The 1,153,433-nt window shown below is 47.4% G+C and overlaps 1 protein-coding gene across 2 annotated transcripts; it reads left to right on the top strand.

Moving 5' to 3' along the window:
* Nucleotides 1-183,362: 183,362 nt before the first annotated feature.
* On the top strand, nt 183,363-1,149,715 carry MARCHF7 (membrane associated ring-CH-type finger 7). Of its 2 annotated transcripts, XM_069616354.1 has the most exons (11): nt 183,363-183,469; nt 314,642-314,800; nt 335,181-335,306; nt 476,587-476,770; nt 573,425-573,589; nt 685,672-686,890; nt 770,317-770,486; nt 923,519-923,628; nt 970,499-970,612; nt 1,041,033-1,041,081; nt 1,148,422-1,149,715. In XM_069616354.1, the coding sequence occupies exons 2-11, from the start codon at nt 314,642-314,644 to the stop codon at nt 1,148,457-1,148,459; spliced, it is 2,334 nt and encodes a 777-aa protein (XP_069472455.1). In that variant the 5' UTR covers nt 183,363-183,469; the 3' UTR covers nt 1,148,460-1,149,715. The 2 variants fall into 2 exon arrangements, with proteins under 2 accessions (XP_069472455.1, XP_069472456.1); XM_069616355.1 differs by lacking the exon at nt 1,041,033-1,041,081 and having other exon boundaries at nt 1,148,422-1,148,527.
* Nucleotides 1,149,716-1,153,433: the final 3,718 nt, after the last annotated feature.

The raw sequence follows: 1,153,433 nt of genomic DNA, 5'->3' as shown, positions 1-1,153,433 counted from the left end.
CCCAGAGCCAAACAGGCTCAAACAGGCGCACTTTCTGTGGAACTTCTTGGGGGCGCACCAACCCTTCTCGTGTTCTGTCCCCAACCAATTCAACATTGCAGCTATCTGGCCCGCCAACACATATCGTTTGAGCTCGGGGACTCTCAGTCCCCCCATGAGTGGTGATCTAAAGAGAACCATTCTAGGGATCCTCTGCCTTTTCTTATTCCAAATGAAGGAGAGAATTTCCTTCTGCAACATTTTCAGCACGTGGGCCAAGATCTTGCTAGGAAGGGAGTTCACTGCATAGAGCAGTCGAGGCAGTAACGTCATTTTCACTGCTGCTATCCGAGTAAACCACGATAGCTCCTGTGCATCCCACCTCCGTCAACTGTTTCCGCAACCTAGATATATTTGCTCCATAAAGGTTTTTATAATCCCCTGTCCGGGTGACCCCCAAGTATTTTATCTCCTTAAGTTCTCAAATCAGTGGAAATCCGTTATACAAAGCCCTCTATCTCTTCTGGGTTTTCTGAACTGTTAAGAGCCTTTGATTTGGCGTAATTTATAGTGAACCCAGAGACTATCACAAAATCTGTAATACCATCATCACTCTCGGCAATGTGCTCTTTGTGTTCCTCATAAATAGCAGCACATCATCTGCGTATAACGTAATCTTGTATGTCCCCTCCTTGCTGTCAACCCCAATATATCCTGCTCCTCTTCTAATTAGAGCCACCAGCGGTTTCATGGGCATAGCGAAAACGAACTGTGACAATGGCCATCCCTAGCGCATACCCCGTCAGAGCTTCACCTGGGCCGAAAGTTGCCCGTTAACCACAAATTTCGTAGATGGGATTTGGAAATTGGCCATTACCATACGTGTAAACTCCGGACCACACCCAAACGTGGTAAGAGTCTGTTTCAGAAACCCCCAATCTAGGCTGTCAAAAGCCCACCTAGCATCTAAGTCTGCTTTAGAGAATCCTTGCCATGATCTAGTCCCCCAGTCAATAACGTCTGTAGATCACCTAATATTGTCCTATGTGTACCTACCAAAAGTAAACCTGGCCTGATCTGCGTGTATTATTTTGGGTAAGACCCTCATCAATCTACCTGCTATAACTTTTGCGTATATTTTAGCGTTCCCATTAAGGAGGGAAATTGGGCGGTAGTTGGCACAGACCGATGGATCCTTCCGCGGTTTGAATATCAATGATGTCGTGGAGATTCCAATGTTGTCTGATATTACTCATCCCTCCTTAATCCTATCAAAAAGTTTCGTCATGGGGTGTATTAGCCATTGCCAACATTTTTGTAATAGCTGATCAAAAACCAATCTGGGCCCGGTGTTTTGTTAGTCGGTAAGGAACTTCTAGCGAGACCCACTTCCTCCACTGTGATTACGACTTCTAGTTGTGCCCTATCCTCCTCTGATATCTGGGGAAGCACTAACTTCTTTATGTAGTTAGATTGGAACCTCATGATTTTGTCCTCCCCTTACAGCAAACCAGCATGGAATGATTCCATTATCGCTAGCTTCTCTGTTTCAGCACATCTCAGTGTCCCTTTACTATCTCGCAATTGCGCTATATAGTTCCGGGCCCTCTGCTTCCTCAATTTTGCCAACAAGAAACAGTTGGCTTTACCCCCTTTCATGTAGTAAGATTGTTTCAATTGTATTAGCAGCTGTGCCGAGCACTCTGCCACGTGAGCTTCCAGCTGTGCCCTTATTTTGTGCAAAGCCGAAATGGTGTACAGGAGAAGTCAAGTATCCCCACCAAAAGTTCTACGCCCATGTTGCCCATATGTTGGGAACTGGAAATTGCGACACATGTAATGCCAGTGAGGATACCTGTACCACAAAGAATCCTTGAAACAAGGTATCCATTGAGAAAACCCTATATGCATTCACAAAGATATGATGGCCTTTTGGACAAAGTCCCGGAAGAAGTGTAAAAATAAGTGAGAAAGAATACTAGTGACATCACATGAAGCAGAACTGACGCACCCTGAAAAGATGCACGAGGCGAAAGAAAATAACCATTCTAAAAGATTTGAAGAGGAGGTGTTAAAGATGACCAACATTTCAGGCTTGAGATGAAGATGCTCATGCTAAAGAAACGCTGAAGAAAATGCAAAATCAGTTTACACTTGTACAGATGCAGTAACGCAAGTAGATAAAGTGATCTTAAGGCTGGCTACATAGTGAATAATTTGTGGCATGCACCAACGTATATACATAAGAATGCATAGAACCTGTATGTTCCATGATACACTTTAGCATGGCTTGAAACCCTGTGATTGCGAAGGGTTTCAATGTGGCACAGTTGGAAAATAGCTGATGGCAAAGGAAAAATTCAAGAAAGGCTTGGCTGGCCCAGCACCAAGAAGTCGAGGCCACCGTGAGCCTGGTTGTCCATCCAGTAGTTACATGAACGTGAGAAAAAAAGAAACTTCTGTTTGAGGTGTAATGGAAAAACATTGAAGGCGTATTAAATGCAGCAAAGATCTCAAACGCAGTCTTCAGTCACATGGTCGGATCAAAATAGAAATTGCATCGAGCTACACCGAAACCAAGAAGATACTTCCTTTTATTATCAGGCACAGCAAGCTTCTGCAAGGCCAAGTTCAAAGCCTTAATTGACTGGCAGACTGCAAGAGTGATGATAGATGGTGGGCTAATTGGGAGGGGAAACATGATCACGCCGACCTTCCTTGCACCTGGAGTGGTAGCTTGTGTGCTGCTAGCGTGTGGAATATTACAGAAGGGTACAAGGGTGCAAAACCAATTGTAGAGGGCCACGTAACAGAGAGCCCTATAGTTTGTGTAACCAATGGATGGTCATATATTTTGTGACAATGAATTGCACTCGAGGAGGGCTTAGTTTTCCACCTGATATTAGAGACACAATCACTTCCCCCATTAGTATGGAACGTATACTTAGTTGTTCCTTGTAAACCTATCACATCCCCAAGTAGGTTTTAGTAGTTTGCCACGTAGGGCAACGTCACTGATGACGAGTTTTGACTATAAGAGTTGTGTTTTTTATAGAATGCGTAGAGAGAAATCGAGCGAATGTCTGTTGTTGTCCGTTATAACTCCCTGTTTTAGATAATTGCAAATAAAACAGGTTTTGCTTCCTGAGTTGGTTTGACTATTGATGTGTGAGTAAATTCTGCATCCCCATCCATTTCTAAGTATTGCTACCTCATCTTAAAGGGTCCTAGGTCTATGGGTTCAAGTGGTAGCAGAGGATGGTTAAAGATTCATCTTCCCAGTAGGCTTTTAAGGGTCTCGGAAATATTGGATATCCTCCGCCATTTAGCTGGAGGACACAAGGCTTTCTGTGGATAGCGGCTGAAACAAAATCTTGCAAGACAATAGAAGCAGGTGGGACGGGTCCCTCTTTCACAGAATTCCCCTCCCGATTTCTACAGACAGCTGAGCAGACCAAAGGCTATGGTGGCCGGTTGAGGAGGAGACGATCCCAAGGGTCAGGAGCTGAAAAGCGAATGTTGAGTAGATTGAGTAAGGTGGCAAAAATAATTAAAGGAGGGTTGGTGGGGTATTTAGTTAATGACAAACAGCGTCAAGTAAAGATATATGGACAAGGAGCGATCCATAAAATAAGCACAGAATCCTACGTCCAGGGACGTCTAGAAGGAGTTGTTTTAAAATCCAAGCGGATATATAGGCTACAAACAGATAGATCTGTAAAAGAAAACCATTCACACTCCGATCTGAGTAATTTAAGGGGCAAGAGTAGCCACGAGGAGCGTTGGTGGAGATACATGTTGGGGCAGGCCAGTCTGTCTGTTTATATATTGTATGTGTTGTGTGTGTTAAGGAAATTATGAAATGTCAAAAAAAGCGACAACTAATAGATTGTGGTAAGAGGCTGAGAGTAGATTATTTATTTATGTAGTTGTTAAAGGTTTTGACTAAACAGGAAAGTGAAGTAAAGTGAGAGATAAAGGTTGGAGCTGCGACAATTGGTGCACACTCATATTGTATTATGTTTCTGAAAAGTATTGACAGTCGATTGTGACAAGTCATGATGGAGGATGTTACTCCGCTCATGCACCTGTGCAAACTGCTGCCAAAACACGCACCCAAGCTTAAGCAGTAAAGTGCAGAATTGGTGAAGGGCACAGCAGATAAAATGTTCATGCCATTGTCAAAAGCATTTTTGCAACACATGACCACCTACTTGCACGCTTTGTACACGGGGAAAAAAGTTAGAAAAAAAGGTAAACTAATCTAGAGCTTTGGAAAATGTACCAGGAGGAATGGGAAGACCTGCCTCCTGAAGACTTGATGGTTAACCAGTGTAAAGCGGGGGGTGCTGAGCCTTCTGCTCCCCCTACTGTGCCTGAAGTAAATGGCGATAGTATGAAAGACGAAGGAGTGCATCCATTAAGAGAGCTTAAAGCAGCAGCAGGATACAGTAATCCGACGCATGAGCCACCTGCGTATAGTAGTGACGAGAGTCCAGAAAAAACTCCAGAAAGGGATGTGATCTCTAAAGTCTTACGGGACAAAGAGAGAAGTGAACGGCTGTGTATGACTCTAGATATAGAACGAGAAATTAAGAGATGGAAAGGAGAAAAGGACATAGCTGAGGAGATAGCGCTCATACAGAACGAATGGATGGGCGGTCAGATATTGCTCAAACTCGACGGGAAGAGCATCAAGGAAATATGGCAAGGGGAAGATCAAGACGAGCAAGATAAAAAAGCCAGAGAACGAGAGAGGCAATTGAAAGAAGACCAGTCTAAAAGAAAGAGTAGACAAACACGGGAACAAATGTGTAAGGAAGAGGAGTTAAGAAAGGAAGAAAGAGGGGATTCCAGGATGGCGGCCATGGCGAGGAGACGCGCATAGAGGTCTCACCCACCGGGCCGCGACAATAAAGCACCACAGATTAGCATTGCGAGCGCAGTGGCGGAGCAGCTCCACCCTACGGCTCCTGGAGGTGGTGAAGTGCCTAGTGCCACTGAGAGTGGGAGACGCAGTTCGTGCGGGGCGGCGCACTCGATTGCAGCAGTGCGCACACTGAAGAGGGGCAGCGCCATTTCCAGTTAGGCAAGGTTTGAGTGTCGGCTCGGGGGAACCTGGCGCGAGCGGCAGGAGACAGAAGAGAGGAAGAGGGCAGAAGACGCCCAGACGTCCCTTGGAGTGCACGCCGGAGGGGAGCGCTGCAGCACCTTCCTGTTCCCTGTGGCGGGGCCTCCTGGGAGGGGCTGGAACATTGTGCCGCCTCCCTGCTTTCGGTGAAGGGACAGCCCGGGAGGGACTGCTGCCGGATTGGGAGAGAGGAGCCGGGCATCGGGAGCTACGCTACGCCTGCCATGTAGAGGAATGCAGCTGGATGTGAGCGCCGACCGGGTGGCCTGGCGGACAACAGGCGGCCTGACGGTGGTGAGGGGTGGGGCGCCCTCCCCCCAACCGGGAACGTGCAGGCCGGCAGCCATGGTGAACCGCCACGCCTAGGGAGATTCAAAGAAGGCCCAGCATTGCCAGAGGGAGAAGCCCGGAGGCGCGCACAGGCAGGCACTAAGGAGGTGTCTACAACATCCCCGACCGCCCCATAATCAGCAGCGGAGAGACGTCGGAAGAGACAAGACACGGGCGGGTAGCCCACATCAATAAAGTCCAGGACAGGGGGAATTATCATATACAACTGACACCACCCCGTGGCGGACTCCGTGTCTCCGAGGCCGTGACGGAGGAGGAGCGGCTAACTACTACCTGCCAGGGCAGAAGGCGTGTGCCGGTGCTGGACATTTGGAGGGTGGAGGCCCCAAAGGTGAATTGCCAACAAAGGGGGTGCGGTCCGGAGGCCCCATTGGTTAAGTGTGGGGCCACAGGTGTGGAGGAGAAGGCCCGGTTGGGGGGACATTCGGCGGAGACTTAGAGCAAGTGGGGCCACAGTAAGTCATCCGCCTCATCCCCCCCCAGTAGGGGCATCTAGGCAGTGAGGTGAAGACGGGAGGGGACCGCGGTCTACCTTGGTGGGCAGAGTCCCTGGGCAGTGCGAGAAGTGTGGGGGAAACTCCACGAACAGAGTGCGCCAACAGAAGAGGCGTTTCTTGGAGGTGGTCGGAGGAATAAGCAGCCGGAACCCCGATGTCCAAGAGCAAAGGAAAGGGAGGCCCATTGGGGCCGCAGTCTATCTCTTCTAAACAGGATGCTAACTTAGTCCAGATGTGGTCGGCCGATACGGTGGGCAGCACCCAAGGGAGAATGCAGGCGGAAGCTTCCGAAGCTCATAACCGGGCCCCCCCCCCTGCAGGGAACGCAGATCTCGAAGGAGGACATGCAGATATGGTTCAGGGACCTGCAAGATAAATTCATGTCCACGGTACAGGATCAGTTCGCCAACATGAGAGAGGATATGAAGCAGGCGGTCCAGGAACTTCGGTTGGACGTCTCAAAGCTTGAGGAGTGGACTGATACTTTGGAAAAGATTGTGCAAAACGTGGAAGACGAGATGCAGCAATACAGCGAAACACAGGAACAGCTGGTGCGTCTGACGCATAATCTAGAGCTCCAAAGAGAGGACCTAGAAAATCGGTCCCGCAGGTCGAATATTCGTATTAAGAATATGGTGGAGACGGTGGAAGAAAAAGACTTTAAATAAGCGGTACAAGACGTTTTCAGAGACATACTGGCAAAGGAGGATGCTGAAATCGTTAAAATTGATAGAGTCCACCGGGTGGGCCCCAAGAGGACGGGCGAACCGGGGGGAACGACCCAGAGACGTGTTGGTGGCGATGTATTCCTATCTACAGAAAGAGGAAATTCTGAGAAAAGCCAGGGGAATGGACCACATAAAGATGAATGGGGTGGAAATTCACTTCTATCAGGGTTTGGCTCAAGTGACCCTTCAGAAGAGGAGAGCGATGGCTCTTGTGGTTAAGGAACTGGTGGTGAGGAAGATTCGGTACAAATGGACCTTCCCATTTGGGTTGTTATTCTCCTGAGAGGGAAAGCCAAGAAGGGTGACAACTTGTGAGGAGGGGCTACAGGTGATGGGCTTCCAGGAGGACGATGGAGTCGAAAAGCGCCAGCGGTCCAGGGAGGAACCCCGTAGGAAACTATGGGAATGGAAAGAGGCTCATCACAAGAGGAAGCAGACAGAGGGAGAGAAGCCTTGAGGGCAGTGGGCGCAGGGCAATCAAGGTGGGCCTGGCCCCGGAGGGGAGGGCGATCACATAGCCCTGGAAAGGACTATGACTCAGGCGTTCCAATGGTCTTGAGGAACGCGGCCCGGCGAGGGCTTTAATGCCAGACTCTCACGAGACAGAAGTTAATGCGGGGTTTAGGACTCCTTGGGGTGCTATTCCCGAGTTTTCTGAGGGACAGGCACAACTGACTGTGCGTCCTAGCAATCATAGGTCCCTGGGCCCTCCTCGGGACAGTTGTGGGGTGAAGAAAGTTGAAGAATTTCTGAGAAGGGAGAGAGGGGACATCCTGTTGTTACAGGAAATGCATATCAGACACCAGGATAAAGCAAAGATACGTCTAAGGGGGTACAAGCAGATGGTGCAATCCAATGCGGCAGACAAAAAGGCTGGGGCCCTGATCGTATTCCACGATGGGATGAATGTACAGCTTCACAATACCCTTCACTTTGGCCTTGGTATATGCACCAAATATGTGGCAAGATAGCTTTCTGAGAGAGATGATGGGGAAGCTAGAGGCCTTCGCAGATGGGGAGATAATCCTGGGGGGTGATTTGAATCTGGCGTGGGTCCCTGCAGTGGACCGGGGCACAGGGAGCCACCAAGGACCGGGGGCTCCATCAAAACGTCTTCGCCAAACAATGAACCAACTGGCGTTGTGCGAAGTGTGGCGGGAAATTAACAGACAGCAGAGGGGATTCACATACTACTCTCATGTATACAATTCAATGTCCAGGATAGATTATTTTTGGGTTACAGTGCGGTTATTGGAGGAGGTTCAAGGGATGGATGTAGGCCCCATTTCTCTGTCCGATCACGCGCCGCTATAGTTGGAAATAAAAACTCCGGAGAGGAGGCTGGGGCTCTGGAAATGGAGGCTCCCTCAGGGAATACTCCAGGACCCGCAGCTAGGGAACTCAATTAGGGAAAAGATAGAGGAATACTGGGCCCTTAATGATACGGGCAATGTTAGTATGGGTACTGCGTGGGAGGCTTTTAATGCCATTATGAGGGGGCATTTGATTGCCCTAAAAACCTCTAAAGACAAGCAGCGGTATGCGTGGGAGAAGGAACTGGAATTGAAGATGGTAGACATTCGCTGGGAACGCTCGCGTAATCCCACCCTCCACCCGAAAAGAGCATTAAGGCACATAGAGGGCCAACTAGATGTGCTACGCACAAAAAAGCAGAGAGAAGTCTTCTACATCTCTGTCACTATTCACTATTACTATATGAAGGCGAACAAAGCCGATAAGTATCTGGCTAGGCAGTTGAGAGCGAAGCAGCAGGAACTTTCAATTAAAAGATTAAGAAATGCTCAGGGGGCGACAGTAACCCGCACGGGAGACATGGGGGACGTCTTTAGAGACTATTATCAGAAGCTGTATGCCTCGAACAATCCGAATTGCTCGGATCAAGATTCATACTTAAGTGCGATAAATTTACCTCGGCTATCAGATGAAGAGAGGGATTCCCTAGAAGGAGAAATAAGGGAGGACAAAGTTCAGAAGGCTATAAGAGAGCTCCAGGTAAACAAAGCTCTGAGCCTGGACGGGTTTACGGCAGCCTTCTACAAGAAATATGCGGACTCTCTATCGCCCTTTCTAGCAAAACTATATAACACCTTCAAGGAAGAGGGGAAAGTTGAAGGGGCCCCTGAGGGACCCTCGGATGTGGAAACAAGGCACAATCACCACACACAAACTGATACACCAGACACAAGGTTGTATTCTCAAAATCTAGGGTTTATTGCAAAACAAATCGTCCCAGTTGGCCAAATGGTCCCACGCCCCGCGACGTGTGTCTAACAGACCACGGGGGACGCAAGAGAGCGAAAATTGTACATCAGTTACATATATACAAAATGAGCATTTTATAACCAGTAATGACACATTCGATGCCGCCCCCAATTCATTCCCTTTGAATTGGAGGCGATGATTGACCATGGTGACGAATATGACACCTCAGACCACCATATTTAGTAACAGTTTGCAATCTCGAATTTTCAGACACCATTCTTTATTTGAGAGAACACAGCGCTTCTGTTTTCATGGGCAAGCTGAGCGTAGGGGACTGGCACATTCCAGGCCTCACTGTCTCCTGGTTTCGATTCATGCTCTAGAGGTCAGCTTGCTCTCTGGGGCCTCACAGTGCTCAGAAAGGGGGAGCGTAGGAAGAGCATAATTCAAACCTTTTAATATTAGTTTTGTACATTGCTATTCTTTTAAGGAGACTCGCTGGCATCCGTGTACTGATTAAATGCCTTGCTCCTTGCCTTCAAGGATATGTGAGGGAGGGAACCGGGCATTTCTGTCTGGCTCTCCAGCGTAATGTTTCAACATGTCTTTAGTAACCTTGGACCATTGAAGCGAAATAATATCTACAGCAAAGCAGTTTTACATGAGGCAAAGTGGCAACGTTAGAGAGAGCAGAGAGAGAAAACAAAATGGCGATTCTGGTCATCTTAAAATGGCTGCATAATGACTAATGAGCATATATTCTTAACACTTTAAATGAGACGGTTGGTCTTCGGCCAACCAATTATCATGCATTACCTTCCGTTCGAGGGGTGTCTAGTTTTTCTAGACTGACAAAGTGACACAGTCGATGAATGAGGCCAAAGTGCTGGTTTTTCATAAAGCAGGCAAGGACCCGATGCTTCCAAGCTCATACCGCCCTATAGCCTTAATCAATTTAGACTCCGAAATGTACACACAAACATTAGCGGCAAGGCTGACCCCATTTCTCCCCAAACTGATTAATAAAGACCTTGTTTAAAGAGGTAAAGGCAGGCACTCTGTTACCAGTCTTTAGCTTCTCCTCCTAACGCACGTTTTCATGACTTCATCAATCTTCAGGGAGGCTGAGGTACTTTGATTTATCAGGCAGGTCTGCATTTCTGTTTCAGGTGTGACAAGTTAAATAGCTCTGAGGATTCTGGTACTTGTATTTTTCGCATTTGATTTTGCTGGCGGGTGACTGGAAACAACTCCCTCCATAGCACAAATCTTCCCCTTGATGGGGGGAGGGGGAAAGCCATGGTTGTGGCTCTCTAATGTAAGGCATGATGGCCCTGCTGCACTGCCTTTCCCGGGATTTCTGTAACAATGTTTAAAGATGTAAAGGCAGGCGCTCTGTTATCAGTCTTTAGCTTCTCCTCCTAACGCACGTTTTCATGACTTCATCAATCTTCAGGGAGGCTGAGGTACTTTGATTTTTCAGGCAGGTCTGCATTTCTGTTTCAGGTGTGACAAGTTAAATAGCTCTGAGGATTCTGGTACTTGTATTTTTCGCATTTGATTTTGCTGGCGGGTGACTGGAAACAACTCCCTCCATTGCACAAATCTTCCCCTTGATGGGGGGAGGGGGAAAGCCATGGTTGTGGCTCTCCAATGTAAGGCATGATGGCCCTGCTGCACTGCCTTTCCCGGGATTTCTGTAACAATGTTTAAAGATGTAAAGGCAGGCGCTCTGTTACCAGTCTTTAGCTTCTCCTCCTAACGCACGTTTTCATGACTTCATCAATCTTCAGGGAGGCTGAGGTACTTTGATTTTTCAGGCAGGTCTGCATTTCTGTTTCAGGTGTGACAAGTTAAATAGCTCTGAGGATTCTGGTACTTGTATTTTTCGCATTTGATTTTGCTGGCGGGTGACTGGAAACAACTCCCTCCATAGCACAAATCTTCCCCTTGATGGGGGGAGGGGGAAAGCCATGGTTGTGGCTCTCTAATGTAAGGCATGATGGCCCTGCTGCACTGCCTTTCCCGGGATTTCTGTAACAATGTTTAAAGATGTAAAGGCAGGCGCTCTGTTATCAGTCTTTAGCTTCTCCTCCTAACGCACGTTTTCATGACTTCATCAATCTTCAGGGAGGCTGAGGTACTTTGATTTTTCAGGCAGGTCTGCATTTCTGTTTCAGGTGTGACAAGTTAAATAGCTCTGAGGATTCTGGTACTTGTATTTTTCGCATTTGATTTTGCTGGCGGGTGACTGGAAACAACTCCCTCCATAGCACAAATCTTCCCCTTGATGGGGTGAGGGGGAAAGCCACGGTTGTGGCTCTCCAATGTAAGGCATGATGGCCCTGCTGCACTGCCTTTCCCGGGATTTCTGTAACAATGTTTAAAGATGTAAAGGCAGGCACTCTGTTACCAGTCTTTAGCTTCTCCTCCTAACGCACGTTTTCATGACTTCATCAATCTTCAGGGAGGCTGAGGTACTTTGATTTTTCAGGCAGGTCTGCATTTCTGTTTCAGGTGTGACAAGTTAAATAGCTCTGAGGATTCTGGTACTTGTATTTTTCGCATTTGATTTTGCTGGCGGGTGACTGGAAACAACTCCCTCCATTGCACAAATCTTCCCCTTGATGGGGGGAGGGGGAAAGCCATGGTTGTGGCTCTCCAATGTAAGGCATGATGGCCCTGCTGCACTGCCTTTCCCGGGATTTCTGTAACAATGTTTAAAGATGTAAAGGCAGGCGCTCTGTTACCAGTCTTTAGCTTCTCCTCCTAACGCACGTTTTCATGACTTCATCAATCTTCAGGGAGGCTGAGGTACTTTGATTTTTCAGGCAGGTCTGCATTTCTGTTTCAGGTGTGACAAGTTAAATAGCTCTGAGGATTCTGGTACTTGTATTTTTCGCATTTGATTTTGCTGGCGGGTGACTGGAAACAACTCCCTCCATAGCACAAATCTTCCCCTTGATGGGGGGAGGGGGAAAGCCATGGTTGTGGCTCTCCAATGTAAGGCATGATGGCCCTGCTGCACTGCTTTTCCCGGGATTTCTGTAACAATGTTTAAAGATGTAAAGGCAGGCGCTCTGTTACCAGTCTTTAGCTTCTCCTACTAACGCACATTTTCATGACTTCCTCAATCTTCAGGGAGGCTGAGGTACTTTGATTTTTCAGGCAGGTCTGCATTTCTGTTTCAGGTGTGACAAGTTAAATAGCTCTGAGGATTCTGGTACTTGTATTTTTCGCATTTGATTTTGCTGGCGGGTGACTGGAAACAACTCCCTCCATAGCACAAATCTTCCCCTTGATGGGGGGAGGGGGAAAGCCATGGTTGTGGCTCTCCAATGTAAGGCATGATGGCCCTGCTGCACTGCCTTTTGATTAATAAAGACCAGTCAGGCTTCATCCCGGGCTGTCAAACCCATGATAATATTAGGCGAATCATTCATCTGGTAGAAATGATAGGGATTAAGCAAACCCCAGCAGTTCTCCTGGCACTAGATGCCGACAAAGCATTTGACCGGGTAGAATGGTCCATGCTGTTTCAGACCCTAAGGGGTATGGGATTTGGAGAGCAATTTTTGAAAATGATTAAAGCCAACTATAACACCCCCGCAATCAGGATAGCAATGAACAGGGAAGTCACAGGCAGGGTGGAATTGTTGAGGGGCACCAAACAGGGATGTCCGCTTTCGCCTCTTCTATATGCCGTTTTCCTCAAGCCATTGCTGATAAGGATCAGAGAGCTACCCTCGATTGTAGGGATAGAGATGGCGGGCATGCAGCATAGGGTGATGGCATATGCAGACGATATGCTAGTTCTCTTGTCAGACCCGACTCGATCCCTCCCAGTGGTCTGTCAGGAACTTGAAAAGTTTGGGGCGCTATCAGGTTTGAAGATAAATAGAAATAAATCGGAAGTATTAACTTTGGCAGGTGATGACAAGGAGATCAAACAAGTGGTGACATCTTTAAACTTGAAAGTAGCGGGCACTGGGATAAAATATCTGAGTGTAACCCTTACGGTCAGGAAAGAGGTCATTTATGGGGAGAACTACATGGGCCTCTTGGCAAAAGTTAAGAGGGATCTGGAGCACTGGAACCCATTGGCGATTTCTTGGTGGGGGCGCATGGTCTCGGTTAAGATGTCCGTCCTTCCAAAGCTGTTACACTACTTTCAGGCTATCCCGATTAGAGTCCCCAATTCATTTTTTAGAGCGCTAACTAAGATAGTCCATTCCTATGTCTGGAAGAAGAAACTGCCCAAGGTGGCTAGAGGTGTGCTTTCTGCACATCATCAGGATGGGGGTCTAGCACTCCCACACTTCTGTCGGTATTATCAGGCAGCGCAATTGTGGGTCTTAAAGGAATGGATGGGGGGGAGGGCAAAAAATCTGGGTGGAGCAAGATAGAGCGGTAGCAAGATCCCCATTGGTGGAGCTCTTATGGAAAGGGATACACTCTAGATACCCTAATTTACGCATAAGTAAAGTCATGAGGGGCCACTCTCGATGCATGGGTTGATTAAACGCAACAGGGCGTCATGACAGGTGTGCCGGCCCGTTTACTCCTATGTTTGGGAACCTGGATTTTCCCCCAGGGATGGAGAAAGGGGCGTTCAGGAAATGGGAGCAATCACGGTGGACCAAAATAGGAGAAATGTATCAGGACCAGGAGGTCAAATCGTTTGAGGACTGCACCAGACATCTAAAGCTTAAAGAGTCATACAGATACAAATACGAGCAGCTCCGACAATGGCTAGCAGCGCCACCAGTCAAATGGGCGGCCTTGAGGGATCTCTCCCCTTTGAAAAGTACACCATAACCAACTCAGGGTCTAAGAAATTAGTGTCAACACTGTATAAATTTATAAATGTGCAGACGGATGATATCAGATGGAATTACATGTTTTTTAAAAAAAAATTTATTATTTTTTTATTATTGTGTTTCACCATTTAAGATTTTTACAATTTTTCCTTCTTCTGTCGTAGTTGCTGTATTGTACTTAGGACATCACTTTCGTCAACACTTTTGTTGCCCATGGTCTATTTAAGGGCTGTCTAAATGAAGCGGTTCACCGCTTTCCGTAGTCGGATTTGCCTTTTTAAGTCCTAGGTCCAAGAGTTTTGCAGCTACCCTAGACCATCTGGCTGAATCGCCTGCAATTAGTCATCTCCAACCGGTTTCTTTGTCTAACACCGATGGATAGGATATAAGTGGTAATAAGTACGCCTCTCTTTCCTTGGTCATTTCTGGACAAGTCGTAAGCAAGTGTCTTATAGTTTCTGGTTGGTCTTGATGTTCACAGAGTCGACATGTGGCTATGGGGACAGAGATCTGATAGCCAAGATTTCCCTGCTATGGAGCAGGTTTAAACAGGCTCTCATAAAGAGTTTCCTCAATGCCTTGTCCGCAAATTTTTCACAATTCTTCAGCTGTGTTTTTAGTTTGTTGTGGCCGGGTGGGAGGTGCTTTAATAATTTATTGGACAGGATCTTGTCGTTTGTGGCGAACCAGTCTTGCAGCTCAATTTTAGTTTTCACTCTTTCTGGATTGGTGATGAGGTGATCTTCAGTGCAGGCTATCTCTTCTAGTTTTCCTTGGAGCTTTCTTACCCAGTTGTTGGGGGGTTTGCATCTGCCGCTCTTAATTTCTTCAGCTACCACCTGGTACACTGGGAGAGTGTTGGTCAGCAGAGTCTTTCTGTACAACTGCATGGCGCTTTGCTCCACCACTGACGCTAGAGACAGAAGGCCTAGTTCTCACCGAATCGCTGCCATTGGGGCTGACTTCGGAAGGCCCAGGACCGACTTCCACAGGAAACCTTCTAGTTGTACCCAAATAGCCGTAGGCATATTTAAATTAGCGTTCATTCCATATGTCAATGCTGGCACGACTTTGGATTTGTAGAAGTCAGAGCCGAACATTTTCCGAATTATTTGTCTACGGCTCTGGTTTGTGCCGACAGTTTTCTTATTTTATCCCATAGGGACTTTTGCATGCTGTTTTCTTTCAATGAGTTGTCGATCCATACACCAAGGTATTTATATTCTTTAACTGCTCCAATTTTTGTGTTTTCTAGGAACCATGCAGGGCGAGCTTTACCTTCCTTTGTTGATTTAGAGAATAGGAGAACTTTTGTCTTTGCTTTGTTGATTTCCAATTTGTTACTTTTCATGTAAGATGCCAGATTCGCTAGTTGGCGTTGTAGCCCTATTTTGGTCTGATCCATAAGGATCAGAACGTCCGCGTACCACAGTCTGGACAATCTGCTCTGTCCTACCTTGGGAGGAAAGGCACAGATTTTATTTTCGGAGACTTGAAAGTCTCTGATGAAGGCGATGAATAGCGCCGGGGCCAACGGGCAGCCTTGCTTGACCCCTCGTTCCGAATAAATGATGTCTGAAAGTTGCCCTTGTTGGCTTAAGCGGACACGCATGGATGTTGTCGTATGCAAGGCCATTATCGGTTCGAGTATTGGTAGAGGACATTTCCAGGTCTTTAGTTTTGACCAGAGTTTACTGCGGTCCACCCTGTCAAAGGCCTGCGAGAGGTCCACTAGCGCCAGGTGTATCTTTGGTGTGCCTGCCTTCACTTTAGATTTTATTATATTCAGGAGTAGTAGGTTGACCGCCGTACTGGCGTCCTTTTGAAATCCTGTCTGGAACACATCCGCGGAAGGAGTTCTTCTGGCCCATTTTTGAAAGTGCGAGAGCAACAGAGTCGTGAAGATTTTGCCAATGATATCCTGCAAGGCGATCGGGCTGTAGTTGGCCGGATTTTCTCTACATCCTTTTTTGAAGATTGGGACGATAACGGCTTCTGTCCAGGATTCTGGAATTTGCTTTGATTTTTGACATTGTTTGAAAATTTCGCTGAACACTGCCGTCCACTCTTCAGGATGCCTTTTGAGGTCGATATTTGTAAGGCCATCAGGGCCTGGAGCTCTCGAGGACTTAAGTTTGGGAATTGCTCTTATGATGTCTTCGTCGGTCAGAGATATCCATGGTTCCTGACTCAATAGTGTTTCCTTTGTTTCCGGGGATGCCGGGGGCCGAAACAGGTCTGTGAAGTAGCTGACCCATTTTTGTTCTGAAACGGCATTCGAGAGAGGTGGAACTTTCTGGCTATTTACGCTCTTGAGCAAGTTCCAGAAGTCTCTGGTGTTTCTAGAGGCCCAAGTTTTCAACATGGTTTCAGCGTCGTTCTGGTAAAGAGTCAGACTGTAGTGTTTAATCTAAGATTTGTAGGTCGTCGCCCCCTTTTGATATGTGGCCCAAGCCTCTTCTGTTTGATGGCAGAGGGCAGTGTTTTTCAAGTTTCTCAGTTCACAGCGTTTAGAGACAACCGTACGATCAAAGGTGTGGTTGTGTTGCAGTTGTTTCCGTTTGTTTCCTGCAAAACTCCCCCGGTGAGCCGACAGTAGAGGTAACAAATCCAGTCTCTTAGTGTCCGACAGGAGTGGCGTTATCACTGGATCCGCAGTTAGTTTTTCTTTTATAGTTCTTATGTTACCTGATGTAAGGCGCAGGCAGGTTTGCCGCTTGTTTGGTTCGACGGCCGACGGGTATGTGTTTTTTCTGGGCCCGGGCCCCCCCAAGACATCAGTAAGAGGTTATGGTCGCTCTCAATTGTTTTCTGGACTTTGAATGAGATTATGTGGGGAATCAGGCCTTGTGTTATGAAAATGTAATCCAAAGTTGCTGAGGCCTCTTGTCTTTCCCAAGTCGGTATCTGAGGATCATTTGATTGTATCATTGCCACATTGTGAAAGTTTCTGGATTTAATTAATTTTGACCACGCCAGGCCTCTTTCGTCGGCTGATGAGCGAAGACATGTAGAGCTTGAGACTGTGTTTATCATCCCGCATTTGGCGTTCAAGTCTCCACAGATGATGATATTGGCTGCATCGTGGTCCACGTTGATGGAATCAATGGCGTTGGCGACAGACCTACAAAATCCTTTAGTGGTTGTTCTCTCGGGGTTCCAGTATAGGTTGATTATTGCCAGGTCTGATGTGGTCCATGTGTCATATCCTGGCTCGAGATGGTGCCATGATGTTAGGGTGGCGACCATGCAGTAGGGTTCCATTATTTTTCCTTTTGTCGTTATGCCTGAGACTGTGCGAATTGCTGTCAAAAGACCCGAGGACGGTCTTCCCATCAAGGACCTGGATGCTGGAGACAGTTCGACAGCAAACCTGTTCAACGAGGGTTTGTCGGTTAGCCAAGTTTCCTGTAGGCATGTAATATCAAAAGTTCCCAGGTTTATGTCACTAGGGCAGGTTAGATGTCTGTACCCTCTCGTGTTCCAAGAAGCCATCGCCATTGGATTCTTGGAGGTCTTTATCGTCACTGTTTCGGGTCAATCGGAGTGACGATGGGAACTCAATGTTTGCTGCTATCTCTTCTGGTTTTGGCCGAAATGGTCTGCTAGGCACTTCCATGGTCCTTTTACTGAGTTTTCGGTGTGTTGTGTTTTCAAGTTTTCGCTCCTCGCGGAGTTATTTGGGCAGTCAGATTTCCTCTCTCTTGGCCTGTGAGTCTTTGAGTGGACTGCTGAATTTGTCCTCGTCGTTCATGCACTTGTGCGGACTGGGGTTTGCTTGTGTCTCTTTCGCTCTTCCTTTCTGTGTTCCTGCTTTAGAGCCGTGTCAGAGCGGTCACGTCTATCACCTTCTTCCAGCTGTGTCTTCGTTTTGTGTTGCAAATTTTTTGTGCCGACTTGGGCTATCCTGCCATCGGTTTTGTTTGTAAAGTGCTTCGGTTCTGGATGTATTGTGTGACTTTCTCGGCAAATTCCTCTTGAATTTTTCAAGCTCAATTTGGTGAGTCTGAGGCTTTTGAATTGCCAGTAGGTTAAAACCCAGGCGATGCAGGTCTTTTGTGACATCTTTTGGAATTTTGCGGATGGCTTCGTTTCTTATGTGCAAATAGGCGTTTGCTCTGTGTTCCCAGTGGTATGGTTCGATCAACTGAAAATCTTCGGTGGTCAGGTGTCGAAGAGTGCTGACTTTATTCAGAGTTTTTAGCACCATTTTCCTGTTCAGCACTATGTAGCCTTCCTTGCTTGAAATTTGCTCCAGCTTGAAGGTTGAAGTTCTTTTCAGTTTTTCGTCCATCTTTTTGCCACCCAATTTTGCCCTGCTTTCCGTGGTGGGAGTTGTTGCTCGATAAGTTGTGGTTGGGTGTTCCCTACCGCAGCAAGTTGTTTTCGCCTGATCTTCCCTTTGGCTAAGTGGAATCGTTTGATTGTCTCATTTTTTCTCCAGATTGGCATCTCCGGCCGTATTCCGCCCCTCTCTCACATTCCACACTACCAAACTACTAATCTCCTCGCTCATTTTTTCCCGCCTCTTCTACTGCTCCTCTCTAATCTTCGGACTTCCCTCTTCTCAGCTTGCCCCTCTTAAATCCATATAGCACTCTGCCATTCGTACCCTTTGTCTCCTTAACTCCCGTGACTCCATCTCCTCTTCGCTCTCTCACCTTGGCTGGCTACCTTTCCACCTACAACTAAAATTCCACTTTCTCTGCCTTGTTTTCAAATCCCTCCATGGTCTTGCTCCTCCTTATCTCTCCTATCTTCTCTCCTTCTACTCCCCCTCTCGCTCCCTTCGTTCCGCTGACCACTTCCTTCTCACTGTACCTCCTTCCCCCTGCGCTTCCTCCCGGTTCCGCTCCTTCCACCTTCTTGCTCCTCTGCACTGCAACTCTCTTCCCCTCCCAATCCGCTCTTCCTCTACCCTCACTTCATTTCGCACTTCCCTTAAATCCCTCCTTCTCCATTCCCCACCTTGAAGCCCCCCCCACCCTCTCTACTCCCCCCCTGGTTCTTCCCTCTTTTAATTCCTCTCTCCCCTCTCCCATTACATTCTTACTCCCTTCCTCCTACACTTATTCTATCCTTCTCCTGCCCCCTCAACACTCCTATTCCCACTCCTTCCCCCCCTCTCAGTTAATTGCTCTTTGCACTGTTTTGTAGAATGATTCAAGTTGTAATCTTGCTCACAATGTTAATTGTTGTTATTTCTCTGGATTTGTTGTTCCATTGTACAGCGCCTTGGTGTAAGACGCTCAATAAATAAACAAATCAATCAAATCAATCAAACCTCTGATGTGTCCAGATGGTGAGAGAGGTTCATCAACTCACTACTAGTCTGGAAATCCTCTATGGTTTTTGGTGATTGCCCATGTTTGGAGGAGACTATCAAAGGGGCCTTTGAGTCCTTTGTCGGTTCTTTCGGCACTGCTGCTTTGTCTGCGGGGGCACCATTGCTGGGTACCAACAGCACCTGGGCTAGGTTTTCTGCTGTTTGTTTCACTTCATCGGACGTCTCTAATTGTTTCCTCTGGTTTCGTTTCTTTGGCGATTGCTTCTTTTGGGGCTCATTTGCCACTGACCTTTTTTTTGTTGGAATTTCAAGCATTGCGACAGTTTGCCGTGTAGTTGTTTTTGTGAAAATGGGGGCCAGGTCCCTCTGCTTGTGATCTTTGGAGGTTTGCGTGGCCTTGGGGGATGAGGTGATCGGACTTCGTGCCGTTAGGATCCTTTCCTTAAGCTGTTCTATAAGTTTGGCAATTTTGACTTCAAGGGTGGTTTGGGTCCTGGAGGAGTTGGATTCGAGAGCTGTTAGGTAACCTTCAACAAATGTCAATTTAGAGGTCATTGAGGCTATCATTGAGGTGTTGTCTTTTAAGGCCTCGTTGATTGACTCGTAAAGTTTCCAGAAAGGGACAAGTGCGATTGTTACTGCTGAAATTAATTAAAGTAAGTCCGTTTTTTCACTAGCGCAGTCCTTTTGGACAGACAACGGGATTTCACTTAGTCGTCTGCTTGTGGCCGGTGTGTGCATTCCCCTTTCGCTTGGTTGCTGGAAGAGCCTGTCTGGAAGAGATTTCTCCGGAGAGGTTGTTATTTCTTGTGGCTGGCCTGACTCAGGCGTCCATGGGTTCCTGGGCACCGAGGGTTGTAACAAAGGATTTCCTCGGGCGCCTCCCTGTATGTGTGGTCTGGTCCATGCAAGTAGTTCATCTGCTGGTTCGCGGCCTGTTAAAGTCACGGCCTGGACGATTGCAAGTATCGTGGTACCTGACTGAAGCGCTGCTCCTAGGCCCATTTGTGACACTGCTCTTTTTTCCATTGTTTCGATGTTGGGGTTAAGGAAGCGCTTAGGGACTGATTGACTAGAAGAGGATTGCTTAGAGGTAGTTGAAGGTTGGTTTGGGGGCACTGTTTCAGATATGTGTGTGTAGTCCAGTGCCTTCTGTGCTCAGGCTTTTTGATTCGGGCCCGGCGTGGTTCCGCTTTGATCTGTTTTGCGTGATTTGTTCACAGGTGGGGTCTCCTGTATAGCCTCCAAGATCTCTGCATCAGATAGCTCTGTGTCTTGGTTCAGTTTCCTTTTGTGTTGTTTAAAGAAATATTCTTTTAAGGATGATGATATCAACGGTGTTGGAAAACACTTGGACCCCACCAGGGGTTTAATGCCCCCCCTTGCAGTGTTTTTTCATGGATATTTTGTTTGCTGCCGTTTTTATTCTCAAGTTTCCTTGTGTGTTGTTTCCCTTTGAGGAAAGGTTTGCCTTTCCTTTAATATTGCCAGTTTTCCCCTTTTCATTAGACTGAGACTCCGCCAATGGGTTTAAGGGTGAGGAGTTTGCTGCAATCTTTGCAGGAGTCTCTGAGGCGTTTCCATGGTTTTCCGGCCCCTCTGTGGCCTTTCCATGATTTTCCGACCCCACTGTGGAATCCAGATGGTCGTCCTGTTCTCCGTCATGTGTTTTAAAGACGGCGTCATCTGGACTCAGTGATTCCTGTGCAGTGGGTTCATCTTCCCGGCCTGAGTCCAAAGAGTCATTGGAGCTGATCCTTATTGGAGGCTCCGCGATGGGTTTCGGAGGCGTAGTATCAGTGGCTGGGTTCATGCCACTGTGGATCTGAGCTATGATCGAGAACCTTGCAGAAACAGTGACCTGGTCAGGTGCATCTGGACCACAACGAGGGTAGGTAGTGGGTCAAAAGTCGATTGTGGTATCTTCTTGTCGGACACAGTCGCGTCTGACGGGTCGTGCTGCTCAATAGCCCCCGGCCATTCAGGCACCCACTGAGGCCGTCCTCCGACAGGCTCAGGCGGGCTGCCACTCGCCAGTGCGGTTGGATGGCAGGAGGTTGAGGTGTGGGCCAGCAAGGGCGAATCTCGTTCAGAAGGCACTTTTGTTGGTTCCGAGAATGCTGGTGCCAGGGCCTCACCCGGCATCAGTACAGGGAACGCTGCACCCTGAGCCGCACCCTCAACCCTAGTGCATGGCACGGTAAGCGCTGGGGTCTGTGATGGATTAGAGGGTGGTGATGCTTGTAGATCGCAGGCAGGCACCGTGGCTACCTGAGGCGCTGCCGATGACAAAGGATGGGTGGCGATGGGACGTGGTGGCAATATGCTCCTCCCTGCCCCAACTTCAGTTACCGACTTGCCGCTTCTTAGGTGACGTTTCCCCGACTCGGCCTCACTGGGGGAAAGCGGGGCCATCCTTGTTATGGTCAGTCCCGCAGGTTGATGGTAGGAGGGGAGTGGGGAAGTATTGCGTGGAGCCTTGCCTTCCTTCTGAGTTGCTGGGTTTCACGGAGTTCACTTGAAGGAAATCGTGGTTGAAGGAAAAGAAAGGGGGTCCGCTTACCGCTCCTCGCGTACTTCGGACACCAGACACACTGCTCGCACACCGCGCATGCGCAGTGTATATGAAGGGTGGAACGAGTGTTTTTGCCGAAATAGAAAGCGGACTGGAGCAGGACTGGAGCAGGAAGGTAGGCAGGCTTCTGCTACAGTGGGTCCACGTAGGGTGATCAGTAGGGCTCAGGAAGAGCATTACACCAGCAGTCTGTCCTCTCAACCTCTCACCAGACACATTGCTCGCACACCGCGCATGCGCGCTGTATATAAAGGGTGGAACGAGTGTTTTTGTCGAAATAGAAAGCGGACTGGAGCTGGACTGGAGCAGGAAGGTAGGCTGGCTAAAATGGGAAGGAACACTGGGGGAATCCATCAGCAAGCTACAGTGGAGAGAGATATGGGGGAGTATCCCTAAATTGACCCGATCCATCCAAGCAAAGGAAATGTGGGTTAAAATTGTACTGCAATGGCACTACACACCGGAGCGATTAAATGTGATGTACCCGTACTCGTCCAAATTATGCTGGAGGGGCTGTGGGAGACATATTTGGTGGGACTGTAAAGGGATTCAGGTCTTTTGGGCGTGAGTGAAGATCCAAATGAAGGAGTTGTTCCCTCACATGGACCAATTGGGGGCGAAGGTCTGGATGTGTGGGTTGAGGGACCAAATAGCCAAGAGGTACTCGACGGCGCAATGGAGATGTTTTATGGGCCTGGTCATTGCGGCTTGGGCAGTGATAACCCAGAACTGGAAGCAAAGCGACCCTCCGGGAATGTTTAGCTGGCTGCAGAAGGTGTGGACACTGGTCGAAATGGAAAAATGATCTCATAATATACAAGGGTCAAATGGGTCCTTCTCGAAAGAATGGGGGGTGGTGCTGGACTATCTCCAGTCGGACTATATGATGCAATGGTGCCCCCATAAGATCAGGATACTGGAACTATTCTAAGCTTGAGAATCTCCACAGGAACTAGGGGTTTGTCCTCCAGTGGGTGGGGTTAGGGGGGAGTTGGTGGATATTGTTGTCATGGATCTGTTCTTATTGGTTGATTATCTTGTGAAAACAATAAAATATATATATATATTTAAAAAAAAGAAACAGACCCATGGGAATACAAGAAGGGACAATGGTCTCTGAAAAAGGGGGTGCACAACTCCTCACCAGGAACCCTGATTTCTTTAAAAAAAGAAAAGAAAAAAACTTAATGGAAGTGATGGAGAACAATCAGCAGAAAATGAACCTCGAATGGAAGATCAAGGCAGTAAGGATGAGAGAGAAGCAACTCACTCTAAAATATCAGTAGCCGGATCAAGGTAGCAACAGACGACTGCAACTCCCTAATCAATGAAGCACAGGACAGGCCTTCGTTCGGCCAACCATACAACCCTTTAAATCAACAGAAGAGACACAATAACCTAAAAGACTTGGCAGGGCCCAGCCCCGCTGACTGGAGAATTATGATTATTTGACTAAGAATGATAAACTCTTAAGTTACTATCTAAAATATGTTCACATGTATAAGGTGTATGTTTTCGACATCTGTTCAGGTGGGAAGGGATGTTGCATTCCAGTTGTGTTAGCATGATGAAGCGACCCTCATCATAAAAACTGTGTTAATAAAAAGAAAGACAGATGCGCAAGTGCTGTCAGAGGCAAACCACAATACACGAGTGAGTGTGGTTAGTGTGCCTCCATCCACGAAACTTGAGCAGCGGGTGGACCTGCACAAAAGGCTGTCTCACGGCATAACGGTGCGGTGTGCTGTGTGTAGAACTGTCACAGTGTTTGGTGAAGCCCAGGGCAAAATAATTGGTTAGGCACCCTTGCTATTTTTTTGCACTGTGACTAGCAGAAAAGGATGAAGGGCCAATTCAGGCCTGCTGAAATAAGAACTTGGAAAGTGCAGGCCGGCACATGTCAGAGTTGAGCTTTCAACTTGTTGAGGTATCCAGTTGTGACACTGTATGCTGTTTAATCAACTATGCAATAAAAACGTAACATGTTTTAAGATAAAAAAGAAAAGAAAAAAGAAAGGAAGAAAGAGAGGAAGAGCAAATAAAATATGGCAATAGGCAGAGAGCAATCAAAGAACAAGACAGGCTAGAAAAGAAAAGAGAAGAAGAGGAAGAACAGAAATGAAGAGACAAAAGAATACAAAGACCCAGAGCTGACGAGGTGCATAGGGCAAATGAAAGAAAGGAAGTGAAAAGACAGGAAGAGGAAAGGATTAGGGAGGAAGCAAAGAAACAAAGAGAATTTGATGAGGAAATGGAACGAAAAAGAAGGCAGAGGAAATGCGACATTGATCGCATTGTAAGGGAATTAATGGAACCAAATCCAGTAGTGGCATGGGAGGACATAGCCGAGTTCCTCCCATCACAAGAACCTATGCCAGGACCATCTAGAGTAAATCTAGAGCAGGATTTTGAGATAGGAAGCATCGGAGACAGAATCGAGAAGGCTTATTAGGAAATGAGGAAAAAAGGTGAATCTAGATATTAAGGGAAAGACGATCGATCTGAAAGTGCCCAGTCACGAGACAAGGAGCGAGGCCTGTTTAGCCTCGAGCATAGAGGCCTGTCTTTGGACAAGCTCACTTTAAACAGAGACGAGTAGGAGGACAGTCATACAAGTTGGGGACATGATATGTCAAAAGAAGAAAGGGAAACCTTCCGTGGGGAGGAGGGAGCTAGTGCGTGCGCTCCTGAGGGGTGTTTTCAGACAGACAAGGAAGTGAGGTGGTCAGACTTGGACCTGCCTAAAGAAAGGAAGCCAGGGCCTATGGCGCGGCCAGAGCTTCCTAAAAGGCGACCTCTTAGTGAGAGGGGGGAATCGCCACCATATGTGAGCAGGCTGAGGTCATTACCAGGAAGGAAGTGATCAGGAACCATTGTCCCTGTTATGAACAGGCTAGACGATGGCAGACGACTGCGAATGTTTTGAAATTTTGCAGTTTCCCTTGTTAGAAAAAGGAGGGGCCAGACTACGGTATATCCAGTGGCCCTAGATGGATAAGGATAATTTAAGGTGTAAGCTCCCGAGTTTGACTTCGGGCGATGGGAAATGGATCGATGAATTGGAGAAAATAACAGGATGAAACACCTTAGCTATTGGGGACATTAAGAGTCTTCTAGCAGCCATTCTTAGAGAAAGGGCTGATGACATTTGGACGAGAGCAGGGTACTCAAGTGTCACAGAACAGAACACAGCGCACAATGGGATGCCTTTTAATACTTGCAGAGCGGCAGTCTGGAAAGCGCTTAGAGTACAATATCCTGATACTTCAGATATGGGCACTATAATGGTACGTAAGATGCAGGAAGGCGAGGATCCGCTTGCTTACATTCAGAATTTTCAAGAGCAGTGGTCTTTGAAAACTCGCGAGCTGTGGGGAAAATCGATACCTGTATTCTATCATATTATATGTAAGGGATTGCCAGACCAGGTACAGAGACAGCTCAAGGAGCTGGTGGGTATGGAGGCAAAGCCATGGCCAGAAATACAGCTGACCATTGCGCATCATTGCTGATTGTTACAGGAGAAAAATCGAAAGAGAGAAAATGCTAGGAAGATCGAGGAAGCTAAGTTATTTCAGAAGAAGCTGTCAAAGTATGCTATAAAAGGGGCAATGTTAACGAGTGGAGAAGGGCCAGGATCACAACAGATTGCAGGTATGCCACAGGTGAATAACCAAAAACAGTTGGATCAAGGAGGGAACAGCTTCATGCCGAGAGGCAGGGGAGGCTTCCGCGTAAGAGGAGGCTTTCAGAATAATCAGGGACATTTTCAGAATAACCACGGTGGTTTTTAGAATGTACAAAATGATAACCAAGGCATGCAGGGAGGGCAAGTTAGGAGATTCCCTCCTGTGTGTTGGACATGTGGAATGACAGGGCACATTGTGCGAACATGTGGGAGCCAAGGGTTTGTACAGAATGTGCAATTCTCCAGAGGGGGGACAGCTTATCCTCCAGCATATAGCCCACAAAGTAGGGATGGGTTCGCCCAAGATTAGACGGTGCTTCAACCACAAGTGCTGTAAACACAACAGGCTTTGCAACCACAGCAAGCACCATTCAATCAGCTGCAAGGGCAGTCATAGCACGCACCCATGTAGATACAGCAGAGCGCAAACACAGGACAGCTATTTACTCGTAGAGTAGGGGGTGTCACTGTCGTGCTAGGGAATCCTTTTACAGGTACGGGAATAAGTATGTACCCACAATAGGACAGCTCACAGGTTGACTTGGGATGTTCAGTACTATCAGTGACGCCCAATCCTCAAGAGGAACCGAGGGTTGCTGTTACCATAGGACGCAAATCCTTTTCATTTTTAGTAGCCACAGGGGCAATTCACTCATGTATATGAGAGGGAAAATTTTCGTTATCGGGAAATGCCATGAATGCTCAGGGGTTCTCTGGAGCTACAAGTAGAGTTCCTTTTACTGAAAAATTGCCAGTCTCTATAGGAGAATGCGATATGTCTATCCCATTGTTGTATTCAAGGCAGACACCAGTTAATATACTGGGCCAAGATTTAATGACGAAGTTAAATATGACATTTTCTTTCACTGATGGCGAGGAATGCTGTTAGAGCCCGAAGTCTTTCACTATGGGGTACACATTTTGTTAATGTGGCTACCCGGTTTAGTCGGTAAGATAATGAGAATACGTGATGAATTTCTGTTCAGGCCACAGATACTTATGGACGAAGAGGGATGACGTGTTTTTCCCTTGGAATTGCAGGCAGCCATAATGCGAGGGGAGTTGGCCATGCTCGAAGGTTGGGATAAGGGCAGGTCATGGAGAACAGTGATTGCTCTTGAGGAAGGGTGTAGATTGACTGATGTCACTGACGAGGATATGTTTAGAGACGACCCGTCAGATGACGAAGTAGTGTTCGAGATAAGCATTACATATTGGATCAGGACAGAAAGCTGAGAGGTCCCACAGAAGATGTTGATAGTGCGGAAGCGTCCCACATTTTTTTATGAGAATATGGAGAAAGTGCCAATTTCTTTATGGACTACGTTCCCCTATGACTAGGGTTTCCTGTTTTAAGGGTTTATTTTATTTTACTTCCGTGTTTTTCCAGTGTTTCCAAAAATGTTCAGAGTCTGTGTTTATCAGTGTCTTGCCATCTGCCCCCTTAAAAAAATATGGTTAACTGTTTTTTCCAGTGTAATCATACAAATATTATTTTATTGTTTCATTGTGTGCAAAAGTAGGGTAATGTCTCTGAGAGCACGATGTTATGAACTTTTTCAGGAGAATAAAGATGAATGTGTTAATCCAGTAATATCTAACATTTCTACAATGTATTGTAGTAAATCATGCAATTCATTTTCAGAGACTCTTTGCCCATCTTTGCCTTTTCTTTTCTTCCCATGAAGACTTTGATTTGTGAAAATGACCTCTTCGCATTGTAGCAACTTCTAATTTGAGCAGATAAGGCATAGTGCGATAAAAGGATTTGCCCAAGATCACACACTTTGTGGGTACCTTTGTCCCCATAGTGAAAATCAAGCTGCCATCCATGAATAAATGCACAGTAAGTGAACATGTCTTAAAGTGAATTATGCAAATATAGTTCAATTGACCTTCCACTTGGGCAAGACAAAAGAGCATTGGACTTTAAAAAAAAGTAATGAACACCAGAAAAACCACCGGAGAGAGGAAATGTTCCAATAAATATCTTGGCAAAGTATAAAAGGTGCTTACCGCTTAAACCCAACAATCTGTAGTGAAATATTGCCTGAAAAACAAAATTCCAATACAAGACAAGTGCTTTCTTGTGGGTACGCATCTGCACTGGAAACATGACAACCTGGGTACAATCCTGGTAGCCAAATTCTTGAGCAAGCTTGCCAACCTAAAAAAATAAGCAATGGGTTGTGTCTGCCCTCTGAAAAAGTTACGCTGTCCACCCACATGTATCCTTTACTTGTGCGCTGAAAAAGTAGCCACAATGAGGGAAGAATAACTGCACCAGTCTACAGGATTGAAAGGCTTATAACAAAATGTAATGTGTGAAAGGGTTAACTGTTTGTGTTTGACAAATTCTGGATTCATCTATGGTGGGAACAAAATATTACATTCTATCAAAAAAAAATACATTTTGATGTTAAATTTGAAATCTGAAAATAATGTAGTTAGTTTAAACCTGTTCTGTGTGATATTGGCCTGATGACGTCATAGATTTAGGCAACTAACTTGTGCTTTCTGTGTGCTTTCAGAATGAAATTTCCATTTGCATTTCTTCACTCAGAAAGGTTAAGAGCGTCTTGTCCAACACAATGGTCCCTTAAATGAGCCATCATTTATAAATCGCTCCTAATTTACAAACTCTCCTTGAAGAAAGTGCTAAGCAGCAACTAAGGGGCCTGAGCTTCTGATGGGCCACTATGTGAGGGTGCTCTAGAGAGCCACATGAAGTTCCGAGGTGACCGTGACGCTGTGGCCTCACGCAAACCTCGTACATGGAAGCCTCACATAACTTTCCTTTTAAAGCAGACAGGCAGCTGAACGTGTTCAGCTCTCCTCCAGACAGATACACATACGCAGCGGATATGTGTGTGGCCACAGACACTAAAAAATCCAGTTAAACAGTTTTGTGTGAATACAAATATTTGTCAGTGGTATTTTGAGGAATTTTAGGCAATTTTAAGACGTGAATAGGCAATCACAAAAATGGCTAAAATATGTCTAGAATTCCTCAAAATAGCTCTGACCACATACAAATACAAATATTTTGTTTTACAAAGAAAACAATGTAATATTGAATGTGCAGTGGTTTTGAATAAGGTCAGGGGACATAGGGAAGAAATGGGAGAAAGCAAACAAGCATACATGAGGGGGAATAGGGTATTTTTCCTATTGTCTGCCAAGCCCCCTCTCCAGCCAGCCCTTCTCCACCAAACTTCGTCCCATTCCTGCTCACACTGAGGTACCACTGGTATAGGGTAAACAGTGTTTTTCTTCTGGGGGAATTTTTCCAGTGTTTATCGGGTTTCACTGAAAAAAGGAAAGCCTACCTATGACGTAGGCCTGTTAAAAGTGGTGGGCACTGTTGAGCAGCCAACTAAAATTGCTGCTTAGCCTGAGGCTCCGTACTACAGCTGCAGATCGAAGAGCCTGGTGGTGGCACCGTCTATCGAAATCCACCATAATCGCTGGAAACTCAAGGGGAACCCTTGGTGCGTCCGGTGTCCCACTCCTGCGAGCTGAGGTGCCTGAAGAGCCGTGTAATATGACTCGTTGGTTGCAGGGCTCTAAGGCTGGGTCGAGGCCGTGGGAAGAACATGGGCTGCAGGGACCTGACCGTGGAAGCCGAGTTGGAAATCCCACATCCTGCGCTGCCCCAGATTGCAGCTTGGGATGTCCGTGGAGCTCAGCACTGCCACCAACACTGCAAACATCCGAAGACATCGGCAAGGCCGCCGCCGGAAAATGGTTGGTGGTTCCTCCCCATCGAGTAAGTTAGCAGGCGGACATCCCGCTGTCTGCCTTGGCATGCCTCGCCCACGCGGCTTGACCAATTGAGAGGAGACACGAGCCTGGGCAGGGATCAAGAGCTATGAATTTGGCGTAGTGGTCTGCTCCAACTGACACAGAGAATCTAGCAATACGCTGCGCCCTGGGTTTGGACAACGCCTGCCTGAAGTGTGAAATCACCCGCCCGTGGCTACCCAGCTACATACATCATCGCAAACAACATCAGAGGCACTGCAATCAGGAGGTAAGCCTACGAGCTGGCGCCTTTTGCTACCTAGTCCCTCCCTTATAATAATTGACCCGGCGGCGCGCCTGCTAATTCCCGACATGGAACACTGGGTCCGGGCCCTCAAATCCCGCTAACACTCCTGGCATGCTGTGGGACTTGGCTGACCACACAATACAGTTTGCTACCAGAGCTCCCCGCCTCACTTCCTGACCTGCCATTGGCTTACTGGAGTGGCCTGCCGCAGGCATAAGGCGCGGGTTCCCCGGGGACCCAGAGCAGGCAGATTCCCCCCCTACAGCCCGCTAAGACCACTCACTGCTGCCCCGGATACCGGTCTCTCCTCCAGGTCAGAGCCCGGATAGTACCCCAGTGCGACGTGACCCCCTTGTAGCGGGGCTCCATGGTCACGGCTCTCTATACGGGGTTGGGCCATACCGTGTGGCTGCGGACCTGCTGGGGATACGGAGCTCATCAAGGCTACGAACATTGTCAAGATTTGGAATCCATTGCCCATCCAGCCCAGAGGTACTCTCTCTCTATGAATATCTCTCTCCCCTACTGTACACACACGTAGGGAGTACATGAAGCCGCAATAGGGCACAAGCTTGGCCACAGATCTGTTATAACCTCGCTCCAACCCGCAAATAAGGGACAATATTAGCGCTCTGTGGCCAACAGATGAGACTAGGCTGAGCAACGTATAGGGGATCCTTCAAAGGAGGGATCAAGGAGCAACCAGCGACTTCAGCTGCGTGCCAGGTATAGTGCCCAGTCCTTGAGGAACCGCCGCCGGGAGACTCGGCATGGTGCAGGCTATCAAGCTCAACACTCCAACCCGCCCTAGACAGTGCAAGCACTCCTCCTTCGCATGCAGCAGATTCCTTGTGCAGTCCCTTACCAGTGGTGTCTTCTTGTACGGGTTTTATACTGTATTATTCCCCTGGGTACACTCCCTTGAAAGCTACTATGACAAAAGGCTCTGGCAGCGGAAAGAGGACTGGTGCAATGGATACATTAGCGAAATCAACCCCACGCAGCGAAGCAAATCAGAAAGAACAGTCCCTTCCAGGACGGTCCATGGGCATCACTGAGGCCCCCCGCCGCGGCCGCCCTGTCGGGCATCATGGAGGCAATGGCGAAAGGATTTGCTGCTGTCCATGAAAAACTGGACAACATTAACACAACTTTGGCCTCAATAAAAACCCAACTAGCCCATGATGGTGCCCGCATAACTGAAGCTGAAAATAGAATAAGCACCAATGAAGACAATATCCGTACACTGTAAGACACAGTGGCCACACTCTCCAAGGAGATGAAGCTAGCAAAGAACAAATGCAACGATTTAGAATCGCGCTCCCGCAGGAACAATATACGTATTGTGGGGGTACCCGAAAACGCACTTAAAGGCAAGATGGAGCTGGCTATTGAAAATCTGCTTAAAGACCTCCTGGAAGCAACCTAATCTCTCTCCATTCTTTACTGTCGAGAAGGCCCATAAGACGCTGTCGCGCAAACCAAAACCGGGAGACATTCCCAGGTCCATAAACACCGAAATCCTAAATTGCTGAGACAGAGATGCGATCCTTTGACTAGCCCGAGAGAAGAAAGAGCTAAGGTTGGGCTCCGAGACGATCCTCATCTTTCCAGACTCCTCAGTCCTGGTGCAGCTGGAGCACCGGAAATGTATCGGGGCGAAGAAACTACTCTGAGAAAGGAATGTACAGTATGCTATGCTGTTCCCAGCGAGAGTGAAGCTGCAATTCCTTTTCAAACTTTATTTCTTTACTGTCCCAGGTGAAGCCATCAAATTCATCAAGCTGCAAATCCCTGAAACTAACCCACCGGAAGACCCAGTTGATGGCAATGACTGACATCTAGCCTATATGTAATCTGTGCTTGACCAGTGACAGTACTTGAAACATGTGAAGATAGTATTTTAAGATGGCCACTCACCTTGATACTTGTTTCAGAAAAGGGGCTCACCCCCCTGGCACTGGCAATGGCCGTACCATAACAGCGCTCCCACTAGCAACTGCTTGATGTATGCATTCAAGTTATGATTCCCTATGGCCGGTTGGCCCAATGGGGTCGTTAAGGGAAGGAAAGGGGTGGAGGTTTACACTGCTGGGTTGGGGGTAGCAGTGGGGGATATGGGAGGGCTAACAGTTATAAGATTCCCCTTGGAGTGGGGAAGTAACAGAAGCGCCAGTTGCGCTACACAGAGAAAAAGTTGGGCACAAACCATTAAACAACTGACAGGCACAGACATTTACGGAACTCACGCACATATGAAATTGGTACACATTATGGTATACTATAAATATCATGTTCCTTCAGGAGACTCATGCAACTGAGACCACATGCCGCAACATAGCCCCCACGTGGGGAGCGAACAGATAATCTGCCTCATACTCCACTCAATCTAGGCGGGGTCTCCATACTTATACATAAATCCCTAAAGTTAACAGTGAAACGCTCCCATATCGACCCTGAGGGTCGTTATATAATTATACACTGGGGGTCATTATGACTCTGATGGTAGCCGTGAAGGTAAATACCAGCACGGCTGCCGGCGGAGTAATTTTTTTTATGGTGCCGTAAAAAGAATCCCCTTTCCCATCGAGTCCCATTGACTCAATGGGAATGGGAGGACGGAAGCACCTACACTGTGTGCAACAGTGCTGGTGCATCCGTCAAGGTCTGCGAGCGGGTGCCATTCTGCCTGCCAAGTCAGACCTGGGGGGCTGAAAGGCACCCGCTCGCAAAACTCGTAGTTTGCCAGTTCAGAAACAATGGTACCGGCAAGCTTACCGTTACCGTTGTTTCTGGACTGCCAAACTTGTAATGAGGCACACTGTGTCCTTGAAGGGCTGGAGACCATATTAATAAACACATATTGCCTGACTACAGATACCCCTGAATTTTTCGTGAACATACAAAATATCTTGCCAGGATATTTTGGGATACCCCAAATCTGGGTGGGGGGCATGAACCTGATATTAGATCACGCTCTAGATAGGTCTAACAATGCGCCCAGGCCCCAAACCCATGCGGCACACCAAATACTCTCCGTTATGAGGCGTACAATCTCCGAGACGCATGGAGAACTATCTACCCCAGAGAATTCTCTTTTTACTCCTCGGTTCACGCATTGTCATCCCGAATTGACCTCTTCCTAATTTCCAGTTAACTAATGGGGAGGCATTCAAAGGTGGAAATTAAACCATGCACATTATCCAACCATTCCCCGGTGCTCTTAACCCTGAAATACAGAGATAGCCCTGAAAGGCGCACCTGGAGATTTAAATCCAAAGCTTTACGGGATGTAGTGTTTCAGGGTGACATCAAGAACGATATTGACACCTTCTTTGCAAGCAACACATCAGCGGCCACATCCCAGGACGTTAGATGGCAGGCCTTTAAGGTGTTCATCCGGGGTATGTCAATATCAAGAGAGGCCGGGTTGCTTAAGGGTATCAGAAGAGAACTAGATCAGTCGGAATGTGTACTTAAAAACCTTTAACAGAGACACGCCTTGAACTCTTATCCCACAGTATTGTCCCAGATCCATATCGAGCTGGAGAGATTCGAGGCCCACGCCAGTAGAGAAAACCGATATTTTGCCTTCCCCTGCTGCAGCTGGAGATATGGAGTGGGAGATAGGCCAGGAAGAACCTTGTCGATAGTGGCCTGCTCCGAGCGGGGAGGTGAACAGGTAGACTGTATACTTTATGCACAGGGTAACAACAGATGGGCTGACCTAGATCTGGTAGAGGTGTTTATGGATTTCTACCATAACCTATATAAGGCCCCTCCATCCAAAGGAGGCGCAGACATTCGAGCTGTACTCCATAAAGTCACATTACCATCCTTGAACCCCCAGGGAAGAGCTCGAGCTCCCATTCACACTAGAGGAGATTTTGGACGTCATTGCTTGACTTCTTTAAAGCAAAGCTCCAGACCCAGGTGGCCTAACGGCCGAATTCTATCAGGAATATGCTACTATACTAGCTCTGATCCTCCTACATGTGTGGGAAGAGTCCCTGCAGCACCACATCCTCCCAGAATACCTTAAAGAAGCTGTGATCACGGTGTTGCCGAAGCCAGGTGAGCCCAAGAACGAATGTGGCTCCTATAGGCCCCTTTCCCTCATAAATTGTAATACTAAAATATACGCTAATATCCTGGCCAATAGACTCCTCCCCTCAATTCCCCAGTTGGTCCACCCTGATCAGGCAGGATTAATTCCCGGGAGATCCACCTCACTTAGCATTCAACGACTCTTTAACATAATGACCAGACTAGACCAGGCAGTGGCGGTCATGATAGATGCCCAAAAGGTTTTTGATATGGTCGCCTGGGACTACATGTTTCTAGCACTGGAGGCAATGGGTATAGGTCCCAATATGTAACAATACATCAAATTATTATACACACGACCATTAGCCAGGATTCGGGTCAACTCACTCACATCCTCCCAATTCCATTTAGAAAGAGGCACCCGACAGGGTTGTCCCTTCTCCCCTATCCTCTTCGCCCTGGCCATAGAGCCCATGGCGGGCACTAGTTTGGTGTGTGTGTAGAATGAGATGGTGACAGTGACTGAAGGTAAGAGTGAATGGAAAGAGATTGAGTGAGGTGTGTGAAATGACGTATGGCCTGGAGTGACTAGTAACACAGCACATTACACTTTAAACGGTTAAAACTTGAAACTAATCGGATTACCGATGGAAAGGGTTAAAGCTAGTGCATTGACTGCTGTTAGACGTGATTTTTAGACTCCCAACATAGGAGATTTGATCAGCATTCTGATGATATACTGAAGGTGTACTTTTAACATTTATGTGTAAAGTGAATAATAAAATATGTTTATTTTTTTACAATTTTTTGCCTAAATAGTAGTCTGTTTTCTCTTGCCGATAAATAAATACGGTACAAGAATAGAACCCACCTAGGGAAGGCAGTGATGAGTAGCGCCAGCTTGGTTGTTGTAATGTTTTAAGGGTCAATCCCTTTATGTAGAGGGTACGCTGGTGTTATATATACCCCTACATCTCTCTTTGTGTTGAAATAGGAGTACATTAAGGAACATCATGGCCATCGAGGTATCCGCCTGTCAGGGCTTTCCAAAATCATCTCTTTATATGCCGATGACTTTATGCTCTTTTTTAGGGACCCGCTGACCAATCTTTCCCCGGTCATACAAGATATCATATTCATTGGAGAACTGTCTGGCTTTACGATCAACGCTTCGAAATCAGAGATATTCCCCCTCACTGATAGCACCTCCAACTGTCAGGGGCGGCTTGCCCTCCTGAGCATATCAACTACTGGGGGGTAACTGTCTTGATGTCTCATGAAACACTCCAGAGAGACAACTATGACACACTTAGAACATAATCACAGACCAAAATGAACAAATGGAAAGCACTCCCATTATCCCTGGCAGCCAAACTATCACTAACTAAAATGATACTGCTCCCCAAGATGATATATGTTTTTGCCAATGTTCCAATCTGGCCCGCAAAGGGTTTCTTCCCCCAATTACATGTACAGCTAGCCCAATTTCTCTGGCATGCTGGAACGGTCCGCAAAAAGTGGCTGGACATGACATTTACATATGAGAAAGGAGGGATCACAGCACCAAATCTGGAACTGTATTGGATAGCATCTCAAGCCCAATACGCAACTTATTGGTACCCCAGGCTCTCCCCCGTCCTCACACCAAACTTGAGGCCCTGGCTTCCGGCGATTCAGATCTTAAAACTCTGCTATTCAACCAACATTATAGAGACAACTGCTCACTCGACCCGGTCCTGTCCATGCTACGGGCATGGAGGATGGTATTCTCCCTTACGGGTACTACAAAACCCTACTATTGATGGCTCCCGCTGTGGAAATTTCCAGAGCTCAAACCGACTTGGGACAAATTAATACAGATGAAATGGGGAAGCCTGGGTTATAGGAACCTTTCAGATCTCTTCCCGGAGGGCAGATTCATCACCCCCGAAACTAGGAAACCTGGACACGGGGACACAAGTGAGGAACGACTGCAATTCTACAGACTGCGTGCAGCCATATCTACTAGATGGGCAACATATCCAAACGAACCTCTGGAAAGCCCATGCGTTGCTTATATCGCCAATTCAGTAAACTGTAGACACATAATGTCTGCGCTTTACAAGATGGTACAGAGCACATCCCTGACCCCGATATCCAACGCAAGATCTGGCTGGTCCAGAGAACTTGGCTTGGATCTCTCAGATGAGCAGTGGACCCAAATGTGCACCCTCACCAATAAAGTTTCCATTAACTTCAGATTTAAGTTTATGCAATTCAAAATCTTAGACTCTACTACACACCAGCTAGACTCTCTAAAATGTCTAACTTACAACCCTATTGTTGCCCGCAATTTATGCTAGACAGAGTAGATCACTTACACATGTTCTGGGAATGACCCGTATTGGAGTACTGCTGGTCCCATGTCATTGATACAATATCGGAGGTTATAGGCACCCATCTAGAACATGGGCCCACTCTTTGGCATGTGGCCAACGAGTTGCAGTAGTGTCTCTCGTACATTTGCCAATATTGCCTGTATGATTGCCAAAGGAAGCATTCTCCTACACTGCAAAGACAAACTCCTCCTCCCCCCGACTGGAAGGAGTGATTGAATACATTGACTTGGTCTCAGGAATTTGAAAACATGTATGTATCTACTCTCCCTTCTAGAGCTAGACCACGCGACTCATGGGCTAGCTTCCGAACTTACCTCTGTGATAAGAAGGCAAATTGATTATTGAAGCATACTTTTTTATGTATCCCTTACATAACCCAGCCGATTGGAGTATCAAGTGTTATGCACCGTGACCCATGTTGATTTTAATGTTACTTTATGTACCAATTAACTGTACTAAGGGACATAACCCACAATGTATGCTGCTCTGTTCTGTCGGAATTAAATAAAGGTTTAAAAAAAGAAGTGAGAGAAGTTAAGATTAAGCTGAAAGCTAGAGCAATTTTACATCGAGCAAGGCAGTATCCCATCTCTTGAGAGGCAGACAAGGGTATTTTCAAGACTATATCAGCCATGATGGATCAAAGCATCTTAGTGACGTCAGAGTCACCATGCAAAACCACAGAGTATCCTATCAAAAAATCAAAAGGGGGGTTGTGGTGTTCAATTCAGGACATGAGGCCGATTAACCAGATTGTAGAGGCAGAGTTTCCTCTAGTTGCGAATCCGGCGACAATACTATGTAGTATCCCGGTTGAGGGGTGATAGTTCACGGTGAATGAATTGAAAAATGTGTTTCTCTCAATCTCGTTGCATAAAGACTCCCAAGATCTTACGTCATTTACATTTCTTCAGACTAAGCTGAAAGCACACGTCTGCCCGAGCGTTATTGTGAGTCTCCATCGATTTTCAATAGGGTTCTGCAGATGGACCTAAGCAATATTGATTTGCCAAGTGTTGTGCTGCAATACGTAGATGATATTTTGGTCTGTAGCACATCAGAAGAAGAATGCATACGAGACTCGATTCAGCTAATGATTATTTTAGCAGAGAAAGGATATAAGGTGTACAAAGAGAAATTGCAGTATTGCCAAGAAGAGGTATTGTACATATGACAGTTAATTTCGCGTGAAGGAAAGAAGGTTACACCTGAAAAAGCGGAGACAGTTTTGAAAACATCAGAATCGCACACGATAAAGCAAATGCAACAGTTTTTAGGATTATGTAATTATGTTGAAGCATGGGTATTTGATTATAGTTCATACACAAGGTCCTTGTTGCAGGCCCTGAAAAAGGCACAGATGAATCAGGAAAAAATAGAATGGAGGAGGAGTTTGATGAACTAAAAAAGGCGATTTGCACAGCTCCAGTTTTAGGAATTCCCAATTATTCTGAGGAGCTCTTTTTATTCTCGCACACAAATGGAACAGTAATGATAGCACTACTCATGCAGAGAACTACATTGGGGTACATACCCCTAGCATATTACAGTGGGATTTTGGACCAAGTAATGAGGTGTCATTTCCCTTGCGAACAATCGTTGGCAGCAGCCGCATTCGCTATCGAGAAGTCTGCCAGCATAGTGATGGGGTGTTCCATGACATTATTTGTTGACCATGCTTTGTTTGCTATTTTGGAGAAACCCAAGGTGATGTCTCAAAGAGCTTCTGCTTATTAGGTGGTTATATCGAATCCAGCGATCAAAATCGTCAGGTGTAAAATAGTGAACCATGCCATGTATGTAGCTGAACCACTGGCAGAGGATGAACATGTGCATGATTGCTCAAATTATGAGGAGTTCTCTGACGAGATCCAGAGAGTGAAGGAAATTGCTCTTTTTATTGATGGGTCTTTGAAGATCGATCAAACTGATGGTGAAAGGCATTAAGGCTCAGCTGTGGTAAGTGTAACGCTCACCTGGTTCCCACGGAGGCGCGGCGTCGAAGGCGCAGAACTCTGAAGATGGACAGGAAGGGCCCCTCTATTCTGGCTTCCCTGGCTCGTTGGATACCCTCCTTAGGGTTTGGAAGGATGAGCTCTCCATCCTGCTTCTGATGCAGGGGCGCGTTGAAACCCAGTTACTTCACTGGATTGAGGATTGATGGGAGTTCAGGTAAGCTTGACTGTTCAGGTAAGGCGCTGTAAAAGTTCTGTTCAAAAGTTCAAGCTTAATAATAATGTTCGTTGTCTAATTGCAGCAAGCGCTAATGCTTATGTCTTTTTCCCCTTAGGGGCCGGGGTTCGGAGTGCCGGAGATATGGCGCCGACCCGAAGTGAAACAGTTCTGGATGAGCGCTCAGGTAATGTCTTTGCATTCGCTCATTCAATGTCTTTGTCTTTTTTCCCCATAGGGGCCGGGGTCCGGAGATGCCAGGAAGCGGCAGGACCCGAAATGCAGTGGGAATAATCCAACAGGTAAGACTTAAAAGGAAACTGAGCTTTCCTTATTCCTTTTCTCCCTCTCACCTTTGTTCTTGTCTTTTTTCCTCTAGGCGCCGGGGCGTAGCTGAATCCGGAAGATCGCTGCTGAAGATGGAAGCGCCTTGCAAAGGTGAGTAAAATGCAGCGCTGCAGCGATCGAAACGAAATGCCTTTAAAATGATGTCTGCCTCTGGGGTTGCTGGGCCCGGCCTGGCTCCTTAGAGGTAGGCATCATGACAGTACCCCCCCTCAAGGCCCCTCCCAAAGTCTTTTCCTCCGGGGGTTTTGGTTTGTGCGGGAATCTTCGATGGAATCTTTGAATTAATCGTGGTGCGTGAACATAGTTACTGGGTTCCCAAGATCTTTCCTGAGGTCCATATCCTTTCCAATCAACAAGATAGAAGAGTTTCGACTTAACTATTTTGGAATCTAAAATGTCTTTCACTTCGAATTCTAATTCTCCATCAATTTGGACAGGGCTTGGGGGCTCAGGCAGTCTGGTTGCAGGTTGTACTGGTTTTAGAAGAGATGCGTGAAAAACGGGATGAATCCGCATGTTGGATGTAAATCGAGTTTAAAGGCCACTGGGTTGATAATAGCTTTGATGGGGTAAGGCCCAATGAATCTGGGATTAAAAGTTCGCTGACCCTTGAGGGGTAGATGTTTAGTTGCTAGCCATACCTGATCTCCTACTTGGTAAGGAGGAGTTTTACTTCGGTGCAAATCAGCGTTTTCTTTATACTTTTTCTTGGCTTGCTGTAAGTGGGTTGTAGCTTCTTTGAAGGCTTGGGTTATTGTGGAATGTAGGTGATTTACTGCAGGCATCTCCAGGGTCAGAGGTGGATCTAGGTCAGAGGTCCGAGGTCCGAGGATGGTGACCATACAGGGTATAAAAAGGAGTCTGTCCGGTTCCAGAATGCACTGAATTGTTGTATGCATATTCTGCAATCCAAAGGATGTCCTTCCAATTCAACTCGGATTGGTGTAACATGCACCGCAGATATTGCTCGAGAGTCTGATTGGTTCTCTCGGTTTGTCCGTCGGTCTGGGGGTGGTGGCTGGTGGATAACCGCACGTCTATTTGTGCTAGTTGGCAACATTTCTTCCAAAGGTGGGAGATAAATTGACTTCCACGGTCTGAGACTAATATGGAAGGGAAACCATGTAACCGCACTATATTTTCCATAAATTCCTTGGCCAAGGTGGAAGCTGACGGCAATCCTTTTAAAGGGATAAAATGGGCCATTTTGGAGAATAGATCCACTATTACGAGAATCGTGTTGTAACCACCACAAGGAGGCAGGTCAGTTATAAAGTCCATTGACAAGGTGTGCCAAGGTGCTGGTGGAATGTCCAAAGGTTGAAGTAGGCCGGCTGGCCTTTTCTTTTGACTCTTATTTTGGGCACAGATTCCGCAAGACAACACAAATGACTTTATGTCTTTTCTCCAAGAAGGCCACCAGAAGTGGCGTGTGATCTTTTCTACTTTTTTCGCGATACCGGGGTGTCCTTCCATTAATGATTCATGATGACGGGTAATGACAAGTTCCTGCAATTCTTTACGTGGCAGAAATAACCGCTCTTGGAAGTAGGGTAAATCATCCTTAACGGTGTAGTGAGGACCCTTTTGACTCCATTCCAGTAAGGCAGAAGAGTCAAAAAGCTGTTTTACTTGAGCTTGGATGTCCTCAATGGTTTGCAATGAAGTCAAGCCCAGAATTCTTTGTTCCGGTATGATTGGCACAGGTTCTAAACTCGAATTGGGTTCTTCCATGCCTATCCGGGATAAGGCATCTGCCTTACCATTCTTGCAGCCAGGGCGATAGGTAATTACAAAATCAAATTCCGCAAAGAATAAAGCCCATCGGAGTTGTCGCGAAGATTGAGCTTTGGCCGTCTTTAAATACTGCAAATTTCTGTGGTCCGTAATTACGGTGATGGTGTGTCTTGCACCGAGAAGATAGTGACGCCAAGCCTTGAAAGCTGATTTAATAGCCAGTAGTTCTTTGTCGGTAATTGCGTAATTGAGTTCAGGTGGAGAGAATTTTCTGGACCAAAAGGCTACAGGGTGTAGTTGGTTAGTTTCTGGGTCTCTTTGCGACAGGACAGCTCCCATGGCCGAACTGGATGCATCGGTTTCCACGATGTAAGGGAGATCTGGGCGCGGGTGCTTCAATACAGGTGCAGAGGTGAATTTGGTTTTCAGGTCCTGAAAGGCTTGTTCAGCCTCAAGAGTCCATTCAAAGCGTTTATTTTTCTTTAGGAGAGCTGTGATGGGTTGAACAGTTCGAGAAAATTCCGGGATGAACCTTCGATAGAAATTGGCAAAGCCAAGCATGCTTTGCACTCCCTTCACAGAGCTAGGAGATGGCCATTTGAGAATGGCGTCCACTTTCCGCGAGTCCATTCGGATTCCTTGAGGTGTCAGGATGAATCCGAGAAACTCCACTTCTGTGGTATGAAAAACGCATTTTTCGAGCTTGGCAAATAATTTGTGCTGGCGCAATTTCTCAAGAACTGCCCTAACATGGTTTCTGTGATCAGATTCTGAGGAGGAATACACCAGGATGTCGTCAATATAAACGATGACACAAACATCGATAAGTTCCCGAAGAACATCATTCATGAAGTACTGAAAGGCGGCAGGTGCGTTGCACAAACCGAAGGGCATTACTTGATATTCGAAGAGCCCAAATTTGGTGCGGAATGGGGTCTTCCACTCGTCGCCCTCTTTTATACGTACCAGGTGGTAAGCTCCTCGGAGATCTAGCTTGGTGTACACACGAGCATCTTTTACTTGGTCGATAAGCTCAGGTATCAGGGGCAAAGGGTAACGATTCTTAATCGTTATCTGATTTAGGGCGCGGTAGTCAATACAGGCCCTAAGGTCTCCTTCCTTTTTAGGTACGAAGAACAAAGCGGAAGAGACTGGTGACTTTGATGGGAGAATGAAACCATTGGCCAGGTATTGATCCAAATACTTGCGCAAATGCAGGTTCTCAGGTTCAGTAAGAGCATAAATCCTACTACAAGGTAGTTGTGCATTGGGTACCAAGTCGATTTGGCAATCGTAAGATCGATGGGGAGGTAAGGTGTTAGCCTGCTCTTTCTGAAAAACGTCTTGGAATTCTTGGTATTCAGATGGTAGCTGTACAGGGGTGGAAGTTACAGAGGCTAGACCCATAGCTGGATTCCTTGGGTAACAGGTTGGTTCACAATCAGGAAAAGTTATCTTCTTTGCTCGACAGTCTATTCTCGGATTATGTGTTTCTAACCAAGGGATTCCAAGAAGTACTTGAAATTGTGGGGCCTTGATCACATCAAACACGATTGCTTCCCGATGTCCGTCCTGACCCACCAGAGTGATTTCAACTGTGGAATGCGTTACAGGCCCTGAGGCTATTTCGGTTCCATCAACTGTAGTAATTACATCTTGGGTTACTTTCGGGCGGAGAGGAATCTTAATCCTGGAAGCAATTCACAGTCTATGTAATTTCCAATAGCTCCACTGTCTATGTATACTTTTAAAGCATGCAACTGCTGAGGCTGTTTTGGGTTCACAAGCACCATTGGCATGACAAAATGCGAGGTCAAAGAGTTTGTTTTCAAGCTCGGCAAGCGGACCCCTACGCTTGTAGGGCTAGGTCGTTTCCCGAACCAGGTGTCAATAACTCGTTATCAGTGGCTCCAACCACCTTCTTGGGTGGTTTAACTGGACAACTTTGAAGAAAGTGACCGGAAGTTCCGCAATACAGACAAAGTTGCAGTTGTCGCCTTCTCTCTCGTTCCTTCCGCGTTAATGGTCCTTTAACACTGCCAATTTGCATAGGTTCGGAAACGTCAGTACTCTTGGAGTTAACGTGGGTCTTGATAGGTACTCTGGTTTCATACTTGAGCCGATCTGCTTTTCTATTTTGAAGTCTGTGATCAAGTTGAACCACTAAGTCTATGTAGTCTGCGACGGCCTGGGGTGGATCTACTATCTGAGCTATAACATCTTTAAGCTCTCCGCGCAGGCCTCGATGAAACAATGTGATCCTTTTATTTTCAGGCCATCCGGTTTCCACAACTAGTCTATTAAAGGTGGCGATATAGGACAAAAGATCCTGATTACCTTGTCGTAAGGATAGCAGTTCGTTGTCAAGGGCCTGTCCCTGCGAGTGTCGAGTGAACAATCTTTCCATGCTGGCCTGGAAGCCCTGGAAATCCCGGAGAATGGGATCATCCTGATTTACCAATGGAATAGACCAATCGGCAGCACAGCCACTGAGGTAAGATGGTACAAAGGCTACTTTGGTCTGGTCGTTGGGGAAGGCCCCGGGCCTGCATAAAAAGTGTAAACGGCATTGGTTGATAAAAACGGCATAGTTCTTGGGATCCCCGCAAAACGTTCCGGCGGGGCCAAAGGCATGTGTCCAGGTAGATTGATTTGTACCGGGTTATTCGAAGCCATTGTTGTAGAAATATCTCCGGAAACAGGTAAAGGAGTGTGCTCTGCCTGGCCCTGCAATAACCTTTTGGCCAGATCATCAGTTCTTTCCTTGGATAGGATTAGTTCCCTTCTGAGAGCATTAGTCTCCTGGCGGGCTGAGTGCACTTCTGCCCGTAATTCCCCTAAAAGATGGGCCAGCTGATCTGTCTCGGAAGTCTCCATAGCGCCCAGGTGGGAAATTGTGGTAAGGCTTCGCGTTCTGTAACGCTCACCTGGTTCCCACGGAGGCGCGGCGTCGAAGGCGCAGAACTCTGAAGATGGACAGGAAGGGCCCCTCTATTCTGGCTTCCCTGGCTCGTTGGATACCCTCCTTAGGGTTTGGAAGGATGAGCTCTCCATCCTGCTTCTGATGCAGGGGCGCGTTGAAACCCAGTTACTTCACTGGATTGAGGATTGATGGGAGTTCAGGTAAGCTTGACTGTTCAGGTAAGGCGCTGTAAAAGTTCTGTTCAAAAGTTCAAGCTTAATAATAATGTTCGTTGTCTAATTGCAGCAAGCGCTAATGCTTATGTCTTTTTCCCCTTAGGGGCCGGGGTTCGGAGTGCCGGAGATATGGCGCCGACCCGAAGTGAAACAGTTCTGGATGAGCGCTCATTCAATGTCTTTGTCTTTTTTCCCCATAGGGGCCGGGGTCCGGAGATGCCAGGAAGCGGCAGGACCCGAAATGCAGTGGGAATAATCCAACAGGTAAGACTTAAAAGGAAACTGAGCTTTCCTTATTCCTTTTCTCCCTCTCACCTTTGTTCTTGTCTTTTTTCCTCTAGGCGGCCGGGGCGTAGCTGAATCCGGAAGATCGCTGCTGAAGATGGAAGCGCCTTGCAAAGGTGAGTAAAATGCAGCGCTGCAGCGATCGAAACGAAATGCCTTTAAAATGATGTCTTCCTTTTCAGGGCCGTTGGAGAAATGACTCCGGGATGCAGATTTAGCAGGTAAGGGCTTTTCTTCTCCTATTCTCTTCCTTTCTCGCCTTGCAGGTGTTCCAGGGTGCTGGCAGGCGTGGCTGAAGTCAGGATGCAGGAGCTGACACGGTGAGCGTCCAGCTGCTAGGTGCAGAACAACGCGAAGCATGTGTGGCTGTTCGGGTGGGGTTTAAATAGCCTTGGAAGAAGTTCCTGGTATGTATCCTTCCCCGACCACACCCGGGTGGTGAAGTAGTCCTACAGGTTAAGTAGTCCCATTCAGGCCTCAAGAGGGCCTGGATGAAGCAGCAAGGTCTGCATCAGGTAAGTGTGCACCCAAGCACTTAAACACATATCCTCTTCTATGAGCCTGGCGCCTAAGGCGCCAGGACTGGGGTCCGCTATGAGCCTGGCGCCTAAGGCGCCAGGACTGAGTCCAAAGGGCCCCGACTTGGGCCCGCTGAGACTTCCCTGGGGAAAATGATGTCTGCCTCTGGGGTTGCTGGGCCCAGCCTGGCTCCTTAGAGGTAGGCATCATGACAGTAAGACACAGCGCCAATGGGGAATTTGAAGTGGTAGCAAGTGCGAGACTACCGTCTCATTTTTCAGCACAGGCTGTAGAATTGGTGGCGTTTATTGTTGCGCTCGCGAAACACGCAGACCAGGAAGTAACCGTGTACAGTGATTCTGCCTACGTGACGTCAACCGCGTGCGCTGGGCTAGCACGTTGGAAAAGGAGTGGTTAACTCCGAGCAGACTGCTTGAATAGGCTTATTAAAGCACTGCACTCCCAGTAGCCATCGCAATAGATAAGTGCACAGAGCACACTAAAAGAACAGACCTTATTTTATGTGGAAACCAAGCTGTAGACGAAGAGGCCAAACGAGTTGCATATTCTTCTGATATTTTTAATTTTGATATGCCTGATGTGAAAGAGAAAATGGTTGTAATGATGGTTGTGAATGAGCGCTTTAATCCCTTATCACAAGCACAGTTAATGGAAGTTCAAGGTTGAGCTCCACAAGAAGAGAAAGAACTGTGGACGAGGAGGGGGTGTTCTTTATCCCCTTCAGATGCATTGTGGCAACAAGACAGCACTGGTAAACCGGTGATGCCTGTAGCCTTATTAAGGGTGGCATTAGAACAGCTACACTACCTTGCGCATGTCACTAGGGAGAGACTTGCAGCAACCATTGCGGAGGACTGGTTCGTACCGAACCTGTTAGAACACGTTGGTTTTTATGTAGTAAATTGCATCGTATGTCAAAGGTTTACTGCTGGGCACACACTGTGAACAGTCAGAGGAGTAATTCCTCGACCAAATGGTCCTTTTCAGCAATTGTATATCTATTATGTTGATATGCTGCAGGTCTGTAATGGATACAGGTATATGATAGTGGTAGTGTGCCCCTTCTCAAGGTGGATCGAGGCTAGTCCATGCACACAACATGACGCCACTTGCACTGCAAAGTTCTTAGTCTGAGAAGTATATCCTAGATGGGGAGTATGTGAGGCGCTGGGATCAGATAATGGCCCCCATTTTGTGAATGAGGTATTTGAACAGATTATCTTATTGCTGAGCATAAAATAAGTTTTCTTCTGCTTATCACCTGCAAGTGAAAGGGATATGTGAGAGACTCAATGGTCTGCTCAAAGAGAGAATAGCTAAGTTGAAATTTACACTGAAAGAGGGGTGGCTGCATTGCCTGCCCCTTGCATTATCAGCCTGGCTCTGACCACCACCTCACACCCCACAAACTAGCTACAGGGAGGTAAATGAGAACATCTCTGACTCCTCCATCGAGGACTAGAAGTGATGCACAGACAACTGCAGAATTGTTAGGAGATGAGCTATGTGCATTCTTAACATGTATGATGGCCAGTATCTCTGTCATTTCAGATCAAGTCAAGCAGACAGGGTGTCGGTCTCAGAACACAGATGAAGACCATACAGCAACCAAACCTGAAGGATTATGTGTACCTAAACTGTTTGCTGGAGATCATGTTTTAATCAGAAATGTCACACAAAAGTGGCACAAGCCTAGATTTAGCTGCCCTTTCGTTGTGGAGGACATTAAGCCATAAGAAGTCAAAGTACTAGGGAGAGGAGCTTGGATACACCTAAGAGACGTGAAAGTGTACGCTGGAGAGGCCACCACACCCCCAACCCATTCGGAAGCAAGTCATGGAGAAGAAGTTCAGCAAATGCAGACTCGATTGATGACGGGGAAGAAGGACGCAGAAACTGTCCAGTAGTCAGATAAAAGTGTACATTTGGACTGTGGCTCCCCAGAGACACTCTTTGTAGTTGGCAAGCAAGGAGTGAGCGAGTTACTGTTCTTGAGCCACAGGAGTTTGCTGACATTGGACTGTGGAGTACGGAAGTAAACAAAACATGCCAAATTTGGAATTTTTGTTCAACGACTGGAAGAGGAAGTAGTTCCCCGACTCGTTTCTCAATTAATTTCTCTTTGGAGGTGCCTATGGTGTTAACCGATGTTGATATACACAGACTACCTCTTGCTGTCTTCATATTTATACTCCGAGTTTACCGTGCTCTTGTTGGGAGGAGCACTGACATACATACTTTTATCCAGGATCCTAAGAATGGCCCGACTATTAGACGTTTATTGGCAGCAATTATAGAACAGATCAGACTATTGCCTGAACATCTTTCCATAAGTACAGATAGTCCTGTCTAACGATGATGCCCACAAACTACTTGTTATGATCTGCTACTATTTGCTTCAAGTTAATCCTTATCTTGATTGGCGAGACACCAATACTTGTGTGTTCATGCAAGATCCTATAAATCGTTGAGTAATCAGCCAGTTACTTGTGGAGATCATAGAGCTAATTTGACAACTACCGGAGCATCTAGCGAGTTTGCCTAAATAAAATGAGTTTTTCCTTCCTTAAACGTAATTACAGCAAACATGTGGTCCATAGAGCATATTGCAGGTCCAGAAAGTGAGCAAAGTCAATGACGTGTGGAAAGACCTTCATGGCGGAGCCTCATGTATTGGTGCATAATATATGCCTGTTCTACGTTTAGCATTGTTTTTATGATTCTGATAATCCACACTGTATATTTCATTGGTCCCAAGAAAGCAGTGGTCCCTTTGATCCTTCCCACTACAGTCAACTTGGCAGAAGTAGAGATTGTGAGAGAGCCAAGGCCTTATGTGATTGTCCCTACTCCAGTAGCTCATGTGAAGGCACCAAATTATCTGACAAGTGTTCCTAGAAATCCTTATGCAGGAAGGATTCTTTTAGATATCCTTACTGAGCGCCATATACAGATTTTTAGAGAGAAACGAAGAAAGAGACCTAAGAGAAGTACAAGGGAGGATGATTAGGAATTAAATCATTACTAAGACAATACAGCACATTTGGGGAATAACATGTTGTATCAGCACATGAAAGAGGTGGAAAAAAGAACCTGTGAGGAGGATTGCTATGTATGTGCACTGTTGCCTTATGCTATTGGTAAGTCTAAAATATTCATAGCTATTGAAATAAATGTTCAAACGGCTCATTGCCTTACTCAACTTGCACTCTGCCATACAAGAAGTCAATTCCAGGGTCGAACGGCATCCTTGATATGGGTGACAGAATGGATAGCACCAGATGAAGATTATTATGTCCAAGATTTGAAGACAAGACCGAGAGCACACACCAAAAATCATGTAATAAGATATGAACAGCCTGGTATGAAAGGAGCTGGAATTAGATGGGAAGTAAACAGAAGACTCAATTGTCAAGGGAAGACTGAAGAAGAAATTCAAAGCTGCAAGCTAAGAGGACAGATGCAGATCTGGGGAACAATGCTTTCTCCAGACGGATGGGAAGAAAGTGTAGTCATATGCAGAACTGTGGCAGTAACTGGTCATCACAAGCCAGTTATTGCACGAGTGGAAAAAGGATGCAAACCTCCATGGCCGAGGCTTGCAAAGCTTGTGACGTGGGTCGAAGACAAAGGAGGGGCATTGCAGATAGTGCCTTTGGCTAGTGCAGAACTATGCTTCAGAAACAATGCCATGAGAAAAGTTGGCGAAAATCAATAGTATGGACAAATCTTTGATGTACCAGGAATGAAGGATGGGACAATGGTGATAATGGATCACTATTGGGTTGGGCCTGTGGATCCAGAGCTTACATGAAGCTGCCCAGAGATTGGGGAGGACTATGTTCTATAGTGATCGTTCATGTTCCAGCATTGGTGATTCCAAAAAGTGACTTGAACATTGGCGAGTTTCCAAAAGCAGATGCTCACCTGAGGAAGAAGAAATCTGCTGAGCTCTTGAATCGAATGAAGAGGAAGAACTATTTCTCAGCCAAATCAATAGAAGCTTTTGATGCCATTCCATATGAGCATAGATTGTTTAGCCAGACTTCAGCAATATTCATGGCAATCTTTATGCCTAGGATCCAGGTGATGACGAATGCCAAATGGTTACAGATAACCAGATGGGAGCTTCTGCCGACGATTAACACCACCATAAAGGGATTCAATGCTATCAAGGAGGAACAAAGAGCCATACGACTGATGACTCTCCAGAATAAATATGTCCTGGACATGATTACAGCTATGGATGGAGGTGTTTGTGCCAAAATTGGAGAATCATGTTGCACATTCATACCTTGTCACGACGACGAGAATGGCACCTTGACGGAGCCAATAACTATGCTGACAAACCTACACATCAAGATGGAAGACGAAGTGGGAAGATATTGGTGATGACAGCTGGTTTGGGTCAATCTTCCCGTGGGTTCCACAATGGATGGCGAATATTTTCAAACGTCTGGGAGCCCTGTTGGTGATGATCTTGTTTGGATTTTGTGTGATCAGGACAATGATCACACAATGCAAGAATACTGCAAAGAAAGCAGTAGGAATGAAGATTGTGAATGATGTTGAATCAGGATTTGAACCTAAAGAGCTGACGGATGGAGAAATCAGATACTACGTAAAGGTCAGCATCTGTGCACCTGAGGGAATGAAGTTCCTGTACCCAAAGAACCACAAGAACTATATGGGAAGATGGATCTACTGCAGTCCCAATGGACAATGCATGCTTATGCCCTGGAGTGTTGATGAGCATGTGAAATCAGCAGGATGCCTGAAAGGAGTAATAAAGATATGCATCCCAAAGAAGCACTTCTTCAGACGAGAATGTCTTGATGTGAAGACTGATGAGAGAGTGGTCGATAAATCGCCCAGAGGGGGGAGTGTAGAGGAGAAGTCAAGTACCCCCACCAAACGCTCCGACCCTATCTTGCCTATATGTTGGGAACTGGAAATTGCGACACGTGCAGTACCAGTGGGGATACCTGTACCACAAAGAAACCTTGAAACAAGGTACCAATTGAGAAAACCCTATATGCATTCACGAAGATATGATGGCCTTTTGGACAAAGTCCCGGAAGAAGTGTAAAAATAAGTGAGAAAGAAAACTGGTGACATCACATGAAGCAGAACTGATGCGCCCTGAAAAGATGCACAAGGCAAAAGAACATAACCAACCTATAAGATTTGAAGAGGAGGTGTTAAAGATGAGCAACATTTCAGGCTCAAGATGAAGATGCTCATGCTAAAGAGATGCTGAAGAAAATGCTAAATCAGTTTACACTTGTACAGATGCAGAAACGCAAGTAGACAAAGTGATCTTAAGGCTGGCTATGTAGTGAATAGTTTGCGACGATGCACCAACTTATATACATAGGAATGTATAGAACCTGGATGTTCCACAATACACTTTAGCAAGGCATGAAACCCCGTGATTGGAAAGGGTTTCAGTGTGGTGCAGTTGGAAAATAGCTAATGGCAAAGGAGAAATTCAAGAAAGGCTTGGCTGGCCCAGCACCAAAGTCGAGGCCACCGTGAGCCTGGCTGTGCATCCAGTAGTTCCATGAACGTGAGAAAGAAACAAACTACTGTTTGAGGTGGAATGGAAAAACACTGAAGGCGTCAAGAGTTCATCATTTAATAGTATTAAATGCAGCAAAGAGCTAGAAAACGCGGTCTCCAGTCACATGGTCAGGTCAAAATACACATTGGGTCGAGCTACACCGAAACCAAGAAGATGCTCCCTTTTATTCTCAGGCACACAGAGCTTCTGCAGGGCCAAGTTCAAAGCCTTAATTGACTGGCAGACTGCAAGAGTGATGATAGATGTTGGGCTAATTGGGAGGGGAAGCATGATCATGCCGACCCTCCCTGCACCTGGAGTGGAAGCCTGCATGCTGCTAGCATTTGGAATATTCCAGAAGGGTACAAGGGTGCCAGACCAATTAGAGGGCCATGTAACAGAGAGCCCTATAGTTTGTGTAACCAATGGATCGTCGTATATTTTGTGATGGTGAAGATGACTTGCACTGGAGGAGGGTTTAGTTGTCCACCTGATGTTAGAGACCCAATCACTTCCCCCATTAGTATGGAACGTATACTCAGATGTTCATTGTAAACCTATCACATCCCCAAGTAGGTTTTAGTAGTTTGCCACGTAGGGTAACGTCACTGATGATGAGTTTTGCCTATAAGATTTGTGTTTTTTATAGAATGCGTTGAGAGAAATCGAGCTCCCTGTTTTAGATAATTGCAAATAAAACAGGCAAAGTTTTGCCAACTTCCTGATTCGGTTTGATTATTGATGTTTGAGTAAATTCTGCATCCCCATCCATCTCTAAGTATTGCTACCTTGTCTTAAAGGGCCCTAGGTCTATGGGTTCAGTGATTTCAATGATTTCTCTTTTCTGCCTCCCTCACCTCCCTCTCAAGGTCAATATGCCGTAATTCCCTACTCAACAGATAGACTGCTGTTTGAGCTATAAGCACCCCTCTGAATACAGCCTTTCCTGCATTCCAGACCACCTGCAGATCTACATCCCCTGTATCCTTTTTCCTTAAATAGTTGCTGATTACCTTTTCTATAAGTGCCTTAAGTGTTGTATCCCTGAGGATCATTTTGTTCAACCTCCATTGTTTCCACTCTCTAACCAAGGGCTTGCGGATTCGATCTGAAAGGTCACAGGTTCATGGTCCATGAGATATCTGACCCCTATTTCTGTCGCAAGGACCTGGGGTATTAGTGTAGCCAACACCAGTACCATGTATATCCTTGAAAAGCCCCTAAGCGTCACCAAATAGTGTGTGTAGTCCCTGTCACTGTGGTGGAAAAACCTCCATGTTTCAATTAGGCCAAGATCCCTAAAGAGCTTTCTCACACCACCACACCCATTCATTAGGGGCGTTGACTAAAACCAGTGTAAACATCTGACCTTCCAATGTCCCTTTTAGCACCAAAAATCTCCCTTCTGGGTCTTTACAGAAATTTCTTGTCAAACCCCAACGTTGTGCCCACCAATATCGTCCACCCGTTTCTCTACTGCCAACATTTGTTTATTGAAGTCCATGATTGATTTAGTTAGATTGATGACAAAGTGCTTTATTTCTATTTTAATCTCTGCCAGAATTTCTTGGAGGTCTGATCTCCTTGTGGGCGGGTCTTCCACCTCAGGCTGTGTATTTCGGTGTTGGAGCGAGTGGACCTGGGCTGCCATTGCAGTTTCCTGCCATTGAATCATAGCTTTGATGTCACCAGAAAGGGGTCCCTTCTGCTTGCTTGGTTGTTTGTACCCCCCCGTAGGTTTCTCTCTCCTGGGGACACGCACCACTCAGTTGCCTCGCCACCACTCTCCACCTATCTTCAGCCCACTTCCTCACGGAGACTTTAAGGGTCTGCCCATATCAGACTACCGTTCCTTCTCTCGGAAGGGTGGGGGGGCAGTGTAAAGAGCTACTGACCTTTCGATTCTTGGCTTTTGGGCGGGGTGCCCTAATCTTCAGAAGCCAGTCCACTGACCCAGCAGCAGTCCCAGGTCTGGTGCCTACGCCACGCACACCTTACACTCAACCAGAGCAGGCCCCAGTCTGGACCAGATGTTGCACGTTTTGGAGGTTAAGTGCTCTTCAGAGGGTTACACAATTTCCTTTAAATGTTTACTCCCCCATGCACTCCTGCCACTCAGGACCACGTCACCTTCGAACCACCGCCGGCCACCAACAGTGGGGAAGAAAGGAAGCCTGTGCTTTGGCCACACTCAACCCAAGTGCCTTTGAGCTGTTCTCTGTCTGAATGCGCAGGCCTCACTATCCTTTCAAGCGTGCACCCTGCACCCCCCGTCACCTCGTCTACATAGTCCAGTGCCCCAGCTATCCGGGGCAATATAAAATTATTTTGCCTGGTCTCTGGGCAATGCAAACCGGACTGGCGCCACTCGCCACACATTTGCCAAGAGGTGCCAGTGGTTGAAGGGACCCACTGTGCCCTGCTCTGAAGGAATTGTGTTAGCTGTGCCATGAACCCACAGCCACATTGCTGGCATCCATGTAATGCTGGATACCACCATGATCACTCTTTTTAGTGGCAGAAGCATTCCCTTCAATGCAGGTTGCAAGGCTGTTCTCCTGGGTGCAGTCCTGCAAGGGACACTCTACCCGGGGCTGTGGGTTTTCAGCCACAGCCTGCTTGTCACCAGGGGGACCAATCTCCCGGCAAGTCTCACCCCAGCCATTGCCATGTTGCTGGGAAGGTCTTCTCTGCAATCACAGCGTGCCGCTCACCAGGGATCCCCAGAGCACGCCACGCGATGTTCTTCTTCGGGACCCAGTGGGGTCTGGCGCATCACCAGGTTTTACTCTGCACATCCCCTACTGCTCTGGAGAACCACCCCTGCCATTGGGTTATATGCTGTATCCCCCACAAACCACCCAGTTAGCTGGGGGCCAAGGTCACCGCTGACGACGTCCCACTGGCTACTTTGAATGCGAGAAGGGTGAGGGGCCTCTTTTTTTATGATATGCTTGCTTCGTGGGTGTAAGGCTGTGGCCTGACCCCTGAGTTCACCATATTGGGTTCTCAGGCGGCCATCTGTACACAGCATGATCTACGCCATTTGTCACCAAACTTGCAGGATCTGGGCAGGGCGGGTTCCAACACTGTCTCAGACCTTCTGGGTGGAATCTGTCACATCTAACGGGGTGTGAGGGGTCAGAAATGAGAGGCGGGCACAGAGTTGTAATATTTTCATTATCAGACATCTTTATTAAAATAAAAGGGTTGGATAAAGGCCTCTATGCCCCTATCCTAAAAAGAGTATCCCTACCTAGGAACCCAAAACTATAGATTAGTTTGTGTCAAGTCATATAACTTAAAAAATGTCCTTGTGTCCAAAATGCACTGATCTGACCCTTACACTAGAAATGAACAATTAAGGGTGCATGGGGATGTCTCTGATTTATGTTTGGCAAAAAGTGTTCACAATTAAAGCAAGTAAATAAATCCAACAGAAACATTGTTTTCCAATCCAGTCTTTTCTGCATCCAGAGGGTAGATCCCTGGCTTTGGATATTTAGGTAGGGTAACAAAAGCGACTCTTTCAGACTACAGTTCCTTTGGGCCTTTATACTCAATTCAGAAAAATCTGGTGCAAACAATATGTTCCAGGACGTTTAGCTCTTCCTAGGTTTCTTTGCCCTGAGTTCACAAAAAAGGTTCTTCTTCAGAGATGTTCCATATAAGGTTTTCTATAACCTCTTTTGTATCTTGGCGGATTATCTGATGTATTCCTCCATCAGGAATACTCCTGGGTGCTCTTCAGTGTTCCTGGTATACCCTGTGAGGGGTCAGAAATGAGAGGCAGACACAAAGTTGTAACGTTTTGAATATAAGACATCTATATTAAAATAAAAGGGTTGGATAAAGGCTTTTCTGTCCCTATCCTAAAGAGTTTCCCTGCCTAGGAAACGAAAACCAATGATTAGACTGTGTCTCTCTCATCGTCAAAATTATACTAATCGTCCTTGTTTCCAAACAGTATGTGGCCCTCACACTATAAATGAACATTTAAAGATGTGTGTGGGAAGTGTGTCTCTTTTGACTAAATAAACATGTGTAAAAATCAAATAGGAAAATCCAACAAATAGTCTCTGAATCCAGGGTCTGGTTTCCCTACCCCTGGATTATTTCAACAGTATTTCTCTCAAACAATGAGCCTTTAAGAGTAGATGAAATGTTTCTTTCTTGCAATACTTTGTTCAGGATGGCAATACGTGTCTTTTCTTCTATAATACAGTTTTAGATCTCCTGGTGTACTTGTCTGCCAATCATCTCTTCCATAAACTCTTTTCCTTTCATAGTGTCTGTAGGATTTACCCGGTATACTCCCTTGCCAGGAATCCCCCTTCTGGATCTTGCAGATCCCCGGGTGTAATCTCCTGCCAGGTATCTTTTCTCAAAAGGACCAACTGCCTGATGGTTTCCCAAAAGGACTTCTCACAATGCTCTCCTCCCCTTCTGGGTCTTGCAGATCCTCTGGTATACTCCCGTGCGAGGTATCTCTTCCCAAAAGGACCAGCTGCCTGATGGCGTCTTTCACCAGGACTTCCCTCAATGTTCACAATGTTTTCTTCCCCCTCCAGGTCTTGCAGATCCCCTGGTATATTCTCTTGCCAAGTATCTTTCAAAAAGGATTGACTGCCTGATGGATTCTTTCACGAGGACTTCACACAATGTTCCTTTTCCTTATTTATAACACAGTTGTACCTCTTCACTGTTTATACTCCTTTAGCTTCAGGTACTACTTGTTCCAACTTCCCCATATTGGCATCTCAAATATGGAGATTGGTTTTCTTCAGTAGTACTCTTTTGCTTGAGGCAACTTTTGTTCCAATTTTCCCCAAATTGACTTCTCATATGAGGAGACTTGTACACATCTTGCCTTTCAATTTCTTCCTTAATGTTTATTTGCTGAGGATAACATTAACTGCAGCTTTCCCCATATTGATCTCTCTCACATGACTTGTATACGTTCTGGCTTTTCAATTTACCTGGTCACTATTCAAATGACTTATTTATTTGTTCAAATGCCTACCCGCATGCCCCAGGGTGCCCAATATTCAATGGCAGACTCATTGGTGTTTGCTGGCGACTCTGGACCGTGGCACACTGTTGCAGTGAAGCTGCAGCTCCTGTAAAGCTTCTCTGGCATTGTTGACCCTCACTTGGTTCCAGCGTTGGCTCTGTGTTTGTGTGTAGGTGAAATTGAAGGGCTTTCGCTGGACCACATTCCCAACAGCCTGGCCGTGGCTGCTGACCCTCCAGCAGTCCATCCGAAACAGCAGCAGTACCTTTCCCGGTCTCCCATCTCTCCTGGTAGGTGTGCCTCCAAGCAGATGCTTGTAAGCATCTGTTTTGCCCTGGACGGTTCATCTCCTCACGTTTCCTTCTGCCGCCTGTGCTGCTTCCCTCTCTGCTTGCTCTGGAGCTTCTCTTCTGAGTGGAAACTCCCCATCCGATTTAAAAGTCCCATGCAACTGATTTCTATTATGGTAACTAGATTGCACATTCAGCTTGATGTTTCCTTCATTCCTCATTAACTCCTTCTTCATCTTCCCCATCTCAGTTCTTGAGGCTTTATTGGACTTGAAGTTCATATGAGTTTTGAACTTTTCAAGGCTGTTTTGCTTTGAATCTTTGTAAGAATAAAAGCCTTCAGAAACAGAAGATGTTGAGTGTGTTTTATGTATATATGGTGCGATTGGTATCTTTCCTAGGGTGATTGACAAGAAGGGTTTTCAAGGTCTTACAACTGGAGGGATCTGTATAATTACAACATGCCATTAGGAACTCAGGAATTATAGGGTTGTCTTCACCTGAGATGGAGGAACACTGCATCTCTCCTCATGGACTCACCCCATCTCCCCGATAACCATCTCCTTCCATGTTATCCTCGCCCTGAATACCACCCCCAGGGTCAGGATAGGGTAACGGCGCCTACCGCTGGCCAAATGGGAGGAGAATTTAGGTTGGGGATCAGTGAGGACTCCACAGGATTCATCACAACCCCTCTGCAAGGTATTTTGGTCTCAACATGAAAAGGTCTTGGTTTAACTTCACAACATGAAATGCCTGGTATATCTATCCATCACATTCTTTTCCGTGTGCTTTCCTAGATTCTCTGGTATACTTTTCTACCATGTGTTTTGCAAAGTAAATAAGTTATATTCTGCTGCTTTAGTCACTTCCTGGTAAACTCCCCTGTGTAAGGAAGGCATGGTATCAACAGTAAGACAGACACAAGTGACCACAGTTCAACGGTGTTTATTGAACTTTCACAAAGGTGTGATAAACGCCTATCTTAACCTAAATCTACTGATGGAAGCAAGCTATGACCATCAAATAATAATAATGCAGTCCTAGAGGTGTCCGCTGCATCACTCCTGGTCTCGTGCCATGCTGGTATGTAATTCCCACAGTTGCGAGCTGCTGCCTGAAGTGCCTGCTCGCTCGATCTCCACCAGCACAGTCCTTTCCCATACTGCTTCCTTCTCCAGCACTGCCTTCCCGTCGAGTTCGGATATCATTTTTAAATGTGCTGCACACTCGTGCTTTACCAAAACAACTAATACGCGTGTTCATCTTTCTGTTTCTTTCAGTCTTCATTAACTTCTTCCTCTTCCTTGTCTCAGTACTTGAGGCTTTATGGGAGTTGGAGTCCATAGAATTTATCAGATTTCTAAAGTGATATTATTTAGGACTTTTACTTAGAAAAACATTAGAGACATGAGATGTTAGGTATGTGTTATGTATGTGTGAGGTAGGAATTGTATTTGTTCTAGAGTGATTTGCAGGAAGGGATTTCTGGGTTTTACAACGGAAGGGATTTGTACAGTGACAGCAAGCCATCAAGAATTTAGGAATTATGAAGTCGTCTTCTCTAGAAGGGGAAGAATACTGCATCTCTCCTGATGGGGTCAGCACCTTCCCCTGGCTGCCGTCTCCTTCCATGTGATTCTCCACAGGATTCATCACAGAGATAAGGGGCCCATGGGACCGGTGTGGGCTCTGCAGCTCATTGTGGAAGCATCCGGCAACATCTGCGGCTGGCCACGCCCCCTCACAGTCTTTGTTATACAGGGTGTGGGCACCCAACAGCTCAAGCTACGGCAGAGGGTCATCGGAGGGCCACATCACAGCACCATTGCATTCCCCCAATGTATAGCATGTGGGCACAATCGGATAACCCTTAACAGGGCGTTAACATAGCCTTTAAAAGACAACTTGGGATTGTGGGGTGGCACACTGAGACAGCAGTTGAGCAGGCCCATGGTTAACAATGAGCTGGGCCCTTTGAAGAAGCATGAGGACATGACCCTCTGCTGGAGCATATGTGGAGATAAAACATCCATCTACAGGAAAGTGCTGGACGACTTGACTGGTGACTGCCAAGGCTCAAACCCTCCAGCGGGAATAGGTAAGAGAATAATTCTTAAAATAGCCAGAGACCCGGTCATTTGTTATTACTATATAGCCATTTTAAACTTTTAAAGACTGTTACAGTATAGACATGTTGAGATTGTATATTTTTAAAATCCAAATCTTCTTTGCCTCTTTAGGCATTGTATTGCCTTAGCGAGGTAGTAGCTCGTTTGGGGCTGTGAGGATAACCAGCCTTCGGAGTCTTTGACCACCGTGCATGATGCAGTGTTATGTGAGGGGTTAGAAATGAGAGGTGGTCACAAAGTTGTAACATTTTCATTATCAGACATCTTTATTAAAATGAAAGGGTTTGATAAAGGCCTCTCTGTCCCTATCCTAAAGTGTTTCCCTACCTAGGAAACTAAAACTAAAGATCACTCTGTGTCTAGTCATCAAAACCATATTAACAAATAAGGGTGCAAGGAAATGTCTCTGACTTGTGATTGGCAAATGCCTTCACAATTAAAGCAAGTAGATACATTCAACATAAACAGTCTTTTCCAAGGAGAAACCCATGGATCCAGAGGGGGGTTCCCTTCCCCTGGATATTTAGGTAGGATGGCAAAAGTGTCTCTTTCAAGCAACCATTCCTTTGGTTTGTTTATACCACCCTCCGAAAGTTTGTGTGCAAACAATATGTCCCATGCCATTTAGCTCTTCCTAGGTCTTCTTTGCATTGAGCTCATGAAAAAGGATCTTATTCAATGAGATGTTCCATATAAGGTTCTCTTTAACCTTCTTGGTATCTTGGCATATCACCTGATGCGCTTGTCTGTCAGGAATCCTCTTGTGAAAACTTCAGTGCTCTGGGTATACCCCTTTTCCAGGTATTTTGGTCTTAACATGAAAAGGTCTTTGTTTAACTTCATAACTTCAAATGCCTGCTTTCCTAGAGTCTCTGGTATACTTTTCTAGAATGTGTTTTGCAAAGTAAATACGTTTCTTTCTGTGACTTTAGTGGACCTCTTGGTATACTCCCCTGCCAGGAATTCTCTAGTTGGTTCTTCGGATCCCCTGGTATATTCTCCTGCCAGGTATCTTCCAACAATGTAAAAAAATCTTGTTTAACTTCAAAGTGCCTAGTGTTTTAATTGCCAGGGCTTCCTTTCATCAACTCCTTCAGATCCCCTGGTATACTCCCCTGCCAGGTATCATGCCACAATGCCTTATACTTGGAGTGGATTGCCTGGGATACTCCCGTGCCAGGTATCCCTTTCTGGAGGCTTGCAAATCCCCTGGTATACTTCTCTGCCAGGTATCTCCCCCCAAAATGTTCACTGCTTGATGGGATCTTTTCACCAGGACTTCTCAGGTTAATTGTCCTTTAATATAGTACAGTTGTATTATTTCACTGTGCTTCCACTTCATTGGCTTGAGGTACTACTTGTTCCAACTTTCCCCACAATGACATCTCATATATGGGGACTTGTTCAAGTTCTGCCTTTTAATATTCTCATTAGTAATGGTTTGCTTGAGATAACACTTGCTCCGACTTTCCCTACATTGACATCTCATACATGGGTACTTATTCAAGTTCTGTCTTTGTACTTTACTTGGTTGGCATTCAAATGTTCTTAGTTGATTAAATGCCTGTCGGTACGCCCTGGATTCCCAATGCCTCTGGGCAGAATCACTGGTGTCTTACAGCGTTCCCGACCCGTGGCACATTGCTGCAATGAAGCTTTTTCTCTGGAACGGCCTCATCGTACTGCAGACCTTCCTTCAGTTTTCCCAGCAGCTCTGTGCTTCCCCGCCTGCTTCTCCCTGCGACCGGGACCAAAGGTTGCTGCTTCTGGGCACACCCCTATCTCCAGTAGCTCTGCTGCTGCTGCCGGTGCTCCGACGGTCCTCCAATGTTGCCTGCTGTGTCTCTCCTGGTTTCGCGCCACGCCAGTAAGCTGCTCTGACAGTGACGAGCTGCTGTCTGGGAATGCCTGCATTCTCAATCTCTGCCAGCACGGTCGTCTCCTGTACTGCTTCATTCTCTGCAACTCCTTCTCTCTTCTCGAGTGCGGATACCATCTTTAAATGTCCCACACACTCGAGATCCACAAAAACAACTAGTCCGCATATTCGACTTTGTGTTTCAAACTCCTTCTTCCTCGTCTAAGTACTTGAGGCTTTATGAGAGTTGAAGTCCATCAAATTTCTAGGATTTCTAAAATGATGTTGTTCAAAACTGTTATTTAGAAAAATATTAGAAGCATGAGATGTTAGGTGTGTGTTATGTGTGTAGGAGGTATGAATGGACTTCTGTCTAGAGTGATTTACATGAAGGGGTTTCTTTATTTTTATAAGGGGAGGAATTTGTATTGTGACAAGCCATCTCTCCTGATGGTTGTCTGGGGAAGGTGGTGACCCCATCTCCTCCCATGTGATCCTCCCCCATGGTACCACCCCCAGAGTCAGGATCAGGTAGCGGATGCCATCCGCTGGCCACATGGGAGGAGATACTTGGTGCAGAATCAGTGATGACTCCACAGGATTCATCACAGTTGGCAGACCTGTAGACGTCAAGTAGACATCCCCTCCCTGCTTGAATCTCCCATTTTTGATTTCACCCCATGCTCTGAACTATTCATTGCATAAACCATTGTGGCCATGAAACCGACCTCGTGTCAGGGTGATGCCTGTCCATCGAGTCTGTTCATAAAATGCCTGGACACTCTTTGTCCGTGGATTACAAAGTGCATAATCATTTATGGAGTGCAGTGTTCCACACTTTCTGAAAGAGGCCTGGGTTACTCCCCTCTTAATAAAGGAGTGCCTGGACTCATTTGTTCCAGATAATTACTGGCCCATCACCAATGTGCCGTTCTTGTTTAAAATTCTGGACAAGGTAGCGCACCTGCAATTTCAGAACTTTGTTGAGAGTCATAACATTCTGCTGCCTTATCAGTCCGGTTTTAGGAAAGGCTTTGGCACCGAAACAGCTATGCTGGATCTCAAATCCAACCTGTTACAGAACATCTATCAAGGTCATCTATCAGTTCTGATGGTGCTGGACATATCTTCGACGTTCAATATCGCTGTTCATTCATTACTAGCAGATAGACTTCAGTCAGTTGCGGGTTGTTCGCCCAAAGCTGCCAACTGGATTTCCTCCTTTCTGGGTCCAAGGAATTCAAGGGTGAATGTGAGTGACGTTTCCTCTGAACTTATCCCCGTCATCTGTGGTGTTCCACAGGGGTCATGCATTTCACCTACGTTGTTCAATGTTTACATGATCCCGTTCTTGCGCCTTCTGATCAGCCTGGGAATATTACTCGCTAATTATGCGGACGATACGCAGGTTATTATCAAATTCTTGGCCTCATATCTTGATGACCTAGCCAAACTGAATGCCATCTACAAGGCCATTCATCTTTGGATGGCCGCAAACTCTCTTGCCCTAAATTCAAGTAAAACAGAGTTGCTCATTGTCGCCTCCGATCAAAAGTTGAAGTCACTCTCCGCAGAGTATAAGAGCTTTCAAATTCTGGACACGCCAATTGCAGTAGCCAAAAAAGGTAACACTCTTGGGGCCTCATCACGAGTCTGGCGGTAACCCTTAAATGTAACGGTAGCGCTATTACCACTGCATTTAAGGGTCCGCCAGATCATGGCCTTGGCGGATTTCCCCCCAACTCTGAGCTGGGGGGAAATCTGTGGGAAATTTGCCGATTTTAGGGAATGAGGAATTTCCAAATGGGCCCAATGGGGAATGGGCATTAACCGTTCCGCCAAACCCATGATCCGGCGCTAATAGCGCCGGGGGGTTTGGCGGTAGGGCTAATAGCGGTAATAGCACCGGCGTTACCTCGCAACTCGTGATGAGGCCCCTTGGTGTGGTCTTGGGCACGGAACTTTCTATGAGTCAATATGTGGCTTTGGTCAGATCTTCTTGTGGTATGATCAACAAGCTTCTCTATAACATCCAACCTTTTCTCACCTAAGAAAATCTGGCATAGTCTGCTCAGTGGCTGCTCCAACTCTGTTATAGCTGCTTTACAGGTTACGCAGAATAGCGCAGTTCAGGCTCTTACAGGTCTGGCTAGACATTCCCACACCACTGCAACGAGGTTACCAGTGAAACTCTGAATCAGACACAAAATTCTCACCCTAACACATAAATGTGTGGCGAACACTGTCCCGGAGTACCTTAAGGCACGTCTCCAATCATACGTTCCTACTCGCCCTCTCAGATCCCAACACCTTCTCAGACTGGTTCAACCCAGGTTTAAGCTGACGAAGACTGGTGGGTGCAGCTTAAATGCCCAAGGCCCCAATGCCTGGAACTTGTTACCTCTCAGCATTAGAGCCGCTGAGACGGCAACGAGGTTCAAGAAGGATCTGAAAACGTTTCTCTTTAACCTTCCACCTGACTAGGCTCACCTACTGATTATGGAATTTCCCCCATTGACATATGAGTTTGGTACTGGCTTTTCTCCCTCGCATTGTTATAACCTATTTGTTCGGTTCTCAGTTTGTTGTTGTGTGTGCCTCTGAGGCCTCCTGCCATGCGGCGCAATGGTATACAAATTCTTAATAAATTATGTGCAGATGAAGCTTGGTTGCTACCCACTTTACTGGACATAGCTGTAAGACACAAGCACTACATCTATACTAGACAGCTCCAGTATAAGCACAGGTAAGAGAATGTTCCATAAAAAAGCGAGATGCCATGCCATATGTTATTAGTCTGTAGTCTATAGCTATTTTAAACTTTTAAAGGCAGCTGTTTTATAGACCTGTTTCTGAGCATGATTAAATCCACTGTATTGAACTCTGTTTAAAGTTATAGTGGGTTTCATAAGCAGGGCGGCACGGCCATAAGAATATAGCCAGAGGTCATGCCTTGTGTTATTAGTCTATAGCTATTTTAAACTTTTAAAGCCAGCAATTTTATATTCCATTTGTGGGGCTGTACGGCGGTTAGTGGGGGATCTATGGAGTTCGGTGAACAAAATGAAATGAAGCATATCCATCGACAGTAATCCTAGATCTATTAAAAGAAGTCGAAGTGTACCTCTTGTGCCCCATTAGTTACAGCTGCAGTGTAAAGCATGCTACAGTGGATCAGAATTGCTTTTTTGATACACCAAGTGCCACTGGAACTGTGGTCCGCACAACAGGTGTTAGTTGTGTATTAGAAAATAATAAAGGCAACTGTAAAGATCAAATTATTGTAAATACTGTTGTCAATGTTCCAATGAACTGATCCAATAACACCACCAGACCCCAGGGCGATCATTCGCCAAGACATAAAGGTCTATTTATCAGTATGAGCCTGATCGCCCTCCGTCTGAAAACATCAGCCCCTGGGAGGATGAGGATTTATTTGTGGTGCCTTGTGATAGGCCTGTTAAGGAGGGGTGTTGTAAGGGATCAAGACTCAGACACAGTGGCATTGTTGGTGTTGGTTAAATACTTTTATTAATAAAATAAGAAGCGTTTGGACAAATTCTACCTATCCCTAACTCTAGGAGGGGTTTCCCTGCCTCAACAAAACTAAAGAACGTCCATGTCAGAATGTCCAAATCAAGAGTTCTTTGTCCTGTGTCCAAAATCCTATGCTGACCCTCACACATTAAACTCAATACAATGTGAAAATGGGGATGTCTTTTAGCTGAACACCTCAGCTTCTTAACAAAGTTCTAAACACAAAGTCCTTAAAGTGCAGAAAAAAAGCCAATAAAGTTCGGCCGAAAAGGGTCCTTCCGTTCCCCAAGATTTCTCTGGCTCTCAAGGGGACAACCCTTCCCCTGAGTTTCTTTTAGTTTCACGGTTCAACAATGTTCACACTCCAAAGGGGTATGGTTCTTCCCTTTGATATTTTCACCCTCAGTTCACATGTGGGGGATTCTTCCCCTTTTCTCAAATGCCTGGTTTACTCTCCTGCCACGGCTTTTTGCATTCAGTTCAATAATTCACATGTGCAGGACTTTTCCCTTTCCATCCAATGCCTGGTTTACTCTCCTGCCAGGGATTTTTCAGGCTATTCAGTATTTGGGTGCAAATCCCAGATTTACACTTCTCATCATTAATCACTTTCTCTTGCATCTAGTTAATTATCATTTTCATGTACTGGGTCAGCAGCCCTTTTTCAGCAGTTCTTAATGTGCCAGCTTCCTTGTTTGAGCTCCCTTGATGTGTTAATGGTATGCAGCAGTCACCCTGAAGTGCCCCAAGTAAACCGAAGGGAAGGCCCTATGTATTGGGAAGGTCAGGTTAAGGGCATCAAAAATGCTGTTATACAGACAACGAGCTGACCTCATCCCGGTAAAAATATTCTTCTTATTATAACACACACTATTTCTTCCCGTGTGGTACTCTGCGAGCAGAAGGCTTAAGACTAATTCACCTATAAACCAATGAATGTTGAACCCAAATGCTCTGGATATCTGATTAATTTGATATCCCAGGCTACCCCGAAGCATCCAGTGTTGCTGCCTTGGAGCGAAAGACAATACATAAAGGAAAATACTGTAATAGCTCAGTGGCTATTTATTAGTTTTACAGTTGTTGTCTAACAAGTGAACATGATCTCCCAAAGGAGCATTTACAAAGATGATACTTTCAAAAAGAAGCAGTGTTCATTACAATGCACAATAAATTGCATCACATAGTATAGAACATATACTCTGGTGTTGGCAAGAAAAAAACATTTTCAAACACAAACCATCCACACGGTGTATAGCTGAACGAACAGTCTATCTAATGAAAAATAAAGCAACACAAAAGAAAGGAAAAACAAAGCAAAAACCCCAACACGTCCTGGTTGTGGATGATAGGGCAAAGCAACCAAATGCGACCCCCACCAGAGTCTGGTGTGTTTGTGGCCACGGCCAAAGAACCAAATGTCAAGTCCTAAGGTTTGGAGCCCAGGGCATACGTGGTTCCAAACCAGTGCCAGCGGTCAGGTCCTCCTGGTGACTTAGAGGATCAGCTGATGGGAGTTTACAAAGAGATCAATCCTAGGTCAACGTCGGTGGTTGTATTCCTGCTGATTTTGAAAAGTGGGCCGTATAGCAATTACGTGTCCAATAAGCGTTTCGGCGGGCAGTGAAGGCTACCTTCATCTGGACCTGCGGATGTTGCTCTACGTGGGGAAACAGAGCAAAGAAGAGAAATCAGAAGAGGGTGAGGAAGAGGGTAGGAGCAATTCACCCCCAGCATCCCACCAATCTGTGCAAGCCTAACTTATGGTAGAACACGTGAAGCAATAACAGTGAAAGGGGAGGGTTCATGAAGGACAAGACATAAAGCTGATGAAAAGGTTACCAAAAGGGGACATTTTGGCACCTGCTGGCTGGCACCACCCACCTGAACAGAAAGGAAGGGGGGTGTAGAAAAGAAACTCCGATGATCAATGCGACCAAGGAGAGGACCCATGCAGGATGTGGATGGGTAATGTGTGGAACTGTGGTTGCGAAGAACAGGTTCCTCCGTAGGGGCCCGAGACCAGTAGAGCAGAGGGTGAATTGACACCCGATGTATCAAAACTGGAAGGCCTGTCAAGGGGATACAAAGAACAAGAGAGAGAGAGGATAGGCATGAGAGATCTGAAAAATGCAGGAGCATCTCAATGCTGCAACAGTGCAGGCCAAAGGGCAGGCAGCGCAGAAAGGTAACACTTACTTCGGACAAGCTGAGAGTCATGTCAGAAGTCGGCGTGCGCGTCAATCAGTCAAACCCAGGGGCGGGTATGAAAATGATGTAAAACCTATGGACAAGTGGATAATTCCCGGGCCAGTAACAGATCGTGGCTGGAGATCCTGCAATGGCCCACTTTTCAAAATCAGCAGGAATACAACCACCGACGTTGACCTAGGATTGATCTCTTTGTAAACTCCCATCAGCTGATCCTCCAAGTCACCAGGAGGACCTGACCGCTGGCACTGGTTTGGAACCACGTATGCCCTGGGCTCCAAACCTTAGGACTTGACATTTGGTTCTTTGGCCGTGGCCACAAACACACCAGACTCTGGTGGGGGTCGCATTTGGTTGCTTTGCCCGATCATACACAACCAGGACGTGTTGGGGTTTTTGCTTTGTTTTTCCTTTCTTTTGTTTTGCTTTATTTTTCATTAGATAGACTGTTCGTTAAGCTATACACCTTGTGGATGGTTTGTGTTTGAAAATGTTTATTTCTTGCCAACACCAGAGTATATGTTCTATACTATCTGATGCAATTTATTGTGCATTGTAATGACCACTGCTTCTTTTTGAAAGTATCACCTTTGTAAATGCTCCTTTGGGAGATCATGTTCATTTGTTAGACAACAACTGTAAAACTAATAAATAGCCACTGAGCTATTACAGTATTTTCCTTTATGTATTGTATTTCGCTCCAAGGCAGCAACACTGGATGCTTCGGGGTAGCCTGGGATATCAAATTAATCAGATATCCAGAGCATTTGGGTTCAACATTCATTGGTTTATAGGTGAATTAGTCTTAAGCCTTCTGCTCGCAGAGTACTACACGGGAAGAAATAGTGTGTGTTATAATAAGAAGAATATTTTTACCGGGATGAGGTCAGCTCCTTGTCTGTATAACAACCCTGAAGTGCCCCAGCATCCCAATCTCCTTCTCTGAGCTTACTGGTACAGTTGGCAGCTTACACGTCCCCCGCATCTCGCCGTTCTCACTGCAGCCTGCTCACTGGCTGGGAGCGCGTCCCATCGGCTCCTCGGTTCCCGTCTGGTCTCTTTCCTTGCTTGTCAGCTTCTGCTGCCTGTGGCACCAACGCAGTAAGCCTTCCTCTGCCCAACTTTCCGGTACAATGCTCTCAACAGCTTCTCCTCTCCGGTCTGTAGCTTGCTTTCCTCTGACGAGCTAGTGACGGCGTTGCTAGATTTGTCACATAGCCTTCCACTAATGCTGCTAGTTCCTTCTGCATCTATTGGAGCTATTGTAAAACGGGAAAGGTAGTCTACATTCCCTTAGTCTTTTCCTTTCCTGTGTTTTATAGTGAAACAATAGGGTTGTAAGTCTAGAAACCAGTGCATTACTCAGACATTAGTATCCTTCTGGGGACTAATCCAGGTTAGAGGAGAAGGATTAGTGACCAGCCAGAACATTCTCCCTGTGAGATAATACTGTAAATAAGATACAGCCCATTTTATAGCTAATGCTTCAAGTTCAATTGTGACATAGTTTCTCTTCCTAGGAAAACGTTTCCGACTGATGTACAGAATTGGGTGTTCAATGTCATCATATTCCTGGGAGAGAACTGGTCCCAACCCAACCTGGCATGCATCCATTTGCAGGAGGAACTTAGCTACCTTCAAGATTGGTTCATTTCAAAGAATTTGTTTGAGGGTGGTCAAACAAGCTTGGTCTTCTTGAGGCCATTTAAATTTTTGGGGCTCGACATTTTTACGTTTGACTGTAAGGCAAGCTATTATAGAAGAATAGTTGGGTATACATCTTCTAGAATACCCTACTAACCCAAGCAATGCCCTTAGACCCCTCTTTGTTTTTGATGTCTGGGTTTCTTGAAAAGATTTTACTTTTTCACAAGTAAAGGGGTTGCACAAGACTATTTCCCACAAAAAAACAGGTAGTTCACTGCCGACTGGGCAAGATGACAATTTTTAGGGTTAGCAGTGAGACCTGGCTTCCTTAGTTCCTTTGTTATTTGATAAAGATGATACATGTTTTCATTGCAGGTCTTACTGTGGATGAGTATGTCATTGATCTAAGCTCAGCAAAATGCTGAAAACGTACAGAGTATCCAATCCATAAGTCTTTAGGAATATGGCAGGTGCCCAATGGAGACCGAAAGGAAGTACAGTCCTACAGGAGTGGAAACAGCAGTTTTTTCATTATCATCTGGATCTACTGGCACTTGCCAATAGCCTTTTGTTAAATTGATGTTGGAAAGGTAAATGGCAGAACCCAATCGATCAATCAAATCGTCAATCTGTGGCATAGGATAGTTGTTTAATTGTGAAATGGTGTTTACTTTTTGGAAATATATACAAAACCTCCAGGTGTTGTCAGGTTTTGCAACAAGAACTGTTGAGGAGGGCCAGAGGCTTTGCAAAGGTTCTATTATGTCAGATGCTATAATTTTCACCAACTCCTGTATGATCATGTCTCTTCGAGCCATAGGGGTTCTATAAGGTTTCAGATTGGCCACCGTCCCTGAGGGAGTCCGACTATAATGACAAACCCCCTTTACCCTTCCTGGCTCGTTACAAAAGACATTTCGAAATTGTTCCAGCAGGTCTTGAAGGTCATGTTCTTGGCTAGGAGAAAGATCTGAGGGAATCAAGTTGTTCTCACTTGGATCTTCTGTTAAAAGATTACCCATGCTTATGAAATAGGCACCCCTTATTAGATTTGTGATTCAGCATGACAACCCTGGAATACACCATAAACCTCATGAAATGGCATCCTTCTCGCTGATTATAACATCCACATTTTATGCTTGGTGCTCTAATGACCTTAACACCGTATTTTGTGATTAATTTGGATTTTGTTTTGACTCTTGTTTTGACTTGTGTTATTTTATTATTCCCATGAAATGTCCAGATTTATGTACCAATCTCAATGCGTGCCGTTTCAGGTGAAAATTATTGTAATATGATGCTTCCGCAGAGTTTGTATGCAGCAGTCGGGACTGTGGTACCGTTTGTTTTGAGCTCTAATCAGATGTAAATGATAAAATAAAAACACTAGCCATGACTACAGATTTAGATTGGACTGGGTCTTCTCTCCACTCTTTCAGAAGGTCAATATGATATATTTGGGTTTTCGCCTGTCTGTCTGGCTGAGAAACCTGATAATTATAGGGACCAGTTTGCTCTAATATATCATATGGTCCATGCCATTTAAATAGCATTTTATTCTCAGAGGTGGGTAACAAAACAAGGACATTTTGCCCAATGGAGAATGACCGAAGGATAACTTTACTATCATGTAGGGATTTTTGTTGTTCTTGAGCTTACATTAGATGGGAATGAACTATAGCCCGGACTGTGGTCATATGCTCTTTCAGACTTTGGGTGGTCTGAGATAGGGGTAACACAGCTTCTTCCCTCTCTTCCCATGTCTCCCTCAACATGTCTAACATGCCTGAGGGCTCCCAACCACATAAGAGCTCAAAGGGTGAGAATCCTAGAGAAGATTGGTGGGTTTTACAGATTGGAAAGAGGTCCTAAGGTATAGTTGCGTCCCAACTCCTCCCATCTGCTTCTACCAATTTTTTAAGGACACTTTTTAACGTCTTGTTAAAATGCTCGACCAAGCTGTCAATCTGTGGGTGTTATACTGAGGTTCAGAGCCTTTTAATGTGAAGGATCTGTTTTGTTTCAGCCACCATTAACTTACTCATGTAGGTGGTCCCTTTTTCTGTAAGGATCTCCTTCGGGAAACCAACTTGAGAAAAAGGTATCAGATGTTTTAATATCTATTGTGATGTGCTGTTTCTTAAGGAGAATGCTTCGGGATATCTTTCAGCATAATCTAAGAGGACCAGGATCTACCGATTTCCTAGTCAGGGGGGGTTCAGGTGGTCACACAATATCCATACCAATGCAGGCAAAAAAGGGATATCGATAATGGGTAAAGGTTGGAGGGGAGCCGGGCTGGTATGTGAGCACTGGTTTTCTGACACAATTCACAGGTAAGAACAACGTTCTTCAGGTCGACATACACAACAGGCCAATAGAACTTGTTCATCATCTGTCTTGGAGTCTTGGCTCTTCCCAAATGTCCACCAGTCAGTTGTGAATAGGTGATCTCCAGTACCATTCTTTGTTGAGTTTTGGGGACTAAAATTTGAGACCAGTGCAAGCCTTCTCGTATCGCCTCTGTAAAGTAGACCATGCTTATTGAAGAAGAATGGCCCTCTTTCTTTCTCCCCTCATCCTCTGAGATGGTATGTAGGAAGGCCTCAGCTAATATAGAATTGTTGCATTGGGCGAACGCTAGGTCCGGGATAATCTCTGGCTCATCACCCTTATTTTATTGTTCATTTGTAAGGCGCTTATACATCAAGTAAATTTTGTTTGAAAGTGCCCACAGGGCAGCAGGGAGGGAAAAAGGGAATGAGAATCAACAATGAAATATAGAGACGGACCTACTAGGCCTTGTGAGCATTCAGAAAGTGCAAGTGCAGAGAGTGAGAAGGGATGAGGGAGTATGGGGGCAAGTGCTAGGTGTACTAAAAGGGAAGTGCTAGGGAGTGAGCAGCTGTAAGTACTTAGGAGATAGGTCAGCTGCCAATAGATGTGTAAGTGCAGGCCTGTGGTGGCACAGGTCAGTGGGTGCCAAAGGCACATGCTGGGAGCGGGCGGAGGCTGAAGGCGATTGGGTGTGGGAGATGTGAGAAACCTGAGGGTGTCTCACTGTCCGAACCCTGGGGATTTCTTTCTCAGGTGGCCAGGGCACGGCCATCGCCCTTGGATCCAAACCCTGGGGGTGGACAAGTAAGGGAGGATCACCTGAGTGGGGGTCCTCGGGAAGTGGGGTTGAGACATCCGATGGTGAGATGCGGTATTCCCCCCTATCCGATACTCCCTCCACCCTTATTGGTTTTTATGTATCCTGTCCAGTTGCCCCCTCCCCAATTCCACAGGTACCAACACAAAAGGGAGAAGCAGGAAAATCTGGAGAAGGGAAATACATATATCACCCCATGTATTACAACCACAGGACAAGATCCCCATGACTTTGCTACATTTCCTCCTGACAACTACAACTCCCATAATTCCTCCCCACCATTGTATCTGAAAACCACTGGGGCGAGGAAGAGGCAGACAAGAGCTATGAAGATTACCCATAGGACCAATACAGCATGAGTTCCAATGGGCAGTCTCCACCTTGTCCCAATAATAAGATCAGGCAGAGTCAGGCCTCCTTTTCTAAACACTCACACCTGATTCCCCTTAACTCTCCCAGGAAGTATAAAAGGCAGAGCAGGAAAGCACACTTTGAGTGAGCTGGGGATGCTGGAGGGTGCCAAGACACCGGAGAGAGGCCTGAGGAGCTTAGAGGAACCTGGAAGGCCTGAAGGAGAAAAAACTACCCAGATACTGAGCCTGACTGTTCAGGGGAGGCTGCAGTGTGGAGTGGAAGCTGTGCCTCCAGGGAGCCTAAACCAGGGGCAGCTGGAGTTGCCTGGTGGCACCCACAACAAAGCTCCTCCTGTGGGTAAAACAGGAGAGCCCAGGCCTCTGGCCGGCAGGTGGCAAGACCCTGACCCCAGGAAAATATCCCCTAGCGCTCCTACTGCTCCCAAACCGTTTTTGGGGAGCTAGTGAAGAAGGAGCAAAATCGAGACTGATGTATATTCAGACCGTAAGTCCAAAGACATTTTTCTTATTTTTTTGTGAACTTTTGAGAGGGGTCCGTGCCTGGCTGAGGGAGACTGTGAAGGCCTGAGCAGCAGGGGCGGAGAGCAAGGCAACCGATGCGAGCAAAACCAGCAGAATGGAATGGCAGGAAACCCTGGGAGGACGACGCAACCTTGGACTCAGAGCAGACTGGACCAGGAGGCGAAGAAAAGGCCGTGGTCCTATCAGCTGCAAGGTGAAAGTCGCTGCAGAATCCCAAAGGGGCAACTCCCTGCCACTGCAGAAGATCACGGCGGTACCTCCTTCATGTACGGCATGAGGACTTGCAAGGTGAGTCTTGATAAACTGTATCAGCCACTGCCGGTGAGTGAAAAGGTAGACCGGCTAGTGATGATAAATGAAAAGGACAGTAATGTTTGAAGTGCTTGTTGGGTAGTCCAGAAACCGTGAGTGAAAGCACATTGTAGCAAGAATAAAAAAGGCCAAGATTGTGCGTGTGACAGTAGCTGCGATAGAAAATAACTAAGAAAGGAGGCGAATAGTCAAAGTGGCCATACGAGGAGAAAGTCAAGGGAACAAACCCACTCGTACAGTCGAAAGTCTTTGACAAGAAGTGAAAGGAACTGCCGATACCAGAATGCCTTGGGAGAGGAGGCTGGTATAAACCTTTGAACTATATCCAGTATTGTGGGTTGTGCGTAGGACGGCAGCCGTGAGAAAGAGAAGCTTGATTGTGAAAAGTAAACGCACTTTCTACAATATAACAGAGTGGCCCGGCAAGACGCGTTCGCCTATCGTAACTGGCAAGTACGTAAAAGTGAAAGCGTGAAAGATTACAAAGTAACAAGTGTGATACTGGCGGTTTGAAGGCTTGCGCCTGATCTAGGTAAGCCAGAACTGCCTACGACAGAAGTTCTGAGCCCGGAGGAGGGAGACCTGAGTGAACCGGTGAAAGTGAACCAAATATTTGTTTAAAAAGCATTGAGTTCCTGAATGCTATAAGCTAGTAGAACTGGTAAAGTTAACTGAACTGTGATTTGAAGGCTACAGTGAAAATGACGGTGGGATGCCAACGGAAAACATGGCATAGTGAATCCCGCATTTTGATAAAGTGACTGAACGGTGGTGTAAAGACAAAGGTGAACCCAATGAAGGGGTATCATGTGAAAGCCGCAGAGGGTAATCCTGCATGGCTGGAGCTTGGGAAAAGTCTTGTGCTGCCAAGCAAAAGACATGGATTCGAGGGAACCTGCCTTTTCTGAAGAAACTGCTTCCTGATGCCTATAGACTCAAGGGGTGTTCACAATCATGCCACTGCTCCGCCTTGTCCCGTGATGTAACGTGGGGAAGGGAGTGCATTAGTTCAGCAGTCCTGAACTACCAAAAGCCTTTTGGACATTTCAGTTTGCGCTAAACTCTTTTTGTTATGCATATCATTGTCCCACACCATTTTGTTATATAGTGTAAGGATTTGGCAATAGGTTTATTAACTATAGACCATTTTGTTTTGACACGACACCACTAGGACAGCGTTTTCTTTACTTTGATGGTTGTAGCTTGCTCCCATCTTAGATTTAGGTTTAGATTAGGCATTTCCCACCCATATACTGTTCAATAAACACCCTTGGATTCTACTCCTTGTATCTGTCGTAATTCTGATAACCATGCCTTCCTTACACAGGCCAGGGTCCAAGAGGACACATGAGGGCCATGGTCACCAATCTCAGCAACTGTAGGGTTTAGCAGAGGAGGGAGGAAGGGAAGGAGGAGGTGAAAAGGAGACTCTTGAGGAGCTTCTGGAATTTGAGGAGATCCAGCTCAAGACTAAGAAGGAGGGGGAAGCTGTTCCATAGGAGGGAGCCTGCTGAGGAAAGAGATCGGCCACCAGCTCACTGTTTAGTGAATCGCTTGACCCGCAGGGAGTTGGTGCTGGAGGAGCGTAAAGAACTGGAGGGAGAGTATTTAGTGAGAGCAAGTTGTAGATGGCGTGGTCCCCCGGGCCCAGACAGCCTTAAGGATGATGCAGAGTGATTTGAATTTGATCCTTGCAGAAACCGGGAGCCAGTGGAGGGTTTTTATGGCTGGAGAGATGTGGTCCCCAGGCTTGAGGCCAAGGATAAGTCTTGGATTAGCTGGAGGGGTTGTAGAGAAGAAGAGGATAGATCAAGAAAAAGGCTATTGCAGCAGTCTAGCCTAGAGAGAACCAGAGCTGTAGAGACATTGAACTTCTTGAGGAAAGTGAGGAAAGGAAGAATTCCTTTTGAGGAGGTGGAGTTTAAAGTGGGCCTTCTTGGCAGGGAACAGAGTTGTAATATTTTCATTATCAGACATCTTTATTAAAATAAAAGGGTTGGATAAAGGCCTCTATGGCCCTATCCTAAAAAGAGTATCCCTACCTAGGAACCTAAAACTATAGATCAGTCTGTGTCAAGTCATTTAACTTAAAAATTGTCCTTGTGTCCAAAATGCACTGATCTGACCCTTACACTAGAAATGAACAATTAAGGGTGCATGGGGATGTCTCTGACTTATGTTTGGCAAAAAGTGTTCACAATTAAAGCAAGTAGATAAATCCAACAGAAACATTCTTTTCCAATCCAGTCTTTTCTGCATCCAGAGGGTAGATCCCTGTCTTTGGATATTTAGGTAGGGTAACAAAAGCGACTCTTTCAGACTACAGTTCCTTTGGGCCTTTATACTCAATTCAGAAAATTCTGGTGCAAACAATATTATCCAGGACGTTTAGCTCTTCCTAGGTTTCTTTGCCCTGAGTTCACAAAAAAAGTTCTTCTTCAGAGATGTTCCATATAAGGTTTTCTATAACCTCTTTTGTATCTTGGTGGATTACCTGATGTATTCCTCCATCAGGAATACTCCTGGGTGCTCTTCAGTGTTCCTGGTATACCCTGTGAGGGGTCAGAAATGAGAGGCGGACACAAAGTTGTAACGTTTTGAATATCAGACATCTATATTAAAATAACAGGGTTGGATAAAGGCCTTTCTGTCCCTATCCTAAAGAGTTTCCCTGCCTAGGAAACGAAAACTAATGATTAGTCTGTGTCTCTCTCATCGTCAAAATTATACTAATCGTCCTTGTTTCCAAACGGTATGTGACCCTCACACTATAAATGAACATTTAAAGATGTGTGGTAAGTGTGTCTGTGTTGACTAAATAAACATGTGTAAAAATCAAATAGGAAAATCCAACAAATAGTCTCTGAATCCAGGGTCTGGTTTCCCTACCCCTGGATTATTTCAGGTAGAATAGTAACAGTATTTCTCTCAAACAATGCGCCTTTAAGAGTAGATGAAATGTTTCTTTCTTGCAATACTTTGTTCAGGATGGCAATACGTGTCTTTTCTTCTATAATACAGTTTTAGATCTCCTGGTGTACTTGTCTGCCAATCATCTCTTCCATAAACTCTTTTCCTTTCATAGTGTCTGTAGGATTTACCCGGTATACTCCCTTGCCAGGAATCCCCCTTCTGGATCTTGCAGATCCCCGGGTGTAATCTCCTGCCAGGTATCTTTTCCCAAAAGGACCAACTGCCTGATGGTTTCCCAAAAGGACTTCTCACAATGCTCTCCTCCCCTTCTGGGTCTTGCAGATCCTCTGGTATACTCCCGTGCCAGGTATCTCTTCCCAAAAGGACCAGCTGCCTGATGGCGTCTTTCACCAGGACTTCCCACAATGTTCACAATGTTTTCTTCCCCTTCCAGGTCTTGCAGATCCCCTGGTATATTCTCTTGCCAAGTATCTTTCAAAAAGGATTGACTGCCTGATGGATTCTTTCACGAGGACTTCACACAATGTTCTTTTTCCTTATTTATAACACAGTTGTACTTCTTCACTGTTTATACTCTTTTAGCTTCAGGTACTACTTGTTCCAACTTCCCCATATTGGCATCTCAAATATGGAGATTGGTTTTCTTCAGTAGTACTCTTTTGCTTAAGGCAATTTAATTTTTGTTCCAATTTTCCCCAAATTGACTTCTCATATGAGGAGACTTGTACACATCTTGCCTTTCAATTTCTTCCTTAATGTTTATTTGCTGAGGATAACATTAACTGCATCTTTCCCTATATTGATCTCTCTCACATGACTTGTATAGGTTCTAGCTTTTCAATTTACCTGGCCGCTATTCAAATGACTTATTTATTTGTTCAAATGCCTGCCCGCATGCCCCAGGGTGCCCAATATTCAATGGCAGACTCATTGGTGTTTGCTGGCGACTCTGGACCGTGGCACACTGTTGCAGTGAAGCTGCAGCTCCTGGAAAGCTTCTGTGGCTTTGTTGACCCTCACTTGGTTCCAGCGTTGGCTCTGTGTTTGTGTGTAGGTGAAATTGAAGGGCTTTCGCTGGACCACATTCCCAACAGCCTGGCTGTGGCTGCTGACCCTCTAGCAGTCCCTCCGAAGCAGCAGCAGTACCTTTCCCGGTCTCCCATCTCTCCTGGTAGGTGTGCCTCCAAGCAGATGCTTGTAAGCATCTGTTTTGCCCAGGACGGTTCATCTCCTCATGTTTCCTTCTGCCGCCTGTGCTGCTTCCCTCTCTGCTTGCTCTGGAGCTTCCTTCTCTTCTAAGTGGAAACTCCCCATCCGATTTAAAAGTCCCACACAACTGATTTCTATTATGGTAACTAGATCGCACATTCCGCTTGAATGTCGCTTCATTCCTCATTAACTCCTTCTTCATCTTCCCCATCTCAGTTCTTGAGGCTTTATTGGACTTGAAGTTCATATGAGTTTTGAACTTTTCAAGGTTGTTTTGCTTTGAATCTTTGTAAGAATAAAAGCCTTCAGAAACAGAAGATGTTGAGTGTGTTTTATGTATATATGGTGTGATTGGCATCTTTCCTAGGGTGATTGACAAGAAGGGTTTTCAAGGTCTTACAACTGGAGGGATCTGTACAATTACAACATGCCATTAGGAACTCAGGAATTATAGGGTTGTCTTCACCTGAGAGGGAGGAACACTGCATCTCTCCTCATGGACTCACCCCATCTCCCCGATAACCATCTCCTTCCATGTTATCCTCGCCCTGAATACCACCCCAAGGGTCAGCATAGGGTAACGGCGCCTACCGCTGGCCAAATGGGAGGAGAATTTAGGTTGGGGATCAGTGAGGACTCCACAGGATTCATCACAACCCCTCTGCAAGGTATTTTGGTCTCAACATGAAAAGGTCTTGGTTTAACTTCACAACATGAAATGCCTGGTATATCTATCCATCACATTCTTTTCCGTGTGCTTTCCTAGATTCTCTGGTATACTTTTCTACCATGTGTTTTGCAAAGTAAATAAGTTATATTCTGCTGCTTTTGCCGACTTCCTGGTAAACTCCCCTGTGAAAGGAAGGCATGGTATCAACAGTAAGACAGACACAAGTGACCACAGTTCAAGGGTGTTTATTGAACTTTCACAAGGGTGTGATAAACGCCGATCTTAACCTAACTCTACTGATGGAAGCAAGCTATGACCATCAAATAATAATAATGCCGTCCTAGAGGTGTCTTTTCAAAATAAAAGGGCCTATGCTAAAAAGAAATGTTGCTAATACTTACCGCTAATTTTTACAGCTCATTTTCAAATAGTCTGGGGTAATGTTCATGAAAAAGAAAGAAGTGTTAAAAAATGATATGTCAGGATGTTCGAGCCGTTGGCCTCCCTTGCCCAAGTTTTCAGCACGGGGCAACACAGTTCACTCGAACAAAGCGCACACTCTGGCTTCTTCGACACAAGGATACAGTTCTATTTCCAGCATAAGGGCATTCTGTGCTGAAGTCTCTTTTCTCACCCAAGTCTCTTGATTCAGAGGGGATGTTGTACAAAAATGAAGATCCACAGTTCTTTTCTTCTTACAAGTATTCAACTCGGGTGCTTCACTCTGGATCCCCCTCAGCCGGGCTCAGATCCTTCCCCTTTGCACATTAGTCTCCCTCAGCCGGGCTCAGACCAATTGCAGTTCACCTTGGTTTATCAAAGACTTTTGAATGTGCACATGATTTAGCTTGGCTCGTTACAGGACCACTTTGATACAAACATCTGTTTTACAATGCAGTTGCCATTCAGTTGGATACCTAACAGAGACCTTCAAATGAGCACCCACATGGCACCGGACCGCTCTGTATACCGTATCTTATTTGGCCTCCCAAAGATCATTCACTCTTTTGGTTTCCAATTATATTGTTGCCATTCATCACGTGCGTTTCATACACTGTCCTCTTTGGATTTTTTCATACAGTGTTTCCGCTTGCAACCTTGGTTCAAACACAAGCTGGTTTGGTATCAGTCTCTCCCACTCAATGGCTGTGCTGTCTTTACTGGCACTGCTTTGTTGTAGGAGCCAAGGGCAGTACCACAGCGGCAATCGCTCCTGACTGCCTTGGTTATCGACGTGGGAGAGCCCAGGGTATTTTTGATGCACAGTGTAGGTTTCTTCAGCTTTAGTTCCTGGTCTTAGGCTTCTTACTTTACAAGGTTCACAAAAGTAACAATCTTTAAAGGTCAAGGGCACTTCCCTCCTTGTAACCCTCTCTGGTCTCGCCGTCTTTCTCCTTGTATTAAACTGCCATCTTGGAACTGCTGTTTCCTCATGTGCTTTTCCTTGCTCAGAGTGTGTTTTCGTGCTCTGCCTTTTATACATGTGGGGAATTGTGATGGAAGTCAGGTGTGTGTAATGATCAGTAATTGCCTGACCTTGCCAGACCATTGTATTGGGACATGTCAGGTATACGACTCTGGTGTTAGTCTGTTGTCGCTCACAGTGAACTGTCTGTGAGAAAGTGTTTGTTTCGGGAAAGGTGGGGGAGGATGAGTTCGTAGGTATCCTACCTAGAAGGATGGGGAAAAGGTGTTACAGGGAAGGGGATACTGCGTCTCACCCTCTGGTGCCCCACTTCCACTTCCCAAAGACCCCTCATCAAGGTGATCCTCCCACACTGGTCCACCCCCCCCGGAACTGGATCCAAAAGCGATGGCCGTGTCCTGGCCACCTGGATGACAGATACCCGGGGACTAGCGGGTGAGACACCTTCAGCTTTCTCACACCTGCCAGGAATCCTTTAGTAGGTTCTTCAGATCCCATGGCATACTCTTCTGCCAGGTATCTTGCACAATTGTAAAGTTCTTAATTGACTAGTGTTTTTGATTGCCACGGCTTCCTTTCATCAACTTCTTAGATCCCCTGGTATACTCTCCAGACAGGTATCTTGTCACAATGGCTTATGCTTCCATATACTTTAAGTGGATTGACTGATATACTCTCCTGCTACAAATTCCTTTCTGGGGTCTTGCAGATCCCCTTGTATACTTCTCTGGCAGGTATCTTCCCCAAATGTTGACTGCCTGATGTGCTCCTTTCACCAGGACCCCTCTGTTTGACTGTACTTTAGTGTAGCACAGTTGTATTACTTCACTGTATTTCTTCTTCATTGACTTGAGGTACTACTTGTTCCAACTTTCCCCACATTGACATATATGGGAACTTGTTCTAGATCTGCCTTTTTAATGTTTTGATTAGTATTTATTTCCTTAGGGTAATGCTTGCCCCAACTTTCCCCACATTGACATTTCATACATGCAGACTTGTTCAAGTTCTGTTTTTGTACTTTATTTGGTCGGTATTCAAATATTCTTATTTCCTTACATGCCTGTCGGTACGTCCCGGGGTCCCATATGGCTCTGGGCAGTCTCACTAGTGTCTTCCAGCGCTCACAGCAGCTCTGTGCACACCCATCGGGTTCATTGCATTACCGGGCCCAAAGACTGCCGCTTCTTGGGATGACCGTGTCTCTGGTAGCTCTACTGCTGCTCCCGGGACTCTGACGGTCCTCCAACGGTGCCCGCTGCATCACTCCTGGTCTCGTGCCATGCTGGTATGTAATTCCCACAGTTGCGAGCCGCTGCCTGAAGTGCCTGCTCGCTCGATCTCCACCAGCACAGTCCTTTCCCATACTGCTTCCTTCTCCAGCACTGCCTTTCTTGTCGAGTTCGGATATCATTTTTAAATGTGCTGCACGCTCGTGCTTCACCAAAACAACTAATACGCGTGTTCAACTTTGTGTTTCTTTCAGTCTTCATTAACTTCTTCCTCTTCCTCGTCTCAGTACTTGCGGCTTTATGGGAGTTGGAGTCCATAGAATGTATCAGATTTCTAAAGTGATATTATTTAGGACTTTTACTTAGAAAAACATTAGAGACAGGAGATGTTAGGTATGTGTTATGTATGTGTGAGGTAGGAATTGTATTTTGTCTAGAGTGATTTGCAGGAAGGGGTTTCTGGGTTTTACAACGGAAGGGATTTGTATAGTGACAGCAAGCCATCAAGAACTTAGGAATTATGAAGTCTTCTTCTCTAGAAGGGGAAGAATACTGCATCTCTAATGATGAGGTCAGCACCTTCCCCTGGCTGCCGTCTCCTCCCATGTGATTCTCCACAGGATTCATCACAGAGATAAGGGGCCAATGGGACCGGTGTGGGCTCTGGAGCTCACTGTGGAAGCATCCGGCAATATCTGCGGCTGGCCATGCCACCTCACAGTCTTTGTTATACAGGGTGTGGGCACCCAACAGCTCAAGCTACGGCAGAGGGTCATCGGAGGGCCACATCACAGCACCATTGCGTTCCCCCAATGTATAACATGTGGGCACAATCGGATAACCCTTAACACGGCGTTAACATAGCCTTTAAAAGACAACTTGGGATCGTGGGGTGGCACACTTAGACAGCAGTTGAGCAGGCCCATGGTTAACAATGAGCTGGGCCCTTTGAAGAAGCATGAGGACATGACCCTCTGCTGGAGCATATGTGGAGATAAAACAGCCATCTACAGGAAAGTGCTGGACGACTTGACTGGTGACTGCCAAGGCTCAAACCCTCCAGCGGGAATAGGTAAGAGAATAATTCTTCAAAATAGCCAGAGACCCGGTCATTTGTTATTACTTTATAGCCATTTTAAAAGTTTAAAGACTGTTACAGTATAGACATGTTGAGATCGTATATTTTTAAAATCCAAATCTTCTTTGCCTCTTTAGGCATTGTATTGCCTTAGCGAGGTAGTAGCCCGTTTGGGGCTGTGAGGATAACCAGCCTTCGGAGTCTTTGACCACCGTGCATGATGCAGTGTTATGTGAGGGGTTAGAAATGAGAGGTGGACACAAAGTTGTAACATTTTCATTATCAGACATCTTTATTAAAATAAAAGGGTTTGATAAAGGCCTCTCTGTCCCTATCCTAAAGTGTTTCCCTATCTAGGAAACTAAAACTAAAGATCACTCTGTGTCTAGTCATCAAAACCATATTAACAAATAAGGGTGCAAGGAAATGTCTCTGACTTGTGATTGGCAAATGCCTTCACAATTAAAGCAAGTAAATACATTCAACATAAACGGTCTTTTCCAAGGAAAAACCCATGGATCCAGAGGGTGATTCCCTTCCACTGGATATTTAGGTAGGATGGCAAAAGTGTCTCTTTCAAGCAACCATTCCTTTGGTTTGTTTATACCACCCTCTGAAAGTTCTTGTGCAAACAATATGTCCCATGCCATTTAGCTCTTCCTAGGTCTTCTTTGCATTGAGCTCATGAAAAAGGATCTTATTCAATGAGATGTTCCATATAAGGTTCTCTTTAACCTTCTTGGTATCTTGGCATATCACCTGATGTGCTTGTCTGTCAGGACTCCTCCTGTGAACACTTCAGTGCTCTGGGTATACCCCTTTTCCAGGTATTCTGGTCTCAACATGGAAAGGTCTTTGTTTAACTTCATAATTTCAAATGCCTGCTTTCCTAGAGTCTCTGGTATACTTTTCTAGAATGTGTTTTGCAAAGTAAATACGTTTCTTTCTGTGACGTTAGTGGACCTCTTGGTATACTCCCCTGCCAGGAATTCTCTAGTTGGTTCTTCGGATCCCCTGGTATATTCTCCTGCCAGGTATCTTCCAACAATTTTAAAAAATCTTGTTTAACTTCAAAGTGCCTAGTGTTTTAATTGCCAGGGCTTCCTTTCATCAAATCCTTCAGATCCCCTGGTATACTCCCCTGCCAGGTATCATGCCACAATGCCTTATACTTGGAGTGGATTGCCTGGGATACTCCCCTGCCAGGTATCCCTTTCTGGAGGCTTGTAAATCCCCTGGTGTACTTCTCTGCCAGGTACCTCCCCCCCAAAATGTTCACTGCCTGATGGGCTCTTTTCACCAGGACTTCTCAGGTTCATTGTCCTTTAATATAGTACAGTTGCATTATTTCACTGTGCTTCCACTTCATTGGCTTGAGGTACTACTTGTTCCAACTTTCCCCACAATGACATCTCATATATGGGGACTTGTTCAAGTTCTGCCTTTTAATATTCTCATTAGTACTGGTCTGCTTGAGATAACACTTGCTCCGACTTTCCCTACATTGACATCTCATACATGGGTACTTACTCAAGTTCTGTCTTTGTACTTTACTTGGTTGGCATTCAAATGTTCTTAGTTGATTAAATGCCTGTCGGTACGCCCTGGATTCCCAATGCCTCTGGGCAGAATCACTGGTGTCTTACAGCGTTCCCGACCCGTGGCACATTGCTACAATGAAGCTTTTTCTCTGGGACGGCCTCCATCGTACTGCAGACCTTCCTTCAGTTTTCCCAGCAGCTCTGTGCTCCCCCGCCTGCTTCTCCCTGCGACCGGGACCAAAGTTGGCTGCTTCTGGGCACAATCATATCTCCAGTAGCTCTGCAGCTGCTGCTGGTGCTCCGACGGTCCTCCAATGGTGCCTGCTGTGTCTCTCCTGGTTTCGCGCCATGCCAGTAAGCTGCTCTGACAGTGACGAGCTGCTGTCTGGGAATGCCTGTATTCTCAATCTCTGCCAGCATGGTTGTCTCCTGTACTGCTTCATTCTCTGCAACTCCTTCTCTCTTCTCGAGTGCGGATACCATCTTTAAATGTCCAACACACTCGAGATCCACAAAAACAACTAGTCCGCGTATTCGACTTAGTGTTTCCAACTCCTTCTTCCTCGTCTAAGTACTTGAGGCTTTCTGAGAGTTGAAGTCCATCAAATTTCTAGGATTTCTAAAATGATGTTGTTCAAAACTGTTATTTAGAAAAATATTAGAAGCATGAGATGTTAGGTGTGTGTTATGTGTGTAGGAGGTATGAATGGACTTCTGTCTAGAGTGATTTACATGAAGGGGTTTCTTTATTTTTATAAGGGGAGGAATTTGTATTGTGACAAGCCATCTCTCCTGATGGTTGTCCGGGGAAGGTGGTGGCCCCATCTCCTCCCATGTGATCCTCCCCCGTGGTACCATCCCCAGAGTCAGGATCAGGTAGCGGATGCCATCCGCTGGCCACATGGGAGGAGATACTTGGTGCAGAATCAGTGATGACTCCACAGGATTCATCACAGTTGGCACACCTGTAGATGTCAAGTAGACGTCCCCTCCCTGCTTGAATCTCCCATTTTTGATTTCACCCCATGCTCTGAAATATTCATTGCATAAACCATTGTGGCCATGAAACTGACCTCATGTCAGGGTGATGCCTGTCCATCGAGTCTGTTCATAAAATGCCTGGTCACTCTTTGTCTGTGGATTACAAAGTGCATCAATCAATCATTTCTAGAGTGCAGTGTTCCACATTTTCTGAAAGAGGCCTGGGTTACTCCCCTCTTAAAAAAGGAGTCCCTGGACTCATTTGTTCCAGATAATTACTGGCCCATCACCAATGTGCCGTTCTTGTTTAAAATTCTGGACAAGGTAGCGCACCTGCAATTTCAGAACTTTGTTGAGAGTCATAACATTCTGCTGCCTCATCAGTCCGGTTTTAGGAAAGGTTTTGGCACAGAAACAGCTATGCTGGATCTCAAATCCAACCTGTTACAGAACATCTATCAAGGTCATCTATCAGTTCTGATGGTGCTGAACATATCTTCGGCGTTCAATCTTGCTGATCATTCATTACCAGCAGATAGACTCCAGTCAGTTGCGGGTTGTTCGCCCAAAGCTGCCAACTGGATGTCCTCCTTTCTGGTTCCAAGGAATTCAAGGGTGAATGTGAGTGACGTTTCCTCTGAACTTATCCCCGTCATCTGTGGTGTTCCACAGGGGTCATGTATTTCACCTACGTTGTTCAACGTTTATATGATCCCGTTCTTGCGCCTTCTGATCAGCCTGGGCATATTAGTCACTAATTATGCAGACGATACGCAGGTTATTATCAAACTCTCGGCCTCAGATCTTGATGACCTAGCCAAACTGAATGCCATCTACAAGGCCATTCATCTTTGGATGGCCTCCAACTCTCTTGCCCTAAATGCAAGTAAAACAGAGTTGCTCATTGTCGCCTCCGGTCAAAAGTTGAAGTCACTCTCCGCAGAGTATAAGAGCTTTCAAATTCTGGACACGTCAATTATAGTGGGCAAAAAAGGTAACACTCTTGGGGCCTCATCACGAGTCTGGTGGTAACCCTTAAATGCAACGGTAGTGCTATTACCACTGCATTTAAGGGTCCGCCAGATCATGGCCTTGGCGGATTTCCCCCCAACTCTGAGCTGGGGGGAAATCTGCGGCAAATTTGCCGATTTTCGGGAATGAGGAATTCCCGAATGGGCCCAATGGGGAATGGGCATTAACCGTTCCGCCAAACCTGTGATCCGGAGCTAATAGCCCCAGGGGGTTTGGCGGTAGGGTTAATAGCGGTAATAGCACCGGCGTTACCTCCCAACTCGTGATGAGGCCCTTTGGTGTGGTCTTGGGCACGGAACTTTCTATGAGTCAATATGTGGCTTTGGTCAGATCTTCTTGTGGTATGATCAATAAGCTTCTCTATAACATCCAACCTTTTCTCACCTAAGAAAATCTGGCATAGTCTGCTCAGTGGCTGCTCCAACTCTGTTACAGCTGCTTTACAGGTTACGCAGAATAGCGCAGTGCAGGCTCTTACAGGTCTGGCTATACATTCCCACACCACTGTGGTGAGGTTACCAGTGAAACTCCGAATCAGACACAAAATTCACACCCTAATACATAAACGTGTGGTGAACGCTGCCCCAGAGTACCTTAAGGCACGTCTCCAATCATACGTTCCTACTCGCCCTCTCAGATCCCAACACCTTCTCAAACTGGTTCAACCCAGGTTGAAGCTGACGAAGACTGGTGTGTGCAGCTTCAATGCCGAAGGCCCCAATGCCTGGAACTTGTTACCTCTCAGCATTAGAGTCGCTGAGACGCCAACGAGGTTCAAGAAGGATCTGAAAACGTTTCTCTTTAACCTTCCACCTGACTAGGCTCGCCTACTGATTATGGAATTTCCCCCATTGACATATGAGTTTGGTACTGGCTTTTCTCCCTCGCATTGTTATAACCTATTTGTTTGGTTCTCAGTTTGTTGTTGTGTGTGCCCCTGAGGCCTCCTGCCATGCGGCATGATGGTATACAAATTCTTAATAAATTATGTGCAGATGAAGCTTGGTAGCTACCCACTTTACTGGACATAGCTGTAAGACACAAGCACTACATCTATACTAGACAGCTCCAGTATAAGCACAGGTAAGAGAATGTTCCTTAAAAAAGCGAGATGCCATGCCATATGTTATTAGTCTGTAGTCTATAGCTTTTTTAAACTTTTAAAGGCAGCTGTTTTATAGACCTGTTTCTGAGCATGTTTAAATCCACTCTATTGAACTCTGTTTAAAGTTATAGTGGGTTTCATAAGTGGGGCTGCACGGCCATAAGAATATAGCCAGAGGTCAGTGTTATTAGTCTATAGCTATTTTAAACTTTTAAAGCCAGCAGTTTTATTGACATGTTGAGGGCTTGTTTTAAATCCAAATTCTCTTGTAATCCTTTTAAAGGTACAATGGATTCCATTTGTGGGGCTGTACGGCGGTTAGTGGGGGATCTATGGAGTTGGGTGAACAAAATGAAATGAAGCACATCCATCGACAGTAATCCTAGATCTATTAAAAGAAGTCGAAGTGTACCTCTTGTGCCCCATTAGTTACGGCTGCAGTGTAAAGCATGCTACAGTGGATCAGAATTGCTTTTTTGATACACCAAGTGCCACTGGAACTGTGGTCCGCACAACAGGTGTTAGTTGTGTATTAGAAAATAATAAAGGCAACTGTAAAGATCAAATTATTGTAACTACTTTTGTCAATGTCCCAATGAACTGATCCAGTAACACCACCAGACCCCAGGGCGCTCATTCGCCAAGACATAAAGGTCTATTTATCAGTATGAGCCTGATTGCCCTCCGTATGAAAACATCAGCCCCTGGGAGGATGAGGATTTATTTGTGGTGCCTTGTGATAGGCCTGTTAATGAGGGGTGTTGTAAGGGATCAAGGCTCAGACACAGTGGCATTGTTGGTGTTGGTTAAATACTTTTATTAATAAAATAAGAAGCGTTTGGACAAATCCTACCTATCCCTAACTCTAGGAGGGGTTTCCCGGCCTCAGCAAAACTAAAGAACGTCTATGTCAGAATGTCCGAATCAAGAGTTTTTTGTCCTGTATCCAAAATCCTATGTTGACCCTCACACATTAAACTCAATACAATGTGAAAATGGGGATGTCTTTTAGCTGAACACCTCAGCTTCTTAACAAAGTTCTAAACATAAAGTCCTTAAAGTGCAGAAAAAAAGCCAATAAAGTTCGGCCGAAAAGGGTCCTTCCGTTCCCCAAGATTTCTCTGGCTCTCAAGGGGACAACCCTTCCCCTGAGTTTCTTTTAGTTTCACGGTTCAACTATGTTCACACTCCAAAGGGGTATGGTTCTTCCCTTTGATATTTTCACCCTCAGTTCACATGTGGGGGATTCTTCCCCTTTTCTCAAATGCCTGGTTTACTCTCCTGCCACGGCTTTTTACATTCAGTTCAATAATTCACATGTGCAGGACCTTTCCCTTTCCATCCAATGCCTGGTTTACTCTCCTGCCAGGGATTTTTCAGGCTATTCAGTATTTGGGTGCAAATCCCAGATTTACACTTCTCATCATTAATCACTTTCTCTTGCATCTAGTTAATTATAATTTTCATGTACTGGGTCAGCAGCCCTTTTTCAGCAGTTCTTAATGTGCCGGCTTCCTTGTTTGAGCTCCCTTGATGTGTTAATGGTATGCAGCAGTCACCCTGAAGTGCCCCAGCATCCCAATCTTCTTCTCTGAGCTTACTGGTACAGTTGGCAGCTTACACGTCCCCCGCGTCTCACCGTTCTCACTGCAGCCTGCTCGCTGGCTGGGAGCGCGTCCCATCAGCTCCTCGGTTCCCGTCTGGTCTCCTTCCTTGATTGTCAGCTTCTGCTGTCTGTGGCACCAGCGCAGTAAGCCTTTCTCTGCCCAACTTTCCGGTACAATTCTCTCAACAGCTTCTCCTCTCCGGTCTGTAGCTTGCTTTCCTCTGACGAGCTAGTGACGGCGTTGCTAGATTTGTCACATAACCTTCCTCTAATGCTGCTAATTCCTTCTGCATCTATTGGAGCTATTGTAAAACGGGAAAGGTAGTCTACATTCCCTTAGTCTTTTCCTTTCCTGTGTTCTATAGTGAAACAATAGGGTTGTAAGTATAGAAACCAGTGCATTACTCGGACATTAGTATGCTACTGGAGACTGATCCAGGTTAGAGGAGAAGGATTAGTGACCAGCCAGAAATTTCTCCCTGTGAGATAATACCGTAAATAAGATACAGCCCATTTGATAGCTAATGCTTCAAGTTCAATTGTGACATAGTTTATCTTCCTAGGAAAATGTTTCTGACTGATGTACAGAATTGGGTGTTCAATGCCATCATATTCCTGGGAGAGAACTGGTCCCAACCGAACCTGGCATGCATCCATTTGCAGGAGGAACTTAGCTACCTTCAAGATTGGTTCATTTCAAAGAATTTGCTTGAGGGTGGTCAAACAAGCTTGGTCTTCTTGAGGCCATTTAAATTTTTGGGGCTCGACATTTTTACGTTTGACTGTAAGGCAAGCTATTATAGAAGAATAGTTGGGTATACATATTCTAGAATATCCTACTAACCCAAGCAATGCCCTTAGTCCCCTCTTTGTTTTTGATGTCTGGGTTTCTTGAAAAGATTTTACTTTTTCTGTTTGGGGTTGCACAAGGCTATTTCCCACAAAAAAACAGGTATTTCACTGCCGACTGGGCAAGATGACACTTTTTAGGGTTAGCAGTGAGACCTGCCTTCCTTAGATCCTTTGTTATTTGATAAAGATGATACATGTTTTCATTCCAGGTCTTACTGTGGATGAGTATGTCATTGATCTAAGCTCAGCAAAATGCTGAAAACGTACAGAGTATCCAATCCATAAGTCTTTAGGAATGTGGCAGGTGCCCAATGGAGACCGAAAGGAAGTACAGTCCTACAGGAGTAGAAACAGCCGTTTTCTCCTTATCATCTGGATCTACTGGCACTTGCCAATAGCCTTTTGTTAAGTTGATGTTGGAAAGGTAAATGGCAGAACCCAATCGATCAATCAAATCGTCAATCTGTGGCATAAGATAGTTGTTTAATTGTGAAATGGTGTTTACTTTTTGGAAATATATACAAAACCTCCAGGTGTTGTCAGGTTTTGCAACAAGAACTGTTGAGGAGGGCCAGAGGCTTTGCAAAGGTTCTATTATGTCAGATGCTATAATTTTCACCAACTCCTGTATGATCATGTCTCTTCGAGCCTCAGGGGTTCTATAAGGTTTCAGATTGGCCACCTTCCCTGAGGGAGTCCGACTATAATGACAAACCCCCTTTACCCTTCCTGGCTCGTTACAAAAGACATCTCGAAATTGTTCCAGCAGGTCTTGAAGGTCATGTTTTTGGCTAGGAGAAAGATCTGAGGGAATCAAGTTGTTCTCACTTGGATCTTCTGTTAAAAGATTACCCATGCTTATGAAATGGGCACCCCTTATTACATGTGTGATTCAGCATGACAACCCTGGAATACACCATAAACCTCATGAAATGGCATCCTTCTCGCTGGTATAACATCCACATTTTTTGCTTGGTGCTCTAATGACCTTAACACCGTATTTTGTGATTAATTTGGATTTTGTTTTGACTCTTGTTTTGACTTGTGTTATTTTATTATTCCCATGAAATGTCCAGATTTATGTACCAATCTCAATGCATGCCGTTTCAGGTGAAAATTGTTGTAATATGGTCCTTCCGCAGAGTTTGTATGCAGCAGTCGGGACTGTGGTACCATTTGTTTTGAGCTCTAATCAAATTTAAATGATAAAATAAAAACACTAGCCATGACTACAGACTTAGATTGGACTGGGTCTTCTCTCCACTCTTTCAGAAGGTCAATATGATATATTTGGGTTTTCGCCTGTCTGACTGTCTGAGAAACCTGATAATTATAGGGACCGGTTTGCTCTAATATATCATATGGTCCATGCCATTTAAATAGCATTTTATTCTCAGAGGTGGGTAACAAAACAAGAACATTTTGCCCAATGGAGAATGACCTAAGGATAACTTTACTATCATGTAGGGATTTTTGTTGTTCTTGAGCTTACATTAGATGGGAATTAACTATAGCCCGGACTGTGGTCATATGCTCTTTCAGACTTTGGGTGGTCTTAGATAGGGGTAACACAGCTTCTTCCCTCTCTTCCCATGTCCCCCTCAACATGTCTAACATGTCTGAGGGCTCCCAATCATATAAGAGCTCAAAGGGTGAGAATCCTAGAGAGGATTGGTGGGTCTTACAGATGGGAAAGAGGTCCTAAGGTATAATTGCGTCCCAATTCCTCCCATCTGCTTCTACCAATGTTTTAAGGACACTTTTTAACGTCTTGTTAAAATGCTCCACCAAGCTGTCAATCTGTGGGAGTTATACTGAGGTTCGGAGCCTTTTAATGTGAAGGATCTGTTTTGTTTCAGCCACCATTAACTTACTCATGTAGGTGGTCTCTTTTTCTGTAAGGATCTCCTTCGGGAAACCAACATGAGAAAAAAGGTATCAGATGTTTTAATATCTATTGTGATGTGCTGTTTCTTAAGGAGAATGCTTCGGGATATCTTTCAGCATAATCTAAGAGGACCAGGATCTACCGATTTCCTAGTCAGGGGGGGGTTCAGGTGGTCACACAATATCCATACCAATGCAGGCAAAAAAGGGATATCAATAATGGGTAAAGGTTGGAGGGGAGCCGGGCTGGTATGTGAGCACTGGTTTTCTGACACAATTCACAGGTAAGAACAACGTTCTTCAGGCCGACATACACAACAGGCCAATAGAACTTGTTGATCATCTGTCTTGGAGTCTTGGCTCTTCCCAAATGTCCACCAGTCAGGTATGAATGGGTGATCTCCAGTACCATTCTTTGTTGAGTTTTGGGGACTACAATTTGAGACCAGTTGTCAGATTTAAGAACTTCCTCCCCCTCCTTCTCACCTGGCTCCTCTGAGGTATACTCTATTGGGATGGTCTCGGTCTTCTTTCGTTCCTTTCGTGTAGTGGGAGTCTCTTTCTTGGGTGTCCTGATCTTCTTTTCGTGCAGGTAGGGTCCGGCCCCTCCGGAGGCCACCTTGGCAGAGAAGGAACCCTGTCCGTGAGGGAACCCCGGGGGGGGCCATTCCTAAAATCAGGGAAAAAGCACACAGGCAGAAAAAACCCTGTCTCTTGAGATGGGTTCAAATGGCTGTAATTCTCTTCCTTGAACCGGAAGGCAGTCAGCGTTGGTCGAATTCAAGGGTACGTTTGTTTGTGGCTCTATTACTCCTTAGAGTTCGGACTGGAATCTGGTGAATTGCTGGAAGTGGAAGCTCCAAAAATAGAAAGATGCCAAATGATAAATCTGACTGGAAAGGTAAAAGAGAAAGTAGAACGGAGAGAAGGAGAGAGAGACAGTCAGCGCTAGTAGCAAGAACAGAACTAGAAGCACTGAGGTAGGCAGACAGGAAGATGGCTACGGAGCGAGAGACTCAGTAAGCGAAAATTAGGTGCCGGGACCGGCTGCAGAATTTAGCAAGGCGCCGTAAAAACAGAGTAACCCGAAGCAGAAAGATAAGGCAAGAAGACAAGAATCCAAGCAAAACGTAGGACCGGAACCGGACTGAATAGGAGGACGCGAGGTAAGTAGAAAGTAGGAAGTAAGTAACAAACAAAAAGGCTGGAATGCCAGGAGGCGGGAGAGGATAGAAACGGTAGAGGACTAGGAAACAGAAGGGAATAGAGAATACGAACGGAAACGGGGAAGTAGACGTTCCGCTGAAGTAGGAACAGGAGGGCTGAAAAAGGCAAAAGAAGGAAGGAGGCTAGCGAACAACACGGACGAAGTTTCCTCACGAACCGCAGCGTTGGTAAACAGATACAACACGTCGGTTGGTGGGAGGAGTCAGAATATAAGGACTCATCCGCCATATTGGGTGAGGACTGGAACGCGCGTACGGCAATCAATGCCTATGCCTCCAGCGTTTCCAGACCTTCCAATCCGAGTTCCTGACAGCTGGCATCAAATATATGCTTCTGCACCCTGCAAGACTTGAAAGTGTTGCACAAGAGCCAAATGTTTTTCTTTGATACACCAGAGGAAGCTGCTACATGGTTGGACCTACAGGGCTGCCCAGAACAAGATGCTGAACGAGTCAGAGGAGAACAAGATAAGTGACTAAGACACCCTATGCATGCCGGTATATCACGCTGTGAGGTTTCCCAGTGGAGACTTGATGGAGACATTACTAGATGAGTAGGGATGGGCATTGTGGAAGCCAGATCGAGATATCCCTGATTTTATGGAGGTGCATTGGACTGGAATATAGAGCCTTGTATATAGGAGCAAATTGGATATTAGTATGTGGTTGAATTGTAGCAAACAGGAGCGGCAGAACACAGGCACCTTACCCACCCAAGTCGTAGTAGAAGTAGCAGGATAGCCATTAGGGCTACCTCACCCTGCTGAGCTTCGAGTACAGGCTATTGCCAGAAAGTGCTAGATGCGGGGGTGCTTGAGATCCAGGGATGGAGCTGGGCAACAGTTGGGGGGGGGTGAAGTCGGGGAAGGGAAAGGTGGCGGGAGCGAAATGGGGAGGGGTGTTTGGGGTGTTTGTAGTTGAGGGAAGTTTGAACTGGAGGGGGAGGGTGAGGTTGGGGAAGAGAGAGGGTGTTTGTAGTTAAGGGGAGTTTGAATTGGGAAACAAGCCTATATAGATTAAGATGCAAGTGGGAACTGGACTGCACCGGTGGGAGGGGGAGGGGGATTCTGATGGGTCATGGGGGACCTTAAAATAATTACGTGGAATGTCAGGGGACTTAATAGTTATCTAAAAAGGAACAAGGTAATGTTGTATTTGCGCAGACAAAAGATAGATATTGCACTGTTGCAGGAGACACACCTGACACAGGAAAAGATGGAGACGGTGGTGAAGAAATGGAAAGGGATTGTGGTGGGCTCGAGATACTCCGCTTATGCTACAGGAGTACTCATCTGGGTGGCGCCGCATGTCCCGTTCCAACTGTTGCAGGTAGTGGCGGAAGCGGATGGGAGGATGGTTATATTGAGGGGATTAGTGGAGAATAGAGAGATAAGCATTGTGAATACATACCCCCCCAACCAAAATATGGCAGCATATTTCAGAACTCTGTGCCATAACCTCGGCATATGCATGGGTGGGGCGGTGATCTGGGGGGAGATTTTAACTGTGTGTTAGACCCCAGGGTAGACAGATCAGATGGGAAGATTGATAGACCTGCCCCAGCGGCTAGAGCGCTGCAGACTCTGCTGGACGACTTTGGTCTAGCAGATGTGTGGAGAACAAGACACCCCCAAGATAGGCAATACTCACACTACTCTGCCCCGCAGCACTTACATACGAGGCTGGACTATGTCTTTGCTACGTCGGACGTGGTGACGGAGTGCACTGAAGCAGAATATAAAGCAAGGGTCCTTTCGGACCACTCGCCCCTAGCCATAGGGTGGCAATACTGCCCCCCGAGGGCAAGGATTCCGACATGGCGCCTTCGGGCAGAGGCACTTAAGGATCCCGTTTTCAGGGAAGATATAAGGGAGGAGATTATTTACTACTTTGAGGCAAATATGGGCAGCGTCGACTCGGCGCGCACATTGTGGGAAGCTTTCAAGGTGGTGATGAGAAGGGTAGCTATAGCGAAATCAAAAGGCCTACAAGGTGGGATTTTGGCTGATATACACAAAACAGAAATGGAACTGGAAAAGGCATTGAAGTAGGGAGGAGCAGATATGGAACCGATACTGAAACTGCAGCAAAAATGTGCGGAGCAATGGGAAAGATTATGTAACCTCAATTATAAAAAATACATAGAGAGACAGCAGGAGGGGATAAAACAGGAACGCTTCTGGCGTGGTTATACAAGAGCGAAACTCCCAGACCCACGATTAGAACAATTGTGAGAGAAGATGGTAGTGTAGCTGACACCCAGGAAGGAGTTAATCAGGAGTTTGGAGAATATTATAGGTTACTATATGGGGATAAGGGGGTAGTAGTCTTGGGGAGGTCACAGAAACACTGGCGGATATAGGACTGCCGAGGATGTGTGGAAGAAAGAGAGGAGCTGGATGCACCGATTACCTTGGAGGAGTTAGAGGAAGTGGTGAGGCAGCTGCCTACCAGTAAGACCCCAGGGTCAGACGGGTTCCCAAGTGAATTTTTTAAAGTATATAAGGAGGAAGTGCTCCCCCCCAATGCTAGAAATGTTAAATGAAGCGTTTGAGGTGGGACGGCTGCCGGAGTCACTCAGAGAGGCGATCATAATACCACTACCCAACCCAAGTCTGGGCATAGTTGCGGCTCTTATAGACCTTTGTTAATGTTGAACCAGGACAGCAAGATATTGACGGCTGTCCTGGCGAATAGACTGTGCAGAGTTATTGGTAAACTAATACACCCCGACCAGATGGGCCATGTCCCGAATAGAAATATAACGCATAATCATAGACGACTCCATCGGGTGGTTGAGTGGGGGAGCAAGAACGAGGGCGAAATGGCGATTGTGTCCTCAGACGCGGTTAAGGCATTTGATTCAGTCAAATGGCCATGGCTGCTTGCCGCCTTAGCGAGCTACAGAATGGGGCCTGGATACATAAGGTGGGCAAAGATGCTATACAGTGAACCGTTGGCTAGGGTCAGAACAGGATCGGTGATATCTGAAAGATGGCAATTAAGCAGGGGCACTAGACAAGGGTGCCCATGGTCCCCAATGCTCTATATACTAGCCTTAGAGCCCTTAGCAATATACCTTAGGCAACAATATGACACTATAGGTATCGAGGTGGGTGGAGAATGACACCTGATCTCCTTGTATGCAGATGACTTGCTGCTGTACTTGAGGTATCCAGAGGAAAACCTCCAGTACATACTAGAAGTGATGGATAAATATGCGGAGCTTTCTGGCATAGCGGTGAATCCTCAAAAATCTAGTATCTTCCCGCTGGGTAGTTATAAGGGAATCCCTGTGGGAAGATTGCCAGTGCTACAAACACAATGGGCGGTTGGCACATTTAGGTATCTTGGGATAGATGTGTACCACAAGGTGGAAGACGAGCACAGATACAATACTGAGATAGCCATCAAGAGAATCGAGAAATGTATAAAATTCTGGGAGAAGTTGCCTCTAGCAATGATGGGACGAGGGGCAATGATTAAGATGGTGGTCCTACCCAGGCTCCTGCACTATTTTGGAAATATTCCATATCTGATACCCAAGAAATTTTTCACCAAACTGAATAGCATGTGCAGGGATTTCCTTTGGCATGGTACCCGGAACAGAGTGGCATTGTGGAAGCTGCAGAACTTTTATGAAAAAGGGTGAATAAAACTGCCCAATTATGAGGTCTATTATGTAGCGAGCCAACTGCAATATGTAGCTAAATGGCTCTCAGATGAACTGACCCCTGAATCCAGGTTGTTTGGACATGATTGTGCCCCATTTTATCTGAAAGAATTGATCTGGCTGCCCAAGACAGAAATGGAAGGGTGCCCCAAGATGATGAAGCTTGGGTGGGAGATGTGGCGCCGAGCGTGCCAGATGATGGAAAACCCATTCCCATGCTCCCTGCAGGTGCCACTAGTCGCACTGGTGGGGGGAGATAAGCAGTTAAGGATGACGCTTAGGAATCATTGGGAGGCGGTTTATGGTGGTGACAATGAGGGATATTTGGCGGGAGGGGACCATCACAGACTTTGAAGTGCTGGGGTTACACACGGGCCAGTATATTACATATCACAGGATGGTCCAGAGAATTAGGAGAACATGGCCCGAAACGGTACTGTAGGAAGAACCAGGTGCTACTGTAGACATGATATATGATATGACAGAGGGGGGCATGAGATCTCCAGGCTGTATGAGATGATGATGTGCAAGGTTGGGAAGGAGTTAACACAATTGAGACTAGACTGGGAAGCGGAAGTGGGTGCCCCGCTAGACGATGAGATGTGGGAGCGCGCTTTGGGATACCACAAGAAGGTGCCAAGGAATGCGAGACTGAAACAGATACAGCTGTATATTACGCAAAGAGCATACATGACACCAGAAAGGATATCCAGGTTCAAGGATGCGGGGAGACAAGCATGTTCCAAATGCGATGAAGAGAAGGCTGGCATGGTGCACATGTTCTGGGCATGCCCAGTAATTGAGCGCTTCTGGGGTGAAGTGGCACAGAAACTGGAGGAAAGGGGGGTCACAATGGTTGTAAATACAGCTGCGGCTTGCTTGCTGGGGGGGGTCCCCAGATCGCAGAAACTCAGGCATGTTAGTAAATTGAGGGATTTAGCATATGTGCTCACAAAAAGAAGGATTACCATGGGATGGAAGACATGTCATAAGCCACGGGTGGAGGTGTGGTGGAAGGATTTGCAGAAGTGGGCGGGGGCAGAAACCATGGTATGGCAAGAGGCGAGTAATGTAGGGGGAGATGAGGAGGCGGGAAGCTTGATGGCATGGAGATCATTAATAGCGGAATTGTTTGGGACGGCACAAGACCTGACAGGATCCACGGAGTGTGAGACCCCACCACGCGAGGCAGATACAGAATATGTGGAACAAATAGGCTCGTAAGGGGGGTGGGATGGGGGAAGCAGTGACCAGAACAAATCGATTAACATTTGTATTGTTGATGCACGTACTGCATGTGTGGTTTGTATTGTTTTTGTTTGAATATATCAATAAAATCTTTTTTTTGTTTAAACTATTAGACCATGAAGTCCAAAAGGGGCGCATTCTGTGGGTCATGACATGCGTGGGGACTGGCAGCCGAGCTGGAGAAAATCAGAGAGAACCCCCGTGGGTGGTGCAGAAGATGCGGGGTGCCCGTTCAGCCACAGCATCATAGGCCACCCGCAGGGAAGGAACCCCGGGGCACGGCGCATGCCACCAGCATTGTACTCCACAGGAGAGCACATATCCGCTCCTCCGCCTGCCCTCATGAAAACTGACCCTGCCATGCAAGATTAACCGAGAAGGAACCTCCAGGGGGGCAAGAGCATACTTTGAGGCCCAGGAGCGATGGGACCACGGGGGGCACCCCGGGAAGAATTTCAAGAAGCTCCTGGGCTATGGGTCAGTGTGACACCTCGACCTTGACCACTTTAAGGTCACCTTTGAGCATACTAGCCCCAAGGCCACCAGGGGGCAACCAACCCAGGCTCTAAAGGGGACCTAGACTCCCGCGGCGCACAGGATGGAGAGAGGAGCTTCCCCTTCATACAGAACAACTGCCCAATACACCGGGGTCAAAAGGAACCTCAGAGGCCTGGGGAGAAGCCACCCACAGTAAGGTGCAGGCAGGCACTCGCCATCAAATGCCAATGTTGTGCAACAAGCCAAAGGAGGCCAAAGAGGGCCTCCAGGGGCCAAAGAGGGCCCCCAGGGGCCAACATCTCAAAAAAACAGGAAGGGACCCCCCTAAAGCTATGGAAAAAGGAGAGGGAAGCCCTCGAGGAAGAGGATCCAGCAGAGACGGAGAGGCAGAGGTCAGAGGCACCCCCAACGCTGCCACAGGGGCAAGAGGTCACGAGCGAGGTGCTGTAACAGTCCTTTAAGGCATTCAGTGACCAAATGACAGCTGCCCATAAGACACAATTAAGCCTAATACGCACAGAACTTGCACAATCCCTGCAGGAAATCAAAGGCAACATATTTGAATTGGGTGACAGAGTTGATACAAATGAAAACCCCATTGAAGAACTCACTGAAGACACCCGGACGATGGATGTATTAGCGGAACAGCTGGCGGTAGCGACACACAACCTGGAGCTCCAAGCAGAGAACCGCTCGAGAAGGTCTAACATCAGGGTGAAGGGGCTGCCAGACAGTGGCCCTCATTACGACCCTTGCGGAAATCGACTGACCGGAGCGCCACAGCGTAAATAGCGTTTCCGCCATTGCACGAATGAGCAAAGTGCGGCCCATTCCGACCCATCGGGCACGAGCACCACGGCATGGCGGAAGTGCAAAGTCCGCGATGGCGGAAAAGACCCCAAAACGGCCCACACCGCCGCCGTACGGGGCCCCAGGTGCAATACCGCCACCCCTCTTAGCGGTCACCGCAGTGTGCGCCTACCGGAAAGTACGGTGGCCGGAAATATACGGAAACGGAAGTCAAAACACGGGCCCGGAACGGGAAACATCCCGGCGTACACCTATAAATACACTAAAACCACACAACCACTAAAAACAATACCCTGAGACACACCCCACCCCGTCAACCACCCTAGCGAAACCAAGAAAAATGGGAAAAGCAGCGAAGAAAGCGTGCGACCGCAAGCGGCAGGTCCACTTCTCCCGTGAGGAACTCACCGTGCTAACAGAGACCCTCCAGGAGAATGCTGCCGTGGTCTTCTCCACGCAAATGACCAGGACGGCACTTGCAAACAAGAAGGCCATATGGGCTCTGGTGGCACAGCGGGTAAGTGCGGTGGGGACCGCACCCCGCACCCCACAGCAATGCCGCAAGCGATGGGACGACCTGCGGATACGCGTCCGCAGCATACTCTCTGCCAACCGCAACATTGCCACAGCCACCGGGGGAGGTCCTGAATCACCCATCAAGTTGACCCCCTGGGAAGAAATCTGTGCCTCCACCATCGGAATGGAGAGCATCGAGGGAGTCGGAGGGATGGAGAAAGGAGTGCAGACATCCGAAGATTCAGGTAGGTGGGCCAGATATAACAAGCCACACAGTCCATCCATGTGAAGCACCATGCGTCCACATAGTGCAACAGAAACACATGTCCAGGATAACGTCCACACACATCGGCCTGATAGCGCACGTTAAAACCCACAATAAATACATAAATAATTAAAAACCCCTAATACACGCACTACACGTGCAGCAGGCACACCCAAACTGCAGGCTGCCAAACAACTGCACCCTCACTCCACACACAAATCAAAGCACCTCCAAGGCCCCGACCCAAATCACCCTCAGGTACCACCCCAAAGCATGTGATACAATGCCATTCCTATTCCCACAGACCCATCAATAACCCTCGCCCTCCTTTACTCCACCACAGGGTCCGATCCAAACGACGAGCCACAGGACACCCCTACCAGCACACCTGCAAAGAGGGCCAAGACCAACGGCCAGAGACCCTCCACCTCAGCTGCACGCATCAAGACACGGCAGCAGCACAAATCAGGTGGTAGCACAGAGGAGGGAACATCAACAGGCACCCCAGCAGCCAGCATGGCCACAACACCACCACCACAGGTCCCCCCAATGGATGCCACAGAAGGCACTGCCTCTGGTGGCAGCAGCACCATAGGTGACACCCCATTGATGGCAGCATGCTCGGACACAGAAGACGGGGATGTCGAGGTCAGATCCATCCATGACCTGTCCCAATCCCCCTGTCTGTCCCATCCCGTACAACATGAGGATACCACGCAGGTGCAGCCACAAGACGACGACTGGCCATCCCCCCCAAGCCCTGTGGCAAGGCAACATGAGGACAACAGCCCCTCTGTGACACCCCCGCAAATGGGCATGGCCCAGCAGAGGCAACAGTCCCTCGACAAGTTAATCGTCCAACAGCAGCAAATGGCCACACTCCTCAAGGACCATGCCGATGAATGTGGGGGCACCAAGGCAGACATAGAAACATCAACAGAGACACTTAGGGCAGAAATGGAGAGAGGTACAGAGACGCTAAGGGCACAAATTGAGAGTAGCACCGAGAGCCTGAGAGTCCAAATGGAGAGTAGCACCGAGAGCCTGAGGGGGGAACTGCATGCGACGTCCAAAGACGTATGTGCCGAACTTGCCGCAGTGCGCCGTGTGCTCACTGAGCTCTCGCAAACCCTTAGGGACATGCATGGACGTGAGCAGGCAGACACATCATCCGTTGCAAGTTCCGTCCAGGGCAGCCCCCAACGTAGATCAGGGAGGAACCTGCGCTCCACAGGCAGGGGTGCCCCTGATACCCGCAGAGGGGGCTTGCAATAGCGACAGGCCACTGACAATGAGCATCTTTGGACACTGGTGTTCGGGTGGGAGGTAGGAGGGTGGAGGGGGTGTGTTGGGCTCACTTGGGTGGCGGGTCGATAGGGTGTTCAACATGATATCACATATGCCATAAAAAGTGCACGATCACCCAATGAGATGTGTGGACATTGTTCTTTGTGTACTAGGCCATCATAGGCGTACAGTCCATATTGTGCATGTCCCAGACACACGCAGTGCCACGAGTCCCGTGTCCATGTATCAGCCCCCAGGCGTGAGTGCTAGAAGCATACATCAATGAGATGCTGACGGATGTCACGGCCCTCCGGTGCCTCGCAGACTCCTTGAGGTGCTGCCACATCCCCACCCTCATCATGACCATCATCCGGTGCTTGCAGTTCAGCGTCAGGGGGCATGGGCACATTTCTACGTACGCACATGTTGTGGAGCATGACACATGCCATGACCATCTTTGCAACCTTCTCATGGCGGTACAGGAGTGCCCCGCCAGACCTGCTGAGGCAGCGGAAACAAGTCTTCAGTAGGCCGAATGCCTGTTCTATGACTACACGGGTACGTGAGTGGGCATGGTTGTAGTCCTCCTCATGCTGGTCCCGTGGGTTCCGGACTGGTGTGAGGAGCCATCTCTTCAGTGGATATCCAGCATCACCTGTATGTGGACGATAAACGTAGGATGTGGAATGCCATTGATACGTACGCACACCCCCCCCCCTTCCTGCCAGTACATTGCCAAATCACATACCCCACATCATCATGCATGCAATGAGACTCACCGAGTAGCCAGGATCTGTTCCCTGCGTGTCGCTCCATGTAGCGTGGTATGGTAGAGTTCCTCAAGACCATGGAATCATGGGTTGATCCAGGGAATCGGGCACAACAATGCGTAATGATCCTGTTGGAGTCACACACCATTTGTACATTCAGGGAATGAAATTGTTTTCGGTTGCGGTACTGGGCCTCCATGGCATGTGGGACGACCAATTCAACATGGGTGCAGTCGATGGCACCAATGCAACCCGGTATGCCGGCAAGTGCATGGAATCCCACTTTTGTGTTCGTAATTTCCTGCTCCGAGCGTGGTAGGGAGATGTAGTCGTCTGCGTGCTGCAGGAGGGCATCGAGCACTTGGAATAGTGTCCGTGAAAACAGTGGCTGTGATATGCCATGCAACTGTCCGACTGTGTGCTGGTAGGTGCCTGTGGCCAGGAAGTGGAGTACAGACACCACCTTCAGTAGGGGTGGGATTGCGGTTGGGCTATCTATCATGCTGACTAGGTCAGCCTGTGTCATGTCCACAATGGCGGCTATGGTGTCCCGGTCCAGACGGTAGAGGGTGTGGATCTGCTCATCAGTGAGGTTGAACGGATGTGCTCGGAGGCGTGGGATTGCGGGCTGCCTGCGTGGTGGTAGTGGCTGTGCTGCTGGGCCTTGCTGGCCCTGCCTTGGCCTCCTCCTCCTCCTGCGTCTCCTCCGTGCGGCTGGTTGTAGTTGTTGTTCGTCTTCTTCTTGGAGTCGGAGCACTTGCAGTGCTATCAGGTCCCCCAGGGCCAACATCGCGAGTCCTGCCGGTAGCATTTCGCTGTGGTTGTGGGAGGAGACTGGCTGTGCAATTTATGTGTTTTCAGGCTGTATGGCCTCCACCTGTGGTGATTGATTCCACCTGTGCAAACGGCTCTCCCCTTTGGCCGAGCACGTCCCGCGCACTACGCTGCAATTCGGGGATTGGTATCTTGCTATTGCAATCATGTATTTGTACCCGATGGGCGTGTAAGATTGGTTGATATGTTCATTCTGCTGTGGGCCCATTGTTTCCCATACTATCTGTGCAGTCGCGAACGGACTTGTGAAGGGTCAGTGGAACGTAGTACTCGAGTAACGGTGGGCCCTCATGCATCACTGTACCGAGTTGCAACGACGGGCGGGGCGTCCCATTTGTGGGTGAAGGCAGTTGCCTTTTTCACACACAGCCGCACTCGATGGAATAATTAGTGATTTCAAACGGCCAGAGATGCCTTTTCGACGTGATGTTGCAAATGAGGAATTCGAAGGGCGGCGCTTTCGGTTTCCAGCTAGCGGCGAGGAGATGCCCACAGGTCTGACTGCAAATATAACGTTCTATTGTTCTATGTCCTTGAGACAGGGCCCATGGCGAGGGAGCAATGATTGATATGAATAGTTTGGGATGCGCAATAGCTACGTGGGCGATGAGGCCGGCCATTCCCAAATACATGTTACTTCACAACACTGGATTTACGGGCTGGGGCACTGTGGATGTAGCAGGCTGCATTACGCACAGACTCAATGGACGTTTCTAATGTCATGTGAGTAATTATTCAGGCGTTTTGATCCCGGGATGAGGGAATGATGAATGGATGCATGGGCAGGTGATTTGGTGCAGAGTTTGCCATGTACAGGGCTTCTTGGGATCTATCCGCCTCCCCTACGCTATGTGATGCAGGGCTGCCATAGTGGGACCATCGTCTATCTGGCCTTGTTGAGCCCTCCCTGTCTCGACGCGCCCTCAGACACTTGTGTCCATGCACGTTAACATTCCCATCTGATGGATTCTGTTTTGGCAGACGCATGCACAGGTACACTCGTTCGTGATGGTGTTTACACCTAGGTATAGATGGTTATGAGTCGCAAGTGGCTTTGGGGTGTTGATGATCCTTTGGAGTGGGCTGGCATGCATATGGCTGTGGATTTCGTGTGCTCATTGAAGTGAGTTGTTCGAATGTAGTTCTGATGGCCATTCTGTTCTTGTTCTTTTCTTTTGGTTGACAGGTATCTCCTCCCCTTTTGCCACTGCCATCTGTATGCCACTCCTGCAGATGGATTTTACTCCCGACACCTGCTGCTTCGTGTTAATCGGTGGAGCAGCATTACGATCCTATGGGACGATCGCCAGTGGCCCACATGCCCTTACGCAGTACTGGTGGCTCGGAGCAACATTTCGGCCTTTCAGCTGGACTAGTGCCTCCCCATTGGGACGGCCCTGCGGTTGTGTGCGCTTCCTTTTTGCCTTTTCGTACGTGATTGTGGCTCTGTGTACCATGATGGGACAGGGCGTCACACAAGTAGTGGCTGGTCATTTCTTGCGGATGCAGCCCACAATGGTGAAATGTGTTTTGGAGTTCATGGCCTGATGGCTGTATGGGCTTGGTGATTTTGTTGTGCATTAAATTTCTATTCTGATTTGGGCCGTGTAGCGTTTTTCTTTGCAAGTGATGTGGCATGTGCCTATATGTGGGGCGATGTATTGTGAGGAGATCTGCATTGGGTTCCTGCTTCGGGGTTTAGTTGCGTGGTACTGTGCTGGGCGCGTTTGCCTACTGAGCCCGTGAGGTCAGGGATGGGGGCTGCCTATATGACAGTTTGGATGTTGTCATGCTCAGGGGCGGGGGATTGGGTTTTGTGTGACAGATGGCGGTCAGCCAGGTGGACTGGTGGAATGATGTGATTTTCGGAATGTTGCTGGTCACAGGTGCCTGTGTTTGCGTGCGTTTCGGGGGGGGGGACTGTGGTCATGTCCATTGGGATGGCTTCTGTATTCGTGCCATCTGTGCCCTGCAGCTCCCATTGGCCCCTCTTGTGTTTCTTTTGTTCGTTGGCATGCATGGGTGCTTTGTACATTTCAATGGTTGCATTGTGACTTCATTGCACCTACAGGGAGTTGTACTTTGTGGGCAGGGAGCGGTGTACAGGCACTCAGTGGGGCCGTTTACGGTTAATTCGCGATGCCGTACTTCTCGCCATGGCGGAATGGTCCATTCCGCCATGCCTGATGGCGTTAGGTACATGTCCGCTAGGGTCGGAATTGGCGTACCGTTGCACCATGGTGGTGTTTGCGGTTTGGCATGGCGCGCGCGCGCGTGCTTAGTGCAGTTAGCGTTGGCGTTCACTACGGTGTCGCTAATGGCTTCGTACTTTGCGGTGACGGGTCATAGTCGCACCGAGCGCTATTCGATGGCGGTATTGCATTTCCGCCATCGTTTTCCCCTTTCCGCCAGGGTCGTAATGAGGGCCAGTGTGAGCGATGCCAACCTCAGGGAAACAATGCAGCACGTGTTCAAAGATTTGCTGGACATAAAGGCTGGGGGGAAATTATCATAGATAGAATTCACTGTGTGGTGCCACAGCGAGAAGAACCCGGGGCCAAGGCAAGAGAAGTGGAGATGGCTTTACAGCGATACGACCAAAAAGAATCGATGCTCCAAGCGGCGAGGAAAGCAACCCTGATAAAGGTGAACGGCACTGTCATAGAACTTTTCCAGGACCTGGCCAAATACACACTAACAAAGAGGACGGAAATGGGCCCAGTGACCTAACCCTTACCAAAGCCAGGATAAGATGCATGTGGACATTCTCCTTTGGAATGGTCTTCAAGTGGGAAGGGCGCCAACACTGCATCACCATGTTGGATGAGGGACTCAAGATCCTGAATATTGAAGAAGGGGAGGACATAATAGGAGGCCAGAACATGAAAGCCACCAAGAGAAGCCATGGGAGTGGAGAAGAGTAGAGGGGTCAAAGACAAGACCAAAAAATTGCAGGGCCCAGGGGGGCAGCAACCGAAGCACCCAGGCTGTATAGGCCATCCACTTAACAGCAGCGACAGGAACCACGAGACAAGGGTTAAGACCCGGGTAGGGTTACAAGAGGAATGTGAGCCTAAGGGTCGGCTCAGGGAGACAGGGGGGATGGTGACAGATCTTGGAAAACGGGGGAGAGCAGAGAAATGGCTCTCCTCGCACAGTTATTCTCTGGGATGGGAACTAGACTCGGCAACCTAGGACGACGATACGGCCTGGGGAAGTTGAGCCAAGTCCAGCCGAAGGGGGCGAGAGGGAAGGGGGGTGAGAGGGAAATCGAGGGGGATCGCTGCGACATGGTTACTATCAGGGTGTAACAGGGTATGGGTAGCAGAAAAGGGATCCAAATACTAACACTCAATGTTAGAGGACTAACACACCAGCTAAGAGATGTAAACTGAAGAACCTCCTCTAAGATACCAAGCTCGACATTGTGACACTCCAGCAGATCCATATCCGTAAGCAAGACAAACACTGAATGAAGTTGAGAGGGTACCCCCTGGTTCTGCAGGCCAACGACCAGAGCAAGGCTTGAGGGCTCTTCATAGCGTTTAGACACCTACCTGACGTCCAAATAATAGGCACAAAAGCCGACAAGAAAGGTAGATTCCTCTTCTTCCAGCTACAATGGAGGGGGGAACCTCTCACAGTCACCATGGTGTACGCCCCCAACTCAGGGCAGTACTGATACTTGTGGGGGATTTTGGAGAAGCTAGACCAGTTCACAACGAGCCAGCTAATACTGACAGGGGAGTTTAACTTGGTGTGGCACCCACCCACGGACAGGACGACCACATCTAAAGGCCCATCTAGTAAACTACAGTTTAGCATAAACAGAATGGCATTAGCAGATACATGGCATGAACTAAACGGGGACTCCAAGGCATATACTTACTACTCACATGTGCACCGATCATTTTCAAGACCGACGCATGCGGGTCGGGTGGACAGGTCGGTCACACGTGCCGGCGGCCCGGCCTACTCTGCCACGGGGTGGGTGGGTCGGAGAGGCCAGGCTCAGGCACAACTTGAAGCGGTAGAGGGTTTTCCTGCACAGCGCCACCGGTGTGGTGACAGAGGGGGTCAGCACCCAATCAAACGTGCGTTCCGAACTGCTGGAGAAACATGCTTGGTGGAGGAGGGGCTGCATCATGGCTTGCGGGGGAACCCTGTCCACTCTGATCTGACCACTGGGAAGTTACTGAGCTGCTCTGACCACTGGGGAGCTGGTGGGCTGCTCTGCCTTTGTGCTGCTCAGTGGGTAGAGCCGCCCACAGGAGAGGGCCCACACCGAGGGGGGCATACTCTTTACATGGTCCCAAGGCATGTAGAAGCAAATTGCTTGAAAAAGTCGAGGCAGGCCAAGCAATCCAACCCTACACGGACCAAGTGCGCCAAATCGATCCCATAGAGTGCTCGGAAGAGTGCCCCCAGCAGGACAGTCTCTGCTGGAGGTGCAGTGACTTTGCCATGGAGCCTGGGTCGGGCAGCGAGAACAAAGAGGATCACAGACAGGTACCCCTCACCCAGTCTATAGTATTCTAGAGGAAGGTGACTAAGCTTTCTTGTAATCTCTGTACCCAGAGTCACAGAGTGGGACCTCTCGGCAAAAGCGTCCGGGCTCCTTATAGACCCAACTGTCGAAAAATGTTAAATTGACAGCCATCAGGACTTCCAGAGCAGCCCAGCCATCTTGCCCTTGCAGTCATTCTAATGGCCAACGACCAGGAGAGGGCCGTCTGGTAGGGCAATGCATTCAATGGGCCTGGACGGGATGGGCCTTTGGCCCCCCACCTGAAAAAGGACCGGCAGGTTTCCAAGGGCATGGCCCAGCACCAATGGTCATCCTCAAGCTCTGGCCAGGCCACTTTATAGCTTCCCCACCCCTCCACATAAAAGGTTTCTCCCATATGGGGAGGGACAGTCGACCCACAAGAGAGACAGGTCCCCAAGGCCGGGGGGGACCAGCACGGGTGGCCTGGAGCTTTAGCAGGGCCCCTTTAGAGCTTCTCCCTCCAGGGAGGGATGGGGACCCCACTGGGGCTCCCTGCGACCGCCGCCAGGCTTAGGGACTCTTGAACCACACGCACAAGGCTGGCACCCAAGGCTGGTGGGGGCGGCGCCCCGGCCACCCTGGAGCTCTGGCCCAGGCCACCTTAGAGCTTCTTCTGCCACATAAGAGCTTTTTCCTCCAGGGAGGGACGGGGCTCCCCACCACCGCCAACGGGCTTGGGGACAGTCGACCCAGACGTGAGACAAGCGACCAATGCCGGGGGCCAGCACCCCCCCAGCCACCCACTCCAGACACCCTGGAGCTTTAGCTGGGCCATTTAGTTTATTTATTTATTGAATTAATGTGATACAGTCTATTTAATAAACTTTACACATATTGATAACTAAACACATATATAAACTAAGCTTCAAATGAGCAGAATAATAACAATATAGCAATATGATAAATAATAAGCCATATACACATATAAAAACAATCTAAAAGGTCAAGTAGCATGTAAAAAAAAAAAGTAGAAAGAAAGAGACAGTACAAATTTACACAATAACACCCACAATGTCCACTATGATATACGGACAGTAATTCAAAGCGGTAAACTAGACTTAGTCCATTTCTTAGCTGGGCCCTTTAGAGCTTTTCCCTGTGGGGAGCGATGGGGACCCCACCGGGGCACCCCACGACCACCACTGGGCTTGGGGACTTTCAAAACCAGGCACGAGACAGGTGCCCAAGGCCGGGGGATGCAGCACAGCCATCTCCCTGGAGCTTTGGCCAGGCCCCGCTTAGAGCTTCTCCCACCACATTAGAGCCTTTCCCTACGGGACTAACCCACAAACACTGTGGAACTCAGGGCCGGCCAATGCAAGCGTATTTACCCCCACGTGGAGGAAAGGGACCAGCTCAGGGTGTCCCTTGACACATGCACCCCATCTTGGACTTGACCCTTGGCTGTGGTTTCTAGGTAGGGACAGTCCCCTGGATTTTCAAGGACCAGCAAGAGTTCACCACACACCTCTGGAACCGCGACAATTTCCAAGGCTCAGGCCCCCCTCTCAGGGCGAACCCATTCCAGGGTGCCCTGCCCTTCACAAATTAAAGAGAACCCTCCTTAGCGGATTCCGACTTCCATGACACCGTCCTGCTGTCTATATCAACCAACACCTTTCTGGGGTCTGATGAGCATCAGCATCAGGCGCCTTAACCTGTCATTCGGTTCATCCTGCAGCGCCAGTTCTGCTTAACAAAGTTGCCCACTGGGCACCTGCATTCAATGCCCGGGTCCACGCCAGCGAGCCGGGCTTCTTACCCATTTAAAGTTTGAGAATAGGTTGAAATCATTTTTGCCCCAAGAGCTCTAATCATTCGCTTTACCAGATAAAACTGTGGTTTCCATATGCCAGTTATCCTGAGGGGAAACTCCGGACGGAACCAGCTACCAGATGGTTCGATTAGTCTTTCGCCCCTATACCCAGGTCTGACGACCGATTTACACATCAGGACCGCTACAGACCTCCACCAGGCCTAGATCACCATCTTTCGGATCCTATCATAAACGCTCATGCTCCATCTCCCTGGCAGAGCGGGCGAGACGGTCGGTGGTGCGCCCCCCACGACAGGATCCCACTGCAATCGGCATGCGCCGGCCCGCACCTTCTTTGCACCACAGGGTTTCATTCGGCCCTCCGACTTGCACACATGTGAAGACTCCTCAGACCCCTGGGACCCTTTGTGGGGCTCCCCACACAGCGGCACAACGTAGTCCGGGTGCACTGAGGGCAGTCCACCACAGTCACATCGGGAGCCCTGTCGCCCGTCGCCGCACCGGCAACCCCAAAGAGGGGCCAGGACGGTTGCCGGAGAAGGGCACGGCAGCTGTCAATCTCCCTCGACCCGCAGGCACAGCAAAACTGCTGTCAGGGGGCTGTAACACTCTCTGCTGGAGCAGAGAGCTGCCTGCCCCCTGGGGCCTTTCCAGCCAGTCACGGTGCACCGCAACAGAGGAAATGCGCCCTGCGGGGGTCGTGTCTACCCGGGCCGCAGTCCTGCAAGGGCATCCACCGTTCCAGCAGACCGACCTGCCTGCCGTTTTGAATCCTGCAGGTGGACTGCACGGACCCCACCAGTTTACCCCTCAATGGTTTCACGCTCTCTTGAATTCTCTCTTCAAAGTTCTTTTCAACTTTCCCTTACGGTACTTGTTAGCCATCTGTCTGGCGCCCGTATTTAGCCTTAGATGGAGTTTACCACATGCTTTGGGATGCATTCACAAGCACCTGACTCCAAGAAGACCTGGCAGCTACCAGCCTTACACCGTCTGCGGGGTGAGACTCTATCAAAAGGACTTGAGCCCCCTGAGCGATGCCGGGGAGTCAATCTTCTGTACGCCATATTTCCCACGCCTGCCACTGAACGGGTATTCGGTGCTGGGCTCTTCCCTTTTCACTGGCCGTTACTGAGGGAATCCTGGTTAGTTTCTTTTCCTCCGCTTAGTAATATGCTTAAATTCAGCATCTGATCTAAGGCCGTAGTTGGGGTGGGGGACGCAAAGCTCGGGGCAGCCGGCCTTAGGCCCGTACAGGGGCCAGGGAGTTTCCCCAGCCCTGTGCCTCTGGCGTAGCAGAGGGTGCGCTGTCCCGACCTGCGGCCGAAGCCCACATGGTCGCGAGGCCCGCGCTCCATGGCCATCCTGCGCGGGCAGCAGCTGGTCACCACAGACAGCGACACACAGCATGGCCAGGTGCCCTGGGGTAGAGTGAAGGTGCACCAGACTTTTTTAAGGCCCACTGTCGCCACCACCATCGGGATACGCCGGCCGTCCGGACCTCCCAAAACTCGCATGAGGTGGGGAAACTGGATAGGCCGGGACACGCCAGCAATGAGCCTGCGCACCAGATCCAGAGATCCTGCAACGGTGCTGATCGGGTCTGACCTTAGGGAGACAAAGGGAACCGGGTCCCTGTGAGAGCCCCAGCCATGCCCCTGTGGAGGAAACCCCGGGGTGATTGAGGTACAAGCAACCCTCAGACAGATGTAGCCCCTGGTAGAACCCAGGGCTGTATGTTGCATTTGAAGTGTTGATCAATGTGTCCTGCAATTCACACTAATTCTCGCAGGCTGAGTGATCCACTGCCAACAGTCACAGGCAACCTTTTTTTTTGTTCCAGAAGTCAGCCTGACCCTGATGGTGCAGGAGAGGCAGGGGGGAGGCAGCGCTGCCTGTGGCGAGACAGCCCAGCGCCCTGTTTAGCTTGGCCGAAACCATTGTGGTTCAGCATGGCGCTTCCCAGGGGGATGGAGGCAGGTCGCTCTGCCACCAGCCCACCCAGCCTGATCCACTCATCCTTCCCCGACCCCCTCCGCTCCCCTCCACTCCCCTTTTGGCTGGTGGACGGACCGTGCGGCAGGCCAGAGACAACACAATCCCTGTCACCAGACCCACACCAATGTGCCCCATCCCTCCCTGTCCAAAGACCCGCACCACTGTGTCCCTATCCCTCCATCCAGACCCACACAACTATGTCCCTATCCCTCACTCCAGACCCACACCGCTCGACCACCTGCCCACCCCGCCCAATCCACTCAACCTTCCCCGACCCCTTCCGCATCCCTTTTGGGGGGGTGCTGGGAGACAGACGGTGAGGCGGGCCAGAGACAGCACAGACAGGGGGTTGGGTGGGACCGCTAGAGTCTTCAAACCCCTGCCTGGCCGCAGAGGGCCGCGCTCCAGGTACCTGGGCAAGAGGGTAGGTCACCCGCTGCACCAGCAGACCTGGCCATCGCTCGCCCACATATGTGGGTGGCTGGAACCTCGACACCCGTCGAGTAAGCCAGCTGCACCATGGCTCAAGGCTCACGCCTGGCCCCTGTCTGCCTGGGGAAGTGCCCTTCGAGAGAGGTCAGGTTTCCCTCGGCTCTGGCTGCCCCCACTCGGAGCTTCCCTGCTGACCAGGATGCGCCCACCAATGTCCACCCACTGGTGGGTCAGAGAGAAGTGTGCACGCCCCAGGCCAGCGCATCGGTCTGCTCGATGAGGAGAGGGGGCCGCACAGTGCTCCCTTTCCGGTGCATGATTGGGGACATCCCCAGCAGGTTAACCCAACTCTGCCAGGCGTCCCCGTCCATCTGCTAAGTCGCAGACCCCCCTACGGTGGAAGGGAATCCCTGTTTCCCAGCACCTGGTTGCCCACCCACCCCGGACCTCTCTGCGAGAGGTGTCCCGGGCTGTGGGAGTGCATGTCTGGGATGCAACCGAGGTCGGGCCCGCGGCTCTCCCTCCGGCTGCTCTGCTGTTCATGATCCTTCATGCCCCCAGTCACAAGCAGATACCCCAGCCCTACATGTGCCAATTCACACTCAAATGCCACATTTCTCTTTCCAAACACATGTTCGAGATTCAAATGCCACCTCACTCCCGACTCACATGCCACCATGCCTCCCTACAAACCCACACAAAGACACCAACATCCGTCCTACCATACCTACACCAAGAAGCTCCACCTCTCAGAGCCACACTCATATGCTTGTCATGGCCACTGGGAAGGAACCCCAGTTCACATCCCCTAAAGGGTCCAGCCGGACCCAGTCCTGGCGCCTTTGGCGCCATGCTCATAAGAAAGTGTGCTCTGCACACTTTTTCCCTTGGGCACGTGTTATCCCATCTCATATTAATCATCCACGTGCATCTGTGCCGGGTGTGGCCATAGGAATCCATGAAGCTGCACATGCAGCTCTCTTTGGGAGTGGCAGGGTGGAACCATCTAGCAGAGCAAGGGGGCGTGGCCGGGACCAGGCTATTTAAGCCTGCCCCGCCCGCAGGCCAACGCTTTGCGTTATTCTGGTCTAGCAGCATAACGCTCAGCGCCGCCTGAGAAGCATCTTACCTGTTTCTTCCAGCAAAACCATTGCAGAAAAGCATCTTACCTGCGGAGTCAGCAAAACCATCTTGGAGGCGCAACTTACCTGTTTTCTCCAGCAGAATCAGCAGAATCATTGCAGAAGTGTCTCTTACCTGCTCGCAGTGACTCCATCCGCGATCGACCAGTGCGCACTTAACTGGCTCATGGAATACAACCACCAGCTGCGTGCCTTACCTGACCTTCAGCTCCGACACCAACTCTGGAGTTCTACACGGTCAGCTTCGTCGCGGTTGCAGGCATCCGTCCCCCGCCGACAGGTCCGCACACTGCAACTCTTTTCCAAGCGCAGCCAGACTATACCTGCAGGAGGAAAGAACAAACAAGGTTAGAAACCTAATAGGGGGGACATTTGTTAAGGTTGCGCGCCATCGCATTTAGCGCTTACTTTAGGATTCCAAATTGTCATCTCCTTGGGAACACCTCGAGTCCTCCACCGGTGCAACAGCTCCGCTGGGTTGCCATCATCTATAAGGGAGAAAGAGACATTAGTAAGAATACAAACTTAAATCATGTGACAAGACATTAATAATGATATGAACAATAATCATCACAAAGACTTCTACCTTCGAAGTGGTTCAGAAACAGCCGGCCTGGGCCGCCACATCTATGGGCCAGTGAAGCAACTGGGTCATCTTGAAGTGCCCCTGCGGATGAGAAGCAGGATGGAGAGCTCACCCTCACTATATATCAAGTGAGCCTATATGGGTAAGCGCTTACTTACCTCATTTTGGCAAGAAAGGTCCGAGGGGAGTCATGATACCTCCACACCCTTCTCATTGCCTCTCGTGTTCTCGCAGGAGCAATACCAGCATCTAGAGCAGTATCATGGGCAGCAGCTGGGGGAAAGAACCAATCCCAGGAAGTCGAATCCAGGGAGTGCTCCAACCGTGCCCCAACGTCCCATCAGAGACCAGGTGAGCGTAACAGAACGCGAAGCCTCTCTGAATCTCTGCCTGGGCGTTATGCAAACCTCGGAAACCGACCAGCTGGCACAATTACTAGGGGAATTGTGGACTGAAGTCCATGCTTCTAGACAGGAGACTAATGCCTTGCAAATGGACTTAATTGTAGCTCGTAACGAACTGATGACTTGGCAAGGCAAATGCTTCAGACACATGCAGGACAGGTTTTGTTACCTGGGATGGCACAACCTCCTACACCGCAGCCGTCACCACCAGTCCAGGTGGTGCTTCCGGGGGCAGTGCCGCTAGCCACACCTGAACGTTTCACCGGCAATCCAAACAAATATGCAATATTTATGAATGAATGCCGTCTTCACTTTCTGTCCCGACCTGGAGCCTTTCCAAACGATAGCACACAAGTTGCTTTCATTCTTTCCTATTTAGGAGGAAGTGCAGCAGACTGGTCGATACCATTAGTGAACCGGGATGATCCTCTGCTCCGAAACTTTTGGGATTTCCAACTAGAAATGGAACAGTTGTTTGCTAGACATACCCAAGGCCAAGCCTTGGACATCGAACTGTTGTCCCTCAAACAAGGGAGCCAAGACTTGCTTACCTATATTGCCACCTTCAATCGACTCGTGGCGCAGACGAATTGGCCGGAAGAAAAGAGGACCACGCTCTTTTATCAGGGTTTGCGTGGGGAACTAAAAGATGCGCTAGCCCAAGTGGTTAATCCTCCTGAAGGATGTGCAAAGTATATAAATCTGACGGTACAACTAGATCACAGGTTGCAGAATCGAAGAATGGACCGCTCAAGGAATGAAGGGAGGTCCATCTTTATGCGACTCTGGGACAATTCAGCCAAAACCCATGAACCAGTCGAACCAATGCAGATTGGAGGATTACGTGCTCCTATCTCCAAGGCGGAGCGAGAGAAGAGGAGACAGCACCAACTATGTTTATACTGCGGAAAAGCTGGACATTTCCTTCGAGAGTGCCCCATCAAACCCCTCAAAAGAATTGTAGGAGCAACTGACAATGGGAATGAAGAAAAGGAACAAAATCAGGAAAACTCCAGCGCCCGGCAAGTGTGGGGGTCCACTTGTCGAGCGAAAAGAAGGAATCTGTACCGACCTCACACCTGGTCATCCCGGTACTTTTGGTCAACGATCAGCAACTCACAAAAGTACATGCCTTGGAGGCATATATTGATAGTGGCGCAGAGGGGAATTATATTGATCAAAATCTGGCCGAACAAATAGGCCTTCCTCTTCAGCAAAAGCTCAAGTCAGAAAACTTCACAGCGGTGGACGGGTCTCAACTGTCATCTGGCCCTGTGACGCAACATACCGACAGAGTCATGCTGATATGTCAGGGCGGCCATCGAGAAGATATTACCTTCGACTTTATTGGAGCTCCCCATTTCCAGATGATTTTAGGAATGCATTGGCCGGAAGCACATAACCCAAGGATCGACTGGTGCACAAGAGTGCTGACTTTTCCTCCAGAGTGCACTAACACTTGCTTCCACCAAGAAGAAAAGAACAAAGAACCCAAAACCAAATCTATATTGGGACTTTCTAACTCTCTACCCCTGGAATATTTGGATTATCAGGATGTGTTCCAGAAGGAACAAGCAAATACTCCTCCTCCTCACAGGCCTTACGACTGCCAAATCGATCTGGTGCCAGGTGCACAAATTCCAAGCAGTCGAATTTATGCTCTAAGCAAGAAAATCAGCATCTGAGATCGTACTTGGACCAGTACTTAGCTAATGGTTTTATCCACCTGTCTATGTCCCCTGCCTCTTCAGCTCTATTCTTCGTACCTAAGAAGGAAGGTGATTTGAGAACTTGTATAGACTATAGAGCACTGAACCAAATCACCGTAAAGAATAGGTATCCCTTAACACTTATCTCGGAATTGCTCGATCAAGTTAAGAACGCCCAAATCTACACTAAATTGGACTCACAAGGGGCCTATCATCTTGTGCGGGTTAAAAAGGGGGACGAATGGAAAACGGCATTCCGAACCAAGTACAGGCTTTTTGAGTATCAGGTCATGCCCTTCGGATTATGCAATGCACCTGCTGCATTTCAGTTCTTCATGAATGATGTACTTCACGAATTGTTGGATGTTTGTGCACTCGTGTACATCGATGACATTCTCATTTACTCTTCGTCCGAGGAAGATTACGTCACCCATGTAAGAGCAGTTTTGGAAAAGCTACGTCAACACCGGCTGTTTGCCAAATTGAAAAAGTGCTCTTTCCAAGTCTCGGAAGTCGATTTTTTGGGCTTCATGCTTACCCCACGAGGTGTTCATATGGATACCCGCAAGGTGGACACAATTCTACAATGGCCATCACCGACATCCATCAAAGGAGTGCAAAGCGTACTCGGATTTGCTAACTTTTACCGACGATTCATTCCCAGATTTTCGCAGATAGTCCATCCAATCACTTCCTTACTGAAGAAGAACAAAAGATTCCTTTGGTCTCCTGAGGCAGAAAAGGCCTTCCAGGAACTGAAAAAGGCCTTCACTTCAGCACCAGTTCTTCGGCATCCCCGTCCTGACCTGTCAAATGTAGTGGAAACAGACGCTTCTAGTATTGCCATGGGAGCCGTCTTATCACAGAAAGATCCGGATACTGGACAACTGCATCCCATAGCCTTCTGGTCCCATAAGTTCTCTGCGCCAGAGTTGAACTACGCAATTACTGACAAGGAACTATTGGCAATAAAAGGGGCCTTCAAGACATGGAGACACTGGGCCTCATCACGAGTTTGGCGGTAACCCTTAAATCCGGCGGTCGCGCTATTACCGCTGGATTTAAGGGTCTGCCAAATTAGGGCTTTGGCGGATTTCTCCCCAGCTCTGAGCTGGGTGGAAATCCGCCGAAAATTTGCGCTATTACCACCGGCAGGAAATCCGCCAGCGGTAAGAGCGCGAAAATTCCCCATTGAGCCCAATGGGGAATGGGGCATTCCCGAATGGGCTCAGTGGGGAATGAGGAATTCCATTACCGCCAAACCCGTGATCCGGCGCTAATAGCGCCGGGGGGTTAGGCGGTATGGCTAATACCACTGGCGGTTATACCGTCGGCATTACCGCCCAACTCGTGATGGGGCCCAATCTTTTAGGAGCCAGGCACACGGTCACGTTTATTACAGATCAACGAAATGTACAATATTTAAAGACAGTCAAGGCCCAATCCTCGCGCCAGCTCTGCTGGGCTCTTTTCTTTGCAGAATATGATTTCATAATTACATACAGACCAGGGGTGCGCAATGGGAAAGCCAACGCCCTATCCGGCATGGGAGAAGACAAGGAAGCTTTTGCAACATCCAAGCCTGTGGCCATTATACCCAAAGAACACATTCAGAATCAAATCGCTGCAACCTCTTGTTTGGAAGAATTGAAAACTGATCTTCAATCTCGGATAAACCCAACTGCACAACAGGAATGGCTAGCTCAAGGATACCAATACTCCATTAAGGACGATTTAAACTATTTCAGAGAAAGGTTATATATCCAAGACAAAACCTTGCAAAGGCAGATAATAGTGAATTACCATGAATCGCTAGTGGAAGGGCATCGTGGGATTGCCAAGACTCGGGCCAAGGTCCAAAAGGGCTATTGGTGGCCAACCTGGAGAAGGGAAATTGCCCAATACATCACCACCTGTGGTGTATGCGCACAAAATTAATGTCAGAAACAAAGCCCTGCAGGGCTATTATGTCCCTTAGCAGTACCACCAGCGCCATGGCACACACTGTCGATGTATTTTATTACCGACCTACCTTCTTGCAACGGATTCAATACAATTCTGGTTATTGTGGACTTGTTGCCAAGATGGCCCATTTTATTACTTTGAAGGGGCTTCCAACTGCTTCTGCACTTGCCACTGTGTTTTTAGAGCAAGTTGTTAAACTACATGGCTTCCCGGGGGGGCGCTGTTGCGCACGACGATGATGGCCGCCTGATTTGTGAGCTCCCGCTCCATCTAGAAATCTTGTGACCAGATATCCTTTTTGAAGTGCTATAAACCATGGCACAGACGGCCTAAGTACCTGACCGCAGCTCTTGAAAATCCTGGAAAGCTGCGTTCGATTGAGCAAGAGTTCTGCCTGTCCGAGTCTGGACCGGCCCATGCTGCGGGCGCGATCCGCCTAGAAGCTCTGAGTAGAATCAACCTGCGGCCGTGGGTTCAGGGTGGCGTGAGGCTGCAGATGGACGAAGCCTGAGCCCACGGACCGTGCCGGGCCCTCGCGCATAGTTCGTGACTGAGACGCGGGACCCGAGCGTACCAAAGAGGCGAGGAAGCATCAGTGTTCTGGGCGCTTGCCTGCGGTTGAGCTTTGGTGCCACCCTGTGTCTTTGGAGCCCCGGTGGGAGGTTCTTGTGGCGCCGGTGCACCACCGCAGCGCGCTGGGACCCGACCAGAGGACGGCGAACTCCGTCTCAAGTAAGGAGGTCGGGGGTGCGGCGGTGGGGGGGAAGGAGGCCATCTGACTAGAAATGTATCTTTGAAGCTGATCTGCACCCCCTCCTGCTCTAACGGCCGATCGGGTTCGGGCCAACAATTCTGCAGTTCCCGACACGCAATCCGGGCCTGACTCGGCCGAGGGACTGCGTTCTGCGATACAGGCCGCTGGGGCCATCCAAACATAAAAATAAGAATTGAATCTCTGGTTCACCCTGACCAGTGCGGATTCATGCTGAATAAGTCCACCCGCATGAATATTTGCAGACTCCACCTGGCCCTGGATCGCGCCCCAATGATACCCGACCCGCTAGCACTACTAGCGGTCGACTTTGAGAAAGCATTCGATTTGGTGGGATGGGAGGCTTTGTGGGACATCTTGAATCGAAGGAACTTTGGGCATGGTTTCATCTCTTGGACCAAACTCCTATATGCATCCCCTGTCGCGAAAGTTAGGGTAAACAGCAGGCAATCTAAATCATTCCCATTGGGGCGAGGGACGAGGCAGGGTTTCCCCTTCTCCCCCCTATTGTTTCTCCTCGCAATAGAACCACTTGCGATCAGGCTCCGGGGGGACGGTGGATGGTCGGGGTTCGCATGGCTAGAGGGGAGAGAAGACCGGGTGTCGCTATATGCTGACGACCTCCTAATCTATCTCAGCAGACCGCGGGCCTCCTGCCCAGTGGTGTCCCAAATCCTGTCGGATTACCAGGAGTTCTCCGGCCTCAGAGTTAATACCCAGAAAACTGTGTTTTTCCCAATCCGGGGGGGAGAGGACGCGATTCCCGATCCCTGCCCATACTCTGTTTCGGTTCGGGGTTTCCTGTATTTGGGTATACGGTTTAGCTCCTTGTTGGATGAGTTCATCCAGCTGAATCTGCAACCGGTCCTCGCGCGGATCACAGCAGACATATCTCATTGGCGCATACTACCATTGTCTCTAATGGGAAGGGCCGCATTATTTAAGATGCTGGCTCTCCCGAGGTTGTTATATGTTATACAGAATGCCCCACTGTCCATTCCCGCTGGAATCTTCAAATCAATTGACGGACATATACGAAGCCTCCTTTGGGGGGAAACAACCAAGAATTGCCCTTGCAACACTAAAACGCTCCATCTGGGAGGGAGGGTTTGGGCTGCCATGTGTCCGCACATATTACCTTGCTGCACAGAACGGGGTGGTAAATGACTGGCTGCACGGCGACAACACACTCCCCCACATCAGCCTGGAACTGTCTGGAATGCTCCCGCTCTCCCCCCTTCAGGTGCTGTATGCTCCTCGGGACAGAACAGCCAAAACCCCACGCATGTCACTCCACATCCGCCGTACATGGGAAGAGGCACACAAACACGTAGGCTGGGGCTCTAGACCTACTCTGGCCCAACCTATCTGGCATAATATCCATCTTCCTGAAATTTGTAAAATGGGCCCTCTGGGAAACTGGGAAGGTCTTCGGGGTACACACACTGGAACAGGTGATCCAGGGGGGACGCATGGTTGAGTTTGACACTCTCAGGGGGCGCTTTAACCTGGGCCCTGGGGACTGCTTCAGATACGTGCAATTGATCCATGCCATGATCGCCCAGTTACCGGACCTAGGGGAGGTTCCGGCCTCCTCCCCTCTGGAAGCCAATATCCTCGCAGAACGCGTCCCCTCTAGGGTCACCTCCATGCTATACCAGGTCCTCAACTCCTTTGGAAGCAAAGAGCTCACTACTCTGAAAGGGAAATGGGCAAGGGACGTGGGCGGGCTGGAGCAGGAGGAATGGGTAGAGGCCCTGATGTTCCCTCGCGAGATTGGTATTGAGTCAAAACTCTGCCTGATCCAGCTCAGGATCCTGCATCGGTCCTATTACTCTTGCACAACACTGGCCAGATGGAGCGGAGAGGAGGCAGAAGCCTGTCTCCGGTGCCAGCAGGAAAGGGGCCCCTTTCTCCATACAATCTGGGAGTGCCAAGTGGTACAGTCCTTCTGGATGGGGTGTACAAGCACAATCTCTGCAACAATAGGATCCCAAATACCATTGGACCCAAAGTTGATACTGCTTGGGATATGGGGGGAACTGGGCCTCACTAAGCATGAGACACTGTTCACTGCAGTGGCACTGGGGGTGGGCAAGAGACTAATTGCTGCCAATTGGGGATCGGCGGCAGCACTGAGCCTTGTCCGATGGTCAAATGAGGTCACTAGGTGCGCCTCTTTGGAGCGGCAAATTTACACAGCAAGAGGCTGCCCACGCAAGTTTGAAAAGGTCTGGGGTAAATGGTCGGACGAACAATGAGGATGATCTCCCCTCCCCCCAATGGTACCGCCAGAGGTGATCTCCCCCCTTTCCCCCCCCCCCTACTGCCGAAAGGGACTTGATTGAAAAGCAAATGTATACACCAGTGATTCCATTGCCTCCAGCTTTATGAATGTATGTATGATTTATGCACTTGTTAAAACAATAAAATGGGTTTAAAAAAAAAAACATAAAAATAAGAACTGCACATATCCTGACTCCGAACAACATTAAACTACATATTGTGGACGTCCGCCCTGGACAATCTGCGGCAACAACTGGCGCGTTGTCATTGAGGACGAGCTGTAGTGGACTCTACCTGAGGTACCTAGCCTGGAGATCCTTCATCGCCAAGCCCCAAGACTCCCCCCATAGAGTGTGCAGCGGTGCCGCATCGCTGCGTTACGCGGAACGGCAGTATCTGCCTGCAATTGAATAAGAGGGCCGGGGGTTCGGCCGGAGAGGCGAAGGGGGCCATCCGGGAACTATCTACTCACCGCAGCTGGCGCGGCCTCCTCCCCCTGTCGCTCTGACGGGTCGTTGCGGAGTGCTCCGGGCCTACTCGTCCTACTCTACACATGAGGCCTTCGTTTCCCAAATGAACTGATAGGCAGGTGGATTGCAGGCACGCCATCCCGGGGGTCAAACGTATAAAGAGCCCACGTGCCATCCAGCGGGATCTGTGCACTGGAAGCTCCTTGAAAACTCTTGGAGGATTATAACGCCACAAATCTACTTTAAACTCGTATCCTGTCTACATAATACGTGGGAGAACACAGTCCATCAGCGGTGGACGGCCCCCAATCCCCTGGAGCCTTCTTCTAGCTCCCTCCACGTGAGTGCGGAGCACCCAACAACTTGTCATAAAGGGGAAGGAAGGGGGGAAGAATACGACTAAGGAACAGTACTTTATCCGACAACATCATGAGCGAACCACAAAAAACTGGGAAGGGAGGCAAGACTCCCAGCAACAAGAAAAAAGGCCCAATGGATGCTTAAACAGGCGGCCAAATGCAGACTTTCACTGCAGATGTACACACCAACGCTAAAGAGGCCCTGAGTACAGAGAGTGAGGAGCAGGAGGACAGGCTGACGATAGCGCAAAACGGGTTCCGTGCAGTGAACATAAAATTGGGCGACATAGTGTCCACCATAGGCTCTCTCAAGGCAAGGGTCGAGAAAGAGAGTGCACGTGTCCCGGAAACCGAGAGCAGAATAAGTACTAACGAAGATGTCATTGCACACCATAGCCGAGACATCACCCAGCTCAAGGAGGCCATGTCAAAAATGCAGAATAAATGCGAGGACCTTGAATCGCGATCAAGGCGAAACAACATCCGTGTAGTGGGAGTGACAGAATCATTTGGTAAGGGCCAAATGGAAAAGCAGCTTGAAGCACTACTTAAATCCGTATTTGGTCCGGAGGCGTTCTCTGAGCATTTCCTAGTTGAGAGAGTGTTAAGGAGAATTCTCCTTCTATGGCTAATTTCCCTTACCTATAGAGTCCCCCAGCAGCTTTGCTGGATTTGAAGGGTTTGTTTCTTTTTACCTGCTAAGAGTGAGACTCTTTTTCCCATTCTCAGGCATTTTTGCTATGTGTGTTCTAGGCTATTTTTGTGTTTAATGCCTATGGGATCTTTCTCAACCGCACAGGAACCATCTTTATTCACATGTGTTACACAGCACCCTCCATGCAGTGACACAGGGGTGTCGTAGTGACCCCCAAACATAGTCTCCATACCCTGGGACTGACTACTGTCTCCCAGGGCATGTAAAGTCCCCATTGACTTTACAAGTCAAATCCTATGAACTAAACCCGTACAACCCATCTTACTATGGAGGTACTGGAAGGGGTTAATAGTTTTTCCCCTACGTTCATTTTCGAGAGGGTACTGTACAGTCCCTCTCTCAAAAGTTTCTGGCTGGTGGCAGTGGTTACTACCGAAAATATTCGACAGTGAATATTTCCCTATGGGATTTTCCCATTGTTCGAGGCTACCACTTTTTTTGACAGCCTCTAACATACCGCCGATGTATTTTAATATTAACTTTACTGCGGTAGGTTTTTTATTGCCAGAACTTTAATATAACTTCTTTCTCGTGTCTTCCTCTAAACTCCTAACCCAGGTCGGGGATCCTTTGTTCGTCCTTTTGGCGGGCTTCTGCCGAGAAGCCCTCCTTTCGGCACCACTGAGTCTGGGGTGGGTCCATTGTGTGGGAGGGGGAGTAGGACTCCTGGACAGGGTTGCCTCAGCAACCCATGTCGCACTCCATCCTGATAGGCTGGAGGGTCTCCCGCCAAGATGACCAATCCACTGTGTGAGTGACAGCTAGGATGTATGAATGGGGATCTTTTTGCATAAAAGCAGGGTCCTGAGGACTGGAAGAGCAAGACGTCGCCACTGGAACTAAGAAGCCGAAGAGGAGAGAAGCCAAAGACATCTGCAACGACTGAACCACCGGTGAAGCCCTGCTGCAGCGTCTCACCAATTTTCTCCACACGACGAGAGAAGATCTTCACCTGCAAGAGCCTTCTTCCCTTGAACTAGTGGGGCCAACCAGTTTGCCAATCGCCTTCCCGGACCTGCCTTGGTTGAATCTCCGGTACCCTGTACTCGGAGGCCGGAGAGCCAGGCACCAGTCCTCCCGGACCGCGATTTAAAGGAGCGTACCTTTTATTTGTCAGGCACACCGTGGCTGGTTTCGTCCCTGGGTAGTGCAGTAACTCGAACCTTCCTCCATGACGAGAGCCTCTATTCCTCTGCTGGATCAACCGAACTGCAGGAACTACCAGGAACAACCGCCACCGGAAGAGCCACTTCTTCATTTTAAGGTACATTATTCCGCCAGGCCGCCCTTTCTTTGCGGTAGCACTAAAGGTGCTTTAAATCCTTTACATACCTGTTGGGTTGGCCGCCCCCCTCTCTTAACATTTCTTTTCAATGTCTACATCCAACTTTTCCACTTCGTTAACCAAAGACTTGACTGCAGCTACAAGAACATTTTGCTCCTGGGCCCTTGCCCTGTACCAACTGACTTTGGCAAAGGCCTACTGACTCTGGTCACATTTGTTAGATCTGCCTACTTTAGATTGATTCTCAACTAGAACTGTGTGGTACACCTATTTCTTTTAACTACCCTTTCCTTCCCATTTTTAAACCTTGTGAAATGCCATTTTGCTCGGTTTTCATTTAAGTATTGCTTATACTGATGCACTGCACAGGATTCTGCCTAACAGAGAGCACATCGCACACTGGCCCCGGCCCCTAAACCAGGTGCACCACCACGCACGATAATTGCAAGACTCCTCAATTATATGAATAGAGACGTAATCCTGCGTATGGCAAGGGAGCTGGAACACTCCAATACGAAGGGAACCGAATACATATATACCCGGACTTCTCTGCCGGGGTTCAAGCTAGTAGAAGATCCTATGAACTGGTAAAAAGACTCCTCAGAGAACGCCAAACTCCATACGCCTTGATGTTCCCGGCCAAGAGGAGGATCCAACATGCAGGAAGGGAGCACTTCTTTGAGTCCCCGGCCGAGGCCACACAGTACATTGAGACTTCTATAGCTCTTCTTCCTAGAGGGGGCAGACCGGCACAAAATAACAGGCCTAGGCCAGAGGATTAGGATACATCCGATGTTCGAACATCTGTAAGGCCGCTGTGCCACCAAGAATGCAGACTTAAGAAATAATGGTCTAGGCGTCTCCATCCAATCTTATTGCTGGAGTGCTGGAGCCAAATTGGCGGTCATGTGGAGCAACATGTCCACCCTCTGGAATGCTCCATGAGTTAATGGGGGTACATCATCAAGTTGGGGGTGATGATGTGGGAGGGAGGGAGGGAGGGAGGGGAGAGGGAGCGGGTGTTGGTGGCTTTGTAGTGGCTCTGACCAACTATGAGACAACAGAATGGATTGTTTCCACCACAGGGTATTTTGTTCAGTTGAACGGTTCACGAAGGTTGATTGTTGGGTTAATGTTAAAAACGTGGTTACTTGGAGACTGACGCAGACTGAATCGCATAGACACTATTGCTCTGATAGACGAAATAGAGTCATGATTCCCTTTTACGATTCATGGGTGTTGGGCTAAAGAAAAAACTGTTGACGTGAAACGTACAGGGATCAAACAACCAGAGGAAGGTCAAGAAAATTGGTAACTATGTCACTAGGCATGGCCCCAACATCCTAATGCTACAAGAAACCCATGCAACGGGAACAAGCAACTTACATATCCTTCCTAAATGGGGGAACTTAAGGTTCCATACTGAATACTCCTCAGAATCCAGAGGGGTTATTACTATTATACATCCAAGTCTGGGTTTCGGGTTGGATGGCCATAAGGTTGACCAAGCGGGTAGATATGTTATGGTATGGGGGAAGGTGGCGGGCCAGCAACTGCTCTTGGTTAACACATACAGGCCCAACATAGATGACCCCACTTTCTGTATGGATATTTATCAGATAATCACCTCACTCGATATTTCCAATGTGATTTGGGGGGGGACTTTAATGTTGCTCTAGATCCGGTACTTGATAGGTCCTCGAAAACCATCAGAGCCCCGAGCAAGACAGCCCTAGCGTTGAGTCATATTCTCCCTAAACGTTTATTGGTAGATGCCTGGCGGGAAACACACCCAGACAGCAGAAAATACACATATTACTCATCGGTCCATGACTCTGAGTCCAGAATCGATTATTGGCTAATACCCACGGCCATGACCACAGCAATAAAAACATGTGAGATTCTTCCCCGCACACTTTCCGACCATTCCCCAGTGTCACTGGAGTTGGAAAGGTATCCAGGCCGAATTAACGGTCATAGAAAACAAACTAGATACATTGGAAAAAACATACACCCGTACGCAGAACAGTGAAACACTGGCTGACATACACACAAATCTTCAGGAATTTGATCAGCTGGCCATCAGGGAAGTACGCTACATGGCAGCCCCCTTGCGGGCGCGCAGATACGGGGAGGGCAACAAGGCGGGGAGAACATTGTCTAATTTACTTAAACACGATAAACAGTCCCATCAGATTACCAGTACACAAACTGCACAAGGGGAAGTACTCCTGAAAGACAAAGATATAAATGGGGAATTTGCTGAATTTTATAAAAATCTATATACAAACAAGGATAAGAAGTCACAAACAGAAATTGAATCATATCTTGAGGCTCTCTCCTTCCCAAAACTTCCCAAGGAAGAGCGATTGACAATGGATCAGTCAGTAACAACGGAAGAAATAACGGAAGCAATCAAAGCTCTCTCATCAGGTAAAGCACCAGGTTCAGATGGGTTGGGGCCCGAATTTTATAAAGAGTTCCACGTGGAACTGGTTCCGGTATTAATGCAGGTATGGGAAGAATCCCTTGAAAGCAGCATACTACCCCCCACTATGAGAGAGGCTGTAATTACGGTGCTTCCTAAGCCGAGTCGACCACTACAGGACGTCTCCTCCTATAGGCCCCTTTCCCTCATAAATACCAACGCCAAGATTTTCGCGAAGGTGCTGGCTAATCGTCTCTTACCTGCAGTCCCCACACTAGTACGCCCCGATCAGAACAGGTTTATTCCCACAAGATCCACAGCCCTAAATCTCTGCAGGCTCTTCGGCATAATGGCACAAATAGACCCAGGTAGAAATGCGGTGGCCATATCCCTAGATGCCGAAAAGGCCTTCGACTCAGTGTCATCGGTATATCGCCTTGCCGTACTGAAGGCATTTGGGTTGGGCCCCAATTTGATTAGATATGTTCAACTATTATATATGTACCCAGGGGCATGGGTGTTGACCAACAGATCCATTTCCGAATTTTTCCTGCTGGGTAGGGGCACTAGGCAGGGCTGCCCATTTTCACCCTATTATTCACATTAACTATAGAACCTATGGCGGCTGCGGTGCCGTTACGACATTCAGACAGGGGGATTAGCATAAAAGGGTTTACTCAGCTGATATCATTATACGCTGATGATACGCTATTATATGTCCATCAACTGGAAATAAACCTGGCACCCATCATGGCAGAAATACAGGAATTTGCAGCGTATTCAGGGTACACTGTTAATATGGCTAAATCAGAAATATTCCCACTTACAACAACTACCAAATTCCCCGACATTACACAAGGTCTTCAATGGTCGGAACAACACATTAGATACCTAGGAGTCCTTGTATCCAGGGAGAAGAGTACATTATATGCAGATGTTAGGCAGAATCCTGTGCAGTGCCCTTAGGGACCACTAATACACAATTAAGACTACAGGTGGCAATACAAGTTTTACCTTTGGTACAAGCCCGTACTACTATGTCAGAGTGGTAGCAGTGGCAGAGCAGCAAGGCTTATCTCAAGAGGATATGAGCAGTAGCAGAGATTATACAAAGGGACCACAATTACTGTGACTCAAGCAAACACTGACTCAAGGTTTCAGGTAGAAAAACATAAGTACATTTATTTTTAAACCATTCGTTATAAACACAACACTTCTATTAAACTCAAATAAAAACCACACATTAAATATACCACAACTAACCAATTCACTTTGTACAGTAAGTCTCAAGGTAAGTACCCTGTGTTTGAATGAACCGGTGTTACGAACAAAACACGTTACCGCGAATACGATTGCGATCACTTTTTGACAGTTCGGTCTACTAAATAAACGCGTATCCGTGACATGAAATGCTACTGGGGCAAAAACACACTTAGCACCTGAGATACCCAGAGGGAGTTGGAGGCAAACATCACAGGCAATATTTTGGTTAGGCAGGCAGAATCAAGAACCACTCAGAGACAGGAGTTCAAAAGTCAAAGGGCCGGAGCCAGGGTCGAAAGACACCGGTGCCTGTTTTCGAAGATCACACAGTCAGACAGTTCACAATTCAACGTAACCAAAAGTACTTCGATATTGTCAATGTTCGGAAGCAAAAGTTATAAGAAGGAGGGAAGACAAGGGCAAGCCTTGGAAATGAAGGAAAGGGATTCACCCAGTTTCCTCAAGTAGAACACAGTACCTTGTTCCAATGGTGCAGCTGGTGCCCTGGCAGTTGTTCCTGTTGGTTTCCCGCAAACCCACAATTCCTGGAGCTCCGTTGTGAAGGAGGACATCTAAAGTGGGTCTGCACCACACAGGGATGAAGCCGGCAGCAGCGACGAGGAAGAAAAGGTGTGCTCCTTAAAAACAGGAGAGGCCCTTCAGGTGGCTATCCGGACCACTACAGCAGCGTGCAGCGATTTTGACCAAGGAAGAGGTTCCTCTGGCTGTAGAAGGTGAGCTGGTTATCCCCACTACGGACTGGATCTTCTCTAAGTCATTGACGGGAAGATAGCTCAGGACTGCAGCAGGGCTTCACCGGGACGGGGTAGTTGCAGCAGCCATCGTTCTCTCTGCTTCTCTTCGGTTCCTTGTAGTTCCAGTGGCGACTCTCTGACTTCTAGCCCAAGAGACCTGCCTTTTATGCGAAAAACCCCCATTCACACAGCCTGGCTGTCAATCACCCAGCAGGGGGGTTGTCCAGCCCGGACAACTACCCTGGCCAATCATGACAAAGTGCGACTTGGGTTTCCTAGGATACCCTGTGCAGGGGGTGACTACACCCCTCCCTCACATGCAGCCCACCGAGACACCCAGGCGCTTCTGAGCAGAAGCCTGCCAAAAGACAGTGAAAAAAGAAGGCAAACCTAGTTTGCCGCGCAAAGTAAAACACAAGAAGGATTTTAACAAAAAGAAATGGCGAATAAACCCAACCGGAGCCAAAAGAATGACGATTTGGTCAAGCGGGTTTATGTTCGAGGCTAATATAATAGCCAAGAACAGTACCACATTTATCTAATATAAACGTAGTAGAAAAGTTAGGGTAGATACCACTGCCACCATCCAAGTCTAAATGTTAAAAGAGCAAAACAATGCTCTAGGAGGTACAGATAAAAAGGGATATGAATTAACCCTTTCCAGTACCCCATGGAATATGGGGTGTATTGGATCTGTGGTAGATTGACTAAGTAAAGTTAATGGTAACTTTACCCTTTTCTGGGGGACGGTAGTCGCCTCAGAAATGGAGTCGAGGGAAGTCTCAAAGACAACCCTGTGCCACAGCACTGAAGGTGCTGTGTGACACACAAAAAGAAGAGGGCTACTGAAGTGGTGTACTTCAGAGTCCACAATCACAAAAACAGGTAGAAACACATAGCAAAAACACAGGTAAGAGTGAGGAAAAGCTCTCACTCTTACCAAGCGGAGAAAAATAAACTCCAGAAGTCCAGCAAAGCTGCTGGGGGACTCACTAGGTGAGGAGAATTAGCCATAGATGAGAATTCTCCCTAACACTCGCCCCCCCCTCCCCCAGACTAAGGGACAGGAGGATTTAATCCACTCCTGGATGGACCACATACCTCTAGTCGGTTACAAACATCCTAGAGAGACCATCAGCATTTTGGTGGTGACTTCCTGCTCTGTGCTCAATGGAGTAATTTTGGGTATTCCCCTTTCATTTGCATCAGCCATCTCAAGGGTTGGTGGTCAGTCTGAATGGTGAAGGTAGATCCATACCAGTATGGTCTAAACCTCTTCAGTGCCCACACAATAGCAAAGCATTCTCTTTCTATTGTTGCCCACCTTGTCTCAGGATCCTTTAACTTCCTGCTGATGAAACACATGGGGTGTTCCTTACCTTTCTCCATCCAGTTGACTAAGGACTGCACCTATACCTACATTAGAAACATCAGTTTGTACAATGAAGGGTTGGTGATAGTCAGGAGCTCTTAGGACTGGAGCTTGACAAAGGGCTTTCTTTAGACCTTCAATGGCTTGATTGCACTCCTCATTCCACCTGACCATTTTAGGAAGTTTTGGAGAGGAGATGACATTCAAGGGAGAAGCTATGTTCCCATAGTTCTCTATGAAGTTCCTATAGTACCCAGTGAGACCTAGGAAGGCTCTCACTTCGGTTTCAGTAGTAGGGGTGGCCCAGTTTTGTACAGCTTGTACTTTTCTAGGCAATGGCCTTATTTCACCTCCTCCTACCTCATGTCCAAGGTAGACCACTGAACTCTGACCAATTTGACATTTGCTTGCCTTGATGGTCAGATGGGCCTGTTCAAGAGCCTGCAATACATAACCTAGGTGTTCAACATGTTCTTTCCATGTAGGGCTGAACACTGCAATGTCATCCAAGTATGCCATGCAGAAGTCCTCCATCTCATTCAGAACTTGATTGACCATCCACTGAAATGTAGCAGGTGTATTCTTTAATCCAAAAGGCATTACCTTGAATTGGTAGAGTCCAGCTTGGGTGGAGAATGCAGTTTTCTCCTTGGCATGGTCTGTCAGGGGTATTTGCCAATAGCCTGATGTTAGGTCAAATGTGCTGAGGTACTTGGCTGCACCAGGTTTGTCCACCAGCTCATCTGTCCTAGGCAAAGGATGGGCATCAGTCATGGTGACTGCATTTAGAGCTCTATAGTCCATGCAGAATCTCAACTCCTTGGATCCTGCCTTTGGTACAAGCACAACTGGGCTAGACCATGGGCTAGTAGAGGGTTCTATTATCCCCCGAGTTCAAGCATCTTGTTGACCTCATTCCTTATGTGGGATCTGACATTGTCTGACATTCTGTACCCCCTGCTTTTGACAGGAAAACAGTCACCAGTGTGTATGTCATGCTGGCCCCAAAGGGTCAAGCCTGGTGAAAGTGAAAACAGGGAGGCAAACTGATTTAACAGTAACTTGCACTCTTCCTGCTGGTCAGATGTGAGACTGGAAGAGAGGTTAACTCCTTCCACTTGCTGATCTAAAGGTAAGCCTCTGAGGAGGTCAGGCAGAGGTTCACTCTCCTCCTCCTCCTGAGCTGAAGCTAGAAGCAAAGCTCCTATGTCAGATCTGGAGACATAAGCCTTTAAACGGTTGATGTGAAAGACTCTGGCAGCCTCCTTAGGATTGCCTAAGTCCACCAGATAGTTCACCTCTCCAAGTTTATCCACAACCTTGTAGCGTCCTATCCATTTGTCCTGCACGGCCCTCTGCCTTGTGGGGACCAGAACAAGAACAAGCTGGTCTTGAGTAAACTCAACCATGTTAGCCTTCTGGCCATGCCAATGTTTGACCAGAGCTTGACCAGCCCTCAAGTTATCACTTGCCTCTGCCATCATGTGTGACATTCTCCTCCGGAGACCTATCACATAGTCAGTCACTCTGACTGGCTTGGGGGAAGGAGCACTCTCCAACCCCCCCTTAATCAGGGCCAATGGACCTCTGACTAGATGGCCATAGAGAAGTTCGAAGGGACTGAATCCTACTCCCTCATGAGGGACGTCTCTATATACAAAGAGAAGGCATGGCAGTAGAAGGTCCCACTTTCTTCTAAGGGGTTCCTCTAAAGCACCTATCATGCTTTTCATAGTTCTGTTAAACCTCTCTACTAGTCCATTGGTTTGGGGTTGGTAGGCAGTTGAGAACGTGTAGGTGACTCCACAGGTTTTCCACATGGTTTGCATGTAGTGGGACATACAATTTGATCCCCTGTCAGATATCACCTCCTTAGGAAAACCTACTCTGGTAAAAATACCAAGTAGGGCCTTAGCCACAGCCGGAGCCGTAACAGTCCTCATAGGTATAGCTTCAGGAATTCTAGTGGCATGGTCCACTACAACCAGGATAAACCTGTTGCCTGAAGTTGTGGGAAGATCAAGAGGACCAACAATGTCAATCCCAACCCTCTCAAAAGGAATTCCCACCACTGGGAAAGGCACTAAGGGTGCCACATTCTTGGATCCACTCTTGCCAGAGGTTTGGCAAGTGTGGCAACTTCTGCAGAATGTGTCTACTTCTGTACCCATCTTAGGCCAGTAGAGGTGCAGAGATAGCCTTTCTTTGGTCTTCTTAAAACTTAAGTGACCAGCCAAAGGTACCTCATGGGGTAACTGCAGAAACTGCAGTTGGTTCACTAGAGGTACTACAAGTCTTTTGTAGTCTCCAGGGGTTGACTCAGTTGGTTCACAGTAGAAGAGGCCATCTTCCCAGTGCAACCTATACTTCCCAGGATCAGTCCCATTGAGCTGAGAAGTTGCCTGTTGGCGAAGACCTTCCAAGGTAGGACACTCCCTTTGTCCCTTACTGAAATCTTCCCTTTTCGGTCCACCGTCTGCCAGTAAAGACTGCAGCTCAGGATGGTCAACAGGGTCAAGATCTCCTACCAAGATAAGATCCTCTTCTAGATCTGATTCCTCAGTATCTAGTTTGACCATACAGGGTTGAACCTCACACTCAGCCTCAGCTGGTGTGGGAGTCATAGGTGTGACTTTGGACAGTCTCGGAGATGTCCTTCTGGGCACAGGAGTGCTTGCTGTTTTCTTGCTGGCAGACTTAGGTTTCCCCTTTGTCGTTTCTTGCCCTGCAATGGCAGTAAGTAAGTCCTGTGGACTTGGGGTGATAGCTTCCTATATCATGTCCCCAGGAGAGCCTCTTAAGGTTCTCTCCCTTGCAGACCTTGTGAGCTCCTACTTCCTTCTGCTGGGGGGCCTCTGGGTGCTGTTCACAACTCCAAGAGTTTTAAGGTCATTACCCAACAGGACCCTCCCAAGTGTGTTATTTTGCACACTTATGGGTATTCTGACAGTCATGTCATTACACTGGATGTGAGCTGGTAACTGGGGAACCATTTGCACAGGGCCTCCAGCTAACTTGGTTAAGTGTTTGGGTGCCTTAGCAACATCCTCCACTTTGAAAAAACATTAATCAAACACAGTTATGCTGGCTTCAGTGTCTCTGATGGCAGGGGTCTCCTGACCATTCACAAGAACACTATCTTTATAATACTCTTTAGTATTATCTGGGATTGAGTTATAGACATCTAAGTTCTGTTGTTCCCAAAGACCCAAGGACACTAAAGAAACACTAGCTGAGACTCTCATGGGCTCATCAGCTAGTAGCTGAAAGTTTCCATTGGTCATAGGTACTTCATCCACCTGGGGGAAGGCTAAGGAGACAGTGTTGATCCCTGAAGGTTTACCCTTACACTTGGGATCTCCTTTCACATGGCCAGGCAACCCACAAACAAAGCATTTCCCAAATGCCCTCTGGAATGGGGGTTTGCCCTGGCCTCCATCTGACGTGGAACCGGGCGGTACACTAGCCTGATCCGGTTTACCTTGTGGCTTACCCTAATTATGTTTGGGGCCCTCTTTTGGATTGGAATTATTGGAATTCTCTGTGTTGTCTTTCTTTGGCTGCTTCCCCTCATCCTTCTTCTGAGTAGCCCCAGAATCCTTGTGAGTGGCCCTGTTGGCAACCCACATGTCAGCAGCCTTAGCTAGCTTCTTAGGATCTATCTCCTTTGAATCAGCCAAGTGCTGACTAAGCCCAGGAGAGCAGACATCAAAAATAGACTCCATCATTACAAGATTCCTCAAACCTTCATAAGTGTTCATTTTGCAACCCTTAACCCAACCATCTAAGTTTTTCAAACATTCACACACCAAGGTAGCCCAAGGGGTACCATCATGCTTCTTGAGGGTTCTAAATCTCTTAAGATACTGGCAAGGGGTCTTCCCAAACCTAGCTATTAATGCTAAATGAACACAGACAGTTCTCAGTCTCACTGCGCTGAACAGTGCAATAGTGATAGGTGTTCCAAGTAATTCAAAGAAGGAGGGATTTCTCATGAGTCCAATGAGTTTAATAACGAAGTAGCCTGACACGTGTTTCGAGTCATCACCGACTCTTCATCTGAGGCTAAACATAATGCACAACATAATGATGAACAAAAATAGTACAGCACAACATAAACAGTTTGAACGAAAGTCGTCCATTGTGAAAAAAATCAATAAAAAATTGAAAAGGACATTAGTAAGGGCATTCAACCAAAAGGGCAAACACAAGTGCAGGTAGGCCAAAAAGAAGAGCAGATACAGCATATATATTAAGATAAAATCAAATAGCAACAAACGAAAATAATAAAAAATAATAGATAAATAAGATTTGCACAGTACCATATTAGGAAAGGATTGAATTGAATGGAGAATCCATAGGTTACGGGATGCATGTAAGAAACACGGGTAAAGAAACAAACAAGTTGCAAGGAGTACGTTATAATGCATCCATGGAACAGCTATAGCAGCGCAGTCAGAGAGGCAAAAGCCGCCAAAAAAAACAAAATTGCAATCATAAATAAAAGGTACCTGAAAGTTTCAAGAGCTAGCCTAACCAATTACGTATATCATGGCCAGTGCCAGATGCACTCTCTAAAAAGAAGAGAGTAGAAAAGATTTTTATTTTATATGAAGTGTGTAAATACGCTGTTCAAGCACAAATGTGAAATTTAGGCAGAACAAGAGAGTGTGAAATTAAATAGCAAATCATACCTCACTGCTTCGCAATTGCGGAACTCTGTAAGGGAAAAGAAATTCCCTCAGCATTACTTAAGCATGAACAAATTAACGTAACAACTGTGATTGCTAAAATGCAGCTACCCAAAGTGCCAGAGGAAACCCAAAACGCAAAAGCATGGTGTGCGTGCGCAAATAAGAATGGGCAAAAGCTAAAAATGTACTTTCTCTCAACTTAATTGAGACGTGCTGATGCACTAATTAGAAGTATCATAGCGGCCAGGGGGCCGGGAAAAACCGTCTTACCTGTGCAATGCTGCTGAACTGAATGAAATGAAAGTAAGCCCAGACCATGGAGATAAAAAAAGGACTATTTAAATTCACAAAGTATTTTAGAAAATGGCTGATTAGGTCAGGAAAGAAAACCGCCAAATTTGAATGATGGAAATGAATTGAATACCTCAGGAGTGAATTTGCCCCAAAAAGTAAGGAGCTTACTGTCACGCACGGCGGTCGCTGGCAGCTGTGGAGACGCTGGAGCGGCCATTGAGTAAGCCATTACGCCGCTGTGCGTTCTCCAGCAGCGGTCTAGCTTTCCGCCTTCTGACCAGCGGCGTCCTTTATTACGAGCGCCAACCCGGAAGTCCGCGCGTTGCAACCTATTCGCGTTAGGCTTCCGGGTTGGTTCGCTTCATTCCTTTCTTCTGAGCCTTGCTATCCTCTTCCTTCTCCAGTGCTTTTGTCCGTCTTGCCTTTTCTCCCCGGCTCTCTCGTTCCTCTCTGGCTTCCCTTTCCCCTTTGTCCTCCGGTTTTTCGCTTCCTTAGGCTCTCACCTTTTCCCTTTTTTTTCGTCTCTCCCCTCCTACTCCTCCAGTGGAGGTTTGTTCATTTGATCCATTCCTTGGTATCCTGTCGGCTTCCTGTCACCATACCCAACAAGGAAGGGTTTTTTTTGTGCCTGTGGGCTTTTTTCCCCTTCACCGGTCTGCCCCGGTTCGGGGGCCCCCCTAGGCCCCGAGTTAGAGGGGCAGGGTGGCTTCCTCTCGAGGCAGACCCCATCTGCATTCCAGAGAAGAGACCTTAAGGATTCGGAGATTTGGACTCCCAGCAGAAGAGGAGACTGCAGGTGAGCAGGAGGGCTTAAGGGGCACTTGGGAAAGCGGTGTGGAACCGACTGAATCCGGGAGTGATTGTGACAGTTTGCAACGCCAAAAAAGAAGTATGGCCACCCCCGAACAGATACAAGAATTAGTGGCCGCGGTCCAGGCCATGAACGTTGAATTGCAGAACGTGAAGGCAGATAATGCAGTCCTGAGGCAGATGATCTATAATCGGGAAGCTAGAGATTACGACTTACCTCCGATGGCCTTATCTGCAGGCAAATATGACGGCACCCCGAAGCGCTTAAAAGAGTTCTTGGAAGCCTGTTCCATTTATTTTGCCTTTAGACCTTTGATGTTCTCTAATGATCACGCCAAGGTGGGGTACATGATATCTAACATGATAGGAAATGCCTTAGCTTGGGCCACCCCCCTAGTGACCAACAATAACCCGATTATTAGAGATTATGGGGGTTTTTTGACCTTACTGTGCCAGACCTTTGAACAACCCGAGATCACACATATGGCTGCAGAAGAACTCTTGGATGTACAACAGGGTTCCAGTGACCTCCTGACATACATCTCCACCTTTAAATGTTTGGCCTCTGAGGCAGGTTGGCCAGAAAGGGCCCAGTATACGATATTCCGTCGAGGATTGAAGGAGGAGATCAAGGACGAGCTGGCCAGGATAGCCCGTCCTACTACCCTGTCGGACTTATTCTCCATCGTAACACAGATTGACTACCGCCTCGGTGAACGCAAGGCGGAAAGGAAGAAACAGAAAGCATCCGTCGCTCCTCTACCAAGTGCCTACCCGATGCCCTCCCTGTCTCACTCCAGTAATAAGGAGGAACCGATGCAAGTAGGGTCCACACGATCCCCTTTGACACCTGAAGAGAGAAGACGCCGGAGGGATGCGGGCCTCTGCATGTATTGTGGATCCGGTACCCACTTGCTTCAGAACTGTCATGAAGTCCCGCCTAGACGCCCGGGAAACGAACGACCTCGGAACTAAAGGGGACGAGTAACCGAGGTCAGACCCCAAGTCCCTGTCTCGAGTACACCCGGTCTTTCACTCCTCCCTTCTCCGTCCAGTCAATCCAGGCACCCCTGTTAGGAAGACCACAGGAATATTGGGTAATCCCAAGTCTATACCAGAAGAATACGAGGTATCTGCCATCTTAGATTCCAGATATCGCAGGGGCAGATTGGAATATCTTGTGTCTTGGAAGAACTATCCCAGTTCCGAGGATTCTTGGGAACCCAGGTCCTATGTACATGCTCCTCAACTGGTCAAGCATTTTCACCGGACACATCCGGGAAAACCCGGAGGGTTCGGATCTGGAGGGGGGCATACTGTCACGCACGGCGGTCGCTGGCAGCTGTGGAGAGGCTGGCGCTGGAGCGGCCATTGAGTAAGCCATTACGCCGCTGTGCGTTCTCCAGCAGCGGTCTAGCTTTCCGCCTTCTGACCAGCGGCGTCCTTTATTACGAGCGCCAACCCGGAAGTCCGCGCGTTGCAACCTATTCGCGTTAGGCTTCCGGGTTGGTTCGCTCCAGTCCTTTCTTCTGAGCCTTGCTATCCTCTTCCTTCTCCAGTGCTTTTGTCCGTCTTGCCTTTTCTCCCCGGCTCTCTCGTTCCTCTCTGGCTTCCCTTTCCCCTTTCAGTCCTCCGGTTTTTCGCTTCCTTAGGCTCTCACCTTTTCCCTTTTTTTTCGTCCCTCCCCTCCTACTCCTCCAGTGGAGGTTTGTTCATTTGATCCATTCCTTGGTATCCTGTCGGCTTCCTGTCACCATACCCAACAAGGAAGGGGTTTTTTTGTGCCTGTGGGCTTTTTTCCCCTTCACCGGTCTGCCCCGGTTCGGGGGCCCCCCTAGGCCCCGAGTTAGAGGGGCAGGGTGGCTTCCTCTCGAGGCAGACCCCATCTGCATTCCAGAGAAGAGACCTTAAGGATTCAGAGATTTGGACTCCCAGCAGAAGAGGAGACTGCAGGTGAGCAGGAGGGCTTAAGGGGCACTTGGGAAAGCGGTGTGGAACCGACTGAATCCGGGAGTGATTGTGACACTTACCAAACGCTGCAAAAAGGCAGAGATTAACCTGTTCTGAATTCAAAAATGAGCAGGGCTGAAATTCCACAAAAATGTATATAAAGTGCGATGCACAGCAAACAATGTACTAATTGCAATAAATGGAGCCCCCGAGGGCGCCAAGATAAATATATGCTAGTAAGGCCTGATAACGAAAGAAAATGTGCGCCTCGTGCACCAATTGCTGTTGAGCTGAATAACCATCTTACCTGTGCAATGCTGCTGAACTGAATGAAATGAAAGTAAGCCCAGACCATGGAGATAAAAAAAGGACTATTTAAATGCACAAGGTATTTTAGAAAATGACCGATTAGGTCAGGAAAGAAAACCGCCATATTGGAATGATGGAAATGAATTGAATACCTCAGGTGTGAATTTGCCCCAAGAAGTAAGGAGCTTACCAAACGCTGCAAAAAGGCAGAGATTAACCTGTTCTGAATTTAAAAATGAGCAGGGCTGAAGTTCCACCAAAAATGTATATAAAGTGTGTTGCACAGCAAAAAATGTACTAAATGCAAAAAATGGAGCCCCGGAGGGTGCCAAGATAAATATATACTAGTAAGGCCTTAGAACGAAAGAAAATTGCGCCTCGTGCACCAATTGCTGTTGAGCTGAATAACCAAAAGGAAAAAGGGTTCATATAGATGAAGGGTATTAAACCGCAGAGACTTGCGACTACTAGAGCATGCTAATAGGAACCAAATTGGGGAAAGATGTTAAATAAATTGAGCATCTGTCAACTGTGAATGCGCTGCTATAGACAATATGAGGTAACAGGACTGCAACCAGTCATTGTAGAGGGATCACTAGACCCCACACGATTATAAATGACCACTTGGGTGTAAAATAAATAAAGTACTCAAGTCCACAAAAAAAGGGAGGGAAAACAGGATACGTAAAATAAATAAGAGAGGGCAATCTCAAGCTCAAATTACGCCAGTTAGAAGCGAGACTCATCTGTAAATATCGTACTGTGTTTAGAGGTCTAAATTCAGACCACCATGAATTTGCAACCTTTTTGTGAAAACCTACTGTTGTTCTCTTCTTTATTTTACGTATCATGTTTTCCCTCCCTTTTGTGGGTGGCATCTGGCAGTGCTCCCACACCCTCAGCCACCTGCAGCTTTAGTGCTTCACTAATTTCTTCAGTGTACACGCGCTGTGGACTTTGACTTGTTCTGCCAAACCTGTGTGTTCCCTAGCTATTAATGCTAGTTTCACATAATCCTGTTTATCCTCCTCCCCCAACTCCATTACAGCATCACTTGCAACAGGGGGTAGCCTAGAGAAAAGCCAAGGAATCAACTGATTCCCTGAGATACCTTGAATCCCATGATTGTACTCAAACATTGCTAACCAATCCAAAATATCAAGTTTAGTCTCATACATACCAATCATTTCCTTTGGCATATGGGGTCTCTTAGGGCTGGAAGACCTAGAAGACTCTGGGAGAGAAGCATTTTCTAGAGACCGTTTCTTTATTTCTAGTTCACGGTTCAGCTCCATTTCTCTAAGTCTTAACTCTTGATGTTTCATGGCAGTTTGTGCATCAATACGTTTCACTTCCAATTTAAGTCTCATTTTCTCAAGTGCAATAAATTCAGGAGTAAGTGTAGGACCTGTGGGGGTCTGTAACGCTCACCTGATTCTCGCAGAGGCGCCAGTCTTGACTGGGCGACTACCGTATCTTCAAAAGTGATGTGTAGCACCCGGTTGGCTCTTTGGGATGGACCTCTGTGCACTGTATGCCTGACTCAAGAGTAAGAGTAAGAGTAAGTTGAGGATGGACCCGTATGCGGAATAGAAGCGCCTGGAAGCGCGTAAGTAAGCGCTTGTTGCTTGCTTTACGATGCGCACTAACTGTCCTTTTATTTTGCAGGTACCAGTTCGGAGCTGCTGAAGGATGCCGGAATGCCCACTGAGTTCGGCGTGGATGGAGTAATGGCACGTGAGTATTTAACGTTACCCAATGTCTTTAAACGCACCTTCTTTTGTCTTACAGATGCGGGATGCAGCGCCGAAGGCCTCCGGAGCGTGCAAAGAGTTGGTAAGCTTTTGTCTTTCAGATGCCGGAATGCAGTGCGATGACCTCCGGAGCGCGTGAAGAGTAGGTAAGCCTTTGTCTTTCAGATGCAGGAATGCTGCGCGAGGCGTTGATGACATCCGATGGACCAGGTAAGAGATGCGCTGTCACTGAAGACCGTAGTGCTAACCTGTTCTTTCTTGTCTTTATAGATGTTGCTGAAGACTGGATTCAGGATGGTAAGCCTTTTTCCTTTAGGCCCAGGATCAGATGCAGAAGACACGATGAGCGTTCTGCTGCAGAGGATGCAGAATAACGCAAAGCAAGATTCATCCATCGGTTGTGGTTTAAATAGCCTCCTGTAGTGCTTAGGTGTCTCCTTCCACAGCCACGCCTAGGTAAGAAAAGAGTTCCTGCTTTCCAGAAGAGTTCCAGTGTTCTGAAGCTAGGGAGTGGCTCCTGCCCCACCCAACAGGAAAAGTAGTCCCAAACAGAAGAGGATCAGGGGTTCAACTGGCAGGTAAGTAAGCAGCATGGTCTGCTGCAGGTAAGTCCACCCAAGCATTATGAGCCTGGCGCTTGCAGCGCTGGGACTGGGCATATTTATGAGCCTGGCGCCACTGGCGCCAGGACAGGGTCCAAAAGGTCCCAATTGGGACTGGCTGGCACTCGGAACCTGGGTTATGGGTCTGCTTCCAAGGGAGTTGGGTAAGTCCTGGCCTTTTGGAAGCAGAGATCATGACAGTACCCCCCCTCAAGGCCCCTCCCAAACCGGGCTTCCCCGGGGGTTTTGGCTTGTCAGGAAATGTTTGATGAAATCTTTTGATTAGACGAGGAGCGTGGACATATTCTGCAGGTTCCCAGGATCTTTCTTGAATCCATAAGCACTCCGCTAGGTGATAATATGAATCCCAAGAATTCAACTTCAGTCACGTTGAAAATACATTTTTCCAACTTAGCGAAAAGTCTGTGTTGACGCAACCTCTCGAGGACCATTTTCAGGTGTTTCCGATGTTCAGATTCCGATGAAGAATAAACGAGGATGTCGTCAATGTAAACGACAACACATACATCTATGAGTTCTCTGAGGACATCGTTCATAAAATATTGAAAGGCGGCCGGGGCATTGCAAAGTCCGAAGGGCATGACCTGATATTCAAATAGCCCATACTTGGTGCGGAAGGCCGTCTTCCATTCATCGCCCTCTTTTACTCGTACTAAGTGGTAGGCTCCTCTAAGATCCAGCTTTGTATATATGCATGCTCTTCTGACTTGGTCCAGGAGTTCAGGGATTAAAGGTAACGGATATCTATTCTTAACGGTGATCTGGTTCAGGGCGCGGTAATCTATACAAGTTCTAAGGTCCCCTTCTTTTTTTGGAACGAAGAACAAAGCTGAAGAAGCAGGGGACTTAGAAGGACGAATAATCCCATTCGCTAGGTATTGATCCAGGTATTGTCGGAGGTGAAGGTTCTCAGGCTCGGTGAGGGCATAAATTCTGCTACACGGAGGAGTAGATCCAGGTATCAGGTCTATCTGGCAATCATAGGACCTATGAGGAGGTAGAGAGTTAGCCTGATCCTTCCGGAAAAAATCTTGGAATTCTAGGTATTCGGGAGGTAACTGGGGAGTCTCCGAAGAAATTGCTGCTAGAGCAACACCAGGTGGAGGGTGACAAGTAGAGACACATTCTGGGAACTGAACCGTTCTTGCTCGCCAATCGATCCGAGGATTGTGTTTCTCTAACCAAGGTATCCCTAGAATAATCTGGAACTGAGGGGCCTTGATCACATCGAAAACGATCTTCTCATGGTGTCCATCTTGACTTACTAGCGTCACTTCTTGAGTGGTATGCGTTACTGGTCCGGAGGCTATCTCCGTACCATCCACCGTAGTAATGACGTCCTTTACAGCCTTGGGACAAAGAGTTAGATTCATCCTCAAAACCATTTCATGATCCACATAATTGCCGATGGCACCGCTGTCGACGTAAGCTTCAATCGCATGTAATCGATCCGGATGATCAGGGCTAATGAGGACCATAGGTATCACGAAATGCAAGGTCACGGAACTGGTTTTAACGCTCGGCAAGAGGACCTCTATTCTTGTCGGGCGAGGTCGTTTCCCTGCTCAGAGTTTGTGACCTTGGTAACTGCAGCTCCTACCGCCTTCTTGGCCGGTTTCACTGGACAGTCTCGAAGAAAGTGCCCTGAGTTTCCGCAATAGAGGCATAATTGCAACTGTTTTCTCCTTTCCCGCTCCTTTTGTGTTAGTGGTCCTTTCAGGCCCCCTATTTGCATGGGTTCCCCGGAGTCTACTCCTTTGGAAGGAGTTGGTGGTTTGGAAAATACTCGAGCATCAAACTTGGAATGATCGGCCTTCCTGTTCTGCAGTCTGTGATCTATTTGAACGACTAAGTCTATATAGTCCGAACAGTCTTGTGGGGGATTCACTACTTGGGCTAAAACGTCTTTGAGCTCTCCACGTAGACCTCTATAAAACAGCGTAATCATTTTGTCCTCAGGCCATTGAGTTTCCACTATTAGTCTGTTGAAAGATGCAATATAAGCCAAAAGGTCTTGATTACCCTGTCGCAACGAAAGAAGCTCATTGTCCAAGGCCTGCCCCTGTGAATGTCTTGCGAACAGTTTTTCCATACTAAGCTGAAAGGCTTGAAAATCATGGAGAACCGGATCATCTTGATTAACTAGAGGGATCGACCAGTCTGCCGCATTGCCACTAAGGTACGAAAGCACAAAAGCTACTTTAGCTTGATCATTTGGAAAGGCTGCTGGCCGGCATATAAAATGCAACCGGCACTGATTGATAAATACTGCAAACCTCTTTGGGTCACCAGAAAATCGTTCGGGCGGAGCCAGAGGTACATTCCCAGGTAGGTTGATCTGCACTGGATTCATAGGGGATGTTGAAGGAAGATTTGCCCCTGATGCGGGTAACGGGGTCTGTCCGGCTTGTGACTGTAGCAATTGTCTAGCAAGATCGTCTGTTCGCTCCTTGGAAATAATTAGTTCCCTTCTTAGAGCATTCGTTTCCTGACGAGCTGCATGCACTTCTGCCCTTAGTTCCCCAAGTAACCGGGCTAGGTGGTCGGTATCCGAGGTTTCCATAGCGCCTGGGCAAGAGTTTTGCGGTTGGCTTTGCATTCTGTAACGCTCACCTGATTCTCGCAGAGGCGCCGGTCTTGACTGGGCGACTACCGTATCTTCAAAAGTGATGTGTAGCACCCGGTTGGCTCTTTGGGCTGGACCTCTGTGCACTGTATGCCTGACTCGAAGAGTAAGATGTCTGCAGATAGAAAATATGGGATTAATGAACTGGGGTTATTGGGGTGTCCCTATCTCTTTCCTTTTCTCCTCTCCTGTAGAACCCCAAAGGTTAACGCTCTCACCTTTCACCTCTCACGCCGAGCTCTCCATCTGCCTTGGGGCAGGGTGCTGTAACCAGTTTCTTCACTGGATAGGTAGCGCAGGCCTCTTGACTTCAGAGGACTGCTGTCCGTCGTTTACTTCACGAACGGTGAGTTCCGAGTATTTCAAATGTCTTTAAAAGTCTTTTGTAATGCTGTCTCTTATTTTGCAGGGTTCCGGCGATGGCGGTTGACTGGCTGAAGTGAGTTGAGGATGGACCCGTATGCGGAATAGAAGCGCCTGGAAGCGCGTAAGTAAGCGCTTGTTGCTTGCTTCACGATGCGCACTAACTGTCCTTTTATTTTGCAGGTACGAGTTCGGAGCTGCTGAAGGATGCCGGAATGCCCACTGAGTTCGGCGTGGATGGAGTAATGGCACGTGAGTATTTAACGTTACCCAATGTCTTTAAACGCACCTTCTTTTGTCTTACAGATGCGGGATGCAGCGCCGAAGGCCTCCGGAGCGTGCGAAGAGTTGGTAAGCTTTTGTCTTTCAGATGCCGGAATGCAGTGCGATGACCTCCGGAGCGCGTGAAGAGTAGGTAAGCCTTTGTCTTTCAGATGCAGGAATGCTGCGCGAGGCGTTGATGACAGCCGATGGACCAGGTAAGAGATGCGCTGTCACTGAAGAACGTAGTGCTAACCTGTTCTTTCTTGTCTTTATAGATATTGCTGAAGACTGGATTCAGGATGGTAAGCCTTTTTCCTTTAGGCCCAGGATCAGATGCAGAAGACACGATGAGCGTTCTGCTGCAGAGGATGCAGAATAACGCAAAGCAAGATTCATCCATCGGGTGTGGTTTAAATAGCCTCCTGTAGTGCTTAAGTGTCTCCTTCCACAGCCACGCCTAGGTAAGAAAAGAGTTCCTGCTTTCCAGAAGCGTTCCAGTGTTCTGAACCTAGGGAGTGGCTCCTGCCCCACCCAACAGGAAAAGTAGTCCCAAACAGAAGAGGATCAGGGGTTCAACTGGCAGGTAAGTAAGCAGCATGGTCTGCTGCAGGTAAGTCCACCCAAGCATTATGAGCCCGGCGCTTGCAGCGCTGGGACTGGGCATATTTATGAGCCTGGCGCCACTGGCGCCAGGACAGGGTCCAAAAGGTCCCAATTGGGACTGGCTGGCACTCGGACCCTGGGTTAGGGGTCTGCCTCCAAGGGAGTTGGGTAAGTCCTGGCCTTTTGGAAGCAGAGATCATGACAGGGTCCCCGTGGACAGAGGTTGTGCATTCTGAGCAGGCAAGGGAATTGCAGGGTTTCCTAGCAAGGACTCATCTACTTCTTCACAATTAACACTCTCAGAATCAGAAACATCAAAATCCACATTTGCTGGAGGGGTAGGTCCTTCTGACCCACTCTCCAGGCTTTTTCCCATTAACTTTGCAACCAGTTCAGATTTCTTTCCTTTACCAGAGATATTCTTATCCCTAAACATGGGTCTCAGAACCTCAGCAGTATAGAGTAAAAGACTCTCTTCAATGCAGTTTTCCATATTCTACATGATTTCTTAGTTAAATAGAATTAGTGGTGCTAGCCTTGTGATTAATTGAACCTAAGCAATAGCAGCACTCTAGGTGTAATCACTCTACTTCCAAATCCTCACCGCTGTACACCAGTGTTAGGCAGAATCCCGTGCAGTGCCTTTAGGGACCACTACACACAATTAAGACTACAGGTGGCAATACAAGTTTTACCTTTGGTACAAGCCTGTACTACTATGTCAGAGTGGTAGCAGTGGCAGAGCTGCCAGGCTTATCTCAAGAGTATATGAGCAGTAGCAGAGATTACACAAAGGGACCACAATTACTGTGACTCAAGAAAACATTGACTCAAGGTTTCAGGTAGAAACCATTCGTTATAAACACAACACTTCTATTAAACTCAAATAAAAACCACACATTAAATATACGTTAAATATACCACAACTAACCGATTCACTTTGTACAGTAAGTCTCAAGGTAAGTACCCTGTGTTTGAATGAATTGGTGTTACGAACAAAACATGTTACCGCGAATACGATTGCGATCACTTTTTGACAGTTTGGTCTACTAAATAAACGCGTATCCGTGACATGAAATGCTACCGGGGCAAAAACACACTTAGCACCTGAGATACCCAGAGGGAGTTGGAGGCAAAAATCACAGGCAATATTTTGGTTAGGCAGGCAGAATCAAGAACCACTCGGAGACAGGAGTTCAAAAGTCAAAGGGCCGGAGCCAGGGTCGAAAGACACCGGGGCCTGTTGCCGAAGATCACACAGTCAGACAGTTCACGATTCTACGTAGCCAAAAGTTCTTCGATATTGTCAATGTTCGGAAGCAAAACTTATAGGAAGGAGGGAAGACAAGGGCAAGCCTTGGAAATGAAGAAAAGGGATTCACCCAGTTTCCTCAAGTACAACACAGTACCTTGCTCCAATGGTGCAGCTGGTGCCCTGGCAGTTGTTCCTGTTGGTTTCCCGCACGATTCCTGGAGCTTCGTTGTGAAGGAGGATGTCTGAAGGGGGTCTGCACCACACAGGGATGAAGCCGGCAGCAGCGACGAGGAAGAAAAGGTGTGCTCCTTAAAAACAGCAGAGGCTCTTCAGGTGGCTATCCAGACCACTACAACAGTGTGCAGCGATTTCAACCAAGGAAGAGGATCCTCTGGCTGTAGAAGGTGAGCTGGTTATCCCCACCAAGCTCAAGGGAAGAGGACTCCGGACTGGATCTTCTCTAAGTCGTTGAAGGGAAGATAGCTCAGGACTGCAGCAGGGCTTCACCGGGACGGGGTAGTTGCAGAAGCCATTGTTCTCTCTGCGTCTCTTTGGTTCCTTGTAGTTCCAGTAACGACTCTCTGACTTCTAGACCAAGAGACCTGCCTTTTATGCGAAAAACCCCCCTTCACACAGCCTGGCTGTCAATCGCCCAGCAGGGGGGTTGTCCAGCCCGGACAACTACCCTGGCCAATCATGACAAAGTGCAACTTGGGTTTCCTAGGATACCCTGTGCAGGGGGTGACTACACCCCTCCCTCTCATTCAGCCCACCTAGACACCCAGGCGCCTTGAGGAGGGCTTCTGAGCAGAAGGCTGCCAAAAGACAGTGAACAAAGAAGGCAAACCTAGTTTGCCACGCAAAGTAAAACACAAGAAGGACTTTAACAAAAATAAATGGCGAATAAACCCAACCGGAGCCAAAAGAAAGACGATTTGGTCAAGCGGGTTTATGTTCGAGGCTAATATAACATCCAAGAACAGTACCACATTTATCTAATATAATCACGGTACAAAAGTTAGGGTAGATACCACTGCCACCAGCCAAGTCTAAGGGGGTCATTACGACCCAGGCGGTAAGTACGCCAACTTTACCACCATGGTGTAAACTACGTTTACACCATAGTGGATGGCGGATTTACCGCCCCATTCCTAGGTGAGTGGGGCGGTAAATCCCCATTTCCCATTTTACCCTTCCCCATTCCCATTTTTGCCCCATAGGGCATAATGGGAGTGGGGAAGGCGCTAATTACACCACCGTAAATTACGGTGGCGTAATTAGCACCAAGGCGGTTTAGCGCCATGGATTTTAACGGCTGCTAAAAGCAGCCGTTAAAATCGGAATCAGGCGTTAAGGGTTAACAACGGCGTTAACCCTTAACGCCTGAGTTGTAATGAGGCCCTAAATGTTAAAAGAGCGAAACAATGCTCTAGGAGGTACAGATAAAAAGGGATACAAATTAACCCTTTCCAGTACTCCATGGAAGATGGGGTGTACTAGATCTGTGGTAGATTGACTAAGTAAAGTTAATGGTAACTTTACCCTTTTCTGGGGGACGGTAGTCGTCTCAGAAATGGAGTCGAGGGAAGTCTCAAAGACAACGCTGTGCCACGGCACTGAAGGTTCTGTGTGACACACAAAAAGAAGAGGGCTACTGAAGTGGTGTATTTCAGAGTCCACAATCACAAAAACAGGTAGAAACACATAGCAAAAACACAGGTAAGAGTGGGGAAAAGCTCTCACTCTTACCAAGTGGAGAAAAATAAACTCCAGAAGTCCAGCAAAGCTGCTATGTGAGGGAAATTAGCCATATATGAGAATTCTCCCTAACAGCAGACAATCATGAAAACGCATTGCAAATGATACATACGAAATTACAGATGTGGGGACACCTCCCGATCTCACTCTGTGGCAGAGTGGCCGTCCTCAAGATGGTCATCTTGCCCAAACTACTCTACCTTTTTGTTAACATCCCCATATGGCCTGGTAGGGCCTTCTTCGCCAGACTTCGATCCATGGCGGTGACATTCACATGTGTTACACAGCACCCTCCGTGCATTGACACAGGGGTGTCGTAGCAACCCCCAAACATATACTCCATACCCTGGGACTGACTACTGTCTCCCAGGGAATGTAAAGTCCCCATTGACTTTTCTAGTCAAATCCTATGAACTAAACCAGTACAACCCATCTTACTATGGAGGTACTGGAAGGGGTTAATAGTTTTTCCCCTATGTTCATTTTCGAGAGGGTACCATACAGTCCATCTCTTAAAAGTTTCTGGCTGGTGGCAGTGGTTACTACCGAAAATATTCGACCTCAAATATTTCCCTATGGGATTTTCCCATTGTTCGAGGCTACCACTTTTTCTGACAGCCTCTAACATACCGCTGGTGTATTTTAATATTAACTTTACTCCGGTAGGTTTTTTATTGCCAGAACTTTAATATAACTTCTTTCTCGTGTCTTCCTCTAAACTCCTCACCCAGGTCGGGATCCTTTGTTCGTCCTTTTGGCGGGCTTCTGCAGAGAAGCCCTCCTTTCGGGGTCTGGGGTTGGTTCATTGTGTGGGAGGGGGAGTAGGACCCCTGGACAGGGTTGCCTCAGCAACCCATGTCGCACTCTATCCTGATAGGCTGGAGGGTCTCCCGCCAAGATGACCACTCCACTGTGTGAGTGACAGCTAGGTTGTATGAATGGGGATCTTTTTGCATAAAAGCAGGGTCCTGAGGACTGGAAGAGCAAGACGTCGCCACTGGAACTAAGAAGCCGAAGAGGAGAGAAGCCAAAGACATCTGCAGTGACTGAACCACCGGTGAAGCCCTGCTGCAGCGTCTCACCACTTTTCTCCACACGGCGAGAGAAGATCTTCATCTGCAAGAGCCTTCTTCCCTTGAACTGGTGGGGCCAACCAGTTTGCCAATCGCCTTCCCGGACCTGCCTTGGTTGAATCTCCTGTACCCTGTACTCGGAGGCTGGATAGCCAGGCACCAGTCCACCCAGACCGCGATTTAAAGGAGCGTACCTTTTATTCGTCAGGCAGCACCGCAGATAGTTTCATCCCTGGGTAGTGCAGTAACTCGATCCTTCCCCCACGACGAGAGACACTCTTCCTCTGCTGGATCACCCGAACTGCAGGAACTACCAGGAACAACCGCCACCGCAGGAGCCACTTCTTCATTTTAAGGTACATTGTTCCGCCAGGCCGCCCTTTCTTTGCGGTAGCACCAAAGGTGCTTTAAATCCTTTACCTACCTGTTGGGTTGGCCGACCCCTCTCTTAACATTGTCTTTTCAACGTCTGCATCCACCTTTTCCACTTTGTTAACCAAAGACTTGACTGCAGCTACAAGGACATTTTGCTCCTGGGCCCTTGCCCTGTACCAACTGACTTTGGCACATGCCTACTGACTCTGGTCATATTTGTTAGATCTGCCTTCTTTAGATTGATTCTCAACTAGAACTGTGTGGTGCACCTATTTCTTTTAACTACCCTTTCCTTCCCATTTTTAAACCTTGTGAAATGCCATTTTGCTCAGTTTTCATTTAAGTATTGCTTATACTGATGCACTGCCTTGCTTAAACTGGTTCACAAACTGATGGGAAGTGTTGCTAGGGTGTGTAAGACCCTATTTCTATCTAACGTGTGCTTTCTCCCCCTTGTGAGGAATTGTTAGAGGATCCCTTGTGTGTAAGTGTAAGTGTCACTATGTCTTTTTTGCTCAGTTTTCACTCTGGTTCACTTGGTCTACAATTTAACTTGGGAGTGTGTATATTTTGCCTTTGACTTAATTTAACTTGCTTGATGACTGTGATACATGTGTTTTATTAGAAGTGTATAAAATAAATATATATCTACTTTTTAAAATAGAAAGCTTTGGTCAGTGTTTCCTTGTTCCATAGTCTAGTGGGCCCATTGTGTAAACCCTGAATACTGCTCATCTCCCTCTTCAGATAAGCCTGACTGCTCAGCCACAGCTACCAACTAAATCTTTGTGGTACGGACTGATACCAAAGGGGATTCATTGCTCTCACCTGTAGTCCTAATCTCCCTAAGGGAACTGCACAGGATTCTGCCTAACAGAGAGCACATGGCACACTGGCCCGGCCCCTAAACCAGGTGCACCCCCACGCACGATAATTGCAGGACTCCTCAATTATAGGGATAGAGACGTAATCCTGCGCATGGCACGGGAGCTGGAACGCTCCAATACGAAGTGAACCGAATACATATATACCCGGACTTCTCCGCCGGGGTTCAAGCTAGTAGAAGATCCTATGAACCGGTAAAAAGACTCCTCAGAGAACGCCAAATTCCATACGCCTTGATGTTCCCGGCCAAGATGACGATCCAACACGCAGGAAGGGCACACTCCTTTGAGTCCCCGGCCGAGGTCACTCAGTACATTGAGCCTTCTATACCTCTTCCTCCCAGAGGGGGCAGACCGGTACAACATAACAGGCCTAGGCCGGAGGATTAGAATACACCCGATGTTCAAACATCTGTAAGGCCGCTGTGCCACCAAGAATGCAGACTTAAGAAATAATGGTCTAGGTGGCTCCATCCAATGTTATTGCTGGAGTGCTGGAGCCAAATTGGCGGTCATGTGGAGCAACATGTCCACCCCTGGAATGCTCCATGAGTTAATGGGGGTACATCATCAAGTTGGGGGTGATGATGTGGGAGGGAGGGAGGGAGGGAGGGAGGGAGGGAGGGAGGAGAGAGAGAGCTAGAGTTGGTGGCTTTGTAGTGGCTCTGACCAACTATGAGACAACGGAATTGATTGTTTCCACCACAGGGTATTTTGTTCAGTTGAACGGTTCACGAAGGTTGATTGTTGGGTTAATGTTAAAAACGTAGTTACTTGGAGACTGACGCTGGCCGAATCGCATAGATACCATTGCTCTGATAGACGAAATAGAGTCATGATTCCCTTTTACGATTCATGGGTGTTGGGCTAAAGATAAAACTGTTGACGTGGAACGTACGCGGATTAAACAACCAGATGAAGGTCAAGAAAATTGGTAACTATGTCACTAGGCATGGCCTCAACATCCTAATGCTACAAGAAACCCTTGCAACGGGAACAAGCAACTTACATATACTTCCTAAATGGGGGAACTTAAGGTTCCATACTGGATACTCCTCGGAATCCAGAGGGGTTATTACTATTATACATCCAAGTCTGGGATTCGGTTTGGAGGGCCATAAGGTTGATCAAGCGGGTAGATATGTTATGGTATGGGGGAAGGTGGCGGGCCAGCAACTGCTCTTGGTTAACACATACGGGCCCAACATAGATGACCCCACTTTCTATATGGATATTTATCAGATAATCACCTCACTCGATATTTCCAATGTGATTTGGGGGGGAGACTTGTTGCTCTATATCCGGTACTTGATAGGTCCTCGAAAACCATCAGAGACCCGAGCAAGACAACCCTAGCATTGAGTCATATTCTCCTGCAACTTTTATTGGTAGATGCCTGGCGGGAAACACACCCAGACAGCAGAAAATACACATATTACTCGTCGGTCCATGACTCTGAGTCCAGAATCGACTATTGGCTAATATCCACGACCATGACCACAGCAATGAAAACATGTAAGATTCTTCCCCGCACACTTTCCGACCATTCCCCAGTGTCACTGGAGTTGGCGCTGTCAAGTTGGGAAGCACGGGAGGACTGCGTACCTGGTTTCTTGGTAGATGATCTTGACGAGGTCGCCAGTCTGGAATCAGTTGAAGGATGAACTTGTGACACGAGGGACCAGCCTCTCCACCACCCAAATCTGATACTGGGTGGAGGATGGACCAATTCCCAATGTCACGAAAAGCACTCTCCCGATTAACGTGACGAAGGGACTGTGCAGGCACAGACAGGAGAGGCTGTTGTCTTGTAGATGTTCGTAGGCAGATAGAATCCGATGAAATCAAATCCAATAGTCCGTGTACTGAAGCGTGGGCCACAGATTCCAGGGCGGTAAGGACCTTCTAGTCCAAGGTACGGATGTTGAGGACAAGGCTGGACAGGAATGGGAGGAACCAGGCTGGAATTGGTGACCAAACTGAAAGGGACCGAAAGAGAACCCAAGGACAGCAATCAATGGGGCCCCAATAAGGTATGCAGGCAGGCCAAGGGGAATTCCTGGTAAGAGTTTGCTTGCAGGCCTAGAGAGATCCCAGGTAAGAGTAGCTGGCAGGCCCAGGGGAACCCCAGGTGAGAATATAATGGCTGGCCCAGGGAATTCCTAAGTAAGGGTAAGCTGACAGGCCTAAGGTATCCCAGAAGAAAATAAGTTGGCAGCCCTAAGTGGACTCAGGTAGGGTGCAGGTAGCCCAGGAAGGACTCAGGTAATAGTAGGCAGCCCAAGGTGGACACAGGTAGTGTGCAGGTAGCCCAGGGAGGACTCAGGTAATGCAAGCAGCCCAGGGTGGACACAGGTAGTGTGCAGGTAGCCCAGGGAGGACTCAGGTAATTACAGGCAGCCCAAGGAGAATTCAGGTAAGAGCCGGTAACAAAGGTGAGTGATCGCACAGTACGGAGCAAACCGCGTTGAGATGCGGCCTGCCTCGATCTGCGGCTCCCTTTATGGGTCGCCGGCGCCGGGGAGGCTTGAAACGCACGCTGCTTCGCCTCTGGGCGCCGGCGTACCCAAAACGAGGCCTGGACGGCAAGCCGCTCCCAGGACACGAACCCAGTCCACGGCGCATGCGCGGAAACGAGACAGAGGTCTTCCGCGCACGCGCCGTGGCCCTCCGGCCCCAGCACGAAATGCTCTCCCTCCGGCGAGTCCCCAGGCGCGGAAGCGCGGGTAAACTCGCCAGGAGGTGACGTGGAGAGCGGACACAGTGGACCCCGGTCTCCCATGTGGTGTGACAGGCGCTCTGGGACGGTCCCAGCCCTTTAAAAAGGTGTAGAATGCCAGGTGAGATCTTTGGTGATCCGGGGGTGGCGGAACCTCTTCATGTTGAAATAGTGGAATTTTTTACTAACAATATGGGATCGGTGGGGTGGTGCTCCACAGCGTGGGAATCCTTCAAAGTGTGGGTCAGACGGGTTCTGATGTCCAAGTCAGTTGGTATGTTGAAAGGTATCCAGGCCAAATTAACGGTCATAGAAAACAAACTAGATACATTGGAAAAAACATACACCCGTACGCAGAACAGTGAAACACTGGCTGACATACACACAAATCTTCAGGAATTTGATCAGCTTGCCATGAGAGAAGTACGGTATATGGCCGCCCCCATGCGGGCGCGCAGATATGGGGAGGGCAACAAGGCGGGGAGAACATTGTCTAATTTACTTAAACACGATAAACAGCCCCATCAGATTACCAGTATACAAACTGCACAAGGGGAAGTACTCCTGAAAGACAAAGATATAAATGGGGAATTTGCTGAATTTTATAAAAATCTGTATACAAACAAGGATAAGAAGTCACAGACAGAAATTGAATCATATCTTGAGGCTCTCTCCCTCCCAAAACTCCCAGAGGAAGAGCGATTGACAATGGATCAGCCAGTAACGACGGAAGAAATAACGAAAGCAATCAAAGCTCTCTCATCAGGTAAAGCACCAGGTTCAGATGAGTTGGGGGCCGAATTTTATAAAGAGTTCCACGTGGAACTGGTTCTGGTATTAATGCAGGTATGAGAAGAATCCCTTGAAAGCGGCATACTACCCCCCACTATGAGAGAGGCTGTAATTACGGTGCTTCCTAAGCCGCGTCAACCACCACAGGACGTCTCCTCATATAGGCCCCTTTCCCTCATAAATACTGACGCCAAGATTTTCACAAAGGTGCTAGCTAATCATCTCTTACCTGCAGTCCCCACACTAGTACACCCCGAGCAGAACGGGTTTATTCCCACAAGATCCACACCCCGAAAATCTCTGCAGGCTCTTCGGCATAATGGCACAAATAGACCCAGGTAGAAATGCGGTGGCCGTATCCCTAGATGCCGAAAAGGCCTTCGACTCGGTGTCATGGGTATATCTCCTTGCCGCACTGAAGGCATTTGGGATGGTCCCCAATTTTATTAGATATGTTAAACTATTATATACGGACCCAGGGGCACGGGTGTTAACCAACAGATCCATTTCCGAATTTTTCCTGCTGGGTGGGGGCACTAGGCAGGGCTGCCCATTTTCGCCCCTATCATTCGCATTTACTATAGAACCTATGGCGGCTGCGGTGCGGTTACGACATTCAGACAGGGGGATTAGCATGAAAGGGTTTACTCAGCTGATATCATTATATGCTGATGATACGCTATTATATGTCCGGCAACCGGAAATAAACCTGGCACCCATCATGGCAGAAATACAGGAATTTGCAGCGTATTCAGGGTACACTGTTAATATGGCTAAATTAAAAATATTCCCACTTACACCAACTACCACATGCCCCGACATTACACAAGGTCTTCAGTGGTTGGAATAACACATTAGATACCTAGGAGTCCTTGTATCCAGGGAGAAGAGTACATTGTATGCAGACAATCATGAAAACTCATTGCAAATGAAACATACGAAATTACAGATGTGGGGACACCTCCCGATCTCACTCTATGGCAGAGTGGCCGTCCTCAAGATGGTCATCTTGCCCAAACTACTCTACCTTTTTGTTAACATCCCCATATGGCATGGTAGGGCCTTCTTCGGCAGACTTCGATCCATGGTGGTGACATTCCTTTGGAATGGGAAGACAGCAAGGATAGGGTGGGAAAAAATGACTGAGCCATACGCTTCAGGTGGATTGACTGACCCGACTTTGAGCTTTACTATTATGTCTCCCAGACTCACTTTGCAAAGTACTGGTACAATGTCTCATCCAAAACACCCCATACATGGATAGAACGAACATACAATCAGTTATCTTCGATTCACGATACAGGGATACCTGTGACTATAACCCTGTGAGTTGCACTGTTAGGGGACGGGAGGCCATTTATAAGAAACTTAAACTTGAGACACCCTACAACCCAGAAATTCCCCTCTGGAATTTCCCGGGCATTTTGCCCACCCATGACAGCAGTATACAAGAATCCTGGGATCCACATCACGAGATGAAATTGGGCAATATGTTAATTAATGGGAGGTTTGCAACCCTGGAGGAGCTGGTGCGGGCACTGGGAGGTGGGCCGCTAAAAACACTGCAATACTACCGCATGAGAGCTGCATTTCAAAAGAGATGGCCGCTCTTCCCAGACGAACGCCCCCACACCCATGCATACAGTTGATAACCTCCAAAGGAGGCATAGGGATCTCCAAGCTGCATGAGGCAGTGCAGGCTCGCACCCCTACGGTAAATCGTATTAAAGAAAAATGGGAAAGGGACCTACAGATGTCCATCGAAGACGGGAAATGGGCCAGGTACTGTTCACTTACCAAGAACATTTAGCTCAACGCTGGGCTACGGCTAATCCAATTTAAAATCCTAAATAGGTTACATTACACACCGGCATAAATAGCAAAATTTGCAGCAGAAAGCTTGGATGCCTGCCCCAAGTGCAATGCACCCCGAGCCGGAGCCCTCCATATTTACTGGGAGTGCCCGGTGGAGGCAACATTTTGGAGTGGTGTGGCTGCGATGCTGGAAGAGATAGCGCAGGTCCCCCTGGAGTTGACTCCTCAGAAATACTTGTTTGGTGATATTGGCAAGTGCTCAGGGAAGGTTAGAAGGCTGTTCAATATCTTATGTGCGGTGGCCAAAAGGTGCATATTACTGAAATGGAAAGACAAGGGCCCACCCAGCATGGAAAAGTTTCTTCGAGAATTAACATATGTTAATGAAACAGAAGAACAACATGTATTGACACAACCAGCGACATGTAGGCCAAAAGACATATGGGGCCCGTTCAGGGGATATTTATGCAACATGATTTCGGATGACGAAGAATCTTTGTAATATTTACTGTATGTATGATACACATAATGTATATTGTTGAATTATTGATTTGCGAGGTTGGAATGGCAATGTAGTTCTCTCTGTGACCATGAATAAAATGAGTTAAAAAAAAAAAACTACATGGCTTCCCATCGATGCTAATTTCAGATCGCGGAACACAATTTGTTTCTACTCTCTGGAGGAGATGCTGCAAAATACCCAAGATTGATCTCCGCTATCCACGAGGCACCATCCCCAAACCGATGGCCAGACCGAAAGGACCAACCAGACCTTAGAACAATACCTCCGGTGCATGCTGCAACAAACGAGGAGCCTAGGAAAAACCTTCTCCGGTTAACAGAATTTGCCTACAATAACTCAGTCCACACTAGCACCGGACAGACCCCATTTTATACAGTCCAAGGTCATCACCCTCGAACATCCATCTTTGATTCTCCTGACGATTTGGAAATGTCAGCTGTCAAAACCTTACACGAGACTATCTCACAAACTCTAAAAAAAGGCAGCAGAGACACTAATCAGGCTAAAGAATAACAGAAAAAGTTTGCGGATAGACACCAAAAGGAAGCCCCACATTATCAAGTTGGGGATAAAGTTTGGTTGGCATCCAAGAACATCCCATTGAAAGGAACCCCGAGCCTTCCGACCTAGGTACTTGGGACCCTATCCCATCAAGGCTATTATTAATCCGGCAGCCATGAAATTAGATTTACCAACTAGCATGCGGATCCATCCGGTATTCCACGTCTCCCTCTTGAAACCATTGAAGCCAGATACTCGGATTGAAACACCACCCGCACCAGATGTCATAGAACGGGAACCGGAATACGAAGTCAAAGACATTTTGGATTCTAAGGTAGTACGTGTGAACGAAACTGTACTACTTAATTGATTGGAAAGGCGACGGACCACAAGATCGTACTTGGGAGCCCAGTGAATTTGGCCATGCCCCACAGCTAGTTAGACAATTTCATCATAATAATCCCACAAAACCAAGACCAGGAGGGAGGACAATTGTGAGAGGGGCCTTGAGGGGGAGTGCTGTCGTGGCCACAGGGAAGGAACCCCAGTTCACATCCCCTAAAGGGTCCAGCCTGCACACTTTTTCCCTTGGGCACGTGTTATCCCATCTCATATTAATCATCCACGTGCATCTGGGCCGGTGGTGTGGCCATAGGAATCCATGAAGCTGCATGTGCAGCTCTCTTTGGGAGTGGCAGGGTGGAACCATCTAGCAGAGCAAGGGGGCGTGGCCGGGACAAGGCTATTTAAGCCAGCCCCACCCGCAGGCCAGCGCTTCGCGTTATTCTGCTCTAGCAGTGGAACGCTCACCGCTGCCTGAGAAGCATCGTACCTGTTTTCCAGTGAAACCATCTCGGAGAAGCCTCTTACCTGTTTCTTCCAGCAAAACCATTGATTGATTGATTGATTGATATTTTATTTCTATCGCGCTCGTACACAAGTGTTTCAGAGCCCGACAAGGCAAGGGAGGGGAACAGGGAAGAACAAAACAGCGATCTTACTAGGCCCAGTGACATTGAGAACAAGCAAGTGCATGGGAGAGGGGGGAGGGGAAAAGTGCATGGAAGGGGGGAGAGATGGAAAGTTCAAAGCAGGAGAAACAGATAAATAACAATCAATAAATAATAAAGGCAACAAACAGTGGTAATGCAGCCAGCAATTTGCAAGTGCTAGGTTTAAGGCAGCAGACAGGGTAGGTCCGATAAGTGCAGGAAGAAAAAGGGGGTGCTGTATGGGTACAGATACTGACCCCAGTGCAAGGGGTGGCCCGGAGGCAGTGCAGGAGGGTGACAGGATGAGCAGGTACCTGGGCCAGTGGCGAGGTGCACAATGCCAAGAGAGAACAGATCAGCAGGGGAGAGGGGGAGCGAAGGCAGAAGAAAAGAGGAAGGTCTTGAGGAGCTTCCGGAACCGGAGATGGTTCTCCTCAAGTTTTAGAGTGGCATGGAAGCTGTGCCAGAGGGAGGCCCCAGCCGAAGACAGAGATCTACCCCTAGCTTGTTTCTTAGAAAAACGACTGACCCTGAGTGAGTTGGAGGTAGACGAGCGAAGAGCTCGAGAGGGGAGGTATTTGCAGAGGGATAGCTGAAGGTATTTTGGACCCAGGCCCCAGAAAGCCTTGTGGACAATGCAGAGGGTTTTGAATTTAATCCTCGCATCCACTGGGAGCCAGCGAAGAGATTTCAGAGCTGGAGAGATACGATTGCGGAAAAGCATCTTACCTGCGGAGTCAGCAAAGCCATCTCGGAGGCGCAACTTACCTGCTCGCAGTGACTCCATCCACGATCGACCAGAGCGCACTTACCTGGCTCGTGGAATACAACCACCAGCTGCGCGCCTTACCTGACCTTCAGCTCCGACACCAACTCTGGAGTTCTACATGGTCAGCTTTGTTGCGGTCGCAGGCATTCTTCCCCCGCCGACAGGTCCGCGCACTGCAACTCTTTTCCAAGCGCAGCCAGACTATACCTGCAGGAGGAAAGAACAAACAAGGTTAGAAACCTAATAGGGGGGACATTTGTTAAGGTTGCGCGCCATTGCATCTAGCGCTTACCTTAGGATTCCACCTTGTCATCTTCTTGGGAAGACCTCAAGTCCTCCACCGTTGCAACGGCTCCGCTGGGCTGCCATCATCTATAAGGGAGAAAGAGACATTACTAAGAATACGAACTTAAATCATGTGACAAGACATTCATAATTATATGAACAAGAATCATCACAAAGACTCCTACCTTCGAAGTGGTTCGGTCACAGCCGGCCTGGGCCGCCACATCTATGGGCCAGTGAAGCAACTGGGTCATCTTGAAGCAGCCCTGCTGATGAGAAGCAGGACAGAGAGCTCACCCTCACTATATATCTGGTGAGCCTATATTGGTAAACGCTTACTTACCTCATTTTGGCACGAAAGGTCCGAGGGGAGTCACGATACATCCACACCCTTCTCATGCCTCTCGTGTTCTCCCAGGAGCAGTACCAGCATCCAGAGCAGTGTCCTGGGCAGCAGCTCGGGGAAAGAACCGATCCTAGGGAGTCGAATCCAGGGAGGGCTCCAACCGTAATGTCCCCGCAGAGGCCAGGTGAGCATAACGATGCTTCACCTCTACCTCCAGACTCACACTCAGATGGTGCCATCCACCCTCTCTCTATACCCACACCTGATTACTCCATCTCTTCGATACACAATGCTCCTACCCCTCCCATAAACCAACATTCTTCAATCTAGACATATATACCCCATCCCTCAATTCACACCCAGATGCCCCCCTTCCTTCCCAACAGAGTGCTCCAGCCCTAACTCAGACCCACATGCTCCATCACTCCCTGACATGCCACCATCATATTCCCTGTCCCTCCATTCCAGAACAATGTCCCTTTCCGATCCATCCTCCACCAGGATTCCCAATCCCTTCAAGACCCATACAATGATGCCCCATCCTCCCTCCACACAGCAAGATGTCCCTATCCCTCCCCTGACCAATGAGCACCCATCCCTACCTCTAGACCCACACCACTGTGTCCCTATCCCTCCCCCCAGACCTGCACCACTGTGTCCCTATGCCTACCTCCAGACCTACACCACTATGCCCCTTCCTTCCCTCCAGACCCACACCACTATGCCCCTTCCTTCCCTCCAGACCCACACCACTGTGTCCCTATCCCTCCCTCCAAACTCACACCACTATGCCCCTTCCCTCCCTCCAGACCTGCACCACTGTGTCCCTATCCTTCCCGCCAGACCCACACTACTGTGTCCCCCTCCCTCCTGACCCACACCACTGTACACCAACCCTCCCTCCAGACCCACACCACTGTGTCCCTACCCCTCCCTCCAGACCCACACCACTGTGTCCCTATCCGTCCCTCCAAACATGCACCACTGTGTCCCCAACCCTCCCTCCAGACCTGCACCACTGTTGCCAAAGCCTCCGTCACCAGATTCGCACCATTGTACCCCAGCCCTCCCTCCAGACCAATACCACAGTGTCCCTATCCCTCCCTCCAGACCCACACCACTATGTCCCTATCCCTCCCTGCAGACCCATACCACTATGTCCCTATCCCTCCCCCAGACCCACACCTCTATGTCCCTATCTCTCCTTCCAGAACCACCAATGTGCTGCAACCCTCCCTGTCCCCAGACCCGCACCACTGTGCCCAGACCCTTCCTGTCCCCAGACTCGCACCACCGTACCACAACCCTCCCTCCAGACCTGCACCACTGTGTCCCTATCCCTCTCTCCAGACCCACACCACTGTGTCCCTATCCCTCCCTGCAGACCCACACCACTGTGGCCCTATCCCCCTCCATACCCACACCACTGTGTCCCTAGCCCTCCAGGTGCACACCATTGTGTCCCTATCCCTCCCTCCGATCCCACACCACTGTGTCCCTATCCCTCCCAACCCACACCACTGTGTCCCTATCCCTTCTGACCCGCACCACTGCGCCCCAAGCCTCCCTGTCCCCAGACCCGCACCACTGTGCCCCAAGCCTCCCTGTCCCAGACTCGGACCATTGTACCTCAGCCCTCCTTCCAGACCCACATGACTGTGTCCCTATGCCTCCCTCCAGACCACACCAATGTGCCCCATCCCTGTCACCAGACCCACACCAATGTGCCCCAACCCTCCCTGTCCCCAGACCCGCACCAATGTGTTCCAACCCTCCCTCCAGACCCACACCACTGTGTCCCTATCCCTCCCTCCAGACCCACACCACTGTGTCCATATCCCTCCCTCCAGACCTGCACCAATGTGCCCCAAACCTCCCTCCAGACCCGCACCACTGTGTCTCTATCCCTCCCTCCAGAGCCACACCACTGTGTATCTATTCCTCCCTCCAGAGCCACACCACTGTGTCCCTATCCCTCCCTCCAGACCCACACCACTATGTCCCTATCCCTCCCTCCAGACCCACACCACCGTGTCCCTATCCCCCTCCAGACCCACACCACTGTGTCCCTATTCCTCCCTCCAGACTCACACCACTGTACCCCAACCCTCCTTCCAGACCCATACCACTGTGTCCCTATCCCTCCCTCCAGACCCACACCAATGTGCCCCATCCCTGTCACCAGACCCACACCAATGTGCCCCATCCCTCCCTGTCCAAAGACCCGCACCACTGTGCCCCAACCCTCCCTGTCCCCGAACCCACACCACTGTACTCCAACCCTCCCTGTCCCCAGACTCGCACCACTGTACCCCAACCCTCCCTCCAGACCCACACCACTGTTTCCCTATCCCTCCATCCAGACCCACACAACTATGTCCCTATCCCTCCCTCCAGACCCACACCGCTCGACCACCTGCCCACCCCGCCCAATCCACTCAACCTTCCCCGACCCCTTCCGCATCCCTTTTGGGGGGTGCTGGGAGACAGACGGTGAGGCGGGCCAGAGACAGCACAGACAGGGGGTTGGGTGGGACCGCTAGAGTCTTCAAACACCTGCCTGGCCGCATAGGGCCCAGCTCCAGGTACCTGGGCAAGAGGGAAGGTCATCCGCTGCACCAGCAGGCCTGGCCACCGCTCGCCCACAGATGTGGGTGGCTGGAACCTTGGCCCCCGCCTGTCGAGTAAGCCTGCTGCGTCATGGCCGCGTGCCGGGCCCCTGTCTGCTTGGGGAGGCGCCCCTCAAGAGCAGTCAGGTTTCCCTCGGCTCTTGGCTGCCCCCACTTGGGGCTTCCCTGCTGACTAGGGTGTGCCCACCAATGCCCACCTATTGGCAGGTCAGAGAGGAGTGCGTGCCCCCGGCCAGCGCAGAGGCAGGCTCAGTGAGGAGGCCGCGCGGGGCTCCCTTTCCAGTGCATGGCTGGGGACAACCCCAGCAGGTTAACCCAACCGTGCCAGGCATCCGCGCCCATCTGCTGGGTCGCGGACCCCACTCCGGTGGAAGGGAACCCCTGCTCCCTAGCACCTGGTTGACCATGCACACCAGACCGCTCTGCGAGAGGTGCCCCGGGCTGTGGGTGTGCACGTCTGGGGTGCAACCGAGGTTGGGCCGGCAGCTCTCCATCCCTCAGCCCCGCTGTTAGTGATTCTTCCTGTCCCCACTCACAAGCAGATACACTATCCCTACATGTCCCAATTCACACTCAAATACCCCATTTCTCCTTCCAAACACATGTTCTAGATTCAAATGCCACCTCCCTCCTCACCCACATGCCACGATCCCTACATCCAAACCCACACAAAGACACCAACATCCGTCCCTCCATACCTACACCAAGATGCTGCACCCCTCAGAGCCACAACCATATGCTTCACCTCTACCTCCAGGCTCACATTCAGATGGTGCATTCTGCCCTCTCTCTATACATACACCTGATTACCCCATCCCTTCGACATACATGTTCCCACCCCTCCAGAAACCAACATCCTTCTCTCCAGACATACATACCCCATCCCTCCATTCACACCCAAATGCCCCCTTCCTTCCAACCAGAGTGCTCCAGCCCTGACCCACATGATCCATCATTCCCTGACACGCCCCATCATATGCCCTGTCCCTCCATTCCAGATCAACAATGCCCCCTCCGATCCAGACTCCACCAAGATGCCCAATCACTTCCTCAAGACCCATACCATGATGCCCCATCCTCCCTCCACACAGAAAGATGCCCCTACCCCTCCTCCGATCAATGAGTCCCCATCCCTCCCTCCAGACCCATACCAATGTGTCCTATGCCTCACTTCATTCCCACAGCAATGTCCCCATCCCTCCCTCCAGACCCACACCCATTTGCCCCATTACTTCCCCTCAGACCCACACCAACATGACCCATCCCTCTCTCTCAGACCCACACCAATATGCCCCATCCCTCACTCTCAGAACACACCAATATACCTCATCCCTCCCTCTCAGACCCACACCACTGTGTCCCTATCCCTCCCTCCAAACTCACAGCACTGTGTCCCTATGCCTCCGGAACCATACCACGGTGCCCCTATCCCTCCCTCCAGACCCACACCACTAGGTCCCTCTCCCTCACTCCAGATGCACACCACTGTGTCCCTATCCCTCCCTCCAGATGCATGCCACTGTGTCCCTATCCCTCCCTCTGATCCTACACTACTGTGTCCCTATCCCTCCTAACCCACACCACTGTGTCCCTATACCTTCTGACCCGGACCACTGCACCCAAGCCTCCCTGTCCCCAGACCTGCACTCCTGTGCCCCAAGCCTCCCTGTCCCCAGACTCACACCACTGTGCCCCAACCCTCCCACTCCCCAGACTCACACCATTGCACCTCAGCCCTCCCTCCAGCCCCACACGACTGTGTCCCTATCCCTCCCTCCAGACCCACACCCATTTGCCCCATTACTTCCCCTCAGACCCACACCAATATGCCCCATCCCTACCTCTCAGACCCACACCAATATGCCCCATCCCTCACTCTCAGAACCACACCAATATACCTCATCCCTCCCTCTCAGACCCACACCACTGTGCCCCAACCCTCCAACTCCCCAGACACGCACCATTGCACCTCAGCCCTCCCTCCAGCCCCACTGTCACGCTCACCTGATTCCCACGGAGGCGCAGGTCTGGCTTCGAATGCTGATGCTTCTTCAATGGTGAAGCGCAGGACTCTGAAGATGGACAGGAAGGGCCCCTCTACTCTGTCTTTCCTGGCTCGCAGGAATATTCCCCTGTGCGTGAAAAGGGAGTATTACCTACTGACGGAATAATGCTCAAGCCTCCCACTCCCTTCCAACCATCCACGATACCCTTCCACGATTCCCCGTGAAGTCTCACCTTAGGGTCTGGAAGGATGAGTTATCCATCCTGCTTCTGATGCAGGGGCGCGTTGAAACCCAGTTACTTCACTGGATTGAGGTTTGATGGGAGTTCAAAATAAGCTTGACTATTCAGGTGAGGCGTTGTAAGAGTTCTGTTGCAAGTTCAAAGGTTCAAGCTTAATAATAATGTTCATTGTCTTTTTGCAGCAAGCGCTAATGCTTATGTCTTTTTCCCCTTAGGGGCCGGGGTTCGGAATGCCGGAGATATGGCGCCGACCCGAAGTGAAACGTGCAGTTCCAGTAAATGACAGGTAAGTTCTGGATGAGCGTTCAGGTAATGTCTTTGCATTCGCTCATTCAATGTCTTTGTCTTTTTTCCCCATAGGGGCCGGGGTCCGGAATGCCAGGAAGCGGCAGGACCCGAAATGAAATGGGAATGACCCAACAAGTAAGTCTTAGAAGGAAACTGAGCCTTTCCTATTCCCTTCCTTCTCTCACCTTGTTTTCTTGTCTTTTTCTCTCTAGGCTCAGGGAAGTGGGTGCGAATCCGGATGATCGCTGCTGAAGATGGAGGCGCCCAGGAAAGGTGAGTGAAATGCAGCGCTGCAGCGATCGAAGCAAAATGCTTTTAAAAAGATCTCTTCCCTTTCAGGATCGTCGGTGTGATGTCTCCGTGATGCAGCTTTAGCAGGTAAGGTCTTCTTTCTCTCCAATTCTCTCTTATCTCCCCTTGCAGGCGACCCAGGATGCTGACAGGCGTGGCTGAAGTCCAGATGCAGGAGCTGACACGGTGAGCGTCCAGCTGCGAGGAGCAGAACAACGCGAAGCGTGAGTTGCTGATCGGGCGTGGTTTAAATAGCTTTGGAAGAAGTTCCAGATATGTATCCTTCCACCGATCAGGTATGTATCCTTCCCTGACCACACCCAGGTGGAAAGTAGTCCCACAGGTAAAGTAGTTCCATTCAGGCCTCAAGAGGGCCTGGATGTAGCAGCATGGTCTGCATCAGGTAAGTGCACATTAAAACACTTGAACACATGTCTAGCTTTATGAGCCTGGCGCCTAAGGCGTAAAGGGCCCCAGCTTGGGCCCGCTGGCACTTCCCTGGGGGGAATGATGCCTGCCTCTGGGATTGCTGGGTCGGACCTGGCTCCTTGGAGGTAGGCATCATGACACCCACACAACGGTGTCCCTATCCCTCCCTCCAGACCCACACTACTGTGCCCCTATCCCTCCCTCCAGACCCACACTACTGTGTCATATCCCTCCCTCCAGACCCACACCAATGTGCCCCAACCCTCCCTCCAGAGCCACACCACTGTGTGCCTATTCCTCCCTCCAGAGCCACACCACTGTGTCCTTATCCCTCCCTCCAGACCCACACCACTGTGTCCCTATCCCCCTCCAGACCCACACAACTGTGTCCCTATTCCTCCCTGCAGACCCACACCACTGTGCCCCAACCCTCCCTCCAGACCCACACCCAACCCTCCCTCCAGACCCACACCCAACCCTCCCTCCAGACCCACACCCAACCCTCCCTCCAGGCCCACACCACTATGTCCCTATTCCTCCCTCCAGACCCACACAACTGTATCCCAACCCTCCCTCCAGACCCACACCACTGTGTCCCTATCCCTCCCTCCAGACGCACACCAATGTGCCCCATCCTTGTCACCAGCCCCACACCAATGTGCACCATCCCTCCCTGTCCAAAGACCCGAACCATTGTGCCCCAACCCTCCCTGTCCCCAGACTCGCAGCACTGTACCCCAAACCTCCCTCCAGACCTGCACCACTGTGTCCCTATCCCTCCCTCCAGACCCACACCACTGTGCCCCTATCCCTCCCTCCAGAACCACACCGCTCCACCACCTGCCCTCCCAGCCTTATCCACTCATCCTTCCCCGACCCCTTCTGCTTCCCTTTTGGGGAGGCTAGGAGACGGATGGCGAGGCGGGCCACAGACAGCATGGAAAGGGGGTCGGGTGGGACTGATAGTCTTCAAACCACAGCCTGGCCGCATAGGGCCCAGCTCCAGGTGCCTGGGCAAGAGGGAAGGTCACCCGCTGTGCCAGCAGGCCTGGCCATCGCTCGCCCACAGATGTGGGCGGCTGGAACCTTGGCGCCCGCTTGTCGAGTAAGCCTGCTGCGCCATGACTCAGGGCTCATGCCCGGCGTGCTGGGCCCCTGTCTGCTTGGGGAGGTGCCCCTCAAGAGCAGTCAGGTTTCCCTAGGCTCCCGGCTTCCCCCATTTGGGGCTTCCTTGCTGACCAGGGTGTGCCCACCAATGCCCACCCAATGGCAGGTCATAGAGGAGTGCGTGCACCCGGCCAGCGCAGAGGCAGGCTCTGGGAGGAGGCTGCACGGGGCACCCTTTCCATTGCGTGGTTGGGGACATCCCCAGCAGGTTAACCCAACCCTGCCAGGTGTCCCCATCCATCTGCTGGGTCGCAGACCCCACTCCAGTGGAAAGGAACACCCGCTCCCTGGCGCCTGGTTGACCACACGCACCGGACCGCACTGCGTCTGCGTTGCAACCGAGGGCGGGCTCGGGGCTCTCCCTCTCTCTGCTCCACTGTTAATGATTCCTCCTGCCCCCACTCACAAGCAGATACCCTAGCCCTACAGGTCCCAATTCACACTCAAATGCCCCATTTCTCCTTCCAAACACATGTTCCAGATTCAAATGCCACCTCCCTCCTCACCCACATGCCACCATCCCTCCATCCAAACCCACACAAGGACACCAACATCTGTCCCTCCATATCTACACCAAAATGCTGCACCCCTCAGAGCCACACCCATATGCTTCACCTCTACCTCCAGACTCACATTCAGATTGTGCCATCCGCCCTCTCTCTATACCCACACCCGATTACCCCATCCCTTTGACACACATGCTCCCACCCCTCCAATAAACCAACATCCTTCTCTCCAGGCATACATAGCCCATCCCTCCATTCACACCCAGATGCCCCCTTCCTTCCCACCAGAGTGCTCCAGCCCTGACCCACATGCTCCCTCATTCCCTGACACGCCCCCATCATATGCCCTGTCCCTCCATTCCAGATCAACAATGCCCCCTCCGATCCAGACTCCACCAAGATGACCAATCCCTTCCTCACGACCCATAACATGATGCCCCATCCTCCCTCCACACAGAAAGACGCCCCTATCCCTCCTCCGTTCAATGAGCCCCCATCCCTCCCTCCAGACCCACACCAATGTGCCCCATCCCTCCCTCCAGACCCATACTAATGTGTCCTATGCCTCCCTTCACACCCACAGAAATGTCCCCTTCCCTCCCTCCAGATCCACACCCATGTGCCCCATCCCTTCCCCTCAGACCCACACTGATATGCCCCATCCCCCACTCTCAGACCCACACCAATATGCCCCATCCCTCCCTCTCAGAACAACACCAATATGCCCCATTGTTCCCTCTCAGAACCACACCAAGATGTCCCATATCTCCCTCTCAGAACCACACCAAGATGTTGCATACCTCCATCTCAGACCCACACCAACATGTCGCCATGCCTCTAGACCCACACCAAGATGCCAACATGCCCCATGTGCCCCATCGCTCCCCCCAGACCCACACCAATGTACCCCAAGCATCCCCCCAGACCCACACCAATGTATCCCAACCCTGCCCCAAACCCACACACTGCCCCATCCCTCCCCCCAGGACCCACACCACTATGTTCCTATCCCTCCCTCCAGACCCACACCAATGTGCCCCATCCCGCCAGACCCACACCAGCGTGCACCTATCCAACCATTCAGACCCCATCAAGGTGCCCCATCCCTCCCACTAGACCAATACCATAATGACCCATCCTCCCTCCACATAGCAAGATGCCCCTTCCCTTTGCAAAAGATGCCCATCTGCCACTCCTGAATCTCACGCAGATAGCCCCAGTCGACCCCCTCTAAAACCACCCATCCTAATATGCCCCCATCCCACACCAATGTGCCCCATTCCCTCCTTCCAGACCCACACCAATGTCCCGCCATCCCTCCCCATACCAATGTCCACATCCCTCCCATCAAACCCACACCAATGTGCCCCGTCCCCACATTAAACCCACACCAATGTGCCCCCAGACCGACAACAATGTGCCCCTATCCATTGCAGACCCCACCAAGATGCCAACATCCCTCCATCCACACAGCAAGATGCCCCCATGCCACCCTCCAGACCCACACCTAGATGAACCATCCCCCTTGTCCCACAATGTGCCCCCATCCCTGCCCAGACACACACCAATGTGCCCCCATACCCTCTGTCCAGAGCCACATGAAGATGCCCCGTCCCACCCTCCCAACCCACACCTAGATGACCCATGCCACCCTCCAGACCCACTGTGCCCCCTCTCTCCCTCCAAAAACACACCCATGTGCCCTATCCCTCCCCCTGAGGCACACCAATGTACCCCAAACCTCCCCCAAACTCACACCACTGTCCCTATCCCTCCACCCAGACCCACACCACTATGTTCCTATCCCTCCCTCCAGACCCACACCAATGTGCCCCCTTCCTCTAGACAAATACTAATGTGCCCCATCCCACCAGACCCACACCAGCGTGCCCCTATACAGCCATTCAGACCCCATCAAGATGCCCCATCCCTCCCTCTAGACCAATACCATAATGCCCCTTCCCCTTGCAACAGAATCCCATGTGCCACACCAGAATCACACGCAGATAGTCCCAGCCGACCCCCCCGACCCTCTCTAAAACCACACATCCTAATATGCTCCCATCCCCCCAGACCCACACCAATGTGCCCCATCGCCTCCTTCCAGACACACACCAATATGCTGCCACCCCTCCCCAGACCAATGTCCCCTTCCTTCCCATCAAACCCACACCAATGTGCTCCACCCCCACATCAAACCGACACAGCAAGATGCCCCCCCACCCTCCCGACCCACACCTAGATTAACCATCCCTTCCCCAGCCCCACATTGTGCCCCCATCCCTCCCCCAGACACACCAATGTGCCCCCACCCCTCCATCCAGAGCCTCACCAAGATGCCCGTCCCACCCTCCCAACCTACACCTAGATGACCCATTCCACCCTCCAGACCCAGTGTGCCCCATCTCTCACTCCAGAAACACACCCATGTGCCCCATCCTTCCCCCAGACCCACACCAATGTGCACCATCCCTCCCATCAAACCCACACCAATGTGCCCCATCCGCTCCATCCAGAGCCACACCAAGATGCCCCGTCCCACCCTCCCAACCCACACTTAGATGTCCCATGCCACCCTCCAGACCGACTGTGCCCCATCTCTCACTCCATAAACACACCTGTGTGCCCTATCCCTCCCTCCAGACCCACACCAATGTGCCCCATCCCTCCCATCAAACCCACACCAATGTGTCCCCACTTCCTCCCTCCAGAGCCTCACCAGGATGCCCCATCCCACCCTCCCAACCGACACCTAGATGACCCATGCCACCCTCCAGACTCACTGTACCCCATCTCTCTCTCCAGACCCACGTCCCAATCACTCCCCCAGACCCACACCAATGTACCCAACCCTCCCCTCAAATCCACACCACTGTCCCTATCCCTCCCCCAGACCCACACCACTATGTTCCTATCCCTCCCTCCAGACCCACACCAATGTGCCCCCTTCCTCCAGACCCACACCAATGTGCCCCATCCTACCACACCCACACCAGCGTCCCCCTATCCAACCATTCAGACCCCACCAAGATGCCCCATCCCTCCCTCCAGATGCACTCAGATGTCCCCATCCCACTTCAACCAGGATGCCCCATCCCACCCTCCAGACCCATAGATGCCCCTTAACTGTTCAGACCGACACCAATATGCCACCATCCCTCCATGCACAGCAAGATGCCCCATCCTGCCCTCCAGACCCACACCTAGATGAACTATCCCTCCTCCCAAGCCCACAATGTGCTCCCGTCCCTCCCCCAGACACAGACCAATGTCCCCCATCCCCTCCCTCTAGACCCACACTGATGTCCTCATCAAACCCAAACCAGGATGCTTCATCCCGCCCTGCAGACCCACACCAATAGGCTCCATCCCTCCCAAGACCCACACCAATGTGCCTCCATCCACTCCCTCCAGAGCCACACCAAGATGCCCCATCCCACCCTCCAGATGCACAAAGGTGTCCCCATCCTACCCAAACCAGGATGCCCCAATCCACTCCCAGACCAACAGATGCCCCATGCCTGTTCCAGACCGACACCAATGTCCCACCATCCATTGCAGACCCCACCAAGAACCCACCATCCCTTCATCCACACAGCAAGATGCCCCCATCACGCCATTCAGACCCACACCTAGATTAACCATCCCTCCCCCACACACAGACCAGTGTCCCCCATCCCTCCCATCAAACCCACACCAATGTGTGACATCCCATCCCTCTGGACCCACACCAATAGGCCCCATCCCTCCCCCCAGACCCACACCACTATGTCCCTATCCCTCCTACCAGACCCACACCAATGTGCCCCCTTCCTCCAGACTCACACCAATGTGCCCCATCCCACCAGACCCACCCCACCAAGATGGCCAATGCCTCCCTCTAGACCAATACCACAATGCCACATGCTCCCTCCACATAGCAAGATGCCCCTTCCCCTTGCAACACATGCCCATGTGCCGCTCCCGAATCACACTCAGATAGTCCCAGCCGACCCCCTCTAAAACCACCCATCCTAATATGCCCCCATACCCCACCAATGTACCCCATCCCCTCCTTTCAGAACCACCAAATGCCACCATTCCTCCATCCGCACAGCAAGATGCCCTCAGCCCACCCTCCAGACCCACACCTAAATGACCCATGGCACCCTCCAGACCCACAGTGCCCCATCTCTCCCTCCAGACCCACACCCATGTCCCCCATCGCTCCCCCCAGACCCACACCAATGTACCCCAAGCATCCCCCCAGACCCACACCAATGTATCCCAACCCTGCCCCAAACCCACACACTGGCCCCATCCCTCCCCCCAGGACCCACACCACTATGTTCCTATCCCTCCCTCCAGACCCACACCAATGTGCCCCATCCCGCCAGACCCACACCAGCGTGCACCTATCCAACCATTCAGACCCCACCAAGGTGCCCCATCCCTCCCTCTAGACCAATACCATAATGCCCCATCCTCCCTCCACATAGCAAGATGCCCCTTCCCTTTGCAAAAGATGCCCATGTGCCCTCCAGAATCACACGCAGATAGCCCCAGTCAACCCCCTCTAAAACCACCCATCCTAATATGCCCCCATCCCACACCAATGTGCCACATTCCCTCCTTCCAGACCCACACCAATATCCTGCCATCCCTCCCAAGACCAATGTCCGCATCCCTCCCATCAAACCCACACCAATGTGCCCCTTCCCCACATTAAACCCACTCCAATGTGCCCCCAGACCGACAACAATGTGCCCCTATCCATTGCAGACCCCACTAAGATGCCAACATCCCTCCATCCACACAGCAGCATGCCCCCATACCACCCTCCAGACCCACACCTAGATGAACCATCCCCCCTTGTCCCACAATGTGCCCCCATCCCTGCCCAGACACACACCAATGTGCCCCCATACCCTCTGTCCAGAGCCACATGAAGATGCCCCGTCCCACCCTCCCAACCCACACCTAGATGACCCATGCCACCCTCCAGACCCACTGTGCCCCCTCTCTCCCTCCAAAAACACATCCATGTGCCCTATCCCTCCCCCTGACGCACACCAATGTACCCCAAACCTCCCCCAAACTCACACCACTGTCCCTATCTCTCCACCCAGACCCACACCACTATGTTCCTATCCCTCCCTCCAGAACCACACCAATGTGCCCCCTTCCTCGAGACCCATACTAATGTGCCCCATCCCACCAGACCCACACCAGCGTGCCCCTATACAGCCATTCAGACCCCATCAAGATGCCCCATCCCTCCCTCTAGACCAATACCGTAATGGCCCTTCCCCTAGCAACAGAATCCCATGTGCCACACCCGAATCACACGCAGATAGTCCCAGCCGACCCCCCGACCCTCTCTAAAACCACCCAGCTGAATATGCTCCCATCCCCCCAGACCCACACCAATGTGCCCCATCCCCTCCTTCCAGACGCACACCAATATGCTGCCATCCCTCCCCAGACCAATGTCCCCGTCCTTCCCATCAAACCCACACCAATGTGCTCCACCCCCATATCAAACCGACACAGCAAGATGCCCCCCCACCCTCCGACCCACACCTAGATGAACCATCCCTTCCCAGCCCTATATTGTGCTCCATCCCTCCCCCAGACACACCAATGTGCCCTCACCCCCTCCATCCAGAGCCTCACCAAGATGCCCCGTCCCACCCTCCCAACCTACACCTAAATGACCCATTCCACCCTCCAGACCCACTGTGCCCCCTCTCTCCCTCCAAAAACACACCCATGTGCCCTATCCCTCCCCCTGACGCACACCAATGTACCCCAAACCTCCCCCAAACTCACACCACTGTCCCTATCCCTCCACCCAGACCCACACCACTATGTTCCTATCCCTCCCTCCAGAACCACACCAATGTGCTCCCTTCCTCTAGACAAATACTAATGTGCCCCATCCCACCAGACCCACACCAGCGTGCCCCTATACAGCCATTCAGACCCCATCAAGATGCCCCATCCCTCCCTCTAGACCAATACCATAATGCCCCTTCCCCTTGCAACAGAATCCCATGTGCCACACCCGAATCACAACCAGATAGTCCCAGCCGACCCCCCCAACCCTCTCTAAAACCACACATCCTAATATGCTCCCATCCCCCCAGACCCACACCAATGTGCCCCATCGCCTCCTTCCAGACACACACCAATATGCTGCCACCCCTCCCCAGACCAATGTCCCCGTCCTTCCCATCAAACCCACACCAATGTGCTCCACCCCCACATCAAACCGACACAGCAAGATGCCCCCCCACCCTCCTGACCCACACCTAGATGAACCATCCCTTCCCCAGCCCCACATTGTGCCCCCATCCCTCCCCCAGACACACCAATGTGCCCCCACCACCTCCATCCAGAGCCTCACCAAGATGCCCGTCCCACCCTCCCAACCTACACCTAGATGACCCATTCCACCCTCCAGACCCATTGTGCCCCATCTCTCACTCCAGAAACACACCCATGTGCCCCACCCCACCCCTCCCCCAGACCCACACCAATGTGCACCATCCCTCCCATCAAACCCACACCAATGTGCCCCCATCCGCTCCATCCAGAGCCACACCAAGATGCCCCGTCCCACCCTCCCAACCCACACTTAGATGTCCCATGCCACCCTCCAGACCCACTGTGCCCCATCTCTCACTCCATAAACACACCTGTGTGCCCTATCCCTCCCTCCAGACCCACACCAATGTGCCCCATCCCTCCCATCAAACCCACACCAATGTGTCCCCACTTCCTCCCTCCAGAGCCTCACCAGGATGCCCCATCCCACCCTCCCAACCGACACCTAGATGACCCATGCCACCCTCCAGACTCACTGTACCCCATCTCTCTCTCCAGACCCACGTCCCAATCACTCCCCCAGACCCACACCAATGTACCCAACCCTCCCCTCAAATCCACACCACTGTCCCTATCCCTCCCCCAGACCCACACCACTATGTTCCTATCCCTCCCTCCAGACCCACACCAATGTGCCCCCTTCCTCCAGACCCACACCAATGTGCCCTATCCTACCAGACCCACACCAGCGTCCCCCTATCCAACCATTCAGACCCCACCAAGATGCCCCATCCCTCCCTCCAGATGCACTCAGATGTCCCCATCCCACTTCAACCAGGATGCCCCATCCCACCCTCCAGACCCACAGATGCCCCTTACCTGTTCAGACCGACACCAATATGCCACCATCCCTCCATGCACAGCAAGATGCCCCATCCTGCCCTCCAGACCCACACCTAGATGAACTATCCCTCCTCCCAGACCCACAATGTGCTCCCGTCCCTCCCCCAGACACAGACCAATGTCCCCATCCCCTCCCTCCAGACCCACACTGATGTCCTCATCAAACCCAAACCAGGATGCTTCATCCCGCCCTGCAGACCCACACCAATAGGCTCCATCCCTCCCAAGACCCACACCAATGTGCCTCCATCCACTCCCTCCAGAGCCACACCAAGATGCCCCATCCCACCCTCCAGATGCACAAAGGTGTCCCCATCCTACCCAAACCAGGATGCCCCAATCCACTCCCAGACCTACAGATGCCCCATGCCTGTTCCAGACCGACACCAATGTCCCACCATCCATTGCAGACCCCACCAAGAACCCACCATCCCTTCATCCACACAGCAAGATGCCCCCATCACGCCATTCAGACCCACACCTAGATTAACCATCCCTCCCCCACACACAGACCAGTGTCCCCCATCCCTCCCATCAAACCCACACCAATGTGTGACATCCCATCCCTCTGGACCCACACCAATAGGCCCCATCCCTCCCCCCAGACCCACACCACTATGTCCCTATCCCTCCTACCAGACCCACACCAATGTGCCCCCTTCCTCCAGACTCACACCAATGTGCCCCATCCCACCAGACCCACCCCACCAAGATGGCCAATGCCTCCCTCTAGACCAATACCATAATGCCACATGCTCCCTCCACATAGCAAGATGCCCCTTCCCCTTGCAACACATGCCCATGTGCCGCTCCCGAATCATACTCAGATAGTCCCAGCCGACCCCCTCTAAAACCACCCATCCTAATATGCCCCCATACCCCACCAATGTACCCCATCCCCTCCTTTCAGAACCACCAAATGCCACCATTCCTCCATCCGCACAGCAAGATGCCCTCAGCCCACCCTCCAGACCCACACCTAAATGACCCATGGCACCCTCCAGACCCACTGTGCCCCATCTCTCCCTCCAGACCCACACCCATGTCCCCCATCGCTCCCCCCAGACCCACACCAATGTACCCCAAGCATCCCCTCAGACCCACACCAATGTATCCCAACCCTGCCCCAAACCCAAACACTGGCCCCATCCCTCACCCCAGGACCCACACCACTATGTTCCTATCCCTCCCTCCAGACCCACACCAATGTGCCCCATCCCGCCAGACCCACACCAGCGTGCTCCTATCCAACCATTCAGACCCCACCAAGGTGCCCCATCCCTCCCTCTAGACCAATACCATAATGCCCCATCCTCCCTCCACATAGCAAGATGCCCCTTCCCTTTGCAAAAGATGCCCATGTGCCGCTCCCGAATCACACGCAGATAGCCCCAGTCGACCCCCTCTAAAACCACCCATCCTAATATGCCCCCATCCCACACCAATGTGCCCCATTCCCTCCTTCCAGACCCACACCAATATCCCGCCATCCCTCCCCAGACCAATGTCCACATCCCTCCCATCAAACCCACACCAATGTGCCCCGTCCCCACATTAAACCCACTCCAATGTGCCCCCAGACCGACAACAATGTGCCCCTATCCATTGCAGACCCCACTAAGATGCCAACATCCCTCCATCCACACAGCAGCATGCCCCCATGCCACCCTCCAGACCCACACCTAGATGAACCATCCCCCCTTGTCCCACAATGTGCCCCCATCCCTGCCCAGACACACACCAATGTGCCCCATACCCTCTGTCCAGAGCCACATGAAGATGCCCCCTCCCACCCTCCCAACCCACACCTAGATGACCCATGCCACCCTCCAGACCCACTGTGCCCCCTCTCTCCCTCCAAAAACACACCCATGCGCCCTATCCCTCCCCCTGACGCACACCAATGTACCCCAAACCTCCCCCAAACTAACACCACTGTCCCTATCCCTCCACCCAGACCCACACCACTATGTTCCTATCCCTCCCTCCAGAACCACACCAATGTGCCCCCTTCCTCGAGACCCATACTAATGTGCCCCATCCCACCAGACCCACACCAGCGTGCCCCTATACAGCCATTCAGACCCCATCAAGATGCCCCATCCCTCCCTCTAGACCAATACCGTAATGGCCCTTCCCCTTGCAACAGAATCCCATGTGCCACACCCGAATCACACGCAGATAGTCCCAGCCGACCCCCCCTGACCCTCTCTAAAACCACCCATCCTAATATGCTCCCATCCCCCAGACCCACACCAATGTGCCCCATCCCCTCCTTCCAGACGCACACCAATATGCTGCCATCCCTCCCCAGACCAATGTCCCCGTCCTTCCCATCAAACCCACACCAATGTGCTCCACCCCCATATCAAACCGACACAGCAAGATGCCCCCCCACCCTCCGACCCACACCTAGATGAACCATCCCTTCCCCAGCCCCACATTGTGCCCCATCCCTCCCCCAGACACACCAATGTGCCCTCACCCCCTCCATCCAGAGCCTCACCAAGATGCCCCGTCCCACCCTCCCAACCTACACCTAGATGACCCATTCCACCCTCCAGACCCATTGTGCCCATCTCTCACTCCAGAAACACACCCATGTGCCCCATCCCTCCCCCAGACCCACACCAATGTGTACCATCCCTCCCATCAAACCCACACCAATGTGCCCCATCCGCTCCATCCAGAGCCACACCAAGATGCCCCGTCCCACCCTCCCAACCCACACTTAGATGTTCCATGCCACCCTCCAGACCCAGTGTCCCCCATCTCTCACTCCATAAACACACCCATGTGCCCTATCCCTCCCTCCAGACCCACACCAATGTGCCCCATCCCTCCCATCAAACCCACACCAATGTGTCCCCACTTCCTCCCTCCAGAGCCTCACCAGGATGCCCCATCCCACCCTCCCAACCGACACCTAGATGACCCATGCCACCCTCCAGACTCACTATACCCCATCTCTCTCTCCAGACCCACGTCCCAATCACTCCCCTAGACCCACACCAATGTACCCAACCCTCCCCTCAAATCCACACCACTGTCCCTATCCCTCCCCCAGACCCACACCACTATGTTCCTATCCCTCCCTCCAGACCCACACCAATGTGCCCCCTAGAGTCTAGACCAATACCATAATGCCCCATCCTGCCTCCACATAGCAAAATGCCCCTTCCCCCTTGCAACAGAGGCCTGTGTGCCGATCCCGAATCACACACGGATAGCCCCAGCTAACCCCCTCTAAAACCGCCCATCCTAAACACACCCTCATGAAACATTAAATTACTCGATTAGCCCCCTTTGATCAGTTAAACACCACCATACACTGTCTCCCTGTTCCGTTTCTTAGCCCTCCATACCTTTCATGTTGAATAGCTGAACATGATTTTTAAAGTAAATGTAACTTCTCGCTCCCCTGTCTAAATCTGGTGTCTTGCAGGAACTTTCACGGTATCCCGAAGAAAATTCAAGTTGTATTTGCAGGCATGAGCACGCAGATTGCTGCTGTTCCTGCAGCCTGGCAGCCAGACCCTTCCAGCTTCCCGCTAAGACGATGAAGTCGGACGAGTCGGCAGAGTCCAGTTGCACTTGCACCGGCAGCCATAGCCTTCCCGCTCAGTCCCGCTTCCCACTCAGCCCCGCTCACTGAAAGTGCTCCGGAAACGCTTAATTGCTCTGGAAAAAGCCCAATGATGACGTAGGAAGTCACGTGAAGAATAGTGGGCGGGTGGTTGCTATGTCCGTTTCTCGGATGGGAACTAGTCTGAATCAGAGAAAAAGGTTTTGACTCCTACGGATAAAGTTTTGAAGTCGTCTGATTCTTCTGAGTCTGCGGAAGGGATTGACTTCGGTAGGTTGATCTCTAATCCTGATGGCCCCCCTAGTGGATAGCAATAGGGTACCAAAAAAAAAAAAGTTCAGGAGTGGGGGGTGTAAGGCGCTAGGTCTAATAAAGGTAAAGGCTAGTCGAACATTCCGTATTATTTGCTCCCACTGTTGTATATTATAATGAGAGAGAGAAAGGGTATCTAATAATACTTGAGATCTTGTTGACCAGTCGGGATACGGAGTTGAGAGAGCAAAACCTCTTCTGGCGTGGATACGCAGTCAGAGTCAAGGGGTTCAACGATTCTATTTTCCCCTTCGGATGGTACGACAATTATCAGCATGGATCTTCACTTTGCATCAGTTGTATCACATCCCCCTCCTGACACCATATGTAAGGAAGGCATGGTATCAAAGTAAGACAGACACAAGTGACCAGAGTCCAAGGGTGTTTATTGAACTTTCTCAAGGGTGTGATAAACGCCCATCCAAACCTTCATCTAAGATGGGAGCAAGCTATGACCATCAAACATTAATAATGCAGTCATAATGAAGTCTCATCAAACTAAAAAGGGCCTATACTAAACTATTGCCAATCCTTACAACTAAGTTATAAATAGCGTGGGAAAATGTTCATGAAAAAGAAAGAAGTGTTCACAAAAGGATAAGTCAGGATGTTCAGGCCGTTGGTTTCCCTTCCCCAAGTTTTCAGTACGGGACAAGGCGGTTCACTCGGGCATAGTACACTCTTGGGCTTCTTCAGCATGAGGACACAGTTCCTTTACAAACATCAGGGCTTTCCATGCCCAAGTCTCTCAAGTTATCAAAAGTCTATTGACTGAAAAGGGCCTGGTGTATTAAACAAACAAAAAGTTCCTTTCCAGGTATTCAAGTAAGCCGATTCACTTTTCACCCTGAATCCCCCTCAGCCGGGCTCAGATCCCCTTTCCTACAATTAGTCTCCCTCAGCCGGGCTCGGACCAATTATAGTTCGCATTAGCTATCGAAGACTTTCGAATGTGCACAGGCTTTGGCTTGACCCGTTACAGGACCACTTTGATTTCCTTTTACACAATTTCACACTCTCAGTTGTATACCTAACAGAGACTTTTGAATGAGCACCCATGTGTTGCCGGACTAGGCTGTATATGGTATCTCGGTTTTAAAAGTTCAGTCACTCCTTGGATATTCATTTATGTTTGTGTCGCTCATCACATACGCCATATGCTTTGTTCTTTACAGATTTCTTCATACAATGTTGCTGCTTGCACCCTTGGGTCTAACACAGACCGGTCTGCTAATAGTCTTCCTGACTCACTGGCTTTGCTGACTTTACTGGAGCGGCTTTGTTGCAGTAGCCAAGGACAGTACCATGGCGGCAATCGCTCCTCCCCACCCCGGCTATCGATGCGGGAGAGCCTCAGGTACCTTCGACAGACAATGCACCTTTCTTCAGCTTTAATTCCCGGTCTTATGTTTCTTATTCTTGAGGGCTTGTAAAAGTAACGGTTTTCTTCCTCTGAAAGGGCCAAGGGCAATTCCCTCCTTGCAACCCTTTCTGGTCTTGCCGTCTTTCTCCTCGTATTAAACTGCCATCTCGGAACTGCTGCTTCCTCATGTGTTTTGCCTTGCTCAGAGTGTGCTTTCGTGCTGCCCCTTTTATCTGTGTGGGGAAGTGTGCTGGAAGTCAGGTGTGTGTAATTATCTGCCTGACTCTTGTGTTGGGACATGTCTGTTGCAAAGTTGTTTGACACAAAATCGTGACTCAGCGAGACACGTATCCTGTGCTGAAGCATTCCACACAAGGTAGGAGTCTCATGATAGATCATCACTCAGACGCTTTTCATAGATGTAATGATTACGGTGGCAAATGCAAGCGGGCTGACAACACGCTTTAACTAATGTAATTTTTCGCAACAGGTTAACTTGTGAATTCACGCATAGCGGTTGAGCCGCTTGTGGAAAGGCAAACTCTTTAAGTTTGAATATGCCATTTATCTACTGGCTAAGGTCAGCCACTTTTCTGAATTTTGACACAATAGCATTTTGCACGTAGTATTCACGGGTTTACCATGGAATTAAATACGGGGTTTTGAACCTGTTTTAAGTAATTTAAGTAAAAACCCACACGGCATCTGCCTAGCTGGAGCACTATTAATATCAGACACTACAGCAATGACTGGCTAACATCACAGTTGACATTTAAGGTGCATTTATTATGGAAGAACACACGGGAAGTTGGGCAGTGCTCAGACATAGCCTAATAACAAGAAGCTTAATAATGTAATGCTTAATGGTAAATATCAGTGTGTTGACTCTTTTTTTCCTCTCCTCCCCCCCTTTTTTGTTATGTTTACGTCTCTGTGTATGTGGGACCCTGCTGATTTTCTATGCGTTATAACATGTGATGTTTCTTGTTTTTGATTTTTTCTTGATTTTTTCTTGATATTGGTTTTGAATTATCATTTCTCTTACTTGATTGGTCTAATTGTTACTGATATTAAATGTTTGGCTTTCATTTGTTTGATTAGATAGGCCCCGATGAAGGACTGTTGAGTCCGAAATGCATTGGCCAGTTAGGGCTGTGTTGCCCATCAGAAAAGCTATTGTTCACAGTTACTTTAAATAAATCACCAAGCTCAAATAACTAATGATTTGTTGATGTGAATCCACAAAACATCATACTTTCTTTGAAACCCAATTGGGACTTAAGGGTGTGCGGCCCACACCGCAGGCAAGTTTGCCTAGGTCTTTCTTCTTTCAGTTCACTCAAAACGTGCTGACGCATGGTAGCATGATTTAGTGGGCTGCACCCCAAAACACAGTAGTATATTTATATACCTGAATTTGAAATAAGCAGCAACAAAGCAGTGCCCGCCCCAGTTTCTTGTGTCTCTCTCCTTATGATCAGGGATTATCTCGGCTCTGTTTGGTATTGTGTTGCTGTGGAGGCTGATTCCACCATCATGGAGGCTGGCAACAGGGGTTGTAATATTCAAGGGAGGTGATCGAGTTTCACCCTTGAATTATAGGCCTTTTTCATTGTTGGACTCCTCTTGCAAGATTTTCTCTAGATTATTACTGTCAAATTAACAAAATGGGTGAATAATTCAGACAATCTGGACATCCATCAAGCTGGGTTCAAGAAAGGTGTGGGAACTGGTCTAAATCATTTTGTGGTCTGCCTGCTGGACTCCTAGGCATGGGAGCGAAAGCTCCTGACCTATTTAGCCTTCCTAGACACAAGCAAGGCGTTTGATGGGGTTAATCGGGAATTCCTATGGGCAAAGTTATTCAAATGTGGCTGCCCAGTTGCACTAATTGATATTCTATCAGCCATGCATAAAGATAGGAAAATCGGGGTCAGTCTCGATACCCAGGGGTCAAACACTGTGGATGGATTGATTGCAGCCGAGGGTTACGTCAAGGCTGTGTAGTGGCACCTTTTTTGTTCCATTTTTATATAAAAGATATGGGTCTGTCCTGGGAAGGTGTTGGAACCAATCAACCAGCTTTAGGCCAAGCAAAAGTATAATATTTGAACTATGCAGGCAATATAATCCTATTCGATAGCACCCCGATTGGTCTGCAACGTGCCCTAGATAGAATTCACAAATATTTGCTAAATTTGGATCTTAAGCTGAATGCGCCCAAATGTAAAGTCTTGATTCTGAATTCGGCAAAAAACAAATGGATGTCCTATTAGTGGTCTATAAAAGGCCAAACACTGGAAGTGGTGAAGGAATTTAAATATCTGGGCAGCGCGGTTCATTCGGGTAAATTTCAAATGGAAACGTTCACAAGACATAAAGCCCTGTTTCTAGCCTCAGCTCTGCAATTAAGGTTATTTGACTACAAATTTGGTCGTTCTTCTACACTGCCTATATTGAAACTATATAAACAAAAGATTGCACCTAAATAGATTTTTGGGGTAGAAAATCAGAATGTAATTACAGACTGGTCGAAATTAGAGTCCCTTTTGTGGAAAAAAGTTCTTGAATTGCCAGATTTGGTCCCCATGGCGGCTATAAGGAACGAAATGGGCCTCCTGCCTCTGGGATCGTTGGTGGAATGGAAGGTGCTTCAGACCTATGCACTTGTTAGGCAACCCCCGCAGGGACGTTATTTAGGGGTCGCCAGAGGTCGCAACTAGAAAAATAAGAACAGGAGTGCCACAAGTCTAACACTTTCAGCACTGACCCTAAATAAGAAAGAATATGAATACCAAATAATGTGTCTTTCTGGAATTCTATACAATAATTGTTAGACTAATTAAAGGTTTATTTCAGGCACACTTCAGGGGGTGAGTCCCTAATTTAGTATGTTCTTAAACTCCTCAATTTAGCCTTTCATCCTTCTGAGGTCGATAAATGAGTAGCAACACAGGTTGGGTGATATTGGGTGTATATTTTTTCTATATAAAGCGCTTAAGCGTAAGTGCTATATAATAACACATCATTATCATTTGGTCATGCTTGCATTCACAGTAATTTGGTAATATGGGCCTTTTACCTAATTGACTGGAAAGGTTATGGTCCGCAGGAAAGTTCTTGGGAACCTAGTGACCACGTGCATGCACCTCGTTAAGTGAAGAGGTTCCATCGGGAATTTCCAGACAAACCACGGCCAAGGGGGAGAACAACTTTAGGAGGGGCCTTGAGGGGGAGTGCTGTCATGATGCCTGTCCCCGGAAGACCAGACCAGGCCCAGCAGCCCCGGAAGCAGGCATCATGCCACTTGGAGCATGCCCAAAAGCCCCAGTTAGGGGCTGTTTGGGTGCAGTCCTGGCGCCTATGGCGCCAGGCTCATAAAGATAAAGTCAGTCCTGGCGCCATGGGCGCCAGGCTCATTATTGATAACTTACCTGAAGCAGACCATGCTGCATACTCACCTGAGGCAGACCATGCTGCATGAAGACTCAAGCCAAATGAGGCTTAGGAGGGACTATTTTACTGAAGGGACTATTTTGTTACTTGGGTTGGGGTGTGGAAGAATACTTACCTGGATATATTTCCAAGGCTATTTAAACCACCCCCGGACAGCCACACGTGCTTCGCGTTATTCTGCTTGCTGCAGCGTAACGCTCACCGTGTTTTCAGCAGCTCCAGTCTTCAGCCACGCCCGCTTCAGTCCTGGGACTCCTGAAACAAGAAGAAAAGAAGGATGAAGGTTAGAACAGGAGTTTTAACTTTAATCCTTACCTGAATCCTGATCCATTTCACCACGGAGCTGAAAGACAGAAGTCTTTCAAGCATCGCTTCGCATTCCTACGGCGCCGTGCTGAACTCACCTGCTTGGCGGTACTTCAGCATTCCATCACGCTCTCTCCATCTTGCGGCCGCCCTCCGACACCTAAGGAGACAAAGACAGCAAGGTGAGCAAGGGGACTCTCTAAGGCTATACAAGCTACCCTCAAGGACTTACCTGATTTACCAGGGGGGGTACTCACCTCATCTCAGGTCGGCGCAGTCAACTCTGCTTCATCGCCGTACCCCGGCCCCTAAGGGGAAAACCACAATAGACTTACCTGAATCTTACCAATTGCCATTTGGAAATCTTCGAGTGGATTAATCAGCAACCTGCAAGGAATCGGACAGAGTGAAGATCAGACATTTGAACTCTAATGAACAATTGGACTTTAGAGTCAATACTGGAACTCACCAATTCCTCTACGCCAGTGAAGTAACTGGTCATCAACATGCCCCTGCGGTCGACGCAGGATGGAGAGCTCATCCTTCCAAACCATCAGGTGAGACTAAGGAGGGGACATCAAGAGTGATCTGTGGGAAGACAACGGGAGTGGGGAAGGTGGGTTGACACTCAATTCCACGGGTGGTTAATTCCCCTTCTCCTTTGCAGAAGAATATTCCTGCGAGCCAGACAAACTAGGCTGAGCGGGCCAGTCCAGTCAGTCATCTCGGCGCTACACGTCACGCTGGTGGAAACAACAGCGGCCCAGTTCCGGTCGACGCCCCCGTGGGAACCAGGTGAGCGTAACAGTCATCTAGTGGACCGCACTGCAGGGGTAAAAGGGCTCCAGGATCACTCCCAAGACCAGGGATGGATGGTTGCTCCACACTTTACTCAGGGACGCTGTGAGGGCCCCACGCAGGGTTACGGGTGTAACTGTGGTGAATTGTGGGCCTCCTGACCCTCCGATTTGTCCTGCCTTCCTATTCCCTGATGGAAGGCGTGTGTGTGTGTAGGCTGGTCTTCCCAGCCCTGGTGGGCCTCCCACCAGGGCTGGGAAGACGGGGGGCTGCCGGAGTGGGTCACAGCAGAGGTTCCCTCACTGTCAGGGAATCGATGTGGCTGCCCCGGGGCTCCAATGCATTGTAGGCCCCCCGCCGTTATGGGATGGTGCCACATTGACACGGCGCTCTGTCACGGCCCGCCGCACGCAGTCCACAACCTGCAGGGGCTTGGGTGACTGTCGCAGCATAGCCAGGGGAGTGTGCAGGCAGGCCCGCAGGAGTCTGAGTACGCTCAATGGGCCACACACCGCCCCAGAAGAGCTTGCTGCCCCTCCTTGAAATCCTCATGGCACGCCCCGGGGTGCACCCCTGGTCCGGGTCCCCGGCTCCTCCTCCTCAGGTCGCCTGGCCACGGCAGGTGTTGATGGATAGTTCCCTGCGTATGGCCACCACGGTGAGGGGCAGAGATAGGAGCCCCGAGGTCGGGGAACAAGGTGACAGCAGCCGCCGGGGGTTGGTAGCTTCCTGGTGAAGCGCGACTCAGCACGCTGTTCCCCCTCCTCCTCCGGAAGGTGCTCCCCTCCCACCTGCGGCCGCTGCTTGTGGCTTCATTGAGCACTAGTCGTATAGACTATTGTAACGCTCCTTACCTGGCCCAACCTCTTGGCTGTATTCATCGGCTACAACTATTGCAAAACTTGGTGGCACGAGTGGCCACAAATTCTCTGTATGAAGCCCACATCAGTCCTGTGCTGTGTGCCCTGCATTGGCTTCCGGTAGCCCAGAAAATCAAATTTAAATCGCTTTCTATGGTTCACTGGTCCCTTCATGGGCAGGGAGCCGAGTACCTTAGGGAAAAGTTTCATTGATATGTCCCTGTTAGATTGCTCAGTTCTAGTTAGGCCAATTTGTTGGCAATCCCCCAAATCCTGCTGTCCCAAGTGGGAGGTCGAGCTTTCTCTTTTGCGGCCGCTATACTGTGGACTGAATTGCCTGCGGCCCTGAGGGGGATTGAAAATCATATCCACTTTCGACCGGTTCTGAAACCATTCTTTTTTAGCCGCTAGTGTTGCTTGCCACTTTGGAATCCTCACGCCAAGATGCCCTTGGGTGAACGTGTGTGTTACAAATAATAGCCTTTGCCTCAACGATGACAAAACCGAGCTCCTCATACTAGGCTCCTCCAGCAAAATCAACTCCCTCGAGCCCGCTTTCAATTCATTCACCATCGATGGAACCATAATCCCTGTTCTTAAACAAGTCAAGACCCTTGGCGTCTACTTAGATGCAACACTATCCATGTCTAAACAAGTAAACACATTAGCCTTGTCCACTTCCTACACCTCCAAACTCATCTCCCTCAGCCATAAATTCCTCTCAGCCAACAACTGTGTTACTCTAGCCAGAGCACTCATACTGTCTAAACTAGACTATTGTAATATCCTCTGCCTTGGCACCTCCAAAGCCAACATTGCCAAACTTCAATTTATGCAGAACAAAGCCCTCAGAGCAGCTTTAGGCATCAAAAAATCTAAACATATCTCTAACACCAGAAGAGTCCAAAACTGGCTCCCCATCCAAGCCAGAATTCTATTTAAAACCCTGAGCATCACCCACAAATGCATGGCCAACAAAGCACCTAAATACCTCAACAACACAGTCATGATGAAGCCCCAAACCAGACTCCTCAGGTCCAACAAAAACGCATACCTTGAAACCCCCAGATACAAAAGAGAGAAAGCAGGGGGTAGTAGCTTCAAAACGCTGGCCCCCAGGCATTGGAATGCGCTACCTACCCACATTATGAACAAAACCTCCTTCCCCAAATTCAAAAGCTTCTTGAAGACTTGGCTCTTCGATAAGTTCTAACTGAACCAGAGCACTACTCCGCTCCAATTAACTGTACATATCTGACTGCTTTGTATATTATTGTATATTTTCGACTGCTATTCCTGTGTACTACTTTGTTCTCTCTAAGATTGCATTCTCCCATTGTCTGTAACTACGCCGTGTTACCCCCGGGTCTGGGCGTATAACAAATGTAATCAAATAAAATAAAATAAAGATAGTAACATAACATAACAAGCGGACTGCATGTCGCGCCCATTAAAGCGTGAGGAACCAGCCACTACTTTCCTATGAGATGAATGCGTAGTAACTATAGTAAATGTCCTGAGGAGCAGTGAGTTCCTAGCGATGAGCAAGAGCATCAGAGAGAAGAACCGGCTAAGGACAATGTTTTTATGAAAATCAATGAATGGGCCCGAGAAGGCTGGCCCAGCGAAAGATTCTACCCAAAGACATTAGAGCCTATTGGAAAGTGAGTGAGGATATATACGAAGCTGATGGATTGTTAATGAGAAGAGATCAGACCCTACCCCCTTTTGGAATGCGCAAGATAGTTCTGTGCAGAGCGCATGAAGGCCACCTCGGCGGCAACATGACCAGAGGCAGAGTACGAGAATCGTACTGGTGGTTGTGCATGAACCAAGACATAAGGACTATGGTGTAAAGGTGTAATAAGTGCTTGCACAGCGACAAGAGGCTCAAAACCCGTCCAGCGCCATTGATTCCTAGAGACTCCTGATGGTGTGTGGCACAAAGTGGGAGTAGATTTTATAGGACAGTTGTATGTCATGTTACCTGATCACAAGTACGGCATAGTAGTGGTGGACTACCTATCCAAATGGGTTGAATTGGAATTTGTACCCAACATTACAACCTCAACTGTTATAGAGGTACTCAATACTATTTTTCAAAGAGAAGGCCAGCCAAAGGAGTTGGCCACGGACAATGGTGTTCAGCGTGTGTACAGAGTTGGAGTCATTCCTCCAAAAGCAAAATGTTAAGCAGATTAAAGCAAGCCTTTACCATCCACAAGCCAACGTACTTGTGGAAAGAACTAAGAGATTCATCAAGGGGGCTCTGCAATTGGCAGCAGCCTCAAGAATGGACCCCTACAGAACAGCCAGAGAAGCCATAGCAGCACATCGACTGACTCTGAATGCTGTCACCAATGTGTCACCGTTTCAGATGATGAGGGGGAGGAGGGCTGCATCCACACTAGTCCCTCTGTGGCCATCAAAAATTAGGCAAGAGAACACAGTGGACATGAAAGAGTTGGTGTGGAGGATTCAGAAGAACAAAGATCAAATGAAGGCCGTCAGTGATGCCTGCAGGGCAACCTTGAGAACAAAGTTAATGATGGGGATCTTGTGAAGATAAAGCTGCCTCACAAGGATCAAGTGACGGACAAGGATCAAGTGACGGGATCTAGGTACAGCCCACCAGTGGAAGTGGTTAGCAAGGGAACCAACTACATACGCACCAGAGATGGAAGAAAATGGAACCTAGAAAGAGATGCTATATTTGGAAGGCGGACTCTGGGTGCGAAGGAATTATCAGAGGCGAAAGCCAATCCAGTAGAACCAAAAACAGTCCACGGACAGGAATTGGAACGAGAAGACTCGCTAGCGGAGAACAATCTCGGTGAAAGTCGAGAGGGAGCCGTCAAGTGAAGAAGCTTTCACCCCACAAGCCCAGGATAGGACGGAACTGAGACCATGCTGTTCCGTCCGCCGCTGGGTGAGAGGCACCCCCAACGCGAGAGAAGAAGACCTGAGAAATATCAGGACTTTGAGATGGAGTAGGACCATGCTGCTCAAGAAAGGGAGGTACATAGCTCTCAACTCACACGCTTTTGGCTGTTGTCACCCGCCTTGTAAAGGGCTGACTCACCCGCCAAGCCTCCTGCACGCCCGTTCATTCCAATGGGCGTCTCACCCGCCAAAAACAAAATTGGGTGATTTCACCCGCCTTTGCAACACAAATGGTTGAGAGCTATGGAGGTATGTGGAGCTGTATCCACAAGATATTTCGAGACTTCATGCGTGATACGGTGTGAGCCGGGAGCAAGGCAAGGAGCGTACACTCACCAAAGGTCTCCGGAAACAGGACCCATAAGACTCAGGACGCATTCTCACCATACTCAGTGAGAGTACCCCACACAGCAGAGACTCATTGCAGACCCTGATGTCCATATTAAATTGTATTCGCTTACTGCTGCACATTGTACCTGAGTTACCTGTCAGATTAAATACTTCATTCCTCCACATGTGCAGTGTTTCTTTGAAGGCCACTACAGAGGCATTAAAAAATAGCAACATTTTTATAAACAAAATCGGGAGAGTTGGCATGTATGTATCTGCTGCTCGAACAGCAAAGAAAGAGGACTTTACAGGAAAGATACTGTTTATTGGACTGCAAGCACACTGCAAGCACAGGGATTGGTTTAATAAAGTCACATGTGTTATACATACCAATGATATATGGAGTACCAAAGACTCAAACTGTAATGGGATTTGTATTATATATATATATATTATTTTAAATGGCTGCTCGAGAAATAAAGTTTGGTAAAAGCTTAATCCGAGCCTCGGATCGTGATATAGAACTTGGCACATTAAACAAAACACCTTCAGGTGGACTTGACATGGACTACTAAACCGACCGACACTTTAAATATGGCGTTCGGATTTTCTTCCCGAATTCATCCTTTAATTTTAAAGTGCCGTCCTATTTCTATGTCTTTACTTTCTTGTAGTTGTTTATGGTTGCCCTTAGAGGCAGCGCCCTAGGTATACAGAGTGTGGAAAAGGGAATGGCGTCATATGACACCGTCTTGCCACGTTACCCCTCCCCCTCTATAAAAGTCGGACGCCATTGTTTTGATGGCGGTATGCAGGAAGCTGCTCTGGGAAGGTGAGCGGTGTTTGTTTTGCCTTGGTTGTGGAACGGGCGTTTCTGCGGGGTATTTCGCACCCTTTAATGTATATTATTATTATTTTTTTTAACAGTTCCCGCCCCTTCATGTTTATGTGAGTGTCATTTAGATTGCGGAACTCCAAGTAACCAGTGACCACACCCCGCCCGGCAAAAATGCACATTAGAGGGGGCTCGATTATTCATCCACCTGCACCATACATCGAAACAGACCAGTAGTAGTGTCATGTGCAAAGTGGCAAGTGTCCCAGATCTGAAATGTTGTAAGTTTACTATCGTTTCACATGTATCTCTTCACGCTTCCGTAAATGCCCTAGCATCCGATTTACCCATTCCACCTCAGGACAGACGTAGTGTTTTGGATCGTAATGGCGAAACTTTGTATTCCTACTGACGCCGGCCGAAATCCCCTTATCTGAGCTGACTGCACATGTAAGCAGTTGGAAATGTGTCGGGAACTCGGCAATCTAACATGACGCGGGGAGCTTCTGAACGCTTAGTTTGTATCCTCCCTCAGATGACTTCTGTTTATATTGACTACCTCCCTGCACAAAGTTGCTTTGTTTGCAATGAGGGTGTCCCGAGACTCGCTTCGCTTCGATGGGCATCCCAAGAACAGCAAATGGGACTTTACGTACATTTACAACAACGGAAAAAACAGCCTTTTTGAAGTTTGCCATGCTGGAAGTGCACCTCGTTATGTTAGACCTGCACTGACGGTCAGTGTTCTTATATGACTAGGCAGCCTCCCTCGTGACACGTACTCCTACATATCTGACACGTAACTATCGGTCTTCTCATAGTTTAGTAACGATTTAGCTCCTAGTTTGGTAACGATTTAGCCGGAGAGAGAATTCCAGCCATTCCTGAGTTTCTACGCCCTTTCTGTTACAAAATACTATTTGTTCCTTAAACACCCAGCTTTAAAAAAAAAATGTAAAAAAAGTGTCAAGCTTAGGTAGTTCAAGATGTATGTTTAGAATAACAAATAAATATTTAGTCCTGCCTAACGTTTTGTGTGTTTTTGTTTATTTCGTCTCGAGGTATGTTTTTTTTTCTTGCTGTCTTCCTTATTGTTTTACAAGACACCAGCTGCAAACGTAGTCAGTCGCTTTGCAGACCCCTTAAGGATCTGTGCATTAAAGTGTGGGTTATTATTGTAAACCTAGGACTTCTTTTTTCTAATCAACTGCGTAACATCTCAGTTAAGTTAAAGTAGGAGTGAGGTGAGCACAGAGGGAAGTGAGTAAGCAGGATGTGGGGCGGGCAGAAGAGGAGGGGGCAGGATGTGGAAAGGCAGTTAGAGTTGGGATGTGAGGCAATAAAGGGCACTACCCCTTTGTCCACTCAATCTTTCAATGTGGGGGAGCCATGTGGGAGGAAAGGGACAACAACCATGTATATATTACCTTGTAACTATGTCAAGTGCCCAGATGCCCCCGGGCCAGGCTGCGCTATACAAAACAATAAATGAAACTAAACTGGTGACGAGGCGGTCGGCGAGCTCACGCAGAGGCCGCTCATGTGGTGGGTCGCTGGTGTAGAGAGACTCTGCTGGTGCTGCTTGCAGAGAAAGCAGCAGCCGGCAGTCACAATGAGGTGCAGTGTGGACCTCGTTTTCTTGCCGCAGCAGAGATCTGCTCGCATTTGAAGGAAGCAACGCTGGGGGGGGGGGGGCTACGAAGGAAAGGTGAGTGCGCGACGTGTGTGCTATATCGGGAACGGTCAGCAGTGCCTCTGGGTGAGGGAGGCCCACATGCAATGACCGGCAAGAGCGCGCATGCTTTCTCATATGCAGTCCGGCAGTATAACGGACGTTTATACTAAAGCAACCCTGTTTGCTCTAAGCCACCACATGGTGAAGCAATGAGGACAGGAACATGCTATGACAAGTAGGAAGGACAATTTCCACGTTTTAAAGGTCATGAACCAGGGAATCCCTGCTCGCCCACCAGTGTCTAGTGCTTCTGTCCACCACCAGTCAGCTTGCAGTGCAGGAGACCCTCACAGTGCCCATCACGCCACCTGTGGTGCTACCCTAGAGGTTGCAAGACAGTCTCACCATGCAGATGCCAGCTCATTTATAGCTTACTGAGACCAGTCTACCACCTCGGTGGAAGAGGTGGCTAAGAGATTTTGACGTGTATATCGAGGCCATCGGGCCCCTGCTAGAAGAGAAAACGCACAGCCTGCTGATGCTAGTCATTGTTCCAAATGTGTGTGACCTTGTCAATGAGCTCCTGGCTGGATCAACAAACACCTATGTTGGGCTTAGAACCACTCTCACTGAATACTTCACGCCACACACCAATGTTGACTACGAACGTATCTTTCACACCACAAAGCAAACAAAAGGTGAGTCGATGGATGCTTTTGTAATGCGCTTTTGCATTCGCCTGAAACATTGCAACTCTTAACAATTACTCCAACGAGGAGGCCCTGTGTTCGTAAATAATTACTGGGTGCGAGTGTGATGATTTCAGGAAAAGACTGCTCCAAAAACTACGATCACTCAGTGAGATCTTGCGTTTGGCGAGATTGGACACATCACTGGCTCTCCAGATATCGACGTTGGGCAACATGAAGATCTCCACTGAGCCGTCGGAGGTTGCCTACAAATTGTAACTCACTCAGCCACATAAAAGCACTAAGCGAATACCACTGGATCCAAGACTTAACAAACCGAATGACGAAATTCGGTTTACAGGGAGCAAAAATATGCAAGGACTATGGGAAATTTACAATAGCTCCAGTAATGACCTTTTTATTTGCAAAAGGGCGTGCCCGCAATTGCATTCGGTGCCGCAGCTGGCTGGAACATTCAAGCAAATCATTGGCATAGACCAGAAGGCCGCTGTGTGCTAAAATTACCATCATATATCTCAATGACAGCTTTAAGACATGAACTGTCTTTTAATTCCCTGCACTCTTGGATAATGTGGAAATCATTGGATGCATTGCGAAAAATGTGCCTGAGTTCTTCAATCCCGGCCTACCCGATATTTGTAACTGGAACTGACAGCGAACAAACTGGCTTATTAAGAGCTTGGATAAGCCTTCTGGAAGCAACCCTGTCAGCCGCCGACATAAAGGAATCCGAGCTGCTCAAATGTCCACAAATCGCCAAGAAAAAAATATGAGATTTGGTGTTGGAAAACCAACTTGGAAAAACACGCAAAATTGCACTCTGCATTGAAGCTGGGAGCAGGAGAAAATAAGTTAAATGTCCAACCCAGATATCTGGAAAATTGTCCTTCACGACATCACTGCGACCAAGATTGAATGCCCTAAATACCAAAAAAATTGTGGCGCAGACAGAATAAAGAAGTGAAGGACAATCTATGTTGTTACCGTGGGCTTGCAATAGAATCATTGAAACATCTGGTAACTGCTTGCATAGGCATCAACAGCCAGCGTACCCTCCATCTTGGAAGATTTGCCCACCAAAATAATGGAAGCTTGGTGGTTGTACGTAATCTCAGGCCACAACCTAAAACTGTCCTGTGCAGTAGTCGATTGCCTGGACCTGATTTTGGCAAAGGAACTTGTTTAGACTGGAGAAGTGTAATCAAACACTCCTGTATGCAGTCTGCGTTGTATGAAATTGTATTGAGATGAATTTTCTTTCTCTTTCTTGTTCTGTGAGGATCAAATGTAAGTAACTTTTTGTTTTATCGTTAAATTGAAGTTTCAATAAAAAAATTAAAAAAAATAAAGGCAAAGGTGAACCGTTCTGCTTCTGATGAGGTTCCCTGTGAAGGTACCTGCCCAGCGATAGGACAGCCGTGCTCGGCGTGCAGACGAGACAACCACTTCAAGGCGGTATGTTGCATATATTGTAGCCAGCAAGAGGTGAATGAAGTGGCGGTGGTGCAACACGCCCCAGAGAGGGACCCTAAGGACCGCCAGCAAGCATGAATCATCATGACCAGGCTCCCAGACACCGGGAAAGGAAGGAGGAAAGTAGAACACAGGAAAAGAGACCACCAGAATGGTGGTTGAACAGGCAATCAACCTCACACCCAAGAGGAGGCCAAAAAGGTATGTTCGATAACTAGTGAAGCAGTGCCAAACATACATTGGCTCCAGTCAGTTGTCGGCAGAAGAGCCGCAGAGGAGAGAAAGATTCCATGACAAACCCAAAAGAAAGGGATATTTATATGCCTTGGGAAATTTTGCACCGAAGGAGCAGACCCCGATATTACTCCTCCAGGTGAACAACATGCCAGTCGAATTCCTAGTTGACACGGGAGCTACAGTGAATTTGATCAGCGAAGAGGTGTACAGAAACCTTCCACATGCCCCGAAACTACAACCGGCAGAAGTCTGCATATACCCATGTGGGTCAAAGACCCCGCGGCCGTGCAAAGGATACTGGATGGCACACTGCAAGTGCAATACAAAAGGATACCCATGTACGTCTTAGATGCCAGGCACAGTGGCTGCATACTAAGTTTCAAAGCTGCATTAGATATGGGACTAATTAATACATGTACTCTATATATCACCTCCTGGCCCACAAACACTTCGACCCCTCTGCAAAAATGTAACATCTATTAACATCACTATTCAAAGGTCTGGGCAAGCTGAAGGACAGGCAAATCGGCCTACCCATAAACCCAGAGGTACACCCCGTAGCCCAACACTACAGAGATATCCCCGTAAACAACAGCGACAAGTCGAAGAAGAACTAACTATTGGAACAGGATATCGAGCCAGCAGTGGGTCCCACTCCATGGGTGTCCCCGATTGTGCCAGTCCCAAAGAAGGACTCGAAAGGATATCCGAATGTGTAGACATGCTCTTTTCCATTGAGGCCCTTATGAGCCCATTATCATGCCCTATAGATCACTGACATGGTTCACCTGCTAAATGGAGCCACCATATTTCCCAAATCGGACCCGAATAAATGGTACCACCAATTAGAATTGAGTGAAGAGTGCATATATATGACCATGTTTGTCACCCACCTACGCCTATACAGATATAAGCACCTCAGCTTTGGGATTTTTCATCAGCAGCAGACATTTTCATGAGGGAATTCACAATGTTATCAAGCACATCCCTGACTTCTTAAATTACAGTGATGATCTACTCCTATTTGGAAAGGACCAGGAACAACATGACAACACACTAACAAGGGTATGTATGGCCTTGGAAGCAGCTAATCTTACCCTCAATAAGGAAAAATGAGTTTACAAAAGATACTATTTGATTTCTTTTTTTTTTTTTTTTTGACATATATTCTCAGCCCAGGGCATGACCACAGACCCGGAGAAGGTGGCAACTCTCAACAACGCAAGCCAACCAACCAATGTGTCTGACCTGCGATCAATACTTGGAACTTGCCAGCTATTGCACCTGCTACATTCAGGACTTTGCATTTGTGAGTGACCCCTTGAGTGGTCTTATGAAACAGCAACTGCTGTTTGAATGGTTCGATTCCTACCAACAAGCATTTTAGCTAATTCGTCAGTGTATTTCAACAGCTGAAAATATGGCATACTTTAATGCGGCAAGAGAGACGGAACTGGTGGTAGACGCTAGCCCAGAGGGGCTGGGCGTCATATTAACGCAAATACAACCGGCTGACAATGGAAAACGACACATCGTCTCATACGCCAGAAGGAGCCTCTCAAGGACTGAACAGGCATACTCGCAGGCTGAAAAAGGGGTATTAGCCATAGTATGGGCCTGCAAACACTTTATTTCTGTATGGCAGACCATTCACAGTGCAACGCTAAATGGATGGGTAACCCCTACTTCCCTGGCAAGAAGGTGAAGCAACTCGCAATACTGAACAAGGTCAAGCCAGCGGATGTGAAACTGAGTTCACTTAGGAAAACATGGTTCCAACAAAAATATGAAAGCAGTAACCCAAGGGCAACTCCACTGATCACCCCCATACAGACCACAGGAAAGGCTTTAAAAAAAATAAATTTTTATTATTTTGGTCAAATTGCATTTAAGAGAATATTAAATAGTTAGGAATAAACATACAGAGATATAAAGTGCAATGTGTGTTAAAGTGCTGGTCACGGGACAATTCAATACCAATAAACAATTCAGGGGAAGAATGACAGTAATCCCTCAAATATCTGTTCAGTTGCCAAGGCCACCTTCTCCATCGGAGAAAAAATGATCTCTCATTCGAGAGGAGCCAGGTCAACTGGACACTGATGAATATAACAATTTGATTCAGTTAATACGTTGATTAGTTAATAAAATCAACCTGTCACATAGGCAATTGAAAAAAAGGAACAATAAATTGATCCCAAATAGGGCAGTCCAATGGTAAATTAGCACTGCAAAGCCTCACAATTCTAAAGCCATACACTAAAAAATCTGACATCGGATGCTATACGTCAACTAATAAGGTGATATGCCGAAATTCACATAAATACATAAACACAATGCGGTACGCATGGCACCAAAAAAGAGTAGTTTCGATGGAAGAAACATCTAACTGGATTACAGATGATGTCCATCTTCATCAGGACGTGGCATTCTCATACACGTATTCTTGAGGATTCGTCTATAATTTGTTTTAGATGACGAATACATCAATTGGCAAATGATAAAAACAACCTTTAAGCTAAAGGTAATATCACATAGATAATGGTTCTACCTGTAATAAAAAGAGAAGAGGAGAAAAAAAGACAAGGATGTAAGCAATACCAATGGTCTGTACACATAAAATAAGGTAATCCGAGGGTTAAACCAGGGGAACCGCTCCCACATTCATAGTCAGCCATGTCAACTAACTAAAGGGGAGAAAATCTAATTACCATAATCTCGACCACTGGAGGGGCAAAGGCTCGGGAAGCCTGTCTAGTAAGTCCAGGAAATCACAGTCCGGCCATGCCAACAATAGATCACAAATGCTTTAGATCTGAAATGTAAAGATAATAATTTTACATAAGCTTGAGAGCTATAAGCTAAAAAATGGCCACAGAAGGGTCATTAAGGTTTTCTGAATTCAAAGAATTAGTGAAAAAATAGGGGAGCACCAGAGACCAAGTCAAAACTAAACTTGAAACAAAAGAACCAATCAAAATAGAACCAAAATCAACAGAGGGAAACAAAAAAGAATAACACTAGTTCAACACGGTAATGGAAAGAAAGAAAAAAAGACAAATAATAAAAAAAATAAAATTAAACAGTCCACAACCAGAGACACCCGAAAAGATGTAAAGTGTGCTGAACCTAAGCAAAATGCCTAATCAAAGTTAATGAAGCCAATGAGGCTCACCTAGAAACTGGGTGAGGTGGAATGTATTGAGGTTTGCCAAAGACAGCACGAAAGGCTGTCCTTGGTTTAAACTGTGGCCTCTGGTTGGATCGAAATTCTAAGTCTCCAAGGGATTCCCAGTGTTGTGTCCAAAATGTGTCCATAAGTCCAGAACGTAAGCTGGTTAAAATAAAAAATGCAATGTAAAAGTATGGTGTCCAGGTTGGACAAACAGACTGCCGGCAAGTAAATAGCGTCCTACAGCTCGTTAGTTGAAGTTCTTACAGTTAGGCAACAACAGTGACTCTGGAGCAGCGCAAATCCGTCCACAAGGGCGGCTCGTGTCGGCTCGCAAGTAAATATAGACAGGATAAATTTTTGCAACCCGCACGAGAGAGTCTTGCGTGTTCCCCAATAAAGCACGGACTCTCTAGCGATGCCTAGAGAGCCCAAGGGCAGCATGTTAGGTTCAAGCAGCTTACCTAAATTGACCGTCTGGAGCCGGGCTGTAAGACGCAACTGGTCGGATACGACCGAACGTTCGCTGTGCAAGTGCGGCTCCATTTGTCAGCCGGGAGGCGTGGCCAAGTGGAGCGTAACGTACAGTCTGAGGTCGGGAATGTGTCTAAACTAACGTCACGTGTTTGGAAAGACAGCTTGAGGAAATAAACTAGAACGAAAAACGCACATGAGGCACGTAGAGAAAGTGGACCGAGTAAAGGAGAAAAGATACTTCGGAGTGTGACAGAAGCTCTAATCCCTTTTTACGTCCATGGGCACCAGAAGTTGAAAGAAGAAAAGGAAAGGGGGCTAGAGTAAGACCTACTGCACCCCTAGAGAAATGATATATACGTGAAAAGGAGTGCACACCTGTCGAGAAATTGATTGTAGCAATGTTGAAGAAAATAGACAAAGATAACTGCATAGTGAAGAGAAGAGATAATAGAATAAATGCGCCAGGCAAAGAAGGCATGTTCTATTCACAGGAAATAGGACATTGTGGAACAAAGGTCTCACATCTCTGATAAAAGTGTGTGTATGTATATCTGTCTCACTGGTCACTGCGAGATGGAAGAAGACGGGAATACCGGGAAAAGGAAATAATTCCTTAATGGCCAATAATTAGACAGGCTATTTATGGAATAGCATATGCCATTCTTCTTGAGCATTCAAACCCAGTATATGGCTCTGTGTATTATATATCCACCATCGTTCCCGTATAGATAGTTTGGTAGCAATAGCATAATGGTCTGATCCTGTGACCCGTTTGATGCACCACCAGCGTAAATCCTCATTCCCATGTTTGCATTCTGAAAAATGCGCAACTAGGGGTGACGAAAAGTTGAGTCCTAATTCTGGATTTTTGTTCCGTGATCCTTAGTTTAATGGGTGTGGATGTTTTCCCTATGTATGTCTTGTCGCATAGACCACATTTTTAGAATTGCACGTTGTGTGGTCCCTGAGCTTTCAATCTCTATGGTTAATAGTAACAATTTTAGTGGCTGTAGTAGAGCCACAATGGCAGCAGTGACCACATGGATAATTGCCAGCGACTCTTTCCATCCCCCACATTTCGGTGATGGTGTTAGGTATTTGGGTGGACTGAAGTCGATCAGCCTTGGATAGCTAACTTCTCAGGTTCCTGCCCTTTCACATCCGCTGGCTTGAACTTGTTCAGTAAACCATTCACAGTGGTCACTGATCACCAAACGCTATTATCTCTGGAAACCTGCAAGCAAAAATACCTCCTAGAATCAAACGATTGGCCCTGGGCCTACAGCTTCTGAATAGTTCATCGACCAGGAAAGGATGAGAATTCTGCAGATTTTCTGTCCCAACACCCTGTGTCCGCCTACTGTAAACCTTTGGTCACAGGTCAGTACATACATTATGTGGTCCAGGCAGCAGCACCAAAAGGAGTTGGCCTGTCTCAGCTTGTGCAAGAAACCAAATGATCAAGCCATCCAAATCATATTCCAATATATGGAATCTGGTAGGTGGAAGGAGGCCAAGCAGGCTGGAGAAAAGCCGTACCAGATAGACGCCATGACATCGGAAGCCTAGTTGCATTGGTGGAGGAGCTGGCCTGATTTCGAAGATGGCCTATTAAGAAAGGGAACCAAGATTGTCATTCCTCGAACACTGCAAAGTAGGATACTAGATGTTGGGCATGAGGGACATAGAGGAATAGTGTCCACAAAAAGGATGTTGGGACAAAAAGCATGGTTTCCTCAGCTGGATGCGCAAGTAGAAGAACTCCTCGAACAATGCCCTACTTGTGCGGTCATCAGTCCTCACACCAGACCTGAACGGCTGTGCAGGACAGAACTGCCACAAAAGGTGTGGGACGTAATAGCCATTGTATTTTTTTTGACCGATTTGAAGGGGTGGGAATACATTTTAGTGGCAGTGGATGAATATTCCTATTTCCCTGACCATCAACTGGTAGAGTCGACAGCCGCATATCGCACCATACTAGTGCTGGATAGGATGTTCACCACATACTGAGTACCTAGCGTAGTGAAATCAGATAATGGGCTCCCTTTCACTGGGAAGGACTTGAAGACTTGTCGAATATATGGGATTCAAACACATCCATCACACCTTCATGGCCACAGGCCAATGGAACAGTAGAATGTTTCATGAGCAACATCAAAAGAAATGTTCAGATTGCACATGTGACAGAACCTGTTGAGAAAATGTTCTTTCAATTGTTGAGACTATAGAAACGCACCTAATAACACCATCCGAAGAGCACCATCGGAAGTCATGTTTGGGAGCCCTTTCAGAACAAGGCTACCCCATTTCACAGCTCAGGAAGACGCTTAAAACCAAGACCGAGAAATGCAGGAACAAGACAACACGAGCAAAGGAGAACATGAAAAGGCGTGCAGGCACCTCAAAGAGAGCATGAGAAAATTACCTGGTGGCCGGAGACACTGTGATAGTGCAGCAACGTCAAACCCACACACACACAGCTGCTTTCGAGACTGCTCCATTAACCATCACCAATGTGAAAGGCTTGCTCGTCACTGCTGAAGGAGAATGGAAGAGCTTGACTCTTAACTCTTCACATTTCAAAAGAATGGCAGGAAATGTCCCGAGAAACACTCAAGGATCAGATTTAGAGCCAGAAGAACAGTATGTTTTGTGGGAAGGGGATGGATAAGAATACAGTGGAGAAGTGTGTGGGATAGCTGATGGACCGAGTCCTGACCGATGTCAGGTGAGTGGTTATGACAGACTTCGCAGGGTGAGAAATTAACCAGAGACTTATTGAAGAGATGGACTAAGTGGCAGCTTGTTAAGAGGGGGAGGTTGTGACATGTCTGAAGTAAAAAAGGGAGTCACGTGAGCAGGGAAGTGAGGGAGCGGGGTGTGTGGCGGGTGGAAGATTGGGGGCAGGATGTGGGAAGGCAGTTAGAGTTGGGATGTGAGGCAATAAAGACATTTGCACTCCTGTTCCATCTTTCAATGTGTGGGAGCCATGTGAGAGGAAAGGGACACCAAAAACTGTAGAAGTTTGTTATGTGGATATGCATTCTCTCGGTTGTACATTTGTATTATAAGAAGCGGTTTTAGATTTCCACTTTTACTGTTTGCTCATTCGTTTTGATATAAATGAATCCCACCGACATGCTTCTCAAAATGGATATATTTTTTTAAATTAAAATGCATATGGTTTATATCGTTAAACCTTACATTTATACATTCATAAAAGACCAAAAGAAAATTTAAACATTCATTATTTCTGACTGAATTGCCGTCCAAAATCAAATCACTGCGATTGTCATTGTTCTGTTAGTACCAGATAGGATCAACGACCAGCGTTCTTCCTGGTCTAGTGGTTTTTTATCCTTTAAGTACAATTGTCCAATGGCTAGCCGTTTTTCTACGAGGGCTGGGCATTGCATTAGGAGATGATAGAGGCTTTCTACTTCATATCCATATCCTCCTTTGCAGTCTCTGAAAATGTTCAACAACCTACGACGCTGTGCAGCATTTAGTCAAATGTCCTTAGACGGTTACCATTCCTGCGTCCAGACAGGACAATAGTATAAATAGCCCACACTGCGCCTGTTGCCTCAGTTCCATTTTTCCACATGCACACCATGCACTTGGAATGGTTGGACTCGCCTCACCGAATCTCGACTTAACTCTTTTTTTTTTTCAGTAAAATATTCAAAATGTCTACGATGGAGACAGGCTTCAAGAGATCACTGATATGCACTGGATTTGTCTCTGGTGCCTTTGCGACTAACATGAAGCCATGGAGTGCAGCTCTTGCCAATCGATGCCCAGCAAGCCCTGGAAGGTGAGAAGATCGAAGCTTATCCACGGTCGGTTGGTTTCTAAGTCTGTCTTCCACAACTTCAAAGAGAAAAGTTTCCAAAGGTAGAAGCTTCACCAAAGAGAACTCCAGCAAGGCCCAAGAAACGATCTCTACATTCTAAATGGTCAAGATACAGGAGAGATTCTCTCATTCTTCCTTGTCATGGAAGAAGTCAAAGGCACCCTGCCATCTTTCCTTGTCCTCTGACCTTTCACCCTATGTGCGTTAGGCAAGTTTTCCCGATTTAAGACCGCTTCTGCGGTTGAGTGGGGGAATTGTGGCTGAGTGGGGGAAGTACAGAGAAAGGATGGAGGTCTTTTTGATGGCAGCCACTCCTGGTCCATCAAGGAACCGAAAAGGTCTGTTGAACAAACACTGCGTCTTTCAAGACTGACTGGGAACACAGCAAGGCTTCGACCCGTGCACCCAAAAGCCTGAGTCTGAAGACATCAGGGATGTCGTCTCACATAACGTCGACCACAGAGACTTAATTGAAGCAAAACGATTGTGTGACTTCCTCCTCAAAGAAGTCGAAGGGCCCGTCTACCTTTGAGACTAGTTTTAAATGCAAATCTAAGACTGGTTTCTTTTCCTATGTATCCCTCTGTGAGGAAGCTGACTGTTAGAATGGATTTCTAAACTCTGGCCTGGTGACAGATGTTTAGATGAACAGGGGAACACTTCTGGGAAGATAGCCAGACAAATTCACAGTAGCTTGGAGAGCAGTCAAGGCTAAATTGCCTTGCCTAAATAGCCGGTCCGATAGCACAGCGAGTAGAGCGCTCGCTTTGACATCTATGCAGAGCCTGCTAATGCAAGTTCGAATCCCGGCAGAGCCAAACTCAGCCTTTCATCCTTCAGAGGTTGATAAATGAGCACCACACACCGTGGGTAATAATAAGCAGTGCTCAGATACCTGAGGGTTCATCGCGCTACAAAAATGCTATATTATTATATCTCAGGATGGGCAAGTGTGATAATGGGTCTCCAATGAGCACACATAGTGTAAAGCCAAGAATTGTAATTAAACGGTAGTATTCGAAACAATACTATTTGTAATAGGACCAATAACACAAACGAAGAATGAAATGCAATAGTAAAACGCCACACAAGCAGCACACAATGTAATAGATATACAGTCAGTGTGAGAAAGTTAAAAACTCCACCAAGACCTTCAAAGGAAAAGGGCGAATAACTTTTATAGCACAGACAACCTTCAGAGATGGCAATCCTAACTTTAGAAGTCCAGCCCTAAGATGAATGGAGCCTTGTGGTCAATGTGTGTGAAGTTCATTACATCCTTCTTGGGATGCAGGAAAATGGTATGGGAAGAATTCTGAAGGGGCGAAACGGGTTCCAAATGTTAGAGGATCTGCTGTGATGAACAAATAACCTTCAATGCATATCAAAGGGCCATTGGTAAGTGGCTTCACTACTCCCCGCCCATAGCTCTGTTTTTGGTCCAGACTTAGTATCTCTAGACGTGGTTGTCAGAGGCTCGATTTCCCACCCCAGGTTCGGCTTCCAGGTGCACAGAGGGTCCAGACACAGGTCTGGTATGGGACAGGCACTGCGACTCTTGATTCGGATGAAGAATGAAGAAAACACTGATGCAGCAAGTCTCAGGAAGGAACGCAGGAAAACGGCCTTCACTCACTATCACTGTGGCACAGTGACTCGGAGGTACCCAACTCTTGCAGTATGACACAACCTCCTATCTCGTGACCCAAAGATGCTAGGAGGGCGAAATTCAGTAGAAGGCTACCTTGTTGGATACGTTGGTAATTCCCTGGGGTCGAAACTCGAAACAGCGATGCTCCTGCGCAGCAACCAAGGATTGAGCAGGGCAGTCCACTGGATGGCCCAGGGACACTTTCGAAATCGGCTCTCCTGCAGGGTTACCAGGAGGCGCTAAGTGATTGGTCCCACTACTCCCAGGGTTCGAAGCACCTTCTCAGTTCTTCTGAGATCAAGTGCAGGGCAGGACCGGGACAACAGGATTTGGGATCCAGCCCCCTTCAGTGTGTCTCAGGATCGTCCTTTGTTCTGCTCGGCTCTTCGGCATACTTGGTTGCTTTTGCGGATATGTTTGAATCTGTTGCTGATCTGCTGGAATGGATGCAGCATCCCTCCTCCTATCTAAAGTCAGGCGAGTGCTCGCACCCAGGCCACCAATGAGGAGATTTGCCCCATGCATGCATTCAGCAGTGGTCCAAATGGGGACCACTGGGGTCTTCATGCTCTCATGCACACCAGATACCCTGGTACCATTAATGTGAATTGGGACCAGATGGCCCAAGCCCACTTCCTGGAGGGACCTGTGAAAAAAACAGCTTTTTCAGGCAACTGCCTGCCCAAATAAGAAAGTCCTGGACCTGGAAGGACAGAGGGATGGCCAAGAGACAAAATGGCCAAAGGAACAGAGAAGATATTGTGGCACAGCAATGTTGAACACTAGCCACAGTCATGAGCCAAACGTGGTAGCACTCGGTAAAAAATTACTAGAATACAAGAAAGCTTCTGCTGCTGCCAGTCTTTTCCAAGGCACGTTGTACCATCACCAATAATCCCATAGAGGGTGTCCAAGGCCATTAAACTCACTAGCCCCATTGTACGGTACTGTAAGTTATTTAGCACAATGATAACATTTTACCAACAAGTGGTAAAAAGTCAAAAGACGAACAAAGTTTCTCAGTCCTGACAGCCTGAAGGATGTGTCAGTTTCCCCCTAACAACGAGCTAAAGCCCAGTGTATTGCAGCTGAAGGCTCTGTTGCACTGTAAAGTCAGAATACAGAAACAAATGCAAAAAGTTTGGGGGTCTGTAGATTATGGGGGGAAAAGTTGCTTCAAGAGAAATATTTTCTAACAATGATGTATCCTTCGGTTATGAACGTTTTGGAGCGCCCAATATTTCAGATGAGTTGGTCTCGGACCAATCCCGGTTTGAAGACCTAGCCACTTGTCTGAACGAAGCCAGTGCTCTGAATACCTCTCCTGATGTGGCGTTTGACACATGAGACATACTCTTCTCCAGCATGGGGACTGACATGGATTCACATGCTCATGAATATTCTCCGTCGTCAGGCTGGGAATCCCCGGTAAAGGAAAAAATCTGTTTCAGTTTCGTTTCTGAACTTTTTCTATTAGTAACCAATCAATCACTGGTCTCTGGGTCATACTGCCCCCAGCCAATGACTGCCCTCTACCTAAGCTCCTCCTCTGGCAGCCATCTTCAGATTTTTACCACACATTCAAGTGTTGGGAGTCCTCGTGCTTTAGCTCTCTAGTTTTTACAGCGTTTTGCATTTTTTCGAAGAGTTTACTCTTATATTTTTGGTCAATCGAGCCTCACTTCCGATCAAAGGGGACCCGCTCTCGGAACTTTCTACGCCCCTCTAGGTCATCTTTTCGTCGAGTTTCCACTTCTCAGAGGATTCCAGAAAAAAATCTTGAGGCCTACCCCGCGTGGTCATGGCCCACGACGTACTCGATTCGCCAACTGGCTGGAGGTTAAGAGGCCAGCAGCAGGTGAGAAGAGAAGTCAGAGCAGTCTTCTAAGACCTTTGAGGGAGCTCCGGCGACGGGGGCCCAACAAAAAAGGCAAAGCACTGCGAATCCGCGGGAAACGGGAGCGCCGATCGGTCGGACTCCTCGGCTGCCAGCCAGGGCGCATTATCACTGATGCCATCAACCACGAGCCAACGCCCTGGCTCGGGGAAGAGGAAATCGTAGAACCCGGGTAAACTTCAGGAGAAGTCCCAGTCGATCCTGACGGAGACAGCTGAGGGGGAGCGAGGCGGTGACCCTACCCCCAAAGTGAAGGCCTCGGGCACGCCCAAAGTCGCGATGGCCCTGATTCACCCGGCTAAGGCCTCGATCAAGCGAGTCGTGGCAGCCCTGGCTGTTAGGCAGAATCCTATGCAGTTCCCTTAGGGAGCACTACAGAAGATTAGGACTACAGGTATATGCAATAAATCCCCTTCTTTGTCTGTACCATACAGATTTAGTTGGTAGCTGTGGCTGAGCCGCCAGGCGTACCTCGAGGGAGATGAGCAGTATTCAGAGTTTACACAATAGGACCACAGTACTATGGAACAAGAAAACACTGACCAAAATATTTTATCAAAAAGAATATATATATTTATTTTACACGCTCAACTCCACACACATCACTATCCTTAAAGCAAGTTAAAACAGTCAAAAGTATACACAACTCCCTAATTAAATTGTAGACAAGATTGAGCAAGAGGGAAAACCGAGCAAAACGGCACAGTATAAACAAAGCAGAAATGGCACTCTAACAATTTCTTCAGAGGGAGGGAAAGGTCAAGTTATACAGGGTTAGACTCCTAAACACACCAGCAACACTTCACAATTGGATTGTGAACAAGTTAGGCAAGGTAGTATTTTAGCATAAGCAATACTTAGGTGAAAACCGAGAAAAATTGCACTTCAACAATATATAAAGGGGAAGGAAAAGGTGGTTATAAGAGTTTAGGTGCACCAACACATTTCTTGATGAAAAGCAATCTAGAGAAGGCAGTTGTAACAGATTTAGCCAGAGTCAATAGACCTTTGCCAGAGTTAGTGGTACAAGGCCAAGTGCCTAGGTTCAAACGGTTCAAGTAGCTGCAGTCAAGTCTTTGTTTAACGATTGAAACAGAGGATGCAGAAGGTAGAAAGATAATGTTAGACGATGGGGACGGCCAGCCCAGAAGGTAAGTAAAGTATTTAAAACACCTTTAGCAGTAACCAGCGAAACGGGAAGCCTGGCGGAACAATGTACCTTAAAAGTGGAAGAGGTTCCTGCGGTGGAGGTAGTTCCTGCAGTTCGGGAGATCCAGCAGAGGAAGAGAGGCTCTCGTCATGGAGGAAGGTTCGAGTTACTGCACTGCCCTGGGATGAAGCCATCCCCAGTGCTGCCAAAACTGAATAAAAATGTATCCTCCTTTAAATCACGGTCATGGTGGACGGGTGCTTGGCTATCCGGTCTCCTAGTGCTTGGCACTGGCGATTCGACCAAGGCGGGTCCTGTAAGGCGATTGGCGAACTGGTTGGTCCCACCAGCTCAAGGGAAGAAGACTCTTGCAGGTGAAGATCTTCTCTTGTTGTTGGAGAAAAGTGGTGAGGATCTGCAGCAGGGCTTCACCGGTTGTTGTTGCAGAAGTCTTTGGCTTCTCTCCTCTTCGGATTTCTCAGGTCTAGTGGCGACTTCTGTCTTCCAGTCCGCAGGTCCCTGCTTTTATGCAGAAACCCCCCCCTTCATACAGCCTAGCTGTCACTCACACAGTGGGGTTGCTATCCTGGCGGGATAACCCCCCAGCCTATCAGGGCAGAGTGCGACTTGGGTTGCCTAGGTAACCCTGTCCAGGGTGCCTATTCCCCCTCCCACACATCCTGTCTACTCCAGACTCAGTGGCGCCAAAAGGAGGGCTTCTGTGCAGAAGCCCGCCAAAAGGATGAACAAAGGATCCCCGACCTGGGTTAGGATTTCGGAGAAAGACACAAGAAAGAAATATTATTAAAGATCTGGCAATAAAACCCCACTGAGTAAAGTTAATATTTAAATAACCCGGCGGTACATTAGAGGCTGTCGGTAAAAGTGGTAGCCTCGAACAATGGGAAAATCCGATAGGAAAATATTTGCGGTCGAATATTTATGGTAGTAACCACTGCCACCAGCCAGAAACATTCGAGAGAGCGACTGAACAGTACACTCTCGAAAATGAACACCAGGGAAAAACTATTAACCTTTCCCAGTACCTCCATAGTAAGATGGGTTGTACTGGTTTTGTTAATAATTATTGACTAGCAAAGTCAATGGTAACTTTGCATGTCTTGGGAGACAGTAGTCCGTCCCAGGGTATGGAGTCTATGTTTTGGGGTCACTATAACACCCCTGTGTTACTGCACTGAGGATGCTGGGTAACACACATGTAAGAAGATGATACCTATGGCGTGAGAAACTCCATAGCCCATAAGCACAAAAAATAGCCTGAAACACACATCATACATATGCCTAGGAGTGGGAAAAAGTCTCACTCTTAGCAGGAGTAAAAAATAAACCCTTGAAATCCAGCAAAGCTTCTGGAGGACTCTATAGGTAAGGGAAATTAGCCTTTTCAGAATTCTCCCTAATTCTAACGAAGCCTGCGGAGGCTATCCCAGTGGGGATGACCTCTGGGCCTAGAGTTTCCCTGCCACCGTGGAGGGAATCCTCTTTTCAGCCTATTGATAAGCCCCCTGTGAAACCCTGGGCGGAGAAAGGGGGGGGGGGGCCCCGGTGGCTATTACGAACACAGATGCCACCTCTGAAGATGAGCTGGCTGGCGTTGCAAAGATCCTGGACAAAAGGTTCGAGGAGGTCCGGTCCTACGGGAGGGATCCCGACGAGACGGACGAAGAAAGCAACGCCGGTGCCGACGAGGAACCAGGGGCCGTGGAGGGGACGGAGGATCCTACTCCCCAACCGTCGCTCCCGTCGCAACCGGTGCCTACGCCACAAGACAACTCGGGAGCGATCTTGATGGCTATTCAGGCCTTGTGTATGGAGATAAGGACCAGGTTGCCCTTACCCCCAGTGAACGATCCAGCGGACCCTGGATCGTCGGGAAGCCCACTGAGCAAGCGCAGGAGAACTCATCCCCCTCCTCCTTTCCAGCATTCACCTCCTTCCCCTCCTCCGAGGGATGAGATGGAGACGGCAACGACGGGGATGGATGCCGACGGTGGTGACAACTGAATGGACCTTCCATCACCACCTGCTCGGCCTTCCCTCCCGACGAAATTGGCTCCTTCCACGCGATGATCGCAAGGGCATCAGAGCTCTTCCAGCTCTGCCCCGAAGAGCAGAAGAAGGAAGATTTCCTCTACCAATGGCGGGAGGCCAAGATGAAGACTGTGCTCTCAGTCCCGTTACTGGACGACATCTGGGACTAGGGGCTGGTGCTCCTGAAGAACCCGTCCACGGCTCCTGCTAAGAGACTGGTACGAGAAGAAATACCGGGTCCCGGACTCCGCCCCCATGTGCCTCGGCACAGCCGTCCCCGGATTCAGTCGTCTCCGGCGGCCAAGAAGAAAGCGGCGGGGGCAGCGGCTTCAACTTCCCCGCCAGACGGAAGAAACTGGACGACATGGGATGGCGGGTCATCTTGTCGGCGGCAATGAGTATTAAAGCGGCCAACGCGCTCGCGATTGTGCACGCTACGACAGGGAGCTGTGGTTTAAGATCGCTCCCCTGCTGGACTTCCTCCCAAACGACAAGAGGGCTGAGGCCCTGGAAATCCTACAGGAAGGCGAGGTTGCTTCGGACCACGCCATTACGGTGGCCACGGACATCGCTGAAACTGACGTTCGCCAGATGGGCAACAGCGTTTGTCTTCGCCGGCGCGGCTGGCTCAAGGCCACCAACTTCCGCCAGTATGTGCAGACCAGGGTTCTGGACATGCCCTTTGACGGGAACAACCTGTTCGGCAAGACAGTGGATGAGTCACTGCAGTCCAAGGCGGACTCTAAGACGGCTCGGGACTTGAGTGTTCTTCAACAAAGACGACCGTCCTTTCGGAACTCCAGAGGCAAGCAAGGTGCCTCCAAAGTATTCGGTGGCGGTTCCTTGTCGTACCGCCAAGCGGCCCGCTCCTCGTGGCAAGACAGGAGGATTGCGTCGTCGTCGCCAAGGTGGCAAGACCGCGGCCAAGCAAAGTGGCTGTGGCGTCGGACCCCCACCCAAGCACCCCGGTGGGAGTCCGCCTGGCGAAAATTCGTCAGCGTGTCAGAGTCCATCTCCACTGACCGTTGGGTGCTAGATTCCCTGCCCCGCGGGCACACCCTGGAATTTCAGAGAAGGTGTCCCCGTATACCACCCGCGGCCAGGAAGGAAAACCACGTCCCACAACTACTTCTGGGGGTACGAGCGATGCTAAGGAAGGGAGCCATAGAACTCGGTCCAAAAAGGCTCCGGAGTGTACTCGCGGTACTTCCTCGTCCGGAAGGAGACTGGCGGTTGGCGACCCATCCTGGGCCTTCGCCGTCTAAACAAGTACATCAAGTCTCAGAAATTCCGGATGGTCACCCTCCAGCACGTGCTGGGACAGCTGGAGGGAGGCAATTTCCTATTGTCGCTGGTCTTGGAGGATGCCTACTTCCACATCCCCATTCTAAAGGGACATCGCAAATTCCTACGATTCGTGGTCCAGGGGCGGCACTACCAGTTCAAAGCCCTTCCCTTCAGATTGAAGTCGGTGCCCAGGGTATTCACCAAGTGCCTGGCACCAGTGGCGGCGTGGCTGCGCCTGCAGGGGATTCACATCTACCCCTACCTGGAAGACTGACTCATCCGAGCAAAGTCAAGAGAACTCGCCGTCGATCACACAGCAAAGACCGTCCAACTGCTCACGGATCTGGGATTCTCGATCAACTTCGTGAAATCCCACTTGGTACCGTTGCAAGTCGCCCTGTTGCTGGGAGCCAGACTTGACACAGTGGCACGATTGGCCTCCCCATCGGAGGAAAGGACAAAGGCCATCCTGGGCAAGGTACCACGGCTGTTGACCATGGAGGTGGCCAAGGTGAGGTCCATCAAGTCCCTACTCGGCATGATGTCATCGTGCATCTACCTCGTGCGCCTATGCAGGCTGCGTATGCGACCACTGCAAGAGTTCCTCGACGCTTGTTGGATGCAAGCGGCGGGCAGTTTCAAGGACAGGATCCCACTCAACGAGACTTTCCGCCAAGCGATCCGGTGGTGGGGCACCGGTGAGCATCTAGCGGCGTGCATGGACTTCAAGACCCCAGCACATCAGGCAACGGTGATGACGGATGCCGCCCTGGAGGGATGGGGAGCGCACACCAGAGATCTCCATGCAAGAGGCCTTTGGCTCCCGGAGGAGAGATCTCTGCACATCAATGTCCTGGAGCTTTGAGCCGTGTTCTGGGCCCTCAGGTCGTTCTTCCGTCCCTCAAGGGCAAGGTGATGAGGATCTTCACCGACAACACCACCACAATGTTCTACATCCGGAAGCAGGGGGGCACCAGATCCCCGGCTCTATCCAAGGAAGCGCAGGATCTGTGGCACTGGGCCGTCGCCCAAGGGACGTTTCTGGTACCCTTCCATCTGGCAGGAATAAAGAACACAATCGCCGACTCACTCAGCAGGGAGCTGCGCTCATGCCACGAGTAGGGCTGCGGCAGGATCAAGTGGATCTCCTATTCCGACGATAGGTCAATCTGGGGATTGCCCCATTTGCGACGGCGACGAACGCCAAGTGCCGGAGATTCGCCAGCAGGTTTCCCCAGCCGGGGAGCATGGGCGATGCCTTCTCCTTCCCCTGGGACGGCCTATTCCTGTATGCGTTCCCGCCGTTGCCATTGCTGCTGCGACTCATCAGTCATCCCAGACGGTCCCGGTGCAGGATGATCCTCGTCGCACCGGCGTGGCCGAGGCAGATTTGGTTCCTGGACCTTCTGGACATGTCAGCTTTCCCCCCCCCCCCCCACCGCCCAAGTCAAACTGCCGACGGACGCAGATCTTCTTGCCAGAAAAGGAGGCGCCATCCTCCACCACGACCCGGGGTCGCTGAACCTGCAGACCTGGCTCCAGCAGCACTAGACTTCGGAGGGTACGATATCCCGGCGGACTGCAAGGAGGTGCTTGCAAAGGCCAGGGCGTCCTCGACTCTCAAGTGCTATGGACACAAATGGACGAGGTTTTCTGTCTGGTGCCATGCACAGAAGATTAACCCTCTGCGGATTACGGCCCCTCAAGTGCTACCATACTTGCTATTGCTGGCCAAGGCGGGGCTGGCGCATGCCTCCATCAAGATCCATCTGGCTGCTATCTCCCACTACACCAGAACTCCGGGGCTATGGTCCCATCGCCTGGTGAAGGAGTTCATGAAACGACTGTTCCGATCGTTCCCGTCAGTGAGCTCAACGTGGTGCTGACCAGGCTCATGAGGCCGCCATTCGAGCTGCTGCATTCAGCACCATTGAAGTTCCTGTCGTGGAAGAAAGCATTTCTTGTGGCCATCACCTCCGCACGACGAGTGGGAGAGATCCAGGACCTCTCCTGTAAACCTCCATACCTGACATTCCACGAGACGACGGTGGTGCTGAGGACGCACCACTCCTTCATGCCGAAGGTGCCGTCGGACTTCCATCTCAACGATCCCTTGGTGTTACCTGTCTTCTTCCCGTCGCCTTCATCGCCGGCTGAGAGGACTTTGCAATCGCTGGATGTAGCTAGAGCGCTGAAGTTCTACGTGGACCGCATGAAGAGCCTTCGGAAGACATCACAACTGTTTGTGAACTTTGGACCTGTGAACCAAGGGAAGGCCCTCTCGAAGACTTCCATTTCCAGATGGCTCTCCAGCTGCATCATGCACTGTCACCGGTTGGCAAACCGACCTTGCCCGGCCGTCCAAGAGCCCATTCGACCAGAGCGATTGCTGCTACCACGGCGTTCTTGTCTGGTGTGCCCCTGCTGGACATCTGCAGGGCTGCTACGTGGAGGTCGACGCACACCTTCACGAGATTCTACTGCGTCGACTGGGATTCCAGGGAGGAGTCCGGGGTCGGCCAGACAGTGCTGCACAACCTGTTCGCCTGAAGGTGGGCCTGGTGAGGAGGTAAGAGTTGCTTAATGTTGAGTTGATTAAATGCTTAATATAGAGCCTTGCCACCTCCTGTGGTTGTGCATGTGTGTACTGCTATGTATTCTTGTATTCATGTGAATCCATGCCAGACCCCATGCTGGAGAAGTTACAAGTTACTTATCTGTAACTGTTGTTCTCCAGCATGGGTCTGGCATGGAATCACATGCGAACCCTCCCTCCTACCCCTCTCCGGCTCTTCTCTTGGTCCTACTGCCACTTTACGTGCTACCAAATCTGAAGATGGCTGTCAGAGGAGGGGCTTAGGTAGTCATTGGCTGGGGGCAGTATGATCCAGAGACTAGTGATTGGTTACTAATAGACAGTTCAGAAATTTCTTCTTTACCGAGGATTCCTAGAATGACTAGGGGGTATATTCTTGAGCATATGAATCCATGCCAGACCCATGCTGGAGAACAGTTACAGGTAAGTAACTTGTTCCTTACCTTAAGGTGGCCTATAGAACGGTCATGATGCCAAGGGCATTACACAGGATGACCTTATAGACATTTTGGATAGAGGCACTCGGAAGGAACCTGTGCTGCTCTTCCATATGGCACTTAATTTTATTTTAGGAAAACGGGCAAAAAACCAGACACCACTCGTGTGGTAAGGAGTTGGTAAAGAGGTACAGGCCTTCTTCTGTTGACCCCCGACTTCCGCTCCAGGCAGCCTTCACCAGAGTGTAGTGGTGCAGATGGCTACTTCCACCTCAAAGGCAGCAGCTTATCCAACCATCCCTCTGGATAAGTATGAAAAGTAATACAACCTACTGGCTAAGAGGGCATTCTCTGCTGGAAGCATGGCACTGAAGGCCATCAGTGCATGAAGTGCTTTGGCGAAATGCGCGTATACATTTTGGAATGTAATTTCTAGGGCGCCAGAAAAAATTCCTGAAGGGGAAATGAAATGGCTTGAACAACCTTAGTGATGGTAAGGAAGCTTCTTGCCAGTCCCTTCAGTCAGTCCTTGATGCGCCAGACTGCTTTGGCCGGTGTATGAGCTCAAATGTGGTTATTGGGAGATTTAGATGGTTACACATGTCTGGCTTTGCCCCGGACGTCCACTCAAAGCTCCTGAACATGCCCTTCAATGAGTCCAACATTTTTGGACCAAAGGCGGTTGACAGCCTCGAAAAGCTACAAGCTTCTAAGGTTACTGTGAAATCTTTAGGGGCAACCATTCGTCAGCCGCAACGCCTGCCTACCCAGGCTTGGAGAGGGTGTCTCTTTTTGCTACTACTCTTTTAGCCAAAGAGGAAGAGGTCAGGCTACCCAGAGAGGACAAAGGAGGTTCTCGTGTGCCCCCCCCCGACACTGATCTGATATGGCATTTATAACGTGCCTATACACAAGTGTTTCAAGGCGCGACGAGGCAAGGGAGGGGAACAGAGGGAAGACAGAGACAATGATCTTACTAGGCCATGTGACATTGAGATTGCACAAGTGCAGGGGGGAAGAGGAAGTGTGCAAGGCGGGAGGGAAGTGCAGTACATAGGTTAAACAGTAAATAAATAAAAACAATAAATAAGAAGTGCGCCAGCTGGTGGCAGGTGCAAAGGTAAGTGCAGACATCGGGTGTCGAGTGCTGGTAGTGGGCTGTAGGGAGACAGAAACAGCCCCAGAGTGCAAGGGTTGCCAGTGGAGGGAAAAACTGCTCAGGCAGCCACCCCCTCACTGTCCTCTGCCACAGCCCCAAAACCTCTCTGAGCAGTTTGCTCACAGGACCTGGGTGGGAGGCAGGTTGACCCAGCATCTGCAAGAAAGGAATTGCATTACACCAGATGCATGGGCACTACAGAGAGTACCTAAATGCACTGTCTCCCATTTCTACCAAACCCCCAGCAATCTCTTCTGGAACCAGTCCCTGTTGGAGAAAGGTACAATGGAGAAGGTACCTGTAGTGGAACAAAACCAGGGGTGGTAATCTCCCCCCCCCCCCCCCAATATTTTCTGGTTCCCACGAAAAACCTGGGACTGCAACCCATCCTGGACTTGATGCTTGAACAAGTTCTCAGGAATGATTGATTCAAGATGGTCCCACTTTCTCCCATGCTCCAGACCCAGGATTGGATGGTGTCATTCTATCCTCAGGATGCTTGTTTTCATGTGCCTGTACATCCCAAGCACAGAAAATACCTGAGGTTCATCACTGGCCGTTCTCATTGTCGGTTTTTGGATACTGCCTTTCGGGCTCACCTCCGCCTGTGGGTTTTCACCAAATTGATGGTGCTGGCGGCAGCGATCCAAGGAGGGGAGGGATTCACATCTTTCCTTACCTAGACGATTGGCTGATCAGAGTTTTTTCCCGAACTGGTGCTGGAGCATCTCGGCAGCACCAACCTCAATTTCAAGAAGTCTCTGGTGGCCCCAACACTACTCAAAAGCTGCATTCGAGCGGTCCTGGACGCTTCCTCAGTGGCTGAACATATCTTGCAGAGGGTAATGAGATCTCAGAATGCACAATATCTGCCGGCAGTTGACATTTCTGAGTTTGCTGGGCCTCAAGGCATCCTGCATTTTCCTGGTGTCAAAATCCTGCCTAACTATGAGGTCCCTCCAGTGGGCCCTCCGATCCCAATGGTCACAATTCCCAGGCAGGATTACGGACGTTCAGGTCCCAGCAAGGTCACACAGCATCTTCTGTGGTGGACCTATGAGGAGAATGTGATGATGGGGCCGCGGGAACCTTTTTGCGACCCTGGCTGTGGATATAACTGCAGTCACAGATGTTTCCCTAGATGGAAGGGGTGCTCACATGAACAATCTCACCATCAGCAGACTTTAGTCCCCATCGGAATCAAGACTACACCTTAACCTATTAGTGCTATCAGACTGGGGCTGATGGCCTTACCATACAGGGGAAGAATGTTTGATAATGACTGACGACAACAGTGGCCATGCGTTACCTTAACACTACTACTGTGCAGGGAGGCAATGCAGCTCTGGTTTTGGATGCGACAAACCAGGATCTCTGTTGGCTGTTCACCTAGCCGGAGAAGAGAATGAGGGTGGGTGCTCCGAGCAGGCGGAGCACGATCTCCCACAAGTGGAGTTGGCTCAGGAAGTCCTTTTTAGATCTTTGCCCTCAGGTAGATTTGTTCGCGTCCAGTACTAATAGTAAGTGCAACCTGTCTGCTCCAGGGAATTTCCTCTGGGGACGCATTTTAGTGGACTGGAAGTTTCCACTCCTGTACATGTTCTCACCAGTCCCCGTCATCCTTCATGTCATCAGGAGGTTTAGGAAGCTCGAGAAATCATTATCTTGATTGGGCCAGGAGGACGTGGTACCCAGACCTAGACATGTCAATCTGCCCTCCTTCTGTCTCCCCAAGAGAGTGGGCCTATTCCTCCAAGAGTGAGGCATCTTCTTCACCCAAGAATCAGAACTCTGAACCTTCATTCTTGGTTTTTGAGAGGTTAAGATATAAAGATTGGGACCTCACAGAGGATCTGATGGAGGTGTTTCTTTTGGCCAGAAGATCAGCAACAAAAGCAATGTAATGCTGCCGTTGGAACAAGTTTTGCAGCTGGTGTAGAGCTGAAGATATTGATCCTTTCACTTACAATACACCTGCAGTGCTTTCTTTTTTGCTACACCAAGCCCATCAGGGGCTGCAGGTGGCTACCGTCAAAGTATAGCTGGCGGAGCTATCCATTTATAAACGCATGCCAGAGCAAGGCTCTAAAAGATGCAGATTGTCAAACCATTCCTCAAAGAACTGACAAATACTTTCCCACCGTAAGTTTTCTGGTTCAGTCCTGGGATTTGGACCTGGTACTATGGGAAGTCCATTTGAACCTCTCCATTCTTGTCCTGTCACGTTATTGGCCCTGAAAACCGGTGGCCATTACTTCTGCTTGTAGAGTGAGTGAGCGACAAGCCTTGTCATTCAAACCACCATTTACTACCCCTCTAAAGAAAGGTAGTTATGAGGGTTCATCCACCCTTCCTTCCCAAGGTAGTGTCTGAATTCCATGTGACACAGAAAATAATTTTGCAAACCTTTTATCCACTTCTAACCCTTCTAAGGAAGAAGAGGATACACAGGCTAGACCTGAAAGGGGCTCTTTCTGCATTTCTAGATTGGCAAATGTCAGGCAAGGTGACCAATTATTTATTGGTTATACCGGCCACAGGTCTGGTGAAGCAGTGACCAAACCAACTCTCGCATTGGATCATCCTATGCATTTCAGCGTGCTACTCGATTGCTGGAAAATATCTTCCTGACAACTTAATAGCCCATCCCACCAGAGGAGTGGCAACCACTTCAGTTCTCCAAAGAGATGTTCCAGTGCAGGACATTTGCAATGCCGCAACTTGGTCCTCAATACACACTCAAAGCATTACTGCTTGGACACTGTTGGGCCAGGGTGCTGAATTTGGAAGTGTGATTAAATTATCTTGAAGCTTGTATAGCGCGCCAAGCCCAAAGGCGTCTGGGCGCTTTTCTTACAGAATGTAAAGGTTACAGATGTTGCAACAAAAAAACGATTCTGCACAATATCAATCAATAATCAAAACTTATACGAAAATCCACTTCTTCCACCCATCTACAAAACTGCTATGGGAGTCTTTCTAAGATGAGCAATTTGTGGGAGGACGCAATCCATTAGAAGAACAAATTACTTACACCTGGTAATGTTCTTTCTACTGGATGTTCCTTTCGCAGATTCCTAGATGCCCTCCCAGCCTACTCCTCTGACTGTAGGTGCATTTTTCAATATACTTCTGTCTTTCAGTGCACATGCCAGTTATTTAATCCTCAAGTTGTTTGTGCAGAAAGAGTAAGAACTGAGGCAACTGGCGCAGTGCGTGCTATTTCTATTATCATTTACGTCCAGGACTCGGGAATGGTAACTGTCGAAGGACATGAATTTGATGCTTCACAGCGCCCTGTCCTGTCCAAATATTTTTGAGACTGTAAAGCAGGATATGACTAAGATGAGGAATCCGTGGGAGAAACATCCAGTAGAAATACATTACTAGGGGTAAGTAATTTGTTCTTCTCTTTGCCCTTTTATGATCACTTCCAGACGAAGGTCTGTGTAGCTCTGGCAGGGGTATGTTTTACCCCATTTTCTGAACAACCCTTGCAGGGCTTGCAAAAACTACTAGCTCTCTCGTATAGGTGAGTAATTTTGTGAAGGACGAGTACCATTTTTCATGGTTCTCGACCTTGCTGGTGAGTATGGGATCTATTTCTTTTTTTTATTTATTTTTTATTTTATTAACTGCGTACAAACCTTGTTTGCACTAAATGGCAAATACAAGTTTCACTGTGAATGACTGGCCTCTGGGTGGTAACATTGCCCTAAACAAATTGTCAAATTGTAGTTATGGTGCAGAAAGCACTGGTAAATATTTTGTCAGTCACAATGGGGCTAGTACATGCTCGATGTTCGAGAAATGCATACTGAGAACTTGCCCTCTAAGGCATAATTCCCTGTTTTTACATAGTAAAAAAAAGTTGTATTGCCTGACTCGCCGGTCTCCAGATGAATGACATGGGGACTGTAATACGCAGAAATCCTGGAGTATTATCCATGTCAGCCCATTTTGAGCTTAAGTTTCAGGTCCTGTGGGGTGTGTGTAGATTTAAGGACTCTGGAGTAGGAATGAATATTGCTATTTATTTTTTGGGGCATTTGCCCTAATGTCTCCCTTTCTTGTCACACTTCTAAAAAGGGAATAATTCCAAAGCAGAAGGACCTGTTTCAGCCCAACCAGAATTAGACCCATCATAACGCTGCAATATGCATGCGCTGATCACTGAATAAACCAAAGAACATGTATCAATAGTTTGACGCTGTCTCAGATCTAAAAAAAATGTAGTTCCAGAATCGCTAATGGACATGAAAGAACACTGGAGATCAGATATCTGCAGAGCAAATATCATATGAAAACACAGGACTAAGCAGTTGCCTTCCTCAGTTTAATCTCCTTGTCACTGAAGACCCAAGGTGTGAATGGTATAGTCTTTGAAATTGATCAGATTGAAATAAACGGCTCGAAATTCAGATTGAAAATTAAATAATCGAAGACTCATTAGATTGAAAAATGTCTAAACAAATGAAGGTTAAAATGGTTTGTTCACAGATAATGCAATTACTGTTTTATTAGAAAAGATATTGGTGCGCATTAAAGAATGAACTTTCAGACTGAACTGCAATGTCCCGGGAGGATAGCTCAGCGGCAATGTGCGCGCCTTGGAAGCAAGACGACACGAAGCAACACAGGGTCGATCCCCGGGTCCGTGCTTGGAAACCTCTGGGTATTTAAGGGTGTTATAAATACGCAACTAAGACAAAAACAATTGCGCAACTATAAAATAAACAATTCCTGTAACAGCGCCTCGATGCCCGCGGGCTGTGTGAGCGCTTTAAAAATGCAAATAAATAAATAAATGTATACTTGCGTTTTTCCTGTTCCTCGACATTTTAAGTGGTTTAGAACTGGCATAGTTAGTTGTTACAGGCGTCTTCTTTGTAGTTGGTGCATGTTCGTTACAGAAGGAATCTCTGCCCTTACTGTAAGTGGTGCAGGTCTCACCAACTTGGTCAACATGGTCATTTTCATAACTTTTTAAGTGGCTTTTTATTAAAAAAAAATGTTAGCCTAAGAAATAGACCATGCTTCTGCTTCGCATTGGCTTTGCCCAAACATTCTGACTGAGATAAAGTGCGCATTATGTTCGACTTTCATACCCTGAAAAGTGTTTCTTCTGATCATGATCTGTTTATGTACTCTTTTGTAAGACTGTGTGTGCAAAGTGTGACATGTCTGGTGCTGAGAAGCAGTGGACTTTGTCTGGTGACGTGTCCTTGGGTTCACTTTTTCTTTTATCTGCAATTTAGACACAAATGAATTTTAAAAAATGACACACAGAATTTTCTAATTAAAGTTTTCTTGATTAACAAACTTATTTGATTAGCAATTTTGTAGTATTTTAAATGTCAACTGTTCTTTGCAGCCAAGTCCTACAATTAGCAACAATACAGCATTTTTGGGTTCTGCTGAAGTAAGACCTTAGTGAGAGGAGTGTCTGTAAACGGTTAGCTGCATGTATGGACACAAATAGATATGATGCAAAGGCTTTGAAAACATTTTTCAGTGGAAAGCTTTGTGCAGCTGGGGGCAGCCAGTGCTGCGCAGGGCAATGTCCCGTATATTGTTTGATTGACCCTCATTTGCCATGCAAGGAGAAGTTGCATAAAACCAAAAGGTTCACAGCGTCAATTGAAGTCATAGCCTGAGACTAAGTACTTAGTATGGCTTTGTGGCAGGCATGGTAATTGTCAACTTCAGGTGGGTGCCTGTCATTGATAGCAACTGTTTTCAATATAGTATTGAATACTACTTTCGGGGGGTGGGGGAGTGGAGTAGTACAGGGCTGCTAATGGTCCTGAAGCTAGACTGTGTTCAGCACTGCAAATCTGCTATTAGCACTCAGAGCCGCTACCTGGGGTGCTGATACTTTTTATGGTTTGTTAGTAAGGGAACTAGGCTTGTGCAATTCATGCTTCCCTTAAAAATCAGTATCATATGTTTTTCCCGGACTTGCATGTGAGCAAGGAGGTGTGCAGGTGAGGGGGCAGGGTGCCAAGGTGTGCATTCCATTGGCCCGGCATGAAATGCAGGCAGCCACTTGCAGGTTCCTCTTGTGTTCCCATCCTCTGGATTGAACTGCTCTCTTCAGCAGGTGCTAATAAATAATGTAATCCTAGAACAAATCGATCTCTGGAGGGCAACTACAGTGGTATTGCATGGATGGAGCTATTGATCACTACTTTATCTAGTTAGCTTTGTATATTCATTATGTAAGAGGAAAGTAAGTTGCGGTCATCTCACTTTCAGGATAGCTGGTATAAAGCAACAGTGTGAGCTCGAATTTCGGCATACTTTTTTTGCGTTTTTGTTTTTTATGTGCCTTCCCATAAAATTACATGACGCGCTTTATATGGTTTTTCTCAAATTTTGGACACAAGATTCGTTTACACTGTGAAGTAGTAATGGACATCATTTTAAGTCCAGTCTTAATATTGCCAACAGTATGATTAATTAGGCTGAGTTTAGCAGTTGCTGAGCTGATACATGGGCTATGCTCTTTAGGGATCTTCAATATTGAGCATTTATTTGCATTGTTTATATTGCATACTGGGCATGCCAGCAGTTCAACATTTAGACAGCAATTATGTAAATAAACGGTATGTTGGTAAAAGATCCATTACATGCATGGATTAAGAAATCCACACCCAGCGCGGAACTATACACGGAATACCACAAACTGGCTCCTGTGCTATAAGAGTATGGGAAGAGGCAATGGAACAGGGCACACTCCCTGCATCCATCCGTGAGGCGTTGATCGCAGTGCTCCTTAAACCCCGTCGCCCAGCACATGACATATCTTCGTACAAACCCCTCTACCTGATCAACACTGACGCTAAGATTTTTGCTAAAATACCCGCGACCAGACTCCTACCACATATGCCCTCCCTGGTCCACCCAGACCAGGCGGGTTTCATTCCCACCCGGTCCACGGCCTTAAATCTGCGACGACTCTTTGGAGTGATGGCCCAGATTAATCCGAAGGCCAACGCAGCAGTTGCATCCCTAGATGCCGAGAAGGCTTTTGACTCAGTCTTGCGGTCCTACTTATTCTCAGTGCTTCAGCGGTTTGGCCTGGGTAAATACTTCCTTAAATGCATCCGGCTGCTATACACCAACCCGTAAGCGCGTGTCCTCACCAACCGAACCATCTCTTCCCTTTTCACCTTAGGCAGAGGAACCAGACAGGGCTGCTCCTTTTCCCCCATATTTTTTGCCCTTACGATAGAACCTATGGCAGAGTTCGTCCGGCAACACCACATCCTTAGGGGCATTAGAATGACAGGCCCCCCACAATTAATATCCTTATATGCAGACGACACCTTTCTGTATGTACATGACCCCAAAACCAACCTGGAGCCAATTATGGCTGAAATTCATGAGTTTGCTGAATACTCTGGGTACAAAATGAATGTCTCCAGGTCTGAACTGTTTTCTTTGAACCTAGCTACACAGGACTTGTCAGACATAGGTGGGTTCAAGTGGTCTCCTATCCAAGTCCGTTACTTAGAGGTTGTGGTATCCAGAGATAAATGGATCCTATACACGGATAACTATGAGGAACTTTTACAAACATTAACCACTGAACTACAACTATGGACCAAACTCCCTATCTCTTTGTATGGCCGAGTGGCTCTCCCTAAGATGATAGTGCTCCCCAAGCTGCTCTATTATTTCGGCAACATACCAATTTGGCCCGGTAAAACCTTCTTTACAAAACTGCAATCATTGGCTACCACATTTCTATGGGGTGGGAAGACTGCTAGGATGAAATAGGTCAAACTAGTGGAACCATTCATGAGTGGCGGCATCTCAGCCCCAGACTTCGAACTGTACTACCTGGTGGCCCAGGTGCAAATTGCCAAACATTGGTTTGACCCGGACGATACAGCAACACATATACCCATTGAGAAGTACGCTGCCCCTCCCTCTGACGTCCCCTCTGTCAGCTTTAGTTCCAAACATAAAGACTTGTGTGGTTAACTAACCTTTACCTGGAAGTTTGAATTTGCAAAATCAACACTCTACCAAAAATCAGGGTTTTGTTTGAATCCGGGAATGACTCACCTGATAAAACAAGTCGCCTCTCCTGACGCAACCTCTCCCAACGTCGTGTCTGCGCTTCTCTGGCTTCTGCCTCGCTTCGGGACCCTCGCCTCCTTTGCCCTGTGGCCCAGTACGTCGATCAGGGATCAGATGTGTGCAGATCTGCGGAAGGAATCTCTCCTCACTTCTACAGGGCGCACCGTACACCTCTTGATCCCGGCTCGATCGTCCCGTCCTCGCCGTTCTTCCGCCTTTACTCCGTTACAACGTATACGATGGGGCAAGTGGGGGAGGGTCCCTATTCGGACGCCATCTTGAAAGGGGCCCCTAGGGGTCCCTCACGATATGGAAACAAGGCAATAACCATACACGAAAAGATGCGCCAGACACGAGGTTAAAATTCCCAATGCTAGGGTTTATTGCAAGCAAAATAGTCCCAATTGGCCAATTCTGGTCTCACGCCCCGCAACGTTTATTTTCTAGACCTCGAGGGACGCAAGAGTGTGAATTACGTACATCAGTTACATATATACAAAATGCATATCATACAATCAGCTATGACATGTTTAACACCCCCCTTTATTAAGTTTCTTTGAACTCGGGATGACGATGGACATTTCCGGCGGGAATGACAATTATGACACTTTCGATGTCTATTCTAGTAACAATGCGCAATTAGAAAGTGCGGAGGCATCTTCTAGTTGTTGAATAGAACACAGTGGTTCTGTTCTTGGAAGCAAGCTGCACACGGGGGAAGAGCCACATTCCAAGCTTTGCTATCTAGGAGGTACTATTCGTGTCCTGGGAGCCGACACGCTCTAAAGGGTTTTGCGAAGGGGGGCCGGAAGAAGAGCATAATTCAAGCCTTTAGCTGTTTTATTCTAACATATTCTACCACAGTACGAGACTGGCTGGCAGCTGTGAAATGATTAAATGCCCTGCAGCTCTCCCTCAAGGCTACAGAGAGGGAGCGTGGGCATTCCTTTCTGGGCTACTCATGAGGAGTTTCAGCGAACTCCTCAGTCCCGCGACCTTGCCCTTTCATATTCAGACAACAATGTTAACAGTTGAGCAGAGTAAGCAGAATTCACAAGAATTGCAAGCTGCAAAGCAGTTTAGACAGAAAGCAATGAGCAATGGTTAACAAGCAAAATGGCGATTCTTGCTACATTTAAAATGGCCGCTGTTGGTCAAGCATAGCAGTCTGTATTTCTATAATTCGGTGCATAAGACGGTTGGCCTTCGGCCATCAAGTTACGTCCATCATTCAAATGAAGGGTATTCACTTTTCCAGATTGACACGTTGAGCGCCACTGTGCGCGCATGGTCCAAAATATACCAAAGAATTTGGCTCGAGCACCCATATGACCTAGAAATCCCACTGTGGAACTTCCCCAGTATCACACCCACATTCGATAAAACCCTACAAAAGTCGTGGGACCCGACTAAACCATTCAAAATGCGAGATATGTTCTCAGAGGGGTCTATACATTGAATTGAGGGACTGCGTAGATACAATGGGCAGCGGGCAACTTGAACCATTCCACTTTCATCGCATGAGAGGCACGTTTACAGGTAAATGGCCAACATTCCCTGCAGAACCCCCTACACATGAATGCATAAGGGCTATAACAGCGACTGATGGGCGGAGGAAAGGAGTCTCGACCCTGTACACCCTAGTTCAATCACACTCAACCTCTTAACACTGTGAAAGAGACCTGGGAACGTTACCTGGGCACCACACTGAGTGATGAAAAATGGCTCAGATGCTGTCCGCTTACTAGAACTGTTTCCTTGAATTCCGGGCTGCGATTAAATCAATTCAAAATACTTAATCAGCTACATTATATCCCTGCTAAACTGTCCAAATTTGTGGAGGGCTGCACGGGGAAATGTCTGAAATGTGATTCATCTGATGCAGACGCATATCATATGTATTGGTCCTGCCCTTCAGTGGCACTGTTTTGGGGCGAGGTCGCAGAAGTCCTGGAGGAAATTACAGCTATTCCTGCATCCTCCTCTCCTCTGAAATACCTATTTGGAGATGCTGGCAAAGCTACAGAAACCACTAGACGATTTGTTAACATAGTATGTGTTGCAAAACGCTGTATATTAAAATGCTGGAAATCTTTCAATGCACCCTGTATGAAGGACTTCCTTAGGGACCTCACAATTGTAAATGAGTGCAAAGAAGAATTTGTGCTAAATGTGGTGTCAACATGCCGTCCTAAAGATATCTGGGCTCCGTTTAGAAACTACTTGTGTAATATGTTATCAGACAATGACTTCACACCCCCAACATCACCCTGAATAGTAAGACAATGCTTGATGTGCATTCAATATTGACATTTTGTATTGGTTGAAACATACTGCTGAATCTGTAATGCTCTGTTCCGATGTAGCTCTCTTCAAAATAAAGTTTATTAAAAAAAACTTCAAAAAAAGAAATCCACACCCAAAAGTCATATTGTAGGCATTATCATAAAGGTAGAGGGATAAGGAGAAACGCAAACGCAAGAAACAAAATCATAAAAATGTGTTGGTAAATCAACAAAAAAAAGTTTCATTTATTTAGTCACTCTTATCAGGTTAGTATCTTTGCAGGGATTGTATCATGTCTTTACTTGGGTTGGTGTCCTTAAACAGATGTGATCATTAGTTAATCATTAATTAGGTTAGCATCCTTAGACCAGTGCACCTGCACTGACTAGAGAGCATCACTCTGAACACATGATTGAGTTATTGAGGCATTGTGATATATGGTATGTGGGTCACCCTCTTTGGGTGATGCATTAACTTGTGGTACCTGTCCAAACCTTGTGTGAAGGTGACCTATGACATGTATCATGTGATGAGGTCACTGATGGTTACTTGTGTCATTAGTCTGTTCATACACACGATCATAAATTCCAGGTCCTGGCGATATCTGAATAGACAGTCTATTAGTGATGTATCCTAAGCAATATAAGAGCTTTGCGTTGTGTGCATATTTGGTGAGATGGATAATGGGTAAGAGCACCAACCTTCTTTTACGTATGGTACCATATTCAGTGGCCGTTTCATCACGGCTGCGGCTCGTGTTAAAGTGAGAAAATATGTGGCTTCAAATCCGGTTATCTGTGCACGTTACGCATGTAATTATAGCCAATACGGATGATTTCATTTTCTACTGCGTACGGTGTACACTGTATTTATTCATTTAAAATAACATTCTTTCCACCACTAGATGGCCCTGTAGCATACTTTTGTCACCAGCAGCATAGCCTTTCTTATGCATGATGGTGAATTTCCAACTGAAAGACCATAAGTCCCCTTGCAAATCTGTGACGATTATGCTTAAAAGTAAAGTTTGCTTCAATGTCCTTAGTTGAATGTTCTTTAACCATACATAACACGGTGGAGGTTTGTGACAAATCTCCAAACCCAAGTGAGTTTATGGGCAAACCTATTTCTGTGTGTGTGTGTGTTTTTGAAAATAAAGTGGGTAATCGGGATGTTTTGCCTTTTGCATCTTATAGTTTTCCATTCAGGATGTGGAAAATAAAGGTACAGTGATATTATTTCGGTCCAACATGCTGCTACATGTTGTCATGATGCTTTACTATGCAATTTGTTTATTTATTTGCATTTGTTATTTTGCAATTAAACTCTATACGACAGTATTATTGTAGGTCTTGACACTTAAATTCTTGTTCCAAGTAAAACACGGAGGAAGGTGGCTGTGCCCAAATTGAAAGAGTAGGTTAAAATCCCCGCTTCGCTGTTTAGCGTAAGTGTGTGATCTTGGGCAAATAATGTAATCTCACCCTGACTTTAATTGCAAAAATTGGAGTGCTTATAAATGCTTAAGTTTACACCCTTACAATAGGACATTTTTAATAAGTGTAGGGACACATTGGTGTATCCTGGTGCTCCTCTGCTAGTGGCTCCAATACTGCTGCATAGAATTGCATTATGTCTGTACTGGCCCTCCCCCAGTCTTGTAACCCTGGATTTGACAAGCGGACATAGTCTCACCAGCCAGTCAGTGCACCAGAGATTCTATTATAGCAGACTGTGGTAGAACCAACATTACATTTTCTCCAAGTCACTGACGTTGCTTGGGACGTCCAGAGTACTGCCCCACACTCTGCAATGTCACGTTTTGCTATGATATGGAGTCTTTAATTGCACACCATCTGCCATTTTCACACTTTCTAGGACTTTCAGGATCTGCAAGGAGTGGGTGTTTCAGACTCAAAGGAGAGAGCAGTTAACTGATTGGAACATCAAAGCTGCACTAGAATAGTCTTATTACAATGGTTAATGAAGTTAGATGCCCCTACACAAGTAGGTATGCCACTCCTCCACAGTCTCTGAAGTTGGTGCCTCTCCCAACATCTGAAGGGTAGCCCACGCCTACATTTTAGCCTAGGTGCACCCCTGGATGTGCGCGCTTGCATTTTGTTAGGCAGAGAGGCTAGGGAAGCCTTTCCCCGAAACTGGCGATGTTAAAGTTTTACTGTGTTCGTTCAGAAAAATGTACTTTAACAAATGCAGTAAAATTTTAAAGCTGTTACTTTCAAGAAAGTCCTCCATTACCTCTCTGCATATTGCGCTTTAAAATATACTATTCGATAGTTGGTCCCCACACCAAACCATGGGGGGAGCAGGGTAGAACAATGGAGGCAGAGGCTCTAAGTTCGCCCTGCCTATTTTCTAAAGTGGCCCCTGCCATTCTCCCCCCCACCCAGTGAAATGTATGTTTTGTTGCTCCCCTGCATGGTAGATCGGTTCACTCTCATAAACCACCAGCCGCCCTCACCTCTCCCCTCACAGTGCTGAAATAAAGGGGCGGGAGCCAACACATCTGCAATAATTCCTTTACTTGCTGCACCATGGCACGTTGCAAACCTGCTCTGTAATGTATAATTTATAAAGCTATGCCGAGTGTAGTAAGACGCGCGCTTGCTGTTGGGCTATACCACGAGGGATGGCCCGTTACCCCATGCAGAGATGAACGGTTCCATTAGCCTGCATGAGAGATGCGGGGCAGCCGGGGACCAGGGGTGTTGCTAGGTCTGGAAAAGACCTGGGGCTAATCTGATGCTGGAACTGTCAGGACTGGGGGCTAGCTAGCTAGCCTTTTGGTTGTAGCTCCTGAGATTCCCTCAGGAGCTACAATCAAAAGACCAGGGGCTATAACCCCCTTAGTCCCCCCCCCCCAGCAACGCTTCAGCCGCGAACTGAATATATTTCCAATTAGCATATGCAGCTAAGCCATGTGCCATTGGCTGAAAAGGGATGCTTAGTTAGCATGTGCAGAGTGGAGATGTGCTGCTGCATGTATACAAATGGTACATGTGGAGGTAGGTACATGTGGAGAGGGAGTATGTGTTCTTACATGGTGCTTTTAGCCAAATTCCTTCAGCTTTTAAGCACTGTGGTAACAGTTATTATCCCATTTCGAATGGTGCTTGATTTATTACAGCAAAACCAAGCAGAATGCCAGGGGAGCACTGTTTGGCATTGTGGTGGGGGCTGGTGAGGACATGTTCGAGTCAGGATGAATAAGAAAAGGGGAGGGGGATTTTGGCCCCAGTACATTTTGTCCATTTCCAACACTGATAGTAACTTGTGTGAAGAGTCAATCTTCATTATTGCATTTTTTGTAAGAAAGAAGCGACTCCTCTGCGGTCTTCCATCTGCGCCACACCCATCAAGGCTGCGTCAGCCCTCCATGTAATTAAAACTTGGGAAGTGCAGTCCGCCCTCCTGCCCGGTAGCTTTCCACCCTCTCTTTGGATGCAACGTTAGCATGTGCTTTGCCAACATTAGCCTATGCAGAAGGGAGCCCTGCTGTTAAGACTGACAGAGAGTGCCATTATAGCATGGGCAGATGAGATGCTACATTAACACTTGCAGAGAAGAAATGTCCCCGTAGTACGTACTTAGTAAAGACGTGTCATTTTCACGTGCCAAGAAGAGATGTGCCATTAGTATGGAACAGAAGTGAAATTAGCATGCTGATCCGAGATGTGCCGTTAGCATGTACACAGAAAAGGTGTGTTGTTAGCATGCACATCTCCCCTGCGCACATGCGTGCACTTGGCACACATGTACAGAGCTGTCCCACTAGTATGTGCGCAAAGAAGATGCACCATTAGCAGACGAGAAGAGATGTGCCAATAGCATGCACAGAGAAGAGATTTGAGGTCACTATGGGTAGAGAAAAGTCCTGTCCACGTGTGAAAATATCAGGCTTGCTAAACAGAATGTGTTCTATGAATATGTGAAAACAATGTTTGCCATTAGCGCATGCATAGAGATGTGCTGTTAGCATGCGCACGGTGTAAAGGTGCAATTTACACTTGCAAATGACACAGTTGGCTCTTCAAATGCTAACAGCACATCCCTGAAAATGCTGAAAGGAGATGTACCTTTACCATGTGCACAGAGTACATGTCATACTCGTTAGTATGTGTTAAGAGGAGATGTGTATCTAGCATGTTCAGGGAGGATATATGCCATTCTCCAGTGGAGTGATGTGCTGTTACTATGTGCTCAGACGGGATGTGCCGTTTGCATGTGGAGTGAAGGGCTCAGCGAAAGCCAGACAACTTTGATCTACAACTCTTTTGGTCTACGGGTCTGATTTTACGTATGCATTTGGTGTATGTGTTGGATAAGTTGTACTCTCTTGCAGAGGAGAAAACTTGTTTTTACACTCTTGAAATTGGATTTACTCTCTAATTAGAAAAATCATGCATAAAACACTCCCACCTCAAAATCGTATCTGGAGCACTGCTCCCCCCCCCCCCCCCTTTGATTTTACCTGCCCTATGATTTCTGGGTGTTGATAATCCATACATACAATAGATATTTAACCAACGTATCATTTATTTACATAATTCTTTTTTTTTTGTGTCTTAAATGTTGACTATCTGTTTGGACACAAACACATCTTTTTGACCTGATGTTCTACTGAAATGTGTGAATGTATGTGATTTACCAATGTATATGGTCAACATTATTTGCATAATGTATTGCTTATATGGATCCAACACATGCCTGTATACAGCGTGACCAATGCAAACAATGTTTAATGTTTAAGAGCCCTGAAGAAGACCGTGGCTTGTAGGCTCAGCAACTGCTAAACTCGTAGCATAATCAGGCTGTTGGAAATACTAAAACTTTTTTACTTTGTCAATTACTTCTCCACAGTGAAATATAATCTTCTGTTAAAAATGTGAGAAAAAACAAAAATGTTCATTGAGGCGATATTAACCGAGGCAGCCGGCCCGCCGCCTCGGTTAATATTGCCATTAGTACCCATGTAGTTTCCCTACATGGATGCGAAAGGTGTTTTTAAAACAAAATATTTATTTATTTTTTAATAAACAAAAAATGTAAACTTATATGTTGCATATCAGCTCCCGTAGTGCTGTCGGGGGAAGTCCATTTTCCATGTTGATGATCGTGACGTCATCAACATGGACAACGCACCACACTGGTAAGTCTTCTTTTTCTTTTCCTTTTGGAAAAAAGGACACCATTAGCACCCATGCAGGGAAACTAAATGCGTGCTAAACGGTGAATGGGGAGCGGGGAAGGGAAGGGCCAGACACCAATGAGAATGCTCGGAACACAGGCTTTCCTTGGTGAAACAGCCCATGTTCCGAGCATTCGTATTGGTGGATGGCGCCTCCCAGTGTGCTAATGGGTAATCTTATGGGAACATGCATGTAGAAACCCAAGAATCCTTTTTGTATGTCTATTAGTGTTTGAGAGAAGTTTGGGATGAGTCTCTTGCTTGTGTGGGAAATCACAAATGAGAAATACTGCGCTATTGCTACAGGTTACCACCTGGAATGCAATAATAAGGTTGAGGCACCATTGCAGAGTAACAGTTTTGCTTGCAGTTATTCAAGCATTTAGCAAGAATGCACTGGAGTGGAGATAGTGCGACAACATAAGCTTCACAACAAACCCTCTGCTGAGTCCACAAATTAATTATTTATATACAGCTTTCCACACAGTTACGTGAAACATTCAGAGGGGTAGGCACAACGGCAGTGACCTTTGGCATTTGGGAAAATGTCTGGTTAGTAAATCAAATAACACTCAAGGCTACCTGGTATGGTCTTGATCATATAGAATTATACAGAAAAGAAAAGCAAGACCAATGATATCGGACAGAGCAACTGTCAAATATTTTCAGTCTTACTCGTAAAAAAATACAGATTTCTATTCAATAATTGTATGTAATTCTCACAGTTTAAACAATCAACAAAACACTTTTAAATTCATCACACCTATCTACAATACATGAATTCTAGTTCCACAAACGCTGAGTATACAAAAGACAACAAAGACACAATCAGATTTAGTACATATCCCCCTGTTCATGTAACAACATGTATTAACTCTAACACCCAAATCTATTATACAGTGTGTCTGTTTCTTTCCGAATGTAAAGTCGACACATGTTTCAGCCGGTTTAGTGAGCCTTTCTGCTGCTCCTTATTGATCCGGCCATCACCAGGATGGAAATGGAATATCAGTTCTATACCACTTCTATATCCTTTTGTGTTCAATGTATCCTTTTGTGTTCAAAGGTGTCTACAACAAAAACAAATACTCACATTTTTGATCTGTCCTCGCATCTTTTTTTCAGAATACATCTTCACACATAATTTTATCATAAATTAATTCAAAAACACATACTGCCTACCTGTATCTCTAATGCTTCTCATGAATTTCAATCAGCTGAGTGGGAGATCCCATCACATAAATGCTGTGTCCCTAAAGAGCAAGATACAAGGGGGAAAATCTATTTATTATATGGACTGAGTACAGAAGGTATCCTTGGATCCTTGGTACAGAGGCAGTGTCAATCTGGGAGAAATGACACCAAGGCATGTACCATTATACCTTTATTTTGGTTACTGGGACACACTGCAGTGGATATTTATGCGCAGTTGGTTTTGAGCCTCTTTCTATTTTTCAAACCGAGATTTGAGTCCATTATTTATGTTCATGTCCAAATGAGGAGCTCACACTGGCAGTAACCTTGTAGTTCCCAACCATAGTACTTGCCACTGGGCCTTTTGTCTCGTGCTGAGCCTTTATTATAGGCTGCGTGTGTGACATGTTATAAATGACTTCTAAGTGGATATTTAGAATTTATACTGAAATACTGCACAATCTGCTCGAACATTCCCTTTGTTATTTTTTTTTTTTGGCTTCATTATTGTTGTCACTCAGTATTGAGTTATTTTATTTCTATGCCCCACTGAGAGACTGTGATACGGGCGGTGTATGGCAGCGCTCGATTTCTGACAAGGCGTTGGACAAGTTCACGTTTCAGCACAGAGTGGTAAGCAACCACAGAAGCAAATTGAACTATAGAGGGCGGGTACCACATGTGATAGAAACCAGTTCCATGTATGTAATGGTGAAGCCAAGGGTATCATTTGGACAGCTTGTGTACTTTTGTGAATTGATATTGTATGTCTGCTTGCCACCCGTGAGAAACGAGTGTCTTCCCGACGTGGCTCGCGGGCTACACATGATGTTTGGTCCGCTCTCTCGCACCAATATATGTAGAAAGCTCTGTGAAAATGGGGCGAGAATGTTGAGACCAGCATTCGTGCTAAATACATTTTAGCATTATGCTAGTGGTAAAACAGACTTTTTATGTATCTTTTTGTCATATAAACCGCCACTAAAGGGGCATTGGCGGCTGGAAGAACCAGTTTCCTGACCCACAGATGGGATGTCTATGTAATTCGAAGGATCCCTGGAGGATCTAGTAAGAAAAGTATGTGGATTTAGGTAAGCGAGTAAAAGAGTTACCTATTTAGCAGTACTATGGTGTGTTTATAATAATGACACAATAGTTTTCCCCCTTGTATCTTGCTCTTTAGGGACACAGCACTTCATGCGGTGGGATCTCCCACTTAGCTGATTGTAATGACATGCATTAGAGATAGAGGTAGGCAGTATGTATTTTTGAATTATGTTATGATAAAATTAAGTATGAAGATGTATTCTAAAAGAAATGTGAGGACAGAGATAACAAATGTATGAATGTATTTGTTTTTGTTGTAGACACCCTTTGAACACAAAACTATATATAAGTGGCATAGAATTGATATTCCATTCCCGTCTTGGTGAAGGCCGGCTGAATAAGTAGCAGCAGAAAGGTTCACTAAACTGACTGAAACACGTGTCGACTTTACATTTGGAAAGAAATGGACACACTGTACAATAGATTTAGAATAGAGTTAATACTTGTTATTAGTCTGTAACCTCGACATTGAACAAGGGGATATGTACTAAATGTGATTGCGTCCTTGTGTGTTGTATAATTGGTGATTGTGGAACTAGAGTTTTGTGTTCATGGAAATCATGTATTGTAGATGGGTGTGATTTTATAATTGTTTTTTTACTGATTGTTTAAATTGTGATAATTACATAAAGTTGAAGATGAATAAAAATCTGTATTTTTATAAGAAAGTGTAAGACTGAAAATATTTGACAGTCGCTCTGTCCGACATCACTTGTCTTGAACTTTTTCTTTTCTGCATAATTTTGGTTAGTAAATCATACATCGGAGAAGAAAGAGGTTTAGCTAAAACAAATTAAGTCAGGATAAAACATAATTAACCCACTCTCCAGGGTGGGTGATAAATGAACATCTGACTTTTTTACGTGCCCTTCATCACGGCAGGCTATCCATGGCGCCAGCATGTCTAGAGGAAGGCATGGATGGCTTTATCTGATCGTGTGTTTTTTTTCATGCAAGGACAATACTGATTAGATGGCATTTTCTTTTTGAAATCCAAGTTGGTTGACAGTGCGAAGGGCGGAGAACTGTTGTTTACCAGCTGCGTTTTCCACACTTATTTTCAATGCAACACCCCACCCAACACTACTAGCGCAAACATTTAGGTTTTATTCCCCCCACACTTTTTTCTAGAATGTCAAGGAGTTTGGGGTCAGCTCATGGGTTGAGCACTGGGTTCACAGATGTATCCAACTAGCAGGTCACAGAACTAGGTTTGTCATCAAAAGCATTTGGCTGTGACATCATGTGCATGTTTGTTTATTGAATTTATATAGCGCTTTAAGCCAAAGCACTTTACAATATAACAACGGGTACAAAAGTGAGAGAAGCATATTTACAAACATGAACAGGTAATTAGAACAATAAGTAGAACTATTTACAAGGGGTGGTGGGGATATGGTAGAGGAAGGGGTAGGTGAGGGAGTTACGGTGTAGGATTTGTGATGTGCTTTCCCCAACAAAATGGGGTTTAGATACAGTAACAAACCTTACTGAAAAACATAGACAATGCAGTGTTTTACAGTTGCAATACTGGAATTTTACATTATGTAGTCACTTACATTTTTAGTAAGGGAATTGCAGGACTATTTAAAAAAAAAATGAAGTTAACACATACTGGTCTTTGCCAGACAGGCTACCGTTAGCTTAATAAGTGTTATCCCTATTTACTGCTGGTTTGCAATTATTTGAAAAAGAATGTTTATTCCCTAGCACTCCCACGCATGTCTTCAGCATTTTTAAGAGCAGAGGACATGATTACTGCTGCACACTCTTCATTAGCCTGTTTGAACTTGCAGTGAACAGAAGAGGCGGGTAGCCCCAGTGGTAAGAGAGTAATGTACGGTGAGCTGTGATTTCATTGAACAAGGTAATTTAAATGGCTAGCTGTGGTACACAAGTGTCACATTAATTAGCAAACCTACAGAATTGCATAGCAAATTGCTATGTGACACTGCTTATTTTATGTTTTGAATTGGCCATTTTAAATGCTTGCAATTAAGTGATTTATCAAGGACAACACAATTTGGTTCTGTGGGAAAGCAATAGCAATTTGACTGATATCAGATGACCCGGTCAAGTCGGTAAACCTTTTTTCGGGAGAGTAGGAGGTTCAGGACTTTGCTGCTTATTAGCTTAATTTAATGGCCATTTTTGGTAGGATCTTGTTTAAGAGATCCCCCAATTTGGTAGATAAATTGGATATTTAGAGTGTCTATGGTGTCTTTTTGCTATGGGTGAAGGGTGAAAGTCCGGAGATTGTGATTTCTCAAAACGTCGTATGCTGCCACTTGGTCCCAGTCGTTAAGCACTGTATTTGTGCTTCGAGAATGCACACTGTGCAATGTCTTTGTGCCAACCATGGAACAAGGCCAAACCATAATTGAGCAATTAGAAGCATTTAGCCGTCGTCAGCAGACTGTCAAAGCATTGTCCGTTTGAGGTTTGCATGCATTAGATTTGGGAGAGTGCATGCTCTTTTGTCTTGAACATAACCTATTTGATTCCGGAAAATTCCTGGCAGAAACTGGAAATTGTAGCACCATTTTAAATTTCTATTCACATATTGGCAATCCCTGATCTATACAGTCCCGCCCCAGAATTCTAGGACCATAAGTAGGCTTTTGATGGTCAAAACTCGGATTTATTTAAATAAAAGTAATCAAAGGTGGTCCTCTTACTTTATGCAGGGGATGTCGCCACAATTGTATGCATAATTGAAAAGCTATATACCCAGTTAGTTAGCCTGCCTGTGTCTCATCTCTCTTTGAGGTAGCACACACATTCCATCACCATAATTTCGAAAGAATATATTCTAACATTGTAAAATACTAAATGATACAAGGCCACCTCTAAGCAGCTTCTCAATTCTGACAACATTGCCACTTATAGTTGGTGGATTAACTCTCTTCAGTTAACATTTACATAAATCTAGTTACTGTTGATTATTAATAGTTGTATTTTCTCCAGTATCGAAGACCAGTATTTGATTTTGAAAAAAAAGAGTAATATTTATCTCTGCCCCCACCTCCCGCTGTGTGATTGTGGGGATGTGGATTTATATAACGTGCATGCAATTTGAATATAGATTTATGAGGATTATCATCTAATTCTGCAGGTTGGATTTAGAAAAACACTATCAATCTAGAACACACAGGATCTTGATTCTCCCACCTAATATAGGAATATTTTATATTTTCCTAAGACAAATTGGATACCACATGTGCAGAGTCCTTCAATGTTATGAGGAGAGTGTATTTATATTGGTATCATTTTTGCTGGGAATCTAATCTCACTATCATTTCCCCAAGCTACACTGATAGGCTGTCCTGCCTATTTCATCCCCCATTGGTTGCCGGCAGGCGAAGCCGGCCCACATCCATCAAGGCCCACTACTACAAGGCCAGCACCTGTTTGGTTCCTGTTTGTGCCTGTGTCTGCCTTCTGCCAGACCCCCATCTGTCACATACAATGTAACCATGACTTTGCCTTATCTAGCTGAATCACAAATGCATCTAGATTATTGATTTTGCCTCTTGACCACTCTAACTACTGCTTTTAGTAGTGGACAAATTGACATTAGAATGCTTCTCAGCTATTGCATCCAAACTGCCTCAACCAGCATGCCCATTGCCTCTTTACTGCAGATCTATCACCACATGTGCCCTGATTGCTAAAAATCGAATTTAGGTGACCCATTGCCTGTGCACACTGCTAGCTACCTATGCTTTTTGCCCTGATTGCTAAAAATCGGATTTAGGCGACCCACTGCCTGTGCGCCCTGCTAGCTACCCGTGTTGATGTTATGACTGCATTAGTACTTTTCCTGCCTGTGCTGGATTATTGCTGGAATATTGTACCTAGCCCATGATTGCATTTAGCCTGCCTCTTGGTAGTTGCATCTAGCCTGCCTATGATGATTGTATTTAGCCCGCCCATGATAGGTGCATCTAGCCTGCCTTTAAAAGCTGCATTTTGAAAACTGCATTTAGCCCGTCCAAAATAGTTGTATCTAGTCTGCCTATGACAGTTACATTCAGCCTGCCCTTGAAAGCTGTACTTTAAAAACTGAATTTAGCCTGCTTATGACAATTGCATTTTGCCTGCCCATGATAGCTGCATGTATTCTTAGTCAATTGCTAATATCTCACATTTAGGTGTTCCATCTAAGTCAATTGCCCCATTGCTTCGAGCCATATTGTACCTATGCGTTGTCTACTGCTTTTGAGTCAAATGTACTGGCCATCGTTTTTTTTTTTTTTTAGTCAACTGCCATCCCCTCAAACCTAGGTGGCGTCTACTATACCCGAGTTACCTGTTTTATTCACACATGCTCTAACCTTGATTAGGCTGGAATACACAGCTCTACTTTAGCTCAAACTGCCTACCCCTCCACGATGACGTCACAAGATGCAAACACTACAAGCCACATTCGCCCTCCTCACACTAACAACAATCCTAGTCTACACACTCAGACTCGCTCCCACCATTGAACACACTACCCTTCAACATTTAGCCCACTCCCCTGCCATGACGCAGACCCAACCCCAACCATTGATGAATCGTAATGACCTAACCGAAGAACCTCAACAATATAGGACCTTCGAATCTAAACCATGCAACACCAGATCCAGAAACGCTAGACTCCGAGCCAGACTCGCAAAACTATATGAACCACGCGCCAGAACGCTGACCGCTTCTAACCGTAGCAAACCCACGCCTAATAGGGGTATAGAAAGACCACATAGCCGAAACCTGAAGACACAGAATGCACGTATGCACACCTCTGTCACAACCCAAGAAAAGATATGCACATCTCCATCCACCATCCCACACCTAAAAGGTGCACTAATCAATGCTAGGTCCTTGATTGCCCATGCCATTGAGATTGCTGATCTCATCCAGACTGAAAACCTTGACTTCCTGGCCATCACGGAATCCTGGCTACATGCCGCCGCAGGACCAGCCATCATGTTAGCTATCCCCAACGGCTACACCATCCTAAGAGCAGACAGAAGTGAAGCCCGGGGAGGTGGCATAGCCCTAATTGCAAATCCAACTTTTCCACCAGGCTTGCTCCCTAGAATGACACTAAATCTTGCGAAATCCTAACAGCCAAATTTGCTATTAACAACTCCCAAACCCTCACCATCCATCGTATTTACAGACCTCCAGGCCCCATTGGAACCTTCGAGGAGGATATCTCCACCGGTGGTCAGTCAAAAGACCGAAAAAAAATCTCGAATTACAATCTCGAAAAAAAAATATCAAAAAAAAAAGTTGTATTTTTTATTTATTTAATTATATGCTTTTTTGGGGTCAGGTAAGTAGAAAAAAAGGGGTAAAATAAAAAAAATGAAAAAAGAGGGGTTGGGGGGGAACCCCCCCATTTCGAACAAAAAACGTCATAAAAAAAATGTGACTTTTTTTTTTTTTCGACCTTTTCATTTCGAGATTTTTTTTTCGGGATTTGTTTTTTCGGTTTTATGACCATAAACCATCTCCACCATTCTATCGCATAACCTAAAACAATCATCACAAGTCATCCTGCTAGGGGATCTTAACCTAGGCTTTAATGACCAAAACGACCCACTGGCAAGCAGAGTGGCTAACTTACTCTCTGAATTAGGCTTCTCACAAAAAGTACTTCACCCAACCCACAACAAGGGCAGAATACTTGATTGAGTGGCAGACCACAACTGTAATGCCTCCATCCTATCGATCTCCCCACTAATCTGGACAGACCACCACCTTATAACATTTGCCCTAGAAACGGTAAGACCTACGTCCACCGCAGTCCATCCAGCACCGTCCATCCCGACCAGGAACAAGAAAAACATCACCCCAGACAACCTACTCCCGCTCATCCTACCCACACTTAATTCACTACCAGACAACCTGGACCCTGAAACTCTAGTGAATGAGTACAACAAAATTATGTCCTCTGCCTTGGACATAATTGCACCATTCAAAATAAGACGCAGCAAACCCAAAGCCCACCTCAACTCCTGGTACACCCCCCCATCTAAAAACTCTTTGTACCAAAAAAAGACAATGCGAGGTCGCATGGAAACTACAACCATCGTAGGAAAATAAGAACACTCTGAGAGACATATATATCTACCCTCTACAAAAAGGAAATACTGTCGGCTAAACGGGAAACCTACAATACTAGAATAGCCCAAGCCAACCACAGCATGAAGGAACTCTTCATTATCCTAAAGGAAATAGAATCCCCCATCCCAGTGCCTACTGTGTCAAAGACAAAATATGGTGCACTAACATTCAGCAAGCCCTAGCTAACAAAGTGACAACACTCCAATCCAAAATTGCCACGAAAAAATCCTCGCTCAGTCTAGATACTAAGCCCAAAACAGCTATCACCCCTCCCAAAAACAACATCAACAACCCTCGCTTTAAGTTTACTAAAGTATCTATTATTGAGACATAAAAAAATCATACTGTCACTCAAACCATCTAACTGCCAGGGGGATCAATGTCCAGCCCAACCGATACAGGATGCAGCTAGAGACCTGGCTCCCTTTATCTCAAAACTCATTAACGCCTCATTTGCAACAGGTTCCATAACTAGTAACCTAAAAGAATCCTGGGTACTCCCATTGCTTAAAAAACAGACGCTAGACCCTGCCATACCCACGAACTACCGCCCATTTTTTTTCCTCCTAAAAATCATAGACAAAGTGGCTTACTCACAAATACAGAACCACCTTGAATCTAACAATTTACTAGGAGTACGGCAGTCTGGCTTCCGTCCCCAGCATGGGACTGAAACTGCCCTCTTAGACCTAAAGGCGCAAATTGATGAGCTAAGGGATCAAGGCAAACCAGCCTTACTCCTCCTCCTGGAGTTATCAGCTGCATTTGACCTTGTTGACCTCAAGGTCCTTTGTAGGCACTTGGATATAGCTGCGCACTTCTCAGAAGAAGCCACAAATTGGATCCAATCCTTCCTCAATAATAGGACCATGAGAGTCTTCTCCACTACTGCGGCAGCAGACTCCATCCCCATCACATGTGTTGTGCCCCAGGGATCCTGTGTTTCTCCTACACTCTACAACATCTTCACTAAGCCCCTTTTCGATGATCTGGACCTTCTTGGTATCACCTACACTAATTATGCAGATGATACTCAGATTCTCCTACCACTTACCGTTGATTACGACAAGGATTTGGCCTTGGTGAACAGAGTGTATCTCATCATCCAGGCATGGATGGCCACTCACGGACTATGCCTGAATGATGACAAAACTGAAATCATCATCCTGGGCACACCCCCCACCCTCAAATAACTGGGCCCCAACTACTCCTCTTTTAAAATTGACAACCAAATTACAACCGCCCACGCGGTAAAAACCCTGGGCTTCTACCTGGACTCCACCCTCTCTTTCAACAAGCAGGTCAATGCGTTGGCTTCCGCAACCGCCTATACCTGTAAATTGATAAGAGCAGGCAAACCCTTCCTATCGAACAACAGCCTCATCACTCTCGCGAGAGCGCTCGTGTTATCAAAGCTGGACTACTGCAACTCGCTCTATATTGGGGCTAATGAGGAAGTTATCAAAAGAATTCAAATTTTGCAGAACAATGCGCTTAGAGCAGCACTTAGTATTCCCAGGAGAGCCCACATCACCAAATTTAGACGAGCCACTAACTGGCTTTCTACTCAGGAGAAAATCCAACTAAACGTCGCCTCTTTGGTCCACAAATGCCTAAACAGCGCCGCACCGCAGTACCTATCTGCGAGATTCATGAGATTAAAACCTACAAGACTCACCAGATCCGCTAACTCCAACAACATATCTATACCTAGAGTCAAATTGACTAAAGTTGGTGGCTGCAGCTTTCAGGTGAAAGCAGCTCAACTCTGGTACTCCCTACCACCCTCCCTGAAGACGGATCAACCCTTCCTCACTTTCCGACACAACCTCATAACGTGGATCAAAAATGCAGACACACATTAGATCATCCACTGCCTAGACTTATTTATCCCTAGGAGCTTCTGATTAGGACTGTAATTACATGCATCCTCATTTTCGCCTGCTGTATATAAGCTTTGAGTTGTCTTTATAAAATGCGCCCGGTTACCCCGGGGTCTGGTGCGCAATATAAGTAATAAAAACAAACAAACAAACTTGTCTATGGCTTTCACAGTTCACACATTTTCAAGCAATTCTGGATTTAGGCTATGAATTGTGGCCATAAATTCACAGGCGGCTATATATATATATATATATATACACTTGTGAATCCAGATGATTCAGTTTATTTTAGCTATCACCAAATGCTGCACTGTTTGCACTGGGAAGTGTTCCCTGTTTTTCACAGCACAGAAAAAGCTTTTGTTTGATTTTAAATGTAATGTCTCGGCTTTAGTAAAATCAAATTAGCATATTCCCACTAACAAACACCAATACCATGTTCTCATTGTGATTTGTTAATCCGTCTGCCACTGCGCTATGTGCGCAGACACATTTTATGTTTTCTACAAGCAGTAAAATCTCGCTTGACTTTAAATATAACGAGGAAGTGTTGTTGGATTTCACAAACAAATATTAAAATATTCTATCTGGAGTAAGTGCACCTTGGTGGCATCTCACCAGTTCCCTCCCACTCTAGGGACTTAGCAAGGCAATGATTCTAGAGGACCTTTCGAATTGCATTTGAGGAAGGTGTATGCTCACTTGAAAATATTCTTTAAGGCGCAGTCAGAACGGGGCCTATGGTAAGTCTGACATAGGACGGACATGTTTTGCAACAGTGATTTTATTAAAGGAATTAAATGCCTTGCCGTTGCCTAGTGCCAAGATGATGGATTTCCTAATCTTCAAAGAAAACCATAAACTAGTGCTCATGATGATGTCACACACACATTCTGTCCCCTGTTCAAATCTATTCCAACCAATCCTATGTCCCTGCACTAATGGAAAAAAAGAAATGTCACCCAGGTAAGACTAATTACCCCCCACCTCCTTTTCTTGGCTTTTGGTGGCTGGTAACTGACCTCCAGCCAATTTAATTGGCATCCAGCCAATTATGCTGGTATCTGACCTGCTGCTACAGTTCAAAATGGGTGCTTGATTCTTTCTCTTTTCTGGAGCCACTTGCTCTGGATCCCAAAGCAAATGATCTTACCATTTCACTCTTAATTGGAATAACTGGTCTTGGGAGCCTGCTCCTTCTCTGATACAACAAGCTTTGTGAGTCAGACTTTGTTTCCCTGGAAATGTCCTTTGCCCCAATGTGGGGTTTCTGGAATCTCTTGTTCATCCTCTACTGGGTGCTCGCCCCCTTATGGGGTTTCATGTTTTAGCCGAGCATGGGCTTCCTGACTCTTCAGGCCGGTTTAGCTTGTCACCCCTCTGGGGCTGTCTGGACTCTCAGCTCTGAATAGGCTGAGGCTTTTCAGCCCTTTGGGGCGTCTCTTTAGTTTCACTCTTTCTTGCGTTCTCGTTGCTCAACCTGGCATGGATTATGTGGGACGTCAGGCTGTCTGGGGTTGGTAGTGCGTTCACCCACTCGTGGGGAGTTTCAATGCCTCACACCCACCCCCGGCTCCTCTGCCCTCTGTACCTGGTTCTCGTCAGTAGTGGTCATTGGGGGTGGAGTGTGCTTCTCCATTTGGTGCGGAGCCACGACTGACTTCTTTGTGGTCGGGCTTGCCCCTTCCATTCCTCCTGTCTGTTGTTGGCATTACTTCAGTGTTGAACCTGCTGGATGCCGGTGTGTGACATCTGTGGCGTCTGTCTCATGGTCTCTCCACGGCTCTAAACTCATTGGGCTCTTCTCCTTCCTGAAATGGGCCGCGTTGCAAAGGCTTCCTCCACCGAACCCTGTCTGATTGGCCCTACCTATAGGCTCCTCCTGGAAGTGAGACATTCCTTCCCCTGCTCTCTGGCACAGGCTTCTGTCTCACCCTCAGGATGGATCTTCCCCTTACTGCAGTTGTCTCTCTGGTCCTTTATGTTCCTCTATGAAATAAGGAGCCACTCCATTGGTTTCCGCTCTTCGTTATCAAGGCCCGGTCAGAAATCAACTTAACAAATGTTGTCGATGTATAGCCACCCGGATTTAGACAGAGTAGACCCTTCCAACTTTTAGTTGGACAGTAGTCTACCGGGTTCCAAGAAGAAGCACAGCTCAAGACAGGGGAAGTTTAGCGGAAGAGAAAGGTCTTGAGGCTTTGTTTGAAAAATAGAAAATCTTCAATTTTCTTCAACGCAACGAATTCCAAAGCTTGGGCCCTGCCACTGAAAAGGCACGGCCACCCAGATGTTCTTTCCTATATTAAAGATCTTAAGGAACATGCTTGAGTATATCTCGCCAGTTTCTCCTGGATAGCTAAGCACCTCTTGCCACTGCATAATATACAGCGCTTTAACTTGTACCCGTGCTTCGATGGGTAGCCAATGGAGAGATTTCTGAGCCCTGGTTACTCCTGCTCCTGACGGAATGTGTGTAACCAGGCGCACTGCTGCGTTTTGTAATACTTGTAGGCAATGTTCCCTCAAATTATTTTTCTCTAAGTGCAGACATGATTTTTCTTTGTGCGCAACTGAATAACGATGTAACCTACTTTTCAAGCATGCATAGTTAGTTAGATACCATCTCTGAAGAGTTTGGAAGGCAATTTCCCCTTCCAAACCACCGTAATTCTTTACAAATCAGTGTAAAAGGAGCATCTTACAACTCTTGTTCTGAAAATATAGGCTAAACAAAAATTATTTTATGTGATTATAAGGAGTTCATCAACCAGTCCAAGACTACTTCAATATATGTCATAGTACTCCACAAAAGAACTCGTGCACAGAGAGAAAAACCTGTATGCACAAAAAAAGCTTTGCATGCTCAGGATAAACAATGGGTTTAGTCGTGGCTATTCATTTGTCAGCACTGCTCAGAGACAATACAGAAAGTGCTTAATGCTATTGGGAAACAATTCATGTTTATGACAAAAAACTAAGTATAGCTAATCACTGATGTGACTGTCAAAAATTCAGACATTATGCAATTTTTGCTAATTGAATAATTGTAACTGAAAGGAATTTGCCAAAAAACATGCCAAAAAGAGTTCATGTGGCACTTTAATGGAGTCATTCAAGGGCCAGGAGAAAATGCCTCTCATAATTTGTGTAAGGACAATAATTGCATCAGTATAACTGCACCACAGAATATGATGATCAGAATTCCTGGGCCTCTGCTCACTGTCCACATTATGTTGGTCTGTGAGTTGTGACAACATATACTCAAACCCAGTCTTGCAGCTAGGAGGCATATACACCATCCATTTTACTCCCTAAAAACAGGGCAATGTGCCCAACAAAAACTGGAAGCCATGAATCTACCCCTGTGTCTACCCACAAAGTTCCACTGATATCTTTTTTAATCGATGACCACCAGAGCAGTGGCCTTGGTAGAAACTCAAATAATATTACTGCATGATCTCAAGAGGAATTTTAAGGGGAAAGAAAATATATATATATTTTTTTAAGTTCTATTTTTATTGGTATTTCAAGACAACAAACAAGCTTATGCGTATCATATAGGTTGGGCGCATGCCCATAACAACTTCAAAACATGAAGGCGACATAAGTCTTTGGAGCTCGCGCCGCTCTAGCTGCCAGCAAGAGAGTGTCAGGTCCGGTAATTTCTCCCAGAGCTCATCTCTTTGTTGTAAGCCGAATATTATCAGGATAGGGTCTAGCGGGTAGATGGGAGCATATTTTAATAAGCATGAAATATCCCCGCTGGAAAAGCCAACTACCTTCTTACTCCCTGAAAAATCTTTTGATTACAAGTATGGAGTAAAATCATATACAAACCCTGCTTGTAGCCCTGACGTAGGAAGTGAAATTACAGGGCACATAATACAGCTTATAGTTTTGCCCACCCTTGCTCACCACAGCCTAGACAAAAAATCAAGAGCATTACTGAGGTTTTTTCTGGTGCCCTGTTAAAGAACATTACATACATTTGCCCTGTCAACAGTAGCAATGCTCACAGGTACAACATACTGAGTACCTTCTTCTTTAAGTAGGGACTTTTCCTCTGAAATTCACTCTTATCAGCTGAATAAGATGCATGGGGATGCTAGAGGCAATGCATGCAAACCCATGATTATATTGAAAAGCCCTCAGCAGTTAAGCATAGACAGAAAGAGAAGGTGCAGTTTCCTAGACTATTCATATAGTTTCCTATTCTTTAGCAATCAAACCTTTCTTTCACTGTACTGTACTGCCAAAACATCTGATTTGGTTTTTGAAAGTTGCTGATTTGTTCTTCACCCCAAAGGGGAGTGGTCTTCTGTTCCCTTTCACCCGTTCCCCTCCCCGGCTCCTGTACTAGCCTCAAATATAGGTTGACGGGGCTCTGTAAAAAAGTGAGGGATTGTAGCAGTAAAACAATAACTGGGAGATTTTCATACCTACAATACTTTGCAATCAAGTCCAATGTAAAGCCTCACAATGATATTATGTGGAGTTTAAGAAAATGTCATAAGATTCTAGAACTGTCAGCTGAGCTCCTGCACCTGCACTGAATACTCTACTCTGCTATGGCTGATTCAATCATAAAGGACTAAAAACAACTGGCAAAAAGACAGAAGGGAGATGGAGAGGTGATCTCAGATGAAAGAGTAGATAAAATATTAGATCTACCTACTAAGCTGACTTTGGATGTCAATGAAATCAAGGAGAAGATGACCAAGGCGGAAGAAAGATATGTTGAACTGTCTACCAATATTAATAGTGTGGCGATCCACTTAAATGAAATGGATGGCACAGTGGAAAGGATGGAAAATCAAATTAAAGATTTGCAACTGAAGAATGAGAAATTGGCCTTGAAACTCTCAGAACAAGATTATTTTTCGCGGGCAGGGAGACTGTTGTAAGGGTATCATCGGAAGTATTGAACAGCTACCCCGATCTACCGAGGAATTCACGGTTGTGAAGGTGAGGAGACTGTGGGATGGTGGCGTGTTAATCTGTCAGTAATGGGCGGCCTGGCAAACAGCATGCTTATATAGGGAGGAGCTTCTGTCTGACTCTGACTGGTCCACAGAAGGGGAAAATGGGTCCAGCACACAGCACCGCCACAGCTGAATGATCCTTTTTCAGAAAGTGAGCCGCATATATTTATGTTGTGTAACATGTGTCAACAGCAACGTCTCCCAGCTCCTACCCAAAAGTAGCTTCCCCTTGCACGGCCTCGACTCTTGCAAACGTCTTGTAAAACCGGCATACCTTTAGCTCCGTCAGGGACATGAGCAAACTTTGTTTTCCACTTCATATTCAACCTCTCTTGCTCACCTCCCTTCAGTGCCTGAAAAATGTTGCTCAATCATACCGCAGTGTGTTGATCTGACAACGTGGATTCCATTTCAAGTACAGTAATGGCGCAAGTACTATGCCGCTTGATGGTGTACTTACTTCCTTGGAACTTTGCTCTGCATGTGTTGTAGGCGTAGGGCCCACTACTATGCGTCATAGAGAGGTGGCAGGATGATGAGCAGGCTGTTTTACATTTCTTCACTTCCAGGCAGCTTTCAGAGGGAGCCACACTAATCCATCTGTTAATATAATGTGGGGTCTGTGGTGTAATCTGAAATCCATTTGCCAGAAGAAGGGTCCTCCGATGGTCATGCAGGTTCTGGGAGTGGGGAGATGTAAGAGACAATGGAAGTGGAGTGGAAAGGGGCTTAGGGCTCATAAACTATGACTGATCCGCCAAGTGCCTCTTGCTTCATGACTTCATGTATTGTAAATATCATTCCAAATGGATGGCTCTGGAGCTGTTTTTTTTAGTATTTTGATTTTCAAAGGAATTGGATTAACATGGAGATTATTTATATATTTATTTAAAATAGGTATTTTCTTTTATCACTATTGTTAGCCACAACTACGATATTTATTTTATGCATGTACCACATATGTTTGATTGTTGCTTTCATCATAGTCTAACTTGACAATGTGGATATCACCATGCTCAGGAGTCACTGTTGAAATGTTTTGAAGATAGAAACAGAACAGTTAGGCTCTGCTAGGGTGGTAATGCCATCATCTATACAGATCTGAGAAACCTGATGTGGGTACTCAATAGGGGATTTGGGTTTGAATTAAGATAGAAGTTGGAATATTCTTGGATGGATGGGCGGAATGCCTTGTATACTAGTATTTGTCTCTTGAATTGGTCACGGTGGTTAAAACAGATGTAGGAGAGAAGTATTGTAGTAACATGATAATAGGTATTGTGTTATGGAATAGAAGGTTGTGGATAACTGTAGTGCGGCATCATGGGAGGATTTTTGGTGGGAAGATACAGTTGATCTGATTGAGATAGTCCAGCGAGTAAGGATGATATACTGGTGATTGTACAAATTAAAATAAACAGGAAGAAGGTAGTCTTATGAGTGACTGTAGTGGATCTAAATTACTTCATTGTTTATGAAATAGGCTGGGGAGTGGGGCAGGTTAGTTTATAGCTGTGATCAATGTATTAAAACAAGGCACCAGGTGCATGCTTTGGGGTAATTATAGTTGAAGTAGGAATTTTCGTAAATATTGAAACTTGATATCACCGTACGATAGCGTCAGGTGTAATGTTAGATTCAATCTATGTGTGTTTGAAAGTTATATGTATTTGTTTGTGTTTACAGTGTTTGGTCCTGTTGTTGACTTGTGGGCACAGGTACAACCCTTACTATTTGAACCCCTTAAATACCATACAATGGATGGAATTGCTGGAATGGTTAGTTATAACTTGAGACGGGACTGCTGATGAATGAATTGTATGTATGTTCTTGGTATGTGAAAGGTCTCAACATCCCGAGAAAAAGGAAGGAGGTGCTAACCAGACTGAAGAGAGAAAAGATGGACATTGCCCTTATTCAAGAGAATCACTTATTAGATGAACCGAGACATTTTCTTAAATAGAACTGTGAAATGTATAGATTGTGGACTGTGTGGTTAGATGCATATCGGGTGTGACTGACAATGGATGAATTGAGGACATGTTCGTGGAATGTTAAAGGTCTCAACATTCCAAGGAAGAGGAGGGAGGTAGTGAACAGGCTAAAGAGGGAAAAGATAGATATCTCCCTTGTCCAGGAAACTCATTTGCCGGAAGATTCAAAACATCTTCTTAAGAATAAATGGTATACTAAATCCATCCTGAACTGTTATAGTACCAAATCAAGGGGAGTAGGTATACTATTACGCAAAGGTCTACTTTTACAGATGGAAAAAGTAGTGATGGTTGAGGAGGGGAGGATAATTCTAATAGGTGTTAAATATGAGGAGAAGCTAATTACGATAGGTTCTATTTATGGACCATGTACTAGTGGTAACCTTTTCTTTAGGAAACTGTCATTACTTTTACGGGAAATGAATGGAGAATACAACATTTTAGGGGGCGACTTTAATTGTGTACTTGATGGAAAAATGGACCGGTCGGCACAATGTAGATATACTGCTGAGAACACAAGTAGGGCATTTAATGAGTTTTTAGGAAGTCTACATTTGGTGGATGCTTGCAGGTTTTTCCACCCAAGGGAGAACGAGTTCTCCTTTTATTCGCCGGTTCATGACTCACTCGAGGATTGATTACTTCCTAATTTCTGATAGGTTGGCTGACAAGGTCCATAATGTGACTATTAAGGAAAGAGGAATATTGGATCATTCACTGACGATGCAGATGAGTATGGGGCAGGAAAGTTCGGGGTTTTCCAAGTGATGATTAAAAACCTACGTATTACAAGAACAGGGAGCGATTGAATCTCTGGAGGGATTCACAAAACATTTATTTGAAATAAATGTAGGCTCAGCTTCTGAGGTTATGGTATGGGACCGTTATAAAGCGGCAATATGGGGGAACTAATGAATATTACATCCCGTGTAAGGAAAAAGGGAATGGCTAAACTTAAAAAGTTGGAAGACAAGTTGTATGCAGCTCAGAAAAAATATGCATTATCAAAAAGTAATAGGGCCACGATAGAGGTAGGAAGACTGAGAGAACGACTTAAACAGGAAATTGATATTCAATATGAAAAAGGTGTGTTTTTTATGAGGCAAAAGTTCTGGGAACAAGGGGTTAAGAATGGTAAGCTACTAGCAAATAGATTACGTGGCCTCACAGAGGGTTCCTTTGTTCAAAGATTGGAAGGTGAAAATGGAGAGTATAAAACTAGAATAGGCGAGATATGCGAAGGCTTTAGGGGGGTTTTATAATTCTTTATATCAAGAAGCACAATTTCCATCATTCCTTTTTGATAAAATGATCCTGCCAAAGTTAAATGAAGATCAATCAGTGATGATGGATAGACCCATTACGGAGGAGGAATTCTAGGTAGCAATTAAACCACTGAATAAAGGTAAATCACCAGGTCTGGATGGCCTCCCAGTTGAATTTTACCAGGCATTGAGTGGGGTGTTGGCGTCATTCTTGTGCACGCTGTATAATGGTTTTATGAGGGATGGGGTAGTTTGTCCAACAATGAGAGAAGCATGTATTGTAGTACTTCCGAAACCGGGGAAAGATTGTAAAAAGTGTGAAAATTACAGGCCAGTTTCGCTTTTGAATGTAGACCTTAAACTATTAACAAGGATATTGACTAATAGACTGGATGCATGTATTGGTAAGCTAATTAGTAGCTCTCAAGTTGGATTTATGAGAGGTAAATATGGATATGACCATATTAGGACGCTGATTGACATTATGGGATTACCGAAGGAGAAAACCCGGGATACCTTAATTTTTATGGATGCATAAAAGGCCTTTGATGGGGTTAATTGGTCTTTTTTGTATCATACTCTTAGAAGAATGGGATTTGGAGACTCGTTCATAAACACCATTAGATCATTGAACTCTGACATTAATCCAAATGTCTGGGAAAATTGAGTTATGTCTTCTTCATTTTTGCTGTCTAAGGTGACCAGACAGGGATGCCCATTGTCACCCTACCTGTTTAATTTGGCATTGGAACCACTCATTGTATACCTAAAACAAGAACAGCCTCTTCATGGCCTTCAATTTGGTAATAGTGAAGTAAGGTTTGTGTGTTATGCTGATGACATAACTATTGTTTTGTCTAATCCAGCGGAGGGTTGTGATAAACTTAAATGTATGTTTGAGGTGGGTCTGTTATCGGGCCACAAGATAAAATGGGGGAAAAAGAGTGGTCTTCCCTTCTAGATGTTAGACTACCACGAAATGTTTTGGATTCCTGGAGTATCACTGGGAAGTGGGTGCAATGAAGTGTTTGGGTATTTACATGGTCCGAGATTTGAAAATAATGGCTGAATTAAATATATCAAGAATATTAGAAAATATTAAAAGGGACATATTAAAATGGTGCCAGCTGAAGATGGGTTTATGGGCTAAGGTTAACACCATTAAAATTGTACTTTTGCAGGGGAGGGAAGTTGAGCTCAAACACCCTACCTAGATACCTAGAGATGGTAACGCCCAAGTATCTGATGGAATCCCGTTCCACTCGCACTCCATACACTTCCTCCCTCCCCTCAAGTTCCAGATCCCCCCCATAGGCATTATACAGGACTTAGACAAGTTCACCTTTAGCCCAGAGAAGGACCCAAACCAGCGGATCAACCGCTGCGGTAGAGCCACGCAGAGGTTTGTCAGATACACTAAAATATCATCCGCAAACAGAGATAGTTTAAATTCATGGTCCCCACATCGTACCCCCGAGAGTCCCTCGTCAGCCCTAATTGCGAAGGCGAATGGCTCCATTGCCAGCGCATATAACAGAGGAGAGAGGGGACATCCCTGCCGCGTACCCCGAGAAAGCGAGAATCCCAGTGACATGCAACCATTAACCAACACCCTAGCTGAGGGACCATTGTATAACGTGGCGATCCACTTGCAAAAATTGTCCCCAAAGCCCATTTTCCGCAACACCCTCCCCATGTATAGCCACTCAACTCGATCAAAGGCCTTTTCGGAGTCCACAGACAAGAGATAGGCCTCCTTATCTAGCCTCGACGACTCATACATTAGCCCCAAGGTTTTCTTCACATTATCCGACCCCCGTCGGCCAGGAACGAATCCAACCTGGTCGCCGTGAACCAGGGATGGGAGATATCTGGACAGCCTATTTGCCAAGAGTGTAGCCAGAATCTTGACATCTAGGTTAAGCAGTGAGATGGGCCTATAGGACTGACATTGCTCGGGATCCTTCCCATCCTTCAGCAACACTACAATGAGAGCTGACATCATAGAGGGGGGCAGGGAACCAGAGTCCCTTCCAAGCCAAAATCCAGAGTGATCTTTTAAGGGGGGCCCCCTTGACTCTTTCTTGGTTTGGTCGGATGGTGGTGATTAAGATGAATATTCTCCCGCAACTCCTATATCTTTTTTTTGTCTCTTCCTTGTATAGTGCCGGATTCCTTCTTTGCCTCTTTGCAATCCCGTGTCCTTCATTTCATATGGAATGGGAGGAGACCCAGAGTGGGATTGACCACCCTGACTCTCCCTAAATCCTTTGGAGGTTTTGGTTAGCCAGACTTTAGAGGGTATTTCAAGGCAGCTCAATTACGGGTTATGTTGGAGCACTTGAGGGACGATCTGCGAACATACTGGACATATGTGGAAGATGTTCAGGTTCATTCAAGAAAAGTCAGGGACCTCCTGTGGGCTCCCCCGAATTCTATTCCAGGGACAGTCAAGTTCCATCCTGTTCTTGCCGTTCTGTGGTCGGTCTGGAAGCCCTCTAGGGACAATAGGCCTCTCTCATCCTGGCCCTCTCCCTTGTTGTCCTTGTGGGGTCCTCTGATTGATCTGAGCAGGAAGGGGTTTCGAGAAACACAGTCCTGGTCCGACCAGGGGTTGGAGAGGGCTGCCCAGTTGTTCAGGGATGGGTCCTTCTTGGAATATGACTAGCGGTTGGAGGTGTTTGAGGACAAGCCACCTACGATTTTTGAGTATCTGAGGCTGAAGGGCATCCTTACCCAGATGCGCTGGGTTGCCGACCTGTCGCGCCCCTTAACCCCGTTAGAGAGGGTTTTTGCAGAGGCCAAATCTAGGAAGGGCTCCCTCTCTAAGATTTATAATGTGCTTATTTCTTCTGATTTAACGAGAAGGCACTCTTTCAAACGTATCTGGGAGGAGCGGTTGGGCTTGTCCTTAGACGATCAAACGTGGCAGTCTGTGTTTAGGGCAGTGTCTCCTGGGGGGCATATATACGGCGGCGATGGAGCATAATTTTAAGATTTTGCACTCCTGGCATTGTCCTCCGGTGGCCCTTTCTAAGATGTTTGTGGAAGTGCCCCATGGTGCCCCAGATTGTGTTCCAATAAAGGCACCTGGTTTCACATGTGGTGGGAGTGCCCAGTTGTTTGCCTTTACTGGGCGGAGGTCCTTAGTTGGATAAAAGATTTATTGGGGACTTGTCCTTCCTTACATCCGCTTGAGGTCCTTCTGGGTACTCCCTTACCCGATAAAGAGGTGGGTTCCTTCTCGAAGGTAATGGGGGCCATGTTGAGGGCGGGAAGACTGGCTCTGGCTCAGAAGTGGAAGAGTCCCACAGCGCCCTCTAAGACGGAATGGTTCACTAAGCTAATTGCCATTTTTGAGTATGAGAAACTCTCTGCTATTGCCAACGGGACTATGTCCTCTTTTTTGCAGGAATGGACTGTGGTTATTCTTAGTACAGACTGTGAAGCCTTGAAATTATGAGTTGCTTGGTTCTATGTGTTGTCACCGGGGAGGGACAACTGATGCTGCTACCAGGGAACATGAGCTTTAATATGTGCGGGGACCCCATCACCAGCTTGGCCAACTGTACTGATGTGCTTGGTGGTTCGTCCTTGCTCTTAGCTTCTTGCACCGGTGTTTCTTGGAGGCCTAGACAACCTGAAGTTTGGGGGGGTATAGGGAGGGAGGGGGTGGGGGGAGAGAGGAGGTAGCTGTCGGGCGGAATCTGTTGTTTTTCTTGATTTAATGTATTTGGGGGAACCTGTTTATCTCTTGTTGAAAACTTTAAATAAAAGTAAAGTGGAAAAAAAATGGTACTTTTTGCCAAAGATACTCTACATCATACAGTCCATCCCTTTGAAATTCACAAAAAAGGTCATCTTTTCTATTGATAAGGTTTTCCAGGGATTCCTTTGCGGGGAAGGTAATAGGCCAAAAGTACCCAAATATATTTTGATGCGTCCTGTGAAAGAGGGAGGATTTGGATATCCAAACCTGATGAATAACTGCACTGGATTTGTCCTGAAAAAATCAACTTATTTCTCTGAAATTAACAATTATGTTCCCAATTGGCATATTATTGAGAGTGCTCAATTTTCACCTTATGCACTATGGGATGTGTACTCTGTCAAAAATGCCAAATTTGAAGGTGAAATTACCTACTATATGCGCTACTAGGGAGGCACTACAAAGTTTTATGAAAAATAATGGGGACAATATCTGGATGCATTATGACTGTCATGACCGCTGCCTCCAAAGAGTCAGATCCAGCCCAACATCCTTGGAAGCAGGGTCACAACTTCCATTCCAGGCACCAGTCGGTCCCCACAGGGGCCTTTTGGACCTTGTCCTGGCGCCAGTGGCGCCAGGCTCATAAGGGAACCCAGTCCCGGCACAGGAAGCGACGGGCTCATATTGAGAGGAATGGTGCTTGGGTGGACCTACCTGCTGCAGACCATGCTGCTCACTTACCTGTAGGATGATATCCTCACCCATTCCTGGCTGGAACTACTTTCTTGCCTGGGCGAGGCTGTGGAAGGAGACACCTAAGCACTCCAGTGGCCTATTTAAACCACACCCGATCAGTGCAACGTGCTTCGCGTTATTCTGCACTAGCAGCAGGACGCTCACCGTGTCAGCTCCAGAGAATCTTCAGCTTCTGCATCTGTGAACAAGAAATCTTCAGTCTTACCTCCCGGAAAACCAGTCTTCAGCAGCGTCTGAAAGAGAACAAGGACACCAGGTTAGGACAAGGCAAAACCAGCGCTGCACTTGCCTCGTCCATCGGTGCATTCCGAGGCCGCGCACCGCACTCTTCATACTCCGCAACCCTGCGGAAACAAAGAACATTGGTTAGTGAACCTCCGTGATAATTTGCTTACCTGTGCCACGTACGCCTCGATCTCCGCCAAGCGCTGTTTAACCGCACCTGCAAAAACAAGAAGGACATCATTAGGGGCACTGTACGCCATCACTACTCACGTGCCTTCTAGCTGTAATCTGCTTGCCCATACTCCGGCACGTACCTCGGCGTCCATCTCCAACGCCGGCTGCTACGGCTACCTGAAAAAGGGAAAAGAGACATTAAGACGTGCATTTAACTTCGAATAACATTCTTTTGCTTACGTGCCTTCACAAGCTCCGCATTCTTCTCGCTTACCTTATCTGCATACCGGACCTGCAAAGGCAAGAGACATTTAAGGGGACATATAAATAAAACTCCATATTCAAGCAATTGCCGTTCGTGCGGCTAACGACGGCCTTGCTCCCCGACTTCATCCTCTGCAATCAAGAGGCTGGGCTATTAACCAGTGAAGCAACTGGCATTAGCGCCCCTGCACAGACGCAGGATGGAGAGCTTCGCTTTCACCTATCTAAGGTGAGCACGTTCAGTCTACGAGTAACGTGGGGAGTCCAGAAAGGGGAAAGTCAGATTGGCCAACTAGACATACATTAACCCCTTGTTCTCCTACTTGCAGACACCTCACCCTCCAGGTCAAAATTACGGTGAGGAGAGGGCCCATCCAGGGTGTGGCCCATCCAGGGTGTTACCAGAGGCCTGCGCGTGACCCTAGAAGAAACTGAAATCTCCCAGCCCGGACCTGCGCCTCCGAGGGATTCAGGTGAGCGTTACAATGACGCATCTTTGTGGCATAATATGGGGCTGTAAAGGATGAATAAAACTTTATGCTGGAAAAGTTGGCTCAGTAAGGGCATACTTAAAATTAGTGCTGTGTGGCAGAATGGTCGTATGATTCCGTTCGACCGATTGAGAGTAACCTTTGGGATTGGGGGCAAGGAACGGGAACGTTATAGGACTTTAAAAACTCTTTTGATTAAAAGGACAAGAATGTTAGATGAAGTTATGACAGAGAACCTCGATGTGTGAGATTATTCGCTCTACCCGTATACTGTATCCACGTATACTAAGTTAATGCCAATGGAAAGGTCGGAAGTGGAGGCTTGGGATAAGCTTCGCCAGGCTTGGATGGAGGATCTTGACATAGTTATTCCTGTGAAGGAACGGGAATATCTGCTTCACGTGGGGGTACAAGCGAAAATGAATCTGGGGCTACGATACATTAGGATGGCGAGATTGGGACTTTTGGAAACTGATTCCTGTTGGGGATGTGGATGTGGCGGTGGTACTTTGTTGCATATGCTGTGGGTATGCTCAAGAGTATCAGACTTTTGGACTGATGTATTAGATCTAACATTGTGGTGGAGGAGCAACTTCCACGTACTTTCTCTTCGACAATTTTATTATCAAACGGAGGAAGGGGGATAAGACCAGGGTAAGAAGGGATTGGATCAATAGAGTTTTGGTGGTAGCGGCAAAACAAATATTACGAGTCTGGAAGTCAAGAAAGAAACCAAAAGTGGAAGAATGGTTATTGGATGTACAAACCTTGTCAGACTATGAAAAAGTTATGTTTTTGAAACAAGGTAGGGAGGGTTATTATTCCCGACTTTGGGGGTCTTTTGATGAATTGTACAGTTGAAAGTCCAGTACCATGCATATATGAGTCTGTTTACATTAATTGGCGGGTTAGTTTAATGGCTATATGGAGTTGTCTGTTGTGCACGTAACTGTTGTGCGTCAACAATCTATAAACTGGTTGTAAAATAGTACTTAGTTTCTTTTGTTTTCATGAATTTAAGTATAGTACTGTATGATTCTTGGTATTACGAATTTTACAATCTGGATGTAATGTTAAGATTTTGAGATGGTGTTCTGTTCTTTGTATATTCATTCAAAACAAAGTGGATAAAGTAAAAGAAAATGTCATAAGTCTGCATGTGCACAATTACTATTTAGTACATATAAGATTGTTTGCAACATACCCCACCTTTCAATTGTTGGGTAGGATTATACAAGTGTTCAGTGAAACCATTTTTTAGTGAGTTAACGTATCATTTGTTAATGTCTATGCTACATGGAACTCTAAACATTTTGAACGGTTGCAGATTGTGTGAAAAACATTATAGTTATCTGAATAGCGTTGCCCTAATTTTAAATACGAATAATGCCAGGCAGAGTCCATACCAATTATCCCTTGCAGACCAAGTAAATTATATTGCAATGTTGCTCTCCTCATATATTGTAATGTTAGCAATGCTAAATGGGAGACGCTGACCATGACATTTGCCTACTCAAAATCCTTACAGGGCAAATTCATTTTTGAGTTTTATAATGTGTTAACTTGCAAGTGGGGCTTTTCAAAGGGCTTGTGTGACATATGTACAAAGAATAGGAAGCATGGGGTGAGGTTATACCTCCTAGTAGACTGCTTACTTAAATTCATTATCCAATATTTGAGCTGAAACTTGGGTTACATAGTGTGGGTAATGCTTTTGCTAAGGCACCATGAGTAACAGGAATTCTTGTGCTTGAACGTCATTTGTATAACAAACCAAAAACAAGACTATTATCTAAGTCTGGTAACCTTTTGCAGAGCAAAGGTAGGCAGAGTCAAGGTTGTCTGGTAATATCTAAATGTGGCCTGGGGTGGAGTTCGAGTAATTTGGTAGAATCAAGTATAGGATCCATCAGTGGGGAGGGAAGATAATTTGGTTAATGTGTGCAGGCATATCTTAGTTGTATGTTCTGTTCATACAGTCCCTTTTTCATATTCGTTTTTAACATTCAGTTTTTAGGTTTTCAAGGTGAAGATTGTATAGTAGGGCAATGTAAATAGGTTGGGGCAGAATATGAAGAATAGTTAGTATAATTTATCTTCATTTTGAGAGAAAGCAAATATAAGGTAGTTACTGTGGCTTGTCCCTTATTACATCTTTTAAATAGGTGGGAATTGTCTGTGTGCGCTGCTAAAATTATTCTGAGCGGCACCCGGAGGGAAGCTGGGCAAGCGCACATGCGCACAGCTTAGAGGGAACGTTGGTCCTTGGTACCCGTATCGTTATCTGCTAAGTAGTTGGCGAATGCTTCAGAGATGTGTTCCCTCATTGTGACATCCTTTAAAAGTAATTTGATAAGCCGCCACAGCTTACGTTGCTGTACCAAGAGATCCCGGAAGATGTGGACCGGGGCATGATCTGAGAGGACCCTCGGGAGGATCTCGCACTTTGACCGTCGAGACAAGAAGCTTGGAGATCCGTACCATGTCCAGTCTAGAGTGTACATGATGCACTGAGGTATAAAAGGTATAATCTTGGATGGAAGAACCCCCAGGCCTCTATTACCGAAAAGGTCCCTCAGCAGCTTTGTCTGGACCAAAAGGTTGTGCTAATCTGCACTGGTCGTGGTTAGGATTTTATCCCTAGTGGGATCTATGACTGAGTTGAAGTTCCCAGCTATAATTAACTCTCCCTGTGAGAAGCCCAGTATTGTTTTGGTGGGTGCAACAAAGGCGGCCTCCTGGCCTGTGTTTTGGGCATATAGTGAAACCATGGACCCCATTCGAACCCCCATTTTGATGTTTAGAACCAGGTACTTCCCTCAGAGTCTCGCAGCACTCCCAGTAACTTGAGTGGTAGCCCCCTCTTGACTAGGATGGCTACTCCTTGCGTCTTGGTGCCACTTGTAGCAAAGAATGCCCTAGAGTAGAGTTTATGGGCCAAGCACGGTTCGTCTTCCTGAAGCAAGCGTACTTCGTGGAGGAACACTGTCTGGAGGACTGACTTGCGCTTGATTGGGGAGTTGAGACCTTGGACATTCCAAGTGGGGCAAGTGAAATCGGGGATGTCCCCAGATGTAACATTATTCTGCATATAGGGCATGCGTTGATGTGGGGGACGCAGAACCCAAGGATTCCCTACATTTCTGACCCCCAATTGGAAGGACCTCCATTGGCGCTAGACTATGCAACGCCTGGGAAGTTTTGGCTTGTCTTTGAGCTGAGCCCACTGATTAACAATGACATTCCCCCTTTCCAAAAAACCTGAGTAAACAAAAAAGAATAGAGAATACAAAAAAACCCATAAATCTCTCGGATATCTGTGCTCCATCTGGCGTTATACCGGGATTACCGCCCGCAGGACCTTTTCACCTTAACAAACTGCCCAAAACCAAGTGTCAAGTCAATGTGCAATTTCACGATTCAACCTGAAACCGTAACTTAACAAGGACTACATGCCCTATCTGCCGCATTCCTCCCTTCGGGTAACCCCAGCTCGACTGTTAATCAGCAACTGCCAAGCGAGAGAGTCGGGTCAGTGCATCGGGCGCAGGCACCAAGAGTCAACTATTTCCCAGCCGTTGGAGGGCTCTCTTCTTCGAGGATCCACTCTGGATTCAATGCGGTTCTTTCAGGTGGGGGCGATCATCCCTGTCTGGCACCTCTTGGGAGGTGTGAGACTCATCGGTCCAAGAACTCCGCCTGCCATCCTCTGTCAGCTTGTGGAATTCTTCTGCAGCCTCTGAGCCAGCCACGAGTCTTCTGCCCCGGTGGTCAAAGAGCAGCTTGCATGGGAACCCCTATTTGTGCTTGATCCCTGACTTAGAAGCCAGGCTGTGAGAGAACTGAATCGGTGCCGCCTAGCAAGGGTCCCCGGAGCTATGTCTTGGAACAATTGACGATCTGTTTCATGGAAGATCAGGGAGCATCTGACTCTCGCTGCTGCCAAGACATGCTCCTTCTGTTTGAAAAAATGGACCTGAGTCAACACAGTGCGAAGTAGGTTCCTCCGGACCTGTGCAGAGGATTATACTCTTGAGTTCTGTCGAAGATAAAGTTTGTCATTATTCCCCAGGTATATCAGATAACAGGAGAGCTCACGCACGTATTCCTCTAGTTCTTGATCTATCACTCGAGGGATCGCTCCAATGCGGACGTTACTGCTCTGGGAGCTATTTTTCTTCTTCTTTTTTTTTTTTCTTTCATATCCTCCTGGCGGAGCCATATTTGTTCCACCTGGTCCTGCCAAGCGAACATGATCCTTCAGCACCACTATAAATTTCGAGTCTGTCTCCTGAGGTCGGAATTTCCTGTTTGAGCTCTGCTAAAATTAGCATCAATCCCCTGTTTTCTCCGGCGCATGGACCTGCGTGGTGGCCGATAGAAAGTGTTTCTCCTGTGATGTCAGCACGGCCTTAATGTCCCCTGTTTAGGTTTTATCAGGGCCTTGGCAATCCCTGTGCCTGTTTAGAGGCAGGCTCAATGGATTGTGGGCTGGCGCGCCTTGAGCAAGTTGAGCTCCCTTTGGGCCAGGACACAAGCAAACGTCGAAGTGCCGAATCTCCAGATGACAGGGAGGCCCCTCTTCCGCTAACTAGTGCAAGAGCCCCAGTGGCAGGACCAGAAGCGCAAGGATTCCCTGCTGAGGGTGATGCTTCAGGGCCAATTTCAGGGAGCTTGGTGTGCGCCATGTTCTTCTTCGCTCGGCCCCTCCTGTGACTCGGATTGGGGCACAGCGGCTGGTAACCCTGTTCTTGGCTCCTCCCTTGGACCATCCGAGCACACTTGGGGGCTCTGGCTGTATTGGGTCAGCTGCTCTGCTTGTCTGGCCACTGTAGGGTGGATGCTTGCACACAACGCAGGCTGCCCCGTAACTGCTCTTCTCAGCCAGTTACCCACTCCCCACAATTGGAGGCCGGGGGCCCTCAGCGCTCTCCTGGGCCACCCCACACAGGCCGGAGTGTCTTACTGCGGGCCCGATGGAACTTCCTGCACAGTTCAGTTATGGCACTCGCGTTCATCGCTGATTGGGGCCACCCTCGACAAGCTGTTATGGGGTGGGGCGGCTTGACTCCCCCTGCAAAGTTAGATTGCCACTGCAGTACTTTGTTGCCTCCTCCGTCCTGCAGCAGCCAAGACCAGGGCTTTATATTCCCCGGGTCGTTCCTTCAGATGGATTTGCACTGGAGTGCTGCGAGACAATCGGGCCTCTGCGCCGGGTGCCTCGACAGCGTCTCGGGAGGATAGCTCAGGGGCAACGTGCTTGCCTTGGAAGCAAGACGACACAGAGCAACACAGGTTCGATTCCTCGGGTCCGCGCTTAGAAACCTCTGGGTATTAAGCGCGTTATAAATAACATATCATACCTGTGCCCCATGCCTGCTGTAGACCGTTCTGTCGCTGCTCGGCACGTTCAGGCCTCCGACTTCATATGCGTTGATGTGGAGACAGGCTTGGGTGCAATGCTCTTGTGGAACCGCCGTCACCGTCTCTATCTCGGGCTGCCCCCTTAGAGGTGATACCTTGAAGCGGCACACTTTCCTGAGGCCCAAAGGCCGACCCGGGCAAAGCACTCCGGAACACTAACAAAGGTAAGGTCGGGTTGCGGCAGTCCGCTCGGATAGGGCGTCCTAGGCTGTGGCCCCCCTCAGGCTGCCACCTCGCTCGCCGCGCAAGTCTCTGTAGGTTGGCGGCTACTACAGGCCCCCCGCAGGTGTCTAAGGGGGTTCAGGCTGCCAACTGTCTCCACAGAGGCCTCATCCGCCAGCAGCAGCGATTTTGCTGAAACATGCAGCTGCCGAGTGTTGTCTCAAAATGGCCCTGGACAGCTTTGTTCCCCGCTTTCGTTGGATTGCTAGCTGTACGGGACATGTATAAGCAGCATCGCTAACTTTGGGGCTTAGTTATGTTATGAGCATTTTGGTGCTGCAGTCAGGCCCGCAGGGGAAGCTCTCTCGGGAGCTTACAACAGAACCGCCATCTTAGTCTGCTGCCTGGCCACACCGCCGCAAACTCATGCAGCATGTACTAGTGTTTTCTTCCTGGCTTCTATTGGCCAGATTTATTTTGATGTGTTGTAAGGAAGGTTGGGGGCGAGTGCATCTGTTTTCTGTAAGGTAGATCTTCCCTTTGGACTCAAAATTGGATGTGAAAATTCATATTTCTCCGAGTTCCCTGTATGGCCATACTGAGAATTATAATTCTCCAGCATGGGGTCTGGCATGGATTCACATGCTCATGAATATTCCCCGTCAGGCTGGGAATCCTCGGTAAAGAAAAAAACAGTTTCAGTTTCATTTCTGAACTGTCTTTCTCCTAACAACCAATCACTGAGCTCTGGGTCATGCTGCCCCAAGCCAATGACTGCCCGCTACCTAAACCCCTCCTCTGGCAGCCATCTTCAGATTTTTACTGCACGTTCAAGTGTTGGGAGTCCTTGTGTTTAGCTCTCAAGCTTTAACTGTGTCTTTTGCGTTTTTGAAAAGAGTTTACTCTATTTTTCGGTAAATCGGGCCTTGTGCTCCATCAATCCACATTCCGATTAACAGGGACCCGTTTTCGGATTCTTCAGCGCCCCTCAAGAGTGGATTTCGTCGAGTTTCTTCGTGGAGGCTTCCAGAAGATTCTTAGGCCTACGCCGCGTGGACCATGCCGGAGGAAAAGAATTAAACTCCCCTGTTGAGGATTTGTTCCAGCTGCGGCTTGCGGAATGTCTTTTCGGATGACAAGCATTCAGAGTGCCTTTACTGCCTGTACCCGGCGGACAAGGAGGAAGATTGCGTTTTCCAGGAGAAAGCCCCTCGCACGAAGAAGTATCGGCACATGCTGCTGAAAGAGTGGCTACAGGCCAAGGCCCCTGCTGTGGGTGGGGTCCCAGCCGCATGCCTCTCCCAGTTCCAAGAAGGCTGAGTGCTCTTCTAAGACCTTTGAGGGTGCCCCTCCCCCGGGGGGGGTCCAACAGAAGCCTAAGCACTGCGAGTCTAATGCCACCGAGAGTCCCGTGCTGACTGGCTCCTCGGCGGCCAAGGCGCGTTCAACGACTCCAGCCTCCGTTTTCAGTCAACGGTCAAGATCTTCAGCCAACTGGAAATCGGATCATCCTGGCAAGAACAAGGAGATGCCCAAGTCCATACTACCGGAGAAGTCCAAGGGGGAGCAGGGCTCTGACCCCTCACACCCCCCCCCAAGGAGAAGGCCAAACGGGACAAGGCTCTGGCCCTGACAGTGAAGGCCCAGGTGCACCCGGCAAAGGCCCAGCCTTACATCGAGGGGGTGGGGGCATCTCTGGCGAAGGCCGCCGAGACTGTCCCGCAGGGAGCGACCCCTTAGGCCAGGGTGTCCCTTCCTCCCAGGAGGGAGGTTGTGTTCTGACCCATAGAGAAGATCCCGGAGAAGATGCCCGTCATCAAAGGGGTGGGGGGTGGTGCGGTGGCCCTCCAGGGTACGGATATCTCCTCTGAGGAGATCACCGGTCTGCAAACCATCAAGGAGGAGGGAAGGGAGCAGACCCTACGACGAGCACGCCGACAAAGGAGATGACGGCGAGGACACCATCGAGTAAGAGCAGCATGGGGACGGGGGGCCTGGGTGCACAGCCGGTGCCGCAGCGGCCTATTCCGCCTGCACCTCAGCTGGCACACCCACCTCAGGCACCTCCTAGAGACCTCTCGGTGGACATCCTCTCGCCACTGCATACGCTGGTCTCTTGAGATTCAGACAAGAAAGCCTCTTGCGCCGGCGGCCCCACCCGCAGCACCACTGACGGCCGACCAACCCCCTGACAGGGGAACCCCCGGCCAAGAAGAAGAGTACACCCTCCACCTCCTTGCCACCCTTCGCCCCTGTCACCTCCCAGTCCACCTCGACCACACAGAGGGATGAGACGGACACAGGCACGGACGACAACGACGGCTGCGGGTTAGGGGACCTCCCGTCTCCGCTGCCCAGATCTTCGCTGTCGGACGAGATTGGCTCGTTCCACTCCATCTCCAGAGCATCAGAACCTTTTCAACTCACTCCGGAGGAGAGGGCTTCTTATATCACTGCAGAGAGGCGAAGAGGAAGACCATCCTCTCGGTCCCCCTCCTGGATGATATTTGGGACGAAGATTTGTCTCTCATGAAGAACACTTCCACGGCCCCGGTGCAGGGTGCCTGACTCTGCGCCGAAGCACTTAGGGCCCAGCCTTCTCCAGACTCTGGTGTCTGTGGCAGCCAGAAAGAAGTCCTCGGAGGGGCCTCCACCCCACCAGACAGCACGGGCAAGAAGTTAGATGCCAGGGGACAAAGGGGTCATCTATTCTGCTGCGACTACCATCAAGGCCGCCAACGCCCTTGCCATCGTGGCTCGTTACGACCGGGAGTTGTGGTTCAACATCACTTCATCCTGGACTTCCTTCCCGACGACAAGAGGTCGTAAGCGCAGGAAATTCTGCAGGAAGGCGAGGTGGCATTGAATCACGGTGGACACGGACATTGCTGACGAGGGGTTCTGCCAAATGGGCTACAGCGTTTGCCTTGGTCATCGTGGCTGGCTCAAGGCCACCAACCTTCGGCAGGACGTTCTGTCGAAGGTGCTGGACATGCCCTTCGACTGGGACAATTTGTTTGATAAGGCTGTGGATGAGTCTCTCCAAGCCATGAAGATGGACCCGGAGACGGTGCATGCTTTGGGCACTCTTCAACAACGGAAGCCTTCATTTTGGACCTCAGGCGGCAAGTCACCAGGCTCCTCCATGGGGTTTACCGGGTGCTCCTCTTCTTTCCGCCAACCCTCCTGCTCTTCGACCCAGGAGACAAACGGGGGCCGCTCCAAGGCCTTCAGAGGAGGACATTGTTGTCTCCAAGAACCCCAAGCAGGATGAACCGGCCGTGACGTCGGTCCCCCACCCGGGCACCCCAGTGGGAGGCCGGCTGGCGAACTTCATCAGCGTGTGGAAGACCATCTCCACCGACTGCTGGGTGCTGGATGCTCTCGCCCATGTACACACCCTGGAATTTCAACTGAAGTGTCCCCAAATACAACCGGTGGCCCGGCAAGAGAACCACATCCCTTGGCTGCTGCTTGAGGTTCCGGCCATGTTAAGGAAAGGCGTGATAGAACTCGTCCCAAAGACACTCCGAGCTTCGGAGTGTACTCAAGGTACTTCCTCGTCAAAAAGAAGACCGGGGGCTGGAGGCCCATTCTCGACCTTCGTCGACTAAACAAATACATCAAGTTCCAAAAGTTATGGATGATCACTCTTCATCGCCTGCTCAGACAGCTGGAAAAGGGGACTTCCTGTCGTTGCTGGACTTGTATGCATACTTCCACATCCCCATTCACAAGGGGCACTGCAAGTTCCTGCATTTCGTGGTTCAAGGGAAGCGCTACCAATTTAAGGCCCTTCCCTTCGGATTGAAGTCGGCGCCAAGGGTCTTCACCAAGTGCCTGGCGCCAGTGGTGGGGCCAGTGGTGGGGCAGCTGTGACTACGGGGGGGATTTGCGTCTACCCTTATCTGGTCGACTGGCTCATCCGGACCAGCTCGAAGGAGATTGCTGTCGACCACATGGCGAGGAACGTTCGCCTACTGACGGATCTGGGGTTCTCGGTGAGTTTCGCAAAGTCCTGCTTGACTTCCTCACAGGACACGCTGTTTCTGGGATCCCGACTCAACAGTGTCGTGCCTGGCGTCTGAGGATAGCGGCCATCTTGGGCAAGGTACAACAACTGTTGGCCCTGAATATCGCCAAGGTGTGGTCCATCAAGTCTCTGCATGGCATAATGTCGTCGTGCATCTACCTCATTTGGCTGTGCAGGCTACGGATGCGTCCCCTACAGGAGTTCCTCGACTCCCGTTGGATACAAGTGTCAGGAAGCTTCGAGGACAAGTTCACACTCAACAAGAGTTTCCGTCGAGCGATACGGTGGTGGGAGTTCGCTCAAATCTGTCCAGAGACACGGATTTCCAGACCCCATTGCACCAGGAGACTGTCGTGACGGACCCCTCCCTGGAAGGGTGGGGAGCTCACACCGGAAGCCTTCACACAAAAGGCTTGTGGCTACCAGAGGAGAAAGCGTTGCACATCAACGTGTTTGAGCTGCGGGCAGTGTTTTGGGCCCTCAAGTCTTTCCTTCCGTCCCTCAAGGGCAAGGTGGTGTGGGTCTTCTCTGACCATACCACCACAAGGCTTTACATCAGGAAACGAGGGGGCACCAGATCCCCAGTGCTTTCCAAAAAAATGCAGGACCTACGCCACTGGCCCATCGCCCACGGGATGTTCCTCATCGGGAGATGGCAGCCAAATGAACTTTGATGGAAGCATGGATCAGTCCTGCTTTGGCCAACGACGGCAATACGGTAGCACCTGCAGAGCCGTGACTCGCACAGAGTCGATCTGTGCACGGCACCAAACGGCAAACCTCTACCATTTATGCCCATAGCATTTTAGAGTAGACAAAGCTCTGGCATTGGCCAGCGCCTCCTTGTAATCTGCTGGGAGGTCGTAACCCCCGAACTCTTAACGCTGCAGGAGCCAGGCCTTCAGGTTCAGCGATCCTGGGTCGTGGTGCAGAATTGTGCCTCCTTCTCTGGCTAGAAGATCTGCGACCACCGGAAGCTTGACTGGAGGGGACGCCGACATGTCGAGAAGGTCCGGGTACCAGATCTGCCTCAGCCACGCCGGTGCGACAAGGATCATCCTGCATCAGGACCATCTGAGTTGATTGATTAATCGAAGAAGCAATGGCAATGGAGGAAACGCATACAGAAACAGGCCGTCCCAGGGGAATGAGAATGCATCCCCCATGCTCCCCGGCTGGGTAAACCTGCTGTCGAAACTCCGACACTTGCTGTTCGTCACTGTCACAAATAGATCGATCTGGGGATTTCCCCATCTACGGAGCAGGTGATCCACTTGGTCCTGCCGAAGCTCCCACTCGCAGCTCCCTGCTGAGCGAGTCGGCGACAATGTTCTTCACTCTTGCCAGATGTGATGGCCACGAGGAACATGGTCTTCCACGACAAGAATATCAGTTGAATTGTCTGCATAGGTTCGAATGGAGGGCCCATGAGCCTAGTCAGCACCACATTGAGTTCCCACGCCGATGCTGGAGCCCTCACCAGCGGGAATGAACAAAACAGTCCCTTGACAAACTCCTTAATCATACGGTATGACCAGAATGACGACCGTCCCGGAGATCTGGTGTAGCACGACGAGTGGGTGAGATTCAGTCCCTGTCCTGTTAGCCGCTTTATTTGACTTTTCATCACACAAGGGTGGTACTGCAGATGCACCCCTGCTTCATGCCCAAGGTGCCATCAGACTTTCATCTAAACAAGCCCTTGGTGTTGCCTGTGTTTTTTCTGACGTCTTTGTCGCCGACCGAGAGGACTTTGCACTCGCTGGATGTGGCTAGGGCTCTCCTGCTGCATCACCCGTTGTCACCGGTTGGCGAACCGACTGTTGCCTGGCCGTCCGAGAGCCCATTCAACCAGAGCGATCGCTGCAACTACAGCATTCCTGTCATCTGTGTCCCTGCTGGACGTCTGCAGGGCTGCTACGTGGCGGTCGACGCACACCTTCACGAGATTCGACTGTGTCGACGGTTTCCACAGAGTCCGCCAAGCAGTGCTTCGCAACCTGTTAGCTTGAAGGTGAGCCTGGTGAGGAGGTAAGAGATGCTTATGTTGATCCTTTGCCACCTCCCGTGGTTGTGCATGTGTTTACTGCTATGTATTCTTTGTTCATGAGCATGTGAATCCATGCCAGACCCATGCTGGAGAACAACAGTTACAGGTAAGTAACTTGTTCCTTGTTCTATATGCACCTTTGTAAGAATATTCTGAATTCAGAGTTGTCATTTGTTTTTATGTCTGCATGCATAAGTTAATTTTTAAAAAAAAAAGTACAATTTATTCATACACTAGCATACTATAACATTTAAATTCAGTGGAAAAACACAAGGGTCTATACTTTATTTATTATTTTTTAAAAATATGACCAGTGGTTCTGAAATTAACTAAACTAAAATGTATTTCTCATGGTCCCTTTTTAAATGCATCTTTGCTGATGCACATCTTACTGTACATTTAGCTTTGATTGTGTGTGGCTTGTACAAAGTGCTGTTTTAATAGGCTGCTTTATGGAACATATTGGCAATCTTCCTGGAGCCCAATTCTTTGACAGGTCAGGAGTCTGTGACCAATCCCCAATATGAAGCTCACTTTGAGATTTGTTATTGTTGTCATTTGTATTCAGTGCACCAAGGTGGGCACTGAATAGTTTATTCTTTGAACAAAGTGAATGTGGTCTGAATAATTCCTTCCTTGAAAAGAGTTGACTTCTTCACAAACTTAGCTTAGGAGTCACAGAATAAGTTACATGAGATGTCTGCTGTAACAGAAAAATGTGTACTGTAACAATTTTTACTTGTAATGGCAATCCAACCATAGGCTTTCTTCGTTCCGTTTATCTTTGCCTTGGAGGATTACAATTAAATTTGCAGAGCTCTGCATGTTCTTTCTAGCCTAGAACATTGCATGTTTTGTCTGCTTATTGTTTTGTAGGTTTAACATTAATTACAAGATATTTCAGTGGAATGTGTCCTTCTGATCTTACACCAAAGGGATTGAAATGGGGATTATGTTAGAGCAGGAGCTAAAAGCAGCACGATGGTATCTGGCATCTCGAAGTAAGCAGGAGCAACAACCTCTGGGGAGCAAGCAGTTAGTATGTAGCGAGTTGCAAATCTTACTTCCACTTGAAAATGTAACCTTCCACTTGAGAGGCAAACTATAAGCCTTTGTCCACTATATGCAACCCATAAAGTCCAATAAACAGGACCGACATGATTCTACCATAAAAATATGGTTGCCCTTGAAGCCCAGGTGTCCCGTGCCATTGGCATGCTAACTCCACATGTCTTTGGATCCTCTAAAATGAGCCAACGTGATAATCAAAACACAGTCTGCGACCAAAGTTTTGCAAATGACTCTGATAGGGGTAGTCCTCACGACTGTAAATATGAAGTGTTACCCCCGCGCCGGAATTGGGCGAGGTTTTCAATAAGCCGACTCAAAGTGAACGATCCCATGGTCCTATTGACACTGCTGAGAGCGATTCACGGTCTCCAGGTACCTTCCCAGTGATCATAAAAATACTTGATTTACTGGGTAAGGGTCATGACTTAACCCACCTGGAATTGAAGGATAGAAAAGGGATTTTGCATTACTTATGCTCTCAAATGGATGAGATAGAAGGGTTTATAATTGCTGCTGACACTCTAAGGAAAATTAATAGTCAGCTCACTCTCTCTGATCCAACACAATGTGAAGAAGGTACTCAATATTGCAATGAGGCATTGTCTCCTTCTCCTCAGTTGTCAAATGTTCCCGTATCCTCTGCGCAGTGCAATTGTATTCATGAAATCAAAGAACTTAAATTATCAATTGATGCTATGAATTTGACAATGACTACTCATTTTGCTAAATCGGTCGTATCAGTTGATACACCGGATAGTCCTTCTATCTTGGTGAAAGCTCTTAATGAACAGAATCAGATAGATAATGATTGCACGCCTAGGGAAGAGAATTTTACCTTCCTGTCTCGTCGCGCAAAAAAACCCATTTAAGAACAGTGAAGCGTTATGTTAAGAGGAGAAAAGAAGCACTGGTTAAAAAGCCCGGAAACAATGCGGCCAATACTTCCACATTGCAGTTGAAGGTTCTCAGATTGTCCCTCAAGAAACTGCGATATTAATTTCTGATGAGGAAAGTATTGATCTTCGCCAATTATCAAAAGAAAGTCAGGAGGCTTTAATACCGACCCCAAGTGCGATATCAAAAATAATATCTAGAATTAAGAAGAGTGAACCCATTGAAAAAAAGTCATCAGAATCGGTGAACCTGTCTAATCTAAAGCCTGTCCAAGATTATACCTCTACTAAAATCTCTCTGAATGAGCCTGAAACTGGAGAAATTGGAATTGAGGACAGAATGGCAGAAAACACTTCCATTCCACATGCTAAACTAAACCTGAATAGCTATTTTCCGATTTCAGGAAGATCCTGTACCTCCAGAAAAGACGTGACAAATAAACAGTTCCCTGCTACCAACAATCTTGAAGGAAATAATGATTCCACCCTGCCCATGAGAAAATCATACAGTGCTGCATGCACTGTTATACCAGGCCCAACCCGGTCTGACTTGCAAGTGAATAGTACTAGTGAATGTACCATTTCTAAAATGGCAAACGGCGAGGGTAAGGTCTGTCATTTAGACTCTGTTCTCGATCCATTAACGACTCCCTTTCCAAGTACGTCAAACGGCAAGATCAAGGCCCCCTCTGTACTGAATGAGTCGATTATCGGTCCCTCTGTTGTGCCCAAGATAAATAACTTAACCCAGAGTGAGGCCACAAAAACCATCTTTGCTCCAACTCGTATTTCCATACATGGCCCTGCACTTAGCAGAGCTCTCCCTGAAATTACCACTGAGGACCTAGTGAAGTTTCCTCTGGATACTTTTGAAACACTGAGGAAAAACTTCGAGGATAGGCCATGTAATGTCAAATCTTTATTGAAAACCCTACTATCGCTCCCAAAGGAGTCAACCAGGGTGGAAGTCTTGCCTCCGTCTCGATCAGAACAGAAAACTATGGAGAACTCTCGTCATGACATACTTGAGATGCTGAGAAAGGCGTTATATGAGGGCTCTCTGAAAGATATTACATCCACGCCTGTGTGTCCTTCAAATTCATCACAGATGAATAGGGAGGAAATTGTTCCTCCTATTAGAACAGAAGAGAAAGTCCCTCAGAACTACTGCCCCAGACAAAAAATTATTTCTTATTGGCCTTGAAGGGGATAAGGCCTCTACTGTGGGGAAACGTATAAAGCGTTCTTTCATTTTGGCCCTATTCTCACGAATTCCCCAACTGAGAATGGTCAAATCAGAAGACATTCTGAGAGTTTCAATAGCACAGTCTAATAATTGCAGAGCTGTATGTTACCTGAGCTCCGAGACCATGTTGAAGTTTCTTTGGTTTAATCGAGAAGAGATTAAAAATGAAGGATTCAGTTTATCAACCTTTGAATTGGAAACAACTGCCGATGATTTCTTGGCATACACAAATCCTGCTGTTGCTGAGACGTCGACGACAGGTTCGCTTGTTAAAAATGCTAATGCCAACATGGATTGTGACCTACATGCGATACTGACTCGTGTAGCTACAGTTAAAGGTATTCCATGGCTTGAACCTATGCTTACCGCCATCTTGGGGTAGAAAAATCTGTCCCCTACCTCGTAGCATATTGAAAACACTGTACTAAAAGTCTTATCATGGAACTCATGTGGCTACGCGAACTTTAGGGGTTGGTTCTCATCGCTTATGCCAGAGAATCACCCTACAATTTTATCAATACAAAACCATGAAAATGAGTTCCTTTACTATTGCGGGGTTCACTACGTATTGTATGCTAGCAAAAAGGTCTCAACAAGGGAGACCAAGTGGGGGCCTGGCAATTGCAATAAATAACTGTTCATTTCCTATCAAAATGGATATGGGAATCGGTGAGCCTCCTCGGTGCACTTCTTGAGACCAAATCCGCCAAATGTCCCTCAATCTTAATAATGTCCCTATATTGGAATCCCGCTGTTATTTCGATTGGCGCCATGCTGGATGAACTTGATGACTGTTTAGAGAACATATCCAGCAAATACCGATCCTTAGAAATAATTATTGGCGGCGATTTCAATTGTGATGTCAGAGATCCGAGTGAGTCTGGTACATCTAAACCTTCTATTCTATCAAGCGGAAGAGGAGTACAAATTAGAGAATTATTGAGTGACTGGGACATAGATATGGTTGAAAGTGAAGATATTAAAACTCAAATCACTATGTCCAGGGGTAATAAATCATCAACGATTGATTTCATATTTGTCTCACGCACCCTTGCTCATCTTTCATCATCTCTTCACACCAGTAGCATTCTATCTAGTGATCATGCACGTATTTCATGTACTTTGAAATTGGAATGTGAGTTACTGCATGTTGAACCAGCTCTAGCTTTAGTAGAGAAAGATCGTCCCAACTACTAGGTGGAGTCAAGGTTTGTTTCAGCAATTCATTAGACACGTCACGCTTAATCTGTGCCTAATTGACCAAACAAATATGAAAGTAGACATGTCTTTGATCAACCATTTTTCTGGATTGATCAATAGTGCACTTGCCCATTTTAGTAAAAGGTACATTAAATAAGCTCATCCCCCTTCCTTTGACCCAAATTGTAAGCGCTTAAAAAGAGAGAAAAATAAAGCACTTAGACAATTTAAAACAATTTATTTATTTATTTTTATTTATTTGTATATTTGTTACACGCCCAGACCCTCAGGTGTCACGGCGAGGTTATAAGATAGCTTAGGAATAGTCACAATCAAACATTACATAGGGTGCAATACAAGATATAGGTTACAACATATTCACAAAAATATACAGTGGCCTAAGTATTCACAACAGTGTCCGATGGAGGGGTCCTATCGTAGGGTGCTAATATTGGTTGAATAACCAGGTTTTTAGCTGTTAAAGAGCTTGAAGGAGGATGCTTTTTTGATGGTGATGGGTAGGGTGTTCCAGTGTTTGGGGGCTAAAGTGGTGAAGCTGCTGCCCCCTGCTCTAGTGGTTTTGAATCGAGGGGGGTCCAGGAGGAGTTTGTCGTTGGATCTCAGTAATCTTATGTTAGTTTTAGGATGCAGAGTGTTATTGAGGTAGGTAGGTCCTTTTTTAGTAATGCATTTGTGGGTGATGCATAGTGTTTTGAAAATGATGTGGGCTTTGATGGGGAGCCAGTGGGCATCTTTCCTGGTCTTGGATATATGGTCTGATTTTTTTTATGCCTAGTGCTGCCCTCAGGACTTTGTTTTGCAAAAGTTGCATTTTGGCTAGGTTAGTGTTGGATGTGCCCAGTAGTAATACATTGCAGTAGTCCAATTTCGATAGGACCAGTGCTCTGGCCAGGGTGAGGCAGTTTGCTGGGGTCAGAAATTGTCGGCTGAGTGCGATTAATTTGGAAGTGTAGGCCGTGGAGGAGGAAAGTGCATTGATCTGTTTGGTCATGGTCAGGCTAGCATCGAAGTACACGCCCAGTGTTTTTACTTGTTTTGACACTGGGATATTGGTGCCGTCGATGTTGATAGTTGAATATTCTGGCTGAAGGGTTGCTAACTTGGCTGGAGCTCCTACGATGAGGACTTCCGTCTTCTCATCGTTAAGATATAGGCTGTTCAAAGCCATCCAGTTTTGTATGATGACGTAAATTTTATTGATAGCTAAAGTGTCCTGGTCATAGTTGCCTGTAAGAGGTATGAGGATCTGGGTGTCATCTGCAAAATTAGTGTAAATGACACCCATATCGTCAAGTGCTGACAACAGGAGCTTGGTATATGCGTTATACAGCGTGGGAGAAAGGCAAGAGCCTTGGGGCACTCCTATGGGGACTGGGATGGGTTGGCTGCTTCTTTGCCTATGGACACTCTGGAGGTGCGGTCAGTTAAGAAAGATTTCACCCAAGCAGTGGCAGCCCCAGAGAAGTTGAATTCACGGGCAAGTGAGTTGCAGAGTTTGTCGTGGTCCACCAGGTCGAACGCTGCTGAGAGGTCCAACAACAGGAGAATGCAAAGTTTCAATGGGCCATGATGCAATAATTACGGGGAAGATGAGATCACAAATCTTGAAGTAATACAAACGTAATCTCAAACATCTCCGTATTCTTCAATATAATAGAGAAAATTGTGATTTAATATTATCTATATCTTCACATGATACCCGAACAATTTGGCGCACAATTAAAAGTGGTGACAAAACGGTTGTATCATCAACGTCTAATTGTATCTCTGATCAAATATGGCGTGATTATATAACTACTAAATATCACATTCCAACAAACTTTGAGGCTATCCCAGATGTCGTACTGTGTTACAGCAAGATTGTACGCTTGGAATGGTCAATTGAAGACCTCAAATGGGCGATCTCAAAATTATCCTACTCGAAATCGTCCAGTCCCGATGGTCTCCCGCCATGTCTCTACAAAGCAGACTCTGAATTTTGGCCGGAAATCCTGAAAATTGAAATTTGATTCCATCATTAATATGGGTTCCATTCCATTTTCATGGGTATCAGCAAACATTGTTCCGATATTTAAAAAGGGCGATCCGACTCTACCTCACAATTATCGCCCGATTTTCTTTAATTGATACTGATGAAGTTGTTTGCAATTCTTCTTTTGTACGAACTTGAAAGATTTATAGCGGAAAAAAATCTTTGTTCCAAATACCAAACAGGTTTTAGGAAGGGTATGAGTACTTCATTAAACGCAACCATTATGGCTCACATTATAGCGGGTACAAAGGAAAAAAATTCCTATCCTCTCTATATAGCCATGATAGATATGTCATCGGCGTTTGATAATGTGGTTAGGAACCTCTTATGGAAGAAAATGAGGACCATGGGAATTCTGATGGTATTGCTCTATTGGTTCATTAAACTACATACTAATACTTCCTACAAAATAAAAATTTCCGACGATGGCAGAACTACTCCCCCACCCCTCCCCCCTATTGCTACATCTCTCGGTCTGAAACAAGGTTGCAATCTTGCAGCAACATTTTTCAATCTCTATCTTTCAGATCTTGATAAGGAATGGGAACACTGTAACCTGTTTTCTGTTAAAATTGGGGCTCTTCGCTTAAAATGGGTAGCCTTTGCAGATGACATTGTCATCCTTGATCCCACTCCAGCAGGACTACAATCAAAGCTACTCCTTTTTGAGGAATTTGCAGTCGCTCATAATTTGACTCCTAATCCAGCTAAAACGGCCATCATGAAATTTGGTATCACCGCAAACACCAATCGATGCAAATGGTACATCATGAAAACCCAAATACCTAACATTACTAGTGCAATATACTTGGGGTACAAGCTTTCTGCTCAAAACTCGATCAAGGCATGGACAGACCTAATCAGAAATAAGACCCGCCCCCTCACGTCTCAACTCAAAACAATATACTCTAAATATTGTACATTTTCATTAACACCAATGATAGATTTTCTGACGTTGAAAATTGAAAGTGTCATTTTGTACTCCATTGACATGTGTCTTTGTGACTTGAGTACAATCTTAGACTATACAGGGATCAATGATTAAGTCAGTAATGCATCTACCTATGTCTGTACCAAACTCAATAATTCGGCATGAATTTGGACTTGTAGCATTATCTGGACGCTGGAAATGGTGCCAATTGTCAAACTATGAAAAAATTCATTTTCCACCAAAGAATTCATTATATGAAAATTTGAAGGACATGCTATATTCATCCACCTCGGCTTCCTTCTTGCAATATCATCTTAAAATGCAACAATTATTGAATTAATTATGCATTACTATTGATGTCCATCAGCGTCCAGGTTATGCTAAGAAAAAGTTTTTCGAACAGGATTGGCAGTTGACTATAGAAAATATTTCCACTTACAAAATGTACAAAGAGTATAGTGAATATCTCAAGCAATGAATTCCCAGATATGATCATGTTGTTTTATTTCCTTGCAATCAAACTAGAAAAGTTTACATATGGTACAGGTTTAACCTATTTCATACCAGGGAAAGAATTGCAAATTGGAAACATAAAGAAGACTCTAAAATAACTGAATGCCGCTTTCCTCTTTGCAATGAACCCATTGAAAGGATGAAACACCTCATTCTTGAATGTCCTCATTTCAAATCTATAAGAACTAATCGTTTGATGAAATTTGTTAATATTGAATATGAGGACTACTTGGAATTTCTTTGGGCTCGTATGATGTTAGGTACTCATAAACCACTGATATTTGAATTGGTTAACTTGTGCAAGTACATAGAAAAAGAATTGCTTAGTTTTAATAATTAGTTGTTATTTTCTGTTAGATGTGATACTTTTTATCCATGAAATGAGATAGATGTACATTTTAATAATTTTCCTTTTTATGTGTAAATGATGGGGGAAAAAATGTAAATTGTTTATCGGATTCTTAAAATATTTTTTTGTAAAGGTTCTACTTTGTGTATTTGAACCATAAACACATTTTTTAAAAAAAAGTTTTAAATATCTTCTTACTGTCATAATGCTCCTTTACACATTTGCAGACACCCAGAGTGAATGGCACATAGGTATGTTTCAATGTCACCAAATGGTAAGTTGGGCGTATTCAATTCTTTGAATTTATCTTTATTCGTTTTAGGGTAGATTGCAGAATTCTTTTCATGAACACAAATTCCTGTGATGTTAAATTACTCAGTAAAGTCTACAGACAAAGGGGGTCATTATGAGTTTAGCCATGGTGCTATTAGCGCCATGGCTGCCTCCAAAGTCGTGTCCGGGTTCCTTGAATGGGGATTTACCGGGTCATTCCAACCTTGGAGGACCCGGTAAATCCCCATTCCAAATACCCATCCCCATTCGAGCCCTTATAGGGCTCAATGGGAATGGGGAGGGAGCTAATAACCGGCCGGTTATTAGCTCCCTGGTCCTTTAGCGGCTCCCGCTAAGGACGGTTGGTTTTACCAGCCGGCCTTAGTGGGACCCGCTAAGGGACCTCGTAATGCAGCGGTAAGGGGGTTAACCGCACCGGCATCCTTACCGGCGCTGTTAACCCCTTACCGCCAGCCTTGTAATGAGGCCCATAGACATTGTTTCATCCCTTTTGTAGTAAGCACATTATTCACAATTTCCTTTTGATTATTCTCACTTTTTGTATTTATTCTGTCCTCGGCAATGTCCAGACAAATTCAGTGAGGCTACTAATATGGGCAGAATCACTCATCTAGTCCAGAGGCCTACACACATTTGTCTCCCAGACTTTTTGGACAAACTCCCATGCATCCTAGTAAATGCGAGTTGTTGGTCCAGTACATGTTGCAGATGCCTGACCTGATGGATATCCCTTGGTTTCCCTTCTCTAGGTCTTAACTGGAGAAGTTTTCCTCGTGAGTCATTGCCCTACTGTAATGTTCTATGGTTCACTTGCTTGTCATAGGTTGAAGTAGCAAGGTTTCCCCTCGTGAGGAACCTGAGGGCGTCCTCAATTTTTCCCCTGTATCCTCCTCTCGGGTGGCCAGGGAAAGGCCATCGATCTTGGATCTTGACCCTGGGGGTGGATATGTGAAGGAGGATCACCTGGCTGGAGGAGACTTTGGGAGTGGTGAGAGGATGTCCTTGGTTGAGACATGGTATCCCCCACCCCATTTCATAATGAACCCTCTATCCCTCCTGCCTTTCTAGGCCTTTCCCTGTTCTTCCCTCCAAACTTACCCTAAACATCAGCTGAACACTGGAATGAGGAAGAGACCAACTAGGAAGACGCGTCTTCATTTTGTTGAGACAATCACATAGCCTTGTTTTGTTTGTACAGACACATTTCAGCCTTGGCTGTGTACTGGGACAACGACGGCACGAGTAAGGCAGAAGTACTGTTCTAATGGTGCACGGTCTAGTCTTTCCTGCACTAATCATGGTGGCGTGAACTTGAAAGCAACTCGGGATCAGCAGTGTGGCAAGCGGAGCGCTCAAGACTCGGTTACTGATGCAGAGTGTATGCAGTAGGAAGCGAAGCTAAGGAACGCTAGAGGCCGGTGGCAGACCGTGAGAGAGAGGGTGGCGTGACCGATAAAGCAGTCGCAAGAATCCTGAAATGCAGGTGGAGCATCACTGGGGATCAACGACACGAAGATCCCCTGGGAGAGGAAGCAAGGTACTTCAATGGAAAGCGAGAATCCGTGGTGGCAGAGAACTTGCAGCACCATAAGCTCCGACCGGTGAGTGTAGGAAACACTGGGGCGATGGGCAAATATGCGATTAACATGGCTTTGAATACAGAATGAAATGAAAACCTCCAATTACTTTTGAATACAACCAGAGTAAAAACATTTTGAGGACTTGTGAGTGGAGTGAAGGGAAGGTGGTGAAATGAGCAGATACCGCAAACTGTATTATCTAAGATCGAAGTATTGACAAAGTCAAGAGAATACCTAGAAGGGTATGGTATGAGAAACCAAGTACTGGCTGAAGCCAAAAGAGCTGAAGGAACTCCATGTTATGAGGAAACCTTCATTGGCAAGAGCCAGGAGAGTGTCGGAAGAGTAACACAGGTGTATGGCAGCGAGCCTTAACTGTTATGGAAGCATGGGCCTATTGTTGATGGAAATCAGCCAAGAATGTGGTATCGGTTGCTTGACCTATAATGGCTTGGCCGTGTGGTCCGACAACTGCGTCTAGACAGAGTGCCCCCCCTGTATGGAAAAGACACTGAAAGTATCCATAAGAAAGCTTGTGTTTTGCAAAAACCTCTTATGTATTTTTGAAGTTAAGACATTGAACTGCCTGCGTGAACTGGTGGAAAGAACTCAAAATAGCTGGGAAGTGTCACAAGGAACTGCATTGTTTTTCAAAATGCTGGAAGATTTGAACTCTTGGGGAAGGGAACCGCAGTGTCTTGTGAATTGTTTTGAACTTGGGGAAGATGATTAGGTGCCAAGAGCTGGAAGAAGCTTTGAACTTTATTTTGAACACTAATCATTTTGATGCAGACATCCCAACACATTGTATAGTTAGTTGTGAGGGCAAGTATAGGTTTTGGACAGAGGCAGACATTTGCTTTAGGTTTCCTGACAGACTGTCCTTCATTTCTTTTAGTTAGGAAATGCCCACCTTTAGCATAGGGGAAGTTAAGCCTTACTCCATCCTGACTTTTAAGTTAAGACATTTGTGAACCAAACTTGAACCTGTTGTCTGTGTCTACGTCATGATGCCTTCACGCTCATTTATTGCCACTGTTTATACAGGAATTGTTTACTCGGAATGCGGTGCTCTGAGCACTGCCACCTTTTAGGGTTGGCTGTAGCAGGAACCAGTGGTTTCCTCGTGTGTTCCGCTTTGTGTTCCTTAGAAATAAACATTGCCTTTGTAGTAAACCACATAGAATACCCTGAACGGAGATCCACTTGGTGTCTCTGTGAAGTCGACAGATGGGGGTCAAGCTCATACAAGCAATACGTTTATGCCTTTGGGTTTGGTGCGCTCTACAAATGACCTAAATAAGTCACCGCCCATTTCCTGTAAGAGAGTCTCAATAAAGTGGTGGTATTGTTGGCATCTTTATTTAGTTGCTTATAAAAGCACACCTTCGCCAACAAGGGCATCATGGCGCTACTGGTAGAGAAGGCAGGAGAGGAGCAAGCAAACTAATCCAAAAAAGTAAAAATACTAAAAAAAGAAATTACTGAGGTCTTCAAGGCATGGCAAAACTGGAGGTGCTCCTGTGTAGCATGCAGGGCCAACGGGAGGGAGTTCCATAGCCTAGCGGCCACCACAGTGTAAGCACGCCCTCCCCCTCCCCCCGCCCCCGATCTCGAGCTGTGAATGAACACTGGGTACTTGAACCAGAAGCAATGATGCAGAACGAAGAGTGAGGGATGGGGGCAGGGGGGGGCGCGTGCTAAACCATAAAAGACCCAGTGCCCTAGTGCTTTTAAGTAAATACACTTTGCCACCGGCAGCCAGTGCAATGAGGCAAGAATGGGGGATGAGGCGCGGAAGGAATCCCCCCACACCCCAGTCGCCATTCTGTCAGCAGTGTTAATAACATGTAAGCTGATGAGTAGGTAAAGAGGCTGAGCTTGGTACAGAGCATTAAATAGTCCAAATAAGAAACGCCACCATGGATGATCTCGCCACTGGGTGAAGGTGGGGGAAGATAGGGGAGGACTTTGCGCAGAACCTTGAGCTTAAAATAGACGGACCGACATACTGCATTGACATGTGGCTGAAAGGACAGTGTGGATGAGAGGTTTTATGCCAACGTTTTTCACAACCTGGGCAGGCTGAGGCAGAGGACCTTGGGGGCTCTGGGGGGGGCAGAAATCAGAGGTCCATAAGACTGAGCTAGAGGCCGGACCCACTGCCAAGGCCCCTCTGTGTTTTGTTACCATATAAGAGGAGACAATTGTTGCTCATCCAGATGTTGACTGCCAACAAGCAAGCCTGGCAGCGGGTCCCTGTTGTAGTAGGTCAAGACAGATCGGCAGTATTTGGAGATCATCCGCATAGGAGTAACCCCTAAACCCAAAGTAGGGAATAAGCAAGACCAAAAGCTGAAAAAAAATATATAATATTTTCCCAAAATAAAGGCCGCAAAGCCTTTATTCTTTGAAGCTGCACTCCCATCAGGATTGGATTATGCCAGTGTACGGCACCAGTTGGCGAAAAGGACCAGAAGTTGGGAACCAGCAAAATCGTCAAAAGTAAAAAGCTTTATTAAAGAATTGCAGTTTAAAAAAAGCTTCCCAGTGCCAAAGAGGCTGACTGATGCGTTTCGCAACACTCCTGTGGCTTGCTCACAGTAACTTCTCCCTGTAATGGGAGCCCATTTTAACACATACATACATACATTAACAAACAGTGAAAAGGTGGCTTAGGCGAACTATTGTTATTTCTGTCGGCATAGTTGGAGTTGATCCAGCATATACATTTGTCCCATATAGTTTCTGAACGACAATGCATAAGGCTCCGCCACTAATTATGGAAAATACACATTTTCATTTTTTCATCCACAGTTTATTTTGATCTGAATTGGAAAACAATGCAATTAGTAATGCACCTTGTATAGCTGTCGTCAAGTACACATGTACGCCCCGATTTGTTTTCCATTGCTTTTGCATCTCTTCAATGCTATTGTGTAACTAATGCTGTGGCCATGCTTGCATAGTGACATACCTTAGTACGTTGCATATAATATTATTAAAGTGACAATGCATGGTGCAAAATTAATAAGCAGCATTATTGTTTGTCTGATAACATATGCATCCATCATATAATAAAGTGCAACATGCCTTAAACAACAATGATAGTCATACACATAATCTACTTAACCAATGGTGAAGTACTAATGCAATCTGTACAGCGGATCAACACAGTAATAATAACTGTCCAAAGCATGTGGATCAAATGGCACATTCTGTTAATAAAGTGACAGTGCGTTGTGCAAAAAAAGAGCAGCATTATCGTTTGGCTGAAAACATGTGCAGCCATCATGTAATATGTATTCCGTAAAAAAACGTTGTTAAAGGGACGTTATGGTAAAGTTGCGCTACTAAAAACGTATGACATTCAGTGAAAAAAAGTTGTTAAAGGGACGATGTCATTTACGATGTCATCTTTGATGTCCTGGGTGTTAGTCTTAGCAGTACACAGTGGTGGCGCGAGTTATGGTTGCTTAGGTTACCATAACTGGCGAATTTCAGGGGGTTTTCGGTTTTACTTGGAACCATAACGCCCCTTTAACAAATATTTTTTTCACTGAATTTCATAGGTTTTTAGTAGCGCAACTTAACCATAACGGTTCTGTAACAGTTTTTTCACTGAATATAGATTTAGATAATATAAATTTGATAAATGTTTACTAGGATTCCTTTGGTTTATATACATATAACATAGAACATACTGAAACCCCTACCTGCGCTAGTGGTTCTGATGTCTGCGTACTATACACATGTCCGCGGACGGATGTCAACAGCAACGCTATCCAAAAACTCAGGGGTTATCTTGCATTGTTGTATCATGCAATAAAAACACTGAACATGTTCAAAAAGCAGCACATAAATACATTACATTCAATAATAAATAGAAAGTGGACACTGTATATGTAAGACACCAACTGTTCAATTACATAGCATATGCAACATGATGGAATATACCAAAACAAAATAAATATGCCTCGAACAGAATTACCTCACAAACTGCATAGCAAAAATCAACAGTAAACCTGCGCAGCTGTAACAGCAAAACTTAGCAAGAAAGTAGTGAGTACACTACATTTATTGTATATATTTTTTAACTTTCTGTATTATGTACACTAAATGTAGTAATTTTTTTTTCACAGAAATGTCTAGTACTTTGGAATGACTGGAAGACAATTTTCCTCGGGGTGAAATGAGTGAGAACAGTGATACTAATGGTAGACACTACACTTTTCTATATAAACCAATTAATAACCATTACTTTATGTGTGCTTAACAATTTTTGTTTCACACACCACACAGACATTAAAAATAATACAGAAACGGAGACCTTAGAAAATCATCTGCAGTGATTTGGAGCAAAAAATGGATCTATTATAGGAATTGTATGCTCAAAAATATTATTGTCCGAGGATTCGGCATGTGTTTTTAAGCATACGTTGATCAATAGTACAAACATTTCCTATGTACCTTACCATACTTTTCCTCTTTTTTACACATGCAAAATTGGGAAGCAGGGCGCAGCCATTTTATGATAATCTTATCCGTTGCCGCATCGGCCAAAGTGGACTGCCCTGGCAGCACTAATTCATATGCCCCGCCCCTGAGGCTGACATCACCAAACCTAGTGATAATCTCCGCCTATTTCCAGGACGTTACTGGGCAGCGTAGCGAAACACGCCCAGTCATAATCTACGTGTTAACGTTAGTTGACGGACAACCCGGAATATCAACACACATCATCTCGCAACATAGCGCGTCCCAATTATGATTATAAAACTATACTTTTAAAAGAAATAGTAAAACTGTACAATTAGTAAAGTACTTTTATTTCACAATAAATGCTCCGAGAACATCCGGCGATTGCCATATTCAAGCAAATGGGTAATTATTTTCTTCTTCCACAAATTGTGAGTCACGCAGTGTTCCTTTCGAGTATAAGAAGCGCATTAAACGCACCGTCAATCGCAAGGCTTTCGCATCAGCTTGCCGCTAGGCCACCGTAAACAATGTCAGGTTGCTCCTTATCCCTGGTACCGCGTAAGGGCATATCGGCCTGTGGCGATCGTCCCAAAAAAAAGGGTCAATGTGATCCATGCGTTCAAGTGCATCTGCAGCTGCCGGTTAAAAAACCCGTCAGGTGGTATCTGGAATCGATGGCAATCGCAGAAAGGCAGAATGTAGCTGTTTCAAAAACATAACAGAAATGTGTGTCAGTAGCCGATCTTTATTACAATTTATCATTTCACCCATTAATTCGGCCCCATGTTAAAACTAATGATGAACACCGATGTGAAACAATGCGAACACAGAGAAAACAACGTGGAAAGTAGTTCAAAATTTGCTTCAGAGGTTAGTGCAATTGAGTATGTTCAGCTCGAAATGCGATGCAGAGGCTGACTCTGCAATCAGGTTGCAAGCGAAGTGCAAGAAGAACACATAGACGGAATTTTAATTCAATATTAGCATTGAATTAGGTGTTTGTGGAACCTGGGGAAACCCAGTGGTGCACTATATGCATCTCGATGCTGGACTGGCCATGTGCCCGGGACAAAAACAAGTACACACACAGGTTGTATTTGCGTGTCGTTGCAATATGCCACAAAAAAAACGGAGTACAATGTAAGCCAGCAATAACGGTCGGCGAATGATCGTTGGTCTATAAAATCATCGAAAGTAAAACGTACATAATATTCGGCATTTCCATTCTCTCGCCGTAACGCAGAGACTACTCCGTTCAAGTAAACAAATTTTCATAAAATTAAATTACATCTTCCTTTGTCCAATTTTGGAATGCTGGCCCTTATCATTTTTACCGGTATGACACCCCTCCCTCCCTTCTTTCATTCCTTTCGGAATCCTCGCTTTCTTTCAAGGTCGAAAAACAATTGAACCTTATACTGTGTACAATGCGTGGGTTTCCTCAGCTCACAAGCAAAAATTCACAGCCACGGACCTTCACTCAAAATGGGAGCCAATACCCCTTCAGACCAGAGTGGCATCGGAAATGTTTTTGAAAAATATTAATTGTTTTCTACCATCCACCAATGATGTGCGAAATTTTTTGTGATTTACTTCGTTCCTCTGTAGAACTTGGCACTCTCCCAGCGACTTCCACAGCCAGCCCACACCACCTGTCAGCTGAGCCCATCTCCTGTTTGCACGTAAACATTTTTGGCAAGGAGCAAGTCTCGAGCCCTGACAAAATGTGCTTGTACTAGAATGTCCGAGCAAGCCCTGCTACAACCCCCTCCGGCCAGGCCGCGGTCCCCTGAACCCATGACTGCAGTTATATATTTGAGGCCTATAAGTTGCACACATGTGTTTGTACTATCCCACTTTCCTTCAGCAGCGAGGTGAAGGATGTGTGGGTCTTGCCCTGAGAATTGATAGCTACCAGGTCTGGCACATCAGAGCTAGAAAGGGGGTGGAGTGACACATGTTAGTTACGACAGAATATAATGTAACTGGGGTCTTGTTTTATTGGGAGGAACTCTGGGGTGGTGCACAAGGAAGTGTCACACTTCTGGTACATGAAAAGAATAGGTTTTGAGGGGCACACGTTTGAACAAGGAGTAATTTTCCAGCAGCTGGGAACATTTGTTGAGATGGATGAACAATTACAAGTCCTGGTTTGGCCCTGACACACACAGGACCGTGATGTCAGAGGAAGATTTAAATAAATACATTCTTAGTTTGACAGAATGCCAGAATGACGGAATCCGAGACACAATCACAGAATGCGGCAAGGGTCGGAACACTGCTGAATAGACGTGCACTTGATTCACTGAAAAATTGGAACAACCATTGATGAAAGTTCCGTTGTGCTTTATTTTGTTGCTGATTTTGATGGCACAAATGTACTACACATTATAAAGTTCTGGTTGCAGCACAGTGAGGGAAAAACCCCTGTACTGACCGCTGTCACTGGAGAAAGTTTCTCTAATGGCACCAACAACACATGTGGGTATTACTCGTCGAACGCAGTCTCCCATGAAGCCACCATGTAAACGAACGATAGGCCACCAGCCTGTACCACCTGTGAAAGAGAAAGATATGTTTTTAAATGAACAAAATAAGTGTATTAAACCTTACTTGACAATGACAAAGCTAGAATCCAATGGCATTGTTGTCAGTACACATGTCACTTAGACACTGTACATTATTAAACGACTATGCATTCCATTACATTTGGTACACAAAAATATTGCTTCATGGCTCTACATAAAATAAACATAAGGACACCACTATGATTTCCCCAAATTGAGAGTGATGTATAGAATTGCAAGAGTACCCGTTTGCCATTGATGGATCAAACGTACGACAATATAGGCGCCAACCATGAAATGGTAGTGGACTAAGTGACATCACAACTAGAGTACACTTACTCGTTACTTGTTACTTGGATTGCGAGGGCAAACTGTTGCTCGAAGTTCCTGCATAAGCACTTCCACATGAGGGAATCCAAGATGTACAGCCACTCTACAGCGATCTGCATGCACCTGCAACCAATTTATCCACAAATCTCCCAAAATCCAGACAAGCTGCTTTCTGAAACACACAACCATAGCTATATGCTCTCCTCCCCGGAAAAGGCTTTCTGACAGTCTCTGCTCTCACATCACACCCAGTAAACCCTATTGACCAATCCCTTGCTCCTCTAAGTCTCATTTGCATGCCTCTCAGCCTCAAAATCCCCATGTCTGCGGAAAAATCTTAAAATCTGAGCGTGGGGAATTAAAATTGTAATAGTGTGCCCCATTTCCCCTTTGAGATTGGCTCTGAAAAGACCTTTTTTTTTTTTGTTTGTTTTTTCTGCAGATGCTTCAGAAACACCTCTGTTTGTATTTTTTTGGCTTTTCTTCCTTATTTTCCTGCAAAAATCTTCACATTAGCTTCTCCAAAGCAACCCATATGTTCCAAAACAGCATGGCATTTCCCATAAAAGATAGACATGCCATCTTCTTTAAAGTAATCAACATTACCAGAGTCATTGTTGCAAAAGAACATGCCAGCTCTAGTCATAAAAGCAAACATGCCTCGGTTAATTAACCACCTACAAACCTTTTGCTTAGGACAAAAAAGAGAACTATTGTCCCATATTGCCCTAGGTATCGAAACACAAAAAATTATTTTAGCATTTGGAAGTAGTTAATTCCTGCCTGAGCCAAGTTTTGCAGATCTTCAAACAAAGTAGGGGCACTTACCTAACCCAAATGTGAAGCACCACAGTGCAGGTCAACCACATGTGCACTGTTAACCCTAGCCATATCGTGACAAACTTCTACTATTGCTTGGAAATTGAAACCAGGCATAGTGCTCCACACCACCTCCACTCCTTTTACATCAAAATTGATTCCCACATTCCTACATTTTCGATACTGCTCCAAACAAAACCTATCTCCAAGCACCAACACCCTGACTTTCTCCACCTCTGCCATCTTCACTACACACAGCCTCTCTCAATACAAAGCAGAACCTCAACATCTGATTGGCTAATCCCTACAGTCCCCTTTCCATGCTGGATTTGCTGAGAAACCCCTGCGGTGTCTGCAGAGCGCGTAACACTGGGGCAGCCCTTCTACCCTTTCCACTTCACACTCTGCACCATTCACTCATTGGCTACTATTAAGCAGTCACACAACCATCCACCAATCATATCCAAGACCTCTACATGTAACTCTATCACGAGTCAGCACTTCAGTTGTACTGTTGATCACTCTGTGTACAATTGGGCTGTGACTGCAAAGCACCTACAGCAACTACTAGTAGACTCTCCAACATTTCTACTTGCAGATTCATGCACATTTACATGCATTAACACAAACTACAGGTATAAATATTTTCCGCACAGTACATGTACATCTCTTGCACAAATGCATTTAAACGGAGTAACTGTTGCTTACCCTGTATAACCAGTAAAACAAGCTTACTGTCATTTCTCCCATCTGATATGATCAAGTGTCACTTGCAAAGTTGTCTACTCCCCAAATGTTTATTTACCCATTTTAACTGCAATGTGCAAACTGTTATTTTCTTCATTCATACGATCATTTGTGTAACCACTGCCACCTATTTTTCCACGTTTCAACCATAATAGCATTTAATGCATTATAGTGCATGAGATGTACATATAATTTTCTTTGTTTACATTCTGCATATTTAACATAAATGCCATCATTTCCACTTCCTTTACAAATGATATGATATGATATGGTATTTGTAACGCGCCTATACACAAGTGTTTCAAGGCGCGACGAGGCAGGGAGGGAGGGAAACAAGGGGAAGACAGACAAACGATCCTACTAGGCCAGGTGTCATTCAGATCGCGCAAGTGCGGAGGTAAGGGGAAGAGGAGGAAGTGCAGGGGGAGGAGGTGGGGGGGAAAGTGCAGTACAAGGTAAGTAGCGTAAAAAATAATAAATAATAAATAAAAAGGGCCAGCTGGTGGCAAGTGCGAGGTAAGTGCAGAGCAAGTGCTGGGAAGGGGGCTGTAGGGATACAGTGACAGTCCCACAGTGCAGGGGGAGCCAGGGAGGCAGTGCAAGTGGAGAGTGGCTGGGCCCTGGACCGAGGTTGCTGAGAGTGGCCCAGATGCAGGTTTAGTGCTGAATTCAGTGGGGAGTTAAGCAGGTTTAGCAGGGGAGAGGGAGAGAGAAGGCAGAAGCGAAGAGGAAGGTTTTGAGGTGCTTCCGGAACCGGAGATGGTTCTCCTCAAGTTTCAGGGAGGCAGGAAGGCTGTTCCAGAGGGAGGCCCCTGCTGCGGAGAGAGATCTACCCCCAGCTCGTTGCTTCGAGAAGCGGCTGACCATGAGGGAGTTGGAGACGGATGAGCGAAGGGCTCGTGAAGGAAGATATTTAGGAAGAGAGAGTTGAAGGTATTTAGGTCCCAGGCCCCAGAAGGCCTTGTGGACAATGCAGAGGGTTTTGAACTTAATCCTCGCAGCCACTGGGAGCCAGTGAAGAGATTTCAGTCCTGGAGAGATACGGTCCCTGGGCTTGAGGCCAAGGACAAGTCTCGCAGTTCTGTTCTGGATAAGTTGCAGAGGGCGGAGAGTGGAGGCAGGCAGATTAAGATAGAGGCTGTTACAGTAGTCCAGCCTTGAGAGAACCAGGGCTCGGGAGACAGTGAGCTTCTGGGGGAAGGAGAGGAAGGGAAGAATACCTCTGAGGAGGTGCAGCTGGTAGTGTGACTTCTTAGAGACGTCAGATATATGAGGAGAGAAGGAGAGTGTGGAGTCGAAGATGACCCCGAGGTTTTTAGCCTTACAGGTAGGGGCAGGAAGGGGGCCAAGGGAGGCCGGCCAGAGAGCTGCAGGGAAGGAGGGAGTGGGTGTGCCGATGAGTAGAATCTCAGTCTTACTGGCGTTGAGGCAGAGGTCATTGGCGGCACACCATTCCTGGATAGCAGACAGACAGTCGGAGATGAGGGAAGGAGAGGAGGAGGCCGAGGGTAGCCTGAAAATGAGCTGGGTATCGTCTGCATAGCACTGGAAGTATGGGCAGAGAGCGGCGATGCGGTGGGCAAGGAGTGCCAGATACTGGTTGAAAAGCCAGGGAGAGAGGTTGGAACCCTGGGGGACACCACAGGTGGAGAAAAAGATGTCAGAGAGGAAGGAGCCCATTTGGACCTGGGAGGATCGACCGGAAAGGAAAGAAGTCAGCCATGCCAGAGCCTGACCAGTGATACCCAGGTTATCACGGAGACAGTTGAGCAGGATGGCATGGTTGACAGTGTCAAAGGCAGAGGAGAGATCGAGCAGAATGAGAACACAGGGAGTGTTGGAATCGAGGTTCAGGAGCAGGTCCTCACGGATGTTCAGGAGAGCAGTTTCCGTGCTTCTGGCCGCTCTGAAGCCGGATTGATGGTCATGAAGATTACCAACAGATTCAGCATGGAGGTTAAGATGGGAGATGGCCAGTTTCTCCAGGAGCTTACCCAGGAAGGGAGTAATGGAGATTGGGCGATAATTGGCCGGGCAGGAGGGGTCGGAAGAGGGTTTCTTGAGGAGGGGGTGCACAAGGGAGTGCTTGAGGGGGGGATGGGAAGACTCCAGAGGCGAATGAGTGGTTGCAAAAGTCAGCCAGGGCAGGAGCCAGGGAGTCGATGTGGTGCTTGATGGTTTTGGAGGAACAGGGGTGAACCTGTTTAGACGAGGCTTTCATAGATCGGACTTGTCTGGAAACCTCATCAGCAGAAAAAGGTGGAAAAGCAGAGAAGGAGGGCGGAGGGGTGGCTGCAAGAGAGCAAGAGGAAGAGCCAGGAAGAGAGGGAGGGGGGAGAGAGGAGGAGAGCGAGGACAGGATGTCCTGAGTTTTTGAGATGAAGTGCGAGGCCAGTGCAGTGCAGAGGGCCTGGGAGGGGACAGGAGAGGTAGAGACTGCAGCAGGGTTGGCCAGCTCCTTGCAGATTTTAAAGAGTTCGGCCGAGTTGTTAGATGCCTCAGAGATGCGGGCTTGGATAAGGGCTCTCTTCTTGGTGAGAACGGAGAGCCGGTATTGCCTTTGGAGCAGGCGACAGGCCAGTTTGTCAGAGGATGAACATGAAGCACGCCATTTCCTCTCTGCCACCCTGCACTTGCGTTTTAGGGTGACGAGATCCGAGTCATACCAGGAGTTACATTTGGCTTTGGGCTTCAGGCGGATTCTCATGACGGGGGCAAGGATATCGAGAGTATCAGATATAGAGGAATAGAGCATGGAGAGGGCTGTGTCAGGGTGGGAGTCAGCCGAGGGGGGAGGAGGGGGCGAGAAGGTAGCAGCGAAAGCCTCAACTGACACGCGCTTCATGGGTCGGATGACCGAGAAGGTGGGTGGCAGTGAAGAGGGTGGCTTTGCCTGTGGGGTAGGGAGGGAGAGGTGGGAGGATAGGAGAAAGTGATCGCTCCAGGAGAGAGGAGTGGAGAGAGGGAGGGAGAGGGGAAGGTCAGAAGAGATCAGAGCATCAAGAGTGTGCCCTGCAGAGTGAGTAGGCCCAGACGGGAGAATAGAGAGTGAGAGAGAGTTGCAGAGTTCGCGAAAGAGACCAGTGGGGGGACAGGAGGCATCGTGGTGGATGTTGAAGTCACCGAGAAAGAGGAGTTGGGTGGTTGAGGACAGGAGTGAGGAGGAGAGGTCAGCCCATTCAGAGAGGAAGGAGGAAATTTGACCAGGTGGTCGATAGATAGTAGCCACGGTAAGAGAATGGCTAGGAGAGAGAGAGCGTCGGCAGACAAGGCATTCAAAAGAGGAGTAGGTCTGCGTAGGAGTGACAGAGGCAGGAATCCACTCAGGGAAGATAAGGGCAACACCACCCCCTGAACGGTTAGGCCTGGGCACGGAGAGGATCTTGTAGCCGTCAGGTAAGAGTGTGTCGAAGCTGGTGGCAGAGCTGGCTGTGAACCATGTCTCAGTGAGACCGAGGACGTCGAGGTCCAGTTCCTCAAGAAGGCGACAGATATCAGAGGAGTGCTTGATGGCAGAGCGAGCATTTAGAGTGGCAATGTGGAGAAGGTTGCCACCTTTGAAATACTTCCGGGGAGGGGTACAGATCAGAGGTATGCCCTGCGGAGGTGTTAGAGAAGGAGTTGAAGAGGGAGCAAGAGAAGGGGCAGGGAGGGAGGGGAGAGGCAAGGTAGCCGAGGACAGAGGAAGGGGGACAGCGGGAGCGGAGAGGAAGTTGATGAGGCGTGGGAGGCGCCTATCAAAGAGGTGAAGGTTGGCCTGAGGGCCTTGGACCAAGACGGTCCCGTTAGCATAGACATTAATGATGGCCTTAGAGGAGTGGAAAGGGGCCAAGAGGACATCCCAACGGGTGCCACCATTAATGGGAGAGGAGGAGAAAGGAGAGAGCACAGCGACCATGTGAAGGGTCCATAGGTCAGGTGAAGGCACGAAAAAGAGAATGTCAGTGAGAGTTTCCTTGGAGCAGGCGCTCGTGTAGGTGTCAGCGATAGGGAGGCCTGGGTTGGAGACCAGGATGTCCTTTTTAAACTTTTTCCTACCGGATTTAGTGAGGAGAGCAGGATAGTCAATAGAGAAGCAGTTAGAGTAGATAGGTGAGATAGAGAGCACCATGGAGTAGGAGGGGAGGCGGACGACACGAGTATGCAGACAGGAATTGAGTGGAGGGCACTAGTTTAACACAATACAGAGCAAACAGTAATGCGTAGTAGGTCAGGGCCACCTAAGTTTGAGAATCCTGCGAGGGGAGAAAAGCACCCTAGTTTAACACAATGCAGAGCAAACAGTAATGCGTAGTAGGTCAGGGCCACCTAAGTTTGAGAATCCTGCGAGGGGAGAAAAGCACCCTAGTTTACCAATAAATTGGAAAAGGGGGGGCGAGGCATCATGCGGAAGAGGTGGGCAAGGTGAGGAGGGGTGGGCCGGAGAGCAGAGGAGCTGGCGCCTGGCGTCCCCTGCGGACACCTGCAGACACACAGGGAGCCGCAGACGTAGGAGCCGCCCTTTGCCTAAGGGGCCCTTGGCCTAGGGGGCTGCCGGGCAGGGGGGCTGCCAAGAGGGAGTGGGATATAAAGCAGGGGGAGAGGAAGGGGAGGGGGGTGTGGGCGGGAAGGGAGGCGGGAAGGGAGAGGGGAAGGAGGACCAGGAAGTGAGGGGGAGGGAGGGGGCAGGGGGCACCACACAGACACGCACGGAGCGCTAACAACAAAAGTTACAAAAATAAACAGGAGGCTTAACTGGAGCCCAACGGGGCTAGGGAGGCAGCCTCAGCAACAAGCCACACGGGGCTACGGCGACCGCTCGAACCCGCTCTGGCTCAACAAAGAAGCGAGCGTGGTGCGCGGTCGAGCCGTAGTCCCAGAGCGGCTGCAAGGACAGCCAATCAGGGGGGGGTGGGCGGGAAGGGAGGCGGGAAGGGAGAGTGGAAGGACCACCAGGAAGTGAGGGAGAGGGAGGGGGCAGGGGGCACCACACAGACGCGCACGGAGCACTAACAGCAAAAGTTACAAAAATAAACAGGAGGCTTAACTGGAGCCCAACGGGGCTAGGGAAGCAGCCTCCGCAACAAGCCACACGGGGCTACGGCGACCGCTCGAACCTGCTCTGGCTCAACAAAAAAGAGATTACAATAGTAATCCACGCAACACACACAGCTATCTAACAAAGTGTTATTTCATGTTAAAAGATGGGGGAAATAACAATATAATTATGCAAAATGGCTTTCTAGTGTGTTTCAAAATGACATGCAGACAGGATTAGTACATGCCTCTTTATTTATTCACATAGATGGCCAATATCATTTGAAAGGCTCCCAGCTGAAACAACACCACTGCCCCTGCAACTGTTCTTCCAATCTAGACAGCTCTCCCATTCCAGCTGGTTGCCCATTCTGTTCTAGAATTTACAACAGCATTCAACTATGGACAGGTGCAGTCATGTCTATCACATCATCTACAACTATGTACAGTGTTGTGAAGCAAGACACAACATTTCCCCCTTCCCTTCAGTCTGCAACATAAGCACCAGATTCTTCCTTGCGACCCTTACTTTATTTCAGACTCATCTCCAAGCACCACAGAATCACCCAGTAGTTTGGTAATCACTTACTGAGTAATATGCTGCTGACCCCATCAAATCCTTCTGCTCCCACACCTTCACAAATGCATACATTGCATACTTTTCCATATAGTTCCTGCCATTTCCCCTGTAAAAATAGCAAACCAAGCATACGATTATTTCTTCTATCTCCTAACATCCAATAACACTGCCTGTTCTCTGTGCGCTTACTATTGTACTCCTTTCTAAAGCACATTCAACTAACACATTCTAAATGAAATGTACAGAATACATATAGGCAAAGGAAAGTGCATGTGCATGATATACACAGTTATCAGAAACCACTACTACTGCAAAAACAAAGAAATCCAGGTCTTTCTTTCACAATTGCAGTGAAGACCACTCCCCTGAAAAGCAGCAGCGTCTGACGTTCAAAGGAGAACTCAGAAGAAACCTACTCTTTCCATCCAAAAAAGTAAGTGCAATACTGCCATAATGTTGTAACTGTTACTCAAACACTGTAGAATTCTAGTATTCTACACCAAACAATTGTATTAATCCTGCGACATTAGATTCAGTATTAGTGCTTCCCCTCACCAGATCCATACTTTGTATTGTAATCTGAACACCAGTATAGCAACACACAAATACAGGAATACCCTTCCAAACCTGATGTAGCAGCTCATTGCACAATCACACACATCTACATACATCCTTACCATTGTACTCAGACACTCATGCACAAAGCACACATACACTGCACAAGATCCCAACCCACACTTTGTTTTTCCTCCAACAGACCCCAAGAAATGCCTACCAACAACCAACTCCATAGAAAGCAATGCGAAAGTAAATGAAATCAAACTAAAACTAAATAAGCATCCACCTCTAGCAGAATTTGTCCAAAACATTCAAACAAAACAACTAATAGTCATTTGGCGAAACAAAACAAGCTTCCATTACAGAAACTTTGCCTCCTCTTTCAAAATGTAAATGAAACAAAGTGATTAACAAGACTGCAGCTACCACTGGTGCTAACACTGCACCTATAATTCTTGATATCGGCAAGTAAGCATACCAAAAAAAATATTCTACAAAAAATGTTCTGCCACAGAGTCCTTCAGAACCTTATAAAAACAGGCGAGAAATCGTGCACAACCCTTAAAACCTACCATTGAAAATTAAACCTACAAGCTCTCATAGGCAGTGCACTCCTTCGCAAAACAAAATTATTTATTTTACTTTTAAACATAATGAAACCACTAACAAAACTAAGTAGTAAACTACAAAAAAGACTTCTCAATAAACGGAATATCAACAAAGAGAGCTCCACAAACATCTGTGGAGGTGAATGTAGTCACACCACGAGCACAGAACCATATTTCAATCAAGAAGCATAGAAACAAAAGCAAATGAACCCAATTGCCATACATAGCAGTGGACGAGGGTATGAACAACTTAATAATACCATTCTGGAATAAGAAATGCTGATCAACTGTCCACTCTACAAATAACAGTGCACATCAATGTGTAACATTGCCAAATCTTTACGCCAGTTCCTCAATCAGTATGTGAAAGGCAAAGTCAAATTCAAAATGAAACTACTACAAAATATAGACTCCTGCCCAGTGCGCAAATACACAGGACTACAAGGACATTCATTAGCCTGCATTTCTGTTATGTTAGCGGTACTTGACCAACGGAATTGGTCCCCAGGCGCTCTGGCGGATCTGCAAACAGGAATGGTGGGTAGGGTTAGTCGGGAAGAGGGGAGGAGGAGAGTGGGAGAGGTGGTGTGGTGTTGGCAGCTTCAGCTCGGTATTCACAGAGTGCTGGGCTTTGGTGCTAGTATCGGATCGGGCGAAGGCCTCGAGTGCTGTGGGTGAAGTTTGTGTTGTTGATGAGGTGTGGTAAAGTGCGTGCGGATTGCTGGGAGAGAGATGGTGGTGTGGTTTTGTGTGGGTTTAAGTATGCAGAAGATTGAGGGTTGGGTTAGTGGGGTCTGTATCCTGATTCAGGTACTTACGGTTCTGTTACAGTTCTATACCTGTGGGTTGGGATGTTGCTGGTCCCTTGTGGGCCGACTCGCTTTGGTGATGTTGCACTGATCCAACTGTATCCTATTGAGTATAGTTTGGATTGGTAGGTGCATCTGAACCTAATCTTCCGGTGTGGGACTGGGTGGGTAATAACTATTCTCAGGTTATCTAGTGTGACCCTGGTCGGTTAAGGCTTTGAATGATTCAGGGTCGGAGTCATGTTGATGTGTTGTCCTGGTGGATCCGTCTCGGTGAGCCTGTGTATTCAGACGTTCGTATCCTTGTATCCTGACTGGTTCTTTGGTTTCCGTGGGGTGAACATCCTTGGGACTATTGTTTAGTTGTAGTTTTGTGTGGTGGGGCGTTGTGCTTCCTGCTTTGTATTGGTGGACCAATTCAACACATCATTCAACTATAGGAAATCTTGTCCATAAACTGTACCATGCCAAAAGTCCTGCTTCAGCACTAGCAAATTTAAATAACAAGCTTCTACATGGTACAGCCAAACTACTCAAAGAAATAGAGCATATCCAAAGAAAATATTTTGGAACTGAAAGCCACTTACAAAATGCAATAGCTTTACAGCCTACAATAGAATACATGTCACAACCCATATCCCAGACCCCCTCTGGCAAGCCCATGGGCCAGGTGAGATCTGGACTCTGTTCTCTAATAAGCCTTGGCATCCACTTCCTAAGCCCCATAGGCGCCAGGCTCATACACTGTGAATAGACATGTGCTCAGGGTACTACTTTATTTGAAGCTGTCAGCCAACATCGAGGCATCCACATAGCTTGGCTCCTAGGAACCAAGCTATGCGGTATAGTTTTTTTAAGCTATGCGGTATAGTATTTTGGGTGTGGTAGCCTAGGGACTACTTTACCTGGACTACTTTCTTGAAGCTATTTAAACCACACCCGAACTAGACGACACGCTTCACGTTACTTTGCAGTCTTACAACGTGACGCTCACCGTGTCCAGCTATACCCGCGAACCTCGGAAGAAGCAGAACCTGCAAGGAGACAAAAGGAACATCATTAGCAGCAGCATCTTACCTGCAATCTTCATCCGCCCACAGCTCCTGCGAACAGTTTCCTTGGATCCGCACATCTCCCGGACCGAAAGACCTGAAAGAGGAAAGGTATTGGAGACATCACGATATTACAAACTGCTCAAAAGACTTACCTGGCAGGTGACCTCTCTGCCGACATCGCCCCGGAATTCCACACGCTGGGAGAATACCGCAACCTACGAGAAGAGAAAACAGGTTAGCAAAGGCAAGGCATCACAGCGCTGCGCATAGCGCTTACCGCATCATAGCGCTCATCACGCGCCACCATTTACCAGCGAGGCCCAACTCAGCCAATGCGCCACGCTGAAGCTCCGCATATCTATGGGAGAAAGACATTATTAAACCAAGAAAGGCATGCATGAATAACACAATACAAAAAAAAATAGCAATAAGACCTACCTGAAAGACCTCAAATGGGCCGGCGTCAGTGGAGTAACTGGATCGCACTCGCCCACGAAGAACAACGCACCCCTGCCAAGAAGGCAGGACAGAGAGCACGCCTAATTCAACTACAAGGTGAGGAGAGGGCCCAGAGGGGCTGAAGTCATAAAGGGTGGTGGGAGGCTAATTAGTGCAGTTGGCCAGTCTTGAACATAGCCCTCCTGTATTTTCAGGCAGAACCTCCCCCACAGGCCACATCTGGGAACCACTGAGAAGGATACCAGCGTCCAATTCGGCTGGGTGGCGTCCCCGTGGATACCAGGTGAGCGTAACAATACACCAACTATCTAATTGCAACAATACTACCACCACTTCCAAATCAAAAACCATAAACCTATTCAATTCCTCCTACTGAACTCAGTGAATGAAATATATTGTACCACAACATAGAATGGGTTTCTTTAATCCAGCATGGATTTTATTTCCCACATACCCAATGATTTAATCAACAAACACAGGAACTGAGCAAATTGCACAGTACACTGGTTTGAACTAAAACACCTATAAAGTACTAACTATGAGGGGTGATAAAATACAGAAATGTCTACTATGCAATGCAATACTCATTATAAACTACCTACACTAACATGTGATTTATTTTTTTTTCATCAGTGATTGAAAAAGAATGTCTGCTCCAACTACCCATTCAAGCAAACACCTGACCATAAACCACAATCTAAAATGTTTGCTTCCATGGGTATCTTATGCTGCAACGCTTGTTGCCAAACACTACAATCTTGACTGTATGACCTGGCCAAAACTCTTCATACAGCCTCAACAAAAGAAACAGTAAATATATAATAATTAAACTCACAAACACTGCAACATAACACAGCCATGCAAGCTAACACCTCACCAATAAATGCAACCCAAAATGCCTAGTCTTCAATACCAACATTCTGAACACAATCCAACAAACACGCATCATCTCACTATCCTATGAACACTATTACACTACTACCATCAGTACACACATTTTTGAAAACATATCCCCTAAGCAGCCGACATACCACAGTCAAAATCTTTGATAACATGGGTGTGTTATGCTGTGGTGGTTGTAGCCAGGCCTCGAGTCTTGGTTGCATGCTTCGGCCATGCACCAAAGACTCGAGGCCCTGGCCACAACCACAGCAGCATAACACACCCATAGAAACAAACACCTACCAAATGACCACAACCCAAAAACCTATTACATTCACCTCAAAACCTATCCACTTCAATTAACATTCTAAAATAATAAATGCAACCAATGCACAAACTCTTCAATACATACCCTCTTCACCCAATGCTCTACTAACGGCCCAAAACCAGCATCATAGTAAAATGAAATAGCCAGTAGCGCACCCAGTGTTTACTATGTCTGCAGACGACCGCAAACACATCACAGCCTTCTTCCACCTAAACAAATACATCATTTGACCCATCTCTTACTCCCCCACCAACTCCAAGCACTCGTACACACCAACACACTCCCCAAAATTCAATTTATGCTCCCTTCCACGCTGCGTTGTCCGCAGATCCAATATGGCGGGCGCATCGCAACAATATAACGCACCTCACTCCTCATCCCAGCCAATCAGAGAACATGTGTCGTTTCCGCGGACATGACGCAAGCCAATTGACCAATCGCTGTCCTGTCCACGGAGCGAACAGGGAAGTGTGTCCGCATAGCGGACATAGATATCACACATTTTTTTGCCTTATGTTTCGGTCATTTAAAAAGAAACTACTGGACGGATTTACACTAAATTAACAAAAGCACGCTTTCAAGATCAAGCAGCTGCTCCTTCCACAAATTCGGTGAAAATCCGTCCAGCGGTTTGGGCTGTAGGCGCGCCAGAAATATTTTCCCATTAGGTCTATGGGAAAAAATTAATTTTGGGACCCCCCTATAACTTTGCCCCCCCTTGACCAAACCTCACCAAACATTGCAAAAGAATTCAGAGTGGGCCATATACTTCTTTTGCAAAGTTTGGTGAGGATTCGTCCAGGGGGAGCGAAGTTATAAGTCGCCCAAGTGATATATATATTTTTTGTTTGATCAGAAATATTACAGGCAGAAGCAGGGCACAGCGATGGGCACTACATTTGCCCCCTCATACGCGAACTTAACCATGGGTTCTTGAGAAAAGTATGAGGCTTTTAAAGAACAATATGAAAAATATACTCAAAATGTGATCATGTGGCATCGCTACATCGATAACCTTTTCATTATTTGGAAAGGTACATCAGCAGAATGGAAAGAATATGTCAACCAGCTTAATAACAATGATTTCAATTTACAGTTTACTGAGACACACAGCCCCAAAAAAGTTATTTTTCTTGATCTAACTGTGTTTATCAAAGATGGAAAGGTCAAAAGTGAACTCTTCAGAAAACCCACAGGTGTAAATATGCCTTTGCATGCAAACAGTGCTCATTGTAAGAATTTGGTCTGGAGTATCCCATATGGAGAATTCGTTTGTCTAAGAAGAAATTGCACAAAAATTGAAACATATGACAGACAAAGCAAAGTCACCGCTTGGGGATTCAGCAAACGGAATTATCCCAAAAGAACAATCAAACGTGCGTACTTGAAAGCACGACAACGGGAGAGGATGTCATTACTAGTGGAATCTAATGTTGAAAATGAGTCACCTAAAGAGAAAGATAAAGTACGGCTGGTGTTAACTTACGGACAGACTGCCAAGACAGTTAAACATATTGTTAAGAAATATTGGCATTTACTTACTACAGACATATTTACAAGGCACACTCTGATCACATCCGAATTTCTCCTTTCGGAAATGTAAATCAATAAAGGATGTATTAGTAAGTAGCTACATGGCACCCAAACCAAAAAAGAATACATCTACCTGGCTAACGCAAAGAAAAGAAGGTTTCTTTAAATGCTCAAAGGGTAAGATCTGTAAATATGCAGACCAATGTACCACATATGTACATCCTATTCTTAAAACCATCTTACCCATTACTGAAAAAATCACCTGTGATTCAGAATTTATAGTCTACGTTCTGAAGTGCACTTGCAATAAATGGTATGTAGGCAGCACCAAATGCAGATTAAAACTGATGATTTTAAAACACACTAGGGCTATTAAAAATAGAGACTATACATATCCTATAGCCAAACATTTTTGGGAAGTACATGAAGGGAAGCTATGTGATTTCTCATTCTTTGGGCTCAAACAAATAAATATTGGCCCGAGAGGAGGCAATAGAGAAAAACTGCTAAGACAGCATGAGACCCGGTGTATTATAGACTTTGAGAGCAAGACCCCTTTGAGACATAATAAAGACGAAGAACTGTACACCTTTTTGGGAGAATAATTATAGCTTGTGCCCACAGTAACATCGTATCACCAGCCACTCAGGGATGAGACTCTTGCATTCCACACATTATGATTAAAATCTTCTAAGCCATTTAATTTCAATATGGACAATATGAGGGAAATGATTTAACTGGGCCACCATGATGATGATGTATGTTATTGAATATAAGATTTTGCATACCGTGATAGCTGATCGGAGTTAGATATGAGCAATAGGCGTTTGTGCATTTTGCCTATAAAACAAGACTGTTATTGACTTCTCTTACCAGCTATGTAGAATGAATTATAACCATTGTTTTTAATACCTTTTGTGCAATTGGTTAGTGTGCAGGTAGGTTCTTAAGTACCTGGTCTACGGCAAACACTAGAGATTCTAATTATCCAGTCGTGTTGGTAGTGTTAGTGGGTAGGGCCTATGGTCAAGTCCAACGAACGGTATTATGGAACGAAATTCACCTTTCCTAGGTTCATATATGTATTTGGTCTAATTCTACAATGGGGTTTAACCACGGTGGGCTCTCCTCAATATTTTAGTTTGAAGGGGTGTGGAATCTGTTAAACCATGTTTGCATAACCCATACAGCCACCTTTGGGGTAGTTAAGGAATGCCAAGAAGGTCGCATGGCTGCCAGGTATAATGGTTGGTCTCTCACTTGTAAAAGAGGATCTGTTACAGTTAGCAAACTTTATATACAAGGAAATGTAATATAGTGGAATTACTTGATGCCCACCATCATATATCAGTGGGATACCCCTTTTTGTAATGAACATGATACATTCCCGTTGAATATATAATTAAGTTCAAAAGTTGCCGACATTGCTGTTACCTGCTTGAATAGGCAGAAGGTATACTTCGGATTAGAGTGCTGAGCAAGGTTAATTTGGGCACTATGCTCAGGAGACCTGCCGATAGAAGTTATGAATGGAATAGTGTTGCACTATGCAATTGAAACCATTGTGGCATCGGCAGTAAAAACTGAATGTTGTTGTTCTCCAAAATAGTGGGAATTAGACAATGTTGGTTATCAATTTATTTTGATTATTTATTTTGCACAATCTGTGCTATATTTGATGCATTGATTTGCATTATGCAAATTGGTGAAAACTATTGCAACCATGGGAATGTCGAGAAATTTATGACCATCAAGTTTAGAATGAACATAGGCAGTCGTTTTGTAACGGGCTCAAGATAAGATTGTAGTCTGCCTTCTATTACTATGAACGAACAGAACTAAAGAGTTTAAATGTATGCCGAGGCCAGGGGGGAACCATGTGATCAAGCTACAGGAAGTGGCGAAACGCGTCGTCCCGTCGTTGGCCTCCCATGTTTTGATGCCGGGCCAGGGTCGTTAACCCCTGATTTTAAGTATTTTGTGTAACCGTGAATGGACTTTTTTTAATAAAGGATATGTTTTAAACTACAACACGGATGGTTTGCAACCCTTTCATTCAATAAAACCCTGAACTGATACTCGTTGCACTCACCCTGTGCAGTGCGGCTCACATCTCCGGCAAGAGAGTCTTTTTGGCAGAATACAATTTGATATATCATTTTTTTTTTGGGGAGAGAGAGCTGAGAACAGAAAGTGGAAGAGATTGTGATCGCCCAGAGAGAAAGGAAGCACTGAACCGGAAATGCCTGCCAGGGCGCGCCTGTCCAGTAAGCATACATGATCAATGGTGTCGAAAGCTGCTGATAGATCTAACAAAATCAGAGCCCCGACCGCACCCTGAACCACCAGATGGAACAGGTCGTCCAACATACTCGGTCCCACGCCCAGGTCAGAAACCAGATTGAAAAGGGTCTAGAAAATCAGAGTGTTCTAAGAAAGAGCGAAGCAAAGGCATCAGAGGTTTCATGAAGAAAAGGAGGAGAGTGATGGGATGGAAATTAGAGGGAACAGAAGAGTACAAAGATTGTTTTAGATGTGGGATCACCATAGCGTGCTTGAAGAAAGCAGGAATACAACTATCAGACAAAGAGTGGTCTACAGTGGATGACACCCAATGGACTGTCCTTTGGGCTGATCCTCTTCAGGAGAGAGCTTGGGATAGGATCAGTAGGAGATGCTGGCTTGAGGGCAATAGTAGCCTTCAAGATGTCCTCATCGCTTAAGATCAGAAAACATGCCAGGTGCGCAAAGAGGGCAGAGGTCTGCAGGGGACTACGGCTGGAGGTGACTGAGACCCAGAGTCGACAATTTTCTGATGTATTATAGGGATCTTGTCCACAAAAAAAAAATCTTCAGAAGTCACTCGAGCCCCGAGTAGGCTCAAAGGTGCAGGCAGCAGCCGAGGATGCGGATTGAACCAGCCTAAACAGTTCCCTGTGCTGCTTCACAGAAGACACAACACATGAAGAGAAGAAAGCTTGTTTGGCCTCAAAGACTGCAGTTTGGAATGCTGCAGTTTCCTTGCACAGCTCCAGGCGGCTTGCTGGACTATAAGAGGCACATAATTTCCTTTCCGCTTGCCTATAGAGCAAGATGGGAGCGGCAAGAGTGGGAGAGAACCAAGTCTTTGAAAGGAGCCTGCGTGGTTTGGATCGCGTCAAAGGAGCCAGTAAGACGGCCGTAGAAGAGAAAGCAGTGGCTAAGGTAGCCAACTGGGTGGCCTGCGGAGGGGCACAGACGAGAGTAATATTGTCCACAATATTAGAAATACTGATGGACCGCCACCTGCGGTAGGGTGGGCGACTGCAACCAGGCTGCGTCTCCCAGGGTGGCTGTATTGATAGAGAAAAGGATCAGAAAATGAATAGTGCAGAGAGGACTGGCTGGAAAAACTACTAATCCAGGCACTGAAAACAGCTGATCTAGAGTGTTACCCAGAAAGTGAGTGGGGCCAGTCACCATTTGTGAGAGCCCAAGGTCGGAGAGCAGAAACAAGATGTCCTGCGTGAGTCCAACAGGTCATTTCAGAGCAGATTAAAATCACCCAAAATGATCAGAAAATTAAAACGCAGATGGAAATGTGCCATAGCTTCAGCAAAAGCCAGTGGAAACTGTGTCCACGGCCGCAAGGCGATAAAGAATGCAGACATGGGCTTCATTGAACAAAGCATATTTTCCAGGGCACAGCCCTCATGGTGATGGTGCTGGTGTGTCGCCTCATTTGAATTTGCTGCCAGGGTCCGACACAGTATTGAATGAATAGACAGGTTCAACCAATTTGATGGTGGTTTTGGGAGTAGGTGAACTGCCTGCTTCAGGTCCCGAGTTGAACCGTAATAAACATCTGGATGCGGTTTTGTCAGGAAAGTGCGCCTGAGGTTCAGGCAGTGTTCAAAAAGGCACCCGAGTTTGCTGCTATACTTCCATCCGCCTGTAGTATGCCTCCGTGTGTAAACTCAAGCATTTTCCCTACCCCTACACAGGTAGCTAAACAGCCTGACTTTTGAGACTGTTGGCTCACAGGAAAATGTTGCTCCGGAGGCTTCAGGTCTTGCAGCTATGCCAAGTAGGGGAGAGACACATGGGGACGAAACACGGGATGTCCTTGGACCAATATCTGTGAATATTGAGTTTAAACAGATTGAACAACTGCTGAGAACCATTAGACCCCTAGTTAGAAAAGAACAGCTTGGAAGGAGGGGGCAAGGTAAATCCACCTGCGTTGAAAATTGGACCTCTGGCTAATGCAGATTAGATGACTTTTTTAAAACCATCTCCGGCCCCAGTATAAACACCATCAGAAGATCAAAAGAGAATGCCGAGGATATTTTGGCTAACATTAGCAATGTTTGCTGGAACCTGAGCTGAGGGAGGCCAATAGTGGGTCAAAATCTTTCTCCCCGGACTACCTTGGTGCCAGATCCCTAATTGACTAGAATGGTCCTCTACTGGATGAGGATGACCGCTTTCCTTACAGAACATCCAAACAATGTTTCTGGCTTAGATATGGCTGGCGCAAATATGGAGCAGAGTGGGAAATAAAATGAGTTGCACCATACCCTATGGGAGTTGGACAATCATGTCAGGTTGAATGCACCAGAAATCTCTGCACTCAATATGGTTTTAAGTTCCTATACATTATATCATCAAACTGGAGCTACATACCCACACGTTGCAGCTGATTGATTTGAAAATTCACTTGGAATAAGTAACTGAATTGTGGGCTCATTTCTACAGTGATTTTACTAAGCAATGAAGTGGTTAAACCTTTGATGGCTCTTACTGTGGTGCAAGGCCAAAAAGCAGCATTTCTCGTGGCACCACAGGAAGGAAGTTGTGTAATGGGGGCGGGGAGGGGGGGAAGCTAGGAAAAAAGAAGGGACACAAAGTGCAACACAGGTTCAAGAAACCGTACAATGGTGCCTTTTTCAAGCAGATAAGTGATGAATGGCCGGTCCCGGGGTGTGGGAAAAGGGAAGATGATTGGGCTGTTTAAAAAGAAAAACGAAAAAATAATAATAATGTACAGGGGTGGGGGCCAGGGGGGACACAGCATGGGTGAGGCATTGGTGAGGGGGTACCTGGATCCTCCGGGGTTACTGATTTTAAATAAAAGTCCCCCCCCAGTTGTTTGCTTCAGGGGGTCAAGGAGGTGGGGTCCATTCATGATGGCCCACGGCTGTCGATCAAAGGATGCTGAGGGTTGGGAGTCTTTCCATCCTGTACAACTGGGAGGGTTTGGTCTGACCAAGAATAGGCCGGAATCTAATAAGTCCGGGGGTGATGGTTGCCACCAAACATGGATGGGCTGGGGGTGACAAGCATGTATCATCCCACTGGGGGATGGAACCGGGAGCTGGGCCTGCAATGTGATTCAAGCTTTAATCCGGCCTCCCAGAGGGTGAAGAATACTGTTTGGGCATCTTCTTATGGTGTGGCTAATCCATCTCAGTGTAACGAAGATTTCCGTCATCCCTCAATGAAGCAATTCCAGTTTGGGCCAAAACATCAGATTGTTAATGTTCCTAATTCCATGCTAAAAGGAACACATGCCAACTATGGACAGGAGAAAGAAGGTATGGAGTCTGTCTGAGTTGGAAGGACGAGAGGCTACCGAAGAGGTTATAGTGAGCCATGAACTTAGTCTTTGGCACACAGAGAATCCATCATGGCCAATTTAAGGAAAAAGGTGCGCTGCGATTAAACCGTTAATCTCCCAAAAAGATATTTTTTTTAGATGTGGTGTGAACATGGGGAATGTTCCCATCTCTGTTTCATGAAATCCCACAGTTAAGAATTATAACCACTGAGATTTAGACTGGGTCTTCCTGAGGGATGATTGCCTAAACCTGGTGCAGATAGACTTCAGATCAAATGCAGTGGTGAGGATTGTTCTGGGAGAACTGGACAGTCTTGCGATGCTGGGGTATGACCTGCACAGGGGCCACTTTAATAGTCTGGATGATTCAGTACAGTGCCTTGGTGATCTAAGTGGGTCAGATGACACATCCCATCAGTCGCTTGAACTGCAGGGGCACAGGTAAATAGTCTTTTTCAATTTGTAACAGAAAAACAAATTGATGGGGGCAGCTCCCAAGATTGGGGTTGGCTGTCATCAAAGTTGGTGGCTGAGTTTTGCAAGTTAGGAGACAGGAAGACGTCTCTAACCATGCGTGGGGAGACTTGGGCCATGTCTGTTGTAACCTAGAACACTAGTGGGTGGAATAGCTTTATGGGCATGCCAGAACGAATCAAGGAGGTATTTGCATATGATTTGCTGTGCCTCCAGGATGTATGGCTTACCCAGCACGTAGTAATTGGTTCACACTTGCGCAGCAGTTGGCGACACCAAGTAATGGTGGTCGTCCTTCGGGGTGGGCCTCATTATAGCCATTAGAAGCTCTGATTAAGAATCTGGTAGTTCCGAAGGACACATATGGGCTAGCATTTGGTTCAAGGTCCTCATTTGGTAGGCTCCTGTTCTTATTCTGTCTCTAATGGAAACCGTGTGTGATTCACCTTGAATACTTTTTGGACAGGATTAATGTAGAGCGTGATGTGTTCATGGGAGATGAAGGGGGAGTGCACATGCTCCTTGCTGGGGATTTAAATACGGTGTGCGTAACTGCAGCCATGGTAAATGATTTTGGTGAAGGGTTCACACAGTAGGTGAATCCCAAATCTACTACATATACTGGAAAGTAGTAGGGCACTTTCTTTGACCGTTGGAATTTGAAATGCATTAACGGGCGATAACGGGTGATGCACCGGCTACGCCGACGTGGAGGGGAGAGGGCCCGCTACATGTATTGATTATATCATTTTGTTGCTGGTTCCTTTCGATGCATGTTGTAAAATAAAAATCGTAGACTTGCTGGTTGGTGACCAAAGTTCGGTAACAGCAAAGTTTAAGTAGGGTGTAATGGAGGCGATTAATAGGGGCTGCAGAAACCTGGAAACCAACAATGGTGGGAACCGTCCGGCCAAAATGATAGCTTATCCAAGAAAGTTTAATGAAAAGTTCTATAAACTCTTTAATGGTATGTCCTTGGAACAAAAGCTTGAGTTTTACGATAGACATTTTAAAAAATGTTTATTGATAATTGGCCAAAGGCAACATGGATCCCCCTCATGCCCAATATTATTCGTTTGACCCGGAGCTACAACTAGAGCTCAGAAGTAATGTTGGGGCAGCAAGGATAAAAAGGGTGGTCTGAATACAATTTGCCAAGAGGAAACGAGGAAGTTGAGGCAAACTTATTAAAAGTGGCATAAGAGCCATACATGTATTCTACTCCAAAGGGAGGGTGAGGTAATGCTAAAAACTCGGAGGATAGCTCAGCGGCAACGTGCTCGCCTTGGAAGCAAGACGACATGGAGTAACACAGGTTTGATCCCCGGGTCCGCGCTTATAAACCTCTGGGTATTAAGCGCATTATAAATAACCTATCATATCATATCTTGTATGTTAATGTTAAAGGATATTTGTACCGCGCACCATCACCACCAGAGTGGTGTCTGGCGGCTCTGAAAAAGGGGAAAGAGGAGGGGGCAAGTTAGTGGGAATAAGCAGGAAAAGTGCTAGAAAGCAGTGATGTGCTCTTGGCAGCCTCAGCCCGGTGGGTCTGTTGGCTGCGCCTGGGGTGTTTTACGGTCGGTAGTTGTCATGTGCTGGTGTGCGAGTCTGTGTGGTTTGTTTTGTTGTTGCAGTGTAGTGAAGTTTGTGCGGATTGTTGTGTTTGTAGGCTTGTGGTTGCGTTTGGTTAGAATTTAAGAGGTGCATGCAGAGGGGTGAAATTGTTAGTGGATTGGTTAATTGGCATTGCTGTCCTTGCAATTATGTCTAGGTGTGATGCTTGCTATCATTCACTATTCCATCCGAGTGTGGCACTTGCTAATCTTCAATATCCTATCTAGATGTGAGGCCGGCTAGTGATCACGATTCCATCTAAGTGTGGCGCATGCTAACATTCATAATCTTATCTAGATGCGATGCAGGCTAATCTTCACAGTTCTCTCTAGGTGTGGCGTTAGTTAACATTGGCAAGTTTGTTAGTATGTAATGCAAGGCAACCTTTACAGTCCAGCCATGAATAGATTTAGGCTGGTGGTCATAAATCTCTCCAAGTATGCATGGTGTAAGTCTATGGTATATTCAACAAAAGAAGGGACGCATACATAATCAATAAAACATTCTGTACCCTAGGATATTAAATGCAACCACTTAGCAAATATGGGCTGCATCTAGTATAATTAAATACTTATACGAAGTTTTCCTAAAATATCATATTTTAATTAATTTGCTTATTCTAGCACAAGTATCAAAAAACCTTAAACACATATACACAACATATCAGTATACAATGATAAAAGAATTATTCCACCTCACATAATCAAGTTCACAAATTCTTGAAACCAACACAGTAGCAACTTAATTTCTCTTGCTTCCTACTGTGTCAACATAGCCCAACTCTTATAAGTTTCAGTCCTTGAGGTTGTAAATAACTGGACATTCTTCAGGGGCAGAAATTTCTCTTGTGCTGTCGGTAGGTATTTTCGTTCCTCTATGCTCCCGGTTCCTATGTCTAAGGGTACATATAAACATAAACACATCACTAACTGGGCATTTTTGGTTTGATTACTAAACCTAGCCATCCCTAATCACCAATAGGGTGCACAAGTATACAATTAATAATATACCTTAGCCAAATAACTTGTAGCGATCAAGGTCTTCAAGTCAAATAACAATTCCAATTCTTGTTCTTCACCTTTCTAGTGGTATGGAGAGTTCACTCTACTAGACCAACACCTAAAACCAATTTGAAAGAACTAACTTTAATGAGGGTAAACACTTCCCAACTTTCTTCACCAATTCCACCAAACGTGTATGTGAAGGTATGAACTTAAACCTCACCCTTGGTCATGGAAATTGGTTTCCTCTTTGGGGAGAGCGATTCCTATTACTCTCTTGGTACGGGATTAGGAAGGAGACCTTCAATTCTACGTTACACCAGTGCGGGTAAGACGTTCAACTTCTTAACAGTAGTGGATCTGGCAATACAAAGGACTCAGTGAGTTCCAAGTCATTATGGGTGAAACACCTAGACAATCAAAGTTCCACAACAGCCCTTACCTTAATTCCCTTTAACTGCTTTTATACAATTGGGCCTAAGGACCATGTTTTTCAATTCCAGTTCAATCCAGATCATGTCTTTCCACCAAAAGGACAAATGGGGCATCCACTGTCACCAATACGCCTATAGTATAAACAGACATACAAGTTGCCAGTCACTCCACTGCCTTCCATTACTGAGGATTGCTCATCCACTTACCTCTCACACGTGGGTCACTAATATAAAGAGTCACCAGGAGGACAATCGGTAGCCTAGATGTGCACTGGCCTCCACCGTTAGACATACCGAACTGGGCGCATCGCGTCGCAATATGCGTGGCGTGATGTCATTGCGTGGCACGTTGCGCGATGACGTCACACAACGTCCCGTTTATTATTACGGTCGCTGCCCTGACAACCACACGACAACAAGGCTACCTCTGAGCCAAAGTACAAGGAATAATCTGAAAGCCTGGAGATCATAGCAAAGTCTGTACACCAGTATCCAATGCCAATATAGTTGCATCTAAACATCAATCTGTGTGGATCTAGTTTCCATCTCTTAATCTGATTTCCGCCACAAGACGTATACAGACCAACTGGCCGCCTTCTATTCTAGGGGTTGGAGAGGTAATATCACACCAGACCCTGGTTATTAAATTTCGCATTCAGCGATTCGATGTGCAGTGTACACTGGAAAGGACACAGGTGGGTATGTCCACAACCCCTCAGGAGGGTAAGATTTAAATCAATTATATGGATCATGTGCAAAAAAAGACACAGAAGGTTACACTAAATACCCCTCAGGAGACTAGGCTGTAAGTCGAACCTAAGTTATTACATTACATAGTACAATTGCATTTGTTAATAGTAGCATACAGATGGTAGCTAAATAGGACAGTACTAAGTCCTTACATTGCATTGTACATTTGTATTTGTTAGTAACAGCATAAAGATGGTAACTAAATAGGAGAAACCTATCCGGAAGTGCAAAACTCAAACCAACGAGCTGTTAGAAGACAGGTCTCATTTAATATTGTGCCACTCAATATTTTCATTCAGCCCCATCACATGGCTGTTTGTTAAAATAATTTCTGCTCCAAATTAGTTTCCTATTCATTTCTTCCCGAGTTCTCCCTTTCACCTTCTTCAAAATACACCACTCGAATTCCATAAAAGAATTCCCTTTTTCTTCGTAATGTTTCACTAGTGGAGCTTTGTCAGTATGGTTCTTCAGACAACTTATGCTCGATCATACGTGTCTTGCACCTCCTGTTAGTCTTCCCTATGTACAACAATGCACACAGACATTTAATCATATAGATTACGTTCTCTGATTGACAATTGGTATGTTCCTTCAACATCCATTCAGAGTTCAAACCTAGATTCACAGAAGTCATAAAGGGATAAAGGGCACATGACTCAGTCCCCACATGGATGGTGTCCCACTACTCTAGGTAGCCCCCACAGTGTACTTTGTATGGCATCAGAATTGCCAGTCTTGTGTATGTCATTTTTCATTACTAAGTTCCGAATGTTGGTACTTTTTTTGAAAGCCACCAGAGGTGGAGGAATGGTCATGGTCGTTCTCCAATTCTTGCGGATGATGTTCTTCACCTTATAGGAGACATTACTGAAGGTATTAACAAACACCAGAGGCCTGACTAGGGAAACAGCGAGTAGCCCCATTTTTTACATCTTACCTAAGTTCAATAAAAACAAGGAGAAACCTCCGGGTAGACCCATTGTGTCGGGTGTAAATTCCATTCTTGAACCCCTGTCCAAATACGTAAATGTTTATCTACGGCCGTTTGTAAACAAAATAAAAAGCTATGTTCAAGACACCAGAGATGCCATTGTGAAAATCGAAGGGTTGCCCTTTGATCCCACCAGAGATATGATTTGTCTTGATATACAATCTTTATATACTAACATCCCCCAAAGAGCCACCTTGGAAGTGGTGGAAGAAACATTGTTACAACGAGAAGACAACCATCCTGTGAGCAACGCCTTTATATTATGGTGTGCTGAAACAGCCCTGGTCAATAACTTTTTCCAATTTCTGGGACAATTCTATATACAGGTGGAAGGGACCGCCATGGGTGTTGCATTGGCCCCTAATCTAGCCAACCTGTACGTCAATATGGTCGAACAAACTGATCTATTCGGGGGTCAATCCATTTAGACCCCATATAATACAATGTTTGAGATATATCGACAACGTCTTCGTGGTGTGGCATGGGTCGATTGAAGAGGCGAACAACTTTTTGGTTTGGCTAAATAATCAGAACAGGTACTTGAAATTCACAGCATCTATGAGCTCCATTGAAGTCAACTATTTGGATTTGACGATCCACAATAAAGACAACCAACTTTGGGTAAAACCCTTTATGTAAAGTACTGACAGAAATGCACTTCTTCATTATAAGAGTCATCATGCTAAGCACGCAAGGGACACCTTGCCTTTTGGGCAATTTGTGCGTCTGAAACGCAACAGCAGCACGAGACACGATTATGAAGAGGGTGCAAACATACTGATTGACAAATTGACAGACAGAGGTTACCCAGCCAAAATTGTCAAACAATCAGCAAAGCAAGCATTCAACAATAACCAGAAGGCTCTCTTCGAAAAGAAGAATAAAGACCTACACGAGAGGCCTCTGGTGTTTAATACCTTCAGTAATGTCTCCTATAAGGTGAAGAACATCATCCGCAAGAATTGGAGAAAGACCATGACCATTCCTCCACCTATGGTGGCTTTCAAAAAAAGTACCAACATTCGTAACTTAGTAATGAAAAATGACATACACAAGACTGGCAATTCTGATGCCATACAAAGTACACTGTGGGGGCTACCTAGAGTAGTGGGACACCATCCTTGTGGGGACTGTGTCATGTGCCCTTTAACTCGCAAAATTACTTCTGTGAATCTAGGTTTGAACTCTGAATGGATGTTGAAGAAACATACCAATTGTCAAACAGAGAACCTAATCTATATGATTAAATGTCCGTGTGCATTGTTGTACATAGGGAAGACCTAACAGGAAGTGCAAGACACGCATGATCGAGCATAAGAGTTGTCTGAAGAACCATACTGACAAAGCTCCACTAGTGAAACATTACGAAGAGAAAGGGCATTCTTTAATGGAATTCGAGTGGAGTATTTTGAAGAAGGTGAAAGGGAGAACTCGGGAAGAAATTAATAGGAAACTAATTAATTTGGAGCAGAAACTCATTTTGATGTGATAGGGCTGAATGAAAATATTGAGTGGCACAATATTAAATGAGACCTGTCTTCTAACAGCTCGTTGGTTTGAGTTTTGCACTTCCTGATAGGTTTCTCCTATTTAGTTACCATCTTTATGCTGTTACTAACAAATACAAATGCACAATGCAATATAAGGACTTAGTACTGTCCTATTTAGCTACCATCTTTATGCTACTATTAACAAATACAATTGTACTATGTAATGTAATAACTTAGGTTTGACTTGCAGCCTAGTCTCCTGAGGTGTATTTAGTGTATCCTTGTATCTTTTTTTGCACATGGTCCATATAATTGATTTACATCTTACCCTCCTGAGGGGTTGTGGACATACCCACCTGTGTCCTTTCCAGTGTACACTGCACATTGAATCGCTGAATGCGAAATTTAATAACCAGGGTCTGGTGTGATATTACCTCTCCGGCCAGTTGTTCTGTATACGTCTTGTGGCGGAAATCGGATTAAGAGATGGAAACTAGATCCACACAGATTGATGTTTAGATGTAACTATATTGGCATTGGATACTGGTGTACAGACTTTGCTATGATCTCCAGGCTTTCAGATTATTCCTTGTACTTTGGCTCAGAGGTAGCCTTGTTGTCGTGTGGTTGTCAGGGCAACGACCGTAATAATAAACGGGACGTCATGTGACGTCATTGCGTAACGTGCCGCGCGATGACGTCATCGCGTATTGCGACGCGATACGCCCAGCTCTGTATGTTTAACGGTGGAGGCCAGAGCACATCTAGGCTACTAATTGTCCTCCTGGTGACTCTTTATATTAGTCAGTTGAAGGAAAGAGACCAAGACTTTTAAGCCTTCGGTGTGGGCCGCACACACTTAATACCCACTTCGGGTTCGGCAGTTTTGTTATATTTTGTCAATAAATTGTCATTCAAGTATAGTTATGTTAAGATCCTTTATTTCTCAAGTATCCCTTGGATTTCAATTATCCATTTTTTTTTAGAAGTGCAGCTTCACCAATTAGGCTAATGCTGTTTCTGAGGCTAACAAATGTACAACCCTATGTGGCTAATGCATTTCGGAATGAAATCCTTCTTCAGAGCCAGGTTATAAATTTCAACTAAATCATAAACACCAAGGATACATTATATATTGAAATGTTCAAATCACTTATGCATAAAGACATTAATGAAACCTATTTGATCCATATAATATGCACAGGGTGCCCACAGTTACAAGCACACCATCAACGGATAGGAGAAAACATAAGCAAAAAGTATCTTGTGAATATATTTTGTTATAGCAATTCTCAATTGTCATTCCTTATAACATCTGTGAACCATCTTATTTATCATGCCCAGTGCCAATGTTGTTCGATATATACGTGAAAGTAACCGAGTTATCCCTCTATATTGTGTGTTTTCCGAGTTTGCTTACTGGCATAAACCCATGCAGTGTGCCCATTGTTGTTGTTAATATTCTCTTCCCTCATATAGTGTCATATAATTATAAGTGGAGTATTCTTGTACTTGTGGCAATATGCACCATGTGTGGACCACTGACCTGTTTGCGGTATTAACTCTCTGTGTGACGAGATACACTATCTCGTAATGCTCACTCTACAATAGGAGGTAAGATCGTGTTAACAGATCCCTATCAGTTTAAACAATATAGGCAATGTTTTCTAAGCAATCGTTGATCGCCGTTCTGTTGCAGTCGCTTACCTTATTACAAGCGTACGCTCGTTCCTTCTCGCGCGCCTGCTGCAAATGTTTGCTGCGGTCCTGAGCGTTGCTATGTCAACGCTAGGTACCAACATGGCCACACGTAGCTACGTGCGTCGGCCATTTTGGTGGGGGCAACTTTATTCCTTCGTTTTTGTCGATGGCTCACAGAGTTGTAAACATAGCGATGCTGTGTCTACGTACTCGTGCCTAATTACTACATATTTGTGTTGACTGCAAGATAATGGGTCAGTTATGATCTTGTTGTTTGGAAATCGAGTGAGTGATTGCAAAAGCTTTTCGGATGTATAAATGTTATTTTATACTTAAAGAATAATTATAAAATGCTGTTTGTACATATTCTTATAATGTAAAAAACGCATGACGCTGATACGGGCACTTTCGGATGCAAATATATTTTGCTTTCACAATGACATTTTGGATCTAGATATTATTTAGAAGACAGATTGCTGCTGTTTGTATATTCGTGATGTCGAGGTGTGGGCATCTTAAACATTTAGGATGCAAGATTACTGCTGAAATTCCCAGATCAGGATGCTATTTAGGAGACAGAATGCTATTGTTTGTGTATTCTTGATGTCGATGTATGGGCATCTTAAACATTTAGGATACAAGATTACTGATTATTTCGCAAATAAATTAATCAATAAATACTGTTTATGCACATTCTTGTAAAAAAACAATTAGGGTCACGTTATATCTCATTGTTATTATAAAAAACAGTTAAGGTCCAATTCTTCATATAGTCCTCTTGGGGATAGAGCCTCCTGTCGGTCTATCCAGTAGGTTTCGTTCTGTTGCCTTCTTTTTTTGATGTCCATATAGGAACCTTGTGCTTCAATAATTTCCAACACTTAAAACTTGATCTGTGCGATGTTGTTTCTTTTCGTTAAAGTGTCTTGCAACTGCTGAGTTTGCATTGTGGTTGCGTATGCATGATTTATGCTCGTTCATGCAGGTTTTTATTTTTCTGCCTGTTTCCCCTACATAGTATTGTCCGCATGGACATCGTATGCTGTAAATGCAATTTTCTGTGTTACAAGTGGCATAACATTTAATTGTGATCTTCTCTCCGGTGTACGGGTGGGGAACTAGTTCTCCTTTTATTATGTTATTGCTGTTGCTGCAGTTCAGACAAGGGAAGGTTCCTATTCTTTTGGGTTTGTTCTTCTTCTTTGTTGTGTTTCTGGTATTGACTAGCAAATCTCACAAGTTACTAGATCTCAGGCAAAAGTAGGGGCATCTGAAAAAAGATTTTTCGTTCTTTCATAATTTTTCAGTATCGTCCAATGCTTGTTAATGTATCTTTTAATTTGCATACTCTGCGATGAGAATTCTGATACATATACAAGGGTTGGTGATTGTTTCTTGTCTTTAGGTATAAGTGTGCTTTCTCTTGTCTTTGCATCCACTTTTTCTTTAGCTGTTTGTACATCTTCATTAGGATATCCCCTTTCTTTCAGTTTTTCTCTGTTTTGCAAGCTCTTGTTCACATTCTTGGTGGTCACTGATAATCCTTTTTAAACGTAACATCTGTCCATAGGGGAGGTTCCTCAAGGTATTCTGTGGGTGAAAACTCATACAGTGCAATAAGTTATTTGTGTCAGTAGGTTTGGTAAAGAGAGAAATTGTGATCTGGTTGTTGTGTACGTTTACTTTAATGTTCAAGTAATGTATACCAGGAGATCCAATTTCTGAAGTAAATTGTATCCGCGGATCTATATTGTTGATGTAAACCATACATTTGTCCAATGATTCTTTCGTTCCTCGCCAAATGCCAAAAATATCATCTATATATCGTACCCATTTTATTAGTTGACTTTTCTATTCGGGTTTCTGTAATGTGTGTTGTTTCAAATCTGTACATGAATGCATTCGCGTACGCAGGTGCCGTTGTTGCCTCCATAGCGGTTCCTGATGTTTGTATGTAGAAGTCCTTTTTGTATTCAAAATAAAAGTTCATTGATGTGAATGTGAGTAAAGTAAGGATGAATTCTTTTACTGCTCCTATCTCTCCCTCTTGTAAAAGTAGCCACTCCACTGCTTCCTGCCCCAAATCATGAGGGATACTTGTATATAGGTTGGTTACATCGATGGTAAAGAGAATATCTTGTTCTGTTAAGATACACATCAGTAGGATACACTGTTGGTTTGTGTGTGTTTTTTAGAATGTAATATTTAGATGAGCGAATCATGAACTTGTTTATTCTTTTTTAGCACTTATTTGGTTCATTGAATTGTTTTATAAATAATAAAATATGTATATTTTTTGAAAATCCATGGAGGTCTACCTAAATTAATGTTAAATAGGTGGAGATAAATGTGTCAGGCAGGGCCCGAGAACTGACTCAGAACGTGAAGGAAGGAAGCTGTTTTTGTGGGATTTTTGGAAACGTAGTCTACATTATGGAAAAAGGTAAGGTAGAGTGGCAGCGGCTTTCTGGAGTAGAGTAATTGCTCTACACCCCACCCATGCCACACTTATAGATTTTGTTGGTGTCTCTTGACTGCTGGCTTCCCCTGCGGACACCTGCTGACGCACCTTGGAGCCCCCAATGTAGAAGCCGCCCTTTGCCTTTGGGCCTTTAGCCACAGGGGCTGCCGGGCAGAGGGCTGCCCTGGGAGGGTCAGTTATGACCAGATAAGTCAGCCAATGGGAGGTGGAGGGGGGGATGGGAGGCGGAAGGGAGACGTAAGACCAGGGAGTGGACGCTGGGTTGCGGCGGAACACAGGGGCTGGGAATAGTTTTTGGGAAATTTTGCCCAAAAATGGAGTCGCTGCACTCTCCTGCTTCTGCAAAGTCAGGGAGGGGGAGCGGTGTGGGAGGCAGGCGGGCAGCAGCGGAAGTGGTTTGGGGCTAGACTGGGGGTCGGGGAAGCTGCAATGCACACAGGCCTGGGGGGTGGTGAGGGGGCTCAGAACTTTAAAAAAACAAATAATGCACAAACGAGGCCCTGGAAGGTCCTCGCAGCAATCACGCTCACCTGGGCTGGCTGGATGCAAATGGGCACTCGAACGTGGCCTCTCTGAAAGAACTCCTGTACATTTTCAGCCCTGATAATCCTACTATTAAACAATTTGATCAGGCACAAACTAATCCAATATCTGAAGGAGCATGGGTGGATCATTTTATGGTTCTTTAGAGAGTCTAATCTGTTGCACTCATATTCCCATTTGGAGGTGCCATGGACTCTGCACTTCAATGTAACCACCAATGAGGGCCTCATTAAGAAGGTAATTCGTGAGCAGCAGGCCCAAATGACTTAACAAATGCTCTGCTAAAATTGAATCCTGAACTGTGGGTACAGATTCTGTTTGTACTTTTTAGGCTGTTGCTTGATGCAGGGGCTTTTCCCAGTTCCTGGAGTCGGTCGATAAGTTCCGCAGGGGGTTATCAACCTCACTAAATTGGTTTATTAGATTTATTCAAGAGAAATCATGGGGCCAGGGAGCTACCACTGTTTTCTTGGCCGCAATCGACTACTTCCAGGCCGTTGACTCCGTGAACTGTCTGCTGTGGAGGAAGTTGAGACTGGAAGATTCCTCAAATGTTGCTCTTTAGCTTGATCCTCCTGCGTGAAAACCGCTCGCTCCAGGTGTGCTTGAGCAGGCACAGAGTTGACATGGAACATACCCATCAAAAGAGCACTAAGACCAGGATGTGTCCTGGCCCCGTTCCTGTAGAATTTATATTTGGCTGACCTGGGGGAGCATTTGGAGGAGTCAGTTTTGCCCCACCTAAAATGCCAAATCTTTCGATATCTTATCTTGCTTGCATAGATCTGATTTCGATGGACCAAACTCATATTGGGTTGCAGAGGCATTTGGTTTCTATAAAGTGTTACTCCAAGAAAAAATAAATTATTAACGAGAAGACAAACATCATTTGCTTCATCGGTAATGCGAGTAAAAAGATTGGATTTAAATGGCATGTGGGAAGTCAAGTCCTGGTACCCAGAAGCATCTGTTATGTATTTGGGCCAGTTTATTAACTCCATGCCATCTCAGAAAAGCATGCTGGCTCATTCTGTGGAGAACGTTGACCAGTTGGCATCGCAGATGAAAAAGATCTATGGTAAGATTTTTCCTTATTTATTTTATTAACTTTTACAACATGAAGACAGTCCCAGCCCTTCTATACGGCATGCAAAAGGCAAGGGTTACTAGATCAATTAACTGGCAATCCTTGGAAGCCAGACTCTGGCATATGGGTCTAAACCTTGCTTGCCTCCCTGCTGATACTTGTCATTCTGAACTAGAAGTCTCCCCCTAAAATGTCACTTGCAGTGGGAGGTTTTGACCTTTTTTTATATAGAAACTTGCTAGTTCCAGTGACTATCATTGTACATGGACTTGGCATATGCAATGTTACTGGCAGGTCTTTGCCGTTAGTGAACTTTGAGATAGAAGCAAAGGCAATATTAAGTGACTGTAACCTCCGGCCTGAGGACCTCATTTGTGATCCAATGAAGGCCAAAAAGAAACTATTAGACTATGATTTAATTCATACAATAGATGGTGTGAATACGCAAAAAACTATATAGAAAATCTTTGCCTATAGGAGAAGGGGGACAGTGGTACTTTATTTGGAGAACGTTCCCCCAACTCCTATTGCAGGTCCCAGTATTTGAAATTTTGTCTAAACACACTGCCGACCAGTGAGGTATTGCAAATGTGCAACCAAAACATTATTATTGGGGATTGCAGCTGTTGCAAAAAGGTTAGAGTGCTTCAAACAAGGTCCCATGTAGTGATCGAATGTGAGGCCTTGCAATTACTCAGAGGAACCATGGTCAAAATATATACAACATTTCCATTGTGTAAGCGTATCAGAGTGTTATGATATTAACCAGTGGTGACAGGATTGACCTGTAGTGTACTTAAGGCAGAAGGGGTTATCGAGCTGAGATTGTGAAAATGGGGTTGTGGGACTATGGACTATTTTGGGAATGCCTCTTGTTACATGTTTGTACTTTAATATGGTAATTATATCTTTTTCGTATTGTATGTGAGACTGAGTTAAATGACAAGAGATGGCAAGCAGGATTACCAGCATCTTTGAAATTGTGTTTTAGTAGTGTGATTTTAAATATAATGTTGCTATGCATGTCATGATTTTCATCTAAAATGTATTTGCATTGTATTACTCAATTTGTGTTTAGAAATGTATTTTGCTTTTAGCATTTGTGATTGACTTGTTTTGTAAAAGGTTGTTTTGTACAACAGTTATTACAATAATTGCACCCAAAAAAAAAATGGGCAAGAGTAGGACTTAAAATGCATTGTTTGCCCAATGGCTAACAAACTAACAAAAAATGTTTTGGCTATCAATATGGATAATCGGCTTGCACCCCTCGTGAAGAAAACACTAAATTACACCTGCTACCAACCTGCTCCCTAGACCCAATTTAGTATGTTTATTATAATCACATTGGGGTACATTTTAGAAGCGCTCCTGAGTCTAGGAGTCTTATGGTCCTCATACTTTAGATGTCAAAACGGGATGGCAGGGGAACCGGGGGCTGTTTGGGGAAGGAGGGTGCTGGTGGAGAGTTTTCTACTTAATTCCCTCATGACCAAAAATAGGTCTGGTGATATAAAAAAGTGAAGGGGTAGGGGAAAGCAAAAAAGGCACCCTAAGAAGACATACAGACTTACCAATTATAAAATCTGTCTTCAGAGGCAGTATGGTTGCTTTTCCAATCTGGCTTTCTTTCTAAGCTCAATGTGATGCCTCTTATAACTCTGCTATTCATTGTCCGAATAATAGAAACGCTTGCTCCTGCCACAAGTGAAATGGACCAGGTGCACCTGATTTGCAGTGCTATCAACACAATGTACAGCGCTCCGGATGATCTACCTTTATTGAATCGCAAGGGTTGTGTAAAAGTACCTTTCCTTCTTTCCATGAACATGCCGCTTATAGCCTTCATGATTTTATCCTTTGTGCTTCCATCAGGTTCCTGGTCTTCATGTCCTTCATTTAGTTAATCTCATTTGGTTTGGGATATTGCCCCCTTCTAACAGTGTTCTATGCCCTTCCATTAAAGTTTTAATTGGTAGATCCGACATGAAAGTTGCAAATCTATATTGTTCCTGGGTTGTCTTTTGGACTTTTATATGGGTCTTGATAGTTTGCGAAGGCCCATCAGATATCCTTATACCATCAGCAAATCGTTTCCATACCTCCAATTACATTTACGAGCATAGCTGTAACCTCTTTATATGCAACCAGACCAGGAGGTTCTCTGCTTTGACCCCTCACCTCTCCCCCGGACCACTAGGTCATGTACACTGCAGCCTGATACCTAGGATTGATGTCTCGCTGTGTCTTGGGCCTTCACCTGTATTTCCTCTGATCTATCTGCTCTATGCAACTAATTGGTGTTAATGGCTAAGAATGTCCTTTGGGTCACTCTTTGCTCCCTCTTCAGTGTCACTCACCCTAATCAACATAAGCCTCATTGCATTTCTTCTGATCACTGCTTTGTGGGCTTCCCACGTTGTCTGTTTGCAAGTGGCAGATATGTCATCTAATTATAACAAGCCTGTACGCAAGTGTTTCTAGCTGCGACAAGACAAGGAGGGATAAATAGGAGGACAAACAACCATCTTACTAGGCCTTGTGCCATTCAGATTGCGCAAGTGAGGGGAAGAGTGGTGGGGAGAAGTGCCAAGAAGGTTGGGGGGGACTGGAGGGGTGAGAAGTTCAGGTGACTCAATGAGTGCTGCCAGAGGGTGTCTCTTAAGTGCAAAGAGAAGGGACGGTAGGGTTACAGATACAGACCCTTAAGTGCTATGGGAGGCAGTGCAAGGGCAACGGGACATGCAGGAGCCTGGGCTCGGGTTCAGGGGTGGCCCGCGGCACTATCGGGGACATTGGCAGGGGAGAGGAAGAGGGAAAGCGGAAACGAGAAGTAAGGTCTTAAGTTGCATCCAGAGGTGGTCTTGCTCCAGTTTGAGAGGCAGGGAGGCTGTTCCAGAGGGAGGCCCCAGCCAAAGAAAGATCTACCCCCCATTCTCTGCTTGGAAAAGCATCTGACTATCAGAGAATTTGAGGTGGATGAGCTGAGAGCTCGAGAAGGAAGATGTTTAGGAAGGGAATGTTGGAGGTAGTGCGGTCCCAGGCCTTAGAAAGCCTGTGTGCAAAGGATCTTGAGTTTGATCCTTGCAGCCACAGGAAGCCAGTAGAGCGAAAGATAGAAGAAAGACCCCAGTTGGACCTGGGAGGGTTGGACCTGGGAGGGTTGGTTAGTGAGAAAGGAGGTCAACCAGGACAGGGCCTGACCAGCGATACCCAGGTTGTCACGGAGGCGATTGAGCAGGATGGCATGGTTGACCGTGTCCAAAGCAGAGGATAGATCGAGAAGAACGAGGACAGAAGGAAGATTAGTCAAGATTAGAGAGCAAGTCTTCACAGGTGTTCAGGAGAACAGTTTCTGTGCTAAGGCCAGCTCAAAAGCCAGACTGGTGGTCGTGGAGACAACCAACGGATTCAGTATGCAGATTAAGCTGGGAGGTGGCCAGCTTTTCCAGGAGTTTACCCAGGAAAGGAGTGATGGAGATGGGGAGGAGGGAATAGTTAGCTGGAGAGGAAGGATCAGCAGAAAGAAGGCTTCTTAAGATGCGTGTACACAATGGAGTGTTTTAGGGGGGAGATGGGTCAATAAGTAGAAAATATTTTAGTGGCTAACCCTGGAACATCCTTCACTTCTCTATCGAGTAAGTGTCTGGGGGTCCTCATTAGTATGGTCAACATTAAGATATTTTGCCTATGTCTGGGTCTCCTAGTCTTCAATTTTCTTCTGATGATAGAGTTATTGAGATCTGCTCTGAGCTGTTCATGGTGCCCTCATCACCCACTGTCGGTCCCTTCCCTTTTTGTGGTCTTTTATATGGTACCTTCTGGAATGGGCCCTTTTGTGATCTGTACCTTCCTTATGTCCCATCCACATGTCCTGCTATTCTCCTCCAGCCATTCCCAAACCCATCTTCTATGATTTTAGGCTTTGTAGCATATGGGAGCATGTATCTGATACTTTCACGTAACTACTTTTCAAAGTTAATAAAGAAATGACCTCACCGGTTGTTCAACATGTAGTCTGACGCATGATCGTACCATATAGTCCTGTTAAGGATGAGCGCCTGGAAACTGTCTCTGCAGTGGTAGTGGTGCGCGGTATAATTCAACATAACATGGTGTCGATTTCTCTGGAATTCAATCATTGTAACACTATTGCTCAGGGTGGGGGCATTTGCGGTATGCTGATATCAGAGGGTTGGGGGCGTGGGTAGGGGCAGGGAACACTTTATAGGCATTTCTTCAGTTTCTTCCCAATACTGCTCCGTTAACCCCTGAGCCGGTGAAACTGTGCTTGCCGGACATGCAACCTTTATTCTCCATGCAGTATGCGAGCTCCCAGTTTTCGATCGAATAGCGGTCTAACAAGGCGTTTCCTACAGGAAGTGAGCTTCCTCCCAAGTTCACTTCCTCATACTTCATCTATTGATGACATTGTAACTTTCATGACTGTTAACATGTGGGGCAGGCGCAAAGGGAATTGATGCACCACTCCTGTAAGATGGCCCATGGATTATTTTGCAGTTCTTATAAACACAAAGCACCTAATTGGCGATTGAGCGTATTGTTTCTAAGGCTTCTTGAGCCATTGCTCGAAGCTTTTTCAATGCCCACTGCAGCTGGTCAAAATGGCACTAGTCCAGGGCTTGTAATTAAATCATTGTTTCTTATGAAGGACCCTCCCCATGCCTTATCCGTAGTCTTGGTGTCTTCAAAAAGTATGCCCACAACCCATCCTGAAAAGAAAAGTCTCTTTGCCCATGCTTGGGCAGACAATTTGTAACATAATCAGGCTTGAAATATAGCTCACATTCTTGAACCTGCCCTTTTGGTTTAACATGGCATTTAAATTATTTTTAACTAATTTGTTTCAGTCTCCTACTGGAAAATGTATCAAATGGATATGTACTCCCAAAAGTACAGAATTAAGTGCATTGTCAGAGTTCTTTTCCTGTTCATAGGACTCAGCTGATGGTCATGTACTTCATATTGTACCGAAGTTATCCGTTGCCTTTATCCTTATAATGCACAGTTGGTCATAATCTATATGTACTGAGGCCAATTTGGGTCTTTGTTTAAACTTCACAAAGATCATGTAGTAGTGGTTGAAAAAGGAAAATATCGATGTTGGCTGACATAGACCGTTCCACAATCACTGAAATGTGTGCATCCAATTACGGTTTTCCTATGTAATTGAAAATTCATCAGCAAAATCAATGCAAAACACTATTTGGCCTGAAGATAGCTCAATGAGAATTTTCCAAGTCTAAATGTTCTCCATACATCGAGTACCTTTAAATTGGGTAGTAGCTGTTATTACATCTCCTAGTTATGTTATTTTGCGCTTATAACGCGCCATAGGCCGCAGGCATCAGGGCGCACATATAACGAAAGACAACAGACCGACAATGCTAACAAACCATGCACAGGGGAGAGGCTAATGAATATGAAAGGCGCAGAAATATTCACGGGGAGTAAGGAAGCCAATTTATTCAAATAAGCGCGTCTTTAGTCTTTTCCCGAAAGTTTGGGGGTTCTTCTCTAAGCGCATTTCTACTGGGAGGTTGTTCCAGGCTAGAGTAGCCTGAACCGGGAAAGAGCAACCTCTCCCCTGGCTTCTTTTGATCATTGGGCAGATGAGGCGAAGGGTGTTGTTGGATCTAGTTGATCTCCCTAAGGCTTGGGGTGTAAGAACGTTTTTCAGGTAACTAGGAGCACGAGGTAATCCAGCATGAAGCTTCATATAAGAACACTAACTATTTTCATCAACCCCCTGGCAGTACAAAGGATTTGCTACATAAATGACAGAAGCACAGTATTTCCCCTTTTGGTCAAGTTGGTTCATATTAATGTTGACTCTTCTACTGACTGCAGAGTGGACGGCTAAGCAACTCCTCATTCCTAGGCATGGTTGTGTCCAACAGACGTCATGCACATGACCTGAAAACCGCTCATCCTACCAGACTGCAATAGCTTCCTCTGGAGAACATGAAGCTAATGGGCACCCTGACTTAAATCTAACTACCATGTGCATCTAACATATTTCCCTTTTTATATATGATCCATTTTGCTTTTAAATGCCTCTTCGAGGTTATCTAATTCCCCTTCACATACATTCCCAAACAAATTAAACCTCACATTGGTATATTTGTGTGGCATCGGTTGACTAGAGGAGTAAAAAGTTATTCCTGATTTCCTTTTGTCATCAGTTACCAGGGTCTTGTAGGTTCCAACCCACAGCTAAATAGTGCTCAACAATTTAAATCCCTGATGTACCTTGGTGCTTCATGGATGTTTAGAAATGAGACCCCTTTCGTCCTTCCTCAAACCGGTTATTGAGAAGAAAATCTGACCCTATCCCAAAAGACAGTGCTGCCTCTTTGGTGGTTATGCCAAGCAAATTTCAGAAATTGCGAACTATTTTGAGTAAAAATACTGATGACAAAGAAGATACGCCTGAAATTGCGTAAATAAGAGTCTAGTTAACACTGGCTTTAAATATATTTTGTAATTGCAAACCTTTCAGTACATAAAGAATGACTGCATTGATCAATTCTGCAACATTGTTATTCGAAGATTTTCTGTTAACTGGAACTTGTGCCATGTAGCCATCACATCAGTTTAATATTATGCTTGTGAGTTAGTATTGTCTATTCATTTGAAATGTGTGTTCCAACTGCAAGCTTACATATCAACGTATTCCACCCCACCCTTGATTCCCTGATTTACTTCAAATATTAGGTTACTCCTATTTTTATTTCATGAGTATCGGCAGTAGATTTATGGAAATTGCGTTTGAACTGCTGAATTAAATGAAACTAAACATGACATTTGCTCTCTTTGCAGATGAAGTCCAATTCTGCAAGGAACCTGCGAAGGAGATCTGTTCAGCCTTCCAGCTCCTCTCCTTTAACTGGTAGACCATTATATGGAAGTGGCAGGAATGGTTTGAGCGATGCCTATCCCATTGAAGAGGATTTAGCAAAGCTGGAATCTGAGTTTCAGGTAACATTGCTTTTTCTTGCGTAAATGACAATTTACTGAGTGATTAGGAAGCGTGCAATTAAGTCGCCACCATATGGATGAAAATGCAGACCATCAGCAAGACTATTGGTCAGGGCTCAAAATTTGCACTCGCCACTTGCTAGGGATAATTGACTCTTGGCGAGTAAGAAATGGTGTGCTATGTGTATGTGTAGGATTGAGCTGGTGAGTGACTTTTTATGACTGGCTCGTACCTTCCCACTTGAAATGTTTACCTCTGCATTGTTTATGGGGAAATATTGCCATTGTTTGTTACCCCGACTTGCCTGGATGATGGATGTTGTAAATGTTTTAATATGTACTGTGTGGGCAATGGAATCCTCTGGAATTTATTAAATTGTTGCTTTTCAAAGGGCTGCGAAATGCTGGTATGGCCGAGACATTTGACCAAGTAATTCCATGGTAGCTGATTTGGCAACCCCGGTCCAGTTGCCAAATCAAATTTCAGAAATCCAAATATATGATGGCGTTTCAATGAACCAAGTAAGATTTGATAAGCAGGAGCTAAAACCAACTGTAGAGTATTGATTAGTAGCTTTCCAAAGATATAACTTCCACATGATACGTAAATTATAACTATTGGTCAATTACATATGGTCCATTATGCTTTGAGTTCTGAGGTTTATTATTGCACGTTTATACAAACTTCCAAACAGACAGCCATGTAGGTATAATTGTTTGACACCAGGTGGTCTAGTGAATCAAAAGTAGTTTCTGTTGTAGCCTTGTTTGCTTGGCACAAAACGCAGATAGGCTACAACCACGGGCTAAATGGCTCCTAGCAACAATTAAACACCCTTTTTAGATTTAGAGATGTGTTTAATATGTTTGTATCCAGTGTTTAAATAATGGTGTTTTTCTGCCTGTAATGATATTCCAATTCACATCCGAAGGGTGAACAGGGTCTGCCCTTCTGGAATTTGCACAATTTTTTACAATACTGTTTTCTGTGGCTGCTGCACATCTACACAGGAATAATGGACCTGTGTTTTCATCCATCTAGCTAATAAACGGTAACCTGTGTACTCCAGTTTTGTGTCCACTCATAACATTACATGCCTAATGAGTTGCATACAGTGCCACAAAACCAAAACCTATCGTAGCCTAAGAAAAAAAATCTGGAATACAAACTAGCCATACCTATTGCACACAGAGGCAGATACAAATCAACAATGTAAATCATACATCTGTACTTCTTGCTACGTCTGGTGTCCTAAAATGCCAATGATTCCACACACCCCAGATTATACCGCTCCACCCCCAAAGGAGTGGTAACAGTGAGGACAGGAAGTAAGTGGGGGTGGGAAAAGGGCTATTATTCAGGTGTGCAAGTCATTGAATGGACTCCACACACTCCTACTGCTCCTCACATCCTTTCCACCAATAGGATACCTTCTCCTTAGCTGAAAGCGAGTTTAGGCTTTCTATTCAATCTTTGAACAAAGACTTATTGCCCACCTCCCATACCTTCAAGGTAGCCTTTTTTGTACCGATCAGTTATGTTATAAGGCATTTGTATAGCGCCATTTACCATTGGTATGATTTCAAAGAGGTGTGTTTCTTTTTCTTTTTTTTTTTTTATTTGTCCATGGTTCACAAATGAACCTTTACAAAATATCAATAGAAGAAAAATTATTAGATACATTTTAAAACATTTTTTAAAATCATACAAAAGTAATTTCATACATAAAATATCTCCAAAGACATCTTACTAATAATCACAATGCGTTGTTTCCTAGTTCCTTTTCAATATGCTTCAGAGAAACCATCCTAGTGCAAAAATTAGAGGCCGATTAGTTACCATTCATCATTCTGGCCCACAAGACTTCCAAGAAATCTTCAAATTGAATGTTTACAAATTTCATGAGTAAATTAGTTCTTTGTATTTTGAACTGGCTACAGGTTAACACTAGATGTTTCAATGTGTCCACCGGTTCCTCACATAGTGGAAAGCGACATTTGAGAATAATCGCCTCATCTATATTCTTATTCCAATGAGATGTTCTTTCTCTTGTATGAAATAGGTTCATTTTAAACCTCATATATACTGATCTAATAGACCTGCACGGAAAAGATTCCAAGTAAGAGTGCTGTGGAAGCATATTCAATATGCTTTTTATAATTACTCATCTCTTGTACAGTCCGACACCAGTCATGTTGCGGTGTGTGTTGAATGCCCTCAGGGACCACAGTCCAGGTCAGTGGAGAGAGTAATGCGGTAAAACGTGCTAGGGTGCACTTGGTATGTGTGCAGCCAGTGTGGAATAAGTGGTGTGTAGCTGCATACTAGTGCTAGGTGTGGTGCAGTGGTTGGGTGAGATCAGTAGAATGTGTGCAGCAAGGCCAATGGACTTGGTTATCTACATTCTGGCAACGCTGGAGTTTGTGAATGAGATTGTGTGCAGCTAGGCCAATTTCGAGGGATATAGCTGCGTTCTAAAGACTGTAAGGTGTATAAGTATGTGTGCAGCGAGCCCGAATTAATCGATAGTTACATCTGCATTTTATTGTTTGTTGGTGCAGAGGAAAGAGTTGGCATAGTGGTGTGTTTCCTGCATCTGTGTACATTTCAGGGGTACCCTGTTGAGCTTCCAGTGCCTGCCGAGAGGGTGGTATGTACCTTTTGTATTTCCGGCTGTTAGGCTGAGGTTCTTCCTGTGTCTTGTTGGGTCAAATTGCTTTGGCGACGACGGACTGATGGTGACGAGATCTGACCCAACTCATGGCTTTACTGTATAGGTGCTAGAGATGTCCTTGGTTGGTAGTTCTGCTAAATATATTCCTCATAGTAGTGCTGCTAAATACATTCTCAGATAGTGGGATTAGCAAAGAATAAGTGCTAGGCAGTCCTTGTGTATATAGTGCAGCTCAGGGATTTCCAGATGAGTAGGATTAGCAAGCATGTACATTTCTTGGACTGATAGCGTAGTGCATAATTGCATGTTATGGATCAAGCTCATAAGAGCTATTAGTGCTTGGGTTACGAGTCTAGCGCAATCGGTCCAGAAAATTGGAGAAAGATTATCTCTTGGCCTTAGAGCGTACGGTATACCTGGCAGAAGAAGCCAGTGATTCAATTCCGTCATGTATGCATGTGCTATTATCATTAGGGCTCAAAGTCTGGGGCAAAGGCTGTAGATAAAGGAGGGTAGATATCATCTGGCCTGAGAGTCTATAAATGGGCTTGTTTTGAGCTAGTTACCACGCCATTTCTTGGTCGTGGTAAGTCGAGTGGTCTGGGCGTTTCTTTTTGTTTCTAGGCACAGAGCCAGGTTTTGAGTACCTTCTGGAAAGCCATATTGTCTTCGCTGTGTCTAATGCAGGGAGGCAGTGAGTGCCACAAAGTTGGCGCCAGGGTTGAGTAGGTGGATCTTCCGATCCTGGACGAATTTGAGGTTGGGACCACTAGGAGGAGGGCAGTGCTTGACCATAGGGTGCGAGTTGGGTGGTAAGGCGTAATCCTTTCTTGTAGGAATTTGGGCCATGCTTTGTGCACCACTCGGTGGGTAATGCATGGGAATTTTAAGCTGGCACTGCGTCCAATTGGGATCAAGTATAGGGTGTGGAGAGCAGGTGAGATATGGTCCCTTCATCCGAATGCGAGAAGCAATCTGGCAGCTGAGTTTTGTGCTCTTTGGAGTTTGTTTTGCTGGTAGGCTGGTACTCGGGTAGAGGGAGTTTGCATAATCCATTCTGGACATGACAATGGACATAACTGCTGATTACATAAATACCTTGCACTCCTGTAATTGCATATGTTATATAGTTTCTTGTAATTTCGTTAGTTGAGCTATTGCTTAATAGTTCTTAAGGTGCAGAGGAGAAACTACATCCCTGGCACATGGGATGTTTATGGGAAATTAGAAAATAGAAAAAGTTCCCTAGTTGGGGAACTCGCGTCCACTGCACACTCCGATTGTCTCAAAAAATTAGTTTTTTTGTTCCTGTTAATGATTTTTGTCTTCTTTGGTATCTCGTTTTTTTCAATTTGTGATATTCCAATTCCTGTTAATTCATGTTATAGTATCGTTAAATGTTCATTTTCAAAGTATTTGAGGTTTTCAAATAAGACACTTTTCAATTTGCTGATTTCATCATATGTGGCTCTTTAATGCTCAACGCGTTTCGAGATAAATCTCTTCTTCAGGGGCTGTCCTTTTCTGTAAACAACATTTTCAAAAGATAATAGTAATCAAAACATATTTGTTATCAGAATCATTTGTACAAACGTAAAAGATCCAATTTATCTGAATTAGTGATTCTATGGCTCAAGCAGAACTTGAGTTTCTGTCATTACATTGTGTATTGGGAGAAGATAATCATTCATATAACATCAAAATATTCATACCTTGTAATTCCCACTGTCTTTGTTAATATATGTATCATTGCTCATCACCATCAGAAATATTAAGGGTGCTGACCTGGGTAGTTTGTTTTCCTTTCTTAATTTAAAGGTCACAATCTTCTTCTTCGTTTTCCATAAATATCATTGTACAAGTGTACATTATGTTGAGTTCACGTCTTGCCGCCTACAACGTATGAAGTGTTTTTTAGGGTATGTTTACTGTGTTTCATTAACATTGATGTGGATTTGAATAAAGAAAATGACTTGGATGTCTTTTGTGCGTGATATGACAAAATTCCAGTGTCCTCATAGGGATTAGGGTGGTGTCCGTTGTTTCAAAACTCTTGGTCAACAGTATCCCAAATTTAATTTAGCAGATTTTAGGTTCAAAGTTCAAGCGGAAGCTAGTGACTGTCAGTTATCCCCGGGTTTTTCTATGAATAAATACAATGATAATATTCAGAATATATGGTTGCTGGATGTTTAAAGACCGGATCAGCGGATATCCTGATCTAATTGAATTTAGAGAGAATCTCTTACCACAGTTAACGCTCCTGTGTGCAATCCGTTATTCTGATAGTCACTTGTTCAATGGGTCACAAAATGGGCATTTATATCAGTGTCACTATGTGGCGATGACGTCATCTCGTAACGTTGTACGCGTGTGATGTCATAAATGTAAACAAAGTGACGCGCGGCACCGAGAATTTTCGATTATTCCATGGATATTAGATATAAAAGTTTAGCAGTAAAAACTGTTTGTTGAGCAGTGAATGGAATGAAGATGAATTTATAGTAACACCCAGATTAAGTGTTACCTAGAAAAAAGTCTATTTAAATAATGTGTGTTATGGGTTATTGTTATGTTCCATGAATTAAAAAAATGAGTGATTTAGAGAAGTCTTATCTAAATAGGTTATTTTCGTCCATCCTTAAGAGAGTGTGTTCTATTGCCCTACTTACATGTTCTGTTCTTATTAGTATAAAAAGGCTGTTGTACGGAATAGATTTTTTTTCTTTTTTGAAAAAATAGTCCTCCACGTAATTCTATGGAAATTGTTCACACCTTATTTAGCGGGTGACCTTTGTATTGTATTGTGTTTTTCAAAAATATCATACGTTTGAAATCACAAATGTTTTGCTCTTCTGTGATGATTCTTTTGTAAGAGGTAAGCTTGCTTGTCCTAATCCATTAGTCTTGTAGATAGCTACATGCTTGTATATAATCTTGGTTAGACAATTATCTTTTACACCAGTATATCAAACATATTAAAGGTCACATAGAAGGAACTCAGTTTGTGATCACTGTCTCTGTACATTCAATACATTACCAGTCTCCTGTCATGCTCCAATATTAGGATATCTTGAACAATTTTGGACATAAGTACGTGTTGATCGTCTTGGTCCTCAATAGGTTTTCAAAAGGCAGCCATCAAAGGCAGACTAGAAAAGAAGTTAAAGGCCATGCCAAAGTGTCTTGGCACAGCCTCCTCTGGAATGTGTGGTTTTGGCTGCTGCGAGCAGGAAAGCCCACTTGCACACAAAAATTTGCTGTATCACCAGAGAGCGAGGGCTTGAAATGGAAGCTGGGCGCATTTGGAAAAAAAGATGCAAACAGTAGGGGCCATCATGGTAAAAGCAGCCAACGCATTGGCGATCATGGCCAGGTATGATCGCGAAATCTGGCACTGATTAGCTCCCATCCTAGAGTACTTGCCAGAAGAAAACCATAGGAAAGCCATTGCTATTCTAAAACTGGGTGAGGAAGCATTGCTATTCTAAAACTGGGTGAGGAAGCCTCCGATCATTACATTAGTATTGGAACGAGGTTTAAACAGGTAGGCACGAGTGGTGCTACATAGGCAGGGGTGGCTGCGTTGCACAGATTTCAGGCCAGAAGTGCAGCATATAGTCGACATGCCTTTTGAAGCCGGCCAACTGTTTGGCTGCAAGATTGATGAGGCGGTTAAAGCCAATACCGACCCAGTTTAGTCCCTAATAGCATTGCAGGGCAGAATGACTTTTTGTCCCTTTATGGGGAGTATCAGGAAGGACAAGCTCCGTCGCCAATACCATTGGCTCCAGAATGTACAGTAAAAGCTTGTACTACTCACAGCCCTGCAAAATAGATTTCCAGGCTACCAGCGCCCAAAAGAATACAGCCAGCTACAATGCCATAGAGGATCCTCCGGCTCCCAAAGAGGTAGAGCAAAGCCTCAAGCGTGACTGCAACAGCAATATAATACAAGTGGGAGGGTAGGTGGCACGTCACATCCATCTGTGGCGCAACATAACAGACGAATGGGTACAAGTCGGTCAGCAGGGGCACCTGCTAGATTTCACCACGCAGCCCAAAAAATCCTTCCATTGAAATGTTCAACCTAAAGCTGCTCGGGCAAGAAGTGAAGCAAATTATGGCAGAAAATGTTATACAAAAGGGTACCAAAGCATCTTCAAGGCAAGGGAGTTTACTCCCGGTACTTTGTAGTAAAAAAAGCCAGATGGAAAGTGGTGTCCCATACTAGACCTGTGCAAACTAAACAAATTCAACAATAAACAGTGATTTGAGATGGCAGCACTGCAGCAGGTCATACGAACGGTGCAACCGCAAGACTACCTGGCGTCCCTGCACTTAAAAGATGCATACTTCCATATCCCAATACATTGTAAACACCGGAAGTACCGGTTTTGTGGTAGGCAACCAGCCCTTCCAGTTCAAGGCGCTTCCATTCAGGTTGAAGTCAGCGCTTTGAGCGTTCACAAAATGCCTAGCACCAGTTGCTGCAGCCCCCAGAAAGAAAGGCCATCACGTCTATCCATATTTGGCAGATTGGGTGGTAAGGGCGTCAAGCATAACTGGAGCACAGCAGTCCATTTCGGAAACCCAAAGCCTACTTCAACAACTTGGCTTTGCAGTAAACTTCAGAAGTCGTTATTACAGCCATCAAAGAAGCTTGTGGGTCCGGTAGTGTTTTGGAGCTGTGCCTGACTTTTGAGAGGAGTTGTTTTTTTACCCTCCCTTACCTGCTGGACGCCTTTATTTTGTGGGCACTGGTCAGCCCCTAAGTCTGCCAGTGCTCCCTTTCAGATTACCCTGCATTTATTTTGTAGCACAACCCCCTTAAGTGGAGTATGACAGGGATGGGGTATTTCATGTGGTGTGTGTGGTGAAATTGTATGCCTTTTTGAGATGTCTAGGACAGGTGGGTAGGAGTGAACTGTTAACTTATTTCTCCAGGCTCCAGCTTTGTTTAATTTTTTTGTACAGTGGAAAAAGGCCTTTAAAAACAAAAAAAGATTTTATTGAACATCAGCAGGTACAGTGAATTACATTGCATCACAGTAGCCAAACAGTATATGGGTTCTTCTCTTCCCCCTTCCCTCCCTCCTCCTCTTTCCTCCCCCCGACATAGAACATGCTTTGAAAGAACAACAAGTGTTCAGCACTTAGTATGTGCACATCTGTCAATTGATTTACATCGTTTGGGATGGCAGCGACCTGAGCGGCTGCTTGAGTTAACATGTGAACAATCTTATGCGGTAAAGACAACCTCCAAAATTGGGGCTTCAGGGCGCTCCTTTTATTCTGTTCCCAATACTCTAGAAATGGGAACCACATTGTGTCTATGCGCGTGTGTGTTTCCATTAGTGTTGCTGTAAGGCTTTCCATGTCAAATATCTCCTTTGCTTTACACAGCCATTCCTTTTTTGTTGGGAGCATGCTATTCTTCCACCATATCGTTAAACGCACCCGGGCTACTAGAAGTACGTTGTGCGGTAGCACTAAATATTCGTCTTCTTTGAGCTCAACTACAAACAGAACCAGGAGTGGGGTTGCAGCCCTCCCATTCCCTTTGTCATAAATCCAGTCCAGGATTTCCTTCCAATAGATTTGAACTTTAGGACACTCCCACCATTGGTGCCAATAGTTGCAAACCAGTGGGCAGCCCCACCAACAGCATGGGCTTACCCCGAAGTACATTTTCGCCAGTCTCTAAGTACCATTGCATGAGCAGCTTGCAGTTGTGCATTTTGTATTGAATCGAGATTGGTTCCAGATGGCTCTATATACTGCGGCCCATTCCTTTAGGTTGCTGCCCCGTCCCAGATCGCTCTCTCCCACTAAGCTTGTGTGTGCAGTGTTGGTAGGTGCCTCCTTTCCAGCAAGGCGCTATAAAGTTTTGCAACCAGCCCCTTGGAGCCAGTGTGAGTGTTAAGCATGCTATCAAATGGGATATGGTGTCTCTGGGGTTGTTTATTCCATCGTGGGTTTGTAAGTGCGCTCTTTATTTGCAAGTATAATGGTTGTATCTGTTGGCCTTGTTGAGGACTTTCTAGCTCTTCCTTGGTCAGAAAGGACCCTGCCATGACCAAACCCTGCTCGTATTGTGGTTGGAAGCGGATCGTGTCTGCTATTAGATCTCTAACTGAGGGTGCCCAGATGCAGCTTCGGGGAGAGGGCCATGTGGCGACGCCGCTCATGTCTGGTTTCTTTTTTCAAAGGGCCCAGAACGCTGGCAGGATTGGGTGTTCGCGCACTCTCCTCTGCAGTAATTCTTGGGCGACCCATAGCCATTCTCCCAGCGTGACTTGTGCAGTGTCCGTTCTCTAGGTGCACCCATTGCTAATCTGCTGGTTCTCTCAAATGGTCTAGTAACACACGGAATTGAGCTGCTCTATAGTACTATAATCTGGGTACACCATGCCCCCCTTGTTTTTTGGAAGGGTCATTGTTTTTGTTGTTCTGGGCCAGAGGCTCCATCGCTAACGCAAAAATGAAAGGAGATAGGTGACAACCTTGCCTTTTCCCCTGACTCAAGGTAAAAAAGAGGAGATGCCACTCCATTGACCACCACTTTTGCTTTCGTGTTGCAGAATATAGCTTGTGCCCCCATAATTTGTATTTGTATTTTTCCATGTCCACCTATTCCTCCTTAAAATCACTTCTTCACCCGCCTCCCTGACTTCTTTCTCCTCCCCACTCCATCTTCTGTTCCTTACCTCTCCCTGTCTCCCCAATGATCTCCACCCACCCTTGTACTCTCTACTCCCTTTTCTTTTTCCCTTTTCTCCTTCCTATACCTCTCCTCTCCTCTTCTTCCCAAATGCAAATTGTTCCACATGCTGTTTTTCTGCTTTGATTCATGTATATTTTATTACTTCTATGTTCCATATCTGATGTTTTCTGGTTGTTATGCTGTAAGGTGCATTGGAGTAAAGCGCTATATAAACAATAAAATAAAAATATAGCTTGTGCCCCCAAGTTAGCTTTTTGGAGGATATTTAACATAAACGGCCACTTCACCCTGTTGAATGACTTTTCAGCGTCCACTGAGACTAGGGTGGGGTGTGAGTCTTGAGGGTCAATTAGCGCCATTAGATCCATAGTTTTGCAGATGTTGTCTGAACCTTGCCGCTTATTCACATAGCCAACCGGGTCCTTGTGTATAATCTTCGGCAGGACTCCACTCAGCCTGTTTGCAAGGATGCTGGCGTAGATTTTGGCATCAATGTTTAACAGGGAGATTGGCCTGTAGGAACCACACTCGAGCTTGTCCCTCCCTTCTTTGGGGAGAACAATTATACGGGCCTCTGTGAAAGATGCTGGGGCCTGGCATGTTTTTATTATGTTGTTAAAGAGAAGAGTCAAGAAGGGAGACCAGGCTCCACTGAAGGTTTTGTAGAAATGCTGGGGTGAAACCGTCCTGCACTGTCGCCGATCCTGCCTTTAGTTTTGCGATGGCAGCACTTACTTCCTCTACTTTTATCGGGGCACTTAATTGGTCTCTATCTGGGCTTTGCAATTGGTCAAAAGTAAATTTCTCTAAGAAACCAACAATGCTTTCTTGGGTGGATGCGTTATCCAAGGTATACAGTTGTTCATAGAACTGGCCGAATCGGGCAGTGATTTCAATGGGTTTATTCATAGTTGCCGCCTTCTGGTCTTTAATTTTGTATACGGCTCTTTTGGCTCTCTACCCTCTTAATCTGGTTGCTAATAATGTGTGAGCTTTATCCCCTTTTTCATAAAACCTTTTTTTGACATACCGAAGATGTGTCTGTGCTTTCCCACTCCACAGTTCTTGGAGCTCCTGTCTGAGCTCCTTTATTTCTGCCAATGTTTATTTGGTGTTCATCGTCCCGCCAGACGGAACGCTTCTGTTTCTTATTTCGCTGTGCAGGAATGTCTCACTCAGCAGTCTAGTTATCTTCCTGAATGTCCCCTGTGCTTTCAGTTGCCCCCTTTGTGTTGCTTTTGCTGCCTCACATACACTGAGTCGTGAGATCTCGCCTGTGTCATTCATTCAAAAAAATTCCCTAATCTCTGCATGGAGTGATCCCCTAATCCTTGAAAAGTGTGTCGTTACAGAGCCATTGTTTGTCTGTTATCGTGCTTGGGCCTAATTCTAATTTTATGGTACACATGTCGCGGTCTGACCAACCCACTAATTCAATGGCTGCACTTTCAATGTTGTGCTTGTCTGGCACAAGAAAGATGTCATCTAGAAAGATGAAATTTATGCGGGTGAAAGTTTGGTGCGGGGGAGAGTAAAATGTGTATGCTCTAGTTTGCCGGTGGCGGGATCTCCACAAATCTACCAAGAAGTGTTCCTGCAAGAGAGGGGCTGGAAACCCTTTACCCAGGAGCGTAACTGCTCCTTCCCTATATGAAGCCCAGCCCAGAGCTGGGTCCATCACCATGTTGAAGTCTCCAACACAAATTGGAGCCCCCGTTCTCCATTTGTCTAGGAAGGAAAACCGCTCCTTACTAAAAGCGATTTGCTGGTTGTTTGGGTGCGTAAACTGAGCACAGAGTGACTGCCCTTGATCGAATTATCCCATTTATTACCAGCTACCTCCCGTTCGTGTTCTGTGGGTTTATTTGCAACCCCACTGATCCCCGATATAGCATTCCCACACCTCCCTTTTTTACTGGTCATGAAGCCCAGATGACTCCTCCCAGATGACTTCCTTTCAGGGTGATTTCCTCCCCACTCTGAAATTTGGTTTCCTAACCAAGTGGACATCCAATGTTGACTGGTTGAATGCCCTTACCAGCATAGATCTTTTTGGAGGTGAGGTGAGTTGAGGCCCTTTACATTTAGGTATCCAAAACGAACTGAATTATTCACCATACCCCTGGCTGATGGCAGATCTCATGGGTAGCCGTTTTTTTTACCCCCCATTGTTAGCTGTAGTTTGCCCCAGACCGATATGGCCTGGCATTTTCTGCCTCTATTTAGGTGTGCAGCCCATAGGAGTGTGCTGTGTATTGATCTGTAGAGGTGTGTATCTTGCTGAAGTTTCCCTGTGTCTGAACCCCTCACTTCCCCCCTGGAAATATTTATTCCCCCAGTTCCCCACTAGACCCCAGAGACCCCTGTGTAACTGGAGACGCCCTAGAAAAAAACATAGGGCCACACTAAGGGGGACTCCCCGTAACCCACAACATTAACTACAACAAGCTTGCTTTTAGTCGGCGCTAACATTCTGTAGCCAACACTTAACACGTCGGCTCAGAAGATAAAAGAGCAAAAAAGAAACGAGACAAAGAGAAAGGCATGCCCACATCTTCTTTCCACGGTCGTAACCTGGTCTCTCGTTCCCATGCCAAGATGCATCCCACCACTTTCTGATGTAGTTTGATTGTCTGTTCATGTCTGTTTTTTTGACCCCGGCAGGTCATGGTGTGTTTAACCTATTAAATGTCATGGTGACCTTAGCACGCCCCTTGTTAGCCCAGGGGCCTATTGGTATCCCGAGTGGTTCAGAGGACGACGGGAGCTCTTCCAATTCGACTCCACTTGCTCCCGCTGTGAGACCTTGCAGTATGCTGTTTGCTTCTTCTGCGGAGACTACACTATTTTCCTGGTTGCCATGTTCAAAGGAAATAACAAAGGGGATGCCCCACCTGTAGTGGATGTTTTGTTATCGAAGTCATGTAGTTAGTGGGTGGCAATCTCTCCTTTTGGTGAGAGTAGATGCTGACGGGTCCTGAAAAATTAGAACACGCGAGCCCTCGAAATCGATGTGATCCTGTTCTCTTGCCCGCGGCACAATTTTGACCATGTGCCTGTAGTGATGGCATTTTGCTAGGACCAACTTCGGACCATTCGAGGGGCTTCCTGACTGGTGCACTCCTTCAAACTCCAGGTCTGGTTTTGGGAGAGGCAGAGGGAGGGAGGGAGGAGGTGGTGAGGTAAAGTGAAGAGTTGACTAAGACTGTCACTTGCCTTTCCAGGCTCGACACAGGCCTCGTTTGGCGTCTCCATGAGGCCAGCCTTTTATGTGTATGTTAGACCTCCTCGCCCGGTTCTTGACGTCATCAACCTTAGCCACCAGATCTACATTTTTCAAAAAAATGATTGGATACCTAATTTTCTAGTGCCTCTACTGTGTCCTCGATTTTGTTGACTGCGTCCGGCACGGCGTTAACCGTAGCTGCCATGCCGCTTTTCAGCGACCCGATTTCATCCAGGAGTAGGCGGATATCTGTTTTTGTGAATCTGCTCCCAGTATGATTGGCAGAGTCTGTAGACGGTTGAGTCACCTTGTTTGGACCTGTGCAACGATACTCTTGTTGCTTGTTCGCTGTTGCAAGGTTCAATTCTACAGGTATGTACCCTTTATGGTAGCTAGTGCTTCTGGTGGGCGGTATTTTGAACTTTGCGCTTAGACCAATGTTTAATTTTGATTTCCTGCTGCGGGCGCCTGCGGTGATGGTGAGTTGCTCTACCGGGATTGAGTTTTGCCTGGATGTGCGTGCTGCGTTGCCGAGTTCGTTTTTAGGGCTAATAATCCATGGTGCCACGTGGGCTGGTATAGCGTGTGGATCAGTGTCTCCCTGGTAATAAAGTGCTCTCTGTCCTTCACCCTGGTGGCCCAGGGGAAAGGGTGGGCGGGGGTGTAGCCGCAGGACACTGCGCTGCCGTGAATGTGCTGCTTCCTCTTCACCGCTTATACTTCGTGCAGAGGGTACACAGTTTTTGCCTCCGATTGCAGTCAGGGGAGCTGGCTAAGTGCTGAGCATTGCATGTGATGTGAAGAGATCTCCTACACCTGTGTTGCAGTGCTTGGCTTGCGGTGTCGTGCATACTAGCACTCGTGGGCCGCTGTGTCTATAGCTTGGTATGGCAGGCTGGAGCGCTGCAAGGGTTGGAGCAATTAAGACTGGCCCTTGTATATAGGGCAGTGAATTTTGCAAGTACACAATTTGATGTGGCACAGGGTAATGTTGGCTGAGCCCCGGTAACCAGGTGCCCCGCCAAACCGGGGGCAATATGCCGCCCGCGACGAGTGCTCGTTTTCGAAGAGGCAATGCTGCTTCCCCTCCCTGGTTCGCCTCCCGGGCACTGACCTTTCCAGGGGTGCAGCTCGCAAGGGCATTGCCTGCCCCCTCCACTCTGCGCCGGACCCTCGATGTTGGGGCGATCTGCTCGTTTACTCTTTGCTGCGTTTGGGTGGCTCTTAGGGGTTTCTCCTCAACTGTTTGACACTGCGGATTCTCTCTTCCGATTCGCCACATTGAGCACTGGGTTGGGCCGTCTGCCCGCTCCTAAGCCAGCGAGCACCACAGCCAGGCCTCCGGGGTGGTCACCTGTCTGTGCCACGTTTGGGGTGGGGGGGTATCCCTCACAGATTTTGTCCAGGAAGCGAGGTGCCTGCCACTTCCCCTGTTCAGCAGCCTGCTCACTTTTTAAAACGGGCTGAGTTGGCTGATGTGCGCCACCATTCCCTTGTGGGTTATAAGGAAGATGAAATATCAGGCGGCCATGACATCTGCGCCCCCTTGTGGTATCCCGATAAAGCATGATTTAACATGATCTAGTCCAAATGGCTTCCCCATGTGTTTTAAGACCTGTCTTTGACCTTCTTGGTTTTTGGTTGCTTTCCTAACTTCCAAGGTCAAGCTCCCATATTAGAACGTATTTTCACAGGGTCCAGCCTGGACTCTCGGGCAAGGTGTTTTGTTTATCTGAAATGAGAGTTGGGACGATCATCAACATATCAGCCAGAAGATGTCTGTTGCTAAGGAGATGTGGGCTAAGTGGCTGTTCATGATTGGACAGCCCTCAGCAGTTTACTTGGGCAGATACTTTTCCTTCCAACCCTCACCTCACGCCGAACCACCTTTAGCCTGGAAATTGGATTAGAGGAGTCCTACAGCTCCTCTAGAGGTCTCACACTGGAGCCAGAATCTTGAAGACTGCTGATATTGACAACAGTGTCCAAACCAACTCTTTTGTCTTCTTGTGACTAGAAGACCCTTCTGACTAGTGGGACCAGTCATGCGCCTTGCACCAGAAGCCTGCCATCTGTGGATATGATGGTGGTGTTTTATAGTGGAGTTACTTCGCAACACTTTTTAAAAAAGGTAGCAGGCGCTCCTCTCCAGAAAGAACATGGCATGATAACCTGTTCTGAGATGAGTTTGCAGCACACGCTTTTTGCTCACTGTACCTTTCACAGATGGGAAATAGTCCCACATGGGCAGTCCAGCACCGAAATACTATGGCAATTCCTCTCTGAACAAGAGTACCACCGGCAACCCCATACACGTGTTTCAGCCTTGTTGGGCCTCATCAGTGAGGTGAAGCTGTGCCTCTCTGAGCACAGTGAGCAGGGAGTCCACGTCTGGTTGCCCCCAGGTAACTCAGGGTGACCAACCCCAAGTTCCTTGCAAATATTTTAAAAAAGGTAGCAGGCGCTCCTCTCCAGAAAGATCATGGCATGATAACCTGTTCTGAGATGAGTTTGCAGCACATTGTTTCAGAATACTTTTGAAAATACGGTTTGCCGATTGATCAAATAAGATTGCTTTCTAGGGGAATGTATACAATGCCTACCCCTATTCGCTCATCCTAACCCTTGTGGCCTTTCTTCTAACTACCTCATAATAAGGAATTCATGGTGGTATCCTTCAGTTTCTCAGGGTGATGATTGGACAGTGAATAAGATAACATGTTTCATACAATACATTCTTTGGTATTTGATTGGTGTAGCTCCTTTGGCCTTCCTGGGGCAGGCCGCTTCGGTCACTTTTGACCAATGAAATTGTGAAGTGTGAACAGTGTGGCAACAATAGTATTCTTGCATCTTGTTATCATGAGAACTAAAAGTTGGCACCATTTTACAGTCTCATCCTTTGAGCTGCTTCAACCGGCTTATACCGGCAGTATAATATTGCGACTTCTCATTGGAAACATGTAGCTCTTCTCCTTCCTTTCCCATGGTTTGTGTGTACGACCTCATGCGGTCTGCTCCTTGTCTCTTGCTCTGAAACCCATGCACTTGTCTAGATAATGGGTTTTCTGGCCGTGTATAAATGTGTGGTTTTATTGCTTAAAACATTTCTATAATTCATAATGTCATAATCCATGTACTTTCTTTAGGGCATCTTCTTTTTATGAGCTAGTGTCTTTGGATTTCTCTTTATCCTGCATGCCGAGTTCTCTCTGGGCTGAGGGCTTGTGTTATCCAGTTTTGTCTCTCCACTCTTAGGTGGATGTATTCCTACAGGCAATGTCCCTCTTTGGTCTGAATTGCTCTGCCCTGTGCATGTCTCTGCACATTACCTTTTCCCACCAGAACTGTGACCTTGTTTTAGTTTTTGAGCACATAGGCAGGAACTTTTTGTCATATTTCACTTGCTAAATGTGTTGGACCTTGTTGGACCATTCTTATTCGTGACCAATCCCTGCTCGGCATTCTACATTTTTCCCTTGCAGGGTCTGCTTCTATTAACAGGAGTCATGTTTCCGTGACTTGTGCCTGTGAAAGAATTTCACTTCATACTTATAACCAATTGCAGCGCAACTTTACACAGTGTTCAAGGCTGAGTTTCTCATGCGTGTGCTGAACCTGAATATATTTTTACTACTGAGACACTCCATGAGGTTTTGAGGCTTACCAAAATCCAGCTGGCCTACGAACTACCTTTGCATTGAGGCCTACTTGTCGTGCATTACAATCTGAACAGCAGATAATGCAGTGATCGTTGGTGTGAATGTACTGCTTTGAAAAACTGTGATTTAGCTAATGTAAATGTGAGCTTATCAAGATCTGCTGAAGTAAGCCTTTGTGTCCGCAATACAGTAATTCATTTAAGTACCAGACTGTAAGGAATGAGATGAAGAGATCTGTGGGAGCGAAAGGCATAATGTTGGAAGGAATGAAAAATCTAAAAATATGTAGACCAATTAAAAAAACAAGATTAAGCTAGGAAAAGAGTAGGAACGTCAGTAAGCAAGGATGGGAGACGAGGAGTGGGCTCATGGACACAGGTGGGCACACTTGGCTTTTCTCCATGAAGGGGAATTAGCCATAATGAATTGGGCTATTTTAGTCTGCCCCGCTTTAGAAAAATTTAGGAATATGATGCTACGGAACACGTGTGTTCGTAGGTTTACGAGGGACACTTTCAATGTTTTACTCGGTGCAGTTTTGTTTAAAGCTTAATGAGCACTGGGCAACTTCTAAAAAGATTAAAAATAAGCTAGTCTAATAAAAAAGGAACTCTATGTCACGCTCACCTGATTCCCACGGAGGCGCAGGTCTGGCTTCGAGTGCTGATGCTTCTTCTGTGGTGAAGCGCAGGACTCTGAAGATGGACTCACTGGCTCGCAGGAATATTCCCCTGTGCGTGAAAAGGGAGTATTACCTACTGACGGAATAATGCTCAAGCCTCCCACTCCCTTCCAACCGTCCACGATACCCTTCCTCGATTCCCCGTGAAGTCTCACCTTAGGGTCTGGAAGGATGAGTTCTCCATCCTGCTTCTGATGCAGGGGCGCGTTGAAACCCAGTTACTTCACTGGATTGAGGTTTGATGGGAGTTCAAATAAGCTTGACTATTCAGGTAAGGCGCTGTAAGAGTTCTGTAGCAAGTTCAAAAGTTCAAGCTTAATAGTAACGTTCATTGTCTTATTGCAGCAAGCGCTAACGCTTATGTCTTTTTCCCCTTACGGGCCGGGGTTTGGAATGCCGGAGATATGGCGCCGACCTGAAGTGAAACGTGCAGTTCCAGTAAATGACAGGTAAGTTCTGGATGAGCGTTCGGGTAATGTCTTTGCATTCGCTCATTCAATGTCTTTGTCTTTTTTCCCCATAGGGGCCGGGGTCCGGAATGCCAGGAAGCGGCAGGACCCGAAATGAAATGGGAATGACCCAACAGGTAAGTATTAGAAGGAAACTGAGCTTTTCCTATTCCCTTCCTTCTCTCACCTTGTGTTCTTGTCTTTTTCTCTCTAGGCTCTGGGAAGTGGCTGCGGATCCGGATGATCGCTGCTGAAGATGGAGGTGCCCAGGAAAGGTAAGTGAAATGCAGCGCTGCAGCGATCGAAGCGAAATGCTTTTAAAATGTCTTCCCTTTCAGGATCGTCGGTGTGAAGTCTCTGTGATGCAGCTTTAGCAGGTAAGGTCTTCTTTCTCTCCAATTCTCTCTTAGCAGGTGACCCAGGATGCTGACAGGCGTGGCTGAAGTCCAGAAGCAGGAGCTGACACGGTGAGCGTCCAGCTGCGAGGAGCAGAACAACGCGAAGCGTGAGTTGCTGATCGGGCGTGGTTTAAATAGCTTTGGAAGAAGTTCCAGGTATGTATCCTTCCACCGATCAGGTATGTACCCTTCCCCGACCACACCCAGGGGAAATTAGTTCCACAGGTAAAGTAGTTCCATTCAGGCCTCAAGAGGGCCTGGATGTAGCAGCATGGTCTGCATCAGGTAAGTGCACCTTAAAACACTTGAACACATGTCTAGTTTTATGAGCCTGGCGCCTAAGGCGCCAGGACAGGGGTCCAACATGAGCCTGGCGCCTAAGGCGCCAGGACTGTGGCCAAAGGGCCCCAGCTTGGGCCCACTGGCACTTCCCTGGGGGAAATGATGCCTGCCTCTGGGGTTGCTGGGTCGGACCTGGCTCCTTGGAGGTAGGCATCATGACACTCTAAAGCAATTCCTGAACTGTTCAGTCACATTTTGATGAAAAATAGATTTATAAGAATATATTGTAACATTTTTGTAGTTTTGGCATCTGCACTACGCGTGCAAAACTAGATACTCATTTAGTCCCCATGAGGACAGCACAGAGCCTGATTTACAAATAAAAAATGGGGACTTAAGCTCCTCCTGATGAGCCATAGTTGGGGACATGTCGAGGAATGCTTGAGGAATACCCAAGGAAACCTTAAGCGCCAATATGCCAGAATGCTTTAATTTGAGGAAACTGAAGGACGATATGATACCCAGAGAATACTGGGCACTTCATACAGAAGGATGATTTAATCCATAATTTCGAAATTTAAGAATTAAAATAAATCTCAGGACAATTTCATTTACAAACTCATCACATATTATGAATTGACTCTGAGATATAATATTGAAAAGATATATGAATATTCAATTTGAAATCTTCAAGCAAAGAAAAGAAACATGGCCTCTATATATATAAGAATCTTGATCTGTCAAGAATTGAATGCTAAGATCCTGGAACGTGTACCTTTTCTTTTAATATATTCTAATATATTTTTCATTGAATTTTGGCATAACAGATTGCTTTTTGTGATAATTAACTGGGCTGGTGGTCAATATATTTGGAGGACATATATGCAACAATTCCATCAACCATTAACTATCTGGGAAGTCGGTGCGTTGAGGCATTGAACATCTGCTTATTTGTTTTTTTTCATTCTAATAGTATCTTTGTGAATGCTTAAAACCTGCTTTTTATTTCTGGGAAGAAACTCCAAGCATGAACTGATCAGAGTTAATTTCTGTCTTGTGTAGAACTTGTATGAGAGAAAGACCAACTGTTTTAATCACTGTGGTTGCACAGGGGCAGTTATCTAAACTAATCAATGTGACCTTTTCACCTTTTTAATTGCAAGATAGCCCTGTTAACAATCAACATACACGTCTAGCCTGAGGAGATTTGCACCATGTCCTGTTCTAGTGCTCCTATGGCAACATCTGACCCGGTTGCAAGTTAACCAAGTAAAAGCTCATCAAGGTGGCTAAGGAGGTAAAGACCCCCTTGGCTTCTACCTTGACCCTACCCTCTCCTTCGACAAACGTGAAATCAATAACCTCCGCCACTGTCTACACTGGCAAACCATTCTTGTCGAATGACAACGGCATGAGCCTGGCCAGAGCTTTAATACTCTCCAGGCTAGATCATTGCAATGCCCTCTACATCGGCGCCAATAAAGCTATTATTCAGAGGATACAAATCCTCCAAAACCAAGCCATAAGAACTGCACTTGGTGTGACCAGAATATCACATATCTCAGCGACTAGGCGCCAAAACAACTGTCTCTCGACCCATAATAAAATCCTTCTAAAAACTGCCTCCCTCACCCACAAAGCAGTAAACAATGCTGCCCCCAGCTATCTCATGAATAGACCCCATAAGAGAACATCCACCAGACCTATGAGACTTGGCAACGCCAATTGCCTCACCATTCCCAGATTTAGGCTCGCTAAGGCTGGTGGTAGTAGCTTTCCTGTGAAAGCAGCCAAACTCTGGAATTCCTTGCCACACCCTCTTAGAGAAGATCAACTTTACCTGAACTTTAGACGCAACTACATTAACTTGCTCAAATCCACAGATTTGTAGGTTTGATTGCTGTGCTATTTATACCTCGGTAATGTATCTGCATATTCCCTCAAAGTATTTCTTGACACTTTCCTGCTGTATATATGTATCTCTCCTGCTTATAACCTGTGTATATGTTTTATTCTTGCCTATATCCTGTAACTCTGTAACTTAGGCCTTGAACCTGCTTTAATTGCTGCACCCTGATACCTCTGGGTCTGGTGCACATTAGAAATGAACAATCAAACAAACATTAATGATGCATTATCTGAAGGGTATGATGTGGTTTATGTAAATGTTGGAGTAGCACTTTAGAGGTTTACTTTTCAAATATTTATGCAGAGTAGTTCTTGGAATGTTGAAACACATTTTTAAATGTGGAAACTAATTCTTTGACTGATTTCTTTAGAGTTCAAGTTCTTTGGATGCTTCCCGTCGGGACTGGACATTTGGAGAAAGGGAAAGATTTGATTCTGCCTGGAAGCACACTACACTGTCTGGGAACTCTGGAAATAATATGTTGGGAAACCGATTGGTGAGTTCTGTTAACTTCCAAGTATGACTTTTTTAAGAATTCACAAGTGGGCTTGGGACAGTTGAGTACAAAAGGAATTTTGAACACTGCAATTTATTGAATGTTGAGCCACTGAGCACTTTGAGCATTTTTGCTGGGGAAACGGATACAAAAGAGGGGGTGTTTGCTCTAAAGAGCATTCTGGATCATCGAGCTCTGATGATAACTGTTCCTCCTGATCAACAGGAGTGGTTATGCAGATAGACCCTCTCCAGAAAGGAACAGTCCAGTTGGCATTTGTTTGCTCCAATTGTGCCAAATGTGCCCACTTGTTACCCAATGGAGAATGCATGGTGGGGATCCTCTGGGTGTTGGCTGTATTTTTCAATGTGTGGTTCAAGTTCAGAAGTATATCTCACGGTTTTCGCTTCATTGCATCTAGAGAAATGCTTTGTAGCCAATAGGAAATGGCCGTTAACAAAGATGAAAGTGTATGCAACGAATTGTTGTGCTGCGAGAAAGTTTACATCTTCGATATCAGATTGATAACAAAGTATTGGTGTAGTAGACACCTGTGCATGTAATCTCTTCATTGTGGTCTGCATAGTGCACCAGCAATAGAGGTGGGTGAAGGGGGTCAATAACTAGTAAATCATGGATTATTGGGTTGTCTCTCTGCCAAACACCCGCCAGGTGCAGATTCATGTTCTTTTATGTTACTTGGATTTATACTGTTCATCGCTGCCATTTGCGTGCCCCCACTATGCTCTGATGGATATGAAAGGTAGGGGATGATGGGTTGGGATGGTGTGCAGACAGGGAAAATGCAACATAGCTTTGCTGTATGATTTCATTGTGGGTATTTGAGTGCGGCCAAAGCTTTGAGAAGACATGGAGTACTCTACATCAAAGATGGATAGGATTTGACATTAGTGGGCAAAGTTACAACAGGGCTCTGGTGGATTACATTTAAGCGGCAGGAGCAGTTATTAGGGGTACACTTGGGTGATGAGTTTGATTATAGTACCTGGGTATGTGTGCGGGTCTGTCCTAAGTGGTCTTTGTCGAGGGCATAGATACATCTGCATCCAGATGCGGAGCCTTGTGTCCATGATGCATTGGCTGTAATGGTTTATGTTTTGAAATTGGTTGTGGATTTCCCAATGGTTTGAGTCCACTGGCAGACTGTAGAGGCCATCTATTTTTCTATTGAATCAAAGATTTACAGTAGTGGTGTCTATATTCCAATAATTAAAGTAAATGCACATGATGGAGCAATAACTAGTTGGCATCTTTGAGATTCTCTCGACTAGATTACCTAGACTGTATCATTTTTAAATAATGTAATCTTGGATGCCATGTGTGGAGGCGAATTGAGATGAGGTAATATGTTGCTGAAAATAAGCTCTGGTTAATGGAGTTCTATTTTGGACTTACAATTGGGACTGCCTGGATGTAGTTAACTTTGCTCTTACTGTCCTTCAGTTATTGAAGTATGAATTACATTTGCTACTTTCAGGCCATTTATGTGGATAAAGGAAATGCACACACTATTTTTGGATTTGGCTGATTTTTGTGGCACTTGTGCCACAAAATTGGCGACACCATTGTTACAGAAGGGAAAGTGGGTATGAGGGTTCCGAACTGAGAGATCTGGTGGGCAATGCCATGACATGCAATTGTCAAATCACTAATCATTTTCCAAACTCCTCTGCCGTACTACCCAATGAGGTTCCCTAACAATATTTGCTCCAATCAGCTTTGTAAAAGCAAGTTTGGTGCCTGGCTTTCCATTTCCAAGCTACGTAGTGATGTAACTTCTTTTTTTCTCCACAGACAGTTTGGCTTTTTTTGGGCTACTTTTGATGGCAGATCTGGTTTTTTTTGTCCTCCACCCCCACTCTATGCCCATAACATTGTGGAGGCTGTGATGAATCGCAGGGTTTCGTCACCTATCCCCAGAGGGGAGCCTTTCCTTTTGAGCTTAAGGAGGTGAACCTGCTACAAAACATTCCCACTAGGGGTGTAGGTAAGCGGGACTTCACAGGGAGAGACTCGCCTCCTGGGGATAAGGACTCCAGACAAGGAACTCCCAAAAACTCTTTCTTGTGAACCTTCAATAACATCCATGCTTCATATTCCACTGTTTGTTATTGTAGTATTGGATCTAACATTCATTTTGAAGAAATGTCTGCCAAAATCACTGAGACAAAGAGGAGAGGAGAGATGAGTAATATGGATCACTCCATATGGGCTAAAGTTAACAAAACTGCCATGAAGCCTAAATGATTACGAGAATAGTCGCCAAAGAGAGAAAGGGCTTTGATGCAATGATGGGGAGGACCCTGAACTGGGATCGAAAAATGGAAAGAGGACTTAAGATGGAGAGTGAAGCTCGGTAAGTTCGAACCTGGGAGGAGCTGGCCAGAGCTGCTGAGAACCGAGAGATCCTCGGTCGTGAGGACCTGGCGAGCGGGCGTACCGAAGAGGCACAGGGAAAACAAAGTCTGTCTCGTGCAGGGGAAGGAGAACCCAGAGGAAAGGAGAGCAGAGTGAGCGGTGGCATGATCTGGGAAGGGTGGGCTGTTCAGTCCAGAAACAGCACTCGGACTGTTGCAGCCGTGGCTACGGAAGGCCACATGAAGAACCAGGAAGAGTCATCGTGACTGCAAGAGTTGTTTCCGATGCAGAGATTTATCTCGATCCCGAAAAGAGATCTGGTGCTGCTAGCCCATGAACAAGAAGGTAATGGTAGAGGCAGGACACCTGGACAGGGATACAGGGTGGAGGGACCCACTGGGCCTACTCATCCCAGTGACACAGTAAGTGTAAATGCGAGAATAACTGCAGGACTCCGCCTTCTCATCTCAGTGACACAAGTGTGTATGAAATCACAACATTTCATATATTAATAACCAGGGTAGTATTCAATTTTCCCAAAAGCAAATTTAGCAATAATTAATGAAAACTACTGCAAAAGCTGTAGGGCAATTTTCCAGATGTGATATGAGGCCGCTTGGCAATGATAAATCTTCCCGACCGGTGTCAACCCCAGAACATTTTTCTTTTTACTGTTGGATTATTTTTTCCTATACCTCAGTGAATGGGAACCTTTTTCCAAACTCAGAATTGTTTACTCTCTTTATGGGTGTCATTTTAAGACTCTTGATAGTATCTTTTTAATTTTATCCTCTTTGACAACTTTTGGCACATCGTGCCTGTTGCCCTTGGGGCTCCCCTTTTAACTTTCTCTGGCTAACCTTGTGAGAACTACAGTTCCCAAGGGTAGAAATGATTTTTGGATCCCTTTTACATTTGATTAGGCAAGACAATTGATGGAACGCCCCTGAACGCTCACACCAGAGAGAATGCAACCCACTAGGGAAGACGGGCCCAAGTCAATCTTGTAAGGATAACCAGTTTTAATCTCTCAAAAATGAAAGCAACAGCAAATAACTCTTCTGCTAAGAACGTTCTGCCGGAAAAGGGTACATGCAGAGGCTTAAGAGGAGACACACAGGCATCATGACGCAATGCTATTGGCTGGTTGGTGGGCGCCTATACAGGATCCACCTGCTCCATAAGGGATGCCAGGTCATTTGTTCCAGCCCAGTCCGTCTGTCTTCCATCACATGGGTGCTGCAGAGATCATCTCATCGACAAAGGTCAAAGAACAAATTAACTACACTCCTAACACAATTCTACTTCATCATTATGCTGTGGACCTGTCAGACCTTAAGACTGGCACAAAGGAGGTTCTGGGCACTCAGACCATCCCCCTCCCCCCTAAAACACCCCACACGCATACATACTTCACTTGCTCCCCTTCTGGCTCCAATGTCTCCACCCTTGTTTTGAACTATAATATATCCCTCCTAGCACCTTGCAATACAAATCACATGACTGCAGTTCACAGACGGGCAATATCCGTTTTCTTTGAACATTCAAGACTTGTTACTTTAGGGGTGATGGTCACCTAGTGCCATGGAATTCCGGGACTATTGCCCGATCTCCATCACAGCTTTACTGGGCAAACTCTTGGAAAAGCTGGCCATCTCGCAGCTTAACCTCCTTTCCAATTCTGTTGATTGTCTCTGTGACCACCAATCTGGCTTTAGAGCTGCCAGAAGCACGGAAACTTCTCTCCTGAACATCTGTGAAGACCTACTCTCCAACATTGGCTCCAACATCCCTTCTATCCTCATCCTACTCAATCTCTTCTGCCTTCGACACTGTCAACCATACCATCCTGCTCAACTGTCTCCATGACAACCTGGGTATCTATACCTGCAGTGTTCCCCAGGGGTCAAACACCTATCTCTGGCTTTTCAACCAATACCTGGCAACTCTCGCCCATCGCATTGCCTCTCTGTTCCAATTTTCAGTGCTATGCGGATGACACTCAACTCATTTTCAGGCTTCCCCCTGCCACTTTTTTTCCTTCTCTCATCTCTGTCTGTCTGCTATTCAGGAGTGGTGTGCCAGTGTGCCGTCAATGACCTCTGCCTTAATGCCAGTAAGACGGAGATCCTCTTCATCGGCACATCTTCACCCTCCTTTCCAGTCACTCTCTGGCCTGGCTCCTTTGGCTCTCCTCCTACCCCCACCTGCAAGGTTAAGAACCTCTGGGTCATCTTCAACTCCATGCTTTCCTTTTCTGCCCACATCTCTGATGTCTCTAAAAAATAACTTACTACTGCGCCTCCTCAGAGGTTTTCTGCCCTTACTCTCTTTCCCCCAGACGCTTACTGTATCCCAAGCCCTGGTTCTCTCTAGGTTGGATTACTGCAACAGCCTCTTTCTAAATCTACCTGCTTCTATTCACTGCACTTTGCAACTCATCCAGAACAGGACTGCGAGACTTGTCCTGGGCCCAAGCCCTGGGATAGTATCTCTCCAGCCATGAACTCTCTTCATTGGCTCCCTGTGGCTGCAAGGATTAAATTCAAGATCCTTTGCATTGTCCACAAGGCTTTCTGGGGCCTGGGTCCAAAATACCTTCAACTCTCCCTCTGCAAATACCTTCTCTCACAAGCTATTCGCTCCGCCACCTCCAACTGCCTCAGGGTCAGTCACTTCCCGAAGAAACGTTCTGGGGGTAGATCTCTGTCCACCTCAAGACCTTCCTCTTTGCTTCTGCCTTCTCTCTTCCTCTCCCCTGTTGATCTGTTCTGCTTAGGCATCGTGCACCTGTTTACCCTCGGATTTCAGGCCCAGGTACTTCCCAACGTGCCTTGCACCCACACTGCCTCCTGGCAATCCTTGCACTTTGGGTCTGTATCTGTTACCCTACAGTCCCCCCCTTTCCCTGCACTTATCAGACACCCCCTGTCTGTGCCTTAAACCTTGCACTTACCACTTGCTGGCTGCACTACCATTTGTTGTTTTTCATTCCTATGCACAGCCCTTTCCACTCCCCCCCCCCCCCCCACGCTCCCTCCTGCTCCCCTGCACTTGCCTGGTCTCAATGTCACTGGTCCTAGTGAGATAGTTGTATTCTCCTTTGTTGCCTCCCTTGGCTACTCGTGCTCTGAAACACATGTGTATGAGCCGGATACAAATCAAGTATCAATAATCCCTATGACCATTCCAACCCACAACCTGCACTCCCAGCCCAAAACACATCCTCATGTGATCACTCTGAGGTATCTCTATCAAGCAGTAATATGCTAAAAACATGTATTGCCATGTTAGGCCAAAAAAAAAAAAAAGATTGGCGTTTTGAATGTTGTATTAACTGAAAATGTAATGTTATGATGGAAAATGCATTAACTTTCAAAGTCCGAGACCTTCATCAGATGGTAATGGTGAAGGGAGGGCCCCGTTCTGAGAGTTTTAACAAGGTTGATTGGCATGCAAGGAATGCAGTGCTCTGATCATCTTATCTAACAATTCTAAATCAACTGCACAGAACCGCTAACTCGCGGACAAAGCAGTGTAGTACACTGTTGTACATAATTAAAGCACTCCACTCTTTTGTACTTTCCCACACAGGTTAAAAAATGATTTCTGCCCTAGGGATATTTAAAAAAAAGTGTATATTTCTGTTCATGGTAAAAACGTTATAGGTTTAAGGGGGGGGAGAGGGAGGCGCGAGAGCCAGAGCAAAATTGGCAGCGAGGTGCTGATGCTCTGCAGAAGGCTGGCGTGATCCCGTAAAAATAAACGTGTTTTATCCCGCACGGTTTGCAACCAAATTACTAATGTTGGCAAGCTCAGGTCACAGGGAACAGACCGGCACTTGCCCCCCTAGTAAGGTCGAGTAACATTAAAATGCGGTGTGATCATGCCGATGACCGCTCTCTGCTTCGAGGGATGGCGACTCAGATGCATGAGGCCGTGGAGGTGCTTACGCATGAGGCTGCCCACAAACTGAAACGGAATGAACGGCCCCTTCGATAGCATGCCGGAATGCTGGGCGGACCGGCTCCTGACACTTGCTAGAGACCGCGGGGTGTAACAAAAGCATACCCCCCAAATGGCACTCCCGGTCAGCCCAGCGATTTCCATACCACACAGGCAAACGGAGCGTGGCAGGCTCCCTTCAGCGCACTGCCTACTAGAATTCATTGCCATTCCAACATCACGGACGCTAAGGCACCCACGCTGGAAAAAGCAGGGGATGTACATCGTCCCTCCCCCTGCAGTGTCATCCGATCTACCTACACAGCGCCAGGCCCTTATACTAACGAAGGCCATTGGGAAGGGCTCGGCACACCTGTCAATCACTGGAACGTACAAACAGGGGTCATCGGAGCCAGATAAATCGCCTTCCCAACACAAGAACTCCTTTGGAACTTCAATAGCAGGGCCAGAATCATGGAGCGTCAAGCCATTAACTTGACACCATCGGGGAAAGGCGAGTTGCGCGTGGCAGGCATGTAAATAGCATGTAAATAGCATGTCAATAGTCATGATGGCGTAAAATTGCCTGTAAAGCCCACAAGTGCCCCTTCTGCCTTCTGTGCGCGAGTATTTACATTCATGTGACTACCATGCTAGTCAACATTCAAGCCGTCTTTCATCCTGCACCACAATAACAGGCTAAGCCCTGAGGAGCAAAGGGCTGTGGACATCGCTGTTGGGCTGTGGCGAGGGTGCTAGAGAGTTTTGAATCGACGTCCCTACCTGGAGGAGATTTCGAGGTGCGTGTGCCTGTACCTTTAACACCTCACCTAGTCACCTTGTGCAAGAGGCCGCCTCTGACGCCCTTGCAGCGCTAAGCCCTGAGGAGCAAAGGGCTGTGGACATCGCTGTTGGGCTGTTTGGCGAGTGGCGAGGCGCAGAAACCATGTCTAACGGACACCAACAAAGTCTGTTGCATGCGGCTACGTCATCGCTGAAAACACTTGCTCAGTATGAAGGTGAGAACACCGAAGAGCCTAATCGAAGCAGTGCTTCAATGGAGCCGGCCGATGAAAGTAAGTAAATTTCGAAGGGATTGTGTCCTCCGACGTATTCCTTATCTTAGATAGAAATCCTTCAGCTTTGCTGGCCTCGGAAAATTTTTTCGCCAGAGGGCGCTGCGCGTCGATGATCGCCGAGTCGATGACCCTCGACGGCCTCCGTGCCGACGTCGACGTCATCCTGCCTATAAAGGCCGCGCGCAGCGTCCGTTGCTCAGTTCCGTTTTTCCGCGCTTCGTTGTGCCTCGGAACACCGTTGCTCAGTTCTCGTCAAGATAACGTATATAATAACTACTATTTACCTCGATATCGATGGCATCCTCCTCCGACCCGACGACCCCTCGGTCCGGTTTCAAAAAGTGCCGAGACTGCGGGAAGAAAATGTCGTTGACGGACCCTCACAGGGTCTGTTTGTGGTGTCTGGGAATCACGCACCAGAGTTCGGAGTGTGAGGAATGCCTTTCCATGACGGCGAAAGCCTTGAAGGAGCGTAGGGGGAAGCTCGAGAGAGGTAGGTCAACTTTAACTTCCTCGAAAGCTTCTTCGGTAGAGTCGAGACGTTCGTCTCCTCACCATAAAAAACACTCTCGATCTAGATCACGAAGTGGCTCCCACCACTCGTCGACATCGAGACACTCGAAGAAGAGACGTAGGAGATCCCCTTCGTCATCTTCGTCGAGTTCTCCTGAGAGAGTTCATTGCCCCACAAAACGCAGCTCGCAAGCTGAGTGGGAGGAATTCAGGAAAAAGATGCTAAGCGTCTTCGAGAAAGCGGCCTCGTCCCCCTCGAAGACAGCTGAGGGTGATACCCCGGGTAAAAAACCCAAAAAATCTAAACGCCGCGAGTCGCAGTACCCGGCGGAAAAGTCAACCCGAAAGCGCCTCGAGCCATCGGGAGATAAAGCATCATCGACGCCATCGTCGAAAACTCCTTCGAAACAGAGGTCGGCGCCATCGACGCCGTTGTCGAAGGATTCATCGGCGCATCAGTCGATCGAGTCGACGCCGACGTCGACGCCGATATCGACGCCGGTGAAGGAAAGAACCACGGCTACTCCACAGCCAACGGTTAGACAAAAGACCTCCGACTCGACGCCGAGAACGTCGACGTCGTTCTCGAGCAGGACTCCGATCCTTTCGAGTTCTTCGAGGCCTAGTACACATTTCTCGACGCTTTTCACGGCGCCTTCGAGTACTTTCACGTCGGTGTCGACGACATCGACGTTTTCAAGGCCTGTGATGATGGCTCCTTCTGCATTGGAAATGGGGTTTATACCATTCCAAAAACCAATGTATCCCCCTTTAACCTCGATTTTTGAGGAAAGGGAGGATTCAGACCAAGATATTGATTTACAGAGGACCACATCACCAGAGCCAGAGACTTTCGCCTCTGAGGAAGGAAGATTAAAAAATCTTCAGGATGCACTTCAGGAAGCTAGTGGCTTGGACACTTCTCCTGAAGCAGAATTTATCAAACCAGACCCAGGAGAACATGCGGAGACTCCATATAGAGCTCTGATGTCTAGAATCATAGAATTTATGGGTTGGTCTGCACCTTCTCCTGCCTTTCAGCAGGATGACCTCACTGACATACTGGACAAGGGCCCACAGGAGGATCCTGTGGTTCCATTTCACTCTGCTCTACAGAGAAGGATTTTGACAAACTGGGAAACGCCAGAAATTATCCCGGCAGTAAATAAAAAACTGTCAACAAAATACAGGGTGGCTAGTTCTGACCCTGAATATTTGTCAAAACACCCTACTCCTGAGAGCTTGGTTGTACAGGCTGCAACCTCATCAGGCAGCACATCTGCATACCCCACTGCTCCGCAGGATAGGGATGACAAAAAGTATGATGCCATGGCTAAGAAGGTTTTTTCTGCCTGTAGCATGGCGTTAAAGTCTATTAACGCGACCTGTACGCTCGCTAGGTTCAGCCACACCCTTTGGGAGTGCGCTTCATCAGCGGCTGACTGCCTCCAAGAAGGAGAGGAAAGGGACGCATTTTTAAACATCATCAGGGATGGTAAAGATGCGATGTGCGAGACCCTACAAACTGGCCTAGATTCTGCTGACAGTATCAGCAGGGCCATGGCGGCAAGTACCACAATCCGCAGGCATGCGTGGTTGAGGAAGTCTGGTTTTGCCTCTGACGTGCAGACCAGGCTTTTGAATATGCCCTTTGACGGTTCTACCCTCTTTGGAAAGAAGGCGGATGACAGTTTGGAGAAACTGCAAACGTCCAAGGCAGCAGCCAAGTCATTGGGAGCTGCTATCCGTCAGAATACCTTTCGTCCTTCGGGATCATCGTGGAGAGGACGGTCCTTTCGTTACTATTCCTCATATGGAAGGGGCAGGGGACGACCGGCTCAAAGAGGCCAAGGAAGATTTACCCGTGGTGGACGGGGTAGGGGAAAGAAAGCCGCACCCGCAGGAGCAGGAGCCACTTTACCTTCGGCAACTGCATCAGCCGCTTCAAAACCACTCTGAGGTCTCCCCTCACAGAACACCAGTAGGGGGCAGGTTAACTCACCATCTGACGGAATGGCAGGCTATTACGTCAGATGCTTGGGCTCTGGAGACAGTGGCCCAAGGTTACTGCCTGCCCTTCCTACATATCCCTCAGAGTCATCCACCGGGGAACAACCCTTTGAAGCTTCCAGATCCGCTCCTCTTGCAGGAGGTTTTAGACCTGCTAGAGAAAGGTGCCATAGAACTGGTACCTGTAGCGGAAAGGAACAAGGGTTGGTACTCCCCCTACTTCATAATACCGAAGAAGGACGGAGGACTGAGACCCATCTTAGACTTACGGGAATTGAACAAATTCCTCCGAAAGGACAAGTTCAAGATGGTGACTCTCTCTCAGATCCTTCAGGCCCTCCAGCTTCAGGACTGGTTGGTATCTCTAGACCTCCAGGACGCTTATTTCCATGTGCCGATCCATCCCAGGCACAGGAGATACCTGAGGTTCGCAATTGGCAGCTCTCATTATCAATTTCGAGTTCTGCCATTTGGGCTAACCTCCGCCCCGAGGGTCTTTACCAAGCTAATGTCGGTTGTGGCTGCAAGTCTAAGGAGGGAAGGGATTCATGTCTACCCTTACCTAGACGATTGGTTGATCAGAGCTGTATCTTCGGAACAGGCTCAGAGACAACTAGATTATGTTTGCCACTTCCTTCACAAGCTGGGCTTCTCCCTCAATTTAAAGAAGTCACAGATGATACCATCACAGAGACTCCAATTCATTGGAGCAGTCCTGGACACTTCCCTGGGAAAAGCCTTGCCACCAGAGGTGAGGGCTCGAGATATTCTGCAGATGGTCATCAGATTTCAGAATGCCCAATATCTCCCAGCCTACGACTTTCTGAGGTTGCTAGGCCTCATGGCATCCTGCATATTCCTCGTGCCGGAGGCTCGCCTGAGAATGAGATCCCTCCAGTGGGCACTGAGAACTCAGTGGTCACAGTTCTCAGGAAGGATGACAGATCTCCTTCGGATCCCGGTCAAAGTAGCCCGAGACCTTCAGTGGTGGGCCTGTCGGGAGAACATCCTGAAAGGAGAAATGTTTTGGCAACCATGGCCGGAGATAACAGTAGTCACGGATGCCTCACTCACGGGGTGGGGAGCTCACGCCAACGACTTGACCATCAGCGGTCGTTGGTCTCCATCGGAGTCCAGACTACATATCAACCTGTTGGAGCTGAGAGCCATCAGACTAGCGCTGAAGGCTTTTCTGCCGTCTGTACGGGGAAGAAACGTCCTAATAATGACGGACAATACAGTGGCCATGCACTACCTCAACAAAAGAGGAGGCGTAGGCTCACTACCACTGTGCAGAGAGGCGATGCAGCTCTGGTTTTGGGCAATTCAGGAAGGAATCTCTCTATCGGCAATTCACCTAGCCGGAGAGAAGAACTTGACAGCGGACGCTCTGAGCAGGCAGAGCACAGTCTCTCACGAGTGGGAGATAGCTCAGGAAGTCCTTCAAGAGATCTTCGCCCTTTGGGGAACCCCTCAAGTGGATCTGTTCGCCACCAGTATCAACAGGAAGTGCGACAGATTTTGCTCAAGGGAATTTCCCCCGAGAGGAGCTCTAGGAGATGCGTTCGTAGTGGACTGGGAGTTCCCACTTCTGTACGCGTTCCCTCCGGTCCCTGTCATTCCTCAAATGATCAGGAGGTTGAGAAGGTTTCGGAAGACCATGATCCTAATTGCCCCGGATTGGGCCAGGAGAACGTGGTACCCGGACCTTCTAGACATGTCCATCTGCCCTCCAATTCGACTGCCATACAGAGAGGATCTTCTCTCGCAGAAGGAAGGTCAGGTTCTCCATCCAGCCATCAAGACCCTCAACCTTCACGCTTGGTGTCTGAAAGGTTGAGGTACAAGGATTGGGACCTTCCGGATGATGTTATGGAGGTGTTGCTTTCGGCCAGAAGGCCGGCAACTAAAACTCTATACCGCTGCCGTTGGAACAAATTTTGCAGCTGGTGCAGAGAAAAGAATATTGAACCCTTTTCTTGTGGTACACCTATGGTGTTGTCATTCTTACTTTACCTGGCTAATTCAGGCCTACAGGTTGGCACAATTAAGGGCTATCTCGCAGCGCTATCAATCTTTAAGCGCACTGCAGAGGAGCCTTCATACTTCAAAATTCCATTGGTAATACAATACCTAAAAGGATTAACTAATGTTTATCCCCCGAAACCTTTTCAAGTTCCCTTATGGGATTTAAACCTAATTTTAAACTTCCTAAAGGGTGCCCCTTTTGAACCACTACACTCTTGTTCATTGAAGCTTCTCACCCTCAAAACTGTTTTGCTAATAGCATTGACATCTGCTAGAAGGGTTAGCGAGTTGCAAGCCTTATCGTGTAAACCTCCACATACAATCTTTTACAAGGACAAAGTTGTTCTTCAGGTGAAGCCTAACTTCCTCCCGAAGGTAGTCTCGGAGTTTCACATCACTCAGAAGATTATATTACCTTCTTTCTACCCTCCTCCTCATCCGGGGAAGGAGGAAGAGAGACTGCACAGGCTGGACCCTAAGCGAGCCTTGAGCTTCTATATCAGCAGATTGGCTAAGATCAGACAAGCAGACCAACTCTTTGTAGGTTATGCAGGACATAAGTTGGGCCTTCCAATAACAAAACAAACCATCTCCAGATGGATTATTTTAGCCATTCTGGAGTGCTACAAATTGGCAGGAAAGGAGCCTCCTCAAAATCTAAGGGCTCATTCTACCAGGGGTATCGCAACATCCTCAGCCCTTCAAAGAGGGGTGCCAATTTGAGATATATGTGCGGCTGCCACATGGTCGTCCGCACATACATTTACCAAATTCTATAGCCTGGATTCCTCCTCTAGTCAAGAAACTAGATTCGGCAAGGCTGTGTTACACTCTGTCCATTCTGGAAGGGTAACATAACTTTTATTACTCCCGCCTCCAGTCACAATACCACTGCTATGGGAGTCTATCTAAGATAAGGAATACGTCGGAGGACACAATCCCTTCGAAGAACTAGTTACTCTTACCTTGTAACGTTCTTTCGATGGGATGTTCCTCCGACGTATTCCTTATCGACCCTCCCATCCATCCCCGCAGTATGACTTCCTGTGGGTTTGCAGCCTATGCTCCTTCAAGGTGATTAGTCTAATCCAAAAACATTACTGGGGACTACAAAACGGAACTGAGCAACGGACGCTGCGCGCGGCCTTTATAGGCAGGATGACGTCGACGTCGGCACGGAGGCCGTCGAGGGTCATCGACTCGGCGATCATCGACGCGCAGCGCCCTCTGGCGAAAAAATTTTCCGAGGCCAGCAAAGCTGAAGGATTTCTATCTAAGATAAGGAATACGTCGGAGGAACATCCCATCGAAAGAACGTTACAAGGTAAGAGTAACTAGTTCATTTCTCTTGCGCCTCTACAAGTGAAGACACTGAGATACTCCCACAAAATCTGTCACCACTACTGTACCGGCACTACATGCTAAGGTCGTAGATGACGTATTTTTTCCGAGGATTTAGTATCCAATATTTCTGTGCAGCAGGATATAACGCAAAAAACATACTCAAGGGACTCAGTGGCGCAGTGCAACCCAGTAAACAAAGCTTTGGACACACACGAAGCACGCAAAGTACTAAACATTGGCCCCACAACAACATGTATAGAAACACATACGTCACCTCTGGCGTGCAACGGCAACGAGGGTCTCGCGGCTGGAGGAGGTGAACGGCTGCAATCCGTGGCTCGTATGGGCTCGGAACGGGTGACTGGATTCTCGGAAGACTTGGTTGCGTGTGTCGTCGGATGTGGGGAGCTGACGTACAAGACATGTAAGACTGATCCAGTCGAGTGTCGATCGATCAATGTGGGATCCTGCACCCTACTCCCACTGAGAGCTAGTTCGCCTATCGATGGCCCTCCTTCGACTCTTTCTCATGCACCGGAGTGGCTGCGAAGGTTTTAACGTACCAAAACCGGTTGACGGGATATTCGGCGGCCGGCTTGAGGATCCGTCCTGTGATTTACACACAGGTAGGTTAGCCGACCCTGTGGTGTCGGCTTTAACCACCAAACACAGCGTGCGCCGTGATTCTCTGGACATTGTAAATAACGTGCTTCAGGATTTAATCACAATAAACAGTGTGTCAAAATAATGAACTGGATACACTATCAAAAAATAATATTGGAGGGGCGAAAACTTCATTGAAACGCAATAACACGAGGATAAATGACCCTTGTGAAGAGTCATTATCGAGTGTTCCTTGTAAATGCGCCAGAACGTCTGAAAAAGGTGAGCAGATTGCGCTCCCTCATGACTTATACGGCTTACCGACTCTGTCCCAGAAAAGGTTCATTTCTAAGAAGAAATGCCCACTAACTCGCAGCGCTTTAAGCACAAAAATGCTGCAGTTACTGAGCACTGATGTCTCTGACACTAAGTCTGACGAGACTGCCAATTCTTCTTTCAGAGAACGTCCTTTCCCCAAAATTAGAAGAAACAGAGGCAGCGCTGACAGAGCGCCCCACCGCTCGAAAGTCGTGACACATGGTTCAGCTCTAAACACAGCAGTGTCGTCAGCTGCGTTACAAGAACTGCTGCGATCTACATTAACCATTTCACTGGCACCATTCATAAAGTTGTATGAACACCTAAACGAGGCAACCAGAGATCTAACTACAGCTACGGCCCTATTAAATTCCAAAGTAGTAAACCTAGAACAAATATGTGGTCATACAAATAACAAGCAACTTGAGGGCTCGAAAAGACTGGATGAACTATACAAGTTACTAAACGAGCAAAGGAGTAATGACGCGATTGTTTGCTGAAGTTGCAAAAGAAACACTTGAGTTGTTTAAACAGGACGGAAAAAGTCTGCTACCTGGACGGAGGAAATCATGGCAAGGTCAATAGTGCTGGTAATGCAAAGTTACCTGGAGGTTTGACATCAACAAAGACCAACCTATCGCAGAAGACCCGAAAACTTTCCATCGAGAAATCACATGTACAAACTTCAATCACAGTACCCTCGACCTTGACCCCTAACAGTGAGATACGTACCCTGTCACTTAGCAAAACAAACTTACCACAGAGTATGGATGAATTAAGTCAACGGGCAGTACCGATCATTGAAATTGTTGGTGTCCTTCCATGCCGCCTTTGAACAAGCAAGAAGCTCTGCAGACCTGGCTCATAGCGTTACTCAAGCTGAATCCACATCTAATACGCATCCTCAAAAGCAGGGTACAAGTCAGGTTGGGAATAAATCCATCCTAAACACAGCTCCAACATTATTTCCTATCTTTAACAAAGAGGCTGAGACACCCTTAAGCATGGGTCCTGGAAAACAACAGAATGTACCTCAACGGAAAAAAGCTAAAAATCTACCGGCAAAGAAAGGGAACAAATTGAACAGAGCACGCAAATTTCTTCGACGTGGTTCATGTGCTAGCCACTGAAAACAACAAACCATTGTCTAAGCCAGTACAAAATCAAGCTGCTGTAACTCCCCCCTGTTACTGTAACGAGAGATACTCTAATTGATAGAGAGCACGGAGCATGAAATTCCAACTGAACTGCTAAACATGTCGATTTATGACGACACTGAATACGAGACATTGTTGAGTCCACAATTACGACTAGTAAAAAAACACAAACTGGTGCCGATACGCCCGCGGACTTAAAATCAGTAAGAACCCTGGCTGTGGGAAGACTTGTTGTCATTGGGAAAGAAGTGCCAAAACGAAGCATAGAAGCATCAAACCAGGTGCAACCAGAGTCTTCTCTTGAACAGTCTAGTCCCGAATTTGACAAGATGGTCGTAACACCGTCTGCGATAGTGCAGTCGAAGAGTCCCATTTTTCTGACAATGCAGGCAAAACGACAAGAGATAAATAGAAGCTACTATACACATATTACAAAGACTGTGATGATCATAGAGACGGGGAGCTGTGAGTGAGTCAAGACCAAGGCTGCGAGGAAAGGGTCGCACCTTATCGCCCAAAGCAGCCCGAGAAACAACACAAGGGTCAATTAATAAGAAATTACAAAGGAGACCCCACACGGAGAAGGACCAATCAAACCTGGGGAACATCTCAACAAACCTTGGTCAGACTATTGGTTGAGAGATTAGTGTTCTGACAACTTGATTCTAAATCGTAGTAATATTATAAAATTGCTACATCACGTACCTGGATTACGTGCTATCACCTCTGAAGACTTGTATATCGTTGAATTTCCAGATGAGCGACGAAATGATAAAGTGGTGCTGCATATAACCTCCCCTTTTAATAGCCTCAACCATCTTGGACGCTAACGTGCCTTTTTTCTTTAGGCTTTGATGTCTATAAGGTGCAAGATGGACAGCATGTAGCACCAATAAACGACAGAGATGAGCTATTGCATCGCCCAGAATGCGTATCCAATTCTCATAAACCATCTATGGGATTGTCCACAGTAGCCTCTAATCGGCCAATAGGACCTTCTACATCATCTTGTAACATTCCTAGAGACGATGCCCTCAAAAAGAACTTGGTGTCCACTGGAAAGAAACAAATCTCGTTTGCTGAAGATCGATGCCCAGAGCCACGGGGCGTGAGCAAACAGATAAGTATAACTATACAAGGTCAAGTGCAATCAGACGGATTAACGGTCAACCCTCACACAAGCAGTATCAATCAAGAAACAGCGCAAAACTGGCAATGGTTGGCGACAACGTTAAACAGCAACCAACCGCAATAATGCCAGAAGGAGCCTGCCTCACAGTTACATACATTAGGCTCTTGGAACACGCGAGGCTTCAGTCATCTGTTTAATAGTGAGTGGTTGGGCGACTTGTCTATTGCCTGTCTACAGGAGACTTGACTAAGTGATATTCCGACAGTATTGGACTTCCAGATTGCATTAAATCCTGCCATACAACCCGAAAAGGGGCGTCCCGTGGCTGCCCTCATAACCTTGGTAAAACGCGCATCAGGCTTTGACATTACTAATTCAATAAATCACTCCCCATTAATCCAGGAGTCAACAATTACAAAATTGGACTCCATGTCACAAACATTTGAACAAATGACCATTCTAAACATATATCGGAACCACGGAAGAGCGGGGAAAGATGAGTTTATCGATGCAATTTCCACCATTATAGATCGTTTACTTGTGGATCAAAAGGGTTCCAACATAATACTTTGTGGAGACCTGAATATCGATTGTTTCAACTCGAAGACGTCTCAGACTAAAAACTTATCGTCACAATGGTTGAAAGAAATGATTGTAAGAAACTTACAAATGCTGAATGGACACACTCGAGGTGACATACCGCCGGCCCCGACGTGGAATAGGGCAAATCACGGCTCCACAATTGATTATATATTTGTATCAGCAGACCTTCATCAATGGGTGAAAACACTAAAAGTGGCCCCAAAGGAAAGTAGCGATCATGATATGCTAATCATGGAATTTGCAAAATCTGCAAGAAATGTTAAAACAAAATGGTCACAGAAGATCGAAGTGGAATCAAGCAGAGTGAGGTTAAGATTAGCTGAAGAAGAGGTTGTTCAGATATCAAACAATACTGTGCGGGGGGAACCATGCTCGAATATGCAGGCTTATTGGTCAATTTCAAAACAAACAACGGTGGCTCAACACATTTGAATATGAAACGCCTTCATCGTTTTGATTTAGACATACTAAAACAAAAAAGGTTAATGAGACGTATAATTCGTCAAGCTCGGACAGCTGATAAAGGCACATGTGTAGTGAAGATAAAGGCTGCCAAACAGCGGTACAAAAGTTGGATCAAAACGCACAAACGTTTAATGATACAAAGAGATTCAGAGCTTATGCTAGAAAGCCTCCAAAACAAGAACACCAGAGAATTTTGGAACATCATTAATGATACACAAGCTCCCCAGGCCGCCCTACAAGTATCCATGGTTTCGGAAGCAGTGTGGATAGCCCACTTTAATGAATTATGCAAAGAGAATACAAGATCAACAAATTTGTATGTTCCAACTAATACAAAATGGGCCTTAACATTTCCCAAAGATGACATTGTAAGAATAATCACCAAAGCAAACAATTCACGTGCACCTGGGCCAGACGGCCTGACAAACTTCACGCTTAAACAACACCCGGAGTTATGGGCAGATATCTGTGACGCCTCTCTTTCAGAGAGTAAATGACCAGCGTCAGACGCCAAACTCATGGAAATCTGCCGTGATTGTGCCGGAGTTTAAAAAGAGCGGCAGAACCTGCCCGAAAAATTACCGACCAATCACCTTACTTGATGTTTTGGGGAAGAATTATGCAACCATGTTACAACTCAAATTAGTAAAATGGGCCACACTGTCGAATCATGTAGATATTAGACTGGATTTGTAAAGCAGGTTGGCTGTTCGCTGAACCTGTTGCTGTTGAATTTATTGAAAATGGAGGTGATAAGATCACAATCAACGGTATATCTCGCCTTCATTGACTTTTCCTACGCATTTGACGCGATCGATCGGGGATTGCTATGGAATAAAATGAGTGCATGGGGTTGCCCGGAAGATCTATTGGCTGCAATAAAATAACTGCACATTGGCACTTCAATTAGAGTACGACTAGATCAAACTGGCACCCTGTCATCATAGATTAAAACATTCAAGGGAGTTAAACAGGGTTGTCCCCTGGCAGCTGCGATATTTAGCCTGTTCATATCGGACGTCGGCAATTCCATCCAAGCAGTAAAGTCCTTTCCCCCAAAGATGCACAAATCCAGTCTAAGTTGGCTTCTTTGCGAAGACGACCTCATTTTGCTGGACTTAACACCAATTGGTCTGCAAAGAAAAATCAATGCAGTGCAACAATATGTGGCTGAAAATCGTCTGCTCATCAACGCAAAGAAATGCGAAATTCTTGTGCTAAAAAATCTTAAAGGTGGTAGGATAAGAACGACAAAGAGCTCATCCTGGTTTATGGGGCACGAAAAACTACTGATATCATCTAGCGTAAAATATCTTGGCATGACCATTAGTTTCTGTCTCAATGACGGCCCATGTATAACGGTGATAAAACGCAAATACAAACAACTAGCAAATCAAGCTCTAGTGTTAATGAAGAGATTTGGAAGGTTTTCTCAAAGTGGTTTTGCGATTTAATCAACAAAAGGTAATACCAGCACTAACGTAGGGGCAGAAAATGCCCTGGGTTGCTCATGAGAGGTATGGTCCACGCTTGAGAACTTTTTTGGACAAAAGTACTGGGTATACCGAAAGGAACATCGACGGCTTCAATTAATTATGAACTATCGCTAATCTCTATCCACGCACAAGTATGTTGGAGTATGTTATCGCTATATCGGAAAACAAAAGTATGCGAACAAATTCCGCAATTTGAAATTTTCCATAGTGCCACCTTGTCAGCCCCAGGGGTAATGGCAGTGTGGTTGAAACGATGCGAAAATTTAATGGCAGGTTATGATATTAACCCAGAGTTGTTTCAAGGCAAGCCGGAAGCAGCGAAATGAAAAATTTGGCATTTGGATTGGGAGATTACATGCTCTGAATGGGGGTCATCTAAGATGTTGAGTGACGTTCCACCAGAGGCTCGGGCATTCAATAGCATGCAAAAATACAACGAATTATTCCCAGACCCAAACGCCAGAAGGTTGTTCATGTGTCTGCGGCTTAACATATTCAAAACCAAAGAACGTTTGAGAGTATGGTCCGTCAACGCGAATTTCAATCCTACGTGTCAATGCTGTACACAGGAAATTGAAACCCTAAAACATTTGGTGCTATTCTGCAACAACTTACAAACAGAAAGAACCCGACATCTGGGCTCTTGGAGCGAGTATCATCCGTCTCCCAATGCAGATGAGTGGTGGCAACAAATGTTTAACGGGATAGACATGAAACTGATACTGCCATTGACAGACTTCTTGGCAATAATTGAAAATCGGCTATTGGACGAAGTGTATCATACTCTTGATGTATCACTTGAAACTGTGTTTAGAGTTTAAAAACATGAGAACGTAAAAAGACTGAACAAAAAAAAAAACTGTTTGGTAATGAAGTGGACTGTAAAGAGATGTAATGAATAACAATGAATGGTTTATTTTAAAGGTTTGTATGTAAACCAAGAAAATTAATTTAAAAAAAAAATAACTTGCACCACTACGATGTGGACCTCCAGAGACGTGAATAGAGTCTGAAACATACCCTCACCAGAGTGCTGGACCTTGCAAACAACGAGAATACGACTAGTGATATTCAGTCTTCTGGCTCCTGAAAAGGGTGCCAAAATCCACAGAGCCGCATCCAGCCGCAAAGAAACTCTTGCCTGGAGCCTTCCCTGTTGATCCCTGCTGCAGAAGCCCTTCCAGTGTCCTGTCTTGTGTCTTCATGATAAAGTAATAAAATGGCGGGTTTTTTGGCTGCAGATTTTGAAGTCTTCTTGCTGGAACTCTTCTTCCATGCTACGGTACTGTGCTTACTGGGGTATTTACTTACCGTAAGCCTTTTGTGATTCCTGTCTAGCTTTGGGCTGTCCTGTGATTGGGAGTCTTCTTGTCCAGTTCACCCAGGCCCATGCTGGAATCCTCCTAGGGTGTCTTCGCTGAAGTCCCTGGACCTTCAATTAACTTTGAAGGCTTCCTCAGGAACTCTGACTTTGCCTGCAACTGAGTACTTTATCATCCTGCCTACAGCTGGCTCCTAAACCACTAGGCTGGGTAATTAAAGGGGTATGCCTTGAAAAGTAAAACCAGTGTTTAAAAGCTTACTTATTTGTAAAAGAATTAGTTGGTAACTGGAGCTCTTAGAGTGAGCAGTTAAAAAAAGTTCTTACTTTAAAAGTTTTGTGCCACTTGTAAAAGTATATGTAAGGGTATTTTACTTAACTTGGAGAAGGTTCTGCCGTTCTGAAAAATATGTAATGTCTTAGATTCCTTATAAATGTTGCCATTCTAACAAAGTAGATGTTGCGATATGTTGCACACCTGGGAATTGGTTGTGCCTCTTCCCGAAAACTAATGCTGTTGGTTTCCCGTTAGGATATAAATATATGAGTGTCCCCAATTGGGCCTTGCTACCCCTGACTTGCTGTTAGCCTGTCCAGAATAAGTCTGCCTTAGGTTATACTTAAGTCTTAAGTTGCTGATAGCTCCTTTAAAAAGTATATAGGGTTTACTTACCTTGTGTTGGCTGTGTGCCATCCTAAAACAAGTTAGTTATTGCGTACCTCAATCTGTGTTGCACTGATCTGAAAAGCAACTGTAATAGTATATTACAACATTAGGTTTTACCTGCCTAGAATAGCTGTGGCATTCTTGAAGTGTTCCTTTAGGTGTAGCTGACCTTGGTCTGCCCGGTGCATCCAAAATTAATGTAAACCTTTAGGTATAGCTGACCTTGGTCTGCCCGGTGCATCCAAAATTAATGTAAAGAGTTCTTGCTTACCTTAGACTGTGTTTCACTGAGCTGAAAAGCAACTGTAATTGTATGTTACACCAAAAAGGTATTTCTCACCTTGTGTTATCATAAAAATAGTATAGGTATTTCTGAGGCTTGTGGAATCTGCTTAGATCACATGCTGTGCATAGGCCGACATCTAGTGGAAGCTGCAGAGTATTAGTTTGTTTTTCGAAACTCGAAAATGGGCGTCGACACAGGGTGTGCCAGTAGTACTATCCCTAGTGTGACTCCACTGTACCCATGATCCCTCACGCGTCTAGGACCCTCAGATTGTTTTTTCCGCCATACTGGTTGGAAGCATTCCGCAGAGTTCCCTGGCCTTAGCCATACTTTTGCTAAAATATTGTTATATTTCTCCACCCCAACGTCGAGTCACCGCATCCACACTCGACGCCGGCCTGGAGAAAGAATCGACCGTCGTGAGCTGCACGACGGATTTGGGCCTCGGAAGGCCTCTGGCGTCGGCCCTGCAAGTGGGGGGTGGACATATTCTACACTCTTTTGGTATATAGGTACATTCTTATATATTACTACACTTATTAGCCCGCTGCCACAAGGTGCGTATGGAGGGTACCCCTTTCCAATATTGCCCCAAGTGCAACCGCAAGTTGTCAAGGGTTTTGACCCATGTTGAATTATTAGGCGACAACAAAAACTGAATCAATAGTCTGGGTAGATGTGGGGACGAGCTGTCGCCGCCCATCATTCTATCCCAGAACAAAACTAAATCAATAGACTGGGTAGATGTGGGGATTGAGCTGTCGCCGCCCATCATTCTATCCCAGAACCAGGAGAACCGCGCAGTTTTGCGCACACCAAAATGGTCGCCTAACCTGCCACCCACCAGTGCAAGCGTGATGGACCGGAAGCGCCAGGGGTGAAAGGTGGTGCCAAAGGAAAAATAGCAGTGCCTGTTAGATCAAAAGCGCCTTGAAATCACTGCTGTTTCTCTGAAGTGCAAGCTCAAAATGTCCATTTCAATTTGTTAAAAATCCGTTTTTAATTGATGTCAAAAAGTTGCTAAAATCATGGGCACAAGACCACTCTAAAGATTCAACCTTCTTGTGGGGGGTTCCACATCACCACTCTACTGTAAGGATGCCCATCAAAACAATGGCAGCAAGGATTAGAGCTGTCAAGCAAAATCCTCCTGTCAAATTCAAGACAACTCCTAAAAAAAATGGGTGCAGTACCAGCTTTGGACACAAGCCGGCGCTAGCGGTCTAAACTCTGACAGGAGAACTGCTACTTCAGAAGCTAATCAGCCTCCTGAGACAGCTGGAAACTTCAAAGCCTTTTTGGTTAATTAAAATTTTTAAACACCTGCTGTTCCCTGAAGACAGGCTGATTCAATTAACATTGCAAGAGGCTGGGAAACCTTCTCACCTCAGAACTACACACAAGAAGGCAGGATATCACGTAGCCCTGGTGATTGAGAGGGAGGGGACTTCCTGCAGCCGGCTGAACCCAACACAATAGGCTCTTGCAATTGAATGGGGTATGTTAATTTGGGTGTGGACTGTAAACAGAGCTCTGCCAGCAAGAAGAGACATGTGATCCTTGACTCCAAAGTTTCTGGGGGCGGACCCAAACACTGAAGTGAATTGAAGGCAGATGTATGTTTTATAAGAACACTGATAACTGATTGTAACCAGATGACAGAAATGTACAATTTGGAGATCCTTAATCTAAGAAATGTACCTAGAATTTAAGACTAGACTCCACTCTGTACCATGTTCTGAGGCAAAACCCCGCTGATTATTAATACTACTGACACTGTATGTATGCTAGAGACACGATAACTTAGATTAATATGTTCAGGAAGAGGGTGCAGGTCTGTGTAAAGATTTGATGAAAAACCAATGTTGCAAAAGCTACCAAAAACGAAAATAAGTTGTCATTTTTTAATGCAAGCTCTTAGGAAGATCAGAGTTGAACAAGGATGGACCATAAGTAATAAGTACATGTAATGTCAAACAACTGTGTATCTGGGAAATGTGTAGTTATGAAAAATGATTTTCTAAGGTAAAAGCAAAGGGGAGTGTTCTTTCTCTGCCATAAAGATGACACCTCATGACTCACTCTGACACACAACTCTGTTCTCCAGTGAGAGCACAGAAACTTCTTCAACCTATCAGAACCCTGAGTGGGTTGGGCATAGAAGATGAGCCGACCCACCCACTTTCAAAACACATAAAAGGAGACAGTGCAGGACAGGGAGGAGATTCAATTTCCATTTCCTTGCGGAGCACGCTGACAGACGACTTCACATCCAGAGAGCCGGACTGGCTCCAGCAAGACAGAGACCAGAACTTAGAACTCTGACTCCAGAACTCAAAGCAAAGGCCTAACCCACAAGCTGAGTTCTCTTCAGCAGGCCTCAAAACCTAAGCAAACTATTTACAGCCGGGCGGGCTGTGTGAATTCTTTGCCAAGAACTTTTGCCAGAACCGGTAGCAGACCCAGAAGGCAGAATTATCCAGAGAGACCAGACCCAGACCCAGACCAGATCGCTGAGAGCTGACCCAGATCGCTGTGAGCAGAACCAGAGACCAGACCAGAACCAGAGATCTGGAACCAGAGAACCAGTACTCAGTGGCGAGAGAACCGCAGCCAATCCTGACCCGATCAGTGACAAAGTCGCATTCCTGTCCAACATATAGTGTGAGTACTCAGCCAGAACTGTGCAAAACCAATCTCTTAGTTTAAAATAATCTAATTCAAACTATTTTAACCTATTGAGAACTGCATCATAGAAATCGTGTCCCTCCTTTTGATCCAAAGCTGCAAAACTGTCATCTGTCATTCTGAACTTTAAAATTTCATTTCAAGAATCTACCTTCACAAAATTGTCCGTATCTCCGGAACCGTTTGTCCGAGGAACGTAATTTAACTTTCACCTTAAAGCTTGCTTGCTCATTATAGTGCCTGCGTAATCGCGCCCGACGCACTCAGAAAAAGTGCCGCGTTTTGCAATTTGGCTCAAATTTCTTCGTGTCAAAATAGCAGCTCCTTGCTTTCCTTTGCTGAAATTCGTTTGCAACCTGACAATCATTCATAGAGCATTGCTAAAGTTATCCTGAACTAATTTAAAGTAGCTATCACTCACCCTGAACCTCTAGAGGGAATAAAAATAATTTTGGCATATTTTCCCTTCTTTGCATACCACCATTAAAAGGATTTTGCCTGTGTTTAAAATCATACCTGTTTTCCTCTAAGCTCGCTGGGGGGAACTGGAACTTTGTATTGCATTTGTGTGTATTCCTGAGAATTGTGTGTGTTACTTCCATCTCCTTACATTGCATAGGGGGGGAGTGAATTGTCAAAGAAAAAGTGATCACATTATCTTTTGCTGAAATCATATCAAGTTTATTTCTGTACTGCCTTTTATTCATCTTTGCATCTCCTTGAAACCATAAAGCATTCTCTGATACCTTATTCCCCTGTTCCTAGTCATAAGTCACCAGAACTGTGCTATTGTAGGATTACCTATTGCTGATTGAATGGTTGGCGAAACAGTGGTCTCAGGCAAGTGGTCATTGGGACGATCTAGTGGTCGTTTCGCCAACACTCGTACAGAGCCTACACTGGTGGACAAGAGAGAATCTCGCAAAGGGGAAACCCTTTTACGATCCCGAAGTACAAGCCGTGGTGACTACAGATGCATGCCTGACTGGGTGGGGAGCTCACCATCTCCACCACACAGCTCAGGGTCTCTGGTCTCACTCAGTAGCCAAGAACCACATCAATCTGCTAGAGCTTCTGGCAGTATTCCGAGCGCTAAGGGCGTTCGAGCCCCATCTACTGAACTTGTCGGTGCAGATCAGGACGGACAGCACGACAGCCATGTTCTATCTGAACAAGCAAGGGGGGACTCGTTCGCCAAATCTGTCCAAGCTTGCCCAGAAAATATGGATATGGGCACTCAGACGGAACATCTTCCTGTCATCGCAACATGTTCCAGGGGAGCTCAATTCCCTAGCGGATGCTCTAAGCAGAAACTCCCTCCCAGAAGAACACGAATGGGTCCTTCACAGAGACGTAGTAGAAGATCTCTTCTCTCAGTGGGGTTTCCCCACTATAGACCTATTCGCCACAAGCGAAAACAAACAATGCCCAGGATTTGCATCCAGGTTCCCCCAGCCGGACTCCCAAGGGAATGCCCTGTGGATGAACTGGTCAGGGATGTTTGCGTACGCTTTTCCACCAACTCCTCTCATCAGGAAGGTGGTGTACAAGATGAACAAGGAATCTATGACGCTCATCCTAGTTGCTCCCATGTGGGCGAGACAACCATGGTTTCCACACCTACGCAGGATGGCGGTGTGCGAACCCATCAGACTCCCAGCCTGGTACAACCTACTGTCCCAGCAACAGGGTCAAACAGTGCATCAGGAACCCAACTCTATGAACCTAGCAGCATGGCTCCTGAAGTCATAGAGTTTGGACATCTCAAATTACCACAGAGGTGTATGGACATTCTAAAGGAGTCCAGGAAACCAAATACAAGGCACTGTTACTTTGATAAGTGGAAAAGATTCGTTATCTGGTGCCAGAATAAACAAATCAACCCGGTTGATTGCACTCCTTCCAACGTTGTGACATACATGCTCCACCTGCTGGATGCAGGGTTGGTTTTTAACTCGCTGAAAGTACACCTGGCAGCCCTCTCGGCTTACACCACATCCCATAACAAGGTCTCGTGGTGGAAAGTACCAGTGGTTAAAGCCTTCATGGAAGGAGTAAAGAGACTTCACCCTCCTATTTCGAACCCACCGCCAGGATGGGACCTCAACGTGGTGCTAGCTAAGCTCATGGGACCCCCATTCGAACCCATGCATAAAAGTAGTCTCAAACACCTGACTTATAAAACGGCCTTCTTAGTAGCCATTACCTCCATAAGAAGGGTCAGTGAAATTCAGGCTCTGTCAGTGCAGGATCCTTTCTTTACTATCCACAAGGACAAACTGGTTTTACGCACACACCCTAGGTTCTCACCTAAATTCATATCCAAGTTCCATGTAAACCAGTCCATCGAGCTTCCGGCTTTCTTCCAGAACCCGCAAAGCTCGGCTGAGGTGAAACTACACACCCTAGATGTGCGTAGGGCGGTCCTATACTATGTAAATAAAACCAGACCGCTAAGGAAAACAGATCAACTGTTTGTCTCCGTAGCTACAGGCAGAGAGGGGGATCGCGTCTCTAAGGGCGCTATCTCGAAGTGGATTATCAACTGTATACAGCTGTGTTACTCTCTTTCTGACAAGACTCTGCCTTTTACGCCAAGGGCCCACTCTACTAGAGGCATTGGTGCCACTCTGGCTTTCATTGCAAATGTTCCCCTCGACACCATTTGCAAAGCGGCTACTTGGAGCTCTATTCACACTTTTACTCAGCATTACTGCATTGACACTCATTCCAAGACAGATACACAAGTGGGACAAGCGGTTCTAAGACACCTGTTTGCTCATGACCCTTCTCACATCCCACCTCCTTCTTCTGGTACTGCTCGCTAATCTATGCACAGCATGTGATCTAAGCAGATTCCACAAGCCTCAGAAGGGATACATTACTCACCGTAATCGTATTTCTGATGCTTGTATCTGCTTAGATTCACATGCGACCCACCCTTCCTCCCCTCCGAGAGAAGGCGCATGATTGCTTGTAGTCTTACCTTTTCTGTCTATCTGCTTGGATTATCTGTACTCACGCTACTCCTCATGCTTCCTCATGTCAGAAAAAATACAATCTGAGGATCCTACACGCGTGAGGGATCTTGGGTACAGTGGACGTCACACTAGGGATAGTATTACTGGCACGCCTGTGTCGACGCCCATTTTCGACTTTCGAAAAACAAACTGTAATACTCCGCAGCTTCCACTAGATGTCGGCCTATGCACAGCATGTGAATCTAAGCAGATACAAGCATCAGAAATACGATTACGGTGAGTAATGTATCCCATATATATATATATTGTTCTCAAACCTTTTAAATTTGCAAAACAAACTTACTTCTTGGCTCAGTGGGGTCAGGGGGATTCTAAGAGAGGGGTGTTATATAAGGGTTGTCATCCAGAGTACACGAACTGGACATAAAAATATATAAATAAGGGCTTCCCTTGAGCAATCCCAAACAAGGCACTGACTTAGTGGGACTGCTTGATTGGAGTCTTTAACAAAGTACCCTTGGGTTGACAGGCACGCCACATGCAATCTATGCTTATCGAGGGACCACCCGAGGCTAACTGCAGAGCGTGTAGTAAGTTCAAACCGAAAACACTCAAGGACCGTTCGATCAAGCGTTGGGCCCACCACGGCAGGCGTCAAGAAGCCATGGCAGCGGAGGGCGCTTTCAGTGATGGCAGCGACGCCGTGCTTTCGGACGGCGAGGGCAACGTGGCGTCAATTGACAGCCAAGCGCAAGTCCTTGACCTCGGAAGATCGTCCGGCAGGGCGGCTATGGGGAAGACCCCCTGGCGACACAAGTGCTACCCACAGCACTTCCACAAAACACATAAAGTCCAACCGAGACTCGACGCGCACGTCGAGTACTCGGAAAGAGGCACTTAGAGAACGGTCCGAATTGGTGTCCTCTGGGCGTTCTCAATCTAGATCGCCGCATGACTCCAGGCAACCATCCACTGTTGCCAGAAGTGCCTCGCTCCCCAAGGTAACAGAGGTTCGATCGTCAGAAGACAAAACCGACCTCTAATCCCAGTCCCCACTCCAGGAGTCGACGTCAACAGGCCGCGCAACGGCTGCTCCCCGAGTCCCAACCTCCAGTATCCAGAGATAGGGACACTAACCCCGAACCTCGGCGCCAGGCATCGAAAGGCTCCGGAGGGGCGAAAAAACAGGGTAAACACTCTTCCACACACAGAGAAGGGGAAAACAACAGAGGAAGCAGTCTCAGCCTCCTTCCACACCTCAAAAACATTCTACCCCACATAAACAGATGGACAAGTCTCAGTCTTCTGTTATCCCAAAGACCCCTGTTCAAACCAGTAGATCTAGTCTAGATAAGACAGGGAAAGGCCTTCAAGAAAGAATCATTCCCAGTTCAAGAGAATGGTCTACTGATGACATAGACCGAGTCATGTCAAGGATGTCATCATTGGCAGATTTCTACTCCAAAAACCCTGAACACTTTCTTTTCCCCCCACGGGTCAACTCCCTCAGGCTCTAAGGATCCTATACCCCCAAGTAAGAAGTCCCGGGTTGAAGCTCCTACTTCAGACCCCTTCAGTATACAGCCCTATTCTCAATATCAGGGAGAGCCATCCCTTTATGAGGATCCAGATTTGGGCATGTTGGAAGAACAAACTGGGACGGGCTACTATGGGGATGACGAGGACCAAGAGGAGGAGGAGGAGGAGGAGGAGGACAACCCAGAAACCTACAGGCTAGATTCCCCGGTAGATAAAGAACCCCCGGTTACCGACTCCCCTGTCGATAACCAGCCTCTCTTGAATGAAGTGCTGTCCAGAGCGGCAGAACACTTCCACATTGACACCCAGGGTGCTCAGGAGGAGAGGGACTTTGCCGAGGAGTTAGTGGGAGAAAGGAGACCTGTTATCCCTATCCTTAAGTCAAAACAAAGGAGTATAGACCCTTCCCTTGTTAATCCCTATCTCACTAGGGCGGTAAACCCCAGAGTTGAGAAGCTTTTCAGGGCAGCCCAATCAGACCCACTGTACATAGAGGGCATCTGAAACCGGACTCCCTGGTAGTTACAAACACCCCTAAGAGGGCGGGAACACCCTTGTCATCGTCGGAAGATCCTCCCGACAAGGAGAGCAAGAAGATTTATGGCTTGGGCAGGAACATAGCCTCCACTTCCGCCTACCAGGCAAGGATTGCCAACTCCACCACCCTGCTGGCTAGTTACAACTGCCACCAGTGGGAAGAAGTCGCGGCACTCATCGATTCCACCCCAGAACACTTAAAAAGCCAATTGGCACGTGTTTCGGCGGAAGGAAGAGCCGTGTCCGGTTGCATATTAAAATTAACCTTTGATGCCATGGATAACGCCGGCAGATTGATAGCAGAAGGTACTGTTATCAAAAGGCATGCTTGGTTGCGACAGTCTGGGTTCAAAGCCGAAACCCGGGCTTCATTGAGACAAACCGGTGGAGCCGGATCTATAGTTTGGAAAGGCGGTCGATAACGCGCTGAAAAATGCCAAGGACGAGTATGAGACACTGAAATCCCTAGGCCAGCTAACCAATAAACCCCCAAACCAGAGAGGGAATGGCAATTTTCGTCGCCCACGCGGACAAAATTCCCAGAGAGGGTGTAACTATTCCCAGGGACAGGGTACACAATGGAACAACAGCCAGCAATCTACCCAGGGTTATGGCAGGGGTAATAAGAGAGGGCGTGGTAAGGGTAGAGGCAGCCCCAGTAGAGGCCGCGGCGGCACGCCTCCACCAAAACAGTGGCGTTCCGTTCAGGGTCCCTTCTCACACATCCCCAGTAGTGTGACGCATTTCCAACTTCACCCAAGCTTGGGAAGGGATCACTTCAGACAGATGGGTGCTGTCCACAGTGTCCGCAGGATACTGCATAGAACTGTTAGAGCGTCCCCAAAACCACCCTCCACGACAAAAAATACATTCTTTGGACCACCAGAAGATCCTCCTCGAGGAGATTGTCAATCTTCTAGCAAAGGACGCGATGGAACTCGTCCCTGGACACCAGGTAAACAAGGGTATTTATTCAACTTACTTCCTTGTGCCAAAAAAAATTTGACAATGTGCCCAGTATTGGACTTACGGTCTGCAAACAACTATGTCAAGCCCCAAAAATTTTGCATGACTAGTCTCCAAGAGGTAATCCCCCCCCCTCCTAAAAAAGGGGATTACATGGCAATATTGGACATGAAAGATTCCTATTTTCATATTTCCATGTTCCCAGCGCAAAGAAAGTACTTGCGCTTCAAGGTGGACAGTCGGCACTACCAGTTCAAGGTACTGCCCTTCGGGATAGCCTCGGCTCCAAGGGTATTCACCAAGGTACTGGCGGTGGCGGCAGCACACCTACGCAGGGAGGCAATCCCGGTGTACCCTTACCTGGACGACTGGCTCATCACGGGGGAGACCCCAGTAATTTGCAGAACAAACATTCAAAGGACAATCGATCTCCTCTTCGAATTAGGCTTCTCAATAAACAAGAAGTCGTCAAGTCTGGTGCCAAGCACCTCCAAACAGTTCATAGGAGCTATCCTAGACATACAAGAGGGGTTGACCTTTCCATCAGAGGAAAGAATTCGGAGTATACTGCTGCAAATTCCGCAATATCAGGCCGGTCGCCAGATAACGGTACGCAAAGCAATGCGTTTGCTGGGTATGATGGCGTCATGCATTTACCTGGTCCCCAACGTGCGCCTACGCATGCGTCCCATGCAAGAATGGTTGGCGAAACAGTGGTCTCAGGCAAGTGGTCAGTGGGACGATCTAGTGGTCATTTCGCCAACACTGGTACTAAGCCTTCACTGGTGGACAAGAGATCTGTCCAAGGGGAAACCCTTTTACGATCCTGAGATACAGGCGGTAGTCACAACCGATGCATGCCTGACAGGGTGGAGAGTTCACCACCTCCACCACACAGCTCAGGGTCTCTGGTCTCACTCAGTGGCCAAGAATCACATCAACCTGCTAGAGCTTCTGGCAGAATTCAGAGCGCTTCAAGCGTTCGAGCCCTACCTGCTGAATCTGTCAGTGCAGATATGGACGGTCAGCACTACAGCCATGTTTTACCTAAACAAGGGAGGAGGGACTTGTTCGCCAATCTGTCCAAGCTTGCCCAGAAAGTTTGGATATGGGCACTCAGACGGAAGATCTTCCTGTCATCTCAACATGTTCCAGGGGATCTCAATTCTCTGGCGGATGCTTTGAGCAGAGATCCCCTCCCACAGGAACACGAATGGTGTCTACACAGAGAAATCGTAGAAGATATCTTCTCTCAGTGGGGTTTCCCCACCATAGACCTATTCGCCACAAGCGAAAACGGACATGCCCAGGATTTGCATCCAGGTTCCCCCAGCCAGACTCCCAGGGGAACGCCCTGTGGATGAACTGGTCGCGGATGTTTGTGTACGCTTTTCCACCAACACCTCATCAGGAAGGTGGTCAACAAGATGAACAGAGAATCAATGACACTCGTCCTAGTTGCTCCCATGTGTGCGAGACAACCGTGGTTCCCACACCTACGCAGACTAGCGGTATGCGAACCCATCAAACTCCCGGGCTGGTACAACCTAGTGTCCTAGCACCAAGGTCAGAAAGTGCATCCTCAACCCAACTCAATGAACCTAGCAGCATAGCTCCTGAGGTCATAGAGTTCGGACATCTCAAATTACCACAGAGATGTATGGACATCCTAAAAGAATCTAGGAAGCCAAACACGAGGCTCTGCTACTTTGACAAATGGAAACAATTTGTTATCTGGTGCCAGAATAAGCAAATCAACCCAGTTGATTGCACTCCTTCCACAGTTGTCACATACATGCTCCACCTGCTGGATGCAGGACTGGTATTTAACTCACTGAAGGTACACCTGGCAGCGCTGTCAGCATATACCACATCCCGTAACAAGGTGTCGTGGTGGAAGATACCAGTGGTTAAAGCTTTCATGGAAGGAGTAAAGAGACTTCACCCTCCTATTTCAAACCCACCACCAGGTTGGGACCTTAATGTGGTGCTATCTAAACTCATGGGCCCCCCATTCGAACCCACACATAAAAGCAGTCTCAAACACCTGACTTATAAAACGGCCTTCTTAGTAGCACTAACATCTATAAGAAGGGTCAGTGAAATTCAGGCTCTGTCAGTGCAGGATCCATTCTTTACAGTTCATAAAGATAAACTGGTTTTACGTACACACCCTAGGTTCTCACCTAAGTTTATTTCTAAATTCCACGTGAACCAGTCCATCGAACTTCCGGCTTTCTTCCAAGACCCACAAAGCTCGGCTGAGGTGAAACTACATACCCTAGATGTGCATATGGCGGTCCTCTACTATGTAAACAAAACTAGACCGCTAAGGAAAACAGATCAGCTGTTTGTCTCCTTAGCTACAGGCAGACAGGGAGATTGCGTCTCTAAAGGTGCCATCTCTAAGTGGATTGTTAACTGTATCCAGCTGTGTTACTCTTTCTGACAAAACTCTGCATTTCACGCCAAGAGCCCACTCTACTAGAGGTATTGGGGCCACTCTGGCTTTCATTGCAAATGTACCACTTGATACCATTTGCAAAGCAGCTACTTGGAGCTATATTCACACTTTTACTCAGCACTACTGCATTGACACCCATTCCAAGACAGATACTCAATTGGGACAAGCGGTTCTAAGATATTTGCTCATGACCCTTCTCACATTCCACCTCCTTCTTCAGGTACTGCTCGCTAATCTATGCACAGCATGTGATCTAAGCAGATTCCACAAGCCTCAGAAGAGATACATTACTCACCGTAATCATATTTCTGATGCTTGTATCTGCTTAGATTCACATGTGACCCACCCTTCCTCCCCTCTGAGAGAAGGCGCATGGATGCTTGTAGTCTTATCTATCTGTCTGTCTGCTTGGATTATCTGTACTCGCGCTACTCGTCAGAAAAAATACAATCTGAGGGTCCTAGACGCGTGAGGGATCATGGGTACAGTGGACATCACACTAGGGATAGTATTACTGGCACGCCCTGTGTCGACACCCATTTTCGAGTATTGAAAAACAAAACTGTAATACTCTGCAGCTTCCACTAGATGTCAGCCTATGCACAGCATGTGAATCTAAGCAGATACATTACTCACCGTAATCCTATTTCTGATGCTTGTATCTCATACTGCCCCTTCAATCTGTGTTCCACTATTCAGAAAAGTTTATTTGCAAGTTGGTTTACTATGTGATTTCCGCGTTGAGTGTCACTGCATAACTGACACGGTCTGTTACCCTTGAATTACTGTGAAGTGATCTGGAAGTAACTCATGGTTTTACTCTCCATGAATAGTTGCGGCCTATACTGAATGTGTATGATAAGGTTTGACTTACCTAGAATACTGTTAGTTTTCTAAATAAGGTCTATACTTTGGTCTGTGTACTTTAACCCCTTAACTGCTGAGGGTTTTTGCTCCCAGTGCTGAGCCCTTTTTTGGACATTTCGGTATGTCACATTCAATCCCTTGTAAATTTGTTACAAGTGATATCCTGGCCAAATGTGCACCCGTTTCTTCCCACGTGTAGGTGGTCATAGCGCGACCAAGGAGTCCTAATATTTGCTCTAGGGGAGTGAGTAAAAAACACACAAGTGATTTTGTTTTTTCAGAACATTGGATGAGCTACAAAGAAGCCTGTGTTTTTTTTTTTTTTTCCTCTTCCTTGTAAGAGCTAGGAACAAATGGTTTGCTGTTCTGAATTCGGTATTTCCCAAGCTTTCAAGAACAGATTGAGTGGACACACATAAAAAATATTTTTGTAAGGTTACCATCCGTTTTGTGAGAGGTTTTTGTCCCCCCCCCCTTTTTATTAGGACATGCTTGGACGAGGAGAGTAGGAAAGATGAATAGGAAGACCGAAAGGCATACATTTCTGAACAGTAGACACAATTCCAGGTTCAGGAAGGGGTCATTTGCAGAGGTGAGGCAACAACTATGTAGCTAAAATTCCCATAGTTTGGGAAAAAATGGTAGACTGGCGCCAAAGGCCAGGGACATCACCCCCGACCATCCAGAAGTTCTGGCTGGCCTGCATTAAGGTTTCCCCTCCAGGGAGGAATGGGGCCCTGCCGAGGTTTCTTGGGATTGCTGCTGGACTTGGGGATGGTTGCCCAACATGTTAGACAGGCACCAAAGGCCAGGGACATCACCCCAGACCATCCTGGAGTTATGTCTGGCCTGTGTTACAGCTTTTCTCTACAGGGAAGAATTGGCATTGGAAAAGCTGTACCATCCCCATCCCCAAGTCCAGCCGTGGTCCCAGGGAGCCCCGGCAGGAACCCAACCCCTCCTTGGATGGAACAGCTGGAATGCAGCCCACGCAGAGCTCCTGGACAACTTGGGTTGATGTCCCAATCCTTGGACGCGTGTCTCCCATGTGGTTCGACCATCCCCAAGTCCAGCGGCGGTCTCAGGGAGCCCTGAGAGTCTTCCCTTTCCAATGAGCCCTCATATAGCCAAATCGGGCAAAAAATGCCCTTGCATGACGCAAATGCGTCCCCGCTAAATGTACATGCTGAAGCCTCTTGGCTTCAGCATGTGCATTTCTTTTCCTGATGTTTGTGTACGTAACGTGCGCCCGTGTCATCACGGCAACCCCCGACCACCAGGCACGGAAGGGGAAACCCTCCCTTCACTGCCTGGGGGTTGGGTAGATCGAGGGAGCAGCAGGGGGGGCGATCTGCCTCCCCCACCCCCAAATGGAAGCAGTGCAGAGGACGAAGTATCTTGTCCCCCGCACTGGAAGAGTAGTGCAGAGGATGCGATGCCTCGTCCTCCGCACTTAAGGGGTTAAAGCATAGTGTTGTGTTTTTTATGTGCATATATGATCTGTGATAGTACTTATTTACCCCAAGATTTATCTGGGCCTACTTGTATTTAAATAAACCATTTATTTTTACAATACATAGTGTTTCCTTGGACGATATGTGCATTACAGTTTCTTTGTACTGATTCTTCAGCCCCCTTTTCCTCCTAATTTTGGCCACTCGGGTCTATGCTACCATATCATTCCGCTGAGTCACACTCGAGCATCCAATCACTACGAAGGGCATTGAGCAGTCTGTCAGCCAATCCATTCTCTGTGCATTCAGGCCATTCTTCTCCATCCAGACACTCGCAACACAGAATGTGGATTCGGACAAGTACCACGCCATTCAACACTACACACTGCATTCATAACAGTTTCGACAAAAGCTAGAGACCAAGCAGAAATACCAGGTCACACAGCCGCTCTCAATGGGGCCCAGACAAGGGCTAATAATCTTTCAAAGTCTGAAAATGTAGTTCTTTTTCAGGTATCAAAAGTAAAAAGTAAAAATAAAAGGAGTCTGTTGGTTTTTAAGTAGTAATTTATCCGAAGAAAAACAAAGCTGTCACTAATATCTTCTTAGCGAGGGAGCGGTTGCCGCAACTCATATGTAATACAGACTAAAGCCAATGCATTTCGGAAATTGTTTCCTTCTTCAGGGAAAGTCTAATCAATTACACGTAAATAACATAATGCACCAATGTCAGCATAACAAACAAATTGCATATATTTGTAAAAATAATAATGACGTCAACATACCAGTCAGTAGAGTTTCCAAAGGAAATTGAGAGAAATGGAAAAACATGAGTTGATTGCCTTGTGAGTAACAAAAACAGAACGATATGTGAGGAACTGTGGTTACCTTAATAGTGTTGCACAGACAAAAACGTTCCTTGTTAATGCCCACAGCAGCATGGGTCACAACAATGAGCCGTGGATACAGCGGCTATATTGTTAAACACAATCGTGTTTGTAAATAGAATCTGATGAAGGGAAAGGACCAGAGTGAGTAGAAAAGCATGACAAGCAAGAGTTTCCAAAAACGGTAGTTCGCAAATATTGCGATCGCGTCTCGTACCTCTGAGCACACAGAGCATGTGAAGGCTCCTGCGTGTAGTTGCCGGGCAGAATCTCGGACTGCCGTGTTAGGCGGTTGCCAGGACAACAGCTCATTTATGCTGCACGTGACCATCTCGTGCCATTAGGTGGCCGGTGGTCATGAAACGAAGTGCATAGCAGGTGCAAGTATGCATGGTTCAAAAAAGTGAATAATTTACGGGCATACCTGCATGATGTCCTGTATAGAAAATGTATTTAGCCCAAAAAAGGAAATCAATGGAAATAGAAAATAGAAATAGAAAAAATACTCAAGTGTTAACGGGACCACAATAGGGTCCGGCGTGAGCAGAAAGAAATATTGAGATACATAAAAAGCAACATACAATTAATAAAGCATAAAACATGAAAACTAACCTGGAGATCATTTGTGACGCTCCTTTTTTGGGATGCTACACATCTCTAACTAGCGCATTCGTTTGCTTTTGAAAAGATGATAATACATGGAATTACATGAAATCAACAATGAATGAAAGTACGTCACAACCTCGTCGCGGGTGGTGTCGCCCATTACAGGCGGCACCTTGGGTCCCAGACCTGGGTCCGGGACTTGCGGTGAGGTTGTTATTGGGGTAACAAAGGATCCAAGATGGTACAGGATATGGAAAACATGTTAGTCAATTGCAATGGAAGCAGAGCAGTGTAAACAACAAACATCACGTTTACAGTGCATTTTCAGGAACTTGGGATGAACAAAGATGTTGTGATATTTTAAATCAGATTCAAATGTAACAGTGGTAATTAATTTCTTCATTCAAACCATTTGGGACCAGACTACAAAGTTTATCGATCCAAAATGTTTCCCTTCGGTTTAGGCGTAAGCCTAAATCCTTGTGAGGGTTATTTCTGGTTAAGACCCCCAGAACCAGAAACTTAATTTGTGAAAGGTTGTGGTTATTCACGGCCCAATGTCGGGCCACGGCTGAGTTCGGGTTGGAGTTCCGGATGCAGGACCGATGTTCGTTCCACCGTTATCTTATCTTAGCAGCTCTGGTGGATTGGCCCACGTAGTATTTTCCACAAGGGCATTTAATGCCATATATGATGTTGTTGCTGTCGCAGGTGCCAAATGTCTTAAGAAAAATCTTCTTGCCTGTTCGTGGATGGAAAATAACATTCCCTTTTACTACGGAGCTCCAACCCGATTTAAAATATCACGACATCTTTGTTCATCTTAATGTCCTGAAAATGTACTGTAAACGTGATGTTTGTTTACACTGCTCTGCTTCCATTGCAATTGACTAACATGTTTTCCATATCTTGTACCATCTTGGATCCTTTGTTACCCCCAACAGCAACCTCACTGCAAGTCCCGGACCCAGGTCTGGGACCCAAGGTGCCGCCTGTAATGGGCGACACCACCCGCGACGAGGTTGTGACGTACTTTCATTCATTGTTGATTTCATGTAATTCCATGTATTATCATCTTTTCAAATGCAAACTAATGCACTAGTTAGAGATGTGTAGCATCCCAAAAAAGGAGTGTCATAAATGAGCTCCAGGTTAGTTTTCATGTTTTATGCTTTATTAATTGTATGTTGCTTTTTTTGTATCTCAATATTTCTTTCTGCTCACGTCGGACCCTATTGTGGTCCTGTTAACACTCGAGTATTTTTTCTATTTCTATTTCCATTGATTTCCTTTTTTGGGCTAAATACATTTTCTATACAGGACATCATGCAGGTATGCCCGTAAATTATTCACATTTTTGAACCATGCAGACTTGCACCTGCTATGCACTTCGTGCCACCTAATGGCGCGAGATGGTCACGTGCAGCATAAATGAGCCGTTGTCCTGGCTACTGCCTAACACGGCAGTCCGAGATTCTGCCCGGCAAATGCACGCAGGAGCCTTCACACGCTCAGTGTGCTCAGAGGTACGAGACGCGATCGCAATATTTGCGAACTACTGTTTTGGAAACTCTTGCTTGTCACGCTTTTCTACTCACTCTGGTCCTTTCCCTTCATCAGATTCTATTCACAAACACGATTGTGTTTAACAATATAGCCGCTGTATCCACTGCTCATCATTGTGACCCATGCTGCTGTGGGCATTAACAACAAACGTTTTTGTCTGTGCAACACTATTAAGGTAACCACAGATCCTCACATATCTTTCTGTTTTTGTTACTCACAAGACAATCAACTCATTATTTTTTTCTATTTCTCTCAATTTCCTTTGGAAACTCTAGTGACTGGTATGTTGACATCATTATTATTTTTACAAATATTTCCAATTTGTTTGTTATGCTGACATTGGTGTATTATGTTATTTACGTTTAATTGATTAGACTTGCCCTGAAGAAGGAAACAATTTCCGAAATGCATTGGCTTTAGTCTGTATTACATATGAGTTGCGGCAACCGCTCCCTCGCTAAGAAGATATTAGTAACAGCTTTGTTTTTCTTCAGATAAATTACTACTTAAAAACCAACAGACTCCTTTTATTTTTACTTTTTACTTTTGATACCTGAAAAAGAACTACATTTTCAGACTTTGAAAGATTATTAGCCCCTGTCTGGGCCCCATTGAGAGCGGCTGTGTGACCTGTTATTTCTACATGGTCTCTAGCTTTTGTTGTAATTTTAAGTCAGGGTGTCTCCAGACTTGTCGCAGCCTGCTCCTTCTGAACTACAGTTTGCATACTTTTACCTTCACATTGACTTTAAGATTTGAAAGACTTTAAACCTGTGGTGCCCACTCGCTTCCCTGTTTGTTCATAACAGTTTCGGCAGGGCTGTCTCAGTCATTGTGTCAAACACCAGAAACCAGACATCCACAACAAGAAGTGCATATTTGTCACACACTCCATTCACCCAGGTCCCACCCACAGGTGTACCCACAACATACGGTCACTGGGAAGGCTCCAGCCAGTCTGGTCGGCACTTCCCCACACTACCGTATATGGAACATCCACCCAACAGCCAGTCAGGGGGAAGGGACAGAGTCGGGCTTCCCGGGACTTCGGGAAGATCCAGGTAACAAACAATGTAGGGCAAGAGGCCACGGGGGCCATCTTGTCTTCATCAGGAATCTACTGATTCCAAGGACAGGACCTGGGCATCCCTAAATGGAGGCTGCTCATGGCACCAGTCAATTCAGCACAGAGCTGCCACCAGCCCGTACCCTGCTCTGTGGGCCACACACAGGTGTCCAAAAAAATTCACTAGGGGCACAGGGTTGTACCCCCACCCATGGGTGCCATAAGGGTATCCCATGGGTCTGTTCACCAGAAACCAAAGGAGAGAGCTGCACCGCCAGGAGTCCCACATGAACTCCTGCGTGGAAAACACGACAGAACACAAGATAAAAAGCAGTAAAGGACAAGGATACAAAGGCTCTATCCCTCCGATGCATTTCCAGCATCACAGTCACCCCCCCTAACCCCTCCAGACTGAGGTTAGGGTGCCTAATCTCCCACGAAATAGACACCCTCATTCCAGACGGTCAACATACCTTCTGGAAAGGCCATCTGCATTATCGTGACTCTTCCCTGGTCTATACTCTATGGTAAAGTCTAGCCCTTGCAGGCTAATGGACCACCTGAGCAGTTTTGGGTTTTCACCCTTCATCTGCATAAGCCACTTCAGGGGCTTATGATCTGTTTGGACCTGTAAGGTAGGGCCTTAAAACGCCTAAGGCTCCAACTGTGCTAAAACATTCCTTTTCAACAGTAGCCCACCTAAGTTCTCTACCCTTGAGTTGTCTACCGATGAATATGATAGGATGTTCCCTCCCTTTGTCATCTAACTGGGACAAGACTGCTCCAATTCTGGTCTCGCAGGCATCTGTCCGAATAATAAAGGATCGGTTGTAGTCGGCGCACACAACACAGGTGCCCTACACAGACTTTCTTTCAAGCCATCAAAGGCCCTCTGACAGTCTTCAGTCCAATTAAACTTACTAGATTGTTTGGGTGAAGTCAGAGCTGTCGGGGGTGCAGCTATGGTTCCATAGTCCGCCATGAAATTGCGATAATACCCAGTGAGGCCCAAAAAGGCTCTCACCTGGGTTTGAGTAGTGGGAGTCTCCCAGTCACGTACGTCCTGTACCTTACTGGGGAGAGGTTGGATTCGACCCCCTCCTTCCTCATGACCAAAATACGTGACTTTCTCCTGAGCTGTCAGGCACTTGGTGGCCTCGATAGTGAGGTTAGCCCTTTTCAAGGCCTGCAACACCTTATCCAGATGTGTTAAATGCTCTTCCCAGGTGGAACTGTAGACGGCAATGTCATCTAAGTAGGCCACACAAAAGGCCTCCAGCCCACTGAGTGCATGATTGACCAATTTCTGGAAGGTGGCAGGGGCATTCTTCAACCCAAAAGGCATGACCCTAAACTGGTAGAGTCCCTCTGGTGTTGAGAATGCCGTCTTTTCCTTGGCATGGTCCGTCAGAGCTATTTGCCAATAGCCTGAGGTAAGGTCAAAGGTGCTCACAAATTTGGCAGCACCTAGGGTGTCCACAAGCTCATCAGCCCTGGGCAAGTTGTATTTGTATTTTGTTTATTTATAACACGCACCATCCGGCCGCAACTTGTGCAAATATACATTTTATAACAACTTATGTGTAGACAAAGTTATATACAAGAATCGTAAGCATAGTTATATACATGAAAAGTATGTAGACATAGATATATACAAGAATTACAGAGGGTGAGCATAGGTGAGGTCTAAGAATCAGAAACTGTACAATGAGCGGAACTCAAGGATAGCTGTGAAGTGAGCAAAATTCAGTTCTGCTCAAAGAGCCATAATTTCGTTTTCAACTTGAAGGTGTTGAAAGTCTTCGCATCTGATGGTAATCGGGAGGGTGTTCCACAGTTTGGAGGCTAGGACAGGGAAGCTTGTACCCCCTGCTTTTTGGAGTTTAAACCTAGGAATGGATAGGCTATGGGTCTGGGCCGTTCTTTGAGGTCGAGTGGAGGGAGAGCCGGTTGCAGAGATAGGGGGGATCCTTGTTGCCAAGGCATTTGTGCGTGAGGGCAAGTGTTTTCAGTGAGATTCTCTGCTTGACCGATAACCAGTGTAGGTTGGTTCTGGATTTGGAAATGTGGTGGTTTCTTGGGATGTTTAGGGCTGCCCTAATGGCGTTGTTCTGGGAGATTTTAAGTTTATTCAGATTGACTTGACTAGTCCCTAAGTAGAGGGCACTACAATAGTACATTTTGGACATAATGAGCGTTCTGGCAAGGGTGAGGCTGTTCGGAGTAGTCGTGAACGGTCTAGCAGCTGCAATAAGTTTACATGTGTAAGCAGAAGCTGATCTGACTGCATTTGTTTGCCGAGACAAGGATAGAGTGGCGTCAAGGTAGAAGCCTAAAGTTTTTGTGTCTTTGGAGACTTTGATGGTATTTCCATCAATGGTAAATGACTGGTATGACGGATCTAGTTTTCTAAGACGTTGCGAGGAGCCCAGGATGAGGAGCTCCGTCTTGTCGTCATTGAGGCATAGTTCGTGTTGGGCCATCCAGGCCTGGATGACCAGATAAACGTCGTTCAAGGCCTTCGTGTCAACTAGATAATCGCCAGTAATGGGGATGAGTATCTAGGTGTCGTCGGTATAGTTGGTATAGGAGACACCCAGATAATCAAATACATCAAAGAGCGGTTTAGTGAAAACGTTATAAAGTGTAGGTAACACGCAAGATCCTTGGGGCACTCTACAGTGAATAGTGAATTGGAGCGTGGTCAGCGGCTGTGGAGGGTGCGAAGATCCCCATGGATCTGTTGCCCAGGAAGGATTTGAACCAATCTGTGGCAGAGTCCGAGAAGTGGGCAGCAGAATGAAGTTGTCGACATAAGATTTGGTGGTTGACCAAATCAAAGGCCGCAGAGAGGTCTAGGAGAAGTAACATTGCTAGTTTCCGATTGTCTTTTAAGACCTCAATTTGGGATTTTAAATCTATTAGAGCCGTTTCAGTCCTATGTTTGGGGCGGAATCCAGATTGCCGTAGACCAAGGAGATCATTGGACTCCCAAGTAGTCTTGAATCTGTAGGTATGCCGCACGGTCTAAGATCTTCAGCAAGAACGGGACGATGGTTATGAGTCTGAAATTAGTAGGTATGCTTGGGTCAAGGGATGGCTTTTTTAGCAAAGGGATCACCCATGCGTCCTTGAGATTATCTGGGACAGTGCTAGTTTTAAAAGAGGCGTTAATGAAAGCCGTGATGAAAGGGGCCAGGTCATGAGCAGATTCCTTAATAATGGGAGCAGGGCACGGGTCGCCTTGGCAGTTTGAGGGTTTGATTCGCTTGATGATGTCTACTTCCTCAGCAGTAGTGCGTGGGGAGAAGGCAAAAGGTTTAATGTTGGGTGAGTCTGGAGCCATGACCCTACCAAGGGTAGGTGGACGGTCGTCCAGCTTTAGGCTGTCTTCTTTGTCTCAAATTTTAGATTGTAGGGTAGAAATGTTATTCAGTAAAGCGGACTGGATGTTAGCACACCATTTACTGTCTTTAGTGCAAGTATCGGGGGGTGGCTGGAGAGTCGAGTTCTTTTGTGTTTGAGTCTGCTTGTAGGATACGGTTATTAAAGGACTCCTTTTTGGCAGTAATAATGGCATCTTTATAGGTGAGGGAAGCAAGGATGAAACCGTCTTTATGCTCATCAGAGTGGTGACTTTTCCAACGATTTTCAGCACACCGTTTAGCTTTGCGGGGCAGTCTCAACTGTGGTGTGAACCAGGAGTTGAGGTGTGCACATGGTTTAGACTTCCTAAGCTGGATAGGGGCGATAGAATTTATAGCAGTAATCATGTTATGAGTGTAGGTGTCAGCTAGGGATGTAGGGACAGTGCAGGAGTATGTGGCGGCGTTGAGAGATGGGAGTAACAATGGGAGAAGTTTTTCCTTGGTTATGTCCCTTTTATTTCTAGTGGGGAGGGCTCGGGCTAACAGTCTGGGCACGCGGGGCTGCTTCTATATTGAAGGTGATGTGGTGGTCGGATCATAGACAGGGGGTATTGGAGAAGACGTTAATAATACAGTTGGAGTCGGCTAGCCAGTTATGGGTCCTACCTTTAGTATGGGTGGGTTCTTGAATGTGCATGGTAAAACCAAGATCAACTAGTACATTCTCCAGGTCAGATGCAGAAGAATCTTTAGGGTCGCCAAGACCCAGATTAAGGTCACCTAAGATGATAATTTGCAGGTTAGTTTTAGTTTTGTCAAGGAGAAGGGTGGATATTTCTCCCACAAAGGAGGGTGCAGGACCCGGGGGTCTGTAGGTGAGGTGGAGGGTGGAAGTTTGGTTAGGCGTTAGCGGTAGTTTGACTGAGAGAAGTTCTGCTGACTCAAGTTTGGAGTTGGTCTACACTCTTAGACCAAGAGTTTTTATGATGGCATTGACTCCTCGGTAGTCCACACAGAACCTCCAATTCTTGGCACCTGCCTGGTAACTTGCCTTGGGGACAAGGACCACTGGACTAGACCAGGAACTGGTTGAGGGTTCAATAACACCCAGATCCAACATCTTGGCAACCTCATCCTGGATGTGGTTCTTAACGGTATCTGACATGCGGTAGAACCTGCTTTTGACAGGCACATTGTCACCAGTGTCAATTTCTTGCCTACACCGCGGTGTAAGGCCTGGTGTCAGTGAGAACAGAGAGGCATACTACCGGAGCGAAGCCCTGCAGGCCTTCTGCTGCTCTGTCGTCCGATTGGGAGAGAGATGTACTCCCTCCACTGAGCCACCCTGAGGGTTGCTATGCAGCAAATCAGGAAGGGGCTCACTCTCACCCTCTTCTTGCTCTGAAGCTAGCAAGAGACATGAGACTTCTGCTCGCCTGTGGAAAGGCTTGAGCCTGTTAACATGGAATGCCTGAGGGGCTACCCCAGGGACTCCCATGTCCACCAGATAATTGACTTTGCCCATCTTGGAGATGATCCTGAAGGGTCCAGTCCACTTGTCTGCCAATGCTCTAGGCTTGGTAAGCTCCATCACAAGGATTTCCTGTCCCCGAGTCCAATCCACTTGCAAGGCTTTAAGGTCATGCCAGTATTTATTCAGTTCCTGGCTGGCCTTGAGATTTGCTGTCGCCTGACCCATCATCTGTGTCATCCTCCATCTGAGGCCTAACACATAGTCCCCCACTTGCTTGGCGGGACCTGGAGGGGTGGCTTCCAAACTTTCTCTGATCAAAGCAAGGGCCCCCCTCACGGGATGTCCAAAGAGTAACTCAAAGAGGCTGAAACCAACACCCTCTTGAGGTACCTCTCTGTAAGCAAACGGCAGGCATGGCAGGAGGAGATCCCATTTCCTCCTTAAGGGCTCTACCAAAACGCCTAGCATGCCCTTGAGACTTTTATTAAATCTCTCAACCAGACCATTGGTCTGGGGATGGTAAGAGGTGGAGAGCTTGTAGGTTACCCCACGCTCTTTCCACATGGTTTTCATGTAACTAGACATGAAGTTGGATCCTCTGTCAGAGACAACCTCCTTGGGGAATACAACACGGGTGAAAATGCCCAGGAGAGCCCTGGCAGTAATAGTCCGAAGGGGTATTGCCTCAGGGTACCTGGTGGCATGATCAACCAAGACCAGGATGAACCTATGTCCACCTGAAGTGGGAGGGTCAAGGGGACCGACCATGTCGATGCCCCCCTCTCAAACGGTGTGCCAACCACTGGAAATGGCTGCAGCGAGGCAATGACACTGCCTCCAGTCTTTCCAGACAACTGACAAGTTGGGCAGGTCCTGCAGTGGGACTCCACTTCTACTCCCATCCGAGGCCAGTAGAAATGGGCAGAGAGCCTCTGCTTGGTCTTCTTGGTACCAAGATGACCAGCTAAGGGCACCTCATGCGCCAACTGCAGCAGGAAGGGCCTGTAAACCTGGGGTACCACCAACCTCTTGAGGGCACCAGGTTCAGGCTTAGTGGGCTCACTAACAAGGAGCTCAACCTCCCAATAAATCCAGAACGTCCTAGGCACTTCTCCCTGTGACAGAAGTCCGCCTGGGATGGTCCCCCTTCAGCTAACAAGCATTGAAGGTCTGGATGATCCTCCGGGTTGAGTCCCTCTCCCACAGGAAAGTCTTCTGGCTCTTCTCCCACAGGAGTTGAGATGGGGTTCGCCACTGGACCCAGCCCGTCCGGAGCCTGGATCCCAATGGGTGCTGTTGGAACAGCAGGAAGATCAGGAGTCCCCTCCACAGAGGTGGCCTTCTTACTCTTCCGTTTCCTTCGCGCCTTGGGTTTCCCCATCAGCGAGGGTACCGGGCTCGCAGCCGGACCCTGTGTGACCTGCGATCGGGTGACCGCCACAGCAGCCATGGGTAGACGATCCGTGATCATCCTCAACTCGACCAATTGGTTGCCTAACAAAATGTTTGCAGGCACGTTGTCCTGAACTAGGACCGGAAGCTTTGTTGTTTTGTCTCCAATTGTAATATTGACTAAGGCTACAGGCGATAATTTGGGAGGCCCACCAGCTAACCTGGTGGTTCTCAGAGGAGCACCTACATAGTCCTCTGGCTTGAGCAGGGTCCTGTCCACCACTGTCATGCTTGCCCCAGTGTCTCTCAAACCAGTAGAAGGCTGGCCGTTTAAGAGGACATTTCTCAAAAACCTACGAGGGTTCTGTGGGATAGTTGCCAGTACTTCTGCGTACTGGCCCCAAGGAACACTAAGGAAATCTCTACTGGAGCACCGAAGGTGATCCCAGTAGAGGAGGGGAGGACAGTGGCCTCCACCTCAGGTACGGAGTAGGGGTAGGTCAGGCTGACAGCTGGACTCCAAGTGCCTTACCCTTACCCTTACACTTGGGGTCACCCCTTCGGTTATCCAGAGCTCCACAATTCCAACAAGTGCCGGGAGTGCGGGGTACGGTACTGGAACAACTGGGCCCCTGCTTTGCAGCAGGCGGACCACTACTCTTACTCCCACCCACAACAGAGTTATCCCCACTAGGTTTTTGGGTTGTAGGAGAGGAAGGTTTTGATTTGCCTGACTGTGATTCCTTCTGGTACTCCTCAGCTTTCTGAGAGGTCCCCTTTTCTTTGTCCTTGTCGTTCCCATTGGAGTCCTTAGGGGACACCTGGCGGGAGAGCCACGTGTCAGCCAACCTAGCCAGCTTAAAGGGGTCCAAACTGTTCTGGTCAGCAACATACTGACGCAGCTCTGGTGAACAGGCTTCAGAAAAATGCTCAAAAAACAAAAGGTGGGACAATTCAACAAACGTTTTCACTTTGTAACCATCAATCCACCCAATCATGTTCATATGTGCAGCACTCACCCAGTCAACCCAAGACACATTCTCTCGTTCCTTAAAATCCCTGAACCTTTTAAGGTATTGGGTAGGTGTCTTGCCAAACTTGGTAATCAAAGCAGACTTCATGCACTCAAACTGACCCCTTTCTTCCACACTCTGTTTCAGAATACAGTCATATCTAGTGTGAGGCACTCTGTTTAACAAACACCTAGCCCAATCTCTTCTATCTACAATACATCATAAATTGCACAAGCCATCTTAAATGCTTCAATCCATTGGAGGATATCAGAACCCTCTGCATACACACCAACCAAATCTTTCATAAACTTGGTTGCTGGGGACCTGACACTGTCTCAACTGGTTTAGCTGAAGTCTCCACTCAAGCTTTCTCTAACTGGATTCTCTGACATTCAGTGTCCCGGTTTTTGAGTTCAAGGTCCTTATCTTTGAGTTCAAGGTCCTTATCTTTGAGTTCAAGGTCCTTATCTTTGAGTTCAAGATCCCTATCTTTGAGTTTAAGATCCTGATTCTTGAGCTACACTTGCTGTGCCAACTCCACTTTCTTTTATTTTTTTTTTAACAACTTTTTAGGTTTTCAAGAGCATTGGTTACAAGCATTCAGAGAATAGCAAGTGTTGGCCCTTCCCCATTGTTCGCTTCAGTCTTTGAGTTTCATTTGCGCTTACATTTTAACTGTTAAAAGTCCCCCCTCAACTCCCCTCAAAAAATAACTTCTAAACATTCGGGTGGAGTGTTGCATATTTCGGCTTCATGAGTCCTCCGGGCTGGATCGCCTTTCCGGCCCAGGATATGCGCTTTCAGATAACGGTATTTTACAGAGTAATTTAGGCTTAAAGTACATTTGTTCTTTGTCGTCTGTAAATTCATGCAGTGGCATCCAAGTATTTTGAATAGGAGCTGTGGGATAATGCCGTCACTTTTTCCATGGCCATTACTCTCCATAGTCTTCACCACCACATGGCCACCATCGGCCCTTGCTTGTTCTTCCATGCTTGTGCCAGGGTGATTCTAGCAGCACTCGGCATATGGGTAATGAGGCTGGCTTTGGGCCCCGAGTTTGCGTAACACCCTTCGACTGCCTCCCCCAGTAGGATCACCACCGGATCAAATGGCAGTTGTGCCCCTGTTATCTCCTTGATATGGCTCAAGATCTCCCTCCAGTATATTTCTGCCACCGGGCAGTACCACCACATGTGAATTAGGTCTCCCGGGTGACCGCAGCCTCTCCAGCAGGATATGGGGTAGTCCGGATTAATGGAGTGCATGCGTGCTGGCGTCATATACCACCTCAGACACATTTTGTATGCTGCCTCTTTGATTGAGGTGCATTTGGAGCTTTTAGCGGCCCTTTGCCATATTTGGCTCCAGGTCTCTCCAGAGATTGGCCTCCCCATGTCCGCCTCCCACTTTTGCATATACATGAGGGTTTCTTCAGGATCCACCGATCCCATCAAGCGATACAATTCCGACACCGCTTTTTCCGGCTAACCTTCTTTTATCGTGAGTTCCAGCCCCACTGGGTCCCGAGTTGCCCCTTCCCGGACCTTTCTGTTGGAAATCCAATGCCTGAGTTGAATATAATGGAATCTCTCACATTCCGGTATATTAAATTTAGCTTTACATCTCTCAAATGTTAGGGGCGTACCCTCTTCATAAAGGTCCCCTCAAGTCAGGGTCTGCTCCCTGCCCCCCCCCTGTGCCTAGAAGTCAGTCTGCATCCCGGGACTAAAATCTGGGTTGTGGGCAATCGGTGCTAAGGGACCCCCCAACCCCCGATTCTTACCTTTCTGCCCCTCAGCGCTTTGTCCCAATACGATAGGGTGGCCTTGGTTGACTCAAGTACTGTACCCTCTTTGCCTCTGTGTAGTTCAGCAAAATAGGCGAGGCTTCTCAAGGGAGCCTTAGTTTCTTCCCCTTCGAGGGTAGCCAAACAGTTTTGATTGTCTCTGGGTGACCATTGCAGCATTGGAGCTATCTGCGCTGCCCACAAGTATCTGCGGACTTCCGGGATCCCCAACCCCCCCCTAAAACCAGCAGCCTAAACAATACCTTTTAGGGGACCCTCGTTTTTTTCCCCTTCCAAATAAAGGACATCACCTCCCTTTGTAGTTTTTGGATTGCTGGATTTGGGATGCGTAGTGGGAGAGCCCCCACCACATATAGAAACCTAGGGAGCAAGGTCATTTTAACTGCTGTTATCCGTGCCAGCCATGACAGTTCCTGCACCTCCCAACGTTTTAGATCTCCTGTCAGTGTTTTCAGTAGGTCCGGGATGTTGGCCCCATATAGTTTTCCATATCTGGGGGTCAGCTTTATTCCTAGATATTTTACAGCTTTTTGTTCCTATTTCAAGGGGTACCTATCCTCCCATTCTATCACTTGTTCTGCTCTCTCGGTAATATTGAGTGCCTTAGATTTGGGATAGTTGATGTGGAACCCCGAGACCCTCGCAAACCCATCTAGCAGGTCTATTGCCCTTGGAAGTGAATGTGCTGTATCTTTTAGGAACATGAAAATGTCATCGGCGTAGAGACACATTTTTTGAGACCCCCTTGCGCCTACATCCACCCCTTGGATCCCTGGGTCATCGCGGGCCTTCTGTGCCGGCGGCTCCATGGCAAAGATCAGTGGCGACAGTGGACACCCCTGCCTCGTGCCCTTCCGAATGGGGATACTAGCTGTGGCCGTCCATTAACCAGTAGTCGTGCAGATGAATGTACGAAATTGGGCATTACCATGCGGGTATAGATCGGGCTGCACCCAAACTTTTCCAGGGTTAGCTGTAAAAAAACAATGTAGACTATCAAAGGCTCTGGAGGCGTCTATCACCAGTACCAAGAACCGCTGTCCTGTTCTTCGGCCCCAATCAATTGTTTCGAGGGGATTGGGTCCTCCGACGTATTCAATATCTATGACAGGTAATGTCCACAGCTGTGCTGCTTCGGAAACTTTGGCGTCTGCGTCCTGCGTCGATGACGTTGATGTGGCGTCCCCGAGGACCTCCTCCGACAGCCAACGTCACCCGATGTGATAAGTAGGACGCACGACGCCCATAGCCTCAGTTCCGTTTTTTCCGCGAACGTGTTCGCTTCGTGAATCACGGTACGCCTCGACTCGTTGAAGTTTGCTGTTTTCCGTTCCCGGTTCGTTGAACCTGTTCGGTTTGTTGTGAAGACCTACACGTGGCGATGTCTTTCTCATCTTCAACCCTGCGCCCGGGCTTCAAGAACTGCGGGGACTGTGGGTCCAAGATGTCGGTCACGGACTCGCACAACGCCTGCCTCTGGTGCCTCGGGGAGGCCCACGATACGGACGACTGTGTCGACTGCCAGTCGCTCACGGCAAAGGCCTTGTGGGAACGCAAGAAGAAGTTGTCGGTAGGCTGGGTGTCTAAGCCCCGGAAGTCGAGGTCTGCGGGGCTTTCGACGGATGACTCGACTGGCGACTCTCCGCGTCATCATCGAAAGTCCAGTGGGTCTCCTTCCAGGAGTCGGTCTCGCCACTCCTCCGCCTCTTCGAGGCATTCCCGTAAGCGCCGGGATAGGTCGCCTTCCCCGTCCTCTTCCGTGGACTCCGCCCGTCGGCGGGTCGCTTATCCCTCCATGCAAGCGACACCGGAGGAATGGGCTTCCTTCGGGAAGCAGATGCTAGCGATTCTTGAATCACAGGGCACCGGTCCGTCTGAGCCTCCGAGTGGGGTCGGTCGTAGGCCCTTCAACTTCAGGACTGGTTGGTGTCTCTCGACCTCAAGGATGCTTACGTCCATGTGCCGATCCATCCCAAGCACAAGAAGTACCTGAGGTTCGTGGTTGGCGACTTGCACTTTCAGTTTCGGGTCCTGCCGTTCGGATTGACCGCCGCCCCAAGGGTTTTCACCAAGCTCATGGTGGTGGCAGCGCATCTCAGGAAAGGGGGGATTCACGTCTACCCCTACCTGGACGATTGGTTGATCGGGGGGAGCTCTCCCGAGCAACTCCTGGATCATCTGTCCGTCACCTGCCACTCCCTTCAGGCTGGGCTTCTCCCTCAATTTAAAGAAGTCCCATTTGACACCAACGCAGCGGCTCCAGTACATTGGAGCAGTGCTCGACACGTCCCTGGGGCAGTGTTTTCCTCCTCAGGTGAGGGCTCTTCACATTGAGCAGATGGTGCACAAGTTTCAGTTTTCCCAGAATCTCCCAGCGTCCGAGTTCTTGAGACTGGGCACTCAAGCTCCAGTGGTCTGTCCTCCGGCAGGCTGTCGGACCCTGTTCAGGTGCCGCCCTCGGTGGCCCGGGACCTTCTGTGGTGGGCCGTCGAGGGCAATCCATTTTGGCTGCCCTGGCCGGAGGTGACGATCGTGACGGACGCCTGCCTCACGGGATGGGGAGCTCATGCCAACTAGTTGACAGTCAGCTGTCGTTGGTCTCCGTCGGAGCCCAGACTCCATATCAATGTGTTCGAGCTGAGGGCCGTCAGGCTAGCCCTGAAGCCTTTTCTGCCGACTGTGCGCCGAAAGAGTGTCCTGATTCTAACGGACAACACGGTGGCCATGCACTACCTCAACAAAAAGGGGGGGGCAGGGTCACTTCCTCTGTGCAGGGAGGCGATGCAGCTCGAATTCTGGGCCATCCAGCAGGAAGTTTCGATCTCGGCTGTTCATCTGGCCAGAGACGACAACGAGACGGCGGACGCTCTGAGCAGGCAGAGTTCGATCTCTCACGAGTGGGAGCTGGCTCAGGAGATTCTCCTGGAGATCTTCGCCCTTTGGGGGACCCTTCAAGTGGATCTCTTCGCCTCCAGTGTCAACCGGAAGTGCGAACGATTTTGCTCGCAGGAATTTCCTCCAAAAGGAGCCTTAGGAGACGCGTTCGTATTGGAGTGGTCATTCCCACTGCTGTACGTGTTTCCTCCAGTCCCCGTCATCCCGCAAGTGCTGCGGAGGTTACGGAGGTTCGGTTCCCGGATGATCCTCATTGCTCCAGCGTGGGCCCGGAGGACGTGGTACCCGGACCTTCTAGACTTGTCCATCTGCCCTCCACGTCGTCTTCCCTACCGAGACGATCTGCTCTCACGGGAGGGGGGGGGGGGGTCAGGTTCTCCATCCAGAGGTCAGATCCCTCAATCTTCAGGCTTGGAATCTGAAAGGTTGACGTATAAGGATTGGGACCTCCCTGAAGACGTAATGGAGGTGTTGCTCTCGGCCAGGCGGCCGGCAACTAAGTCTCTGTACCGTTGCCGTTGGAGAAAGTTCTGCGACTGGTGCAGAGTTCATAATGTGGATCCTTCTGAATGTGACATTCCCATGATTCTTTTTTGCTTTCTTTGGCCCACAGGGGCTTGCAAGTGGGGACCATTAAAGGTTACCTGGCGGCGCTGTCCATATTTAAGCGCTCGTCTGAAGAGTGTTCCTATTTTAAAATTCCTTTAATTTCAGTTTTTGAAAGGGCTCACTAATGTGTTCCCTCCGTCACCTTTTCTGGTGCCAGGTTGGGATTTTAACCTTGTTCTTAAGTTTCTTATGGGTGCTCCGTTTGAGCCTTTACATTCTTGCCCTTTGAGGCTGTTAACTCTGAAAACTGTGTTTTTGGTTGCAGTTACTTCCGCTCGCAGAGTGAGTTACAGGCACTTTCAGTTAAGCCACCCTTCACTGTGTTGCACAAGGACAGGGTTGTCCTTAGAGTTCGTCCTTTTCTTCCAAAGGTGGTTTCAGAATTTCATTTGAGCTAGAAGGTTGTTCTTCCGGCGTTCTATCCTCCTCCACATCCTGGTAAGGAAGAGGAGAGGCTCCATAGGCTTGATCCTCGGAGAGCGTTGAGCTTTTATATTTCGCGCATGTCCCGGGTCAGAGTGGACGATCAACCTTTCATTGGTTACGCTGGAAAGCGTTTGGGACAAGCTGTGACGAAACAGACTTTGTCTCGTTGGATTATTTTAGCTATCTGAGTGTTGCCACTTGGCGGGTAAGGACCCTCCGGCTAGCTTGCGGGCCCATTCTACCAGAGGAGTGGCTGCGTCTACTGCCCTTCAGAGGGGAGCTCCTATTCGTCACATCTGTGATGCAGCCACCTGGGCTTCAGTACATACTGTTGTACGTCACTATTCCCTCGATTCCATCGGAGGACAAGATCTGGCCTTTGGCAAGGCAGTTCTCTATTCCGCAATTTGATTGGGCATGCTAAATTTGTATTCTAAATTCTTTCCCACCTCCTTGCTTGGTACTGCTTTGGGAGTCTGTCATAGATATGGAATACGTCGGATGACCCAATCCCCTCGAAGAACAAGTTACTTTCTTACCTGGTAACGTTCTTTCGATGGGATGGTCCGACGACGTATTCCATATCGCTCCCTCGCTGCCTTCACTGCTGCAGAATTTCTTTTGCGGTTGCAGCTTGCGTTCCGCAAGCTGGCAGAAATCTGGTGGCACACGTTCTGGGAAAAAACTATAACTGAGGCTATGGGCGTCGTGCGTCCTACTTATCACATCGGGTGACGTCGGCCATCGGAGGAGGTCCTCGGGGACGGCGCATCAATGTCATCGACGCAGGACGCAGACGCCAAAGATTTTCCGAAGCAGCACAGCTGTGGACATTACCTGTCATAGATATGGAATACGTCGTCGGACCATCCCATCGAAAGAACGTTACCAGGTAAGAAAGTAACTTGTTCGTCTATGGCTCTGCGAATGTTGTCGTATGTGTCACCCTTTTAAAAAACCTGCTTGATCAGTGTGAATTATCCCTGGTAGGACATTTGCTAGTCTACGGGCTAGTACTGTAGAGTAGATTTTCGCATCTGTTTAATAGCGATATGGGGTGGTAGCTCGCGCAGTCCACGGGTTCCCTGTCCAGTTTTAATAGCAATACTGTGGTCGCCAGGCTCATATCTCCGTAGATCCTCCCGGATGGAATTAAACAGCTTCGTTAAGGGGCCCACCAGAGTGGCTCTAAATTTTTTGTAGTACGCATTACTAAGCCCATCTGAGCCTGGTGATTTATTCCCTTTCAGTGCTCCTATCACCTCTCCACCTCTTCCTCCGTTATGGGTGCTTCTAGCATTTGCCTATCCGGATCGCTGATTCGCGGCAGGGATATCCGATTAAGGAATGCTATCTGCTCCTCCCTCTCCAGGTCCTCCCCTTTCAGGTTTTTGGTATAGTATGAGTGTATCGCTTCCACTATTGCCTCTTCCCCCCCGCACCACGTTCCCTTCTTGATTTTTAAGTTGGATTATGCGATTCCAGTTTTTCTGCTGTCTTAGTTTGGCTGCGAGGAATCGATTAGCTTTATCCCCCTTAATATAGTAAAATTGTTCAGTTCGCACAAGGAGATGTGCCGCTTCGTCCGCCAGATGGGCTTCCAGGACCGCTCTAACTTTTTTCAATGCCCGCCATGCTTTTGCAAGCACCTGTTTTTATACTCCGCCTCCGCCACTTTGGTTTCCATGTCCCGCTTCACCATTTCCCGTCTCTTAATGTAATTTCCTGTGTGCGCTATGAATACTCCCCTTACAACTGCTTTACTCGCTTCCCAAATAGTACCCCAGTTTATTCTGGGAGTAACATTTTCTTGAAAGTAATTCTTCAAGGCTTGTTCTATATCTGCTCTAAGGGCTACATCTTTCGAGATTACCTCATTTAGCCACCATGGTTTGCGGGGCTGTTGCCGTGGGCTTAAGGGTTCCAACGTTAAGAGGACTGGGGCATGGTCCGATAGGCACCTCACTCCAATCTCTAGTCCTGTGACTTGTGGGATCAGTGAGTCCGAGATCAGCACCATATCGATCCGGGAGTGACCCCTATGTACCGCAGAATAGTGGGTGTATGCTTTGTCTTGTGGGCGAAAGAAACGCCACGTCTCTATTGGGTGTAAATCTCTTAAGAAGTTTTGCTACGGCCTGTCTGAACATATGGTCATTAGAGGTAGCCGAAAGAGTTTTTTGTCCATCACCCCCATCAGGACCTGTCCCCTTTCCCACTGTGCGATGATAGGGAGCACTTTCATCAAGAAACGGTCTTGCCCTTCGTTGGGGGTGTAGATCGATATCAGCGTTACCTGCTGCCCCATCAGTTTCCCTCCCACTAACAGATGGCGGCCTTCCGGATCTTTCTTTACAAATTGTTTCTCGAAATCAATACCCTTAGCCAGAAGGATGCCCACTCCCCATTTTTTCGTTCCACTAGAGGCGAAGTATTGCGTAGAAAAAGCCCTGTGCTTTAGCCTGTGTTCATCCTCTGGGAGCAGGTGCGTTTCTTGCATCCAAACCACTGAGGCCTGCATATCCCAAACCCTATTCATCATGGATTTTTGTTTAATTGGGGCGTTATGCCCCTGGACGTTTAGTGTAACAAATGTTAATTCAGCCAGTCTTATGCTTTGATCTTGTGCTTCTCAAGTTTCTTAAGCCATTTCGCGCCTTCAGATATCACCTGTATGCCATATGCCACTGCCACCCTTGGAACTAAACTTTCCCCCTTAACCCTCTAACCCTAAAACTTCCCCCTTGAACATTCATTGTGGACTTGCCACAACTCCTCACTGGGTACAGTGCCTACCTGGGAAATTAGGGTCTGGCCCCCCCCCCCCCTCATTCTAGAGCCCATGGCAATTTTCAAGTGTTAGCCCCTGCTGCCGCGAACTGTCTCTTGAGTCTGTCTGTTAGTTCTCCCTCCCGTCAGGTATCCCAGAGGAGCTTTTGTTAACCTCATAAACTGCCCCCCACCCCCTTTAGGAGGTCCAGCTTCTCCGTTTTTTGTCTTTCATCAGAGTTGATGGTGGGTCCAGCTTACAACCCCACACACCCACCCCCACCTCCGGAGCCACATATTTATCCTTCGTCATGGTGGTGCATGGCGTAGTTTGTGACCGAGCATACGATTCCCGGCTTCGCTCTTCAGTTGATCCCATCGATGCCATAACGTTTATTGATCATGTGGGGTCCCTGGTTTTAGCTTCTTTGTTGCGGCCCCGTGGGCGGGGGCGCGCTGGTTTCCATTGCTCCCTTTCGAGTGCGTCCGCCCTCCCCCTTGATTCCAGATGGGGTGCCCTCTGCGCCAGAGCTTTCTTTGCCTTCGTCACCTCTCATGAGGTGCTCCATTTCTTCTCTTGTAATCGTGTACCGCTGGCCCCCCATTCAAACCGGAGTCCGATCGGGGATGCCCATCGGTAGTGCACTCCCTTAGTCCGCAGCCAGTCTGTTGTGACCCTTAATCGTTTCCTCTTGAGGAGGTTGGCCTGTGCTAGATCTTGATCTAGTTGGATGGGTGCGGACTGGAAGTGTATCGGTTCTTTCTTCCTGGCGGCCCGCACAATGTCCTCCTTCAACTGAAATAAGTGTATCCGGGTTAATACATCTGGAGTCAGGTTTTTGCTAAATTGAAATGTCGCGTAGACCCTGTGTGTCCAGTCCAGTACCATGTCTCTGTTGTCCCCAGTGTCTAGGATATTTCGAAACCGGTCTATCACGTATTATTGTAGCTTGGAATCCGCCACGGATTTCGGAATCCCCCGGATCTGTATATTATTTCTCCTAGACCTGTTTTCAGCATCCTCCTGCCTGTTCTGGACTCGCTCCATCTGCTGTTCGAGTTCTTGCACCCGATTTGTTAGCTCTTCGTGCTCCTGCCCCTGTTCGGCCACTGTGGTCTCCACATCGTCGACCCTTCTTTCAATCGCCATGACCCCTTTATTGAGGTCCGCTATGGACTTGGCTAAATCAGAAGCACTATCTTTGATGTCTTTTTACAGCTCCTGAAGCATCGCTAATAGATCCGATTTACGGATTGGGGAGTCCACAGGCTCATTCGGGTCGTCCGCTGGAGAGGAATGTATTTGGGCTGTAGCCTGTATCCGGCTGCGTTTTTGGGTCTCTGCCGCCTGCATCATCGCCTTGATATCCCCCGATGCTCCACCTTTCGACTTAACAAGCTGCTTGGACATGTTTTGAGTGGAAGAGGAAGCGCACCCCCTAGCTGTCCCGGGGCTGGGCTTGTGGTCTGCACTGCTCTTGCGCAGTTGGCTCCCCTTTGCCCACCAGCCCTTGGAGCCCCCCGGGCTTGATATCCCCGTCAGGGGGCCCTCGAGCCTCAGCCGGGTCCTGGGTCTCTCCTATAGTTTCAGGAGCCTCCTGGGTCTGCTCCCTCTGCCCCCCCCCAACTGCGTTTTCCAGGGGGCTCTGTTGTCTGACACCTGCCTGTTAGAACATCCTTCTTGGGGCGTTTTCAGCTTTAATTACACCAGGTACTTCAGTCTCTCCACTTTATTGGGGTGCAGGAGTGATGGCTTGGGGGGGCCTCAAGGCGATTTGTTGGCTGTGTGTTCTCGCCCCCTTTTGGTCGAGCCTGAGAAACTTAGAAAGAAAAACCGCAGCGTTTTCGAAACACAATCGCGTTGTGTTTCTGCCTAAAGCTGCTTTCCCATTTGGGGCTCTCGGGCTCCCCATGGGGAGCCCGAGAGCCCCAAATGGGAAAACAGCTTTAGGCAGAAACACTGCAGCATTTGGCATTTCAGAAAACAACCGAGTTGTGTTTCTGCCCAAAGCTGCTTTCCCATTTGGGGCTTTCGAGAGCCCCAAATGGGAAAACAGCTGTAGGCAGAAACACTGCGGCATGGAAACACAACCGTGTTGTGTTTCTGCCTGCCTTGGCTTTCACTTTGGGTCTCCGGTGCTTCCCTGGGGGAGCATCGGAGACCCAAAGTGATAGCCACGGCAGGCAGAAACATAACGCGGTTGTGTTTCAAAAATGCTGCGGTTTTTCTTTCTAAGTTTCTCAGGCTCCTCCGAACCGGAGGAGCCTGAAAAACTTAGAAAGAAAAACTGCAGCATTTTCAAACACAATAACGTTGTATTTATGTATGCGGTAGCTTCAAAAGCTACCGCAAACATAAATACGTTTTTAAAGCTGCGGTTTTATTTCTAAGTTTTCTGGGCTCCTCCAGCCCGGAAAACTTAGAAAAAAAAACGCAGCTAGTGCTTATTAAAAAAAAAATAAATAGCACTTACCGAGATGCTGCTGCAGCTTTTCTGCCTGTAGTCTCTGGTCTGCGTCCTCAGAGTCCCGGCACCAATGAAGGAAAAGCCACCCAGTGGTAGCTTTTGTTTACTACAGCTGGCTGGCTTTTCCTTCATTAGTGCCGCAAACGCAAGGACAGGCGGGCATCGATTTCACAAAATGGATGCCCCCATGTGCTTCCTTTTGTAAATTTTGGGCTTCATTTGCTCACAAATTTTACATTGCCACTTTTTTTTTTAAGTCCCTATCTATTTTATTTTATTATTGCCCATCTTTTTGTGCAATAAAAATTTTTGGGCGAACCATTCCTTTAACAGATTGCAATTTGCACAAAACGGCAACCTGAGAGCTGCCCTCAGCATACCCAGGAGAGAGAGCACATCTCCCAGGCGAGAAAATATGCCCACTCGCTCCCTATCAAAGAATGCATAACATTCAAGGCTCTCACGATCACACACAAATGCCTTGCCCAGACCGCCCCAGCATACCTAGCAGAAAGAATACACCAGGCTCCGGCCTACAGACCAAAACGTGACCAATACTCTCACCTACTCTCAGCACCAGCTTTCAACTGAGCCAAAGCGAGCGGCACCAGCTTTGAAGTACTAGCCCCAGAAGCCTGGAACGCGCTTCCACTTAGCTTAAGAAACGAAGAATCCCTCATAGTTTTCAGAAAGGTGCTAAGAACAAAGCTATTTAACTAGACCACCTCCAAAATGTATAGTACCATGGAACACCAACTGTCGTTAACATGCATTACTGCCGATGTATTATTGGTGCTATTTTGTATCAGTGCTTCTGTCATATCAGACATCTTGTATTAGGTGAATATTCGGTAACAGCGCCACGATGCCCCAGGGGCCGCTGGGCGCTTTATAAATTCAAATAAATAAATATACTCAGGTGGTACAGCCTTTTACTAAGAGTGGAGTCATGTACTGTCTCAGTTGAATGGTTATATTAAGCCCTTAGTTAGACTTTAGAAAAGCTGTCCTAACACCTCTGCTATGACCAGTGATTCTGCAGAATAAATGCTTTCCTACTTTCCTAAAATTGCTCAGTGTGTATGCTACCCAGGATAACACACAGAGCATAATCTTTCCAATAATGTGCAGTAAGAGGCGGGCAATTGATAAGTACATTTCGAAGGGATTGTGTCCTCCGAGGTATTCCTTATCTTTGATGTTACCCATTCCAGCTTGCTGGCCTCGGAAATGTTTTCAGTAGAGGGTGCTGCGTGTCGACGTCCCTCGAGTCGGTGTCCCTCGACAGCCTCCAGATCGGCGCCAACATCATCGTGCGTATAAATAGAATCGCGCAGCGTCCGTTGCTCAGTTCTGTTTTTCCGTGCTTCGTGGGCCTCGGAAACGTAATGCTCCATTCCTTTCTTCAGGAAAAACCTTCTTGTTCTTCGAAGATTATTACCTTAATACGATGGCTTCTTCATCCAAACCATCGACTCCACGGTCTGGTTTCAAAAAATGTCGTGACTGTGGGAAGAAAATGTCATTAACGGATCCTCACAGGATCTGTTTGTGGTGCTTGGGATCAGAGCATCACTGCTCGGAATGCGAGGACTGTATATCCATGACGGCAAAAGCCTTGAAGGACCGTAAGGGGAAGTTAGAAAGAGGTAAGGGCTTTAAAACTTCAACTCTCTCGAAAGTTTCTTCGGCTAAGTCGAGACATTCCGTCTCCTCATCGACAAAAGAAACATTCCCGTTCAAGATCTCGACGCGGTTCTCATCAGTCTTCAAGATCAAAACACTCTAAGAGGCGTTGTAGATCTCCCTCTTCTTCCTCTACCTCCCCAGAAAGGGTCACCTGCCCCACGAAACACAGCTCTCCAGCAAAGTGGGAGGAATTCCGTAAAAAAATGCTTAGCGTCTTCGAGAAAGCGGCCTCGACCCCCTCAGAGACGTCTAAAGGTGATACCCTGAGTGAAAGACCCGAAAAATCAAAACGCTGCGAGTCGTTGAACCCGACGAGAGAAACTACTCGAGAGCGTCATGAACCCTCGAGTAAAAGCAGTAAGACCGCGTCATCGACGCCGTCGTCTAAGGTTTCTTCAACTCACAAATCTGCCTCATCGACGCCTTTGTCGAAGGATCTTTCGACGCATAAAACGGTTGCATCGACGCCGTGTTCGACACCACTGTCGACTCCGATAAAAGACAAACCTACAACTGTCACTATGTCACAGACAGTAGAGGTGTCGAAAGTTTCGACCATGACGTCGAGGATGTCATCGACAATCTCGACGATGCCGAGTAGGATTCCGATCCTCTCAAGTGCATTGAGGTCCCTTCAAACTTTCTCAACGCCTTTTTCAGGATTGTCGAAGCCGTTGACTTCCACGTCGACAACATCGATGTTTTCTCAGCCAGTGACAACCAATTTGGCTCTTTCTGCTCTAGAAATGGGTTTTAAACCATATCCTAGGTCTGACTACTTTAGAGCCTTGTCCTCTATCTATGAGGAAGGGGAGGATTCCGACCATGAGAGACCCTTTGGTTTACAAAGGACTACAATACCCATGCCAGCGGAATTAATCTCTGAGGAGAAAAGGTTAAAAGACCTTCAGGACTCTCTATATGAGGCAAGTGGTTTAGATACTTCTCCAGATGTAGAGTTTGCTAAACCAGACCCTGGAGAGCATGCTGAGACCCCTTATAGGATTATGATGGCCAGAATAATTGAATTGATGGGGTGGTCTACACCTACACCTTCTTTTCAGCAGGATGACCTTACTGATATTTTAGATAAAGGTCCACAGGAGGATCCTGTTCCTTTTCATACTGCTCTGCAAAGAAACATTTCTGCACATTGGGAAACTCCTGAAGTTATCCCTGCAGTAAATAAAAAACTTGCTGCTAAATACAGGGTATCGGTTTAAGATCCTGAATATCTGAGCAAGCATCCAACTCCAGAGAGTTTAGTTGTACAAGCAGCAACTTTAAACAGTAGGTCGGCATACCCTACTATTCCACAGGGCAGGGATGATAAAAGATTTGATGCCATGTCAAAAAGTCTTTTCGGCATGTAGCATGGTGCTTAAGTCTATCAACGCCACTTGCACGCTAGCAAGATTCAGCCACACACTTTGGGAGTGTGCTTCATCTGCGGCTCACTGCCTCCCAGAAGGAGAAGACAGGGAAGCATTCTTAAACATCATCAGGGATGGAAAGGATGCAATGTGCGAGTCCCTCCAAACAGGCATTGATTCTGCTGACAGCATCAGCAGGGCCATGGCGGCAAGTACCACAATCCGCAGATTTGCGTGGTTGTGGCAGTCTGGTTTTGCTCCAGATGTACAAGCCAAACTTCTGAACATGCCCTTTGACGGCACTTCTTTATTTGGTAAGAAGGCTTATGACAGCCTGGAGAGATTACAAACATCCAAGGCAGCAGCGAAATCACTTGGGGCTGCAATCTGGCAGACTCCGAATCTCTCCTCAGGAGCTTCCTGGAGGGGTAGGTCTCCGCATTCGGAAAAAGCAGAGGACGGCCAGCTCAAAGGGGCCAGAAACGATTCACCCGTGTTGGATGGGGAAAAGGTACCAAAGCTGCAGCAGCAGGTGTCACTTTACCCTCTGCATCTTAGTCAGCCGCTTCTAAACCCCTCTGAGGTCTCCCCTCACAAGACACCAGTAGAGGGCAGGTTAACTCAACATCTGGCAGAATGGCAGGCTATTACTTCAGATGCTTGGGCATTGGAGACAGTTGCCCAAGGTTACTGCCTGCCCTTCCTACACACCCCTCAGTCATCCACCGGGGAACAACTCTTTGAAGTTTCCAGACCCGCTCCTTATGCAGGAGATTGTAGACCTGCTAGAGAAGGGTGCCATAGAACCGGTACCCGTAGCGGAGAGGAACAAGGGTTGGTATTCCCCCTACTTCCTAGTACCAAAGAAGGACGGAGGACTGAGACCCATCTTGGACCTGCGAGAATTGAAAAATTCCTCAGGAAAGACAAGTTCAAGATGGTAACCCTTTCTCAGATCCTTCATGCCCTCCAGCTTCAGGACTGGTTGGTATCTCTAGACCTTCAGGATGCTTATTTCCATGTGCCACTCCATCTCAAACACAGCAATTACCTGAGGTTCGCAATTGGAAACTCTCACTATCAATTTTGAGTTCTGCCATTTAGGCTACCCTCTGCCCTGAGGGTCTTTACCAAGCTAATGTCGGTAGTGGCTGCAAGTCTAAGGAGTGAAGGGATCCACGTCTACCCCCTACCTGGACGATAGGTTCATCAGAGCAGTAGCTTCGGAACAAGCTCAGATCCAGCTAGATTATGTCTGCCACTTTCTTCACAAGCTGGGCTTCTCCCTCAACTTAAAGAAGTCACAGATGATACCATCACAGAGACTCCAGTTCGTTGGAGCAGTCATTGACACTTCCCTGGAAAAAGCCTCGCCACCAGAGGTGAGGGCTCAAGATATTCTACAGATGGTCACCAAGTTTCAAAATGCCCAACGTCTACCAGCCTTTGACTTTTTGAGGTTGCTAGGCCTCATGGCATCCTGCATCTTCCTAGTGCCAGAGGCTCGCCTGAGAATGAGAACCCTCCAGTGGGCACTAAGAACCCAATGGTTGCAGTTCTCAGGAAGAATGTCAGATCTCCTTCAAGTCCCGGACAGAGCAGCTCGAGACCTTCAGTGGTGGGCCTGTCGGGAGAACATCTTGAAAGAACAGTTTTGGCAACCATGGCCGGAGATAACAGTGGTCGCGGATGCCTCACTCACCGGGTGGGGAGCCCATGCCAACGACTTGACCATCAGCGGTCGTTGGTCTCCATTGGAGTCCAGACTACATATCAACCTGTTGGAGCTGAGAGCAATCAGACTAGCGTTGAAAGCTTTTCTGCCATCTGTACAGGGGAAGAATGTCCCAATAATGACGGACAGCACAGTGGCCATGCACTACCTCAACAAAAGAGGAAGCGTAGGGTCACTGCCACTGTGCAAAGAGGCAATGCAGCTCTGGTTTTGGGCAATTCAAGAAGGAATCTCTCTATCGGCAGTTCACCTAACCGGAGAGAAGAACTTGACGGCGGACGCTCTGAGCAGGCAGAGTACATTCTCCCACGAGTGGGAGCTAGCTCAGGAAGTCCTTCAAGAGATCTTCACCCTTTGGGGAACCCCTCAAGTGGATCTGTTCGCCACCAGCATCAACAGGAAGTGCGATCAGTTTTGTTCAAGGGAATTTCCCCCGAGAGGAGCTCTAGGAGACGCGTTCGTAGTGGACTGGGAGTTTCCACTCTTGTACGCGTTTCCTCCAGTCCCTGTCATTCCTCAAATGATCAGGAGGTTGAGAAGATTCCGGAAAACTTTGATCCTAATTGCCCAGGATTGGGCCAGGAGAACGTGGTACCCAGACCTTCTGGACATGTCCATCTGCCCTCCAATTCATCTTCTGCAAAGAGAGGATCTTCTCTCGCAGAAGGGAGGTCAGGTTCTCCATCCATACATCAGAACCCTCAACCTTCACGCTTGGTTTCTGAAAGGTTGAGATACAAGGGTTGGGGATCTCCCAGATGACGTCATGGAGGTGTTGCCTTCAGCCAGAAGGCCAGCAACAAAAACTTTATACCGCTGCCATTGGAAAATTTTTGCAGCTGGTGTAGCAAAAAATATTGAACCCTTTTCATGCAATATACCAATGGTGTTATCGTTCTTGGTTTACTTAGCAAATTCAGGTCTTCAAATTGGTACGATCAAGGGCTATCTCGCAGCGCTGTCAATCTTTAAGTGTACTGCTGAAGAGCCTTCATATTTTAAATTACCCTTGGTAACCCAATTTCTGAAAGGGTTAACTAATGTTTATCCCCAAAAGCCTTTTCAAGTTCCGTTGTGGGACCTAAATCTAGTCTTAACATTTCTGATGGGTACTCCTTTTGAACCACTCCATTCCTGTTAATTAAGATTTCTCACTCTTAAAACAGTCTTTCAAGTGGCTCTCTGCCAGAAGAGTGAGCGAATTACAAGCTCTATCTTGCAAACCTCCTCATACAATCTTTCATAAAGGCAAGGTTGTTTTACAAGTGAAGCCTCATGTTCTCCCAAAGGTGGTTTCTGAATTCCACATTACTCGGAAAATAACTTTACCCTTGTTCTATCCTCCTACCCATCCAGGTAAAGAGGAAGAGAGATTACACAGTCGTATCCAAGGCGTGCCTTGAGTTTTTATATTAACAGACTTGCTAGGATAAGGCAAGTAGGCCAACTGTTTGTAGGATATGCAGGACACAAATTAGGATTGCCAATCACGAAACAGACCATTTCAAGGTGGATCATTTTAACCATTCTAGAATGCTACAAATTGGCAGGACCCCCCCCCCCACATCTTAGGGCTCATTCAACCAGGGGTACTGCAGCCTCTTCGGCTCTCCAAAGAAGGGTTCCAATTAGAGACATATGTGCGGCTGCCACATGGTCGTTCGCACATACCTTTACCAAATTTTACAGCCTGGATTCCTCCTAGCCAGGAGACAAGATTTGGGAAAGCTGTGTTGCATTCTGTACATTCTTAAAGAGAAATATTTCATTTTTACTCTCACCTCCTCTTTACACTACTGCTATGGGAGTCTATCAAAGATAAGGAATACGTCGGAGGACACAATCCCTTTGAAGAACAAGTTACTTCTTACCTGGTAACGTTCTTTCGATGGGATGTTCCTCCGACGTATTCCTTATCGCCCCTCCCATCCATCCCTGCAGTAAAACTTCCCTTGTAGTTGCAGCTTACGCTCCTTCAAGGTTAATAACTAATTAATGCAAAGCAAATTTAAGCTTCAAAATGGAACTGACCAACAGACGTGCGTGAGTCTATACGCACAATGACGTCGGCGCTGATGCGGAGGATGTCGAGGGACACGGACTCGAGGGATGTCGACACGCAGCGCCCTCTACTGAAAAAAATTCTGAGGCCAGAAAGTTGGAATGGGTAACATCAAAGGTAAGGAATACGTTGGAGGAACATCCCATCGAAAGAACGTTACCAGGTAAGAAGTAACTTGTTTGTCTCATTGTTTCTCTAGAGTTATGACGCATACAACACCTGTTTTCACGCAGTATGCCAAGACATGGTCATATATTCTAAAGTATATTTAATCGTAGATCTAATATAAATCTTTTATTTTAATAACTGCAGGGGACACCAGGTTGAAAACTTTGCTGTACATATTGATACCTTTTCTTAGTATGTAAAGCCTGCATTGTTAATGTTTGATCCCAATTGGTAGTTTAACTTTTTCAGCAATTTGTTAGCTTTTTCTTTAGTAGGTTATTCAAAGTCCACTGCCTTATGTAATTCTACGAAGTCCTACAAAGCTCTGTAAAAGCACTATTGGTGACATCCTTACACACTGTATTTGCAGAGTCCCAAGAAGGTATCGCCTTCGCTAGCACCCATCAATAACTTAATATAGAATTGACATTGCAAGATTCTCAAAAGCGTAGTTAATGAGGGTAACCCAAGTTCCGTTGTTGCAGCCTCAATCGGGACAGATGTAGGCAGCCCCAGGATTGAGCCAAGTAGTTTACCCTCAATTACTCTAAGCCAGCATACTTGTCTTTGTGCAGGGACCTCTAAGCCATACAATAATCAAGGAAATAGACCTATTCTATATACCTCCCAGTAGCCCTCGATGGAGTAGCCACACCTTCTAGACAGAAAGTTCTTAATGACTAACCTTTTTTTTATGGTCTTGCTAGTCGCGAGAATGGCATAATAATTACTTCTGGATGGTCTTTGAGATTCCCAAATAAACATAATGCTTTACTTCCTCAATGGACAAGCCACCAATCTTCCATTCAGAGGAGTTGTTGGCTCAGTTTATTTTCCAGGTATTGCTTTTTCTTATGGGGGTTTACTCCACACTGTTGGATTCCTGTTTTTGCTTTATCCTTCAAGGTTCTGCACATAATATGTTGTTTCCCAAATAAAACATATCATTTTTATTTTGTTTCTTTGGAATGCAACCTTTATTAAAAAATTAGAGGTGTTGATCTAATGTCTCTCAGCTGCAGAAGGGATTTGTTTCATAGGTCATATTTGTTAAAAAACATCATTTGGAGTGTATGGACCAGGAATAGTCAATGACGACTCCTATTTCTTTTGATTCAGAGATGTATTTCTTGATGCAAACTCCAAACCTAAAGTTTTTATAGAATTTGCACGATCCCTTTTCGTGTTGGGATCAGAAGTGTGGCTTCATTTGGGGATATCTCTGATCTGTAATTATTCCAATCAGGTCACATGGAAGCCGACCGGTTTCAGTGGTATTAAAGTTATTGGGACCACTTTCTTCAGGGCTAAGGACCAACACCCCTTAGTGTGTGGTCTGATTTCTTCTGCTGGTAGTGGTGAATCTCTCCATTCAGAATAGGAGATTGCCCTATGTTTGAAAGAGCAAGGAGGGAGAAAAGAAAGACAAGGGAGAGTGCCATTAGAGACATATCCCGTGAGTAGCCTCATAGACATAAGAGGTCATAATGCACACATCTTACCCATTATAGATGAGGCAACTCCCAAGTGTCAGGGTCCTGGATTCGAGTAGGTAAATTATTTACAGATTCCCGAATCTGAGATGATCACACATTCCTTGTTCACCTACAGAAGAAATATGTTTTTAGATTTAGGTGAAATAAAATGGAACTTGAAGGATGACTGTTTGCATCAGTGGGCATTTAAAACACAAGATCATTAAAAAGCTAGCTTTTTTCAATTTGCAGGTCGACTCCTGAGGAGTTTGACCTGTGGAGCTCACAGGCCCAGTTAGGTATCCCCTTGTCACGTCGCCAGAAAGCAACCCATTTGGTCACTCTATGTAATTTGTAGCCCATATGGTACTGGGGATTTTACAAACTGTAGTTTCCCAAGCCAACCTTATACATAGAAATAAAGTATGTGTAGGGCCATGGAGGTAGGGTTTTTTTTTCCCCCTCTGCCCGTGGTCTAATTTTACAAAAGGAGAGGAGACAGCCCAGGACACGATTCACATCTGTGGATACTGGGGTCTCACTGTGTATAACGCGTATCTTTTTTAAGAAGGACTTTGTGTTTAGTTAGGATCGAATGGGAAGAAGGAGCTGCTACGAAGCGTCGGTAAAGGCTAGGGGGCCGTGCATGAGCAGCGTTAGCGTATCGGGTGTTGCTTACCTCCCGGTTGATGAGGAGTGCCCCTCGAGATTCTAACCAAGTCCGATGTCGATACACGGAGCGGCATCTAGGCTGTCGTGTATTCAACATGTTGTCCATCACGTGATAAACTACGTATGGACCATAATGGACACTAAAAAAGGACTAAACACGGACCGCATGAATAGCAGCCATCTTAGTATGGGATGTTGATGTCGGGAAGCGCCGGGTCTGTCTGTAAATAGTCAAAAACGGGCCATTTTGGGATTTAACACATCTCTTGCATAGATAGCCAAATTATTTTAGCCAAACTACGGGCTAAGCTCTTAAGGAACCAGCCACAATGGTAACGGCTGGATCGTCAGAAAAATCGAGAAGCTTATTTAAAGATAACATATTTGTAGAAAATATTGTTTCGAAGGAGCCTTATATAACGTCCTGATGTTTTTACAATGTGAACTCAAAAATTACAAATCGAGAAATTACTTACAGAGGCTAATGCCAAATATCCTAAAGGTGGTATGGTCTTATTGTGTATTGGTCTGAATGGTACTTCACATGATCACAATAAATCAGAAGGAGATTTTTATACACCAATACAGCGAGTGTGATGGTTGGGGGTGTGGTTTGACTCCAACACAGCGGAGTATTAAGGGGGAATGCAAACTCTATATAGGTTGTAAAACAGAGGCAAAACATACAATAGATAGCCAGCAGTGCAGTTTGTTACACACATTACATTTAGGAAACATGTAAAAGAGGGTTAGAGGGTAGCAAGTGATTGCCAGCACATAGATACATTTAGGCCTTCCACATCAGTTCTTAATCTGTATATCCACAATTGTTCACGTCTGAAAAGTAAGTTACGAATGTTCCCTCCTCTTGTTTGTATCTTCACTTTATCAAGGATTGTCCATTGCATGTCTTTGGGGCTGTGCTTTTTTTCTAAGTAGTGTTCCACCATAGGGGCTGTGATCTTTTTTGCTCGTATGCAAGAGCGATGCTCCGCCAGCCTCGTTCTGATCGGTCAGGTAGTCATCCCTACATATCTGAGTGCGCATGAACAGGTAATTGGGTAGATAACATTTTTCGTGTTACAGCTAACATGCGGATGTGGAAAGGTCTGTTGGAGTTTGAGGAGCACATTCCGGTCGAGAAGTTGGAAGATTTCAGAGGTGGCCTTTCCGATGCCAGGGTCTTGGCCCAGGATCTCCTGGAGGCTGCGGCTCATCACGTAGACACCTCGGCTCGGGGCATGATGCTCGGGGTTGATACTTCGAGGCAAGCGTGGTTGCATGCCACTAAGTTTTTCGAAGGAAGTGCAAGACAAAGTATTGGACCTTCCATTCGATGGTAAGGAGCTTTTCATTCTTCTACTGATGTAGAGCTCACCAAAACCAAGGATAGCACTCAGACGGCTAAATCATTGTCTGTTCTGGTTAAAGCTCCTTTCAAACCTCAGAGACTGTTATCGCAGAGTCAACCTTCTTCTGGTTTCAGGGGCTTCCTCGACCGCAAATCGCGCAGAGTGGATACTCCTGCGGGGAATAACTGCCGTAGACAACAGCGTATGCAGTATTTCTCCCGCTCCTCAGCCTCCTCATCAGGTTCAGGTGGCACCGCCACCGATAAACCTGCCAAATTAGGTTTTTCCGTGCTCGCACGAGACCCCGGTGGGAGGACGCATTGCGTCTCATTGGGAGGCGTGGCAGACCATCACAGAAGACAGATGGGTCTTGTCAGTCGCTCGGGTGGGCTTTCGCTTACCTTTACCCCCTACCCCACCCCTCAACCCTCCTTTTCAGCTGTCGGGCTCACCCTCCCTCAAGGCCGAGGTTCAGATACTTCTGCTCCTCAGAGCTGTGGAACCCGTTGCCCTTGGGGAGCGAGGGGAGGGCTTCTACTCCCGGCTGTTTACGGCGCCCAAACCCAACCAAGCTGGCCTGCGCACCATCCTAGACCTTTCCCAGTTCAATCTTTCCTTACCCCAAGAGATATTCAAGATGATCATGCCCGGCCACATTTGCTCCTCGTTGCAGGCGGGCGATTGGCTCAGCGTGGTGGACCTTCAGGATGCGTACATGCATATCCTGATTTGGGCTCCACACAGGAGGTACCTCCGTTTCTCTTTGGGAGAGGAGCACTTCCAGTTTCGGGTGCTTCCTTTTGGCCTCAGCTCGGCGCTGCGTGTCTTCACGAAGAGGATGTCGGTGATTGCGGCCTATCTTTGTCTTCAGGGTATCCATGTGTATCCTTATTTGGACGATTGGCTTTTACGCAGCCCTTGTCCGCTGGCGGCAGCGGGCAACCTCCAGTCTCTCCTTCAGCTCCTGTTCCATCTTGGGCTGTTGGTGAACTGGTGGAAATCCTCCATGACGGTCTCCCTTGACCTGATTTTTCTGGGTTTTCGTTGGAACACGATCGACTGCAGAGGGTACCTGACCGGGGACAGAATGGCGGATCTGTTGGCCACGAGTCAGATGTTTGCGCAGTCGGAGAGTATGTCGGCCTGGTGGTTCCAGAGGCTTCTGGGCCTCATGGCCTCGTGTGTGCTGGCTCTTCCTCTTGCTCGTCTCAAAATGAGACGGATCCAGATGGCCCTTCGGAATTCATGGCGTCAGGCAGTGGACCCAGACTCCATGCGCATAATGATTCCAGATTCCATGAGAGTGGACCTGGACTGGTGGTCATCTCTCAGCAATCTGTCTGGGGGCGCGGGGTTTCAGGACCCGGTCCCTATGGGGACGATCACGACGGACTCCTCCCTCCTCGGGTGGGGTGCGATGTTAGATCACCTTCAGGTCTCGGACCTCTGGTCGCCTCAGGACAAGCTCCTGCACATAAATCATTTGGAGCTTCTGGCAATTTTCTTGGTGCTCAGGGCGTTCAGACCAGTCATTGTCAACACATAAGAACGGACAATGTGGTGTCAATGTATTACATCAACAAGCAGGGGGGAACACAGTCCCCCCCCCCCCCCTCATGGACCTGTCGATCCAGATTTGGGAGTGGGCCATGGTTCTGTCATTGGTGTCTAGAGAAGAAATTGGATCCAAGGGGGGCCACGGTTGACACGGTGTTGTCCTTCGTGTCCTCCCTAGCAGAGTCAGAGGTTCATGTTCTGTCATGCAGGACTTACCTTTCAGCAGTCTCCGCTTATCTTTCTACGGATCAGTGTTCGTATTCTCTGACTAACCCAGTGGAAAAGAGGCATTTCGCAGGTTTAACACGCCTTTACCCTCCAGTCTGTAATCCGCACCCGCCATGGGACCTGAATGTTGTCCTGACGGCGCTGCGCCATAAACTCTTTGAGCCAATGGCTACTGTGGACCTCAAGTACTTGTCTTGGAAAGTGTCCTTTTTTGTCGCCGTCACATCGGCAAGGAGAGTGAGTGAGCTCCAGGCATTGTCGGTTGAGCATCCTTTCTTGGTCTTTCACAAGGACAAGGTAGTCCTTCGAACTAATCCGGCTTTTCTGCCGAAGATAGTGACTGAATTCCATTTGAATCAATCGATCTCCCTACCGGTCTTTTTTTCCGAACCCCGCCTCTGAGGCGGAGAGGGTTCTACACCGTTTGATGTCCGAAGAGCTCTTAAGTTCTACCTGGATAGGACTTCCGAGCTTAGTTCTTCTCAACTTTTTGTGACTTTCGGCAACCCTCAAGGTAAGCAGGCGTCTAAGGCAAATATTTCTAGGTGGATTGCCGCCTGCATCATGGAGTCTTTCACTGTCCAAAAGCTGAAACCTCCTAAAGGTATTCATGCACACCTGGTGCGGGGCAAGGCAGCTGCGGTTCCTTTTCAGAAGTATGTTCCCTGGGAGTCCATCGCTAGGGCAGCTACTTGGGCCTCGCCATCTGCTTTCTGTAAGCATTACTGCCTCGATATGAGTTCTAGAGCTGATGCTCAGTTTGGTCAGGCTGTGCTGAAGAACCTTTTTCAGTAAGGGGTATTTCCATCCTCCCGTAGTTCCTGTAAGGAGTGCTTGGGATTCTCCCACAAGTATGGAGGAAAGGGGACGGGACGTAGGAGTATTACCAGGTTACTCACCGTAGTGACCACCTTCATCCATAGTCCCCTTTCCTACATACGCCCGCCCGCCGTCACCTCTAATAAGGTTCCTCTGTATTGGTAATGGGTCTCTGAACTGGCAAAGAAAAGGACTGAGGGGCGAAGTGCGGGGCGGAGCCAAGGTGGGCAGGGTTACGGCTGCGTGCCGGGCCCCGCGCAGGAAAGAGGAAGGACACATTTTTGTAAAAATGTTGCTGTTTTTTACAAAGTGCTCCGGTCCCGTCCCACAGGACGGAGAGATGTCCCACAAGTATGGAGGAAAGGGGACTATGGACTAGAAGTAAGGTGGTCACCACGGTGAGTAACCTGGTAATTCTACCTCTCGATTTATATAATCCCTTCTGCAGCTGAGAGACATTAGATCAACACCTCAAATGTTTTAATAAAGGTTGCATTCCAAAGAAACGAAATAAAAATGATATGTTTTATTTGGGAAACAACATATTATGTGCAAAACCTTGAAGGATAAAGCAAAAACAGGAATCCAACAGTGTGGAGTAAACCCCCATAAGAAAAAGCAATACCTGAATAGAATTGACTCAAATCAAATTGTGATATGATGATGGGGAAGATTTGAGTTTCAGATCCCCCAAATAGGTTCCAATATTGTGGATTCATTTTATTTACAACCATTAGAATCTTGGTTCTATTCAAATTAATGTTTAGATTGTTGTTGGCAAAGGCATATAATACCTCAAGGGATCTCTGAAGCACAATCTGTTTGTGATCTAACAAGATGGTGTCATCTGCATAAGAGTGCCATGGCACAGCCCCCAGGCATCCATAACGTACCAACACCTTCCAAACACCTTGCCTACCGTCCCCCTCTGCACAGTCCCAACTTCACAACCCCAGAAGCGCCCATGGTGCCTTGTCTGGGCAGTTCTCTGCCGTCTCTCCAGCAGAGGTCATCGCCACCATCCAACACCTGAAAGCCGCTAACTGCTCTGTGGACGTATGCCCAGTCCACATTGCTTAAATGTGTGCTGAAACTCTAGCGCCCACCATTGCCAACTTTGTTAATGCCTCTTTCTAATCTAACACAATTCCCAACTCCATCAAAGAAGCCTGGGTCACGTCACTCCTGGACCCCACCCTTTCCACCAATTACTGCCCTATCACTACCATACAAGGTCTCCTCAAAATTCTGGACCGCACTGCCTACTCGCAACTTCAAATCACTGGGAACCATGAACTAGACTCAACCAACATCGACTGCATTTATAGCATCATCCAGGCATGGATGGCAAATCACAATCTCTGCCTGAATGATGATCAGGCAGATCTCCTTATAGTGGGTTCTCCACAACGCCTCATACACCTCAACCCTGCTTTTACTTCCTTCTGCATTGATGGGACTAAACATGCAGAAACATGTCAAAGCAATCGCCCCTTAAACTCATTAACCTCTCTAGAAAATTCCTCCTCACCACCAGTAACTGCATCACCCTAGTTGGGGCCATCATTGGCAGCAAACTGGGTAATTGTAATACCATTCTAGCAGGAACATCAACGAAAAACATAAACTCCATTTGATACAATATAATACACGCGAGCAGTCTGGGGCCTGAAACGATCTGACCACATTTCGCAAATTGGAAGCGAGGTGCACTGGCTCCCCATCAAAGCATCCATAGAGTTAAAACTCAGTGATCACCCACCGCTGCTTGCACAACTTCGCCCCACCTAAGCAACCGCATCACAAAAAAACATTCCTCATAATCTATGCTCCTTCCTCATCGGCCCTCTTCACCCCCAGATTCATCAGACAGGGTTCCAGCTTCATCACCATAGCCCACACCCTGTGGAACGCCTACCTCAGTGTATCCAAGAAGAAGATCCTTCCTACTCACTCTTTCAAACGGAATTAAAAACAACCTTGTTCAACAAATACATGTAACTGCATATGCTGGAATGCCACATGTATCCTACTGCCTTATCTATCTTCCTATACTGTACCGTTATCTTAGCACTGTGATACCTTCGGGTCTGGGCACTACATACAAATACAATTAATTATTTTCTATGTCTGCAAGAGGTTTGGCTAAAAACCAAACCAACACTGGATGGGTTTGAGTTCGCCTTTTGAGAAGCTCTTGCAGGAAATAAAGGAAGGCCCTCTTTAGGACTAATTATTGCAGTCCGGATGGGTATGGGTCTTGAAATAAGCAAAATCATCCTAAAGTCCTCCTTTGTCCTGGCAGTCCTAATCTCTTGGCTGCGAAAGGAGTCCGCGCATGATCAATCCACGCACACCTCCCTGCTGGTGATGTCCCATCTACTGGAACCATAAAGCAATACAAAAGACAGCTTTGTTTGACATAGTTTCAGCTACTTTGGACTCGGTATACCTGGAGCATGGGCCATGTGAGGTCATCGTTTGTGGAGACTTAAACATCAAATGTCCCATGGCCGGTTCGAACGCCACGGGCTTCCTACACCACAAACCCTGTACCCAAGGTACAGCTTGGCTTAAACTGATGACTGACAGGCAACTTTTTAATACTGCGACCATACTTCCTGACTCCATCACCTTACCATCATGGAAGCGTGGCACGGCTTATTCAACTATAGATTACATCTTTGCCTCTGAATTCCTTCTAGCTCGATTGACAGATTTCAGCATGCATCACTCAAATCAAAGTGACCACAATCTTCTGGCTAAAAAATGGACAACTGCAAAACCATTATTGGCTCATTACCCAGGAAGGATTGAATTAGAAGGCAAAGGCAACCGGGTAAAAGTTAGTCGGGCAAACATCCGGGCGATCACAAATTCATATGGAAGTAGCCAGTCTGTATTAGAGGTCGATTACAGGCCACTTTTGGAACCTTACAGAGCCACGATGAAAGGTTTGAAGGGGAAAAACAAAGAACATCTTTATCATGCACACAATTTTGATGCCCTCTTGGTGGCACAGCGAAACATACTACGCAGAGCAAAAAGGAGGGCTGCAAGAAACAACACGCACTCCAACAGATTACATGTCACCGAGACAACAAGAGTCTACAAAAGTTGGCTACGGCACCATCGTCTAACATTACATCAACAGGACTCTGAAGCTATGTTAGACCAAATCCGAAAATCTAATTCCAGAGATTTTTGGAGACTTATCAATCCACGAGCCAAAGAAGTAGACTCAATGTTGCTAAATAGCATCTGGGAAGCAACATGGATTGGGTTTTACTCAATATTGTTCAGATCTCCTGACTCTTGCGATGTGCCTTTTCCATCACTGTCAACAGAACCTTGGGTCGACCTTTCGGATAAGACTGAAATCCTGGGTAAAATCTCTAAGTTAAAGAAATCGAGGGCTCCGGGGCCCAATGGTCTATCCAAGGAAAATCTGAAATCCGCACCAGAAGATTGGACAAATTTATTGAGTATGATTTTCCAAAAATGCACAAACTTGAGTACAATCCCGCCTTCATGGACCTCAGCGGTCATCATCCCCATATTTAAAAAAGGTAGGAAGGATGATCCTAGGAACTATCGTCCAGTGGCTCTCCTGGACGTTATAGGGAAGGTCTATGGATCCCTATTGTTGGACCACTTCAACCATTGGGCAAAAAGCGCACCATGTAACTACCCTCTTCAATCCGGGTTCAAAAAAGGAGTAGGAACCAGCATCAACATCTTTATTCTCAGGCTATTAAAAGCAAAAGCCCGAGAATCAAATCAGAACTTGTACTTGGCATTCATAGACCTCTCCCAGGCCTTTGACTTAGTCAATCGAAGGAAACTTTGGGAAAAACTCAACTGGAACTGTCCACAGGAGATCTTGAATCCCATCAAAGCTCTACATGCTGCTACAACGGTGCAGGTGCGTTTGACTACTAGTGGTCTCCTTTCATCAGCAATAACAACTAGCAGAGGGGTCAAACAAGGTTGCTCTCTAGCTCCGGCTCTTTTTCTTTCATACTTTGGGGATTACAAAGAAACATCAACTACAACACAAGCATTTTCCCCACAATTAGGCAAGGAGAAGATCCCAAGACTCTTGTACGCAGACAACCTTATTCAACTCGATCAGACCCCAATTGGCCTACAACGCTAACTAACTGCACTGACCACATATACAGCTGCCAATGACCTGGAAGTGAACAAACAAAAAACAAAGATCATGGTGTTCGAAAAAAAATAACAAGAGGAAGAAGATCAATTCATGGTTAAACAAACTTGAACAAGTAGCAAAATTCAAATATTTGGGGGTTCTCATTGACTCGACAGCTAAAGACTTAGCGATGCAACACCACCTCTTGGAAAAAATGAAAACCCTCATCTCACAAGCAAAAATAATGGACAAAAAATATGGGCGCTTCTCATTGATGCCCTTACTTAAATTCATCGGGGCAAAGTTATCCCAACGATTACCTATGGAGCGGACGCTATGCCATCTTTACCTGTCTCACTGTGGTCCAAACTGGAGAGCCTTTTTTGGCGTTCTGTGTTGAATCTACCGCCTTCCACTCCACTAGCTTAGATAAGACGTGAACTGTCTCTTTCATCTCTGGAGTTAATAGTAACTAGGGCTTCTGTTATGTTATACAGGAAGATCAAAGATCCTTCTTCCCCGACAATTTTTTCATTGGTGCAGGCGGAGATGAATCTAGGTACAAGTATACTTCTGTCCAAATGGGAGGCAATGTGCATAGCACAGCTTGAAATCTGCGGCAGCTCTATGGAAGAACTTTTGGGTAATCCAACAAAAACCAAAACTCGCATGGAAGAAATGGATTGGATAAATACACTCGACAAAGCCTCTGAGTATAAGCTGACTAGCAACCTACCTCCAACATGCAGAAAATTAAATACAATCCAACCATTTTTGATAAAACATCCAAGCAGAAAAACCTGGAATACTCTACTCCGTGCTAGGCTCGATTTGCTCCCTATGAATGAAATCCTGCATACAAAAGGCCTTTCTTCAACTAATATCTGCCGCTTTTGTACTGACACCCAACAAATCGAAACAGTATGGCATCTTCTTCTATTGTGTCCAGGAACAGACAAATATAGATCGCCGTACCTGCTCCACCATTTAAAGCAAGCTTACTTGGTCGACGAAGCACTCTGATGGGATCACCTAATAGGAGGCTTGAGACCCTCTTGGATAATAGCAGCCACCAAAATTTTAGATAAAATCTTTCCTCACACAGATTCGCAGTCTGGGCAGAACGGACCCATCTAAGCACAAGCACAAGGGGTGAAATGTGCGGTTGGGCTTGGATCGACCACTCACCAGGAGGGCTGAGTGTGTCTTTGAACTTGCTTTGAACTTGCTCATGCTTCCCTTAGCTACAGCTTCTCCTGACTTTGGATCTGTTCTCTGCTTAAACCATTCTGTAACGATTTTTTTTTTTTTAGAAATTGTAAATTGATGTTTTTTTTTCTCCTTGTAAAAATCACTTCGGTGATTATATACTCGCAATAAAAAAAAATAAAAAAAATTAATTATTTTAGGTGGCAATTGTTCCAGTTCCACAGGGCCTCGTCTATCTGCGCAGGGGTGCCAGAACACACCCTGTGTGAGGCAGAGATTCGTGCCAATAAACCCTGAGATGAGGCCATCCGTATTAAGTCTGACTGCTACCATGATATTAGTATACATCTGTTTAATGTGGAGAAAAGTAAGGTTTATGCCACATTTATTCAGTTATTCCCAAAGTCTTGTATGATGGACACAGTCTAATGCACTAGTTGTTAGGAAAGATTCCTCTTTAATGCACCTTTCCGTCCATTTCTATGTACCCCCAAACATTTTGCTTTTATTTTGGTAGCTGACCTGGTATTTTTACAGTGCATTTAAGCCTTAAGCTTCACTACACTGGCTTTGCACACCTGTTATGGGGAAAGGACGTGTCCTTCAGGCTATCAGTACTGGGAAACATTGTTTCCCTTAGTCTAGTTACTTTGTTACTACTTTTATTAACTTATCACTTGTAACTTTTATCATTGTACAATGCATCTTACAATGCAGTACAGCAGGGCCCACTTTATGTTTTGCACTAGACTAACACTCAGAGGAGTTACTCTAGGTGTGCTAAATGGACATGCTGGTGGTAGCAGTGACTTTTTACCACTTGTTTGGTACATTTCGTCTTAGCCTTGCTGCGTTTGGCTAGTGGTCAAAAATGGCCATGCCACAAGATTTCTCTCTTGTCCTTTTGCCATCTGTTCTTTTGCCGCCTTCCTGGTCTGTGAGGCCAGGAAAATCCTTAAATGGAGTTCCAGTGCATGGGAAAGCAGAGTCTTTTGGTAGGCTACTGCAGGGCTATATGTGTTTGCTGCCAGTACTGTCTGGTCCCAATCCACATACTGGTGACCACTCCATAGGCATCTACCTTTTGTATGGTGACACACAGCACCTTAAGTGCACTGTCACTTAGAAATCCTTTAGGTTTCTCACAAGGTTTAAATACCTTTTCTTGTGTAAACTACAGTTCCCAAGAATAGTAAAGTGAAATTGACTTTACTTTTTCTCTTTGTAGGTCTAGCACACCTAGTAGCCCCTTCTCCTACATTCTCATATAACATTTTTGATGTTGCACTCACTATGTTAAATGGCTGGTGGCAGTGGTTTACCTTTTCCTACTATTGTGCTTTTCTACCACAGGCTGTCCTTTTGTCTCTAGGAGTGACTGAGTGCAACCAATCCTGATTGGCTGGCTGGATGTCCTTTCAGGACAGACACCCTGCTGTGTGATTCACAGCATAGGCTGTGCATGAATGGGAGAAACCTGCTTAAAGGGCAACTGTTTTGGGACTAGAGGCAACCACTGGGAGAACAACCTGGCGAAGAAACAGCGAACAAAGCTTGCTGCACCCTCCTGTTCTTTGAATTGCCCGGTGAAGCCCTGCTGCTGTGCTGACATTTCTTTTTTGAATTTGAAAGAGAAGCTCCGGAAGGGACGACTTCTTCCCTTGGGTTAGTGGGACCAACTAACTCTGAGACGAACTCCACTGGACCATCTTCCCCGACTGGCTGTACTACTTTGTTGCTGTAATAACCGAATGCCAGGGGTCGAGTAATCCTTAGTCGAGTGAAACATCTCATGCTGTAACAAATCCATCTAGAAGCTCCAGTAGTTTCCTAAGGACCCTCCAGAAGCAGGACGATTCCAGATCCCGAGGCCCCTCACCGGAGTGCAGGACCCAAGCAGTGAAAGAAGCCCAACCGGTATCGGAGATCCGCAACAGTGCTGTTTTGCTAAGCGCTGAAATTGCAAACTGCCGCTGAACCAAAAAGAACCCGTAGCTAACGACTATCTCCCAAGTACTGCCGCAGGAGCCCTCCAGACGCTGTCCCTCTTATCACCACGACTGAGGCTCAGGAACACAGGTCTGCATCGCTTTAGCAAGATGGAATCCAGCTGGCCAACTCTTCTTCAAACCGGAGGAACTGTTTAGGCTTGGGGTACTTACCGCAGTGTCTTTTAGCTGTGCCTTTCTCAGTTGGGAATTGCAGTGGTTTACCTTTTAGAGTTGGTTCCAACTCTCCTTTCACAGGCTTAACAGCTTGTGACCCTACAAGTGATTTTTCTACAAACGCTCTAACTTTGTGCAATACTTTGATTTAAGAAGTGCCTCAGATCCATAGACTGTGCTCCAATTGACTTTGGCTCTCCTGGCTTGCTGGAAACTCTTCTAGTCCATTGACTTTGATATTGTTTGTTCCTCATAGGTGGTAGCTTGTTGTGAACTGGTACTGCTGTGAAAGGCTTGTCTAGATTTCGTTGGAACATTTACTTGTCCTCACATTTACTGAGAACCTGTTTAACCTGTTTCCTTCCCTGAACCTTTCCTTTCTGCAACCTCAGAATCTACAATATATAAATGCCATTACTGTCCTTGTGATTGAAGTTACCCCAGCGTGTAGGAATTGTGTAAGAGGCATATCCAAAGAATATCCACGAACTCTTCTTGATTCTGAAAGTATTTTAAAAGCATATTTACCTGGTTACATGAATTACCTTTTTAAAGAACGCTTATTTTAGAATTGATGTTAATTAAATAACTATAACTGAAACCATGAGTGTAAGTGTTACTTGGCTATTCGTATTTACCGATTTCATTTGTACAGCTGACGTTTACCCCTATTGAGATAGGCCTGGCTGCTCATTCACGCTACCAATTTGTGTAGGACAGACCTATATAAAAATCTGGGTTACCTAATACCAAGCAGATAAGGGTTGTGTAGTCTCACACAGTGTAACTGCATGAATTCTTACCCAACAGGAATGAATGAGATTTGCCACCAGTGGTCCTGATTGGACCACTGTTTGGGTGTGTGTGTTTGGCAGATTGGTCAGTGGCTAGTGGGGGCTGCTGCTCTTACCTGGCTTTTAGGATACTAAGAGGAGCCCTGGACTCAATCTGGAGAGTTCCTGGAAGAAACTGAAGGAGCCAAGACACCTGTCCAGCTACAAGACTTGCGAGGAGACTGTAGCCCTGTTGGAAGTAGCTTTGGCAACAAACTTCTGCTGCTGCCCTGGTAGAGCCCTGTCCTGTTGAAGATCTTCAGAGTGGCGGGAACATTCATTCTCGACGTCAGCTTGGAGTCCTACAAAGAAGAGCCTTAGAAAGTGCCCCAGGACCACCCTGTGGCTGACCAGCTCTGGTTTTGCACTACTGTGCTGCAGAAATTACCATTCCGAGTTGAGGCCTTGAACTTGGGGGGATACTCTGTGAAATATCCTGGTCCTAGCATTAAGGGGGTCCCAAGATTGGAGGGAAAGTGACCACGGCAAGTGAATCCCTTTGCGTCGCCGGCCGAAATTAATTACCTTTTTCCATTGCTGTCCTGGGAGGGGACCTGCATCGGGTTTTGCTGCATTTTTCAACTGGGAGAACTTGCACTAGCATTGGACACCGAGCGGAGAGCTGCTAGAAACTGTATCCCCTCGGGATCAAGGGCTGAGGCTGACAGTGGAAAAGCAACCTTGGACCTTAAACTGACCTGCCAAGTCTCATGAAGAATCGTAGTGGGGGGGGGGTGAGTTATAGTGATACTTACTTGCACCACTAACTCCCCTTTAAAAGTTTGACACTTTTCTAACACTTTGGCTTTGCCTTTGCTTGTTCACACAAGCACTCAAAGTTGGGAACACGTTTATTTGTTAGATTAACTTGTTCCCGGACACTTAGAACTGTTCACTGGACCCCAGAGACCCTAACTTGTCAAGAGGTTACACACCCACACCCTCTGCCCAAATCCAGTCAGGGAGGCTGTGCACACTTTCCAGCTTCATAAACTGTGCAGAACTTTGCTGAACATTTGGGCACAAGGTACCATAAATCTTAAGGATGGACTTATGAAGAGAGGTGGGAACTAGCTTCAAGTTGACACATTGCATACCAAAGGGGCGTTAGCCCCGCCTTCCCTGTGGTCTATCCGGCAACCCAGCCCTTTCAGGCTTGCCTCAATTATCTTGTTAGTATGCACTGCCACTGGCCGGATTAGACCACTGGAATGCAGATCCATGGAGCCTTTGATGTTTAAATTAGGCTGCCCATGGCTGGAGGTAAGTGTGCCTTCCCCCTTCTTGAGATGCTTTGATGTACCTGGGGCTGTCAAATTCCAGCTGAATGACCGGGGAAGATGGCGCCTGTAGGCTGTCTCTTCCCAGAGTACACGTGACTATGCGTTTGTGCGGGAAGCGGATGAAATGTGTGCGGAATGGCCTTGCACATTTCTCAGATACTGATCGCCCATCATTCATTTTAATTATTAAAAAATCAAAAAAGCCCAGGCGACTGCACTCTCCCTGTGCGGATGGTCGAATTCCTCACAGACGGGTGCGCCGAGTCTTCAGGGTTGCCTGCCAAGCGTATGAGTGCAGCGAAGCACAGAGGAGCAGGATGTATTCAGGTTTGGTGTGGAGTCAGGAGCTCCCATAAAAGCAGCCATCTTGGCCCAGCTGTTTAGCGCCCCCAACAGCATGCTCTCTAACCGTCACTCCACACATCGCGCTCCGCCGGCGGTAAAAGGAGGGACTGTGCACCTGCTTAACAGCCTCCACAGCAACACAGTCTGTGAGGAAATGTTCCTCCTGTAGTATACGGCAACGGCACGCTCTCCAACCTGCGCTCCACACCTAAAGGAATTTAAGTCAAGAGATGGCCAAGAACCATTTGAAAATCACGTATTGGGGATGAACAGCCTATCCAGGATTTATTTTCATGGACTTTTTGTTGTTTTTCCTTGGTGTTAGGGTCAGACGAGATTATCTTCTAGACGGAGGACAGACTGTTTACTTTTTGGACTTCACAACTGAGGATGAGCACACTGGCTGGTTTTGTTATAGATGGGCCATTTTTTTCTTATTTCAGTAAACCACTTGGTACATCTGACAAACACTAGTCTTGTTTCCTCCCTCTGACCTACCACAAGGCATTGTGGATTCCTTGTTCTTTCCACACCCTTTTTTATTTATGTTGGGTGTCCACCTGTGGCAGTGGGACCCGCTTGTAGGCAGTGGGGTAAGGAACATCTATTAAGGCTACTACTGTTTTTATTTATACTGCTCCTCTTTCAAATATTGTGTATATTTGACCTGGGAATGTGTTACTTGATAAAGTATATATTTTGTCTCCCCATTATGGTCAGTGATTGTAGTTCTCTCAGCTGATGGTGGTACATAAACTGCTTAACATGCACTAATTTGTGTAAAAGTGTCACTGTCCATCGCTTTTTGCCGTTGCCACTTTCCACCTATAAAAGTAACATCCCTGGTCCCACTTGCAAATGTCCCTCCCCCGCAGTCCCTTTTTCTTCTCTCTTCTTTGGTGTTTCTTTTGGGTTAGCTCTTTTATTCATGAGAACTCCCCCTGCCCCCAACCTTTTGTACATGTAGCACACCATTCTGTCAACTTTTAAAGAAACTACTGGACAGATTTGCACCAAAAAGCTCATCTCGTATAGATATTTATCCACACAGCAATGCACAATTTTCACTGTTGGAATATAAAATTGGAGCAGAAAGGTGAAGCTGTATGAAAGAGGCACACCAAATGAGGCTTATTTTTTACACCCTGAGAAATTATTCATCCATACTTGCAGGCTAGTAACTAGCTGTAGTACTCTAGGGGAGTCTCCGAGTCACAAAGGAAGTTTGCTCCCCATCAGATTTAATACGTTTAAGACTGAAGACCAGCAGTTATTTTCATGCTCTCGAAGTTGGTTATTAGAGTTTCAAGGAAGTGGTTGAAAGGGATGGGGGCATCCACATAATATTTCTTTACTCTGATTCCACCACCAAAGGTATAGCACAAGTGGCTATAGAGAAGTTATTTATGCCTTTTACCTACCTATGCTTGATGGCTGCAGTTCTGGGGCAGTTGGGCAGGGAACAATAGGCAACCCCACAGGCATCTCATAGCCCTGCAAATTGTACGCCCGATTCCAAGTGTGGTGGTGTTGTGATGGATGCCCAGTGATTGCATGTTCACTTGTAGATTAAACTGGTGGGACTGATGAGGTCTGGTCAACTTGATGCTTCTAAATTCTGTTCTGAATGCTGACAAGAGCTGGACCTCTGGAATCCTGGTGATAAAGAACCTTGATGCAGCACCCTAACGGCACAGTCTCTGAGGGTAAGCAACAACGGACTGAGCAATGCAGCTAGAGCAAAGCTCACCTCCCTTGTATAGAGCAGCAAAGCTGCTGAGATTGTATGCACAGCACTGTTGCAGCACAAAGGAGTCCACTGATGCAGACCTTCCACACTGGAGCAGTTCTTCAGATCCCACTGTCTTCAGGATGGCTTCCTGTGACTAGCAGGGCTGATGATTAATTGTGCCCACTGTTTCAAGGGAAGGAGATGCCTTGGAACTCCTCTTCTGATTGAAAGAGGGCAGAGCTTCAACTTTCAGGAGATTCCTTTGGCACTGCTTTGTCTCGGCTGCTTCCAGTGTCCCACTATGGCCTTTCATGCCTTGCACCAAGTTCTCTTGAAGGATTCCATATTCTCTCCTGATGTACATAAACCTGAGTTTGGGTTGACACAGTCTCCCTAGCCGGACATTCAGCATGCAAACTGAGAGTCTATCCAAATAGCTAGTTCAGAAGCTTTCAGTGTCACTCTTGTCTGTATATGAATTATGGTTTTTGAATCCCTTGCACCCAAGTTCTCTTGAAGGATTCCTTATTCTCTCCTGATGTACATAAACCTGAGTTTGGGTTGACAGTCTCCCTAGCCGGACAATCAGCATGCAAACTGAGAGTCTATCCAAATAGCTAGTTCAGAAGCTTTCAGTGTCACTCTTGTCTGTATATGAATTATGGTTTTTGAATCCCGCCTCTCCCCTCCCCCTGGTGCCTCATTCAGCCCTCCAGTCCACAGCAATTCCAAGTACACAAGGATCCTTCCAGGCTTGTGAGAAACCTAGAAAAAAGCATAACCATTTCCTACCTATGAACAAGAGGAAGAATGCCAACAAAGCCAGTGAGCCAACAAGAATGCACTTAAACCTCATGCACAGCCCCTTTGACCACTGTACTGGACAAAAGGCTGTCAACGTAAAAAAGAAATAAGGTGTCCAAGATTAAAATGTTGATCTACCATCGATCTCCTACTACGACAGCCCTTCATGCTCTTAACAAAACTTGGTATAACCTCAATTTGATTTATACTAAATAATTTTTCTTGCAAGCTGGGGGCACCTTCTACAAACTGGGACTAGCACGCTGATCAAGAAGAGACTGCTTTCTAAATTCATTCCAGCTGTGACTGATGAGACTGAAATGTAGTGGCTGATCATATAAAGATCTCTGGGTAATTCAATTGTTGATATTCTGCTTTATCTTCCTCAAACCAGTTCCTGGGCCCCAAAGGCAGCCTTTTTGGTCACGCTTTCTATTTTTTCCAAAGAACAAGTAGAATGTATGACCTCAGAGAATGAAGTCTCTAAACCCATTGCAGCCCTACAAAATAGTAAAGCTCCTGACGCAACGGCTTCCCAGTTGAGTTTTATAAATCTTGTAAGGAGGCCCTTATCATGCACTTGCACTTTAACTATTCTATATTTATTTTTATAAACAAAAGCTTTACTGGACTGCATGTACCAGCATCACACATTTCAAAAGAAGGAAAAGTCCTCCAGGGGAGGGAGTTATGACCAAAATCCCTCCTTTTTTAAAATTATTTTTATTATTTAAAGCATGAACCTAGCTTGAGATCAGCGGAGCGCTGTACAGAGTGAGGTTAGCCAGCGTTAGGGCTGGCATCTTTCAACAATGGCGCATTATGCTGAGTTGAGGTCTCTGCGTTTGTATGTGTATCCAATGGGATTAAGGGTAGAACTATGTGAGCTAGGAAGGACCACTTTTTTGTTTAGGGGCTTGTAGGATGTGGTCTGTACTACATGAAAAAAAGGGGGATTCCCAAAACAAGCTACCTAGAGATGTCACACTTCTGGGCTGGAGATTTGAACTCACATGAGGCAACCATACATCAAAGTCTTATATATATATATATATATGATTTACACAGAAGCTAGTGTTTCAAAAATATATATTTTCAATTCTATTTATCTGATAAATGTTAAGAGGACAACAGTGAGTCCAATTCTTAAAAAACACAACATATAACACTGTTAGAAACAAAGTATTCCAAGGGAATCACAAATGCGTCAAATGGCATTGAGCAAGATTGAAATCAAACCCATTATTCCTTTGAGGTGGTGTTGGTAAGATAAAGTGACTTCTCATCATAAATGTTATTTTATAATGCTTTTTTTTCTCACAAAAACCCCAGTGGGGAGTGTCTTCACATAAACCCAAGTGGGGGGGTGGAGGGAAGTGTCGACAGGGATGAATCTGTTTCCAGCCTTAAATAGGTGCAATCGTCGGATGTTCAATGATGACTGTTGTACCCTGGACATCTACTAGACCAAGTAAGGCTTTCATTAGGACACATGAACGACAGTTTGAACCAGATGTTGTATTTTTCACGAGGAATGTTTGATTTCCAATATCCGTTGCAGAAGAGTATGACTAAGTATCAGATTTTAAAATTAGCTGAAACAAAACAGGAGTGCTAAAATTGGGCAATGTGCATTTTCGATAAAATGTATCGCGTGGTCCTGGAAAACAGGCAACACATAAATTATCCTACCTGGTGTTAAATGTTCAAAGTACACTAGATACTATGTTGGCGGACAGCATGAACGCACTATTAGAAGGGATTGACGCAGACCTGAGGCACTGGTCCACTCATTAAGGGAAGAATCTGTTTTCAAAATGATCTTGCATGCTTTGCATAGGCCGACATCTAGTGGTTGGTGCAGAGTATTGCATAGCGTGTTTTCGAAGCTCAAAAAGTAACTTTGTCTGGGCGTGTTTGTAATACGATCCCTAGTGAGTGTACTGTACCCATGGTCCTTCATGCGTTGGTCCTTGGATTGTATTTTTCTGCCATCGTGGTCAATCACTCTTATGTGCAGTCTGTAGCTTCTCGCTACTTTTTGATATTGTTCATTATTCAAACTTCTATTCCTTGCGTCTTTCGACTGACGCATTTGTCGACACCTCTATATACAAACTGATTTTATCAGCAGACAGCGACTGAAAACCTTCGACAGCATCTTTGCCATATCACCATGTGCTTCAGCCTACCCCAGGCCTCTCAGCCTTACAGTAGGGAGAGTGGGGGGATAAATACTATTACATTTCTCTTAGAGAATGTCTTTTCTCATCTTTCCCTTTTTCTCTAATTGTCAAGCTGCCTTTTCTCCTAAACAAGGAGTGACCACCATTTAGATTCTGCCCTTCATGCAGTATAAAATTCCTGTGGGTAGACCCGCACGCCCCGTGTTAACTGTCTACCCCGAGACCATTTAGAACAGCGCTGTGAAGAGTGCAAGCTCTTTTGGCAAAAAACGCACACTAAACAGTGGGCGGCCTACACCATGCAGGCCGCATCCAGTTTGACCATCAGTGCTTCTGAGTCTGGAGAAGATCGAGGCAGCTAAGGCTCCCTTTCGAATGCCGAAGATATTTATCAAGGAGTCTGCAGACTCCGCCTGCCAGTTCCCAAACCCCAAAAGGCAGGCCCCACGTTCTGCTGTGGGGACAACACATGGCGACGAAGGCACACACAAGTGCCCTCACCATGGGGGGGTCACAAACTCCACCATAAATGCACAACCCCTAGACCTTCTTAGACAGATATATCGAAAAAGGGCCACACAGCAACAGAAAGCACTTTGGTGTCTTCCGACTCTACGTGTCCACAGCCAACTGCGCTTATGCCTTTGTGTTCAGTGCATGGCACTAAAGTAAAACAGAGGCAGAGTGTTACAGTTGCTTTGCACAAGTCTTCGGAACATGTTTTGCGTTCGCGTTCAGCAAAACAGACAGCAAAAGCACAAATCACTACAACAGACGCAGGAAGCTCTCAAACCTCCTAAAACACTACAACTAAAAGTCACATAGAGCCTTGGAATACACTGAGGCCATTTCTCCATTGTCTCAAACACTTCATAAGGGACACCATGCTGTTGACCGAGAGGCTATCATTTTTCCACTTTCATAGAAACCCAAATCTGAACCATGGAGCAATTTGAGGAAACATTGGATAAAGTTTCCTCCTTTGTAGATGTTATGCAATGCTACCCCGTACGGCAAAAACAGTTTTAGACGAATGGGAACCACCAGCTAAATCCCCAAGAATTCAAATAGTGCATACTTCACTATCTTTTAACTGAAGGAACACTGCATGGCATCCTTCAGGATGATCAGGGCACTGATGACCAGGGTACATATGATGATCCTACCTACGATGACCCTGACATTGATATCTCAGTCTCCTGATGTCACTGAAGATCCTGGAACCAGTTCCCCAATCGACAACAATCTTTTATTTAATAATAATAATAATTTGCATTTATGTAATGCTACGAACCCTCAGGCATCTGATTGCGCTTATTACCCACGGTGTGTGGTGCTCATTTATCAACCTCGGAAGGGTGAAAGGCTGAGTTTGGCCCTGCTTGAATTCGAACCTGCGCCGGCAGGCTCTGCACGGATGCCAAAACGAGCACCCTACTCACTGTGCTATCTATCCAAGAAAGCTGCTGATAATTTTAAAGTTTAACCACAAGAGTCTGTGGAAGACTGGCTTTGTGGATGATATCTTAAATGGAAAAATATATTTGTCAATCAATACCATTGCTCCAATCTATAAAAAAAAAGCAAATTCAACCAACCTTAATTACACCATCCATTAGGGGTGGCGAACCCTAGAGTTGAAAACATTGTTAAACCTGCGCCTACAGACCCACTAAATATTGGGGGCCATTTAAAACCTGATTCATTAGTCGTTACCACTACAAGGAAACGTGCAGGATTGCCATGGTCTTCTTCTGAAGATCCTCTTGAAAGGCGTGTAAACGACTTTACGCCCCAGGGGAAAAAAGTGACTACTTCCGCTGCCTACTCTTCTAAATAGCTAATATCTCTAAATTACCAGCAAGTTACAATAGTATGCAATGGGACTCGCTGCAGAATCAAGTTAGATTATTTTCCAGAACCTTTTAAGTCACAGTTTCTTAAAACTGTTAAAGAGGCAAACAGTTGGCTCAAAATATTCATAACACCCTACATGCAGCAGACAAGGCAGGCAGAATAATAGGCGAGGTACTGGTTGCAAAATTCCTGCTTTAATCCAGAAATACAAGCCACCCTAATAAACATGCCCATAGAACACTGTCCTATTTGGTAAAGCAGTTGATGATGCTCTCGAAACTGCAAAAAATGACCACGAACCCTTGAAAACGTTACGGCGAATATCCTATAAACCTTACGTCCAATGCAGTGTTAATGCCCATTGTTCCTTTCGGGCCACGGTTTTCAAGGTCCATACGGTCATGGTTTGGAGCATGCCCCCTGGCCGTGGTTCTTCTCTCCAGGTCAGACAACCACTTGTTTAAGGCAGGGCAAAGGTTGGCGCTGAAGTGCAGCCTCAAAAGGCTCCTCTGCCCCTCCAACAAATAACACGTTTCTACAGGCCCTCCTCCCATGTTTCCCCAGTAGGGGGGTCGCATTACACTTTTTGCCCATGAATTGGAGGGGCGTCACATTAGACCAGTGGGTGTTGTCAAAAGTACCCAAAGGATATTCTATCGAACTCCTGGAAACATCTTGCCACCATCCTCCAAGTCAAGACAAATATTGCAAGACTATTGTTTAATACGGCAGGCGGAGATTCAAACTACTTACTTTAAAAAAAAAAAAAAAAGAGTAACGGAGCTGGTTCCACTTCAAGAGGTAAACAAAGGTATTTATTCAATTAACTTCCTTGTACCAAAACAGGATTTTACTATGTGCCTTGTGTTAGATCTGCGTCCTGAAAACACGCATGTCAAACCACAAAAATGAAGGATGACACACTACAGGAGGTAATTCCACTTAAGAGGTTTACATGGCATTGTTGGACATGATGCATACTTACATATTTCAATATTGCCAGCGCTCAGGAAGTACCTAGGAGTCAATTCACTACAATTCAAAGTCCTTCCCTTCGACATAGCTTCACCCCAAGGCTATTTACAAAGGTGCTCTCAGTGGTTGCAGCCCACTTACGCATGCAGTCCATTCCAGTGTACCCTTATCTAGACAACTGGCTAATAACCAGGGAGACACCTCAACTGCGTCAACGGACCACTCAAACAACATGCTATTTCAGTTGGGTTTCTCAATCTTGTTCCCAGTTAAGTAAAAGTTTCTTGGAGCAATATTTCAAACAGAAGACGCTCTAGTCTTTCTCACCAACGAGAGTCAAAACATGCTATTTCAAGTTCTGCAGTATGTCGCCGGTGGTTAGATAACTGTATGAAAGGCCATGCGTCTTCTCGAAATGATGTTTCTTACGTCTATCTTGTACCACACATTCGACTGTGCATGCGTCCAATGAAAGAGTGGCTGGCGAAACAATGGTAGCAAGCAAGTGATTTATGGGATGATCTGGTGTGTTTTCGCAACATCTCGTTCAATCGCTGCAGTGGTGGACAAAAGAGAACCTTTGAAAGGGCAAGTCTTTTACCAGTCCAGCAGAATAAACCACTCTAACAGACTCATCGCTATCAGTGTGGGGAGTACACTTTCTCCATCAAACAGCGCACAGCGTGTGGACGCAAGTAATTTTGAACAAACCTATCTACGTTCTGGAGATACTAGCAATATTCAAAGCTTTGCAAGCGTTTCAGCACCTGCGAGCAGGGAAAACCGTCCTAGTCCTGACAGGCCATGCGTCTTCTCGAAATGATGTTTCTTACGTCTATCTTGTACCACACATTCGACTGTGCATGCGTCCAATGAAAGAGTGGCTGGCGAAACAATGGTAGCAAGCAAGTGATTTATGGGATGATCTGGTGTGTTTTCGCAACATCTCGTTCAATCGCTGCAGTGGTGGACAAAAGAGAACCTTTGAAAGGGCAAGTCTTTTACCAGTCCAGCAGAATAAACCACTCTAACAGACTCATCGCTATCAGTGTGGGGAGTACACTTTCTCCATCAAACAGCGCACAGCGTGTGGACGCAAGTAATTTTGAACAAACCTATCTACGTTCTGGAGATACTAGCAATATTCAAAGCTTTGCAAGCGTTTCAGCACCTGCGAGCAGGGAAAACCGTCCTAGTCCTGACAGACAGCACTACAACCATGTATTACATTTTTATTGCGTATATAGTTGTTAAAACTTTAACACAAATCCACAAATATAAACTGTTGGGTAAGATTTGCACAGAACTGGTAAATCTTCCTGACCTGGGTCAACCCCAGAACTTTTTGCTTTACTAGTGGGATATTTTTCCATAATACCTGTGAGTGGGAACCTTTTTCCACACTTGCATAATATTTTTTTTTTCAACAATTTTATTGGTTTTATATCAACAACAAACAACCAAACTTGCAGTACATATTACAGTATTTCGATTTGTGCAACCCAAACAATGTCTACTGCATCTCCCTTCACCCCCACCCCCCAAATCCGAGCCTACACTACTTGACAATCTGCATCTTCATCTTGCAGAGGGGATCGGATCCCTCTCCTGTTTCCTCTGCTAGTTCCTGGTCGCTCGACCAGTCCCGAGTGGACCCAAACAGTGTGGCTATTAGATGTTTCCAGGCTGTCAGGGTTTCCGTTTCTTCATCCCCTCCAATGTTGCTAGCTTCCTGCCATACTGCAGTTTCAGCTTTTGCCCATTTCTAAAGGTCTTTCCACCATATTTCTATCCTTGGTCTGTGGCATGCCTTCCATCCATCTACACTTCGCAAGTATATATGCCAAGTTCTTTAGTTTGCTTACGTGTTTGAATTTGCGTGGTCTGGGTCCATGCCCATGCTATTTCAACAGTTATCTTAATCCCTTTTTCTATGGCTACTTCTCCCCAAAATTTCTCAATGTCTGGGCATGCCCAGAACATATGCGTCATCCCGGCGTTTTCCTCGCCGCATTTGGGGCATGTTTGTCGTTCTGCATTTTTAAATTCAGCTATCCTCTGGGGTGTCATATAAGCCCTATGGGTTATATACAGTTGTATTTGCTGTAGCCTCGCATTCCTTGATACTTTCTTGTGGTACCCTTGGGCCCGCTCCCACATCCCATCACTCATAGGGCCACCACTTCCTCCCCCCAGTCCGGACTCAGTTATACTATTTCCTTCCCCACTTTGGACATCACCAGCTCATACATCTTGGATATCTCATGCCCTCCTACTGCTATATCATTCATCATTTCTATGGTGGCGTCTGGTTGTTCCTCTAGTGCTATTTCAGACCATGTCTCTTTAATTCGCCAAACCATTCTATGATATGTAATATATTGTCCCTCATGCAACCCCGTTTCCTCCCCCAACATCCCAAATTCTTTTATCCTCCCCTCTTGCCATGTCTCCCATAATTGCTACCCCTACCGGTTCCCAGTGCTTCCTGATCATCTTCATTAATTGGCCTTCTTTCAGTGCGACAAGTGGTACTTGTGGGGAACACAGAGATGGGTTCCCCATTACCTGACAGGCCCTATGCCATATTTTCCATCCCAAAATCATCATCATCATCATCTCTAGGCACCCATTCATATCTGATTTGGGCAGCCAAATCATTTCCTTCAGGAAGAATGGGGCACATTCCAGTCTAAACAACCTTGATTCTGCTGTTGGGTCCTCTGAATGCCAATTTGCTGCATATTGTATTTGGCTCGCTATGTAGTAAATCTCGTAGTTTGTCAGTTTTATCCTTATCATACGAATTTTGTAGCTTCCAAAGGGCAATTCTGTTCCTCGTCGCATGCCAGAGAAATTCCTTACACATGCTATGCACCCTAACAAAAAATCGCCTTGATATAAGATATGGTATGTTCCCGAAACAATGCAACAATCTTGGCAGAACCACCATTTTCAACATTGCCCCTCTTCCCATCATTGCCAAAGGGAGCTTTGCCCAGAATTTCATGCTATTTTTGATGCTCTTGACTGCTTTCTCCGTATTGTATTGGTGCTCTGCCTCTACCATATGGTAAATGTTTATCCCTAGATATCTGAACGTGCTGACCTCCCATGGTATTTGTAAAACTGGTAATTGATCTTGCGGGATCCCTACATACCTACCCAACGGAAATATACATGATTTTCTGGAGTTCACCACTATACCTGACAGTGATGCAAATCGCTCCATCACTTCTAAAACATATTGGAGGTTTTCTTCAGGGTATCGTAAATACAACAGCATATCATCTGCGTACAAGGAGATTAAGTGCGGCTCCCTTTTTATGTTCATCCCTATCATGTCATATTGTTGCCTTAGGTATATCGCCAGGGGCTCTAGTGCTAGGATATACAGCATAGGGGACCACGGGCATCCCTGTCTAGTACCTCTACTAAGTTGCCACCTCTCCGATATTATTGCTCCCGTTTTGACCCTGGCCAGCGGTGCGCTATATAGCAGTTTGACCCATTTAAGATACCCAGGCCACATCCCATAACTGGACAGGGCTGCAATCAGCCAAGGCCATTTGACTGAATCAAATGCTTTTATTGCGTCCAACGATATTGCCATTTTGCCCTCTTCCTCTTTCGTGTGCTCTATTACTCAGTGAGGTCGCCTAAGGTTATTGGTTATATTCCTATGTGGAACATATCCAGTCTGATCGGGGTATATTAATTTAGTAATGATCCGTCTAATTCTGTTCGCCAGAACCACCGTGAGCATTTTGCTATCTTGATTAAGCATTGACAGCGGTCTGAATGAACTGCAATCTCTGCCAGGCTTATTGGGTTTTGGGAGCGGTATGATAATCACTTCTCTCAGGGACTCTGGCAACCTTCCTGTTTGTATGCCTCATTTAGCATTGCTAAAAGCAGGGGAAGCACCTCGTTCCTATACATTTTATAGAATTCACTAGGGAGTCCATCGGCCCCCTGAGTCTTGCTAGTGGGTAGCTGCACTATCATCTCTTCTAATTCCTCCAAGGTAATCGGGGCATATAAATCCTCTCGCTCCTCCGCGCTAATTCGTGGCATGCCACTGTCTTCTAGAGTTTCCCTTATTTCCCTGCAGTCGCTTCCTCCTTCATCCGCATACAGTTGTTGGTAGTACTGTAGAAATTCCTGATTCACGCCCTCTTGAGTATCCACTATATGCCCATCCTCTTTCGTTTTTACTCTGATTGATGGTCTGGGGATCTTGCTTTTATATAACCATGCCAGCATCCTCCCTGGTTTATCTCCTCCTTCATGTTGTCTCTCTACATACTTTTTATAGTTCAGATTACACAGTCTATCCTAGTGTTCTGCACATTTCTGTTGCAGCCTGAGTATGGTTCCAGTATCTTCCTTGGTGGTGCCCTCTCTGCTCAACATTGTTTTTAGCTCTTTTTCCGCCTCCTGTAATTCTGTTAATCACCCTCTTTGCAGTCCCTTGGGCTTAGCTATGTCTATCCCCCTCATCGCCACTTTGAAGGCTTCCCCTAACGTGCCAGCTGACTCAACACTACCAGTGTTGGTCTCAAAGTAACTTGTTATTTCGTCTCTTAAATCCTCCCTGAACATTGCATCTTTTAGTGCCTCAGCTCTGAGGCGCCACGTTGGTATCCTTGCTCTTGGGGGTTGGGACTGCCATGTTGGGACCAATGGAGAGTGGTCTGAGAGGACCCTTGCTTTATATTCTGTCTGTACAGTTTCTGCCATTAGCTCCTGTGTGACGAACATGTCATCTAGCCTGGTGTGTACATTTTGTGGGGCCGAGTGATGTGAATAATGCCTATCCTGTGCGTGGCGCACCCTCCATGCATCCTCGAACCTGAAATCCGTCAACAATGACTAAAACGCCCTGGCAGCCGGGGTGGGTCTGTTTATTTTGTTATCCAATCCGTCTACTTTCGGGTCTAGTGCACAGTTAGTCACCTCCCCAGAGCACCACCTCCCCTACATATATGCTCATTTTGGTGTACACCGTCTTGAAATATGCCGCTGTGTCCTGGTTTGGGGGATATGTATTTACGATGCACATTTCTTTATTTTTCACCAGCCCCCTTATTGCAACCATCCTCCCATCTGCTTCCACTGTGGGCTGTAGTAACTGAAATGAGACATGCGATGCTACCCAGGTGATCACCCCTCTAGCGTAAGCTGAATATGTTGCCCCGACAACAGTACCCTTCCACTTTTTCTGGATCATCTCTAATCTTTCTTTTGTTAGGTGAGTCTCTTGTATCAGGGCTATGTATATTTTCTGTCTGCGCAGAGGCATCATATCCTTATTCCTTTTTAGATAGCCATTAAGCCCCCTAACATTCCAAGTAATTACTTTAAGGTCCCCGTGATCCAATAACTTCCCACTCCTCCTCCCCTCCGCCTTCATCTGACGTATTGGTGTATAGATATAAGCTTGGTCCCCAACTAACATTGTCACACCCAACTCCCAAACTCCCTTCCCGCCCTCAATCCTACCCAGCCCATATCCCCGCCCCACTGTTACCAACTCCCCACCCTCCCACTCCAACCCCAAATAATGCCCAGCTCCATTCCTGGATCTCAGGCTACCCCGCATCTAGCCCTTTTCTTGGCTATTGCCAGTACTCTGGACACAGCTGGGGCGTATCGCCCTACTGGTGATGCAACTACTCTAACTACTGGGGGTAGGTCGCACTCCTCCTGCGCTCCCGTATCAAGTCATTATACGTCAGGCACTCCTAGCACATCTCAAGCATTACTCAAATCTATAGTCTAATTCACCAAGTCCACATGAAGGGTGTGCCAATTGTCATTGTTTACTCTTCACTAAAATGCCCGGTACCCCTTCTTGATGACCCACATCACCTTTACTATAACAATGTTAATGTTAAAGGATATTTGTACCGCGCACCATCACCACCGGAGTGGTCCCCTGGCGCTCTGGTGGCTCTGAAACAGGGAGGGGGCGTGAGTTAGTGGGATTGAGCTGGACTAGTGCAAGAACGCAGTGATATGCTGTTGGCAGCCTCAGCCCGGTGGATCCATTGGCTAAGCTTGGGCTGTTTTACGGTCGGTAGTCGTTGTGTGCTGTTGTGCAAGTCTATGTGCGGTTTGTTTTGTTGTTGCAGTGTAGTGAAGTTTGTGCGGTTTGCTGCGTTTAAGGCTTGTGGTTGTGTTTGGTTAGAGTTTGAAAGGTGTATGCAGAGGGATGAAATTGTTAGTGGATTGGTTAGTTGGCATCATTCACTATTCCATCCAAGTGTGGCGCATGTTAACATTCATAATTAGATCTAGGTGTGACGCAAGCTAACATTCACAGTTTTATCTAAATGTGACGCAAGCTGAGGTTAAATCTTTTAACTGAGTGTGGCATATACTGACATTCATAAATTCCATCCAGATGCGATGCAAGCCAATATTCAAAAATTCTATCTGGATGTGACGCATGCTAAGTTAAGACTTTCAGCTGATCAGTAATATGGCTCTGGTTCACTTATCCTGTCTGTCCTGTTTCGACCCAGCCGTGTCCTCTAGGCATTCCTGGGCATCCAACCAGTTCTCCGCCTCCTCCGCTGTTTCAAAGAAACGTGCCTTTCTCTTATGTAGGACTTTGAGCTTTGCAGGGCACAAAAGCATATATTTAAAGCCAGCCACTCTTAGTCGTCTTTTTACCGCCACTTAGCTGAACCTTTGTCTCTGCACCAACATGGTGTCATCCGGGTACACGGTGACCGTCGTCGATGCTCTGGTTATTGTTCCACCTTTACAAAAGTATTCCTGGATCTTTTCCTGGTCCCTGTAGTTCAATATGTTAGCAATGATTGCACGGGGGGAGCCCCAGGTTGTGGCCTCCTTGTCTGGGCCCGATGTGCCCGTTCAATCGCAAACCCCTGGGAGAGCTTGCCTGCGCCTATCTCTTGAAGCAGCATATTCTCCACATAGTCCGTAGGGTCCGTTCCCTCTTCTCCTTCAGGCAGTCCCACCACGCGGATGTTACGTCTCGCTCCACCTTCTGCCTCCTCCACTCAGTCTTCCAGGAGGCGCACTTGCTGTTTCAAAATGTGTACCTCTTTGGCATTAGCAGAGCTAACTTCGGTATTCGTTTTCATAGCATTTTCTAGGCCACTTGTGCGTTCCGCCAACGTTCTCACATCTTGCCTCAGGAGACTGACGTCTACTCCCACTGCATCGATCTTGGATTCCAGTGCCGCCTTCAGCTCCGCTATCGTGGTTCCCCACAAGGGTTTCAGTTCCGTTATTGCGTCAAGGATCAGATGGTCGTCCCGTGGCGGGCTCGTCGTCTCCTGTACGTTAACTTTAGTCTGTGCGGGCGTGGTTGGGGATTGTGGTGGTTTAGCAAAAATGTCCATAGTTGGCTACTTACTTTTGGTTTTGCCACTCTTGTACGTCATTGCCCCCTTCGACACAGGATCAGCCTATCCACTGTTTAGAGTCTATGGCTACAAGCACCGCTCCAGTTCTTCCCCTGGGTATCAGTTGCACACAGCGGGTGTGCAGGGCTCCCAGCGGCACACCTTCTTGTCTGCTTTCTCCCCTCAGAGGGCAGGTCCACAATGGGTGGGATCCGCCTCACTCGCACACCGGTTTACTGTCCCATGCAGTCCCAGATTCCCAGCGAAGTACGCAGCCCTCCTTGTCCCAGTTTTTGTATGTTGCCGCAATGTTCACCGGGTGCTTGCACATGTGCTTGCAGTCTTTCTGGCCTGAAATCTTGTGTTCCGCTCAACGTTCCGTTATGATTCAGGGTGTCCCCTGGCGTCTCCCACCTTTCCCCCTGTATATGCAGGGGCCCGGGCTACAGCCAAGGTGTCAGCGGTGTGCAGCACAGTGCTGTCCACTCATGTAGTCTCTTGCACATCTGCATTCATGAAGTGTCCCTTTCCGTCTGTGACTACCACCTGTATACTTTACCACATCCGCTATTGTGCTTGTTCAGTGTTGTTCATTGTGTTCTTTTGAGTAGGATGGCCCGTCCCTGTGAGAATGTTCAGCACTCTGTTGTATCTTAATTCTAGTTCTGGGGTATATAGTTTCGTTATGGCATTCTCCAGCGACATTAGCACAATGCACTGTCCATGCGTCCTGCCAGCCCTAGCTCCCCACTGCAGCGCCTGCTCGGATTTTCACTCCCCATTCCATGTGTTTGCCACTTGATCCTCTGTATTGGATCCGTGTTGGTAACCTGTACATTACTTGTGTGGCCAGCATCCAGGCTTCACAGAATGTGTGTCTTCAACTTTCCATCACACACTGCCCGCCGTGCTCTCTGACCAGTCGCCCCGGGATAAATGTATTCATTGAATGGGTGTCACTCGCGGTCTGCATCAGTTTCACCCAAATGTATATATTGGGCACATGTCTCTGGGGGGAGCAAGCCTGAAGCGCCACCCGTCTCAGGCACGGTCCCATGCACTGTGGCTGTCTCATCCGTTCTAATTAGTGTGCTTTATTACTGACGGCAGCCATCACTGCCTTTCCTCATTCTGTCGCACTCAGCTCCAGGTGTCCTCTGCCCTAGGGCAGCCCACAGCATGAGCACGGTCCCCTTTGGCAGCACTGGTACGACCCCTGCTGTCTCCTTCGAGCCGTTTCGTCATTGCTGCAGTTGTAGCGAGCAGGCGTGGAACTTCTTCCAACACGCTCCGGCTCCGAAACAATCTATACCGTCTCAGTGCGTCCACCCATACTTTATATTCAAGGTGCCGCGGGGCGCCCACAGCCCCGCTCTGTCTCACTGGCCTCCTCATGCACGCGAGGTCCATCGCTCGCCCGCGGCACTAATAACACAATGCAGTTCTGCTCTCAGCTGTTTTTCAGAGCCACTGCGTGTATGCACTCCTTGCTGGCTGAGATGTCTCCCAGACATCTCAGCCAGTTTAGCTCTCTTCGTTACCATGGGCTGGGCGCCAGAGGTCTGTCTCCCAGTCAATTCCATTGTTCCGAGTGGTCCACCATTTTAGGTCTGTTTTAGGTCTGCCGCACTCCGACCGAGCCAAAGTTCGTCTCGGTTTCTTAGTGAAGCACGTTAGCTTCCTTCCCAATAGTTCCTCCAGTTATGCTCAGACCTTTCATGTGCTGATGGCTGTGTTTTCTTCCCATACGAACCTCTGTGTCCGTTTAAGGAAGGATTATTGTCGGATCGTTGGGAGCCCTCAGAGTTGAACGTCTTGTCACATGGCTGTCTAGCAAGCCCCCCACACTCACATAATCTTTAACTCTTTTTATGGGTGTCATTTTTAAGACTCTCCATAGTGTCTTTTTAAAGTTATCCTCTTTAACAACTTATTGGCAATAAGTGCCTGTTGTTGCTGGGTTGCCCTAGGGGCTCCCCTTTTAACTTTCTTGTGCTAACCTTGCATGAACTACAGTTCCCAAGGGTAGAAAGAATCTTTGGATCCCTTTTACATTTTAAGTGAATCCCGCACACCCCATCTTACGTGGAGTGCTGGGGAGATGCAATGTATCCCCTTTCACATTAAAACTGTAACAATTCTGTTAGTGACAAGCTTACCTTCAATGGCTGGTGGCATTGATACCTTGTATTGATTTGATGCACCTTTACCGCGGGCTGTGTTCACAGCTGCAGTAAAGGGACCTAAGGGTGCTCATTTTACCAAAATGGCCCCTGTCTTCTTTTTTTGCTGTTTTAGTGTTTCTTGTTGTTACTTGTTCCTTCCCCTGACATCCAGGGTGGGAAATTCCTTTGTGATTTTTGTCTTCGGCGGGAGTCCCCTGGACTCCACGCTCAGGCTCCAGTCTGTCTGTGAGAGCAGGAAGTGAGGGAGGAGTCCAAAACTCCCGAACCCTTTGTCTTACGCCTTGCTTGAATGGGGACAAATCCCAGTGGGGGGCTGGCTGTCGTGATTCGACAACCAGACCACCCTTGTAAAATGCGGGGAGAGAATGCAGAGGTTGTGCTGTAGTTCCTGATGAATACTGCGAGCCTGGAAGCTGAAGACATGTCGACCACTGGAATCAAAACTGAAGAGGAAGATGGAGGAAACACGACTGCGACAATTTCCAGCGACCGGAGAGCCTGCTGTAGCCCTTCCTTCCAATCGACCTGGGGCCTCCGAAAATTACGACCCCGACCCAGATCCTGGTGAGACCCACTAGACTCGAGAAGAACTGCAATTTGAGCCATCCCACACGTTGCTGCAACCTTGCGTTGTTGCAAAACCCCAATACCCTGGGACCTCAAGTCATCGTGCGGTACACGGTCTTCCGAATCTCGCTGAAACCTCGTGGGCATCCTGGTGTATCTCCAGAGACACAAATCGAGTCTGAAAAGTCCCCTCATTAGAGTGCTGGACCTTTAAAACGACGAGAATTCAACCGCGACTTTGTCTTCTTCTGTGCTCCTTGAAAAGGCACCAAATCCGCAGAACCGCATTCAGCCACAAGGGGAAACCTTGCCTAGAGCCTTCTTCAGCGATCCCTGCTGCAAAGACCCTTCTGAGGTCTTGTTTTCTGTCCCCACGACAAGGAATCCACTGACTGGGTATTTGACTGCAGACCCTGAAGTTCTCCTGCTGCAAAATCTTCTATGCTGAGGTACTGTGTTGGCTGCAGAATGTACTTAACTTACGCCTGTTAGGATTTCTGTGTAGCTGTGGGTTGTCTTCTGTGATGGGGAGGCCTCGCATCCAGTGCACCCAGTCCCCCTGCTAGAATCCTGCTAGTGTCTTCTGCGAAGCCCCCGAAACCTCTTCTAACTCTAAAATAAAGTACTTACCTGTTTGCACAGTTTCCCTAAGGAAATCTGACTTTTGCTACAAAATAACCTATTCTGACACTGCCTGTTGGTCACTAGTCCTAGTGACCCCCCTTCTACCACTGAGAACACTCATGCTCCAAGAATAAGGGAAAGACTTTCAAGGGATTGGGACTTCTGCCTAGAAAAGAAAATTAGTGTTTAAAAGTAACTTACTTGTAAAGCGTTGGTTGGTAACTGTAATTCTAAGAGTGAACAGTTGCAAAAGTTCTTATGGATCTTGAATGTGTGATGCACTATTCTTAACAGTATGTTTAACATATTTTCTTCCTTAGCAACTGTTTTGCCAGTCTAATAGAAAGTAGATGTGATGGTATTTTACTCTCCTGTGATTAGGTTGTTCCTCTTCCCAAAAGTAAAGTGTTGGTATCACTAGATTAGTCCTTTGAGGATAATTGTATGTGTGTCCCCCAACTGGGTCTTGCTTCCCCTGACTTGCTGCTAGCCAGTCCAGAATAAGTCTGTATTAGGTTGTTGTCTATCTAGAATAACTTTGAGTCATTCAGTAAAGTGACATTGGGTTTTACTTTCCCCTTCATCGTGAGGTTAAACAAAGTATGTGGGTTTTACAGCTGTGTGCCATCCAAAATAAGTTACAAGAGTTACTGCTTGCCTCAACCTGGGGTTCCCCGATTTCAAAAGCACCTGCAATTGTATATTACATCCTTAGGTTTTACTCGCCCAAAATAACCGTGTTATGACAAAAGTAGTAATTGGTTTTGACTGCACCATAAGTATTTTGTCCAGTTGACTGATTAAGTGATTTGTTGTCTTTATACAACTAGAAGGGTCTACTGCCCTTGCATTACTGAATGTAATTGTAAAAAGTAACCATTGGTTTTTACTCCCCAAGAATAGGCTTGACTTATACTGAATGTGTATGGTGAGGTTTTGACTCCCCCAGAACTACTGTTAGGTACTTAAAATAAGGTCTACACTTGGGTCTGTGTACTTTCAAGTATAGTGTGTTTTTATATTGTGATTTCATATAATGTGTAAGTACTTACTTACCCCAAGGTTTATCTGGGCCTACTTGTATTTAAATACATCCTTTATTTTTACATACATAGTGTTTCATTGTTTCTTTGGATCATTTGTATTACAATTTCATTTGTACTGATTCTACAGCCCTCTCTCCCTCCTAAAATAAGCCTGTCTGCTCTATCTACGCTACCATGAACTCAGGCGGTAAAGCCTTATACTAAGAATGGAGTCTTGTACTGCCTCAGTTGAATGGTTTTACTAAGCCCTTAGTTGGACTTTAGAAAAACTGTCCCAACAAACATATGCATACAAATAAAAGAACACTCAGAAAACATCATACAATCAATCACAAATAAAGAAAAAGTGAAGAAAAACATTTCTTAATCTATATACATGGAATCCCATTAAATTTCAATGAATGAAATTGAACCAGAGTTCATTATACACATAAAACTACAGATTGATAGCAAACCAAGAGACAGAAAATCAAAAGGAAAAACTACATCAGACAGAAGCGCTTGAAACACGTTGTGTATAGGCACTATATAAATAATCATATCACATCAAGATCCAAGATCTAGTAACAATTTGATGAATTTCAGCAAATGTTTGTTTACAGTCTTCCAAACCTGCGTAATAGCGATATTAAGGCCTTTACTATAACCAGACAAACATCTCAACCACAAGATTTCACTGGTAATGTACTCCAAATTAACCACATACTTGGTAAAATACCTTTCATACACAGGTCTCATTATTGGACAACTTGCCAGTACATGTCTAGCCGATTTGATGGAATGGCTATCAAGGCAAAGTCTACACTTCCTCTTCTCCACCGGGATGCCAGTCCAGGCATCCTTAATTTGAAGAATATCCAAACAATTAAATCTTCGATTCAGGAATATTCTGCGTGTAATGGGGGAAGGCAGAAGCTTCAAATGCATTTGAGGCTGTTTGTACTCAAAAACATCCTAGAGAAAGAAGATCTCATACTTGCCATCTTTTCATTGCTAATAACCCAGTCCCATTTCTCCAGACAATTTTTAAGAGATTGACGCATAGCTCTTTCACCATATTTCCTGTACGGTGCCCAGCCTATTTTTCTCAAAGAATTGTAGATTTCTATCCTGAAATGCATTCAATGCCCCAGTTTTCCCTCCCTCCAAACAAGCTTGGAGGATGTACAAGAGGGAGTCAGGACGAGCAAATGTAATCTTGATGTACAACTTGGCTCTATTAAATTCAATGAGAGCGGACAGAGAGATCAAACCCATCTCTAATTGGACTGCCTGAATAGGAGTATAATTGGTAAGCCCCAATAATCTTTTCCAAATTAGACCTTCAATAGTATCAGCCCACGCAGACAAGTCCGAATAGGATGTCGCAAGTGCATACAAAAAAGAAGCAGAAAGTTTCTGTTTATAGATGTTAAGGATGCCCAAAAGACTGTACCCCGCAGTTCGCTTTGAGAAAGACATCAACGCAGTCATAGTGGACAGTTTCTTTACTCTTTTATTCTGTTGTAGCCTCTCGTTCGCTCTTGTCCTTTACCAGAGTAAACCTCATTGCCAAAGTATTTGTACCAGGTTACCTTTTTTATATTACCCACAGGGCATGGAATTTCAGATTTTTTACAGCATTTACGGCCAACAGCCATAAATTGGGTTTTTGCCAAATGTATTTTCAAACAATTTTTGTCAGCATACTCGGACAGCCTTTGTGCTATGGCAAATGCTGATTTAGGTGTTATCAAATATGAGATCGGCATAGCCGATCCACCCAACCTTGATAGTGCCGTTTCTTGGGAAAGCATTACGTTTTTCCATAAAGATGCCCCCAAAATCAGCCATAAACAAATGAAACGATATAGGTATATAGGCTGACGTCAGTTCTTGATTATTTAACCGGACCCTAGCCATGTTATCCTCATACATCATCTTACATGCGTGGACGAGAGGTTTTGGCATGCCCAATAATTCGAGTTTAGCCCATAACTTTGTAAGATACACCATATCAAACGCGGAGGAAAAAGTCCACGTATAACGTGCACAAAGGGGGCTCAATCGACACTATTGGCTTGCTCTATCGGAGTGTTTACAATGAAGATGTTGTCGTTAGTGGAGCAGCTTTTACGAAACCAGTTTGGGCCCTATCCAGTATATTCTCACTATTAATCCAGGCATTTATCTCTGAGTATCAGTGTACAGAAGAATTTACTCAGCACATCCGTTAAAGCCAGAAGGCTCAGGAAGATTACGGGGACCATTCTTGAACACTGGTATGATGTTAGATGTCCTCCACGAGTTAGGGATAGTACCGGTATTGATTATCTTGCCAAACACTATTGTGAGAATATCTGCCCAAATTTCCGGGTTATCCTTAATTACAACATTACACAGCTCATCCGGGCCTGGAGCTCTGGAAGATTTCAATTTCTTAATGATGGCAATAAGATCATCCCTATTGATAATCAAATTAGGTATAGGTTTTTTCCAGATAGATCATCTCGCCTTAAAACCTATCCGAAAGAAAATTAACCCAAGAACTACTATCAATAGTACAGTGACAGATTTAAAGCTAGCCCTGAATTTTTTTGTGTCCCCATCCAATAGTATCCTCACCACGTGTTGCCAATTGGTGTTATTGTCAGAGGCCCAGTAGTGTCTAACACAATTTCTATAGTTCTTAAACCAGCGTTTCGCTGTAGATGTAGCCTCGGGCGGAGACCACTGCACACACATGGTCTTAAGTTCTCTACTCATCCTATTCTTCATACTGTGGATCACCTTATCATATGGCCTCTATTTATCCTGGCCATGCTTATGAGGCAGTCATTTCCCACCAATTGGCATCATGTTGCGCATACAGGATGATATCCAGTATAATCTCTTCCGCAGTAAGTGTGACCATATGTTCGACATACAATCCTTGACTTCAAACTCTAGCTTTTTCAAGATTACTATCCGACCAGCCTAACCTATTAACTTTACAATTGACATTTACTTCACCGGTCCTATTATAGGGCTGCAACTTCTTTTTATCTCGTGCAATAGTACAAACCAACATAGAATGATCGCTGAAAGCGTTTGCAAGAATTTGAAAGTTAATCAATTGAGCAGACATCTTATCGCTTAGACACACATAATCCAATGTGGAAGAATAAAGGCCACTGGACCATGTAATAGCAGTTTGTAACTTAATCTTCACAAACCCTTTGGCCACCTGCAGTTCCATATCAGCAATAAAGATTTTCCACCTTTGAGATCTCACCAAACATCCCCCATTCTGTCTGAGGTTTCCCCTGATTATGCCCGATGACATTGGCATTAGTCACCCCCCATGAGAACATTGACTTCACTTTCAAGAGCATATTTGTCAACTAGACATTCAAAGATGTCCATTTGAATAGACGCAGTACAGTCATCACCAGGGGGGATCATATATGTTAATCAGTAGAATTTTGATGGCTCCCTCCATCAGTACTTCAACTATAAGAACATTGGGATTGCTCGTCTTCAACACGCATTCAGTGGAATAGAGATCATTTGATACCAATGTGACTAGCCCACCATAGTGTCTACCCATTTTTCCTTTTTTGCAGGGTTATAATAAGCAGTGTAGCCATCAAAATCAACAGCTTGAAGAAGTCAGGTCTCCTGTAAAAATATAATTTCAGCCTTATTAAAAAGGCTGCAAGAACCAGAAGGCCCCAGAAGATGACGATGCCCACGTGTGTTCCAAGATACTATAGTTAGGAGGGCTCATTTGACATTAGTAATTGGGGCAGAAAGGAGCAAAGCCATTCCCAATGAGATCTCACTAAAGCCTCATTGGTGGCAGGGGTCTTTAATGCATCATGCTATGCAACCATGTCATAAGTTTTCTTTCCCCTCACTTTCACATCCCCCATCCAACACATACCCACTCTTTTTCAGCTCTTCAGTACAGTCACAGATAAAGCATACTACTTCTTCAGAGAAACCGTGAACGCTTGTACTTAATCGAGGGCGCTGTTCCACAAACTTGAAATCACCGCTCTTGATGATTCTCAGAGCCAATTGCGATTGAAGAATCTCCAGGAGCCTACTTCTATTGATACGTTTTTTTCTTTTGTTAACAGTAACCGAAATAGTAAACAATCTATTGGCGAGATTTCACTTTTTATTCCCACCATAGTTGCTCATCTCAGTGATCACCTTTTGGCTTATTAAGACCATTGGCAACCCCCGGACACAATCCCTCACCTTGAATTTAGGAGTGGGAGTTTTAACTGACATAATACTACTATCAAGATTACTGTCAGTTTGATCAGAGGGACTAAGGCTGGATTCCTCATCCGTACATTCAGTAGCAGGCATGGTAGAATTGGCCTTAATCTTTTTTTTTTTATTCATTGACGGCCCAATCAGCCATGTTGTAAGGCTGCTCGTTTTAAGGGCCAACCTTTTGGCTCTTTTAGCAGCCCTCTTTCTTTCACGTTTAGAGAGAGATTGTTTATTTAGAAGATCACTTTATTCACAATCCCCCCACACCCCCACCCTCTAAGGGTTGGTTTGAATTTGACTCTGCCACTAATTTCTGCTTACCTGCTTTCTGCTAATTTGTTACCAATAGTGCAGTTTGCACATTCATGATTGTTACTTGAAAGGACATGGTCTTGAATTTCAACACTGGTAGCAATGGAGCCATCAACAAGAACCATCAAGCAAGGAGAGCAAGAGTCCATCCGTAGCAGGAACATTTACATTTGTAGATATATCAATCGGAACGCATGACTCCAAAACCGTTTTATTACTGGATGGGGCCCCTGTAGATCTTAAACGCTCTATGTTGGAGATTTAGAAGCAAGTTATTATCAAATTCTGCCGAGGTACAGGCCACATCACTAAAGGGTAAGCCTAGATCCAGCGCCTCAGCATGAATTTCAACCACAGCCGGTTGTTCAGCGAAGAAATCAGTAGTCTTTTTTTCCCTTAGCAGTAATAGTCTGAGTACTTATTTACTCAGTGGCTGCATCACCTTTACCGATTCCATTCTTTTTATTTCCCTTCAGTTTACTCCGAAGTTGGCTCGGATATAATGCGCAGTCACATAGCGGGAGTCCCCCATGGCTCAAAGATATCCGCAGTCATCAAACAGGGATACAAGACAGTGCGATTTATGATGTACCAGGCAATTCCCAATTGGCTCAAAGATATCGAAATCAACAAACACTTGTATATATGTGTATTGACTTGCAGAAACCACACAAATTACTGAATACACCGTTCCAGCACACGTGAACTGGAATCCTGCATGTGCCAGATGGAAAAGACTCACCTCAGAAGCTCAAATCAAAAACCGAGCTGACGATAGCAAGCCCTGTAACTCTTCAGCACGGGCATATTACTACGACTTCATCCCGGGCAAAAGCCCTTTACACACGCTTCCACACAACCAGGGCGCTCGCAGTTTGTGTAGCAGATAATGCCCAGGCATTGATTTCAAAGTCAATGTAAGATGGAGCAGTGATTTTACCAGTGAGTTCTCCAGGCACCCTTCACCTGAAACTGACGACCAAACACACTGCTAGTGTGTTTAAAGGAAATGCTCTTCAGTTCCAAAACAGAGAGAGGACTCTGTTACACCTTCAGTCTGTGCAATTTCACACAGCAGTCTTGGGAGATCCTTGGGAATACGTCTGCCTCAAACAAACGCACTGCTAGCACACCACGCCATGTACTAACTAAACAGGGTGAGGCATATTCCACGTCTGCCCAGAACATCTGGAATTGGGCCCTTAAACACGTTTTTCTCCTGTCACAACATGTCCCAGGGGAACACAACTATCTAGCAGCCGTGCTAAGCAGGAACATCCAACCTCAGAGCATGAATGGCAGCTTCACACATATATTCTACACAATGTATTCAAAGACTTGGGCCATCCAGGCATAGATCTCTTTACAACGCAAGAGAACAGTGTTGGGTTACATTTTCAAATGTATGCCTAATCTCCTCACCTATGAAACCCCCAGCACTTTTTGCTGGACTTGTGGATTATTTGTCTATGTTCCTGAGTGAGTGGGAATATTTTCCCCCAGTCGCCCTTTTTTTTACTCCTCTTTATGGGTCTCCTTCTTTCTATGACTCACCATACTTTATTTTTGGGCATTTGAATTTTCGTATTGCACCACACAGCACTTAATGTGCAGTATTGCTGGGGTGCCCTTTGGGCTACCTTTCTATTTTATCTTGAGTTCCTTGGGTGAGCTACTGTTCCGAAGGGTAGACAGATTTGTTATCCTTTCTGCAATCCCCATTGTGATATCAGCACACCCCACCTTATGTGATGCACAGTATCCCCTTTCTCACTGTTGCTGTAACTTTCTATTAGTTACTTACCTTGCAGAACACATGTTCTCAAGAGTAGAGACATTTAGCCTCTCCATTTTATGTTGAGTCCAGCACACCCCACTATATGTGGAGTGCTGGGGAGGGGGGGGGATTACTCTGAATCCCCTGTCTCAATGCTCCTGTAACATTTATTCTACCGTCACAAGCTTACAATTATGGCTGGTGACAGAGGACATGTTATACCAACATTTGTTTGCTTTTTACCTGCAGGCTTTCAAACCAGCCGCGGTAATGCACAGATGGGTCACCATTCATCTAGAATGGTGGCTTCTTTATTGTGTAGCCATTTTTAGTGTGCTTGTCCTTTCTTGATCCTTCTGCCATCCTGGGAGGGGGAGGTCCTGGTTTGATTTTTGCCTTCAACGGGAACAGTTTGTGTAGCCCACCGAGGCGCCAGTGTGTCTGTGAACACAGGAAATGGAGTACAACACACCTCTGCAGTCCTTTGTCTCCTGGCATGACTGCCTAGAACCAGTCCAAACTGGTTTGAATGTAGCATGTCTGCTGATCCTATATAAATGGCTTAGATCTGGAAGCTGAAGATAAGTCGGCCACTGGAGCTGAATCGGATGAGGAAGGCTGTAGCTGATTCCAGTGACTGGAGATGTTTGCTGTGTAACCGCTGCCTGTGCTGACCCCATCTTCCATGCGATAGAGTCCCAAAGACGACTCGACCCTTAGGCTGGAGGGACCAATCAGTCTTAAGACCTGCAATTCGAGCCATCCGACGGCGAGCTGTGACCTTCCTGTGCACAAACCACCAATACTCTGAGGCCTTGAGGCTGTGTGGTGTGCAAGGTCTTCCCATGAACGAATATCGCTGGAACTTGGGTGGACACCTGTTGGACCGCCAGAAGCAAGATTCCACTCCTTGAATTCCCCTCACCAGAGTGCTGGACCGAGATAGCAAGGCAAATCAATCAGATGACGGTTCCACATTTGGTACCTTAAAACAAAGGGCACCAAATCTACAGAGCCGCAAGGAGCACTGAAGAATGCTTTGTAGGGAACTGTTGGGAAGGAAACGGGATCTTCCTGCACCCCCAAGCGCTTTAGGCTTAGGCAATACCTCTTTTAGGTGCTATAATGGACTGGGGGGGAGGGGCAATGGGAAGGCTCTCTCGTGCAGATATCACATACAGACATGGGCAGGCACTGAAGAAGGCAGTTGTTGTTTAAATAGAAGGCGCAATTAACTATTAGCTGAATAAATATGTAAATGTCACATCCTATGCATTGTAAAAATCTTAGTACGGTAGATGCAAACTACCTCTCCCTCCCTTCCAGGAAGAATGGCTTGTGCTAAACATGAACTACAGGCTTCCGCAGTGTTCGCTAGCACTGGCAGAACACACAACGTGACTCACCAGCTGTCTGTCAGTCAAGGGCCCATGTAGGCTAAAATGGGATTTACATGCTCGGTGCACAAAATACAGAAATGGGACATATCATCAATCTTAAGGGTGGGAGGAACCAACATGGCTCAGATAACATGAGTAGAATGAGTGAAATATGGATAGAATGAATGAAATTTGTTGATAAAGGTTAAGCTTTTCCTGGTGCTGGGCCTCAAGGTTTGGAAAATGTCTACAGAGCTGCAGTGAGTTTCTGTGTAAGGTAGCAAACTGTAGAGCAGCATGTTCTGACAGAAACCGCTGACAATGAAGAAAGGAAGGCTTTGGAGCATCCCTTGTGTGGAAGAAGGATGGATTGAGCCATGGCTCGTATCCAGTGACTGCACTACAGCTAGTGTGGACTATATAAACCCTTCCCTGGGACCTGTTTGTGGGGGAAGGAACGGAAGAGGGAAAGGAGAACAAAGTTCAGGCAGCAGAGTCCTTTGCTACCATCCTCATTTTGTAAGATTAAACTTGTTATCCTTACAAGATAGACTCTTTGCCTTATTTCCCTAGAGAGGTGCATTTATTCTGGTGTGAGCGTAACCGGGCCCACCCTTGCAAGTGGTGACATTCCCAACATGATCTCAGTTTTGGCTTTGCGAATGCTCAGGCCTAGTCACCAGGAAGGAGTCGCTCCCACCTACATCAACAGGTCCCCTAAATCAAAAAACATGTGTTTCCTGAGCGTTTCTAGTAGGAGCTATTTTAAAAGAAATCCTCTCTGGTCCCTAAAGCGGGGTGTGGCTCCAGAAAGAAAGACAGGCCAGTAGTGGGACTTCGTAACTGAGAAACCCGAGTGTTATACTCTTGTAAGAGATCACAACAAGGAGACATGTATGTATGACAGTATGTTGGTGTGAATGGATGAAGTATGAGGTCAATGACCTAGATTGAATAGGAGTTTTGGTGATGTGTTATGGTATAGATTGGATAGGATAGGAGGTGGGTTATGGTTTGAAATTGTTGTGCATTTGTTTTTCTACTTTTTAAAATGGAAAAAGGGAGCCTCAGCGTATAAAGACTGAGAGGTAAGTGATCCTCAGCCATAACAGGGTGAGAAGGTAGTACCATGCAGTATTCTCTTATAACGATAAAAGCAATGGGATCTGCAGCATATAAAAAAGCTCGGAAGGTGGTACTACAAGGACATTGTAACGCTCACCTGACTCCCACGGAGGCGCTGGTCTAGTCTGGGTTGCTGTGGCCTCTTCGAGCGTGATGCGCAGAACTCGGAACACCGACTGAACAGGACCCTCAAATCTTGCTTGTCTGGCCCATAGGAATATCCTTCTGCAGATGAGAAAGGGGATTAACAGTCTGCAGAATAGTGTGCTTGCTCCCCCCGTCCCCCCTTCGTTCTTCTCTAACTTCCTCCGAAATCTCCGGTTGAAGCTCACCTTATGGTTTGAAAGGATGAACTTTCCATCCTGCTTCTGGTGCAGGGGCGCGTGTTTGTCCAGTTACTTCACTGGTTTTCAGAATGGCGCTGGCAAAATCCACTTGACTTTTCCGAGCGGAACGCCGTAAGTATGAAGATTACAAAAGTTCAAGTGTAGAGCCTCCTTTTCTGTTGCCTTCCTAACCTGTGATCTGTCCTTTATTTCAGGTGCAGAAGGAAGGCGATGCGTTGAGGGATTGAATTGCCGATGGTAAACTCAGGTGAGTTAGCGATGGGGGCGATCCCTCTTAATGTCTTTATATTCCTCCAGTAATGTCTTTTGTCCTTTCCCCATAGGGGCCGGGGTGCGGTACCTGCCAACGAAGCGGCGCCGACCCGAAATGAGGAATGGTCCACCAACAGAAGACCGGTAAGTGTTATGGCGGAAAATTATGCTTTCCTCATATGTTCCTTCTGCTCACCTTTTGTCTCTTCTTCTCTCCCCTTGGCGCAGAGATGTGGCGACCGGTGCAGACAGTCGCGGTGGAGCCAGAAGAACTCCCGAGGACAGGTGAGTGAAGCGCGGCGCTGCAGCGACCAACGCGGTGCTTTTAAATGAAAGTCTTTTCTCAGGAACGCTGGCGTGAAGGTTCCGGATGCAGTTAAGAAGTTTGATAAAATTCTTAGTTTTCACCTTTCTCTTCTCTTCTTTCCTTACAGGTGTTCCAGGATCGAGGCGGGCGTGGCTGGAGACCAGATGCAGGAGAGGACACGGTGAGCGTTCAGCTGCTTGGATGCAGAACAACGCGAAGCGTGAGCTACTGTTTGGGTGTGGCTTAAATAGCCCCCAAAGTAGTTCCAGGTAAGTATCCTTCCCTGGCCAGGCCGGAGTGGCAAAATAGTCCCAATGAAAAAGTAGTCCCTTTCAGGTCTCAGGGAGGCCTGAATCTTGCAGCATGGTCTGCATCAGGTAAGTGCACAAAACACCTTCCTTTATGAGCCTGGCGCCTATGGCGCCAGGACTGATGTCCAACATGAGCCTGGCGCCAACGGCGCCAGGACAGAGTCCAAAAAGCCCCTATAAGGGGCCGCTGGGCTTTTACCCGGGGGCATGATGCCTGCTCCCGGGGGTGCTGGGCCTGGCCTGGTGCTCCGGGGGTAGGCATCATGACAGACATAAGGAAAACTAGTGGCTTGGTGTAAGGAATGGGACTGGATTTTAGTCAATTATTTTTGTTTATTTTCTCTTGCTGTCTTTTGTGGTAAAAAAGTAAGGAAGGCTGTGTGCGTGAAAACAAAGTGGAAAAGAATAAAGAGTGGGGGGGAAGTGGATTGATCTGTATTTTTGTGTAATGTGCGCAACATAGCAGTAAGGTCTAAGTGAAGCATTAGGGACGCGCGCAACATTATGGGGGAAGAAACCCCCATAAAACACATGGAAAGGGCCCTGCCACTGTATGGTGACACGATAGACAAATATCATAAACAATGGGTAATGGAAACAAAGGAAGGGGTCGGGGGAATGTCCTGCTCCTTGCCAGAGCAGGGCTCCCATAACAGACACATGCTAGCAGCAAAATATAAAGGGAAGAAATTACAAAAAAGAAAATATTTAGCAAAAGTATATGAGATGCCTGCAAAGTATTCTGGTATTTCTCATCTGAAAATTGTAAAATCAAGCATGGAACAAAGTACATGGGAATTGTTGGATATTGAATGGGCTATATCAAAACTAAACGTCTCAAAAGCTGCAGGGCATGACTGGATTCCGGCATGTGTATACAAATCGGATCCAAGTTTTTCGGCCCCCATTTTGAAAGCTAAATATGAATTCATTTTGCACAAATCATTCCTGAATCTTGGTTGCTCTCAATAAATTTCTATTTTCAAGAAGGGGAACCCCACCCTGCCTGAAAATTATAGGCCTATTGCATTGACAGCTGCTTCTGCTAAAATATTCTCAATTCTAATCCTCTGATTTGAAGAAACACATTCAGGAACATCATATCTTACCTAAATTTCAAATGGGATTCTGTAAAAAATGGGCACTGGTTAAATGCCACTGTATTGTCAAATGTCTTGGAGCAAACAAAGAAAAAAGGCTTGAATCCAGTATATATGGCTGCCTTAGATATGATGGCAGCATTTGACTATGTGGTCCATAATATTTTGTGGAACAAAATGGTTACATTAGGCATTTCGCAATTATTGATTCTCATAATATCTATGCTATATCAGAATACCTCTCATAGGGTAAGAATCAATCGGGAAGATGCCTTGACGGACACAATTCCGACGTATGTGGGCGTCCAGCATGGTTGCAACTTGGCGTCTACTCCCTTCATCCGGTACTTATGTGATCTTGACGACATATGTTCTCAATCAAATATATTTCCAGCCAGATTAGGTAAGATTCACTGGATGGTATTTGCTGATGAATTTATATTCTTTGACACTACGCCATTCGGATTACAAAATAAATTATACATTTTTTCATCTTTTGCACAGAAGCATAATTTACATCCTAATCCAAATAACTCAGATTATGATTTTTACTGGTGGCAAGAAAATAAGGTTTTATAAATGGTCAATTGAAGGAGTAAACCTTGAACTATTCGTGCATATGACATATCTTGGATACAATTTATGCAACACCTCCTCTCTGGCAATGTGGAAGAATACTCTAAATGTCGTCCAAGCACCATCACTCGCAAATGAGTGATTTACAGTAAATACTGTTAATTTTCTGTGTTGCCAGCGATAGACTTTTACATTCTGATGGTAAAGCCTGTGTTGCTATATGGCTTAGATATGTCCTTGATAGATGTCAGACCATTTTTGAATATCTTACAAGGTCACATATGGAAGAAAACTCCATCTTGCAGCTTCTATACCAAATTCTTTGGTGCGTCATGAATTAGGACTCGGCTCATTACCTTCCAGATAGGAGTGGAGAATGATAATCAATTACTCCAAAATCATTGAACTTCCTTCAAACTCAATTTATATCGACCTGTCTGAGATATGTGACAACTGTTCGCACCCCTTTCTGTCATTTTATAGGAAAATACAGCTCTTATTGACTAATCTGGATGTTGTGAATCAAGATCTGATTACCCGTGCCGGCTTGGTAAAAAATAAATTATATGATCATGACTGGATTTCTACTATTGATGATTTAAGGCATGTGCTAAGTTTTTCAGAAAAATAAATCTGCGTTCTTAAGATCTTTTCCTTGCACTAAGGCTCGTACTCTGTAAATGCGTTTTAAGTTAAATAAACTTCATACACATGAAAGAACAGTACATTGGGCTTCAGTAGATCCATCAAAACGGTTGCCGCAGTGCAGATTTGTAAAGAGCCTAAAGAAACACTAAAACATCTCGTTTTAGCATGTCCCCATTTCATTTTAGAGCTGCTAGATTGCTTGCACTAAGAAAGCTCATTAGTAATGAATCGGAATATGCAATAAATCGATCGTGGGTAAGAATGATGTGTGAAGAGAATACATCACTTATTATAGCATTAACTCGTCACTTGAAGATAATAGATGATGAAATAGCGAGAAATGCAGGCCTATCTTAGTATATTCTTGTGTGTTCATTTAAATTGTTTTTAGACTCATCCAGTTTTAATCAAGTGTCAAACGTATTTCTTCTGATATGTTAACATTTGTTTTAACATCTTAATTAGATTAAACTGAAATTTGCACATTTGTATTTTTGCACATTAAAATTAGAAAGCAATTTACACTTGAATTCACTCAGATGTGAAATTGATGTTAAATAATAGACTTGCAAGTTTATAAAATTGTTTTAACGAAATGGGATGTTACGGTTCTGTTCACATGTTGTATAACAGCCCGGTACTGATACATTTGTTTGTAAAAACCAAATGCAAATACAATAAAAATAGATTCTAGATCTCTGGTGATTATTCGAGGATATGGAAGATCAGGTAGATGTAAAAGATCCAATGTAAGCGGACATAGCGCATAACGCCTAAACCTGCAGGAAGGTGTACAAATCCAGTCTATAAGCCTCCAGTGGTAGAGAGTGTCAACAGGATTGTCAGAATTAGCAGCTGGGGGGGGACGGACTCGAGAGCTTTTCCATGTACCCCTCCTATATAACCCATCCTCAAGCGCAGACATGCCCGTAGCATCAGTGTACTCGGGGTTCACAAATATAAACAACGTGTTAAGAGCATTACGGGAAAGGTTGGTCAGATTACAAGAACACGAAGTGTCACCAGAAATAAGGGTACCGGTGCAGAAAAAAAGCGAGTGGAAGTCAGGAGATTTTATTCTTCGACTCAACCATATGGCAATAAGAAATGTTTGTGTCGAAAAAGATGGGGAGAGGGTATGGACGGTCCTGGGACAAGAAGTAGAACAAGCGAGGGAAAATGAATGGGAAGATCAAGGTGGTAGAAATAATGAAGAGGCAGGGCATGAAAGAGATCAAGGAGAGGAGGCGGCGAGAAACCTGTCCCTGCCACAAGAGGCAGTGAGAAGGAATAGACTAAGAAGTAGACCAGATTTAATGGTGGTAGCACGAGATCCGAAGAATACTAAAGAAAAGGGGTAGAAAACAAAATAGACATGCAGATGCCTCTTATACATAAAGGAGTAGGGATAACGCAGTATGTGCCATGGCCTCAAAAGGACACAAATAATTTGAATAAAGCTCTCCCCCAGCTTACAGCCGGAGCCAGTAAATGGATCTATGGATTTGAAAAACAAACACTAGGGGTAGCTTTAGCACTAGGAGACCTTAAGAGTTTACTGGTCACCATAGTTTGGGACCAGGCTGGGGTCATATGGGCAAGGGCTGGGTAGCCCGGGATAAGTCTTGCAGAAAATGAACATGATGGAGCAGCCTTTAATGAAGTAAGGGCAAGGGTATGGGATGCCCTACGAAAGATGTACCCAGATACCCCTGACTTGCATTCTTTAATGCAGTGCACAATGGGTGATGATGAGGACCCAGTTAGGTTTATTCTTAAGTTACAGGAAATGTGGAGAGTTGAGACAGGAGGGCAATGGTTACATTTTTCTATTTTATCATAAAGAAGGGATTACCAAAAGAGGTCCAGAAGGCACTGGACAAAAATTGTGGGGGTTGAAGCCAAAGGGTGGGTGGAGATACAAAGTATAATAGTCCACCATTGTAAAAGAATCAAGGAACGGGACAGGGAGACAGCCCATAAGCGGCAAACGGATGAGGGAAACTAGTGGAAAAAGAAAACTAAATAAGGTTGTCGTCCAAGCACCAGTGATGGCACCGTCTCAGGGGGGAAAGACAGGAGATTGTGAATGCCACAATTGTGGCACTATCGGGCAAAGGAGGACAGTTGCAATTGGGTGCGGGGGGACAGTACCCCAACCCACAGTGGCAGTATGAAGGAGCACCAAGAGGAAGAGGAGGATTTCTTATTGTTTTAATTTTTATTGTTCAACAACAGTGGTCTCGACAGCTACAACAAATCTCTCCCACCAATTCACACACATCGACAAGCAGAAAAAGAAAAGGACATTTACAACTGACATTATACGGCTTCATCATCATCTGAGAGCAAATCACATAGATACATACGGAAGAGACCCCATATGTCCTTAGGCCGGCTTGCCCCCGGAAGAGTCAAAACATATTGTTCCTCACACTCGTTGACATATGTCAGTTCGCGAAGGAAAGTGGTCATGCTTGGCGGTGTGGACATTTTCCAGGTTTGTAGGATACATTTCTTTGCCACTACGCATGCCACATTAAATAGTCTCCTGGTTTTCTCCGAGCACTTGCCAATGTCTCCAAACAGGTATTTGTGCGGGGATATCTGCGTGATATCAGCCAATAGCTCAGCCACCTCCCCCCAGAATTTCAGAACGGCAGGGCACTCCCAGTACATGTGAAAGGAGCCTGCGGCCTGAGCCCCGCATTTGGGGCACTCCCCCTCCACCCCGCCACCATGCTCTGCACCAAATTTTGCCAGTTTAGCCGGTTTAAGAGTTTAAACTGTATCAAGCGTAGACCCGCATTTAATGAAACTGTTTTTGTCAGTGCACAATATCTGCTCCACTTATCTTCCGGGATGGGCATTTGCAGGACCGTTTCGCATTTGTCCTTGACCTGGTTTATTGTAGGGGTGTGGATTTGCGCTGCTGCATACAATTTAGAGATACCAAGCCCGGCATTCATTGTGATGAGCTGTGTGCAGGGGTGTTGGGGAGGTTCATCTGGGAACATTGGCCACCTCTTCTGAAACGCGGCCCTTACTCTATAGTATTGCAATGTTTTAAGTGGTCCACCCCCCATCACTCTCACGAAGTCCTCCTTAGTTGCAAATTTGCCATCTATAAACATGTCGCCCACCCTCATCTCCATGTGTGGGTCCCAGACCTCCTGAATACCCACATCAAACGTGGGGGGAATACCCGGAAAGTTCCACAGGGGGACCTCCGAGTTATATGGTATCTCCAGCTTTAGCCTCTTAAACAATGCGCCCCAAGCACGGACCGTGCAGCTGACCGGGTCATAGTCACAAGTGTCCCTGTGTCTTGTATTAAATATTACTGACCTAATGTCCACTGGGGATATAGTGTGTGCCTCCACCCACGTATGTGTTATTTCCCCAGAGTCCTCATACCAATACTTGGCAAATTGCGCCTGGGCAACCAGGTAATAAAGCTCAAAGTCTGGAGCAGCCATACCACCAGTGCCATAGGGTTCTGTCATTTTTTCCCACCCAATTCTCGCTGCCTTACCATTCCATATGAAGGTTACTATTAACGACCGTAGCTTAGTAAAAAAGTCTCTGCCCGGCCATATTGGTATGTTTACAAAAAAATATAATAGTTTGGGGAGGACTATCATTTTGAGCAAGGCGATTCGGCCATACAAGGATATGGGGAGGCGTCCCCAGATCTGTAGCTTAGTGCTCAACGTCTGCAGCACCTTCTCCTGGTTATTCACGTAAAGGGTTTGCCTATCTCTGGACACTCGCACCCCAAGGTATCTGATTTGATGTTCTGACCATTTCAGGCCGCACATATTCGTGGGGCATTCAGTGGAGGGCGTGAGCGGAAATACTTCCGACTTGGCTAAATTGATGACATACCCCACATACTCTGCAAAATTGTGTAAGTCTGTCATAATGGGCTCTGTTTTTTCCTGGAGCGCGGACGTATAGGAGCGCATCATCCGCAGAGAGCGAAATCAGTTGGATCGCTCCTTTCATGTTTATTCCCCTGTCTCTATGCCTTAGTCTAACAGCAGCTGCCATTGGCTCGATAGTTAAGGCAAACAAAATGGGCGAGAAGGGGTATCCCTGTCTTGTGCCCCTCCCTAATTGAAACATCTCGGAGACGATTCTGTTAGTGCATACTCTGGCTCCTGGAGCGGCATAGAGCAGTCGAACATACCCAATGAAAGTAGGTCCCACCCCAAATGTTTCCAATACACTAAAGAGATATTTCCAGAACACAGAGTCGAACGCTTTTTCAGCTTCAAGGGCAACAGCAGCTGCACTCCTTCCAGGATCAATCTGGGCCATTATACCAAATGATCTATGGAGGTTCAATGCAGTGGATCGCAGGGGAATTAACCCATTCTGATGAGGATGTACCAATGTCGAGACCAATGGTGCCATCTGGTTCGCCAGAACCTTGGCAAATATATTGGCATCGACATTGATAAGTGATAAGGGCCTGTATGATGACATGTCGCTAGGTGGGCATCGGGGTTTAGGTAATACAGTTATGATGGCTTCCCTCTAGAGCTTCCTCCCAGGTCCCCAGTAGCACGGGAGTTAGCTCCTTGCGAAACTCCTTATAAAATTCAGCCCCCAGTCCATCCGAGCCCAGTGCTTTGCCTGACGCCAGCCCCATGATTGCCTCTTCCATTTCCTCCACAGTGATTGGTTGATCTAGGGCCAATCTGTTTTCAAGTGGGAGTTTTGTGAGCCCTAACGATGTTAAGTATGCCATTATCTCCGTGGTGGTTTTGCTATCCCTTTTGGAATACAGTGTTTGATAAAATTGGGCAAATTCACCATTTATATCCACCTCGCTTGTTTTGACCTCGCCATTCACATCTTGAATACTAGTAATGGGTTGTGGCTGTCGCTCCTGCTTAATCAGATTAGCCAGTGTTCTACCTGCCTTATTTCTCTCGCCATACCTGCCTGCTCTGGATGAGGCTGCCATATACTGTTTCTCTGGTGGCCAGGTCATTGAAATCACGGATGTTCATGGATTTCGGCTAAGGTGTTCCTATCATGTGTGCGACTATAGGTTTCCTCAAGGTTGTTTAGGGCGCTTTCCACCTCCTCACTCCCCTCAGAAGACCAGTAGATTTCGAAAGGAGTGCCCCGCTAGCCCAGACCTTGAAAGTCTCCCAGACAGTGGAGACCAGCATCACCGACCCAAGGTTATTAGTAAAGAATTCTGTTATTTTCCGCGCGTAGCGATTCCATTACCCCGGGGTCACCAAGCATCCCCCCCGGCATTCTCCATCTCCTAGCTGGTCTGGGACCATCTCTCAACCAAAGCTCCAGTGTGACTGGGGGGTGGTCAGACAGTGTACGAGGTAAAATCTCACAGCTGTCTCAGAAAGACCCTGTGATGTGAAGACTCACTGTCGTGGACGGATGAATAGTAGGTGTATCGTTTAACATCCGGGTGTAATGTGCGCCATACATCTGTTAGTGCCATTTGTGAAAGAAGCTGCCTCAGCATCGGCGCCATTCTAGTTGGTGTCCTCATTTTCACACTAGATCGATCTGTTGTGGGGTCCAGGGCCATGTTAAAGTCCCCCCCTCCAATATTATGGAGGAAGCATCAAGTTTAAGGGTTTCATATATATTTAAGCAGAAGTCTGGGTCGTCTATGTTAGGGCCATATGTAGTCACCAATATAACATGTTTCCCAGCCATTTCCCCCCCCCATACCAGCACATATCTGCCCTGCTCGTCCACCTTGTGCCCCGCTACCCGGAACCCCAGGGAGGGATGTATGATAGTGATAACCCCCCTGGACTGAGACAAGTAATTAGTATAATACCGCGTCTTCCCCCATTTGGGCATCCCATTTTCGTTCACTGCACCCATTGCATGAGTTTCGTGCAGCATCACGACTGGAGGGTGATGTCTAGAAACATAATTGCCAACCTTCTTGGCCTTCATTGGGTTGTACATTCCAAGACAGAAATGATATTTTCAGCCCCCCTGTACCGTTATTTCCATATGTATTAGTATATTAGTACCCGCCATGTCATTTAACTTTCCCAATATTCACATTACGGGAGCAGCAATCGCAACCTCAAGACCACATACTCTTCAACCCAAACTTAAGAACAGTGCAACTTTCCCCCTTCCCCCACCCTGCTGATAGCTCAGCATAGCGAACTGTTACCTGGTATACTGGCCCCCCACCCGCATCATCTCCCCCAACTTGACGATGCTGGCCATTAACACTCAAAACTTGCCCGATGGGCTTTTTAACTGAGCTTGTGGACCTTTCCATAGGGTCGGCTAATGTTGCCAACTGGACACCCACGGAGGAGGCTCCACAGCCTGACAACGGATCGTGTTCCAGTTCAGTTGTGCTGACTTATGAAGACATAGTCACTGCAGGAAGGCGCAGACTCATCTGCCCGCCAAATCAGTTCAGTCCTCGCCAGGATTAGGTCTCGCAGTTTGATCCCTCATTCGGTCTCTAGGGGGCAGCGGAATGGAGGCCTCCACATACACCATGGCCTCGGAAGGGTTTTCAAAGACGTGGGCTCTCCCTCTGTGTTGAATTCTAATTTTTGCCAGGAAAATTAAAGCACAAGGGACACCACGGAGCCGTAGTTGTTTTTTAACCATTTCATAGGACCTGCGCTGCGCTTGTATGGTCGCGGAGAAGTCAGGATATATATGAATTCTGTTCTCCTCGAAATGTATTGTTCCTTTTTCTCTAGATAGACGGAGTATTGTGTCCCTATCCCTGTAGTTTAGAAGGTGTGCAATGATGGTGCGGGGTGGAGCTCCCGGCTTCGGAGGGGGTGCAAGCGTGCGGTGAGCTCTCTTGACGAGAAAGTGGTTCGAAAGGGATTCCGCTCCCAGCACGATTTCAGTAGTTCTTCCACCTGTCTTTCCATGGAGCCCTTGCCAAACGATTCCGAGACCCCAACAATGCGAATGTTATTTCTGCGGGACCTAGATTCAAGATCCTCGCACTTGCTCTGGGTTTTGCGCAGTTCGGTCTGAAGCAGGGCTATATCTCAGCCATGCTGAGAAATCACATCTTCATTTGATCTTATTCTGTTCTCCGCCTCTGAAATGCGTGTGCTTTCCTTTCCACCCGGGCCTTCAGGGACCCGATCGTTGCCACTATATCGTCCAACTTGACGTTGACAGCCAGGAACCCATTTTGCACAATTGTTGCCAAGCGGTACAAAGGGTCTGCGTCTCGATTTTCAGATGTTTGTGTCGCCCCTCCATATGCCTCTTTTGGCTGGGAGCTGGTAAAGGAATCCCTTGAGCCGGTCTTTCTACCCCCTACAGCTTTCTTCTCAGTGCGGCCCATTAGGCGACGTTGTCACTTTTGGGGTGGGCTGTGTTCTCCCACTTATGTGTGCTGCTGGCGACCAGTATCGGATTATGTTGTATGGTGGCAGCACAGCCTGTGCCCCGCATCCAGGCTCGGGCGAACCCCAATGCAGGTGTGGGGATAGGTTCAGTCTCACTCCCGATGTACACTCTCACCCCCAGGGTTGTATTTGTTAGACTTCTGCAGTATTCGTCCACCGGGGCATGGTGTACCGCTTCAAAAACACATGATCATCGGCGTCAGGGTGCGCTCCCTCCCGCAGCGACTCCCCCCACCTTCAATGGTGCTGTGGCGGCAAGCTTCTTCTATAACAATATTGTAACGTTCTCCCCCACCCTCGTGAGGACCCAGAGATATCGTGCGCCGAGGCACTGGTCTCTGGCGTCCCCCCTCCCCAGCAGCCCACTTACTTCACCAGCAACGTCCTAGCTGGACTTGGCCGTGGGGAGGATCCAGATTAGGGGGGGGGACACGTTGCCGTCACAGTGCACCCTCGAGCACTTGGCAGGATTTTTTTCACCCGGAGCCTCGTGCAGGGAGGTCCGAATACTTGTCTTCGTACAGGCGGGAAGAGAAAGCAGTGCACCGCCGCCCTCCGGCAGCTCTTGTGTATTGGCGGGCTGCCCCACCTGGCCGACCCGCCGTTGCGAGCCCCGGGCTCGAGTAGAAGTCTCCTGGAACTCACGGGCGTTCACTCCGCAGCACTACGGCCGCTGCTGTTGCACCTGCGGATATCTCTGTCGGCCCGGGGTCCACACGTTTCGTTTTCACAGGGTGTCTTCTACGAACCTTCCCCCGTGATATTCTGCAATCGTACGTCTGCCAATTCAGAACTGGAAGGATTTATAGATGAAAGGATTTCGATTAAGCCGGAGCTCTCCACCCCCACCCCCTCCCCCGAAGAGGAGGATTTCTAAGAGCAAGAGAAGCAGGCTTTGGGAGATGAGGCCTGGGGAGGAGGATTGGGAACATAACAGTGCTGGTATTGCGGGAGATGGGGGCATTTTGCAAGGGAATGCAGGAACAGGCCTGGGATGGGATTTGATTATGGGCCATCACCTCCAGGGCAGGGATTCCAAGGGCCTCAAGGAAGGAGACCACAGCAATTTGGCAAAGGGGTCAAAATCAGTTCCCTTATGGGGCTGACAGGCAAGGGCAACGTGGGCAACCGCAGCAGGGTAAGGGAACACAGTTTAACAGGGTCGAAGGGGAACGGGTGCCCTGTTCCAAGGAGTTACAATGGCGGGGCGGCCCTTTTTCATTCCCCAGGACAAATGCATATTCTGATTAGGACAGCTCACAGAGTCCTCACGTGTCCAATCCTATCGACGACCTCATACCCTGAAGAGGAGCCCTTGTTGGAGACGGAAATCTGAAACAAGCAATTTATATTTATGGTAGATTCAGGTGCAACTAAATCATGCATTAAGGAGGGGAACTTTCCATTATCAGGTAAAACTCTTGACACACAGGGATTCTCTGGGGCTATTTCTAAATTACATATGCTGAGGAGCTGGATAGAACAGTGGGAGGGATGCTAGTACGAGCTTGCTTGTATTGAGAGAGTTCCCCTGTTAACTTATTGGGTAAAGATCTGCTGAGTAAACTAAATGTAACTATATTGTTCACAGATCAAGGGGTAGTGTGTTCCACTCCAGGGATGTGTGTAGCTCAAGCAATGGTAATAATCAATGCAATGGCAAGGGAGACAGTCAGTGGGGTTCCTATGTTCCCGGACAAATAGCATCAAGGTACTAGCAAAAGGAGTGCCTCAAATTGCGACGAAATGTTGGCGAGTGCCCACCGATTTTTATTTTCCGACCCATTGTGCCACCTGAGAAGGTGGCGGGGCCAATTTTGTCATTAGATTTGCAAGGACTAGTAGTGTCGGACAAAAGAGTAGTCCTGATTGCAACAGACCAGGACGAGTGGTGCACAGCACTATGTGTAGATCCTACAGTACAATTGAAAGAAATGACTGATGAGTTATTTGAGGACAGTGAGCAAAATGGGGAAATTATTTTGGAAATCTGCATCCCCTGTGATGTGATATGGTGCAGTAGTGACCCTGTCTTTATTTTCTTAGGAGGACATGCTATATGTGCCAGCACAATTGTGGACGGTTAATCCACATGATGTCGGTTTACTGAGGGATGTGACTCCAGTATAGATTACATTGAAATCAGGAGCAGTACTCCCGAGGGTGCGGCAGTACCTGTTGTCAAAGGAAGCAGAGGAAGGGATAAAAGGCACTTTTCAGGCTCTATTAGAGCAAGGGATCATTGTGCCATCCATGTCCCTGTGTAATACGGCCATATACCCAGTCAAGAAAGCAACAGGGGGTAGTTGGAGGATGATCCAGGATCTCGTGGTGGTCGTAATTCGTGGTGCAAAAGGAGTTTCTGGTAGTTCCAAATCCGGCAACAATCCTATGTAGCATTCCCAAGAAAGCTACGTACTTGACAGTGGTGGATCTAAAGAATGCGTTCTTCTCAATTCCACTTCACTCTGACTCGTGGTATCTCACTGCGTTTACGCATGGTCAACGGCGCTTCAAGTACTGCATGCCGACGTAGGAAATATTCAGGTGCCGAGCATAATCATCCAGCATGTGGCTGGTATGTAATGAAAATGAACAGCAGTGCCGGATGGATTCTATTGCATTATTAAAATGGCTGGCTCACAAAGGGTACAAGGCAGATAAAAAGAAGCTACAATACTCCCAACAGGAGGTACTATACTTAAGGCAACTTATTTCTGCAAACGGGAAAAAAATAGTACAGATAGGGCAGCGGCAGTACGCGCCACCACTAGGCCCAGTAATGTCAAGGAAATGCAGCAGTTTTTGGGCTTATGTAATTATTGTAGGGCATGGATCCTAGACTACACAAGGCTGCTGTTAAAATCCTCAGAATAGGACCAAAGACCAAAAAATGTTAAATTTGAATGAACTGCAGAAATGGCTAGACAATTTGAGGACTTGAAAGAAGCTAATTGCATGGCCCCTGTTTTAGCAACTCTGGATTATACACAGGAGTTATATTTATTTTTCCACTCTGATGGACAGCACATGACAGCAGTATTGACCCAAAAGAGCACAATGGGCCACAAGCCATTGGCTTGTGGGACTGTCGACTCGTTCATGCAGGGACAGTTCGCATGCGAACAAGCACTCTCATAGGCTGCATTTACAATAGAGAAAAGTTCCACGATTGTCATGGGGTGCTCTTGTTACCTTGTTTATGGAACATTCACTGTTTGCCATTTTGGGAAGGTTTAATCAACCTTGAACTCGCATCCTCTGCATATGAAATTTTAATATCCAAACCTCATATCACATAGGTGTAGGACGGTAAATCACGCCACATTTTTGACAGAGGCGTCTACTGATGATGACCTGAAAACGCATGACTGTGCTACATACGAGGGTGAAGAGGAGGGTAAATCTGAAGCTAGAGACAGTGCATTGACAGAAGGAGAGATATATGTTGACATCAACTATTGACTAGGAGATGGGACGGAGGAACACAGTGGTGCGCGATAAGGGGGGGTTTGAAGTTCTGATCATAAAAAGATTACCTATGCACTGTTCAGCTGAGGAAGCGGAATGTGTCGCTCTCATTGAGAGCCTCTCAAGGGCAGTGTGTCCCCATCTACTCAGCCTATGTCACAACAACAGTGCATGGGGGTCTGTCTTGGTGGAAGAGGAGAGGGTTTCAGAGGGCAGATGGCTCTCCAGTGGAGCATGCAAGGCTGTTGGAAGAACTGATTGAAGCCTTATCATGGCCCTCCGCTGTGGAAGTAGTCAAATGCACTGCTCATACTAATGCCATGGATGAATTTTGTAAGGGCAAAGCGGCTGCAGACCGGCAGCCAAGTTGGCAGCTGATCTCCTAGATGCAATGTTAATGAGTGTATAGTGACCACCCCTGTAGAAAGCGAGACCACAGTTACATACACAGCATTGCCCATATCACAGATTATAGAGTTGCAAGGGAACACGCCTGAGGAGGAAAAGGAGCTATGGTTGCATAGGGGATGCAAACTATCTCCCACTGATCTATTGTGGAGGCAGGAGAGTTCGGGGAAGTTGTTGATGCCCCAAGAATTACAATCTGGCATTTGAGCAACTACATTTCCCCTCCCACAGCTCCGAACAACATATTGTGGCGGATATTCAAGAGGACTGGTTTGTACCAAACCTCCAGGAGAGCATTTCGGAAAAAGCAATACACTGTCTGACATGCCAAAGTTTCAGCACAGGGATGACGTTACGGACATTAAGAGGTACATTGCCTCGCCCTATGGGGCCGTTCCTGAATTGCATATAGATTATGCAGGTAAGTTACCTTATTGTGGTGGTTTGCCCCTTTTGAAGGTGGGTGGAGGCAGGACCATGTGCACACCCAGATGCGAAGTGTGCAGCACGGTTCCTGGTATTGAGATCAGATAATGGCAGACATTTCTTTAATGTGCTGTTTCAGCATGTTGCAGTGCTATTGGGCATAAAACATTGAATGTGCTCAATTTACCACGCTTAGGCTAATGGTGTTGTAGAGAGGATCAATGGGCTTTTGAAGAGTAAACTGTCAAAATTGTGTTCCACCCTGAAGAAAAACTGAGTTCACTGTTGACCTTGACCCTCTTCAGTTTACCACACAGCCTAGTAATTACCACCATTTGACACCACATGAAATGGTCGCTGGCAAGCGAATGCAGAACCCCATATCTCCTGTGAGGACAGCGTTGGATGCACATCAAGCAGCGACAGTACTAGGAGAGGAATTTAGGGAATATTTAACAGCACCAACACGTACTATCAAGTAGATCTACTGACAGATTGCGCAACCCAGGAGTGAAGGACGGGACACACTGGAAGGGACAGCAACTGCAAACATATCTGCCACAACTGGACCATTATTACCTGGGGAGCTGATCTATGTAAAAAACTTGCATCAATGGAACAATCCCAGGTTTCAAGGTCCATATGAGGTGGTGTTCTGTACGCCTCTCGTCCACGTAAAGGAGTTACGATATTGGGTGCATCTCTCTCAGATGTCCGATGACCATCTCAGACAAGGCAAATTTCAATTGACAAAGTAAGGACATAATTGAAGGCAAAGACTTTTAGTAAAGGATCCATGCCAGGGTGGTGTGCAGTGGCACACCTCTGATTTTTCTTTTTTTCTTTCTCATTTTTCCCCCATTTAAAAAAAAAATATTTTTTCAATTTTTTGAAGGTCTAGAACCCGGTCTGCCCTGGTGGGAAAAAGGTCTCTTTCTCCTCTTTCTCTCTTTCTCCTATTATTTCTCCATCGTACCGTCAATCTCGAGGATCCGCAACTCAGGAAGCCTACAGAGGCCGTTCCCAGGCCTACGGTATGGGAGTACTGCATCTTTGTCACCCGCAAGCAGGACACCGGCACCGAAGCAAGCCTGAACCAACCAGGATGTCGGACCTCCAAACGTGCATCCCGGTGGGAGGCCAGCTGACGGGGTTCATCAGCGAGTGGAGAAAGGTCACCAACAGATGGGTGCTGGACACTCTTGCCTAAGGACACACCCTTGAGTATCAACGCAGGTGTCTGTGGCTTCCACTGGTTACCCGGCAGGAGCATCACATACCTCAGCTCCTGGGAGATGTACAGGCCATGCTGCGAAAAGGTGTGATGGAGTTAGTTCCCCCAACGGCTCCAATGTCTATTCCAGATAGCTTCTGGTCAGAATGAAGACTGGGGGCTGGAGGCCAATCCTAGATCTAAGACATCTCAACAAATGCCTAAAGTCCCAAAAGTTCAGGATGGTCACGTTGCAACACATGCTAGGCGAACTGGAAAAAGGAAACTTCTTGACGTCGTTGGACCTGGAGGACACCCATTTCCACGTCTCCATTCACAAAAAAACATCAAATGTGTCTACGTTTCGTAGTGGAGGGGCAGCACTATCAGTTCAAGGCGCTACCATTCGCCTTCAAGTCAGCACCCAGGGTGTTCCTGAAATGCCTGCCATCAGTGGCAGCCCATCTGCGTCTACAGGGCATACATGTATACCCGTACGTGGATGACTGGTTGATTTGTGCCCGCTTGAGGAAGCTGGCCGACGGACACACAGACGACTGTCCGGTTTCTGACAGCTCTGGGATTCTCCGTCAACTTTCCAAATTCCTGCTTAATGCATTGCCGAACACGCTGTTCCTAGGTGCCAGACTCAATACAGTATCTTGCATGGCATTGCCCTCTGAGCAGAGGATAGCAGCTATTCAAGGGAAGGTGCAACGGCTGTCTACGTAGACGGTCACGGTGTGGGCCATCAAGTCAATACTGGGCATGATGTAGTCCTGCATATACCAAGTCCGGCTTTGCAGGTTGCAAATGCGACCTTTACAGGAATTCCTGGAGGCACGCTGGATACAGGTTCATGTTTCATTCCTTTTTATGTTTTGTGGCTGTTATTACCCTTCTTTCTACTCTTAATCATGATATATTCCGGTTCATTTCATTAACACTTGTCTTAATGTGTTCCGGTTCTATTCAGTGGCAGACCACCCAACTTATGCTTCTGAAACATTAATATACGGATCACTGGATACATTTAATGCATTATTTTTATCTCTCCGTTTACTACTGTCCATCAATAACCACTACACAAATCTGATCTCCTCACTCTCCACCTCTCACTCTTTCTCTTGTTTAAATGACATACCGCAATCTCAGCAATAGATTACGTCACTAGATTCGTATAGGTCATTGCACTAATGTGCTGCTTACCAATTTGTGTACATTATAGCGTCTTATGTGCCACGGAACACTGGTGAAAACGGCAGCTCTTACCTATGTCACTTATGGTGCAGATAGATGCTTTGGTCTCGCAGCTGCAGCCAAATTCACCAGAGTCTGGTATATGTTCACACACTTTGTGTTTTGCGGGATGCTTGGGCGAAACCTAATAGACATTACAACGGCTGTCATAACTTCTTCTATGTTATGGGTTACATATACTCACAGGGGGGTAAGCTAGCCGAAAAAGGCATCTTAAGACAAAATCTTAGCTTTACCCTATTTAGTCTGTGGTCATGGGGCTTCTTGAAAATGAGGATGTGTACTGCAGGGTAAAAGTTCTCACTGGTGGCCCATGTCTCTTGAAACAGGTCACCCAATCCCACGGTGTCGGCTTCTGTGAAAAATTGAGCAACGACAAATGGCCTTAGATCTTAGCAATCTGCTTCAACATCGCCCAGGGCACGGGATTTCAAAATAACCCATACCAGGAGATGGTCACCACGGACACTTCCCGGGAGGGCTGGGGAGCACACACCAGACGTCTACACGCCAGAGCCTTGTGGCTGCCAGAGAAGGATCTCCATATCAACATCCTGGAGCTACAGGCAGTGTTCTGGGGTGCTCAAGTCGTTCCTTCGTCTATGAAGGGCAAGTTAATGAGAATCTTCAGGAACACCACCACCATGTTCTAAATCCGATAACGGGGAGGCACTCAATCCCAGGCGCTCTCCAAGGAAGCACAGGACTTGTGGCGCTGGGCCATCGGACAATGGATGTTCCTTGTCACTCTTAATCTAGCGGGAGTCAAGAACACCATTGCATACTCCCTCAACAGGGAACTGCGCTTCTGCCACGAGTGGGAACTTCGGTAGAATCAGGTGGACTGCCTCTCGGTCAAGTGGGGCAGTCCCCAGATCAATCTATTTGCAATGGCCGCAAACTCCAAAGGCCAGATGTTTGCCAGTAGATTCCACAACAGAGGAGCCTGGGGGATGCGTTCTCCTACCGGTGGGAAATGCGGTTTATGTACGTGCTTCCTCTGTTCCCCCTCCTATTCTGAGTCATTAACACACTCTGTGTGAGTGCAGGATGATCCTCATCGCCCTGGCATGGCAGAGGCAGATTTAGTACCCAGACCTTCTCAGCATGTCAGCGTCGCCTCCGGACAAGCTGCCAGCGGTTCTGGATCTTCTCACCAGAGAATGAGGCGTAATCCTGCATCACAACCCAGGATCGCTGAACCTGAGGGCTTGGCTCCTGCAGCCCTAGAGTTTGGAGGATATGAGTTGCCAGCGAACTGCAGGGGGTCCTCGCCAGGGCATTGTCTACCTTGAAGTACTTGCAGTGCAAGTTGGTGCCGGTCACAGAAGATTACCCCTTTGAGGGTCACGGCCCCACAGATTCTTCCGTTCTTGCTATCTTTGGCCAAGGCTGGACTGGCATACGCTTCCATCAAGGTAAATCTGGCGGCTATCTCCTGCTACACCAGGTTACCAGGAAGATCTTCACTTTGGTCCCACTGACTCGTCAAGGAGTTCCTCTTGAGATATTTCCCGCCGATTAAACCCAACCTGGATCTGACCAGGCTCATGGGGGACGGGGGGCCCTTAGAGCCCCTGCATCAGGCCCGCTCTAGTTTCTCTTTTGGAAAACGGCTTTCCTTGTGGCCATCTCCTCTGTCAGAAGAGTAGGTGATATCCAGGCCATATCCTGCAAGCAACCATACCTGACTTTCCACGATTCAAGAGTGTTGCTGCGTACACACCCCTCCTTCATGCCGAAGGTTCAGTCGGAATTGCACCTCAACAAGCCTTTGGTGTTACCTGTTTTTCCCCCAAAATATTCGTCGCTGACGGTAAGGGCCTTGCACTTGCTAGACGTTGCTTGTGCCATGAAGCTCTACGTGACACGCACAAAATTTTCCTATCCTTTGCAGCTGTTTGTGAACTTTGGCCCTGTGAACCATGGGAAGGCCTTGTCCAATGCCATCCATTTCAAGATGGCTCTCCGACTGCATCGGGCACTCTTGTTGGTTGGCAAACCGACCGCTGCCCGGCCACCCAAGAGCCAACACCACCGGAGCGATAGTGTCGTGATCTTTATGGCAATGAGGGTGAGCCTGCTCGAAACCACCAAAAACCGTAGACCGAAGACAGAAAAACCTTTCTCCCAAGAGCGTGGCCTGCAGGGCAGAAATGATACCTGGCAGGCCAGGGGCTTGAGCAAAAAGTCAGGAGCAGCAACAGAGCTAGAGGGAAAAGAAACAATACCACAATGTGAGTAACAAACCTTTGGTCCATGCACTACGCAACACTACGCAACACCCCTACAGTACGACCCACTCTTATCTGCTGAGTCAAGTGAGAATGTGAAGAACCTACGTATCTTGTGAGAAGTAGTTGCAGAAAAGAAGAACCAGGTCCCAAGAAAGTCTTAATCCACATGCAACAGTTCCAACAACCTAACCTGAGCGACACGAGGGCACGCCTAAGAAAGTTCCAACAAATCCAAGTAGAGAAGGAGCCAAGAAATCCAGGTAAGCTGCAGGTGGGTGTCCCAGGAGGAGAGAACAGCAGAGCGTCCAGGGGTCACATGGGTGTCGTCATGCAGCGGGTAAGTGACCGGAGTATAATACAGCAGAGCTTCCAGAGGTCAATGGAGTGGGAAGAAGCAGAAGGTAAGCGCACCGCAAGTCCGTGTAGAGAGGGGACCAAACTGCAGCTGAACGAACAGCGGTCACTATACAGATGCCGATGTGTAGATTACGAGTGGGAGGAGAAACCAGAACAGTGCACAAAGCGAAATAGAAACCGATGTTCCGTGTGAGCAGGATAGCAGAAAGTTAGTGCACGGACGTAATGTTGAGCCAGCAATAATAGTTCCCAATGTGACAAACAAATCCAGGGGCAGAGAGAAGAGTGGCGTCGGGAGGAAATCCAGCAATTCAATAGCCGAGTAAACAAGCACTTAGAGGAATGGGGAACCAGGCGTCAGGGACCCGTCAAGGAACAGACGAAAAGCAGTCCTTCAAAACAAACCAAGGATCGGGATACCAAGAAGTCGTGAATACAGATGCGACTTAACGTGAAACAGCAACACAGTTAAGGAGCATCTGAGGAGTGTTTCTTACTGATACCAGTAGTGTTCCCATCAGGAAGCTGGGAGGCATGTCGCTTCCGCATCACGTGACCGTGTTTTGGAAAGGGAATGCTGGGCGATGTAGATTTTCGCTGTAACAAGCGCCACAGCAATCCCCAGTTATTCTTGATCCCACGGATATACAGGGGAATCGAACACCGGGACATGACAGATAGCTGCGACGATTGCGTTCCTGTCTGTTGAGCCCCTGCTCGACATCTGCAGGGCTGCTATGTGGATTTCCATGCACACCTTCACGAAATTGTACTGCATCGACATGGATTGCAGTGAGGAGCCCAGGGTCGGCCAAGTAGTGCTACGCAACCTTCTTTGCTTGAGGTGAGTCTGTTCCAGGGGTAAGTGTAATTGCTTCTGTTGAGCCTTCCCATCTCGCGTAGTTGTGTAATGTTGTACTGCTATGTATTTGATATTCATGAGCATGTGAATCCATGCCAGGCCCCATGCTGCAGAAGTTTTAATCTACTTTCCTATAACTATTGTTCTCCAGCATGGGTCTGGCATTGATTTGCATGCAAACCCTCCCTCCGACCTCTCTGTGGCTCTTCTTGGTCCTGCTGCCACTTTACGTGCTTACCAAATCTGCAAGTGGCTGCCAGGGGAGGGGCTTAGGCAGAGGACTGTCATTTGATGGGGGCAGTATGACCCAGAGGACAGTAATTGGTTTAAAGGAGAAATACAGTTTTTAAGTGAAAGTGAAACTTTTTTCTTTTACCGAGGGTTCCCAGTCTGACGCTGGGGAATAATCATGAGCATGCAAATCCATGCCATACCCATGCTGGAGAACAATAGTTATAGGTAAGTAACTTAAAACTTATTCGCCAAACTGAATATGTTTAACAGTGTAATACAAATAGGGCTTTACTCGCTTTGAATAATCATCATACTGCTAATCTAAATGTGTAATACTGATTACTTATCTTCGACATTCATACTGCCATTCTCAAAAGTAATTCATAAATTATTGCATAACTTTGAATTATGTTCCACTGTTCTAAAAGGTAGTATGGGGTACTGCATCATTCCTGAAAGAAGAATACGTTACATATGTTGCAACATACTTGCTTGTAACCGGGTTAGTATAACTATGTTATTCTTGAAACCGAAGAAGTAACTTAGTTTACTACCAATAGGGTCTTCGTGCCTTGGATTACACACTGCCATTCTAAAAGTCTACTAAGGTACTTTTACTCCCCTTGAATAGCATACTGTCATTCTAAATTTGTAACGCTGGGACTTACTCACCTTGAACTGCATACTGCTTTTCTAAATGTGGCTTATGCTTTGGTTTACTTAAGTGTTGTTGGTTTTTACAATTGTTTGATTTATAATAGTACTTGCCTTTCTAAAGAATTCACATTTATAAATAAACCATTATTTTACAATACATCAGTGTAGAAGTGTTTCTTTGTAACTCTCTACAGCCCACCCTCCTAAAATGAGCCTGACTGCTCTGCCATAGCTTCCGCTACTTTGAGTATTCTTGCCCGATAATAAGAGTTGTATATCCTTATACTAAGAGTTGGAGTTTCTGTATTACCCAAGGTATTGTTTTATAAATTCCTTTTTCAGTGGACTTAAGCAAAATTGTCCTAACAAATGCAGAATGCCAAGACTACGCATCCAGGTGTTCCTAGACAGGCTCCAAGGGGAAAGCACTGTGGATGAACTGGTCTGGGCGATTTGCATATGGTCCACTTCACCAATGCTTCTAAACAAAATAATCCACAGGTTCTGGAAAGAAAAGCTAAAGTGAAACTGAATGCTCTGAAACGACCCAAATCCCAAGAATGCCTCAATGTTCCAGACCCCGACCTAGATTATTGGGCAACTAAACTAGCCCTGCTTTCCAGGACTGAAATAGAAAGCATAGAGCGCAACCCATGTGTGCTAAATATGTAGCATATCTACTGTACGCATTTAGCACAATTGACTTCCATCATCAACATCTTGAACATTCTGAAGCAGACAAGCGGCAAGATTTTCGATGCTGTTAAAGTGTGGATGGTAGAGAACTATCTTGCTCTTAATGACAAAGCAGATCTTGATTGTTGGGAGTGCTGCAAAGCTGAAAAGAACTTGATGCCCAATATGAGAGCTTCATAATAGGGGGCACTAAAATACCAGTCTCCAACCATGTGAAAACCCTAGGGGGTCATTATTGATCGCAACTTAATTTTAGCAAACACGTGTCCTACTTGAGCTCCTCAGGCGCTTATATGATGCAGCGACTATGGCAGATATGCCTGTATCTATCGGAGGAAAATAGGGCTCTGATAGCGACAGCTACAATAAACTCTAGGTTGTATTATTGTACTGGGCTACTATGGTGCTCTTCAAAGGCAAACGTGAAGAAACTGCAAACCATCCAAAATGGTGCTGTCAGAGTATGTGGACTGACTAGTAGGGATCATATCACTGCTGTCCGCAGGAAGCTACACTACCTACCTGTTCACCAGAGGATTTGCTTTAAAGCATCCTGTATGGTCTACAAATGTTTAGCAACTGATGCCGCAGGCTACCTCCGCCCACATACCATGAGGCTGTCGCACAGGCGCACCTTATGCTCAAATAATAAGGACCTGGTGATGCAGCCTAGATTCTCAAAGTTTTGGAGGCCTGAGTTTTAACGCTTGGGCCCCAAGGGTCTGGAATGACCTTGCACAGTCTCTAAAACAGTTGCCATAAATTGCCCAATTTAAGAAAGCCCTGAGAAACATATGTTTGTTGGAGGAGTCCTCATGGATTCATCCTTCCCCACTGCCTCATACAGGTTTTTTTGTGTTTCTGTTGTCTTGGTCAAGGGAGCGCCCTGAGACCTGCGGGTGTGCTGGTGCTATACAAAAATTCTTTAGAATAGAACATAAACTACCATCAATGGGTATCGTAAGATTAGAGCACACTAAATTGATATGAACTGCAATCTATCGAAGGAGATGAGAGACTTGGGTTAAATCAAGTCAAGCCCACTCTAGCTCAACAACCACTTCTTAATTGACAAGGTACCACCATACTGAAGGGAGTCAGAAAGACGGGAAATAGGATACCTGGGTCAGTGTTACATTGGGGTTTGGTAGGGTCCATAGACTTGTTTGAAACCCTTTCATGGAATACAACATACCCAGACAGGACCTATGGAAATTCCTCCAGTTAATTAAATTTGTAAACGCCTCCTTAAATTGTCATGCAGACACCCATTTCATATGCTGCATATCTGACTTTATACACAGGAGCAAAGAAAAGCTTGATCCATGGTGTACACATTACTGCAGAGAAAATCTACAGACACCAGTGCCGATTAAAAGCAAGGTATCAAGCTGAATTGAACATCACTATTGATAACGATTGGCAAGAGATCTTGGAGAGGTGGGCGATGGGCCCAAAGGATGCTAACACTAAATTGATCTCATGCAGGATTCTCCCTAGATTCTGCTGGAACCCCATTCGTGCAAGCAAAACTGACAGCTGCATAATGCTGGAGAGGCTGTTCCCAAGATGACCCCTTCCTCCATATGTTTTATGAATGCCCCATGATTGCCAGTTTTTTTTTTTAAAAGGTGATGGGAGTAATCTCCTTTGTATTAGAGCTACCACGCAATGACTCCACCAGATTATAGCAGTTCTAGGGCACCCAACCTGTATCACTACTTCATCAGTGTTAGGAAGAATTCTCATATATGTGCTAATTTCCTTCACCTTATAGACCCCCAGCAACTTGGCTGGATTTTGAGGACTTTATTTTTTTTCCTGGAGAGAGTGTGAACCTTTTTTCCCACTTTCTCATGTATTTTGATGTGTGTTTTACTCATGTGTTCTTTGATTATGGAGTTTTAGACAACTCCATAGGCATCATCTTTTCATGCCACACAACACCCTCAGTGCAGTGACACAGGGAAGCCTTTCAGGCTGTCCCAAGGTTCAAATACCTTCTCTGGGATAAACTACTGTTTCCCAGAGAAAGTAAAGCGAAATTGACTTTACTAGTCTTTCCAAATTCCTAGACCCAGCACACACTATCGTACAATAGAGTGCTGGAGGGGTTACTTAGTATCCCCTATGTCTAGAAACTCATGTAGCAGTCAAATGCTACCCTTTCCTCTCAAAATGGCTGGTGGCAGTGGTTTTACAACAAACTACCATGATTTTTCCTGACCGCGAACACCGGTAGCGATAAATCGTGGGAGCCATGTTTTTCAAGATGGCGTCTGAGCCTCCTTTTTTAAATGGGCCCCATCGTCTTTTTTCGCCATTTCTTTTTGGAAAGGTCCTTCTAGAGTTTCTCTGCTCACCAAACCAGGTTTGGCCCCTTTATTCCTACGCATTTGGCGGGCTTCAGGACTGAAGTCTGCCTCTGGCGCCCGAGTGTCTGGGGTGGGCAGGAAGTGAGGGAGGTGCCGAAACTTCCTGGCTTAGTCTCCTAGGAGACCCAAATGCACTCTGGCGTGATTGGCTGGCTCACTTTCCGGCAAGGACAGCCACCCTGCTGGGTGAGTGGCAGCTAGGCTGGAATGAATGGGAGAAAACTGTTTAAAAGGCGAGCCTTTTGGCTTGGAAGGCAGAGTCGACCACTGGAACGAAGGAACCGAAGACGAGCTGGAAGAGGACGGCTGCTGCAACTCCTGGACTGTTGGTTTGCCCGGTGAAGCCCTGCTGCAGGTCCGAATCGCCAAGTTCATCTCGACAGAGAAGCCCTCAAGGACGACTTATTCCTTTGAGTTGGTGGGACCAATCAACTCGTAAGCCACCTGGATACCATTCTCAGAGCTGGTTATGTTTTCCTGAGAGTGCTGCAGGAAACCGAATAGTCAGGAAGAAGGACACCAGTTTGTGTGCTTGACTGCAGCTACCGGAATTGAAGATTTGCCTTTGCCAGCTTTTTGACCAGTCCCAGTGCAGTGCAGGAGCCCCATGACGTTCTCCCTCTTGCCCCCATGGCTGAGGCTCAGGAACCGCGATATCTGCAGGAACTGCCAGAAACACACATCTTCAGCTGCATCTTTTTCTTCATTGTAAGGTACTGTGAAAACCCGACGAGAACTGGTGCTTGAAACGTTGGCAACTTGCAGGCCTAGTCAGCTTGTGACCAACATATGAATATTTTTTTTTACAAACTACTACTGCTTTATCCTATACAAGACTTTAGCCCCTTGACTTTGGCCTAACCTATTGCATTGAATCAACTCCTCTGGTGAACTCAAACTATTTGCACTGTTTTAGATTAACTGTAATATTCCTTTTTATGAACTTATGCCTTTTGGCTCCTACTTCAAAGTAGTTTAAATGCCTCAATCTGATATTGTAAAGTACTGAAGTATATTTCTGTGTGACATAGATTGCCTCCTAGTGGATGTTTTATAACTGACTGTGAAATAAATTAATAAGTGTTTTACAAAGAAACCTTGAATATAAGAGTTTCTTTGAATACTTGTAATTCTAGACCTCTAACACCCTTACAGCTCACATTCCCTCTTGAGATGAGCTTGGCTGTTCAGGAACACTACCACAAAACTGTGTAGAACAAGCTTATACCAAAGGTTGGTTTTGCTTACACCTGTAGTCTTGGTTATGTGTAGTGGTCACAAGGGGTACTGCATATAAACTCTGCCTAACAATCAGCAGGAGAAATGGAGACACTTAGCCCTAGCTAATGCAAGAATATATTGGAAAACAAATCTCCAGCTCTATACAGGGAAAGGACTGACCTTATGGTACAGGTCACTGCTAACAAACGTGTTATCTGGAAGGGTACTAGAGCTGAAAATGTCTAGCCTATCTGGGATAGATTTATTGGCTTGCTGTAGAATATTTTTGGCCTAAAGCCAAGCATCAACCGGAGTCACAATAGTTTAATCTAGAAAAGGTTTTCATAATGTTCCTAAACCCCAAATTCTGTTGTGACTCATTGTTCTTAATGAATACTAAATATGATTTAAAGCTTTTATATTATAGTTTTCATCTTTATTGGTTTTCCACAGCATTACAATAAACAAAAACATGTGGCTGTGCCAGCCTTGATTCATCAACATTACATACATGGGAATCACATGCAGTATTGTAGAAGTAACCATTACATTCTTGTTCACATCGTCCAACTTAGGATGAGACCTGCCTCCTGTCCTTTGTATATCACTTAGACCTCCCCGCCCATCTGCCCCTCACCTTTTGAAATTTCTGGGGGCAACTTCTGGCCTTATAAATATGCCTTTCGAGAGGCATACACCTGTACATTTCAGCAGTCCATTAGCTGATCCGTGGGCGATCTGCAGAACCCCACATTGTTGCAATGATCTTTTTTCTAGTTCCTAGTGCAATAGACAAAAATACCTTTTCATGAACCCAGCTTCCCCCAGATTCCAAGTACAGCCAGTTTAGGAGCACAAGGGACCTCTAACCCTATTATTGCAGATAATCGCCAAATACATTTCCCCCACAACATTTGAATGTGTGCATATTCCCATAGTATGTGAAAAAGGTGCCCCCACTCCTACCACACCTCAAACCGTTATCTTGGTATGTCGCACCTCATCGCACCAATGATATTCATGAATAATAAGCCTAGTCTAATATTTTATATTGTATCAGGCATAACCTGGCCGCGATCCCAATGTCTCTCGGAAATAGAAGTGCTATGACCCACTCATCTGGATCTAGTGTCCCCACATCCCCTTCCCATTTGCCTCTTAGTCGAAACAATTCTGGAGATCCAAACGCCATTAGCACCCGATATCGGGCTGATGTAACCTTTGCGGTCCTACTTCTGGGAAAGACATTCGCTTCTTTGGGCAAACACATGGGCACCTCATCCAGAGCAGGGAACTGAGACTTCATCGCATGGGTTAGCTGCATATATTTATAGTAGTCCCTTCCTGGTACTCCAAATGTGTCTTGCAGTTTCACAAAGGGGACGAGAGCTCTATCCTGTACCACATCGGCACAGTCTCTTACCCCCAGTTCTTCCCACTGTTTGAAGTGTCCAATTTTGGCTCTGGGAGAGTCTATTGTTCCATAGAGGCTGGTCCAGTGTTGGCCTCTTCCTGCACCCCATGTCATGATGTGCCTCTATCCACGCTTGTCGGGTACTTCTTACCAATAGGGGGAGGGCTGTGTCCGTCTGTGGTCTTGTCCCCATACAATATCTGTTTTGTGCGCTCTCCCACCCATCCACCCCCACATGTGGAAGCCTTGGGTCCCCATGCAACCAATCTTTCACTATGCCAATTTGCGCCACCCAGTAATACCTTCGAAGGCACAGAGTCCCCCAGTGCCCCCCTCCCACACAGAGCGCTGGAGCGCCCCCCCCCCAACTCCTGCCACACCACCCCCCTCAAGGAGTTCTTAATCTTACCGAAAATAGATCTAGGAATCGACATCGGGGCATTATGTAACCCATATAGAAATCTGGGGAGAGCCAACATTTTGAAAAGTGCTGCTTTACCAAGCATCGTCAACGGGAGCACCTGCCAGTGAGCTACATCTGATGGAAACCGGTCAATTAGCTGTGTGAGATTGAGCCACATATACTCCTCCAGGTCGGGACTTTGGTATATGCTCAAATACTTCAATCCTGGGACTGGAAACTGGCAAACCGGGGGATAGTACCCCCCACATCCTCCCCACTTGTGGGAAGAATACAGACTTCTGCTGGTTTACACTAAGACCACAATACGCCTGATACTTCAGCAGTGTCTTGATCACTGCTCAACAGGAGGTCGCCAGTTTGCCCATATGAACGGTATGCAGTAATAAAATCACGGCAAAAATGTCCCTTTTACAAAAGATTGCGGCAAAAATGCTGTGGTTTGACCCGGTAAAGGTGTACTCCATATACCATATTTAAGGGGAGCGAGGAGTGTGGGTGTTTCCCCAGCTCCTCTTAAATGGTATAATTGGACTGTGGGGTTGCAGGGGTGTCCCTCGCATAATTTACATGGATTGCAGCGGCAAAACCACTGCCTTTTTTGCGCAATTCTTTTTGTGTAAACAGCCATTTTTGACACGATTTTAACACACGGAACCATATAAACATGATGGTCATCTGCATATAATGAAACTCAGTCCTCCACTCCCCAAGGCCAGCGGAAACCCACCCAGTCTGGGTCATTGTGAAGCTTATTCGCTAGTGGTTCATTGACCAAAGTGAGTAACAGAGGGACGAGGCATCCCTGCCTCGTCCCTCGCTCGAGGGTAAAACCCTCAGAGTACCCCATTGACCCTAACTGAAGCTTCTGTGGATGTGTATAACAGGCAGGCCCACCCAATAAAATCCTCCCCAAACCCCATGTGTCCCACAATTTCCCAGAGTGCCTCCCATTTTACAGAGTCAAAAGCTTTCTTGAAATGGACTGCCAAAAGTGCTACCGGTGTTCCTCGATATCAGACTGATAGCCAGTTGTACTCTGTGGATTTCATTAGCGTGGATCTAGTGGGCATGAATCCGCACTGATCTGGGTGTACTAAAGAATCTGACCGCCAGGAGGCGGTTAGCCAGAACCTGTGCCAACACTGTTTATCAGCGATATAGGCCTATATGCAGCACTTTGTTCAGGGGTGTTTCCCAGGTTTCGGCAGGACTACTTTAAAAGTCCTCCTCAGATCCGAGGGGAGATTACCATTGATTCTACACTGCTTAAAGAGACGGTTTAGAGGTCCCGTAACTTTATCTCTGAGCCTTTTCCAGATCTCCGCTTGGAAGCTGTTGGGCCCGGGCGCTTTACCCGATTGTAACTGCGTGTGTGCGGTGGACACTTCCTCTTCTCTTATGTCGGCATCAAGCCCTCTGTTGCACCGTTAAGCAAGGGAGTTCCGCTGGGTTGATGAAACACTGGCTTGTGGACCCAGTTTGATCCCTCTGGGAGCTATACAGCCCCTCATAAAAGGATGCAAATGCGCCTGCAATCTCCACATCTTCCATCTGCACCCCTTTGAAGCCTTCCCAAAGTACGACTGGGCTATCTACAGACCCCTCATTGTCAGTGAATGCAGCTTTATCTTGATTGGCCTGCCTTCTGGACTTCTCTGGTATAGTCTGGGGAAAAAACCCACATGATAGCCGTTGTAAGTGATGGGGCCCTTGCCATTTGCAATAAGGCATCCATGTCCTGATAGTTCAAAAGTCTCGCTGTTATTGTGCGGGGGGTGGGTGCCCCTGGAGTGGGGCGGCCTGTTGGGATCCTGTGCGCCCGCTCCACTGAGAAGAATTTAGAAAGTTTCTTCTGAGGAAACAAGTCCAATAGCCAATCTTCTAAGAATAGCTCCATGCTGGGACCCGCCTCTTTTTCGCGCAATCCGAGTATGCAAAGGTTATTATGACGGACCCTGCTCTCATCCTCCACCCTATTTTCCAGGTGTGTAAGCTTTTGAGTGGCCGACCTTAGCTTCCTCTCCAGTCGCTTGATAGAATCTTCGGCATCAGACACGCTGCTCAGTCTCTCCTACCCTTGTTGCCAGGTTCCATAGGTCCTGGCGCAGCAAGGCAGTCTACCTTTATTTCACTTGCTGCTCTGAAGTCCCTTATCGTTTCCTAATGCCACGGAGGGAAAGCTAGGGGTCGATCATTTCAGCTTCTGTACTCATCACCCCTTGCATTTGGACTGTAGGCAGTTGGGAGGCCCGCACCGTAAATTGGGCAATCTTGCACTGCATCCCAGACACATTGTTTCTGTCCTTGACCATGACTTCCCCTTCGTGTGGCAAACGAAGCGGCTACCGCCTGCAGGATAACTTTGTATCACTTCGGCAGCGGTGGTGAACCCCAAAGTTCCTTTTCTGGAGTGAGTCCACTATCTCGGTGTCCCACCCGCATATCCATGGCCTTCTGGTAGGCACAAAACTACCTCTGATACCCGACCCTTGTGTTGAGGCCCCCACTTGACCCGACCAGCGGCCCTTTCCATATCCGTCCTTCCAGGGGGTTCCTCACTACTCCTGTGTTCGCTAGGTGCCCCTCCTGAACTGCCTGCCAGTCTGTCCCCTCCACAACACCTTGTGAGCCCTAGTCCTGTGGCCCGTTTTAGTGTCTGAGCCGGTCTCACCTTGTCTTGTGGTCCGCACGGGAGGTCGTCCAGGGCCAGGCAGAGTAAATGTCGCCGCAGAATCCTGGGTCGGCTACGGATGAGACAATTCCACACTCTGCCCATGGTTACTGGAGCGCTTCCAGCCCGCTGCCCTACGTGTGCGCCCTGACGGTCACCTCGCACGGTCATCCTTCTTTGTTGATATCCCTGTTTATTGCTCAGCGCTGGCCTCCTGTATGCAGCCCCAGCTGCCCTCTGATGTAACGGGAGCCTCGGGTTTGGCCCTTATCAGACATCCAGCCACTGTCCCGTTTCCTGGGCATGCCCCACCACTGATGCTGCGCTTCCACCTGCCAGACGGTCCCAGCGACGAAGCACAGTGGTGTGCCCTTTTATAAAAAACTGCTCTCCCTTACAATAGCTAACTGGTGTATACCGGTTCCGGTGTGTTGTGCCAGGCGGTAGCCCTTTGTAAACTCTAGTTCGTCACTGCCGGTGCGCACAGTCCGAGCACCCCCCTTGTCTGACTGTTTCCTTCTCTGGAGTCGCCCCGTTTCGGGGTCAGAGTGGCCGGGCCAGGTGAATCCGCCTTCCAGGAGATGGTCTGGATCGGTCAGTGCCCTCGTGTTACTCTGCCAACACGCTACCGTCTTCTACAGCAGGTCAGCGGGCGGGGAGGGCACACTGCCACTATCGCCGTTTGTATAGCGATGCACAGCAGGCCCAAGATGGTGCCACCCAGCAGACTGTTGTGTCGTTGGGACGGCCCAAACCTGTCTCCCTGGTCCGATCACGTCTGCGGATGCAGCGGCTGAGAGCTGATATTCTCAGGAATCACATGCCACGTAGGAATCTCGCCACCTGTACCGGGAACCAGGATGTAACTCACAGGATGTCGGCGGCCCAGACTGAACTTCCAGAGCTCACGTCGACATTTGTTGTGGCTCAACAGCCCCCCATCTTAATCAAAAACCCTTAATAAAAATGATTCTTACAAAAATAAGTTGCATACGAATGAGTGTTAAAAAAACACTATCTGGACTGTACTACCTTAATGAAATATGCACAGAAGGTAAAACGAAAAGGGAGATGGGCACCTCATGCTGAAATAGCTGATTGTTAGTGTTGCAAACACTAAAGAATAATGGGGGACTGGGTCCACCTGCACTGTATCATTGGGCACTGACCATTGCTTCTCAAACAGTATTGGTTGCAGTGGTAAGTGAGGTTGAAAAAATGACTTCACTCACCAAAGTGTCCAAATCACAAATCAGTCTGCAAATATTGTGAGGATTCTATTGAAAAAGATTTGAGGTCGGGTGCGGGGGGAACTGCAAAAAGCACATTTAACAAAAACAATTAAATGAAAGCTATCCAAAGCAAAGGGAGAATGGTTAGGCTTTCCGTGCATCACTTTTTAGTAGCTGCAAAAGGAGTGAAAACTGGTGGTCTCTCAAATTAATGGTCCATACCCATGGTTGATCTGGAAGGCAGGTGCTGGTTACATATTGTAGTGGGCATCGTAGTTGAAGTTGAGTTCTTGATTGTACAGTACATTTCAACATTTTATGATTTGATTATTTTTTCTTCTTTTTTTAATGCATTTTTACATTTGTCAGTCAGCAAAGTACTAGTCCTGGATCCCAAATGCAGCATTGTGATTGAAATGTATTGTGTAAATTGCATGTATGAATTAGGATTACCTTTTTCAGAATGTTACTTTATTCTCATGTAAACTTTCACTTTCAGAACATCCTAGTTTGTGATCTGCTTTTCACCTGCCGATATTGGATTCTTATAAGATGCACAATACAAAAATTGTACCTGGAATGTTTTGCATAGTTTTATTCCACAAAACAAGAACAAAGTGCAATCAGCGGTTACCGACTGATCAAGGCCTTTTTCTTTCTTAACAGTTACCCACCTCTGAAACCCTTCAGTCAGCTGTAAATTGTGAATCTGAGCAAACGCTGGGTGCCTATTCCAGATTACATAACCAGCAACAGGATCGAGATTCCAAGCGACCAAAGCTTTCATATTCCGGCTACCCTTTAGTATCTGGCATGAGAAGCAGCAGCAGTGGATTGAGTGAGATTTCAGGTACTGTGATGTATAGCTTGAGAAATGTGTAATGTTAAGATTGTGATTCATTGCAGATGTACTGATTGAGGGGAGTAAGAAGCAGGCTCACATGATTTATTAAAGCTTTACAAACTGTAATATGTTTTCGAGGGGATTGGGTCCTCCGACGTATTCCATATCTATGACCGTAATCACCACAGCTGTGCTGCTTTGGAAAATTTTCTGCGTCCTGCGTCGATGCGCCATCCTCGAGGACCTCGGCCGACGTCACTGGAGGTTATAAGTAGGACGCGCGACGCCCGTAGCCTCAGTTCCGTTTTTTCCGCGAACGTGTTTGCTTTGTGAATCTCGGTACGCCTCGACTCTTTGGAGTTTCTGTTGTTCATCTCGGTTCTTCGAACCTGTTCGTTTGTGAAGTTATTCTTCGTGAAGATGTCTACCTCATCTTCCACACCGCGTCCGGTCTTTAAGAAGTGCGGGGACTGTGGGTCCAAGATGTCGTTCACGGACTCGCACAAAGCCTGCCTCTAGTGCTTCAGGGAGGCCCACGACATGGATGACTGTGTGGACTGCCAGTCGCTCACGTCGAAAGCCTTGCGGGAGCGCAAGAAGAAGTTATTGGTAGGTAAGGTGTCCAAGCCCCGGAAGTCGAGGTCTGCGGGGCTTTCGACCGACGACTCGAGGGGCGACTCTCTTCGTCGTCGGAAGTCCAGTGGGTCCCGTCACGGAGTCGGTCTCGCCACTTCCTCTGCCTCTTCGAGGCACTCCCGGAAGCGCCGTCATCGTTCGCGTCCCCGTCCTCATCTGAGGACTCCGCCCGTCGGCGGGTCGCTTACCCCACCAAGCATGCGACACCGGAGGAATGGGCTTCCTTCGGGAAGAAAATGTTGGCGATTCTCGAATCGCAGGGCACTGGTCCGTCCGTGCCTCCGAGTGGGGTCAGTCGAGAGACGCCGCTCGCACGCCTTTGGGCTCGGGTGGTCGTCAGGATTCGCGGGAAAGTGCCAGCTCGGACAAGGGGAATGGTTCTCGGCATGCCCGGTCCAGGTCCCGGTCCTCTGCGCGCTCGAGACTGCGTGAACCTGTGAAGTCTTCGAAGAAGACATCGACGCCTGTGGCGCCGAGGTCGTCAACGGACTCCCTCGCGGCTCCGCCTCCAAGGAGGTAGTTGACTCCTTCGGAACCCAGGATGTCGAGGGACACGGTCAGGGCTCCTCCCTCGAGGCCTGTGTCGATGCTGTCTGCGCCGCGTCTGTCGTCGACGACGATTCTCTCGGCGTCGGCACCGATTCACTCGACGCCTTTCGGGGCAGTGTCGACAGGGGTACCCCGTGGCTTAGGGGAACCACCCAGGAAGGCTCTGGCCAAGGTCAAGCATGGCTTTGGTTCCAGTTCTGTGCCTTCTTACCGCCATCTGGAATTCATTTCAGAGGTGGATGAGGGCTCTGATGATGGCATGGTGCCTGACACGGTGCCTGATGAGATTCTCTCGGGCCATAGCCAGTTTGAGGACCTGAGGCAGTCCCTGCAGGATGCTAGTGGGCTGGACACCTGTCCGGAGGTGGAGTTTTGTAGGCCTGAGCCTACCACTCATGCTGATGCTTCGTACCGGCGCCTTATGTCACGGGTCACTGAGTACTTAGGATGGTCTGCTCCCCCAGGGGAGTTTGTTCAGATGACCTTACGGATATCCTCGACATTGGTCCACCAACTGACCCGGTACTGCCATTCCATATGGCTCTGCAAAGAAGGGTGGCAGCGGCTTGGACTGCTCTGGAGAGTCTCCCGGCAGTGAGCAAGTCTTTGCCGCGAAAATACCGCCCAGCCAGTAGTGACCCCTGCTACTTGTCCAAGAACACTACTCCGGAGAGTTTGGTGGTGCAGGCGTCGTACCCTACCATCCCTCCTGATAGGGACGACAAGTGTTTTGACGGCTGGGCGAAGAAAGTGTTTTCTGCTGGGGGTATGGCGCTTCAGGCGGCCAACTCCATTTGTGCCTTGTCTCGTTTCACGCACACTCTGTGGAACTGTTTCCTTGGCGGCTGAACATATTCCCCAAGGGGATGAAGGGGATGGTTTCCTTGCCATGGTTCAGGATGGCAAGGATGCTATGTGTGAAGCCGTTCAGTCGGGTTTGGACATGGCAGATTGCGTCAGCCGGTCCATGGCGGCGAGCACTGTGATACGCAGGTTTGCGTGGTTGCGTAAATCGGGGTTTGCTCCTGATGTGCAGGTCCGGCTCCTCAACATGCCCTTTGACGGGGAAGATCTTTTTGGCAGCAAGGCTGACGAGAGCCTCGAGAGGTTGCAGACCTCCAAAGCTGCAGCGAAGTCGTTGGGCGCTGCAGTTCGACAACTTCCGCCTTTTCGTCCTAGGGGACAGCAATGGAGGGGAGGTTCCTTTCGTTATTACTCATCCTTTGGTAAAGCGAGAGGAGCTGCCAGTCAAAGGGGCTACCGTAGGAGTGCCAGAGGTGGAAAACAAGGTACTCGAGGTGCCAAGGCCGCTCGGGCTGTTGCCTCTTTGCCCTCCGGCAACGCCGCTTCAGCTCAGTCATGAGGCCATGTCCCATGGTTCGCAGGTTGTGGGAAGGCTGGCGCAGCATCTTGCAGAAAGGCGTGCCATTACTTCAGATGTGTGGGTTCTGGAGATCATAACCCACGGCTACTGTCTTCCTTTCCGGCAGAGGCCTCAAGACAATCCACCGGGGACTCTCTTTGAAGAGTCCGGATCTGCTCCTTGCGCAGGAAATTCAATCCCTGCTGGAGAAAGGCGCCATAGAACTGATGCCTGTAGCGGAGAAGAACAAGGGATGGTATTCCCCTTATTTTTTGATTTCCAAGAAAGACGGGGGATTGAGACCCATCATGGACTTGCGCGGTTTGAACAAACTCCTCAGGAAGGACAAGTTCAAGATGGTTACTCTCTCAAGTCCTCCAGGCCCTTCAACTTCAGGACTGGTTGGTGTCTCTCGACCTCAAGGACGCTTATTTTCATGTGCCGATCCATCCAAAGCACAAGAATTACCTGAGGTTCGCGGTTGGCGACTCGCACTTTCAGTTTCGGGTCCTGCCATTCGGATTGACCTCCGCCTCGAGGGTCTTCACCAAGCTCATGGTAGTGGTGGCAGCGTACCTCAGGAAAGGAGGGATTCACGTCTACCCCTACCTGGACGATTGGTTGATCAGGGCGCGCTCTCCTGAGCAAGTCCTGGATCATCTGTCAGTCACCTGCCACTCCCTCCACAAGCTGGGCTTCTCCCTCAACTTAAAGAAGTCCCATTTGACACCAACTCAGAGGCTCCAGTACATCGGAGCAGTGCTCGACACGTCCCTGGGGCAGTGTTTTCCTGCCCAGGTGAGGGCTCGTCACATTCAGCAGATGGTGCACAAGTTTCAACTTGCCCAGACTCTCCCAGCATTCAAGTTCCTGAGACTGCTCGGCCTCATGGCATCCTGCATTCTTTTGGTGCCAGAGGCCAGGTTGCGGATGAGATCGTTGCAATGGGCACTCAAGCTCCAGTGGTCTCAGTCCTCCGGCAGGATGTCGGACCCTGTTCAGGTGCCGTCTTCGGTCGCCCAGGACCTTCTGTGGTGGGCCGACGAAGGCAATCTGAGGGGGGGGGGGCTCCATTTTGGCTGCCCTGGCCGGAGGTGACGATCGTGACGGACGCATCCCTCAAGGGATGGGGAGCTCATGCCAACGAGTTGACAGTCAGCGGTCGTTGGTCTCCGTCGGAGTCCAGACTCCATATCAATCTGTTGGAGCTGAGGGCCGTCAGGCTAGCCCTGAAGGCTTTTCTGCCGACTGTGCGAGGAAAGAATGTCCTGATCCTGAAGGACAACACGGTGGCCATGCACTACCTCAACAAAAGGGGGGGGGGCAGGGTCACTTCCTCTGTGCAGGGAGGCGATGCAGCTCTGGTTCTGGGCAATCCAGCAGGAAGTTTCGATCTCGGCAGTTCATCTGGCAGGAGACGAAAACAAGACGGCCGACGCTCTGAGCAGGCAGAGCGCGATCTCTCACGAGTAGGAGTTGGCTCAGGAGATTCTCCTGGAGATCTTCGCCCTTTGGGGGACCCCTCAAGTGGATCTCTTCGCCTCCAGTGTCAACCGGAAGAGCGAGAGGTTCTACTCGCGGGAATTTCCTCCAAACGGAGCCTTAGGAGACGCGTTCGTGGTGGAGTGGTCCTTCCCACTGCTGTACGCGTTTCCTTCAGTCCCCGTCATCCCACAAGTACTGCGGAGGTTACGTAGGTTCGGTTCCCGGATGATCCTCATTGCTCTGGCGTGGGCCCGGAGGACGTGGTACACAGACCTTCTCGACTTGTCCATCTGCCCTCCACGTCGTCGTCCCTACCGAGACGATCTGCTCTCACGGGAGGGGGGCAGGTTCTCCATCCAGAGGTCAGGTCCCTCAACCTTCATGCTTAGTTTCTGAAAGGTTGAGGTATAAGGATTGGGACCTCCCTGAAGACATGATGGAGGTGTTGCTTTGGGCCAGAAGGCCCGCAACAAAGTCCCTGTGCTGTTGCCGTTGGAGAAAGTTCTGCGACTGGTGCAGGGTTAAGAATGTGGATCCTTTTACATGTGAAATTGCCATGGTTCTGTCTTTTTTGATTTCTTTGGCCCACAGGGGCCTTCAAGTGGGTACCATTAAAGGTTACCTGGCGGCGCTGTCCATATTTAAGCGCTCGTCCGAAGAGTGTTCCTATTTTAAAATTCCTTTACTTTCTCAGTTTCTGAAAGGGCTCACTAATGTGTTCCCTCCGTCACCTTTCCTGGTGCCCGGTTGGGATTTTAACCTTGTTCTCAAGTTTCTGATGGGTGCTCCGTTTGAGCCTTTGCATTCATGCCCTTTGAGACTGTTAACTCTCAAAACTGTATTTTTTGTTGCGGTCACTTCAGCTCGCAGAGTGAGTGATTTTACAGGCACTTTCAGTTAAGCCACCCTTCACTGTGTTTCATAAGGACAGGGTTGTCCTTCGAGTTTGTCCTTCTTTTCTTCCGAAGGTGGTGTAGGAATTTCATTTAGGCCAGAAGGTTCTTCTTTTGGCATTTTATCCTCCTCTACATCCTGGTAAGGAAGAGGAGGGTCCATAGGCTTGATCCTAGGAGAGCGTTAAGCTTTTATATTTCATGCATGTCCCGGGTCAGAGTGGACGATCAGCTCTTTATTGGTTACGCTGGAAAGCGTTTGGGACAGGCTGTGACAAAACAGACAGACTTTGTCTCGCTGGATTATTTTGGCTATCTCTGAGTGTTACCGCTTGGCGGGTAAGGACCCACTAGTCGGCTTACGGGCCCATTCAACCAGGGGTATGGCTGCCTCTACTGCCCTGCAGAAGTGTTCCTATTTGCAACATCTGTAATGCAGCCACCTGGGCTTCGGTACATACTTTTGTACGTCACTATTCCCTCGATTCCATCCAGGGGCAGGATCTGGCCTTTGGCAAGGCGGTCCTTTACTCCGCAATTTGATTGGGCATTCTAAATTTCTGTATTCTAAATTCTTTTCCCACCTCCTTGCATTGGTACTGCTTTGGGAGTCTGTCATAGATATGGAATACGTCAGAGGACCCAATCCCCTCGAAGAACAAGTTACTCTCTTACCTGGTAACGTTCTTTCGATGGGATGGTCCAACGACATATTCCATATCGCTCCCTCCTTACATTCCCCGCTACAGAATTTCTTATGTGATTGGAGCTTACGTTTCCGAAAGGCTTTGTGTGTCAGACTGGCAGAAGACTGGTGGCACACATTCTGGGAAAAAACTACAACTGAGGCTACGGGCGTTGTGCGTCCTACTTATAACATCCAGTGACGTCGGCCGTCAGAGGAGGTCCTCGAGGACGGCGCATCGACGTCATCGACGCAGACGCCGAAAGTTTTCCGAAGCAGCGCAGCTGTGGTGATTACTGTCATAGATATGGAATACGTCTTTGGACCATCCCATCGAAAGAACGTTACCAGGTAAGAGAGTAACTTGTACTTCTGGGCCTCTGGAACATGGCTAGCGGCACTTGGTGTCTGTGGTAAAATTCAACTGGAATAGTGTCAAATTTGAGCGTTGGTGGGATCAATATGCTGAAGAAATGGGATGCTGCCCAAACAGACAACGCAATTGATAGTTCTGAATGTAACCCTTTCACTGCCATTCTGATATGAGGTAGATCATGTCGTGGCTACCTCATTTTCACGCACTGTTGGGAATAGAACCTGCTTGACAAATCCATTGTGTACCCCTCCTTCATTTCAAGGCATCTCCACAAATCCCATTTTTCTACTGTGCTGGCTCAGGCTTTCCTTTCTTTTCTGCAAGAACTTGTGCTCTGTTTTGATAACTTTTACTTCATTATTTCGGGCTGTGGCAGACTGTTAATCAGTTTTATACCATTTTTGTTTGCCACATCAGTTTTCAGCAGGAGTCCTTCAGAGATGAAGTCTCAGAGAGCAATCGCCTGGTTCATACCCCGCCATTGTGCATTGCGATAGTGGTGAAGCAGTGGAAAATGTTTTTATTTTGTACACTTATATGAACTCTTAAGTAGCATAGTGTGAGCGGTCAGAAATGCAAGGCGACAACTTGATGAAGGTATTTCACAAGTAGCCATTTTATTAACTTATAGTGGATTTCCTTTTCTATCCAACTAAGACTAAAGGAAAAAACTCTAACAAAAGTAATCTGTCCCTCCCACTTGTACATACATCAAACTCCTAAAGGTATATTATGGCAATGTATGTTTAACAAAATAAGTTGTTTAAACATAAACCTTATAACCAGGTATCCATGTAACCAGGGTCCGATCCCCTTCCCCAGGTTTAAAGCAGGATTTTTCCAACTAAAAAATGAGTTCCTTTTTAGTAGCCAAGTTATGTTTTGAACACAACACAAGTTCTTCACAACCCAAGTCTTTCACTTGGCCTTTGGCAAAGTTTTCACAAAACAAAAAGAAGTCTTTATCTTAAAACCGATAATCAATATCTCAATGTCACTTCTCTTCCTAGGAAAACAAAACACTTCCACAATTCTTGATTCACAACATTGCTTTTGTCAGGATGGTGTTTACAAGTTCATCAAACAGAATAGTGGTCTTTCCACTTTCTTTCCATCACAACCTTCAACCACAATGCAGAACTCGGTATCCTATTTCCTGGTTTACTAACCTACCAGGACTACCACTAACAATCCCTTTCCTGGTAAACTAGCCTTCAGGATAAAATCCTCTAACACTTCTTCAAGTACTCTGTGGTGAGACTTGCTTCACGCTTTTAGAAACGTCTTTGACGTTCAACAACATTGAGTTTCACAACTTTTTCTATGAGGACATATAATTGGTGCTGTTTGTTCCACTGATTTATTTGCCACATGCAATGCAGGTTATGTTCCTCACCTCCTTGATACCTCCTACAAAGAGAGCTTCTCTCCTGCCACTCTTGACTTATTCACATCAAGCAACTGTTGTCAATGTCTCGTTATTACATGTGTCCCTTTTTGGTTCAGGCAATGCTTGTTAATATGTTGCTGTGCCCCGGAGCTGTGCTGCAGTTGTCTGCAGTCTTTGCAGGGCATGCGGGTAGAGCTTACATTGCAACTTCTACTGCATGAGATCATCGTGCTAGAACTCTTGGCTATGCTTTTCCCGGCGCATCAACCTGAGTAGGTAAGGCGCTGATTGGGACAGTGACTGTGAACGTTTTATCAATTTAATTTTGCTTTGCTTTTCCCTGGCGATTCAGTGTGCCTCAATTTACATAAGAGTACCGAACACATAAACCACAACCTCGTACAAAGATGGCCTGTGACTATTTCCAAAAAGACACTTAGAAATGTCGGGCCCATGTACCCATGGACAAGGAAAGAAAGCGCTGCCGGCAGACTTACGGTTCCCTCCTCAAACACTCTGTTATAGCAACACCCCCCATGTTAGTAAACAAGGGTGGGATCGATATTCTGAATCATCGAAGATCGGTGAGGCTTCTACCGGTACCGCAGAGCGTGTTACGTCTTTCATTGGAGTACCTAAATCAACCTGACATCTGCAGTGGTTCGGGCTTAGGATGGGCTACTTATTCCCCCATAATGGTAACTAGAGTTCTGAGTGAAAGCCCGAATCTTGCCATAGATGAAACCCCAGTTGGTGCGCTAGTCGGCACACAAGTTGTGACACCACAGTCATCTACGCTCCCTCCATAACAAAAATGAATGCTTCCACTCCTCCAAAACTTATCGAGTCTCTGTATAAGACATTCCTGATTGTATTAGCAGACCAAATGAGGGTCGAGCGAAGATGCAAATCGCCCAACAAAACAATGAACTTGAAGTCTTACCATCATGTAGTACTTCCCTTCAGGGGAGTCAGTCATGTCAGTAAGGAAGCAAGAGACGACTTTACTGTCGATTTTGACATCGAATATGATCTTGTCTTTTTAGAGGTGTTCACACGACCTGAATCGCCAGAATACGCCACGTTGGCTAATCCGGACAGAGACTGATGCATATCCTACCATCTTGTCCCACGCCTTTCGTCTGAATCTAAAAAATTGTTGGAGAATCAACATGCCTCTCGGCAGCCGAATTGCACAAGACATTGCTGATCTTATTGCAACTATGACCAGGCAAAGGAGCACAGGCTTTAATGGAGTGGATGGTGTCCTTACATGCCCCAAATCCAACAAATAATCCTTCAACATCAAAAGGCTTGAATTTAACAGGCAGAAGAGATGTTTTGATGCCGGTGAAATCAAATACACCGGACAGTAATGAAGACTCTGGGCCCCACAACAGAGATTGGTGAGGCAGATGGTTGCAGGCTAGTCGAAAGACAAAAGTGAATCCCTAAACTTGCCTGTCTCCACATCGCTCTCGTCTGACGACTCAACGGCCTTTGTGGCGCACAGGACGAGACTGACCCTGTCTGCGCATGCAGGGCTCCAGACAAGTCCCATAGACCTTACACAATTCCAAAAATATGATTGCAGTGTCCTTGGCTGTTGGCATGCACCCATTCACAAAACTTTATTAAGGGCTAAACTAATCCATACGCCACTATGCACCGCTCCTCACAATAGTGCTCATGAAAATCTAGAAGTCTTCACAAATTCAGTGCAAGTCCGCCTTGACAAGGAAGCTGAATTTATAGCACAGTGGCAATCCAGAGGTGAGGAAGCAGAGAAGAAGACGCTAATGTCTTTTATTTTGGAGCAACTAAATTGGGCAAGATTGAAAAAAGACATCCGGAATAGCGAAGTCGAGGTGATTATACCTCTGAAACCCACAATAAAAAAATCAGAGCATCCCCAATAATATCTTGACAAAGAACATCGACCTGCTCCAGCAAGACAGCTATACCGGATGCGAACACCCTGAATACCCCAGAGTCGGACGGGCTGTAAAAAGACAGCTTTGACGACCTCAGCAATAACCAAGACGCTCTGCCCCCAAATCTTAGCATAGTAGCGCAGGAGTCTGAGATGGAACGATCACACGAGTTTCTATTCTAGACTAGACTATTCTAGTTTCTGAGCCAATTTAGATTTCATTTCATGATAGCAAAATTACAAATTCAAGGCCCTTTTCCTGTTTTTAAAAAATGACCAGGAAATTGACACTGCAACCAAGGAAAACAAAAAATGCACTTCATGCGAAGAAAACTAATTCTAACGAATCTGCAGCATTCTTGAGGAAATTGACTCTACCGTATAATTCGCCTTTGAAAAATACCAAAGCGAATTTACCAATAAAGAAGGTCGCTGTTCACCCACTGATAGCCGAACATTTCAAGGGTCATGTTAGGGAGAATTCTCAGTAATGTGCCAATTCCCTCTGCTTTAGACACCCCAGCAACTTTGCTGGATTTTGAGGACTTGATTATTTTAACCTGGAGAGAGTGAGACCCTTTTCCCCACACTCTCATGTATTTTAATGTGATTTTGTTGTACTGGTTCTTTTGGTTGTGGAGTGTTAGGCAGAATTGTATGCAGTACCCTCTGGGAGCACCACCCAAAATTAGGACTAGAGGTGTAAGCCAAACCAACCTTTGGTATAAGTCTGTACCACACAGTTTTTGGTATCGAGCTGAGCAGCCAGGCTTACCTCAAGAGTGAATGGGAGCAGTACAAGTTATTACACAGAGGTCTTTCAATCACAGTGGCTCAAGTAGACGCTTATACTCAAGGTTTCTTGGTTAACCACTTATTAATTACATAATTAATAAGTGGTTACACAATCATTACACAATCATTTAGAAAACATTCACTAGAAGGAGGCAACTTAATATTATAAACCAATACACTACAATACAAAACTCGAAGTTTTTGAGACTGTTTGAGCTCCCCTGAAATAGCCAAATGGCAGTTCAGTTACTAAGAATTGAGCAAAAGGCATAAGGTAAGTAGAATAGATCACATATACTTGTTAGACAGTGCAAATAGTTTCAGTTCACCAGAGAGTTCAATTCAAGTCAATAGGCGTAGGCCAAAGTCAATGGGCTAGTGTTCTGGATAGGAAAGGGCAGTTCTGAGAACTTTTACAAAGACTTTAACGTTTGATACCAGAAGTAGTTTAGGCGAAAAAGAATCATATGTTTGGTCACAATCTGATTAGGCCTGCAAGTTGGGAAAGTTCCAGGAACTTTCACAGCGAGAGTGGCGTTCTCTCAATCGGGTTGGCACAGTACCTTAGTATGAAGAAACAAATGCAGCTGAAGTCGTTGGTTCCTGGCAGTTCCTGCAGATCTCACTGTTCCTGCGCCTCAGTCGTGGGGACAAGTGGGAGGACGTCGGGACTCCTGCACTGCATGGGATCGTCGGAAAACGCAAACAAAATGGAGTCACTTCAGTTCCAGTGGCTGTAATTAAAGCACACAAACTGGTGTCCCTCTCCATGGTTAATCCTAACCAGCCTTGAGAATGTTATCCAGGTGGCTTACGAGTTGATTGGTCCCACCAACTCAAAGGGATAAGTCGGCTCCCTTTGAGTTGGCCGACTGTCCGGCAAGAACAGCCACGTTGCTGGGTGAGTCACAACTAGGCTGGAATGAAAGGGAGAGAACTGTATAAAAGGCGAGTCTTTTGGCTTGGAAGGCTGAGTCGACCACTGGATGAAGGAATCCGAAGAAGAACTTGAAGAGGACGCCTGCTGCAACTCCTGGACCGTTGGTTTGCCCGGTGGAGCCCTGCTGCAGTGCCGAAACGCCAAGTTCGCATCGACAGAGAAGCCCCTGCAAGGACCACTTCTCCCCTTGAGTTGGTGGGACCAATCGACTCCAAAGTAAGCCACCTGGACATCCATCTCAGAGCTGGTTGAATTTCCACGGAGTTGCTGCTGGAAACCATAGAGCCAGTGAGAGGAACACCAGTTTGTGTGCGTGGCTTTTAAGTTGGGCTAGAGCTCCAGGAAGATCCTCCGGACTCCCCGAAAGCAAGACTGACCGAGCCTGAGCCCCCTCAACAGAGTGCGGGACCCCGGAAGTAAGGAAAGTCCATCTCGACAGCCAGGAACCGCAGTGTTACTATTTGCAGTAGACGCAAGGAGCTGAAACACTGAACAGCCACTGAAAGTGAAGTTTGCCGGTTGCGAGTTTTGACCATCCCAGTGCAGTGCAAGATTCCCCCCGACGTCCTCCCTCTTGTTCCCACGAATGAGGCCCAGGAACAGTGAGGGCTGCAGAGCTGCACAGGAACAGGAGTCCTCTGCTGCATCTTTTCTTCGTTTTTAAGGTACTGTACAAAGTCTAAGAGAACTTACCGCTTGCTGTAGAGTTGCTTGCATCTTCTACTACTCACAAGTCTAACAGCTTGTGGCCCTACATTGATTCTTCTTTTTCTTCAAAGACTTCTAAAACATTGTGCAAAGTCTTTTCAACCCAGCTTCAACGAAGTGCTTCAGCCCATCTAGACTCTTACCTATTGACTTTGGCTTAGCCTGTTTTAACTGAATGACTTATTGGGGGGATCTAAAAGTTTTTGCCTGCTTAAGAAATATTTGTGTTATCTTGTTTGCTCGAATAACCTTTCCCTTTGACTTGCTCTTTCTTGCACTTAACTAATTCTGAATGCCAACAATAATACATTAATGTCAACAGCACCCCAGCAATTGAAGTCACCTGAGGGTGTAGGTCTCTGCTGTATGCCATCCCAAATGGGTATTTACTGATTCTGACCTAAGAGATTGTGTAGTTTTGAAGTATATTTGTGTGGTGTGTTACAGTGCTCCCTTCTGAAGAAGGCTTACATTAACTGACTGGTAAATACATTAATAATTGTTTTATCAAGAAACCCTGTGTGTAAGTGTCTGCTTGAATACTTGTATCTGTGAACCTCTCTATAACTCCCCTACAGCTCACATTGCCCCTCTTGAGATGAGCCTGGCTACTCGTCCACACTAGCAACCTGTGTAGTACAGACTTGGTTACTACTGCCAGGAGGTCAGGGTTGTTGTAGTGCACCCTAAGGTTACTGCATACATTCTTGCCTAACAAGTGAATTTCTACCGATCCAAACATGAGAAACTTAATTAATTTATCCACCTACTTTATTGATGAAGGTTTGAATGAGAATCTAACATTTGCACTGCAAGAGGAACATCGAGATCTAGCATTGTGCTACGAGAAAAGCACGAGGATTAATCTTTCAAACAGCCATAAGCAACAAGTTGATTCCTTAAAGACCAATGCAAATCAGACAAAAAAGTGACCTTTGCGACTCGAGCAAAAATTCTGCACTAGTAAATACATTAGAAAGTAGGAAAATATTTCCTATGAAGCAAAACGTCGGTAACTAGCAATGTTAGTTGACGTGAACAAAGTCCATATCCAGAAGATGGTGTTTTGGCATTGCTACAAATAACAGTTGAGAGAATAATTCCTGAGTCTGATGGCCGAAACTACTCCATTGTTCTCCGGATTTGAGGTACATCAGTGCAGACAGTATTACAATTGTAGAATTTGTCAATGAGCGAAGACTCGACTGGGTCACGCTCCAGGTTTACTTCACTCGTGAAAAGATTATTGGAGGCTGCCCCCGATTTGCTCCCGTTGGCTTTTGAACTATCAGAAGAATTGCCATCTGCGAGTCGGTTAAATCGTCCTGCTCTGCACAGAAACGAGGTAAGATCAGTGAATTTTACATTTCCGATAACCCAAGTTTTACTCAGCCACCCAGAGAACACAGTGAATAAAAGAAAATCACCACATGTTTAACTGTCCTGGGCACTATCAACAATCGTTTTCTCGATAATATCGGATTACTGGGCTATCCAGTAACCGGTGAAATATATACTTTTTCTCTCCCCTCTTCTCGAACAGCTTGCTAATCTGCAGAACCACCAACATTGTGCTCCTTGCCCACTTTTTATGCTCACAACCTCACTCTACCCGGTAAAATATAACCCTTTTCCTGGTGGGCCATACAGCAGCCTCACATCCCATCCGGGTGCAAGATACCATTAACCAACCACTCTCTGCTTTTTATATCCCCCCCCTGCGCCTCCCTAGTGCATTTCTCTGTTCCACCATGTTTGACGTAATAATTGTCTAATGTAAATACTATAATCAATGTGATTGTGCTAAAAATGTGTTAAACACAAACTCATAAAATTACAACCTATGTATACCGAACCAAATACTACTGTCACCTTAAATACCATGCTTACTCTGTAACAACGCTGGCTTCACTATGTGTACCACATAATGTCACCATGCCAATTTGAATACCACTGCGCTTATGTCACGTTACACGTCTCTCCAGCACAACACAATGCACTTCGGTCATTATGTACCCTAAAAACACCCCATGATATCTCACGCACAATGCAACAATGCACACTGCACTACCTCTGAATTACCACAGCATTGTTGGGCCGAAACACTGGTCGGCACCCTGTATGTTAATAAACCATAACTTGAACCAAACCGAAGTGACAAGACTTCTTATTTCATGCTTTATACAACAACCCAATTGGACACCTACACATCTTTTCGATATCCAGCGCCCGAGTGCACGTGTTTTTTTTCAAACCTTTTTCCTACCAACCTGAAGGAAACTACACCACTACACCATTCATCACCAAAAACTGGCACCATAGTCGCCATCGACTCTCTACCATGAAGAAGACATCAACTCAAAGCGTAACCTGACTGAACTACTCAATAATCATCCTCCATGTACCCAAACATGCCATCGACCAGTAATAATGAAAAACACCAACACAGCCACCAAAAGACACAGCCAACGACCAAACCGACCTAGAAAATCACAAAGATACACTGCAATCAAGTCAACGCCAGATCAATGTCCAAACACACCACGACAGAAATCTACGGTCTGCTAGACATGCTATTCATCACTGAAACCTGGCTAACCCAAAACTACAAGGTCCTAGTGCACGATTGCATACCCAACAACTTGAATCTCAAGCAAGCCAACAGATAAGGAAAAGGAGGACTTTCTGTAGCATACAAGGACTACCTAAAATAACAGCTGTACTATTAAACCTAAAACTGCAAATCGCTCAACATACACCTAACCTCAGACCCTCAAACCAATATAACATTTATACTTGTCTACAGGTCGCCAACCTATGACCCTACATTCGTAGACCCCTTCGTAGACGCCGTCCCCAATATGGCAAATTATTTATTTGTATTGATTCAACATGAACCTTTACAAAAAACATGCAAGACATATAAAACATCTAGAATACATAAAACATTTCTTTGTTTCAGATTACATAGTCCTCACAACTCACTTCATACCTTATCGCACTTAAACGTGGTCAATCAAGCAGATTTTTCACAGTGGATCTACAACCTCTTGTTAGATAGCTAAAAATCCATACTATAAGTTGAAAGCTATTTATAAAACAACCCTTCAAAGCATTGATGATTAATAAGTAAATTACATTTCATTTGGCTTTTTCCATTAGTCTTAGTTAACAGAATAATACAATACAAACAGGACATCTCAATTATGGCTGCTCGCGATGTTCAGATATTTTATCACCCCAGATCTTATATAATGCCACATGGACAGATTGGAGTTCTGAATTTAAACAAATGTTCCAAATAGCATAATAAATGCCCACAAACCGACCCAGGGTAGTCATATAAATTATTTCCATTTTAGGACATAGTCAGGACATTTGTTGTTTCGATGTTCGACTGCAGCTTGCAGACACCGTATATTCTTGGTTGAAGAGGAATGTTGGTATAGCGACCTTGTACAGCAAGCGCTGGAAGTTAATTTGCTCGCAGTTTCATCATGAATTTGTGAACAGCCGTACATGGACATTTCAAAAGGTACTGTTGTGTTTTGAAGTAATGATGGCTAATATTAGATGTGTATTTAAAATTGTGTAGTGTCTGGAGATGCAAATAACCATTAATCCAGTCACACTGTTGAAGTTTACGTTTAAAAATAGCCTTCTGTACAATAAACTTTGTATCTCATGTGAAATCAGGAATCCAATTCATGTCCATAAAAGAATCATCGTTCAATTTGACAAAATTGATTTTCAAATCATTTATACCCATAAAATGTAGCAATGGGCATTGTAGGAAACTGCGAGATTTAATATAGAGAGAACCTGTACGTATTAGAACCTGACTCTTAAGGGAAACCAGTCCTAATTTGAGACAGAGGTAGGCCATTTGGGTAGTTTGGAGACTGGTGCAAAGGCTTCCTCCAGAAGATACCTTCCACTGCATTAAGCCATGTAAGATCTTTCGTGGCTAATGCTTCAAGTCCATACAATATGGCAGGTGTAAAGCTTTGCTTATACCGTTGAGGATAGCTTCAATGGAAAAGCCCACAGACTGGTGCGCAAATTTGCCTATCAGGCAGGTTGGCTGTCTTGCCTTCCTTTTCTTACTCTCCACAGTGGATTTGTACTCCCCAAAAGTCATCAGCTCAACTACTAGGTAAGGGTATGTATCCACATGCTGAACTCTGAGAATCAACCTGGAAATGTACTCTTGCGAGCCTGCTTCCAGATACTAACATGATTTTGGGCTTGTTCATGTTGATCACCAGATAATTCTGTTCTGCAAACTTGAGGGCCTTGCATTTATTTTGAGCTCCCCTTATTGTGCGATCTAACGGAGCAAGCTCGTCAGCATAAAGCAGGCTCGCAATGTGTATGGAACCAAGCTAAGCTGAGCATCCATCAATGGCCAGCAGCTTTGCTGGGAGGTCAGCTAAATATAGATTGAACAGAACTGCAGCCAGCTGCCTTGTCTAACCCCTCTGTTCACATCCATCAGAGCTGTCACTGTACCAGTTGTTTAGTCGCACCCGAACACTGTTAGCCGAGTATAGATGCATAATGATTGATAATGGGCATTCCGGACAGCCCCATGATCGCAACTTTGTCCATAGATGGACCCGATTGACAGTCGAAGGCGGCACTAAAGTCCACCAAAACTATGTACAGAGCAGGATTTCCCTTTCGTGCAGCTTCGCGGATCAATGCGTCTAATAACCAAATGTTGTGTAGTCGCAGAACCACGACAAAAAAGTTTACCTGCAACATCCAACAAGGATAGTAGTTTGTAATTCGCAGGGCATAATACATCGCCTTTTTTATATATAGGCAGGAGATTGGCCATCCGCCATGTAGTGGGAACATTTTTTTCCAAACATACTTTACCAAATAGGACACAGCGCTTTTGCCCATGCCTCCGGATCAGACTTAAGGACAATGTTGGACAACCCATTTGGTCCAGATGCTCGTGAGCTTTTCAGATTTACAATGGCTGTGTGGATTTCACTGACACTGAGGGATAATATCCAACTCCCTCCATAATCATTTTCAAAAACTGTCTCTGCCAGCGAGACACAATTAGACAGAATATATTCTGTGCACCTATATTCTGCTATTGGATTCACCATTGTACATTGTGAATCTCCCTTGGCTCTGGCCAGCATTTGCCAAATTGATCTAGTGTTCCCACTACAAAGTAAAGAGAACATTAATTGCCACTGTTCATTAAGGACAGAATGTCTTCTCCTTAGCCAACTCCTGTACTACGCCCAATTTTTATTTCATAAAGCCAATTACAATCTAGTTCTATTCATGCTCTCCGAATTTGGTCCTGTATTAAGCGCTTAGTGTCACGTACTTTGATGTCAAAGGCATTTTTATGTTTACCATCACTAATGGCAATTTGCTGGCGGCCTACTTTCCCCGTTTCATGGGCTAGTGTTTCCAACCGACCATTAATGTGTTTAACCTTCCCAAAGATCGACTTAATAGCGGCCTTACTGAGATTTTTAGGTGTCCAGCATATCCTGTTGCCCCCTTGGTTAACTTCAAGATCAACATGGGCTATCAGAGTTCCATGTTCGGTATACATATTCAAGGTGAGTATCAGGATGTTATGGCTGCTAAAATCATTACCACAGGATTCAATCTGTAAAACTCTCTGAGCAGTAGTTGGTTCCATTGACGTAATGTAGGGTGGTTGAACAGGCACCAGCAGACTATGCACACTGGCCAGGACCATCTCCTGAGGTGCGACCATTGTACATAAAAAAAAAAACACTCCACAAGGATATCAATCCACAGCTTACCCTTTTGATTCCCTCTAGGTTTTTCCATAATACTTTGGCTGAACCTTTCCATAATTAGGACGCTTGTCATGGTCTCTACATGTCACAATAAGGTCACCGCCAATCAATGCAAATTTGTGGTAGTTAGTGATCATACAAGTAGAACAGATCACATCAATTGCCTCTAGAATGTAATCTATGATAACTTCAGGAGAAACCTATAAATCAGTGAGCAATATCAGGAACAAACTACCTTCAACATTCATCGATATTTCAATTACACGAATGTTATCTGTACTAGTAACTAGTTTCAAATTGACCAAAGGAACAGTATGTTTCACTTCAATAAACAAAGACCAAATGGACAGCCAGGAACACCCTTAGTCGCAGGTTATTGAACTAATGTATAGCCCTCAATATGAATGTTTGATCAGTGGGAGGTTTCCTGCATAAAAAGAACATCAAACTCAAAGCAGGGGAAATCAATCCTTTTGGATCAAGGAGATGGGGAAAACCCCCTTGTATGCCAACTGGCGATCTTTATAGTTCATTTTTATCTCAACCAGTTGGCGAACTAAAAACCTCCTAAACCAATCCCAACCAGTAGCACCATCAAGGAGATTCTTATTTGCAGTATCTACCATCCTACCCACCACCTCTACCTTAGAAGATAGAGTCGATACCAAAGGGACCTCAACTACCAGAGCTATAGCGACATAGGAGGGAGTATCAACAACATATCCCACATTCGGAATAGATGTCTGATGGTTACGAATAAGAGAGGTCACTTCAGCAGATGAGCAATGCACACGAACATAATTACCACCATTAACTTTCACAGCTTCCACAAAACTAAAGTCAGCAGAGGACAGTACATGCAGTGCAGGTATTCTACTACACATATCAAGCAGATCTGACCTGTTTGTGCGACCATTAGAACATTTCTTAGGTCCCCTACTCAAAGTGAATGTTTTTAATTCCCTCCCTACGCAGTGGGGCAGGTTCAGGATACACCTATGGCAGAGACAACACAGGTTTAACTTGACACGTGTCCCCAGAAGCCAAACGGGAATGTTCTGCCAACACACATGTCAATCCTACATGCACTGAAACAGATTGAGGTACAGGTATTACATCATATGGTCTAGCCTGCGGTTTGTCAGTCAACAGCCAAATGGTGGCCCTTTGGTCGTTTCGTCCTGAAATTCTATGAATTCTTTACTAGTGAGGGATGCTCGGGTAGTATAGAAGTAGAATTAAGGGGAGCGGCAGATTGCATTTGGATGTGAGTAGCTATTAGCAGCTTGTTTGCGCATTCTGGCACATTTGCCAAATCACTCTTTAGGAGTGTTGTACATAGATAACTCTGCAGCATCATCCACACATGTGTCCAAGACTTAAGGGGTAGACCTTAAATCACAATCAAACATTCAGAGGCAGGGTCAATAGCCATCAGATCATCTCGGGCTAAACATTTTGGGCTAAGCAATTAATGTTGTGTTCTCAGGTTTAGCTCTTCAAGAATTGCTCCAAGTGTTTTCACTTCCTCGAGCATAACGCCGCACGGTTTTAGCAAAATCTTCACCGCAAAATGGAAAACACCTTTGGACGTATGCACATTATTACTTGAGGCAGAATCATGACTATTGTGCGACCTATTGGAGAGACTTTCTACAGCATCGGTCTACATAAAGTCGAACCAGCATAGGCTCTTTTTAACACTCTGGTGACAGAGAGTTATTACCTACCCTAAAGTAATTCAATTTGTCCAAATCAAACACAAATTAAACATTATTAGTTAGACATTTATAATTTCCACCTTTTTCTTATATCACCACAAATTAACACTGGAGCGAATCATCAATTCAAGACGACCATTGTTTTAGCATTTACTATAAGTTTGCCGCAATAGATATCAGATAGCCAAAATAATCTTGTTTGAAATAACTAACATAAAAAAGGCTGCCAATCGCGGGCGAATGGCGCAATTATGTTATCACGCTAAACGTGAACGAATGACGTCATCACGCCAGCGTCCTGACGCATCTGCGTGTTATTTAAGGCGGCCCTTGTACCGTCTCCACTATGGCAATCGGGCCATCGCCGGATTGAGAAACAGCAGCAGCGTACCGCTTAAGTAAGACCTCTACATGAAATTCTTTTCTCCATAGCCTATACCTCCATCCTTTGGATCTATTGCTAACAAATATGCTTATATCAGTAAGCTGACTTTTTATAAGGCAATTTTTGCTAGGCACATCCTGCAATTTTCTGTTCTTGTTCATTTGACTGTTAAGATCTTAACATGCAGACATCACATAACCAACCGTGCTCAGTAATATCGCTTTCTTGAATGTAGTTATCGATCACCTGTTCTTGAATCGAAACAGATGAGAAATAAGAGACACAAAGCACATGTACCATTAAGGAACCATTTTCTGAAACTATAAGGATAATTATACATGTAAGTACACATATTACATATATTGAACCCCTTAATTCGTCACCAAGTGTGTGAATTAAAACATATCAATGCAACCTTATTTTTTCAGGCAAGATTAACAAACATCACCAATTTTCAATTGGATTCACAATTGTACTTTTCATTAATCCAGCACTCCCAAACAACTGGATTCAATTGGTCGCCAGTAACAAATCATCTATCCCTCCATTTCAAAATCAAAATCAGTAATCCACTGGACCAGACCTCCTTCTAGAGACCATTCAACCTCCTGAAAAACCACTCAAGAACTCTGGGTGGGGAAACCCGTGTCGAGGAAACAAGGAGTTTTGGGCACTAACAGATCTAAAGACTTACTCGATAATAACAATTTTCCAACTAATAGAACCAAAAACATCTCGGAGGATAATGAGGAGATTTGGGCATCATCAGATTTGAAGATGTATTCAACAACAATCCTCTAAATATAAACACATATCTTCTAAAAAAAAAAAAAAAGAACCACAAGTAACTCAAGTAAACAACGCCCATTGGGGACCATCAAATCTCCTTGGAAATTTTGAATCAACACACCACTTTGGGGCCATTCTATAAATATTCCTCAACAAATACATCAACCATTGGCTCTCATCCCCACAAGATCGTGACTTTATTATATCCCATTTTTATTTTTCTAGTGAATTCAACTATATTCTCCATTTATTTCAAATCATCCTCCACAGAAGTATTGGCTATAACTAATAAGTACTTTATGTTATGTATTGACCAACAAGCAATTTACATTCTACATTAAAATTTAATTTGACTTTGAAAAAACATCTTTGCATCCTTTGTTGAAACTAACAGAGAAGCGCAACTTTGGCGCTTTTTCTTTATATTTCAGCATCGGAAGTTCCCCTAACAGTACTTGTGCAGAGATTAGAAGACTTTGACAATCGTTGGGTGGCCTGTGCACAGTGTAGAATAGCTTCCTGGCCTTCAGGTGCAATGTCAGCCTGGGTCACAGGGCTCTTTAAAGTGTCAGCTAGGGTAATGCCATTTCCATGTAAATCTGCTTTTGTTACAAGAGTGGAGTCGTCAGTTTTAACCTGTGCATTAGGAACAGGCACAGCACACCTAGCTGCAGTACCTGACAACATAACACATTGCTAACAGTTCATTATCATCTGTCCTCATAATCTGTGTTTGATACTTGAAGCGGCAGCATATGCGCTACGGCTTCTTGAAACTCTGCACAGTTCACACGTGTACTTGCTGGTTGGTATAAGGCAGTCATTTTTCCCACTTCAGGCACATTGTTTTGATTGTTTTGACAGCTCGCTGCATCAGAGCGGGTTGACTTTAGAGGTAAATCAACACGATTTCCAGATTTATTCACACCCTCTTTTCAGGGGACGTTTTTCACATAACTTTCCATTTCAGGATTTCTGAGACCTGCTTTTCATCAGTTATACACGCCATGTTTCAAGTGTAGGTAGATTTTACAAGACCACAAAAAAGTACTATATCAGCATGCAATCAAGAAAGTATGATAATCCTCCCTGATCACTGCCAAAACTCAGGGGAAACTCTCCTTTATCACTTCTCTGCTGCACGACCAATCGGTAAAACCAGTGGAGAAGGGCTATGTACTACCAGCCATAGAATACACTCCCGACCCGCTGCGATTCAAACAACTGGAAATACAGTAGAAAGGGCTATGAGCTATATTCTAGCACTCACTCTCCCAATTCTACCAAGTGCAAACAAAAAGAGCAGACCAAGTGGAGCACTTCTAGAGGCAGCAATCTATTGAGGACCAAAGAGTTGCCTTATGCGGTCAGGCGACTGAAAGAAAATATTTGGGTCAATGGGCAACTACACACAAGCTTTAAAGTCCCCTTCACAGTGAGATGTAAGGCAGAAATCGCTCACAGATTTGCCCAGTGCTCCAAGCCCCAAACACAAAACACACTGTCTGCACACCGCGCTGGTGCAGTGTATTTATTGAAGGTCTGCCTCTCAGGGTAAGGAAAGTTAAAGCAGAGTGCCGTTTTTCCACAGATAACCAAGGAAAGGTTTTAGAGACTTGCTGCCACCTCGGCACAAAAACGCACTGTACATACACTGCCATGGCAAATTAAGCATGACCACCTAATCATTGTTGGAGGCTTCAATCTTGTTCAAAGAAGAGAATGTCAACTCACCCAAGACACTAACCAATCAATTGGTGACAATGCATCTAAGACAAATGGTGAAAGGAGCAACCCAAACAGCAGGCCACACATTAGATGCATTTTTCAGCAACAAAAACCTTGTCACAACCGCACCCCAACACAAATCCTCTGCAGCGACCACCTCATTATACCCTTTGTGATCCAATTACCATCAAGGATACCTGACACTCTCCCTAATAACCCACCAACCCGGAAAATAAATTCGAGAATCATCAGCAGTGTATAACTAAAATTGAAACTAGTAACCACAAAACCATTGCAAGTACTGAAAGAAAAGAAAACTGGAAAAAGAATGGAGAATAAACTCCAACCAACCAAAAGAAAATGCTTACTAAAGACAGATTACACTATACAAAGCCGAAATGATCAAAGCCAAGAAATACTACAATGAACGGATTGCAAATGCGGGCAACACCCAGAAAGGCGTTACAGATCATAAACGAGTTGTGCAACACACTGCTCCCTGCACAAACTATGAGACTATCTCATCGACCAGTTTAAGAACAAAATCACTAACATTCAGCTAAACTACAGAGCAAGCCAAAAAGTCCTACAGACCACCTCAACCAGCCAACACTGGAGCCAATGACCAGACTAAACCTCTTCCCGCCTATCAACTGATAAATTTAGCAGCCTGGTAAGCAAAAGCCACAGAGTTTTCCAGAAGATCCCTGCCCACCTAATGTCTACAAAGCCATCCTGCCCCGCAAACACCAGCAGATACCTCTGGAAATGTGTAAGACCTTCACAACCACCAACCAATTTTAAATATACCATAACCGGCAAAGCTACTAGAAAGCTACATTTACGAGCAAATCTTGCAGTGTGTGGACAATAACCAGCTGCTGGATCAGGCCAAAGAAGGCTTCATACCCATGAGAGGAACAGAAACTGCGCTACTGTTAGGGAGAATTTTCATAAATGTGCCAATTCCCTCCACCTTGGAGACCCCCAGCAACTTGGCTGGATTTTGAGGACTTGATTTCTTTTACCTGGAAAGAGTGTGAGCCTTTTTTCCCATTCATGTATTTTGATGTGTGTTTTACTCGTGTTCTTTGATTATGGAATTTTAGATAACTCCAAAGGCATCATCTTTTCATGTGTGTTACACAGCACCCTCAGTGCAGTATAAATACCTTCTCTGGGATGAACTACTGTTTCCCAGGGAATGTAAAGTTAAATTGACTTTACTATTCTTTTTAAATTCCTAGACCCAGCACACACTATCTTCCTATAGAGTGCTGGAGGGGTTACCTAGTATCCCCTGTGTCTCGAAACTCATGTAGCAGTCAAATGCTACCCTTTCCTATTGAAATGGCTGGTGACAGTGGTTTTACAACAAACTTCCATGATTTTTCCCTTCGCGAACACAGGTAGCTAAAAATTGCGGGAGCCATGTTTCTCAAGATGGCACCTTAAACCCCTTTGTTTAAACATGTCCCGGTCTTCTTTTTTCGCCATTTCTTTTTGGAAAGGTCCCTCTAGTGTCAGGTTTGGTCCCTTTGTTTCTATGCCTTTGGCAGGCTTCAGGACTGAAGACGGCCTCTGGCGTCTGAGTGTCTGGGGTGGGCAGCTAGTGAGGGAGGTGCCCAAAACTCCCTGTGCTTAGCCTCCTAGGAGACCCAAATGCACTCTGGCGTGATTGGCTGGCTGACTGTCCGGCAAGGACAGCCACCCTGCTGGGTGAGTGACAGCTAGGCTGGAATGAAAGGGAGAAAACTGTTTAAAAGGTGAGTCTCTTGAACTGGAAAGCAGAGTCGACCACTGGATCGAAAGAACCGAAGACTAGCTGGAAGAGTACGGCTGCTGCAACTCCTGGACCGTTGTTTTGCCCGGTGAAGCCCTGCTGCAGGTCCGAATTGCCAAGTTAATCTCGACAGAGAAGCCCCTTGAAGGACGACTTCTTCCTTTGAGTTGGTGGGTCCAATCAACTCCTAAGCCACCTGGATACCATTCTCGGAGCTGGTTAGGAGTAACCAGGGGGAAGGACACCACCTTGTGTGCTTGACGACGGCTACTTGAACCGAAGATATTCCATTTTGTCAGCTTGTTTGACCAATTCCCGTACAGAGCAGGCGTCCCCCGGCGTCGTCCCTCTTGTCCCCACGACTGAGGCTCAGGAACAGTGAGATCTGCAGGAACTGCCAGGAACCAACGTCTTCAGCTGCATTTTCTCTTTACATTTCCGCCATTTGCAGTAAGCCCAGGCCAAAGGTAAGGAGTCTCCTGACCACCACCTCCCCAAACCATGCAATTTTATATTGCAAAGGTGCTTAAAAGCACCATAGCACACTCAGCGCGTGGTCCCTCTCCCCAGCCCACCCGCTTCCTGGTTTCCCTCTACCCGCCTCCCAACACGCCCACTCCATCCGGATAGGTCCCCATACCCCACATCAAGGACATCCAAGAGCAGCCCTGCGGCGAAGGACCCCGAGGCAAAGGACGGCCCCAAGATGAGCCTGCAGGTGTCCGCAGGGGACGACAAGGAAGCCATCAGACACCAACAAAACTGTGAGTGTGGCATGGGTGGGTTGTAGAGCAATTACTCTACTCCAAAAGGCCCTGCCACTCTGTCTTACCTTTTTAATTTTGTGGATTGCCATAGCCTCACATCATGCATACTTACAGAGATTTATGACCACCAGCCTAAACCTACTGAAGGCTGACTGAACTGTACATGTTGCCTGCATTACATACTAACTACTTGCCAATGTAAGCATATACCACACTTAGATGGAATTCTTGACTTTAGTCTGCTCCGCATCTAGACAGGATTGTTAACGTTAGCATTTACCACACTTAGATGGCCTTTCTGACTGAGTCCTCGCATATGGAGGGTGTCCAGTAGTGCTCATGCCTTGAGAGAACCTTTCCCTGGGTGCCAACGTACACGGGTGAAGGGCTCTCGGGGTTAGTGTATACCGATATTGATTCCTGAGAAGGGCTTGCCATCGACATGCCGTTGACAGCCCTGTCACTCTACCTTACCTTCCATAGCATAGACTGCCGTAGACTTCAATAATACATACTTAGGAAGACTTGTGAACACTGTAAATGGATTGTAAATGTTGCCTTGTGATGCATATGCCAGTGCCACACATGTAGGGAACTAAACTTTAGCTTGCGTCGCATCTAGATAGAAATGTGACTGTTAGCATGTGCCACGCTCGTATGGAATTCTGAACTTTAGCTTGCGCCGCACCTATATAGAAATGTTATTCTTAACATGCACCACACTTAGAATTTTAAACTTTAGCTCGCGTTGCATTTGGTTAGAAATGTAAATGTCAGCATGTGCCGCACCTAGATGGAATCCCATAATTGCAATGGACAGCAATGCCAACTAACCAACCAACAAACAATTCCATCCCTCTGCATACACCTCTCAAACTCTAGCTAAACACAATCACAAGCCTAAAACGCAGCAATCCGTACAAACTTTGCAACAACAAAACAAACCACACATAGACTTGCTCAACAGCACACGACGACTACGGACCGTAAAACACCCCAAGCCCAGCCAACTGACCCACCGGGCTGAGGCTGCCAACAGCACATCACTGCTCTCTTGCACTTTTCCAGCCTATTCCTACTAGCCCACCCCCGCTCCTCCCCTTTTTCAGAGCCGCCAGAGCGCCAGGGGACCACTTCGGTGGTGATAGTGCACGGTACAAATGTCCTTTAACATTAAGGTACTGTGCCAACCTGATTGAGAGAACTTGCCTCTCACTGTGAAAGTTTGTGAAACTTTCCCAACTTGCAGGCCCAATCAGCTTGTAACCCAACATATGATTCTTTTTTGTACAAACTACTTCTGAGAACTTTTGGCAAAGACTTTACCGTTTACTACAAGAACTGCTCTTTCCTATCCAAGACTCTAGCCCATTGACTTTGGCCTAGGCCTATTGAACTGAATCGAGTGTACAGAAACTATTTGCACTGCCTAAGAAAGTATTTGTGATCTATTTTATTAACTTGTGGCTTTTTACTCCTATTTCAGGGGAGCCTAATTTACTCAAACGTATTGGTTTGGTATTGAAGTGTATTTGTGTATGATATTAAGTTGCCTCCTTCTAGTGAATGTTTTCTAAATGACTGTGTAATAAAGTAATAAGTGTTGTACCAAAAAACCTTGTGTGTCTACTTGAACCACTGTGATTGTAAGACCTCTGTGTAACATCCTTGTACTGCTCACATTCCCTCTTGAGATGAGCCTTGCTCCTCAGCTTGCTACCAAAAACTGTGTAGTACAGACTTATACCAAAGGTTGGTTTTGCTTACACCTGTAGTCCTAATTGTAAATGGGTCCCAGAGGGTACTGCATGCAATTCTGCCAAACAGCTATGATCTAAAGAAAATGCAGATTCCAACACTAATTCTGCATTAATAATACTCATTCTCTCAGCAGCCTTCAACAGCCAACCACGACACTCATCAAAAGACTAGAAAATATTGGGGTCGGTAACACTTGTCTCCTATGGTTAAAGAACAAACAATTTGGCTAGAGACATTGAAATCAGCACCCCAGAAAACAGTCCCACAGGGCTAGTCTTTCACTGTTACTCATTAACATCTACATGACTCCACTGATCAACCTCATCAAACATGGCCTCACCTGCTACAACTATGCAGACCCATATCATCTATAAAATAAATGCCAAATGGAGAGCAAAACCCAACATTAAATAAACTGCCTCATTGAACTAAACCAATGGATGAACGCCAGCCTTAAAGTCAACATGGACAAAACCGAAATCATGACACTCAACGACCCGGCAAACTAGCACATTCATGGCCTGCCGAACTAGGCAACTTGCCAGAACTGTCCCAGCTTGTCAAAAGTCTTGGCATCCTAATGGACAATGAGCTAATGCTAGAACAAGAAAACGCAGTAGGTAGGAAATGCTTATTCCACCTACACACGATGAGGAAAATGTCCATTCTCCTTCACCCACAACGCTCGCCATCATCTCTTTCATCATGTCAAGAATAGACTACGTCAACAGCATCTTATTTGTAATTCCAGAATTCCTGTTGAAGCTACAATCAATACAGAACTCGGCTGCAAGACTACAGGAGAAAATCACCATCTACAAACCAACATGAACACGAAGATTCAGCAACGACATCAGCCGTAAACACAAACAATACTCAAAACAGAATTTGGCAGTGAAAATGTGGAACTCGCTCCTGAAGGAAACACGAACCAAGGATCACCTCAATTTCGGGACATTATTAAAAACATGGCTCTTTAACATTATGAGCTGAGAAACTCTGGAGTGAAAAATAATCCACCCAACACAACTCAAGGGAACTCAATGGCACTGGACCGCTCAATTGTGAACCACAAATCACACCAGGAACAAGACTAAGCAAAAGGGCCAACCTGTCACAAGAATCACTAACAGCCATACTAATAACTCTCACACTCAGCATTTCCACTTCATTACGTAACCTCCTTGACGCAAACCTTAGACACGAAACACCAAAACTACAAACACACTTCCATCTCTCCACAACACCCAACATACACAGGAATATTTACACAGAACACACAAATGCCAATCTAACAAATCACACCAGCACCCAGTGGCCGTTTCTTCCGAACGGAAGCTACCAAAAGCACATCAACTCTTTGCTTGTCCCTCTTAATCCCCACTAACTTTCTCAACCCCCTTCCTTTTCAGATCCACCGGAGCGCCTGAAGATCATGAAAAATGGCACCGGTGCACAGTACAAATCCAAATAACATTCTTATTTTTAAAATCTGCTTTCATCTGGCCTTTTCGTTACTGGGATCTGTATCTGGCCAGTTAGCCTACTTGACTAATTGCTGTCTCACCTCTGGCAGCATTACTACCCTCCAGCTGGTCCGTATCTGCCCAAGAGGAATTGTAGCAGTGTATAACCATGCTTAATTCTTCCATACACCTGCTGTGGTTGTTTTCAATGTTTGGGAACTCCTTAGCCAGGCTCTGCAGGTCACCTGAAGTTCATGGGGCATTTACAGTTGTGAGTTGGGGCTCTTGATGCCCTCCTTCATCCAGTTCATTCCCTGTCTGTAATTTGTCTGAGGTGCTTGGAGCATCTGAGTCTCTTCCGTAAGCCAAGCCCCACTCCAGACCATGTATAAGAGGGAGGCACATCAGTCAATAGGGCTTCCCTTGTACATTCTCAAGTTGCTCAATCTAGGCAGCATAGGTTCAGAGGGCTCTGCAGGCTGGAGCTATAATGCCACATGGGGCTGACCTGCTCAAACTGCTTGCACACAACCTGCCTGCCAGTCACTGTCCTGCACTCGCCACAGCGTGCACACTAAAGGAAAAGTCAATTACATCTTCGGTCGTTAGCCCCATCTTGCTCATCCTGTGCCATTTTCCCTTTAACTATCTGACTGCACAGGTGCATAGATTTCTTTGATGCCCCCTGTCCTTGAGGTATTTTATCTGTTCTCACAATCTGTCACTAACTTCCTTGAGTCCTTTATACTTCGTCATTTTGTCTGGCTGTTGCCTTCTTTAGCCAAGTTGCAAACACTCCCCATTGTTTTGGCCTGATCTGGCTTAACCTTTGTCCTTGTCCCTCTAAGGCATGTCAGAGTGCACCCAGTTTGTCAAATGAGGAATTGAGTATACTGGGAAGTATTGTCAGAAAGTGCCAGGAGTCTAAGGCGCAGAATTGCGCCCAGGGCAAACACCAGAATACCCGACTGCTACCCCGCACTCCCTCTCCAAAATCATTAAGTCCTCGCATTTTAAATACTGTTTTATTGACTTGTATTTTAAACTTACAAGTAGGCCATGCATACAAGAATGTTAGGAGCAGTAAATCATGTTTGTTCATGGTCTAAATGAAGGGTTCTCCTCTAGGTGGTCCTGCTGCAAAAAGGGTCTAAATTCTATGTTGCTCTCAAAAGTGTAACAAGAGCCAATAGCTCCCTTCAGTTTGTGAACACAGCACTCAAAGTCCATTTTAAATGTTCCAGCCGAAGGAACGAAGATGGGTGTGAAATAACACCTAGGTCCACACACGTTTACTTCCCATCCTAACAGAGACTGGGTGATCTGCTCACCCCCATTTCCTCCCCTGTTTGTAGATTTTGTGCTCCAAAATTGCCCACCCTTCCTACTCCACTGTTGGCTTCCCGCTCCCTTGTGTCTCTACTTACCTCACCGTGCCGCCAAACCCTTCATCATTTGTGAAGTGCTCAGTTGCTTCTTGAATCTAGGTCTGTACTCCATTAATACCCTAATAAAAAGAAGAAATCACAAGTCCTATTGTGAAAGTTTTGTAAGCATATTATGTGCAGGTGAGCCTGTTTGAACTGTCCTTTGCCCACTTGTCCCTAGTTATGTCTTCACACGACCATTGTTCACTTGCCCCTGTACCACCTACTCTGTGACTCTACTTTTTTTGTGGTCATGAGAGGGGAATGGGATTTACCAGAGACTCAGTAGAATGTTACTGTTCGGGCTGCAGCCACAACCTGCAAACATTTTTTCTCTCCAAATCCCGTTTTTCCTGTTCCAGTTTTATTTTTATCTTAACCAGACGATGGGGTCTCTCGAGCACCACCTCCTACATGAGTCTGTTCAACTATAGGCTATACCAAGATGTGTACTTGAGACTTGCAGGGTTTAATCACAGATTCAGCCTACCTAAATTACCACTCCCAGATTGTTGCCAGATATATTTCAGGGTAGAAGCAGTAGACCATTACCAAAACCACAGCAATAAAACGGGCCAAAACAATTAGAACAACCTACCCAACCCGTAATTTCCAACCCATATTCTATAGACTCTTAAATCCCTTTTATGCTCCCCTATATTGGTAAATCTCTTAGCTCTGCTGGGCGGTCCTACAAGCATTGCACCCACCAGCCGCCTTCACCTCATCCCGATAAATCCCATGGGGTTTTTTAAACTATGACTCCAAACGTATTCCTGGTGTGCATGGCACAGTTTTCCGGAAGAGACAGCCTTCCAGTCCACGGCTGTACCTTGTGGATTACTGTGAAATGATCGAATCCGAAATTGACAGAGGGAGAAAAAAAGCAATTTTTTTGTTTTTAAAATAACATATAACTTTCGGTTTTATCTCCCACAGACATTTTGCACCACCCGCTACCCCCTGTAAGGAAGGCATGGTATCAAACAGTGAAGACCGACACAAGTGATCAAAGTTCAAGGGAGTTTATTGAACATAAATGGGTTGGTTGAGCACCTATCTAAACGTAAATCTTCGACTGCGAGCAAGCTACGACCATCAAATAATAAGTCCTAGTCGAGTCTGTCAAAATAAAAGGGCCTATACTAATAAACCTATTGCCAATCCTTCTAAATACAAAAGGGTGTGCGGCAATAATGTATGCAACAAAGCGTGTTCAAGAAATATGTCAGGACGGTTGAGCAGTTGGCGTCCCTTGCCTAGGTTTTCAGCACGGGGCACAGCGGCATGTTTGAGCTTTGCACACACTTTGGCTTCTCTGCCACAAGGATACAGTTCAAAGCATAGACGTCGGGGCTTTCTACCAAAGTCTCTTTTCCAATAAGCCTCTTACTGCAGAGGGCCTGTCGCAACAAACAAATATCAAAGTTCCATTTCTATTAGGATCTTCACATGCACAAGTTCTCGCTTCCAGTATTTTTCCTGGGTTTCCCTCCTTCAAACTTGGACCCCTTTGTACCACAATGCTTACTCTTGGTCTCCCTCATTCAGGCTCGGACCATGGATCTCCCACGTTCAGGCTCGGATCCTCTTGATATCGTAATCAAAGATTTTCGAATGTGCAATGGGTTTTGCTTAAACAGTCGCAGGGCCACTTCCATTCACTTCATACAATATTCTCATCAATCTTTTGGTTTTTGTTTCTCTTGGAGGGATACCTTACAGAGACCTTCGATTGAGCATACTCACAGTGCCGGACCACTCGGTTAATGGTATCGTATCTTTCCTTCTCAAGTTCAAATATTCATCCGCAGTTTACCTTTACTCACGTCTCATCACACGTGCGTTTTACAATGTTCATTCCAGTGCTCGCCATACAATGTTGCCACTGGAAACCTTTACTTCAACACAGACCGGTCTTGAATCGGTCTCCACAACTCGCCGTTGATCTCTCTATTGTTTTTGTTCTCGGAGCCAAGGATGTTACCCCAGCGGCTGCCGTTCCTTCCCACCTTGGTTGGTTACGTGCAAGTGCCTTTGGTATCTCTGACGCACAATGCAGGAGTCTTCATTCTGGTTTCTTGGCCGTATGCTTTCTGCTTCAAAGGAAAGCAGTTTTTCTGAAAAGTAAGTTTCTTCCAAAAAGGTCATGGGTATTTCCTCCTTGCAAGCCCTTCTTGGTTTCCCGTGTTTCTAACCGCGTTTAGCTGGTGAGTCAAAACTGCTGATCCTTCGTGTGTTTTGCCTCGCTCAGAGTGTGCTCTAATGCTCTGCCTTTTATCTGATGAGGAAGTTTAATGGAAGTCAGGTTGAGTGATTGTCAGTAATTGCCCGATTTCGCCTGACCATAGTAGCAGGACATGTTGGGTACACTGCTCGGGTGTGAGTCTGTTTTCTCCCAGAGCGGGCTGTCCGTGTGGAAGTGTTTGTGAAGGAAAAGGGGGTGGGGGGGGTAGAGTTCCCACGTAGCCTACCTGGTAGGATGGGGTAAAGGTGTTAGGGGGAGGGATACCGCGTCTCGCCATCCGGTGTCCCACTCCCCGAAGACCCCTCACCCAGGTGATCCTCCTGCACTGGTCCACCCCCAGGAACTGGATCCAAAAGCGAAGGCCATGTCCTGGCCACCTGGATGACAGATTCCCAGGGACTATTGGATGAGACACCTTTTGGTTATCACCCCCTCAATCCCCTTACTTCTGGCGGCACACAGCGAAGTGTGCCGCTGTCTCCGCAATCCCCCTGTAATGCCGGTTCTCTTCACACACATGGAAGGGTACCGGCGCTGCAGACTCCTTTCCTTTTTTTTTTCTTGCTTGTCCCCTGCTTTCTTTTTTATGGACACTCCTGAAGTCCCGGAATGTCGATCAAGGTGAGCGGGGGACACCCCCGCAACCCTGCTCCCCATGATCAACAATTTTGGAATTTGCCTGTGGACACCCCCAGCCCCCCTTGTCCACCTGATGCTTTTTTGGCATTTTCTAACATTTTCTTTTCTCAAATTTCATTTGATTCCATACTTTGTTGCTTGACTGGTTAAGTCGTGGTACTGATCTGTAAACGTCAAAGTATAGTCTTAATTTCGAGGGGATTGTGTCCTCCGACATATTCCACATCTATGACATTAATCCCCACAGCTGTGCTGCTTTGGAAAAATGGTCTGCGTCTGCGTCTCCGTCGATGTCGATACGCTGTCCCTAGAGGGCCTCCGTCGAGCACCGATGTCACTGGAGGTTATATGTAGGACGCACAACGGCCATAGCCCCAGTTCTGTTTTTTCCATGAACGTGTTCGCTTCGGAATCTCGACGCGCCTCGGTTCTTCTCCTGTTGAATCAGTTCTTCTAAGTTGGTTATTGTGAAAATGTCTTTGTCTTCTTCTACCCCGTGGTCGGGCTTCAAGAAGTGTTGGGACTGTGGTTCGAAGATGTCCCTGACGGACCCGTACGACTTCTGCCTTTGGTGCCTCGGCGAGAGCCATGCCACCGATGACTGCGAGGAATGCCAGTTCTTGACGTCGAAGGCCCTGCGGGAGTGGAAGAAGTTGTCTGTAGGTAGGGTTTCCAAGACCTGTAAGTCGAAATCCACGGGGCTTTCGACCGACGATTTGAGGGGTGACTCTCCGCGTCAGCGTAAGTCCAGGGGGTCTCGTTCTCAAAGCGGGTCCTGCCATTCCTCTGCCTCTTCTAGGTCTAGGGACTCTCGGAAGCGCTTTCACTGGTCGCCTTCCCCGTCCTTGTCCGAGGACTCCGCCAGACGGCGGGTGGCTTGTCCCAACAAGCATTCATCACCGGTGGAATGGGACGCATTTCGCAAGGAGATGATGGCTATTTTCGAATTGCAGGGCACCGTTCCGTCCACGCCTTCGAGAGAAGCCGGCAAGGAACGGGCTAGGGCCACCGCTCGCACGCCTTCTGGCTCGGGTGGTCGGCGCGATCATCTGGAGCCGTCGAGGTCCCGATCAGACAAGGTCGATCGCCATAGCCGTGCCAGGTCCAGGTCATGTTCCTCGACGCCCTCAAGACAGTCTGAGCCTGTGAGGCCTTCTAAGAAGGCATAGATGCCATCGGCGCCATGTCCGTCGAGGGACTCTCTCGAGGCTCCGGCTCCGAGGAAGTCGTCGGCGCTGAGGCCGTCAAAGGACACGCACGGGACTCCGGCCTCGAAGCTGTTGTCTAAGTCGTCGGCGCCTCGCTCGACGTTGATTATATCGGCACCCTCGATGCCTTTTGAGGAGGCTTTACCGGAGGTACCCCGGAGGGCCGTGGATCCTCAGAGGAAAGCCCTAAGTAAATCAGTGAGGCCTGTGTTTGAACCTTTTTCTGTTCCTTCATCCAGGGATTTATTCCAGCCTTTGGATTACATCTCAGAGTTGGAAGAAGGGTCAGATGAGGAGGGGTTTGTACCCCCTGAAGTTCCTGATGACCTGTTGTCTGGTCACAGCCAGATGGAAGACCTACGTCAGTCCTTATGACGCCAGTGGTCTGAACACCTCTCCGGAGGTTGGAGTTTGGCAGGCCTGGGCCTGGTACTCATGCTGAGTCCTCGTACAGGCATCTCATGTTGAGGGTAACTGAGTATTTGGGGTGGTCTGCTCCACCTGTGGATTTTCTGCAGGATGACCTGACAGATATATTGGACCAGGGTCCGCCCACTGACCCGGTGCTGCCATTTCATATGACCTTAAAGAGAAGGGTGGCAGCGGCTTGGACTGCTCGGGAGAGTCTCCCGGCAGTGAATAAGTCGCTACTGAAAAAATAACGTCCAGCCAGTGGCAACCCCTGCTACTTATCTACGCACCCCACCGCGGAGAGTTTGGTGGTGCAGGCGGCTACGGCCCCAGCTAAGCAGGCTGCGTACCCTACCATCCCTCCGGATAGGGACGACAAGCGCTTTGACGGTTTGGCGAAGAAAGTATTTTCTTCTGGGGGTATGGCTTTGAAGGCAGCCAACTCCGTTTGTGCCTTGGCAAGATTCACTCACACTCTGTGGAATTGTGTATCTTTGGCGGCTGAACATATTCCCGAAGGGGAGGAATGGGATGGTTTTCTTGCCCTCGTCCAGGATGCCATGTGTGAATCCGTTCAGATGGGTCTGGACGTGGCAGACTGTCAGCCGGTCCATGGTGGCGAGCACCGTGATGCGCAGGTTTGCGTGTTTGCAGAAGTCTAGGTTTGCTCCTGATGTGCAATCCCAGCTTCTCCACATGCCCTTTGATGGTGACCATCTTTTTGGCAGCAAGGCTGACGAGAGCCTTGAGAGGTTGCAGACCTCCAAAGCTTCAGCAAAGTCGTTGAGCACTGCAGTACGTCAACCTCTGCCTTTTCGTCCTAGGGGACAGCAATGGAGGGGAGGTTCCTTTCGATACTACGCTTCCTTGGGTAGATCGAGGGGAGCTGCCAGTCAAAGGGGCCAACGTAGGAGTACCAGAGGTGGAAAACAAGTTACTCGAGGTGCCAAAGCCGCTCGGGTAGTTGCCTCTTTTCCCTCAGGCACTGCCGCAGCCACTTCTGCTCAGTCATGAGGCCATGTCCCATGGTTAGCCGGTTGGGGGAAGGCTGGCGCAGCATCTTGTAGAATGCCGTGCCATTACTTCAGATGTGTGGGTTCTGGAGATCATAGCCCATAGCTACTGTCTTCCTTTACGGCAGAGGCCTCACGACAATCCACCGGGGAAGCTCTCTTTGAAGAGTCTGGATCCGCTCTTTGCGCAGGAAATCAAATCCCTGCTGGAGAAAGGCGCCATATAAATGGTGCCTGTAGCAGAGAGGAACAAGGGCTGGTATTCCCCATATATTTTTATCCCGAAAAAAGACGGGGGGATTGAGACCCATCATGGACTTGCGTGGTTTGAACAAGCTCCTTAGGAAGGACAAGTTCAAGATGGTTACTCTTTCTCAAGTCCTCCAGGCCCTTCAACTTCAGGACTGGTTGGTGTCTCTCGACCTCAAGGATGCTTACTTTCATGTGCCGATTCATCCCAAGCACAGGAAGTACCTGAGCTTCGCGGTTGGCAACTGGCATTTTCAGTTTCGGGTCCTGCCGTTCGGATTGACCTCCACCCGAGGGTCTTCACCAAGCTAATGGTGGTGGTGGTGGCAGCGTATCTCAGGAATGGGGGGATTCACGTCTACCCCTACCTGGACGATTGTGTCATGATCACTGCAAAAGTTCCCAGCAAGGTCTGCAAGAAGACTTGGTCTTCTGCTCATCATTCATGGATTGAGTGTGGGCATTAGTGTTAAGGGGAAGCTATGAGGTAGTCATTTTCTGACTACCAAACATGGCTGTCTAATTGTCCTTATGGCTTAATTGTCCTTCTGGCTGCTTCAGTGTAGGTCTAGGCATTTTTGCTCATTTCCTATTTAAGCCCCTCCCCTCGTGTGATCAGTGCTTCGTGTCATTCTACCTTTGCAGTGAACGCTTAACGCAGGTCCGTTCTGGTCACATTGTAATTCTAGTATAATTTTCCTAACGGCTTCCCATAGCGTTTAGTTCCTGTCAGCCTAGATTTGCCATCTCAAGTATTTGTCTAGTTTCCACTTCAGTTGGTGAGTCACATTCATGTCTTCTCAGATAGTGCTAATTTTCTGAGCAGTATTCCTGTCAGCAGTTGTTCGCAGCAAGTATCATTTACATTACAGTTGTCATTTTTGAATTACCATACTAATAGTTGTTGTGTCTCAGCGGGGCTTAGTGCCAACACTTGCCGTTCACATTACGGGTTAGCACGCTGTACGCTGCTCCATGATGCGGACATTGCCATAGCTTTTCTGGCGCAGTTCTTTACCTCAGCGCTCTGAGCCACGCTCTTGGCAGTGTTAATTTTCCCTTTTTTTTTTAGGCGTTCAGTCACGAACACGCCGCTTCGCACGGTATGCTCCTCCGTGTTACGGATGTGTTCAGTTCTCTCTCTCTCTCTCTCTCTCTCTCTCTCTCTCTCTCTCTCTCTCTCTCTCTCTCTCTCTCTCTCTCTCTCTCTCTCTCTCTCTCTCTCTCTCTCTCTCTCTCTCTCTCTCTCTCTCTCTCTCTCTCTCTCTCTCTCTCTCTCTCTCTCTCTCTCTCTCTCTCTCTCTCTCTCTCTCTCTCTCTCTCTCTAGTACTAGTGCCTTCACCCTGCCCAAAAAAAAAATATATATATATATCTTCCATACTCCTCATAGAGTCCATCCATTTTAAGATCTTCAGAACAAGCGCCCCTGCGCAGAAGCAGGATGGAGAGCCCACCTTAAAAGAACAGAAGGTAAATGAGTGAGAGTGTCTCAATGAGAATCCGAAAATCAAGTTCACCTTGCACTAATTCAGTAAAACTTGGAATCTCTTCACTGAGGGAACTTTCTGTGTATCACTTATAGGAGAACATCACATTAGTAGATAAGTCTTGAGAAGAAATCCATCGCTAGCAAAGAATAGTCTTTTTTGAGAAGGGTTAAGTGGTGTTCCCGCAGAGTTCAGGTAAGCGCTACAGATTGGTTGATCAGGGCACGCTCTCCCGAGCAAGCCCTGGATCATCTGTCGGTCACCTGCCACTCCCTTCACAAGCTGGGCTTCTCCCTCAACTTAAAGAAGTCTCATTTGACACCTACCCAGCGGCTCCAGTACATCGGAGCAGTGCTCGACACATCCCTGGGGAAGTGTTCGTCTCCCCAGGTGAGGGCTCATCACGTTCTGCAGATGGTGGACAAGTATCAACATGCCCAGAGTCTCCCGGCGTTCGAGTTCTTGAGGTTGCTTGGCCTCATGGCATCCTGCATTCTACTGGTGCCAGAGGCCAGGCTGCAGATGAGATCTCTACAGTGGGCTCTCAAGATCCAATGATAGCAGTCCTCCGGCAGGATGTCGGATCCAGTTCAGGTGCCGCCCTCGGTCACCCACGATCTTCTGTGGTGGGCCGTCAAAGGCAATCTGATGAAGGGGGCTCCTTTTTGGCTACCATGGCCGGAGGTAGCGATTGTGACTGACGCACCCCTCATGGGATGGGGAGCTCATACCAACGAGTTGACAGTCGTTGGTCTCCGTCCGAGTCCAGACTCCATATCGATCTGTTGGAGCTGAGGGCCGTCAGGTTAGCCCTCAAGGCTTTTCTGCCGTCTGTGCGGGGGAAGGGTGTCCTGATTATGACAGACAATACAGTGGCCATGCACTACCTCAACAAAAAGGGGGGGCAGGGTATCTCCCACTGTGCAGAGAGGCGATGCAGCTCTGTTTCTGGGCCATCCAGCAGGAAATTTCGATCTCGGAAATTTCGATCTCTGACCGGAGATGAAAATGCGGCGGCGGACGCTCTGAGCAGGCAGAGAATGGTCCCTCACGAGTAGGAGCTGGCTCAGGAAGTTCTTTTGGAGATCTTTGCCCTTTGAGGGACCCCACAAGTGGATCTCTTCGCCACCAGTGTCAACCGGAAGTGCAAAAGATTCTGTTCGCGGGAATGTCCTCCAAGAGGAGCCTTAGGGGACGCGTTCGTAGTGGAGTGGTCCTTCCCACTGCTGTACGCATTTCCTCCAGTCCCCGTCATTCCGCAAGTGTTGCGGAGGATACAGAGGTTTGGTTCCCGAATGATCCTCATTGCTCAGGCGTGGGCCAGGAGAGCGTGGTACCCGGACCTTCTCGACATGTCCATCTGCCTTCCACGCCGTCTTCCCTACCGAGACGATCTGCTCTCACGGGAGGGGGGTCGGGTTCTCCATCCAGAGGTCAAGTCTCTCAGCCTTCATGCTTGGCATCTAAAAGGCTGAGGTATAAGGATTGGGACCTCCCTGGAGGTGTTGCTTTCGGCCAGAAGGCCCACAACAAAATCCCTGTACCGTTGCCGTTTGAGAAAATTCTGCGACTGGTGCAGGGTACAGAATGTGGATCCTTTTCAGTGTTCAATTCCTGTGGTTCTGTCTCTTTTGCTGTCATTAGCCCACAAGGGCCTGCAAGTGGATGCCATTAAAGGTTACTTGGCGGCGCTGTCCATATTTAAGCGCTCGTCTGAGGAGTGTTCTTATTTTAAGATTCCTTTGATTTCTCAGTTTCTGAAAGGGCTAACTAATGTGTTTCCTCTGTCACCTTTCCAGGTGCCCGGTTGGGATTTGAACTTAGTTTTAAAGTTCCTGATGGGAGCTCCATTTGAATTCTTGTCCATTGAGTCTGTTGTCCTTTAAGACTGTATTTTTAGTTGTGGTTACTTCCGCTCGCAGAGTCAGTTGCAGGCACTATCCACCAAGCCGCCTTTCACAGTGTTCCATTAGGACAGGGTTGTCCTTAGGGTTCGTCCTTTTCTTCCGAAGGTTGTGTCGGTATTTCATTTGAGCCAGAAGGTAGTTCTTCTGGCGTTCTATCCTCCGTCGCATCCTGGTAAGGAAGAGGAGAGGCTCCAGAGGTTGGATCCTAGAGAGCGTTAAGTTTCTACATCTCACGCATGTCCCGGGTCAGAGTGGACGATCAGCTATTTGTAGGATACGCTGGAAGGCGTTTGGGTTAAGCTGTTTCTAAGCAGACCTTGTCCCATTTGATCATCTTGACAATCTCTGAATGCTACCGTCTGGCGGGTAAGGACCCTCCAGTGGGCTTACGGGTTCATTCTACTAGGGGTGTGGCTGCCTCCACTGCTCTGCAGAGGGGTGTTCCCTTTCATAATGTTTGTGAAGATGCCACATGGGCCTCTGTCCATACTTTTGTAAAACAGTACTCCCTGGATTCTATCCATGGGCAAGATTTGGCCTTTGGTAAGGCGGTCCTCTATTCTGAAATTTGATTGGGCATTCTAAAATTCTAAATTCTTTTCCCACCTCCATACGTTGGTACTGCTTTGGGAGTCTGTCATAGATGTGGAATACATCAGAGGACACATCCCCTTGAAGAACAAGTTACTTTCTTACCTGGTAACGTTCTTTCGATGGGATGTTCCTCCGATGTATTCCACATCGCACCCTCCCAGCCTGCCCCTCTACAGAATTTCTTATGCGATTGCAGCTTACGTTTCTGCAAGGCTTTCTGTAGTCCTACTGGCAGAAGATTGGTTCCATACGTTCTGGGAAACAAGGACAACTGAGGCTACGGGCATCGTGCGTCCTACATATAACATCCGGTGACGATGGCGCTCGACGGAAGCCTTCGAGGGACAGAGTATCGACATCATTGACGCAGGACGCCGTAACTTTTTCCGAAGCAGCACAGCTGTGGTGATTACTGTTATAGATGTGGAATACGTCGGAGAAACATCCCATCGAAAGAACGTAACTTGTTCTTTTCTTTGTAATGCAAGCAAAAAGGGTTTATTCCAGTTAGTCTTGCAAGACAGACTTCAAACTAGCATTAACCTGTTCACAAGCCACCCTCCAAATGCGCTCCTTTTGATGCAGTCAAGACCATTGACCCTACAATGTGGAAAGACGCTTAACAGGCCTTCTGGTCTACTGTCCATTCCTTCTTTAAAACAATAATTATAATTGTTCTTTTATATCACGCTTAATACCAATGATTTGTTTCTAAGCACTGGATCGGGATTCAAACCTGTGTTGCGCTGCTTTGTCTTGCTTCAAAGACAAACTCGCTGCCCCTGAGCTATCCTCCCTCACAGGGATTGGGCCCTTCTTTGTCAATGTCTGTGAGTTGTCACCTGACTAATCTTCTGGGTAGAATATTTCAGTGATGACGTTGTTCCGTTAGCTGCATCCTCAGGCAAGATGCGTTGGTCTCCTCCCATGTGACTGTTTCTGTTTTAAATGAAGGCACCAATGTGTTTTAGACTAGCAAGAACCATTGGCATGGAGCTTATGGCCTTGCCCCTGCAACTTGGGGCTGGCCAAATGTGCAGTGTCCACACATTTCAGTGCATCTGTGCTGTTTAATACGATTGCAGCTAACATTGAGTTGTAATTTGATCAGTGTAGCCTAGCCCAAAGTCTGCTATGTTTTAAGGGAAAATAAACAGTAAGGGCATACAGGGGATGTCGTGCTATGGTATTAAACATTTTTCTTCTTCCTTTGTCAAGGAAGTTCCTCCTGGGCCTGCCTTCCCGAATAGTGAGGTCTTCCCACATTCAACGTAATATTACTTCTAATTGATTCTTTCCTCCCACAGATTCCTCTTCTGATATCGCTATCCCAGCACAGCAGTTCTCCGGGAGTCTTTCCGCTGCTCTGTAAAATGCCTGTACTCGCCGGAGATGACTGGGCCAGCATATATAGCAGCACATCGCCCTGTCACCTGTTTCTTTTTTTTTCTGTGCACTCTGCTACCTGGTAACAAGCTTGTCAAGCTTCTAGTTTAAAAAAAAAAAAATTCCAAGATGGCCGCCTAGTCGGGAGGACGCGCCACCCAGCGCTCACGACCCGCACTCGTTCATGTTGCCTGCCCGTTGACCCAGCGGCCCTCCCCGGCGTCGGAACGGGTGGCGGTCGGTGTCATGATCTCTGCTTCCAAAAGGCCAGGACTTACCCAACTCCCTTGGAAGCAGACTCATAACCCAGGTTCCGAGTGCCAGCCAGTCCCAATTGGGACCTTTTGGACCCTGTCCTGGCGCCAGTGGCGCCAGGCTCATAAATATGCCCAGTCCCAGCGCTGCAAGCGCCAGGCTCATAATGCTTGGGTGGACTTACCTGCAGCAGACCATGCTGCTTACTTACCTGCCAGTTGAACCCCTGATCCTCTTCTGTTTGGGACTACTTTTCCTGTTGGGTGGGGCAGGAGCCACTCCCTAGGTTCAGAACACTGGAACTCTTCTGGAAAGCAGGAACTCTTTTCTTACCTAGGCGTGGCTGTGGAAGGAGACACCTAAGCACTACATGAGGCTATTTAAACCACACCCGATGGATGAATCTTGCTTTGCGTTATTCTGCATCCTCTGCAGCAGAACGCTCATCGTGTCTTCTGCATCTGATCCTGGGCCTAAAGGAAAAAGGCTTACCATCCTGAATCCAGTCTTCAGCAACATCTATAAAGACAAGAAAGAACAGGTTAGCACTACGGTCTTCAGTGACAGCGCATCTCTTACCTGGTCCATCGGCTGTCATCAACGCCTCGCGCAGCATTCCTGCATCTGAAAGACAAAGGCTTACCTACTCTTCACGCGCTCCGGAGGTCATCGCACTGCATTCCGGCATCTGAAAGACAAAAGCTTACCAACTCTTTGCACGCTCCGGAGGCCTTCGGCGCTGCATCCCCGCATCTGTAGGACAAAAGAAGGTGCGTTTAGAGACATTGGGTAACGTTAAATACTCACGTGCCATTACTCCATCCACGCCGAACTCAGTGGGCATTCCGGCATCCTTCAGCAGCTCCGAACTGGTACCTGCAAAATAAAAGGGCAGTTAGTGCGCATCGTGAAGCAAGCAACAAGCGCTTACTTACGCGCTTCCAGGCGCTTCTATTCCGCATACGGGTCCATCCTCAACTCACTTCAGCCAGTCAACCGCCATCGCCGGAACCCTGCAAAATAAGAGACCGCATTACAAAACACTTTTAAAGACATTTGAAATATTCGGAACTCACCGTTCGTGAAGTAAACGACGGACAGCAGTCCTCTGAAGTCAAGAGGCCTGCGCTACCTATCCAGTGAAGAAACTGGTTACAGCACCCTGCCCCGAGGCAGATGGAGAGCTCGGCGTTCACTTACCTAAGGTGAGAGCGTTAACCTTTGGGGTTCTACAGGAGAGGAGAAAAGGAAAGAGATAGGGACACCCCAATAACCCCAGTTCATTAATCCCATATTTTCTATCTGCAGACATTTTACTGTTCGAGTCAGGCATACAGTGCACAGAGGTCCAGCCCAAAGAGCCAACCGGGTGCTACACATCACTTCTGAAGATACGGTAGTCGCCCAGTCAAGACCGGCGCCTCTGCGAGAATCAGGTGAGCGTTACAGTCGGCCCCCCTGGAGTGGAGGGTGTGACCCGGATCGAGACCCGAGCCCCAGGTGAGCGGATACTGGCTGGTGCTGCGGGTGCCCGTGGCTCCGGGCCTGCAGAGTCGTGCACCGAGCAGCCGCTGATCTGTGCGGGGAAGGAGCGGGTGTCCCGTGGGGGGGGTCTGGTCCGCCCCCACTGGTGATTGCCTGTCCGCCCCCTGCTCCATGCGCGTCTGGTTCCCCAAGGCGCGGGGGCGGAGCTTGGGGGGGCCGAGAGCTGGAGCTGGATCCGCGGCATATTGAGTCCTCTGGTTTCGTTGGAGCGCCAAGCTCAAGACCCTTTCCTACAGAAATCCCTTACGCGCCTGGGGAAATTTGCAGTGGGGAACATCATCCTAATGGGGGATTTTAAACTAGCATGGGACCCTGCTAAAGATAGGAGCTCCTTGACATGGGATAAACGGGGGGGCCCGTCTGGAGACTTGTTGAAGAAAATGCACGATTTGGCCCTGGTAGACACGTGACGCGAACTATATGGCTTGGCGGAGGGGTATACTTTTTACTCGCATGTACACAGGTCACACTCGCGGATAGACTACGTCTGGATCTCAAAACCATTGTTGGGAAGGGCCTTGGCACTGGACGTGGGCGCGATCGTTGTGGGGGACCATGCCCCGCTGACCCTATCGCTGGAGGTGCCTAAAGATCCTCCGGCCATCTGGAAGTGGAGATACCCAGGTTCCCTGTTTCGAGACCCTCTCCTGGTTAGCGAGATAGAGGAGGCGGTGGGGGAGTATGCCTCCCACAATAAATGGGAGGATTCAACACCTCAGATTTGGTGGGACGCATTTAAGGCCACGATCAGAGGCAGGATCATCGGCATCAAAGCTAGAAGGGAAAGGGAATTAAGGCTTGAGGATATACAGCCGGAGGAGCGGCTCAAAGAGACAATGTCTCGCATGAGCCTTAGAATGTCGGCCGCCATCAAAAAAGAGTATAGAACGCTTCGCGGTCAGCTGAACCACATACAAATCAGAGCGGTGGAACGGAATCTTTGCCGGTACCGTCAGAGGTTCTATGTTAAAGGCAATAAGGCTGATCGCTTGTTAGCCAGAAAGCTCCGAAAGGAGGCCGGGGACAGAATCGTTCTAAAAATAAAGGGTGAGGGGGGTGGCTGGCTCACGACAAACTCTGACACAGAGGGGGCATTTGTTAAATTCTATAGTGATCTTTATAGCTGGAGTTTTCCTCAGATCGTAAATCAAGAGGCATACCTTCGGGAGGTTGGTGACCGCCAGCTGTCGCAGGTCGACAGACGCGCTGGAAGTTGAGATCTCGCCAGACGAGGTACGGAGGGTCATTACTAACCTTCCATCAGGTAAAGCCCCAGGCCCAGACGGGTTCCTTTCAGAATTCTATAAGATCCACAAGGAGGTCTTGATTCCCGTCCTCACAAAACTATTCAATTGTATAGGTTCTTCGGGTATCTCCCCGGATCCATGAACGAAGCTAAAGTAATCTTGCTTCACAAGCAGGGTAAAGATCCGACCGACTGTGCGTCCTATCGTCCCATAGCATTAATGTATGCCGATGCCAAAATCCATGCTAAGGTCTTTGCCAACCGTCTAGAGTCTATTCTTCCCAAACTAGTTCAGGGGGACCAGTCGGGCTTTGTTCGGGGTAGACAAACATCGGATAACGTCAGACGGCTCACTCACCTGATTGAAAAGTCCCAGAAAAAGAATATTCCAGCTCTTTTGCTGGCAATTGATGCCGAGAAGGCTTTCGATCGGGTTGAGTGGGGGTTCATGTTTGCGGTCCTGGAGCGAATGGGGTTCGGAGCGGGTTTCATAGCGCGGCTGAGGGTTAGTTGCCAAAATCCTGTCATACGCTTAGCGATAAATAGCCAGGTTTCGGCACCGATACATGTGGGAAGGGGCACTAGGCAGGGATGCCCGATTTCGCCGCTTCTGTATGCCCTCCACCTGGAGCCGTTTCTGGCGGCGGTTCGTGCAGCTGAGGACATTAAAGGTATCCTATTCGGAGGCGAGGCTCAGAAGATCGCGGCCTTTGCCGACGATATGATCTTTTCATTAACCTCCCCGATCTTATCTTTGCAGGCGGTCGCAAGAGAACTGGATAAGTTTGGTAAGGTGGCAGGCCTAAAGGTGAACGCCCATTAGTCTGAGGCTCTTCCCTTAACCATGACGTCCTCTGAGATCCGTGACCTCGCTAAGGTTCACAAATACAGATGGGTAGAATCCTCGGTGAAGTACTTGGGGGTCTATCTGACCAAGAATGTGGACAAATTGTATGTAGTGAACTATCCGCCGCTCCTCCAGAAGGTGAAATCTAAGTTAGTGGACTGGGGCCCCCTTGAGATCACGTGGTTGGGTAGAGTCAACGCTTTAAAGATGTCAATCCTGCCCCTGATCTTATATCACTTTGCCTCACTACCGGTGCACGCCCCTACATCCTTCTTCAGGGCTTTGCAAAAAATAACCAGTCGGTTTGTTTGGAGTGGAAAGCGTCCGAGGGCGGGTCCCATTATGAAAGCTTTGCCTGAAAGGGGGGGGGGTGTAGGGCAGCCAGACTTTCGAGTCTATTATTTAGCTGCGCAACTTAGGGTAATTAGGGACTGGCAGAGGGACGACGGGGGCAAAGTCTGGAGACCAATGGATAGAGCGGTGGTGGGTGCAGATCTGGAGGGTGTCTTGTGGTTACCGAAGCATGACAGGCCACACAGAATGTATTGTAGCGCTATAATATCGGCGACCGGGGACGCATGGGATCAGGCAGTCCGTAGGGCTCAGATCACTACCTTCCCTTCTCTGTATTCTCCCCTGCATGGAAACCCGCAATTCACTCCGGCTGTCGCCCCCGCACCGAGTTTCGAGCCATGGTTCTCATGGGGGTGTAGGATGCTGCGAGACTTGCTCGTCGGGGGCGAGGTGAAAAGCTTCGAGCAATGCAAGCAAGATTTTGGTGTGGGCGAGCAACAGCGATTCTCATACCTCCAGTTCAGGCACTGGATCTCCCAACCATCGGTTAAACGTCAGGGTTTGCGCCCTCTTTCTTACCCAATTTGAAAAGTATTTAGATACAAACTCGGGGGACAGGGCGGTGATGTCGTCCATTTATAAGCTTATAAAAAGGGAGGAGGTTCTACACTCTAGGTCCTGTATGAGTAAATGGGAGTCTGATACAGGGGCTGGCATAGGGGAGCAGGAGTGGCTTAGCCTGTGGTCCCAAATCCCGAAGCTCGCTAGGTCTATCCAAATCCGGGAGATGTGGCTGAAGCTTCTGCTTAGATGGCACCTTACCCCCCTTAAGTTAAACAAACAAGATGTACCCCATGCACTCGGCGCTCTGCTGGAGGGAGTGTGACGAAGTGGGATCCTGGGCTCACATTTGGTGGGAGTGCCCGAGACTGGCTGCTTTTTGGTCTTTGGTCCGGCAGGCGATAACTCAGGTGTTGGGTCCTTTGCGGGATGGAGTGGTGGGTGGGTGTGACATAGTGGGTCTAGGTGGAATGCTTGCCACACTGTCCACCAAGGCCGACCGCAAACTATATGTGATAATGATGATGTCGGCGGCAATGGTCCTGGCCAGGAAGTGGCATACGAAGGACCCGCCTCAAGAACACAAGTGGGTGGCTAAACTGTGGGCTTTGGTGGCAATGGAGTGGCTAACCTACGCGCTTCAGGGCATGCACTTGAGGTTTCATGCGGAATGGGCCACCCTGTTGTCCTTCTTAAAGGCGGGAGCTCGCCGGGCCTGGTGCCCCAGGGCGATGGAGCTGTTGGGCATAGTTAGTCCTCAAGATGAATCGGACCTTCTTGGTTGAACTGTGCAACTTATTTTCGTTTTCCTATTTGTTGAACATGGCTGCTTAGAGAACCTGTAGAATCTGGGGGGGGGGGGAAATGTTGGGGGAGTGGTGTGTTAATGGGGTTTTCGGGGATTCTGTGTTGGTTTGTGTTTTTTTTTTCTTCCGGGTATTGCTCTTTGTTGTATGAATTACAAATGGTTAATAAAAATGTATTGAAAAAAAAAGAAAAAAAAAAGACCATGTCTATTCGGTCCAAGGCGTCAGGCTTGGAACAGTGTGTGGATTGCGGCCGGCAGATGTCTGTCTCGAATCAAACAGATTTGTTCATACTGCTTGGGCGGGGACCATGACACCCAAGATTGGAGTTCATGCCATGCCATGTACCACAATCTTCACATTCGTTCACAAGGTGAAGCATGAGGCTTCTTGGTCGAGGTTGCACGGCATGGATGCCTTCATGTCAGAGATGTACAGGCCGACTTTGACTTGAAACCATGAGTTTTAGGGAGGTGAGGGATTTCCCAGAAGTATTTGACGGGAAGGTGTAGATGCTGTAGGCCTGGCAGAGGAGCTGCAAGGGGCCAGTGGCCTAGATGCCTCCCCAGATAGTGACATTTTGCCAGTGTCCACCCCTGGAAACCCTCAAGCAGCCTTCCAGCATTTGATGGCTAATGTGGCCAGTAGTCTGGGGCTATCTGCACAGTCCAGGTCCAAGGTTCAGTACAAACATAGTGATATTCTGGATGATGCCCCAAGAAAGAGAGACTTCTGCCCTTCATTGTGGCAATGGAGGCCCCTGTATTGGAGGTGTGGGAGAAACCTGCCTTTCTTTAGGCAGTGGACAGGGATATGGCAAGTAAACACTGTCCCGCTCCTTCAGACACAGCCTTTTTTCCTCCCATACTTTGCCTGAAAGCTTAGTGATTCAGCCTGTGACAGCTAGCCTGAAGACTTCTTTCCTGTCCCTATCACGGGACACAGAAAGAGATTTTACTCAAGGGGCAAGAAGATGTTTGTGTGTCGCAGCCTTGTAAAGTAGGCTGTGAATGCCTTTTGCGCCATGGTAAAGTTCTCCTTCAGCCTTTGGACGGCAGTGGCCAATCCGGCTGAGTACGTCCCAGAGGGCGAGATGAGATAGTTTTCTGTTCTTGGTCTCTGGCGGCAAGGAGGCGGCACCCCAAATGCTACATTCAGGACTCGACACAGCGGACTGTGTGGGCAGGTCCATTGCCGTTAGCACAGTGGCCAGGTGCTACTCGTGACTGAGGTTTGCGGATGACGTTCAGACAAGGTTCTTGGACATGCTTTCGACAGCCAAAACCTTTATGCAGTGAAGGCTGACAATGCCCTTCAGAAGGTCCGGTTGTCTAAGGCAACTGCTAAGTTCTTGGGGCTAGCAGTGCAGCAACTTTCCACCTAGCAGTCATCTTGGGGCATTTCTCCTCTAAACCAATCACTGTCCTTTGGGTCATACTGCCCCCATCCAATGACAGTCGTTGGATCTTTAGATTTATACTGCACATTTCAGTGTTTGGCGTCCTCTCATCTTGCTCTGCATGCTTTTTTGATATTTTGAGTTTTTTGGATAAGGGTTTTATTTTTTTTACACATTGTTGCCATAGGTCGATTATAGGTAGCAGGGAGCTGTTGTCAGCAAAGATAATCTTAGAAGAAGTCCTTGGGTGGCTCCTCTCGCCCACAGTTGGCGACCAAGAACTTTGTGCCGGAGGAGATGAAGAAAAGGGGTTCATCTTCCAACGCAGACGGTCGATGCCTCTGCTCGATGATGTCTAAGAGGAAGGTTTGGTCTTGATGAAGATGCCAAGTACCGCTCCCCCGAAGAGACAGGCTGGAGACTAAGTGCAGTTTCCCATACTCTGCACCAAGGTGCTTGAGGTTCCACCCTGCTCCGGGACTCTTTGCAGTATGCAGCCGTCGGAAAGTGCTTGTCGAATCCATCGTCTATATATATATGGTGCCTCCAGACCAGGAGGAGAAGAAGGTTGATGCAGTGGGGAAGCACATCATTTACACTGTGGCCTCCACTGTCAAAGCTGCTAATTCTCTAGCCATTTTAGCCCGCTATGACAGCAAGCTATGGTATAAGCATAGGCCCATTCTGGACTTCATTCCAGAGGACAAGAAAGTTGTGTCGCTGGCCTTGTTTAATGGAGAGGTGGCCTTGGATCATGCCATCACTGACTCTGGACATTGCGGATACTGGGTTCCGCCAGATGGGCAATGGGGTGTCCCTCCAATGCCCTGGCTAGCTGAAGGCCACTGGCAGTTATGTAGTCCAAGGGGGTGTACATGCGCTTTGATGGGAACAATTTGTTTGGCAAGACTGTGGGCGAGTCTCTCCAGATAATCAAGACAATACAGTGACCATGCGCTTGCTGGGGACACTGCAGCACAGAGGATCGTCCTTTCGGTCCTTGGCAAGGGTGTGGGGGGGGGGGGTCTGGCAGGCCTTCCAAGGGGTAGAATACCCCTATATCGCCATCCCTCCCATTCTACAACCCAGGAGGCCGCCTATGGCAGCGGTAGTCAGCGGCGTTGATGCCCTCAAGCCAGGACACAGGCGCCAAGCAGGCCTGAACTGCTCGAGGATCAGGCCCCCACTTTTGCACCAAAGTGGGAGCCTTTTGGGAAAGATTCCTCTTTACTGCACAGTTCCTTCCATTTCTATGGACCCCCAAACCTTTTGGTTTTATTTTTGTATCTAACCTGTTCTTTATCCAGTGCAGTTAAGCTTCAACACACTGTCTTTTGATCATCTGTTATCGGGAAACTGGCATGCCCTTCAGACTGCCAGTACTGGAAAGCATTGTTTCCCTTAGTCTTGTACTGTTAGTAACTTGTAACTTTGTATCATTGTACAATGCATCTTACAATGCAGTACAATGGAGTACACTTTTTGTTTTGCCCTAGACGAACACTCTGAGGATTGTTGGTTAATCTAGGTGGGCTAGATGGACAAGCTGATGGCAGCAGTGACCTTTTTTCCATTTTATTTGGTGCATTTTGTTTTAGCCTTACTGTGTTAGCCTAACTGTGGCTAGTGGTGCAACATGGCCATGCCACGAGATTTATCGCTTGTCCTTTGATCATCTGGTCTTTTAGGCTTCTTCCTGGTCTGAGGCCAGGAAAATCCTTATATGGACTTGCACGGCCTGGGAAAGAAGGGGCTTTTGGCGGGTTCAATCCACATACTTATGCAAGTGTGTCTGGGTGGACTGAATGAGTTTTGCTGCCAGTGGTCCTAATTGGACCACTGGTGGGTGTGGGTATGGGGCATATCTGTCACTGGCTTGTGGGGGCAGCTGCTCTTACCTAGACTTTTGGATAAGAGGACCACCTGCACTCACTCTAGCTACAAGACTTGCAGGGAGACCATGGACCCGTCTGTAGAAGGCTTGGCAACCAGCTTCTGCTTCTGCCCTGGTAGAGCCCTGTTCTGTGGAAGATCTCCAGCAGTCCTGTGAAGGCACTGCAACCCTTGGAGTGGAGGGAACATCGATTCTCGACGTGAGCCGGGAGTCCTACGGACAGCCTTGGGAAGTGCCCGAGAACCACCCTGTGGCTGACCAGCTCAGAGTTTGGGCTACCGTGCTACAGACGTCGCTGTTCCGAGTTGAGGCCTGGAACTTGGGGGATCCTCTGCTTGTGCAATAAGACTTACCTCTGTGAAATGTCATGGTCCTAGCATCAAGGGGACCCGAGATAGGAAGGAAAGTCTGACAGTGGCAAGTGAATCCCTTTGCCTCGCATGCATCTGTGGCCGTCAAACTGCTTACCTGCATCCATTCCTGTCCAGAGAGCGGGGGGGGGCCTGCATTGAGTTCTGCTGCATTCTTCAACTGGGAGATCTTGCACCAGCATTAGTCATTGACCGGAGAGCTGCTCGAACCTGCAACCCCTGCGGATCAAGGGCTGAGACTGACGGCAGGAAAAGTGACCTTGGACCACCACAACTGACCTGCCAAGTCCTACGAAGAATTTTAGTATGGGGGGGGGGGTGAGTTGTAGCAATAATTCCGTGACCCCTAAACTCCCTCTTAAAAGTTTAACTTTTATAAAACGTTTCTAACACTTTGGCTTTGCAATTGCTTGTTCATTCAAGCTCTCTGAAAGCTGGGAACACGTTTGTTAGCTAGTTTAACTCGCCCCCTGACACTTGGAACTGTTCACTGGACCCCAGTGATCCTACCTTCCTTTTTTCCAACTCCACAAAACTGTTTGGAACTTTGCTGAACTTTTAGGCACAAGGCGCCATACATCTTGGGGACGGACTTCTGAAGTTATGATTGCATCTCTGTGGATTAGTCGTGCTAATACTAAACTATACCTTCGAAGGGATTGTGTCCTCCGACGTATTCCTCATCTTAGGTATCTCCTTCCAGCTCTGCTGGCCTCGGAAAATGTTTTCTCTAGAGGGCGCTGCGCGTCGACGTCCTCCGAGTCAATGTCCCTCGACAACCGCCGTATTGACGTCGACGTCATCCTGCCTATAAAGGCCGCACGCAGCGTCCGTTGCTCAGTTCCGTTTTTCCGCGCTTACTCAGTGCCTCGGAATACCGTTGCTCAGTTCTTAGTCAGATTAACCTATTTACCTCGAGTTATTCGATCCGTACTCGATGGCTTCCTCGTCGGAACCGACAACTCCTCGATCCGGCTTCAAGAAATGTCGAGATTGTGGGAAAAAGATGTCGTTGACCGATCCTCACAGAGTTTGTCTGTGGTGTTTGGGAGCTGAACACCATTGTTCGGAATGCGAGGTCTGTATGTCCATGACAGCTAAGGCCCTGAAGGAGCGTAGGGGGAAGCTGGAGAAAGGTAAGACTTTTAAAGCTTCTTCTTCGTCGACGAAGTCGAGACATTCGTCTCCTCGTCACCATTCGCGCTCCAGGTCTCGGAGTGGGTCTCATCACTCCTCGAGATCAAAGCACTCGAAGAGGAGACGTCGAAGATCCCCTTCTCCGTCTTCCTCTTCCTCTATTTGGCCAAAAAGAATCCCTTGCCCCACGAAACATAGTTCCCGGGCTGAATGGGAGGAATTCCGAAAAAATATGATGAGCGTCTTCGAGAAAGCGGCCTCGACCCCCTCGAAGACTGCAGAGAGCGATGCTCTGGTCGAAAGAACTGAAGGTCAAAAACGCCGCGAGTCGCAGTACCCGGCGAAGGAAACCTCTCGAGCGCGTCTCGAACCCTCGAGTAGGACTATGACCTCCAAACCTTCCTCGAAGGTTCCGTCGACGCCGTCGACGAGGATTCCGTCGATGTCTTCGACGCCGTTGTCGAAGGGACCTTCGACACACGGGTCTGTCGACTCGACGCCAGCTTCGACACCGGCGTCGACGCCAAGAAAAGTCACGGTTACGACACTTCCAGTGTCTATCCCCAGGTCCTCGACGTCGATGGCTTCGAGATTGTCGAGTAGAATTCCAATTCTGTCGAGATCTTCGAGGCCTCCGCCTTTGTTTTCGACGCCACGCTCGAAGCCTTCGGCGTCGACGACATCGACGTTTTCGAGGCCGATAATGACAAGTTCGGCACCGTCTGCCTTGGAAATGGGATTTACTCCTTTTATGAGTTCAGAACAATTGGAAGAGGGTGAATTGTCTGAACAGGAAGACACATTTGAGTTACAGGGACCTGTAACCCCAATTAGAGAGGAATTTTCCTCTGAAGAGCGCAGGTTAAAGGATCTTCATGATTCCTTACATGAGGCAAGTGGGTTAGACACTTCCCCTGAGGTGGAGTTTGCTAAGCCAGACCCGGGGGAGCATGCTGAAACCCCCTACAGAGCCTTAATGGCCAGGATCACAGAGTTCATGGGGTGGTCTGCACCTTCACAATCTTTCCAACAAGATGACCTCACGGATATTCTTGACAAAGGCCCACAGGAGGATCCTGTGGTGCCTTTTCATAAAGCTCTTCAGAGAAAGATCATGACAAACTGGGAAACCCCAGATGTAGTACCAGCAGTAAATAAAAAACTGTCTACAAAGTACAGTGTATCTTCTACAGACCCAGAGCTTTTGTCTAAACACCCGTCCCCAGAAAGTCTGGTGATACAGGCAGCATCCTCTACCGATGTCAAGACGGCTTATCCTACCGTCCCACAGGACAGGGACGATAAAAAAATATGATGCTATGGCAAAGAAAGTCTTTTCACCATGTAGCATGGCGTTAAAATCTGTTAATGCTACTTGCACCCTTGCTAGATTCAGCCATACACTTTGGGAGTGTGCTTCTACAGCGGCTGACTGCATCCCGGAGGGAGAAGAAAGGGATGCGTTCCTGAATATTATACAGGACGGTAAAGACGCTATGTGCGGATCCCTCCAGATGGGCATTGATTCGGCTGACAGTATCAGCAGAGCAATGGCGGCAAGTACATCAACCAGGAGATTCGCTTGGTTGAGAAAGTCTGGTTTTGCCCCAGATGTGCAAGCCAGGCTCTTGAACATGCCATTCGATGGCTCTTCTTTGTTCGGGAAAAAGGCGGATGACAGTTTAGAGAAACTGCAAACTTCAAAAGCAGCAGCAAAATCCCTAGGAGCTGCAATCCGTCGGACTCCTTTTCGTCCCACAGGAACCTCTGCGAGGGGCAAGACCTTTCGCTTCTACTCCGCATTCGGAAGAGGTAGAGGACGACCGGCTCAAAGGGGTCAAAGAAGAACTACCCGAGGTGGACGGGGTAGATATTCAAAAGCCGCAGCAACAGCAGGTACCTCTTTACCATCGGCATCTGCATCAGCCGCCCCAAAACCACTCTGAGGACTTCCCTCACAGGACACCTGTAGGAGGCAGGTTGACTCAACATCTGGCGGTATGACAGGCTATCACGTCAGATGCTTGGGCATTGGAAACAGTTGCCCAAGGTTACTGCCTGCCTTTCCTACGTATACCTCAGAGTCATCCACCGGGGATCAGCTCTCAGAAAGCTCCAGATCCGCTCCTCTTGCAGGAAATTTGGGACCTGCTAGAGAACGGTGCCATAGAACCGGTACCTGTAGCGGAGAGGAACAAGGGCTGGTACTCCCCTTACTTTCTCATTCCAAAGAAAGACGGAGGACTGAGACCCATCTTGGACTTGCGAGAATTGCACAAATTCCTCAGAAAAGACAAATTTAAGATGGTCACTCTTTCTCAGATCCTCCAGGCCCTTCAGTTCCAGGACTGGTTGGTATCTCTGGACCTTCAGGACGCTTATTTCCATGTGCCTATCCATCTCAAACACAGGAAATACCTGAGGTTCGCAATTGGCAACTCTCACTATCAATTTCGAGTGCTGCCATTTGGGCTGACCTCCGCCCCGAGGGTCTTCACCAAGTTAATGTCGGTAGTGGCTGCAAGTCTGAGGGAAGGGATTCACGTCTACCCCTACCTGGACGATTGGTTGATCAGGGCTGATTCTTCGGAACAAGCTCAGATCCAGCTAAATCACGTGTGCCACTTCCTTCACAGACTGGGCTTCTCCCTCAATTTAAAGAAGTCACAAATGATACCATCGCAGAGACTCCAGTTCATAGGAGCGATCCTGGACACTTCCCTGGGAAAAGCCTCGCCACCCGAGGTGAGGGCTCAAGATATTCTACAGATGGTTACCAAGTTCCAGCATGCCCAACGTCTCCCGGCCTTCGACTTTTTGAGGTTGCTAGGCCTCATGGCATCCTGCGTTTTCCTAGTGCCAGAGGCTCGCCTAAGAATGAGATCCCTCCAGTGGGCACTGAGGACTCAGTGGTCACAATTCTCAGGGAGAATGACAGATCTTCTTCAGGTTCCCGGCAGGGTGGCTCGAGACCTTCAGTGGTGGGCCTGTCAGGAGAACATTCTGAAAGGAGAACAGTTTTGGCAACCCTGGCCGGAGATAACAGTAGTCACGGATGCCTCACTCACGGGGTGGGGAGCCCACGCCAACGACTTGACCATCAGCGATCGTTGGTCTCCATCGGAGTCCAGACTACACATCAACCTGTTAGAGCTGAGAGCCATCAGACTTGCGCTGAAGGCGTTCCTGCCAGCTGTACAAGGGAAGAACATCCTGATAATGACGGACAACACGGTGGCCATGCAGTACCTCAACAAAAGAGGAGGCGTAGGATCACTACCCCTGTGCAGAGAGGCGATGCAGCTCTGGTTTTGGGCAATCCAAGAAGGAATCTCTCTATCGGCAGTTCACCTAGCCGGAGAGAAGAACTTGACAGCGGACGCTCTGTGCAGGCAGAACACAGTCTCCCACGAGTGGGAGCTAGCTCAGGAAGTCCTTCAAGAGATCTTCGCCCTTTGGGGAACCCCTCAGGTAGATCTGTTCGCCACCAGCCTAAACAGGAAATGCAACCTGTTCTGCTCAAGGGAATTTCCCCCGAGAGGAGCTCTGGGAGACGCATTCATAGTGGACTGGGAGTTCCCGCTTCTGTACGCGTTCCCACCGGTCCCTGTCATTCCTCAAATGATCAGGAGGTTGAGAAGATTCCGGCGAACCATGATCCTAATTGCCCCGGATTGGGCCAGGAGAACGTGGTACCCGGACCTTCTAGACTTGTCCATCTGCCCTCCAATTCGACTTCCACTCAGAGAGAACCCACTCTCACAGAAGGGAGGTCAGGTTCTCCATCCAGACATCAAAACCCTCAACCTTCACGCTTGGCTTCTGAAAGGCTGAGGTACAAGGATTGGGACCTCCCTGATGATGTTATGGTGGTGTTGCTTTCGGCAAGGAGGCCAGCAACAAAGTCTTTATACCGCTGCCGTTGGAACAGATTTTGCAGCTGGTGTAGAGAACAGAATATCGACCCTTTTTCATGTGGTACACCAATGGTTTTGTCCTTCCTACTATACTTGGCAAATTCAGGCCTTCAAGTTGGCACCATTAAGGGCTATCTCGCAGCGCTATCCATCTTTAAGCGTACTGCGGAAGAACCATCCTATTTCAAATTACCCTTGGTAATACAGTTTCTAAAGGGGTTAACCAATGTTTATCCCCCAAGACCATTCCAAGTTCCCCTATGGGATTTAAACTTAGTACTAACTTTCCTGATGGGTACACCTTTCGAACCTCTCCATTCTTGTTTGTTAAGATTCCTTACCCTTAAAACTGTTTTATTAATAGCACTTACATCTGCTAGAAGGGTGAGCGAATTACAAGCTCTTTCTTGTAAACCCCCTCATACAATATTTCACAAAGACAAAGTTGTCCTGCAAGTGAAGCCTAATTTCCTCCCAAAGGTGGTTTCTGAATTCCATATCACTCAGAAGATTACCCTACCATCTTTCTATCCTCCTCCTCACCCGGGGAAAGAGGAAGAGAGGTTACACAGGCTAGACCCTAGGAGGGCTTTAAGTTTTTACATCAGTAGACTCGCCAGGATAAGACAGGCAGACCAGCTGTTTGTAGGTTACACAGGTCACAAGCTGGGGTTACCAATAACTAAGCAGACCATTTCCAGATGGATCATTCTAGCCATTCTGGAATGTTATAAACTGGCAGGGAAAGAGCCCCCTCAAAACCTTAGGGCTCATTCGACCAGAGGTATTGCAGCTTCATCGGCCCTCAAAAGAGGCATGCCGGTTAAAGACATATGTGCGGCCGCTACATGGTCGTCTGTCCATACCTTTACACGTTTTTACAATCTGGATTCCTCCTCCAGTCAAGAGACTAGGTTTGGAAGGGCTGTACTGCATTCTATTCATCAATAGAAGACAGCGTGAAGTCAGTACTCCCTCCTCCGATAATAGAATACTGCTATGGGAGCCTATCTAAGATGAGGAATACGTCGGAGGACACAATCCCTTCGAAGAACAAGTTACTTCTTACCTTGTAACGTTCTTTCGACGGGATGTTCCTCCGACGTATTCCTCATCGACCCTCCCATCCATCCCCGCAGTTCTACTTCCCTTGTTGTTGCAGCTTACGCTCCTTCTGGGTGATTAGTTAGTCCAGAAAGTATTATTGTGGGCTACAAAACGGAACTGAGCAACGGACGCTGCGCGCGGCCTTTATAGGCATGATGACGTCGACGTCGATACGGCGGCTGTCGAGGGACATTGACTCGGAGGACGTCGACGCGCAGCGCCCTCTAGAGAAAAAAATTTCCGAGGCCAGCAGAGCTGGTAGGAGATATCTAAGATGAGTTATACGTCGGAGGAACATCCCGTCGAAAGAACGTTACAAGGTAAGAAGTAACTTGTTCTTCCTTTTCAGTGGCTTTAAATGTGTTTCGCCCTATTCCAGTAATTGTATATATGTTTCTAATGTTTAGTATTGAGTGATAATATCTGTTAGTAGTCTTTGTTCACTGTTATTTGGCCATAAGTAAAGAAGTATTTGTATACCTGTTGAATGGTAGGCCTTACTTGTACCCCTTATATACATTGGGGTACCCCCTGATCACGCTCACACCAGAGTAAATGCACCCCTCTAGAGAATTAAGGCCATGAGTCTATCTTGCAAGAGTTTACAAACGTTAATCTTTAGAAAGTTGAGGATTGGGTGGAATGGCAGAGAACTCTGCCATTCCGACCTTCATTCTGTCTTCCTTGGCTGGCTCCTGCAGACTAAATGGCAAGCAGGCGCCTTTATATACTCTTCTACTTGGTCACTGGATACCAGCAGAGCTCATCCAAAACTGTTCTTGCCATACAAGGGATGCTGTAGTCTCCAGTTTTGCATGGCCAGGTTTACATTTAGACCAACTTACTTTAACATACTGCTGCCTCTGCAGGAATACATTGTAGCTCTTGCTTAGCATCATTTGCTATGTTATAAACATTCATACATAAACACATTTCTGATGTTTGTTAATCTGCTTAGAATCACATGCTGTGCATAGGTCCGACATCCAGTGGTCACTGCGGAGTATTGCATTTTGTTTTTCGTAGTCAAAAAGGGGACGTCGTCAAGGCGTGTCTGTAACACTATCCCTATAGTGACGTGCAGTGTACCCACAATCCCTCACGCGTCGAGGTCCCTCAGATTGTTTTTTTCCACCCAGCTTTTGGTCGCCTTTACGCGGAGCTCCTCGAGAGACATTGCAAAACATATTTCCTGGACCTTGGTCCTGACTTATTACATTAACACATAGATCCCTCCCCTCGACGTAGCTGCGAAGCTGTTTCTCCGCCGAACAAGATCTTCGACGGAGGAGACGAGACGGAGGATATCCTTCGGCGCTGCCGAACACGTGGCCTGGCCTTGCCGGCCAACATACAGTAGGGAGAGTGAGGGTGGAACTATCTTGTTTCTCTTCAAGAATGCCTTTCATTTTCCCTTCCCTTTCCCTCTGGGTTGTTATCACCACTAATTATTGCCTCCGCTATGGAGAGGACACCCTTTAGGTTTTGCCCGCGCTGCAAGGGCAAGTACACCTGGAAGGACAAGCATAAAAGCTGTAATCGTTGCTTGCCCCTCGATCATAAAGAAGACGGCTGCGCGGCTTGTCAGCTTTTAAAACCCAAAACTCTAAAAGAACGTAGAGTCAAGAGGTGGGCGGCCTACGCCATGTCGAAGTCCGATTACTCACCCGCCGCCGCCGAAAGTGACAAGGAAGGTGATGACACGACCTCCGTTGCGGAAGTCTTAAACCTCTCGAGGGAGCGCTCACGCTCCTCGATGTCCGTCCCCGGCCCCGACGGTCTCGACTCACGCCCTGCTTATGGGGATGAACACCCCGGCGACAAGGACGCACAAAAGACTCACTCCCATAAGCACACAACCCACGGCTCTTCTTCGTCGAAGACGAAGAATCCATCAGCGCCAAAGGAGACGCAGGGCACCTCGGCGTCTACCTCAGACCGTAAGAGTCTAAAGCCCCACTCGCAAACGCAGCCACGACCAGCGACCGGGCTTTCCACAAATAAAGGCGCTACCCCAAAACCATCCGACGTAACGCTCCATGTAAGAGCGCCCGTCGCAGCACAACACGCAACGCCGTAACGTCGAGACTAGAAACCTCCACAGACAAGTTACTTGTCGAGAGCCTAGCGAGGATTGTTTCCGCCGATACCCATAAGCGGACGACGAAAGACACGTTGAATACCGCGCAAAGGGCTAAAGACACGCCAAAAAAGCCAAAGGGGAGCCAGGAGCTGCCCCTTTCATCTAGAGGGACTCCTGGCCTACTGGAAGGCTTTTCAGGCGGCAACGGAAACCTTTCTTCGACGTTGTGGGAGAGGTCAAAGCGTTTCCAGGCAGAAAACACTAATTTCTCCCCCTAGACTACTTGGGGGTACCCCATGAAACTCTGGAGAGACTCCATTTCTGCATGGAGAAGATGGAAACCCAAAACCCACCAACACCCAAAAGACCAAGAGAAGGACCCCAGGAGGACCCAGGGTCAAATTTCCTAGGTTGTTTAATCCTTCGCATGACGAATTAAATGTGTATGACCTCACTGAAGAGGAACAACATTTTCAGGAAGAGGATGAGTTTTTGGGTGTAGAGGAAGAACGAAACCTAGAGCAGGAGGGTTTTCAAGAAGATCCAGATACAGGTGCAAGGGGCTTCGGAGAAGAACTAGAGGTAGTTAACTCACACCCCTGGCAGTCCCCATCAGCGTACTCTGACCCTGATGCCATAACCCTATCTCCTCCCAAAGACTCGCCTATTAGGAACACATCTCCTATAGATGACCAGCCTACGTTTAATGCACTGTTGCGCAAAGCAGCAGCGCATTTCGAATTAGACACGGGAGACCTCTCCTGACATTGACTTTGTGGAAAAAGTAATTAAGGAGAAGCCCCCTGTCAGTCAAACCATTCCACTCCTTGCCTCAATAAAAAGAAGAATCACCCCTTCGCTATCCACTCCTGCGTTGGTCAGAGGGGTCAACCCTCGAATAGAAAAACTCTTCAGTCCATCTCCTTCTGACCCTTTATACGTCAGGGGCCACTCCGTACCAGACTCCCTTGTAGTAACAAATACAAGGAAGAGCGCAGGGGTGCCACTGTCCACCAGCGAGGCACCTCCAGACAAGGAGGGGAAAAAGCTGTATGCCCTCGGGAAAAGAATCCCAGCTTCCACCGCTTTCTCAGCAAGGATTGCTAATAACAACTCTTTACTAGCAAGCTACGCAGACGCACAGTGGAGCAAGCTACGTAGCGACGCTGAAGAGGCACCAGAACCCCTGCGTACACGCCTTCTGGCCACAATCACGGAAGGGACACTAGTGAACCAAAGCATCGTTAAAAACACTTTAGATGCTGCAGAGACTGCTGGGCGTTCCCTAGTCCAAGGGATACTCCTCAAACGCCATGTCTGGCTGTGCAATTTGGGGTTTAAACCTGAAACTCAGGCTTCCCTAATCAACAAACCTATAGAGGATACCAATCTCTTTGGTAAGGCAGTTGATGAGGCTCTAGAAAATGCTAAAAAGGAGTTTGACACAATCAAGACCCTTGACCAGATTTCTAGGCCACCTAACAGATGCGGCTATGGCAATAAGCGCCTTTTTCGTGGCCAACGTCAGCAGCAGAATCAACAACAATACTCTGCCAACAACTGGTCCTCTAACCAGGGTAATAGTGGCCAGTACAATCAGAGAGGCCAACGCCGTGGCAAGGGGAGAGGTCGGGCCTCTACCCCTAGAGGCTCCCAGGCCAATAACAGCAAATGACCCGAAGATTCAGGTCCCCTCCCATGCATCGCCGGTCGGGGGCCAGTTAACATCGGTTCTTCCAGCATGGGAGGGAATAACATCAGACCGTTGGGTACTATCAACCATAGCCTGCGGCTACTGTATAGAATTCAACAGTTCCCCAACATACAGACCCCCACTGGGACGATGCATGACACCAGAACACCTCGCCATCCTTCTACAGGAAGTGGAACAGCTACTGGAAAAAGGAGCTATAGAGGTTGTGCCTCTATCTCAGGTAACGGAAGGTTTTTATTCAGTGTACTCCCTTGTACCCAAAAAGGACCTAACCATGCGCCCTGTATTAGATCTGCGCCCAGCGAACAAATTTGTCAAGCCCCAAAAGTTTTGCATGGTAACCTTACAGGAAGTAATCCCCTTGCTATTACAAGGGGATTACATGACAACACTGGACATGAAAGATGCATACTTTCATATTTTAATGTTGCCGGCGCACAGAAAATACCTCGGGTTCATAATAGAGCACAAACACTACCAGTTCAGAGTGCTACCCTTCGGGATAGCATCAGCACCAAGGGTATTCACGAAAGTACTGGCAGTGGCAGCGGCCCATCTGCGCAGGTTGTCCATCCCAGTATACCCTTACCTCGACGATTGGCTCATAACAGGGGATTCTTACGAAACATGCTTCTCCAATACCCAAAAGACTGTAGACCTTTTGTTCCAACTGGGCTTCTCCATCAACGAGAAGAAGTCCAGCTTAGACCCCAGCCAGATCAAACAATTCCTAGGGGCTCTTATTCGAACAAAGGACGGCCTCATCTTCCCCTCCAACGAGAGGGTCCAAAACATGCTGTTTTAGATCCCCCCAATATGTGGCAGGTCGAGAGGTGACGGTACGCAAAGCAATGCGCTTGCTAGGAATGATGGCGTCATGTATTTGGTACCTCACGCGCGCATGCGCCCAAAGCAAGAGTGGCTCAACAACCAGTGGTGTCAGGCCAGCGGACAATGGGACGATCTAGTGGTGGTCTTGCAGACCTTGGTTCTCTCGCTACGGTGGTGGACAAAGGAAAACCTGCTAATAGGGAAACCTTTTGCCACACCCGCAGTGGGAAGCCACTCTAACCACAGACGCATCCCTCACAGGATGGGGGGCTCACCTATCCCATCAGACTGCTCATGGAGTGTGGACTCCGAGCGTAGCATCCAAGCACATAAATCTACTGGAGTTACTGGCGGTGTTCAAGGTACTGAAAGCCTTCCAGGAACACCTACAAGGAAAGACGGTGATGGTCCTCACGGACAGCACCACAGCCATGTACTACCTCAACAAGCAAGGGGGAACCCACTCTCCAGGACTGTCCAAGCTGTCCCAGAACATCTGGAAGTGGGCTCTCAGACACATGTTCCTACTATCACAACATGTACCAGGGGAACTCAATCTGCTAGCAGACGAACTCAGCAGAGATTTCCCACTGCCCGCAGAGTACGAATGGCGGTTACACGAAGACATCGTCTTCGTCTTCACACAGTGGGGTTTCCCAGAAATAGACCTGTTCGCAACTCTGGAGAACTCACAATGCAGAGATTACGACTCCAGGTACCCTCAGAATCAGTACAAGGGGAACGGTCTATCGATTCCATGGTCAGGGAAATTTGTTTACGCTTTTCCCCCCAACTCCCCTTCTCAACAAAATTGTGCACAAGATGCACCGGGAACAAGCCACCATGATACTAGTGGCCCCTATGTGGGACCGGCAACCATGGTTCGCTCATCTGATGGAGATGTCTCTGTCTTCACCAGTCAAACTGCCATGCCCGTACAACATGCTGTCACAGGACAAGGGCAGGACACTGCATCCATGCCCTCAAACCTTGACCTTAGCAGCCTGGCTCCTGAGGTCATAGAATTTGGACATTTACAACTTCCACAAAGGTGCATGGACATCCTCAGGGAATCTAGAAAACCTAACACTCTTCACTGTTATTCTAGCAAATGGAACAGATTTGTCATCTGGTGTAGAGGAAGAAGCATCAACCCCGTTGACTGCTCTCCCACACAAATTGTTCTGTACCTGACCCATTTGCTGGACTCTGGTCTAGTATTCAATTCTATTAAAGTCCACCTAGCGGCACTTTCTGCATACACCACTTCCCAACTTAGTGTCATGGTGGAAAGTCCCAGTGATCAAGGCCTTCATGGAAGGGGTAAAAAGGATACACCCTCCAATAGCAAACCCAGCTCCCGGCTGGGACCTAAATGTGGTACTCACCAGGCTCATGGGTTCACCTTTTGAACCCATGCACAAGGCAACTCTTAAAGACCTCACTCATAAGACTGCTTTTCTAATAGCTATCACCTCCATTAGGAGAGTAAGTGAACTACAGGCTCTTTCTGTTCTAGACCCCTTTGTAACAGTTCAGAGATAAGGTGGTTCTACGCACACACCCAAGGTTTGCACCGAAATTCATCTCGAAATTCCATGTCAACCAGTCAATAGAACTACCAAAGTTCTTTCAAAATCCCTCAAATCTAGGAGAAAAGAGCCTGCATACACTTGATGTGTGCAGAGCTGTCATGTTTTATATGGGAAGAACTAGACTACTGAGAAAGACTAATCAGTTCTTTGTCTCTGTGGCAGCAGGAAGAGAAGGAGATGCAGTATCAAAGTCCACTATATCTAGATGGATTGTTCAATGCATCACCCTGTTATACTCTTGCTAAGAGAGAACTACCCTTCAAGCCAAGAGCACACTCTACTCGTGGCACTGGGGCATCCATAGCATTCATTGCAAATGTTCCCCTTGAGTCCATCTGCAAAGCGGCAACCTGGAGTTCTGTACACACCTTTACAAAACATTACTGTCTAGATGCCCACTCTAGAGCTCATTCCCAGGTGGGACAAGCAGTATTAAGACACCTTTTCTCTACTGTTCCTTCTCACAACCCACCTCCAACTCCGGGTACTGCTCGCTAGTCTATGCACAGCATGTGATTCTAAGCAGATTAACAAACACCAGAAGACAATGCATTACTTACCGTAAAAGCATTTCTGATGTTTGTATCTGCTTAGATTCACATGTGCCCACCCTTCCTCCCCGCTCGGATGGAAGGAACATAGACATCCTTTTATATCTCTTGCTTTTCTGTACTCACTCAAGTCTAGAAGGCTCCCTCAGGGCAGAAAAAATAGAGGGACCTCAACGCGTGAGGGATTGTGGGTACACCGCACGTCACTATAGGGATAGTGTTACAGACACGCCTTGTCGACGTCCCCTTTTCGACTACGAAAAACAAAATGCAATACTCCACAGTGACCACTGGATGTCAGACCTATGCACAGCATGTGAATCTAAGCAGATACAACCATCAGAAATGCTTTTACGGTAAGTAATGCATTGTCATTCCCACCATACTCTAAAAACTTCACTCAATAAAATTATATTTTATCTGGTCCAGTAATTCCCATAAAAACCCTTATTTTACATAATGTTTCACTGTGTGCATGAGCATGTACATTCTGCTATTCTTAGTCTGCATGGTCTTTTGAACAGAAACAGCTGCTCATCCACTTAATTTGCTCTGCGAGAGCTAGTGAGTCGGTGACGCAATGCCTGTAGTCTACTTTTAGCACAGGCTGCATTCCTTCTGGCAAAGAGCCTGCTTTGAGATAAGCTAAATATAATGTAACAGTTTTACAAATATATTCAGCTAACTAGTTATTTGCACCTTATATTTCAATCCTAACTATCTTTATTTAGTGACCCTCCTCCCCCTGGACTCTTGTAGTGCTGAGAAAACAGTGAACAGAAGTCTTGACTAATTCTAAAGCGCTTGAGAAGTTTAGGAATGAAGGAAAGCACTAAGCTCCTTCCTAAGACTAAGTGTGTTCCTTGACTGTTTCACAGTGTGCTCATTGTGGACCCCTTACAAGCTCACTACCTTTTGAGACTTAACCTAGACCACTCGCCTTGCTACCTTGAACTGGTTTGCTGCAGCTCCCCGGAGGTTTCCCAGTCATGATAAAGGGTGGCCTTCTATACATCTGTCCCCCATGCAGGAGTATAGAAAATCAGTCCTAACAGAAGGCTGGCTAGCATACTTTGTCGACAAGTGGAAGTCCATCGACACGGACAAATGGGTGCTGGACTTTCTAGATCCGGGGCACACCTTGGAATTCCAATGCAGGTGTCCTCTCATTCCTCCTGTGGTGCGCCAAGCACTACATAGGGCTCAACTGCTGCAGGAAGTTCAAGCCATGTTAAGGAAAGGGATGATAAAACCGGTGCCCCAGTGCCTCCGGGGCTCCAAGTGTACTCTTGGTACTTTCTGGTATGGAAAAAGTCAGGAGGGTGGCGACCGATGCTGGACTTGAGAAGTCTCGAAAAAGTATATGAAGTACTGGATGGTCACGGTGCAGCACATGCTTAGCCAACTGGAGTAAGTAGACTTCCTGGCGATGCTGGATCTGGAAGACGCTTACTTTCACGTCCCCATCCACTGGAAGCATCGAATGTTTCTGTGATTAGTGGTATAGGGACTGCACTATCAGTTCGAGGCACTGCCCTTCGGTCTGAAATCAGCCCAAGGGTGTTCTTGAAGTGCTTGGTTGTTTAAGAGAGGTCTCATGGACAATGAACTCTGTTGGAAGTGCAAGGGTGCTAGAGGCTCCCTCAGCTATCTGATATGGTTTTGCCCTAAAACAAAGAACTTTTGGGAGTGCATCTGTGAGAGGTTGGGTATGGTTTTGAGTTGTACGGTCCCCCTCTCTGCCAGCTTGCTGATTCTAGGGGACGTGTCAATGATTGATGATATCTCTTTTGGGCAGATGACTTGGATACTCCGTGCCAGTATGATGGCCAAGAGGATGATATTAAGATCATGGAAGTCGAACTGCTCCTTTAACATTGATGAATGGGTGGATGAACTTTTGACTATTTCAACTTATGAGAAGGTAATTTACAAGAATGCCGATGATATTGAGAAATTCTGGAACATTTGGAACAGGTTCCTGGAGGTCTATGGTTAAATTTATTTTTATGTACACAATGTGATGTCTCTGTAGCTAATAAATGTGCTTTGTGTTTAATTTTCATTGATTTTGCACTGATGGTTCCTTTAGCCAACCATTTGCTCTCTGGTTCTCTGTCCTTTCTTGGTTTCTGTCTTTCTTTCCTTTACCCTTTTGTTTCTTTTCTTGTCTACTTCTTTCATTTGCAGAATTGTTTTTATATGCGCTGCTGTTTCTCATTTATGTTGGTTGTATGTTGTAATTCTTTTAAATACAAATTTTAATTTGCATGAAGTGCTTGCATCCGGTGGCGGCGCATCTTTGTCTCAAGGGCATCCATGTCTACCATTATGTTAGTGCGCAGTACAAATATCCTTTAACATTATCACCATCGGAGTGGCCCCTGGCGGCTCTGAAAAGGGAGGGGTGGGGTGTGAGTTAGTGGCAATGAGCTGGAAAAGTGCAAGAGAGCGGTGATGTGCTGTTGGCGGCCTCGGCCCGGAAGTCTGTTGTCTGGGCTTGGGGTGTTTTACGGTCGGTATCCGTTGTGTGCTGTTGTGCGGGTCTATGTGTGCTTTGTTTGTTGTTGCAGTGTAGTGAAGTTTGTGCGGAATTGTTGTGTTGTAGGTTTGTGGTTGTGTTTGGTTAGAGTTTGAGAGGTGTATGCAGAGAGGTGAAATTGTTGGTTGGTTAATTAGCCTGGAACCAAGGTGCTAAAACTTCCATATTCTCTTTTGGTGGGGTGTGTGAGCATCTCTGTGTCTGTCGAGATCTGGGGCTGTCCAACACTCACATTTCCTTTAACTGGACGACTGTCTCATTCGCTCCTGCTCTCACGCATTGGCAAACCAGCACAAGGCGGAGACCATCTGTCTGCTGACAGAGCTTGGATTCTCCATCAATTACCTGAAATCCTGCGTGGAGCCTTCGCTGAATGCTCTGTTGCTGGATGCCATCCTCCACACGGTTGCATGCCTGACTACCCCCTCGGTGGTGCAATTCGCAATGGTACGAGCCATCAAATCGCTGTTGGGCAGGATGTCCTCCTGCATCCACCTGGTCCCTTTTTGCAGGCAGCAGATGAGACCCCGTCAGGGGTTTCTGGATGCACAGTGGCTGCAGGTCTCGGGCACTTTGGTAGACAAGATCGTCCTCCAACAGGAGTTCGGCAGACTCTCGGATGGTGGGGAGTGTGCCCACATCTCAAACAAGGAGCTCCTTTCCAAGTCCTACATTACCAGGCGACAGTCACCACAGACTCCTCCCTAGAGGGGTGGGGCACCCACACGGGAAAATTGCACACTAGAGGCCTCTGACTCCCAGAGGAGAAGGACCTTTACATTAACATCCTGGAACTTCGGGCAGTCATCTGGGCCGTCAAAACATTCCTGCTGTTGCTGCAACGACAGGCAGTGAGAATCTCCACAGACGCCACCCCCTTGTTCTACATCCGTAAGCAGGGTGGGACGCTATCTCACACTCTCTCCCTTGAAGTCCAGACTCTGTGGTGCTGGGCTATTCATCAGGACATGTTCCTCATCCCGTTTCATCTGGCGGGCACCAAGAACACCATCGCAGACTCGCTCAGCAGTGAGCTGCTTGCCTGCCATGAATGGGAACTACGTTGGGATCAAGCATATCTTCTCTTCCGCCAAGGGGGGGGGTGGGGTCTTTCACAGATTGACCTCTTTGCACCGCGGACAAACTCCAGTGCCAGAGGTACGCCAGCAGGTTCCCTCAGCTGAGGGGCATGGGGGATGCTTTCTCGTTCCCGTGGGAGGGGCTCTTCCTGTACGCTTTCCCTCCAATTCCGCTCCTGCTACGAGTGATCAACACACTCCGGCAGTGTCATTGCAGGATAATACTCATCGCTCCGGCGTGGCCTCGACAGATCTGGTACTCGGACTGCTCCGTCTGTTAGTAGCTCCATCCATCCAGCTGCCACCCCTTCCCGATCTTCTCGTCCGAGAACACGGGTCGATGCTGCACCAAGACCCAGCGTCACTGAGCCTCACGGCCTGGCTCTAGATTTTGGGCATAATTCCCTGCTGCTGGAACAGCGTTGTCTTACTACGCCCATAAATGGAAATACTTCAGTGTGGTACCGGATCCAGAAAAACTATGCTGCTGCGTGTCACTGCTGCGCAGCTCCTTCTGTACCTGTTTTCCCTGGCCAAGGCTGGCCCCTCATGCCTCTATCAAGGTGTACCTGGCTGCCATATCACGTTAAACCAGGATACCTGGTAGGCCCTCCCTATTTGAACCGATGCATCAGGACCCACTGGAGTTCCCCTCGTGGAAAACTACTTTCCGCGTGGTGATCATCTCGGTCAGGCAGGTCGGGGAGATCCAGGCCCTATCTTGCAAGCAGCTGTACCTGCCTTTCCACACTAAAAGGGTGGTGTTACGGATCCAGCCCTCCTTTATGCCAAAGGTTCCTTCAGAATTCCATCTCAACAAGCCTTTGGTTCTGCCAGTTTTCTTCCCGGATCCTTCTATGTCGCCGGAAAGGACATTGCATTCGCTGGATATTGCTTGTGCCTTGAAGTTCTATGTGGCACGTACGAAAGACTTTTGGAAGACTTCTCAAATTTTTGTGACTTTTAGACCTGTGAATTAGGAGAAGGCCCTGTCTAAGGCTTCCATATCGAGGTAGCACTCTGGCTGCATCATGCACGGTCATCATTTGGCCAACAGACCTCTTCAAGGCTGGCCGAGGGCCCATTCCACCGGAGCTATTGCTGCAATGGCAGTGTTTCTCTCTGGTGTTCCCCTTCTTGACATTTTCAGGGCTGCTGCGTGGAGGTCCACCCACACCTTCACAGGATTCTACTGCATAGACCATGAAGAGTCCTGGGTCGACCAAGGTGAGTCTGTTCCAGGGCTAAGTGTATTGCTTCTATTGACCCTTGACACCTCCCATGATTGTGTACTGCTATGTAATTGTATTCATGAACATGTGAATCCATGCTAGACCCCATGCTGGAGAAGGAATAAGTGACTTAGGGTAACTCCTTTTCTCCAGCATGGGTCTGGCATGGGTTCACAAGGAAATTCCCCCCCACCCCCCTGCTTCTCCTTCTCAGACAACCAGCCTCTGGTCATCATCTCACCAATCGGCGCCCCAGCGGCAGTCATCCGATACTATGACTAGGTCCAGGGAGGATTTGAAAATCTCTGCTTGTACGATAGGCCCTTCCAGAAATGCTGAATCTTGTGGCACCTGATGTATAGAAGGCTGGGAAAGATTGCCTGAATCCATGAAGTGAGCTTGTCTACTAGCCTCGCCAATCACCTCAACGAGACTAGCTATTTCGACATGAATGTCCTGATCTTTCCTGATATCATTGACCTTAGCCAGTGGTAGACTGAGGGTCTCTCGAGCTGAGGCCACAAAAAACCCAGGAATTCCATTGTTTGAGATAAATCAATCTGACTACTCCCAATTGATAAGGCATCCCAGATCTTGCAGTAACCAGACTTTGTACGCTACCTGCTCCCGTAACAACTGCTTGTCCTGGCCCATCAAATGCCCATCGTCCAGATAGATAATGCGTAGATTGCCATGTTCTCTCAGCTTTGTGACCACCGGTTTCATCAACTTGGTGAAGCAGATGCCAGTCCGAAGGAGCGGCAGGTGTAAACTCCCATATCTGGCCCTGCCAGAGGAACTGCAGGAAGCAGCAATACTGCTGTGCAATGTGCACTGTGAGATGAGCATCCTTCAGATCTATCCGTGCTAGCCAATCTCCTGTCTGGAAGATGTTTTGGAAGAGGTGATTGCCCTCCATCTTAAAATGATGATACAAAAGAAAAGCGTTTAATACTCGGATTTAGTACCGGCCACAGCTTGCTTTTCATTTTTGCTAGCAACATGTTGCTTACGAAGCTGCTTGCACTGTTTACTGACAGCCCAATCACTCTTTTGCGCTGTAGTTGTGCACGCTCTGCCCCTAGCAGGCGTCTTCTACAGAGAACGCCATCGGTTTTGATAGCTACGCTTCCGCACGCACTGATGGAATAATTTTGCAGACCCCTCATACTGTCTGGAGCACCTATGCATCGTTGGTGAACTCTTGCCGTTTTACTGCACCAGCCTCCCGCCCCGACAGGAGAGACATCTGTACTCGCTGCGCCGCACAGGCAGTACTTGCACCTGTGTTAGTGGGTTGTCGCATCCCGCTGTATTTCCAGCCTCTTCCTCTACCTTTCCGTTGGGACAGGAAGAAGGGATTCGGCTTACAGTCGCCCTGCTCATGCGAGTTGCCTCTGTTGGAAGCGGGCCTGTAGCTGAAGGAGCGGCTGGCCGAGCGTCGCCTGCCTATGCCTACGCTTCCAAAAACTCCACTGCCGAATACCTTCAGGGAGGCTTGCGCTTTATCTAGCGCTGCGTAGGTATTGGCGAACTTATTCATGTCTTTTATAAAAGTGCCTCCAAACAACTTCCCCTTGGCGGCTCCCATCGCTTCTGACGAAGCGAGCTCCCCCAGCTTCGACTCTATCTTAACCAATATTGATCTCCATTGCTTGGTAGGCAGGCCGCAATTGGCATTCCCCAGAAGGCATATAGCCCGTTAGACCCAGCCTTCTAGAATGTGTGAATATGTTGCTGTTGCTTCTTCCGCCAACTTCGCAAGTGAACTGACCAGGTTCAGCATTTTGTCCTGGCATGTCCTCCGGGATTGATCAATAACATTTTTTACGTCCCTCTCGTAGCGACCCATAAAAGTGAGCATGCACTCATCAATGTCCAGGATCTCTGCCACCTTGTCGGGAAGGTGCTGCCGGGGCACTCGTTCCTGAGCTTGTTCCTGTCCTCTTTGTCTAGGGGTGTGCACAGGCGTTTCTCCAGATAGGTTGCCATTTTTTCTGGCAGCTCCCACTCAGCCGATTTGGAGTGAATGAGACTGTCTGGGCCAAGCACGTCCTGGTCCCCATTCCTGAGTCTCTTCTTTTTTGAACAGGCCGATTTCACCAGTGCTCCTGGGTTTGGCTTCGGCCATGTAATACCAGGCTCTCTTCACCAAATTATTCTCTTTTGGTCTTCTCTTTGTCATTCAGGTACTCCGTCCTCTGGTGTCACGCTCCTCCCCGGGGCAGGTCGACCTCAGCGGGCTTCAGCAGGTGTCCAGCTTGCGATGGGCTGTTCCCTACGTCTGACCCCCATGCTCTTTGCCTCCGCTGCCTTGGCCCTGACCATGGCTGGCAAGGTTGTACCGCGTGCGACGCACTGAAGAACAGGCTAGCTAGGTGGAGGGAGTTCTTCGAAAGGTCGCCTCCAGATGACTTGAACTTCGTCAATCCTAGATTGAGGCCCAAAGGAGGGGCGCTATTTTCCATCGCACCCGTAAGGGTGACTCCTTCCCTAGGAAAAGCCCAAGCGGGAGGAACCTCTCCGGGTCTGGTACCAGCATGCGCACCGAGGCTAGTCCAGCTACTGTCTTCACGGCCGAGGGGGTCATCCAATCCTTCCTGAATCGGTGCTGAGGGACTGCAAGGTTCTTTTACCGTGTGTACACACTAGGGGAAAGGCCCTACTACCGGCTCAATGTCTGAGGGGGCGCCTGCACGCAGCACTACCGGCGACAATGCAGAGGGCAATATGCATTCCAGGCCTAGACCTGAGGTGCCGGGTAGGCCTCATGCTCCACTAACAAGAGTCTTGGAGGAGGCTGGGCCCAGGGAGCCATGCACCATGACTTTGGCACGCAGCTCGACAAAATAGCTGCTGTGCCAGACAACATGGCTACTCGTCCCATGCCACTCCTAGGAACATGGCAGGCGGGTGAAGAAGTTTCAAGGTGGGACTGGTGTCAACCAGGTACGTGGCCTACAGTTTATCCATCAGCAGCGCATTCCCGTATTTCCCCTGCAACCTAGACATGGTGCGCTCCGGCCCCAGCAGCCCCCAGCCACTCCCTCACCATCTCCTGCCACCTCTTCCACCTCCGAATACAGGTTCTTCGAAGGGTTCCTGGCGCTGATGCGAACATCCCAGATGGGGGCCATCCTGTGGGATGCAGTCAGGGACTTGCTCCCTTCCGGTCACTCATCCGGCACCCATAGTCCTTTCTCCCATGGCTTCAGCACCCTAGGCCCCAGCGCAGCCCCCACTGCCCCTGCCAGCTCCTCGACTCTGGCTCCCATGCCTCCCACAGCACAGGCGGTTCCATGCCAGCCTCTGGCTCCTGTCTCCATGCTGCAGCCCATGGCGCCCAGCACCCCTCCTCCCGCTCCGGACCTGCCAGACACACTGGTGGATACAGACGAGGAGAACCCTGACACGCAGTCATCAGCAAAGGCCTTCCACGACAGGCTGTCGGGTTTGGCAGAATATCTGAGCCTTCCTCAACCCGAGGTAGAGCAGCCCGAGGAGGGGTCTTAGCAGACATCCTCATCCTAAGACCCCCTACCAAGACTGGTATCCCGATGCAGAAAGACATTGTGGCTCTGGCCAAGAAGGGATGGTTCAAGCCACACTAGGCCCAACCTGTCAATCAGTGCCTCGATGTCAAGTATAGACAGATGGAAGGATACACTCTTGTTATCAACGCACCCCCAGCTGCATTCGTCTGTGATTGCAGCGACGTCACTCTACTCTAAGCCGTCGTCCTCGGCTACCTCGTCCTTGGCACTGCTAGGCAAGGAGGAGATGATCTTGGAGGCATACGGGAAGAAGCTGTATTCGAACGCCTCTCTGCACCTGCGTCAGGCCAAAGCGAATACCATGCTGGCAGCCGTTAACTAGAGGTTGTGGCGGGAAATGGCAGACTTCCTTCCGGAACTTCCAGTGCAGAGCCAGGCACACTTTAAGGCTGGTCTAGGAGAATCCGGGCTGGTAGCGCAGGACATCATGGACTCCACCGTAGCCCACATCGATACCTCTTGCCGGGCCATCTGCATCGCCGCGGACATGTAAAGGACGGCCTGGCTTTGGGCTACTAAGTTTAACCCTGACGTCTAGGATTGCATATTTGACCTTCCGTTGGAGGGTAATGACCTCTCCAACTCTACCACCGACGAGGAATTGGATAAAAAGAACAGCTCGCAAACTGCGAAGTCTTTATCCTGACGAAGGCCATGCCCAAGGCGTACACCCAGTCGCATCAAAGCTCTGACAAGGGGCAAGCGTTCCGGGGTTTCCAGGAACAGAGGTTGAGACACTGACCGTTTGCCGAGGCAGCACTGGTGCAAGCAGCAAAAAGGGGGGGAGCAAGGGCTTCTTCTAGCCCCCCTCCTCAGCAGCAGCCTCAGATGGTTAAAAGGCATGACGCGTCCTTTCAGGTCCACGTGTCTCCAGTGGGGGGCAGGCTTGCCTGTCAAGTGCATTTCTGGCACCAGAAATTTGCGGACCCCTAGGTCCTCTCTCTAGTATCCACGGGGTACCACTTACCGATGCCTCCTTCTCCTCCCTCCTACCCTCCACTCCCATAGATTGGGTCAAGGGTCAAGAAGTGAAAGAAGTACCAGCCTCCCAGAGATGATTGGGCTTCTATTCCAGGATTTGCGCCATACAAAAGAACCACCAGGCTGGCCTGAGAGTTGTTTGGACCTTTTCCACCCTCAACTTCGCCCTCCCTCTTCAGAAGTTCAAGATGGTTACGCCAGCACTCATTGCGGAGACACTAGACAAGGAATACTGGATGTGCTCCCTGGATCTGAAGGACGCCTACCTACACGTCCCGATTTGGCAGCCTCATCGCTCCTTCTTACGCTTCCGAATCCTGGGTTGTCATTTCCAGTACAAGATGCTACCCTTCGGCCTTAACTCAGCCCCTAGGGTATGTACCAGAGAATGCAGTGGCAGCCTCCTCAGGGCCGAGGGCCACCATATCTACCCGTACCTAGACGACTGGCTCGTCAGGGCTTGATCCCCAGAGGGGGTTAGCCACACTTCCTCCACACTTAGGAGCACACTCCACGACCTTGGGTTTACTATCAACCTCAAGAAGTCTCAGCTGCAGCCCACGCAGAGCCTCACCTTCCTGGGCCTCATCTGGGATATGAGTTCTGAGAAGGTATTTCCCTCGGAGGACGAGATTATGGTCATCAAGAGGGCCAATACCTTCCTTACCAGAGCAGTGACCTTGGCTTGGTGGTACCAACACCTACTGGGTATCATGGCAGCGTTCCTCCTGGCTGTGCCACACACGAGAATCCAGATGAGGAGATTACAGCTGCACTTCACAGCCTCATGGAATCGGGCGAACGGATCCCAAGCGGAGCTGGTCAGCATTCCGCCTTCTCTCCACTCAGACCCCACGTGGTGGTCCAGTGACTGCAACCTGCGGACGGGCAAGCCGTTCCAGCAGCCGTCCCTGCAGGTCACCATCACTGCAGACTCCTCCCTAGAGGGCTGGGGAGCCACCCGGGACGCCCACAGCATCCACGGAGCCTGGACCCAGCAGGAGTCACACATCAACTGGCTGGAGCTCAGGGCTTCTGGTTAGCCCTCAGATCCTTCCGCTCATAGGGGGGGCAGGACCATCCTGATCCAGACCAACTGTCCTGATCCAGACCGACAACTCCACCAGCATGTACTATGTCAACAAGCGGGGGGGTATCGGGTCTCCTCAGCTGTGCTGCCTAGTGATCAGCATGTGGGAATGGGCCCTGGAAAACATCTACCTCACGGCCATCCACCTCTTGGGGGAGGCCAACTTGGAAGCGGACAGGCTCAGCAGACAATTACGAATGACAATTGACTGACCAGGTGCTGAAGGTGGTCTTCAACACATGGGGCCATCCTCGGGTGGATCTATTTGCCTCCTGGAAGAACAGGAAGTGCCATCAGTTCGCATCTTGGCAGGGGCTGGGCCCCGGCTCTTTGGGCGACGCATTGCAGATTCAATGGGAAGGCATGACAGCCTATGCCTTTACCCCCGCACAAGAGGAAGGAAGCTTGTAACCTCAGCATCATCTTGATAGCTCCTTGGTGGCAGGCGAGGCCATGGTTCTCCGAACTGCTCAGCCTCTCGGACAGATATGATATGGCATTTATAACGCACCTATACACAGGTGTTTCAAGGTGTGTCGAGGCAAGGGAGGGGAACAGAGGGAAGACAGACAACTATTCCACTAGGCCAGGTGTCATTCAGATCGCGCAGGTGCATGGGTATGGGAGGGGGGGGGAAGTAGTACAGGGTGGGAAGGGGGAAGAGGACAGTGCAGCACATGGGATAAGAAATAATAACAATAAAGTACGGCCAGCAGGTGGCAAGTGCAAGGGAAAGTGCAGACAACAGGTGTCAAGTGCTCGTAATGGGACTGTAGGGATACAGAAACAGTCCAAGTGCGGGGTTGCCTGGAGGGCAGTGCAGGAGTGCGACTGGCGGGGGGTCGGGGGACCTGGGCCAGAGATCAGAGGGTGGCCAGGCAACCAGTGCAGTCAGTGTCGGCCAGGAAGTCAGCAAGGGAGAGGAGGAGAAAAAGCAGAAGCAAAGAGAGAGGTTTTGAGGTGCTTCCGGAACCGAAGATGATTCTCCTCAAGTTTCAGGGAGGCAGGGAGGGTGTTCCAGAGGGAGGTCCCAGCCGAAGAAACAGATCTACCACCAACTCGTTGCTTGGAGAAGCGACTGACCCTTTGGGAGTTTGAGGCAGATGAACGAAGAGCTCGATAAGGAAGGTATTTAGGAAGAGAGAGTTGAAGGTATTGAGGCCCCAGGCCCCAGAAGGCCTTGTGGACGATGCAGAGGGTTTTGAACTTAATCCTCGCTGCCACAGAGAGCCAGTGTAGAGATTTCAGTCCTGGGGAGATATGATCCCTGGGCTTGAGGCCAAGGACAAGTCTTGCAGTCCTGTTCTGCAGTCCACCCATTCACCTTCCGCTGGGTCCAGCTACACTCCTGTCCCAGCAGTGAGGCAGGGTCTTCCACCCCGCACCTCAGAAGTGAAGTTGGCCCTCACTGCGTGGTTCCTGAGCAGATCACCCTCAAGCACCTGAGCCTATCACGGGCTTACCTGGAGATCATTCAGGGTGCCAGGAGCAAGGCTACAGGGAGCCAATTTAGGAGCAAATATAGCGGGTTCTGTCACTAGGTGGAATCTAAGATCGACCCCCCCCCCCCTTACGTGCACGCTGGACGACGTGCTCTCCTTTTCGGCGCACCTCGCGCATTTTAGTGTTCAGGTGGACACATGTTGCACTTACCTGGCAGCCATAGGGGCCTACAGAAATTCGGAAGAGGTCTTCTCTTCCAACCCGATTGTCAAGAAACATATGGCGGGCTTGTCCAGGCTTTACCCTCCCATTTAGAGGCCACACCCTGTGTGGGACCTCAATGTGGTGTTGGGCGCCTTGGCGCACAAACCATTCGAGCCAGTGCTGTCCGCAGACATCAGACTGGTAAACATTAAGACTGCTTTGCTGGTGGGACTTAACTCCGCTCACAGAGTCAGCGAGATGCAGGCTCTGGTGGCCTCAGAACCTTATACCGCTTTCCACAGGGATAAGGTGGTCCTGCGTACTCACCTAGTGTTCTTACCTAAGGTACCCTCCGCTTTCCAAATAAACGAGGAATAAGTCTGACCTATGTTCTTTGCTGACCCTCTAGGACGAGGCTCAGAATGTCTTGCACTGTCTGGATGTCAGATGCCCTCTAAAATTCTATTTTGACAGCATCAAGGGCTTCGGCAATTCTGACGCACTTTTTGTCACCTTTGGGGGCTCCAGTCCCGGTTATCGGGCATCCAAGGCTTCTATTGCACTTTGGATGGTTGCGACCATCAAAGCGGCTAGGGAGGGGCAGCACAAGCCACAGTCAGCCAACATGCACGCTCACAAGGTCAGAGCCAAAGCCACAGCCATCGCCTTCCAAGTTCTGTGGCAAGTCATAGGCAGGGCGGCTACCTGGGCCACCCCTTCGGCTTTCTGTAAGCATTACTGTTTGGATGCCGGCTCTAGATCAGCCGCGGCCTTCGGAAAGGCGGTTCTAAGGAACTTATTTGCTTAAGGAGGGTCTCCTCTCCACCCTGGGGCTACATTCAGTTGTAATCGCCCATGCAGTATGGAGGAAAGGGGACTAAGGATATGAGTATGTTAGTCACTACGGTGAGTAACTCATTTTTAATCCCACATTGGGACACATACTGTGCAGGTTCTCTGGACCTCTTGCACGTATGATTGGGCAGCAACGGATCGATGTCCGTGCTCAGTTTAGTAGTTTCTGTGATGAAAAGGGTAGCCCATACGAACCTAAGCTATCAAATAATGTTGGTAGGTGGAATTTTTTTTATTCCTGTTGTGACTTTTGTCACTATGAATTTCACACATCGCAGTCAACTTGCATGATCCAGAAGGCTACATCTGTTGAGTAATGACACAACGATAAACACTGTGGTGTGGTTTGAAAAAAAAAAAGAGCCTATGACTACTGCGTCTAAAAGCTGTGCTGCTTACCATGCATTTTCCCCCCTACCCAGTCATATGTCGCAGGGTTTGCAAGGTTATCCTCCCTCAGCTCCTGCAAAAATCCCAGGAAATCCTCACTCAGTTGCCTGCCGAGCGTCCCTCCCCCACCCCCCTAGGCCAGTGCAGATGACCTTCTGCACCACACGCCTTCAGCTGGAGTGCAGCTCATCTGATTCCTCCGTGGAGCTATGCTCTCTCCGGCTCATTATGCGATTTGCACCCCTCAAAATTATAAATATAGGTCTGGGCAGCTGCTGCAATCTGTGGCCTATTTGGGACTGAGCACATCTATGCCCTGGCCTATGGCTGTTCCACGGCCTGAGGCTGTGCTGGGCGTGAGCTAACTGCTCTTGTGGAGAGGAGATCCTCCAATCTCACTGTGGATGCTGAGTGGCGCTTCGGCGATGCCACAGACAATGCAGAGCTTCTGGGTTTCACTGTACCTTGAGAGACTGACCGGGCACTGCAACTTGTTGTCAGTGATTTGCTCTGGAGGGGCACGCAGAAGCACTGTTGAGTGCCAGAACTGTATAACCAGTCATGCTTCTCTGGTGACTGCTGTGTAGTCTGCACGCTACCTCTCCTGCTTAGCAGAGCGCTGGAGCTACGAGGCTCCGTGGTGCTACTATCAGTGTTATGCACAGAAAATGTCTGCCTCGCATGCGCTGCTGTCATGCTGTTGCTAATGTAACTGGTGTTGCACGCCAACTTCTATTCATCCTACGCTCCTCACATACCAAATGCTGCAAGAAAGTAAATGTGTACTCCACTGCTGTTCGAGCAGCAAAGCAGTTCAGTCAGGGATGGTCTAGACTCGGGTGAAGCAGGATTGGATGGGCGTGTTACATGGACTTTAACAGCCTATCAAGTCTAAACTACAAAAAAAGTTTATTCTGGATGTTGTAGTTTTTTACTTGTATTGTGTTATACAGTTGAAACACAATACAGTTATTGGGTCTTGGGAGAGTAGCTCAGGGGCAGCATGCTCGCCTTGGAAGCAAGACGACACAGAGCAACACAGGTTCGATCCCCGGGTCCGTGCTTAGAAACCTCTGGGTATTAAGCATGTTATAAATAACCTATCATATCAAATAAGGCTGCTCAAGAAGTAAAGAGTAGAAATGAGCATAATCCGATCCTCTGGTCTTGACCTGGAGTACCATCGGCTGGACCCGTGGCTGTTACAGGAGTTTTCCTAAAGTCTACTTGTGGTCAGACTTTATAAAACTATCCCTTGGCATACAGGCCTTAACTTCTAGTAAAAGTCTGGACTACTCAGGGTATTGGTAGGATGGCCGAGCAGCCAGGTGTATTTTAGGAGGGAGATGTGAGCTGTAGGTAAGTAAAATGAACTCTTACACACTTGGAGTTATAAAAAGTTATGCATTTCTTATATACATAAGGTTTAAAGTTAAATCTCAGGTAAGTACTATTTCAAACTAGGCAACATAAAATAATATCAAACCAAAACTGCAGGTGAGTAAACTTTGGGTCTGGCATGGATTCACATGCTCATGAATTTTCCACGTCGTCAGGTTGGGAATCCTTGGTAAAAGAAAAATCAGTTTCACTTACAAACTGTATTTCTCCTTTAAACCAATCACTGTACTCTGGGTCATACTGCCTCCAGCTAATGACTACCCTCTCCCTAAGCCTCTCCTCTTGCAGCCTTCTTCAGATTTTTCCCACATGTTCAAGTGTTGGGAGTCCACGTGTTTTGCTCTGAGAGCTATTCTGTGTTATCGCGCTTTTTCCGATTTAAAAGAAAAAAGGTTATTTTTTTCAAATAGAGCCTGTGTGCTCTTTCGCTCCTTCGGCCGACAAGCGGGGGTCCATTTGTAAGTGAATTTCAATGCCCCTCAAGGGCAAGAATCGTCAGAAGTTTCCAGAAGGCTATCAGGCCTTTTCTGCACTGCTGACCATGTCGGAGGAGGAGAGAGGGAAGCTCCCTGTTCAAGCTCTGCTACAGCTGCGGACTGCGGAATGCGTTTGTGGAGGACAAACGCTATCACTGCCTCTACTGTCTCCATCCGGAACACAGGGAAGGAGATTGCGAAATCTGCCTTGGGTTCTCCAAGCAAACCGTGAAGGATCATCACATTAGACTGGCGGATTGGCTCAGCACCAAGGCCTCTGCCCCCTGCTGCAAGCAGGGGCATGCCTCACCCAGGACAGGCCGGTCCGAGGAGCAGGCTTTTAAGTCCTTTGAGGGTGCTCCATCTGTGAGGGCCCAAGACAAGGCCAAGCACCGCAAGTATGTTTCCGTCGGGGTCACCGCGCAAGCGGGTCCGGCGATGGGCAGGCTGCGCTCATCTTAACCATCTGCCTCCATCTCCAGCCATCGCTCCATCTCCTCCTTAAAGAAGAAATCGGCTAACCCGGCGTTGCTGCGCGAAAAGCCAGAGATGACGAAAGCGCAGGAAAAGGTGTCCGACCTGCCCCAGGGGATGTTGACGATAGAGTTGATGGCTGTCGCCCTCTCGGAGACCAAAGGGTCTGACCAGGCAAGGTAGCCTCGGGGGTGTCCAGAGTAGCCTTGCCCCCGAGGTGGGAGGCCTCATCTAAGCTGGTGGAGAAGACACACAGAGAAGAGGATGCCACCCCGAAGCCGACACGTCCGGATGCAAAAAGGGCTGGAGGATGTTAGGAGGCCTTGGCCGTACTCCAGGGCACGGATATTTTTTCCTCGGACGAGGAGGACCAGGTGTCTGTTCACACAATCCAGGAAGACGTGGGGGAACGATGACGCCAGAAACACCAAGGGGGGACGACGATGGAAATGTTGACGGAGGCGTGGGGCCAGTAGGCATACTACGCCGACCCCTCCAAGGGATGTATCGCTGGACATCCTTTTGACCCTGCACACCCTAGTGTCGGAGATTTAAAAAAAAAAGGATGCCGACGACCCAACCGGCCCCGGACGAAAAAGAGAAAGCGGCACCCTACGCTGCCGCATCAACCTCCACACGTGTCCCCGTCCCCCCCCCCCCCCCCCCATCCCCTAGGGACATGGGGACGGACACTGATGACGACATGGCCACAGGGAGCGGTGCGCTGCAGCCAAGGGCCTCTTCCCCCGGATGAGGTGGGGTCATTCATTGCCATGGTCGCCAGAGCGTACAAGCTCTTCCAACTGATGCCAGAAGCGACTAAGAAGGAAGGTTTCCTATACCAACGACGTGAGACCAAGAGGAATACCATTTTGGCGGTGCCTCTCCTGGACGACGTTTAGGACAAGGGTCTAGGTTTGATAAATCCTGCCACAAGGGATAGGCTGGAGAAAAAGTACTGGGTGCTGGGGTCCGCACCCAAGTGCTTAAGTTCGCAGCCTTCCCCGGACTCGGTGGTCTCTGCGGCAGCGAGAAAGAAGTCCTCTAACCCCTCGTCTTCATCCTCCATTCCACCGGATAGTGAAGGGAGGAAGTTAAATGACATGGGAAGAAAGGTGATCTACTCAGCAGCATCAACACTCAAGGCGGCTAACGTGCTTACAATCTTGGCCAGGTATGACGGAGAACTGTGGTATAAAATGGCCCGGCTGCTGGAATTTCTACCCGACAAGCGGGTCGAGATGCTTTCCATCCTCCAGGAGGGGGAGGTGGCATCAGACCATGCCATCGCTGTGGCCCTGGACATCGCGGACACAGTGTTTGCCATCGTCGTCGTCGTGGCTGGCTGAAAGCCACCAACTTCCATCAGGCGTTCCAGGCGAGGGTGCTGGACTTGAAAAAACTGTTTGGGTTTGTCGGCGCACACTAATCATTTAAAGTCAATTTGGTATCTTTAACTTTAAGGTTTATGGAGTTTTAAGGTGCGGGGGAGAAGGGTCTTGGCACAAAACCAATGTTGCAAAAAGTAGGAAGAAAAAGAGGATCCAGATTGGGAGCCCTCCCGTCCCCTGCACACTATGAAATATTGTCAAAAAGACATTCAATTGTTTGAAGTCCAATATCATACACAAAACTCATTCAATTTATAATCAATAGAAGTTTCAATTTGGAAAAAGTAGAAGCATTTTAATTAAAGAAAAGAAAACATACATGTTGTTCTTATTCACTGTGGGTCTAACGGCATTAAATGCAAAAGAAAAAAGGGGGGGAAAGGAAAAGAGAAAGGAAAAGTATCTGTAATTTCAATATGCTTGGCTGACGCGTTTCGAGACAATTTCCTCTTCTTCTTGAGCCTAATAGCACTAGGATACATACCGGACAGGTATGAAAAGGAGTCAAGTATGAAAAAAAAGGGAGGGAAAAAGAGGGTAGATTCCATAAGTATATTTTACAGTTATATGTGGCAAACATCATTAAACACATGGTAAAGGACTACTCCCAGTGGTGATAGAAAAGTAACAGAAAGATGCAGAAGATTTTGGTGATTATTATGTAACATATTATACATTAATAGATATTCCTAATGGTGTCTAGTTACATGTTATTGTTTAGACACTCTAGTATTTTGTATATTGCACCTTTTATTGAGGATTTTTATAAGAGGACCTGGTGTGCACCAATTCAGTCGAGCAAAAGTTGACTCAGGTCTTTGAAGAGCACGGTAATGGTGCAATCTATATGGTGAGCGGTAGTAAATACGGCATTAAAGATGGACTACGTGTATTAATGTAAAATGAAGAGACAGTGGCTCATCAGACTACTGACCGCGTAGTGAAAAGGTCGTAGTTCTTACTCACATTTTGTAAGAGGTAGGCAGAGGTGTCTACACAAACTGTTAAGTGTGTTATATTAGAGAATGATGCCATAAAAACGCTAGTAAAGTATGACTCACTCTTGTGGCTGTTAAGCGGTAATATCAGTGTAGCGAAGACTTAAGACTGGGGATTCCATGAGTAGCGATGCTTGAAAACATCAATAGATGCAGCTAAAATCGTAGTTGCAGACAAACTCTAAAAAAGAGAGGTAAGCAGGTATATGCTATTTTAATGTCAAAATAGGTGTACGTTGGTGGCGAGACAATTCTACAAAATGTCAAACACCTGTCTCGTGCATCGACGCCGAGCGACTGGATAGCTGTGTTGCTGTCAGTGGGAGATGTCAATCTTTAGAGGAGAATGGAGTTCGCTGTGATGCGGGTAGGTCTAGCGCTGTGGTACAGCAGATCTGGAGCCGTGTGCGTAATGTTGAAAAGAGGAAGACAATTATCTTTTACAAAAAGACTGTGAGATACACTAATGGGATGTCTCCGAATGCTCTGTGTGAGTTGAGCGAGTAATTGTCTGAGAGCAGCATACGCTGTGTCTGGTCGGGCTGCACTCTGGAAAGCATGGCGGTTTCCACAGTGATGAGTCTCATGTTAGCCGCCATATTAGAATGGTGCTTAAGCTGACTGGGGAGGTCATGGAAACTAAAGGTGGACATAATACTATGTGCGTCCACAGTAGGTTCCATATTGGAGTGGATACTGATAGGTTAGTATCAATGAAGAGCCATATAGATACAAACTGGTGCTCTCAATTGGTGCGAAGCGGGTGCCCTTTTACATGTTGATAATGTTGTCATTGACATATATTTTGTCTTTCTATGCATTTACATCGAGGTGATATAACAGTAGGAATACTAGCTCATTACCTATAAAGTCAACAACAGTTCAAGATAATGGTTCATCCCTTAACATGGTAGTTAATCTACTAATTTCAGCGTGTTCAACTAAACGGGTATATCAAAGAACCCTATTGTCACTTATTGTTGGTTATTTCTGAGCATTTAACTGGATCTAAAGAAGATCCACTGTGAGACTGTTTCACCGCCATCGTTATTTAATGTACCAGTCACTGATACAGGATGTAAAGGAAAGACTATATGGAAATCATATGGGAATGAAGTGTTCATTAAAAAAGGGGGGGGGAGAGTATTCATAAGAGTTGAAATATCACTCTGCTCAACATGAGGCACCCTTGGAGAGTTGAGTGAAGTAATCATTGGGTTCAGATGAAACATCTAAGTGAGAATTCTTCGTTCAAGTCCCTTGGGTTTAAGGTGTCCAAGCAATAGATCCAGTATTTCTCACGTCTTGATAGAATTGACTGGTAATAGCCTCCTCTGTGGGGGCATTTGACGACTTCCAAAATTTGGAATTTAAGTTGTTCTATAGAGTGATGGTTCTCCAAGAAGTGTCTTGATAGTGGTGATTTGGTGTTTTTACATTGGATGGTTGATTTATGCTCGGTCCATCTCTCCTTAGCAGGTCTGGTTGTTTGACCTATATACAATAGTCCGCATTGACATTTGATGGAATAAATTACTCCTAGTGTGAGGCATGTCGCATAGTCCTTCAGTTTGATTTTTTTTACTGGTCTGGGGATGGTTAATGGAGTCAACTTTCACCACGTTGTTACAGTGCGAACAAGTCAGACATGGAAATGTGCCTTTCTTCTTTGTTGTCAGATATACTTGTTTGTCCTTAGGTGGTCTTTCTGCCTTCATTAATCTGTCCCGCAGGTTACGGCCTCTCTTGAACGCCATCATCAGCGCTTTAGGGAATAGTTTGTGGAGCATTGGATCGTTTTGAAGAACTCCCCAGTGTTTTCTGATTGTCTTGCTGATTTGGAAACTTTGGCGAGAAAATTTGGAAATGTAGAGAAGTGGTGGTTCCTTTTCTTTCTTTTTCACGGTCAAAAGCTGTTCCTTGGTTCTTTGGTCCGATCTTCCCTTAGCCTCACTCAACACTGAGGCTGGGTAGCCTCTTGATTCAGATTTGTCAATGAGTTTGGAGCACTCCATGTCTAACCCCGCTGGGTCAGATATAATCCTTTTGAGCCTTAACATCTGACTCTAGGGGAGACTCTACAGCATTGTTTTCGGGTGAAAACTTGTAAAACGGAGGAGGTTATTGGCATCTGTTGGTTTGTGATAGACATTTGTGGCTAAGGTGTTGTTGTTAATTTCTATATTTACATCCAGGAAGTGGAGTGATGGATTACCCACCACCATGGTGAAAATCGATGCTGAGTTGAGGCATTCAGAAATAGCAAAAGATCTTCCACTGGGCCACACCATATGCCGAATACATCATCTATAAAGCGCTTCCACATCAATATACATGAAGACCACCTGGGGTGATCCAATACAAATTCTTTTTCAAAGCGATACATAAATGTGTTCGCGTAAACTGGGGCCATAGATGACCCCATTGATGTTCCTGTTTGTAGAAAAAAATGTGTTTTGGAATCTAAAGTAGCTGTTGTACAATATTAGGTTAAGCAGTTCCAAAATGAGTTCCGGATTACCACAGGGGGGCTGGTGAACTGAGAAGAAGCCATTTGAGTGCCTCAACTCCTCGACGAGTCATTGCAGGCCACAAAGACAGCCCGTGCCCTGGGCACTCTTCAACACCACCCTTCCTTTCATGCCTCCGGTGGGAAGTGCAGCAGATCGCCAAAAGATTTTGGCGGAGGGTCCTCTTCGTATCGCCAACCCTCCCGGTCCACCACCGAGGAGGCCTACAGAGGCCGTTCCAAGGCATTTGGTGGAGGTGTCTGACGTCGCTCTGAAGGTGGCACACAGGCCCCGAAGCAAGATTGAACTGGCCAGAAACATTGGGCCCCACCCATGCACCCCAATGGAAGGCCAGCTGGCGGGCTTCGTCAGGTTGGGGAAGGTCTCTACCGACCGATGCGTGCTGGACACACTCGCCCACAATACATTCTAGAGTTCCAGCAAAAGTGTCAGCGGATCTCTACGGTGGTACGGCAAGAGCAGCACATCCCTCAGCTCCTGCAGGAGGTACGGGCCATAAGAAAAGGAGCGATAGAGCTGGTTCCAAAGCGACTCTGGGGCACCAGAGTCTACTCCAGATACTTCTTGGAAAAGAAGCCCGGGGGCGGTCAGCTCCTTCTAGACCCAGACATTCAGGATGGTCACGTTGCAGCACGTGCTCGGACAACTGGAAGAAGAGGACTTCCTGATGTCGCTGGATCTGGAGCATGCATACTTCCACGTCCCCATTCATGAGAAGCATCGCAAGTTTTCCAGCATGGGGTCTGGCATGGATTCACATGCTCATGAATATTCCCTGTCGTCAGGGAATCCTCTGCAAAAGAAAAAATCAGTTTCAGTTTCACTTACAAACTGTCTTTCTCCTATAAACCAATCACTGAGCTCTGGGTCATACTGCCCCAGCCAATGACTGCCCTCTCCCTACGCCCCTCCTCTGGCAGCCATATTCAGATTTTTACAACACGTTCAAGTGTTGGGTGTCCTCGCATTTTGCTCCGAGAGCTTTGCTGCATTTTCAAGTTTTTTTGTTAAACGTTTCCAATTTTTGTCAAATGGAGCCCGTGTGCTATTTCATTCTTTTGACCGGCAAGTGGGGATCCGTTTCTCGGCGTCTCATCGCCCCTTAAGGGCAAGGATCGTCGAGCTTTCATTGAAGATTCCAGAAGGCCATCGGGCCTACACCGCACGCCGGACCATGTCTGAAAAGGACGCAGGCTCTCCTCAAGCTCTGCTCCAGCGCGGATTGAGGAACTTGTTTGTGGAGGACAAACACTACCGGTGCCTCTATTGTCTCCATCCGGATCACAAGGAAGAGGATTGCGAGATTTGCCTTGGATTCACCAAACGCACCATCAAGAATCGACACAGTAGCCTGGCGGCGTGGCTCAACGCCAAGGCTTCTCCATCTGTGAGGGCCCAAGACAAGGCCAAGCACCGCAAATCCGTTTCCGTCGAGGTTGCCGCGCAAGCGGGTCCTGCAACGAGCAGGGCTTGCTCATCATCGCCATCCATCTCAAGCTATCGCCCCAGCTCCTCCTCGAAGAGGAAATTGGCTAAGCCACGGTAAGGTGGCCGCCGTCGCTCCCAAGATGGCACGCAGTGCCGCAGACTGAACTGGCCAGGACGTCGGGCCCCCACCCAGGCACCCCCGGTGGGAGGCCTGCTGACAGGCTTCATCAGCGAGTGGAAGATCTCCACTGACCCATGGGTGCTGGATGCTCTCACCCACGGACACACTCTAGAATTCCAACAGAAGTGTCCGTGGATACCACTGGTGGCCCGACAGGAGCAGCACATCCCTCGGCTCCTGTAGGAGGTACGGGGCATGCTACGAAAAGGGGCGATAGAGCGGGATACATGTGTACCTGTACCTTGACAACTGGCTCATCCGGGCCAAGTCAAGGGAAATTGCCGTCGACCACACAGACGGGATTGATTTCATTGCAGGACGCTCTGTTCCTGGGGTCCAGGCTCAACATGGTCTCCTGTCAGGCGGCCCCCTCAGAAGGGAATTGTGGCCATTTTGGGCAAGGTGCAACGGCTGTTGGCACTGAAGATAGCCATGGTATGGACCATCAAGTCGCAAGCGGGTTGCGGATGCGACCCCTCCAGGAATACCTAGACGCTTGGTGGGTCCAAGTGTTAGTAAGCTTTATGGACAGGATTGTTCTTGACAAGGAGTTCTGCCGAGCGATAAGGTGGTGGGGCGTTCGCTCCAACATCGACGGGGAAAGCGATTTCCAGAGTACGACATCCCGGGAGACAGTCACCACGGTTGCTTCCCTGGATGGTTGGGGAGCCCACACCAGACAGCTCCACGCTAGGGGCATGTGGCTGCCGGAGAAGGAGCTCCACATCAACGTCCTGGAATTGCAAGCACTTTTCTGTGCCCTCAAGTCGTTTCTTCCGTCCCTCAAGGGCAAAGTTGTGACTGTCTTCAAGGACAATCAGGATGATTGTAGTTGGGCACCGCTGTTGCTTTAAACAATGAAGTTAAAAATGTTCAAAAGTATGTATCCGAGCACACCTTGAGACCTAGGCACAAGGTTACTGATAAGTAACAAAAACAAAGAATTGGAATCCCATCCAATTCTATGCATGCTCACGTTGGGCTCTCCTCTGGAGCTGCAGTAAGTCTGAGATTTAGTATGAAAGAACCTCTACGGTGACAACAACATAACAATGCGACCGGCCGACAAAGGGGGAGCATTGGTGATCATGAATAGTGTAGAATACCACAAGGAATATGATAGACCACTGAATGATGCCACCACTTATGCCAAATTTGACGGAGATCCTATGGCTGGGATTTTTCACAACCCAGAGACACTGTTTGATAGGGAAGAACTACTAGGCTGGATTAATCACTGCACCAAAGCATTTTTGATCAGTTCACATCCCAGGATTCCGAACTTCTATACTTTACCTAAAGTACACAAACACCTAGCTCAACCACAAGGTAGACCAATAGTTTCCGGTATCGACAGCCTTGTGCAACCATTGGGGAAGTATATTGATTTTCTGATGTTTGTTAATCTGCTTAGAATCACATGCTGTGCATAGTTCGACATCCAGTGGTCACTGCGGAGTATTGCATTTAGTTTTTCGTAGTCGAAAAGGGGACGTCGACAAGGCGTGTCTGTAACACTATACCTATAGTGACGTGCAGTGTACCCACAACCCCTCACGCGTCGAAGTCCCTCAGATTGTTTTTTTCCGCCCAGTTATTGGTCGCCTTTATGCTCCTCGAGAAACATTGCAAAATCATTTCCTCGACCCTTGGTCGTTTATTATTATTAACTATCACATAGATCCCCCCCTCGACGTAGCTGCCAAGCTGTTCTCTGCCGAGCAAGATCTTCGACGGAGGGACGAGCGGAGGAGATCCTTCGGCGCTGCCGAACACGTGGCCTGGCCTCGCCAGCCTAACACAGTAGGGAAAGTGGGGTTGTTGGTCATTTCTTTGTTTCACTCTGAGAATGCCTTTCTCTTTCCCCTCCCTCTCTTTCGAGGTCGTATATCACTTTTCATGCCCTCAGCTATGGAGAGGACGCCCTTTAGGTTTTGCCCGCGGTGCAAGGGCAAGTTTACCTGGAAGGACGAGCATAAACGGTCTAACCGTTGCTTGCCCCTCTATCACAAAGAGGACGGCTGTGCGGCCTGTAAGTTACTTAAACCCAAAACTTTAAAGGACCGCAGGGTCAAAAGGTGGGCAGCCTATGCGATGTCTAGGTCTGACTCCTCGCCAGCTGCCGCCACCACCGAATGTGATGAGGACAGTGATTACACGGCCTCCGCAACAGAGATTGTAGACAACTCGGAGCGTTCCCGCTCCTCGTCGTCGTCCGTCCCCGGCCCCGACAAGCCCGACTCACGCCCCGCTTATGGGGATGAACACCCCGGCGACAAGGATGAACACAGAAAAACACATAAGCACATACCCCACGGCACGCATTCGTTGAAGACGATGGCAGCCATAGCGTCAACAGAGGCGTCGGGTCCACCGTCGTCTTCCGCCGACCATAAGGGTCGCAAGCCCTCCCCGCCACAGCTTCCGCGACCGGCGACTGGGCTTTTTGTAAATAAGGGCGCTAACCCCAAATCCTCAGGCGACGCGCCTCGCAAGAGTGCGTACGTTGCCAGTAAAGACTCAGCACTGCCTAGCGCACCGGCGAGCGATCCCTCGACGGAGAAGCTGATCGCTGAAAGCCTCGCGCATATAGCTTCTAAAGACGGCCAGAGATGGACGGTGGGTGACACGTCGAAAACCGCTCACAAGGCCAAAGAAACACAGAGGACGCCGGAGGGTAGGCTGGGACTGCTCCCACCGTCGACAGAAGACCCTAGCCAGCGAGAAGGTTTCTCAGAAGGAGAAGGGACAGGATCTTCAACGCTATGGGACAGAACTAAGCAACTTCAGGGACAGGAAACTCCCTTTTCACTCCCAGACCGCTCTGGCCTACGTTACTGGACTGTAGAGAGGTTCCAGTCATGTATGGACAAGCTAGACAGGTTCATGGCCATCCCAGAAAATAGGACACGCAAGAGGCCAAGGGAGGTACTCCAGGAGGGGCCAAGGGCTAAATCCCCAAAGCTCTTTAACCCCCTACAGGAAGACATGAACTCTTACGACCTCACTGAAGAGGACTCACTTCCAGGAAGAAGATGAGTTTGTGAATAATGAAGACCAACAAGAGGAAGAAGGTTTTCATGATGACACTAACATAGGTGAGGAGGGCTACGAGGAGGACCCAGGTGAAGGTGGCTCACAGCCCTGGCAGTCTCCATCAGGGTCTACAGACCCCAATATTATAGACATTTCTTCTCCTCAGACCACACCGGTCAGGAATCCATCTCCAGTAGACTATCAGCCCACCTTCAATGCGCTACTGAGGAAGGCTGCAGCACATTTTGAAGTTGAAACTGGGGAGGTCACCCCAGATACTGATTTCGTTGAAAGGATTATTAAAGAAAAACCTCCCACTAGTCAAACTATTCCTATCCTCGCCTCGGTTCAGAGATGACTCACCCCATCGCTGTCCACCCCCGCGCTGGTAAGAGGGGTCAATCCAAGAATCGAGACATTGTTCTCACCCTCTCAGTCAGACCCATTACATATCGGGGGTCACTCCGTCCCGGACTCCTTAGTGGTGACTAACGCAAGGAAGAGGGCAGGGGTTCCACTGTCAACCAGCGAGGCACCCGCAGATAAAGAAGGGAAAAAGCTTTATGCCATCGGCAAAAGAATTTCCACCTCGGCAGCGTTTTCAATTAGGATTGCCAATAATAATACATTGTTGGCAAGCTATGCTGATGCTCAATAGAGAAAGCTTAAGCAGGACATCGAAGAAGCCCCTGAACCTCTAAGAACTCGCTTATTGGCTACAGTTACAGAAGGCGCTCTGGTCAACCAGAGCAGCATTAAGAACACTCTTGATGCGGCAGAAACTGCTGGCCGTTCTTTGGTGCAGGGAATTCTGCTGAAGCATCACGTCTGGCTTCGCAATTCCGGTTTCAAGGCAGAAACGCAGGCGTCACTCATTAATAAACCAATAGAAGAGTCAAATCTCTTTGGAAGGGCAGTGGACGACGCACTGGAAAATGCGAAGAAAGAATTTGAAACATAAAGACCTTAGACCAAATCTCAAAGCCTCCAAACAGGCGGGGATTTGGGAACAAGTGCTTTTTTCGTGGCCAACAGCAGCAGCAGCAACAGCATTACACTGCGGGCAACTGGCCCTCTAATCAGGGTACCAGTAACCAGTATAACCAAAGAGGACAACGCCGTGGCAAGGGCAGAGGCTGGGGCTCCAGCCCCAGAGGCACCCCGGCAAATAACGCCAAATGACCCAAAGGTTCGGGTCCCCTCCCATGCTTCTCTGGTTGGGGGCAGGATAACATTGTTCCTATCAGCATGGGAGGGAATAACATCAGACCGGTGGGTATTGTCAACCGAAGCCCACGGGTACTGTATAGAGTTCAATCGGTCCCCCACCTACAGACCTCCAAGGGGACGACGCCTGTCACTAGAACACCTAGTCATCCTCCTGCAAGAAGTAGAATAGCTGCTACAGAAAGGAGCAATAGAGGTTGTGCCCCTATCTCAGGTAATGAAAGTTATTTATTCAGTGTACTTCCTTGTACCCAAAAAGGACCTAACCATGCGCCCTGTACTAGATCTGCGCCCAGCGAACAAATTTGTAAAACACAAAAATTTCGTATGGTAACATTACAGGAGATAATTCCCCTGCCGTTCCAGGGGGACTACATGACACTAGACATGAAAGATGCATACTTACATATTTCGATGTTGCCAGCGCACAGAAAATAACTCTGGTTCATAATAGAGGTCAAACACTACCAGTTCAGAGTGCTACCCTTCGGCATAGCGTCTGCACCAAGGGTATTCACGAAGGTAGTGGCAGTGGCAGCGGCCCACCTGCACAGGTTGTCTATACCGGTATACCCTTAACTCGACGATTGGCTCATAACAGGGGAGTCCTACGAGACATGCTTCTCAAACACCCAGAAGACAGTAGACCTTTTGTTCAAACTGGGCTTCTCCATCAATGAGAAGAAGTCCAGCTTAGACCCCAGCCAAATCAAACAATTCCTAGGGGCTCTAATTCGAACAAAGGACAGCCTCGTCTTCCCCTCCGAGAGGGTCTAGGATGATAGCACTGTAAAGCTTGCCAATGACATCCAAGAAGGCAATAGGGCGATAATTCCTCGGTTTTCTCGATCTCCTTTTTTATGGATTGGTACCACTATCGCCCTCCTCCATGAACTCGGAATTTGATGAGAGATTGCTATTTTATTGAACAGTTTTAAAATGATAACGGCTCAGTCTTCCGGGTATTCTTTCAGCATGCAGTTGGACAACCCGTCTGGGCCTGCTGCTCTTGAATCATTTAACTTTTGAATTCGCCTTACAATGTCCTTGACGTTGTTTGCAGACACCCAAGGTTCAGGGCTCACAGGATCGTTATCACTTGCAGTGGTATCCAAGACCATGGCGTAAAGACGTTTGAAATGGTTAAACCAGGACTCTTCACTTATCAGGTTTGATTGATCATCATTTGACTTTGTCCCCTCCGATTTTATCAATGACCAGAATTTTCTCTGATCTTTACCAGCTAGACCTCTAAGCATGGCACCCAAGTCGTTCTGGTATCTGTCGCTTGGTGGAACAAAGCCAGTTTTCATAGCGTAACTGTTCGGACGAAGCTGTTAGTACTTGCGTAGGCCATATTTCATTGCTACCCTTCCAAGCTTTCTCACTTTTTTTCTGCTTATGGGAGGATGACAGAGTTGAATTTCTTGGAGCCTTGAACACTAAATTGTTCTAGCAAGGGAGAGTATTCAACTGAAGGACTGACTGTTCTAATATCCGTCATTAAAGTTCTGATCTTAAAAGTTGATAATTTCAGGCGCAGTCCCCCATTGCAATTGTCGACCGCTAAAGGCATTTGTTCCTGGGTAATGAGCCCATATGCCCTCCATTCTAACAAGAGAAGATGGTGATCACTAGGAATTGTTTTAATCACTTAATTATTGGAGACCTAGATGTAATCAAGTACAGAAGTACGCCTGACATTTTCCCACGTTGATTGTGATGGTATGTCATCTTTAAAGTTGCCGTTAAGCAGGTGCATGTCTCTAGAGTACATTAGTTCATTCCACAGGACTCGTCTAATGTGCAGCATGTCTTCAAGGTTCCGGAAGTGACCATACTTTCAGCTAAATCCGGAATATTGAGGTTGCCGCATATGATGACATAATTGGACTGTTTGATGTAAGCATCGTCCAATTGGTCGGCAAACTGGCCTATAAAGACTTCATTCGAGATTAGCACCAGGTTCCAACAGACATTGATGATTGTTAGTTTGATTGGGGTTTTTGCACGTGATAATGGAACCCCGGTATCCCACCCAATCACAAGTTCCTGTGAGAGGATTTTTGTGGACACTGGCTTCAAAAGTTGTAAGGAACTGCCTATTCTCCAGAATGGGGTCTGGCATGGATTCACATGCTAATGAATATTCCCCGTTGTCAGGCTGGGAATCCTTGGTAAAGAAAAAATCTGTTTCAGTTTCGTTTCTGAACTGTCTTTCTCCTAATAACCAATCACTGGTCTCTGGGTCATACTGCCCCCAGCCAATGACTGCCTTCTACCTAAGCCCCTCCTCTAGCAGCCATCTACAGATTTTTACTGCACGTTCAATTGTTCGGAGTCCTCTTGCTATAGCTCTCGGATTTCTACTGCGTTTTGTGATTTTTCTAAGAGTGTTGCTCTATTTTTGAGTCAATCGAGCCTCAAGCTCCATCGATCCACCCACCGACTAACGGGGGTCCGTTTTTCAGAACTTTCTACGCCCCTCGAGGTGATTTTTCGTCGGGTTCACTTCTTGGAGGGTTCCAGAAGACTCTTGGAGGCCTACACCGCATGGACATGGCCAGGGATAAAGGAGACTCAACACCTCTTTTCAGGATCTGCCCAGGATGCGGGCTACGGAATGTCTTCCGGGAGGATGGGCACTCCTTGTGCCTTTATTGCCTACACTCTGCCAGCTCGCACATGGAGGAGGCCTGTGCTTCCTTCAAGGACATGACCATCCGCACCGTGAAGGACCGTCACAAGCGGCTTGCCGAGTGGCTGGAGACTAAGAACCCGGCAGCAGTTGAGCCCCGGCAACGTACATCTCTCAAGAGAAAGTCTGAGCGGTCTTCTAAGCCCTTTAAGGGCGCTACGGCGACCCAACATAAGGCAAAGCACTGCGAGTCTGCAGGCACCGGGAGCGCCATTGGTATGGGCTCCACGGCAGCTAGGCTGGGCGCAGCTTTGCCGACGCTGTCAACCACGAGCCAACGCTCCGGTCTGGCGGAGAAAAGGAAGTCTGAGCACCCGGGTAAGCTTCGGGAGAAGGCCCGGTCGACTCAGATGGAGAGGCCAAGGGGGAGCGATGCACTGACCCTCCCCCCCACAGTGAAGGCCATGGATCCGCCCAAGGCCGTGAAGGCCCAGGTTCACCAGGCTAAAGCATCGATTAAGGGAGTGGTAGCGTCCCTAGTGAAGGCTGCAGATGCGGGTCCCCAGGAGGCATCACCAAGACGAGAGTTTCCCTGCCCGCCCAGAGGGAATAGTCATTCGTGCCCATTGAGAAGACTCTTGTGAAGATGCCGATCATCTCCCCGAGACCCCTGGCCGAGAAGAAGGGGGGGTGCAGTGGTCCAGCTAGACTCGGAGATCTATTCTGAGGAGGAACTTTCAGGCCTGGCAGTGCCTGAGAAGAAGAGTGTCGAGGCCGGACCCTACGGGAAGGACCCGACGAGGCGGATGGGTAGAGCGACGAGGGAACCGACAAGGACCGGCAAGGCGGGGAGGAACCGCTGATACTCCTGTCACAACCACCCCCGACCCCCTCCACCAACAGGACAGATCGGAGGACATCCTACAAGCTCCTACAGGCATCCTTTGCACAGAGATACGGACAAGGCTGCCTACGCCGACGGGCGACCTGGCGCCTGGACCGTCGGAGGAACCACCAACTAAGAGGAGACGAGTCCACCCTCCACCATACCATCCCTCCTCTCCATCCCTTCTGGCGACGGATGAGACAGAGCCGGATACGGCGACGACTGGTACGGGCGATGGCGAGAATGACGGAACGGATCTCCCGTCGCCAGTACCCAGGGCTTCTCCCCCGATGAGATCGGATCCTTCCATGCCATGATCTCTAGGACTTCAGAGCTGTTTCAGCTCAATCCCGAGGAAAAGGAGGGTTTCCTTTATCAGCGACGAGAGGCCAAGCGGAAGACCGTTCTCTCGATCCCGCTGTTGAACGACATTTGGGACGAAGGGCTGTCCCTTCTGAAGAACCCATCCTCGACCCCGGTGAAGAGAGACCGGTACGAGAAGTAGTACTGGGTTCCAGACTCTGCATCGAAGTGCCTCAGAGCGCAGCCTTCCCAGGACTCTCTGGTCTCAGTGGCAGCCAGGAAGAAATCTGCGGGGTTGGCGGCTTCGTCTTCCACTTCCCCACCGGACGTCGAGGAAAGGAGGCTAGACTGTATGGGACGACAGGTCATCTCGGTGGTGACGACCATTACGGTAGCCAACGCTCTCACCATCGTGGCCCTCTTCGACAGGGAGCTGTGGTTTATAATCGCATCTCTCCTGGTCTTTTTCCCAGATGACAAGAGGGCGGAGGCCCTTGAAATCCTTCAAGAAGGTGAGGTGGCTTTGGACCATGCCATCACGGTGGCCACGGACATTGCCGACACCAGTTTCCGCCAGATGGGCAACGGCATTTGCCTTTGCCGGCGTGGTTAGCTCAAGGCCACCAACTTCGGTCAGGACGTCCAGACGAGGGTATTGGACATGCCCTTCGACGGAGACTTGTTTGGCAAGGCGGTGGGTGAGTCGCTGCAGGCCATCAAGGCAGACTCAGAGACGGCACGTGCCTTGGGCACGCTCCAACAACGACGGCCGTCCTTTTGGACTTCCGGAGGCAAGTCCGGTGCCTCCAAAGGATTCAGTGGCAGCTTTTCCTCATACAATCAAGCGGCCCGTTCTTCGTCCCAGGGGGCCTACAGAGGATAAAGCAAGGCCAGAGGTGGTAATCATCGCCGCCAAGGGGCCCAAGGTGGGACGGCCTCGGCGAAGAAGGACTGAAACGGCCGGGATATTGGGCCCCCACACGAGCACCCTGATGGGAGGCCGGCTTGTGAACTTCGTCGGCGTGTGTAAGTCCATCTCTGCCCACCTTTGGGTGCTGGGTGCCCTGGCCTACGAACACACCCTGGAGTTCCAAAGGAAGTGTCCCCGTTTTCCACCTGTGGCTAGGAAAGAAAACCATGTTCCACAACTACTTCTAGAGGTAAGAGAGATGCTGAGAAAGGGCGCGATAGAGCTCGTCCCGAAGAGGCTCCGGGGCTCTGGAGTATACACGCGGTATTTCCTTGTCCGAAAGAAGACCGGCAGTTGGCGACCCATTCTAGATCTCCGCCGCCTCAACAGAATACATCAAGTCACAGAAGTTACGGATGGTCACCCTCCAGCACGTGCTGGGACAGCTGGAGGACGGAGACTGGACTTGGAGGATGCTTACTTCCACATCCCCATACACAAGGGGCATCAAAAGTTTCTGCGCTTCGTGGTTCAAGGACAGCACTATCCGTTCAAGGCCCTTTCCGCCGGCTTGAAGTCGGTGCCTAGGATCTTCAACAAGTGCCTAGCACCGGTGGCTGCGCCTGCAGGCGATCCCCATCTACCCCTATCTGGACGATTGGCTCATCCAAGCTAAGTCAAGGGCACTCACTGTCGAACACACAGCAAGGACCGTCCGCCTGCTCACTGAACTGGGGTTCTCGATAAACTATGCAAAGTCCTGCTTGGTGCCATCGCAGGACGCTCGGTTCCTTGGAGCCAGGCTCAACACGGTGGTGCACCTGGATTCACCGGCAGAGGAGAGGATAAAATCCATCCTGGGCAAGGTACAACGGCTGTTGACCATGGAGTTTGCCAGGGTGAGATCCATCAAGTCCTTGCTCGGCATGTCCTGCATCTACCTCGTTCGGCTGTGCAGGTTGCGGTTGTGGATGCGGCCGCTGCAGGAGTTCCTCGACGCCCGTTGGATACAAGTGTTGGGAAGCTTTGAGGACAAGATCGCCCACAACGAATCCCCTTGACCGTGGTACATTGATAAAATCAATGGCCTAGCAATAGATAATTATCACGGTATAATACAAGACAATGTTAAGACCCCCTATAGTTTTCAATGACCTAATAACCTAGCATTCTTTACGCATTAATGACACATGTCGCTTGTCTAGCCTTTGAATGTCCTATAGATTTGGTCATTCTCTAATATGACCTGACAAGTGAACCTGCTTCAACTGTGCCTGACATATTTGACTTATTGTGCACGTAATTTGTGATTGCATTTCATTAATTGTGAAAGTATTCTGCTTACAAATTATAGAAGAGCCCTGGACTGTAGATGGTTGCTCTTGGGATTTCTACACTGATTAATGCTAGGCTTTTTCTCCTGTAGCGCTGCACCCCATACAATAAAAGTCCCACAAAAGAATCACTCAAGCTGTTGCATAGTCTCTGACATGTCATTGTACACCACACCGCAACACTCTGCACACTTTGACTTCCACAATGTCACTTGACAAGTCATCTGTGTTAATTTTTGAGCAGTTGCGTTAATTACAATTTACTCTATGCACACACTGTAATGCTCCTTTTCTCGTTTCTGTTCAGACTACAGTCTGCTGGCGGACTAGTACAGCGCTTCACAGCCATAACCAATGGGCCAGAGGCGCTCTGCAAATATTAAGGAGCATAATATTCGTACCAAAACGGTACTTTGGGCTACTTTGTGGAAACCCCGATGAAGCCAAAACTAAATCACTGCTGCTTCCAAACTACTCCCTTAAACCAATGTAGTGCCATAGAATTAGCCTTCGGCCAAAATGGGGTCTAAAATGCAACACTGTCCTAGTTGCTATATTGGGTACTATAGACCCATCTACTAACACTGGACGCAATGGCAGGGGGGGACTTCAACAGAAGTCACTCTGACCACACAAATAAGCCAGAGAACCTACAAAGCAACTGGTCTAGACGTTCCATAAAATGGAACTGATCCCACCCAAACCCCCAAAAGTTTTGCACTAACAGTGTTGCGAGTTTGCCAACTTTTCCCTTAAATGGTAAGGGGGGGGCGGGGGAGAGAAAGGCAAGGACTGACGATGTTGTGATATCTTACAGGTGATGTACGGATGATGCTACAGTGATTCTTGATTGACGCTAGGAGAATGCTGGTAGGTGATATTCTGGGTGATGCAAATGTGAGGGTTTCAAGCATCATTTAGTGGTTGGCTGAGGTGTGCTGTGCTCCTGGGTGTCTACAAATATACCTATTAAATGAGCAGTAGTTTCATTTTTGTGAGTGCAGCTAGCTATTTGTGCTAAGCGTCTTGAATTACTAGAAACCTATGTTGGCCTATTTAGTTGCGATTGTGGAACCATTTGCTTATTTTTAATTTTTATGTAGTAGCTGCATTCCACACACGTAAAATATTACTTTCAAAGGTAATTGTAACGTGATGTTTGTTAACCAATCCAAATGCAGGATTGTTAAAAATGATTTGTAGTTCCTGGCTTGTCAGCAGGAATCATTGTGATGTCATAAAACGGATTTACACTTGCAGCACTTCATAGGGAATACATCTGAATGGGAAACATTAAAGTGAGTTTTGTCTTTTCAGGTCCAATTTGATAAGTTTCCTTTTGGTTCTTGTAGACTCTACTGATTTTTTTTTTATTGGTTCAATGTTTTGTACTCAGATTCTTCATGGCGGCACAGCAGAGTTCCCAGATCGTCATCCTCGATTCTTGGTTCATCTGATTCTGAACTAATGGGACGGAGGAGGGCACATGAAAGGACCTCTCAATCTACGAGTGCATTTGTTGAGTATAGTTCCAGAAATGGTAACCTGACGTCTTCAACATGTATGTATCTTTTGAATAATCTGGAATGTAGAGTGTCGATTAATTTCTACTGTGACCTGTGGTGTTGGTCTAAATTAGTCCTAGCCAAGATGCATACAATGTATGATACCGCAAAGCTGTCCAACAATACTATCCTGCATCGTCTACATTTCATGCAGATACATTTCTAGAATTGTCAATTGAGTGGCTTGTATGAAAAGCTTTGGCTTATGTTAAAAACGTGTTTTTATTTTCTTATTGAATTTGGTTCTGTCTCCTTCTTGGAAATAAGTTATGTAGCATTAGTCTGGAAGGATCGCTCTTTGGCAACGAGCTCAGCTGGGGAAAACAAGACAACATTGCCTAGCAAAGGTTTGAAACCCAGTCCCACGCTTAGTGTGTGGATATAAGAACCCAATATAATTTGTAGGTGCTATGGCAAATGAAATAATGGGGCCTACATATCAACATCCGCATTTCCATGGCTCGCTGCTAGTAAGATCCCTGACCTAGCATGGTTCCTCCAGACATTTGACAACCTATTAAATCTTAATGAAAATAAAAAGTATCTTCTTGCATGAATCACTCGTTGTCGAATGCTGGCTATTATCTACCTCATGTTTAGACTGCACAGAGCAGATGTTTTAGTTGGAGGGCTTCTGCTTTTAATGTTTTTCACAGGGGGAAAGTGGGAGTGGCCATTATATGCAGGCTGTTGCCACAGTCGCACAATTAAAACTGGTCACCTTGTGTAGCAAGTGCAGTTGTGCCGATTCCACCAGACATATCACTTAGTGTTTGCAGTAAAGTTGTAAACGGCAGGGAGATAATCTGCCAGTGTGCTGCTTGCAACGTGACCACATTAATTACTCTAGCTTTGTGTAGTGGCTCTGCTATTCCTGCTACCTAAAAGTCGTAGAACTGTTTTTGGAGTAATGTATCTGATGAATCTTTAGGCATTCACCTTATGCATTTGTTAATTGTATTCAGGACAAATACTGATGGAGTTCTAAAAATATCCAGCAATCAGAAGCTGCGGTGTTCGTTTTTTTCACTGAAAGAAAGAGTGCCTTAATTGGCGTCCAATTCGGTCGTTCAAAAAAGTGATTCCCCTTTTTGAAAATATTAAATGGTGCAGAAACACGGCGTGCATAAACTACAATCGGAGCTCTCAAGTTTCCTTTAGTCAGGGGTGAGAAGGCCACCCAGTCGTGTTTTTGCTTGGGATTCCAGGACTTGTATTTGGAAAGCTCCAGAAGACAAATGGAAAAACGGGACTGCGAGGCCTTCTCGCACATGCCTACGGGAAACGTGAGACCTGGCTCGAAAAAGCAGTTGTTAGTTAAATTGAAAGATTAACTTTGCATGACGTGTAAGAATAGTCAGGCAGTGTCTGAAGCGTGTTGCCCGTTTCAGTGAAGATTCACTGGAAGGCAGCATGTTTGTTTAGAAGTATAAAGCTTTATACTTTTATAAAGTATAAAGTCCTTCGTGGAACTCAGGCTCTGCTTCCAATAGAAGCAATAGCTACCTTAACAACTCTAGAGCACAATGACTAGTTAAGGAGTATGCAAGGGAAGGAGAACAGGAATACGAGGGGGAGATCTAACAATGACCATGTGTTTTTTTATTTTAAAAACTACGTGTTTAAACTTTTGAAACGTGAAAGATTTGCTGGATGTCTAGAAGCACAGCTCCATGTGTCCTCTTAACCAAAAGTAAATGTCGGCATAACCGTTTGTGCTGCTTTATTTCCATGGGTGCGATCTTTTTTCAAGGTAGCAATGGAGAGCCGTCAAGGCTATTCTCAGCAGTGTGAGTGGGGTCAGGGTTTCACAATATATAATAATTGGTTATTTATAACACGCTTAATACCCAGAGGACACCATAAGCAGGTACACATGCAACATGTAGTGCCAAGGCGTGGGGGGAAAACAGGAACCAGTCGTACTAAGTTTGAAATACCTAGTGTCTGCACAGCATATAATATGTGTATTTATAGAGTGCAGTGTATGCCTGACGGCATCACAACTCAAAAGACAGAAAAGTACCAACATTGGAAAAGAAAAGTTTTTAAAACCATTGAAAAAATAGGTGATTTCAGTTGCCCGAAGGGTACAGGGAAGTTGATTCCATAGCTTAGCTGCCGGCACAGAGAAAGCCACGCCTCCAATCTGGGAATATTTAAAACTGGGCACCTGGCTATAGTAAGCATCAGGCAAGCAAAGTGTTTGACACGGGACATAAGGACAACATTTGGATTGAAGAAATTCTGTGTGAACACCATAAAAGACCTGATGAACTGTGCTTAAGAATTTAAACTGAATCCATTTGGACATAGTGAGCCAACGAAGAGACTGTAGCACAGAAGAAATATGAGTATCAAAAGGGGATTGCGCCACCACTCTAGCTGCCAGATTTAGCAAAACTTGAATGCAAGAGATAACCGGGTTGATCTAAAAAAAAGTGAATTGCAATAATCCGTGATGCTAAGCACTGACAGGGACACAAAGAGGACAGGGGTAAAATGGAAGAACTTCTCGAAGCACCTTGAGTTGGAAATTACCAGACTGGCGAACAATTGATGAGATGGACTGATCTTGAAGTTTAAGTCCTTGACTACAGAAGCTGGGGTTAGAAATGGGACCATCTTAGAAGGCTAGAAAGTTGGGGTCCAGAAGGATGCAGCAGAGGGAAGACCAACCACCAGCACCTTTGTCTTGGTTCAACTTAATTCAATTTTCGCTCATCCTACATCCCACAGCCTTGAGGCAACTCCTTAGCTGGACGGCAGTATCGGGCTGAGATAAATTCATCAGCACAATGATATATGCCATTAGCATAGGAGTAGTACAGGAGGCTGTGCGAGTGGATGAGCTTGACAATGGGCTGCTTTTAGTCATTGAACAAGACAGGAGATGTGGCAGAGCAATGAGGGACTCCACATGTCTGAGAAGAAGCAGAGCGAAAGTGTTAGGCAAGATTGTATGCAGTACCCTGTGGGAGACTGCACCAACCTTGTCCTCAGGGCGATAGTTAACCTAACCGTTGGTATAAGCATGTACTACACAAGTTGGTATAGTGACTGAGCAGCCATGCTGATCTCAAGAGGGGTCGATGTGAGCTGTAGGGTTCTAACCTAGAGATTCACAGTGGCAGATATTCAAGTAGACGCTTACACTCAAGGTTTTTTGATTAAACAATTTATTTAACAGTCAGTTTAATAAGCCTTCTTTAGAAGGGAGTAAAAATATGTAACACTTAAATATACTTCAAAATGCACATTCTCAGTTTCAATAAATCATTAGATGCCCATTTGGGATGGCACACAGACACTGCTACGCTCTGAGGTGACTTAAATAACTAGGACACTGTGGACATTGATATATCACTGGCGCATTTAGAGCAATACTGCGTTTGGGGTCAAAAGAAAAAGGTTTGGGAATGAAACAATGGTTAACAAATATTCTTAAGCAGATAAGTACTTTTGAACCCCCCAATGCAAAGTAAATTAACCCTTTCCCAGCTACACAAGTTATAGAATTTGTGACTTTTGGTGAGAGATGGTTAAAGTCCGAGGTGAGATGAGTCTTTCAGGGAGCCAGGACAGCCAATGTCAATTGAGCAAAGTCTAGGGGAGCTGAAGCACTTCTCGTAGGGAAGTAAAACGTCTTGCACAATGTTTTAGAAATCTTTGTAGAAAAGGAAATCCCTGTTGAGCCACAAGCTGGGAGGCTTGTGAGGGGCAAAGTTGCAAGCAAATCTGAAAAGGCAACGAAGGCACGTCTCAACTGAGAGCTAGCAAGGCTACACGACAAGAGGTAAGTATCCCTTTGTTTACAGTACCTTAGGTCTGAAGAAATTGGTTCCAGCTTGCTTCTGTTCCAGTTGTAGTATGGCAGATCCTGTTGTTCCTGGGCCTCAGTTGCGGGGACAAGAGGGAGGACGTCTAGGGACCCCTACACTACGGTTTGAAGGTTGGCGGCAGCAATGGGCAAACTTCAGATCAGCAGCACTTCGCAGTTACAGCTTCTCGCGAATAGCACCACCGTGGTTCTTGGATACCTTATGGGGTTTCCTCACATATGGGGTCCAGCACTCTGTTGAGATGGATCAGGCTTGGTCAGTCCTGCTTCATGGGAGTCCGGATGATCTTCCTGTAGCTCGAGTCCGACTTAGACGACACACTCGATTCTGGTGTGCCTCTCCCTGCCAATCTATTCCAGCAGCAAAGGAAGTACAGCCAGCTCATAGAGGATTTCCACATGAGTTTGTCTTGGGGTCGATTGGTCCCACCAACCCAAGGGGGGTTGGGGGGGGGGAGTCCTTTGCAGGACTTCTCTAGTCGAGGCGAATTCAGAGCTTGGCCACTGCAGCAGGGCTTCACCGGACAAATGGTACAGGAGTTGCAGCAGGCGTCTCTTCCAAGTCTTTGGATTCCTTTGTCCAGTGGTCGACTCTGCCTTGCAAGCAAAATACCTCATCTTTTATGCAGGTTTCTCCTACTCATTCGCAGCCTAGCTGCCACTCGCACAGCAGGGTGGCTGTCCTTCAAGGACAGCCAGCCAGCCAATCACCTTTGGGTGCATTCCTGTAACCAAGGGGATTAAGCACAGGGATTTTTGGCCACCTTCCTCGCTTCCTGCCCTGCCAGACATGCTGGAGCCAGAGGCGGGCTTCAGCAGTGAAACCCGCCAAAGACAAAACAAAGGGATCAGACCTGGATTGGCACGCAGAGTAAATCTCAATAAGGACCTTTACAACAAGAAATGGCAAAAAAAGAAGACCGCAGCCATTTTTACAAAATGGGCACCCATGGGTGCTTTACTGCAGCTGCAATTGCAGCCTGCGTTAGAAACACACAATGGTAGGAAAAAGTAAACCACTGCCATGAGCCATTAATTGTAGAAAGGGTAACATCTAAATGTTACATGAGAAACTAGACAAAGGGGATACTAAGTAACCCCTCCAGCACCCTATTGTCTATTTATAGGGCGCCAGAAAACCCTTGGGTAGCTGGGCGCACAGAATAACATGAATACTTAGAGCTTGGTTACAGATTGTTGGTATCATATGTTATATACAGTAATTACATTATATACATTCTTTACATGTAAGGATAGAGGGTAACATATTATAAACAGTAAATACATTATGTACATTTTACATGTGAGAGTGGAGGAGTGCTTATGGCATCAGATCACAATGCACATGGTCTCCGGTTTCAAAGGTCATTGCGTCGGAGCCAGGTGCGGGTATGGTGCTAAGATAGTGCGTGCTGGGTCTAGAAAGTTACAAATGTAAGTAAAGTCCATTTCACTTCACTCCGCTTCGAAACAATAGTTTGTCCAAGAGAATGTATTTAAACCTTTGGGAAATCTGAAAGATTTGCCTGTGCCACTGCACTGAAGGTGGTGTGTGTCACAATGTAAAAAGATGATGACTATGGAGTTTGACAGACTCCAAAACCAAAAGGAACCGAGTGTTCAAATTAAAGAAAAGTACATGAGAGAGTGGGAAAAAGGCCTCTCTCTCCAGGATATCAATTAAAAGTCCCAAAGTCGAGCAAAAAGAGCTGAGGACTCTAAGGTAGAAGGGAATTTGCAAATGTCTGAGAATTCTCCCTAACATAATGGAAGAGCAGGAGAGAGATTGAGCTTGGTTAGTCAGAAAGGATGCAAACTAGGACAGTACCATGCCTGAAAGACCCAGACCCGCCTCGGCCAAACGAATGCCACCGAATGATCTAAAGTGGTCAGCGCACCAACACCTTGATGATCAGAAAGATGGGCTATGTAATCTACAACCTTCTACTTTCAGTAACGTGACCAGAGCGGAACCCTGATTGAAAAGGAGTCAAAGAAGCAGGACTCTTCGAGGCAAAATATTAATTAAAGGGATAGTCAAGGATTCTAAAAACTTCATTAGTTAAGCTAACTATGATATGGGGTGAAAGTTTGTCGGCATAGTGGGATCCAATGATGGTTTTTTTAAGAGTGGATCACCACAGCATGCTTAAACGCCAAAGGGATAAAGCTAGATGTACAAGAGTGATTCACAACTTGGGCAATACATGGCGCAACAGACTGTATAATGTCTTTCAATACAGTTAGAGGTGTAGGGTCAAGAGGGGAAGCAGACTTCAATTTGTTGGTAACCAACTATATCAGCTGACGAGAAAGAAAACTAGATCAAGAATGTCCATGGTTGGAGGGCGTAGCACCTATCGCAAATAATCCTGTCTTCAAGCAAGAGGAAGACTTTTTTTAATGAATAACAGTAAGCTTTTGTATGAACTAGGTTGCTAATAAGTCTGTGACTGTGAGGGAGAAACCACCTCTTGACGAGCTGAATTAAAATAAATTGAATGTACCGGATTAAAAACCTCTTTAGGATGATTAAGAACAGTTTTGATGCGATGAGTATAAAAAATACATGTTGCCTTATTAATGGCTTTGTAATAGGTAACTGTTGCTTGACGCAGCAGGGCTTTCAGTCGAGGTGCAAGTTAGCTGCCGTTTAAGTTTGGCCTACCTGCGTTTGAGCCGGAGTGCCCTGAGTTCTTAATTGAACCCGTGTTCCGAAAAGGCAGCCACGGGACTTGGACATATTTAACAGGGCCACAGAGTCTGCAGTAGCAGTAAAAGCCTGGGCAATTGTTGACATATCAAGAGCTGGCAAGGCAGCACAGCATTCATTGATACGGGTGGAAATGTCTGAGGCAGAAATTGCGTGCCAATTTAGTTTCAAGGAAACGCAGCCTGGGGTACATGGGGGCGCAGCTTAAATCTGATATAAAAAGGGACAGTAAAAGGATCAGTCCAGGCAACATGCAGGACAGGAAAGATGGTTGTCAAAGTTGTAGATGTGATAATGAGATCTAATGCATTTCCTAGTTGGTAGGTAGGTTCTGCCACAAGCTGTTGGAGACCTAAGTCACACATGGTGGCAATAAGGTGAGTAGCTGAGCGGTCCGTTGTACCATTGGACCTAAAGTTGAAATCTCCCACGACTAGTAGGTTCGAAAACTGAAACATGATCCATTATCCTCCAAGCAACACAGCCCTCTACAATTATATATTGTAGGTCTGCTTCCTGGTGGTAAATGTAGAACAAGGAGTGTGAAGAAAAGTATTGGGACGGATTTTCTATACTCTGACCTGGTGGACAGTTTTGGGGACAGTTTTTCTAAAGTCCTACCAAGACTTCATGAAAACCATATCTGAAGCAGTACAAAAACTCCACTCTCAGTATAAGGCTGTACCCCTGAGAACATTTGGTAGCGTAGACCGAGCATCCAGGTTATCTTAGGAGGGAGGGAAGGCTGTAGCTTGGTACTATGAAATTGTATTCCAAAGGATCACTATGTGTTTAAAAAAAGAAAGGATTTATTTAAATACAAGTAGGCCAAGGTAAATCTTGAGGAAGTACTTACTATAACTTCTCATATAAACACAATTCTAAAAACCAACTCAATACCTATTTAGATTACAATAAGTAGTCAAGGTGAGTCAAACCTACAACACGTTCAGAATGGCATTAAGCTATTTTTGGGGAGTAAAACCAGGTTGGGTATACTTTCAGAATACAATAAGTAATTCAAGCGTAGTAGGCCCTATTGGTCCCAATAGACAGTTTTATTGAGTTATAGACACAATTAATTAGGCACACTGTTACAAGTATCACTTGCAACATATGTAACTTTCTTCTATCAAGAATTAATACGGTTACATGCCAATGTTACTTTTTAGAACACAGTTCAGAGGGAGTAACTTAACTCATATACTACCAAGAGGGGCCTTAAGTTACTCAAGAATAAGTATGAACATAGTAAACTATTTTAGAAGTGCACTAAAGCAATTCCGGGAAAGCAAAAACCAACAGGTGTGTAATTTACCATATACTCTTCTAACCACACGCAGAGTGACTTCAGTCAGGCAAGTAAGAGTACTTATTTGAATTAACTCACCAGTATTCCATTTTATTTATTTTTATTATTTTGATTTGTATTGCACCGAACTGCCCGCAGGCATCGGGTGCATACATGGAGACAGACAGACTAAGAGTAGCACAGTGAGAACAAAACAGGTACATAAATCAGGGAGAGTTAAGCAGTTTCAAGGCCGGAGTTCTTACACTAGGGCTTACTTGAAAAGGACAGTTTTAAGCTTTTTGTGAAAAGAGGAGTGATTAGACTCTAACCTGAGGCAGGTCAGCAGTTTGTTCTAACTAACTTCTGCGCGGTTAGGGGAAGCTCTACCCATACAGAGTTCTTTTTTATGCTTCGTGACTTATTAGACCTGTGGCTTCTGATCTTAGTGCCCTAAAAGGGTTGTGGAAATTGAATTTAGACTTCAGATAGGCTGGTGCTTTGCTATACAGACACTTGTGTGTCAGGCATAAGGACTTAAATTGTATGCGGTCCTCCATTTTCAGCCAGTGGAGGTCCCGTCTGGCTTCACTGATGTGTTCAGTTCTTGCTTTTTATTTAATCGTTCTGATGGTATTATTTTGGATATTTGGAATTTGTGCATGCTTTGTTTACTTGCGCCTACGAGGAGTGCGTTTCTGTAGTCCAGACGCGATAGGATGGTAGCACTGGCTATTGTAGCGCAGTTTTTTTCACTGATTAGGGGGCTAATTGCTTTGAGCAGTCTGATGTCGTAGGTACAATTTTTACTAACGTACATGGCTCGAGCATCCGCATTAAGGGAAGCTTCCAGGGTCATTCCAAGAGTTTTAACCTTGCCTGCAACTTCAATACGGGATTCTTTAATTTGAAATGCCTGGTAGTCTGATGCGAGTTTGGCTCGTATCTGGGTGGATCCAAAGACCATTAACTCAGTCTTATTGGTGTTTAGTCACATCCAGTTGTGGTCCATCCAATCTTCTATAATTTTATAAATTACGTTTAATGTAGTACTTTCCTTGGCGTAGTACCCACTCAGTTCCAGAACCATCTGAGTGGCATCAGCGTAGTTGCTAAAGAATACCTGGAGGTGTTCTAGTAGCTCGCACGAGAATCGGATGTACAGATTGAAGAGCAATGGTCACAGACTGGCTCCCTGCGGTACACCACAGAAGATGTTGAATTCGGATGAGAATTTATCTCCCCAATGTACTCGAAAGACTCTGTTCTCAAGGAAGGAGGACAGCCAACTTATTGCTTCCTTGGAACAGTTCGCAACTTTATCAAGTGCTTGTTATAGCCGGTGGTCTAACAGATCGAATGCGGCACTTAGATCCAGGAGGAATAGTAGGCCAGCTTTGCCCTTGTCCATAATTCCCAGCATTTTGGTCTGCAAGTCCAACATAGCTGTCTCAGTGCTATGTACGTCTTGAAAGCTGGATTGTTGTGGGTGTAGGATCTCGTGCCTTTCAACGTATTCCTGAAGCTGTGCTGTTGCTATCTTATCCATGACTTTAAATGTAAAGTTACAGTTCGTGATAGGTCTCAAGTTGTTAGGATCACGTTGGTCTAGATTCGTCTTTTTTACTAGAGGTGTAATGGTTCTCTCTTTTATTTGGTCACAAAAGGACGTGTTTACAATTTTAGTAAGTAATGGAGCAAAAATGTCCGAATGTTCGAGAATGATCTTTGGGGGAGGGGGAGCAGTGGGGGAGTTTGCTTTCGGCGCAGGAGGATGGTTTCATAGACGCCAGAGTTTTCAACATGACTTCAGTAGAGATTTGCTGAAATTGGAATTTTAAGAAGAACAGCAGCTATTGAAGGTCAGTATAATGTATTGGCATATAAACATATTATACTATTCCTATTATAGGAATTGACAGTTTAACCCAGGATACTTTTCAGAAGTGTAGAATACAATTCTAAAATTCTAAGTTAAATAAGAACTCTAGCAGACTTTTAAGCAAGGCAATCAGCAGTTCAGGGAAAGTAATGACCCATATACTTATCAGAGGGGCTACAAGAAACTCAAATACACGCATTAACTATAAAACGGTTTTAGATCTGTATAAAGCAGATCAGGGAAAGCAAAACCTAATGGTACACTTTAATTACATGACTTATCGCATATAGAGGAATCTTGGACAGAGATGGGATGTATTTTGAATTTGCAATTTACAATTTACTTTACTGGTGAACACAGGGTTATGAGTGCCTAGACAAAGCCCGATGTGGGTGACCATTGGCACGTGCACCAATGGGTTTATGTTGGCACTTGGCAAATCGTTTTTTGAAATTGTCGCGCAAGTGTGTTCCTGTGTGTTCCAGCATTAGGCCTGGGCGAATAGTATGGGTAAAGTCCCAAACACTCGAATCACCCACTCATTCTCACAGGATTCACACAGGACTTAAAGTAGCTATTACCCAAGCCAACACAGTATCTCAGCAGAAAAGAAGAGCTTCCGGATGGATGCAGCAGCACAAGATCTGGTTGTTAGGTTCTTGGGTTGGAGACTGAAGAAATTGACACTGAGGTAAAAATGGCAGCGGTTGTCAACAGGGGAGGCTTCCAACAAAGGATTCTTTGCAGCATCTGTGGATTAGGCACCCTTGAACCAGATGAAGGACAAATATCACTGGTCAGATTCTTTTCACACTCTCGGCCCTGCACTCCCTGAGGGGACTTTAGGGATTTGAATCATGTCTCTGGAGGTCCAGCAGAAGTCAACCAAAGTTTCGGACGAAATCTTACTTCGGAAGACCATGCACCGCACTCTGGCTGGAGGTCCCTGGGGTTTGGCGGTTTGCAGCCCAGCAAGGTCGCAGCACGTCGCGGGATGGTTAAAAATGCAGGTAAGGCTAAAGTAAATTAACCAAAAAGTAACTGCTGCCACCAGCTTGTCCCTTATGCACCCCTAGAGTAACCTAAAATCCTCTTTTGTTAGTCTAGGGCAAAACAAAAAGTGTACCCCTTTGTTCTGCATTGTAAAATGCTCTGTACAGTGATAAAGATACCCAAAGTGGCAACAATGTTTCCCAGTACTGAGGGCCTGAAGGACTTGTCAGTTTCCTGATGTCAAATAAGCAAAAGCCATTGTAATGAATGTTGGGGAGATATATTATTTTTATGCTTCATCCCCTCTCCTAGTGAGACCCCCAGCACTTTTTTGCTGGACCTCTGGAACTTTTTTTGAAATCCTGAATGAGTGGAGCCTTTTTCCACTCATTCTTATGGGCTCTGTCTTTTGGAACTCTGTTCTTTGCATTTGTACCTATTCTATGGAGTCTATTTTCCTCCATAAACGCTTAAAGGCATCTGTATTTTACTATTACAGCACACAGCTCCTTATGGGCAGTGTTGCTGGGGACCCTTATGGTTCTCCTTTGAGATTTTTTCTTTATCCTAGAGTAACTACCTACAGTTCTTCAGGATAGAGATACTTGGTATCTCTCCTAAAATGTTATAATCTGAGCGATTGGCACGCAACACCTTAAGTTGAGTACCAAAGGGATACCTAGTATCCTTCTCTCTGCTCCTGTGACTTTTTAGTCTCATAGACAATCTCCTAGTTATGGCTGGTGGCAATGGAAAGGTTCTACCAACGGTTGTGTGATTTTTCTACCGCAGGCTATGTCCATAGCCCCGGTAGTGCACAATAGGGGCATTTAAGTACCTACTTGGTGTCTTCCCCCCCCGCGCCCCCAACCCCTGCTTATTTCACCATTACTAGCGTGTTTGTTCTTTGCCAGCCCTTCTACCATTCTGGCAGGGGGAGGCCTGTGTGTGTTTTGCCTTTGGCGGGGTACCCTTGGGTGACCCCGCCAAGGCTCCAGCGTGTCTGGCAGGCAGGAAGTGGGGTAGGAGTCTTCCACCACCCTGTCCTTTGTTTGCCAGAGAGCCTGAATGGGATCAGCTCCCTGATAGGACAGCCAAACGCCCCTTTCTGTAAACTGCTGAGGAAGATTCCAGCGGAGTGAGTGCTGAAACTGTATTAAAGGTGAGGCTCCTGGAGTGAAGATCAAGTCGACCACTGGAAGCCGAAGTACCCGAAGAAGATGATGACCAGAGACACCTCTGCAGACTCTTTGCAACACCATGAAGCGACCACTGCTGTTCTGACCGTTTTCTGTGCATTAGAGGAACTCCAAAGAGGACTCCTTCCCTTTCACTGGTGGGAACAACCAGTTCCCAAGACTTACTTTGATTTGAGCCATCTCCCGAACTTCTGTGAGTTTATAGAGCTGCAAAACCCCAAAACCAGGACATCTGCTGCCCATTTCGAGTGCATCGCCGTAGAAAGGCCAAATCCATCCAAGTCTTTGCTGAGCCCTCAAGGACACTCCAGTGACACAATCCAACTCGTCCAGACCCCCTTATCAGAGTGTGGGACTGCAGGAACCAAAGACGATTGACAGGCAGATTGGGGCCTTTGTTGGTGCTGCAGAAAAGGCGGCCAAACCGCAGAGTGACCAAAGAAGTTGATGAAAGCTGTGCCAGAGGTCCTCCCTCGAGACTGCTGCTGAGAGATCCCGTCCATTGTCCTTCCTTTCGTCATCAGACCAAGGAATCTAGAGGTCAGGTCCAGCGCTGTAACATCGCGCAGCATCCACCACAAATGTTTTCTTCAAACCCAAGGTACTGTCGGGGGCAAAAAGGTATTGCTTAGCAAATTCCAGAAAGTCGCTCCAGAGCGTTGCAGTGCATGTAGAGGTGTCCATGGCAACCCCCCTCTTACCTTCATCTTAAGCCGCTGCTTCTGTCCCTTTAGCGAGTTGTTAGGGACAATTTTCAGTTTCTAATTCCCTTTAACCTTAGAGACCCTCTGCTCTTTTGCTAGAATCTGGGATCTTTTTGATTTTTAACCTCTTGAGTGAGTAGTACTTTTTGCTACTCACGCATGTGTTTTTTGTCTGACATGGATATTTAACTGTTTAATGGAGTCTGGTAAACTCCACAGGCATCTGTGCTTTGCACAGTGACCCACAGCACTCTGTGCAGTGCCACCGAAAAGTCCCTTGGACTTCTAATGTTTAAATGCATGTTCTTGTGCGAACTACAGTTCCCAAGAATAGTGAGAGCTGTGGAGTGCTGGGGCATGGGGAGGGGGTTACATAGTAACTCCTTATCCCACTTCTCATGTAACTTTTTGTTACACTAACTTGAATGGCTGGTGGCAGTGGTTACTTTTACTACCTTTTGTGCAGGGTACTTTCAGGCCTTTTTCCCGGCTGCAGTACAGCACCTCTGGGTGACCATTTTTCCAAAATGGCCCCTGTCTTTTTTTTCGCCATTTTTTGTTTGTTCCTCCTGGGCTTTTACTCTATTTAAACTAAGTTTGCGTCCTTTTTTGTGTTTGCTCCAGTGTGTCTGGGAAGACAGGAAGTGAGGGAGGAGCCCGAACCTTTACTGACCTTAGTTTGTAGGCATGTCTAGCAGAAACCAGTTCCAACTGGGCGGGTGGCTTTCCTAGAGGCCAACCCCTCCTGTGTGATTGACAGCTGTAGAGCTGTGAATGTATGGGACATTGCATGAAAAAGTGAGGCTTTTGGGACTACAGGCAGTCAACCATTGCAACATCATATCCGATGAAAGGGACGAGCAGAGATGCCAGCAGCACTAGGACCGCAGAAGCACCGGGGAAGCCTTGCAGCTGTGCTGACCCCGTTTACGTTTCGGCAGGGAAGATCCATGCAGGATGGCTTCCTCCCTTGCACTGGTGGGACCAACTAGCCCCTAGACCTGCTTCCTTTTGGCTCATCCCCCAACTAGCTGCGACTTTCTTAAGTTGCAGTATTCCAATGCCCGGTGACCCCTGACCATTATCGAGTGCATCGTCTTGCAGAGATCAAATCTGGCCAAAACTGCGTAGGCACCTTCAAGGACCCCCAGAAGCAGAACATCTTCATCCAGAGTCCCCTCACTAGAGTCCAGGACCGAGGAAACTCCAACCGGAGCCATTTGTTTCTATTTGGCACCGAAAAAAGTCGCCAAAATCACAAAGAGCAGCTGAATCTTGTGGAATACATTGCTGCGGAGTCCCTCTCCAGAGTGCTGCCGCAGAAGCCCACTAGACACGTCCTCCCTTTCGTCAACATGACCAAGGACCAGGACCAAGGGTCTGCATCAATGCATTAGGAAGGCATCCAGCTGGAACCTCTTCAATTCTAAGGTACTGTGGGGTTTGGGGTATAACTACCTTGTGCCATTTGTAGTGCTCCCTGGCTTGGGGAGTACTATTTTAACCCCTCTAGAGTTGATCTCATCTCACATGTGCAGGCCTTGCAGCTTGTGCTTCATCAAGTGGGCTCCCCTTGAGCTCCTGTGATTTTTCAACAGACTCCTAACCGTTTGATAAGTTTTCTAAGAAAAGCTGCATCAGAACTGGAACTGTGCCATTGACTTTGGCTGTCCTGGATTCCTAAAGGCTCCTCTTCTGAACCCTATTGGCTTTGGCAGTGCTTGTTCCCTTACAGGTTTTAATTGTTGACACTATTATTGCTGGGATAAAAGACTGCCTACATCCCTCTGGGAGAAACAAACTATTGAACCAGTTGAAAGTGTGTTCTACTTTAGCTCTAACCATTTTCCCTCCTCAACCCAGTTTTGTGATGGTGAACAAAAATAAGTGCTAATACTGACCTTGATTGATGTCGCTGCGTGTGCTGGAACATGTTTAGCATAGAAAATAATTACTCACCTGCATTATTGGTTCTTGTGTATTGGTTCTTATGTAAACGTATTCTACCTTCCAAGGAATGGTATTATTATTTGCTACTTTTTAAAGAATGCTTAATTTCCCTTGTGTATATAAATAATTAAAGTGTTTACTTGGTGCCTTGTGTTTACTGATTTAATTGTGCTACTCTACAGCTCACATTACACCTCCTAAGATGAGCCTGGCTGCTCAGTCACTCTACCAACTTGTGTAGTACGGGCCAATATTAAGAGTTGGGTCTGCCTAATGCCAAGAGATGTCTTATGAAGTTCCACGGCATTTGGACTTTACAAAATCTTACCTAACACGAGTCCTTTAACAGGGTCTCCAACGTTGGTTATGTTTTCGTATTTTCTTTTCTAGTGACTAGAAAGTATCCACAGGAGCCTTTGACTTTTGCTGCTTTTGAAGACTTTACACCTCTACGAACTGCATTTTAGCTAGGGTTGTGTTTTGGACTTTTAATATTGTGCAGGGGAAACTCCCTCTAGAACCTGAAGCTCTGCTAGGATAACACTAATCAACTGTTTCCTTCCTAAAAATCTCAATTTTATATGTGTATGCTGACTAAAGGCAATTATGTTATTACTTTGTGGGTGTGCGTTATTACTGATAGTACGGTAGACCTGCCAAGCTCCTGTAACAATTGTGCGCATTCAGCAACTACCAACTAAGAAGTGGCCTTTTAAAAGTATACCTTTTGTGTTGGTTTATTGTGCTAAGAATTTAACAGTGACTCTTGTGCGAATTGAAATCTATATTTCGAGGGGATTGGGTCATCCCACGTATTCCATATCTATGACAGTAATCACCACAGATGTGCTGCTTCGGAAAATCTTTCAGCGCCTGCGTCCTACGTCGATACGCTGTCCTCGAAGGCCTCCGTCGAGCCAACATCACTGGATGTTATAAGTAGGACGCACAACGCCCGTAGCCTCAGTTCCGTTTTTTCCGCAAACGTGTTCGCTTCGGAGATCTCAGCGCGCCTCGGTTCTACTGAATCCTGTTCCTTCGGTTCTTCGAACCTGTTTGTTTGTGTATTGAAATGTCTTCGGCTTCTGCCACCCCGCGGTCGGGTTTTAAGAAGTGTCGGGTGTGCGGGTCCAAGATGTCGTTGATGGACAAGCACAACGCTTGCCTCTGGTGCCTCGGGGAGGACCACGATACGGATGACTGTGTTGACTGCCAGTCGCTTACATCGAAGGCCTTGCAGGAGCGTAAGAAGAAGCTGTCGGTGGGTAAGGTGGGCAAGCCCCGGAAGACGCGTTCCACTGGACTTTCGACGGACGATTCGAGGGGCGAATCTCTGCATCGTTGTCGAGAGTCTGGGGGGTCTCGGTCAAGGAGTCTGCCTCGCCATTCCTCTGCCTCTTCGAGGCACTGACGGAAGCACTGTCACAGGTCACCTTCCCCATCCTCATCCGAGGACTCCGCCTGTCGGTGGGTTTCTTGTCCCAACAAGCATTACACTCCTGAGGAATGGGATTCCTTCCGAAAGGAGATGATGGTGATTTTTCAATCGCAGGGCTCCGGTCCGTCCGCGCCGTCGAGGGACGCCAGCCGTGACTGTGCTAGACACCACTCATACGCCTTCGGGCTTGAGCGGTCGTCGCGACCACTGGGCGCCTTTGAGGTCCCGGTCGGACAAGGATCGTTGCTCTAGACATGCCCGTTCCAGGTCCCGGTCCTCGACGCCATCGAGACTGCGTGAGCCTGTGAAGTCTTCGAGGAAGACATCAGCGCCGAGGTCATCGCACAACTCTCTCGAGGCTCCGCCCCCGAGGAAATCGTTGACGTCATCGGCGCCCAGGCTGTCGAAGGACACGCTCAGGGCCCCTCCCTCGAGGCCTGTGTCGACGCTGTCGAAGTTGTCGGCACCTCGCTCGACGTTGACACAGATGCCGTCGACACCCTCAACTCCTTTCGAGGCTGCGTTGTTGGAGGTACCCCGTGGCCCGGTGGAACCCCCCAGAAAGGCTCTGGCCAAGGCTAAGAATGTCTTTGTCCCTTTTTCTGTGCCCTCTTTCCGACCTCTGGATTATATTTCTGAGGGGGATGAGGGATCTGAGGAAGGTTTGGTGCCTGAAGAGGTGCCCGACGAGATTTTGTCTGGTCACAGCCAGATTGAAGACCTGCGTCAGTCACTGCATGACGCTAGTGGTCTGGACACCTCTCCGGAAGTGGAGTTCTGTTGGCCTGAGCCTGGCACCCATGCCGAGTCCTCATACCGGCGTGTTATGTTGAGGGTCACGGAATATTTGGGGTGGTCTGCGCCACTGGTGGATTTTCTGCAGGATGACCTGACGGACATCCTCGACCAAGGTCCTCCAACTGACCCGGTACTGCCATTCCATATGGCTTTGCAACAAAGGGTGGCTGCAGCTTGGACTGCTCCGGAGAGTCTCCTGGCAGTGAGCAAGTCTTTGCAGCGAAAATACTGCCCAGCCAGTAGTGACCCCTGCTACTTGACCACGCACCCCACTCCGTAGAGTTTGGTGGTGCAGGCGGCCACGGCAAAGCAGGCGTCATACCCTACCATCCCTCCTGATAGGGACGACGAGCGTTTTGATGGCTGGGCGAAGAAAGTGTTTTCTTCGAGGGGGTATGGTTTTACAGGCAGCCTACTCCGTGTGTGCCTTGTCACGTTTCACGCACACTCTGCGGAACTGTATTTCATTGGCGGCTGAACATATTCCCAAAGGGGAGGAACAGGATGGGTTTCTTGCTATTGTACAGGATGGCAAGGATGCTATGTGAGAGTCCGTTCAGTCGGGACTGGACATGGCGGATTGTGTCAGCCGGTCCATGGCGGCGAGCAACGTAAAACGCAGGTTTGCGTGGTTGCGGAAGTCGGGGTTTGCTCCTGATGTGCAGGCCCGGCTCCTCAACATGCCCTTTGATGGTGAACATCGTTGTGGCAGCAAGGCTGACAAGAGCCTTGAGAGGTTGCAGACCTCCAAAGCTGCAGCGAAGTAGTTGAGCGCTGCAGTTCGCCAACCTCCGCCTTTTCGTCCTACAGGACAGCAATGGAGGGGAGGTTCCTTTCGATATTACTCATCCTTTAGTAAATCAAGAGGAGCTGCAAGTCAATGGGGCCACTGTAGGAGTGCCAGAGGTGGAAAACGGGGTACTCGAGGTGCCAAGGCCGCTCGGGCAATTGCCTCTTTGCCCTTGGGCACTGCCGCAGCCGCTTCAGCTCAGTCATGAGGCCATGTCCCATGGTTCGCCGGTTGGGGGAAGGCTGGCGCAGCATCTTGTAGAGTAGCGTGCCATTACTTCAGATGTGTGGGTTCTGGAGATCATAGCCCACGGCTACTGTCTTCCTTTCCGGCAGAGGCCTCACGACAACCCACCAGGGACTTTCTTTGAAGAGTCTGGATCCGCTCCTTGCGCAGGAAATTCAATCCCTGCTGGAGAAAGGCGCCATAGAACTGGTGCCTGTAGCGGAGAGGAACAAGGGATGGTATTCCCCTTATTTTTTGATTTCGAAGAAAGACGGGGGATTGAGACCCATCATGGACTTGCACAGTTTGAACAAGCTCCTCAGGAAGGACAAGTTCAAGATGGTTACTCTTTCTCAAGTCCTCCAGGCCCTTCAACTTCAGGACTGGTTGGTGTCTCTCGACCTCAAGGATGCTTATTTTCATGTGCCGATCCATCCAAAGCACAGGAAGTACCTGAGGTTCGCGGTTGGCGACTCGCACTTTCAGTTTCGTGTCCTGCCGTTGGGATTGACCTCCGCCCGAGGGTATTCACCAAACTCATGGTGGTGGTGGCAGCGTATCTCGGGAAAGGGGGGATTCACGTCTACCACTACCTAGACGAATGCTTGATCAGGGCGCGCTCTCCCGAGCAAGTCCTGGATCATCTGTCCGTGACTCTGCCACTCCCTTCACAGGCTGGGCTTCTCCCTCAACTTAAAGAAGTCCCATTTGACGCCAACCCAGCGGCTCCAGTACATCGGGGCAGTGCTCGACACTTCCCTGGGGCAGTGTTGCCCTCCCCAGGTGAGGGCTCATCACATTCAGCAGATGGTGCACAAGTTTCAACATGCCCAGCGTCTCCCGGCGTTCGAGTTCTTGAGGTTGCTTGGCCTCATGGCATCCTGCATTCTTCTGCTGCCGGAGGCCAGGTTGCGGATGAGATCTCTGCAGTGGGCCCTCAAGATGCAGTGGTCGCAGTCCTCCGGCAGGATGTCGGACCCCGTTCAGGTGCTGCCCTCAGTCGCCCAGGACTTTCTGTGGTGGGCCGTCAAAGGCAATCTGATGAAGGGGCCTCCGTTTTGGCTACCCTGGCCAGAGGTGACTATCGTGACAGACGCATCCCTCACGGGATGGGGAGCTCATGCCAACAAGTTGACAGTCAGCGATCGTTGGTCTCTGGAGTCCAGACTCCATATCAATCTGTTGGAGCTGCGGGCCGTCAGGCTTGCCCTGAAGGCTTTTCTGCCAACTGTGCGAGGAAGGAATGTCCTGATTCTGATGGACAACACAGTGGCCATGCACTACCTCAACAAAAAGGGGGGGCAGGGTCACTTCCTCTGTGCAGGGAGGTGATGCAGCTCTGGTTCTGGGCCATCCAGCAGGAAGTTTCGATCTCGGCAGTTCATCTGGCCGGAGACTAAAACGAGACGTCGGACGCTCTGAGCAGGCAGAGCGCTATCTCTCACGAGTGGGAGCTGGCTCAGGAGATTCTCCTGGAGATCTTCGCCCTTTGGAGGACCCCTCAGGTGGATCTCTTCGCCTCCAGTGTCAACCAGAAGTGGAAAAGGTTCTGCTCGTGGGAATTTCCTACAAAAGGAGCCTTAGACGCGTTCGTGGTGGAGTGGTCTTTCCCACTGCTGTACGCGTTTTCTCCAGTCCCCGTCATCCCGCAAGTGCTGCAGAGGTTACGGAGATTCGGTTCCCGGATGATCCTCATTGCTCAGGCTTAGGCTCGGAGGACGTGGTACCCGGACCTTCTCGACTTGTCCATCTGCCTTCCACGTCGTCTTCCCTACCGAGATGACCTGCTCTCACGGGAGGGGGGTCAGGTTCTCCATCCAGAGGTCGGATCCCTCAACCTTCACGCTTGGCTTCTGAAAGGTTGAGGTATAAGGATTGGGACCTCCCTGAAGACGTGATGGAGGTGTTGCTTTCGGCCAGACGGCCGGCAACAAAGTCCCTGTACCGTTGCCATTGGAGAAAGTTCTGCGACTGGTGCAGGGTTAAGAATGTGGATCCTTTTGCATATGACATTCCTGTAGTTCTTTTTTGCTTTCGTTGGCCCACAGGGGCCTGCAAGTGGGTACTGTAAAGGTTACCTGGCGGCGCGGTCTATATTTTAAGCGCTCATCTGAAAAGTGTTCTCATTTTAAAATTCCTTTAATTTCTCAGTTTCTCAAAGGACTCACTAATGTGTTTCCGCCGGCACCTTTCCAGGTTCCTGGTTGGGATTTGAACCTTGTTCTGAAATTCCTTATGGGTGCTCCGTTTGAGCCTTTACATTCTTGTCCTTTGAGGCTGTTAACCCTTAAAATTGTGTTTTTATTTGCGGTCACTTCTGCTCGCAGAGTGAGTGAGTTGCAGGCACTTTCAGTTAAGCCACCCTTCACTGTGTTTTATAAGGACAGGGTTGTCCTTAGAGTTCGTCCTTCCTTAATTCCGAAGGTGGTGTCGGAATTTCATTTGAGCCAGAAGGTTATTCTTCTGGCATTTTATCCTCCTCCACATCCTGGTAAGGAAAAGGAGAGGCTCCATAGGTTGGATCCTAGGAGAACTTTGTTGCTACATTTCTCGCATGTCCTGGGTCAGAGTGGATGATCAGCTCGTTATTGGTTACGCTGGAAGGCGTTTGGGACAAGCTGTGACTAAGCAGACTTTGTCTAGATGGATTATCTTGGCAGTTTCTGAATGTTACCGGTTGGCGGGTAAGGACCCTCCCGTAGGCTTACGGGCCCATTCTACTAGTGGTATGGCTGCCTCTACTGCCCTGCAGAGGGGTGTTCCTATTCGTAACATCTGTGATGCAGCCACTTGGGCTTCGGTCCATACTTTTGTACGTCACTACTGCCTCGATTCTATCCATGGGCAGGATCTGGCCTTTGGCAAGGCAGTCCTTAACTCTGCAATTTGATTGGGCATTCAAAATTTCTATATTCTAAATTCTTTTCCCTCCTCCACACGTTGGTACTGCTTTGGGAGTCTGTCATAGATATGGAATACGTCGGAGGACCCAATCCCCTCAAAGAACAAGTTACTCTCTTACCTGGTAACGTTCTTTCCATGGGATGGTCCGATGACGTATTCCATATCGCTCCCTCCCTACCTGCCCCGCTACAGAATTTCTTATGTAATTGCAGCTTACGTTTCCGCAAGGCTTTCTGTGGTCATACTGGCAGTGGTTTGGTGCCACACATTCTGGGGAAAAAACTGCAACTGAGGCTACAGGCGGCGTGCGTCCTACCTATAACATCTGTGACGTCGGCTCGACGGAGGCCCTCGAGGACAGCGTATCGACATCTACACAGGACGCAGACGCCGAAAGATTTTCCGAAGCAGCACAGCTGTGGTGATTGTGATACTGGAAATGCATCAGAGGGACAGGGCCTCTGAATCCTTGTCCTTTACTGCTTTTTATCGTGTGTTCTGTCATGTTTTCTGCCCAGGAGTCCATGTGGGACTCCTGGCAGTGCAGCTCTCTCTTTTGGTTTGGTGAACAGACCCATGGGATACCCTTATGGCACCCATGGGTAGGGGTACAACCCTGTGCCCCTAGTGTATGTTTTTGGGCACCTGTGGGTGGCCCACAGAGCAGGGTATGGGCTGGTGGCAGCTCCATGCTGAATTTGACAGGTGCTCTGGGTGTCCTCCATTTTGGGATACCCAGGCCCTGCCATTGGGATCAGTTGATTCCTGATAGGAAACAAGATGGCCCCTGTGGCCTCTTGCTTTCTATTGTTTGTTACCTTGTTTCCCAAAGTCCTGGGAAGCCCTGACTCTGTCCCTTCCCCCTGACTGGCTGTTGGGTGGAAGTTCCATATATGGTGGTGTTGTGAAGGCCCAGCTAGACTGCCTGGAGCCTTCCCAGTGACTGTATGTTGTGGGTACCTCCCGTGGGTGGGACCTGGGTGAATGGAGTGTGTGACCAATATACACTCCTTGTTGTGGTTGTCTGGTTTCTGGCATGAGAGAGAAAGACTGAGACAGCCCTGCCCGAAACTGGCCTGAATGCAGTGTGTAGTGTTGAATGGCTGGGTACTTGTCCCAATCCACATTCCTTGTTGTGAGTGTCTGAAAGGGAGGAGTGTGGCCTGAATGCACTGTGTGCTTGATTGGCTGACTGACTGCATGAATGCCCTTCTGTATGATTTGCTGCTGAGTGTGTGCCAACAGTGTGGATGAGAGACAGAATAGTATATCTGGGGACCTCTCACCACTGGTAGTTGGTTCAGAAGCGTTCAGAAGCTGAGTCTTCACTCTAAGAGTAACTGGAACTGCTGATCCTCGACGTCCAGCTGGAAGAAGAAGACTTGCTGTGGCATTTGCTTCGACCGATCCGAAGGCTGCCGAAATCGTCGAAGACTGACCCGAGAGAGGACCTGGTAAGGGGCCCTCTTCCCGTGCTTCGAGGGACCATCGAGCACCGCTCCATCTTCGCCGAAGCGCCCTGGAAAACAGACCCTCGAAAGGCTGCCGACCCGAGACGGGACCGCCGAGGAGATCGAAGTGAAGCACCCGGACATCGCCACCGTCAAAGTCCATTGCCGTCGACCAGGGTTCTCAGGTTTGTGTAACCGCTGGAGGCCCGTCGAAGTTGTGTTGCCCAGCCGTGGGAACCACTTGACGCCGTGCCGCCGACGACCGGAGCCGTCCGCTCCTTTGCCTAAGAACATTCGAATCGAAGGACTCCCTCGTCCGCACCGTCGACTGCTTTATCCTGCCGGAGAAAGTCGAGGACGACCAACGCGCCGAGGAGAAACCTGCCAGTGGGTTTCCCGCCACCCGAAGGCCACAAAGACTCGAACGACTCGACGCCCTTGCTGGGCCTCCGTCTCCACAATCTTTGCGGTCCAGAACTATTGTCACCGAGGTGCCCCGCACGCCTCTGCCTTGCAGGACGCCGACGCGCCGACGAGCACCGCTCGGACGAAGCTGCCGCCTCATCGACGCTGTTCTACCCTGTTTGTCGACGGACGTTGAAAGGGAAGGAATTCAAGAAGGGCCGTCGATTCCCTGTCGCCGAACACAGAGTTCCTCAACGCTTCTCGACGCCTTTCGACGATCCGTGACTCCCGCTTGAAAGGGGGTCGCTCAAGAAGGATCTGTTGACGCCTCTTCGAAGAACTCGACTCTACCAGGTACATTGGGGGGGTAAAAACATTATAGGTGGGAATAAGACTTGCAGAACAATATATGGACTGGGCTTGTGCTATATCTTTATTTTACAGGTTGCCCAGGTGGGTGGATCTCCACACAGAACTGTGTCCAGTGGTAGGGGCCACTATTCTGCCTATTGCTCAACCATCTTATTTTCTCTCCTCTCTCTATTGCTGGTTTCACTCTATTGATCTGTGTGACATTGTTACAGTATTGTTGATGCACTTTAATGAGATCTAATACAAAGGGTGGTACCACTTTAGAATTGTATATATTTGCCATTGTTGATTTTCCTGAGTACAAAGTGAGTTATTATGATAAGTGTACATAACCTTGAATATTGATTATATAAAGACTGTGTTCTAACCAATACAGTGTGTGGACATTCCTTTGTGGGGGCTTGGGGACTACACTGTACTTAAGAACCAGCCTGCATCACCTCCTGAGAAGCTAGGCCTTGATTGCTCGTCCATTGCTACCGTAATAGAGAATCTTGGCTGGGGTCTTCTGTGCCTCTCTTCTACCATATAGAGAGCAGAAGTACAGACACCCCCCACCGGTCTTCTTTTTCTACAGTGATTACTGTCATAGATATGGAATTCGTCGTCGGACCATCCCATCGAAAGAACGTTACCAGGTAAGAGAGTAACTTGTTAATTTGTTTCAAACAACTTTTATTTAAGTTAACATGCTGTGAATACAGAAACAAGCTGAACTTCAAATAAGGTACAATAGGACCAATTTCAGAGAATGGCCCCTGGATCGTCGGGTTTGCTAGATATCAATGCAATACAAGCATAAATTAGATGCACTCAAGTCTGGTTGTCCCCCACCACACCTCCTAACTTCAGCCGCTCCCTCCCCCACTCCGGGGGCGTGCAGAATCACAGCGGACAAAATTGTTGAAACATTGGGTGCTTGGCAATCATTGCAGGGTATCTCTCGGCAAAGTCAATAAATGGGGCCCACACTGAAACATACCTTGAGTAACGCCCCTCGCACAGTGCTGTGATTTTGTCTGCCACCAATATGTTCCAGAACCTAATCCACTACATCTGAGCCACCGGGCTCTCTGTCGCCTTCCAAGTACGGGCAATGACCAGCTTTGCTGCCGGTAGATGTCAGATTAAGGTAGCCAATGGGCCGGTAAGGGGGAACGCTCCACCACCCACATCCCCCTAAACCACCACACGTGGATCCACGGGACGGGCCAACCCCATGATCTCCTTTATTCTAGCCAGCACCTCCTTCAGTAAAGACCCACCTTGGGACATATCCACACCATGTGGAACATGGCAGCCCCGCCAGCAAGTAGCAGGGTAACTTCTATCCATATGATGTAGCCTTTCCAGGGTGAGGTACCACCTGTAGCAGAATTTATAAGAGCATTCCCTGTCTGTGATGCACCGGGAAGACTTGAGCATCCGACCCCATATTCTCAACCACGCTCATCTTCAATGGGGTCCCCCCAGATCGTCTTCCCATTTGGTCATATATGGCAAGCGTGTGACGCATCTCCTGTGTCTAGACGCTTGTATAGTTTTGAGACCCGCCCCCCATGGTTCTATCCTGTAGTGTCAACTCTAGGGCAGAGAGGGACCACGTAGCCCCCCCTCCCTCGTGTGTGGGTGGGATGCCCAATGCCTCAATTGTGTGTATCTGAAACGTTCTGACTCTTGTATGTTAAAGGTAAGCTTGCATCCTTCAAATGACATTGGACTTTTGTCTTTATAAAGCTGCCAAAGGCATTCCAGGCCTCCTCCTACCCATTTACAAAAGCCCCCCTAACCCCCTGACATCCTGGACGGAAGCCCGGGTTATTCCACACGGGTGAGAAGGGTCCCATCCCTCTAGATATTCCCCATCTGCGGAAAGCCCTCCCCATGTAATAGTGTACTTTTGGTTGTTGCAAGCAAGAAGACCCATTCTTGCCCCAGGTGTCTCCCCTCTATGTAAGATAACCGAGCTAGGTTGAATATTGAGTGGGCCGGTTTGATGAGTTTCCACTTTGGCAGTGATATGGCCCCTCCCCATGTGAACGCGTGCGAGAGTTGAGCTGCGAGATTACAGCAAAACGTGCCCGGGACCCCCAATCACCCCCCACCCTCGCTGGCTTTAGCAAGCTTTAGCAAGACCCTCCTGGATATCCTAGCTTGTTTGTTCCCCAGATGAAGCCGAGAATCCTCCCCTGAAGTGTATGCAGATCTGAGTCCGGGACCTTCACTGTCAGTGCTGAACTTGGGTAAATCAAACGTGGGATCAAATTAAATTTGACTGTTGCGATGCGGCCAAACAAGGAAATCTCTTGATGTCCCCACCTCCCCAAATCCCCGGTCAGTTCCGCGAACAGCAGCGGAAAGTTGGTTTGATATACCTCTGATGTCGTCTTCGGGATCCGATTCCTCCAAGCACAAGATAAAGATCTCGGGTCCATTGTATAGGGGCGAGCGCTCCTATAGTCGCTCTTTCCCTTGGGCCTGAGGGACACATCTAGGCCATGCAACTTGCCATAATGCACTTTAAAGTCTGAGGCCCCGCCAAACTCGTCCAGTTCTTCCAGCATTGCAGCTAGGGAGGAGACAGAGTTGATCAGCGTAAGAAGGATGTCATCCGCATAAAGGGACACCTTATAATCTATGGCTCACGCCCTCTATTGCCCCTGTAGATCTAATGCGACTGGCTCCATGCATAAAGCGAAAATTAACAGGGAAAGTGGACAACCCTGCCTTGTGCCTCTAGTGTTGGTTAGGTTGGACGATGTTCGCCCATTCACTGCGAGGTGTGTGGATTGATGTTGATAAATCGCCATAATGCATCTAATGAAACCAGGCCTGAACCCAATGCTTTCCATGACCCTTGTCAAATAACCCCAGTCCACTCTGTCAAAGGCCTTGTGGGCATCTAGAGAGATTATCCCCAAATCCAGCCCCAACCTCACTCCCCTCTCCAGCAACACCAGTGTGCGTCTCACGTTAACCTGTGATCCCCGACCTGTGATAAATCCCGTCTGGTCCCCATCTATGAGCCCAGGTAAGACCCCAATCATTCGGTGGGCCAATATGTTTGAGAAAGGTATCCAGTTAAAAAGTCAAACATTTGGTCGAATGCAAAAATGTCGAGAAAAAAAGTCGAAAAAAATGTTTTAATGTTTTTTTTTATTTGTATGTTTTTTGGAGTTTAGCTAGTAGAAATAAATAGTAAATAGAAAAAAACAGGGGGTTGGGGGGAACCCCCCCTTTAAAAAAATAATAATAGAATTTTAGTTTTTTTGACATTTTTTTTCGACATTTACGCATTTGACATATTCACTATAAACCTTTGAGGAAAGCTTTGAGTCCACATTGTTGAGTGTAATAGGGCGATACGAATCGCACATGGTCGGGTCCTTCGCTGATTTAGGGAGCTAGCCGGTCGTCGAGGTGCCCATAGACTGGGTGACCCTTGCAGAGGTCATAAAGGAGTTAAACAAAACAACCTTACCAGTGGGGGGACCAGAATGCTACAAAACTTCTTGTAGAAGGGGGCTGTAAAGCCATTGGGGCCCGGGGCATTGTTTTTCAGTGATTTTATAGCCCATTCTACTTCCCTGGGTGCTATTGCCGTCTCGAAGACCTCTCAATCTGCCTGCCTAGGCAAGGCAGGTGTGCGTCACTCAAATAGCGGGCTTGTTCCTCTTCCAGCGGTAGCTTCCCCTTAAATACGGCATAGAAAGGTGCCTCAAGGATACCCATTTTGGCAGGCTCGTCCCGCTGCAGCACCCCTTGTTTATCCTGTAGGGTCTGGATCGAGTTCCGGGTCTGAAGCTTGCGCAGCTTGGCCTCTAGTAGCGATTAGCCCGGTTTCCTTTCGCATAGTAAAATTGCCTGGTTTTCATTATTGCGTGGGCTGTTCTATCTGCCAGGTGTGCTTCTAGCTGCTTCTGTGCTACTCGCAGCATTTGCATTGCTCTGCGTGACCCCGACTGCTTGTGTTCCTGCTCGGCTTGGGTGACGACCTTATCTAGCCTCTTGCGGATTAACTACCTCGCTCTAGTATATGCTGCAGTCCTACTAATAAGATCCCCCTTCCCCCCTTACCACCACCTTTCTAGCGTCCCACACTGTCCTGCGAAGGGCCATACTTTTCATTTTCCTTAAAATAATTGGAAATTACTCCTGTAGAAATGCAATAGACAGTGACATATCCATATCCCTCCGTTTGCCCAGAACTGACTTTCTTTTGACTTGGGGAGTCCAGGTTGTGAACATTCCACGTGTCCATCGCTATGGTGTCTCCCCCCACCTTCTCCCCATCGCTATGGTGTATTTGCTACGTCAGCCACCATGAACCCATGAGTTTAGATCGCCGCCCCTCTTTCCTGCCCGTGAGCCGTATCCGCAGCAGCACCTTAGTGTAGATGACTCTCACAACCGACGTTTTAGAACTCCACACCGCCCATCCCCCACTCCTTTCACCTGAACAAGCGCCAACTTGAGCATCTCTCAAACATTTAGTGATTCGTCGAGGGCCCGACTTGGAGGGCGGAGAGGAACCCTCATTTTCCAACAGCTCCCCTCACCCCCCCCTGACTCTGTACCCCAGCCCGCTACTGCATTTCTGAGGTTAGGCCTTATTGCCTCCCCATCCCCCCACCCCCACTGTCAAGACAACAACCCCAGCTCTCTGGGATTCCATAGGGACCTAGGACCAAACCCCCCCCCCCTGAACTCCACATCCTCAAGTCTTCCTAGTTTGTCCCCTCAATCGCCTCCCTCTGCCCACTTTGCGCTATTTCTGCAGGGTTGCTGGCTCTGCCCCTCCGCAGATTCCTAGCACCCCCAGCCAGTGAGGGTGGCCCGCCCCTGAGAATAGATGCCAGGGCAACTGCGCTGCGGTGCAGGGGACTGGCCTTTTGAGTATCTCCTTGCTTCTCCAGCATGGGGTCTGGCATGGATTCACATGCTCATGAATATTCCCAGTCGTCAGGCTGGGGATCCTCGGTAAGGAAAAAATCAGTTTGTTTCACTTCTGAACGGTCTTTCCCCTAACAACCAATCACTGTTCTCTGGGTCATACTGCCCCCAGCCAATGACTGCCCTCTACCTAAGCCCCTCCTTTGGCAGCCATCTTCCGATTTTTACCGCACGTTCGAGTGGTGGGAGTCCTCGTGATTAGCTCTCTGGCTTTTTACTGCATTTTGCGCTTTTTTTCCAGTTTTACTCTATTTTTCGATCAATTGAGCCTCAAGCTCCATCGACCCATCATCTGATTAACGGGGACCCACCGGATTTTCCAGCACCCCTTAAGGGCTGAATTTTGTCGAGTTAGGATTCCAGAAGTTTCTTCAAGTCCTACCCCGCGTGGACATGGCAGAGGAGAAGGAAGACTCAACGCCTTTGTTCAGGGTTTACCCAGGATGTGGCCTACGGAACATCTACTTGGACGATGGGCATTCCCTGTGCCTCTATTTGCCTACATTCGGACCGAACGCATGTGGAGGAAGCCTGTGTGTTTTGCAAGGAGATGGTCCCCCGCACTGTGAAGGATCGGCGCAGGCGTCTCACCGAGTGGCTCCAGGCCAAGGCCCCTGCTATGGGTGAGTCCTAGCAGTATGCCTTCCCCAGGCCACATGAAGAAAACTGAGCGGTCTTCTAAGACCTTTGAGGGCGCTCCAGCGACGGTGGCCCAACATAAAGCTAAGCACCGCAAGTCCACCGGCACTGGCAGCGCCGTTGCGATGGGCTCCCCGGCGGCCAGGGCGAGCTCAGTGTCACCAGCACCTTCAACTATGAGCCAACGCTCGGGTTGGGTGGAGAAGAGGAAGTTAGACCATTGGGGTAAGCTTCTGGAGAAGTCCCAGACGGGCCAGTTGGAGAAGGCCAAAGGGGAGTGGGGCGCTGACCCCCTAAGGTGAAGGCCCCTAGCTCGACCAAGGTCATGCAGGCCCAGTTTCACCCGGTGAAGCCTTCCGTTGAAGGCGTGGTGGTGACCCTAGCAAAGGCCACGGACGCGGGTTCGCAGGATGCAGCGCCCAAGGTGGGGAGTTTCCCTGCCTGCCAGGAGGGAATCATCTTTTTCTGCCCATAGAGAAGACTCCGGAGAAGGCGATGCCCATCTTCTCCCCGAAACAGACTCCCCTGGTCGCAGAGAAGGGGGCAGAGGGGAGCACAGTAGTCCTGCAGGGCACAGACATTTCCTCTGAGGAGGAGCTTTCTACTCTCCAGACCATTTTGGAAAAGTTTGTCAAGGCCAAGTTCTACGGGAAGGATCCCGACGAGGGAGACGTCGAGAGTGGCAACGAGACCGACTAGGAGGAGCAGGCCATGGAGGATTTGGAGAACCCTACAACGCTGCCTCTGTCGCTCCCACTTCCGCCAACTCAGCAACCACCTCAACCCCCACCTCAACCCCCAGCGGACACTTCAGTGGACATTCTTCAGGCACTTCACAACTTGTGTTCGGAGATTCGGACAAAGATCCCGCGGCACCGGGGCCATCGAGCGCGCCCCCGGTCTAGAGGAGGAGAGTTCACTCTCCACCCCCTTGTGGCCCCCCTCCTCTCCACCAAGGGAGGATATGGACCCAGACACGGCGACAACTAGCACGGACGACGGCAGGTTGGGAGACCTCCTGTCTCCGCCGCCCAGAGCCTCACTGCCTGACGAGATAGGCTCATTCCATGCCATGATCTCTAGGGCCTCAGACCTGTTTCAGCTGACCGAGGAAAAGAGGGTTTCCTGTACCAACGCCGCGAGGCAAGGAAGAAGACCGTGCAGTCGATTCCACTGTTGGATGACATTTGGGAGGAGGGGCTGTCCCTTCTGAAGAACCCTTCCACGGCCCCTGCGAAGAGAGACCGGTACGAGAAGTACCGGGTCCCGGATTCCGCTCCTATGTGCGTCAGAACGCAGCCTACCCCGGATTCCGTAGTTTCCGCGCCAGCCAAGAAGAAAGCGGCAGGGGCGACGGCGTCATCTACTTCACCGTCAGACAGTGAGGGAAAGAAGCTAGATGCCATGGGACGTAGAGTCATCTCGTTGGCAGCAACTACCATTAAGGCGGCCAACGCCCTTGCGATCGTGGCCCGCTATGATAGGGAGCTGTGGTTCAAGATTGCCCCTATCCTGGACTTTCTCCCGGACGACATGAGGGTGGAGGCCCTAGAAATCCTGCAGGAAGGCGAGGTAGCGTCAGATCACGCCATCACTGTAGCTACGGACATCGCTGATACCGGTTTTCGCCGGCGCGGTTGGCTCAGGGCCACCGACTTCCGTCAGGATGGGCAGACCCGGGTTCTGGACATGCCCTTCAACGGAAACAACCTGTTCGGGAAAGCAGTGGACGAGTCGCTACAGGCCATCAAAGCGGGCACCGAGACGGCCTGTGCCCTTGGCACTCTTCATCGACGACGGCTGTCCTTTCGGCCCTCAGAAGGCAAATCTCAGGGTGCCTTCAAAGGATTCGGCGACAGTTCATTGCCGTACCGCCAAGCTGCACGTTCCTCATTGCAGGAAGCTTACAGAGGCTGCAGCAAGGCTGGTTTATACCGTAGTCCTCGCCAAGGAGCCCAGGGTGGCAAGGCCTCGGCTAAACAGGACTGAACCGGCCGTGACGTCGGGTCCGCACCTAAGCACCCCGGTTGGAGGCCGGCTGGCGAACTTGGACGGTGTGTGGGAGTCCATCTCCACCGACCGTTGGGTGCTGGATGCCCTGGCCCACGGGCACTCTCTGAAGTTCCAAAGAAGGTGCCCCCATTTCCCACCTGTGGCCAGGAAATAAAACCACGTTCCACAGCTGCTTCTGGAGATACGAGCCATGCTGAGAAAGGGCGCGATAGAACTTGTCCCAAAGAGGCTCTGGGGCTCCAGAGTATACTCGCAGTACTTCCTCGTCCGATCCTGGACCTTCGGCGCCTCAACAAATAAATCAAAGCCCAGAAGTTCTGTGCTGAGACAGCTGGAGGAAGGCGACTTCCTATCGTCGCTGGACTTGGAGGATTATTACTTTCACACCCCCATACACAAAGGACATCGAAAGTTCCTACGTTTCGTGGTTCAAGGGCGGCACAAGCAGTTCAAGGTCCTGCCCTTTGGGTTGAAGTCGTTTCCAAGGGTCTTTACCAAGTGCCTGGCACCGGTGGCGGTACGGCTGCGCCTACATTGGTTCGCCGTATACCCCTAACTGGACGATTGGCTCATCCGAGCAAAGTCAAGAGAACTCACCGTCGACCACACAGCAAAGACTGTCCGCCTGCTCACGGAACTGGGATTCTCAATCAACTTTGCGAAGTCCCACTTGGTACCATCGCAGGGCGCCCTGTTCCTGGGAGCCAGGCTTGACACAGTGGTGCAGTTGGCCTCACCGTCGGAGGAAAGGACTGTAACGCTCACCTGATTCCCGCAGAGGCGCCGGTCTTGACTGGGTGAATGCCGTATCTTCAAAGGTGATGTGTAACACACGGTTGGCTCTTTGGGCTGGACCTCTGTGCACTGTATGTCTGACTCGAAGAGTAATATGTCTGCAGATAGAAAATATGGGATTAATGAACTGGGGTTATTGGGTGCCTCTCTCCTCTTCCCTTTCTCTTCTCCTGTAGAACCCCAAAGGATAAGGGTGCAGGCCTCTTGACCTCAGAGGACTGCTGTCCGTCGTTAACTGCACGAACGGTAAGTTCTGGGCACTTCAAATGTCTTAAAAGTCTTTTGTAATGATATCTCTTGTTTTGCAGGGTTCCGGCGATGGCGGGCTGATGAGAGTTGAGGATTGAACCCGCGTGAGGAATAGTAGCGCCTGGAAGCACGTAAGTAAGCGCTTGTAGCCTGCTTCACGATGCGCACTAACTGTCCCTTTTATCTTGCAGGTACAAGTTCGGAGCTTTAGTGAAGCTGAAGGGTGCTGGAATACCCACTGGATTCGGCGTGGGAAGGAGTAATGGCACGTGAGTAATAAAGTTGCCCAATGTCTTTAAACGCACCTTCTTTTGTCTTTCAGATGCGGGATGCAGCGCCGAAGGCCTCCGGAGCGTGCGAAGAGCTGGTAAGCCTTTGTCTTTCAGATGCCGGAATGCAGCGCGAGGCGTTGGTGACAGCCGATGGACCAGGTAAGAGATGCGCTGCCACTGAAGACCGTAGTGCTAACCTGTTCTTTCTTTGTCTTTACAGGTGCTGCTGAAGACTGGATTCCAGGATGGTAAGCCTTTGTTCCCTTAGGCCCAGGATCAGAAGCAGAAGACACGATGAGCGTTCTGCTGCAGAGAATGCAGAATAACGCAAAGCAAGATTCATCCATCGGGTGTGGTTTAAATAGCCTCCTGTAGTGCTTAGGTGTCTCCTTCCACAGCCACGCCTAGGTAAGAAAAGAGTTCCTGCTTTCCAGAAGAGTTCCAGTGTTCTGAACCTAGGGAGTGGCTCCTGCCCCACCCAACAGGAAAAGTAGTCCCAAACAGAAGAGGATCAGGGGTTCAACTGGCAGGTAAGTAAGCAGCATGGTCTGCTGCAGGTAAGTCCACCCAAGCATTATGAGCCCGGCGCTTCCAGCGCTGGGACTGGGCATCTTTATGAGCCTGGTGCCACTGGCGCCAGGACAGGGTCCAAAAGGTCCCAATTGGGACTGGCTGGCACTCGGAACCGGGGTTATAGGTCTGCTTCCAAGGGAGTCGGGCAAGTCCTGATCTTTTGGAAGCAGAGATCATGACAAGGACGAGGTCCATCCTGGGCAAGGTGCAACGGCTGTTGACCATGGAAGTGGCCAGGGTGAGGGCCATGAAGTCCCTGCTCGGCATGATGTCATTGTGCATCTACCTTGGGTGTCTGTGCAGGTTGCGGATGCGGCCATTGCAGGAGTTCCTCGACGCCCGTTGGATGCAAGTGGCGGGAAGCTTCGAAGACAAGATCCCACTCAACAGGACTTTCCGTCAGGCGATCCGTAGGTGGGGCGCCCGCGCGCATCTTGTGGCGGGCATGGACTTCCAGACCCCAGCGCTCCAGGATATTGTAACAACGGACGCCTCCCTGGAGGGATGGGGAGCGCACACCGGAGATCTCCACGCAAGAGGCCTTCGGCTCCCAGAGGAGAGGTCCCTGCACATCAACGTCCTGGAGCTCCAGGCCGTGTTCTGGGCCCTCAGGTCTTTCCTTCCATCCCTCAAGGGCAAAGTGGTGCAGATCTTCACCGCCAACACCACCACGATGTTCTGCATCCGAAAGCAGGAGGGCACCAGATCTCCAGCCCTATCCAAGGAAGGAAGCGCAGGATCTGTGGCACTGGGCCATCGACCAGGGGATGTTCTGGGTACCCTTCCACCTGGCAGGAGTAAAGAACACCGTTGCCCACTCACTCAGCAGGGAGCTGCGCTCGTGCCAAGAGTGGGAACTCTGGCAGGATCAAGTGGATCTACTATTCCGACGATGGAGCAATCCACAGATAGATCTGTTCGCGACGGCGACGAACAGCAAGTGCCGGAGGTTCGCCAGCAGGTTTCCCCAGCCGGGGAGCATGGCCGATGCATTCTCCTTCCCCTGGAACGGCCTGTTCCTGTATGCATTCCTTCCGTTGCTGTTGCTTCTGCGATTCATCCATCAACTCAGACGGTCCCAGTGCAGGATGATCCTTGTCACACCGGCGTGGCCGAGGCAGATATGGTTCCCAGACCTTCTGGACTTGTCAGCGTCCCCCCCCCCCCAGTCAGACTGCAGACGGACGCAGATCTTCTCGCCAGGGAAGGAGGCGCCACCCTACATCACGACGCAGGATTGCTGAACCTGCAGGCCTGGCTCCTGCAGCACTAAAGTTCGGAGACTACGATATCCCGGCGGACTGCAAGGAGCTCCTTGCAAAGGCCAGTGCGTCCTCGACTCTTAAGTGCTATGGACATAAATGGAAGAGGTTCTCTGTCTGGTGCCATGCACTGAAGATCAACCTTCTACGGATTATGGCCCCTCAAGTGCTGCCGTACTTGCTGTTGCTGGCCAAGGCACGGCTGGCACACGCCTCCATCAAGATCCATCTGGCGGCTATTTCCCTCTACACCAGAACTCCGGGGCGGTCGTCGCTGTGGTCTCACCGCTTGGTGAAGGAGTTCATGAAAGGACTGTTCTGCTCGTTCCTGCCGGTGAAGGCCCCGGCCCCGGCGTGGGAGCTCAACGTGGTGCTGACCAGGCTTACGGGTCCCCATTCGAGCCCTTGCATTCAGGACCGCTGAAGTTCCTATCGTGGAAGACAGCATTTCTTGTGGCCATCACCTCCGCACGACGAGTGGGAGAGATCCAGGCCCTCTCCTATAAACCTCCTTACCCGACATTCCACGAGACGAGGGTAGTGCTGAGGATCCACCCCTCCTTCATGCCCAAGGTGCCGTCGGACTTGCATCTCAGCGAGCCCTTGGTGTTACCTGTTTTCTTCCCGCCGCCTTCATCGACGGCTGAGGGGACTTTGCACTCGCTGGATGTAGCTAGAGCGCTCAAGTTCTGCGTGGACTGCACGAAGAAATTTCGGAAGACATCACAGCTGTTTGTGAACTTTGGACTTGTGAACCAAGGGAAGGCCCTCTCGAAGGCTTCCATTTCCAGATGGCTCTCCGGCTGCATCAGGCACTGTCACCGGTTGGCCAACCGACAGTTGCCTGGCCATCCGAGAGCCCATTCAACCAGAGCGATCGCTGCTACTATGGCGTTCCTGTCTGGTGTGCCCCTGCTGGACATCTGCAGGGCTGCTACGTGGAGGTCGACGCACACCTTTACGAGATTCTACTGCGTCGACCGGGATTTCAGGGAGGAGTCCAGAGTTGGCCAGGCAGTGCTGCGCAACCTGTTCGCTTGAAGGTGAGCCTGATGAGGAGGTAAGAGATGCTTAATGTTGAGCCTTACCACCTCCCGTGGTTGTGCTTGTGTGTTCTGCTATGTATTCTTGTAGTCATGAGCATGTGAATCCATGCCAGACCCCTTGCTGGAGGAGGAACAAGTTACTTACCTGCAACTGTTGTTCCCCAGCATGGGCCTGGCATGGATTCACATGCGAACCCTCCCTCCAACCCTTCTGCGGCTCTTCTCTTGCTCCTACTGCCACTTTAGTTGCTACCAAATCTGAAGATGGCTGCCAGAGGAGGGGCTTAGGTAGAGGGCAGTCATTGGCTGGTGGCAGTATGACCCAGAGACCAGCGATTGGTTACTAGTAGAACGACAGTTCAGAAACGAAACTGAAACTGATTTTTTCTTTACCAAGGATTTCCAGCCTGACGGGGAATATTCATGAGCATGTGAATCCATTCCAGACCCATGCTGGAGAACAACAGTTACAGGTAAGTAACTTGTTCCTTACCCTTGTTTTAGCGATCCGAAGTAATCTGCTTTGTTGCAATGTTGATAAATAAAAGGGTTGAATCCCACCTATTGAGGAAGTAAGCAGATCCTATAGTATCTAGATTTTGTTCAGACAAAGAATGTGGCTTTTATTTTCTTTGTCAAGGTCTTTAAATAATTAAAAGAACATAAACACCATTCATGATAGTATGCCAGCACAATAGGGATTTTTTTGAAAATAATACATTCATTATCAGCCAACAGACACCAACAAAACTGTGTGTGGCATGGGTGGGGTGTAGAGCAATCACTCTACTCCAGAAAGCCCTTGCCACTCTACCTTACCTCTCCATAATGTAGAACGCCATAGTTTTTGTACAACATGCATACTTGGAGAGATTTGTGGCCACCAGCCTGGGACAACTCTTGGCTGGACTGTAAATGTTGCATTGCATTGCGCACTAACATGCTAGCCAATATTAAGCAATACCACACCTATATAGAAGTGTCAAGATTAGTCTGCGTCTCCTTCAGACAGGTGTAATAAGGTTGACATGTGCCACATGCAGATGGAATTTTTAGCTTTAACCTGCGCCTCATCTAGATAGCAATGTCAATATTAGCATGTGCCACACTGAGACAGAATTTTTAACTTTAGCCTGTGTCACATCTAGATGGAATGTGAATGTTAGAACACTTAAATTAAACTGGGAATGATGACAAGTGCAACACTTGAATGGAATCGTGACCACTGGCTTGCCTCACATTTAGAGGGACTATTGAAATTAGCAAGCACCACACCCGATCGAATAGTGGCTAGTAGCAAGCATCACACCTAGACATAATTGCAAGGACAGCAATGCCAACTAACAGATCCACTAACAATTTCATCACTCTGCATACACCTCTCAAACTCTCACCAAACACAACCACAAGCCTAAAACGAAGCAATCCGCACAAACTTCACTACACTGCAACAACAAAACAAACCTTACATAGACTTGCACAACAGCACAAAACGACTACCGACCGTAAAACACCCCAAGCCCAGCCAGCGGACCCAGTGGGCTGAGGCTGCCAACAGCACATCACTGCTATCTTGCACTTTTCCAGCTCATTCCCACTAACTCACCCTCCTTTCCTCTTTCAGAGCACCAGGGGACCACTCCGGCGGTGATAGTATGCGGTATAAATATCCTTTAACATTAACTTAAAGGATTTACTATGATGTTGACAGTTACTAGAGAGCAGCAAAATAGAAAGGACAATTTATAAAGTTAATAAATTCAATTAACAGGAATAATAAGGGGCGGAACCCTAAGGCAAAAGAAGTACAAAGGGAATACATAGAAAATAATCCACAAATGCTATATCATGATGTCAAATATGTATACGAATATTCTAACCATGATCTTTTTTCCTGTGTTCTCTTCTCTCTTTTTTCTTTTTTCTCATGTGATTCTTCAAACCCACACATACCACCATGACCCCACCCTAAATCTAGGTTGTTCTGTATGTGTTTTGATGCATTATTTTTCATTTTGTGCACTTATTTTGTTGGTTACAACTATGAATATTTTGAAACATGTAAACCCTTGTGGGATTTACATTTGTTACACTTTATTTTGTACAATACTGTCAAATAATTGCCTAATGCCGAAACACGTGTCATCATAAAGAGCAATAAAAATATTTAATTTACATATCGCATTGGAATCTTCATTTACCTTAACAGGGAACACTACTGGTGTCACTTGGAAAAAATCTTTGGCGCAGTAAAAGGTGTAAGCGCACACAAGCTCCTCTTATTCAACTAACGAGTAGAGGAACTCAAAGTCTCAGTTGCTGTGCACACCTATGCGACAAACTCAAGGAAGTGTAATCCAACCAAAACCAAAATAGATTTGATAAAACCCGAAATTTCTGGTCAAAAAGGTACATCAAAACGGATATCACCAAAAAGTTCCTCACGCAGCATTAATTTTAAACAAAAAGTAGAATAAGCTGCCTCCCTGCAAAGGCGCCCCTCAAGCCAGCAGTGAAAATACCACTTAGGAAAACTAGGGAACTCGGTGAAATAGATTCTGGAGACTATATGGAGGGCAAAGGAAGGAAGCCCAGTCACAGAGGACAGACTCATGGTAGGGAAGCTGAACCAGAAGAGCCAAGGTCAGGTGGGTTAGTTGTATTCCACCACGTTCTCAGGTGATGTCAGTTACCTGCACCAAGGTGGGAAACCTTGCATTAAACGGTGGGAAGCAGTGATAAAATGGCTTGGAAATGGGCCAAGCATAGGACTGCACCAAAGTGGAGTAAGCTGAAGTACACAGGAAACCCAGCCTGGTCTTGCAGCAGCCGAAACCCCAGCCAGTATGTTCCTAAGCCACTGCATCGAGCCAATATGGCCAGATTGTCTAAAGTGCTGCATAGGCGGGGAAATGGTGGGCAATAGAATCGTACTCTTTCAAGATCCAGCAGAATATCTAGAAATGGATCACTCAAGGGGCTGGCCAAGAGTGGGCAAAACAGACATTTTAAGCTTACCTTTCGGTTGCTTAGACCAAAATGACACCCTAAAATATGCTATGGTTAAGATCCGGCTTTAAGAAAAATCATTGGTACCCCAGTGGATACTGTTAAGATGGATTTCCTAAATCTGTCCTAGGGGTAGACTTTTAGGAGGCCACCCTACTATGAACAGTGAAGACGCAGAGTTTAGCCAAAACCAATCAAGGGAAGGTAGCAGAGTGACAAGCCTTAATCTCAGTAAGGGTATGAGTGGTCTAGGGCTACACCAATACTTCTAGTTACACAGGCAAGTATACCCATATAAAGTAGTTTATAAAGCCTTTAAAATGCACACTAAGAATGTAAAACCTCTAGTCAAATATTGTTGCACCAATAAAGCAGATCTATACATTCCCCCTTAGGATGAATAGAATAGCATCTGATTCACTAACAGTGAAAGAATCAGAAGAAATAGAATGAATAGAATACTTTAGGATAATGCTAAAACAGCCTCCCTACCTCTTATAAAGTTCAACCCTAAGATGCTGTGTGGCCCTTTGCCCAAAAAGTCGCCAGTTCGAAAGTATATACTTCACAGATTTATGAAGAGATTGGCCATGCCAGTGGTTCTGATTAATAAGAATCAACCAATTCAATAATGTTAATAATGTTCAGGAAAGTGAACTTGCTCAATCCCAGTCCCAGATAGTCATAAGAAGGGATTGTTGCCCACCAAAAGTAAGAAAAGAGGATTTATGGACAGGCGTTTCACCCATGTCACTTATTGAGAATGGATGTGGGACCAGAAACGGGTATGTAAACTTACCTCCTTGATTGAGATTTCTCCAGGAACCACTGATGGTGTTCTGGAATGCTTTGGGACACAATCTTCTGTGCTTGATCCGATTGAGGATTGGCCAAGGGTCATGGCTGCAGAGGTCACTTTCGAATGCAGAATTTAGTTTGTCGTTCACTGTGCTTGGGAGTCTGTTCCAGACTGCTCCCAGTAGAACACCTAAATAAAGCAGGGTAGACCACCTCGAAAGAGTGTTGTAGTGGGAGTTACCAGTCAGGTGGCGACAGGTGATATTTAATGGGCAAGCAAAGGAGCAGGCCCAGCACAGCTTCCGTTCATGCAGGAAGCCTGAAAATGCAGGAGCAGCTATCTTTTTACAGAAGATGGAGATGCTCAAAGTTTCAAAGATGCACTTGGGACTGCTACGAGTTTGCATGGGAGAAAGAGCTGGTTAGTCCACCAGTTGGTTCAGGGACTCTTCCGAAGGCTCAGAAGGCACCAGCCCTCTAGCAGGGGTTGAGACTGGTTGTCCCACAAGTCCTGGGGTTAAAGCACACACAATGGTCTTCTTGAGAGCGGAACAGCACTGTAGTCGATGCTGGTCAGCTTCAGCGGTCGTCAGCAGTGTTCAGAGGGATTTCTAAAATCAACCCTGGTGTGAACACATTTTAAGAGGCCACCCTAGTTATGGTGAACAGGGAGACCGAGTTTAGCCAACAACAGTCGAGGCTTAGTCTTAGGAGCATGTGTGTGTGGCCAGGGGCCCTCAATGAGTCCACACAGAAGAACACAAAATAATTCAGTTTAAACAGTCGGGTATGAAAATAGTTATTTAGGCCTTTAGAGGACACTGAAAAACGAAACTAGCTGGTAGTAATCGCGCACCAAATAAAACAAATGCATTCACCAGTAGGTTCACTTACAAGACCTCACTAAACTAACAAGATGAAACTGGTAACTACTCAGATGAGAACCAGTCACAAGTACAATTCTCTTTCTTTAGAAGTCCAGCACAAAGATGTATGGGACCTGTGTCCACAGGTCACAGGTTTCAATAGAAAGTTTCTCACAGGAAGTTTTCTTTAAAGACATTCAATGGTCTTGAGGTAATGATTAAAACAGTTTCAAACTATTTAAAAGGTCAGCAACAATTTACCAGAAGACAGGTAAGTTCTCCAGCATGGGGTCTGGCATGTATTCACATGCTCATGAATATTCCCCATCGTCAGGCTGGGAATCCTCGGTAAAAGAAAAAAATCAGTTTTTCATTTCTGAACTGTCTTTCTCCTAACAACCAATCAATGAGCTCTGGGTCATACTGCCCTCTACCTAAGCCCCTCCTCAGGCAGCCATCGTCAGATTTTTACTGCACGTTCAAGTGTTGGTAGTCCTCGTGCTTTACTCTTCGAGCTTTTGCTTTTTTGAGTGTATGCTTCATCGATCATCCTAACTGGGAACCGTTTTTCGGTTTTTTCAGTGCCCCTCAAAAGCTATTTTCTTTGAGTGTTCTTTTTGGAGGTTCCAGAAGATTCTTCTGGCCTACACCGCATGGATCATGTATTCCGACTGCGTTTTGCGGAATGTATACATGGACGCCAAGCATTCCCAGTGTCTGTATTGCCTGCACCCGACATACAAGGAGGAAGATTGTGCTTTTTGCCGTGGCTGCTCGAAGCGCACGTTGAGGGACCGACATCAACGGTTGGAAGTGTGGCTGCAGGCCAAGGCTGCTTCACTGGGTGGCACCCAGGGGCATGCCTCTCCTGGATCCGGGAACACTGGGCAGGCTTCAAAATCCTTTTAGGGCGCCCCACCCGTGGGGGCCCAACGCACGGCCAAGCACAGCAAGTCTGCCTCTGACGGGGTCCCGCAACGGTAAGGGGGCACCCATCATCTCCATCGATCTACGTCGTTCCTCATCCAAGAGAAAGTCGGGTAAGCTACTGGAGAACCCAGAGAAAGCCGGACGGGAGAAGGCCAAGCAGGGTACAGTGCCCGGCCTACCCACGACAGAGAGGGCCAAAGAAGACAAAGGGTACGATCTGGCCCTGAAGGAGAAGGCCAAACAGGACAAGACCTCAGATTCGGCTGTGAAAGGCAAGGCCAAGCAAGACAAGTGGCCCGGCCTCTCTGTGAAGGCCCAGGTGCACCAGCAAAACCTTCACCCTCCCTCGAGGTGGTGGTGGCGTCACTTTCAAAGGCCATAGGGGCGAACTTGCAGAGTGCCCCGGTGACGGCAAGGGTGACCATTCCTCCCAGGAGGGAGGCTTTGGACATTCCCGCTGATAAGACTCCGGAGAAGAGGATGCCGGACCTCAGCCCAAGACCGATCCCTTTGGACGCAAAGAAAGGGGGGGGGGACGTTGAAGGCTTGCAGGGAACGGACATTTCTTCGGCTCAAGATGAGGACGAGGTCATTTCCGTCCATACCGTCTAGGAAGGTGATGACGACCGAGGTGCCGCGAACTCGCCCCACAGTGAGGGTGACGACAATGGCGACGACGGGGATACCGTTGATGGAGGTGACTACGAGGGGCCCCAGGACAACAGGGTCCCAGGCCCTTTCCCTACGCCCCAGAGGCCTCCTGGAGACTTTGCACTGGATATCATCTCGGCCCTCAACTCCTTGGTGTCCGAGAACAGAGGATGACACCGGCGAACCCGCCATCCGCCCCTCCCGCGGCACCAGTGCCGGTTGCCCCATTGCCACCTGGGTAACCACCGACCAAGAGGAGGAGGAGACACCTCATGTCTACATGCCACCCTTCTCCACCGCCCCTCTCTCCCCCCCCAAGTGAGACTGAATCGGACACAGCAACGACTGGCACGGATGACGACGGTGGGAAGGGGGACCTCCCGTCATCTCTGTCCAGAGCCTTTTCTCTGGACGAGATGGGAACGTTCCAAACAATGATCGCCCCAGCATCGGAGCTTTTCCAGCTCTCAGCGGAGGAAAAGAAGGAAGGTTTCTTGAATCAGCACCGGGAGGCGAAGAGAAAGACCATCCTCTTGGTCCCTCTTCTGGACGATGTTTGGGACGAAGGACTGGCTCTGATGAAGAACCCCTCTACAGCCCCAGCGAAGAGAGATCGGCTGGAGAAGTAGTACAGGATGCCGGACTCTGCACCCAAGTGCTTGCGGTCTCAACTGTCGGCAGATTTGGTGGTCTTGGCGGCCGCCAGGAAGAAGTCATCAGGCTCGACGTCTTCTGCTTCATCCACCCCTCCGGACAGCGAGGGGAAGAAATTGGACTTGATGGGTAGGAGTGTTATCTACTCTGTAGGGACCACGGTCAAGGCTGCCAATGCCCTCGCCATCATAGCCAGATACGACCGGGAGCTGTTGTTTAAGCTAGCTCTTCTCCTGGACCTCCTCCCCAATCATAATCGGGTTGAGGCTTTGGATATCCTTGAAGAAGGTGAGGTGGCATCGGATCATGCCACCACGTTGGCCATGGACATTGCAGACGCAGGTTTCTGCCAGAGGGGAAACAGCATTTGACTTCACCGTCGTGGCTGGCTCAAGCCCACCAACTTTAGGCAGGCGGTCCAGACAAGGGCTTTGGACATGCCCTTTGACGGGGACAACCTGTTTGGTAAGGCTGTGGATGAATCCCTCCAGGTCATCAAGGTGGACACAGAGACGGCTCGTGCCTTAGGCACTCTATAACAACGAACGGCCGTCCTTTTGTTCGTCAGGAGAGAAGTCTAGCAGGTCCTCAAGGGGTTTCGGCAGGGGCTCCACCTCTTACTGCCAGCCCTCTCATTCCTCCACCCAGAGAGCCAATGGAGGCATCTCCAAGGCCTTCGGGTGCGGTCACCGTTGGGGACCGCATAGCGGTCTGTTGACCTCCAAGCAGGATCGAACCGCCTGGACGTCAGGCCCCCACCCATGCACCCCGGTGGGAGGGCGGCTGGCGAACTTTGTCAGCGTGTGGAAGACCAGCTCCACCGACCGTTGGGTGCTGGACGCTCTTGTCCACGGACACACACTGGAATTCAAACTGGAATTCAAACGAAAGTGTCTCCGAATATCACTGGCACTGCAGGAAAAACACGTCCCTCAGGTGCTGCTGGAGGTGCGCGGGCCATGTTAAAAAAAAAAAAAGGGGCGAATGAGCAAGATCCAAAGCGGCTGCGGGGCTCCGGAGTGTGCTCAAGCTACTTCCTCGTGCAAAAGAAGACCAGGGACTGGAGGTCCCTGAAGTTCAGTATGGTCACTCTTCAACACGTGCTCGGACAGCTGGAAGAGCGAGACTTTGTTGTTGGACCTGGTTGATGCGTACTTCCCCATCCACAAAGGACACCACGTTTCTGCGCTTCTTCGTCCAGGGGAAACATTACCAATTCAAGGCCCTTCCTTTCGGGTTGAAGTCAGTGCCCAGGGTCTTCACCAAGTGCCTGGCGTCAGTGGTGGCCCACCTACAACTGCAAGTGATCCCACGTCTACCCTTACTTGGATGACTGACTCATCCGGGCCAGATCAAGAGACTTTGCCATCAACCACATGGCCAGGACCGTCTGCCTACTGATGGATCTAGGGTCCTCAGTGAATTATGCAAAATCATGCTGGACACCATCGCAGGACTCTATGTTCCTTGGATCCCGGCTCAACACAGTGAGTGCCTGTTGTCACCATCAGAGGAGAGGATGGCAGCCATCTTGGGCAAGGTGCAACGGCTGTTAGCACTGAGGATCGCCACGGTGAGGGCCATCAAGTCCCTTATCGGTACGATGTCATCATGCATTGACCTCATTTTGACTGCAGGTTGGGGATGCGCCCGCTACAGGAGTTCTTGACGCTTGTTGGGTCCTTGTGTCCGGAAGCTTCCAGGACAGGATTGTACTCGACGAGGCGTTCCGTCGAACGATAAGGTGGTGGGGCATGCGCTCCAATCTATCCGGCGGCACCAGATTTTCAGACACACCCCACCCCCTGTACCAGGAGACGGTCACGGCGGATGCTTCCCTGGAAGGATGGGGAGCCCACACCGGCCGTCTTCATGCCAGAGGCCTGTGTTTGCCAGAGGAGAAGTTAAACATCAACGTCCAGGAGCTACGGGCGGTGTCTTGGGCCCCCAGGTTGTTTCTGCCGTCCCTCAAGGGCAAGGTGGTGAGGGTTTTCACTGACAATACCACCACAATGTTTTTCATCCGGAATCAGGGGGACACCAAGTCCCCAGCACTCTCCATAGAGGTGCAGGACTTGTGGCACTGGGCCGTCGCCCAGGGGATGTTCCTCATTCCGTTTCACCTGGCAGGAGTGAAAAACACTAGTGCCGACTCCCTCCGCAGGGAGGACGCGCTTGCAACGAGTGGGAGCTTCGAGAGGATCAAGTAGACTACCTTTTCCTCAAATGGGGCAGTCCCCCGATCGATTTGTTTGCGACGGCGACAAACACCAAGTGCCAGAGGTTCGCCAGCAGGTTCCCCCAGGCGGGGAGGATGGGGGACGCCTTCTCATTCCCTTGGGAAGGCCTTTTTCTGTATGTGTTCCCTCCGTCGCAGTTGCTTCTTCGAGTCATCAATCAACTCAGACGGTGCCGGTGCAGGATGATCCTCATCGCACCAGCGTGCCGAGACACATCTGGTGCCCGGACCTTCTCAGCATGTCAGCGTCATCCCCAGTCAAGCTACCAGTGGTTGTGGATCTTCTCGCCAGGGAAGGGAGGTGCCTTCCTTCACCACGACCCGGGGGGTCCCTGAACCTGAAGGTCTGGCTCCTGCAGTGTTAAAGTTTGGTGGCTACGATCTTCCGGCAGACTGCAAAGAGGTTCTCGCCAAGGCCAGGGCGTTATCTACTTTAAAATGCTATGGACACAAATGGAAGCGCAGTGCCGTTCTCAGAAGATCAACCCTCTATGGGCCACGGCGCCTCAAGTACTTCTGTATTTACTGTTGTTGGCTAAATCGGGACTGGCTCATGCCTCCATTAAAGTTCATCTGGCGGCTGTCTCCTGCTACACCAAATATGCTGGACAGTTTTTTCCGTGGTCGCACTGTTTAGTTAAGGAGTTTGTCAAAGGACTGTTTCGCTCGTCCCTGCCGGTGAAGGCCCCAGCCCCGGCGTGCGAACTCAATGCAGTGCTGACTAGGCTCATGGGGCCCCATTCGAACCTATCCACTCGGCTCCGCTCAAGTTTCTGTCGTGGAAGTCCGCTTTCCTTGTGGCCATCACCTCTGCAAGACAAGTAGGTGAGATCCAGGCCCTGTCATACAAGCGCCCTTATGACTTTTCACGAGACGAGGGTAGTGCTGCAGACGCACCCCTCCTTCATGCCCAAGGTCACGTCAGAATTTCACCTCAACGAACCCTTGGTGTTAACTGTTTTTTTTTTTTACGCCTTTGTCGCCAACTGAAAGGACTTTGCACTTGTTGGCTGTGGCTCGAACGCTTAAGTTTTACGTGGCTTGCACAAAGAGTTTCCAGAAGATTCTCAGCTTTTTGTGAACGTTGGTGCTGTGAACCATGGAAAGGCCCTGTCCAAGGCTTCCATTTCCATTTTGCTCTACGGCTGTATCACTCACTATCAACAGTTGGCAAACCGACCGCTGCCTGGCTGTCCGAGAGCCCATTCTACCACAGTGATTGCTGCTACAACGGCATTCCTGTCTGTCGTACCCCTGCTGGACCTCTGCATGGCTGCTACGTGGAGGTAGACTCACACCTTCACAAACCTCTAATGCGTCGACAGGCGTTACATGGAGGAGTCCAGTGTCAGCCAAGCAGTACTGCGCAACCTGTTTGCTTGATGGTGAGCCTGATGAGGAGGTAAGAGATTGCTTCTGTTGAGCCTTGCCACCTCCCGTGGTTGTGCATGTGTGTACTGCTATGTATTCTTTATTCATGAGCATGTGAATCCATGCCAGACCCCATGCTGGAGAAGGAACAAGTTACTTACCTGTAACTGTTGTTCTCCAGCATGGGTCTGGCATGGATTTGCATGCAAACCCTCCCGCCTACCACTCTGCGGCTCTTTTCTTGGGCCTACTGCTACTTTACGTGCCATCAAATTTGAAGGTGGCTGCCTGAGGAGGAGCTTAGGTAGGGGGCAGTCCTTGGCTGGGGTTAGTATGACCCAGAGCTCAGTGATTGGTTGTTAGGAGAGAGACAGTTCAGAAATGAAACTGATTTTTATCTTTTACCGAGGATTCCCAGCCTGACTGGCAATATTCATTAGCATGTGAATCCATGCTAGACCCATGCTGGAGAACAGTTACAGGTAAGTAACTTGTTCCTTCTCCTCTCTTCCAGATCCAAGGCTAACCCAGGGGCGGGATAATTTGCCTAGGTTCAAATACCAAAGGTAACTTGGCGGGATACGGGAGACAAAGGGCTTTGCACCCAATGTTATCCCATTCATTTTGTCATTTGTATAACGCTTTTCACCAGAATTATGGCCCCAAAGCGCTTTATCGTATGGAGGGAGGGGACAGGCACAGGTATGCTTACTTAGCCCCGTGACTCTGATTTTCCCAGCGGTTACGATCATCTGGGGGTCGCTGGGAGCATGGCCTTCTGTCCTTTGTTCGGGTGAGAGGTGCCCAGGGATTGCAGGTTTGAGTGCTCTTCCATTGGGGTGCAACTGCAAGATGCAAACCCAATCGATTAAGAAATGCAGGCCTTTTGAGAAAAATTCATGGGCTGGAGGAAGGAGAATTCCAGTGACTATCACTGTTTGCAGACGGTGACTGGCGTCCTTTTAGTTGTGGTCAAAGATGCTGCTTCAGGATAGCTTCCCTTGATGGGAAGCTGACAGTACAGGTCAAGGCGACTTGGGGCCCAAGCCGTCGACCACCAAAGTTCTGGACTTGAACAAAGAACAGCAAAGATTCTGGTGAGTTAGCCCACAACTGAGCTAGTCAGTCCAGGGACACTTGCGAAGGCTCTTGCGGCATGCAATCTTGATGACGTCAAGGCTAGTTGGTCCCACTAGTCTAAGGGCTGAAGCACTGATTAGGCGCTTCGATGTTAACTGGTCAATCGGTGGAGAGAATGCTGGCCAATGGGCTGCTAGGATTCTTGACTCCAATGTTGAAGAATGGTTTCAGGAGTCCTACTCTTATCCAAAACTCGAGCTGAAAGCAAGTATGTATGACTACTAAACACAGCTAGTGCCCTAAAATGGCTGTGCCATGATGCATGTGCTTGTTGTTTGGCCTTCTTCCTGCCCCCTCAGGTCCTGAACGTTGCAAACATCAGTGTGCATGTCTCTCCACCCTCCAATCACCCCCCCACCCCCCTTCCTCCTTGGGATATAATTGGGAACAAGTCCCTTTGTTGTCACCCTTAGTTATTGAACCTGGTCTGGTACCCTGCCCCTGGGTTAGCCTTGGGTCTGGAAGAAAAGGGAGCACATACCTTTCCTTTGGTAAATTGTTGTAGAAGAAATTGAAATAGTTTAAACCTATCACCACCACACGCCTGTTGCATCTTTTCTAAAGAGAACGCCTACTGGTGACATTGTATTCAACCCTGTTACTTTTGGGCACAAGGCCTCATTCTTCCTAGGGTATTGTTCTTGTCATTTGGTTCACATTATTTATTGCAAGTAACCTACTTACCTTCTTTGATTGATTAAGTTATCTGATGTTTATTAAGTGAGCCGACTGGTGATTGTATGCATTTGTATTATAGTTTTGTTATAATACTGCCTGTTAGATTCAGTTTCCAGGGTGTTCAGAAGGCCTACAATTAATGTCTGCCTTTTTAAACTGTTGTTGGTATGAACGTCCTGAACGTCCAACAACCCATACGTGAGAGAAAATACAAACTAAGAAAGCCCATTAAACACGATTCTAAAACCACTTCAAAGGCCAGTGGCCCAGACGGCAGGAACGATACCGACACTCCTGTCACCCCCTTTCGATGCGAGATGGGTACTAGCCAGCAAGACACGCGCACATACACTTATGAAGAATGATGGCAGAGACGATTAGAAAGTGAGCACACATAAGAATTAACTAAGCACAAACACATACGCGTGTAAGGGAGTAGGCCCCAGACACAAGGAGCATTAAAAGTAGTAACCTGAGCACTTATTGGAAACATTGAGAGGTAGCAGATACACAGCACAACCTAACCAACATCATTTAAGTATTAACTTTTCTCGCCTTGAAACACTTGTGTATAGCGCATTATAAATGCCAAATCATTTCATAACTCGTAGAGTAGGCCTCAGAATAAAGGTAGTACATAGACTATGTAGGATTTAATAGGCCTAAAAATCTCAAAGGATTCCACACAGTAAAATGCATTTGGTTTCAGCTCCTGTTCAAGAAACACATAGACAGCAGCCTTGAACATGATGTACATTTGTGCTGCGATTGGTCCGAATTATGAGGTGAAATTCTTTCCCATGCTTAGAATGAAGAAAGCATAATTTAATCAGATGTTGAAAACATTTTATTTGATTGTTTTTTTATGACACGCTTAATACCAGAGTTGGGTTTCTAAGCGCGGTCCATGAGCAGACCCTGTGAGGGGAAGCTGTAAAAGCTGTGCAGGGATTGTTTGCAAGGTCCAACACATCTAACAATTGAAACCTAAAACCAATGAAGTTCCTGCCCATGTTCTTAGAAACTAACAAATGCAAGGTTACAGTTTGTGGGAACAAGACAACATGCAGAGATGTGTACAAGACAGTCACTCAGACAGAAGACACACATTGGCCCTTGTAGGAAAATATTAATTTAGGAGGAAAGCAAAAGCTTTAGATGATATAAGCGCTTTATACCAAGAACCCACAGACCTGCCTAAAACAAGATTGCAGAATCCAAGGCATATATTAAGTAATAAAGGAACATAACACGTCAATTTTCCTGGTTCCTGGCATTTATTAAATTACACCTGCGTTGGATATACCGACAGCACACACCCACCCATTCATTGAATGCACCATTTAATCCTGCACATGGTCCCGGAGCAAGAGGCCAAGAAGCGCGTCCCATGAAGTCATGTAGGCACATCATGAGAAATTAAATGGAAGCATAACCTGTTTCCAATGAGAAATCACAATTTCTGATGCTTGTTAATCTGCTTAGAATCACATGCTGTGCATATGGTCCGACATCCAGTGGTAACCGTGGAGTATTGCATCTCGTCTTTCGGGGACCGAAAGGGGACGTCAGCATAGGCACGTCTGTAACACTATCCCTATTGTGATGTGTAGTGTACCCAAAATCCCTCACGCGCCGAGGTCCCCCAGATTGTTTTTTTCCACCCAGATAACTGGTCGCTCGCGTCCAGTCAAAGGATCGAATGCCCTTTTATTCGAATCCAAAAGGGCCGGAAAAAAAAGAATCAAATGCTTTAATATTTGTTTTTTGGTTTAGTGTACGCAAAAAAAGTGTTTTTATAAAGGAAAATGGGGATTTCGGGGAGGAATCCCCCCCCCAAAAAAGCATTCAAAACTTTTTTTTCCGGCACTTTTGGTGTTGAAAAAAAGGCATTCGATCCTTTTGTTTTCGATGCTTTCACCTATTACCCTGGTCGCTCTATAGCGGAGCTCATGCGTAAGAGACATTGTTTAATATCCTAACCGACTTGTCGGTTATTTCCCCCTTAAGTCATTTCGACGCAAAGCATAGCTTCGATGAAGACTACGGGGGACTTGTCTACAACGGTGGTGTTCAGTGGCTACGATCCGGCAGCTGAAGCATCCACATGGCCGGGCCTTCTTGCTGGCCTGTACAGTAGGGAGAGTGGTGCCGGGGTGGCCATATTTCCGGTATGTCTTTCCTCTTTGTCCCTCTTTACCCTATAGGTCTGGTCATCTTCCCCTTTGGCTATGGAAATGACTCCTTTTAGGTTCTGTCCTAAGTGTAGGACTAGATACCCTTGGAAGGACGAACACAGGACCTGCAACTCCTGTCTCCCCTTAGATCACGATGAAAAGCGGTGTGCGGCTTGCAAACTCCTTCGGCCTAAGACCCTTAAGGAGCGCTGTGTAAAGCAGTGGGCTGCGTATGATATGTCGCGGGTGGAATCCCCTTACCCCACCGCCACACCCGCCGAAATTGACTGGGGCACCTCCGATGACCAAACATTCGTTGCGGATGTGATAGACTTCGAGGCGAACACTTCTAGGTCTGCCATGCCCGTCCCGACCCTTTAAGGCCGGACTCTGGTCTCACTTCAGGGATAACACCCGGCGACAGGGGCGTACAAGCGCATTACATTAAGCACACAACCCCTACACCTATTTCGACGGATATGTCCAAAAAGGTAAAAGCTCCAGCAGGGGCGTCGAAAATTGCGGCGGATTCCTCGGATCGTTCAGATCCAAAGCCTTCTCCGCAACAGTGTCTTGCGACTGGGAATTCCAAAACAAACGAGGGCGCTATCCCTAAATCGGGTTTACACGTCAAAGCACGGAAATCCGATGCTACGACGATTCCGAAGGCCGCGGTAGGCACAAACATCACGACTAGGCCTCAAGGCGAAAAACCAACCGCTAGGCCCTCAGCGCGAAAGGCGGCAAGGCTGCCGATAAACCTTCGGGCCCACTAACTCACGCCGATTCGGCGGTAATCGAACAGAGCATCGGGCAAATTATTTCGACGGTTGGACTTATTCCCGTTCCGCCGAAAAACATGGGGGAGGCCGCGGACAAATCTTTAGATACGTCAGGGTGCCCCGATTCTCACGAGACCTATGAGGACAGTGGAAGAGCCTCTTTCCAACACCCTAAGAGCGAATTTTCGACGCCAAAGGGCGGAAGACAACGCTTTTCCACCCGAAGGCCCTTCTGGGTCCTCTAAATATACTAGAGAGAAATTTAAGCGGTGTATGGACTGTCTTGAAAGAATTGAACATTTTTCTGACCATACTTCACCGAAAAGATCTCGGAGTGAGCCTACCCTTCAATCTGCTTCATATTTGGATGAAGATCAGCCTTCTGTCCCCGTCCATCATGAAGACATCATCCAGATGGATACCTATAGGGACATCTACAGTGAGGATGAAGAACCTTCCTTCCTACAAAATTATGATGAGGACCAGGCGTGGATGTCATGGATAATTGGGAAGAAACCCAGCAAGTGGTGACGGACCCATGGACGCTTCCACATAAGATCAGGACACTGATGCATTGTGCCTGGATTGCTCCCTGTCCACCCCGGCTCGCCAGGCCTCGCCTCTAGACGACCAAATGACCTTCAATGCCATGTTAAAGAAGGCATGTGAACATTTTCGAATCTCTACGCAAGAGGCAGTGCCTGAGCAGGACTTTGTAGAGGATATCCTTAAGGAGAAACCTCCCACTAGCCAGACCATTCCCCTCCTTAATTCTATTAAGAGAAGATTGGCTCCTTCCCTAGTGTCACCAGCTCAAACCCGGGTAGTGAATCCGAGAGTTGAAGTTATTTCGGCGAGCTCCTTTGGACCCTCAATACATTAAAGAGCACGCCACCCCAGATTCTCTGGTAGTGACTACCACCTGGAAACGTGCAGGAGATCCCCTTACTACAGGGGAGGCACCTCCAGATAGAGACTCAAAAAGGCTTTATGCCCTAGGTAAACGGGTTACCTCGGCTGTCGCATATACTACGCGCATAGCGAATAACGCTACGCTATTGGCGAGTTATGCTGACGCTCAATGGAACCTAGTACAAGAAGGTCTCCAAGAGGTCCCAGAGCCCACCAGGTCCAAGCTTCTCAATATTGTGGCCGAAGGCAGGCAAGTGAACCAGAACGTTATAAACACTCTGGACACGGCTGAAACAGCAGGCAGGTCTCTGGCCCAAGGAACTTTACTCAAAAGGCACGCTTGGCTGCTTACCTCAGGGTTTAAACCTGAAACACAAGCCTCACTCATCAATAAACCGATTTGAAGAAAGTACGGAAAGGTGGTTGATGAGGCCCTAGAAAAGGCCAAGAAGGAGCATGAGACTCTGAAGTCTCTACCGCAAATCACTAAAAGAAACACCAGAGAGGAAATAATTCTCAGCAGTCCTTTCGAGGGCAGTCCCGTGCAAGTCAGAACTACGGCACGGGAAACTTCAATGCCGGACAAACATCAGGAAGCCCCGCATACTACCCTCCAAAGGGTCAGCGACGTGGCAAAGCCAGAGGTAGAGGCCCCAATCCTAGAGGAGCCGTAGCCTCCGGTCAGAAATTATCATCAGATCCAAGTCCCCTCCCACTCGGGGGGGGGGGGGGGGGGGGTTGCTTAACATCTTTCCTCACGGCATGTGAGGGGCTAACTCCAGACCAGTGGGTCATAAAGACGGTCGTCCACGGGTACTTCGTGGAATTCTCCCGACCTCCACAATTCAGACCACCACGCTCACGGCGTCTTTCACCAGACCATCTGGAATCAAGAGGTGGAAGCGCTGCTGTGAAAGGACACCATAGAAGCTGTCCCTATTCTTCAGGTAAACAAGGGTATTTATTCAGTGTACTTCCTTGTGCCCAAAAAGGACCTCACATGCACCCTGTTTTAGATCTGCACCCAGCAAACAAGTTCATAAGACCTCAGAGGTTTTGCATGGTAATGCTACAGGAGGTGATCCCACTGTTAAAACAGGGGGACTACATGGCAACATTGAACATGAAAGATGCATACTTTCATATTTCAATGTTGCTAGCGCACAGGAAATATCTAAGGTTCATGATAGAGGACAGGCATTACCAATTCAAGGTACTCCCCTTCGGCATCGCCTCAACGCCAAGGCTGTTTACGAAGGTCATGGCAGTAGCGGCAGCACACCTGCGCAGGTTATCCGTCCCGGTTTACCCTTACCTTGAAGACTGGCTCATAACAGGGGACTCGTACGACACTTGTTTTTGAATACACAAAAGACTGTAGACCTTCTGTTCAGTCTGGGGTTCTGTATCAACGAGAAGAAATCCAGTCTAGTCCCCTGCCAAATAAAACAATTTCTGGGAGCTCTAGCATGGATGAAAGACGGCCTCATCTTCCCCTCCAACGAGAGGGTTCAGAACATGCTTTTTCAGATCCCTCAAAATGTAGCCAGTCGGGAGGTGACGGTGCGCAAAGCCATGCGTTTGCTAGGAATTATGGCGTTGTGCATATACTTGGTTCCCCACTCGCGGCTACGCATGCGTCCCATGCAAGAGTGGCTCAATAGCCAGTAGTGTCAGGCCAGCGGACAATGGGAAGATCTGGTAGTTGTCTCGCCAGCCCTCGTTCTCTCTGCAGTGGTGGTTGTTAGGCAGAAACCTGTGCAGTTCCCTTAGGGACCACTGCAAAAAGTTTAGGACTACAGGAGTTAGCAGTAAACCCAATTGGTAGCAGTCTGCACCACCCAAATTTACCTGGTAGCTGTGGCTGAGCAGTCAGACTTCTCTCAAGAAGAGTTAGGCCGTATACAGAGCATACCCACTAGGGCTGGTAAACACAGTAGAACAAGCAAACACTGACCAGAGCTTTGGTGTAGAAGATATATAATTATTTATTTAAAAACACATCTAAGAAAACACACTGGCACTAATCTCAAGCACGTTCAAAAACACAGTCACTAAAGTATATGCACTCCCTTACAAGAATATTTAGACAAGTCTTAAGTAAAACCCCACTTATTTTCAGACAGCGGTGAGCGCTTAATGCAGATGGCACTCTAATAATTCGGTTTCAAAGGGAGAGAAAGGCAGAGCATAAATTAAAACAGATCCCAACACTTTCACAAGAACACAACAAGAGAGGAAGGCAAAGTAAAACCGTGAAGTTAGAGTTCAGAAGGCCGGATCCACTTTAAGAGGATCAGAACGAAATGTGTCCAAGGTCACACGGTTGAAAAGTGCACAAAAGTCTCAGCGGTTCAGAAAGAAGTTAGACCAAAAGAAAGGGACCAGTTAGGTGGTCAAGAGGCCAGCCCAGTCTAGAAGGTTAAGGATTTACTGTCACCTTGTAGCAATCTATAGAAAGGGAGGCCAGGCGGACACAGTACCTTGAAATGGTGTGAACACTCCAGCGGGGGCAGTTGTTCCTGGCAGCGGTTGCGAGTCGGTGCTTCGTCCGGCAGAAGAGAAGAGCTTGGCGGGGAGGAAAGCAGGAGGTCGTTGTGCTGCCAGGGAAGAAACCAGCCGTGGAGTTTCTCGATTAAAAGGAGTGGTCCTTTCTTTCGCGGTTCAGTGGTAAGTGGCTATCTGGTTGCCGGGGTGCTTCGCACAGGCAATTCGACCACTAGACGTCCTGGTAGGCGAAAAAGGAAAGCGAACTGGTTGTCACCACCAGCTCAAGGGGAAGAGACTCTCCGGCAAGAAGATCTCCTTTGTCGTAGGGAAGTGGTGCGACGGTTCAGCAGGGCTCCACCGGTGGTGTCGTCTTTGCAGGTCGTTTCAGCTTCTCCCTCTTCGGATTCTTAGGTCCTGTGGCGACTTCTGAAGTTCCAGTCCCAAAAGCTCTACTTTTATGCAAGAAACCCCCATTAATTCAGTCTAGCTGTCAATCAAACATGCCAAGTGGTGAGCCGGCCGGCTCACCACTTGGGCCAATCACACAAGAGTGCGACTTGAGTTGCCAAGGCAACTCAGTCCAGGGTGCCTAAACCCCCTGTGGTACCCAGACAGAGTGGCACCACTTTTGGAGGCTTCTGTGGAGAAGCCCGCCAAAAAGTGGAACAAAGGGCTCGACTTGGGTTGGAGTCACAGAAGAGAACACAAACGCCATTTTAGAATCGAGTTCTGGCAAAAAATACCAACTGGTGAATTAATATTGAATAAATAACCCAGCGGTATGTTCGAGGCTATAGGAATTAAATAATTAAAGTTGGTAGCCTCGAACAATGGAAAAATCCCATAGAGATATATTCGCGGTCGAATATAAAAAGTAGTATCCACTGCCACCAGCCAAAACTCGATCAAGGGGGACGGAGACGTGCCCCCTCGAATAACAGACCCGGGGCAATCGAATTGCCCCGACCAGTACGTACGCAATATGATCGTTTGTACTGGTTTCTGTTCATAATTTGGGACTAGTAAAGCCAATGGTGACTTTACATTCCCTGGGAGACAGTAGTCAGTCCCAGGGTACGGAGTCTATGGTGGGGTGTCACTATGACACCCCTGTGTCACTGCACGGAGGGTGCTGTGTAACACACATAGTAAAAACACATGAGACCCTATGGGGTAAAAGACCCCATAGCCCATAAAACACATTAACAGTCAAAGGAACCCCTCAAATCATGTCCAAGAGTGTGAGGAAAAGAGACACACTCTTGGCAGGAGAAAAAAACAAACTCCAGAAATCCAGCAAAGCTGCTGGGGGACTCACTAGGTTAGGAAATTCAGCTTAAACAGAGAATTCTCCCTAACAGTGGTCAAGAGAAAACCTCTTGAAGGGGAAAACCTTCACCACCCCTGCAGTGGAAGCCACTCTCCCAACAGATGCATCTCTCACGGGGTGGGGGGGCTCACCTGCTTCAGCTGACAGCACATGGAATGTGGACCTTCGGGTAGCGTCCAACCATATAAATTTACTGGAGCTATTAGCGGTGTTCAAGGCATTAAAGGCCTTTCAGATGCAACTAGAAGGGAAGACCGTGCTGATTCTAACAGACAGCACTACAGGCATGTATTACCTGAACAAACAGGGGGGCACTTGCTCTCCAGGGCTATCCAAGCTGTCCCGAAACATTTGGATATGGTCTCTCAAACACAAGATGTTTCTGTTGTCCCAACATGTTCCAGGGGAACTCAATCTTCTGGCAGACATGCTCAGCAGATTTTTCCTCTGCCCGAAGAATACGAATGGCGTCTGCACAAAGACATTGTCTCCAACGTCTTCGCAGAATGGGGCTTCCCAGAGATCGACCTGTTCGCAACTCAGGAGAACGCCCAATGCTAAGACTACGCCTCCAGGTACCCCCAGAACCACTTCAAGGGGAACGTTCTCTGGATAACATGGTCAGGGAAATATGTCTACGCTCCCGGCCGCCCCACCCCCCACCCCCCACTCCCCTTCTCAACAAGATAGGGTACAAGATGCACCAGGAAGTTACCATGATACTGGTGGCCCTCATGTGGGCCCGCCAACCCTGGTTCGCTCATCTGATGGAAATGTCCCTCTATCCCTCAACCCATCAGTAAAACTACCCTGCCTATACAACATGTTGTCTCAGGACAGTGGGGAGACCTTACACCCATGCCCCCAAACTCTGAATTTAGCAGCCTGGCTCCTGAAGTCATATAGTTTGGACACGTACAGCTCCCTCAGAGGTGCATGGACATACTCGGGGAACTAGAAAACCTAATACACGTTATTTCTATGCCAGCAAATGGAAACATTTTGTCATTTGGTGTAATTCCAAGGGCATCAATCCCATCGATTGCTCATCCACACACATTGTGCTGTACCTTACCCATCTGTTAGACACTGGGTTGGTCTTTAATTCCCTTTAATTAGGTTAAAAGTCTGAGTCGACGTTTGGAGAATCGGCAGAGACTTTGAAGGTGGGATTTAACCTGTTATCTGTGCAACCAATAGAAAAGTATAACTTGTCAGCAAAGACACAGCCATTGGTCCTGATTGAAAAAGGCAAAGAAGTTGCCGAAACACGTGTCTCATAAAGGGCATTAAAAAATACATGTTGATTATAAACTAATTCTGTATTGAGTATTTATTAACAGTATGGTGATTAGACAAAGGTCAGTATTTATCATGCGATATGTATTAACTCTGATAGCTAAGTGCTTATGAAAGAATACTATTAAGTAGGAGCAACAAGTTTGCCCAGATCGGTTGATTTTTGGCAACGCGAGGGAAACCTCTATACAAAACATGCTATGGCGAGACAGTCTCCTTGGTTGACTTCCACCACGGTGTCATTCACCAATAGTAAATGATGTATGCTTACCACTTCTTCTATAGAGTAACACTATTTGCCTATTAAGAAAATGATGTATAATGTGGTTATTCCATTGATTCCAAAGAAAGAAACCCTATTTTACTGGGTCATATTAACAGTGTAAAATAAAACGTACCGTAAGTGGCTGACGTTGCGCGAAGTGTGAAAATAACCTGGTAGAATTAGTAGACTCTTATAAAGTCTCATCAATGTGTGTAACGCATCTAGAAAGAATATATACAAGAAAGAACACGAAAAAGATTCTCACTAAGCATGTGGTTCACTCTGCTTGTAAAATAATGAAAAGGTTTGAAAGTGGCACAGTGGCTCTCACCTTGGCTTGGAATGCTCTGCCAATAAATCTAATTGGCATAACAGATTGTCTGTGTATGCTTTGTACCGATCAGTATGGGTGTGCAAGCCCCGTCTGTTGGATGCAAGAAATTATTGGTGCAAGTGCCACGATTTCTTAAAATGAATAATTATTTGAGCCCCAATGTCTACACGTGGATCCAATAAGTGATTTGAATAATAATGTAGCAGTGTAAATCGAATGCTAAGTTGTTTAGGAAGTTAACTATACACTAAGTTCTCCAAGGTCTCAAAGGCAAGACTCGCCGGTCATGCTGGATTTGTAAACGGCAAAAAGTTAAATGACTTGGCAATCTTAAAAAGTGTGAATAGGAGCGTCTCTATTGTCATAACTGATTGGGTCCATATCATTAATGAATGACTCGCCTGAATGGCGATCCAATGAATGGCGTTCGAGTGGTCATGGGGTTTGATCCCTGCTTGTTGGAATGCCAGGCTTATTGTATGCCTCTAATATTAGTTCCATGCTGCGGTATGCAACAGCAGTTGCGTTGCGTAATGAGACGTTTTTGCGTGATTACGTCACGTGTATTCTAACGTGTGACATCACAAGTAAACCGTCATAGCGATGTCACAAAAGGATGTTACTTGTGCATAATGAACAATAGTGCTTTGATTCCTGATTCATATTGTAGGGTTAATGACCAGATGGTTCAAGTTGACATTATGCATGTAAGATTGTCAGTTAATAAATTGATATTAGATAAATGTGCCTCAGTACTTGTATATGGTGGTTATATTACAATATAGGGACACACAGGTATCAGTCTTGGGTGGACTGTGCCAGTGCTGTCTTGGGTGTCAAATGGGTGAAAGGGGTTAATAGAAATAAAGCAGAAAATGTAATAAAGCCATTACTGGTCCACAGAATTAATCTTCCTCTAAGGTATTCATCCATATTCTGTCAATGTGCAAAAAAAAATATTATTCGCTCTCAATTAGTATTGCGCATGTATTAAAAAGATCAAGGTTAATTACGCGTCGTGTGGCCCATTACGATGTGAAATAAGTATCATAGCCTACAAATCGGTGCCCCAAAAGGTGAGTCCATGTCCAAAGGGCCACAAGCTGAGCAGCTTGTGAGGGGCAAAACTGCAAGCAACTCTGCAATGGCAACTAAGACAAGTCTCAACTGAGAGCAAGTAAGGCTACACAATAAGAGGGAAGTCCTCTTAGGGTTACAGTACCTTTGTTTAGAAGAAATGGTTCCAGCTAGCTTCTGTTCCTGTGTGGCTCTGCGGATCCTGCTGTTCCTGGGCCTCAGTCGTGGGGACAAGAGGGAGGACTTCTGGGGACTGCTGCAACACAATGGGAAGGTCGGCGGCAGCAATGGTCAAACTTCAATTCAGCTGCACTTTGCGATTTAAGCTGCTCGCGTCTACAGCAAATGGCAACGCTGCGGTTCTCGGATACCACTTTCCTCGCATCTGGGGTCCAGCACTCTGAGATGGCTGCGGCTTGGTCAGTCCTACTTCAGGGAAGTCTGGAGGATCTTCCTGGTGCTCGGGTCCAACTTAAGTGACGCACTTAATCTGGAGTCGAGCGGATGTCCAGCGAGTTCACTTTGGGGTTGATTGGTCCCACGGACCCAAAGAGAGAAGTCGTCCTTGCAGTACTTCTCTAGTCGAAACGAATGCGGAGCTTCAGCACAGCAGCAGGGCTTCACTGGGCAAACCAACGGTCCAGGAGTTGCAGCAGGCATCTCTTCCAAGTTCTTCTTCGGATTCCTTCGTCCAGTGGTCGACTCTGCCTTCAAGCCAAAAGCCTTGCCTTTTTTTTTTTAAACATGTTTTTATTGTTTTTTTACTTAGCAATATACATCATCACATGTGTACTTCCAAACATTCCGCCCACCCCCCATCTCACCCCCCCCTGATCCCCCCCGGAAGAGATCAGATCCTGAGAGAGTTCACTTTCGGGAACTTTACATGCTATAAATGTCCGAAATTTTTATGTTGTGTGGACACCATTGATCCATGTAGTCTGATTTCAGGTATTCCAACACTGTTCCCCATTCCCTCGTGAAGGAGTTATGTTGGGCCTGGAGCTGATTCGTGATCTTTTCCATGGTCATTTGGGACCACACCTTTTGCAGCCAAGTGTACGTCAGTGGTGGGTCTCGTTTTTTCCAATTTTGGGCTATCGTTGCCCATGCCGCTATAACCAGGCCCATGAAGCTCCTCCATTGTGCTTTGCGAAGTTTCTTGGCATTGGGGTCTTTGAATCCGCACATCCACACTCCTTCCCCCATTTGGCCCGCTTCGGGAAATATTTTTGTCATTTCCATTTGCACTTCCTTCCAGAAGCTCTTCACTCCCTGGCATTCCCACCAGATGTGCCTCCAGGTTCCCTCAGCCTGGCACCCCCTCCAACATTGGTTTGACGCATCCGGATACATCGATCCAAGCCTCTCTGGGGTGTATTGCCATTGGGTGATAATTTTCAGCCACATTTCCCTGGTTTGTACAGCCCTGGTGAGTCTGGGGACGCCTGCCCACAGTTCCTCTCATTGCTGTCTGGTAATTTCTTCCCCTAGTGTGACTTCCCATCTTCTCATATAAGTCCATTTGATTTCCTCTTCTGGTGTGCATATAAAGCTATACAGTGTGGACACCAACTTTTTGTCGCCTGGGTTGGTTATTAAGTACGTCTCGAAAAAGCCTTGCCTTTTATTGAGGTTTCTCCCATTCATTCTAGCCTAGCTGTCAATCACACAGCAGGGTGGCTGTCCTACAAGGACAGCCAGCCTGCCAATCATCCTTTGGGTGCATTCCTGTAACCAAGGGAACTAAGCACAGAGTGTTTCGGGCACCTCCCTCACTTCCTGCCCCTGGCAGACATACTGGAGCCAGAGGCAGGCTTCACTGGTGAATCCGGCCAAAGACAAAAAGAGCAAAGGGACCAAACCTGGTTTGGCGCTCAAAGTAAATCTCAAGAAGGACCTTTCAAATGGATTGTGTCCTCCCACGTATTCCTCATCTTAGATATATCCTTACCTTCAGCTTGCTGCTTCAGATTTTTTTTTTCTTCTCTGCACCAGAGGGCGCTCCGCTCAAGGTTGCGGCGTCTATGTCCTTCGGCGGCATCCGTCGAGCAACGATGTCATCTACTGTATAAGAACCTCGAGCGCGCCCATTGGCTTCAGTTCCGTTTTTCCGTTACCTTCGCTTCGGATCGTTACAAATGGCGCTTCAGTCTTTCGCGAAAGAAAAAACAATGTCGTCTTCATCGAACCCTTTCACACCGAAGACGGGTTATAGTAAATGTCTAAAATGTGGAAAGAAAATGCCTTTGACTGATCCACACAAGAATTGTCTCTGGTGCCTCGGTTCCGACCACCGAATTGAAGACTGTGGTTCGTGCTAGTCGATGACTCATAAGGCCTTATAAGAACGCAGAGGTAAACTGGCGATGGGGGAGGGTTCGTCGAAGTCTACTTCGAAGGGGAAAGACTCGGCTGAGTCTCCGAAAAAAATCATAAAAATACAGATCGAGGAGTAGATCCGAAAAGTCGTCGTCTTTGTCATCCAATAAGACAAAAAAGATACATCGATCTCTCTCTTCTTCCTCGACGTCTTCAGAGGAGGTGATAGCATGCCCTTCGAAGCATGACGCCCCAATTAATTGGGAAGCCTTTTGAGTTTCCATGTTAAAGATTTTTGAGAACGCGGCTCAGACCCCCTCATAAAAGTCTAAAGAAGACCATGCCCCTAATCACAAAAAACGTGACAGAGGAAGGTCCAAAACAAGAAAATCCGACAAAGTTGTCGAGGATGTCATCCAGGTACTCCCCGATCACCTCATGAAAAAGACCTCCAGATGCATAAATCTGAGGTAAAGGGAAACAAAATGGCGTCAAAACATCATACGCCATCGAAGACTTCGAAGGCTGTCGAGTACAAGGCATCGACAACTCATTCGAAAGAGGTTGTGTCTAGTACACGATCGACAACTTTGAAGACTCCTTTGACAGTGTTGAAGGTTTCCACAATTCCCTCGACGATTACCTCGAGGTCATCGAAGGTTCCCTCGACAACATTGAAGGTTGTTGTAACGGCATTGACGCTTTCGTCGACACCCAAGCCTTTAACAAGGGAAAAACCTACATTACCCGAAAAGGTTTTTCAACCTGAGAGTCGACCATGATTTCTTTTAGGACCATGTCATCTATCTACGAGGGAGAATCAGCAGATGAAGAAATCACCTCTGCTGGTGTTAAATTTGGCACAAGACCTGTTCCAGAGGAATTAATTGATCCTCAATCAAAAATTCAGGATTTACAAGAATGCCTGCAAACAGCAAGTGGTCTGCACCCCTCTCCAGCGTACAGATTTGATAAAACCAGACCCATCAGAGCATGCTGATGCGGGCTACAGAAAACCTATGAATAGAGTTACTGAATTTATGGGATGGGGTAGAAATTTACCAGTCTATCAGGATGATGATATGACTGATATTCTACCAGGAGCATCTGAACAAGACCTCATTCTTCCATTTCACATTGCCTTGCAAAGAAGGGTTAATTCTGCGTGGGAACACCCTGAAGCCATTCCGGCAGTTAATAAAAAGTTTGTATCAAAATATAGACCCTGCAGTTCTGATCCAGAATACCTGAGCGATCACCCATCTCCAGAAAGTCTGGTAGTACAAGCAGCCACTTCCACAAGGAATGCTGCATACCCCACAATCCCTCCAGATAGGGACGATAAAAAGGTGGATGCATGGCCTAGGAAGATTTCTACATCGGGGTGTATGGCTTTGAAGTCTAATGTAACCTGTACTCTGGCAAGGTTCACATATACCCTGTGGGACTGCATGTCAGCGGCAGCTGAACACATCCCAGAAGGTGAAGAACGTGATGGCTTTCTGGCCATAATAAGGGATGGAAAGGAGGCTTTGGGAGAATGCCTTCAATCAGGTTTGGACACAGCTGACAGTATCAGTAGGTTCATGGCAACTAGCACGGTGCTACATAGATTTGCGTGGCTAAGAAAGTCTGGTATTGCGCCGGATGTGCAATCCAGACTTCTTAATATGCCTTTTGACGGCTAGAGGTTGTTTGGCAGCAAGGCGGATGAAAGTTTGGAGAAGCTGTAGACCTCCAAAGTGGCGGCTAAATCTCTCAGTGCCGCTATAAGACAACCTCAGCAACGCCCCTACACAGGCTCATCTTCCTGGAGGGGGTCGTCCTTTTCATTATTATTCCTCAATTGGACGAGGAAGAGGACAAGCCAGTCAGCGAGGTCAAAGAAAGTTTCCTCGGGGGCGAGGAAAAGGTGCTAGACCTGCCCCAGCAACGGCATCTGTCCCTTCAGCCGCTGCCGCAAAACCACTCTGAGGTTTTGTCCCACAAGACCCCGGTGGGAGGCAGGACTCACAGCATCTCGAAGAATGGCTGGGCATTACTTCAGATGCTTGGGCACTGGAAACAGTATCCCAAGGTTACTGCCTTCCTTTTCTAAAGAAACCTCAGAATCGCCCTCCTGGATACAACTCTGTCAAACATCCGGATCCGCTCCTGTTGCAGGAAGTCTTAACCCTGCTACAGAAAGGTGCAATAGAACATGTACCTGTAGCGGAGAGGAACAAAGGTTGGTATGCCCCATATTTCCTCATTCCAAAGAAAGACCGTGGACTGAGACCCATCTTGGACTTGAGAAACTTGAACAAGTTCCTAAGGAAGGACAAGTTCAAGAGGGTCACACTTTCTCAGATCCTTCAGGCTCTCCAACTCCAGGATTGGTTGGCATCATTGGACTTTCAGGATGCTTACTTTCATGTGCCAATCCATCTCAAGCACAGATAGTACCTGAGGTTCGCGATTGGCAATTCTCACTATCAGTTTCGAGTTCTGCCATTCGGGTTGACCTCCGCCCGAGAGTTTTCACCAAGTTAATGGAGGTAGTGGTAGTGAGTCTCAGTAGAGGGGGTGGGATTCATGTTTACCTCTATCTGGACGATTGGATGATCAGGCCGTGCGCTCCAGAACAAGCCAGGGATCATCTGTCCAGGACTTGTCACTTCCTTCACAGACTGGAGTTTTCTCTGAATTTAAAAAAGTCAAACATGATACCAGCACAGAAACTCCAGTTTATCGGAGCAATTCTGGATACTTGTTCGGGCAAAGCCTCGCCTCCGGAAGAGAGAGCTCACCACATTCTGCAGATGGTGGCAAAATTCCAAAATGCCCAGTATCTTCCGGCCTTTGATTTTGCTCAGGTTGCTCGGCCTCATGGCATCCTGCATTTTTCTAATGCCAGAAGCCAGATTGAGAATGAGATCCCTTCACTGGGCTCTCAGAACTCAATGGTCCCGATTCTCAGGGGAAATGTCAGATCTGTTGCAGGTTACAGCCAAAGTAGCACAGGATCTACAATGGTGGGCTTGCAGACATCATATCCTCAGAGGAGAATCTTTTTGGCAACCATGGCCAAAGATAACAGTAGTAACGGACGCCTCACTCGCAGGGTGGGTTAATTGTAGAAAGGGAAACATGAAAATGTTACATGAGAAATTAGACAAAGGGGATACTAAGTAACTCCTCCAGCACCTTATGGTAAGATAGTGTATGCTGAGTCTAGAAAGCTACAAAATGTTAGTAAAGTGGATTTCACTTAACTTATGTTGGAAACAATAGTTTCACCAAGAGAAGATATTTAAACCTTTGGAAAATCTAAGAGACTTCCCTGTGCCACGGCACTGAAGGTGCTGTGTGTCACAAAAGATGATGCCTAATGGAGTTTGTCAGACTCCAGAGACAAAAGAAACATTGAGTCCAAATCACAGAAAAAATACATGAGTGGGGAAAAAGGTCCCGTTCTCTCCAGGTTAGAAATGAAAAAGTCCTAAAGTCCAGCAAAAGAGCTGGTGGTCTCTAAGGTAGAAGGGAATTAGCACATTTCTGTGAATTCTCCCTAACAATGCCCATGTTAATATAGTCTTTGGTGTTGAGTATCGCAACATTTCCACCTTTGTCCGCCTCTTTAATTATGATCGTGCAATCTCTTGCTAGGTCATCTACTGCCTTGAATTCATCAAGATTCAACCTATTCCTTCTCTTTTTGTCATGCAATTTATCCAGATAAATGTGACTATCATTAGTCAAAGCTTTGTGGAAAGTTTCAATAACATTCTCTGTCCCCAGTTGAGGAATAAATTTGGACCTGAGTTTCAGTTCAACCAAATCTAAATGTCTGGCTTTGACGCTATTTCCCTGCAAATGCCTTCTTTGTCTGTGCTAGTGTCTTGATCAAATGACATTAGAAGTTCTGTGTTGTCAATATCTGTCATTGTGTATGAGCTTAAGGGGGTGAGTGTAATTTTGGGAACATAAGTTTGAACTTGAGTCCCAGAAAAAAATGTATTTGAGTTTCTGGACAAATTTAAACACATCTATTTGAAAATTCAAAAAATCAGTCTTGGCACTAGATGCAAACGATAGTCCTTTGTTAAGAACTCTAATTTCACTGTCAGTGCTCTATCAGAGAGATTCACAACTAAATTAAGCTTGTTCATTTTGCTATGTGTTTCTTGGCATTCGATCTTGTGAGGATTCCGGAGCGACTGACTTCCTTGTCCGAGCTTCTGCTCTCTTCCCCCCACTCCCTCTCCTGCCCCTGGTGTGGCATTTGGCATTGTGATATTTGATGTAAGTGGGTTTTGAAAGCTGACTTGTTTCATTTTGGAGCTTCGTTGGTTGCCCTTTTTGAAACGGCGAATTTGCTCTAAAAAGACCCTGCCACTATTGGAAACTGGGTGTGTAATATTAGAGCTGGCTCTGGCTTCTCTGTGTTGTCCCCCTCTGAGTCTGGGTATGAACTTACCAGGTTTGTGGCTGGGGCGGTATTGTTTGAACTAGTCCTTGACTTGGAACCTATGTCACCATATTTAGTTTGAAAAGTATAAACTCTATTTTGTCTGTAATCTTTGTTGTCCCTAAAATATTTCCTGAATTTCCTTAACTTAACTTTCATCCTGATATTCCATAAGGATTTCATGCATTTCTTTTCATATTTTTTTTGTTTTGTTTTCTTCTGCATTTGACATCTCTTTAATTTCTTTTTTTACCTGGTCAATTTGTGCAGTAAACCCTAGTGTGCTGTCTATGTGCATGTGCCATTAGTAATTCCAACATTATTTTCTCTCCTTCCCTCAAAGGCTCACTGTCTCCCAAGCTCTGGTTCTCTCCAGACTGGATTACTGTAACCGCCTCTTTCTAAATCTACCTGTCGCCACTCTCCGCCCTTTACAACTAATCCAGAACAGGACTGTGAGACTTGTCCTTGTCCTCAAGCCCTGGGATCGTATCTCTCCAGCCTTGAAATCCCTTCATTGGCTCCCATTGGATGCAAGGATTACATTTACTTTTGTTATGGCTTGGCAGGCGAAGAACAATGGTCTAGAGGGTTGCCCAGAGCAATGCCAGAGGTTAAGATTAATTCTAAACCTTCCATCCATCACTTTTTGTTTTGCTGTAGTCACAATGTAAACTACCAGTTTAAAGTCCTGGTGCTGGTCTTACCTTGTTACCCAAGGTCTTCGCCAAACTGCTGGTTCCTTTTGTGACTTTTTTCGATGGGGAGGGCACAGGAGTACATGTCTTTGCCTACCTGAACGATTGGCTCATTTTAGCCCACTCCCTGCACCTGGTGTTGAAACACATGTGCACCACATGCAGTCGTTTGCACAGTTAGGGCTTTTCCAAAACTTGCAAGAAGTCCAATGTCTCGCCATCCCGGTCTTTCTAATTCGTTGGAGGTTTTTTGTACACACTGCTGGGCAGGGTTTTCCCTCCTGAGGATCGGGTGGTGAACATCCTTCAGATGGTGCATGTTTTCTGTTACCAGAGGCTAGTCCCATTACCTGTCTTCTCGACCTCATGGCCCCTTGCATCCTGGTGTGCTAAAAGCCTGGTTGCACATGACTTCGTTGTGGCTGCTCAGTTGTCAGTGGTCTCTGTTGTAGGACAATATGCAAAACCTTTTGCAGGTCTCGCACAATAAATCTCAATCTTGTGTGGTGGCCACTTCAAATCAACTTTGTGTGAGAGGTGTTGCTTCGGCAACCCAGGCCCCAACTTGCTCTGGTCACAGGCGTGTCTCTGAAGGGCTGGGGTTCTGGGTGTATGTCTTTTATTCGCCTGCATTCACCTCTCCATACATTCACTTTGACACCTTTACTTCTCCATACCTTTACTTCTACATACCTTTACTTCTCCTGTCTTTAACTTCTCCTAGCATTCACTTTGTCGTTAAAGGGGGGCGGGGGTGTGTGTGCTCTTTAGCTTTTTTTTCTTCATATTTTCCCTACCCCATCATTGTAACTCCCACCAGTTCCGGACCCAAACCATAAGCTAACCTTACCCACACCCATTGCCACCTTCACAATGTGACGATGGAGACAAAGTAAAGGCATGAAGTAAATACTGGTCAAAGGGACTGTAGATTTAGTCAGTTCAGACTCTCTTCTGGGCCAAGTGAAGTGGGGATACCAGTGTGTTCCCCTGCTGGTGATTTTAACGAATTGAATATAACGTATAACATTAATGTCTAAACATTTAAAATGAAAAAATACCGAATTGTTTTTTTTTATTTTGTTTTATTTCGGCCCCTGAGCCACCCTTTTCCCTTCATTTATAATCCCACCCCAACCCATATATATATTTCAATAAATGCAGTATTTTATTATTTATAAATGTTTAGACATTAATGTTGTTTGTTAATTTCTATTCGTTTAATTCACTGCATACCCACCTGCTGGACCTTTGTGAGTGGATGATGGTCCTTGACAGAAGCAATAGTGCACACAAATTTGCTGGAGCTGCAGGTGATGATGGTGCTGCTGACTTCATTCGTACCCTCTGAGCAAGGCAGCGCTGCACACAGTGGCCATACAATACCCCAACAAATGGGGTGTTGTGCGGGTCATCGCCTCTATGCAGAGAAGCAACAGAACTATTCTTGAGAATGTCCAATGTCTGCCCATCTCGCGCGGACAAAGGTCCTAAAGAATGCAATAAGCAGACCGATGTTGGCCTTCCATGATTGGGAGCTTTGCCAGGTAGTTTCTATAGGAGTTCTGCTGCTCTTTGGAGGGCTTGTCAAGTGGACATCCTAGTTTCCAATGTATCAACAAAGTTTCAGTAGTTCTGCTCCAGTGTTTTTTTTGCAGGGAACTTGGGGGTCAGAGGGGGAGGGGAAGGATGAGGGGGGTGGAAGGGGCGGCGGATGTTCTGATGGTCTAATAGAACCTTTGTGCTTCTGCCGATTCCAGTCATTGTGCTAGTTCTCAGACTTCGTTGCGTAGCATGTTGATTTCTTCTTTTTTTTCTTTTTTTCTTTTTTACTTAAGTGCTTGACAAGGCAGAACAGGCAATCATACCGGTAGCATTATACAAGGTAACATAAATTCAGAAGTGATCTCATTCCCAGTTATTTTACGGTACATTGCGGCTGTCTGGCGCTTATCATTAGGTAACAAATGCATAACTAACATACCGGTAGCATTATACAAGGTAACATAAATTCAGAAGTGATCTCATTCCCAGTTATTTTACGGTACATGCGGCTGTGTGGTGCTTATCATTAGGTAACAAATGCATAACTAACACGTGCAGTATTTAGAGTTCAAGGGGGATCAATGGCTCTCGGTCTGTCAGTGGTGATTGTTTGCAGGTAAGCTCGGAAAGGGGGTTAGATGTCTGGGGGCTTGCAGCAAGTTGGTTGCAGGGAGATCCAGCGTTCCTCAGTCTCTGATTCCCAGGTGACATAGCGGAGCCACTGTACCATGGTGGTACTAGCTGGCCTAAGCCACGGCAGTAATATGCAGCGCACAGCAAGGATCATGTAAACACTAGCCAGTTTACGACCGGTACCCCGTAGTGTCAAAAACTCATGAAACGGGCAGTTTTTAGGATTCGGTTCAATTGTGCAGTCAAGCATAGCAGATGCAGCAGTACAAACCCCCACCCAATACCCTGTGATTCTGGGGCAGTCCCAAATCATGTGAACATAGCCTGTGTCGTCCATGTGGCACCTGGGGCAGTGGGGGGAGTGGTCATTGGACATGTGTAGTCTAGTTGGGGTGTAGTGAAATCTACATAGCACCTTGAAATTGGATCAGCGTAACCTAGCATTCAGAGAACCTTCCCGGGTTCGCATGCACATATCCTCCCAGCCTTCCTCAGAGATGTCGGTACCCATCTCCCTTCCCCATGTCTCGCAGAGCTTAGAAAGCGGTTTGTTAATTTGGTCATGAAGCAGCCTGTATAGTCTGGATACCACCCCAGTAGGTACTACACTTCCCGCTATTAGTTCTAAAAGTGGTTTGTCCGAGGATGATGAGGGGAATTCCCTCCATGTCTTCTTGACTGCGTGGCGGAGCCCTGCATACTTGAGGACTGCACACCTGTGCGTTGAGGTAGATCGGCCCACGCAACGAAGGAGCCCATTTCGAACATGTTGCCTAGAGTGGAATAGCCGTCAGCTGCCCATGGGTCCACTGCAGTACTGCTTAACCCTGGGCAAAGGTTCCATAGTGGTAGATCTGTGATATGGGTGAGGATTACTGATCTGTCTCCTTACTTCATCCCACGCCAACGCTATAATGGCTGCTGGGCTGAGCGCCCCAGGGTCTTTCCACAGTGGGGGTAGTACCAAGCAGCAAAGATCACGGTATTCAGTAGCATGGCGTTTAGTTTTTACATGTGGATGTGGAGGACCAACAGCAAACCAGTGAACTGCGTATTGGGCCTTGGCTGCCATCCTGTATTTCTCAAAGTCTGGGCCCGCCAGGCCACCCTGGTTTGATGGTCTTGTGAGTGTGGCCCATTTTAGTCTCACTGCTCCGGAATGCCACAGGAATTTGTTTATCTTCGTCCTCAGCTCATCGAACAGCGCGGTACCAGGCCTAATTGGGATATTCAGAAAAGCGGTACAGTAATTGTGCCAGTATTTTAAGGAGGGACACCTTGCCCATGAGGGTATTGGGCAGTTTAGCCCAAGTGCGCAATTTCGGCTTACGCTGCCGTAAATAGGATCCAAAGTTTTGAGAATACAGTGAGACTTGTTACCTCTAGATTGTATTCCCTCAGATATTTGGTTTTAGTAGGAGACCAAGGCATGTTGATTTCGATTGCTACGGGCTGGGCTTGGAGGATGTTTTACCCAGAGCTTCTGGACACATCCATCTGCCCACCCTGATGCCTTCCGATGAATGTGGACCTGCTTTCCTGTTCGGGAGGCCAGGAGAGGGTGTGGTTCTTCTATAAAAGCCACTGCTGTCCGTGCCACCAGTCTAGAACTGCATTTTGGGAATACATGCCAGGCTAGAAGATTTGGGAATTGTGGTTGTGTGTTGAGGCTTTCTAAGGTTATTTCCTTAAGTAGATTTCCTTCAGGGAACTGGGCCTCTACCTTCTCATGGTGGTTGGTTGTGTGCCGATTAGATCTGAGACTAGGGACAGGAGACATTAATCTTCGTCTGGGTTTTAAATTGCCTTTTATCACCATGTCCTTCATCAAACCTCTGTACTGATTTTACTAGTTAGCTAAAATTTCAGAAGGAAATAAAAGCAACATCCTAAGTCTGTGCAGGATATGATCCGGAGAACTGGTAGAGTTAAGCGATCTTAGTCGATCGAAATAGTTGACATTTGTATGGCGTCATCCTGTACTGCTCAACAGCGCAATAGATTATTCCGAAAATACTTAATGAAGACCAGTCTTCTTTCACTCATTTTCACACTTCATCCGGGACTTTGTCCAACAGGCCATTACTTCTTTGTGAATGCATATAGGGTTTTCTCAATGGATACCTTGTTGGCAGGATGTTCTGCTGTACAGGCATTCTCACTGGTACTGCATGTGTCTCAATTTCAACTTGATGCGGCGGATGATGCAGGATGGATCATAGCAGAGAACGCTCATCAAGCGGCATGCCAGGCTTAGGCAGTCATGGTTTAATCTAGACTCCAGCAACCCTCCTAAACATGCCAATAGAGCCAAATGTATTGTTTGGGAAGGCTATAGAGGCCTCCCTCAATAGTGCCAAGACGAGTATGACACTCTTAAATTCCTTGGGCAGTTAACTAACGGACCATATTCCTAACGGGGTTCCCCAAACTCCAGATTTTGGGGACATGGTGCGCAACGCTCCTCGGGCTACTCTCAGGGAGGACAGTCCTCGTCCTGGGGCCAATCACAAGGCCAAGGTTCCTCGTCCAACTTTCAAAGAGGGAATTAAAGAGGCAGAGGCAGAAGCTCACCAGGGAGAGGCTCGGCCCTTCCCAAACTATGACGGGCCGTTTTAGGTCCCCTCCCATGCCACTCCAGTAGGAGGCCGAATCACTCAATTCACCCATGCATGGGAGGGGATAACCTCGGACAAGTGGGTGTTGTCCGCCGTGGCAGGTGGCTATTGTATCGAGCTGGTACAAAGACCACCCTACCGCCTGCCGAGACAGAAGACGACAGCAGAAGAACAAACAATACTGCTGGAGGGAAATAAAGGCGCTACTCGACAGGGACGCCATAGAGATCGTCCCGACAAATGAGGTAAACAAGGGTATTGACCTTACCATGCGCCCAGTACTAGATCTGCGCCCTGCAAACAAATATGTCAAACCACAAAGGTTTTGCATCCTTGTCTTCCCGCCTCCGAGCCCTCTTCCCGCGTGGTTTCCTTGCAATTCTTGATCGCATGTGCTCCTCACACCTTCATCCTTGGCTACGCTCGCATCTGTGTCCTCTACCCGCGTGGTTCCTTCGCTATCCTTGATCGTGTGTGCTTCATGCCCCTTCCATCCTTGGTTTGCTCGCACCTACACTGCGTCTGCTCATCTCCTACCCCCCCTGAAGGCGCCTTCCTCCCTTCCCCTCGCTGCCAATTTCCCTGCCCCTGTTGTTACTCTGTGCTCTGCTGCTTCTTTCTTTAAAATATCATATCTGCTTTCTCTGACTGCTGTATATTTGTACTGCCTATTTCTGTATGTTTCACTCTTCTCCTTAGGTTCCCTTGTTCATTGTTCTGTTGCTTAGCCTCGCTCTGCCTGGTTGTTCCCTGTTGTGTTCCCTTTTCTGTCAGGTTCCCTCTGTTATTTGGTTTGTTTTCGCATCTACATGACTGCTCTTCTTATTTTACCTCAAGCCCATCGTGTATTTTAATTTTGTTCTGGTCTTTTTTCTGTTTGCACCCCTCCTCTTGTTCCCACCCCTAATGTCTCAACCCCCTTACCTTTGTTCCCCCACCCCCTCAACTCCCACTCCTTTCTCTCCTCTCCCTCTGCAAACTCTATGGTGCTCTCTCTCTCGTATGTTCTCTAACTGCTTCTCTATTGACAATACTTTCCTCATTACTAAGTCTGGTAGGAAGAAGTTCAAAAGGGATATCCTTGTCTCCAACCCAGGCCTCCCTATCGCTGATGCCTACACCAGCGCTTCCTCCAGACAGACCCTCACCAACATTCCCTTGGTCTTTCATTCGCCAGAACTATGGACTCTACATATGGTCTCTGTGCTATTTCCTTTTTTTCTCATTTATCGCGGCACCAGGTGGGAGGCCCTCCGAGCCCCCTTCGCTCCTCTAAGACCATCATTAATGTTTACCTAAATGGCACCTTCTTGCTCCAAGGCCCTCAGGCCAACCACCTCCTCTTCGATACTCTTCCTGTGCCTCGTCAACTTCCTTTCTTATCCTGCTGTCCATTCTTTCCCTTCTCCGCTCCTTTGCCTCCACCCTCTGGCACCTCTCTGGCTTACGCTACTTCTTCTCCGGCTGCACGGCTGTCTCGTGCCTCTGCCACCTCTCTGGTGCCTTCATCCTCCTACTTGGTGCCTTCATCCTCCTCCTTGGCTTCCTTGCCCTCTCCTCCTTCCTCTTCTGCCCACCCTCGGCCCCTACACTCCGCAGGGTGTACCTCTGACCTTTATCCCGCCACGTAAGTCGTTCGAGGGTTGTAACCTTCTCCACATTGACAGCTGAGCAAAAGTTGAGAGTGGCAAACACTCCTCCGACATCTGCCATCTCCTGGAAGAACTCGACCTTGATGTTCTTGGTCTTACCGAGACATGGTTCACGGTCCGATCTGTCATGAGTTTTGACACACTCCTCCCTGATGGCTGCAAGATCCTCTCCGCGCCCATATCCAACCGTCCCGGTGGGGGTGTAGCCTTGATCTTCCCGAAATGGATCCCTGCCTCTATCATTCCTATGCAGGTCTACTCCTCCTTAGAATGCCTGGTCTGCAGCCTCTCTCTCTCTCTCTCTCTCCTGGCCACTCTCTCACTGTGGCTATCTACCGGCCAACTGGTCATGTAACCTCCTTCTCTGAGTGGGCAGACCTCCCCTACTCCCTCCTGGCCTCCACTCCTCCTCCTCAGAGACCTCAACATCCACCTGGATGCTTCCTGTCCCTCCTCTGGACTCTTTTGCAACCTCTGCAATTCTTTCTCTCTCTATTCTTCCCTCTGGCCTGACTCACTCAGCAGGGCCCAGCCTGGATGTTCTGATCACCTCATACCCCCCCCCCCCTCTCTTACACTCTCACCACTCCTCCTGGAGTTCTCTCTCACTCTCTCTCTCATATCCTGACACAGCCCTTTTAACTCTGACACTCTTGATGTACTTGCCCCGGTCATGAGGATTTGCTTGAAGCCCAAAGCCAAGTGCAACTCTTGGTACTACTCAGACCCTGTCACCCTTAAACGCAAGTTTAGGATGGCTGAGAGGAAATGGCGGGCATCTTGTGTACCCTCTGACAAACTGGCCTGCTCCAAAGGCAGTACCAACTCTCTCTCCACACTAAGAGCTCACATCCAAGCTTGCGTCATTTAACAACTTGGCCGAACTCTTTAATATATGGAAGGAGCTGGCCAATCCTGCTTCAGTCTCTACCTCTCCTGTCTCCTGCCAGGCCCTGTGCACGGCTTTGGCTTCACATTTTATCTGAAAAACCGAGGACATCCTGTCCACCCACTCTTCCTCTCCTCCTACTTACTTTATTTTTTCCTCTACCTCTGGCCCTTCTGCTGCTGCCTCTCCTCTCTTCTCTTCCTTTCCTTTGTTCACCCCTGACAAGGCCTCTAGACAAGTCTCATCTAGGAAATCTCATCAAAACAGGTTCTTCCCTGTTCATCGAAAACCATCAAGGACCACAGACACCCTTGTTCTAGCCTTGGCCGACTTATGCAACCACTCTTTTGCCACTGGAACCTTCCCTTCCCCCCCGGCACTCTTGTACACCCTCTTAAGAAACCCTCAGCCGACCCCCTCCTGTCCGGCTAGCTATCGCCCGATCTCCGTTACTCCTTTTCTAGTCAAACTCTTGGAAAAGCCGGCCATCTATCAGCTTAAGCTTCACACCAAATCTGTTGGCTTTCTTTACGACCATTGGTCTGGCTTCAGAGCGACCAGAAGCACAGAAACTGCTCTCCTGTACATCTGTGAAGACCACCTCTCCAACCTTGATACTGACCACCCTTCTGTCCACATCCTACGCGATGGCTTTTCTGCTTTTGATACTGTCAACCATGCCATCCTGCTCCACCGGCTCCGTGATAACCTGGGTATCACTGATCAGGTCCTGGCGTGGCTGACCTCCTTTCTATCTGACCGACCCTCGCGGGTCCAACTTGGGTCATTCCTATTCTCCATCTCTCTGCCTGTGGTGTTCACCAGGGTTCTAATCTTTCTCCCTGGCTGTTCAACCAATACCTGGCACCTCTCGCCCACCACATAGCTGCTCTCTGTTCCAACTATCAGTGCTATGCGGATACTCGGCTCTCTTTCAGGCTCCCCTCAGCAGCCTCTTCTCCCTCTCTCATCCCAGATTGTCTGTCAGCAGTCCAGGAGTGGCGTGCCGCCAATGATCTCTGCCTTAATGCCAGTACGACAGAGATCCTCATCGGCACCTTCCTCTTCTGTCACTCTGTCAATCTGGGCCCACTTCCTGCCCCCACCTGTGAGGCTGAGAACCTCAGGGTCATCTATAACTCCACACACTCCTTCCCTCCTCACATCTCTGACTTCTCTAAGAAGTCAAACTACCAACTACACCTCATCAGAGGTATTACTTCTTCCTTTTATCACTTTCCTCCAGAAGCTCACGGGCTCCAGAGCTCTGGTTCTCTCTGGGCTGAACTACTGCAACAGCCTCTTTCTAAATCTACCTGCCCCTCTACTCTCTGTCCTCTACAACTCATCCAGAACGGGACTGCAAGACTTGTCCTTGGCCTCCGGTTCCAGAAGCACCTCAAGACCTTCCTCTTTGCTTCTGCCTTCTCTCTTCCTTTCCCGTGCTGATCTCATGTCTGATGCATGCACTGGCCACCTGGCTACCCTCTGAATTTGGGCCCAGGTCTTTGCCTGTCCAGCTGCTTACTCTCACTGCCTCCCTACACCCACTTGCACATGTGGTCTGTATCTGTAACCCTAGAGTCCCCTTTCCTGCACTTATTAGACACCTGTTGTCTGCACATCTACCACTCGCACTTGCCACCTGTTGGCTGCACTACTTGTTGTGTTCAGATTCCATGTCCTGCACTTGTCCATCCTCCTTATCCCCCCTCCCCCCACCCCACCCCTTTGGCACTTCTCATCTCTCTCCTGCACTTATCCAATCTCAATGTCTCTAGGCCTAGTAAGATCGCTGTTTTCTGTCCTCCCTCCGTTTCCCCTTCCTTGTCATGCTTTGAAACACTTGTATATAGGCGCGTTATAAATGCCATGTCATATTACCACGATCCATGAGGTGATTCCACTCCTGAAACGGGGAGACTACATGGCGACATTGGACATGAAAGATGCATACTTTCATATTTCAATGCACCATGCACACAAAAAATACCTGCGTTTCAGGATGGCGGGAGTACACTACCAGTTCAAAGTACTCCCATTCAGCATTGCCTCAGCACCAAGAGTATTCACCAAGGTACTTGCAGTAGTAGCGGTACACCTGCGCAGAAAGTCCATGCCAGTATACCCTTACCTGGATGACTGGCTAATCGCTGGGGAATCTCCTCAAATTTGCAAGTTAAATACGCAAAAGACAATAAACCTTCTCTTCAATCTGGGTTTCTCCGTTGAGAATAAAACAAGTCTACACCCTAGCCAGATAAAACCATTTCTAGGGGCTATTCTAAACACAAAGGAGGAGCTTGCATTCCCCTCAAACAAGAGAGTACAAAATATGCTGTTGCAGGTATCTCAATACAAGGTTGGTCGCCAGATAACTGTACACAAAGAAATATTTGGTTGGGATGATGGCCTCTTGCATTCATTTAGTTCTTCACGCGCGCCTGCGTCCAATGGAGGAATGGTTAGCGAAACGGTGGTCTCAGGCAAGCGGACAGTGGGATGATCAAGTGGTTGTTTTGCTAACCCTGGTTCAGTCTCTTCGCTTGTGGTCCCAGGACAACCTGTTAAAAGGAAAACATTTTCGCGCTCCACCAGCGCAAGCTATCCCAACTAGACGCCTCACTCGCCGGATGGGTGACAGCACACTTCCTCAATCACACAGCCCACGGACAGTGGACACACGCTACTGCCCAAAGACATAACCACTTCCTGGTACTCTTGGCGGTCCTCAAGGCTCTTCAAGCCTTTCAACAGTCAAACAGTGCAGGACATCAGACAGCACCACAGCCATGTTCTATCTGAACGAGCAGGGAGGCACGCTCTCTCTAAGTCTTTCCAAGCTATCCAAATAAATATGGAAGTTGGCATTCAAGTGGAACATGTTCCTAACATCACAACATGTTCCAGGGGAACTCAACTCTAAGCAGACACCCTCTACCTGAAAAATATGAGTGGCAACTCGACATATACCCTAGACAAAATATTCTCACTATAGGGTTACCCCCACTAGACTTGTTCACCACAAGGCTAAACGCACAATGCCCAGATTTTGAGTCCAGGTTTCCCCAGCCAGGGTCCAAGGTGGAAAGCCCTGTGGATAAACTGGTCAGGGATATTTGCTTACGCTCCTCCCTCTTATGCCCTCCCCACCCCCCGACACCACTCCTGAGCAGGATAGTGCGCAAGATGCACCAGGAACAAGTAACCCGATCCTGGTCGCTCTTATGTGGGCGAGACAGCCTTGGTTTTGAAGGCTTATATCTAACAATGCATGTATAACTAAATCCAAATAAATGGATGCACCCTTCTAGGGAATGAGACCAAGAGAGTAATTGCAAGTAAAACACATTTATATAAGATTAATGCAAGCAGCGAACTCTGCTGCCCAAGAGCGCTCTGCCAAACAATACACGGGCAGCACATTAAGAAGGCACACATCGTCAGCTGTGACGTTTCACATAGGTTACAAATCTTGGTAGTTGATTGGGGGTAGGCCTATGCCATACTCGATTACATAGGGGAGGTTGGATGCTAATTGTACGTTGCTCCTTTAGCTCCAGGCACATGTGGGTCTGCTGGGCTCATCTCCGCGGTGTGAAGGTCGGGTCAGAGGAGTGCTACATATCCATCACTCTAAGCTAGCACAACAGGAACTGATGGCATGAGACAAATGACAATACATACAATTAATGGGGGTACTTTCAGAACCCATTGGCAGATATATCGGCATTCTGACCCCTGTACCCAGAGGTTCATAAAACACAGTGCCCCAGACCCGAGCGCCTGTACCATGGGTTTTGATCTGCCTGATGCCTCATAATACGGACTATGGTGGGTGTCCCCATCTGGTCACTATGAGGGGTCAGATGTGTATCTGTATCAAAGAGAGGGGCATGGGCCTAGTGGACTGTGGCCTGGTGAGGTGGGGGTTGGTAGTGCATGCACAGGTTTGTGGAAATGGATGAGCATATGATTGGGGCCTGCTCCGGTCTCTCACAGTGCAGTGAGCTCATCTGTCCTCGGATGATACTGAATGTTGCAACAATGAATGGCTGGACTTATGTGAGAACAGGGCTTATGCGTAGCTGGCAGGAGGCAGAGGTTGCCTGGACTGTCTTTGCCAGGCGCAGGGCAGGGGAGAGACAGTATTTAGAGATCATTTTTGGGCTTGGTAAAAGATGGCGTTGGGTGTGTCACAAAATTGAGTTTCTAGGCATCAATACAGGCTTGGTTATTTGTTCATTTACTGCTGCTAGTTAGTGCGAATAACAGAGTGTCTCCCCCCTTTTTGGCATGTACGGGATAAATTTCGTGCGGGAATGTTGAGGGGGCGAAATAGAACACGTCTTCCCCCCAACATTGGCCACTTTTGTTACTAAAGCAAAGAATACTCTCCCCCAGTGCCTCTATGTTCCTCAGTCCTGCTTACTGCTTCCTCCCAGGTGGGCGTACCCTTTATAGGCATCTATGCTCTACACACGTTCCTCAGACTTTCCCCACGTCGTGCATATTCCTCAGGAGTACATGTCCTGTAGATACAGTCCCCATCCAGGACAACCCACACACGCTTTATAATTCTCAAGATCTTGGGGTTGTTTAATAGTAGTGTGATAGTAATTGTCGACTACATCCCCTCTATTATATATTGCCACAATTGGGTATTTGGGCTCATCACTCTCGTCAGTTTGTACTTGTGCTTCCCTAGGACCTTGAGGCATCTTCCCATTACTACTTTTGTTACCAATAGTCACCATCATCATCGCACTACTAGGAATCGCCTCTGCACAGCATCGACCCCCTAACTTACACACACAGAAGATCAGCAGGAGGAAGACGACGATGGGGACCAGCATTTTCACTGCAATCACAAGCCATGATGGTACCCAGTCGAATGCCATGCTGAACCAGTCACTTGGCTGGGTACCGCCCTCTTTTCTCATTCTCACTCAAGATCGTGTACTGCTGCAATTACGTGTGAAAGTGTCCCGGTATCAGCATCTGAAGAGGGGATAAATGTGCAACATGCACTCACGATTATTCGGCAAACACTGCCTTCCATAGCCCTGAGGATATCGAGCACATATCTGTTTTGCATTGTTATTAGTCTCAGTGCTCTCAGTTCTGCCTTGATGACGTTGAATCCCTCCTCAGTGTTGTTTGCCAGTTGAATCGGGTCTCAGCGGATGATCTGGAGCCACTTGGTGTTTGCTTGTGCTTGGATACTAAATGTCTCTGCTGAACTGAAAAGTTTATATTAGTCAGGTATCTGTGTCAGGAGGTCGGAAGAGTCCTTAGAGAGGTAGTTGGATGCTCTCTTTTTGCGGGACACTTGATGCTGCAGCTTGTCTTCTGATAGTATGTCACAAAAAGTACAATTGCCAGAGGCATGTACAGACTCTCATTGCATTTAATTGATTATACATCTTCAACTTCAATCCCTTCTTATAAAAGTCAGTCAATTGAGTATTGTGATTTCTTCTTTTTTTATTATTTTATTTTCTAGAAATCGTGTATAAAGACAATATACATTAAAATAATCATTTAAAGATTTGTGAAAATGTGCAGCTAGATTTATAGTAAATTTCATCATATTGACACAACACACCATACTGTGATCTCACACTCCAACTCATCCATATCAGCTTCATTCATACTCATTCAAAAACCAGTCATACTTGTGCAAAACACGCAATAGGAACAGGTCATACAATTAGACCTTCAATGCAAGATTTGTTGTCCATAAATGCATTGATAATTTGAAAGTTATGGCATATATTATGTTGTTAGTCTAATACAATCAAGTGCCACAAGCGTTTGGGCAAACAAAACAGTCGAGATCCTAAATTGAACTTGAGCTGTTACAATGTCGTCTCGACTTTCAGGCATGGTATTTGAAGTGATTTTCCTACCACTGCCATCATCGGGACATATAAAGAAAACTCAAGCTAGGATCATCTTGGTGTATGTTGAATCATTTGGCCAATCATTTCTCAGCCTTATCCAATTTTTACTTGGCAGTGTTCCTTTAGACTGTATCCATCCAAGCCGGAAGGGTTATTGTCTCTATTTGCCAACAGCGGGTGAGTCCGATAAGTGTGGCACGCTCCTCATTCGTTGGATCTTACTTACTCTTTGCAGCGTCTTTTTACTAGGGATCTATTCTAATTCCATCTCATAATTGTAGACTGGTGCTGATGGAAGGGAGGAAGCAGGAGTTACAATCACAATACCGGTCCAGATGGTAGTGTTGCTGACTGATTACCAGCATAGCCTGAACCAATCTCTGGATGTACATGTCCACCGCTTATAACTTTCCTTCTGTGACAGTATGTCATAGATGGGGGGGGGGTGTGCTTCATTCGTTGGTTGCTGTGCCAGTTGCGGTCTGTTGGCCACCCCTTAAACCCGGACATGCTTTTCCGGTATCGCCAGCAGTGCAGAGTGCAGCGTTGCCAGAGCACAGTAGCCCCTCCATGATGACGCGAGGTGCAAGTATGCCTGTTTGCCACGCACCCAGTAATGGTCCATCAGGGCGGCAGTTACTTTTCGCATGTCAGGGATAACAAAGGATCTGTTACAGAGGGTGTTTGAACCCATGGTTACTCTTCCTTCCCTATGAAAGCACAGTTCATATTTTTCTTAGTGCTAGATCTTGATCGGTTTTTCGAGTGCAGTGACCCATGTCAGCTTTGTCACGTGTTGATTCCAGTTCTGGGCGCATGTCATCCATAAATTTCAGTCTCTAATCTGATAAGCCACGCAGTGCTTCAGCTTTGCACACTGTTGGGCAAAGTTTGTATGCAGTACCCACTGGGACCGCTGCACACAACTCAACCCAACCTTTGGTATAAGCTTGTACTACACTGTTCTGGTAGCGTGTTGAGCAGCCAGGCTTATCTCAAGAGGGGTCAATGTGAACTGTAAATTACACAGATTTACAGTTACAGGAATTCAAATAAACTTACACTCAAGGTTTCTTTCATAAACAATTATTAATTTATCAGTAAGTTGGAATAATCCTTCAGAAGGGAGCAATATAATAACACAAATACACTTCAGTACTGTACACTCTTAGTTTCTAAATCAGTAAAGACCCTTTTGGGATGGCCCACAGACACAACCTACACCCATAGGCGACTTCAATAACTAGGGTGATGGGGACATTATTGTCTTACTGTTGGCATTTAGAATACTCTTAGAAGTTGGCAAAAAGAAGAGGTTATTGAAACAAGAGACCACAAATATCCTTAAGCAGGCAAATACTTTTGGATCCCCCAAGAAGAGTCATACAATTCAGTAGGATAAGCCAAAGTCAATGGGCAAAAGTCTTGTATAGGATGAAGCACTTCTGGTAAGTAAATGGAAAAGTATTTGCACAAGTCCTTGGGAGTCTTTGATGAAAAGAAGAATCAAATGTAGGGCCACAAGCTGATTAGACTTGTGAGTTGTAGAAGTTGTAAACTCTCTACAGTAAGAGTTAAGTTCTCTGACTTTTTACAGTACCTTAGAAATGACGAAAAAGATGCATCTAATAACTTCTGTTCCTGTGCAGCTCTGCAGATCTCGCTGTTCCAGTGCCTCAGTCGTGGGGACAAGAGGGAGGATGTTGGGGGACTCCTGCGATGCACTGGGACGGTCAAAACTCGCAACAGGCAAGCTACACTTTCAGTGGCTGTTCAGTGTTTCAGCTCCTCACGTCTACCGCAAATAACACTGCGGTTCCTGGCTGTCGAGGTGTACTTTCCTTGCTTCTGGGGACCCTCACTCTGTTGAGGGGGGCCCAGTCTCGGTCAGTCCTGCTTCTTGGGAGTCCGGAGGATCTTCCAAAAGCTCTAGGCCAGCTTAAAAGCAACGCACAAAATCTGGTTTCCAGCAGTAACTCTGTGGAAATTCAACCAGCTCTAAGATGGATGTCCAGGTGGTTTACTTCGGAGTTGATTGGTCCCACCAACTCAAGGGGAGAGGTCGTCCATGCAGGGCTTCTCCGTCGATGGAAACCTGACGTTTCGTCACTGCAGCAGGGCTTCACTGGGCAAACCCACGGTCCAGGAGTTTCAGCAGGCATCCTCTTCAAGTTGTTCTTCGGTTCCTTTGTCCAGTGTTTGACTCTGCCTTCCAAGCCAAAAGACTTGCCTTTTATTCTGTTCTCTCCCATTCATTCTACCCTAGGTGTCAGTCAGCCAGCAGGGTGGCTGTCCGTGCCAGACAGTCAGCTGGCCAATCACAACAGAGTGCATTTGGGTCTCCTATGAGAATAAGCACATGGAGTTTGGGGCACCTGCCTCACTTGCTGCCTACCCCAGACACTCTAGAGTCAGAGGTGGGCTTCATTTGTGAATCCCGCCAAAGGCAAAATGAATTAAGAGACCAAACCTGGTTTGGCACACAGAGTAAATCTCAAGAAGGACCTTCCACAAAGAAATGGTTAAAAAAGACGACCGGGGGCCATTTTGACAAAGATGGCTCCCGTGAGTGCTTTACTGTAGCTGCGAACGCAGCCTGCAGTAAATACACTCCATGGTAGTTCAAACTAAATGTTACATGAGAAGCTAGACAAAGGGGATACTAGGTAACCCCTCCAGCACTCTATTGTAAGATAGTGTGTGCTGGGTCTAGAAAGTTACAATGGTAAGTGAAGTCAATTTCACTTTACTGTTCTGGGAAACAGTAGTTTATCCCAGAGAAGGTAGTTAAACCGTTGGGAAATCTGAAAGACTTTCCTGTGTCACTGCACTATAGGTGCTGTTGGACACAATGTAGATGATGATGCCTATGGAGTTTGACTCCAGAACCAAAGGAAAAACCCAGTGTGCAAAATCACATTAAAATACATGAGAGAATGGGGAAAAAAGGGTCACACTCTCTTGAGGTTAAATAAATCAAGTCCTCAAAATCCAGCAAAGTTGCAGGGGGTCTTTAAGGTGGAGGGAATTAGAATATTTCTGAGAACTCTCCCTAACACACACGACAGTTGCATCTTGCCATTTATTTTCTGCGAACATTGTCCCTTTTATCGTGAAAAACAGTTCCTTGAAGCAAGTTGCGCCTTCAGGCTTTTTCTTGCATATTTTCCCATCTGGAGAGAGCAGTTGTAGTTTTACTGTGTCTACCTTGAAGGGGCTCCTGATTGTACATAGTGCGAGATGAACGAGACATTGGGCTTCTACTATTGGGGTTTCTTGAGGTACCAAAACCTTGGGAGTTCCTGACGCATGAGGTATCAGTGAGCCCACACGCTCATGTCAGAGTACCATTTGTTAGACTGGTCCGGATGGCGGAGGTCCTCTGCCTTATCCAACTCCAATCCGTGATACTCATACTTATGCTGTTGCACTTGACCCTTCCTTCTACTGACCAATCGATAACTATCAAATGACCTTTTGGACCGTTTATGTGCAATACCTGGGAGTCTGTGTGTGTGTTCTTGATTTTTAGGCGGTAGATTGGGAAAATACCAGTATTCATATTTCCACTTGTCAATGTTGGGAACTTTGGAGGGCACTTGGCGTAACAGTGGGGAACATATACACATCATAAACAGTTGAGGTAGGTTTCTCGGTTGGCTGTGAAGGCAGTTTGTGATATTTTAAACATTGTTGGAGTGGATAATTCATCATTATGTACATAAATCCCTCTTTCATTTTCATCATTTACCACTAGCCCAGGCTGTGGGATTACTTATGTGTGATTCTTGTGTACGGTAGTGAGATTTGGCGCTGCATTGTGGTCCCATATTAGTTTTCCTCATCCCATATTAAATGTCCCGCTTCCCTTAGTTTTCACCCTCACCCCTTCTTTTATGTCTCCCATCATAAAAGATACACCCCAATATATTCCTAGTCCTAACATTATGGTAGAGAAGACAATAACTGTAAAATACAACCCTCATTCATAACTGTATGCCCTAGTGGCACTTATTTTATTCCTACAGCTATTTGAGTTCTAACAGTTGTAAGTGGCGTTCTCTCCAACATCGTAGCACCTATAGAGAGGAACATAACGGGGACAGGGGTTAATAAAGTTCGAGATTGAATAAGATACGAGAGCCGTGGAGAGACAGAAGAAAGCATGGAAATGGGTGTGTAAGAGCGAAAGAGACAATTTTTCACTTCATGACATCACATTTTACTATATATCTTACTTTATTTACATTTGCATTTTTTTGCCACCTTTTCTGTTTACTCTTTTTTTTCTGTATCTCCTTTACTGCTGCCTCTTTCATTTTCTTGCGCTGTCTCTGGGGTTACACATTTGTGCTTTTATTATATCCGGTAAGTGCACCAAATACTTCACCCCTTCACCGCTAGTGGTGAACAGTAACTACTTCATAGGGACTGTAGAATCTTGGTGAGTTCCCCCGCGGACAAAGCTACGGACTTGCACTAGTTCGCCAGACATCAAAGTCTTTGTTGGGCTGCCTGCTGCGGCAGTAGTAGTGTCTGTCTCACTTTCTCTTGTAAGTGGTGGGGCAATCTGTTTTGCAATACTTCTTACTGCTCTTGTGAGCTTTGTGAGGTGCTCTTTGAAGTCCTCACCCAACACTGTCGCTGTTCTGTGTGCATCTGACATTCTCCTTACTGGTCACAGTTGCGCCTGCATAGGTTTACCAGTCACTATCTCATGGGGGGACAAGTGGTGGTCCTTGCTAGGCTGTGTGCGCAACTGGAATAAGGCCAATTGCAAACAGTAGACCCAGTTCTTTTTTGAGGGTGTGACATAGTTTGCACAATCTGCTTTTAAGGTGGCTGTTGATTTTCTCGACAACCCCATTCGCTTGCAGGTGGTAAATGGAACACATCTTACGTTCTATTCCCAATAATGTGGTTACTTCCTTGAAGAGGTAATTTACAAAATGTGTTCCGTTGTCGGATCGTATGACCTCGCATATAACCCAACGTGGGAACACTTCTCTCACTAAAAATGTTGCTGCACACTCCGCGTGTGGGTGGGCGCAGGGCCCTGCTTCCAACCAATGTGAAGAGACCACCACTATCCAGTATCTTGCTCCATTACACCTCTGTCCCATGTCTGCATAATCAATATGCAGCTCACGCACGGATCCAGGTTATTCATTCATTTAGTAACTCTGCATGTTGTACTGGGGTCCCATCAGCCCTTCTTAACCACCTCCTTCGAATGGATTGTGTCCTCTCACGTATTTCTCATCTTTGATATCCATATCTTCAGCTTTGCTGCTTCGAAGAAAACAAATTCCACACCAAAGGGCGCTGTGCTCGATGTCATGTTGATGTCCCTCGAGGGTTGCCGGTGGGGGTCGATGTCCTCAGCAGTACAAATGGCTGGAGCTGCGCCTGTTGGCTTCAGTTTCGTTTTTTCCAAAAGCTTTGCTTCGACTGTTGAACGGCGCGCTTCCGTCAAGAAAAGTCTTCTTCCAACCCTTTGACCCCAAGGTCTGGTTTAAAAAAAATGCCATGACTGCTGGGAGAAGATGTCCATATCGATCCCCACTGGGTTTGCCTGGTTTCCGAACACCGAACGGATGACTGCAGGTCCTGTCGAGCCATGACAGAAAAAGCTTGCAGGGAGCGCCGAGGTAAACTGGCTGCGGGAAAGGCAGCTTCCAAATCATCTTCGAAGAGGGATAAAAAGTCTGAGGAGTTTAGGGACTCGTCCCGGCGCAAAAAGTCTCAGTTGAGGAGTCGGTCGAGGCAATCTTCGTCTTCATCGAAGAAGGTGAAGAAGAGACGCCATAGGTCTCCTTCTACCTCTTCGTCTGATTCCTCTACCGAGGTTTTCAGATGCCCAACCAAGAATGATTACCCTGGAAAATGGGATGCTTTCAAGAGTGAAATGTTGTGTATATTCGAGAATGCGGCCTCGACCCCTTTGAAGGAAACACGCACAAGCCATGCACCGGTCGCTCCTTCCGACGACTTAGGGAGGTCAAAGACTGCCATGGCAATGCAGTGTCAAGCCGGCGAGTCGCTCTCGATCAGATGAGTAATCGTCGAGGGAATCATCTCGAACGTAGTCCTTCTCCGATACCTCTGAAAAAGAGCAAATTGCTGACGGGGTCAAACCTGTCGACGCTTAAGTCAATGGCATTGTCAAGCAAAACAGCGCTATTGCTGAGACCTTCGTCGACACTGCTGTCGAAGGTTTCATTGACTCCATTGTCAAAGGCACTATCAATGCCTTTGTCGAAGTCTGTGTTGGTGCCTTCGACAATCACTTCGACCCTTTCGAGGCCTCTGCCCAGTACAGAAAAGGTTTTTAAACCTACGCTAAAGAAAGACTTTCAAATCTATGGCATCAATTTAGAGGATTCTCCATTTTTTGGCTTGCCTTACGGCACACAAAATGCCCCTGAGGAACTTATTGATCAGGAATCAAAGATCACTAATCTTTAAGATTGCCTCCAGTCGGCTAGTGGTGTAGACACTTCGCCGGAGCTGGAATTCGGCCGGCCTGATCCAGCTGAGCCTGCAGATTCTGCATACAGGTCCCTCATGAATAGTCATTGAGTACATGGGAAGGAGCACAAATTGTCCCGCCTATGAGCAAGACAATATGACGGATATACTAAATAAAAGCTCTCAGGAGGACCCAGTATTACCCTTTCATGCAGCCCTTCAGAGGAAGAGACTGGACCTGCTGTAAACAGGAACTTTGTCAGAAAATATAGCCCTTCTATTATTGATCCGGACTATTTGACCAAGCACCCTACACCTGAAAGCTTGGTGGTTCAGGCGGCAACATCAACCAGGCAGTCTGCTTACCCCTCTAATCCCCCGGATAGGGACGACAAGAGGGTTGATGCCTGGGCTCGGAAGATGTTCTCATCGGGCTGTATGGCCTTGAAGTCGGCCAATGTTACTTGTACTCTTTTGAGGTTTACTTATACCCTGTGGGAATGTATTAGCATGGCGGCTGAGCACATTCCGGAAGGCAAAGAGAGGGACGGCTTTGCGGCTATAGTGAAGGATGGAAAGGAGGCAATGGGGGATTGTCTCCAGTCAGGACTGGACATTGCTGACAGTATAATCAGGTCCCTGGCTTCTAGCACCGTACTACGCAGATTTGCGTGGTTGAGAAAGTCTATCTTTGCATGGGATGTGCTGGCCAGGCTTCTCAATATGCCCTTTGATGGCTTGAGGTTGTTCGGCAGCAAGGCCGATGAGTCTGGAGAAGCTGCAGACTTCCAAGGCAGCGGCTAAATCACTTGGCGCCTCCATACTTCAACCTGAACAGCAACCCTATTCAGGCTCATCTTCCTGGAAGGGTCGTCCTTTTCGTTTCTATTCCTCATTTGGAAATGGAAGAGGACAGGCTGGACAAAGGGTACAAAGAAGATTCCCTCGTGGTGGACAAGCAAGTGGTGCTAACTCAGCCCCAGCAGCAGCATCTTTACCCTCTGCTGCTGCAGACGCCTCTAAGCGACTCTGAGGTCTTGGAATATGTGGGAGGAATACGTGGGAGGAACATCCAATCGAAAGAACGCTACCAGGGGTAAGTAACTTGTTCTTCTCCAGCGGGACAACCCTGCATGTATGGTGGTGGTAACGTATGCTGAATCAGAGTATATTCTTACTGTGCATCCCTTTGCTGCATGTAATGCTTCAGTAAGTGCTACCAACTGCTGTGTGTGCTGAATAGTGCATTGGTAGGCGCTTTTGTACCAGAATCTCATACTTGCCCCTCCTCCAATCTCACTACTGAACCCACATGTTTTTCACCCATTTCTGGACAGGTGGATGCTGATACATCTACAAAGAACACCCCCATCTTCTAAGGCGTTTACATTAGCTTTGGGAATGTCGTCCCCTTCTCCCTCATAAATTGCACAATCATGATTTTGCATATCCTCTACCGTGCATCGCTCTGTGAGGAATGTGGCTGGGTTTACTGTTTTGCATCGTATTAAGTGAACATTTTTGCTTGGAATGATTACCTCATAGGCTGATGCTCTCTGTGTGGTGAGCGTATATTTTGATCAATAGTTTCATTTTTCTCAATAGCGAAGGCAGCGGCTGCAAGAGCTTGTTTGCAAGCGAAGTGCCCCTCCATCATTGAATCAAGAGTGCCACTGTAATAAGCTAGTGGCCCAAGGATGTTTTCTGTGTCAATACTGCTGTCATTACTGTGCCGTTTGAATGCGATAACAGGAAGAATTGCTGTTCATAATCTGGCATGGCTAGGACGGGAGCTGTACATATCGGTTCTTTTAGTGTCGTGAAGGCAGTATGCATTTCTGGGTTGCATGTAATTGGTGTTTTGTCTTTCTGTGCTTCTTTTAATCCTTGCAATAGGGGTCATGTGTAGGCGGCATAGTCCAATATCCATGCTCTAAAATAGTTGCAGATGCCAAGAAACTTCTGCATGTCCTTATCCGTATGGGGTCTGGCCGCGGCGTGCACTGTCTCCTCCCTGTTGGATATTATCCTTTTACCATCTTTTGAAATCAGTTGGCCCGAGTACAGGACCTCGGTCAAACAGTACTTCAGTTTATTTTTGTCTACTTCTTCTGGGCCAGTAATTTGAGCAGGGCAATAGTCCTTAAGGCATGCTTCCTCTCCCTCTCTGCATATCATGTGGTCATCAATGCACTGAATAATGGTACTCTGAATGTCAATATTGCCGAGGTCTTCGTACAATAGTCTGTTAAAAATGCTTGGGCTTTCGCAGTACCCCTGGGCTAATCAGTGATGTTCCTACCTTTCCCCTCTAGTGTAAAGGCTGTGAGATATTGGGAGCCTGGGACAAGAGGCAATGAGAAAAAGGCGTTTTTCAGGTCCACCACAGTGAAATGTGTAGCCTGCTTTGGAATGCTGCACAAAATGGATGCCGGATTTGGGACGAGGGGGAGCTCCTTTTGGACAATATAGTTACGTGGGTGGAGGTTTTGGACAATACGCCATGACCCCCCTTTCGCTTTCTTGATGGGGTACACTGTGGTATTACATGGATAATTGAACGGACAATGATGTCTTGTTGCAGTAATGCATGTATGGTCTCTTTTATTCCCTCCTCCGGCTCCCTTGACGGGATACTGCCTTACCCTTGGCAACACTGCACCTGGTTTGAGTTTGATGTTTATTGGGGGGTCACTTCTCTTAATAATCCTACATCATGGGGGTTGTGGTCCACAAGAATTGCGGTACCTGCTGCAGTTCCGCGTCACAAAAAGATGGCGCCCAGAATGTTCACCAAGTGCCTGGCTCCGAAGGCGGCTTACCTCCACAGGGAAGGGACACCATGTTTATCCGTACCTGGATGACTGGTTGGTCAGGGGGCAACACGTCAGCGGACGGCAGAGTCTCTCCGTAGCTATGCTCCTGTTACAGCATCTGGGCTTGGCGGTCAACTTTGCCAAATCTTGTCTGACGCCCTCCCGGGACTTGATTTTTCTAGGAGCACAGTTTCATACACAGCTCAATCTGGTGAAGCCATCGGTCGAAAGAATAGAGAAACGGTTATCCCTGGCAGGCTCCTTTGGGCCGGGGACATCGGTCTTGGTCCGCGTATACATGTCACTTCTTGGCAGTATGGCATCCTGCATCCCACTCACCCCGAATTGTCAGCTTTTCATGCGGCCAGTGCAGGAGTTTCTCGCCTCAAGATCATCACAGGTCCTCTGTTCCTGGTCCGACAAGGTTTTCCTCTCACGGGCCCTGGCAGACGTCCTGCAGTGGTGGACTCGTTCTGACAACATAGTGAGGGATATGCCCCTGGTGGGACCGGATTTTCAGTACACTATTGTGACGGACGCTTCCCAGGTGGGTTGGGGGGGGCGCACCTTGACCAGTTTCAGGTTCAAGACCTGTGGAACCTCAAAGAGGTTTCATTACACATCAACATTCTGGAGTTGAAGGCAGTACACTGGGCACTGAAGTCTTTTCTGCCCCTCATTCAGGGCTCTGTGGTGCGGATTCTGACAGACAACCCCACCATGATGTTTTATCTGCGCAAACAGGTTGGCACGCATTCACAGCCCCTGTCCCAGCAGGATCAAGCGGTCTGGCACTGGGCCATTGCACACAGGGTTCGTCTCGTGGTGTACTATTTGCCAGGGCTTCAAAATGTTTGTGAATGCTCTCAGCAGAGAAACCGCTCAGATGCACGAATGCCGGCTGAAGGAAACTCAGGTGGCGAGGATATTCAAGAAATGGGGGACTCCCCCTCTGGACTTATTCGCCAGCCCAGAAAACAAGCAGTGTTAGGGCTGCTCCGCTACTGCTACCACATTAACAGTGTAGTACGGGCTTGTACCAAAGGCGAACTTGTATTACCACTTGTACTCTTAATTGTGTGTAGTGGTCCCTAAAGGCACTGCACCGGATTCTGCCTAACAAGCAGTGCTGTCTCTTTGCAAGCAGGGTGGCTCATCCGGACCCGAAGGGGGACGCATTACCGTGGATGGGCTTGTTCGCGTACGCGTTCCCTCGGTTTCCTTTGATCTGGAAAACTATCCGGATGGTGCGCAATGTTCCGTGCAAGGTAATCCTGGTGGCCCCATTCAGGCCCATACAGACCATACAGACCTGGTTCTCAGACTTTAGTCACCATAGCAGTGGCCCGACCCTCTTCATCTGGGGTCAGTTCCGGATCTGCTGCCGTAGGACGGAGGAAAGTTGTTGCATCACGACCCAGGATTGCTCAGCCTTGCAGTGTCGCTCCTGACCACTCTGAATTTGGACACTTAAAGCCAGACTGTCGCTGCATCTCTACCAACGTGTCTTACGGTCGAAAGTGGAAAGGGTTCTGTGCCTGGTGCTCGAAGCAGCCGAACTTGCAACCATTACATGTTTCGCTGCCGCAACTTCTGCTGTATCTTCCGCTGTTGGCAAAGGAGGGGGGGGGAGGTCTGGCGTGGTCTTCGCTCAAGGTCCACTTGGCTGCCATCTCCAGGTTCACGAGGCAGTGCAATTCTACACCTCTGTTCAGCGACAGATTAAGCATTTCCTGAAAGGCCTTTTCCGGACATCCCCTCCACCCCCCCCAAGAAGACGTTTCCTTCGGTTTGGAGTCTCAATGTGGTACTCTCGGCCCTCCTGAAACCACTGTTTGAGCCGATGTCCACAATGACAGTGAAGTTTCTCATGTGGAAGGTCGCTTTTCTAGTGGCCATTACGTCTGACAGGCAGGTTTCCGAACTTCAGGCTCCGGTCGTCGACCCGCTGTGTCTGCATTTCATGAGGGGCTACGAATCCTCACTTTATTCCTAAGATTCCGTCGAGTTTCACAAAAACAGTACGATAGCCTTGCCCACATTTTTTCCAAAGGATACCACTCCAGCAGAGAAAGCGCTGCATTCCTTGGATGTCAAGAGGGCTTTGAAGTTTTATCTCGACAGGACTCGGTCCTTCAGGACATCGAGGCAATTATTTGTGGCTTTCTGCCCCTCCAACAGGGGCAAGGCGATTTCAAAGAAAGGACTTTCCGGTTGAGTATCTACAATTTCCTTCTGCCATGAGAAAGCTGGCAAGCCTTTGCGGTCCACTCCCGGGGCCAATTCTAGAAGGTCCGTGTCGTCGTCAGCGGTGCTGTGGGCGAGCATACTGCTCAGTGAGCTTTGCCAAGCAGCGACATGGGCGGTGCCGCATACCTTCACCAGACACTACTGTCTGGGACAACAGCATGCGGAGGATGTGCAGATGGGGAGTGCGGTGCTCCAGCACCTGTTTCAATAAGGTAGGCCCTGCAGCTTCCGGGGTTTTGGTTTTACTAATGTTTTCGGTCCTCTTAGCTGAAAATTGATGTTTTCTATTGTTGGTTCAGGTTGCCTGGGGCAGGGGTATTGTTTGCGTGTTCTGCACCTCTAGGTTCTTGTACTGCTATGTAGTCTATTCACATCATGTGAATCCATGAAAGATCCAGTGCTGTAGAAGGGAGTCGTTTCTTATCTGTAACTCCATTTCTCCAGCATTGGTATCTTTCATGGATTCACATGCGCCCTCCAGCCGCCCCTTCAGGCAAACATTCTTTTTGGGTTTCCTCCATTTTGGGGAGGTTAAAATCTGAAGGGAAGCTGCGGGGGCGGGGCTATTTATACTGGACGTCCTATTGGTGTAACCTAAAGCACCCATAAAGACGTCGATAGGACGCTCGGTGTCAGTTTTCCATAGGAAAACTGCTATATATTAAAGTTACTGAGGTTCCCCAGCCTGATGACTGGAACTATTCACAGCATGTGAATACACGAAAGATACCAATGCTGGAGAAATGGAGTTACAGGTAAGAAACAACTCCCTTATAAGCCTATTGTCTTCTAATGGGAGTATAGGGGTAGGTGAGAAGCTCTGTAACCGACCCCCCAATATTCTGATTCTGAGGTTGCGTTTCCGGTTTGCAGGTTCTAGCTGATCTCTGGTTGGTGTCTTTCACTGTTGTAAGGTCTCTCGAATGAAGAATACAGCAAAACTCGATGCAGGACCCCTCTCAGGACTGGACTCGGGTCAGGTAAACTATTTTGGACGGTGGTCACTGCAGCACGATGACGCAAAGGCACTCGACTGCAATGGTCTGACTTTACCTCCTATCTCGGGTCCCCTTGAAGTTAGGAGGCCAAAATCTTGCAGAGGTTACCAGAAAAACCACAAAGGACTCCAGGACTCAGCGCCAATGGAAAAAATTGTTTAATAGCATGGGCTGTATCAGTCGTAGCTATGTATATAGACAATAGCCCTCCACTAGATAACGCGTTTCGGCTCACACAAAGCCTTTATCAAATCAGGGCCAAATTTAATGTGCTGATCCTTATGACTGTTGTCCGATATGCAATAATAGGGACAAATCCCAAAGACAGAGTTTTAACCCTCCGGTTACACTCGCATCGGCTGCTCAATAGGCCATTGGTGCTGAGTCCTGGAGTCCTTTGTGGTTTTTCTGTTTTTTCATGGACTGTATGGGCTTAATACCCATCCGAATCCAGTGACAGTTAATGTGACTTAGTGAACCGACTATTATCTGTGCGTGACAATTAATGGGGATTGTAAGGAGTCGCCTGCTTGATCAACTTTGAAAATAAGTCTTGCAGAGGTTAGTCTCGTAGGACCAGCTGAGGATCCCCTAAGTTTCAAGTCAAAACTGTCGCACCGGTAGCCCAAATTCAGAGCTGGTCAGCCACAGGACGGTCCTGGGACGTTTACAAAGGCTCTTCATTGCAGGGTACTGAGCAGATGTTGGCAATGGATGTTCCCTCCACTCCAAGGGTCTCGGCTCCCTTGCAGGACTGCTTAAGATCTTCAGCAAGACAGGGCTTCTCCAGGACAGCAGCAGAATTTGGTAGCCAGCCTTCCTTCTGGCGGGTCTCCGGTTTTTTCGCAGGTCTCACAGCTGGATAGAATTCTTGTCTCCTTCAGGATTCTCCAGGGGTCCTCTTCTTACCCTAAATGTCAGGTAAGAGCAGCTGTCCTCACTAGTCAATGGCAGGATAGCTCACACCCCAGCAGTGGTCCAATCAGGATCACTGGCGTGAACATTCATGCATACCACTCAGTCACACTGAAACCAGTTTGTAGATTGGGACCAGACAGTCCCAGCCCACACCCTGCTAGCAGACCCACACAACCCTCCAGTAGCCTACCAAAAGATTCTGCTTTCTCGGGCACTGGAAGTCTTCATTTCCGGGCCTCATGGTCAGGAAGAAGGCTAAAGAACAAGATGGCAAAAGGCCAAGCGAAAAATCTCGTGACACGGCCATGTTTGACCAGTAGCCAGTTAGTAACCAAACGCAGTAAGGCTAAAACGAAAAGTTGGAATAAGTCACTGCTGCCACCATCTTATCCTTTTAGCACACCTAGAGTAACCAAAAATCAGCTGAGTGTTAGTCTAGGGCAAAACAAAAATGTACCCCATTGTACTGCAGTGTAAGCTGCACTGTACAATGATAAAAAGTTACCACAAGTGATACAAAAGTAGTAACACGACTAAGGGAAACCATGTTTCCCAGTACTACAGCCTGAAGGATATGTCTGTTTCCCCATAACATATGAGCAAAAGCCAGTGAAGTGAAGCTTAAGGCTTCACTGCACTGCAAAAAGAGCAGGTCAAAATCAAAAATAAAAGCAAAAAGTTTGGAGGTTCCATGAAGATGGAAGGAAATGTGCAGTCAAAAGAAATCTTTCCTAACAGTCAGCCTTTCTACCATTCTTTGAGGGTGGAGGCCTGTGTGTGTGTGTTTTGCCTTTGGCGGAAACCCATGGGTGTCCCCGCCTAGGCTCCAGAGTGTCTGTGCAGGCAGGAAGTGGGGGAGGAGGAAGTACTCATAACCATGACACAGCCTTCCACAGCGCCTGCCAGAAAAGACGGGCGCAACAAGAAATACAGAGTCCCAGCCTCTGTGTCTGCCTGCGCACGCAACCCTCACCTGATTCAGTGGTGTCTGCATTGGCTTGCACACGGTCTGCCAATCCGGCTTAGTCATGCTCCATTCCTCCAGGCAAGGAAGGTAGACACTTGGATGTCTTTGGGAAGAAAGGCCATCCGCAACCACTATCAAAACACTTGGCGTTCTGGCCAGATATGATCGCGAGCTATGGTTCAAGTTGGGGCCCCTTCTTGAATTCCTCCCTGAAGACAAACGACAGGAGGCTCTGGCAATCTCCCAAGAGGGTGATGCCATTTTGGGCAGTGTTGTAAAGACATAGCTGGCTGAAAGCTAAAACGTCTGACCAACGGTCCAAACCAAGGTGGTGGACATGCCCTTCGATGGCATAGATCTCTGGCAAAAAGGTGGATGAGACACTGCAGTCTATAAAAACTGCACACACTGCCTGCTCTCTAGGCTTGATATAATGGAAGCGCCAGTTCTTTCGGAACGGGAAATCTTGCTTCAGCAGGACATCACTGGACTATGCACCACCTATCAGTTGTCAAACAAGACCCCTTCATACACGTAAACAGACCTGTACAGAGGAAGAACCCAGTTCAACAAAGGTACTCAATGCTCAGCCGGCTCATCGCAATCCAGGGGTCAGTCCTCAAAGGAGCCCTGGCCCACCCAGGGCCCCTCCCTTTTCAGCACCCCAATGGGAGGCAGGCTGTCAGAATTCGTCCAGGAGTGGAGAAACATCACCTCCAATGAATGGGTGCTATCACGTGTCTAGCGGGGACATATGTTGGAGTTTGTGAAAACACCACTGAAAATTTCTCTATGCAATGCAAGGAGAAGCTTCATCTGTTACAGTGGGAGATGCAGGCATAGCTGTCCAGGGGAGCAGTGGAGAAGGTCCCAGTCGCACACCAAGGTTTGGGAGTCTACTCCAGATACTTCTGGTAAGAAATTGGGGTTGGAGGCCTATTTTAGACCTAAGGGTACTGAACAAGTCCCTAAACGCACAGACCTATCGCATGTTTTCCCTGCAGCAGGTCCTATCTTATCTTAACTGCAGCAGGGAGACGTCCTGGTGTCCCTCGACCTAGAGGACTGTAACAAACTCATGGTGGCAACAATAAATACAGGCAAAAGTGATCACAGTTTAAGGTTGTTTATTAAACTATATGCAGGTTGGAAAAACGCCTAATCTAAATTTAAATCTAAGATGGGAGCAAGCTAAAACCATCAAATAATAATAATAATAATAGGGCAGTCCTAGTGGCGTCTTGTCAAATAAAAGGGCCTACGCTAAAAAAAAAGATATTGCCAATCCTTACAACTAAACACAAAAGGGTGTGGGATAGGGTTCACAAAAAAAGTGTTCACAAATGATATGTCAGGATGTGGTAGCTGGGGTTCTCCCTTCCCCACGTTTTGAGCACAGGCCAAATCGGGACTCCTGAGCACAGCACATGCTTGATCATTTCCAGCACAAGACTACCGTTGCCTTCTCAGATATCAGGACCGTCGGTGGGTAAGTCTCTTTTCTCCAAAAAGTCTCTCCTCCGAGGACCTGATGCCTTCAAAATAATAAACAAAAGTTCCTTTCTGCTGGTCGGATGGATGATGTCTTTTCACCCTTGCATCCCCCTCTTCCGGGTTCAGATCCACAAAGTTCTTAATGAGATCAGGACCTCCAATGGTTAGATCTCTTGCTACCGAAGGCCAGGTATGTTCAAAATTATTTAAAAAAAAAAATCCTTTCTAATTGTACTTGGGTGCTGATTCTTCACCGCTGGGTCCCCCTCTTCTGGGCTCAGACCTCTCTCAAATATCAGCCTCCCTCCATCGGGTTCACTCTGGCTTGTATTCAAAAGACTTCTCTGTTGCATTCATATGTCAGTGGGGGTGATGGTTTTTCACCCCTGGAACCCCCTCTTCCGGGCTCAGACCCTTCTCGAATGTTTGACTCCCTCCTTCGGGTTCACTACGGCTTTTGTCATATCAATTTCACTTATGGCCTTCGCAAATCTTAATGTCTCTCTAAACCGTTCACTGTGGACATCCCTCTGTCGGGTTCACTTTTGTCAACACACTTCATTGGGACTTTTAGGCTACGCCCCTTTCCATTGGCATCCCTCCGCCGGCTTCACTCTTGTCACTTAACAGTTCCTTTTACTTTCTTATGATGCAGGATTTACTTCCCTTGGGTTTCCAATGGTTTGTCGGTCAAAGACTTTCGACTGTACATGGGGATTTTGCTAGATCCCTGTATGACCACTTTGACCGTTTCCTTGTGGCTCTCATAGGGCCATCTGGTATCTATAGTTTCTACCATCGTGGGATCAACCAGAGTCTCTCGAATCGGCACCCACGTGGTGTCGGAATCCTCTGCACCGGGTTTTCCCTTAATGTTAATAGATCTTTGAACTTACCTTATTTTGCAATTTTCGTTCAACACAGTTCGGTTTATCGTTTCTCCCCTTGACTCACCGGCTGTGATGAACCACTTGTTGTCTCTGGAATCTAGGATGGTACCACGGTTGCAAGCGTCTCTCCCTGGCTTGGTTATCAGTAGAGGAAGGCTCTGTGTACCGTTGATATTACGATTCCTTCTACGGAGGTTTTGCCGGACTGGGTCGGAAAGAGCAAGGTTGTTTCTCTCCTTGTAACCCTTTGGGTTCTTGTCGCCTTTCTCCTTCTCTTGAACTGCGGTGCTTGGGTAGCTCTCCTTGCTCGTAGTGTGCTCTCATGCTCCACCTTTTATCCCTGTGGGGAAGGAACAGGGCCGTCGGGTGTGCGTGATTCTGATCAATTGTCTTACTTTGCCTGACCCTTGTGTTGGGGCATGTCAGAAAAGCTGCTCTGGTGCTAGTTTGTTGTCTTTCGAGTTGTATCAGTTGGCCTAAGGAGCTCCTGGTAGCTGTTGGTGTCAAGCTAACCAGGCACTTCTCGTCCACAAGCAGGAGCTAAATGGCTCGTAGCTCCCCTCAATTTCAAACCCTGCTATTCACCACTCACACTGCTCTATCTTCGCAGCAGCTGGAATCCATTATATTCAAAGCTCTTCCTTTTGTTCTATTGTCAACCCCCTGAGTGTTTACCAAATGCCTTGGTCCAGTGGTGGCACATCTGCAGCGAGCGGGCATTCACAAATACCCATATCTAGACTACTGCTTGGTAAGACCGCCATTTTACACCGTAGCTTCACACAGCACCTCTTCAACTGTCCGCTGTTTGCAGTCCCTCTACTTCTCAATCATCTTCCAGAAGTCGTGCCTTGTTCCTGCGCAGCAGCAGTTTCACCTAGGTGCAAAACTTGATACTATGCTGCTCAGCAACTCTGTCTGAGGAACGGGTGACCAACCAGCCAGCCACTTCAGCGGCTGTGTCAGTCTGCAGTTAAAAGTCCCTACGGGGCATGATGTCCTTGTGCATCCCCCTACTCAACCACTGCAGACTGCATGTGCCATCTACAGGAGCTCCTAGATAGGGTGCAAGTCTTCGGATTCCAGGAGGACTTCTTCCCTCTCACACAGCAATTCAGGGACAGTCTAAGCTGGTGGTCCATCAAGTCCTTCCTTCCTGTGAGTTCGCGGGAAAAAGGTTGTGCATATCTTCACAGGAACACAATGTTCTGCATCCGCAAACAGAGGTACAACGTCCCCACACCTCAACAGAGGCACAGACCGTATGGCACTGAGCACTACAACACCAGATGTTCTGGCTTCCTTTTCACCTTCCAGGGGTCCAAAACACCATGGCAGACTGTCAGCAGAGAGCTCCACTCCTGCCAACAGTGGGAACTACAGTACGCAACTTCACTGGTTGTTCCAATGCTGGGGTACTCCGGAAATAGACCTGTTTGCAACCTATAGCAACAAGAGATGCAAGTCCTTAGCCCAGTAGGTTTCCCCACCGCGAGAGCCTGCAAGACGCCTTTGCAGTCCCATGGGAGGGTCCCATGGGAGGGGACGTTTCTGTATGCTTTCCCACCCATCCCTCTGCTGGCAGGAGTGGTAAGCATCTTCATCACTACAAACTAATCTTAGTGGCCCTTGCATAGCCAAGACAGTTTTGGTACTCCGACCTCTCTCATCAGACTCCAATCAAGATGTACCCTCACCACAACCTGCTTTCCAGGAACAAGGGACATGGTAGGCGTGAGGGGGTGCTACATCACGACTGGGCCTCCCTCAATCGGACGGCCTGGCTCCTGTGTTTCTAGAATTTGGTTCCATCCTGCTTCCTCTAGACTGCATGGAGGTACTAGCTCATGCTCCCTCCACACATGCCTGTTACAGGAGCAAATGGAAGAGGTTTCTAATGGAGTTACAACCCCAAACCATCCTGCCACATGACATACTACCATATTTACTGTATTTGGAACAAGCAGGTTTAGCACACTCCTCGATCTAAGTGCACTTGGCCACCATCTCTAGGTACAATCCTGCTTCAGACGCTCTTTCCATTTGGTCACACAGACTAGTGAAGGCATTCCTGAAAGGCCGATTTTGTATCTTCCTGCCTGTCAAGCGACCAGCCCTGCCCTGGGAACTCGCGTAGTCCCGTCCAGACTCATGAGACCGCCCCATGAGCCAATGCACAAAGCCTCACTCAAATATCTTGGAAAACCGCTTTTGTGGTGGCCAAAACATCTGCCTGCCGAGTTGGCGAGATGCAAGCTTTTTCCGCCAATGCATCCTAAATATAATTTCACAAATCTAAGGGCGTCATGCACACTAACTCTGTTTTCCAACTAAGCAAGCCTGTGGTGATTCCAGTTTTCTTCGGTTCTCCAACCTCTCCAGCTGAGTGTTCATTACACTCTAGACGTTGTGCGAGTTGCGAGTATTACATCGCCCACACAAAGGTTTTCTGTCAAATCTTTGTGATGTTTGGTCCTTCTGGGGTAGGGAAAGCGCTCCCCAAACCTTCCATTTCCAGATGGATATCGGCATACATCTCTTTCTGCCACCAACAAGCTGTCGGGCCTCTCCATGGCAGACCCAGAGCACGCACACACCAGAGCATTGGCCGCCATGATGACATTTCTCTCTGGGACCACTCTCCGCCCTGTTAGTGTGATTTTATCATTAACATGCTTCATCCCCTCTCCTAGTGAGAACCCCCAGCACTTTTTGCTGGAATTCTGGACCTTTTTCTTTGAATCTTAAATGGAGCTTTTTTCCACTCATTGCTTGTTTTAGGCTGTCTTTTGGAACACTATTTGTATTCAACCTATAACTATGGAGTCTCTCTGCTCCATAGCTCTTAAAGGCATCTGAAATATAAGTACTGCAGTGCACAGCTCCCTATAGGCAGTGTTGCTGGGGACCCTCGGGTCCTCCTTTAAGATTTTTTTAATATCCCCAAGTAACTAAAGTATTCAGGGATGGAGAGATGCTTAGTATCTCTCCCAAAACTCTATAGTCTGACAGATTGGCACTCCACTGAAAGTGGTGTGTGCCAAAGGGACACCTAGTATCCCCCTTCGTTCTACTCCAGTGACTTTTTAGTCACATCGACAATCACCTAGTTATTGGCTGGTGGCAGTGGACATCTACCAACTATTGTGTATTTGTTTGGTAACGCAGTCTGTCCATAGCCTTGGTGGGGCACAATAAGGGCACCCAAGTACCAACTTGGGACCCTCCTTCTTTTTTCGCCATTACTAGCGTGGTTTTTCTTTGGCAGCCCTTCTACCATTCCGGGAGGGGGGAGGTGTGTGTGTGTGTGTGTGTTTTGCCTTTGGCAGGAGCCCTTGGGCATCCCTGTCTAGACTCCAGAGTGTCTGGGCAGGCAGGAAGTAGGAGAGGAGATGTCCACCCCCTTTTCCTTTGTCTGCCAGAGTGCCTGAAAAGGACTAGATCCCACTGGGGGGGTCTGGCTGTCCTGATTGGACAGCCAAACGCCCCTTTCTGTAAAATGTTGAGAGATTGCACAGGAGTGTGTGCTGGAACTGTATAAAACGTGAGGCTTCTGGAGTGTTAAGCAAGTCAACCACTGGAAGCTGAATTAACCAAAGAATACTTAACACCTGCAGACCCTTTGCAACAACGTGAAGCGACCACTGCTGTCATGACCCTGTTTTCTGTGCGACAGAGGAGCTTCGAAGAGAACTCCTTCCCTTTGACTGATGGGAGCAACCAGTCCCAAGACAAACTTTGAAACTGGCCATCTCCTGAGGTCCTGTGATTTTTCCAGATGTCAGAAACCCCAATACCAGGAGACCTGCTGCCCATTCTGAGTGCATAGTTGTGGAAAGGCTGAATACGTCCAATCTTTGCTGAACCTGTAAGGACACTCCAGAGATCCGATCCAACTCGCCCAGACCCCCTCATCAGAGCATGGGACTTCAGGAAGCAAAGAAGATTGATCGTGTGATCCGTGTCCTTTGTTGCTGCTGCAGAAAAGGCTCAAACTGCAGAGTGAACCAAGAAGTTGCTGAAAGTCATGCTATAGGTCCTCCATCGAGACTGCTGCTAAGAGATCCCTTCCACTGTCCTGCCTTCAGTCATTAGAACAAGGAATCCGGAGGTTGAGTCCAGAGCAGCAACATCGCAGAGCATCCAGCACAAACATTTCTTCTAACCTAAGGTATTGGTGGGAAAAAGGGTTCCATGTCATTTCTTCGCCTGCAATTTCTTTTTTCCACATGAATTTTTTTTATTGAGCATTTACCTTTTTCCAGAAACAGAACATAGCTGAAAAACACTGATGGAAAACGTCAGAGCCCCAACCCAACCCCCACCCCCCCCCCGACACCCGCATTCCCGCTCATACCCAAACCGTACCCAGAGGGACAATTGAGAGACAGACATCACACAAAGTCGGGACCAAATAGACAGTGAGTGCTGACAAATTGGCCTTGCATCATAAAATCAAAGGAAGACCAATGACATAATAGGAAGCACTACACATGCTAAAGGTTACTTAGGTTTCTCAAAACTTAGTCTCATTGATTTGCAGTCTTCGTGGAGCAGAACTACCATCCAGTCTTGCAGAAACGAGTTCATGGTGTCGTGAATGAGGCCTGAGAGATATTCATACGTGAAGATCACCCAGAGTTTTGCTAACCAGTCCGCTTTAGATGGCATCACAGAGCTATTCCACTTTTGGGCCAGGGCAAGCCTCCCCGCACGCAGCATGGCCTGGACCACCCACGGTAAGGTTGCTTCTTCCGCATCCGAGGCCGGAACACCAAAGAGGAAAACAAGGGGCCGCAAGGGCAGGTCAGCACTAGTAATCTCCTTAATCCAGCTCAGGAGTTCGACCAGAATAGCTGAGCAGCTGGACATCCCCACCAAAGGTGGAACCAGTACCCACTCCGACCACAATCCCTCGGGCAGAGTGGAGAAGAACCCGAATACATTCTAGCAAGCCTCTCTGGTGAAAGGTGCCATGCATGAAGCATCTTGAAATTGTGCTCCTTTGCCGCTGTTTACAGGGTTCCAGAGAAAAGAGCCTTGAAAATGGCTGCCGAGGTAGACTCATCTATTTCCCCGTCCACCCATCTCTCCCACTGTTTCTTAAAGTTCTGTCTGGACATCTGCTGTAATCAGAGCACTATACATTTTTGAGAGGGAGCCCTTCCTATTTTTGGATTCCATTATCACTCTTTCCAGCTGAGTGGGGGTGTGGGTCAGGTCGTCAACCCACTAGGGATCCGTCTTGATACCCTTCACTCGTATGTAGTCAAAAATAGAGATCGAAGCTGCACCCAGAGATTCCACCAAACTATCGTAGTCCATGAATACCCCCTGCCGGAAAAGTTGAGCTTCTCGCTCCAACCCACCGCCATCACTGAGTCCCCCGAAGATTCCTCTTACCCAACTCAAAGGGTGGTGCCCACATCAAGGACAGGGGGGAGGGCCAGGAAGAGAGGGTCGCATTTCCCCTGTTTTTCCTCCAGTGACCACAACACTGACAAAGTGGGATGAGTTTTTACTGCCTTTGGGAGGGGGCTGCTCACAGCCCATAGGAGATCCCTAACTTTTCTGGGGTGGACATGGCCATCTTCAATATATGACCAATAGGTCCTCATCTCGTCCCTCGAATGTTCCAGGAACACCCTTAACTGGGCCGCCTTGTGGTAACGACGGAAGTCAGGCAGGCCAAAGCCCCCATACGATCGAGGGAGAGTTAAGGTGTCGTGGCCAACCTTTGGCTTCTTTCCCTTCCAGATGAAGCGAACCACCTCCGACTGAAGAGCTTTAAAAAATGAATCCGGAATAGCGACTGGAAGAGAGGAGAACAAGTAAAGCAGGCGAGGAAGTACATTCATCTTAACCGACACCATATGGACGAACCAAGAGTGTCAAGGGAGACCAGCGCCGAAGATCTGCGACAATCCTCGCAAGAATTGGAGTAAAATAGTCGCCTGCAATTTCATCCCCTGTCATTTTAACGTGTACATTCCAACGAAAGTTTTTTTTAGTTTTTTTTTTTTTTTGGGAGGGGGGTTACACAAACTCCTCCCCCACCCCCGCAAACCTCCCTCCAACACTTATTTTTGGCTATTGCCAACCTGCCTAAACCCTTACCTACCCTTTCCCACCCGCCCCTAAAAAATGAGATGAGCATATTCGTTGTAATATGCACAGTGAAAAATGCCATGGGATGAAAATGCATGCGATGAAAGGACGTCGTACCGGAAAAAGGTATTGCTAATCTGATTCCAAGAAGTTGCTCCAGAGCGTTGAGTGCATGTAGAGGTGTCCCCATCTTACCTCTGACCCAAGCCGCTGCTTGTGTTCCTTCCTTCCTTCCTTCCTTGAGTATGTTTTGAGGTCACCCTTGTTGTTAATTTGCTGCTTCAACAACACTAGAGACTTGAAGAAATTCACAGGAACTCTTCACCATTCGCTGTTTGTCAAGACTTCAAGCCCTCTCTGAACTGCCTTTAGCTAGGGTTGTGTTTTGGGACTTAAAGGACTTACTATGCAAAGAAACCCTCTCTAGAACCTTGAACCAAACTAATCATTTTCCTCCCCTTAAGTGACTTTCTCCAACATGTGGTCTGTCATGGATTCACATGCTCATGAATATTCCCTGTTAGGCTGGGAATCCTCTGTAAAAAAAACAGTTTAACTTTGGTTTACCAACTTTCTTCCTCCTATAAACCACTCACTGAGCTCTGGGTCATACTGCCCCCAGCCAATGACTGCCCTCTCCCTAAGCCCCCTCCCCTGGCAGCCATCTTCAGATTTTTACTGCACGTGAAAGTGTTGGGAGTCCTCGTGTTTCACTCTTGGAGCTTTGTGTTTTTTGTGCTTTTTTGCTAGGAAAATCCTATTTTTGTTTGATCGAGCCTATGTGCTCTATCGTTTCTTCATCCGACTAACGGGGATCCATTTTTTGGCATCTTTCATCGCCCTCCCCAAGGGCAGACTCGTCGAGTGGTTATTCTTGGAAGTTTCCAGAAGGCCATCAGGCCTACACCGCGCGCCGGATCATGTCGGAGGAGAAGGACTGGACTTCCCTCTTCAAGCTCTGCACCAGCTGCGGTTTGTGGAATGTTTTCATGGAGGACAAGCATTCCCAGTGCTTTTATTGTCTTCACCCGATGCACAAGGATGAGGATTGCGAGATCTGTCGTGGCTTTACTAAGCGCACTATGAAGGATCGCCACATCAGACTGGTGGCCTGGCTCAAAGCCAAGGCCTCTACCCCGTGTGGTTCACAGGGGCATGCCTCATCTGGATCCAGCCAGTCAGAGCAGATTTAAGTCCTTTGAAGGCGCTCTATCCGTGGGGGCCCAATACCAGGGCAAGCATTGCAAGTACATTTCCGTCGGGGTAGCTGCGCAAGCGGGTCTGGCGACTGCCAGGGCGTGCTCATCATCTCCATCGGCTTCAATCTCCAACCACTGCTCCAGTTCTTCATCGAAGAAAAAGTCGGCTACCCCAGGGAAGCTGCGGGAGAAACCGGAGAAAGCCAGACAACAGGACAATGTGTCCGACCTGCCCGTGAAGGCCCAGGTGATGCAGGTTAAATCGTCTTCATCTATCAAGTGGGTGGCAGCCGCCTTTACAAAGGCAAAAGGGGCAGAGGGGGCGACTACATCGGCGGGGACGACATAGGTGCTGGGCCCAGCAACCCTACTTGCGACCCTCCACACGCTGATGTCGGAGATAGAGAAGAGGATGCCGACTGCACCACCAGCACCACCGCCGAAGAAAAGGAAGCGGCACACTACGCCTCCACTCCAGCCACCAGTGCCCTCCCCTAGGGATACGGCGACGGACACAGCAAAGACAGACACCGACGGCAGCATCTCTCCGCCTCCAAGGGCTTCTCCCCCCAGACAAAGTGGGCTCTTTCCACTCCATGGTTGCCAGCGCATCAGAACTCTTCCAGCCCAGGAGACGGAGGGCTTTCTTTATCAATGCTGGGAGGCGAAAAGGGATACCATTCTGTCGGTGCACCTCTTGGACGACGTCTGGGATGAGGGTTTGGCGCTGCTGAAAAACCCTGTCTCAGCCCTGGCGAAAAGAAATACCGGGTGCCGCAGTCTGCTCCCAAGTTTCTGTGGTCACAGCCATCTCCGGACTCAGTGGTGTTGGTGACTGCGGGATAGAAGCCATCCAACGCGTCAGCCTCCGTTCCCCCAGACAGCGAGGGGGAAGAGGTTGGACCCCGTGGGTCGAAAGGTCATCTACTCACCGAAGACGGTCAAGGTGGCGAGCACTTTAGCTATCCTGGCCTACTGGACGTACTCATCAAGGACAAAAAGGGTCGAGGCGATGGACATCCTTCAGGAGGGCGAAGTGGCATCGGACCATGCCATCATCATGGCCTTGGACATCGCGGACACGGGGTTCAGCCAGATGAGAAACCGGGTTTGTCTCCGTCGTTGTGGCTGGCTGCAGGCCACCAACTTTAGGCAAGAAGTTCAGACGAGGGTCCTGGACATGCCGTTCGGAGATAATCTCTTCGGAAAGGCCGTTGATGAATCTCTTCAGGTCATCAGTACCGACACCGAGAAGGCCCGTGGCCTGGGTACGCTGCAACAGCACAGTTAGTCCTTTCGTTCCTCAGGAGGGAAGTCTGGCAGATCTTCAAAGGGTTTCAGCAGAGGTTTGTCCTCTTAACGTCAACCCTCCCGTTCCACGACCCAGGAAGCCTGCAGGGGTCGTTCCAAGGCCTTCGGAGGTGGTCGTCGTCAAGGCTCCCAATGCGGCGCACCAGGCTACAAGCAGGACTGAACCAGCCAAGACGTCGGGCCCCATCCCTGCACCCTGGTGGGAGGCCGACTGCCAAACTTCATCAGTGTGTGGGAAAATATCTCCACCGATCAACGCGTACTTCCACGTCCCCATTCACGAAAAAACATTGCAAGTTCCTGTGCTTTGTCGTACAGGGGAAGCACTACCAGTTCAAGGCTCTCCCCTTCAGACTGAAGTCGGCGCTCAGTCTTTATGAGGTGCCTGGCTCCGGTGGCGGCCCATCTGCGCTTACAGGCAATTCGTGTGTACTCCTACCTCGACGACTGGCTCATGCTGGCAAAGTCAAGGGACATCGCCGTCAATCACACAGAGAGGACCGTCCGACTGCTGATGGATCTGGGGTTCTCAGTGAACTTCCAGGTTCAAGACGGTATCCTGCCAGGCGGCCCCCTCGGAGGAGAAGATAGCAGCGATTTTGGGCAAGGTGCAATTGCTGTTAGCACTGAAGATCGCCACGGTGAGGACCATCAAGTCGCTGTTCGGCATGATGTTGTCGTATATCTACCTGATCAGGCTCTGCAGGTTGAGGATGCGACCCCTCCAGGAATTCATGGACCCCGTTGGATCCAGGTGTCTGGAAGCTTCAAGACCGGATTGTGCTCGACGAGCAGTTCTGTCGAGCGATAAGGTGGTGGAGTGAGCGCTTATCCGGTCCTGAATGGTTCTTTTCCGCAGGAGCTGCTGAACCCTGCAGACCCCCCGGAGTGGCTGGTCAACAACTATGTGAACAACTAGCTGAAAATCAAACACCCTTGCGGGTGAAGTGGAGAAAATAACGGACTTCTGCTTCCTGGCTGGGTGCAAATCTGCAGGGGGAAAACAAGGACAAACACTTTAATTCTCACCTCTAAAACCCAACAATTCTTAACACAATCCTCAAGACAGAATATGTACCTGTAATCCTCTTCTGAAGGCTGAGAGGAAATAATCAGGCCAGAACATTGTGAGAATTGACTGCCATTTTCTCAATTGATTATCACAGACCTTGACACTTCAATGGACAAGTTAACACCTTTTGCAAATTGAATGAAGCAAGGTAAGTTCCTTTAGAAGCTGATGGAAAAATCATTAACTACTGCTGAGTCTAGAATAACCTTGCTTTGAGTTCAAATGTTATTGCAGGGTAATTGCTTTCTTTCATTCAATCTGAGACTTCTCTCAGTTAACTTGACGTGTGACTTGTTTTCCCTAAAATACGGATCCAGAACCTTTTAATATTTCTCTCCTTGCTGCCTTAAAAACCTATGCTTTCCTCTTTAAGAACCTTAAGTGTCACTAGCAACGTTATGATATTTAGTCACTGCTCCTGAACTGCTACGGAACAATTAACTCTCACAAAATTAAGTACATTAAAGTTTACAACAAGTATGTAACATTAAACACTTTCTCTGGTGAGATTCCATGTCATTATTCATTGCTGCATGCGCACTCCAGTCTTCAACTTAATTTTAGAAGTACAACTCAGAACGCTGCTTATTGCTGCATGCGCGCAACAAGGACATTCTCAAAGGATCACTTGCAACAGTAATCCTTGCCGCATGCACAGAGTATAGCGAAATCCTACTCTAGTCAGGCAATGAAGTACTGTTGATGGACGCTGCACGCGATCAGGCGCGATTCAAAAACTGAGACGCTGCTCTCCAAGAAATCAGTACTCAATCTCAAAATTAATAACCTTCCTTGCTTTCAAGTTCAGTTGGTAACGCTGCAAATAACTGGCCTATACTTGTCAGTCTCTGCCAGAAGTTCCTGTTAATACGGGTTACTCCAACACTTTACAGTCAATATGAAACTCCTTTTTCTTTTAGCAGTTAAAAAAGAAGTCCCTTCAAAAGGAGTATAGCTCACAGTGGCTGACCTAAATATCTAACTAATTACCTAAATTAATTGCTTTCATCTTCGCTTTCCTGACAACTGTTGCACTGCGCTCCCACCAATAAATCCGTTTTCTTGTACCTTGCAGCAATGAAGTCAAATATGCTCTCAGCTTCAAACCATCTTCACCTGATAACCTGATACTGTGGTCTGGGGCCTAAAATACTGGAATTTAACATTAATTGGGAACTTCCTGCTAAAACTTTCCATGATGAAAGGCGGTTTAGAATGCCAGCGGGATCCATAATAGAACTCACTAATTGTCATGCCATCCCTGTGGAAGGTATGGAACCGCTGGAGTTCCATTAGTATGCTGATATGTTAAGACCACGTTTTGAAGTAGCGTTCTAGTTTATTCCAAGATGGCCACTGCCATTATATCCTGTGTCAAGTGGATTCAGCCAGCGTGTTGCAACCTTCGACACTTTGTCGGTGAGACGCTAGTTTTCGCTGTCACCCTAGAAGCTAACGCTCCCTTTCCTTGCTTCCTTTTGGTCATCCTTTGACTCTTCTTCACGGCTCCCTACCGCCATTTTGCTCTTTCTCTCTGACTCCCGCTTGTTTCTCCCGTTCTTTCGGGCTCTCTCACTCTTTCCGCTGCTGGGCTACCTTCTCTGGTCCCGTCCCGGTGTCCTGCGCCCATTAACTCTCTCTCTCTCTGGTTACTGATCTCTCTGCTCCCTTGTTTATCTCCCTACTTACCGATCTCAGCCATAACTCTGGCCGCTGTTCCTGACTTGTCCTTGTTGCGGTCTGTTGGTTTCCAACGTGATTGCTTCAGCATTCAAATCTATTCCAGATCCTGGTTCCTTCAGAACACATGTGAATCTGACACGTCATTTCGACTGGAGTTCTCTGCTGTTCACTGGATTTCCACATGCTTCATCCTCCAGGATCCTCACACGGTTTTTTCAGCCAGGAGGCTTTTTCCCTGTCAGCTGAGGGGCACGCTCCCATGGAATCCTCGCTGCCGGGCGTTTCCCCAACCCCGGCAACGTGACTTCCAGAGGAGAACGTTCTTATCTTCACGAGAAAAAGAAAGGCAAGAAAGGAGAAGAAAAGAATGTTAGAAGGAGAAAGAAGACAGAGGCGCAAGGCAGTTCAACAGAAGATCAAGGTGAGGAGGAAGGGATGGTGGAAGCGTCAGTCCGACACTAACCAATCAGCTCCCAGCCCCATTGTCCCCATGATGGATTGGGAAAACCTCCTTCTGAGAAAGGTAAAGTTGAGGCCAAATCAACTCTCTTCAATATTCTTAAATGACATGTAATTATTTACAATCAAGGATACATTTTGCCCTTATGTGAATAAAGAAAGTTAATGTAATGAGCTTCATGTATACTATGTACAACACTATGTCCCATCCACTCAACCCAGACCTGACATCTTTCCAACATTGCCGGGGCACAGACTTCCAGAGCACTCTGTGCCAGAAGACGGTCACGATGGACGCTTCCCTGGAGGGCTGGGGAGCCCACACTGGACACCTCCACGCCAGAGGCCTGTAGCTGCTGGAGGAGGAGCAGATCCACATCAACGTCCTGGAGCTGCGGGCATTGTTGCAGGTCTTCGGGTCATTTCTTGCATCTCTCGAGGGCAAGGTGGTGACGGCCTTCACAGACAATACCACCACAATGTTTTACATCGGGCAGCAGGGGGCACCAGGTCCCCAACGCTCTCCAGAGAGGTGCAGGAGCTGTGCCACTGGGCTGTCGCCCAGGCAATGTTTCTCGTTCCTTTTCACCTGGCAGGAGTAAAGAACACTGTTGCCGACTCTCTCAGCAGGGAGCTGCGCTCTTGCCACAAGTGGGAACTTCGGCAGAATCAAGTGGACAAACTCTTCTTCAGGTGGAGCAAACCCCAGATCGATCTATTTGGAGTGGCCGTGAACACCAAGTGCCAGAGGTTCGCCAGCAGGTTCCCCCAGCCGGGGACCATGTGATGACACTTTCTCCTTCCCATGGGAAGGTCTGTTCCTGTACGCGCTCCCTCCGTTGCCTCTTCTACTACGAATCTTCAGACAACTCATACGGTGTTGGTGCAGGATGATCCTTGTCGCACCGGCGTGGCTGAGGCAGATCTGATACCCAGGCCTTCTCAGCATGTCAGCGTCACCTCCAGTCAAGCTACCAGTGGTCGTGGATCTGCTCACCAGGGAAGGAGGTGCAATCCTGTAACACGACCCAGGATCGCTGTACCTGAAGGCATGAGTTCAGTGGTTACGAGCTGCTGGCACACTACAGGGAGATCCTTGCCAGGGCGTCGTTGACTCTTCAATGCTACGGGCACAAATGGAAGCATTTCGCGACTTGGTGCCGGTCACAGAAGATTAACCCTCTGTGGGTCACGGCACCCCAAGTCCTTCAGTACTTGTTGTCGTTGGCTAAGTTGGGGCTGGCGAATGCCTCCATCAAAGTGCATCTATCGGCTATCTCCCGCTACACCAGGTCTCCAGGATTGTCCTCTTTGGTCACACCGTCTAGTCAAGGAATTCATTAAAGGACTGTTCCGAACCTTCCCGCCGATCAAGGTGCCTGCCTCGGCGTGGAACTCAACGTGATGCTGACTAGGCTCATGGGAGAAACTTCGAGCCTATGCATCAAGCTTCTCCCAAGTTCCTTTCTTGGAAGACCGCTTTTCTCGTGGCCATCACCTCTGCCAGGAGAGTGGGTAAGATCCAGGCCTTGTCCTGCAAGTGGACCTATTTGACTTTCCACGAGACGAGGGTGGTGCTGCGGACGCACCCCTACTTCATGCCCTAGGTTCTGTCGGAATTTTATCTCAACAACCCTTGTTGTTGCCTGTGTGTTTTTCGACGCCTTTGTCGCCGGCTGAAAGGACTTTGCACTCGTTGGATGTGGCTCGAGCACCAAAGTTTTATGTGGGCTGCATGAGGAGTTTCCGGAAGACTTCTCAGTTTTTTGCGAATTTTGGTCCTGTGAACCATGGGAAGGCCTTGTCCAAGGCTTCCATTTCCAGGTGGCTCTCCAGCCGCATCACTCATTGTCACCGGTTGGCAAACAGACCGCTGCCTGGCCGTCCGAGAGCCCATTCTACCATAGCGATTGCTGCAACGACGGCATTCCTGTCTGGTGTGCCCCTGCTGGACATCTGCAGGGCTGCTACATGGAGGTCTATGCACACCTTCACCAAATGCTACTGTGTCGACAGGGATTCCAGAGCGGAGTCCAGGGTCAGCCAAGCAGTGCTGCGCAACCTGTTTGCTTGAAGGTGAGCCTGGTGAGGAGGTAAGAGTAATTGCTTCTGTTGAGCATTGCCACCTCCTGTGATTGTGTAATGTTGTACTGCTATGTATTATTTATTCATGAGCATGTGAATCCATGCCAGACCCCATGCTGGCGAAGGAACAAGTTACTTACCTGTAAGTGTTGTTCTCCAGCATGGGTCTGGCATGGATTTGCATGCGGACCCTCCCTCCAGCCCCTCTGCAGCTCTTCTTGGTCATACTGCCACTTTACGTGCTACCAAATCTGAAGATGGCTGCCAGAGGGGCTTCGGGAGAGCCGAGTCATCGGCTGGGAGCAGTATGCTTCAGAGCTCAGTGATTGGTTCATAGGAGAAAGACAGTTTATAAGTGAAAGTGAAACCGTTTTTCTTTTACCGAGGATTCCCAGCCTGACGGGGAATATTCATGAGCATGTGAATCCATGCCAGACCCATGTTGGAGAACAGTTACAGTTCCTTCTCCAGCATGGGGTCTGGCATGGATTCACATGCTCATGAATAATATATGTGTTTGCAGAGTAAATGCATTACTGTATAAACCTCTGAAAACTGCGTGAGTGCACAATAACCGATAATACGATAATGGTGTCTTTTCCCTTTCTAACATTGCTACAAATGTTTTGTGAACAAACACAAAAGTGAAAGAGCCCTTTGAAGTATATTATCAAGTATTCCGAAGTGTTTAGTATAAACATCTAAAGTATTTAAAGTGGGTCTGGTGTAAATCTAATAAATATATACTTTTATACAACTTAAAAGTGTAAGTGCTTCTTTGCTGTGCCTGTCTAACTAGATTCAGTGAACTTACCTAAAGCTCACGTTTTCTTAAAATAAGCCTGCCTAACTTCTCTGCCTCCCTACCAGGGTCCTGAGCTATTACAGACTGATGCTAAGAGTTGGGGGATCTACAAACCGCTGGGATAGCTTACTAAAGTGTTACTGCCAGGAAAACTCCCTTAACACCTCCCCCCCTGCTAGACATTTGCAGGGTAGCCACGTGGAGGTCGGTGCACACATTTTACCAGATTGAGTAGACGGATTCTGCGGAAGAGTCCAGTGCTGGTAACCTGTTTGCATGAGGTTAGTATGACTCCAGTAGTATGTGTATATTACAAGGAGCTTGCCTCCACCTTTTATGGTTTATGGTACTGCTTTATAATATATTCACAGCGTGTGAATCTATATGCAAGATCCAATGCTGGAGAAGTAATAAGTTACTTACCTGTAACTCCTGTTTGCCGGCATTGCTATCTTTCATAGATTTACATGTAACTCTCCAGCATACCCAGCTTGGCTCTTCTTGGCTCAAACTGCCACCCGTGTGCGCTATGGCAAAATCGGAAGATGGACACCCGGGGTGGAGCTAAGTGACCCTTTCCAATTGTCTGTGATCAGTATGACCAAAAAGTGACTATACTAGATCACAAAAGTGACTGACACGTACCCTCCTTTTGAGTATTTCCTTTTTCTACCTGTGTTTGGTCATTGTTTTGCTTGCCCAGGGAAGGAGCTATAGCATCCCCACTTACTCCCTGTTCACTGGTATTCCTCATGCATGAGTCATGTTTCTTAAATATGTCTTTGTTCTTTTGGAATTCCAGGTGTTTCTTTTTTATTTGCACAAATCTTCAATGTTTGATTTAGTTCTAGGTTAAACCGTACCTCTTTTTTTAGTAGTATTTGCATTTTCTGTTACATGTTCATTTATTGGTGCTTTCACTTTTAAATCATTAGGCATCTCTGAGTCATTATGCAAAATTACATCAGGGCAATCTGTCTTTTTGGCACTTCTCAGAAGCCCCCTGGTCATTGCTAGGGCCATCAGCCCCCTCTTTAGATGGTTGTTTTTGTGCTGTATAGAGCTTTCCTATTTGCTCAGCTAACATTTTCACTTGGGCCTCAAGGCACTGGAACCTTTCCATCTCTCTAGAATCCTCTTTCTGTGGCCTAGGTCGATATTGGTTGTTTTCCCCCTGATTGGATCTATTCTGATACCTCTCAGGTGATTGATGTCTGTTGGGATGGTTTCTGAACTCTTGATTCATTTGTGGAGGGGAGCAGGGTGCACCCATCCTTTGATTATAGTCCCCTGGTGGGAAATCATTGTACTGACGTGGATTGTAGTTCATGTTTTGCCTCCTGTCCTGTCTCTCAGATTGTGGGTACTGGCCCCTATGTTGATTTCCATTATCAGTAAATTGATTCAGTTTAATTTTAAACTGCGCTGTTGCCGAGGATTCCCAGCCTAACGACAGAATATTCACAGCATGCGATTCTATGAAGGATACCAATGCTGGAGAAAAGGAGTTAAAGGTAAGTAACTTATTCCATAGTGTGCCATATACCTAACTTCAACATGGAATGCAAAGTAGATTTTTGTTTGTCATTTGCGACTTTTAGAGTACGTTTGTTTATGCACATTCCCATGTCTGTTAATGTCACATTGGTATATTTGTATGGCAAGAATTGGCCAAGGGTGTGGTGAAATGCTAACTTATCGTCTTTTAAGGCTACAAGTAGTAGCTAAATAGCTCCCAATAATTTCCCTATTCGGTTATATACCCCACCCCCCCTTGTTTTAGACTTCAGTGGCACTAAAGCTATGTTCAAACCAGTCTTGAGCAAGATCTACTGCAAAAGATGGATGCACTGAACAATTTCTAGATGGCCCCCATAGATGAACATTTATTTTCATGTCTGCCTGCAGGATCATTGCATAGATCACATTTCTGTGAATATTTTCTTCTTGTAATTGTGTAAGCAACTCTAGCAATTTGTAATGCTCTTCTTGATTACTGTTGATCTTTATTGCAAAATAATTGAACATGTGATTACAAAGTGATTGTAGTTTCTTTTTCTCTTTCCTCATTTTATCAAGATCTTCACGACCGAGTTGCCAACTCTCATGCACAAGGTGCAAGACCAAAACAAAGTGTATTGAGCCCCTTGCAGCTAAACACCTCCACAAACCACCAGTTGCCTTCTGAACATCAATCATCTTTGTTTACAGGAGACTCTAACAGAAGTTCCCAAAGGCTGCTTACGTCAACAGAGGGGAGTTCTTCCCAGCGGAGTGCACACTCAGACTTGACGCGTATTATAAATGCTGATGAATTTCCTGCAAGTTCTACTGAAATGTTCTCTCCTCGTCAACCAAGATCTGTGACAGAGGCTCCTACAGATACAGAAGGAAGGCGTACTACTAGGCAAATCTTATCCCGCTTAGCCTCTAGTATGTCTTCAACCTTATTTTCGAGGCGATCTAGTCAGGAATCCTTGCGTCCCAGAGCACTAGATCCAGAATATTCTTATGGAAGCACAAGAGTTCAAAATGCTACACCATCTAATGTACCACCACATAATGTAAATGCAACATCAAACCCTAATGCAGCAGATGTTCAATCTTCTGAACCAACTCAGGGATTTGGATTTCTTAGACGAAGAAGATGGGGTTTACCCACTGGATCACAAAATCGTAATAATGATTTAGATGCTAATCGATACAGATCAGAAGAATCTGAAAGCAGGACCACAAGCTCTTGGCTATCCTCCTCTTTTAGGAATCGATGCACACCTTTGTTCTGCAGGAGGAGGAGAGAAGGAAGAGATGAAACTGCAAGAATATCTTCTACCTCTGAAACATCTAGATTGCATCCTGTTTTTAGTGGACACTCACGACACAGTGACTCTTCAGAAGAAGCAACAGCTGAGTGCCTCAATAGAGCTGCTCCCCCAGCACCTCCAGATTTCCATAGTTTTTTTAGCAGGCAATCTAGAGAAGGAGGCCCTCCAGTAGAATCTGCACACTATTCCAATCGAGCTACTCCCATTTTATCACCGGTGACTGAAATGCCCAATATTGGCATTGCAGCTTCCATTGCAGATTCTGCGCAAAGTATGAGAAATGTAGGACTGGGCGTTCTTCCTGGCTCTTTACTCCGTTTTACAGTTCCACCTGGACTTGGTAGAGCCTCTGTAGATAATGTCATGATAACAGTGGATTTGTTTTCTTCTGGAAGGACTCCAGCGGATGGTCAAGAAACTGGAAAGCCTCAGTCCTCAAGAGATCCTGAGAAACTAAAGCAAATTAAAGAGAGGTAAATATTAGATTTATTTACATAATGAATCGTATTGATTGCATAACTATCCAGAATGATACTAAAACACATGCTTTTACTTGGATACTGTTCTCTTAATGTCTTAAGCTAAAAGTGCCCTACTAGAAAAAATACTTTTTAAAGGGAGGTTAGTCTTTACAAAATAGGTGTAATATTGTGCTATGCATGAAGTAACCTCTTCATTGGGGGGGGGAGGAGGCTCCAAATTCTTCAAATAAACATTGATTGTAAACAAATTTTGTATGCAGGTACAGGTTGTATATTGATCCTGGTTGTGCTGATGTATAAGAAGTTGTGATGCTGGAAATGCCTTTAGGAGGGACAGGGCCTCCTTGTCCTACCACTTCTTTGTTTTCTGCCACTGAGGTCCAGTTTGGACCTCTGGCAGTGCAGCTCTTCATGTTTTCCTTTTGGTGAACACCACCCATGGGATACCCTTATGGCACCCATGGGTGGGGTTACTCCTTGTAACCTGTATGTGGTTTTGTGGGCACCTGCGTGTAGCCCACAGAGCAGGGTATGGGGATGTGGCAGCAACATGCTGACTTGGCAGTGGCTCTGAGTGCCATTCATTTTTGGGACACCCAGGCCTGCCATAGGAAGCAATGGATTCCTGATGGGAGGCAAGACAGCCACTGTGGCCTCATGGTTCCATTGTCTTTTACCTTGTTTGCCAAAGTCCTGAGAAGGCCTGACTGTCCCTTCCTCCTGACTGGCTGTTGGGTAGAAATACCATATATGACTCTTGGGCTTCCTCCTGTCAGACTGACTGGAGTCTTCCCAGAGGCTGTGTTGAGGGTAAACCCTAGGAGTGGGACCTGCGTTGAATAGTCTGAATTGAACTTGCATTCTGTGTTATGGGTGTCTGGGTGCGATGTGTGAGACACAATGCCTGAGACTACCCTGATGGAAACTGACATGGATGCAGTGTAGTGTGCTGAAAGGCTGGGTGCTTGTCCCAATCCACATACTCTTACGTCCGTCCCCTTTCCTCCATACTGCATGGGCGTCCCTTCCTAGGGGACGGGAGACACCTTTTCCACCAGAAAAATAAACGTCTTCCCCTTTATATTTAGAGGTGCAGCGCTGGGAGCATGCGCTACCCTGACTCTGCCCACCGGCGCCACTCCCCTTTTCCGAATCGACAGGGACAGGGCAATTTCACCTGCACTCCTGGGTTTGGCCTTGCCATGTAATTTTACATTCTCTTCTCCGGATTCTTCTATCCTCCCCGGCGCATGTCGACTTCAGCGGGCTTCAGCAGGTGTCCAGCCTGGGAGGGGCTCTTTCCTACGACTGACCCCCATGCTCTTTGCCTCCGCTGCCTTGGCCCTGACCACATCTGGGAAGGTTGCACCGTGTGCAACTCTCGGACTCAACGCGCACTGAAGAACAGGCTAGCTAGGTGGAGGGAGCTCTTCGAAGGGTCGCCTCCGGAGGACTTGAAGTTTGTTAAGCGGAGATCGTTGCCCAAAGGAGGGCCGCTATTTTCGATTGCACCCGTAAGGGCGACTCCTTCCCGAAGAAACACCCAAGCGGGAGCAACCTCTCGGATTCTGTTACCAGCACATGCACCAAGGTTAGCCTTGCTACCGGCCTCATGGCCGAGGGGTCATCTGATCCTACCTTTTATCAGTACTGAGGCACCGCAAGGTTCTTTTACTGGGTGTACGCCCTAGTACCGGCTCTGTCGGAGGGGGCGCCTGCAAACAGCACTAACGGCGACAATGCCGAGGGCAATACGCCTTCCAGGCCTAGACCTGAGGTGCTGGGTAGGCCTCATGCTCCAACACCAAGAGTCTTGGACAAAGCTGGGCCCAGGGGGCCATGCACCACGACATTGGCATGCAGCTTGACAAAATGGCTGCCGCGCCAGACAACATGGCCACTTGTCTGATGCCACTCCTAGGAACAGAGCAGGCGGGTGAAGGAGTTTCAAGGTGGGACTGGTGTCCACCATGTACGCAGCCTACAGTTTATCCATCGGCAGCGCAGGGCAGGTTACTCCTGCAACCTAGACAGTGCGCTCCGGCCTCAGCAGGCCCCAGCCGCTCCGTCAGTATCTCCTGTCTCCTCTTCTGCCTCGGAAGACGGGTTCTTCTAAAGGTTCTTGCGGTTGATGCGAACCCCCCAGCTGGGGGCCATCCTACAGGATGCAGTCAGGGACTTGCTTCCTCCGGTCACTCCACCAGCGCCCATAGTCATTACTCCCATGGCTCTGGCGCCACAGGCCCCAGCGCAGCCCCTGCTGGCTCCTTCGATTCTGGCTTCCCTGCCTCCCACAGTACAGGCGGTTCCAGGCCAGCCTCTGGCTCCGGTCCCCATACCGCTAGGTGGGACTGCTAAGTACTTTACAGGCTTTTCAAACCTCAGTGGACCAGCCGGACACGCAGGTGGATACAGACGAGGAGGACCACCCTGACACACCGTCACCAGCAAAGGCCTTTCACAACAGTCTTGCAGGTTTGGCAGAATACCTGGGCCTTCCTCCGCCCAAGGTAGAGCAGCCCGAGGAGGGGGTCTTGGCAGAAGTCCTCACCCCAAGATCCCCTACCAAGACGGGTATCCCAATGCAGAAGGACGTTGTTGCTCTCACCAAGAAGGGGTGGCTCAAACCACAGTCGGTCCAAGCTGTCAATAGGCGCCTCAATTCCAAATATAGACAGATGGGGGGGGGGGATACGTTCTTATCGACACAGCCCCAGCCTCATTCTTTGATGATCGCTGCAGCGTCACTCTACTCTAAGCCTCAGTCGTCCTCGACCACCTTGTCCTCGGCACTGCTAGGCAAGGAGGAGAAGATCTTGAAGGCGTACAGGAAGAAGCTCTACTCCAACACCTCCCTGCACCTGCGTCAGGCCAACGCGGATCCCGTGCTGGCAGCTGCTAACCAGATGTTGTGGTGGGAAATAGCAGGCTTCCTTCTGGAACTCCCGGCGCAGAGCCAAGTAAGCTTTAAGGCGGGTCTAGGAGAATCCAAGCTGGTAGGGCAGGACATCATGGAGTTCACAGTGGCCCATATTGATATCTCTTGCCGGGCCATCTGCATCGCCACGGACATGAGAAGGACGGCCTGGCTTCGGGATACTAAGTTTAACCCTGATGTCCAGGATCGCATATTGGACCTTCCCTTCGAGGGTAGTGACCTCTTCCACTCTACCACTGACGAGAAATTGGATATAAAGAACAGCTTGCAAACTGTGAAGTCTTTGTCCTTAGGAAGGCCACGCCCAAGGCGTACACCTATTCGCATCAACGCTCCGACAAGGGGCAGGCATTTGGCGGGTTCCGGGGCTTCCAGGAACGGAGGTCGAGACAACCTGACCACTCGCCGAGCCAGAAACGGTGCAAGCAACAAAAGGTCGGGACGGGGGGGGAGGGGCAAGGGCTTCTTCCAGTCCCCCTCCTCAGCAGCAGCCTCAGTGGGTAAAAAGGCATGACGCGTCCCTCCAGGTCCATGTGTATCCAGTGGGTGGAAGGCTTGCCTCTCAAATATATTTCTGGTGCCAGAACTTTGCAGAACCCTGGATCCTCTCTGTAGTATCCACGGGGTACCGCATATCGATGCCTCCCTCCCACCCCACAGATTGGGACGGCAACTCTGTTGGCGGAGAGCCGGTCGCTCGTCGAGAGCCAAGCAGTGGAAGAAGTAGCAGCCTCCCGAGAGGATTGGGATTCTATTCCAGGATTTTCGCCATACAAAAGAAGAACCAGGCTGGCCTGAAAGTTGTGTTGGACCAATCCACCCTCAACCTCTCCCTCCCTCTTCAGAAATTCAAGATGGTTACGCCAGCACTCTTTGCAGAGACACTAGACAAGGGAGACTGGATGTGATTCCTGGATCTGAAGGACGCCTACCTACACGTCCCGATTTGGCAGCCTCATCGCTCCTTCATAGGCTTCAGGATCATGGGCTGTCATTTCCAGTGCAAGGTGCTACCCTTTGGCCTCAACTCGGACTCCAAGGACATTTACCAGACTCATGAATGCAGTAGCAGCCCTCCTCAGGGCCACCATCTCTACCCGTACCTGGATGACTGGCTCGTCAGGGCGAGATCCCAGGAGGGGGTGGTTACCCACACTTCCTCCATGCTTATGAGCACTGTTAGGCAGAATTGCATGCAGTATCCTCTGGGACCACCACATACAATTAGGACTACAGGTGTAAGCAAAAACCAACCTTTGGTATAAGTCTGTACTAAACAGTTTGTGGTAGCGAGCTGAGCAGCCAGGCTTATCTCAAGAGGGAATATGAGCAGTACAAGGATGTTACACAGAGGTCTTACAATCACAATGGTTCAAGTAGACACTTACACTCAAGGTTTCTTGGTAACACACTTATTAATTTATTACAGTCATTTAGAAAACATTCACTAGAAGGAGGCAACTTAATATTATACACAAATATACTTCAATCCCAAACGAATGTGTTTCTGAGTAAATTAGGCTCCCCTGAAATAGGAGCAAAATGGAATTTCAGTTACTTTGAATGGGAGTAAAAAAGGCATAAGTTAATAGAATAGATCACAAATACTTTCTTAGGCATTGCAAATAGTTTCAGTTCAGTAGAGGACTCGATTCAGTTGAATGGGCCTAGGCCAAAGTCAATGGGCTAGTGTCTTATGTAGGAAAGAGCAGTTCTTGTAGTAAACGGTAAAGTCTTTGCCAATGTTCTCAGAAGTAGTTTGTACAAAAAAGAATCATATGTTGGGTCACAAGCTGAATAGGCCTGCAAGTTGGGAAAGTTTCACAAACTTTCACCGCAAGAGGTAAGTTCTCTCAATCGGGTTGGCACAGTACCTTATTATGAAGAAAAAGATGCAGCTGAAAATGTAGGTCCTGGCAGCTCCTGCAGATCTCACTGTTCCTGAGCCTGCGTCGTGGGCACAATTGGGAGGACATCGGGGGGTGGGGGGGGACTTCTGCACGGGTCAAACAAGCTGGCAAAATGGAAGATCTTCGGTTCGAGTAGCTGTCGTCAAGCACACAAGCTGGTGTTCTTCCCCTGGTTAATCCGAACCAGCTCCGAGAATGGTATCCAGGTGGCTTGCAAGTTGATTGGTCCCACCAACTCAAAGGAAGAAGTCGTCCTTGAAGGGGCTTCTCTGTCGAGATAAACTTGGTGATTCGGACCTGCAGCAGGGTTTCACCATTATCTTAAAACTCCATAATCAAAGAACACCAGAGTAAAACACATCAAAATACAGGAGACTGGGGAAAAAAGGCTCACGCTCTTTCCAGGTAAAAAAATCAAGTCCTCAAAATCCAGCAAAGTTGCTGGGGCTTTCTAAGGTGAAGAGAAATTGGCACATTTATGAGAATTCTCCCTAACAAGCACACTCCACAATCTGGGGTTTGATATCAACCTCAAGAAGCGTCAGCTGCAGCCCATGCATAGCCTCAACTTCCTGGCTTGGTGGTACCAACACCTACTGGGTATCATGGCAGCGCTCCTCTTGGCCGTGCCACACACGAGACTTCGGAGGAGGAGAATTACAGCTGCACTTCACAGCCTCGTTGAATCAGAAGAGCTCCCAAGTGGAGCTGATCAGCATACCGCCTTCTCTCCACTCGACCCTCACTTGGTTGTCCAAGGACTGCAAGCTGCAGATGGGCAAGTCTTTCCGGCAGCCTTCTCCGTAGGTCACATCACTACGAACTCCTCACTGGAGGGATGGGGAGCCCCATCCAGGGGGCTATCCAAACTATCTGGCGCAATTCGCCTACTGATGACGACAAAGCTAATTTAACCCAATTCACCAAATATTACAAGACAGAAATTATCAATACAAAAAAAAATTATTCAATGACAGAATTACTAATGCCAAATCTAATGCCAAGGAACTTTTTGCCATCCTCTGGGAAATGGAATCCCCCATCCAACCAACTGACACGGTCCCTAAGGACAAGATATGGTGCACTAACATACATAACACCCTATCGAATAAAATTTCCACCCTCCCACTTAAAATAACTAATAAAAAGACGCCCTCTCTCCTACTGATCAACAAGCACTTCTAGTGACTGAACCAAATATTATCCCCCCTTTTAGCTTCAAACCTATCTCCATCATCGACACTGAAAAGGTTATCCTCTCACTGAAGCCTTCCAACTGTAAGGGTGACAGTTGCCAAGCTCAAATAATAAAGGACGCAGCCAGAGATTTAGCCCCGTTTATCTCGAAGCTCATTAACTTCTCTTTCAAATCCAACACAGTGCCAGCCAACCTAAAAGAATCCTGGGTCCTCCCCCTTCTTAAAAAACAAACCCTTGATCCATCCATCCCAACTAATTATAGACCTATCACCACTGTACCTTTCCTACTAAAAATCATCGATAGAGTAGCCTATCTCTAAATTCAAGATTACTTAGAAGCTAACCATCTACTAGGCTCGCGCCAATCGGGCTTCCGCCCTCTCCATGGCACTGAAACAGCCTTGATAGATCTTAAAACTAAAATTGAGGAATTCAAGGATAGTGGGAAAACAGCGTTGCTACTCGTACTGGACTTGTCAGCAGCTTTTGATCTGGTGGATCATGCAGTTTTATGCAACCACCTCAAGCTCGCTGCCAATTTCACAGGGGAAGCTATAGCATGGGTCCAATCCTTTCGAGCCAACCAGGACCATGAGTCTTTTCCACCTCTACATGTGCGGATCCCATCCAAATTACATGTGGAGTCCCACAGGGCTCCTGTGTCTCGCCCACTATGTACAACATTTTCACCAAGCCATTTTTCGACAAGTTGGACAGACTGGGTGTCACCTACACAAATTATGCAGATGACACCCAGATCCTCATACCCCTTTCGGGCAACTATGAAGTGGACCTGGCTTTGGTGAATAAAATATACATCCTCATTCAGGCATGGATGGCCACCCATGGCCTCTGCCTGAACGACAATAAAACTGAAATCCTGCTCCTCGGATCAGACCATAACCTAACTAAACTCACCCCGGACTATGCCTCCTTTAACATCAACAATAACACTATTAAGGTTATGCGAGAGGTTAAAACTCTAGGTTTTTACCTCGACTCAGCTCTCACCCTTAAAAAGCAAGTGAACTCCCTCGCCTCTACAACCACCTACACGTGTAAACTCATCCGTGCTGCCAGACCTTTCCTGTCCAGTGCCAGCTGCCTCACCTTGGCCAATGCCCTTGTCATGTCCAGACTGGACTATTGCAACGCCTTATACTCGGGCGCAAATAAGTTGGTCATTGACAAACTCCAGAGATTACAAAATAATGCCCTAAGAGCAGCTTTGAATATCCCACGTAGAGAGCATATCTCCAAACACCGGACTGAGGCCCACTGGCTAAAGATAAAGGACAGAATCCTCCTTAAAACTATTTCTCTCACACCCAAATGCCTCAACAATCAAGCACCCCCCTACCTAGCTGAAAGAATCAACTGGAGACCCTCTAACCGACTGACGAGATCTACCAACACCTTCTTACTTGAAGTCCCGAGATTCAAACTTACCACGGCAGGTGGATCTAGCTTTCCTGTTAGAGCTGCACAATCATGGAACATACTCCCACCTGACCTCAGACGCCCATTACCCTACACTAGATCTAGATGTAACGCTCTGAAATGGCTGCCCAACAATATGTAACGATATTCACCCTTATCTAGCTGATCATGTTATATGTATGTTAAGACGGTATTCTTCTACGCTTACCCATCTTGATCCTATATGTACTGTATCACTTGTATCATTTGTTGTAAGTTACCACTGTTTTGTAATAGCCTGTGTCAGGCACTGTAACTAAGTTTCGAGTCTACTTGTATTGTTGCGCCCAGCTGCCCAAGGGCTTGGAACGCATTATCAAATAAACAAACAAACACGGAGTCTGGACCCGGCAGGAGCAGAAGTCACATATCTACTGGCTGGAGCTCAGGGCCATCTGGCTAACCCTCAAAGCCTTCCTTCCGCTCATAGGGGGCAGGACTGTCCCGATCCAGACCGACAAATCCACCAACATGTACTATGTCAACAAGCAGGGGGGCATTGGGTCCCCTCCGCTGTGCAGCCTAGCGGTCAGCATTTGGGAATGGGCACTGGGAAACAGCTTCTACATTATGGCCATCCACCTCCCAGGTGGAGGCCAACTTGGAAGCGGACAGGCTCAGCAGACTTGAAGCGGACAGTTGCGAATGGCAATTGAACGACCAGGTGCTGCATGGGATCTTCAACACATGGGGACATACTCAGGTGGATCTATTTGCCTCCTGGAAGAACAGGAAGTACCTTCAGTTTGCGTCTTGGCAGGTACTGGGCCTCGGCTCCCTGGATGACGCATTGCAGATTCCATGGGAGGGCATGACGGCATATGCATTTCCTCCCACACCCCTGATCCCCGGGGTACTCCGCAAAATAAAGGACGCTTGTCACCTCAGCATCATCTTGATAGCTTCTTGGTGGCCGGCGAGATCGTGGTTCTCCGAACTGCTCAGCCTCATGGACAGACCACCCATTCACCTTCCGCTGGGTCCGGCACCTCCCCTGTCCTCCACCCTGCAGCTCAGAAGTTGGCCCTCGCAGTGTGGTTCCTAAGCAGATCACCCTCAAGCACCTCAGCCTATCACGCTAACCTGGAGATCATTCAAGGCGCCAGGAGCAAGGCTATCAGGAGCCAATATAAGCGCAAATGGAGCAGGTTCTGCCACTGGGTGGACTCTAAGGAGATTGAGTCTCCCCCTCCACCCCAACCCACTTACGTGCACACTGGACGATGTGCTCTCCTTCTCGGCTCACCGCGTGCACTCTGGTGTTCAGGTGGGCTCATGTTGCACCTATCTGTCAGCCATATGGGCCTACAGAAATTCAGGAGTTCTTCTCCTCCTCTTCCAACCCGATTGTCAAACATCTGGCGGGCTTGTCCAGGCTTTACCCGCCCATCAAGAGACAGCACCCCGTGTGGGACCTCAAACCAGTCGAGCCAATGGCATCCCCGGATCTAGGGCTGGTCACCATTAAGACTGCTTTGCTGGTGGGACTTACCTCTGCTCGCAGAGTCAGCGAGATCTAGGCTCTGGTGGCCTCAGAACCTTATACCACTTTCCACAGGGATAAGGTGATCCTGCGGACTCACCCGGCGTTGCTAACAAAGGTACCCTCTGCTTTCCATCTAAACGAGGAAATAATCTTACCTACGTTCTTCGCTGACCCCAAGGACAAGGCTCAGAGAGTCTTGCACTGTCTGGAGGTCAGACGCGCTCTGAAATTCTATCTGGACAGGACCATGGGCTTCCGCAAGTCGGACGCACTTTTGGTCACCTTTGGGTGCTCCAGACCCGGTTATCAGCCATCCAAGGCTTCTATTGCATGGTGGATGGTTGTGGCCATAAGAGAGGCCTATGAGGGGCAGTACAAGGCGCTGCCAGCCAACATGCACGCTCACGCAGTCAGAACCAAGGCCACAGCCATAGCATTCCATCGCCTGGTTCTGTGGCAAGTCATAAGCAGGGCGTCAACCTGGGCCACCCATTCGGCTTTCTGTAAGCAGTATTGTTTGGATGTCGGCTCCAAGTCAGACACGGCCTTCAGACAGGAGGTTCTAAGGAACATGTTTGCTTAAGGAGGGTCTCCTCTCCACCCTGGGGCTACAGTCAGTTGTAATCCCCCATGCAGTATGAAGGAAAGGGGACGGGACGTAATAGTAATTACAAGTAACTCACCGTAGTGACTAACGTCCCCTTTACTCCATACGTCCCACCAGCCTCTCCCTAATAATACTGGTGTCATTAGGCAATGTTAAATATTGTCGACGCATCAATGGGGACTGACGGGTGGCGCCGGTGGGCGTAGTCAGGGTTTTGCATGCTCCCAGGGCCGCGCGCCTTCAAATTTAAAGGGGTAAGAAGGTTTTTGTTGGTGAAAAAGGTTGTCTCCCGTCCTAGGAAGGGACGCCCATGAAGTATGGAGGAAAGGGGAGTCACTTGTGATTTCTTTGTTATGGGTGTCTCGGGCGGAGTGAATGGCCTGAATGCCTGAGCATGATTGGCTGCCTGCCTGCATGAACGCCCTTCTGCATGATTGGACTGAGCACTGCTCAGCCTGAGTGAATGGGGACCAAATGTGTATAACCGTGGTCCTCTCACTCTGCAATTTGTTTAAAAGCTGAAGCAAGAAGAAGCTGTTCCTTGAAGCCCAGCTGAGAAGTCTTTTGCTGCAATTTCTTCATGTAATCTGAAAGCCGCTGTTCTTCCAAGGACTGATCCAGAGAGGACCTGCGAAAGAGATCTCTCCCCAGGCTACGAGGGACCATTGTGCAATCTGCTACTCTTTATCTGATGTGCCCTGGAAGCCAGTCCTGTCTGCCTGACATCCGGAGAAGGGATCTTCGTGTCTCCTGAAGAGGAGTTACCGGACATATCGAGTCTAAGAAGTCCATTGTGTCCCCCAGGGTCCAGAGGCACGTTTTGTGACCCCTGGAAGCTGTTGCGGTCTTCCGTCCAGAAAAGGGGCAACCCTGGCATAGTGCTGCTGGACACCCAGAGCTGCGAAAGTTCCCAACTGCCTAGGAACATTTCAAAGGACATCCATGCCATCCTTCCTGACCAGTTCTTTCGACCCGAGAGAGTCCAGGGTAGCGGAGTGCAGAGGAAGGTCCTCATGTTGGTTTCCCGTCACCAGAAGCTAACAAAGACGTCCTGAGGGTCCAGACATGGTGAGGGTCCGAACGCTCGTTGTCCAGTCCAGGTCACCAGACTCTGTCCAAAGGTCTGTGCTGCGGCACCGAAGAACCGAAAGTTGGAAACCGCATAAAATTTGAAACACACCACCAAATGTGACCTATGCACCCTTTGTCGCCTGAAGTCATCGAAGGATCCCATGACTCATCTGCCAAGCCTTTGAGGAGCCAACAGCAAGATTCATCTTCCCAGAACTTCTACAGCCGGAGAAATTGTCGACCAAAGGAGAGCACCGCGAAGAGTGAAATTGCTGTACTTCAGAAAGACTTTGGTTCCATTTTTCTTCTTGGACGCAGCATCCCAGTGGCTCCTTCTTCCAAGGGGGATACATCCTTGGAGGGAATCGTGAAGTGAAACCTAGAAACTCTGCCACGGCAACAAAGGTACTGTGACCAGGAAGAGCATCTTCTAGCCTCAGGAATCATCCAGGGTTCCGAGATTCATCTTCGATCCTGTTCTCCTGTGGCCTCTCGGGTACTTTGGGGTGGTAGAAGCTTTTAAAAGAAAGTACAAGGTTATTGACCATTATTGGACTGGGCTGTATAAGACCAGATAAGTTTCTCCCTAACGTTTCATTACAGTTTGCCCAGGTGAGGGGGGTTGGTCCTCACTCAGAATTACTTTTCGTATGGATTGTGTCCTCCCATGTCTTACTCAACTTTTGATATTATCTTTTCCAGCTTCAGCAAAGAAGAATTTCAGCAGAGGTCGCTGTCCCTCGAGGGCCTCAGTTTCGAGGGTGACGTCATCAGTAAATATAGCATGCGCATCGCCTGTTTGCTTCAGTTACGTTTTCCCGATACAGCTTTTGCTTCGAGAGAATTCTGGCGTGCTTCGTTTTTTGAATAAAAACTACAACACTTAAGAAAAATGTCTTCATCAGCTCCATTGGCACCAAAGACAGGTTTCAAGAAATTCCTCTATTGCGGTTCCAACATGTCGATCACTGACCCTCATTGAGTTTGGCTGTAGTGTCTGGGAACATAGCATCAAACGTCCGACTGCGACTCCTATCAGGCGATGACTGGTAAGGCTCTAAAAGGTAATGTAGCTGTCGGTAGGACCCCCTTTTTAGGTACGAATTGATGCAGTCACACTGTGAGAGAGACTACACAACCTTTATCTGCATGGTAACCCTGCATTTGGTATAGGTCAGTCACACTACCAACTTGTGTAGTACAGAGCAGCCAGGCCTATCTCAAGAGGGGTAAATGTGAGGTTTAGAGCTGTACAAATGAAATCCGTAAATACAAGTAGCCAAGTAACACTTACACTCAAAGTTTCAGTTAGGCGTTCTTTAGAAAGACAATTTGTGTAACGAGGTAAATGTACTTTAAAAATACTTTTCAGAATCAAGACACGTTAGTGGATAATCTTCGGATATGCTTCTTGCACAATTCCTACACCCTGGGGTGACTTCAATCACAAAGACAGTAATTGCATTTATATATCACAATAGTTATACTTTGCAGATTCTGAGGTTGCAGAAAGGGAAGGAAAGGCTTAGGGAAGGAAAAAGGTTTAACAGGTTCTCAGTAAATGTGAGGACAATTAAATCTTCCAATGAAATCTGGACAAGCCTTTCCCTGCAGTAACAGTTCACAACAAGCTTGCACCTTTGAGGGGCAAACAATATCAGTCAATGGACTAGAAGAGCCTTTAGGGAGCCAGGACAGCCAAAGTCAATTAGAGCACAGTCTATAGATCTCGGGCACTTCTTAAATCAAAGTCTTGCACAAAGTTAGAGAGTTTGTAGAAAAATCACTTGTAGGGTCACAAGCTGTTAAGCCTTTGAATAGAGGGTTGGAATCAACTCTAAAGGTAAGCCACTGCAATTCCCAACTGAGAAAAGCACAGCTAAAAGACAATGAGGTAAGTACCCAAGCCTAACCAGTACCTCTGGTTGGAAGAAGAGTGGTCCAGCTGGATTCTGTCTTGCTACAGCGATACAGACCCTGTGTTCCTGAGCCTCAGTCGCGGGGTCAAGAGGGAGTACGTCTGGAGGGCTCCTGCAGTGGTACTTGGGAGGTTGGTGGCAGCTACGGGCTCTTTTCGGCTCAGCAGCACTTTGCAGTTTCAGCGCTTAGCAAACAGCACCGTTGTGGATCTCGGATACCGGTTGGGCTTCCTTCACTGCTTGGGTCCTGCACTCTGGTGAGGGGACTCTGGATCTGGTCGTCCTGCTTCTGGAGGGTCCTTGGTAGACTCCCGGAGCTTCTAGCAGGATTCGTTACCGCCTACGGATTACTCAGCCCCTGACATTCGGTTCTTCCAGCAACAAAGAAGTGCAGCCTGTCGGAGAAGATCGTGCAGTGGAGTTCGTCTCAGGGTTAGTTGGTCCCACTATCCCAAGGGGAGAAGTCGTCCCTTACGGAGCTTCTCTGTCGAAATGAAAAAGGAGTTTCTGCACAGCAGCAGGGCTTCACTGGGCAATTCAAAGGTCCAGGAGGATGCAGAAAGCATCGTTCATGGTTTCTTCGTCGGTTGTTTCTCCCAGTGGTCGACTGTGCCTCTAGTTTCAAACCCCTTTTTAAGCAGGTTTCTTCCATTCATGCATAGCCTAGGCTGTCAATCCTTAAAGGACAGCCAATCAGGACTAGCTGCATTCAGGCATTCCTAGAGACAAAGCACAGGGGAGTTTCGGGAACCGCCCTCACATCCTACCCTTCCATACACACTGGAGCCAGAGGTGGGCTTCAGCGCTGAAGCCCGCCAAAGGCAAGACAAACAAAGGGCTCAAATCTGTCTCAGCACACAGAGTAAAACCCAAGAAAGACCTCACAAACAGAAAATGGCAAAAAAAGAAGACAAGCCATTTTGACAAAATAATCCCCATGGGTGCTGTACTGCAGCTAAGGGTTCAGCCTGCGGTAGAAAAGCACAATGGTAGGAAAAAGTAAACCACTGCCACCAGACATTTAAAGTAGTGAGGGCAACATTAAAATGTTACATGATAATGTAGGAAAAGGGTCTACTAGGTAACCCCCAGCACTCCACATGAAATGGTGCGTGCTGAACCTACAAGGAGAAAAGGTAAGTAATGTCAATTTCACTTTACTATTCTTGGGGACGGTAGTTCAAAGGTATTTAAACCTTATGAGAAATCTAAAGGATTTCTCTGGGACACTGCACTGAAGGTGCTTTGTGTCACCATACAAAGAGTAGATGCCTATTGAGTTTGTCAGACTCCAAAAACAGTCAAAACACAAAATCCAAGTCAGGTCGAAACACGTAAGAGTCAGAAAAAGGTCACACTCACTCCAGGGTTAAAATTAAAAAGTCCTAAAAAGGCCAGCAAAAGAGCTGGGGGTCTCGAAGGTTAAAGGGAATTGGCACAGAAATGAGAATTCTCCCTAACACCCCTCGAAATCCCCTTCATCCAAATCTAAAACCCGATCTTCTGACAAGTTGAGAGGTGACTCTCCTCGAATAAAATCACCCAAAAAGCGATCTTGCTCCAGGAGTGGGTCTCACCATTCTTCATCTTGGACTAAGAAGTGGAAAAAGGCGTCATAAGTCTCCATCGTCGTCTAGTGATTCCTCTCCTGAGAGACTTGCATGTCTGACCAAATCCTCTACTCCTGCCTAATTGGAAGAGTTTCTGAGAGAAATATTGAATATATTCAAGCAGGAGGCCCGGCCCCCCAGAAGGACAAGGAGAGAAGCCATGCACCGGTCACGCTGCATACAGGCGACAAGGTGAAGGCAAAGGCTAACTCCTACACGCCCTTGAGCCTGAAACGTAAGCCCTCGACCCATTAAGCGCTGTTGAGGCCGTGACTCGACGAAATTCCATCGAAGACTCTGAGTCGAGAGTCTTGCTCTTTGAAGGCGTGGTCTGCAAAAAAGGCTTCAACACCATCGTCGTTGGCATCGAGGCCGTCAATGTCTCCAGTGTCGCAGACGCCATTGATATAGAATAAACCGACATTCTTGAAGCCGTCAACGCCTTCAGCAAAGCATCTGGAGAAAACCTACAAACCTGCACGAGAAAAGATTTCTTCAAATCTTTATCTTCAATTCATGAAGAGCATGAACATTCTGATACACATGCCACCCTTTGACCTGGAGTTCAGAACCCCTAACGTGCCAGAGGCCTAGGTGTCAGAAGAGTCCAGGTTGAAGGACTTCTGAGACCCGCCACACAGCCAGTGGTGTGGATACATCACTTAAATCAGAATTTGCAAAACCAGACCATGCAGGAGCATCCTATAGGCAACTCATGACGAGGGTGGTTGACTTTCTAGGTGGGAGCAGGCCTGCTCCCCCATTTGAGCAGGACGATTTAACAAATATCCTGGACCAGGGTCCAGAAAAGGATCCAATTCTTCCCTTTCACATTGCCCTTCAGAAAACGGTTAAGACAAATTGGGAGGCACCCGAGACAATTGCTGCAGTGAACAAGAACCTCACCAAAAAGTATAGGCCATCTAGCAGTGACCCTGGATAATTGGCAAAGCAATACACACCAGAAAGCCTGGTGGTTCAGGCGGCAACATCCTTGTCCAAACAGCATATCCCACTATCCCTCCTGACAGACTATAAGAGTGGATGCTTGGGAAAGAAAGTTTTTTTTTCTGAGGGGAAGCATGGCATTAAAATCTGCTAACGCCATTTGTGCCTTAGCAAAATGTACTTTCACCCTGTGGAATTCTATAGCAATGGCGGCTGACCATATTCCCGAGGGCAAAGAAAGACGGCTTCCCGGCTATCATTAGGGACAAAAAGGAGTCTATGTGAGAGTCTCTACAGTCAGGACTGGATACGGCTGACGGCATCAGTAGAATCATGGCGACAATTACCATACTACTCAGATTTGCGTGGTTGAGAATCGGGATTTATACTGGGTGTGCAGTTTAGGCTAATATGCCTTTTGCCGGTTCTCACCTGTTTGGCAGCTGGGCTGTCGAACACCTGGAGAAGCTGCAGACTTCAAAAGTGTTGGCAAAATCAGTTAGCGTCTCAGACAGCCTCAAAAATCTAAGTCATTTTGCTTCTATTCCTCAGTTGGTAGAGCGAGAGGACAGGCTAGTCAACAAGGCCAAAGAAGATTCCCTCGTAGTGGACAAAGGAGAGGTACGAAGTACACCCATACAGCAGTCGTTTTATCATCAACCACTGTTCCAGTGGGCAAAAACCCTCTCTGAATCTTAATGCACAAGACCCCAGTGGGAGGCAGACTGTCTCTGCATCTACAAGAATGGCAAGGCATTACTTCAAATCCTTGGGCAATAGAAACTGTAGCCAGGGTTACTGTCTCCCATTCATAAAAAGACCTCTGGATCATCCACTGGGGAACCCTCACTCAGAACTCCAGATCCATCCTTTGAGCAGGACATTTTGAGCCTACAGGAGAAAGGTGCTGTAGAACCAGTACCTGTAGCGGAAAGGAACACAAGGTGGTATTCCCCATACTTTCTAATCCCCAAGAAGGACGGGGAATTGTGACCCATCTTGGACTTGAGATACTTGGATAATTTCCTGTGGACGGACACATTCAAGATGGTTACCCTTTCTCAGATCCTTCAGGCTCAGATGGTGTCATTGGACCTTCAGGATGCTTACTATGATGTGCCTATCCATCGCAAGCACGGAAGGTAAGAAGGTACCCGGGGTTAGCAGTTGTCGGTTCTCATCAGTTTCGAGTTCTGCCATTCGGGCTGACATCCGCCCCAAGGGTTTTCACCAAGTTAACAGTGGTTGTGGCCACGAGTCTCAATAGAGGGGGCGGGATTCACGTCTACCCGTACTTGGACGATTGGCTGTTCAGGGCCCATTCTCCCGAGCAAGCCCTGGAACATCTCAACATCACCTGCCACTCTCTCCACATGCTGGGCTTCTCCCTCAATTACAGGAAGTCCCACATGATACCATCACAGACTCCAGTTCATCGGAGCAGTCCTGGATGCATTCTTGGGAAACCTTGCCACCTGAGGTGAGGGCTCAACACATTCTCAGCCTCATGGCATGCTGGTGCCAGAGGCTTGCCTGAGAATGAGATACCTCCAATGGTCTCTCAGGACTCAGTGGTCTCAATTCTCAGTCAAGATGACAGACCACCTTCTCCCGAGCAGAATCGTGCAGGATCTCTTTTGGTGGGCATGCGAGGACAACATTCTGAAGGGAGAACCTTTTTTGGCAAACATGGCCGGAGATAACAGTAGTGACGAGCGCCTCACTCACAGGTTGGGGAGCCCACACCAACGATCTGACACTCAGCGGTTGTTGGTGTCCATCAGAGTTCAAAATACACATCAACCTTTTGGAGCTGAGGGCGATTAGACTAGCTCTGTAGGACTTTCTGCCCTCTGTACGGGGAAATGATGTCCTGATAATGATGGACAACACAGTGGCCATGTACTACCGCAACAAAAGAGGTGTAGTAGGGACACTGCATCTGTGCAGAGAGGCAATGCAGCTCTGGTGCTGGGCAATTCAAGAAAGAATCTCCCTATCTGCGTAGAGGAAAACACAGCGGCGGATCCACTAATCAGGCAGAGCAGAGTCTCCCACGAGTGGGAGCTAACTCAGGCAGTCCTTGAAGATATGTTCACCCTTTGCGGAACCCCTCATGTAGACCTGTTTTTGACCGGTTTCACCTGGAAGTGCAAACTGTTCTGCTCCAGGGAATTTCCCCCAAGATGAGCTCTAGGGGACGCATTCATAGTGGACTGGGAATTTCCACTCTTGGATGCGTTTCCTCCAGTCGCCTTCATTCCTCACGCTATCAGGAATTTGAGAAAGTTCGGGAAATCCATGATCCCAATTGCTCCAGATTGGGCCAGGAGGATGGGTACCCAGACCTTCTGGACATGTCTGTCTGCCCTCCAATGCATCTTCCTCAAAGAGAGGACCTTCTCTCGCAAAAGGAGGTTCGGGTTCTCCATCCAGAGGTCAAGACACTCAACGTTCACGCATGGTTTCTGAGAGGTTGAGATATAAGGATTGGGCCAGCAACCACATCTTTGTGCCGTTGGAACAGGTTCTGCGACTGGTGCAAAGATATTTATTTAGTTTTATTTATTTAGACATTTGTATAGCGCGCCAAGCCTGGAGGCATCAGGGCGCTTATTGCTCAAGAAGGTTGGTTACAGTAGTAGCTTGTATCAGTATGGTTTCCAGACAATACTTGCATAGGTAGAGAACATTCATTACAGTGATAACATTAGAAAAGTAAAAACCCAAATTACATGAGCATTGGGCACATTAGACCTATTTGTTTCAAAAGGTAGGTTACAGTATTAACTTGCAAGGATGTTAGATCCAGATGGTGCTTAAATAGGTTTAGGATGATCGTTACAGTGATTACATCATTAAGTGCTTGCATAATACCTATTGAATTTATACATTGCTTAAGGTTCTACGTAGGGTGCAGGCAAGCTAAGGACAGGTTTTTTAAAAAAAAATGTTTTATTAATTTTCAAAACATACAATCGACTTGTAGTACATATAACAATACTCTGAGTTTCACACAGATCAATGAATGTCAATTGCATCCCCATTCACCCCTCCCCCCTTACGAGTTTACTCTACCTCGCGCTCTGCAACTGCTTCATGCGAAGGGGATTCCTTATCTATGTTTTCAACTGAGACCTGGTCACTTGACCAGTCCTGGACTGGCCCATACAGTGTAGCCACTAACTGTTTCTAGGCCGTCAGGGTTCCCACTTCCTCCTCCCCTCCAGTATTACCAGCATCTTGCCACACCGGTGTTTCATCTTCAGTCCATTTCTGACCACCAGACCTCTATCCTTGGTCTGTGGCATGCCTTCCAGCCCATGGCAATCCTGCGCTTTGCAAGTATATACGCCAGGACCTTCAGTTTGCTTACAGGTTTTAATTTGCGTTATCTGGGGAACCCTTCCATCATGCATGCCCATGCCGTCTCGATATTTATCTTGACCCCTTTCTCGTCTAATCTCTGGACTACTTCTTCCCAGAATTTACCGATCTCTGAGCACGCCCAGAACATATGCGTCACCCCAGCATTTTCTTTGCCGCATTTAGGACACGTTTGCCTGTCCACGTTCTTGAATTTAGCTATCCTTTGGGGAGTCATATATGCCTTATGGGTTATGTATAACTGTATCTGCTGTAACCTCGCATTCCTCGACACTGTCTTGTGATATCCTTGGGCCCGTTCCCACATCCCGTCACTCATAGAAGCACCCACAATCCCTTCCCAGTCCTGTCTTAGTTGTTTCACTTCCTTCCCCGCTTTGGACATCATTCGCTCATATATTCTAGATATCTCGTGCCCTCCTTCTGCTATGTCATATATTGTGTCTATGGCGGCGTCCGGTAGCTCCTCTAGTATTATTTCTGACCATGTCTCTTTGATCCGCTTCCTCATTCTGGTATATGTGATGTATTGCGCGTTAAGCAACCCCGTTTTCTCAACCAACATCCCAAACTCCTTGATCCTCCCTTCTTGTATTACATCTCCTACCGTTGCTATCCCCACCGGCTCCCAGTGCTTCCTAATCATTTTCATTAACTTTCCATCTTCCCCCGTTAGCGCAACTAGTGGCGCTTGCGGGGAGCACGGGGTTGGGTTTTCCATGACCTGGCAGGCCCTTTGCCACACCTTCCATCCCAATGTCAGCATCTCTGGGCATTCTCTCATCCCCTCTTAGGGCAGCCATATCACCTCTTTCAGGAAGAACAGGGCACATTCCAGTCTCAATAATCTGGATTCTGCGCTCTGGTCTTCCAGTAGCCATTTAGCCACATATTGTCGCTGGCTAGCTATATAGTATATCTCATAGTTTGGCAATTTGATGCCCCCTCTTTCATGCGTGTTTTGTAGCTTACAGAGGGCTATTCTATTCCTCGTCCTGTGCCAGAGGAAGTCCCTGCAAATGCTATGTAGTTTGACAAAAAATCACGTTGGTATCAAATATGGTATATTCCCAAAGTAGTGTAATCATCTCGGCAGGACCACCATTTTCAGCATCGCCCCCCTCCCCATCATTGCCAGGGGGAGTTTCTCCATATTGTGTTGATGTTCTGCCTCCACCGTGCGGTAAATGTCTATCCCCAGGTATCTAAACGTGTTTGTCTCCCATGGTATTTGTAGGACTGGTAGCTGATCTCGTGAGATCCCCACATACCTGCCCAGTGGAAATATACATGACTTTTTTGGGTTCATCGCTATACCTGATAGCGACGCAAATCGCTTCATCACCTCCAGGATATACTGGAGGTTCTCTTCGGGGTATCGTAAATAGAGCAGCATGTCATCTGCATACAATGAGATTAGGTGCGGCTCCCCTTTGATGTTGATTCCTATTATGTCGTATTGCTGCCTCAAATATATTGCCAACGGTTCCAGCACCAAGATATATAACATAGGGGACCACGGACACCCTTGTCTAGTGCCCCTGCTGAGTTGCCACCTTTCCGATATTGTCGCTCCCGTCTTAACTCTGGCCAGCTGTGCACTATATGGTAATTTGACCCACCTAAGGTAACCTGGACCTATACCGTAGTTGGCCAGAGCGGCCCTCAGCCAAGGCCATTTAACCAAGTCGAATGCTTTTATTGCATCTAGTGATACTCTCGCTATCTCACCCGAATCCCCTTTGGTATGTTCTATGACTCGATGCAACCGCCTAAGGTTATCAGATATGTTCCTGTGAGGGACATATGAGGTCTGATCTGGGTGTATGAGTTTATAAATTTTCTGATGTTTGTTAATCTGCTTAGAATCACATGCTGTGCATAGTCCGACATCCAGTGGCCACTGCGGAGTATTGCATTTTGTTTTTCGTAGTCGAAAAGGGGACGTCGACAAGGCGTGTCTGTAACACTATCCCTAAAGTGACGTGCAGTGTAACCACAATCCCTCACGCGTCGAGGTCCCTCAGATTGTTTTTTTCCACCCAGATATTGGTCACCTTTATGCAGAGCTCGTTGGAGAAATTGCAAAATGATATTTGACCCTTGGTCGTTATTCTTTAAACATTATAGAACATCAGATCCCTCCCTCGACAGCAAAGTTGTTCACCGCGGGTTAAGAACTTTGACGGCAGTGATTTCGACAGAGGCGATACCCCGGCACACACGTGGCCTGGCCTCGCCGGCCTACACAGTAGGGAGAGTGGGGGTCGTGGGTAATTTTCTGTTTCTCTATAAAATGCCTTTCTCTGTCGCCCCCCTTTCCTTTGAGGTCGTTATCACTGCTATCTGCATCCTCAGCTATGGAGAGGACTCCCTTTAGATTTTGCCCGCGCTGCAAGGGCAAATTTACGTGGAAGGACAAGCACAAACTGTGTAACCATTGCTTACCCCTCGACCACAACGAAGACGGCTGTGCGGCCTGTAAGCTTCTTCGCCCAAAAACTTTAAAAGGACCGCAGGGTCAAGAGGTGGGCAGCCTACGCCATGTCTAGAGCTGATTCCTTACCCGCCGCCGAGTGTGACGAGGATAGTGATAACCCTACCTCAGTTTCGGAGGTTGTAGACCTCTCGAGGGAGCGTTCCCGCTCCTCAGCGTCTGTCCCCGGCCCCGACAAGTCCGGCTCACGCCCAACTTATGGGGATGAACACCCCGGCGACACTGAGGCACACAAGAAACACACACATAAGCACACAACCCACAGTGCTTCCTCGTCGAAGACGAAGAAAACACTAGCGCCAACGGAGACGCAGGTCCTACCGGCGGCATCCACAGACCGTAAAGGTCACAAGCCCCCACCCCACACCCGCAGACGCGACTAGCCACTGGGCTACCCCCAGATAAGGGCGCTATCACCAAACCGCCAGACGACGTGCCCCGTCAGAGTACGCAACACTGGTAACGTCGACACCAGATGAACCCTCGGCGGCCAATTTACTCGTCGAGGGCTCGGCGCGTAAAGTTTCCACTGATAGCCAGAGACGGACGGCGAACGACACGCTGAATACTGCTCACCAAGCCTACGAGAAGGGTTCTCGGAAGGCGAAGGCAGGTTATCCTCGACGTTATGGGATAGATCAAAATGCCTACAGGCGGAGGGGCTTTCCCCCCCCCCCCCACTCCCAGATCGCTCTGGGTTATCACAAGGGACTCCAGTTTTGTATGAATTGGATGGAGAGGTTCATGTCTACGCCAAAGGAACCGGTACCCAATAGACCAAGAGAGGGACCTCAGGAGGACCCCAGGGCCAAATACCCTAGGCTATTTAACCCCCTCCAAGAGGATGCAGACTTATATGACCTCACTGAAGAGAACTCTCACTTTCATGAAGATGAGGAGTTCTTAAATAATAAAGAACAACAGAACCTAGACGAGGAAAGTTTTGAGGACAACCCAGACATGGGTGGTGAGGGCTTCGAAGAAGACCCAGATGAAGGTGCTTCACAGCCCTGGCAGTCCTCATCAGCGTCAACCGACCCTGACGCCCTGAACCTGTCCCACCCCCCTAAATAATCACCAATCAGGAACATGTCACCTATAGATGACCAACCTACCTTCAATGCGCTACTACGCAAAGCAGTAGCACATTTCTCCCGACATAGACTTTGTGGAAAAGATCATCAAGGAGAAACCCCCTGCTAGCCAAACCATTCTCCTCCTCGCCTCAGTAAAGAGAAGAATCATTCCTTCGCTGTCTACACCTGCGTTGGTCAGATGGGTCAACCCAAGGATCAAAAAATGTAGTCCCTCTCCATCGGACCCATTATACATTAGGGGCCACTCAGTACCACACTCCTTAGTAGTAACAAACACAAGGAAGAGGGCAGGGGTTCCGCTATCAACCAGCGAGGCACCCCCAGATAAGGAAGGAAAGAAGCTGTATGCCCTAGGAAAGAGGATTACAGCCTCGGCAGCTTTTTCCACCAGAATTGCCAATAACTCCTCCTTATTGGCAAGTTATGCAGATGCCCAATGGGCTAAATTACGCCAAGACCTCGAGGAGGTGCCTGAGCCCTTACGAACCGGGCTGCTGGCCACGGTTACTGAAGGAACCTTAGTAAACCAGAGCATCATTAAGAATACTCTAGATGCTGCGGAAATGGCTGGCCGTTCTCTAGTCCAAGGGATCCTCCTCAAACGTCATGTCTGGCTCCGTAATTCAGGCTTTAAGCCAGAAACCCAAGCGTCACTCATCAACAAACCAATTTGAGGATTCCAACCTCTTTGGGAAGGCGGTGGATGGCGCACTGGAGACTGCAAAAAAGGATTTTGATACCATAAAAACCCTAGACCAGATTTCAAGGCCTCCCAATAAGCGAGGTTATGGCAACAAACACTTTTTTCAAGGCCAACGCCAGCAACAACAGCAGCAGCAATACTCTGCAGGTTACTGGTAGTCTAATCAAGGAACCAGTGGACAATACACCCAGAGAGGACAACGTTGTGGCAAGGAAAGAGGTCGGGTCTCCACTCCTAGAGGTTCCCAGGCCACCAACACCCAATGACCCGAAGATTCGGGTCCCCTCCCATGCATCGCCGGTCGGGCACCGGTTAACATCCTTTCTTCCAGCATGGGAGGGAATAACATCAGACTGCTGGGTACTCTCAACAATAGCCCGCGGCTACTGCATAGAATTCAGTCGCTCCCCCACGTACAGACCCTCATGGGGACGACTCCCATCACCGGAGCACCTTGCCATCCTGCTTCAAGAAGTGGACCAGCTACTAGAAAAAGGAGCAATAGAGGTTGTGCCTCTATCGCAGGTAACGGAAGGTATTTATTCAGTGTACTTCCTTGTACCCAAAAAGGACTTAACCATGCGCCCTGTACTAGATCTGCGCCCAGCGAACAAATTTGTAAAACCTCAAATTTCGTATGATGACATTACAGGAAGTAATCCCCCTGCTATATCAGGGAGATTACATGACAACACTGGACATGAACGATGCATACTTTCATATTTTGATGTTGCCAGCGCACAGAAAATACCTCAGGTTCGTGATAGAGGGCAGACACTACCAGTTCAGAGTGCTACCCTTCGGCATAGCGTCAGTGCCGAGGGTATTCACGAAAGTACTGGCAGTGGCAGCGGCCCACCTGCGCAGGTTGTCCATACCAGTATACCCTTACCTCGACGATTGGCTCATACATCCTACGAGACATGCTTCTCAAATACCCAAAAGACTGTAGACCTTTTGTTCCAACTTGGCTTCTCCATAAACGAGAAGTCCAACTCAGACCCCAGCCAAATCAAACAATTCCTAGGGGCTCTAATTCGAACAAAGGACGGCCTCGCCTTCCCCTCCAACGAGAGGGTCCAAAATATGCTGTTTCAGATCCCTCAATATGTAGCCGGTCGAGAGGTGATGGTACGCAAAGCAATGCGCTTGCTAGGAATGATGGCGTCATGTATATATTTGGTACCTCTTGCGCGACTGCGCATGCGCCCAATGCAAGAGTGGCTCAACAGCCAGTGGTGTCAGGCCAGCGGACAATGGGACGATCTAGTGGTGGTCTCGCAGGCCTTGGTTCTCTCACTACGGTGGTGGTCGAAGGGAAACCTTGTAATAGGGAAACCATTCGCCACCCCCGCAGTGGAAGCCACTCTAAACACAGACGCATCCCTCACAGGATGGGGGGCTCACCTATCCCATCAGACTGTACACGGAGTCTGGACTCCGAGCGTAGCGTCCAAACACATAAACCTGCTGGAACTACTAGTGGTCTTCAAGGCACTGAAGGCTTTCCAAACACACCTGCAAGGGAAGACAGTGATGGTCCTCACGGACAGCACCACAGCCATGTACTACCTGAACAAGCAAGGGGGCACTCACTCTCCAGGACTGTCCAAGCTGTCCCAGAACATCTGGAAGTGGGCTCTCAGACACATGTTCCTGTTGTCACAACATGTACCAGGGGAACTCAATCTGCTAGCAGACAAACTCAGCAGAGACTTCCCTCTGCCCTCGGAGTACGAATGGCGGTTACACGAAGACATCGTCTTCAACGTTTTCACACAATGGGTCTTCCCAGAAATAGACCTGTTCGCAACTCTGGAGAACTTGCAATGCCAAGATTACGCCTCCAGATACCCCCAGAACCGCACCAAGGGGAACGGTCTTTGGATACCATGATCAGGGAGATTTGTTTATGCTTTTCCCCCCGACTCCTCTGCTCAACAAGATAGTGCACAAAATGCACCAGGAACCAGTCACCATGGTACTAGTGGCCCCAATGTGGGCCCGTCAACCATGGTTTGCTCACCTGATGGAGATGTCCCTGTCCCCACCGGTCAAACTTCCATGCCTGTACAACATGTCACAAGACAAGGGCAAGACACTTCACCCATGCCCTCAGACCATGAACTTGGCAGCCTAGCTCCTGAAATCATAGAATTTGGACATTTACAGCTCCCGCAGAGATGCATGGACATTCTCAAGGAAGCAAGAAAACCTAACACTCGTTACTCTTATTCTAGCAAGTGGAAGAGATTTGTCATCTGGTGTAGAGGTAAGAGCATCAGCCCTGTTGACTGCTCTCCCACACAAATTGTTCTTTACCTGACTCACCTACTAGACTCAGGTTTGGTGTTTAATTCTATTAAAGTCCATCTAGCTGCACTTTCTGCATACAACACTTCCCAACTTAGTGTCATGGTGGAAAGTCCCAGTTATTAAAGCCTTCATGGAGGGAGTGAAGAGGATCCACCCTCCTATAGCTAACCCAGCTCCCGGATGGGACCTAAATGTGGTACTGACCAGGCTCATGGGCTCACCCTTTGAACCCATGCACAAAGCAACACTTAAAGACCTCACTCTTAAGACTGCTTTAATAGCTATCACCTCCATTAGGAGAGTAAGTGAACTACAAGCACTCGATTCTAGACCCCTTTGTAACAGTTCACAAAGATAAGGTGGTTCTACGCACACACCCTAGGTTTGCACCGAAATTCATTTTCAAATTCTATGTCAACCAGTCAATAGAACTACCAACGTTCTTTCAAAACCCTTCAAATTTGGGAGAAAAAGCCTGCATAAACTGGATGTGCGCAGAGCTGTCATGTTTTATATGGAAAGAACTAGACCACTGAGAAAGACTAATCAGTTCTTTGTCTCGGTGGCAGCAGGAAGCGAAGGAGATGCAGTTTCAAAATCCACTATATCTAGATGGATTGTCCAATGCATCACTCTCTGTTACACTCTTGCTAAGAGAGAATTACCCTTCAAGCCAAGAGCACACTCTATTCGAGGCACTGGGGCTTCCATAGCATTCATTGCAAATGTCCCTCTTGATTCCATTTGCAAAGCGGCAACCTGGAGTTCTGTACACACCTTTACAAAACACTACTGTCTAGATGCCCACTCTAGATCTGATTCCCAGGTGGGACAAGCAGTATTAAGACATCTTTTCTCTACTGTTCCTTCTCACAACCCACCTTTAACTCCGGGTACTGCTCGCTAGTCTATGCACAGCATGTGATTCTAAGCAGATTAACAAACATCAGAAGACAATGCATTACTTACCGTAAAAGCATTTCTGATGGTTGTATCTGCTTAGATTCACATGCGCCCACCCTTCCTCCCCGCTCGGATGGAAGGAACATAGACATCTTTCTACATCTCTCTCTCTCTTCTGTACTCACTCACGTATAGAAGGCTCCCTCAGGGCAGAAAAAATACAAACAGAGGGATCTCGACGCGTGAGGGATTGTGGGTACACTGCACATCACTATAGGGATAGTGTTACAGACACGCCTTGTCGACGTCCCCTTTTCGACTACGAAAAACCAAATGCAATACTCTGCAGTGACCACTGGATGTCAGACTATGCACAGCATGTGAATCTAAGCAGATACAACCATCAGAAATGCTTTTACGGTAAGTAATGCATTGTCATCTTTCAGTGCCTCGGCTCTGAGTCGCCATGTTGGAATCCTGGCCCTTGGGGGTCGGTATTGCCACCTCAGGATCAATGGCGAGTGGTCTGACAAAACCCTAGATTTATATTCGGTCTGTGCAGTTTACGCCAACAGCTCCTGTGTGGCTAACATATAATCGAGCCTAGTGTGCAGATTTTGTGGGGCAGAGTAGTGAGAGTACTGTCTATCCTGTCGGTGGTGCTCTCTCTATAAGTCGGCCAGCCTGAAATCTGTCAATATTGACTGTAGCGGATGGAGTTGGTTGGTCTATTTTTATGGCTGATCTGTCAATTTTCGGGTTAAACGTGCAGTTGAAATCCCCTCCGCAAATCATCGCCCCCCGCCCCACCCAGGTACATGCTCATTTTACTGTATAGTGTCTTAAAATATGCCACTGTGTGCTGGTTCTGGGCATACGTATTTATGATACATCTCTTTACTTTCCACCAGCCCCTTTATTGCCACCATCCTCCCATCTGCATCTGCTGTGGACTGTAGTACCTGGAATGGTACATGCGGTGCCACCCAGGTGATCACCCCCCTAGCATAGGCAGAGTATGTAGAACCACCATGGTCCCCCTCCATTTCTTACAGACCACCTCTAGTTTGTCTTTAGTGAAGTGGGTCTCCTGTATCAGGGCTATATCTATCTTCTGTCTACGCAAGTACGTCATAACCTTGTTTCTTTTTAAATGGCTATTGAGCCCCCTGACATTCCAGGTGATTACCTTAAGGTCCCCCATAGCCTCTTCACGTCCCATCCTTCCCTTTGTTTATCTCCGAGGGCTGCTTTGAGGCCATCGCTCGTGTATGTAAGCCCGCTCCCCAACCTACCCCAACATTTCCCAACGCCCCTTACCCCTGCTTCCGTCGCCCCAACCTTCCCCTCCCCAACACAACTCAACACCCCCAACCCCCATTCCCTCCCAACTGTTGCCCAGCTCCCTCCCTGGATCTCAGGCTCCCCCACACCTAGCCCCTTTCTTGGCGCTGCCAGTACTTGGGTCTCAGTGGGGAGATGCTGCCCGATCGGCGCACCTACTGATGGGGATAAAGCACATGCATCCTGTGGCTCCGATATATCTATAAGTCACCGTGCTGTGCATCACATATCCATGTTATATACAATATTCCAGTCCTCAATGTTCTCTTAGCAAGTGTATATGGCAGGTGGTCTCTATCCTACTACAATCCAACTCTAACGATTCATGCCCCTTTACCCCTATGCAATGTTACTCCCTCCTCTTTAGCCCCCATGTCGTCTGATCACTTAGCCTCTCCGTCAAGGTTCTGGCCCCCCTCCGACTCTGGGCATCCGTGCGTGTTCAGCCAACTTGTCGCTTCCTCCGAGGTCTCAAAAAAGTGGCCTTCTCGCTTGTGCAAAACTTTTAGCTTCGCCAGGTATATGATATGATAGTTTATATAGCGCCTACACACAATGTGTTTCAAAGCGCTTCAAAGCAAGGAAGGGAACAAGGGAAAATATGACATTCTTACAGGCCAGGAACAGTAAGGATGTGAAATTAACTATCGTTATTGTAGGCACCTGCGTGTGCACTTATTATGCGGATCATTTCACGATCGATGGAGCTCCTCCAGGAAACGCGTCTCCTCACATGGCCTGATAGCCACGCCCCCAGCTAGGGACAGGTTTCATCCGGGGGGCTGGGGGAGGGGGGTTGGTAAGTGGTATAATGTAGGAGCATAGTATGGATGAGAAAAGGTTGAGGTGCTGCTAGGTGTCTTGTGAGAAAAGCCAGGTTTTGAGGCCTTTGCGAAAGGACCAGAGTGACGGGTCTGATCTCGGGGCCAAAGGCATGGAGTTCCAGCGTTTGGCAGAGATCGTGGGGAAGCTACAGCCTCCAGCTTTTTGCCTTCTAAATCTTGGGCTGACAAGGAGGCAAGGGTAGGCTGACCGGGTAGGTCTGTTGGACTGTGCTTTGGCAATTTGTCTGGCTAGATAGATGGGGACGTTAGTGGAGAGGCATTTGTGCGTTAATAAGATTTTGAATTTTATGCAATCCTGAACTGGCAAACAGTGGATATTCTGTCTGGCTACGGAGATGTTCTTTTTTAGGGATGTTGAGGGCAGCTCTTACTACATCATTCTTGACTATTTGTATCCCGAGGAGTCCAGCAGGGGAAGCCAATGAAGCCAGCAGTCAACAGACACCAACAAAAACTGTGGCATGGGTTGGATGTAGAGCAATTACTCTACTCCAGAAAGCTCCCGCCACTCTACCTTACCTTTCCATAACATAGACTGCCATAGACTTACACCATGCATACTTGGAGAGATTTGTGACCACCAGCCTAAATCTATTCATGGCTGGACTTTAAATGTTGCCTTGCATTACACACTAACTTACTTGCCAACGTTAACTGGTGCCACACCTAGAGAGAACTGTGAAGATTGGCCTGTGTCGCATCTAGATAGGATTATGAATGTTAGCATGCACCAAACTTAGATGGAATTGTTAACTTTAGCCTGCGTCGCATCTGTTAGGCAGAAACCTGTGCAGTTCCCTTAGGGACCACTGCAAAAGGCTTAAGACTACAGGTGTTGGCAGTATACCCAATTGGTAGCAGTCTGTACCACCCAGATTTACCTGGTAGCTGTGGCTGAGCAGCCAGGCTTCTCTCAAGAAGAGTTAGACAGTATATAGAGTATACAAGATAGGAACCAAAATACAGTAGCACAAGCAAACACTGACCTTGGGTATAAAAGTATATCATTATTTATTTAAAAACACACCTTGTAATATACACTAACACTAATATGGCAAGTAAGTTCAAAACACAGTCACTATTAATATATATACATCCCTGATCACTTATTGAACAAGTCTTAGTTAAAACACCACTTATTTTCAGACAGAGGTGCAAGCTTAACCTAAGATGGCACTCCAATAAGTTAATTAAAAAGGCAGAATTAGGAACATTCACAATACCAACACTTTAGGAGAACCAGAGCAAGTCAGAAAAGGCAGAGTCTACTGAGGAGCAAGAAAGTCATAGGCCAGGCCCACTCTTGAAGAGAGCAAGGCTGAATGTGTCCAAGATCACACAGTTGACTAGTATTTTTAAGAGTCGTTGCAAAGAGTTCAAAAAGGGTTGGCTCAAGTTAGAGTTAGTAGGTCCCAGGTCATCCCAGGATAGAAAGTCAAGGATTTACGGGACACCTTGAACAGTGTTGCAAGGGAGACCATGCGGGACTCAGTACCTGAAATGGTGAGAAAGCTCCAGCGGGGGCAGTTGTTCCTGGCAGCGGGTGCAAGTCGGTGCTTCGTCCAGGGGAAGAGGAGATCTCGACATGGAGGAAAGCTGGAGGTTGTTGCACTGCCAGGGAAGAAACCAGCCGCGGAGTTTCCCGGTCAAAAGGTACTACCCTTTTATTTGCGGTAGTGGTGAAGCGTGGCTATCCGGCCGCCGGGGTGCTTGGCACGGGCGATTCGACCACGGGACGATCCAGGAAGGCGAAAAAGAGGGCGAACTGGTTATCCCCACCAGCTCAGAGGAAGAAGACTCTCCGGGATGAAGATCTTCTCTGTCGTTGGGAAGTGGTGAGACGGTTCAGCAGGGCTCCACCGTTGGTATCGTCGTTGCAGGTCGGCTCAGCTTCTCCCTCTTCGGATTCTTTGGTCCTGTGGCGACTTCTGAAGTTCCAGTCCCCAAAGCCCTGCTTTTATGCAGAAAACACGCAAACATCATTCCTAGCTGTCACTCAAACATGCTAAGTGGTGAGCCGGGGGGCTCACCACTGGGCCAATCACACAAGAGTGCGACTTGAGTTGCCGAGGCAACTCAGTCCAGGGTGCCTAAACCCCCCTCCCACACATCCTGTAGACCCAGACAGAGTGGCACCACTTTTGGATGCTTCTGTGGAGAAGCCTGCCAAAAAGTGGAACAAAGGACTCTACTTGGGTTGGAGTTACAGAGGCGAACACAAACGCCATTTTAAAACCGAGTCCTGTCAAAAAGACCCAACCGGGGAATAAATATTAAATAAATAACCCGGCAGTATCTTTAACATTGCACCATAAAGTGGTGCGTTTAAAATGAATGGGAAAATCCTATAGGAAATATTCTGGTGGAATATTTCGCGTGGTAACCACTGCCACCAGCCAGAAACTCGACGTGGGGGGACTGCACAGTGCCCCCTCGAAAAACAGACCCAGGGGCAATCTAATTACCCCTACCAGTACTTCCACAATATGATGGTTGGTACTGGTTCTGTTCACAATTTAAGACTAGTAAAGTCAATGGTGACTTTACATGTGCTGGGAGACAGTAGTCAGTCCAAGGGTATGGAGTCTATTTTTGGGGGTCACTATGACACCCCTGTGTTACTGCACTGAGGGTGCTGTGTAACACACTTACCAAAAACCACATGGAACCCTATGGAGTAAAAGACCCCATAGCCCATAAAACACATTACAAAGTCAAAGGATATCTCAAATCGTGCCTAAGAGTGGGAGAAAAAGAGTCTCACTCTTGGCAGGAGAAAAAAATAAACCTCAAAAATCCAGCAAAGCTGCTGGGGGACTCACTAGGTTTGGGAAATTAGCCTTAACAGCGAATTCTTCCTAACAGCATCTAAATAGAAATGTGAATGTTAGCATGTGCTACACTTAGATGGACTTAGATAGAATGCTTAACTTTAGCCTCCGTCACATCTAGATAGAATTATGAATGTTCTCCAGCATTGGATCTTTCATGGATTCACGTGCTGTGAATATTCCCCGTCGTCAGGCTGGGAACCTCAGTCATTTTAACCTAGCGTTTTCCTATGGAAAACTTTGTCACTTAGTGTCCTATCAACGTCCTTTTTGGGTCCTCAGAGAGGCTTGGTCAGGCGGCGGAACATTGCTGGGCGGCGTCAGCTGAGCCTCTGACTAAGAAATCTCGTCCTGCTCCTGGGTCGGAAGTCTGGAAGAGTGGTAGATCCTCTTCGAGTAAGCAACCGTCGATGGGTGCTGTTTCATCCAAGCATGGTCGGTCGGACCATTCCCGAGGGTCTGGAGGTAGGCCTGCGAAGTCGGCGTCACAGGAGAAGCCCAAGAAAGACTTGTCGAAGTCTTCTGTTATGACTCAGGCTGTACCACCCCTATACACCAATAAAAGGATACAGGTTGGTATTCAAAAGGATACACGAGGAGTCGTCCCTGATGTACAGAATGATTTGAGGTAGAACGACGTCCGTTAATGTGAGACCTCCCAACTAATGTCACTCTAACTAGTTAATGTAAACAGCCGAAGAGAATAATTAGTGGAAAGGGCGTGTAAGGACCAAAAATACACCAGGCTGTAGATAGAAAGTAAGGAATTACATTAGGAACTGATCTACCACCAAGGAAGTAGCTAAACGTCTTTCTATGGTACACTAACCTGTATTTCAGGACAATCACAGGTGGAATCCAGATTAGACAGCAGGTAATCCAAGGAAAAACTACAAGGAAGGAAGTAAGTTAGTAGAGGAAACTAACCCGGGCGGAACGAGGGCCACACTAGAGTCAGGTTGGTGCACACAGGATAGCGTCCAATAAGTTCAGTGCACGAGTCCTGAATGAAAGCCAAGCCAAATGATGTAATGGAATTGTAATGAACAGGTCTAGGTAATGATTGTCTGAATAGTGCCCTTGTTAAGAGTGCTGAAGTTGCAGTGTGATTCAAAATACCAGATGTCCAGGATAGTGGAGAGATATCGCTATCAGGCTGATTAGAATAGCGGTTGCCACTATACAAAAACAGGATTGCCAATTGTAGAAATAGCCTGCTCCTATGTGGAACTGGAGCGGGAATGAGGAATGGAGGACCGCAGAGGAATGAGGTGCAAGGCTGCTCCGAGGCGGGACTGGAGCGGGTAAGTAAATTTGAAGGACCGCTGATGGACGCGGTACCACACGGCTCCGAGGCGGGACTTGGAGCTGTTAAAAAGGACCGCTGATGACTGCAGTAAGGTTTAAGCCGAAAGAGAAGAAACGTCAAACTTCAAAGCTCTGGAAACGCAAGGTATCCTGTAACGATCAGAAGCATCGTTACCCAGGATACGTTGCGTTATAAAGAATCACATGACCACTCACGGACTAGCCAAGGGTGTCACATTAGCAAAGCGTATCACATGAAGTTACATGCAGCTGTAACAACCGTAAACAGTGTAGAAAGAAGGGCACATGAAAAGATGTAGTACTATGCGCTTTATAACGTGTTTATTGGAAACATTTCCCCGGCAGCTTCCCAAAGAGTCTCCACTGTGCTTAAAAAGGCCTGGCAGTCCTAAGGGCCGTGTGGGCAGGTAAGAACAGCCTATTGTGGGGAGTCCGTGTAGCAACAGGTGTGGAAGCAGACGTACCGGGTTGGCCTGGATTGGCAGGCATGATATCCTCTTCAGGGGACCATCACAGGTCTTCCTCTAGCAGGGAGTCCTCTAAGCACCGGTCCAGCGCTGCCAAGCAGGCCGGTTCGCCTGTGAAATCCATACCGCAGGTGGCAGTTCCGACGTCGTCCTCGTCGACGGGAGTTCCGTTGTCGACGGTTACTATACCATCTACGGGGCCATCATCGACGGTTGTGTCATCGGCTCTGGCGACAACAGGGTTCGATAAAGGCTCAATGCTTTTCTCATCGTCTAGGATGGATACGGACGGCTTGATGCTGATGAGTGGCGCGTGGCAGTCTTCCGCCTTTGACTTGCTTATGCTGACACCATTCTACATCAAAAGACGGCTGCTTTTTCGGTGTCCTCGGAGGTGGACGACGACCGGGAGCCGGTGTTGGATCCGTCGGCCTTGGTGCTGCAGTTTGTTGGACCTTAGACGTCGGGGGCCGTGAGTGCTGGTCTGGCTAGTTACCCGCTGGTGAACCGGCAGGCTATGTTGTTGCTCCAGGTTCTGTCCATGCTACAATCCTTGTTGGGCCAGCTGGATGCGAGGTTACCCCCTCTGAATGTGGGGCCTGTCATGGACGCTGCTGGTGTTCCTCCGCATTTGTCAGCTACGGCTGGGTTGCCGGTGCCTCTGCCGGTGAGTGAAGATCATCCACATTCCTATCCTGAGGAGGGTGAACTGCTGGAGTCGGACAGTGTGCCTTGGAACACCATGTCTACTGGTTCTTCATCGCCGACGATGGATAGAGCGTGGGATACGAAAGGGGAGGTGGCACAGCCTCATAGTCCAGCGCAACCATCCCCTCCCGATGATGTAGGGGTGTTCCACGCCATGATGGCTAAGGCATGTGTGGAATTTGGGTTGGCTCCTGAGGAAGAGCGGAAGGAGTCCTTCCTGTTCGATTACTTGGGCAAGAGACGGAAAGCTGTATTCTCTGTGCCTATTCTGCACCACGTGTGGTAGGAGGGCCTCCGCACTATGCGACATCCGTTCTCGGAACCGGCTGTCAAAGGTAGGCTGGAGAAAAAATTCAAGGCCCGCAATCTACCCTGAAGTGCTTAGTGTCGCAGCCCACTCCTGAGTCTGTGGTGTCAGCGGCAGCCAGCCGTAAGGCCCAGAGTCTACACAAGTGCGTTACTCCTCCGGACAGTGAAGCCAGCATGCCTTTGGGAAGAAGGTTTTGACTGTTGGGGCAACGACAGTGAAGGTGGCCAATTCCTTAGCGATCATGGTGCGCAATGATCATGAAATGTGGCATCGGCTAGCACCGATTTTGGAACATCTACTGGAGGAGTATCGCAAGACTGCCATGCTTTTGGTGTGTGAAGGGGAAGAAGCTTCCAATCACAGTATTAATATTGCCGTTGATCTAGCGGAGTCCGGCTTTAAGCAGGTTAACAACTGGGTAGTGCTGCGTCGCCAAGCCTGGCTTAAGTGCACAGACTTTCGCCCGGAGGTGCATTATAAGGTTCTCGACATACCCTGTGAGGGGGAGCATTTGTTTAGCGACAAAATTGATGAGGCCCTCAAAGGGATGAAGGAAGACACTGAGACTGCTAAATCGTTGGGAGCTTTGCAGAGTGGGTGCTCTTTTCGCTCCTTTTGTCCTTTCCGAGGGGCTTCGGGTAATGCATGGTTTACTTCCACCAGAGACCGGGTTACAGTCGGTCTGGTTATTCCTCCCAGGGATATTGGAGATCGGCACTGTTGGCGCAGAAGAGTCGGACTTTCAGGCCTCAGGGAAAAGGGGTGCGCAGGCCCCCTCCTCTAAGGGGAGACAGGCTAAGCCACAACAATGACTCCCTTCAGGGCAATCTGCTGGGGGGCAGGGTGGCAATGCACGAGTGGTGCAAGATTATGTCGGACCGTTGGGTGTTGGACACGGTGCGTCTGGGCCACTCGCTGGAGTTAGTGTTCCCCGGTTTCCATTCCTCCACTGTATGCCGTGCAACCACACCTTCACATCCTGCGGCAGGAGGTTGTGCTTATGCTACAGAAAGGGGCTATAGAATTGGTTTTGGTGGCCGAGAAAGGCCAAGGGGTTTATTCCTGCTACTTTGTTGTGAAGAAACCCATCGGCAAGTGGCGGCCCATTCTGGATCTTCGGGCGTTGAACAAGACTCTGCAATGCCTGAAGTTCAAGGTGCTCACTCTTCAGGAAGTCATTTGGTCGGTACAGCCGAACAAGCTTCTCGTGTCGTTGGATTTACAGGTCGCTTACTTCACATTCCCATGCATCGACGGCACCGCAAGTGTCTGTCGTTTGTCGTAGGAGAAGATCATTACCAGTTTCGGGTACTCCCGTTTGGTTTAAAGTCATCCCCCAGGTCTTTTACAAATTGTTTGGTGCCGGTGTGGCTCCGACGGGAGGGTCATCGCGTATACCCGTACCTGGATGACTGGCTAGTGCGGGGTTCGTCGCCAGGGGAGACTCAGGAAAGTCTCGGCGCTACCATGCAGCTGTTGCAACAGCTAGGCTTTGCCATAATCTTCGAGAAGTCCTTTCTGTTGCCTTCCAAGGACTTGGTGTTTCTGGGGGCAGAGTTTCAGACTCATCTGGGAATTGTGAAGCCCTCGGGCGAGAGGGTAATGAAGCTCTGGCAAAGGGCGGCAGAGTGAAAGATTAGTGCAAGGGTGTCGGTCTGGACCTACATGTCACTGCTGGGGGCCATGGCGTCATGCATTACGCTGTTGCCAAACTGTCGGCTCTTCATGAGGCCAGTGCAGGAGTTCCTCGCGGACCGGTGGTCTGAGTCGCGACTCGTGGCCTGACAAGGTGGTGATCGACGGCAGTCTGGTGGAAGCTTTTTGCTGGTGGCAGTGCTCGGGCAATCATGTTCTGTGCATGCCGTTGCTGGACCCAGAATTCCAATTTACAATTGTGGCGGATGCCTCTCAGACAGGATGGGGGGTGCATCTCGGCGGCTCACAAGTTCAAGGCCTGTGGTCTCGGGTGGAGTCTCGGTTTCACATCAGTGTGCTCGAGTTGAGAGCGATACATTTGGCCCTAAAATCGTTTCTGCCGCGCATACGCAGTTTGGTGGTGAGGGTGTTCACAGACAATACCACCACAATGTTTTATCTCAGGAAACGGGGGGGGGGGGGACGCATTCCAGGGTGCTGTCGAAAGAAACACTGGAACTTTGGCATTGGGCTCTGTTGCACGACATTGGCGTTGTGACGTTTCATCTGCCGGGAGTGTTGAATGTGCAGGTAGACGCGCTCAGCAGGGATGTAGGCCAGCTCCACGAATGACAGCTGAAGGAGCAACAGGTGTCCATGATCTTCCAATGGAGGATGGCCCCATTTCTGGATCTCTTCGCAACGAGGGAGAACAAACAGTACAGGGAGTTCGCCAGCAGGTGGGCTCATCCCGAGTCTCTAGGGGATGCGTTCTCGTTCCCATGGACAGGCCGGTTTGCTTATGCATTTCCTCCGTTTCCGCTCATTCGACGGACCCTCCAGTGGATTCGGAGATACCCATGCCGTGTGATTCTGGTGGCTCCGTTCTGGGCCAGGCAGCCGTGGTCCTCGGATCGCCATCATCTGTCAGCAGCGGAGCCGATTTGGTTGGAAGCGACGCCGGACCTTCTGTCTCAGGATCAGAGCGCTGTATGGCACCACAGTCCGGGGTCTCTCAGCCTGACGGCTTGGCTCCTGACTACTCCGAGTTTGGCCTGCTAAGGCTTTCCAGTGACTGTCGGCGAATTTTGCAGGTGGCATGAGCACCGTCCACGAATGTCTCCTATCCGTGTAAATGGAAAAGGTTTTGTGTGTGGTGTAAGGGCCAGCGGGGGGTGGACCCTTTGAACATTTCTCCGGAGCAAGTTCTTCCCTAGCTGTTGCAGTTGGAGAAAAAAGGGGCCTGGTGCTATACTCCATTAAGGTACACTTGGCAGCGATATCTAGATTTACTCGGAGGCCACATGTGGCGCCTCTGTTCAGTGATCATCTAATCAAGCATTTCATGAAGGGGTTGTTTCGTACTTTTCCTCCAGTCATGAAGTTTCCGCTGGTGTGGAGCCTTAATGTGGTTCTGTCGGGTCTGATGAGACCACCGTTTGAACCGATGTCGACGACTCCTTTGCAGTTTTTGTCATGGAAGGTGGCGTTTCTGGTGGCCATTACTTCGGCCAGAAGGATATCAGAGTTCCAAGCTTTGGTTGTGGACCCTCCATACTTTAGGTTCTTGAACAAGGTTGTGTTGGCTACCAATCTGCACTTTATCCCAAAAGTGCCAACAACATTTCACAAACTCTCTTCTATTGTGTTGCCCTCGTTTTTTGTTTCAGCCTCCACGCCTGCAGAACGGGCTTTGCATTCGCTGGATGTCAAGAGGGCGTTTAAGTTTTATTTGAATCATACTCAAGATTTCAGACAATCTAAATGGCTGTTAGTGGCTTATGGGCCATCCATCAAAGGACGGGCAATCTTCAAACGAGGACTGTCTCGTTTGGTGTCCTCTGCTATTTCGTTCTGCTACACTAAAGCTGGAAAACTTTTGGGAAGGACTCGGAGGGCACACTCGACGAGGTCTACGGCTTTGTCGCCGACATTATGGTCGGGGATTCCGCTGGTGGACATTTGCCAGGCGGCGTCCTGGGCGGTGCTGCATACCGTTACCCGGCATTACTGTCTGGAGCAGCAACCTGGTGAGGGTATGCAGGTGGGATGGGCGGTCCTGCAATGCCTGTTTCAATAAGGTAAGCCCCGCAGCTTCGGGGTATTTGTTTTGAACTTGATCACTGGCTGGGTTTCTTTGTCTCATGTATGTGATTCTGTTTCTATATTGGTTTGCCTTTACACTCCGCCATGCATGATTGGTACTGCTATGTAATCCATTCACAGCATATGAATCCATGAAAGATCCAATGCTGGAGAAGGGGGTAGGTTCTTACCTGCAACTCCATTTCTCCAGCGTTGGTATCTTTCATCGATTCACATGTGACCTCTGGCCGCCCCTGCAGGCAACCCTGGTTCGGGTTCCCTCTACTTTGGAGATTAAAATCTGAAGGGAAGCCGCGGGGGGTGGGGCTATTTATACCCTACGTCCTATTGGTGGGGACTAACGCACCCAAAATGGATGTTGATAGGACACTGAAGTGTCAAAGTTTTCCATAGGAAAACGCTAGGTTAAAATGACGGAGGTTCCCAGCCTGACGACGGGGAATATTCACAGCATATGAATCCATTAAAGATAACCACGCTGCAGAAATGGAGTTACAGGTAAGAAACTACTCCCTTAAAATGCAACAGACTTAGATGGAATGCTTAACTTTAGCCTGCGTCACACCTAGATAGGATTTTGAATGTTCCCATGCGCCACTCTTAGTTGGAATTGTGATCGCTAGCCTGCCTCACTTCTAGATGGGATATTTAAGATTAGCAAGTGCCACACTCAGATGGAATAGTGAATGTTAGCAAGCATCACACCTAGACATAATTGCAAGGACAGCAATGCCAATTAACCAATCCACTAACAATTTCAATGGTCAATTTTACCCCTCTGCATACACCTCTCAAACTCTAACCAAACACAACCACAAGCCTACAACACAACAATCTGCACAAACTTCACTACACTGCAACAACAAAACAAACCACACATAGACTTGCACAACAGCACACAGCGTCTACAGACCGTAAAACACCCCAAGCCCAGCCAACGGACCCACCGGGCTAGGCTGCCAACAGCACATCACTGCTCTCTTGCACTTTTCCAGCTTATTCCCACTTGCTCACAGACCTCACCCCTCCCCCTTTCCCTTTTTCAGAGCCACCAGAGCGCCAGGGGACCACTCCGGTGGTGATAGTGCAACGGTACAAATATCCTTTAACATTAACGTTTGTTGATGTTTCGGACATTGGTGCCTACGAAGAGGGAGTTAATCCTTTACAGAATTAGGGCTCTGGCTAGGGTGATGCAGCAGTCAGTGGATAGGAAGGGTCTGCTGGCGAATATCAGTTTGGCGGTGTAAGCCGTTGCTGTGGAGATGGCCTTAACTTGCCTAGTCAAGGAGAGTGATGAGTCCAGGTAGACTCTTAGTGTTTTGATAAGGTTGCTGTTAATAATGAAGGATTTGTAGAGTTGAGATAGGTTATTAAGGCGAGATTGGTTACCAATGATAAGTTCTGTTTTCTCGTCATTAAGACACAGCTCATGTTGCGCCATCCGGGCCTGAATGGTGAGGTACATTTTGTTAAGTAGATTGGAGTTGGTGTCGTAGTTTCCTGTGATCTGTAGTATTTGAGTGTCGTCCGCATTGTTTGTATACGTCACTCCCAACTTGTCTAGGAGGTTGAATAGTGGCTTGGTGAACACGTTGTACAGTGTTATGTTATTTGATATATTTTATTTATATCGCGCTCGTACAAGTGTTTCAGAGCACGACCAGGCAAATGGAGGGGGGACCAGGGGAGAACAAAATCAACGATCTTACTAGGCCCAGTGACATTAAGAGCGTGCAAGTGCATGGGAAAGGGAAAAGTGCATGGAATGGGGGAGAAGTGGAAAGTGCGGAACAGAATAAATATAAGTACAATAAACAAAGGTGATAAACAGTGGTAGTACAGCCTGCCAGTGATGAACTGCTAGGTTAGTCAGATAGGGTGTATCTGATAAGTGCCGAAGAAAAGTGATTGGGGGCTGTATGGGTACAGATACAGACCCCAGTCCAAGGGATAGCCTGCAGACAGTGCAGGAGAGTGACAGGGTGAGCAGGTACCTGGGCCCGAGGGACAGAGGGTGGCCAAGATCACAGTGCCGAGAGATAAAGCAGATCAGCAGGGGAGAAGAGGGGCAAAGGCAGAAGCAAAGAGAAAGGTCTTGAGTTGCTTCCGGAACGGGTGTTAGTTCTCCTTAAGTTTCAAGATGGCGGGGAGGCTGTTCCAAAGGGAGGACCCAGCTGAAGACTGAGATCTACCCCCAGCTTGTTTCTTTGAAAAATTACTGACCCTGTTGGCGAGACACAGGAGCCTTGGGGAACTACGCAAGTGACTGGGGTGGGGGGTGCTGCCGCAGTGGTAGAGAAGACTCTTGTACGGTTGGAAAGGAAGGATTCAATCCATTTAATGGCGTTGGTTGAGAAGTAGGCATCTAGGGCAAGGTGTTGGCAAAGTATATTATGCGGTTACGAGACATTTCGTTGAAAAAAAATGGTCAACAGGACATTTGGTCGAAACCATTTGGTCGAAAGACAAATGGTCGAATTTTTTTAATTTTAGTATTTTAACTTTTTTTTTTTTTTTTGGGGGGGTCCCCCCAACCCCCTTTTTTTCCTAAAAAAAACCTTTTTTCCCTAAACAAAACCCTAAATATATATATATATATATATATATATATATATATATATATATATATATATAAATAAAAAATTCCACCATTTGTCTTTCGACCAAATGTCTTTCGACGAAATGTATATTATGCTTTGCTAAGTCGAAGGCTGCAGAGAGGTCAAATGGGAGAATGGCCAGATCTCCTTTGTCTTTAATTTGGTCCATTTGTATTTTGAGGTCCAAGAGGGCGGTTTCCGTACCGTGACCAGGGCGGAAGCCTGATTGGCGGAGGCCTAGGAGGTTGTGAGTTTTCAGCTATTTTTGTATTTGCAGGTATTCTACTGTCTAATATTTTCAGGAGGAAGGCGACTGTGGTGATGGGTAGGTAGTTGGTCGGGACATTAGGGTCTAAAGTAGGGTTTTTAAGCAGTGGGAGTACACAGGTTTCTTTCAGGTTTTCTGGGACATTACTGGAGGAGGAGGAGGAGGAGTTGATCAAAGCAGTGATAAAACGGAGCACGCTCTTCAGCACAGTCTTTGAGAGAGGCTGGGCAGATATCTCCTTGACATCTTGAGAGCTTCAGCCCCTTGATTATTTGTGTAGTTTCGGCTATCGTAACCGGGGAGAATTCGAAGCTAGGAGTGGAGGTTTGTGGCGTGGGGGGTAGGTTCAGGTATTGGTTGACTGGGGCGAGTTTACGTTTTTGTCATTTATTTTGTTTTGGAGTAGGGCTGTTTTGCCGATCTGGGCGTTTTGTATGTTTAGACACAGTTAAATCCTTGATACAGTGGTATAGTGGTGTGGCTGCTGATTAGAGTTCACGTATTATAGTGAAAAGCTCTCTCGTACCTCAGTTGATGTTTTCTGTTCTCGTGTTGTAAGCATTGCCTTTCGCTTGTATAGGGCTTGCTTGTATTCCGCGACTGCAGTATTGAAGTGCAGTTTATTTGCATGGGTAGATGTTTTTTTCCAAACACTCTCCGATGTTATTTTTGCGGTATGTAGATCTTTGGGGCTAGAGGTGTACCGGGGTTTATCTGGGCTGTGGGTTTGGCTTTGCAGTTGCCTAACGGAGCAACTTTATTAATAGCGACCTGGAGGGTTTGGTTGTAGTGTCACCATGGAAGTGGTGTCAGATATGGTGTTAGGGTATGGAGTCAGTGGTAAAAGCATGAGGAGCATGTTGTCTGGGGTGATTCGCCGGTTTCTGGAGAGTGCCGCTGGGGTGAGTTTAGGTTGAGTATTTGCTTGTTACGTTGCTGATAGAAAATATTATGACATTGTGGTCTGACAAGGGGCAAGGGTTGTTGGCTAGTATGTTGGTGAGCCTATTGTGGTCAGCTAGGCAGTCCAACGTACGTACTTCGTCAGGAGTGGGGTTGGAGAGTCGATGGGTGAAGCCTTGTGCTTAAATAGTGTTAGCAAGGGCGAGTGCCTGTGAGTCTTGGGGGTCATTGATACCTAAATTTAAGTTTCCCAAAATGATAATTTTTGGTAGAGGTTTTGGTAGCAAGGAATAGTGCTATGCCTTCCTCAAACGATGTTGGGGGCGTTGGGGGGTCAGTAGATAACGTGTATCAAGATGGTGGATGTGGCAAATAAGGAGATTTTGATGGTGGTGAGCTCTTTTGCGAAGGTTTGACTGGGGGTTTCTCAGACTAAGGTTATTTTTAGTGATCGTGACTTCGCCTCCTTTGGAGATCGTTCTGCCTTTCCTAAGAATAGTGTATCCTCTGGGATGGCCAGGGAAAGGGCAGGGCCTGGGTTCAGCCAAGTTTCTGTGATTGCAAGGTCTAAGTTGTTGATTGTGATGAGGTCTGCATGAGGTCTGCAATGTCCAGAGCATGTGCCAGGAGGGAACTTGCATTGATAAGGAGTCCCTTAATGTAGGTTGTGGTGTCTGTTTTCCCATTGTCTGAGGTGGTAATTTTCAATTAATTGAGTTTTAAGGGTTTTTCGTTATCCAGTGTAGGTTTAATGGCTGGATGCGAGTTACTTTTTGTAGACATACGTGGCTCTGTGATGGGTTTAGTTGCTGCATGGGGACCAGTGTGACTAACACGGTTGTGGGGTGGGCTGTTTTGGACAGATGAGTGTTGGCCTCTAGACATTAGACAAGGCTTAGTTGTAGAGTTGAGAAGTTCATTTCTACGGGTGATGGATGGGGTTGTAGTTAGGAACATTTGTTTAGCATATCGCTGAGGCACCAAACGTTGTGTTCAAAGGAGCAAGGTTTTTTAGAGAATTGAGTGAGCTTATGTTCGGTTGTAGGCCCGATGGTGGGCGTTGGTAATTTAATGGTGGCTGGGCAAGGTGCCAACGGGTCGTTCCTACACTTCCCGGGGAAGGGGGGTCTTCGGATATGAAGTAGTCATGGTTGCAGTGTTTGTCAGGTTTGTCGGCAGGGGGAAGGGCCGTGCCGTGAGGAGTAAGGGGGAAGGTGGAATGTCTTGAGAATTGGGGAGCACCTGTGCCATTTGCAGTAGGTGTGAGTGGATGCTCTCGTTGATTGGGTGTGGAGGGTGGCTGTTTAAGTTTTCTATTCTACTGTAAGGCTCTGTGCCTTGCTGCATCCCGGAAGGAGCAGGGACAGGTATGTGGTTGAAAAAGGTCTGTCTGTCTGTCTGTCTGTCTGTATGTACCAGAACAGTTGTGAGTTAATAGTATAGATGCAGCCCAGATTTGATGTGCAGTCAAAGGTTAGCAAGGCATAGGAAGGAACTATGATTGCCCATCTTGGGATAATGGGCGGGGGCCTGCTGGCATGGAGGTCCTATCTAGGTTAATGTGTGTGTCAAGGGGCCGGCTAACATGTTACTCTGTCTAGATTTGTAGGAGGATCAAGCCGGCCTAAAATACATTGGCAATGTACACCTAGATTTGACTAGTGGACAGGGTGGCATACAGCATGTGGAGAAGAAGCAAATAACATGTAGGAAAGCACACCAGAATTTAGAGGCCAGCTTATACATTGGAATTATGCCTAGATTTATGGGCAAGTATCTGTAGCACATATAAAAAGCACAGGGAGTGAGGTTGAGTGTTCTGCTGAATTGGAAGCTGTTTTTCCTTGTTTGACAGACCAGAGTCTGTTTTCACTTGCTTTGCCTGCCTACAAGAACTTCCTGCCTGGCGGAGCCTCGGCAGAGGGCGTTCTGGTGGCGCAGGTTTATTATCTTTGGCGTGTGGGATTTGGACCCCGGGGTGAACTTCGATCTAGTGCCTTCGGTTGGAGGTCCAAACCGCCCTACGACCAAGCGTGGACCCATACCTCATGGAGAGTGCGGCTCCTGATTATTTAAAGCCACTGGGGTCCCAAACTCGACAACAGGTAAGAAGGCATGCAGTTACAACTGCCTGTACCATCGCCAATTAACTTTGTAATAATTCTGTGAATGCAGCCTTACATGAGCTCAAACTGCTAATGTCTCTGTCCCCTGGTTTGGCCCCCTTCACCCACCGCTTTGCTCGTCGGTAAGCCAGTTGTTGCCCCGGCGTGCAGTTCAAATCCTGATCTCCAATGAAGATGGTGTGAGGAACCGTAGGGGTGGAGATCAGAGTGGCGGGGAGGAACTCCTTGTCGATACCCTGGGGAATGGATACAATGAGCATAACTGCTCTGAGCCAATCGGCCCCCATGAAGAACTGTTATCGCCAAATGCTGCGACTGAGGGGAGGACGGGTATGTTAGAAGATCTTTTACCAGCCGAACCATGGCCAGTTGAGGTGTTCGAAATGCTAGAGGGCTCTCAATACCCCCTAATGCGGGGGCCCGCAATCCAGGCAGATGGTAGAGACTGCAGTAGGCAATCACCTGACCTCTGATGGTGTTGCCGCTTTGGCTGCATCTGCAACCCAGAACACAAGTGCAGGGAAGCAGAGTCGTCGCTCGGTGGGTAGTGAAGAGGCTTTTTTGGTGTCCCAACGAGGCCTAGAGAAAACGCTGAGAAACTCTTGCACCCCAATGGGGAGCAGTTTGACCATACCTATGTTCCAAACAACTGCTTTGAGTGAAATTAATAGCCTACAAAATCACAGTAATTCCACTCACGCGGCACAACTGTCTAAAGAACTCGGTGCCCTTATGGAAAAAAATCAATCTACAGAAAAGGAAGTCTTTCCACAATCCTCCAACGCATTGAAGAGATGAATGCCGTACTCCCTCCCGCAAAATGCTCCACGCCACTTTCCCAATGTTTTAGTTCGGAAGGTGGGATGAGATTTGCTGGGGGAAAGTCTACACGGAAGACAAAGACTTTCTCAAGATCCCAGCAATGGGTGGGAGCTACGGAGGGACAGTACAAACATATTGAGGCTGGTTTAAGAGGGGAGTCTGCATGGCTGGAGGAGTCAATAAATGCTGCTGTGACAGCTCCCCAAAGCTCACTGTCATCTGTGGGCAGCTCCCACAACAGTTTAAATAAAGGAGAGGGAGGCCGGCCTAGATATGGTCTCTCTTTCAGAGATTATCTAGGTCATATTCAAAACACCATGATGGCTACTCTTGCAGTATCAATGGCCCCGTTTTGTAAATTATATGAAGCCTTAAACACCTCATTACAAGACCAAGCTACCCTGATTGCCATGGTCCACATCAGAATGATCATCTTATAAACCTTAGTTAATAAGATCGAATCACGATTAAATGGTGAAGCAGAAACATCGGCACAATGGCAGGCGAGGAGGGAGACTCTTGACAAAACTATCCTGATGGAAGCTATCATGGAAGATTGTAGATGGATGCGTAGAAATGGAATGAACCCTCTTGCCAAAATGGCGGAAAGGCCCCCCTCCAACCAGCCGGGTTCTTCAACCGAGTCCCCACCTACAGAAACTCAGATTCTAGACAAGGAACCAGAAAGGGGAGCCCCCACGGTAATCGGGAAACACCTACTTTCCCAATATTGATTCCAGCAAAGTTGCCGGACCTTGAGGTGCAAAACCTTAAAAGAAAAAAGGGGCCACAGCCCATGTAAAAGAAATCCAAAAAAAATAGTAAAGCTAGAAAGAGAAAATCTAACTGCTCGGGAGCATTTCATAATATACACACTACCGGGCGATATGAGTCTTTGCAATCTTCAAAAAAGCCCAGAAGAGTACTTGTGATTCCAACGGCAGCAGACTCTCCAGAAAGGCAGTCCCTAACCCTCCAGCTGCCAACCCCCCATAATGATCAAAGGAACCTTGATTCCTCTGCTGGGACATGCTTTAGTGATTTAATTGAGATTATTGATAAAGAGGATGACTAGGGATGGAACAACTTAAGCAAAGCAGATTGGCTTGCAATTGAGAGACAAGAAAATCAACTGAGCCAAGAGAGGTTGGGAAACATGGAAGCTTAGGAGGGAAGAGGGGCTTTAATCACCCGACAAAGTGCCGCTTACCTCTGTTTCAAACTTTGGAGGCTAAATGATTGGCGCAAATTACGTCCAACAAGCAGGAAGCTGACCCTAAATTAGGACAAGTAGAGGAAAGTTTCGTAGAAAAGGGCACGGCTAGAAAAAGAATGGATACCTGACGAAAAAATGGAAATCCCATAGATGTCGCCAAATTGAGTGATTTGAAAATATGCCTGGAGAGAATAATATCATGCTTGTGATGCCCCAATATTAAACAGGTGTAATGTTATGAAGTTGTTGCACCTTATCCCTGCTCTAAGCTGTATAAGGGCTGGGGATATTAGGGTAGTGGAATTTGTTAGTGAAAAATGCAATGACTGGATCATCTTACATCTTGAATCTTTATTAATCAAAGAAGTGTTGCTCGAACACAGTGCTAAACTTCTGCCCATCGGCTATGATCTTAGCGAGCATTGGAAAGTAAGTACCCAGCTAAATCAAAGGCTTAGCTCTACAAACTTGCAATGAAAAAAGCAGGAAGGGGGGGAAATCTGGAGGCTCTAAAAAATCTCCTGTGCCAGCCAGTCGAGGTCGGATGGAGCCATCCCACTTTTGATGCAATTCACCGTGGAAAATCGCCCGCAAAGACAGGTCAGGGATGCTTCATCAGCAGGCTTCAAGCAAGGAGATGCAGAATTAATGAGGTGGAGTTGGCTTGTGGGAGCTTTGGGTAAAGTGAACCACACAGACTTCTACCCAGCCGCCAAAGTCGAAAGTTCTGTTGGGTTCCTGTAACTCTTGAATTTAAGCTTTTATTTTCAGAGGATTGGAAAGAACTTGCCCTTCTTGACATTGTTTGCCTCCAGGAGACATGGCTATGGTCAACGCCAGCTTGTGAGGGCTATGAAGCTCTCTTAAACCCAGCCAGCAAGGGTCCAGTGGGCAGGCCTTTTTCTAGCCTACTCACTTTGTTTAAAACACCGGTTTTAAAATATGTAGCCATACAGACCTAAACCCCTATGTTCAGATAGTGAAATTGCAAAGGAAACTCCCGGGGGATAACTCTAATCTTCTGCTGATCAACTGTTATAGAGGCATTAACCAACTTGACATTGAAACCTTTATTGAATCAGCGATGCTTGGTGTGGATGATGCATTGATTGATTGGGTAGACCCGCAGATTGTGATATGCAGGGATTTAAATATGCGACTGCTATCTATAGAGGGTTCCCTGCTTTGACTATCCCAACTGGCAGTAGAGGCAGAAAAATGGGTTAGAGAAATCGGAGCACGCGAAATGTTGATGTTTAATGGACAAATGGAGGGGGATAGACCTGGGGCCTGTTCATGGAGAAATGGAGCCCAAATGGCCTGTCTGGACTATTGTATTGTGGCTAAATGTGTTTGGGCCATTGTTGAGAGGTTTGAAGTGGTAAGTATGCATTACAGTGATCATGACTTGTTGCTCACTACCCTCGGTTTGCCCCATCTGGCTCGGTCTACTAAGAAAACGCCTATGGTTTACCTGGCTTGGGGGAAAAATCGAATAAAGATAAACCCTAGGGATGTGGTCAAAATACCAAGCCGTTTCACTCAAGAAATCGGGTATGATATGATATGGCATTTATAACGCGCCTATACACAAGTGTTTCAAGGCGTGAGCCAGGACCCAGACATAGTACAATTTGGGTGGATCTTAAGGGATTTTGCTGAAACCTGAAATTGGGTTGGAGCCACCGATGTAACTCCCATGCATGCCTATAATCATGATGTCGTGAAGGAGGGACGAGCAATGGGAACAGACATCAAAAGGCTGCGGAATGAGAATGGAGTGGGTATAAATGCCAAAATAGGATTACGTAGACAAAAATACAAAAATTGGATCGAGGGTAACAAAGCGAGGTCCCAGCAGATGGATGCATAACGAATGCTAAAAGCGGTTTGTGGGAGAAACTCAAGACAAAGAGACCCACATGATGGGACAGATCACAGAAGACAGATGGGTCGAGCATTACAGCAGTCTTTGCAAAAAAGCGACAAAAATGAGGTGGTGAAGCGGAGTGCACAGGGAAAGTGCTGGTACTTTACCTTTGATATTGTAGAGGCAAAAATAATGCTGGCGAAACTCGACTCTTCCAGGGCTGCCAGCCCCAATGGCCTCTCAGTCGAACTTTGAAAATTGGGCCAAGTTGGTGGTGGCCGTGTTCAACCAAGTGATGATCACGAGATCTGAGACTATGACTTGGCGTCAGGCGATTGTAGTCCCTATATTCAATAAGGGCGATAGAGGCGATCCGAAGAACTACCGCCCTATCGCCCTTCTTGGCTCCCTCAGGAAGGTCCTTGCTTCCGTCATCCTGCAGGATTTGAATGCCTGGGCTATAAAGAGTGGCCGACTTGATCCACAGCTGTCCGGCTTTGTAAAGGAAGTGGGGACATCCCTGAATTTATTGAACCTTAATTTCTTGAAGCAGGATGCTATAAAGTCTAAGACTTGCACCTACATGGCATTTATCGACCCTAGACAGGCATTTGATGGAGTGGATAGGAAATGCCTGTTGGCCAAACTAAAAGGTTGGAATTGCCCAAAGTACATACTTTAGGCAATAGTGTCTCTATGCAGACACCTCAAATCCAAATAAGGATGAGCAGGACTTTGTCTAGGAAAATACCCACTTTCTGTGGGCTGAAGCAGGGATGTACGCTTGCGCCTTTGCTATTTAGCCTCTATATTTCGGATTTAGGACTTTGTCAGATGGTGATCAGAGCTTTCCCTCGTAGGTTAAACAACCAGATGATGCCATGGGTCCTATACGCTGATGATTTTTTTTTTTTGGACCAAACGCTCATTGGCCTCCAGCGAAATATTGATGCATTTAAATATTATCTGGAGGAGAATGGCATGACAATAAACGTTGGAAAATTTAGGGTCCTAGAGATGTCATCGGCGTGTAGGAAACGGAAGGAAACTTTCCGTTGGAGGGTGGAGGATAAACCGTTGGAAATGGTTGACTCTATGGTTTACCTAGGAATCATGACCAACAAAAGTGTGTCCAATCAAGGGTACTATATTTCGAGTGATAAAGTACAAAAACTGACAACCCAGGGGGCTGCCATTGTCGGGCGCTATTGTGGCTTCTCGCTGATGCCGGTGATTACCTTTTTACAAGCAAAAGGTTGTCCAAACTCTCATATATGGTGCTGAGGCTGTCCTAAACCTCCCATGGGAAGTTTGGGCTTTACTGGAGGGATACTTTTGGTGCAAGGTGTTGAGGCTGCCAAGTTCTCCAGAATGGAGCCTGGCATGGATTCACATGGATACGCCACAAATTACGTCTACAATCAATGACTTTGGTGTTATTATGGAAGTCTGTAGCGCTTTATCGTAAGTCCACTCTAGAAAAAAGGGGTGCCCCCTTTCGGAATCTTGAAACCACAGGAGCGCGAGGGAAGTTCAATCAAAGAATGGAGAAGGAAGATTGAAGGGCAGTTAGTTTTCCATGGTATTGATCCCGGGGTCCTATTGGGAAATCCAGAGAGAGCCAAAGATTTTTTTCAGAAAGCTGACAGGATAGAAACTATAGAGGCTAAGGAGAAGGTCTCTCCGAGAGATGGATTATGGAAAGAGAAAAATTTTCTTAATGATCTTCCCTGCAGAAATTTGCATCAGCGCGATACAGAGATCTTTTGTTAAGATGCCGGCTAAACGTCATGCCCACAAAGGAGATCCTATTGAGAAGACACCATAGACTGGTCGAAAATGCCTGCTGCCAATTTTGTAATTATACGGACCAGGTAGAGTCCCCATTACATCTGATCACAAGATGCCCTGCACTGAAAGATTTAAGATCACTATATGTAGGGGAACACTTTGATAAAAACAGCCTCACTGTCATTGGAAGAATGGTGGGTGTTAGTCTTAATAGGAGAAAAGGCTGGCATGGCTCTTACAGCAATTACATTTGTGGAGAAAATCTTAATGGAAATTTAATATCTATGGGGAGTTGTGGGAATCTTTTGAGCTATCTGAGGGTGGAGGAGGGTTCGAGGCGCCGTGTATAATGTTTTTTTTTCTTTTAGGATTAGGAATCTTTATAACAAATGGTTTTGTTTCCGTTAAGTTATTTTAAGGGCCCTTGTGATTATACCAGGATCAGGTTTTTCCTGCTGGCCTTTATTTTTTATTTATTTATTTAATATTTATATTGCGCCGGTAGCTCGCGAGCCTCGGGGCGCAGAAACAAGGACACGAGAACGGACGGAACAGATAGTGATTAGACAGAGCAGACGGGACAGTCACATAGAATTAAGCTAACTGAGGCATATGCCGTGATGGCCGTTTATTTGAAGATATGGGTTTTTACCTGTTTGCGAAAACGCGAGTAGTTGGTTTCCAGTCTAAGGTGGTCTGGTAGGTTGTTCCAAAGGTTGGCTGCAAGGGTTGGAAAGGCTCTACCTAAGCCACTTTTGAGTTTGTGAGGTGACGTAGCAATTTTAACAAGTTGGGATGATCTCAGTGTTCTATTAGGAACGTATGCTTTGATCCTAGTTTTTAAGTAGGTTGGTGCCTTTCCGTAGATGCATCTGTGAACGATGGTTAAGGTTTTGAAATGCACCCTATCTTCGATTTTCAGCCAATGAAGCTCTCTTCTGGAGTTGCTGATATGTTCTGTTTTAGTTTTGAGCTTGACAATTCTTACCGCGTTGTTCTGTACAATTTGGTAGCTTTGTAGGCATTGCTTGGAGGCACCCAGGACTAGAGCGTTGCCATAGTCAAGGCGCGATAAGATGGTGGCTCTTGCTATGGTCGCACAATTTTCCTCGGATATGAAAGGTCTGATGGCTTTTATTAGACGGAGGTGGTAGGCACAGTTTTTTTTGATGAACTGTACTTGGGCGTCCGCACCCAACGATGCTTCTAGCAGCATACCTAGGGTTTTAACCTTGCTTAGGACCGGAATGGGGGTATCTTTAATGTGGAAGGATGTGTAGGATGAGGGTAGCTTAGCACGAGCAGAGGATGAGCCGAAAATCATGAGTTCCGTTTTTTTTCCGTTTAGGCACATCCAATTGGAGTCCATCCATTGCTCCACGTGGTTGTAGATCGTGGTAAGTTGCTCGCTATCTTTCTGATAATTGCCACTTAGTTCGAATACAAGCTGTGTGTCGTCAGCATAGTTAGTGAAATAGGTGTTTATGTGGTCTAGAACAAGGCATAGGTATTTTAAGTAAAGATTGAACAGTAGGGGTGACATACTGGCCCCTTGGGGAACTCCACAGAGGATTTCTTTTTCAAGGGAGAACTTGTCCCCCCAGTGCACTCTGGATATTCTGTTTTTTAGAAAGGACATTATCCATCTGATGGCTTCATCAGAGCAGTTGGTGGTCTTTTTTAGCGCCTTCTGGAGTAGGTTATGGTCGAGGAGATCAAATGCGGCGCTGAGGTCGAGTAGAACGAGGAGGCCTGTCTTACCCTTGTCAATAATACCGAGCATTTTGGTCTGCAGATCCAACATGGCCGTCTCGGTACTGTGTGCGGGGCGAAAACCAGACTGCTGTGGGTGGAGGGAATTAGATTCCTCTACGTGTGCCTGGAGCTGCATGGTGGCGATCTTATCCATGATTTTGAGGATGAAGTTGCAGTTTGTTATGGGTCTGAGATTATTCGGATCGCGTTGGTCGAGATTGGTTTTTTTTACCAGAGGGGTTACTGTGACTTTTTTGATGGCATTAGGGACTTCCTGATCTCTAAAAGAGGCATTAATGATCTTTGTCAGGATGGGGGCGAAAATGTCTATGTTGTCCAATATTATCTTAGGTGGCCTTTATTGGTTTTGTTCGTTTGGATTTGTTTCTGGAAGTATTGAATCTAAACTGTTAAAGGTTTCTATTTTGCTTTCTATTGTCCGCATGAAAACCAACAAAACTTAAAAAAAATAAAAATTAATAAAGCACACCTAGATTTGACTGTTAGCAAGTAAAGGTCTAAAACACATATAAAAACCACTTCTGGATTTGATTGGTAACCAAGGGGGCCTGTAGTACATGGCAAAGCAGATCTAGATATACAAGAAGGTTATTAGGTTTGCAAAACATATAAAAGCATAACTAAATATATATGAAAGTCCATAATCTAGTAGAACCTGTAGAGGTAGATTTAGGTTGGCGGGAACATGGACTGGCTGGGTTGGCTGAGCGTTTGATATTACCACTCAGGATCAGTTAGAGATAAGAATGTGGATCCATTTCAATGTAATACACCTATGGTGTTGTCTTTCGTGCTACATTTGGCAAATCTGGGGCTCCAGATTGGAACCATTGAAGGTTATTTGACAGCGCTTTCAATTTTTAAGCACTCTTCTGAGGAAGTGCCCTACTTTAAAATTCCTTTAATCATACAATTTCTCAAGGGGCTTACCAACGGTTGCCAGCAACGCCTTTTCAAGTTCCTGTTTACGATTTGACTATCATTGTAAAATTTCTCATGGGCTCTCTTCATTCGTGTCCATTAAAACTTCTGACATTTAAGACCATTTTACTAGTAACTCTTACATCAGCCCGCAGGGTGAGCGAGTTGCATGCGTTATCTTGCAAAACCCCTTTTACTACTTTTTATAGAGACAAGGTTGTTCTTGAGGTAAAACCTTTGTTTCTACCTAAAATAGCCTCTGAATTCCATGTATCTCAAAAGATTGTTTTACCAACTTTTTACCCTCCTCTTCATCCTGGAAAGGAAGAGGAAGAGGTTACATAGACTTGACCCAAGAATAGCTCAGAGTTTCTATATTTCGCAAATGGCGAAGATTCGCCAAGTTGATCAGCTCTTCATTGGATACACAGGTCATAAATTAGAACTAGCAGTAACGAAACAAACCCTGTCCAGATGGATTTTTCTGAGCATTGGAGAATGCTAGAGATTAGCTGGGAACAACCCTTCAGAAGGCCTAAGGGCCCATTCTGCGAGGGGCATGGTAACATCTTCTGCCCTACAAAGAGTGTGCTAATAAGGGACACTTGTGCGACAGCCATTTAGTCTACCATCCATACCTTTGTAAAACATTACTGTCTATAATCATCTTCACCTCCGGAAGGAGGATTTGGGAAGGCAGTCCTTCATTTGGCCCATGATTAATAACTCTGAAAATTCTTACTCCTGCCTCCAAAACCAACACGCTTTGGGAGTTTATCAAAAGATGAGGAATGTGTGAGAGGACACAATCCATTCGAAGAACAAGTTAATTACCCCATGTAACATTCTTTTGACTGGATGTTCCTGCCACCTATTCCTCATGGCCCCTCCCAACCTACCCTGCTGTAGAATGTCCGGGTATTGCACTTTATGCTCTTTTGAAGTCTGATACGGAATGATGCCAAGCGTGTAATAGCGCAAAGGAAAACACAGGGAAAAACAAAACTGAAGCCAACGGGTGCTGCGTGTGCTATATATACTGGTGATGAAGTCAACCTCGAGACGGAGGCCCTCTAGGGACATTGAGTTGACAGAATCGAAGCACAGCGCCCTCTGCCAAAATACCTTTTTCACTGTAGCTGGAAAAGATAATATCAAAAGATGGGGAATACGTGGGAGGAACAACCAGTCGAAAGAATGTTACTAAGGGTAAGTAACTTGTTCATCTAGTCTAGAGAAAGCATTCTGCCGCTGTTGATAACTAACCTGCCTTTCTTCCCTATTCTAAGCTGTTGAACCTTGCTTATGAATTCACATGCCTATTTAAAACTGTCTGCAGTTAGTGCATCTATTAATGAACTTAAGTATTGTGTGGTACCACAAAGTGTATAGATTTGCCATTCTTTGAATAAGTATTGCCAAAGTACAAAGTGTTATTATTTAAATGTGTATATATATTAATGAATCTTATTTTATATAAAGAAGCTGTTTTATTAATTAACATAGTGTGTGGACATTCCTTTGTGGTGCTTGGTGACTCACTGTACTTAAGAACCAGCCTGCATCACATCCTGGAAGTTTAAGCATTGATTGCCTGTCCTTTGCTACCCATTGAGAGCTTTGGCTGGAGTGTTCTTTGCCATTACCCTACCATATAGCGGGCAGCAGTACAGATACCCCCCTTCCAGTCGTTACAGAAGTAAATATTAACTTCTAGGCATAATATCGCGGCTCTGCTGCAAGGGACAAATACAGACACAAAACCTGTATGTGTCCTTAAAATTCTTTTACAATTCTAGCTCGCCCCAAAATGCGCTTAGGCAACCATTTTCTGATTGTCTTTTTATAGTATAATACTTTCTCTTGTGTTTTAGTGTCATATACCTCAGCCTGCCCACACATTTTCCACTCATTTACCATATTAATTTGTGTGACTGTTTGGAGAGTTTCCTCTTTTCTGCACCTTTCCTTCCATTTAACCGTTTTCGTTTTTGGCTGCTGGATGTTCTTCCTATGTGGTCCTGTACCTCCCCTTTTCGTTGTCTTGACTGGATTTTCCATGCTGGGATAGTTTTGGCTCCATTTTGCCATAGTATTCCTAAATTCTCCTCCTGGTCATGTGTTTTTTTTTTGTTGTTGTTTTTTAACATGTAATTTTTTATTGAAATCTCGATCCACATGAGTTAAAGCTGGTATAACGCAAACATAAAGAAGGCATTAAAATACGTCCTGACACCGAAATTTCATTTTTTAATCTTGTAACTGTGTACCTCTTTGGCTCAAAACGGCTAATCCACATGTGAATACAGGTTAAGAATTAACAGAGTAGAACCAAAAAAATAATATAAAGAAAAATGAGGAACACAACGCCAAGCACATCGTGTCAGTAATAAAGTACATCATGGCAATCATCACGGATTCAAAAGGTATTTCAGAAGTTTTAGCTGGAAAAACATCTGTTCGTTATCTGCCACATAGTCCAAAAACGGGCTCGATATGCGCGAAAACTTAGGCAGTTTCTCCTCTGCCGTGACTGTGAGCTTTTCCATCCCTAGTAATTCCCAAACCTTTACCCACTAGTACACTATGTGTGTGGTCCCTCTAAGTCCTTCCAAAAACGTGCCCGTGTGATTTGGGCTGCCGAGAGCAGTTGTGAGATCAATTCAGCTCTGGGACCAGACATCGGGAAGGATCCATCTAAGGGCACGTCACCCAGAAGTAGGATACGTGGGTCCATGGGAAGTAAGGCACCAGTGACTTCCTTAATCTAAGATCGTATCTCCAACCAAAAGGATTGTATGGGTGGGCAGTGCCACCACAGGTGGGCTAGGTCGCCTCGCCTTCCCCCCTCCCCCCCACACCCATGCCAGCATGTGTCTGGATAATCTGGATTCATTGCATGCAGTCAATGTGGGGATAGGTACCAACAAACACAAGGGCCCCCTCTTTCACGGTTGTACAGTGGGAGATCTGGGCTCTGAACCATATCCTTTGACAGGATTCCCCGGTTATCTCTACCCCCAATTCCCTCACCAATGCCACGCCATCATATAAGGGAGTTTCTCTTCCGATTAAGTGTTTTCGAGAAGATGATAGCAGGTAGCTATTCTATGCGCCTGTTGCCCTTCAAGGACTGTGAGCTCTATTCCTGAGTTCTGGAGGCTGCCTGTCTTAGGGCCGGATTGGTCAATCAGTGGCAAAGCTGTATTTACTGGAATTGCTCACTTTCTGGGAGTTTAAATTTCTCTTTACATTTTTCAAAGGTTAGGGATTTGCGGTCTTCATACAAGTCTTGCAGTCTTAAGGGTTCGCTGGCGAACAGAGCTGAAAGGAACTGGCCTGGAGTCCAGTGGTTAAGGCTGTATTTTGATTGACAGGCGAGAAGGGGCCAAGGCCCGATGCAAACCCTTGTTGCGCACAGGCTTTGCCCCAGCACTGGAGTCTTGTTGCTTGCGTGTTTCCCTTGGGAGGAATGGAAGGTACTTTGACCTATTGCCTTTTGTAGCTCAAGAAGATAATGTTCCAGGATCATTACTGGGAGAGCGTGAAAAGTATATAGAAGCCTTGGGAGGAGAGACATTTTGACTGCACTGGCGCGTCCCAGCCATATCTCCTGCGATACCCACCTCTGGAGCCAGTGCTTGGCTTCCTTCAGGATATCGGGAACATTAGCCTTCAGTAGCCCTGCATATGTTGGGGTCATTCGTATTCCCAAGTAGGGGATGTCTGTGTTCACCCAGTGAAGGGGGAATGTTCTCTCAAGGGTAGCCAGAGTGGAGGGCGATTCCAATAGACCCATGACCATTGATTTTGGAGGGTTCACCGAAACCCAGACACTGTTGTAAATTGGGTCAATAAATCCACGAGGGTAGGGAGAGAGCTGAGTGCCTTGTTTAGAAAGCAGGGCACATCATCTACATAAAAAGCAATTTTTTTTATTTTTTTTTATTTTAATGGCACTGTCCCTCATATTCGAAGCTCTGGATGAAGGCGGACCTGCTGAGCTAAGGGTTCCATTGCCAACGCAAATACCAATGGGGATAGGGGGCAGTCCTGTCTGGTTCCCTTACCTAGGGCTACAGGAGTAGACAATTGCGAGTTGAGCAGCACCTGGTATATGGGATTTGGAAGTTTGAGAAGATTAGTCTAGTGAATCTCAGGAATACCTACAATTAGTCTTAAAAGGGATTCGGCTTTGGCCCAATACATGCTGTCAAAAGAAAAGCTCTGAGCATCTAGGGATAAGAGCGAGAGCCTGCCAGGGATTCTGGGGGATAAGGCTATCTGGTCGATTACGCTGCATATGTTGTCGTGTGCTGAGTGATTTTGATTGAAACCTGTCTGATCTTTGTCTATTAATGTTGGGAGGACCTCTCCAAGATGATGGGATATGATTTTACTGTACATTTTAGCGTCTGTATTGAGTAGGGCAATAGGGCGTGCATTCCGTGGGGTCTTTCCTCGGTTTCAGAATCAGTGTTGTGGCCGATCTTGCCATAGACGGTGTAACCGACCCTGCGTCCCAAGCGGAATTAGTCTTGTGAGGAGGGGAATTGGGTCTACTGTGAAGATTTTGTAGAATTTATTAGTGAAGCCATCAGGGCATGGGGCTTTCCCCAGGTGGAGGAATTTAATAGCGAATTTAATCATGGATATGGGTTCCTCCAGAGGATCGAGGAAGATTTGCCGGACCTGTGGTGCGTTGAGTATGAACTCCTGGGTGGCTTGTGGGTCAGTGATATGGGGGTGTGGCGTGTTCCCTGAAAAAGTCCTCAACAATTCGGAGTTTACCCTCGTCCTAGGAAACTCATCCAACATTGACGTCTCGTTGGCTTTCTATTCGCTTTCGTTTTGATTGTTTTTTTTAAATGTTTCCGCTAATAGTTTATTAGCTTCGTTCCCTTTTGTATAGAAGTGTTGCTTTGTAAGCAACATAGAATATGCTTGTCCCGTGTGGTGTGCTTTTAATGCTTTTCTCGCTATGCGCAGGTCTCAGATGGAGCGCAGCAATCCCTTTTCCTTATGTATGGCCTCATGTCTTTGGATTGCTCCCTCCAACTGGGATTTTAGCTGTTTCCTGACCCTTCCCGTTGTTGCAGCTTGGTCGATGATATGGCCGCTAATGACTCTTTCCCGCATCCCACACTGTCGTATCCCACTTCTCTGGTGTCATTTTCGCTAAAATATAGCTTTATGGCATCCGAGATTTGGGATCGGATTAGGGGGATCTTACAGCAGAAATTAATTTCACCGTCAGGGTGGCCTGGAGAGGGAAATCGCCTGCGGGGGAGATAGTGCGAGCATTACTGGAGCGTGATCTGACAACTCTTTTGGGAGAATCTCGATGGTGATTGTCTGGGATATGAGGGAATCGGAGATCAGGAACATAGCCAGACTAGAGAACCCCTTGTGAACAGCCGAGAAGGTGTAGTGCCGCTCCTCCTGATGGAAATATCGCCACGTTTCTGTTGGTGCTCACGTAGTAATGTGGTGAGCGCTCTAACATTTTTCTTGTCATTGGCAGTTGGGGGTAATGATTTATCAACTAGGGGATTAACCACTGCGTTAAAGTCCCCCCAGGATTAGTTCTCCCTCTGCATGCTCTTCTATTGGTTTAGATAATGAGGAAAATAATAATTCCTGCTGGGAGTTTGGGGCATATAGCGAAATCAAGGTAACCTTGCACCCAAAAAGCATTTCTATCACCAAGATAAACCTCCCCTCTCCATCCCGCAGCACCCTCAGCATTTTTAGAGGGGTACACATGCGCACTAGAATGGCGACCCCACGCTTCTTCATGCCACTGGAAGCACAGAATTTTGTAGGATAAAGCTTGCTATTAAGGCGGAATTCATCCGTGGTTGGAGGTGGGTCTCTTGAAGAAACAAGAGCAAGAAATCAAGAGAGGCCATTTGATGGAACAATGCTTTAAGTTTCAAGGGGGAATTCAAGCCTTCTTCATTTAGGGTGAGGCACTTTACGTCTGGGGTCTCCATTCCAGGGTCGCTCAAGCATTTGTAACATGCTAAAAATACTTTTCCCTTCGAGAAAAGGGCCATCTCTGTGTTTCCCCTGTTCCTGCCCTCACACGTGCAGTGCTGTGCTGGCAGATCGGTGGGGAGAGATGTAACAATATGACAAAGGGGTCATGTAAAGACTTGCCGCGAAGTCCAGATGCTGATTAGTACCAAGTGTGTGGCAAGTTGCGTACAAGTCCATAGGATAGGAATGGTGGTGAAATAAATGTTAAACTTGACAAAATTCAAACAAAAAGAAAAATACATGAAGAAAATTGTAGGAGAGCCCTAAGTTTCTTAGCCAACATTGACAAACATCAACAGTAGTAGGCGTAACCCTCTCAGGGCACCCAAACACTGTCGTGCCTCTTACACTCCACCTCCTGTAATAATACAGTTGCTGCACAGATAGCCCGGCGCGAGCTTCTCTTCCCGATTAGTATGCTTTCCCCTGCAGCCTTTAGTTCATTTATGTCCTGATCTTTGTCGCTCCGGAGAGTCAGCGTTGCCTGCCATAATATTAAAGTTTAGAGGTCTCCAGGATCATCAGGGACTTGCTGGGCTTTCAGTAGATTGAGTGGTTTCTGTTTCCTGAGGTGGGGTCCGCTCCAGTCGCTGCCAACCCCTGGGCTTCCACCTTTTTTCCTTTGGCGTAGGGTCCAGGTCTGAGGTACCCGTGTCATCTGCTCCTGGAGTGGCTGCATTGCTGGTTTCGAGCATTAGGTCCTTTGCTTCCTCCTCTGAAGTGATGGTGTAGTGTTGGTTGTGGAGATCAAAGTTCAGCCCCTTCAGCAAATCTTTTTAGCCTGTAGCCATGCCGTTACCTTCTGCAAGCGCCTGTGGCTTGCAAGGGTGTATGGGGATAGATCTTGGAATAATTTTAGGGTTGCCCCTCGGAACTGCCCTGGTTCCGATTTTCTAGCCGCTGCCATAATTTCTTCCTTCTGGTGAATGAAATGCACACGAGGGAGAACACCCGGAAGCAGATTACGCCTCTGTTGGTCAGAAGAACAGACGCGATGGGTCCTGTCTATGACCATTTAATCTGGAGCAGAGAGACCCAGCAGAGACATGAACAGTGTGCTTACATAGTCCGGTAGTTCCTAGTGTCGGAACTCCCCGCAGGCGGACATTATTTCTTCTTGATCTATTTTCAAGATTGGCCTGTTTCACCCTAATGTCCTCCAGGTGCTCTTCGATGATCCCCACTCTTCATGAGCTCTGCACAATTACGCGTCTGTTCGCACGTTATGTTTTCCACGTCATTGACTCTGATGTGTGTTCAGGTCGGCAATCGAGCGGGCAAGGGAATCTTTGGAGGTCTTGATTTCCAGATTTATTTCTTGGGTAATGCCTTGCTTAAGGCTCTTTAGCATCTCTTTAAGATCGCCTTTGGAGAGTGCCGAGTCTGGAGCCATTGGCACCAGTGGGGCAGAGTGAATATCAGCCTTTAAGTGCCTGCATTCGAGACTCTGTGACTGAGATGTTAGGCTGTAATTCTGTTCGGTTTCCCTCTCCCTGCTGCTTTGGGCATTGCCAGGGGTCTGTTCGTAGGTTTCCCAGAGAGCTGGCAGCATTTGGTCGTTATGCAGAGGGGTGGGAAGGGGACAACTGCTGTGTAGTTATGAGGAGGGGTGGACTACCCAAGTGAAAAGGCTTCTTTCCGTCCTAGGCTGCTGGAGCTGGCTGCGGCCCACTGTGATGACGTTTTATGGGCACTTTCTCACAGTGTCACCTTGGTGCCCTGTCCACGTGCCTCAACGCTGAAGCCGCAGCATTCCAGGGGCTAGGGGCGGCCCTCAACCCCACTTCAACTTGGCCGGGCAAGCCGAACTTTGATTGCCTTAATTCATATTACTGCGTGCTGCAAAGAGGGAACAGACGGTACAACAGCATGGGTAGCACTCCTCTTTTTGTGTAGCCTAAAAGTATAAGTGCCGAGAAATGGGGGCAGGATGATTTCGGTTTCCACCATAGTGGGCTTCCAGTTTTAAATTAGGTGCCCCTTGTTAGGCAAAGTTTGTATGCAGTACCCTGTAGGACCACTACACACAACTCTGACCACAGGTATAGGCAACCCAACCTTTGGTATAAGCTTGTACTACATCGTTTTGGTAGCGTGTTGAGCAGCCAGGCTAATCTCAAGAGGGGTAAATGTGAGCCTTAGTGGAGGTACACAGAGATTTACACTTACAGGTATTCAAATAAACTCTTACACTCAAGGTTTCTTGCATAAACAATTATTAATGTATTTATCAGTCAGAAAGCCTTCTTCAGAAGGGAGCAATATAATAGTAACACAAATACACTTCAATACTGTATACTCTTAGTTTCTAAATCAGTAAAGACCCATTTGGGATGGCCCACAGACACAACCTACATCCACAGGTGACTTCAATAACTAGGGTGCTGGGGACTTTAATATCTTACTGTTGGCATTTAGAATGCTTTTAGAGATTTGTAAAAGGCAAAGATTATTAGAACAACAAGAGACCACAAATATTCTTAAGTGTCGTGACTTGCCACGTTGTGAAGAGAGTATGGACCTCCGTTCCCAAGTTCCCCACAGAGAGGTAGAATGAACTCTCTGTGCGATCTTTGGGGCCACAGGTGGATGGTGTTTCACAGGATCAGCAGCGTCAAGAACCCCAAAGCTGTTGGAAGGAAGGCAAGGTTAACACAAGCAGTAACAATACCTTGAGTCAGAGATAAGTACTAGAATAAGGCTTACCTAAACTTAAAGTCAAGGGCTATGGAGATCAAAGCTGTGGTGCGAGGGAACGCCAGCGATCCTGAAAGCCAGGTGAAGAAACACCGACTCTGGAAGAATCACCTGAGAGACTAGAGTCTTTCGTAGTACTGTGACAAAACGTAGTTCGAGGGATCCAAAAGCAATCAGCAAAAAATGTTCCGAAGATCGAGGTCCAGGTTGACCAATCAGAACAGGGAATATCCAAAGCCAGTCCGTTTCCGTTTAGCCAAAGTCCAGATATCAAAGTTCGAGCAAAATCCCAAGAAGAGTTCAAGGAGCAAGAAAGCCAGTCTGAGTGTCGTGAGCCGAGGTCTTGAACAAAAAGTATCCGTAACGCAAACGCCTAACAGTGTAGAAAACAGCTGTGAAGCGAGGAGCGTTTGAATCGCCCAGCATTTATGTCCGTCGACATCCGATCACGTGATTTGGTTTCGTGACACGTGATCGGGATGCCGACGCGAAACCAGGAAGCGGGCGCGATTGGCTGCTCCAGCCCGTTCGTTTCCTCCACGGCAGCGGCCAGCGAAAACGAGGAAACGAACTAAGCCGCTTCCTGCGGCTGACACTAGGCTACGGAGGCTGACGTTTCCTACGCACCACAGTTAACAGGGCATAATGAGGAGGCAATTGTGTAGAAGGCATTTGGGTTATGCTTGGTGTCTGGGCGTCCCGATCTCCAGAAGGGGCATGCAAAGCTGTGAGCGAGGAAGGATTCTTCCCAGAGTGTATGACATTAAGCAGACAAATACTTTTGGATCTTCCAAGAAGAGTCATACAATTCAATATGCTAAGCCAAAGTCAATGGGCAAAAGTCTTGTATAGGATGAATCACTTCAGGTAAGGAAATGGAAACGTCTTTGCACAAGTTCTTAGGAGTCTTTGATGAAAAGAAGAATCAAATGTAGGGTCACAAGCTGATTAGACTTGGGAGTTGTAGATGTTTCAAGCAGCTCTACAGTAAGAGGTAAGTTCTCTCAGACTTTGTACCTTAGAAATGAAGGAAAGATGCAGCTGATGACTTCTGTTCCTGTGCAGCTCTGCAGATCTCACTGTTCCTGGGCCTCAGTTGTGGGGACAAGAGGGAGGATGTCAAAGGACTCCTGCAATGCACTGGGTCGGTCAAAACTTCCAACCGGCAAACTTCACTTTCATTGGCTGTTCAGTGTTTCAGCTCCTTGCGTCTACCGCAAATAGCAACACTGTGTTTGCTGGCTGTCGAGATGGACTTGCGTCTGGGGTCCCGCTCTCTGTTGAGGGGGCTCAAGCTTGGTAAGCCCTGCTTCCTGGGAGTCTGCAGGATCTTCCAAAAGCTCTAGGCCAGCTTAAAAGCAACGCACACAATCTGGTGTTCCTCCCCCTGGCTAAAAGGTTTCCAGCAGTAGCTCTGTGGAATTTCAACCAGCTCCGAGATGGATGGCCAGGTGGCTTACTTTGGAGTTGATTGGTCCCACCAACTCAAGGGGAGAAGTCGTCAATGCAGGGGCTTCTTTGTCGATGCAAACTTGGCATTTTGGCACTTCAGCAGGGCTAACCAACGGTCCAGGAGTTGCAGCAGACGTCCTCTTCATGCTCTTCTTCGGTTCCTTCATCCAGTGGTCGACACTGCCTTCCAAGCCAAAGGACTCGCCTTTTATTCAGTTCTCTCCCATTCATTCCAGCCTAGCTGTCAATCACCCAGTTGGGTGCCTGTCCTTGCCGGACAGTCAGCCGGCCAGTCTCCACAGAGTGCATTTGGGCCTCCTAGGAGACTGAGCACTGGGAGTTTCGGGCACCTCTTTCACTTCCTGCCTACCCGAGACACTCTGGAGCCAGAGGCGGGTTTCACTCGTGAATCACACCAAAGGCAAAATTAACAAAGAGACCAAACCTGGTTTGGCGCGCAGAGTAAATCTCAAGAAGAATATTTCTACAATGAAATGGCGAAAAAAGAAGACCGGGAGCCATTTTGACAAAGATGGCGCCCGTGGTTGCTTTACAGCAACTCTGAACGCAGCCCGCTGTAAATGCGCACCATGTAGTTCAAACGAAACCACTGCCACTAGCCATTCAATGAGAAAAGGGTGACATAAAAATGTTACATGAGAAGCTAGACAAAGGGGATCCTAGGTAACCCATGCAGCACTCTATTGTAAGATAGTGTGTGCTGGTTCTAGAAAGTTACAATGGTAAGTAAAGTCAGTTTCACTTTATTGCTCTGGGAAACAGTTTATCCCAGAGAAGGTAGTTAAACCTTTGGGAAATCTGTAAGACCTCCCTTTGTCACTGCACTGAAGGTGCTGTGTGACACAATGTAAAAGATCATGCCTATGGAGTTTGTCAGACTCCACAACCAAAGGAAATGGAGGTAAAATTTGCATTAAAATACATTAGAGAGTGGGGGAAAAAGGGCCTCGCTCTCTGCAGGTTAAAAAAAAAAAATCGAGCAAAGTTGCTGGGGGTCTCTAAGGTGGAGGGAATTAGCACATTTCTGAGAATTCTCCATAACACCCCTTTCCGTTGCATGTGGGTCCAGTGCGATTGTCGGGCGGGCAGTGGGTGGGGAGCAAGGGAGAGCTAGATCACTCGCTAGTCAGCGAGCCGGCGCTCCTTACTCTCTCTCTCCCTCACTCTCCCACCGCAGCTCGCCTCTGCTGCACTTCTCTTTCGGAGGCTGGGGCCGTGAGGAATATGCTTTATGGTGGCAAGGTAGTGGGTGGGGAACTCCGGGTCCGCTGCTCCAGGCCATTCTGCTTCCCGCTCCACACCTTCGCTGCCTCACGCAGCCGCTGCTGGACCGCTAGGCGTTCGCCGATACCTCGCTGAGAGCTGGAGCATGGCGGCACCCCTGCGCCGCAGTTCCCCACTTAAACCGGGAGTGGGGGGGCCGAATGGCATGTGGCCGCCAAAGCTCAACAATGGGGGTGTTCTACGCTGTTGACCTGCCCGCTTGCCTCCCTCGAAACATCGCCATCTGCTCTTCATTAGCATGCCCCGCCATTTTGTTCATGGGGTTTATAGTGACTTTTTCGAATGTCACATTTTCGAATGCCTTTTTCTCGACACAAATATTTTTTTATTTGGGGGGGGTTACCCCCACAACCCTGCGTTTTTTTTTTTAAACATTTTTTTACTAACTAAACCGAAAAAAAACATACAATAAAAAGAAAACACATTCAGAATTTTATTTTTCGGCAAATTTGTTTTCGACAAAATGACATTCGAAAATATGCATTCCACAATTTAACTGGATACCTGTTCATGGAGATGGCGGTGCGTCCACCAGCGAATTCCAGTGTTCGGCGCTATTCCTGCTGCTAATTCCCACGCTGTAGCAGCTGCATGTTCCAGGATGTCGTAGGGTATTGAAATGGAGAGAAATAAATGTTCGAGCGCCCTGTATCTGAGCTCACGGCAGACACGACCGCATGGCGTGCTGCCTAGCCACGCCCCTCGGTCATGTGTTTTAACTGAGGAAGCTGCTGTCTTCCAGAAGCCTTGTGGAACACCATTACCCAGCAGCTGCTGTTAAATATGGCTGTCCTGGGCCACCTCTACTTTCCATCATGGGACCCTTCTCTGATGACTCTGCCCCTTGTGCAATCTGGATCCTCTTGGCCTGGTTCTTAAGTCTGACTGGTGTCTTCCTTGCAGTTACATTTTGTCCCTGTTGGTGGATCACCCATGTGGAAAGGCAAAGTCTTCTTTGAGTTGTCAGGGTTATTAGCTCAAGGCCCTGAGAGACCAGATTCTGTAACTCTGTGCACAAGATTTGTACTCACTGGGTTGTTGCCGAGCATTACTTTATGGAACTGCTGCTGTCGGTACTGTTGTAAAGTGAGGTTCTCTGCATAGACATTGGGACAGATGGCACAGGACTCCATAGTAGAAAAGCACATCTATTTATTTGCATAGTTACAGGTTCCAGTTACTCTTAGAATGTTGGTAGCAGGGGATCACCCAGCGGCCATCCTCGGTCATCTCCGCTCAGGTCTCAACTCACACATTCAGAAAACTCTGGCCGCTCCAGCTGCCTCAAAGATATATGGAAATTATTAAGGAGGCATGTAAACAAAATACCAGACATTGTTATTCCAGTAAATGGAGACGTTTTGTCATTTGGTGTGGTACTCGTAACATCAACCCAATTGATTGTTAACCTGCATGCATAGTCCTTTACCGAACTCCACTCTTAGACTCAGGACTAGTTTTTAACTCACTAAAGGTCCACCTTGCTGCCCTTTCTGCTTACACAACCTCTCAAAGCAAGGTTACCTGGAGAAAGTCCCTGTAATCAAGGCTTTCATGGAAGGGGTGAAAAGACTTCATCCACATATTTCTAATGCAACTCACGGATGGGCCTTGAATGTCCTTACTAAACGTATGGGCACTCCTTTTGGCCCAATGCACAAAGCCACTCTTAAGGCTCACACCTATAGGACTGCTTTTCTGGTGACCATTACTTCCATTAGAAGGGTAGGTGAACTGCAGGCGCTTTCAGTTCAAGACCCATTTGTTACCATTCATAAGGACAAAGAGGTTTTGTGCCCACATCCACACTTTGCACCAAAATTCATCTCCAAGTTCCATGTAAACCAGTTAATTGAACTTCCAACTTTCTTTCAGAATCCTACTAATTCAGCTGAAGGGAGCCTCCATGCACTAGATGTTAAGAGCATTGATATGTGCAGGGAGAGGTAGGTGGGGGTGTGTTGGTGCTACCAGAAAAGGCTAGAAAATGTTGCATAGTAATAAGCTCTGGTCCAGTCCCCACTCTCAGATGTCCCATGGAGGAAACTGGATGGGAAGTAAAAGTCCAAGTGTTACAAAGATTGTTTCACATACCTCACGGATGTTAAAAAAATGTAACCTAAAAGGTAGAACAGGGTTTCAAGCCAAACTGAAAGACAAAGCTCTCTAATGGAGTAGCTATGATAGAGCAGTCTAGCTTTAACTTAAGGGAGGAAGGCACACTGACAGTGAAGTACAGTTAAATGTGTTTATCTCCACAGGTACTACCAAAGAATACACTTCATTTGTATACTGAGAAATGCACATCCAATCACACAGATTATCCATTAGGTCAAATAAGTAAGTAGGTTAAACATAACAGTAAAACATAGGTAAGAAAACAGCAATGGCCAAAGACCTTACCTACTCCTAATACTAAATGTAATTCCACTACCTGGTGGTAGACACTCTAAATATAGGCTTATGGGTGGGAAGAATGCCGAAACCTAGACAATTCATAACGTATACAGCCATGATCCGGACCCAAAATGCCATACCAAATATTCACAATTACACTATACTTTTAGCATATAGTGGTCTAAAAGGTTACAAAAGACCACTATCCAACATGTAAAGCACCTATTGAGAATCGTCGGTTAGCAAAGTCCAACATTGGGATTAGGTTAGTCTTTTAGTACCAGACACCCAGTTTCATGAAAATCCTAGAAAATAGATAGTTAGAACTAAAGGTTATACAAAGTAAGGGTCATTGTCATGAACAGGATGGAAATGGAGAGGCCCATATGACATGCATTAATTGCCGTAATCTTATTTCTGGTGCTTGTATCTGCTTAGATTCATATGCTGTGCATATAGTCGGACATCTCGTCAAAGATCGAAAAAAAGGGACGTCAACCTGGGTGTGTCTAACACTATCCTTGCTGTGATGTGTAGTGTACTAACGATCCCTAACTCGTTGAGGTCTCCCTGGTTATTTTTGTTCTGCCATGAGGTAGCCTGAAGAGAATGCGTGAGTGAGTACAGAAGGAAAGAAGGTATAAGATGTCCATGTTTCTTCAACTCCAAGAGGTGAAGGGTGGGTGCGGGTGAATTCAAGCACCAGAAATACAATTACAGTGATTAAAGTAGGTCTTCTGATGCTTGTGAATCTGCTTAGAATCGCATGTTGTGCATAGAATAGTGAGCAGTACCAGGAGATGGAGGTGGGATGTGAGAGCGAACAGCTGCAAAGAGATGTCAACACCCCCTGACCCACCTGAGAATCTTTCTTAAAATGTGTACTTACGCAATACTGTTGTGTAAAGGTCTTAACAGAACTCCAGGTAACTATCTTGCAAATAGAATTTAGAGGAATATTTGCAATGAAAGACATAGTAGCTCCTGTGCCTAGAGTAGAATGTGCTCTAGTCTAAAAGGTAAAGCTCTCTTTGAACACATTTGGATACATTTAAAGATCCATTTAGAAATTGCTGACTTGGAGGCAGGATCCCCTTCTCTACCAGTGGCAATGGAGCCAAAGAATTGATCCATCTTCCAAAGTGGCTTTGTTTTATTAAGGTGTGGGACTCTTTTGGGACATGCATTTTTACAGACACTTGCATTGGGAGGAGGCCTTTGGAAGGCCACACCCTGAGGACTTTGTGACATGGAAAGCTAGGGACAGATCTCTGGTAACGTCTGCTTTATTCACAAGGGCACCTTGCGTGGCGGCACCCTCCTGGGCCTCATACCATGCGATAGGGGTCATACACACCATATAGCTCCCCATGCACACGCGGGACATACCTGACTAAGTTCCTGCAAGGGACGCCCGCCGTACCCTGTGCCAGTTCACTCATGGATCATCTGTGTGGGAGGGAGGACACTCATAACCACAACAGGTATAAAAATAAAAGCATACCCAGGCATAGATCCAGCCCTTGCAGGTACAGGAGAACTTCACTTTGAGAATGGTTTGACCCCCCTAGCCTTGTACTGTCTTCATTTAACATTCTGATGCTGCCTTAGGCTGGCGTTCTGTTCCAGTGGAGAGGAATGTTACCTCAATTGTGTTGCCATGCTTTACTCTATCACTCCCCCCGAACCACCCACGAGTGCTTGATACATCACACACAGCATGGCTGTTTTCTTAGGGGGCTGAATAGTTCCCTTGAGTAAATTGGTTGCACTCATTACAGCTTTTGTAAACTGAACGCCTGCCATCCTATTGAGATGGCCTTGCAACATGATATGATATGGCATTTATAACGCACTTATAAACAAGTGTTTGAAGGCGTGATGAGGCAAGGGAGGGGATCAAAGGGTAGACAGACAATGATCTTACTAGGCCAGGTGACATTGAGATTGCGCAAGTGCAGGGGAAGGGGAAAGGGAAAAAGTGCAGGGGGGAAAGGGCAGTGCAGTGCATGGGAACGGCAGTAAAATAAATAGCTAAAGCAAAAAGTAAAAGTGCAGCCAGCTGGTGGCAAGGGTAAGTGCAGACATCAGGTGTCAAGTGCTGGTAGGGGGATGTAGGGATACAGAAAACAGTCCCCAAGTGCAGGGGATGTCCGGTAGGCAGTGTAGGAGTGCAACTGGCAGCGGAGGGGACCAGGGCCCGGGATTAGATGGTAGCCAGGTGACCAGTGCAGTTTCAGTTTCAACCAGGAGTTCAGCAGGGGAGAGGAGGAGAGAAAGCAGAAGCAAAGAGGAAGGTTTTGAGGTGCTTCCGGAACCAGAGATGGTTTTCCTCAAGTTTCAGGGAGGCTGTTACAGTGGGAGGCCCCAGCCGAAGAAAAAGATCTACCACCAACTCGTTGCTTGGAGAAGCAACTGACCGTGCGGGAGTTGGAAGCGGATGAGCGAAGAGCTCGAGAAGGAAGATATTTAGGAAGAGAGTTGAAGGTATTGAGGCCCCAGGCGGCCTTGTGGACAATGCGGAGAGTTTTTAGCTTGATCCTCGCAGCCACTGGGAGCCTGAGCAGAGATTTCCGTCCTGGAGAGATGGACATGTGTTTCGGTATGGTTGGACCTCATCAGTAGGGTGGAGCTGTGTCCCTGTCCAAGTTACTCTCGGTTGGGGCATTATGTCCTACTGTTAGCACTGGCATACCTTTTTGAAATTTGCTAGTTGTCCTCATTCCACTATGAGGAGTCTCAAACTTCCCTCTTACCCATTCTTGTCACCTCCACATCCGCAGACAGTTTTCTAGTTTACTGGTTAGTAACGTAGAAGTCTGTGGTTTAATGTGGGTTTATCATACGTTATAGCTTTCCATATAGACTTGCTTCTTGACTGTTTGATCAGTCAGTCACCAGATCACCAAAATGTCTACGAGGATCAAAACGTCTTGCTCACTGACATGATCGTTGGCCCCTTTCATGTGGTAGGTTTTTTCCAAAGACATCCGGGGGCTTAGAATGACCAACTGCTGGTGGATACTAGGAACATACACTGTTAGTCCTGATACTCCATTGTAATGTGCCTGTACAGTCTAGCTTCATTCTTAGGAGAGTAGTCATCTTAAGATACAAGTTAACTTATGTTAGGTAAGAATTGATGCAGTCACACTGTGTGAGACTACACAAAACGTATCTGCTTGGTATTAGGTAACCCACCTTTTGCTATAGGTCTGTACTATACAAGTTGGGTAAATGTGAGCTGTACAAATGAAATCCGTAAATACAAGTAGCCAAGTAACACTTTGGTTTCTGTTATCAATAATTTATTTAATTAACATACATTTTTAAATAAGCCTTCTTTAAAAAGGCAATTCATGTAACAATGTAAATATACTTAAAAAATTACTTTTCAGAATCGGAACAAGTTAGTGCATAATCTTTGGATATGCTTTTTATACAATTGCTACACCCTGAGGTGACTTCAATTATAAGGACAGTAATGGCATTTATATATCACACTTCAAAGAGGAATGGCCAGTCCACCGAGTCAAACGCCTTTTCGGCATCCAATGCGGCGACTATCGGGATCTCTAGGTTCACATTGTGAATTAGCATAAGCCGTCTACTAAGCTTATTTTGAGGGGAACATCCTGGAATGAAACTGGCCTGATCTGGTAGGACTAGGCTGGGCATGTGTGGGAGAAGCCTAGCGGACAGATGTTTTACCACGATCTTATTTTCAGTATTAATCGGGGAAAGGGGCCTATAGGAGGAACGCTTACATGGGTCTTTTTCGGCATTCAACAAGACTGTCACCATGGCGGTTCTAGTGGACTCAGCAGGGAGTGTCCCGGAGGACTGGGCCGCCTCGTACATTTCTCATAGCCGGGGAATTAGTAAGTCAGCGTATGCTTTTTATAGTTATGCCGCTTTCCCATACTGATGGGAAGACCCAGGGTCTTACCATTGGTGAGCAAACAATTCACTTTAAGGATCTCCTCATCGGATGGAGGGTTGTCAACTGTGCACCCTGCGAAGGGTCGAGCCAAACCAGGGCGATTCTATCCAAGTAATATGTAATTGAATCGTGGCTTGCAGTGGATTGGGTGTTATATAGCTGGGAATAAAATTCACAGAAGGCCTCGTTCATTTTTACGCTGTCCCTGGTGGAGCTCCCTGTCGCCACCTTAGATTTCTACTATAGTGTCTAGTTGTCGATCCGGTTTTATTTCCCAGGCCAGCGTCTTACTCGGACGATCACCCTCGCCATACGTGGCCGTTGCTATTGGATCTCACAGGAAGCGTTCCTCCCTTTCCATCAGATCACCCATCTCCGCATGTTCTCCCCGCAGCCTGTATACTCTGGGAATGTTAGAGGCCTGGTTGGGTCTCCATCTGTTTAATACCGTGTTCCGCAGTGGAGATGGACCTGCGCATGCTTTTCAAACTCCCTCCGCCCCCCTTCCTTGGACATGCAGCATCCCCGGATGTATACGTTAAATGTTTCCCACACCACCCTAGTAGGATCAGGGACTGAACCCATATTTATTTAGAAGAAGGTAGAGATATCGTGCCGAATCTCGTCTCGAAGACTGGGTCCTCGAGGGCGCGGGACCTAAACCGCCACCAGAGCAGTTTGGGAGGGTGCTGGGGCCGGCCAAGTCAACCAAAACTGGGGAGTGGTCAGATATGGACTTAAGCAGGATCTGAGCTCGAAGAGACACACAGGCTAGCTCTGGGGACAACATAAGTCTATCCTGGAGGAGCTGCCATTTACTCCGGAGTAGACCGTGTATTCCCTAATGGAAGGGCGAAGAAGACGCCAGTAATCTATAAGGTTATGATATCCCGCTATGGAGTCCCATTTCTGAGCGACCCTTGTTAGGGTGGTCTCAGTAGAGTGGGATCTGTCCAAGTCAAGTGGAAGAGTCATATGGGCATAAGATTTTAATATTGGCTCATAATTCGGGAAGGTGCGTAAGTGATCTGCACAACTCTGGAAGACGTCCGGGCTATCATAGTTGGTGCATACACATTGACAATAAGGAGCCGCCAACCCGCTACTTGCCCAGCCACCAACAAATATCTCCCGTCCCTGTCCCCAATTTGTTCATGGAGTTTGAACTCCAGAAAGCAGTGAATGAGCGGACGAAAGGCCTATACCACATTTGTTGCATAATAGCCATTATAACCTGCGGTGCTCGAAATGTGAGAACTGCGGAGTGAGACTGCACCGACCAACAGCGCCTCTGAGCATCATGAAAATTGCACAAGACTTGGTGTTCACTGTATGACTGGCATGGTGATCTGCAGGGGGATACCCTCGGTTCCACGATGTCATGCCAACATTTTCAGCTGCTTCTGGGGATGTGAAAAAGGTAACCCTGCCCTCGTACACCACTCTAAGTTTGACCGGGAACAGCATTTAGTACCGTATCTCTTTCTTTCTTGGAATATTCTTCATGGACCGAAAGGTCTTTCTCTGGTCCTGGACATACTGACTGAAGTCCGGGAATATGCGAATGGTCGCTGAGCCCCACTGCAAGACCACCTTCTTTCTAGCTGCTCGGAGGAGTATGTCCCTGTCTCTGTAGTTGAAAACACATGCTATAATAGCCCTCTCTGGAGCCTCTGGGGGGGCTTTGAGGCTAAAGAGCGGTGCACTCTTTCTATCGTGAACATGGTTGTAACCGGCGGGTTCTCAAGGATCTCGATTAGCAATTTTTCCCACAAATCGCTCCATGTTGTCTGAGTGGGGACTCAGTCACCCCCATTATCCGTTTGTTTCTTCTAGATCTCCCTCTGGGGTCATCATTCTCTGCAACCACCTTCTTAATTGTTTGTTGCAGGGTGGCTACCTCGCATTGCAGTATTGCAACCTTATCCTCCTCTTCTCCGATCCTCTGTTCGGCTTCTGTCATCCGGCCACATAGCTTGTCAATCTGGATCGCTGATGCATCCACCTTGCAGGTTAGTGCATCTATTTTAGCACCCAGATTATCTGTGCTGTTCTTCAGTGCTAAAAAGTGTGGTTCAAAGCAGAGACATCAAGGTGAGACGTGCCCAGGATTTCCACCGGAGTGGGAGGTTTCTGGTCAGCCCTGGCAAACTGATCCATCCTCGCCTGCTTCTTGGGGTTCCCCATAGTGTGGTGGCGAGGAGCAGCCGTGCTCGAGATGCCCCGAGGGCCGTCTCTCTTTTCACATATTTCTGTCTCTTTCGGTAACCTACTCCAGGTGATTACCCCTCCCCCCCGTAGCTCCCTAGTGAGGTGTGGGGGAGTTGGTGGACCTCTGCCTCGTCTTAGGCAGCACACTGTAATTCGAGGTAGTGTCCGTTGAGCCCAGGGGCACTCGGGGAGGTGGCGTGACTAGGGGGATAGGCCACCAGTGAACAGAGACCACACACCCCAGAGTTCTCTGCTGTGCCAGCCAGGCCTCCCTTCTGTGTATAGCTGGACTGGAGACAGGGGTGTGAGGAGTATGATAAAGTATGGGGGGTAAGAGGGAGTCCTATCCCTCCACGGTGCGTGAGTCAGAGATGCAAACTACTGGCTCCCCATACGCCCTCAGTGTTTGTTCCGCTTTTTCCAAGGGCTGCTAACTGCTGGAGTTCAAACCAGTCAACGAGCTACTCTGCCCGCGAGGCGGGTGGGGGGGCATTGTTTTGCAGTCCAGGTCGGGCTAGAGTTATTGCCCACTAGTTTCTCTCTGCCAAGCAGGTGCAGCTGGAGGTGGGGGCCGACGGCGATGGAGCCGCTAGGGGTGTTAGTCCTGTGCTTCCCGGCGAGGGGATGGTAATTAACCCCCATGCCCCCAGGGCTGCTTCCAGGACTCGCTGCATGTGTGTGATGTGTGCCGCAAGCCTGGCCACGTAGATGGTTGGTGCCTGTGCACCGGCCGTGCAGGGGGCGCTGGGCCCAGGAATGGTGCCTCTCCTGTGCTGGGTGCGCAGGGCAGGGATCGGATCTGGATGGTGTGACTTCACCCACGCCGAGTTCAGGGTGAGTTGCAGTGCTGGTGCTAAAGGGTCTCTGAGGCAAATCGGGCCGCGTGTGACGGTCGGCACCCATGGGTCCAGGAAGGGCTATCCCTAGCCGGCAGCCCTGTGTCTCACTGCTTCCTTTTCAGTGGACGGTTCAGCTCCCAGTTACTTATGTAGACATCTGCATGGGGGGAGAACCGCATTAAATGCAGGCTGTGGCTCAGCTGGGAGCCTCCCCAAGCTGGGGCTCCGGTGGTAGGTAGTCACGCGGCACTGCTGGTGTCATGATGCCCGCTCCTGGGGAGCCGGTTCAAGCCCGGCGTCCCCGAAAGCGGACATCCAGTCCCCAAGGAAGGACCCAGCAACCCCATATAGGGGCCCTTTTGACAGTGTCCTGGCGCCTATGGCGCCAGGCTCATAAAAGACATCAGTCCTGGCGCCATAGGCGCCAGGCTCATTATGGGAATGCTTGGGTGCACTTACCTGATGCAGACCATGCTGCAGGATCCCGGCCTCCTTGAGGCCTGAAAGGAACTACTTTACCTGTGGGACTAATTTACCATCCGGGCGTGGTCGGGGAAGGATACATACCTGATTGGAGGAAGGATACATACCTGGAACTTCTTCCAAGGCTATTTAAACCCCACCCGAACGGCCACACGTGCTTCGCGTTGTTCTGCATCTAGCAGCTGGACGCTCACCGTGTCTGCTCCTGCATCCTGACTTCTGCCACGCCTGCCAGCATCCTGGATCACCTGCAAAGGAAGAGAAGAAGACAACAGAAGAAGGAAAAGTCCTTACCTGCTAAAACCGCATCCCGGAGACATCTCGCCGACAATCCTGAAAAGGAAGACTTTAATTTAAAAGCTCATCGCGTCGATCGCTGCAGCGCCGCATTCCACTCACCTTTACAGGGTGCCTCCATGTTCAGCAGCGATCATCCGGATTCGCAGTCACGCCCCAGCGCCTAGGGAGAAAAAGACCAGAACAAAAGGTGAGAGAGAGAAGGGAATAAGGAAAGCTAAATCTCCATGTTAAGACTTACCTGTTGATTCATTCCCTCTTCATTTCGGGTCTGCGCCGCATCCTGGCATTTCCGGACCCCGGCCCCTAAGGGGAAAAAGAGACATCCGCGTTAATGAGCGAATGAAAAGACATTACCAAAAAACGCTCATTAAAGACTTACCTGATTTCTACAAGGATTTCACCTCTCATCTCGGGGCCTGTTCCCCGGCATTCCGTACCCCGGCCCCTATGGGGAAAAAGACACTAGCATTAGTACATTAATGCATGGACACGAGGGGAACCTCTTATCAAAAAACTTAGGTGGAAGCCAAGCAAGTTTGGTTCTCACCAATTGGAAAATCCAGTGAAGTAACTGGATACCAACGCGCCCCTGCATCAGAAGCAGGATGGAGAGCTCGTCCTTCCAGACCCTAAGGTGAGACGCTACGAGAAATCATAGAAGGGTTTCAAGGAGGGTGAGAGGGGAAAGTGGGAGGCCGATTGCATTACCCCGCAGACAGTTAATCCCCTATTTTCGCCTACAGAAGGATACTTCTGCGAGCCAGACAAGCCAGATTTGGGGGCCTGTTCCAGTCCGTCTTCCGAACCCTGTGCATCACCTTAGAAGAGGTCACAGCAGCGCGAACCAGGCCAGCACCTCCGTGGGAGTCAGGTGAGCGTAACAGCTGGGGTGATCTCTGTAAACTACAGCCCGCTCAGTCCAGGGCCGTAGGTGGTGTGCCCTGTTAGGGAGAATTCTCAGAAAATTGCTAATTCCCTTCTACCTTAGAGACCCCCAGCTCTTTTTGCTGGACTTCAGGACTTTTAATTTCTAACCCCGAGAGAGACCTTTTTCCCACTTTCTCATATATTTTTCTGTGATTTGGACTCTGTTTCTTTTGACTGTGGAGTCTGACAAACTTCATAGGCATCTGTAACGCTCACCTGGTATCCACAGGGACGTCACTCAGCCTGTTCTGACCTCTTACAACCTCGAACCCTTCCCTGGAGTCTACTCGACTGGAGACTGAGCCTGAAACACAGGATTGGTAGAGTTTAATTCTCTATTGTCTCTGTGTGCTTGAACCCCTTCTTCCCCGGGATCCAACCCTTCCCTTTGATCCACAGCTCACCTTGTTTTCTTGGAACGTATGCTCTCCGTCCTGCTTTCAGCGCAGGGGCGCGTTGATTGATGCGGGCTTGTTGCTGCCTAGTTACTTCACTGGCAAGAGTCCGACAGGTAAGTATAATGAGTCTTTTGAACAGTTCTCTAACTTCATTTCTTTCCTTCCTTAGATGATGGCCGGCGTCGGGGGATGGCGACGTGCTGCTGAGATGAGTAGCGCTGAAGGTGAGTGAGAGCGGGATGCGACCCTTTCGTATTTGTATTGAACTGAGTTCTTTTTCTGTGTCTTTTAGGTGCTGCGACGTTTTCAGCGTGTATGCCGGTTATGAAGAAATGCGGTGAGTAAGCGCGGTATGCGGCGCCTCTAGATGTTTCCACGCTAACCTGGAGTGTCTTTTCCCTCTTGCAGACGGATGAGAAGTTCCGGAGACAGAGTTCCCTCAGAGCGGCTGGGATTCAGGTAACCGTTTGAAGCTCGTACAGTCTTTAAAAATAAGCGAAGATTTGCTGAATGCTTACTAATGCCTTTTTTCAGTTCTTTTCCCTTTTCCTTAGGAAGCGGCGTGCCGGGATGGGAATGACACCGCCGAAGATGCCCGCAGAACAGAAGAAGCGATGAATGATGGGCAGAAGCGCTGCAAGGTAAGGCTGTTCCTAACTGTGTTCTTGCAGGAGCTGAGCGCAGAAGAAAGATGCAGGCCTACTGGAGACCGATCCGAACACATTGAGTGTCACACTGCAGGTGCAGAAAACACAAAGCATGTTTCTCAGCCTGGGCGTGGCTTAAATAGTCTCTGGGTATCCCAGGTGTCTCTGGTCTGAACCACACCCAAAAGACTAGACTGCACATGCAGTTCTGGGAACCGAAATATGTGGGGTCATCCATCTTGTCCCCATCAATGCACTACAAGTCCAATCCCCAATGTTATCCTATGGGAGTGAGCGAGTCTGGAGCCACAAGCACCAAGTCTGACTCCAAGTGGGTCTTTGGAGGGACGGTGAGGCCCTTGAGGGCCATGTAGGTGATCGTGGCCTGGCTCCAGCCTGACATCTTGGAGCGCTGGGGACATGAGTGGCAGGAATCATGACACCATCATCTGGGTGCCCCTCCCAGTGGTGGGAGTTCCTTTTCATAGGGTAGGGATTGACATTGTTGGTCCCCTAGACCTTCACACATCTTCAGGCTACCTACCATGTTACCAGGTATCCTGAAGCCATACCTATGAGGACGGTTGCTGCCCAGGCAGTGGCTAAGGCCCTCCTTGGTATTTCTGCCAGGGTAGGTTTTCCTAAGGAGGTTATCTCGGACAGGGAGACCAATTGTATGTCCCACTACGTGCAAGCCATGTGGAAAAACTGTGGAGTGACCTACAAGTTCTCGATAGCCTACCATCCCCAAACCAATGGGTTGGTGGAGAGGTTTAATAGAATTATGAAGAGCATGATAGGTGCTTTAGAAGTACCCCTTGGAAGAAAGTGAGACCTTCTACTGCCATGCCTTCTCTTTGCTTAGAGAGAAGTCCCTCAGGAAGGGGTTGTTTCAGCCCTTTGAACTCCTCTATGGTCATCCGGTTAGAGGTCCATTGGCCCTAATCAAGGAAGGGTTGGAGAGTACTCCTTCCCTCAAGCCAGTGAGAGTCACTGACTATGTTTTAGGTGTCCGAAGGAGAATGACGGTTTATGACAGAAGCTTCTGATAACTTGAAAGCAGGTCAGGCTCTGGTTAAACATTGCAGCACCAGAAGGCAAACTTGGTTGAGTTTACTCAAGACCAGCTAGTTCTAGGTATGGTGCCTACAAGGCAGAGGGCCGTACAGGACAAATGGATTGCACCCTTCAAGGTTGTGGGCAAACTTGGAGAAGTCAATTATTTAATGTATTTGGGCAAACCCAAGGAGGTCCCTATGGTCTTTCACCCTAACTGCCTAAAGGCATATGTATCCAAACCAGAACTGGGAGCTTTGCTCTTATCCTCTGATCAAGAGGACGAGGAGAGTGAACCTCTACCTGACCTTTTCTGGGGACAGCCTTTAGAAGGAAAAATAGGAGTTAATCTCTCTTCTGATCTCACTCTGGAACAGCAGGAGGAGTGCTAAGTTCTGTTAAATTAGTTTGTCTCCCTGTTTTCACTGACACCAGGCCTGACCCCTTGGGGCCAGTGTAGGTGCCTTTCCCCGGCTTACTACGTGTGAGAGAAAAATAAAATAGCAAACACAACCCCTTGTCGGGGAAAGAGGCTCTGAGACCCGGCTGCAAGAGTTCAAAGGTTTATTTCTCCAACTAGGAAATAACCCAAAAAACTCTAAAAAATCTCATTTAATCAGACTCATATTTATTAGTTGAAATAACTCTAACAAACAATGCTAAATGGACCTGATTGGCCAGGCGGTGTGGTGCTGTAGATGTGGGTGGCATCTCTTCCTCCTGGTTGGCTGAGTAGCTGACGGTCGTCAAACATCTTGTGCTCCATGCAGGTCAGGGTCCGGTCACTGTGGTCACTACCTAAGCTAATATGTTACACACTAAATAACAAATTATTTAAAACATTTTATGCTACTCGTCACATTTCTACATAAGTCACACACAATGATTGTCAGTACAATTGGGTCATTCGTGGCTTTAATTGAAGGCCTTGACCTTATTGTGCATGTAGAAGAATCAGGCTGTGTTTCACATCTTTTCCTAGGTTTCAAACTCATTAGTGCAAGTAAAAGCATATATAGTAGTAAAAATGCTTAAGGTTAGTAAAGAGTATATTGGGTGGATTTCGCAGCACAGGCGAGGGTCTGGCACTTGAAAGAAATACCTTACAGGAGGTGCAGGTTCAGGATGGCAATACATTGTTTTAATGAGGGTGGGTGGCTTGCACGTTTATGAGGATGAATCGAGCAGAAAGTGCTTAGCTCATCCTGGTTCACATGCCGGTTCTCAGACGAACAGTGATCTCAGAGGAAGAAAACTGTAGCATATTGATTGTTGCAACTTTCTCCAGCTTCAGCGTGAGAATGGAAGCGCAGAGCTTTCCTTCGCAGGGGGAGTGCAAGGGTGGGGGCCAGCCAGCTGCCTGCGCGCCTTGTGTGTGTGTCTGTCCTTGGCTGCTGCGGTGGAAGGAGAGCTGAGCATTGCTGTACTATCGCAGTGAGGCCTGTTTACCCAAGATGGAGTCGAAAGGGGGTACAAAGATGGATGCCTCGTGTCTTGCTCAGTAGTCCCAACTATGTAGCAGTCAATCGTGGTTAACTTTACATAAGGGCAAGGGGCAATCCCACTACCGGAGGCACGCGGTCCAAGCCTTGTACTGAGGAGCGTACGACGCTAGGGGGTCTGAGGACCCCTCGCTCCCATACACCAGCATGATTTTTTTTTTTTGGGTTAGTCAAATAACATTTACAATTTTAACATTTCACATGTTACATCACTATTACATAATTAACATTTCATACATATCAACTTATAGTGCTATCGAACAATTCAAAATAAGTAATTGATATCTGGAGCCATTACTAATGGCTCTTCAAATGACAGATTCGCCTGTAGCTTCATGCCCTACCAAGTTAATAATCGGCATAAATCCAATATAAACGTAATCAATAGATACTCATTCTAAAAATCGAGTGTCTTTAACTCGATATCTTACAATTTCTTTTTTGTTGAATAGTGATATTCTCACTGGTGACTGTCTCCCTGTCAAAAGCAGGGGTTACAGAATGTCAGGCCACGAGAGAACCCACTTAAAGGAGGAGGTCAAGAAGATGCTTGATCTCTGGGTAATAGAGCCATCTACCAGTCCATAGGATAGTCCAGTTGTGCTAGTACCAAAGGCAGGATCCAAGGAGTTGAGATTATGTGTGGACTATAGAGCTCTTAAGGCCGCCACCACGACTGATGCCCATCCTTTACCTAGGACAGATGAGTTGGTGGACAAACCTGGTTCGGCCAAGTAGCTCTGTACGTTTGACCTAACCTCAGGCTATTGACAAATAGCTCTGACAGACCATGCCAAAGAGGAAACTGCATTTACCACCCCAGGAGGCCTCTACCAGTTTACGGTTATGCCTTTTGGTCTAAAAAATACACCCGCTACATTCCAAAGGATGGTGAATCATGTTCCGAATAGGATGGAGGACTTCTGCATGGCATACTTGGATGACATTGCAGTGTTCAGCCCTACTTGGAAGGAACATATTGACTACCTGGGCTATGTATTGCAGGCTCTTGAGCAGGCCAATCCGACCATAAAGGCAAGTGAATGTCAAATTGGTCAGAGTAAAGTGGTCTACCTTGGACATGAGGTAGGAGGAGGTGAACTCAGGCCATTGCCTAGCAAAGTACAAGCTGTACAAGACTGGACCACCCCTACTACTCAAACCCAAGTGAGTGCCTTCTTATGTCTCACAGGTTACTATAGGAACTTCATTGAGAACTATGGGTCTATAGCTTCTCCCTTGAATGTGATCTCCTCACCCAAATTCCCCAAGAAGGTCAGGTGAAATGAGGAGTGCACTAAGGCATTTGAAGGACTTTAGCAAGCCCTTTGTCAAGCTCCAGTCTTAAGAGCTCCTGACTACAACCAACCCTTTATTGTACAGACAGATGCTTCCAATACAGGTATAGGTGCAGTTCTGAGTCAGCTGGATGAGAAAGGCAGGGAACACCCAATCTGCTTCATCAATAGAAAACTGAAGGCACCTGAGTCAAGGTGGGCAACCATAGAACGTGAGTGTTTTGCCATTGTGTGGTCTTTGAAGACGTTTAGACCATACTTGTATGGATCTACTTTTGTGATTCAAACAGACCACCAACCCTTGAGGTGGTTAATGCAGATGAAGGGGAGAATCCTAAATTGTTAAGATGGTAAATCAGCCTTCAAGGGTTTGATTTTACCATTGAACACAGGTCAGGGTGTAATCATTAAAGTGCTCATGGTCTCTCCAAGAAGTATGACCGACTGGAGTAAGGAGATTCATCCAGGGGTGAGTTAAATCCTCCTGCCCCTTAATCTGGGGGATTGTTGGGGAGAATTCTCAGAAATTTGCTAATTACCTCCACCTTAGAGACCCCCAGCAACTTTTCTGGATTTTGAGGACTTGATTTTTTTAAGCTGGAGAGAGTATGACCCTTTTTCCCACTCATGTATTTTAATGTGATTTTTGTACACTGTTTCTTTTGGTTGTGGAGGCTGACAAACTCCACAGGCATAATCTTTTACATTGTGTCACACAGCACCTTCAGTGCAGTGACACAGGAAAGTCTTTCAGATTTCCCAAAGGTTTAACTACCTTCTCTGGGATAAACTACTGTTTCCCAGAGTAGTAAAGTGAAATTGACTTTACTAACCATTGTAACTTTCTAGACCCAGCTTACACTATCTTACAATAGAGTGCTGGAGGGGTTACCTAGTATCCCCTTTGTCTAGCTTCTCATGTAATATTTTTTATGTTACCCTTTTCTCACTCAATGGCTGGTGGCAGTGGTTTTGTTTGAGCTACCATGGTGTGTATTTACCACAGGCTGCGTTCACAGCTACAGTAAAGCACCCATTGGAGCCATCTTTGTCAAAATGGCCCCCGGTCGTCTTTTTTCGCCATTTCTTTGTGGAAAGGTCCTACATGAGATTTACTCTGCGCGCCAAACCAGGTTTGGTCTCTTTGTTCATTTTGCCTTTGGCGGGATTCAGGAGTGAAGCCCGCCTCTGGCTCCAGATTGTCTGGGGTAGGCAGGAAGTGAGGGAGGTGCCCGAAACTCCCTGTGCTTAGTCTCCTAGGAGACCCAAATGCACTCTGCGGCAATTGGCCGGCTGACTGTCCGGCAAGGACAGCCACCCTGCTGGGTGATGGACAGCTAGGCTGGAATGAATGGGAGATAACTGAATAAAAGGAGAGTCTTTTGGCTTGGAAGGCAGTCGACCACTGGATGAAGAAACCGAAGAAGAACCTGAAGAGGACGCCTGCTGCAAATCATGGACTGTTGGTTTGCCCGGTGAAGCCCTGCTGCAGTGCCGAAACTCCACGTTTGCATTGACAGAGAAGCCCCTGCATTGACGACTTCTCCCCTTGAGTTGGTGGGACCAATCAATTCCAAAGTAAGCCACCTGGACATCCATCTCAGAGCTGGTTGGATTTCCACTGAGTTGCTGCTGGAAACCGTATAGCCAGGGAGAGGAACACCAGATTGTGTGCGTTGCTTTTAAGCTGGACTAGAGCTTTTGGAAGGTCCTCGACTTCCAAGATGCAGGAGTGACCGAGCCTGAAACCCCGCAACAGAGTGCGGGACACCAGCAGCAAGGACAGTCCATCTCGACAGCCAGGAACCGCTGTGTTGTTTGCGGTAGACGCGAGGAGCTGAAACACTGAACAGCCACTGAAAGCGAATTCTGCCGGTTGCGAGTTTTGACCGCCCAGTGCATTGCAGGAGTCCCTCGAAGTCCTCCGTCTTGTCCCCACTGCTGAGGCTCAGGAACAGCGAGATCTGCAGAGCTGCACAGGAACAGAAGTCATCAGCTGCACCTTTTTATTCATTTCTAAGGTACTGTAAAAAGTCTGAGAACTTGCCTCTTACTGTAGAGTGCTTACAACTTCTACAACTCGCATGTCTAATCAGCTTGTGGCCCTACATTTGATTCTTCTTTTCATCAAAGACTCCTAAGAACTTGTGCAAAGACTTTGCCCATTGACTTTGGCTTAGCCTATTGAATTGTATGACTCTTCTTGGAAGATCCAAAAGTATTTGCCTGCTTAAGATTATTTGTGGTCTCTTGTTGTCTTAATAACCTTTTCCTTTTGCTATCTTCTAAGAGTATTCTAAATGCCAACAGTAAGATATTAATGTCCACAGCTCCCTTGTGTCTGTGAGCCATCCCAAAAGGGTCTTTACTGATTTAGAAACTAAGTGTATAGTATTGAAGTGTATTTGTGTGTTGCTATTATATTGCTCCCTTCTGAAGAAGGATTATTCTAACTGACAAATTAATAATTGTTTATGCAAGAAAACTTGTGTACGTTTATTTCAAATACCTGTAACTGTAAATCTGTGTAATTCCACTACAGGTCTTATTGACCCCTCTTGAGATAAGGCTGGCTGCTCAACACGCTACCAAAACTGTGTAGTACAGGCTTATACCAAAGGTTGGGTTTCCTCTGCCTGTTGTCGGAGTTGTGTGTAGTGGTCCCAGAGGTCCCAGAGGGTGCTGCATACAAACTTTGCCTTACAATAGAATATCAGTCTGTTCTGATCTAACCCTTACCTCCTTAACTCAATACTGCAAAGGTGATAGAAAATTAGTGTTATAATGACCCAAATGACATCACCCTTGGTGCTGGAAAATGTGTAACATATGTATGAATTACTCACCTATTTTATTGTTCACTTTTTTAATTGAATCCTAACTTGAGATTAATGTTACTGCTAGTTACTGCTTTTTAAAGAATGCTTTAAATATCTTTGTGTATAAATAAATATTTATTATATTGTGTTTACTTGGATACCTGTATTTACTGATTTCCTTGTACAGCTCTACAACTCGCATTACCCCGCTTAAGATAAGCCTGGCTGTTCAGTCACACTACCAACTTGTGTAGTACAGGCCTATATTAAAAGGTGGGTACCTAATACCAAGAGATGTCTTGTGTAGTCCCACACCAACTGGACTGCACTAATTCTTACCCAACAATGGCATCCGCAGTTCTGACGATTTATATCAGAGTAATTGTTGGGGTCATATTTGCTGATAGTGCTCTTTCGGGTTTCCTGTGGATGCTTAAAAGTGTATATAACTATTATAATCAAATAAGAATCATTGTGCCCGCCCACACCCCACTTTCGTATGGTTCACTCACCACACATTTTGCAAACGCGAATCCCTAGTCTCTTTAAAAAAAAATACTCATTTTGGATTAAACCAGTGCTCTACCTGCTCTTATGCTCTAAATAGAATAACTTTTGTAATGAGCAATAGATTGTGGAGGAGGGGGAATTGGGATGAAGGAGCACACGAATGTTGTTCAGACATGTGCACGGTCAGCAATTCAGCACCTGTGCGCCATGTGGTAAGTTTTAAAGGAACTAAATGGAGGCATCCAGAAATCGGCAACTTGAAGGTTTTCTTAAGAATGAAACATTTGAACTTAAATGTGCAAACTTTGAAATGTACAGATTGTAATGGTAATCATGTTAAACTAGGTGCTCCAAAGTGGCTGCACAATGCCTTTTTGTGTTGCACAAAACGTAAAATAATATATATACCGTTTGTAATCGTATTTTCCCTAGAGAAGATGCTTTGTGAAAGTGCTGCCAGTCTAATCTATGGGAATACATCTACTCTTTCGCGGGTGCAGTTTAGCCCGGTCTAGAAGAAGTTGAGTGAAGAAGAGGCGCTGATACTTTATTTTCAGTGTGAACAGTACTTGACATAAGGCAGTCTTGTATTAGAAAATCCAGTACGTTTCTATTCTACGTGCAAATGTGGGTTTCCTTTTGTTTGCAGCCTCCTTCTAGAAGATTCTGAAGAGGATGAGGGCGATATGTGTAGAATTTGCCAAGTGGGAGCATCCACATCAACTAACCCTTTAATAGAGCCATGCAAATGTGCTGGAAGTCTGCAGTACGTGCATCAGGAGTGCATGAAGAAATGGTTGCAAGCAAAAATAAACTCTGGTAAAGATCGTCTCATTTTCCCCAATGACATTGCTGTGATCTGGCACTAAATGGTTAATCATAAATGTGTTTACTTCTTGCTTTTGTTTAATGTATGGAATATTTAAAGGAATTCACTGATAAGCTGCCTGGTCTCTTCTTGCTGAACCACTAATTCAGTTAGGTTTCACCATACTTTCAATGGATTTCCCAAAGCTTTTCAGACAATTGGATGTAATCCATAAATTGGCTAGGGGAATGTATCCACTTATGGGAATTCTTGATCAAGGAGTTAATTAAGGGAGCTCCCCACTTGGGTCTATGAAGATGTGGTGATTGCATGGCTTTTGGAATTGCATTCCATTGTACGTTTGATTTCCACTGCTGACACTTGAAAGAATCTGAGCTCCAGTGGCTGTATCTGTTAGGACAGTTTTTCTGAAGTCCAACTAAGGGCTTAGTAAAACCATTCAACTGAAACAGTACAAGACTCCACTCCTAGTCTAAGGCTTTGCCACTGAGTTCATAGTAGCGTATCTTAGGAGGGAGAGAGGGTTGTAGAATCAGTAAAAAGAAATTGTATTATACATATGGTCCAAAGAACCACTGACATGCTAAGTATTGTAAAAATAAAGGTTTTATTTTGTATACAAGCAGACCAAGAGATGCTTGGGTAGGTAAGTACCATCATAAAGCACATAAACACATTATAAAAACACAACTGTATGCTTTAAATACACAGATCAAAGCGCAGACCTTATTAAGAAAACCTAACCATATTGCTAGGTAAGTCAGACCTTTGTATACACATTCAGTATAGGGCACATCTGTTCTTGGGGAGTAAAACCATAATTTACCTTCAGATTACTTTACAGTAACTTTGTCAGTTATGCAGTAACACTCAGCAGGAAATCACATAGTCAACCAACATGCAAATATACTTCTCTGAATAGTGGAACACAGATTCAAGGAATAGTATATTTCTCTACTAGTTTTGTGATAACACAGTTATACCAGGTGAGTAAAACCTTTTTGGTGTAATATACAATTACAGCGCTTTTCAGCTCAGTGGAACACCGGCTAAGATCAAGAACTATTTACACTAATTCTGTATGCACCACGCAGACCAAAGTCGGCTACACCTAAAGGAACACTTATCAGGAATGGCACACAGCTATTCTAGGATGGTAAGACCTAATGTTGTGACATACTATTACAGTGGCTTTTTTAAAGATCAGTGGAATACAGATTGAGATAAGCAATAACTCTAACTTGTTTTAGGATGGCACACAGCTAACACAGTGTAAGAACAACCTATATACTTTTTAAAGGGGCTATCAGCAGCTTAAAGTTGAGTATAACCTTAGATAGACTTATTCTGTACAGGGTAACACCAAGTCAGGGGAAGCAAAACCCAATTGGGGACACTCGTACATCTATCCTAACAGCAATAATAACGTGAAGCCAACAGGATTACTTTTGGGGAAGAGGCACAAGCAATTCACAGGTGAGTAAATTAACATCATATATACTTTTCAGAATAGTGCAACACACATTCAAGGTAAGTAAGAACTTTTGTAACTGTTAACTCTCAGAGTTAGTTACCAACCAGCTTCATTCACAAGTAACTAACTTTTAGATACGTTATTCTTTTCAAGGCAGAACCCTTTTCTTATCCAGTCCTTCCCTTATTCTATAGCATGAGTTCACTCTGAGGCAGTAGATGGACCCTAGTGGTCTAGGTGCCAGCTGTAGGCAGGGTGAGATAGGGTTCAGTTGCAGGAAAAATCAGAGTTCCAGAGGAAGACTGTTCAAACAAGTAAGTATTTCAGTTTAAAGTTAGTTGAGGGTCCAGGGACTTCACAAATTCAGAGAAGACACCCTAGGAGGATTCTGCAGTGGGCCTGGGTGAACTGAACGAGTGGCCTCCCAATCGCAGAAAACACCCCAAAGCTATACAGAAATCACAAAGGCTTGAGGTAGGTAAAATACCCCAGCCAACACAGTACATCAGCTCGGAAGAAGAGTTGCAGCAGGAAGACTTGAGGATCTGCAGCTAAAAACCCGGTCAATGGATTCCTTTGTCAAGAAGATGGAAGACAGGACTTTAAAAGGTCTTTTACAGCAGGGAATCACGAAAGAAGGCTCCAGGCAAGCGGTTCCTCACGGCTGGATGAAGCTCTGTGGATTTGGCACCTTTTCAGGAGCACAGAAGAAGACAGAATATTGCTGGCTGGATTCTCGTTGTATGCAAGGTACAGCACTCTTGTGCGGGCACTTTTCGGATCTGAAATGTGCTCTGGACATCGAGCAGGATGCTCACGAAGTTTCAGCGCGTTTCGGAATTCGGAAGACTATGCCCTGCACAATGGCTTGAGGTTCCAGGGTGTTTGGGTATTGCAGCCCCGCAAGGTCGCAGCACAACGTGGGATGGCGCAAAATGCAGGTCTTCTTGATTCCAGTGGGTCTCGCCAGGCTCTGCGTCGGGGTCAGCGTTTTCAGAGTCCACAGGTCGATTGGAAGGAAGGGCTACAGCAGGCTCTCCGATCGCTTGAAATCGTCTCTGCTGCGCTTTCTTCATCTTTCTCTTCGGTTTTGGTTCCAGTGGTTGACTACCTCTTCAGCTTCCAGGATCAGACTTTTATGCAGGAACCCAGCCAATCGAACAGCCATAAAACATTCAAACTTGCAGGGTTCGTAGTACTTTCAGGACAGCCAGCTGCCCAGTTTGAAATGGATTCTCCCAGTCGGGCTGGAAGACAAAGGGCTGCAGAGTTTTGGACTCCTCCCTTGCTTCCTGCCTTCACAGGCACTCTGGATCCTGCCCCGGGAATCCACAGGATTCCCGCCTAAGATAGTTAAGACAAAGGAGTTTCCCACCCTGGATGTCAGGCGAAGGAACAAGAAAGGAAAAGGAACGCTGAAATGGCAAAAAGGCAATAGGCCCATTTTGGTAAAATGCGCACTCAGCCTTTACCGGGGCTGTGCAAACAGCCCGCGGTCAAGGTGCACCGAATTAATATAAGGTTCACTGCTATGAGCCATTAAAGGTAAGTTTGTCCTCGTAACATAAATGTTAGTTGCTGAGGTAGGAGCAGTCAGTGCAGTTGCTACCTCCTCGAGCTCCAGTTTTCCAGTTTTTGCTTGGAAGTCTGTCTACCAGTTCTACTGTTTTCTGCAGTGGGAGAAACTTTGAAATACCCATCCCAGGCCGCGGAGCTAGTCGCTGAGGTAGGAGCAGTCAGTGCAGTCCGTGACAGGACTTGCCAGACATGCTTCCCCCCTCGGTGCCGCCCGGCCTCAAAACACTGACACCGACAAAGCTGCAAACTGAAGAAGAAGGAGAAAGAGCTAAACGAATCCTCCGTAGCTCAAAACCAACTCAGCAAAGATTCGATCTACACTCAATTTACTCTCCCCAATGAAGCCGCTTGCAGTTGGCACCATCAAAACTCTGCAAGCAGCCTAAATTGCAGTGCGAGAACGAGAGGACTATTCGGGCTACCACCGCATGCTCAGAGGCCGCGGTAGCCCCAGTTAAACTAATTCACCTTTCGACGCAAAGCCTTGAAGCTCATACGAACACCACTGATGACCTACGAGTGAATGAGCCGCTACATCAGGCGGAAACCCTACCAAAAGCCAATAGTGCTGTGGGTTTCCCTCATTTTGAGCTAGATCTTCAGCCGGCCCAGACATCTTCGACCCCGAGAACCGGAGGGCCCTCGGCGTCGGAGCCCTTGTCAGCCGCTGCGCAAAATATGTCAATCACAGAAATCTCAGAGCCGCATATCGGCCCGGTCCCGGGCAAGGAAAATCACGACGACACTCGAGCTGCACTGCGAGAGTCACCTAGCAAAAATTCTATAACATTATTAGCAAGTATTTCCATTCTGGTGACCCCACAGTTATCCGCAATCAACCCGGAATCAGCAACTGACCTATCGGCCGCAAGGAAATCCTCTGGAGTCTCCTCACCTCGAGTCTCTCAGGTCGGCGTGGGTGGTGCCCAGTCCGGGGTTTTCCTGGCCGCGGGACCTGGACATCGCTGCACGCTCTCTGAGGGAAGCGAGGCGCCGGTTGGAGGGCCGAATCGCGGAAATGTATGTGTCCGCAGGGCAGACTCGTTGATTGTGGAGGTGCTTTCGCTGCCTGATGGCGGCACGGCGAGTAAAGCTGTTTCACCTGCCTTCAATCTCAACTCTTCTCCGCATGAACGCCTGAGCACACGGGACGACCAGCAGTCCCATGGAAACGGAGAAAGGAGTCCACTCGGCCAAGATCAAAACTCAGCCACCTCCAATCCAAAAAAAGACTCAAGTAAAAATAGTGCTGAGTACGGAAAAGGGCCAGCCTAATCCACTAAGTCAACGCAAAACCATTGCAGTTCAAAAGAGAGGAATGAGCAGGAAAAAGGCTTTAATCAGCAAACACAAGAAAACCTTTGCGAAAATGGCCCAACTGAATTCCCTGAAAGATTTTTTCACAAATCAAGGTAAAAGAAATTACGACCAAATGGATCAACTTTCCGACGCCGAGATACTGGAGGCCACAAAGGAGCCTCCTCCGGCCATTAAAATTCAGAAAACCAATAACCGTACAGTTTTTCCAACGTCAACGGGCCCGGTGGAGCCCGCTGGGCAGCTCCCGGAAACAAAGGATTTAAATAAACTCCACGCGGCATCAGAAGTCCAGACAAGCGTGATCGAAAAGTGCATTGCCCAGCCCCAGATCCACCCTCCAAAAAACTCTGATGAAACCCTTGAACCTGCTAAATTGCGTGAAAATCGGAGTTCAACTGCATCTGAGGAACCCTTGAGGAAACCAGACCTGCCTGTCGGGAACGCTCTTGAACAGCCAATACCGACTGACAGGCCCGCAAGATCTGCTCCGGTGGGTTCCCCAAACCACCATCATGCTTCGAATTCCTGTGAAACAAAGCCTTCTAAGTCTTTTAATCAGCAGGACGAGGGCCTGGGAAAAGACTGTGCGTGACCATTTTTGGCGCAGACCTGAAAGACATTCAACAACTCCATCGTTTCCACCCCATGCTTCCAACTTTTCTTCTCCGCCGAATACAGCCCAGATATTGCAGAGCTTAGGAAATCAATGGCCGCCAATCCACAATGAGACCCCATTGAAATCTAAAGATTTGACAACCATTATGTCCGCTTTTACCATTGCGTTAAATCCATTTTGCAAGTTATACGAGGCTCTATATGACAGTCAAAAAGACCAATCAACTTTAATAGCGCTGATGCACACGAAACTAATCTATCTAGAAGGTTTCATTCAAGCGAAGGAAAAAAGGCAGGCCACTTATGCAACCCCAACCATCAATTCTCAGCCTACGTACAACGAACCAGAGAACTCACGAACCAACACTGACCAAGCTACATTGGAAAAAAAGAGCCTCACAATGAATTCTCAAAGTACTCAAACAGACCAAAAAAACAACGCACCCAGCGACTAAAAAGAACCTACACTGGGAAAACTTCAGCATTTTTAATTCCTCAAGCGTCCCTAAGTCCCCCAAAAACGCACACTTGCCGGAGGTCTTCTTTTTCAAAGAAAGCTCGCCAAGAGAAGGTCAAACCGACAGCAACTCCTCGGCAGGAGCTCCCAACAAGATGCAACTGGTGGAGGTCTCGCAGGCAACAAAGTGCTCGCTGAAACCTGTTCCAAACGTTCAGAGATCGTCAAAAAAAAAACAGATTCTTCTGAAATTAAATGATCCAGCGGGTCAGCCAAAGCAGCGGGCTGAGAAAGCTGGTCCTAGTCTGACGCCCAATCATCTTATAAAATTGAAGCCTTTGATGGAAAAAGAAACACCGGAGTCCGTTCCGACGACGCCTAAAAAGGGTACAACTTTGCGTGAGTCCAACACGCAATCCCCCAAGACAACAGAAGACTTTCTTGTAGATTAATCTCTAATGAATCTCTCACAACACTTGAACGACACTGTGTTAGGCGAGGCCGGAAGAACGGAAAGGACTCTGCCGACTGCCAGACCCACGAAAAGTCATCAGACAGCAATAGAGTGAACATCAAATCTGCATATTGGAGAGCGCCGTAGATACCCGCAAGAAGCAGTGCAGCGCAGCACTAAGAGACTGTAAGAGTTAGAATACAGCAGAACGAAAAGAGCATCTTCGAGAACTCCTCCAAAACACCATCATCAAGAGGAAATAGCCAGGTCCTCAAAGCACAAAAGCATAGCAAATCCATCAGACGTGAAATTGGCACATAGACACAGTCCTTGTATATTCTCACAAAGGGGCAGCCCTGAGGAAAACAGAAAGTCAGCGCCTACAGACACTTGGGACAAGAGAGGCCGTTCACCATCGATCTTAACCTTGAAGTTAGAACAACCAACTAGGAACAAAGACGACATGGTGCTGAACCGCAGAATGGTGAGATACATCTTCAGCGAAATATCGGCATTTAAACATCTGAAAACGGAAGATTATCTGAGGATTGAACCCTACCATAGGGGAACGACAGCGAAAGCCTAAATTCACATAAGGGCAATGGCTCTCCCGACCTCAATGAACAAAGCCTTAGATGACCTAACCGCACGAGGCTTTCACCTTCCAATTCTAACCATACCTCCAACAAGCCCGGTAGCCTCTGACCACAGGCTAAAACAATCCCCAAGCAGAACTTACTACAAGTCTTCAGCAAGAGTTTCCAATACATCGAGAAAAGCGCCAAGTGGCAAAGGGAACCCAAGGGTGCAGCGGCAACCCAGTCATAGCAGGATCACCCATGCAACAGAGTTTGGTCCTAAAATGGACCTACTTTTAAGACTTGAGCCTGAGACCGACAAAAACAATCATAAAACCTTCCAAGCCAAGCCAATTAGAACTCAAAGTAAACCCAGTACCATGTCGCCCACAACACCCCGAGAGAAGGTGGTCAGGCCTGCAACCGAATCCAAAAATCTGGATAGAAGCAAATCGCTGACTGCGCCTTTGGAACAACTATGGGCGTGGTTGCCCAAACAGCTGTCAATCAGAAGTCACAAATAGCAGTTTGCTACCGACGGATTTGCGGCACAACCGTCGGGGGAAGCCAGGAAACACAGTCACATCGCCAACGGTCTTAACAATTGGATCATGGAACACACGCAGGTTCTGACACCTGATGCAAAAAGGTGACATCAATCTGAGCGATTACAACATCTTGGCCTTACAAGAGACTTGGCTATCAGAAACCCCATACCTCGACGGATTCACCATAGTGGATTCTCCAGCCAAAAAGAATGTCCTGGGCCGTCCGTCAGCAGGAATTCTCCTTGCAGTTCAATCAGGCAGAGGTATTACACTTGAACAGACCGTGTCCGTTTCCAGAACCCATCTCGCAGTGCTAACCAGTTGGATACTGCCCGATCCTGCTAAAAACTGAGTCACTATGAAACTCCAGATCGCAATCATTGCAGTCTGCTGGAACCCCCAAATCATAGAGGACGACGCTGTTCTTAACTCTATTGAAGTGCTAATCGACCAGCTGTACACAGAAAAAGAAGTGTCCGCCCTTATAATCTGCAGAGACCTAAACGTGAGATGTCCCTCGACCCTGCGAATCACTAAACATGGCATGACCCGAGCAGAAAACTGAGGTAAACGATGGGTCGAGCTGATGAAGTCAAGAGGATGCGCAAACCTCGCCCTTGCGTTCCCTAATCCCAATCGTTGTCCTACATGGGAGAATCACACCTCAAACGCCACCATCGACTATATCTTTGCGAGCAACTATATGCTCAACCTAGGCACTTCGTTCAAAGTCATAAAAACGACTGCAAGTGATCACAACTTGCTTAAAGCCACCTGGACTGTGTCCCCTCCTGAAGTTAAGTGGACTGAAACCCAAACTGCAACCAACAGAGATCCCGATTTAAATTAACGGAACACAGAATTAAAGAACTAACAGCCAGGTACAACAACAGTTTGGGCAAAAAAGCTATTCAAGGGCTTTCCGAACCGGACTATCAGCCCTTGATGAGCCCTTATTAACTAAGGACAACAAAAAAATGTTCTTCAAACGATCAGTTTGCACATCAATATGACAAACAACCAGTGGCGAAAAGAGCTGCGATAAGACGTCTCAAGAGAAAGGCTAGAACCGCAAATACAGAAGCCGTTTTTCTGGAATGGCAAAAAGAGACAACTCTATATAAAGCCTGGTTAAGAAATCAACAGCTGTTCCTTTACCAAAAAGACTCGGAAGCAATGCTCGCAAAATTGGGGGACAAGAATGTAAGAGCTTTTTGGTCTCTGATCAAATCCTTGGGTGCCCACGCCGATCCGATTTTGACCAGCAGAGTGAGTGAATCCCGCTGGATGGCCCACTTCAATGAAGTCTTTGGAGGCCCTTCCAAAATCTCCAAATGCGGGCGTTCTGACACAAGCGAGGAATGGGTAGACGTAGCGGACAGAGAGACCGTCTCAACTGCTATAAGCAAATAAAAAAATTCAAGGGCCCCAGACCCAGATGGGGTGACAAATGCAGACTTGAAAAATTTTCCAGAAGAATGGACAGTCTTTCTCTCTAAAGTCTTCGAAACCTGCGCAAAGTGCCGTCGACTGCCGAAATCATGGACAACAGCTGTGGTAGCCCAAATTTTCAAAAAAGGTGACAGGACCAACCCTCAAAACTACCACCCAATTGCACTTCTTGACGTAATAGGGAAAGTGTTTGCCTCTCGCCTGCTACGCGAATTCCAACTCTGGTTTAAGCCGGCGAGCCTTAATGACCCGTTTCAGGCAGGATTTCGGAAAAACTCAGGAACCATCGTTAACATCATGCTGCTCAGCACTCTCAAAAGCAAATCACAGGATGGAGCCGCACTGCTGTTCCTTGCATTTGTAGACCTCTCACAGGCCTTCGACATGGTGGACATGCCACTACTGTTGAACAAACTGTCAGCCGCCAACTGCCCCAAGACAATACTGAATACAATAAGGGCCCTGCATACGAATACATCAATGCGAGTAAAGCTGAACATGAAAGGCCTATTGTCTGAAGAAATTCCAACGTCTAGGGCCGTAAAACAGGGCTGTCCCCTTGCTCCAGCCTTATTTACTGCTTTCCTAGGAGACTTTAGCGTTTCTGCAGAAATGACAGTTTCCCCCCGGAAATAGGAGAAGCGGCAGTCGGAAGATTACTTTACACGGACGACATCACTTTGACTGACCAAACCCCCATTGGCCTACAAAGGCAATTAACCAATCTAGCAAGCTACATTAAAACAAACAAATTGCAAATCAATGTCAAGAAAACAAAGATAATGATCTTGGGGGGGAAAAAAATAAAAAAAAATAAAACCAGCACCAACTCGAAATGCCCGTCTTGGCAACTAGAAAGCGACCTCATTGAAATTGTGAAGGAATTTAAATACCTGGGTGTCATGTTGGACAACTCACGTTCGGAGATCTCTATGCAGCGCTTTATATGGTCGAAGGTAAGATCCTCAGCAACTCGAGCACGAATGCTAGAAGAAAATTCGGCTGGTTCTCCTTGATTCCGCTGCTAACCTACTACAAGTCAAAAGTGGTTCCCAGTTTACTGTATGGAGCAGAAACTATGCCAGCACTCCCAGTGGAGATCTGGGTTAAGATCGAAGGATTCTTCTGGAGATCAGTTCTGTCTCTACCTAACTCCACATCTGTCGGCCATCAGGAGAGAGCTAGGCCTAATTTCCTTGGAGGCCCCGGCAGAAAACAGCATGTCTCTGTACAGAAATGTCATGCTCTCTGAAGCTTCGCCTTTGTTCATTCTGCTTCAAAAAGAACTTAAGTCAGGCAGATCGAAAATGCTTACTGCTTGGGCTTCAAAGAGGAAATCCAAACTGGAATCCGTTGCATGTTCTGAGACAGAACTGCTGCAGAACCCACTGAGAATCAAAAAATAACTTGAGGAATTAGACTGGGTCAAGACTCAAGCTGCGACCAAGAATAAGCTACTAAGGCACCTGCCATCCTTTGCTAGGAAACTCAACGATCCAGCTGAAATTTACAAAAAATGTCCAAGCAAGCAACTTTGAAATCTTTTTATTAGAGCCAGACTGAATCTATTGCCAACGAACGAAATCCGTTTTATCAGAGGACTGGCAACTACGGACGTCTGCAGACTATGCAACGAGAAGGACAAAACAGAATCTATCCGTCATCTAGCAACTTCATGCACGGCACTTCAATCAATACGGGAAGGCTACCTAAAACCACTCCTGGAGCCTTACGGGGTCCCTGAAGAATCGAGCTGGTGGCCACGTATGATCAGTGGCCAAAGAACTGCTTGGACCATTGCTATTATCAAAATCCTACAGTCAGCGCTAGAACAAATTGACTCCGTAACCAAGACTGGGAATGACAGATAAACGAACAAACAAAAACAGAGGAGGAATGAAACAGCACTAATGTATAAACCAGGAAGGAAAAGAAACGAAAAGAAGGCTCGAAAGGAGCTGTCTCTGTTTTTGCAAAAACAATGAATTTTGTTAACGCAATAAAAAATAAATAAATGTTACATTTAAAATGAGAAAGAGGATACTCTGTATCTTTCCAGCATTCCAGTTAAGGCGGGGAGTGCTGGTCTCGCCTAATAAAATGTAAAAGGGATCCAAAGATCCTTTCTACCCTTGGGAACTGTAGTTCTCACAAGGTTAGCCAGAGAAAGTTAAAAGGGGGGAGCCTCTACAACAATAGGCACTTGTTGCCAAAAGGTTGTCAAAACTTTTTGGAGAGCCTTATAAATGACACCCATAAAAAGAGTTAAGGACTCTGTGACTGTGGAAAAAGCTTCCCACTCACTGAGGTATAAGGAAAAATAATCTGGTTTGACATAGGTCAGGAAGATTTATCATTAATATGAAAAGCTTACCTAGCATAGTCCTATTAGTAATTTGTAGTATGTATGGGCGGGTGGAGGGCTTCACTTTGGATTGCTGAGTACAGAGTACTTGTACACTTCGTTTCATTGGTACCCACGCTTTAAAAATTGAGTAACTACTTTATTTGGGCACTTTGTGGGTGGGCACAGCCTAAAACGGCAGTGATATGTTCATGCTAGAAGATACAAAATCGATTGTGTCTGGGAATAAATTAGCGTACAAGCAAGGGCAATGTCTGGTGCAAAGAATGTTCCCCATTACATTTTGTGGCAGTGTTAGGTAAGAATTGGTGCAGTCACACTGTGTGAAACTACACAATACTTATCTGCTTGGTATTAGGTAACCCACCTTTTGGTATAGGACTGTACTACACAAGTTGGCAGTGTGACTGAGATGCCAGACCTATCTCAAGAGGGGTAAATGTGAGCTGTACAGATGAAATCAGTCATTACAAGTAACACACTCAAGGTTTCAGTTAAACATGATTATTTAACATCCGTTTTAAATAAGCATTCTTAAAAAAGGCAATTCTTTGTAACGGTTCAAGTAAACTCTGGAAATATTTTACAGAATCAATAAAGCTGGTGAATACTCTTTGGATATGCTCATTACAGTTCTTCTACACCCTGAAGTGATTTCAATTGCAAGGATAGTATTTGCATTTATATATAACACCAATATACTTTGTAGACTCTGGGTTGCAGAAAGGAAGGGTCAAGGAAAATAAACGGTTCCTTAAAAGGGGGAGGACAACTGAATCCTCCAATGAAATTTAGGTAAGCCTTTCCCAGCAGTAACAGTATTCAACAAGCTACAACCTATTGGGCGTCAAGCAATGCCAAATCAATAGATTTAGAAGAGTGCCTTTAGGGAGCCAGGACAGCCAGTGACATTTGGACAGTGTCAATAGTTCTGATGCACTTCTTGGATAAGTCTTTCACAAATTTAGATTGTTCAAAAGTAAATCACTGAAGATACACAAGCTGTTAGGCCTGTGCAAAGGGGAGTTGAAATCAGCTCAAAGTCAAGCAAGTGCAAATCTCGAGTGAGACAGCATGATATATGATAGGTTATTTATAACGCTCTTAATACCCAGAGGTTTTTAAGCATGGACCCGGGGTTCGATCCTGTTGCTCCGTGTCGTCTTGCTTCCAAGGCATGCATGTTGCCCCTGGGCTATCCTCCCTAGACAAAGCATGACTTAAGGCAAGATGTTAAGTACCCCCAAGCCCAAACAGTACCTCTGGTTAGAAGAAATGTGGTCTAGCTGGATGATGTCTTGCAACAGCTATGCAGACACTTGTTCCTGAGCCTCAGTCGTGGGGACAAGAGGGAGGACGTCTGGAGGGCTCCTGCGGCAATACTAGGGGAAGGTCATCTGCAGCTATGGGCTCTATTCGATTCAGCTGCACTTTGCGGTTTCAGCGCTTCGCAAACCGCACTGATGCAGAACAAATCTCTGGTGAGACTTTCCTTGCTCCGTCAGTCCTGGACTCTGGCGAGGGGACTCTGGATGGGGATTTCCTTCTTCTGGAGTGTCCTTAGGAGGCTCCTGGAGCTTTTGGCAGGATTCGATCCGCGGGAGACGTTGCACTTGGTTATGGTCACTCGACCTTTGGCATTGGGCTTCTGCAGCAACGGAGAGGCACAGCAAGTCGGGGACTGCGCCATAGTGGAGTTCGTCTCGAGGTTAGTTGGTCCCACTAACCCAAGGTAAGAAGTCGTCCCTTCTGAAACTTCTGTCGGTATTGAAAATGGAGGTCCGCACAGCAGCAGGGCTTTACCGGTACTTCGCAGTCCGGGAGGTTGCAGCGGTTGTCGCTTCACAATTTCTGCTTCGGATGTTTCTTCCAGTGGTTGACTCTGCCTGTAGTCCCAAAACCCTCGCCTTTTAAGCAAGTTTTCCCTTTCATGCACATCCTAGGCTGTCACTCACACAGCAGGGTGGCTGTCCTTTCAGGACAGCCAGCCGGGCAATTAGGACTAGTTTCGTTCATGCACTCCTAGAGACAAAGGACAGGGGAGTTTCAGGAACCTCCCTCACTTTCTGCCCTTCCAGACACACTGGAGCCAGGGGCGGGCTTCAGGGCTGAAGCCCGCCAAAGGCAAAACACACAAAGGGCTCAAATCTGTCTTAACGCACAGAGTAAAAACCAAGAAAGACCTCACAAACAGAAAATTGCGAAAAAAGAAGACTGGGGCCATTTTGACAAAATGGACTCCCATGGGTGCCATACTGCAGCTGAGGGTTCAGCCTGCATTAGAAAAGCATGATGGTAGTAAAAATTAAACCACTGCCATTTAAAGTAGTGAGGGTAACAACAAATTTTTACGTGAAAAAGTAGAGTAAGGGGCTTCTAAGGACCCACCCCCCAGCACTCTACATAAGATGGTGTGTGCTGGATTTACAAAGAGAAAAGGTAAGTAAGATTAATTTCGTCTTGCTATTCCTGGTAACAGTAGTTCACCCAAGAAAAGTTATTTAAACCTTAAGAGAAATCCAAAGGATTTGGATGGAGGGTTGCGGGCGGTCTCTAAGGTGGGTGAATTTTAGCGCAGAAATGAAAATGTTCCCTAATACAGAGCTACCTCCAAACATTTATTTTTTAGAACACCACGGCTTGAACCAATGAGCAGATATTGGAGGGTGGGTGCAAGGATTTTATTTTCTGATACTTCTCAGCAGATGCCATACAGTTTTTGTTTCTTTAGAAGCATGTGAGAATAATTTGTGAACTGTACCCCTGGGGACAGCCCCTGGCCATTTTTGCTATATCCTAACTGGTTTGCTAACCACCTTCCCTGATGACTACCCAACCATTATCCAGGGTGACACACTGTGCTCCTGGACCAAAGTCTCATGCTAGCGGTGTCCCCAAAAAACCATGTTCTCTGCAAGTGTTTACAAAAGTGTAGGAGCTTCCACAGAGAGCCAACATGGCTCAACTGACCTGTTCTGTGGGAAGTACCCTGCTCGGGCAGGTCTGCAACCATGTTTTAGCTCCATGTATCTGTCTGAGTAAAATTGTGAGCTTTTCAGCTTGCGGTATCCCAAAGGGATGCTCTGAACGGCAAACCAACAGTAACATTCAAGTCAAACAGGTGTACTGTTTCTTGCGCGTGAATAGGACACTGCTGTCTATATAGCATTGTCTCGTTTTTGCCTTACTCTGAACAATGTCAGCAGAGCCTCAACCCTCTGCCACGGCAACCCCTTTTTAGTGTATGGTATGTGTTGAGATGCATTTCCCAAATTATCCCTAGGGGCAGTTTTTTGGGAGGCCACTCTATTATGGTGAACGGGGAAGACCGTTTAGCCAAACCCAGTCAGAGTGAGTTAACTGAACCCAAGGTCCTTGGAGTGTAGCGCATCATTCAGTGGATGGGATGCAGAGTAACTCTTTACACCAAATAATCAAACCAACTCAGGAAGATGGCAGTTCGTTTACTGTTTTATTATTAATTGTCTAAAACAAGGAGATAAAACGGACATGAACAGACGCCTCAAAGCATTTTATGAAAAACAATACTTCAAAGGGATTGTGTCCTCCGACGTATTCCTTATCTTTGATATAATCCATTCCAGCTTGCTGGCCTCAAACTTTTTCCAGTAGAGGGCGCTGCATGTCGACATCCCTCGATTTGGTGTCCCTCGACAGCCTCCGTATCGGCGCCAACGTCATCCTGAGTACAAATAGACTTGCGCAGCGTCTGTTGCTCAGTTCCGTTTTTCCGCTCTTCATGAGCCTCGGAAACGTAACGCTCCGTTCCATTCTTCATAAAAAAATCTTATTTCTTCAAAAATTTTAATTTAAAACGATGGCAGCTTCATCCGAACAATCGACTCCATGGTCCAATTTTAAAAAATGTTGTGACTGTGGAAAGAAAATGTCTTTAACGGACCCTCACAGGATCTGTTTGTGGTGCCTGGGATCGGAGCATCACTGTTCGGAGTGTGAGGATTGTATGTCCATAACCGCGAAAGCCTTGAAGGAACGGAAGGGGAAGTTAGAAAGAGGTAAGGCTTTTAAAACTTCTACCCCTTCAAAAGTTTCTTCAGCTGAGTCTCCTCGTCGTCAAAAAGAAACATTCCTGATCGAGATCTCGAAGCGGTTCCCATCATTCTTCGAGATCGAGACATTGTAAGAAGAGGCGCCATAGATCTCACTCTTCTTCTTCCTCCAGTTCCCCGGAAAGGGTCACCTGCCCCACAAAACGCAGCTGTCCGGCTAATTGGGAGGAATTCCATAAAAAAATCCTTAGTGTTTTCGAGAAAGCGGCCTCGACCCCCTTGGAGACGTCTAAAGGTGATACCCTGGGTGAAAGACCCGAAAAACCGAATTGCTGCGAGTCGTTGAACCCGGCGGGTAAAAATGAACCCTTGAGTAAAGGTAATAAGACTGTGTCATCGACGCCATCGTCGAAGGGACCTTCGATGCATAAATCTGCCTCATCGACACCGTCGTCGACTCCGATGAAGGATAAGCCTAGAACTGCCACTATGTGTCAGGCACCAGAGATGTCGAAAGCCCCGACCATGACGTTGAGAGTGCCATCGACAATCTCGACGGCGCAGAGTAGGATTCCGATCCTCTCGAGTTCGACGCCTTTTTCAGGATTGTCGAAGCCTACAACGTCCACGTCGACAACATTTTCTCGGGCAGTAGCAACAAATATGGCTCCTTCTCTAGAAATGGGTTTTACTCCATATCCTAGGTCTGATTACTTTAGAGCCTTGTCCTCCATATATGAGGAAGGGGAGGACTCTGACAGTGAGAGACCCTTTGGTCTACAAAGGACTATAGTACCCATTCCAGAGGAATTAATCGCTGAAGAAAATAGGTTGAAAAACCTACAGGAGTCTCTACATGACGTGAGTGGTATAGATACATCTCCAGAAGTAGAGTTTGCTAGACCAGAACCTGGAGAACATGCCGAGATACCTTATTAGGGTTATTATGGCTAGAATAATTGAATTTATGGGGTGGACTACACCTTCTTTTCAGCAAAATGACCTTACTGATATATTAGATAAAGGACCCCAAGAGGATCCCTTTGTCCCTTTTCATGCTGCTCTACAAAGGAAAATATCTGCAAATTGGGAGACTCCTGAAGTTATCCGTGCAGTAAATAAAAAAACTCTCTGCTAAATACACAGTATCAACTTCAGATCCCAAATACCAAATAAACATCCAATTCCAGAGAGTTTAGTTGTGTAGGCAGCGACTTCATCAAACAGTAAGTCGGCATACCCCACTATTCCACAAGACAGAGTTGATAAAAGATTTGACGCCATGTCAAAAAAACTCTTTTCGGCATGTAGTATGGCGCTTAAATCTATCAACACCACTTGCACGCTAGCAAGATTCCGCCACACACTTTAGGAGTGTGCTTCATCCGCGGCTGACTGTCTCTCAGAAGGGGAAGAACAGGAAGCATTCTTAAACATCATCAGGGATGGAAAGGATGCAATGTGAAAGTCCCTTCAAACAGGCATTGACTCTGCTGACCGCATCAGCAGGGCCATGGCAGCGAGTACCACAATCCGCAGACTTGAGTGGTTGTGGAAGTCTGGGTTTGCTCCAGATGTGCAAGCCAGACTTCTGAATATGCCCTTTGAAAGCACTTGTCTATTTGGAAAGAAGGCTGATGACAGCCTGGAGAAATTCCAAACATCCAAAGCAGCAGTGAAATCCCTTGGGGCTGCAATCCGGCAAACTCCAAATCGCCCCACAGGTACATCCTGGAGTAGGAAGTCCTTTCGCTTTTACTCTGCATTCGGAAAAGGCAGAGGACAGCCAGCCCAAAGGGGCCAGAGACGATTCACCCGTGGTGGACGGGTCAAAGGTACAAAATCTGCACCAGCAGGAGCTACTTTACCCTCAGCATCTGCGTCAGCCGCTTCTAAACCCCTCTGAGATCTCCCCTCACAAGACTCCAGTAGGGGGCAGGTTAACTCAACATCTGGCAGAATGGCAGGCTATTACGTCAGATGCTTGGGCATTGGAGACAGTTGTCCAAGGTTACTGCCTGCCTTTCCTACAAACTCCTCAGTCATCCACCAGGGAACAACTCTTTGAAGTTTCCAGACCCACTCCTTATGCAGGAGATTTCAGACCTGCTAGAGAAAGTTGCCATAGAACCGGCACCTGTAGCGGAGAGGAACAAGGGTATTCCCCCTACTTTCTAGTACCAAAGAAGGACGGAGGATTGAGATCTATCTTGGACTTGCGAGAATTGAACAAATTCCTCAGCAAAGACAAGTTCAGGATGGTAACCCTTTCTTAGATCCTTCAGGCCCTTCAGCTTCAGGACTGGTTGGTATCTCTAGACCTTCAGGATGCTTATTTCCATGTGCCAATCCATCACACACGAAATACCTGAGATTCGCAATTGGCAACTCTCTATCAATTTCGAGTTCTGCCATTTGGGCTGACCTCTGCCCCGACGGTCTATACGAAGCTAATGGCGGTTGTGGCTGCAAGTCTAAGGAGGGAAGGGATTCCCGTCTACCCCTACCTGGACGACTGGTTGATCCGAGCAGTATCCCCTGAACAAACTCAGATCCATCTAGATTGTTTGCCACTTCCTCCACAAGCTGAGCTTCTCCCTTAACTTAAAGAAGTCAGATGATACCATTGCAGACTCCAGTTCATTGGAGCAGTCCTGGACACATCCCCGGGAAAAGCCTCACCACCAAAGGTGAGGGCTCATGATATTCTACAGATGGTCACCAGGTTTCAAAATGCCCAACGTCTACTAGCCTTCGACTTTTTGAGGTTGCTCGGCCTCACGACATCCTGCATCTTCCTAGTGCCAGAGGGTCGCCTGAGAATGAGATCTCTCCAGTGGGCACTAATGACCCAGTGGTCACAATTCTCAGGGAGAATGTCAGATCTCCTACTAATTCCGGACAGAGTAGCTCGAGACCTTCATTGGTGGGCCTGTCGGGAGAACATCTTAATAGGAGAACAGTTTTGGCAACCATGGCCGGATATAACAGTCATGGATGCTTCACTCACAGGGTGGGGAGCCCATGCCAACGACTTGATCATCAGCGGTCGTTGGTCTCCATCGGAGTCCAGACTACACATCAACCTATTGGAGCTGAGAGCGATCAGACTAGCGCTGAAAGCTTTCCTGCCATCAGAACAGGGAACAAATGTCCTGATAATGACGGACAACACAGTGGCCATGCACTACCTCAACAAAAGAGGAGGCGTAGGGTCACTGCCACTGTGCAGAGAGGCAATGCAGCTCTGATTTTGGGCAATTCAAGAAGGAATCTCTCTACCAGCAGTTCACCTAGCTGTAGAGAAGAACTTGACGGCAGACGCTCTGAGCAGGCAGAACAGTCTCCCACGAGTGGGAACTAGCTCAGGAAGTCCTTCAAGAGATCTTCGCCCTTTGGGGAACCCCTCAAGTGGATCTGTTCACCACTAGTATCAACAGAAAGTGCGATCAGTATTGCTCAAGGGAACCCCCCCCCCCCCCCCCCCCCCCCCGAGAGGAGCTCTAGGGGACACGTTTGTAGTGGACTGGGAGCATCCACTCTGTATGCGTTTCCTCCAGTCCCCGTCATTCCTCAAATGATCAGGAGGTTGAGAAGATTCCCGAAACCCATGATCCTAATTGCCCCGGATTGGGCCAGGAGAACGTGGTACCCGGATCTTCTAAACCTGTCCATCTGCCCTCCGAATAGTCTTCCGCAAAGAGAGGATCTTCTATCGCAGAAGGGAGGTCGGGTTCTCCATACGGATATCGGAACCCTCAACCTTCACGCCTGGTTTCTGAAAGGTTGAGATACAAGGACTGGGATCTCCCGGATGACGTCATGGAGATGTTGTGCTTTCAGCCAGCAGGCCAGCAACAAAGACTTTATGCCGCTGCCGTTGGAACAAATTTTGCAGCTGGTGTAGAGAAAAGAATATTGAACTCTTCATGTAATGCACCGATGGTGTTATCTTTCTTGATTTACTTAGCAAATTCAGGTCTTCAAGTTGGTACGATCAAGGGCTATCTCGCAGCATTGTCAACCTTTAAGCGTACTGCTGAGGAGCCTTCATATTTAAAATGACCCTTAGTAATTCATTTTCTGAAAGGATTCACTCATGTTTATCCCCCAAAACCTTTTCAAGTTCCATTGTGGGACCTAAACCTAGTCTTGAAATTTCTAATGGGTACCCCATTTGAACATCTTCATTCCTGTTCATTAAGGTTTCTCACCCTTTAAACAGTTTTCCTAGTGGCTTTAACTTCTACCAGGAGAGTGAGCGAATTACAAGCTTTATCTTGCAAACCTCCTCATACAATCTTTCATAAGGATAAAGCTGTTTTACAAGTGAAGCCCAATTTTCTCCCAAAGGTGGTCTCAGAATTCCACATTACTCAGAAAATAACTTTACCCTCGTTCTATCCTCCTCCCCATCCAGGGAAAGAGGAAGATAGATTATACAGGCTGGATCCAAGGCGTTCCTTAAGCTTTTACATTAGCATACTTGCAAGAATCAGACAAGCAGACCAATTGTTTGTGGGATAAACAGGGCACAAATTAGGTTTGCCAGTTACAAAACAAACCATTTCAAGATGGATTATTTTAACCATTATAGATGGCTATAAATTGGCTGGAAAAGAGCCCCCTCAACATCTTACGCTCTTTCAACCAGGGGTATAGCAGCCTCTTCAGCTCTCCAAAGAGTTCCAATTAAGGACATATGTGCGGCTGCCGCATGGTCATCGGCACACACTTTTACCAAATTTTACAGCCTTGATTCCTCCTCTAGCCAGGAGACATTTGGAAAAGCTGTGCTGCATCCTGTACATCTTTAAAGGGAAACCATTCATTTTACTCCCGCCTCCTCTATATACTACTGCTATGGGAGTCTATCAAAGATCAGGAATACGTTGGCGGACACAATTCCTTCGAAGAACAAGTTACCTACCAAACTGGTAACGTTCTTTCGATGGGATGTTCCTCCGACGTATTCCTTATCGCCCCTCCCATCCTTCCCCGCAGTAAAAATGTTTCCCTTGTAGTTGCAGCTTACGCTCCTTCAAGGTTATTAACCAATTCATGCAAAGCAAAACTAAACTTCAAAACGGAACTGAGCAACGGATGCTGCGCAAGTCTATTTGTACTCAGGATGACGTCAGCGCCGATACAGAGGCTGTCGTGGGACACCAACTTGAGGGGAAAATATTTCCGAGGCCAGCAAGCTGGAATGATTGTTTCAAAGAAAAGGAATACGTCGGAGGAACATCCCATCGAAAGAACGTTACCAGTTTGGTAAGTAACTTGTTCTTTGAAGGGATTGTGTCCTCTGACGTATTCCATATCTTTGATAGACTCCCATAGCAGTATACTTTCTATAAGGGATCGGTTTGTGTTTGGACATCTGTCAAGTGGACAACTGATGTCCTTCCCTAGTGCAAGTCATCTTCATCCATTATTTGATACACGGTACATCATTGGCTCTCAAACTATAAGGCCCTTAGTCATATGGCCCTCTACAATAGATTGGTACGCTCATTCAGTTCACTAGCAGCACGTAAGCTCATACCCCAGGTGGCAGGAAGTGGACTGGACTGTACCTCCCCATCCAATTAGCCAATTATCTCTCATCACCTGTGCCTTGTGCCATGTAGATTGTCGTTGAACTTGGCGTTGCAATGTATTCTCATCTCTGAGAATATAAGGGAGTGCGGGCACACACTTATAGTTCTGGACTGCATGACCAACTTCTATTTCGATTCTTGGCTCATGTGACAGGAAACAGCAATTCGACCCATTTTGCAGAATTTAATTGTATTAAATGAATAAAACTTGGCACACATGGTGTTCTTTCTTTGCACCTTTACAAGGAATTCAGCGGTTCACGTTCACTCTCCTTCAAGGGTAGATAAGTTATATGGCAGCGTCCAGCCTTGACACCAGGCCAGACAGCCCTTCTAGATTCTTCCATGCTCCCAGCTACTTCTCTGCTGCGACACAGCCCTCAGCTTTTCTTTCCATGGGTTTGAACATACTAAAGTTGTGACACTGATGTCCAGCTTATAAATAATGGCAGCTCCGCCTACAGTTTATTCACTACGTATAGACCGCTTCTAAGATTACTTAATCTACTTGTGTTGCTGCATCTATACAGTCATTTAACGGATTGCATTTTCTGCAGTGCTCTTCACACATGCAATCTTCTTTTCGCATATGAAAGTTTACTTGATTCTTTACTTCATTATCAGTTTCTATAAGGTGCATACTCTTCTTCAGCCAATCTTCTCTGTGCGTCAGGTTAGTTTATTGTGATGTCACCAGCTTCTCTCTGTCATTTTCATATTCCTTCGGGGATCTTCTCAAAGAGATGGTCATCTCTTCGGGAATACATCTGATGGTGTTTTCTTAATGGATACCTTATCTCAATGATTCAACGTAGAATAGTTACAATCGCTGGTGTTAAACATGCCACAATTTCAGGCTGCCAGCATACAGGTAGTGGGGGGGTGTGGGACTTCCTGTAGAGGCATTCAGCTGCTCATCTACACTCCCCCATCTGGTTGATTCATTGACCACACCTTCATTAATTTCTACATTATGGTGTCTTCTCTTGAAGTGATTCTTCAGGGTCCAAATCTTCATCACTCCTTTCAGGGAACCTGCTGATTTAACATGTTCCTCTACACTCTAGGTCATGTAGCTGCACTGTCCATTTGGATTGCAATAGACCCATCGTCCTACGTACGTCTTGTGATTCTTTGGATGCAGGAACTAGGTTCCCTAAGGTGCTACAATGCTGTCCTTTGATGTCTTCATCTGTCAACTCCTTTGGTTCAAACCCTGATTCGACATAGCTAATGATCTTCATTCCTACTGCCTTCTTCGCTGACTTCCTGCACTGTGTAATTATCCTGATCACACAGAATCCAAACATCACCATCACTAATACTGCTCCAAGAAACTTTAAGATGTTCGTCCATCCATTGTGAAACCCATTAGAAGATGGACACAAACCAACTGTCATCTGTAATGTCTTCTGCTTCATCTTCCATCTTGTTATGCAGGTTTGTCAGCAACGTTATGGCCTCTGTCAAGGTCCCATTCTCGTCACAGTGAGAAGGTATGAACGTGCAACATGATGGCCCGATTTTGCCACAAACCACTCCTTTCATCGCAGTAATCATTTCAAGGACATATTTGTTCTGCAGGGTCATTAATGTTATGCTCCTCAATTATTCCCTGATAGCATTGAATCCCTTTATGGTGGTGATCTGCAGAAGTTCCCATCTGGTAATCTGTAACCATTTTGCATTGGCGATTGTCTGGATCGCAGGCATAAAGATAGTCGTGAATATTGCTGAAGTCTGGCTAAACAACCTGTGCCTCTATTGATTTTGCTGAGAAATAATTCTCCCTCCTCGTTCAATTGAGAAATTTGAGCGATCTTCTCCTTCTTAAATGGGTATCTCCTTTTGGAAATTCTCACATTTTCAGGTCACTCTGAGGAATCACTAACACTGGAACATGGATGAGCACCAAGGAACAGCGCTTGGGCAGCTTCATGTAGGCTCTGGTCCCACGAGCCCAGTAATCCATCAGGACTGCTGTTCCTTCCTTCATGCCTGGTGCATCATAAATTCAGCCACACTGGCGATTCTCTCCAATTTTCCTCCTACCATTATTTCTGAAACATAAGGATGCTTTCTTCAGGAGTAGTATCTGCAATGGTCCTCCCTTGTCGTCGACCCATGTCAACAATCTTGCAATTTTTGACCATTGATCTTTGCATTCTTTTTCTGCATTTTCCACAACTACTTCCCACTGTCAGGTTAATGCTGCTGCTTTGCACACAACTAGTCTGTCAGCCCATCCTTCATGAGTAAGCACTGTTCTTTTGATTTGTAGTTGATCTCTTTACTAGCATTCTCGTATTTCCTTCCCATTATATTTACATTGCAAAATCTTTTCTTCAACCTTGTCTCCTGCTCCGTGTTTTTTTCAGGCTGTTAATATTTTATTATTTGATGCTTTGTTTCTGGCTTCTCCCTTGTCTTTAACTCTTGCACATAATTGTCTTCTCTTTGAGATGTCGCCTTATTCATCCACACTATGGATGCTGTTCTGCCTTGGAACTGTCCTCTTCTTAGGCAAAGTGCGAGATGTCAGGCAATGTGCTTTTTTGACTGATACTTCTGTGGCTATGAATATTTGAGGTTCCCAACGCATAAGATATTGGGAACACATGTAGCAACTCTCCTTAGATGTTCTCTCTCCCCCACCTTTTTCATGTGTTTATACAACATGTTATTACCCAAGTGTGCTGCATTATCTAGATACGTGGTGTTTATCCCTTCATTAGCTTCCTCTACATTTCTTCTATCTCTCCCATGCGCAAGGTTTGTGTACTGTCCTCGAAGTGAATCGAAGGTAGTTTTCATAGTAGGGATTACCAAAGGGACATCTGCCTTTTTAGGACTAATGTGATAGAGGGTGTGAAACATGAGAAACAGAAAGACAAAAAGGGTAATCATACAGGCATATACTATGCACAAGACCATTGACATACACCTGTCTCTCTCTCTCCATCCTGGTACTGGCCGTGCTTGTTCATTCTCTAAAATTGTACTAATTTCAACATTCTTCATTTCTACTGTGATAATTTAAGGAAATAATATTTTTTACTCCTGCAATTGCACTATCTCCTCTATTATCGCTATGAGCAGTCTTCTGATTACAGGGCCCTTTTTAGGATCCTGTAAAAAGTGCGAACATCAACGTTTCTTCGGCCAAGACTAGGATAAGCTTGAAGGATAAAATACAAAAACGGCAAATATAAGCCTGTGTACATCCCAGTCGGTCAGGACCATGGGGCTAACCAAATAGATACTCGGTGAGAAATTAATCTGGATATTGTTCTTGTTTCTAATCTTCAAACTCGAAATCCCGTTCAAGCAGATCTGCGATACAGCAATATTTTTCTAAAGTAAATTTTTCAAAAGATTCATAAGGCTCACTGCAAGTGTTTGCACTCCTACTATAATAACTATATGGAGTGGCTGACTGAACCCTAGTCCAAATGCAAAATTTGCATTAACAACTAGTAGCTTTATCATCCTTCTTCATCGATCGAGTCTGCGCATGCTGAAATTCTTCTTGTCTTGCTTCTGGATCGGCAACAGTAGGAGCGGCAGTCTCGCCGTTGTACAATTTCACGTCGTTCAAGTGAAGCCAAGTTCATCTGCCTTGGACTTTTACTGCTGAGGGGGGGTTATATTTTTAACGCAAAAGGGACATTGTATCTTGGCTCCTGCCACTTTCGGGTGACATTTTTAATTGGAACAGTGTCACCAACAAACGGTTTGGGTGTTGATAAAAGTTCAGGAGATTTGGTTGCTTGATGGTCTTCATCTGTGTTCTGAGACCAACCTCCCCCCCCGACGCTTGAGTTGATCTGAAATGAGAGAGATGCTAGAGGTCATATATGTCAAATATTCATGCAATTCATCACATAAGTTTAGCAGTACTCTGGGAATCACTTCTACTCCTCGATGGCGGTGAAAGAGGCGTTCTCATTCCACCTCCCCATTACTAGTTCATGGGGGGGGTGAGGTGATGGTCTGAACCAGGCTTATTCCGTAGGGCATAAAACGCTAAGGGCAGGCAATGTAGCCATCCCTTCTTGGGATTTTGGCAATCCTTTCTTTAAAGAGGCAGTTGAGTCTCTTACATATCCTGTTTGCTTGCCGGTGATGAGCAGAAGAAAAGCTTAGCATTCAGTAACATTCCTATTTGTTCAAACACTTCATTGACAAAAGGTGGCCTGTTGTCGGATCTCAGCACTTCACACACACCCCATCTTGGAAAGACTTCACGTGCTGAACACTTTGCTGCGCAAGTGGCGTGTTGGTGTGTACACGGACCTGCCTCGATCCACATAGAGAAGGGACACACCACCTCTATCTGATACCTGTATCCTTTACACCGCTGCAGCATATCGACATAGTCAATATGTAAATGCTGAAAAGGACCATTTGGTCGAGGTATTACTCCTCTAATCGTTCTCGGTATATGCCCAGCGGTAAACATTTGACATATGATGCAGTTTACTGCAAAAAATCCAACGTGTTCTAACACATTTTGAACAAACCAGTCTTCTGCAACTGTTGCAGCAAGACTCTCCCTAGTTACATGTGTGGGGCAATGTAGCTGTTCAAGCGCTATCTTAACAATGCTACTGGCATCACCGGCTTTCCACTGCTATCCTGTCGCCATAATGCTTCTGTGGGGGTTAAAGAACACCCCCTCCGCTTCCATAATTTCTACTCTTCCTGCGGTGTACTTCCTTGAATCTCCATTCATTGGGTCATCGGTAATCTATTAAACCCTTCTTGCATCACTAGGATTGTGACTACCTTCTCTTACATTTGGAGGGTCAAAACTGGAGATATCTGGGGAATATGCAACCCTTTTGGCTTCTGCGTCTGCTGCTTCATTCCAGCAAGAAATAAAATCTGTTCGATTAGTGTGAGTGCCGCATTGAATACCCGCTATGGATACTGGGAGTTGTAGTGCCTTAATGAGACTGTCCAGTAAGGATGCCTGCTGCACTGGAGTGCCGTCCGCTCGGAGGTAGCCCCTACTTTTCGAACGTGCTAGCCCTACCTGTATGGTTGACGTCACATAGGCGGAGTCACTGTACACTGTCAATTCCTGCCCTTCTTGCTTCTCGAGGGCGACATAAGCGCTACCAATTCTGCTGCTTGCGCTGAAAAGTGAGCCGGTAGCCTTGCACTTGCTAATACTTCAAATTCTCCATTTAATTTATGCCTCACTACAGCTGTGCCAGAATGCCTTTACCGACTGGTCTGATCAATTTTCGAATGAACCATCTATAAAGCAAAGTTCCCCTCCTGACAAAGGATTTTCTTTCACATGAGGTATACCATAAAATTCAACCTAATTAGCACAGTCATGCACTTGATCGCCTTCTCTTACTGGCTCAGCTACAAATGGCAGGATTCACTATTTTACATCTGACAGTTTTGCTCACTGGGTTCGAAATCATTACATAGACGAAAGCTCTCTGAGATGTCAATGTACCTTTAAGTTTTTCTAAAATGGCAAACTGAGCATGCTCAATGAAGAGTCATAGAGCGGCCCATGACAATACTTGTTGACTTCTCATTTGCCAACGCGGCGGCAAGGAAAATGTCCTTTCATAACTGAGTCTAAAATCCCACTGTAATACGCTATTGGCTTGTACCCCAATTTAGTCCTCTGTGTAAGTACTGCTGTCATGACTGTCCCATGTGTGTGTGAAAATAAGTAAAACTCCTCAGCATAACTGGATTCCCAAAACAGGGGCTGTACAAATTGCTTTTTTCAATTCTGCAAACCCTTTCTGCATTTCCTCAGTCCACTGTATTTTTACATTGTTCACCTGTCCTTTCTTTATAGCCTGCAAGAGAGATTGCGTATACATACTGTAGTCAAATAACCAGGCTCTAACATAATTGCATAGCCCCAAAAATTGTTGCATCTGTTTTACTCTGTGCGGTTTTGCAGTTTTCATAATCGCCTCAGCTCTTTCAGGTGTCACCTTTTTACCCTTATGTGAAATCAACTGTCCTATGTATAATGCCGCTTTTTGACAATACTGTACTTTCTCCTAGTCTACCTTGTATCCTTTGTCTGCTAGAATAGTCAACTGAATAGAGTCTTGCCTGCACTCATCTTCTGTGGCGCTACTAATTAAAATGTCATCTACATATTGTATCACCTTACTTTTTTTTCAAATCAATATTGCTGAAGTCCATTTGGAGAACCCTGTTAAAGATTGATGGTGATTCACAGTGCCCTTGAGGCAGCCTAGTATGTTTGTCTAGTTTGGCGGTACGTACATGAAGTTGAGTCTTGCAAGTCATTGTGCAAAGGGAATGAGAAACACATTTTTCAAATCAATCACAGTGAAATATCGAGCTTCACCTGGGATACTGTATAGTTTCATCATCGGGTTAAAAAAAAGAACTAAAGGAAACTCTGCCTCTACAATCTGGTTTATCGGTCTCATATTGTGTATAAATCTCCACAACCCTCCCTTTTTTGATAGGATACACTGCAGTATTGCACAAAGATTTTGATGGCACCAGAATACCTTGTTTCATCAGTGCTGAAATAGTCTTGAAAATACCCTTGTCAGCGTCTTGAGACATGGGGTACTGTTTTGCTCGAGGCAAAATCGCCCCTGGCGTCAGCTTTATTTTTACTTCCTCTATTCCCTTCAACAATCCCACATTATAAGGGCCTGTAGCCCATAGGACGCTGGGCACCTTTTCCAAGTTTTCCTAAAAAAAAATGCTGGACGCTGCCACATTATTGCCATTCGCTGTGGGATTTCCCTTTTCTCTACCCTAATCCTATATGTGATGCTCATTAAGAACACTACATCGTCTGTTGGGTCTTCTCTAAACATATCATCAGTAATGTCAGTCAACCTGTACCCCTCTTCGATAGCTATTACTCTCCTCCATTGTCTACCCTCATCGGTTCCTTCGAGCATCACCATTTCCCTTCGCATTATGGCTGCTTCTAGTTCTATAGGGATAGTCTGCTCCCCCCCCTCTATCTGCCAATAGGTATCTGCGGTCTGAACAAAAACTAATCAGGTTTTCCCACAGTTTTTACCACAAAGCCAGGTAGCCATGTCAGTAGAATGCTTGCCCCATAAAGGAAAACCTCTGGCTCTACTGGAATGCCTCACAGAGCCACTTGGCATGGAAGGCAGAGTCGACCACTGGAACGAAAGAAACTAATAAGACAAGCTTGAAGAGGACGGCTGCTTCAACTCCTTGACCTGTGACGCCAGTATAAATTCTCCCACATTTGTGTAGTGTATTCCGGGAGTAGAACACACTATTCCTTTGTCAGAAAATGAAGTTGTCATGTTAAGTTTTGTCATCAAATCTCTTCCCAAAATGGTAACTGGTGTCTGTCGTGAATACAACAATCGAACAGACATATCAGACTCTCCTATAGAGACTGGTAATTCATCAGTAAAAGGAACTTGACTTGTAGCTCCAGAGAACCCTTGAGCATTCATGGCAATTCCTGACATTGGATATTTTCCCTCTCGTATACATGGAGTAGCCCGAGTGTCTACTAGAAAAGAAAAAGATTTGCCTCCAATCGTCTCATCAACCCTTGATTCCTCTTGGGGGCCTGGTGTCACTGATAGCACTGAACACATCAAGTTGCCCTGTGAGCTGTCCTATTGTGTGTACATGCATACCCCCGTACATGTGAAAGGATTTCCTCCTACCACAGTGGCACCTCCTGTTCTTGGTATCGGTAATTGTCCTGTGTTTGCATACTGTTGTCTGCATTGGGGCGTGTTGTGACTGCCCTTACGGTGGATTCATTTGCACTTGCTCTGGTTGCTGTGTCTGTTGCATTCGCAGAACTTGTGTCTGATGCACTGTCTGATCTTGTGCAAACCCTTCCCTAGGTTGTGTGCTATATGGTGGATAAGGTGTCCCCCCCTCTTGAGAATTGGCCATTCTGTACATTCCATTGACTCCCATTTATGCGTGCAATGTGCCCTGTCATTGCACAAGTCCAACGTACAGGGGGAGGCCGCTTGACTAATGCCCCTTGGTTAAATCCTCCTTGTGTGTTCTGATTCTCATTTTGCGCATTTTGAAACCCACCTTGATTGTTTTGGAATCCACCCTTTCCTTTATAGCCCATAACTCCGCCTTGTGGCATGAACCTATTCCTTCCTTGCTCATCGGGCGCTGATTATTTGCCTGCAATGCACCCACTGCCTGCTGCATTTCCAATCCTCCTCCGCGTGTCAATACCGCCCCTTCTTCTGAACTAACTTGGCTTCCTAAATTTTCCTAGCCTCATCTGTCTTGTTTTTCTCTTGTAATAGCCGGCAGTGATGCACTATCGTCAACTGTATTTCAGACCATGGCTTCACCTCCATTCCCACTTGCTCTTAAATTTGCCTCTGCACTTGCTCGGGCAACCCCTGACACAGAATGTGGTAAAACAATGCCACTGTTTTTCCCAAGGCTCCAACGTTTTAAGTTGCCAACGCTCTTGAATATCCTGAATTTAAGCAATAGGGTCTTCATCTTCCTTCATCTTACGTGCCATAATTGCACCCATATTTGATGTATCGGGATACTGCATCCTGAGAGCCCTCCAAAGATCTGTTCTGCAATTATTAAATGGCGCTCCGCATTGCGCTGTTTTGTGCTGTCACACTTGAATAGCCTGCTCTCCTCCATATGCCATCCGCTCTTTCCTCAAGAATAGCTGCCAACAGACACCTAATGTCCCTATGGCCAATGTGTTGGCCATAGGGACATTTTTCCTAACTCATATATCCATTTCCCAGTGCCCAAAGTTAAACTCTGGAGCTTTCACCTTAAATTATCCTTATCCATCTGGAATATACTGTGGTCTTGCTCCCCCTTTTTCCAATAAGGGAAATTGCGTAAACCCTTATCCGCAGTCTGCTCCCATTGTCTGCCTATTCATGGCAGGGACAATTGTCCCTGTCCGTCTCCTTACTGGTAACAATCTTAACCTGCTCACATATGGCAGTGATTCTCCCTTCTCACTATAAAATAGTCCTCGGGGACGCTCTGAATGTTCTATGGGATCTGGCGTCCTTTCCTTGGGCTGTTCCACATCCAACCATCTTACTTCCTTATCTGTCTTTCTGGCTTCCCTCTGGGACACGCACACATTCCCTCCTTCTACTCCTAAAGATTGTCTTTCCTCATCTGACATATCTAGTCCCCAACTAGTGTGACTCTCGTCTCCTTCGTCTTTATCTAAGGGCAGTCTGCTTACATATAAGGCTCTGTGCTTGAGACTAAATGGATTTTCTTCTTCTTCGTAATTGGAATCCTAGGGATTAATATCCCTTCCCTCGGCTTCCAGATTTGCTACCTTCCTTTAATTCATAGTAGGCCTTATCGATCCTGTCTCCGATACTTCCTATATCAATGTTCTCTTCTAATGCTACTCTAGATGCCCCTGACGTTGCTCCCTTGAATGGAAGGAACTCTAATATTCTGTCCCATCGTACTGCTGGGCTTGTCCGTACTGGCTCCTAATGTCAAGAACCCGCTTTCTCCTTTTTCGTTCTAAATCTTCATCTAATTGCCTTGGCTTTCTCGCCTCTCTTCTAATTCTCTCATCCTCTTCTCTTCTATCCCTATCTTCTATTGCCCTCTGCCTATTGTCGTATTTTCTTTGCTCCTCTGCCCCTCGCCACTCCCTGCTCTTTCGTTTATGATCTTCTTCCTTCAGTCTCTTTCCCGTTCCGTCTTTTCTCTCCTATTCATCCTTGTTTTCGCTTTGCTTTACTTCCTCAATGCCTTTCCCATCTAGCTGGAGTAATATCTGTCCTCCCATGCATTTGTTCTGCACGCGCCTTACTTCGTCAGTTTTAGCGTTCTCCCCTTTCCATCTCTGATTTCTGTTGATGAATTAGATTGCTCACTCATCTCTTCTTTATCTTGTATGATCTTAAAGATCTCTTTTTTTTGTTTTCCTCTGAACTGTCGTCACTGCTATAAGTGGCCGGTTCGTATATCGGATTACTATACCCTGTTGCCGCCTTCAGTTCCTTTAAAGGATACAACCCTATTGCTGTCGGACTAACCTGTTTTAGTTCGGGCTGGGTAAGGGGAGCAGAAGGCTCAACACCTTTTGTCCTTACAATGGCTAAGCATCCACTCCTCAGGTGGCAGATCGGCTCTCGTCTTGGTACATTTTCCAAAGCTCTGGAATAGCTAACCTTTTCTCCAATGTCTTCCCCATGTGCACAGCATGCAAGTATGTGGTCATGTGTTGCAATACTGCTTTTAACAGTGATCACCCTTGTGGCCAAGGCATGAACATCTTATCTGCTGTGCCTTTCACCCATTCCACACTATACTGTTTGAGCTTGGTCATGTGCTTTGTCAGTGTCTTACACAAATGCATAAGGGGAGTGTCTCCCATTGTGGTGAGTCTCATTTGACTGTTAATACTAACCAGATATTATGCAATACTTTCACCACTTTCTCAATACTTTTAAAACAACAAATATGAGCGCGCTCCAACAATCGCCGCACAAGCCTCTACCTCTTCAATTATCTATCTCTGAATTGGTACCAACCATTTCCCTAGTTAGTCACTTTAACTCCTTAACTTCGTTTCAATTCCTTCACAACTTGTCACTCTTCAACACCTTAACTCAGCACATAACACAGACGGACTAGTCGACTTTACACATTTACTAAAAATACTCTGTCGTCACCTTTTTTCTCTTCACCCCTATTAAAATATCCCGTTACAGGATTTGAATCTCCTTATGTGAACCTGTTCACACGTAGTCTAGTGACTCCTGCTAGAGTGTGAGGCAACTTATTCTAGACCCTCCTTGGGTCAGGCTTCCAGGTGCTTCTATCTCTACCTCCACACAATATTTCCTATTACTTTTAAATTACCACAACACCATCCCCTAAATTTGCCATCCTCCTCAGTCTACTCACTATTCGGTTGTTTTTTGACTGAAGGCCTTCGGTATCGTCTCCTCCTCCAACTGACCACTTTTGCCTTCTGCCCGCAGAGCACCCGTGGAAGCCATTTAGGGATTTCATCAAAGAGGAACTCTGCCCACCATCTCGGTTTTCATGCAAGATTTCTATTCGGCCGCTCTACACAGGAAACCGTGCTATCTTCGGACTACATGGCGGAGGATGTCCCATCATCCGAAACTCTGGAGTGAATTGATCGATGGGTCTGGAATCATCCTGACACTGCTACCACGTGAACTTGAGGTCCTTGCCGTGTAGCTCGTCATGCAGTAGATGGGATGCAGAGTAACTCTTTACACCAAATAATCAAACCAACTCAGGAAGATGGCAAAGTTGATTTACTGTTTTATTATCAATTGTCTAAAAGAGGAGTTACAACGGACATCGCACAGCATTCTCTCAAAGCATTTAATAAAAAACAAATTCATCAATCGTGATGTCATACTACATGGCAAATAAGAGAAACCTATGGGGTGTTGTGATATGCTCAAGGGGAACATAAGGGATCGGGTTGTGATTGGACATCTACTGTCAGATGGACAACTCATGCCCACCCCTAGTGCAAGTCATCTTCATCCATTATTTGATACACGTTACATTATTGGTTCTCAAACTATAAGGCCCTTCGTTATATGGCCCTCTACGATTGGTTGGCACGCTGGTGCCCTTCTGGAACATTCGGCTCACTAGCAGCACGTAAGCTCATACGTCAGGTGTCAGGAGGTGGACTGGATCGTACCTCCCAACCCAATTAGCCCATCTCTCATCACCCGTGCCTTCTGCCATGAAGTTTGTCTTTGAACTTGTCCTTGCAATGAATGTATTGCAGTCTCTGAGAATATAAGGGAGTGCTGGCACACTGTTGGGGATAATTCTCAAAAATGTGCCAATTCCCTTCACCTTAGAGACCCCCAGAAACTTTGCTGGATTTTGAGGACTTGATATTGTACCTGGAGAGTGTGACCCTTTTTCCCCACTCTCTCATGTATTTTGAAATGTGTTTTACTCTTGTGTTTTCTTTGGTTATGGAGTTTTAGACCACTCCATAGCAGAAAAAGGTTGATTATTGATGCACACCTCAAATTAAATGGCAATGAAACATACATTTAAGAGATGCTGTAGATAAATTTTAGGTGCGGGGGAGGAACTGAGGCCATGGCACAAGACCCCTACAAACAAGAGACAATTGGAATGAGGATTCAACAAGGGAACCCTCCCGTCCCCTGCACACTTTAGGATGTTTGGACTAAGTCCACTACTGTTTTCTCATATTAATACAAAAAACATATAAACCAAAGAGTTCAGTTGTGTGTTTTTATAGCAAAGGTTTATATCTAAAGTGTCAAATACACAATATTTCAAAAGGACAAACATTTACAAACTCAAGAAGCAAAGCAGTGCAATAGTAGGTCACAATAAATTTGAAACAATGGTGGAAACCAATTCATGTGGCGACGCGTTTCGAGGATACTTTCCTCTTCTTCATATGGCCAAAATTGAATTCTTCATACAAAAGGAAAAAAACAAAGGGGAGAACGTTTGTACAAGTTTTTTATACCTTGAGGTAATTCATTAAACTCATGCTGTACATTTCAGTCTCATCTGTGAGCCAGAACAGACTACATTGTCAGAGAAATTGTAATTAATCTAGTACCACAAGGGCACATTCATTCCCAGTTAAATTCAGGGTGAGGGGAGGAGAAGAGGTTCAGAGAGGCGTTTCTAGTCCAGTGCAAGAGAAGTCGTCGTTAAAAAGTGTTTAGAAGTGTTTAGAAAGAATGTAGGTAGGTAAAGGAGCCCTATAGGACAAGATATAAGAAAGTATAATTACCAGTAAGCAAAGTGTTCGAGGGCATTGGGTGCAGTTAGAGATCCTTGGTGGTGAATCAAGCGATGTGTAGATCCTCCACGGGAAATGTAGTTTGCTGTAGTCAAGAGGAAGACACAGCTGCAACAAAAATGAGGAGCAAGTGAGTAGAAATCAAACTATGATGAAAGGTAAGTTCAACCCTAGGCACTAGAAGAAATGTAGTACCTGTGGAGTGTACAAGAGGAGTGGCAAGTGCTGGAGTAAATATTCGAACGCATGGAAGCCTGATATATTCGGGGTTAATTCACGTTAAACACTGTGTAACCACTCCATAGGCATCATCTTTTAATTTGTCACACAGCACCCTCAGTGCAGTGGCACAGGGAAACCTTTTCAGGCTTTCCCAAGGTTTAAATACCTTCTCTGGGATAAACTACTGTTTCCCAGAGTAAGTAAAGTTAAATTGACTTTACTAGTCTTTTTAAATGCCTAGACCCAACACACCCTATCTTACAATAGAGTGCTGGAGGGGTTACTTAGTGTATCCCCTATGTCTAGATACTCATGAAGCAGTCAAATGCTACCCTTTTCTCTCAGAATGGCTGGTGGCAGTGGTTTTACCACAAACTACCTTGATTTTTCCCGACCGCTAACACCGGTAGCGTTAAATCGTGGGAGCCATGTTTTTCAAGATGGCGTATGAGCCCCCTCTGTAAAAACGGGACCCGGACTTCTTTTTTTCACCATTTCTTTGTAGAACTATCCTTCTAGAGTTTTGCTCTGCGTGCCAAACCTAGTTTGGTTCCTTTGTTCATTTGCCTTTGGCGGGCTTCAGGAGTGAAGACCGCCTCTGGTGCCTGATTGTCTGGGGCGAGCAGGAAGTGAGGGAGGTGCCCGAAACTCCATGTGCTTAGTATCCTAGGAGACCCAAATGCACTCTGTGGTTATTGGCTGGCTGACTGTTCGGCAAGGACAGCCACCCTGCTGGGTGAGTGACAGCAAGGCTGGAATGAATGGGAGAGAATTGAATAAAAGGTGAGTCTCTTGGCATGGAAGGCAGAGTCGACCACTGGAACGAAAGAAACTAAGACAAGCTTGAAGAGGACGGCTGCTTCAACTCCTGGACCGTTGGTTTGCCCGGTGAGCCCTGCTGCAGGTCCTAATAGCCAAGTTCATCTCGACAGAGAAGCCCTGCAAGGACGACTTCTCCCTTTGAGTTGGTGGGACCAATCAACTCGACACTAAGCCACCTGGATACCAATCTCGGAGGTGGTTGTATTTTCCTCAGAGTGCTGCTGGAAACCGAATAACCAGGGAGAGGGACACCAGCTTGTGTGCTTGACTACAGCTACCAGAATTGAAGATTTGCCAGTTGCCAGCTTTTTGACCAGTCTCAGTGCAGGAGTCCCCAGACGTCCTCCCTCTTGTCCCCACGACTGAGGCCCAGTAACAGCGAGATCTGCAGGAACTGCCAGGAACAGAGGTCATCAGCTGCCTCTTTTTCTTAATTTGTAAAGGTACTATAAAACCAGACGGAGTACTTACCTCTCGCGGTGAAAGTGCTTGAAACTTTCCCAACTCACAGGCCTAATCAGCTTGTGACCCAACATATCCTTCTTGCTACAAACTATTCCGAAGAACTTTTGCAGAGACTTTTCTGTTTATCTACCAGAACTGCTTGATCATATCCAAGACTTTAGTCCATTGACTTTGGCCTAGCCAATTGAAATGACTCTTCTGGTGAACTCTAAATATTTGCACTGTCTAAGAATAACTGTAACCTTTCATGTTCTAATAATCCTTGACTTTTATTCCTCTTGAAAAGTATTTCTGAAATAGTGTTGAAGTGTATTTGTGTGTGATAAATAATTGCCTTCTTCTTATGAGTGTTTTATAAATAACAGATAAATAAATGAATAAGTATTTATCAAAGATACCTTGAGTGTAAGAGTTTATTTGGACACTTGTGATTGTAGACCTCTGTGTAACATCATTACAGCTCACATTCCCCTCTTGATATAAGGCTGGCTGCTCAGCTCCGCTACCAAAACTGTGTAGTACAGACTTATACCAATGGTTGGTTTTGCTTACACTTGTAGTCCTAGTTGTGTGTAGTGGTCCCAAAGGGTACTTCATACAAACTTTGCCTAACGCACATTCTTATCATATTTCTGGACTGCATGCCCAACTTCTATTTCAATCCTTGGCTAATGTGACGGAAGACTGCAATTCGGGCCATTTTGCAGCATTTAATTGTATTAAATGAATAAAACTTGCCACACATGGTATTCTTTCTTTGTACCTTAACAAGGGATGATTCAGCGTCTCACGTTCACTGTTCTTAAAGGGTAGATAACAGTTCTTTGGCAGCTTCCAGCTTTGACACCAGGCCAGACAGCTCTTCTCGATTCTTTCTTGCTCCCAGCTACTTATTTGCTGGGACACAGCCCTCAGCCTTTCTTTAGATGGATTTGAACTTACCAAAATTGTTGACACCCATGTCCAGCTTCTATATAATGGCGGCACTGCATGCAGTCTATTCACTAGATATAGCCAGCTTCTAAGATTACTTGATCTACTTGGGTTGCTGCATCTGTACAGTTATTAAACGGCTTGCATTTTCTGCAGTGCTCTTCACACATGCAATCTTTTTGCATATGAAAGTTTACTTGATTCTTTCGTCGTCAGTTTCTATAAGGGCCATACACACTTTTCTTCAGCCAGTCTTCTCTGTGCGTCACACTCGTTTCTTGTGACGTTACCAGCTTCTCTTTCTCTCATTTTCATATTCCTTTGGGGATCTCCAAGAGATTCTCAGCTCTTCGGGAATACATCTCATGGGGTTTTCTTAGTGGATAACTTTTCTCGAAGCTTCGACGTGGAATAGTCCCAATCGCTGGTGTTAAACATGGCACAATTTCGGGCTGCCAGCATACAGTTAGTAGGGGGGCAGCACTTCCTGCAGAGGCATTCGGCCGCTCCTCTATATAACAGATTGGTAAGGCTTGGTCTCCAGGAAAGTTTGAGTGGTCTAGTGCTGCAATGAGTCCGCACAGAGCAACCCCAATAATACTAGTTTAAGTTCTATGTATAATAAATTCAGTAGTTTTATTAGCCCATTAAAATGCACACTAAACAAGTAAAACCATCCTTTTTCTAGTCTCGCAGTCCTGACCATGTTAGGCACTAGTCAGTTTCCCCATAGGAATGAACAAAACAGGCAGGGAAGTAAAGCAGAAGCCTTTACTGACCTCCAAAAAGGCAGGATTGGGTTCAAAATAAGCAAAAGGAATGGGGTTCCATACTAATCTATGGAGGGAAATGTGCAAAATGAAAGTTTTTACATAACATTAGCATAGTTTGAAATTACGATTCAATGAGCAAGAGCTAAATCCAGCTTCTGCATCCAGTAAGCAGGAGCTACAACTGAGGAACCTGAATTGAGTACACAAATCACCACAAATCTAACTTCTGCAGGAGAGGAACATTTTGCCCATTACGTAGGAGCCAGTGTGTTTCAAGGTGTACTAGATGTCACCCAACTCTTCTCTACTAACATTATCAAATCCTCAAAATTAATGGCACATAGGTTTGTAGGGCACTAGTTGGCCTAGGGACCCCAAAGTAGCTCCTGGTAGCTTTTAGTTTCAAGCTAACCAGGCCCTCCTTGGCTAGAATTTGGAGCTAAATCCCTCCAGCAATTTTGACCCCTTCATTGGGCATTGTGCATCCGGGTAATACAGCAAGATTAGCTTCAATTCATAAATGTCCATTTAATGGCTGCAAAGAAGAATGGGGAAACTAAAGTGACTATGTGCCGGAATAAGTGTCCTGCTGTTAGGCAAGATTGTATGCAGTACCCTGTGGGAGACTGCACCCGCCTTGTCCTCTTGGCAGTAGTTAACCCAACCTTTGGTATAAGCTTGTACTACACAAGTTGGTACAGTGACTGAGCAGCCAGGCTTATCTCAAGAGGGGTCAGTGTGAGCTGTAGGGTTGCATCATAGTTTCACAGTGACAAGTATCCAAATAACATTTACACTCAAGGTTTCATGATTAAGCAATGATTTATTAATTTAAGTCAGTTTGAGTAAGCCTTCTTTAGAAGGGAGCAAATATGTAACACTTAAATATACTTAAAAAAATACACACTGTTTCAATAAATCCGTAGATACCCATTTGAGATGGCACACACATACTTCCTATACCCTGAGGTAGGTGACTTAAATAACTAGGGCGCTGTGGATATTAATATATCACCGGCACATTTAGAGCAATACCGAGTTGGTTGTGAAAAGGAAACGGTTAAGGGAGAAAACAATCAGACAGGTAAGCACTTTTAAACCCCCCAATGCAATGCAGATTAACCCTTTCCCAGCTGCACAAGTTAATGTGTGACTTTTTAGAGGGACAGATCAAAACACAAAGTCAGAGGTTAGAAGAGTCTTCAGGGAACTAGGACATCCAATGTCAATTGAGCAAAGTCTAGGGAGGCTGGAGTTGTTCTTAAAGGCAAGTAAAAAGTCTTGCACAATGTTAAAGAGAGTTTTTGTTGAAAAGGAAATCGCTGTTGGGCCACAAGCTGGGAGGCTTGTGATGGGCAAAGCTGCAAGAATTTCTGCAAAAGGTAGCAAAGACAAGCCTCAAGAGAGCTAGCAATGCTACAGGACAAGAACCCCTTAGTTTACAGTACCTTAGGTCTGAAGAAATTCCTTCCAGCTGGCTTCTGTTCCTGTTGTAGTATGGCAGATCCTGTTACCGGGCCTCAGTCATGGGGACAAGAGGGAGGAGGTCTGGGGGCTCCTGCACTACGATTCGAAGGTCGGCGGCAGCAATGGGCAAACTTCAGATCAGCGGCACTTCTCGGTTTCAGCTTCTCGCAAATAGCACCACTGCGGTTCTTAGATACCTTGTGGGCTTTCCTTGCTTCTGGGGTCCAGTACTCTGTTAAGGTGGCTCAGGCTTGGTTAGTCCTGCTTCGAGGGAGTCCGGAGGATCTTCATGGAACTCAGGTCTGACTTGAAAACTGTAATTCGTTTGTTGTTCCTCCCCATGGAAATCGGTTCCTGTAGCAGCAATGGAAGTACAGCCAGCTCTGAGAGGATTCCCGGATGAGTTAGTCTAGTGGTCGTTTGGTCCCACCAACCCAAGGGGAGAAGTCGTCCTTTGCAGGACTTCTCTAGTCGAGGTAAATTCGGAGCTACAGCCCTGCAGCAGGGCTTCACCGTGCAAACCAACGGTCCAGGAGTTGCAGCGAGCGTCTCTTCCAAGTTGTTCTTCTGATTCCTTCGTCCAGTGGTCGACTCTGCCTTTTATGCAAGTTTCTACCATTCATTCGCAGCCTGGCTATCACTCACACGGCAGGGTGGCTGTCCTCTAAGGACAACCTGCCAGCCAGTCACCTTTGGGCACATTCCTGTAACCAAAGAGACAAAGCACAGGGAGTTTCGGGCACCTCCCTCTCTGCCCTCCCAGACACGCTGGAGCCAGAGGCGGGCTTCAGCAGTGAACACAGCCAAAGACAAAACGAACAAAGGGACTAAACCTGGTTTGGCACACAGAGTAAATCTCAAGAAGAACCTTTCCACCAAGAAATGGTGAAAAAAGACGACCGGGGCCATTTTGACAAAATGGGCACCGATGGGTGCCATTCTGCAGCTGAGGATTCAACCTGCGGTAAAAACGCACAATGGTAAGAAAAATAACCCACTGCCACCAGCCGTTAATTGTAGAAAGGGTAACATAAAAATGTTACATGAGAAAGTAGACAAAGCGGATAGTAAGCAACCCCTCCAGCACTCCCGATAAGATGTTGTGTGCTGGGTCTACAAATGAACGAAAGGTAAGTAAAGCCAGTTTCACTTTACTGCTCTTGGAAACAGTAGTTTATCCAAGCGAAGGTATTAAACTTTTAGAGAAATCCAAAGGAGTTCTCTGTGACACTGCACTGAAGGTGCTGTGTGTCACAATACAAAAAGTGATGCCTCTGGACGGTGTCGGACCTGGCAGCTAGGCGCAGAGGCTTTTTTAACTCTCCGCTTGCTCTCCGTTGGTTTACTTTTCAATTTTCACCTCCCTTCGGTGCCTCGCTGACGCATGTCGGCTGTGGGAGGATTCAGGAAATGTGCATCCTGGGATCACTCGTTCCCGGCTTCGGACCCCCGTCCTCTGTATGGAGTTCCTGGTGCCCGACCACCGCTAGGACACGTGCGCGGTTTGCAGCGCTCTCAATCACTGGGGATTGAAGAATCGCTTGTCGCGCCGGAGGGAGATCTTCCACGCTTCTCCTCTAGGTCACCTGAAAGAGTTGGTTTCCAGGACCCCACGACAAGACATGGTAGGCCATTTGTTTAGTACAGCTCCTCAGCGCGGAGACTCCTTCCCAGAGGTTTCCACGGGCAAGAGTACTTTGGAGTCTGGTCCTGAAGACCCAAGGTGCAAAGGCTACCGGCTCCCAGCCGAGTGACCCAGGGGCTCTACTGGGCGATCGGTGGCCACTAAGTCTACCGGCTCCCAAGTTGAGGTGCTCAGCTCTAGCGGGAGGTCCACAGAGGGGCGATCAAGTTAGTCCTCTTTGGCCGCAGGGGGCAAGGAGTTGTTGAGTTCTACCTCCAAGAGTCAGTCCTTGGCACAATCCAGCACGGCTACCAGCATTGTTGCTGAGGGCGCACAGCCTACCGGAGCCACCTCGTAGGTCGCGAACTAGGGTGATTCGACTACCGGCCAGCAGGCCTACTTGAGGCCTACCGGAGCAGTCTGAGGTTGACGCTTCTGATTGAAGGCATGTCCTCCCATGTCTGAACCTGCTGAGGGCCTTTACATCCTCTCTCCCAGGGCGTAACGCATGGCCCAAAGATGCTAGATAAGCATGTGGATTTGGATCTGGGCCCACCCGGTCTCTCGACCATTGAGTGGGCCATGCAAGAAGGTCCCAGTCCCACTCCCTCTGGCAGTGGCAGTGGACTTTATAGTACAGGCAGTTGTTCACCGCAGTACATCTACCCTTCACAGCCTTACGGCTACAGGCCAAAGGCTCCGCTGTGCTTCGATCAAGAACGAAGGCCCAGTGCCTGTGAAGGCCGGCCCCCTCAGGATCCGGAGGCTTGCGAGGACCACTACTTTGAGTGCTTTCTCCGCCTCATGCACTCACCGCAGATGACTGGTCTCCTCAGTGACATAGTGAAGGAAGTGATCCCACAGGTTGTGCTACCACCTCTGTGCCCTCCGTTACTTCCTCCGGTGCTAACTGTGTCTGTGCTAGTCTCTCCTCCGGTCCAGGCCCTTCCAGTTATCCAGACCCTTCTTCCTCCTCCTGTACCAACAACGCCTTCCCCTCAGCCTTTGGATCAGTCTTCGGGTCCTGATGGGGGGGGGAGGGGGAGTGCCGGCACCTGTCCCAGGGCCAGGACTCCACTCCGTCTGGATAAAGAAGAGGGGGGTGATGACGACCCTCAGGATGAAGAACTCTCCTCATCTGTAAAGGCCTTTCATGACCACCTTCAGGGCCTTGCAGAGTTCATGGGTGTCTCCTGGCCATAGGAGGCCACCCAATAATTGAGTGTGCTAGCAGAGGTTTTGGGCAGCGCACCACGAGCCTTTCAGGCCTTCCTCTTCAAAAGTATGTCCTGCAGGTGGCAAGGAAGGTTTGGGAGAAGCCCACTGCCAACGCCCAGAGGAACAAGAAATTGGACGGCAGATTCAGCATGTTGGATGGGGAGCCAGTCCTCCTGACCTCCCACCCTCACTCTCTAGTGGTGGCCGCTGCCTCGCTGTATTCTAAACCATAGTCTTTGTCGTCTTCCTCCACGGGAGCCACCTCCAGTTGTCTGTCCAGTTCCTTAATTCTTTTGGCAAATGGTGCTGTCATCTATGGGCTGCATTTGTGGCAGGCATATGCCAATGCCCTACTAGCCACGGCAAACGAGAAGCTATGGTGAGAGGTCAGGGAGTATCTGCATGATCTTCCTTTGGAGAGGCAGGCCGCCTTCAAGGCACAGCCTGGCGGGCACCCGGGCTGTTGCGCAGGACCTCATGGAGTTTTCAGTCTCCCACATCAATACAGCCAGTAAAGGGCTGTGACTGGGTGTCGAGATGAGATGGACATTGTAGATAACCTGCCATTAGGTTTTTGTCAGACATGCAGGAGCGGATCTTGGATCTTCCTTTCCAGGGGTGGAACCTTTTTCACTCTTCCACCGATGACGAGTTGACAAAGAAGACCTCCACACAAACTGCCTAGCCCTTGGCTATCCTGACTAGTCTAGGGGGCAGATGCCCTCCCTCAGTCTCAGGGCAGGTCTGACGACAAACCCTGCGCTTTCACCAGCTTCAAGCAGTTTCGGGACCGCTGTGCATGGAGGCCTGACAGATTGCCCAATGATTAACATGGGCCGGGTACTCACCTTCTTACCATGGTGGCTGGGGTATTATAACTATACAACACAAAGGATTCCACCATTGAACATTCTTAATTTTCTTCTTAGTAGAATTAATTCCATATGGTTGGGTATCTTAACCTGATATCCTTGACATATCTGGTATGTCAACCAAAAGGGACACACAAAACAAAAGCAGTTAACGGTTCAAACAGTAATGAATTCCAAATCGTAGCTAGATTTTATTTACGCATTCTGTTTATCACAAATTTAAAGTCCTACAACATCCATCAAAACATTGAACAACATTATGCCAGGGGACAGTGCTCTTGACAAATAAAAGGAAAGAATCTAAAAGATCCGAAAGGTGTGATTAGCCCTAATCTTTATCAAGTCTCCCTTGATGCAAGATTAATGAATAAAAGGCAGGGGATAATTAAGGAAGACGATGATATCTAGCTTAATTTAAAGTAGAGACAAGTATATTTTATTCTTTATTTCTCAACAATTCTCAATTGTGCGTTTCTTGTACAATTTTATTGTGTGTGTGTAACATGTGTTACAGCTACATGTTCTGAGGGGAATCCTGGTAATCGAACAGGATCTCCAGTCCCAGCATGTTTCGGTGGTCAAAGGTAGATATCCGATCACCTTCTTCAGGGCGTGTTCATAAACCCCTAAATAATCAGTGAGGGTTCTCCAGGCATCTGCTGCCCTCTTGGTCAGACCACTGCGGCAGTGGAGCTGATACTGCAAAAATGGTGGCAGGTAAAGATCCTGCAGTTGTGTGTATTCAAAATGGGCTCCTTTGTTCACAACAGGAGGGAATTTCTTTATATCCTCAGTCGTGGCTGTTACGGTTCCCGCCAAACTTGAGCGCTCATATTTTCCATGCAATCTATTCTCATTTTAGAAGTCCAGGAGCGTGTTTCCTCTTCACATGAGCGGCATCGATCATCCACTGTTGATGAGTTGGCAAAGAAGAGTTCCACACAAACCGCCAAGTCCTTGACCATCCTGACTAAGCCAAGGCAGAAGCCCTTCACTCGGTCTCAGGGCAGGACAGACTTCAAATACCGTGCTTTCACCGGCTTCAAGGGATTTCGGGACCGCAGTGCACAGAGGCCTGAAAGGTTGCCCTGTGACCACAGGAGGAATCAGCAGAGGACTTTGCACCTTCATTTCCACTCACCCTTTTCCGCTCCCAGCTAAAATGCCAAGAAGTAGTGACACCACAGTCAGAGAATACAGCTCGCCTGTAGGGGGCAAACTGGCTCTCTTACAGGATCTACGGGATCATTATTTCGAGAGTCCTTGGTTCCTTTCTATAGTTTCCATGGACTTCAGTCTTCCTCTTCCTCCATCATCCTCTCCTCTACCTCAGATAAGGGTCTTTGCCCTTTTACAGGAGTACCTTTCTCTTCTGGGGATGCAGGCAGTGGAACAGATTCCTCAGATGGGCTGCGGCTTCTGCTCTAGGATTTTTGCAGTACCCATGAACAACCAGGCTGACCTGAGGGTAGTCTGTACCGGTCATTTCTCAACCTGTCTTTACTGCTCAAGTGCTTCAAGACGATTACTCCTGCGCACATAGCAGGGTCTCTGTGCCAGGAGACAGGATATGCTCTCTAGACCTCAAGGATGCGTACCTTCATGTCCCCATTTACCAGCCGCATCGGAAATGTCTGAGGTTCACAATCATGTTGTACCACTTCCAGTACAAGAAGCTGCCTTTTGGCCTCGATTCGGCCCCTCACGTTTTTACAAAGCTGATAAATGCAGTGGCTGGTCTCTGTTGCATGGGCCAGCTCACCCGAGGGGGGGGGGGGGGGGGGGGCGGTGCACTCCTACTAACGGCTGGCAGATGTTCTTCACCAGCTGGCCTTTTCTCTCAACCGGCGGAAGTTGCAGCTGACTCCCGCCCAGGATCTGGTGTTCCTTGGAGTGTTCTGGGGACACGGCTGCACAGTGATAGGGCAGTTTCTGGCCAGCTCGACCACCTCGGCATGGTGGTTACAACATCTTCTGGGACCAATGGCATCTTGCATGCTCACTGTCCTGCACGCCCGCCTCAGGATGAGGTCCCTCCAGCTCCACACAGCGGCCAATTGGTACCAGGAAACAGGGTCGCACAGATCCTAATCCCATGCTCCTCCTGGATCTTTGCTGGTGGCTGATGGACTGCAATGTGGCAGTGGGAGCTCCCTTGACTGGAGCTCGCTCTGGTGGTGATGATGGATTTCTTGCTGTCGAGCTAGAGGACTACTTCATTCATGGAGCATGGTCCAGGGCAGAGGCCCTCCTGCATATCAATCTGCTCGAACTCAGGGCGGTGGGCCTGGCGCTCAAGTCTTTTCTGCCTCTTATCAGGGGCACTGCCGTTCTGGTCAGAACTGACAACTCCATGACAATATTTTACCTTAACGAGCGGGATGGAACCTGTCCCTGTCCCCCCCCCCCCCGACCCTCCCTCCTTTGCATGGAGGCGGTGGCGATCTGGGAATGGGCCCTTATGGAAGGGATTCAGATTTCAGCGGTCCATCTTCTGGGGGACAGCAACACAGAAGCGTGTCAGCTCAGCCGCTTGGGGTTCAACACCTACGAGTGGGAGTTATACATCAACTCCTTGTTGCCCCTATTCCAGAGATGGGGCTTTCAGCTTCTGGACTTGTTTGCATCTCCCAAGAATTCCAAGTGCCCCCTCTTTGTCTCTTGGGCGGGCCGGAGTCAGGGGTCTCTGGGAGAAGCGTTCCAGCTCTGATGGCATGACCGCAGGTGCTATGCGTTTCCTCCTCCACCGTTGCTACAGCGGACCCGCTGCAAGTTCCAGACTTCAGTGGGCTGCAGCCTCATCCTGACAGCCCCGCAGTGGCCGTTAAGGCTTGGTTTTCAGATCTACTGCAGTTGTGCTCCCAGGGGCCTGTCCATCTCCCGATCCCCAGCAGGGACTTCCTGACGCAGCAGGCCGGGGCAGTGGAGCACCCGGACTCTGCCAGGCTGGCCCTAGCGGCCTGGATCCTGACAAGCCGAGACTGCAGCATGCTCCATTTTTAAGATATATAAGATATGTGGTATAAGAGCATGTGGGCTAGATTTTGCCACTGGGCTCGCGGCAAGGGGCTGGACTCCATCACCTACGTTCTGGATGACATGCTCACTTTCTCAACACATTTGGCTCATTCTGGAGTTCAGGTGGATACCTGCCGCACCCATTTGTTCGCCATTTGGCCTACAAGAATTCTCTGAAAGCATGTTTTTTCAGAAGCCAACCCGGTGGTTAAGACCAACCTCAAAGGGTTGTTCAGGCTCTTTCCTACGTTGCACAGGCCACATCCGGTTTGGGACCTAAATGTGGTTCTGGTGGCCTTGCAGCGCAAGCCCATTGAGACGATGGCCTCAGTGGACATCCAGCTGGTGACAGTAAAGGCAGTACTATTGGTGGCGCTCACTTCTGCACACAGGGTCGGCGAGCTGCAGGCGTTGTCATCATGCAAACCTTTCACACGTTTCATAACGACAAGGTCATCTTGCGCACTCATCAAAATGTTTTGCTCAAGGTGGTGTCTCCGTTCTGCCTGTCAGTGTTCTTCTGGAACCCACAGTCGGAGACAGACAGGGCTTTACATTCCTTCTACCTCGAGAGAGTCCTCAAGTTCTATCTCTCTGACAAAATCGCTCAGGAAGTCTGAGGCATTGTTTGTCACTTTCAGGGACACGTCTCCCAGCACCCAAGCTTCCAAAGCTTCTGTCGCCCCTTGGCCGGTCCAGGCCTTTTCGGAGGTGTACACAGCCATGGGCAAACCAGTTCCTGAGGGGAATCATGTCCATGCAGTCAGACCGAAGGCCCTAGCTGCCGTGTTTCAGAGGCATGCTTCTTGGGTTGTCCTCACCAAGGCGGGTACTTGGGCCACTCGGTCTTCTGTTGGCACTATTTCCTGGATACCAGCTCCAGGCACGATGCAGAGTTCGGTCAGGCGTTTCTGAAGAAACTTTATGCTTCGTCCTATATATGAGGCAGGTTGTCACAGTAACACCCCCTCCCCCCCCATGGTCTTGTTTGGTGGAAACACCCACAAGGATGGAGGAAAGGGGATGGAGCGTATGAGTAATTAAAGTTGCTCACTGTAGTGACTATTCTCATAGTCCATAGTCCCCTTTCCTCCATGTGTCCCACCCACATTTCCCTGCTTGTATGCCAGGGGCAATATATTCAGTGTAGCCAGGTATTTAATCGTCCAATCCATGTGTTAAAAGGGGGACTGAGGCGAGGCACCAGAGGGTAGTGCCACTTCCTGTGCTTTACTAAATTTAAAGGGGAAGCTCAATTTTTCACTGCCAAAGGTTCCGTTAGCATCCCTATGTTGGGGACCCAAAAGGATGGAGGAAAGGGGACTATGAGTACTCTAGTCACTATGGTGAGTAACTTTCATTTCTGAATTACTAACATGGAAGGTTTTCTCTCCTGAACTTTTCCCCTCTCCCAAGCATCCTTATTTACCTGATCACCTCTGATCCAAGCTTGAGAGGTGGTGTTATGCCTCCAGAATGATTCACACTTCAGTGGAAATTCTTTCATTTTTTCTTTAACTCGCCATTTTGAGCTCCTAAAATGGTGATAAGCTCATATTGAACTTTTCATATATTCATTAAAACTTATAAAAAGTACACATATACATATAAAACAATGTTAATACATTTCCTTCAATTAAAATACAGTTGTTGGGGAGAATTTTCAGAAATGAGCGAATATCCTCCTTCCTTCGAGACTGTTAGGCAAAGTTTGTATGCAGTACCCTTTGGGACCACTACACACAACTAGGACTAGAGGTGTAAGCAAAACCAACCTTTGGTATAAGTCTGTACTACACAGTTTTGGTAGTGGAGCTGAGCAGCCAGGCTTATCTCAAGAGGGGAATGTGAGCAGTAATGATGTTACACAGAGGTCTACAGTCACAAGTGTTCAAGTAAACTCTTACACTCAAGGTATTCTTTGATAAATACTTATTCATTTATTTATCTGTCAGTTATAAAACATTAATAAGAAGGAGGTAATATAATCACGCACAAATATACTTCAATACTATTTCAGAATACTTTTCAACAGGAGTAAAAGGCGAGGATTATTAGAACATGAAAGGTTACAATTATTCTTAGACCGTGCAAATACTTGGAGTTCACCATAAGAGTCAATTCAATTCAATTCAATAGGCTAGGCCAAGGTCAATGGACTAAAGTCTTGGATAGCATAAAGTGGTTCTGGTAAGTAAACGGTAAGTCTCTGCAAAAGTTCTCAGAAGTAGTTTGTAAAAAGAATCATCATATGTTGGGTCACAAGCTGATTAGGCCTGCGTGTTGCAAAAGTTTCAAGCACTTTCACCGCGAGAGGTAAGTACTCTTATTTCCACAGTACGTTTCAATGAAGAAAAAGATGCAGATGAGGACTTCTGTTCCTGGCAGTTCCTGCTGTTCCTGTGCCTCAATCGTGGGGACAAAAGGGAGTACATAAGGGGGACTACTGCGCTGGGACTGGTAAAAAGAAAACTGGCACTTGGCAAATCTTCACTTCCGGTAGCTGTAGTCAAGCACACAAGCTGATGTCCCGCTCCCTGGTTATTTGGTTTCCAGCAGCACCCTGAGGAAAATACAACCAGCTCCAAGGTTGGTATCCAGGTGGCTTAAAGGAATGGTTCGCCCAAAAAATTTTATTGGCCAAAAAGATGGGCAATAATAAAAAAAATATACTGCCATTTTTTATTTTTTAAAGTTCCTATGTAAAATTTTGAGCAATTTTGTTTACTACAGCTGGCTGACTTTTCTTTCATTAGTGCCTCAAAAGCGACCACAGGCGGACATCCATTTCACAAAATGGATGCCCCCATGTGCTTGCTTTTGTAAATTTTGAGCTTCAATTGCTCAAAATTTCACATAGGAACTTAAAAAAAAAAAGTGCCAGTATATTTTTTCTATTATTGCCCATCTTTTTGGCCAATACAATTTTTTGGGCGAACCATTCCTTTAATGTCGAGTTGATTGGTCCCACCAACTCAAAGGGAGAAGTCGTCCTTGCAGGGCTTCACTGTCGAGATGAACTTGGCGATTTGGACCTGCAGCCAGGGCTTCACCGGGCAAAGCAACGGTCCAGGAGTTGCAGCAGCCGTCCTCTTAAGGCTCGTCTTCGGTTCTTTCGTTCCAGTGGTCGACTCTGCCTTCCATGCCAAGAGACTCACCTTTTATTCAGTTCTCTCCCATTCATTCCAGCCAAGCTGTCGCTCACCCAGCCAAGCTGTCGCTCACCCAGCAGGGTGGCTGTCCTTGCCGAACAGTCAGCCAGCCAATCACCACAGAGTGCATTTGAGTCTCCCAGGAGACTAAGCACAGGGAGTTTCGGGCACCTCCCTCACTTCCTGCCCACCCCAGACAATCAGGCACCAGAGGCGGTCTTCACTCCGAAGCCCGCCAAAGGCAAATGAACAAAGTAACCAAACTAGGTTTGGCGTGCAGAGCAAAACTCTAGAAGGACCTTTCCACAAAGAAATGGTGAAAAAAGAAAACCGGGACCTGTTTTTACAGAGGGGGCTCATATGCCATCTTGAAAAACATGTCTCCCGCGATTTAACGCTACCGGTGTTAGCGGTCAGGAAAAATCATGGTAGTTTGTTGTAAAACCACTGCCACCAGCCATTCTGAGAGAAAAGGGTAGCATTTGACTGCTACATGAGTATCTAGACACACGGGATACCAAGTAACATGCTCCAGCACTCTATTGTAAGATAGGGTGTGCTGGGTCTAGGAATTTGAAGACTAGTAAAGTCAATTTCACTTTACTTACTCTGGAAAACAGTAGTTTATCCCAGAGAAGGTATTTAAACCTTGGGAAAGCCTGAAAAGGTTTCCCTGTGCCACTGCACTGAGGGTGCTGTGTTACACAAATGAAAAGATGATGCCTATGGAGTTGGTTAGACCCCATTACCAAAAGAAAAGGAAAAACCCAGAAAACAAATGGAATTAAAAGTACACAGTTCAGCAAAAGAGATGGGGATATCTAAGGTAGAGAGGAATTAGCACATTTATGAGAATTCTCCCTAACAGAGACCCCCAGCTCTTTTGCTGGACTTTAGGACTTTTAATTTTCATCCTGGAGAGAGAGAGACCTTTTTCCCACTCGCTCATATTTTTCATTGATTTGAACACTGTTTATTTTGGAGTCTGCCAAACTCCATAGGCATCATCTTTTTACATTGTCACACAGCACCTTCAGTGCAGTGGCACAGGGAAGTGTTCCAGATTTCCCCAAGGTTTAAATACCTTCTCTTGTTTAAACTACTGTTTCCAAGAGCAGTAAAGTGAAATTGACTTTAGTTACATTTGTAACTTTCTAGACCCAGCACACACGATCTTACAATATGGTGCCAAAGGGGTTACTTAGTATCGCCTTTGTTTAGTTTCTCATGTAACATGTTTGTTACCCTTTCTACAATTAATGGCTGGTGGCAGTGGTTTACTTTTCACTACCATTGTGTTTCTACCGTGGGCCGCAATTGCAGCTGCAGTAAAGCACCTATGGGTGCCCATTTTGTTAAAATGGCCCGAGTCTTATTTTTTCACCATTTCTTGTTGGAAAGGTCCTCCCCGAGATTTACTCTGCGCGCCAAACCAGGTTTGGTCCCTTTTTGTTTTGTTTTTGGCGGGGTTCACTGCTGAAGCCCGTCTCTGGGTCCAGCGTGTTTGGTAGGGCAGGAAGTGAGGGAGGTGCCCAAAATTCCCTGTGCTTAATCCCCGTGTTTACACGAATGCACCCGAAGGTGATTGGCTGGCTGGCTGGCTGTCCTTCGAGGACAGCCACCCTGCTGTGTGAGTGGCAGCTAGGCTGCAAATGAATGGGAGAAACCTGCATAAAAGACAAGGCTTTTTGCTTGGAAGGCAGAGTCGACCACTGGACGAAGGAATACGAAGAACAACTTGGAAGAGACGCCTGTTGCAACTCCTGGACCATTGGTTTGCCCGGTGAAGCCCTGCTGCAGTGCAGAAACTTCCGAATTTGCCTCAGCTAGTGAAACCCTGCAAAGGACGACTTCTCCCTTATGTTGGTGGGACCAATCGACCCCAAGACATACTCATCCGGACATGATCTCTGAGATAGCTGTACTTCCACTACTGCTGCAGGAACAGATTGCCAGGGAGAGGAACACCAGAATCGAGTATGTCATCTTTAAGTCGGACCTGAGTTCCAGGAAGATCCTCCTGACTCCCATGAAGCAGGACTGACTGAGCCTAAGCCACCTCAACAGAGTGCTGGACCGCAGATGCAAGGAAAGCCTAAAGGTATCTGAGATCCGCGGTGGTGCTATTCCCGAGAAGCTGAAACCGCAAAGTGCCAGTGATCTGAAGTTTGGCCATTGCTGTCATGAGCACTACTCCCGAGGAGCCAAGACTGGCCCAGCGTCCCCGGAAGCAGGCTCATCATCCACACTCCCGGTTCCAGCAGACCTCTACAGGGGCCCTTTGGACCATGTCCTGGCGCCTCTGGCGCCAGGCTCATAAGGAACCACAGTCCCGGCGCCATGGGCGCCGGGCTCATATTCTTAAAGTGTGCAGTAGTGATTGGGTGGACTTACCTGTGGCAGACCATGCTGCATACTCACCTAGAACAATCCAAGCTGGGTGAAGTCCCAGCCACTGGCTGGGAGGGACCAATCCTCTGTTACAGGAACTCTTTTCTTACCTGGTGAGGCTGGAGGAACAATACGCACCAAAGCACTTCTCCGCTATTTAAACCACGCCCGATAGAATTCACATGCTTCGCGTTATTCTGCAACAGCAGCAGGACGCTCACAGAGTCGGCTCCTGCATTCCAGGTCCAGACACACCCTCAGCTTCTCGAGCAGCAACCTGTGGATGAAGAAAAGGCACAGGAACATATACTCACCAGAATTCAGCCACAAGAGTCCAGTCTCCGACAACCTGCAAATAAAGACATAAGGTTAGAAAACGGGCAACACACTCGCAGCTGCGCTCGCTTACCTTATCCATCCGTGATCACACTGGATTTCACCGCGGCCTTCGCTTCGGCAGCATCCCAGCACCTGGAAGACAAAAGACATTGTTAGTGGTGTCCGAGCCGAAGGGTTCGCAACTCAGTTTTACTTACGCACTTCTTCACGCGCAGCAGCAGCAGCATCGCCCTCAGCATTTCGGCACCTGAAAGGAAGGAAAAGACATTATCAGAGGCGCCCATTTGGAAACGGCCACAATTCAGTTATACTTACGTGCCACCGCACGTGCAACAGCGGCGGCATCGCCCACAGCATCTCGGCACCTGAAAGACAGAAAAGGACATTATAAAAGGGTGCTCCTTCAGAAGCGGCCTCAGATCTTCTATACTCACAAGCCTCTTCTTGCACAGCAGTGGTGATGTCGCCAACAGCTCCTCGGCACCTGAAGGACTATTACAAGCCACAAAAGGACACTGAGCCTAAACACTGAAATCATCCAGTGACGTAACTGGATTCCACGCGCCCCTGCACCAGAAGCAGGATGGAGAGCTTGGCTTTACTAAACCAAAGGTGAGAGTTCGTGGAGACCAGTCGAGAACCAAGAAGTGGGCAAAGCAGAAGATTGGTGGGAGAACTTATCCAACCAGCTTGTAATTACCCCTTTTTCTTCCACCTGCAGAAAACTCACCTTACAAGCCAGTCAGTCAATCAATATTCGGAGGTCCTTCCCAGAACGTCTTCCGAGTTCTACGCCTCATCATAGTCATAGAAGCAACTGTAGCAGTCCAGTTTGGGTCAGCGCCTCCGTGGGAATCAGGTGAGCGTTACAGAACGCGAAGCCTACCCATAATCTCCTACCCAGGCGCTATGGAAACTTCCGACACAGACCAATTGGCCCAGTTGTTGGGGGAATTAAGAGCTGAAGTCCATGCTGCTCGCCAGGAAACGAACGCCCTTAAGAGGGAATTGATAATGTCAAAAGAACAAACTTACAATCTCGCCAGACAGTTATTACAGAGTCAAGCGGGGCAAACTCCTCTACCTAACTCAGGGGGGAATTATACCCCAGTTGCTTCAACCAATCCCGTTCAAATCAACCTACCTGGAAATGTGCCATTGGCACCACCTGAACACTTTTCTGGTGACCCTAAAAGATTTGCAGTGTTTATAAATCAATGCCGACTGCACTTTCTTTGTAGACCCGCAGCCTTTCCAACTGACCAAACCAAGGTAGCCTTTGTACTTTCGTATCTTAGCGGCAGCGCCGCTGATTGGTCGATCCCTCTGGTTACACAGGATGACCCAATTCTTCGGAACTTCTCAACCTTCCAGGCGAGTATGGAGAGACTTTTTGCAAGACATTCCCAAGGGCAGGCCCTGGACAACGAACTCCTCTCCCTGCGACAGGGCAACCAGGACCTCTTAGCCTACATTGCATCTTTTAATAGGTTAATTGTGGAAACTAGATGGCCCGAGGATAAAAGGATCACGCTATTTCACAGAGGTCTGCGTGGTGAACTTAAAGACGTCCTTGCCCAGGTCGTGAATCCTCCTCAGGACTGTTCGGAATATATTGATTTGGTGGTCCAATTGGATCATAGGCTCCAAAACAGAAAGGCGGACCGATCCAGGTTTGACACCCGAGTATTCACGAAAACACAAAGCAACGCCAAAGGGGTCGACAACGTAGAACCTATGCAGATTGGGGCCGTAAAGGGTCCCTTAACCCAGAAAGAGCGTGACAGAAGACGACAAATGCAATTGTGCCTCTATTGTGGAAACTCTGGACATTTTCTTCGAGATTGCCCGGTAAAACCACCTAAGAAGACAGTAGGAGCATCTGACAAGAACTCTGAAAAGCCTGAGCCGGGAAACGACCTCGTCCGACAAGTGTATAGGTCCGCTTGCCGAGCTTAAAAACCAGTTCTTTGACCTCGCACTTCATAATGCCTATGGTCCTCGTAAACCCAAAGCAACCAGAACGTTTGCATGCTTCTAAGGCATACATTGATAGTGGAGCAATAGGAAATTACGTGGACCGCGAATTGGCTTCCAGGATGAACCTACCTCTTTGTCCAAAGGCGGTTAAAGACGTCATTACCACGGTGGATGGGACCGAAATCGCCTCCGGACCGGTAACCCATACCACTGCTGAAGTGAAGTTACTAGGCCAAGACGGGCATCGGGAGGTAATTGTGTTCGACGTGATCAAGGCTCCTCAATTCCAAGTAATCCTAGGAATCCCTTGGTTGGAGAAACACAGATTGATTGGCGAGCAAAGACGATAATGTTCCCTGAGTGTGCACCAACCTGCTATCCACGACCCAGCATTGGCCTAGCGTCAGCAACGACTGACGGTCCACAATTACTTCAAGAGTATCGAGAGTTCCAAGATGTTTTTCAAAAGGAACAGGCTAACACCTTGCCACCTCACAGATCATACGATTGTCAGATAGATCTGCTACCCGGTGCAACTCCCCCTTGCAGTAGGATTTACGCCCTCACCGAGCCTGAGAACCTTAATCTGCGACAGTATTTAGACCAGTATCTGGTCAATGGCTTTATCCGTCCGTCAAAGTCTCCTGCATCCTCGGCTCTGTTCTTCGTACCAAAAAAAGGTGACCTCAGAACCTGTATTGATTACCGTGCTCTGAATCAGATAACAGTAAAAAACAGATACACCTTACCTCTGATCCCGGAACTCCTCGACCAGGTAAAAAACGCCTGTATTTATACCAAGCTTGATCTCCGGGGAGCTTATCATTTGGTACGGATCAAAGAAGGTGATGAATGGAAGACGGCATTTCACACTAAGTATGGGCTATTTGAATACCAAGTGATGCCCTTCGGACTATGCAATGCGCTGGCCGCCTTCCAATATTTCATGAATGACATCCTCAGAGAGCTCATTGATGTCTGTGTTGTCGTCTACATAGACGACATTCTTGTGTACTCCTCTTCGGAAGCTGATCATCGAAATCATGTTAGGGCGGTCCTTGAAAAACTTCGCCAACATAAACTCTTTGCCAAGCTCGAGAAATGTGCCTTTCATGTCACTGAGGTCGAATTTCTGGGATTTATTCTGACACCCAAAGGAGTCCACATAGACTCGAGAAAAGTTGACGCAATCCTCAAATGGCCATCTCCTACTTCCGTGAAAGGCGTTCAAAGCATGCTAGGCTTTGCCAATTTTTACCGCAGATTTATTCCAGAGTTTTCACGAGTGGTACAACCCATCACATCCCTCTTAAGAAAAAATAAGCGCTTTGAATGGTCTGCAGAAGCTGAACAAGCCTTCCAAGAGCTAAAGGCCAAGTTCACCTCGGCGCCAATACTGAAACACCCACGCCCGGATCTCCCTTACATCGTTGAAACCGACGCCTCCAGCTTAGCAATAGGAGCAGTTCTATCACAAAGGGATCCAGAGACTAACCAACTGCATCCTGTGGCGTTTTGGTCTCGAAAGTTCTCGGCGCCTGAGATTAATTGCACCATCACGGACAAAGAGCTTTTAGCTATTAAATCCGCCTTTAAGGCCTGGCGGCATTATCTCCTCAGGGCCAAACACACCGTTACGGTGATCACCGATCATTGAAATCTACAGTATCTGAAAACCGCCAAAGCTCAATCCTCCAGACAGCTTCGCTGGGCTCTATTCTTTGCTGAATTTGACTTCGTGATCACTTACCGCCCGGGCAACAAGAACGGCAAAGCGGATGCTCTTTCCCGAATTGGAATGGGAGATAACGTTGTCAATCCCGAACCCGTACCAATAATTCCTGAACAAAGGATCTTGGGTCTGATTTCTTCGCAATCCATCGGGGATATTGAGGCAAAAACTAAACAACTTGTGACCCCATCAGACTTACAGAGCTGGTTACAAAGAGGAGAGAACTTCACCGTAAACAATGACTTGCCTTATTTCCAAGGACGATTATTCCTACCACACGCCGATTTACAAAAACAGGTAATCTCCTGTTATCATGATTCATTAATGGAGGGTCACCCTGGCATCGCCAAAACCACAGAAAAAGTGAAGAGACACTTCTGGTGGCCTTCATGGAGAAAAGACATAAAAGAATTTGTGATGTCCTGTGGTGTGTGTGCGCTCAAAACAAGGGTCAAAAGAAAAGGCCGGCTGGTCTTCTGCAACCATTAGACATTCCACCGTGTCCCTGGCATACCCTTTCCATGGACTTCATCACAGACTTACCCTCTTGTTCCGGGTACAACACTATTCTCGTTATTGTGGATTTGTTTTCTAAAATGGCCCACTTCATTCCGCTAAAAGGCTTACCTTCAGCTTCAGTACTAGCCAGAGAATTCCTTGAAAACATTGTCCGGTTACACGGCTTCCCGTCGGTACTAATCTCTGATAGAGGAAGCCAGTTTATTTCTCACTTTTGGCGTAGTTGTTGTCGGTCAGCTCAAATCGATGTAAGACTTTCAACCAGCCATCACCCCCAGACCGACGGGCAAACCGAGAGAACAAACCAGACTCTCAAACAATATTTACGATGCATGCTACAACAGTCTGAAAGCAACTGGAAGGACATCCTTTGGATAGCTGAATATGCATACAACAATTCAGTTCATTCTGGAACCGGGAAGAGTCCCTTCTACATCTTGTATGGAATTCATCCTCGAACCTCCAACCTCGACCCACCGCAAGATCTTGGAACACCCGCCGTAGATCAGTTGCACTCTGTTATTACCCAAGCTTTCAAGGAAGCGACTGCACATCTACATCAAGCTAAAGAAAGGTACAAAAAAGGAGCAGACCAACACCGAAGCGATGCCCCTCAATACCAGGTTGGTGATCAAGTCTGGTTGTCCACCAAACATTTATCGCTAAAAGGACCTCGCACCTTCAACCCCAAATACCTGGGACCATATTCAATTACGGCCATAATTAATCCAGTGGCCGTTAAATTAGATTTGCCAACCCATATGAGAATACATCCTGTGTTTCACCTATCTCTTTTGAAACCCATGCAACCTGGAACCAGACTGACCAGACCTCCAGAACCCATTCAGGTGAATGGAGAGCCCGAATTTGAAGTTAAAAACATTTTGGACTCCAAGATCATCAAATCAAAACTATTCTACCTAATCGACTGGAAAGGCTACGGACCCCAGGAAAGATCCTGGGAACCCTATGACTACGTCCATGCTCCTCATCTAGTCAGGAAATTCCATTGAACCTTTCCCGATAAACCAAAACCCCCGGGGAGGACAAGTTTGGGAGGGGCCTTGAGGGGGGGTGCTGTCATGAGCGCTACTCCCGAGGAGCCAAGACTGGCCCAGCGTCCCCGGAAGCAGGCTCATCATCCACACCCCCGGTTCCAGCAGACCCCTACAGGGGCCCTTTGGACCATGTCCTGGCGCCTCTGGCGCCAGGCTCATAAGGAACCACAGTCCCGGCGCCATGGGCGCCGGGCTCATATTCTTAGTGTGCAGTAGTGATTGGGTGGACTTACCTGTGGCAGACCATGCTGCATACTCACCTAGAACAATCCAAGCTGGGTGAAGTCCCAGCTACTGGCTGGGAGGGACCAATCCTCTGTTACAGGAACTCTTTTCTTACCTGGGTGAGGCTGGAGGAAGAATACGCACCAAAGCACTTCTCCGCTATTTAAACCACGCCCGATAGAATTGACGTGCTTCGCGTTATTCTGCAACAGCAGCAGGACGCTCACCGAGTCGGCTCCTGCATTCCAGGTCCAGACACACCCTCAGCTTCTCGAGCAGCAACCTGTGGATGAAGAAAAGGCACAGGAACATCTACTCACCAGAATTCAGCCACAAGAGTCCAGTCTCCGACAACCTGCAAATAAAGACATAAGGTTAGAAAACGGGCAACACGCTCGCAGCTGCGCTCGCTTACCTTATCCATCCGTGATCACACCGGATTTCACCGCGGCCTTCGCCTCGGCAGCATCCCAGCACCTGGAAGACAAAAGACATTGTTAGTGGTGTCCGAGCCGAAGGGTTCGCAACTCAGTTTTACTTACGCGCTTCTTCACGCGCAGCAGCGGCAGCATTGCCCTCAGCATTTCGGCACCTGAAAGGAAGGAAAAGACATTATCAGAGGCGCCCATTTGGAAACGGCCACAATTCAGTTATACTTACGTGCCACCGCACGTGCAACAGCGGCGGCATCGCCCACAGCATCTCGGCACCTGAAAGACAGAAAAGGACATTATAAAAGGGTGCTCCTTCAGAAGCGGCCTCAGATCTTCTATACTCAAAAGCCTCTTCTTGCACAGCAGTGGTGATGTCGCCAACAGCTCCTCGGCACCTGAAGGACTATTACAAGCCACAAAAGGACACTGAGCCTAAACACTGAAATCATCCAGAGACGTAACTGGATTCCACGCGCCCCTGCACCAGAAGCAGGATGGAGAGCTCGGCTTTACTAAACCAAGGTGAGAGTTCGTGGAGACCAGTCGAGAACCAAGAAGTGGGCAAAGCAGAAGATTGGTGGGAGAACTTATCCAACCAGCTTGTAATTACCCCTTTTTCTTCCACCTGCAGAAAACTCACCTTACAAGCCAGACAGTCAATATTCGGAGGTCCTGCCCAGAGCGTCTTCCGAGTTCTACGCCTCATCATAGTCATAGAAGCAACTGTAGCAGTCCAGTTTGGGTCAGCACCTCCGTGGGAATCAGGTGAGCGTTACAATTGCTGCCGCCAACCTTCAATTCATAGTGCAGGAGTCCCCAGACGGTCCTCTCTCTTGTCCCCACGACTGAGGCCCAGGAGCAACAGGATCTTGTGGAATACTTGTATCCACGCCAATGCGCCACACGGCACCCCTTTGCCAAGGGGAAAAGAAAACTGCCAAAAATGGAGGCGATAACCCCTGTGCGCACTGAAATCTGAAAAATTGCGCATGGTGCATAAACCACAAAAGAGCTGCACACCCTGACACACACACTGGCAAAGTTGGTGTAATAACAGGAATCGCTGCTGTCATCTGTCACCTGACACCTGAAACAAGGCCACAGAAGGGCAAAATCCAAAAATGCCCTTAAAAATGCAGTCATTTTCCCAGTTAATTATGGAAAGGAAAGTGTGCTGAAATCATGGATTCTCCAGGCAGTCGGAGGAATCCAGGCATCACTGCCTGACAGCTGCCTAAGGAAATTGGCTGTCAAACCCCGTTTAAATGTGTTTTCTTTTTCCTGCGGAAGTGAAACATCCTCCTGTTTAAAGCATCTTTCTGTGAAGGGCTTAATTCCTTTAAAATGTCAAAATCCATTAAAAACTCTGTTCATTTTATATCTTTTAAATAAAACATTGTAGGTGAATTTTACAGGAACTCAGTCTGGAGTTAATCAACTATTTAATTCTGTTCTGACAGTGCGTGGCCTGGGAAAGTTGACATCTCAGCTTGACACTTCCTTACTACAGGAAAGCTTAAGTGATGCCAATGGTTCCCGCATAATGACAACATGCAGCACAATGGGACCTCAATAGACTTTTGTCCGGGGCTGAGCAGAGGACAATGGCAGGCTGCCCAACTGATCTCTACAGGGGAGCTTCCCTCCAGGAAGGGGGACACACCTCCCTAATCAAAAGGACTGGACAGCTGCTACTTGAGAAGAGGAGGTTACAAAGGAGAGGAACGTTCATGTGAAATCCTTATTTTTGATTAAAGTTTAGAACTCTTTAACTGGGCAATCTAAAGAAGAGCAAATCTGAAAATTGGTAGACAGTAAACTAATTTCAGCCTTGTGATTTGAAGACATCGATTAAACTTGTACTATTTATCAAACCAAAGTTCTGTAAAATGTCTTATTGTAGCAAAACGATCAATGTTGGAAACCTAAAATTGTATGTACATGATCCACTGATTAGTGCCCAGAGATGTACCGAATCAGAAATGATTAATCCAAACGTTGGTCATTCTATAGATTTGTATCAATTTTAACTAAGACAGCTCGCACAAAGATGGGGAGTGAATGTGAATGTAGACAATCGAGTATAAAATATGTGTCCAATTTATTAGGGTACATAATGTTAGAAATGTACATGTGTGTAAAAGTTATGTTTTGGTAAAAAATCCATGTGGGAGTTCCTAAATCCTTTCATAAAAGATGACAGCTCTGTTCAGACCGCCAACCGGGACAAAGCACATGCCTGTAGCCACTCACAGACATGGGGGTGTGTTTTTGGAAGTTCTGCCCACGCCATAAACTTTGCAATGGATAAATATATGAACTTCACTAGACATAGGACACACTGCTTCCAGAAACCATCCAGATTTACGCCCGGCGCACCTTGATCCAGATCTTCATCTTGTATATGACTCCAGCACTCTTTGAAGATCCAGATTTCTTTGCAGAATCCAGACTTTAGCATTGCAGAACTCTTGCTAGCTTGACCCAATTGCAAACCTCCAGAACTTAAAAGAATAATTCTGATTCAGCTTGGCTTGCTGCCATTAAGGCTTGCCACTGAAACTTGCATCCTGTCATCTGCCGTGTCCAGTAACCAGAAGGGCCCATCCTAATCCAGACTGAGGCACAGTCCAAAATTGACCAGAACCGCGCCGCAGATCAAAATCCCTCCAGAGGTGCCCTGCTGCCGGTAGACCTGACCCACCCTATGACCAGAGCTGATGGTCCAATTTAATTAGAAAGGACTGCAAGTATGAATAGGAAGAACAGTGACCTAATAGTATATCTGCATGGTATTGTTCCAAGCTTAACCCATCCCATCTTTAAATTCAGAACCCTAGTATTGTTAGACTCCTTCTTGCGCTGACTTTTCTCTTATTTGTGTTACAAAACCATAACTAATTAGTGATTTTGAATAACTAAAGTAAATCCCAGAAATCGAGTATTCACCACGGACTGGTTGCAATGGCCACGTAGCTGTGAAGTTTCATGTGTGGCATTCTCTTTTTCATAGTCATTAATATAGTATAATAACCTATCTTTCTCTAGCATTGGCTCTTTCATAGATTCAGATGCTTGAATATTCCCTGTCGTCAGACCGGGAATCCTTGTGATAAAAATAATTATTCATTTTTTTTAATATACACACATTGCTACATAGAAATGCATGTACATAGTCCATTATGGCCTATGAGCCACTCTATTGTGTAGTCCCCCCACCTCACTTTGGTCCTTTATGACCCCCAACCAAGGAGGTGGCAGGGCTTAAGCTCCGGCCCAGGCAGCCATCTTCAGATTTTTCACCGCAGTCTAATTGACACAGGGGTCTTTCAACTAAAACCCTACAAGACAGGCATAGAAGAAGTCTCCAGCATTTAGAGGCTAAGGAACTTTGTTCTGATGAGGAATCTGCGACCCCAGCAGTTGACTGAGAAGCAAACTTCTAAAGGAAGGGCTTCTTCAGTGGAAAGGAGCTCCTCTCCCGCTCCCAAGAGGATGCTGGAAATGATACCTTTCCTTCCTCCCCTGGACTCTACAAGTCATAAGATGAAGCATACAACTGCAAAAACGACCTCTAAAGGTAAAGAGGAGTTTGCAAAAAAACTGGGGGATGAGGGGGTGGGGAGACAGTCGTCCACGGAGAGGCCGTCTATGAGCGGCAGTAAAGGTAGAGGGACGTCATCTACCAAGCCGTCGGCGGCACCCTAATAGGCCATCACGCGAAGCGCATTGTCCACGACTAAGTCCTCGTCAGCGAGTTTATCATCCACTAAACAATCATTGACGAAGGAGCCTCATCACTCATCCACGAGACATTCGTCCACGAAGCACTCGTCCACGGAGAAGTTACCGTCCATGAAATCTTCTTTCATGCACTCGTCGACAGATAAAGCCGCCTCGTCCACGGATCCACCGTCGAAGAGGCTGTCGTCGACGAAACCTTCAACCACGGCTCCGTCGACGGCACCGCAAGTTCAATTACCGACGGAAGAAGTAGGACCCATAACGCCCCTCGCTGATGCCACTGTTATGCCAACCAATGAAGACAGTCTCCCTGAGTCTTTAGAAGTGCCACCTCAGGTCGTGGACGCTCTTGAACCACAGGGAACACAATTATCTCCCTTAGGAGAAATGCCAGAGCTGCCTGACGTCCTCCTACAAGAGGAATTTTCAGACACTGAGTTTGTTGAGGAACAACACTGTCTTACAGTCCTCCTTGGCAACCTACTACAGACATGCCTGCTGACCCTTATGATCCTGTACTAATGTTACAATGCAAAGGATCATTGAAGAGTTCAACAGACGAAGAAATGAAAAAAAGCAAGGCAACCGTACCGAGAGAGTCTAACCCTCCGCAGAGGGATTTTTTTCAATTTGGCAAAGCACGCCAGCACATTCGCCTTCCAGGAGTAGGCCACAGAAAAGGGTGCGTTCATCCGAGCCACCGCGCAGGTCTAGGAGCAGGACACTCGGTGCTTCACCGACAAGGGTCCCTGCTCCGGCATCGTCGCACAGGACAAGATCTCCAGTTAGAGATCCAATGATTATACCATCCTCTGTTTTGGTCTCAGACTGGCAAGAAGATCCTTTCAGAGAGTTTTCTGAGCCGGAAGAAGGTGAGATCACGCAAGAATGGGACACTAGTGAATGGGACGATTACGTTATCGAAAAGCCCAGAAAGAAAGATTCTCCGGGTGGATCTTCACCGCCGAATGATCTAGTTTCTTTTCATACCATCATCGGCAAAGCCGTAGATTTGTTCCAGTTACAGGTCACATCAGAGAAGAAGTCGGTGCTTGATGAGCACATGGACAAGCGTAGGAGAACTGTTACTATCATTCCTCTCGTCGACACCATTTGTGATTCCGGTTCCAAGATATTAGCCACACCCTTATCCACTCAGGCTCTAGTTTCCAGGCCAGAGAAAAAGTACAAGGCTCCGGAGTCTGCTCCTTTGTCTTCGAGGTCATACAAAACCGGACTCGGTTATCACAATAGCAGCTAGGAAAAAGTTGACTAATCCAGCATCACCTCTATCAGCCCCACCGGACAAGGACAGTCGCAAACTAGAGGCTATGGGCAGGAAAGTGTCCGCATCAGCATCGCTTACCATCAGAGCGGGCAATGCGCTGGCCATGAAGGCGAGATTCGACCGCAAGCTTTGGCTCCGTATGTCCAAGCTGGCCAACCAGCTACCTGTAGAACTCCAGGAGGAAGCCAGGCCGATTATCGCTGATGGGGAAGCAGCCTCGGATCACATGATTGACGCTGCTGTCGATGTGATGGAGTCAGGTTTCCGGCAGATGGCCCACGGCACAGTGCTGAGAATACAGGCTTGGATGAAGGCTACCAATTTCAGACCTGAGGTCCAAGCGCAGATTTTAGATATGCCCTTCGATGGTCAAGAACTCTTTGGGAAAAAGATCGATGGTCACCTCAAAGGAATCAAAACACACAGCACGTGCCATCAGTTCCTTTAAAAGACAAGGACAAGGATCGTTGGTCGTTTCGCCCATTTCGCGGTTCATCCTCGAAGTACAAAGGTTTTAACTGCCCTTCCTATGGCCAGAAGTCGCAAGGAAGTTCATACCACTAAGTACGCCCAGAGAGGTAGGTGGGGCACCGCTCAAGGGAAGTCGCAGAGCAAGCAAAACGGAGTCTAGCTCCTCCCCCCTCAACGTCACACCCCGGTGGGGGGGGAAGGGTGAGCTAGTTCTACCAATGTTGGCAGTTGATAACATCAGACAAATGAGTGTTACAGGTGGTGCGCGAGGGACACACCTTGGAAATTCTAGACCAGCCTCCTTCCTTACCCCCGGCTCTGTGCAAGGTACATATGTAAAGCAAGTCATGTCCGAAATCCAGAAGCTGCTACACAAAGCAGCGATAGTCAGTACCTTACTCTCTAAAGGGGCAGGGTTTCTACTCCTGTTTCTTCCTCGTCAAAAAGAATAATGGTCAGTGGCGACCCATCTTGGACCGGAGAGCGTTAAACAAATATATCAAGCACATCAAATTCAAGATAACTCTGCAAAGAGTGCTTCCCTTGGCTAAACATGCACGATTTCTTGGCCACTCTAGACTTCAAGGACGCATAGTTCCACGTACCGATCCATCCAGCACACAGAAAATTCCTCAGGTTCACTGTGGGCGATCTTCATTTTCAGTTTCGAGTGCTCCCGTTCAGTCGGAGATCAGCACCGAGGGTGTTTACGAAATGCTTAGCACCAGTGGCTGCAAAACTCAAGAGAACAGGAACAGAAGTCTTTCCATATCTGGACGACTGGTTGATGAGAGCGATTTCCTCCTCAAGCAGTTTCAAAGACAACAAATCTCCTAAGAGAGTTAGGTTTCGCCATAAAAAAGCAAAGTCCTGTCCAGTTCCCAGCAAAACAGTGGGCCTCATTACGAGTTTGGAGGCAGCCATGGAGCTATTCGCTATTAGCTCCATGGCTGCCTCCAAACCGGGCTCCATTACCGGGTTCCTGCAATGGGCACTTACCGGGTCATTCCGACATAGGAGGACCCTGTAAGTCCTCCTTGCAGGAACCATTCCCCATTCCCATTTGAGCCCCCATAGGGCTCAATGGGGAGGGAGGTAACGGGCACATTACAAATGCCCCGTTGTTACCTCCCTCTTCCCCTTGCGTGAGCCGGAAAAGACGTCTGGTTTTACCAGACGTCTGATCCGGGTCCCGCAAAGGGATCCTCGTAATCAGCCCTGACGGAATGAAGGGGGACGGTCCCGTACTGGCCCCTTCATTCCATCAGCGCAAGCCTCATAATGAGGGCCAGTTTCTTTCCTGGGAGCCAATCTCGACACCAACATCCCCAGAGCGAGACGTCGGCAGAAAGAGCATCAGCAATTCTCCACTTGACTTCTTGTTTGTTAGGGAAAGAAACGACATCGGTGTGCTCTTAAAAGTCCCTTCTGGGCATGATGTCCTAATGTATATTCCTCATACCAAATTGCAGGCTTCGCATGAGGCCTGTTCAGGAGGCACTGGACCACCAATGAAAACAAGCTCTCGGTTCGTGGGAGGACATCGTCCAGATTCCAACGACGCTGCACAAAGATCTTCGATGGTGGAACACTCCGCAGAACCTCTTGCAGGGAATGCCGTTTCAGGCACCAATGTCGACCCTTCTCTTGAGGACGGACGCGTCTCTCTCTCTCTCGGGCTGGGGCGCTCATCTTGCGGACCTACAAACCAAGGGCTCCTGGTCACCCCACGAGTCACAAATCCACATCAACGTGTTGGAACTCAGGGCCATTCGGTGGACGCTGAAAGCTTTCCTTCTGTAGTAGCGGGGCAGGTACTCACTATACAGACAGACAACACAACCTCCATGCACTCCACAAACAAGCAAGGAGGCACGAGGTCAGAGATCTTGTCTCAAGAAGCTCAACTACTATGGGCATGGGCCTTGCATCACAGAGTCCAAATCAAGGCGGAACACCTTCCGGGAGTGGACAGTGTCCTAGCGGACAAGCTGAGCAGGGACAACACATCTTCTCACGAGTGGGAGCTGGACGAGAAGGAAGTCCAACGGATATTCGCCTTCTGGGCCATCCACGTCTCGATCTTTTTGCCAACAAGAAATGCAAAATGTTTGCCTCCAGGTACCCAGAGGGTCAGTCAGTAGGAGACGCGTTCTCAGTGGATTGGACGGGGAAATTCCTCTATGCCTGTCATGATCTCTGCTTCCAAAAGGTCAGGGTTTTCCCAACTCCCTTGGAAGCAGATCCATAACCCAGGTTCCGAGTGCCAACCAGTCCCAATTGGGACCTTTTGGACCCAGTCCTGGCGCCAGTGGCACCAGGCTCATAAATATGCCCAGTCCCAGCGCTGGAAGCGCCGGGCTCATAATGCTTGGGTGGACTTACCTGCAGCAGACCATGCTGCTTACTTGCCTGCCAGTTGAGCCTCTGATCCTCTTCTGTTTGGAACTACTTTTCCTGTTGGGTGGGGCTGGAGCCACTCCCTAGATTTAGAACACTGGAACTCTTCTGGAAGGCAGGAACTCTTTTCTTACCAGGAACTCTTTTCTTACTTAGGCGTGGCTGTGGAAGGAGACACCTAAGCACTACAGGAGGCTATTTAAACCACACCCGGTGGATGAATCTTGCTTTGCGTTATTCTGCACCCTCTGCAGCAGGACGCTCATCGTGTCTTCTGCATCCAGTCCTGGGCCTAAGGAAAAAGGCTTACCATCCTGAATCCAGTCTTCAGCAACACCTATAAAGACAAGAAAGAACAGGTTAGCATTCCGGCATCTGAAAGGCAAAGGCTCACCTACTCTTCGTGCGCTCCGGAGGTCTTCATACTGCATTCCGGCATCTGAAAGACAAAAGCTTACCAACTCTTCGCACGCTCCGGAGGCCTTCGGCGCTGCATCCGCATCTGAAAGACAAAACAAGGTGCGTTTAAAGACATTGGGGAACTTTAATACTCACGTGCCATTACTCCTTTCCACATCTAATCCAGTGGGTATTCCGGCACCCTGCAGCTGCTCCGAACTCGTACCTGCAAAATAAAAAGACAGTTAGAGCGCATCGTGAAACAGGCAACAAGCGCTTACTCACGTGCTTTCAGGCGCTTCTATTCATCACACGGGCTCCATCTTCAACTCACTTCAGCCCGTCATCCGCCATCGCCGGAACCCTGCAAAACAAGAGACATCATTACTAAAGACTTTAAAAAGACATTTGAATGACTCGAAACTTACCGTTCGTGCAGTAAACGACGGACAGCAGTCCTCTGAAGTCAAGAGGCCTGTGCTACCTATCCAGTGAAGAAACTGGCTACAGCACCCTGCCCCGAGGCAGATGGAGAGCTCGGCATTCACTTACCTAAGGTGAGAGCGTTAACCTTTGGGGGTCTACAGGAGAGGAGAAGAGGAAAGAGATAGGGACACCCCAATAACCCCAGTTCATTAACCCCATATTTTCTATCTGCAGACATCTTACTCTACACGTCAGGCATACAGTGCACAGAGGTCCAGCCCAAAGAGCCAACCGGGTGCTACACATCACCTTTGAAGATACGGTAGTCGCCCAGTCAAGACCGGCGCCTCTGCGAGAATCAGGTGAGCGTTAGAGCCTTTTGCCCCTTTCCCCACATCTCTAGGATACTACGCAGACTGAGAGAGCAGAAGTTTTCTATGATCCGAATTGCAGCGGACTGGGTATGGCAGGTTTTGGTACTCGACCCTTCAGAACCTGTCCCGATGGCTCCCGATTCACCTCAAGGCGCCTCAGTATCTATTGACGCAACAGAACCGCAAGGTCCTTCATCACAATCAGGCGAGTCTGTCTCTCAAGGCTTGGTTCCTGAGCAGCGCAAACTGATGAATCTCAATCTGCCTGCGGAATGCTGGGATATAATCAGGGCCTCAAGGTCGCCTTCTACACGCATCACTTACACTAGGAAATGGACCCGTTTTTCCAAGTGGTGCGAGACACACGCTATTGATCCTCATTGCACTTAGCCAAAGCAGGTCTTTCGTTGTCTTCAATCAAGGCCCACCTGTCGGCCATTACGGCATACACGACGGCCCCGGAGACGCAGCCCTTACTCTCCCTTCCGGCCGTTCAGGTTTTCCTTAAAGGACTTCTGCATGCATACCGGCCCACGCTGGTTCCAGCCTGGAGCTTGAACACAGTGCTAACAGCCCTCATGGAGTCTCCTTACGAGCCCATACACAGGTGCGACATAAAGTTCTTGTCATGGAAAACGGCTTTCTTAATAGCCATTACTTCGGCCAGGAGGATCAGTGAGTTACAAGCCTTATCTTCTGAACCTCCCCTCACCTTGTTCCATAAGTACCGTGTCATTTTAAGACCACGTCCTAAGTTCCTTCCGAAAGTAGTATCGGAAATGACGCTCGCATTGTCTTACCAACTATCTTCCAGAATCATTCTTCGGAAGCAGAATGGACTTTGCACTCTCTGGACATTGCAAAAAAAACTTTAAAACTCTTGCAAAGGACTAGAGAGTTCTGTTCTTCAAATAGGCTGTTCATCGCCTTTGCTGGCCATACAAAGGGCCAGCATATTTCCAAACAAGGTCTGGTGCGCTGGCTCTCCTCTTACATCACCCACTGCCTTCAGACGAAAGGGGACCCCCTTTCCAAACCACTGTCAGCGTACTCCACCAGAGGGAGAGCGGCGTCAACAGCTTTCCACAGAGGGGTGGCCGTGAAGGACACATGCAGAGCCGCCATGTGGAGCACTCTGCACACGTTCGCTACACACTACTGCCTGGCTGAAGATACCAACAAAGAAACTGCAGTTGGGCAGGCAGTGCTCCGCCATCTCTTTGCATAAGGTAGGACCAGCCTCCCTTTCCCAACTTTCCCAGAGTATGTAACCGTTGTGTTGCTGCATGGTAAAGGTTTGATTAGAAATGTTTCTGTATTTACATTTCTGATGTTTGTTAATCTGCTTATAATCACATGCTGTGCATAGGTCCGACATCCAGTGGTCACTGCGGAGTATTGCATTTTGTTTTTCGTAGTCGAAAAGGGGACGTCGACAAGACGTGTCTGTAACACTATCCCTATAGTGACGTGCGTTGTACCCACAATCCCTCACGCGTTGAGGTCCCTCAGATTGTTTTTTTCCACCCAGTTACTGGTCGCCTTTATGCGGAGCTCCTCGAGAGACATTGCCAAATCATTCCTTCGACCTTTGGTCGTTTATTATTAATATTAATAACATAGATCCCTTCCTCGACGCAGAGCTGTTTCTCCGCCGAGCAAGATCTTCGACGGAAGGATGAGCGGAGGAGATCCTTCGGCGCTGCCGAACACGTGGCCTGGCCTCGCCGGCCTTACACAGTAGGGTGAGTGGGGTTGTGTGTCTTTCTTTTCTCTTTGAGAATGCCTTTCTCTTTCCCCTCCCTCTCTTCCGAGGTCGTAATCACACTTCTGGCCCTCAGCTATGGAGAGGACGCCCTTTAGGTTTTGCCCGCTTTGCAAGGGTAAATATACCTGGAAAGAGAAGCACAAACGGTGCAACCATTGCTTGCCCCTCGATCACAAGGAGGACGGCTGTGCGGCCTGTAAGTTACTGAAGCCCAAAATGTTAAAGGACCGCAGGGTCAAAAGGTGGGCGGCCTACGCCATGTCTAGGTCTGACTCCTCGCCTGCTGCCGCCGCCGCCGAAGGTGATGAGGACAGTGATTACACGGCTCCCGTAATGGAGGTTGTAGACCTCTCAAAGGAGCGTTCACGCTCCTCGTCGTCCGTCCCCGGCCCCGACAAGCCCGGCTCACGCCCAGCTTATGGGGATGAACACCCCGGCGACAAGGATGCACACAAAAAAGCACAAAAACACATACCCCCGGCACACATTCGTCGAAGACGAAGGCAGCCATAGTGCCAACGGGGGCGTCGGGTCCACCGGCGTCTTCCGCCGACCGTAAGGGTCGTCGGCCCTCCCCGCCACCGCTTCCGCGACAGGCGTCTGGGCATTCTAAAGATAAGTGCGCTAACACCAAATCCTCCGGCGACGCGCCTTCTAAGAGTGCTCACGTTGCCAGTAAAGACTCGACGTTACCTAGCGCAAGTCGACCGATCCCTCGGCAGAGAGAATGATCGCCGAAAGCCTCGCGCGTATATCCACTAAAGACGGCCAGAGACGGACGGCGAGCGATACACCGAAAACCGCGCACAAGGCCAAAGAAACGCTGAAGGCGCAGGAAAACAGGTCAGGACAGCTCCCGCCGTCGACGGAAAGCCCAAGCCTGCGAGAAGGCTTCTCAGAGGCGAAGGTTCGCTTTCTTCGACGTTATGGGACAGAACCAGGCAACTACAGGTAGAAGAAAATCCTTTTTCATTCCCAGACCGCTCTGGCCTACCTCAGTGGACCTTAGAGAAGTTCCAGTCCTGTATGGATAAAATAGACCGGTTTATGGCCATCCCAGAAAATAGGGCACCCGAGAGACCAAGGGAGGCACCCCAGGAGAGTCCAAGGGTTAAATACCCAAGGTTCTATAACCCCATACAGGAAGACATGGACTCTTACGACCTCACTGAGGAGGACACTCACTTCCAGCAGGAAGATGAGTTCATTAATGATGAAGACCATGAAGAAGGGTTTCATGAGGACACTAACATAGGTGAGGAGGGGTACGAGGAGGACACAGGCGAGGGTGACCCAAATCCCTGGCAGTCACCAGCTAGGTCTACAGACACAGACAGTATAGTCATCAGGTCTACTGAAACTACACCAGTCAGGAACCCTTCGCCTGTTGATGATCAGCCCACCTTCAATGCGCTACTGAAGAAGGCAGCAGCACATTTCGAACTCGAAACTGGGGAGGTCACCCCAGATACTGACTTCGTGGAAAGGATTATCAAGGAAAAACCTCCCACTAGCCAAACTATCCCCATCCTCGCCTCAGTTAAAAGACATATTACCCCCTCACTGTCCACTCCGGCACTGGTGAGAGGGGTCAATCCAAGAATTGAGAAATTGTTCTCACCCTCTGTCAGACCCACTATATATTGGGGGTTATTCAATCCCGGACTCCTTAGCAGTGACCAACACCAGGAAGAGGGCTGGGGTCCCACTGTCTACCAGCGAGGCACCCCCAGATAAAGAGGGGAAGAAGCTTTATGCCCTGGCCAAGAGAATCACCACCTCTGCAGCATTCTCAACTAGAATTGCCAATAATAATACATTATTGGCAAGCTACGGTGATGCTCAATGGGGAAAGCTTAAGCAGGACATCGAAGAGGCCCCTGAACCCCTAAAAACTCGATTATTGGCTACAATTAATGAAGGCTCTCTGGTCAACCAAAGCATTGTTAAGAATACCCTTGATGCAGCAGAGACGGCTGGCCGTACTTTGGTACAGGGAATTTTGCTGAAGCGTCACGTCTGGCTTCGCAATTCCGGGTTTAAGGCAGAAACGCAAGCGTCCCTCATTAATAAGCCCATTGAAGAGTCTAACCTCTTTGGAAAGGCAGTTGACGACGCTCTGGAGAATGCGAAAAAAGAATTTGACACCATAAAGACCTTGGACCAAATCTCAAAGCCCCCTAACAGGCGGGGATTTGGTAACGAGCGCTTTTTTCGTGGCCAACGCCAGCAACAAAATCAGCAACAACAGTATTCTGCCAACAACTACCAAGGTAATAGTGGCCAGTACAATCAGAGGTCAACGCCGTGGCAAGGGGAGAGGCCGGGGTTCCACCCCTAGAGGTTCCCAAGCCACCAACAACACCAATTGACGCGAAGATTCGGGTCCCCTCCCATGCATCGCCGGTCGAGGGCCGGTTAACATCCTTTCTTCCAGCATGGTAGGGAATAACATCAGACCGCTGGGTACTATCCACCGTAGCCCGCGGCTACTGTATAGAGTTCAACAGTTCCCCAACATACAGACCCCCAAGGGGACGACGCATGACACCAGAACACCTCGCCATCCTTCTCCAAGAAGTGGACCAGCTACTGGAAAAAGGAGCTATAGAGGTCGTGCCTCTATCTCCGGTAACGGAAGGTATTTATTCAGTGTACTTCCTTGTACCCAAAAAGGATCTAACCATGTGCCCTGTATTAGATCTGCGCCCAGCAAGCAAGTTTGTCAAACCCCAAAAGTTTCGTATGGCGACCTTACAGGAAGTGATCCCACTGCTATCACAGGGAGATTACATGACAACACTGGACATGAAAGATGCATACTTTCATATTTTAATGTTGCCAGCGCACAGAAAATACATCAGGTTCATGATAGAGGGCAAACACTACCAGTTCAGAGTGCTACCCTTCAGCATAGCATCTGCACCAAGGGTATTCACGAAAGTACTGGCAGTGGCAGCGGCCCACCTGTGCAGGTTATCCATCCCAGTATACCCTTACCTCGACGACTGGCTCATAACAGGGGATTCTTACGAGACATGCTTCTCAAACACCCAGAAGACTGTAGACCTTTTGTTCCAACTGGGCTTCTCCATCAACGAGAAGAAGTCCAGCTTAGACCCCAGCCAAGTCAAGCAATTCCTAGGGGCTCTAATTCGAACAAAGGACGGCCTCGTCTTCCCCTCCAACGAGAGGGTCCAAAACATGCTCTTTCAGATCCCCCAATATGTGGCAGGTCGAGAGGTGACGGTGCGCAAAGCGATGCGCTTGCTAGGAATGATGGCGTCGTGTATTTATTTGGTACCTCACGCGTGCCTGCGCCCAATGCAAGAGTGGCTCAACAGCCAGTGGTGTCAGGCCAGCGGACAATGGGACGATCTAGTGGTGGTCTCGCAGGCCTTGGTCCTCTCGCTACGGTGGTGGACAAAGGAAAACCTGGTAATAGGGAAACCTTTTGCCACACCCGCAGTGGAAGCCACTCTAACCACAGACCCATCCCTCACAGGATGGGGGGGGGGCTCACCTATCCCATCAGACTGCTCACGGAGTGTGGACTCCGAGCATAGCATCCAAGCACATAAATCTACTGGAGCTACTGGCGGTTTTCAAAGCACTAAAAGCCTTCCAAGAACACCTACAAGGGAAGACAGTGATGGTCCTTACGGACAGCAACACAGCCATGTACTACATCAACAAGCAGGGGGGCACCCACTCTCCAGGACTGTCCAAGCTGTCCCAGAATATATGGAAGCGGGCTCTCAGACACAACATGTTCCTACTGTCACGACATGTACCAGGGGAACTCAATCTGCTAGCAGACGAACTCAGCAGAGACTTCCCTCTGCCCTCAGAGTACGAATGGCGGTTGCAAGAAGACATTGTTTTCGATGTCTTCACACAATGGGGATTCCCAGAAATAGACCTGTTCGCAACTCTGGAGAACTCACAATGCCAAAGTTATGCCTCCAGATACCCCCAGAACCAGTCCAAGGGGAACGGTCTGTCGATTCCATGGTCAGGGAGATTTGTTTACGCTTTTCCCCCCCGACTCCCCTTCTCAAAAAGATTGTGCACAAGATGCACCAGGAACAAGTCACCATGGTACTAGTGGCTCCTATGTGGGCCCGGCAGCCATGGTTCGCTCACTTGATGGAGATTTCCCTATCTCCCCCAGTGAAACTTCCCTGCCCGTACAACATGCTGTCACAAAACAAGGGCAGGACATTGCATCCATGCCCTCAGAACATGAACTTAGCAGCCTGGCTCCTGAGATCATAGAGATTGGACATCTAGAACTCCCGCCGAGATGCATGGACATCCTCAGGGAAGCTAGAAAGCCTAACACTCGTCACTGCTATTCTAGTAAGTGGAAAAGATTTGTCATCTGGTGTAGAGGGGAAAGCATCAACCTGGTTGACTGCTCACCCACACAAATTGTTCTGTACCTGACCCACCTATTGGACTCAGGTCTGGTGTTCAATTCTATTAAAGTCCACCTAGCGGCACTTTCTGCATACACCACTTCCCAACTTAGTGTCGTGGTGGAAAATCCCAGTCATCAAAGCCTTCATGGAGGGGGTAAAGAGAATACACCCCCCGATAGCTAACCCAGCTCCCGGATGGGACCTAAATGTGGTACTTACCAGACTCATGGGCTCGCCCTTTGAACCCATGCACAAGGCAACTCTTAAGCACCTTACTCTTAAGACTGCTTTCCTAATAGCTATCACCTCCATTAGGAGAGTAAGTGAACTACAGGCTCTTTCAGTTCTAGACCCCTTCGTAACAGTTCACAAAGACAAGGTGGTTCTACGCACACACCCAAGGCTTGCACCGAAATTCATCTCGAAATTCCATGTGAACCAGTCAATAGAACTACCAACCTTCTTTCAGAACCCTTCCAATCTGGGAGAAAAAAGTCTGCATACACTCGATGTGCGCAGAGCTGTCATGTTTTACATGGAAAGAACCAGACCACTGAGAAAGACTAATCAGTTCTTTGTCTCGGTGGCAGCAGGAAGAGAAGGAGATGCAGTTTCAAAGTCCACTATATCTAGATGGATTGTTCAATGCATCACTCTGTTTCTCTCTTGCTAAGAGAGAACTACCCTTCAAGCCAAGAGCACATTCTACTCGAGGCACGGGGGCATCCATAGCTTTCATTGCAAATGTTCCCCTTGAGTCCATCTGCAAGGCGGCAACCTGGAGTTCGGTGCACACCTTTACAAAACACTACTGTTTAGACGCACACTCTAGATCTGACTCCCAGGTGGGACAGGCAGTATTAAGACCTCTTTTCGCTACTGTTCCTTCTCATAACCCACCGCCAACTCCGGGTACTGCTTGCTAGTCTCTGCACAGCATGTGATTCTAAGCAGATTAACAAACATCAGAAGACAATGCATTACTTACCGTAAAAGCATTTCTGATGGTTGTATCTGCTTAGATTCACATGCTCCCACCCTTCCTCCCCGCTCGGATGGAAGGAACATGGACATCTTTCTACATCTCTCTCTTTTCTGTACTCACTCACGTATAGAAGGTTCCCTCAGGGAAGAAAAAATACAAACAGAGGGACCGCGACGCGTGAGGGATTGTGGGTACAACGCACGTCACTATAGGGATAGTGTTACAGACAAGCCTTGTCGACGTCCCCTTTTCGACTACGAAAAACAAAATGCAATACTCCGCAGTGACCACTGGATGTCGGACCTATGCACAGCATGTGAATCTAAGCAGATACAACCATCAGAAATGCTTTTACGGTAAGTAATGCATTGTCATACGATATGATGGTGGCATGTTTTAACTGCTTGGTATTCTATTCAAGCATGTGAATCTATGAAAGATACCAATGCTGGAGAACTAGAGTTACAGGTAAGTAACTAAGACGTCATTTTTAAAACCGAACTCCTGTTTTCATTTTCGAGCCTATTTTGCAAAAACACCTCTCACTAAAACCTCTATAACTTCAGTTGTAAAGATAGCAACGAAATTTCAACTCACTGATACCTAAGACCCTTAGCTACATCGTTTTTTTTTTGTTTTACTCCAATACCGCATAGTAAAAGTTTGCCGCAAATTTGCAGTTTAGCCAAAGTTACATGTGTCTTTTGCCCATTTCAAAGTGCTGCTTCTATCCCATTCTGATCTAAAGTGTGTACTGTTGTTTATATTATAGCTCATGTGTGTTAGGACTTGTTTAGTGTTGCTTTCTTTATAAATTTTCTCCATTTAAGCATTTTTGACCATTTTGCAGTATTTTACAAAGCCATTTTTCACCTGTAATTTTTAAGTCCATTTCCAAAACGGTTTTCTCTCTTGTTTGGGGAGGGAAGATTACCTATAAACTTTAGACCTTGTCTTTCATTCCTGAATACCTGCTGATTATTCACATTGGTGTAGGATTGCTTATTTGTATTTAAACAAAACTTAGCAGGGGGAACTATTAACCTCAACGCCCTCTGTGCACAAAGCAAAACTGTTCTTTTTCCTGTGATTCTATTCTACATTAGTATAAGTGAATTCAAGTGCTTTGCTTATTTTTGAATTGTATTGTCACCCTTTGTGTGATTGCTGCTATATATATATATATATATATATATATATATATATATATTAAACTTATGTGTGATTTGAATATTAAATAAATACATCTTTACCTTTACAAACTAGCCTGATTACTGGTTCAGTGTGACCGGGGGGTATTTTGAGACGGATGTGATATGAGTGGTATATCATTCGGAATATTGAACTTATAGACACAAATAAATAAGGGTCTCATTGCGCGCTACATGCTAGGCGAGACCTGGGTGAGTGCCTGATTGAAATCCCTTACAATCTGCCATACTACACCTGTAACAGAAGCCAGCTTGAACCTATTTCTTCAGACCTACGGTACTCTAAAACTAAGGGGTTATTACCTCTTGTTGTGTAACCTTGCTAGCTCTCAGTTGAGACTTGTCTTGGTTGCCATTGCAGAGTTGATTGCAGCTTTGCCCCTCACAAGCCTCCTAACCTGTGGCCCAACAGTGATCTCATTTCCTAGAAAGATTTCTAAAACATTGTGCAAGACTTTTTACTTACCTTCAAGAAGTGCTTCAGCTCACCTAGACTTTTGCTCAATTGACATTGGCTGTCCTGGCTCCCTGAAAGACTCTTCTAACCTCTGACTTTGTGCTTTAACTATCCCTCCAAAAAGTCACAGATTCTAGAACTTGTGTAACTGGGAAAGGGTTAATGTACTTTGCATTGGGGTGGGGGGGTCAAAAAGTACTTGCCTGCTCTAGAATATTTGTTAACCATTGTTTTGTTCCCTAAACCTTTTCCTTTTGACACCAAACTCAGTATTGGTATAAATGTACCAGTGGTATAATGATGTCCACAGTTTCCTAGTTAATTAAGTTACCTCAGGGTGTAGGAAGTGTCTGTGTGCCATCCCAAATGGGTATCTACTGATTTATTGAAACTGAGTGTGCATTTCTGAAGTGTATTTTAAAGTGTTACATATTTGTTCCCTTCTAAAGAAAGCTTTTTCAACGGACTATTAAATTAATAATTGTTTAATCAAGAAATCTTGAGTGCAAGTGTTTATTTGAATACTTGTCACTGTGAAACTCTATTTTGCAACCCTACAGCCCACATTGACCCTTCTTGAGATAAGCCTGGCTGCTCAGTCACTCTTGGGTTAACTACTGCCAAGAGGGCAAGGCTGGTGCAGTCTCCAACAGGGTACTGCATACAATCTTGCCTAACAGTCCACAGAATATACAACAAATACTCCAAATAAACTCAAGAGGATTCTAAATTCAAAGATTTTTCAACTATTACACAGATTCGATATACGGCAATCTGTAATTGTGACAAGCCAGAGTTCAAGCAGTAGAACCAAAAATATTTACTGTGATTTCATTCATTTTTCCAAGTTGGACATATACACATTTCCTAATTTCACGCACCTGATGTGGCTCAGGAATGTGAAAATGTATACATTATGCACAACCTCTTGCTATAATCCAGGCCCAATCGCGGGCCTATGATTGATGGCACCGGAAGCTGGTTGGTGCATAGTTTTAAAATGAATAGTCTGACTTTTATATCAAAGTTGCCCCACCATAGCATAAGATTTTACATTTTCAAGATGGGAAAAGTTAAGATTATAATGCCAAAGTAAAATTTGGTTACTAAAGGAGTTTTAAAGCATATAATAATCCTTTTCCTAACTGGAGCAAGCCTCACAAGACCATTTCATAACTCTAAAAAGTGCTTCATTCAGCGTAACAAAGTTTGATCCCCTTATTTTAATTTAATTTCCCTGATAACCTGCTAGGGTATTCAGGACAGGACACAATGGGAATAACTGCGATTTTAAGTAGAGATCACCCCTAAGTTTTTAGGCCATGGTCTTAAGCCAGGTCAAACGCAGCTCCAATCTTAATGCTTACATAGGCAACGACTGGGGGAGCTGAGTAATTGCTTCCAAAAGCGACCCTCGGGCACAAATAGCCAGTCATAATCAGGAAATACTATTGCTTCCAGGCCATAAAGTATGGCCGGGCAGAAGCATTGCTTATACAACTTTGATACCGGCCAAGCTGTATACAGCCGTTTGAAAGGCAAAGTTGGGGAACAGGCTAGTCGACTTCCCCGCTCTTTTAGATTTTAGCGACAGCAATTCACTATAGCGGCCTGTTAAACCCAGTTCAATTCCCAGGTAGCTATAGCTAGGCACATAATTGATGACTTGAGTCTAAAACCAGCAGCAGCTTTCTAATCTTCTGCGCATTATGAAGCATTGCTGTAGATTTAAAATGTAAAGGATTTAAATAATTTCTGGAATTCTCACTAGCGTATGTGCCCAGAGCCTTGAGAGCACCGTGCATACCCATATAGGTATGATCAAATATGACCAAGTCATCCGCATAAATGATGGAGGATACCAAGTCCTTTCCTACTCTGGGGGGTGGGAGTGATTGGCAACAGTCCTCAACCTGGAATGAAAAAAGAGGGGCTAATAAACAGCCACTGTTTCACCCCCTGCGTGGTGGTAACCCAATCAGTAAATTGACCCCCTTCATCAAGCCTGACATGTACCTTGGTGTCAGCGTGGAGCGATCTAATAATCTGAAGAAGATATGGTGGGCAGACCAGCAGCTCCAGCTTGTGCCAGAGTATAGGTCTTCTGACCCTGTCAAAAGCTGCACAAAAGTCAATATAGCTAACATATAAACGCGCACAGTCACTGCTATTGGCTCTTCTAATCAGGCAATCGACTAACCTCAGATTGTAAGAGGAAGAGCTGCCAGGGCGAAACCCTGTTTGGGCATCATCCAGTATAAACTGCTTCTCTTGTCCTCTCCAGCAGTGGATAGATCTGAACGTTTTCCCGTTCACATCCAGCAAACTCTATAAGAATTGCTTCTATTTGTTAATACTGTTCTATAACAAACTTTCTGATGCGTGTTAATCTGCTTAGAATCACATGCTGTGCATATAGTCTGACATCCAGTGGTCACTGCACAGTATTGCATCTTGTCTTTCGAGAATCGAAAGGGGACGTCGGCATAGGCCTGTCTGTAACACAATCCCTATCGTGACGTGTAGTGTACCCAAAATCCCTCACGTGCCGAGGTCCCTCAGATTGGTTTTTTCCGCCCAGCATACTGGTCGCCTTATGCGGAGCTCGTCCAGAGACATTGCTAATTGTTCCATTGACCTTTGGTCGAATATATTATATTGGTTCCGCCTAAGACCACACAACTGCAGGCCCAGGCTACGAGTCTCCCTACTGCAGAGGACGTTACCGAAAGCATTGCGAGAATTATTTTGGTGGCTGCTCAGAAGCGACAGTCAAAGGATTCGATGACGCCCACGGGGAAGCCCAAAGATTCCTCAAAATCCAATGATAGGCTGAAGGAAATACCAGAACCCTCCGCTAAGCCTAAGGAGATGCACAGGGACACACAACTTCTGTCGGTCCCCCTGGAAGAGTTTTCGGAAGCCGAAGAAGGTATTTCTTCGGCGTTGAGACAGAAATCTCGACGTTTGGCGTCAGAGGATCGTATACAAGAGCCCTTTCCACCTCTACACCCCTCTAGGTCTTCTGTTTGGACTACGGAAACATTTGAGAGTTGTATGGAGAGGCTTGACAGGTTTCTAACACTTTCAGAGTAATCCGCCCCCAAAAGACCACTGGAAGAAGACCGGTTGACCCCTGTGGCTAAATTTCCAAGACCCCTTTGATCCTTCTCAGGAGGAGGATTTGTACACTTAGGACCTCACTGAGGAGGAGGTTCCTGCAGACACGCAGGGTGATGATCCTTTCATTGACCCTGAGGATATGCATGACCCCAAAGAGGGGTGGGGGGAAACCCGCATATGGGTGACCCTCACCCTTGGCAGTCTCCAAACCCTTCACCGAATCCTGATGCCCTGTGTTTAGATTCCCCCCCGACCACTCCCACTAGACAGACCTCTCCAGTGGACGATCAAATGACTTTTAACGCCATGTTGCGCAAAGCAGCAGAACATTTCAAGATCGTCACAGATGCTGTTCCTGAGGCTGACTTTGTAGAGGACATTCTTAAAGAGAAACCACTGGCCTGACAGGCTATTCCTCTTCTAAACTCAATTAAAAAGCATCTGGCTCCCTCGTTATCAACACCTGCCCTCACAAGAGCAGTTAATCCAAGGATGGAAAAGCTATTTCGGCCTTCCCCTCTATCATCCCCTTTACATCAGAGTTCACTTCACCCCAGACCCACTGGTGGTCACCACTACAAGGAAAAGGGCAGGGGTTCCCCTGTCAACCGGGGAGGCACCCTCTGACAAGGAGTGTAAAAAATCTCTACACCCTAGGAAAGCAACAGTTTTTTCTACATGCATTGCTAACAATATTACTGTGTTAGCCAGCTATGCGGACGCTCAATGGGCCATGTTACAGGAAGGCCTGCAGGAGGCGCTACAGACTCGTCTTCTGTCCACAGTAACTGAGGGGAGACAAGTAAACCAAAGTATACTTAAAAACACTTAGGATTCCGCTGAGACAGCGGGTCGATCGTTTGCTCAGGGCACCCTCCTAAAGAGACAAGCGCGACTAAGAAACTCTGGGTTCAAGCCAGAAACTCAAGCGTCACTTATTAATAAACTGCTAGAAGAATCAAACCTATTTGGAAGAGCAGTCGACGAAGCTCTCGCGACTGCAAAGAAGGAGCACGACACCCTTAAGACGCTAGATCAAATCACACAAGGAATCAGCAAATACACCACCCCGTATCCCCAAAGGGGTCACCGTTGTGGGAAAAGAAGGGGCTGGAACTCTACCCCCAGATGCTCCTCAGGTTAAAAATGACCCGAAGATCCGGGTCCCCTCCCGTGCCTCCCCGGTCGAAGCCTGGCTAACATCATTGCTGCAGACCAGTGGATACTGAAGACCGTGACCCACGGGTACTGTGTAGAGTTCTGCCGGTCCCCAAAATTCAGACCGCCACAAGCAAGACGACTGACGGCAGACCACCTGCGTATCCTCTTCAGGAAGTCGAGACACTACAAGAAAAGGGAGCCATAGAGGTCGTACCTCTTTCACAAGTAAATAAAGATATTTATTCACTGTACTTCCTTGTACCCATAAAGGATCTCATATGCGCCCTGGATTAGTGTAACGCTCACCTGATTCCCGTAGAGGCGCCGGTCTTGACTGGCCGTATACCGTATCTTCAAAGGTGATGTGTAACACACGGCTGGCTCTTTGGGCTGGACCTCTGTGCACTGTATGTCTGGCTCGAAGGGTAAGATGTCTTAGGTAAGTGAACGCCGTGCTCTCCATCTGCCTCGAGGCAGGATGCTGTAACCAGTTTCTTCACTGGATAAGGGGAGCAGGCCTCTTGACTTCAGAGGACTGCTGTCCGTCGTTTACTGCACGAACGGTAAGTTTCGAGTAATTCTAATGTCTTTAAAGTCTTTAGTAATGATGTCTCTTGTTTTGCAGGGTTCAGGCGATGGCGGATGGCGGGCTGAAGTAAGTTGAAGATGGAGCCCGTGTGATGAATAGAAGCGCCTGGAAGCACGTAAGTAAGCGCTTGTTGCCTGCTTCACGATGCGCTCTAACTGTCTTTTTATTTTGCAGGTACAAGTTCGGGGCGGCTGCAGGGTGCCGTAATACCCACTGGGTTAGATGTGGAAAGGAGTAATGGCACGTGAGTATTAAAGTTCCCCAATGTCTTTAAACGCACCTTGTTTTGTCTTTCAGATGCGGGATACAGCGCCGAAGGCCTCCGGAGCGTGCGAAGAGTTGGTAAGCTTTTGTCTTTCAGATGCCGGAATGCAGTGTGAAGACCTCCGGAGCGCACGAAGAGTAGGTAAGCCTTTGTCTTTCAGATGCCGGAATGCAGCGCGAGGCGTTGGCGACAGCCGATGGACCAGGTAAGTGAAGAGCTGTCACTGAAGACCGTAATGCTAACCTGTTCTTTCTTGTCTTTATAGGTGTTGCTGAAGACTGGATTCAGAATGGTAAGCCTTTTTCCTTAGGCCCAGGATCAGATGCAGAAGACACGATGAGCGTTCTGCTGCTGAGGATGCAGAATAACGCAAAGCAAGATTCATCCATCGGGTGTGGTTTAAATAGCCTCCTGTAGTGCTTAGGTGTCTCCTTCCACAGCCACGCCTAGGTAAGAAAAGAGTTCCTGCTTTCCAGAAGAGTTCCAGTGTTCTGAATCTAGGGAGTGGCTCCTGCCCCACCCAACAGGAAAAGTAGTTCCAAACAGAAGAGGATCAGAGACTCAACTGGCAGGCAAGTAAGCAGCATGGTCTGCTGCAGGTAAGTCCACCCAAGCATTATGAGCCCGGCGCTTCCAGCGCTGGGACTGGGCATCTTTATGAGCCTGGTGCCACTGGCGCCAGGACTGGGTCCAAAAGGTCCCAATTGGGACTGGTTGGCGCTCGGAACCTGGGTTATGGATCTGCTTCCAAGGGAGTTGGGAAAACCCTGACCTTTTGGAAGCAGAGATCATGACAATTAGATCTGCGCCCAGCGAACAAATTTGTAAAGCCACAAAAGTTCTGCATGGTCACTCTGCAGGAAGTAATTCCCCTGCTCTCAGGCTGGGTTACATGGCAACACTGGACATGAAAGATGCATACTTTCATATTTCAATGTTGCCAGTGCACAGAAAATACCTCAGATTCATGTTACAAGACAAACACTATCAATTTAAGGTACTACCCTTCGACATAGCCTCCGCACCAAAGGTATTTACAAAGGTACTAACAGTGTCAGCAGCACACCTGCGCAGGCAATCCATCCCGCTTTATCCTTACCTCGACAACTGGCTCATAACGGGACTCCTACGAAACCTGTCAAATACCCAAATACCCAAAAAAAAAAAAATCTTTTACTCAGCCTGGGATTCTCCATCAACGAGAAGAAACCCAGCCTAGACCCCAGTCAAGTCAAGCAGTTCTTAGGGGCTCTCATTCAAACAAAGGACTGCCTCGTCTTCCCCTCCCACGATACGGTCCAAAACATGCTGTTTCAATTACCTCAATATGTAGCCAGTCGAGAGGTGACGGTACGCAAAGCTACGCGACTGTTGGGAATGATGGCGTCATGTATTTATTTGGTTCCTCACGCGCGATTGCGCATGTATCCAATGCAGGAGTGGCTCAACAGCCAGTGGTGTCAGGCCAGTGGACAATGGGTCGATCTAGTGGTTCTCTTGCCAGCCCTCGTTCTCTCACTACAGTGGTAGTCGAGGGAGAACCTCTTGAAAGGGCAATCCTTCACCACCCCCTCAGTGGAGGCCACTCTTAACTACAGACGCATCTCTCACAGGGTGGGGAGCTCACCTGCTTCAACAAACGACGCACAGAGTTTGGTCGTCAGACATAGCATCCAACCACATAAACCTGTTGGAACTTAGCAGTATTCAAGGTGCTGAAAGCTTTTCAGATACAACTGCAGGGAAAGACGGTCCTGATCCTCACAGACAGCACCACGGCCATGTACTATCTGAACAAACAAGGGGACACTCACTCTCCAGGGCTGTCCAAACTGTCCCAGAACATTTGGAAGTGGGCTCTCACACATATTTCTGCTGTCTCAACATGTTCCAGGGGAAATCAATCTTCTGCCAGACGTACTCCGCAGAGATTTCCCACTACCAATAGTGTACAAATGGCGATTACACTAAGACATCGTCTCCAACTTTTTCGCGGAATGGGGTTTTCCAGAGATCGACTTGTTCGCAACTCTGGAGAACGCTCAATGCCAACATTATGCCTTCAGGTACCCCCAGAACCGTTTCAAGGGGAACGAGCTCTGGATAACATGGTCAGAGAAATTTGTTTACGCTTCCCCCCCACCCCCTCCAACTCCCCTACTCAACAAGATAGTGCACAAGATGCACCTGGAACCAGTCAAGATGATATTGGTGACCCCCATGTGGGCCTGCCAACCCTGGTTCGCTCATCTGATGGAGATGTCTCTATCTCCTCCGATGAAACTGCCTTGCCCATACAACATGTTGTCATAAGACAAAGGGGAGACACTTCACCCATGTCCACAGGCATTTTGCTTAGCGGCCTGGCTCCTGCAGTCATAGAGTTTGGGCATCTGCAACTCCCTCAGATGTATGGACATAATCAGGGAGGCAAGAAAACCTAACACTCGATATTGCTACTCTTTCAGCCTACACTACATCACAACAGAAGGTGTGGTTGAAGATACCTGTTATTAAGGCTTTCATGGAAGGAGTAAAGAGAATTCACACTCCCATTTCTAACCCAGCTCCCGGATGGGACCTGAACGTGGTGTTGACTAGACTTATGGTGTCTCCTTTCGAACCCATGCATAAAGCAAGTCTCGAGGATCTCACCTACAAGACTGCCTTTTTAATAGCTATTACTTCCATTAGGAGAGTAAGTGAACTACAAGCGCTCTCAGTTCTAGACCCCTTTGTAACAGTTCAGAGATAAGGTGGTTCTGCGCACTCACCCTAGGTTTGCGCCTAAATTCATTTCAAAGTTCCATGTGAACCAATCCATAGAACTACCAACGTTCTTTCAAAACCCCTCACACATGGGAGACAGAAGCCTGCACACACTTGATGTACGCAGAGCAGTCATGTTTTACATGGAAAGAACTCGACCACTAAGAAAGACAAATCAGTTTTTCAATTCAGTGGCAGCAGGTAGAAGAGGAGACCCGGTCTCCAAATCTACTATCTCTAGTTGGATTGTCAAATGCATCACACTCTGTTAGACTCTTGCTAAGAGAGAACTGCCCTTCAAGCCTAGAGCACGTTCTACTAGAGGCCCTGGGGCTTCCTTAGCATTCATTGCAAATGTTCCTCTAGAGTCCATTTGCAAAGCGGCAACCTGGAGTTCTGTACACACCTTTACAAAAACCTATTGCCTAGACACTCATTCCAGGTCTGATTCTCAGGTGGGACAAGCAGTACTAAGACATCTTTTCACTACTGTTCCTTCTCACATCCCACCTCCAACTCCAGGTACTGCACGCTAGTCTATGCACAGCATGTGATTCTAAGCAGATCAACAAGCATCAGAAGACATGCATTACTTACCGTAAAAGCATTTCTGATGATTGTATCTGCTTAGATTCACATGTACCCACCCTTCCTCCCGCTCGAATGGAAGGAACATAGACGTTTTACTATTTTCTCTCTTTTCTGTACTCACTCATGTTAGTCAAAGGCTCGCTCACGGGAGAAAAAATACAAACAGAGGGACCACGGCGCGTGAGGGATTTTGGGTACACTACACGTCATGACAGGGCTAGTGTTACAGACACGCCTATGCCGACGTCCCCTTTCGATTCTCTAAAGACGAGATACAATACTCCGCGGTGACCACTGGAAGTAGGACTATATGCACAGCATGTGAATCTAAGCAGATACAATCATCAAATGCTTTTACTTATTCCGTGCGAGATTCGTTTTGTCTCGCTGCTAATTGCACCAGTGATCCGCCGACCTGCAAGAATATCTACACAGCCTGCATGTTTTAAACTTGATGCCAACAGCTGCTGTGTTTGCCCCTGCCACCATTAGCCACCACGAGGTTTTTACACTTCCAAGATGGCCGCCCGCCATGTCTTAAGGAACCCCAGTGCCTAACTGAGCACATCCGACTGTCCTCGCATCCGATTGGCCATTGAGCCACCTTAAGCAGCCTATCGCCAGCCGGTAGGCGAAGCCGGCCCACTCCCAGCAAGGCCCAGGATAATAAGGCCAATACCTGTCTTCACCTGTCCCAGCCTTCCTCGCCGTTCGCCCGGACCCTCTGCCGGATTCCAGACCAACCTCAACGGTAAACGCCACTTCGCTTTTAAATTGAACTGCCTAGACTCTGGAAAAGGCTTTGTTACCACAAGCTACTTATTGCCACTCTCGTGCACTCAGGCCTTATTACATGCTGTATCTGTGCCCAAAGTTGCTGCCATTTCCAGTACATAGGTGCTCAGTCGTATTTAGACTATTGTGTCGCTAGTCATCCCTGTAACATATAACTGCACTGTGCCTCACTGCTGCTCGGCTACCCTATGCAATTCTAGTTGCCATTTTTAACCGCATTGTGACAATCTGCTCTGTTCTGCTGATCTGCTCACCAATTGCCTCTAGATCTGTTGACCTGCAGCCCAATGTGTCCCCGCTCAACATACTTTTATAGCCACTAAACTCAATGTTGTGCTTAATCTGCTCTAAGTGCTATTCTGAAGTTAGGGGTTATTCTGATTCTAGGTGTTATCTTGAACTAAGTGTTACTCTGAACCTAGGTGCTATTCCCATTCCAGGCGCTATTCTGAATACATGCTACTCTGATCCAAGATGTTAATTGGTACACTGGCGCAATTCTAAACCTAATGCTGTGCTCATTGACAAACGCTTACTATGACCACTTTGCTTACCTGTACCTGAGTCAGATGCCAATCTGCAACCTTGCACTACATGGATTAGGTAGTATTCGGCTACTCCAAGCAGGCCGCACTGTCCACTGCTAGATTTCGACCCTAGACAGGACACACACTGCACCTTACCCCCCCTCACACAATGTTCCTCCCGGGCCTTTACTCTATACTACTGAGAACCATTCTCCACATCACCAATTCCGCATGCCTGCCCAGCTCACCCCTTAACTTGACCAGCCTAGGCACCGCATCACCCACCCTCACCGAGCCCAGCACCACAATCATGCTTACTCTACTCGCTCCCCCATGCCTTTCGGACAGGCTGACCAGATTACGATCCAGACTTCCCAAAATACACGAGCCTAGAGCCAGGGACTCCACACAATCCATACTCACACACCGAACATCCATTAGCTCCTGCGCTAACCTTACGCTAAAAAAACCCGAACCTAAACCCGTCAACTCCACTACAACCAACAATAGAGCGCTCAGCACAGCTACCACCCGCACCCCTGCCAAAGCCAAAACCCTACCTATAAAAGGTGCCCTCATCAACGCACGCTCCATGATTGCCCATGCCACGGACATCGCTGATCTCATTTTAGCTGAAGATCTAGACTTCCTAGCCATAACAGAGTCCTGGCTTCATGCAGCCGCAGGCCCAGCCCTTTCGCTAGCCATCCCCACTGACTACACCATCATCCGAGCGGACAGAACTAAAGCTAAAGGTGGTGGTTTGGCCATCATTGCCAAGACCCACCTTAACATCAGACTCAACTCCGCCACACACCACCCATCATGTGAATCACTTACAGCCAAACTACGCATCGCTAACTCCCAAACAATATCCATTCACTTACTATACAGACCGCCCGGACCCCCGGGATCTTTCGAGGAAGACCTCAATGCCATCCTTACGACAACCTAAAAAACTCCTCACAATGCCTTCTCTTAGGAGACTTCAATTTAGGCTACAAAGACCCTGAAGACAATCGAGCCACTCTCATCAGTAACACCCTGTCTGAACTAGGCTTCACACAAAAAGTAACCAGCACCACCCATAACAAAGGGAGAACCCTTGATTGGATAGCAGACTATAACTGTGCCGTATCGATCACTAACAACACTCCCCAATCCTGGACCGACCACCACCTCCTCTCCTTCTCACTTGAGGCCTCAAGCCCTACAACCAACATGGCACTAGCCCCAGCCATCCACACGAGAAGCAAAAAAAATATCACAGTAGAAAAAATGATCCCACTCATTCTTCCTACACTAAGCCAACTCCAAGACTCTAATCCCTATGACCTTGTAGAAGGCTATAACAACACCATGCGCATAGCCTTAGACGCCATTGCACCATTGAAACTTAGAAAATCCAAACCAAAAAAGCACCTCAACCAATGGTTCTCCAGCCATCTTAAAACCCTTAGATTGGAAAAGAGTAAACTGGAACAAGTCTGGAGACAATCTCCGACTGACCACAACAAACTATTGCTTAACAAAATAACGGCCAACTATAAAAAAGAAATCATAGCGGCCAAACAAGAATCCTATAACCAGAGAATCTCCCAATCCAACTCCAGCTCCAGAGAATTATTTACTATCCTGAAAGAATTGGAAACCCCGGTAACAATCCCAGATACTTGCGTTAAAAACAAACAATGGTGCACCAGTGTCCAAAATGCACTAAACAACAAAGTCACTGGCCTTCAAACAAAAATTAAAAATAAGAAAGACTCCCTCACCAATCTTACCAACCCCATCAACGCCCACTCGAGCCCTCCACCCTCACACCACACACCTAACACTGCTCGCTTCAGCTTTTCCAAAGTCTCTTCCCTCGAAGTAGAAAAAATAATTCTTGGCCTTAAACCCTCCAACTGCAAAGGTGACCTCTGCCCCCCACAAATCATTAAAGACGCGGCACGAGACCTCTCGCCATTCATCACCAGACTCATCAATGCCTCTTTTTCCTCAGGAACAGTCCCCAGTAACCTTAAAGAGTCCTGGGTCCTCCCTCTCCTCAAAAAACCCTCCCTTGACCCGTCCATCCCAACCAACTACAGACCGATTACCACCGTCCCATTCCTGCTCAAGATACTAGACAAGACAGCATACCAACAAATTCAAAAGTATCTTGAAACAAACCACCTTCTAGGAATAAGACAATCCGGCTTCAGACCCCAACATGGAACTGAAACAGCCCTGATAGATCTGAAAGCCCAAATAGACGACCTTAGAGATAACAGGAAAACTGCATTACTACTCCTGCTAGACCTCTCTGCGGCGTTTGACCTAGTTGACCATAAAATACTATGTAATCATTTAGACTCAGCTGCCCACTTTTCACAAGAAGCCATCAGTTGGATTGAGTCATTCCTCAACAACAGATCCATGCGAGTCTTCTCCTCCTCTGCCGCCGCCGAACCCATCCCCATTACATGTGGAGTCCCACAGGGCTCGTGCGTCTCCCCCACTCTGTACAACGTGTTCACAAAGCCCGTTTGATGATCTAGATGGCCTGGGTATCACCTACACTAACTACGCCGATGATACACAGATCCTCATCCCGTTGACGGGAGATTACAACCAGGATTTGGCCTTGGTGAACAGGGTGTATCTCATCATCCAGGCATGGATGGCTTCGCACAGTCTATGCCTGAATGATGACAAAACTGAACTCATCATCCTTGGTTCTACGTCCAACCTAACCAAACTCGACCACAATTATGCCAACTTCATCATAGATGGGAACCTAATCAAGGTTTCGAAAGAAGTAAAAACCCTAGGAATATACCTCGACTCCTCCCTAACCTTCCACAAACAGGTTAGCTCGATGGCATCCTCTACGGCCTACACATGTAAGCTCATAAGAGCAGCCAAACCCTTCCTCTCCACCCACAGCTGCACTACACTAGCCAGAGCATTGGTATTATCCAAACTGGACTATTGTAACGCCCTCTACATAGGAGCCACCAAACAAATCACCAACAAAATTCAGACGCTACAAAACAACGCCCTTAGGGCAGCACTCAATATTCCCAGGAGGGAACACATTTCCAATATCAGGAAATCCCATAACTGGCTCAGCACAACAGACAAAATCCTGCTTAAAGTAGCATCGCTCACCCACAAATGCCTGAATAATGCTGCCCCACGCTATCTGGCAGACAGAATATGCAAACACAGCCCCATCAGACCCACCAGAACCTCCAATGCTAATCTGCTCACCGTCCCCAGGTTTAAACGCACTAAAATGGGTGGCAACAGCTTCCAGGTGAAAGCACCCCAACACTGGAACTCCCTACCACCATCGCTCAGAACTCCCCAACCTTACTCACTTTTTAGACGCAACTACATCCATTGGTTAAAGAACACGAACCACTAACACCTCTAACACCACACGGCTGCTCTCCGCGTTGCATGCTTTAAGAGAATCTGTAAATTTGTAATACTAAACTTGTATATATTTGTAATTCTTTAAATACATCTACTGCATTCTCTCCTGCCAAACTGTACACATGTTCCTTCATCGTCACACTGTAATTATGTAATGTAAAGTATAATTATGTAATGTAAAGTATAAGCATCCTGTAACCAAGCTTTGAATCACCTTGCTGCTCATGCGCCCTCATACCCTCGGGTCTGGTGCGCAATACAAATGAATAAACTAAACTAAACTAATGCATGTCATTCCCTTTAACTAAAAGTGCATACTGCTAAAATGGGATGCCCTCTAAGCTCTCTAGTTTGCTCTATTTGAAAATGTTTCCTTCATAAACTGTATTTTATCCACTGACTTTATCCATCAAACAAGTCTTTACTCAAGTCTTATCTTCACCATAGACTTCCTTCATTTCCTGCATGCTTCTGATTCACCGCTCACCAAACCACGCTCAATATTGCTTCTCCAGTCGCATGCTGTTACTCCATCCTTTCCAACCTCTGCACACCAGCTGATTCACGCACCACTCGCTCTCTTTTAACATTCTCCACTTCAGGCTGACGTCTGTGTGACTCGCGATGTAGGCGCTACGCTTCCTAAACCATGTACTCCCACAGCGAGAGGTGCTTTACTCTAAAGCCAGCGCAAAAGCTTTCTCCTTATAACAGTAAATTAAAAACCTTAAACTTTAGTTCTAGATGTGGGTGGCAAAGGACTAATTTCTTCCTTTCTCAAACACATAAGAATAAAATTCCTCTCCCACCAATCTCCTGCATGTCCCATAAATCATGCTTCTTTTCCTGACCGCTTCTTGGTTTCCAAAAGGCCCTCGTAGGCCTGAAAATCAGAGCTAAAATTTTAAGAACTAAAACTAAACCCTGCATCCGAAAGTAACTTCTGCACCTGTGTGCCTTTGGCCTTCCTTGAAGTTACCAAGCACAGAAGTGTCCCCAACGGATTCCGAAACACCAGCAGTGGTCTCTGGAGAAATCTGAGTATAGGTGGGGGTGGCGGTAAGTTAACTTACCGGTTTGTCTCTTCCCCCCCCTCATCCCTTCCCTCCATACAGTTACATGGGTGTAAAGTCCTGTCCTTAATTTCCTGACTTTGGTTGGTGGAGGCCTGGTCAAGAATCCCTTCCTAGGAGCATGTTTAGGACTAGGATTGATTGAGCTTACTTTCCTGAACTTTACCTTTTTGACTCTTATCATAACGACTAGTATCACCAGCCTCTAAATAAACCTACCTGTGAAGTATCTACTTTAACCCAAAGATGATTTTGTGCCCAAATGTCAGCATTTTTGGACTTTGTAGGAGCCAGTGAAGTTCTGTGATTATCCTGAAGTGTTCTTTCTGTTTCTAATGTATCAGAGTACTACTTGCCTGTGTTTCACTGGTCTTTGAATCAAATGTTATCCTATATATTCTAAGGGTGAATATATGTATGTTTTAGAAGGGGTAGTGTGAAAATATTTGACTTAAGGTTTTATTTGCTTAGTGTGCATTTTAAAGCCCTAATACATTGTATAGTTCTCTACTTGTCTGTGTAACTGGAACTATAGGTGTTGCTCTGCTACCTTAACTGTTTTGGCTAAACTCTGTCTTCCCTGTTCACTGTAACAGTGTAGCCTCCCGAAATCCAGTCCCCACCCTGGGCTGATTTTGGAAATCCATTTTATCACAAACCACAGGTAGGTAACACACAAACATTCACTACTATTATTTCTGAGGCTTGTCGATCTGCTTAGAATCACGTTTTTTTAATTGTGATATGGTTTAAATTAAACCTTATACATGTTCATACACGCAAACATAATAAAAGATGCAAAAAAAGTATTCGTTTCTCACATTAATTTCCTCAACAAAACAGAAAAAACCTATATCCATAATTGACAGATCATGCATTGAAAGATGTACTAATAATTCATTTCATTTAACACATTACTGGTTTATGTCTTTTTGAAAAGAAATTAATAAACTAAATATTCTCCCCCCACATAAACCTTGACTAAAAACGATTTTTTTTGTGACTATTCTGGTACAATATATTCACTGAATTTACTGAATATCCCGAGCCTGGAACTAGTTAAGCCATGACACTGCAAAACCCAGTTCTGTAAAGTCGGTCAGGCCCTTGGAACTGCAGAAACGGCATTCGAGCTGGTGGCTAGACCAGTAGAATTCTAGTGCCTAGTTCTCTCACCCATATGCAGTTGATTAAACTTATGTTGGCAACCTGGTACAATGTAAACGGACCAGTTAGATTGAAATGTGGTGTCTTTTATGGAGGAATTTCACGTATTCTGTATATGTGGAGTAAGCGTGGAAACCTTCTAAAGTAATCACCCTGTCATCATACCTGAATAGCTTGAGTTTCACCTTACCCACAGAAAAAACAAGATCCATCTCCGTTACACCCAAGCCTGACAGAATGATCGGCATCCTAAGTTTAAAGCACACCAATGAAGATACAGATGACTCATTCATTATTTTCTGGAGATCAATGTATAAGGATTTGTCTGAAGGTTGGAGCATTTTGGAATAATTCAGCAACTGTCTCCATACATACCATGCCTTCAAAGACACCAACCCCAGTTTGTGTCCTATTAAAGAATTGGGTAATGAAGATGCCTGAACTAAGACCTTTTTCACATGGTTTGCATAGGCTGACATCTAGTGGTTGTTATGGATTATTACAAGATTTGTTTTTGATTTCGAAAATGGACGTCGTGGGGCATGTTTGTAATCTTATCCCTATCTTTACTTGTACTCAGTGGTTGAAGTGTACGAAAAGAAGTAGTGGAACTATATTCCCGACTGGCCTGCACTGCTCCCCACAGACCCCATCGCCGCTCCCCCTCCCATGCTCAATAAAAAAAAAAACACATGCGCCTGCTCTTTAAGGAAACGTCCTGTGCAGTGCACTGAAAATTCAAGTTTCAACTTCTTCCTACACTTATTTTAAAACGAAACCGTTCCGGAATGGTTTCTTTTTAAAATAAAATGTACTGCATCCATGATTCTTCACATGACGAGGTCCTCAAGTTAGTTACCCCCTCCGCCCCCCCAACCATCGTGTTGGTTACACTTTGGGGGGGGGGGGAGATATATGTAGTTTAATGCTCACGCTTTTTTGTTGGATTCGGTTTCATTGATTTTTTTTCCATCTAATTTCACTGCATATTTATGTGGTGGTGGGGGGTGGGGGGGGGGGGTTGGATGATAATAAATGTGTAAGGGGTTATTGAGGAGGATGCCATTTAAATGAATTTATAGTCTTTTTTTCTATCAAATCGGTTTTGTGCATTATTAGTTCAGACTTAATCCTTATTCCAGTGGCGTTTCAAACTGTGAGTAGGCGATCCGGGTAACCAGTCAATATATCGAAAATATTAGAGTGGTAAATTTCAGAGTGGACCATAATATCGAAAAACACTGACAACTTTACATTAATATATAAAGGGTAACGTGTTAAAGGGGTTAAAATGGGTCAGGATGGGGTGGTGTTAGAAGGGTAAAAAAACATGTGGCTTGGGGGCGGCTGTGTGTGTGTACCTCACATTTAGTTGCCCGGGGCTTGTCAAGGTTGTCCCGGATACTGGTACTCCCTCCATTGTTAAGTTGCATCTGGCCAACTACCACTGCCTGCCATATCTCCCCCACTGTTTAAGTATCTCACGTCTAGCTAGTGGCTGTCTGTTGCTGCTCTCTCAAATCTGGGTTCTTTCCCGCTGTCCAGGTGTCTCACAGCTGGCTGTTGACTGCCCGCTGCAGTCATATCAGGTCTGGGAATTGCCCGGACAGCTCAGGAATCCACCATCTAGCCTAAACGACTGCAGTATCTTAGACTTGGGTGCCTCTCTCTCAACCCAGGCACCTCTGACCCAAGCGCTCTAACTGCAGCTATTCACTCAGACCTGACATTTGTCACCTGCCACAAAACCAGGTTAGCAGGCGCCCTTCTCCAGAAAGAACATGGCATGATAACCTGTTCTGTGGTTTTTTCCCACTTTCTTTCTGGAGAGGGGCACCTGCTACCTTTTTTGAAAATGTTTTGCAAGGAACTTTCGGTTGGTCACCCTGAGTTACCTGGGGGAACCCAGACTTGGACTCCCTGCTCACTGGGCTCAGAGAGGCACAGCTCCACCTCACTGATGAGGCCCAACATGGCTGAAACATATGTATGGGGTTGCTGTTGGTACTCTTGTTCGGAAGGGAATTGCCATAGCATTTCGGTGCTGGACTGCCCATGTGGGCGGGACAAAGATTGATATGCAAATGGATATTTCCCATCTGTGAAAGGTACAGTGAGCAAAAAGCGATGGCTGCAAACTTTCAAAGTGGGGAAAAAACCACAGTACAGGTTATCATGCCATGTTCTTTCTGGAGGAGGGGCGCCTGCTACCTTTTTGAAAATTATTCTCTGAAAGTCACTACGTTTTGTAAGGTTTCATTGAAGTCCAATGGAAGTTTTGTCTAGAATGATATCCTCGTTGGGAAGTATTATAGATGGTATTGATTTGCCAATTTTTGCTCAAAAGGCGCAACATTGCCTTATGTGTACAATAAGGTCAGATAGATAAAGATTAAATTGACTTGGGGCCAATACACAGCCCTGCCTTAGGCCCACAGTTTCTACTGGTGGTCCTAAATTCCCCATGCTAGCTAACCTGATTTAGGCACTCGTCCTTTCATGAAGTAGCACCAGCAACTTTAACAACCCTCCCAGAATACCCCATTTATGTAGCTTATGTATTCCGGTCAAATGGATCAAATGCACTTTTCATTATACTAGAAGTGCTGCAAGGCAAGTGAATAAAGATATAAAGCCAGGTAAGTGATTAATACTTTGATAACTAATAGGTTTAGAATAAAGAAGTTGGCAAACCTCATACACAACCTTAACATTAAGGTTTGAACCTTAAGAAGGCTATCCCTGGCTAGAAAAGAAGGGGCGTGCTATCCTAATTCACTAGTCCCAAAAAGTATTTTCATGAGGCTAGTAGTTTCTTGGGAATATTGCACAAGGTTGCCTTGAGCCAACAAGTAGCTGTAAGTATTCTAAACTTTATGAAAAACAAGAGGAAATTCTTTAAATGTCCTCTCCCAATCCAACCACCTTTGCGGAGACCCAGGGCAGGAGACCGGGTCAGAACTCTGCCGTTCAAGGCTAGGCAAGGGAGAGAGGGGGCAATTACTTTACACCAATAGAACCCTATGGAGGCTTGTGCAGATGGCAGGGCAAAACAGGTATGTATGCTCACCCCCTGTACTCAGATTGTCTCATGGACAGTAATGACCACTCGATGAAAATGTCAGAAGGCGACACCTGTGGCGAGAACAAAGAAACTGGTCCAGCAAGGCCCCATAAACTGAGGACCGAATCTCACAGCGAAGTAGCGCAGGAGAACCTCTGACTATCCCACACTATGGTTTCGGGGCTGTCATGTTTCTAGCAGATCAGTCTTGGAGCAGTGGTTCGGGACTTATTGTTCCCACTGGTCCAGAGGTCGAAGCACTGATAAAGGTCTATTTTAGATCTGCAGAGACGCAGGTCTTTGCTGGGCAAATGAAGAAAGGGCTGCTGGCGATTTTCCAATGGCGAGTTCTGGGTCTTGAGCTAGCAACTCTCCATCGTACGAGTCTTGGCTCAATCTGCCGAATGGCTGCAAGATTCTCCCTTTTATCCAGGATCCGAGCTGGAGTTGCCCCACAGCACACCAATGGCAATAATCTGCACAATTCAAAGTGGAAGTGGCTGTCCATCCTGGACATCTGCCCACTGCATCTGCCCCGCAATACACAACTGGCATGGATGTCGACTGGGTTCAGACAGCCCCAGCGCCCAACATCTGGCCACAAACGCAAACCGCCACTTTCTGCAAAAGCTGGAGTTTTCCCTGGAATCCAAAAAACTCCAAGGTAGATTCTCTTGCCTTCAAAAGTCAGGAAAGGTCTAAAACAATAGCAAAAAGTAGTGTCCCATTGATGCCTATGGAAGGAAAGTGGCAAAAAGAAAAATCATATGCTTTGCTATCAAGTTCCTCTAATGTACAAACTTAGGCCGGGCTTAGGTTTGTGCCAGAGCTTCAGGGCGTGTTGATGGTCTTGACTAGGGTGTGTGAGTGTGCTGAGCTTGAAATTAACCTACTCTGACAGCCTTGAGAGGATACTCTAAAGGATGTTTTCTTCAAGCACATTCACGGGAACATTCCTGAAGGATTTGTGAGGTGTCAAAATTGGTGTGGGTTGGCCTGATAAAATGCCTGCCCTTATGACCACCCATAAGGATGTAATTAACTCAAATCTGTGGGTTCAGACTGTTATGACAAACTGCAAATGTGCATGAGATATTTGCATGGTGTGTATTGTACAATGAACTACAAGCACAATACATTATAATGCACTTGTTCAACGTTTAGTGAAAGGTCTAACATTTGCAGAAAAAAAGCAATTTGTGCTGAAACTGACAGGATACAGACAACCTGTTAGGGATAAATTTCATTTTAGTGTTTAATTTCTCCCACCTTGGAGACTCCCAGCTCTTTTGCTGAACTTTGGGACTTTGTACTTTCAATTCTATGTGTTTTCTGTGTTTCCTTTGACTTCGGAGTCGGAAAAACTCCATAGCCATGATCTTTACATTGTTGCACACAGCACCTTCAGTGCAGTGGCACAACAAAGTCTCTTAGATTTCCCAAAGGTTTAAATACCTTCTCTTGGTGAAAATACTGTTACCAAGAGCAGAGATGTGAAATTGACTTTACTTACATTTTGTAACTTTCTAGACCCAGCCCACTCTATCTTGCCCTAAGGTGCTGGAAGAGTTACTTCGTATCCCCTTTGTCTAAGTTCTCATATAACATTTCTGTTACCCTTTCTACAATTAATGGCTGGTGGCAGTGGATTACTTTTTCCTCCCATTGTGTGTTTTTTACCGGGGGCTGCGTTCGCAGCTGCATTAAGGCACCCATGGGTGCCCATTTTGTCACAATGGCCCTGGTCTTGTTTTTTTGCCATTTCTTGTTGGAAAGGTCCTTCTTGAGATTTACTTTGAGTGTCAAACCAGGTTGGGTCCCTCTTGTTCCTTTTCTTTGGCGGGATTCACCAGTGAAGCCCGCCTCTGGTTCCAGTATGCCTGGCAGGGGGAGGAAGTGAGGGAGGTGACCGAAACGCCCTGTGCTTAATTTCCTTGGTTACAGGAATGCACCCAAAGGTGATTGGCTGGCTGCTGGCTGTCCTTGGTGGACAGCTACCCTGCTGTGTGATTGACAGCTAGACTGGAATGAATGGGGGAAACCTGCATAAAAAGAGACGCCTGCTGCAACTCCTGGACCGTTGGGTATCCCGGTGAAGCCCTGCTGCAGTGCTGAAGCTCTGAATTTGTTTCGACTAGAGAAGCCCTGCAAGTACGACTTCTCCCTTTGGGTTGGTGGGACCAATCCACCCCAAGTGAACTCGCCTGGACATCCTCTCGACGCTGACTGTACTTCCTCGGCTGCCGGAACCGAAGTCCCAGGGAGAGGAACACCAGATCGAGTGCATCACTTTTAAGGCAGACCCGAGCGCCACGAAGATACTCCGGACTTCCCTGAAGCAGGACTGACCAAGCCTGAGCCACCTCAAAAGAGTGATGGATCCCAGATGTGTGGAAAGTGTATTCGAGAACCACGGCGTTGCTATTTGCTGTAGATGCAAGGAGCTGAAACCGCAAAGTGCTGCTGAATTGTAGTTTTCCCTTTGCTGCCGCCGATCTTCCCATTGTGTTGCAGGAGTCCCCAGACATCATTCCTCTTGTCCCCATGACTGAGGCTCAGGAACAGGATCTGCAGAGCTACACAGGAACAGAAGCCAGCTGGAACCATTTCTTCTAACCAAAGGTACTCTAACCCTAAGAGGACTTAACTCTTGTTGTTTAACCTTACTTGCTCTCAGTTGAGGCTTGTCTTGGTTGCCATTGCAGAGTTGCTTGCAGCTTTTCCCCCTCTTAAGCCTCCCAGCTTGTGGCCCTTCAAGTGAATCTTATTTCTACAAACTTTTTTAAAAACATTGTGCATGACTTTCACTTGGCTGCAAAGAAGATCTTCAGCTCCCCTAGACTTTTTTCAACTAACATTGACTGTCTTGGCTCCTTGAGAGACTCTTCTACCTCTGATTTTGTGCTTTTGCCTTTCCCCCAGGAAAGGGTTAAATTACTTTGCATTGGAAGGTCTAAAAAGTACTTAACTGTTTATGAATTATTTGTCAACCTTTGTTTTATTCCCCTATCTAATCCTTTACACTAAACTCAGTATTGCTCTAAATGTACCAGTGATATCAATGTCCACAGTGTCCTACCTATTTAAATCACCTGACAGTGTAGGAATTGTGTGTGCCATCACCAATGGGTATCATCTGATTTAGAGAAACAGATTGTGTTTTGAAGTATATTATAATTGTTGCATGTTTTGCTCCCTTCTGAAGAAGGCTTATATAACTGACTGTTTAATTATTGTTTAATCAAGAACATTTAGTGTAAGTGTTTATTTGCATAACTGTCACTGGGAAACTCTATGTTGCAATCCTATTGCTCACATTGACCCCTCTTGAGGTAAGCCTGGTTGCTCAGCCACACTACCAACCTGTGTAGTACAGACTTGTACCAAAGGTTGGGTTCCTATTGCCAGGAGGTCAAGGTTGCTGTAGTCTTCCAAAGGATACTGCACACAATCTTGCCTAACACAGCCTTCCACATAGATGTATTACTACTCTTCCCGTTAGGTTTACTTTCTAGACAAATAGAGGAAGTTTCTCAAGGGACGAGCGGAGACCTAAATTCTGTGTAACAGACTTTTCTCAGACCGCATGAACTAAAAGTTGAAAAGGTGAAGGTACTCAAATCCAAGGTTCAAAATGCTGTCCTCTTCAGATTACCCTCTAAACAAAGAATGATATTTTTCATTTTGCAGCCAACACTTTTGTCAGCCACACTTAATACAGGCTGTTTCTATAGAGACAGGACATACCGAGCAGTTGTACAAAGACTGTGTGAGCCTCGCATGTCTGCTTGCGGCTGGGGAGAGTATATAAGGCAAGAGAAGGCCTTAACCAATAGAAGGGAATTAGTTATCTTTGAGCTGATTTTCTTTCCTACGCGAGTAAAATGGTGTTTGCTTCACTGAATTTTGATTGGCCGTGATGAATGTGATGCTGGAAAGGCATTGGAGGGACAGGGCCTCCCTGTCCTTGTGTTCTGTATTGTTTTCTGCCCAGGAGTCCATGTGGGACTCCTGGCAGTACAGCTCTTTCTGTTTTTGGTTTGGTGTACAGACCCATGGGATACCCTTATGCCACCCATGGGTTTGGGTGCAACCCTGTGCCCCTAGTGTGTTTTTGGGCACCTGTGTGTGGCCCACAGAGCAGGGTATGTGCTGGTGGCAGCTCCATGCTGAATTTGACAGGTGCTCTTGAGTATCCTCCATTTTGGGATACCCAGGCCCTGCCATTGGAATCTGTTGATTCCTGATAGGAAACAAGGTGGCCCCTGTGGCCTCTTGCTTTCTATTGCCTGTTACCTTGTTTTCCCAAAGTTCTGGGAAGCCCTGACTCTGTCCCTGCCTCCTGACTGGCTGTTGGGTGGAAGTTCCATATATGGTGGTGTTGTGAAATCCAGGCCAGGCTGGCTGGAGCCTTTCCAGTGACTGTATGTTGTGGGTACACCCTGTGGGTGGAACCTGGGCGAATGGAGTGTGACCAATATTCACTTCTTGTGGATGTCTGGTTTCTGGTGCGAGAGACAAAGACTGTTCAGAAGCTGAGTTGACAATTGAAGGGTAACTGGAACTGCTTATCCTCGACGCCCAGCTGGAAGAACTACTGCTGCTGCATTTGCTTTGGCCCGATCCGAAAGCTGTCGAGTTCGAGGACTGATCCGAGAGAGGACCTGGTAGGCGCTCTTCCCGTGCTCCGAGGGACCATCGAGCACTGCTAACCTTTGCCAAAGCTCCTGGGAAGTCAGACCCTCGAAAGGCTGCCGACCGGAGACGGGGACCGCCGAGGAGAACAAAGTGAAGCACCCGGACATCGACGCCGTCGAAATCAATTGCCACCAACCAGGGTTTGGAGTATCGCCGTAACCAATGGAGGCCCGTCGAAGCAGTGTTGCCCAGAAGAGGGGACCGCTTGACGCTGTGCCTCCGACGACCGGAGCAGCCTGCTCCTTTGCCGAAGACTGTTGAATCGAAGGACTACCTTGTCCGCACCGTCGACCGCTTTATCCCGTCGGAGAAAGACGCCGACGCGCTGAGGAGAATCCACCGGTGGGTTTCCCGCCACCCAAGGACCACAAAGACTTTGACGACTCGACGCCCTTGTCAGGCCACAGTTCTTCATTCTTCAGAAGCTCTTTGCGGTCCTGAACTATCAATCGCTGTGGTGCCCCGCACACCTCATCCTCGCAGGACGTGCCGATGAGCACGCCTGGATCGACGCTGTGGTCTCAGCACCCTCGAACTTTTCATCAACGCCAAGTTCACCATCTTCGATGCCTCTCGAAGATCCGTGGCTCCTGCTTTAAAGGGAGTCACTCAAGAAGGATCCATCGACACCTCTTCGAAGAACTATGCTCTACCAGGTACATTGGGGGGGGGGTAGAAACATTATAGAAGGAAATAAGACTTATAGGACAATATATGGACTGGGCTTGTGTTATATCTTTATTTTACAGGTTGCCCAGGTGGGGGGATCTCGACACAGAACTGTGTCTAGGTAACGGGGCCAATATTCTGCCCATTGTTCTAACCAACTGCTTTCCTCCTATGTCTATTGTTGGTTGCCTTTTATTAAGTGATCTGTGTGACATTTAACCAGAGTATAGTTGATGCACTTTATTGAGATCTGATAATAATTGTGGTACCACTTTAGAACTGTATATATTTACCATTGCTGACTTTCTGAGCACAGTGAGTTATTGTGATAGTGTACATAACCTTGAATATTATATAAAGACTGTGTTTTAACTAATACAGTGTGTGGACATTCCTTTGTGGGGGCTTGGGGACTACACTGTACTTAAGAACCAGCCTACATCACCTCCTGACAAGCTAGGCCTTGATTGCTCATCCATTGCTACCGTAATATAGAATCTTGGCTGGGGTCCTCTGTGCCTCTCCTCTACTATATAGAGAGCAGAAGTACAGACCCCCCCCCTTCCATGTATAGGCTGAGAGCAGGAAATCTGTGCTTTTAAAATTGCATGCATTTAACTTAGAAAACTGTTAAATGACTGTTGGGGAGAATTCTCAGAAATGTGCTAATTCCTCTCTACCTTAGAGATCCCAGCAATTTTGCTGGATTTTGAGGACTTGAATGTTTAACCTGGAGAGAGCGAGGCCCTTTTCCCCACTCTCATGTATTTTAATGTGATTTGAACACTGTGTTTCATTTGGCACAGGGAAGTCTGGCAAACTCCATAGGCATCATCTTTTACATTGCGTCACACTGCACCTTCAGTGCAGTGGCACAGGGAAGTCTTTCAGATTTCCCCAAGGTTTAACTACCTTCTCTTGGATAAAGAGCAGTGAATTTAAATTGACTTTACTTAAACTTTTAACTTCCTAGACCCAGCACACACCATCTTACAATAGGGTGCTGGAGGGGTTACTTAATATCCTCTTTGTCTAGCTTCTCATGTAACAATGTTATGTTAACCTTTCCTAGATGAATGGCTGGTGGCAGTGGTTTACTTAACTACCGTGGTGTGCTTTCACCGTGGGCTGCAGTCGCAGCTGCAGCCAAGGGTGCCATGTTTGTCAAAATGGCCCTGGTCGTCTTTTTTGGCCATTTCGTTGTGGAAAGGTCCTTCTTGAGATTTACTCTGCAGGCCAAACCAGGTTTGGTGCCTTTGTTCATTTTGTTTTTGGTGGGATTCATGAGTGTAGCCTGCCTCTGGCTCCAGGGTGTCTGGCGGGGGCAGGAAGCAAGGGAGGTGTCCAAAACTCCTAGGTGATTACACACAGGGAGACAGAAATGCACTCCTAGGTGATTGGCTGGCTGGCTGTCCGACGAGGGTGAGTGACAGCTAGGCTGGAATGAACGGGAGAAACCTGTATAAAAGGCGAGGCTTTTTAGCTTGGAAGGCAGTCGACCACTGGACGAAGGAATCCGAAGAAGAACTTGGAAGAGACTCCTGCTGCGAATCCCGGACCGTTGATTTGCCCGGTGAAGCCCTGCTGCTGTGCTGATGCTCCGAATTCGCCTCGACTAGAGAAGCCCTGCAAGGACGACTTCTCCCCTTGGTTTGGTGGAACCAATCAACTCCAAAGTAAGCCACCTTGACATCCTTTTGGAGCTGGTTGAATTTCCACTGCCGTTGCTGCTGAAAACCATAGAACCAGTGAGAGGAACACCAGATTGTGTGCGTTGCTTTTAAGTTGACCAAGAGCTCCAGGAAGATCCTCCGACTCCTAGGGAGCAGGACTGACTGAACCTGAGCCACCTCAACAGAGTGCTGGACCCCAGATGCAAGGAAAGCCCATCTCGACAGCCAAGAGTCTGCGCTGCTGCTATTTGCTTAGACGCGAGAAGCTGAAACCACAAAGTTCCACTAAATAGAAGTTGGTCCTTTTCTGTCGCTGACCGTCCCATTGCAGTGCAGAGTCCTCCCTCTTGTCCCCATGACTGAGGCCCAGGAACACAGGATCTGCAGAGCTGCCCACAAACAGAAGCCAGCCAAAGCCATTTTCTTCTAACCAAAGGTACTGTAATTCTAAGAGAACTTACCTCTTGTTGTGTAACCTCACTTGTTCTCAGTGGAGACTTGGTTGCTTTTGTAGATTTTCTATCAGCTTCTTTACCTCACAAGCCTAATCAGCTTGTGGCCTTAGTTTGATTTCTTCTTTTCTACAAAGACTTCTAAAACATTGTACAAGACTTTTACCTATCTGCAAGAATTGCTTCAGCTCACCTAGACCTTTGCCCAATTGACTTTGTCCTGGCCTGGCTCCCTGAATTACTCTTCTTCCCTCTGACTGTGTGTTTTGGCTTCCTTCCAGGAAGGGGTTAACTAACTTTGCATTGTAGAATATTTGTGAGATATCTTGTTTTGTTCAAATAACCTTTTTCTTTGACATTGTCCCGGGAGGATAGCTCAGCGGCAGCGTGCGCGTCTTGGAAGCAAGACGACACGAAGCAGCAACAGGTTCGATCCCCGGGTCCGCGCTTAGAAACCTCCGGGTGTTTAAGCGCGTTATAAATACGTAACTAAGACAAAAAAAAAAAAAACACAATTACGCAACTAAGAAAAACAAACAATTCCTGTAACAGCGCCTCGATGCCTGCGGGCTGTGTGAGCGCTTTATAAATGTAAATAAATAAATACTCCTAAGTATTGCCCTAAATGCAACAGTGATATATTAATGTCCACAGTGTCCTAGTTATCTAACTCACCTGAGGGTGTAGGAAGTGTCTGTAGGACATCCCAAATGGGTACTTACTGATTTAGTGAAAGTGAGTGTGTATCTTGGAGTGTATTTGTGTGTTACTATTATATTGCCCCATCTGAAGGCTTACTCAAACTGACTGTTAAATGAATAATTGTTTAATCACGAAACCTTGTGTGTAAGGGTTTATTTGAATACTTGTCACTGTGAATCTCTGTGTAACTCCCCTTCTGCTCACATTGACCCCTCTTGAGATCAGCCTGGCTGCTCAACACGCTACCAACCTGTGTAGTACAGACTTATACCAAAGGTTGGGTTACTATTGCCAGGAGGTCAGGGTTGTTGTAGTGCACCCAAAGGGTACTTCATACAATCTCAACTAACAATGACGGTGCAATTCTTCTTCTATTTGTGCTGACTGCTTGTTATGCCCTGATTGCTATTAATGCAGCTTGCATAATACACACGCATGATTTGAGAAGATTATGATTACATTAAACTACATTATATATTATCTTAACAGATTTTATTCATGCAACAAATCAGAACTCCTCTCAAACAAGGGGAACTCATTTACAATTTACTGGCATGTTTAGTCATGCTAGAGCAAAGAAGGCCATGCACAGAAATGCCAAGGTTTAAATACCTTCTCTGGGATGAATTGTGTTTCCCAGAGAATGTAAAGTGAAATTGACTTCACTAGTCTTTTCCAAATTCATAGACCCAGCACACACCATCTTACAATGGAGTGCTGGAGGGGTTACATAGTATCCCACTGTGTCTAGAAGTCAAATGCTACCCTTTTCTATTGAAAAAAGGCGGTGGCAGTGGTTTTACAATGAACTACCATGATTTTTCCCGACCGCGAACACCGGTAGCTAAAAATCACAGGAGCCATGTTTTTCAAGATGGCGCCTTAAGCCCCTTTGTTTAAACAGGTCCCAGTTTTCTTTTTTCGCCGTTTCTTTTTGCAAAGGTCCTTCTAGAGTGTCTTTGTGCGCCAAACCAGGTTTGTTCCCTTTGTTTGGTTGCCTTTGGCGGGCTTCAGGACTGAAGACCACCACTGGCGTCTGAGTGTCTGGGGTGGGCAGGAAGTGAGGGAGGTGCCTCAAACTCCCTGTGCTTAGTCTCCTAAGAGACCCAAATGCACTCTGGCGTGATTGGCTGGCTGACTGTCTGGCAAAGACAGCCACCCTGCTGGGTGAGTGACAGCTAGGCTGTAATGAAAGGGCGACAACTGTTTAAAAGGCGAGTCTCTTGGACTGGAAAGCAGGGTCGACCACTGGAATGAAAGAACCAAAGAAGAGCTGGAAGAGGACGGCTGCTGCAACTCCTGGACCGTTGGTTTGCCCGGTGAAGCCCTGCTGCAGGTCCGAATTGCCAAGTTCATCTCGACAGAGAAGCCCCTTCAAGGACGACTTCTTCCTTTGAGTTGGTGGGACCAATCAACTCATAAACCACCTGGATACCATTCTCAAGGCTTGTTAGGATTAACCAGGGCGAGGGATGCCAGCTTGTGTGCTTGAATCGACAGCTACTCGAACTGAAGTGACTCCATCTTCTTTGCTTTTTCGACGATCCCGTGCAGTGCAGGAGTCCCCCGACATCCTCCCTCTTGTCCCCATGACTGAGGCTCAGGAACAGTGGAATCGGCAGGAACTGCCAGGAACCAACAACTTCAGCTGCATTTGTTTCTTCATACTAAGGTACTGTGCCAACCCGATTGAGAGAATGCCACTCTCGCGGTGAAAGTTGGTGACACTTTCCCAACTTGCAGGCCTAATCAGCTTGTGACCCCACAAATGATTCTTTTTCGCCTAAACTATTTCTGAGAACTTTTACAAAGACTTTACTGTTTGATGCCAGAACTGCTCTTTCCTATCCAGAACACTAGCCCATTGACTTTGGCATGGCCTATTGAATTGAACTCTTCTGGTGAACTGAAACTATTTGCACTGTCTAACAATTATATGTGATCTATCCTACTTAACTTGTCCCTTTTTGCTCACTTCTAAGTAACTGAACTGCCATTTGGCTCCTATTTCAGTGGAGCTCAAACTGTCTCAAAATCTTTTGTATTGAAGAGTATTGGTATATAATATTAAATTGCCTCCTTCTAGTGAAATGTTTTCTAAATGATTGTGTAATAAATAAGTGTTTTACCAAGTAACCTTGAGTTTAAGTGTCTACTTGAACAACTGTGATTGAAAGTCCTCTGTGTAATTACTTGTACTGCTCACATCCACTCTTGAGATAAGTCTGGCTGCTCAGCTCGGTACCACAAAACTGTGTAGTATGGACTTCTACCAAAGGTTGGTCTTGCTTACTACACCTGTAGTCATAATTGTATGTGGTGGTCCCAGAGGGTACTGCATGTAATTCTGCCTAGCAACCCCTCTGAGCCCAAATTAGCACGCACATTAAACGCACTTGGCGCAGACTATAACAGCACACTAGTGGCACAATGACAACTAGTGCGAATGTTGACCTCGACGAGAGTTGGAATTTCAATGCACTTTCACACTTGGTAATCTCAGAAACCGATCTGAAATGGACTTTAAAATTCAGATTTGGCTGCCGCGCCGAAAAGCGCGAAGACCGCCTCTTGGCAATAACTAATGTCAGCTGTTTGAAGAAAAAAAGCACGTAAAAACACTCCTTTACTGCAAGAAGCTCAAAGTATTCCAGTGGCCTACTGAGGCCTTAGGAAAACCAAAACTATTTTATGACGAAAGGATTAGTAATGGAAGGTCCAGGAACACAGCAAACGTACTAGATAATAAGTATCTATAATGAAGCTACACAGCATGGCCCTTATGGATGACAACAGAGGCCCCAAGGGGGATGGGTCTTACGTGGATACATCTGCAGCACAGGGTGAATAGATGCATCAAAGGGTCGTATACACTTCGCCAAATACCGCAGCAGTCTCGGTCAGAGCGCAAGTATATGCACAGCAGGCTCCAAATATGCCTCTGGGAGAGACAACTAATAAGGATGGCGCCGCAAAAATAGCCCAGTTATGGAAACTGGGACTTGAGTACACAATTACTACAAATAAAATGCAGAGAAAGATAGAAGACCATTTTGGCAAAAAAGGACCAGGAGCCTGAATGATCTAGAGGGAGAACTAGATCTATCTATCCCCCAGAAATCCTCTCCCCATCAAGGGGCCCCGGTACAAGAACTATTAAGTGGAGGTTCGACTCGGAACACAGACATAGTGGTAAAAGAGGCACCACAAAATAGTGCCGCACGAATGGAGAGCTTAACCACACAGGGTGAGCTTGGTCACGAACAGGTATCGATTGAGACACACTCAAGTGAACCGAAGAATCCCAAGATTGCTGGGGAACAAATGTATAACCCTCATACAAATGCAGCAATGCTTTCGGCAGTGAACTTTTAGAACTCCTTAGTAACAGTATTCGAACATCTCAAAGCAGAAGTCCAATCCCAAGCAGGGATCCTTCTTGAACTTACCAAAGAAATGACAAACTGCGAATCCTCGCTAGTGAGCATTACCAACTTAATACAACTTGACCCCCCACCTTGAAAGACTTAATGTTGGAGACAGTAAAACAGGTGCTGGATCTCTCAGCAATTCACGTTTCCCTCAATACAAAGAAAAAAGAAGAGGAGGATCAAAATTGTCTGCTTCAGAAAGATTTCCACTGGTGCAGACCAGTGGAAATCTTCAAAATTAAAGAGAGAAGGAGAGGACGAGAGGATTGAAGAGTCAACAAATCCTTTCGACGATACTCCTCTATCCAAATCAATCTTAGAGTTTAGAAGATTGGCAAACGCGGGGGAAGGGGTGGTGGAAGTAGGAGATGCTCCCCTGCAAATTTCACCAGAAGTACCCCCTCGGGGCAGGAAGAAGCCACCCCAAAATGGATAGAGGTGGGCTACAGTGCTCCCAAGGCAGAAGGAAAGTTAAGAAAAGAACAGCAAGGCAGTTGAGCTCAACCACATTTCTGATAGTTCTCAGGAAAAATCAGAAAAAAAGTAAAAATCAGAAAATTCCAACACTAAGAAAATCAGGAACAAACTCTTTACTTAAGTCTATTTCAAGATCACTACAAGAGGACGATTTAGGTAGTAAGGAGAACGCGAGCCCAGTGGAAAAGACTGCGAGGACTCTTGAGAGATGATCCCACAACAGGGGCTTGTAGAGGATACCAGATAAGAAGCTAAAGTCGGTGAAGAACGCTCCCTTGGGAAACAAACAACAAATGATTGAGATAATCAATGTGAGTGTGGGGCTTCAGACGGACCCACAAGATAAACAGACCGACGTACTGGTTTCATTGGCAGAAGGAGAAAATAAGGAGCATCACATGTCGGACAAGGGTTCTGTAAAAGATGTGGCCTGCAAGATCCAGTCGGCCTCATTGATCACAGGCCCGCCATGGATCCCAATATTTCTGAAGTTGAAACGTCCCTTATTAAAAACAAATATCTCCATTACACCAGAAGTAAACCTGAGTTCAAAAATAGCTCCAATATTTCTAAAACATCAGGAAATGGAGCAAGCAAAAGTGTCTGTTTTAGAAGAAGTCAGGATTGGGCAGGGGAAAACTCTACCCTTCCTGAGAATGCAAATGGCATGGAAAATCGACATTGCTCTCTACCTTCGAGCAGAAAATGACCCCGGGACAAATCAACTTGGGGATATACACTGGGCCCCCAGAGAGCATCGAGGAAGGTGCCGACTATGCAGTGCCAAAAGTATGGCTTAAACTAGTGGGAAAGAATAGACAGCATTACTCCCTCTGTAGAAGCACAATCTTATACTTCAAAAGGGTGCCAAACCTTTACTTATTTGACTCAAAAGACATGGAATTTGTGGAATTGCCTGACATACATAATCCACGTTCAGTGGCAATTGGCCTCACGTGACAAAAAGCTCAGATCGCCACTTTGAATGCGACAAACGAACTGGAGAGACATAACTTAATTGTCCTCTCATCTGCACCAGCAGAAGTAAGCAACAGAAATAATTCGGACCAGTGGCATTCAAGCAAGAAATCTGAGCTCAAGACAACTTCGAGGGTGACAGACCTCTCCGGAACAAAAAAGGTCTGCAGTCAAGAACCCCAAAATAACACGCTCATCCATCTGCCAGAAATTTTAACTCAAGTGCTGCAGAAGCTGGGACTGGGGTCATAGTCCCTTTAGGCAGAATTATTTGAGCTTTGTGAGTTGGAACACGGGGGATTTCAATACCTTTGAATCAAAAACAGTGAAGGATATTCTATTCAGCAATGCTGATATCGTAATCCTCCTGGAAACTTGGAGAATCAATCCAATAGCGATTGAGGGATACTTAATATTTACACTACCTGCTATACAAACGGCCAAAGGCAGGCTATCAGGCGGCCTGCTGATGGCCTTTAAAAATTGTCTGAGCAGTGAGATCACCCCGATATTTAACAACCCGAAAGGCATTCAAGCCTGTAAAGTTACAATAGTCTCTCAAAAAACAGATTTTCAGGTAGTTATCAACTTCTATTGAAACCCCGCCTGGATCAACATGCGGGCGTTTTTTTGTATTTTGTCATCATTGCTGGAGAAGATTAAACTTGACTATGGGGGCGCACATATAATTCTAGCAGGGTACCTTGAACGCACATTGTATCCATACCTCCAAATAAAAGGAAGACTTGAAACCTGTGGGAAAGTCGACAAAAGGAAATTGTTGGGTGGATTTCATGGATTCATGGGGGCTGAAAATGTTAAATGGGGTAACCCCAAGTGATATCCCTCCGGCACCAACCTGGGTGAGAGGAAGGTCCTCGTCTATATTGGACTACATGTTTGTATCAGTCGGCTTGCTAACACGCAATCTAACTTTAAAGATTAATCATGAAGGAGGGAGTGATCATTCAAGGCTAGAGCTACTAATTATAGATATCTGTAATGTGGTGACAGATAAACAGTTGCAGGATCTGATGATTAGTAAGGGAAGAGTATGTCTCCCAAAGTACAAGCAAGAAGGTAGAACCCTGAATAACAACTTAATGGCCATCCCTGTAGAGGTACAGCATGAAAACTGTCAGCCGGCTAAATTTGTGGACTTTATTTGGTCTATTAGCCTGCCTTGCTTGGGAAGCTCAGGGAAGCACTCCAACCACTGCCATACATTCCATGAGGAAACTTGGCTTCCCAAGAAGGCACTCAGACAGAAGCTGAGAATGCTAAGGAAATTAAACCTCAACAAAGAAACATCTCAAATAGAAGTCAAAAAGCTAACCTCTGAGTTCAAGCAATGGTCAACAAGCAGAAGGACGCAGAGTCTACAAAAATACGGAGAATCAGTGCTCAAGGAATTATGCAAAGATAACTCCAGAAACTTCTGGTCGATCATCAACCAGTTAGAGAAAGGCAATAACAGCACAGAAAAAGGTCCTGACGGTGGGGGCCTCCACGGTGAAAGCTGCAAATTCTTTGGCTATTATGGCCAGGTGTGACAGAGATGATCATCTCCCGGAGCAACACCGCAAGGAGGAAATGCTTCTGGTTTGGGATTGGGAGGAGGCCTCCAACCACAGCATCAACATTGCAGTGGACCTGCTGGAGTCAGGCTTTAAGCAAATCAATAATGGTGTGGTGCTCTGACAGTGAGGTTGGCTGAGGTGCATGGATTTTCGCCCAGAAGTCCAGCATAAGGTCGTGGATATGCCCTGTGAGGGTGAACCCTTGTTCAGGGAAAAGATCGACAAGGCCCTGAAGGGGATGAAAGAGGACACTAAGACGGCAGAGTGGCCGTTCTTTTCGTTCGTTTCGGGCCTTTCGTGGAGCCTCAGGTAATGCCCGGTTTTCTGCCTCCCGAGACAAAGGTTAAAGGCACTCCAGCTATTCGTCTCAAGGCTACAGGCGCTCATTCCAGTCAGCTCAAAAGAGCAGAGACTTTCAAGCACAACGTAAGGGGTACACGTCTCGGCTGCTAAAGGTAGGCAGTCAAAGTCTCAACAATGACTGTCATAGGGGTGAACTGCTGGGGCGCAGGGTGGCACAGGGTGGCGAACCACGTCGACGAGTGGCAACTTATCACTTCAGACCGCTGGGTGCTGGATACAGTACGTCTCGGCCATTCCATGGAGATTCAGCGTCCTGCAGTCCCCATTCGCCCGTGTATGTGGCACAGCCGCATCTTCCAGTCTTGTGGCAGGAGGTGGTATTCATGCTAGCGAAAGGGTTGATGGAACCAGTTCTGGTCTCGGTCTGGGGCCAGGGGGTGTACTCCTGGTATTTTGTCGTAAAAAAGCCCAATGGCAAGTGGAGGCCTATTCCAGATCTTCGGCAACCAAACAAGTATCTGGAGCGCCTGAAGTTCAAGATGCTCACCCTTCAGGATGTCATCCGCCTGGTGCAACCGGGGGAATTCCTGGCGTTGTTAGATCTGCACACATGCCGATGCGGCCAAAACATAGCAAGTTCCTGTGTTTTGTGGTCGGGGAGGATTATTACCAGTTCCATGTCTTTCCTTTTGGCCTGAAGTCATCTCCCAGGACGTTCACAAAGTGTCTGTCTCCGGTGGCTGTCGTCCTCTGCAGGGAGGGCCATCATGTGTGCCACTACCTGGACGATTGGTTGGTAAGGGGTTTGTCACCTGAACAGGAGTTGGTGTCTCTCATGGTGACCATGGGCTTGTTGCAACTGCTGGGATTCGCCGTCAACTGAAAAATCCTATCTGACGCCGTCCAGGGATTTGGCGTTCCTCGGGGCTCAGTTTCTTACCCAGGACAATCGGGTGCAACCGTCCGGCGAAAGGGTGGTGAAGGTGCAATCCAAAGCAGGCGAATGGGGCCATGGTCTCGGTACACAGTTAAATGCCACTGTTGGGAGCCATGGCGTCGTGTATTCCACTCATTCCAAATTGCCGCCTGTTCATGAGACCAGTGCAGGAATTCCTCGCAGACAGGTGGTCGCAGAGTCGAGGATTGTGGTCGGACAAAGTGGTTGTCGCCCGGGAGCTGGTAGAAGCCCTTTGGTGGTGGCCTTGAACAGACAATCTCGTAGGCGGCATGCCCCTACTGGAACCAGAGTTTCAGTTCACGATTGTGGCAGATGCTTCCCAGTTGGGGGATGGGGGTCGCACCTCGGCAAGTCGCAGGTACAGGGCCTGTGGTCTTGGGAGGAGACGACGTTGCATATCAACGTGCTGGAGTTGAGAGCGGGGCATTGGGCTCTGAAGTAGTGTCTACCTCGCATCCGAGGGACGGTGGTGTGGGTATTGACGGACAATACCACCACAATGTTCTATTTGAGGAAGCAGGGCAGCACGCATTCCCGCATCCTGTCAAAGTAGGCTTAGGAGGTCTGGCATTGGTCCCTGGCTCAGGGGATCCATATTGTAGCTTTCTATTTGCAGGGGGTGCAGAATGTTCAGGCAGACGCGCTCAGTAGACACCGTCAGCTGCACGAGTGGCGGCTGAAGGAGCAGGTTGTGAAAATCTTCAGAAAATGGGCATCTCCCCTGCTGGACTTGTTCGCCACAAAGGACAACCAGCAGTGTCCGAGGTTTGCCAGCAGCGTGGCTCATCCGGAGTCAATGGGGGATGTGTTCTCGTTCCCGTGGCCGGGCCTCTTCCGGTATGCATTTCCCCCGTTTCCACTAATTCGGATGACGATCCAGTAGGTGCGCAGGTACCAGTGCAGATTTATATTGATAGCCCCATTCTGGCCCAGGCAGACGTGGTTCTCAGATCTCATTCATCTGGCGGTGGAAGAGCTGTTTCGTCTGGGAGCGGACTGGGATCTCTTGTTACAAGACAAAGGCAGAGTATGGCATCATGATCCGGCATCTCTCAGCTTGGCTGCATGGCTCCTGACCACGCAGAGTTCGGTCATCTAGGTATCTCACAGGAGTGTTGTTGGATCCTGGAGGCGGCAAGGTCCCCTTCTACCATTTTGTTGTATGGTCATAAATGTGCAAAGTTCAGTGCCTGGTACGACGAGTACCCAGAAGTGCAGACATTGGACGTCCCTATGGCCCAGATTCTCTGTTACTTGTTACAGCTTGTGCAAAGGGGCCTGGCGTTATCATCAATCAAGGTGCATTTGGCGGGGATTTCCAGGTTCATGAGGCGGCGCCATGTGTTAGGGCGAATTCTCTGTAAAGGCTAATTTCCCAAACCTAGTGAGTCCCCCAGCAGCTTTGCTGGATTTTTGGGGTTTATTTTTTTCTCCTGCTAAGAGTGAGACTCTTTTACTCCCACTCTTAGACATGATTTGAGGTGTTGCTTTGTCTTTCCATGTGTTTTATGGGCTATGGGGTCTTTTACTCCATAGGGTCTCATGTGTTTTTGATGTGGGTTACACCGCACCCTCCGTGCCGTAACCCAGGGATGTTGTAGCAACCCCCCAACAAAGACTCCATACCCTGGGACTGACTACTGTCTCCCAGGGCATGTAAAGTCATCATTGGCTTTACTAGACCCAAATTATGAACAGAAACCAGTACAAACCATCATATTGTGGACGTACTGGTTGGGGCAATTCGATTGCCCCGGGGTCTGTTGTTCGAGGGGGCATGTCTCCGTCCCCCCTGATCGAGTTTTGGCTGGTGGCAGTGGATACTACTTTTTATATTCGACCGCAAATATATCTCTATGGGATTTTCCCATCGTTCGAGGCTACCAACTTTAATTATTTAATTCCTATAGCCTCGAAGATACCGCCGGTTTATTTATTTAATATTAATTCACCGGTTGGTATTTTTTGCCAGAACTCGATTCTAAAATGGCGTTTGTGTTCTCTTCTGTGACTCCAACCCAAGTCGAGCCCTTTGTTCAACTTTTTGGCGGGCTTCTCCATAGAAGCCTCCAAAAGTGGTGCCACTCTGTCTGGGTACCTCAGGGGGTGTGGGTGGGGGTTTAGGCACCCTGGACTGAGTTACCTTGGTAACTCAAGTCGCACTCTTGTGTGATTGGCCCACTTAGCATGTTTGATTGACAGCTAGGCTGAATGAATGGGGGTTTGCGGCATAAAAGCAGGGCTTTGGGGACTGGAACTTCAGAAGTCTCCACAGGACCTAAGAATCCGAGGAGGGAGAAGCTGAGCCGACCTGCAACGACAACACCACCGGTGGAGCCCTGCTGAACCGTCTCACCACTTTTCCCGACGACAGAGGAGATCTCCATTCAGGAGAGTCTTCTTCCTTTGACTGGTGGGGATAACCAGTTTTGCCTTCTTTTCACCTTCCTAGAGCATCTCGTGGCCGCCTTGCCCGTGCCAAGCACCCCGGCAACCGGAATACCACAGCTTAGCACTACCACTTTCTTCCCTGGCAGTGCAACGACCTTCATCTTTCCTCCACGGCGAGACCTCCTCTTCCTGACTTGCACCCGCTGCCAGGAACAACTGCCCCGGCTGGAGCTTCCTTCACACTTAAGCTACTGTGTCCCGCCTGGCTTCCCTTGTGACAGATCGTTCGGGGTGACAGTAAAGCCTCGACTTTCTAACCTGGGTTGCCCTGGGACAACCTAGCTAACTTTTCCTGACTTTAATTTCATTCTTTGTGTGCGAACTATCTACAAGACTCTTTGGGCATAACCCCACTGTGTGAACCTGGCCCCTTCTGCTTGCTCTCTCCAAGAGTGGGCCTTGCAATTGACTTCCTTGCTCTCCGGTAGAACTCTGCCTATCCTGCCTTACTGTGGTTCTTTTAAAAGTATTGAAATGTGTGTGCTTCCATAACACTGCCTTTTTCCTTCCCTTTTTAATAACTTATTAGAGTGCCATCTTATGTTAAGCGCTCACCTCTGTCTGAAAATAAGTGTTGTTTCTCATTAAGACTTGTCTAATAAGCAATTGGGGTTGTGTATATATATATATATATATATATATATATATATATATATATATATATATATATATATATATATATATATATATTAGTGACTGTGTGCTGAATTTACTTTTCTCTTTGTGCTAGTGTAATTTACAAGTGTGTCTTTAAAATAAATAATTATATACTTTTACACCAAAGCTCTGGTCGGTGTTTGCTTTTGCTACTGTATCTCTGTACCTATTGTGTATACTCTATATACTGCCTAACTCTTCTTGAGGGAAGTCTGACTGTACCAAGTGAATCTGTGTGGTACAGACTGCTACCAAGTGGGTTTACTGCCAAACACCTGTAGTCTTAAGTCTTTTGCAGTGGTCCCTAAGGGAACTGCACAGGTTTCTGCCTAACACCATGCTACTCCCCTATTTAGTGATCGATTGGTTAAACATTTTCTAAAAGGGCTGTTTCGGACATTTACCCCGAAGAAGTAGTTTGCACCGGTGTGGAGCTCAATGTGGTTCTCTTTGCTCTGATGAAACCACCGTTTTAACCCATATCGATGGCTTCCTTGAAGTTCCTCTCGTGGAAAGTCGCATTTCTGGTTGCGATCACGTCGGCCAGAAGGATGTCTGAATTGCAGGCACTGGTCATTGACCTGCCGTATCTGAGATTTGAGGGAGAAGGTTCTCATGGCTACTAATCCGCACTTTAGCCCGAAAGTACTGTTGGAATTTCACAAACTGACTTCCATTGCCTTACCCTCGTTCTTTGCTAATGCGACCACGCCGGCAGAAAAAGCCCTGCATTCTCTGGACGTAGAGAGGGCATTGAAGTTTTATCTGAACCGTATGCAGGGATCACGTAGGTCGAAGCAGCTGTTTGTGGCATTTGTCCCCTCCAACAGGGGGCTAGGTATTTCCAAGCAAGGACTTTGTCGTTGGGTCTCCTCTACCATTTCATTTTGTCACGCGAAAGCTGGCAAGCCATTGAGGTCCACTCCAAGGCCCATTCTACACGGTCCACAGCGTCGTCGCAATGGTCTGGTATACCGCTCATGGACATTTGCCAGGCGGCTTCCTGGGCGGTGCCACATATCTTTACTAGGCACTACTGCCTGAGGCAGCAACATGTGGAAGATGTGCAGGTGGGACGGGCAGTCCTCCAACGCCTGTTTCAGTAAGGTAGGCCCTGGATGTTCAGGGGGTGTTCTGTTGTTTTTTGCCTTACTGTTTTTTGTTGTCATGCCTGTGGCTACATGTCATTTGTTGGGTTCATTGTCATGTTTCAGGGCATGGGGTGTGGTTTGCCTGTCATGCACCTCCAAATTTTCATACTGCTATATAATCTATTCACAGCATATGAATCCATGAAAGATCCAATGCTGGAGAAGGGAGTAGTTTCTTACCTGTAACTCAATTTCTCCAGCGTTGGTATCTTTCATGGATTCGCATGCGCCCACTGGCTGCCCCTGCAGACAAACCTTGGGTTTCCTCTGTTTGGAGGTTAAAATTTGAAAGGAAACTGCTGGGGCGGGGCTATTTAAACCAGATTTCCTATTGGTGTAGCCTGCAGCACCCACAAAGGACATTAATAGGACACTAAAGTGTCACAGTTTTGCATAGGAAAACGCAAAGTTAAAGTTACCAAGGTTTCCCAGCCTGAAAGATACCAACGCTGGAGAAATGTAGTTAAAGGTAAGAAACTACTCCCTTCTCCATCGTCAATGCCATCATTCTGGTCGCCATGAGTGTCAAAACTCTGGGCATCACCCTTGATGCCGAACTCACCCAGAGGCAGCACGTCGCTAAAAGTGCATCCTGTGGGTTTATTAACAAACTCCTCAATCATATTCGCCCCTTTCTGTCCGAGGAAAAATTTCTCTTTTGGCTTCTTCCTTAGTCAACTCATGGATTGACTATTGCAACGGACTCCTGGCTGGCACTGCCCAATCAAACTTCTCTGCTCTCCAGGTGACCCAGAACGGGGCAGTAAGAGCATTCTTGGGTATCCCCAGACAGCATCCTGTCTCAGAGGCAAGAAGAAAGCTGCACTGGCTGCTTGTGAGGCAGCGTGTGTCACACAAGATCTTGACTCTCGCTCACAAGTGTCTGACCAATGATGCACCTGTTTATCTTATAGAGCGCCTGACTCGCTACCTACCCTCACGCTCTCACAGATCACAAGACCATGCCAAACTTGTCCAACCCAGCTTCCGCTTAAGTATGGGGGGGATAAGCTTTGATGTCCTGGCCCTGTTAATTTGGAACACCATCCCTCTCGAACTCATAAAAAATCCAAGCCACCATTGAGTTTAAAAAGAGGCTGAAAACCTTTCTTTTCAATGCTCCCTCGATCTAAATCCTGCCTTCTCTTTTGCTGACGTTCACCTTCTGTTGTCTTGTTTTACGTGTGCCCGGAGGCCTGTGGTCGAGTTGGGGTGTTGGCAAAAATTTTAATTAATAAATTAAACAGTTGAAGTGTTGAATTGTGGTAACCTATATGTGTGACAACAAGAAGAGAACTGTATTAATTGACTTTTGAAGAGAGGTGGTTCTTTAAAAGTTCTAATTTGACAGATCATCTTGACAAAGACAGTTATTGTTTATTGGAAAAGACATACATGAAGATTGTTCCTCTTTTGAATTATTATTGAAGTGGCCGAACTTGTCGAACTGAAATTACCAAGAACTGTGTTGGAACTTTGTGGACAATGATCAGGATTTCCTACCTACCTTTTGTAACTGTTGAGCAGGACATAGTTCAAATCTGGGGAAGGGAAATGTCACCCTTAATAGACATTGGTTATACTTTAAACTCAACGATGCATTATGTACTCTTAAGTCCCGTCCCCTTTCCTCCATACTGCATGGGCGTCCCTTCCAAGGGACAGGAGATGGAACCTTTTTCACCAGAAAAATCCTTCTTCCCCCTTTAAAGTTAGAGGTGCGTGGGGTGCGGCCTTAGGAGCATGCGCTGCCCTGACTCCGCCTTCCGGCGCCACACCCAAGTTCCCTTTTCCACGTCGACGGGAATGGGCTGAATTCACCAGCACTCCTGTGTTTGGCTTCGGCCATGTAATTCCACGTGCGAATACTTCTCTTTTTTTGTCTTTTTTATCGTTCAGGTACTCGGTCCTCAGGCAGCACGCTGCTCCCTGGCGCACGTTCACATCCACAGGGACAGCAGGTGTCCATCCTGTGACGGGTTCTTCCCAACTTCAGACCCCCACGCCCTCTGCCTACATTGCTTTGGTCCAGACCACAGTTGGCAAGCTTCACCGAGGTCGCTGAAGAACAGACTTGCCAGGTGGAGGGAGCTCATCCAGAAGTTGCCTCCAGAGGACCTCATGAACTTTGTGAAACATCGATCCAGGCCCAAGGTAGGGCCTCTATTTTCAACCGCGCCCCTCAAGGGAGAATCCTTCCCAAGGACTCGCCTGTGCGGGAGGGACCGCTCAGGTCCTTGTACCAGCACATGCACTGAGGCTTCTCCAGCTTCCGGCCTACATGCCGACGGATCCCCCGATCCTACCAGTGACATTGTTGAGGGACTGGAAGGTTCTTTTACTGGGTCTTCTCCCGAGGGGCTCCTCCCTTGTGCCGGCACTATGTCCGGGGGCCAGACCCTAGTACCGGCAATACATCCGAGGGGGCACCTAAACGCGGCTCTACCGGCCCCTGGGCCGAGAGTGTCACACCTACCGGGTCTAGGCCCGAGGAGCAGGGTAGGCCTCGCAATACACACTCAAGAGTCTTGGAGGAGGCTGGGCCCAGCGAGCCAAGCAACACGACGCAGGCACGTGGCAGGCAGCTCGACAAAATGGCCGCCGCCATTCCAGGAGTTCGGCGAGGAATGAGTGTCAAGGTGGGACTGACCTCAACCAGGTACGTGGCCTACCGCCTATCCTTCATTTGTGCAGGGCAGGTTCACGCTGCGTCCGTATGGGCAGGGTGTGCAGCGGCCCCAGCAGCCTCCTGCTACCCAGTTAGTATACCCTACCACGCCTCCGGCCTGTGAAGACCAGATCTTTGAGAGGTTCCTCGGACTCATGAAGTCCCCTTGGATGGGGGTTATCCTCGGGGATGCCATCAGGGACATGCTCCCTCCAATGCTTCCGGCACCACAGGCTCCTCCGCCAGCTCCCCTGGCGCCGGCGCAGCCTCTGCCTCCGGCACCCCAGCTGATTCCTTAGGCGGTTCCGTACCAGCCTCCTCCACAGGCTCCGGCTCCGGTCCCTCTACCCCAGCCTCCGGCGCCCGCTACTCCCCCACCTACGCAGGATCCTCCTGACCCACAGGATACGGATGAAGAGGAGGAGCCTGACATGCCCTGGTCAGCCAAGACCTTCCATGAACGTCTTGCAGGGCTTGCAGAGTATCTGGGCCTACCTCAACCCGAGGTCGAGCAAACGGCAGAGTGGGTGCTTGCTGAGGTCCTCACAAGATGCCTCTCTGCCAAAACGGGATGTAGACAGATGTAGTCTCCCTGGCCAAAAAGCGTAGGCTCAAGCCCCACTCTGTCCAGCCAGTCAATAGACGCCTGGACGCCAAGAACTGGCAGATGTAGGGGGATACAGTCTTGGTATCGGCCCATCTTCCGCCTCCTCCTCGGCGACGCTGCTTGGCAAGAAGATGATCTTGGAGGCGTACGGGAATAAGCTGTATTCCAGCTCATTTTTGCATCTTCGTCAGGCCAATGCCGATGCCATGTTGGCTGCCGCTAACCAAAGGTTATGGCGGGAAATTGCAGACTTCCTCCCGGAACTCCCTGCGCAGAGCCAATCACGTTTCAAGGCGGGTCTGGTGGGGGCCAAGCTGGTGGCACAGGACCTCATGGAATCCACCGTGGCACAGATTGACACCAATGGCCGTGCCATCTGTATCGCCACAGACATGAGCAGGACAGCCTGGCTCTGCAACGAAATACAACCCGGACGTCCAGGAACGCATGTTAGACCTGCCTTTCGAGGAGGTTGGGGGGCTCTTCCACTCCTCCGCGGACGAGGAGCTGGACAAAAAGAAAAACAGCTCACAAACGCCCAAGTCTTTATCCATCTTCACAAAGACCACCCCAAATCGTGCACCCAGTCACAGCAGCGCTCCGACAAGGGGCGTACATACGGATGGTTCCGCGGCTTCCAGGAACCGAGATCCAGGCAGCCTGACCGCTCGCCGACTGCAAATCAGCGCAAGCAACAAAACGGGGGTGGGGGCAGGGGGAAGAGTACAGGCTTTTTCCAGTCTCCTTCCTCCGCAACAGCCTCAGAGGGAAAGAAGGCATTACACGCACCTCCGAGACCACGTGTCTCCAGTGGGGGGCAGGCTTGCTCTCCATGCAAATTTCTGGTGCCAGAATTTTGCGGACCCCTGGGTCCTCTCTGTAGTATCCACAGGGTACCGCCTACCCATCCCAGCCTATCCTCCGACCCCCCCTCTCCCTCAAGTTGGCACATCAACTCTTCTGGCGGAGAGCCTGTCGCTCGTAGAGAACCAGGCCGTGGACGAAGTCCCAGCAAGGTTTGGGCTTTTGCTCCAGGATTTTTGCCATTCAGAAAAAGAACCAGGTGGGCCTGAGAGTTGTGCTGGACCTTTCCACCCTCAACCTCTTCTTACATCTACAAAAATTCAAGATGGCTATGCCAGCTTTTATAGCGGATACATTGTGAAGGTAGACTGGATCTGCTCCCTGGATCTGAAGGACGCGTACCTACATGTCCAGATCTGGCAGCCACATCGTTCATTCCTACTGTTCAGGATCTTGGGCTACCATTTCCAATACCAAGGTCCTTCGTTTTGGCCTCAACTTGGTCTCCAGGGTCTTTACCAGACTCATAAACTGTGGCTGCTCTCCTCAGAGCGCAGGGCCTCCACATCTACCCATACCTTGACGACTGGCTCGTCAGGGCTACATCTCCGGAAGCGGTTCACCGCTCTTCCCATAGTCACAGTTGCAGCCCACGCAGACTGACTTTCTTGGGACTTTCTTGGGACTCATCTGGGACAGGTGCTCCGAGAAGGTGTTTCCGTCGGAGGACAAGATCTCGGCCATCAAGGTGACCTTGGCATGGTGGTACCAGCATCTCCTGGGTCTCTTGATGGCGGTCCTACTAGCCGTCCCACACACAAGACTGAGGATGAGGAGGATTCAGCTGCACTTCGCGGCCTCATGGAACCAGGAGCGGGGCTCTCAATCCGAGATGATAAACGTTCCTCCGTCTTTCCACCAGGACCTCACATGGTGGTCCAGGGACTGCAACCTGCGGACGAGCAAGCCCTTCCAGCCTCCAACCCTGCAGGTAACCTCACCACAGACTCCTCGCTCGAGTGCTGGGGAGCCACCCTGGATGATCTCTCGGTCCACGGCACTTGGACTCGACAGGAGCACCACATCAATTGGTTGGAGCTGAACGCCATCTGGCTAGCACTCAGAGCATTCTATCCACTTCTCAGGGGCAAAGTTGTCCTCATCCAGACCGACAACTCGACCAGCATGTACTACGTCAACAAGCAGGGAGGCACCAGATCTCCTCACTGTGCAGACTGGCATTCAGCATGTGGGAGTGGGCCCTGGAAAACATCTACCTCACTGCAGTCCACCTTCTGGGGGAATCCAGTCTGGAGGCAGACAGGCTCAGCAGGTTGGGAGCAGACAATTACGATTGGCAGCTAAACGACCTAGTTATTCAGGAGATCTTCAACAGATGGGGTCTTCCCCAGTTGGATCTCTTTGCCATCTGGCACATCAGGATGTGACCTCAGTTCACCTCCTGGCAGGGACAGGGCCCCGGCTCCTTGGGCGATGCATTTCGGATTCAGTGGGACAGCATACGCCTTTCCACCCACTTGCTGATTCACAGAGTGATTTGCAAGATCAAGGAGTCTCGCCAACTCAACATCATTCTAATAGCTCCATGGTGGCCGGCCAGGCCATGGTCCTCCGAGCTGCTCAGCCTCTCGGAGATGCCTCTGATTCACCTTCCGACGTGCCCAGCACATCTGCTGGTGCAGCAGGGGTGCAGGGTCATCCACCCTGCGCCACAGAAACTAGCCCTCACAATGTGGTTCCTGAGCAGGTAACGCTGAGGCACCTCGCGTCTCCCATGCTAATCTGGAAATCCTACAGGGTGCAAGGAGCAAGGCTACCAGGGCCCAGTATAAAAGAAAATGGACCAGGTTCTGCTGTGAGTCCAGAAATTACCCTACCAAAGCATAGATGGTATATTATGTTGGCTGAAAACCAATCGCATCATATGCCCTACATCGCCAATACAGAATCGTCGTCATAACCATAGAGCCTCCATTTTGTGCCCTAGATCCGCCATTTGCCTTCTTTGCCTTTCTGTTCAAACGCTTTGCTAAATGTATTTTATTTCGTTCTGCTCTTACACGAAGCAAGGCCACAAGTTACAGGTTGAGAGACCGGCCCAGGCAGAAATGCCAAGCAGTACAGAAATACATTGTTTTCCTCCCTCACAAGTCCTTGAAGGCGAGTAGAGCGGCATTTAATCACCAAGCCAGGTGCCAGCCGGTCTCGCTGAAACTGTAGAAACAGGCCGTTAAGGTATGAATTATACTTTCCTAGCGGCCCCCCTTTCGGGGCCCTCTTTAGATCAGGCTGACCCCTAGTTCATGAATAGAAACTAGAAGATAGCATGCTTTGGAATGTGTCTCTCCTACAAACAGTTTGCTCGCTAAACAAGTGCTTTGTGTTCTCCATAACAAAGAACCATGTCTGCTTACTGCAAATTGCAACTATTGCTAAACTAAGTAATGTAGATTGAGAAAGAAACGTGTCATAATGTGTTATATTTGTCGTCATTGTCAATTACCGAACCCTAGCTCAAGAAGATACATTATGGGCGGTTTTGATGTGTCACAAAAAGATTGTACGATTGTCGTTTTGTATATATGATACTGTTGTAGAATGTTCGCTCTCATGCGTCTCACGAGGTCTGGGTGAACACACGTTGCGAGACGTTCGACCCAGTCGGCCGACTGAGAATATTTGCTTTGCAATAAACCCGAGTACTTGGAAATCGATCCTTGTCTGTCATATCACTGGGTGTATGGTGATTGTGCCTTGTTTCCATATGCGAGGGTCTTCAGGGCCTAGCAAAAAATGGCGCCCGAATAGGGACCCTCCACCATTTGCTCCCATCGTGTACGTTGAATTTGAAGTAGGTGAAAATGAATCGAGGACGAGGCCGTCGAACCGGGATCGAAAGGTGTTCGGGGCGCCCCTGTGAAAGTGATGAGACTCCTTTGCAGATCTGTACACAACCGGTCCCTGATCGACGAGCAGCGGCCAGAGAACAAGAAGGCGAGGGTCCTGAAACGAGACAGATTGAGCCAGATACGCAGTCACAACGATTCTTAGTTGCGTCTGTATACGGACGAATTGCGTCTTGAGAGACTAACTGATTGATAAGGTGAGTCATGCCCTGAGTCTTAAAACAGCCCTGATATTGGTTGAGAGTTGCTCTTGCAAGATCAAACATCCAGGGTAAGGTATGAATAAGATCAACGTGCCTGGGAAATTGTCTTCCTGTCTAGTGGGATTTTTCCACTGCGGTAGACAATCTTTGGAAACTGGCCAGGCTGCGCCGCCCAAAGGGTCGCCAGCGTTTGAGATGTATGTGAAATATGGAATAGGCGCGATATTGTTTAATGAAATTTGGCATAGGCAGACCAGACATGTAGTAGATTTGCAGTGGCCGAAAGATGGTACTTTTGAGATGGCCCGTATAGAACACTTAGAATCAGTACTGCTGCGCAAGAAAGCATGCCCTGCGACATTTGACGTCATAAGAGATTGGAGGAAAGAAGCTAACCTCACTTTAAAAAGTAGGGAGAAACATGCGCGCAGGCATAAATCAAACACAGAGAAAGCAATAGAACTATGAGAGAAAATTGGATGAGGCTATCAGTAGAGGGGATAGGAGTATCCAATTAGGCATACAAAAGATATATCCACAACAAGAGTTACATGCATCAGATGAACTAATACATAAGAATTTGAATGAAAAAAGACAAGAACGCCCTCAAAGTAATATTTACATAATTGCACCAGTACCATTGCTCCACCTCAGATGCCACCCCGATTCCTGTTGTTCCAGCTGCACCATCTCCCCCTGCGCATGTACCATTACCATTTCCCCCACCGCCGACAGAGCAGGAATTAGCAGCTGCCTTAGGAGGCAGTTCCACGAAGGCGGGCCTGCACAGAGAGGAAGCAGGGAGAGGAGAGAAGAACTTAAAGAATGGGCAGAAACGTATATTGAAGGAAATGACGAGAGATCCACACTGAGTGCAATGTATGACTAAAACAGGTATTGTTAGAATGCATGGGGGAATATCTTATGGATAGATGGAAGAAATTAAGTATGGTAGCACCGGACAAGTTGCAGGATCTAAATGCTTTTTCACGTATGAGGGAAAATGCGGCAGAAATAAAAGAGCACGTAGACAGGCTATTTAAGTTTAAAGATGAACTTGATGAATTGCATGCAGAAATTAAAAGGGAAACAAGAGGTGGTACCATATGTTGTGCGGCGATTTTTTTCCACCATCAAAACCTGTTAGCGAGGAGATGAAAATATGTACACGAGTGGCGATTAGATGGATTACGGATGCTAGCATTCCTACAATGGAGGTTTATGATACGTTCGATCAGTATACGATAGAAATGCAAAGGAAGGTATTGCAGGTGATGGCTGAGTATTTGCAGGATAAATGTGTTGAGAAAAATGATTGTCACCCTGAATTAATGACAATATACAAGAGAGCATTTTCACCTGAAACTGGAAAGACTGCCCTTACCCTCGATCTAGCTATAATGCTTAATAAGAGAAAGAACGAAGACCGGGCCAGTTCGATATTTCCCATAAGAGATGTCCCTCCCACTTTTGTGCCAAAAGTAGAAGTTCCTGGCTTTAATGGAGCACACGTGCAGGTAACAGAAGCCCATTATATAGCCCTGTATGCATGTCCCTTTTTCTAGACAAGAGGTAAATAATATAAAACAAACAATCCCTGATTTGAGAAAGAATCCGGCAGGATTCCATTAAGAGATTGAGTCCTATTTGAAATCGTTCATTTTTACAAGGAGTGATATTGATTTATTTCCTGTGATTCTCCCAGTAGATACATGGAAGCAAATTGGGAATATAGATGACACTGATATTTTGGGTGATACATGGGAAAATTTGATAAGAGGATACGGACAGAAAGGCTGGCGAGAAGCCATCGCTGTAACGCTCACCTGGCTCCCACGGAGGCGCTGGTCTGGTCTGGGTTGCTGTGGCCTCTTCAAGCGTGATGCGAGAATTCGGACCACCGATTGAACAGGACCCCCAAATCTTGCTTGTCTGGCCCGTAGGAATATCATTCTGCAGATGAGAAAGGGGATTAACTGTCTGCTGAATAGTGTGCTTGCTCCCCCCTTACCCCCTTCGTTCTTCTCTGACTTCCTCCAAAACCCCCGGTTTAAGCTCCTTATGGTTTGGAAGGATGAACTCTCCATCCTGCTTCTGGTGCAGGGGCGCGCGTTCGTCCAGTTACTTCACTGGTTTTCAGAATGGCGCTGGCAAATCCACTTGACTTTTCTGAGCGATACGCCGTAAGTATGAAGATGCAAAAGTTCAAGTGTGAGCCTCCTTTTATGTTGTTTTTCCTAACCTGTGATCTGTCCTTTATTTCAGGTGCAGAACAAAGGCGATGCGTTGAGGGGTTAAATTACCGGTGGTAAAATCAGGTGAGTTAGTGATGAGGGCGACCCCTCTAAATGTCTTTATAATTCCCCAGTAATGTCTTTTGTCCTTTCCCCATAGGGGCCGGGGTGCGGTACCTGCCAAAGATGCGGCGCCGACCCGAGGTGTGGAATGGTTCACCAAGAAAAGCAGGTAAGTTATATGGCTGTAAATTCGGCTTTCCTCTTGTGTTCCCTTGTTCACCTTTTGTCTCTTCTTCTCTCCCCTAGGTGCAGAGATGTGGCGACCGGTGGTGAGAGCCGCGATGGAGCCGGGCGGCGTCTCAGGAATAGGTGAGTGAAGCGCGGCGCTGCAGCGAGCAACGCGGTGCTTTTAAATGGAAGTCTTCCTTCAGGAATGCTGCCGTGAAGATTCCGGATGCAGGGAAGGTTGAATAAGTTCTTGGTTTTCACCTTTCTCTTCTCTTCTTTCTTTACAGGTGTTCCAGGTTCGAGGCGGGCGTGGCTGGAGTCCAGGAGCAGACACGGTGAGCGTTCAGCTGCTGGGATGCAGAACAACGCGAAGCACGTGTGGCTGTCCGGGCATGGCTTAAATAGCCTTGGAAGAAGTTCCAGGTGAGTATTCTTCCACAGCCCCACCCAAGTAACAAAATAGTTCCTTCAGAAAAATAGTCCCTCCTAAGCCTCATTTGGCTTGTTTCTTCATGCAGCATGGTCTGCATCAGGTGAGTGTGCAGCATGGTCTGCTTCAGGTAAGTGCACCAAACACTTCCCCTTATGAGCCTGGCGCCTATGGCGCCAGGACTGATGTCCAACATGAGCCTGGCGCCAACGGCGCCAGGAAAGAGTCCAAGGAGCCCCTATAAAGGGCTGCTGGGCTTTTATCCGGGGGCGAGATGCCTGCTCCCGTGGGTGCTGGGCCTGGCCTGGTGCTTCGGGGGTAGACATCATGACAGTCACCAGCTCTGTCAGCATTACCAGCGTGAATAGTACAGAAATTAATGATTTTGGTACCAGAGAGGAGAATTATCTGGGACAAATTAATGGCATGCGTGCAAGGTAAAGATGAATTGGCTACTGACTATTTTAACAGATTTGAATAAGTATTTGCAGACTTTAGTGGCCAAGATTTAAGCACTGAACCCGGGAAGAGATTATTTGTTGACAAATATGTGAAAGGGTTGCTACCGAAAATTCAAAATCTAATGTCTGAAAGTGCGTGGCAAGCAAAATCAGAGTGAAGTATTACACATGGCACAATACTATGAGAACAGAGTAAATACAGAGAAAGAGAAAGAGGTGTGAGAGAAAGGGTGAATCTAAAAACGAATGGGTTAATGCAACAAGTAGCGAATAATAGGGCGGAGGAAATGCACAAACGAGAGGGAATTTCTCCAACATGCACGTAGGTCCAATTGGACTGAATCTATGTGCATATTGTAAGGAAGGCGGCCATTGGCGAGCAGTGCCCGCATTTACAGAATAGGAATGGAAATGCCCCATGAAGACAGAATAGAGGTTACCCGGGAATTCAAGGACAAAATAGAAACACAAGAATGCCAAAAAATCAGAATAATCAAGGAAATAATCACCCGAGTCAACCAAAACCAACAGCAGCAGAATAGTGCATGAGAAGGAAATGTTTTCATACTATTCATGTGACTTAACATCAGTGATGTATTGTTCATTTAGGACAGCCCATGACAGGGGTTGGGCCCATTGACCAGAAAGGGCCCTACATCGAGATGAAAGCAGAGAATAGAGAACACACTTTTCTAGTGGACACAGGTGCACAGAAATGCTCGATTGACTATCACTTAGTTCCGGAGATACCACTGTCGGGGCAAAAGAATGTTTCAGTAGGGTTTGCAGGCACCCCAGTAATCAGTCCAGTGTCACAGTCGGTACCTATAACACTAGGTCCATTCACTGAGTCTTGCCCGTTCCTTTTGACACAAAATTGGGGCGAGAATTTATTGGGTTTAAATTTGTTGAAAAAATGAAGTGCGGTTATTCATTGTTTTCCTGATGGAGTGTATTTGACAATATCGCCACAAAAAATGCCCGTGTCACAATTCTTGTCTAAACCATTACCAACTGAATTAAGTAAGGTACCGACTTGTATATGGGCGATGAATGACAATAATGTTGGTTGTTTGAAAATAGAGCCAGTGAGAATTGTTTTGAAGGAGGGAGTTACATTGCCACGTCTCTCACAGTATAACTTTTCGGTGGAAGGTGAAAAAGCATTGAAATGCATTGTTTCTGATTTGATTAAACGAAGTGTGATAGAAGAGATTACTGGTAGCACTTGTAACAGTCCCATTCTTCCAGTTTATAAGAAAGGAGGTAATGAAATACCATATCGTTTTGTAATTGATTTGCGCGGATTGACTAAAGTAGTTGATCCCCAATTTCCATTGGTCCCAGATGTCACTATCATTTTGTCAATGATTCCAGCCTCTGCTTCACATTTTAGTGTCGTAGACCTTAAGAAAGCATTTTTTAGCATCCCAGTACATCCAGATAGCAGATATTTATTTGCTTTCACACTAGGAGGACGCTCTTTCACATTCACACAAATTCCACAAGGTTACACTGAGAGCCCGAGTATTTATAGCAGAGCACTAAAAGAACAGCTAGAGATGATAGAATTGCCAACAGGTTGTGTACTATTGCAGTACATTGATGACCTGTTGATTGCTGCCGACACAGAAGACATTTGCAAAGAGAGTACTGTTAAATTGTTGACACATTTAGCAGCACATGGCCATAAAGCTTCATTAAAAAAATGCCAGTATTGTCGAAAGGAAGTGGCCTATTTGGGCTACCTCCTTTTGAAAGAGGGAAGGAGGCTGACACCATAAAGGATAGAAACCATCTCTGGTATGCCTATTCCAAAGACACAGAAGGAAGTCAGAGCCATAATAGGCATGGCTTCATATTGCAGGCAGTGGATTGCCAATTCCACGATGATTGTAAAACCGATGGTGGCATTGACAAAGAAAGATGTTGCTTTGCCTTTTCCATGGAGCGAGGAATGTCAGAATGCATTTGATCTGCTCAAAGTTGCGTTGTGCCCAGCTCCCGTTTTGGGCACACCAAATTATGAAAAGGATATTAAGTTATTTGTGCATGAAAATAATGGCTGTGCGCAGGCTGTTTTGACAATGGCTGTGCGCAGGCTGTTTTGACTCAGGAATAAGGAGGAAGAAATAGACCATGCGATTATTTTTCTTCCGCGCTGGATCCTGTTGCATGCGCTTTGCCGCGTTGTTTGCGAGCTGTTGCTGCGGCTACCGCGTCAGTAAAACAAACCGAGGGAATGGTTTTGGGTCATGCCTTAACTGATGGTGCTCCACACAGTAGACCTTCTTTTAAATAGAATGCAGACGCAACATCTTACATCAGCTAGAATGACGAAATACAAAATTGTCCTCTTTGCACCACATATTCAAATTTTGAGACATTGTGCTTTGAGTCCTGCAGAGTTAATGCCCCCTCCCAATGAACGTACGGGTGAGAAGAAATCACCACCCCATGATTGTATAATGGTTACTGAACAAGAAACAAAAGGAAGAATTGACCTAACAGACACCCCACAGAAAGAGCCAGACGGAGAACTGTTTTGTGACGGTTCCTGTTTTAAACTGCCCGATGGCACATCAACTGCTGCATATGCCATCACAACACTGAAGAGTATTCTAGAGAGCAAAAGGATCCTGTATAATTCAGCACAGGCTGCAGAGATAATAGCATTGACAAGAATGTGAAATTTCTGAAAATTTGAATGTAAACATATGTACTGACAGTCAGTACGCATTTGGGGTGGTTCACCATTTTGGTCGACTCTGGGCTGAGATGGGTTTCCTAACATCACATTGAACCAAGATTCAACATGGTGCTTTAATAGCAAGATTGTTGTCTGCATTGACATGTCCAAAGCGACTAGCAATATTGAAATGTGAGGCGCATAAGAAAGTAACATGTAATGTTGGAAAAGGAAACGCATTTGCAGATAAAATTGCGAAACAAACTGCCACTGATCAACATACGAAAATGTTTATAGCACAGGCAGAAGTGCCCTGCATGATAGAAAATGGGATTGCCACAGTCGTAGAGATGCAGGCGGAAGCAACTGCAGATGAAATCAAAGCGTGGGCTGAGGGTTCAGCAGAATTAGACGTAGAGGGTTGCTGGGTAGACAGAGTAGAAAGTGGATGCTGCCCAACTCCTATGTAACTGCGATGGTTATCATGTCCCACAGTCCCACACACATGTGCTAAAAAAATTATTCAGCATTTGGTCACGGTATGGCAGAATCCACACATTAGAAAAACTGTTGAAAGGCTAGTCCAGAATTGTATGACTTGTTTGCAACATAACATTGGAAAAGGAACAACTACTCTAGTAGGTAGTTTTGGCCCCCTTCTACGCCCTTTGACGTTATCCATTTTGATTTCATTGAAATGGAAATATGTCAGAACCTTAAATACATCCTGGTGGTAGTCTGTGCATTCAGTAAATGGGTGGAAGCATACCCGCTTAAGGACTTCACAGCAATGAGCACAGCAAAAGTGATGCTGAAGGAATACTTCTCTAGATTCGGCCTGCCACGGGTCATATGGTCGGACAACGGCCCGCATTTTGTTGCCGCCTTGATTTTACAGATTTGTGCAGGCCTTCAGATTGATAAACGATTCCATTCAGCCAGACACCCGATGAGTGCCGGTCTTGTTGAGCGCCAAAACGGAATCTTAAAAAACAAAATAAGTAAAATCTGTTCAGGGAGTCAATTGAGGTGCCCTGATGCGCTGCCCTTAGCTTTGTTGTGCATGCGCACGTCTATACAAGCTAGGACTGGACTCTCCGAATACAAAATCGTCATGGGGAGACCCGCGAATGTTTGGTGCGCCCCACAGCCCAGGCACTTGAGTGAAGTAGAATACCCTTTGCTCAGCACTCATTGTGACTTGTTAACTCAGAAACTGATTCATCAGCAGGTGCAGGAGGCTCTTCCTATCAGATACACAGGCCCAGGGCATTGTCTGCAGCTGGGAGACTGGGTGCTGGTTAAGAACTTTGAGAGAAGATCCTCGCTCGCACCCAGGTGGAGGGGCCCGAATCAAATTCTCCTGGCAACGCAGACTGCAGTCCGAGTGGATGGTCGTAAGGCATGGATCCATGCCACCCACACGTAAAGAATTCCATTTTCATTCAAAGAGCTGCCTGATCCAGACGACAATAAAGAAACAGCTGCCCTTGACTCGAAAGACACCATTGCCAGTTCTCCGCCACAGATGCTGCCTGAACCTGAGAAAAAGCCTGAAAAGATTGCCACAAAGGGAAAAGGGCTAAATGTGTGCCCCAACTTTGCCCAGCTGAACCTGCATCATCACAGGCTGACACTGAGCCTGCATCTGCAAGTGCTTCTGCACTGTTCATTGATCACACAGTACCTGGAGCGATAAGGTACAACCTACGTTCTCAAAATCGGAAGTGATCTGATCTACGGGTTTTGTTTTCGCCTCTATTCCCATCACGGATGATTTGGGAATCGGCGGCCTAGGGAAGTGGAGCGTGGGGGCTGTACCAATCTGCATCAATTTGGGAGCTCTGGAACGCGGCTTCCCGGTACTATGTTTGAAAAAAGTGAATGACATATGTGGATCACCCCGTGAGAACAAGCTAAGCGCAAATGGTACAAAGGCAATTGATGTCTGCTCTGGAGTCTTTTGAGCACTGTGCAGAGGCACAATAATCTTGCCACATGTTTAGCAATTCAGGCTGCCGAGAACTGGTCTAGACGCTTTGCTGACCTCTTCGGACACTTTTACTGTTTTAACGGGCGCTGCTGGAAGAACTATTCACGACGAACATTGTTGGAGAAGAATAATTGCACACAATGCCCATACTCACTTCTGTTCCCTCCTGCACCAACGCTGATGACGTTGTAGATATAAAGACCATAAAAATGTCTAGAAGAATTTGCTGTAGAAAATTCATGCTAATGATTATAATACTACTTTGTATTCTGAGTACACTGATCACAGTATTATGGTATTTGGAGAGCGTGCACCCATTAAGTTCTCTTTTGCCTGCCACCAATAGTCCAGTACATGTACTCTCTTATACTCTCCCTCCATTAGACGAAAGACACTGGGAAGGTTATGGTAATAACACGTTGCTTTTGATAATGAATATGACTCACTCTATCCTGAACAGAACGAATTGCTGGGTCTGCTCCCATTTACCCCAACATGGCGGGAAAGGAATGGGTTGGTATGTACAGCCATTACCCCTCAATACAGCATGCTATGCATCACTAAGTGCGCTATTCTATGGAAAGTGGAATAAGAGTGCTACAAGTCAGTACATAGGACAAACATAGTTGAGTTCGAAAAAAGTGGTAATGGAACCTGTAGGTTGTTCCATATTTAACAGAGCAAGAGTGGTACAACCAGTGGTAAGGCCAGTAGACAGACTGTATGTGCCTTATAAATCTGTAATCACGTATCACATGAACCCAGTAGGGAACAAGGACGTAGTGCCCCCCTCATATACAATAAGTTACAATCCCTGCACTGTCCCATTTTGCCTATGGAAAAACGGTTCCTATTCAGTAGGGACATTCAATAGATGCATGAATATTTCAGTACTTGAAAGAGAAGAACCAATATATGTAGGTGATCCTGTTTATTTTATATGTGGAGAAAAAGCTTATCCCTGGTTTCCTAGAAATTGTGGAGGGACGTGTTATTTAGGGATCCTTTTCCCAGGTGTATTCCTTTCCAGAACATCAGACATATCGAAATTATCTAGATCAGGGCCCCGGCGGGATGAAACAGGATTGATTGCAGAGGACATAGAAAAATAATGTATCCCATTTTGGGGAAAAGCAATAAACTCATGGAATATATGGGGACTGTCCAGAATATTAGAAAAAAAAAACGATAAATGGAACGACCGACATATTGTATAATATGACCCTAGAAGAGAAGGCAGTTAGATTAATGCCACTTCAAAATAGAATGGATCTTGATATAATTTTGGCCGACCGTGGAGGTGTTTGCAAAATCGTGGGGTCAGTGTGCTGCGTATTTGTAAGTGACTCCTCCCCTACGATTTTCGAGGCAATAAAGAAATTACATGTTCTGAGCTCTGACCTTCGTATCCCGACAGGTGGTTGGGAGCTGAATATAAGTTCTTGGTTTTGGGAGTTACTGCGCTCATGGGGATGGAAACCAATTGCAATCCTAGTAATATTACTCGGAATCCTCATGACATGTTGTTGCATACACTGCCTGCCAATCATTTGCTCTGAAATAACAAATGAATATATACATATGGTAACAGAAAAAAGAAGTTCCAAAATAGATACGAATACAAACCACGAAACAAACTATGAAAGAGTTCATGTCGATTAATGTTGATGACGATTACAGTAGTATGCATAGTTCAGAACTAGATACATGGTCAGAGGACGATGCGATGTGTGGGTGATGCTCTTGGCTTACGGCCAAAAGGAGGGTTTGTGAGTCAAGAAATTACCCTACCAAAGCATAGATGGTATATTATGTTGGCCGAAAACCAATCTCATCATATGCCCCACATCACCAATACAGAATCGTCATAACCATAGAGCGTCCATTTTGTGCCCTAGATCTGTCATTTGCCTTCTTTGCCTTTCTGTTCAAATGCTTTGCAAAATGTATTTTACTTTGTTCTGCTCTTACACGAAGCAAGGCCCCAAGTTACATGTTGAGAGACCGGCCCAGACAGAAATGCCAAGCAGTACAGAAATACATTGTTTTCCTCCCTCACAAGTCCTTCAAGGTGATTAGAGAGGCATTTAATCACCAAGCCAGGTGCCAGCCGGTCTTGCTGAAACTGTAGAAACAGGCCGTTAAGACATGAATTATACTTTCCTAGCGGCTTCCCTTTCGGTGCCCTCTTTAGATCAGGCTGACCCCTAATTCACAAATAGAAACTAGAAGATTGCTCGCTAAACAAGTGCTTTGTGTTCTCCATAACAAAGAACCATGTCTGCTTACTGCAAATTGCAACTGTTGCTAAACCAAGTAATGTAGATTGAGAAAGAATAATGTGTTAAATTTGTTATAATTGTCAATTACCGAACCCTATCTCAAGAGGATACATTATCGGCGGTTTTGATGTGTCACAAAAAGATTGTACGATTGTCGTTTTGTATATATGATACTGTTGTAGAATGTTCGCTCTCTCGCGTCTCACGAGGTCTGGGTGAACACACGTTGCGAGACGTTCGACCCAGTCGGCCGTCTGAGAATATTTGCTTTGCAATAAACCCTAGTACTTGGAAATCGATCCTCGTGTCTGTCGTATCACTGGGTGTATGGTGATTGCGCCTTGTTTCCATTTGTGTGGGTCTTCAGGGCCTAGCACTGCCACTGGGCAGACTCCAAGGATATCGAACCCCTTGCATGTACTCTGGACGACGTGCTCTCCTTCTCGGCGCACCTTGCCCATTCTGGCGTGCAGGTGGACACCTGCCGCACTTACCTCGCAGCCATCGGGGCTTACAGGAACTCAGAGGACGGGGGTCTTCTTCTCCTCCTCCTCCTCCTCCTCCAATCCGATTGTCAAGAAACATTTGGCAGGGCTTGCAAGGCTCTACCTGCCCATCAAGAGGCCAAACCCCATGTGGGACCTGAACATGGTCTTGGGCGCCCTGGCACACAAACCATTAGAGCCAATGGCGTCCGCAGACATCAGGCTGGTTACCATTAAGACGGCCCTAGTAGTCGGCCTCACCTCGGCTCGCAGAGTCAGCGAAATCCAGGCGCTGGACGCCTCAGAACCATATGCTACCTTTCACAGGGACAAGTTAGTCCTGCGGACACATCCAGTATTTCTGCCTAAGGTGCCGTCTGCTTTCCATTTGAATGAGGAAATAATCCTTCCTATGTTTTTTCCCGATCCTAAGGATAATGCACAGAGAGTTCTGCACTGCCTGGATGTCAGGCGTGCCCTGAAAGTCTACCTTGACAGGACCAAGGGCTTCTGCAATTCAGACACCCTATTTGTCACTTTCGTAGGCGCAAGACCAGGCTAGCAGGCCTCCAAGGCCTCCAAATCCCACTGGATGGTCTCGGCCATCAAAGAAGCAAACGAGGGCCAGCACAAGCCGCTCACGGCGAACATGCACTCCCACGCAGTCGGGGCCAAGGCAACGGTCATTGCATTCCAGTGCCATGTCCCTTGGCAAGTCATAAGCAGGGCGGCCCCTTGGGCCACTCCCTCAGCTTTTTGCAAGCATTACTGTTTGGATGCCGGCTCTAGATCTGATGCGGCTTTCGGACAGGTGGTTCTCCGGAACCTATTTGCTTAAGGAGGTTCTCCTCTCCACCAAGGGGCTACATTCAGTTGTAATCGCCCATGCAGTATGGTTGAAAGGGCACGGGACGGAAGAGTAATTATAAGTTACTAACCGTAGTGACTAACGTACTCTTAATCCCCTTTCCTCCATACGTCCCACCAACCTCCCCCCTAATAAAACTGGTGTCATTAGGCAATTATGGGGACTGAGGTGTGGCGCCGCAGGGCGAGTTAGGGCAGTGCATGCTCCCACGGCCACACCCCTACCCGCCTCTAAATTTAAAGGGGAAGAAGTATTTTTCTGGTGAAAAAGGTTCAGTATCCCGTCCCTTGGAAGGGATGCTATTGCAGTATGGAGGAAAGGGGAGTAAGTACTTAGAACGTTAGTTACTATGGTGAGTAACTTATAATTGTTCTGTTAAATGACGGTGCCATGTAGTTCCTCGCGTTATTGAATGTACATGTCTGAGGGCCAGATATCCTTTGAAAGAGTGTTTCCTTTAGTTGGCAGAGAATCCTCGTTAGGGTAGGTGATGTGTTTAACCATCCTGTTTAATCGACAATTTTCTCTTCGCTCTGTTCTTCTCTAGATGCACTCTATCCTGCTTCGATTTTTTTACCCCTCTTGTAAGCACCCTCAGCCCTGACTCTTTCTACCATCTTTGATCTATGCACTGTGTTAGCCGCCGCCGCCTTGAAAGATGTTGACTTAAGTCTAAGTGATTACAGTTCATACTCTTCCTATCCTGCTCTTTATGATGACTGTTTACTCTCTGCTAAACAAGCTTATTTCTCTGACCTTCTACATATGCAATCTACTCATCCTAGATGCCTTTTCAAAACTCTCTTGCGCCTTCTTTCTCCTCCTACCCGGGACCACTCGGCTAATTCCACTCTTTCAGTATCTGATCTGGCTCTATTATTTTCCTCTAAGGTGGCTTCCCTTTGCTCTGCCATGAATCTTGTTCCTCACTGGTATTACCTGTCCTTCCTACCTTACCCCCCACTGCCTCCATTTCCCATTTCTTGTTTCACTTCTACCACTAATGAGGATATCTCTCTCTCTCCTGTTGGCTCAAGCTCACCCAACTGCACCCTCTGCTGATCCTATTCCTTCAGTGCTCATTCCTAAAGTCTATCCATCTCTTCTCTTATCTTACTTCCTTCTTTAATACTTCTGACGTAAACCTTTCCATCATTTTTGAACATGCTTCGATTATCACGATTCTAAAGAAACAATCTGCTGATTATTTTTTTTCATTTGCTTCCAAATTTTGTAATTTCCTAATTGCCTTAGCTCTCTGAAATACTCAAAAATCTTGCCTATCCCGAAGTCTCTACTTTTGTGTCTGATACTTCTAGTCTTCCCTGATTTCAGTTGGGATTTTGCCTGCTTCACTCTACTGAAACTGCTCTCCTTTCGGTTCTGAACTCCTTACTTACTGAACGCTATTCTAAACATTCCTCTGTTCCTATTTTGTTGGATCCATCTGCTGCGTTTGATACTGTCGATCATCCCCTTTTTCACTGGCTTCTCTCTCGTCTTTTGGCTTTTATGGCTTCTTTCTTGGTTCAGGTCATACTTATCCCAAAGGACATTCTCTGTTTCCTGGGCTGGGGCATCCTCTGACACGCTCACTCTTGCCCATGGTGTCCCACAAGGGTCAGTTCTTGGTCGTTTTTTGTTCTCCCTTTATACTTCTCCCTTGGCTGAAGTTATTTCTTCTTTTGGTGCGTCACATCATTTCTACGCTGATGATACTCAACTTTTCTTGTCTTTTCTATTTTCATCTTTTTCTTCTGATGTTCACAACAGACTGTCCACTTATCCATTTGCTATTAAATCTTGGATGTAGACTCATTTTCTTCTACTCAATACCACTAAAGCTGAAGTTCTTTTGTTCCCTGCTGACACGATGCCACCTCCTTTTATTTCATTGCGTCCATCTCAACTTTCTATTTCTCCCACTGCTCGTAATCTGGGACTGTATTTAGACTCTGCTTAATCCTAAACACCACATTTCCCTATCCTCATGCTGCTGTCGCTTCCATTTATACAACATACGAAAAGCTTGTCCTTTTCTGACTTCCGACACTACTAAACTCGTAATATCTTTAATTTTTTTTTCCTGCTTTTTTACTGATTTTTGTCCTTCCACTTACTCGACTTGCTCCTCTGAAATCAGTTTTTAATGCCTCCATTCTCCTACTTTGCTCTTTTTCTCCTCTTGATTCTGTCTTCTCCCCTTTCTTGTTCCCTTTCTACTCTTAGCTTGCTTTCCTTCCAATCGCAGCTCAAATTCAATTTTGTTTGTCTTGTCTTCAAATACTTTTATGATCTTGCACCTGACTACCTTTCCTCCGTGGTCTCATTCTATGCCCCTTTTTGCTCTCTTCGTTCCTGTTCTCAATTTCTTCTTGCAGTTACATGTCCTTGGGCTCAGTCGTGTTTTCAATCATTTTCTCTGCTGGCACCTTTGCACTGGAATGCTCTTTTCTTGTCCCTTCAATTGATTTTAGTTTCCTCTTTATTTCGTAAGTCGCTGAAATCCCATTTGCTTCACCTTGGTTGACATGACAGATTGCATTTATTAATTTTCAATACTGTTGTACTGTTCTGATCCAATGTACAGAGCCTTGGCTTAAGACGCTATATAATTTCCAAATAAAATACTAATAAAAGGACTAACTTTGAAAATCACAAAGTTGTCCACCTCACGTTTCTGGCCCTTCACGTTAACTTCTCGTCTCCCTACTTTGGTGAATTCACTGGTGAGAAAAACTGCTTGGGGTTTCTAATGTTGTGTTTAACCCATAGTGGGTTACTTAACTTCGAGTTGGATATATGTAAAAATGTACTGGCTTTTTCCCCCCCAACCATAACTTTATTCGCTCAGCGTTATTCACATATACATTAAACTTTGTTATTCCATATACTTTTGCATAACACAATTTCAATAAGAAATTCTATACCGTAACAGCTGCAACATCCTCCCCCCAACCAGTTCCTACGGTCAGCCCTTTTAAGTCCTGCTATTTACGGCTCAGTCCTCTTCCTCCTCCAAAATCCCCACCGCCCTTGGTCTCTTCGGGATGTATAGGTACGTGAGATCTTTGGTTGCAAAACTTAGGAAGGCTGACCACACTTTGCTAAATTTCCTTAATGTCCCCCTCACTGTCGCCATCATCTTCTCCACATCTACTGTATCCCATATTACATAATATCATTCTACAATTCATTGCGGCTCTTTCTGTTTCCATTGTTTCACTATACATCTCTTTGTGGCCATCATTACATTTATCCATAGCATTGCCGCACTCCTACCTATTCTTTGTTCCCCCTCCGGCACGGAGCATAAGAACACTGCTACTCCATCCATCTCCATCAATTTCCATGTCCACTGCCATTATTTCCAGTACCTTTTGATTTCACCTCCTGCCAGAAGTGTTTGTTCGAGGGGATTGTGTCCTCTGACGTATTCCACATCTATGACCGGTAATGTCTACAGCTGTGCTGCTTTGGAACATTTTCGGCAGAGGGCGTCCTGCGTCGATGGCGTCGATCCGTTGTCCATCGAGGGCCTCCGTCGAGGGTCAACGTCACCAGATGTTATATATAGGAGGTACGGCACCCGTAGCCTCAGTTCCGTTTTTTCCGCAAACGTGTTTGCTTTGGAATCTCGGTGCGCTCGATTCTTTTTTCGTGTACGATGTCTTCATCTTCTACTACCCCGAAGTCGGCCTTTAAAAAATGTCGGGACTGCGTTTCGAAGATGTCCATCACGGACCCGCACGACATCTCCCTCTGGTGCCTCAGCGAAAGCCATGCCACCGACGACTACGAAGATTGCCAGTCCCTGACGTCTAAGGCCCCGCGGGAACGTAAGGGGAAATTGAAGGTAGGTAGGGTGTCTAAGCCCCGTAAATTGAAGTCCGCTGGGCTTTCGACCGATGACTCGAGGGGCAACACTCCACGTCGGCGAAAATCCAGGGGGTCTCGGTCTAGAAGTGGTTCCCGCCATTCCTCTGCTTCGTCGAGGCATTCTAGGAAGTGCCGTCGCCAGTCGCCTTCCCCGTCCTCGGAGGAGGAGGACTCCGCCAGACGGTTGACTTGTCCCACTAAGTCTTCGTCGCCGGCCGATTGGGATGCATTCCGCCAGTAGATGGTAGCGATTTTCGTGTCGCAAGGCACAGTTCCGGCTGCGCCTTTGAAAGGAGCTGGCGGGGAACGGGCTAGGTCAACCACGCGCACGCCTTCGGGCTCGGGCGGTCGGCGCAATCATCGGGAGCCGTCGAGGTCCCGCTCGGACAAGGGAGATCGCCGTAGCCGTGCCAGATCCAGGTCCCAGTCCTCGACGCCATCAAGACCATCAGATCCTGTGAAGCCTTCCAAGAAGGCGTCAACGCCATCGGCGCCGTGTCCATCAAGGGACACTCTCGGGGCTCCGTCTTCAATGCCGTCAGCACCGATTCCTTCGGCGCCGGTTGTGGAGGATTTGACAGAGGTACCCCTGAGGGCTGTGGAACCTCCAAGGAAGGTTGCCAGAAAGTCTGAGGCCTGTTTTTGAGCCCTATTCTGTTCCTCCTCCTAGATTGGCATTTTTCCAACCTTTACGGGATATTTCAGAGGTTGAGGAACTGTCTGATGAGGAGATGGCCTTGCCTGTGCCTCCTGATGTCCCTGATGACCCTTTGTCTGGGCATAGTCAGATGGAGGAACTAGTGCTAGTGGCCTTGACACCTCTCCGGAGATGGAGTTTGGCCGACCTGAGCCGCATGCAGATTCCTCCTATCGGCGTCTCATGTCAAGGGTGACAGAATACTTGGGGTGGTCTGCTCCACCTGTTGATTTTGCTCAGGATAATTTGAGTGCCATCCTGGATCAAGTACCGCCCACTGACCCAGTGTTGCTGTTCCACATGGCTTTGCAAAGGAGGGTGGCGGCGGCTTGGACTGCTCTGGAGAGTCTACCGGCAGTTACTAAGTCGCTTCCGAAGAAATACCGCCCATCCAGTAGTGACCCCTGCTACTTATCGACGCACCCTACTCCGGAGATTTGGTGTTGCAGGTGGCTAAGGCCTCCTCAAAGCAGGCTGCGTACCCTACCATCCTCCTGATGGGGACGATAAGCGTTTTGATGGTTGGACGAAGAAGGTATTTTCGGCTGGGGGTATGGTTTTGAAGTCGGCCAACTCCACTTGTACCTTAGCGAGATTTACCCACACTCTGTGGAACTGTGCGTCTTTGGTGGCTGTGCTTATTCCCGAAGGGGAAGAAAGGGATGGTTTTCTAGCCCTCGTGCAAGACGGCAAGGATGCCATGTGTGAATCCCTTCAGTCGGGTTTGGACACGGCAGACAGTGTCAGCCGGTCCATGGCTGCGAGCACCGTGATACGCAGGTTTGCGTGTTTGCGGAAGTTGGGGTTTGCTCCTGATGTGCAATCCCGTCTTCTGAACATGCCCTTTGATGGGTTCATCTGTTTGGCAGCAAGGTTGACGAGAGCCTTGAGAGGTTGCAGACCTCCAAAGCTGCAGCAAAGTCTTTGAGCGCTGCAGTATGTCAAACTCCGCATTTTCGTCCTAGGGGACAGCAATGGAGGGGAGGTTGCTTTTGATCTACCAAAGGAAGAGTAGTACCAAGAGGAGTTGCCAGTCAAAGGGGCCACCGTAGGAGTACCCGTGGTGGAAAGCAAGGTACTCTGGGTGCCAAAGCCTCTCGGGCAGTTGCCTCTTTGCCCTCAGGCACTGCCGCAGCCGCGTCCGCTCAGTCATGAGGCCATGTCCCATGGTTCGCCGGTTGGGGGCAGACTTGCGCAGCATCTCGGAGAATGGCGGGCTATTACTTCAGATGTGTGGGTTCTGGAGATCATAGCCCACGGCTACTGTCTTCCCTTCTGGCAGAGGCCTCACAACAATCCACCGGGGAAGCTCCCTTTGAAGCGTCCTGCTGCGCTCCTTGCACAGGAAATGATATCCCTGCTGGAGAAAGGCACCATAGAACTGGTGCCTGTAGCGCAGAGGAACAAGGGATGGTATTCCCCTTATTTTTTGATCCCTAAAAAAGACTGGGGATTGAGACCCATCATGGACTTGAGTTGGTTGAACAAGCTCCTCATGAAGGACAAGTTCAAGATGGTAACTTTCTCAAGTCCTCCAGACCCTTCAACTTCAGGATTTGTTGGTGTCTCTAGACCTCAAGGAGGCTCACTTTCATGTGCCGATTCATCCCAAGCACAGGAAGTACCTGAGGTTCGCGGTTGGCGACTCGCATTTTCAGTTTTGGGTCCTGCCGTTAGGATTGACCTCCACCCCGAGGGTCTTCTCCAGGCTGATGGTGGTGGTGGCAGCGTATCTCAGGAAAGGGGGGATTCACGTCTACCCCTACCTGGACGATTGCTTGATCAGGTCGCGATCTCCCGAGCAAGCCCTGGATCATCTGGCCGTCACCTGCCACTCCCTTCACAAGCTGCGCTTCTCCCTGTGTTCGCCCCCCCAAGTGAGGGCTCATCACATTCCGCAGATGGTGGACAAGTTTCAACGTGCCCAGAGTCTCCCGGCATTCGAATTCTTGAGGTTTGGCGACCATGGCAGGAGGTGACGATCGTGACGGACGCATCCCTCCCAGGTTGGGGTGCTCATGCCAACGAGTTGACAGCCAGCGGACGTTGGTCTCCGTCGGAGTCAAGACTCCACTTCAATCTGTTAGAACTGAGGGCCATCAGGCTAGCCCTGAAGGCTTTTCTGCCGACTGTGCGGGGGAAGAATGACCTGATTATGACGGACAATACAGTGGCCATGCACTACCTCAACAAAAAAGGGGGGTAGGGTCACTCCCGTTGTGCAGGAGGCAATGCAGCTCTGGTTCTGGGCCATCCAGCAGGAAATTTCGATCTCAGCAGTTCATCTGGCCGGAGACGAAAACGCGGCGGCAGACGCTCTGAGCAGGCATAGCACGGTCTCTCACGAGTGGGAGCTTGCTCAGGAAGTTCTTTTGGAGATCTCCGCCCTTTGGGGAACCCCACAAGTGGATCTCTACACCACCAGTGTCAACCGGAAGTGCGAGAGATTCTGCTCGTGGGAACTTCCCCCAAGAGGAGCCTTCGGGGACGCATTCATAGTGGAGTGGTCCTTTCCACTGCTGTACGCGTTTCCTCCAGTCCCCGTCATTCTGCAAGTGTTGCAGAGGTTAGAGGTTCGGTTCCTGAATGATCCTCATTGCTTCGGCATGGGCCAGGAGAGCGTGGTACCCGGACCTTCTAGAAATGTCCATCTGCCCTCCGCGCCGTCTTCCCTACCGAGATGATCTCTCATGGGAGGGGGGTTGGGTTCTCCATCCAGAGGTCAAGTCTCTCAGCCTTCATGCTTGGTATCTGAAAGGTTGAGGTATAAGGATTGGGACCTCCCCAATGACGTGATGGAGGTGTTGCTTTCAGCCAGAAGGCCCGCAACAAAATCCCTGTACCATTGCCGTTGCAGAAAGTTCTGTGACTGGTGCAGGGTACAGAATGTGGATCCCTTCCAATGTTCCATTCCTTTGTTTTTGTCTTTTTTGCTTTCTTTAGCCCACAAGTGGTTACCATTAAGGGTTACCTGGCGGCGCTGTCCACGTTTAAGCGCTCGTCTGAGGAATGTTCTTATTTTAAGATTCCTTTGATTTCCCAGTTTCTAAAAGGGCTAACGAATGTGTTTCCACCGTCGCCTTTCCGGGTGCGGATGGGATTTGAATTTGGTTTTAAAGTTCCTAATGGGGGCTCTGTTTGAGCCCTTACGTTCTTGTCCGTTGAGACTTTTGTCTTTTGAAACTGTGTTTTTGGTTGCGGTTACTTCCACACGCAGAGTGAGTTGCAGGCACTTTCCACCAAGCCACCCTTTACTGTTTTCCATAATGACAGGGTTGTCCTGTGGGTGCAGCCGCCTTTTCCTCTGAAGGTTGTGTTGGAATTCCATTTGAGCCAGAAGGTAATTTTTCTGTTGTTTTATCCTCCTCCACATGCTGGCAAGGAAGAGGAGAGGCTCCATAGGTTGGATCCTAGAAGATCTTTGAGTTTCTATCTCTCACGGATGTCCTGGGTCAGAGCGGATGATGACCTCTTTGTTGGTTATGCTGGAAGGCGCTTGGGTCAGGCTGTTTCCAAGCAGACCTTGTCCAGATGGATCATTTTGACGATCTCTTGAGTGTTAGTGTTACCGTTTGGCGGGAAAGGACCCTCCAGTAGGATTACGGGCTCACTCTACTAGGGGTGTGGCTGCCTCACTGCTCTACAGAGGGGCGTTCCTATTTGCAATATTTGCGAAGCAGCCACATGGGCCTCTGTCCATACTTTTGTGAGCCACTATTCCTTGGACTCCATCCATGGACAGGATTTGGCCTTTGGTAAGGCAGTCCTCTTTTCAGCCAATTGATTGGTCATTCTAAAATTCTAAAATTGTGAATTCTTTTCCCACCTCCATAAGTTGGTACTACTTTGGGAGTCTGTCATAGATGTGGAATACGTCAGAGGATACAATCCCCTCGAAGAACAAGTTACTTACCATATCTGGTAACGTTCTTTCGATGGGATGTTCCTCCGACGTATTCCACATCGCCCTCCCAGCCTGCCCCTCTGCTGAATTTCCTATGCGATTGCAGCTTAAGTTTCCGCAAGGCTTTCTGCAGTCATACTGGCAGGAGACTGGTGCCACACGTTCTGCCAAAAAACTACAACTGAGGCTACGGGCGCCATGCGTCCTATATATAACATCCGGTGACGTCGACCCTTGACGGAGGCCCTCGAGGGGCAACAGATCGATGCCATCGATGCAGGACGCCCTCTGCCGAAAACTTTCCGAAGCGGCACAGCTGTGGACATTACCCGTCATAGATGAGGAATACGTCTGAGGAACATCCCATCGAAAGAACGTTACAAAATGTGGTAAGTAACTTATTCATCTACGGGCAGCCCCACCAGATGTGTTCCATCGTTCCCACTTCCCCACATCCCCTCCAACACATTGCTGACATTGAGGTGTACATCTTTTGCAGTCTGTCTGGGATATGGTGCCAATGGTGTAGCAATTTGTGCTGTAACTCGCGCTGCTGGACCGAGGCATACGGGGTAAACTACCCTTTTGATGCTTTGTCCCATTCCTTATCCGTGAACGCCTTTCCCCTTTTCTTCTCCCATTTGCCCCCCAGGACCCCATCCACCCCACCCCCCCTCCTCCCTCTTAACAAGATCTTATAAATCGCTGAGATCAGTCCTCTGTTGCTGCTGAGGATATCAGTTTTTCCCACTCGGTCTTCTCCCTTTTGACCTCTTCCATCCTTGCGGGGGTTCCCACCCAGTGTCGCAATTGTTGATAGGCAAAGAGGTCCCCCTTTCTTAGGCCTAATGCTCTACTGCAACTTTTATTTATTACATTTGATATACACCCAGACCCGGAGGTATCACGACGTAGTTACAGAGAGTGGGTAATAACAATCTTTATATTATAAGTGAGAACATAATAAAAACAATAGTGAGGTATCAAACAGTGTAGGTAGAGGTCTGGTTAGGAAGTTGGTCTGCATACATATACGTAGGGTTTGTGGGTCTGTTTAGATTGGTTGAATAACCAGGTTTTCAGTGATTTTTTTGTTTTAATTGTACGAAGGATGTTTCGTTCTTGATGTTGGTAGGTAGGGCATTCCAGTGTTTGTTTATTTATTTGTATTGCGCACCGGACCCGTAGGCATCAAGCCACATAGCATAAGATAATTCACAGCTTAGTTGCACATCAAGAGTAGACAATACCTCTAAGGCACGCAGTACAGAAGAAAGGGGCAATGTGGGCAAATGTAGGAGGCCGGAACAAATACTATATAGTCAGAAGAAACTCTAATATCCAATGTATTTACATAGGTGAAGTCTATAAGAACGAATGGACTACAGTACGGTCAAAAATAGTTCTAATATCTAGAGTATTTACATGGAAGCTCAGTAGGTTAGATATGGTGGCAGGTGCAAATCTAATTGTCAGATTCTATGAGCCATTTTATAGTATTCTGTCGGAAGTTTTGATAGGGTTGGTCAGCTCTGAGTGTGGCAGGTAGAGAGTTCCACAGTTGGGCTGCCTTAACTGGGTAACTACAACCCCCGATTCTGGAAAGCTTAAATCTTGTTACAGTCAGATAATTAGTATTAGATAGTCTAGTAGTCCTTATTGATGATTTCTTAGTGATTCTTTCTGTCAGCTAGCATGGTGCCGCATTATTCAAACATTTGTAAGTGAGTGAGGTGACTTTCAGTTTGATTTTGGCTGGTGTAGAAAGCCAATTGTTCAATCTTATCATATCGGATATATGTTCTCTTCTAGCAATTCCAAGGGCTGCTCTAGGGCGTTGTTCTGCAGGGTTTGGATTTTCTTGATGATTTGTTCGCGCCTATTTAGAGCACATTGCAATAGTCCAACTTTGACAAAATAAGCGCCCGGGCCAAGGTGGTGCAACTGTAGTTCGACAGGAAAGGTCTACCTGCTCTGATCAATTTGCATGTGTATGCCGTGGACGAGGCCATGGCATTGACCTGCCTATTGCAAGTTAAGGTAGAGTCCAAGTAGAACCCCAAAGTCTTCACCTCCCTGGCAACAGTGATGATATTGTTGTCAATGTTAAAGAAAGAATATTTGGAACTCAGTTTGTCGAGTGTTGAGGTAGTGCCTAGGATAATGATCTGTCTTATCATCATTCAGGCATAGTCCGTGGGTGGCCATCCATGCCTGGATGATGAGATAGACCCTATTAGATAGACCTTAGAGGTAGACAATACCTCTAAGGCACGCAGTACAGAAGAAAGGGGCAATGTGGGCAAACGTAGGAGGCCTATAAGGCCAAATTCTTGTCATAATCACCAGTAAGTGGTAGGAGGATCTGAGTATCCTCTGCATAGTTGGTGTAGGTGATACCAAGATGATCCAGATCATCGAAAAGGGGCTTGGTGAAGATATTATATAGTGTAGGTGAAACGCAAGATCCCTGAGGCACACCACAAGCGCTAGGGTCCACAGCTGCGGTGGGAGAGAAGACTCTTAGTCCAGTTACTCAGAAAAGATTGTATCCAGGTGTTAGGGAGAATTCTCTCTTTAGGCTGAATTTCCTAACCTAGTGAGTGCCCCAGCAGCTTTGCTGGATTTCTGGAGTTTGTTTTTTTCTCCTGCCAAGAGTGAGACTCTTTTACCCTCACTCTTGGACATGATTTATGGTGTTCCTTTGACTGTTACTGTGTTTTATGGGCTATGGGGTCCTTTACTCCATAGGGTCTCATGTGTTTTTACTATGTGTGTTACACAGCACCCTCCGTGCGGTGACACAGGGGTGTCATAGTGACACCCCACCATAGACTCACTACCCTGGGACTGACTACCGTCTCCCAGGGCATGTAAAGTCACCATTGGCTTTACTAGTCCCAAATTATTAACAGAAACCAGCACAAACCATCATATGGTGGACATACTGGTCGGGGCAATTCGATTGCCCCGGGGTCTGTTAGTCGAGGGGGCACGTCTCCATCCCCCCTGATCGAGTTTTGGCTGGTGGCAGTGGATACTACTTTTTATATTCGACCGCAAATATATCCCTATGGGATTTTCCCATTGTTCGAGGCTACCAACTTTAATTATTTAATTCTCATAGCCTCGAACATAGCGCTGGTTTATTTATTTAATATTAATTCGCCGGTTGGTATTTTTTGCCAGGACTCGATTCTAAAATGGCGTTTGTGTTCTCTTCTGTGACTCCAACCCAAGTCTAGCCCTTTGTTCCACTTTTTGGCGGGCTTCTCCACAGCAGCCTCCAAAAGTGGTGCCACTCTGTCTGGGTACCACAGGGGGTGTGGGAGGGGGTTTAGGCACCCTGGACTGAGTTACCTTGGTAACTCAAGTCGCACTCTTGTGTGATTGGCCCAAGTGGTGAGCCGGCCGGCTCACCACTTAGCATGACAGCTAGGCTGAGTGAATGGGGGTGTGCTGCATAAAAGCAGGGCTTTGGGGACTGGAACTTCAGAAGTCGCCACAGGACCTGAGAATCCGACGAGGGAGAAGCTGAGCCGACCTACCACGACGACACCACCGGTGGAGCCCTGCGGAACCGACTCGCCACTTCCCGACGACAGAGAAGATCTCCCAGCTGGAGATGCTTCTTGCCCTGACTGGTGGGCACAACCAGTTTACCTTTTCCTCGCATCCCAGGACGTCTTGTGGTCGAATTGCCCGTGCCAAGCACTCTGGTAACCGGATAGCCACTTACCACTGGACCGCGAATAAAAGGACCGCTCCTTTTACCTGAGAACTCCGCGGCTGGTTTCTTCCCTGGCAGTGCAACGGATTCCTGTCTTCCTCCCCAATGAGATCCTCTCTTTTCCCGGACGAAGCACCGATTTGCTTCGGCTGCCAGGAACAACTGCCCCCGCTGGAGTATTCTTACCACTTTAAGGTACCGTGTCCGCCAGGCCTCCCTTTCTAAAGATTGCTACGAGGTAATAATAACCCCTTAACCTTCTGGACTGGGCTGGCCGCCTTGACCATCTAACTGGTCCCTTTCTTTGGTCCAACTCTTCCTGATCCTTTTCAAGACTTTTTGTGCACTTCAACCGTGTGACCTTGGACACATTTCGTTCTGATCCTCTTAAAGTGGATCCGGCCTTCTGAACTCTAACTTCACGGTTACTTTGCCTTCCTCTCTTGTTATGTTCTTGTGAAAGTGTTGGGATCTGTTTCAAATTATACTCTGCTTTTCTCTCCCTTTTAAAACGAATTATTAGAGTGCCATCTGCGTTAAGCGCTCACCGCTGTCTGAAAATAAGTGGGGCTTTTTCTTTAGACTTGTCTAATATTCTTTTAAGGGAGTGTATATCTTTTAGTGACAGTGTTTTTGAACTGCTTAATATTAGTGCCTGTGTGTTTTACTCGATGTGGTTTTAAATAAAAAATTATATCTCTTTTACACCAAGCTCTGGTCAGTGTTTACTTGTTCTACTATGTTCTTTTGACCTATTGTGAATACTCTGTATACTGCCTAACTCTTCTTGAGGGAAGTCTGACTGCTCAGCCACAGCTACAAGTGAATCTGTGTGGTACAGACTGCTACCAAGTGGGTTTACTGCCAAACACCTGTAGTCTTAAATCTTTTGCAGTGGTCCCAGAGGGTACTGCACAGGTTTCTGCCTAACACCAGGCTATGGCTTCTGTTGAAAAGTGGGCCGCAGAGTTCAGATGGCTACAAAGGACCCCGTGATCCACTAGACCGAAAGCTTCAGATAAGTCCAGGAGAAGAAGGGCTGAGTTTCCTTTGTCTCTGAGTTCATCGATCTGGGCCTTCAGGTCTATTAAGGCTGTTTCGGTCCCGTGCTGGGGCCGAAAACCAGACTGACGTGACCCCAATAGGTGGTTAGATTTCAGGTGTTTTTGGATTTGTGAGTAGGCCATTTTGTCTAAGATTTTCAGTAGAAATGGCACTGTGGTGATAGGTCGGTACTTAGTAGGTATCAATGGGTCTAAAGTCTGCTTTTTTAGTAGTGATTCCTTGAGGTTAGATGGGCTGTTACCTGATGAGAAAGAGGTGTTGATGTGTTTCGTGATGAAGGGGGCCAGGTCTCTAGCAGCATCCTTTATTAATTGAGCAGGGCATTGATCACCCTGGCAGTTAGATGGCTTGAGGGATAGGATGATTTTTTCGGTTTCAATTGGGGTGACTTTAGTGAACTTGAAGCAAGGGGGGGTCATTGAGGTTATTGGGTGGTGTGGCGGAGGGAGTAGGTTTGGTGTTGGTTAGGAAGGCTTTTTTCTTACCAATTTTAGTTTGTAAGGTTGTGATTTTATTGGGGAGTGCTTGTTGTATATTAGCACATAAATGTTTATCTTTTATGCAGTTGTCAGGTATTGGGATAAGGTTTTCTAACTCTTTCAGGATAACAAAGATCTCCTCGCAGAGTTTTCAGGTGTGGCGTGTACCAAGAATTGAGGTGGGCTTTTGGTTTACTTTGTCTCATTTTAAGTGGAGCGATGGGGTCTAGGGAGATGGACATGACTTGATTATGTTCTTTAACCAAGGTGTCCGGTCCCAAATTATCTGGGAGTGCATTGAGCGTAGGGAGAATGACAGGGAGTAGGTTGTCGTGGGTGATATTCTTTTTATTCCTGGTAGGAATGGCAGGAACTGGTATGGTCGGCATAGGGGTAGGTCCTTCTGCTAGGGAGAAGGTTATAAGGTGATGGTCAGTCCAGATCTGAGGGGATATGTGGGAGATTGAGGCATTACAGTTGTAATCTGCCCCCAGTCCAGTATTCGGCCTTTGTTGTGAGTGGGGAGAAGCACTCCGTAAGGGTGTTAGTCACACTAGCCGCAAGTAGGTCTTGTGGATCATTGAGCCCTTGGTTCATGTCCCCAAGTAGAAGTACTTGTATGTTATTTTTTAGGTTATTGGATAAAATGTTGGAGATGTTGTCCTCTAAGGAGCCAATGTGGCCTGGAGGCCTATATATCAAGTGGATCGTGAGAGTCTAAGTTGTTAATAGTAAGTTTGGCGGTGAGAAGGTCGCAGGAGTTAGTATCAAGGGGTGGTGCTAATATGATTTGTAGGTTCGTTTTAGCGATTAGGGCAATGCCTCCACCTTGTGCATTATTTCTATCTGATCTTAGGATAGTGTAGCTATGAGGTATAGCCAGTGAGAGGGCTGGGCCTGCAGCCGCATGTAACCAAGATTCAGTAATAGCTAGGAAATCGAGGTTTTCTAGTTGGATAATGTCCGATATCTCAGCTGCATGTGCAATCAGCGATCTTGCATTTATCAGTGCGCCCTTGAGGCTAGGGTTAGCTGATGCTGGTAGGGGTGAGGCTTTAGGACTTTGGGTTTTGGGTGAAGAGTGATTAAATGATTTATATGTTGAGTGGGATCTTATGACATTTTCTTATAACATTAGGAGGATCCAAATATAGGTTGGTTCTTTTGTTAGGGACTGTAAGAGTTCTAGTTAGGGGTTCAAATATTTTGGCTAGTCTAGCTCTGAGTTATTTCTTGTAGTCGTGTTGCAAGGCTGGTAGTGAATTGCATATGGTTGTTGGAGGTCCATGTTAGAATTGACTAGCTGTATAATGCAGGTAGGGCTATTAGTGTGTGATATATTTTGGGTAGTACTGTAGTTGGAAATGGTATTGTGGTACGGTACTAGGAGAAGAGTGTGTATACAAGTTAAGTCTATTAATATACTGAAGAAAGGGAGAAGGTACCTGGCTGTAAGCATTTTAAGTATTAGTATGGCGCTTAGTAGGCTATTTCCAGTCTGGGCGGGATAGGCTAACTCAAGTATAAGTCAGTAAAGGCTGGGTTCTAGTGCAAATGAATAAGCAGGATCTAAAGTCAGCATTAAAGGCTAGTGTGAGGAGTACATGCAATAGGCTAGAACTAATCTCGTCAGGTAGGCTAAGTTTCAAGGTGCATGTGAAAAACTGAATCCACAATATTTAGGTAGAGTGAGATCGAGAGTGCAAACAGAGGCTGATGCAAGTATAGGTAGCTTCAGGCTATGTAAGCTGAAACACATGGAGGCTTGGTTCGCATTTGCACTGAATAGACTAAATCCACAGTAATCGGTGTGGGCTAAGATTGAAAAAGCAGAAAAAGGCTTATACAGGTGTGGGCAGCTACCGGCTATATGGCTGAGGCACAAGTGGGCGGGTAGGCTAGGTTCAATTTTACATGTAATAGGCTAAATCTGCAGTGATCAAGTGGGTTATTACCGATCTGGGCAGGATAGGCTAAGTCACAAATAAGCAGTGTAGACTGAATTCAAGATCACATGGATAAGCAAGAACAAGTGTCAGCCTTAATGGGCTAGATTCAGGCGTATATACAGTAGGCTGAAGAAAATCTGAACAGGTTTGCAAACCATGTACTAAACCACAATAAGCAAACATAGGCTGGGAGCAAGGACTTTGAAGCTACTGCCCCCTGCTTTCTCTCTTTTGTATTGTGGGATTTCGAGGTGTAAGTCATTATTAGATCTAAGGAGTCTAGTGTGAATTGTTTTCATGGATGTCTTCATGACTGACTTTCAAATTAATTAAATCGGTTTCCTTCATGCAGATCTCTGATCTCTCTTCTCTCTCCCTGCACCCATCGCTTAAACCTGTTGGGAATGCAGGATTTCCAAAGATGGGCTTCCTTGGCGACGGCCATGGAGCCAATTTAAACCTCTTGTTTAAGCGCTCCCATATCTCTAAGGTGTTTCTTGTGATTGGGTTCCCCCTTAGCCCCTTTGGCCTGTCCTCCCTTGTCATCCCCGGTACTTTCACAGATGCTCTCCCGCCACCGCAAAAGGTTCCACCACCAAATCAAAGAGGAGTAGGGAGAGCGGCATTCTTGCTTTCTCTTTTTATCGGAAATGGGTTTGTCAATCTCCTGTTCACTTTAACCCTGTCTGATCTTGTTGAATGGAGAATCCCTTCCAACCTTGCTGCCAGCACTCTCGTATAGAGTTTGGCATCTGTGTTAATAAGCGTTAATAAGCGCAATGGGGCGATATTGGGAGCATAGCTGTGGGTTTTTCCCTGTCTTCGGGATGACAGTAATGTGTGCCATGTTCATGGATTTGGATACCCCCCCCCCCTCTCTGGATAATTATTAAATACCTCTGTTAGGGCTTTGGTGAGAAGTTTGCTAAACGTGGTATAACATGCTGCTGTTAACCCATCCTCCCCCGGGCTCTTGTTTGCCTTTAACTGTGTAATTGCCTTCTGTACCGCTTCACATGTTATGGGTTCCTCTAGCTGATCCTTTTGCTCCGGGGATAGTCTTGGTTCTGCCGTGCCTTCTAGGTATGTCGCTTGCCCTTCCTCATCTGTTGGTTCCTCACCATATAGCTCTGCAAAGAATTCTCACTATTCTGCATTTGGCTCTCTCTGTTCCTACTTGGTTGCCCGCCCCATCTTCCAAGGTGTTTATGTGAATGCCTTCTGTTCGCTGGCTCTTATCTGCCTAGACAAGATGGTCCCAACCTTATTACTATGCTCATAAAACATCTGCCGAATCCTCAGGTGAGCGCTCTCCATCGACCTGTTGGTTAGCTGCTTAAGATGTCCTCTCACATGCGCTAATCTCCTGGCCACTTTATTTGTCCTGTTATCCTCGTTTCCTCTCGTTCCTGTATCTCGATTTCCATCACCTCCTCTGCCTCCTTCCTTGCCTCTCGACGCTGATTCAAGGCTCTTATGAAGTGCTCCTTATTGTGCCGCTTAAACTCATCCCAATTCTCCCCCGGGTTCCTTCACTCTCCCCCTCCTTCCTTGAACCTTCTTCTCAAGTGTTTGGACATCGTCCCCATGTCAAGTCCTTCAGCCCATCTAACCTGTCCAATTCGGGGTCCGCTGCTAGGTTGGAGTCCACAGCTACCATCAGTTTCCCCTCTGTGAACCTACCCAATTCTCCCAGAAACCTTTCAAAAAACCTTTAGTGTCCCTGGTTTGGAGCATAAACTGATTGCCAAGTGTATAATATGCCTCCCATTCTCCCTTTAACCAGGACAAACCTCCCCTCTGCATCCTGCCGCACCTTAATCCCCACTATCTGTAGGGATTTGTGGAACAGGATTGCCAGCCCAGCCCGTTTAGCTCCTGTGGTTACATGGTACTGGAGTGCATCGTTCCTGCTCCGCAGTCAACCCTCATCCCCCTTCACTAAGTGCGTCTCCTGTAGGCAGTCTATTCATACCCCTTCTTTGTCAATTTCTCTCAGGACTGCAACCCTCCTATTCAGATTGTTCATTCCCCTTACATGCCATGAGCTTAACCTATGCATCCCTTCTTGTTAGTGTTAGCACCAAGTTTCCCCGAGACCTCTTGATTACCTGATAGACTGAGCCATTATCATGCTGTATTCGGCCTCTACCAGAAGTGGTTATAACCCCCGAACTTGTGACTGTCCCTGGATCCATTGTCCAGGTTCTTGACGTGGTCCCCTTACACGAACCGTGTTATTTTCACCCCCATCCCTGCCCGTCATTTTCCCAATTCCTTACCCTGCATCAGGCTATATTCTAGTCCTTTAGTCCTTTTTGCTGAGCCTCCCTGTCTTGTTGGCTTTCATGTCTTCTTCCCCTTTTTCGTGCTCCACCACTTGGATCCAGCTCGCGTCTCACCCGACCCCTCACCTGGATGGTGTTCCGTGGTGTCCCCTCTCCGCCTCTCTTGGTGTCACCCCCAGGGCCCTCAAACCATCCTCTACTTGGGCAACAGTTTTTTCTTCATTGCCCAGTTCTTCCGTGAGTGGTTTAAACACGCACCTCCTTGCCAGTGTGGTTTGGGACAGATCATCGTATATCTGGATTTCGATGACTCTCGCTCAAATTTTCCCCTTTATCCTGGCCGCCCTCATGAGTCGGGTTTTGTCTTTATAGCTGTGCATTTTCACCAGAATGTCTCCAGGTCACGCACCTGGGTCCTTTCTCCGACTACCCACTGTATGCTCTTTCTATTTCCATTCTCCGAGTCCGTTCCCCCTCTAGCAGGCGCTCAGTTCTTTAATACAGGCTTCCAGGTCGGTGACTTCCATTCCTTCCCCCAGGTCCTTAATTCAAATGTTATCTCTTTGTGACCTGTTTTCCAGGTCTTTGCATTTCTTGTCTAGGGCCCTTATCCTTTCCTCCGCCTCTTTCATCTGTTGTCCATTCGGGTTCCTTTGTGCCCAGTTCCATTAGGCACCCCTCTATTTCCGTTACTTGCTCGCCCAGGGAGGCAATATCGCTCCGGTTGTTTGTGATGGCCTGCGATAATTCCTCCCTTTTGCTGGCTCCTTCGGCCTTGAATGGTTCTGCGAGTTCCCCCCCCTTGAACTTGGCAAGTGCTGCGAGCAAATTCTCCTTAGTGAGCACCATTTTTCCGTCCCTTTGCACTGTCAGACTCCTAAAGGGGAGCTTTGTGTGTCCCTTGGTGCTCCCTTCTTGTTCTCGTTCTCCTGGTATGGTATGCTTCTTTTTTGGTCCCATCTATCTTCTCGAATACCATTCTTCTGGACGCCTTTGTCCGCTGGTCTCAGGTTTACCACAGTGGGCCCCTTCCTGTCTTTGGGTTACCCTCCTCTGCTACTGCTCCTTCCGGTCTGCTCTTCTAGTTTATGCATACTCTCCCTGGTGACTCCTATTGTTTCCTTATTCCAGTGTGCTGCCCCCTCTGTATGCCCTGGGGCTCCTCTTCTGATGTGTCGCAGGTCTCCTCGCTCTGGAGTGTCTCCCAGCCTTTGTGGTGGGCGAGAGGGCTCTCACTCTTTCCCAGGCCTTAGTCCTTCTTTCCTCAGCCTTCTTCAGGCCACCTCCCCATCCCCCCCGCCTCACCCCAGGAGTGCCCTGTCTTGACAGGCACTTTCTGGAGGTTGTCAGTCTGTGGGCGCAGGTCTCTTCCCCGGTTGTAAAGGAGTGATCTTCCCCCTTTGCAGTCCACATCTCCTCTGTTGGCCTTTCTCCCCCCCCCCCCCCCCGCCAGCTCTTGCAGGGTTTTATTTCACTGCTATTCATGCCTGTGGAGCCCTGCGTGCGCCTTTCCTCTGCTCAGTTTGCCTCTTTCCTGACTCTTTGAGGCCCACCCCCCTTTTCACAGCCTCCTCCTCACCTCTCTCTCATCTGGACTTCCTCTGCTTGAATGTTGCTACCCCCTCCCCCACCCCCCCGTGCCAGATGCCGCCCTCTGCGCTTTTCCACTCTCTGCTTCTTCTCTCTCCCTCTGGTGGCTCCGTTCCACTCGCTTGCCTGGCCTCCGTATTGTTTTATCCCACCACGGGGCAGATTTTGGCTCTCTCTCCCTTAGTTTGCAGCACCAGCTGTCCGCTTCCAATGCCTGCTCTTCGGCCCCGGGTCAGCAGGAACCGGGCGTCCATGATTGTGAATACGACCTTTGGCCTCGGCTCCTCCTTCGCCTCCTGTGTCCCCTTCTGGTCCGCTTTTGCTGGTCGCACCGCTTCCCCGGGACACTGGCGGCTCCAGTGCTGTTCTCAGTCTAGACGGCGCCACCCGCCATCTATGATCATTACAGTACTGCAGGGCCTTCATTGTCACTGAGTTCTTGGAAACTCCTCTCCCCTGTACCAAGACTCCTCACCGCTCTCTCTCTCTCGCCGCAATGATCTTCTTGTTTGGTCTTCCATGTAAGTTTCGCTCATAAGGACATCCGATGCAGGATACTGTGCTATTCCCCCAGGCAAGGATGGAGCTCCTCCACAACACGTCCATCTAGCCCGCCATCTTGGCCACGTCCCAAAATGTACTTGTTTTAAGATATTTAAAGTGTGCCTTAGTGCAGTACTGTAATAAATTAGTATTATCTTTCGAACCTCCTCCCGCCTTAGTTAAGGCTTGCTTCTTGGTGAATGCTACTTAAGAGTGTTTTTGCTCAACTAGTATTGTGAATAACCTTGCTTGACCGTAGGTTGGCCTTATATTACTAACATTAGCTCCACCCACCTCAAATCAGAAAATGCTTTCTGCACTTGGCAAGCTATCCTATACAGCAAGTCTCAAATGATTCATTGTAGCTAACATGACAATTTTGACCATGCATACTCTGGAGCTTTTGATACCAAAGACTTCTCCTTATAGTTTGCTATTTTGGTGTTATTTTTCACATGGACCTAGAGGTTTTTCCGTTTGCCCAAAAAATGGTTAAGTGCCCTTTTGGGATTGAGAAAACCTGAATTTACAGCTGTATTCCACAAGTAGTGAATTTGGGTGCTATGGGCTTACTTTGCATAAGCATTGGGCAAAATGAATGGCAAGCAGAAGTGTACTAAAGTGATTGGTATTTAAGGGAGGTTTTCAATTTGCTGACCAAGTGAATTAGATTCTCGCTAAGTGTATTCATTTCACAAATATGCAGCCATTGGCAGTTTAATGTCTTAATTTAACCTTTACATGAAGGTTATTTTTAACTTATTCGGACTTATAGTAAATACAGGTTTTGTTTCCATTAGGATCGAAGTTGGATGATGTGACTACTTGTGAGCTGTGTAAAGAAAAGCTGCATCTCAACTTGAAGGATTTTGATGTTCGTGAAATCTACAGAGCACACCACAGTGAAAGAGTTAGTATAATTCATATAATTTGCATCTTGAAAGTGTTTTTTTGGGTGGTACTGGGGAGTAGTGTGAAGCTGGGAGGAGGGTTCCAAAGAATTGAATTTTTGTTTTTCATCCCTTCACCGGTATACAGAAATTGGAAGAGCGACCATGAAGGTCCCAATGTAAACGAGACATTGTTTTTACAAAAATACAATGTTTTTATTTCGATGTTTCACCTTATGCTGATTTTCCAAATCAAAAAGTGCTTTCTTATTCATAAGCTATTTGAAACAAGCATTTATCTTGTGTGTTTTAATTGCCTGAAATTTCATCCCATCTCCAACACTTTCCAACCCTACATGTAACATTGTCATTAAGCATTTGTAAACCTATGAGTGAACTGGCCTGTGTACACGGGCTAAAGTGCAGGTTTTTATTAACACAGTAGGACCCCTATTTATTTATTCTAAGCCTATAGCTCCCTCTAGCAGTGACAACAGGCAAAGCTATGCGACTCGGACCGGTTCCATGTCCTAAAATCTCGGCAAAAATGGCCGTGATTACAAAATATTGCAGCAAAAATGCTGTGGTTTTTTGCACCACAATCATGTAAAGGATGCAGGAGACACCCCTGCAACCCCAGACCCATTATACCATTTAGGGGATGCGGGGGACACCTCTGCAACCTCTGCTCCCCTTAAATGGTATAATGGGGTACACCTTTACCGGGTCAAACCATGGCATTTTTGCCAGGATTTGTTTTACCGCCGACATTTTTGCTGCGATTTTATTACCTGATACCCTTGGACCACTGTTTATTCTAAGGCAACTGCTCCCTCTAGTGGAGCATCCTGTGCATTTGGGCAGCCTCTACTGTGCATGACGGCCTCGGACAAACCTACATCTGTAGATCTGTACATTATAGTAGATATATATGATGAGCTTTATGATCAGTTATCTCTTATAACATCTCCATAAATTGCTCACAAGGAATTAAGCCATTCCATCTTCTCCTTTTCGCTAACTATGCTTCTTCCTTCCCCCACCTCCCTTGACACCACCCCAACTGTCTTCAAATCTTAAGAGCAACATTGGAACGCCCTGCTCCTCCTCAACCTCCTTTTACCCATCGGCTTATCGCCCTTTTCTGCCCCGTTTCTTATCTACCCACCTAGTCCTCACTGCTTTCTGTCTCTCACTTGTCTCTTTTGTCTTACATGTTTTGCATCCCTTATATCTACACTTGTTACCTCCCCTTCTTTTTTTTCTACCCACTTTGACATAACCCTTCACCACTCGCCCCTTCTATGCTCCCTTATCCAATCTTGTTCCTATGTACTATTCTGCCACCCTAGTATCTAACTTACCTCCCTACAATTTTTCCGGCTCCTTGTCTATCCCACTCCTTGCTGACTGCTTCAAAAATGCCCCTCAAAGCGCTTTTAAAACCCTCCTTTTTATGGGTTGGCTTGTTCCCTACTATTAGGGAGTTCTACACAAGTTACTGTATGTGACAGAACTTAGAAAAGCCCCCTTGGAGGTACAGGCTTCCAACTCAAAGGTTTGCCCGGAACCACGCAAAGGTTTGGTAGAATGGCTGAGGCGCCAGATTTGGTCTAGGAGGATAGGAGGGCTCTGAGCATACGTATTCAAGAACACATTAATACACTTAGTTATATACAAATTAATGATTTAATATATACAATAAGGCATACTGTTAAATATTTGCCAGATAAGTAGGTAATGCAACACAGTAAAACATGGTGAGCCCATATAGACCATAGGTGTAATAACTTTCAGAATAAGGTGTACAGTAACAAATCTCTTACTAAAACCATCTGAAACATATATGCAAACCTTTCCAACTTATAACTTTTTATAACTTGTTCCAAGAGTCGAACCCTGGCTTATGAGAGTCTCACAATGTTTAGAGGGGCCCTAGGCCACCAGAGGTTAGCAGTTAAGCAGGATACAGTGTTCAAAGTAGCAGACTTCAACAGGATCTCTTTTGGGTTTGCAGATAGGTAAAATTATGTTTTTCAAGTCAAGGAAGCCTAGGGGTTTCCTTGTGAAGTTGACTCGAGGACCAGTGTTCTAAGGCAGGAGAGAGTACAATGGGTTGTCCACCCCAATGTATCTCTACTGGAGATGGTACGTACTGTACCCCTAAGTGTTCACCACGCGCATAACTTGCCGGCAGCGCACATCCTACTGGCCCTAAAGATCCTATACACACCAAGCTGCCACAAGCCCACAGGCCCTGGGACTTAAACATGACTGTGCAGCCCCCCTGGCCCGAGGTTCAGTGCAGCGCCGCTCCCCCCCTGCAAGATCCTTTTACGCCGCAGCCGGGGCTGCCCTCCTCCTGTGGACCCACTGCCAGGGGCACTTCTGCGGCTTCCCCAGACTGGGGTGGGCAGCGCCAGTGGAGACCTGCCCTGATCAGATTCTGTTTGCCACCTGGGCGGTCGCTGGGCCTCGCACCCAGCCACCCACACTCCGTACCCGCCAAGCGGCCTCTGATTGCGCTGCCCATCGCCTCTGACACTGGAGGTTTGGGGCCCTCCTGGCCCTGCGGAGCGTCTCGCCTGACTGGCTCCCCGCCTTGGTTACGCTGCTACATTGGACTAGCGGACGCACGCAGCCGCCGGCGCTCTGGAACGCTGTTGCCTAGCATACAGCTCACCCCTATCCCTATACTGCGTTTGGTCTCTTGTTTAATGGGAGGTTGAGACCCTCCTCCTCTTCCTGATACTGTTATACTCAAGGGGCCCAAAGCCCACGGGCTAACGCCCCACAAAGACTGCCCTGTGGTGCTCCAGTGTGTTCCCAAAACATGTCAAGTAAATCACGTGGGGCCAACAAGGCGGGGGCGATGGATAAATACGCTAAGTCGCTTCCTAGACAGGAGCAGGGAGGGTCTGCCTCGACCCAGGACGATTCGGATGCACCTTCATGTCCCCCCCCCCCCCAGTCTGAACTCACGACTCTAATGGAAATCATGGCGAAGAACTTTGCGTCATTCCACGAGAAACTGGAACTAGCATTAGCTAGCGTGGCCTCTATGCGAGCCAAACTGGATCAGCACGGCGCCAGGCTGGTGGAGGCCGAGACCAGAATCGGGGCCAATGAGGATGAGGTGCACACTCTCGAAAGCACTGTCTCTGACCTGGTGCGTGATATGAAACAAGTCAAGGCGAAATATGACGACTTAGAGTCCGGATCCCGCAGGAACAATATCCGCATTGTGGGGGTCCCGGAGTCTGCCCTCAAAGGCAAGGTGGAACTGGCTGTTGAACATCTCCTAAGAGACCTCTTGGGCAATCCCCAACTCTCTCTGTTCTTCACGGCCGAGCACGCTCATCGGGCGCTGACTCCCGTCCCAAGCCGGGCGATTTCCCCAGGCCGATCATTGCTAAGGTTCTAAGCTTTAGAGATAGAGATCACACACTACGCTTGGCTCGGGAGAAGGGGGAGCTGAAACTGGAGTCTCAAACTATCCGAATCCTTCCAGACTTCTACGTCAGTGTGCAAATGGAGCGCAGACAGTTCAACGGCGTGAAAAAGCTGCTTAGAGAGAGGAAAATTGAATATGCCATGTTGTTCCTGGCACGGCTGAAGCTCACTCATCGCAATAAGTTATATTTCTTCACGGTGCCGGAGGAAGCAGTGAAATTCATTGAATCCCACATTCCACTTCCTGACCCGGTTGGTGAGCCAATAGATGATGGTTGAGGAAATTCACCCTGTCCCTCGTAGGTTGGCCTCCTTGTGCACCGCCAACACACTCGTCGTCTGCATCTCCCTTGTTGAACTTATGGATTTTGCATCCTGTGTATCCTCTGCTAGTTGTAACCTGTTGTAATGGCTCGCAGAAATTGTAATACTTTATCGCTGTACGATCCACGGTGCACTGCACCAATCTCTCACTTAAGTTGGGTTCACGGCAGCAGCGATCTCCGCTGCAGCTGCAATGCCGAGTTTGGCATGTTATGATCACTGGTTGCGCACCAGTTGGGCGTGCGTGCGTGCGGGCGGTGCACTGTTGGGTTTGGCATGCCTGCATCAGGTCTTCGGGTGGGTCTTTGTGCACTGCTGGGTTGGGGTGGGCAGTGAGGGTGGGGGGGTACAGTTGTGGGATGTTATATCAAAAATGGCAAGGAGGTAGTGGCTTGGAGGGCGGAATGGTGCGCCATTGCATCGATAACCATCACATGGTCAGTAAACAAGGCCACGAAGTGCTGGGATGCCCCATAAAACTGAAACATGGCTATTAGGCTAATGTCATGGCACATCCGGGGGCTCAGCAATTTTTTACGAAGGCCCGCAGGATAACGGCGTACGCTCGGAGGCATGGGTTCAAAATACTCATTTTTACAAGAAACCCACGCCCTCCACTCATCCTCTCTGGCACAGACATGGGGCGGCAATAAATATTACACGGCATATTCCTCTCAGTCCAGGGGTGTCCTCACCTTGATTCACAAATCTGTGGAATTCTCCCTACACACTAGTCACATAGATCGAGAGGGTAGGTATGTGATCCTCCATGGTCTGCTAGCCAACACAGAGTGCCTCTTGGTGAACACATACGCTCCGAGCATAGATGCTCCCGAATTTTTCGATGACATCAACATCCTGCTCCAGAGATATGTCGGGGTCCCGATCATCTGGGGGGGGGGCATGAATCTCATATTAGACTCTGTGCTGGATAGATCAAGCACTGCACACAGGACGATATCCAGAGCCGCTCGCCGGCTCCATGCACACATGGTTCCTGCTGACCTAGTCGATGCCTGGAGAGCACTTAACCCACTGGCTAGGGAGTACACATTTTACTCCTCTGCACACGACAGCCACTCCAGAATTTATCTCTTCCTCCTGTCGGCTGGGCTCATGGGGAAAATTCTCAGCATGCAGATATTGCCGCGCACGCTTTCCGACCATTCCCCAGTGACACTGGACATTATTCTGCAGCCTGCCCTCCTTCGCCACTCCAACTGGCACTTCAAATCAGAGGCATTACACGACATAGTCTTCAAGGCCGAAATCCTTGCAGATATCACTTCGTTTTTTTGATAACAAACGTCACGACACAACCGACGGGGTTCGGTGGGAGGCATTTAAGGTATTCATCAGAGGGATGTGCATCTCCAGGGAAGCAGGGGTCCTGAAAGACATTAGGAACTCCTTACAACGCTCTGAGACCAAACTCGAGGAACTAGAGCGTGAATATGCCTCCGCCCCTCCCCACCCAAGTTGGCGCAGATACGAACGGAACTGGAAACTTTTGAGACCCATGCCCTCAGGGAGATACAGTACTAGGCCCGACCCATTGCGGCTCGGAAGTATGGCGAGGGGAAAGACCTGGTCGAACCCTGGCCAGGCTGGCCCGGATTGAGGGGGACAGAACCCGGATTGATAGTATCAGGGACAAAAACGGAGTGCGGCATTGGTCTGACCAACCCATTCTTTGCAGAATTGTATGCTGCCCTCTACGCCCCGCAGCGCGAGCATAGCCCGCAAGACCTGGATCTCCTCCTTGACCGTATCCCTATGTCCTATATATCCCACGCCACTAAAGAGCAAGTGGACGCCCCCATCTCCCTCAATGAGATAACCGTAGCCATCTCAGCCCTCCCCAAGGGCAAGGCCCCTGGCTTGGATGGCCTAACCACGAATTTTATCAGGAGTATGTTGCCCCGCGCCTACATGAGGTGTGGGCCGAATCGCTCCGCCTTGCAACTCTCCCTCAGTCCCTGCACGAGGCCACCATCACCGTGCTCCCTAAGCCGGGCAAGCCACCGGAGGATTGCAGCTCTTACAGACCGCTTTCTCTCATGAATACAGACACCAAAATATTCGCCAAGATCGTTGCGAACAGGTTCCACCTATCATGACACATTTGATCCACCCGGACCAAAGTGGCTTTGTCCCTGCCCGCTCCCCTGCTTTAAATATCCAGCGACTGTTCAATGTCATATCTAGAATTGACCCTGAAGCTAACGCGGTTGCTGTGACACTAGATGCCAAAAAGGCGTTTGATATGGTTTCATGGCAATACCTATGGGCGGTGCTGGAGAAGATGGGGATCGGCCCACGCATGCTCTCTTACATCAAGCTGCTTTATACCAACCCTGTAGCCAGAGTCCTGGTTAATTCTCATCTGTCCGCTTCCTTCACCCTCCATTTTCCCCCCTACTATTTGCGATGGCTATCGAGTCCATGGCGGATAGTGTAAGAGACAAACATACTCGCAAGGGGATATGCCTGCGTGACACGCCCGAAATCATGTCACTGTATGCGGACAATGTGCTTCTGTACATCAGGGACCCGTCGGTCCATCTTGACCCAATCATCCGTGAGATAATGAAAATAGGTACATTCTCGGGCTTCACCATAAATTACACCAAGTCAGACATCTTCCCTCTCACACCTGCAACTCCCCAACCGACATGCGAATTCCCAATCAGGTGGGCCCCTGAGGGCATCAAGTATCTAGGGGTCCAGGTATCCCTGTCGAGATCCTCCTTATTGGCTGACAACTATGTGGCTGCCGCACAATATGCAGAAGCCAGAATGAAGAGGTGGTGTAACCTCCCCCTGTTCCTTTCCGGAAGACTGTCGCTAATCAAAATGATTATAGTTCCAAAGCTTCTATACATATTCGCTAACGTCCCGCTCTGGCCCGGGAAACACTATTTCATGGACCTGCATGCGGGGTGCGCCCGGTTCCTATGGCATTCTGGTGCCGTCCCCAGGAAATGGCAGCATATGACTTTACCCTACGAGAAGGGGGGTTTTAACGCACTGGGTCTAACCCAATACTGGATTGCCGCACAAGCTCAACATGCAACGCATTGGTATAAACACCAAGACCCTCCTCCTCATGCCAAATTCGAGACCCTGGCAACCGAGGAGGTGAATGTTATGTCCCTGATCCTCTTCCACTCGTATCCTTCTGACGCCCTGACCGACCCAGTGGCCACCACAATCGGGGCATGGAAACAGATTCTGCAATCCCACTCCGAACCCTGCCCGTACTGTAAATGGTTGCCCTTATGGTCATTCCCAGGCCTTGCCCCCACACAAGATAAACTCCTCATGCGACACTGGCTGGACCTGGGGTATAGTGCGCTCTCCGACTTGTTCCCCGAGGGGCAATTCATCACCCCGCAGACATGGAGGCCAGGACACGCCGAGTCACCACTGGAGTTACTGCAATACTTTAGACTCAGAGCGGCAGTGCAGGACATGTGGCCCTCGTACCCGGACGAACCCCCTGAGTCCCCCGAGATCTGCTACATTGCTAATTCTGCAGGGGGTAGGGGCATAGTATCCGCCCTGTATAAAATGCTGATGGCACAATCTGCAGAATCATCTCACAAGGTTCTGGATGCTTGGAGCCATGAACTGGGGTTGGAGATCACTGACGATATGTGGCCGAAAATGTGTACACACACACGTAAGGTCTCCCTCAACTCTAGATTTAGATGTGTGCAATATAAGCTACTTAATTGCCTGTGTTATACTGCTCATGTGGTTGGGAAATTTGCACGTGATCAGCCTCACGTCTGCCAGAGATGCAGATCCAACGAAGCGGATCACGCCCATATGATCTGGTCCTGCGAGGCTGTGCTCAAGGCCCTCTCAGAGATGGTGGGGTTCCGGATTGACCCTGATCCCCTGGCTGTGGTGTTCGGATTGTGGGAGGGGACTGGGGCAAAGCGTGTTGCTAAATTCTTGAATGTGGGGGCTATAGTAGCTAAGAGATGCATCCTGCAGTGCTGGAAGCGGCAATTCCCCCCTCCACCCCCCCCTTCGCTAGAAATGTGGTTAAAGGCTCTTACCTGGACACAGGTGTGTGAGGAAGACTATATCAACACACTGCCTGTGAGCGCTCGCCTCAAAAACGTGTGGACAGAGTTTTGTAGCTATTTGAACAGCAAGGCTGACTTGGAGCTCCTATCCTCTTCCCCCATCACCAGGTCAGGCAATTGTTTAATCTGAACTATGAGCAGCCTTACTAGACTTGATGCGCCCTTGTGAATGTGCCGGACATATTGCTAATGCTCTGCCTGTTTGTCCACGTTCTTAATTATGTAACACTGTTTGTTGATGTAATGTGTAATGCACATGCTACTGTTCCTTGCCAATAAAGAAAATTTAAAAAAAAAGAATACTTTTAGAGATTGGTAAAAGGCAAAGGTTATTACAACAAGAGACCACAAATATTCTTAAGCAGGCAAATACTTTTGGATCCTCCAAGAAGGGTCATACAATTCAATATGCTAAGCCAAAGTCAATGGGCAAAGTCTTGTATAGGATGAAGCACTTCTGGTAAGTAAATGGAAAAGTCTTTGCACAAATTCTAAGAGTCTTTGTTGAAAAGAAGAATCAAATGTAGGGCCACAAGCTGATTAGACTTGAGTTGTAGAAGCTTCAAGCTACTCTACAGTAAGAGGTAAGTCCTCTTAGCCTTGTTTTACAGTACCCTAGAAATGAAGAAAAGTCAGGATAAAAAAACATGCCAGAATATGTAGAAGACAAGGACCTGAAAGAGGCGGTACGCCAGGTATTTGGAGACATACTGGCAAGGGAAGAAGATACAGACGTCCCAATAGATAGAATTCATAGAGTGGGTCCGCGGGGGACAGGCGAGCGGGGTGCCAGACCCCGAGACATGTTGGTTGCCCTCACCTCCTACACGCAAAAATAAATGATCCTACGAAAAGCAAGGACAATGGACCACGTTAGAATGAATGGGGTGGACATACAACTCTACCAGGACTTGTCCCTGGTGACACTGCAGAAACTGAGGGAAATGGGCCCAGTCACAAGGGAACTGGCAGCCAAACACATCAGGTACAAGTGGACCTTTCCCTTCGGACTCCTCTTTTCCTGGGACGTGAAACAGAGGATAGCATGTGAGGAGGGGATACAACTTCTGGACATTCAGGAACCTGAGGGAAACTCCCAGGGAAGCCGCGGGGAAAGGGTCCCAGCACAAAGTAACCCATGGTAGTGGAAGACTATTGGCAAGTGGTCAAGGCGTCCAACCAAAAAGAAACAACCAATATGAGATCTGGGACACCCAGAGGCGCGGTGTCAGGCCCGGCATGTGGTGGAAACCACATCCAGGCGAGGGGGGTGGGGGTGGGATCCTTCCCAGGTGTCGGAACTGGAATCCGAGTGGGTTTTAAAACTCCCCGCACAGTTGATCCCTGAGGCCTTGGAGGGCATGGCGCAAAGAGCTTCACACCTGAGCAGACATAGGTACCAGGGCCTTCCTCAGGACAGTTATGAGGGGAGGGGGGAACCACGCAAGTTGGGGGATGCGAAGACAGTGGGAGTGGGGAGGTTGTGGTAGGGAGGGGGGAAAGGAAGGAGACTCATCCAGCAGATAAACGTCCATCAATCGCCATTAGCGAGTACAAACTGTAGGAAAGAATGGGGCTGAAAATCTTAACCTCCAACGTCCGAGGATTAAATTCCCCAGTGAAAAGGAAGAAGGTGGAGCACTTCCTACATAATGGGAAATACGACGTCATAATGCTCCAGGAAGTGCACACAAAAGGACAGGGGGAGGCTCCGCATGAAAGGATACAACCAGATCTTTCAGGCCAATGAAAAGGAGAAAAGAGTGGGAGTCCTGATCGCATTCCACAAATCGCTACACCCGCAAATCCTCGACGTCCAGGCAGATGTGAAGGGAAGATTCCTATTCTTGAACATGTATATTGAAGGGCGTCCCCTTACTCTGGCATCTATCTACGCCCCAAACACGGGCTAGGATGGCTTCATCAGAGACTGCCTGGACAAGTTAGAAACATTTGCGAAGGCGGAAGTGGTGCTGGGGGGCGACCTCAACATCGCTCAAGCTGCTGGGCCAGGGAGCACCATTGAAGGCTCTAAAACTAAAGATGGGCAACATGGCCCTGGAGGACGTATGGAGAGGGATTTGGGGCCAGGCCCAAGGATATACACACTAGTCATATGTCCACAACTCCAGATCTAGAATCAACTACCTTTGGGTCTCTGCGGGTCACCTCGGGAAGATCGAGCAGGTGGAAACAGGAGCAACGTCTCTCTTTGATCAAGTCCCACTCTGGGCGGAGATCAGACTTTCATTGGCAGTCTGGGCCTATGGAAATTGAGACTCCCAATGGAAATCATCCAAGACCCTGCCACAGGGAACACAGTCAAAGAACGCATAGAAGAGTACTTTGCAAAGAACAACTCTCCCGAGACATCAAGGGCAACCCTATGGGAAGCCTTTAAAGCGGTGATCAGAGGATATCTTATTGCTCTTAAAGCACAGAGGGACCAACAGAACCGCCAGTGGGAAGAGGAACTGGAAGCAAATTCGAAGCCATCCAGGGGGAATTGGCCCTAAAGCAGTCAACAAAGTTGAGGAGAGCCTTACGGCACATTCAGGGGCAGCTGGAAGCGATTCGCTCCAAAAGAGCTGAGAGGAGCTTATTACATATAAAGCACTGGTATTACATTAAGGCGAACAAAGCCTACAGACTCCTAGCCAGGCAGCTAAAAGGGAAACAGCAGCAGCAGTCGGTTAAGGCACTGAAGGACGACCAAGGACAAACAAAGTCACAGAAGACAGACATCAGGAGAATTTTTAAAGACTTCTATCAATGCCTAAATACGTCAGATAACCGTGACGAGAGAGTGCAGGACACATACTTGGACGGGATAGCCCTCCCAACGGTTACGGGTGACGAGAAACAATGGCTGGACAGCCCGATCACAGAAGAAGTTGTTAGCAGGGCAATACGGGACCTCCCCAACAACAAAGCCCCAGGCCCGGACGGCTTCACCGCACACTTTTAGAAATGATACAGAGATGACCTACTCCCCGCCCTAACGGAACTCTTTTAATACCTTTAAAGAAAAGGGCACCACTACACAATCCATGAATGACGCAAAGATTGTGGTGTTCCCCAAGCAAGAGAAAGACCTGACACTTCCCAGCTCTTACCGCCAGATCGCGCTAATAAACCTCGACGCAAAACTATACACCAGAATACTCGCCAGCCGACTCTCGAAGGTGCTCCCGAAAGTGATACACCAAGACCAGTAAGGCTTTGTGCCCAACAGGCAAACCCATGATAACATCAGGAGGATAACCCATTTGATCTAGAAAGTAGGGATCACGCATATACCAGCAGTCATCCGCGCGCGAGACGCAGAAAAAGCGTTCGACCAGGTGGAGTGGTCCTTGCTATTTTGCATCATGGGGAAGATGGGCATAGGGGAGAACTTTATAAATATGGTCCGGGCAAACTACAGCACGCCTAGAGCAAGGATTGCAGTAAACGGGGAACTCGAGATCAGGATAGGGCGGGGCACCAAACAGGGCTGTCCTCTCTCGCCTCTACTGTAGGCCATATTCCTCGAGCCCCTCCTGAAACTAATAAGGGACAGACCAGATATAAAAGGCATATACATGGGGGGAATCTCCCACAAAATAGAAACATACGCGGACGATATGTTGTTGGCCCTGGGAGACCGAATGGTATCACTGACGTCCCTTGTCTAGGAAATGGAGACTTCCGGATCCATCTCGGGGCTAAAAATTAACAGACAGAAGTTGAAGTCCTAGTCCTGGCGGGACAGAGGCCATTCACAGGAAAGCAACGACTCTCAGACTGAAGGTGGCAGTGAAAGGAGTCAAGTATCTGGGGGTCACACTGACCGGCCGCATAGGAGAGCTATACGAAGAGAACTATCCCCAGCAACTGGGAAAGATCAAGCAGGACTTAGAGAATTGGAACCCCTTTTCAGCATAATGGTGGGGCCGGATCACGGCAACAAAAATGGCAATCCTGCCCAAACTCCTTTATCTTTTTTCCAGGTGCTGCCAATCAGAGTCCCGGCCATCTTCTTCAAAAAACTATCCAAAGCAATAACCTTGTACGTTTGGCAGAAAAAGACTCCAAGGGTGTCTAGTGCAGTCCTGACGGCAGAGAGAATGAATGGGGGCTGTGCCCTCCCCCCACATCCGTAAGTACTACGAGGCAGCCCAACTTTGGGCCCTGAAAGAGTGGATACCGGACTCCTCACAGAAGCTGTGGGTAGCACAGGATAGAGTGGTTGCCACGACCAGTCTCAGCCATCTTCTCTGGGTGAAAAAAAAAACAGACATCCAAACGTACAAATCGGCGAAGTTATGAAGACTTCGCTAGGGATATGGGATACCGCCACCCAAAGAGAGACACTGACCATAGATCCGGCCCCATTTATGCCATTATTCAAAAACCCAGAATTCCATCCGGGGATGGAGGACGGCGCCTATCGAAAATGGGAGGAGGCAGACTGCATAAAGATTGGCGACATGTACCAATCCCAAGAAATCAGAACCTTCGAAGACTGCATAACACAATTCGGTCTCACCAGTAAAGATAGATACAAATATGAACAACTACACCACTGGCTCAGCTACCCGTGGATTAAATATGCAGCGACAAGGGAACTGACCCCCTTTGAAACCTACATTATGACTCATGCAGGGACCAAGAAATTTGTATCGGATACATATAAGCATCTTAATGCCCAATCTGAGGAGATTAAATGGCTATATATGAAAAAGTGGGAAACCACGCTGAGGGGCAAAGTTCCAAGAAGCCAATGGGAATACATTTGGGGGGCAATCCCTAAATTGACACTGGCTGTACAGACAAGGGAGATGTGGACGTAAATCCTACTACAATGGCACTACACCCCAGAAAGATTACACAAAATGTACAAATCCTCACCGGACAAGTGCTTGAGAGAGTGCGGTGCGGTGGGGAAATGGAGAAACCTTTATGGGACTGTCCGGTTATCCAACAATTCTGTACAGATGTCAAAACACAAATGAATGCAATGTTTACCGGAGCAGGGGACCTGGGGGAGGAGGTGTGGCTTTGCGGCCTCTGGAATCCCACATTAAAATACATGAGTGGGAAAAGGGTCTCACTCTCTCCAGGTAAAAAACAATCAAGTCCTCAAAATCCAGCAAAGTTGCTGGGGGTCACTTAGGTGGAGGGAATTAGCACACTTCCCGAACACCTTCAAGACTGTTTTCTTGGTTGCGGTTACATCTGCTCGCAGAGTGAGCGAATTGCAGGCAATTTCGTCTAAGCCACCATTTACTTTGTTCCACAGGGACAGGGTTGGACTGAGAGTTCCCTTTCCCTTTCCCCTTTTCCCCCTGGCGCTCTGTTGCCAGTCAAGTTTTCCTGCATTAGCTTCTCCTCCAAATGCACGCTTTCATTTCCTGCCTTGTCACCAATTTTTAAACATTGTTCCAGGAGTCCCCGGCTCAAAAGGCAGCAGCAGGGCCATCATGCCACAACCATGGCTTTTCCCCTCCCCCCATCAAAGGGAAGATTTGTGCTATGGAGGGAGTTGTTTCCAGCCACCTGCAAGAAAATTTAAGTGTGAAAAATACAAGTACCAGAATCCTTAGAGTCAATTAACTTGCCACACCTGAAAAGGAAATGAAGACACGCCTGAAAAAGCAAAGAAACACAGCCTCCCTGAAGATTGATTGGAGTCATGAAAACGTGCGTTTGGAGAAGAAGCTAATGCAGGAAAACTTGACTGGAAACAGAGCGCCTGCCTTGTCACCAATTTTTAAACATCCTCCAACCCATCCTTTTCTATCTCATGGATATTTCGTTGTTATTCGGCTTCATTATCAATTTATCATACATAACTCACTGAGCCCCCGAATTTTCCTCTACCTTCCCCCATTCATTCCTCTGTATTTTCGTTGGAAGATATTTTATATCCTCAATCATTATCCCCAAAGCTCTTGTACTCTCTACCGATTCTATGACCAGATTCTTGATATCATCTTTGTCTTTCAATACCTTTGTGCATATTCCAAGGAGTATATCTATGGTGGTTGTCATGGAATTAAACTTTTCATTCAAATATAGTGATTTCCCTGTTATATTATCCAAGCTTATACTCAAGGAGCTACCATTAAGGATATCTGATACACCCCAAGACCCATCTCCTACATTACTTGCTTTTTCAGCTTGGGCGTATTTCTCTTAATAACATTGTCCATGTCTACCATATTTTCAATGCTAGTCTCTGCTTGTGGTGCTTAAGGACCTGGGTTAAGTCCCAAAGAATGTCGCCTACATCATGCACACAGTTCAGGAGGGAATTATCAATCATGGAACTATTCTCAGGGCCCTTTTGTGTGTTATCTTTTCGTTGTTCGTTGTTGATCCAACATAGGTTTTCCATTTGTAGAATGGTTAGTGTTATTATGGTTACTGTCCCTTTGTGTTTTTCCCCTGTTTCCCTGACCCCTTTTTCGATTTTGTTCTATTTTCAGTAGTGATGACATTTTTTCACCCTTTGGTTTTGCGAGTGCAATTTGGGAGACATCCTTACTACAATCAAAGGGGTGAGATTCTGAAAGATAATGGGGTGGAGGTTAAATAAAATGGCTTCACAATAATTTAAATCAGAATAAGTATGCATCCATAAATACCACCATGTATATATTTCGCAGTGTGTTCCACTTTCAAGGAAGCGCAGTGGGAAAAATGTACGTGAGAGTTCTAATATTGTTAACAAGTTCAATATCCTAGTAGGACAACCCGAAACTAGGAAAAGGGAATTTAAGCAGTCTGAAAGGGTCCAATTATCTAGAGAAGAGTTCAAATGCTAAAAAATATATTTTAATATAAAAATATTTGTACAATGACAGGCTTCTGCAGTCGGTCCATTGGCGGCGGGCTACACAATACAATAATGTTTAGGAAACACTAGTACAGTAACAATGTTCAATGGCAGGTTATCAAATAGTATATTCAGGAGATTTCAGTTTAAGTTCAGAAATCAGGCGCTAGAATGCAAAATGGAGTGAGTGCTAAAATGCAGATTTCATGAGCTTTTCACAAGTAAGAATCTTAATATGTGGTAAAAAAAAATGGTAAAGTTCATTCATGCCATATTAAACACAATAATTCATTATGATCTCAATTTCATAAAATAAGTATCAAATACCAAGTCAGTGGCCTTAAAAGAAGGATCATTTGTGTTTAAACATTCAAGCGATGATAGCATTTAATCATTAAGTCATGTCCTAGAATCCGGTGTGACCAGTAAGGATAACCGTTACAAAACCACATGGTTTCTTCCATGAAATGGGGGAGAGATCCTCGCAGCCCCCAACAAAATAACAGCACCCAAGAAGAGTAAGCATATAAAATGTATTAGGATGCTGAATTTTCACCAGAGAGACTCCAGACTATTGCGGTCAAGAGTCGGGGCACACCTGACAGCTTAAGGAACTTCCCTAGTAGGACTTCCATCCCCCCCGCTCTGCCAAAGGATAGCAATCTGTGTGGTAGTGCTATGGAGATTTAGTGGCTGTGTTATATCCGTTAAAGATGTTAGTACTGGATCTCACCGTAGTAGCACAGTCGAACACTTTGTCGTGGAAGTCAAACAGGTTTCACTTCCTGTACTCAGAATTCCAGTAGATATCGTCAAGTTAGAGGGGAGAACTGTGTCATTTACAGGTGCAGCCCACAGCCAGCCAAACAGCAGGTGCAGCGCCCTTAGTGCAGCGACGGGCTTAACGGCACAAGGGTGGAAGTCAGCTGTTTTTATCTCTTGACGTCCTCAAGGGGGCGCGGCCAGACTTGCTTGTGCACAGTGAAGTTAAACACCAGACGCGGCTCGCTCAGTGTTTGGCTATTTCAAAAAGCAAAACGCCCTCAGTACTGCCTTAATGCCAATAAGACCGAGATTCTCCTCATCAGCACACCTGCTCCCTCCTTTCCTGTCACTCTCTGGCCAGCCTCTCTTGGCCTTCTTCCTGCTCCCACCTGTGAGGCTAAAAACCTCTGGGTCATCTTCGACTCCACACTTTCCTTCTCTCCTCACATCTCTGATGTCTCTAAGAAGTCACACTACCAGCTGCACCTCCTCCGAGTTATTCTTCCTTTCCTCTACTTCCTCCAGAAGCACACTGTCTCCAGAGGTCTGGTTCTCTCTAGGCTGGACTATTGCAACAGCCTCTTTCTAAATCTGCCTGCCGCTACTCTCCGCCCGCTGCAACTCATCCAAAACAGGACTGCGAGCCTTGGCCTCAAGCCCAGGGATCGTATCTCTCAAGGACTGAAATCTCTGCACTGTCTCCCATTGGTGGCGAGGATTACGTTCAAAACCCTCTGCAATGCACAAGGGCTTCTGGGGCCTTGGACCTCAATACCTTCAACTCTTTCTTCCTAACTATCTTCGCGCTCGAGCTCTTGGCTCATCCCCTTCCAACTCCCTCAGGGTTAGTCGCTTCTCCAAGCAGCGAGTTGGTGGTAGATTGCTTTCTTCTGCTGGGGTCTTCCTCTGGAACAGCCTCCCTGCCTCTCTGAAACTTCAGGAGACCCATCTCCGGTTCCAGAAGCACCTCAAGCCCTTCCTCTTTGCTTCTGCTTTCTCTCCTCCTCTCCCCTGCTGATCGCCTGGTTGAATTTGAATCTGCACTGGTTTACCTGGCTACCCTCTGATCTCGGGCCCAGGTCCCACCCGCACCCTGCCAGTTGCACACCTGCTCTGCCCTCCTGGCAACCCTTTCACTCAGGGTCTGTTCCCTAGCGCCCCTACGAGCACCTAACACCTGATTTCAGCACTTAACCTTGCACTTGCCACTAGCTGGCTGCACTTTTATTTATTGTCTTATTTATTTTACTATCATCCTATATACTGCACTGCCCTCTCCCCTTTCACCTTGCACTTTTCCCCTTCCCTCCTCCCCTGCACTTGCGCAATCTGAATATCACCTGGCCTAGTAATATCGTTGTCTGTCTTCCCTCTTTTTCCCCTCCCTTGCCTCGTTGCGTCTTGAAACACTTGTATATGGACGCGTTATAAATGCAATATCATATTGTATTCGAAAGGTCATCTGGACCTGCTGCTGTTGAGTCCTTTAGTTTTGTTATCCTCCTCCTCCTCCATTTCCGCCACATCAGTTTCCATCTCCGACAGGGTCCTGGAGGTCATCACTTCGTCGGGAATCTTGCCGTCTTCGCTTCCAAAGACCTCTGAGTAGTGCTTTACCCAATTAGTTTCGCTTACACAGACACTCAACCGACTTTGCTGATTCAAGTTCAGGTTATTTAAAATTCCCCACTTGTCATGTGTATTTGCTTTTGCATTAGCTCTCCCTGTTCTTGCAATCTTTTCGATTTGAAGTGCCGCAGCTAATTTTTGTATTGCTGTTTTTTTACCTTTGATTAGTCGAGAGACGTCTACATTAGACCCATCTTTTTTTCTTTTTTCCAATTCTTTTACTTCCCATCTCAATTATTTTCTCCTTGCATAAACCTGTTTGCTGAACTGATGTCGTGGGTTAGGCGTGGCAGTTTCAGTCCCGTTTTTACCACGCTATAAGCATTTAACAGAGGTGCACACGATGCATCTTTCTACCCATCACATGCCATGTCAATGTATTTATGCGATAGTGCTAGGATGTCTTGTTTCCTAAATTTCAGGCGATTTCCTCCATGATTTAGGGTTGGTGTCTGGTTTTGACAGCGCATAAGCTCGATAGGTTTAGGGACCCAGGTCACTGTCAATTGCTCATGGTCAACAACAACTTGTTCAATCACTTACAATGTTTCCACTTTATGTTGATGGGATTTGGAAATCCAGACGTAGTCTGTAGTAGAGCTTTGTCTCCCATTAGACCATGTGTGTTTCGCAGGCACATCATCTGTTGTTTGGCCATTCAGCATGACTAGATTCCGCGCCTCTGTTAGCTGTAGCCACCTTGCCGCGTCAGTCATCTTTGACGACTGTTAGCAGTGCTCCGTTGTTGTCTATGCACCTTAAATTGAAGTCTCCACAGATCAAGATCAGCAGATCTTGAGTCATCGTATGTGCTTCTTTGAGTGTGTTTGTTATTTCATTCATTTTGCTGTTTTTGTTTTCCCTGGGTTCTTATATACGTTTATCAGCATCATGTGTACACTTACTTCGTTGCTTTGATTGTTGAGCTTGATCCAAGCCCATTGCATATATGTGTTTGAAGTGTCTGTTTTTTCCATTTTAATGTGTGGCACTATTTTCATCAAAGTGATCAGCCGCGCCTGGGGCCTTCCATGAATTCCTTGCTTGGCTGATTGTAAACATGAGCTCATAATCGTCATAGACCAGAGGTTTCTCCAGCCAAGTTTCTTGCAAACAAATTATGTTTGCTGCTTTCAGGTTCGCGTTGGAGTTGTTGAAAATATGACTAAATCCATGTGTATTCCATGAAATTAGCCTATCCCTTCTGTCCTCGTAATTTCTTGGCTATGCATCTTTTGACTGGTTTAAAGCGGAGGCATTCCATGACCAGTTGTTCTCTTGGGCTCGATTTTTGCAGGTCTTGGCTTTCAGTGGCCTATCTTGGTAACCACTTTCTGGATTCATAAAGGTTACTTTAAGTGACTGCTGATTTGCTTTGCCTTTTGGTCTTTGCGGCCAGAGGGAAACTTTGCCATCCTCTGTGCCTCCCTCTCCACTTTCGCTTTGTTTGGATGATTTGCTTTATTTGCACATCTGGGTGTCAGTTCTGTTACATCGAAGCCCAAATGTTGTAGCTCAGTACTATATTGTAGGATTAGTTAACACACCAATAGCAAATTTATATGCAGGATGACGTTATCTGCATGGTTTTCGTCAACATACTCTACAATTCTTATGTCATCTGAGCAATACCTCTTAATGTCGGCACACAATGTGGAAGATGCAGAATGTTTTTTCAATTTAGATTTGTCTTTGTTCTATCTGAGCATAGACATTCCAGTTTGATTTTTGTTATTTGTTCCTGAGCTTTGATCTTTTCTGGCCGCTTTTCAGTTTTAGACGACGATTGTGCCATTTGGCACTGAACAGGTCTTCTCGGATTCCACTCGGAATTGAATGGCACACACTTCTCAATTTTTTCGTCTGCGGACTTTTGTAATTTAGATTTTTCCATCTGTCCGAAAGCGGCACCTTTGTTTTGGCCTCCACGATTTTTCTCGTGCCCTTGTGCAGTTTAGAATCACTGTTCAGCTCATTGCCCTCATTGGATGACAATGCAGTATTGTTGCAGATAGTTTTTGGTGAACTTGTTTCTGCGTTGGAACGATTCTCATCAATATAAAATGAAACCTCATCAATCGAGTCGTATGATTCATCTCCTGTTTCTATCTCTGTGTCTGACACCTCAATGGTTACCTCCCCAGTGGCTTTGTTTATCGCGGCCCCTTGATTTATTGTGGGTGCCGCTCTGCGAGTTCTAGGCAAGGCCACATTTCGTCTTTCATGTGAAGGTGTTTTTAGATTACGCAGAAAGGCTCTGGATCCATTTGAGTTTTTTTGCTCCAGTGTTCTTTTTTGTCAAGTTATTATCGTTGCTGTTAATTGCTGCTTTCTTTGTTGTGGATTGCGCTACATCACCCTGATGTATCTCTTCAACCATCTTCTGGATATTTTTTTTTATTTTTTTAATCATTTTTCTTCACCCCGGGTAGTTGGTTTTGAACTCTTCTCCATGATTCCTTTTGTCTTCTGCGCTGGCAATTTCTCTTTATTTGTGCAGGGCCGTTGACCCTCGTTACTTGTGGAGATCTTTTTTTTTTTTGGATCGACACGTTTATCCTTTTTACCATCTGTGGTCTGAGTTTTTTCCAGGCGGCCATTTTCCTTAGCTTCAAAGATCTCAGACTGTGAAGTAATGTCCGGCACCTTTTGTGGGCCTACTTTGGTCTTTTCCACTTCTAGATTTTGGCTGGCCCCCACGTTATATGGTTCCTGCCACCCAGTTCTGGGAGCACCCTGGTCCGTTGTTAGCGCATCCAGTGTTATCCCCATTGCCGGGTTTGCAGCATCTGACTGTTGATGGACTTTTTCCTGTAGGCTTATCTGACATCGCATCCATTTAATCTTGTCCATTAGGAGTGACATTGCGGCTGACCTCTCACTCTGTTCCCCACTTGCTAGATCACTCAGCCTCCTCTGCCACGTGACTGATGCTTCCGCTTCATTATCTAGACGTGCTCCCACCTTTGCTGTGAAAGCTTCTAGGTACATTAACTTGGTATGCACCATTCCCAGTAATGTCACATTATCTTTAATGCTCTAATTTATGGATTTGTAGAGTTTCGTAAAGGGTGCTAATGAGATGAACATTGTGGCCATTAGGTTGTTGTGAATCAAAAACTGCCTGCACTACTCATCTTCTACACCTTCCCACCACCCATTCACTCACCTGCCAAGCACTTATCCCACCCCCCTGCACATTGCACGTGCAACCCCCCTTGTAACCTACGTTCATCATCCACACACCCTCACCACAACTTTGAACACTCCATCATGCACCTCACCCAGCAGTCCCCAGTTCAGAAACTCACGCTTGAGACAACGCACTCATCCTCTGACACCCATCAAGTATGCCATTCGCTCACACTTTCCAGCAAACATCACAATCCCCAACCTATATGCACCACACCATTTAGATACCACACTCAGCCCTCTCCTCTTCTTCACTTGACTCTACCACTCCCTGCACTGGGCCTGCCCGTACATACCATCTCCGCTCCAGAACACACTCATCCCCCCTCATAAAACACCAATCCAATTCTCCTGTTTTGCCTTTTCACACCACGACTGTCCCCCCACCCGCTACACCACTCCCACAGCCCCCCTCCCTTCCAAACCCTTCCCCTCCCTTCCAAACCCCTTCACCTGTGCTCTCGTTAATGCCCGCTCTATATGCCCCCATGCCCCGACATCCACGATCTCCTTATCGAGCAAAATCTTGACCTTTTAGCTATCACTGAAACCTGACTTCACAATGCTTCCGGCCCCTCCTATCCCTTGCAGTACCTACCGGCTACTCCATCCTCAGAGCTGATCGCCAAGTCAACCTAGGAGGCGGCGTTGCTATCATACATAAATCAACTCTCCGCCTTAGGGAATCACCCCTCCAACATCCACCAGGCTATGAAACCCTTCTGGCTAAATCCCAACCCTCTCCCCAAACGACCATTAACTTACTTCTCCTCTGCTGCCAACCCTCCCATTCCGGTACCCCAAAATCCGACATCCCCATCACCCCCCTTCTCAAGCCCAAAACCAAATTGATCCTCCTAGGGAACTTCAACTTTGGTTTCAACGACCCCTCTGACCCCAAAGCTTCAACCCTCGCAGCTACCCTGGATGAGATGAACCTCTCCCAGTTAGTCATCCAGCCCACCAACGGAAAAGGAAGAACCCTTGACTGGATACTGTCATGCAACATTCGACTCCCAAGTATCCACTCCTCTACCCATCCCCTGGTCAGATCACTCACTAATCCCTTTCACCTTCACCACGCTCACCAAAAGCACCCCTATTATCAGCGAACTCCCTAGCATCACCGCCAGACACACCCGCAAGCTCACTGTCGAGCTTTTAGCCCCCTCCATCCTAGACTCAATAATCCACCCCCTGACAATTGCCCACCAGAAACCATTCTTGCATCTTACAAATCTGCTTTGCTCAAAACAAACAAACACGCTCCCCTCAAAACCACCTCCTGCAAAAAAAACCCACAATACCCAAAACTGGTTCTCAGATGATTTAGCCTCCCTCCGAAAAAAGAAACGAGCACTTGAACACTGTTCGAGAAAAAAAACCTCTGAAACGAACAAAGCAGCTTTCCAATGCACTGCCAACTCCTACAAATCAGCTATTATGCTTTAGTGTGAAAACATCTTTAATACTAGGATCTCCAATGCTATCTCTAACTCAAGAGAACTCTTTAGAATCCTTAGAGAGCTTGAATCCTCAGCACCCCCTGTAGGGGAGAATTCTCAGAAATGTGTTAATTCCCTTCACCTTAGAGACCCCCAGCAACTTTGCTGGATTTAGAGAACTTCATTTTTTACCTGGAGAGTGTGTGACCCTTTTTCCCACTCTCTCATGCGTTTTGAAATGTGCTTTACTCTTGTGTTTTCTTTGGTAATGGAGTTTTAGACAATTCCGTAGGCATCATCTTTTCATGTGTGTCACACAGCACCCTCGGTGCAGTGGCACAGGGAAACCTTTTTATGCTTTCCCAAGGTTTAAATACCATCAAATGGATTGTGTCCTCTAACTTATTCCACATCTTTGACATGTAATGTCCACAGCTGTGCTACTTCGGAAATTTTTCGCCAGAGGGCGTCCTGCGTCAATGGCGTCGGGTCGATGTCCCTCGAAGGCCTCCCTCGAGGGCGACGTCACCGGATGTTATAAATAGGACGCACCGCGCCCGTAACTTCAGTTCAGTTTTTTCCTCAAACATGTTTGCTTAGAGAACTCGGCGCGCCTCGTGTATTCTTCTTGAATGTCTTCATCTACCCCTCTGACTCTGCGGTCTGGCTTTAGGACTTGCCGGGACTGTAAGTCTAAGATGTCGATTACGGACCTGCACCGTCGCTGACTACTAAGGCCTTGCGGGAGCGTAAGAGGAAGTTACAGGTAGGTCGAGGTTACAGGTAGGTCGAGGTACTAAACCCAGTAAGTCCCAGAAATCTGCGAAAGGGATGTCCACCGATGATTCGAGGGGTGACTCTCCTCGTCGGAAGAAGTCCTGGGGATCTTGATCCCGGAGTGGGTCCCGCCACACGTCCTCGTCGAGGCACTCCTGGAAGCGGCGTCACTGGTTGCCCCGTCCTCCTCGGATGATGGCGCTGCGAGGAAAGTGGCTTGTCCCACTAAGTCCTTAACTCCGGAGGAATGGGAGGCCTTCAGGGAGCAGATGCTGGCGATTTTTCAATCCTAGGGCACAGTTCCTTCCGCGCCTTCGGAAGAAGCCAGCAGGGAACGGTCTCGGGCTGATGCACACGCACCTTCGGACCCGGCTCCTCAGCGTGATGCTCATCGGGAACCGTTGAGGTCCCGTTCGGACAAGGTTCAGGTTGTTCGCCAGAGACGTGCTAGATCCAGGTCTCGGTCTTCGTCCCTGGCGAAACCATAGAAATCTGGTAAGGGCTTGAGGTCAGCGTAGATGGACGTCGAAGCTTTGCCTTCACACCAGCCACCGTTGCCGAACCTGTCGGCGCCCTCGATGCCTTTGGGGCCTTTTGACCGGAAGTTGCCGATGGGGGGGGGGGGGGCCTGGTACTGAAGGCTAAATCCAAGTCTGTGAAGTCTGTTAAGGAATCCAGACCCACTTCTTCCTTCCTCTGGATAATATCTGAGGATGAGGAGAGGTCTGATTTGGAATTTGACTCTGTTGAGCCTGATGTGGCTCTTGTCTTTTCTGGGGACAGTCAGTTGGAAGAGTTAGTCAATCACTCCATGATGCCAGTGGCTTAGACATGTCTCCTGAGGTGGAGTTTGGCAGGCCTGAGCCTGGGGCTCATGCTAAGTCCTCTTATAGGAGACTGATGGCTAGGGTTACTGAGTATCTCGGTTGGTCTAGTCCCCCGGATGCATTTGTTCAGGATGACTTGACTGATACTTTGGATCTAGGTCCATCCACTGACGCAGTGGTGCCTTTTCATTTGACTTTACAAAAAAGGGTGGCGGCTGCTTGGCAGACCCCAGAGTCTCTTCCGGCGGTTAACAAGTCATTAACTAAAAAATACTGCCCTTCCAGTAGCTACCCCAGCTACCTATCCACTCACCCCACTCCTGAGAGTTTGATGGTTCAGGCGGCTATGGCCACCTCGAGGCAGGCAGCGTACCCTACCATCCCTCCTTATAGGGGCGACAAGCGATTCGATGGTTGGGCACGCAAGGTGTTTTCTGCAGGGAGTATGGTGCTGAAGTCACCTAACTCCACTTGTGCATTGACCAGATTTTCACACACTCTGTGGAATTGCGTCTCTCTAGCGGCTGAGCATATTCCCGAGGGGGAAGAAAGGGATGGGTTCCTTGCTCTCGTGCAGGATGGCAAGGATGCCATTTGTGAATCCCTTCAGTCTGGGTTGGACACGGCGGACAGTTTTAGCCTGTCCATGGCTGCGAGCACCGTTATACGCAGGTTTGCGTGGTTGCAGAAGTCTAGTTTTGCTCCAGATGTACAGGTCGGCCTTCTGAACATGCCCTTTGATGGCTCTCATTTGTTTGGCAGCAAGGCTGACGTGAGCCTTGAGAGGTTGCAGACCTCCAAAGCAGCTTCTAAGTCCTTGAGTGCGGCTGTGCGTCAACCTCTGCCTTTTCGTCCTAAGGGACAACAGTGAAGGGGAGGTTCCTTTCCTTACTACTCCTCTTTTGGTAGGACGAGAGGGGAGCCGGCAATCAAAGGAGTCAACGAAGAAGTATCCATGGTGGTCGGGCAAATGGAGGTGCCAACGCCGCTAAAGCAGCAGCCTCTTTGCCTTCAGGCGCTGCAACAGCCGCTCCAAAACAACTGAGGCCATGTTCCATTGTCCGCCGGTTGGGGGCAGACTGTCTCAGCATCTCGAAGAATGGTGAGCTATTACTTCGGATGCGTGGTTTCTGGAGACTATAGCCCATGGCTACTGCCTGCCCTTCCTAAAGCGGCCTCACGACAATCCAGCCGGGTGTCTCTCTTTGAAGCTTCCGGATCCGCTCCTTGTGCAGGAAATCTTAACCCTGCTGGAGAAAGGCGCTATAGAACTAGTGTCTCTAGTGGAGAGGAACAAGGGATGGTTTTCCCCATATTTTTTTATTCCCAAGAAAGACACGGGACTGAGACCCATCCTGGACTTGCTTTGGTTGAACAAGTTCTTCCGGAAAGACAAGTTCAAGATGGTTACTTTTTCTCCGGTCCTTCAGGCCCTTCGACTTCAGAATTGGTTGGTGTCTCTGGACCTACAGGATGCTTACTTTCATGTGCCGATTCATCCAAAGTACCTGAGGTTTGCGGCTGGCAGCTCGCACTTTCAGTTTCGGGTCCTGCCATTCGGATTGACCTCTGCCCCGAGGGTCTTCACCAAGCTAATGGTGGTGGTGGCAGTGTATCTCAGGCGAGGGGGGGATTCACGTCTACCCCTACCTGGACGACTGGCTGATCCGAGTACTTCCTCCCGAGCAAGCTCTGGATCATCTCGGTCTCACCTGCCGCTCCCTCCACAAGCTGGGCTTCTCCCTCAATTTCAAGAAGTCTCATCCGACACCTCAACAGCTCCAGTACATCGGGCTGTGTTGGACACGTCCTTGGGGAAGTGTTCGCCTCTCAAGGTGAGGGCTCCTCACATTGTACAGATGGTGGACAAATTTCTACATGCCCAGAGTCTTCCGGCTTTTGTATTCTTAAGGTTGCTCGGCCTCATGGCATTCTGCGTTTTCCTAGTGCCAGAGGCCAGACTGCGGATGAGATGCTTGCAATGGGTCCTCAAGATGCAGTAGTCCCAATTCTCGGGCAAGATGTCAGATCCCATTCAGGTTCCACCCTCGGTCTCGCAGGATCTTCTGTGGTGGGCCAGCAAAGGGAATCTCATGAAGGGGGAGCTGTTTTGGCAACCTTGGCCGAAGGTGACGGTGGTGACAAACGCTTCCCTCACAGTATGAGGAGCTAATGCCGACGATCTGACCGCCAGTGGTCGTTGGTCTCCATCGGACTCCAAACTCCACATCAACCTGTTGGAGCTGAGAGCCATCAGGCTGGCCCTGAAGGCTTTTCTGCAGTCTGTGCGGGGGAAGAGTGATCATGGTGGACAACACTCTGGCCATGCATTACCTCAACTAAAAAGTGGGGGTAGGGTCACTCCTGTTGTACAGAGAGGCAATGCAGCTCTGGTTCTGGGCAATCCAGCAAGGAATTTCACTCTTGGCAGTTCATCTGGCTGGAGAGGAGAATGCGGCGGCAGACGCTCTGAGCAGGCAGAGCATGATCTCTCACGAGTGGGAGTTGGCTCAGGAAGTCCTTCTCGAGAACTTCGCCCTTTGGGGGACCCCACGAGTAGATCTGTTTGCGACCAGTGCCAACCGGTAGTGCGAGAGATTCTGCTCAAGGGAATTTCCTCCGAGAGGAGCTTTAGGGGACGCATTTGTTGTAAATTCTGTACGCGTTTCCTCCGGTCCCGCTCATCTCTCAGGTACTACGGAAATTGCAGAAGTTCGGATCCCACATGATCCTCATTTCTCCGGATTGTGCCAGGAGAGCATGGTACACGGACCTTCTAGAGATGTCCATCTATCCTCCATGCCATCTTCCCTACTGAGAGGCTCTTCTCTCTCTCTCTCTCGCTCTCTCTCGCGTGCGTGCAGGTGTGTGGGGGGAGGGGGGGTTTGGGTTCTCCTTCCAGAGGTCAAGACTCTCAACCTTCACGCTTGGTTTCTGAAAGGTTGAGATATAGGGATTGGGACCTCCTGGATGACGTGATGGCGGTGTTGCTTTCGGCCAGGCGGCCGGCAACCAAATCACTGTACCATCAAGTTTTGTGACTGGTGCAGAGGACACAATGTCGATCCTTTTCAGTGTTCCATTCCCATGGTTCTGTCTTTCTTGCTTTCTTTGGCCCACAGGGGTCTTCAAGTAGGTACCAGTAAAAGTTACCTGGCGGCGCTGTCTATCTTCAAGCGCTCGTATGAAGAATGTTCTTATTTTAAGATTCCTTTGATTTCCCAATTTCTTAAAGGGCTCACTAATGTGTTCCCAATTTTCCCCGTTTCAGGTGCCGGTTTGGGATTTGAATTTGGTCTTGAAATTCCTGATGGGTGCTCCATTTGAACCTTTGCACTCTTGTCCTTTGAGACTGTTGTCTTTCAAGACTGTTTTCTTGGTTGCAGTTACATCTGCTCGCAGAGTGAGTGAATTGCAGGCACTTTCATCTTAGCCACCTTTTACTGTGTTTCACAAGGATAGGGTTGTACTAAGGGTACGTCCATCCTTTCTACCGAAGGTAGTGTCTGAATTTCATTTAAGCCAAAAAGTGGTACTTCCTGCTTTCTATCCTCCTCATCCTGGTAAGGAAGAGGAGTGACTCCATAGGTTGGACCCTAGGAGAGCTCTGAGCTTTTATATTTCTAGGATGTCCAGGGTCAGAGTGGACGACCAACTCTTTGTTGGGTACGCTGGACACCGATTGGGCCAGGCTGTTACCAAACAGTTCTTGTCCAGGTGGATTATCCTCACCATTACTGAATGTTACAGATTGGTGGGCAAGGACCCTCCTGAGCGTTTGCGGGCTCACTCCACTAGAGGAATGGCTACTTCCACTTCCCTGCAGCGGGGAGTTCTTATTAGGAATATTTCTGATGCAGCTACATGGGCTTCTATCCACGCCTTTGTCACACATTACTCCCTGGATACGCTCCATGGTCAAGATATGGCCTTTGGTAAAGCCGTCCTTTATTCTGCCATCTGATTGGGTATTCTAAATTCTTCTCCCTCCTCCATTTTCTGGTACTGCTTTGGGAGTCTGTCAAAGATGTGGTATACGTTGGAGGACACAATCCATTCGAAGAACAAGTTACTTACCAACTGGTAACATTCTTCCGCCTGGATGCTCCTCCAACGTATTACAAATCGCCCTCCCGGCCTGCCCCTCTGGAAAATTTCCTATGCTATTGCAGCTTGCGCTCCCTCAAGACTATGTGCAGTCAAGCAGGCATTCTGTACGACCAGGTCACACGTTATTGAGGCAAAAACATAAACTGAGGCTACGGGCGCCGTGCGTCCTATTTATAAGATCCGGTGACATCGCCCTCGACGGAGGCCTTCGAGGGACATCGACCCAACGCCATCGACGCAGGATGCCCTCTGCCGAAAATGTTCTGAAGTAGCACAGCTGTGGACATTACATGTCAAAGATGTGGAATACGTTGGAGGAACATCCAGTCGAAAGAACATTACCAGTTGGTAAGTAACTATTGTTTCCCTGAGAAAGTAAAGTGAAATTGACTTTACTCTTTTTAAATTCCTAGACCCAGCACACCCAATCTTACTATAGAGTGGTGGAGGGGTTACCTAGTATCCCCTGTGTCTAGATACTCATGTAGCAGTCGGATGCTACCCTTTCCTCTTAGCATGGCTGGTGGCAGCGGATTTACAATGAACTACCATGATTTTTCCCGGCCGCGTTTAAACAGGTCCCGGTCTTCTTTTTTCGCCATTTCTTTGTGGAAAGGTACTTCTAGAGTTTTGCTCTGCGCGCCAAACCTAGTTTGGTTCCTTGGTTCATTTGCCATTGGCAGGTTTCGGGACTGAAGACCGCCTCTGGGGCCTGAGTGTCTGGGGTGGGAAGGAAGTGAGGGAGGTGCCGAAACTCCCTGTGCTTACTCTCATAGGAGACCCAAATGCACTCTGGTGTGATTGGCTGGCTGACTGTCCGGCAAGGACAGCCACCCTGCTGCGTGAGTGATGGCTAGGCTGGAATGAATGGGAGGGAACTGAATAAAAGGTGAGTCTCTTGGCTTGGAAGGCAGAGTCGACCACTGGAATGAAAGAACTGAAGACGAGCTTGAAGAGGACGCCTGCTGCAACTCCTGGACCATTGGTTTGCCCGGTGAAGCCCTGCTGCAGGTCCGAATCGCTAAGTTCACCTCGACAGAGAAGCCCTGCAAGGACGACTTCTCCCTTTGAGTTGGTGGGACCAATCAACTCGACACTAAGCCACCTGGACACCATTCTCGGAGCTGGTTGTATTTTCATCAGAATGCTGCAGGAAACCGAATAACCGGGAAGAGGGACGCCAGTGTGTGTGCTTTACTAGAGCTACTGGAATTGAAGATTTGCCAAGTGCCATCTTTTTGACCAGTCCCAGTGCAGGAGAGCCCCGACGTCGTCCTTCTTGTCCCCACGACTGAGGCGAAGGAACAGCGGGATCTGCAGGAACTGCCAGGAACAGAAGTCTTCAGCTGCATTTTTTTCTTCATTTGTAAGCTACTGTGTAACGAGACTGAGAGTACTTACCTCTCACTGTGAAAGTGCTTGAAACTTTCGCAACTTGCAGGCCTAATCAGCTTGTGACCCAACATATAATTCTTCTTTTTACAAACTACTTCTGAGAACCTCTACAGAGACTTTACTGTTTACTTACCAGAACCGTTTTATCCTATCCAAGACTTTAAGCCCATTGACTTTGGCCTAGCCTATTGAATTGTATTGACTCTTCAGATGAACTCAAAGTATCTGCACTGTCTAAGAATAATTATAATCCTTTTATGTTCTGAACCTATTCCTTTTTGCTCCTCCTTCAAAGTAGTCTGAATGCCTCAGAAATTTGAAGAGTACAGTACTGAAGTATAACTGCCTCCTTCTAGTGAATGTTTTATAACTGACTGTTGAATAAATTAAAATGTTTTTAACCAGAAAACCTTGAGTGTAAGAGTTTATTTGAACACCTGTGATTGTAGACCTCTATGTAACATCATTACAGCTCACATTCCCTCTTGAGATAAGCCTGGCTACTTAGCTCCGCTACCAAAAACTGTGAAGTACAGACTTATACAAAAGGTTGGTTTTGCTTACACCTGTAGTCCTAGTTGTGTGTAGTGGTCCCAAAGGGTACTGCATATAAACTCTGCCTAACACCCAACCCTCCCACCCCCCTGACAACCTCCTTAAGGACAAAGCTTGGTGTACACTCATACAATCCGCCCTTGCGACCAAAACTCAGACACTAAGGGACAAAGCTATCCACAAAAAACACTCCTTCCACTGCAATCACACTTCCCCGCGGTCAGCACCCCTACCATCGCAACCACACCCACCATATTACACTTCTCCACCATCTCCCCGTCAGAAGTCTGCACTATCATCCGCCACTTGAAAGCTTCCAACTGTGCTGGTGATCCTTGCCCAGCACATATTGTAAAAATGTGTGCCGAACTCCTGTCCCCTATTATAGCCACCTTCATCAACGCAACATTCAAGACCAACTCAATTCCTTCTGAGGAGTTAAAGAATTTTGGGGCAACCCCCTCCTGAAAAAACCTGCTTTAGACCCCTCAATCCCCACTATCGCCCCATCACCACAGTCCCTTACTCCTCAAAATCCTTGACTACACAGCATACTCACAACTTCAACTAGCACTCGAAAATCATAACTTACTAGGCACTTGCCAATCTGGCTTTAGTTCTCGGCACAGTACTGAAACTGCTCTCCTTGACCTCAAGATCCAACTTGACCTCATCAGTGACAACATTGAGCTTGCTATTCTTCTTCTGTGAGACCTCACTGCAGCCTTCGACATGGTCGATCACGAACTCCTTTGTGAACACCCGACCACCACTTTCCACCTCACCCCAGAAGCCACCCTCTGGATCCAGTCCTTTCTTTCAAGTCAAACCACCAGAGTATTTGCAGGCCCTGAGTCAGCTGACCCCATACCTGTGTCCCACGGAGTCCCACAGGTCTCCTGCCTCTCCCCACCCTCTACAACATGTATGCCAAACTTTTCTTCGACAAACTCGACAGCCTCAACATAACCTACACTAATTTTTCTGACAACGCTCAGGTCCTCCTCAAACTATCCGGCAACCACGACACGGGCTCTACGCTCATTAACCATGTCTTTAGCACCATACAAGCATGGATGGCCAATCATAATCTATGCTTGAATGATGGAAAAACAGAACTCCTCATTTTTGGATCCCCACATTGCCTTAAGCTTCTCAGCCCTGCCTTCACCTCCTTCTGTATAGATCGCAACACCCTTCTCGTCTGTGGAGGGCGGCGGCAATGACGAAGGCGCGGGCCTAGTGTTTCAACCACGCCAGCTGACCCATGAGATGTATCCCTGCACATCCTATCGACCCTATACACGTTGGGTGTCTGAAATCCAGAAAAGGATGACGCAGGCCCCAGTCCCTGCGGCCCCTGACCAGCTGCTGGCTAAAAAGAGGAAGCACCATCGCAACACCCTTGTTTCAACCTTCACATCCGTGACATCTGTGTCAGCTGCCCCCCCCATCCCCCCCAAACCCCCTGGTAGACACAGGAACTGACATGGCGACAACGATATCTTCACAGCGGGTGGAACTCTGCAACCAAGGGCAATCCCAGCCCCACACCGCCCCCCACACCCCCCAGATGAGGTCGGATCATTTCATTCCATGGTCGCCAAAGCTTCAGAGCTTTGCCAGCTTATGCCCGAGGAAACCAAGAAGGAAGGATTCCTGTGTTAGAGGCGCGAGGCCAAGAGGAAGACCATCATGGCAGTGTCCCTCCTGGACGACGTGTCAGAGGAGGGCCTGACCCTCTTGAATCCTTGCACGACCCTAGCCAAGTGGGATAGTCTGGAGAAAAAGTACCGGGTGCCGGAGTCCGCACCCACGCGTCTGCGGTCCCAACCATCGCCAGACTGGTTTCGGCAACCGCGAGGAAGAAGTCTTCAAACCCTTCCTTGTCTGCAGTCCCTCCAGACAGTGAGGGGAAGAAGTTGGACGCCATGGGGAGGCAAGGTTATTTACACCGCGGTGCCAACCATCACATCGGCCAATGCACTGGTGATCCTGGCCAGGTACAACAGGGAACTGTGGTACAAGTTGGGCCCGATTCTGGAGTTCTTTCCCGATGACAAAAGGATGGAGGCGACCGCCCTCTTCCAGGAGGGAGAGGTGGCTTCAGACCATGCCATCACAGTGGCGCTGGGCATCGCCGACATAGGCTTCCGGCAGATGGGGTACAGTGTCTGCCTCAGTCGTCAAGGCTGGCTGAAGGCCAGAAATTTGCACCAGGAGGTCCAGGTGAGGATACTGGACAAGCCTTTTGACAGTGATAACCTCTTTGGGAAGGCTTTCGCCGAGTCCTTGCAGGCCATTAAGATGGAGACGGCCCTGGGCACTCTCCAGCAACACTGCTCTTCCTTTCGGCCTCCATAGGAAAGTTGGGCAGGTCAACTGACCTTAACCGCTTAACTCACAGGCTTAAACGCTTGTGACCCTACAAGTGATTTTCTACAAACTTTCTAACTTCGTGCAAGACTTTGATCTAAGAAGTGCAACAGGTCCATAGACTGTGTCCTAATTGACTTTGGCTGTCCTAGCTCCCTGAAGACTCTTCTAGTCCACCCACTGATACTTTTTGTCCCTCATAGGTGGTAGCTTAGTGTGTACTGCTACTGCTGGGAAAGGCTTCTCTATTTCATTTGAAGATGTAGTTGTCCTCACATATACTGAGAAACTGTTAAACCTTTTTTCTTCCCTAACCTTTCATTTCTGCAACGTCAGGATCTGCAAAGTTTACTAGTGTGATATATAAATGCCATTACTGTCCTTGTGATTGAAGTTACCTCGGGGTGTAGGAATTGAGTAAGAAGCATATCCAAAGATTATCCACAAACTTGTTTTAATTCTGAAAAATAGATTTACATTGTTACACAAATTACCTTTTTAAAGAATACTTATTTAAAAATTGATGTTAATTAAATAATTTATATCAGAAACCTTGAGTGTAAGTGTTACTTGGCTACTAATATTTACGGATTTCATGTGTACAGCTCTACAGCTCACACTTACCCCTCTTGAGATAGGCCTGACTGCTCAGTCACACTAACAAATTGTGAAGTACAGACCTATACCAAAAGGTGGGTTACCTAATACCAAGCCGATAAGTGTTGTGTAGTCTCACACAGTGTGACTGCATCAATACCTCGCTACGTGGTGCTGGTCGCAGAAGATCACTCCTCTGAGGGTCATAGCCCCTCAGATTCTTCCATACTTGTTGTCTTTGACCAAGGTGGAACTGCTGCATGCCTCTATCAGGGTGCATCTGGTGGCTATCTCCCGCTACACCAGGTCTCCAGGTAGATCTTCTCTTTGGTCCCACCGTCTCAAGGAGTTCCTCAAAGGACTGTTTCGTTCTTTCCCATCGGTGAAGGCTCTTGCCACGGTGTGGGAACTCAACGTGGTGCTGATGAGGCTCATGGAGCCCCCCTTCAAGCCTATGCATCACGTCCCTCTCAAGTTCCTCTCATGGAAAACCGCTTTCCTTGTGGCCATCACCTCTGCCAGGAGGGTGGGTGAAATCAAGGCCCTATCTTGCAAACAGCCATACCTGACTTTCCACGAATCGAGGTTGGTGCTGCAGATGCACCCCTGTTTTATGCCGAAGGTTCAGTCGAAATTCCACCTCAACGAGCCTTTGGTGTTACCTGTGTTTTTTCCGAAGCCTTAGTCACTGGCTGAAAGGGCATTGCAATTGCTGGACGTAGTTTGTGGTCTAAAGTTCTATGTGGCATGCACAAAGAGTATTCCGTAGACTTCTCAACTGTTCGTGAACTTTGGTCCTGTTACCCATGGTAAGGCCTTGTCCAAGGCTTCTATCTCAAGGTGGCTCTGCGGCTGCACCATGCACTGTCATCGATTGGCAAACCGACCACTGCCCGGTTGTCCGAGAACCCACTCCATCAGGGCGATCGCTGCAACGACATCGTTACCGTCCGGTGTGTCTCTGCAAGGCTGTTACGTGGAGGTCCACGCACACCTTCATGAGATTGTACTACGTCGACTGGGATTCCAGGGAGGAGTCCAGAGTCGACCAAGGAGTGCTGGGCAACCTGTTTGCTTGAGGTGAGTCTGTTCCATAGATAAGAGTTGATTGCTTCTGTTGAGCCGTGCCACCTCCCATGGTTGTGTAATGTTGTACTGCTATGTATTCTTTATTCATGAGCATGTGAAGCCATGCCAGACCCATGCTGGAGAACAGTAACTTGTTCCTACCTCGACGACTGCTAGTCGGAGGTTCTTCTCCGGAACAGGTCCGGTTTTCAGCAGACAGACTCATCTCTACCCTATTCAAACTTTGGTTTTCGATAAACTACCAGAAATCTCAGCTCACCCCTACACACAGCAGCAGAGGGTGTTCCCCACTTGGGACAAGGTGGCTGCGATCCGATCGGCAGTGTCCCTTTTCTGCAGCAGATCGATCACCAAAGCCTGGTGGTATCAACACCTTCTGGGCGTGTTGCCAGCATGTCTCCTGGCAATCCCTTACACCAAGCTCCACATGAGGAGGCTCCAGCTGCATTTAGCTGATTTTTGGGATCCGGAATCTGGCCATCAGGTGACCCCGATGTCCATTCCCCAACACCTAGACCACAACCTCAGATGGTGGCAACTGTCGGAGAATATTTTGGTGGTCAGGCCCTTCCACCCCCCCACCCCCCACACAGAGTACATCATTACCACAAATTCCTCGCTCCACGGCTGGGGAGCACCCTGGGAACGTACTCTGTGCACGGTCTTTGGACCTCGACCTACCTGCAGAATCACATCAACTTACTGGAGCTTATGGATGTACAGTTGGCACTCAAATCTTTTCAACCGACCATCAAGGGCAGGTCGATGTGCATCCAGACAGACAATATGACCTGCATGTTTTATATCAACAAATGGGGGCACCAGTTCCCTGCAACTGTGCGTGTTAGCCCATTTCCAGATGTCCAGGATCATTAGCCAGGGAGTGTGGCTTAGCGGTCCACCTTCCGTGAGAGTCCAATCTGGAGGCGGACAGGCTCAGCCACCTGGCCATCGACAATTACGAATGGCAGCTGAACAGGAAAATTCGCCAGAAAATTCTCAGTCTGCAACCTTGTTAGGCAAAGTTTGTATGCAGTACACTCTTGGACCACTACACACCACTCTGACTACAGGTATAGGAAACCCAACATTTGGTATAAGGTTGTACTACACAGTTTTGGTAGCGTGTTGAGCAGCCAGGCTTATCTCAAGAGGGGTCAATGTGAATGTAGTGGAGTTAGACAGATTTATTTATTTGGATTTGTAGAGCACACTGCAGCCTGCAGGCATCGAGGCGATGTAAGAGGAACTTAAGGAGGCTTGATTAAGGGTTACAGGAATGCCACCTATCAGAAGTAGTCTTAGTGCAGGGTACATGGTTACAGATACAGAAATAGATACGTACCAGGTTACTTAGTTACAAATACAGAGTTAGATGCAGGGAATACGTGATGGTTCATACAAAGAGCCTGGTTTTGATGGCCTTGCAAAAAGCCGCATAAGTCAATTAGCCTGATGTGAGGAGGGAGGGCATTCCAGTAGGTGGCGGCCATATTTGAGCAGCTGGTGCCGCTGGCACTGGATTTGCATATTTTGGGAACAGTTATCATGTTTGAGTAAGGGGTTTGGAGATCCTTTGGACAAGGTAAGGGGGGGTCGGCTGGTCGTGGAGACACGTGTGCGTCAAGACAAGGGTTTTGAAAATGATCCTTTCCTAGACTGGTGGCCAGTGGACCGGTCTCGTGAGCCCTGAGATATGATCCCTATGTGAAAGGCCTGTGGCGGCCCTAAGAGCATTGTTTTGAACTAGTTGAAGTTTGGCATGGTTTTTACTTGAAGTTCCCACAAGAAGGGCATTACAATAGTCCAGTCTGGATCCAATTATTGCCCTGACAGAGATTTACTGTTACAGGTATTCAAATAAACTCTTACACCCAAGGTTTCTTGCCTAAACAATATCAGTTAGAATAAGCCTTCTTCAGAAGGGAGCAATATAACAGTAACACACAAATGCACTTCAATACTGTACACTCATAGTTTCTAAATTCAGTAAAGACCCTTTTGGGATGGCCCACAGACACAACCTACACCCACATGTGACTTCAATAACTAGGGTGTTGGGACATTAATATCTTACTGTTGGCATTTAGAATAATCTTAGAAGTTGGCAAAAGGAAAAGGTTATTAAAACAACAAGAGACCACAAATATTCCTAAGCAGGCAAATACTTTTGGATCCTCCAAGAAGAGTCATACAATTCAATAGACTAAGCCAAAGTCAATGGCCAAAAGTCTTGGATAGGATGAAGTACTTCTGGTAAGTAAATGGAAGAGACTTTGCACAAGTTCTTAGAAGTCTTTGATGAAAAGAAGAATCAAATATAGGGCCACAAGCTGATTAGACTTGTGAGTTGTGGAAGTTCCAAGCACTCTACAGAAAGAGGTAAGTTCTCTCAGACTTTTTACAGTACCTTAGAAATGAAGAAAAAGATGCAGCTGATGACTTCAGTTCCTTTGCAGCTCTGCAGATCTCACTGTTCCTGGGTCTCAGTCGTGGGGACAAGAGGGAGGACACCGGGGGACTCTTGCAATGCACTGGGATGGTCAAAATTCGCAACCGGCAAACTTCACTTTCAGTGGCTGGCTGTCTCAGCTCCTCGCGTCTACTGCAAATAACACTGCGGTTCCTGGCTGTTGAGATGGACTTTCCTTGCTTCTGGAGTCCCGCACTCTGTTGAGGGGGCTCAGGCCTGGTCAGTCTTGCTTCATGGGAGTCCGAAGGATCTTCCAAAAGCTCTAGGCCAGCTTAAACGCAACGCACACAATCTGGTGTTCCTCTCACTGGCTCACTTCGGCAGCCATCCTGGGCAGGAGCCCCCCCCCCCATCTTGTGGCACCATAATCGAAGTGTTTCTGCACGTCCGTGCAGCATATCACTTGCCGGTGCATCCGAGCACCAGCATACGAAGTAAGCAACTGAATGCTTCATTACTTTTATTTTCATCTTCGACCTGCTACAACTTACACGCATTAAGGCATTGCCTAAGGCTAAGGAAATAGCAGCAGCCACTCGAAGATGGCCGCTCTGATCCCAAACGAGAACTTCTGAGCCCCGCTTCCCTCCCAGATCAGCTGATTGGCCGTGAGCCAACACTTACCCCGGTGTTAACCGGAGGGGGAAGCCGGCCGCTAGATCGAAGGACCGCAAATCTAAGGGTCTGCCTGCGTCTTTCTGCCTGCATACACGCCGTCAGCCAGACCCCCTGTCTGAAAAACGTTCGCCAGTCCACATGAGTACGCCGCCCCTTCCATGTTACCCTCATTATTTGGACAGCATCAGCGGCGCAAACACCCCACCTCTATCCACATCATCCGGGGCCTGTGACTCTCCCACACCCACTACTTAGTTTGCTCTTTCCACATCGCTTTCTGGCCAGCCAATTCCCCCAGCACACTCGACTTGACCAAAATGGCCACCACCTATTTGAACTTGTTTGCTCGGTAAGACTACTGATACTAACGATCTAGAGATCCTATCTCGACCTGCACGCCCATTTGTATTATCACCTAGACTATATATATCTTGTGTGTACCAGATCAATCCTAGCTCACGTGTGCACTGTTATCAGAACTCTACTCAGCCTGTACTGCATGTCTTTATCTTGCCAGTGTGTTTGATTGTAATGCACTACCTAACTCATGTGTGCACTGCTGTAAGAATTCCACGTAGTTTGGAATGCATGTCTTTATCTTTGTGCAGTTGTGCCACTGCATATGCACTAACTAGCCCTTGCGTGCTTTGTAGTTTGAACTCTACTCAGTCTATACCGCATGTCTTTATTTTACCACACTGCCATCGTAAATGCAATATCTAGCGTATGTGTGCATTGTAGCAAGAACCTTATTTAGGCTGTACCGCATGTCTCTACCTTGCTATGGTATCACTAATTGTAGTATCCCGCTCTTGTGAAGCCCTATAGCCAATATGTCCACTTAGCCTCCGTATTGCATCTATGTGACCTAGCCTTCATTGTTCTGGATTGTAATAGCCTTACCAAGTGCAAGTGCACGATCCGCTCTGATCCGATTGTTACCCATCTCGGTGCCTCGGCTCACCCAGATAGACTAGCTTTATAGCCTCAGCTCTACCACCTCAGAATCCGGGACTGCATGTAACTCTAGCCAAGAATTACTAACATTTGACAATCGACCATGCTACTGCACCCTTCCCTAAAACAACTGCTCTCTTCACTGAGGACAACGCATTGTGCGCTGGGGGTTTCCACCAATATACTACTCCTAGCACTAGCTAGCATATCTGCACTCAGTATAGCGCGACTTGTAAGTATGACCCCTACATGCAGACCTTCAACTGCCCTCTTAAGCGTTGAGCTGCCCAACATCTACTTAAATGACCCTGCTTTATGGTTCGACCACTTCACCAAAAAACCCACACCCAACCAACCCTGTTCCACTCACTTAAACAAAAGATTAGGAACCAGATTCCCGGGCAGTATAGGCCATCCTTTACACCCTTGCATACCGTCCAACCACTTATCACCTAGTCTGATCCACCAACCTTCTATTTCATGTACTCCTGTTCACTCCCAGACGGTTTCTGCCCCTGTAAGAAATGCCACACAGATCAAGGCTGCGTTGGTCAATGCAAGATCCCTAGCAGCACACGCACTGGACATAGCGGATCTCATCAAGACTCAGGAGCTTGATCTCCTTGCTATCTCAGAAACCTGGCTGCACGCCGCCTCTGGCGCGGCACTGTCCTTGGCTATCCCCCCCTCCCCCCAATTATACCATCTCGAGATGCGACCGCACCTCCAGAGGTGGCGGGATTGCATTCATCTATAAAAATTCTCTTGGACTCAGAACCCTCCCAAGTACAAACTTGGAATCGGCTGAGCTACTCTCTGTCAACTTCCCATATCTGCCAATCAAACAGCCACACTACATCTAATATACAGACCACCTGGTCCTCCCACAACATTTGTGGATGAAATCACGTCCCTAGTACTTGACAAAGCTAAAACAAATTCTCAAGCAATCATCCTTGGAGATCTCAATCTAGGCTACCTAGACCCCAACAACTTCGCGGCCAACGACCTCACCAACACCCTCACTGACTTAGACTTTTCTCACCATATGCATGAACCTACCCACATTAAAGGGAGATCCCTAGACTGGCTAAGCGACGCTAATTGCAACATTAGCCTGCTCTCCAATGTTCCGTGCGCATGGTCAGATCACCACATCATCACCTTCACTATTGAAGCATCCCTCTGGCCTAAGCTGCCTATTGCCCCCGCCATCCCCACCAGAAACAAAAAGAGCATCACTGCCGAAAAACTTCTCCCCCTTATCCTTCCTTCTCTTAACAACGTCACTAACCTCTGTTCAGATCCCACCACCCTGGCTGATACCTACAATCCGACAGTGCTTTCAGCCATAAACTCCATTGCCCCTCTTAAACTAAGGAGTCCTAAACAGCACATGCACCTCAACTCGTGGTTCACACCTCAGCTTAGAGGGTTACGCAAAGAGAAACGTATTGCGGAGGCTCGGTGGAAAAGTCACCTGTCTGATGCCCACAAAGACAGTCTTTTCCTTGCTACTCTTAGCTATAAAGAAGCCATCTTCCAGGCTAAAAAAGATTCCTATAATAACTGCATCCTAACAGCACAATCTAACACTAAGGAACTATTCAAAATCCTCAAGGAACTCATGCAGCACCCCCCGACTCTTGCACTAAAGATAGCACCTGGTGCTCGAACATACAGTCAGGACTTTTGGGCAAAATTGCAACCCTCAAATCCAAAATCAAAAACAAACAAAACTCATTACAGTCTGATCAACTCCTGACTGCTCCCACGCCTAACACCGGCCATACTAACCTACTCTGTAAACCCTTCGTATTCTACCCCCTCACCACTCGGGAGGTTGAAGGGATTATAAAAAATCTCAAACCCTCCAACTGCTCAACACTCATCATGTCAAAAATAGGCTACTGCAGTGCCCTCTACCTGGGGACCAGTCAGTCTAACTTCAACAAACTGCAAACAGTCCAGAATAATGCCATCAGGGCCGCTCTCAACATCCCCAGGCGATCCCACCTCTCCAACACCCTCTCCGACTTACACTGGCTCCCAGTAAAACATAAGTAAGACTGCTTTCCTAATAGCTATCACCTCCATTAGGAGAGTAAGTGAACTACAGGCTCTTTCTATTCTAGACCCCTTCGTAACAGTTCACAAAGATAAGGTGGTTCTACGCACACACCCAAGGTTTGCACCGAAATTCATTTCGAAATTCCATGTCAACCAGTCAATAGAACTACCAACTTTCTTTCAAAACCCTTCCAATTTGGGAGAAAAGAGCCTGCATACACTCGATGTGTGCAGAGCTGTCATGTTTTATATGGAAAGAACTAGGCCACTGAGAAAGACTAATCAGTTCTTTGTCTCGGTGGCAGCAGGAAGAGAAGGAGATGCAGTCTCAAAGTCCACTATATCTAGATGGATTGTTCAATGCATCACTCTCTGTTACACTCTTGCCAAGAGAGAACTACCCTTCAAGCCAAGAGCACACTCTACTCGAGACACTGGGGCATCCATAGCATTCATTGCAAACGTTCCCCCTTGAGTCCATTTGCAAAGCGGCAACCTGGAGTTCTGTACACACCTTTACAAAACACTACTGTCTAGATACTCACTCTAGATCTGATTCCCAGGTAGGACAAGCAGTATTAAGACATCTTTTCCCTACTGTTCCTTCTCACAACCCACCACCAACTGGGTACTGCTCGCTAGTCTATGCACAGCATGTGATTCTAAGCAGATTAACAAACATCAGAAGACAATGCATTACTTACCGTAAAAGCATTTCTGATGGTTGCATCTGCTTAGATTCACATGCACCCACCCTTCCTCCCCGCTCGGATGGAAGGAACATAGACATCTTTCTACATCTCTCTCTCTTTTCTGTACTCACCCACGTATAGAAGGCTCTCTCAGGGCAGAAAAAATACAAACAGAGAGACCTCGACATGTTAGGGATTGTGGGTACACTGCACGTCAATATAGGGATAGTGTTACAGACATGCCTTGTCGACGTACCCTTTTCGACTACGAAAAACAAAATGCTATACTCTGCGGTGACCACTGGATGTCGGACTATGCACAGCATGTGAATCTAAGCAAATACAACCATCAGAAATGCTTTTACGGTAAGTAATGCATTGTCAAATGGAATGCCCTTTCCCAGGGAGAGCTGTTGCTTTCGCTGCCAAAGGAGCAGTTTGTGTGCGAGCCCGGATGTTGTGGGCTGCGACTGTCTGGTTCCATTACATGTTTTTGCGACAGTCTGGTGCTGGGCCGATGATGTGGCTATCCATGAGTAGACACCCACTGCCAGTTTGAATGGTGCAGATCCTTCCCATCAATGGGCTTGGTAAAGCTCCCAGACCAAATCTAGGATAAAAGGGGAGCTCCTCCAGCCATTCGTCAGATCATTGGAGATAAGTCCTCTTTGGAAAGAATCGCAGCCAGTTGACGAGCCGGGCACAACTCCTGCAGCTGAAAAACACCAACTCCAATAAAGAAGACAATCAGTGCTTCGAACCCTAGACCAGTGGGTGTTGAGATGGATGTCTAGGTGGGCTAGTGCTGCCTTTGTCACTCAGGAAGGGGGTGGGACTGCCTGGTCCCATTCCACGTCCATGGAGCCAGAGAATCTAAGTGTGGGGCATGAGTGGGACCAATAGTTGTCCCAGATTGGACAACTACTGGCTGTTTGAATGGTGCAGATCCTTACTATTGGGGCGCTTGGACTCCTGCAGCCTTTTCCTCAGATCCGCATAGGAGCCACAAATCCCTTGTAGACGAACAGCCGGCTGACAATCCAAAGAAGACTTGTGAAGAGGCCTGGATTCCCTTCCTGCGTCTGGCCTGGTGAAGCCCTGTTAAACTACCTGATCTCTGAAGACCCTGGGTGGTGCTTCAGCCCTTGGAACAGTGGGACCAACTAGTCTCAAATGTATTCTCGCGGATCCGGCCATCCAGAGCCTTCGGAATTGTCCGTGGACCACCCGGTTGGCTTACAAGCTCTTGTGGACTACCTCGCCAGAAGCAGTGGTGGAAGTGAGCGGGAACGGCCGGGAGCAGTGTTCCACTACTTTTATTTTATACTGTTAAAAGTTCCACTACTTTTTGTAACAATTTTCCCCATTCCGGCACTGTTCTTTGTGAAGCTAAATCACACTTCTCTACTTTCCAACCCAATAGCATTGACAGCTAAACTGAAATCTGTTTTAACTAAATTGGCTGTCAACCATCATGTTTGCAACCAATGGAAAATGTATTGCATGTTGGTGCTTTCCAGCCTACTCTGTCCCTTGCTGGGGTCACAGTTCCACTACTTTTTTTGGTACCCTTCTACCACTGGCCAGATGCATTGCCATTCCGTGGTTGCCCTAGAACATTGGTAGTTGACCACTTGTGGTACGAATCACCTTCACTCTGAATTTCAGCATCCCAGCATTGATGGATCCTGTCCTGCAGAATCTTCTCCAAATGCAACTGGAAGGACGCCTGCTGTCGCCTGTGTGCTCTGTCCAGCGGTTTGTGATGTGTCCTGAAGATGCATGCACCAGTGAATCTTGCATTTTCTCATTGCCAGGGGTTGCATCTTGCATCTTGCATCTGGACCTGACTGGCAGAATCCTTGCACCCACAGCCCCTGGGCACCTCTCAATGGAAGCAATGGTGGGAAATCCAACCTCCAGTGACCCCATCGCCCCCCAGTCTACCCATCACCTATCTGGGAAAATTGAAGTCAGGGTGGTAAGTAGATGCCTAAAACAGTGGGAATAGAGATAACGTTTTACATAGTGCATCAGCGGTTCCCTAAAATACCACCTCCCATATTGCAGTAGCATCCTCTCCTTCTCCAAACCTAGTGCTGCATCCAACCACCACAGCCCTGTTACAACTTCATCCCTCTTTCCGATTCCCCCACCTGTCTATAACTGGACCATTATCACCACCCCTCCAAACTATTTACAAGGCGTTGAAAATGTCAATGATGTCTTCATCGAAAAGCATCTCTTCCATCATGCAGGCTTCCGATCGGGTGATGTGGTAAGAACATTCAGTAATTGACCCCAATCGATCACAATGCCTTCATCTGATTCCGCCCCTACGCAATATCCCCATATTGGTTATCTGCCATAGTTTGATATCCAGTAGCCATTGTGAGATGAGTGGTTCCTTAGGGTTTTTCCACGATATCGCTATCCTTTCCAATAATAAGAATTTGGTTATTTTTTCCCCTGTGTATCTATTTTTTGCACCCCATCAACCTCCCAATAAACTGGAGCATAGCGCACATTCATAGGACCCATGAAGTAGAATATTAATACTGGTTCACGCTACCCTCCCTCCCAAAATATTTCAATTAAGCATTCTCCCAGCATATGCCAGAAACCCCTACAAACCTTGGCTACATCTAGGACAACAATGAGGTGCACTCCTTGATCGATTGTGTGCATCTTTGCCGGTGTCATGTAAACCCTATTGAGGAAGTTAAATTGGATCAGCTTGAATCTAGCATTTCTGAACATCTTCACCGTGTATTCTCAACTCTTGAACCATTCTCGGTCTGATAATGTATATCCCAGATCTGTCCCATTTCCCTCTTTCTTTGAGACTGTTTCTCCCCCAGCAAATCTATGATGTTCTTTTACCTTCCGCAATTGATAGGAATGCCAGCATCAGTGGGGGTGGGCTATGGTTCTTCTGGAATATCATCCTATAGGTCTGCCATCCTTCTGACTAATCTAACCTAATTTTAAAACTGCCCTTGAGGCCTGCTTTATTTTCCGGCCCATTGTGCAAATGCGAATAAGGTGCTGTCCATGAAGAAATATCCAGCTTATCTTTTTATTTTGAATATAAATTGCAAACACTAGCAGCAACACATTACGGTTTCTTTGCAAAAAAATAATGTTGGGATTTATTGGAATCATTTATAGAAAAAGGTCATTTAAATGTTGTAATGTTAAAAATTGCTGAATAGAGGGAACATGTAATTTGTAGGAAAGCCAACATTGTTGCCATTGCAGCCCTTCTCTGTGAAGTCTAATAGTTGTCCTCTAGTAAAACGGATGGCCCAGAGTGAGTACCAACTACTCACCATAGGGATTACTCTACGCTTATTAGACTCCTAAATGCCATGTGGCCTTTCCTCCATCACTTATTTTAAGTCCTGATCTATTAAATAAACTGTGTAAAAATGACTCAATTCCTGAGGGACAGATTTTGCCCAAATGTGCCCTAGAAATGTTATAAACCACCTTGGCCGCGTGTGCTGTAGTCCTGTCCTCTTCTCTGGGACAACATGCTAGTTTGGAGCAAAATGGACTGTGAATTATGAGTACCCAACTAGCTGATTGTTCACTTCTACATATTGAGCTTTGGTTCGGCACATAGAATGTCACTGAACTTATCTTTGATTATAAGTGTTGGCAAAGTTTGCATGCAGTGCGCTCTGGGACCACTACACACAACTATGACTACAGGTGTAAGCAAAACCAACCTTTGATATAAGTCTGTACCACACAGGTTTTGGTAGTGAGCTGAGCAGCCAGGCTTATCCCAAGAGGAATGTGAGCTTGTAAGGGTGTTACACAGAGGTCTACAATCACAAGTACTCAGATACACTTATACTCAAGGTTTCTTGTTAAAACACTTCTTAATTTATTACACAGTCAGTTAGAAAACATTCACTAGAAGGAGGCAATCAATATCACAAAAATATACTACATTACTTTACACTATTCGGTTCTGTGACATTTAAACTACTTTGAAGTAGGAGCACAAAGGCATAAGATAATAAAACGAATATTACAGTTACTCTTAAACAGTGCAAATAGTTTGAGTTCACCAGAGGAGTTGATTCAATGCAATGGGCTAGTGTCTTGTATAGGTAAAAACGGTTCTGGTAGTTAAACGGAAAAGTCTTTGCCACGGTTCTCAGAAGTAGTTTGTAGAAGAAAGATTCCTATGTCGGGTCACAAGCTGGCTAGGCCTGCAAGTTGCCAAAGTTTCACGCACTTTCGCAGTGAGAGGTAAGTTCTCTCGGTCAGGTTTTCACAGTACCTTATATTGAAGAAAAAGATGCAGCTAAAGACTTGTGTTCTTGGCAGTTCCTGCAGATCTTGCTGTTCCTCAGCCTACGTCGTGGGGACAAGAGGGAGGATGTCGGGGGACTCCTGCACGGGCACTGGTCACAAAGCTGGCAAATCTTTGATTCCGGTAGCTGTCGTCAAGCACACAAACTGGTGTCCTTCTCCCTGGCTATTCGGTTTCCTGCAGCACGCTGAGGAAAATACAACCAGCTCCGAGAATGGTGTCCAGGTGGCTTATGAGTTGATTGGTCCCACCAACTCAAAAGGAGAAGTCGTCCTTGAAGGACTTCTCTGTCGAGATGAACTTGGCGATTCGGACCTGCAGCAGGGCTTCACCAGGCAAACCAAAGGTCCAGGAGTTCAGCAGCCGTCCTCTTCCAGCTCATCTTCGTTTCTTTCGTTCCAGTGGTCGACTCTGCCTTCCAAGCCAAGAGACTTGCCTTTTAAACAGTTTTCTCCCATTCATTCTAGCCTAGCTGCCACTCAACCAGCATGGTGGCTGTCCTTGCTGGACAGCCAGCCAGCCAATCATGCCAGAGTGCATTTGGGTCTCCTAGGAGACTAAGCATAGGGAGTTTCAGGCACCTCCCTCACTTCCTGTCCACCCCAGATACTCAGACGCCAGAGGCTGTCTTCAGTCCTGAAGCCCGCCAAAGGTGTAGGTACAAAGGGACCAAACCTGGTTTGGCGCGCAGAGACAAACTCTAGAAGGACCTTTCCAAAAAGAAATGGCGAAAACAGACCGGGACCTGTTTAAACAAAAGGGGCTCAGAAGCCATCTTGAAAAACATGGCTCCTGCGATTTTCAGCTACCGGTGTTCGTTGTTGGGAAAAGTCATGGTAGTGCGTTGTAAAACCACTGCCACGAGCTATTTTGATAGGAAAGGGTAGCATTTGACTGCTACATGAGTTTCTAGACATGGGGCATACTAGGTAACCCCTTGATTACTCTATTTGAAGATAGTGTGTGCTGGGTCTAGGAATTTAAAAAGACTAGTGAAGTCAATTTAACTTTACATTCTCTGGGAAACAGTAGTTTATCCCAGAGAAGGTATTTAAACCTTGGGACAGCCTGAAAGCCTTCCGTGTGTCACTTCACTGAGGGTGCTGTTTGACACAAATGAAAAGATGCCTATGGAGTGGTCTAAAACTCCATAACCAAAACAAATAAACACAGAAAACAAACAGAATTAAAAAGTTCAAAGTCCAGCAAAAGAGCTAGGGGTCTCTAAGGTAGAGAGGAATTAGCAGATTTTTAGAATTCTCCCTAACAATAAGTACCCGGCGGGGGTGGGCAGCCTCTCAGCCTGTGAGGAGGCTCGGAATGGGGGCATTCCCAGTGGTAATCCCACCGCTCCGAGCTGCTCCATGACTGAAAGCTGCCATCTTCCCCCGCTGGCGAGTGATGAAAGTATGGTCCCTCTCCCCTCCATCTCTTCCCCTCCCTCCATCTCCCTCCCCTGCATCCTCCACCCTCGCTCTCTCCCCCTCTCTACTCCCTCATCCACAGAATTGCCTCTCCGCCCTTCACCCCCAATTCTTTTCAGTCCATTTTGGGAGCGGATGTCCCCAGCGCGTCTGCGCCTGATTTGTGACAGGCCGTCATGGAACGGAAGAAGGGACTACTTCTCTCCCTTCCATGGTGGCCATTTTATTTCTTTACTTTGTGAATGGGCGCCATGGAAAGAGAGAAGGGACTTAGTTTTCCCTTCCCAACAGTCATTTTTTAAACATTTTTTTTTCTTTTCAGAAAGGCCAGAGCTTTTGGGAACAAAAACAGAACTGCTTTTAGAACCCCGGTCTTACAGGCCGGGGTACTAATAGCAATAAGCCCCGAACGGGGGGTATTACCACTTCAGGTAATGCCCCAGAGCCTTCATGAAGGACCTCACCTCGCTCTGACCTGAAACTATCGGCCCCGGGGCATTACCTGAAATGGTAAAGCCCCCCTGCTCGGGGCTTATTGCTTAAGGTAAGCCTTACAATTTGTCCTTGGGATTGCGCATTAATTACAGTGCCATTGAACCATGTTATGTACTAGAGGCTTTCTTGTTCACATCACTGCTTGAAACACACCCACAATAAAAAGATCAACCTTTGTAAGTTCTTCAGGTTTTGATATTGCAGGAGTCAGACTTTAATGGTGATCCAACCTGGAGCAGCAGGTTGTAAATGCTGTAGTTGAGCAAGTAGGAAGCAGCACTTAAAGTATGGCCTGTCAGAAAATACAGTTACTGCGTATCTACCTGTGCAGACTAATCTTGAACTAGATCCTAATTATGACTTATTTTTCTTAGGCGGACTATGAATTTCTCAGCTCTGGTCTCTACCTTGTTGTCTTACTACATTTGTGCGAGCAACGTTTCACTAACCTGTTGGGGGCTTCAAATGAGACAAGCACACGAGACAGAGTAAGTTCTTATGTTAATTTAAGAAATGTTTGAGCAACCATTACTAACAGTCATTTCTTTTTAATGTAAAGGTCATAACTGCACACTTTCATTGTAAACACTATGCATACTACATATTCACCTTTCCACCTAGCTTGGAAACAATTTAATCTGCTGTAGATCATTAAATATTTCTTTGAATATCAGATTTTGACCATAAATTTTAAAATTAATTGCATTGCATATGTTTTCTAAAATAAGTAGCCTGCAGAAGTGTCCGTCTTTTCTTTTTGGACAAATCTACATGGGGCGTGGAAATCTTTTAAATTCACGTGCTATCAATAGTTTTCCATCTGGTGGTTGGTCTGGGGTATTACAAGTTTTTTAATTAAACAAAGTTGTTGGGCAAGATTGTACGCCGGACCCTGTGGGAGACTGCACCAGCCTTGTCCTCTTGGCAGTAGTTAACCCAACCTTTGGTATAAGCATGTACTACACAAGTTGGTAGAGTGACTGAGCAGCTAGGCTTAACTCAAGATGGGTCAATGTGAACTGTAGGGTTGTAACAGAGTTTCACAGTGACCGGTATTCAAATAAACACTTACTCAGGGTTTCTTGATTAAGCATTTATTAATTTAACAGTTGAATAAGCCTTCTTTATGAGGCAGCAAATATGTAACACTTCAAAATATACTTCAGAAGTACACACGTGTTTCAATAAATTAGTAGATACCCATTTGGGATGGACACTTGCTACACCCTGAGGCAACTTCAATAACTAGGACACTGGACATTAATATATCACTGGTACATTTAGATCTATACTGAGTTTGGTGTCAAAAGGAAAAGGTCTAGGGAATAAAACAATGGTTAACAAATATTCTTAAGCAGGTAAGTACTTTTTGAACCCCCCCAATGCAAAGTAAATTAACCCTTTCCCAGCTACACAAGTTATAGAATGTGTGACTTTTTGGAGGGATAGTTAAACCACAAAGTCGGAGGTTAGAAGAGTCTTTCAAGGAGCCAGGACAGCCAGTGTCAATTGAGCAAAAGTCTAGGTGAGCTGAAGCACTTCTTGAAGTAAGGTAAGTAAAAAGTCTTGCACAATGTTTTAGAAATCTTTGTAGAAAATGAAACCACTGTTGGGCCACAAGCTGGGAGGCTTGTGAGGGGCAACGCTGCAAGCATCTCTGCAATGGCAACCAAGACAAGTCTCAACTGAGAGCTAGCAAGGCTACACAACGAGAGGAAAGTACCCCTTCGTTTTACAGTACCTTCGGTCTGAAGAAATTGTTTTCAGCTGGCTTCTGTTCCAGTTGTAGTATGGCAGATCCTGTTGTTCCTGGTCCTCAGTCGTGGGGACAAGAGGCAGGACGTCTGGGGACACCTGCACTACGAATTGAAGGTCGGTGGCAGCAATGGGCAAACTTCAGATGAGCAGTACTTTGCGGTTTCAACTTCTCACGAATAGCACCACCGCGGTTCTCTGATACTTTAGGGGCTTTCCTCGCATCTGGGTTCCAGCACTCTGCGGTGGCTCAGGCTCAGTCAGTCCTGCTTCATGGGAGTCCGGAGGATCTTTCTGGAGCTCGGGTCTGACTTAAAGATATGACACTCGATACTGGTGTTCATCTCCCTGGCAATCGGTTCCTGCTGCAGCAATGGATATACAGCCAGCTCAGATAGGATTTCCAGATGATTTAATTTTGGGGTCGATGGTCCCACAACCAGAGGGGGGAGGAGTCGTCCTTTGCAGGGCTTCCCTAGTCGAAGCAAATTCGGAGCTTCGGCACTGCAGCAGGGCTTCACCGGGCAAACCAACGGTCCAGGAGTTGCAGCAGGCGTCTCTTCCAAGTTCTTTTTCGGATTCCTTTGTCCAGTGGCTGACTCTGCCTTCCGAGCAAAAGACCTCACCTTTTATGCAGGTTTCTCCCATTCATTTGCAGCCTAGCTGTCACTCGCACAACAGGGTGGCTATGATCCAATCACCTTTAACTGTATTGCAACCTGTATATATATTGCTAATGACCATGTAACTAAGCTTTGTACTGTAACAAATGCCACGATGTCCTCGAGCTGTTGCGCGCTATATAAATACGAATAAAACAAACAAAACAAAACCGAATGGGTGCATGCCTGTAACCAAGGGGATTAAGCACAGGTAGTTTTGGGCACCTCCCTCACTTCCTGCACTGCCAGACATGCTGGAGCCAGAGGTGTGCTTCAGCAGTGAACTCTGCCAAAGACCAAATGAACAAAGGGACCAAACCTGGTTTGGCGCGCAGAGTAATTCTCAAGAAGGACCTTTCCAACAAGAAATGGCGAAAAAAGACGACCAGGGCCATTTTGACAAACTGGGCACCAGTGGGTGCTTTACGGCAGCTGCAATTGCAGCACACAGTAGAAACAGACAATAGTAGGAAAACGTAAACCACTGCCACCAGCCATTAATTGTAGAAAGAGTAACATAAAAATGTTACTTGAGAAACTAGACAAAAGGGATACTAAGTAACCGCTCCCTATTGTAGTGTTTGCTGGGTCTAGAAATGTACAAATGTAAGTAAAGTCCATTTCACTTCACTGCTCTTGGAAACAGTAGTTTGCCCGACAGAAGGTATTTAAACCTTGGGGAAATCTGGAATGCTTCCCTGTGCCACTGCACTGAAGGTGAGGTGTGAAACAATGTAAAAAAGATGATGCCTATGGAGTTTGTCAGACTCCATAACTTAAAGAAACCGTGTTCAAACCAAAACACCTGGGTGAGAGAGAAAAAGGGCTTACTCACTCCAAGGTTAAAATTGAAAAGACCCAAAGCCCAGCAAAAGAGCTGGGGGTCTCTAAGGAGGGAGGAATTAAATACCAAAATGAAAATTCTCCCTAACATAAGTACTTGGGAGTCACCATCTGCCTGAGCACCTGGGTACCAATTCCATTGGTGATGGTGAGTGATATAAATACCTTTTAAAATGTTCCTGACCTGTGTCAACCCCAGAACAGAACTTGTTGCTTGGACTTTGTGCTTATTTTTCCTTGTCCCTTGTTGAGTGGGAATCTTTTTACCCTCTCACCTAGTCTTTTATTCTCTTAATGGGTGACCTTTTTATGTCTCTCCCATAGTGTATGGATTTGTAGTTTCCTATAACTTTTGGGCTTAGGCTCAGTTGCCCCTTTGGGCTTCCCTTTGTAATTTTTCTTCTCTTGGGTGAACTACTGTTCCCAAGAAGTAAAACGGGACTCCCGTCCCCTTTACATTTTATATAGTGAGCCAGCATGCCCCACCTTATGTTGAGTGCTACAGAGGTGCACGGTATCCCCTCTCTCACTTACCTGGTAACAGATTTATTACAATTGCAAGTTAACTTGAATGGCTGGTGGCAGTGGTTACACCGGAATTACTTTTTAGTGATTTTACCCACTGTTAGGACCGTTTTTCTAAAGTCAAACTAAGTGCTTCATAAAACCATACCTGAAGCAGTACAACACTCCACTCTAAGTATAAGGCTGTACCACCTGAGAACATTTGGTAGCGTAGACAGGGAAGCCAGGCTTATTTTGGGAGGGGAAGAGGGCTGTAGCTTAGTACAAAGAAATTGTAATATACATATGGTCCAAATAAATATTACGTATTGTAACAATAAATGGCTTATTTAAATACAAGTAGGCCAAGATCAATCTGGGGTAAGTTTTATAACTTTGGATGCTTGTGAATCTGCTTAGAATCACATGCTGTGGATATAGTCTGACATGTAGTGTAAATTGCAGAGTATTGCATCTTTCTTTCGAAGATCGAAAGGGGACGTTGACATGGGTGTGACTGTAAAACTATCTCTAACGTGACGTGTTGTGTACCCAAAATCCATCACCCGTCGAGGTCCCTCAGATTTTTTTTTTCCGCCAGCCTAGTTGGTTGTCATCTCGTGTATACTAAAAACAGAAAAGTAAAAATACTTGTAAGTGGTGAAACCATGCCTGATTCATTCAGAACCAGTGTTGCGTGAACCAACCTGTAGTCTGATTGGAACTTCATTATTCACAAGGAGAGACTGGGACCCTTTAATTTCTCCCGTTTTTAAATCTCTTTCTATTTGTTTACAAGGTTTTTTGTGCCACAGGGCCCTATAATTAAGCACAATGGGAAAAGATATCTTACTTATCTTGTTACACCTAGTAAACTGACATTTATCATATGATAGCCATATTAGATGTTTTTAGTAACCTGCTTTCTTCAAGATTGTGTGTTTCTTTATTCCATATCGGTTTTTGTATAAATCTGTTTTCTCTTATTCCTCTTGTCAATTTTCTGTAGAGGTATTAGCTAGTTGCAAAACTAAAGCAACAAAGAGAGAAAGCCAAGGGTAAATATGAGTAAAATCTTTTCTCCTGGTTATCTATTAATTAACTTTCTATATTAACAGTATTTTATCATCATTTTTGTTAACGTCTAACACGTGACGATATTAGGCGTGTTTATGCATCAATATACAGGCATAAATGTTTGTGTTTTCATATCAATGGAGATCTCTTATTGTTTATATCAGAGGCGGTGTCCTACCCACTGACCCATGCTAGTGCTAACCAAAAACAAATGGTGGGAGACCCCTACTTCACAGGCACCTAGGGATACAGCTATTATATATCATACAAATGTGGTGCCCTATGGGTCAAAAGAGGATTTAGGAGAAGAGATTGAACGGCAATCCTAATCGATCATTATTCAATTTTATTATTGTTTCATGAAAAAATCATTACAATAATATTGACTAAAACATCAGTTACATTCATTCATATGTAACCAAATTAAAAAAATCACAATGTTACATCAATTCATCATTAAGAACCATTTAGAGGCTTGTATTCCAGCCTCAAAGTTTCCAATTTTCTTACTAAGACTGGTCTAACCACTCTTGCTGTTAGTCCACACAAAAAAACATTAACTATAGGTGTCCTAAATCTTCAACATTCACTTTACATAGGACATCCATTGTTTAATAGTTTCGATTTAGCAACATCTAGCCAGTTTCATCCAGGTGTATGTTAACATCGTCTTCAGTATTTGTGAACTTTTAGCCCAATTTCTAACTTATCAGTTGCTTAGCATTTGTTCAACAGGCTCCATGGTGTATGCTTCCATGGTAAGCAGTTTCGAATTGTCTTTTTCTTTTCCCTTTTTAATCTAGTCGCATCATATGCGGAGAGTCTGAATATGTACTTCAGCGTATATGATAAGGCATAGTGCGCATTTTTATATGTTGTTTAGGCACTATTTTCATTCACTAGTTTGCATTGCCGCCCCTATTTTCGTGTTTCCTTCACTGTTCAAGTGTGGAAGAATCTGCACTTTGAACTTTGTCTTAATATTTTATTTAGCGTATCCAGCAATTGGTCATTCACATTTTGGTTAGCCAATGTCCCATGGTTCACTCTTAAGCCAGCTCGTGATGCCGCGTCTAATCTTGTATTGCCTTTGTTACTCAACACTTAAAGGCATACATCTACACTTAGTCTTGACGGAGCGTGAGGCCTTCTTTCTCTCTCAAGAGTTCTTCCGATTGTACGAACGCACTCAGTCACTACGAGGTGACTGACATCCTAGTGCTAGACTGCTGTCACAAATGCCGAACAGAGTTTGAAAGAACTGTTTATTTAAATGCTACTTACTTTTTCTTTGCACTCCTGCGTTTATCTTGCATCTCGCATCCGGCATCCAACAGGGGGGGGGAGTGTAGAGGAATTGGCAGAAGCGCTTTCTTTAGTATTTTAAGGTGGAAATTGCCTGCCTGGCAGACTGCAGCAACGTGTGCCTCTATAGAAAATGAAGCAGAGACGACCACACCCACATTTTTCACCTTAAACACCGGAACTGGAAAAGGGCCAAGAGAGGCGGGCCAAAAAGAGGACATGTGTTAGGACAGTTTTTCTGAAGCCCAAGGGCTTAGTAAAATCATTCAACTGAGGCAGTACAAGACTCCACTCTTAGTATAAGGCTGTACCGCCTGAGTACATGGTAGCGCAGATAAAGCAGCCAGGCTTATCTTAGGACGGAGAGAGGGCTGTAGAATCAGTACACATGAAATTGTAATACACGTGGTCCAAAGAAACACTATGTATGTACAAATAAATTATTTATTTAAATACAGGTATGCCCAGATAAATCTAGGGCTAAGTACTAACACATTATATACAATCACAATATAGAAACACAACACTATACTTGAACTTACACAGACCCAAGTGTAGACCTTATTTGAAGTACCTAACAGTAGTTCTAGGGAAGTCAAAACCTTTTCATACACATTCAGTATAGGAAACACCTATTCTTGGGGAGTAAAAACCAATAGTTACTTTCACAATTACATTCATTAATGCAAGAGCAGTAGACCCTTCCAATTAAACAGTGACTCTTGGTACAAATCACTTAATCAGTAAACTGGTGAATATACTTTTGGTGAATAGTAGAACACTTATTCTAGGTGCAGTAAAAACCTAGAACTACTTTTGTGATAACACACAGTTATACTAGTTGAGTAAAACCTAAGGATGTAAGGTACAGTTACAGGTGCTTTTGAGATCAGTGAACCACAGATAGAGATAAGCAGTAACTCTTGTAGCTTATCTTTGGGAAGGCACACAGCTAACAACAAGGTAAATAACCCACATACTTTTTTTTGAACATCACAATGAAGGGGAAAGTCAAACCCAATGTCTCACTTTACTCAATGACTCAGTTATTCTAGGTAGGCAACAAGCTAATACAGACTTACTCAGGAGAGGCTATAAGAGCAAGTCAGGGGAAGCAAGACCCAGTTGGGGGACACTCGTACACTTATCCTCAAAGGGCTAATCTGGTGATAACAACAGTTGGAGGACACTCGTACAATTACCCTGCAGGAATAATCTGGTGAAACCAACACTTTACTTTTGGGAAGAGGCACAACCTAATCACATCTACTTTCTATTAGACTGGAAAAACAGTTGCTAAGGAAGAAAATATGTTAACCATACTTTTAAGAATAGTATATCATACATTCAAGATAAGTAAGAACTTTTGTAACTGTTCACTCTTAGAATTACAGTTACCAAGCAACTTTTAAACACTTATTTTCTTTTCTAGGTAAAGGTCCCAATCCCTTCAAAGTATTTCGCTTGTTCTTGGAGCATGAGTGTTCTCAGTGGCAGAAGGGGGGTTCACTAGGACTAGTGACCAACAGGCAGTGTCACAATAGGTTATTTAGTAGCAAAAGTCAGATTTCCTTAGGAAAACTGGGCAAACAGGTGAGTACTTTACTTTAGAGTTAGAAGGAGGGTCCATGGGCTTTGCAGAAGACACCCTTGCAGGATTCTAGCAGTGGGACTGGGTGCACTGGATGAGAGGCCTCCCCATCACAGAAAACAACCCACAGCTACACAGCAATCCTAATAGGCTTAAGGTAAGTAAATGCCGAAGCCAACACAGTACCTCAGCATTGAAGAAGATTTTGCTGCAGGAGGACTTCAGGGTCTGCAGCCAAATACCCGTTCAGTGGATCCCTTGTAGTGGTGACTGAAAACAAGACCTCAGAAGGAAATTTGCAGCAGGGATCGATGAAGAAGGCTCTAAGCAAGGTTTCCCTCGCAGCTAAATGCGATATTGCGGATTTGGCGCCTTTTCAAGGAGCACAGAAGAAGACAGAAAATCGCAGTTGAATTCTCGTCATTACAAAGGTTCAGCACTCTGCTGAGGGGACTCGACTCTTGTCTCTGGAGATCCACTAGGATGCCCACGAAGTTTCATCGAGATTCGGAAGACCGTGCGCCACACGATGGCTTGAGGTCCCAGAGTATTGCAACAACACAAGGTCGCAGCAACGCGTGGGATGGCTCAAAACGCAGGTCTTCTTGAGTATAGTGGGTCTCGCCAGGCTATGGGTCGGGGTCGTCGTTTTCGGAGTCCCCAGGTCGATTGGAAGGAAGGGCTTTAGCAGGCTCTGGTTACACAGCAGGCTCTCCGGTAGCTGGAAATCGTTTCAGCCGCGCTTCCTTCATCTTCCTCTTCGGTTCCAGTGGTCGACTTTTCTTCTGTTTCCAGGGTCGCAGTATTTATCAGGAACTAAAGCACAACCTCTGCATTCTCTCCCCACATTTTACAAGAAGGGGCGGTCTTGTTGTCCAATCAGGACAGCCAGCCCCCCACTGGGATTTGTCCCCATTCAAGCAAGGCATAAAACAAAGGGCTGTGAAGTTTTGGACTCCTCCCTCACAGACAAACTGGAGCCTGGGCGGGGAGTCCAGGAGACTCCCGCTGAATATAAAAAAAATAACACAAATGAATTTCCCACCCTGGATGTCGGGGGAAGGAACAAGAAACAGCAACACTAAAATAGCGAAAAAAGAAGACGGGACATTTTGGTAAAATGAGCATCCTTGGGTTCTTTTACTGCAGCTGTGCACGCAGCCCGCGGTAAAGGTGCACCAAATTAATGCAAGGTATCACTGCCACCATCCATTGAAGGTAAGCTTGTGCCTGTAACAGAATTGTTAGTTTTAATGTGAAAGGGGGATACATTGTATCTCCCAAGCACTCCACATAAGGTGGGGTGTGCTGGTTTTACTTAACAAAATGTAAAAGGGATCCAAAGATCCTTTCTACCTTTGGGAACTGTAGTTCTCTCAAGGTTAACAAAAGAAAGTTAAAAGGGTAGCTCCTAGGGCAACCCAGCAGCAACAGGCACTTATTGCCAATAAGTTGTTAGACATGATAACTGTAAAAAGACACTAAGGAGAGTCAATAAAATGACACCCATAAAGAGTTAAAGATTATGTGAGTGTGGAAAAAGGTTCCCACTCACAGAGGTATTAAAGAAAAATATCCCGATAGTAAAGCAAAAAGTTCTGGGGTTGACCGAGGTCAGGAAGATTTACCAGTTCTGTGAACATCGTACCTAACACCCATAGTGAAGGATGGGGGGGGGGGCCCTACCAGCACCTTAGTCTTGTCTCCATTCAACTTCAGCCAATTGTGGTTCATCCATGCCCCCACGGCAGTCAGGCACCAATGCAGGCACAACAACTCAGCCTGATAGTGATGTAACCGAATCAGGATCCGAGTGTCGTCAGCATAGGAGTAGCACTTAGGAGTAGCACTGGTGCTGAAGGAGTGGATGAGACACACAAGGCCACATGTAAATATTGAAGAGAATGGGAGACATGGCGAGCCCTGCCAAACACCGCAGCAGAGAACTAAAGAGCCCAAAAGAAAAGGAGGGAGTGAGAGTTTGGGTTCTATCGGTCAGGAACAAAGTGAACCAGGTGTTACTCACCGCTCGGTGTACAGGTCAGAACGTGGTGTGAGAAGACCTCGAAGACAGAAGTCTGCACAGAGAGTCAAAGCTTAGCCTCTGAGTTTCCAACTCCCCTGAATTCTAGATTCAGGCTTCCTCTGAAAGAGGGGCTCTTCTCCACGATGTACCTCTCTGCTGTTCAGTTCAGAAATAGGCAGAGGTGTCAATCGCATAAAAGAGCGGGGAAAACATGCACTGCCAAACCAATGCTGCAAAGGAACCACAATATAATTAGTGGTGATATGCAATCAATATCAGGAATAATAAAGTAACAGGAATACCTAGAGGAGGTTTGGGACGGAGTGCCCTTTGGTGGTGAAGAACCTACAAAGAAACAGACCCAATACTATAAGTGTGATGACCACTAAATTGAACTCCCTTATTGAAGAATAACCAAACAGACCTGAAGAGAGGGATTCCCAAAAAATAACTGGTGTTCTTTGGTACAAATCAACGTCAGGAAAAAATAACAAATCGGGAAGGTTAGAATGGGAAATACACCCAGGCGGCATGAGGGTCGCACTAGGGATGGGTTGGTGCATACACAGGAAAGCGTCACACAAAGATGCACTTAGCAGAAAGTTCTTGAGGAAGATGATTGCTTCGGTAATTGTATCAAGAGAGTCAGGTAGGATGTTCTTGGAATCCCAGTTAGGTAAGATTGAAGAAATGTATAAATAGTGCTAATGGTAATCCCCAAACAGTAAGCGTGTTGATCTTGTTTACCTTGTAGTAGGAATACAGGCACAGCTCCGGACCAGGTGTAGCGGAAGAGCCCGTGGATTCTAAGTATGAGCAGGAAGGGGCTGTAATGCTACAAACTGCAGGGAGGCAGTCCAGGAGGCGGTAAGTAGAGACCCTCGAGGTGGGTAATCAACTGTAGCAAGAGCAGGCAATCCGAGGACAGTCCGGTTCAATAACGTAACCTACTTGAAACAAAGCTAATAGGGAATGGGCATAAACAATCCAAGAAGCATGCGTAGGTCACAAAGCCAGGAAATCAACAAGGAAATCGCACAAGGATGATGCAAAGGGACCGAAGCGTAACTGGAGAATATGGGTAATGCCACAATTAGCAGCAACAAGCTGCCGGGAGAGGACGAGTTTTAGACTGCAGGGGGACGGGGGCTTTCGTACACATCCTGCACGCAACCAGTGAGTCAGCTCACGCGGCTTCCTTTGCCTGGCTGAGAGGCGCCATGGCAACCGGTAGCTGTTATAGTGAAGCCCGCAAAGGCATTTTCCCTCGGAGCGAACCAGAGTTACATGGTTGCACGAACGTTCCTGGCCGGTATGTAACACTGGGTAATCCCCTGACCCCAGAATGCCTTAGATCGAATCGGATCCGGAACCTGACAGTCCAGTACCCAATGTTTTAGGGTTTCCAACAATTGCTTTAGGTTACAAAAATGTCTTGTGGAAGAAAACACATCTGAATTTGCAGAGGCACAATGTTTGGTTTGTTCTTTCGTGTGGAACTGGTTCCACCTGAAGTGTAAATATGTTTCGAAGGGATTGTGTCCTCCGACGTATTCAGGTAAGACCTATGACGGGTAATGTTCACAGCTGTGCTGCTTTGGAACATTTTCGGCAGAGGGTGTCCTGCATCAATGGCGTCGATCCGATGTCCCTCGAGGGCCTCCGTCGACGTCACCGGGTGTTCTATAGGACGCACGACACCCGTAGCCTCAGTTCCGTTTTTTCTGCAAACGTGTTTACTTCCGAATCTCTGCGTGCTCGATTCTTCTCTTCGAATGATGTCTTCATCTTCCTCTACTAACCCCAGATCGGGCTTTAAAAAATGTCAGGACTGCAGTTCGAAAATGTCCATCACGGACCCGTTCGACATCTGCCTCTGGTGCCTCGGTGAAAGCCACGCCACTGACAACTGCGAGGACTGCCAGTCCCTGACGTCTAAGGCCTTGCGGGAGCGTAAGGGGAAATTAAATGTAGGTAGGGTGTCCAAACCCTGTAAATCGAAGTCCGCTGGACTTTCGACCGATGACTCGAGGGGCGACTCTACGTGTCGGCGAAAATCCAGGGGGTCTCGGTCTAGGAGTGGTTCCCGCCATTCCTCTGCCTCAGCATTGTAGGAAGCACCCGTCGCCTTCACCGTCCCCGGAGGAGGAGGACTCCGCCAGACGGTTGACTTGTCCCACCAAGTCTTAGTTGCCGGCCTAATGGGATTCATTCCACCAGCAGATGTTAGCGATTTTTCAGTCGCAAGGCAGTTTAGTCCGTGCCTTTGAAAGAAGCCGGCAGCGAACGGGCTCGGTCCACCACTCGCACGCCTTCGGGCTTGAGAGGTCAGCGCGATCATCGAGAGCCGTCGAGGTCCCGATCGGACAAAGGGATCGCCATAGCCTTGCCAGGTCCCGGTCCTCGACGCCATCAAGACTGTCAAAACCTGTGAAGCCTTCGAAGAAGGCGTCAATACCATTGGCACTGTGTCCGTCGATGTACGATCTCGAGGCTCCGCCCTCGAAGAAGTCGTCGGCGGCGCTGTGTCCGTCGAAGGACCCTCTCAGGACTCTTGCCTCAAAGAAGTCGTCGATGCAATCGGCACCTCGGTCGACGCTGATTCCCTTCACGCCGTTTGTGGAGGATTTGCCAGAGGTGCCCTTGAGGGCTGTGGAACCTCCAAGGAAGGCTTGCAGTGAGTCTGCGAGTCCTGTTTTTGAGCGCAGGTCTGTTCCGCCTCCTAGATTCTATTTTTTTCAAACCTTTGCAAGAAATTTCGGAGGTTGATGAACTGTCTGATCAGGAGATGGGCTTGCCTGTGCATCCCGACGTCCCTGATGACCTTTTGTTTGGGCATAGTCAGATGGAGGAACTCCGTCAGTCATTGCATGACGCAAGTGGCCTCGACACCCCTCTAGAGGTGGTGTTTGGCCGGCCTGAACCGGGTGCGCATGCCGAGTCTTCCTATAGGCGTCTCATGTCGAGGGTGACTGAGTACTTGGGGTGGTCTGCCCCCCCAGTGGAGTTTGATCAGAATGACTTGACTGATATCATGGATCAGGATCCGTCCACTGACCCAGTGTTGCTGTTTCACATGGCTTTGCAAAAGAGGGTAGCAGCGGCTTGGACTGCTCCGGAGAGTCTGTCGGCAGTTAACAGGTAATTTCCGAAAAAGTACCGCCCATCCAGTAGTGTCACCTGCTACTTATCGCACCCTACTCTGGAAGGTTTGATGGTGCAGGCGGCTACGGCCTCCTCAAAGCAGGCTGCGTACCCTACCATCCCTCTCGATAGGGACGACGAGCGCTTCGATGGTTGGGTAAGGAAGGTATTTTCTGCTGGGAGTATGGCGTTGGCTTCGGCCAACTCCACTTGTGCCTTGGCAAAGTTTACACATACTCTGTGGAACTGTGTCTTTGGCGGCTGAGCATATTCCCGAGGGGGAAGAAAGGGATGGTTTTCTGGCCCTCGTGCAAGACTGCAAGGATGCTATGTGCGAATCCCCTCAGTCATGTTTGGACACGGCAGATAGTGTCAACTGGTCCACGGCTGCGAGCACCATGAAGCGCAGGTTTGCGTGGTTGCGGAATTCGGGTTTTGCCCCGGATGTGCAATCCCGTCTTCTGAACATGCCCTTTGATGGAGTTCATCTGTTTGGCAGCAAGGCTGACGAGAGGCTTGAGAGGTTGCAGACCTCCAAAGCTGCAGCAAAGTCTTTGAGCGCTGCAGTATGGCAACCTCTGCCTTTTCTGCCTTAGGGGACAGCAATGTAGGGGAGGTTCCTTTTGCTACTACTCCTCGTTTGGTAGAGCAAGAGGGGCTGCCAGTCAAAAGGGGCAGTGAAAAAGTACCCGTGGTGGTCGGAGAAATCGTGGTGCCAAAGCCGCTCAGGCAGTTGCCTCTTTGCCATCAGGCGCTGCCGCAGCCGCTACAACTCAGTCATGAGGCCATGTCCCATGGTTCGCCGGTTGGGGGCAGGCTAGCACAGCATCTCAGAGAATGGCGGGCCATTACTTCAGATGCGTGGGTTCTGGATACCATAGCCCACGGCTACTGCCTTCCCATCCTGCAGCGGCCTCACGACAATGCACTGGGGAAGCTCTCTTTGAAGCATCCGGATCTGCTCCTTGCGCAGGAAATCCTTTCCCTGCTGGAAAAAGGTGCCATGGAATTGGTGCCTGTGGCGGAGAGGAACTGTCATGATCTCTGCTTCCAAAAGGTCAGGGTTTTCCCAACTCCCTTGGAAGCAGATCCATAACCCAGGTTCCGAGTGCCAACCAGTCCTAATTGGGACCTTTTGGACCCAGTCCTGGCGCCAGTGGCACCAGGCTCATAAATATGCCCGGTCCCAGCGCTGGAAGCGCCGGGCTCATAATGCTTGGGTGGACTTACCTGCAGCAGACCATGTTGAGCCTCTGATCCCCTTCTGTTTGGAACTACTTTTCCTGTTGGGTGGGGCTGGAGCCACTCCCTAGATTCAGAACACTGGAACTCTTCTGGAAAGCAGGAACTCTTTTCTTACCTAGGCGTGGCTGTGGAAGGAGACACCTAAGCACTACAGGAGGCTATTTAAACCACACCCGGTGGATGAATCTTGCTTTGCGTTATTCTGCAACCTCTGCAGCAGAACGCTCATCGTGTCTTCTGCATCCAGTCCTGGGCCTAAGGAAAAAGGCTTACCATCCTGAATCCAGTCTTCAGCAACACCTATAAAGACAAGAAAGAACAGGTTAGCATTCCGGCATCTGAAAGGCAAAGGCTTACCATCCTGAATCCAGTCTTCAGCAACACCTATAAAGACAAGAAAGAACAGGTTAGCATTCCGGCATCTGAAAGGCAAAGGCTTACCTACTCTTCGTGCGCTCCGGAGGTCTTCACACTGCATTCCGGCATCTGAAAGACAAAAGCTTACCAACTCTTCGAACGCTCCGGAGGCCTTCGGCGCTGCATCCCGCATCTGAAAGACAAAACAAGGTGCGTTTAAAGACATTGGGGAACTTTAATACTCATGTGCCATTACTCCTTTCCACATCTAATCCAGTGGGTATTCCGGCACCCTGCAGCCGCTCCGAACTCGTACCTGCAAAATAAAAAGACAGTTAGAGCGCATCGTGAAGCAGGCAACAAGCGCTTACTTACGTGCTTCCAGGCGCTTCTATTCATCACACGGGCTCCATCTTCAACTCACTTCAGCCCGTCATCCGCCATCGCCGGAACCCTGCAAAACAAGAGACATCATTACTAAAGACTTTAAAGACATTTGAATGACTCGAAACTTACCGTTCGTGCAGTAAACGACGGACAGCAGTCCTCTGAAGTCAAGAGGCCTGCGCTACCTTTCCAGTGAAGAAACTGGTTACAGCACCCTGCCCCGAGGCAGATGGAGAGCTCGGCATTCACTTACCTAAGGTGAGAGCGTTAACCTTTGGGGGTCTACAGGAGAGGAGAAGAGGAAAGAGATAGGGACACCCCAATAACCCCAGTTCATTAACCCCATATTTTCTATCTGCAGACATCTTACTCTACACGTCAGGCATACAGTGCACAGAGGTCCAGCCCAAGAGCCAACCGGGTGCTACACATCACCTTTGGAGATACGGTAGTCGCCCAGTCAAGACCGGCGCCTCTGCGAGAATCAGGTGAGCGTTACAGGAACAAAGGATGGTATTCCCCATACTTTTTTATTCCCAAGAAAGACGGAGGACTGAGACCCATCATGGACTTGCGTTGGTTGAACAAACTTCTCAGGAAGGACAAGTTCTAGATGGTTACCCTTTCCAGGGCCTTTGGCTTCAGGATTGGTTGGTGTCTCTTGTCCTCAAGGAAGTGTACTTTAATGTGCTGATTCATCCCAAGCACAGTAAGTACCTGAGGTTTGCAGCTGGCGACTCGCACTTTGTTTCAGGTCCTGCCATTCGGTTTTACCTCCGCCCCGAGGGTCTTCACCAAGCTCATGGTGGTGGTGGCAGCGTACCTCAGGCGAGGGGAGATTCACGTCTACCCCTACCTGGACGACTGGCTGATCCGAGCGCGCTCTCCTGAGCAAGTGTTGGATCATCTCGGTCTCACCTGCCTCACCCTCCACAGGCTGGTATTCTCCCTGAATTTCAAGAAGTTGCATTTGACACCTTCCCATCAGCTCCAGTACATCGGTGGTGTGCTAGACACGTCCCTGGGGAAGTGTTCGCCTCGCCAGGTCAGGGCTCATCTCATTGTGCAGATGGACAAGTTTCAAAGTGTCCAGTGTCTCCCGGCTTTCGACTTCTTAAGGTTGCTGGTCCTCATAGCATCCTGCATCTTTCTGGTGCCGGAGGCCAGACTACGGATGAGATCCCTGCAATGGGCACTCAAACTGCAGTGGTCCCAGTTCTCTGGCAAGATGTCGGATCCCGTGCAGATCCCACTCTCGGTCGCCCAGGATCTTTGGTGGTGGGCCGACTAAAGGAACTTGCTTAAGGGGGAACTGTTTTGGCAACCATGGCCGGAGGTGACGATTGTGACGGATACTTCCCTCACAGGTTGGGGTGCTCGTGCCAACGGACTGACAGTCAGCGATCGTTGGTCTCCGTCGGAGTCCAGACTCCACATCAACCTGTTGGAGCTGAGAGCCATTAGGCTTGCCCTGAAGGCTTTTCTGCCGACTGTACGGGAGATAAGTGTCCTGATTATGATGGACAACACAGTGGCCTTGCATTACCTCAACAGAAAAGTGGTGGCAGGGTCTCTGCCGTTGTGCAGTGAGGCGATGCAGCTCTGGTTCTGGGCCATCGAACAAGGTCTTTCGATCTCGGCAGTTCATCTGGCCGGAGACGAAAACGAGGCAGCGGACACTCTGAGCAGGCAGAGCACAGTCTCTCACGAGTGGGAGTTGGCTCGGGAAGTCCTTCTGGAGATCTTCGCCCTTAGGGGAACCCCGCAAGTGGATCTCTACCAGTGGCAACCGGAAGTGTGAGAGATTCTGCTCAAGGGAATTTCCTCCAAGAGGAGACTTAGGAGACTCGTTTGTGGTGGATTGGTCATTCCCGCTGCTGTACGCGTTTCCTCCAGTCCCCGTCATTCCTCAAGTGTTGCGGAGGTTTGGGACCCACATGATTCTTGTGGCTCCGGATTGGGCCAGGAGAGCGTGGTACCCAGACCTTCTCGAATTGTCCATCTGCCCTCCACGCCGTCTTCCTTACCGGGAGGATCTGCTCTCGAGGGATGGGGGTCAGTTTCTCCATCCAGAGGTCAGGACTCTCAACCTTCATGCTTGGTATCTGAAAGGTTGAGATACAAGGATTGGGACCTCCCGGATGATGTGATGGAGGTGTTGCTTTCGGCCAGGCGGCCAGCAACGAAGTCCCTGTACCGTTGCCGTGAGTTCTGCGACTGGTGCAGGAGACAAAATGTTGATCCTTTCCAATGTTCCATTCCTATGGTTTTGTCTTTTCTGCTTTCTGGGTACCAAGTGGGGTACCATTAAGGGTTACCTGGCAGCGCTGTCCATATTTAAGCGCTCGTCTGAAGAGTGTTCTTACTTTAAGATACCTTTTGATTTCGCAGTTTTTAAAAGGACTGAGTAATGTGTTTCTGCCGTCCCCTTTCCAGGTGCCGGTTTGGGATTTGAATTTGGTTTTGAAGTTTCTGATGGGTGCTCCATTTGAGCCCCTTGCCCTCTTGTCCTTTGAGACTGTTGTCTTTCAACATGGTGTTTTTAGTTGCGGTTACTTCCGCTCGCAGAGTGAGTTAATTGCAGGCACTTTCAGCCAAGCCACTCTTTACTGTTTTCCAAAAGGACATGCTTGTCCTTCGGGTGCGGCCTCCGAAGGGCGTGTCTGAATTTCATTTAAGCCATAAGGTAGTTCTTCCGCCGTTTTATCCTCCTCCGCATCCTGGCAATGAAGAGGAGAGGCTCCATAGGTTGGATCTTAGGAGAGCTCTGAGCTTTTATATTTCACGGATGTCCCGGGTCAGAGTGGACGATCAGCTCTTTATCGGTTATGCTGGACACCGGTTGGGCCAGGCTGTTACCAAACAGACCTTGTCCAGGTGGATAATCCTCACTATTACTGAGTGTTACCGTTTGGCGGATAAGGACACTCCGGTAGGATTATGTGCTCACTCTACGAGAGGCGTGGCTACCTCCACTGCTCTTCAGCGGGGTGTTCCTACTCGGAACATTTGTGAAGCAGCCATATGGGCTTCTCTACATACTTTTGTCAAACATTACGCCCTGGATTCAATCCACGGGCGGGATCTGGCCTTTGGTAAGGCGGTTCTTTATTCTGCCATTTGATTGGGTATTCTAAATTCTTTTCCCACCTCCATAGTTTGGTACTGCTTTGGGAGTCTGTCATAGATATGGAATACGTCAGAGGACCCAATCCCTTCGAAGAACAAGTTACTTACCAAATCTGGTAACGTTCTTTCGAAGGAATGTTCCTCTGACGTATTCCACATCGCCCTCCCAACCTGCCCCTCTGGAGAATTTCCCATGCAATTGCAGCTTACGTTTCCGCAAGGCTATCTGCAGTCAGACTGGCAGGAAATTGGTGCCACACGTGTGTCCTATATATAACATCCGGTGACATCAGCCCTTGACGGAGGCCCTTGAGGGACATTGGATCGACGCAGAACGCCCTCTGATGAAGATTTTCCGAAGCAGCACAGCTGTGGACATTACCTGTCATAGATGTGGAATACGTCGGAGGAACATCCCATCGAAAGAACGTTACCATATTTGGTAAGTAACTTCCTTGCCATTACTCCCTTTTTGGGGAAGCTCCTGGAAAAGCTGGCCATCTCCCAGCTTAACCTTCTTTCTGACTCTGTTGGCTCTCCCCATGACCACCAATCTGGATTCAGAGCTGCCAGAAGCACAGAAACTGCTCTCCTGAACATCCATGAAGACCTGCTTTATAACCTTGACTCCAACACTCCCTCCGTCCTTATCCTTCTTGATCTCTCCTCTGCTTTCGACACGGTCAACAATACCATCCTGCTCAGTCGTCTCCGTGACAACCTGGGGATCACTGATCAGGCTCTGGCCTGACTGACCTCTTTCCTTTCTGATTGACCCTCGCAGGTAACACTTGGGTCCTTCCTATCCGCTATCTCTCTCTCTACCTGTCGTGTCCCCAGGGGTCTGACCTCTTGCCCTGGCTTTTCAACCAATACCTGGCAACTCTCGCCTACTGCATTTCCATTTTCTGTTCAAACTTCCAGTTCTATGCTGATGACACTAAACTCATTTTCAGGCTTCCTTCAGCCACCTCCTCGCCTTCCCTCATCTCTGATTGCCTACCCGCCATTTAAAAGCGGTGTGCTTGTTAAGGATTTTAATCTGGCGTCACACACCGGACCAGGACTCTTACCCTTAGCTTAGGATGTAGCACTCAATTGGAATGCTTTTTCTTTATTTCCTAGAATTCAGATTGAGCTGGCACCACCCGTCTCACACCCCCTTTTTCAAATACCCCGGGTCACAATGGATCATGAATCGGGCCGGTTGGTGGGAATATTATATTTATTTTAAATTCAAAGAAAATCACACAATTTTAATATTGGGCAGCAATCACCAACGGGCTGATAATTACAATGTAAACTGACGAAATGCACTTGGTGACCTTCTACTAGAAAATATTCAAAGCACAGATGAATAGGAGCAATTTTAATGTTCGAGTAGATAGCACCTGAGTTAGCATGTCCCCCTGCAATGCTCCAGCAGACCCCAGCTAATCGAATTCTGAGTGGATAGAAAGGAGCAGCAATGAGTCTGGGATACTAGTTAGCAAACGGAATTAAAATTCGACATTCCCTCACAAAATGGGAGGCAAAATCGAGTTTGAAAACCTTTGCAATTGCATAAATGACCCTCGGAATTGCTAAATAATGAAGTTATATGTGCAGTTAAATAAATGGGGTAAATATGATTTCTAACAGTATCAGTGATGTAAGAACACTCGCAACTATAATGCAAGGTATGAACAAAGGGCATACAGTTCAAAAATCTACTTGAAAGTAAGAACACAGGGCAGCTAGAATCACACGCACATAATTTGCATTTGCTAAATTACACGGGTTTAAATGTCAAAAATGGTCTGAAAAACGGGTGAAATAGACAGAATCGGAATGCGGTTTTTGGGCTGGGTTGGTTTTCAGGGGCATGACATCAGATTTATGATGTGTGCTTTACAATGTATAGGGTCATCCCACAGTTACTTTTGCTAAAACTAGTTATGGCACAAACATGCACTTTTTTTTTTTTACAGTTGTGGTACTTTTGAAACTTAAATGGACAGATTACGTATTTCACATAGAGCATGGCTGTCCAACTACCAAGTTTGTAGGACTTTGTTTCGTCCTTCTAATCATTTTTCATCATTTTCAGTGAGAAATATTTGACTGAAAATTCTATAACTTATACATGTGTACATATTATCAGAAGGCATGTTAGTATTGAATTTCAAAGTGGCACCATGTAAACTTCCCTCAGAATATTCAATTTTCTGCAATTTCCGTCCCTAATATGCTAGTGAAGGCTACCACGTCTTAATTTAAAGCCACAAAAATTGCATTTAAACTGTGAAACGTGCATTACTGCTTTGTCCAAAAGCAGAAATAACAGTCTTAAAGTTTATTAATTAAAATAGTCTCTTGAGCCAGATGGCCAGCATTGTCTCCCAAATAAGGGCATAACTTCAAAGGCTGCTCTGGAGTTGGCTTTTAAGCTCCCCAGTTGAAGTTGAGGGCAGTGTTCCCTCTAAGCTGTGCGCATGTGCGCTTGCCCAGCTTCCTTCTGGATGCCGCTCAGAAGATTTTTAGCAGCGCACACAGACAATTTTCACCTATTCAAAAATATTTAATAAGGCACAAGCCACATTAATTGAAATTTGCTTTCTCTTAAAATAAGCAACTAGTCTTGATATTCTGCTAATTTGCTTTACACTACTATGCAGGGGGGACCGTAAACACCTAAAATCCCTAATAGCAAAATACACACAAGAGGTTAAAACGAATATGAAAAACTGGCTCCATGAACACAAGAATCTAACCAAGATATGCCTGGACACATTAACCAAATAATGTTCTCTCCCGACCCATGATTCCTAAGTTTGATTGAAGCACATTTTGACCTTATGACTCTGCCCTGTAACACATTAATCTAGTACCGGACAACCTTGACTCCTCCTCTCTTAGCACTGTGAAAGGTTAGCAGACGTGTACCTACATCCACTTGTTTTATGTTTGTTGCAATATGAATATGAATAACGTTCAGATGTCAATTTCTGTTACTCATTGTGCCTTACCAAAAGCGTCACCCACACGATACATTTGAACTACCAACCTAAATATTGGATACTCATTGTCAGTAAGCAGGCTACCTGGATGTGTAACCTTATCCCATACTTCCTCTTCTTTGTACATATGTCACGCAAGTGCTTTGAATCGGCCCCCTTGCAAGTTAACGCATTATGAAACTCAAATATTAATTTGCCCTGTAAGGATTTTGTGAAGACAAATCTGATGCTCAGCCTCTCTTACTTTAGCATTACTAAAATTACCCTATAAGTGGAGAGCAACATTGCAATATCATTTACTTTGTCTACAATCGATAATGGGTATGGACTATGCCTGGGATTACTCGTCCATAGTATCAGGGCACCGGATATTCCGACAGGAGAATGCTTTTCGCACAATCTGCCTTGGTTCCAAGTGTTCAGAGTTACTTTGGGCATAGACCGTCACACATTATATAGTAACTCGCTGCCATGCAAAAAGAGTTTGAGCACTGTTTAATCCTACACAATGATATAAGGTTGGGGTATGTTGCAAACAATCTTGTACGCACTGCAAAATAATTGCGTACATGCAGAGTCAGGACATTCTTAAAATGCATATAACATGTTGAGACATTAAATAGGCCTGGCTTGCAAAGTATTATGGGTCTGCAAATATCCCAGTCAGGTTTTTACTGCTACAATCCCTCACTTTTTACAGTGCTCTATCGGCTAGTATTGGAGGCTAGCACAGGGGCCGGGGAAGGGTATGGGTGGAAGAGCACAGGTCATCACTCCTTACAGGTGATCAAAGCAGCACATTTCAAAAACTGTTTCGGCAGTACACTGAAGGAAACGTGTTGCTTGTTTGCTAAAGGATAGGAAATTCTAGTACCCGTCTAGACAACAGCACCTTCTTCTTTCTATGCTCAGCTGCTGAGGGCTTTCAAAATATAACCATGTGCTCTGTATCGTCTCTAGCATCTCCCTGCATCTTATTGAACTTATAACATAGAATTCATGAAGAGGGATCCATAGTTACAGAAGAAGGGACTCAAATCGGTTGTATCTCTTGAGATTTGATTCCATTAATTTAACAGGCATATATATGTGATTTTCTTACACAGGGATCCATAATAAACCTCAATAAAGCTCTCGTTTAATTTGTCTAGACTCTGGTGCGGAAGGGTGGGCAATACTATAGACTACATTATGTTCCCTGTTATTTCACTTTCTATGTCAGGGTAACAAGCAGGGCTCTAATCAGATTTTGCTCCCTACTTGGAGTCGAATGATTTTTCAGGGAGTAAAAAAGTAATTGGCTTTGCCAATAGGGATACTTTCTGCTTATTGAAAGATTGTCTTCCCCTTAAAATGCCTGTTGAGATCAGGCATTAATATTATTAGAGTTCCTTCCTATGCCACTGCTCTACTGGTCACTAATTCGTAAAAATACCAGTGGAGCTTTGTAGGTTGAAGCAACAAAATGTTCATTGTTTCTCGTTTTTTTTGGGCACACTTTCATTTATTTTTAGGGAGTAAAAATGGATGGTGTATATGTCTCTCAGCTCTAAGGCTGATGTTATCACTACCCAAAGGACAACGTAATGTGGATAGTAAGCAGAGGCACAGGAATATTTGATCATCATATTCTGATGTGCAATTATTCTGATGCAATTATCATCCTTACACAAATTATTAGAAGTATGTTCTCCTGGCCGTTGAATTACTTCATTAAAGTGGCACTTAAACTCCTATCAGAATTTCTTTTGACACATTGCTTTTAATTGCCATTAAGCCATCGGCAAATGTGTTCTGTCTGAATTTCTTGACAGCCACATCAGTTTATGACAAGAGATATTTTAGCCTATGTGTTTGGAAAAAGTGTTGTAAGATTTGTCAAGAATTGCATTGGCTGCAAAGAGGAAATTCCTTTCCAAACTCTCTTCTGCAACGGTAGTTCACTAAATACGCATGCTCACAAAGTGGCTTACCACATTAGTCAGTTGCGCACATGGAAAATAATGTGCGCACAACAGCAAACCAGTTCCGGACATAGAGAAAAATAATTAGAGGGAACATTGGTTGAGAACATTGGTTATTTGCAATTTCACACCTAAGTGTCCTGGAACTCTATTGAAACAGGCCCCAGCGCAGACACCAAGTCTAACGAGCGTGAGATATCCTTCCTCTTGGTCCATTCAGAGTTTCCAAGGGGGTGGTTCCTTTTGGGGGAAGGCATCTCCTGTTCCCAGCAAACAAATGTCCTTTGAAGCCGAGCAGGAAAACCTGTTTTGCTGGGTCCCCAGTACAGCAAATGCATTTTTTTCCTGAGCCAAAAGCAACGCTATTGGTATAAAACATTATATTAGATTTCACGCAAAAACCCCCCTTACATGTCAAGGCAAGAACAGGGCCTTATTCAACATTACACTTTTAAACAGACATTTTTCTTGTTTTCAAAAAGCAACCATTTTTACAATGGTTAATTCTGCTGGGATGTCAATTTCAAATGCAGCCTTCTTACATCCATTTTCTGAATCTTACCAAAGCCCCAGTCATGTGTCGAATGCACAAGCATCTGTCAAAATAAAGATCCCTGAAACTGACATATGCACAGAGAGAGAGGGTTTCTTTTGAAGAGTTTATCTGGGATATTTTGTAGCAAAAAGTCAAGCGTTTTTCCGTACAGCTGGGAGTAAAGTTGTTTGTGATTTCAGATTTTTCCTGACACAGCCTGTCATTCAGTGAGAAATGCTAGCTTTAGTTGGGGCACAACCTGAATATGGCTGGGCATAGCGGAGTCTCACTGGATCAGGACTGTGTATTGTTGAACAGATGGAAAAGGGCATCAGGGTGGCATCATTTTAAATGTCAAATATTTTCTTTTTCAATGGGAAATTCTGAGCTAGCAGCAATGCAGTGCTAATTTTCATTCTCTACTTTGGTGCACATCAGAAAACACACTGGCAGCCTTTCTTGGTGTGTTCCCGTTTCCATCTTGCCCCATATGTGCTCGGCAAAGACAGCCCAGCCATTATTTTGGTGACTGCAAAACGCAGTTTTTAAGGCAAGGCGATAGCGCTGAACAGTGCCAGCGGAGCCATTTTGATGGTAACTGCTGAAGGGGAGATTGGTGATGGAAGGGAATTCTGCTGGGTGGGTAAATGTACCCCACATGCTGCCAATGATCACTGTCTCAATGCTAACAAAACTGAGGTCCTCCTCATTGGTACACCTTCACCATCCTTTCTCCTCACTCTCTGGCCGGTCTCCCTTATCCCTCCTCCTACCCTACCTGCGAGGCTAAGAATCTCGGGGTCATCTTTGACTCCACACTTTCCTTCTCCTAACATCTCTGATGTATCTAAAAGGTCAAACTTCTTAATACACCTCCTTAGAGGTACTCTGCCTTTCCTCTCCTTCCCCCAGAAACTCACTGTCTCCCAAGCTCTGGTTCTCTCCAGGTTAAATTGTTACAACCTCTTTGTAAATCTACCTGCCTCCACTCTTCGCCCTCTACAACTAATCCAGAACAGGACTGCAAGACTTGTCCTCGGCCTCGAGCCCTTGGATCGTATCTCTCCAGCTCTGATATCCCTTCATTGGCTCCCAGTGGATGCAATGATTACATTTAAAACCCTCTGCATTGTCCACAAGGCTTTCTGGGGCCTGGGTCCGAAATACCTATAACTATCCCTCTGTATATATCAGCCTTCTCAAGCCCTTCGCTCCTCTACTTGCAATTCCCTCAGGGTCGGTTGTTTCTCAAAAAAACTAGCTGGGGCAGATCTGTCTTCAGCTGGGGCCTCCCTTTGGAACAGCCTTCTAAACAACGTGAAACTTGAGGAGAACTATCTCCGGTTCTGGAAACACCTCAAGACCCTCCTCTTCGCTTCTGCCTTTGCCCCTCTTCTCCCCTGCTGATCTGTTTTCTCTCTCTAGGCACTGTGCACCTGGCCACCCTCTGTCCTTTGGCCCCAGGTACCTGCTCACCCTGCCTCCCTCCTGCACTACCTCAGCACTGGAATCTGTATCTGTACCCATACAGCCCCCCACTCTTCCTCTGCACTTACCAGATATACCCTATCTGACTAATCATGCACTTACCACTCGTCTGGCACACTGCCTTTCTCACTGCATTTATTTATTCCACTTTTTGTTCTCTCCTCTGTTCCGCACTTTCCACTTCGCCCCGCCGCCCTCCACGCACTTCCCCCTTTTTCCCTTTTCCATGCACTTGCACGTTCTTAATGTCACTGGGCCTAGTAAGATCGTATTTTGTTCTCCCCTGTTCCCTTCCCTTTGCTTGGTCGCACCCTGAAACACGTGTATGAGCGCAATATGAATAAAATATATCACATAACCAAGTTGGTCGTCTAATGTGGAGCTCGCAAGAGTTAATATTGCCTTCTTTGTCCCGAAGACCTACGGTTGTCTAGTCTCCCGACTAACCTTATCGGCGACTGCCTGTTAGGCAAAGCTAAAAGATCAGCTTCTTTGACAGTGTTGGATAAACGACTGCCGTTTGTTCCAGCCTATCTAAAAAAGTCCCCAAACCCATGGTTCAGATCCTCTTTTTTTGAGATTTCGGTTACACCTACTCCCCACTCTAGAAATACTAGCTACTAGAGACAAGGAAGGAGGGACTCTATCAATCTGCGACAGGTGTCTTAGCAGCGAAGTCCAGACTATCAAGCATCTATTATCCAACTGTTCTGGAACTTGGAGTATGAGGGCCGGTCACTTTCGCAGATTTGTCCGTGATGAGTCTAGACTTAATACTGGCGATTTCTGGGCGAGATTATCCTCTGGTAATGCGATGCCTCTGTCAATAGAGGTGGGAAGATTTCTACAGGAACTAGAATTAATAACAGACTGAGTTATCAGGATTGTTATGAACTTTTTTTTCTTTCTCTCCCTTTTCTTTTCTGAATTCTAGTGATGAATGTCGTGTTTAATTTCGTAATCAGAGTTTGTATAGTGATTGATGAATTTTGTTTTATCTTTGTGTACAGTTGTGCTTAAATGTGCTGAAAGTCAATTTTTGGCTACTGCACAATAAATAAGTTGGGCAAAGGTTGCATGCAGTACCCTCTGGGAACACTACAAACAACTCTGACTACAGGTATAGGAAACCCAACCTTTGGTATAAGCTTGTACTACACAGTTTTGGTATCATGTTGAGCAGCCAGGCTTATCTCAAGAGGGGTCAATGTGAGCTGTAGGGAGTTGCACAGAGAATCACACTGACAAGTATTCAAATAAACTCTTGCTCTCGAGGTTTCTTGAATAAACAATTATTAATTTATCAATCAGTTAGACTTAAGCCTTCTTCAGAAGGGAGAAATATCATAGTAACACACAAATACACTTCATTACTGTACACTCGTAGTTTGTAAATCAGTAAAGACCCTTTTGGGATGGCCCACAGACACAACCTCCACCCTGAGGTGACTTCAATAGCTAAGGTGCTGGGGACATTAATATCTTACTGTTTGCATTTAGAATATTGTTATAAGTTGGTAAAAGGAAAAGATTATTAGAACAAGAGACCACAAATATTCTTAAGCAGGCAAATACTTTTGGATCCCCACAGCAGACTCATTCCGTATGACAGGCTAGGCCAAAGTCAATGGGCAAAAGTCTTATATAGGATGAAGCACTTCTGATAAGTAAGTAGAAAAGTCTTTGCACAATGTTTTAGAAGTCTTTGAAGAAAAGAAGAATCAAATGTAGGTCCACAAGCTGTTAGTCTTGTGAGGGGTAGAAGATGCAAGCAACTCTACAGCAAGAGGCAAGTTCTCTCAGACTTTGTTACAGTACCTTTGAATTGAAGAAAAAGTGCAGCAGATGACTTCTGTTCCTGTGCAGCTCTGCAGATCTCACCGTTCCTGCAGATCTCACCGTTCCTGGGCCTCAGTCGTGGGGACAAGAGGGAGGACTTCTCGAGACTCCTGCACTGCAATGGGATGGTCACTGCTCGTAACCGGCAATCTTCAAATCAGTGGCTGTTCAGTGTTTCAGCTCCTCGCGTCTACCACAAATAGCAACACTGTGGTTCCTGGCTGCCGAGATGGACTTTCATGGCTTCTGGGGTCCCGCAATCTGTTGGGGGGGTGGACTCTGGAGGATCTTTCTGAAGCTCTATGCCAGTTTAAAAGCAACGCACACAATCTGGTGTTCCTCTCCCTGGCTATACGGTTTTCAGCAGCAACTCTGTCGAAATTCAACCAGCTCTGAGATGGATGTCCAGGTGGCTTACTTTGGAGTGGATTGGTCCCACCAACTCAAAGGGAGAAGTCGTCTTTGCAGGGGCTTCTCTGTCGTTATACATATGGAGTTTCGGCAAAGCAGCAGGGCTTCACCGGGCAAACCAACGGTTCAGGAGTTGCAGCAGGCGTCATCTTAAAGTTCTTCTTTGGTTCCTTCGTCCAGTGGTCGACTCTGCCTTCCAAGCCAAAAGCCTCGCCTTTTATTCAGTTCTCTCCCATTCACTTGAGCCTAGCTGTCAGTCACCCAGCAGGGTGTCTGTCCTTGCCGGACAGTCTGCAGGCCAATCACTACAAAGTGCATTTGGGTTTCCTAGGAGACTAAGCACAGGAAGTTTCGGGCACCTCGCTCACTTCCTGCCAACCCCAGACACCCTGGAGCCAGAGGAGGACTTCACTCGTAAATCCCGCCAAAGGCAAAGCGAACAATGGGACCAAACCTAGTTTGGTGCACAGACTAAATCTCAAGAAGGACCTTTTCTGCAAAGAAATGGTGAATAAAGAAGACCAGGCCATTTTGACAAAAATGACGCTCTTGTGTGCTTTACTGCAGCTGCGAATGCAGCCTGCGGTAAATGCACACCATGGTATTTCAAACGAAACCACTGCCATCAGCCATTCAGTGAGGAAAGAGTAACATACAAATGTTACATGAGAAGCTAGCCAAAGGGGATAGTAGATAAACTCGCCCCCCCCCCCCCCCAGCACCATATTGTCAGATAGTGTGTGCTTGGTCTAGAAAGTTACAAATGTAAGTAAAGTCAATTTCACTTTACTTCTCTGGGAAACAGTAATTTATCCCAGAGAAGGTATTTAAACCTTTGGGAAATCTGAAAGACTTCCCTCTGCCACTGCACTGAAGGTGCTGTGTGACACAATGTAAAAGGTGATGCCTATGGAGTTTGTCAGGCTCCATAACCAAAAGAAACACAAAGCTCAGCAATCACATTAAAATACATGAGAGGGCGGGAAAAAGGGTCTCACACTCTCCAGGTTAAAAAAAAATCAAGTCCTCAAAATCCAGCAAATTTGCTTGGGGTCTCTAAGGTGGAGGGAATTAGCACATTTCTGAGAATTCTCCCTAGCACTTCCTCGTGGGCTTCCTGCTGCCGAAGACATCCACAACTGCTCGGCGACTGTTGAACTGCTTGAAGACTATCGACCGCGTGGCCTCGGCTCTCTAGCCAGGCCCTTTCAGTAGGCAGAGTGGGGCTCTGGGTTTATTCTTCAAGAATGTATTTCCTTTTCCCTTCTCTTTCTCTATTTGATCTGGCTGCTGTCACCCTCTGCTATGGAGAGGACACCCTTTAAATTTTGCCCGTTGTGTAACAGCAAGTTTCCTTGGAAGGGCACCCATCGCCGTTGCAATCAGTGTTCTCCTCGAGACCATGACGAGCGCTCATGCAAGTCCTGCAAGCTCTTTCAACCGAAAACGTTGAAGGACAGGCAGACTAAACGGTGGGCGGCCTATGCTGTGCAGGCCAAAGCCATTTCCCCGTTGGTGGTGTGTCTTTGGATGATGAGGAATTCATTGGCAACCATTGCCTCGAATTGGAAGCCATTGGTGGAACCTTCAGGCTTCCAAATGCCCGACCCCAACAGACAGGCCACTGGCTTTGTTATGAGGGCACACACACACACACACACACACACACACCACCACAAATACCTAAACACACAACTCCAAAGGCCTCCTCGACGGCGGTTCGGCGCCCTCCACGCAACCGTCTTCGCAGCATGCGACTGGGCGTTCACCCAATAAAACATACGGTCGCCGACACACTGTCCAAGGGTGCACAAGCACATAAGGCCTTGGTGGAGTCCTCGACCACGAACGGCGCCATCAGGCGTGTCGAAACCTTCCATTCAGCTGCTGAAAGTCTGCGAAATCCTCGCCACTATTATGTCGGCAGCTACTGAACACAAGGGCGCACCCCCTCTCATTGAGAGGAGTATTCTGAAGCCCCCCAGCCTCTCTAAAAGGCCTTATTAGGAAAATCTCCCCTTTCTGGGCAATCTTTGCCACCTCTAGACACTTCTGCATCTTCCCGGTGGACTAGGGAGAGATTTGAAAACTATATGGGCAAAATGGCCCAATTTACTTATCTGGCAAATACATCACTCCCAAAAGACACAGGGAAGAGGACTCATACCCCATTCCTCATAAATTGCAGAAATTTCCCCTCTCTGCACTAAGCCACATGAGGATATCTGTGGATGTCTCAGAGCAGGAGGATGCCTATGAGGACATTAATGTATTTGCTCATTATACAGCTGATCAAGACCCAGACTGGGATCAAGAACAGTCAGGGGATCAGGGCCCTTGGCTATCACCAACACATACCCCGACCCAGACATCATTTGTCTAGATCCCACTTCTTCGCCTCCACAGAGGGAGTTGTCACCTGTTCATGACCAAATGTTATTCAATGCTATTTTAAAAAGAGCGGCCCATCATTTTCAGATCGCAACACATGAGGCAGCCCCAGACTTTGTTGCGAATATCCTCAAGGAGAAGCCTCTGACTAGTCAAGCCATCCCCTTACTCTATTCTATAAAGAGGCGTCTATCTCCTTTCTTGTTGTAACCATTCCTAATCACCTTCCAACCCACTATACATACGGGGTCATGTCACACCGGACTCCCTGGTGGTTACAACCACTAGGAAAAGGGCAGGGGTTCCACTGTCCATGGCGGAAGCCCCTCCGGATAAAGATTGTAAGAAAATGTATGCCCTCAGTAAACTAATCGCTGCCTCTGTGCCCTATTCTACTAGGATCTCAAACAACTCTCCTGGAAAGCTACAGCGATGTCCAATGGGGCCTAGTCAAGGATGGCCTTCAAGAGGTCCCAGAGCCCACCTGAGCACGCCTGCTGGCTGTTGTGGCTGAGGGCAGAAAGGTTACCCACAACATATTAGAAATTACTCTGAACTCTGCTGAGACTGCTGGACACACTCGAGCCCAGGGGACATTATTTAAGAGACACGCCTGGAATCCGGCTTTAAACCCGAAACTCAGGCCTCTTATCAATAAACCAGCCAACCAACCTTTTTGGCAACGCTGTTGATGACGCCTTGGAGACTGCCAAAAAGGAGCATGAAGCGCTGAAATCACTCAGCCAAATCACAGTCAAGCTCTTCCACCAACGTAGAGGCTCTAACTCCCGCAGTTCCTTTCTTGGACAATCTTTTTCCCGCTCTCCCCTTGGACAATATGGCTCAGGAAGTAGCCCCTGGTCCTCCGGCCAAGGCTCTTCTGGTAACGGCCAATATCAACAGAGAGGTCCGGGTAGAGGCAGGAACTCTACTCCTAGAGGCTCCCTGGCCTCCACCTCAGTGACTCGCCGATTCCGGTCTCCTCCGACACCTCCCCGGTCGGGACTCGCTTGTCATCATTCATGCACACCAGGGAGGGGAATCCCATCAGACCAGTGGGTGTGTTACCCACGGCCAAGGAATCGAGTTTCACTGACCACCTCGATACCACTCACTGAAGAGCAGAAGCCTGTCGCCAGTACACCTGCACATCCTGCTGGAAGAGGTTCAAGTCGTCCTGGAAAAGTGCGCCGTAGAAGTCGTCACCAGGTAAACAAGGGTATTTATTCAGTGCACTTCCTTGTACCCAAAAAGGATCTCACCATGTGGCCTGTGTTAGACCTGCGCCCAGCGAACAAGTATGTCAAACCTCAAAAATTCAGAATGACAACACGGCAGGAGGTAATCCCACTGCTGCTGCAGGGGATTACATGGCCACATTGGATATGAAAGATGCATACTTTCATATCTCAATGTTGCCAGCACACAGAGTACCTCAGGTACATGATAGAAGACACTGTTAGGGAGAATTCTCAGAAATGTGCTAATTCCCTTTTACCTTAGTGACCCTGAGCTACTTTGCTGGACTCTAGGACTTTTTATCCTAGAGAGAGTGATACCTTTTTCCTACTCATGTATTTTTATTTGATTTGAACAGTGTGTTTCATTTGGTTAGGCATCATCTTTTTACATTGTGACACACAGCACCTTCAGTACAGTGGAACAGGGAAGTCTTTCAGATTTTCCAAAGGTTTAAATAGCTTCTCTTGGTTAAACTACTTTTTCCAAGAGCAGTAAAGTTAAATTGACTTTACTTACCTTTTGTAACTTTGTAGACCCAGCACACACACACTTACAATAGTAATAGGTGCTTTAGGGATTACTTAGTATCCCCTTTGTCTAGTTTCTCAATTTTATGTTACCCTTCCTACAATTAATGGCTGGTGGCAGTGGTTTACCTTTTCCTACCATTGTGTCTTTTTACTGCAGGCTGCGTTCGCAGCTCCAGTAATGGCACCCATGGGTGCCCATTTTACCAAAATGGCCCCAGTCGTCTTTTTTTTGCCATTTCTTGTTCTAAAAGTCCTTCTTGAGATTTACTCTGCGCGCCAAACCAGGTTTGGTCCCTCTGTTATTTTATTTTTTTTTAAAAAAAATTTAAACGGTTTTTATTATTTTTACAACAAACCAAACTGGCAGCGCTTTTTACAACAAACACATGAACATCAAACATCAATTAGTCAAGACCACTGCTCCCCCAATCCCTCCCCCCTCAAGCTTGTTTGTCCTTCTCATTCCGTATCTGCCGTGTGTGGCAGGGTATCACCTTCTTCTGAGACTGCAGAATCCGTTATTGTTCCAAACAGTCCTGCTATTAAGGGTACTCACTTCTTCTTCCCCACACTTGCTACATGCTTCCTGCCATACCACCGTTTCAGCCTCCGCCCATTTTTGCAAATCCTGCCACCATACCTCCACCCGTGGCTTATGGCACTGGTTCCATCCCATGGCAATCCTTTGTTTTGCGAGCACATATTGACATAAGTCCTTCAATTTCCCAACATGTTTAAGTTTCCGTGGTCTGGGAAACCCTCCCAACAGGCAGGCCCAGGCTGTGCCTATTGTGAGCATGACCCCTTTGTCCGCTAGTTTTTGCGCCACTTCTCCCCAGAAACTCTCAATCACTGGGCAAGACCAAAACATGTGTGTCATATCAGCATCTTCCTTATCGCATTTTGGCCACGCTTGTCGTCCCGCATTTACAAACTTCGATATTCTCATCGGGGTCATGTAAGCTCTGTGCGTTATGTACAACTGTATTTGTTGTAATCTGGCATTTCTTGACACCTTCTTGTGGTATCCCATAGCACGCTCCCACATCCCATCTTCCATCTGTGCTCCCACCTTTGTTTCCCAATCCAACCTCAAATGCGTCAATTCCTTCCCAACCCGGGTCATCACCATCTCATACAATCTAGAGATCTCATGCCCTCCTTCTGATATGTCATATATTGTCCCCATAATGGCATCTGGTTCCTCCGCCAATACAGTCTCAGGTCAGATTTTACGAATATTCTGCACCAGCCTTAGATACGTGACATACTGGCCACTATGCAGGCCCGCCTCTTCCCCTAGTCCTTCAAAATCCTTAATGGCCCCCTCTTGCCAGACATCCCCCAATGTAACCAGCCTGACTGACTCCCAGTAGTTCCTGATTATCATCCTTAGTTGTTTGTCTTCCCCTGCCAAGGCAACCAACGGCACCTGCGGGGAACACGGGTACAGGTCCTCCATCCGACATACTCTACGCCACATCCTCCACCCAAGCAACATCATACCCGGGCGCTCCATTCATTTCTGACCTAGGCAACCAAATAATTTCCTTCAGGTAAAACGGAGTGCAGTCCTGTCCAAGTAGCTTAAATTCGGGAGTTACCTCATCAGAGAGCCATTTGACCACATATTGCAACTGGCCAGCCACATAATAGGCCTCAAAATTAGGCAGCTTAATACCCCCTTTTTCATAGAAATTCTGCAACTTCCATAGCGCCACTCTATTCCGAGTGCCATGCCATAGGAAGTCTCTGCACATACTATTCAGCTTGGCAAAAAACTTCTTAGGTATCATGTACGGAATATTGCTGAAAAAATGTAAGAGCCTAGGTAGGACCACCATTTTGAGCATCGCCCCCCGTCCCATCATCACCAACGGCAACTTCTCCCAAAACTTCATACTTCTACGGATTTTTCACACAGCCACCTCAGTGTTGTGCAAATGTTCCTCCTCTACCGTGTGATACACATCTACTCCGAGGTAGCGGAAGGAGCCAACCGCCCATGGTATCGACAACACTGGCAACCGCTCCGGAGGGGTTCCTATGTAGCTACCCAATGGGAACATGCTCGATTTTTGGGGGTTCACCGCTATGCCAGACAGTTCTGCATACCTGTCCATTATCTCCAGAATATATTGAAGATTTTCCTCCGTATATTTCAGATATAATAGCAAATCGTCAGCATACAGGGAAATTAGGTGTTTCTCTCCCCCTACCTCAATGCCTATCATGTCATATTGTTGTCGAAGGTACACTGCCAGGGGCTCCAGGGCCAGAATATATAACATCGGGGACCAGCGGCACCCTTGTCTGGTGCCTCTGCTAAGCTGCCACCTCTCAGATATCACCGCTCCTGTACGTACCCTAGCCAGCGGCTCACTGTGCAGCAACTTCGCCCACCTAACATAGCCCGGTCCCATCCCGTATTCCTTCAGGGCCTCCAGCAACCACGACCACCTGACTGAGTCGAAAGCTTTGACTGCATCTAGGGACACAACCGCCAATTCACCCTCGCTCTTGCTCCCCCATTCAATCACCCGGTGGAGTTGCCTATGGTTGTGGGTTATGTTTCTGTTGGGGACATAACCTGTCTGGTCCGGATGTATCCATTTACTAATAACTCTCCGCAACCTATTGGCCAGGACCGCCGTCAATATCTTGCCGTCCTGGTTCAGCATTGACAAGGGCCTTTAGGAGCCGCAGCTATGCCCTGGTTTGTTGGACGTAGGGAGCAGTATTATTATCACTTCTCTAAGCGATTCCGGCAGCCAGCCCACCTCAAACGATTCATTAAACATTTCTAGCATTGGGGGGAGGGGAGGAGTACCTCCTCTCTATATGCTTTATAAAATTCGCTAGGGAGTCCGTCCGCACCCGGGGTCTTACTGGTGGGCAGCTGCCTCACCACCTCTTCCAATTCCTCCAAAGTAATCGGTGCATCCAGCTCCTCTTTCTTCAGCACTAATCTTAGGTAATCCCATATCTCTTAAAGTTTCTCTTATCTCCTCTCGGTTGCCCCCCCCTTTGTCCTCATATAGTACCCTGTAATAATCTAAGAATGCCTCATTGACTTCTTCTTGGGTGTTCGCTATCTCTCCATCCTCTCTGGTTATCGTCCTAATCGGGGGCCTAGGGGTTTCACTCTTGTATAACCACGCCAAGAGACGGCCCGTTTTATCCCCACCTGCATGCTGTCTTTCAACATGCTTCTTATAGTTGAGGTTGCAGAGCCTTTCCCAAAGTTCTGCACACCGCTGCTGTAGTTTAAGTACTAGCTCTGCATCCCCCCCTCCCCTATTGAGTTCCCGTTCCAGTTTATCCTTAGCTTCCCCTAACTCCGCTAGGACCCCCCCTGCAGGCCCTTTGATTTAGCAATGGCAGCACCCCGTAATACCACCTTAAAGGCTTCCCAGAGCGTGCCTGCCGAATCCACACTACCAGTGTTCTCCTCGAAATAATGTGTGATCTCATCCCTGATATCCTCTCTAAAGACCGGACCCTTGAGCGCCTCAGCCCGGAGGCGCCACGTCGGTATCCGCGCTCTGGGGCGGCAGTACTGCCAACCCAGGACCAAAGGCGAGTGGTCCGACAGGACCCTCGCTTTGTAGTCTATTTGGGTGGTGTCTATCACCACATCTGGCGTGGCAAAAAAATAATCAAGTCTTGTATGCAGTTGTTGCGGGGCTGAGTAATGTGAGTACTGTTCCTCATTAGGATGTTTCAGCCTCCAAACATCTGCCAGCCCAAAGTCGTCGAGCAGTGTCTGCAATGCCCTGGCCTCTGGGGTGGGCGTATCAATCTTATCATCAGATCTGTCTACCCTGGGGTTCAGCACGCAATTAAAATGCCCTCCCCAAATAACCGCCCCACCCACACACGCACCCAGGTTGGTAGACAGAGTCCTAAAATATGCTGCCGTATTTTGATTGGGGGCATACGTATTTGCAATGCACACCTCCCTATTCTCCACCAGTGCCTTCAATATGACCATCCTCCCCTCAGTATCCACCACCTCTTGTGTAAGTTGGAGCGGAACGTGCGGTGCCACCCAGACCGACACTCCCCTAGCGTAGGCAGAATACGGAGAGCCCACTACAGTACCTCTCCACTTCTTCCCCGCCAGTTCCAACTTTTGCCGAATCAGATGCGTCTCTTGCAACAGTGCAATATCAATCTATTGTCTTTTCAAATACATCATGACCTTGTTCCTCTTTAAGTAACTATTGAGTCCCCTGACATTCCATGTTACGATCTTAAGATCCCCCATAGCTCATAAGTATCCTCCCCCCTTCCGTGCTGCAAATCCCTCCTGCCCACGCGATACATATACAGCCCTCTGGCTTTTTCTTGTAGCCTCTTGTACAAACTCGAACTCCCCATAACTATACACACCCCAAACTCCCCACTTTCCTCCCCACCCTCTACCCATCCCTTCCCCAACACCACACTCCCCAACTGCTGCCCAGCTCCATCCATGGAACTCGGGCACCCCCACATCTAGCCCTGCAAGCACCAAACAATGCCCAGAGCTCAGTAGGGTGAAGTCGCCATAATGGCCACTTAACTAAAGTTACTAAGTGGGGTAAGGAGATCCGCTCTGCAAGGCTCCCCTAAATACAGCAATAGTCACAGTGCTCATAATATATTGTGCAACAGTCTGACCTTTTCTGCCTAAGGCCGAGCAAATGACTATAATCAAGTCCCAGAGATCTATTCCGCGCCATCTTGTAGCACCCTCCTCGTGCACTACTTATCTCTTCCATCTCCTCTTCCCGTCCGAACGTCAGGCTCCTGGGGACATCCCTGCGCGTCGAGCCATCCCATGGCGTCCTCCGGAGTCTCAAAAAACAAAGTTTTGTGTTTATGAAAAACTTTCAATTTCGCCGGATACAGCAACATGTATTTATGGCCCGCCTCTCTCAATCTCCGCTTTACCGTCCCAAATGTCATGCGGCTACACTGCACAGTCAGGGTATAGGCCGTTATGCTTGCCGCTCCTCGTGTAATCGTTCCTCCCTTGCGGAAGTGTTCTAGTATCCTCTCCCGGTCCAGGTAATTAAGGATTTTGGCAATTACTGGCCTAGGTGGGTTTCCCGGCGGTGGCCTCCTTGTTAGAGCTCTATGCGCACGTTCCACCGCAAATCCTTGAGATAAGGCTCCTCCGGGTATCTCCTGCAACAGCATAGATTTGATGAACTCCGTGGGATCGTGGCCCTCCGATCCTTCTGGCAGGCCCACGATGCAAATGTTGTTCCGTCGGGTGCATCCTTCTGTCTCCTCCGCCCTGCTCTCCAAGTTGCCCACTCTCTGCACCAGGGCATGCAATTCGGCCTTATGCGAGGCACAATCCGCGGTGTTCGGGCTCACCTCTTTCTCGAGGGTCTCGGTGTGCTCCGCCAAGGACCTGACGTCCTGCCGGAGTAAATTCATCTCCTCCTGTACCTCACCGACCTTAAGGTCCAATGCTGTTTTCAGCCCAGTTACGGCCAGTTCAAGCTTAGCTTCCCAGGTCGCCTTCAAGTCCGCAATCGCAGCAAGGACCTCTTGGTTAGTACCCGTCACAGGCATGCCGGCTATAGGCGACGTATCCTTACTCTTGGAACTTTCCGGACCAGGGGACGTCTTGGCGAAGTCGTCCGTGGGCTGCTTCGCCTTCGGTCTCACTGTTCTATTAGACATGACCCAGAGGACCTGCGTTCTGCACAAGTTACAAATGCGCACACAGTTTGCTCCTATCGCCCGACCACCGTGCGGCCTGCTCCTTCCTTTGTTCCGGTCGTTGATCGGCCATTTTGTTTCGTCTTTCGTCTCTGGCGCTCCTCATCTTTTTCGCACAAAACTCCACCACCGTGCCCCCCACACCTTTCAAAGGTTCACCAAGCGCAGTCAGACCGTTCACACATCGGCATATGTGTTTTCAGCAGTCATAGGCACGTTGTTATGCACTATTTCGCCAGGATCATTTCAGGATCTCGGGAGCTCCTCCAGATCGCGTCCTCCTACATGGCCCTCGTTGGTCCCTCTGTTAGTTTTGTCTTTGGTGGGATCCACTGCTGAAGCCTGCCTCTGGCTCCAGCGTGTCTGGCAGGGCAGGAAGTGAGGGAGGTTCCCGAAACTCCCTGTGCTTAGTCTCCTTGGTTACAGGAATGCACCCAAAGCTGATTGGCCGGCTGGCTGTCCTTGGAGGGCAGCCACCCTGTGGTGTGAGCGACAGCTAGGCTGCGAATGAATGGGAGAGACGTTCATAAAAGGCGAGGTCTTTTGCAAGGAAGGCCGAGCCGACCACTGGACGAAGGAATCCGAAGCTGAACTTGGAAGAGAAGCGTGCTGCAACTCCTGGACCGTTGGTTTGCCCGGTGAAGCCCTGCTGCAGTGCCGAAGCTCCGAATTCGCCCTGCAGAGGATGACTTATCCCCTTGGGTTTGTGGGACCAATCGACCCCAAGATGAACTAATCTAGAAATCCTCTCTGCTGCCTGTACTTCCATTGCTGCTGCAGGAAACTAGTGCCAGGGGACAGGAACACCAGAATAGAGTGCATTGTTTTTAAGCCAGAGCCAAGCTCCAGGAAGAGCCTCTGGACTCCCTCGAAGCAGGGCTGACCAAGCCTGAGCCCCCTCAAGAGTGCTGGACCCCAGAAACAAGGAAAGTCCACAAGGACTCATAGTGCCGGAGTACCCAGATGTCCTCCATCTTGTCCCCATGACTGAGGCCCAGGAACAACCGGATCTGCCATACTACAACAGGAACATCCATCTGGAACCAATTTCTTCAGACCTAAGGTACTGTGAACTAAGGGGTACTTACCTCTTTTTGTGTAGCTTGCTTGCTCTCAGTTGACTTGCATTTGCTGCCTTCTGCAGAGTTGCTTGCAGCTTTGCCCATCACAACCCTCCCAGCTTGTGCCCCAACAGTGATTTCTTTTTCAACAAAACTCTCTATAACATTGTGTAAGACAGTTTACTTACCTTCAAGAAGTGAAGTGCTCAGCTCCCCTAGACTTTGCTCAATTGACATTGGCTGTCCTGGCTCCCTGAAGACTCTTCTAACCTCTGACTTTGTGTTTCATCTGTCCCTCCAAGAAGTCATACATTCTTTACTTGTATAGCTGGCAAAGGGTTAATCTACATTGCATTGGGGGGTTCAAAAGTGCTTACTTTTTTGAGAAACTTGTTAACCATCATTTCCTTCCCTATCCTTTTCCTTTTTGTCACCACTCCATATTGCTCTAAATGTACCAGTGACACATTAATGTCCAGTGTCCTAGTATTGAAGTCACCTCAGGGTGTAGGAAGTGTGTGTGCCACCCCAAAAGGGTGTCTACTGATTTATTGAAACTGAGAGTGTGTATTTTGAAGTACATTTAAGTGTTACATATTTGCTCCCTTCTAAAGAAGGCTTATTCAGACTGACTGTTAAATTAATAAATATTCTTTAATCAAGAAACCTTGATTTGAAGTGTTATTTGGATGCTTGTCACTGTGCAACTCAGTTGCAACCCTACAGCTCACATTAACCACTCTTGGGATAAGCCTGGCTGCTCAGTCACTCTACCAACTTGTGTAGTACAGACTTATACCAAAGGTTGGGTTATCTATTGCCAAGAGGAAAAGGCTGGTGCAGTCTCTCACAGGATTACTGCATACAATCTTGCCTAACAGTCACCGGTATCAGTTCAATGTTCTCCCTTTCAGCATTGCTCCAGCTCCACGGGTGTTCACGAAGCAGCGTGTGGTAGTAGCTGCTCACCTGCTCAGGCAGTCCATCCTAGTCTATCCTTGGCTCACAACAGGGGATTCATACGGAACATGCCAAACAAATACCCAGAAGACGGTAGCTCTCCTCTCCAACCTAGGTTTCTGAACCAACGAGAAAAAGTCCAGTATAAAACCCAGCTAAGTCAAACAGTTTCTGGGGTTTCTGATTCGGACCAAAGACGGCCTCAATTTCCCGCCAACGCGAGGGTCAAAACATGCTGTTCCAGATCCCTCACTATGTAGCCAGTCACAAGGTGACCGTATGCAAGGCCATGCGACTGTTAGGGATGATGGCCTCCTACGTCTACCTAGTTCCTCATGTTCGCCTGCACGTGCGCCCCATGCAAGAGTGGCTCTCAAGCCAATGGTGTCAGGCCAGCGGCCAGTGAGACGTTCTAGTGGTGGTCTCGGCAGCCCTCATTCAGTCTCTGCAGGGGTGGTCAACGGAAACCCTTCACCAACCCCTCAGTAGAAACCACTCTCACCACAGACGCAACTCCGACAGGGTCAGGGGCTCACCTCCTTCAACAGACGGCGCACAGCGCGTGGTCCCCAGTGGTAGCATCCAATCACATAAACTTGTTGGAACTGCTAGCACTGTTCAAGGCACCGAAGGCCTTCCAAGCACACCTCCAGGGGAAGACTGTTCTAGTCCTCACCGACAATACTACTGCCATGTATTACTTAACCAAAGAAGGGGGCACTCGCTCTCTAGGGCTGTCCAAATTGTCCCAGACATATGGAAGTGGGCTTTCAAACACAAGATGTTGCTCCTGTCACAACATGTTCCAGGGGAATTCAATCTTCTGATGGACGTACTCAGCAGAGACTTCCCTCTACCCGTGGTACACGGGTGGCGTCTACAGGAGGACATTGTATGCAACATCTTCGCAGAGTGGGGCTTCCCAGAGGTTGACTTGTTCGCCACTCTGGAGAACGCCCAATGCCCAGATTACGCCTTCAGGTACCCTCAGAACCTCTCCAAGGGGAACGGGCTTTGGATAACATGGTCTGGGAAATTTGTCTACGCTTTTCAGAGCCAGTCAGGATGATTCTGGTGGCCCCGATGTGGGCGTGCCAGCCTTGGTTCTCCCATCTCATGGCAATGTCAGTCTCCACTTCCAGGAAGCTGCTGTGCCCGTACAACATGCGGTCTCAAGACCAGGGGGAAACGCTGCATCCATGCCCTCAAACTCAATTTAGCAGCTTGGCTTCTGAGGTCTTAGAGTTCGGGCACCTTCAACTCCCTCAAAGATGTATGGATGTTAGGGAAAATTCTCTCTTTAGGCTGAATTTACTAACCTAGTGAGTCCCCCAGCAGCTTTGCTGGATTTCTGGAGTTTGATTTTTTCTCCTGCCAAGAGTGAGACTCTCTTTCTCCCAATCTTGGACATGATTTATGGTGTTCCTTTGACTGTTTGTGTTTTATGGGCTATGGGGTCCTTTACTCCATAGGGCTTAATGTGTTTTTACTATGTGTTACACAGCACCCTCCGTACAGTGACACAGGGGTGTCGTAGTGACACCCCACCATAGACTCCATACCCTGGGACTGACTACTGTCTCCCAGGGCATGTAAAGTCACCATTGGCTTTACTAGTCCCAAATTATTAACAGAAACCGATACAAACCATCATATTGTGGACATGCTGGTCGGGGCAATTCGATTGCCCCGGGGTCTGTTAGTCGAGGGGGCACGTCTCCGTCCCCCCTAATCGAGTTTTGGCTGGTGGCAGTGAATACTACTTTTTATATTCGACCGCGAATATATCCCTATGGGATTTTCCCATTGTTCGAGGCTACCAACTTTAATTATTTAATTCTCATAGCCTCGAACATACCACCGGTTTATTTATTTAATATTAATTCGCCGGTTGGTATTTTTTGCCAGGACTCGATTCTAAAATGGCGTTTGTGTTCTCTTCTGTGACTCCAACCCAAGTCGAGCCCTTTGTTCCACTTTTTGGCGGGCTTCTCCACAGAATCCTCCAAGAGTGGTGCCACTCTGTCTGGGCACCACAGGGGGTGTGGGAGGGGGTTTAGGCACCCTGGACTGAGTTACCTTGGTAACTCAAGTCGCACTCTTGTGTGATTGGCCCAAGTAGTGAGCCGGCCGGCTCACCACTTAGCATGTTTGATTGACAGCAAGGCTGAGTGAATGGGGGTGTGCTGCATAAAAGCAGGGCTTTGGGCACTGGAACTTCAGAAGTCGCCACAGGACCTGAGAATCCGACGAGGGAGAAGCTGAGCCGACCTACCACGACGACACCACCGGTGGAGCCCTGCGGAACCGACTCACCACTTCCCGACGACAGAGAAGATCTCCCGGCTGGAGAGGCTTCTTCCCCTGACTGGTGGGCACAACCAGTTTACCTTCTTTTCCTTGCATCCCAGGACGTCTTGTGGTCGAATTGCCCGTGCCAAGCACCCCGGGCAACCAGATAGCCACTTACCACTGGACCGCAAATAAAAGGACCGCTCCTTTTACCTGAGAACTCCGCGGCTGGTTTCTTCCCTGACAGTGCAACGGACTCCTGTCTTCCTCCCCGACAAGATCCTCTCTTCCCCCGGACGAAGCGCCGATTTGCATCCGCTGCCAGGAACAACTGTTCCCCGCTGGAGTATTCTCACCACTTTAAGGTCCCGTGTCCGCCAGGCCTCCCTTTCTAAAGATTGCTACAAGGTAATACTAATCCCTTAACCTTCTGGACTGGGCTGGCCGCCTTGACCACCTAACTGGTCCCTTTCTTTGGTCCAACTCTTCCTGAACCTTTTCAAGACTTTTTGTGCACTTCAACCGTGTGACCTTGGACACGTTTCGTCCTGATCCTCTTAAAGTGGATCCGGCCTTCTGAACCCTAACTTCACGGTTTTACTTTGCCTTCCTCTCTTGTTGTGTTCTTGTGAAAGTGTTGGGATCAGTTTCAAATTATACACGAATTATTAGAGTGCCATCTGCGTTAAGCGCTCACCGCTGTCTGAAATAAGTGGGGCTTTTTCTTTAGACTTGTCTAATATTAATTTAAGGGAGTGTATATCTTTTAGTGACCGTGTTTTTGAACTGCTTAATATTAGTGCCTGTGGGTTTTACTAGATGTGGTTTTAAATAATTATATCTCTTTTACACCAAGCTCTGGTCAGTGCTTACTTGTTCTACTGTGTTCTTTTGACCTATTGTGAATACTCTGTATACTGCCTAACTCTTCTTGAGGGAAGACTGACTGCTCAGCCACAGCTACCAAGTGAATATGTGTGGTACAGACTGCTATCAAGTGGGTTTCCTGCCAAACACATGTAGTCTTAAATCTTTTGCAGTGGTCTCAGAGGGAACTACACAGGTTTCTGCCTAACAATGGACATACTCTGAGAAGCACAGAAACCTAACTCCAGGCATTGCTACTCCAGCAAATGGAAGCGTATTGTCATCTGGTGTAATGGCAAGGGCATCAATCCTATTGAATGGTCATCTAAACATATTGTCCTGTACCTAACCCACCTGTCGGATTCAAGCCCGGTTTTCAATTCTCTAAAGGTCTACATAGCTGCACTTTTGGCGTATACCATGTCCCAGAGCATAGTTTCGTTGTGGAAAATTCCAGTAATTAAAGCATTTATGCAAGGGTTAAAGAGGCTTCATCTTCCCTGAATGTTGTTCTTACCCGGCTAATGGGGCCTCCCTTTGAACCAATGCACAAGGCTAGCCTTAAAGCACTCGCCTACAAGACCGCTTTCCTGGTGGCGATCACCTCTAGAAGGAGAGTTGGCGTACTGCAGTCCCTTTCAGTTCAGTACCCATTTGTCATGATTCACAAAGATAGGGTGGTTTTGCGCACACACCCACGCTTTGCGCCTACCTTTATCTCAAAGTTCCATGTAAACCAATCCATAGAACTACCCAACTAATGTGGCGGAAAGAAGCCTCCACACACTGGACATCTGGGGACTCCTGCATTAAGGTTTGAAGGTCGGCGGCAGCAATGGGCAGACTTCAGATCAGCTTCAGCTACTCGCAAATAGCACCACTGCGGTTCTTGGACACCTTATGAGCTCCCCTTGCTTCTAGGGTCCAGCACTCTGTTGAGGTGGCTCAGGCTTGGAAAGTCCTGCTTCGAGGGAGTCGGGAGGATCTTCCTGGGGCTCCGGTCCGGCTTAAAGGCTATACTCACCCTGGTGTTCCTGTCCCTTGGCACTCGGTTCTGCCACAGCAAAGAAGTACAGCCAGCGGAGAGAGGGGTTCCAGGCAAGTTCGTCTTGGGGTTAATTGGTTCCGCCAACCCAAGGGGCTGAAGTCGTCCTTTCCAGGCTTCTCTAGCAGATTAGAAATTCGGGGCTTGAGCACTGCAGCAGGGCTTCACCGGTCAAACCAACGGTCCAGGAGGGTGCAGCAAACTTCTCTTCCAGTTTCTTCTTTAGTTCCTTTGTCCAGTGGTCGACCTCGCCTTTTATGCAAGTTTCTCCCATTCATTCACAGCCTAGCTGTCACTCTTACAGCAGGGTGGCTGTCCTCCAAGGACAGCCAGCCAGCCAATCGCCTTTGGGTGCATGCCTGTAACCAAGGAGACTAAGCACAGGGAGTTTCAGGAGAACATCAGGAGAACATCCCTCACTTCCTGCCCTGCCAGACATGCTGGAGCCAGAGGTGGGCTTCAGCAGTGAAACCCGCCAAAGACAAAACGAACAATGGGACCTTGTTTGGCACGAAGTAAATTGCAAGAAGGACCTTTCCAACAAGAAATAGCGAAAAAAGAAGATCGGGGCCATTTAGACAAAATGGGTACCCATGGGTGCAATACTGCAGCTGGGGATTCAGACTGCGGTAAAAACGCACAATGGTTGGAAAAATAAAGCGCTGCCATCAGCCATTAATTGTTGAAAGGGTAACATAAAAATATTACATGAGAAAGTAGACAAAGGGGATACTAAGTAACTCCTCCAGCACTCCACATAAGATGGTGTGTGCTGGGTCTACGAAGTAACAAAGGTAGGTAAAGTCAATTTCACTTTACTGCTCTTGGAAACAGTAGTTTATCCAAGAGACCGTATTTAAACCTTAAGTGAAATTCAAAGGGCTTCTCTGTGAAACTGCATTGAAGGTGCAGTGTGTCGCAATGCAAAAATGTGATGCCTATGGAGTTTGTCAGACTCCATAGTCGTAGGAACACTGATTTCAAATCAACTACAAATACATGAGAGTGAGCAAGCGTTCACTCTCTCCAGGATAAAAAATTAAAAGTCCTAGAGTCCAGCAAAAGAGCTGGGAGGGGTCCCTAAGGGGCAAGCAAATTAACATAGAAATGAGGATTCTTCCTAACAGGTAAGAATTGTTGCAGTCACACTGTGTGAGACTACACAAAGGTTATCTGCTTGGTATTACCTAACCCACCTTTTGGTATAGGTCTCTACTACACAAGTTGTTAGTGTGTTTGAGCAGCCAGGCCTATCTCGGGAGGGGCAAATGTGAGCTGTAGAGCTGTACAATTGAAGTCCGTAAATACTTGTAGCCAAGACACAGTTACACTCAATGTTTCAGTTATAAATATTTATTTATTAAACATTAGTTTTAAATAAGCATACTTTAAAAAGGCAACAGATTGTAACAATACAAATAAACTTTGAAATTACTTTTCAGAATCAAACACGTCAGTGAATTATCTTTGGATATGCTTCATACACTTTTCCTACACCTGGAGGTGACTTAAATCACAAGGATAGTATTTGCATTTATATATTACATTAGCATACTTTGCACATTCAGAGCTGCAGAAAGGAAAGGTTTTAAGGGAAGCAAAAAGCTTAGAACAAATTCTCAGAATTTCTGAGGACTACAGAACTCTCCAATTAAGTCTAGATAAGCATTTCCCAGCAGTAACAGTGCTTAACAAGCCACTACATATCGGCGGAGAAGCAATATCAAAGTCAATGGATTAAGAAGAGTGCCAGGACTGCCAAAGTCATTTGGACACAATCTATGAATCTGATGCACTTCTTGGATAAGAGTCTTAAACAAAGTTAGAGTTCAGAATCTCTCCACAACCTGTTAACCCTGTGAAAAGGAAGTTGAAGTCAACCCAGAAAGTAGGTGCCAGCCTCAAGTGAGACCAGCACGACTTAAGGCAAGAAGGTAAATTCCCACAAGCCCAAACAGTACCTCTGGTTAGAAGAAAAGGTGGTCCAGCTGGATTGTCTTGCCACAGCCAAGCAGACCCTGGTTGCTGAGCCTCAATCGTAGGGACAATAGGGAGGACATCTGGAGGGCTCCTGCGCCAGTACTCGGGGAAGGTTGTCGGCAGCTATGGGCTCTTTCGTTTCAACGACACTTTGCAGTTTCAGCGCTTAGTAAAAAGCACTGATGCGGATCGTTGGACACCGGTTGGACCTTCCATGCTCCCTCAATCCTGCACACTGCTGAGGTGACTCTGGCTTAGAAGGTCCTGCTCCTGGAGGGTCCTTGGGAGGCTCCTGGAGCTTTTGGTCAGATTTGTTCCACGGCAGACGTTGCACTCTATGGTCCCTCAACCCCAGGCATTGGGCTTCTGCAGCAACGGAGAGGCACAGCAAGTCGGAAAGGGTGCCAAATGGAGTTCGTCTCTGGGTTAGTTGGTCCCACTAACCCAAGGGGAGAATTTGTTCCTGAGGAGCTTCTTTGTCTTTGTCCATGATTGCATAATTAACCTCGGGTGCCGAGAATTTTCTGGACCAAAATGCTACGGGATGCAGTTGGTTGGTTTCGGGATCTCTTTGGGACAGGACAGCTTCCATGGCTAGGCTGGATGCGTCAATCTCGACAACATAAGGGAGATCTGGACGCGGGTGTTTCAATATAGGTGCAGAGGTAAACTTAGCTTTTAAATCCTGAAAGGCCTGCTCGGCTTCTTCAGATCATTCAAAACGTTTATTTTCCCTCAAGCGTGCAGTAATGGGTAGTACCACGCGTGAAAACTCCGGGATAAACCTGCGATAGAAATTGGCAAAGCCAAGCATGCTTTCAACCCCTTTTACAGAGCTAGGTGATGGCCATTTGAGGATGGCATCCACTTTTCTTGAGTCCATTCGGATTCCTTTGGGTGTCAGGATGAAACCTAGAAACTCGACTTCTGTGGTATGGAAAACACATTTCTCCAATTTAGCAAATAGTTTGTGTTGGCGCAGTTTTTCAAGTACTGCCCTGACGTGTTTTCTGTGATCAGATTCCGAAGAGGAGTACACCAGAATGTCATCGATATATACGACAGCACAAACATCGATGAGTTCCCGAAGGACATCATTCATGAAGTATTGGAAGGCAGCCGGCGCGTTACACAATCCGAAAGGCATCACCTGGTACTCGAATAATCCGTATTTAGTACGGAAGGCAGTTTTTCATTCGTCAACTTCTATAACTCGTACCAGATGATAAGCCCCCCGGAGATCTAACTTGGTGTATATGCAAGCGTCCTTCACCTGGTCAAGGAGTTCAGGGATCAGAGGCAGAGGATAACGGTTTTTAACCGTTATCTGGTTCAATGTGCGGTAATCGATACAAGTTCTAAGGTCGCCGCCTTTTTTGGGCACGAAGAACAAAGCCGAGGATGCCGGGGACTTTGACGGGCGAATAAAACCATTAGCTAGGTATTGATCCAAATATTGTCTCAAATGCAGATTCTCAGGTTCGGTAAGGGCATAAATCCTGCTACAAGGGGGTTGTGCACCGGGCACCAGATCGATTTGGCAATCGTACGATCTGTGAGGAGGTAACGTGTTGGCCTGTTCCTTTTGGAAGACGTCCTGAAAGTCTTGGTATTCCGGAGGTAGTTGCATGGAGGCAGAGGTTACAGATGCTAGATTAATCTTCAGGTTTTCTGGGTAGCAGGTTTGTGTACAATCCGGGAAGGTTATTCCCTTAGCTCGCCAATCAATTTGAGGATTATGTGTCTCTAACCAAGGGATTCCAAGAATAACCTGAAACTGTGGAGCCTTGATTACATCAAACACAACACCCTCCCGATGGCCGTCGGGACCAATAAGAGTCACCTCAGTAGTGGAATGTGTTACCGGTCCAGAGGCAATTTCAGTTCCATCGACTGTGGTGATGACGTCTTTGCTGGTTTTAGGACGGAGAGGGAGGTTAATCCTAGAGACCAATTCACGATCCGCATAGTTTCCAATAGCCCCACTATCGATGTATGCCTTTATTGCATGCAACCGCTTAGGCTGTTCTGGATCTATGAGAACCATTGGCACAATGAAATGCGAGGTCTGAGAGTTAGTTTTCAAGCTCGGCAAGCAGACCCCTACACTTGTCGGGCAGAGTCGTTTCCCAAAACAGAGTCTTCATGGTTTTTATCAGCGGCTCCTACCGCCGTTCGGGGCGGTTTTGCCGGGCAATCTCGTAGAAAGTGTCCAGAATTCCCACAATAAAGACATAATTTTAACTGCCGCCTCCTTTCACGTTCCTTTTGAGTTAAGGGTCCTTTAACCCCTCCAATTTGCATAGGCTCAGAGACATCAACTCCCTTGGGATTAGCATGGGTCTTGACCAACACCCGGGTCTCAAACCTGGACCGATCTGCTTTTCTGTTTTGAAGTCTATGATCCAATTGGACCACTAAGTCTATATACTCTGTGCATTCTTGGGGCGGATTTACAACTTGGGCCAAGACATCTTTAAGTTCTCCGCGAAGGCCTCGATAAAACAACGTGACTCTTTTATCCTCTGGCCATCCCGTTTCCACAATTAGTCTATTAAAGGTTGCAATATAGGATAGGAGGTCCTGATTGCCCTGTCGCAGGGATAGAAGTTCGTCATCCAGAGCCTGCCCCTGAGAGTGTCGAGCAAATAACCTTTCCATGCTTGCTTGAAACCTTTGAAAATCATAGAGAATCGGGTAATCTTGAGTAACCAGTGGAACTGACCAATCGGCAGCGCAGCCGCTGAGATATGACAATACAAAGGCTACCTTGGTCTGATCATTAGGGAAGGCCCCAGGTCTGCATAGGAAGTGCAAACGACACTGATTCATGAATACGGCGAATTGTTTGGGGTCCCCAGCAAAGCGTTCGGGTGGGGCCAGCGGCATGTTCCCAGGTAGATTAATCTGCACAGGGTTACTGGAAACCACAGGAGCGGGGTTCCCTCCGGAACCGGGTAGAGGAGTTTGCCCTGCTTGACCTTGCAAAAGCTGTCTGGCCAGGTCATCAGTTCTTTCCTTTGATATTATTAATTCCCTCCTGAGGGCATTAGTCTCTTGACGAGCGACATGTACTTCGGCCAGTAATTCCCCCAGTAATTGGGCCAACTGATCAGTCTCAGAACTTTCCATAGCGCCTGGGTGGGAATTTGTAGGAAGGCTTCGCGTTCTGTTACGCTCACCTGACTCCCACGGAGGCGCTGGCCTGGTTCGCGCTGCTGTGACCTCTTCTAAGGTGATGCGCAGGGTTCGGAAGACGGACTGGACCGGGCCCCCAAATCTGGCTTGTCTGGCTCGCAGAAGTATCCTTCTGTAGGCGAAAATAGGGGATTAACTGTCTGCGGGGTAATGCAATCGGCCTCCCACTTTCCCCTCTCACCCTCCTTGAAACCCTTCTGTGATTTCTCATAGCGTCTCACCTTAGGGTCTGGAAGGACGAGCTCTCCATCCTGCTTCTGATGCAGGGGCGCGTTGGTATCCAGTTACTTCACTGGATTTTCGGATTGGTGAGAACCAAACTTGCTTGGCTTCCAGGTAAGTTTTTTGATAAGAGGTTCCCCTTGTGTCCATGCATTAATGTACTAATTCTAGTGTCTTTTTCCCCATAGGGGCCGGGGTACGGAATGCCGGGGTAACAGGCACCGACCCGAGATGAGAGATGAAATCCTTGTAGAAATCAGGTAAGTCTTTAATGAGCGTTTTTTGGTAATGTCTTTTCATTCGCTCATTAACGCTGATGTCTTTTTTTCCCCTTAGGGGCTGGGGTCCGGAAATGCCAGGATGCGGCGCGGAACCGAAATGAAGAGGGAATGAATCAACAGGTAAGTCTTAACATGGAGATTTAGTTTGCCTTATTCCCTTCTCTCTCTCACCTTTTGTTCTGGTCTTTTTCTCCCTAGGCGCTGGGGCGTGACTGCGAATCCGGATGATCGCTGCTGAACATGGAGGCGCCCTGTAAAGGTGAGTGGAATGCGGCGCTGCAGCGATCGACGCGATGAGCTTTTAAATTAAAGTCTTCCTTTTCAGGATTGTTGGCGAGATGTCTCCGGGATGCAGATTTAGCAGGTAAGGACTTTTCCTTCTTCTGTTCTCTCCTTCTCTTCCTTTGCAGGTGATCCAGGATGCTGGCAGGCGTGGCAGAAGTCAGGATGCAGGAGCAGACATGGTGAGCGTCCAGCTGCTAGATGCAGAACAACGCGAAGCACGTGTGGCTGTTCGGGTGGGGTTTAAATAGACTTGGAAGAAGTTCCAGGTATGTATCCTACCTCCAATCAGGTATGTATCCTTCCCCGACCACGCCCGGATGGTAAATTAGTCCCACAGGTAAAGTAGTTCCTTTCTGGCCTCAAGGAGGCCGGGATCCTGCAGCATGGTCTGCATCAGGTAAGTGCACCCAAGCATTCCCATAATGCGCCAAGACACTGTCCAAAGGGCCCCTATATGAGGTTGCTGGGTCCTTCCTTGGGGACTGGATGTCCGCTTTCGGGGACGCCGGGCTTTAACCGGCTCCCCGGGAGCAGGCATCATGACACTGTCAAGGTCGTCAGCGTAAGTCCAGGGGGGTCTCGGTCCCGGAGTGGTTCTCGCCATTCCTCAACCTCTTCGAGACACTCGCGGAAGCGCCGTCACCGGTTGCCTTCCTCGTCCGAGGACTCTGCCCGTCTGCGGGTTGCTTGTCCCAGCAAGCATTCTTCTCATGCGGAATGGGATGCATTTCGTATGGAGATGATGGCGATTTTCCAATCGCAGGGCTCCATTCCATCTGTGCCTTCAAAAGAAGCCGGCAGGGAACGTGCTAGGGCCGCCGCTCGCACGCCTTCGGGCTCGGGTCGTCGGTGCGATCATCGGGAACCTTCGAGGTCCCGATCGGACATGGTGGATCGCTCTAGCCGTGCCCGGTCCTCGACGCCCTCGAGACCGTCGGCGCCTGTGAGGTCTTTGAAGAAGACGTCGGCGCCATGTCTGTCGAAGGACTCTCTCGAGGCTCTGCCTCCAAGGAAGTCATCAACGCCATCGGCGCCGAGGCCGTCGAAGGACACGCTCGGGGCCCCGCCCTCGAGGCCTGTGTCGAAGCCATCGGCGCCACGCTCGACTTCAATTCTGTCGACGCCTTTTGTGGAGGCTTTACCGGAGGTACCCCGTGTGTCGGTGGAAACTGAGGAAGGCCCTGAAGAAGTCTGTAAGGCCTGTATTTGAGCCTTTTTCTGTGCCCTCTTCCAGGGATTTGTTCCAGCCTCTGGATTATATTTCTGAGGTGGATGAAGGGTCTGATGATGGTTTGGTTCCTGGTGAGGTTCCTGATGACCTCTTGTCGGGTCATAGCCAGTTGGAAGACCTGCGTCAGTCTTTGCACGACGCCAGTGGTCTTGATACCTCCCCAGAGGTAGAGTTTGGCAGGCCTGAGCCTGGTACGCATGCTGAATCTTCGTACAGGCGCCTCGTGTCGAGGGTGACGGAGTACTTGGGGTGGTCTGCGCCACCAGTGGATTTTCTGCAGGATGACCTGACAGATATCCTTGACCAAGGTCCACCCACTGACCCGGTGTTGCCATTCCAAATGGCTTTACAGAGAAGGGTGGCAGCGGCTTGGACTGCTGCGGAGAGTCTCCCGGCAGTGAGCAAGTCGTTGCCTAAAAAATACCAGCCAGCCAGTAGCGACCCCTGCTACTTGACTACGCACCCCACTCCGGAGAGTTTGGTGGTGCAGGCGGCTATGGCCCCAACAAAGCAGGCGTCGTACCCTACCATCCCTACTGATAGGGAAGACCAGCGTTTTGATGGCTGGGCGAAGAAAGTGTTTTCTTCAGGGGGTATGGCTTTACAGGCAGCCAACTCCGTGTGTGCCTTAGCACGTTTCACTCACACTCTGTGTTATTGTGTGTCTTTGGCGGCTGAATATATTCCCGAAGGGGAGGAACAGGATGGTTTTCTTGCCCTCGTTCAGGATGGCAAGGATGCCATGTGTGAATCCGTTCAGTCGGGTCTGGACATGGCAGACTGTGTCAGCCGGTCCATGGCGGCGAGCACCGTGATGCGCAGATTTGCGTGGTTGTGGAAGTCTGTGTTTGCTCCTGACGTACAAGCCCGGCTTCTCAACATGCCCTTTGATGGTGTCCATCTTTTTGGCAGCAAGCCTGACGAGAGCCTTGAGAGGTTGCAGACCTCAAAGGCTGCAGCAAAGTCGTTGAGCGATGCAGTTCGCCAACCTCCGCGTTTTCGTCCTAGGGGACAGCAATGGAGGGGAGGTTCCTTTCGATACTACTCGTCTTTTGGTAGATCGAGGGTAGCGGCCAGTCAAAGGGGCCAACGTAGGAGTACCAGAGGTGGAAAACAGGGTACCTGAGGTGCCAAGGCCGCTCAAGCAGTTGCCTCCTTGCCCTCAAGCACTGCCGCAGCCGCTTCAGCTCAGTCATGAGGCCATGTCCCATGGTTCGCCGGTTGGGGGAAGGCTGGCACAGCATCTTGTAGAATGGCGTGCCATTACTTCAGATGTGTGGGTTCTGGAGCTCATAGCCCACGGCTACTGTCTTCTTTTCCGGCAGAGGCCTCACGACAATCCACCAGGGAATCTCTTTGAAGAGTCCGGATCCGCTCCTTGTGCAGGAAATCAAATCCCTGCTGGAGAAAGGTGCCATAGAACTGGTGCCTGTAGCGGAGAGGAACAAGGGATGGTATTCCCCATAATTTCTGATCCTGAAGAAAGACGGAGGATTGAGACCCATCATGGACTTGCGTGGTTTGAACAAGCTGCTCAGGAAGGACAAGTTCAAGATGGGTACTCTCTCTCAAGCCCTCCAGGACCTTCAACTTTAGGACCGGTTGGTGTATCTAGTCCTCAAGGAAGCTTACTTCCATGTGCCGATTTATCCCAAGCACAAGAAGTACCTGAGGTTCGTGGTTGGCGACTCGCACTTTCAGTTTCGGGTCCTGCCATTTGGATTGACCTCCACCCGAGGGTCTTCACCAAGCTCATGGTGGTGCTGGCAGCGTATCTCAGGAAAGGGGGGGGGGATTCACGTCTACCCCTACCTTGACGATTGGTTGATCAGGGCGCGCTCTCCTGAGCAAGTCCTGGATCATCTGTCAGTCACCTGCCACTCCCTTCACAGGCTGGGCTTCTCCCTCAACTCAAAGAAGTCCCACTTGACACCTACCCAGCGACTCCAGTACATCGGAGCAGTGCTCGACACATCCCTGGGACTGTTTTTTCCTACCCAGGTGAGGGCTCATTACATTCTGCAGATGGTGAACAAGTTTCAACATGCCCAGAGACTCCCAGCGTTCGAGTTCTTGAGGTTGCTCGGCCTCATGGCATCCTGCATTCTCCTGGTGCCAGAAACCAGGCTGTGGATGAGATCTCTGCAGTGGTCACAGTCCTCCGTCAGGATGTCAGATCCCATTTAGGTGCCGCCCTCAGTCGCCCAGGATCTTCTGTGGTGGGCCGTCGAAGGCAATCTGAGGAGGGGGGCTCCATTTTGACTACCCTGGCCAGAGGTGACGATCGTGACGGACACATCCCTCATGGGATGGGGAGCTCATGCCAATGAGTTGACAGTCAACGGTCGTTGGTCTCCATTGGAGTCCAGACTCCATATCATTCTGTTGGAACTGAGGGCCGTCAGGCTAGCCCTGAAGGCTTTTCTGCCGTCTCTGCGGGGCAAGACTGCCCCGATTCTGACGGACAATACAGTGGCCATGCAATACCGCAACAAAAACGGGGGGGCAGGGTCTCTCCCTCTGTGCAGAGAGGCGATGCAGTTCTGGTTCTGGGCCATCCAGCAGGAAGTTTCAATCTCGGCAGTTCATCTGGCCAGAGACGAAAAACTTGGCGGCAAACGCTCTGAGCAGGCAGAGCACGGTCTCTCACGAGTGGGAGCTGGCTCAGGAGATTCTCCTGGAGATCTTCGCCCTTTGGGGGACCCCACAAGTGGATCCCTTCGCCTCCAGTGTCAACCGAAAGTGCGAAAGATTCTGTTCGCAGGAATTTCCTCCAAGAGGAGCCTTAGGGGATGCGTTCGTAGTGGAGTGGTCCTTCCCACTGCAGTATGTGTTTCCTCCAGTACCCGTCATTCCGCAAGTGCTGTGGGGGTTACGGAGGTTCGGTTCCTGAATGATCCTCATTGCTCTGGCATGGGTCAGGAGAATTTGGTACCCAGACCTTCTTAACATGTCCATCTGCCCTCCACGCCGTCTTCCCTACTGAGACGATCTGCTCTCACGGGAGGGGGGGGGTCAGGTTCTCCATGCAGAGGTCAAGTCCCTGAATCTTCATGCTTGGCTTCTGAAAGGTGGAGGTATAAGGATTGGGATCTCCCTGAAGACGTGATGGAGGTGTTGCTTTCGGCCAGAAGTTTGGCAACAAAGTCCCGGTACCGTTGCCATTGGAGAAAGTTCTGTGACTGGTGAGGGTTAAGAATGTGGATCCTTTTTCATGTGCCATTCCTGTGGTTCTGTCTTTTTTGCTTTCGTTAGCCCACAAGGGCCTGCAAGTGGGTACCATTAAGGGTTACCTTGCGGCACTGTCCATATTTAAGCACTCGTCTGAGGAGTGTTCTTATTTTAAAATTCCTTTGATTTCTCAGTTTCTGAAAGGGCTCACTAATGTGTTCCCACTGTCACCTTTCCAGGTGCCCGGTTGGAATTTGAACCTGGTTCTGAAATTCCTCATGGGAGCTCCGTTTGAGCCTTTACATTCTTGCCATTTGAGACTGTTGACCTTGAAAACTGTATTTTTAGTTGCGGTTACTTCCGCTCGCAGAGTGAATGAGTTGCAGGCACTTTCCATTAAGCCACCCTTCACTGTGTTCCATAAGGACAGGGTTGTCCTTGGGGTTCGTTCGTCCTTTTCTTCTGAAAGTTGTCAGAATTTCATTTAAGCCAGAAGGTCATTCTTCCGGTGTTCTATCCTCCTCCGCATCCTGGTAAGGAAGAGGAGAGGCTCCGTAGGTTGGATCCTAGGAGAGCTTTAAGTTTCTACATCTCACGCATGTCACGGGTCAGAGTGGACGATCAACTCTTTGTCGGATACGCTGGAAGGCGTTTGGGACAAGCTGTTACTAAACAGATTTTGTCCAGATGGATTATCTTGTCAATTTCTGAATGTTACCGCTTGGCGGGTAGGACCCTCCGGTAGGCTTGCGGGCCCATTCTACTAGAGGGGTGGCTGCCTCTACTGTCCTGCAGAGGGGTGTTCCCATTTGTAACTTTTGTGAAGCAGCCACATGGGCCTCTGTCCATACTTTTTGTTAAACGCTACTCCTTGGATTCTATCCATGGGCAAGATTTGGCCTTTGGCAAGGCGGGCCTCTATTCTGCAATTTAATTGGGCATTCTAAAATTAAAAATTCTTTTCCCACCTCCTAACGTTGGTACTGCTTTGGGAGTCTGTCATAGATGTAGAATACATCAGAGGAACCAATCCCTTCGAAGAACAAGTTACTTTCTTACCTGATAACGTTTTTTCGATGGGATGTTCAGACGACGTATTCACATCGCTCCCTCCCTACCTGCCCCTCTACAGAATTTCTTATGCGATTGCAGCTTTAGTTTCCGCAAGGCTTTCTGTAGTCATTCTGGCAGAAGATTGATGCCACACCTTCTGGGGAAAAAACTACAACTGAGGCTACGGGCGTCGTGCGTCCTACATATAACATCGGGTGACGTCAGCTGTCGGGGGAGGTCCTCGAAGGGGCATATCGATGCAGGACACAGATGCCCGAAAATTTTGCGAAGCATCACAGCTGTGGCGATTACCTGTCATAGATGTGGAATACGTCGTCGGAACATCCCATCGAAAGAACGTTACCAGGTAAGAAAGTAACTTGTTCTTCTCTCACCAAGCCCCGAAAATCTGGAACGACCTTCCAAAGTACATACACAATACAAGAAACCATCTACTATTGAGGAAACTACTCAAAACCTGGCTCTTCACGTCATAGCTCGAAAGATCAGCCACAGGGGCACGCACACAACTAAATCAACGATGAACACAAAGAGAGACCTGGATCTACACCAAGCAATCAATGGTAACCCTCAGGAAAATATCCCATGACATACTAAATGACTAACCGGGAGACAGCCGCAATACGACCAAAGACCCTATACATAGCAAGACAAAGACAGAAACACCAGGACGAATCATCAAGTGGACCATGACCTTAAACTGTAGCCATTCCCAACAGACCTAAGGACAACAGATAGACAGAGAAAGGAAGCACTACGCAATGAGCCCCAATCCAGTGGATGAGAAACAGAATGTTCCATCACTAAACACTGTCCTCCAACTACACAGCAGGAAGCACAATACCCCAGCGCACAAACTATTACCAAAAGACAGCCCCAAAGATGTTCACCCAACTGAAACCAAAGAACCAACGGAAAGACAGTCATGACAGGAGGAAACGAATGACTGAATACACAGGCTCACCAAGACGGAAGCACTAGTACTCCACATAAACATCACTCCGACCCTGAACCATTCAAAACCTCAACTGACCAGTGTCACACTAGATACCAAGAGAATAGATATTACCTACCCAGTCCCACAACCGTAGAAAAGGTTCAGACGCACCTACCAACCTAAACAATACCCACTACGACACAGTTGGGCCAGTGCAGCACCAACAAAGCAAGTCGGCCCAGGAGGAACCTGCATCAACCCAACCCACAGGTATACAACTCTAACGGAATCAGGAGTACCTGAATCAGGCTACAGACACCACTAACCCAACCTTCAATCTTCTGCATACTTAAACCACACAATGCCAAACAACGATCTCTCTCCCAGCAATCCGCACGCACTTTACCACATTGCATCAACAACACATAAACGTCACCTACAGCACTCAAGGTCTCGCTCGACCCGATACTAGCACCAAAGCCCAGCACTCGGTGTGTACCGAGCTGAAGCTGCCAACAGAACATCACTTCTCCCACTCTCCTCCTCCTGACTAACCCTACCCGCCCTTCCTGTTTACAGATCTGCCAGAGCGCCTGAGGACCAATTCCGTTGGTGACAGTGTGCTATATAAGTTCCTTTAACATAACACAACACTCAGGCTCAGGGCGCCAGGGTATTGGCGGTTTGTAGCCCAGGAAGGTCACAGTTAATCGTGGGATTGATCGAAATGCAGGTCTTAAGACTTTTATAATACTTATTATAAAATTGATTGGACCCAAGTCTGTGGGTCGATGTTAGGGAGATGTATCATTGTTGTGCTTCATCCTCTCTCCTAGCGAGACCCCCAGCCCTTTTTTCTGGACTTCTGGACCTTTTTCTTTCTATCCTGAATGAGGGGAGCTTTTTCCCCCCTCTTTCAGTCTTATTTGCTCTGACTTGTGGAACTCTGTTCTCTATTTTATCTTTTCTATGGAGTCTGCTTTCCTCCATATCTCTTTAAAAGCATCTGTATTTAACGTTTGCAGCCCACAGCACCTTATGTGCATTGTTGCTGGGGACCCTTTGGGTTCTCCTTTGAGATTATTTCTTGATCTTTACTAACTACTATCCCCTTCCTCACTGCTCTTGTAACATTTCTGTTACCGTGACAAGCTTACAATTATGGCTGGTGGCAGAGGACATACTTTACTGACTTATGTAATTTTTACTCGCAGGCTGTCAATCCAGCCATGGTAATGTACAGAAGGTTCACCATTCTGCTAAAATGGTGGCTTCTTTCTTTTTTTGTTGCCATTTTTAGTGTGCTTGTCCTTTCTTGGTTCTTGTTCGGGAGAATTCTCAGAAATGTGCTAATTCCCTCCACCTTAGAGACCCCCAGCAACTTTGCTGGATTTTGAGGACTTGATTTTGTTACCTGGAGAGAGTGAGACCCTTTTTTCCCCTACTCTCTCATGTATTTTAATGTGATTTCTGAGCTTTGTGTTTCTTTTGGTTATGGAGCCTGACAAACTCCATAGGCATCATCTTTTACATTGTGTCACACAGCACCTTCAGTGCAGCGACACCAGGGAAGTCTTTCAGATTTCCCCAAAGGTTTAAATACTTTCTCTGGGATAAACTACTGTTTCCCAGAGCAGTAAAGTGAAATTGACTGTACTTACATATGTAACTTTCTAGACCCAGCACATACTATCTTGCAATTGGGTGCTGGAGGTGTTACCTAGTATCCCCTTTTGTATAGCTTCTCATGTAACATTTTTATGTTACCCTTTCCTCACTGAATGGCTGGTGGCAGTGGTTTACTTTTAACTACCGTAGTGTGCATTTACCGCGGGCTGCGTTCGCAGCTGAAGTAATGCACCTAAGGGTGCCATTTTAGTCAATATGGCCCGGGCTTCTTTTCTCGCCATTTCTTTGTGGGAAGGTCCTCCTTGAGATTTACTCTGTGCGCCAAACCCGGTTTGGTCCCTTTGTTCACTTTGCCTTTGGCAGGATTCACAAGTGAAGCCTGCCTCTAGCTCTAGGGTGTCTCGGGTGAGCAAGAAGTGAGGGAGGTGCCCGAAACCCCCTTTGCTTAGTCTCCTAGGAGACCCAAATGCACTCTGTAGTGATTGGCCGGCTGACTGTCCGGCAAGGACAGCCACCCTGCTTGGGTGACTGACAGCTAGTCTGGAATGAATGGGACAGAGCTGAATAAAAGGCGAGGCTTTTGGCTTGGAAGGCAGAGTCGACCACTGGACGAAGTAACCGAAGAAGAACTTGAAGAGGCTGCCTGCTGCAACTCCTGGACCTTTGGGTTGCCTGGTGAAGCCCTGCTGCTGTGCTGAAACTCCAAATTCGTATCGACGGAGAAGCCCCTGCAAGGATGACTTCTCCCCTTGAGTTGGTGGGACCAATCGACTCCAAAGTAAGCCACCTGGACATTCTCTCAGAGCTGGTTGATTTTCCAGAGTTGCGGCTGTAAACCGAAATGCCAGGGAGAGGAACACCAGATTGTGTGCGTTGCTTTTAAGCATGCCAAGAGCTCCAGGAAGATCCTCCGGACTCCCAGGAAGCAGGACTGACAGAGCCTGAGCCCCCTTAACAGAGTGCGGGACCCCAGAAGCCAGGAAAGCCCATCTTGACAGTTGTTTGAAGATTGATGGTTGCGAGCAGTGACTGTCCCATTGCAGTGCAGGAGTCCCCAGAAGTCCTCCCTCTTGTCCCCAGGACTGAGGCCCAGGAACAGTGAGATCTGCAGAGCTGCTCAGGTACAGAAGTGATCTGCTGCACTTTTTCTTAAATACAAAGGTACTGTAAAAGTCTGAGAGAACTTACCTCTTGCTGTAGAGTTGCTTGCATCTTCTACTACTCACAAGTCTAACCGCTTGTGGCCCTACATTGATTCTTCTTTTTCTTCAAAGACTTCTAAGACATTGTGCAAAGACTTTTCTTGCTTACCTGCAAAGAAGTGCTTCAGCATATAGACTTTTGCCCATTGACTTTGGCTTAGCCTGTTCCACTGAATGACCCTTATTGGGGGATCTGAAAGTATTTGCCTGCTTAAGAATATTTGTGGTCTCTTGTATGTTCTAATAACCTTGTCCTTTGACATCCATGGAATATTCTGAATGCAACAATGATATATTAATGTCCTCAGCACCCTAGATATTGAAGTCAGCTGAGGGTGTAGGTTGTGTCTGTGGGCCACCCCATAAGGTTACTTACTGATTTAGAGATATTAAGAGTGTGTATTTCGTTAAGTATATTAAAGTGTATATTTGAGTGTTACTGTTATATTGCTCCCTTCTGAAGAAGGCTTACTCTGACTGATAAATACATTAATACATTTTTATTCATGAAACCTTGTGTGTAAGAGTTTATTTGAATACTTGTCACTGTGAATCTCTGTTTAATCCGCCTACAGCTCACATTGACCCCTCTTGAGATAAGCCTGGCTGCTCAATCACGCTACCAACTTGTGTAGTACAGACTTATACCAAAGGTTGGGTTCCTATTGCCAGGAGGTCAGGGTTGTTGTAGTGTACCCAAAGGGTACTGCATACAATCTTGCCTAACAAAGCCCAGCATATCCGACCACAGGACATTCTCCCATATTTGTTGTCCCTGGCGCAAACAGGGTTAGTCCACTCCTCAATCAAGGTGCACTTGGCCGCCATCTCCAGGTATTGGTTGCCAGGCAGGCCTTTACTATGGTCGCAGAGGTTGGTCACATAATTTCTCAGAGGCCTTTACAGGAAACTTAACGTCCTATCCAGGCTCATGAAACCACCCTTTGAGCCTATACACAGGGCCTCCATCAAGCATCTATCCTGGAAGACTTCTTTTTTGGTTACCATGACCTCGGCCAGGAGAGTTGGTGAGATCCAGGTGTTTTCAGTCAAAGCGCCTTACTTTACTTTTCATAGGTCCAAAGTCGTATTACGCACTAACCTGATATTTATGCAAAAAGCGCTGTCTATGATCCAACTCAATGAGCTGGTGGTGTTGCCAGTGTTCTTCGACTCATCTACTTCACTGACAGTGTGATTATTGCACTTGTTGGATGTGTGGTACAGGCTCTCAAGTATTACGTTGCCTGGACTGTTAGCACAGTTTTTCTGAAATCCAACTAAGGGCTTAGTAAAACCATTCAACATAACAGTACAAGACTCCACTCTTGATGTAAGGCTGTACAACCTGAGTTTATGATAGCGTAGACAGATCAGCCAGGCTTATTTTAGGAGGGAGAGAGGGCTATAGAATCAGTACAAAGAAATTCTATTACACATATGGGCCAAAGAAACACTGACACACTTGTATTGTAAACATGAAGAGTTTATTTTATATACAAGCAGACCAAGAGATTCTTGGGTAAGTACTATCATAAAGTATATAAACACATTATAAAAAAACAATATGCTTCAAATACACTGTTCAAAGCACATGCCTTATTTAGAACACCTAACCGTATTTGGTAGGTCAGACCTTTGTATACACATTCAGTATAGGTCACACCTATTCTTGGGGAGTAAAACCATAATTTACCTAGATTACTTTCCAGTAATACAAGGGTAGTAGACCCTGTCAGTTATGCAGTGACGGGGTCAACCAACTTGCAAATATACTTTTCTGAATAGTGGAACACAGATTCAAGGAACAGTATATACATCTACTACTTTTGTGATAAAACAGTTCTAATTGGTGAGTAAGACCTGTTTCGTGTAATATACAATTACAGTTGCTTTTTAGATCAGTGGGACACAGTTTAAGATAACCAAGAACTCTTTACACTCATTTTGGATGCTCCAGGCAAACCAAGGTCAGCTACACCTAAAGGGCCATTTTTCAGGAATGGCACACAGCTATTCTAGGCAGGTAAAATCTAGTGTTGTAATCTATTACCTTTTGCTTTTTAAGATCAGTGGAACACAGATTGAGATGAGCAATAACTCTAACTTGTTTTAGGATGGCACACAGCTAACACAAGGTAAGTAAAACCCATATACTTTTTAAAGGGGTTACTGGCAACTTAAGGCAAGTATAACCTTAGGCAGACTTATTCTGGACTGGCTAACAGCAAGTCAGGGGAAGCAAGACCCAATTGCTGACACTCCTACATCTATCCTAACAGGAATAGTTAAGTGAAGCCAACAGCATTACTTTTGGGGAAGAGGCACAACCAATTCACAGGTGAGTAACTTAATATATATATATATATATATATATATATATATATATATATATATATATATATATATATATATATATCACATATACATACACATATACATACTTTTCTGGATGGTGCAACACACATTCAAGGTAAGAACGTTTGTACCAACCAATTTCTTTTACAAGTAAGTAACTTTTGAACACTTGTTCTTTTCAAAGCAGAATCCTTTTCTTATCCAGTCCTTCCTTGATTCTATAACATGTATTCACTGAGAGGCAGTAGAGGGACCCTACTGGTCTAGTTGCCAGCTGTAGGCAGATTAGATTGAAATAGGGTTCATTTGCAGGCAAAATCAGAGTTCCAGAGGAAGACTGTTCAACCACGCAAGTATTTCACTTTAAAGTTAGTTGAGGGTCCACAGACTTCAGAGAAGACACCCTAGGAGTATGCCGCAGTGGGCCTTGGTGAACTGGATGAGTGGCCTCCAAATAACAGAAAACACCCCAAAGCTATACAGAAATCACAAAGGCTTAAGGTAGGTAAAATACCCCAGCCAACACAGTGCCTCAGCACAGAAGTAGAGTTACAGCAGGAAGACTTCAGGATCTGCAGCCAAATACCCGGTTGATGGATTCCTTTGTCAAGTATACAGGCTTTTGGAAGAAGTTTTGTAGCAGGGATTATGGAATAAGGCTCCAGACAAGAGTTTCCTCATGGCTGGATGTGGCTCTGTGGCTTTAGTGCCTTTTTTGGAGCACAGAAGAAGACAGAATATCACTGGTCGGATTCTCGTCATTTGCTAGGTCCAGCACTCTTGCAAGGGGACTTTTCATACCTGAATCGTGCCTCTGGAGATCCAGCAGGATTCTCATGAAGTTTCAGTGAGATTCGGAAGACTGTGCCCCGCACAATGGCTCGAGGTGTTGGGGTATTGCAGCCCCGTAAGGTTGCAGCACGCTGTGGGATGGCTTAAAATGCAGGTCTTCTTGAGTCTAGTGGGTCTCACAAGTGTCGTCGTTTTCAGAGTCCCCAGGTTGATTGGAAGGAAGGGCTACAGCAGGCACCGGTTACACAGCAGGCTCTCTGGTTGCTGGAAAATCGTCTCAGCTGTGGTTTCTTCATCTTCCTCTTCCGTTTTGGTTCCTGTAGTTGTTGGGGAGAATTCTTATTTCTGTGTTAATTTCCTTCAACCTTAGAGACCCCCAGCTCTTTTGCTGCACTCTAGGACGTTTACTTTTTAATCCTGGAGAGAGTGAGCCCTTTTTCGAATGGATTGTGTCCTCCAACGCATTCCACATCTTTGACATGTAATGTCCACAGCTGTGCACTTCGGAAACTTTTTCAGCAGAGGGCGTCCTGCGTCGATGGCGTCGGCCATGTCCCTCGAGGGCCTACGTCGAGGATGAAGTCACAGAATGTTATAAATAGGACGCACAGCGCCCGTAGCCTCAGTTCCATTTTTTCCATGAACGTGTTAACTTCGTGAGACTCAGCGTGCCTTGTCTGTTTTTCTTCATTGAAGATGTCTTTCTCTTCGACCTCTCCGACTCTGCGGTCCGGTTTCAAGACCTGCCGGGACTGCAAGTCTAAAATGTCGCTCACGACCCCGACTACTGCTCGAAATGCCTGTCGCTGACTGCCAAGGCCTTGCGTGAGCAGATGGGGAAGCTCCAGATAGGTAGGGGCTCGAAGCCTGTTATGGCCCGAATTACCAAGTCAAAGGGGGTTTCCACCGATGACTCGAGGGGCAACTCACCGCGTCGGAAGGAATCCTGGGGATCTCGGTCCCAGAGTGGTTTCCCGCCATTCGTCTTCCTCGTCCCGGCACTTGCGGAAGCGCTGTCACAGGTAGTCTTCCCCGTCCTCCTCAGAGGATGGTGCCTTGAGGAGGGTTATATGCCCTACGAAGTCCTCGACTCCAGAGGAATGGGCAGCGTTCAAGAAATCTATGATGGCAATTTTTTTTTATCGCAGGACACAGGTCTGGTCGCGCCTTCTGACGAAGCTGGCCTGGATCGGTCTCAGTCTGTGGCTCGCACGCCTTCAGGGTTGGGTTCACGACGCGACACTCATCGGGAGCAGTCGAGGTCCCGTATGGAGAAGGTTTCAAAAGGTGGCTAGAGACTTGTCTCTAGGTCTCGGTACCCAGCAAGACCGCAGCAACCTATTGAGGGCTCAGGCCGACGTCGACTAGTTTGGCGCAGTGTCCGTCCGATTCGGACACCAACGCCTTGCCGTCGTATCAGCCCACGGCGCCGTCGGCACCTGTGTCTACGTCGAGGACTCTCGACATCGAAGCCTTCAGTGCTATCGGCGCCTTTGGGTATTTTTTCGCGAAATTTGTCTTTGGAGTACCCAGACATTGTGGATCCTCCAAGAAAGGCTACATCGAAGTCGGTGAGGCCGGTTTTGGCCTCCAGGCCCTCTTTTGTCCCCAGACCTGGGTTTCAACCCTCCCGATTATATTTTTGAAGAGGAGGAAAGGTCTGAGGTTGAGGAACCTGGTGACATTGATGGTGCTCCAATTTTTTCTGGGGACCGTCAGAGGAGTTGAGACAGACCCTCCATGATGCAAGTGGACTGGGCACTTCCCCGGAAGTGGAGTTGGGTAGACCTGAGCCTGCGCAGAGAGGCAATGCAGCTCTGGTTCTGGGCCATCCAGCAGGAAATTTCGATCTCGGCAGTTCATCTGGCCGGCGGCGGAGGCTCTGAGCAAGCAGAGCACAGTCTCTCACGAGTGGGAGTTGGCTCAGGAAGTCCTTCAGTGGATCTCTTCGCCACCAGTGTCAACCGGAAGTGCGAGAGGTTCTGCTCAAGGGAATTTCCTCCAAGAGGAGCCTTAGGAGACGCGTTTGTGGTGGATTGGTCATTCCCACTGCTATACGTGTTTCCTCCAGTCCCTGTCATTTCTCAAGTGTTGCAGAGGTTACGGAGGTTCGGTTCCCACATGATCCTCATTGCTCCGGATTGGACCAAGATGAGCGTGGTACCAGGACCTTCTGGAAATGTCCATCTGCCTCCACGACATCTTCCCCACTGAGAGGATCTGCTCTTGCGTGCGGAATAGGGGGTGGGGGTCAGGTTCTCCATCTAGATGTCGAGACTCTCAACCTTCACGCTTGGTATCTGAAAGGTTGAGGTATAAGGATTGGGACCTCTTGGATGACGTGCTGCAGGTGTTGCTTTCGGCCAGGCGGCCTGCAACAAAATCCCTGTACCGTTGCCATTGGAGTAAGTTCTGCGACTGGTGCAGGGATCACAATGTTGATCCTTTTCAGTGCTCCATTCCTATGGTTTTGTCTTTCTTGCTTTCTTTGGCACACAGGGGCCTTCAAGTGGGTACCATTGAAGGTTACCTGGCGGCGCTGTCTATCTTTAAGTGCTCATCTGAAGAATGCGCTTACTTTAAGATTCCTTTGATTTCTCAGTTTCTTAAAGGACTGACTAATGTATTCCCGCCGTCCCCTTTCCAGATGCCAGTTTGGGATTTGAATTTGGTTTTGAGATTTCTCATGGGTGCTCCGTTTGAACCTTTGCACTCTTGTCCTTTGAGATTACTGTCCTTCAAGACTGTGTTCTTGGTTGCGGTTATCTCCGCCCGCAGAGTGAGTGAATTTCAGGCACTTTCAGCTAAGCCACCCTTTGCTGTGTTTCACAAGGATAGGGTTGTACTGCAAGTACGTCCTTCTTTTCTACCTAAGGTAGTCCCTGAATATCATTTGAGTCAGAAGGTGGTTCTTCCATCTTTCTACCCTCCTCATCCTGGTAAGGAAGAGGAGCGTCTCCATCGGTTAGATCCTAGGAGAGCTCTTAGCTTTTACATTTCTAGGATGTCTTGGGTCAGAGTAGACGATCAACTCTTTGTAGGATATGCTGGACACTGATTGGGCCAGGCTGTTACCAAACAGCCTTTGACCAGGTGGATTATGCTTACCATTACGGAGTGTTACCGGTTGGCGGGTAAAGACCCTCCTGAAGGGTTGAGAGCTCATTCCACTAGGGGCGTGGCTACTTCCACCGCCCTCCAGCGGGGTGTTCATATTAGGAATATTTGTGATGCTGCTACTTTTCCATACATTTGTAAAACATTATTCCCTGGATACAGTCCATGGTCAGGATATGGCCTTTGGGAAGGCGGTTCTTATTCCGCAATCTAATTGGGTATTCTAAATTATTTTCCCTCCTCCATTTACTGGTACTGCTTTGAGAGTGTGTCAAAGATGTGGAATGCGTTGGAGGACACAGTCTATTTGAAGAACAAGTTACTTGCCACCTGGTAACGTTCTTTCGACTGGATGTTCCTCCAACGCATTCCACATCGCCCTCCCAGGCTGCCCCTCAAGAGAATATCATATGCGATTGCAGCTTCCGTTTCCACAAGGCTAAATGCAGTCCAGCTGGCATCAGACTGGTGTCACACGTTCTGGGGGAAAAAACATAAACTGAGGATACGGTCACTGTGCGCCCTATTTTTAACATCCTGTGACATTGTCCTCGCCGGAGCCCCTTGAGGGACATGGACCCGACGCCATCGATGCAGGGCGCCCTCTGCCGAAAAAGTTTCCGAAGTGCACAGCTGTGAACATTACATGTCAAAGATGTGGAATGCGTTGGAGGAACATCCAGTCGAAAGAACGTTACCAGTTGGTAAGTAACTTGTTCTTCTCACTCTCTGATGTATTTTTGTTTGATTTGAACTCTGTGTTTCTATGACTTTGGAGTCACCTTTTTGTATTGTGACACACAGCACCTTCAGTACAGTGACACAGAGGTCCTTGATTTCTCTTAAGGTTTAAATACATTCTCTTGGATAAACTACTGGTTCCAAGAGTAGTAAAGTGAAATTGACTTCACTTACTGTTAGGGAGAATTCTCAGAAATGTGCCAATTCCCTCTACCGTAGAGACCCCCAGCGACTTTGCTGGATTTTGAGGACTTGATTTTTTAACCTGGAGAGTGAGAGACCTTTTTCCCACTCTCATGTATTTTAATGTGATTTTGTACACTATGCTTCTTTTGGTTATGGAGCCTGACAAACTCCATAGGCTTCATCTTTTACATTGTGCCACACAGCACCTTCAGTACAGTGACACAGAGGTCCTTTGGATTTCTTTTAAGGTCTAAATACCTATTCTCGGATAAACTACGGTTTCCCAGAGCAGTAAAGTGAAATTGACTTTACTTACATTTGTAACTTTCTAGGCCCAGCACACACTATCTGACAATAGGGTGCTGGAGGGGTTACCCTTTGTCTAGCTTCTCATGTAACAAATTTTATTACCCTTTCCTCACTGTATGGCTAGTGACAGTGGTTTACTTTTTATTACCCTCATGGGATTTTATCGCGGGCTTTTTGCAGCCACGGTAAAGCACCCATGGGTGCCATTTTTTTCAAAATTGAACTGGTATTCTTTTTTTGCTATTTCATGTTTGTAAGGTCCTTCTTGGGATTTACTCTGCGCGCCAAACCAGGTTTGGTCCCTTTGTTTATTTTGTCTTTGGCGGGGTTCACTACTATAGCCCGCCTCTGGCTCCAGCGTGTCTGGCAGGGCAGGAAGCTAGGGAGGTTCCCACAGCTCCCTGTGCTTAGTCTCCTTGGTTACAGGAATGCACCCAATAGTGATTGGCTGGCTAGCTGTCCTTGGAGGACAGCCACCCTGCTGTGTGAGTGACAGCTAGGCTGCAAATGAAGGGGAAAAACTTGTATAAAAGGGGACGTCTTTTGCAAGGAAGGGCAGAGTCGACCACTGGGTGAAGGAACCGAAGGAGAAACTGGAAGAGAAGCTTTCTGCACCCTCCTGGACCATTTGTTTGCCTGGTGAAGCCCTGCTACAGTGCTGAAGCTCCAAATTTCTAATCGACTAGAGAATACCGGAAAGGGTGACTTCTCCCTCCGAGTTGGTAGCAACCTCAAGACTAACTTACCTGGAACCCCTCTCCCTGCTGGTTGTACTCCCTCGCTGCTGCTGGAACCGAGTGCCATGGGTCAGAAATTCGTGTATCATTTTTAAGCGGACCAGAGCTCCACGAAGATCTCAAGGACCCTCCCAAAGCAGGACTGCCCAAGCCCAAGGCACCTCACCAGAGTGCTGCACCCCAGAAGCGAGGGGAGCCCATCAAGTGTCTGTGATCCGCGGTGGTGCTATTTGCAAGTAGCTGAAACGTCGAAGTACCGCTGAATTGAAAAGAGCTCTTTGCTGCCTCTAACCTTCCAACTGCAGTGCAGGAGTCTCCAGACGTTCTCCCTTTTGTCCCCACGACTGAGTTCCAGGAACACTGGATCTGCAGAACTGCAACAGGAACAGAAGCCAGCTGAAGTCTCTTCTTCTATCCAAAGGTACTGTGTTAACTTAATGCGTGCTTACCTTTTTGGTTGTGTAGCTTGTTCTGACTCACTGGAGACTTAAGTAGCTGCATTTCTGCAGAGTTGCTTGCAGCTTTACTTTTCACAAGTCTTACAGCTTGCTGCCCAACCGTGATTCGTTTCTACAAACTCCTTAAACATTTTGCAAGACATTTGTGCTAATCTTCAAGAAGTTCCTCAGCTCTCCTAGACATTGCTCAATTGACATTCTGTCCTGGCTCCCTGCAGACTCTTCTGACCCTTTGACTTTGTGTTTATCAGTCCCTCCAAAGATCATAAACAAGTTACTTGTATAGCTGGGAAAGGGTTAACCTATATTTAATTGGGGGATTGTGAAAGTGCTTACCTGTTCAGGAGAACTTGCTAAACTTCGTTTCCTTCCCTAACCTCTTTTTCCTTTTTGCCATAACACCAGTATTGCATGAAGTATCACAGTGATGTATCAATGTCCACAGTGCCCTAACTATTGAAGTTACCTGATGGCATAGGAAGTGTCTGTGTCATCCCAAAAGGTTATCTACTTGCTTAACTGAAACTGAAGGAGTGTATATTTGAAGTGTTTTATTGTTGCATATTGCCCTTTCTAAAGAAAACTTACTTAAAAAACTGACTGTTAAATTAATAAATCATTTTAATAAGAAACCTTGAGTGTAAGTGTTATTTGACCATGTGTCACTGTGAATACCTATGTTGCATCACTATAGCTCACATTGACCCCTCTTGAGATGAGCCTGACTGCTCATTCACTCTACCAACTTGTGTAGTACAGGCCTAAGCTAAAGGTTGGGTTCCCTGTTGCCAAGATAAGGCTGGTGTAGTCTCCCACAGGGTTCCTACATACAATCTTACCTAACAGTGGTCGACTACCCCTTCAGCTTCCAGGATCGAACCTTTATGCAGGAACCAAGCCAATCAAACAGCCATGCAACAGTCAACCTTGGGGAGTTGGCAATCCTTTCAGGACAGCCAGCCTTCCAGTTTGAACTGGATTCTCGCAGTTAGGCTGGAAGACAAAGGGCTGTGGAGTTTTGGACTTCTCCCACGCTTCCTGCTTTCATAGACACTCTGGAGCCTGAGCGGGGAATCCACAGGATTCCCGCCCAAGATAAAGTTAACACAAAGGTTTTTCCCACCCTGGATGTCAGGAGAAGGAACAAGAAATGCTAAAATGAAGAAGAACAAGAAGACAGGGCCATTTTGGTAAATTTAGCACCCTTGGGGTCCTTTACTGGTGCTGTGGAAAAAGCCTGTGGTAAAGGTGCACCAAATTTAATAAAACAAGATTCACTGCCACCAGCCATTAAAGTTAAGTTTGGCTTTGTAACATAAATGTTACTTTTAAAAGGAGTAAAGGGGATACTCAGTATCTCCCAAGCACGCCACATAAGGGTGAGAGGGGAGGGGGGCTTTGCTGGTCTCACTTAATAAAATGTAAAAGGGATCCAAATATCCTTTCTACACTTGGGAATTGTAGTTCTCACAAGGTTGGCCAGAGAACGTTAAAAGGGGAGTCCATAGGGCAACCCAGCAACTATAGGCACTTATTGCTAAAAAGTTGTCAGAGGATCACTTTAAAAGACACCATGGAGAGTCTAAAATATGACACCCATAAAAAGAGTAAAAGATTCGGAGAGTAGGGAAAAAGATTTGCACTCACAGAGATATAAGGAAAAATAATCCACCAGTAAAAGCAAAACGTTCTGTGGTTGACCCAGTTCAGGAAGATGTATCATTACTATGAAAATCTTACCTAACAGGGACCAAGAACCTTTGTCACATGTTGCAGCTGTTTGTGACGTTTGGCCCCACCAGGGCAGATAAGGTACTCCCCAACCCTTCCATATCCTGGTGGATTTCTGCATGCATCCCATTCTGCCATCAGCAAGCTGGCAGACTTCTTCCTGGCAGACACAGAACACACTCCACCAGAGCAGTGGAAGCCACTACTGCTTTCCTCTCTAAAACTCTGCTCCTAGACATCTGCAGGGCAGCCACATGGAGATCGATGCATGTGTTCACCAAGTTCTACTCTGTCGACAGGGATTATGTGATAGTCCAATGTTGGCCAGTCTGTTCTTCAGAACCTGTTTGCCTAAGGTTAGTGGTCTCTAGGGGTATTTTTGCTACTTTGAGCTTATCTCTGCACTTTTCTCAGGGTTGCATACTGTTTTATATTCTATTCACAGCATTTTGAATTTATGAAAGATCCAATGCTGGAGAAGGAGTAAGTTACTTACCTGTAACTCCTGTTCTTCAGCATTGGCATCTTTCATAGATTCACATGCAACCCTCCTATCTACCCCTCTGGCTCTTATTGGCTCGTACTGCCACTCTTGTGCGCTTGCCAAAATCTGAAGATGGCCAACGGGGTTGGAGCTAAGGGAGTCTTGCTTATAGGCTGGGGCAGTATGACCCAAAAAGGATGATACTAGAGCACAAAAGTGACATAGTTTAAGTTTGAACTGCTCTAATTTTCTGAGGATTCCCAGCCTAACTACTGGGAATATTCTCAGCATGTGAATCTATGAAAGATACCAATGCTGGAGAACAGGAGTTACAAGTAACTTATTCCTTACATTTCCTTTGGTAATTTGTTGAAGTTTAAAACTAATCACAACCACAAACCCATTGCATCCTTTCTAAAGAGTACTCCTACTGATGAGAAACATTGTGACTTTTGGGCAGAAAGCCCCATTCATCTCAGGGTTTGGACTTCTCAAGTTAGGATATTGCTCTTGTGATTTGGTTTGCATCATTTACTGCATCTAACCGACTTACCTGCTTTGCTTGATTCAGTTATCTGAGATCAATTAAGTGAATCTTTGCTGATTGTATATATTTGTGTTATAGCGTGTTGTGCGATAGTACTACCTGATAGATTTATGTTTTAGTATGTTCATTAGGCCTAGAATTCTTTTTATACTGCAATTGAATGATTGTGAGTCATACTGTGTGGACTCATTAAGTGACCCCTAACCCCACTCCCACTCCGTCTCCTCTGAGACGAAGCCTCGACTGCTCTCCACTCTACCTTGAGTGGGTTTTGGGTCACCTCTCATAGCTCCCTGTTCATCATAACTAAGGTGGCCTCCTAAAATGTCAACCAGGCCAGATTCTAGAAATCCATGTGAATTGTTGAAATGTGAAGCCAAACAATGGCAATTCAGATTTTGATATTTGTAACAAAGCGTGTTTCTCTGCCAGCTTGTGGAAAAAGGCTTCTGAATTGGAAATAAACATTCTTCCTCAAGCCACTGCCCAAGAGGCAAGCTTCCAGTTGTAAAGTAGAAGATGGTGTTCTTTGGAACCATTTTCTTTTGGTGGCTGATGTGCTATATTACTAGTAGGATTGTTGCTTTCTAATGCCATGTCTCGTGCATAAGAATTACAGGCAGGTAACCAGCTTGATATACAGGACCCTGGAGCTGAAATCGGATGAACTGGAGGAAACCGTGCTAGAATGTTAACACTTTGTAATCTGTGTGATCCCTGTTTTTTTAATTATTCTCTGCCATTGTAGTTTGGAGCACTCGGCCTTGGCACTCTTGGGCAAGTGGTCAGTTTCCAGTTTAACGGTGCACATGAAGCATATACTTTTGTAGGAAATCACTTTTGTCACTAGTTCCTTTTCTCTTTTCAGTTTACTAGCCTGGCAAGAACTCTTCAGGCACACTTGGCCGATCTTGAAAGTAGGTTTATTCTTATTTTTGCGTGAAATAGTTGCATTTGTTTACAGACACATTTTGTATGCTGCATGCTAAATGTTTTCTGACCAAAAAATATGACTTGTGTGGTCTTGAAATCTTTATTTTGTCATCCGTATAAAAGTATTGCTACCCACACATAGTTTCCTAATGATCAATTAGGATGTCTTCTATTTTAACATTTCATTATATTTCTAAATGAGTGCTTGAGGTCTGGAACATCTTTAAAACATTACTGTATTCATGCAGTATATATTGTGTATTATTACATCAGGTGGAGTAACAACCTTAAAGGTTTAAGCCTGCAATCGCAATGTACTTGGATTGACTCCCTAACTCTTGTCGCTGTCAACATTGCCAAACATCAGCCATGAATTACTTTTAAGCTATTTAAGGATTTCTGAATACAACTTTGACAGCAAAGACCACTTACTTGAATAAAGAGCAGCTTCTTTCCAATATAAAATATTAGTGTTGGAATTGTGTAATTCGCTTGACCAATAATTTTTAGCTGGATAGAACCTGTTTTGGGCAAATATGCCTGTCCTCCACATTCAATGCTTACTTTCATCCCAGACACCTCATTGTTTACATCACTCCAGAGACGGACAGGATCTAGATATTTTAAAACTGCCACGAGCAGGGCTTACGTGCATCTCCATAACCAACTCTGTCAAAAAGATTAATGATCCCAGTTGGTGCCTGATATGAAGTTCATATGAAACTGCACTTGCCCCCCGCCCCCAATCCTTTTTCTGTGCACCACAGATTGTGCTCCTGGAAAGGTGCAACTTGACAGCACTGAATCCACTGAACGCGACCTGAAACCTTTGTGCTTAATCCTTGCAATTAACGTAAGCAGCAGATGACTCTGATCCACACTAGCACAGTTTGGAACCTTAAAGTAGTTCCTTACATTGATGCATGCCTATCATGTCAGGCAATGCAGCCATTGGCTGCCCATTAGTTGAATTGCAAAGAATTTCACGCACTCCGGAATGATGGTGGCAGTTGAAGGGCCCCCCGGGCGCTCCCAGCAGGATTTATCACTTCTTCAGCCATGAGGCAAGTAGCTGATGCTTGTAGGGGAGCAGACAACCAGAGACCCAAAAAGACCCATCCTAGATTTAGAAGCGCAACATTCTCTTCCAGTCATCACACTTCCCAGGGCCCTAAAGCATTGCCATCTGCCTCCATCACTGGACCTGGAATCTGAAGCAGGACCAGATTCCAGCCTCCCAAAGATTGCTCTGATAGTAACCGGTTTTGGGTCCTCCAACGGCAGTGGACCCAACACCTTCATTTGACTGCGGTAAATGACCTAATTACCCCCCACCATACTCGTTTGTGATCGGTTTTTGGCTACAAATGGGGGGGGGGGGGCTCCTTGAATTACTGGTGTGCTAGAGCATAGGCTCATCTTGAGGAATCTTACTCCTCCTAGGCTGGTATCTCTTGACACTGAAGCTGGCATCCAAACTAGCACACATTCCTATCATTTTTATGCTTCATCCCTTTTAATAGGACCTGTTTGCTGGACTTCTGGACCTTTTCTTTCAAAAGTGAATCAGTGGAGCCTTTTTCCACTAATTCATTCTTCTGGGCTCTGTCTTTTGGAATGGTATTTGTATTCTACCTGTACAATGGAGTTTGTCTGCTCCATAGCTCTTAAAGCCATCTGTATTTTTACTACTGCAGCACACAGCTCCTTATGGGTAGTGTTGCTAGGGGACCCTTGGGGTCACCCTTTTGTTTCTTTTTCTGTATCCTCAAGTAACTATAGTTCTTAAGGACAGAGCATCTCTCCCAAAACTCTATAGTATGAGAGATTGGCACACACCGCCTTCCGTGGGGTGCCAAAGGGATACCCAGTATCCCCCTTCTCTCTACTCCTGTGGCTTTTTAGTCACATAGACAATCGCCTAGTTATGGCTGGCGGCAGTGGACGTGTTCTACAAACTACTGTGTAATTGTTATACTGCGGTATATCCAATACATCGGAGCAGTGCTCGACACATCCCTGGGGCAGTGTTCGCCTCCCCAGGTGAGGGCTCATCACATTCTGCAGATGGTGGACAAGTTTCAACGTGCCCAGAGTCTCCCGGCGTTCGAGTTCTTGAGGTTGCTCGGCCTCATGGCATCCTGCATTTTCCTGGTGCCAGAGGCCAGGCTGCGGATGAGATCTTTGCTGTGGGCTCTCAAGAGGCAGTGGTCGCAATTCTCCGGCAGGATGTCCGATCCTGTTCAGAGTCCAACCTCGGTCGCCCCGGATCTTCTATGGTGGGCCGTCAAAGGCAATCTGATGAAGGGTGCACCATTTTGGCTACCATGGCCGGAGGTGATGATCGTGACGGACGCATCCCTCACGGGTTGGGGACTCCTTGCCAACGAGTTGACAGCCAGCGGCTGTTGGTCTCTGTCGGAGTCCAGACTCCACATCAATCTGTTAGAGCTGTGGGCCGTCAGGCTAGCCATGAAGGCTTTTCTGCTGTCTGTGCGGGGAAGAATGTCCTGATTACGATGGACAATACAGTGGCCATGTATTACCTCAACAAAAAAGGGGGGGCAGGGTCACTCCCGTTGTGCATGGAGGCGATGCAGCTCTGGTTCTGGTCCATCCAGCAGGAAATTTCGATCTCGGCAGTTCATCTGGCCGGAGACGGAAATGCAGCGGCGGACGCTCTGAGCAGACCGAGCACGGTCTCTCACGAGTGGGAGCTGGCTGAGGAAGTTCTTGTGGAGATCTTCCCCCTTTGGGGAACCCCACAAGTGGATCTCTTCGCCACCAGTATCAACCGTAAGTGCGAGAGATTCTGCTCCTGGGAATTTCCTCTAAGAGGAGCCCTAGGGGATGCGTTCGTAGTAGAGTGGTCCTTCCCACTGCTGTACGTGTTTCCTCCAGTCCCCGTGTGAGGTGGGACCCGTCGTGGAAGGGGAAAGGGGAGACCCTGGGGTCATGGTATTTGACCGCGAGGGAAAAAATACCTGCCAACCCTTACCGTTGTGCGCCGCGGCAGGCGCCGGGAGTTGTAGCCCAGGATCAGAGCTGGAGATGGCGAGGACGCGGGCAGCCGCAGAGCAAAGACCCACGCACCGCGGCAAGCTCCTCTCACCACCGGGAAGGACACGAAGAGAGAGACGGCTTGCTAGATGAGGCGGGCCGCTCTGCAGGGGCGGGCCGCTCTGCAGGGGCGGGCCGCTCTGCAGGGGCGGGAGTGCGTTGGACCCCATGGGGGGAAGAGGGGAGCGCCGAGGTCATCCAGAGAGGGGGGGCCTCAAGGCACAGACAGGACTATGGATGGGTCTTCCCTGGCAAGCGTGAGAATCAGGGGACACAGAAACAGACGGCAGCCTTTAAAGGAGGAGGGATATGGCAGGATCAGCCAATGGGAAGCATGCTAGATGGGGAAGACTCCTATTGGAGGGGAAACAAGTCACCCACAACACATAAAAGCCTGGGAACTGATCAACTCTGTATTGTTGCTTTTTCTAGTCATACGGAGAGGACGAGGAGAGAAGGAACGACTGGTGGGCCTATCCGGACACCAAGGAGGCTTACGAGGGCTAAGTTACGACGCTGGAAGGCTGCCTGAGAAGTGAAGTAACTCTCAAGAACTAAATTGACTATAATTTCTTTTGGTTGAGTTATAAGAATAAAGCATAATTTCAGCAATTAACCACCTGGTCCGGGTCGTGATTCTTACACCCCGTCATTCCACAAGTGTTAAGAGGTTTGGTTCCCGAATGATCCTCATTGCTCCGGCATGGGCCAGGAGAGCATGGTACCCGGTCCTTCTAGACATGTCCATCTGCGCTCCACGCCGTCTTCCCAACCGAGACGATCTGCTCTCACAGGAGGGGGAGGGGGAGGACGGTTTCTCCATCCAGAGGTCAAGTCTCTCAGCCTTCATACTTGGTATCTGAAAGGTGGAGGTATAAGGATTGGGACCTCCCCAAAGACGTGATGGTGTTGCTTTCGGCCAGACAGCCCGCAACAAAATCCCTGTACCATTTCCGTTGAGAAAGTTCTGTGACTGGTGCAGGGTACAGAATGTGGATCCTTTCCAATGTTCCATTCCTTTGGTTTTGACTTTTTTGCTTTCTTTAGCCCACAAGGGCCTGCAAGTGGGTATCATTAAGGGTTACCTGGCAGTGCTGTCCATATTGAAGCGCTCGTCTGAGGAATGTTCTTATTTTAAGATTCCTTTGATTTCTCCGTTTCTAAAAGGGCTAACTAATGTGTTTCCATGGTTGCCTTTCCAGGTGCCGGGATGGGATTTGAATTTGGTGTTAAAGTTCCTAATGGTAGCTCCGTTTGAGCCTGTACATTCTTGTCCGTTGAGACTTTTGTCTTTTAACTGTTTTTGGTTGCGGTTACTTCCGCACGCAGTGAATGAGTTGTAGGCACTTTCCACCAAGCCACCCTTTAATTTTCCATTAGGACAGGGTTTTCCTGCAGGTGCGGCCTTCTTTTCTTCCGAAGGTTGTGTCAGTATTCCATTTGAGCCAGAAGGTAACTCTTCCGGGGTTTCTCCTCCTCCACATCCTAGTAAGGAAGAGGCGAGGCTCCATAGGTTGGATCCTAGGAGAGCTATGAGTTTCTATCTCTCACGGATGTCCCGGGTCAGAGTGGACGATCAGCTCTTTGTTGGTTATGCTGGAAGACGCTTGGGTCAGGCTGTTTCTAAGCAGACCTTGTCCAGATGGATAATTTTGACTATCTTTGAGTGTTGCCGTTTGGCGGGAAAGGACCCTCCAGTAGGCTTACGGTCTCACTCTACTAGGGGTGTGGCTGTCTCCACTGCTCTGCAGAGGGGTGTTCCTATTTGCAACATTTGTGAAGTAGCCACATGGGCCTCTGTCCATACTTGAAACACTATTCCTTGGATTCCATACATGGGCAGGATTTGGCCTTTGGTAAGGCAGTCCTCTATTCAGCTTTTTGATTGGGCATTCTAAAATTTGTAAATTCTTTTCCCACATCCATACGTTTGTACTGCTTTGGGAGTCTGTCATAGATGTGGAATACGTCGGAGGACACAATCCCCTCGAAGAACAATTTACTTACCTTATCTGGTAACGTTCTTTCGATGGGATGTTCCTCCAATGTATTCCCCATCGCACCCTCCCAGCCTGCCCCTCTACAGAATTTCTTATGCGATTGCAGCTTACGTTTCTGCAAGGCTTTCTGCAGTCATATTGGCAGGAGATTGGTGCCACACGTTCTGGGGGGAAAAAAACTACAAATGAGGCTACGGGCGCCGTGCCTCCTATATATAACATCTGGTGATGTCGACCCTCAACGGAGGCCCTCAAGGGACAACGTATCGACTTCATCGACGCAGGACGCCATCTGCCGAAAATGTTCCAAAGCAGCACAGCTGTGGTCATTACCTGTCATAGATGTGGAATACGTCGGAGGAACATCCCATTGAAAGAACGTTACCAGATAAGGTAAGTAACTTGTTCATCTCTCACCGGGTACGAGTCCGGCAGTAGCCTTGCCGGTAAAATCGGCAGGCTGCCGCCGGACTCGTGCATTTTTCCGGGGCCTGGCTCCACGGAAACACCAGGGGATTACAATGCCAGTGTTCCTGGAAGTCAGGCGCCGGAAAAATGTAAATCCCCATTCCCATTTGAGTCCCATAGGATTCAATGGGGATGAGGAAGCACCGGCACCGTTAAGAACAGTGCTGGTGCTTCCCGGAAAGTCTGTGAGCCGGTGCCGTTTCGCCCATCAGGTCTGACCTGGCGGGAGGGACGGCACCCGCAGACTCGTATTGTGCCGGTCCGGTAGCAAAGGTGCCGGTAGGATTACCGGCATCGTTGTTACCGGACCGGCACACTTGTTACGGGACCGGCACACTTGTAATGATGAAACTCAAACATACATTTGCGATCTAAGGATTTTGAGTAGACAAATGTCATGCTCAGCATCCCCTACTTTAGCATTGCTAACATTACCCTATAAGTGGAGAGCAACATTGCAATATCATTCACTTGGCCTGAAAGGGATAATGGATATGGACTGTGCCTGGCATTACTACTCTGTAATATTAGGGCAATGGATATTCAGATAGTAGAATGCTTTTCACACAATCTGCATCCTTTCAAAGTGTTCAGAGTTCCATTGGGCATAGACCTTAAAGTATTTGGTAACTCGCTGCTATACAAAAACGGCTTCACTGAGCACTTGTATAATACTATAGCGTTGTTGGCGTGGGGTATTTTACAAGAAATGCACTGCAAAATAATTATTTACATGCAGATTTATGACATTGTCTTAAAATGCACATAATATCATGAGACATTTAAATATATTTTGCTTGCAAAGTATTTTTGGTATGCAAATATCCCAATGGGTTTTTACTACTACAATCCCTCACTTTTTACCGTGCTCTGCCAACTAGTATAAGAGGACAGCACAGGAGCCGGGCCATACAGGCAAAAGGGCAAAGGAGAACACTCCTTCGTGATGAACAGTTAAGCACAGTTCAAAAACCAAGTCAAACGTTTCAGCAGTACTGGTGTAAATGTGTTTGTATTCTGAAGAGTAGGAAACACCACCTTCTGTTTGCATCTATGCTCCGCTACTGAGGGCTTCTCTATATAATAATGGGTTCTTCGTTTATTGAATCAAGCATCCCGCTGAAACGTATTTAAGTGATAGCAATGAATTACAGAATAGGGGTCCCTGGTTACAGAAGAAGGCACTCGGTCTGTTGTACCGCTGAGCATTGCTGCGATTAACTTAAAAGGCATAAATACATATGATTTTCTTCAACAGGGCTCCATATGAAACCTCAGTAAGACACTTCTTGAATTCTCTCTAGGCTGTGACGAGGAAGGGAGGGCAAAACTATACGCTGTATTACGAGCCCTGTCATTTAACTTCCTATGGCAGTTGCAAGCAGGGTTCTGATAAGATTTTGCTCCCAATTTGGATTCAAATGATTTTTCAGTGAGTAAAAAAGTAATAGTGATATTTTATGCTTATTAAAATGTATTCTTTCCTGTTGAGATCATGCAGCAGTCTTATTAGAGTTCTTTTCTATGCCACTGCTCAGCTGGCAACTAACTTGACAACATATCAGTGCAGCTTCACACTAGGGATAGTATTACTGGCATGCCCTGTCGACGTCCCTTTTCGAGTTTAAAAAAAAAATGTAATACTCTGCAGCTTGCATTAGATGTCGGCCTATGCATAGCATTTGAATCCAAGCAGATACAAGCATCAGAAATAAGATTATGGTAAGTAATGTATCCCATATTTCGAGTGCATTGTGTCCTCCAACGTATTCTGCATCTTAGATGTATTCCATCCAGCTTTGCTGCTCTTCGGAAATGTTTTCGGCAGAGGGCACCGTAGGTCGATATCGTCGAGTCGATGGTCCCTTGAAGGCCTCCGTCGGGGGTGACGTCATCGGGTGTTTAAGTAGCACGCGCGGCACCCGTTGGCCTCAGTTCCGTTTTTCCGTAGTTAAGTTGCTTCGGACATTCAGCGCGCCTCGAGTTCTGTGAAGAAATATATATATATATATATATAGATTTCTGAGGCTTGTGGAATCTGCTTAGATCACATGCTGTGCATAGGCCGACATCTAGTGGAAGCTGCAGAGTATTAGTTTGTTTTTCGAAACTCGAAAATGGGCGTCGACACAGGGCGTGCCAGTAATACTATCCCTAGTGTGACGTCCACTGTACCCAAGATCCCTCACGCGTCTAGGATCCTCAGATTGTTTTTTTCCGCCATACTGGTCGGAAGCATTTTGCGGAGTCCCCTGGCCTTAGCCATACTTTTGCTAAAATATTTATTCATTTACATCCCTTCCCCATCCCAACGTCGAACTTCGACACTCAACGCCGGCTGGAGAAGAAATCGACCGTCGGCTGCTGCACGACGGATTTGGGCCTCAGAAGGCCTCTGGCCTCGGCCCGGGCTTTGGAAGGCCTCTGGCCTCGGCCCTGCAAGTAGGGAGAGTGGGGGGTTGGACATACTCTACACTCTTGGGTGCACCCTATACATTTCCTACACTTACCAGCCCGCTGCCTCAAGGTGCTTATGGAGGGTACCCCTTTTCAATTCTGCCCCAAGTGCAATTGCAAATACCCTTGGGTCGACAGGCACGCCACGTGCAATCTCTGCTTGCCGAGGGACCTGTCAGGGTCCGGCTTGACTGAATTCCACAGGAGCTGATGCTGGCCCCACAGACCCTCACCAGGAGTTCACCTCTCAACCCTTAAATATAAGCTGAGCTGAAAACCCCAAGAAAGGGAAAGGGGAATTTGGAGAAAATAACAACGGAGACACTGCTGCCCTTCAACCGTCTGGTAGGCTCTGGTATCTGTAGTAAACAAATACACCTGGTTACTTATATAATAAGAAAACTTCTTTTCTAAACTTATGCTAAATAAACTCTAAACTCTTTACCTCTTAAACCTCAGTAAAAGACTTAGAGGTTAGTAATCTTTGTGGAATATCTTGTAAATGAATCTTGTGGGTGTGCAAATAGTTCAAGCCAATCTAGTCTCTTTAGAATCCTAAAGTGATGGCCTTTGCAACATCTTTTCAGAATTAGATATTCTTCTTACTTCAAAGTTCTTTTGACCTTATGTAGTTTTCAATGCTTACATAAATTGCAGTCTTTCTCTGAAAACATTGAGTTCTATTTGCATAGATTACTTTAAATTATATTCTTTAACTTCCTGGAATACTGCTTTCTTTCTGCGTGTGAATTGTTTTCCTTATTTACACATTTACACAAAGAACGTATAGTTCCTTCCTTAACAAACGTGTGCGATAAACACGTGAACTCAGAAGACGTGAAGAATTGTCTTCGCGTGTAAAATACACAAGCGATAATTTTACAAAACACGCGCGCGTTAAAAAATACGTAAACGCAATAAAAATAACACGCGCTGATAAAAATGGACTCGCGCTCTATCGCAACCCAACACGCGGTTTCTCTTGAGACGTATTTCGCGTAAAAAATGTACACGCGCTAAAGTTAACTTGCGCAATTCTTTTGGGCACGCGCTCTATCGCAAAACCACACGCGCTTACTCAGGAAACGTCTTTTAGGTGAAAAATGTACACGCGCTAAAATTCACACGCGCAATTCTTTTTGGCACGCGCTCTATCGCAAACCACACGCGCTTTCTCAGGAAACGTCTTTCACGTGAAAAATGTACACACGCTAAAATTCACACGCGCAATTCCTTTTGGCACGCGCTCTATCGCAAACCACACGCGCTTTCTCAGGAAACGTCTTTCACGTAAAAAAAAAAATGTACACGCGCTTTAAAAAGAACACGCAAACGACAACTTGCGAGCTCGCGCACACATTAAACAGTCTTGAAGAACATTACACGCAGTTAATCAACTTTTAAATCCTACGCACAATCTTCAAGCTTGTTTTCCTTATAATAACTTTAACTGTAAATGTCTCTTTTCTCAAATGAACTTGAAACTTGTTTACTCTTTAAGTTTTCTTATAAAAGAAAATGAAAGTTCACTGTGACAATCTCAAAATCTTTAAAAGAACGATCCCACCTGATGACTTCTTGTTCAAATTGGATCAGCCAACGATATTCTTACTTCTTTGGTAGATTTTCTGAGCTCTGGAAAGGCCTTACCTAAGGAGCTTAACTAATATACAACCAGCCACTGAATTTCTCTGGATGAAAGGCAGTTTAGAATCTTGCTCATCTCCCAAGAATCAAACCCATTGTCCTCTCCACCAATCAGGCAACCAAACATATCATTGTTTCTTTAACCAATCAGATTAAGTTTCTTTCGCTCCATCTTGACTTGGGCAAGCACAATGTTAATTCTATGAACAAACTCTTCCTGTTACTAACCCAGCCAGTTCTGAAAGCACAACTAACCCAGCCAGCTCTAAAGGCACAATGTTAATCTTGTTACTCTTCCTGTTATTAAACTAGCCAGTCCTGACAGGACCACACCGAAGCGAACTGCAGAGCGTGTAGTAGGTTTAAACCTAAGACACTTAAGGACCGTTCGATGAAGTGTTGGGCCCACCACGCCAGGCAGGCGGCCATGGTAGCGGAGGGCGCCTTCAGCGACGAGAGCGACGCCGTACTTTCGGACGGTGAGGGCATTACGGCATCGAAAGACAGCCGAGCGCAGGTCCCCGACCTCGGAAGGTCGTCCGGCAGGGCGGCTATGGGGAAGACCCCCGGCGACACAAGCGCTTCACACACCACACACACTAAACACACGAAGTCCAACCGAGACTCAACGTCGAGTTCTCGGAAAGAGGCACAAACAGAACGGTCCGATTCGGTGTCCTCTGGGCGTTCTCGATCGAGATCGCTGCATGACTCCAGGCAATCATCCACTCTTGCCAAAAGTGCCTTGCTCCCTAGGCTAACAGAAGTTCGATCGTCGGAGGACGAAGACAACTTCCACCCCCAGGCCGCGCTCCAGCAGTCGGAGCCCGCAGAGGCCCCACGCTCAAAGGACAGGGACTCTATCCCCGATCCTCGACGCCAGGCGTCGAAAACCTCCGGAGCCACAAAGGGACAGGGAAAACACTTTTCCACTCACGGGGAGGGGGGAAAACAGCAGAAGAAGCAGCCCCTGCACTCTTCCACACCTGTGAAACACTCCACTCCCCCTAAACAGACAGACAAGACCAGGTCTGCTAATATTTCTAAAACCAGCAAATCTACTCAAGATAAATCTCCTAGACTTTCTGAGAGAGTCATTCCCAGTTCCAAAAAATGGTCGAGTGATGACATAGATAGGGTCATGTCAAGGATGTATTCTTTGGCTGACTTTTACTCAAGACCATACTCACTGTATCAAGGTGAGGCTTCCTTTTGTGAGGACCAAGATTTTGGCATGGTAGAAGAGCAAACCGGGACGGGCTACTATGGGGATGATGAGGACCAAGAAGAGGAAGAGGAAGACCCTGAAACCTACAGAGTAGATTCCCCGGTAGAGAAGGAAGCCCCGGTTACCGACTCCCCTGTGGATAACCAACCCCTCCTGAATGAGGTTCTCGCACGTGCAGCAGAACATTTCCATATTGACACCCACGGTGTCCAGGAGGAGAGGGTCTTCGCCGAGGAGTTAGTGGGAGAAAGGAGGCCGGTTGCCCAGACCATCCCTATATATTCAGCGAAGAATAGACCCGTCCCTGGTGAACCCGAACCTCACCAGAGCAGTCAATCCCAGAGTTGAAAATCTTTTCAGGGCAGCCCAGTCTGACCCTCTCTATATAAGAGGACATCTGAAACCGGACTCCCTAGTTGTCACTAACACTCGTAAGAGGGCTGGAACACCCTTGTCATCGTCCGAAGCTCCTCCAGACAAGGAGAGCAAAAAGCTATATGGTTTCGGCAGGAAAGTAGCCTCAACGTCCGCCTATCGGGCAAGGATTGCAAATTCCACCACCCTGTTGGCCAGCTACAACAGCCATCAGTGGTAAGAAGTCACGGAACTCATAGCCTCTGCACCAGAACCCTTAAAGGGTCAGTTAGCACGGATTTCCGCAGAGGGTAGAGCCGTGTCTGGTTGCATTTTAAAAGCAACTTTTGACGCAGCGGACAACGCAGGCAGATTGATAGCAGAAGGTACTGTTATCAAGAGACATGCGTGGTTATGGCAGTCTGGTTTTAAAGCAGAAACCCAGGCATCATTGTTGGACAAACCGGTGGAAGCCGATCTATTGTTTGGTAAGGCGGTCGAGGACGCGCTGAAGAATGCCAAGGACGAATATGAGACACTCAAGTCCCTTGGTCAGTTAACCAATAAACCCCCTAACCAGAGAGGGAATATTAATTTTCGTCGCCCACGCGGCCAAAATTCCCAGAGAGGATCTAACTATTCCCAGGGACAGGGTACACAGTGGAACACCAACAACCAACAGTCTACCCAGGGTTACAGCAGGGGTAATAGGAGAGGACGTGGTAAAGGCAGAGGCAGCCCCAGTAAAGGAGGCGGCACGCCTCCACCAAAGCAGTGACGCTCAGTTCAGGGTCCCTTCTCACGCAACCCCAGTAGGGGGACGCATTTCCAACTTCACCCAGGTTTGGGAAGGGATCACATCAGACAGATGGGTGCTGTCAACAGTATCCGCAGGGTACTGTATAGAACTGCTGCAGCGTCCCCGGAACCATCATCCACGACAAAGAGTACACTCTTTAGAACATCAGAAGATTCTCCTAGAGGAGATCGCCAATCTGCTAGCAAAGGACGCGATAGAACTCGTCCCGGGACACCAGGTAAACAAGGGTATTTATTCAACTTACTTCCTTGTGCCAAAAAAAGGTTTGACAATGCGCCCAGTATTGGACTTACGGCCTGCCATCAAGTATGTCAAGCCCCAAAAGTTTCGCATGACTACGCTACAAGAGGTAATCCCCCTCCTAAAAAAGGGGGATTACATGGCAACCTTGGATATGAAAGATACCTATTTTTATATTTCCATGTTCCCACCGCACAGAAAGTACTTGCGCTTCAAGGTGGACAGTCGGCACTACCAGTTCAAGGTACTGCCCTTCGTGATAGCTTCGGCACCAAGGGTATTCACCAAGGTACTGGCGGTGGCGGCAGCACACCTACGCAGGGAGGCAATCCCGGTGTACCCTTATCTGGACGACTGGCTCATAACGGGGGAAACCCCAGTAATTTGCAGGACAAACATCCAAAGGACTATCGACCTCCTCCACGAATTAGGCTTCTCAATCAACAAGAAAAAGTCAAGCCTGGTGCCAAGCACCTCCAAACAGTTCCTAGGAGCAATCCTAGATACTCAAGAGGGGTTGACCTTTCCTTCAGAGGAAAGAATTCGGAATATACTACTGCAAATTCCGCAATATCAAACCGGTCGCCAGATAACAGTACTCAAAGCAATGCGTTTGCTGGGCATGATGGCGTCATGTATTTACCTGGTCCCCCACGCGCGCCTGCGCATGCGTCCCATGCAAGAATGGTTGGCGAAACCGTGGTCTCAGGCAAGTGGTCAGTGGGACGATCTAGTGGTCGTTTCGCCAACACTAGTACAAAGCCTTCACTGATGGACAAGAGAGAATCTTGCACATGGGAAACCCTTTTATGATACCGAAGTACAGGCAGTAGTCACTACCGATGCATGTCTGACGGGGTGGGGAGCCCACCATCTCCACCACACAGCTCAGGGTCTATGGTCTCCCTCAGTCGCCAAGAATCACATCAACCTGCTAGAGCTTCTGGCAGTGTTCAGAGCGCTTCAAGCATTCGAGCTCCACCTACTAAACCTGTCAGTGCAAATCCGGACGGACAGCACAACAGCCATGTTCTACCTGAACAAGCAAGGAGGGACTCGTTCGCCAAATCTGTCCAAGCTTGCCCAGAAAATCTGGATATGGGCACTCAGACGGAACATCTTCCTGTCATCACAACATGTTCCAGGGGAGCTCAATTCCCTAGCGGATGCTCTGAGCAGAGACTCCCTCCCAGAGGAACACGAATGGGTTCTACACAGAGAGGTCGTAGAAGATATCTTCTCTCAGTGGGGTTTCCCCACTATAGACTTATTCGCTACAAGCGAAAGCAGACAATGCCCAGGATTTGCATCCAGGTTCCCCCAGCCAGATTCCCAGGGGAACGCCCTGTGGATGAACTGGTCAGGGATGTTTGCGTATGCTTTTCCACCAACTCCTCATCAGGAAGGTGGTCAACAAGATGAACAGAGAATCGATGACGCTCGTCCTAGTTGCTCCCATGTGGGCAAGACAACCGTGGTTCCCACACCTACGTAGGATGGCGGTGTGCGAGCCCATCAAACTTCCAGCCTGGTACAACCTACTGTCCCAGCACCAAGGTCAAACAGTGCATCAGCAACCCAACTCAATGAACCTAGCAGCATGGCTCCTGAGGTCATAGAGTTTGGACATCTCAATTTACCTCGGAGGTGTATGGACATCCTAAAGGAATCTAGGAAACCAAACGCAAGGCACTGTTACTTCGACAAGTGGAAGAGATTCGTTATCTGGTGCCAGAGTAGACAAATCAACCCCGTTGATTGCACTCCTTCCACTATTGTTACATACATGCTCCACCTGCTAGATGCAGGATTGGTTTTTAACTCACTGAAAGTACACCTGGCAGCCCTGTCGTCATACACCACTTCCCATAGCAAGGTCTCGTGGTGGAAAGTACCAGTAGTTAAAGCCTTCATGGAAGGAGTAAGTAAAGAGACGTCACCCTCCTATTTCAAATCCACCACCAGGGTGGGACCTTAATGTGGTGCTATCTAAGCTCATGCCCCCCCCCCCCTTCGAGCCCATGCATAAAAGTAGTCTCAAACACCTGACTTATAAAACGGCCTTCTTAGTAGCTATTACTTCTATAAGAAGGATCAGTGAAATTCAGGCTCTGTCAGTGCAGGATCCCTTCTTTACTGTCCATAAAGACAAACTGGTTTTACGCACACACCCTAGGTTCTCACCTAAGTTTATATCTAAATTCCACTTAAACCAGTCCATCGAGCTTCCGGCTTTCTTCCAGGACCCTCAAAGCTCGGCTGAGGTGAAACTACACACCTTAGATGTGCGTAGGGCGGTCCTCTACTATGTAAATAAAACCAGACCGCTAAGGAAAACAGATCAACTGTTTGTCTCCGTAGCTACAGGCAGAGAGGGGGATCGCGTCTCTAAAGGTGCCATCTCGAAGTGGATTATTAACTGTATCCAGCTGTGTTACTCACTCTCTGAAAGAACTCTGCCTTTCACGCCAAGAGCCCACTCTACTAGAGGCATTGGGGCCACTCTGGCTTTCATTGCGAATGTACCCCTTGACACTATTTGCAAAGCAGCTACTTGGAGCTCTATTCACACTTTTACTCAGCATTACTGCATTGACACCCATTCCAAGGCAGATGCACAAGTGGGACAAACGGTTCTAAGACATTTATTTGCTCATGACCCTTCCCACATCCCCCCTCCTTCTTCAGGTACTGCTCGCTAATCTATGCACAGCATGTGATCTAAGCAGATTCCACAAGCCTCAGAAGGGATACATTACTCAACGTAATCGTATTTCTGATGCTTGTATCTGCTTAGATTCACAGGCGACCCACCCTTCCTCCCCTCTGAGAGAAGGCGCATGGTTGCTTGTAGTCTTACCTTTCTATCTATCTGCTTGGATTATCTGTACTCACGCTACTCTTCATGCTACCTCATGTCAGAAAAAATACAATCTTAGGATCCTAGACGCGTGAGGGATCTTCGGTACAGTGGAAGTCACACTAGGGATAGTTTTACTGGCACGCCCTGTGTCGACGCCCATTTTCGAGTTTCGAAAAACAAACTGTAAGCTTGCAACTCCGCAGCTTCCACTAGATGTCGGCCTATGCACAGCATGTGAATCTAAGCAGATACAAGCATCAGAAATACGATTACGGTGAGATATATATATATATATATTTCTGAGGCTTGTGGAATCTGCTTAGATCACATGCTGTGCATAGGCCGACATCTAGTGGAAGCTGCGGAGTATTACAGTTTGTTTTTCGAAAGTCGAAAATGGGCGTCGACACAGGCGTGCCAGTAATACTATCCCTAGTGTGACGTCCACTGTACCCAAGATCCCTCACGCGTGTAGGATCCTCAGATTGTTTTTTTCCGCCATACTGGTCGGAAGCATCTTGCGGAGTTCCCTGGCCTTAGCCATACTTTTGCTGTTATTATAATTTTAATTCTTATTCATTCCCTTCCCCACCCCAACGTCGACCCTCAACCTCGACGACGGCTGGAGAAGTCATCGACCGTCGACTGCTGCACGACGGATCTGGGCCTCGGTAGGCCGCTGGCCTCGGCCCGGGCCTAGTAGGCCGCTGGCCTCGGCCCTTACAAGTAGGGAGAGTGGGGGGTGGTACATACTCTTCACTCTTGATATATAGTTACATTTATATATATTCCTACACTTAGCAGCCCGCTGCCTTAAGGTGCGTATGGAGGGTACCCCTTTTCAATTCTGCCCCAAGTGCAATCGCAAATACCCTTGGGTCGACAGGCACGCCACGTGCAATCTCTGCTTGCCGAGGGATCACCCCGAAGCGAACTGCAGAGCGTGTAGTAGGTTTAAACCTAAGACACTTAAGGACCGTTCGACAAAGCGTTGGGCCCACCACGCCAGGCAGGAGGCCATGGCAGCGGAGGGCGCCTTCAGCGATGGCAGCGACGCCGTACTTTCGGACGGCGAGGGCATTACGGCGTCGAAAGACAGCCGACGAGCGCAGGTCCCCGACCTCGGAAGGTCGTCCGGCAAGGCGGCTATGGGGAAGACCCCCGGCGACGCAAGCGCTACACACCTAACACACACTAAACACACTAAGACCAACCGGACCTCGACGACGTCGACTTCCCGGAAAGAGGCACAAAAAGAACGGTCCGACTCGGTGTCCTCTGGGCGCTCTCGATCGAGATCGCCTCACGACGCAAGGCAATCATCCACTCTTGCCAAGAGTGCCTCGCTACACACACTAACGGAAGTTCGATCGTCGGGAGACGAAGACGACTTCCACCCCCAGGCCGCGCTCCAAGATACCGAGACCGCGGTTAACACCAGTGAGGCCCCACGCCCGAAGCACACAGATACCTTTCCAGACCCTCGACGCCAGGCGTCGAAAGTCTCTGGGGCCCCCAAGGGACAGGGAAAACATTTTTCCACGCACGGAGAAGGGGGGAAACAGCGGAAAGCACAGCCTTACACCCCTGTAAAGCCTAAGCAGACAAGCAAACACAAGTCTACCCTTGAAAATAAATCACCTGCTAAAGTAATACCCTGTTCCAGGGAATGGTCCAGTGAAGACATAGACAGGGTTATGTCTAGGATGTCTTCCTTGGCTGATTTTTATGATAAGAACCCAAAACACTTTCTTTCATATAACCCTCAAGGGGCCACACCCTCAGGCTCCTCCGATCCTATCCCGCTAAGTAAAAAGCCCCGGGTCGAAAGACCTGAACCTTTCGAGGTTCAGCCTTACTCCACTCCATATTCTACTCCACTCCCCAGTTATCAGGGACAAGTTTTCCCTGAAGAGGACCAGGAGTTTGCAATTATGGAAGAACAAACCGGGACAGATTACTATGCAGAGGATGAGGACCTGGAGGAGGGAGAAGATGAGCAGGAAATTTACAGAGTAGATTCCCCAGTACAAAGCGAAGCCCCAGTTACTGACTCTCCAGTTGATAACCAGCCCCTCCTTAACGAGGTTCTCGCTCGAGCAGCGGAACACTTCCACATCGACACCCACGGTGTACAGGAGGAAAGGGACTTCGCGGAGGAGTTTGTAGGAGAGAGAAGACCGGTCGCTCAGACCATCCCTATCCTCAAATCCATCCAACGAAGAATAGATCCTTCCCTGGTGAATCCTAACCTCACCAGAGCTGTCAACCCCAGAATTGAAAAGATTTTCCGGGCAGCCCAGTCTGACCCTCTGTATATAAAGGGACATCTTAAACCAGATTCCCTAGTGGTGACCAACACTAGAAAGAGGGCTGGCACGCCCTTATCTTCATCAGAAGCTCCTCCCGACAAGGAGAGCAAAAAACTTTACGGGTTTGGCAGAAAGGTAGCCTCAACGTCCGCCTACCAAGCAAGGATTGCGAATTCCACCACCCTGTTGGCTAGTTACAATTGCCATCAATGGGAAGAAGTCGCGGCGCTCATTGCCTCTGCTCCAGAACCGTTAAAGGGCCAGCTGGCTCGGATCTCGGCAGAGGGGAGAGCCGTGTCTGGTTGCATTTTAAAAGCAACTTTCGACGCCGCTGACAACGCAGGGAGATTGATAGCAGAAGGTACTGTTATCAAGAGACATGCGTGGTTACGGCAGTCGGGATTCAAGACAGAAACCCAGGCTTCTTTAATAGACAAGCCAGTGGAACCCGACCTATTGTTTGGGAAAGCGGTCGAAGACGCACTTAAAAATGCCAAAGATGAATATGAGACTCTCAAATCCCTTGGCCAGCTTACCAACAAACCCCCTAACCAGAGGGGGAACAATAATTTTCGTCGCCCACGCGGCCAAAATTCACAAAGAGGCAACTATGCCCAGGGACAAGGTACACAATGGAATAACAACCAGCAGTCTACCCAGAGTTACGGCAGGGGTAACAAGAGAGGTCGTGGAAGAGGCAGAGGCAGCCCCAACAAGGGCGGTGGCACGCCTCCACCAAAACAGTGACGCTCAGTTCAGGGTCCCTTGCCACGCAACCCCAGTAGGGGGACGCATTTCCACCTTCACCCAGGCTTGGGAAGGGATCACCTCAGACAGATGGGTGCTGTCAACAGTATCCGAAGGATATTGTATAGAACTACTGCAGCGTCCCCGGAATCATCCTCCACGACAAAGAGTGCACTCCCTAGAGCATCAAAGGATCCTTCTCGAGGAGATCGCCATTCTGCTAGAAAAGGACGCGATAGAACTCGTCCCAGGACACCAGGTAAACAAGGGTATCTATTCAACTTACTTCCTTGTGCCAAAGAAAGATTTGACAATGCGCCCAGTATTGGACTTACGGCCTGCCAACAAATATGTCAAGCCCCAAAAATTCCGTATGACCACGCTACAAGAGGTAATCCCCCTCCTAAAAAAGGGGGATTACATGGCAACCTTGGATATGAAAGATGCTTATTTTCATATTTCCATGCTCCCAGCGCACAAAAAGTACTTGCGCTTCAAGGTGGACAGTCGCCACTACCAATTCAAGGTACTGCCCTTCGGGATAGCTTCAGCACCAAGGGTATTCACCAAGGTACTGGCGGTGGCGGCTGCACACCTACGCAGGGAAGCAATCCCGGTGTACCCTTATCTGGACGACTGGCTCATAACGGGGGAAACCCCAGGAATTTGCAGGTCAAACATTCAGAGGACTATCGACCTCCTCCACGAATTAGGCTTCTCCATCAACGAGAAAAAGTCAAGTCTGGTGCCAAGCACCTCAAAACAGTTTCTAGGAGCTATCCTAGATACTCAGAAAGGATTGACCTTCCCTTCGGAAGAGAGAATTCGGAATATACTTCTGCAAATTCCGCATTATCAGTCAGGTCAACAGATAACAGTACGCAAAGCTATGCGGTTACTGGGCATGATGGCGTCATGCATTTACCTGGTCCCCCACGCGCGTCTGCGCATGCGTCCCATGCAGGAATGGTTGGCGAAACAGTGGTCTCAGGCAAGTGGTCATTGGGACGATCTAGTGGTCGTTTCGCCAACACTCGTACAGAGCCTACACTGGTGGACAAGAGAGAATCTCGCAAAGGGGAAACCCTTTTACGATCCCGAAGTACAAGCCGTGGTGACTACAGATGCATGCCTGACTGGGTGGGGAGCTCACCATCTCCACCACACAGCTCAGGGTCTCTGGTCTCACTCAGTAGCCAAGAACCACATCAATCTGCTAGAGCTTCTGGCAGTACTCCGAGCGCTAAGGGCGTTCGAGCCCCATCTACTGAACTTGTCGGTGCAGATCAGGACGGACAGCACGACAGCCATGTTCTATCTGAACAAGCAAGGGGGGACTCGTTCGCCAAATCTGTCCAAGCTTGCCCAGAAAATATGGATATGGGCACTCAGACGGAACATCTTCCTGTCATCGCAACATGTTCCAGGGGAGCTCAATTCCCTAGCGGATGCTCTAAGCAGAGACTCCCTCCCAGAAGAACACGAATGGGTCCTTCACAGAGACGTAGTAAGAAATCTCTTCTCTCAGTGGGGTTTCCCCACTATAGACCTATTCGCCACAAGCGAAAACAAACAATGCCCAGGATTTGCATCCAGGTTCCCCCAGCCGGACTCCCAAGGGAATGCCCTGTGGATGAACTGGTCAGGGATGTTTGCGTACGCTTTTCCACCAACTCCTCTCATCAGGAAGGTGGTGTACAAGATGAACAAGGAATCTATGACGCTCATCCTAGTTGCTCCCATGTGGGCGAGACAACCATGGTTTCCACACCTACGCAGGATGGCGGTGTGCGAACCCATCAGACTCCCAGCCTGGTACAACCTACTGTCCCAGCAACAGGGTCAAACAGTGCATCAGGAACCCAACTCTATGAACCTAGCAGCATGGCTCCTGAAGTCATAGAGTTTGGACATCTCAAATTACCACAGAGGTGTATGGACATTCTAAAGGAGTCCAGGAAACCAAATACAAGGCACTGTTACTTTGATAAGTGGAAAAGATTCGTTATCTGGTGCCAGAATAAACAAATCAACCCGGTTGATTGCACTCCTTCCAACGTTGTGACATACATGCTCCACCTGCTGGATGCAGGGTTGGTTTTTAACTCGCTGAAAGTACACCTGGCAGCCCTCTCGGCTTACACCACATCCCATAACAAGGTCTCGTGGTGGAAAGTACCAGTGGTTAAAGCCTTCATGGAAGGAGTAAAGAGACTTCACCCTCCTATTTCGAACCCACCGCCAGGATGGGACCTCAACGTGGTGCTAGCTAAGCTCATGGGACCCCCATTCGAACCCATGCATAAAAGTAGTCTCAAACACCTGACTTATAAAACGGCCTTCTTAGTAGCCATTACCTCCATAAGAAGGGTCAGTGAAATTCAGGCTCTGTCAGTGCAGGATCCTTTCTTTACTATCCACAAGGACAAACTGGTTTTACGCACACACCCTAGGTTCTCACCTAAATTCATATCCAAGTTCCATGTAAACCAGTCCATCGAGCTTCCGGCTTTCTTCCAGAACCCGCAAAGCTCGGCTGAGGTGAAACTACACACCCTAGATGTGCGTAGGGCGGTCCTATACTATGTAAATAAAACCAGACCGCTAAGGAAAACAGATCAACTGTTTGTCTCCGTAGCTACAGGCAGAGAGGGGGATCGCGTCTCTAAGGGCGCTATCTCGAAGTGGATTATCAACTGTATACAGCTGTGTTACTCTCTTTCTGACAAGACTCTGCCTTTTACGCCAAGGGCCCACTCTACTAGAGGCATTGGTGCCACTCTGGCTTTCATTGCAAATGTTCCCCTCGACACCATTTGCAAAGCGGCTACTTGGAGCTCTATTCACACCTTTACTCAGCATTACTGCATTGACACTCATTCCAAGACAGATACACAAGTGGGACAAGCGGTTCTAAGACACCTGTTTGCTCATGACCCTTCTCACATCCCACCTCCTTCTTCTGGTACTGCTCGCTAATCTATGCACAGCATGTGATCTAAGCAGATTCCACAAGCCTCAGAAGGGATACATTACTCACCGTAATCGTATTTCTGATGCTTGTATCTGCTTAGATTCACATGCGACCCACCCTTCCTCCCCTCCGAGAGAAGGCGCATGATTGCTTGTAGTCTTACCTTTTCTGTCTATCTGCTTGGATTATCTGTACTCACGCTACTCCTCATGCTTCCTCATGTCAGAAAAAATACAATCTGAGGATCCTACACGCGTGAGGGATCTTGGGTACAGTGGACGTCACACTAGGGATAGTATTACTGGCACGCCTGTGTCGACGCCCATTTTCGACTTTCGAAAAACAAACTGTAATACTCCGCAGCTTCCACTAGATGTCGGCCTATGCACAGCATGTGAATCTAAGCAGATACAAGCATCAGAAATACGATTACGGTGAGTAATGTATCCCATATATATATATATATATATATATATATATATCCTCTTCATCGACCACGACCCCGAGATCGGGTTTCAAGAAATTCAAGTCGTGCGGCTCAAAAATGTCGATCACGGACCCGCACACAAGTGTTTGTGGTGCCTCGGAGAAGGCCACGACATGGAGGCCTGTTCGAAGTGTTAGGCGATGACGGGGAAGGCCTTGTGAGAAAGGAGAGGAAAGCTACAGGTAGGTCGGAAGGATCGAAAAGCCTCTAGCATCGAGTCGAGACCCCATGAGGAGAAATCTCCGATATGCGAAAGGCATCCATCTAGATCCCGAAGCAATTCTCATCGCTCTTCGTCAAAAAAATCGAAGAAACGACGCCGCAGGTCTCCCTCCACCTCTTCGTCAGACGAGTCTCCGAAAAAAATGAAATGCCCCACGAAACATTCGTCTTCCGAAGAGTGGGAAGCATTCATGGTCAAAATGATGGAGGTGTTTGAGAAGGCGAAGCCTCGGTCCGCGCCTTCTTCGGAAGCCGGCCGGGAGTGTCATCGCTCCGACACTCGTGCGCCCTCGAGCCCGGGTGATCGTAAAAGGAAGGATAGGGAACCTTCCAGGACGCCGAGCAATAAACGCTCGAGTCGACCGCTCGAGGTCACCGACGCCGTCCGAGACCTGTCACACCTCGAAGGGAAAATCGTCGAAGACTGCCTCGAAGCAGACCCTGTCGACGACGACTCTATCGACCTCGACGCCGAAACCCTCGGCGCCAAAGGCTCCAACCTAGCCAGGGCAGCCAGAAAAAGAGAAGGAGAAAGTTACAAAACATGTAATTTCTTCAGAGCCTGGTACTACACCTCTTCCTCCTCTCCCAGAGAAGGTTTTCAAGCCTCTCCCTAGGAAGGAGTTTTTCAAATCCTTGGCCTCAATTTTTGAGGAACAGGAGAGATCCGAGGAGGAAAATGTACCTTTTGGATTGGAATATGGCACCCCAAATGTCAATGTCCCAGAATGCTTGATCTCAGAGGAAAGCAGAATGAGGGATTTGGTGGAGTTTTTACATAATGCAAGTGGCATTGACACTTCTCCTGAGAATGACTTTGGTAGACCAGATCCAGGAGAGCATGCCAGTCCATCGTACCGTCAGTTAATGACCAAGGTGGTACATTACTTGGGACGGGCTAGACCACCAGCCCAATTCGTCCAAGACGATTTAAGACATTGGATCATGGTCCCACTGAAGACCCAGTACTACCTTTTCATGTAGCCTTACAAAACAGGGTGTCCAAGAATTGTGAAACTCCGGATTCTATTCCTCCGGTAAATAAGTCCCTCGCATAAAAAAACCATCCAGCCAGTAGCAACCCTGGCTATCTGTCAAAACATCCAACTCCCGAGAGTCTGGTCATACAGGCAGCCACTGCTTCCAACAAACTTGCGTACCCGTCTATCCCTCCAGATAGGGACGATAAGCGTGTGGATGGTTGGGCACGGAACGTATTTTCAACCGGGAGCATGGCATTACAATCTGCCAACTCCACATGTGCCTTGGCAACATTTTCGTACACTCTGTGGGAGTGCATCGCAATGGCGGCGGAGCACTTACCAGAAGGGGAAGAAAGGGAAGGTTTCCTAGCCATCGTTAGAGATGGAAAGGAGGCCATGCAGAAATCCCTTCAATCTGGATTGGACACTGCGGATAGTGTAAGCAGGTCCATGGGCACTAGCACGGTAATGCGCAGGTTTGCGTGGTTACGGAAGTCGGGTTTTGCACCGGACGTACACAACCGCCTTTTGAGAATGCCTTTTGACGGGCCTCACCTTTTTGGCAACAAGGCTGACGAGAGCCTTGAGAGGTTGCAGACCTCAAAAGCAGCGGCCAAATCTTTAGGAGCTGCTATCAGGCAACCTCAGCCGTTTCGTGCGCAAGGGCAATCATGGAGGGGACGATCCTATCGTTATTACACCTCATATGGAAAGACGAGAGGAATGGCCAGTCAAAGGGGCCAAAGAAAGGCCACTCGTGGTGGACGAGGAAAACGTGCTAAGCCAGCTCCAGCTGCAGCCTCTTTGCCATCAGCGGCTGCAGCATCCGCCACAAAACCACTTTGAGGACTTGCACCGCAAAACACCTGTAGGAGGCAGGCTGTCGCAGCATCTGCAAGAATGGCGAGCCAGTACTTCAGATGTTTGGGCTCTAGAAATAATAGCCCAAGGCTACTGCCTTCCTTTTCTAAAGCAACCTCAAAGCAATCCACCAGGGAGACACCCGTTGAAGTTTGCAAACCCGCTCCTACAGCAGGAAGTTCCAACCCTGCTGGAGAAAGGTGCTATAGAACCAGTACCTGCAGCGGAGAGGAACAAGGGATGGAACTCTCCGTATTTTTTGATCCCCAAAAAGGATGGAGCACTGAGACCCATCTTGGACTTCAGAAACTTCAACAAGTTCCTCAGGAAAGACAAATTCAAGATGGTTGAATCCTTCAGGCCCTTCAACTCCAGGACTGGTTGGTGGTCATTGGACCTCCAGGATGCTTATTTTCATGTGCCGATTCATCTCAAACACAGAAAATACCTGAGGTTCGTAGTTGGTAACTCACACTATCAGTTATGTGTCCTGCCATTCGGGTTGACCTCCGCTCGAGGGTCTTCACCAAGTTAATGGTAGTGGTGGCAGCGCACCTCAGGAAAGGGGGGATTCATGTCTATCCCTACCTGGACGATTGCTTGATCAGAGCGCGATCTGCCGAGCAGGCACTGGATCATCTGAAAGTCACCTGCCACCTCCTCCACAAACTGGGCTTCTCCTTCAATTTCAAGAAGTCTCAAATTACACCTTCCCAAAAGCTTCAGTACATAGGAGCTGTCCTAGACACATCCTTGGGAAAGAGCTCACCTCCCAAGACGAGGGCTCAAGACATTCTTCAGATGGTTTCCAAATTCCAAAATGCCCAAAATCTCCAGGCTTCCGACTTTTTAAGGTTGCTCGGCCTCATGGCATCCTGCATCTTTCTGGTGCCAGAGGCACGCTTGAGGATGAGATCCCGTCAATGGGCCCTAAAGACTCAGTGGTCCCAGTTCTCGGGTCAAATGACGGATCTTCTTCAGATTCCGAACAAGGTCAGACAAGACCTTCTATGGTGGGCCTGTGCACATACTAAAAGGAGAACCTTTTTGGCAACCGTGGCCGGAGATCACAGTAGTGACGGACGCCTCACTCCTGGGGTGGGGAGCTCATGCCAACGATTTGACAATCAACGGTCGTTGGTCTCCATCAGAGTCCAAACTACATATCAACCTTTTAGAGCTGAGGGCAATCAGACTAGCGCTGAAGGCCTTCCTGCCATCTGTCAGGGGAAAGAATTTACTGATAATGACGGACAACACAGTGGCCATGCACTACCTAAACAAAAGAGGTGGTGTGGGGTCACTACCCCTGTGCAGAGAGGCAATGCAGCTCTGGTATTGGGCGATTCAGGAGGGAATCTCTTAAACGGCAATTCATATAGCCGGGGAAGAGAATATGACGGCAGATGCTCTGAGCAGGCAGAGCGCGGTGTCCCACGAATGGAAACTGGCTCAGGATGTCATTCAAGAGATCTTTGCCCTTAGGGAACCCCTCAGGTAGACCTATTCGCAACCAGTACCAACCGAAAATGCGAAAGGTATTGCTCAAGGGAATTTCCCCCGAGAGGAGCCCTGGGGGACGCGTTCGCGGTGGATTGTAATTTCCCACTATTGTACGCGTTCCCTCCGATTCCCGTCATTCCTCAGGTCATCAGGAGGCAGAGACGCTTCGGGAACCGCATGATCCTAATTGCCCCGGATTCGGCCAGGAGAACATGGTATCTGGACCTTCTAGATATGTCCATCTGTCCTCCAGTACGTCTTCCTCAGAGAGAGAACCTTCTCTCTCAAATGGAAGGTCAGGTTCTCCACCCAGAGGTCAGAACACTCAACCTTCATGCTTGGTATCTGAAAGGCTGAGATACAGGGATTGGAACCTTCCAGATGATGATATGGAGGTGTTGCTTTCGGTAGGAAGGCCAGCAACAAAGTCTCTATACCGTTGCCATTGGAAAAAGTTTTGCAACTGGTGCAGGGAAAAGAATGTCGATCCTTTTCTATTTTCTATTCCGGAAGTACTATCTTTCCTTCTGACCCTAGCACATAGAGGTCTGAATATCGGAACAATAAAAGGTTACCTTGCAGCGCTTTCCATTTTCAAGCGCTCATCGTAAGAATGCTCCTACTTCAAAATTCCTTTGATAACACAATTCTTAAAAGGTCTCACTAATGTGTTTCCTCCTCACCCATTTCAAGTACCGATTTGGGATCTAAATATAGTCCTAAAATGTTTAATGTGTGCCCCTTTTGAGCCTATGCACACATGTCCATTAAGATTACTAACATGGAAAACAGCCTTTTTAGTTGCTCTAACATCGGCAAGAAGAGTGAGCGAATTGAAGGCACTGTCTTCTGGGCCACCCTATACTGTGTTCCATAAGGACAGGGGTGTATTGAGGGTTAAACCATCATTTTTACCAAAAGTAATATCTGATTTTCATTTAAGTCAGAAAATTGTTTTACCCTCATTCTATCCTCCACCTCATCCTTCTAAGGAGGAAGAAAGATTACACGACTGGATCCAAAAAGAGCTTTAAGCTTTTACATCTCTAGACTTTCTAGGCTTAGAGTGGATATCCAGTTGTTTATAGGCTACACAGGAAGGAAACTGGGTCAATCGGTAACAAAACAGGCAATTTCACGCTGGATTGGACTTTGCATTTCAGAATGCTACAGACTAGCACAAAAAGACCCACCAGAAGGGTTGAGGGCTCATTCCACCAGAGGCATCGCCTCTTCCACAGCCCTTCAAAGAGGTGTCCCAGTAAGGTCCATTTGCGAAGCAGCAACTTGGTCTTCACTTCACACCTTCTCAAAATTCTATAGCCTGGATGCTTCCCAGTCTAGGGAGCTGACTTTTGGAAAAGCAGTGCTTTATTCCGCCATCTAAAGGCATTGATAAAAATGTTTTTTTTAAAAATCTGACCCCTCCTCCAGAGAAAGTAACAAAATACTGCTTTGGGAGTCTATCTAAGATAAGGAATACGTTGGAGGACACAATCCACTTGAAGAACAAGTTACTTACCAACTGGTAACGTTCTTTCGATTGGATGTTCCTCCAACATATTCCTCATCGCCCTCCCAACCTACCCCTCTGTAGATTTTTCCGGGTTATTGCCATCTCAAATCTTGCAAGGCTGATACCTGTCTGCCGGCACAATCAACACAGTACAAGATCACAGGCAAAAAAAAGGGGGAAAAACAGAACTGAGGCCAACGGGCGTTGCGCGTACTACTTATACACCCGATGACGACACCCTCGACGGAGGCCTTTGAGGGACCATCGACTCGACGACATCGAGGCACGGCGCCCTCTACCTAACATTTTTTCCGAAGAGCAGCAAAGCTGGATGGAATACATCTAAGATGAGGAATACGTTGGAGGAACATCCAATCGAAAGAACGTTACCAGTTGGTAAGTAACTTGTTCTTCTGATGCTTGTGAATCTGCTGTGCATATAGCCCCACATCTAGTGGTTATCGCAGAGTATTGCATCTCGTTTATCGAGGATCGAAAGGGGACGTTGACATGGGCGTGCCTGTAACACTACCCCTAACGTGAAGTGTAGTGTACCCAAAATCCCACACGCGTCGAGGTCCCTCATTGTTTTTTTCTGCCCAGCTAGCTGGTCGCCTTATGCGGAGCTCTTACAAATTGCAAATTAAAACCTTTGTCCATGACCTCCGGTCGTTTATATTTATATTCGTCCCCTTCGTCGACAACTGCTTACCCGCCACCGCGGAAGACATCCCCAGACTTAGACGGCTGGTGCTCCAGTCGACGCTGTCAACAGGGTGGCCGGGCCTTCTGGCTGACCTATGCAGTAGGGAGAGTGGGGATCCGGGGGTCTCTATTTCTTTTCAAGAATGTTTTTCCTTCTCCCCTCTCTATGCCCCTCTGGTTTTGCTGTCGCTATAAACATGAGCTATGGATAGGACACCCTTTAAATGTTGCCCTTCTTATAAAGGCAAGTACCCTTTGAAGGACACACACCAGAGGTGCAATAAGGGTCTCCCTTCGCAAGCACCACAAGGTGTCTTGTCGGTCTTGTCAGCTTTTGCATCCTAAGATGATTAAAGAGCGTCAAGTTAAACGGTGGGCAACCTATTCCATGATGCAGGCCGAGGGTATCTCCCCCCACCCGACAGTGATGAGTTGAGCAACGGCCGTGGCTCCGATACGGATGCCATCGACCTATAATCTGAGCTACCACGCTCTGAGCCGTCCGGCCTTGGCAGGCAGACCGACTGGGATGCACCCACTTTACACACGGCTTAACACACAACTACCCCCCCCCCAATATCGCCTGGACGGATTAGTCTGGATGTTCCAAGACGCCAGCAGGTACACAGATTTCTTTGGAACCCGCCGATCCATAGTGTCGGCAGCCCTCCCTGCAACCGCATAAGCGGCATGAGTCTGTGCTTTCCACTGACAAGGGCGTCGGCACCAAAGTTCAGAAGGCCGTCGAGCTGCATCTTGAGAGCGAGCTGACGCAAAAAGGTCTGGCAACGTCGAAAGCTACGGTAAAGCCACTAGAACAGCCGAAACCCCTCCCAGAGACACTGAATGTTAGACAAGATTGTATGCAGTACCCTTTGGTTGCACTACAACAACCCTCACCTCCTGGCAATAGGAACCCAACCTTTGGTATATGTCTGTACTACAAAGGTTGGTAGCGTGTTAAGCAGCCAGGCTTATCTCAAGAGGGGTCAATGTGAGCTGTAGGGGATTTAACCAGAGATTCACAGTGACAAGTATTCAAATAAACTCTTAAACACAAGGTTTCTTGAGTAAACAATTATTAATTTAATTACCAGTCAGTTATAATAAGCCTTCTTCAGAAGGAGCAATATAAAACAACACACAAATGCACTTAAAAAAATACACTCTGTCATCTAAATCAGCAAATACCCATTTGGGATAACACACAGGAACTGCCTACACCCTCGGATGACTTCAATAGCTAGGGTGCTGATGGCATTAATATATTACTGCTGCATTTAGAATATTCTTGGGAGTAGTGTTAAAGAGCAGAGAGTTCAGAATAAAACTAGTATTCACACGGTTATTCTTAAGTAGGTAAGTACTTTCAAAGCAACCTCCCCAATGCAAAGTTAGTTAACCCTTTCCTAGAAGGAAGGTAAACACATAAGCAGAAGAGAGAAGATTCATTCAGGTAGCCAGGCCAGCCAATGTTAAGTTAGCAAAAGTCAAGGTGAACTGAAGCTCTTCTTGCAGATAAGTCGAAAGTCTTTGCCAATGTTTAAAAAGTCTAGGTAGAATAGAAGAAATCAAAGTAGGGCCAGAAGCTGATTAAGCTTGTGAGGTAAAGAAACTGCAAGCAACTCTACACATGCAACCAAGCAAGTCTCCAACGAGGGCAAGTGGCTACAAAACAGGTAAGTTCTCTTAGACTTTACAGTACCTGCAGGTTGAAGAAAAAGTGCAGCAGATGAATTCTGTTCCCGTGCAGCTCTGCAGATCTCACTGTCCCTGGGCTTCAGTCGTGGGGACAAGAGGGAGGACTTCTGGAGACTCCTGCACTGCAATGGGACAGTCACCGCTCGCAACCGGCAAACTTCAAACAAGTGGCTGTTCAGTGTTTCAGCTACTCGCGTTTACCGCAAATAAGAACACTGCGGTTCCTGGCTGTCGATTTGGGCTTTCCTTGCGTCTGGGGTCCCGTACTCTGTTGGGGCTCAGGCTTGGTCAGACCTGCTTCCTGGGAGTTCGAAGGATCTTCCTGGAGCTCTTGGCCAGCTTAAAAGCAATTCACACAAACTGGTGTTCCTCACCCTGGCTATCCGGTTCCAGCAGCGACTGCAGTGGATACTTGACCAGCTTCGAGAGGATGTCCAGGTGGCTTACTTTGGAGTTGATTGGTCCCACCAACTCAAAGGGAGAAGTCGTCCTTGCAGGGGCTTCACTGTCAATATGAATTTGGAGTTTCAGCACAGCAGCAGGGCAAGCCAACAGTCCAGGAGTTGCAGCAGGCGTTCTCTTAAAGTTCTTATTCAGATTCCTTTGTCCAGTAGTCGACTCTGCCTTCCAAGCCAAAAAGACTCGCCTTTTACTGCCGCTTACTCAGATTAATTCCACCCTAGCTTGTCAGTCACCACGCAGGGTGGCTGTCCTTGCCGGACAGTCAGCCGGCCAATCACCTAAGAGTGCATTCTTGTCTCGTAGGAGACTAAGCACAGAGAGTTTCGGGCACCTCCCTTGCTTCCTGCCCCCGCCAGACACCCTGGAGCCAGAGGCAGGCATAACTCGCGAACCCCGCCAAAGGCAAAATGAACAAAGGGACCAAACCTGGTTTGGCGCGCAGAGTAAATCTCAAGAAGGACCGTTCCACAAAGAAATGGCGAAAAAAGAAGAGCGGGCCATTTTGACAAAAATGGCACCCATGGGTACTTTACCGTGGCTGCGAACGCAGCCCGCAATAAAATCCCATGATGATAGTAAAAAGTAAACCACTGCCACCAGCCATTCAGTGAGGAAAGGGGAACTTGAAAATGTTACATGAGAAGCTAGACAAAAGGGATACTAAGTAACCCCTCCAGCACCCTATTGTAAGATAGTGTGCGCTAGGGCTAGAAAGTTACAACTGTAAGTAAAGTCAATTTCACTTTACTGCTCTGGGAAACAGTAGTTTATCCCAGAGAAGGTATTTAAACCTTGGGGAACTCTGGAAGACTTTTCAGTGCCACTGCACTGAAGGTGCTGTGTGACACAATGTGAAAGATGATGCCTATGGAGTTTGTCAGGCTCCACAACCAAAAAGAAACACAGTATACCAAATCACATTAAAATACATGAGAGAGTGGGAAAAAGGGTCTCGCTCTCTCCAGGTTAAAAAAACAATTCCTCAAAATCCAGCAAAGTTGCTGGGGGTCTCTAAGGTAGAGGGAATTAGCACATTTCTGAGAATTCTCCCTAACAGAGGCTCACTCTTCTCCTCCTACTGAGCAGAGGCTAATTGTAAAGCTCCTAGTTCTGGTCTAGAGACATAGGCCTTTAGGCAGTTGGTGGGAAGGACCCTGGGGGCCTCCCTAGGATTGTCTAAGTCCACCAAATAATTGACTAGAACTAGCTGGTCTTTGGTCTTGAGTAAAGTCAACCATGTTGGCTTTCTGGTCATGCCAATGTTTAACTAGAGCCTGACCTGCTTTTAAGTTATCAGAAGCTTCTGTCATGTGCGTCATTCTCCTTCGGAGACCTAACACATAGTCAGTGACTCTCACTGGCTTGTGGAAAGGAGCACTCTCCAACCCCTCCTCGATTGGGGCCAGTGGACCGCTAACCATAGAGGAGATCAAAGGGGCTGAAGCCGACCCCTTCTTGAGGGACTTCTCTATACGCAAAGAGAAGGCCTGGCAGTAGAAGGTCCCACTTTCTTCTAAGGGGTTCTTCTAAAGCACCCATCATGCTCTTCATAGTTCTATTAAACCTCTCCACCAACCCATTGGTCTGGGAATGGTATGATACGATATGGCATTTATAACGCGCCTACACACGTGTTTCAAGGCCTGACGAGGCAAAGGGGGGAACAAAGGGAGGACAGACCACGATCCTACTAGGCTAGGTGTCATTCAGATTGCGCAAGTGCATGGGAAGGGGGGAAAGGAAGAGTGCATGGGGGGAAGGGAGAGGGGAAAGTGCAGTACATGGCAAGTGGAATAAATAAGATAAATAAAATGCATAAAACAGTCAGCTGGTGGCAAGTGCAAGGAAGTGCAGACATTAGTGCTGGACGGGGGACTGAATGGATACAGAACAAAAAACGGTCCCCAAGTGCAGGGTTTGCCAGGGAGGCAGTGCAGGCGGGCAGTTGACAGGGCCTGGGTCAGAGATCAGAAAAGGGTGGCCAGGTAACCAGTGCAATTTCAGTCAGGAATTCAGCAAGGGAGGGGAGGAGAGAAAGCAGAAGCAAAGAGGAAGGTTTTGAGGTGTTTCCGGAACCGGAGATGGTTCTCCTCGAGTTTCAGGGAGGAAGGAAGGCTGTTCCAGAGAGAGGCCCCTGCCAAAGAGTGATCTGCCACCAACTCATTGCTTGGAGAAGCGACTGACCCTGAGGGAGTTGGTAGGCTGTTGAGAGCTTGTAGGTTTCTCCACAGTTTTTCCACCTGGTCTGCATGGAGTGGGACATAAAATTGGTCCCCCGTCTGAGATAACCTCCTTAGGAAAACCTACCCTGGTAAAAATACCAAGGAGGGTCATAGCCACTGCCTGAGCAGTAACACTCCTCATATGTATGGCTTCAGGATACCCGGTAGGATGGTCTACCACAACCAATATAAATCGGTGGCCTGAAGATGTGGTAGGGTATAAGGGACCAACAAAGTCAATCCCTACCCTCTCAAAAGGTACTCCCACTACTGGGAGAGGCACCAGGAACTTGGCTCCGCTCTTCCAAGAAGTCCGACAAGTGTGACGGCTTCTACAGAATGAATCTACATCAGACCCCATCTTGGACCAGTAGAAATAAAGAGAAATCCTTTCCTTGGTCGTCTTAAAGCCTAAGCGACCAGTTAAAGGAATCTCATGGGCTAACTGTAGAAACTGGGGTCTCGCCTCCTGAAGCACTTCAAGTCTTCTGTAGTCCCCGGGTCTAGACTCAGTAGGCTCACTGTCGAGGAGGCCATCCTTACAGTACAGCCTGTGCTTCCCTGGCTCTTGCCCTTCCAGCTGGGAAGCTGCCTGTTGGCAAAGTCCTTCAAGAGTAGGGCACTCTCTTTGACCTCTGCTGAAGTCTGCCCCACAGGGGCCACCTTCTGCAAGCAAAGTCTGCAGCTCAGGGTGGTCTTTAGGATCCAGATCTCCAACAGGGGGAAGGTCTTCTTCCAGCTCTGTGTCATCAGTAGCTGTTTCACCATCCTCGGGTTGGTCCTCCCACTCGGCCTCTGCTGGTGCAGGGGTCACAGGTGTGACCTGGGATTGTCCTCCCGGGGATGTCCTGGTTTTGTGCACAGGAATGATACTTTTCTTGTTTCCTGAGACCTTGGGTTTCCCCTTTGTCTCTTTCTTTCTGGAATCAGAAGGTTGTTCCTCCTGTGGACTGGGAGTTATAGGTACTTCTGTGACTTCCCATTGAGAGTCATTTAAAGTGAGCTATCTGGCCGTCCTAGTCTGCTCCTGCTTCCTTTGGCTGGGAGGCCTGGGGGTGCTCGATACAATCCTAGAGATTTTAAGTCCACCCGCAAACCCTCCAAGCAGCTACACGCTCCCTTGCAGCCCTCAAACTAACCCTCAAGGACCTCCCAACCCGAGGCAGAATATCCACTCTATATAGACGATTTTTGGGGGACTTTCTGGCCACAAAGACCCGGGCTATGGCCCAATGGGAAGCAGACTTGGGACACTCACTGGAAGACCAAGCTTGGGTGGACATTTGGACACAAACTCACGCAGAATCCGCTTGCGTCATCAATAGAGAATGCGCGTATAAAATTCTACTGCGCTGGTACTACTCTCCCCTCAGGCTCCATCACTTGAACCGTTCCCTCGACCCCCTTTGCTGGAGAGGATGTGGCCGACCGGGCTCTTTCTTCCACATGTGGTGGGGGTGCCCGAAGGTCCAACAGTTTTGGAAACTATGCCTAGCGGTCATCGAACAGATTACCCGGACTCCACTCCCCCTCAAGCCCAGGCCCGTTCTCTTGGGGACCCCAATCCCAGGGCTCTGGAAACAAAGCCAAACTACTATCTCAATGCCTCCTGGTGGGGAAAATAGGGACGCCCCGCTTCTGGAAAGCTCTGGAAGGCCCCTCGTTGATCCAATGGTGGGGGACACTATGGGACATCTTGATCGCCGAAAAGGTGATAGGGGCAAAAGCCGGAATCTTCCACCGCTTCCAGAACATCTGGGCCCCCGTGCTGGAATATGACCAGAGATTCCCCGCTCTGAACTTCAAGCCCATTAATGCCCGGCGAGTCTTGGGGGACCACAACGTCACCTGAAAGGGAAAGTATAATCGTATGGTCGTCTATACATACGTTCATAAAACATTACTGTTTAGACTCAACCTCAAGGAGGTCTTTTTACAAAGGCTGTTCTTCATAAGGTCCATGACTGGATTAATTGGTACTCCCTCCTCCAAATTGTCACTGCTTTGGGAGTCTATCAAAGATGAGGAAAACGTGGGAGGACATTTGAAGAACAAGTTACATTTCCCTGGTAACGTTCTTTCGACTGGATGCTCCTCCCACGTATTCCTCATCGCCCCTCCCAGACTACCCCTCAGTACAATTTACGTGTTTACACTGTGCTGAGAACTTGCGGTCTTGGGGTACACCTGGTCAAGTCCTCGATTGATGGGAACTGAAAAAACGTAACTAAAGCCAACGGGCGCGGCTCGAGCTATTTGTACGGCTGATAATGTCGACACCCGACAGCAACCCTCGAGGGACATCGACGTCATGACATTGAGCACAGCGCCCTCTGGTGTGGAAATTTCTTTTCAGACGCAGCATAGCTGAAGATACGAATATCAAAGATGAGGAATACGTGGGAGGAACATCCAGTTGAAAAAACATTACCTGGGGTAAGTAACTTGTAACTTGTTCTTCTCGCTCTGGCTCACCTGAAGGCAGATTCACATCAGTGACTTCAATACCGTTTTTACACAGTGTTATATATTGGACAGGAATACTTAAGTTCCTATCCAAAGGTTGAACCACTTCCCCTCTAGGTGGGTTTTCAAGAGGTTCTTTCACCTCTGTGTTAAATGAGGGTGGGGGTCACACCAGTGACCTGGTTAATGGTATTACACCATATTGGTACTAGGACAGAAGTGTTTTGAGTTTCTGTGAACTTGTTGAACCATTTCCACTAGATGTGGTTTTTCAAGAGGCTCTATCACCTTAGCAGCAGCTAAAGGTGGAGCCACAGGAGTGGCCACTAGCTGTGTGGGCCTATGAGCTTTGTCCCTATTTGAAGTTATGGGTGCTACACCCAAGTGCCCTTCAGAGTGGCAGTAAATGCCTTTTATCTTTAAGGAGGGGTCTCCTAAAGGGGACCTCTCTGACTTCAAGTTTAAGAGCTTCAACCTTTATCAAGGGGGCTCAGCTGCGCCAACAGCTACAGCTTTTCTGCTGTACTCAGTATTGGCAGATTTCTTAAGGGATGAGGAGATAGCACGTTTAGACCTACCTCTATTCTCAGAGTCCCTTAAGGGGTTTAGACATTGAGAAGCTTTCTTCTTGTATCTAGTTGAAAGCTTCCTTTCCCCTACCAAGTTACTCCTTTCTGCTACATGCACATCCAAGAGCACTTGGTAGTCTCTCTTGGGAAGCCTAAAAGAAACCCAGGGTATTATATCACTCTCACACAGACCAAACCTTTTACAAGTGAGGTCAAAAGTTTTCAACAATGTCACTCTTCATGTTATACTGATTCACCAATTCTGTAAACCTGGAAGCTGTAGATTCAGAAGACCTGGAAAAAGAGGGGCCCAGAAAACTGTCTTTTATAGACAGGATAAGTTTTTTCCCAATTTCCCACATGTTCAAATTGTTTTCCCACAGATACTTTCTTGTATCCAGTTCTACTGATATTTCAGAATTCCTGGTAGGCAGTAAGGTAGAGGCAGGAGAAGGAGAGGAGGGTGAACTAACATCCTCCTCACCAGAACCCTCATATTCCTCCTCAGAGGAGCTTGGACAGTTGTCTAAACGCTCATCCTCACTCCCAGCAAAATGGTTAGAAGTGGACATGGGTTCACTGAAACCGTGCATATGGTCCCCCAACCTTTGTAATAATTGAAGTTTGCTTCCTTTACAATTGAGGCCTGTTAGGCAAAGATTGTATGCAGTGTCCTTTGCACTACAACAACCCTGACCTCCTGGCAATATGAACCCAACCTTTGGTATAAATCTGTACTACACAGGTTGGTAGTGTGGCTGAACAGCCAGGCTTATTTCAAGATGGGTCAATGTGAGCAGTATGGGAGCTGCACTGAGATTCACAGTTACAAGTATCCAAATACACACTTGCACACAAGGTTTCTTGATTAAACAATTATTAATTTAACAGTCAGTTTGAATAAGCCTTCAGAAGGGGCAATATAATAGGAACACACAAATACACTTCAAAATACACACTCTTAGTTTCTCTAAATCAGCAACTACCCATTTGGGATGGCACACGGACACTTCCTACACCTTCAGGTGACTTAAATAGTTAGGACACTGTGAACATTAATATATCACTGGTACATTTAGAGCAATACTGAAGTTGGTGTCAAAGAAGAGGTTTGAGAATAAGACAATAGATCACACAAATGCTCTGAAGCAGGTAAGTACTTTTGAACCCCCCCCCCCATGCAAAGCAAGTTGACCCTTTCCTGGAAGGAAGGTAAAACACACAATCAGAGGAGAGAAGAGTCATTCAGGGAGCCAGGCCAGCCAATGTCAATTGGGCAAAAGTCTAGGTGAGCTGAAGCACTTCTTCTGGTAAGTAAAAGTATTTCCCAGTGTTTTACAAATCTTTGTAGAAAAAGTAGAATAAAGGAGGGCCACAAGCTCGGAGGCTTGTGAGTGGTAGAAGATGCAAGCAACTCTACAGGAGCAACCAAGACAAGTATCAACTGAGAACAAGTAAGGCTACAAGACAAGAGGTAAGTTCTCTTAGACTGTACATTACCTTTGGTTAGAAGGAATGGTTCCATCTGGCTTCTGTTCCTGTGTGGATCCTTTTGTACCTGGGCCTCAGTCTTGGGGACAAGAGGGAGGACATTTGGGGACTCCTGCAACAGGACGGTCGGCAGCAGCAAAGGGCAAACTTCAATTCAGTGGCACTTCAGCGTTTCAGCTCCTTGCGTCCGACAGCAAATAGCACCACTGCAGTTCTCAGATACCACTTCAGACTTTCCTTGTTTCTGGTGTTCAGCACTCTGTTGAGGTTGCTCAGGCTTCGTCAGTCAGGCACCAGGGAAGTCAGCAGGATCTTCCTAGCGTTCGAGCCGGACTTAAAAGCAACGCACACAATCTGGTGTTCCTCTCCCTGGCACTTTGGTTCCAGCAGCAGTGGAAGTACAGCCAGCTCTGAGAGGATGTCCAGACGGTCTTACTTTAGAGTTGATTTGGTCCCACCAACTCAAGGGGAGAAGTCATCCTTGCAGGGCTTCTCTAGTTGAGGTGAATTCGGAGCTTCAGTACAGCAGCAGGGCTTCACGGGGCAAACCAAGGGTCCAGCAGTTGCAGCAGGCATCTCTTCCAAGTTCTGCTTCAGATTCCTTCGTCCAGTGGTCGGCTCTGCATTCCAAGCCAAAAGCCTCGCCTTTTATGCACATTTCTCCCGTTCATTCCAGTCTAGCTGTCAATCACACAGCAGGGTGGCTGTCCTTGCTGGAAAGCCAGCCGGCCAATCACCTTTGGGTGCATTCCTGTAACCAAGGGGATTAAGCACAAGGAGGTTCGGGCACCTCCCTCACTTCCTGCCCCTGCCAGACATACTGGAGCCAGAGGCGGGCTTCCCTCGTGAATCCCGCCAAAGACAAAACAAACAAAGGGACCAAACCTGGGTTGGCGCGCAGAGAAAATCTCAAGAATGACCTTTCCAACAGGAAATGGCGAAAAAACAAGACTGGGGCCATTTTGACAAAATGAGCACCCATATGTGCCTAACTGCCGCTGCAAACGCAGCCCGTAGTGAATACACACAATGGTAGTAAAAAGTAAACCACTGCCACCAGTCACTAATTGTAGAAAGGGTAACATCAAAATGTTACATGGGAAACTAGACAAAGGGGATACTAAGTAACCCCTCCAGCACCCTATTGTAAGATAGTGTGTGCTGGGTCTAGAAAGTTACAAAAGTAAGTAAAGTCAATTTCACTTCACTGCTCTTGGAAGCAGTAGTTCATCCAAGAGAAAGTATTTAAACCTTTTGGGAAATCTGAAAGGCTTCCCTGTGGCACTGCACTGAAGGTGATATGTGGATATGTGTCACAATGTAAAAAGATGATGCTGGTGGAGTTTGTCAGACTCCATAACCAAAAGAAACACAGAAATCACATAGAATTAAAATTCCAAAGTTACAAAGTTCAGCAAAAGAGCTAGGGGTCTCTAAGGTGGGGGGAATGTAGCACTAAATTGAAAATTCTCCCTAACAAGGCCCTTCTCTTTACACATTGTGAACACATTTTTCATTTTAGCATAAAAGTAGTCTTCGGGCCTAAGGCAGGCCATGGTGTTGGTTCTTGTGCAATAAGTACACTTTACTTTGGCTAAACCAAACCTACTGGATGATTTCCTTTGGACACAAAATATATCAATAATCAATGTAATGCAATCCCCATGTATCCCATGCCTACAGTGTTAGCACAGTTTTTCTGAAGTGCTACCCAACTTCATCCAAACCATTAAACTGAGGCATTACAAGACTCAGCTCTTAGTATAAGGCTGTACCACCTCAGTACATGGTAGCGTAGACCGAGCAGCCAGGCTTATCTTGGGAGGGAGTGAGGGCAGTAGAATCTGTACAAATGAAATTTTAATACAAATGATCCAAAGAAACACTGACACGCTATGTGTGTGAAAATAAAGGATTTATTTAAACACAAGTAGCCCAGATAAATATAGGGGTAAATCAGCACTAACCCATTATATGAAATCACTATTATAAAAAACACATTAGTATACTTGAAGGCACACAGACCCAAGTATACTCCTTATTTGAAATAGGTAACAGTAGTTCTAGGGAAGTCAAAACCTTTTCATACACATTCAGTATAGGTCACACCTATTCTTGGTGAGTAAAAACCAATGGTTACTTTCACAGTAATGCAAGGACAGGAGACCCTACCAGTTGTACAATGTCTCTCAGTACAAATCGCGTAATCTATCAACTGGACAATATACTTTTTGTGAATAGTGGACTACTTATTATAGGTACAGTAAAAACCTGTAACTACCTTTGTGATAACACAAAGTTATGCTAGGTGAGTAAAACCTAAAGATGTGATATTCACATTACAGGTGCTTTTGAGATCAGTGAAACACAGATTGAGATTAGCAGTAACTCTGATAACTTATTTTTGGATGACACACATCTAACTCAAGGTAAGTAAAACCCATATACTTTTTTAATCTCACAAGGAGTCCAGGTTAGATCTTTCCCAACTATACAAGTGACTGATATAGGACTAATAATGGACAGTTAGAACCACAGACTCTGGGTTAGATAGCCCAGGGAAAGTAAACCCTAAGGTTACACTTTACTGAATGACTCCGTTATTCTAGGTAGGCAACAACCTAATACAGACTTATTCTTGACAGGCTAACAGCAAGTCAGGGGAAGCAAGACCCAGTTGGGGGACACTCATACCATTATCCTAACATGACTAATCTGGTGAAACCAAAACATTACTTTTGGGAAGAGGCACAACCTAATTACAGGAGAGTAATATTCCTTCAGACCTACTTTCCATTAGAATGGCAAAAGAGTTTCTAAGAAAAGATGTTAACCATACTTTTGGAATAGTGCATCGCACATCCAAGATAAGTAAGAACATTCGTAACTGTTCACTCTAAGAGTTACAGTTACCAACCAACTCTTTTACAAGTAAGTAACTTTTAAACACTTATTTTCTTTTCTAAGCCAAAGGCACAATGTCTTAAAAGTCTTTCCCTTATTCTTAGAGCATGAGTGTTCTCCGTGTTCTCTAGGATCTAGTTTCCAACAGGCAGTGTCAGGATAGGTTCTTAAGTAGCAAAAGTAAGAGTTCCTTAGGAAGACTGGGCAAACAGGTGAGTACTTTACTGTAGAGTTAGAAGAGGGTCCAGGGGCTTCACAGAAGTCACCCTAGCAGGATTATAGCAGTGGGACACCCCACAGCTACACATAAATCCTAACAGGCTTAAGGTAAGTACGTACCCAAGCCAGCACAGTATCTCAGCATTGAAGAAGATTTTGCATCAGGAGGATTTAGGGGTCTGCAGCCAAATACCCGGACAGTGGATTCCTTGTCATGGTGACTGAAAACAAGACCTCAGAAGGAACTTTGCAGGAGGGATCGATGAAGAAGTTTCTAAGCAAGGTTTTCCTTGCGGCTGAATGCGTTTCTGCAGATGTGGCGCCTTTTCAAGGAGCACAGAACAAGACAAAAAATCACGGTTGAATTCTCATCATTACAAAGGTCCAGCACTCTGTTGAGAGGACTTTTTGGACTCGATTCGTGTCTCTGGAGATCCACCAGGATGCCCACGAAGTTTCAGCAAGATTCGGAATTCTGAAGACCGTGCAGCGCACAGTGGCTTGAGGTCCCAGGGTATTTGGGTATTGCAGCAACGCAAGGTCGTGAGATGGCTCTAAATGCATGTCGTCTTGAGTCTAGTGGGTCTCACCAGGCTCTGGGTCGGAGTCGTCGTTTTCAGAGTCCCCAGGCTGATTGGAAGGAAGGGCCACAGGAGGCTCCGGTTACACAGCAGGCTCTCTGGCCACTATAAATCATTTCTGCCGCTTTTCCTTCATCATCCTCTTTGTTTTTGTTCCAGTGGTTGACTACTCTTCAGTTTCCAGGTTTGCAGTATTTAACAGGAACTACAGCACAATCTCCACATTATCTCCCCGCATTTTACAAGAAGGGGCATTCTGGTTGTCCAATCGGGACAGCCAGAGCCCCCCACTGGGATTTGTCCCCATTCAGGCAAGGAGGAAGACAAACGGCTGATGAGTTTTGCCCTCCTCCCTCGCTTCCTGACAGACAGACTGGAACCTGGGCAGGGAGTCCAGGGTACTCCCGCTCAAGATGAAAATCACACAAAGGAATTTCCCGCCCTGGATGTCGGGGGAAGGAACAAGAAAGGACAAACACTAACATGGCGAAAAAAGATGACGGGGGCCATTTTGGACACCGCCCGCGGTAAAGGTGCACCAAATTAATACAAGGTATCACCGCCACCAGCCCTTAAAGGTAAGCTTGGCCCTGTAACATAATTGTTATAGTTTGTGTGAAAAGGGATACATTGCATCTCCCCAGCACTCCACATAAGGTGGGGTGTGCTGGTTTCACAAAATAAAATGTAAAATGGATCCAAAGATCCTTTCTAGCCTTGGGAACTGTAGTTCTCTCAAGCTTAGCAAAAGAAAGTAAAAAGGGGAGCCCCTGGGGCAACCCAGCAACAACAGCCACTTACTGCCAATAAGTTGTTAGACATGATAACTGTAAAAAGACGCTATGGAGAGCCAAAAAATGACACCCATAAAAAGAGTAAAAGATTCTGTGAGTGTGGAAAAAGGTTCCCACTCACAGAGGTATTAAGGAAAAATATCCCATTAGTAAATCAAAAAGTTCTGGGGTTGACCTGGGTCAGGAAGATTTACCAGTTCTGTAAAAATCTTGCCTAACAGTTCAGGACTTCAATTCGGAATGGTGACAGTTCTGGCGAAGTAGTCCATGAGAGAGCTAGTCAGTCCACCAGGCAATCTTGGATTCTTGAAGGCGTTAAGACTAGTTGGTCCCACTAGATCAGGCAGAGTAGCAGGGCTGCACAAGGAAGGAATGCTGGTTCCCCTTCTTGGGCCAAACGCACAAAGGCTCACTACCCCCTGAAAGCTGCAGCTTTCCCAGGCAAGTGCACAACCTATATAAGGACTTTCCTGACCTAAAAAGGCACGAAGAAGCCCAACTAAAATATGGCCAAACAACAAGCGAAAATCTTATGGCACGGCCATTTTAGGGCACTATGTTTAGTAGCCATACATGGTAATCATGGAGGTGCACACCAAAAATAATGCAAAAACAGTAACAACGTAACTGCTGCTACCAGATTGTCTTTAGACACATATAAAAGTAACCAGAAATCCTCTGTTTAAATAGGTAGATTGAGTCTGCATCGTAAGATGCTGTGTGCAATGTTAAAAATACAACAATTCAAAAAGGGAAAGGTTTCCCAGTACTGATAGTCTGAAGGACTGGTCAGTTTCCACATAAAGAGAGCAAAAGGCAAGCAAAGTGAAGCTGAAGGCTAATTAAGGAGGGAAAGTTGCAAAAAGAAAGCTTTCCTAACATGTATCTTTAAAGTACCAGCACTCTGGTTGATGTCTTTGTTCTGCTAATCTGGTGCACAGTCCTGTATTGTTGAAAGTTCCTATCCTGTAAAAACAGGTTGTCTCTGGAAGTTCCTGTTAAGCAAGAATTGATGTAGTAACACTGTGAGGCTACACAACCCTTATCTACTTGGTATTAGGTAACCCACCTTTTGCTACAAGTCTGTACTGCACAAGTTGGTAGTGTGACTGAGCAGACTGGCCTATCTCAAGAGGGGTAAATGTGAGCAGAAGAGCTGCAGCAATGAAATTTGTACATACAAGTAGCCAAGTAACACTTGCACTCAAGGTTTCAGTTATAAATATTTATTTAACATCAGTTTTTAAATAAGCGTTCTTTAAAAAGGGCAAGATATGTAACACTTGTAAATATACAATCGAACAAGCTAGTAGATACTCTTTGGATATGCTTCTTACACAATTCCTGCACCCTGAGGTGACTTTATTCACAAAGACAGTAATGTCAGTTATATATCACTAGGTATACTTTGCAAATTCTGAGACTGCAGAAAGAAAAGGTTTGAGGAAGGAAAAAGGTTAAACAGGTTCTCAGTGTATGTGAGGACTGTAAAGACCGAAGTGGGGGGGAGTCTGTACTTCTGCTATCTATATGGTAGAGGAGAGGCACAGAGGACCCCAGCCAAGATTCTCTATTATTGGTAACGTAGTCGAGCAATCAAGGCCTAGCTTCTTGGGTGATGCAGGCTGGTTCTTAAGTACAGTGTAGTTCCCAGGCCCCCACAAAGGAATGTCCACACACTGTATTAGTTAAAACATAATTAATATTCAAGGTTATGTACACTATCACAAAAGCTCACTTTGTGCTCAGCAGATCCATAATGGCAAATATATACAGTTCTGAAGTGGTACCACAATTATCAGATCTCATTAAAGTGCATCAACTATACTCTGGTTAAATGTCACACAGATCACTTAATAAAGGAAACTAACAATAGACCTAGGAGGAAAGCAGTTGATTAGAACAATTGGCAGAATACTGGCCCCTACCCACTAGACAGTTCTGTGTGGAGATCCCCCCCACCTGGGCAACCTGTAAAGTAAAGATATATCATAAGCCCAGTCCATATATTGTTTTAGAAGTCTTATTTCCTTCTAGGATAGTTCTACAACCCCAATGTACCTGGAATAGTAGAGTTCGTCATCGGGTCATTGACAGATCCTTCTTGAGCGGCTCCCCTTAAGGCCTGAACCACGGATCGTCGAGATACCACAAGGAAAAGGGTTGAACGGGGAGGGGGCAGCTTCATTCCTAGCGGTGCTCGTCGGCGACGATAGTTCAGGACCGCAAAGAGATTGTGAAGAACTATGGCCCAGCAAGGGCGTCGAGTCGTCCGGCGTGTCTATGCTCGTCAGGTGGCGGGAAACCCACAGACGGATGCTCCTCTGCGTGTTGGCAGCCTAGACTTTCTCCGGCGGGACAAAGCGGTCGACGGTGCAGGTGAGTGTCCTTGGATCAAATGTTACTTAGGCAAAGGGAGCACAGCGGCTCCGGCGGTCGTCGACGGTGATGGACAACAGTGTCCGGGCACTTCTACTTGTGATTCCGTGGCAGTCCCCGTCTCCGGTCGGCAGCCAGTTGTAGGTCTGTCTACATGGGAGCTTTGGAAAATATCAGCTGGTGCACGATGGTTAGGGGCTCTCTTAGGAAGAGGGCCCCTAACCATGTCCTCTCTGGGTCAGTCCTTGGAGACACAGCAGCTTTCAGATAGACGACGTAGAGCAGCAGCAAGACTTCTTCCAGTAGGGCTTCAAGGTTAAGCTTAAGTTTCAACTTCAGTTTCTCTTCAGCTTCTGAACACGAATTCTAGCAGTGAGAGGCCCCCAGATATACTAGTTGATCTCCCATTCATTCTGCTGGGTCACACTCAGGCAATCAATCGGTCAGAAGGGCATTCATGCAGACAGCCTATCGGGTGCATAGTGCATTCAGGCCATTCACTTCTCTCCAGACACTCACAACAGGTTATGTGTATTGGGACAAGACCCCAGCCATTTAACACTCCACACTGCATTCATACCAGTTTCGGCCAGGGCTGTCTCAGTCATTGTGTCAAACACCAGAAACTAGACATCCACAACAAGAAGTGCATATTCGTCACACACTCCATTCACCCAGGTCCCACCCACAGGTGTACCCAAGGCTCCAGCCAGTCTGGTCGCCACTTCCCCACACTACCATATATGGAACTTCCACCCAACAGCCAGTCATGGGGAAGGGACAGTCAGGGCTTCCCGGGACTTCGGAAAGATCAAGGTAACCGGCGATGGAAGGCAAGAGGCCACGGGGGTCATCTCGTCTCCATCAGGAATCTACCGATTCCAATGACGGGGCCTGGGCATCCTAAAATGGAGGACCCTCAGGGCACCAGTCAATTCAGCACGGAGCTGCCACCAGCCCCTACCCTGTTCTGTGGGCCACCCACGGGTGCCCAAAAACCTACACTAGGGGCACAGGGTTGCACTCCTACCCCCATGGGTGTCATAAGGGTATCCCATGGGTCTGTACACCAAACCATAAAGGAGAGCTGCACCGCCAGGAGTCCCACATGAACTCCTGCGCATAAAACGCAACAGAACACACAATAAAAAGCAGTAAAGGACAAGGATACGGAGGCCCTGTCCCTCTGACGCATTTCCAGCATCACAAGGACAACTAAATCTTCCAATGAAATCTAGACACGCCTTTCCCAGCAGTAACAATCTAAAACAAGTTACCGCCTATGAGGGACAAACAATATCAAAGTCAATGGGCTAGAAGAGTCTGCAGGGAGCCAGGACAGCCAAAGTTAATTGGAACACAGTCTGTGGAGCTGAGGTACTTCTTAGATAGAAAGTCCTGCACAACCTTAGAGAGTTTGTAGAAAGGAAATCACTTGTAGAGTCACAACCAACGGTTAAGGTAAGCCACCAAGTCTCAACTCAGAAAAGCACAGCTCAAAGACACTGAGGTAAGTACCCCAAGTCTAAACCGTACCTCTGGTTTTAAGAAGAGTGGTCCAGCTGGATTCTGTGCTGTTGCAGCGATGCAGACCCTGGGTTCATGAGCCTGTTGTGGGGACAAGATGGAGGACGTCTGGAGGGCTCCTGCAGCGGCACTTTGGGGGTCAGTGGCAGCTACGGATCTTTCCGGATCAGCTGCACTTTGCAGTTTCAGCCCTTAGTAAACGGCACTGTCACAGATCTCGGATACCGGTTTGGCTTCCTTCACTCATTGTGTCCTGCACTCTGGTGAGGGGGCTCGAGCTCTGGTCGTCCTGCTTCTGGAGGGCCCTTAGGAGACTCCCAGAGATTCTGGGCGGATTTCAGATGACGTACTAGACTATGGATTTCTCAACCCCTGCTCTCGGTTCTTGCAGTAGCAAATAATTACAGCCAATTGGGGAAGGTGGTCCCTGTTAGGGAGAATTCTCGGAAATGTGCCAATTCCTCTCTACCTTGGAGAACCCCAGCCATTTTGCTGGAACTTAGGTCTTTTAATTTCTAACCTGGAGAGAGTGAGACCTTTTCCCCCCCTCTCTCATGTATTTTTCTGTGATTTGGACTCTGTTTCCTTTGACTTTGGAGTCTGACAAACTCCATAGGCATAATCTTTTACCTTGTGTCACACAGCACCTTCAGTGCAGTGGCACAGGGAAGCCTTTCAGATTTCCCAAGGTTCAAATACCTTCTCTGGGATAAACTACTGTTTCCCAGAGCAGTAAAGTGAAATTTACTTTACTTGGGGTGTGCTGGGTGTAGCAAGTACAATGCTATCTTACAATAGAGTGCTGGAGGGGTTACTAAGTATCCCCTGTGTCTAAATGCTCATGTAACATTTTTATGTTACCCTTTCCTCACAGAATGGCTGGTGGCAGTGGTTTCGTTCTGAACTACCATGGTTTGCATTTACTGCGGCTGTTTGCAGCTCCGGTAACGCTAAACGCGGGAGCCATTTTGAAAAAGATGGCTCAGAGCCATCTTTGACAAAATGGTCCCCGTTCTTTTATTTTTTGCCATATCTTTGTGGAAAGGTCCTTCTAGAGAGTTTCTCTGCACGCCAAACCAGGTTTGGTCTCTGTTCATTTTGGCTTTTGCTGGGTTTCTGAGTGAAACCCGCCTCTGGCTCCAGAGTGTCTGGGGTAGGCAGGAAGTGAGGGTAGTGCCCGGTGAAGCCCTGCTGACATCTATAAGTAAATTAGCTGGCTTGGTGCAGTGTGAGACTGCACTCTAGCATGATGAGTATCGCGGCATAGCGTTATCCTCCGCCGAACAAGTGATCTAGTCGGATGTAATTAGAAATTAGGTGATGCAGATTATAGATATTTGAGATTTTTTCTTCTTCTCTCACTCAACAGGTTTGACCCTACCAACAAGTTATTTTTATGAGTTGGAAGGATAGTAACGTTTACCTTCGTTAAAGGTGATCGGTTGAGTTCCCACATTGAGCTTTTGGTAATTATCTTTTTTATAGTTTCTCAGGTACCCACACCTTGAACATATTGAGTAGTTGGAACAAATAGCTACCCTAGCCCTGAAGATGGATTGTTTAGGAATCTGAAACGCGTTGGGAATTTAGTAGACCTTATGGAGCTATTTGGAATTGTCTATATGAACCTACAAGGCCTTTTGATCGACTTTGAGTGAATGTTGTTAACACATGGCAACATATTGCTGTCATGCATATCTTTGCAGAATTTTGTTGAATTGAAACTTGTATGAAATTTTTGGTGAATGCAGTTCGATTTTGCTTAAAATTTAATTTTGCTCACTTTAAGTTCAATTGACAAGTACTGATAAAATGGTTTAGTGTATATCCTTTGTTTTGATTATGTTGCATTTGAACATGTCTCTTGTCACCTGAAACATGATTTTGAATCTTGATTTAATAATACCGATATTTACCATCACTGGTTAGTTAACATTCAAACAGTTAGTGCCTCCTGCCCCCTCCCTTTGTTCCTATTGCCTTTACCTGTAGTCATAGTTGTTTGTAGTGTTCCTAGAGGGTACTGCATTCAAACTTTGCCTAACACCCGAAACTCCCTGTGTTTAATCCTCTTGGTTACAGGAAAGCACCCAAAGGTGATTGGCACCAGGCTGTCCTCGGAGGATAGCCACCCTGCTGTGTCTTTGACAGCTAGGCAGGAATGAATGGGAGAAACCTGCATAAAAGGCGAGGTTTTTTGGCTTGGAAGGCAGAGTCAACCACTGGACAAAGGAATCCGAAGAAACACTTGGAAGAGACGCCTGCTGCAACTCCTGGACCGTTGGTTTACCCGGTGAAGCCCTGCTGCTGTGCTGAAGCTCCGAATTTGGTTCGATTAGAGAAGCCCTGCAAGGACGACTTCTCTCTTTGGGTTGGTGTGACCAATCAACACCAAAGTGAACTCGGCTGGACATCCTCTCGATGCTGGCTGTACTTCTGCTGCTGGAACCAAAGTGCCAGGGAGAGGAACACCAGATCGAGTGCCTCACTTTTAAGTCAGAACCGAGCGCCAGGAAGATCCTCCAGACTTCCCTGAAGCAGGACTGACCAAGCCTGAGCCACCTCAACAGAGTGCTGGACCCTAGATGCGAGGAATGTCTGAAGTGGTATCCGAGAACTGCGGTGTTGCTATTTGATGTAGACGCGAGGAGCTGAAACAGCGAAGTACCGCTGAATTGAAGTTTGACCCTTGCTGCCGCCATCCTTCCCATTGTGTTGCAGGAGTGCCCAGAAGTCCCCCCTCCTGTCCCCACGACTGAGGCCGAGGAACGGCAGGATCTGCAGAGCCACGCAAGAACAGAAGCCAGATGGAACCATTTCTTCTACAGCCTGTTTTTATAAGGCCCTGTCCCGAGCCATACACCTCACTCGACGTTGCGACATCGTGAGAGGGCAGGAGCCCTCCGCAACCTCCACTGCAACGCTTCAGAAAAGTGCAACCTTGGATCGACCCAGCATCCACGGCTGACTTGAGGAGCAGCACTGCTGGACCCTGCCTGATCCGCTCTCCCTAATGATGTCCACACCACCGACCCATTCTGATACCCTGCTGCAGAGAAAATGCTGCCAAAGCCCTCCATTTCTTCCCGTGGCTGATCAGAAAGCTACGTTGTCTGTTGTTGATATCTCCATGGCAACAGCAGTGATGGCCGCCCTGCACAGCTTATTGGCTGCATGTGGTTATTTGAACACACGGCCCCCACCGGAGGCGGAAGCCGGGCACGTTTCGTTTAAGGCAATTTTTATATAAGGCCCTGTCCTGAGCCGGGAGAACCGCTGGACCGCTCCTGAACCTTTGCCATCCAGTCTTTCTATACTATTAAGCTTTGTCAAACGCCCGCCATTAAATTACCAGTCGCTGCTGACCAACATCTCAGTTAATCGCTATTGCCTCCTCGTCGCATTGATCCTGCCAGCACGTACTTCTCCTGGCGGTAAGAGAGCCAGCTCTCATTTTTTATCCTGTTGTCATACTGCCTGTGCTACCTTTTTATAGCACCTGTTGCCTGTGCTACTCCCCAGCAGACTCCATCCCGCACCACTCCACACAGGTCTCAGATGCCTGCGGCCCCTCCTCGCGTTGAGAAGCGATCACCCCAACCCTATCACAGGACGCTACCCTCCCCCGAGCTGCTGCTCATCATTCCATCTCACACGCCCACTTTATGCCACCGCCCGACACTAACACTCCCTAGCTCACCCTAAACCGTGGAGCAAACACGCACTATAGCTGCTACCATCCCGCTCCTGCTTTGAGCTGTGCGCACCCGAGCCACCCGCTCTCCTGTGCAACCCATTTTTTTTCAGATCTCATTAGGCAGACATTGCGCGTTGCCACTATGCATACCCTCTCTCTGTCTACATGCACCGCAGCCTCGCTGCTGACATTACAACGCTGTTGCACTGTAGACTGTCACCCTTCGTGATTAGCATCCACGGACAAATCCTTGAAGCTGCCCAAATGTTTTTCTCGCACTACTTCCTTCGCAAACGAATTATAGTCAACCAACGCAGAATCCTCTGTGCCTCACAGCCAAATTGCCTACTGCCAGCCCTGATACCTTGCTAGTTGATCTTAGACTACACTCGCAGCCAGATCTCACCTAGCTTATACCAGCTGGTTACCTACTCCTCTATGCCTAAAACCTTCTCACTAAAGCCCTCCAATGCTAATTTATGGTCGCTCATCCTCACAATGCCCAGCCTGCAACTCGCCTCCAACACCATCACAGCGATCTCATCACCCCCACTATCTGAGCATGACCAATCCCGCAGGCCTACTACTATAGGCAGAGTGCAACAATAACCCCCTATCTCCTGCTCAGTGCATATTATTCTACGCCACTAAGCCCACTCCCAACTTACCATGCTCCTTAGCGTGCAGAAATGCTAGACTTGGTTGTCAAACCACCTTTAACAACACCTTGTGCCACAAGCCCCCCACCTATCAAACCCACCTTAATCATCACCAACCTTAACAACAACACAACACCTTTGCCACCTGAGCCCATCCATGCAGCAATGCCTCCCCTGCCGGAAATCTCCCACATCAAAGGTGCGCTCATAAACGGCAGGTCCCAAAGTGCTCACGCATTAGATATAGCTGACCTAATCTCTTCCAACAACCTACACTTCTTAGCAGTCACAGAAACGTGGCTACACCCAGCAGCAGGACCCTCTTTCATGCTTGCTATACCCGAAAACTATACAATCTTTAGAGTCGACAGAACAACCAGCAAAGGTGGTGGAGTTGCGCTCATTACCAACCCAACTTGGTATGAGAGAATTTGCCAGTCAACCTATCACTTCAGGAGAATTCCTCTGTCAAACTTCCCCATCTCCTCAGTGTACACTACTTATACACCTTATTTATAAACCACCTCTCCCTCTGTCCTCCTTCCATGAAGATATTACACATCTCCTCACTCATAACACCAAACCCAACTCCCAAATCTTTCTATTAGGCGATCTAAATCTTGGCTTTCACGACCCACAAGACTCAAACGCAAAAGCCTTAGAACACTCCTTCCTGGAATTAGGATTTCCACAGCATATCGCCGAACCCACGCACAGCAAAGGCAGAAGCCTGGATTGAGTAGCCGACTTAAACTGCAATACCAAAATACTCTCAAACTCCCTGTGTGCCTGGTCTGACCACCACATCATCCACTTAAAGTTCCAGAACATCTGTCATTTAACCCCCCACTGCTCCGCAAGCACCCCCTGCCACCACCAGAAACAACCAGTTGATTACACTGGAGAACTTACTCCCTCTGATCCAACCCATCACTAATCCCCAATTTTCTCCAGAAAAGAACCCTGCTAATCGAGTGGACACACATAACCAACATTTGCTGCAAGCATTCGACCAAATAGCTCCTCTCAAAACTAGACAAGCCAAACCAACAAGCCATTTAAATAAATGGTTCACTTCAAATATGAAAGCCTTACGGAAGTTCAAAAGGTGCTCAGAAAGCAACTGGGGGGAAAGAAAAAAAAACTCAACCAAGAATAAGAAATTATTCAACACTGCGTCTAATACCTATAAAGATGCTTTTTTGAAAATCAAAAGTGACACATTCAACAATAGAATACTTAATGCCAAACCCAATACAAAAGAGAGCTTTTCACAATCCTCAAAGAATTGGAGTCACCCATTCTTCCTCCGGCGTCGTGCAATAAAGATACCCCCTAGTGTGCAAACATCCAACAGGCTCTACTAGATATAATTGCACTACTACAAGCAAAATTTGAAACCAAAAAACTCATCCTTGCTTCCAAAGCCAAATCTAGCAATTACCATTCTCCCCCTCCCAAGGCCTGGAACCTATTTGAAGTCTCACCAGTAACCACTGAAGAGGTGGAAGCCATAATAACTGGCCTTAAACCGTCCAAATGTCAAGCAGAGATCTGCCCAGCCTCCATCATTAAGGAGGGCACCAAGAAGTTAGCTCCCTTCATTACATCCTTTATCAATACTTCTTCGCCTCATGTTCTGTCCCTAAAAATCTCAAACTCCTGGGTCATGCCCCTAATCAAAAAGCCCACCCTTGATCCCAACAATAGACCAATCAAAACTGTACCGTTCCTAATAAAAATACTAGATAAAGCAGCCTATATCCAAACACAAAACAATCTTGAAGCAAATAACCTGCTAAGCCTCCGGCAATCAGGATTCAGGCCAAGACATAGCACTGAGACGGCCCTCTGGCTTTATCCATCTGGATTTTTAAATCCAAAAGACAATGGTAACCCTGCCCTACTCCTACTACTTGACTTGTCAGCTGCTTTCGATTTAGTGGACCACAGTATTCTAACACACCTAATCATTTCAGCCCCATTTTCACCTTAAGCAGCTAAGTGGATCCAATTGTTCCTCTCTGATAGAACCATGAGGGTCTTTTCCGCTAGAGCATCAGCAGCTCCCTCTCCAATTACATGCAGAGTCCCTCAAGGCTCATACGTCTCCTCAAATTTGTTTAACTTCTTCACAAAGTTGTTCGACCACCTAGATAACATGGACGTCCCCTATACAAACTAGGCGGACGACACGCAAATTCTCATCACTCTCTCGGGATCTTACGAGAAAGATTCCATCCGCTTAAACAAAATATACCTCAAAATCCAAGATTGGATGGCCAAGCACGGTCTTTGTCTCAATGATGACAAAACCGAGCTTCTGCTTATGCGCTAGAAGCAACGCCTCAACAAGCTAGACCCTCAATACACTTAATTTAATATTGATGGAAATAACATTGTAGTGTCCAGGAACGCTAAAATGCTCAGTCTACCTCGATTCCACTCTCTCCCTCTCGAGACAAGTAAATGGAACAGCGTCTTCAACGGCCTATACCTCTAAATTAATAAATTCATGCAGACCCTTTTTATCTGCCACCAGCTGCATCACGTTGGCTAGAGCTCTTATACTCTCCAAACCGGACTACTGCAACACCCTGTATTTAGGCACCAGCAAAGAAAACCTTTACAAGCTTCAAGTACTGCAAAATGACGCCCTCAGAGTGGCACTACACATACAGCGGACCAAACGCATCCAAACTACACACACTGCCTCAACATCCCCAAGTTTAAGCTGCAAAGTTCAGGTGGCTCCAGCTTCCCAGTGTTGGCAGCTAAAACCTGCAACGCTTTAGACCCTATTCTAAGAGATGAACCTTCTTTTCCGGCCTTCCAGTGCAAAGTCAAATCCTGGCTCTTCTCACTGATTCCCCCCCGCCTCCAACCCCCCCCCCCAATGAGTCAACTCTCCATATATTACATGGATTGTATATACTTGACTGCTTTTTCTTCTGACAATTTTAACTAATCCGCCAACCGTGCAAATTATAAATCTGTATCTGTATCCGTGTATATGTATTATATGTTCATGTAATCTAAATGCCATGACTGTAACAACTGTTGTCCACTAAGTTAAGCGCCTAGATACCTCCGGGTTCAGTGCGCTATATAAGCAAGCAAATAAACTAAACTGGTACTGTAAACCGAAGAGGACTTACCTCTTGTTGTGTAGCCTTGCTTGTTCTCAGTTGAGACTTGTCTTGGTTGCCATTGCAGAGTTGCTTGCAGCTTTGCCCCTCACAAGCCTCCCAGCGTGTGGCCCTTCAAGTGAATCTTATTTCTACAAGCTTTTCTAAAAACATTGTGCAAGACTTTTACTTACCTGCAAAGATCATCTTCAGCTCCCCTAGACTTTGTTCAACTAACATTGACTCTCCTGGTTCCCTGAGAGACTCATTTTACCTCTGACTTTGTGCTTTTGCCTTTCCTACAGGAAAGGGTTAATTTACTGTGCTTGGAAGCTTTTAAAAAGTACTTACCAGATTATGAATGATTAGTTAACCATTGTATTATTCCCCTATTCTACCTTTTACACCCCAAACTCAGTATTGCTCTAAATGTGCCAGTGATAAATCAATATTCAGTGTCTTAGCTATTTAAGTCACCTGACGGTGTAGGAAGTGTGTGTGCCATCCCCAATGGGTATCATCTGATTTAAAGTGTGTTTTGCAGTGTATTATAATTGTTACATGTGTTGCTCCCTTCTGAAGAAGGCTTATATAACTCCCTGTTAAATACATTTATAATTGTTTAATCAAGAAACCTTGAGTGTTTATTTGAATAACTGTCATTGTGAAACTGTGTTACACCCCTACTGCTCACATTGACCCCTCTGGAGCCTGCTCAGCAACACTGCCAACTTGTATATTACAGACGTATAGCAAAGGTTGGGATCCTATTGCCAGGAGGTCAAGGTTTCTGTAGTCTTCCAAAGGATACTGCACACAATCTTGACTAACAGTCCCACTAACCCAAGGGAAGAGGTTGTCCCTTCCGGAGCTTCTCTGTCGAATTGAAAAATGAAATTTCAGCACAGCAGCAGGGCTTTACCGGGCAATTCAAAGGTCCAGGTGGATGCAGCAAGCTTTGTTCACGCTTTCTTCGTTGGGTGTTTCTCCCAGTGGTCAACTCTGCCTCTAGCCCCAAAACCCTCGCCTTTTAAGCAGGTTTCATGCACAGCCTAGGGCTGTCAATCACACAGCAGGCTGGCTGTCCTAAATGGACAGCCAGCCAATCAGGACTGGTTGCATTCAAGCATTCATGGAGACAAAGGACAGGGGTGTTTCGGGGACCTCTCTCACATCCTGCCTTTCGAGACACACTGGAGCCAGAGGCGGGCTTCAGGGCTGAAGCACGCCAAAGGCAAAACGAACTAAGGGCTCAAATCTGCCTCGACACACAGAGTAAAACCCAAGAAAGACCTCACAAACGGAAAATGGCAAAAAAAGACCAGAGCCATTTTGACTAAATAGTCACCCAAGGGTGCCATACTGCAGCTGAGGATTCAGCCTGCGGTAGAAAGGTACAATGGTAGGAAAAGTAAACCACTGCCACCAGCCATTTAAAGTAGTGAGGGTAACCGATAGTGCCGGTCCGATAGCACATTGAGTAGAGCGCTTGCTTTGACATCTGTGCAGAGCCTGCTGATGCAGGTTCGAATCCCAGCAGGGCCAAACCCAGCCTTTCATCCTTTCGAGGTCGAAAAATGAGCACCACACACCGTGGGTAATAATAAGCAGCGCTCAGATACCTGAGGGATCGTAGCGCTATATAAATGCAAAATTATTATTATTATTAACATAAACAATGTTACATGAGAATGTAGGAAAGGGGCTGCTAAGTAACCCCCCAGAACTCCACATATGATGGGGTGTGCTGGACCCACAAAGAGAAAAGATAAGTAATGTCAATTTCACTTTACTATCCTTGGGAACAGTAGTTCACACAAGACAAGTTATTTACCTTGTGAGAAATCTAAAGTATCTGACACTGCACTGAAGGTGCTGCGTCACCATACAAAAAGTAGATGTCTATGGAGTTTGTCAGACTCCAAAAACAGTGGCAACACATAATCTGTATTAGGTCAAAACACATGAGAGGGCGAGGAAAAGGCCTCACTCACTCTAAGGTTAAAATTAAAAAGTCCTAAAGTCCAGCAAAACAGCTGGGGGTCTCTAAGGTTGAAGGGAATTAGCACAGAAATTAGAATTCTCCCTAACCCACCCCCCCCCCCCCCCGACTAAGGAGCAGGAGGATTTGATCCACTCCTGGATGAGTCTCATATTCCAGTCGTTTATGCTTTCTGGAGAGACCATCAGCATTTTGGTGATTACACCGTGACCTGTGTTCTATGGTAAAGTCAAACCCCTGGAGGCTGATTGACCATCTCAACAATTGTGTATTCTCCCCCCTTCATCTGCATTAACCATCTCAAGGGTTGGTGGTCTGTCTGAATAATGAAAGTAGAAACATACAAGTTTGGCCTAAACTACTTCAGAGACCACACAATGGCAAAACATTGACGTTCTATAGTTGCCCAACTTGCGGTCCTTCAGTTTCCTACTGATGAAGCAGATAGTGTTCCCTGCCTTTCCCATCCAGTTGGCTCAAAACTGCACCTATCCCTGTATTAGAAGCATCTGTCTGTATAATGGATTGGTTGTAATCAGGAGCTCTCAAGTCTGGTGCTTGTCAAAGGGCTTTCTTCAGTCCTTCAAAAGCCTTAGTGCACTCCTCATTCCACCGGACCATCTTGGGGAATTTGGGTGAGATCATCATATTCAAGGCAAAAGCTATGGTCCCATAGTTTTCTATGAAGTTCCTGTAATACGCAGTGAGACCTGGGAAGGCTCTCACTTGAGTCTGAGTATTAGGGGTGGCCCAGTCTTGTACAGCTTGTACTTTGCTAGGCAATGGCCTTATTTCACCTCCTCCTACCTCATGTCCAAGGTAGACCACTTTACTCTGACCATTTTGACATTTACTTGCCTTTATGGTCAGATTGGCTTGTTCCAGAGCCTGCAAAACATATCCTAGGTGATGAAGATGCTCTTCCCAAGTGAGGCTGAACACTGCAATGTCATCCAAATATTCCATGCAGAAGTCCTCTAACCTATTCAGAACTTGATTCACCATCCTCTGAAATGTAGCGGGTGCATTTGTGAGTCCAAAAGGCATAACCATAAACTGGTATAAGCCTCCTGGGGTGGAAAATGCAGTTTTCTCCTTGGCATGGTCTGTCACAGCTATTTGCCAATAGCCTGCGGTCGAGTCAAATGTACTGAGGAACTTGGCTGAACCAAGTTTTTTCCTCCAGCTCATCTGTCCTGGGTAAAGGATGGGCATCAGTCGTGGTGACTGCATTAAGAGCTCTATAGTGCACACAGAATCTCAACTCTTTGGTTCCTGCTTTTGGCATTAGTACAACTGTATTAGCCCATGGACTGGTAGATGGTTCAATAACCCAAAGATCAAGCATCTTCTTGACCTCTTCCTTTATGTGAGTTCTGACATGATCTGACATTCTGTAAACCCCTGATTTTGACATGGAGACGGTCACTAGTAAGAATGTCATGCTTGCCCCAAGGGGTCAAGCCTGGTGTCAGTGAAAACAGGGAGGCAAACTGATTCAACAGAGCCTTGCACTCCTCCTGTTGTTGCAGAGACACATCTGAAGAAAGTTTCACTCCTTTATCTCATCTGAGGGTTGTCCCTTGAGGATATCGGGGAGACGCTCACTCTCTGCCCCCTCTTGATCATAGGCTAAGAGCAAAGTTCCTAGTTCTGGTCTGGAAACATAAGCCTTCAGACGGTTAGTGTCATAGCCCCTAGGGGCCTCCTTGAGGTTGCCCATGTTCACTAAATAATTGACCTCTAATTTTACCCACAATCTTGAAGGGTCCAATCCATTTGTCCTGTAAGGCCCTCTGCCTTGTAGGTAATGTAACCAATACAAGCTGGTCTGGCGTAAACTCCATGTTGGCCTTCTGGTCATGCCGATCTTTGACCAGAGCCTGACCTGTTTTCAGGTTTTCTGAAGCTTCTGTCATCAGTGCCATCCTCTTCCTGGGGCCTTAGCACATAGTCAGTGACTCTCACTGGCTGTAGGGAAGGAACATTCTCCAACCCTTGATCAGAGCCAAAGGGCCTCTGACTGAATGACCATAAAGAAGTTAAAAGGGGCTAAAACCAACCACTGCTTGAGGGACGTCTCTACAAGCAAAGAGAAGGCATGGCAGTAGAAGGTCCCACGTTCTTCTAAGGGGTTCCTCTAAAGCACCTATTATGCTCTTCATAGTATGGTTAATCTTGTCTACCAACCCATTGGTTTGGGGATGGTAGACTGTTGAGAACTTGTAAGTCACTCCAAAGTTCTTCAAAATAGTCTACATGTAGTGGGACATATATTTTGATCCCCTGTCAGAGATGACTTCCCTAGGAGAACATACCCTGATAAAAATACCAAGGAGGGCCTTAGCCACTGCCTGAGTGTTAGGGAGAATTATCATCTCTGTGCTAATTTCCTTCAATCTTAGAAACCCCGAGCTCTTTTGCTGGACTTAAGCAATTTTTTATTTTTACTCCTGAGTGAGTGCGACCTTTTTCTCACCCTCATGTGTTTTGACCTGATTTGGATTATGTGTTTTCTCTGTTTTTGGAGTCTGACCAACTCCATAGCCATCCACTTTTTTATGGTGGCCCAGAGCACCTTCAGTGCAGTGTCACTGATGAATCCTTTAGATTTCTCATAAGGTGTAAATACATTTTTCTTGTGTGAACTACTGTTCCCAAGACTAGTAAAGTGAAATTGACGTTACTTAACTTTTCTTTGTGGGTCCAGCACACACCATCTTATGTGGAGTGCTGGATGGTTACTCGGCAGCTCCTTTTCCTACATTCTCATGTAACATTGTTTGTTACCCTCACTACTTTAAATGGCTGGTGGCAGTGGTTTAATTTTCCTACCATTGTACCTTTCTACTGCAGGCTGAATCCTCAGCTGCCATATAGCACCCTTGGGTGACTATTTTGTCAAAATGGCCCCGGTCTTCTTTTTTTACCATTTTCTGTTTGTGAGGTCTTTCTTGGGTTTTACTCTGTGCGCAGAGGCAGATTTGAGCCCTTTCTTAGTTTTACCTTTGCCGTGCTTCAGCCCTGAAGCCCGCCTCTGGCTCCAGTGTGTCTGGAAAGGCAGGCTATGAGGGAGGTTCCTTAAACACTGCTGTCCTTTGTCTCTATGAATGCCTGACTGCAACCAGTCCTGATTGGCTGGCTGTACTTTCAGGACAGCCACCCTGTTGTGTGATTGACAGCCTAGGCTGTGCATTAATGGGAGAAACCTGCTTAAAAGGTGAGGTTTTTGGGACTAGAGGCAGAGTCGACCACTGGGAGAAACACCCAATGAAGAAACCTTGAACGAAGCTTGTTGCATCCACCTGGACCTTTGAATTGCCCGCTGAAGCCCTGCTGCTGTGCTGAAACTCCTTTTTTAATACGACAGAAAATTGAATTGATTGAATTGACATAAATAAAATATTGCGCTCATACACGTGTTTCAGAGCTAGGCAAGGGAGGGGAGCAGACGAGAACAAAACAACAATCTTACTATGCCCAGTGACATTGAGAACGCGCAAGTGCATGGGAAAGGGAAAAGGGGAAAAGTGCATGGAAAGGGGGAAAGGTGGAAAGTGCGGAGCAGAAGAGAAACAAATAATGAATGAAATAAATAAATATAATAAACATGGTAGTGCAGCCAGCAAGTGGCAAGTGCTGGGTTTAAGGCAACAGACAGGGTATATCTGATAAGTGCAGAAAGAAGAGAAAGGGGGTGGGGGACTGTATGGGTACAGATACAGACCCCAGTGCGAGGGGTGGCCCGGAGGCAGTGCAGGAGGATGTCTGGGTGAGCAGGTACCTGGCCAGGAGGACAGAGGGTGGCCAGGTGCACGGTGCAGAGAGAAAAAACAGAAAAAACAGATCATGGGGGGGGGGGGGGGTGTAGCAAACACAGAAGCAAAGAGGAAGGTCTTCAGGTGCTTCCGGAACCGAAGATGGTTCTCCGCAATTTCAAAGTGGCAGGGAGGCTGTTCCAAAGGGAGGCACCAGACGAAGACGGAGATCTACTTCAGCTCATTTCTTTGAAAAGGGACTGACTCTGAGGGACTTGGAGGTAGAGTAGCTAAGAGCTCGAGAAGGGAGGTATTTACGGAGGGATAGCTGAAGGTATTTTGGACCCAGGCCCCAGAAAGCCGTGTGGACAATACAGAGGGTTTTGAATTTAATCCATGCTTCCACTAGGAGCCAATGAAGGGATTCCAGAGCTGGAGAGATAAGACCCCAGGGCTTGAGGCCAAGGACAAGTCTCGCAGTCGTGCTCTGGATTAGTTGTAAAGGGCGGAGAGTAGAGGCAGGTAGATTTAAAAAGAGGCTGTTAAAATAGTCCGACCTAGAGAGAACCAGAGCTTGGGAGACAGTGAGCTTCTGGGGAAAGGAGAGGAAAGGCAGAGTACCTCTGAGGAGGGGCAGTAGGAAGTTAGACTTTTTAGAGAGGTCAGAGATGTGAAGGAAAGTGTAAAGTCAAAGATGATCCGAGGTTCTTAGCCTCGCAGGTAGGGGTAGGAGGAGGGCCAAGGGAGCCGGGCAGAGAGTGGGGAAAGGATGGTGAAGGTGTACCGATGAGGAGGATCTCGGTCTTGTTGGCATTTAGACAAAATCGTTGGTGGCACACCAATATTGAATGGCAGTTAGGCAATCCTAGATGAGAGAAGGAGAGGAGGTGTCTGAGGGCAGTCTGAAAATAAGTTGAGCGTCATCAACGTAGCACTGGAATTTTGAGCGGAAAGTGGCAATGCAGGGGCTAAGAGTTGCCAGGTATTGGTTGAAAAGCCAGGGCGAAAGGTTGGACACCTGGGGAACACCACAAGTAGAGAGGGAGATAGATGATGGGAAGGACCCTAGTTGGACCTGGGAGGGTCGATCAGAGAGGAAAGAGGTCATCCAGGCTAGAGCCTAATCAGTGATGCCCAGGTTATCACAGCGACAGTTGAGCAGGGTGATATGGTTGACCATGTCAAAGGCAGAAGAGAGATTGAGTAGGATGAGGACAGATGGAATGTTAGAGTCAAGGTTGGAGAGCAGATCTTCACGGATGTTCAGGAGAGCAGTTTCCGTGCTTCTGGCAGCTCTGAAGCCAGAGATGTTAGGAAGGACCCTAGTTGGACCTGGGATCGACTTCTTGTCTTGGGTTAGTGGGACCAACTAACCCCAAGACGAACTCCACTGGACCATCTTCCCCGACTGGCTGTACTACTTCACTGCTGCATGAACCGAGTGCCAGGGGTTAAGAAATCTGTAGTCGAGTGCAACGTCTGTAATCGGGCCAGAAGCTGCAGGAGTCTCCTAAGTGGTAACATTGAAGTTGTGGCAAAAAATTACCTTAATTGGTAATACTGAAGTTGTGGCGAAAAGGTTAGGGAAGGAAACAATGGTTAACAAGTTTCTCAAACTGGTAAGCACTTTTGAACCCCCCAATTCAATGTAGATTACACCTTTCCCAGCTATACAAGTAAAGTATAAATTACTTTTTGGAGGGATAGTTAACCCTTTAAGTGCCATGGGTATTTCCCCCCCAGTGCCAAGGCCTTTTTTGGCTATTTCGGTATGTGGCCATTCAATGCCTTGTAACTTTTTTGTTACACGAGTTATCTCGGCCAAATTTGGTCCCTTTTTTTCCCAACGTGTAGGCGATCGTAACACCACCCAGGAATCCTAGGTTGCTGTAGGGGGCGGGGGTGAGAGAAAATAACCAAAAAGGGAAAACATTTAGTTTTTTTCAAAAAATGCCAATAAAATGATGTACAAAGAACCCTGTGGTTTTTGTCTTGGAAAGAGCTAGGAACAAATGGTTTGCTGTGCTGAATTCCGCAATTTCCTGGGTTTCAAGAACAGGTTGAGTGGAAACGCAAAAAAAAATATTTTGATGTGGTTTTCAACCATTTTGTGAGCGGTAGGCGATTTTGGCAATTTTTGCCAATTGGACATATATGGACAGAATGGAAGAAAAGGGTAGGAAAGCAGAATTGGAGAACAGAAAGACATACATTTCTGTATAGTAGACGAAATTCAAAGTTTAGGAAAGGGTGATTTGTGCAGGTCGGTCAACAACTAGGTAGGGAAAAATGCCATAGATTGGGGGGGAAAAGCAGGAAATTGACCGAAAAAAAGGTATGTGGTGGACATGGTTGGCTTGGTATGGCAATGGCTTCTATGGCTTTTGAGAAAAGCAATGCTCTGCTACATTCCCCCGACTCTTGCAGTTAGGAAAGCACACATTTTTGTAGTATTTCACAAAACAAGCATTACCACAAGCCAAACACTGAGCCATGGTACACAGGAGTTTAATGCTTACGGCCTGAACAGACGTACTTAGCATGTGTAAACCAGGAAAACCAATGTGGTGAGGAACGGCAAGCATACATTTTTTGAAAGCGCACAGGCAGACCTTTTCAAGGGTAGGTGACTTGTACAGGTTACAAAAGTGTATGTGCCTAAAGCAGCGACTAAATGTAGGGCACATTTGGGAAATGAAAGGGTTGTGTGACAAAGGGCACCAGCAAATGGGTCAAAACATTATGAAAATCACACAAACACAACAAATGTCATACCCGCGTTCCCACACGTGTCCCAATGAAAATGGTACCTCACGTGTGGGTGCACCTACCTGGGCGCCAAGGGGAAAGCCTAAAAGACCCCTGCCCCCAAGTCTGTTATGACAGCTGAATTTCACACTTTTTCCAGACGGGCACACCATACAGATATGGGCCTAGGGCGTCCAAGCCACCAAGGAAAACAGGGAACCCCATGCATTTCCGAAAAGAGGACACCCGTGGGAATCCGCAGAGGTCTGACTCGCGCAAGTCGGCCCAGAATTTATTACCCAGTACCCCCGGCAAAGACCGACATGGGAGAAGGGTGCCCAAGGTCAGGGATATTACAGCCGACTTTGCTGGAGCCCTGGCTGTCCTGTGTTACAGCTTCTCCCCACCAGGGAGTCCCAGCAGTGTGCCGATACCTCCCCGAAGGGAAAAGCTGTAATGCAGCCCAGCCGAAATTCAAGGACGGTTGGAGATGATGTCCCTGGCCTTGGACATCCATGTACCATGTGGGTGTACCGTCCCCTAAGCACAGCAGCAGCCCCACAGAGCCCCGGCAGGATCCCTATTCCTCCAGAGGTGACATCTGTAACATAGCACAGCCAGAGGTGGAGCCTGGGATTGCAGACGGACAACCCACATGGGAGGGATCCGCTCCCAGGGAAACACCAATGTTCTGCTGGCATGGGGGGCAATTTGTGGCCTGCCCCTGCAATTGTGTCCTAGCCCACCAACATATTTGCCCAGACGGCCCATTCCCACACCACCTACAATCCAGCCCGTCTCACCCCCCCACCCCACTGACAGTGGGCCCTAGCCATAGAATAATAAAAAAATTGTACTCACATAACATTGCAGCTGCTTGCGTAGAAAAAGCTGTAAACAAAACAAAAAACATGTGTTACCTACGATCACCCCAGCAAAAACAAATAATTTTCAAGCATGCCTATCCCCCCCCTGCCCCCCCCAACCGCCACCCTTGCAATCCATCCCTGGTGGTCTACTGAACCTCACCCCCCCCCACTGAAAACCCATTTGCCCCTTCCTACGGGCAGATATCTGCATCCAGTGGGTGGGGCAGTAAGGTTTGGGCACCGCAGGGCCAGATTGGCACACCGATGTGCCCCTCTGCTCCAAGGCAAGTTTAGTAAACAAAGAAAATAATTCAAAATGGCAGGGTGCACTTAGCGGGCGCTGAGGGGCACCCTACACCGCTGGGGAATTTTCTAATTTGAAGGGGGTGCACCTCTCCACCCCCACCCCATTGGAGGGACAGCAGATCTCATGTAGCCCTCCCTGGGGGCAGGTAAGGGGGTGGCTGTCCTGCACTCCTCCCTGGGTCAGGCGTCCCTTCCTTGGAGCAGATATCTGGTCCCAGGGAGGGCTGCATGACATGGCACCCACTCCATTGAGGGTGGGGGGATCAACGCCCCATCCCATTAGAAAATTCCCTGTCCCTTTGGGGTGCCCCACAGCCCCCTAAAATGCGTTCCACCATTTTAACTTTTTTCCTTTGGTAACCCCACCCCCCTTGGCGCAGAGGGGCACATTGGTGTGCCAATCTGGCCCCGGGGTGCCCAAACCTTACTGCCTTACTGCCCCACCCACTGGCGGGCCTGTCCCACAATTTTTGGGGGCCCTCACCCCAAATGGGTGGCAGGGGCACCTCATGCAGGCCTCCCAGGGCCTCCTACAAACTGCTGCGTGAGGTACACCCCCCTCCATTTGGGGTTGGGGGGAGAGGGCCCCCAAAAAGTGTGGGAAAGGCCCCCAGTGGGTGGGGCAGTAAGGTTTGTGCACCCCGGGGCCAGATTGGCACACCAATGTGCCCCTCTGCGCCAAGGCAAGTTTACTAAACAAAGAAAATAATTCAAAATGGCAGGCTGCCCTTTAGCGGGGGCTGAGGGGCACCCTACACCGCCAGATAATTTTCTAATGTACTGGGGTTTGACCCTCTTCCCCCCACACCAAATGCAGGAGGGGGGCATCTCATTCAGCCCTCCCTGGGGGCAGATAAGAGGGGGGGTTCTCATGTAGACCTCCCTAGATAACTGCCCCCCAGGGAGGGCTGCACAACATGACCCCAAGCCCCTTTCCATAAAAAAAATCCCTGCTGGTCCAGTGGTGGGTGGGGGAACACTCCGCCCCAACACCAGCCATGATATATATATATATATATATTTCTGAGGCTTGTGGAATCTGCTTAGATCACATGCTGTGCATAGGCCCGACATCTAGTGGAAGCTGCAGAGTATTACAGTATGTTTTTCGAAACTCAAATTGGGCGTCGACACAGGGCGTGCCAGTAATACTATCCCTGGTGTGATGTCCACTGTACCCATGATCCCTCACGCGTCTAGGACCCTCAGATTTTTTTCCGCCATGTTGGTCGGAAGCACTGAGCGGAGTTCCCTGATTGTCAGATTTTGCGAATATTGTTATATATTTCCCCGTTTATTCCACCTCTACGTCGAGTCTCCGTAAGTCCTCTGGACTCGGCCCTGCAAGTAGGGAGAGTGGGGGGTGGCACATATCCTACACTCTGATTAATATAGGTACATTACTTCTATTCCTACACTCCCAGCCCACTGCCACAGGGTGCGTATGGAGGGTACCCCCTTTCAATTTTGCCCCAAGTGCAACCGCAAGTATCCTTCGATTGACAGACACGCCACGTGTAACCTCTGCTTGCCGAGGGACTACCCCGAGGCGAATTGCAGAGCGTGCAGTCGGTTTAAACCGAAGACCCTTAAGGACCGTTCGACAAAGCGTTGGGCCCACCACGCCAGGCGACAAGAGGCCATGGCCGCGGAGGGTGCCTTCAGCGATGGCAGCGACGCTGTACTTTCGGACGGCGAGGGCAATGTGGTGTCGATGGACAGCCAAGCGCAAGTCCCCGACCTTGGAAGGTTGTCCGGCAGGGCAGCTATGGGGAAGACCCCCGGCGACACGAGCGCTACCCACACCACTTCCAGCAAACAAAGGTCCAACCGAGACTGAACGCGCACATCGAGTTCTCAGAAAGAGGCACGTACAGAACGGTCCACCGAGTCAGTGTCCCCTTGGCGTTCGCGTTCGAGATCGCCTCATGACACCAAGCAACCCTCCACTGTTGCTAAAAGTGCCTCGCTCCCCTTAGTGGCTGAGGTTCGGTCGTCGGAGGACGACGCCGACCTCTACCCCCAAGCCGCACTCCAGGAGTCGGCGTCCGCAGGCAGCGGTAAGGCTGCTACCGAATCCCTTACACTCTCCAGAGACAGGGACTCTACCCCCGAATTTCGCTGCCAGGCATCGAAAAGCTCTGACAGGGCCCAAAAATCGGGGAAGCACTCTTCCACCCACAGGGAGGGGGGGAAAACAACGAAGTAAGCAGTCCCAGCCTACTTCCACTCCTAAACTACATTCTACTCCACATAAACAGACGGACAAGTCTCAGTCTCCTGTCCTTAAGGCCCCTGTTCAGGCCAGTAGGTCTAGCCAGGATAAACCAGGGAAAGCACTCCAGGAAAGAGTTATTCCCAGTTCAAGGGAATGGTCCAGTGATGACATAGACAGAGTAATGTCAAGGATGTCATCATTGGCAAATTTCTACGCCAAGAACCTGGAACACTTTCTCTCTTATACCCCAGAAGGGTCATCTCCCTCAGGCTCGAAGGATCCAATACCCCCATGTAGGAAGTCCCGGGGTGAAGCACCAACTCAGTCTTCAGACCCCTTCTATATACAGCCCTATTCTCAATATCAGGAAGATCCATCCTTTGTTGAGGATCCAGACGTGGGCATGTTCGAAGAACAAACTGGAACAGGCTATTATGGGGATGATGTGGACCAAGAGGAAGAGGAGGAGGAGGACGACCCAGATACATACAGGGTAGATTCCCCGGTAGAGAAAGAGCCCGCGGTTACCGACTCCCCTGTCGACAACCAGCCTCTCCTGAATGAGGTCCTGTCCAGAGCGGCACAGCGCTTCCACATTGACACCCAAGGTGCTCAGGAAGAGAGGGACTTTGCAGAGGAACTGGTGGGAGAAAGGAGACCTGTTGCTCAGGCCATCCCTATCCTTAAGTCAATACAAAGGAGGATAGACCGTTCCCTTGTTAACCCCAATCTCACTAGGGCAGTAAACCCCAGAATTGAAAAGCTTTTCAGGGCAGCCCAATCTGACCCACTATACATAAGGGGACATCTCAAACCGGACTCCCTGGTTGTTACAAACACCCGCAAGAGGGCGGGAACACCCTTGTCATCGTCCGAAGCTCCACCCGACAAGGAGAGCAAGAAGATTTATGGCTTGGGCAGGAAAGTAGCCTCCACTTCTGCCTACCAGGCAAAGATTGCCAACTCCACCACCCTGCTGGCTAGTTACAACTGCCACCAGTGGGAAGAAGTTGCGGCTCTCATAGACTCCGCCCTAGAACCCTTAAAAAGCCAATTGGCACGAGTTTCGGCAGAGGGGAGAGCCGTGTCAGGTTGCATTTTAAAATCAACCTTTGATGCCGTGGATAACGCCGGCAGATTAATTGCTGAAAGCACGGTCATCAAGAGGCATGCTTGGCTACGGCAGACTGGTTTCAAGGCCGAGACCCAAGCCTCATTGATAGATAAGCCGGTGGAGCCAGATCTATTGTTTGGAAAGGCAGTCGAGGACGCGCTAAAGAATGCCAAGGATGAGTACGAGACACTCAAGACCCTAGGGCAACTAACCAACAAACCCCCTAACCAGAGAGGGAATGGCAATTTTCGTCGGCCTCGCGGACAAAACTCCCAAAGAGGCTCAAACTATTCCCAAGGCCAGGGTACTACATGGAACACTAACCAGCAGTCTACCCAGAGTTATGGCAGGGGTAACAAGAGGTCGGGGTAGGGGTAGAGGCAGTCCCAATAAAGGAGGGGGCACGCCTCCACCAAAACAGTGACGCTCCGTTCAGGGTCCCTTCTCACGCATCCCCAGTAGGGGGACGCATTTCCATCTTCATTCAAGCTTGGGAAGGGATCACATCAGACAGATGGGTGCTGTCCACAGTGTCCGCAGGATACTGCATAGAACTCCCAGAGCGTCCCCAAAACCACCCTCCACGACAAAGAATACACTCCTTAGACCACCAAAAGATCCTACTCGAAGAGATCGAAATTCTTCTTGCAAAGGACGCGATAGAACTCGTCCCGGGACACCAGATAAACAAGGGTATTTATTCAACTTACTTCCTTGTGCCAAAAAAAGATTTGACAATGCGCCCAGTATTGGACTTACGGCCTGCAAACAAGTATGTCAAGCCCCAAAAATTTCGCATGACTACTCTCCAAGAGGTAATTCCCCTCCTAAAAAAGAGGGATTACATGGCAACATTGGATATGAAAGATGCCTATTTTCATATTTCCATGTTCCCAGCGCACAGAAAATATCTGCGCTTCAAGGTGGACAGTCAGCACTACCAGTTCAAGGTACTGCCCTTCGGGATAGCCTCGGCTCCAAGGGTATTCACCAAGGTACAGGCGGTGGCGGCGGCACACCTACGCAGGGAGGCAATCCCAGTGTACCCTTATCTGGACGACTGGCTCATCACGGGGGAGACCCCAGTAATTTGCAGGACAAACATTCAAAGAACTATCGACCTCCTCTTCGAATTGGGCTTCTCCATAAACAAGAAAAAATCAAGTCTGGTGCCCAGCACCTCCAAGCAGTTCCTAGGAGCTGTTCTAAATACTCAAGAGGGGTTGGTTTTTCCTTCAGAGGGAAGAATTCGGAATATACTACTGCAAATTCCGCAATATCAAACCGGTCGCCAGATAACAGTACTCAAAGCAATGCGTTTGCTGGGCATGATGGCGTCATGTATTTACCTGGTCCCCCACGTGCGCCTGCGCATGCGTCCCATGCAACAATGGTTGGCGAAACTATGGTCTCAGGCAAGTGGTCAGTGGGACGATCTAGTGGTCGTTTCGCCAACACTTGTACAAAGCCTCCACTGGTTGACAAGAGACGATCTATCCAAGGGGAAACCCTTTTACGATCCCGAGATACAGGCGGTAGTCACGATGGACGCATGCCTGACAGGATGGGGAGCTCACCATCTCCACCACACAGCTCAGGGTCTCTGGTCTCACACAGTGGCCAAGAATCACATCAACCTGCTAGAGCTTCTGGCACTTTTCAGAGCACTTCAAGCTTTCGAGCCCCACCTACTGAACCTGTCGGTGCAGATCCGGACGGACAGCACGACAGCCATGTTCTACCTGAACAAGCAAGGAGGGACTCGTTCGCCAAATCTGTCCAGACTTGCCCAGAAAATTTGGATATGGGCACTCAGACGGAACATCTTTCTGTCATCTCAACATGTTCCAGAGGATCTCAATTCTCTAGCGGACGCTTTGAGCAGAGATCCCCTTCCGGAGGAACACGAATGGTGTCTACAGAGAGATATCGTAGAAGATCTCTTCTCTCAGTGGGGTTTCCCCACTATAGACCTATTCGCCACAAGCGAAAACAGACAGTGCCCAGGATTCGCATCCAGGTTTCCCCAACCAGACTTCCTGGGGAACGCCCTGTGGATGAACTGGTCAGGGATGTTTGCGTACGCTTTTCCACCAACCCCTCATCAGGAAGGTGGTGAACAAGATGAACAGAGAGTCGATGACGCTCGTCCTAGTTGCTCCCATGTGGGCGAGACAACCGTGGTTTCCACACCTATGCAGACTCAGTGTGCGATCCCATCAAACTCCTGGGCTGGTACAACCTTTTGTCCCAGCTCAAGGTCAGAAGGTGCATCCTCAACCCAACTCCATGAACCTAGCAGCATGGCTCCTGAGGTCATAGAGTTTGGACATCTCAATTTACCACAGAGGTGTACTGACATCCTCAAAGAGTCTAGGAAACCGAACACGAGGCATTGCTACTTCGACAAATGGAAGAGATTTGTTATCTGGTGCCAGTATAAACAAATCAACCCAGTTGATTGCACTCCTTACACAATCGTGACATACATGCTCCACCTGCTGGACGCAGGGTTGGTTTTCAACTCACTAAAGGTACACCTGGCAGCACTGTCAACGTACACCACCTCACATAGCGTGGTGGAAGGTACGCGTGGTTAAAGCCTTCATGGAGGGAGTAAAGAGACTTCATCCTCCTATATCTAACCCACCACCAGGATGGGACCTGAACGTGGTGCTATCTAAACTCATGGGCCCCCCATTCGAGCCCATGCATAAAACAAGTCTCCAACACCTGACCTATAAGACTGCCTTCTTAGTGGCCATTACATCCATAAGAAGGGTCGGTGAAATTCAGGCTCTGTCAGTGCAGGATCCTTTCTTTACTATTCATAAGGATAAGCTGGTTTTACGGACACACCCTAGGTTCTCAGCTAAGTTTATTTCCAAATTCCATGTAAACCAGTCCATCGACTTTCCGGCTTTCTTCCAAAACCCACAAAGCTCGGCTGAGGTTAAACTACACACCCTAGATGTGCGTAGGGCGGTCCTTTACTACGTTAACAAGACCAGACTGCTTAGGAAAACAGATCAACTGTTTGTCTCCGTCGCCACAGGCAAAGAGGGAGATCGCGTCTCTAAGGGTGCCATCTCCAAGTGGATTGTCAACTGTATCCAGTTGTGTTACTCTCTTTCTGACAAAACTTTGCCTTTTACGCCCAGAGCCCACTCGACAAGAGGCATTGGGGCCACTCTGCCTTTCATTGCAAATGTTCCCCTTGACACCATTTGCAAAGCAGCTACTTGGAGCTCTATTCACACTTTTACTCAGCACTACTGCATTGACACCCATTCCAAGACAGATACACAAGTGGGACAAGCGGTTCCAAGACATTTATTTGCTCATGACCCTTCTCACATTCCACCTCCTTCTTCAGGTACTGCTCGCTAATCCATGCACAGCATGTGATCTAAGCAGATTCCACAAGCCTCAGAAGGGATACATTACTCACCGTAATCGTATTTCTGATGCTTGTATCTGCTTAGATTCACATGCGACCCACCCTCCTTCCCCTCTGAGAGAAGGCACATGGATGCTTGTAGTCTTATCTTATCTATCTTCTATCTGCTTGGATTATATGTACTCGCGCTACTCCTCATGCTACCTCATGTCAGAAAAAATACAATCTGAGGGTCCTAGACGCGTGAGGGATCATGGGTACAGTGGACGTCGCACTAGGGATAGTATTACTGGCACGCCCTGTATCGACGCCCAATTTTCGAGTTTCGAAAAACAAACTGTAATACTCTGCAGCTTCCACTAGATGTCGGCCTATGCACAGCATGTGAATCTAAGCAGATACAAGCATCAGAAATACGATTACGGTGAGTAATGTATCCCATATATATCTATATATATATATATATCTGAGGCTTGTGAAATCTGCTTAGATCGCATTCTGTGCATAGGCTGACATTGGTGGAAACTGCAGAGTATTACATTTGTTGTTTTTGAAATTCAAAAAGGGACGTCAACAGGGCGTGCCAGTATTACGATCCATAGTGTGACGTCCACTGTACCCATGGTCCTTCACGCGTTGAGGTCCCTCAGATTGTTTTTTCCACCATCGTAGACGTTTGCTAAATCGTGGAGTTCGAATTTCGGCATAATGCCTGTTTGGCAAAGTTTATTTGCAGTACCCTCTGGGAACACTACAAACAACTCCTGACTACAGATATAGGAAACCCAACCTTTGGTATAAGCTTGTACTACACAGTTTTGGTAACGTGTTGAGCAGCCAGGCTTATCTCAAGAGGGGTCAATGTGAGCTGTAGGGGAGTTACGGAGATTCTCAGTGACAAGTATTCAAATAAACACACTCGGGGTTTCTTGAATAAACGATTTATTAATTTATGTATCAGTCAGTTTGAATAAGCCTTCTTCAGAATGGAGCAATATAATAGTAACACAGAAATACACTTCAATACTGTACACTCTTAGTTTCCATATCAGTAAAGACCCCTTTGAGATGGCCCGCAGACACAACCTACACCCTCAGGTGACGTCAATAGCTAGAGTGCTGGAGACATTAACATCTTACTGTTTGCATTTAGAAGCATTTGACACCAAAACTGCAACCTTCTGGAATACCCTCCCACCACAAATAAGACTGGAGCTCTTGTACATTAACTTCCGAAAGAAACTCAAGACTCACTTGCTTAGATAACTCCCTTAATCTAAGCTAAAACCCGCCTGAAAAATCTCTAGATTCTTGTTATCCCGTGACTTGTTTGTATGTGTAACTGATGCCTGCAGCCTCCGGCGCGGTATACATAAAATAAATAAAGTTGGTAAAAGGAAAAGATTATTAGAACAAGAGACCACAAATATTCTTAAGCAGGCAAATACTTTTGGATCCCCACAACAGAGTCATTCAGTATAACAGGCTAGGCCAAAGTCAATGGGCAAAAGTCTTACAAAGATGAAGCACTTCTGGTAGGTAAGTAGAAAAGTCTTTGCACAGTGTTTTAGAAGTCTTTGAAGAAAAGAAGAATCAAACGTAGGGCCACAAGCCGTTAGACTTGTGAGTGGTAGAAGATGCAAGCAACTCTACAGCAAGAGGTAAGTTCTCTCAGACTTTGTTACAGTACCTTTGAATTGAAGAAAAAGTGCAGCAGATGACTTCTGTTGCTGTGCAGCTCTGCAGATCTCACTCTTCCTGGGCCTCAGTCAAGGGGACAAGAGGGAGGACTCCTGGGGACTCCTGCACTACAATGGAACGGTCACCACTCGCAACCAGCAATCTTCAAATCAGTGGCTGTTCAGTTTTTCAGCTCCTCGTGTCTACCTGAAATAACAACACTGGTTCCTGGCTGACGAGATGGACTTTCCTTGCGTCTGGGGTCGTGCACTCTGAGGGGGCGCAGGCTTAGTCAGTCCTGCTTCCTGGGAGTCCGGAGGATCTTCCTGGAGCTCTAGACCAGCTTAAAAGAAACGCACACAATGTGGTGTTCCTCTCCCTGGCTATATGGTTTCCGGCAGCAACTCTGTGGCAATTCAAGCAGCTCTGAGAAGGATGTCCAGGTGGCTAACTTTGGAGTTGATTGGTCCCACCAACTCAAGGGGAGAAGTCGTCCTTGCAGGTACTTCTCTGTCAATACGAATTTGGAGTTTCAGCACAGCAGCTGGGCTTCACCGGGCAAACCAACGGTCCAGGAGTTGCAGCAGGCGTCCTCTTCAAGTTGTTCTTCGGTTCCTTCGTCCAGTGGTCGACTCTGCCTTCCAAGCCAAAACCCTCACCTTTAACTCAGTTCTCTCCCTTTCATTCAAGCCTCGCTGCCCGTCACCCAGCAGGGAGGCTGTCCTTGCCCAACGGTCAGCTGGCCAATTTCTACAGAGTGCATTTGGGTCTCCTAGGAGACTAAGCACAGGGAGTTTCAGCACCTCCCTCACTTCCTGCCTACCCCAGACACCCTGAAGCCAGAGGTGGGCTTCACACCGTGAATCCTGCCAAAGGCAAAGCGAACAATGGGATCAAACCTAATTTGGCGCGCAGAGTAAATCTCAAGAAGGACCGTTCCACAAAGAAATGGCGAAAAAAGATGATCAGGGCCATTTTGATAAAAATGGCACCCTTGGGTGCTTTATTGCAGCTGCGAACGCAGCCCGTGGTGAATGCACACCATGGTAGTTAAAATGAAACCACTACCACCAGCCATTCAGTGAGGAAAGGTTAACATAAAAATGTTACATGAGAAGCTAGACAAAGGGGATACTAGGTAACCCCTCCAGCACCCTATTGTAAGATGGTGTGTGCTGGGTCTAGAAAGTTACAATTGTAATTAAAGTCAATTTCCCTTTACTGCTCTGGGAAACAGTTTATCCCAGAGAAGGTATTTAAACCTTTGGGAAATCTGAAAGACTTCCCTGTGCCACTGCACTGAAGGTGCTGTGTGACACAATGTAAAAGATGTCTATGGTGTTTGTCAGGCTCCACAACCAAAAGAAACACAGAGCTCAGGAATCACATTAAAATACATGAGTGGGGGGGCGAGGGGTCTGTCTCTCTCCAGGTAAAAAAAAAGATCAAGCCCTCAAAATCCAGCAAAGTTGCTGGGGGTTTCTAGGGTGGAGGGAATTGGCACATTTCTGAGAATTCTTCTTAACAACGCCATTGATCAATCAAATTAGTTTACTCTTCCTATCCTTTATATCTTTCGATCACCGGCTATCGATAACATCTCCGACAGTGGTGAAGAAAACGACCGTCAAATAAGACTCCCATTGACGTATCCTTTCGGCCTTGGTGGGCCGCTTCCGGCTTCGGTCCGCACAGTAGGGAGAGAGGGGGAGGACATTGGAAAATGTATTTACTCCTTTTCATATGTTATCTTTGCCTAGCTGCCATTTCATTTAACCATGGATAGAACCCCTTTCAAGTTCTTCCCACGTTGCAACAAAAAATTCCCCATGGTTGACGAGTACTTGGTGTGCAATCTTTGCCTCCCACAAGATTTGTATTTATTTATTTATAAAGCGTCTTACGCCAAAGCGCTACGTCGAGGAGAACTGTCAAGACTGCAGGCTCTTTAAACCTAAGACGTTAAAGGACCGTAAAACTAAGCGCTGGGCCCACCACGCCATGCAGGCCAAGGCCACCAAGGACCTACAGCGATGGAAGCAACACTGCATTTTTGGATGGGGAAAGCTAAACACACAGCCAAGGCCTGTGACTCGACGCGTTCGTCGACCAAGAGCCCACACACATCATCTAGGGAGAGGTCCACAGAATCCCTGCCCTCTGGCACTAGAGGTCCTGATCGCTGCATGACAGGCCCAGACTGTTGAAAGACAGCACAGATGTTGTGCCTAAATCCGCTTCCGAACATCGCACGTTGGCAAACGAGACATCTGGTCACTCCACAGCCGAAGTTCGACATGCCTCATCGAAGACGGCGACAAGCTCTAAGTCGGGAATAGCCCACCTGGTTAAAAAACACGTCCCTAAGAGCCTACTGAAGGGGAAGGAGTCCAAGAAGAACTCTTCTAAGACCCCTCATAAGGAAAGGTCCCCTACCGCACCTAGGGAGTGGGATTCCCATCCACACAGGGAAAAAGGATTCACATCCCCTGGAAGAGGAATCCTTGTCAACTGCACTAAAGAACAAGGGACAGCCCTCACCTCAGGTCCCAGCCACACCTTAAGGTCGGGCATTTCCACTAGGCCCTATGTCCATGTGAGAACATTGATGCACATGAGGAGGAAGACTTTTTATGGCAAATGTTTTTGAAAAACATCAGATTCTTTACAAAACTTTCAAACCACCCATCCCCCTACAGCTGCCACTAGTTCTCAGACCCCTGCAGGTGCCCCCTACTTCTCAGCCCCTTCCTAGAAGGTCTCGTCCTGATATCCCGTCCCAGCAGTACCCACCCTTCATTGATCTGTATGACCCAGATACCGACACTGAAGACATCTACACAGCTCAGGAGGGCGGAGAACAGGACTATGACAATGAGGAGGAAGGTATGTATAACATAGCCTCTACCTTCAGCCTAGACCCCCAAGTGGCAGATTCGCCAATAGACCACCAGCCACTACAAAACGACATGCTCATCAACGCAGCTGAGCACTTTCAGATAAAAACACAGGAAACTCGGGGGCCGCTAGGTAGTGGGGCGCAAGATGGGCACAGGCTAGAGGAGCGCCTGCCATCGTAGGGACAAATCTGCAGAAAAATGCTGCAAGCAGCAGCCAGAACGCACCATAAATGAAGGAGCACTAATGCGCTTTATTCCAGGATCCAGAGGAACTAACGCGCTAGAATTTTCGACCCTGAAATTCCATACTCTAAGCAGCCTCCAACACACGCATAGTAGCGCGACCACGCGTGCCCCAGTCTCCTACGGAAGGGAAATCTGTTTACTCCCGCCGCACTCAGCGCATGGAGAACTGTCACATGGATGACCAGCCGCCCACAGACAGTTATGCACGAAATCGGGAGCTCGCAGCCCCATTGAAAGCCGCTTCGCCTCCCCTGTGGACCCTGTCCCCTTCGTCCACACTCCCTGTGGAACGACCGCCCTGTCACAGGCGCCTGGGGCAGGGCTTCTCCCCCAAGGGATCCAAAAGAAGCCAGTCCATCCTGCAATCGGGCTTATCCACGCCAACCAAGCCGTAACCAAAGGACACCTGCCATTGCACCAACAGCGGATAACAGACAAACCCAGACTCAAAGTACTGACACAGACCAGCCAGCAAGTGGGAGAAACGCTTAATACTCAGGCTACAGGCGCTATATGTCGCCACCCGGCAGACGCCACACGCTGTTCCAGGCATAATGGTGCTAACGGGCATGCAAAAAGGAGGACGTGACCCAACAGCTGTGAAACCAGCGCTGCCATCCACTCCCGCCCAACCGAGGAGATCCAATCGCAATAAAGGGGAGATGGACATCCAGACGCAACTGCAAGCCATCCTAGCCGAAATGCACATCATCGGACAACAGACAGAGGAAACTAATAATACAGTGCTGAACATTAAGCGTGACCTGCAGGACGTTCAAACAGGCTTGGCTGCTCAAGCTGAGCATTCCACTGACAACGAACAAGGGATCAGTGCGATCAAAGACAACCTGACAAGAAGAAGTAGCGACCTGGATGGGGTCATTAGAGAGGTCCAACGGCTGGGGGACAAAATCGATGATCAGGAGAATCGCTCCCGACGGAATAACCTTCGGATGGTCGGCCTGCTAGAAAACTCAGAAGGGGTGAACCTGGAATCCTTCATACATGACCTCCTCCGAGACGCTTTCAAAATTGAGAACACGCGTGAACTTACGATTGAAAGAGTGCACAGGGCACCAATCCCGAAACCGGCCCCTGATCAGTGCCCCAGAACGATTACTATGCACCTACTCAACTTCTAGCATAAGATGGCGATACTTGGGGCCTACAGAGAAGCCGGCCCAATACGAGTAGGATCAGCAAACATCAGGATATTCAATGACTACTCACTGGAGGTCACCAGGAGGCGCAGAGTTCAGCCCGCTCTTCGAAGTTCTGAAGTCCTCCGACTACTGCCACTTCCTGAAATTTCCTGCAACATGTTGTGTCCAAATTGATAGCCAATAGAACACTTTTGAGGACGTGGAAACAGCGTGGTGTTTCCTACAGCAGCGAGACATAGTCACCACAGACTTTGTACATCCATCTCCGGAGAGTCAAAGGCCGGACCACCACCCCCTCCCCCGCCCCCCAACTCAGACAGACTCCAGGCAAGAGGGAAATGGCAAAAAAACAGCTGCAGACCGAAAGGATAGGGCCCAAAGCAAAGAAAATTGTAGCGAAAGATATAACCGCCCATTCACTCCCGAAGAAAAACCTAACCTTGTACCCACCTCTGGATCCTTGAACTGGACACCTATGATGCTTCTCCCAGTGCAGATCGATCTCACCTGATGCACACGTATCGCTACCACCGTCCCCGATGCCACGGGGATCCCCACAGCCCCGTTTGGCACAACTAGCAGTGAATAGCACCCGTATTTGGGTGTTGCGGAGGTGGCGTGGGGCGCTGGGATCCCTAGCCCCGCCCCCCAATCCTCATGCCCTGGCAAGGATGCCACTTGTTGGGCTTAGGTGGCAAATTAGACCTACCCAACGTTACTTCTTTGTTATTTAATTGTTTGGTTAGAAGATGTTGTAGGCCCAAGTTGGAGTCCTACCGAGTTGCATGCACCGATCCCCGCACGGGAAGGTCCTGGCCACGCAGATTGCCTAATTCTACAGGCTGCAATTCAGATATCAGCTACTGGCGCATACACTAGAGCAGATATGCACAGGCAATGACCTGGCCCATCACCTTAATAACACTCAACATCCAAGGTCTGGGTTACCCCATTAAGCGAAGGAGACTACTTAACGGCATGAGGAATCTACAGGGAGACATAATCTTTATCCAAGAGACTCACCTGGGAGCTGTAGAATCTGAGAAAATACAAAGGGGGTGGATCGGAACAGCGTACCATGCCCATCAACAGAGAAAAAGAGGGGCATCCATCCTCATCCATAAACGTGTCCCACTCCAAATTCAAAACTCTGCGGCCGACGAGGAAGCCAGATACATTCTAGTCCAGGGGCACCTACACCACCACCCCATCACACTCCTAAATGTTGCCCCTACCTCAGACACCCCTTCCTTTTTCACCGCGATGTTCACAACTTGCGCACAGTATATGGGCTATCTCCCGCTAATTGGAGGTGACCTAAATGTAACACTAGACCCCCTCGTGAGACCGGCTGGGCACAACGCCCGTGGGCCCCCGCACTCTGAGAAAGTGGAATGCCCTCACTACCCTAATTCAAGACCTACACTTGAAAGATACATGGCGGGAAAAGCACAAGAAAAGTAATGATTACACATACTACTCCCATCCTCACGACACTCCCGACTTGACTACTGGTTTACCTCAGCAAACACACTCCATCGAGCCGAAGAATGCAAGATCCTCCCAACAACCCTCTCAGACCATGCCCTGGTCCTTTTACACCTCGCCCTCCCAGACACCGCGTAAGCCACCCTCTTGGAGACTCAACTTCTGCATGCTTCATTACCCCGACCTCCTAGAACAGCTAATAACCGACTCCAAGCGGTTTTGGGAAGCCAATCTTGTCCAGGACTACACAGCTCATAAGTGCTGGGACGCATTTAAGGCATACATAAGGGTACAGTGTATCTCGCGATGGGCGTTCAAGCGCAGATCATGGGGGAAGGAAATCGCCCTGTTAACGGCTGAGCTGAAAAAGGTCCAAAGGGACCATAAACTAACTAGAGACAAATTGCTAAAACCTCAGCTGAAAAACCTTTGCGCCAAAATCAAGCAGGTCACCACCATCAGAGCTCAAAAATCCTACACCTGCTGGTCCCAATCATATTACTCTGATAGTGATAAACCCCTGAGGGCAATGGCACTGGCCCTAAAGCGGGGCCAGGCTGCCCAAACCATAACTTCGATACGGGATAAAGAGGAAGTGCCGCTATTTGGAGACTCCCAAATTAACGCTCGATTCACAGAGTTCTATAAAGACCTGTTCGCCGCCCCCGACGCCCCCGCAAACCCAGACATCAATCGCTTTCTGGACTCCATGCAGATCCCAAAAATCCCCCCTGGCCACATCCCTGCCCTCGAAGCACGCATCACGGCCGCAGAAATCGCAAGCGCCATTGCTGCTCTAACCGCCGGTAAAGCGGCAGGGCCGGACGGGATTCCAATCGACCTGTATAAAAAAAACTGGGGGTAGATATCCCAATGCGACTGGAGGAGGTATTCAATGTAGCCGTGGACCTTGGCCGCCTTGCCCAGTCAATCTCTCTGCAAAGTGGTCTTCCATAAAGCGGGGTGGGATCCCGAGCTATGTGAGTCCTACAGACCCATCTCCCTCATAAATGCAGATGCCAAGATACTGGCAAATTGTCTAGCCAGACGAATTGAAAACTGCCTCCAGCACTTCATACACAAAGACCAGACGGGGTTAATCTGCAACAGACATCCAAGCTACAATATTAGGAGGCTACTTCATGTTGTAGCGGGGGACAGAGACCCAGACGACCTAATACTGACTGTAGATGCCGAAAAGGCCTTTGATAAAGTACAGTGGGAGTTCACCTTTAAAGTGTTACCTTGATATGGCTTTCCTCACCACTTGGTCCAGTTGATCAGATTGCTATATACGAGCCCCACTTCAGCAGTCGTCACCAACTGCACCATCTCCCCTGCGTTTGAGCTAAAATCCGGCACTCGCCAGAGATGCCCGATATCGCCATTGCTTTACGTATTATCCATTGAACCTATAGCGATCAGACTCCCTGCAGATAGGGACTGGACGGCCATCACTCAAGGGGCGGAGGAACACTGCGTGTCCCTCTACGCGGACGACATGCTACTATGTCAGTAAAGGGCGCCCATCACTCGCACACTTTCGCACGCTCCTTATGGAAATAGGCCCTATGGCCGGCTATACAATCAACTGGAGCAAGTCCAAAATCATGCCATTACGCCCGGCTATCCCTTGGGAACCAGGTGGAATCGCACCCTTCACCTTGCAAACACACCATATCAAGTATCTCAGAATTAATATTAGCGCCTCACTGGACAACATTAGCGAACTAAATTATCCCAGTAAAATATGTCAAGATTTAAATCGATAGAACACACTCACCCTCTCCCTCACCGGTCATATAAACGCTCTTAAAATGAACTCATTCCCCAAGCTCACATACATTGCTATGATCCCAGCAAGCCCAGCTCCTGACTCCCTGAAAGAGCTAGATGGAGCAATCGCTAAATTCATTTGGAGAGGGAAGAAGGGTACAATCCGCCTCTCGGCCCTTCAAGCCGCCAAACCAAACTGAGGCCTCGCGGCCCCCTCCCTGAGAGCCTATCACAAAGCGGCACAGGTCTGCTGTGCTGGGTAAAACGCTGGTTGGACACATCTGATGACTCCAGCTGGAAGGCAATGGAGGTCGGGATGATGGAACCTCTCAACCCCATTAAAATCATGGCCTCCCCACCCCCCCACGCAAACTCCCCTCTGCCCTAAAGAAACACCCAATCATCGGACACATCATAATCCAATGGACCAAACTCAGGGCGGCACAAGGGGTCCAAACTCGTTTTTTCCCTCCATGGTCTAGTTAGGGCAATCCTTGCATAGGGGATCACACAAAAAGTTCACTGCAAACAAAACCTTGAGTGGGCCGACCTACGACTAATGGACATATGTGAAGTGGGACGACTCCTATCGTTCCAAGACGCGCGTTTCAAACTGGGACTGAACAGCGGTGACTGGCTCACTTTTCACACAATTAGCACTGTATGCCAGCACATTGCTCAAACACCGCTAACCCCTACCTCGGCCCCCTGCGAGGCACAAATGGAGCACTATTTAGAAATCTTTCCGCACCTACGCACCTTCTACCTAATGGCTATTCCCAACAACCATGGGCGTAAGCGCACATTAGCGCAGTCCTGGCCCGAGGACCTAGGCAATCAGATAGAAGTCTCGACTATTCTGGAATGCTTCTCAGCCATTCCCCTAATCGCCACCAACCTTAAACAGTGAGATCCAGTTCAAAATCATACCGCGTGTATACTATACCCCTTCAGCGCTGTACCAAATGGGAACCGCGCACTCAAACAAATGCTGGAGGGAGTGCAGATCCCTAGGTACGATGGGCCACATCCTATGGCATTATTCCAAACTCGAACAGAGATGACAGCTGAATATAGACAGAGGGGCACATTGTAAAATAACTGAGTGTGCAATTGATAATTGTTTAACCTGTAACTTTGATATGAATAAGATATCATGTTCTTTGTTTCCATCTTTTATGAATATGACGAATGCATGAAGAACTCGTGAATGAGTTGTGTATGAAGGGGTGTGTTGTATGTGGCATTTGGAGCAAAATTTCATATGAATATTACTGTATATCTTTGTGTATAACTCGAAGTATATTTGTACAACAAATAGAAAGCTACTGTGATCTAATAGTAGGGGTGTCACGGTATTAGTTTTATGACGGTATTATAACATTCTTGCCAAATGACGGTATATCATAGTTATCACGGTATAGCAAGTGGAGTTAACCAATCTTAACAAATATTTTCTAAAAGTTCATAAATTGTCAGATTTATCATCACAAACAAAACCAGGCACCCAGGGCCAGAATTGGGCTTTTCAACATACATTCCACTGAAATGCCACCCCTTGCTTCCACCAAACACACGTGTGGAGAGGAGGAGGGGGGGTGGGCCTGCTGCGACTGGCAAAGCAAACTGAATAGCTTTTCTTAAGTGGTCATTTTGGCTTTTAGCTCCCCCACTGGCTACTGGTGAAGATGAACATGTTGCCATCTTTGTAACCTGCATGCCACAGATCAACGGAGGCTGATGGTAGTATAAGCTTGTGCGCATATATACACACACACACACACGCACACTCTTTTTATGTTACAGCCATTAGTTTCTTTGCGGGCCAAAAGGTGTTCATGTAATCACGGACATGTTACCTTTTGGTATGGCAGCAGGGAATACCCACAGAGATGAGTGAATTTCGCAGCGTGACTTATTATATGTAAATTCAATGATAGAACCAGGGAAATCCCCCATTGTCATATTTTTAGCAAACATCCATTATAAATATATAAACCCCAAAGCCGCCAACCCAAAGTAAACCGTTTCCCTTTCTTGGCACTGTATTTATTCTTCCTATTGCTAACATATTGATTTTGTGTCAGGCACGTGTGGTTTATGGAATGGCATTAAAAACTGCTCCAACTGAAACTACTTGGCAGATGGCACATCCAACAGTGCAAGACCAAGACTGCGCCGCACTTGCTTACTGCAGCCTTCCAAATCAGATTGAAAAGCACACTTCACGGTATGAATGGTGTACCGGTATAAACAATGTGACGGTTATTATTGTGCAATTGAGTGGTTCACGGTATCTTTAACGGTATACCGTTATACCGTTACACCGTTACATCCCTAACTAATAGTTAGCTGTCATCTCTGGTCTAGTTGGCCCAACTCTCCTTTATCACATTATAGAATTGCCTGGAGGGCCATAGACAGTAATCAGGCTGCCCTTATTATCTTTTTCTATTGTTCCAAACTCTCAATACTGGAGGGGAGTCCACAGACAAATCAAGGGCATCAGCGGGGCTATTGTCGCTTTCACACCCGAGGTGATGCTCCTGGGGGAAGGGGCGGATGACTGGCATGAGGACCCACTAACTCGTAGATTCATAGGGATACTGCTTTTCACGGCTAGGAACCTACTCGCCATTCATTGGAAGGATAATACCCCACCACCACACTCCAAACACACAGAACTACTAGCGAAAACGTGCAGGTTAGAATTTGCCGCCATGACCAGAAGACAAATATGAAATCCCGACAGGGTGGAAAAATTCCACGCACTCGCGTCCCAGTTCACCTAAGGGGGGAGGGGACATTCAAGTATACACCCATACACACACAAACTCGGGGCACATAATTCTCCCACAAAGTAGGCTTTGACAGCTATTAGTTTGGGTATGGAGACCTAGGATCCTGAAGCATTCTCTGTAAGGCCAGGTTGAGCGCCATACCACGGTGCAACTCAAGTTTCGGTTTTGGTGGAATACATAGTACAGTCGGACTCATCAAGTGGCTACCGGTGAAGGGGAGGATAATGGACCTGCAGCGTGGTGGGTGCGGCACAGTGAATAATCTACATAAACCGTGCGGGAGAGCAGGTGCTTGAACCATCTTGCTCCAGCATACCCATCACCCACCCAATTGCCTTCTGAACTGTTACACTGCTTACGGCTTTTACTATGTTTTATAATGTTTTGCAAAATGCCAATAAAAAAAGTTTTGAAAAAACACAGGAAACTCAACAAGACAAAGACTTTGTTGAGGACATTTTAGGGAATAAGAAAGCAGTCACACAGTTAATTCCCATCCTGCAATCTATCCAGCGGACGATCCAGCCTTCTCTGGAAACACTTAACCAGACGCAGGCAGCTAATCCACGCATCGAGAAGCTCTTCCACACTGCTCCAACAGACCCTCTCTATATCAGGGGATAGCTCAAATCAGACTCTCTTGTAGTAAAAACAAGAAAGAGAGCAGGAACACCCTTGGCCTCTTCAGAGGCACCGCCTGACAAAGAGAGTAAGAAACTATACACTATGGGGCGGAAAGTAGCCTCTTCGGCTGCGTTTCAGCCAAGAATCGCTAACAATACCACACGTCTGGCGAGTTCTAACTGCCATAAGTGGGATGAGTTGTCTGTTATTGTCATCAGCTCCCGAACCCCTTAAAACACAATTGGGCCTGGTAGCAGAAGGCAGAGCAGTTTCTAGCTGCATTCTGAAAAGTATCCTGATGCTGCTGACAACGCAGGCAGAATTATTGTAGAACTAACAATTAAGCACCATGCATGGCTATGCCAGTCCGGCTTCAAGCAAAAGACGAGACTCAAGCTTCGCTTCTTAATATACCTATTGAGCCCAACGTCCTCTTTGGAAAGGCTGGTGAAGATGCTGTAAAATCCGCTAAGGATGAATATGACACCTTAAAGTCTTTGGGCCAACTTACAAATAAACCCACAGGCCAAAGAGGTGGTGGTAATTATTTTTGGCGCATTCGCTGACAAAATTCACAGAGGGGTTCAGGCTACGGTCAGAATCGGGGATTGTCCTGGGGTAACAATCAAGGCCACGCCTCACAGGGTTACCGAAGGGGACAGCACTGACCTTGCGGCCGGGTGAGGTCCTCCACTTCTAGAGGTGGGGCGCACCTCCAAAACAGTGAATGTCCGCTTCAAGTGCCCTCCCAGGCCTCTCCAGTAGGAGGGCATATTTAAAACTTCACCAAAGCACAGGAGGGAATCACCTCAAATGGGTGCTATCCACTGTGGTGGGTGGTTGTGTGGAGCTAATCCAGTGACCCCGGAACCATCCCCTGCGTCAAAAGACACACTCGAAGGAAGAACAATGTATCCTTCTCGAGGAAATCACAACGCTGCTCCAAAAGGACGCCATAGAAGTCGTCCTGGCGCACCAGGTAAACAAGGGTATTTATTTAACCTACTTCCTTGTACCAAATAAAAATCCAACAATGCGCCCAGTATTGGACCTGCGCCCTGCAAACAACTATGTCAAGCCACAAAAGTTCTGCATGACTAAGCTACAAGATGTAATCCCTCTGCTAAAGCTGGGGGACTACATGGCAACATTGGATATGAAAGATGCTTATTTTCATATTTCAATGTTCCCAGCGCACAGAAGATTCTTGTGATTCAAGATAGCAAACCAGAACTACCAATTCAAGGTGCTACCCTTCGGAATAGCATCCTGTTGGGGAGAATTCTCAGAAATGTGTTAATTCCCTTCTACCTTAGAGACCCCCAGCTCCTTTTCTGGACTTTAGGACTTTTCATTTCTAACCTGGAGAGAGAGACCTTTTTCCCATTCTCATGTATTTTGCTGTCTTTCTCTTTTGACTTTGGAGTCTGACAAACTCCATAAGCATCATCTTTACATTGTGACACACAGCACCTCCTGATTTCCCAAAGGTTTAAATACCTTCTCTTGGTGAAACTACTGTTTCCAAGAGCAGTGAAGTGAAATTCACTTTACTTACATTTTGTAACTTTCTAGACCTCCACACACTATCTTAGCATACGGTCCTGGAGGGGTTACTTAGTATCCCCTTTGTCTAGTTTCTCATGTAACATTTTTATGTTACCCTTTCTACAATTAATGGCTGGTGGCAGTGGTTTACTTTTTACTACGAGGACAGCCCGCCAGTCAATCAACTTTGGGTGCATTCCTGTAAACAAGGGGATTAAGCACAGGGAGTTTCGGGCACCTCCCTCACTTCCTGCCCCTGCCAGACATACTGTGTGATTGACAGCTAGGCTGGAATGAATGGGAGAAACCTGCATAAAAGGTGAGGCTTTTTGGCTTGGAAGGCAGAGTCGACCACTGGATGAAGGAATCCGAAGAAAAACTTAGAATAGACTCCTGCTACAACTCCTGGACCGTTGGTTTGCCCGGTGAAGCCCTGCTGCTGTGCTGAAGCTCCAAATTCGTTTAGACTAGAGAAGCCCTGCAAGGACGACTTCTCCCCTTGGGTTGGTGGGAACAATCAACCCCAAAGCGAACTTGTTTGGACATCCTCTCAGAGCTGGCTGTACTTCTGCCGCTGCTGGAACCGAAGTGCCATGGAGAGGAACACAAAACTGAGTGGATCGCTTTGAAGTCGGACTCGAGTACTCTGGACTTCCCTGAAGCAGGACTGACCAAGCCTGAGCCCCCTCAACAGAGTGCTGGACCCCTGAAGCAAGGAAAGTCTGAAGTGGTATCCGAGAACCGCAGTGTTGCTATTTGCTGTAGACGCAAGGAGCTTAAACCACGAAGTGCAGCTGAAAGTTTGTCATTGCTGCCTTTGACCTGACCTTTGCAGTGCATGAGTCCCCAGACATGCTCCCTCTTGTCCCCACGACTGAGGCCCAGGAACACCAGGATCTGCAGAGCTGTACAGGAACATAAGCCAGCTGGAACCATTTCTTCTAACCTGTAAAGTTAAGAAGACTTACCTCTTGTTGTGTAGCCTTACTTGCTCAGTTGAGACTTTTCTTGGTTGCCATTGTATAGTTGCTTGCAGCTTTGCCCCTCACAAGCCTCTCAGCTTGTGGCCCTTCAAGTGAATCTTATTTCTACAAACATTTCTAAAAACATTGTGCAAGACCTTTACCTACCTGCAAAGAGGATCTTCAGCTCCCCTAGACCTTGCTCAACTAACATTGACTGTCCTGGTTCCCTGAGAGACTCTTCTTACCTCTGACTCTGTGCCTTTACCTTTCCCACAGGAAAGGGTTATATTTACTTGACATTGGAAGGTTTAAAAAGTACTTACCTGTTTATTAATTATTTGATAACCTTTGTTTTATTCCCCAATCTAACCTTTGCACCAAACTCAGTATTGCTCTAAATGTACCAGTGATAAATCAATGTCCACAGTGTCCTAGCTATTTAAGTCACCTGAGGGTGTAGGAAGTGTCTGTGTGCGATCCCCAATGGGTATCATCTGATTTATAGAAAGAGTGCGTTTTGAAGTATATTATAATTGTTACATGTTTTGCTCCCTTCTGAAGGCTTATATAACTGACTGTTAAATTAATAATTGTTTTATCAAAAAACCTTCAGTCTAAGTGTTTATTTGAATAACTGTCAATGTGAAACTATGTGTTACAACCCTTCTGCTCACATTGACCCCTCTTGAGATGTGCCTGGCTGCTCGGCCACACTACCAACTGTGTAGTACAAACCTTTACCAAAGGTTGGGTTGATATTGCCAGGAGGTCAAGGTTGCTGTAGTCTTCCCAAGGATACTGCCCACAATCTTCCCTAACAATCCTTTACGCATCGAGGTCCTTCAGATTGTTTTTTTCCACCATCATTGAGACTCTAAATCACAGAGCTCTTATTCGGCTAACGCCATTTGACTGAAAAATAATTAGTAAGTTACTTTTTCTAACCTTTAATCGCCGTCTTTCAACAACATCTTCGGCAGTGGAAAGAACGAACGTCGGACAAAGACCTTGATTCGACACACTCTTTCGGCCTTGGAAGGCTGCACTGGGCCTCGGCGCATGCAGTAGGTAGAGGGGGGGGGGGGCATTTTCTAGGGCTCTAAAAGAATGCATATTCCCCTTTATACTCTCTATTTATGCCTTGCTGCCATTCCATCTAATTATGGAAAACACTCAATTTAAATTCTGCCCTAGTTGCAATAAAATGTTCCCTTGGGTAGACAAGCATCGGGTGTGCAACCTTTGTCTAGCACAGGACCATGATGAGGGCTGTTTTCGAGCCTGTAGTTCTTCAAACAGAAAACACTGAAGGAACGAAAAACCAAACGTTGGGCCCTCCATGCAGGCCGAGGCTGTCGCGTACGTGGAGGGTGCATCCAGCAATGGCAGCATCGCCGTATTTTCGGATGACGAAGACGACTGGGAACCTATCGATTACCACATGCTAGCCCACGAGCCCAATAGACAGGCTGGCGGCACTGTTATGAGGACGACACCCAGCAGTGGTGGCACACACATTGCAACTCACACCAAACCCATAACCCGCAGTCAAAAGTCAACGACACCTTCGTCCACAGGGCTCCAAGGGGTAGGTCCACAAGCTCCCTGTCCTCGCCACATGACAGGCCCCCAAGGTCGCACAACAAACACGGCGCAGACGCTGTATCGAAACCAGCGGCTGAAAGCAGAGCATCAATTGACGCAGCTTCAGACCACCCTTCACCCGAGACTCGACACTCGTTAACTTCGAAAAAGAGCCCAGCTAATGCCGAAATGTCCCCGAGACGTCCTCAAAGGGAGAACATCGAAAAAAACACTCCTCCAAGAGCCACCAATCCTCTAAGAGTCACCATTGCCATAGGGAAAAAGGTAGTACACCCCACAAGGAGAAAGAGCTTACTTACCTGGGGGAGGGTACCTTAACAGCACCTATGACACATAAGTAGCCTACTCCAGAAATACCACATACTCCTCTGCCACAGACTCCCTTACCTTCAAATCCTTTTAATATACCAGGTTCCTCTCAATGGTCCTGTAAAGGCATTGATGAGGTAATATGTAGAATGTCTTTCATGGCCAATTTCTTTGACAAAACCCCACAGTCATTGCACAGCCTACAGAATACACCACCCACTGCTGGCTCATCCACATCTCAACCCCCAACAAAGAGACCACGTCCTGACACCCTCTTAATTAGTCCTCAGCAAGACCCTGCCCAATATGAACTGTATGATTCCCAATTCAGACACTGCAGATCGGAATACCCAAAGGGGTTGGGGGGGGGATCACTATTATAATGATGATGATGAGGAGGACGTTTACATCCTACCCTCTCCTGACCACCTTGACGCACCAGTGGCAGACTCGCCAGTGGACAATCAACCTCAGTTCAACAATATGCTCATAAAAGCAACCTAGCATTTCGAGATAAGAGACCCAGGAAACGCAAGTAGATAAATATTTCGTAGAGGACATGTTAGGGGATAAGAAAGCTGTTAAGCAGTTTATAACCCTCCTCCAATCTATACAAAGAAGAATACAACCATCACTAGAAACGCCAAGCCAAAAAGGGGCTGTGAACCCAAGTATTGAAAAGATGCTCCGCCCCAACAAATCCACTTTACATAAGGGGTAAACATATTTTACTTTACATATTAGTAGTGACCACTACACGAAAGAGGGCAGGAACACTGCTAGTCATCCGAAGCACCCCCAGTTAAGGAAAGCAAAAAGCTTTACACTCTAGGGAGAAAAGTGGCCATTTTAGCAGCCTTTCAGACAAGCATTGCAAACAGTGCCACTTTATTGGCAAGCTGCAACTGCCACAAGTGGGACGAAATGGCAACCTTAATGGCTTCAGCTCCAGAACCTCTGAAATCTCAGCTGTCCCTCGCAGTAGCTGAGGGCAAAGCAGTGACCAGCTGCATCTTAAAAAACAACTTAGATGCTGCAGACAACGCAGGCAGGATCATAGCAGAAGGGACAATCATTAAATGCCATGCATGGCTTTGCCAATCTGGTTTTAAACTTGAAACGCAGGTAACACTCCTCAACATGCCAATAGAACCCAATGTTCTCTTCGGGAAAGCCGTTGAGGATGCACCAAAATCAGCCAAACAAAGTATGACACACTAAAATCCTTGTGCCAGCTAATTAATAAGCCACCAGGCCAAAAAGGCGGAAGCAATTTTTGTCGTTTTCGCAGGCACATTTCTGGTTATGGTCAAAATCAGTGATCATCCTGGGGAAACTATCTGGGACAAGCCTTGCAAGGTTTCCAGAGAGGCCAGTGTAGATCTCGTGGCCGGGGGAGGTCCTCCACTTCTCCAGCATGGGGTCTGGCATGGATTCCACATGCTGTTGAATGTTCCCCTTCGTCAGGCTAGGAATCCTCAGTTCAGAAATGAAATAGATTTTTTCTTTTACTGTCTTTCTCCTAACAACCGATCACTGAGCTTTGGGTCATACTGCCCCAGCCAATGACTGCCCTCTACCTAAGCCCCTCCTCTGTCAGCCATCTTCAGATTTTTACCGCACGTTCAAGTATCGGGAGTCATCGTGCTTAGCTCTTGACCTTTTACTGGGATTTTTGCTTTTTGGAAGAGTTTTACTGTGGTTTTAGGTCAATTGAGCCAGTCTGCTCCATCGATCAACCTCCCGATGAACAAGGACCAATTTTTCGGATTCTTCAGTGCCCCTTAAAGGCGGATTTCGTCGAGTTTCTTCGTGGAGGCTTCCAGAAGATTCCTCAGGCCTGCACCGCGTGGATCATGTCGGACGGGAAGAAGGATTTTCCCTTTCTTCACGCTTTGTACTGACTATGGTTTGCAGGATGTTTTTATGGACGTCAAATATTCCCAGTACCTGTACTGCCTGTACTCGACGCACGAGGAGGAAGATTGTGCTTCTTGCCATGAACTCTCGACTCGCACTTTGAAGGATCGTCTTAAACGGCTGGGAGAGTGGCTTCAGGCCAAGGCCTCTGCACCGGGTGTTTCCCAGGGGCATGACTCTCCCGGTTCCGGTAAAGCTGAGCGGGCTTCTAAGTCTTTTGAGGGTGCCCCTCATGCGGGGTTCCAACAAAAGGCCAAGCACCCCGAGTCCGCTACTGTCGGGAGCAACATTGCAGCTAGCTCCTCAGTGGCCAGGGCGCGTTTGACATCACGGGCTGCATTGGTCTCCAGTCAACGCTCCGGATCTTCATCCAAGAGGAAGTCTGATCACCCGGACAAGCTGAAGGTGGCCCGGATACGACCAAGGAAAGACTAAAACGGGTTAGGCATCTGGCCTAGCCTCGACGGAGAAGGCCAAAGGTGACCAGGCCTCTGAGCTGGCCCCTAAGCAGAAGGCCAAGCAGGATAAGGTGTCTGGGGCGACCATGAAGGCCAAGCAGGACAAGGCTGGCCTGACTGTGAAAGCCCAGGTGCACCAGACGGAGGCGGCCCCTTCCATCAAGGTGGTGGTGGCATCCCTTTCGAAGGCCGCAGGGGCGGACCCGCAGGGCGCCCCTCCGAAGCCAAGAGTGTCCCTCCCTGCCAGGAGGGAGTCTTCATTCTAGCCCATTGAGAAGACAGCAGAGAAGAAGATGACAGTCATCTCCCCGAGACCGTCCCCTCTGGATTCGAAGAAAGGGGGGGGGGGCTTTGAAGTCCTCCAGGGCACGGATATCTCCTCAGCTGAGGAAGAGGAGCCAGTCTACCTCCAGACCATCCAGGAGGAGGGTGGTGATGAGAGAAACATTGGAGTCGAACCCTATGATGAGGGAGCCGATGAGGACGACAACGATGATGGAGATACTATTGAGGAGGGCGATGGAGGGCCTCAGGACGACAAAGGCCTTGGCCCTGCTCCTACGCCCCAGCTGCCGGTCCCTACACCACAGCTGCCACCTAGAGATCTTTCCATGGACATTCTCTCTACCCTTCATACACTTGGATCTGAGCTACAGAAGAGGATCGTGGCGCCCGCTCTCCCCGCGGCGCTGATGCCGACCGCTCCGCTGATGGGAGAAGCTCCATCCAAGAAGAGGAAGAGGCACCCACGCCCCCTTGCCATCCATCGCCTCCTTCTCTGCTACCACCCCCCCCACGGGTGAGACTGGGTCGGACACAGCGACGATGGGCACAGACGACGATGGGATGGGGGACCTCCATCCGCCCAGATCCTCTCCCCCGGACGAGATGGGTTTGCTCCATGAGATGATCTCCAGAGCATCTGAGCTGTTCCAGCTCGTTCCAGATGAGGAGGAGGAGGAGGAGGAGGAGAGCTTCTTATACCAACGCTGCAAGGTGAAGAGGAAGACCATCCTTTCAGTCCCCCTCTTGGATGACATTTGGGATGAAGGACTGGCGATTATGAAGAACCCGCCTACGGCCCCAGCAAAGAGGGACTGCTTAAAGAAGTTAGGGGTGCCGGACTCGGCACCTAACTGCTTGCGGGCCCAACTGTCGCCAGATTCAGTCATTTCTGCAGGGGCCAAGAAGTCGTTGTCGGGCTCTACGTCTTCGGCAGCATCCACCCCTGCAGACAGCAAGGGGAAGAAATTGGATGCGATGGAAAGGCGGGTTATCTCCTCTGCAGCGACGACCATCAAGGCCGCCAACGCCCTTGCTGTCGTAGCGCGCTACAACCAGGAGATGTGGTTCAAGCTCGCACCTCTGCTGGACTTCCTCCCTGATAAGAGGTCAGAGGCGTTGGAGATTCTTCAAAAGGGCGAGTTGGCGTCAGACCATGCCATCATAGTGGCCACAGACATCGCGGATGTGGGTTTCCACCAGATGGGCAACAACGTTTGCCTTCACCGCCATGGCTGGCTCAAGCCCACCAACTTTCGACAGGAGGTCCAGACAAGGGTTTTGGACATGCCCTTTGATGGAGACCATCTTTTCGGGAAGGCTGTGGATGAGTCTCTACAGGCCATCAATGTGGACACAGAGACGGCAAATGACTTGGGCATGCTACAGCAGCGACGGCCGTCCTTTCGGTCCTCAGGAGGCAAGTCTCCCTGATCTTCGAAGGGTTACGGCAGGGGCTCCTTACCGCCAACCCCCCACTCCTCGCCTCGGCCTAGGAAAACAGGGGCCGCTCCAAGGCCTTCGGAGGAGGACACTGCTGTCGCCAGGGACCCCAAAGCGGCCCGTCGACCTCCAAGCAAGAATGAACCTGCCGGGATGTCGGTCCCCCACCCTTGCACCCCTGGTGGTAGGCCTACTAGCGATCTTAGTCAGTGTGTGAAAGACCATCTCCACCGACAGTTGGGTGCTGGACGCTCTCGCCCACGGACACTCTAGAGTTACAACAGAAGTGTCCCCAAATACCAACGGTGGCCCGACAGGAAAACCACATGCCTGAGCTGCTGCTGGAGGTTCAGGCCATGCTAAAGAAGGGTGCGATAGAGCTAGTTCCAAAGCGACTCCGGGGCTCCAGAGTGTATTCAAGGTACTTCCTCGTGCGAAAGAAGACCAGGGGCTAGAGGCCCATTCTTGAAATGCAATGAATAAACAAATACATAAAGTCCCACAAGTTCTGAATGGTCACTCTATAACACTCTCTCAGACAGCTACAAGGGGGAGACTTTCTGTCATCTTTGGATCTGGAGGATGCGCATTTCCACATCCCCATTCACAAGTGACACCACAAGTTTCTGCGCTTCGTCGTTCAGGGGAAGCATTACCAATTCAAGGCCCCTCCCTTCAGGTTGAAGTCAGCACCCAGACTCTTCACCAAGTGCCTGGCGCCGGTGGTGGCCCATCTACGACTGCAAGGGATTCAGGTCTACCAGTACTGGGACGACTGGCTCATCCAGTCCAGTTCAAGGGACTACACGGCGAGGACCGTCTGCCTACTGATGGATCTGGGGTTCTCAGTGAATTTTGCAAAGTCCTGCTTGACTCCATCATAGGATGCGCTGTTCCTGGGATCCCGGCTCAGCACAGCGTCATGCCTGTCGTCTACGTCTGAGGAGAGAGTAGCAGCCATCCTGGGCAAGGTGCAATGGCTGCCAACTGTGCTGATCGCCACAGTGAGGGCCATCAAGTCTCTGCTCAGCATGATGTTGTCATGCATTTATCTCATCTGATTCTGCAAGTTACGGATGCGCCCACTGCAGGAGTTAGACACCCGCTGGATTCAGGTGTAAGGAGGCTTCCAGGACAGGATCGCACTCGACGAGGGGGTTCCATCAGGCGATAAGGTTGTGGGGCATGCACTCACATCTGACTGGGCGCGTAGATTATCAGGCCCCACCACACCAGCAGATGGTCACGACGAACGCTTCCCTGGAGGGATGGGGAGCCCACACTGGAAGTTTTCACGCAAGAGCCCTGTAGCCTTCTGGAGCTACGGGTGGTGTTTTGGGCACTCAAATCAGACAGTACCACCACAAGGTTTTACATCAGAAACGAGGGGGCACCAGATCCCCAGCACTCTCCAATGAGGCGCAGGACCTATGGCATTGGGCCATCACCCAGGGGATGTTCCTCAACCCGTTTCATCTGGCAGGAGTAAAACACACTCTCTGAGCAGGGAGCTTTGCTCTTGCCACGAGTGGGAACTTTGGCAGGACCTAGTGGAGAACCTGTTCATCAAATTGGGCAATCACCAGATCGGCTGGTTTGCGACGGCGATGAACACCAAGGACCAGAGGTTTGCCAGCAGGTTCCCCCAGCAGGGGAGCATGGGGGACGCATTCTCATTCCCTTGGGAAGGCCTCTTTCTGTATGTGTTCCCTCTGTTGCCGTTGTTACTTTGAGTCATCAGTAAACTCAGATAGTGCTGGTGCCGAATGATCCTCGTCGCCCCGGTGTGGCCGAGGCAGATCTGGTACCCGGACATTCTCAGCATGTCAACGTCCCCACCAGTCAAGCTGCCAGGGGTCGCAGATCTTCTCGTCATGGAAGGAGGCGCCATTCTTCACCACAATCCAGGGTCCCTGAACCTGAAGACCTGGCTCCTGCAGTGCTAGAATTCAGTGGCTACGATCTTCCGACGTACTGCAAGGAAGTTCTCGCCAAGGCTAGAGCATCGTCTACTTTGAAATGCTACAGACTCAAGTGGAAGAGATTCGCTATTCAGTGCTGTTCTCAGAAGATCGACCCTCTGCGTGTCAGGTCCCCTCGGGTACTCCGTATTTGCTGCTGTTGCCCAAATCGTGGCTGGCTCACGCCTCCATCAAGGTTCATCTGGCGGCTATCTCCCGCTACACCAGATCCCTAGGTTGACCCTCCTTGTGGTCACACTGGTTGGTCAAGGGATTCAAGGGACTATTCTGCTCGTTCCCACCGGTGAAGGCTCCGGCCCCGGCGTGGGAGCTCAATGTGGTACTTACTAGGCTCATGGGACCCCCGTTCGAGCCTATGCATTCTGTTCCACTCAAGTTTCTGTCATGGAATACAGCTTTTCATGTGGCCATCACCTCTGCATGACGAGTGGGTGAGATCCAGGCCCTCTCCTGTAAACCACCTTATGTGACTTTCCCCGAGACGAGGGTGGTGCTGCAGACACACACCCCCCTTCATGCCCAAGGTGCCGTCGGACCTTCATCTAAACAAGCCCTTGGTGTTGCCTGTGTTTTTTCTGATGCCTTCGTCGCCGGCTGAAAGGACTTTGCACTACTGATACTTAGTATCCCCTATGTCTAGAAACTCATGTAGCAGTCAAGTGTTAACCTTCCCTATCGAAATGGCTGGTGGCAGTGGTTTTACAACGAACTACCACGATTTTTCCCGACCGCGAACACCGGTAGCTAAAAACCACGGGAGCCATGTTTTTCAAGATGGCGTCTGAGCCCCCTTTGTTTAAACATGTCCCGGTCTTCTTTTTTTGCCATTTCCTTTTGGAAAGGTCCTTCTAGAGTTTGTCTCTGCGCGCTAAACTAGGTTTGATCCCTTTGTTCCTACGCCTTTGGCGGGCTTCAGGACTGACTCTGGTTCCCGAGTATATCGGGTGGGCAGAAAGTGAGGGAGGTGCCCGAAACTCCCTGTGCTTTAGTCTCCAAGGAGACCAGAATGCACTCTGGCGTGATTGGCTGGCTGACTGTCTGGCAAGGATAGCCACCCTGCTGGGTGAGTGGCAGCTAGGCTGGAATGAATGGGAGAAAACTGTTTAAAAGGCGAGTCTCTTGGCTTGGAAGGCAGAGTCGACTACTGGAACGATGAGCTGGAAGAGGACGGCTGTTGCAACTCCTGGACTGTTGGTTTTCCCAGTGAAGCTCTGCTGCAGGACCGAATTGCCAAGTTCATCTCGACAGAGCAGCCCTTCAAGGACGACTTCTCCCTTTGAGTTGGTGGGACCAATGTACTCGAACCTTAATCCACCTGGACACCATTCTCGGAGCTGGTTGTTTTTTCCCCAGAGTGCTGCAGGAAACCGAATAACCAGGGAGAGGGACACCAGTTTGTGTGCTTATCTACAGCTACCGGAATTTTACATTTGCCTTTGCCAGCTTTTTGACCAGTCCCAGTGCAGTGCAGGAGTCCCCCGACGTCCTCCCTTTTGTTCCCACGACTGAGGCTCACGAACAGTGAGATCTGCAGGAACTGCCAGGAACAGACGTCTTCAGCTGCATCTTTTTCTTCATTGTAAGGTACTGTGAAAACCCGACCAAGAGAACTTACCTCTCACTGCGAAAGTGCTTGAAACTTTGGCAACTTGCAGGCCTAGTCAGCTCGTGACCCAACATATTAATCTTTCTTTTATTAACTACTTCTGAGAACTTTGGCAAAGACTTTTGCGTTTAACTACCAGAACTGCCCATCATATACAAGACATTAGCCCATTGACTTTGGCCTAACCTATTGCATTGAATTGACTCCTCTGGTGAACTCAAACTATTTGCACTGTCTAAGAATAACTGTAAGCTTATTTTTATTAACCTTTTGCCGTTTTGCTCCTCCTTCAAAGTAGTTTTAATGCCTCAGAAACTGATAGTGTGAAGTACTGAAGTATATTTTTGTGTGATATAGATTGCCTCCTTCTAGTGAAGGTTTTATAACTGACTGTGAAATAAATTAAGTGTTTTACCAAGAAACCTTGAGTATAAGAGTCTATTGTAATACTTGTGATTGTAGACCTCTGTGTAACATCATTACAGCTCACATTCCCCTCTTGAGATAAGCCTGGCTGCTCAGCAACACTACCAAAACTGTGTAGTACAGACTTCTACCAAAGGTTGGTTTTGCTTACACATGTAGTCCTAGTTGTGTGTAGTGGTCCCAAAGGGTACTGCATACAAACTTTGCCTAACACTTAGTGCCGTTCGCAGAAGATCAACCCTCTGAGGGTACTGGCCCCCGAAGTACTTCCGTATTTACGGTCATTGGCTAAATCGGGGCTGGCGCACGCCTCCATCAAGGTACATCTGACGGCTATCTCCCGCTACACCAGGTCTCCGGGACGCTCTTCACTTTGGTCGCACCGTCTAGTCAAAGAGTTCATCAAGGGACTGTCCTGCTCATTCCCGCCGGTGAAGGCTCCGTCCCCGGCGTGGGAACTCAATGTGGTGCTAACTAGGCTCATGGGACCCCCATTCGAGCCTATGCATTCACCTCCGCTCAAGTTTCTGTCATGGAAGACCGCTTTACTCGTGGCCATCGCCTCTGCAAGAAGAGTAGGTGAGATCCAGGCCCTGTCCCGCAAGCAGCCTTACTTGACTTTCCGCGATACGCGGGGGTGCTCCAGACACACCCCTCCTTCATGCCCAAGGTTCCGTCAAAATTTCCTCTCAATGACCCCTTGGTGTTACCTGTGTTTTTTCCAACGCCTTTGTCGCCGGCTGAAAGGACTTTGCACTCACTGGATGTGGCTCGACCGCTGACATTTTATGTGGCCCGCACAAAGAGTTTCCGGAAAACGTTTCAGCTTTTTGTGAACTTTGGTCCTGAGAACCACGGGAAGGCCCTGTCCAAGACTTCCATTTCCAGGTGGCTCTCCAGCTGCATCACTCATTGTCAACGGTTGGCAAACCGACCGCTGTCTGGCCTTCCAAGAGCCCATTCTACCGTTGCAACGACAGCGTGCCTGTCTGGTGTGCCCCTGCTGGATATTTGCAGGGCTGCTATGTGGAGGTCGCTGCAGACCTTCACGAGATTTTACTGCGTCGACAGGGATTCCAGGGAGGAGTCAAGAGTCGACCAATCAGTGCTGCACAACCTGTTTGCTTGAAGGTGAGCCTGGTGAGGAAGTAAGAGATTGCTTCTGTTGAGCCTTGCCACCTCCCGTGGTAGTGTAATTATGTACTGCTATGTATTCTTTATTTATGAGCATGTGAATCCATGCCAGACCCATGCTGGAAACAACAGTTACAGGTAAGTAACGTGTTCCTTACACAACACTGCTGCCTGGATATGCGCTCTAGGTCTGATTCTCAGGTGGGGCATGCGGTGCTAAGACATCTCTCTGCTACTTTTCCTTCACACATCCCACCACCATCTCTGAGTACTGCTCGCCAGTCTATGCACAGCATGTGAATCTAAGCAGATCCACAACCATCAGAAGACATGCATTACTCACCATAATAGCATTTCTGATTGTATCTGCTTAGATTCACATGTGCCCACACTTCCTTTCCTCGTGGAGTAGAAGGAACATGGACTTCTTACACATTCTCCTCTGTACTCGCTCATGCTGACTATAAGGCTCCCTCACGCTGACCAAATATAACAAGAGGGACCTCGAAGCCTGAGGGATTTTGGGTGAACTACATGTAACGTTAGGGATAGTGTTAGTCATGCCCATGTCAACGTCCCTTTCGATCTTCGAAAGAAAGATGCAATACTCCGCGATTTCCATCAGAAATGCTATTACGGTGAGTAATGCATGTTTTATATATATATATATTGTACATTACTTACCGTAATCGTATTTCTGGTGCTTGTATCTGCTTAGATTGACATGCGCCCACTCTTCCTCTGCTCTTGGAGTTGGTTCTAGGGCAAATCATAAGTTTCACACATCACAACTTGCCTATTTTCCACGCATACACTTTATACTCCCTCATGTCAGGAACAAAACTATCTGAGGGACCTCTACGTGTGAGGGATCATGTGTACAGTAGACGTCCCACTAGGGATAATAATATAAACTGTCCCAGTCTAAGTCCCTTTTCAAACTTCGAATACATGTGCAATACTCTGGCCTACCACTAGAGGTCGGCCTATGCAAAGCATGTGAATCTAAGCAGATACAAGCATCAGAAATAAGATCGTTAAGTAATGTATTATATATATTTATTTCTGAGGCTTGTGGATCTGCTAGGAATCACATGTTTTGCATAGGCCTCCTTCTAGTGGTATGTACAGAATATTGCATGACTTGTTTTCGAAAGTCGAAAAGGGATGTTAGGCAAGATTGTATGCAGTACCCTGTGTGAGACTGAACCAGCTTTGTCCTCTTTGCAATAGTTAACCCAGCCTTTGGTATAAGCATGTACTACACAAGTTGGTAGAGTGACTGAGCAGCCAGGTTTATCTCTAGAGGGGTCAATGTGAGCTGTAGGGTTATTACACAGAGATTCACATTGACAAGTATTCAAATAAACTCTTACACTCAAGGTTTCTTGATAAAACTATTATTGATGTCCAATAAGCCTTCTTCAGAAGGGAGCAATATATATCTTAAACAAATATACTTCAAAATACACACGCTCCGTTTCTTTAAATCAGTAAATACCCATTTGGGATGGCACACATTCTGTCTACACCCTCAGTTGACTTAAATAACTAGGACGCTGTGGACATTAATCTATTACTGGTACATTTAGAGCAATACTGAAGTTGGTGTCCAACAATGGTTAACAAATATTCTTAAGCAGTTAAGTACTTTGTGAACCCTCCAATGCAAAGTAATTATCCCTTTCCTGGGGGAAAGGCAAAGCACAAAGTCCAAGGTGAGAAGAGTCTTTCAGGGAGCCAGGACAGCCAATGTTAGTTGAGCAAAAGTGTAGGTGAGCTGAAGCACTTGTTGCAGGTAGGTGAAAAGTCTTGCACAATGTTTTAGAAGTTTTTGTATAAAAATAAGTCACTGTAGGGGCACAAGCTTGGAGGCTTGTGAGGGGCAAAAGGCTACACGACATGAGGTTAAGTCCTCTTAGTTTTACAGTACCTTTGGATAAAGGAAATGAGTTCCAGCTGGCTTCTGTTCCTGTGTAGGTATGCAGATCCTGTTGTTCCTGGCCCCAGTCGTGGGGACAAGAGGGAGGACATCTGGGAACTCCCACACTACGAATGGAAGGTCGGCGGCAGTAGTGGGCAAACTTCAAATCAGCGGCACTTCACGGTTTCAGCTTCTCGTGGCTCTCGCAAACTGTACCACTGCAGTTCTCGTATACCAGTATGGACTTTCCTCGCATCTGGGGTCCAGCGCTCTGAGGTGGCTCAGGCTTAGTCAGTCCTGCTTCCTGGGAGTCCGGAGGATCTTCCTGGAGCTCAGGTCCGACTTAAAGACACTCACTCGAGTCTGGTGCCTCCTCTCCCTGGCAATCAGTTCCTGCAGCAGCAATGCAAGTACAGCCTGCTCAGAGAGGATTTCCAGATGAGCTCGTCTTGGGGTTGATTGGTCACACTGTTACGCTCACCTGGTATCCACGGGGACGCCACCCAGCCATAGGGACTCTGGTATCCTTCTCTGCGGTTCCCAGGTGTGACCAGCGGGGGAAGTTCTGCCTGGAATACAATGTTCAAGACTGGGCAACTGGGGAAAGCAACCCCCCACAACCCCGTATGCCCACAGCCCCTCTGGACCTCTCCTCACCTTGTTGTTAATTCAGGTGTGCTCTCCATCCTGCCTTCTTGGCAGGGACGCGTTGTCCTTTGTGGGCGAATGCGATCTAGTTACTTCACTGATGCCGGCTCGTTTTGAGTGTTTCAGGTAGGTCTTATTGCTGTGTATATTGTTGTTATTCTTGCATGCCTTTCTTGGTTTAAATATTTTTTTCTCTTCCTTAGGTGCGTGGAAGTCCAATGTGATGCATTGGCTGAATTGGGTCTCGCCGGTAAATGATGGCGTATTAAGAGCGCCTTGATGCGGTAAGTAGGCGCTATGCGCAGCACTATGATGCCTTGCCTTTGCTAACCTGTTGTCTTTTCTTAACCATAGATCGCGGTGCTCACCCGGTGTATGAAATCCCGAGGCGATGCTGGTCGAGGGGCGACTTGCGAGGTAAGCTTTTCAGCACATTTCGTTATGTTGTAAAAGTGTCTAATGTCTTGTTTCTTCCTTTTTTGCAGATCCGCTGGTCCGGGAGACGAGCTGATCCTAGGATGCTGTTCGCAGGAGCTGTGGGCAGCTAACGATGAAATTACAGGTAAGCTGCTGCTGTTAACGATGTCCTTTTGTCTCTTTACAGATGCTGTTCTTCCGAGGTTCGCGGGTACAGCTGAACACGATGAGCGTCACGTTGCAGGATTGCAAAGTAACGCGAAGCGTGTTATCCAAGTCGGGTGTGGTTTAAATAGCTTAAAGAAAGTAGTCCAGGTAAAGTAGTTCCTAGGCTACCACACCCAAAACACTATACCGCATAGCTTGGTTCCAAGGAACCAAGCTATGTGGATGCCTCCATGTTGGCTGGCACTAAAAATAAAGTAGTTCCCTAAACACAAGTCTTTATTAAGTATGAGCCTGGCGCCAAAGGTGCCAGGACTGGCCCTAAAAAGGGCCTAGGCAAAGGATGCCTAAGTTTGTTGGAGACCCGAGCCAAGACCGCTCCTGGCCCAAGGGCTTGCCAGGGGGTTTCTGGATGTGGGTCGTGACACCCACCAACCCAAGGGCAGAAGTCGTCCTTTGCATGTCTTCTTTAGTCGAAGCGAATTCGGAGCTTCAGCACTGCAGCAGGGCTTCACCAAGCAAACCAACGGTCCACGAGTTGCAGCAGGCGTCTTTTCCAAGTTCTTCTTCGGATTCCTTCGTCCAGTGTTCGACTCTGCCTTCCAAGCAAAACGCCTCACCTTTTTATGGAGTTTTCTCCCATTCATTCGCAGCCTAGTTGTCAATCACACAGCAGGGCGGCTGTCCTCCAAGGACATTCCTCCAGCCAATCACCTTTTGGGTGCATTCCTGTAACCAAGGAGACTAAGCACAGGGAGTTTCGGGACCTCCCTCACTTCCTGCCAGACACGCTGGAGCCAGAGGCGTGCTTTACCATTAAATCCTGCCAAAGACCAAACGAACAAAGGGTTTGGCATTGAGAGTAAATCTCAAGAAGGTCCTTTCCAATAAGAAATGGTGAAAAAGACGACCGGGGCCATTTTGACAAAATGGGCACCCATGGGTGCTTTACGGCAGCTGAAATTGCAGCCCGCTGTAAAAACACACAATGGTAGGAAAAAGTAAACCACTGCCACCAGCCATTAATTGTAGCAAGGGTAACATAAACATGTTACGTGAGAAACTAGACTAAGGGGCTATAAGTAACCCCTCCATCACCCTATTGTAAGATGGTGTGTGCTGGGTCTAGAAAGTTACAAAAATATAAGTAAAGTCAATTTCACTTCACTGCCCTTAGAATCAGTAGTTTCACCAAGAGAAGGTATTTAAACCTTTGGGAAATCTGAGAGACTTACTTCCCTGTGCCATTGCACTGAAGGTGGTGTGTGTCGCAATGTAAAGATGATGCCTATGGAGTTTGTCAGACCCCAAAGTCCAAAGAACAGAGAAATACATGAGAGAGTGGAAAAAAGGTCTCGCTCTCTCCAGGTTAGAAATTATAAGTCTTAGTTCAGCAAAAAGAGTTGGGGGGTCTCTAAGGTAGAAGAGCATTACTACATTTCTGAGAATTCTACCTGACTGATGTCTGGGTGTGTCTGTAATACTATCCCTAGTGTGACGTCCGAAGTGAAGTACCCATGGTTCTTCATGCTTTGAAGTCCCTCCGATAATTTTTTTCTGCCATAGTGGACGGTCGCTCGTGGCTTGTAGATTTTATTACTTAAAATGTAATATTGCGTTTGATGACCAGTTTTTTCTTCTCAAGGGCACTTTTGACTAAGATCGAGAGCCCCCTCATCGACTGCCATAGCGGGTTCGGCCTACCTCAGGCCTTGCCCTACAAAGGTTGTCATATTCCACATATCCCTTCGAGAATGTCTACCTTTTCTCTTCCCCTGTTTTCTAATTACACTTTTACAAATTTGCTTTATCATGGAGAACACTCATTTTAAATTCTCCACTTCCTGTCATAAGAAGTATCCCTGGAAGGACACCCAAAAGGTGTACAATCTGTGCCTTCCTGGATATCACTCTAAAAAACGCTGTGCTGCCTGCCAGATTTTTCAGTCTAAAACTTTAAAGGCCAGACATACCAAGCAGGCCGTGGCTTCTATGGAGTTGCCAGCAGGCGCCAAAGAGTCGGAGGACGAGGAATTCAGCGCACAAAGTGATGCTGAAGAGGAAACGGGTGCAGCAGCTTCTCAAGGGCCAGTCCCCCCGCCACCCCCACCACCCTCCAAAAGGCATGCTGACGGCATCGCTTTGGAGACCACACCCAGCAACAGTGGCACACATGGACATGAAACATATGGGGAATCTCACTCAAGCGAGAAACCCACAATGCCAAGCCTTTCGACAAAACATTTGTCGAAGCATGACTGCGCGGAACAGACACTCCTCTAGCGAATCTGCCTTGACAGTCCTCTGTGCCCATATCTCGTACAGGCCATGAAAGTCCAAAAAGACACACCTTCAGCAAAACATTATCTGCACATATAAAACATGGGCCACATGTTTCGGCAGCGCCCAGAACTAAATGTTGGCTGAAACACTCTCAATCCCAGTACTTCTCACACCACCGGGCATACTTCAAAACCCAAACAACCGTCAAAACGCACACATTCCCAGAATTCGGCGCAAGCCCATACATTGACAAAATTCTCAAATTACACGGAAGCCTCTTCTCCATTTTCTCAGTCGTCAGGTTATAACCCACAGCATAACCCTGAAGATGCTACATTCCCTTTCAAAGAAACGCCTACATCAGTTCCTTTGACAAAGGACAAATTCCAACAAACCATGGACAACGCCTTTTCCTTTGTATCCTGTATGGAAAAATATCCACTAATGCAAGGAGAGCTTCCCTCTAAATCCTCCAGATTACAGGTGGATGCCCCTTTACAGCCCCATGTTACTAGTCTTACACAGAACAAGGTCATTGGCGTAGATCAAGACAATACAGACTATTATGATGAACAATATTGTGATCAGGCTACTTATGATGACCAACTCTTGATCCCCTCACCTCCAGATGTAGATCACCCAGTAGCTGATTGTCCTGTGCATGATCAGGATTTATACAATGATCTGCTCAAAAGGGCAGCAGATCACTTTAAGATACAAACACAATGTTCCCCAAGATTTAGACTTTGTAGGCGAATGCACGATGAAAAATCTGCAGAAGATCAATTTATACTCTTACTACAGTAAATTAAAAGGATATAGCCCTCTCTAGTTACACCATTTCGTAATTGGGCTATTAAACCCGGAATAGAAAATACTTTTTGGCCTAAACCTTCTGACCCTTTGTACATCAAGGGTCCTCTCAAACCTGACTCCTTAGCGGTTACCACTAACCACAAAAGAGCAGGTAAAACCATTAGCTTCTGCAGATGCACTCTCAGAGAAAGAGAGCACACCCAGTGTCAGTGGCACACATGGACTTAAAACATGTGGAATCTCACTCGAGAGATACACACACAGTGCTCTTGGCATTGGGGGGGAAAAAGGTAGCAACTTCAGCCGCATACCAGGTGCTAATTGCTAACTCAAACCTGCTCTGAAGTTAAAATAGGTCCCTTTGGGATAAAGTCCAGACTCAACTAGATTCCGCCCTAGGCCCTATTCGTACAGAAATTCTAAACACTGTCAATGAAGGTAGGCAAGTTGCAAATATTATTATTAAAGGCAACCTCGGTGCAGCAGATAATGCGGGCAGAATTGTTGTTGAGGGAGCCTTACTAAAACGCCATGCCTGGCTATGTCAGTCGGGACTGAAGTTGAAAACGCAAGCAACGGTGTTAATTATGCCCATTGAAAACAATGTGCTCTTTGGGAAGGCAGTAGATGACGCCCTCGAGACAGCCAAGAAAGAACATGAGACTTTGAAATCTCTAGGACAAATTTTGAACAAGCCATACTTTCAAAGGAGTGTATTTAATGCACGCAGGATTTTCCAAGACCAAAGTTACCCAGCAACCTCTCAATCTACATTCAGCCAAAATAAGTAGTCAAACACAGCACAATACATCCCCTTTCAGGCAACCTATCTAGGAGCTTTTAGACTGGGTCGATGTAGATCTCGGGCTGCAACAAATAAAGGTGCCACAGTTCAGGTACCCTGCCATCTTACCCTGGTAGGGGGGTTGAATATCACATTACTCCCATGCATGGGAGAGGGTCACATCGGACAAGTGGGTGCTTTCCACCGTAACAAAAGGGTACTCCATAGAGTTCCTATCAAAACCAAATCATCCTCCAAAACTGCGCAAGATGTCACAAGAACATCAACAGATTCTTTAAGAGAAAATACAGGCCTTTCTTCAAAAATGAGCGGTAGAACTGGTCCCTCCACACGAGCTAAACCCTCTTTGACCTTCATCCAGCAAACCCGTATGTCAAAGCACAAAGGTTTTGAATGACTACTGTTTGTGAACTAATCCCGCTCTTACAACAGTGGTATTATATGGCAACATTGTATATGAAAGATGTATATTTTCATATTTCAATGTTGCCAGCTCACAGAAAATATCTCAGGTTCAAAGTCTGCATGACTCATTACCAAAGGAAATATTCCAAAGGGAAGGTGTTTCCCTTCGGCATATCCTCGGCGCCAAGGGTATTTACCAAAGTACTTGTAGTGACAGCTGCCCACCTGCGCAGAGAGTCGATCCCATTGTACCCTAAACTCAATGACTGGCTAATAACAGGGAAGGCACCTCAAAAAAGTCATCAGAACACACAAGAGACTATCAACCTGCTCTACAATGTAGGCTTCTTAATCAACGAGAAAAAATAGTCTAGTTCCAAGTCAAACAAAACAATTTAATTTGGCCCAAATCCAGACAACACGCTTTAGTCTTCACCTCCAAAGAGATGGTACAACATTTCCTATTTCAAATTGCACATTATGTAGCAGGTCATCGAATAACCGTACGGAAGGCCGTGCATCTACTAGGGATTATGGCCTGCTGCATTTACATAGTACCTTACGCCTGGCTGCGCATATGTCCTATGCAAGAGTATCTAGCAAAACAATGGTCGCAAGCAAACAGTAAGTGGGACAATATAGTGGTAATTTCGCCAAACTTAGTTCTTTGCAGTGGTGGACAAGGGAGAACCCTCTGCATGGGAAATAATTCACCACCCCTGCAGTAGAAGCCACTCTTACCACAGGCGCATCACTCTCAGGATGGGGAGCACATTTATTTATTTTTTATTTAAATTTATATAGCGCGCAAGTAACCCATGGGCATTGAGGCGCTGTTACTTGCAAGAGCTTAGTTACAGGCAAAGAGGCATTCAGCAGTACATTATGTATTCAACAGGCATAGAGCTGCTATTTTGGTTGGTACAGTTGGTCATTAAAAACAGTTTATGCACTGGAATATAAGAGATGTATTCAACTGGTGCGAGGAATCTTATGTGAATAAGATGGTTTTTATGGATTTGCGGAAGGTGCAAAGGGTGGCCTCACCTCGGATTATAGGAGGTAGGGCGTTCCAGTGAGTGGGTGCGAGATATGGGAAGCTGGAACCGCCACCTCTGGCTTTTTTTACTAATGGCACAGAAAGCATGTTAGTATGTGGTGATCTGGTTGGCCTCGTAGAAGAGACGGGGTGGATCCTCAATCACACTGCAAACAGCAAATGGACTTTAGAAGGTTGATGTGCTTTTTTATTAGTGATAGAGTTCTTAGCCATGTTCAAAGTCCTCCAAGCTACTCCACACCTAATTCAGGGGAAAACAGTCCTAGTCCTAACAGACAGTACGAGAGCCATGTTTTTCATAAACAAACAGGGGGGACACATTGTCTGTCTGTCCAAACTAGCACACAACATATGGAATTGGGCATTAAAATGTAGCGTGTTCCTCCTGTCCCAACACGTTCCTGGGGAACACAACTGTCTAGCCAATGTCTTCAGCATGGATTTAGCTTCCATCGGAACACGAATGGCAGTTGCACAAAGATGTTCTAAACTACGTCTTCTTAAACTGGGGTCAACCAGACATCAATCTATTTGCAACCCAGCACAACGCCCAATGCCCAGACTATGTGTCCAGTTAGCCCAAAAACAGGGTCCAACTGAACTGGTCATACATACCTTTACGCAGCATTACTGTGTGGATGCTCATTCCAAACAAGATTCACAGGTGGGACAAGCAGTATTAAAACATCTATTTGGTGCTCTACCTTCAAACATCCCACCACCTTCACCAGGTACTGCTTGCTAGTCTATGCAAAGTATGTGATTCTAAGCAGATCCACAGACCTCAGAGGGCATACGTTACTTAACGTAATCATGTGTGTTAGGGAGAATTCTCAGAAATGTGCTAATTCACTTCTACCTTAGAGACCCCCAGTTCTTTTTGCTGGACTTTAGGACTTCTCATTTCTAATCCTGAGTGTGATCTTTTTCCCACTCTCTCATGTATTTTTCTGTGATTCAGACTGTTTTGTTTTTTTTTACTTTGGAGTCTGACAAACTCCATAGGCATCATCTTTACATTGTGACACAAAGCACCTTCAGTGCAGTGACACAGGGAAGTCGTTTAGAATTCCCAAAGGTTTAAATAACTTCTGTTGGTGAAACTAATGTTTCCAAGAGCAGTGAAGTGAAATTGACTTTACTTAAATTTTGTAACTTTCTAGAACCATTACACACTATCTTACAATGTATCTACTCATGTAACAATTTTATGTTACCGTTTCTACAATTACTGGCTGGTGGCAGCGGTTTACTTTTAACTACCATTGTGTTTCTACCACGGGCTGCAATTGCAGCTACAGTAAGACACACAAGGGTGCCCATTTTGTCAAAATGGACCGGTCTTCTTTTTTTCAACATTTCTTGTTGAAAAGGTCCTTCTTGAGATTTACTCTGTGCGCCAAACCAGGTTTGGTCCCTTTGTTTTTTCTTTGGTGGGATTCACGAGTGAAGCACATCTGTCTCCAACATGTCTGGCAGGGGCAGGAAGTGAGGGAAGTGCCAGAGGAATGCACCCAAGGGTGATTGGCTGGAGGGCTGTCCTCGGAGGAGAGCCACCCTGCTTTGTGATTGCCAGTTAGGCTGCAAATGAATGGGAGAAACCTGCATAAAAGGCCAGGTTTTTTGCTTGGAAGGCAGAGTTGACCACTGGACGTAGGAATCCGAAGAAGAACTTGGAAGAGACACCTGCTGCAACTCCTGGACCGTTGCTTTGCCCGGTGAAGCCCTGCTGCTGTGCTGAAGCACCGAATTCGCCTCGACTAGAGAAGACCTGCAAAGGACGACTTCTCCCCTTGGGTGGGTGGGACCAATCGGCCCCAAGATTAGCTCACCTGGAAATCCTCTCGGAGCTGGCTGTACTTCCATTGCTGCTGCAGGAACCGAAGTGCCAGGTAGAGGAACACCAGAATCGTGTGAGTCTCTTTAAGTCGGACCCGAGCTCCAGGAAGATCCTCCGGACTCCCGGGAAGCAGGTCTGACCAAGCCTGAGCTACCTCAACAGAGTGCTGGGCCCCCAGATGCGAGGAAAGTCCAAAGTGGTATCCGAGAACCGCTGTGTTATTTGCTAGAGACGCAAGGAGCTGAAACCGTGAAGTGCTGCTGAATTGATGTTTGCCCATTGCTGCCACTGACCTTCCCATTGTAGTGCAGGAGTCCCCTGACGTCCTCCCTCTTGTCCCCACGACTGAGGCCCATGAACAACAGGATCTGCAGACCTACACAAGAACAGAAGCCAGCTGGAACAATTTCTTCTAACCAAAGATACTGTAAAACTAAGGGGACTTACCTCTTGTTAACTAGCCTTGCTTGTTCTCAATTGAGACTTGTCTGGGTTGCCTTTGCAGAGTTGCTTGCAGCTTTGCCCCTCACAAGCTTCCCAGCTTGTGGCCCTACCATGATTCTTCATTTCTACAAAGACTTCTAAAACATTGTACAAGACTTTTACTTACCTACAAGAAGTTCTTCAGCTCACCTAGACTTTTGCTCAATTAACATTGGCTGTCCTGGCTTCCTGAAAGACTTTGTACCTCTGACTTTGTGTTTTGATCTGTCCCTCCAAAAAGTCATACATTCTTTACTTGTATATTTGGGAAAGAGTTCATCTACATTGCATTGGGAGGTTCAAAAGTGCTTACCTGTTTGAGAAACCTGTTGACCATTGTTTCCTTCCCTAACCTTTTCCTTTTGACACCAAACTCAGTATTGCTCTAAATGCACCAGCGATATATCGATGTCCTAGTTATTGAAGTCACCTCAGGGTGTAGGAAGTGTCTGCGTGCCATCCCAAAAGGGTATCTTCTGATTTATTGAAACTGAGTGTTTGTATTTTGAAGTATATTTAAGTGTTACATATTTGCTCCCTTCTAAAGAAGGCTTATTCAAACTTACTGTTAAAGTAATATTGTTTAATCAAGAAATCTTGAGTGTGTTATTTGGATACTTGTCACTGTAAAACTCTGTTACAACCCTACAGCTCACATTGACCCCTCTTGAGATAAACCTGGCTGCTCAGTCACTCTACCAACTTATGTAGTACAGAATTATACCAAAGGTTGGGTTAACTATTGCCAAGAGGACTAAGCTGGTGCAGTCTCCCACAGGGTACTGCATACAATTTTGCCTAACGCAGAGTTTGGTCAGGCGGTTCTGAGGAATCTTTTTGCTTCATCCTAGACATGTGGCATGTTATCACAGCTCCACCCTATATTTCTTGTTCGGTGGACTCACCCACAAGGATGGAGGAAAGCGGAAGAGACGTATGAGTAATTAAAGTAACTCACTGCAGTGACTAAAGTACACCTAGTCCTTAGTCCCCTTTCCTCCATACGTCGAAGCCCCCCCCCCTTAGTATGCCAAAGGCTAATTTTTCACTGCCAAAGGTTCCTTTACCGTCCCCTTGTTGGGGGACTCCCACAAGCATGCAGGACAGTGGACTAATGACTAGGAGTACTCTAGTCATTACGGTGAGTAACTTTAATTTTTCTATCTCCATACTGTACTTTTGTTTCAGGTTACCTGTTTAAGGTTGACTCAATTAATGGATTTGTTGCTTGTATTTTAGAAAAACAGGGCTTTCTTGGCAGTTGCCATTTTTTACCAGATCCTGAAAATGAATTTACAGTTTTTTTCTTTTCTACATTCGTTTAACTGTGTGTTTCATTGTGATCAGTTTCTTTTTAGGTTTTTCTTTAGTATGTTTTTTATCACCTATTCTACTTTCTCGTAGTGTACAGTCTGCCAAGTCTGCACTTTGTTCTCAAACATGTGCTTTTGTTTGTCTTAGCTTCTGAAGATGATTCTGAAGGAGAAGGGGATTGCTGAAAATGGAAGACAGAACGACTGGGGAAAAAAAGTTGAATTAAAGTAAAATGAGTACCCTATTAAGTACACTAGTGTGTTTTGGTTTTTCATTTCCCATATGCAGTTTTCTAGAGTAAATCTTTTTATCAAGTTTCTTTAGGATTTCAATTGCTGCACTATAAAGAAAGCAACAATTGAGCTGTTGGGTTCTTAATTATATTTTCTGTTTAAACTATTATATCTGAAGTGTATCTCTTATAGCAGATTTTTGCAAAAAGTTCTGAATTGTTTTTCTTACTGTGGAACATACTCGGAGTGAATTTTAAAGGTCTGGCCATAAAAATAAAGGTGCGGGGGGCCTAGCAAAATTCATATCCCAAGTTTGACCTCCTAACATTAGGGACTCTTTTGTCCTTCCAGCACACTTATGGTGCTATTCTGATGGGTGACAAACTGAGCTACTGCAATGAAACAGACCACCTGCCATCTGCGAAGAACTATAAGTATCCTGATGTCGCTCATAGACGATAAGTGCTGTTTGTTGGTGCTGCTCTATGCTATGATTGTATAGCCAGGACTGCACTTAACAGTTCTGACCTTCTCTATTTAAAGGTAACTTAAGTATTTGTAAAGGCCCATATTGGATAAAGTTTGGATCTTAGAAAACAAACCTTTTTTTAATGAATAATGTCCAAAAAGAAATCTTCTGGCCTTTATAAAGTGGCAAGTGATGCCTAGTTTATGTAGCAAGCCTTTTTCTTAATTTTTGTTACTAGTCGTACATTTGTGGGGGGGGGGGATAATTTGCCTTCACAGTTTCTGCACCTATGGAGAGGTAAAGGTTATTAGACTATACAAGTTAAATTAAAGTAAAATAATTGTGACTGATTGTGTTACTGTAGCGGGGGAGTTTAATTTGTTAAAATCATGCCTTATTGCTTCCAGTGTTGGCAAGTATAAATGGGGTTTATAATTTCAGTCTTTGATTTTAAAATGTTTTGAATACCAGGCAAACTCTGTAGTAAACAGCAATACAACATTGTAGAGGCTTTTCCTGACAAATATTTCAGATGCATACTTTTTATGCAATTGATTTGGAAATAGCGAATCTGGTTTGAATAACTCATCATTGAGTATTGCAGTTGTGAAAGCTGCACTGCCTAACATTTTACTGTATAACTTTTAACCCTAAACATCAGACACTGATAATAGACATGTTTTTTTTATAGCTATCACTTGTTTATAAAAAATAAATAAAATGTCTTCATTTTTGGTCAGTTTGTGTGTTGTGGTTATTTTTTTATACAAATTGAGCATTGTGCAATATTGGGTTCCTATGTGTCTGTTGTAGGACATTCTGTTCTTAAATGTAGGTAAGCCTTTACACAACAATGTACTTTTAAATAGGCGATTTTCCCCCTTCATTCAGGAAAAAGCACATTTTACTATTTCTTTAAATTCGGTTTGCATCTCCAGCAAATATACACTTTGTGCAGCGGCATCTCGCACGACCCAACAGTTATGTACTATGCTTTTGTTGCCTATAGACATTTTGAGCATACACCTGCTAGACAGGAGATGTTTTGGAATGGGGAGTTTCCAGGTCCATTTCCCATTTTTCAATCAATTTAAATGTGGGAATGGCTGGATCTTTTGAGAGTTTTTGGAACATGGCTTCGCTGATGAAGCTCTTACCGTTGTTCACACACACTCAGGCGACAACAGATTCCTTCCCCTCATTTAACTGAATAGGGATGAATAACTGTTCTCTAATCTTCTGAACGTCAGCTAAACTTTGAGCTGGTTTCTCATCACTCTTGACTATGGATTTGGGATTTTTCAATTTTGTGAAATAGTATAGAACTTCAGAGTGGATCTAGGTCACCTAGCCTAAGCCCCGCCCACCTGGTGCCTTCCTGCCTGCCGCATTCCTGCCTGCCGCTCTTTTGCACCACTTAGCACGCCCCACCCACCTGGTGCCTTCCTGCTTGCCACTCTTTTTCCCTACTTAAGGAGCCCTCCAGCCTCTTTTCCTTTGCAGATGGGGAGCAGGTGCAAATGGATCTAGGTCACCTGGCCTAAGCCCCGCCCACCTGGTGCCTTCCTGCCTGCCACACTTTTTCACCACTTAGCAAGCCCCGCCCACCTGGTGCCTTCCTGCCGGCAGCTCTTTTTCACCACTGAGCAAGCCCCGCCTACCTGGTGCCTTCATGCTTGCCGCTCTTTTTCCCTACTTAAGGAGCCCTCCAGCCTCTTTTCCTTTGCAGATGGGGTGCAAGTGGATTTAGGTCACCTGGCCTAAGCACCACCCACCTTCTTAGCCCTGCCTCTTCCTTCCTGCTCTTAACCATTAGATCAAGGGTGTCTCTCGCCCGAGGGGCCGAAGCGAAGGGCAGACAAAGAAAAGGGCAATTCCTGTTTGGACCTGTTCAGACCAGGAGGACCCAGGGCCCGATCCCCTGCTCAGACAGCAGGTAAGCATGCACCAACATTTGTTACTCCCTCTGTCCCCACCACCTCAGGTCCCCCCGTGATGTTCCCTTGTGCCCCCACCATTCTCGCACACAGGTGTTGCCTGTTTTGCTTGTTTCTTCTACCCAGCTCCCCCTCGCCTCCCGCAAGCCTACTTCTGCAGGGGTCTGTCCTGATAAATTCTGGTTTCACCGTCTTGTAGCCAATGCTGGATTTGACTTTTATGGACTTCATGGATTCACGGTGCGTCACCCTTTCTAAACTCTCATGCTGGACTTCCTTTGCATCTTGTACTCATGGTGGCCCTGAATCATGCTGTTCCCATCTTCATCTTGTATCCTGGCTTGCAACATTATGTGTTACTACTGACTTCTGCAATTGTATTCTCTCCCCTCTTGCTTCTCCACTCTTGTTTCTGCTAACTCTCTGTTCTCTCCTCCTTTCCCTTCTCCCTTTTCCTATCTCCTCCCCTTACTTCTATGCACTTTATCAGAATTTTCCCTGGACCTAGTATGATAGCAACCTTGTCTGTCTCCTCCCCAAACCCCCTCCAGCACTATCTGAAATGTCATCAGGCCTAGTATGATAGTAGCTTGTTTTGTTCCTCCCCTACCTTTCTGCACCCCTCTCCCTCACATCTTGTTTTTCTCCGGCTGTACCAGAAATGTCGTCAGGCCTAGTACGGTAGTCGCCTGTCTGTTTCCATTTCCTTCCCACTCTCCCCCTCCCTTATCTATGTCTTAGCTCTTGCACTATCTGAAATGTCGTCAGGCCGAGTACGATAGTTAATTTCACATCCTTACTGTTCATGGCCTGTAGGAATGTCATTGTATTTTCCCTTGTTCCCTCCCTTGCCTTGAAGCGCTTTGAAACACATTGTCTATAGGCGCTATATAAATAAACTATCACATCATTTGTGGGATTACCTCCCTGACTACCACCTGTCTGGGATTGGCCCAAGGGCCTTCTGGTTCTTTGGCTGGATGGATTTTGTACAGGTATATTTTTAGGCCCCCCCATCTCCAGATCTAAAATGGGGGCAAACTTCACCTCCGCCACCTTAGCAGCAGCAGGGGTGTTGGCCGATTTGGGATTTTTGTTTGTGTTTTTATTATCTACAGGTTTTTGTACCTCATAAATACGGGTCGCCTGTTCTACGACCCAGTCCAGTGATCTCTTCTCATGAAAGTCCCTCACCAGCTGGGTCATTATATATTTGGGGAGTGCATGGAAGAAGGTGGTGATGAACTCCCGACTATCTGTGCCCACCCTTCTGCTGGTCTGCGCAAAGGCACGTTTGAGCTCCTGAACAAATTCTTGTGGGGCCTGATCTTCCCTGCATTGCAGATGGTAGGCCGCCTTACCGGCCTCTTGGGGGTTTCTATGTGCAGAGAAATGTTTTAAGATGGCCCCCCTATAGGTGGACCATCTTGAGTGGTTCTGATCCTCCAGTCCCGCAAAGAAACTGGAGTATTCAGGAGAGAATGTCCACTTCACATACTGTATGCAATTCTGGCTGTCCTTCAGATGAAGTGTCCATCCTCTGTTCATATCATTCTAGGTGTTCCCACACAGAATACTTTGCATTTTTATGATATGGCGTTATTACACTCCCAATGGCTTGGATCTGCTTAAGGGGAACTTTTTGCATAGCTCTCTTAATTTTGTTTGCCTTTTTGGTTTTAGTCACCCGAGTCCACTCGTCCTCCGACTCAAGAGACACTGCTACTGGAGGTGGCTTCTTGATCCTCTAGGCACTCCCTGATTCTGAGAGCTTGAGAAGGGCTTGCAGAATGTTGGGCCTAGTTTCCTTATTCCTGTGGTGCTCAGAAGAGTCTTCTGACTCTCCGCTGCTCCCAGGATTGGCGAAGTACTCCCCCGCCCCCCGACTGCCCTAACTGGGTAGAGGTCTTCAGGATGCTCTTTTTGGGCTTTATTTCCTGGAGTTCCTCACCAAATTTCACTAACTGATCTTTTGGAAGTAGGTATTTTTGTGGATCCAGTTCCCTGACTCTCCCCTCATAGGAGTCTTCCTGGTCAGAGATATTAGCCCTAACATTTGGGCATCTGTACAGGGACGCCCGTCCATCAATTTCTGGGGGCGCTGATCTGCAATCCCATCTTACCAACTCTTTTGAATTCACCAATCCCCATGGCCCCTGGTTCATATGAGTCAGTAGACATGAAGCTGGCATAGTTTGTGGTATTGAAGGGGTTTGAGTCCCTGATTACAGGGGTCCTTATGTGATGATCAGGGGTTTCTCTGTCCCTCTCTGCCTTTTCTTTTTCAGCCCCTATTTCCTGGTGATGAGCAAAAATCTGAGCCTTTTGTTCCTCTATCAAGGCCTTACTGGTCTCCATGATTCACTCTTGCATTGCTACTTGTTGGTGGAGCATATCATTCTTTTCACAGAGAGCCTCATGGTCTCTCTGCGCGTCCTGCATGGTCTGGGAATACTGGGCCAATTTCTGCTGCAGGAGACTCACCTCCTGAGTTTTAGCGTCTTTGGTCTGGGTGTTCCC

This window comes from Ambystoma mexicanum, chromosome 9 (assembly GCF_040938575.1).
Source record: "Ambystoma mexicanum isolate Mex_15411 chromosome 9, UKY_AmexF1_1, whole genome shotgun sequence".
NCBI classification, from domain to species: domain Eukaryota; kingdom Metazoa; phylum Chordata; class Amphibia; order Caudata; family Ambystomatidae; genus Ambystoma; species Ambystoma mexicanum.
Note: the sequence above shows the minus strand (reverse complement) of the source record. Positions and strands in the feature narration are given on the sequence as shown.

Bases quoted from the DNA above. Each gene is read 5' to 3' on its own strand.
- MARCHF7 (XM_069616354.1), top strand. From the start codon at position 314,642: ATGAAGTCCAATTCTGCAAGGAACCTGCGAAGGAGATCTGTTCAGCCT. The intron at 314,801-335,180 runs GTAACATTGCTT...TGATTTCTTTAG, and splicing joins AGCTGGAATCTGAGTTTCAG to AGTTCAAGTTCTTTGGATGC. The intron at 970,613-1,041,032 runs GTAAGTTCTTAT...TTCTCTTTTCAG, and splicing joins AGACAAGCACACGAGACAGA to TTTACTAGCCTGGCAAGAAC.